The sequence below is a fragment of the Pelecanus crispus genome, chromosome 1, assembly GCF_030463565.1.
Source record: "Pelecanus crispus isolate bPelCri1 chromosome 1, bPelCri1.pri, whole genome shotgun sequence".
Lineage (NCBI taxonomy): Eukaryota > Metazoa > Chordata > Aves > Pelecaniformes > Pelecanidae > Pelecanus > Pelecanus crispus.
The window spans coordinates 168,813,110-169,858,480 of NC_134643.1; the positions used below are offsets into that span (position 1 = coordinate 168,813,110).

Below are 1,045,371 nucleotides of genomic sequence, written 5' to 3' on the forward strand. Positions count from 1 at the left end.
ACTAAGGAGAATGACATCTCTACCATGGATTCCACTAGGACCAGGCTTTTACCCAACTTTTTTTTTTCGTTGATGCTTTGCAATAAATTAATTAGTTTCTGGGCTCCAAACTCTTCAGAGGGTCATAAATCCTGATGAAAACATGCTCCCTCTTGAAGTTGCACCTGGATCACTTATAGGAACATTTTTTTAAAATTCATGTAAAAGTTCCTTTCTGGTTAATAAAGTGAAAAGTTGAAGAGGATAGCGGATTACATGAAAATTTAGACTGTCATTTACATCTCATAAGTATTCTTGAGAATGCTCTTTTTCTGACATGAGATAAGGACAAACTTACCTCCTGGATGACCGACTAGGACACGTTATTTAAAGATCACTAATCAAAAGAATTGCTGAAGACATATTTACAGGGTTTTTTTTCTGATTTATTTGCTCTGAAATCCTCAATAGCAATTTTTATTACATCGAATGAGATGTACCCAAGGCAAGTTCCCTCTACACAGGCAGAATATTTCACCTCTAGCTTGTAACCAAGAAAAAGATCTCTTACTCTTGAAGGATTCAGGTATAAGATTGTGGGGTTTTAGGGAAAGGGTACTCTTTATGAGGCACTGGTTTTGTAGGTATTGCTCCCATAGGACTGGTTAAGTTTTTGTCAGTCTCCAAAACCCACACTTAAAAGAAAGCATGAATTCTCTCTTGTGCTACCTTTCTATAAATTGAAAAGAGGGGAGTTAAGTCACCTACTAAAACATTTATTTATGATCAGCTGTGGAGAAGTAATGATAACCTCAGAGCAAGTCTGTGTTAGCCAGGTATTATAATACTTCTGACGAATACGCCTGTCACCTGGGAGCACACCACAAAGCTCCGATAGAGCCGAACATCTAGTAGAAAACTAATACCAGTTGCAGCTGCAAGATGAGCCAATATCCCACCTCGCTAAACACTTCCTGTTGACGGCAGAAGATATTCCAACTAACCTCCTCCCTTGGACATGCCACCTGTGCTTACTCTCTCAAGGTTTTCCATCCAGCTCTTTCAAGTTCTGGCCCATGGTTTGTTCTCATCCTTTTCAAACTCTCAGCTGCCTCTGACACCTGCAGCCACTCTCTTCAGCATTTTTTTTTTTTTCCGGGCTTTTTTTTGAGATCTTTTCCAGATCTGTTTCTTCCAGCTCAAGGATGTGACGACTCTCTTATGCTGCTCACACTGTCTTTTAGCTATGTCCCAAAGACTTGCCTCTTTCACCCTCTCTTTCCCTTACCTCTCCCTTCCCTGGTGACTCTAGAGAAGAAGGTGGCTTCATCTATCACCTTCACTGTGACAGCACAGAATATCCCTCTTCGCTTGGGTTCTGCCTTTGTAGTCATCTTCAGAATGTCTTATCTTCATGTTTTTTAACATACCAGCATTAATTCAGCATAGCTCAGAGTGAACCCCTAGTTTCTCAGTCTCCTATCAACATCTCTGAGCCTTGACCTTCCCTTACTGTCCTCTAAACCAAACCCCCCTCAAGTCTTACATAATTTGGGTTAATGTAAACTCCTTTGACAAATATTGTCTGTCCATCTTCTCTCTACCCTTTTATAGCTATGCATGGGTCTCCTTCACCCACGTGACCACCTCCTGCTCTGCCTTCCTCCTCTGCGCCCCTTTCCCCCGCACAGCTTTCAACAGTTTCAACACAACTGTTATACTAGCATTGACAACTGCGTGTCTTACTCCAACTTATTCTTTAACTACGGTGTTGCTTTTGATACCATCTTCGTGGTCCATTCATTCAGCTTCCCTCTCAAGCACCTCCAGCTTTGCCTAGTTCTCTGTGTAAGGAGCTTCCTATGAGGTTAGTTGTGTAGTGTACCTCTCCTAATCTTTCCTTAATGTTGACCTCTCCAACTGCACTGGCAAAACACTCAACAAAATCAAGGCAGTTGGTGGGCTGGATGGCTGCTTATTCTGATACGAGTGGTGATTCTACCCTTTCCTCATCCAGTTTGCATGTTGAATTACCTGTTGTCTTCTGTCACACACTAGGCTTGTTCACTCTCCAGTCCCGGGAAAGTATCTCAGGCTGCATGCACAGCAGAGCTGGCTGAAGAGCACAGTTTTCTTTCATCAAGACTTAAAATAAACATACATTCACACATGCACACGATTTATTTTATATACATTTATATATACCTTTCATTTCAGTAAAAAATATTTTTCCACAGCCTCAACATTTTTAGAGAAATAAATTCCTTTTAGAACACCAAAACTCAGTGTTTCCAAATAAAATACATACCTTGCATCTTGCAGTAGATGAAATAACTTCTTCAAGGCACTGTCACCAGGCGTCTGTGGAAGCTCCCAGAACATGTGGCTGTAAGACATTTCCAGCACCCAAACTGGCCCAGGACAGTCGACCCCAAGACATCACCCTAGAGCTTGGGCTCTGAATCCCAGCCCTGCCGCAGGCAGTGGGGAAGCTCATAAAGACCAGTTATAGGGAGCCTAGGTTCGGGTCAGTGTTTTCAGGGCCGAATTCCAGGGAAAGTCTACCAGAGATACCTTCCAGGATTTCACACTAGGGACAAGTCTTCTCCAGGACACCACATAAGCTCTGTGGGGCCAACATTGATCTTATTCTGTATGAAGATATAGTATGAAACATGCTTGTAGCATGTTTGGACAAGTGGACCACAAACGAAGTTCTGAGATGCAGTGCTGGACACAGACCATGAAAGGTCCATTCCCATTTCCAAGGGTAAGAAGTAACAGCTCCTTGCCAACTGAAGTCAAGATTATTTTGAATGGTTTCAAGGAATTCTGAACATGGACCTAAGTGCCAGCTCAAGTCCAAGGTTATTTTGCATCCCAGCTGTTTGGATATAAATGCTGGGATCAAGCACAGGCTTTAGGCAAACTCAAGAAAGCAGTGAGACAGAAAGCTGAGGATGCGTGAGATTCTTCTGATGGACCAATACACAAATGAAATAGATCCAGCTCTGATCTGAATGGGAGGCCATGTAGACACACAGCCGAGATCCTATCACATAGCCTGGGAATATGTACAGCATCGACAGATGCTGGAGGGGAAGGGGAGATAAAGCTCCCTTCAGCCCTTTAAGAAATCCACACTCACATAAGCAAATATTCCATCACTTTGACATTGTCGTTTCACTTGCTCCCCCTGGTTTATCACAACTTACACCTTGGTGGTTCTGCAGGATATAGCCATTTTCTACCTGTAGATTTTTAACAAATCCAGATGAAGATTCGCTCAGCAGTAAAGGTCACAGTAATGAGCTCTTGTCGTCATGCTGCTACTCAAAGGAGCAGCATTCCCATGGAAGGCAGGGGCCTCCAAGGAAACACACACAGACCATATATGAAAGTTGGACTTACTTATGCAAATAGTTATATATGTAAATGGTTTTCATTAATATGTTGGTGTAAATAGCAATATCCAACTAGGATATTAATCTCATGGGTATTTCTAGGGTATGTTTGAATATAACAGCGATACAAAACAAAATACAAAAGCGTTAACATTACCTAAATATCGTATCTGAAGACTGAGCAAACTGTGTTACTTTTACTTTGTGTTCTTTACTCCTATCTGTTTATTTGTCATTACTTTTATCCCCCTTATTTGCACTGCTATTATTTTGAGCAATAGGAGTCATCACTGACATCAACAGGAGCAGGAAAGGTATAAGCAGGTGAAATGCACAGTGCTCCTCTTGGGACCCCGTATGGGTGACAATGTCCATGTGCTCCCCAAGCAGTTGCAGGCGAAGCAAGCTCGCATTTGCATGGGGTTGTGGATTATGGCTGGAAATAGGCCTAATTTTTGGAATTACGTTCAAGATCTGTCTGAAACTTTTCCTTGGGTTGCGATGCTCATCGTCTCTATGTCTGATTCATAGGACTGAGCTTGTGTTGGAGTCTTTCCCTCTGGAATCACCAGACTGGGTTTTCCCCCTATACCCAGCTGCCCATTTCCATAATAAAAGGCTGCGAGACCATCTTCCCTCAGCCAGATTTGCCTGAATTTGGCCAAAGAGATAAGCAGTTTTCAGGAAGGGACCACTAGAGAGCCCTACATAAGCACGCTGCCTGGTACTGCAACCTTTTCTCCTTTAGGAAACCAGCCTGGAAATCATCCTGTGTGTCCATGGGCTGAAAACTCTGCCAGGGATGGAAGAAGAAACACTCAGCAGTGATCTGGTTGAGCTTGAACAATTTTTTTTTTTTTTCTAATGGATTGTTTTAAAGCTGGCTCCTTTTGCCAGAACTAGGCTGGAGACGAGTTTTTTAGGAGTAATACCGGGAGATGTGTGGTGGGGCTGTTGCCCCCCGCGGGATGGCTGGCAGCACCTGGGCAGGATGAGGGCCAGGCCCTACAGCCCGCACTATCAGGCTGTGTCTGCTCACACCCCAAACCCAGGTGACCACATGGTTTCACCGAAATGCTACCGGGGCCGTGCCGGCTTCCCGGGAAGCCGGCTGTGCGTGGCAGGGCACGGGCAGGGACAGCCCCGCGGCTGGGGGGCTCAGCCCCACGGGTGGAGGACTCGGCCCCACGGCTCCGAGCTCAGCCCCACGGCTCAGGGATTCACGGGGGAGATGCCGGGGTGCCGGGAGGGAGGAGCTGAGTCCCGGCCACCCCCGGGACCGGGGGGCCCGGCGGGGCAGGGGCCCAGCCGGCAGCCGCCCCGACGGCTGCTGGCTCCCTCCCGGCTCTGCCCCCGGCCCTGCGTGTCCGTGGCAGGCAGGGAGGGGACGGCAGGGGCTCTCAGCCCCCGGGGTGAGGGGCTGCCTGGCTCTGGGTTTATGCTTAAACGCCGCACCGGCTCGGCGCGGGGGCAAAAATACCGAAAGGTGCATTCCGGTGCGGCTGGAGACGCGATTTGAAAAGGCGGACACGCGTGTCTGGGACGAGACTGCCCTTCTCCCCGCACCCCTTCCCCGCTGCAAGAACCAGAGCAGATCCGCCAAAGGGCTCGCCCATGCAGGCCCCCCCCCCCCCCCGGCGCCCCCCCACGCGTGGCAGCGCGGGGGCGATGCGGGGGCTGCGGGGCCGTGCAGCCGGGGCAGCGGCGGGGCCCGGGCTTCCACGGGCAGGGAGGTTCGCAGCCTAATGAACAGCCTTATCGTCGCTGGTATCTTTACAACTGCTTAGATGACTTTTTAATTGTGGCTTAATGCGTTTAATTATGACAACTCTTCCCCATTTTCAAGTATGACGTGTTAATATTACAGATCATTAACATTGCTAAATTACTGTAATGACACAGAGTCCTCAGTGTCCCAGTTAGACGGGAAAAAAAGACCCGCTCTTCTCATTTGGCTCTTTTGTTATCCGCCTTATAGGAAATTCATGCACGATTCTCGAGTCTTTAAAGCATGTAGGAGAGGCTGCTGCTGCTGCACCCTCCTTATTAAATTATTGGTAGAGAAAATCCCCCCATGTACAACTTCCCGAGCCCGAGCCGGCACGGGAGCTAATGTTGTCTTTCTAATATCCACTTCATCAATGCAAAAGTTGGAAAGCCTCGGCTCTTGAGCGGGTCCCGTCCCCCCCCCCCCCCCCCGCCTCCCCTCGTTCATAATTAGAGCAGACCGTATTTAACATCTGCAAAATAGTCATGCTTATAAGGAATGAGAAATGCGAGATGTTCCATTCTGTTTGCAATGGTTAGACCGTTTTAATCTCTTAACTTCAATATATGTCCTCTAGCAGGCTATACTTCTTGGATTTCATTTTTAGATCCTTAAGGCTGCATATATCTGTCAAACAAGACATAATGAATTTAAAGTGCTAATGCCTAGAAGACCAGAAAAAAACATTGAAATATATCCTCGGTTGATTAAATTACCACCTCTAGCTACTTTACCTCCTTATGTCCAAACAGATTTCCCTTTTTACTTACCAAGTACCGGATCTGGGAGATGTGGAAGATGCAATTTCATGGTAAAAAAAAAAACAAAACAAACCCAAAACCCCCAAAAATGCAAACCAACCAAACTCCCCCCAAAAACCCAGCCCACGCACGGGTATTTGGACAAGTACATTTTTTTCTTTAAACACCTTTTCAGATACGTGCCTACACGGTGGGACTTGCCACTGGCTGGAGGTGTTTTTCAATTGCACCCAAGCCTCGGGGTAACCCTCGGGTGTGAGCCAGCGACTTCCCCGCGCTCTCCCCCACACCGAAAGCCTTGGGGAAACCGGGGGGGGGGACGGGACGGGGCGAGACCCAGGCGAACCCGACGGCGGGCAGCGGGAGCGGAGCCTCCCCCTGCCCGGCACCCCCTGCCCCCGCCCCGGGGGCTCCCCCTGCTCCCCCGCCGCCGCTGCGGAGCGGGGCGGCCCGGGGAGGGGGGGGGGGTGCGGCCCGAGGGGAACGGGGGGGATCCCCGGCCCCGAGGGTGCCGCGCATCTGCGAGGGACCGGCGAGGCTGGGGAGAGCGGGGACGGAGGGAAGGCGAACAGATTTGTCGCGCTTTGAAATGAAACGTTATAATCCCTCCAACAATCCTGTTGACTGTGAGCTCTAGCGCCCGGGAGTACGACACGGGGAAAAAAAAAAAAAAGAAAAAAAAAAAAAAGATACATTGTTGGATAAACAGCTCCTTATAGGTAAAAACTGAATGGGCCAAACAGATGAATAAGGCGACACAATGGGAGGGGGGTGGTGGTGAAAGGAAACGAGTCGGTGGCAGTGGAAGAAAAAGGTAAAAGTGAACAGAGGAGAGAAAAGGAGAGAAAAGGAAAAAATGTAAATGAGTGAGACAAAAAAGCAAAGAGAAAAAGAAAAGAGAACAAGAGGGGGAAAGAAGTAATATTTTCCTTGATAAAAATGCACAAAAGGGAAGATGAACTTTGTTCTTTTTCTCTTTCTACTCTCCTCTCTCTTTCTGCTTTTCGCCTCGCAGCACGCCAGCCTAAGCTGAGAGCTGTAATGTCATTAAATTGCAAATGCTTTTTCATTTCCGACACACACTGTTTACTTATCTGGCAAAAACATATGTTGGAAGGAATCCGTTAAATTCTGCCCATTGCCTTGGGTAAAAGTGCAATGGAAACGGACCCACTGAGCTTCTTCTTTCTTCTTCTTTTAGCACTTCCCTTATCTACAAGACTGCTTCGCAGAAAACTGGCTAGTTCAATGAAAAATGAAGATACAGCAGGAGATTAGAGAAGAACACTGAGCAAAAAATTCCTGGAGAGAGGGTCACTCCATTGCAAATGATTTCACTCCTCTAGATCTGCATAAATTACTATTTTTAAGGCATCTCCAAAGTCTGTATATTTTTCTCACTCTGTCAAACATTTAATTTCACGCCCCGTGTTCTGAATATGCTAAAATGCATATCTCTGATGCACCTTTAAGCCAGAAAAACGAATGCAAAATTGAAGATAAAATGATGTGATTTGCACTACAAGCCTATTACTTGAGGTATTTACATATAGTTTACCTCTGCAGTTCTGAGAATGATTTATTAAAAAAAAAAATCTGGATTAAGCTCATATAAATATGTATAAATCTTTGTTTAGAAAATAGATTTTGCAGCTGTTGTGTCAAAAAGTTCTTTAAGATTCTGTGAAGAATTTTCCTTTTAGCCCGCTTTAAAAAAAGAGAGGGGGAAAGGACAGTATTTGACATCCTGCTTCGGCAGGAAGGAAAACACCACGCACACACACACACACGTTCAGACATTCAGGATTTTTCTAAAGACTCTTTTTATTTATTTATTTATTTTTAAAATTTCACACTTCTTCTCCTAAACTTCTCCGGCTCCCTTCCCCTCCCTCCTCGCATTCGCTGGGGCTCGGTGTCAGCCGCACTCTGGGTTTTCCCGAGCGTGTGTGAAATAGCGGGTCAGGTGCATTAACACAATTGTAGGCTTGGGGGGGGGGGGGGGTGGGAGTGGGGGAAGAACCCCAACCCCAAAACTCAAACCAAAAGCCCAAAGCGAAGCCCAAGGAAGCCGCAGCGGCCGCTCGCCCAGCCGCGCTGTGCCCGCGTCCCGCCGCACGCCGCCGGCTGCGCTGCGGCCAGAGGAGCGGCGGCGGGTGTGCGGGGCGCTGCCTTTTTTGGGGGGTCACCCCCCACCACCCCCCTCGATCGCCGCTGCCGGGGGAGCCGCCCCGCGGCTCTGGCCTCGTCGGACCCTCTCCTTTTGGGCACGCTAAGCGATGCGACGCAAAATGTCGCCCCCGCCGCCCCAGCGCTGCCGGCGGGGAGGCAGGCCGCCAGGTGCCGCGCTCCCCACCTGCCCTGCCCGGCCGCTTCGGCAGGCGGGTACCGGGCAGAGAGGCTCCTTCTGAGGGGAATTCGGTGCGCTGCGGGCAGGGGGAGCGGCGGCCGGGGCGGGCGGGCCGGCACCTGCCCGCCCGGGCCGCTGCCCTGCCCCGCCGGGCCCGGGACACCCCGCGGCCGCGCTCCCGGGGCGCTGCGGAGTGGCCCAAGGGCGCCGCCTGGCGGCGCCGGCCCGCCGCGCCCGGCCTCCGCAGCCCCCGCGCGCCCCGCGGCCTCCGCGCCGAGGGGGAAGCGGAGCAGCCGCGGCCCCCCGAGGCGCCTCGGCGGGGTGTCCTCCTCCTCCTCCTCCTCCTCCTCCTCCTCCTCCTCCCTGAGCCGCCTTCCCCACCGGAGAAACCTCCACACACCCTCCCCCGCGGGAAAGGAAGCGCTGCCCCCGCGGCGAGGGCCGGCGCGGGCCTGCGGCGCCCAGCGCCAACGAGGCGCGGCAGCCATCTCCCCTCACGGAGAAACCTGCGCTCGCCAGCCCAGGCGCTGGGCAGCCGTGTAGATCCTCCCGAGCCCTGCACTGTCACCGCCCTACTTCACGGCATTAGCCCGAATGCGCTTCGAAACCACCGCTTCAGTCGCTGCTTGCGTTTCCTTTCTCTAGCATGTTCCAGAGACCGGGGGTGAGGTGCGTAAGCGGTCAGGGCGCTTGCTTGGGATAACTGCGTACTTGACAGGGGTGAAGAGACTTTTCAGATAACTTCGAGGTTAATTTAAGACTCAGCCACAAAATCTAGACTTTGAATAATACATGAATGGCAACGATTCTACTGGGATATGGTGCCTGGGAAGGGATTTCCCCCGCCCCGGTCCTCTCATCCTGTTTTCATCTCCAGAACAGAAGCCCCAGATTTGCTCCTTCCCCCAGCAAAGGAATGTGTTGTCGTGTGACGTGACAAAGTCACTCAGAACGGCGCGATCCGTGTATACACACCGCTGCGTGTTCTGGTCTCTGGTAACAGACCTCGGAGATAAGAAATCAAAACTCATAGTCTACACATGACAAACTCATCGGTAGAAAACTCCCCCCCCCCCCCCTTTTTTTTTTTCTTTGAAGGTGGTCAGCTCTTCTGGTAAGTGCACGGCAGTTCCCCCCTTGCAGAAATACATCGGGCTGATGGCAGCTGTCAGCTCCTCTCCTGCCATGGATAAAGACTTCGTGCTGTCTCCGTTTGTTAGGGTGGGCCATCGACAGAGTGCCAGCACAGCTTGCTGCCTTGGAGGGATGAAGACCAAGGTCTGAGCTCGTCCCTTGTCCCCACAAAGGTAGGAAGGAAGGAAAAAATCAAATGTATTCAATTCTTCTTGAGGAGAAGCAGCAATGATCCTCGTGCGCCAATGACGTCAGTGACAATGGCGTGGCAGTGGAGATTCCTGAAGGTCATCCCTTCGCATTTAAACAGGAGAAAAGTGAAGGCATGACGGAAATTAAGTTGGTCTGGAGAAGAGCTTTACTTTGGACAGCAAAGGTTCATCTCATAGATTTCTCAGAACCAGGTCTGCCAACTATCAGGTATGTAGTAGCCAAAATCAGTTACTTGTAAGAGGCAGCAGGATGAAACCAAGATGTACAGAGGGCAACCAAGTCTCATGTGCCTTGTTAACCCTTAAAATAGTGGGATAAAAGTAGGGTCTCTCCTCTGTGACAGCAGAACGCTTTCCCCTCCTCAACAAGCACTGTGTGAGGGACAGCTAGGCAGTGCCCCCTCTTCAGACAGGGCCAGTTTGCTGAAGCTCCACAGGCTCGATAGTCAAGGGAAATCCTGTAGTCCATCACCTCCCTTTCACACCACTGTTTCAAAAGGCGTTTATTCATTTCTAACAACTCGCCGGCGTATTCTGCTCTTCATGCATCAGGACTTTGGGTCTGTACCATCATTACTACAGCAAAACTAGTCTTCTGAGATTCTTAATCCCCACTAAAACCAACTGGAAGAGCTACAGTTTGTCAGGGCAGGGATGGCACTAAGTAAGATTTCTGTCATTTGAAGTCGCTGTTGTCTCGGTCGAATCCACCACCCCCCAAGCTGGCTTTGGGCTGGAGGGACAGACGCAGATCATGGTGCTTTGCACTGAAGGGACAGCTGCACACGTGCGTGTGGAGAGACTTTCAAGAACCAATGTGGCTCTACAGAAAAGGACAGGTGAGCGACCAGATCATGATACCGAACATACGTTTGCAAAACTGGTGTTTATCAGAGACCTGAAAGCCACAAATACAGCCCCAGTCACTCCAAGGGGATGCATCAGTGACGGAGAGACAGATGCTCCCTCTCCTCCTACCACTTCGCTGATGAAAATAGGGTGATAGAAATAACAGCTGGCCCAAATGATTCTCAGTTTAAGGCATAGTCCTGTCCCACCCCACACCATGTGGAGGATCAATGCTAACTTACTCCAGGGAGTTTGCCACCACTTGCTTGGTCTTCCAGGAGTCAGCAGAGGCTTCCTCCCCTGGGCATGAAGGCTAGAGATAAGCAGCTACCAGGGAAGCACTGGAGACGTGACTGCATGGAACTCAAGGGTAACAAGGAAGGCACAGAGAAGATCAAATATCTGTACTCTAGATGGTGGAATATTTTACAAGTATATGTTGATACTGCTCACCTTTATATCTTGCACAATATAGATTCCATGTAAGTCGTATCCCTTCCCCAAATTCCTCCTAACTTCCTGGCCTGGCACTAGCTCCAAGCAATTTTAGTTCCTTTCTATGAAAAAGGAGCAATGCAGCCCCATCACTGTGAACTTGCTGCGTTTTACGCACCAAACTCATTACTCTGCGTTGCTTCGATACAGTATTATCTGAACATATACATTAAAAACCCTGACCCGGCTGGATCCTGTGTAGCTAGTGTAGTCTATCGCAGGAATACACGTTTGAGCTCTGGGTAGCATTGCCATATGCAGTGTAGGGAATCTTCCATATGGTTTCTGAAAAGTGGTTACAGCACACGTGCACCAGGCACTTTTCAAAGTAAAACAGATCTGTTCATTTTTATTTTCAAAATACCAAAGCAGTAAAATCATGTAATTGAGTAATCACTTGCCAAATTTCCTTTTTTAATCTAATCTATTTTGAGTTACATCAGAGCCAAAATGCAAATTAAACTGGTAAGGTTCCAAGATTTTTTTTTTTCCCCTTTTAGAAAACACAATTTAAGGTAGTCGTAAGTAAGGAAATTTTAAAAACCATTTGTTTTGTATGCTGTAAACTTTGGAAAACAAGTTTCATCCTGAAGTAAATTTTCATAGGTAATAGGTTAAATAGAAGTCTTATGTAAATTTTGATCTCTTCTTAACAACTCATTCATTTTATAAAATACGATTTGAAAATAATGCCCTTGTTTTAAAAAAGGCTCAAAGGATCAGAAACTAGGCAAAAAAAAGTATCCACTCTAACAAGGCACACGTACAGTCTTTCAGATCTAACTCCTGTATCAAAAAAGGAGAGATTTCTGAGATTGCTCATTTGCAGTCTCCATGAATCAATTTTGGGGGGGGTGGTTGTTGCAGCAGCATTAAAAGCCAAACTCGCTTGCCAGCCTGGGCAAACTCATCAGCACTTGACCACGAGGTGAGACAGATCCTCGCCACCCTACCATGGCCTCCCAACGTCACATATCTCAGCAGATTAACAAACCCATAGATAAAAGCAGCCTTCCAGAGTACCCGCTGCTGGAAACCTTTGCTCTTTGGGTTGCAGTTGTTCAGATTAAGTCTCTCCCTACCCACAGGCAGACCTTGTGAAGGGCCGTGGGACCTCGTGCGCTGCTTTCTACCACAGAACTGCCATCTGTTGAAAGAACCGGCACCCACCCGAGTCATGGCTGTTTTCACAGTGCTGGTCTTTTCTCCCCTCAGAACGCCTTCCTCAAACCAGGTGCTGCTCGTGACACCTCCTGGCCCCTTTTGTAAGGCTGCAAAGGCACAGCTGACCCTGTTCATTTTAAAATACTATAAAGCAGCTGAACGGTTTTCCTTTTGCTGGAAAAAAACCCCTGATACTACTGTTGAAAGAGCTGTTAGGGGAAGGGACAGGCCGATCCTTAGCATGCAAAATGCAGCAGAAGACATACAGGAGGGAGAGGTGGAGGAGTTACAAGGCCGATAGTTTGCGAAAGACCGACTGACCCTGCAGCTGCCCTTCCCAAGGGGCTCTTGCCCCTCTTCAACGTGCCCTTTCTACCCCACCCCCCGCAGTGCCACCGGTACCCATCAAATCCTGATGACCTGGTTCGGTGAGCTAAAACCACTGAGAACTAATTTGTTTTTTTTCCTTCTGCTGCTGCTAAAGGCTGAGTTTTCTACCAGTTTAACCCCTCAACTGCATCTCATGTAAACTGCTAGGTGACAGGCAGTTCAAGGGAAGCAAGAGCAGCGTGCAGCCCGGGGAACAGGGGCAATTTTTGTGGCAGCTAACAGCCCAAATTAGCTCTGATGTCACACCACATCCTCAGGTCTCTGATGGCTAGGGAGACTAAAGGCATGGTAGAGAGGGCAAAGGAGAGACAGGAAAAGCGTGAAATCAAAACAGACCAAGGATAAAGAGAATACGCATACTAGATGCAAAGTAGGGGCTGGACTGTGAGTGTTGATCGTGGGAACAGATGGAGAGATAGAGAGAGAAACGACACCCATTACGCTCAAAATCGTATGTGTGAGAGAGGGGGAGAGGGGAGGGGAGAGTCACAGCGCGGTGGGAGAGATGGAATTCGCAAGACAGGAAAAAGATTTGCAGAAAATAGTGGTTTAAGAAAAACTGGAATCAGAACTTACTGTTCACTGGAAAATCACAGTCTAGTTGTATCGGTGCGGTTAGAAAAGAACGATCCTTAGAAAAGCGGCTTAATACGCTCTCTTTTAATATTTGACATTTGCAAGGATCACCTGCCCTTTGTACGTTGCATAGTCACACAAAAAGAGTGAAAAGGTACAGCATAGCATCAGCTTTGGCCAGCCCAATAAACATTTATTCTATCAACTGGAGGCATAACGTTGCACAGAATAAACTAGAGCCAAATCAAATAAAATATTCTTCCAGTTCTGTGGAGGATCGAGATGCAAACAAAAAGACTGATACTTCCATGGCTCTCCATTGGCACAGGAACCAGAAAGGAATATTCATTAGATCTGACTATAAATGTTTGTCTCGTGTGGGAGGTCTTAGTATAGTAATATGTATTAGAAACTTGATATTTTTCCAATCAAGCCTTTCCACTTGTATTTACATATATTTAATTGTAAATACCCATTTTCCTACCTGAAGCACTTTAAATAAGTGTACAATAAACACATTCTGCACAGAAGGGGAGCAAATAGCTTAGGGGACTTGTGCTCCAGCCTCCACATCGCTGGTCGGGCGCAATGCAAGGCAATCCCTCCTCACAGCTTGTGGGGGGTCTCGAGGACAGAGTTGGTGCTCTCACCCTCCTCTCTCCTCAACCTGGATCCTCCCCCCCAGCCAATAAATCATAATTGACGCAAACTGGCATCTGTGCGGGTGGAAAAGGCGACGGCTGGCAAGGAGGTGCCCTCTCACACACAGAAGTGGATTTCTTCAGAGCACAACAACTTCGGTTTGCAGCCGAGTCAATACGCACTTTTCTTTTCCGAGCAGCGAAATGCGCGGGCAATACAATTAGTACGCTCTGTAACTGCAACTTTATTTAAAACGGAACCGTGTAATGCACAGAAACACTCAAGTGAGATGTCGCCATTTGACCTCAGCTAAACAGTGCCGTTCACCACAGCCAGCAGCAGAACACGCTTCAGCCCCTCGCAGCGGCGAGGCGGCAGGGAGCCTGGAGCTGCCGTAGCTCTCCCCGAGAACTCCCCAGGTACACGGCAGCTTTCGGCGGGCACAAACCCATACCGCTTACACACGGGGGCTAAGGGTGTACCGAAGGAGTGCTTTTGTCCACTGCTGTCACCTAATGAATAGCTGATGTAGGGTGTGTCGTGAGTTCCTCAGATATATGCAAGAGCCCCAGTTTGTGACAGGCAACTTTTTTTTTTTTTTTTTTTTTTTTGGTGATGGTGTTTTAAAAAAAAAAAGAAAGAGAAGGTTTTCCAGTCAGGATGCAGTGATCGAAGACAACTGAAAGAAGGCTGCAAGCTATTCTTTCAAGATGAGGTTATGAAACCAAATTGATGAAACGGGTAACTGTGTGTGCAAGCATGAAAAAAGCAAGGCCTTACCAGCTGGTCTCACAGAAGACATAAGTTAGGATGAAGAGGCAGGCTTTCACATACTCAAACCACTCTTTGGGCATGATCCAGAGGCAGTAAGCTTCCAGCTGTACTTACTCCAGTACAGTAAGTATGAAGCTTTGTAAGTTAGTCATACTTGAAGACTCCCCCCGAAGACATCCTGTACCAAATTACCTGACATCTTGAACATTATTGCAGTCATACTGACCTACTGCTACAGCACGCATTAATGATTTAATAACCAACACTCACCAATTTTATGTTATGAAAGAACGCTAGTAGACCTGGGCAGAAATGCATGTCCTTTGTAACCACTTACCGTGAGAAAGTGATACTTAATTGCTACAGTTACATTAAGAGCAAAATTAAAATTTTATTTTCAAATCATCGGATTTGACGCCAAACTAAGAGAGGATAATGTTTCCTGTTAACTTATGGGGCAATCTGGAAAAGATTAAGAGACAACATCTTATGCTTCACATTTACACTCAGATTAACTATGAATTCATTTTATGAATTGTTGTAGGGTATATTTATAAGGTGAAATTAAGATGCCATTTACCTTAATACTGACAGATTGAAGTCAGAAGGACTACAGGAAGTAAGAAAAATACTTGTGGAGAATAAAACAGATAGAGTGCCTCTTCTGAAAGTCGCATACAGTTTTTTTCCATGTAGATTAACACTTTTACCATTACGGATCATAAACTGTAAAGCAGTTCTTGTGTATATCAGAAAATTCTATTTTATGCGTGAATTTCATGTCTTATACATGAAGACAGATAGAACTCTTCTACTGCATTATTGGAGACTTATCAAAAACAGGATGCTTTTTTCTTGAGAAGATGAAAAGTACAGAGATAAGCAGGGAAATAAAGACTGAAGTTTTAACCAATAATATTTTTGTGTGGTTATCAGAGGAATGTAATAATTAATCTTTTAATCATTCTGAAGATTGTGTGAAATCATAGTATCTCATCTTTTCCAGCCTCAACCTGCCATTCTTGATCTGAATTACAAACAATAAGAAAGGAGATGATTTAATGAGCAACTTTGTCATGTTGCCATTTTGCCTTAGTCAAAGGCAAATGTCTAGTTTTGCCTCTAAACTAAAATGGAACAGACTAACGTTTCAACTATGCTCACAACTGAGGCAAACGTGAATGGAAAAGTTAGGGCTATTTTAAAGCTAGAACCCCGGTGTCTTCACATTTTCACAGAGACATAATTAAATACACACTGTTTAGAAGAAACAAACATTTGTTTACTAGAAAATAAAGTCCATGTTGTGAAGAAACACACATTTGACAAATACCAAACTAAATCCAAAAAGAAAGATTTCAGTCACAATGGCAATAGGTATGTTCTTACTATGAAGGAAAAAAAAAAGTCAGCATGATTTAATCATACTCAATAAATAGGCACTTCAATAAAGTATATATTTACACTGGCTTTCTGAATGCTAGGGCATCACAAAGTAGTATGGCTTTATTACAATGGATGGAAGATGGCAACTACTTAGAACCCAGTGCCAACATGGATTATAACAAATCCAGTGAGTATTTTGTTTTTCAATTATTCATAGAAAATTTAATCCTGATTAAGTATCCTTGGGCAGGAATTCATGGGTAGTTGATGACTGAAACCAACATTTATTTGAAATGCTTCTGTTAATTTAATCTGTGTATATGGCTTAATTATGATTGAATCCTCAATGTAACAGAAATGAATTATATCAGGATTAAAATTCTAGTACCACATCACCCATTCCATTTTCTTCGCCTTTTTTTTTATTTAAAAGATGTGAGCCTGCTGTTAATTACCTTTATGTTGCTATGTCTTCTAAGCCTCAAATACTGTTTAGACCTTCATTACTGGATGAAATATTTAGTTACATTTCTTTTTTTTTTAAAAAAAGGCAGATATAAACCCTATTTTCATTCCCACTAAAATTTTAACCAGTATGAACATCAATTGCAAAAAAGGCTTTTCTTTTACACCAGTAATAAAGGAAAGTTTCTCGCAGTCAGCTGTGAACATTTTACACATGTTTTCTAGAGGACTCTCCCTCCTTGGTTTCCCCTTCCTTTATACATAAAATGCATTTTCTCTAAAGTATGAAAATAAAAGAACTTGTACTCATCGTTACGCATCACACCAATTTCACAACTGGCCTGTTTCAGACTTGTTTGAGCTTGCAGATGTTTTAAGAACTGCATTTTATAAGACCTTCAAACCTAGTATTGATATAAATTAAGGACATTTTCTGTGGCTGTGAATGGGAGAGAAAAGATTCATGGTACTTGTCTGTGATACTCAGCACCACATGCTACATATAAACAATATTCAAATTATGGATTTTTCCACTCCACCATAGTCTTACCAGATTAATGTAGGGACCTTGTCAGACCAAAGGTCTGTGAAGTGCTCTGATATTATCACTCAGTTTTTCCATTGAAACCAATGTATCACATGCCTGTGACAAAAATACCTGTATATTTAGGTCATTATTGCACATTTATTAAATAATGTATTCTTCCTAAACATCTCAGAAGTGATGTCGATTTTTATGTCCAGAGGATACTGTTAGTGGCAATGTCACTGATGACAGTGAAGATACTTCCCAATATAGACTATGAGATAGAAAAAGTCTGTAGAGGATAACCATGGAGATGCACTGACAGAGGATAACACCTATGGTAATAATCTAGAGACAAAAAAGAGAGAAAAGGAAAAAGTAAGTGAAAAAAATCCAACACCAAACAACCCAAGATAAATTTCTGTCAGCATACTGTGTCAGTGCTTGAGGTTTAACTTTAAACCCTTTAATACTGCTGCAGTTACAAAAGATTTGAACACGAATCTCAAGGCCAGGATTCAGACTCTCACACCTGGGTGTTTTTAAATCAGTAGATAGCCCTGGGCAAGTCACATAACCCTTCTGGCAGTCTCTGTTCTGGGGAATTTCAGACTAGCAATTCACCACCCATGCAGTTTCACAAGCAGAGGTGATGTTTAGATATTCTATTCTTACAACAAACAGAGTGGGGGAAAAAAAAGCCTGGAAACACTTTGCACTAGCACAATCACGGAGCTGTGAGGGTAGTGATTTATCAGTCTCGCTTAGCCAGACCTCTTCCCAGTGCAAGTCTCTTCATCTGTCAAAAATGTGTAAGGCAGTATTTATCAAATGCATAAAGGTAACTACTGTTTCTGAGAAAGCAAAAGTCTAAGTTTATCTACAAGAGAGTCTTTTAAAATAGATGTTTTTTCTTAAGCAAATATGGTATTTATTGATCATACATTTCTTTATTATACTGAAGTGCATTTAAAGAAGGAAACACAGCTACATTAACATAACGTAGGAACTGCAGCTGCACACAATGGTTAAACTTGTGCAAACGCAAGAGCAGAGCAACTGTAATGTCCCTTCAGTAAGCTAAAAATCTCAAAATATAGCAAAACTTTCCTTTACTGATCTTATATCTAGAGATTTTCCCCCTGCCCTGATGATGTTTTCATCAAGCAACAACAAAAAGTCTCTTCATTAATAGCTCTAGGAGTCTTTTTTCTCCCTAGATTTCTTTTTTTTTGCTTATTTTTAAAAAATCAAATGTGGCAGTTCACTTACTACGGATTTTTAGGGGAACCTTTTTCTTTCCCTTACATATCCTCTACACAAATAAAAGCTTAATTTCCAAAAATGCACAGATGCTTATAACCATAAAGAAAAGAAGCAAACTCTACCCTGGAATGAGGTAGTCGATCACCTGAGAATAGCAGTGCACTTTATCTGAACATGGCAGGCTCCATGCACTAGTTCTCTAGTTCTCTATGTGTTTAAGCAACTAAGAAACCCAGTGAGTCCACCTTTGTTTTTAACTGTTTAGAGCTTACAAACCAAACAATGTATTTGGACAGATTTCTTAATCTAAAGAACACAGTTCAGCTACAGGTTCCCTGACCTATTTAGCCACATAAAGCTTTTAAAGGATGAAGACTAAAAAGCAAACAACAAAAAAATCCACTGATTTATCTTTCTACTAGCTTTGTTAAAAGAATCCTCAAGGTGTTTTTAATTAAAAAACAAACAAGCAAACAATAAAACAAAACACCCCCTCCACATTTTCCTTTGACTTAGCAACCCTCCCCCCCGCCCTTTACCTAGGAATGATTACCCTTAGATGATTCAAACCCTGTACGCCTTTGTAAAATATGACTCACATTAGCATCAATGAGAGCTGTGTGACTAAGACTTTTCAAGTTGCTTTGGGGTCATAAGATTAACAGCCTAAGAGCATGAGTTTGCTAACAAACACTGAACATGAAGAACAACTACTATTCAAATTCCATCTCTTTTATCTTGCCTGTACATACCTTTTCTCTTTGATATTCTCTGAATATTACAGAAATGGTTGCAAGACATGGGTGGCACAAAAACCAGAGAATGCAGGCCTGAAAGAGAAGATGAGTATAAGTTATAAAATGACTACATGCCAGTTTAGAAGAAAGAGATGACAGTTAGAGGAACTGCATTTACATTTCTGCCTATTTTATGAACCCATTGTTTAATTTTCAATCAACAGAACGAAAACCACACAATGAAAGGTGGGATTTCTGTTTAAAAAAGCTCTATACTCCTTGTCAAATTAAAATGACTAATCAGACTATGATGACATGGTGCAATTTAATCAAATCAGACACTGAAACATCAGCTTTCTTATGGAGGAAAAGAGTTTGGTGCTTCAGTCAACTGCATGCCACAATTATATTTACAGCAGAAGGGATTAGTTTCCCTGATGTAATCCATACTTTGGCAAAGGTGATATAGAACTCCCTTTTCAGCGTGCTTCTCTCCACTGTGATGATCTGGTAAAGGCCGGCAGCCAGTGACAAAGCCAGGCAAACTCTGAGGCCAATAAGCAGTCCACTTGCTAAGCCATGGTGTGAATGGTAGCTGTGGTGATTCGTATCTTCAAACTGCTCCCAAATTAATAAAAAGCTCTGGAAAGGAACAACAACAGCAAAGTACATTTAGAATAAACAAGGTTACGCTAAACCTCAATTAATCTTCCCATCGCAGATTAAATTATCCGCACAACTGGTCATACTCCACTCTGCTTGTCGGAGACCGCCATGTTACACAAAAAAACCCCTGGCCTGAACTGCTTTTTGGCACCACCTATTACTCCAAGAGCAACTGGCAGGAACAGTGTCTCACTTCTTGCATTCTGTAACTTTTAGAAAGTTTGACAAGCTAAAGTTTCCTCTAATTTGGATAGAAGGAATGTGACACCTTAGCATAAGATCCAAAATAATCATGTATTAAACAGCCAGCCTACTGAGCAGGAAGCCCACTGAAATGATTCCACAGAGCTACAGGGAGGTGTCTCCTTCCACTTGGGATCCACAACCCGTAAAGCTTGTTTCAAAGGCAGGCGACTACGCCTTTTCTTTCAAAATCCTAACAGGATTCACTTTTCTTTTTTTAAGATGGGGAAGTAAGAGGGTGGTGCTGCTGCCCCTTTTATACAATAGCCTAAAGGCGCAAGCACTCACCCAGGTTGAACTTGGATCTCCCACAATTCCCTTCTTTGCCTAAAGGATATCCAGCTCACATCTCCCACCTCCTTGGAGAGTGCCCCAACTGCCAGGCTATAGGCTGTTCCTGGGTGGGCCACTCTCCACCCCTTCTATTGAAGCTGTGCCATTGTGGAGAAAAGAATTCAACATCAGCTAGGTCAGAAACTGCGAGCGAGCCTGACTCTGCAAGCAATCGGCTCGGAAACCTCCTAGGGTCTAGGAAAGGGAGCGTCATAGGTTCCAAATACCGTTCCAACATCTGGACAAATGCTCTAGCCAACAGATAACTACACGAAAGATAGAAATCCTCCTTAACTGTCAGCACTGTATCCGTTTGCTGCAGAATCCAATTTTATAGGAGAAGGAACATTGATAGATTCTCTAAGGAAAAACAGACTAAGAAGTGCCTAGTTTCTGAATCTTAGTTGGGTAGAAGGCAGGCGCCTACTTGTTGCATAAAAATTGGGTCTTGCTGAAGAGTACTTTTTTAAGACTTTGGGAATGTTAACATTATAAATTAGAATACGCATAAAGTTTAGACTCTCCCAGCATCATATAGCAGCTGAATGGCATTTTAAGACTTGAATATACGCTGGAATCCAGTCCACCTACTGCACACATCCAACTTGCACTTAGGTTTCAGGTGTCTAATGAAGCAGGCTTTCTGAAGAAAGGTAGGCAAATTTGATTTATATGAGCAAGGTAGCTCTGAAGGCCTTCAGAAGCAGACATTGTATGCCTCAATTTAGAAATCTAAATTAGTCAGATTCCCTTCTGAACACATTCAAAGGCGCTCTCACTGCATGAACTACATAAAGACAAAAAGGTTATTGACATTAACTTTTTTTTTTAAATGTGTAATCCACCTGTGCCTTCCAAAGGTGGGTGTCCTTGAGTTTCATCAGTCAAGATAGCATCATTTTCGCTTAGAATATCATCAGAGAGTACTCTCTCATTTTTCCCCTCCCTCACCTAGGCCATGTCACAGCAAGCATGACTGCTGGCATTTCAGTCACTCCTCAACTAACCTGGATGGAAAACGGAAGGATGGGAGAGGGACAGATGTGAAGCATGCATGTCTTGAACATCACTGACTACTAGTAAGCAATCTGACCAACATGCTTCAAATGTTCCCACCATAACACTCCATTCCAGGGTGACTCCAAGCAAATGTCTTTCAATGATCCAATGACTTGACTGAGAATTCTGTCAAGGAGTAAGACTGAAATAAGATAGTGTTTGGTAAAGTTCTGTCTACAGCACTAGTTTTGTCATGAAATTGATGAATTCCTGTCACAGAAGTTATTTCAGTCCAGGTAGAAGGTGCCCAGAAAACAAACAAGGGTTCTACCAGTAACAAAATCACTGCAGTCTTGTACAGAGCATTTTCCTTTGACATTTACACTTGAGAATAGCCAAGGGATTTAACTTCCCTGGACTGGACATACACTGTCTGAGAAAACGTAAAAAAAACTCTACCTATGTATAGAATCTTCCTGACAAAAGCATGCATCTGGGGAAGGGGTGGGGGGAGAAATATAGGCTGACGGAGATGAACTGTGATCCTGCTTTAAGAAGAAACTTTAGGTAGATCCCAGGGATAGCTTAACCTTAAAGAACAGAGCTCATGAGGGTTTGAATTTTTCTTAACCTACACCAATAGTAACAGCAATGAAGTAAGCCACTTTCATGAGAAGATGACAAAGACATGGAGTAAAGGAATCATGAGAACAAAGTTCAAATCCTCATGAGAAAATAGTGTCTGACAGCAGGGTATGCCCTGGACTAGCCCTTTAAAGAGTGTAAAATGTGTAAACAACGCAGGAATCAGTTGATCAAAGACTGTGTGTGGTGACAGCAATGTAAGATCACAGAAGTCCAGCTTCCTTTAGTTTCATTAGATTATTCCAAAATAAGCAGAAGGCAGAGGCATTAGAGGCAGAGATGGAACTGTCAGTGCAACACACTGGAAACTTGGACAAGGCGAATATGTGTCACTGCTTTTACTGTTCTGGGACTATTCTCACTCACCAGAGAAAAGCAGGATCCTATAAAAGAGAAATCTGTGCTATGGAGTGTTTCTAGGTTACAATGGATTAGGCAATCTGTTCTCAGTGAAGGAAGAGCTTTCACAGACTAGCATGATCTTGAAGTCAAAATCTCTTTGGCTGGCTATGCCTGAGAAATTAAGGTAAATAAGCCCTGAAGTCCCTTACCTTGACCACAGAAAGGCATACATATATCAGCTCACTTAGCTGCAATATCAGGAACAAGCTGAAAAAACACCCAGACACCAACCTGCTGAAGTGGATACCAGAGACGCTTTTTTGTTGGCAGTGAGCAGAACTGTGTTTGAGCACTGAGAAGAAATCAGGGCGGAAATCCTAATTTTTATCCAGAACAACAACTCTGCTTTGGCTGTAGACAAAAGAACTGGATGAGCTAGGTAGCTGAAGAGCTGACTCGCACTAGTTATGTCCAACATTAAAGTCACAACTGCTTCTTCATAAAGTAAAGGAGAATGACCATCTCCTTGTTTACATAATACACTGTTCAAAATAACTGACTTCACCTGCACATATTTTTGACCTATCTTGGTTCACAGTGGACACCAACCACTGTCCAGTACTGGTCTTCCTCTTCAAATCCTGAAGAGTGTTTGCCACAGACATCATCCTGATGTTCCAGATATACGAGCTGAACCTCCACAGCCATACAATGAAGAAACAGACACTCTTCTTTTTTGCCATGAGGAAACAATTACGGTAGAACCCCTCCTCCCTGTCGCTATGCCAACACTGACTTTACGGCAAGCCAAGATAACATATCAATCCAGTAAAGGCAGGTTCTCGTGGGACAGATCATCTCTGAGAGGCAAGGGGAAGGGGGAAGAAAAAGGGAAATTAAAAGTAGCAGCAAGGTAAAGTGGATTACCTAGCTGCTTCTAACCACTTGGGTATCTGATGTCATACAATGCCAGTACAGTAAAAAATGGTTTAGATTTAAGGTCAGGGGCAGAACTCATTCTGAGCACACCTTTGGGGGGTATCTAGGAAACCCTGTCAAGCGTGACATCTAATGAAGTAAGATTCTATGTCATTTTGGTCAGGTTCAAAGAGATCAGCTATCTTTCTAGAATCATTGCCTCCACTCCAGTCAGCCCTGAAAGCTGAAACTACTCAGGTCTATGTGATGGGAAAGGCCGGCCATCAACAAAGTTTTGAACAAGGTTTGTGTCTCGGCAGCAGAGAGTGGAATCTTTAATGAATACAGAGCGGCCTGGGAATCTTTTGTTCTGAGGCTGAAATAAAGAACAAGTTAAGGCAAAGGGAGATGCTGAAAGGCAGACTTGTCCCTCCTTTGAGATGCTACCTCTTTGCAGCTGCAAAGACCACAAGAGATTTGCTGACTAGGAGGCTGTGTCCACCCTACACCGATGGTAACCTGTAAACACAGCCAGGAAAATTGCTGGTGTTTCTGAAAGAATAAGAAGAAAGAATCCATAGCATCAGTACAAAGAGAAGAAAAAACCCTGAAAATTTCCTGAGTAATTTGAACTAGTAGCAGGCAAACAGGGTCAGACAGTTTGCCAGTCAAAACTGCAGTTAAGTTGAAGAATAACATGTTTTCCCAGGCTGTCCACTTGCTTGACTTCCCTGACAATGAGATGAGGACAGGTAGTGTGGAGCGTCCTTAAAACTAACATGGTTCAATCTCTATCTGCTGCGTTAGGGTAATGCATGTGGTTTCCAGCACCCTCCACAGTAAGTCCTCAGAGCATCTCTGATTATCCACGTTAAGTCCATCCAACCTCTGGCATGGGAGAAAGCTGGCTCTCCCATAAGAATCTCTGGGAAAGAGCAGGACAGAAAGGAGGTTATTCTAGTGTTTTAATCATTAAAAGCGCTCATTGGTTGCCGTGTTACAGCAAGTCCAACACCCACGTCAATCTAGACAGACCAGTGAACAAGACTAATCCAGAGAATGAAGTCTTGAGCTCACCACCTTTGATAGAGGTGATGCGGTCTAGATCCTGCTCCCCTGAGCTCAACATCCACATTCTGTATTAAGAAGAAGAAATCTGGCAGAAGGTACATTTTGTATGTACTGAACCATGAGATGGAAAACATCCTCTCCAGAAGGGGCAAGGATACTCTTGGTGTTAGGGCACTTTTGCTGGAGACAGTAAACACTGAGATGGGGGTGCAAAACCACCCAGGCAATGACATATGCTGATATCCATATTCTGTTCCTACAAGATTCCTGCCAAACCCGACATTCCCAACGGTACCAGGAGGAAAGATGTGGTAGAGCTGTGCTTTCGTGGTGAAAAGTAAGATAGCCAACTTTGTGCCAATGCTCCAGTGGTGCCCAAAGAGCCAACACAAATGTGTAATGGACCAGCACTGCGGGAAGCAGCATATATGTGTGATACCTGCCCCAATTTTTACCACAAGTAACAACCGAAAAAAGATCAAGCTGATGATACTGAGTGTCCTTTCTATGTACAGTAAAAAGGAAACAACAAAAAACTTTCCAGTCTCAAGTGACAGAGTACTAACACACCCGTATGTATGTACAAGTGGAGAGGCATAAATAAAATTAAATACTTTAGAAGCCTTCTTTACTACCAGCATGTAAAATTTCTGGTGCTAGATGGGTGTCAGAGTAAGGTGGAATGAATCTACCTTTAAATTTCAACAGTCCCATTGACCTTAATAGCCTTTGGTTTATATTCTTAATCAGCAAGAAATGTCATCTCCCAGCTAATCTTAATGTTTTAGCAGTCCGCTTATTTAGTTTGGAAGCAGCACTAATTACAGATACTACTCAAATGGCACAAAATCTTCAGTATAATCTCTTCCTCATTACTATCTCCAGTTTCTCCCTGCTCTTCTCTTTCTCAATGGCTTTCAGATTCTCTTGTCTTTATGCTGTGATTTAAAAGAATTTGTTTACAAAAGGCACCACCAGCGTTGGATGATCTCCATTACAATTTACTTTTAAGTTACTGGTTTACTTGACTTTCTAATTTATACTAATGGAAAATATTTGAATGAAATTATGTGTCAGACCATTTGTGTATTTGCAAGACCAACCCTGCACATGAACCTTCTGAGAAGTCCCTTTTATTGATTGAAAAGACCATCAGACATCCTATTTGAGTGGTTCTAAGAGGAAGACACTGAGGATTTCAATTTTTTTTGGTGACAGAAATGATTTGTCACAGCATCTTTTATTTGTCTTTCCTCTTATGCTGCTTGTTGTCACCCCCCCAATGTAGTTCACAAACCCTCAGTTGTACTGATTACAACTATTTATAGGACCACATTATAAATCAGATCAGTAAAATGACTGTGCTGAATTTTTTTTTCTTTTTTCTCTCCCAAATCTAGATCATTCCACTGATCTGGTTTACAGTATAATGCCTCGAACAATTGGCACAACCAGGAGTTTGGAAAACTGTGGGAAATTCTTAAGTGGTTTTACTGCTGAACAAAAACATACTGTGGAGCTACACCTTGAATTGTTAAAGTAAAGAGAAGGTGTTGTTACCTATTAGACATACCGGGTGCACATAATGCTGTGGGGTTTTTTTTCCAGTCTTGATACTCCCTCCCTCATAACATATTGAAATTAGTTGGTTCACAGTTCTGTCATACTTAATAGCAGCTGTATATTTCAGTATAAGAATGAATACAAAATACAAACCTGTGTAACAACAACTACTACAGCAATGCCAGTAGATGTTGGAGTGGAATCCCACTGAAGAGGTCTGCCGTGAGATTTCTTCATTCTGCCTATCATCCAACCCATACACAGGCTCAACAATAAATACAGCATTTGTATCTGTGAGACTATGTCACACACTATTGAAAACAAAAGAAAAATAGTCACAACAAAAATAATGTTTTTTCTAAAGCAAAGAGAAATGTTCTATATACCCACAAATGAAGGATGAACATTTATGCCTCTGCATCACCTTCAGTCATAATTTTGATGATAGTTTGACTAGCTGAGGTTGCTTTGCCACAAAATGTGGATATTTTGAGCAGTTTCCAGTGACCAAACAGACCACTATCAGCTTTCCTCTAGTTATGCTGCAGTTCTGCAACACCACAGGCACAGCGCCACATCCCTCCAAATCCCACTCTTGTGTCAAAGAAGTCTGGGCTCAGGAGTCCAGCTGCGTAAATAGACTTATAACGCTAAAGAACTAAAATCATATGTATGTTAATCACACTGCAAATATGAAACATGATGAAATGAACTCCTTTCTTTGCTCTGAAAAACCTTTGTTCAAAAATCAGATAGTTGCATTGTACTTTAAATTAATTGCACTTTGTCTTAAGGATGCAGTAGCTTGCAACAGAAAGCACAAATATTTAGGACAAATTCCATTCTCAGATACTTAAAGGAGAAAATATAATGAATAACCCTAACACAAACTTCATTTGGAGCAACAATTTGCCTGTATTTCATTTTATTAAATGCAAACTACCTTTGCCTCATTTTGCTATGTCCATTTTTTTTGCTCTGTTTGGGAACAATTAACACATACTCCATAAAGTTACATTCTTAATCAGTGTCTCAAACCTGTGTGTGAAGCTGTGTCTGAAGAAAGAAAACTTCAAGCTAGAATATATTAAAGCCTGTACTTGTTAGCCTTGCTGAAGTACTACTGACAGTAGAAAGAACTGAAGCTTTCTTTCTGGGTGATTGTTAGCTTTAGACCTGATAAGTTCTTGACTGAAGCTTATCGAACAATTTTTAAGTTGGTGTTTGGACTTGAGAGTAAACTGGCTCACTGTGCTGGCATAGCAGAGATGTACAAGAAAAATTGATTCTTATATTATGTAAATTGCAAATTTGGCTCAGAAACTAGAGATTGGGCACTACACACAAGAATGCTTTCTTTTTCACTGGATTAATATTTTAGTTCAATTACATTTGTTCCTTATTTGTAATTTTCACTTACACTATCAGGTACAAGAACAATATTTCTATGTCACAAAAGCAAACTTCTATTTTTATACAACTGGACTGCATTATAAAAGATAAAAAGTATGTCCACATTTACTAAAAATATTGGCACAGAAAATGTTGCCACTGTAGAGAGATTAATACGCACACGAGGGAAGTGTGTCATATGAAGATCAGCTACAATATTTCCCTGACACTCAGGAATACTAGCAAAATATGAATATAAAACAGACTTCAACACGTTATTCCTGGGATATATTTGGTATTCTCACAGTTTATATGCTTAAATGCTTCTTAACGTATTCAGACACCTTTGCTGTTTAAGAAGTGTCAAGAGCTTTTAGTAAATACAAAATTGCTCACCCACTCTTTAATAAAATGAACTGGCACTGATTTTGGGCAAAATGATCTTGGAATTATTTTACAATGCTAGCTATGGAGACATAGTACTCACTAGAAAAAAATGTTACATTGTTGTGTGAACGCAAGGCATGCCAAACCAGTGTCACAAATCCAAGCTAGAGAAATGACTGAACATGGATGTTCTAGAGAGCGTTTTATTTTCTTCTGTCACTCAAGATAACGTGCCCTATAAGTTATAGCCAGACATGATCTCTCAATCACATCTTGGATTATGGATATTGCTTTGCTTCAGTGTGGCAACAATTCAAGTGGATTCCCAGACAAAATTGTGTTAAGACAAAAATTCAGTACCGTCTTTAATCTTTGACATCTCATACATCCTGCCAGAAAATAAGACGGTTGAGAGCAATTTTTAAAATGACAACAATCCCATGATATCCAGGGTCAGTGTAAAGTCACATGCTACTGAGCTGATACCACATTTGTCTGATTTCATCACAATTATCGTTCTTGGCTGTTCAACAGGCATAATAATATTCTTTGACTTTTCACATTTCAATCTTAAAAAGTTAAAAGATCACTATTTGTGATGCTTTTGAGTGCCAGCATTATTTGCGTGATTTATGTGACTAACTTAAGCGATAAATTAGACTGAGGGTCAGGTCTTTGTACGTGGTAAAGACTAAATGATGGCAGAAAAAGAATAATTGCTTGGGATAGTATCTGAACACGTTTCTAGAAAGAAGTTCTGGCCCCACTGAAGTCAATAAAAATTAACTTCTAACTCGGATTTCTGTTCTGATATAGGAAAAATGGAAGCACTTTCCGTCTTCAAACTGTACTACTTGCTATCAGCCATTCTTCAGAATTTTAGCTGACGCTGAAGCTTTCCACATTACCATTACTTCTGCTCTTTCCCAGTTTTGGGAACCACGAACCTTAAAAACAGTAGTAAAGGAAGACTCTCTTAGCCGAATTTCTTAAATTCAGCTATTGATTCAAAAAACATTTTTTTATTCTTAAACTTTGCTATAAGCAAATGAAAGTGGGGTCTTCGCTGTAATACATACACAGAGAATCTAACATGCAGCTCTGAAGTTCTGGCTGTGTAGTTAACACTGGGTTTCTCACTGTGGAGGAGTTACAACTACCTCCATATTCTCTATTTAGTTTAATTTCAGGAGATGAGAGGGAAAGTTTAATAACACAGTTGCTGGAGAGGCTGCAAGGAGCTGCTAACTCAAATGGTTAAAACAAGAAAGAGGCAATTACTGTGGTGCCAAGTGCCATCAAGAGGCTGTTAATTCCAACTGCAAGCTTCTAAATGAACTGTAGGAAGCGAAATTTTTTTCTACATAGGCTGTTACTCTCCAACGCTATCTCACTACCACCGTACTACTTTCTCGGGCGCTTCAAGCCAAACAAAAGGTAACGTATTTGCTTAGAAACAACCCCCCCAGTGCTTCACGTACAAACTACAGAAAAAAACCCCAAGGATGTTTAACCCTGAAGAATCCAGCAGGAGTAAATTCATGCATTTTGGGAAGGGATGTTATAGGAATTCAGTTCCAGTGAGAACTCAGAATATCTATACAGAGTGGAGAAAAATGCTTTGTTAACATCAATTCTTTATATAAGCATTTTTTGCATCAGTCATATCACTTGTGCTGTAAAACACTTTTTCATTATGATCAATGTTGAATTTGCTAGTGAAATGACACACTCCATAAAACACAATTAAGCTTCCTAAAAAGCTTCACTAGTCTAGATCATGGAAACTCTGCAAAGCCCTTCAACGTACTGAAACATTTACTCATGTGATAAGCATGCATTTATGTGTTTGTAGAATGGAATCTTCACACAAGATAATCTTTTATACAATCCTCAACAGTATCACAATTGTATAACTTTAAATACAGTTATGGTAAACATCCAGAATGAAACCTGCTTTTCAGAAGAGCAACTTTTAGTATATTCTAGATCAAAAATCCAGTGGTGTGGTCCAAGATCATAATACAGTCCAACAACAGCATTCGCTACTGTACTATACAGATTAATGTGTAGGAATATGTAAGAAACAGTAGACGAGCATACTCACATTCTGCCAGACTTCCCATAAAAGGTGCTCCTACTCCATCTCTAGAATAACTGATAAAAGAATAAAATACCGTATTTTTAAGTGAGTCTTAAGTGTGTGTTCTCTCTTAAAAGTATATTTAGGCAATGACATAGTTCTAAAAAGTCAGTCCTATGTTTTGTCACAATCACCACAGGAAAGATCAGGTACTGATCTTTACAACACAATGTTCTTCAAGTCTTAAGACTGAAAGCAAAAATAAGCAAAGATACCTTGAGAAATGCAGGTAGTTGGCAAAAGCTGAACCAGCCTGCAACAGTAATGCAATTGTCAGCACCTTTAAAACAGTATGCATAGGTCCACGCTTCCTAATTGTTTGCCATAGGGACTGCGCATATATGCAAGCAGTTATGAAGTATGCTAGGACAAGCAGGAAAAAGAATTCATGTAATCCTATGAAAAAAGAAATACAGATTAGTTTTTATAAAGAAACGTTGCTACTAGCAGTAAATAACTAAAACAAAATTTTTTTTTTATATAATCACTGGGAAATACTTAGTAACTGTCACCCAGAAGTGGTAGTACAGATAAAATGAGTAAATTGGAGCCTATTTTATCCAAGAAAGTCAGTGAATTTTTTCAGAGAGCTGACTATTGCTTGATCTGACAAAGTATTTTTTACTCAACAATACCTTTTCTGGGTGCAGGAGAGATTCTGTTCAAATACAAATAGCTTTGTAGCAATTACTGAAGTAGTGTAAAGTGACATACAGTTTCTTGATAAACAAAAATATTTGTAGCCCATTTGATCAGTCAGAAACATATTTATTAAAGGACTCGTTTATAGCTTTTTTTTTCCCCTTCAATTTTTAAAGGCCCAATCTGAGGTGAGAGAAACCCAGAACAGATTTCTACTGAATCTATTTAACCACTGGGTGTCACTCTTCCTCCACATAAAGCAGGTAGTCCAAGAAGCACAGCTGACCAAGACAGAAAACTTCCAGATAAAGAAAAATAGCACAGAGAACAATAATAAGTTCACAGAGTGGGGGTTTTTTTGCACCAATCTGAAAAAAATGCCTAAAGTTTTTGATATTTTTACAAAAAAAGTCCTCTAACTTTCAGTCTGGCAGTAGTCTGGTGAAATGCTTCCCTGAAGACCTGGATCCTGGAAATCTTTTCTATTGTCCAGGAGCTTTGGAACCCACTATATGAGCTCCCAAAGGGTCAAAGACAGTGAGCTACAAGCAGAAATGGGTAAACAGAAATTTCTCGCAAAAAACTTAATTTTTTCTTCTCCAACCTTCCTCGAAACCAAGTGGTGCCCACAGAATCAGATTCTGAACAATGTTTTTCCTCCAGCAACAAACCAATTCTGCTGAAAACTTCAACCAGCTCCACCCAGAGATTAGAAACAGAGCAATTATACACATTTCAATATCTAAGTTGAAAAACATTAGAACTGGATGAGTTCTGGATAGTTGCCAGTACTGTAACTTCTATGGCTAAATTTAATCAGCTTGAGCATACATAGAGTGAAATGGGAGAAAAAGAGCATAAGGTAATAAACACTCATAAACAAAAAATTTCAGGGCCACTCCGCTTCTCTTGTATACCTATACAAAAGCATGATTTATGACTGACAAAAATAAGCGTTTTAGATCAAATCTCTTACTCTTTTCTTTCACTCTTTATCTTTCTGCTTCAAAAGACACCACTGAAGTTGGCAAGGATTATGTAGATAAATTATTTCTCACCATGATGAGTGGGTACGCATTGAAAACTCTTTAGGAAAATCAACTAGCTTTTAATAAACACTAAAACATTTAGGATAGAAAGCTCCTTCCAACCAAAGACAGATTGTGGATGATTGGCTTGAGACCAAAAGGATTTAAGAGAATGTTGCACTGAAATACAACTGTAAAAAAACTAGAACAGTAATTTTCAACCTGTCTTTTTTAAGTTTCCTGACTTTCAAGTAACCTAGAGTTGACAAAGAAAATAAAACACATGTACCTTAATTTGAAATGCCTAACTTCAAAGAACTTCAAAATGCTGTCTACCTGCTCAGCTGCCCTTAGAAATCCTACATTCCACTGGTACCATGTTTTCCGTAAAAATACCTACCATATAAAATGATAAAAGATGACTTGCTAGGGACAGAAGCCCTCCTCCTCCTCTTTCAAGGCAAACTTCTTAATCACAAGGTTACAGTCTCAAGTTCTTTCCTATATTTTCCTTATAGTCCATTTAATTTTGAGATCTCCTGAGGCCACAACTTTAGTAACTAAAGTGAAGGGTGACCTAACTAGAACCATCTGGAACTACGTAGTTTTCAGCTGCCCGAGTGAAAAAACCAAGAAATGAAGATGGATCTTTTCTTTGATGCCCTAATGTTCTATGCTGCATATCTCTACGGAAAAAGGACAAAAATTATTCCCCGAAGATGCATTTTAAAAAAAAAGAGAGAGAGAAGAAATCCTTGTCAGTTCTTTGAAAGCAGACACAGGCATGTAACTTCAGGATTCATGCAGTGTTGCAGGTTTTAATTCTGAATAAACAGAGGTGTTTCTCTGCAACCATGGAAGACACGGCACGTAAAGCTCATCCTGTTTCCTACTTGTTAGATCTAAATACGAGCATCCAACACAATTATACACCTCCCTGCTCAGCATGCAAGCTGTTCAGAGCTCTGCTTCCAACTGCTCAAAGTCTTCCTACAAAATGAATATAGAGCTGAGATGCCTCTCTAGGAGGTTTGTGCACCACTTTTAAGGGCCACATGCTATCTTATAGCTGCTTTGCCCCTTGATTTAGCAAAAGGATGCTACTACTGCTTTTTGAGAATAAGTAAATTAACCTAGAATTCACTTCTGGATACAAAACTCACCAAATAAAACCTGCCAACTAAGTTTGTAGCACAATTAAGAAGTTAGAGACAGGTAGGTCAACTTATAAGCCTTGAAAAATGGATGATTAACAGTGCTACTTTCTTACAGATTCTGCCAAATGTTTCAGTGAATATTCTCTTCCCTTCAAAAAGGGAGCTGCCTTCCCCCTATATCCTCTTGAGACCAAGAATGACAGCAGACCACATGATTCTGAGCATAGCAATTAGGCTCATTCTGGGTATGTAGGTTAAATCTGTATATGAAGGCAGACTAAGCCTATTGGGCTCGTCCCTTGATGAGGCCTCCCAGAGCAGTGAAGTTAAGCACTGCAATAAAGTATGCATTAGGTTGGTTTGGATTGTCCAAAGCATACAATTTTATGTAGGCGTTTCTTCGGATGCTGTCTTGAGTGACTTCTAGAAGTTCTTCTCTGCAGGTTTAAAGATTTATAATTGCATTTCTAAAATAAAATAAAATCAGGACTGACAAATACCTCATCTAATCTGTGGCCTGTGACTAAGATACTTAGAAAGACCTAAACATTGAACTGAAATTGTATTGGCAAAATGTTGTATCATGCATGTACTCGTGTTGTACAGAGTAAAATTTTACACAGCTAAGGAATTTCAGGAATTAAATAAGAAAATGCATTAAAATCAGAATTAACCAAATTCATCAAAATTAGGGATTAAATTCACATTCAAGCGGAAGCTTAAAATTTCAACAGGGGAAAAATGCCTATTAGCAAAGATGTCAACACTATCTTTCCTTGTGCATCTATGCTTCCAGTTAGCCCAGTTTTGGAAAGTCAGTCTAGAGAGAGGGAAGGATTTTTCTGTAATGCCAGAAAATGAGTTAAAGTTTACTCTCTGTGAGAAAGTAGAATCTGAAATGTAAGAGACTCTGCTATCCATTCCCCAGTGCCACACTTTTCCAAGCATAGTATGTACTGATTTGTTTGGGTAACCAGATCCTTAACTTACAAATCTAATTTTAAGAAAAAAAATCTTACCAGATTCCCCTGCGCTAAAGTGATCTATTGGATTCCCTTCTGCATCTGGATTTAGTAAGACCATTTCAAACTGAATATCCTCGGATTCAGAATAATTCTCCTCGCAGGTAAACTTGTCTACGTAAAACACATACCATGTTTCCGGATAAGGAATCTGGGACACTGTCAGATTTTGCTCTGTGTGGTTCACAGTCACTTTGGAAGAAAACAAACAAGAAGAGGAGTAAATATTCAATTAGTTTGTTTGCAGAAAACTCATCTCTGACTGAAGATAAAATTGAAATCCACACATCATATACAGGTTATAAACTACATACAATAGAAAACAGTCTTTATTTTGAAAGCTAGCCATAACACCAGAGGCCAGACTTCCATCCTCGCCTTTTGTTTCATATAGGTGCAGGCAAGGACTGGTGAGGATCTGTTCCGCATTCCATTTCTCAGCTTTTGGGTTCGCTGGGAGAGCTCGCTTCTGCCAGAAGCCAGTAACTGCAAACTCTGTCTCCTATGCTTAGCACATTTCCATCCTCTAGTACCATACTGATGGGACTAGCTATTTTCTATTAGCCAACAGATACTTCTGCAGTACGAAAAATACCTTTGTGAAATTTATTCTGCTCTATTTTCAAAGATATTTAGAGCACTGAACAGGAACAGCCACATGCAAGATTGATAAACAATAGCACGCATGCTTTCGAGGTGCAACGTAGCTATTTTACAGCATCTTCCCCAAACCATAATAGACTGAATTTCAATTGACAGCTAAGGGCGGAGACCATCATCTAATAAAATTGAGAATTTCAAATCAGTTTACATTTAAAACCAACTGTATAAGAGACTGAAGTTTCATCTGCTCATTGATCTTACCACTATTTTTCCTAAAAGCAACTATTAACGAATGCACAATCTCTCCAGAATAAACACTTGCTGAAAATGAAATCTGTGCCTCTGTATGTTTGGGTGAAACTATAAGAACAGTAAATACTGTTACACTGATTACTGAACTTGAGTGCTAATCAGCTCAACCATAAACGTGAGTCACCTCTGTAGAAGAAATAACAATATAACGACTGGACCGTAGATTAATTGATCTTAATGGTTTAAGATGACAATGGCTAAGGATGAAGAAAGAGAAAAATGTCATTAAACTTCTACAGAACAAACTATTTCTGGTTTTTATGCAAAGGCCTTTCTATATGAAAAAGGTACAAACATACATACAAAACTATCCTCAGCAAACTCATTATCCTTAAATATTTTGTAGACAAAATTTAGAACTAATTTCTAATTTGAAGCCTACCTGTGAAAAACATTTATGTTATTTAAACAGACTTGTTTCAACTTCAAGAAGTTATTTTCCATTCTTTGAAGGCATGAACTGATCACCATTCGGATCGAGGAAGAAATGTGCCATGTGTCTCTTTGCAGCAATTGTCATGAAGTACAAATTTGGACAACACATGAACCAGAAAGAAAAGAGTGTTCTAATACAGGCAGTCTGTCTTGTGTAGCTCATGTAAGTACGTGTTCCACTCTGGAGCTATGTATCCTATCAATCAAATATACAAAGTGAAACAGCTCCCTTCAAAAAACTGAGATTTTTAAAAACACAGCTTTAGGATTTCATATGGCGCTTAATCCAAATGAAAGGCAAAATGCATCTGAGAGGGGTGGCTTTACTCTCCATCTGTACTCTTCGCTGAGTTCTGACACAGTCTTATTTGCATCAAGACTAAGGATCACACAGAGCACGTTTAATCAGTTTTCCATCAAATGTGCAAGCTAACTCACAGGAAATGAAGTAAGATAAAATAAAATGTAATTGATTTTGCTCAAGATCAGCAAACAGATCCAACTCACCCTGTGGTCATATGATTCCTAAACAGAGTAGAAAACAGCGAGTACATTGCTGGGACAGACAGGAGTGACGGACCAACTGCTGGTCATTACAGCAGCCCTTCATGTTCAGCTCAGATCAAGTGTAGGGGAACTAGATCCTTAGAAGTGACATCTGTATAAGATGTCATTATGACAATGTTCCAGGAGATCAATTTGTTACTCTAGGGATTCTGGCTGCACAGAGAAAACGTATTTGGAAAAGCAGCTGTACTCAAGATACCTAAGAATTAAGTTTCTAATATTAATTTAATTTCTTCGAGGAAAATTTATGCTTTAAGTAGGTTTTGTGTAATATTATGATCAATAAATGGTGCAAAAATAATTATTTCTGTATGTTTGTCTTCCAGTTACATAACTGAATGCTTCAATGTTTTACTGTTCTTTTAAATTGAGACAGATACTCAAATTAAGCTTTATCCTGATTAGCTCATCTTTGATACTATATTAAAAAAATTTCTAACATGTTTTGTACATCAAAGCGTGACAGGTTTATGCTACCATGAAAATAAAAATATCCTTTTATTTTTGTTTTCCCTTCTTTGAAAAGTGCCATTTCCATGGAATTGGAGAACAGGAGGCTCCTGAGAAATGAGAAATTTTCCTCCATAAAAAAAAGACAACAAGATAACTTGTATATTCTGTACTGGTATAATTATCAGCTCAAGTAATATAAAGATTGGAATGGGAGATTCAGTGATGAATACCAAATTACAAAATTAAAGGGTGAAGGAACATAAAATGATAATGTGGGCAAGTTATAACGTAAGGCAGGATAATCCCGATTAATTTTTGTAGATGACCTTACAGATGGGGGTGGGGGGGCAGGAAGTGCTAATGATTATGAGGTTGTGGGGGGGAGTACAGAGAAAAAGGGTTTTCAGGTACAAAATTACCCTTTTACTCTGTACTTGGGCTACATACTGCCACCTGACAAGCACTCACTTCAGAAGTTTAGAGGTAACTGCAGGAGGGTTCATCACTTTGCCCCTAATTTTTTTCATTCCACTGCAATAAATGTCACAATTCAAACTGTACATTTGACTGTCCCAAACATTAGATTCTCAAGTTCTTGGTGTCATATTACAATGGTATTCTTTGTAAATTCTTTCAAATACTCAACATAATCTTTCTTCCAGAAAAGTTTGGGATTAAAAAAAAAAAAGACTTTTACTTCAAGCAGAGTTAAAGAAAATCTCTGTACTGAATGAATAAATGAAAACTTCAGCCAAATGTGTACCCTTTCTGAGTTGTGTACAACTGACAGCATGAGACTAGAACTGGTCATAAAGTTTGGTTGTTTGCATTAAAATCATTATTTGTCAAGGATTGTTCATTTTCCAGCAGTATCCTAAATCATAACTTGCAACCAAAGTCTTCTGAAATGATGCAAACAAAGCAATTTTATTTCCTTGTAATAATTTTTAATTACAGAAGGCCGAAGTCCTGCTTTTTCTTAAGTTGTTGCAAAGTCCAAATTCACTGAAATAAATACTCTAAATACACAGATAACTTAACAGGGTTCTAAATATGCAAATAACTTAATTTGTAAGGGGAAAAAAGTAGCAACTCACTTGTCAGCTGAGCTTTAGAGAACTTCTCTGTACAGCTGTGATCTTGGATACTGTTCTGCAGCTTCTGCCATTCCTGTGCTTGAAACAGGTGAAGTCTAGCTGCTTTTGTCACAGCTACTGCTACGTTCTTGATTCTGACACACAGAACAGCATGGTCACCTTGATATTTAAAAAATAAAATCAACTACTCTGCCTTGATGTCAGTTACAAACAAAAAGCTAGTGTGGCATAGATAAGTAGCAGCACTAAAGCTTCACTTTATTGCTTAAACTTTTACCACTACTTCACATAAAAGTCTTTACAGTCTTTCAGAAACAATTTCTGTACATCTCCTTAACACAATACTGCATGCATGGTTCTCTATGATGGTACTTAAACAAACCTTCATCATAACCCAAATGTCATTAACCTTCCCTACTACAAACAGCCTTCTCTCCCCCCTCTTTTTTTTAACAGACTTCTAGATAGCCTTTTTTCCCCCTTCCTCCCACTCCAAATTTTATTTTCTCAAGAAAAAAAGACAGTGCCTCAACCAGTCTCAATAACTGGTTCGAAGTCTAGTATTTTATGACCTTTGTAGCATGGTTATGAGCATCATAGGGTAGCTCTTGAGTCTAATACCAAAAGAACTTATGTAAAAGGACCTTCATGTTATGGACTGATTAGAGCTAAAATAATTATAGATGACAGACATCAAATTGAGACAAAGAAAATCAAACTTCAAAAGTGTTCTCTAATGTGTCAGTCTACCTATAGGCTGCATCTTGACACAGAGAAATATTTTAGCCATTTTAGAACTAGCTCATTTGACACAATTTATCTTGTTTTTAGTGTTGCCGTGAGTCAGAATGTAAATTCTCACCTGCTTATTCCCGATGGCTTTTCTCCCCTCTGTTGTTGACTCCTTGTTAGTAATAATTCCTGACTGTTAGTTAAGAGGCCTAGCAATCTGCAATCCTCAAACTTATTTTGATAAATTCCTTCATTAATATATTGCTATAGACTTCTTTAACATAATGGTATCCTAAATTAAAAGACAGGATTTAATGGAGGAGAAAAAAAATCAGTACTGCAAGGGCACACATTCATATTTAACCAAGCTTTGTATGTTTTTTAAACTGTCAGAGCAACCTGCTTTCCCACCTAATGTAGGCACCAGCTGGATGTGAGTCAATAGACTACTACCAGCTTCCAATAAGGCTCTGCCAGGAAGGTTTATCTGTTCAGAGCCAGCTGCAAGATAGCTGTCCTGCAATAAAACCTCAAAGAAGGCAATCTCCTGGGATCTGCAAAATGTTATCTGGACTACAGTTTACCTAAGTTGCTAATAAAAGATTTTGACACGTTAACAGAAGGTTCTAAAAAAAGCCCATACGACTTCACTAAGACCCAAAATACGTATAGTTGTGGGTATTCATGCAGAAAGAGGAATATTTCTAAGGAAATATGCAACATCAACTTGTAGAATAAATTATATCTGAACGCCTAAACCACTCATCTTGAATGTCAGTATTCTTGTCTCAGATTTATGCAGTGTGGTTTTTTTTCCTTTAGATCTATTTAGAGTGCTTCTACAATTATCTTCTAGGACAGTGATAATTAACTGCTTTCAAGTCACTGCACAAGCTATCCCCATCCTATCTATCATGTCTCTGCGCTGGAAGGTCACATTCCAACTCTTCTTGGCTTATGTCACATTTTCCTTCATCCCACTAGATTTTCTTCTTGCAAACGTTTTTGTTTTCCTCTCACACTCCTCCTCCAGTCTGGGAGGAAGCCCGTGTGAATACGTGAGGTATTATCTTCATGGTTGTCTTTTGAAACATTCTGCAGAACTCCTCTGCCATGAAGCTAACGGAGTAAGAAAACAGTCTATGCTACCAAAATGCTGAGCATATAGGAAAAGCGTGCCGACCAGCACAGCCTTGTAGTGTATGGCACTGAGCATGCTTGCATGTATCTTTTTTTGCGAAGTAAAACTTCTGTGTCAAGGAGAGTCATTTCCAGCCTGTATTTCTGCCATGCTAACAGGATCCTAGCCCACTGCTCGGCCCCTTAACTAACAGCCAGGAATTAGGACTAACAAGGCGTCAACAAGAGAGGGGAGAAAAGCCATCGGGAAGAAGCAGGTGAGAATTTACATTCTGACGCACGGCAACACTAAAAAAACGCCAGTGACGCGACGCAGACGCGCAATGCTTAGGCGCCGGTCTCATTCGGCGGAGTCCCAGGCGGGAAGGAGAGGGGCACGTGCAAGTTAAAATCATGCCCCCGCTCCCCCACACAGTCCCGCCACGCCAGGCCCTGGGACACCAAAGGCAGCGCAGCGCCGAGCACCCACAGCAGCGCCTTGCCACGCCGCGGCAGACAGCGGGGCTGCTCAGGGGCGGCGGGCCGGGCTGCTCCCAGCCCCTCTCTCCCCCAATTTGGGGCAGCCCCGCCTCGGTCCAGCGGGCTCCCGCCTCTGGCCGAGCTCCCCACCACCCCTCCGGCGCTGCCCACGGCGCCCGCGGCGCGGACCCGAGCCGTGGCAGGGCCCTCCGGAGGCCGGCCTCACCCCGCCGCCGCCGCCGCCCCACCAGCTCCTGCACCCCCCCCCCCCGCCCCGTTTCAGGACGGCGGACAGGGCCGGCGCGGCCCGTCCCGGCGCGCAGCCGCTGGCTCCCCGCCTTTCCCCTCCCGCGGGGCACCCACCGTGGAACTGGAACCGCGCCACGGGCCGCCACGGCTCCAGCCGGGCGGCGGCGCTGGCGAAGCCGCCCCGTAGCGTCTTGCCGCCGGCGCCCCACCAGCCGGCGGCGCAGAGGAGCCACAGCAGCCGCCACCGCAGCCGCCACCGCATCCTCGGGCCCCGCCGGCGGCGCCCGCCGCTACGCTCGACCCCCCCCCCACCCACCCCGGCCTCCGCCCGCCGCGTCACGTGACACCCCTCACCCGTTACAAGCGGGCGGGCGGGCAGGAGCGGGAAGAGAACCAATGGGAGCGGCGCGCGAGGGAGCGCGCCCACCGGGGGGGCGGGGCCGAAGCAGCCGGCCCCTCCCCCACCCCCGCCCCGCCAGCCGGCCGGCCGGCCGACCTGCCCCGCGCCTCCCCCGCCACGACGTGTCCGCCGCTGGTTTCGGCCGTAAGTTGAGACCCAGAGTCGTAAGAAGGCGACGGCCGGCGTTGGGAAAGCCTCGGCACGGAGTGGGCCGCGCCACTGGCTTCGGAGGCGGCGGGCTCCGTCGCTCGGGCACGCGGGGAGAGAGGGAGGTGTTTTTTTTTTCACGCAGGTTCGTGCAGTGGCTGCGGCCCCACCCGTGAAACCCCCGGGAGAGCCACGGCTTCCGCCCCGCCTCGCTCATGCGCAGTCGTGAGGTGGCGGCGCAACGCCGGGGCGCGAGGGCCGCCGGCCGTAAAGCGCGGACGATGTCGGGGCCGCCGGGTCCCGCCGAGCCGCCGGTCTTCGAGAAGCGGCTGCTGGTGACGGGCGGCGCCGGGTTCATGTGAGTGGTGGCTGCGGTGTCGCGGGCGCGGCCTCGCCTCTCCGCTGGGCCCGGCGGGGGCCGCCGGCTTCTATTCTGGGGGCGCGGGTGGGCCGGGGCGGGAGGGAGAGGTGCCGCGGCGCCGCCGCCGCCTCCCTTGGGCCTGTGCTGGGCCGCCTCAGGGGCGCCCCTGGCCCGGGCCGCGCTGGTTCCGGCGCAGGCTGCGGTGGGCGCAGCCGTTTCTGCGGGGCCGGGTTCGCCCTGCAGGCTGCCTGTGGCTCTGCCGTGTCGTGGAGCTTGAGGCGGTGAGTGCTGCGGAGCGAGCTGGGCTGCTGCCCGGCTGGCCTCCGCCCGCGGTGAGGGAGAGGGTGCCCGGTGAAGGGGCCTGCCAGAGCTGACGGTGGGAGTCGGTGCTCGGCCCCAGCCGGGGTGGGGTGGGGGGTGGCTGTGCTTTGAGCCAACTGCTGTTTCTCACATCCTCTCCCCAGCGCCGTGGGCTCTGCTCGAGGCAGAGAAAATTCAGGTCCAGCTTAAGCTTGAGCCCCTCAGCCTGCTCAGAGGCTGAAGCTAGGAGAGGACTAGATTTCTGTGTGCACCCCCCAGCTTGGGGGGCTGGAGATGCGAATAAGCCCTGCCAAACCTGAGCTCTCAGGGTGAGCTGCTTGTATGCAAGACTGTACCCAAAAGAAATGCCACCTGGTAGCCAGGCTGTCATTCCTTCTTGCACCTAGCAGCAGTGTCGGGAGCTGAATGTTGAGAGTCAGTATTGTGAGTTAGGAGAGCTGGCTGCTTGGTTCTCCCTAATACCTAATGTATAAATTTAAGAGTTATAAAAGTATTTTAGAATGGTAATTGAATGTAACATATAACAATTTCGTTGGTTTTTTTTTTAAGTGGCTGTGAGTAGTGCTGCTTTCTTTTATTATAGTATGAACTTTTAATCTGATTTTTAGTTTCATAACACTATGTGGTTGTGGATATTATCAATAGAATAACATTGACATATCTTAAAATATGTCTGTGAATTCCTCTTTCTCCTGTCTTGAGTACAGCTCCCTCTTCCCCCAAAACCTTTTGATATTGCTAAACTTATTTGTAATTTGTCATCTCTTTGTTACCTTAAAGCTAACTATATAATTGTAAAATATGTTTTTCTTCTATCCTACAGCGCTTCACACGTAGTTGTCTCTCTTGTGAAAAACTATCCGAACTATCTGATTATAAATCTAGATAAGGTAAGTAGCTTGTCGTCTTTCTTGATACGGAAAACTGTTTTAAATTATTTTTAATGCAATCTATAGCATGCTGAAATTTGTATGGATTATTGTTATTTATTAATTTTTTTGACTATTTGTTCTATGCCCGCCCCCCTCCCCCCCCCCCCCCAAAAAAAAAACCCTGTTGTTCATGCTTACTGTCCTGTGCCCAGTGTTGTGGTTTAACCTAGCTAAACGCCACACAGCCATTTGCTCACTCCCCACCCCGCAGTGAGATGGGGAGAGTAAGATTTGTGGGTTGAGATAAAGACAGTTTAATAGGACAGAAAAGGAAGGGAAAATTAAAACAGGTGATGCACAATGCAATTGCTCACCACCCACTGACTGATGCCCAGCCAGTCCCTGAGCAGCGATTGCTGCCCCCCTGGCCAGCTCCCCCCAGTTATATACTGAGCATGATGTCATATGGTATGGAATAGCCCTTTGGCCAGTTCGGGTCAGCTGTCCTGGCTCTGCCCTCTCCCAGTTTCTTGTGCACCTGGCAGAGCATGGGAAGCTGAAAAGTCCTTGACTAGCATCAGCACTGCTTAGCAACAACTAAAACTTCAGTGCCTAAACCATGTTATTCTCATACTAAATCCAAAACATGGCACTATGCCAGCTACTAGGAAGAAAATTAACTCTATCCCAGCTGAAACCAGGACACCACCACAAATAATGCTTTGGAAAAAAAAAAAAAGGAAGCTTTTGAAGTCTACACTTCTTTTTTAGAATTTTTGCAGTTAGGGTATCTTTCAGAGTTTTGTGTTTTTAAAGCTTCATGTCTTCTTGCAAAGTAGCTTTTCTTTTGAAAGAAGTTTTTACTTTGTTCTCAAACTTTCTAGTAATTAGGTTGGATCTGGTTAGCTTATTTACTTTCATGAAGCCTACTTAATGATATTGTGTGGATATTTCTCGTTAGCTCGACTACTGTGCAAGCTTGAAGAATCTTGAAACTGTCTCCGAGAAGGAAAACTACAAGTTTATCCAGGTGATAAAGCCTTCTCCTCTTGAAACTTGACTTTTTACCGCTTTTTTTTTTTAATTGCCTTCCTAACAAGGTAATGCGGTTTCCAGAACTCCCCAAACTAGAAGCCACTGCTTGCATTTATGGAAAAGTTGAAATTACTTCTATTAATTCATTGTCAAGAACGAGTCAGTGTATGTGATATGCCAATGTATGTGACAATCACATGGATATAACAGCATTTAATTCATCTGTTTGCCTTATTAATAGACTTCGTATTTCACCCACAGAAGTCTGTGACAATATGCAGTATGTTCTGTCTCTTACACAAAATAGTCTTTTGAAAGTTGATATATATTTTATTGTATAATAAAGGTACAGAATCAGTAAAAGCCTGATTATGGAGATGAGTGTTTTTAGGGATGATTGTTTCACTTTTGATAGGTGATATGGGCAAGATGGACTCAGATTCAGCTCCTCCATGCTTCTCTGATGCTATCTTAGATTTTGCACCTTCAGACACTGCCACTTGTCATATACCATGGTGTGCAACACGCTCTTTCTTGCTCTGTTAGTGCTAGATATCAGGCTACATTCTTGCTTTTGCTGCTGTTGATGCTGTGTAGTTCATACTTGTTTTGGAATGGGGTCTCATGGGAACATTCAAGGTATGCCTTTTCTTTTTAAAATTTTGCCAATTAAATTAGTTTACTGTTTCCACAGTTTTATCTTCAGACAGCAACATTTAGTTGCTGGGGACAGCGCGGAGTTCTAGAAGGCATCCTGTAAACAGCAAGATCCCTATGTGAAGCAGGGGGATAATAAGAAGGAATGATGTAGCTATACTGCTTCTGAGCTAGAGTAGGAATACATTTGCACAAAACTTACAACAGTATAATTCATTCCAACTTTTCAGTTTGTGGCGTGTGTTGGGTTTTTTTTATGTTTGTTTGTTTTGGGTTTGCTTTTTGGGGAAGGAAGGTTCATCAGAGCTTATATGCAGCTGGTATGCAGCCAAGCGGTTTACACTGATAGGAAAAAATGCACTGGAAAAGATACTCTCTGACGGACAAGCCCTACAATTAGAACTGTAAGACTATTACTGGCCTTAGGAAAGAGCAAGAAGGATAAATGCTGTAGTGGTGCTGTAGAAAAGAAGCCTTTTTTGGAAGGTAGAGAAGTAAAAGATTAAAAAATTTGCATAAGGGGCTGTATGAAAGATACAGTTTTATTACAATTTCTGTTGTTGCTCAGCACAGATGTATCGAGTTTGAATTTCAGTTTTGTCGTGGTTTAGCCCCAGCCAGCAACTAAGCACCACGCAGCCGCTCGCTCACTCCCCCTACCCCGATGGGATGGGGGAGAGAATCGGAGGAGTAAGAGTGAGAAACACTCCTGGGTTGAGATAAGAACAGTTTAATAATTGAAATAAAGTAAAATAGTAATGATAATAATAACAATATAATAATGATAATAATAATAATATCCAAAGCAAGTGATGCACAATGCAATTGCTCACCACCTGACGACTGATACCCAGTCAGCTCCTGAGCAGCAATCGCTGCTCCCCGGCCAAACCCGCCCCCCCCCCCCCCAGTTTCTATACTGAGCATGACATCATATGGTATGGAATAGCCCTTTGGCCAGTTTGGATCAACTATTCTGGCTGTGCCCCCTCCCAGTTTCTTGTGCACCTGGCAGAGCATGGGAAGCTGAAAAGTCCTTGACTAGGGTAAGCAGTACTTAGCAACAACTAAAAACATCAGTGTGTTATCAACATTCTCCTACTAAATCCAAAACACAGCACTATGCCTGCTACTAGGCAGAAAATTAACTCTATCCCAGCCGAAACCAGGACAAGTTTAAAAAAAAACAAACAAGAATTTAACCATTTAGCTCAAAATAATATATGAGCCTGAAGTATTTACTGGAGTGTTTGAGTTCCGTTGAGAAATAGGAAAATCAATTCATCTTCCTCCCACTTCTGACATATATTACTTCTTTGAGACTGTTGTTAGGAGTTGTTGCTTGAAAACTTCTTAAAACATAGGTGCATTTGAACTATTTTTAGTTAATTGCCTTGTTATTGAAAATACAAAAGTCTTCCTCGCCAAGACACACCTTCTCAGGAGCTCCCTTGTTTAAGTTGAGCCAACAGATAAATATCAAAAAGCTTTTTCTCAGCTTGCATTTACCTTTAAAAGCTGCTGTTGCTTCTATGCCAAACTAAAGAATGGCTTATTTATTGATGCCTGACTCTTTTCTAAATATATAAATTAAAAACCAAAAAATTACCAGAACAAACAACAAAACCCAAAATCCTTGCAAGACATCCATGTATTTTGACAAAAGTGGAAATCTGCGTCACCCTTTATAATGCCACTAGGTGACACTGTCCATGTTACTAGCCAGATGCTAGTAACTCTCCTTTGCTGTGGGAACTTGTCATTTCAACCTCAGTATTCAAGCTACATGCTATACTTCTGTTGTGTATGTTTGGGAGTGATGGTGTTTCTAATGTTAAGTAGTAATATAAATCCTGAAATAAGTTTCGTTGAGGCTGTTGCTCAAAATGCGTGAAGTCTATATCTGGTGTTATTTTAGACATGGCATTGATAAATTGCCCAAAACTCAGTTGGTAGTGCTATGTGTATCCTGTGCTTCCTTTGTAATGGTTTGTTGTGACACTTGGTACAAATGAAAGCTTATTATTTTCTGTCAAAAATAATTAGTTAATAATTTTTTTCCTGTTTAGGGAGATATTTGTGAACCTGATTTTATAAAACAGCTCTTCGAAACTGAGAAAATAGATATAGTCCTTCATTTTGCAGCCCAAACGCATGTAGGTGAGCACTGTTGCATGTTTTGGTATTTTCCATAAGTATACTTGTTTGAAATATATACTGGGTTTTTTTTTAATCTTTTTATCTTTTCCTGTCATATAAAACAAGGATACAGTTTGTCTCTACAAACTACATGATTCAGTGTCTGGTGTTCTTTTTGACTTAAAGGGGTTCACAGCCTACAAGTGCTTCATCTGACTGTTGTCTGTTTTTATTGTGCATAAATGCTAATGCTTTTTTTTGCATTACATTTTTATTACATTTCTTACATTTTATTACATTTTTATACAGTTCCATCTAGACTCACATGTAACTGACAGTGTACTGGTGGAGTCATGAAGACAATGGGAAAAAGAGTTTGTACATTGTCTTAAGCTTTTACTTGATTGGCTTCAACCTTGCAGGAAAAAACATAGTGTGGAAGCTGAAGGATTAGGCATAGCTGCCTTCAGAATTCTGCCTGGATTCTAAGAAGAGAGAACAAATTACACTTAAAAGTGCCTATTTCAGATTACCACTCTTCAGTAACACTGTTAATGAGAACTATCTGTACCATATTCTTTTCATCATGAGAAAAAATTATCGAAGAATTCTCCAGGATAATACTTCTCAAAATTGTCAGGTTTGATATGTACAAAGTCACTAGGCCAGTGGGACAATTCTAAGAATTAAAACAGCTGCCAGTTAATTAACAGTAATAGGTATGTATTACTGCAGCTTTGAAGGATATTTTTCATTCCAAGTATTTAAAAAAAAAAAAAAGTCTGTCTTTGAATGATACTTTTCTTGCTGAGCTTGGCCCTTCCTAGTGGAGAGGGGAAGTAGTTATGCTGCCACTTAAAATTAGATAATGCTATTTCAAGTGGAACAGTCTATAGCTAACAAGCTTTTGCTACTGATTCCAGACTCTTGTTGAGAGCCCAGGGTTTTGTCTTCAAGTAAGTGTATAAAGTGTCTTCATTTAATAATGACCTTGCTATCTGACAATCAAAGAACTAGTGATAAAGTCCCAGTCTATATTATTGCAGCTTCTAATATTATGGTTCAGTAGGAAGCCATGTCTTGCCTAAATTTAATCAGAATTGTCTGGGTTTTTATTTTTTTTTAATGTAGATCTTTCATTTTGGCATGCTCTGGAATTCACCTATGTGAATGTTTATGGCACTAATGTGCTGGTTGCTGCTGCGCATGAAGCCAACGTGGAGAAGTTTGTGTATGTTAGTACTGATGAAGTATATGGAGGTAGCATTGATGAGGTGAGTTTGAAAGTGCATGGGGGTTTTTCTAGCTTTATTTGCTTTTACTAGTGAAAACAAAATGAGTCTAACTTTCCTTGGCCTCTGTAAATGTATGACTTCCGAGCTATTTCTAACAATACTGGAACTTGTAAACAAGCACTGGCTGTTCCTAGAATGCTGAGTGTCAAAATTGTCCTGAATTTTTTTTGTAGCATGTTTTTTATATATATATATATATATATATATATATGGCTTGTATCGGGAATAGTGTGGCCAGCAGGAACAGGGAGGTGATTGTCCCCCTGTAATTGGCACTGGTGAGGCCACACCTGGAATACTGTGTCCAGTTTTGGGCCCCTCAATACAAGAAAGACATTGAGGTGCTGGAGTGTGTCCAGAGAAGGGCAACGAAGCTGGTGAAGGGTCTGGAGCACAGGCCTTATGAGGAGCGGCTGAGGGAACTGGGGTTGTTTAGCCTGGAGAAGAGGAGGCTGAGGGGAGACCTTATCGCTCTCTACAACTACCTGAAAGGAGGTTGTAGTGAGGTGGGTGTTGGGCTCTTCCCCCAAGTAGTTAGCAATAGGATGATAGGAAATGGGCTCAAGCTGTGTCAGGGGAGGTTTAGATTGGATATTAGGAAAAATTTCTTGATGGAAAGGGTGGTCAAGCATTGGAAGAGGCTGCCCAGAGAGGTGGTGGAGTCACCATCCCTGGAAGTGTTCAAAAAATGGGTAGATGTGGCACTTTGGGACATGGTTTAGTGGGCATGCTGGTGTTGGGTTGATGATTGGACTGATGATCTTAGAGGTCCTTTCCAACCTTAATGATTCCTAGTTTTTAATTTCATTAAAAAATAATCCAGCCACCAAGCCAGGAGGCGTGGGGTTGCTACTCTACCCTTAATTGGCTTAGTGGTAGACTTGTTAATGTTAGGCTAATAGTTGGACTGGATGATCTTAAAGGTCTTTTCCAACCTAAATGACTCTATGATTCTATATTGAATGTGTATTGCCTGAAGCAGTGAGGTTGGGGTCACTAGTGATGTGTGAATACTCCTCAGAGATTCTATCAAAGGAATGTATTGCACAAATTTTTGCCTTGGAGCATTCATGAGACTTCAGTAATACGCACAGTATGTTGTTCTTTTCTTTTTTCTTTATTTTTTCTTGCTCTTTCTTGACTCTGAACTTGACAGGCAGGGAACTGTTTTATGCTTTAGCTAAAATACTAACAACTGTAGGTACTGACAGTTCGAACAGGAAACAGTTCCTGTATTACTGGAAGAAGTATGCAGATGTTTCTTGTTGGTCTGTGGAAATCTTTTTGATTCTTGCCAAGTTATGCCTGACCTTAATTCAGGAAATGTCATTTAGCTCAGTAAAAAGACAAATTATGCATGCTCGTCTTTCTAAAGGCGTAAATAATGGCCAAGGAGTCTTGTGCCATAATCCATGAAAATACAATGTATTTCAGAAAAGTCATGTGCATTTTCTTATTGTTGCAATGTCTTTATCAATTCCTTCAACACAACTTCAATCTGTAGACTTTTTTGATACCCAAGGATGTTGTTCTCCTGCATGTAGACCAGTGGTTTGGCTGAGAACTTCAGGTGAACTTTTTCTGCCTCTGAGCCTTGAAAAGAGCACTTTCATTTAATCTGTGTTTTGTTCTCTTTGTGAATCATAGTAGAAGTTCTTGAAGAGAGATTTTTTTTTGGGGGGGAGGAAGGGCAAAAAGTAAATCAGGGTCAGTTAATATCAGAGGCAAAGGTCAGACAAGAACAGTGAGTCTTTTAATCATGTTAGGGGGATTGTTAGGAGTTGCACCTCAGGCAGTGTAGAATCCCTCCTTTCTTTGGTTCATTAGTGTATTTTTTTTTTTTGGTTGGTTGTTTTGTTTAGTGGCAGGGTAGCCCCTAAGCTACCAATTGTGGAACAGATCAGAACTGTTGAAGCCTTGCTTTGGAGGGCTTTGGCTTGAAATTCCACTTTTCTTATAGAAATGAAGTTTATAGAAAAGGGAGAATTGACTCCTTTTATTTAAGACTGAAAGGTCAATTGCTAGCTGTTGCAATGGCACTCTGAGGCAATATGAGCCTGAAAAGGATTGAACCTCCCTGTGGCAACAGTGATTACTTTACTTGACAAGATAAAAATCTAAGTACCTGCTACTGTGAGGTACTCTGCTAGAAGTGTAAAAATATTACTGCTGATATTCTGGCTGCCTCCTGTATTTAATAAATATACTGTCTGTTGTAATTGGTCTTCTGCTGTAAGTGGAAGGGTGACTTTCTCAGACTGGTGTGCTTGGATATTTAGGGATTTTTATTTCGGTTGCAACTGCAGCTTTTGTAACTTTAAGACTTATCTGGGCAAAATAAATTGAGTAATGCAAATTTTTCTTTTCATTTTAGGAATTTGATGAATCCTCACCAAAACGTCCAACAAATCCCTATGCCTCCTCTAAAGCAGCTGCAGAGTGTTTTGTTCAGTCTTACTGGGAAAGGTACCAAGTAAGTTGATGCGCAAGCTTCAAAAACTCTGAAGCCCCTACTTAAGTGTCTGTATTACATATACAAGAGAAAAATCGTACTAGTCCGCACAGTGCCACCTCTTTCCTGATTGCTAGTCTTGTAGTTAGGATGTGTCGGAGGATGTCCACCACTTATTGATGGAGATACACTGCAACACAGTGGGCAGAGGTCAAATGTTTTTAATTTTTTTTAAAATCTGAGTCATAATGTCTAATAAAGTTCTTTGATAAAATGGTCATAGAGAACATTAGCAATTTAAAAAAAAAAAACAAAAACAGCTTGAAGGAAATCTGTTTATACAGAACTAGAATATGCAAAATTAAAATTATATTAAGACTGGGCTTATAGTGAAAGAAAAGAAAAAAGCAAGCCCCCCTATTATTTGGATTTATTTAAGCAAAAATATTTAAAATTTTGAATACTTTAGTCTTTTGCTCTTGACATGTCCTTCTGCAATGTTGCTTTTGACATAAAGTTGACTTGAATAAGATGTTAATGACCGTGAAACATTTTCTTGGAATAAGTAGTAGTAAGCCAGTCTTATGTATGCAGTGTTCTGTGATGGTTCCGTAGCAAGACTGAGAGATTACAAACATTTGTCACTTGTGGGGCTTCTAACAGACTGACAGGGCTGGAGGCCCTTGCCTATTTGACAGAAGTATGGATAGCTTAATTCATGAATGTTTGTAAGGGCTTGCAGATTTTTGAGTAAGCGCTGTGGGTGTGTCAGTTCATTATTTATTGATCAGCAAGAAGCCTACAGATCTTTTTTTACTGGTATTTATTTTTCTCATGTAATCACATGCATGTTTAATCCTCTTAAGTTCCCAGTTGTTATCACACGGAGCAGTAATGTTTATGGACCACACCAGTATCCAGAAAAAGTAAGTTAAACCTATGCTTTACTCTGAGCTTCAGTATACCATAATTTAGGGTTGTAGTGATGTTACTTTTTTCTCATGAGAATGGACTGACTTTTGAAAAAAGCACTGTCTTGCAAGTGTATTTGTCCACATTTACCTGTGATTATATGTTTTGATCTCACACTAACATGTCTTACCATCAACACAATGAACACAGGTTTTTTTTGGTTTTCAGTAAAGCATCAATGAGAGATTTCTAGTTATTTACATTAGTTTTACTACAAGGACTTTGTTTTGTAATTTTTTTTTTTTTTTTTTTTTAGTTTCAGAGGATATTTAACTGCCCTGCGTCTGGCAGGGTTCCCCTACAAATTACGTTAACTGACATGTCATGTGCTGTAATTAGGAATGTTTGATAACCAAAATAAACATTTCAAAACCTAAACTGTGAGAGAGCAATATGTCTGGTATAGAAAGAGATGTTCCAACCTGTACAGACAATAGGTAAGATGATGCTATAGCAATCAGATATATGGTCAGAACTAGTGCAAAGCGACTTGTTCTTTGCATGTATTCATACATACCTTGTGGGGTAACTATGTAAAATGGTTGCTAGTGAGAGGGAGTTGCCTTTGTAGGCAATACCAAGATCTGCTATGCTAGTGAATGGCAATACACTGATGGAATGATAGTGATAATCATATGTACTCTTTGGAGTTCAGAGCTTGTGTGAAATGTAGTTTTGCAGTTCTAGTGAGATTTTTTTTTTTTAAATTTGAATTGTTTTTTCTGTGTTGGGTTTTTTTGCAAATTTATTTTCCCTATGTTATTGCAGGTGGATAACCAACAATTTTTAAAATGTGTTTTCGCTGAACTGTGGCTTGGGAAATGTCTGGCTACAGGTTGCATGATGCTGGGAGTATATTGAGGGGATGTATCACTATTTACTTGCTTTCAGCTTATATATTCTTCCTCAAGTATATACTTTTAGTTGTTGCTAAAAAGACAATACTAGGCTACATGGATCTTCAGCTTTACCTAGTATGTCTGGTCCTGGTCCTATGTTTAGAGTAGTAAGTTAAGAAAATTAAAAGAATTAGAATAACTTTCTGATGGCTTCAGTTTAAAAACTTCAATAGCTGGACCAACTGTTCTGAAGTTTCTGGGACATTATGAATGGATCTAAGCTTGCAGCTGAACATAACTTTGTAAATCCTTATCCTGCAAGCTAGTGGCTATAGCTTAATCTGTGTTTCCTTACCTTGAAATTTTCTGTTGGTTCTCTTCCAAATTTAACTATTTTAATGACTCTTACTTTTTGGCTGTAGATTTGGTGCAGGTTGCTTGATGTTTAAACCATGTTCTAAACTGTTTGCAGTAGTCATCCCTAGTTACACACTAGTGCACTTCCATGTGCAAAAATTAATGGAACCATTTTCTTTTGTAAAAATGTTACATTCGTAACTAGTGATTTGTAGTGATTGACCAGAAGGATAAGCTTAACAGCGCAATAGAGGCATCTACTCTTTTGGTTTTTGTTTTTTTTTTTTTTTGTTATAAACCAACCCCACACAAACACCGTGATTTCCCATGAACTTCAGAAAAGACAATATGGTGTAGAAGATACTCTGCTTACACCAGATAAAAGAATCCTTGCAGTTTCTAGGCTTGATGTATTCTTTGATTAGACTTAAGAAAACTTGAGTATTTAAAAGGTCTTATTAAAATACTTAATGATGCTTACTGGTGAAGCCCCATGTTCTTTGCAGAATAACAGCTTCTAAAATAGCGGAGTAATGTTTTTTTTGTTCAATTTCTTAGGTTATTCCAAAGTTTATATCTTTATTGCAACAGAACAGAAAATGGTATGTAGTTTGCTTTTTTGTTTGTGGTATTTGTGCTATAAAACTGTAATTACAGTTATAAATATGTGGTATAGTTTATAAAATGATAATTTCATAACTAAGTTATGAATTGCTTATTTTAATAATAGGGTTTCCTTAAACTAAAGGATTGTTTGCATGTCAGCTACTTAAGGTACCTTCAGGTAACAGCTAACAGCAAAACTGCTTAAAACACAGTCTAATAAATTGAATGCTTCTATCTAAGGATTAACAAAAATTTTTTACCTTTTTCCTGGTTTTAAGCTGTATTCATGGTTCTGGACTTCAAAGAAGGAATTTCCTTTATGCAACTGATGTAGTAGAAGCATTCCTTACTGTCCTGAAGGAGGGCAAACCAGGTGAAATTTATAACATTGGAACCAACTTTGAGATGTCCATTGCCCAGCTTGCTAAGGAGTTGATCTGCTTAGTGAGTAAACAGTTATGATGCTTTTCTTTACCAGTCATATGAACAATTATACTATAAACCTTTTGTAGCTCTGAGAGAGCTTAGGCTTGTGTGTCTTAAAAGATAGTTGTGGCAGAACGATGTGCTACCCTTTCTGTGGCAGCTGTATTTTGTAAGTTCGCTGTACAGGTTGTTGTGTGTTGCACTGCTGCATTGGTTATCCTGACTGGGACATGACTGGCGTAATGATTAAATGCCATTAGGTAGGTTTTTTTCCATGCTGGCTCTTCAGTTTTGATCTGAGAATATGGCACTACTAAAATCTAATACTTGATGATGAATGGTTAGGCTGTGCTCGGAAGAAGTAGTATTGGAATTGTTCTAGATAGTTTTGACAATTTCAGTAGTTTGAAAATTCAGTTTAGACAAAAGACCATTTCTGTTTGTGGGGTTTATGTTTAACAGACTTAAAAATAGATTTTTTTTTAACAAGATTTAAATGTATGTTAACACAGTGCAAGATGTGGGGGTATGATTTTTGTTTCTCCTCTTGACAGATAAAGAAGACCAGTTCAGAATCTGAAATGGAGCACTGGATGGATTATGTCAAAGACAGGTAAGAAAATAGTGAAGGACATGCAGGATAGCTTTATTCTGAAGGTTTCTGGGTCTGTTGCCAAATAGCTTTTTGTACAAGTGTTTCTGCTCAGTAGGAGAGAACTTTTGAGGGAATAATTTTTTTTTTTTTTTTTGCTAATGGGTTTGATATCTGTGATCTATACAGAACGCTTCAGAGAAAAACAGGATTTCCATTTATTACTTGGATCTTTAGGTCAGAGTGTATGTCTTGAAGGGGAATGTGCAATACTAACCTGTCTTCAAAACTTTCTTCAGACTTCTCACTACTGAAGTCTGCTCTGGGAAAAGGACAGGTTTTACAGAGTAGCTAAATCTTTTCTTAAGGGTAGTTTAGATGGTTTATTCAGTACTTTGTATTGAACATGACTTGAGTGAGATGTATCCCATCATCTCTCATTTAGCTTTAGTATTTTGATGTTAATGTGACTAGTTCAGACTTAGATATGCCTTATACGTAATACTCACTCTCCACAGGCAGAAATGTATGCACCTATGGGGTGCAGTTAATTTCAGATTCCTATCTTAAGCTGAAACTGCTCTCTCAAAAGTAGATGTAGGACTCTGAGGTGCCAAAGTTAGGGTGGCAGCAAAATTGGATAGCTTTTATAAATATGCTTTTGCTGTGTGTTTCCATCCTTAACTTCAGGCTTGGTTTGCCTCTGTTCTTTTATCTTCGTTTCTTTTCTGCAGCAACAGTGAGTCTCTGTTTACTTTAGATATCTCTCTTTCTCCAGAGTGATTAGAAATGATATATCTGCTGATAGCAGTTGAGTATTATTATGGCCTTTTAGAATCTCACTTCCTGTTCACATTTGGATTGTTATCATGGCAAACTAAGTGTGTTTAAATGTACTAATTTTTTTTTTAAAAGGAAGTGTTCTTCAAAATCCTGTCTGAGTGTATCACAGGACTCTGAACAAATTGCCTTTGGCTCACACGATGTGAGTGTTCAGTAGGTCTCAGTGTAATTCAGATTGAGATGTTTCTTCACATGTATTGGGCCCTGTCTGCTAATGTTTAAATATAAATGGGCTTGGGAAAACTAACCACATAGGAATACATTTTTCGAGAATGTTGAGGCCTTAAAAGAACCTTACAATACCTACCTAATGATTATTTAATTCTGTAATGAGCAACTTAAAGGTCATGGGGGTTACTTGCCGTGGAAAAATTAGTTCTGCTTCTGCTTGAGATTAGCATGTTTTAATAATGGTGATGAGTAGCTGGTTTGTGTCTGCATGTGTAGCTTAGCTGTTCAGTGTGCTAATGCTGGTAATGCAGGAATGCTGGGCTAGACTGCCCAACTGCCAGACTGTGGAAGTGAAAATTTGTGCCATGCTTAAATGTAGGGAATCTCTTTTCTGTGTTGAGTCTTGCAGCCTGGGATTCTACATATTCAGTATTACTAAGCTTGGGTTGCTAATGAAGCGCTGTAATGACAGTGCTTTGGGAGTCTGTGTATTTCAGATCTGAAGTATGTGGAAAATTTCTGGACTTTCAGGATAAAATATGTGAATTATATTGGGGAAACACTGGCTTGCGTAGTGACTGTCTAAAGAGTTGCAAATGCACCAATTTGCACAACTGCGTTGGCAGTGATGTGAGTTTTGCATTCATTTTTGTGCCAATAAGATATTCATATTTATTCTAGTCACTTCCAAGTAGTTGACTCTACAAACTGAATTGTTGTATTACAATTACAACTGTATTGTTGTAGCTGCACTCAACTGCCACATATTTTTTGAGGGCAATGTTCATGCTGATTGGCATTTTCAAAATTGAAGCATACCTAATGTTGGTTTGAAGACAATGTGAGGTGCTGCATCCCTAATTCATGGCAAACTCTAATCAGATTGTTTTCCATGTGCATTTTATACTTCATCAGACCTACCAATGACCTGAGATACCCAATGAATTCAGAAAAAATGCATAACTTAGGATGGAGACCTAAAGTGCCTTGGAAAGAAGGAATAAAGAAAACAAGTAGGACTGATGCCTTTTACACTAATTGATTTAGAAGTGATGGGAGAAGGGAAAGGGGGGGTAAATGAGTATATAGGTTAGTTAATGAGAAGCTAAAGAGAATTAATTTAACACTTTAATTTTACATAAAATTGTCTGATTTTTAAGTAGTAAATGTACCTGATTTAAAAAAAAGGTTAATCATAATAAAGTAGCATCAGGTACTAGAATGAATTAATTTTTAACGCTAGAATAAGTCTTGCACAAAGAATTTATAAAATCTAAACTAGACTTTTTTTTATATTATAAGTTAAAATTTTGCATAATGAACTCTTAGCGTGTTGTTAGTCTTATACCTGTGGAATATTTGAATTTCCCTGTTATCTCTGGTCAACTTGACTCATCAACATTCTCTTCTTACTAGTTGAATGGTACAAAGAAAACTTTCACAACTGGAAAAACGCAGAGAAAGCTTTGGAGCCCTTTCCTGTGACAGAGCCATTTGCACAGCTTGGTGGTCCATAGGGAGGCGGAGAACCTGAAGGAGTTTATTCTACCTCATACAGTCTTCTCTTCGAAGCCTGCAGTCAAGTGGCCACACTGAACTCTTAATGTATTCAAGATACACAAACCACGATGAATACGGAACTACAGTACGGCGTGACTTTGGAATGGTTTCAGCACTTTATAAGTTGAACCTGTTGCACTTTATAAGTTGAACCTGTTACTTTCAGCTTTTGGTGCAATACTATATTCTCACTAGGTATTGATTTTAAAGAACTGTACAGGATGAAGAATATTTATAATGCCATAAGTTAGTGTATCTGATGTAAAACCTGCCTTATTAATTTAGAATAATTAATTACGATTTACAGCTTTTGGGACTTTCAATTAAATTTGTTTTAGTTCTGGAATCATTCATCTGTATTAGTCTGTTTTTACAGCGTAATATATTATTTTTGTCACATAAGAGTTGTGTTTTATTCTTAATCAAGGGGAAAATGCTGTATTTTTCTGGAGAGTATAAATCAGTTGATAAAAGTCAGATATAGCACTCTCCTGGTTCAGTCCTTTTCTCTGTTGGTGCAGTATTACCTTCTGTAGGTGACTGATTAAACTGTTATCTACTCTGTAGCTTTAAATGCCCCTTTTTTAAGGGGAACGGGGGGGAAGGTGTCAAGAAGTAGCAGGTGTTCTCGCTGAGATTTCCATAAGCATTTTCTTAAACTTTGTTCTGTTTTACATGTCATCTTATTACTGTATTACTGTCTCTTACGTGTTAACTTCCTTTTCTTAACTAATTGTAACAAACTTGAAATACTGTAACACAGTTAATGTTCCAATGATGTTATTTCCTGTGATATGAAGGCTATTTATGGAGAAAAATTTTAAGCTCTTCTTTTTCTGTGAATTGTGGGTTGGTGGACCTTATTCCAAAGCAGTGTTCCACAATTTTTTTTTGTGACAAACATTTTGAAGATGAAACAATATTTGAGTTCTAATGTAAAGTTTGGGAGGAAACTTCAAGTCTAGAAATATGTCAATGAATCTTTTTCAAAGTTGATTTAGTAATAAAAGTTATGGTGTAACTGGTTTCTCTTAAACATGTTGAAAAAGTAGATGGTGGGGTTTTTTTATATTTGTTAATTTTTTCGGGATACAGGAAGAACTGTTTTCACTCTTTGGCTTTGAGGTGGCAGACATAGAAGGGAAAACTCTTCTTGGTTTTATCACTTCAGCTTCTGTACTTGGCGCTGTCCCAGACCCTTCTGTTGCCCCTGGGTAGAGCTGCAGAAGCATAGGGCTAGGATGCTATGGTGTGCTCGGAAATTGCTGTGACTTCTAAAGTTTCTCAGAAATTGGGAGTTAAGTCTCAAACACAAGTATGTGCAGAAGTCCTTTCCTCATCACCCTAAGTGCAGGAAGAATGGAGCTTGGGGCATTTGCCTTACCTTTGCCCCTGCTAGAGTTTTGGTAGTAACTGAACAGAAAACTTAGTACTACTGACCCAGACAGCCTACAGGTAGTGCTGCCTCTGGACCCACAATGCTCCCCACTTCATCACACCTCTTGTGTGTTGCACGGTGCTCTTGATGACAAGATGCCACTCTTGGTTGGTAAGAGTCCTCTTAAAAGCAGGCTAACCGTAAGTGTCTAGGCTTACCTTGGCACCAAGTGTGTGTTCTGAAGTCTAGGATTGTGTTACTGAAGGTGAGTGTTCTGTGATGAAGTGGGATAATTCTACTATGCTAGAATTGTGTTGCACTTGTGTTTTTTGGGGGGGTTTCTGATACTTGGTTTGGTAGCCAAAACCTCCATTTGGGAAGGACAGAAGGTACAGGATTTAGTATGTACTAGTCTATTAGACTACTTGGCTTACCAGATACTTAAGGTTAAGCTTCTACCACTGAATGACTTAAATTTCTTCGTCAAACACACATTGCTGGTAACATTCAAACATTTTCTTAATTTTTATGTTTTCTTGAGAGACAGCTTCCTTACAGCATGTAGAGTGTTACTTACCCATCTTAACTGTTTTGCATTTTATAAAAGTCAATACCAGAAATAGCTGAAGTGTACTGCAAAGATCTGTTTTAGCTGTGGCAGCTGCTCTGGGTCAGCTGCATGGAAGTACATATCTTTCACATCTGCTTATGCTTGAATACTGGTTATATGATGTGTCTTTAATTTTAGGAACAGAGATTATAGATGACTAAATTATTATTTTAAACCTTACAAATAGGTATGGTGTCTTTTAAAAATCAATTAACTTGTGATAGTGTTACCAGATCAGAAATAGACAGAAGAAAGCAGCAGCATGTGATTGGTTTATTGGCTAGACCTTTTAAAGTTGTTTTGAATGTTCAGATGCTGAAGATGCAAGCCTTGACATTTATGTGACTGTCCAAACAAGTGATGTTACTGGGAGTGGATTTTTCAAAAGGATCTATTAATTTTTAGTGGAAACTGTTCTAGTTTCTTTAAATGTTCTTGTAGATTTAATCATTCCAAGTGTTTGAGATTTTTGACTCGGTATTCCTATTTTTATTTTTATATATGTAAAAATAAATATATACATGCGCATTTAAAAATACATAAATATATATTAAAACCAAATTAATCTAGGAGGCTTTTGCTTTAAGCTGCTCTGCTGTAGATCAGGTTGCCTTAGCAGGTGAGTGCTCTGGTAGGAGCATTCCTTTCACAGGGAAAAGTCTTTTTGCTGTTAAAGAAAACGGCTTATTTTGCCATTAACCTTTTGGCTTCTGTAGGAAGAAAAGGACAAAGGATCAAATAGTGAACTGTTAATGTGGAGAAGTGTAATGTTTTTAGTTTTTATTTCTTGCTGTTTTTAATTGGAGGATAGGAAGAAGCATTTCTGCAGAAGGCAAAGGTAGTGGTATAAAATACTGTGAACACAGAAATCTCCCACTGCACTCTTCTCAAGGTTTGTGTCGCAGAACAAACTGAGGTTACACCAGTAAGAAAATAAATGGACTAAATGTGTATGGTACTTAAATTGTTAAAGCTTTCTAAAGCAGAAAGAAGGGTTGGCCTTTGGCGAGGGTTTTTATCCAGCTTCCATCATGCATGGGAGGCTCACAGTTGGGAAATTATTTGGGGATAGCTGTCAGTTCGGCATCTCTTTTTGGGGTTACTCTTGTGGGTTGGATCAGATCTTCGGGAAGCGGCTCCTGAAATCCCTTGTGCATTGGGAAAACCCAGCATCGCTACCCCGTTATCGCGGCACACCAAGGCTGCCGTTCAGCGCATCCCTTGCAAGCAGCAAGTGAAAGAATTTGGGAGGTGGCGAAGTGGGCAGCCGAGGCAGGGCTGTCCGCAGTCCACCTGCCCTGCGAGTCGTGGCCGGGGGGGCCTCTGTGCGCGTGTCCGCCCTGGGGTGCGTGGTGGAGGGGGTGTGCGGTGGAGGTAATCCCGGCTCCTGCCAAGGCTTCCTCCGCTCTCACCTTGGCACCTGCTTGCTTACACTTGCATGCTGCTTGGCATTAAGGGGTGCCAGCTGTGGCTAAGGCTGGTTTGGGTGGCCATAGGATGGACTAGAAAATAGCTTTTCTTTGTCCACCCTGTCCTTTACTAGACAGAGGAGGAGGTTATGGGAGAAAAAAATGTGTTTGGTGGTTTGGTGGGTTTTTTGTGTTTTTTTTTTTTTTTTTTTTTTTTAGTTGGTTCCCCCCCCCCGGCCCTGCCCTCCCCTCCCCCAGTCCCTATTCTGGAGGGGTACAAAATAGCACAAAATTGTTTTCCCATTAGGAGAAAGTTGTGAATAGCTTCGGCTGGACTCAGAATGCTCTGTTTTGCTAAAACTGTGTTCTTATGCTTTTTAAGTAGCCATGAAATGCTAACATGTTTCTACTTTTTAGTAAGAGGAACTTTCATACAAAACCTCCAGATTTTGTTGGAGGAAAAAGTGGCTGTTCTATTAGATATACTACATCTGAGACGGAATTGTCCTTTTCTTTTGTTTTCATTTTGTTTTGTTTTGCATTACCTTTTAGTTTTAATTTTCACTGCCATTTCAATTTTACCTGGCAAAACAAAGGTTTCTAAAAATAATAAAAAGTAAAATAACCACTTGGTCCATATTAGCTCCGATTTTTGTGTAACATATGAAAGCTCTAAAGTCAATAGTGTTTGGACTTTCACACATGTCATTGCATGTTTGGAGTTTATTGGCACCAAAGATCACAAGATTGTGTTAATTGCATCAGTAGGAGACATGCTCTTTAAGTGATTACAGTCATCAGCAAAACAATCATTGCCAGCGGCGATGGAAAATCATGAGAATATGAGATTTTGTATCAGTATGTTGTTAGCACACCTTTTTAGTACAATGGCATAGGGTTTGTTTTTTTTTTTAACCTTTCCCTAACTGAATTTTTTTGTTAAATTGTTTTTAGTCACTAAGTAACTGCTGGCCTAGTCCTCAGCATTTTGACTTCTGAAAATACCTTTGACTTCTGAACATGTCAGCTCCTGAAGAACAGTGGTTGCTCAGAAAAGACTTTCCAAAAGTGCGACAACTTGAGGAAAAATGTGCTCTGAAAGTAAAAGGAAATATGGGGGTGTATGTCACCAAATATTCACAGAGCTAGTTTGGCCAAGGGCTGCTTCTTCCACACTGGAAAAAAGGAGGGATTTGTTAAACTCCTGTGTAGCTGTGGAAGAGAAAGAGGTTGGCTTTGATTTTTTTGACTAACAGGAGGGAGAAGCAGCGGGCAATCTTGCAAAGCACCGTTTCTCCCCACGCAGCATGCAGGGAGCGTGACTAGGGGCTGTTCCCCCCGGTAGCTTTTTCTGGAGCCATGGGATGTGCGAATAAACACAACCTTGAGACGCGAGTGCCCAGCAGCAGTGCCACCTGTGCTAATGTGTGTGCCCCAGCGCATCCTCTAACTTCGACCCGTAGCCACAGGAGTGCGATAGCAGTCGCCTGTTGAAATAAATGCCTAACCGACAATGTGAGAATAAACTTTTTTTTTTCTTATAACTGTGCTTGTCCAGGCTCTGTGATTTATGCAGAGACATAATGTTCCCCTGTGGAAGGTGTGTCTCCAAGCAAGACCATGGAAAAATGAGGATGAAGGTGCCCTTTCTATTCAGGCTTACTCGTGGTACATCAGCTCTGTACAGAATTTGTCAGGCTTCAAAATGAAGTGACTAAAAACAATTTAACAAAAAAATTCAGTTAGGGAAAGGTTAGAAAAAAACCAAACCTATACCATTGTACTAAAAAGGTGCGCTGACAACATACTGATACAAAATCTCATATTCTCATGATTTTCCATCGCCACTGGCAATGATTGTTTTGCAAAAATACTGCTAACGTAATGCTCTGGAATCCCACAGCGTATTCTAGTGCCCGGTACACCCCAAATAATCCAATAATCGAAACACCTTTATTGTGATACTAAACGCGTGTAGGTGATGCGTTGAGAATCATTGCTCTTCTACCGAGCATGCACAGCCAGATTTGTGGTGTTGCTGGATTTGTCTTTGCCTTAAGGCAGAATTTTATTTGCAAAGACCCGCTGTGGGCGCGTTTGCGGTGTTCGTGGTAGCCGGCAATGCAGGGCGAGCAACAACATCGGCCTTGTTTAAATCGCCACACGCAAATCTCGGCCGGGGGGTGTGCGTGGGGTGGGGGCGGAGCAGAGCGGGTGAGTGGTGTCGCCGGGGGTGCCGCACCACGGCAGCCGAAATAGCTCAGTTGGGAGAGCGTTAGACTGAAGATCTAAAGGTCCCTGGTTCGATCCCGGGTTTCGGCAGTACGTTTTTCTTTCTTTTTTTTTTTTTTTAAACTTCCTTTTTTCGGGAGGTGGCGGGCGCCTGCCGCCGCCGCCGCCGCCGCCCCCCCCGTGGGCTCTGGGAGCGTTCAAACCCCCCAGCGCTGCGCACAGCCCGGCCCTGCCCGCTCCTGCCCGGCCCCCTCCGCTCCGGCCCGGCCGCGCCCAGTGCTCGGTGCGGGGCCGGGGAGCTGCTTTGCCGAGCTGCTAGCGACCGTGCCCACTCATGACACATCGTTTGGCACCGTTCACGTCACGCTGTACGCGTCATTCGTGACCGTTCGGGCGAGGCTGGTGGCAGCGCGCTCCGCTGACCGCCCCAACCGGTTCGCTCTGCCAGGGCTTTCGACTACTGGGCCTGAAATTCCCTGTTGTCTTCCTCAGCTTCCTTTTTTTTTTAAAAAAAAAAAAGAAAAAAGAAAAGAAAAAAAGAAAAAAAAAAAGAAAAAAGAAAAAAAAGAAAAAAGAAAAAAAGAAAAAAAAAGAAAAAAGAAAGAAAAAAGACAAAAAAGAAAAAAGAAGAAAAAAGAAAAAAGAAAAAAGAAAAAAAGAGAAAAAAGAAAAAAAAAGAAAAAAAAAGAAAAAAAAGCAGTGGAGGCATTTCCAATGGTGAGATTCAGGGAAACGATGCCATTTTACGTCTGTCAAGCGTGGGCGTTGACGCGTGCCAGGCGATGGCACGGATGCACAGGTACCGCTCTGCAGAGCCTCGTACGTACAAACCCAATCTATAGCAGCCCAGTGAAGCGGCAACCTTTGGGGAGCCCGCGTTTTGTAAGCGTGGCGTGGGTGTGAAAAACTCACGCAGAGGCGATTTGCGAAGGAGATAGGGAGGAATGGGCCGTCGAGCCTCCCCATCCTCTCTTCCAGCGCTTCGTGCCGCAGAAGAGGAGGACATGCTGCAAAGCAAGCCTTGAAATCACAGCTGCGCCTGCCTGCGTCCTCCCCGGCAACTGGAAATGCAGCGTCTGGCAGGGTTTGCCTTCCAGTTTCCCTTTTTAGCTCTTCCAAGTTTAAGCTTTTTATTTATGATGGAATAAGTGAAAGCAAAAAGCTTCAATTCCCAGGCCCTTCTCTGCCCGTCAGCCACCTCCCGCTATAGATGGAGGGACGGCCACCAGAAAAGAAAGCGAAACTGGGCTGAAGGGAGCGAGATGGCGTGCGAGGGCAGGGGCGGGGAGGGGGAGAGGCTCTCAGGGGGACCGGGACAGAGGCAGAGGCAGGAAAATTAGAGATTGCTTCTTGCCAAAGTCTGGAGTGGAGGTCAAAATCCCCAGACCTCACTATTCCTCTGCTGGCAACAGATAGCTGAAAGTACTTCTGGTTCACAGAAAGGCTAAAGAATAGCTTCAAGGCCAGAAACTCTGTTAATTAATGTCATCTAGTCTTTACCATTCATGTATTTCCCCCCCAGTCCTTTCTTTACTTTTAAGTTGGGAAAAATCGCCTGGATTTTTCCGAAGCATATTTTTAAGGAGGGCATCTGGTTTTGGTTTGAAGCCATGAAGAGGCAGAAAATTCATTAGTTCTCTTGGTAATTTGTTGCAACTGTTCCAAATATATTCCTTACTTTAATCTGGATCTGTCCTCTGTTAAATTCTCGCTATTATTTCTGTTAAGCCTTTTCTCTCTTTGATCAAAGATCTTCTCAGTACCTGGCATTTGGTCATCATGAAGCAGTCAAGTCACCACGCAGCTTTGTTCTGATAAACCAAAGAAATCAAACTCTTTGAGTCTTTCATTTTAAGACACTTTCTCCTGCTTTCAGGCAATTTTTGGTGACCTTTTTAGTATACCGACACCAGAACAACTCACAGAAAAAGGTCTTTCAGTATTGGTGTCACCAGTGCAAAACACAGCAGTAAATCAGCTCCTTACCTCGCTTCAGCAATCTTTAATCTCTTCATGACAAGGTATCACTGGTCCTTTTTTAATCACAGCATCATATCAAGCATTGCTGTTGAATTGCTTGTCCGATGCAAGGAGCACTCACTGCTGATGGATATCCTATTAGTACAAACAGGAGAAGTGTTACTTAGACCGCTAGTAATAAGACAGGTAAGGGGTAGTATAACTGCTGATATTACTATTTTTCCTAAAGATTTTTTAATCTTTCAAAAGAATATTAAGACTGCACACTCGAGTACTCAGGGATAGAAGGAAACGTTAAACTGAAGATTACTTGTGGCTTCTCATATGTGCTTTTGTGCATGTGATGTCAGAAATAAATACTTTTTTTTTCCAAAAAAACCTTTTAATTATTCATCAAAGACTTTAACGGTGCTTTGGGAATGGATTAGGAAGGTATTGCTTTCCTGCAGGTGTATAATCAAAGAGGCAAAAGAAAGACAGACTCTTTCCTTTTTGCCCATTTCCATACTGCTGAACGAAGGAGCCTCATGGAGACAGCTTGGATGTTGGACCTCTGGCTGGCTGCTCGGCTTGTGCCTTCGTGCCCCGATGGCCAACTCTTTCCAAGATTTGCTATGGAGGGACCAGCCCCGCGGCAGAGCAGACACCAGCCAGCCAGGGCCTCTCAGCTGGGGGGCCAGGATGTGGCCCCAAGACTGCTTTTAGGCAGCGATCTGGCCGTACCCTCTTAGTGCCGCACCGGAGGTCGGGTCCTGTCTGCCATTGAGTTCCCTGAGGGCCAGGAAAGGTGTGGGTCATCTAGCCCTCTCAAAGTGTCTGATTTTCAGTAGGAGTACCCAGGCACACGGATATGTGACAGTTATGTGTTGTGGTAGTGTCTGAAATTTCTATTTCTAAGCTAAGGATAATATTACCTATAATAGCAAGTCTCTTCTCAGAGGTTTTGTGATGTTAAATAGAAATTTTGTGGAGCACTGAAATACTAAGGGTGATAGCTATGGAGACATTGAGAAAAAAAAAAATCTCATTTTTGTTCGGTATGGGATTTGGATAGCACACACTGAATAAGGCTTCAGGTCTTATCTGGAGGAGGAGGATAAAATTAAGAGATAACCTTAATACTGGTATTTCTAAACTTCTGTCTGATTGATTTTGCAGGCTTGATGAAGGTTTCTAATGTGATTTGGCAGGTTCTGGGAAAATAACCCCGAATGTTGTTGCTTTATTGCTTTTATGTCACACAATATCCAGGCATTTTTCATTAAGCTTTATCTTCTTTACACCATCTTTTTGTTAGCATTGCCACTTTCTATGTTTCTTCTTGCCAGCAAGCATCTCCATTTCCATTTATTTTTCTGTTAGCTTGTTCCCTCAAGATGAACCCCCTGCTCGGATGCAGATCCAGGCTACCTTCATGTCTGTCTAACTAAGCCTTTATGTTTTAGTCACAAGGCTCCTTTCCTGCAATTGGGAAACTTCCCTGCCATGTGGTTACATAACGTTTTCTTAAAATGACCATCACATGCTGAAGTTGATACCTCGCAGAGATTCAGAGGAAAAAATCACATTTTGCACTGATGTTTCAGCCTTACTCAAATGTTCAAAATCTGGTGGATTTGATTCATGTGCTTTTCCCATGACCATAGAATCATAGAATCGTTTAGGTTGGAAAAGACCTTTAAGATCATCCAGTCCAACCATTAACCTAACACTACCAAGTCCACCACTAAACCAGTTAAGGGTAGAGTAGCAACCCCACGCCTCCTGGCTTGGTGGCTGGATCATTTATACCATCCCTGGCTACTGAGTCACTCTTTTAAGTGAATGAAAACAGGAGCAGCTCAGTAAGAGGTATAACCACACATCCTAGCTCTGCTGCAAGCTGCAACAACTTGCAACCACAGAACATGACAAGCAATGAAGCAGCTTAAAGCTTTACTTTGAAATACCTCTATTTGGTATTTCTGACAGTGGTGGGACTAGCTTGCTGAGCCTAGCATTTTCCATAGGCTTTCTGAGGGTTTTAAAAAGTTCAGGTGTTCCTCGGATGAGATGCTCCTCCTCCTCCTCCATGTCCTCAGAAGTCCCTTCCTTGTCCCTACAGGCGGTTTCTGCACCTGATGTTCGTTACTGTCTTGCCGGCCTCCCAGCCGTGAATAAATGTTACTCAACCTTACACATAGTAAAATTTCCTTCTCTTTGGATTGAAAATTTGGTTTGTTTATAGAAAAGATTTGTTTCTGTCTCCTGACTAAAAGATTTCTGACTTTGTCTCCTGCACATCCAGTAAACCTCATTTAGAGATGCAGTATGATCAGTGCAAGGGATTTAGAAAACCCAAGTCAGAACTCACATTTAGTTTTTATGATTTATGTATTTTTTTAATAACAAACCTTAGTTATTGCCTATCTGGTTTCTGGTCCTGTAGAAGAACTAGAATTGTGTTTTTCAACTTTCTGGGAAAGAAATGCATTTAAAAAGAAAACCAAAATTTTCAGCTGATGATGCATTTCTAGAATCTAGCACTCTACACGCAAGTATTTTTTTTTTTTTTTTTCCCTGTGAGTGAGCATGTTAGAAGAGGTTTATCCTGTTCAAGTTCAGCACAGGAGCCCCATGTAAGGAGGCTTTTTCTGATCCAGTTCCTTGGGAGTTTTGGGGTTTTTGTCTTTTTTTTTTTTTTTTCCCCAGCAATATATCCCAGGGTTCATGCTTTGTGCTTTTGTAGGAATATAGAACTCATATTCCATAGTAATGTAGAAATGTAGAATTTGTGGTATAGTTAACAAGACAGATTTGTGGCAGTTAAGTGAAATCTTAACCTTCAGTCCTGCTATGTTTATCAATGCTGTCTTTATTCCTCAGTGAACCTCAGGGGAAACATTTTTTTGTTTGGATGTACATACATCTACTTGCTTAAAGCAAGGAATCATTCATTACTTTGCCCAACACTGTTCTTGGGATTTAACCCACATGACATGAGGGATGAATGTCTTTTGTTCCATTTTATGTTTTCCATTGGAATAAGTAGTAGCTTTAGTACTTTGAATAAAAATTGTGAGAGAAGAATGTCTTCTGGAACTGGCTCTTGAAGGACTAATGTAAGGTCAAGGCTTTAGAGATTTCTGGTACTATTTAAAATACTGTGTTTGTGCTGTGTTTCAGATTTTTTCTTTTAATGTGGTACAGAGCCAAATCTGGGTTTCCTTCTTTGTATTTCTTTCCCTGTGATTGGGACAATTTGTTGCAATTCTGAATTGTTGCGATGAGAGCCTCTGTCCTACCCCTTCCGTGCTGCACACGAGCTCTTTGGCTCACACCTTCCCGACCAGGTGCTGAATGATGAGCCACAAAGGCAGCTTGCGTGCTAGTTGGGTTGCAGGCTCCTTACAGGTTTTGCACACCTATAAAGCTCCACATGTGCCAAAAGTAGGATATTAAAACAGCTTACATCTCACTTCATTTTTTTGTCAACCAGCATAAATCTACTCTCTGTAAAGGTCCTCTCCTACCTCAGCCATCTGGAGTGGGGTTCATCTCACTTCGCTTTAGACACTGAAAAGTTCAGTGTCTGTCTAGGTTTGAACTAGTCACCCTCACTTCCTTTTAAGGTCAAGGCCGAGAAATCAGGACAGAGAGAGGTCATCTTGCCAAGATGCCTGTCTGAGCATGAGTTGTCCCGTCTCTTCATAGACTACTGGGGAACCACAGGATAACTGAGATTTAGCTGTCTTACCTTCCAGTTGTGTGGGTTCCTTAAGTGAATCATAATTTATATTCTGTGACTGCCTTTATAGTAGTCCAGGTTAGAAGCTGATGAAATAACTCTGGAGACGAAGTTGTCTTTGGACAGCCTTCGGACAGGTGGTCACCACAGCATTGGTGCACAGGCAGATATAGAGAGGCTCTTGAGTGGTAGATCTCTTTGACCTTATTTACACATGCTTTGCCAGATGAAGATGCTGAGATAAGTGGTGTTGCTTACTCAGGATGGTTTCATCTGCCAGTCAGTATTGTATTTATCTAAACTATAAGTAGCTTAAGCTACATATGTTCCGTGTTCCGTATTCCATGTTCCTACATATGATGGACACTGGAAAAAGTATGCTTGTTTAGGTATAAAGTGACATGGTACGGAGTCTCATTAGCCAAATGATGGTACTGCTTCATGATCTCTGGAGAGGTTTTTCAGACTTGTTAAATGAGGGAATAGGACAGAAGAAAGATCTTAAAGGAAATGGAAGTGCTCATTCATTATCTCTGACAGAAATGAATAAAACTACACTAAGGTAGTTTCACATGACACTAAGTCATTTCACATGACTTAAAAGTGTGAAAATGTGTCAGCAGTTCCTAAATACTGTGTCTGAGTTGACACAGGTGTCCGCCATACTAAAGCAGTGTATGATTTTAGGACCTTTCTAAGCAAGTTGTATATAGTGCATGCTTCAGCTATCATGTATCCTTGGAGAGGTGAGAAGCCAAGTGCCATCAAATTTGGAGTTTTCGAAGTGGATGTCTTTAAGTAATGAGGGTTTCCCATCGCAGTCAGCTCCAGACTTGTGGGAGGTGAGTTCAGCCGGATTGCAAGGCCCAGTGAGGAATCACTGAGCAATCCGGATGGGATTCATCTGTCTAAATGTAGACCTCACATGTGTATTGAGTACCACTGAACCCTAGGCTCCCCTTACAATAAATAAATGGAAAAGGTTAGGCCTTTGTGTGATGCAATTCATCCCCTCCTAATATGGGTACAGCAAACAGGTGAAATGAATTGCACCTTAAAATTATCTATTCCTCACCATTAAGAGAGGATCCTATAAAGGAAGCCCTGGGTGACCAGTTAAGCGTAGATAATCTGTAATCAATAGATGTCTAACATCAGATGAGATAAATTTAATCCTCTCTTACAAGGAAGACTGCTGGTAAAGTGATGGAAAGATTGATGAGTGGAATTTGTGACATGAGGAAAGCTCAAGTACTCTAGTGTCCAGATTGATGGGATACGAGCACAGCAGCCTTGTGGCTGTTGAGGAAAGGAAACTCACCTAAGACCATGAAACTGTCTTTAACTCCGGTTGAATTCCTGGCTGCAGTCTCATTATGTATTTTCTGTGAGACCTGACCAGATTGCTCTTCTCTGAGTTGCTCTTCTGTTCTAACAATGTGAATATGTTGTAGCAGGTAAATTGGTTTTCAGGGAAAAAAGTCCACAAATTAGAAAGGAACTGGATAAATAATGTAAATATGAGAAGGCAGGAGCTGATGAGACTGTTCATCTGAAGAGGGATATTGTGCAAGGACAGGATCATGAAATCTCCGGAGCTGCTCTGCATGCCCAAACTTTGGCCTCATTCTTCCATCTACAGGATAGGGAGACAAAGGGTAAGGTCATGAAAGGGCAGTGGTCTTCATTGGAGAAAGGAACAGAGAAGACATGAATGAGTAAGAGCCTGTGTAAGAAAGAAAAAGCAGAATGGGATGGGAGGAGAAAGGAGGGAGAAAAGATTCAAGGGTGTCTACTCTTAAGGAGGGCAGGAGAGAACAGAGATGAGCAGGTAAGTAGCAAAGTAAAAAGGAAGAAAATTCCAGCATAGAAATAGGAATCAAAAGGCCTAAGTGAAAGGATGCCTAAGTTTGAAAAATTATCATCACACTTAGTAGAAATGAAAGATAATCTTGCAAACATAAAGAAACCTACATGGGTAGTGGATGAATAAATGAGGGAACAGGGTGGCAACTACTTTTTTCTTCTTCCCTTATTGCAATTTATTGAAAATTTTGAAATATTAGAGAAACTCTTTTTCTGAGATATACTGCTTTGAGATGTAAGCCTAAGAGAACAAAGATTGTTTCTGCAAGTGTTGAGCTGTTTTTCTCCTGATCTAATGACTTACAAGATTTTGTGTAGGTCTGATTGCACTTAGGTAACTCAGAGAGTCAAATAAAACCAAGATCAACAGATTTAGAGTAGCCTTTCTTTCCACAGGTTTCTGTTTGGTGGCTGTTTTTAGTATTTAGGAGGAGGTTTTTTTTCAGGTGAGAGACTTTCTTAAGTGTTCAAGTAATACATTCCTGGTGTCAGTGTTGGAAAAACATGCCTTAGATCATGCTTCTTACTCTATGAAATATGGTGCACATAAATTCACAACAATTAAAATCAGCAGCCAAAATATTTGTCTGTCACTTAAAATAGGAACAAAACAGTGGATTTGATGTAAGCTTTGGGTAAAGATTATAGAATCATAGAATCATAGAATCATTTAGGTTGGAAAAGACCTTTAAGATCATCCAGTCCAACCATTAACCTAATACTACCAAGTCCATCACTAAATCAGTTAAGGGTAGAGAAATAATTTCATGTTTCCTGGCTTGGTGGCTGGATTATTTTTTAATGAAAGTAAAAACTAGGAATCATTAAGGTTGGAAAGGACCTCTAAGATCATCAGTCCAATCATCAACCCAACACCAGCATGCCCACTAAACCATGTCCCAAAGTGCCACATCTACCCATTTTTTGAACACTTCCAGGGATGGTGACTCCACCACCTCTCTGGGCAGCCTCTTCCAATGCTTGACCACCCTTTCCGTCAAGAAATTTTTCCTAATATCCAATCTAAACCTCCCCTGGTGCAGCTTAAGCCCATTTCCTCTCATCCTATTGCTAACTACTTGGGGGAAGAGCCCAACACCCACCTCACTACAACCTCCTTTCAGGTAGTTGTAGAGAGCGATAAGGTCTCCCCTCAGCCTCCTCTTCTCCAGGCTAAACAACCCCAGTTCCCTCAGCCGCTCCTCATAAGGCCTGTGCTCCAGACCCTTCACCAGCTTCGTTGCCCTTCTCTGGACACACTCCAGCACCTCAATATCTTTCTTGTATTGAGGGGCCCAAAACTGGACACAGTATTCAAGGTGGCTATATTAGCATAGGTTCATTTCCATTCAAAACATTCTTATTATGGTCAGTTTCATGTCATGTGTAAGATAAAGGTATGTTACATGATCTTTGGAGCAATGAAAAAATGTACTAAGGTATTATAATTTGAGTTTCTTGCTAAGTCCTTTTTGTCCAGTCTTGAAATTTTGCTCAACAGAGGTAGAATCTGTTCTTTCTCAGGTGAGTTTTATGACAATGTAAATACCCCTAAGGTAATGTAAAAGGTGGTTTGGCAGAACAAGGAATCAGAGGTGTAGTATTTTCTTCAAAGAAAAGATAAAGAAAAATATTCACAATAGCCAAACTTTCCAGAAGCGTTCATCACTTTTGGGTGCTCAGCTTGAGATACCATGGTTTTACTTGACTGGGTGAGTTTGCATCTTATCATATAGTGGGTTTTTTTTAATTTGAAAATTCTTTTGTCTGTGGAGCAGATACTTGGGTGTTGCTCATCCTGCCTCTTTTCTTTCCACTTTCACCTTGATCTTTTACTTGTCTCCAGTTTTTCTTGTAGAATTATCTTTCTTCTTGTTATCTCCAGAATTATCACCTGCCATTACGCATTATCATGTGGTTTATTCTTTGTATTGATAATATTGATTTCCACATAAATTTATATGTAGGATGTTGTATTTTGGCCAAAATTCTTTCCAGAATTCCAAAGGCTAAATACTTTTCTGGTTTGACGCTAATCTGTGCTTGAGTATCGTAGAAGGAGCCTGAGAAACAATACTGTCATTGAGAAAAAAAAAGTGAACCCACTGCCTACTTACTGCTCAGGAATTCTGTAATATTCGGGTGAGTTGTGTTTAGTGATTTCTTTGCCTGTACCTTTGAGCATTCTTTTTCTTTATTCCCTCTTTTGCCAAAAAATTATGTGAATGTATTAACCCCAAAAATGTGTTGGCATCCATATGGGTGTATTTGTTTGCTGCCCTTTGACGACAGGCTGAGAAGTTTGCTATTAGGGGTGAACCTGGGCATGAATCCAGACTACAAGGTAGCTGAAATGCTGTTTTTCCTGTACTTTCAGCGTAAAGCCTAATTATTTTAACTAATAGATTTAACACAGTTTCAGGTGTGGTAGCCTGACCTGGTAGCTCAGAAGTGTGGACAAGGCAGCACAGTTACAGTTTGGATCAAGGGGGCTTCAGCCACTGCTCATTTGCTCAGATTCGCACCCGAAAAGTCCTTTGATAGCTGCAGACAAGCAGTTCTGGGCAGTAGTGCCAACACACAGCGCTACTCATTTTTCAAGATACAGTAAAACCCTGTAGTAAATAAAAAATCATTCAGCATGCCGTTTTGTAAACTGGTGTAGTGCTGATGTTGTGCAGCCCCAACAACAGCTCCTTTATTTAAGAGCAATAGCCGTGGGGAAGCTGTGGGAACTTATGAACAGTGAGGCACTAAGGAATGGACAGTGCCTGCTGTTTCCCCATGACTGAAAGACAACTGTCTTCATAATTTTACTCAGTGTCTTCTGCAGGGCACGTCATGCAGTGGTGTGCGGCTGCTGATGCCGGCAAGCCTGCAACAAGCACCAAAACCGTGATGCCAGGATGTGGGATCTGTTTGGTTTTTTTCTGTCCATCCAGGTGCTACCCCCTGGCCAGGGAGGGCACTCCTAAAATGTTGATGCATTACTGAGGACCAGAGGCTAGCGCTACGTCTATACTAGTACTGCATGCTGTAGCATGCTCCCAGTTCTGTAAAACTGTAGTTGTGATGGAGGGAAGTACTCACAAGAAAAGCTAAGTACGTGCCACTCTTCTCATAGTTTTCTTTCCCCTGCTAAGTAAGTAATCTCCATATTATCATCTATCTGCTATTCCTTTTCTCCACACTCTAACTTCTCTGAAAATGACATGTTTCTCCATCCTCGTGGACTACATTAGAAGCACTTTTCCTTGCCTTACCTTTCCTTGCCTGCCTCAGTACCTCACCTTTCTCTGTGCTTACTCTTTCTGTCTCACATGGGCTCTCAAATGGCAGTAACTACCTTCCTATGGGTCTCTGAACTGAGCCAGCTTTGATTATAATGGTTGCATAGACATATTTTACGTATAGACACCCCAGTTTAGGGGTTTAGTCAGCTAGCTGAATCCTGTCCATATTTTTTGATGTTTTTTTTGGTGATGCTGATAAATGTGTGTTCAATTTAATTGCTCTCAGATGTTATGTTGGTAACTTTGGTTCAAGACATTGTCTAACCTAGATTCAAGGACTGATCTTTCCCATACAAGAGAGGTGTGTTCAGGTGCTGAGTAGTATAGGGAGGTGCGTTGTTCAGAGTGTTCTTGAGTTAGTACCTCCATTTATAACTCCTGAGCTTCTTCAACATACTTTTCCAGCAACTAGTTTCACTTTCTGTCTTTTTCACATGTTGTGTTGGGAGCAGCAGGCAAAAGCCAGTTCCAGGTAAATTGAATCCTAAGGGAGATGAGTTGAAACCCATTTCAGACTATGTGGTATTGCTAATTGGCTTTGTACTTCCAAAAATGAAGTAGAATCATATTTTAGTTTGTCTGGCGAGTAATAAATTTTTTATAGAAAGATTGGAGAACCTGAAAGTGCTGATGACCATGTCTGCAGTGTGGATGAACTCCTTAGCTGCATAATGGCAATAAGTTTGCTGCATAGATAATAGACTTCTTGTGCCAGAATGGTGTGGTTGAACATCCATGGAAATATTGAATCGTACAGACACAACCACAGCTGTTTTCATTGTACATAGAAAAATGGCTAAACAATAGAGGTGTGGAGGGGGATGTAGAGAAAGCTTTCAGTGAAGCAGAGGGAGTTGCCAGTTTTTATCCAGCATGGTGGAGCTGAACTAATAGCTATTGCTTCAGACTCCTCTCATGACTTACCACTACTTTATTTTGATTTATTCATTTTATTCCTCTACCACATAGCAGTTGCATTGTGGGCAAGAACTGCTGCATGCTAGCAGCTTTTTAAAGTAATTTTTGTCGATGCCCTGAACAAAACCACTTGTCTGCATGTCTGGTGTGTGTATTGATCTTACAGACTGTCTCCTGCCAGGTGGGCAATAAATGCTCAGCTGTGACAGTTCTGAGAGTCTAGCAGCCAGACCAGCCCCAAAGCAACCTCTGGTGTAATGGTGCTGAAAGGATTAGAGAGCAAAAGACCACTCACCCTTTAAAAACAAATAATTTACTTTGCATGCAAAAAGGCTATTAAGAAGGGAACCTTTCTCCTCTTGCCACTCAGATATTTAGAATACAAGTACTGGAGCTCTGCAGTCAGCAGGTGGAGTCTCCATCACAAGCTGTTACTACCAGGTTTATCAATTTTCGTTAATGATGCACCTATATCCTCTGTGCTTGTAGTTCATTTTCTACTGCTACTGCAGTAGTGGAAAGTATTATCTGTCAGTGATTGGCCTGAAAAAACAAGGTGTTTCCTCTTCTATTTATCATCTGTTCACAGGATTTTGATTAAAAGAATAAACCTTTCTCCAGCCACCTCAGCTAAAAGGAGACCATCAATTTCTCAAAGCTCATGAAAGGCCTGGAGAAATAAATCTGAGGCATCCACTCTCCTGACAAGTTGCCAGAGCCCGCAGAACTTGCTCTCACACTGGCGTCTTTTCTGCCCTTGATGTCATGTGCAAAACACGAGGATTTGTGCCGTGCTAATCCCTCTAATGAGGGCTTCTCCCAACCGCTATATAAACCCTCTCAAAGCTGTGGCTGCTGGGCAGGCACTGCAGAGCCAAAGCGCCCGTCTTTTGAACCGCATTCAAGGCAATTAGAGACCAGGATTAAACAAACACCCATCACCAGCATCCTCAGCAGCAAGAGGGATTATCCCAGTCAGCCGGGGCATAGAACTGTGGCGAGGCCAGGTTATCCCATGACATAGATCTCCCTGCTCTGCTCGCTCAGGTCCAGCGGAGAGGCAGAGCCTGCACCCAGCTGTAATGGACACCCTGAGGTGGCTTTTCTGGGCTGGGCTGGGCTACCTGAGCTGCTGCTGTCCCCCCCCGGTGCAGGGGCAGTTCCCCCGTGCCTGCATGACGGTGGATGCCCTTCGCTTGAAGCGCTGCTGCCCGGCCTTGGGGACGGAGCCAGGCAATGTCTGTGGGTCCCTGCAGGGCAGGGGACAGTGTCAGGGAGTGCAGGTGGACACTCAGCCCTGGAGTGGCCCCTACACCCTTCGAAATGTGGATGACCGGGAGCGGTGGCCCCTAAAGTTCTTCAACCAGAGCTGCCGGTGCACAGGTGAGAGGGGTGCTGGGGTGAGGGGACGGGGATGGATGGGTCTGCCAACCTTGCTCTGAAGGTCAGAAACATCCCTGATGGCATAAGGCATCAAGAAGGCTTCGAATATTATCAGTTTCCTAAAAATACTATCATGTTCTTGATACTGTCAGCACTTCTTCAGAGCAATGGAGTTGAAAAAGCTTTTTCTCTCATACAGACTTTTGGGGTTTCCCCTTTGCCCCTAGAGTTGCCGCTGTAGCCACCCACCACCTTTCTCTGTGGGGTTTTGGACATTTCAGTGCTGCGTTCAAACCTCTGTCGCTGCTAATCAAGGCACAGTGAACCTGGATCAGTGTGCATTGATCAGAGATTTATTCCTCCTGGAGTAGTACTTTGCAGCATGATATACCCCTGTGCACTGAAAATGTGTGGATGTCTGGCCAGGGTGTTTCCCAGGGTTGTTAAGTCTACAACTCACTTTGATCCGAAGTGGATCTGTACAACCACCAAAGAGGCCATCCTGTCCTTTTCCTCCCCGTCTCCAGCCACTCCTTCCCACCATGACTTTACATGGGTGTTCACATGCTGGAGGCGAAAAGGATCAGGGAGGAGATGTGCTTGAAGGCTAACCCAGCCAAAGGGGTCAGGTTTTAATAAGACCAGTTCACTAGTACTGGCAGGAGGGAGCGAATAGGAAGGTGAGGTCAGGGCAGAATAGGGCGACAGACCCTTTTCCAGCAGCAGCCCTGGTTGAAGGAGGGTTAAAATGAGCAGCAGCCACAGCCTCAGCCAAGGCTGCCTTGCAGGGCTGGCGGAAGATGGTACTGGGAGTCAGGCAAAAGGCACATCTCAAGCACTGAAGACACCTGCTAGGCAGGTTTCAAATGCAGCCTGGGTTTTCTTGTTGGAAACATGAAGTTGTTTAAATTTTCTAACATGGGAAGAAAAGCCTGCTTTCCTTCAACCTGATTCTTAGAATTAGCTGAACTCTTTCGTCAAAAATATTCCTTGTGTCTCACTATCAAAAAAGCCCAGATGAATCTGAGAACGAAGCACTGCAGAAAATTTCAGCCCACGAGGTTAAGTTTTCTCCACTGAAAGCAGAGAAGTAGTGGCAGATGACTTAAATGGATATGTGATGATGTAGGTTTTTTTCATTTTAAAGGTTCTTATGTACCTCCAAAACTGAAGTCAGTTATCACATATAGGCACAGACCCTGAGTCAGAAAAGCACGGAAGCACATGGGCATACACAAATATTTACACAGTCCAAGTAATTAGGGCATCAAAACGTGGGAGTAAATGAAGAGCAGTGTAGACAGACATGGTCTGCACAGGCAGATATTAATTTCCTTGTCCAAGTAGAGGTGAGCACCGGTATTTGATATTTGCAGGGCTGGGTCCCAAGTTACGTGACCAGATTGTAGTGTCCTTTCATTCAGCCTTACTTCTGCTGAGCTGTCAGCTCTCCTCGGCTCTTTAGATCTGGTTTCTCTTGCTGTGTTTTTATTTCACTTGTATTCCTCTTTCTCCTTGCAGTCTTTATTATCTAAATATACCAGTGATAGAATATTAAGGTGGCAGGCATCCTTAAGGATGATTTTCAGAAAGGTTTCCTGGGCTCTACTCTGCTGTGGTCAGCTTGATGCTAGATGCAAAGGCATTTCTAGGAGAATGCTAAGAAGTTCACAGCTGTGTGGGATTTGAATTAGATCTGAAGCTTTTACAGTGATGGTGATGGTGTGTCTGTGTCTATTAGTATTTTGTTGTGGTTTTTTTACTCTGTTTTATACACTGGTTGGCTGTCTGCACACCAGAGTTTTAAGTGGTGTGACGTGTGGTCTTTATTAGGCATCTAGAGCTATGGTACCTATGGTAGGTAACATTAAATATGCTCATTCAAATGGACATGGAACAGTGCACATCTCTACTATTAAGGTATCTTATTTTCCAAATTAATGTTATGTGCAAACTGCCTACTTGAAATGGTTCCTGGCTTGTGCAAACTCTCCATGCCAAGGCTCTTTCTAGAGTTTTAACAACATAAGCAGTCGTGTTCCAGTGCCATCTTGGCACTTTTTAATTTATAGTTTAGACATGGTGTAAATTATAAGCTATGGGAACTCCAGCTGCCACGTAGCTGATTATATTTGGTTAGATAGTGCCATTTAAATGTGTCACATAGCTGATGGCTGTACGGTAGGAAACCTGGAGGAGCTGTGAGGAATAGGGGCCAGGATTTGCCAAAGGAGGGACTCTGGAGTTCTCGCAATGAATTAATCCATTTGAGCTTTCTGCTAAAAACTTAATAGCTAAGGATAAAAGGAACTCTGAAAACTTGGCCATTTGTTGTAGCTGTTGACTGAGGAAAAATGTCTTAAAATCATATCCATCCCTGCAGGTCTGGGTGCTGAAGATTTGTAGGGGGGAAAAAAAAGTGGGGAGAAAATCCCAAACACAAACAAATATTGATGAGTGGTTATTGTGGGGTAAGATTATTTTTATATTTTTTCTCAAATTGCTGTAAATTTTCTAAGGAAAATTAAAAAAAAAAAAAAGCATTTCTTTTCCATTTCTAGGCTTTAGCAGATAATACACATTAGTCTTTCTTTAACTGGGAACAAATATGACAGAATAAGATTAGTACAACAGAAAGATCCAGCTTTACTTCCCACTTTTTTTACAAAGAGCCATGGTCAAAGAGACAATTTTAAGTCTATTGTCAGGATGCTGCTTGCTGCACATTTCACTCAATGTGTTGGTGGCAGCAAAAATAGAATCTCTAGAAAAAAGCTGTGGTTATGGCATGAATGTAGCTGGGAGGTAGCAAAGAGTTTTTAGTTCCTGTCTAACTTCAGTTTTGAATTCCTTGTATGTGTTCTACAATTGGTTTGGGTGCACCCAAAAATTAAGTCAATTTATATAAATTCTTAAAGTCAAATTACCAGATGACAGTTCCTGACAGTGTCCAATACTATGTGAAGGGGCATATGGTAATTGTTTTTCAAGAAGGTGTATGAGTTGAATTAGACAAAATGTTGGATAGTCTAACTCTGAAAATTGACACTTGTAGCTAATTATACAACCAAGCAGTATTTCAGTGGGATAGTGAAATTTAGTTTAGAAGAATGCTGTTTTAGAAGACTTATGAACTAAATCCTATTTCAAGTTCTAAAGGATAAAATTGTACTGATGGGGTACAGATCTGGTATAGCATTTTAAAAACTCAGTACAGAAGATCATTGTGAAAAAACCACTGCAGTCAGTCATGTGGTTGCTCGTACAGATTGTGACAGTGATTAAACAATGATGGAGTTTGAGATCACTGAGGAGTTAAACATAATTATAATTCATTTTTTTCCTGCCAATTTCTAAGGTTCGTATGTGGACATGTGCTGAACATTTTTTTTTTTTCATAGAAGTTTTTTGAGAAAAAAGTATTTAAATCTTTTGACATTCCTGTGCAATATGTAATCACGCTGGGGACAGAAGGTTTAAATTCTGTTGTTTAGCTGTAAGCAAATTGCCAGTTAAGCCATGTAGTTGATATGATGGCCCTCTCATTAGGTAAAAATGAGCTTTTGAAGTAGTTATAAAATACACTTCATTTACTTATTGTAGGGCAATGTGGCTGTAGGATAATACTAAATTATAACCATACCTTGATGACCCTGTTAGAGCCTGTGCTAGGTACAGACTTTCCACATCCTACAGCCTAACGGTATGTCCAAATGAAGAGCTGGAAGAGACAGAAGAGCTAACCATTTGTCTCGGACAGTAGCAATCCTGACCCTACCCTTGGGATATTGCAGTATGCTGGTACTTCAAATCTAGTGTAACTCCTGTTTTAATGCAATGCCTAAATAAGTTTGAAAAGGAGTCCTTCCATCTGATAGATGATGTGTATTAAGCTGGTCTCTGTGGAAGGAAGAGACAGCTGAGCAGCTGTAATCAGCTTTCATCTTGGTACAATAAAACAAGGCAAAAGATGGTGAGTGTTAGATGGCTTCCTTTTTACCGAAGACACTGAGCTGATGGTTATTAATTTGTGTTACTCTCAGTGTCTGAAGGCCACCCACATACTGTGATTGCGCAGAGGTAGAAAAATCCCTGTCTGTGAGCTCTGGCAATCACTGGCGTTGAGAAGCAGCAACAGTGGTATGTGATAACTGATGTTAGCAAACACCGGTGATGTGTATTAACACATACCAAGTGTTGTGTCATAGGAAGTGTCTTTTTCTCGGTGTCATGCCCGTGGACTGACTGACTGGGAGAAGTGGAATGGCCACAGTGCTTACAGAAACAGCCAGATTCACCCAACTTGACTGGGAAAGAGTACCATTAATGATGGTGAGCTTAGGCACAGAAAACAGCTCCTGAGGCATGTGATCCCATCTCCAGACAAAAGGGTTAGTGGGGAAGACACCCCAGATGATTTTTTTTTTTTTGCCCAGTGGCAGTGCAATGGTCATCCTGAAAGCACTGGAACAAGCAGGGAGCATCTGGACCCCATCTGTGACATGATCTCCTATCTGTGTGCCAGAACAACCTCCCATACTATATTCTCTAGGAACCACAAGAGGTGAGAATAACCTCAGTTGTCCTTGGCATAGCCTCAGAGAAGTAGTACACTGACTTGCTACATGTTAGTCACTGGAGGCAAAAAAATGCTAAGGCACGAATCCCTGTACGTTCTTAGTCCCTGTGTTCAAAAGGATCTTGAAAAGGTCTCAATGTCTTACTGAAAATGTCTACTGTGTGCTATGTCCTGTTAATATAAGATTACTTTTCCTGCTTTCCTAGAGCTGTACCATTGAACTCCCCCATCACCAGCGCAGCAGATATTGAAGTTAAGTTGTAAGAGACTGGGACATATATTTCACAGTGCTATCATGTGGGAAGTCCACAAGGCAATAGATGAACTTTCTGAAAACAGCAATGCATCATTTCCAGACCAGTGGTCTGGTAGAGTGCTTTTGAAACAAATGCTGAAAAAGTGGTTTGGGTGGGACATAAAAAATCTGGGTCTGTCTACTGCAGTCATTCCTGTTTGCGATGTGGGAAATCCTACAGACCTCCATCAACTTCTCACCATTTCAGCTACTGCATGATGACAGTCCTGTGATGCACAGAGTCTAGTGAAAGAAAATGACAAAAAGCAACTCTCAGTTTCATGAAGTGTTGCTGTTGTGTGCATTTCTGACAGGAGAACATTGCCAAATAGATCTGAGGACGTTACAAAAAAAATTCAACACGTTCAGCAGAAATACTGCAGTGTGAAATATCACTTTGCCTGGAAATTGGCTCCTCCTGTTTGCTAGTCTCTTCTTCACTGCAGTCCTCCTTCTTCTTACTCAGTAAAAGCTCATGTCCCATTGAAAAGTGTCTGCTGAAGAGGTGGGAAGTGGTGGAAAGTGGTGGGTTACTTCATAGATTAGGCAGTTAAGGGAGAAAATCCTGCAGAGCATCAGTTGTATATAATTAACACCTGCTGAAGGGAAACAGGTGAGGAGTCATTGGTCCACCTGGCTCCAGATGCCATACAGGTGGAGAAAAGCTTTTTGCCCATGAAGATGACTCATCATTTCAGGTTTTTGCAAATATCTTTTCATAGCCTGAGGAGGCACATAGAGTATACCTAAGATATGGATATTGTCCAATAAAATGATCTCAGGCAACAAGAGCTGTGTAGATTCAAAGGGCCCTCACTGAGAGAGGACTAGGCACCGTCAGAGCTTCAACAAGTGACTGGTGGAGTCTTGTTCTGGTACCAAGAGCAGACAGAACAAACCTGGTCCTGCACTAACTTTGGTTCTGTTAGTGCTATATTTCAATGTGATGCTTATCCAACGTTGTGAGTAGATGTGTCATTTGAATTACTGGAAGTGTGACCGCCAATCTCAAAACAGTTTCTCTTAAAAAGGATTGAATTGTACCTTTGGGTGTAAGGGGGCAACAGCTGCTTTCCAGAAGTTCATGGTCCGTGTACTTAAATTTGTGCAATATACATGGCCTAATTAGGCAATGTTGCAAGATATTGCTGGTATTTGTCATCTGGTCAGTATGGGATGGAGTACGTGATGGGCCCTGATAGCTGGGCTGAGGTGTCAAGAATGACCAAGTGTACAGATAGTGGAGTACACCAAATTCACCAAATTCATACACCTGGAGCACAGGTCTTATGAGGAGCGGCTGAGGGAACTGGGGTTGTTTAGCCTGGAGAAGAGGAGGCTGATGGGACACCTTATCATTCTCTACAACTACCTGAAAGGAGGTTGTAGCGAGGTGGGTGTTGGGCTCTTCTCCCAAGTAGCTAGTGATAGGACGAGAGGAAATGGGCTCAAGCTGCGCCAGGGGAGGTTTAGATTGGATATTAGGAAAAATTTCTTGACGGAAAGGGTAGTCAAGCATTGGAAGAGGCTGCCCAGAGAGGTGGTGGAGTCACCATCCCTGGAAGTGTTCAAAAAACGGGTAGATATGGCACTTTGGGACATGGTTTAGTGGGCATGCTGGTGTTGGGTTGATGATTGGACTGATGATCTTAGAGATCCTTTCCAACCTTAATGATTCCTAGTTTTTACTTTCATTATAAATAATCCAGCCACCAAGGCAGGAAACATGAAATTGGTATTCTACCCTTAATTAATTGGTTTAGTGGTGGACTTGTTAATGTTAGGTTAATAGTTGGACTGGATGATCTTAAAGGTCTTTTCCAACCTAAATGATTCTATGATTCTATAATTTGCAACAGCAATTGTGCTCTTCTGATGGGACTCTCAGGATATCGTGATCAACCTTCCATGTTGCTTCCTCCCCATCTTAATCTCTGCCCTCATCATAATAACATACTGATGCAATCTTCTTTCTTTCATAAAACTATAAACGACTTGCTTTTTCTGGCAAAGTCTTCATTCCCCTAAACCAATGCCGACCCCTGGCTTTGGGTGCCTTCTGTCCTAGCTGGAACGTGGCAGCTGAGCCCAGCTGCTCCTACCTGCATCAGGATGAAACGTAAACCATGCACATGGAAACTGTCCTCATGGTATGCCATTGGGCTGTGCATGATCCAAAACCTAGCTGAAGTCTTCACACTTGTGGTTCCTCACCTTAGCACTGGTCCTAAGCTTCATGATAGCATGTAAACCTATAGATCTCAGAGCCTCCGAAGTAACCATAAGCTCTCCAAACCTACAGTTAAGTGTCCTCATGTCCTCTTGGTAGGTCTCACAGGAGTCTGTCACAAAATGTTTAGAGTTCAGCAGCCCTTGTCCTAGAGCTAGGACTTCTTGGTAACAGCCCTTGTAACCTTGGGGTTCTTTGAAATTGGTAATAAGCCCTGTAGCCCCTGAAAATCTGAAATCCTACTTTACTGCTAAATGTTGTTCTGTTCATAGACTCAACCCTATAGCCTAGGGATATCTGCCCATCCAGGAACATTTCATAAGCCACTTCCCTATCTCCATGTTAGCCGGAAGCTTGTCCTGGGTCTAGCAGCGCCAATATGTGTGGGGACCAGTGAGATCTTATGGCATTTTGGAAGACGATTGGCATGGTTGTTGTGGAGTGAGCGCGTACATGGGGTTGGAGGGAGGGTGGGATTAGGGAGTCTTAGTGCAGATTCTGGAGAACTGAGGAGAGATCCCAGAGGAGCCCTGCTTGCCCCTACACTCCCTCCTTCCCCTGGCAGCAATGCCCACTGTCCTACACCACTGCTACGCCAGCAGCCTGCCTGCGTGAGGGCAGGAGGCAGATGTTCGCTGCAGGAACGTTCCTTCCCCGTCTCCCTGGGCAAAGGCAAAGCAAGCTGCAGCGGGGCCTTTCTGCTGCTACTGGCAGTCTGCCGTGGTGGGTGAAAGGCCATGCTTAAAGCAAGCTCTGCTTTCCTGGGCTCTTCCACCACATTGGAGGGTCTGAGCTAATAGCCTGGAGCAGACCTGATTACTTGCCTTAGGAATGATGCCAGACGGGAACAACGGTACTGCAGTGTTTCTCAGGCTCTTATTGCAGCAGCATTCAATAACGCTTAAAGCTCGACTTGCAGCACCTCTGGTGCTTGTCCTGGATTTTGTTGGGTCCCAGATACGCTATGAACAGACATTAGTTTTTCCTAAGTTTTGTCCTTAAGAGAACTATTTTGTTCGGGAATTTTCTTCTGTACTTAAGGATCCATGTGAGCTGACCCTTTTTTGGGTTTGATCCCAGAAGTCTGGAAGTACTTGACAGGCTATTGAGCAAAGCATCACGTGCTTAACCTAAAGTGCTCAGCCCTCTGTTTGGTGAGACTCCTCACGTGCCTGAGGGCTTTGCAGAGCTCTGAGTACCTTGGGGTGTCGAGCCCCTTACCCAGCGCTTCACCTCCCCAGCTGGCTGAGTGTGATTCTTGGCCCTGCTCTGGCTCTGGGAAGTGAGCCATCCTTCTGGTTAGGCAATTGGCAAAGCTGCCAGTCTGCTCAGCTGCTGTCCCTTCCAGGAACCGGCATCTCTGGGGGAAAAGAGCGCTAATTCTTAATTCTTCTGCAATGCACTGTTAGTTTTCTCTGATTCATAATGTCATGACTGCTCTTTCCCTCTTGATTCAGGAAACTTCGCCGGCTATAACTGTGGTGACTGCAAGTTTGGCTGGACCGGCCCTGACTGCAATATGAGGAAGCCACCAGTTGTCAGGAAGGATGTCCACTCCCTGACGGCAGAGGAGAGAGAGCAGTTCTTTGATGCTCTAGACCGTGCAAAGACAACCATTCACCCAGACTATGTAATTGCAACTCAGCACTGGTTAAGTCTGCTTGGCCCCACTGGAGAGGAACCGCAAATTGCCAACTGCAGTATTTATAACTACTTTGTTTGGCTTCATTACTACTCCGTCAGGGACACGCTGTTAGGTTAGTGCTTTTCTTATTCAAGGGGCTCTGCAGGTAAAGGGTGAAAAGTATCATAGCTGAATGAAGGTAAGTAAGCTTAACTCAGCTGCGTTACTTTAGCGAGCAGTGAGTCCCAGTAGGAGCAGATCTGTGGAGTGGAAGGGTGCTGAGGAGCTGGTGGCCACCTGCAGTTGAGGGAGGTTTGCTTCAGACCTGCTGCAGTCTGATTCCTGCGACTGAACGCCCTGGAGCACACCGGCTGCACTCCCGGTGCATCTTCCATCTGACAGGGAGGCAGTTCACGGGCTCCACTGCTGGGTGAACCAAAGTGTGGTCAGGCAGTGATTCACTTCAAAAAGATGTTCCTAGTCCACAGGACAAGGTAGATGCAGCAGCAGTGGGAAAGGAGCTCTGCAGTTGTGAAGGCAGACACCATGCAGAGATGTTGGCAGCTGAAGTGCTACTGCTTTCTGTGGCCTTCAGCAAGTCACTAAGGATGGGATTTGCCTGACTAACCACAGCCAGCTTTTAAACCCAAACCAGGTTAGAGGTTTGGGTATCTAACCCAATGCTTTCTCCCAGATCAGGATTCCTAGTCCTCATTGCTCTTCTACACAGAAGTAGCTATGCCAGTCCCACTTTGAAAAGCCTGGCTCTCCCAAGAGGAGGCAGCAGTATGGCTTTTCTACCTGGCAGTCCTACGTGCAAGCTGAACACCCCATATCTACCTCCTTGCTAGGGGGTATCTGCTACCCTGCAGTGGCTTCAGTCTCCCCTTCTGACACAATTTTGTTTTGCAAGGATGAAGAAAGCAGTCTCTGGCCTAGCAAGAGCAAAGGTCCATCAGGGGACAGGACAGTCATGTGGAAAGGGAAAGAGGCAACTTCCAGTGCTGCTGCAGTGATAAACAAATCCATATGTGGTTTGAAGCCCCTAGCCTTTCAGTGTCTTAGTTCTCATGTGTAATAACAAGAGCAGAATACAAGAAATAACAAGCACAATTTGAAGAAAATTGGCAAAGGACATGTTGAATTACTATTGGCAGGTTATGGAAAATGCTGAGGTTCTCTTGATAGATACAGGCTGTAAGTCCTGCCACTGAGCAAGAGAATGAGATAATATGGTACGTATTAGCAAGGAACTAAGATTTTAGACAGTAAGACTGCTTCTTAAAATCAAAATCCACTAAAGTAATCAGAAATCTTCACAATATCCAACCTTTGGGGGAATGTGAAGTTTTGAGAAGCACTGAAGTGAACATCCACAGAGGAGTTTGTTTCACTTGTCCCATCTAAGTGTTGCAGCTTCTGATATGTGCGCTCTTTCCAAAGGTGCAGAGCTGCAGGTTTTTGTTTAACTCCACTCCAGGCAATAGAAAAAGGTGCTTTCTTTCTCTTCAGCCTTGTTTGTTGCCTAAGTGCTTATTTTATCTTCCTTTTGTAGGACCTGGCCGTCCCTTCACAGGTATTGATTTCTCACATCAAGGACCTGCCTTTGTCACTTGGCATAGATACCATTTGCTGTTGCTGGAGAGAGACCTGCAGGTTAGCTTAACAGCCTTTCCCTTTCCTCATGCAGCTTCTCTCTTTTGCTGTGTTGACTTTGTCGAGCCAGCCAAGGGTAAGCTATTTCCTAGGACAGATTCTTACCCACACTCCCAGGAGCTCATTGATCCTTTTTAAAGTGAAATTAGTGCTTTCAAGATACTGAGGGCTGAACAGTTTCTCACTGTGAACAACGATGTGAAGGTTATCATGGAGATTTTTTTCTTCATCTCCACAGCAGAAGACAGATGTGAATTAACAGTATTTGTTAATAAAATCAAAGCAACACCTACACATAAAACTTGGTAACAGATATTGTCTGCTGATGTTGAAGAAACCCTCCTAACGAAAGCAACTCTAAATATTACCCCCTTTAAATGTGCAATGCTGTACATTTAATATGCATATATTTAACAATACATTTTTTAAAGAAATACATGTTAACGTGCCTGACAGTCAGGTGCTGAAGCATTGGCTCATTTCCATTTGCATTATGTCTACATTGGCAGTGTTACTGTATTTCAGCCTTGCAGATCTGTAATGAAAATGTTTGGTATCAAAATAGTTGCAGGATCTTGCTTGCGTGAAATCGTATCTAACAACCAAGCACAAGCAAATACACTGTATTCCTTATTAATACAAGTTCAGATTCTTCCCCAGGGCTAGCCTTTCTGGAGTGAAAGCAAATCATATGCACAGATTTACCCATTATCCACTTCCATCACTCAGAATGCCTCTTAGTTCCTTAAGGCTCAATTCATCTCTGCTCCTGCTCTCCTGCCTGATCTCTGAGTTGGTAGAAAGCCTAACACAGCCAAAAGAAGTGCAGGCCAACAGTAGAATAACTAGTGAGAATGTCTTTGCTAGGACTGACTTAATGCCCCAATCTTTTGAAAGGAGTTGGAGCAGTACTGTGAAGTGTGTGTAGTTGAAATGCAGAATGAAAAGCAGAATATCCACTGAAATATCCAATGGATACCCAGTAAAACAACTTGCAGGAGTCCCTTTCTTTCTCTTTCCTTTGAAGGTGATTCCCTGCTAACACGTATCTGTCCATTGCAGCGACTGATAGGCAACGACTCCTTCGCGCTGCCCTACTGGAACTTCGCCACAGGTAGAAACGAGTGCGATGTCTGCACGGACCAGCTCTTCGGAGCATTGCGCCCAGATGACCCAGGGCTAATCAGCCTGAGCTCCAGGTTCTCCCGATGGCAAATAGTTTGTAACAGGTATGAGAATATCTAGGGCAAGCTTGCATATTGACCAGACCTTGCTTTCATTCAGTATTGACAGTGTGGGTTGCTCTCTCAGTCTGAGTGAGAGGCAGGAAAAGATCCAACATGTCTTTTTTAAAGCTGGGAATCACGGTTGGTTTGTGTGTAGATGGTGCTGTGTAAAGTTTTCCCCCTGGTATTATGGAAGTATATATTTTTAAAGATGATTCTTTTGGTACAGGATTTTAGTCGATTCAGCCAATTTGAGGCTGCCAAAAGTCTGAAGAGTTTACACATTGGCAAGTATCTTTTTAAAGAAGAAATGCCTGCGTGTCGGTTCTCTGTGACAACTGATTTTGGCAGCAGAAACAGAAAACTGTTTTGGCATATAGGAAGCTAGACATAGGCTGAAAAATCTATTCCCTTGTATTGCGTGAGATCTTAACCCTGATACGTTTAGTGCAGTTTGGGTATTGACTTCAAAGCGGTTGAGATTTCACAGGGAAAACAACACGGAGAGAGCCCTGTGCTTGCTGCCAGCTGTCTGTAGGCATGTACCGGTTCGGGTGAGGGCAGGGCTTTGACGTGCAGGTTTGGGGTGCTACGACGTAAGATGCTGCTGGTTACAATACTCAGAAAACCTTCTTCTGTCAGCTCCGGGGCAGTGTGCAGTCAGTCAGACTGTCAGAAGGTACTGAGAGCTCAGGGCTTTTCAAAAGAGTCTCTTTCTCTGGGTACCTAAAGAACTACTTGAAATTCTAGCTTTAGGCACCAGTTGGCTTTAAATCTTGCCCCTACTTTTTCCCTAAGGTTTTGTTTTTTCTTGAAAGCTGAAGTGACTAAACTTTTGCCTTGCCAAGGTCAAACAGAGGAGGGCTTTTGTTTACTTCAGGAGTTTCTGAAAATACTGTTTCTTTTTATACTGAATAGCACAGCATTTTTTCACAAGTGTTACACTGTTTGTCTCCTCCTCCTTCCCTCCTTCTTTCCCTGGTATGAAAGACTTGCTCCCCATTAGCTAGCAGGCAACCCCTGCAACAGCAGGATGTCCTCCAGGCCCTGAAAAAGAGGATGCAATGCATTGCAGTTGCTTTTCTTCTAAAGGGGATGAGGGGTGGAAAGTGAAATCCTGTTTACTGTCATTCTTTTCATTTTCTTAGTCCACCCCACTTCCCTGTTTTTTTAACCCTTTGTTAAGAGTTAAGAAACTAGTCCCTACTCAGGACTGAAAGTTTTTCAATTCAAAATTCAAAATACTCTTTTAGATTGGCTGGCAAAAACTGTTCTCCCAAAGCCTTCGGGAGGGGAGTAGGTGTGAAGGGAGTTGCGCTTGGCTTTTCTAAAGCATCCTCTCTCTGTGGAGCAAAGCCTGGCAAGCCTTGGTCCAAGTGACTGATGGTCCACGGAGGCTGCAGAGCCACGGCAAGTCATGGCATGGTGGCGGTCCTGCAATAAATTCAGCTCCCAGGCCACAGGAGGTGAACTGAGATGCCCCAGGGGGTGTCGGTCCCTCACCCCTGCTGTCTCAGATGTACAGCCGAGACCTCTTTTGTACTAGGGGAGAAAAAGCCAGCAAGCCAGGCGTCATCACCTTCTTCTAACTTGTGCCTCTTTCTGTTTCACGCTCAGCTTGGATGACTACAACCGCCTGGTCACGCTGTGCAACGGGAGCGATGAAGGGCCGCTGCGGCGGGGGCGGCCCGGGGGCTTCAGCGAGCAGCTGCCCACCGTGGAGGATGTCAGGAGGTGCCTTTCCCTGCAGGAGTTCGACAGCCCCCCCTTTTTCCGCAATTCCAGTTTCAGTTTCAGGTTTGTCTTTCAGCTTCTCCAGAGCCGGGTCACGGGTTTTCTTCACATGCGCGTTTGTGAGCAAAATATGGTTACCTGATGCTGCTTTTACCCATCCACAGGAATGCGCTGGAGGGCTTCGATAAACCAGGTGGAGTCCTTAACTCGCCGATGCTGAACCTTCATAATTTGGCTCACTCTTTCCTGAATGGGACCAGTGTTCTCCCACACGCAGCTGCCAACGATCCCATCTTTGTGGTATGTCTTTTTCCCCCAGCCTGAGTGGCAGCGTCCGTGGCTCAAAGGCAGCTGTCTCACCAGAGATTTGCAGAACAGAAGTAAAGTGAATTCCCTAAAAATAAGTCCTTTAAATAGAAAAGGAGAAATCTTTTCTCTTTTCTTGAACACTGCCGTGCCTGCATAATGGTCAGATAAAGAGGGAAGAAATCTCAAGGTGATTTGTGAAGTATAAAATAAGTTTTTAGGGAGAAGAGCTGCTATTCCAAGTCATGTTGCCCTGAATACTCTGATTAGGTGGTATCTAAATTTAATGGCTTATAGCAGACAACTTTACAGCTACGAGAAAAGCTGAAAGTGGGGTTGGTTATTTTAGAGCAGTAGACTGGACTAGTTTGTGTCTTTGTTTAAAACTTCACAGGCTAAAAGGAAGCACATCTAATTTCAGGGTCTCCTGGGGAATAGAAATAATGTGATTTCACTGGTGCATTGGTACAGTGCTGCACTGCAGTGAGCAGCACAAACAGCAATGTGCAAATGAAACAGTTGACTTCGCTTACATGTCTTTCTCTCCTAATAAATTCATGCCATTTTCTTTTCCTCTTTGTTAGATTAAACCACAGTAATTATATAGAGGAATTCTAATACAATTGATTTCTTTCTTACCTTTATTTTAAGATTGCAATCTTTTGTTGGAGAAATTAGCCCAAATACTTACGTAGTGGTTCTCCAGATTATTTCCTTAATAATTCTTGAATTTCTACATTAATTCCTTTCTTACACAATGAAACCTTCATTTACTTATGCTGTAATTTTATATGCAAGATTATTTTCTGTAAGATATTTTCTAATTTTTTTCCAGTGTGATAATTAAAAAACATGAGTACATCAGAAATTAATTTGAACTGCCCCAGACATTTGTAATAGTTGTCTGAAGTCAACTTGGAAACAACTTTCTTGTATTAGTGCTTTATAATAATTATAAACTCCCTGGGCAAGATAATAATTATAATAATTATAAACTCACTGGGCAAGACCTGATCAAATTCATGGGTACCTGGAGCTGTGGAGCTGGTGGCATGCTCTAAAATGAACATGAAGGCATCAAATTCCCTGCAATTTTCCATACCTGTCCAGAGACAAGACAGATAAAAGATGTTTGAGAGGTACACTCACCTGAATGAGCTCAGTGGGCCCTCACCCGAGAGGATGGACCTGCCCATTCAATGCCAGCTGATATTAAACCATCTGGAGAAAGAGCTTGTTATGAACAAGCAGCAACACGGACATATACAGGAAAATGTCCCATGCAGGAGATCAATTTACTCCATTCTCATGAGCTTTCCTGGTTTCCCACTCTGTAAATCCCACCTAAATTAGATTACCCTCTTCTCTCTCTTTCAAAAGCTGCTGCCACCTTAGGTGAGAGTGTTTTAAATGCTGTTGAGGTCTGAAAGAGCTTAATAAATGTGCGTACCCATGCCTGGATTTGCAGGTTCTTCACTCCTTTACTGATGCCATCTTTGACGAGTGGATGAAGCGGTTTAGCCCCCCTGATGATGCCTGGCCTGAGGAGCTGGCCCCCATCGGTCACAACAGACTGTATAACATGGTCCCTTTTTTCCCTCCTGTGACCAACAACGAGCTCTTCCAAACTGCGGAGCAGCTCGGCTACACCTATGCCATTGACCTGCCAGGTACGTCCCAGAGGTGTGGAGGCTGTTCCAGGCCAAGAGATGAGACAGTTCACATTTTCAACGACACAGGCCTTTGAAAAATATGGCACTTTTCACAAAATGCTTGGGTCTATTCAGCTGCTCGCTAGCAATCACATATTGTACCACAGGTAGTTAGAACTCACCAGGTAAGCTGTGGCAACTACAATTGTGCAGATACTTGGTTTGCTCTGCTGCAAAATGGATCAACTTGAACTGCTCCGGCATTGACAACAGTGCTCCTTTGGGGCTGAGGAGTCTTTGATTTTGGCTCCTGCTCCCAGGACTGTTTATGCCTGTTACAGGATCCTTTAACCTGTCAGATGTCAGGCACTCTGCCAGGGACCTCATCCGTCTAATGCCAGTCATTAGAAAATACTTGTTTTGCACAGGGCCCCGAATAATACTGTACCGTGAATCTCATTACAGATGAACTCCATTAATCTTTGGATACCCTGCAGAGATGTACCTGGGTGTTTTGTGTTATAAAACCCCAATTTTAAAGATTTTCCTTGTCCATAGGTGTGATGTGCCTTAAGGACTATTCATTTGAAATTACCTTTGACACAAATCAGATAGATAAAGACAAAAACCAAGAAAGCAAAGTATTTACGCACAAATTCCAAAACTTGCAACACGAGTTACAAATATTTGTAAAATGCACAAGAGTAAGAAATGCATGAAAACCATGCTTCAGATGCTTTACCAAAGATTAAATCCAAGCAGTTTCTTTCTCCACCTTGGTATTCCTTTGAGAGGCAGTAGGTGCTTATCTAACCTATGTGGCCAGAAATTTCTTCTAAATGCTTACCACATATCTGTGGTTTTAATCTGTGGAGACTGTTTAAAGGTCTATAGACTGCAAAAGAATGAAACCCTTGTCCTCAGGCTGCCTTCACGCAGGGGAGGCATGCTAGCTGCTTCTGCAGTGCTTTTCTCAGGGGTGTCCCCAGGATTTTCCCTGAAAATTTAAACTTCCCCTTTTACGGAGTTTAAGTTTCCTCCCTCTGGACCACTGTCCTCCCTTCTGCTTTGGAAGTGCTGCTGCCCCTTGGGCGTGAAGTACCCAGAGAGGTAAAAAGGCAGCTTGTGATTCTGCTGCTTCTCAACTCCCACCTAAATAAATTGTTAGCTTACTGTGAAGCAGCATGTCTATCCCTGTCTGCACGGTGAGTCTTCAGACAATAAAGTTTTTACATCCAAACCCTTCTCTTTTATCTAAATAAATAACTTGCTAGTCCTACTTCATGTAACCACATTAGAAATCAACATATGTAATACATTGCTGGCTTTTACTTGAGAGATGGTAAAGCGGTAAAAAATTCATTTTGGGACCTTACGGAACTTGGGCATGATTACCCTCAACTCTTGTTGACAGAGACTGCAGACTGGGACACACAACCTTTAGTCACTTTTATAATCAGTGTGACATCTCTTTTAGCCATCTGGATTTACACCCATAAGTCTAAGTACTTTCTAAATATTTTAAGTCCCTGTAGGAGTTTTTTTCTGAATATTTAGGCAAATGTAGTTACTGCCATCTTGGTATACGTGGCATTTTTCAGAACAGGACAGCAGGCAATTTTTGTTTCTGAAAGCATAAATGAAAACGCAAAATGAAGTTACTCAGCCAAGTGGGGCAGGGCTATTATAAGAATGGGAAACATTATCTTAGAAGACAGAAGTGGCTCCCCAGATGTGGTTCAAAATCAGAGGATGCAATCTGGAGCCGGTTGACAGCACCACACTAATTAACGCTTTCAATTAAAAGTTTGACAGTAGGCTGCTTTGTGGTCTATAGGAAAATCTGAGGGTTTTCTGTTGACCAAAAGAGCTTGGAAACAGCTATGCTGAAATGTCATTATAGAAAGAATTGCTTAAATCATTCATAATTTTGGCCAAATTAGATAAAAGAATTATCTTTCTGTCTTATTCCTGTTAATCTTTCCTATTCTCAACACTTTAATTTTTATGAAAGGCTGAAGTTTAAATTCAGCTGTAGACTTCTCTGGCAGGAAACATCTCTGGTGTCTGTGTTGGTTGCATGGCGCATTACCAGCTTCCCCTGCAGCCAGTGGGTCTCTAAGCCACACAAGTAATCATAATTACCAGGCTGTGGGATATTTTCTTTCTTCCCTGTGATTTGAGAAATGAAATTATGGGCTGTCCTCACTTCAGATGTTTTGTATTTCCAGATTCACTTGAAGAAACCCAAGCATGGGCTGTCATGGTTGGATCCACAATTGGAGGAGCACTTATAGCTCTGGCCATGCTTGTTTTGCTGATTGTACTTTTCCAGCACCGAAGGCAGAGAAGAGGTTTTGAACCACTGATGAATGTGAGCTTCAGCCCCAAAAAGTACATGGAAGAGGCTTAGGACCCTCGTTTTTTTTCTTTGCTTATTCTTGTAGGAAGTGACCTTGATTGCCTATTGAGATCTTAGCTGAGAGTTCATACACACTCCTTTGGCAGCTGACTACATTGTTCTCACTCAGACTTTCCCATTACCTTGTGAATTGTAATATATGACTTCTCTGGGTACATATATGCAAGGTCCAAGACAGGCCAGACTTTTCTCATTACCAAATGTTATCTGTAGTGTGTGACACATGTAAGTCATCCTCTATAGATTTAGATCAAGACACCTGAGAATCCAAATAGAGGAAAACCAACTTGAATAACCAAGATTTTTTCACCTCAGTATGTTTTTGATTTCATTTAGCAGCTCAGAGAGGTGCTGAAAGTTATTAACTCTACATATATATTTGAATAACATTATTTTACAGTTATCAATAAATATTCTGAATAACATAGTATTTTTTTAAGGTTAAAAATGTTTCATGCTGTTTGACAAAACACTATATATAGGACCCCCCTGGTTATGATTTATTTCAGAAGCATGATCAATTCCATGTGTTATTTCCAATCAAGCTGATGTTAGCAGTATGTAAACCTCCAAACTCTAATTCTCCTAAAATTTAAGAGCAGGAGTTCCCTGACAGCTGGGTATACACTTGTGTTTCACCTCTGTGTTAGGGACCTGTGACAGAAGTTGAAAATGGTGCTTGCCCCTCTCTATTTTGGCTCTGCCGCACTGTTTCATGAACCTAGACTTAAATTTCCAAAGTCTGGGACCCAGGACTCAAAGTAACAAGGCACAGCTCGCATTACCCAGCTCTGCAGGTGGGGGATCAGGTTTGGATGTGGCATTCCCTAGACCTTACCTTAAACATTCCTTTATACATTCCATATATAGTTCTTTATTTAGACATAGATTTGGCCCACATTTGGGTGGCTCCCCTATGTTATATTGAGACAGGGTTTTTACACAGCAAATGAAGGCCTGAACAGATTGTGTCAGCTTTGGTGCTTAATATATTACATTAATGGAGTGCTCAGATTTTGCCTCTTGTAAGGTCCTGAGTCTTAGAAAAACTCTGCTTTTGTAGCTTTGAATAAAAAATTCCACTTAGTAATGATTTCTGATATTTCTTCTAGGCCTGCTCAATACTAGCCATGTGGACTAGAAAAAAGATCTCAGTAGGTCTTCACATATACTTAGCTTTGAATATGTGTAACTCACAAAGCTTACCTCTAAAATGCAGGCTTTTTGGGGCAAAGAAAAGTTATGACTTGCTCACCACATGCTCAGATAGCCCTTGCTGTATCAGGTGAACAATGATCTGTTGCCATTTCTGTTGTTTTGTGGTGCATTTGCGGGGTCCCAGCGTGCTTGTTCCTGGCTCATGCCCAAGATGTCAATGGCTGGAGCACTTTTTGTACAGCTGCTTAGCCCAGTACCCTAGCTCCCAATTCAGGTTGCCTTTTGGGGGGTTTTACTGTCTAGGGACCAGTGTTACTTGGTGCTGAGGACATCAGCTGAGGTCTCCAGAGACCTGGCTTGGGCATGTGTCAGCTCAGTCCAGTTTGTGGCCAGGTCTGAGGTCTCCACATGTCTTTCTCAAGGAGGAGATGTCAGCCACTCTCCAGCACTACAAGACTATGAGTCTTCACATGCACCAGTGCCTGCTAAATACTGATGTAGAGAGATGCTGTTGGATACAGACTGACACCTTTTTGTCCTTCATGTGATGTGAATGCCAAAGTTTAGGAGACAGGCTAGGTTGCTCCTTCCAAGGGTGAATGAGATTTTTGCTTGGGCTCACAGGACATAGTGTGTGCCTAATTAGTTTCACCGCCTTGGAGGTTTGGACACCGCTGTCCCAAGTGTTTGCTTTGCGAGCTGCCCTGGTTATGGGCAAGTGGCAGTGGGGTAGAGGAAGGAGAGAGCTGGGAGAGAAATGTAAAAAAACGTGGCATAGCAGCTAACTTGTTAGAATTGATTTTGCCTAAGAGTGGGTGGGTAAAACAAGGGAGATTTGCTCAGTTCTCACTTGTAAATTGAGTAGAAAGGTGTTTTCCTTTCCAGAAGAAAAGCAATGAGGGCATTAGATTGATACTATGCACATAAAAAAATTGCTAGGGTCAAAGATCTGTGTGTTACTTTTTCCACTCGCTGGGCCTTAGTTTAATAATTCGGGCTTTAAAACTGTGACTGTTCTTTAACAGTTGCTTGTAAAAATCTGGCTGAAGCAAGCTGTATAGAGAACACAACCTGCCCTCTCGCGGCTTACTGGAAAATTACCTGCTGACACCAGAAAGCTGTTTTTCTCCCTTTTAAAAAAGCATAGTCTTGGTCTCACAACCAAGGAAAGTTGTGTCCTTGGTGAAAAGAAGAAGTACAGGTGAACTTTATATGAAACGCTTAAAAAGGAAGAAAGTTGAGCATAGGCACATTACAAAACGGTTGGAGGAAATCCTGTAGCAAGTCTGATTGTAAAGGTTGGGTTTACATGTTTTAATGTTCCACTCATCCCAAACTCCAGAAAGGGCGGTTTTTTTTTTTTTTTTTGCTTGTTTATGCAGGTGTTAGTAAATACCTGCAATCTATTGTTGCGTAAATTGTACTGAAACTATTACTGCCAGGGTGAGATGAAAAGGGACTCTTCTGTCCCGTAACTGGAGGCAAAGACTCCTACAGACTCCTAAGCTGGGGCAAACAATGTTGAAAATGCACCATCCCCAATCTCCACAGAGCCCAGGATACCCTGGGATTTTGGCCCTACAAATCAGTGCAAAGCATAACCTCAGCTACTGGAGTCGGTATGGGGAGGGGGCATGGAGCGGTGCCCGCTGGGGTGCCCTGCTTTCACACTGCTGCCAGCACTGGGCTCAGCGCGGGCACCGAAATGGGGACAGAGAGGGCAGTGCCCACCCGGGACGGGGGTCGCTGGTCTCCATGGACCACCTCTGCCCATCAGTTTTTCCTCTCACATTTCTAACTGAGCAGTCACCCAGCCCAGCCCAGGGAGGAAGGACGAAGGACCAGCACATCCATCTCTGTGGTCGCTTTTCACTCAAGACACTTTGCTGGCAGATGGGAGGTGCACTCCTGAATGACTTCAAGCTGAGGTGGGTATTATCATCACCATTCCCCGCCCCCCTTTAAAATAATTCCTGCTGAATTGGTGTTTTCTTCTGACAAAAGGCTCTGAATTGCACAGAAGCATGCGTGTAGGGCTTTTGTGTGGATTATCTTTCTGAGGAGTTTAATTCTCTCTAGTCAGTAGTTAATTGCTCTCTCAGTTGGCTGTACTGCATTCTTGGGCAGCTAATGCCTCTTTCTGAGTCATCCAGTGGGTCAGGTGCCTAATTTTTTGACTCTGTAGTAAGCTGGTGGCAGCCACATCATCTCTGTCAGTCATGGCCTGTGCCTTTGTGCAAATGATTATAATGAAAATTCTCTGAAGGAATTAGTGAGAATCTGTTTTCTGAATTAAATTAAATCTCATTGCTGGGTGTTTAGCTGAATTCTTGAAAAGGAATCTGTTCCGATTCTGCCTCTGATTTAGGAAAGAAGCAACGCAAAGCAACCACATCTCATGGCTATTATTGTAAAGTTGGAAGCTGCAATGCCATTACTGACCTTTTGCTTCTATTAACTGCTTTCTTTACACTGCTTTTAGGAGAGATGTTGTGTGCCTGTGCTTGTCATGGGAAGGAAAGAGAAAGAAGAGAAGCCGATTCAAAGACTATCAGCTAAATTTAGTAGTGAAGATGCACGCTTACAGAACCAGGCATGTAGGCTGATGGCAGCCATGAAGGAAACTTAGTTTCCTGGAGTACCCCCTTTGGCCCTTTATGCAGTGTATGCAGGCAGCTAAGTGCCCTGCGCACAGCTGCCTGGAGAAAGTTGGGTTACAAACAAGGCTGCATCTATGATCCTGCTCTACTTCAGTGCTCCTGCAGCTGAGACACAGCAGATATTCATTATCCAGAGTTCTTTGCTAAAACTAGGCTTTCCAAGACCTGGGTGGTCACAGAAAATGGTACCAGTGCTGGCCATCTTTTTATACACCATATATCTCTCTTCTTGTGAGGGGGCATCTAACTCCTCTCCTAAAGGCTGAAAAACCATGGACATCAAAAGTTACCTCTGCGCTGGGTTTCAGATTAAGCAAATGTATAAGCTATTGCATTGTAGTGATCCAAAATCATGCTCTGATACTAGCAGGGGGCCCTCCAAGGAAGAAACTTGAGAAGAAATGTGACCCTCAACCTATCACTTAACAGGGCTCCAGGTGTGCACCTAACTGCAGTGTCTGCAGGTCTGGTTCACTTTGCCTGTCCTGATCTTCTTTGCCTGTCTTCTTCACCGATCCTGTCTGCACTCATGGTGATGTTACCATCTCCATGTATTTCCCCTTCAAAGGGTCCTGAGGCCACCCTTGTGCTAGGACAGACGGGATTTGCAGATAGCAACTAAGCTAGTAAATGTGACGATGAGACTGAGAAATCTGAACATACCAAGCTATTCGGTAGAGAGCGAATAAGTGGTTAGGTCTCTTCATTTCTTCCACAGCAGATGATCCCTCCCTGTTTGACTCTCCTCCCTTCACTACCTTGCTGTCTCTGGCCTGTTGACAAACGCATGAATCCTGCAGCAACTTTAGCAGGCGGGGTGGAAGTAAAGCATGGGCTGACTCCAAGCATTGCCCTTGGCAGCACTTCCAAGTGCCTGAATAAAGGAGGCAGTCATTTGATCTCCAGCTCAGATGAAGTCTTTTCAGCCCTTATCTCTGCCCTCAGGCTTTCTCACAGACTAGACTGCAAAGCTCCTTTTTCATCACTGTGGTTCTGCCTGCGGTGGGTCTCCTTCTGTGGTTCCTGATTTTCTTCAGTCGTGTAGCAGGGAGCTCACCTGTCTGTTCTGGATATGGTGAATTGCATTGTGTGGATTGATGCCTGGGAGACAGGTGCTTAAACGTTCAGTGGCATGGCCACAAAGTCCCCTATTGTGGCTTCCTTCATTTGGTGATTTCACTGCTGCGTCCCAGGCTGCTTCCAGGCTTGCTTCCCTGCCATCCATCTCTGAGGGTTTGGTCCATCCTGTCTCTTAGCTCATTTTTTCATTTCTGCCTTAGAAGAAGCTCTCCTGATGTTTCACTGGCTTTTTTTTCTGGTGCCTTTTGCTTGAAAACATCTTTCAGCAGCTTCGTTTTTATGTGGAGGCGTTATTGCTCGAGTATCTGTAAGAGTTTCACAGCTGCCTCCTCTGCTTGAGTTAACTGAAAAGCTACTAAACACATTAAATGCTCAGAGGCTGTTATTGATGGGAATAAAGCTGATGACTGGCTTCTTCTGGGCTGGTTGCCACCAATTTCAGATAGAGCCTGAAGTGCTTATTAAGCCTTCTTCGTTGGGTTTCTTTTCATTTTAACTGGAGACTTTCAAACTCCAGCCTGGCTTTTATCAACAAATTCTTCCACTTTCTTCCATGCTACTATGTCCTACCATCCCATGGTCAGCAGCTGCTCAGGGTGGGGAGACCATGCCAAAGAGCTGCTTCTTTCTGTGTCGCTCCGGTTGGCTGTGTACGGTGAGAGCATTGCGAAGAGAGCCGGTGTGCTCAGCCCTTGCACAGGCACATCAAATTTACTATGACCTACGGACCTACGTCAGCAGCTGGCTCTGTGGTTAGCAGGTGCGCTCTTGCTTGGCATGCTACGCTCTTGCCAGTCCCATTGGCATAGCTGCCCGGCAGAGATGTGAACAAATGCCTTCATTGAGAGCAGCATTAAGACTGTTCGGATTTGTGTCACATCCCAAGGCGGCTGCATCTCCTCCCCATGCCTGGAGACAGGAGCTTCGACGAGATGTAGAAAGCCTGCTTCTTCTGCAGATGTGTACACCCACTTGGTGTGCCAAACCCTATGGATTTAGAATTCAGCTCAGAGCTTTGAAGAATACCACTTGTGAAGGCAAAGCACAATCCTTGCTGAGACAAGAAAAAGCTGGATTTTTAACAGAAGGAAAAATCATCCTTTTATTCAGGCCAAGTACACTCTTTCCTACCTCCTTTTCTTTTCCCTCCAACTCTTTCCATGTGTAATCTTAGGATAAGATTTATGATTTTGCACAAACAACGAAGGCATGTTTTTAATGTAGAATTTGTTGTTTTTAAATACAACCTCCCAGCTAAAAAAATCTAACCAGGGACGTGACATATGGAGAAAGAGATGATAGAGCTCAGTGCTCATTAACACTATGTCTGTCTGCTGGTAACAAAAAAGCATACCCTGGTGGCTGTTAGGACAGAAGAACAGAAAGATAAAAGGTCTATTTCTACTTAAAACTGAAAAGGGAGGAAAAAAAAGTGGTACTTTTCATTTCAGTCTTGCCTATATCTAAATTTTTAGCTTGGTCTGGGGATTGCCTAGTCATGTTTTTCTGAAGTATATTTAACTGCGTTATTCAGACAGATGAATTTGTGTCAGCTCATCACAACAGCCTGTCTCATGCTCATTTTTGCCTTAGTTGCTGTCAGTCATTCAATATCAGTATAGTTGCTATCTGGAAAGCACATCTTTAGCAGCACTGCACAAAATCGTTCCCTATACTATTCTCTAATATGCCATGATTTATTTCATTTGGTAGCAAAGTAAGGGCAGGTTTTACAGAGCAAGGTGAATGGGAATGGAAATTTATTGAACAACAAAATGACTACTTGGAATATTGCCTTTGCCTGACAAGTTCCAGTAAATTCATTCTGCAGCCAGGGAATGTCAGACTTTTTTCCTTCCACATTTCATGGAGTGTGTAGTGGAGCAGCTTTCTCTAGAATAGAAAACCCTTAGTTTTCAATTGTGGCTGTGGCATGGTTAAGGAGCTTTGAAATTGTTTTAGGAAGGGATCCCCCAAACATTTCAACATTTCAGGGCACTGTAACTGCACATATAGCAAGAATTACTGAACTGGGAGACAAAGTTTTCCAAGCTTTACAACAGTTGGGAAAAGCAAAAAAAGCCTATCCGAATTTCTCATGTGTTTTCCTTGCAGTGCAGGATTGTCCCAGCTCTATGTTTTCTGCTGGGAGGTGCCCAGAGATTTCACCTCTGCTGATTCCTCTGGAGTCTTCTCTGGTCTCCCTCCTCTGTACCACAATGCTTGTCTTGTCCTTTTGGCTCTTTCTGTCTTGCTTTGCAAATATTATTTCAGCTTCCTCTAACTTATCTATTAATATTCATAACAGTGGGAGAAGGTAGAATGAGGCTTAAACCTAGCTGTATTTTTAAAAAGCATTATAAAATGTGTAGCGCAAATAGTTCTCCCATGTATTAACTATTTGTATTGTATGTACTCTCAGTTAAGTATAGTCAGTGTTACAGTTAAAAGATGGATTTTCTTAACATCTAATGAAGAGTTTGTGAGGAGTTTCTGCACTTACATAGTGTTATTGATCGATTTGTATTAATGTCTGTACCAAAACTGAATACATACATAACTGAAGAAAACCATTAACCAGAAAAAAAAAAAAGCAAGAAAGAGAAACTTCAGCTCCAAAACCAAAATCAGAGGCCATATTTGGCGTCATTATCTGTTTCATTTTAAGGACATTTTTACTGATACTCGGCTCAAAATTTTCCCTAATATTTTCCCCTTAATTCTGTGGACTTCTGTTTTCCTCTCTCCTCTCTCCCATGCTCACCATCTCATCAAACAATTTATTTGCAGTAATTACAAGCATCAAATCTGGCTTGTTGCAGTAGGCTAGTCCCTTCTCCAAGCCCGCCTCATATTTTTAAAGCCGTCTCATTGCCCTGTCCCCAGAGCCCCTGGCTGTGTGGGCTGCCCAGCCCTGCACTCCCTCCCATGGGTCAGGCTTGGTCAGGTGAAGCTGATCTCAGAAGTAAGCACCATTCCTCACCACCCAGCAGCTGCACAAAAACAGGCTATCGTCTCTGTGCTTGTAAGACAATATCATTCCTCAGGCACATCCCAGTTCCAGGGAAGTTTTTTCTTGCATTTACATCTTATTGCAAATACTTGACGCCTTCACATCTTTTATATTAGCTTGGCATCTGTATTTGACGGCTCTCTGGTACGTCTGAGCTTAGCAATGCATCAGAAAACATTTTCTTAGACCACAGTTTTTCCTGGATTAGCAACAACGGTCGATTTGATTTATTAAAGTTTGTCATCTATACTACCTAAGCATTCAAGTGAATGGATATGCATTTCACAGATGCAAATACGATACTACATTCAATAGTGTATTAAAATGAGAGTGTGCTAATAAATTCAGCAAAGCCCCAGATGTAGTATACCAATATCATTTCAGTGCTAAGGCTGGTTTCCAAATATCATCTCTAACAGGCAAAAGAACAGACCAGAACCTTTACTTGCCACTCAAATGAAAACATCTCTTGTTTTCAAACAGTTAGCTAGTTATATTTTCACCTTTTTAATGCTTTCTCACATTTCATTCTCTTTGAATTTTATTTGCATTCTGATGAGACAAAAAATCATAATAGACTTGCAATGTTTCATACAGTCATGAAACAAATATCAGAAATCTGGCAAAGAAAATGGTCATCATAGTATTTCTAGACTAAAGGGATTCAGTGGTGTTTGAATAGGCAGCTAGATTTTGGACACTTAACTGAATCAAATCTCTAGCAATTCACATATTCATTCTGTTCCAGCAGAACTTAAAGCAAGGCACTATTAATTAATAGAACCTCATGGCAGTTGCTTGAGAAAAGAGTAATAATTAAAAGGAGTTATTAATTGTCAGATTTTCCGTGATTCACAGATCATTTTATGCACCGTTGCAGGTAACATCTCTTCAGGCAAGTAGCAGAATTTTAAACTGATGCTTCCACTAAGCTCTTCTATGATAAGCAATTGTATTTGCCTCCTCGTAGAGCATGAAACATGCACAGCAAGGTTTGCCTTGCTCTGAGAAAGTAAAGAATACTGGAAAATTATTAGAACGTGGAAATCATTCTTCAGAGGCTGAAAACTGTAAAATACTGTTTTTTTGTTTGAAAACTCATTTTTTTGGTCTAGAATGGGGAACAGAGCAATCCACTCTAATCAAGTGACTGCATTCCCAACCCGGCTCAAAAGATTTGTTCACAAATACTGTTTTAAAATGAGCCGGTCCCTCTCAATTCAGCGACAGACACTCCCAGAAAGTAGCAGGCTTCATCTATTTCAGACACCTAGTGTGGGTACCCAGAGGTAGGTAACATAGTGCCGTTGGAGATGCTCAGTGGTGCCATGCATCGGCTCCAGCCCCTGCCCCAGAAAGGCATGGATTTCTTGCTGCTCTGCATATTTGCCAGCTACACCCAGATATCTTGGATGCAATACAAGCCATGACTCAATGAACCCCACAAAAATGGCCAGTGCTGTTTGAGATATCCTAGAAAATCCAAGGCGTAATGAGTGGGACTAGAAGATGGAGACACAAGATATTCAACAGATCCAGTGGGCAGCTGAACCGAACTGTGCAGTACCCAGAATGGCATCGGTGCCTCTATTTAGATAACAAACCCCCTCCTCAGGGTAAGATTCAGTTTGCCCAAATCTAGGTTTGTACCATGTTAGGGTGGGATTCAGCTCACCCAAATTTGGGAAATTGATTCTCTTGCCTAAACTTAGGCCTTTAGTTTCATTTGAAGTTCTCGAGACTTTCCCACCTGGACATCCAGCTGCCAATCTTGAAGGGTGCAGGGCCTCTGCGGGTCCTGTGCCACAACTGCTGGCTCTGGGCAGATGTCTTGGCTAGCCTAAGCTGCTTCAAGTGACACCAGAGAGCAATATGTAGGCAGCTGAACAAAACCCTTAAGCTTAGAACGGAATCAACAGAAGAATGTTAAGGAGGCTGTTTAAAGACCTAGTATGAAATCTTAGAATCCACTGCAGGAATTAGAATAAGTCAAATTAAAATGAAGAATCAGACCTGGCTTATTCACCAGATCCCACGTTTCTTAAAGAACAACATTGATTTACATTTTAAGACTCCTATAGCGTGGGCAGTTTTATGTAAAAAAAAAAAAAAAAAAAAAAGGTGTTCAACAGCCGCAGTAAAATGCTACCATTAAATTAACTCTCAATCTGATTAACTCAGAAACTAATAAGTAAGTAAAAATAACAATTCACTATCTTTTTTTTTTTTTTGAACTATCTTACATATAGTCACAGGAAGCTCTCACCTTTTGCAAGAGAATAAATAAATGACTACTGCATGAAATTTCATCCTTAGATGTCATGACTTTTGACACTTCCACAATGTTCTTCACTTCTCTGACAGATTTTAGGGGAACATGGCTGGCAAACAAATATAGCTGGAAAAAGAATGCTGTAGAATGAACTCATAAATTATTTTAAAGGTTCATTTTACCTCATGATTCTCTAGTAGCTGACAATCATGGGATTAACATTGCTGTCCTGCAGAGAGCACTTTTCATTTTGCAGCCAAGAAACCACAAGACACAAGGCAGGTACTTACTTCAGATATTTATTGTAGTCCATCAGAGAATATCGAATCCCTGTTTTCAAACCACCAATATACATTGCCTTCATGGTGTGAGTGAAAGGTGTGATGAGAATGAGAAGAACTGATGAACATGATTTAGATTTGTTTAACACATCTCGGAATAAAATGAATTGGACGATTTTAAGTCAGAGCAGTTATAGTTTTATTCTTTATATGGTAAAGCAATCTAACAAAACCAATACCATAAAAATAACTAGAATGAATAAGGCATGTCAAAGTCTTCACTGAGGTGTCAAGTATATATATACATACAGTACTGAATATTAAGCAACAGTGTAAAAGATCGCCCCACACTTTATTACTGTTGTAATTATGAACTAATAAAGTAAGTGTCATCAGTGTTGTTTGAGAGAGAGACACCGAGGAAATAAGCACAAATTTAAATGGTTAGTATCAAACTTGTTAGATATGCTGCTTCTGGTACTGGAGCTGATGGCAAACTCTCACTAGCTTCAGTGGAAGGAGGACCAGAGAGGCTGGCGAAGGCGTTTCTGATCCTCCATTGCATAGTCCTCACACAGCGTAAATTACGTTGTCCAGATTGCTGTAACACTTTTAAACTTTGGATTGAAAGAAGTTACAGTGGGGGTTCTTTATCCATACACCTTGGGAATAGTTACCTCACCAAAAATGACTACTTCTGATCACCTATCTTTAATACTTGGATTAATGGGCTGTGCGCAAACCACCTACTATGGCACTGTGCATGTCTATAATGGTTTCTAGGCTGAAGAAGGTCATGAGTCATTCACACGGCTTGTTATACCGTGATGCCAGACCAACGATCCTCTGTACTGTCAATGGAGAGAAGTAGGAGCAACACATAATATATGCACCTACAGCAGGTGGAGAGAATATGTTTCCCTACTTCTGTCTGTTGATAGTGTAGACAGTCAAGATCTCATGGCATTGGGTGGCAGATAGTTTGAGTCCCTCATTGCTTTCTTGACGTTGCATGCCACAGTAGTTACTGCAGCTAGATACCTATAGTAGATGGTCTGCGTATGACTTTGTGTGTTGCATCAGTAAGACTTTCCTGACAAGCAATCTGATCTTTCTTAGCTGAGATATTGTGCGCTCTGCACAGAGAGCTAGTTAATTGTGGATTCCATATTCTAATGCTTTACCAGTCCAGTTACGGCAAGATTAATATAAAGGTCAATATATCTTCTTGTTTAACTGAGAAAAATATCTTTATTTCTCATTATAAAGACAACTGGAAAAACTGTGTTTTCTAACATTTTTAACACAGTGTTTTTGTGGAGATTCACTGATAAAGAGTTTGCTGTGATTTTGAAAAGAATATTCTTGAGATCTAATAACGAGAATTAAACTTTCATATAATAATCAGAGTTTTATGTAATGGTGTCTTAACAAAAGCAAAATTTTGGCTAGTAATCAGCGACAATCAATTAGACTTTCCAACAAGCCATTGCAAATTTAAAATATGCACATGAATAAACAGTAGAATAACACTATGAGAGAAATAACTTGCCTTACACTGTCATCAATGAAAATACATATTCATTAATATATGTATACTATGAAGCAGGGAAACTAGCAAGGTACAATCTGTCTGAAAAGCATTATGTGGATAACGTTTGCAGGCAAAAGGCAGGGCAAATAAAATTAATCTTTGAGAATGCTAGTTATTGTCTCAGTCTGTTACTGAATATTACAATCCTATCCTAACTCTCAAATGTGTTGTAAGCACTAAAAAAGGATTTTTCAGTAGACAACAAAAGAAAGTATTGATTTAGAAAATAAAATGTATGGCCTTTTCCAAATGCCTTTGTCTAGTAACATAATATTGCACCAGGCAAAATTGCCTTGGCTGAGCAGCAAGGTCTTCTAATGCCTATATTTCAGGAAGATGCGTTACAAAAAATGAGTTTAATAGGAGGTCATTCATTATCTGGTAGTAATTTTAAGGTACATGAAAGAAGCAGGCGCAGCACTACAAATATATATATATATATATGTAAATGACTGTTAATACAACCTTTGCAACAAAATATCCCTGCAGTCAAACTTTTCTTACTAATGGACAGGAACAGAGCAGTTTATGGTTTAACTGTTCTGTGATTTCCAAATATCATCTTTAACATCCTTGACATGACAAACTGTGAAAGAAACAAGCTTAAGAAACACAGGATTCATTATAAGTCTTGAGGGAAGAAATGGTATTTACATTACTGATCACTGCTTTGTGAAAACCACATTAACTGTTGTGCACTGGACTTGGTAAAGACTCAAGGGGAAATGGAAAAGCAATGGGCCAAACAGTACCATCTGAGATTGTCTTGAAAATGTCAAACACTTCCCTTCTTTTTACCCACAGGGAAATCTGAATGCATTTCTACTAATAAAAACTTTCTGGAGGAAAGTGTGTGGAAGGGAAAGATGAGATGAAAAAGACCTTGTGGCTGCAGGGGTAATCCATTGGGTATTGTTGTGTCATGTCATTCTTGGGTGATGGACAGTGGCAGTATGATTATAAACCTGTAATTCAGTTAAGGGAGGTCAGATGATACCGTAGAAGTAGGAGCCACTTTCCGTGGATTACGAATTTCATTTTTAAAAAAACCACCAAATAGGATGACAGTTTTGATCATCAGTATTTTACCCAATTCATTTTTGTATTTTCATGAATATAGGAAAGTCATCATGATTTAACAATTGTAGCCTGAAAGGAAGGATGTAGGGGTTCTGAAAAGCTTGGCAAGCTTTTACAAGTTTTTTTGTGCCGAAACAAAAAACAAACAATAATGAAATTCATAACAGTAAAGCCCCAAAATACTGTGAACAAGATACTGTGTAGGTTACTTTTTTTATCTGGATAGTTGTTTTTTTTTTACATTGTCCTTTCTAGCACCAGCAGATGTTGCCAAATAATATCTGCAGACTCGCCCTTTTCCACAGTTATTTCGGAAAATTGCAACAACACTTATAGAGACCCAAGCTATAAACATCTCTAAAGCAGAAGTCCCTGCCTGGGACTCTCCTCGTTAGGTCTGTATCAAGTATTGTGGTAAATGGAGTCCTTCCAATAATTTTTTATAGCATATGCACTTGAAATTTACTGACTTGCAGCTGTATTTATAGAGATATATACGTGTGTATACATGTAAATAAATGTGTATACAGGGAGAGAGATGCACGCTCACGTATACTATGAGAGGAAAACAAAGTGGAAGAGCAGGAGACCTAGAAAATCGGACACTGAATGGGCTTTTGGTTTGTGCCACATTTCAAGTATCAACCCTCAAAAAGCACATTGGGGAAAGAAAAAGGATTTCTTCATTATGGAGGCCCAAGAGGTGGCAGGGAATACAGAGGAAGCTGCACTTAATTATGTTCAGCTGTTAAAAAGTTATTTTCTGTCATAACAATCAGCTATTTTGCAAGAGGTGTGTTAGCGGTATGTCAGCATTATCCTATGTATTGCTTTCTCTACCATCCTCCTAGAAAATGAGTATTTTCCTTTCATTGATGCAGTAAGGGCTAAGACTGACAAACAATTAAGCACATTAATGATTAAACCCGAAGGGTATGTTTATCGCAGTTCTCACTCTTGAGGCACTGTATTAATCTGCTTTCTGCCACTTGGTGATGTACACCTTACTCCTCACTAATTCTCTGAGCTGGCTTGAGCCCTGTGCACTGCTTTCACCAGCCTTTGAAAGGCAGCTGGGATCTCAGGAGAGATCTGTTGAGCTCCATCCCTTGTGCATATGCGCATTGAAGGCAGTCGCGTTGCGTGTTCGTAGCTAGGGTAGTTGACAGGTTCAAATGTCTTATAAGGAAGGATATTAATATAACAGCATTGAGCAGCATTCAGAACAACGAATGCACGTCGGTTGTACGTCTAGTTACCTCAGGGTTGGTTTGGCCCAGAAATGAAGTTGTTATCCTATGGCTTCCCCAAATGGGTTCCCTCTCCAGGATCCTTACTCCGGCACTGGCATGAAGAAGAGGCACCATTGCACAACAAGAAGAAGGACAGGAGAGAGTCCGGGTGAAGCCTGGATCCCCCCAGTCTCACCAGTGGCATCTACCTCCAGGCACTTAAGTGAGATGCCTAAACGACAAGCCTTGTCATCCCAGGCTGCCTGTGCAGGGAAGAGAGGTAAGCTCCTTCCCAGATACGGAGGTGCCCATCTCTTTTGACTACCTGCAAACACCTAGAAAGACAACCCTGCCGAGCAATGCGCTCCCTGAAGCGCCTAGTGCTAGGTGGGATGACCTGAGGGCCTAAGACACAGCCGGTTCTCATGAAGACAGACAGAGTGAGAAGAAAAGGAGTCAGCAGGAAAGGATTTCAAGCCTGAGAGAACGTAGGGACTGCCCATCAGGAAGGTCTCAGTGCTCTTGGCACTGTCACCTCATCTTGCTTCCAAGCTCTAAGTCTGCAAAGGGACTGAAAGTGCATTTACAGCTAATAAAGCAGAGATTTCATAGTCTGTCTACTGTAGTTAGTAATCGTAAGGCTGTATATGATTGTAGTGGAAAGAAAAGTCTAGTGTTGCATCCGAAGTTATTATTATAAAAAGCTATATACAGAAACAAATTCAATTGCATTAGCCCTACAGAAAGTGATTTAAGGCATTTTACACAAAAAATACTGGGCTCTGTGAAACCTATTTCACAAATGTATCAAAACGATTGTATATATTTTTCTATTTCTGTCCATGGTACATTACTTCTCTGAAGATACAAAGCCATAAAGAATCTTTTCCTTAAAAGTTCAAACTCTGCATTTCTACACTGCTATATACATACACACACTGCCATATGCTGCTTAATACTGTATCTTTGTAAGCAGTGTTTGGAGATGGGAGACCTTGGGATTTTTCTGTAACTTTCATTTTGTTTGGAACACTCCCAAAACACAAGCTGTACCATTTAGTTTCAGGTATGACCTATAAACAGTATCTGTAGGTGTATTTTTTGTGTCAGATTAGGTTGAAATGTTAAAATTAGATTTGTAGAAAAGCAGGTTTAATGTTTAATGAGATGTTTTCAACCCAACCCTATTTCTGTCTAAACCCCATTTTATTCTAAACTTGACTTGCATTCAACTATCACCCCTATCAATTCACATTTATCTATGTTAAACACTAATCTAGAAATACAGCATCAAAACTGGAGCTAACAATTTGCATGCTTTCAAGCGATGTTCATACGTCTGGAGTCGTAAAAGTTTAACAAGCAAGTATAAATGTCAATTGATACACAGATCAAGACATCTGACCTACTTAAATAACACCCTTTCTTTGAGTTTGCTAAATGTAACAAAATTGCTAGTGGAAATGAAATAATATCTCTTACCAACAAAACAAAGTAACCTGGGAGGAATCAGTATATAAATGTCCATCAATTTATGTAGTTTGACATCCCTGAACATCTGAATGCAAATTCTTCATTTGTAAACTTGTGTTCAGATTAGGTAAAAGTTGAAAAGGAGCTTCAGAATATTTTGGAGGTGCAAGTGCTCCCTTCTCCCCCCTCAAATACATGCACATATTCACAAATTATTTACAAAATATTCTTGCAGCCTCAGACTCAACTAATAGCACAAAGCTGAAGTCTGGACTCCTCCAACTTCTCTTTGGGCAGGTTTTTAAGAGTGATCATCACTCTGTAGCTCTTATAAGCAGACTAAGATTGACTGACTACTTTTAAATTAGTCTGTGCTATCTAAAGACTGAAACAGTTAATCTGTAGTTATGTTACATGCATATAATGTAATATACACATAGCCAATGTGAAAGTAAATCAAATGAAGCCCAGAATGTTAAAATAAAAGAAAAGGGGGAAAAAAAAAAATATCCAGCATCAAACCTCAAAACAATCAATTACAGAACCAATATGAATTGGTTCTGGATGTTGTTACCTGTTCAGTTAATCTTGCTATAGATAATCCACAAATTCTTTGCTGTCGGCCTTGCTGGCTCATCAGCGCAGCAGACGATAGCAAAACACAAACTGTATGCTATAGTTACAAGGAAGAAACAGAATTTTGCTGCAACTGAATGAATGAACCAAAATGTAGTCTATAAGCACTAATAATACGCTAGATTGAAAAAAGAGTCATCAGGATTTATGGTAGATGATCAAGAACATACACCTGGCAGAACATGTTTAGAATAGATAATAAAAGGTAAAGGTGGGGTCTGATAAAGACTGAAAAAACCCCAAAATAAGTGGACCAAATCTCTTTTTTGCTACATCCTCTGTCTGAAAAGAGAAGCACTAAGTGCTACCAAAGGCACAGAGATCTGGGGAAAGGAGATAGAAAATTCAGGGAGCTAAAAATGACTGAAAAGACAGTTCAGCCTGGAGAAGAAAATGGTCATAGGGACACTGGTGACTCAAAATCAGATGGGACATATGGCACACAGGAGGAGGAGGGACAGACAGGAAGCTTTAGTTAGAGATGTTTATCATCAGGAAACACGGATTTGCCAAAAAGGATTTTTTTTTTTTTTTTTCTGGAATGCACTAGCTTTGATGAAACATTCATTTTGAAAGATTTTTCAGGCCCAGGATGATACTTTGAGGTGAGGAGTGAGGAGAGGAGGGAGGAGAACGAGTACAGCCCACAGGTAACCTGGTGGTTGGGGTGTTTAGTGGAACATGGGAGACCTCTACGAAACCTTGGCTGAATGACTGGAGTTTGGGCTTTCTCAAAGCCCCTGTGAGTGACCTCTTCAGGCTTGAGAAGAAAACTCGCTAGATGTGTAGTGGAATCGAGTTATTTCTGTGAGAGCTGTGAAGGACTTTTGTGCCTAAATAATGTAAATTTCCTAAATTTCCTAAATAATGTAAATTTCCTAAAAATATTTAGGAAAAAAGACTACTGACACACAGAAGTCTGTTTTAGGTAGTAAGCTCTTCCTCACACACGGAAAGATACAAAATTAGCCAGTGTACCTGGAAACTAAGAAGAGAGAGAAACCCTGCAGCAGACTGCAGAAACACTGCTGACTTGTGAAGCAATATTTGGGCCTTTGCTATGTACACAAGTGTGTGGTTATAATCAGATTAGGCAGAAAATTCACAGTCAGTAGGTCAAAGAGAAGAGCTGGACAGCAGTGGGGAGTACCAGCTGTCCCTTGTGTGATTTTATTGTTAATCCCCTATGGTCACATATCTGCTGGGTCCCACTGTGGAGCTGCTGCTCCCCTCCCTCATTCCTCAGGTGCCTTTCTAACCTTCCTGGAATAACACACTCCACCATCAGCAGGGACAACTTGCATGCCCAGGAAGCTCCATGCTCCAGGTGATCTGCGTGGGAGCTTGGCAGAACCCTGGAGAGGTATAAAAGCAGCTCCAGCAGCTGAGAGCAGCAGAACTGTCTAAATGGTTAGCCTCTCACTTTGAAGAAGGTAAATTTCTTTCCAAATTCTCCAACACTTGGAGCTGAAAGCCATATACTTTGTATTTTTTTCAAGGAAGAAAATCATACTGATTTCTATTTTAGAGGAAGTAGATTTGTCTTCCCTGGAAATTTGGCTTTAAAAGGTCTGCAGATGTACTGACAGGTGGCACCCCACTATATCTAAAGTAAATAGTTGCCATTCTGTACCTCTTTTTTGCTAACAATGAATGGATACTCCTTTCCTTAATCCCTTTCAAGAAAAAAATACATCATCTTTTGGTAATGCAGCTGTACTTAGTTTGATAAACAAACTACACCACTGGATGCTGCCTAGTGCTTAAAATATTAAGCCTTACAGATTTCCTGGTGCCGGAATAAAGGGGGAAAACAAAAAGAAATTTTTTTTCCAGTGCACCATGAGACAAAAGCCTTTCATGCATGTTACACGGTTAAGTATCAATGCTACATAATTAAGGGGGAATGAGAGCTGATTGAAATACTGACCCATTTTCTTGAAATGATTTAACTGTGTAGACTTTAAGCTATGGACTTTCTTCAACTTCTGGACAGTCCAGAGACCTTGGCTATGGGAAAGTTGGGCAAAAAGACTGCTACTACTTTGGAGTAAAGTTTGGAAACTTACAGGTGAGGATGCTAATGTCACCTCTTTTATGGACAATGTTGCTGTTTTATTGAGAGTCAGAAAGAAATCAAATATGAACAGCTTCCATAAAAAAGGACTTACTTTTTTCTCCCCGATTATAGTCAAAATCCCTGTTAATGACAAAGCTTTAATTTGCTTTGTCACGGGGATGGGATTTCACACAGGTGCAATGCACAAGTTTGTTATAGGAACACATGCAATGCACAATCAGAATTGTAAAGTATGTAGCCAATTTAGTAGAAAAAGCAGTGAGTACTGTAAGTGAACACTTCATGTTACATTGGCAAATTACTCTCAAGTGATTGTATATGTCAGCAGATTTGAATAGGACAGACAGTTGGAAAATGTTCTGACTGAATTAATTTGAGACCATCTCTCTTGCCTGGTGCTAGAAGTTTGTTTTAAAAATCAGTTTCAAAGTTCTTCGTTCTCCGTTATGCTCCGTCTATGCTTTTTAACAGATGAGAAAATGATTAACATCATATTGTTTATCTTTCATGTCCCCTATTACCATGGTACTCTGGTCTTTATCATTGTTTTATCAAAAAAGGGTCATAATTACACATGTTAATATGATCCTCACAGTCCATGTGAGTAGTTATAATGGAAACATTTCCCTCTTCAGTGCATCACCTGCCCTAATTTTCTTGCAAGTACACATTGCTGTGTCTATTGTGTTTTGACAACATATTCTCAGCCCCACAGCTAAGTCTTAGCCTTTGACTGTTGAATTTTCCATTGAAATTAGGGTTTTTGCAGTTCTATGTGATGTTCCGCTGTTGTTAACTCTATTCATTCTCATCCTACAGGTTTGAAAATTTATGGGTTAATATAGTAAACATAACTTCGTAGTCTTTGAAATGTGTATTTCTTCTTAATATCTGAAGTTTGTTCAGACATGTGTTTCCATAATGAAATCTGCAGAAACCTGATTTCCCCAGCAGAATCATTCAAAAATTTTCTGTATTCAGTTTTAATGGATTATCTTTGGAAGTAAATTAAAAACAAAAAACACAACTTGCATCGGTGCTGTAGTTTATTTTACATGTTGAAGTAATAAAAAAGGCTCAGTGAATAAGTATAGTTACATTTGATAATGATTCAGGGTTGGTTAGTAAATTGAAGGCAACTGCTACCTGCTGAGACACCGCATGCACAGTCCACCTCCCCAGAACACCTCTAGCTCACAGCTGTTTTGCTTCGAAGCAGCTCAAACTGGTTCACACAGCTGTGGGAATTGTCCTTCCTAAAAATCCCACAAAACTGGGATAATTTGTATAAGTGAGACTCAGATTTTAGGAGCTTTCCATGGACACAGCTCAGCAATGCCTCTTAGGGAATTGGAAAAGATCAGCCCTTACCAGAACCCTGAGGCACAGGTTCCTCTGCTCTTCCTTTTTAGCAGGAAATCTTTACCCTCTCTTTGTCATTCTTTCTGATTGTCTTTTTTGAAATGCCTAAGTTTAGCCAGAGTTCAGGCAGTCTGCACTGCAGTTACAGCAGTTCGTACCGAGTCTTCAGTAGAAAAATCTGCAGTACAGTGAATGCTAAAAGTTTGGGGACAATGTAAAAGCAATGTAATTAATATTAAAATGGAAAACCTCACAGGGGTCTACAGCACTGGTTGTGTTATTCATTGCATCTAATCTTTTAAGAGCCTCCACTGTAAAAGGACATAAAATGGCAAGAACTTCTGGATTGCAGGGCATAAAGGGTTTATACAATCAAAGGATTTTCTCCTTAGGACTCAGGTCCTCTTTCTGGAACAGGTAATTGTCTTCTTTATCATTTTTTACTTTATTGGCTGCTAACAGAAGAGAAATATTTAAATTGTGGCACACCAAAAAATCACCTTAAAAGAAGAGTTAATGTATGTAAAAGATGTGCAAATAGAAGCATTGGAAATTATGTAGATTCTTGCATTTATGAACATGAATGCTCTTTCTTTCCCTTCCTTCATTCCCAATTGCATTTGCTCTCTAGACTTAGTAGCTCTCTTAATCTCAGAAAAATGCAATGTATGAAGAGAGTATTCATCCTTTAGGGACTATTAAAAAAAAGTATGCCTAGTACCTCGCACAAAGGCATCTCCATCTCCTCACAAAATACCACCATGCATAGTAGGAAAGTAAGAGGAGAAATAGTATGGAAGACATAAAATTCTGGCAGAACTCACGCAAGACAATCGCATTTTGGCAAAGATTAGTCTGGTTTGTTGTTTCACCGGCAGTTTGTAAGATCCAGGCCAAGCAGAGCAGGGCCCTCCCTGTAAGGTCCCCGAGTGACAACGGCCTTCAGCAAACCCCCTAGTTCTTAGGGATCCCTCTTACTCCTTGGCTACAAGTCCATGGAGGTCTACAGATAGCTGAGAGTGCCAGTTTGGCTGAAAACAGTCATCAGATCAGCTAAATGTGGGCTGAGGCTAACACAAAGACCCTAGGAGTCCATCAGCTCCTTAGCCAGCAGTGTAGAGCAGCTACAACAGAGCACTTGCCTCAGAGGACTTTGTTACCTGTCAATAAGCTTGCAGACCCAGAATAATCAGATGGAAATAATATCAGTTACCACTGGATAAAGACACAACCGGAAAAATCAAAATGACCCTCAACTTGTCCTGAAACAAGGTTGCTGAGGAGGAGAAGCATGGAAGGGGTGTGTAGGTGGGTAGAAAGAGGTGGACCAAGGGAGCGCTTTAAGGGGGTCTCCTTGTAGAAAGCTGCATATGCAAGTTCAGGAAAAAAAATCCAAAGAAAATATCCTCTGCTTGGTACCTGCTGTACTAGGGCCAACGAAAAAGCCTGTGAAAATTGGCCTAAACTCTGCTGTTTAACTTCCTGAAGGCATTAAATGCTGAATCATGAGATCCACTCTAGAGTGAAGCATCAGAGTAGCAGGAAGCACTGCTACGGCCAGGGTAAGACATGTGTGATCTGAACACCTAGCCAGTGACTCCTGAACACTAGGCTGGGCCAAGAATAGTAGATCATTATACTTTGAAGTAAACAAACAACTAGGAAAAAAGAATGGAGTACAAGTGGCTCAAAACCTATGCTTGTTGTTATTAGACATACTATATAGATCATTTGTAAATACTTTTTGGTAAAAGTGCTTAAGTATACTTTATCCTAATGTGCTGTGTGTTTTCTACGTTAATTTCATGCTTGGATCGATAGCTAATTATAATTTGACAAGAAAAAGAGATTGCAATGGATATGATCTACCTGCTCTGCTGTTAAATTGTAATGTGGTTGGCTGGCTTTACAGTGTTTCCATAATTTGTCTATACCATTTCCAGAGTCACCATAAGAATCAGGAAATAAATTTCTGGCAAATCATTTCAACACCATGCAGAATTGTCACAGAAGCCCTTTGTGCCTGATGGAAGAGGGAAGGTTTTGATGTCTAATTGTTGACACTCATTTGTCCAGGATTTAAACAGCTTCCACCTCCAGTCTTATGACCAGATGCAAATTAGGGAAACTCTTTCCAGGACCGTGGTCATTTAGGCAATGATTATTAAAGCAATGTATCCTTGAAGAATCTGACAGTACAATTGCCATCACAAATAACATCCGTGTCCTTCTCTAGGCCTATCACACAAACTCACATGCTCCCGACAAATACACACACGAGAGAGGTTTTCTCCCCCACCCTGCAAACCTGTTAAGAAATGGACAACTGGATATGTAAAAAATTCTCTTCTTTGATTTTCGTGCTCACCAGTCATTAAAGGGTTACTTTTCAGAGCAGCACAAAAAAAGAAGAGCTGGTTGACCAAACATTTTTTTTCTTACAAAGAAGTGTCAACCCTGAGCTTGTAATTAAGAAGTTAAAATCTGTGATTTATATATATTTATATATATAAAAATAGATGATCATACTAAGACTAAAAAAGTGAAAGAAATCTCCATGTCAGTACTATATATTTGTTTGTTCTGAAATTTTGCAGAAGAAATCCTTGTGATACTGAAATCAACTGATATGAAAGATGTAGTTAGATGTCAAAGACACTATTGATCCAGTCGCTGTTAGTCCATTAGAGAATTACCGTCTTGGTATTATAATGAACATAGTAGCAGAAAGTCCTAATTGATGTCAGAACAATGACAAAAGGAAAAAGATTATACCACAAGAGATTATTTTCTGTCCGAACCCTTGAGGGGAGATTTGTCAGAAGAGTTGTTTAGCATTACCACCACAGCTGATGGTGAACTAAGTGGAAATCTGTGCCAATTGTATAACATGGAAAAATACTAAAAGAAGCTAGGTGAAACTGCGCTACTACTCAATTTTTTACTGGGCATTAAAATTTAAATCCTAAACAACTGTAACATGATATTCTGAAGCTAGTGGAGTTACTATCATACTAAAAGATAAAATTATTTTTCAGCTTCTCTAACTTCATACCAATCTGATCTGGTTGGCAGATGGAGTGCAAGACATTCACCATTGAGACATACTTTTGTGTTGGAAAAAAATTTCAGACTTCCTCTCTATAGCAATGATCATTCTGATGACCTGAATCATCCTACAGAAGTTCCTAAAGGAAACCTGGCTGTCAGTGAAGAATGGTTGCATGTTTTTTGTTCCTCTCTTGTCTTTTTTTGTTTCGTTGATATTCTGTTGAAATGCAGCAGCCTTGAGTCAGGCCTGATTCAGAAAGAAAACTGTTTTCTTTGTTTCTTCCCCCCTCTTTTTTCTTGTTAGGGAAAAACACACACTGTAAGATCCTTTTTTACTTTTGCAGCATAAAAGGAAATGAAGCTCAGAAAGTCTCCTGTAATAAAGGTTTGAGAAAGAATTCTCTCAAGAGGGGATATCATCTTCAGAGATATCTGAAAAAAGCAGGAAGCAGTTCAGTCTGGCACCTGGTACTCTTTGGGAAAACAAAAAAGGGAAGCAGGTTGCAGTACTGCTCTCTTCTCATAGAAAACTGCAAGTGTTTGTGGCATGGTCCATTGTCCAAGAGTATAGGAAAAGAATAAAGTTGGCTGTTTCTGTAGCTAAAACACAGTTTCTCCGACCAGATCCAGGATTATCTCCACTGTCTCTGCAGTACGAGACTGATAAAGACGATGAGCAACGTCTGCAGTGACCGTCCAGGCTGCGTGGCTGAAGCCTCCACCTCCCTCCTGTCGGAGTCGACCGGTGGTGCTTCAGTGGTGACAAAATCGAACTCGGTGGGACAGATGTCATCCGTACAGCCACTTCCGCTGCCCGAGCCACTGGTTTCATCACCTGGCACAGAGTGAGGGAAACAACATGAGGGCCATGGATTACAGCGTTCATCCCTTTCCTCTGTTCCCGTTCCACCCAGCACCCTGGTGGGGATGAACACCTTGGGAACAGGAAAGTGTTGGTGGTGCTAACTTTCATTCAGTAAAGCATCCAAATGAAAGTCACCATGATTTAATTAGATGCTTAAATGCCCTTCTGAAAAAGGAGCAGAATGCTGGCATTATGGAAAGCCCTTGGTGTCTTGATGCATTTGACATGAAGATAAGCAAGAGAAGTGAAAGAACAAATATATACCTGGAATTTCATGGGATGGAAAAATACTTTTTTTTTTATGTTGTCAGCAGCACAGAGCACAAAGACCAAAGAAAGCTATTCTAAGGGAAGAGATTTATAAATGTGTTTCAAAAATTTAATGACAGTTAATGGTTTCTTACTTGTATCCTGGAAGTTGACATCGTTTCCATTATACGCGTTCTTCAGTTTGTTAGTCATGACACGTAAGGCCATGATTTGTTGTCGAATGAAGGTGTCTGGCCTTGTGATGTCCACATCTACTTCTGGATTGTTGATCTGGTTGGTCAAACCATCATTCATAATCTCAGGCAAGTATCTATATAGCAGGATGAATGATTAGTTTAAAATGCAATAAGTTTCAGAAATAAAAGACCGTACAGTGAATGCTGTGCTAAGCAATTTGACACTGATAACAATTACACAGTTCTTAAACAGCTACAGTGAAACCATTTTAAAAATATGGTTTTTAATTTTACAGACTCCAAAGGTTCTTTTTAGTAGCTCAGCTGCATGGAGAGCAGAAAGGATTTAAGCTCTCCAACCTCGTAACTCTCCACATACTCCCCAGCAAGTGCACTGGCTCTGTGAACTATGGAAGAGGTTCACCAGCCAGCAGTAAGTCACTGCATGTTTAGATCCTCTACTGCTATGAATGGTTGCACACTAAATTAAGCATCTAACAGCACATTCTTCTGGTTTTATTTCTTTCTGCTTAAAAATTATGAACTCCTTTGTTATATATAGCATATTTGTTGTTCTTAGATAGTTTAGAAGGCTATCCTGAGGCATTATGGCTCTCCTGGTTTAAAGGAAGGACTTAATTTTCTTCTCCAGTTCTTCCTTGCATCCCTTTTTTGACCACTGTGAACAACATCTCCAGCCTAGCTGACATCCAGGCCCATAAACGGCATTGTGAGCTTACCAGACTCCAGTGTTCTCTTTGATTTGGTCCTTATTCCTTACAAACAGGCTTTACTTGCATCTCCCACGTGCTTTGTGCATAACATGTTTAAGGTATGTCATTTCCTATCCATCCACACATCTGAATTTTTTATTCAGGCTCTTAGCTTATCATTTCTTGATTACTACAGCATTCCCTTCTCTGACCTTGGCAAATGTAGTCTTAGGCTTCTCACAGGCAGCAAGTGTGCTTTTGCAGGTATCTCTCACCTACAAAAATCAGCCCATGCCTCCAATCATCCTACAGTAAGTCTTCATCATCTTTTGTTAAATATGCACACTTTATCCCCCACTGCTCTTTGTCCTCAGAAAACTCTCCTTATAGGCATCTGCAAAGACACTTTTTTCCCCTACTTTGAATTTCTGTTAAAAATTATCTGTGCATTTCACAGCTGCTAGGCTGATAAAGGGCTGACATTATTTCTCTGTGCTGGCATGGTATCCTGAGAAAATAGTGTATCACTGCTTCTCTGTTCTCTCTTGTCTGTCTTTACATACCTGCTATATTTATCTCATATTTAGACTGCAAGGGATCTGGGGTAGATCTACCCTTTGTTCATGTTCTTTATCAGGATATGATCTTTTTTGTAATTAGTTTGCATACCAGGCTATCCTACTGATGTTTGTGGGACTCCTCGTGTGGGTGTTTGCTCAGCCAGTAATGATAGCACAGTCTAGCTTACTAATGGCAAACTTTCATGATGCCTGGTACCAAATCTAGTTTAATAGTATTTTACTTCACTCTCACTTGTGCCAGCCCCATTTGCTATCAATATTCAAATTTGGTGCTGGTGGCAGTGGTATGTTCATATTGGTCTGGAAAATAAATATATCCCTTAAAAAATAAATGTGAAAGCCAGGGAGAAGAAAGGACTTTCTCTGCTGAAGTCATTGTTAAGGGAAGACAAGTTTTGTATTGTTTGTTCACAAAATGATGACTGCTTTGCTGCACCAGGGAAGGGTTTAGTCTCATCGTAATAGGTACTCGCTTTGCAAGATGAGACTCATTTGTCATCAGTGGTCTTTGAAAGCTTACATGAGAATAATCCTGGGGGAGTGTGAACATATAAGAACAAAACATGACTGCTAAAAATACCCGGCCTCAAACTGCATGTCCTGTTGTTTCACTACTACCATAACGAGAAATAACAATGCTGTAGGGATCCCATCCAGACTCTTGTGGTACAGGCTTAACTACAGTGAGAATACAAAGCCACCTCCCTTAGTACGGAGGACTGCAGACTGCAGTGTTATGAATCACCAGAGATAGAAATTGGAAATAATTCTGCAGAGCTGCCTGGAGGCAGCAGGACGGAGACCTTGGCACGCAGGGAAGCTCTGGGCTGCAAAGAAACAGCACCTCCATCTGTCACAAGTCTCTACAAATGAAATGGCTGCTGTAGATAAATTACTCAGCCTAGAAGTAAATCAGACAGTTTCAAGGTGCAGTTGATTAAAAAAAGTAAGAATGTAAGAAGTGTCCTACAGGCTCAGAGAGGATGTCCATCTTGCCCAGTATCTTGTCCATGACAACGGCCATAGCTGTTAGCAGCTAGAAGTGATTTGAACTCACTGAGCGTTCATGTGGATGGCTTTCCTTGTTTATGAAGGGTTAGCTGCTCTTTATTGCAAGCCATCTATGAGAAGCTATGGCTAGCTCTGAACAGCAGTTCACAGGCTTTCTTTGACTGATTTAGGTTTGATTTTATCTTGTCTTATGGTCAATAATAAAAGAGGAATGTACTGACTTCTTAGTAAGGTTTTCATATGGAGAGAATATGAGTTTGGAGATTTAAAGCAGTTAGAGTGTGCTCTGGTGTGTGCTTTTTAATGAGGTTCATATTCTGCACTGTGATCAGTGTGGATCTGGTGTCCTCCTGAAGACCATCTAACTTTAAATGGGCCAACCCATTCAGTCATGGGAAGCGAATCAGTCAATCTGTCACACACCCCCCACTATGTGCCTCAGGATCTGGTCATCCCCAAAACATTCCTGGCATGAAGGGGTTAACCTCTCAGGAGAACGGTCCAGTGCACCTCACCTAGATGTGTAAGGGAGCCATACTGGATGTGGGTCACAAGAAATCCATTACCTTATGATTGCCTAAAGGTTAGGTGGATACTTAAATTCCCAGGCAAATGAGCCTCTTGGCATTTAGGGCATAAAAGCAAAAGAATTCAAGAGGCTGAGGATTCATCTTTAGGTTTATACAGATACCAAAACTTGTATGTCTAAATACAAGTGTCTGCATATGAGCACAGTCCCGCTCTCCCCAGATCAAGTCAACACAAGATCTAGTCAAAACTAGTCAGGCGTTTATTTGTCAGTGGAGCAGGGAAAGCTGTTGGAGTCCCACGTGCCTTTGGCCAGATGACTAGTTCATTAGATTTCACCTGCTGGGATCTAGTTGCACAAACATAGACATCTGGTGCCATTTGAATGCTCCTGGTTATTCCTTCTCTTCTTGTTGCTAGTCCTGAAAGGCATGTCTTTCCCATAGGTCCTGCATCATATCTGCAGACTTGCGGGGGAGATCTTGTACATCTGGGGCATCTAAAATTATATTAGGTGTCTTTCTTTAGGCAGCTGAATTGAGTCTTGAGTGCCACTTTAGCCACCGGGGGATATGCTGCTTGGTGTCCTGCTGCCACTCCAGTAGGACCCGCACACCTATGGGTCCGGTGTCTTATTTTCCAGCTCCATGAAGGTGTCTTGACTATTCAGACCATCTCACATATCAGTAGATAACTGTGTTTAGGTAGTTGAAAACATCCTCATTGACTACACTGACAGGATATTGGGGCTCTCTTCAGGCACCTTAACATTGGTGATTTTTAAAATGCTCTAGCAGTTCGTGCCCAGCCTCTGGTCCATATGGGAGGTAGTGTCCTGTGTCATACTCATCTCAGACGTGCTGGAGAGCCTCAGATGACACTGCTCTCACTTGGGGAACACAGATGACTTCTTATTGTCTCACCCACAGGCATCTGTATTTAAATGCATGAATTTACATGTCTGAATGTGAAGCTAGATTCTGCCCTCATTACTGAACTAGTTTACCTGCTTCCTCAGGGGAAAAAAAGAAAGGCGGAAAAGCCTATACTGAATGTAAATATCTTTGATTTTTTTTCCTTTCTTGAAAGGACCAGTACAGATATGGGAACATGCAGCCCAAGGTGTTTCATGAGTGACAGCCTCTGAGAGGCAGCCCGGCACATGTTCTGACAAAAACATTTTGATGTGTGTGGGGTAGGGTTAAGTCATACCAAATAGGAAGCCATGTCTTGGGACCACTTTTTGACAGAAGATTTGTTGCTGCGTGGGCAAAGTTGTTGAACACAGCTGCTTTTGCTGCAGTTCTGTGAGTGGAGACACCCCTGTGAATTTTAAGCTTTGCTGCTGCTTCTGCTCCTGTTAATGATCTCTTTGTATGCCTGACCATTACAAGAACTGTATGCCCATTATAAACAAAAAGAAGAGAAATGCCAACCTGAATCAGCATCTGTTCTTTGCATCTTCCTAGCAAAAAAAAAAAAAAGCTTTCTTAGCCCTCTGAGTATAGAGAAGCTGAACAATACTGTCTGTTTTCTGCTGTTTGCTCCTTGCTCAGCTATGTCAGGATTTTGGTGTAATTTACATTGTTTTCTAAAATATTAATGCTTTCTGTTCCTCTTAGCCTTTCCACAGTTCTTGCTTGTCTCAGCAGACACAACAAAGATGTCTTTTGGCACATCATAACCAAGCACCACAAAGCCTATTTAAAACCATTTTTGGTTTTTTTTTTTTATCATCCAGTTAATATTCCAGGGTGTCTGCTTCCTTTTCAAGTCTAAAAATGACTGATGAATCTTTCAGATCATTTATATAAAGGCTGTAGCTATGAAACAACAACAAAAAAGGAGGAATCTTCTGGTTTTTAAAAGGCATCTGCCTTAAAGGGCAGTGTTTTCCATAGTTTGCTGCTGCAGCAGCTGCTTACAGTATGACTGGAGCATCCCACCTAGGCAGTACTGGAGTTTTTCCAGGTGCACAGAATTGTAGGCAATAGAGTACAAAATACAGCATAGGCTTACTCAGGCTGGGCTGGGGGTAGGCAGTCACATCTGGTCCAGAAAGATAAGTGCAGTGGAAAATTGGCTTGTTTGACTAACTCGATCACCTCATCTGATTCTGTTTGCTCAGGAGGTAATCCCCATAGGATATTTTCAGGTCTTTTTTTTTTTTTTTTTCCTCCATCTTGGAGAAAAGCTCGAGGAGACAGAAGGAGAGGGAGCAAATGGCTCATCTGCCAGTTTGTTGGAAGGAAGAAGCTGAAAAAATAAACTAGAGCCATCAATTAAGAATAGGCAGTTTTCACGCTTACTGAGAAGTAGTTTATTCACACTTTCACTAGTGGTGCTAAATGGTTATCTCTTCCTGCCTCCAGGTAAAGGACATTCATCTCATTCTCATTGCAAGCCTTGCTGGTCAGCAATGAGCAACCTTCCCTCACTGATCTGGTGAGTCTTTCTTCCCACCTGAGTTTCACCAGGAATTAAAGGTGCTCTGCTGGGGAAGTAGGCACTCACCTACCTATGGCAGGAGAAGAAGAAAATTTCAGGCCAGCTGAGAATCTATCCTGTGTTTGTTCTGGTGAAATACCTTGTAGTTTTGAGCTAGATGTTGAAAATTAGTGTTCATTTTTCCTTTTATTCCTTACCTTTCTCTATTTTTTTCTGTTTAAAATTACTGTCTGTCTCATATATAATTCTATTTCTTCTTTATTGTACTCTGAGGAGTGATATGTTCCTCACAGAAAGAAACACAGGTCTCATCTCTTCCATAGATTACAGCCTTCCAGAGCTAAGAGGTATTAGTAGATCTATAGTCCTGGTGAGCATGAGCACCAGGATGAGAGTGCATGAGCACAACGTCTCACATGGGATGGTTGAAACGAGTTGGCTGAGTTGGTTGGAGCAATTCAAGGTTCTTCTGACCACCAGCATGGTTGCAGATTTAGTTACTGTTCTCACTTCAGTAAAAGTCACTTATTCAAGGGCTAATACCTTGGATTTGGTTTAACTCCTAAAGCCTGAATTCCATCATTCCTGGGAAAATTCCTTAAATTCTGGAGAACAGTGAAGAGATTATCAGCTGTTGTTAAGAATTTATCTGCGTATAGGGAAGGACCTAAACTTTTGAAGTTTGGTCTTAATGATGTTTTTAAGATCCTAAATATCTTTAAAAAATCTGTCTCTGTGCATCTGGCAGAAGAAATTAATTCTTTAAACATAAAATTATGTTCAAGACCTTTTGTGAATAACAATATGATGAGGAAGTCCTGTTGGGCATCTCTCTAAAAGGCACTTTGTCTGAAGTAGCTACTATTACTATTTTTAATATGGATTTTTCTAAAAAAAAAGTCATCCACCTAAAAATGTTTTCCCATTTCCACAGTGCTTCTACCTGATGTGACCCAATTAAAACCATTCTTCGTACAGAATCAGCAATGAGCCAAGAGCACCCTTCCAGAACACCAAATGGATGACTCTTACACCATGATTATTTGCAAATTGGCAACCTTCATTTGGTGACCTGGTGTCACTGTAAATTAATCCTGGCAGTAAAGTGATATCTGGGGAGTGTAATAACCACAGTGACCTTGGTGTAATGCCTCTCTCAGGAGAAAGCCTAGCTTTCATTTTCTGTGATCTCAGATTTGTAACTTTTCCCCTGTAAAAGCAGCATCGAAAGGTGATGTGTAAAATGAAATATGAGGCGTAATGTCTACCTGGCAGTTCAACGTTTCTATGTCTTTATACCACCACAGGATCAGATCAAAACCTGGCAACAATCTCCTTTCCCAACTGTAGCCAACACCATGATGCCTTCTTATTTGTAGTATTAATGTCTAGGAAAACAGGAGGTGGCTAAATTTCCTTTTTTTTCCATCATAAGCTGTTGCAGTATTCTCTGGAATTCAAAATGCAACTCTCCATATAGCACAGGGGTGCTTATGATGGGTGACACAATGAACACAAAGAGATATATGCATATTGGCCAGATTTTGCCACCATTGTTCTTGCAAACTAGTGTTTATATCAGATACCAATCAGTATGATCAAGGAAATATTAACGGTTTTTCTTTATGCTGCAGTAAATGTCCTTGTTCACCAGCCAAGAGGTGATTTTGCATCTAAAGCTAGTTATTTTCAATAATATTTTGAATATTATTTCATATACAGGTCATTGCATTCTATGGTATCTCTCTGATTTATTACTATTCTTTGCACCTGAAGCATTTATTGACTTTTGTTATTAAGACTATGACTATACATTTCATTTGTGAATGGCTATGAAATAGAAACTGGACAGAGGAGCAGTGGTTGGGCCTTCTGAGACCATATTTTCAGGTGATGCTTTGAAGCTGTGATTCCACATCCAGTGAAATGTCTGTGTTAAATTAATCAAGGAGATTATCATGAGAGGATAGTTTTCTCAATGGCTCCAGAACATTAATCTCAGAAGACATCATGAAAATGACCAGGCTTCTCACAAAATAAATCCTGCAAAATGAGGGTGAAAAACCACATGCATAAAATGCACCTCCATAACTCCCAACAAATGTGGAAGTTGTGCCAGACCCTTCAGTGCAGGAACAGAAAACAGCTGAAAAGTCTTGGCCAGACATGGCACAAATACTAGCACTGGTCATGGAAACCAGGAGGGATATGAGCAGGTTTGTTTGACTGCTCTTTTGTAGAAAGAGTAGCATATATCTCTTATTAATGCATGCATCCTGATGTGATGCATGGCATCCAGCTGGGAGGCCTGGAAACTCCATTTAACTGCAGCAGCCCATCAGCCTGGGGACAAAGCCCACTGACAAGAAAAGATATTATAAAGGAAGATAAAAACACATTTTTATTTCTTTCTTCACACTGTTCCTTTGTGATGAGCCCTGTAATAGCCAGACGCTCCTCCTAGCTGGCTGTCTTAGAGTCCCCAGGGGCTTTCTCTGGATCCGCGACTTAGGAATGAGCAGTGACCCATCCTTCTGGACAGAGTTGTTCATGTGCATCTCAAAGTGGGTTCACTGGCTAGCAGCATCCCAAACAGCCCTCTGGTCTCATCTGTAAAATGAATTCTTTTGTGCATTATGTAGTAAGTCTAGGAGAAAGGGTGTGCTTTCAGTGCAAAACCTCCCCCTTTGAAGTGTGTGCCTTATAAAAATGGTTAGATGGTGGGGTGGGTGTAATTTATCTATATATCTGTCCATCCATCCATGCATGCAAAATGACATGTAACAGATTTGTGAATTTTTTCCCATGTGTCTTATTTTCACTGAGTTTTTATATTTTATGTGCTTGTCTCACTTTTTTTTTTTTTTTTTTTTTTGTTATTGGCTCATTTTTTTTATTCTGACTTCATTTGTATTATCAGGTAAAAGGAAAATAAAGATTGCAGTCCCTGAGTGCCAGAAAGCATCACTGCTCTCCAGATTCAGCGCTCACCAGACACTCAAACCTCTCCATGCCTCCCCAAAAGCACAAGCTACCGTTGCAGAACTGAAACCTGACTGCCCCAGCGTGGTCCTTGAGCCAATTCCTCTCTCTTTTTCTCGACAGGGATAATCATATCCTCTCCTCTGTCAGCTGATGAATCCACACTGGGGCCTTTGGAGACACCTGCTCATCTGCCAGCTCCAGCCCTACCACAGCCAGAGCCAAGCAAACTTCAAAATTAAAACTCACAGCAAACTCATCACAAACGAGGGCAGATGACCACAGTATCTCTGATGAAGTAACATAAGGTCAAGCCTTTTACACAAGATAAGTAGGAGTGTTACATTTATTCTCTGCTGGCTATTTTTCAGTTGTGTTTTTTTTCCTCCCGGCAAATAGCGCTAAGCTTTGCCAGCCAATAGCAAATAGAGCCAAAATTCCAATTTCTTTTTATCCCAGCATGATATCCCGAGAGTGCAATTGCTTCACAAGCTGTCAGTCCCAGCACAGGGATGCTAAATGGAGCTAAAGAGCTCTTTGAAATCCCAGTATAAGTTATCCTTCTGGAGCTGAACGAATGAACATTTTCTGTGTTCACATGCTGACATGCTGCGCACATTTACCCTGACTCACACTCTGGCTTTAATGGCACCTTGACAATAAGTAATCTCGGCTACAGGCTGCGTTTGGACAATTACTTCTTCTCCCCGTTTCCGTTTCACTCTTATAAACAGTGGTGTGAAACGCCCTTGGTTTTGCAATTGCTTCAGGCCGGATGGGGGTTTGGACCGAGTGCGGTGGAGAGGGGTCCACCTCACCTCGCCTTGGTGTGGCCGTTCCAGCAGTCCTCCTCGATTGACGGACCGGCTGTCACTCGCTCATCCTTGCAGATTGTGTAGGGTAATGTTGACCAGAACTTTTTAGAGAGCTTTAGCTTTTCTTTTATGTCTGTTACCTGATTAAGAGACAACGAGAGGGAAAACAGGTTAACAACATCAACCATGCTAACTATCGTGCTAAATAAGAGGTTGTTTAATTCCATAATGGTGATGATGGTGAAGGTTAAAAGGGCTGAAGGTGCTAAAACTTAAATTCCTCTTATTTACGAGCAAGGCACTCAGCATTTTGTTTGGAGAGTACAAATAATCAGTCACCTTTTTTCCACAGGCAAGACATTAATAAAAAGCATGTTACATCTTGCTTTTTCTAGTCTCCATTTGTCTAAGGTTTTCTAACTATACATCTTTCTAAGAATTAATATGCCTCACACTCTGCTGAATGTAAATTCAGTTAAACAGTGTACATCAGATAAAATGTCTCACCCACCGACTTGGTCATGTCTTAGATAAATATTATATTTAGAGCTACATGCACAGGTTTTAAAAAAAAAAATATGCAGTGCTGAGCTGATGCTGAACTGATTTAAGATACACAGGCTGAATACATTGCAGTATATTTGGATCTCAGTAGCAGCGAGAAGTTTGTGTATATACATGCATGCAGAGACTAGATCCGTCTGCTGTTAGGTGTAGATAAATACGTGTAGCTGGATACAGACTTCACATTCAAGAAATGTTGGGACAGTATCAAAATGGTTTCTTTACATTATAAACTCCTTGAACAATAATATAATTTGGCATGATTCAGGCAGCAGGCAGGAACAAACTGAATTTCCAGCATCAACTTAATAAATAAATGGCTAAAATGTTATCAGTTCTTGTTTTGCGTTTGGTTTACTAGAGTGGAAAAATCTACAAGAATAGACAGAAAACACAACAAAGGACAGACTACGAAGGATGAATGGTGCCACTGTTGTTCTTATGGAAACCGATGCATTTCACATTAAGTTGTAATAGGGTTTAGGGGAGCTTGTTGAATAGCTTTTAAAGGAAATTGCCTAGCTTTATTCTTTAAAAAACCAAGAAATAAAAGCTCTCCATTCTTCCATTCAGTTTTGGGATTGCCTTTATGTTGTTGAGGTACAATATTGTACTTGGCTATTTATCTCTTTTATCTTTTGTTCTGAAGACATGATAGCTCTCTGAGCAAATGGCCCATGCTGCTTTGCTGTGCTTAAACTCTGTGCAATGTCACTTTATAAGCCAGGAGACAGAAACAGCCAAGGATGTTATTTCAGAAGCACTGTCTGCATTTTCATCCATAAGAAATAAGTAGGACAGTATTTAGCTGCATGATTTCTTGACAGTAGTTCTTGCCATGATTGACACCTTATAAATCTCCTCCACACCCCTTGCCAAGCCCTAGCTGCTTTGTTTTCATATGAGATACTAGCAGCATTTGCAAGTCTTTAAAGTCTCAACAGGGGAGCTCTGTCAAGCCAAAAATTGAATTCCAGTTTACAAACTGTGGGCATGCCTTCAGCAGCAGTGGGGATGCGCTCAGGATGCCTGCCATCTCTGATGCCTGTGGTCCATGGGACCAGGGTCTTTGGGCAGACAGCAGCCTCTCCTCTTCCCCTTCTGCCCACGCCGAGGGTGAAAACCCCAGTGTCCATACTGGCACAGCAAACCAGCACAAGAAACTCAGGTAAACTGCTCCAGTGTTCACAGAGGTGTGTGAACTCCTGTTAGGCCACCATGCAGTAAAGCAGATAGAGAAATCCTGTAGAAAATATAGGGGGGAGGGTTTATAGGGAGGAAGGTCCATTCATATAAGCTTGGGGAACACGAGAGTCAAAAGGACAGATTTTCTCATTTATTGCTTGTGCCTGGATAACTATTTACACAAGCAATCTGATTGATATCGGTGATGAGTAACTAGTTTTCAGAGCAGTAACTTTGTTGCTATCTGGAAGTTATTTTAAGCTATTTAAAACTCAGATGTTTAGAGTTATATTCAGATTTCTACTATAATTGAATTGCAGCTGGTGCTCAAGGACTGCAGACTTCTGTTTTGAACCACAAGTGAGCCAACACCCTTGTAAGGGCTGTAATTTGGAGTACAAACCTTATATTTTCAGAAAAGTCAGCAAAAGAATGGAAAGAGTTTCTCACAGCTCACACACTGCACAGGCTCTCCAGATACTCCCTGAAAATCAAAATGAGGACTCCCATTCCCCAGTCACTTCTGAAGATACTAAATGATGTTTACATACTCTGTATGTGACTGCATATAGAAAACAAATCATTAATTTGCTAACAATAAAGATTTTTTTTTTTTTTTTGCATTTCATGTGCACCTGGTAAAATAAGATGGTCTTACTTTACCCAGGCTTGTTGGTAAATGACAGCTAATTAAATCTCAAACATCCCCCGAGCTGTCATCCCCATTTTAGAACCTGGGGGGGAAGAAGACATTTACATGACTCACAAAAAGCAGCAACAGCAAAAATGAATATAGCTTAGGCACAGGTTACCATTTGCAGCCCTCTCTAGATGCCTCCAATTCAGGGGAATTTTAACACTTTTTATCCCTCCCAGATGTTTCCCTTCATAGCTATCCTTCCCTCCCCATTGCATTATTTTACCATTGAGCTTTAAAAAACTTGTGGACTCAGCCTGCAAAGTCTTGCTCTTTTCTGCTGTGTGACTGGACCTCTGTTAACCCTCTCAGCTTTTGGCAGTGGAGTTTACACATCTACCTAAATGGTTCCTTGAACCTCACCCTGAAACCGGTTTTCTGGAAGTGCAGTGTGTTTTCTGATGGCCTTGAAAGAGGAATTATGAACACCAATTGATTCACCCCCTCTTTCAGGGAGTAGCCTGATGGCCATGTTCACTTCTGCATGATGAACGTTTGGGCAGGCAACAACTTTGGAGTACTTTTAATGTAACTTTAAATGCAGAATAGAATTAGGTGATGTAATGACTACCATGACATGTAAAACTTTTGCATGTGGGTTTCGGTGGCTTCAGTTCTGGGATCTCCTCAAGCATGACCACAGAAAGTCTCTTATTAGTCCCCATGGTTATGCATATTCCTCTGTACATCGTTTTGATCACCGCCAGCATTTAAAAAATATGTAACAGATGTACAGTCCCTTGAAAATGAAATAAAAGCCACTAAGGATTCAGTTAACATGTCTTGCTTGTGATTTATGAAGTCAGACTACTGTATCCCCCTAGTGACCATTGGCCTTGTAAATGATGCCTTGGTATTTCCAGTCTTTGAATAAAAGATTAACTTTCAAGCTCGGTTAGACTTCTGTGGAAATATTGAAACACGAGACATATGCAATTTTGATATTTTACATATTTCCTTTCCATTTTCTCTAGCAGATATTTATTCAGATTAAGACAGCCAGATATCTTTGGCTGTAGTTAGCCTAACTTTCCCTAGCTGTCTTCCTGATGTAGCCCTGTTATTATATTGAACAACTTTTTTTCAGCTACTTTGAAGGGACTAAATTTGTTTTGAATTGCAATACGTTCTCTCTCATAAGAAAAAGGATATAGCAAGAGCCATGCAAAGAGTTACATTTTTAATTTACTGGGGGATATGTAGAAATGGATATTAAAATAGCCTGGCCTTCATCTATAATTGCTATCAGAAGAAAGGTGTTACTGTGTAGGTGAGAAAAGTTAAATATTTGCATCATTTCCAAAGAGAAATTCATATCCAGAGTTATGGAAATGGTATAGTTACATGCCCTACATTGAGAAATACAGTTCATTTCTTATTTCTGCCACTGAATTCTTGTGTGACCGAGGCAGTCATCTATGTCATGCAGTTCCTCAGCAGAACTTGGAACAGCACTCACGAGCTCTGTTCCAGTCCTACAAGCATAGGCTCAGTTACAATCAGGTAAATAAAGCTGACCACTGTTTCTGTCTTCTTTACTCACCTTACACTCCAAAGTAATGAGGTGAGCTAAAAAGCAAGCCCATTGTTTTAGCAGTAATCAGACCTTAGCATTCCTTGTTTTAATTCAGGACATCTGGATAAATCGAAAGACTCACCAGGAGAATTCAAAAAAGCATTGAAAATACCATGCAGAACTAAAAGTGAGATGACTATGTTTTATAAGGCATGAAAAATCCAAAAAAGACACTTATTTGTGAAGTGGGAAGCCAATTGCCCATGGAATCCACTTTGGTTTAATTTCCTATGAAAATGCGCTTCTTTGGCAGTGGGATAAAATGTGCCCAGAAGCAACGGGGGCCAAAAAGCAAATTTTAAAGGTGGGGGCCCTAAAATAATTTTTAAAAAGTAAATTCCCTTTTTTCCTCCTCCTCCCCTGCCAAGTCCTCCCCTGGCAAGTCCACCTCATAGGCCTTCCAGATTTATCATTCCCACCAATATAATCCCTACTCTTGCAGATAGAAGGATATCAGAAGATGCTATAATAGTATTCAAAGATGGTGTAATACATCCAAAACTGACTCAATGCAATAAATAAAATAATATGGAGTCTTGCTTGTGTTAAGACGATGTGGTTCGCATTAACCTTCTTTTCTTCTTCCTGATGTTTTTGCACTGCCTTTTTTTGTCGTTGTTTTGTTTATTCTGCAATTTGGGAAGATTTTCCTTTTGAAATGCAAGCAAAATATTCAGCTTGCCTTTCTGTCGTACTTTCTCCCTGGGGATGCTCAGAAACACCTCAGTGCAAAGTCCCATTGAGAGTTAAGCCTTTATGCCCTGGAAAAATGTACAAATGTTTCTGGCTGCTCACTGGACGTTGCTTCTCTGGTGTACCAGGGTGCCACTCCGGATGATGTACCGTGGGTTGCTATGTGGTGGTGTAGCCACCTGGAAGATGTTTCAAGTGGATGCGTGTGAGGAAGTGCTATAATTTCAGGGACTTCAGCCCACGTATGTAAAGTGTATCCTATCGGTGTGTCGTACTAACAGAACAGCTACAGACAGTGGGTAGAAAGAGGCCTGGGGTTTTGTCTTAGAGAAAAGACATGAAAGTAGCCATCACAAGCCATGCTCGTGTCTGTGTAGCTTATTTAGTCACATAGTCCTTTGCTCTTTAATTCACAAGCAACATTTAACTAATGCCACTTCTTTATGCTACATTATTTTCAGGTGAAAAACCAGACAGTTTTCTACTGCCTGCTGCTTGCTTTCCCCTAGATGTGTCTACCATACTCAGTCACACACGCAGCACCCTTGCTGTCTTTATTAAAAATGATGTAGAGCTTGATGGGCAGCTTGATAACAGATTTATGGATACAGTGCTTGACCACCTGAGCCACGTGTGGGATCATGAAGAGCATGCCCTTCATCATGGGCATGGCCAGGTAGGAAGAACAAACAGATCATCACGATTTGATTTGTGTTATGCCGTACCAGCAGAAAACTGCGCCAGACTTTCATACGTCGATCAGTATTTATGTCCATTAGGGATTTAATCTGAAAGCATTCTAAGACTAATGGCCGACAATTTGTTTAAAAGGATTAGGTCAGCAAGCACATATTATATACTGTTTCTAACAGGTTGTTATGCTTATGTCTCTACTACATATGGGTGTCACAGTCAGGGCATGAATCATATGTCACAAGCAGGTTAGTATAGGACAGCTGGGTATTTTAATTGACACACAGTTTTCCTTGAAAACTGGGCTTAATGAAAAGCAGTTAACTTGGACCCCTAAGATTTAGGGGCTGCCCCTCGAGAAAGACGTGTCTCCTGTATATCCTTTGTTACATCTGCCATCTTAATATAGATGTCTCAGAGGCACTAGGCACTTACGTATAAGCAACTGAACTGTGCTTCCCGTATCTCGCCCAGGTGTTTGAATTTCACTAAAGAGGATCTCTCTCTCAGGGATTTTTTTCAAGACATCTTCATTTCTCTACTGATTAGATATAGAGAGCTTAGGTGCACATTTTTGTTTAGAACAGCCCATTAGGTGCCCAACATTTCAATACACATTAGGTGCCTCAGCGAGGGTGACCTGCTTTGATTCAGAACAAGCAAAGCAGAACTTTACTTGCTCTATATGGAGATAATTTTTTCATACATTATACATTTCCACACTGACTCGCAAAATCAATTTAAATGCCAAGCAGCTGCCGAACCACCACGCACTTGACCACGGATTATTTTTCAGCCTTTGGAAAAGCGAAGTGCGTACGGCACGGATTCAGCGGGGTTTGAGCATCGTGTCCCCCCCGGCTGCCGGGGAGCACCCTGGATCTGGGGGTTCCTCGAGATGGCAGTGTTGCTCAGCCTTTGCGCTGCTGCCAGCCCCCCGATGCACACCCGCAGTGTTTCCCAGAGAATAAGACCGTAGATTGTTCCGCTGAATATAAAACTGACAACCCTGTTATTTTAAACTCGAAAGTGACAGGCTGTTATTTTAATGAGGTCTGCCAGTGCCAAGGTTAACCAAAGCTTTATTTCCCCTACAAAACGTTAAGGCTGCGGTTCTAAAAAGGGGGCTGTGAAATTTTACGGTTATTGATACTTTCTCAGCTCAGATAAGTTCTGAGAATTTCACCCGGGCCTTCTTGCGCAACAAATGCTTTTTGTTTTTCTGCTTTTTTTTTTTTTTTTAATTTGACTTTGTGAATTTAAATGGTCCAGAGCTCTACTGATAACTGCCTGCACATGATTCATGTTTCTGCACGGAAAAGCAGATGACAGCTCTTCTAATCAAGAACTAATGCTGAATCCCAGTTATAAAGCACAAATTGGCGCTTGGGTAATTTGTGAAATAAAACAAATGAGCTAGGCGACTTTCTAAAGCAAGACTTTTCTCACCAGAGTATTTTAAAGTGAAATGAAAGGATTTTTTGCTCTCATTGTCTCTAAGGGCTATCCATGTCTGTGACAAGAAAAAAGTTAAGGCCTTTAACAACAGTAAAGAATGACTATTAGCCCTACTGAATTCTCAGACTAACAGATGTATAACTTTGGAGTGTTAGGGTGGATTCAGCTCCCATACTAATACTCCTACACTTATGTATCTACATTCACAATATAGTCCACAGCAATCTGGCGCTGACTCACTTAAGTTTCTAGTGCCATTTGACATCGCTGCAGTGACCTGGGCAAGTCTCCTATAGGTTGTGAGTTGTACGTGACTGCTCGGTATACTGCCTCCGATGACCTAGTTGCATCTTGTTTCATTCAGCTTTGATCCAAACCTCACATTTTAAAGCAATCCAGGTTGCCTATTGCATGTTTTTTAAGGAAAATAATTTACAGGTCTGCATGAATGCTGACATGGGCTTGCAGAAGTCTCCTTGCCATCTGTGCCCTGGCGATGTTTGTGCTGCAACGTTGCATGTTAGATGGCTCCAGGGGCGGGTGTCGTGGCGCGTGTGAGGGGCTGGACTGTCACTGCTCGGAGCTGACTGCCCCGTGCTCAAAAATAATGTGAGCAAAGTAAGCATGTTTCTTATGGGACTGCCATATCTTCAAGTCTTAACCTTCACCTGGAGATCCTACCTCCAGCAGTCTCCACAGAGACTGCAGAGAGCTTAGCACTGCCTCACATCATCAAATGGAGACTTTTTTTTTAATAAAAACACTGACATTATTGTTTATAGGCAGTAGAGCCTGACACCAAACTCTTCCCACATTCTATATTCATTTTGGCTGGGGAGAGAGGAAGGGGAGGAGTCTTTCAAATGGTGGAGCAACCTGGGCTTAACTTCTACTCCTTTCCACAAATGTGCCCATTTACCCTGGCCCTTGCTCTTGGCTTGATTTGCACAGGCAGTCCACCTCCTTAAGTAGGTATGTCAGGCCAAGTTTGCTGCACTTGGCTCCCCAGTAAATAAAAACATTGCTTTTGGAAAGTGGAAGCTACCGGAAATGTCAGCACCCTGCAATGGAAACCTGTAGGACCTGGAAGCAGCTTTCCCCTTTCCTGTAGTGCCTGGGAGCAGTGCTAAAAAGCTGCTCTATAAATCTGATTCAAGAAAATCCAAAGCACTTGGACGAATCAGCTTTTTATTGCAGAGAAGTATAAAAGTAGCACCAGAAATATGCTGGAATCTTAAAGATAAAATGCCAGAGGCTTTTCTGTGGCAAGGCTTAGCCGTTAAGCACTGATTCTTTGTGAACAGTCCTTCATCTCTGCAAGCAAAAATGTTAACAGCTAATGTAAACAACTACTGATAGAGTATTTCAAGCTTATACAGACTTCCATTTGTCCTGGAAATGTTCATCTGGTACCAGTAGTGAAGTGGCTGTTTATTCTCTTAAAACTCAAGGGTTTACGCAGAACTGCATGTGTTATAACAGACAAGTAGTTCAAGCCTCCCAACAGCTGTGAGAAGCATATGATTTCTAAGGGCAGCAAGAGCTGGGATACGTCCTTTCATAACAGAGCAAGAGGATAATTGTACTTCATACTCGAAGTAGCCTTACATGTAACTTCATTTCTTCTAGTGGTTACTTCTTGACATAGCGCCATTGCCTTCCAAACTGAAGAAGCTCTCAGTGGACACTCAATGCCTCGAGATAACTCAAGACTCAGCAATAAGATGACAGCTACTCTGGCAGCAACTTCTGGGCTTCTGACCTTCCTCTCTCTCAACCACGAGTGGCACATCCAGCTGTTTGCCCAGAGGAGATAGAGCCATGGAGAAAAGGCTGTGCGAAGGTGGCCAAAAATACAGAAAGCAAAGAAATATGTAAAGCCAGAGTACGCAAGTGAGAGTTTTGGTGAAGGGTTTAAGATTTTGAAATGACTGTACACTGTCATAAAATATTTGAGATGTCTTTCATACAATATCAAAACCAGTGCAGTTTTCCCTATGGACTTCAGGGATATTTTGGCATTGTCCATTTTTCAGTGCCCAGCTACCTCTTTTTCGAGGGAGTTTAGGTGTAAAAGCACCTGCTCTTCCATGACTGGTGTTTTTATTAATTAATTAGTTAATCAGACTATAGCACCTTTCTTGGCCCATTAAACCCTAATTTTAAGACCACTGGAAATCTGTTCCCTCTTGTTCCATGTGCGTTCCTACGAGAGAAATGCATACAAATCCCCTTCCCGCTGCATCGTGGCTGCGGGACTCCCCGCACCTTGGCGAATAACTTTCTGCAGCCTCCGAGCACGTCTTGGGCAGCCGGGGCTGCAAACCCCTGCCTCTCCTGAGCCCGGAGGGCTGGCCGGGGGGGGGCAGAGGCCTCCCCAAGGAGCCCCTCGGGGGACCAGGCAGGGAGCGAGCCTTTCGGGCAGGGAGCGAGCCTTTCGGGCAGGGAGCGAGCCTTTCGGGCAGGGAGCGAGCTTTTTGGGCAGGGAGCGAGCCTTTTGGGCAGGGAGCGAGCTTTTTGGGCAGGGAACCAGCTTTTTGGGCAGGGAGCGAGCCTTTCGGGCAGGGAGCGAGCTTTTGGGCAGGGAGCGAGCTTTTTGGGCAGGGAGCGAGCTTTTTGGGCAGGGAGCGAGCCTTTTGGGCAGGGAGCGAGCTTTTTGGGCAGGGAACCAGCTTTTTCGGGCAGGGAGCGAGCCTTTTGGGCAGGGAGCGAGCTTTTTGGGCAGGGAGCGAGCTTTTTGGGCAGGGAACCAGCTTTTTCGGGCAGGGAGCGAGCTTTTCGGGCAGGGAGCGAACCTTTTGGGCAGGGAGCGAACCTTTCGGGCAGGGAGCGAGCTTTTTGGGCAGGGAGCGAGCTTTTTGGGCAGGGAGCAAGCTTTTTGGGCAGGGAACCAGCTTTTTCGGGCAGGGAGCGAGCCTTTTGGGCAGGGAGCGAGCTTTTTGGGCAGGGAGCGAGCCTTTCGGGCAGGGAGCGAGCCTTTTGGGCAGGGAACCAGCTTTTTGGGCAGGGAGCGAGCCTTTCGGGCGGGGAGCGAGCTTTTCGGGCAGGGAGCGAGCTTTTCGGGCAGGGAGCGAGCCTTTCGGGCGGGGAGCGAGCCTTTCCACCCTTCTCCGGGTGCAGTTTTGCAGGCTCGTCAGTAGGTGTCGGCCTCCTCTCCGCCTCAAAAAGGGAAGGGGAAGGGGGGAGAGGGCGGGGGGCGATGAGCCCAGGGCGGAGGTGGGAAGGGGCTGCGCGGGGGCTGCGTGGGGAGGCGGGCAGGGGGGCAGGCAGGCAGCGGGCAGGGGGGCAGGCAGGCAGCGGGCAGGCAGGCAGCGGGCAGCGGGCAGCGGGCAGGGAGGGCTGTGCAGCCCGTCCCGGGTCCCATCGCGCTGTTGAAACCCTCTCATCCTGGGAGGGGGGGGAACGTCAGGCCCCGCAGGCTCACCCTAAGGGAGGGCGGTTGTGGGGAGTGAGGAATTAGAGCTGGCACAACGCGTTTCTCCGCATTATGAGCTGGAATAATGTTTTCCCGGAACACCCCAAACTTGCAGCCACGGCATGCAAACTCCTGCTTCCTCCAATATTACGTTTTCATTTCATCCAGAATTAATGCTTGGTAGGTTTCCCTCCACTAGTGCTTCTCGTTGCCAGTCGTTCAGCTTAACTGCAACTAGAGCTTGATTTCAATGGCCTCGATATTTGCATTGGGGATTATTTTAATCTAAATATAAAAGCGTACACTATTACAAGTGGTAACTATATACAGTCGGGAAAGAACTAAAAGTCAGCGTAGAGGCTTGGTGGCATTGCATGTGCTGATTGTGGTGATGGGGAGTTCTGTATTTATTTTTTGCCAGTTTTGCTTTCCGGTCTCTCCGAGGAAGACGCACGATTTCATTTTCAGAGTTGCTTCAGAGACGAGAGAGGAATCAACAAATTGGTGTTTTATCACATGCAAATATAATTTGTTAAAACATCAAAGTCCAAAATGAAAATCACAAAAGCTTTAGAATGAAAACAGCAATATTTACAGAGGCAGAAAGGTTTATCAAAGGACATTTCTGGCAAGGCAAGTAGGCTCGGCAGGAAAAACGCTTATCAGGGAAACAATCAGAGTCAGAGAGAGCCTTGTACTGTAAATCTACTATGTCAATATACTGATGAGTTTCATTGCCTTCCTACTGAGGAGAGGGTAGGTTATCCTCCGCTGATGTGGAGCTGCACTCTCTTGTCCTTTCATGATAGGGTTAAGTACTTCAATTACTGGATCCTAACAGAACAACTGCACACAGCTTCCTCAGAGCTGCCAGGGACTCAGGCAGATGTAGGCAGGAGACATAGAGGTTGGGTATGGGTCCAGCTACCACTAGTGCTTAAGGATCACTCTAAAAGAGGGAGAAAATCTAAGTCCAGTTTGAAGTACAGCAAAGGAATGAGGTGTTCTCATAAGATTTTATCCTAAAGCAGCAAAAATCTAATGAGACTAATCAATTTCCTGTTTTCTGCCATGGCTGGATGGAAAGTCATGAATTTAGATATTCTTGCAAGATTGGTGTTCAATCTAATCCTGAATCAGGAAATGGACCCCTTCTAGTTTTTGGTTCACTTTGAAGCTAAAAGTGCTAGCACATGCGTATGTCTGGACTCTGGAGTCTGAGCGTTGTGACTCGGTGGGCAGTATAAATTCAAGGTGCACTGCTCACCTCTGCCATAAATTCAATACACTCTGCAAGACCATTTGTGGAATCTAATCTGGACAATTTAAAGAGCAAACACCGATGGAGAAATTTTGTATGGATAAGAATGGGTGCAGTAGCAAGCACCGGAGGCATACTATGTGAATCTGAATGAGAAGGTGTCTGTCCCAAAGAGTTTTCATTCCAAATAGAAAAAGGGAGAGCAGAAAGGAATAACCCTATTTTATATACATATATATATATATATATGAGAAAAATAATTATATGCAAAGAAAATTAGTTGAAATCAAACAGGGAGTCACTGGGTAAGCAAAGCATTACTCCTACATGTCTAGCACCTTTTTATAATGAAAAGTCTATTTTACCTCCTTGGGTATTGCTTTAGGTAATAAGCCCACCCCTCCTCCTCCAAGGATATGTCTACCTAACGGTCATGACAATATAGCACAGTTCAAGCTATATTTAAATCAAGCAGGTAAATGCAGCATGCAGCTAGACTTGATGTTACTGCTTGAGTATTTATTGTGGCTCTTGGGCAGGCTTTGCAGGTTGCCATCCATCTCCCTGCCACTGCAAGGGTGCTGCTGGCATCCGAGTGCTCTGTGTCACCACATTGCTGTGGTGGTGTGTGGTGACACACCACTTTCTGGACACTGCCAAGTAAAGAGGCCTGAGTCAGGTAGCTGCCTGTGTAAAGTTGATTTTGCCTCCCAAGAACAAAGGGCAAGCACTAACCCAGGGCTGGATGGGAAGACTGGCGAGACAGAGCCAGAGGAGGTGAAGCTGTGGCCGCTGCTCCTAATGTTCTGGGAAAGGGGAGGCAGCTCTGGCTGCTGCCCTGCATGTGCTAGACAGTGACAGCAGCGACGTCAAGCCTGCCTTCTGTGACAGGCACAAGCAGCAACAAGCACCGACCATCTTGCTGTGCTTGCCCCTTCCCCTTACCTTTAGTGCTAAAGCAAGAGACCCCCGCACCACAGAGGCTAGAGAGGGAGGGCAGGCTGCATGGCTCTGTGGTGACAATGGGATATGTGGGGCCCAAATGGGATGCGGGAAGAAGGTCCTCTGCATCTTTTGCTGGGGGCTGTGAGGGCAGGGTGGGTGATGAAAGCAAAGCTACAGGACCCGAAGCAATCAAGCTGCAATGGGTAGTTAGGGAGTCGCTTCGCAAAGAACAGTAAAATAGTCTTGCCTCATTCTTCCCTCAAAGCCCAGGCAATCCCCTGCCTGCTCTTCATAGCTGTCTGTGAGCACAAACAGGTATAACTGAGCGTTGCCTGCTGCAGAGCTGCCTATAGCTGGCAGGCAGCATCCTGCCGGCTACCCCTCTTGATGGAAGCGAGTAGCTGGACAGAAGATCGATGCTTGCTCCTTGCGCATAGGCAGCTTAAAAGCAGCCTAGCCTCTGTGCCAGCACCCTCAGGATTAAGGCAGCTGCACGCTGGTTATTTATTTGTCTCTTTTTCAAAGTGGCTTCCCCACCTCAGTCTGCTGCTGCATTTCAGCAAGGATTCATGCAAGGCCATGCCAGGCATTTGGTGATCACAAGCTGTGTTCCCACGGTCATGAGTCTATCATGAAAATAGTGACATTATAAAAATAACAAGTGCTGCAGTTTATTTGCCTCCACAATCTGGACGCTTTAGAATTCATGTTTTGGGGGATTTAATAATAGTCACAAAGGCTGGAAAACTGGATTTGTTTTATCATAATAGTGAAGATTGCAGATTTTAAGAAAAGCAGTTTCACAAGACATGGGGTGAAAAATCTAGAAAATTTGCAGTTTTGTCTATAAAAACTAAACACAAACTTCTTTACAGGGTAGAAAAAAACTCAAAATGGAAAAAATACAGCCTCACAAAGGGTAGTGTCACAAATGAGATAAAGATAGTGATAGAAACATTCACATTTTCTGTCTATCTTAGCTATAAAAACAGTGGTATTTTCCAGTCAGGAGCTCTTCACCAAACAGAAGAGATTACCCTCACTGAGTCAAAGTTACTGCTGACACTGAATGCATAAAATATAGGCCACTGCCTGAAGTATATTTTCAGGAGCATCCTGTAAGGATCCTGAGCTTCACAAACTCTTGCATTTCTTATCCCCTTAATTGAAGTATTTCAAGAATGTAATTTCAAAAGCCTGGGGTTTGGTGACATGGTATAGAAAAGGTCCAGGAGGGTACTTCCGCAGGTGGAAGGGTCCTAGCTACCCCCGCATAGAAGTTGAGATAGGTATGTGAGGAAAGAGCAAAACCTGCCATCTCTGAATTACCTGTGAGAGGAAAGACACAATGTTGACAGGAAAGAAATATGATTTTTGGCAAGGTAGTGGGAAAATGCCCCTTCTAAAATCTTTTCCTCCAAAGGTCTCAGAGCGGTTTGAGAAGTTAAACTATAAGGAAAAATTATGAGGACTCACCTAAAGTGTAAACCCAGTTAATTGTTTTACCCATCAAATTGTTCAGCTCCAGTGATTATGCTATAATTTATAACTCATTTTTTAGTCAGTGCAAATTTACGTCAGTACTTCCCTGAAAATTCCCTGACAGTAATTTATGCAGGCCAAAGTCATGTTCTGTCAAATGTGTCTCAGGCTATCATACTTCATCTGTCCATCAAAGCCAATAACAGTAGACACAGAGAGTTCTGGGGCGAAAAAGAAAAGTAAAAAAAAAAAGTAGTAGAGGAACAGAAGTGTCTTAAAATGAGTGAGATAACGCTTGGGATAAAAAAAAGAAAAAGACGAGAATGGGTTCCAGACAGACTGTTCTGCTGCTATCCACTGCTCTTACATCTTTGCATACAAGAATAGCAGGTTCCTAGCGGGGACCTGGTCATTGTGGAGGAAAGGGAGCAAATGTACCGTTGCTCTCAAATGTACAAATGCTCAGACAGGGGTGGCTTGAAAAGAATTAAAAGCCCTGTGGAAAGAAACAGCCCAGCACCATTTTTTCTTTATTTAATTCCTACATACAATGGAAGGAAGAACATGAAGCAAATACGGTGTTCAAGAAAAAAAAAAAAGAAAATTATGAGCATGCCTTTTATTCTGTACTGTTAACATCTTGCTGTTGTGTAAAAAGATTGCCACAAGGCAAAACAAGAAGCAGGAGAAGTATAGAATCCTAATTGAGATTTCCATCCTAAGCAAAACACCGTGATGATTGCTCATTCATTTGCCATTCCTCCACTCCTTTAGTCAGCACTCTGATTGGCAACATCATCCTGTGATATTTCTGAGTAACAGCCTGACCTACTGGACATTTACCAGCAGAACTAACAGTTGTTGACTACTCTGCCCTAAATATCAAGCAAGTAATTATATTCTCTCTAGTTCACACCTTCAGCCACAAATGGGCACCTACGAGGAGGAACGGTCATGCAGCATTGGTCATACAAATTCAGCAGCTATGGGGAGGGGTGATGAGCTTCAACTTTTTTTTGTCGCAGCAGTAATAACTTGCCATGAAATACAGAAAAAAATTAATTGCTTCTCATTTCATTGGGTTATTTTCTTTTTTTCTTTTTCCTTTTTTCTGTTTAGTCTCTCTCCCCTTTCCTTCCTTTGTGCAGAACAGAATCTCCCACTTCAGCTGTCTCAGAATTGGCTCTGTCTGTCCTGCATGGTTGGGGTATGCTGAGGTTGTGGTCCAACTTGCTAACCATCTCCCAGGGTTATGGTAGCTTCAGCTTTGGTCTGTAAACACTTGCAGGGGAGCCAGCTCCGCTGGGTGAGGCTTGACAGTCTCCCATGCTCTGTGAGTCTGGAGGATGGTCCCCCGCACCGTGGCTGGGCATGAGAGATGGGGAAGAGGAACAGCTTCCACCAGCACCCTTCAGCCGGCGGGTGCTGACTCCTACTTGTACCCAGCTGTCTGCGTGTGCTCCCCGTCCCCATGAGATGTTAAACAGGTCGGCTCAATACGGGACTGACAGTGAACAAGGGAGCAGTGCTCATGCAGTCACGCAGAGATGGGAGGTGGTTTAAAAGGCTCTTCCTTGGCACATCCAAGCTGTGAGTCTGCCAGCATGAGCATAGCTATGGGGCAGGAGATTTGTTGGGTCAAAGCACTGAGTCCATATGGGGCTAAGCCAAGCATGTGGCGTAGACATGGGCTTTTGTTGGGCTATTCCTTTAGCATATCCATTTCTCAGGACCAGCAGGTCATTCCACAGATGTGCAGTCATATACCCCCTACACTTTGCTGCTGCTGCAGTGTCCTGCAACCCCATGTCATCTAAATCAGGTACTACTGGAGACCTATGATTCCCACCCAGTCTTTATACCTGGATTTCCTTTCTCAGAAACCAGGAATTAGACAGGTTTGGGGTGATGTGTGCTTGAGTCTTGACAGTCTGGAGTTGGGACTCAAGCCAGATGAGTTACCCCAGCCTGAGCATCCAGAGCAGCTGGAAGCTGTCATCTAGCCTTTGCCAGTGAGGACTAAATGGAGCAACTCACTTTTAGATATATCGAGTCAGCATGCAAGAGGTTAAAGCACATTAAAAAAAGTTTCAAGAAACTTTCCCTAGAAACTAATGTTGCCTGTAGTCATAGAGCAGATGTACTTCTTTGGAGCAGCTATAAATCCTATGAGTACCCTAATAAATACACTACACATTCATTGGAACAGTGTGCCCCATGGATTTAAACTGCATCTTATCACTTTTTCCTGAAAATAATTATCACACCTATTAGAGGCTATATTTGGGATTTTTAGACTTATACATACATCTGCTTTCCTCTCTCTAGACAGATATTCTGCCATGAAGGACATGTGCATTGGCAGCCTGATTTTCTCCCCAAAGAACAGAAATAACCCTGTGACTATACACTGGGGCACTGGTTACAGTTTAAATCAAGGTGCCCTTGAATATGGCTTGAAGATACAGGCACTGAAAAGCCTACTTTTAAACTGTTCCAGGAGCAGCACAAACCTTTGTGCACAAAATACATTTTTTAAGTTTCTCTTCTCATATCAGTCCATTGGAAGAACACTGTATTCATAAAAAATCAGTGGAACAAGAATTTCAGAGCATTGTAATCTTGGTGATGTTTCTGTTAGCTGGTTTTCCAAAACACCATGATTGTCACAGTTGCTGCTTTGGAATACCTTCATTCCAAAACAAATCCAAATGAAACCTCTGTAATTTAATTTTTTTTAAAGACCTGACAAGTTAGATTCAGTGATGTGGCCTAGGCTAGATTCAGATTTAAGGGACAGTTTGTAGATGATTTAATTTTTCCTTCAAAATGAGACAACAGGCAGGTATTAGTGCTAGAATCTTATTTTTCTCTGAAATTTTCTTTTTTCAAAAGGAATTCAGTAGGTAGAAAGCACCCATAAAATCCCAGAAAAACAAACTGAACAACCCCCCCTAAGGATAGCACAGATTTATGAAAAATCTACAGAGTATTCTTACCAGAAAGAGAAACAAGAGGTTATAATAATGGGGAGGGGGCAAGTAATGCACAGGGACAAGCCCAATAGGCAACTGAAAATAAATTCAATTGTAGAAAGACAGACATGTGTGATAACTCTAGGAATAGAACTACAATTTCCTTTTGATGAATGTACAATGGATACATGTATTCCTATACAACGAATAACAAAATTATTTTGTGCAGATTAAGTTCACAGCGTGCTGAAATGACTTCTCCTCACATTAATTTGACTCCAAACACCAAGAGCCGGTCTTGCTTGAACACGGTGAGCGGTAGCCTGCATTACAGCTCTGACCAACCTTATTTTCATCACAAACAGTATTTTGCCAATACAGTACCGGGAACAGACAGCTCTGGTTGTCATCCTTAGGGACAGCAAGCTAACCTACTTTCTCTCCGCAGACGGATGATTTCTAGGTGTTTACTTCAGCAAAGAAAAAGTACTACTGAAAAAAAAAATCCATACTCAGGGACTAAAGCATCCTAGAAAATCCAGGAGATCTTTCCTCATAACATGGGCAAAATACTCACAATGCAGACTGACGTCCTGCAGATATTTGTGGATGAGATGCTTCACATGCAAAAGTACCGATACTGTGAAAGCCGCAAATACTCAGGTTTGCTGACAAGAGCTTGCAGTACAGTAGTCACAAAATGATCTGTGTGTCCACTTGTAAAAAGAAAACTTGTTTATGAACAGCAGAGCCATGTGAAAGCATAGCTCCTCTACCAGCAGCAATATTCATGAAGTGTATGTTGAGCTGATATGGAAATACATCATATATAAATTACCTCTGATTTTCAATGTTTAAAATGCTAAAAATAACAGTAAATGTAAGGCATATTCCCCCCTCCTTCTGCCTTGAGAAATCAAAACAAAAGTGCTAATGTCTTTCTAATGAACCATTTTTTTTCTATCTAGAAACCAAATAACAACACACATAGGCTGTGAGTCAGCATAACCTGCTTTCTTGCAAGAAACTTAAATCAGAACTGATATTAAATCAATGTCCTGATCATTTTCTTCCCCAGAGCCCTCTCACTCCCTGCAACAGGAAAGCCACTGAAACTTAAAGTAGTAGTGCATCGCAGTACTGATTTGGATTAGCTTTATTGTAGCCAGGAGCAGATTTTAGCCAGTATTAAGTGCTTAATTCTGATTGACTCTCATTTTCGGGGGCATGCACATTAACCACAGACCATCTACTCTCTGTGGGATGTAGGTTACATCAATGAATATACTGATCTCACACGTCTTAGGCAGGAGTGCTATAGAACATGGTGTTTTGTATGGTGCGCTAAGGGAGCTGGCACGTGAAATTCCAGGAAGACTGAGCAGAATTGCTCATCCAAGTCCTTTTGTCCAAGCTGGACACAGTCATTCTAGCACAAAATAATGTCAAATTTTCAAGCACACTCTATATTTCTCCTGTATTTGAAAAGTTATAAATGTTAGTATATTTGTAAAGGCATGCATTTTTAACCCTAACATCAATAATACTAACCACTAGACACTGAAGGTAGATTTACATTGCTAAATAAAAGTGGGAGAAGGCACAAGCATAGGACCTTGAATGGTTCATGGCGCTAAATTGTTAACTTGTTCCCTGGTGCTGCGTTGGATCACTCCAACTTAAGTGCTTTCTCCATCACAATGTCCTGGCATGGCTTGGGAAGAGTTCACTCCAGGGACTGCTGCCAGCAGGCAATGCATTTGAGACTGAGTATTTGTGATACCCTCTGCCCTGTGCAGCTCTCTAATGCCACCCCGGCAGGCTTCGCCTTCTCTTGCACAACCATATACCTGCATCCCATGTCCAAGGGTGTATGACACATATGCTCAGTTTCATGCTACCACGCTGATGGACTGCAGCACAGCTCTGGCATTATTTCAGATTGTTTGAGCTGGAAACACACACACAAACATTATTTTCTAAGACTACAGCAACACAGTGTGAAACCCACAGGAGATCCAAGACCAAGTGGTGTGGTCTGTGGATGCAGGTGGTTTGCTTCTGTGGAAACTAGTCCTCAGCAATGTGAACAAAGCACAGTTTAAATTGCTTAGCCTCAAGATGCCAGGATCATATCCTAGCTCTCTTCCTATTTAGTGGTATCAATGTATCCTTGTAGGCCAGACTGCTATTTCCACTTCCTGTGGAATCTCTGTTGCCTAACTTGATGGACATGGTCCAGTTGCCCAAATGTAGGCTGCCATTGGTGTTGGACATGCCCTGGAGAACCCTACCTGGCTTTCATCTGTCTTTTCTGAAGGGTATGTGCCTGCTATCATGTCTTGTGTCACATGTGCCAGCCGCATGCAGATACCTCACATAATGTACATCATTTGAAATATCAGTAGGTACCATAGCTAGGCAAATGCATTGAGCTCTGACAGCTAAAAAACTAGGTGCATACTAAATGCTAGAACATCCCTTTGTAGTTCAAAGAAGAATTGAACCTATGTATCTCATGCTTATCTGACATTGATGAAGCGCGTCTGGGAGGTGCTTCTCTTCCAGTAACTTGGAAGACATGGTCTTTAGGCTGGATGCAGGCTACAGATGAGCACACTTAGGGAAGCTGTATCCTTGGGCAGCCATGGAGTTCACAGAGAGCTGAAAATTGTAAATGGTACAAAAAACTTGCTTACTTAAGCAAAATTGGATGAAAATTTAATTGCTGGTATATTTTAAATTGAAAGGGTTAGTGGTAGGGAAAAAAAAGTATCTGTGAACTGAATGCGTTTATTATTTTTGTTTGTGCTTTGGGGGTTCACATTTAGACTGGAACTAGTTCTAAGCTGTGACTTTATCCTCTGAATCTGCCTTGTGACTCTGACCCAAGACCTCACAAAATGAACAGAAATTTTCCCATTGACTTCACTGGACTTTAATATTAGGCTTCAGATTTTCTTTTCTATATACAGTTTGATTTGTGAACATTATGCCCAGGTTTGTTTTAAGAGGGTATCTGAGTTAGTCAGTTATGTTCACACTTGTGCTCTTTGGAGGAATGAGCAGATGCTTCCTGCAAAATCACTGGAACAGTCTGGATGCTCAGACCTGCTGAAAAACAAGGCCATTTGCTGAAAAAGCTCAGTATGGTGTTATTAGCCTAATTGTGGGCTCTAGTGAAAGAACACGGTGTCTCGTATTAATACTTATTCTTTACCTCCTGTTTACGTGGGAGAAGAGTTTGTTAGTTTGCTCACTGTGATTCCAAACTCAGCTAACTTCACTCCAGAAAAGACAGTCCCATCTACCTGAAAAGATTTCAAGTATATAGACAAAAAAAGATGCTTGCTATATCTCTAAAATAAGTGTAGTTTCATTGTCTTCAATGAAGCTACTGTTGCAAGCAACATGAGAATCAGAGAAGTTACTGTGTCATTAGAGGCAGCCATGAAAGAGACCACACATCTGGTGTCACCACTATAAAACAGCAGGCTGTCCTTATTACAGAAAGCCATTTATAGTTCAAAGCTCCTCATGGAGAGTTAAATGCTTTAAATACTTATGAGTGATGCCATAATGGCAGAATCAGTAATAGTCTAAATGACCTCATCCTAGTGTTCCTCAAAACTGAAGGCATTCCAAAATGACAGGTACCATAAAATTACAATTTGTCAAAAATGGATGATATAATTTTTATGTTACACTTCTGTATCTTTTCTACCTGTCATTAGTTCTAATAGAATAGACAACACTGATGATGCATTCACAATTTAGTAACATATTTCAGCTTCCCTCCAAGCCCAAACAAATAAGAATCTTTATAGGCAAGATTTAATATCCTTTAATTACAACACTGAAACAATCGGTGTTCCACCGATAAAAAGTAAAAGACTACCATGTTGACAGTCAAAGGAAGACTTGCCATGTGAGATTGAAAAGTTCTTTACCCAGCAATGTGGAAGAAAAAAAACAGAAGTAAACCTTCAGTGAAATAGAAGAACAGCTGCCTGGATACGCCAAGGTGAGACTCACTAGGAAAGAGGCACCGGCTCAAAGAGAGGAAAAATCACTGTTTCAGGGTTCATGTTGCCTCTGAAACTCTTCAGTGAAAGTCAGCATTCAGATTTGTCTCTCTTGCTGTACTGTGTTTTTCCATACTGCATCTAAAAGGGGTGGTAGTAAAGTATGTATAATCTGCTCCTAAGGATTGCCTATGTGCTCGAGCCATCAGTTATTACATTAAGTGCAAACAAAGCTGTTGGCATAGAGTCCAACAACCAATGTATAATGGTAAACTGAAATGAGGGGAAGTCACCTCAGCAACACGCTAAGGGTTCTGAGAGGGTTCTGAGACTTCTAATCACTGCACTTCACAGCCAGGCTCAGTTTGCTCGTACACTTTGCCCGAAAACATTTCAACTTCTTTCCTGCATGCTACCTAATTCAGCCAGGAGGATGTTCTTGTGCCAAGATGGACAACAGATGATGGATAAGGTCCTTTCTAGGAAGGTGGGAGGTTGGAGTCTCTCCAGTCAGGGAAAGGAATTAAACCCAGACTTTCCATGTGCCGGTGAATGCTGTGATAATGAGCTCTGTCACGCTTGAAGTCCATTTTGGAAGATGACCTCTGCTCAGTGGTTCAAGGTGATAGCTATGCTGAACATACATAGATATATGATCCAGGCTATACGTGGAGGTGCTTCCTGGTACTGATGAGTACATTACTGAACATGTCAAGAAAGTCAAGATCTAAAATGTTAGCCTGCCCTAAGCAGTGACTGGCTATCTCTAGGCTAGTGGCTCCCAAACCTTTTCAGCCAACAAATCACTGCTAAATTTTAAACTTTCCTCTGGGTAACTTTGCTTCCTTAGAAAAACTGTACTGAAAACACTATAAATAGCACTGTTTTATATGTTTCCAAGACCAAGCCTGCAGACTGTTGGTTTAAGTTCTGGAGTTTGTTTTGCATCTTACAACGAGGCACAAAACTGTCCCCAGGTATAATGCAAGTAGTGCCAAGTGCCAGACTCAAAGATTTGGATTCATAGAATCATAGAATCATAGAATGCTTTGGGTTGGAAGGGACCTTTAGAGGTCATCTAGCCCAGCCCCCCTGCAGTGAGCAGGGACAGCTTTAACCAGATCAGGTTGCTCAGAGCCCCGTCCAACCTCACCTTGAATGTTGCCAGGGATGGGGCCTCTACCACCTCTCTGGGCAACCTGTTCCAGTGCTTCACCACCCTCATTGTAAAAAATTTCTTTCTAATGTCTATTCTAAATCTATTCATTTTTAGTTTAAATCTGTTATTCCTTGTCCTGTCACAACAGGCCTTGCTAAAAAGATTGTCCCCATCTTTCCTCTAGGCCCCCTTTAAGTACTGAAAGGCCGCAATAAGGTCTCCTCGCAGCCTTCTCTTCTCCAGGCTGAACAACCCCAAATCTCAGCCTGGCCTTGTAGGAGCGGTGCTTCAGCCCTTGGGTCATTTTTGTGACCCTCCTCTGGACCCGCTCCAGCAGGTCCATGTCCTTCTTGTGCTGAGGGCCCCAGAGCTGGACGCAGTACTCCAGGTGAGGTCTCACCAGAGCAGAGTAGAGGGGCAGAATCACTTCCCTCGACCTGCTGGCCACGCTGCTTTTGATGCAGCCCAGGATTCGGTTGGCTTTCTGGGCTGCAAGCTCACATTGCTGGCTCATGTCCAGCTTTTCATCCACCAGTACCCCCAAGTCCTTCTCTGCAGGGCTGCTCTCAATCCCTTCATCCCCCAGCCTGTATTGATATCGGGGGTTGCCCCATCCCAGGTGCAGGACCTTGCACTTGGCCTTGTTGAACCTCATGAGGTTCACAGAGGCCCACCTCTCCAGCTTGTCCAGGTCCCTCTGGATGACATCTTGTCCTCCTGGTGTGTCAACGGCACCACTCAGCTTGGTGTCATCTGCAAACTTGCTGAGGGTGCATGTGATCTCACTGTCTATGTCATTGATGAAGATGTTAAATAGCACCGGTCCCAGTACGGACCCCTGAGGGACCCCACTTGTCACCGGTCTCCATGTGGACATCGAGCCATTGACCACGACCCTCTGGATGTGACCATCCAACCAATTCCTTATCCATCGAACAGTCCACCCATCAAACCCATATCTCTCCAATTTAGAGAGAAGGATGTTGTGGGGGACTGTGTTGAATGCTTTACAGAAATCCAAGTAGATGACATCCATTGCTTTTCAGCTCTGGGCTCACTCAATGTGTCCATTCTTTTTGCATCTAGCCTAAAAGATCTGATCAAAAATTCACTCACAGCAGTGGGAAGATTGCTATTGACTCTGGGCCATGTCCTAATGAAGAGATAGATGCACATAACCCAAAACTGTCATTCAAATTTGTATCACTGGTGTTTCCATTGAACTGTACTGATGAGCTAAATTACAAAAAGGATAAACATTTACTTTTCATAACAGAAGACTTCAATACATCATTGTTTGAGAGGAAAAGAAAGAATGTAAATTGGGAGAGAGAGGATATAACCTCAGTAAGGGAGGAATTTCAGACAAGAGTCAAATAAGAGAAGCGAGGTTTTTTTTGAAACTTGCTATTTGTATTTGCCCTCTTTTTATTTAAAAGAAAAAGCATTACTGTGAAGACTTTTGTTGTTGTTGTTGTAAAGGAAGACTCAGATAACAAGATATGCTGAGGATTGGCTTAATTTTAAACAAAACCAGCCTCAAATTGTGTTCTCTAACTTTTTGTAAAACTAGGCATCAAACTACACTGGATACCATTGGTTTGGCAAACAGCACTTTTTTGATAACAGCAAAGGAAGAAAACCTATGCTGATCACAATCTTGCTGGCAACTGTAAAACCCAAACATTAAAAAGATGCAAAACATAAATTTAAATACCTGGGTCTAAGTCTTTGTATAGCATCAGCAAAATCTATATGGGGCACACACATTAAAAATCAGTGTAATCATCCATACCTAGACACATCTTTTTCATAAGCAGACTATTATTCTCTGAAAGACTTAAAAATAGCATGTTCAGACATGTACCCTCCTCACCCCCAAACCCAACACAAAAGTTAGAAACAAAGATGTGATGGTGACGAAGACAGCTAACAGTTTTCTGAATATTTTGTGCCTGATGTTTGTCTCCTTTTGTGAAGAAGTAAGAGACTGAGAAAATAGCTCTTCTGCCACCTTTCACGTCAGTATGAAAAGTGATATCATTGAAGTGAGAGCTAATGGTCAGAATACTTTAAAAAGCTCTGTCAGGCATGCTTGAGCTATCTGACTGATTTTTATTTTGGCTATTTGACTCATTTGTCCATAATGGTTTGCTTTTGCATCCAGGAGGAATGTGATGCTCAATTAGGACTCAATCATGCGGTGTGCTAAGAGGAAAGTTACTTACCTGTTCAGTAATTGGAGGTCTTTGACATGTGTTATCTCTGTATGCATTTTGCTCTGCATGTGGGAGTTTGCATGCACTTACTCACTGGACACTCTTTCCCAGCAGTGCCTGCTTGGCAGGGGAAAGCAACAGCAGTAGGGATGCACAAATAGCAGTAAGTGAAGTGGGTTTCATGTTCCTCTTGTTTTAAGCAAGAAACAACTAATTTGAATGAGAGTTGGTTCCCCTGCATATAGATTTGGAAGCAGAGAAAGTGTAATTTGGGGCCCAACAGGACCCACTAAGGGGTCAGGTGCTTTGTGGGCAAGACAGTTTTGAGTTCCACACTGGGGGAACTAGTTGTTCTGTCCCATTTGATTTTCCTCAGAGCTCTCAGCAGTGCAGAAACCACTGGAGATGCAGACATTAATTGACCTGACAGTGCATTGGAAAGCCATTCTGCCTCTGATGTCCCTTGAGCAAAATTTGACACATCTTGCTTGTGTTGCCAACTGAGGGGTTCATGGCTAGGCACCCCCATTTCTGAAAAACGAACAGCATAATCAAACTTCAGAGCTCCCATTCACCATCTGGGGAGAAAATGCTTGTGGAGATTTCCAGCTGGTATTCTCCAAGGGCAGCATGTGCACCACTGATAGCATGCTCTTACAGTGCATACGCTGTTATCAAAGCATTGGCTTTGGCGTAAAACTCAGGAGACTGGTTTTTGTTTTTCATTTGTATATGAATATGCTATTTTCGTGCTGTCCAGTGTTAAGGTAAGGGCTGATTTTGATGGACGAGGAGGGAAAGCTGCGTGCACTGGGTACTGCAAAGCTGCTGTGGGACAACGACTCTTGGGGAATTCGTGCTCTCTTTCACATGCCTAACCAAATGGGTTCTCTATCTGAGTAGCAATCCATTCATTGACTGCTGTTTTCACTGGCATGGGAAGGAAGAAGGCAGCTACTATACACTGAGAGAGAGTGGACACAAGGAGCAATTGGGAACATCCAATTAGATATTAGGAAATTTTTTTGCACAATGAAGGTGGCTGAATATCAGAACAGACTGTTGAGACAGTTTGTGGTATCTCCATCTTTGAAGATATCTGAAACTTGACTGAGGCAAGGCCCTGAACAACCTGATCTAACTTGAAGATAGACATGTCTTTGAAGTTGTCCCTGCTTTGAACCAAATGGGGATATGAAGGGGGGGTGGACCATATGACCTCCAGAAGTTCCTTCTAATCTAAATTATTCTATGTGTACGCGGTTCTGCTTTCCATCCACTGTGAGTTATTTAAATCTTTTAAGGAACAGAGACTGGCATCTCTGGGCTGTGTCTGGATGATGTAAATATCCTCAGGCACACCTGCAAACAATAAAGGTCAATTCCTATGTTGTGTGTGATGTTATATGACCCAGAAGAAACAGAAAAGACACTGGTGACATTTAAGGATTTGATCAAAGTCTTTGTAGAGGTTAATATATGCATAGTGTCCAAGGATTAAGCTTTGCTCTGATGCCTTTTAGAGTTTTACACAGTTTTCATTTACCATGAGGGAAAGTTTGAAAGAGTGTTTATTGATTGCTAATGCTCCTTATATGGACCCTTTTAAATGCTAAACCAACTCCAAGTCTTGTGAAATACAGGTGGGCCACAAGCACCAGCAGACACAAGTGCAGATGCCTACACAAATAATACCAAAAGCATTTATATCTATCTGAAAACATTTGAGGTCAAGAGCTCCCAACTAAACTCCCTGACCTAGCAGAAGAATTACTTAGCAACCAATCTGAATTGCAAACAATGAATCAAAGTACTTAGTGTCAGAAATATAAAATGGCCTCCACTCATCTTTCTTCCTGAGGAGAAGGAAATTGGACAGGAAGGGTAACGAGGACAGATGAGAAGGATATAGTTCAGTTATATCCTTTTAGAGAAAAAACCACACTCTCCATCTGACAAACCTAAAAGAGGCATAAGAAAACTAAAAGAGTAGATATTACTTGATATTACTTGCTAAAATTTGATGCAAGCATACTTACTATGGAGTGAAAATGCAGGGAATGAAAGCGTATCTCAGAAATTTTTTGACAAATTTTTCTGACAAAATTCTGGAGGGATTCTGACAAAAAGGAGGTCCAGTACGTGATTTTGCAATGCCAGAAGAGCTGGATAACCATTAAAGACCATCTAGCTCTTGCATTTCCTGACATTTTCATGTTAATGCATGAGAGTCGAACGGAAATCACAGCGTGAAGAGTTTTCTATCACCAGCATGATCATATGGTACCTGACTTAATTTTTCTCATAGACATAGATTCCTTCAAAAAAGAAGCATAGTTTTTAACATGTAGTAAGAACTGTTCAACTTCCCTCTGAAAAGACTTGCTGTTGGCAAGGATGTATCTTCATTGTCACCTACACTTCTGATATGTCTGAACACAGTAACCAGGAAGATACTGTCACTGTTATGTAGTCTACATAGGTGACAAATTAGTATTGAAGACATTCAAAACTATTTGGCATGAAGATCTCACCAACAGCTTTGATTGTGATGATTTTGTTCACTGATCTCCTAAGGGTGTTTTCACTGAGCTCTGTTAATTTGTCATACTTAATGAATTTACATTTGGCCTTGAGCAATTAGTAATTTGAAATAGAAACTTGGAAATGCACTAAGAAGTCATATTTGTTTCCAAAGCAGCCCAGTTACTTGATTTCTTTCAAGAAGATTATCATGTTTGAGTAGTACTTATACTTCCTATATCTGTATGTAGCCACTGTGATGATAAAAAGCATAGTATAGAAGGAGTGTGCAGAGGCTTTATGTCCTCACATGGAGTTATACCATGTCTTAGTTTTCTTTGATGTGGGAATAATAATGCTATAATAATCACCCTCTTGTCTTTTGCCCCCCTAGAAATTAAACCTGAAAAGAAAAAAAATAGTGTAACTTGCTCTCTATTTTTCAACTAGATACATGAATGAAATGAATTTCATGTGTGTGGGTAATGCCTTCTGGAGAATTATACTGCCCACGTGCTTTATAAACATGAAAAGTTGACAATTTTCCACTCTCTGTGTAAGCTATTTTTTGGAAGATTTGGAAGAGTGAACAAGCTGGGTGGCAGCACTTCTTGCAGGGGTTGGAGAGCTCCCTGAGAACTGTTAGTGGGTCTGTAGGCTTCTGACTGGACTAGACAAGGTGTGTTAATGCTGTAGTGGCAATTGAGGTATTCAGGGACAGAAACAGAGCTGCAGCCCATGTGTTTAGAAAAATATTGGCAGCCAAATCAAGCCAAATACACCTTAATATCTGCCATATCCTGCATTAATCGGTAGGATGAGACAGTCATTGTTAGAAGGGTTCAGAGTTTGTAGCTGTTTTGTTTTTGTTAAGAAGGGCAAAGGAAATTTATCTTTTGTTGTGAAGCTTATATGAAAATCCTGTTGCTAATGATCCTGTTCTAAGAGAACTGAAGCCCTGTGGGGGAGTTACTGGGTAGAGATAGCTCAGCAGGGCGGTGGTTTTGGCCAGCAGATTGTACAGTAAACACAGCTGGTGGCAGCAGCTATAAAAAAATAAATCCAGCCCAAATCTGCAATATTTATTCTTCTGTGATGTATCTGAGATTGTCTGGATGTGTAAGAAGAGTGTTGGGACAAGGTGGGGGGTAAAGAACTGGAAAAAAATCTGTCTGGTAGAAGAAGTCTGCGTGTTGGTGCAGGGGCCTCGGTGCCATGGGTCCTGAGGAGCAGCTCAGGCAAGAGCCTCCAGAAACCCTCCACTGTCTGCATGGGGGTGGTCAGACCACAGCTGGATAGGAGTCCTCCTGCCTCTTCTGAAATGTGCTGCCAACCGGACTGGAAAGGAGTAACTTTGTCCTAGTTACCTGTGTGTGTTACCAACATGATGGATCTTCATACGTTGCCTGGTGTTTTTCACACTATAGTCATTAAGCATTGTGTTTGGTTCTGATGATAAATCCTCAAAAATAAGAAAGAGCACAGAGTGTCTCTCAGGTTTACAAGGATAAAGATTTGTAAGCCATTCCCTTTCTCCTAAAGCAGTAATAGTGCAACTTTTTTGTCAGCTGGTGACAAATTTATTTTTAAAAAGCACTGGGGCTCATTACTGCTGGGACCAGCCCAAATACCTGTCAGCAGCAAACGTGGCATAAGTATCAGTGGTTGCCATCATTACCCTAAACTGTTCAAATGCAGAGCTTACTAAATGCTGTCCTACTACTTGCAGAAGAAATTCTTAATTACATTCCTTTAGCCCTCATTTTCTTTTCAGAGGGTAGAGTTATGACGATCTTGTCTTCTTGGATGGCCGGTATAGAAACCCAGCGTCTTCATTCATATTTAGCTGAAAGGATTTTCATCTAGTACAGTGCAACAAATCAAAAACCTGCAGCAACCTGCGGATATTTTATAGTCAATCTAGCAAGACTCTGCAGTTTTCATACTGAGTAGTAATATATGACCTAGACAAGACCCAGACAAGGGCTTGTGAGAAAGACCGTGCAGCTTTAAAATGATTGCTTTGAACATAGGAAAGAAATACGGGCAATCACTGGCATCCTCTGACCCAGGGTAGTCTTCCGAGAGATAAGTATACAGCAGGAGACAAAGAACATCTGGGAGTTGGCATGTTTTGCAGCTAGGTCATACCACTTGAAGCTGAGATTTAAGCTGATGTATATATAAATAAAACTTCCGAACATTGCCCGGAGTGGAGATGAGGGGGATGACTTGTTCTCCCTCCTGGGACAAGGAATTTTAAGTGTTGCCAGAAGACAAGTATCTGGAGACAGTGTCTACATTTCAGGCTCCAAATAGCCTAAATAGCATCAAAAGTAAAGCTTAAAAATCAAAAGCCATCTTTAGATGGTTCCAAGGTGTTACAGCATGCTGTAACTGGGAGACATTTACCTCATCGCCCAGACTCTTTGAGAGCTTACACAGAGGAAAGCTGATTTTGCATGGGATATATGTGATAGGAGGCTACTGATGGCTGGAATAAGCTGTAAGATATGGTACAACCACCCTGCAGAGCTGTATGTCCTGCACTTACATCCCTTCTGCTGCTAATGGGTGAATGGAAAGGGGGTCCTTGGCCTGGAGTTGGGGTGTGAGGGAAAATAATCTTCAGCAAGATACTAATCTATCTTCTATTGTTTAGTACTGCCGTTAAGAAATAATTTAGGGTCTGGTTAAAAAGAGGCATAGTGACCCTAAAAGGAACTTTTGCAAGCATCTGGATGAGAATCGGCACGGCTGCCTTGCTGTTTCCAGTGTAACGTTACAAACCGTGATAGTTGCCTGGCCCCAGAAGGTGAGTGAGCAAGCTGGAGTGAGGTGCCATGATTGCAGTACACAAATCAGCAAAGAAAGTCAGGTGTGTCTCAAAGGCTACCCTAAAATCCTGTCTGTGGAAGGGGGAGCCACCTAAACCTAGCCAACTAGAAATGTGGGCACAGTGGGTATATCCCCACTCTGCAAGGCAGTGCTTGAGCCATTGTTAGCATATTTTTAGATACCAAGGTGTGTGGTCACTATGGCAAGGTGGCATTTGTATTTGGAGCAGAAACAGTGATCTCTGATGTATATTTCTGTCCTCAGAAGGCAGCATGGCTCCAAAAGTATGGTAGGCTTGGATTATACTTCAGTGCTTAAATTTTCTGCTACCTGTCAGTGCACTTTCACCACCTACTCAGCACACATATGTTAAATCATATTCTTGAGTGTCTTTGGCTTCCTATGCCAATTCATTTGTCTCCATTTTTTGGACTCAACACTGGGATCCAGCTGCTTGAAAGTTTGGTGTTGTGCGACATAACTCGCAGTACCCAAGTCCTTTATTGGAACGAGCCCTTGGTGACCACAGAGCGGATGACTTTTTCAGGTGGCATCTGATTTCCCTGCAGTTAGTTGGTATTCCTATATGCCCACAAAGCTGCAGGTGGTTTGTATAAAATTAGGCCATAAATAAAGCATGAAAAACGTCTCTTTAACAGTGACATCGTAAAGTTCTGTGGTTATTGCTTCTCAGTGGTTTCAAAATCAAATTTGCTTTCTATATAAATAAAACGGTGTGAGATTTTTACCTAATTAGCAGCCCTCCCTTGAAATATGAAAGTCAAGCACTTTATTTCCAGCTTGGGGATTATTTCCAGCTCCAAATGAATTGCATTACAGGCACAATAAAGAAACAACTGAGCTAGCTCAAAATGGAACTGGGGGAGTCAGTAGACGGCATGGGGAGGCCTGCACACAGCACGTTGATGAAACGTTACATATCTGTCCCATTGGTTCCAGCTAGTGCAATGAGCCAACTAACTGAGTACCCCTGTGAGTGAGAGAGCTGGAAGACGATTAGCTGTCTGCAGATGTATTACAGATCACCTGAGACAACTTGGGTGAACTGGGAAGAGCAGGTGTGAATGCTATCAAATATTATATCAGCATCAAAATTGAATGAGTGCAACTGCACTCTGGGAGGTGGCAGGTGGCCATTCCAGTGTGTTATAAGAACTTAAGAATCTCCTGCATGCCTACCTTGCAATTCTAGCCCCAAATAATATTTCCATCTATGCCTGAAAAGGCAAACACAACCTCTTCACTCCAATAAAACCTTGCCACATACCTTTGTCAATTCAGGACTGGATTACTGAAATGCACTTTATCTGGAGTGACCTACTGAATTCACTTGGAAAATGGAGTAAGCACAGAATATACCCGCTGCTTCACGGCTTACTGAGTTGGACGCTATGCCAAGAACACGTTACACATTGCTTTACGATCTGCTGTACTAATATTCAAGCAGTGAACCTTTTGTCAAGATCTATTTCAGGTTTTATCCATTCTGCTGGAAAGAATATTCCCAGTTAACTCTTTATCTCGTGAATTAACAGCCCTGGATTTGTTGATGTTGCAGACAGACAGAACACAGTCTTAACCTCTTGCAAAAGGACTTTCACCCATTGCCCCTGAACTTTACTAAAGATGGAAAAAGACAGAGGGAGAACCCACTATTCCTTTCTGGAGTCTGCTTACATGGTTAGTCATCCTCACTGTTAAACCAAATGCCTTATTTCAAAGGTACATTTTTCTAACTTCATCATCCAACCATAGGCACCTACTATTTCTTGTTTAGATTAAGTTTTTTAGTACTTGGACCTTTTCTGTTTGGAGGCACATACACGCAACCACCAAGTCACTTCTTGATCTTTTCTGATAACCTAAGAGGAGATGTTTTAAGTCTTTCATTGTAAGGCATTTTTCTAGCCTTCGTATATGGTTCATACTGTTCTGACTTTTCACCATCCTTGTTAAAGTCTGCATTTAAAAAATACATGCCTCTTTCTAGAAATGATCTCAAGAGTTTGGCACTGATGCCCAGTGGCATCTATTCTACACAGCACTTGGCCCAGGGTATCCTATGACCCATGTGTTACATGCCCTGAGGTGTGCCAGGTATCTGGGCAAAGTATTCTGAAGATGATATTGGGATAGCAGATGCTAAGATAGTGTTGGAGGAATATGCTGGATTGAGGAGATCAAAAGTGGGTTGACTTTGTCCCCCAGATGCTGGCTTTTGGGATTGGTTCCTGATATCCTTCAAACTGTGTCCATGTCTTGGAGGGTATTTATCAGTATGGGCCAAAACTGTGATGAGGAATCAATTAACACGTAAGCAGTGTGGGTGACCAGTGGTCCAGCCTTTGATCACACTCCAGCACTTTCTTATTCAGTGATGTAAGTGGACCCATCTGTTCCATATTCAGACAACAATATAAATCCTTAGTTCTCCTCACCACTGCATGTGTGGTGGCTAGCCTGGAAGTCTCTACCTTGCCTTTTCCTGCTATTTCCCCAGTTCTCTTAAGTCTTTCCTTTGCAGGGTAGTCTCACATTTTTTAGGTCTGGCAGGTAGTCATCATTCCCAGATACATGACCTTGTATCTGGCTTTATCAAAACACATCCTATCTAAATGGACTAAAATCATAAGAGACTTAGATCACTCTCTTGGGCTCTCCTATTCTGTGAAATATTTATTACGTGACTAATCAGTGCTACCTGCAAAACTCATACTGAATTCTACCAATAAAAACACTGAATGCTGCAAGACCTATCACTTGTATGCACAGAGTCCCACAGGAATATATGGTTATGTAGAGGACCACAGTTGTGTGGAAACATTTTGATGGTGATTCCCTCTGTTTGCTGAGATGAATCAGCCAGCTAGTAAGGCCAGATGCTTGTTTTGGAAATTAAAGGACAGTACCTATATATCTTAAAAAAAATCTATCTCCATTCTTTATGTTTTTTAATATAGGTTTTCTCCATGTGTTATAGAGGATGATTTTAAAGCAGAATTTTGAGTATTGTCACTTCAAATAACAGGGATGTGTTACTAAGCTATATTACTGAACTGAGTGATTACATCTGTGAAAAACAGTAGGAGGCAGAGATGTTCTGTGTTGTCACCTGCAAACTGTTGCTTTCGTGGCATCGTTCTTGTGGGTTTTTTTGTAGTGACCTGGACAAGATTTTTGCATTTTCTACAAGGTTGTCCTTGAACCCTAAGTTCTGTATAGGGATTGTGACTATGGAAGCAACTGTGGCTTAAACGGCATCACACTGTTCCTATATTTCTTTTTCAGAAATGACTTCTAGTGGTGCAGTAATTTCTAGTATATATTTTAATGTCAAATCAGCCTCTGTCAGTAACTATTTTGGGTTGCTTCATTTTGTATGCTTAATATTGTAATTCTAGTTTCTTGTCCATGCCAATGCTCTTTTGATTTACATAATTGAGCTGTATATTCAGAAATAATTTCATTTTATTTTTGATTTGAGCAGTCAAAACTGTTAGTTGTCTACCTTAGCTTGGGAGAAAATTCTGGAAGATTTTCACAAGCTCCTGGTACATTTACTTTTCTCACTCTTTATCTGATGATCTGTTATATGCTTTCCAGTACTTTAATATAGCTGGGCTAAATCTGTTTTTTTTTCAAAATCACCAGATAACTGTCCCTCTGCAATTTTAGTTTTCTAGTGACTCCTACACTATTCACACTAGAGACATCATTGCTGCTTTCTCTCCATTTCACTGCATCTGTGGACTAAGATCCTTGGACACTGCCTTCATCTACAGAGGGTTGTTTTGTTGGGTTTTTTTGCTTGCTTGCTTGCTTGCTTGGTCTTTTTTTTTAAGAAGAAGAAACATGGGACAGAAAAAGCATCACTGAAGCATGAGGGATCCAACAGCACACTTCTCTACACCTACATTCTGTGGCCTACCCTATTAGTTTTTTCTTCAATAACTTAAGAGTACCAGTAACACTCCTGGACCAACTGGAAATTGGTTGTCCATACAGCTAAACTGTGAGATCAGTCCAGGGAACAGTTTTGGCATGGGCCAGCTCCCCAGACCAATTCTCTGGCATGGTTCAGGAATTATTATAGGCCAGGCACCATGCCCAAAAACTGTTTTCATGAGGCCACCAAGCTTGGGAAGATAAGAGATTTGCACCATGGTTGCTCCAAGTTCTCAGCTCATTACATTTCTACAGGGCTCTTCCTGAGTCAGCAACTCTGTGATCCTATCTCAGACTATGGAAAGAGCCAGCCTGTTGGTGATGCCCACAACATGGCAAGCGGAGGCAGCTGGCTGCAGCACCAAAGAAGAGTCCTAACTGTGATTAAGATGGCAACATAGACACAGCCATACTAACCGTTAAAGGCACTGTTTAAAGAACAGATACTTCTTGTTGTATGCTATTGCTATTCACTACAAGCAACATTCATCTCACCTGTCTAGTCACTTGAAAAGTAAAAATTTAGGCTAGCCTAGTTGTCTGGACTCCCACTGCAGTAATTTCTAGATGTCAGTTCAACCTATCTTGAGAAAGTACATGGACTGGAAGACCATGGGATTGCCTTTGCTGACTTTACGGGGAGCCTAGATGCCCAGCTCGGGCTCGTCTTTATGTTTTAGGCTGCTGAAGTTATGTGAGTTCATTTGTAATTTACATATCAAACTGGACACATCAAAACCAGGCCCTGGACAATACAGATCTGGGTGCGGAACTGCCTGCTAACAGAAAGCCTCAACAGCATGAAATATGTCCCTCTAGGAGAGACAAAAGCTATAAATGAGCAAGAATTGACACAGAAAGTCCTGTGCTATTTGGAGAGGAATGAATGAGGAAGAGGATGGACAAGGAGCGCAGCTACGTCATGGCAGTCAGGGATCCTCGAGCTAACCCTAGACAAGCCCATTACAAACCTGGGGGCCGGATGGCAGTAGCATTTCAATTGAACCAGTTAGTCCTACGGAGAGGGAGGTCAAGAGGTACTGAATGGTGCTAAAATATCTTCATTGCCACTAGGACCCAAGCTGGCAGCTTCCCACAGTGTGGCACAATGTTTGGTGGTGGAGATATACTAGCTCACTCAGAGCTGCCTTCTGACTTTTTAGTCTGTGTTACTGCAGAGCAGAGAGCTGACCCATGACACGTTTTTAATTGTAAAGTTCAAAAGTGCGATATTTCCTTGAGTGATCAGAAACCATTAAAGACTTTGCATAAGGGGAGGGGAAAAAAAAAAAAGAGACCTGAAAGAGGTGGCAACTTGCCACTATGTTACTCATGGGCAGTAACGAACAAGAAGACCCACAGGGATAAACCAGCGGCCACAGGATGAAGCCTTGTCCTACAAAGACTCTGCTTTCCTCATATGAAAGCCTCAGGGGTCTCCCCCTCTTCCACACTGTGCAGCTTTTAAGCATATTTTCATTTCAATAAGGTATCATGGAAATGCACTGGAAATTAGCCAGTCTCATTCTTTCTTCTCAGCTCTCCCCGTTTCACAGTACAATGAACTGTGCAAACTCTCGAGGCAGACAACTCTTCTGCTTGTTGTTTTTTGCTCCCTGGCGGTTATAAGGCTCTTGATTAGCTGTTGGCCACAGGCGCACTACAGTTCCCAGAGGGCAGCTCCCCCAGCCACCATTTGGGAACATACACCCTGAAGGATGATGCCTGCCTTGCCTTCAGTAATCAGGGTCATCCTGGTGTGTCGAGACAAAAGCTCCTGATGCAATTTGTATGAGTGACTATGAATTCTGGGATTCGAGCCCACAAGTGCAGGGTGGTGTGGCTGAATACTGACAATGAGATGATACACACCTTTGGCCTTAAGTGAGATTTATGGCTAGGGCTATTCATGATGCAAAGAGTTTATCACTGTCAAAAGAGAGAGAGAAAACAGGCTCTGTCCATTTTAAACAGTTAATTGTAGAGGTTGTTCTCTGTTGGACGGAGGTACAGTCATGGGATGTTCAATATTTTCTTTCCTAGGTGCTCAAAACGTCTCTGTTTAGACTGCGAAATTTTCAGTTTCTAAGTCTGAAAAACTCAGCTGTAGGTATATGTGATACACCTATATGATACAAATATACAAATAAAAGTATACTTTTATCACATGAAAACATTCATAGAATCATAGATTCATAGAATCATAGAATCGTTTAGGTTGGAAAAGACCTTTAAGATCATCCAGTCCAACCATTAACCTACACTACCAAGTCTACTCTAAGCCAATCAAGGGTAGACTAGACTAAACCATGTCCCAAAGTGCCACATCTATCCGTTTTTTGAACACTTCCAGGGATGGTGACTCCACCACCTCTCTGGGCAGCCTGTTCCAATTCTTGACCACCCTTTCCGTGAAGAAATTTTTCCTAATTTCCAACCTAAACCTCCCCTGGCGCAGCATAAGCCCATTTTCAGATAAAGACATCCCAGATACTCCAAATGCCTTTGTTTTAACACAGCATCTTGCATCAAAATAATGCTCCAGCATAACTGTGGTGCATCACAAATGAAGAGCTTGTATTAATCCCTCAGCAGTGATCTCCCAGACAAAGTATTTCAGTTTTTATTAATATAGGTAGACGTCAACTTAAGTTTGCAGGGGAGAACACATTAAATATGCTTTTTCTTCGGAAAAAAGTCCAAACGAAAACAGACTTTTTGACCTGCAATGAGTGCTATTTACCCACACTAGTTAACTTTTTGCTCAGTTCAAGTAAAATTTCATGGGAAAATTCCTCAATTTTTAGAAAATAGTTTTGAATGAAAAATGCATTGGAGCCAGTTTGAATGTAAATGTTTTGTGCATGAAGAAATGTACATGTATGGTAAAATGGACTACTCACAGCTTTCCTATCTGTAGAGGAATGAGTACAGATGGATTTAATCTTAGCACTAGTCCTTTCACCTTGACACATCACTTATGCCATTTGTATAACAACAACCAGGAAATCTAGATAAAGTCCTACTAACAAGGAAACATTAGCATTATTTTTCTTACATTCCATGACAAGTGGCATAGAAAAGAAATGTTTTCATGTAAGTTTGCAGACGACACCAAATTGGGTGGGAGTGTCGATCTGCTCGAGGGTAGGATGGCCCTGCAGAGGGACCTGGACAGACTGGATCGATGGGCCAAGGCCAACTGTATGAGGTTCAACAAGGCCAAGTGCCGGGTCCTGCACTTCGGTCACAACAACCCCATGCAACGCTACAGGCTTGGGGAGGAGTGGCTGGAAAGCTGCCTGGCTGAAAAGGACCTGGGGGTGTTAGTAGATAGCCGGCTGAACATGAGCCAGCAGTGTGCCCAGGTGGCCAAGAAGGCCAACAGCATCCTGGCTTGTATCAGGAGTAGTGTGGCCAGCAGGAGCAGGGAGGTGATTGTTCCCCTGTACTCGGCGCTGGTGAGGCCGCACCTGGAATACTGTGTCCAGTTTTGGGCCCCTCACTACAAGAAAGACATTGAGGTGCTGGAGCGTGTTCAGAGGCGGGCAACGAAGCTGGTGAAGGGTCTGGAGAACAAGTCTTATGAGGAGCGGCTGAGGGAACTGGGGTTGTTTAGCCTGGAAAAGAGGAGGCTGAGGGGAGACCTTATCGCTCTCTACAACTACCTGAAAGGAGGTTGTAGTGAGGTGGGTGTTGGTCTCTTCTCCCAAGTAGCTAGCGATAGGACAAGAGGAAATGGGCTTAAGCTGCGCCAGGGGAGGTTTAGACTGGAAATTAGGAAGAATTTCTTTACGGAAAGGGTGGTCAGGCATTGGAACAGGCTGCCCAGAGAGGTGGTGGAGTCACCATCCCTGGAGGCGTTTAAAAAACGGGTAGATGTGGCACTTCGGGATATGATTTAGTCTGGTCTACCCTTGATTAGTCTAGAGTGGGCTTGGTAGTGTAGGTTAATGGTTGGACTGGATGATCTTAAAGGTCTTTTCCAACCTAGATGATTCTATGATTCTATGATTCTATGTAAAATACGATTTGCACCAGTTACCTTTTGCACAAATCAGCTAAGCTCCATAAATGAGAAACAACTTGGATTTTACTTTAACCAGATTCATAATCCTTGAATAAATTACTGCTTTGTGACAGTGTAAGAAATCAATCTAATTCTGTGTCAACCAGCTGCTCATACACAGAGAGCTCCCTGTGCAAACACACCCCGGTGAAGTTGAAGGCTACTCACAGCGTGAAATCCAGAAGTGCCATGGGCTGGCAATTGAGCACCCTCATGCTTCAGAGAAACAATAGTAATAAAATGTTGAATTTCTCGAGGTGTGTGGTGAATAACAGCACACAGTGCTTCTTTTCTTGGGGGAATATGACAGGATTCAGGGTTGCCTTGCCCCAGCAGAGAGATAATTGTTATAATTCATTAGAGAGGCTCATTTCCATTTTTCATTACTGGAGCAAAACTTTATAAACTGTGTTGAAGGGAATGGGAGTTTTTGTTTCCTGAGGCTGCATATATAATAATTTTAGTTCAAACAACCAGTTAAACCAGCCTATACTGGTCATTACATTTCCTGTCGTCTTCCTGTCATTTTGTGGTTTAATTTCTTCATCAACTTGCTCCTAGTTTTACATGCTCTTTCAATTTCTCTGTCTTCAGGCATACAGCAAGTAAACTCATTGGCGGTGATCAGTTAACGCAGTTTCTACAGAGTCCTTTTTAGAATAGCCTAGCCAACATCTATCATCGGTCCTACATCATTTATGTTTCAGCTGTGCAAAGAGAATACTTCCACACTGGGAATGACTTTAAACCATGTCCTATTTTAAGATAAGCCTATTTATTTTCCCTGTGCCCTTGCCACATTTACTGATCAAAGGCACTTACATCTAAACAAGTTTTGCTTCTTACAGACGCTTTGCCTGTCTTATTTTATTCTATAGTACAACTGCTCATGAAGCTGAATGTGTAACTCAGCTACCAGATGCATAGCTACAGCCTGTAATGGAAAAAACAAAGGGTTAGAACTCCACTGCAGGTTCAAGAGGAAGGCAAAGCTGTGTCAAAAGAGATACAAAAAGAAAAAAAATATGGAGGAGACCACAGGTCACATCATTAAAATCCAGGAGAACTTTACCATTGTGACTATAACTTCTTTAAGATTTGGCTTACAATATGCAAGCAGACAAGCTGAAAGCTGTTCTTCAAACAGCAGAAATACAGAAGGACTGGAAAGGTGAAAAGCACCACAGCAATCAGTGGACTGCTCTCAGTCTGAGCAATCCTTCTGCAAGTTTGTCTCTAACTGAGAGTGACATTCCCTAGTACCCTTGCCTGGACTATGCCAACCTACAGATGTGTTCCAGCTTCTGCAGTGTTATGCATCAAAGCAAGGAGATACCCAGCTATGACTTTCTTTTTAAAAGCTCCACTTCAGAATGCAGTTCAGAACCATCCCAAAACTGGAGTACTTCACTTTTCTGAACCTTTAAAATCTGTAAAATACAGCTGCAATTCTGCTTCAACCTGAGATAGCAGACTAGGTCAGCAGCTTACTGTACTTCATTTATTTGCTTATTTCTGTTTCTAGTCCTGAACAAAACCAGATAAAGAAGAAACATACAGGAATTATCTGCCTTATTCATATCTCCTGCCTGCTTTTCAAAGGAAATATGATTTGATGGCCAAGGGCTGGGGTGGTCAGAATCTGAATTAATTTCTGACTCAAGTTCTTGGTGCAAAAGATATGTGTTTGTACAGTTCTTAGATTAATAGATCCTTCATCTTGTCGGGAGCTCTAAAAAGGATTGTATCCATTAAAACAAATAAGAAAAAAGTCCCATGATTTTTTCAATGCACAAAATATTTGAATACAATCAGGTGTGGAAGAAAAGGTAGAGTCACTTTTTATTTTATCTGAAATGGCTTACCCATCCTCCTTTTATGTTGACATGCTTCTTGGGTTCAATTATTTTAAGAAGATATAACTTGTCTCACATGATCCCACAGATGGCTTCCAGCCCTTTAAGAAATGCACTATGCAAGCCAAATCTATGTGATGTTTACACTTCCTTTCAAGGTGGTTTTAGCAATTTTATCTCATTTTATTTTCCTGCTTAGGAAAACCTGGCAAAATATCAAAAGAAAAATTTGCAGATGAGCGCTCTTCATGGAAACTAGATGGATGCTTAGTACCTTCCCAAGCTAGGCTAACCTTGGGCTTTCTGATTAGCTTGTTGAAATTCAAATTCATTTGATGCCTGTGGATCCTTTTAGGACTAGTACCTCTTCTGATGCAGAGCAAAGTTAGCTCAAGCTGTCTTGTATGATGCGCCCCAAGGCTAAAAGCTGGTGATCGTGTTGGCAAAAAGCACCTCTTGGCTTTCCTTCTGTATTCATAAGTGGGCTACCCAAGGCTCATGATTTTTTCCCCCCTCCCCTGCAAATTTGCAGTGTAGAGTAGCAGCTTGGTCCTGTGGTGGCAACCAGCGTGGCATGCTCTGCACCTGAAGCTGTAGGATATCTTCACCAGACTGCAGCACTATGCTTCTGTCCCTTATCATATAGGCCAGTAGGCCCGGGGCACTAGGCACCTTCTTGCACTGGCCATACCATCGTGGCCTTTCACACCCAATGCCTATGGGTAAATTAAAACCTGTATATACCCGAAAAAGTAAAAACTTTACTGCTTGCCCTCTTTAGCTGCTGGGGATAGGAGACAAGAACACACTTTTTGTTCCCAAGGCAAAGACCACAAGAGCTTAGACCATCCCTGCACCTGCATGTAAGCATACAGCCAATTCCCAGAAATTAAATTCCTGGCCACCTTGAACCTCCCTGCCTGTGTATTCACAACATGGGGAAACCTGTTCAGGCCTCTCCGTACTGTTCCCCTCCTCCCTGTGCTCCAGGGCACCCTTGGAAAATCCAGCACTTTTCTCTGCATCACTTTCTTGGTGGCTGTCGTACTCCATAAACCAAGTTTTTTTGCCAGTCTGGCATGGAACCCCACATTGGCCCATGAAAATTGTATTGCCTTTCTCCTTCACAAATCACCACCCAGCCATAGACAGATACTGTAAAAGAAAGTGAGTGTAGGTTCCTGGAGGTTATAAATGATGGCATATGAAAGAGAATTGGGACAATTTGATTTTCCTACACTGGGCTGACCCTGAGTAGAGAGGAAAAATTGCTTTGACTAAGCAAATATGATATGGTAGTCATATAAGGAGTGGAGCAAACCATATAGAATATCAGAATCTTACTTAAAAAAACATACTTTCTAAACCAGAAAAACATCTAAATATTAACAATAAAAATTTAAAACACTTCCCTTACTCTGCCTCATCTCCCCATTTTCCTATGTCATTCCTTTATACCAACATATTACGCCTATGATTTCTGTCTGACAGACTTTTTCCCCATTTAGCTCTAGCTGAAATTCAATCTGACTTTTAACAGTGGCCTAAAGATCCATAGTTGGGGTTCTTTGCTCCACCTGGTTTCTGATAACAGGCAAAGCTTGATTAACTTGTCCTGATAAGTTACTATGGCAACTTCCACCAGTGCAGTGAGAATGAAGCATTCACAGGTATGTTCTTATCAGTGCACGTTTCCCCTGACTATGCAGTTTAATCCATTAAAATTAAATGGTGAATTGTGCAAATGAAGGCTGAGCATTGGACTCCTTGCTGGAAGTTTGTCATTAGCCTGGATTATAGCATGAGTATTGCTTTCTTTGTTATAAAACACTTCAGCAAGCCAACAACTAGCAGAATAAGGTCTCAAAACCAGATAACATTGCAATAAATCCTAAAGAGAACCTTAGTATTGTTAACCCTGGTATTTAGCACTATTAATAGTGAAAAACATTCTTGGCTGGTTTAGGGCATGGCTACCTGAACAAGTACAAAGCAAATTTGGATTCTCTAAGTGTCAGACACTCTAGTGCTTCAAATGGGGAAAAAATATGTAGATGTGGGTCTAATAAACTCAGCTGTGTGGTCAACATGCAGCAGCTTAGCCCTTCCTGAAAGCCCGATAAGATCACTTGTATTTGCTGGAGAGCTTCCAGAGTGCGTGTGGGCATCTGTCAGGGTAGAAAGTTTAAGAACTTTCTCGTGTCCTTAGCATCCACTGAGTACCGGCAGAGTATGGCTCACATCACAGCGTGAGAGGGCAGCCTTGGTCATTTGGTTCAGGAGACCAGAGCTAAATCTTTAGGTTGTTATAAGACTCAGAAATATCTTGGTCATATCTTCTTTCTTGCAATGATGCCCTTTTAATCTCTGTTTTCTATCTAATAAAGGGAATGGCTGGGAGAGGCAAGAGAGTGTTTTAGCATGGGGATGAGTGGCCTTGAAGTGATTATGGTGCCTTTGCCATGGGGAGACATTAAGGAACAAATGACATTGAAGAATATGTCCCTATATATCATTAACTATTTTCTAGATTTCTGAAAGAGTGTTTGCCAGCCGTGTTATTTCACACTTTACCACAGAAATAAATCAGCATTACAATCTTTGGGAAATAGGATTTTTTAAAAGTGCTCCCACAGCTAGCTTGAGAATTCCAGGGGTTTTGTCCCAGGACATTACCAAGTCAATCTGCAGCTGGTCACATTCCTGAGTGAGCACATTTCACAGGCAGTATTTTTTCTCCAATCAATCCCTCTCCTATCTGTCTATATCCAGCTGATTTCATGATAAAAGAGTTTTTTAAGGGCCCTGGTTTTGCCACACTGATTTTTATCAAGCAAGGGGTGGCTTGATGAAAAGTGTGATGAAGCTGGGCCTCTCTCTGCATGCAGGGAGGAGATAAATTCACCATTTTGAATGTAACAACAAAGGTGAACTCTAGCTGGCCTGGGAATAAGGAGCTCGGCAGGACTGAGACAGGAGCTGTCCTCTTTTCTTTCCCAATGATGTGGGCATTATAATCTGGAAGAGACGGGTTGCAGATAAAAATGGACATGGTTTTCCAGTCCCATGACTACTTGTGAAAGTGCTCTGTACCTCACAAAAAGGAGGGTATTCCCAGTCTCCGGGAGTCCTGTACCCTGGACAGCATTGCTTCTCCGCTACTCTGCACTTGGAGGTGTAATCTGAACTGAATTGCCTGAGCATGAGTGACAAGGGGAAGAGTATGTAAACTTTCTCCTCTTTCTCTTGTGGGGCAAACAAGTTGCCAATTCAGACTTTGTTAACTTGGATATTATGAAGATCATGCTTTACAGAAACAGCTGATTAATTTTTCTGGATCACTCCATTCCCATAGTGCAAATGAATGGTTAGAAAATCATACAGAGACAATGAGCAATGACTGGAAACCCTGCAGCTTCTACTTCAGAAGAAAAAAACACCTGAAAGAAAGATCTCATTAAGGTGTTCAAGACAGGAACATATTTTTAATACGTGTTCAAAGCCTAGCACAGGGTGACCCCTTGTTGCCAAAACAAATGAAGTAGAAATACTGCCAAGGTATATGATAGTAATTTCACAGTCTATCCAGGTTTGTAGACCATGGGCTCTGTAAGGCAGAGTCTGAGAATTAAATTAATCTCACAGGATGTCAGCATCCATGTCCGAGCTATGAACTCTTCTTCTGCTGTCAATGGTGAGAAACAGGAACTGAAGGGCGCAAGTGTGTCTTAATCCAACAGTGATTTTTAAAGTAGCTCAGATCAGCGGTGCCCTGAAAGCACCTGTTTCTCTCAGCTGACAGTAAAGGATACATTATTTGGCTAGCTCTAGGGTTAGATACCTCCATTTGGTCAACTGGATTTCACATAAATGAATGAATAAGATTTGAAAGGATTTTTATGTACATATTATTTCTAAGATTATAAATATTCTCTGATTTTTAAACCCATTAACCTTCATTGTGAGATCATGGAAAAGGAAGTTTCTTTCAGGTTCATTTATTATGCAGTGAATTTTTTTCTATAAGTGATTGCTGCTTTTTTCAGCAGAAGAAATGCATTTCTCAAATTCTTGTTATTTCTGCATATATATCACAATTCTAATATATGAGCATTGTAGGTACGTTATATTAAAAAAGGCAATGCACTTCAAGCAATTAGCTTTTTACTTTAGTTGCTGTAGCAGTTACTTAGGTAACACAGTTACTATTACGTACTGAAAATTTTTATGGGCTTGAATGTTTAAAGAGAAAACCAACTTTCATTCCAGTCTGTTTTCATTTGGGTTCCTGTAGAGTATTTATGCTGTCCAAATATGTAATAGGAAAGCAAAATTCCCAGCACTTTACAGCAAAGACAATTATCCTAGGGACTGTTAGGATCTGGTTGTGTATCAGCAATGTGGTTTGCTCCCATACAAATGAATAGCAATGTCAGTTGTCCATCAGGCTTGGGCAGTAAGTGAGTTTTGCCTGAATTTAAAAGCTCTCAGTGTGGGTGTTGACATGTGAGCTGGGTGTCAAAGAACCCCACCACAGACAGTGGAGACCTGGAGTGGGATTCAGTTGCCTGCACACAGGTATCCACTGCCTTTGGAGGCCTTTTCTCTCTTCCACATGCCAGTACAGGTCTCCAGTAGGTCCTGCACCATACCCGAGACCCTCATGTGAAGGCCCTAGATGCGTCTCTCTGGACAGCCTATGACCTCTTAGTCAGTGGAGTCTAGGGAGTTATTCAGGTGGCCAGCTGTCTCATTTTGGTCCAATTTAGGATCTGATGAGTAGCTCCTAGATCCCTCATTCAATACAGAAATAAATGAATCTAATGACATTTTGGAGTCCTCTGGAGCATCTGGAAGACTGGAGAACTTCTGTTAAGGCCCTTATCACATCTGTTAGCCCCTTGCAGGTGCCTAGATAGTTCAGGGCATCTCACTTATCACGAGGCACTTGTGTTTCAGCAGATGAATTCTGCCTGTTATTGACCACCTTGAGTAGCTCTCCATTGCTACCATGGGAGATTAATAAACCCAGCCCCACAGAGCACCTGTATTATAGACATTGAATAAGACAGTGAATTCCATTTCTTATGTACCAGAAACAACATGTACATGACATACATTCAGTGCAGAAGCAGCAAAACCCAAGAAAACCAACAAAGACATTTCCACGATGGTCATTTATGATTGCTGCCACCAGATTGCAAAGCCACCAGAACATGGTGAACTTGTGAGCATCTACTCAGTCCCAGTGAGTACACTTAAGTCCTAAATTCTAATAGCCTCAGTCATGTTCACTTTGATAGGGCTATTTGTGGAGAAGTCAGGCATTGACTTCTCAACAGGGGTTAATCTAACTCAGCTCTAGCCCTCTAAGATAAATATCTTGTCAAGCCTAAAGTTCTTCATAGCTGACAGAAAAACATTGGCACTTCCAGGGAGCTATTCATGCAATCTCTGGCAGTTGTCTACATTAGATTGGGAATTACTCTCTGAAAATGCATATTTTCTTAACCAGCTATGGAGGGACTCCATACTACTTAACCAACTTTGGAGGGAGTCCATACTACTAAGTCCTAATCCTGTAGCTAGAGTTCTCTATTACTGTGTGCCACCGTACATGCCAGTATCCAGAGTGGGATCTGCTGAAGCATCTTGTAGGTATTCTCCTATTTTCCACAGTGACTAAGTATCTGGAGTGGTAATATGGGAGCTATGCATTTTGCCCTAATGTGGAGTTGTGATGCTGCAAGGGCCTACACCCAGACATAGGATCCAAAAAGTGCTGCTGTGTCTGCTAACACATGCACAACCTTAGACTTGCCCTTAGTTGATGATGGATAAAATTAGATACGATGAATCCTTTCCTTCCCCCTTCCCCAGTATTATTAAATGACTTGGCTTTCCCATCAATGAATATCTGTAACTAGCCACTCAGACTTTGCTGTTTACAAGCAGCTGCATTATAGAAGCATCCTGTATTGCTACCCCAACAACCTAGACTGATACATTGATATGATTGGGGAATGAGAGATAAAAGCAGGAGGAAAATATAGGAAATCTTTCGTAATGTAAAATATTTGGGTTTGACTAAAGAAAGTTCACAAAAGGGTCACTATTTGTATGAAGGTAAACCTTTTTAGTCCTTGTATTTTACCTCCCCTCTAACCACTAGTAATACACATAAAAGTCCATAAAGTGTCAATTTCTGTCTATTACAACCAAAGAAAAATGTATGAGATGTTTGGCTTGGGAAATCAGTTTTCAGTTTGCTGTAACCTACTATTTGTTATAAGTGGACTCCAACATTGCACACTCCTGTTATGATATATCTGTGTGCTGCGGTCTAGCAAAATAAAAATAGCTGCAAAAGGCTGGAGAAAGCTAATTGCCAGTAAAGTATAACACATATTTTTTTTTGGCAAGTGAGAATCACTATTTGCAATTAATTCAGAAATTATCAAAGCTTTAATTTCTCTGTTGGTATCCGTTCTTCTGCACAACTAACTTTGTTGCTGAAAAGACATTTTATGGTGTGTAGTCACTTGCACAAAAGGACCCTCTAATTCTCTAGTGGTAAATGAACTGATGATATATTACAAAATCGATTTTTTATGGAAACTTAGAACTTGTTGGTTGTACTCATATTAACAATGCAAGAATTCGTCACACTGTAACACCTTCCAGGCAGGTAGTCAGTCATGGCTGTTACTGCCATGTTACTTGGAAGCATCTAAATGAGCATGGTTTATGCACTGCAAGTGGGGACACAAGCCCTGCTACCAATTTTTAAACCGTATTTTTTCTATTAATATCATGTCAAAATGCTATAGTGCAGAGGATGTTTATATAGTCACTATCTTTCTTTAGCATTAACAAGAACATTAAGAATTCACTTTTCCTTCTGCACAGATTCATGCGCAGAAACATGAAATGAAATGTGATCTATCTTTCAGCTGAAAGAGCAGTGTTGATGTATTGCCTGCTTAAATTCATTTTCCAGAGGCTGATAATACAAACTTTCTGTATATTGGAACCCCACCCCCTAGTCTTTATTGAGCAGAGGCTAAAACATCAAATGGAAGGAAGTGGATTTTAATCCAGATTTACAAGGGGGAATTGCCATTGAATAAAACTTGTGCAGCCTCCCAATGAACTATTTCTGTTGGAGACTAGCCATCCTTCTAGGTACTTGATGATACCACGACAATGAATATGATTAGAAGTATGATTAGAACTATCTATCAATATATTTTATAGACCAAAATCTCCTTTGCATGCATTTGATTCATAGAGCCTAACTCCAAAGCCCAGCATTACAGTTACATTTAGACATCTACAAATTGAACGTCTGAGCTAATCATCCAGATTCTCTTCATACTCAGTGGGGAGAAATGGGTAATTCCGAGGGTAATTCAGATTCTTGTCATCTCCAAATGAGTATCTTAAGCAAGGTCTGGATGTGCCTAATTCTCTTCATCAATTAATAAAGGAATGAGGTGATAGGTCAGACTTTGATAGCAACATTAGAAACATGAAAAGCTCGGGCAAATAAATCCCACTTCATCTTAATGTGGGTGGATATGGCACAGATGTGCAAACTTTAGCCTACACATCCTGCTTTTCTTTACCCTAATAGCCAAGCTCAGGAATCACATAGTTTCTCAATGTACAACTGAAGACCCATGACTATGCCATTTATTCATCTTACTGTATGCAGACAAGTCTAGTAATCAGGAGTGGATTCTGCCTCCATGTTTTGTATTCCCTATCTCTGTAACAGGAACACATAATACCATTCATACCCCTAAGACATTCCTGGAAATGAGATGATGACCCTCAGTGGGTCTTCACACCCATCAGGTAAAGGAAATTCTACCAGTACTAACAAGTACATTTTCAGAAGACATTCAAGCAGTCACTGTGTTCAGTGTGTTCAGACAGGCAACACACCACTATTCAGGCAAGGCAGACACTGCATGGTGATCAAGACTGCATTTTTTTTGACAACTAATTAAGGTAGAGAGCTGTCTTTCCTGTTACTGTTGGAAGACGGTCTTTCCTTGCTCATACTAAGCAGGGTCTGAACAGCAGGCAGACCCGTTCCACCTGAAGACAGAGGCTCTTAGTAACCACCTCGCGCATTAGAAATGCAATGCATCGCATACTGCAGCATGCAGAACCATTCAGCTGGGGTATGGAATCATATCGCTGTTTTTAAAAACAGGACTCTGGCAGGTCTCCCAGGAGGGCTCTGACAGCCACCATCATTCATCTGCCTTTGCCACCTGAAACTGGTATTAACCATGAGGGAAAATGTGATCACACAGATTTAAACTTCCTTAGATATTGCTGTGACACAGAAACCGAGAATAAACAAAACCCGACACTAAGCAAACACCTATTTTTGGAGAACTAAGCGAATCCTAAATCTGACACCAAATGACCACGGCAAGTGTTGTAAAACATATTTATTCATTGTGCATATCCAGACAGCTAATAAGAAACAGGACTCTGTTTAAACACACAAAACCTAACACTGGAGGAGCTGTACACCTTATATTTTACAGGAGTTAATCTGCTGATTAACATCATGCAGGGTGAAATGGCATGTCCAACAGCACAGCATCTAAGGGTCGCAGGGGGGGTAGCCTGTGGGAAGTCACTGGGCTTCTAAAACACCCGCATGGGCCTGTCATCTTCACTCTTAAGAGTGTGACCAATACCTCCTGAGCTATGAAGTCTTTTACAGGCTCATTGTTTGTATCTTTCCCTATGGCCTCTGTACACAGAAGGCATTTGAAAAATTCATCTCAGTATTTTAAACCCTCTAAGATTTATACTTACTGGATTTTATTCTAGGGCCTCCTGAGAAATAAAATGTTGAAAATAAACATCCTATCTCAGGAAAATTGTGCTATCACTGCATATATTTAACATTTCTAGACTCTGGACTAAACGGATTCTAACAAAACTGAAACATAAACTCTACTTTCAGGAGTGCCCCAGAGGATTCCCCGGGCAATTCAGATCAATGTCTTCCTAGTATACTGTCCTGTTAATTTCAGCCTTTTATAGCTAAAATGCAAAGCAGATTCTTTTTTTTTTTTAATCATATTTTCTACTTCATGTAGTTTTGGAGCACTGGGAAGGAATTGTTCACAACAGATTTGTTAGGTTACTATTGCATTTTTTTATTGTAACAAAAATCACTACACAATGAAATAAAAAAAAAAAAGACTGAATGGACACTTAAAATACATCCCGCTTTATTCCTAAAAAAATGTTTCAGGGTCTTTTTCTCATGGAGATTGAGACTTTATTTACTTTTATTTTATGGAAAGCAGGAGGAAAGATAAAAGAACATTTTCCTACAAAGTGTGACACAATATATTCCCCTCCCCAGGGTAAAGAGCATGAAAGGCTTTCTTTTTCAGACTGGGTGCATGCTCATCCACTTATCTATGCAGCCACTATACTGTACTTGAATGTAAATCACTCACAAAATGCCACGGCCAATTTCTCAATTGCCTATCTCCATAGTATGCATGTGCATTATGTATTATATGGTTAATAGTGCACCAGCTCCCTTGCGGAAAATCAAGAAAGCTTCCATGTCCTCCTGAAAGAAAATGTGGAATTATTTTATACACGTTCAGCCAGGTCAGGCTACAGTATGTTCTCGGGAGAAATTCCAGCTGAATTAAGGCAGCACTGTGCTGTATGGTGATGCGGTGGGCACAGAGGTACTTGAGGCAGCTCAGACGCGGCAGGTAGTATGGCTATATCAGCATGGTGCTCTCTGTAGACTAATTAGTCCTGCTAAGAAGCAGGATGTAATAGCCCAAGCTAAGTGCTTTGAGGTACTTCACAAGTGAGATGATGCGTATCTGCGTGGTGCTGTCTTGCTGCCTTCCCCTTGGGCTGTGCTGAACCCTGTCGAGGAGGCCTTCTGTCTGAAACCAGGGACCTCTAACATTCACAGAAACTTACAAAGCTGGAAAGCATAAGGGAATCTACTTTATCAAGCTCTCACAGAGAAGCCCAGTGGTTTGCCCAAGATCAGACAGGGGCAAGTCTAGGGAGAGAGCCCAGGAAGGTCTGGGCGCTTGTTTCCATTGCTCCAGTGCTATCTTAAAGCACGGGACTCGGAGCTGAACGCCACTGCAGTGTCTGTATTGCTGCACACACACATGTGGGGCCTGAGGCCATGGGAAGGCTTATGCCAACTTTTAGCTCACTGAGGGAATACAAATGCTCCCTTCTGGGGGTGAGGCATCATCCTCGAAGTGGGAGAAAAATCCTGGAAGGAACCAGCAGCTCTGGGCACTGGGCAGAATTAAATCAGCCAGAGTGCAAAATTACAGAAAGAACTGCTAGCATTTTAGCCTACAAGACACACACAAAGTAAAGATGGTGAAGATGAAACTTAAAGAAGTGTTTTGCCCAGCATTGTACAAAGACAAATGGGAATGAAGGTGAAGAATAAGAATACCAAAGCTTACACCATGTTGCATTGTCCTCCAGATAGTCCTCTGGGAAGCAAGAGGGAAACAGATTCAGGGAACAGAAAAACAAAACAAAACAAAACAAAATAAACCACAGGTTATACCAAACAGGCAGCCACAGAGAAGATAACGAGTCTTTATAAGCAGATCTTAAGCAATCTTATAAGCAAATCTTAAATCATGCTCTACAGAAGCAGCTGAGCTCAGTGGTTAAAATTATTTAGTTTCTGACAGTATTTATCTTACTGAACTTCAGGTGTGATTGCTAGATGCATAGCCTAAGGTTGTTACTTTTTGGCATTTTGTAGTAGAAGGATAGGGAATGATTTCTCTGAGCTGTTTAAACATATATTTTAGGATGAGATGAATCATGCTTTAGAAATATTTGGTCTCGATTCGGTTGCCTAAACCTATGTTTAGATGACTGAACAAAGACCTTTACTTCTCTCTGTTAACAGTAAAAACTACAGTCATCTAGACTTCAAATCTAGATAGGTCATTATACATATCTACACTATGGGTCTCTGTATTGAATCAGAAAAGTCTTCATTTTTGCTTCTGTTACAGTCAGTAGAGAAATAGGATGGAATCCAGTTACCTAAATATGGACATGGAAAGTGAATTTAGTAGCTCTGAGGTATTCCATCTTAGTTCCAGCCAGGTCTCCTGTAACTTTGCTTTCACATTTGGACATCTTGAAGACCGTAGGTATCTCAAATAGCATTAGGTGACTATGTTTGTGTAGCTGAATTCCACCCAGAGGGACCTGCAGAGAAAAGCTGGGGCTCAGTTCTGTTCTCCCACTTGGATGCCACATAGTAGACATCCTCTAGCGTGTCCTATCTAGCCTTCAGCTGCCAGGCCAGGAGGGCATGGGCATCCCAAAGGATTGTCCTATCTGCCAGCTCAATTAGATGTCTTAGATACTCCGAGGCATCTCACTGTTGCGTGTCTACTTGTGGATATCTCAGCTGAGCCTTTCATTTCCCAGTCTGTGAGAGGTGTCTGTGACAGATGGGGTGAATCACTCTCCAAATATGTGTGTCTCTCTCCATTGACTTCAGAAAGAGCCTGACTTTTAGGCCCTGTGCTGTGAAGATGTGATTGAATTGCCTGAGCATAAGCATCTTGAATTGCTTGAGATGCTGCAGCGTATTCTACCCGGCTCTCCACTGCTGCTCCAGAATTATATTGGTCTCCTCTAGTCCTGTGCCATATCTGCCAGTCCCATGTTTCACATACTCAGGGGTGTCTCGGTGCTTTACATCTATGCTCAGGCAACTCTCTCAAGCCCTATGTAACTTCCTAAATACATCCGATGCATTTTAAACCATCTAGACCACTGGTTTGGGGGGATATTTAATTTTTTTCATATTTCTCACAATTTCTTTTGATAGATTTCTTGTTTATTAAGCCTTACTGGTTATATCTATGACAATAACACAGGGAAATTGCTCTCTCTCTTGGAATGGAATAGCTGGATTAATCACACAAGTTCAGGCAAGGATGAAGGAGCACTTTCTCAGAAGGGTTCAGTACCTGGTGACTTCAGTGTAGGCTTCTTAGGAGGGCTGCTTTGTGCAACATACCTGATAAAATATGCTCACCTGAATTAAGCTTATAAATATGAGCAGGTTATGAGGGATATGAGCAGGAGTAAAAAAATTGGTTCAGATATGCTACATGATTGTACAAGATTGAAATGCAGAGGAAATATTTTCTAAACTTGGTCTCTTCTGAGAACATGCTGTCAAAGACAGATGAAAGCAGAATTGTTTGTCACTTGTTTTGGGGTTTACATATCTGCATGTTTGGACTTTGCAATGACAGTTTAAAATTAAGTGGTCTGTGTTTTATGAATACAAACTCCAGAACAGACTTCTAAAAGCACTAATGTAAGACAACAGTCAGCTGACTTGCAAGGGAAGATTTATTTCTTACATCTATAATAATCAAAAGGGACTTTAACTGTTTGACACTACTATCAAAATACTAATATTGCTGCACATTTGTATTAAGCAAGCAATAGAAAATATTCAGTGTGCAGACTAGAAAACTGCTGTGAGTGGGATTCTCCTTATGTCCTTTTCCATTGCAAGGGTTAGGAGGATTTAACTGAAGCTGGTCCTCCAGGCTCTGTCTATAGTTAATGAAGAGAGATACGTGATTCAGGGAATGATTCAGCACATTAAACGCTAAAGATCTAATGTAGGCAGGTTGAATGGTGTTCCTGCGAGGCAGGAGCATAGCATTTATACCTTCTGGATAAAATTACCCAAGCTGGTGTGAGATGTAGGCAGTGACCTTTCCCAAGTGCTGCTAAGGGATTACAGCTCTAAAGCAAGGCTTTCTGCTCTAATCCACATAAACAGTTTTTGCTGGCTCCAGCTGAGGTCAGTGGCCATCTCTAACTTGAGGGATTGTTGGTCTCACCCCAAAAGGAGGTAACACGTGCATCACTGCCATGTGGAGATGGATTTGATACCAACACTCATCATTAACGGTCCATGAATAGTTATTATTTTAAATATCACCAGCAAGAAAAACAAATAGGTATTTGGCTTGAACACTTTTTAAAGTAACAGCAGCAATGCTAAGCTCTTTGTTTTTTCTGAAATAAAGTGCGAACAAACCTAGCTAAACCATATTAAGACACGTTCCCTTTTGAAAGTCTACAAGTTATTATGAATTATAAAGGTTTATCTGTATTGGTAATTTTCATTAGTTACAACCTTTAAAGGCCAGCAGCACGACACATCTCTGCTTTATTCAGGATGCTGCTCAGTATTTTGGAAGCTTGTAGTTTAAAAAAGATATTAATGTGTTTAGAAGTACTCTCCTTATGTGAATATGGCATGTCCCTTAAACCTGCCTTCTTCATTGCACAAATGCTTGAACTGTCCTTACAACGTAAGAGTAATCCAAGCTGAGCTGTACTACCAGCCTTCCTTTTTATGCACTTCCTCCCACTTCCTCCGTTTGCAGCCTTTAGCTTTGGCTGGAGCATGACTGAAACCTACGGGCTTTGGTGACCTTTCACTTTACCTTGGCCAATTCTAGATCAAGGCCCAGGCCTCTGCACTGGGCAATACACACGGGCTGGTTCTTGGAATCTAAAGTGAAAGGGTAAAACTGAGAACTTGTCAAATATGGACTGAGCATTACCAGCCAGATTTTTAGCCTGAAGTGCTACACTGGGTTACGAATATGCTATGGTAGAAAGACCTAAGTCTACAATGGAGGTAAATGTCTTCTTTTCTGCTTCTCCTTTTAGGATAACCAGGCTATGCTGTTTCCAGAAAAGCAGAGAACTAATAAACATTGCTTTTTACTGCAGGGTATCCCATGTCCTGACTAGAAATGCCATGGTATTTGTTTAGTTGAGTTGCAATGAAGATCGACAGAATACAGTGCATAGATAGAATACAGCATAGATAGAGGCGATTGGAAAGACTTGAGGCTGTGGAAGACTACTGTGGTCGTAAAAGGAACTTCCTGAATGATGGTATCAAGGAGATACCCAGGTCCTTATCTGAATTAGTATATTCGGGTTCCTGCTCAGCGATTTAAGCTGCATATTGGAGAAACTTCTAGACATTTTAGGCTCGTGATCAGAACCATAGCAAGACATTTTGGTGCCCTAATGCAGCCAACACCTGCCTGGTACCCAGCGGGAGTGCAGCTCACCGAAACCTCATACCCACAACTAACAGTGGCTGTTTCCAGCTGGGCACTCCTCTCCCCTCACTCTTGCTACAGCCCTGAGCACGACTCTCTTCGGCAAGACAGACCAATGCTGTGCAAGTGTTCAGCAATAAGCTCGGCAAGCGGAGGGTATGAGATGCAGTCTGTTTTGATTCAGACGCTTTACAACTCTAATTTTGCTCATTGGCTTTACCTCGAGATGATTGCTGAGACAGTATTAACAGCTATAATAATTAGCCCTCTATAAATCTATAGATGTATAAATAGCAGGAACATTGAAGTCTGAAATGTGAATCCAATGACCGGTGGTAAAGAAAATAATCTTATGTTAAAGTCTTGTTTTCAAAATGATTGAATAAATAAAGCAAGATTAATGATCACTGAAGTTTTAGCTGATAAAAGTTTTTGAGATGGATGGAAATAAAACAGTGCTAATTTTATAATTAAGTAAAGAAGTGGAACAAATCAATGTGCCTTTGCAAGTGTATATGTTAAAGAACTAGCTGCTAAAAATTGCCTTAAAACATAAAAACATTTTTAATCTAAAAAAAAAAAAGTATTGCCGTTGATCACTTTTCAAAGATAATTTATACTGCAAAGTACCTGTCGTGACTCATCTGTTTTTTGGCCTGCAGGAAAGAGCTTATTCTCTTCTAACATTTCTAATACACAAAAACTGAGTCATATTGTTCTCCGACAATGTAATTCTGTACCATTTCCAATAAAAAGATTTACTGAATGCTGGAACAGCTGGCATAGAATCTATATAGAGTGATTATGAAATTATTAAAAAAAATTGTCAGGAGATTATCACTCTTCTACTATATTACCAAGCCATTTCTACTAATTTGAAAATGGAATATATTTTGTCTTACCAGTCTATCCAAACTTGTGCCAGCAGCAGTTGTAGGTCGCTCCTCTGGGTTATATGGTCTAAACCGAGTATTGAAGTTTTCAGGGACAGAACGGGAAGATCTCAGGGCAGGTGCTGGTTTAGGCTGGCCACATCCTTGGAAAACCTGAAAAAGACATGTAGGTTATATGACAATCATAGAAAAAGGGAAGCTAGTATTTTACAGCCTCTTTATTCTCTCTTGCATATATTTGAAACCAGCTTTGATTGAAATTTTGGTAATAGTGAATTGAGCACTTGCCCTGCATTAAAACTCAGATTAATAATTAAGCATTATTAATTACTTGGTGAAGGTATAAAAACATGTAGGGACCTTAGAAAAACCTTAATTTAGGAAGGTGATTATTCTAAGAAGTCAACATTTGAAAGCATTTTAATTGCTATCTTTCCAGGAAGAGAAATGAGGTAAAGGAAGTATTTTGTGGCAGGACTTAGTTGATAATCATTTTAGTTTTTGTTAAAATGTGGTATTTACCCAGAATCACAGCTCATTCATAATCCTTACCCACAGCTCTTCCTATCTGGTAATTTTGTTTGTAGTCTCAGAGAAAAGGTCAATGATGAAATAGTCTTATAACTGGATTACTTTCTTATTCCCTAGAAAGTCTCTCCCTAGAAGAGGGGTGAGGCATATTGAGCGGGCAATAGTGAGAATTGTTTTCTGCTAGTGCGTTTGTTTTTTAGGTATAAAAAATAATGTTCAGGGTTGTGAAATTTTTCATACGCTTCCTTTTGGAAAAAAGTTTCTGTTGCATATATCTTGTGGATACTAAAGGACACAGAGGAACCTTTTGACTACTGGATATCAAGTATATATCCCAGAGGATCTCTCACAGAAGTTGCTTGGCTGAAAGGAGGTAGAATATTCACAGAGTTAAATTTTTCAAGTGCTCTGATGAAGTAGGATCCTAGTGTTCACCTTCATACCCACTTTTTCAGTTCTGGAATCATCTTTCTTTTTTTGTGACCATTGTATTTTGGCTGTTTCAACATTTTGCTTTCATTCAGAAGAAAAAAGAATTAAACGTTGGAATGTCTTGTAAGATGTATTTTATAAAACCCTAATACCAGGCACAGACTATTTATCTGAATGAGCTTCGTGGAGGTGAAAACTCTTATGCAGGTTCTGTGTTTTGTTTGTAGGACCAGATTATTCCTTTTTTGTGTGGCAGATGAGATAACAGCTATGTTGTGAGCCAGCAATCAAAAAGACTCATGTTTCACTTTCAGACTTTTAGATTTTCTGCCTTGAGTGTTCTCTCTGAAGTAGCCATGGATATTGTGACTTTTGTTGCTTTCAGGATACATTACAATTGGGTCTTAGTTAGGTTTCCTGATGTTAATTTAGAAGCCCCAAATGATTCAAAATTTGCTGAAAGAAACTAGTCATAATAAATTTATGTCCAATCATCAGGTCTGTTTTGGCCCAAAGTCCAGCAAGTCAGCTGTTGTATGGCCATTAGGATTTTTAACTTATGAATGCAATATGGCTTGGTCTGGTTTGAGAATATCTGTAAGATTTTTTTAATAGTTTCTAACCTCCCTAGTCATGAGGACTATTGGAAAATAAATTCATTTAATCAATCAGGAAAGATGATTTTAGCTTGTAAATTTCTAAATTTTTCATCAGGAAAGAATCTTAATTTTCATCTGTGAAGAAAATTCAACTAAGATTAATGTTCAGGATTTACACATGATTGTCTATGATACTGTACATTTTAAAGAGCCAAATATATACTTATCTATTATATAATATACTTACAAAATTTTACTCATATTTCTTCTGACTGAAGATAAATTATGTGCAGAAAACATAACTGTTTATTTAGATATCTATGAAATCCCATTTAGTCAATTAAGGTATTTGCTTACAAAGACAAATGACAATTATCCAAAACAAGCAACCTGACTCTCAGGGGAAAGGAAAGTGAGGGTACTGAATCTTCTCCTTAAATTCCACAGTGTGTGACTGTTAGGCTACTTGTATGACCCTGTGGAGTAACTGCGAGTCTACATAATTTATATTTCATTTTTCTTATGACATACTGAAAAAAACCCAACATAGACTTTGTGGCATTCAGCTTCATAGAAATAGTTGTAGCAAGTAGTTTTATATGAACAAATTTACATACAGCCAGACAATAATAGAGATGGAAATTAGATAGCAATTTTTACACCACAGAAGAAGAAATAATTTATTTTTTAAATGACCTGGCAGAAATGCAGTAAGGATACAATATTCAGTAACTAAATTATGAGTGTAAAAGAGACATTTTATAATTTGCATCCAGGTATTAACTGACAGAACAGAAAATGTAAAGCTGATACCTGAAATTAACAAATGCTTCCTAAGAAGCAGCACATGAAATACTTTCTTCACAATGCTACTCAGAGATACTGAGCAATTTCTGGAAAAATATTCAGGTGTTTCATTATGCATGCTGTGAATTGGCAGCATAAATCCACTCTCGTTAAAAAATTGCATTTTATACATAATTGGTGCAGTCCATTTAATCTGAATTTAGAGAAGGGATTCCATCTGAAATTAAGAAACCTAAATTTAGGTGTGTATATGTAGGTGTCTATATTGAAGCTAAACATCTAAGCTCCCATTTTAGACAGTGGAGATCAAAAGCTCCCTTCAGTTGCTCTCAAGTCAGCATCTATAATAGTTTGTGATGTCCTAGGATATCTGAGACATCTGTTAAGACTGTCTTAATACAAGACCCTTCTCCATTGAACTGCAGCTAAAGATCAAATAGGATATATTAGGGTGTCACAATGAGCACCAGACCTCTATGGTCAGGGATATGAACCAAGCCATGAGATCAAGTCAGCAGAGCCAGTGAAGAATTACATCTATTGAGCTGACTAAATGGAGGTATCTACTTCAGGACTAGGAAGCAGATACTGTAAAAAAAGGGTCCTTTTCCCAGGAGAACTTGAGGTTTTCAGACCCATCAGATAGATCTGTTCTCTATGAAGCCTTGAGTCATACTATTATTTAGAAATGTGCTAGTGCTCAGTGATTCCTATTGAGTGTCTCTATACGACTCTGCTCCATTGACTATCTCATCTTCAGATAGAATAGCATTGATTTTTTCCTGAAATGCCATTATATTTTTCCTGCATGGGGATCTGGAAAGAACGCAGATAAATGAAGAGGTTTTGTTAATATGAAACTCAGGGGCTATTTTAAGAACCTTGGATGTAGTTTTATGAAGATTTCCTCCTTATAAATAATGCATAGGTAGTCTGCTATGTCATGGAGCTCATTCATCCATTTAGCTGAAGTAATTGCCAAAAAGGAACATATATCTATAGGTTAAAATGGCACATCCATCAGTTCAGATAAAAGTAGATTTAAGACTTGCTAACTTACTCAGTTATGGGATAGTCTTTATGAAAGTGGAAAAATCTTGGCATGGCAGCCAAATGACACAGTAACCAAACATACCTATATAGAACCAGACTGTTTAAAATGCAGAAAATAATCCACTAGATTGTGTTTTGAGTAGCAATGAAGACAAAAATATGCTGATGCAACCAGATTAGGAATTTTCTCCATTTTGAAGAAAAATGGACATTAAAACATCTTTTCAGCTGTTTTTTGAGTATTTCTCCACTTCTTGTGAACGAACCATCCTGCACATGTCAACTACTAAACATTTGTATTGTTAAAATGGAACAGAGGTAGGATTTAGTCTTTGACTTGAAGCAGGAATCAAAAGTAATGGTACCGACAGACTTATGGGAAGATTGTGAAGGCCCCCAAAACATTTTTGTTTTGGCCTGTGTTGAAATGGGTAATTATATATTATGACTCTCTGAATATGACTCCCTGAATTACCTCAGGGAGAATAAGAATAAGAATAAGAATAAGAATAAGAATAAGAATAAGAATAAGAATAAGAATAAGGTAAATGTATGCTATGACTAAGTCTTTGATATGAACTGAGCCATGGGAAACAATATACAGAATATGAATCTTTTACCTGAGAATAATCAAGCTGTTGCTAAGCACTGAGTTTGGCACTATAATGTTCAAATACCAAAGAGGTGTCACTGGTGAATAACAAAGAGATTTCAGTAACGAAGATAATGTGTCTTAGACATTATGGAGAAATCCAAGATAAATCTATTGCAACCTGACTTCTACCAGAGGCAACCTTCAGGGAACACCACTGAAATCTGGGTAGACCCAGTTTGCAAAGCCTACTCTTAAAAAGTGCTAATGTCTGGGGAGGCATCTCAGATAGACCAGACTGACTGTTTTTGCACTCTGTGCGGTTTGTTTTGCAGAATGTACTCTGTCAGAATGGCTGCAGGTGTTAAATGATGAAGCTATGGAAGTTGGTTTTGATGATCTTCAGCCTTTGCCTTTTTTTTGGAGAAGGGAAACTTGAGTCTGATTCAGAACACGTAGATTCCTCTAGCAGAAAGGCCTTGGGGTCTGACTTTCTACACCATTGTTCCTTTTTGAAAAGCATCTCCAGATGTTGCAGCTGTCAGGAATGTGACTTTCCCTGAGGCAAAATAAGGACCTCATGTGGCTGTCGTTCAGGGACATAACAGCCACACAAGGTGAGAAGTGTATGAAGCCTAGAGATTTGTGGTCAGATCTTCTAGACAGCCAGTGCTGAATTTAGACTGCAGAGAAATATCAAGAAAACAGAGAAAGATTCCAGCCTCAGGATGAATTGGAGGATCTTAACATAATACTAGTGCCTGGTTAATGTGAATTGTGCTAAAAGAATCAACCACAATCAGCACACAAACAAGAAAAGTTAATGGCCTAGGAAAAGAGATGCTCCATTTTATGCAGTGACAGGTACTGGGATATGGCTGAGTCTGTATGTCATTGGTCGGAAGTACAAAGATTGAAGAGGTAACTGTGGCACCTCTATAATTCTCTGTCTCGATATTGATGTGCACCCATCAAGAGTGGAAGACAGAGGGTTTGTGTCTTCTAAGGAAATGAAAGACAAGGCGTGAACTCAAGCAATAAGCCCTGACTGTTTGCACTGATTAATTGTTAACTCATTGTCTGCTTCTTGGACTGCTCCAACTTGCTCTTGGCAGAACAAAACAGCTCCGGAGAAGGTAGCTCTCAGCAGTATAGAAATGAATCAGGCTGTGACACTTTGGCCTCAAGATCAGGCACTGGTCCTTGTCCCCCTTTTATTTATTAGTATAAGTGAACCACGAAGACTATTTCTCAGAATAATAGTGCTGAATAGGAGGTGTATATTTATAGGAAAAAGATATTGGACAAAACCTTCAGTACTACACCAAGTGAAGAATAGAAGGACAAACCATAAAAATGGAGACTTAGGAAGTTCATGATGTATTTTCCTGCCAATGTCTAAAGTTGAAGACTTAATCGTTCACATAAGAGCATGCATTCTAACTTATTTTTATACACTTATTATGTTGTACATTGTACATGTGTACATTGTTGCTCACTTAATTTTGCCTCCATATGCACACTAATGTACAGTCAATGTGTTACATGAAACATACTTTTATTTTTCTTAAATAAATTTCAATATATAATTGCAGCTGGTATAATACAAAACATCATTTTGTGATATAAAGACAAATTGATAATGCAAGTTAATGCAAATGACTTTTGGAATAAGACAATTTATATAAATATTTGAAACAGGAGAGGGATGTATTTTGGATTAAATGAACTCTGGGTCTTCGGCCTGCAAAGAGGATGAGATTAGTGAGAGGTCCTTGAGGAATAAACTGTTTGTTTTCATTTGTTGCACTCCTTTTAAAAGAGAAACAACATTATACAAAATGGCCCCAAATTCTACTGAACACAGCATAGAGCCTCCTCCCAGACACCAACCAGATTTTTAGGTAGAAAAAGCTGCATGTCAGTGGTGAAGAATAATCTGTGCATATGTGGGTGTTGCAGGCATAAGTTTATTAGTGCATCATCATTTTCCCATTGTAGAAATGTACTGACTGACTTGTGGAAAAATAGCTGTGATTCCTAGTCACCACATTTTCAGTGGGTACAGCCAAATGCAAGATACAAAATTGTTTGAAGAAAGAGAAAATAGTGTGATTTCAGCACCCTGCCTGAAGCTTTCTGAGCGGTGTCTCAGAATAATTGACAAGCGTGGCTTTTCTCCTACATTAGGTCTGCAATTGCATTCCATGCACCCCATTACATCTGGCAAGGTATCTGTCATTTTCACTGAAGCTCTAAGTGGTCAGTATGTATAAGGGGGAAAAATTAGATGACAGATGTCTGATTCGAAGTCCACTCATATATCATCTCTACAGATCTGACATGACATAGGAGAACACAGCACTAAACCCGAAGTCTTTGCCGCCTTATACTTTTCTTTAAGAATAAAACATTTCCATGTGTTAGGACCTGAAAAAAGATGGATATTACCTAGGAAAACAAGGAAATCATATTTCAGGAGAATAATGGTTTACACAGAAATATACAAAGGCCCCCTCAAGGATAGACAGCTCTGTTATCTATGAAAATATAATAAAATAAATTTCACTGATATAATTTGGTTTCTGTTTCTCATGATTTTAAAAAATATTGGCTAAGGTTTCTCTTAGAACAAAAACTTTACATTGCAAATGGAATTGCTGTGATTTATTCATCTTTACGGCAAATAAAATATTTCTGAGGGACAGGAGAAACAGTCTGCTCCGCTACAAATGAGTGAGATGAGCTTGTGCCAAGGTGATGTCATTGGACTCTGGCAGGGGATGCAGTTTCCCGACTAGTGGAAAAACTGTGAGAAAAGAGCAAATTAAAAGGAAAATGAAATACACCTAGGCCTTGGGTGAGTTTTCAGTGAAAATATTTTTTGTTTCTTTTTTTGAGGTAAGGGCTGAGTTTGCTGAAGCTGGCCTTTAATTCCCAAAATATTTGAGAGAATTTGGCTGTTAAACACCTTGATCACTGCTGCCAGAACAAAGTCTCATTGCACAGGATGTAGACTGCTTTTAAAATCCAAGTAACTTCAAGTAGGTTGAAAGTAAAAAGCATCTTGAAGGAAATCCTTAGCAACCTGCAGCGCTGGGGCCATAAAAAGTATCTAATTTTGGGTTGGCAGGAAGAATGTTAACCTCAGCTTCCTGCCTTTTGTCCCCACATTTTTCCCAGCTACAGCAGCTTCCTTCCAAGCAATGGAAATTCACCGGCTCAGATAGCAGTCTAGCCAGCACCTAACTGGGACTACTGGGAGATCAATGGGAGGGAAAAACTCCTAATGCAGAGAACCTAGCAAACTGTTGACTTTAGATTTTGAGCCCCAGTGCACTGATGAATATTAAGGAAAAGCCATTAATTGCTGACTATTTGTTCAACAGCACCTGCTACTGAATTAAAAGGATCTTATTAACATGAGGTTCAGAGGTGGTGGTGATCTGTGTATACACACACACACTAAAAATGGAAGGGAGGAAGCTGGTGTCATTAACTCTGTTTATCTTCATGTCAGAATCCAGGCAAAACTCTATCAAACTGAGGTCTGGTAATCAGAGGCTATCCAATGTAATGATATTTCCCTTGAGTGGCTATTAAAGGAGGTTAAATGGAACATTTTGTGTATTCACCTCAAACACATTGTACTTCAGTCTGACCTAGACAGATCAAAATGTGTTTGGAAGTTAATATGGAAAATCACAGATGAGACATGAGCAGAAGTTACCAAACGTATTCTGCAGGATGTTGCTTACAGAGTTACCACTAATTTTCAGTACTTTGTTTTCCTTAAATCTCTTACAGCTATTAATTTGGTGTTTACTAAATGGTACCTTTCTCCCCCCACTACCTTTCAAAAACTTTGAGATTGTTTAACTAGATGAAGGATTCAAAGGCAGTCTGGTGAACTGTTGAATGAGGAAAACCAGTTTCTAGTGGTCTGGACAATCTTTCTTTAAGTCTGCACAGAAAAATGTTTTTCCCCCTGCTTGTGACATTCAGCAACAGAGAAGGCGCGACTCACACAGTACCTTTGCCGACACCTGCATGCTGTTCTCTTGCATGTTCATGATGGCTTCAGAAATCTTGACATCAATAGGATCCATGACTGATTCAATGTTGAATGGTCCCTCTAATCTCTCCGCTACCAGAAGCATAGCATCTGTTAAAACACAAAGCAGCCATTCCCTTAAAGAAGGGATACCTTTGGGTGCCTCAGGCTGACCAGCGTTGCCAGCCGGAGGCGTGGATACCAAGCACTCCTGAGCAGGAGCCCGTGGGGATGTGTGGCAGCGGGACCGTGAAGCCTGCAGGGCAGCTTCCCAGCTGTCAAAATTATCTTCCCCTACCACTGCCACCACAGAAAGATGAATAAAGACTGCAAAAGTTAGATTAATAATAGTTACATTAGAATTACTGAGCTTGGGGTAAAATTATTTTACACAGCATCGCACCACTCGAAGCAGGCAGTGCTCTGTAGTGTACTTATATAGTCTCCTTCCCGAGAAAAAGCTGGATGATAGAAATGAATCCCTTGGGTATGTTCTTAGAGTTTGTGTGAGATGATGAAAACTTTGATATGATATATCAGGGTGTTATAATTAAAGCAGCTGTTCTTTCTGACCTTAATGATCTCATTTTCTTGCAATATGAACAGCAGATGAATATTGGATTTCTGCCATAGCATATAGGTATAAACCATGTTTGCCTTGCTACATTTTCAAAACATGGTTGAAAGTTTTATGCAGAAAAATATATTCTTCGTATGTTTTGGATTTTAAAAACAATTGTTTGCTTAATTTACATTAGAGCCCCTCTCCAAAATAATTGTATCTGTGTGTGTTCATTAACAAGTAGAACCCAAACAACTGAACAGAAATTGAGAACAGTAAAAAAGGTTTTGCCATATATCACGTTTGTTTGTCTGCGCAGAGACACAGCTTCATCACAATTTCTATGGCAATAACCATGTGATAAACTGAATTTATACTATACCTTTGAACATCATATTTGATCCTTGTCTCATATGTTAGCATTCAAAATTTTCAGCATCTAATTAGCTTTAAACAGACACCACTTGCAATTTTAACATGATAAACAAAAATCTTCACATGTTCTCTTTTTTATCCCTCAGACCTAGGCTCCAAAAGGTGCTAACCAAACTTCCTTCCAAACCAGACCCCACGCATGCTTTGCTGTTGCAAACACCAGTCCTACGGCAGCTATGTGGAGAAGGCATGGAGCACCCTGTTGCCCCGATGGCAGTGTTAGCTCTGCACTTGGCTGGGGAGTCCTGGGGCTTCTTTCCAGCCTGCATGACCATCTTCTACCTCCCTACAGAAGCATGTGTGTGTGGATGTGTGGGAAGAAGAGGCTAGTGTCTCGCCCTAGCTGTTGAGACACAGACTCCCATGTACAGGTGAACTGAGGGCTACAATATATTATTTATATGCAGTCAATGCATGCCTAAAAATCCCACTGAAAATTAAATTACTTGGCATGTAGTACCTAAACACTTTTGCAAATTTGGGTCTAATATTTCACAGTACTTTTAGGCTGGAAAGGGTGTAAAGCTGGTTATTTGGAGTGGGGTGTATAGTACTTGTTGCTAACTGTGAGAAATGGTGAGATGACAGGAATTTTGTTTCGAACAGTGGTGTTATTTTGACTGTATGTTTTTTTAAAATTCTTTAGTTTAAACCCTCTCCAGTGAGAAATTCAGTGAAAACAGCACCTAGTTCTGGTAGAAGAAACAAAACAGTTTTTGTATACACACAGATAACACACACACATATACACATGCACACGCATACACTTGTTTCCTGCAGTAAGTTAGCACACATGCAAAGAGAATTTGTAGGTGTTGACTAGTGTAATGGATTTTCTTCCTCACATGTTTGGAATGACTTGTTTAAAACATTTATGCCTTAGCACTTTATAAGCAATGTGATCAGCCTAAATCCTAGCTGCCACAACCAGTACTAGGCATTGTTAGGGCACAGGTCTTGGTGGCTGGATTTTGGTGGCTTAATTCAGGTTTAGGGTTAAAATTAGGGTTAATACATAAAACAGTCACAAGGTTTTATGGGTGGTTTTGTTTTTTTTTTGGTAGGAGTAGCCCACAGCTTAAGTTAAGGACATGTGCCTCTTTGTACAAGCACACTTTAGTTTGGGACCTTACAGGCTGGACAAGTCTAGTGCTAAGGTCAAGTATATGTTTCAGATAAGGGACTGTGTTGAAGTAGAGTACAGTAAATAGGTAATTGCTTTCCCTATTACCATTACCTAGTACATTTACCTATTACCTAGACCCTTCATGAGAATGGATGGTGGCTTGAGTCTACTTGCTGTTTCTTCTGATGGCATGGGGCACTAGTTCTGAATTAAATCTTGAAGTGGAATCTCAGCTACGTGGCAGAAGAGAAAAGTTCATCATCCTTAACTGAACAAGAACCACAGCTTCAACTGTAAGAATAGCCTTTCCTCAAGCAAAGTGCCTTCAACTTAAAAATTAATAGTTCTAGGACATGCAAACTAAAGATCTGTTCCTGGCTTAGACAGTTTGTATCTTTAGAAAAAACATCCTTCAGTTCATCAGCTTCTATTTTCTGAACCTTAACCCTATCCATAGACTTAGTCTTTCCTTAGTCTTTGTACTGGAAGTGGGCAGACACTGAGAACTGTGGGTAATTCCTGGCTGCCAACAGTCTCGGTGAGCTTTTTGGCATGTTGAGCTTCCTTGTTTGGTATAGTATGGTATAGGTCTGATGGTGCATTCAAGAGCTTGGGTTCAAGTTAAGGTTAGAGTCAAGTTTATGTTTCAATCACATGGGCTATAGCTTTATGCTAAAAAAAAAAGGGAAAGAAAAGAAAAAAAAAAGAATAGAGAGCAAAACCAAGCAGTAGATCCCAGGTTGTCCATACTCTTTAATTGCTATCTCCTTCTCTGGCTTGGAATGACTCTGGACCACTCCAGGCAGCTATTCACAACACAAATCTGTGGAGAAGCTAGCCTGAAGCAGTGAGGCTGTGAGCCAACAGTATCACTTGAAATTGGAGCCCTGCAATCTTTAATTTCCTTAGCACTATAGGGATATGGCTATATAAGGGGTTAAGGGAAAAGTTTAATTTGAAATATCCACACCTTTATTGATGACAGGTATATCTTTATGTCAGTCTGTGTTTTTGTTCTGGAGCTAGAATGTGGGACAGGTTTAGTGTTAAACTACAGGCCTATAGAGGGACATATTTGAAGAGGCAAAGTCTGAGAAATGGATTAAATGCTGGGATGAGAGAGGCTTGAAGGGCTAAGGTAAAACAGTTCCTCCTGCAACATTATTTCCAAGGCTGACACAAGTTGTGCTTCCAGTTAAGGCTCATGTTAGGGCTCAGCTCAGGCTAGAAGTCTTGGGCAATTGCACAGTTCAGATGAGCTCTTGCACAAACGGAAAACTAATGTTGTTTGAGGACTCTTTTTGTCTTCTTCAGTTTCAGCAGGTGTGTAGGGCCATGGCTGATTTAGCAGTGACTAGGCTGCTGGGTTACTCCTGTCTCCTTCTGGTAGGAGTACAAGCTCAGTTGAGCAAAAGAGGATGAGCAAGTACCACGTCTATGAACTCCAAAATGATTTTCTTAGCCTCTGTCTGACTGAGCTCTTCCTTTTACCCTTTCTCTAATCATGTTGTCCCTAATATTAGGTCAAACGTCTCCAGATGATAACTGGCAACCCTAGACTGAAAGAAGCTTTGAAGAGCAAGGCAGTCATATTATTACGAGTGTGCAGGCCCCTTGGGAACATAATCACTACTGTAGTTAACTAGCTTCTATCTACTGATTTTTTGAGTTAGCCCTCAGACTAAAATTCAGACTGAATTTCCTATGCGTAACATTGATCTATAGAAAAAAAAACCCACAGTGTGATGTCCTGAGGTGAGTTCCTCCCTTGGAAAAGATTTCCTCAGCTCATTAAGTTGCATCTTCTTGTTTGCCAGCCCTAACACTTACTGCAGTGCTAAAACCTATTACTCACTTGCACAATTCTATATGAACACATACAATATATACACACCAAGTATCCTATGCAATTGGATGAAATAAAAGCTGTTAGGTTGAATATAGTGAAAATCAGAAGCAATTTAGTGATCTGAGATTTATGACAGGACAATCAAAATGATGTAATGGTCCTTCCCAGACTGTAGCTCTTCAAATCTATAATCATGTTACAACAAACACAACACTGTTGTCCCAAGTCTCTTTTTTCTCCTAAAAATGTTATGAATATTATTACAGGAGAAGCTGGAAAGCTTTCAAAATGAAGTTAAGAATATCTATATATGTCAGTCTTGAAATCTGAATTCTCAAGAACAGACCCTTGAACTCAAAGAAAGCCCAATTCAGTTCACTGGGACTCTGTGTGGGTTTAATAATTTCTCAGTCAGCTCAAATAGTAGGTATTGTGCTCTTAATTATTGTTTGTGCTATAAAAATCTGAAAACTGATTGATTAATTGACTACCTGGTTTTTATGTTATTAATAGACTTGGACTGTATTCTTCAATTACATATGTTCTTTGTTTTTACCTCTTTTGCATTTTTCAAAATCTGCTTTGCTTAGGCTAAGCACATCTTCCCTCTCCATATACTGTGGCACTTGGCAAAAAGCTGGCATCTAGCTGCTGGGTGAGTATCAGGAACCCAGTTTAGGTAAGTCATTCTTGCGTTGCGGGTTTGTTAGTGGCTCAGAAACAATAAACATGACTAATTGCTTACTGGAGGACATGGGCTTGCAAAACAGTCCTGAGAAAGTGCAGAGCATATGGCACACTACATTCACTGTCAGTGCCGCTTCTCTTGACTTCTTCTGCTAGATGTGTCTTGCTCAAAACAGGAGTGGGGACCTTTCTGATGCAGTAAAAAACCCAAGACTACTGGAGTCCCAGAGTGTAGTCCCAGGGACCCCCAGAAAATCTCTGCTGGCTGAGCACAGCAGCTCTGTTTAACTGCTTTATATTCCCTTGTCCATACCAAGACATACCATATATATTTGACAGTGTTTCTTAGAAGGACATTCTTTCATTTTAAGCAATATATAAGAAACAGATCCTGCAGAAATTTTTTGTTTACTTCATGGATTTTTCTTTTTTAAAGTTTTATAGATGCCATTTTAATAAGATGCACCAGACAAAGCTGATCTCCATGCTAAGTGATTTATTGTATAACTTAAAAATTTAGAAGGCTATTTGTGAACTTCAAGATACGATGATGTTTTGTGAACCCTGATCATCTCCAGGCAAAATAATGGATAGACTAATAACATAAATAGACAAGAATCTGCCTCTGTTTCCTAGGAACTGCATCAAGCCACTGTCTTTTTGACTTATCTTGATACCAAAAGTGATGTCTTCCTGTTTATGTCGCATTTCCTTCAGGGTAGGTTTCCAGAAAGCTTCCTAGTAAATCCCAGATTGAAACAAAAGGAACAGGGACAAGGACACTGATTTATGAGATATCTGACAAGTGAAAAAACTCCAAACTAGACTGAAATATGAAGTTCCTGTAATAACAATCAGTGCCTCCTTTTTCTTGCCTCCTTTCTATCATCAAGAAAAGAGGGTCTGATAGGGGAGACTCAGGGAGCTGATAAAGGAAGGCTTTTTTTGAGTCTCTGTTTGGTTGTAACATCAGTTTTTCCTTTCATGCACACTTTGTTGTTCTTCTGCTTTTAAATTATCAGTGAGATCTCAGCAGTGGCTGAGCTTTCCCCAGGTGATTCAGAAAAGCATCTGTGGAAGAAGTCTGTAAAAGCATTGTTTCTTCAGGGAGACAAAGAATGGTAAAATACTAAATTGCATGTCCTTCACAAAATCTTAAGGTATATTTTGTTTTGGGAAAAAAAGGGAGAAAGATCTTATCTTAAATTTCCTATCAGGAGTTTTCTATTTTTTCTAGTCCCATATATGTGGTCTAACACTTATTTATGAAGAATTGTGAAGTGCTTGTTCACATAGCTCCTTGTGAAAGAATGTAAGGATACATTTTTATTTGGGAAGCTTCAAAGGATTAGCCTATGGACAAGTCCATGAATTGCAGAAGAATAGAGATGAATCAGCTGTAAACAGACTGAGCAACTCGTAGTTGACTATGACCTTGAGAGTGGCAATGACTGTTTTGGAAAAGGATATAACTTTTAATATGCTGGGCGGCAAAGCAGTGCTCATTTGGTAGCTTCCCAACCTTCTGAGCAATGGCAAGGGGAGGCGGGAGTTTGGGTTGTATTTACTATGTCATGCAGGCAAAACTCAGTGAGTTTTCCATCATGACACTAAATATAAATAGTGGTCATAAAATCTTTAGAGCGTTAGATGGTAAATTAATGAAACAAAAAAAAATTAAGATTTGAAAAGTGAAATATGGTATGTATTGACTTTTTAGAAATATAATAACATTGGAAATACATCCCTGTGTTACTTTGCCAAAACTTTTACTGCTAGATTATGGTTTACTAAAAAAATTCAAGAAGAGAAAAGTAAAACTCCACCTCATGTTTAATGAGGTGCTAAGAAGTCTTTTCTCAGGAAATCAGAGCAAGGCATGGATCGCAGCGATGGCAAAACTGCTGTTTTTCTTAGGGTCCACAGTCCCCTTTTCACATTATTATTCATAAGAGAACACTATATGGTTCTGTTCTGATGAGGCTTAATTGACAGATTTCCTCTCTGACTATCATTAAGCTCCACATATGTATTGGCATAATAATATTATAATTCTCTATGTCCTGCTCTTTTTCTGTGGGGGGAAGGTACTTTTCTTAAAATGCGTGTTTGCACCTGTGTAAAGGGAATCTCAATATTCCTTATTTGGATATTCAGTTATCAATATCCAGTTAAGCTTATCTGTTAAGGTATGCAGGCAAATCTTCAGTCCTTGCCTGAGGTTTAGGTAAGTGAGCAAAACATGAGAAACTGCTGGACGTGGCCTGAGATTTTCCTGGAGGTAACAAGTAACAGAGTAGGCAGCATGAGATTTTCCTGGAGGTAAAAAGTAACAGAGTAGGCAGCTGAATAAAAGTCACAGCACCATGAAGAACAGCAGGATTTCACAGATGGTTAGCAAACCAGGGAGAAATGGGGAAAAAGTACCTGGGGTGAGTTGTTTACATGGGAGGAAACACGGGCAAAGAAGGAGATGGAGTAAGGTGGGCTGGGGAACAAGCACGGGAAAATGGGAAGAAGAGGACATATGAAAGAATCCATCCATGTGGAAGTACTGCTGGCCAGCAATCTTGTTGGCTGCCTGATCCCTGCAGTCTGTTCTATATTCTTATTAAACTGTATTCCTAACCATTTTCTGACTGAGAATAACAGCGCGGGTGTGCAGCATATTGTCTGTGTGTGTGTGTGCATAATGTCCTGCTAGCAAACTTCAAGCCAGACTGCCTAGTGAGTAGGAGGAGACCAGCAGCTGGAAAGATGCAAGGTCTAAGCTGGGCACTTGGTGAAGGGTCTAGGTCTGGGTGCAGAGTCTGGATGGTCTTGAGGTCCAGGCTATGATTCAAGGGAGCTTGGTTCAAGATGTGTGTGCGTGTGTGAATAAAGGGTTCTGCATGAATTCCCCTCGTGAACTGCCACAACAGCCAGATTCCCATCCTGGTCTGTGTGGCGGAGCTGTTTCCTGAGGAAACATTGGCAATGTGCAAGGCAAAAGTTGGACCCTATACAAGCTTCAGGTCAGTCTTAAATGCTTTCTAAAGCTTAATAACATTTCACAGCAGTCTGACAGGGATCCATTCACCCTCTCAGTCCTTCTGAGCTGGTCTTTTCTATAGCTCTTCCTAGAGCATGGAGTTTTTTGAAGGACTAGTGAAGAAGAATGCAGTGAATTCTTCAGGACTATCCTGAAGATATCCAGATAATACTGAAGGTGCCTACCTTTACACAGTACAACCAAGATGTGAGAGATTCATTTAAATTTTTTTGCCTGCTGTGAGGAGGCTCAAGATTTTACCTGTGGAAAACCACCCTAACCATCCCTGCTATTCTTATGTGCCTGATAACTCTCCTTTTAAAGCTGTTTCTGTGCAGTACTTAGCTATCCACCTGGACAGAAAGAGTGGTCTCTATCTTAGCGCTTAAGGCACACAGTTATGAAGGGGTGGATCTAGTTTTCTGGTTTATGCTTGTAGGGCTGATGTCCAAAGGCTGATGTAATGAAAAGTACATCATAACTTCTTGCAAGAGAGACTGGAATCCAGAACTGTCCCTGCCAGGTTAATTACCAATTAATTAAAAAGGAAAACTTTAAAAATGTGTGTAGATAACCAGATCTATCTATTTATTATCTATGTTTAATTTCAGTTGTACGAATTTCCAGATTTAAGAATTATAATTTTCTTTTATATTTCTGATCAGCTATGTAGTCATGTTGATTGATATCACTTACTCTTCCCTCAGAAAAGGAAAGAAGAGTTGTCAACAGTAGGAACAAGCTGAAGTTTTCCATACCCAGTTCTGTAATAACGGAGAATTTTTTATCGCTCCTGCTGGGTTTGTCTCTAACTGTCTCTTTTATGTAGAGCAGCTCAAGAAATCAGTTTAATATCATGTACAATATATGTATGAAAAAGTTATTGACACACAGTTGTCATCTTATTGCAGCTGATAGGACCAAGATGAATTTTGTAGGGTGTACTGCAGGTTCACTAGATTTTTTTTAGTATTTCACATAGCATACATTTTTCTTCCATGTATTGAAAAAAAATACCATATTAAGATGATTTTGCTTCTTTGTCTTTCTATAACATTGAGCAATTCTAAATAATTTAGTGCACTGTTATTAGATTATATCTTAGTTTTGTTCATGTATGCAAAAAGAAAGTAGCAAAGACTAGGCAAAATGGTAATCCTTTACTATTATATTATTGTTGTTGTTGTTGTTGTTGTTGTTGTTGTTGTTATTATTATTATTATTATTATTATTATTATTATTATTATTATTATTTCACTACCTTATGGGAGCTGAATGCAAGATGTTTTTCTGAACCGGACTTTTAGCAAAAGTTATTGCCAAACACAGTTGAGGATTCTGTCTGAATGTTTGACATGAATCAATTAATAAATTGCAATACATTTGTAAAATCTTTGTCTTGTTGCTTTTTCCATATGCCAAGAGGTGTTTATATAGTCTCATCATCAATCACAGAAAATGTTGTTAGTAAATAAAATAACCCTCATTGATGCATGCCTATATGCTAGCTGCTATAGTCTGTTCTTTAAATTTGCATTAACATAGACAAGTGTGCATAATTCTTCCAAGATACGTGGGGTTTGGAGCACTGAAAAAAGTCCATCTTTCTGACTCTTCTTTGTTGAGATATGCTCAAATGGTTGAAGACAGCAAATCATAGCCTGAAATTTCGTATTTAATGTATCCTTTCCTTAATAAAAGTCTCCTGAGTACAGTCTTGGTACAGTCACGGATGTTAGAACCTCAGAGATGTTTTCAGCCATTCCCCTGCCCATGCAGAGTTACTACCCACAGTATACATTCCCTACCAATCTGTCCAGCCCAATTTTAAAATAGCTTAGTTAAGTTATTCCCACCTTTTTAAAGAAAGCTATTTCATTTTCTACTGTACATCACTATTAGCATATTCGTCCAGTTATGTGGTGTATTTGTTCTGCTGCTTAATTTCACTCAACTATTTCTAATAAGCTACCTCATATCATCTTAAACAGTTGTATTCTTTTCTTGTTTTTTATATCCCTCAGATATTTGTAGACATCTATCACACCCTCCTTTATTTTGTGCTCGGTCACACTTTCCATGCTGATTTTTTTACTCTGTTTTCATAAGTGATTTCTTCAAGTGTTTCGCTGTTTTCTTTATTTCCTTTAATAGAGCTCTCTGGTATTGTGGTGTCTAGAACTAATTAAACTTTTTAAGTTGGATCTCATTACTGTTGTTTTGCAGAGGCCCTTTTTGGCCCATATGTCTGACTCAGAAAACTGTCTGATCCTTTTGATGCATCTGATTTCCTCATCGTCTTCATTACAACTGATTTATAATTCATATTTCCCATGTTATTCCTGTCATATTTTTTCAAGTCTCCCCTCATATTCAGAATTTACAGTCATTATATTTTGTGCACTGCTTTTTATTTCATTCCCTACTTATATTTCTAAATTTTGTACAGTAGAACTTTTCCCAGCCTTGACAGAATTTATGGTACACTTTTGAAAACGTAATTAATGAGCTGTCCATTATATCTTCTTGAGAAGTGATACATATTTTACTTTTATAAGCAGTTTGTTTTAAGAAACTGTTTGGTTATTTCAAGAATAACTTCACGCTTTAGCAGCATCTAATCTACACATAATCTTTTTACTAATAAGCGTGGTGGCATCTATGACTTTAATGTGTTCTTCTGTAAAAACCCAGTATAAACCTAACAGACTCACCACTCTTATTGACAGTTTACTCAGAATTACGGAAGGACATTGGTCCTCATTCTATTTTTTCTTTTCCTTGAATATTCTTTTTTTTTTCTGTTCCCTAGTCTCTCTCTACTGCTGGATGTAGTGCATCTTCAGTGTTGCATTAAGATTATCAATGAATTTTTAGCCATTCTTTGGATTAGAAGGATCCAGTGGATGGCCACCTAGATGATGAGAGGGACTGGAGAACTTGACAAATAAATAAAGGCTGAATAAACCAGGTTTGTTCAGCTTACAAAGAGCCGGCTCAGGGCAGATCTCATCAGTCTTCCGTGCCTAAAGGGTATGTACAGAGAAGATGGGGAAGCTGTCTTCACATGGATGTGGAGTGGCAGGACAAGACACAATAGGCACAGGTTTCTGTTTGGCTATAAGAAAAAAAAAATCACCATGCGAACAAATTAAACTCTGGAATAGGTCGGCCAGGGATGTGGTAGAATCTCTCTCACTGAAAATATATAGACTTGGCTTGGCAGAATCCTGAAAGAAAAAAACCTAATCCAAGGCCCTGCCTTCAACTGAAGGTTGGATACTAGAGGGTCTCCACAGGTCCCTTCCTAACCCAGACTTTTCCTGTGATTCTGTAGTTGGACTTCGATTCATTTCATAGAAGTTAGGCTTACAATCTAAGTTAGCTGTTGAAAGCTTAGGCTGGGGTAACTTTTGCTCCAAAGACATTTTTAACAGACTCCACAGGACTCTATGCTTAAGACTTTGCTGTTGCAAACTTTTTATAAATGATCTGGGAATGGGGGTAAAGAGTGGGGTGAAAAAGCACACTGGTATTACCATTTGGGAGAGTAAAGATGAAGACTGTCACAGAAAAACTGAGAATGACCTCATCATACTGAATGACAGCAGTAAAATTGAATCAAGCAATAAGCATTAGAAAAAAAAAAATCTAACATTTTTTAGGCAATGAAGCCCTCTGGGATGACTACTGGCACTCAAACCCAAGCTTTTCAGTTCATACTACCATAACGTCGGTTTAGCAATCATCAGAAAACCCCATACTAAATATTAGGAATAACTAGGGAATAAACAGAGCACCAAAGAAAACATGTTCCTATTTATGAATAAATCTACTGTGAAACACCATCTTGGATACCTCATTGCAGAAGAAGTTATAAAAGTAAGATTTCAAGTATGACACAAGTCATAATCTAACATTCTGCAATCTTGAATTAGAAGAATTACTGGAGGATGTAATAGAAGGCAGCCAGACTGTGGGTGACATGGGGATGGTTAAGGTTCATTGCCTATTCCAGTACAGGAAGGGGGATGTAGAATATGAAACTAGAGGATCACATTTTATTAATTTCTTAATGTTACAATAATAATACCTTGCTAATCCCAAGACTATGTGGCAAAGAAAAATTTCTTCTGAATCAAAGAAAATTTTTGTCCCTGCTTTATGTGGGAAATGGCAATTGCTATTAAGACCTGAAATACATATTTCCCAGGTACCAATGCCAGGTTTTTGAATAGACATCCTATGAGTAACATTTCTGCTACTTTGTCAGTAAGATGACTTTATGCCTTTCCTTGCCATAAATAAACAATCAACCTATGGCCAGCTTTGTTGGCATGAATCCATCCCAATGGTACAGCTCTTAGGGAGGTGTCACACACAGTTGCACAGACAAAATTGATTTTTGCCTTTCATCTTATTGATTAATATGGAAATGTACTGCGGATATCTCATTGCATTTAAAAGCCTGCTGCTATGCAGAGAATTTTGAGATGCCTAACAGCATTTTCTTCCAGAGACCCCCAACGCAGCAAATAAAAATGATGGGTTCTTTTTCCCCCCAGATAAATGTTTGAATCCCAAACGATTGCGTACATCAAGTTTGTCACAAATCAATACAGCTGGTATGCCTAATCTATTTATTGTTTTGACATTCCTCTTGAAAGGAAAGAGCAACTTCTGTATGTTTGCCTAGCTGCACTAACTATATTATAGGGATGAAACAGAACTAATCAATAGGATAGGGGCAACATCGTAAAATCTTACACTTGAGCTCCTTAATTCTTCTAAATTATCCATGTCCCGATCTTTTAAACAATTGGGAGATCAAGAGTAAAAATATTCATCCAGTCTAGAGAAGGTCAAAGTAATATAAAAAGCTAATGTTCATCACACAAGGTCGCTTGCCTGATATATTGTAATCATCATAAATATTAATAACAACACACAGACAGTGTTGGCCAGAAAATAAAAGATCTGCTCCTACTAAAACTTTCAGAGCAGGAAAAAAATTGTTTTAATTGAGGGTGAAAAATTTAAAAATGGAACATTTTTCACAGAAAGGTTGCTGGCTAGCTGCACATTGGCGAGACTTTCAGGCCAGTGTCCATGGAACTGTTGTATTAATTCTCCCTTAAAAATTTTTGATTTGCTAAAATGAGCATTTTCCAACAGAAAAAAATTCATCCAGCCAGCTCCAGTTTCATCCAAGAGAGATTTATGAATATGAATTAACTATGTTTCCCCATAAGACTGCTGAATATCTGTCCTGGTTGCAGCTGGGATAGAGTTAATTTTTTTCCTAGTAGCTGGCATAGTGCTGTGTTTTGGATTTAGTAGGAGAATAACATTGATAACACACTGATGGTTTAGTTGTTGCTAAGTAGTGCTGACACTAGTCAAGGACTTTTCAGCTTCCCACACTCTGCCAGGTGCACAAGAAACTGGGAGGGGGCACAGCCAGGATAGTTGATCTGAACTGGCCAAAGGGCTATTCCATACCATATGACGTCATGCTCAGTATAGAAACTGGGGCAGTTAGCTGGGGGCAGCGATTGCTGCTTGGGGACAGGCTGGAAATCAGTTGGCAGGTGGTGAGCAGTTACATCACTTGTTTTTTCCTGGGTTTTGTTTCTCTTTCTCTCTCTCTCTCCTTGTTTTCCCTTTCATTACAATTTAAAAAAAAATAATTGTATTTTATCTTATTTCACTTATTAAACTGTTCTTATCTCAACCCATGAATTTTCTTACTTTTGCTCTTCCCATTCTCTTCCTCATCCCACCAGCGGGGCAAGGTGAGTGAACAGCTGTGTCGTGCTTGGTTGCCGACTGGGGCTAAACCATGATAATGTCATAAAAACAGACTAGGGAATTTAGGGAGGTATGGGGTTGTTTTGGGATCAATTCTCCCTAACTTTGAGTTTTAACCTGTTCCCACAACTCTAAGCACTTAGGGGAACAGTCCTCCCTGATTCCCTGTACATAAAATGAGGAGATGTAGTCAGCTCTGGAGACCTCCGGAAAGAGATCCCATTCACCCAGTTTATTTAGGTATCAAGTTCGTTGTGAATTTCTTCACATTGCATCCCCTCTTTAGCGGCTGCCCCAAGAGCATGGCCCAAAATATTTGTGCCTCTGCATTCAAGCCTCTGCACAGCTCTGTCCCACCCTCCTTACCCACTTGAGCTCCTCCTCTGCCACTGACCTGTGCTCAAGACCAGTTTTCATGCAACTCCTAAACTTTATGCACATCTACTTAATCCAGCTCCTCCGCTTACTAGAATAACAAATATTGGTGAAATTTTGCTATCACTAACCTGGCTATAGCTCTGGGATACTAACACTGATTTCACTGCAGCTCTTCCAGTTCCATACAGGCATAAGCAAGAACAAGGTGTGGATCCACTAGCACAGAAAGGAGGAAGAAATGTTAGGCTCTAGCCTATGCTGTTGTACCCATGGCTTATTGCTATAAAAAATAACACTGATTTCAGATTTTCTGAATGCAAAAGTGTAAATACAAAGATATAATCATTACACATTATACCTTTTAATAAAGACATTAAGATTATTATTAACATTTATATCTGCCAAGCAAATAGGATGTGATCCAAGACCTACTAAAGTCACAAAGCATCTTTTCAGCAATTTGGTTCAGAGGAGGCTGTTCATTCCTATTCTCAGGTTTTGCAGAAAAGATTTGATTTTGTTTCCCCTTGGCTGAGTGCATGGAAGCAAATGAACAACTATTATTCCTAGTGCTGTACTGATATCTGGGGACAGTGCTATACAGAAATAAACATGTTTGGGCATGACAGGACTAGGTGGTAATTAATCTGATATTTTTGTTCCTATTGAACAAAATAAGCCATGTCAGTTTTGGCTCCACTCAAAACATGGGGGAGAAAAATCAATGTTTGTCAAGTGGAATAGGACAGCATCTATGGGGGAAATTGTTCTTCTCGTTTTGAAAAGAGAGCAAAAGTGAGAAGGCAGAAAAAGAACAGCAAACACTATTCTAAGAATTTATACAGCCATGTCTATTTTCTTAAAATGCTGCTTACAGTTGTCATATATTTTTTCAAGGAAAAAAATAGGAAAAGTGACATCATCTGACACTGAAGTGCTGTGCTAGATACTGGAACCTATCTGCTAGGAAGAAGAACCTTTTCCATATGCACTTAATGTTGCTGACATTTAGTAACTAAGAAAGGCCTCCAAAGACATGTTAACTGGGTTCCACTTCAGTAAAAGGAGAATTTAAGACATGTTTTTTGTCCTCACTGTTTCCCACAAGCTCTATACAGAAAGATAACTGTTAATAATATAAATAACGATGATTAACTTGGTAATATTATGCTCCTCTCCCAACCAGGAAAGAATACCAAAAGGCTTTGGTAATACTTATATCAGCCTAGCAACATCCTTTCTCCTAAAGCAGATAGATACCATCTATATTTTCGTTTAGAAAAGCAAGTTAGACAACCTGCTCTTTCAAAGGTGAGTTGCACAAATGGAACTGGAACAAGTCTGTCCTTTTCATAATGTTCACTCAAACCATGGAATAGAAATATTTATTTTGATTTTTTCAAACATTTCTCTCTATACATATATATATGGAAACATCAGCCATTAAATTCAATTCACCCCTTGCACTGACTGTATTGCTTAACTTTCTTTATTTGTTTATTTTTCTGCAAATATTTATGTGCTTGGTGTTAGTTTACACAAATATCTGTAGAGGAGTTTTTATTCACAAACAAATTATTGTGTCTGTGTTTCAGATGAGTTTGTTCAGCCTTGTCACACGCCCCAGCCCACAATTTCTTGACAGAAATAAACCACAGAAAAGTTTCACTAAAACATCAGTCACTTTGATGTAAAAAGACAATATGTGAAAAGACAGTTCTTATTTTTCTCTTTCCTTCGATAAGAAGGAATCTCACTAATTTAAAATGAAAGAGGCTCTGGCAAGGAAAGAATACGAAATATTCTTAATAAACACCTCTTACTACAAAGCTTTCCTTCCTTCTTTCCTATGGGAAGGCTAGAATATCTAATCAAGGACCTGAAATCCATCTGCTGTGAACTGAGTGGCCAGTTACAAAACAACACCTGCCAGTTTAGCTATAATTTATAGATGTGGTTTCCTTTAGTATAAATGGTTCAGTAGAACTGAAAATCCATTTACGTTTATAAAATCTGTTCTTTGAGATGTAGCGAATAATGATTGCAGTCATGGCATGATTGCATTCTTCTGGGTAGCTGCCTGAAGGAACAGCAAGGGACACAACAGTGTTCATGTATCTCCTCAGACATTTTCTCCTGTCCTTCTGCTATCCTGGATGCATGATACAGCCTGGAAATCTACATGGAGTAGTGAAAAAGAGGACTTGGATGTTATGCATGGAGGAGATAACTTCTAAGAGGCAGTCTAGAAGTGAGAAAGCAGTGGCAGAAGACGGGCCAGCTGTGCCTGGCCAGCTCAGGGTGCAGTCACACAGTCTGTTTCAGCCAACTGAAAAAGTGTCGTATTCTCCCCCATGCCACTGAGCACAAAATTTCATCCTGCTCCATGCCAGCACCGGTGCTTGGGGAGTGCAGAGACAGCTGCAAGGAGGGATGGAGCTGGTTGGAAACAGAATCCCTTTTTCAAGCAGGTTGATTTTCAGCAGGGTGTGACCTAGTGCAGAGCAGCCAAAAAGATGATGGGAAAGGCAGCTTGCATTAGAGTGGCTTTTACAGGTACTAAAACTGTTGCTGCCATCTGCTTCAGGATCTCAAGTGGTGCCCACCATCCCAGGTGTTTGCAGGAAGAGGTGACCGCAGGGCTAGATGATGGATGCATGCCGTCTGGGTTGGAAGGTTGTGACCTTGGAGGAGGTACCAGACCTCCTCTGTAGCAGCAAGAGCAACTCCAGAATGGGATGAGCGCACTGCAGGGAAAAATATTTACAGAAGGATGGAGTGGGAACAGCATATCAGAGAGAAGCTGCTTTGCTGAAGTTGAAACAGGGGACTGCCATGGTGCTGGAAACTGTAGCCAAAGCCAAAACTGTTACAGTGATGTGACAAAAGATGGGCCACAGCAAAGGGTTGGCAGAATGGCACTAGGGCACTGTGAAAACAGCGCCAAGAACGAAGTTCTGCCCAATTTTTTCTTCTCAGTTGGATCCGTTTCCTGCATCTGCTGTTGTTCTTAGACCTTCGTTATTCTGCAGTAGCCACTGTATGTCTGGAAAGTGCTTAGGAAGTTTTGAACGCCTTCACAGAAAAAATTAAAAAGAAAACATCAACAGTAAAATGACATCTTGATATGCCAATATATATATGCCTTTCAGTGAATGCCTGATATAAAAATTAATTGTTCCTAAAACAAAAAAGTGCCCATAAACCAATCTTGTTTTAAAAAGTAAATGGTTTTCTGTCCTTTGTATTTTGTGGAGAAGCAGGAGGGTGTAACAATAAATGCTGATCAGGAAGGGTGTAACGAGTCACATACTAGCTTGTGTTCATTCCAGCTCCCCAATACACTTTGTGTGCTTAGGAAATGGTGAGCAGGTTGTGACAGAAGATTGATGGGTTCTTCTTGCTGATTAGAAAAAAAAAATCTGCAATACAGGGGAAGAATGGGGGAATCTCAATCCTTTCCACACTGAAGAACAAAACAATTATTCATGGGGACAAAGGCCACTAAAGACACATATGTTCTCAACTTTTTTTTGTTCATTTAATGATGGATTTTTATTTTTATTTTAATTTATGATACATCTAAGGGTTTCTGAAGTGTGGTTGCTTTGTAGACCTTCATGTTGTTTGAAAGAATCTCATCTCTCAGATAAATACTGTCATTATGCAGTTATTTATCCCTTTACCATTATGGCATGCTCTTTGATTAGTAGTTTTATGGATTTGCTTACAAAAAAGATTGCACTGAGTTGTGCACGTTCTTGACAATCAGATAAAATACCCTTGTTCACATTCAGCTTAGTTGTTTCACACTTAGCTAGTCAGTGTATATCAATCACTTGCTTTCATTCTACATGAACTCTTAGATGAGTCATCAATAAAAAAAATGGGCCTTTGCATGCTTTTATTTCCTTCCTTTTCTCTCAAAAGTAGACAGTATTGTGTATGGATATCTCTAATCCCATCTTATCCAAAACACTGCTTGATGGCACGGGAAATAAGATAATGACAGCCCCATCTGCAATATACAGCACCTTTTCTGTTCCTTCTGTTTTCCTGCAGTAAGCAGCAGATCGTGCAAGCATAGTTTAGGGGAAAGAAAAAAGTCTCTGATGGCACTTGCATTTTTTCCTCTTGGGTCATGCATTGAAAAAATCGGTAGATATCACTGGAAGGTTTACAATGCATTTAATTTTGTTAGAAAATTAACTGTAATTTCCTTCACGTCCCATTTTCCCCCAGATATTATGCACAAATTGGATGCAGTCACCAGAAAGACGTTTCATTTACCAAGAGTTTAACTGAATTTGAAGGAAGAGAATAAATAAACACTCCTTTTATTCCAGATAGTGGAGAAGTATAAAAGACCACATATCCAAGACTATTGAATTTCTAGGTTAATGTGTTTGTTTTCATACCAAATTGTCAGAAGAGACAGGTGTCTTTCACCCCTTAAGCTTTCTATAAAGGGCCTCTCTACAATTCACACCAAGGCACATGGATGACAAATCTTTCTCTATTGCAGGTAAACCAGGAGAAAAGTACATCCAAGAGAGGGAGGGCCACCCAAAGTGCCTCACATCAGCTTCATCTCCTCGAAAGGAATCATTCCACTGTTGTTAATATTGCCAGCAGAGGAGCCAGGACTCTGCTGGAAAATGGAGCAGACCGCATACATCAGTCTGGGAATGAGAACATGGAGTAGGGATATGTTATGGGGATAAATGTCTTGCAGCTGTTAAGTAAAGCATCTCTCTAGCCAGAGCTGATGAATCCTGCAGCACAGAGCTGCAGAACAGAGGACTTTGCCCAACTAACGATCCATCTGTCTCCTTGTAACAGTTTTAAAAACCTTAATGCTTTTGTTTGAATGCTTTTCTTATTTCATGTTTCATGCTGTCCCCAATGCGCTATTAATGGCACGTGTCATGAGATCCTTCTTCCAGCTGTCATTATTTGTTTTAAAGAAAAAGATCGAAGAATTTTAATTGCAAAGTCTGCTCTGATTCATCTGTTCCTTAATGTTAAAATGTCCAGCAAAGGGTGACAAAATAATTCCTTCTTTATATCAACTTTGGTGAGACCTATTTTTATCATTTAGATTACTTATGATTTGGCTATTTATACCATTTCTATAGAGAAGATTGACGTTTCAGCCATTTGTATGTAGGTGCACTTGTATTTTCATAGAATCATAGAATGATAGAACGCTTTGGGTTGGAAGGGACCTTTAGAGGTCACCTAGCCCAACCCCCCTGCAGTGAGCAGGGACAGCTTTAACTAGATCAGGTTGCTCAGAGCCCCATCCAACCTGACCTTGAATGTTGCCAGGGATGGGGCCTCCACCACCTCTCTGGGCAACCTGTTCCAGTGCTTCACCACCCTCATTGTAAAAAACTTCTTTCTAATGTCTATTCTAAATCTATTCTTTTTTAGTATAAATCTGTTATTCCTTGTCCTGTCACAACAGGCCTTGCTAAAAAGATTGTCCCCATCTTTCCTGTAGGCCCCCTTTAAGTACTGAAAGGCCGCAATAAGGTCTCCTCGCAGCTTTCTCTTCTCCAGGCTGAACAACCCCAAATCTCAGCCTGGCCTCGTAGGAGCGGTGCTTCAGCCCTTGGGTCATTTTTGTGACCCTCCTCTGGACCCGCTCCAGCAGGTCCATGTCCTTCTTGTGCTGAGGGCCCCAGAGCTGGACGCAGTACTCCAGGTGAGGTCTCACCAGAGCAGAGTAGAGGGGCAGAATCACCTCCCTCGACCTGCTGGCCACGCTGCTTTTGATGCAGCCCAGGATACGGTTGGCTTTCTGGGCTGCAAGCGCACATTGTTGACTCATGTCCAGCTTTTCATCCACCAGTACCCCCAAGTCCTTCTCTGCAAGGCTGCTCTCAATCCCTTCATCCCCCAGCCTGTACTGACACCGGGGGTTGCCCCATCCCAGGTGCAGGACCTTGCCCTTGGCCTTGTTGAACCTCATGAGGTTCACAGAGGCCCACCTCTCCAGCATGTCCAGGTCCCTTTAGATGACATCTTGTCCTTCTGGAGTGTCAACTGCACCGCTCAGCTTGGTGTCATCTGCAAACTTGCTGACGTTCAGAAATATGGCTACAGCCTGTAGCCATATTTTGTAGGGCTGTGCTTTATGTGTGCATGACTGTATACATACACGTGTGTCCACCAGCATGCATACAAATTTCATAATTGAAAGTACAAGTAAATAAACCTTTTAGATACACAGATGCATACCTGGCTGCAAACACCAGTATCTGTTTGCTAGTTGCTAGTACCAAGTTATGGCAAATAAACTCAAAAGCTACAGTACATTTATGAATTTTAGCAGAAACTTCCAGCCCTGTAAAAATACAGGCCCAAAAAGCCACGTGGTGACTTTTTGTTATTGTTCACACTTTGGCTTGGATCTGTTTAACAAAGGAAATCTAATGAAATTTATTCTTCCATTCTTTTGCTAAATTTGTAATAGAGACTAGACGGCTTCAGGGATGAAGGACAGGACAAGACAGTTTTTATCCACGTGAACTGTTATTGGCATATTTTGCCCATTTGCAGGGCCTGATTATTTACACTGCTTAAAACTGACTGGCACATGAGTCCAGCAAAGAAAGTGGGCAGAGAGCTGGGCAAAAGACAGCATTCCCATCCCTGGAAAATTCAAGTATTTTGCAAGGCATTTTTTGCTTGTGCATTATTATGATTTACCACAACTACCCACAGAAAGGGGAAAACACTACAGAAAATAATGAGATAAATTATTTAATGGTTTCAGCTTCGTAATTTGTAAAATGGAGCAATTATCTGCTCCAGTTCCTGGCGACTCCACATGTTACAGGATGGGGCAGTGGGAAATCTCTCCAGCGGGGTGGCAGAAGATCCCCTGCCTCATGATGGAGAAGCGATAATATCTTGTCAACCACCTGCTTAGAGCTGGGAGATCCTGAGGTGTCTGGTCCTGAGTATGGAGCAGGACCTGCAGGAGCATGGAGATCTCCATGCAGGTAGTCTGCATAGCAGGGCTGAGCCAAATAAGCCATATGAGATTTATGTGCAGGCTGGCGAATCTGCATGTGTATATGTGTGCATATATGTATGTGTGTATGAACAGAGTCCTGCACACATAAAGCAGAGCCCCGCAGAATAAATACATGTGTATCTACATCTGAATGGGTAAAAATTTAAAATGGAGATTAAATGATGTGAAACATCTGATTAAATGGTTTTGTTTTGACAAACTTGTGTTTTCCATACAAGCCCTTTTTGTCAGCACTTTTGTGACTCAGTCTAGTTGGGAGCTAATCAACACTGCTGCCCAACGCATAGCTCTCAAAAGACCATGTCCAAACGTGCATAAAAATTAACCCACTTGTTTAGTCCTTATAGATGTTAATCAGTAGGCACACTGGCAGGGGAGCAAGAAGTCCTCAGCTAACAACTTCTGCTCACAGAGGTTTTCAGGATGCAGAGTTCTGCATTTTTCCCCTTCAGTGGGTTTTCAATGAAAAAAATACTGTACTGTAAGTGGTGAGTTGAGCAATGATAGCCCTTGCGGCTGAGCTCTGGTGCGTACCAGTGCATGCAGAACCTTGGACAGATGGGTGCGCATTTCTCTTCAACCAAGGCTGCAGAGGGAATGCAGTGGTTGTTTCATGTGATAGCAAAATATCAGTACCCCAACTACACAATATGACCTTGATTCAAAACTAGTTACAGGTCTGGTATATTGGAATAATTCCAGAAATGACTCCACAATTTTTCAGAAAAGTTGGAGATGAAATGTAATGCATCAATTCTGCCTATGATAAGCAATTTAGGGCCCTGAGAGGGCCCATACAGAATAGCTTCAAGCACTGATGGATTGCTTGGATATTATCCCTACTGATTACTGAACACTGCATCTGGATAAGTACTTTCACTCTGATTGAAGATATAAGGTGCAGACTTTGATCAAAATGAATTAAATGACCACTCTGCAACACTTTTCCAACTAGGCACATCATTAACTGCTGGCAGAACACAATGCGAACAGGAGCTGAAAATGCGACCCACGTACAATGGGAAGGAAGTCAAAAGGAGATCAGTGTCACCAACCCAAATGTCAGACTGATCCATTGGTAATATAAGGTTTCTTCTATTTGCACTTTAAAGTTACTAATATTAAATAAATATGTATTTTCTTCCAATGCTATGATGGTTGTCCTGGTTTCGGCTGGGATAGAGTTAATTTTCTTCCTAGTAGCAGGCATAGTGCTGTGGTTTGGATTTAGTAGGAGAAGAATGTTGATAACACACTGATGTTTTAGTTGTTGCTGAGTACTGCTTATGCTAGTCAAGGACTTTTCAGCTTCCCAGGTTCTGCCAGGTACACAAGAAACTGGGAGGGGGCACAGCCAGAATAGTTGATCCAAACTGCCCAAAGGGCTATTCCATACCATATGACGTCATGCTCAGTATAGAAACTGGGGGGGGTTGGCCGGGGAGCAGCGATCGCTGCTCGGGAACTGTCTGGGTATCGGTCGTCGGGTGGTGAGCAATTGCATTGTGCATCACTTGCTTCGTGTATCATTATTATTATTATCATTATTATATTGTTATTATTATTATTATTTTACTTTATTTTATTTCAATTATTAAACTGTTCTTATCTCAACCCAGGAGTGTTTCTCACTCTTACTCCTCCGATTCTCTCCCCCATCCCATCGGGGCAGGGGGAGTGAGCGAGCGGCTGCGTGGTGCTTAGCTGCTGGCTGGGGCTAAACCACGACAATGGTCTAGGCACAGAGCAAGTAGACTTTCTTTAGTAATGAAATGAGAATCAGTATCTTGGGCCAGTACAAGCTGCTGCTGGATGTTTCTCTGTGATGCACCACGCTAGGAGCCCAGCTCCAGAGGGGCATCCAAAAAGCTAGGAGCCCTGGGCATTAGCTACCTCTGACTAATGGCACCCACTGACCTGAAAAGCAAGGGGCTTCCTGCTGGCGGTGGGCAATGTGCATAATGACGGACATTTCTTCATGCCTTGCTCTCCCTCGCTGACCTTCCCACATGCAGGGAGTGCCTGGCCATTGCAGGTCTCCTGGAGGGCTGGGCGCAGCGAGACCCCGGCCCTTCCCCGGTGGGCGCACAGGAACTGCTCGGCGTTTCTCACTCTCAGCTCGTGACCCTCCTGGGCCCCAAGGAGCTCAAGCACACCTCTGCATGTCTCCAGAGCAGCCTGTACCGTCAGACTCTGTGACTCGGAGCTCAGCACCACTGTGGCTTTGCAGTGGGACAGGGGCGATCGCCCACCCACTGTACAGAGAGGTCAGGGAGAGACTCCACAAGTCCCGTACCAAGAGCTGGCACGCAGTGCCTGCCGGCAAGCGCCTGCTGAGTCCAAACCCATTCTATCTCTTTCTCCTCCTTCCCACCTCATCTGTGGTTTTCTGTTCTGCTTTGATGTATCCTGCTTAAACTTAGGCACTGAACTGAAGTACCAGGGCTTGAAGCTGGACCAAATCAGCGCGTGCATTAGAAAATCACTGACACCAATGAATGCATGGAGCTATTTTTATTTTTATTTTAGCGGTCATCATTTAACACTCACGCTTGACTGTGCAAATAAACCAAGTGCTACGTCTATTTGAGCTAAGTTAGCTAGAGAGAGGTATAGCAAGAGTGCTATGAGAATGGGCTGGTCAGCAAGGCAGTGGCAAGCGGAAATTCAGCTGCCTTCTTGATTTCTCCTGTTAAATCACATCTTTACTCTGATGTACTCAGAACAGAACTAATCTGTTCTGCAAATTGCCAAGTGAGACCCCAGTTTGAAAGTAGTATGTGTCCTTCTTTCATCAGGTCAGTTCCCTCTTCAAAAAAACTACAGATTTTTTTTTTTTTTTTCTGAAGAAACAGCTGCTTCTGTCGTAGAGCTGCAGCCTCTGGGTTTCTGATAATTTCAGTTATAACTCTCTTTCCTTCCTTTTTCTCTCATTCTATGATCTGTTAATTAAACAGAGGCTAGGTAGAGAATAAAGAAAGAAAAATTCTTGCAAACTAATTTGTCACATACCACCTCGCTTTTCTGCTGTTAATTCAGCTGCCTCCTGAAACTCTTTGAAAGAGATAGAGCTTCTGGCTTTTTTTGATGTTATCCCCAGCAAGAGGACAAACATCATACATGATTATCTTTAAAAGAGTAAAATTGGCCTTTCTTGGACATGTTATTAGAATGATTGTTTCTGAAAGAGGATATAAGAAGACCAGTCGTCTTTGACTTAGAAGAAATGGGGGGAATGTAAGGACAATATAATACAAAGTTGTTTTCTTTCAGAATGGATGTACTGCAAAATGTAGGAGATAATTTCTAAAAAGATACACAAAACCACTTAGATAGCCCCTTGAAGAGTCTTTGTTAAATTTGCTCCACGCTGAAATATAGAGGAGAGAGATAGTCACGGCTGTTAGGGCTTTGTCCAAGGAACCCAAGAACAAAGCTCTAGACTGTGCATCTGCACAACAGCCAGCTTTGTTATTCGTTTATAGCTCCTGTAAAATGGGCATGGAAATTGTTCCATTGCTGACTGAAGGTAATTTTGTTTGATCAGACACTACATACAATTTTGATACTCCTTTCCTTAGACAATGAAATAAAGGCATCTGAAAAATGATACAAAAAGAGAGAAGATTACATTCTAGGGAAAAGAAAAAGATTAAGGAGAAGAAGCAGCCCAACCTCTTTAGTTCTTTTTAAGATTTGAAATTTCAACCACAACAAGTTTAGTTTTGAACACACAAATGAAATGCTGTCCTAAGTTAGGTATCCAGCTTGCACAGAAAGTTTAGCTGTTCCATGAAACAGTTCAATTACAGTGGGTGCATTTATATTAGCATTTTAGTTCAGATCAAGACTACTCTTTTAAAGTACATTCCTTGCCTGTCGTCACTTAGTGTGCCTTGGTTCACCTTGCAGCATGGGCTCAGGGCACACAAACTGGATTCCTTTGAATGGAAGCTTCATGGGAAGGTGTACTTCAGGATCATACCCATTGCATTCCCGGCTTCACTGGGCATTGGTGCTCAGGACCAGGGGAGAGCTCTGAAATCCGTACGCTGCAGATGTCAGGTCTTCAGCACCAACTGGTTTGCTTTGCAGATCTTCCCCTATAGGTCCACACTTCTGGCTACTGTACACATAATTCCTTATTTAGTCAATGGGGAGAGGTGGCAGCGGAGGCCTCCAGAAGGAGATCCCTGTCTGCCTAAGCAGAGGCACCATAACCAGTCTGGCAAGATGTCTCCTGGGAGGTTTTCAGCTTCTTCACTGTCTAGATAAGGAATATAATTGTTCACGCCAAAAGCTAAATCAATACCTAAAGTTTGGGTGCAAGCTGTAATGGTTCAGCCTCCTTACTGACAGAGTGCTGGCAGCCCTGCTTTTGAACTCTCTTTAATCAATTAATTATTTTGAGCAGACATGTAAATTTGTCACTTTCTTAAAAATATTAATAAGTTGATTTGCTCCCTAACTTTTCTTTTACGTGTACAACAGATCAATATTACTACTGAGATTTTTCTCCTTCCTAAAGGAAGAAACGAACTAGAACTTCCTTTAGCATGTATCGATGGTCATAAAATAAAACCCTTTTCAAAGGGTTTCAGATCTGACTTTTGATTTATACTTATGTTTTATCCAAAAATTTTTAAATATGTTGTATTTTTAAAGTTGCCCTCAGATACTCTTTTTCTATTTCTGTAGTGTCCTACTTCTCTCTCTCTAGGTCTCTCTCTTTTTTTATATGTACATATAAATATTTTATAGAAAACAGATGGTCTGGTAAAGTTGCTATCTACTAAAAAGGCAGAAGATGAAACGGAATGGATCATATTATTCCCTAACTTACACTCATAAAATGATTCTATTAACATCAAAGTGGGCACTCAAAGCTGTAGGACTTACCTCTGTGCATTGAAGTGAGTTACCTACACACAGTCCAAAACATAATTATTGTTCTAGGATAACTGTACTTAACCAGGGAAGCTTTGCAAGATGACGACAGTGTGCAGCCAAATGGTGTTTATACATGATTAAAGAGAGTAAATATCCATTGAAAAGGACGTTATCTTTCTCTTCCTCAGCATGTTCATCAAGAGGTGGTGACCTTGCATTCTGCATATTGAAAGGTCTTTCAAGTTGGTGAATCTTAGGAGTGCAGATCTGTGTTGCTCCTACTTCTGTCACAGAATGATGGGGGGTTGCAAGCCAACTTCTAAGCTCCTGGCATTTCAATAAAAAATGGTCTAAGGTAATAAATGATCAAACACCTGTTTCTTTTCTTTATAAACAAGAAGTGTATCTCTTTGTTGGTTCTAATCTGAGGAGCTACCCCGAGGGTGATTCAGTCCCTCTTTTCCCTGTGCAATACCAACAGGTTCCCCTAGAGGCCTGGAGAAGTTTGACAACACACCGTCAGAGAGGTGCCTCTGAAAGTAGGGCGCATTACAAGAAATAATCACTGTAATAAATTAAGTCAGTCAGTATTTATTCCATGGACAACTCAAATGTTACTTAAATTTGAATTTTCCATGAACTGACTCTGCAGAAGTCCATCAGAAACATGAGCTGATTCAGGGAAAGGATGACCATTGTTCTTTTAAACAAAAAAGCTTCTCACCATATCCTTATTTCAGGACAGAGACAAATGGAAACAGCCTTTTCAAATGGAGTATTCTGAATATTTTAGTATAACATTAGAAGCTAAACAAATTCCTTTTTAATCCTTTTAAACTTTTGGGTGAAACAAGTTTTTTTAAATTTTGTGGGCTTTTTATACTGAAGTTGGTTTTCTCTTTTAATGGGGAAAAAATGTATGGGATGCTACTATGGTAAATCCTCCTAAAATCAGGGAACTAATGTTATATGTATGTTTTCTGAGCTATCTATTGAGCTGGCAAAGCACACATTGCCAATACCCTTTGTTTGTTTATTCAATATGTATCAAGACCCAGTTCAGATTCTGGAAGTATACGTGGTAACTGTTTCAGATTTTGATTCAGACATGCTGTTGACAATTTACAACAGGACTGACCATACATGTGTTAAAAAGCTGAGACCACAGTTTAATCTGGCTGCAAGTCATCTTTTACAGTCTTAGGCAGAAACATTTTTCTAACTTAAGATTCTAACCTTTAAAATAGGTAGTTATATATTATTATGTTCATATGTTATTTCATAGTTAAAGTCTTTCTGATAAAGTAACCTGCAAGCACCTTAAATTGCTTTTTAAATTAAAAAAAAAAAAAAGTAGTGCTTGCAGTGTTTTGATTCTATGATTCATTTCGTGCGGATTATTTGAATGCATTGCACTAGTGTTCCTCAGACTTTTGCAAGATAGGAGTGCATAAAACTTGTAAAGACAGGGCAATTTCTCTGCAAAATATGGATTTTTGTGTCATTAAAAAATGCTTTACAACCTCTCTCAGGCCACCACTGCTGGAAAAAAGTCCTGTTGTTAATCTTAGTGTCAATGCCAATGTATTTAGAGACTCACAACATTGACTTCTGGGAGGAAGATTGTAAATGCAGATATATATTGGATGATGTGATGGGAATCGGTGACGTGTGTGTGCATGTACAACACTGGGGTTGGAAACATTTTATTTTAGTTGGAATGCAAGAAAATAAATAGGGAGAAATTCTGCTGGTTCCTGTTATAATTTAAATTGAGGTCTAAACTAAACATTGTCTTATGAAAGAGGTTTTTGAAGGATAAATGGAGTAGTCAGTCCTCTATGAAAAAGAGGCTAATTTGAAAAAAGCTGGTCTATCCAACCAAAGGAATCTGCCTGCACTAGAAATATTTTTCTGTCTTTAAAATGATGCTGTTTGAAGCTCTTCTGCATACGCTTATTTGAACTGCTTGGCTCTCTATTTCCTCTCTGTGTACTCACTCATAAGCAAAAATAGTAATTTGGATAAGCATGCAATCATGTTTTTCTACGGAAATATTTGCATGCAAATGGTTTTGACTCACTTTGAAAAACACTTTTAAAAGTTCTTTTTAATGAAAATTTGCTAGCAAGGACTTCTTATTAGAACAAGCACTTTATGAAAAGGCCAACTGTACTGAAGAAGTCATGGTGAATTAATAATAATAAATAGGGTCACTTTGTTTGGCATAGAGGATTTCTTATAAAGTAACAAAATGACAAGTAGCATAATGGGAGAACACCAAGAACACAGGAGAAGAGACAAGTTTTGAACTAATATCAGAACAAGCTATAGAGAAGGTGAAGCAAAGGGCTCTTCTGCATGGCTGGATAGGAAGAGGAGAAAGTTCATGTAATAATTTTGGGAAGAGTGTATGAAAATAGATTACTAATATTGGATATGGAGCAAGTGAGCAGTTAAGATAGCTTGAATGGGATTTGCTAAGGTCCAAAACCAAGGAAAACAATTCTGAAGAGGGATTTGGTGGGAGTTAGTTTTGACTGTGAGAAGTAGTAAAGCAAGGACAGAAAAACAAAGTTTTCAGGGGTGAGGACTTTAACCTGCTGTACATTTACATCACAAAAGAGCAGCTGCAACTGCAGATACACTCCCAGAATGAAATCTGCCTCTGCTGAAACAAATAGCTAAATTCCTGTTGATTTCAAGAAAGCCAGTGTTTCAATTCTGGATAATATATGTATGTAATAAGAGTAAGAGGTTGTTATCCATATATCACAATTAACCACACAGGACTATTGTTATTTGTTTTGTGATCCTGGGTTGTATGCCAGACAATCTAAGATAACTTCTAAAATATGAAAAGAAAAAAGAGTAAACCAAAATATTCTTTACCCTGTAGCTCCTGCTTGTTTTATGAGATTGAAACTTACTAGTTAAAATAATGAAATCATATATTATTATTTTGTTTATCTTGCAGTTTAATTATCACAAATCATTTGAAAATCCTTTCACTAAAAAATGTTAAGTAACTTATGTTGCATTTTATAGGAGCGAGATATGCAAAAACCCAAAGATAAATATGACATTTAGTTAACTAAAGTCTTTTAAGCTGTCCTTTGTTTCTTTTAATAGAAAGTTCATAATAAAACCAAATTAAAAAGTAAGATTAAAAGATGTATTACATTGAATACATCTGAAGTGTATTGCTACTATCATTTCGTTCCACAGTATTTTTTCTATGATTTCAAAAAAACACAACAAACATTTTAGGGGAAGGGATGAACACTCTATAGACTCCTATATATTAAAATAATAATACTTTAATATATTGCTTTCCAGCTGTGGCCTTAAAAGCTTTTTGAAAATACTCTTTTTTAACGACAAACCTGAAACAGAGAATTTCTACTTTACTACTTTTTAAAATCATTTTTTTGAAAATCTTTTCCCCCTGTCTTTTAAATTATCAAGTAAAATATACACTTTTTGAAAAATCTCAGTTTGTCCACTCAATTCATGTTGAAGCTACCTGCTTAAATGATTAGTTACTTCATATTTGACTGAAAGATAACTTTTACATTCAGAGGAGACTGATGCTAATTATAGGAGAAGACCAGACAACAAATTTTATTTTAATAATATCTAGGTAATTGAAAGTTAAATGTACAATAAATGTCATACTAAACTTTTATGTAAGGAAAAGGTATATTTTCTTTGAGGAAATAACTCACATTCTAATGTCAATGTGCTTGGCTACCTCAGATACCTCCTCTTTCAATTTTTCCTTGCAGATGTCATGTTAAATGGCAGATGAAATATGAGCATCTTAAAAAATGTTCTCGGATTCTTTACTCATTGTTACACAGCTTGCTTTCCTACAGAAACACTTGAGATAATTTGGACCCCCAAACTCCTCATCAAGTTTTCCTTCCATGTAAATGCTTTAACTTTATAATAAAGACAGTCTTTTTGACCTTGGCAAAGCTTTAAAAACAGTACATTGACTTCAGTTAGGGAATGGGTAAGAGCATTAATGTTTCCTCTATTGGCTGTAAATAAGATGTGTTTTTCTAGAGCACTTCTGTACCCCAAAAACCCAAATAATATTGCCAGTATTAGAAAGAAAACCAAGTGCTTTAGATATATAGTAAAAATGATGAACTAAAGTAACAAAGAACAAGATCTGTAAAGGAACTGATATATGAATTTCATAATGTGAGATTTATATCTCTTTATTTAGTGCCTTCCCTCACGTCTCAGCCCATACCCTGTCTAAAGTGTTTAAATTTATACTGACAATCACAGTGTGGTCTTTACATGTGTATAAAGACATTGCCAAATAAGAAAAAAAAAGAAAGTCTTTCATCCCTGGTGCCTATGAAAATGAAGGTCACATAGTTTTGCTGAGAGGGAGATCTAGGGCACCTTCACATGTCTGATGCGGGCAGACCCAAGCTCCTTCTGCCGGAACTACAAAATGAAGACAGGATACACCAGCTCCATGTAGTGCCACGTGCCAACACAGGCATGCAGCTCCTGGATGGGCAAGCACTCTGGTTGGTCTGCACCCATCAGGGTAGGCATGCTTACAGGTGGCCTCTTGTTGCGTAGGTTCTGCTCAGCCAAACCATTTCACAATTTGTTGTGTAGTGCTCCCTTACTGGTGTGTGTGCTTGTGCCCCCTGGCTCCTTTCCAGAGACATACCTTCCATTTTTAAGAATACCTCTAATTCTTACGATTGAAAAGTAAGCCTGGCCTGAAACCAAAATGTTTCTCAGGTTCTGCATCTTGCTTCTGTAAGTTTGGGACTGCATCCCATGGCTGTACACCAAGACAAACCTCAGGCTTGTATTTGGCCCTCCTCTATTCCCTGGTTTACGTGGAAAGGAAATCAAAGATGTGGTCAAATGAGAGTCATGGTGCATTCCCGCAGGTCCCCAATCTGGCTGACAGAGGATCTGAGACATCTGCTTGCACTGGTATGGCATGGATTTGTTCAAGGGCTGATCCACAGTGCGAAGCTCCTGTGCAGCTGCTCAGTGTGTCTGCTTGCCACTGAAACTACCAAGAATGTCTTTAGAGAGAACAAGGTAGAACAGCTATTCTACCAAAGGTATTTCATTCAAATACCTAGAAAATAGGACTTGGGGGTCTAATTTATTTCAATGGTTCCTAACAGAAGCACTATGTTGTAATATTAACATGGCTGTCCATTTCATGGCACAAAGTCCAGCAAGAAATATGAAACAGAAGTATATGAAGTTCTGTATCGCTTACTTCCATTGGTAATTCTCTAGTATACCAACATGGGATGCTGATGAAGTTGGCTGTGTTTCACCTCATTTTTGTCTTTGAGAAGCTCTCAGTTTTCAGACTTGTTGGAGAACCACTGTTAAAATGGAGAGTTTAAAAGCTCTCCTCAGTGCACTGCAGTCTTGACCTGCAGCAGGCTTCACCCTTTCCATCAAGGTTGTGTAGTAGTTTTATGATCCACGCTAACATTCACTAGTGCACAGGTTGGCACTGCTAAGTCATGTCTGCATGGGACAATTGAAAACTGAACCCAAGTTTCTAGAGGTGAAGAGTTAAAGCACATTCCACAGCTCCATTTGTGACTTCCCCTACCCTCTCTTTCTGCCATAATTTTGAAAGACTAGATAACACTAAGTGAAACCATTAATGCTGAATTCCAGCCAGACTAAATCAATCTGTAATTAATATTTTATAGGTTTACTTCACAGTTTGGTAATGCCATGTTGTCCTTCACAATAATAGGCTGTGGGGGCCTATTCTTCTGTACATGTACATAAGGATTTACATCGCTGTTTCCCACTGTTATTAATGGAAGCAGCCACATCTGTTCAAATAATATAGAGATAGAAAGCAGGACAGGATATAATGGAAGAGAGTTACTATGTTTCACGCAAGTGAAAGCTGATACAGAAATATTGTTTATCACTGTATATAACGCATATACAATTGCTACACTAATTTATGCAGCATTAAATAAATTAGTAGGTAGTTTAAGTTTTGTGGATGCTTAAGGTAGTTTTAGGAGCTGTAAGTGTTTTTATCAGGTCAGACCAAGGTTTACATAATTCACTAATCTTTGACAGTGATCCTAGCAGATCCCTAGGAAAACATGGAAGAGCCGGTCAGGCACATACTACAATGCCCCTGAAGTGCCATACTGCCAGAGGAACATCTTTGTATTTGAAAACCCTTACCCGATTTTTCTTTAATGTGTTCGCTTAACCCCTTTTCTAAACCCATGTAAACTTCTCTGGCAACCACACCACCACCTGGCACTAAGATCTGAGGCTGAACCATGCCATGTGTGGAAAAGCTCTTCCTTCTGCTGATTTGCAATCTGCTATCTGTTGATTTAATCACATATTTCTCACCTCTTGTACTATGAGAGTCAGGAAATAAATTCTTTGTGCACGTTCCCCTTGCTTCTTGCGGTTTTATAGGTTACTGCGGTGTCTCCCTAGAGGTGTCTCTATTCTAAGCTGAAGAGTACTGGTCCACAGAGTCATTCTTAGTGTGGAAGAATTTCTATTTCTTTGTTCATCCTCTTTGCTCTGTTCTGTATCAGATTTAGTTTTACTCAAGCTTTTTCAAGATGGAGAACCCAAAGCTTTATAGTGTATTTAACATCAGTTAATATTACAGTTTAGATATAGAGCTGAGTGATAACATATGGACTTCTGAACAAGTATCTGCTTTAGCACGGAGTGTGTAGAGACATAATGTAATTATTTTTTGTATTTTGGTAGCTTTGTAGACCTTAGGGCCAATTTATGTGAGTAGCTGCCGTTTGCATCTAAAGCTTTTTGCTGCCTGTGTGGAGAATTATAGGTTTCATAAAACACATCAGACCTTAAGTGTGGTTCCATATTTTACACTGTTGATGTTTTATTTAACTACATATTATCCAAAAGATTTTCTCCTGTGTGGAAGAACTCTTAGCACAGTTTATACTCTGGAAAGATGTTCTGTTATCCGGGTTCATAAAAGGGAGATGACAGACTTGTTAGGAAACGTATGGCTGTTACTCTGATATTTTCAGAACATCTCTCATGTGACATTGGAAAACGCAAATTTTTTTTTTTTGGGTCATCCTTGAATGTGAAGGGATATAAGTGTGATAAAAACACAGCTATATTTTATTCTGTCTAATGTTTAAATCTAGGGACAGTTAGCCTGAATGCTCTAAAGGATCTCAGTGATTGTACTACTACAGAGACAGCAAGAATACAGACAATTTGAATAACTAACTTCTCGTGGCATATGACAGCCCTATTTTCTCCAATGAGATGCTGAGGGATTGTTTTCCAAGCGATATGCTACTTTGTATTTCACCTTAAGCTTTCTTTTGTCCAGAGATCTTGTCTCATCTCACCTGCAACACTTCACTTGAGACTGCACTGGAGAAGAACAAAACACAAAATTATCTGTGTCTGATAGAAATAGCGCATGCAGGTTCACCTCTTCCATGTAAATTTAAATGTTCCTCCATTCTACAGGAATGATATTCACCAGGTGCAAATTACGCCACTTTCTCGATAGTTACAGGAGCTTTCTGTTCAAGCTGATTTTGATTTATACATATTTCAACACCGTGTATGCCCATCAACACCTTGTATGCCCTCTGCCTCCTTGAGACTAGTATAGCCATGAGAACAGCTGGACCTTTTAGACTGAAAGACCCTTGATTTAAGCCACCAGGGAGTGGTATCAATGCTCAGGACACATCCCTAATTCTTTCAGCTGATCTGAGAGCCCTGGAGAGTGCAGGAACAATTAAAGCACAGAAGAGAGACAGCTTGCTTGCACAGGGAGAAGGAACTGGGAGGATGTGTGCTACAGCTGAGGTGACCGATGTCCCAGGCTTTGAAGCAGGTAGCAACTATTTTTATTAATGGTTCTATAACTGGTGTTAGACTAACAATAGCAACGATGAATAGGTTTGATACTCACACCTGTTAAAAAAAAACAAATATGTGGAGGTCTGGATTAGATGTTCTACTCCAAAATTGCCATATAATAAAAAGTGGCATTGAATTTTTAAAGTAAAATTGTTTCAATATGCATATGCATCTTACTATCCTATTTATTATTCATATAAAGTGAACCTTAAAAAACCATTAAATGATGCTCAGTGGTATCAGACACAATTATGATTAACTGAGACTGATTTACCGCCCAAGTTCCTCAGATTCAAATGCTTCTCATTACCATATTTATTTACTTAAATTGAACATTTATCTACTTGTTCTTAACATACAGCTACAGAAAAGTCAGACTATAAACTCATGTTCCTCTAGTTTATTTACCAATATAATTTAACTCTCATAATATCTGTTTCTCACTCTCTTTTTAAGAACTAGTCATTACTTTTATATATTATGTTCCACCCTCCAAGTAGGGGCCATCATGAAGTGCAATATTCAGATGCTGGTCTCAGTTGGACTGTGTTCATGAGTACTTGAATCCTAGGGCTTGATTCAAGCTTATCTCCAAATCAGGTTACTCTCCTGAAACTGAGATTCCTGCCTCCATGACAGGATGACTTGTCATTCTGATGATATTTACTAGGATAATTTTACCAATACATTTCTTTGCATGGATGCTCTTATTTCTGAGCAATATCTGAATTTTTCCTGCTTGGTGAATTATGCTCTTCCTACAATGGCAGTATAATTATGCTTCTACATTTCACCACAGAAGCCAATGTTAAGCTTCATTACCAGTCTGCAATAAGTGATATTGTTTTTTTCATGAATTTCTAAGAGGCAGTGAGATGTATCTGTATTTATTTAAGAAAAAAGAAAGAACAATAAAAAACTTTTCAGACTTGGCTCTTTCGTGTAATATAGCTCTCTTTTACCATTCCAGTGACTATGCAGGTTGAACAAGAGGCTTTAAACAACTCTCCCAGAGTACTGTAGTTCTACTGTGAACATTATCCACATGGATAATGTTATTATCCCTGTCCCTCCAAAGACCCTACATTAAATTAAAAGTCCTCATCAAGTCAGTGAGAGATAATTTTTCTCTGTCCTATGCCTGCAGAAATTACACAGAATTTGTGAAGTGTTTAGGAGACTTAAATAGCTCTGAACTGCAATTGGGCTAGAAAAGCAACTAAGAAGGTCCAAGGGTGGTCTAAGCACAGGTCCAGCCTGTGCTCTGGCTCCTTGAAAAAGAAGGAATGGCAAATCTGACTGACTGCATGATATGTTTTGCAAATTTTCAGGACTTTCCATACATGAAAATAATACTTAAGACCAAAATGCTGTCAAAGTAATTTCAGCAGATCCCTACTGGGATGTCTGAAATCTTTCATCCAAATTCAGCATTTGACATCTCTGTGTGATGAAGAGACAGTCTAACTAATGAGACTGAAGGATACCTTATAACCTTACTGTCAGTGAAGCTCTGTGGATTGATTGAAGACTGGCACACTCACACCTGGTAAGATGCACAGACTCATGCTGGGATGCAATTAGTACATACATTCTCATTCATTGTTGTCTCTCTAATCCCCTTATTTTTTTTTAATCATGTATTAGGAAACTTTTTCAAAGATGAAAATTTTCTCTATGTTTATTTCCCTACAGATGAAAATAAGCCCCCAACAGTAACCAGGGTTTAAATTCAGGAGAATTACGGCATTTCTAAAACACAGATAAGCTCTCCATGGTATTTGGTATCATAGAAACAGTGTCAGTACATAAGCAAAAGAAGAGACAGCATTCATGTTATTCAAGAAGCATCTACCTTCTCCTCCAACTGAGCCTGAACAGATTCGAAGAGACATGAAAGCACTGCATGTTCAGCACTACTTAGGTATTGCTTGTTTATCCCTTTTGCCATTTGAAGGGCATGCCAGGCTTATTATAAAAGTTCACTCTAGAACACCCTAGCAAAAACCTTAATCTGATTTTTCCTGATATATAAGCATATATAGAATCGTAAAGTGATAGAATTGTTTAGGTTGTAAAAGACCTTTAAGATCATCAATCCAGCTGTTACCCTAGCACTGCCCAGCCCACCACTAAACCATGTCCTTAAGCACCACATCTACACCTCTAGGGATGGTGACTCAACCACTTCCCTGGGCAGCCTGTTCCAATGTTTGGCAACCCTTTCAGCAAATAAATTTTTCCTAATATCCAGTCTAAACATCTTCCGGCACAACTTGAGGCCATTTTCTCTTGTCCTATCACTTGTTACCAGGCCTGTTAACCTGGTTGTCCTGTACATGCCATGTGATGGCACTCAGGATGATCTGCTCCAAAACCTTCCCTGGCACTGGTTATGATATGGTTATAACTTGTTATGGTTAACAACTTATAAAGAATTGATGCTAAGTAGGCAGAAAAAATGATTTCTATTAGCAAAGTAATAATCCTCAATGAAATATAGCAAGCCATGGTTTTTTTCCTATGAGGAGTTTAGCAAATTTCCTTGCTTATTCACCTTTGTTCACAGAGTACTTATAGCAACTACTCTACTGAAACTAAATAAAAATTGACACAAGATCAAGACATTTCTGACTCTTATTTAGCAGCTTGGTAGAACATGAGGAAATCACCTTTTCTGAGCAGCACTTGACACACACCTTCCATGGAACCACATGTACCCTCTGTTAAATGTAAAGCAGTATAGAATGAATACAATAGTTGTGCTGTTCCTCTTTCCACTTTCCAAAAATGATGCCTTATTGCCTAAAAGATATCATTGCCCAAGGGTTTCAAGATGTTTAATTAATGTATCACTTCCAATAAATTCCTTGGGCAAACAGACTACCATAGGGGCACATAAAGAATGTGAACATTAATTGCATTTGAGATTAGCCTCGTTGAATTGAATTCTCACACACTGATACCCTTTGTACTTAAGCCATAAATACCAGGCATTTATATATCCAGCTATTGGCAGGTTTACTGTAAAGTAATATTCCCACTAGACTGCAAGCCTACACAGGAAAATGTTCCCACTAACAGAAGTACCTGCTTACAAATGACCAGTGAGACAGACAGAACTTCTCTTTTGATACCCTTTATAAATGAGGTATTTCTGTTCAATATCATTCCATTAACAACCTCTGCATTAGAAAATTGTAGATGAAAAAAACCTATAGTTATATAAACCATCAAAAAAAAATTTTGCGGGGGTGGTGGGGTGGTGGGGGTGGGGGTGTGGGGTGAGGAGGAAGGACACCTAATGGAAAATCCAATTTGCTGATAAATTAATTAAATTCCCTACTGACCCAACCCTGACTGAACATGCCCCATGTGGGAGAGACAAATTTGCTAATTAATGTTAATGCCGAGAATGGAACAAATAGAAGAATAGACTCACAGCAGAACTTCCCTCTTTTACTCAGTGAGTACAAGCAGGGTAACTAAATCTTTATATTTGCAAGAGCTATTGTAAATTAAAAAATTCCATTGCACACAATACAAGTAATAATATCATAGTCCCCTTGTGGAGGGAAATGTAAACCAAGTGAGAAATAGCTGCTCTTTCTGGGTTTACATTTAATCATGTCCCAATATCTTGAGCACCATGTGAAAATCGTAAGGGATTAGTACTATTGTGGCATTTTGAATAGTCTAAAAGATTATCCTGCCTGAACATCTTTTCTAGGCATATTCTAATAGAGACATTTAACTATTTGTATTTAATTGATTGTTATAATTGTATTTCAGTGAATATAGTTCTAAAACAGAAAAGTGGATAAACTCACCTGTATGGTATTATAGACTAATGAGAAATGGGAAAGCTCCAAATGGCTTAAATGAAAAGTGGCTGAATTCCCTTTACCAGTACTTACTTTCACCACTTTTAAAGTTAACTTTTTACAATGAGTGCAAGAAGACTGCATACATGGTGGTGACTTGCCTGACTCCTTCCTAGTTTTAATAGCTCTGTTTTAAAAATTAATTCTGGATGAAGTAAGCTTCTCAGCCTACACAAGGGAATCTCATAGTATCAGTTATAATTTTATTGGTTTCTACATGAAAGCAAAAATAGTGCAAAAGACATTTGCCAGTTCCTGATGTTTTTACCATTTCTATAAATTACTTCTTTAAGATTCTTTATGATATATTTCCATTTTGCCACCATGCTATCTCTTAATTACTGATCAATATGACTCTAAATATAGATGTACTCAAATGGTAGACTATAAGGAGCCATAATGGACTACTGGGTAACTAATGTCTGTTTTAACAAGTCCATAACCATGTATTTGCTATAGGAGATACTTTACTATGGCTCCAAAGGAGCTATTACAAGCTATTGACTCCAAGCATATTCCTACCCATCTAATTATGTATTAATGTTACTGCAGTTACTGTCACAACAGAGAGAAAATTGAAGTGAGACAAAAAGTTAAGAAGTGAAGTAAAAGCAAATTTATTTAGCAATGAAAATTCTAAATGAAATGTTTCTTTTCTGCTGTTTACATGTTTCTTGGTAAAAACATAAAATTGGTGAGCAGTTGAAAGGAAGAAGGGTGACTATTAGAGCTTTCTAACACTCAGTGCATTCAGCTTCCAGTAAGTTAGACAGTTGTTTTGTTCCATTCTGCATTCCTGAACAGAGGTATCCCACAAATTTCTCTTGAAATTGAGCTGAGTGAAAGGAACAAATTTTGTTTCTTTTTGCACCTGTACCATTGCTCTCCACATGATGTTCAACCTAAATCCTTGCTGAGAAGGGAGATTAATTCCTTTTGATTTATCTGGGTTCAATTTTAGTTACATAAGGAAATGTGAAGCAAGGAAAATTTTATTTATTTCTTCATTTTACAATGAAGAGTTTGCACAGCTTCAGCCCTGACAGTATGGGAAAAGCAAAGAAATAGAAGAGGGACATAATGATATCTTCTAAAAGGGAAGCAAAGCTAAAATGAAGGAACAGCTCTCTGCAAATGAACTCAGTATCTTTCCACCTCCCCAAAAGACAGAAAGACCTTGAGCTACACTCCCAGCTTCCCTGTGTTCAGGGGTTTGATTGTGTTCACATTTACAGAAATAACAACAACTATATAAGTCTGATAGTGGAAAAGACAGGGGATGTATCTGATGGTGCAATCAAAGACAAGCCAGGGACACTATCATTTTGGAAGACAGATAGTTTCTAAGCCTTTTTCTGCCACATCAAGATTCTCTAAGGACTCTTGCAACTATGTGCATGATGACTGGGCAATCCATGCCTGGACATCTTACTTTTCTAGCAGATAGCAAACATAACCAATAAAGTGGGTCAAAAGCAGAGTTCTTTCCTAAATTCCTGCTGAAAAGATTAGTCTGAAGCCTGGAATGCAGAGTACAGAATATTTCTTCTTTAAATAATAATAATAAAAATCTAACTCCTCTTCTTCAGTAGTGTGTTCAATCTTCAGCACCTCTAAATCAAGACCTTTTCCTAAAACATGCAACAGTCTTTATGCCCCAGGGGAAAGAATGGGGAATAGAAGTTTTCAGCAAAATTGCTCCTGGATATGATTTGCTATGGCCTCTGACTAAAGACTTCCTGAATAGAGAATGAATCACCCTGGCAGTTACAGAAAACTAAACAATAGAGGATTACAAGTGTCCACAGAATACTTATTTTCCTAAGCCATGTGATTCCAAAATCTTAGATAGAATCCATCTCACCTAACTTCAGGCATCTGTGGTGTAGATGTTCAGAACTGAGCTAGCCAATTAACCTAGGCAACTTCTGTTGTCATTTGACAGAAACAGATGCTTTGAAAGCACAATTCATTTGACTTATTTTAGCCATCTCTACCAGAATGATATGATCTACATTGTAATATAAATATTAAAAATAAGCCTAAGATACCCAGCATAGATATGTAGCAATCCATATTTAGTTTGATTAATTCCCCTCCTGAAAACAAAGTTTAAGGAGTACAAAAGACCACAAGTTACATACCTGAAGGAACTACACAAAGGAACAGGTAAGATCAAGAGCTTTTCAAGCCTCCTTCAGCAATATATCACCATTAATTGCACTAGAAGTTACAGCCCACAGATCATATTTAAAAAAATCATAAAACCAAAACACACCCAAGCACACCATGTCGAAGAATCATCCTGAATAGCCTCACTTTCCCTTAAATTTGAGGGTTTTAGTGAACCAACACTCCAGAGGAAATTGCTTAAAGCACAAGCTACATATATTGGATTAAGACTATCACCTGTTAGTCCTACTGATGATTAGATTTGAAGGGATGTCTGCAGGTCATTAGGGCTAACTTTGAGGACAGATTCAACTTCAAAGATAGCTCAGGTTGCTTAGGGCCAAGCCCACTTGAGTTCTGAATATCTCCAAGAACGGAGAATCCACAGCTTCTCTGGGTCACCTGTTCCAGTGTTTGACCGAACTCTTTGTGAAATTTTTTTCCTAAAAATGTAAAAAGTCCCTTGCCTCTGCAAACATTGCAAAATGTGGTGAAAAAGCAATAACATTGCTGTTAGCAACAATATTCTGCAGTCTGTCATTTAATAGGTAGCATTCAACATGAGAAAAAAGCAGAGGAAGCATGTATGTACACTACCTAGAGAGAAACCCAACGACCTGTTAATTATTTCCTTGGCATAGTTTAGTAAACTACTTAGTTTGACTCAGTGTGATAATATATTTAGTTTTTGTAGTTCTACTCTAAAGAAAAAAGAGAGAGAGAAAAAAAAGAGATTTCTTCTTCAAGGAAATCTGAGGACAAGAGAGGCTACAGTCTTTTTTTGATCATTTTGCTAAAATAATCTACTGAGCAATGGGTGTTACGGGTGCTCAATTATGCCTAATTGACAACCAGTAGCTAGAGATAGCTATCAGTTCACGTTATAGACAGGTATGCTCTCTCTGTTCCTCATGTCCCCAGCTCAGTTTTAAACCACCCTGCCTTCTATAGCTGTATTTGATCTTTATTTCATAGGAGAAGACTGCATTGCAAGTGAAAAAACAGGAAAGAATGAGGAATCGTGGCTTAGTTGCATATCTGGAACAGCCTCAAAGAAATTACAGACATTGTAAGCATAAAGTCACTGACTGAATTAATTAACTAATGAAATGTCATTTCTCAGTTCCCTCCTTCTGCACTGTAATACTGTGTGGCCTTGAACTCCTGCCTGTACTCACTCACAAGTCTTTATTGTTGGAAAAAAAATGAATGAGACACACGAACATGCATTTTCTATTATAAATGTTATGGACAATTCCAAATTATGCCAAATAGTCAGAATAGGGTTCGAAAAATGCTGTAAAAGCAACATTGATATATATAATTCAGGAGCAGGAAACATTTTTGCAGTATCATCAAAACTGCAGCCAAGCTAGTGGGTATAGATATAGTCATATCTTTATTCTGTACAGTAGAACGGTTCATTGCAGCTCTTGCTTTCCACTATATATTCTGAAGTGAAAATTAGGGCAGTTAGGCATGGGTTTACTAGGGCAGGTAATATTGCCAGCAAACAAATCAAACCAGGAGGATTTGGCCTTCATTAAGCCAACTGAACCTTGTAACTGCCCCTTTCAGAAGAATAAAATAAAGACACCAAATAGCAGTAGATATCCGTCTGCATCATTTCCCCTTTCCTTTTAGCTCATAAGAAGCAGTTTGAACAGTTGCAGCTTCATGGTGATTAGATGCTGTAAGCAGAGCAGAACAGTGCTATGCTAGAGCCAGTGACCCCCATTACATAGGAATGTGCATGCTGTGAAGATTACTAAAGGCATCCTAGCTGCACAGGACCACAGCTCACCTCACCTGTTTTAGGCACCAATGTGAGGATATGATGCATCACATCTCTGAAGTGTATATTTCTCTTGCATGAACATAAAGGCAGCACAGGGAAAGTAGCAGTACTGTCTGCACAGGAGATACCTGGAATAACAGGAGGTGCAGTGAATCTTGGCCAGGCAGTCAAGGGACCTGCCTGAGGACCAGTATTTCTGGGGCTGGAAATTGTGTACTTCCAGTGACGGTGTCATGAACAGAACCCACAGACAGCAGTTATCTGTGGCTGTCAAGGAGTTGGAAGCTCTGGGATTGGGGAGTGACCTTGCCTTGCTTGCTGGCAAGTGCATGGTGCAATGCTGGGGAGCATGGGATTTGGGTTTGGAGTACAGGGACGAAATGGAGTTGGAAGCAGAGGGCAAAACAGAAACAAGCTTGGTTTCCTGGTCTGGAGAAGGTGAGGAAAAATGAAGGAAGTGTGTGGATGTGGGGTCCTGGGTTGAGGTGCTGAGAAGGATGAGGGCCATGGAGCTGTCAGGTTGAAGATGGGCTTCGGGCAAACTGTCAAGATGGTGGGCAGGCAGCTAATTATGCTGTGTTTAAAAGTGGTGGGACCCCTCTAAACTTTCCTCTCATCTCCACATTATTTTAGACCATATTTAAGAATATTTTTTTTTTTTTTCTATCCTGTGAGGATAGGATGTGAGACCAGGCTTCCATCATTCTGTGAGCTGGAGTAATCATATGATCCTGGGATGACATCCCTGTAGAAAGGCTGAGAGATATATTCCTGAATAATGGTCCTGAAGTACAGGCAAATCCAAATACAAGAAAATAAGAGATGAAAATTGAACTGAAACAGAAGCTAATTTATAGAGAATGAGAAGATGGTTTAGAACCAAGGAAGAAAAAACATCCCCTGTGTGTGTCTTATCCCCCACCCCTGTTCCCCCCACCCTGTTTCTACTGCCTTCTATCACAGTTTCTGTTCAATTTAAGCCAGCATCAAGAATTCACAGGAGATTAAATTAAATCTCTTCTTTTACAAAATAAATTATCAAGGACCACCTATTAAAAGCAGTGTCTTTAGAAATGGATAGTAAATGGCAAAATTAATATCCAGTCTGAACTGAGAATAATTCAGGTTTCTGTTTGAAGCAGTAGGAATTCAAGAGCCCAATGGAATTTGGAAAAAATAACAGCAACTGAACTCAATAAAGGCTTAGGAAAACCATTCAAGAAGTAGGTAAAAGTTCTTACAAATCAAATATTAAGGCTGCAACTACAGCTTGCTTTTTCAAATCCTTTCTCCTAATGCAAACCAATGAGCTCTTTAAGACACTTGCCTTACTTCTTATGCCTCCTTTCAAGCACTATCATTTTTTCTGATCAAGTAAAACTCCACACTGGCAAAGATCATGTTGTAAAGTGTCATAAGTTACTAAAGCAACTCGTCAGAACTGAATTTATAGTAATTCAGGATTGCATGGTGTTCTGTTCTTCCAGATCACCAGGATATCAGTAACACTATTGCTAGCGAGTGAAAAAGTGTTAAAGGCTATACATAAATGATACGTTTCCCAGAGCTCATATGAAAGTCATGACACCTTTGCTAGAGGAACTGCTAGGTTAAAAAATGGTCCTTTCCTGGTTGTCATACTCAAACTGAAAAAATAATTGTCTGATGAGTCAAAGTGGCTTTTTCTGATTATCTCTTCATCTACTTTTGTATGTTTTCATAGAAATGTTCCCAGCCAGTAGCAGCATTGTCTGAACACAAAGCTGTATCATGCTGCTGTCTTGTACACAGAATCCAAAGGTTTTGCTTTTAGTGTCAGCATGCATGAGAAAGAGGATTTTCAGAGCTGCTTTGAGTTGTGTTTCTCAAGAGATATGGCTTTTCTTGTTCGTTACTGCTTTAAAATTACGTCTTTTGTACATTAATACTGTGGTTCACTGTGTTTTTTTCCCCTTCTGCACTGAAATGCTAAGCAGTGCGGCATTTGCCAAAAAACAGATGCTTCTTCCTGCTACTCCTGTAGCCAAATATTTGATTCGGATGGGGTTTTGCATCTGTTATACCAGTTATGGGAATTGCAGGAACTCGTTAGTACTCAAGTCCTATGTCAGCAGACTTCCTTCGGGAAACAGAGGAAAATGAGTGCCCCACAAATAATCCACAGCAGGAGGTTTCATCCATTTAGATAATGAAGACAGGTATCTCTAGTTCTGTAGCTATTTCTATAAGTATTTCTAAAATACCTACTTTTTCTTCATAAATATAGTTATATTATCTGCTGCCAATGAATGAGTCTGACCATTGACTTCACTGGGAATAGAAATACTGGAACAAAAATAAGTAATTTATTTTTAAGTGACCTCTTATGGATTTGATTTACTTTAACATAAGCAATCTGTGCCCTGCAGATACTTCTAAAATAAACTTTGGACGCTGCTTTTCAAAGTATATGTACATATATATTTTCAAAGTATATGTATATATATACATATACCATATGTACTGGCAAAGAATTACTTATATTTTTTTTCTCTTTTTATTGGTACCTTCATAGCACAACACCTTGCTGTCATAAGAATACACCCAACTCCTCTCACCCATGAAAACAGTGGCTTGTTGTTAGAATGGATACTGTCCAGGAATTTAATGCAGTTGAATGCTTGTTGCAACTTTATCACCTCTTTTCAGGACAGACATTTTTTAAGTAGCATGGCAAAATGAGAAAAGGAATATATTTGGGTTTTTTAGCTTTCTCCAGAATTTCTTTATGGCACAAAGGTGTTGCCATTTGGATGCTGCAAAGTACAAATAACATATTTGCTCCCTTTTATGCTGAATAAACAGAAATGTCAGGTATATTCTTAGCAACTGAGCTATTTCTCGTAAAGCATCAGCAAACATAAGCATTTTTTTCTTATTTATAATTAGCAGCTTTGCCTTTCCAGCCAATCCTTTTCTACATCTTAACATCCCAGAAGTTCTCTTCTGTTCCCTTTGAGGTCTGTTGCCTGACACATATAAGATAATGTTTTTATTTTGGTGCCATATCCCCATGGAAACAGGAATTACACTGCCATTTACTGAGTGTTTTTGAGAACAGTTGCCCAACCACCACCTCTTAAAAATCAGTTAGCTAGTTATGCCACACCAAGCAGGACTTGCCAGTGGGTACTATGAAAAGTATGTATGTTCCCTGTTCTAAGATGAAAGACATTACAAAGCACTTAAATACACTGCTGAGAATGAATAATAAGACCACTGAAGACTGAATGGTTATTTTCCTATACATGCAAAAATGACATAACTGAGTGATTGTGTAAAGCAGCTCTGCTGAGTAGAGAAAGCTGTTCAATAATAAATTCAAGAATTATTTTCAGAACTTCTATTGTTAAATGAGTGGCAGCATTTGGCCAGATTATTTTTGGTTTGACAGCTGTGATAAGGAATCCACTTTGTTCCAGTCCTTGTAGTAAGTTTCTTCCACTTAGCCCAACCAAAGAAGATGCACAGAAAATGACCGGGTATAATTCATACCACAACGTATGAGAACAGAGGCTTATTTAATTTCTAAACCCATCCTGCTTCATGTATTATTCCTGCAATTTAATGCAATGAGTTTCTTAATGTTTCACTTGGATTCACTTCAGTAAAATGTCCTTTACCCTCCCTCCCCCCAGTTTCCTGCTTAGAAATTGCAGATTAATGAAAATTTGCATGGGTGAAATGAATTCTACCCCATCAACTCTCAATTATTTGTGGGTGGTTTACAAATTGTGGGTTAGTTGAACTGCAGATACAGGGACATTGAGCTGGCTCCTTGCAGAGCCAGGTCTGGTCTGGCAGGGCTTGTGTGCTAATATACAGTACTGTGGGAAGGTGACTCTATAGTTTCCAGGGTCAAGCTGGCCCAGGAGTGGTTCAGACACTTTACAGAGCCTAAACTAATACCACTTGGTCTCCCAGCACCATGCAGAGTCAACCAAATGGCTCTGCATGGAGCTAGTCCAAGTCTGGCATGGCGGCCTTGGAGCGGAGGTAAAGAGTTTGACTGGCACAGTGTGATAGCTCATAGAGCTTTCTTTCTCCATGTCTCTGCGCTGTTTTCCAGCAGCACTCCTGGTCCAAGGGATTATTGCTAAGAGGCAGAATGGAACTAATGTACAGAGCCAACAGGGGTCTGGTGCTGTGCCCAAGATGACACACGCTGCTAGAGCCGGAGTCTGGGACAGAGACAACTGAATGGCTCTGCTAAAGTGAGCTGGGGTCTACCTGCCTTGTTGGCCCTGCCAGCCATGCTGGTCATTGACTGTCTTTGTCTCATGCCTGTTCAATTCTTTTGGAAATCTCAGGTATCCCCGTCCTCCTTACCTGTGGCCAGCTGATGCTCGATTCCTTTCTGAAACAAGGTTGGGCTTTGGGGATACTTAACAACTAATGTTTGGGAAATAAATCCTTTTTCTCAGTGAAAAAAATAATTCCCGGTTAAAGTATATATATTTGCTCAATGGAAGTAGTCTTCTGTTATAAGAATAACAGCAGCATTTATTTTTTCTTAAAACTGCTTTTAATCATGTTACAAATTTCCATTCCAGCTGATATAGAATAAAATAGAATAGAGTAGAATAGAATAGAGTAGAATAGAATAGTTCAGTTGGAAGGGACCTACAGTGATCGTCTAGTCCAACTGCCTGACCACTTCAGGGCTGACCAAAAGTTAAAGCATATTATTAAGGTCCAAATGCTTCTTAAACACTGACAGGCATGTCACACAGGAATGTTTTAGTCCTTCTGACTTCAACTGTGGAAATTTCCTAAAGAAACAACATTTTGAAAAAGAAATTGTTGTGGAGAGACAGTACACTTTGATTTTCCTCCTAAATGAATTAGAGTGGGTGCTTGCCTGCAGGCACTGCTCAGAGCTATGCCTGTTCCTCTGGAGCTGGGCACTGCAGCAGTCATCCCACGGGAGATGCTCACCTAAAGGATTAAGGAGGCTGGTACCTCCAGCTAGCACTCCTGACTGTGTAGCAGGTGCCTGCCTGGAAGCACCTAGGGGTTTGATTTTCCCCAAACTCCTGGACTCCTGACATGGGAGACAGGAGGTACTAAGAATGCCAGATCCTTGCTAAGGGTCCAGCTGTCAGGACACTGAAACAGCATCTATATGTAACTGGGCAGTGGGACCAGCCAGCCCAGTATGGGCTTCATCAAGACTTTCCTTTGTGGTTGCATGTGAATTGGGAATAGTTTCTGGAGCTTATCAGCCAAATTGTGCCAGGGAATTGAATGGGAGAGTGCTTGTTAGCACAGACCAAAGGATCCAGACTTACTGCTATAGACAGTGATGTTCCTTGCCTGGGAATATTTGCCTAGCACAGGGGTAGACTGAGAAGGGTTACCTAAAATATCTGGCTTCCAAGGGAGCTAGTCATTACTGGTCTGGAGTCTCTACAAAGGGAGCCTCCTGATCCCCAGCTCCATAGCTGGCAGTCTGCATTCCTCCATGCCAAATATGCTATACAGAAAGGCTGCTCAAGAGACATTAAAACATTTCTAAATTATACTGTTCTTTTTTGACAATGAGCTGAAAATTGTTTTGAAGGGGAGCATATGACAAGAGGTCCTTACTTCATACTGTTTCTAGAGATGAAAGGGTCATACCAGAGCAGACCCAGAGAAAACAGGATATAACCTGGTGCTCTCTGACTACCAGTGAGCATTACTGCCCACTTAGGAGTACAGGAACCAAAGACAAACTAAATTATTTACTGCACATACTTGAAAAGAACCTTAAAGATTACATCTTATTGCACGAAACCCTTTTATCAAACTCCATATCAACAGCCATGTGTATGTTAACTCTGAACTTGATGCAGCATTTAATTGGGCCAGGGATTTGGCTTAGTTCCTGAGTGGACTTCTTGAGCTTTTTTGTTGGAAAACTTGTTCTCATGCCTCATTTTTCTAATATTGTCTGTTTTCTGATAGATTCTTCTGGGTACTGAAATGTTGAGAATCAATCATAGAATTCTTTAGGTTGGAAAAGACCTTCAAGATCATCCAGTCCAACCATTAACCTACACTACCAAATCCACACTAAACCAATCAAGGGTAGACGAGACTAAACCATGTCCCGAAGTGCCATGTCTACCCGTTCTTTGAACACTTCCAGGAATGGTGACTCCACCACCTCTCTGGGCAGCCTGTTCCAATTCTTGACTACCCTTTCCGTGAAGAAATTTTTCCTAATTTCCAATCTAAACCTCCCCTGGCACAGCTTGAGCCCATTTCCTCTCGTCCTGTCGCTAACTACTTGGGAGAAGAGACCAACCCCCACCTCACTACAGCCTCCTTTCAGGGAGTTGTAGAGAGCGATAAGGTCTCCCCTCAGCCTCCTCTTCTCCAGGCTAAACAACCCCAGTTCCCTCAGCCGCTCCTCATAAGGCCTGTGCTCCAGACCCTTCACCAGCCTTGTTGCCCTTCTCTGGACACACTCCAGCACCTCAATGTTTTTCTTGTATTGAGGGGCCCAAAACTGGACACAGTATTCCAGGTGCAGCCTCACCAGTGCTGAGTACAGGGGGACAATCACCTCCCTGCTCCTGCTGGCCACACTATTCCTGATACAAGGCAGGATGCTGTTGGCCTTCTTGGCCACCTGGGCACACTGCTGGCTCATGTTCAGCTGGCTGTCTACCAACACCCCCAGGTCCTTTTCAGTCAGGCAGCTTTCCAGCCACTCTTCCCCAAGCCTGTAGCGTTGCATGGGGTTGTTGTGACCCAAGTGTAGGACCCAGCACTTGGCCTTGTTAAACCTCATGCAGTTGGCCTTGGCCCATCGGTCCAGTCTGTCCAGGTCCCTCTGCAGGGCCATGCTACCCTCCAGCAGATCCACACTCCCACCCAGTTTTGTGTCATCTTCAAACTTACTGAGGGCGCACTCAATCCCCTCATCCAGATCATCGATAAAGATATTAAACAAGGCTGGCCCCAAAACAGAGCCCTGGGGAACACCACTCGTGACCGGCTGCCAACTGGACTTAACTCCATTCACCAATACTCTCTGGGCTTGGCCACCCAACCAGTTTTTTACCCAGTGAAGACTACGCCTGTCCAAGCCATGAGCTGACAGCTTCCCAAGGAGAATATTATGGGAGACTGTGTCAAAGGCTTTGCCAAAGTCCAGGTAAATGACATCCACAGCCTTTCCATCATCTACCAGGCGGGTCACCAGGTCATAGAAGGAGATCAGGTTGGTCAAGCAGGACCTGCCTTTCATGAACCCATGCTGGCTGGGCCTGATCCCCTGGTTGACCTGCACTTGCCTGTTGAGTTCACTCAAGATGATCCTCTCCATAATCTTTCCTGGCACTGAGGTCAGGCTGACAGGCCTGTAGTTCCCCGGGTCCTCCTTTCAGCCCTTCTTGTAGATGGGCATCACGTTGGCAAGCCTCCAGTCATCAGGGACCTCCCCTGTTAACCAGGATTGCTGATAGATGATGGAAAGCAGCTTGGTGAGCTCTGCCAGCTCCCTCAGTACTCTCGGGTGGATCCCATCTGGCTCCATAGACTTGTGAGTGTCCAGGTGGTGTAGCAGGTCATTAACTGCTTCCTCCTGGACTATGAGGGCTCCATTCTGGTCCCCGTCCCTATCTTCTAGCTCAGGGGCCTGAGTACCCTGGGGATGACTAGTCTGGCTGTTAAACACAGAAGCAAAGAAGGCGTTAAGTACCTCAGCTTTTTCCTTGTCCTTGGTGACAACGTTCCCCCCACATCCAGCAAAGGATGGAGATCCTCCTTGGCTCTCCTTTTATTGTTGATGTACTTATAAAAGCATTTTTTATTATCTTTTACAACATTGGCCAGATTAACTTCTTGCTGGGCTTTTGCTTTTCTAATTTCCTCCCTGCATGACCTAACAAGATCCCTGTACTCCTCCTGAGTTGCCCGCCCCTTCTTCCAAAGGCGCTAGACTCTCCTTTTTTCCCTGAGTCTCCGCAAAAGCTCCCTATTCAGCCAGGCTGGTCGTTTTCCCCGCCGGTTGGTCTTACGGCACATGGGGACAGCCCGCTCCTGTGCCCTTAAGACTTCCTTCTTGAAGAGGGCCCAGCCTTCCTGGACCCCTTTGCCTTTCAGGACTGCCTCCCAAGGGACTTTCCCAACCAGGGTCCTGATCAGGCCAAAGTCTGCCCTCCAGAAGACCATGGTAACAGTTTTGCTGCCCCTCCTCTTTACATTGCCCAGAATTGAGAACTCTATCATATCGTGGTCGCTAAGCCCAAGACGGCCTCCGACCACGACATCTCCCACGAGTCCTTCTCTGTTTGTAAACAGCAGGTCAAGCGAGGCACCTCCCCTGGTAGACTCACTTACCAGCTGCATCAGAAAGTTATCCTCCACACACTCTAGGAATTTCCAAGACTGTTGCCTCTCTGCTGTGTTGTATTTCCAGTGGATGTCCGGCAAGTTGAAGTCCCCCACGAGAACAAGGGCTAGGGATTGCAAGACTTCTGCCAGCCGCCTGTAGAACGCTTCATCTATCTCTACATCCTGGTTGGGTGGTCTATAGCAGACTCCCAACAGGACATCCGCCTTGCTGGCCTTCCCCCTCATCCTTGCCCATAAGCACTCGACCTTGTCATCACCACGGCCAAGCTCTATACAGTCAAAACACTCCCTAACATACAGAGCCATCCCACTGCCTCTCCTTCCCTGCCTATCCATTAACAAAGAGAGAGCATTAACAAACACCAGTTTATTTAAAACTAGGTTTCCAAAGGTACAATCAGTGAATAATGGGTCCTACATAAGTTGCTGAGAAAGCTAAATGACACGCTTGAAGGAAAAGTTTACATGAAACAAAGCTTACCCTGAATTTAAATGTTTTTTTACTGTAATAGAAGCTGGAGTAGCTATCACATGCATATCCAGGGGAACATGAATTTTGGGGAATCTTATCCTATAATGATGAATTTTAGGTATTTCTTTATGCAACACTGATCTCCCTACAGATTTCTTGATAGATCCGAGACCTAAAATCTGCTACATGACATTATTTCTCTTTGTACCACGTATATGTGACCTTAGCAAATATGTCTGTTTAAGAAGATATTGTATTTTTATTTTTTTTTTTTTGAGAAAAGTTTCTATTGCATTCATTTATGATATGTATAGCAGGCTTTTTCCTTTGTTGTGGGTATATCTTAATTTTTCTTTGGATTAAAACTTATACCCCTTGAAACTGATGCATCTTAGTGCAAAGAAAAGACTTCTAGAAGCATTATCCACTCCTGATGGTTTCAGGTTTCTGAAATTATCTGTTTTAGAGCAAAGGAGATTCAGGGAAAACCCAAAATTAAGAAATGCCTTTGTGACTGATTTTTTCAGCCGCCTTCTTCCAGCTGTCAACAAAGGAAAGAGTGATCCCCTCTTAACATGTAATCCTCATGCTGATTGTGAAGAAGTAGCAAAATCAAAGGGAACATCTGCTCAAGGTAGTCTCAATGAGGAGAAGGGTGGATTGATTCTTTTGTCTGAAGCTTCAGCCAGTCTTTGTGCTCTGTAAAGGGGGGCACTAACATCTCTGGAAGACTGCCAGGGTGCAAATTCCGGTATCTCATTCTTTCCAGCACAGATTTTCCAAAGCTGTGAAGATATGTAACACCTCAGAGCAGAGAGAAGTATTAATCTGGGGAAAGCTACTAGGAGAATCTAATTCAGAGAGATTTTATATAGCTTTTTTTACAAATATTTCTTGTGAGTGCTTATCAGGCAGAAGAGAATCCCAGGGCAAAGACTGTTGTATTCAGTTTCAATCAGAGTGATGGTCTTATTGTCCTGTTTTTGAACATGGTAGGAATAAATTTCTCTTGGCATTACAATGCCTCTTTCTGAGGAAGCAGAAGTAAGCTTTATCTGAGGTATATTAATGAAGTCCTTCAACAGAAGCCAGACTTCACAGGAAATTCCCACCTCACTGTAATTCAACTCTCAAAAACAAGGCAATGAAGAGCTGTACAGCCTTTTTTAACTTTGCAAAGTATTTTTTAACATTTTGCTTTCTAAAAAGATAGAAAACATGAAAAGTATGGACCTCCCTCCTCCATCTGTGGCGTTAGTTCCGTTTGGCTGTCAGGTTTTGCTCACAAAACAGCCCTAACGATTTCTCTTCCTCCAAATGTCCTCTTAAAAACAGTGTGATATCCCATTAGAACAGCTTATAAATGATATGCTTCACCACCTCCCTTTGAAAAGATGGAGAGGAGTCACTGAGGAGTGAGGACACTGTCAGAGCTTAATGAGTAGTTTAGAAGTGTCTCTCTCTGCAGCGAGGAGTAGGTATTTCCATCTTCCACAGACTCTAAATTGCTTCAGCCTATTGCAACTACTGTAAATAGATTGAGTGCACAGAATGAAGTTGTGTAGAACCACTGGAGACAAATTGCACACTTTAGAAGATAAAAGAAGCTGTTTTCCATCCCTGCTTTGAGCTGGGAATCAATGAGGAGATGTGAATGGGTGGACTATCTCAAGGAGCATCTTGCTCCATGCTATTTATGCATCCAGCTGCCTGGAAGTGGACTTTGCTCATGCACTGGCTGGGAAGGAAGTTCCTTTGCTGTTTTGCCATTAGATATCTGACCTGCAGTCCTTGCAGATATACCTAAACACATTTTAAATTATTGGCAGATGGCAGCAGCAAGGAGCCCAGTGCATGCTAACTGACGGAATATTTTACTTTTCTTGATGGGTGGCTTTTCTCACACCATTCTGAGCCATGCTACCTCAGCTAAACAGCTACCAGTGTCTAAAATAACAGATGTAAAGTAGTTTAGTTAACTCCAAATTAACTGCAGACATGTGCTTCAGGTTTACTGTTTGTTTATTATTCTTGAAGAGAAAAGGGAGTAAAAGCGATTTTTCAACGTTAATATATTTCTTTTTAAAAAACTTCTCCAAACAACAAAGGACTGGAAGAGATGTGGGTCACTGAGATTTGGTATTTCAAGACTCTTATGATATAGTACTTTTCATAAAATTATCAGCAATTAATTTTGTCCTCACTACTTGAATGAAAAGCAATTCCAGAATCTCAATGCTCTAATTTTGCAAAGCCTTTCTTTAACTCCCAGAAAGAAAAATATACTCTTGTGCCATCATCCTTTAACTTAACTTAAATTTCTCTTTTCTTTCCTTATGCTTGTTTCTTGCATAATGTACTGGGTCTGGCTGGGATGGAGTTAATTTTCTTTGCAGCAGCTCTTATGGTGCTGTGTTTTGGATTTGAGACTAAACCAGTCTCAAATCAGTGTTTTAGATATTGTTGAAGAGTGCCTGCACAGCATCAAGGCGTTCTCCTTTTCACACACTGCCCCTGCAGCAAGTAGGCTGGGGTGGGCAAGAGGCTGGTAGGGGGTGCAGCAGGGACAGCTGACCTCAACTGTCCAAAGGGATATCCCATACTGTATGACATCGTGCTCAGCAATAAAAGCTCAAGGAAAGGAGGAGGAAGGGATTGACATTCATGGTTATGGAGTTTGTCTTCACAAGTAGCCGTTACACATGCTGAGGCTCTGCTTTCCTGGAAATGGCTAACCATCTACCTGCTGATGGGAAGTAGTGAATGAATACCTTATTTTGCTTTGCTTCAGACAGAGCTTCGATTCACCTATTAAACTTTTTTTATCCCCACCCACAGGTTTTCAGCTTTTGCTCTTCCAATTTTCTCCCCCATCCTGTTGGGAGAGAGTGAGCAAGCAACTGGGTGGGTACTTAGCTGCTGGCCAGGGTCAACCCACCACTGATAGAGACAACAATAATGTTTTCTTACTCTCTTCCATTCTTTGTTTTTGTAGCTCTTCTTAGAGCTGGAGCTTACTCACAACCATTCCCTACCATTACTCCCCTAGTCCATTTTGGACTCTTTTTCTGACTCCAACCTGCTTTTATTGGTTTGATTATTTTTTTTCCCCCTAATGAAAATATTGTGCATCCTAGAATGTAGTTTTCTTTTTCATTGTGCTAATGGATCACACTTAGGTACACTAAGTTTCTGATTGCTTCATCATGTGACTGTGAATAATACTCACTAACCATTTCTTCTCTGACTAGCACAGCTCAAAGAAAAGGAAAATTTGGATTGCCTACATCATCAGAGGTGTGTTCACACTACTGAAAAAGTCAAATCATAATTTACTATTATTACATAATGAGATGGCATACATTGTTCAAGGAAAACATTTGCACTTTCTCATATTTGTTTTAAAGACTTGTACAGTAAGTTGAGGATTCATATCTACAGAACATCAGTGGTACTCCGGGGAGAGTAAAGTATGAACTCTTAAACTGTGTGCTTCAGATTTTCAACTATGTCAAATTTTGTGAAAAATGTTAGGGTTAGAGTGGATAATATAAATCTTACAATAAAGGGAAAAGTGTCATGTGGCTGTTACGGATAACAAGATGAAAGACAGTTGCTCAGTCAGCAGGTCTGAACACTTGCCCTGCCCAGAAGAAATTGGCTTGGGTACATCATCTCACAAAAATTTACAGTTGAGATTCTTTTGACAAAACACAGATTTATTTTGTCATCCTTTCCCCCCTTAGTCTATAGAAGGAAACAGGCACTGCTAAGGCAGAGTTCATCTCACCCTAATGTTAGGTTCTCTAAATGTTAGGTGATGTGAATACTTGTATTGGATTCTTTTGTCATCTGGAAAGGGTTTCTTAAATACCCTCCATTTCTACCTTAATTTTTTCTGAGTTTTGTTAGATAATTTTATAAGCTTAATTCAGTTTCTTTTCAGGTCTGAAAAGAAATCTGATTTTTTTGACATATTAACATGAAATGGCAAAAAAGTGCAAAGACCAAGAGGATCAGGTTCAAAATGGAAGCATAAACTTAATTCCCTCTCCTTCTTCCTCCAGCTAAGGAGATTTCTGAACGCTTGCTTCCTGGCACATGAAGTTTTCTTGCCCTATATTTTAGATTTTTAATTATTTTTTATCAAGGATGAACAGAATTTCTGTCAAGCCAAGATATTTTCTGACTCGGTTAAAAAAAAAAAAAAAAGGGTTGTAAACTTGGGAAAATTACAGAAAAACAGTTTATGGGCTGTAGCAAGTAAGAACTACTGGTGTAAAATTATTTTCAATTACTCATTTTCAGCCTGCTATCTCACTGGATCCATTCTACCTACTATATTGTAGTGCATTTATCAACTTAATTCAGACAGTTAGTCATTCGATTTTCTCATTTCATTATTAAGTATAGAGAACAATTGTTTTTGTAATTATGGTAATAAACTATATTTGAACCTGATTTACCCTCCCACAACTTCAGGCACCTCAGTTAAGTGTGTCAGTTGTGATCCTTTTTAGCCTTCCTGGTACAGAAGCTCCCTTTATATTTGGTGGAAGAAGAAATGGGGCTCTCAGGAAAATTAAGATCTTAAGTGGCCTCACTGCAAAACGAATCAGGCAGGCTGGGTTTTGGCCATGCTTGTTACCACACAGAGAGGTAAATTGTTCTCTGTTTTGAACTCCAGTACAGTTTTGGCAAATCTGGCACTGTTTTCCTTTAACACACTTGCTAGAAATGTAGTTTAAATATTTCTAAAGTTTTTCTCAATCTGCTAACCTGAAACCTTGGAAGACTTTGAGCTTTCGTAACTTCTGCTATTAGTCAGTTACATACACAGCAGGTACACAGTGTACCTCTGTGGATTTGTGGTATTTGTAATTTTCTATTGCTATTTTTCTAAGGAGGTGCTGGATCCAAAACCAGGACAGAAATCAATGATAAACAAGAGGTCAATCTCCTAGTAATGTGTGCACTACCTATAAAAGCACCCAGAAATTGGCTGTTTAAATGGCTGAATTTACAAGAGGCAGTTAGAAATAATTTTAGGATTTTCATATAGTCCCTTGCAGTATGCTAATGAAGTATCATAAAAAGTAAGTATCAGAGTTGCAGTCCTCTTGCACAACAGTTTCTGCTCGGAGTCCAAAATATCTTTGACAGTTTTTGTTATGTCGTTCAGCATCTTACATTTAATAGCCCACTTCCTGCAATTATTTTGGTCTTTATCTTCTTCTGATTATTTCCACATCCAAGAATATTTTATTTTCTGCCTTGCGAAATATATATCTTTTTTTCATGGAAAATGTGTTCTTGCTATTTCTTAAATGTACTATTAGCTTTATCTTTGACCTTTTGTTTTTCAGCTGTATTCATTTTACATAGTCCCTTGGATATAGCTAGAGTGTATGTTTTCAGTTTTGTGCTTCTTTGTTCATCAACATTTGCCTTCTTTATTTCTGGTGTATTTTTAGCTAGATTACATGCATAACCCTTGGGCATACATTAATTTATCTTTGAATGTTTTCCATTTCCCTCTGTGTCCTTTATCTCTATTGATTTATCCTACTTGATTTCATCCTGTGCTTTTACATTCTTCTAAAGCTCACTCTTTGAAATTTAACATCCTTTTTTCCCTTTTGTGGTTTTACCTGTGTCCTAATTACTACCCTAATTAGGTTATGAACACAATTGCAAAGAGCCCTACTCACATCTACAATCCCGTTATATTTACCACACACAGACCTAGCCAAAGATTGATTTTTTTTCCTCTAAATTATTCTTTTTTCCCTACTGGATGTATAATATAATGCTGTGCCTTAACCACAGAACTTACAAATCTCTTGATATATTTCTCTTATGTAATGAGCCTAAATTTACTAATTCAGAACTTTAACAATTTGCTTTAGATTACTCATCTCTTCTCATGCAATTTTGTGTTTACAACTCCTATATGATGCTATATGTTTTTTCAACCAGAGGCTATCAAATTGTTTATGTTTCCCTTTTTTTCTTTTGCCCTAGTCTTATTTCAAAACATGATAAATGACCTCTACTGTCACCTTTTCAAATATAAACTATGTTTACACTTTTCTTAAGAAAAAGCTTACAACCCTATCTTCCTTTTCAAATTTCTGTTTTTTTTTTTTTTTAAAAAAAATTGTCTTAAATTCTTATTCAAAATTTTCTCTTTGTTCCAAATGACATCTGCATGAATTTTTCTCCCCCCTCCTCCTTTAACTTTCTAATTCATCTCAGGTTTTTGTATCAATCCTTTGTAGACTTTCACAGCATTCATCTGACCAATCTTGAGTTAATTGTATCACATGCCTTTTTTATTGTGTGTGCCTGACAGTCTTTGCCATGGTGACAATGTCATAGTAATTGCAATGCACAGGACAAAATTAAAGTTGTTCAGGAATGTACTAGGCTATTGTACAGCTTTAGAGTAATGAATATTAAAGTTGCAGTCACTTGCATACTAGGAGTAGGTAGAACCAAATACTTGATGCTTCTATGAGAACTTACACATGGCTACAGAAAAAAAAAAAAACAACCCACATTGTTTATTCTTCATATTTGTTTCTGCCGCCTCATTTAAGCAACTTTCCCTGGCTTACAGTAGTAGATGGTTTCCACAAGCATACTCTCTTTCTTGCTCTTCAACTCCTTCCTACTGTTATTTCTGGCTAATGGAAGGAGCTGAACAGCAAGGAGAGTATGCTCCAACTGAGTTGTCATTTCACCTATAAGATCTCTGAGGACCAGAAAGCACTTGAAGAGACTCAAGATTTTATGATTTCATATCGCCATAGTATTTATGACTGTGTGTTCAGAAAATTTTTCTGTTTCTTAAAAAAATATCTTATTGCATTTTTCTTCAAATTGCTTTCTAGCCATCAAGACCCACAGATCCTGAGATAAGAGTTCAGATTGCCTTCATTCTATGGACACCAGCTTTAAGCTTACAGGTAATGGTGTAGTAACTTCAAAACTGTTCACCTGAAAGTTCATTGCAAACTTTAGTTTTTGACAACATTGTACTGAAGTTCAGAAAATACTGGGAATGGTTTGAAATGTTGTAGCCTCTTCATTTCAAAACCCAATCCAATCCTGCAGTGTAAAATATTAATATTTTTTCTTTTCAGTGACAGCCTTGTTGCCTTTATTTCTCATCAGTAACTGCTGCAATAGCACTCTGTGTGTGTGTGTGTGACTATGGCTACTTGTGCAGTGACCTCCTACAGGAAGGTGGGTAGTGTTGGGAGGTGGAGAGTGAAGAAAGCAATATGACACGTGTGACTTCCTCCTTGAAATCCTGCTCCCAAAATTGGGATATTTCATCTGCCCACACCACAGCATGTATCAGATCCCCCCATTCATGTTCCCAGAGCCTCAGTGCAGCTGTTTCCACACCATGTTCTAAAACATTTAAATCCCTTATGATTGCTTGTGAGTTAGACTAAAAAACACCCACCTTGCATACATTTTTTGCACGACTTCATGATCCACATAATGTTTCTTCTGATATTCACTTGTGGTTGTTTCTAGAAGGCTTTAATTCTTTACCCCTTCAGGTTTGTCTCCCCAAGGAGCTCCTCTTCCACCACCAAATTGACAGGTGGTTGAACATTTCTGTGTGTGGCTTGGCATCTATTAAGCTCTTCTTTCCTCAGCATCTTCCTTCTTTTTCTCTTACTCTGTCCTCTCTTACGAGCTCTAAACCCAGGTGCTCTTTATCTTATTTTTCCTGTCCTCATCTTTTCCAGATACCCTTACCATGAAATATTTGTTCTAATCACCAGGCAATGTGGTAACTCAGTTCATAAGCTCAAAAAACTATACCACTGTCAGATACTTCAGTTAGTGTTGTAGATACTGTATGTATCTGTATTTCTCCTTAACTGTCTTCCCTCAGAAATCAGGACATCCTGCCCTAGTTGCAAACTTTATGTTTTACTAAGTCTTAAGACATACAGTCTTTCACATTTTACAACCCACCAGGTTGAAGTAAAAGAGGAGGAACACAATATGAAGCAATCAAGGGCCTGTGAAGAGGGCCCTCGTCATACCCAGTCAGACCCCTGGTGTAATCCAATTAAATTGAACAGTTCACAGGAAAACCCAGAGGATTAAACACATTTACCCAAGCAAAACCACTTCCTACCACTTGAGGGGTATAGCTCTGCAAACGTGCATCTCATTAAGTCATGTTAGACTTCCTAAAATGGCAATTAAGGCTAAAAGGTTAGAGAAAGATAATAAAACATGATTGGTATTCAGCAAACTCCATCTCCCCACACCTCCCTTTTCCCCCCAGCCAGAGCCAGCTGTTTTCTAATTAACCCAAAGGTAGCAAGGTGTCCACAAGAGGATATCTGCTGATTAGCCAAAGAACTCTAATTTGCTCAGTGCTATTAGGACTGTGCCTCCAAATCTCCCTGTTTTACAAAAGTCTTCAGACATCATCAAATTTATGTCTATGCACTATGCAACTACAGTAGCCGCATACAAGCAAAACCACACAAATTCAGCTAAAGCGATCAGCGTGTTCATAGTTGTGCAACTGAGACCAAGGCTGCAGTGAAATTATCAATATTCTCATTTCCACCTTTTCCTCAGTTTGTATCCTCTCTTCTCACCTCCAAACAGTCTTTTTAATTCCAACACCGGGGTGTCAGTCAGACTCTGTCCTTAGGGAGCAGCGTGCCGCTGTAGCCCCAGGGTGTCTGGGCACAACTAGGAGCCCCTCAGCAGGCTGCCATCGCCTGCCCGCTCCCCATCCTGACCAGGATGTGTTATCGGGAAATCACTTATAGATAAACATTTTCAAAGACGTAAGCACTTGTCTGTCTTTCCATCAATTTTGGTAGGGTGGGGTTTAGACCTGGATTCATTTAGGGGAATAGTCAAAGGAGGCCACAGAAGTTATCAGTGCAGAGAAACAGGTACTCCAGAAGAGCGTTTAGACAAGCCAAGGTCTGGACTGCCCACTGGAAGTACCTGAGGTATGCCTTGAGTGGTTGGGGTCTCCACTTAAGGGTCTAAATTGAGACGGAACAAATCACTTCCAGAATATAGGCATTCAAGCTGATGTCTTGTAAATAATATGCCTTTAAAGACTTAGGTAGAGTAAATTACAATAATCCTTTATATGAAAGGGACAGAAACTGATTTGCCTGGCCTTGGTATGTTGACATATTGGTAAGTTTATCAATAAGATTAATTCTGCCTCGCTTAATACTCTCTTTATTTCTGTATGTTTCAGGTCCTAAAAGGTAACTTGTTTATGCTTTAGTAGAAGAGAACACTATCTGCAAAAATTTCTTCTTATTATTACTAGAATATCTAATATGTTAAGACTTCTGTCAAGCTGACACAGACAATTTGTCTACAGTTTAAGCAGCTGACTTGAAAGACCTTTTCTGCACACTGTCTGTATTCCTATCTTCTAAGACACCTTCTGAAAACCTACCCCACTTTCTCACACCATTCAGCTACAAAATCACAGGCAATCATTTTACAAATAGTAATAGACCTACTTTTCCATTATAAGCTGATTTTTTTGTGAGCATTCCATTGTAACATCCCCTGAAATTTCATATGCTACTTCTCAAACAACATTTTTTTCTTCCTCAGAAGTGCTATGACAAATCCTGACCTGACGTTTTTTCAAAATGTGTAATATCAAAGTTAGTGCGTGTAAGTCATCTGGGGATGACAGTGATAGAGAAATCATTTTATGAAATGATGAAACTTAGTCCTGCTATGAAACTTCCATTCACTTGACAGTGTTTAACTGGTTGGATAGTACAGTATCTTCTATCATTTCAGTACACCCACAGGCAGCTCTAAAGTTGAGAGGTTTGTGTTGCTGTACACCAGATGTTCTAAGTTGAGATTTTGTAACACTAAAATTAAACACCAAAACAGCAGAGTAATCACTATACTGGCTTAAGTGTAAAATTAACTAGGATGTAAGAGAGAAAGTAGGGTTTGGTTTTTTTTTTTTTTCATTCTTAATGATATTCATTATCTACTATGCCAGGATAATTTGTTATTTTCTATTTACACACAAGTCAGAACTGAAAACACATAGTTTGTTGTATTTTCAGTGTGAAAATCAAGCTCATATTACTGCTAATGATAGCTACAAATTAAACATAAATGGGAGTACATATCCCTATGGGTGGTGGTTTTTTTTTTTTTTTTTTTTTTAATTCTTCATGCAGTATCTTAATCTTCAGAATTAAAATGCAGGTGCTTCAAGACAAAAGTTCAGTTATGGTCTCTGTCCAAGAAGGCAAAAGCCAGCACATCATAAATTAGATTACAAAGTTGGAGATAATTTATTTGAAGAGCTGCAACTTTTTAAATATAAAAGACTTGATACCAAACGTGAGTACAGGTATTTCTTGCAAAACTGTGCTTTGTTGGTAATGAATAGGTTTTGTTGTGCTATTAACAGTCCATATAATCCAACTTCCTCCTGTGCAAAAAAATTATCCGGTGCAGACATAATTTCATTTCTCTACTATAAAGCTTTATTTTAAGATTTTTCAGACCAGTGACTCTTTTAAAAAGAATAATTGCTTGTGTACATTTAGTTAAGGACCACAACCTATCTGAAAAGTTGTAAAATTTTGCTTTTCTCACTTCTAAGCAGAAAACATTTGTAGTCTTCACAATTGACATTTAATAATCATAGTTCTATAATGTGTTTTGCCTAATTTTATAGATACTTTAAATGAAAATTTTATTAAGAAATTAAAAACATTTAAACTAGGAATGTAAAATAAATAAGGCTATAAAAGAGCATAATAAAGGAAGAGGGAAGGAAGTAGAGAAGCAGTTCAGTAATTGACACTTCTATTTAAATTTAAGCAGTTTTTAAGCAAATTGAAACATATAAAGAAAGATAGTTTGAGAAATATTTCAGGCAAAATAACAGTGTGGGTGCTACAGACCTAGTAAGTAAAAAGCTAAAAGATGGAATGTAATTGTTCAGTCAGTGCAAATTTATGGAGATCAAAGTTAAAGACTTTCTTTATGAGTCATAAGATCTGTGGAGATGGTAAAAGTGTTGAATTAAACTTACGGAAGGCATTTGACTTGATGTTACATGGCACTAATTATCAAATTAAAATTATTTTAAAGCTCTGCAAGGGCTATTTTAAAGTGATTAAAGATGGCTAACTGATAGGTCTCAAAATGTCATTGTAAATTGAAATCATTCTTGTCCATCATCAAATCCTTCCAGTGAACTCCCTCAGGGATTGGTTCTTGGCACTCGGATACATCATGTGTTTATCCAAGATCTGTAAGAAGCGGTAAAATTATTACTGGTATTGTGTGAGGAAAACCCAGGGACAGGGTGAGCAATAAAAAGGGAAGAGATTAACTCCCAGCTGCAGCAATGTGGGACTTGTCACATGCTTGTGTCACAGTAACAAGCTGCAGGGCAGGATGTGCTCTGGCCCTTCCCGCAGCCTTAGCCCCCCAGGGCCAAGGGACCTGCTCTGTCACCCAGAGAGCCTTTCCTTTCACTGAGAGCCAAGGAGCAGAAAGAGAAAATGATTTTTCCTCCTGACCTGCACAGCTAGGGTGTAAATCTGCAGCTACAAACAGGAAAAACGTACTAAAAGCCCTGGTTTAAATGAAACGTGTTTGTGTTTCACAGCTCTCCCTTAGAAAATCCTGTACCTAATCAGGACTGGAGATATCAGTGGCACTAGACCCAAAGCCAACAAAGTTGGCATCTGCAAGACATATCCACTCTCCAGCCCATGGGACAGGTTTATGAAAAGAATACTGAAGTGTGTAGAAGTCATTTGCCTCCACATTTGTTACTGGCATGTATGGTATTGACATACTTTGTCTATTTTTCTTGTTTGCAATTTAGTAAGAAGGATAAAATGGAAATGTCCCAGAAAGCCACGAGAAAATTTGAATTAGATCAAAAAACTCAGGACTCTCTTTGTTGAAAAGCAATTTGTTTTAGTTCAAAGATAGTACTTTGAGCTTTTATTTGGGTTCTGAATCACAACCAGCTCTGTACCCATCTGTGGTACGCCCTGCAGGGTCCCAGTCCTATGATAATCTTGTCAGACCATAACGCATCTCCAGCCACCTGCTTGTCTTCCTTGTTAGAAACATGAGGCTGTAAGCATCTTAAACTGTCCATTTTGCCTGTGAATTTGGCTTGTCACAAAAACATTGTTGTCACCATTTTGCAGAAGAGGAGCAGGCTCTGAGAGGTTTGATTCCTGGAAAGATGCTGGTGTACTGCTCTACATCTCTTTGGAAGCTGGCATATTTTGCCCCCAAAAGAAGAGTAATTAGAATGAACACCTTGTTAGTGCAGTGCTGGCCTGAAAAAGAAGGGAAAGGATGTATAGCTTTTCTCTATGGGAGCGGCCTACTCAGTTTTGAGCGTAGACAGTTTCTAAAGCGTGTAATGGACACATATAAGGGATTATGACTGAACAGTACCTCTGTGTTTATTGATTTTCTGATATTTGCAATTATGTAATTAATGCAGAAATAAGAACTATGACTCTAAATCAGCAAAGCTCAACTTATGTGAATATCAGCACTTAAGACTAATGTGTTAAGCATGTGATAGTTGTTCTCTCAGCAGTATGCATATCTTCTCAAAATTTAATCTTATGCCTAAAAATAAAACCCAAACATCTTTAAAGAGAAAGCATTGTGGAATGCCATTTTTTTTCAGATACTTATATTTGCCAGTTTTCCTTTATTCTCAACACAACCAATAATGTTCTACATCTCATAATACTTTTGCTATTATTTTAAACTAAGTCAATAAATTACAGAAAGTTAAAGACCAAAAGGAGGCCTGACGGAAATTGCAGTTGGAAGTATCTTTGGCTGTTCAAAGCCAAAGAGATATCAATTAATGTGTCTGTCATTCTTTTCTTTCTGAATTGTTACTGTCGCTCTTTCCTTTTCAGTGTTTAGGAACTTGTCAGGGAACATGCTCACCAATAAAAAACCATTTTGTCAGGGATACTGTAAGAAAGAGAGTTGTGACTGAAAACATCGCAGAGAACCACTATTAGAAACACAGCTGTTAGTATAAACACTTTGGTTCAATTTTACAATATAATAAAAGAAGTGTTAAACCATCCTTTGTTGTCTATGGGGGTAAAGAAAGGTTTTGACCTCTAGAAAGCCAAACTGCATGGCCTGGCCCTGCTGTGTGCCTCCACGGCAGGACGCACTGCAGGGATCAGATGCCCTGGAGCAGCGCTGCTTGCTCTCACACCACTGTGATTTTGGGCACTGACGCTGCTGCTGGGACGCCTGTCCCCTCAGAGCCAGGTTGGGGAGCACGCATGGTCAGCTAATGCGTGAGGTACATCTGCTTTGTAGAAAAGGCGTATGTTCAATTTCAGTCAAAAACAGACCACAAAACCAATGCTACTAGCAAACTGATATAATTTGCATGTGTCGGTCCAGAAGCATGGATGAAATCAGTATAATTGAGAGAAAGGTATTAACTAATTAATGTATGGGCCACATCTCTTCTCTTATTACCAGAGCCTCATGAAGGATCTCAGGTCAACTATGAAAACAGCTGGTTTCTTTTTCTTTCATCACTTAGAGATGGGTCTTTTTCTTTTTCAGCAGAAAACAGCTCTCAAGTGATGTTTCAAAAGTTCTCAGGACTAGCACAGCACTGCTGCAGTGAAAGCTTTACAATTGCTGAAAATGAGAGCATGGTCAGGTTAAAGCTGGCTGAGTATGCCAGAAAATTATACCTGCAGCTGTGTTATTTGCAAGAAGTTCATCATTTTACTCTCAGGATTAAAGGAAAAAAAACCCAACAAAAAAACAGCTAACACTTTTCGTTTAGGAAAGACGTACACGTGCTTTGCTAGAGTGGCAGATGTTAAGCATGAAATTCATCAAGTAAAATTCAGCAGTCACGTATATATAAAATCTGGTCTAAGCTTAATATTTACTTAGAAGCCTGCTTAACGTGTTTGACTTTGGTAGTTTACTTTTAATTTATTACTGTGTTACAGCAGCCTTCCAAACATTACTTACAATAGATTATAAAAAGCTTTCAAAAATATTTAAAATCTGCCCTTTGAATGCCAGACCCTTTTGGTCTAAGAAATTTAATGTTTTATGTCTTTGAGGAGCTTAGAATATGTACTGCATTAACATGAATTATGACTGAGGTCACCATGTACCTTATTCTTCCTTATAAAAAATAGTGGCACAATAGATTGCTATAAAGGCTCTGCAAAGCATATTAGATCCCTTTAAATTTGTTTTCTTTAATGGAAAATGAATTTGTAAAAATCTGGTCTACACAACAATATCAGAATTGACTTCTTCCAAAAGGCAAAATGAAAATCTATACTATATTAAGGTATTTTGTAATTTAGACACTTTGATCTTGTACGTGTTTGGTCAAGTGAAAAAGCTTGCTTCTGACTTATACGAGTAGAATCACTGAGTACTGCAGACAGTTTTAATATGAACAGAATTACTTATATAGTCAAATTTTCCCAGGATTAGGTCCATCTTTTGTGAAATGCAGACCAAGCAGAGATTGCTATATGAAGACATATTTCAGCTGCAAATTTAATTCTTTTTAGTTTTTTTTTTTAATTGCTGTTTTTCTTTATAGACAGGAAGTCCCAAAGTTCTAAGAAATACCATTAAGGATCAGTGCTTTAAAGCCTCTTTAGACGGTAAATGAACACAGGTTCTTTCTACTCTGAAATCAGAGATTTTTTGACATGCATTACCCAAGGGATTATTTTCTCTCTTTAGCAGCTGGATAAATTTTAAAGTTAGATTAATCTGTTATTAAGTGTGAATTCACATAGTTCAGGATCAGGATGAAGAAGACAGTAACAAAGTGCTGCTTTAATAGATGATCCATAGCAATCCTAGTATCAACAGGCAGGTGTCACATTTGCATGCATTTCTCATACCCTGCCTGGATCTCAAATGGATAGCTGCCAAGTAGAAGAAATTTGCTTTCTTTTTCATCTAAGACCTTCTTCTTGTTGGTACATAATATATGTTCATCAGGAAAGCATGAATATGTAAAACCCCTGAACAATATAAAATACGTATTTGTATAATCACTCATAGCCAGGTCATATTACTGCAATAAATTATACTGTTTAGTGTAATAGTGAGAATAAAATGATGATCATAATAAACAGAGAGGCTATCATTATTACTGTTCTTAATGTTTTGGCACCATGACCATATTATTCTCATTTCAGCCATATTTTTGTCAAGGCAGATGTTGTAAAAATCATAAACTTGATGATGCGTCTTGCATTTTAGAATGAACTCCAGAGAAAAACAGGACCCATGGGTTACTAAAAACAGCAGATGACCACTCTGCTTTCCCCTTTGAATGCCGGACCATTGCTAACAACCTGACTTGCAGGTCTCAAGTGCCTTAGTGTTAAAAGTGTTATTATAGTGACTGGAGTGGTACCTCCCAATGCCATGGAAGGATGGATGACACTCCATATTCATAGATGTCTGCATCAACCATGAAAGCTTATATTCTTCCTTCTTTTGGATCTTTGATTAGGGTACTTCAAATGTTTTTTTTCAGGCTGTGTTAAAGACAACTTTGTTTTTACTCTTACTTTTATTACTTACTTTTTACTCTTATTATTTATAAAAAACCCTACCAAACTGCTAACCAGAAAGAGTGGTAGCATGAAGGTTAATAGTTAAGAGATATGAGAAACATAGAAAAGCCTAGGTTCATCCCACACTGACATTATCTACCTGAAACTGGTCATTGAGTGAGAGCAAGACAGAGGCTTCCAAGAGCAGAGTCATGACTCTTAGATTCCCCAAAAGACTAATTCGTACAGCTATTCTTGCTAGGTTTGCTTTAGTGAGAACCAAAGGCAATTATGGTCTTGACTCAGGAGCCTCAAATTAGGTGAGACACATCTGGCCTTCATTGTGTTTGGCAAAAATACACACTGAGCCTCTAACACTTCAGCTATCTAATTTGGTGAAAACACTGTATATGGTAATTTTAAAGATTGATGAAATCATTGTAATTTTTAAGATACTGTGTTTCTGAAAGCATCATAATTTTAGACCCAGTGGTTCTAATCCAGCTATGGATTAGCATAAATTTAGTAAAATATAATCTTACAAGAATGTTCCAGTTTACAGATTGCCTAATTCCTTAACCACGGGGAGAGGCAAGTATCTCCAGAGATACTGGTCCAAAGTCTGGTCCAACCAAGCATATGGTGAAGAACTTGAATACAGCCAATTGTAAGAAACAAATGTCAAAGCTAGAAGTATGGATCAACCTCTGAAAAATTTCAGTGTACAGTACATATTTGACTATCTGCATAAATTATTCCTGATACTGTAGTTGTAGATATTGGTTCAATGTGAGACTGAAGCGCTGCTTTGCTAAGTGACTTATGAGCACATGGTGATAAAAAAGCTGTGTCATAAGAACCTGAAAATCTAAATAAAATCTATCTGTGCAGTATTTACAATGCAAGCATCCAAACTTCATACACTGAGAACATGCACACGTCCTACTAAACTAGTTTTAGATGGGAGGAGCTGTGAGTATGTATCTATGAAAAATCATTTCAAAAATTTGTTATGCAGATAATGGTGTGCCCAAAAGGTAATTTCAAGGTATTTACAAAGCACACAAAGCCTCATACCGTTCTACTTTCTACATGACTGGAATATAGATCTTATATTTATTGAGGCAGGGATTGTATCTTTATCCTCTCAATCTGCATATCAAACTGCATCAGTAGATGTTATATAGTCTGACTGCAAATGTGGTTGCTTCTACACCTTACAAGTAGGGAAAGCAAAAAAGGAGAAAATATAATAATCACTGAACATCCAACATTTATCCTAAGTCTTATCTTGTGAACTGATAGTGTCATGAGATAACTTCTGACTGCTGTTGGTGTCTATCCTCAGGCATAATTCCATTGCTAATTATTTTTCTTATTATCAATACTTGCAATTAATATCTTTGTAATTAGAACACCATGTTTTTATAAAATAATTTGCATTTAGTTAATTTTTCATTATTTTATTTATTATCTCCCCTTTCACTCCCTCCCATGAATCACAGTGAGATGGTCTCAGAATGTGTTTTCAGAAAAGATTAAGTGGTCCTTCACTTGAAACCATTTAAGAACCGCTGGCCTACAAACCATCCAGAACATCTTGGGTATGCCTCTATGTAAATAGAAAATTAGTGAAAACATACCAAACTCACTCTTCAATGGTGTGACCCCCTGTTGCTTTTCTTTTTGTCAGGATATGAAAAAAATTAGCTTTTACAAATGGAAAAGCAACTATTGCAGTTAGAATTAAGGATAACTGTAGATAAACAGGAACAAATTAAGATCTTGCCAAGAAGTGAATAGGAATTACATGGAAAAAAAGTTATTCTACAGCTAGGAATACTGACATACCATTTGTAGTAAGCTGCAAAAAGACAAGGGAACAGCTTGTGAAGATCATTTTAAGCTGTAAATTTGGGGCTGGATCCAACTTTCTGAAAGAACAGGGACATTTGTCCTTAAAGGTTTGCATAAACTAAAGGAGGAATGTATACAGAATTCATTTATGAAAGTTATTCAGCTGGTGCTGAATTGCCATGACATGTGCTGTCTATTAATATGGTGGCACGACCACCAGTAGCTATCTCTGGAAACCTTCCTGTTGTGCTCCCGACTCCACAAGGACACTGACGATTTTCTTGCATCCTGTTGATGCCATCTGTTGAGAGCAGAGGTCCACTGCATTGTAGCTTCCCATGCAATCTGCTTTGCACTCCTAACCTGCTTCATGTGACGCATCGGGTGGGTGGATAGCAAGCTAGCACACTGAACTGCACTGCATGAGTATTTCTTTGCTTCCTCATTCAATATGCTTTCCCATCTCAGTAGTATGAATTGCCTCAGGTGGCTGAAGTCAGCTGATGAATGCCAGCAGTGACCACCACGCAATTTAGAGTAATTGTTTTAGGACAAGTCATCACTCCTGGGATTTACTACACATTGAATCGGTATTAACTATTGAAATTGGTGTATTTGAGAGAGGACACCATGTTCTGACTTAGGCACTGTGCATTTCATGCCGTGTTAGGGAGTGACCTTACTTTGGTTTTTATATGCTGGACTTGGCACTGGCTCAACAGGAAGTAATTCTTTTGCAAAATGACAGAATACATGTAAATTTTATCTTCTGTGCCTAGTCAGCATCTAAACTCCATTCAGATTTTGCTAAAAGTATTTTTATACCTCCTGGCTCATGTTGCGTATTTATTCCACTTGAATTCATAAAACTCATCAAGATTCAGTGTCCTTATTCTTCATGCAGCTCAACTGGATGCCACTCTTTGCAGTTCTTCCCCGAATGTATACACTTTCAGTACACAGCCGAACTTTTTTTCCAGTACCCTACTACTGCAAAGTAGTTGCTCTTCACAGTTTTTTCCCTCAAACAATTCTCTAGTTTGATGATAGAAATTTATCTTCCACATATACCGTCAGTTTTATTACATTTAGCAATAATGTACCATCTGATGACTTTCAGCAACAACCTACCAGATTTCTGACTGTGCAAAGCACTGGTTTTCTGGTCATCCAGGAATGTAAAATAAGTAGCCACTATCTGCACCCAAGGTAACTCCATGTTCTGTGTGCAGCAAATCAAACACAACCTGGATGCTTTGAATGCAGTGTAGATGCGACATCAACCCACATGAAGACTAGCCTCGTTTGGGACTTACAGGCAAGAGCAGATCTGTGCACGTACAATATAGACCAGATTGGCAGCACCTGTACAGATGGTTTTATGGACACTTGGACTCCTACCATTTCTTCACTAGTATATTGGCAGGTACAAACTCTTCTTATTATGGGAAAATACAGAACATACAGTCACATAAACTTCCCCTGGCTCCAACTGCAAAGGATATTGAGGAAGACTTTTTAGGGCAATCTGATATTGCAGTACTAAAAAAGAATCCTGGTTATAGAATCATAGAATCATAGAATCATAGAATTGTTTAGGTTGGAAAAGACCTTTAAGATCATCCAGTCCAACCATTAACCTACTCTACCAAGTCTACTCTAAGCCAATCAAGGGTAGACAAGACTAAACCATGTCCCGAAGTGCCACATCTACCCGTTTTTTGAACACATTATAACAAATGCCTATTTGGTGCTGTGCATATTAACTGTTTACTCTTTCTGCTAAGATTAACTTTAGTTTTCTAAAAGTCGTGTCTAGTATAAAGGCATCGTTTAAGCTCTCTCTACAGACAATGAAGAAGCAGAGGAGAGGCACTTCCAGAGATGATTCATCTCACCAGTCTTACACACCAGCCTATCTCCATTTACTATGAAGGCATCCCAGGTGGCCACCTTAGACTAGATATCCAGGTTTTAGATGGCTGAAGAGGTTTAAAGAGATTAATCTTTCTCTAGGTAGTGCTAGTCTTTGTTCAGTTCTGAAGCAAAGGATGGAGAACTAGAATCTGCCATTCAAGCAATGGGGAGATAAAGGGCAGAGCTCTTCCTCTTGGGGTATTTATTGTCCCAGTTCCTGGTCTGGAGCAGAAGTCAGACAATTGGGTGACTATGCAGTTGCTGTCAAAAGATGCTATGCACCATCTCAAAGCTGAGGTTCTTTTTCATAAACATTGTACAGCTACAGTGCCCGTGCCTGTGTGCTTTTTCACACAATTAGTCTGAGTCCCTTCTTACGAGGTTTCTAGGAAGTATGCTGTGACTGATTTGTGATGTTAATCAATTTTGCCTGTGATACCTAAAAACTACCAGCTTGTATTAATTTTGTTCTGCAGAGGGAACTACATTAGACATTTTCCTCACTTGTTTGTTTGATTAAAAAAAATCCTGCTATGAAATGTAAACTAATACTTGCTGAACATTGTGAAATAGCTTACACTTCAGGTTTTGCAGTCATTCTCAGCTGTAATAGCAAGTATACCTTTTTATCATCTGGAAGTTAAATAGATGACTTTGTGCATTTATTTCTGAAATGTCTGCAAAAGGCCTATGCCATACTTTCTTAAAGAAAAACCCCATGGGAAAGTTTGAACACTCTGTGTGAAATAAACAAACAGAAGAGATGTGGGTAAGTTTTATTTTTCTCCCTCTAAGACATTTCAATGACAGTAGAAATGCCTTCATTTTAATTAAGTGATTATTTATCATTGAAGGGCTTTTTGATTGAACAGGTCAAAAACCTGTTGAGAAAAAAAATGAATTTCAGGCATTTTATAGAATCCCCCAAGTTCAAATGAAAAGGCTTTCCTTAGTATACCTCCCCCCCCCCCCCCCCCCCCCAAACAACCAACCCTCTAAGCTATTGGAAAAAGTATGCAATTTCCACAGCTAACCCAAGAAGACTGACAGCTGACAAACTTTCAGATGTCATGTGCCAGATTATATTAAAGATTTGTTAGGTGAGGGCTAAGAGATGCTACCTTTCAAAGGACCTGTTCTCTTGACATTAACTTATTGTTCTGTTTTTGCTGAATTGGGGAACTTGAAGAGACTCACTGCTTTTCTCTCCCAGGGTCTTGCTTAGGAGGCTGTAGCTCCAAACTCCACCATCCAGAACCTGCCTGTGCCACCCCCGCTTGGTGTTAGGTACAGATCAGTGATCTCCGCAGTAGGCAATGGCAGTATGAAATGGGAGGAAATGTCAATCTTTCCATTTAGAGTTGCTCTTTTTGAATCCAATTCATTGGGATGCATTGCTCACTCAGATGTGAGTAGATAAGCACATTTAAAGCCAGATGCCAGACATCTGTGCCTGTGCAATCTACCTGTCTCTGCTGCAGAAACAAGGATAACAGGAAAAGCTACCAGATGTAGAAGCTTTTGCGTTGGAAATGCAACCTCTGATGAAAAGTACTAATTGAGTTGACTGTTTCTCTGGCTCCAACAGGTCTACTGGTACAGTAAAAATCTTACATAGTTCAGCCATGAGAAAGTAACATCGCAAGAGCTTACAAGGAAGAGAAGCACTCACTGTTGTTCTCTGTGTGCTTGTACGTTCTGCTTTAGGCGAGGACCTAAAAGGCTTAGAGAGCAAAGATCCAGTGCTGGTCTCCCACTATTGTAAAATGGGTAAGGGCATCATCAGATCTGTAAATCTATTTGCAAATAATTACCAGTAGGGAAGCAACTGGCTGAATAAGAAATCCTGCAAAGTGTACTATATCAGCTTTCAAAGACCTACTGGTTTCTACACTTACTCAGTAGGAAGGGAATTATGCAGGCATTAGTGCAGGCTGTCTGCAGCGTAGACAGAAGCATGAGGGAGTCAGGTTGAAAAGATGCTAGTTCCTGCCAGAAACTAGGTTATCCTTATTTCACATAAGTAACTCATCTTTTTATCTTTTTTTTTTTTTTCCCCCTCCTGTTCAGGAAGTGCAACTCATGGATGTGGTTTGGACCAAATGAATAATGAGAGCTGGGTAGGGAGAGAGGTGAAGGCAGAAGCACCTTCTGTGATAATCCCCTCAGGAAACAAAATGATACTGAAGGGGTGGTAAATAGCTTATAGTAGCGGAGTTATCCTGCGATGGGATGCAAATGGAATGATTTCTCACAGGAGAGAGATGGTGAGGGGGAACTTCACTCTGGGGCAAATGTCGTACCATTACACTCCGGGAGCAGTGCAGTAATATGCTGTGCCTCTTCCCTCAGCTGAACAAGTGTCTCTTAGTGCCAGACCTGAGTGAGAAAATGCTCACAAATCAGGAAGCGCAGATGTGAATGAGCCGAGACATGAAATAGTTTCCAGGTCCAATTCCTCTCAATAAGAAGGGAGAGAGAAAGGAAGGTAAGGAAAAAAAGAAATGCTGCCTGGCCATCTCCGGAGGGAGACAGCAGCAGCTCCCTCAGTTATGGAGGGAGAGGAGTCAGAGGAAGAGCAGAAACAAGAAAGCTGGTACAAGATGAAAATTTGTACCATTTTATGAGACCCAGCGTGAGACAAAACCAATCAGAACAGTTATGCTGATGGACCCATGGCCATTGGGAGGGTGCGTCTCTTCGCCACTGCCTGTAATAAAATAGCAAATGAAACAAGCAGTGTCTATGTGCATTGCTGTTAATGGGCGACACTCAAAAACTAAGTCCACTTGCAATTATGGGCCTCCCAGAGTTGTCACTAATCTGTAGTATTTTAGCTCCACTCAGGCCCAAGGCAAAAGCACTCATTGCTTTTCTATTTCTCAAGTACCTAAAAAAACCACAGGCAAGCCAAAGCAATAATTTAGTTTATTATATGGCAAAGGTGCACTAGTCACTTGGGCCCTCTGTAAGCACCGACGCTGGCAGTATTTATCTCATTTTTGAGAAAGAAAAGACTGGATGCAAGCTATCAAAAAACTCAGCACCATATATCTTTGGGGAAAACAGATGTAGGAAGCCTTAATTTTCTTAAGTGCCCAGCTAAACAACCACAGATAACAGAGAAAGCTTGGCAGGTAAACATTTTCCTTGGTCAGAGGTGACAGTCTTACCTTTCACACTGAACTTAGCAGCTGTTCCTGCCTTTCTACATCCTTTCATCCGCTATGGTCCATTAAACGTGTACCCAATCCCGCCCCCTTTTTTTTTCCTTCAGGCAGCACTCTCAGCCATACTTCATCCTCAATGGAAAAACATGATGTGGATGTGCAAGGATAGGCTCCAGGATGAGGGCAGTGGACTACTGATCAAAATCAAACCCACAAACTGCTGCTGCATTGATTTAGCATATATGTATTTATCTATCCTTCTATTACATGTATGGTAATTATATAAAAACGCACACCTTATTTTTTTTATTAATCCATAACATACTTATTTTATAACACATATTTCATTTTAAAAAGGGGAGTTCACAGCTGAAGTGTATTTGAGAGACAGAAGTATGTTTGCTATATTACACATGTAAAAGGGAGCCCTGTAAAGCCCTCATCGACCTGGTATAATCTCACAGCTGACCATGCTTTGAGCAGGAGGCTGGACTAGACCTCCTGAGGTCCTTCCCAGTCTGGGTGAAACCGAATAGAAGACAGCAGACTTGTTCATGTCTTTCACTACCTCATTAATTTGGCAAGGATATTTTATAATTTCTGCTTTTCAGATTTAGTATGTATGGTCATTAGGGCTCTTTGAATCAATCTGCACAAAGCTGAGATAACAGCATCTCAAGTGAAAATGAACCAAACCATGATCAGCCAATCAAGTATGTCGGCATCCTTGTCCCAAACAGAGAATATTAACCTGGGTGAATAACTTTGTAAGTAATTTCAGTGTTCACCCAGGAGAATAAGTTTACTTAAGGACCCTTTTGTTACATTTACAAGTATCTAGTCCATTGTTGCGAGGGAGGTGATCAACTCTCTGTGAGCACAGTTCTTAAGTGGAGGTCTTTGAAGCTTTTAGATCTTGGGCCTGGATCCACCTCACACAAAGCCAGGTACCTAATCAAGAGCAAAATTGACTTGGGCTGCCTGGATATTAAAGGGAGGGGGAAGCAGCTCAGACCTTGAGGTAGTAATATGGATATACTTCCACCCTGACAAATGGAGAGTGCTGTCAGAATCACCACGGTATATGCTTACCATAAATCTGACCTGTAGGTGGCTATTTTTTGATGTAACAGAAGTAAGAGTAAGTAGATTTTCTCCTGAGCCACTCAATTAAATTTAAAAACAAATTGTGAGTACATCATAAAATAACATTGAATTAGTATGTTCATTTCATGGGCAGTTAACCTTTATGTCTGTTTAATAATTGATTGCTTTAATACTATGTTAATATTATTAGTTTCATTAGTTTATGATCTTTTTTGTTACCTTTGGCCTTTTATTACATTAGGTCTATAAATTTTCATAGAATTGATTAGTTACAAGAAAGAAGCTGTTATGCTCTAGTACCGTTCTGCCTCTCATGGAAGGGAAACACTCCTGATTTTGTTACATATCTCTCTTCACAAGGATAATTGAAATACAGCGATTACTAATTAAATTAGTATAGCTATGCTAGCTCTGCCAAAATATTATGATTTATAGTTTTCATCCAAAAATTTGAATAAAACTAAGCTATTTTTATAGTTTTGTTATTCATTTATAAAGCAGTATCTTAATCTTTCCAGTGACTTGTTATGACCTCTAAGTATCTCAAATTATGTTACTCAATCATGCAGGAGAAAAGACAACCTGATGCCACATAAAATATAATATTCTAGACAAGAAAAGAGCAAAAGGGTCAGGTCAAGCATTTCATACTATATGTTGCATCAGAACTAAAAAGTGAATCAAACCCTGAAATGTCTCTGTAGGAAGCATTAGCTAGTCCATTCAGTTTCCTGAATAAAGTGTGAATTTATAAGTATTTTGAGATGTGAATGAAATAAAAAATTCACTTGAAAATAGAGGCACACTGAGATCAGCAATCAGATCTATGTTTCAACGGTTTCTTTGTTTGTTTTTGAATTTTGTCCTATCATCCCAGGGGCCTGACAGGCTTAGTTAAAAATTTGTTAACTGCCTTGACTGATTTAACATTGCTTCTGTCTAACATTGCTCCCAAATTGCAAATGAGCTTGATCCAACACCCACTAAATTGAATGGAAATGTTCCCAGTGGCTCTGACTGATAGTGGAGCAGTTCCACTGTATCGTTTATTAGGGCATTTTGTTTGGCATGATTTGAGAAGTCCTTGGGTAAGACTCACACCTTTTTATTGGCATTAGGTTTGTTTTCAAAATTCTGTCATTACGGGAAAGCTTTATTAAAGACCCATAGAAACTCAGCATTACTTGAAGTGTAATAATACAATAGTCTTTAAAAGATATTTGAACTGCAGATATAAATCTAGAACAATCTGGTAACAAATCAAATTTCAGAGCACGCTCTTTCTTATTGTCCTCTTCAGCTTCAGTGGACAATTTTCACATCATTTTACATTTACAGAGTAATCACTCAACTTGCTGCAACAACGGGGTACAGACTGGAATTGTGACTCATCTGCATATTAGTAGTCTCTTGCTTTATTGGTCATCACAGATTGGTTATCACAGATATATTAACTAAATTTCATTTCTTTTATATAAAGTAACATTTTCATGCTGCTTTTTGTACCCTGAATGACCTAGTAAACAAGATGTTTCTTGTAATGGATTTTCCTGGCAAAAAATGTATTATGTAAATGTACCCAGTCCAAGGTAATTTGTGCTAATGGCCAGTAACCATATTTGAAATATGACTGGTTTAATTGCCAAAATTAAGCCAATTTCTTCCATATGTCAGTATAGGTAGCTACTCCAAGAAAGTCAGATTCCGTGTGTCTACAATTTAGAGCCTGGTCCATAAAATTTAATTTAAAGTAATTTCTATACCATTACAAGGGAAAAAGCCTTAAGTGTAAATATTAAGATGTTTGGACAGTGGCCAATATAGCGCACAGTAGCTGTCAATATATATGCCATGGTTAGGGAAAACACTTTCAAGTTCATGATTGTAGAATAACGTGTTTCACTCAGGGAGCTTAAGCAGCAAGTCAGCTCAGCTGAGCTAAACTGCTTTATACGAAGCTTTACTTTTTCATTCAGATTAAAGGAATCATTAAACATTTCCAGATGTTATTCGTGTGAAGCTTTCTTTTCTTAAATTTAAAGTTTAAATTTAAATCTCGTGGAGATTACTGATGCAATTTAGCATGAACAGATTCTAACGTGAATATGGAGAACTGGCGAGCAAAACTAAACTGATTTCACCTGCTCTAGCTTTCCTTTTGTGACACTTCACTGGCTTCAGTAGGCTTACTTCTTCCCTATAAAAATGGGATCAAAATCAGACCCAGAAATACAGTATATATTTCATTTGTTAATATTCAGGGAATAGGTTCATAAACTATTAAACTCATTTACATAACAAGAAAAGTATAAAATATTCAGTCTTAGATGTCTGTATTTCCTTTTTCCTAATCTTTATAAACATATAGAATAAGGATGTATTTTTTAAATGAATTTCATAAATGTTCCAATTTAGCTATGCTACACCTTCTAGGATGAATGCCTACATTTAGATCATAGTGTTTGCTAAAAGAACAAGTAAGAAAATAAAAAAAAAAGGAATTATTTTTTAAAAAATCAGTGTAAAGCTTTTGGTATTAATTGAGAAACTCTATATTTACTTTCACCTGGTTAAAAACGGCTCACTTTTAGGAGCAATTAGGAGATGCTAACCTGAACTTACTGAAGTGACTCAGGAACAAGGCAATTGCTGTCATCGGGAGTTGATTGGGAAGGACAGACAAAATGAGAAGATGCTGGAGGAAGCTGGGCTTCTCTGCATTAGAAATACGTATATTATGGTTGGGGGTTGGGGAAGGGTGACTGTTTTGTGTATAAAAAAATTACCTTTCAAAATCACATACTGCTTTGTTTGAAGATGCAATTTTCAGTCACTATTTTAATTAGCTGTTGATCCCTAGGGGAAAGGTCTTATAGGTGTCTGCACGGTTGGTCCAATTAATACAGATGGTGAATGGGATTGGAAACCTAGCCAAAAAGTGTTAGGACTGCACAGTTACATAAGCAGGCTTGTAGGTAATCAAACATGCCTGTAATTTTTGGGCCAGATCACCAGATACACAACACGCAGCTGTCCTTTTTAGAGAATTTGGGATAGATTTCCTAGTGTGCCTAAATGCCATGAGGTTAATGAGTCTTAAAGATTTCTAGTAGAATTGATAAATAAAAAAAAATTGGCTTTTCGGCAAATATGCATAAAACCAAAATAAAATATCTGGGTTGACTTTGTATCAAAAGCCTTCTAAAGAAGACACTTAAAACAATTTAATGATGAAATCAGAAAGGTCAAAGGATATCCTGTAATGACGTTTTAAGTCTTCCCTGGTAATTTGCGACATATTGTACAAATCTTCTCTGCTGTGCTGTGCATATACACATATGTTCTGTAACATCTGGAATAAAGCAGCTTTTGCTAGGAACATATCAGCCAGGGGATTTCTGAGAGATCATAGTTTTGTTTCTGACTAAGTGAATAATTTATGCTTTCGAAAGGCAAAAACCAAGAATGGTATTTAGTGTTCATTAATCATTAAGTCAAATGGTCCATTATTGGAATATCTGAGATAACTATCAAAGCTGGTAGAAAACAGTCCTGCTATTGGAACTATTTGTACCAGTTTATGTACAGATATTATTCTATGATTCTGTGTTCTTGTGATTCTGTCTGCAGAAGAAGATCAGAAGCTCTGAGCTGACACTGAGACATTTGACCGATTTAAGAAATGTTTCTGCCTTGAGGGATAGGACCTTCCATATGAAAAACTCTTTGAGAGTGTTTGCTAAAACACACTTAAATAAGCATGAGGATGTTAAGGCAGAAGATAAACTCTAACAAGTCTCGCATTATTCTGTATACTGAAGTATTTATTATCCTAAGGGACATTACTGGTCACACTGATGTTTACTTGATCATGACAGGTTTTCCTGATAATGAAGAATAGATTTTTCCATTATATCACTCTATATAGCACTGAAGAGCAGCTAAACTGTGGTAACTTAAATCGAGATCCCTGCTGTCCTGGCTGTTTTATTGCTCGTGATAGGCAGTATCTGATAGAGGTGTGTTCAGCTGGAAAGGTATTTCTTGGGCCACTGAATCCTTTCCTGTTGTCCTGTGTCCCCCCCAGCCCTGATTAAGACAATGCTGTAATACATCAACTCCATTTACCTTCCAAACCACAACCTTGCAACACTTCCAAATGCCCTATTATAAATCTATAAATCTGTACAGTAGGAGAGAGCAGAAGCCACAATCTATAATGAACCATAGGGGAACTCAAAGTCATCACTCATGTCTGAGAGGCCTTCAATATGAGAGATTTTGTTAGCTGACGGAAGTGGATTTGGGAGAATGCATTCCCTAGAGAAGGCAAGAAAGGAGATGAGCTCTTATTGCCTGATATAATCTTCTTTCCTCAGTCTGTTAACCTTAAAATTGGAAATAAGGTAAGGTGTTTTCAGAACAGGCTAGCTGTGAAAGGACACAGGGCAGTGGGCTGCGAGCAGACATCTGAGATCCACTAGCTGGAAGCCAGTCAGAAAGGAACCGCACTGGAAAATTTATTGCTTGATGGACTGCAAGTTAATTAAATAGTAATGTTGTGATCCAATTAAACCTTGTCCCTTGCATTCTGTCTAGGTACCCATGTGCCTGGGACAACAAATTCGAGAAAACCAGAAGAGCTGACTGTCTTAATAGAAACAAAAAAAAAGGTATAAGTAAAAAAGATGTCAGCACTACATTTCAGCTGAAAAATGATTAGAAAAGGAGTATGAAGCAAGTTTTACATAATGACTTCTCAAAGGAGCAACAGTAGGAGCCATAAAAGCAGCTGCTGCAGCAGGCTCCTTACCTGGTGTGACTGTCCAAACACTTTAGCCTGCTTTTGAAAGCAGATGAACAGCTCCAGTTTGCAGCATTCCTTTTATACATTTTTATGCTAATGCATTCACATTTTCCTTCAGGAAATCTTTTTTTTTTTTTTTCCCTCATTATCAGTGCCAGCTTAAAGTTTTAAGAACTTTCTTTTGCTTGAAAAAAAGATCCTTGTGTTGACTCAGGCAAGGGGGCATGTGACTTTCAGGAATATCCAGTTCAAGCTAGTCTTCATCTGCTTTCTGCTGCTTTATCTTTACACTGTCTACTCTGGAATGCAACCACACACAAACAAAAGCATGTCTTGGAGGAGATGTCCTTCTGACTCTGTAATGAAATGTCACTAAAACAGCCTGCAATCAGCACTGGGGAAAAAAAGGATCATCAATGCAGGAAAACAGGGTCATGTTTCAAAGACAGACAGTGTACCTAAATCTGGATGCCACAAAGCAAAGCCCAAGTCCCACTGAAGCTAACAGCAAACCTTCTTTTAATTGTGGTGGGGGAGGAATGTGGAGGTATATCTGAGCTTTCATATTCCCTGGGGAAGAAGAGTGCAGAGGAGTAGAAAAGGTGACCAAAAAATGATGTCTACTATTTAGATCCTGGAAAACAATAACAACAACTTTACAGAGCGTATTAAGGTAGGGGTCCTGGGAGCTCCTTCCTATTTTACCACTTATTTTGGGCAACAAGACACTTTGGGCCTGATTCTGAAAGTATTAGCTTTATTTAGTCAGCCAGCTGAGGACCCTGGTTCATGCAGTAGTTATATACACCAATAGATCTATGCCAGTGTGACTGTCTGCCTTAACAGAGATCTTAATCCACTGAAGCAGCAGAAATGTAACATGAGTTAAGATCAGGACCCTGTTTTCACAACAGTTAAAACAGTTATACCTGCTCTGATTCACAAAGGATTGAGAATGAAGCTTACTTTTTTTTTCCAGCACTCTGTGATTTTATTTATATAAAACAGTATTTTTTCATCAGAAAGCTAACATACCTCTCTGTACTTTGAATTTATTATAGGGGCTAGAAGGCACAATTGCTTTCATGGAATTCATTTCATTAAAGTCATCCAGCCTTTTAGGTACCAGCAAAATTTCTTATGTGTGACAGTCTCCAAAATGAAGAACAAAGTAAGGGAGAAAGTAAAAGCAAGAAAAAGACCAATGCAAATGTTAGAATTGAAGTACAATAAAAAAGTTTTGCAAATCCGGAGCATCAAGATTCTGTAGTTAGTGCAGTTCCAACAAAACCAGCAAAAACCCCATTTCTCACAGGAAGGAAATAGATAGTTGAGATAAAGAAGGGACATAACAGTTATACTCAAAGATACATTAAGTGAGTATTGCATCCTAAGGGCATAAAGATTTATAGTCTCCTAAAAATCCCACTGCACATTCTGATTTTGATGGGGCACTATTAAACACTATGGCAGATAAAGGCTTCCATCAATACATGTATTAATCTGGCCCTTGGGATGTCTGAGGAATTCCTGTGGAGACAACTACAAAAATGCTCAAATTCACAGAGAACAATTATGAAGTGTTAAAGTGAGTGTTAAAGATTTCTGAAGTTGTCTGATATCACATAATAAAGTGGAAACAGAGAATTTAAATAACACTTTGGCAGAATACTGTCTTTCCTAATCATAGACTCTGGGGGAAAGTTTCTAGCCAGACGCTGAACTGAATTCCAATGATGGTAAAAAGTGGAGGAGACAGACTGCTCCATGGGTGGACAGTGATGTCTTTTCATCTTATTCATTAGTAATGACAAAATAATTCACTCTTAGTTTATATAAAGTTATTTCACTTACAGAAGAAAGAACCCCTAGCTGTCTGCACAAGAATTAAAGTCTTTTCCTCTGAGGCATGCCCATAAATACATATCTAATATGCATGTATCTGTGCTCAGTGTCCATACTTTCATGATATAGCATATAATATAGGCATAATCTGTTCAATTATCATGAGCTTCTCAACAGGTTCACAGTTCCTAAGGGGGAGCTCAGGAGTACATTGTAAACTCACGTCAAACAAGTAAGTATAAACTTTTCTTGCCACATCAACTCATCATATATTCTTTATCAGATGCATACTTTACAGAAAAAAATGGATTATTTTAGAGAGACTTCATGTTTTATACCTTTTCTCTCTTTTCAGTCAGAAGCTAGACTGCCATTTTCAGTCTAGCGGTATATGAATCAAAGACAGAAAAGCATACATTAATTAGAAATCCAGCTTTTATCAATACAAATGAAAGTGGTATTTTTCTGTAAAAATATTGCATATTCCTATTTTTCAATAATCAGAATCTTTCTTGAATGGTTACAAACCAAGCAGATATGAACGAGGCTGTATGGAACCCAGGATGGTAACCATGGCAGGTATCTTAAAATATTTAATTTCACTGAAACAACTCTAGCATTGAAGATATCTTTCCTTACATTGTTAGACTGTACCATTGAGACACACTTTTGGATGCCTTAGGTGGAATTTATATATATGTACGTCTACAACGTAGCTATGTTAATGTGAATTAGTGACTGTGACTAAACTCCTGTTGCCTTCAACAGAGATCTCAGGTGAGACTCAGCTCTTCTTTCTAGACCTGTAAGTGTTGGGTATCAGGTGTGAGTTACACAACTTGGATTTCTTTCATGATTGATGTCAGAGAGAAATAAATGTTTCCTAAAAGGGATTCACCTGACCTATCTCAGACCTCTATCTCAAGAAGAATTTAACAACCCTCTGAAGCTATCTGTTTATCTCCATTGACAGGAAAGATAAATGACTACTTTGAACATAATGATCTGCCTTTGAGAACAATAGGTTATAAAGGATGATTCCTTTTTCTTATAACAATCAGTTGGCACTAAAGAACTCTAGCAGTGCCTGCAGGGCTTACTTCCATTCTTTGGGGCTGGTTCCCAAAACACCCACAAATACAAACTGCTGTGAAGTAGCTAATTAGCAATACAGGCATCTGACAACACTACATCTCAAGGATCCAATATTTTGTACTGGATCCCCAGAGAAAGAGCATTACCCTGACTGACACTCACGATCATTTTTTTCCAAATCTCTTAAAAAGTTACTTTGCACCTCATTTTTGAATACTAAGTGGTTGGGTTTGTACAGCATCGTTTACTTTTCTGAGTTGCATTCTCTCTCAGAGAAGCTTCTTTGACTTCATGGCTCAGGTAGTGTGTTGCAGTGAACAGCTGAGTGAGCATGGCAAATGCTGATGGACCCTGGTCAAGGAGACCCTTTGGCATGCAACTGCCTGCCCGCCCATAGGTGTTACGAGATGGATGGCTTGCAGACTTGCAGAGACTTGCAGAGTCTTGCCCTGCGTTGATGGAAATTTTCCATAGCGCCACAACCTTGCTAATCTACATAGATAGATAGGTGATTTTTCTCTCTGGCAACAGCTTGCTTTCTGTGGAGTACGAGAGTTTGCAAGTAATGCCATTCATGTGGGAGTGCTCCTTGGTCTCCTGCTTCCGTGCAGAGTTACCAGAGAAAAGAGAAGGAGAATCATACCAGACTATGCAAAGGCCCAGGTGGTTAGGGGAACACACTTTTAGAAACTGCAGATTACCAGTGCCTTATATTTCTCTGTTGATTTCAGACAAGAAAATAAAGTCCCATATTGTACATGAGTAAATGTGTTACCATAAATTCCCTTTCTTTAAATAACATCAGAGATAATCCTAGAACAGGATACTTGGAATTTGGTATTGCACTGAAGCACAAATACAGTTTATTAAACTTGTCAGCAATAACTATTTTTGGCTTCTCTGTAGTGAACATTTTAATGTGAAGTTAAATTACTACTTACAGCCATAGAAAGAAACTCTTTATTATTTGAATTTTTAAAGCCTTACTATAAATTGCTAGAGGTGAATTGTACATTAACACTATAAAAATAAAATGGAAAACCTCTAAAGTGCTGCAATCCAGAAAATATATGCACTGTTATCACAGATCATAAATGCAACTACAGATAATTTTAAACATATGGTAAGCTTCTCCTTAAGTACTTATATTTTAGGGAGCATAACTGTGCTCTAAATCTTATTGTAGTCACAGAATAATTTTGCTTTGAACATTTGTGTGGGTAAACCTAGTGCTGCTCATAATGATATTTATTGAGGCTAGATTGGTTTAGAATGTGTAACTCATTAATTCAGTATATAATTCCAAATAAACAACGAATTTCTTGTGTAGCTATTTAACTCAACAGCAATACATTACTGTAAAATATTAGCTATCAACAGTTGTTTCATGAGTAGCAGGACTAAGGAGGTCCAGTGTGTCTATCAGTTACTTTCTGGCATTTCTCCATACACCAGTGGGTCTTGCTGCTGTGTTCCACATCCTCAGTTTCTGTATCTCTTCTTTTCCCACCCCTACCTGTCTGTTGAATTTAGTTGAAATTGGTCAACGGCGTTTCCATCCAGTTACCTCTGAGGGCTGACCCTGATCTGATAATACCACAGTAAGGACCCTCAGGGGGATAAGGCATCAAATATATAAGCCAAAGTTTGTGGGTTTCTAAAGTTTTAATTATATAAGGAAAGGAATAATGTAGAAAGTCAGAATTTTGATCATAGAATGACAGAACCATAGAACAGCCCAGGTTGAAAGGGACCTTGAAGGATCAGCTGGCCCAAACTTTCATGGGAAAGGGAGCCTAGATGAGATTATCTAGCACCATCTGCAAATGCATCTTGAGAACCTCCGGTGGTGGGGACTTTACCATATCCCTGGTGAGGTTGTTTCAATGATTGATTGGTCTCAGTGTAAAATACTTCTTTCTTACATCAAGATAAAACATCTCCCAGTGCAACTTGTGTGCATTGCCCTTTGTCTTCTCCATGTGGCTCCTTGTGAAGAGAGAGCCTCTGTCCTCTTTGAGGTGAAGACTTTTGTTCAAGCTTTTTTTTTTTTATGTTTTAGGTTATTATTAATTATTATTAATTTATTGCATAGTTTTTAATTTGTTTGCAACTTGAAGGAAAAGATCCCTTTGGATCAGATTTCTGACAGACGTTTATCCAAATGAGCAAGTGAGCTGCAGATGTGATATCCTGATTTTCAGTTGTTTCTTTGAGATCTGAGTAAAATGCACATGGTCACTGAAACACAAAAGCATTTAATTTATCCTTTTTTTGAAGTCAGCAGGCCTCTTCTATTTATGTTCCATGACACAGGAATAAGAACAGGTCCTATCAGTTTTGAACCTATTCAAGTATCTGGGTTCTGACCATTTAGTCCTTACACAAACATAATTTGATTTGCAAGCTGAATAAGAGAAACCAAAAACACAGCTGAATGGAAACAGAAGGAAAAATTTGGGGACTGTGAGTAATAAGAAGAAAGGAAAGGGAATTAAATTCTAATGAAAAACTTAAAATGTTTTTTATTGTTAATAATAATATTTTCATGGCAGTTATTTGAACCCCAGTGGGCTTTGACACTACACTGTGCAAAGAAAACATAGAAAAAAATGACAATCCAGGCTTCTTGGCTACCACTCTCTAAAAGATTTGATAAATAAAATGTTGGTGAAGGCAGGAAGGGATAAATCATACAGTCCACCAGCAGAATGTAGTATTTTGAAAGGAACAATGATGTTATTAATTTCTTTTAAAAACATTCTTTTGAGAGGAGTGTATACACAAGTGGACTTCAGATGCAGAGAGGGTGTGAACTAATAAAAATGTAAGAGTCCAATGAGAAGAGTCTGAGGGAGAGTTGAAGAGAAATTAAGGTAAAAACGTAGTGCAGGAAGCTGGTTAAAAAACAGCTCTCAGCAGAAAATATCCAAGGACACATTAATATATGCTGAGTGCTAGTTTTCTATGTCTAGGATGTGAAATATGTCCCATTTTCTGTCACTGGTGGTGGGTGCAGCAACACAGCTCTGAGACCAGGCTTCCGTGGTGTGGATTTGCAATGTAGCCAGGGCAGATGTACAAGACGTAAGCAAGAAAGTATTCCCAGATGCCTTAATATGCTTCCCTGGATTCAGTGCTCAGTCCATTGATAGTCTCATCTTTGCCGCATTAGGTCTTCATTGGAGACGCAACCGGTTGCCTACCACTGGAGAGTCAGCCTGTTGCTTACCAACACGGTTGAACTGATTAGAGATGTCAAGATTGGTGGCAGCCTGGGCTGCAGTGATCATGCCCTGGTGGAATTCACAGTCTTGAGGGATATGGGACAGGTGAAGAGTACAGTCAGGACCCTGAGTTTTAGGAGAGCAAAATTTGAGTTGTTTAAGGAATTAATGGATGGCCCCCCTCTAGGAATCTGCCCTCAGGAATAAAGGACCTGAAAAGAGCTGTCAGCTCTTTAAGAACATTTTTTCTTAGAGCACGAGGTCTTGATTCCCACGTGTACAAAATCAGAAAAGGAAGGCAAGAGACCAGCATGGCTGAGTAAGGACCTCCTGGTCAAACTAAAGTGTAAGAAGGAAATGCATAGGCAGTGGAACTAGGGACATGTCTCCTGGGAAGTATATAGGATTTGTAGGGATGATATCACGAAAGCTAAGGCACAGTTAGAGCTGAATTTGGCAGGAGTTGTGAAGAGTAATAAGGGCTTCTAGAGGTACATTGGGCAGAAAAGGAAGATTAAAGAAAATGTACCCCCTTCAATAAATAAGAACTAGTGACAACCAATGTGGAGAAGCCTAAGATACTCAACAATTTTTTTTTTTTTTGCCTCAGTTTTCAATGGTAATCTCTCTTCCCACATCTCTCAAGTCCCTGAACCTCAAGGCAGGGACTGGGGAAATGAAGATCAGGTTTGAAGACATCTGAGGAACCTGAACAAACATAAGTCTATGGGACCCAATAAGATACACCCCAGGGTCCTGAGGGAATTGGCTGATGTAGTTGCCAGGCCACTCTCCATCATATTTGAAAAGTCATGGCAATCAGGCAAAGTCCCCAGTGACTGGAAAAAGGGAAACATCATGCCCATTTTTTAAAAAGGGTTAAAATGAGGACCCTGGGAACTACTGACCAGTCAGCCTCACCTCTGTGCCCGGTAAGATCATGGAGAAGATCCTCCTGGAATATATATCAAAACATGGAAGACCGGGAAGTGATTAGAGACAGCCAGCATGGCTTCACCAAGGGCAAACTGTGCCTGGCTAATCTAGTGGCCTTCTACAATGGAATGACTGCATCAGTGGACAAGGGAAGAGCTATGGATGTCATCTACCTGGAATTCTGTAGAGCTGTTGATACAGTCTCCCACTACATTCTTACCTTTAAATTGGAGAGATATGGTTTTGATGGATGGACTGTTAGATGGTTAAGGAATTGGCTGGATGGCTGCATCCAAAGAGTTACAGTCAATGGCTCAGTGTCCAAGTGGAAACCGGGAAGGATTGGTGTCTCTCAAGGGTCCATACTGGCACCAATACTATCTAATATCTTCATCGATGGCATAGACAGTGGGACTGAGTGCACCCTCAGCAAGTTTGCAGATGACAGCAAACTGAGTGATGCAGTTAATGTGCTTGAAGGAAGGAATGCCATCCAGAGGGACCTTGACAGGCTTGAGGAGTGGGGCCATGTGAACCTCATGAAGTTCAACAAGGCCAAGTGTGAGGTCCTGCATCTGGGTTGGGGCAATTCCAAATATCGATACAGACTGGAATGTGAATGGATTGAGAGCAGCTCTGTGTGGAAGGATGAGGATACTGGTGGACAACAATTAGACATGAGCCAGCAATGTATGCTTGCAGCCCGGAAAACCAATCGTATCCTGGGCTGCATAAAAGGTGTGGTTAGCAGGTTGAGGAAGGTGATTCTTCCCCTCTACTCTGCTCTTCTGAGACCCCATGTGGAGTACTGCATCCAGTTCTGGGGCTCCTAGTACAATGACCCCTAATGGATGTGTTAGAGTGGGTCCAGAGGAGGACCATGCAAATGATTAGAGTTCTGGAACACCTCTCCTATGAAGAAACGCTGAGAAAATTGGGGTTGTTCAGCCTGGAGAAGAAAAGACTCTAGGGAGACCATTCAGTATATAAAGGAAGCTTATAAGAAAGATGGAGAAAGACTTTTTACCAAGGCCTGTAACGACAGGACAAGGGGCAATGGTTTTAAACTGAAAGAGGTTAGGTTTAGTTTGGACATAAGAAAGATGTTTTTTACAATGCGGGTGGTGAGACACTGGAACAGGTTGCCCAGAGAAGTTGTGGATGCCCCATCATTGGAAGTGTTCAAGGTCAGGTTGGACTAGGCTTTGACCAACCTGATCTAGTGAAAGATGTCCCTGCCCATGGCAGGGTGGTTGGACTAGATGACCTTTGAAGGTCTCTTCTGACCCAAAACGTTCTATGGTTCTGTGATTCCATTATTACTCAGCCAGGACAAATTGGTACAAGATATGTGAGCTGGAGACTCTAAATGTGATGTGGGGGTCACAACACTGTATTTTTCCTGCAGTATTGTCAGTCACCCACTCTCTTCACACCATCAGGTTCTTTACTCCTTCTACTGTTGGGAAGCCTCCCAACTGTCTTACCAGCTTTTGTGATAATGATCATTGCAATGGATGAAATAAACTGACATGGCCATATTTAGCAAAAGTACAGTGTATCTATGAAATAGCAGTGACTTTTGATCCTTATTAGTCTGAACTGAATATTGCTTGTTGACTAGTTAGTCTACAGCAAATCTTCAGTCATTTAAAATGACATCATTAATCAAACTATTTTTTTTTTTTTACTGTTTTACTTCATCAGAAAATGTGGCTCCACCAAAAAAGATCCCTGGGAAGAATCAGTTTGAGCAAATTCATCCAAGTGGTTTTTTAAGTCAAGGGCAACTTCATTTTTTCTTTTTCCTCCAATGCCAGAGGACAAGACAGGTAATGTCCTCGTCATTGCAACACTCTGACAGGCTCTGGCAGGTCCAGGTTTACCTCCCTGAGTTACCTGGTTATTTTGGGTTCTCATTCTCTGCCCTCGTCTCTTTGTCACAGCTTCTTATATTCCTTATTACATCATCCATGGTGTAAAAATCCCTGAAATTTATTCCAGTGTAAAATGGGAAGGATTTTAGAACATTTTAGAGCATTTTTTAGAATATTTTAGACTATTTAGTTGCATACGAGAAACCTTGTCCACCTAATTCTAACACTGAAAATAAAGGAACGAATCAGAAAAAGTCTGAATAATCATGACTTTGTGTATTACCAAATACTAATCTCTTTAGTTGTACAGACATATCTGGCATTAAACAAAAGTATAAATACAGATTCAATGGGTTTCCATTCTAGGTTAGACAGGTAACTATGAACCATAACGTTAAACTGCAGTGCTTAATGCCATGGTGTAAAGCAATGAAAAGTCAATACAGCTTTTGGAGTATTTTTTTCCAAGCAAATAAAATAGAAGTGCTGCTGCTTTGTGTCTTTCTTTTATTTCAGATGTCTTTTCATAAACTACGTCTCATGGATATCAGAGCAAAGGCTAGTGGCAGAAACCAACCCCAAAAGTTTTATACTAAGAAAGCACAATAGCACACATGCCAAGAAAGAAAACTGTGGGGCATGGAAAATAAGGGCATAAACTTATACAATTAACATGAGGAATAAGTTGCAAATCCTCATTAACAAAGACTTTGGAATGTTCTTGAGTGAAGGTCATTATTTACTGTCAAAGGTTCAATCCAATTTCAGCAAAATCACACGGTGTTAACAAAACCTGAGGTCATAGCTGCCTGACAAAAGAATCATTATTATCTTGGTACTTTAATTAAAGGAAAGAATGATAAGGTTGCTAAATCTTAAGTCAGTAACCTGAATTTTCTTTTGGAATCTGACTCAACTGCTAGAATGGAAATCTGGTTTGAAAAAGTGTAATATGCAAATTAGAAAATGTAAAGCATGAATCCTATTTGAGTAACTATATATATATAAATTAGTTATTTCATAAATATTTTACAGGCAGACATAAATAAAAAAAGCCAGTATAATTTGAATTAATAAATTAAATGCAGGACAAATCTTAAAGTATGTGTAAAGTAAAGTTCAGAGAAGGCTGGGATTAAGTTAAAACAGAAATGTCATGCTTTTGTAAGTTTCTGTTTCACAAGTTGCTTTTGGATAAATTTTCATATCATGATGAAATTTTTTCCTAAATACATTGCTTCAGTTTACATAATTTCCAAGTAAAAACTACAGTGCAGAACAGAAGTGCCAGCTGTGGCAATTTTGGATGTGTGAGTCTGATTTAAGAAAGCTACCCCAAATTTTAATAAAGGTATCTCTCCAGACTTGGAGGAGAAGGAATGGAGTAGGGATCACAACAGGGGTCAGTCTCCAGGTTTTTGAATTTTAAATTGAATTTCTGAAACTCAGAGACTAGTTAGGATTTGCAAACGTAATTCAAAACAGTTGGTCCTAAATTTACTGTAACTAAATTTATGAAGTAAATCGTAGCCAGTCTGTAGGAACTGACTGAATTTAGGAATACAGTTGCCTTCCATAGTCAGCCTAGAAACACAGCTGTCTCTAGAGGTGACTCACATTTTAAAAAGATGCCTGGGTCCCAATTCAGGAGCCTCAACAGATGTTGAATTCTGCATAAACAAACCTGGATCTTTGAGATACTGTCCCATTTCTGCTGGATAGCTTTGGAAATACAGATTTGCTAGGCACAACAGGGGTTTGCAGTGCATTTGTTAATCAAAAGTGCAAAACTGCAAGGTAAGGTAGAATGTTTGAAGATTGATTATCCTCATTTTTTTGCTTCCTAAGGAAGCCTCTGATTAATTGCTATATTTGTTATTCAGCATAATTTGTCCAAATTCAAATGCCAGCTCACTGCAATGGTCTACTTATGGTGAGTAAAAATGCAATATATGAAACATCCTTTCTGCGTACAGAGTTGGTTAAGCTTCTCCAACTGGATACATGAGCTGATAGGAAAAAAACACTTCAAAACCAAAAAGCAATTGAACACAGTATATTGGGGCAGGGGGAAGGCAGCTTTTTAAAAGAAGATTGAGAACAGTGATTAATGTCCTAAGTGATTTCACTATTATTTATACTAAAACTAGATTATAGTACTCTCTTAAAAGTATACTTCTCCTGTTGTTGGGGAGTGCAGGGGAGAAACCATTGCTTGTTAACTTTGGGTTATTTCTGAGCAGAACTGTTTTTTCTTTGATTAGTAAACATTAATCATAAAAATCCAGGTTTTCTGTATTCAGTAATGATGTTCAGAAACCACAGGCCAAACTGAAATAAGATTAATTATAAGAAAATAAAACTGGTTCAACATACTCTATAAAAAGAATGTATCTTTTTACTTTCCTTTTACAAAGATGCATTCTTTTATACAGAAGTATCCTATGTAAAAGAGGTACTGTTTTTGTTTTATTGCACCTTGAGGCCTATTGTCAAATAGCATTCTGTATTTAGACCTGCATAATCAAATGCATAAAGAAATCAGAGTACTGAAGCCAGACTATTTTAACACCTCCCCTCCAAACCTAACAAAACCCCAAACAAAATAAGAAAATGGTCTAAAAACAACTGTTGTGAACTTAAAGTCTAGTATTCCATCGACATTTTCTATTATGTCATTGCTATTCATTTCATATTCTTCTTTGGTGAAATACTCAACACCTCATTTTTTATGGATTTGAATGGTTGTGGCTCTCTGTGAGTAATGAATCTAACCAATGGATATGGGAGTACCTGGGGCTACAGTCTTGGCTCAGCTGAAGTCAATGGGAAAAATTCCTTTGATTGAGTAGTGCTAGGATTTTGTGTACGATTTGTAGGCAAAGTAATGTTCACATTATTTCATGACACTGCCAAATATCCATAAATGTTGCTTTTTTATGTGCTGTTTTATGTGATTCTGCCCTGGGGTTCAAAGAGCATTGGGGGCAGCATCTCCTTTGCAGCAAGAAGCAAGGGATAAATCATGAAGAGGTAGATGCAGGAGAGGCGAATGAAGAAGGCTCGTATTGTTGGCAAGTGAATGGGAGGACCCAACAGCAAAGGTCAAAAAGTGGCCTGGAAAGTCAGGATGAGGTCGCAAAGTGGGTGGATTAAATGCTTCTCCTTTCTCTGTTTGCTCATTATATAAACAATTTGCCACAGGCCAATTACTGTGTAAATAATAATCAGTTCTCAGAAATAAATAATAATTGGATCCTTTGTCTTACTTAACGTATCTGTAAACAGTGGCATGAACTGGAAAAGAGGGTCATACACCTACCCTCATACATACCTGGAACAACACTGAACTATTCATTGCTCAATTTCCCTGTGACATATAAAATCTTGTCAGTGATTTTGTTTCAGAAGATGAGATTACTATGGTTATGTCAAATCAGAAATATTTCAATAAAATAAAGATTATTGAGAAGTTTTCTGTACATCATTCTGAACAGCTTGCTTTTCATGGGTCTCAGGAGGACCTGTTCTGCAAACCCTTACCTCAGCGTAATGCCTTTGACACATGGGTAGGGGTAGCGGTATGACAGCTTGCGTGAGCAAAGGTTTCAGCGTCCCATCACTGAGATTGCTACCAGGGAACAGGTAAATCTATAAGGAATATTCGAAACATCTCTCAAGCACTTCTAAAACATATAGTTGAGACACAAGAAAGATTTATTTAAGCGGCCTGAAAATCTGAAAGCTTTTTTCTGTTAGAAAAAGTTGTGATAGCAATTTAAAAATTAAACAGCTCTCATGCCCCAGAATGTTTATTGCTGAATTATCCTTTTAGGATTTTGCTGGATCCTGCTGTGCCATTTATCTCTCTAAGAAGCAATTTCTAAAAGATTTCACCATTACCTGCTTGCTGCAGGTAGAAAAAAATGTGTTTGCTTTTTAGAACTTGAAAAATGTATGTATGTGCAGAATGTCTACACATGTAGTGTTTTTTTTCTGGGGCAGAGATTTGGAGTAGAAGGAAGGAAATAGAGTATGCCATTTCACTGCTTTCTTCCCAGCATGAAATATTTACAGATTGGTTCTGTGAAGAGCAACAGCCTTTCTCTGGGAAACAGCAGACTGGTGCTTTTGCGGACCCCATCTGCAGTTCTGGCTCTTTAGTTCAAGCCACTCCACTTGCAGCACCTGGGTTATGTGCCTGTGTATCCACCACCTCTCTTTTCTTGCTGTTACATGCTTATTCGGCATACATGCTTCCGACTGAAGCCTGTCTAACACAGCAGAGGGGGGAGGCTGGCCGCTTTCCTGCAGAGGACCTGTGTTTGAAGTGGAGCATGCTCCCCCATGCACTGAACTCAGGCAGGTGCCCCTGGAGATCCCCTCTTCCAACCCCCTGCTCAGAGCAGGGTCAGCTGCAGCAGGCTGACCAACACCTTGCCCAGTTGGGTTTTGAATATATCTCCAAGGATGGAGACTGTTTCTCTGGGCAACCTGTACCAGTGTTTGTCCATCCTCACAGTAAATTAGTTTTTTTCTTATTCTCAAATGACCTTCCTGTATTTGGGTTTGTGCCTGTTTCCTCTCATTGTCTCACTGGGCACCAGTGAGAAGAGCCTAGCTCCGTCTTCTTTACTCCCCCCACACCAGGTATTTATATACATTGATGAGTTCTGAGCCTTCCCTTCTCCAGGCTGAATAGTCCCAGTTGTCTCAGCCGCTTCTCGTATGAGATGCTCCAGTCCCTTAACCATCTTAGCAGCCCTTTGCTGGACTCGCTCCAGTATGTCCATGTCTCTCCTGTACTCTGCATCGCAGTCCCGGCATGTGGGAGCACTGAGTGGGGCTGACCCACACGTGGGCCACCACAGACCCACCAGTTGCTGCCTTACTCATAGTCCCCTGGGGAGAGGTGTTAGCCCCATCGCTTCTCCGGGCTTATTTCCCCAGAGCAGCAGCTGGGGCAAGGATCCCGCACACTATGCCTCTGATGAGTGTAGGCAATCGATCTGACTGTCTCGCAGTGGCTGCAGTAATCTCTCATGAAATTTTTTTGGAGCACAAATGGCAGCTCTTTTGTATTGCTCCAAACAGCAAAGGTGCTGAACGTTCAAAGCTGCCAAATTCTAAGCAGGATCCAAACTACTTATCTTCCTCTTCAGACACTGGTCACTAGGGACTATTTTGTTTGTTTGACTTGGATCACTGGCACATAATCTTCATTTTAAGTCAAAGACAGTAAACTCTTCTTCAGTGTATTGAAGGCTCATCCTGACCTAAGTAACTCAAATTGTGATGATTAATGGATTACACACATTTAGATTGAGTTTTATTAGGCATTTCTTAACACTATGCATCTTTGGCTACTCTGAGATTCACTCACACTCTCAGAAGATATGGTAATTTGCCCTTCTGCTCAGGCATCCTTGCTGCAGATGTTGTGAGACTGACAAGTGCTTCTCAGTATATTCCCTCAAGACCCTGTAAGTTTAAACTGAATCTCAAAGATAATTTTCAGTCTCCTACTTCATATATGCTGAGTTCAAGTTCACTGTACATAACTATATTCAGCGCCCTGCCACAAAAGGGAATCAATCTAGCCATACTCTGTTAACTCCACCAGCTTATGCTCAGCACCCAAAATATGTTTTGTGGAATTTTACAGATGCAACGTCTAGAAATGGAAGTGGGAAACACTGGAAACAGCCAGTAACCCAAAATCTCCTGCAGAACTGCAGAAAGCACTTGCATCCTTTTATCTCAGAGAAATACTTTCAGATTTCTTTGATGATTTGGGATTCTGCCAATGTACAATTTATGAGACCTAGTCAACTGTAGAAAATTATTGTGAAAAGTCTGTGGTTTTTTATTTCAATCTATGGATGGGGAATTTTGTCATTTTCTGAAAAGCTCTGTACCGCTCACCAGATTAGGCACAATGAAGAGTCATTAACCTTAATGACCACACTGCCTACACAGAAGGTGTGCTCAGGAGGCCAGTTAAAGCTAGAAAAGCTTTTTTTTTTCCCTCCTCCTCCTCTGTAAAATGGAGCAAAAGGTAAAAATGCAAACTTTCCATTCGGGGCAGCAAGATAAAGTGACAAAGCAGGAAACTAAAAACAATTTACAGAAGGAATAAGAGGAACACGTGTGGCTCATTGTCTACTAGCCATGGCCATGGAAAGCTTCTGGCCTGGGGAGGCTCTGGGAGAGATGCTCTGAGACAGCACAGGTGACACCGCCTTGAGCCAAGACAGCAAAACACAAGCAAGGTTTCTTACCTTGTCCAGGCTCTTTCATCACTCACCCTGTCCTAGGAAGAACAGGTCTGAATGTCCACTGATCTACGCATGGGCATCACTGTAAAGTGATGCATGTTGGATTTCAGCCTATTTTGCCCATGTGTCAAGTGTCAGTCCAAGAAGGAAGGCAGAAAAAGGGGCTCTGTATGCTCCTAAATACAATCATAAGGGCAGTTCCTGTCCCTTTTCAGTTTGGCCTCCGATTCAAGTAAGTCAGCTTCAACCTTGAGTGAAAAGCAGAATACCCCACCCAATTAAGAAATCACTGCCCCAGCTAACACGCACTCTGCAAGGCCAGAAACAAAAGGCAGCACCAGACTTTGACAGTGCAAACATATTTGAAGAAATCCTTAGCTAGTGCTGCTTACTGCTTCACATAGTTTCCTGTTGTTTTCATACAGATTTTATTACAATGGACATAATTTCATATGGCAGACACATAATTTCCAATGATTATCTTTCCTTACTATTTCAGCCTTTTTATTTCATAAGGGAACATTATGCATTTATACTTGAGACCATTTTAATGATTTATTTAATAATTTATTTATTTATTTATTTATTATTTAATTTATCATTTTTTCCCATTTAATCTCCAGCTCTGGTGAAATTATTCACGTTAAAACAGTTATTAATTAAAAGCCCATGTGAAAGTGAAGAAAATATGAGGCTTTACCCTAAATTTGTTTTTTCAAACCTAGAATCAGCAATGTTTTTGTAAATATTAAGCCCTCAGGATTAAGGTACAGAATATGTGGATAAAGAAAAAAGAAAAGTAGAACAAGCTAAGAGAGTGCGATCTAATGTGATATAACAGGAAAACAAAACAAAACAAAACCACCAGCACAAGTGGGGGCTCCAAAACCAGATATTAGTTCCATACTAACATCAAAGCCAAACCGTGGAGGCAAATAGTTTTCATACTGTCATTACTTTACATCTAGCAAAACATGTAATACAAAACAACAGTCTTGCACTTAGGCCTAAATCCAAAAATTATACTGAGATGCCTGTATCTAATTGAAATTAATGGTCCATTTAAATCAAAGGGAGGAGGAATCTCAAATCTGATGCAATGTTGGGGCTTGAAGCACTCTCCACAAAGAGAGGAATCTCCCTCAAGCAATTCAGACATCTAACTAATGGCATGCTGGCTGATGAGTAACACATTTCCGTGTGTCTTTTTCTATATACTCTCTATAGGCAGTGGTACCCTGGGAGCCAGACACCTAAAAATCAGATATAATGATACTCACTGCCTTTAAGTTATTTGTGCATCTTAAATTCCATATGCTCAAGTGAAAGGCACTGAGAATCCTAATTTATTGGTGCCTGTGAGCCTTGATGGGACTCACTGTTAGGTTCCTAAAACACTGTGAATATGGTCTTCTATTACAAATCTTCTGTGAATGGGTAGAACCATTAGCAAAGAACTGCAGGAATATGGCAATCTTGATGATGAAAATTAATAAAAAATGAATTAGAAAGGAAATTATCTTGAGTGTGCTACTTTCCAGACTGAAAACCAAGTTTGTATCAATCCTTCTAGGCACAGACATAAGGAGGTCTGGAAAAAGGCAAAAAAAAAAAAAAAAAGAAAGAGAGATGAAGCGTAATAGAGTGTTAAAATTGGAGCATTGCTTCCATACCCATGAGATTTCTTTTTCTTTAAAGTATTTCAATTATCCTTACAATAAAAGAAAGAACAGCTACATTGGTGTCATACTATTTCCATAAGTTACCTTCAGTCACTTCTGGTCTTACAAATTTCTACATATATTGCACCTAATAAGCTTGTTTGGGTTTTTTTCCAACCCCCTTGATGAAGTATAAATCACACCACAATTGTTTCACTGGAGGCTTGCTAGGTGCACCATCTTACAGAGCCTGTTGCTAAGACAGAGCATGTGGTGAGGCTCCACCATGGCAACAACTACCAGCCCACAACAGGTTAAAATCCTCAACTCCTCAATGTTAAAGATCATTGCGTCCTAAATAGGGATTCTATAATCTGAAAAAACATAAATCCCCTGCTCTTTCTGGTAGTGGTGTAATATCAGCAATTAGCTGCTGAGCCCTAGACTGCATCCCAGAAGATGAGAAGAACAGCTGCTTTGGCTTATTAATGGCCACTGGCTTTATATCATTATGTTTTTAATTTGGGTAGCGTATTGTTCTTAATTCCCCTCCAAGAGACAGAGTAATCTATGAAGATTGTCAAGAAAGTTTAGTCATCTTCGTGAGTGCTCCTGAGGAGGTTTTTTTTAACCTCATCAAACCCTACCAGGAGTTTTCTGCAAGGAGTTTTCCCAAAGCTGCAGGCTGCACTCACAGAAAGCTGGTTTTATTAAGATTCAGTCAGTCAACATCGTACATGTCACACTGTATGGAATACTGGGTATATCTCCCAAAACAGATGATTCCTGAAAGAATGAGAACAGTATGGAAGCATTATGTCAAAAGATTCTATTATAAATGAGGTAAAACTGATATTGTAACAATCAATACACACAGTTAAAAGTTCTGCACAGGCTTATAACTGTTACAAATTCAATTATTTCAGCAAATGTAAATACAAGAGATATAAATATGCTAAACAGTTCAAAATTGTTTGATGAAAGCTAATACCAATTTGTGTGCTATAATATGCAGTCTTGTTGAATGCAATCTTATGAACTGTAGCAATCTTGACCAGAGTTTAAAGGTATCCAGTCACTGAAATGTTCATTAAGCATTATCTCAAGAGGCAGTTCTGTTTGCTAGAATGATCTTTTTTAATTAGTGAATTACAGAACCACATAAAAAACCTTCAGCTGTTGTCGCTTTCTGCTTACACAACATCTTTCTACTGCCTAAGAACAGAATTGCTTTGTAACTGTATCCTTCCAAATAAGCAAAAAATGTACTCCAGGAAAGCTTTAGCAGTTCCTAAGATGGGTCAAAACAAAGATGAAGAATCAAACACCTTAAGGGTTAGTATGACCAAGTTTTCTTTTGCATCTTTCAGAATCTTTTAACGGTAGCTATTTTGTTAAGCAAAATGACATGATTGTTGATATCATACGATCCGTGTGAAATCGAGGTGTCCTTCACCAAACAAAAATATCACCCACGTACAGCTACGGTTAAAAGTCATGCAAAAAACCCCGACCCATGGAAGGCAGAGAAACAGCCACTCTGGCCAGAAATTGTGCAATTCCACTTCATCAAGCACTGAACATAGATCTGTCCTAATACTCTCAGAACAAGAGTAACATATCCCAGCTAGATTTTTATCACGTCTTGTTTGTGGTTAACTCTTCTTTTGACTTGATTAAGACATAGCTCAGTGTCAGAATGATTGTCTCTTGTACTGTTATTGTCAGATGAGGGAGACAAGCTGGGGATATTTTACTGATAATTATCTGTTCATTCAATTACTTCTGCCCCTTTAGAAAATGGTACAAAACTGACAAAAAATAGTAGCTTCTAGAAGAATATTACTCCCATCTGTTGGTCGTGAAAGAGACTGATCTAAACCTGTGTATATTTGAAACTTCTGGCTGTAACAAGATTGTAGATAGGTATGGTGTGTAAAGAACATGAAAGAGTGCACGAGGTTTATAGGATGAGGTTAGGAGTACCAGTTAAATATGTGTAAATAGTCATTCTGTCAGTCAGTGAGTGTGCAGTAAACAAGGGAGCACAAAACTTCCAGTATGGCCTTTAGTATAAACAAGTCAGCACTCCTGAAATACTGTTAGTCTGCAGATAAGTGATAGGTGTTTAGCTCAATAGGTTATCTGAATGCAAAAATCCAGCCTGTAATCTTGCCTGCATACTGACTGTACAAGGCTTGAGCTGGTTTTTGAATACATCAATACACAAGTGCCTGTTGCACCAGAAAAACAAATACATGAACCAACCAACCAACGCCACAACTCACATAACAGACATTTTTTCCATCATTATCAATATACACATGCCTTAACTGAGAAGAGAGTGAAGGAAAATTGGTGACACCAAATTGTTTTCTGCATTACTTCAGAGTAAGTGCACAGTGACTCCAGGGAAAAAGAAAAAAAAACAAACTAAACCAAACAAACAACAACAAAAAAAACCCCCACATCACAAAACAGTAGAGCTGGTGAAGTCAAATGAGAAGCTGGTAAAAAAGTAAATGATCCATAAAACATCTTGAGAAAAAGTTGAGGGAAGAAGGAAGCAGAGCTCTAGCAGTATGAAGGAGGAAGCTGGAGCAGCTTGGGACCACAGACACTTTTATCGTCTCCGTTTTTACTTCCTGGGGCTGAATGACAACTTGCAGTGAGAAGTAAGCCGGAATATGCCCCACAAGGACAGCAGTGCAGAAGTAATACCACCCTGAGCAAGTAGCACTTTGAAACTTTGGACATTCCTCTGCCCAAGACACTTTTCAAAGGAACTGTGTTTTGTTTCTCCTCTTAGAAATTCAGCGAGTCCTCACAGAAGCAGCCAGCACTCAGATTAGGAGGAAAGGGCCTCAGTTCACTTCAGCTGGTCAATACCTAGTTCAGAAACACATGCACACAAGGCAGCTCTTCCTTCTGATCATCATCTTTGCTTTCATATTTTAATGAATAATGACTACATGAAATTTTGAGGATGAACTGTAAATGATATTCTAATAAAAACCATGTTACAGGTTGTAAGCTTCATGGACATGGGAAAAAATGCTTGACTACTAATATTTGGTTTGAACTTTGTGAGGGTATTTTGAGGTCAGTTAAAATGCTGCTGCATCTTCACCTTACACATTCTTGAATTAGTAGCTACATGGCCTTATCACAAGTATTTTAAGAGCAGCTTTTGGTAGTCTCAGATACTGTACTGTTATGCAGGGTTATGTAAAGGAAACTAATCTGCCATACAAGACATAATTTCCAACTGTTTTTGGTCTTCTCATCTGTCACCAGCTGCTGGAGATAATTTAGTGCAAAACACAGCTTTACACTGCAAGTTCTCATCCACTAGTGCCCATTCCCTTAATTTTCAGGTCTTCAGAAATGATAAAAAAGGAAGAATGGAAAAATCAGTACCTTTTCTGAATTAAAGATTAAATGTGAAGACATTTTGGGTAAACATGGTCTTAACAAGATTACTGTGTGTTTACTGTCATAACAGAATTTGTAATATTTTCTTCATTTGTCCCAAGCATATTCATGGGATTGCAAAGGACTTTTTAAAGCTGCTTGAGTGTTGGGAAGACTGTAACGACTTCAACAAATGATAAATCAGAGGAAGGGATTGTACTAGTGAACTGGATTTCAAAAAACATTCTCTTCTTCTCCTCCTGTATGGCAGCTGCCATGGTATTTCTGGCATAGCTATGTACAGCTCTTAATTTTCTAAGAGCTTAATATGTCTTTTGTTAAGAACAACACATCCAGCAATGGTAATCTGAGCCATTTGATCACCTATGCTGCTTAACTGATAGTTCACTTCCCTGTCTATGATCTGGATTACTCCAACAAGCTGTCCCTAAGACTCTGCTGGAGCACTGCTCAAAGGACATTTCATTCTGCTATCCCTTCTGAAAGTCAACACTTTTTGAGACAAAACTGCACCACAGTTGGGTTTCCTCCATACAGCACTCCTCCAGCAAGCTTTATGCCCTCAAATATCCCCATGTGCTAGTTGATATGCACCAGTGGGTCATGCAAAACAATAATATTTCATGCTATAGAAATATCACAGTGTTTTTATAGAGCCCTCAAATCATATCAGACACTTTGAATTGAGACACACACACACAATTTGTATACTAAGGTCAGAGGAGCATCAAATGGAAGTCCTGAGCCTAATAGTATGTCCTGCAGACAAGGCCTGTCTTCTATGAATGCAGCTATTTTTCAGCAGGGGAAATCCAAGCCAAACCATGCCACTTGGCCTTCTTTTATTTGGCAGTGGTGCTAGTGCCTGAGATAACTCTGGCCCTATTTTAACAGTTAGAGGTTGCTTAATGAGCAGCAACAGAACCCAAGTCAAAACCACAGGAAAAGGTAATCAACCCGACCTCGCCTGTTTTCATATTTAAAGGTACTTTCTTAGGAGAACTTTGCAAGTACTTTTCTTTGAAGCGGCAGACCTATCACCTATGGCCAGGAGAGGTCTAGTATCAGTGGTTTACTTATGCAGATTTCCTCTTCTGGGGGTTTCTTGATGTGGAGGTCAGACACAGCTTTACTCAATTCAGAGGGGAAAAAAAAGGAAGGGTCTTGCTGTTATTCTTGCTTTTTCCATAATTCTTATGATTGGATCTTTTCAGTGAAACAAACAATTTGATCAAGACAACTGTTACCTGAAGAATCAAGAAGCATGATAGCTAGTAAAGGATTTTTAAACACAGATACCTGCACAGAAAGACAATCATATTCCCTGTTTTTCTTTTCAGACCCTTTTCTGCAAATACCCTTATTGTGTCTTCCTAGCACAGATTTAGTTGCCATTTCCTCAAATAACCTAAATTTTACTAGATACATTACATGTCTGGAAAAAAATAGACTCCTGGGATAAAACTGGAATTTTCTTCAGTGCAACAGAAAGTCCTTATAAGAGAATCAAGAAGATTTAAACTGCAGGCACAGAAGCAATAGCCTTGGTCCCTACCAATTTAGCTGTACATCCCATCCAATAAATTCTATTTAAACTTAACGCAAACTTAATAAAAAAGGTAAATAGTAGTTTAGTACAGATATTTTAATGTAGCTCTACAGTAATTAAACTTGAAAGGAGTGATTATTTTTGTTTTCATTGTCACAGGAATTGCATTTCTTATTTTATTACAGTAAGTCAAAAAATTAGGAGACAAAGACATTACTTCCAACAGCTAGTGTCCTATGTCTGGAAAGAATCAGCATCCCATTAAGGTAATTACCATTCTCATTTGGGATCCTGATAAGCTCTTAAATAGTCTGTCATTAAGATATATACAGCACATCTCTCTAATAAAATCTCTTGATTTGATGAAACCCTTATTAATACCATTGAAGGTCCCAGAAGAACACCTCCATTTTTTCTGAGTGTTCTGTTCAAGATTACTCTGGTGTCATTGACACTGCTTTTGGTATAATTAGACTTGAATGCAGAGTCCCTGTCTTGAATTTTCAAGACAGTTTAGTAATAGTGTGTATGTACCAACGTCATGCATCTCCCTTTACAGAAGCAGCTGATAGCATTAAAATAATGTATTTATTCTTTTTATTTTATTTTTAAGAACAAATTAGTACAGATTCTGATTCATCTATGACTATCCAATGAGGAGAAATCGTATCCAGTGGTTTTACAGTAAAAGCATGCCGCACTTTAAAAATCTCTACTCTGAAACAACTTATTTCCAACAGGCATATCCTTTTGTTCGTCCTGTTCTTCTGTTACACAATGACTGCACTACACTGATGTTTTGTAATAAGAGGAATAAAGTGCTCTATTACTCATTCATCAGGCTGGAGTTGTCCGGTTGGAGAAACAGAATAGCACTGTATCCCAGATAGACACCCATTTACACCAGGATAAAAATAACCGCTTGATTCAGAGGGGGAAGGAAAAATTAAAAGCTTGAGTGGATAAACATATGCCACTTACAGACGTTAAAAAGAAAAGGACCCCTCTGACCCACTGCCACAGCTGTGATGCATGAAAGTGGCAAGCTGTCTGAAAGCTGTCAGACGGACCTGACAGAGGCCGCGAATGTTGGTCTTTCCTGAAAATCAGGCTGCTGATGCAGGTACGAGATGCATATCTTGGTAGCTAAACAGGCACCAAAATTTGCCTGGACCTCCCATTCACATGAGCCCATTGCCTTTAGACTTGCTGTCATTTCAATTCACATGTCCAGCACTCAGCGAGACTACTAAGAATAGCATGCAGACTAAAGAGACTATTAAGAATAGCATGCAGAGTGCTGTTGAAAACCCGGCCACTTATTTGTTTACTTTAACAAGACCAGGATTGTTCTAAATACCTCTTTATATTCACCTTGTGAATCAGACTGTCGTGTTATATAAACCTTGAAATGCCATTGAAAACAGGGGGAACGTGCGAATTTATAATACCTCCAGGTTATTTGATGACAAAATCTCTCTGGGAAAATACCAGGAAAAAGTGTTCATTTTCGGATAGTTTGCATGGTCTAAGAAGTTTTTATAGTGACTGTGATTTAAAGATGAATTAAAAGTTACAATGTATTCAAAGCAATTTTAGACACCATTAGTCCAGACAATATTTGTGCAGTTCTGCATGGAAAGGTCTTATTTTCTTATTGCCTGTCATTCAGAGGTACTTTTGCATGCACTGAAAATTTTCCTTATCCTTTCCTTCCTACAAAAAAGTTTGCCACCAACAAGAAAAATCTGGACATGTGTCCAATATTTTATCAATATACTTAAGATGAGACACTTTTCCAATGCTCTTTGAGGTCTGCCTGGTGTTTGTTCTGTTCATTCTGCATAACTTCTGAAGGGTTAAGACACGCAAAAATGGGTAGATAATTCAGAATGTGAAGGAGAAAGACAATCTGCCAATCTCACACAAGTAAAACCTGGAAGAACTGTGTAACTAGGTCACAGTCAACACATCTGTCCATCACTTCTGTAGCCAAGCAAACGTATTTCACGGGCTGAGTGGCAATATCCCCATTGCCATTGAGAGATCTTCTAGGTTCCATTGCAAATGGATGTGATGGAATTTTGCTTGAATTGCAAAGCAGGACCAGTGGCAATCACAACAGTACTGTTGAAACCATTATAAAAGGTGGATTTAGATGATTTCACTAACCCTGAAGCAAGTAAATTATGCTGGATATTCTCATTTCTGAAAGAGTTCCCAGAGGATGAGTGCCTTAGATTGTTTTCTCAGCCCTCTAGGTCCCTCTCAAAAGAAGAAAAATCCATTCAAATGCGTTATCTGGCAAACAATTAAGGTAGCTTATTGTATATGAACTGGTTGAACTTTTCTACTGTTCAGTGCTATTTGTTCTCTTGAATTCTTTACTATTCCTAAGAATATTGCCACAATTTAGAAGAAAAAATGAAGAAGAGGCAAATGATCACAACTAGTAATAGAAACAATCTTTGTGATGGAACTTTCAGTAATTCATCTGCAGAATCTAATACTAAATCAGGATGGGATTACTCAGTTGTTTAAAAAAAACTTATGTGCTTTCATGTTGCTGGGCTTAGCCTGAGCATTCACTCTTTTCCTATTGTACTTCTGGGTTCTCTTTTTACTTCCACCAGCCATACCAAAACAGCATCAAAGGCATTAAAAAGCTACATTTTTAAATGAGAGCTCCAGTATACCTTTTTTCCCCTAATTAATGCAAACCATTTGAAAGTGTAAATAGTGCATGTGATAGAAAAAAAACCACCTCCAAACATTTTGCTGTCTCATTTCTTTAAAACATTGTGTGATTTTCTGAAGTTGTTAAAGATGTATCTTTTACTTCTGTGATTAATGCATGGACATGAAATGGTATACAATCAGTGCATACATATGTAATTTATATTGTGGTGTACAGATTTTGTCTCCTTTGCTGAGGCTGTAAATTGGACTGCAGGTATACTGTCCTAACTGCTAAAGCAAATTAGTAAATTAGTCTGGTACCAATTTGTCTTAGAACAGGACAGCTTTTAAAAGGAAAAAAAAGAAATGCAGGAGTGAAAGTACCCAAGGGCCATCAGGAAATAGTAATAAATATATCTCTTTCTTATTTATTTAAATAGCTAATTGTACTGGGTCTGGCTGGGACGGAGCTAACTTTCTTGGTAGGAGCGTGTGTGATGCTGCATTTTGGATTTGAGACTAAACCAGTGTTTTAGCTATTGCTGAACAGTGCCTGCACAGTGTTGAGGTTTTCTCCATTGCTCAGTCTGCCCATTAGTGAGGAGGCTGGGGGTGGGCAAGAAGTTAGGAGGGGACACAGCCAGGACAGCTGATCTGAACTGACCAAAGGGATATTCCATACCGTATGACATTGTGCTCAGCAATAAAACTGGGGGATTTTGTCTTCCAAGGTGGCCATCGATTGGAGACTTGCTGGCACCAGTCTGCCTGTGGGAGGTGGTGAGTGATTGCCATTGCAACAATTGTGTTTTTTTCCCTCTCTTTCCTTTACCATCTTTAGCTTGACCCAAAATTTTTCTGTTTTGCTTTTCCAATTCTCTCCCCTGTCCTGCTGCAGGGGGCGTAAATGAGCTGCTGTGTGGGTGCTCAGATGTTGGCCGGGGTCAAGCCACAACATGAATTAATATTAAACTAGGGATCCAATAAATGAAAATCACTTTTTTTAATGGAATCACAAAATTTCTTAAGGGATAGCTCTTTTTTCAACCACATTTGACTTATAAATTTTGGGACTCTAAAAGTAGAATAAATACAGTTAAAACCTTTGCATCTTGAGAACAGTAAAGAAAATTAAAAGTTCAGGTTCAGTTTGACAAACCATTCACAATTTGCAATACTGGATCTGTGAACCCACTTCTTTTTAATTAAAATGGGCATTTCAACATTAAATAAAAGCTCTACTGGGAAGAGTTCATGGAGTGCTGACAGTATCCCTTTTGAAAAGGGTTAATTTACAGGTGGAAAGATAAATATGTGTTAGAACTGAGGAAAGGGAGTCAGGGATGGAAAGAGAAGTGTTGCCAAAGCTATACTGTGTTGCAATTATAGTAACCTAACAACTCTATTCCCTTCAGTCCAACTCTGTGCTGGAGTCAGTTTATTCCTACTGGAAAAATAAGTATTACAGTTTCTAGTGTTATAAGGTGGTGTCATGTTACTAGCAACTTCATAAACATTACAGCACTTTATTTCATTTTGGACTGTACTTTCAAATAAACTTCTCCATATTGGTTGAAGGCCCCTAGCAAGTATTAGTCAACAATCATGAAGCACCGGCTGTTAACAGAGCTTTGATTTTGGTTTCAACAGTTTGTCAATATACATTTTTGATGTTTCCAGTACTCCTGCTTGTTCCAGCAATTCAAGAACATTTATGACTGCTGGCACTTCAAAATAATGTGCACAGTCATGGCTACAATTTGGTTTGAGGAAAGTACTTGTTGGCATACTGACCACTTTTCTCAGTTAAGAAACACTGTTTACTTTTAGAAAACCTAGACGCATTAGGCCTCCCTCCACCAAAAGTAAAACTCTGATTTCCATTTTGAAGTGAAGATGATTAATGCATGTCAACAAACACACATTTTAATCTGTGAAGCCATTATACAGATGTTTGCAACTGAAGGACGTATTCTTTGGATCCACCTTGATTAAGGCACAGAGTCTTTAGGCAATTAAATATTAGAAACCTATTCCAAGTTTGTCACCTAGAGCCCATAAGTGTTTTACAGCCAGAGAAAAGATAGGAGGAATTTTCCACCAAAAAACTTTTCTTTCGTCAGTTTTTCTATACTGAGACAGTCCAAGAACTTAGCTTGGACAATGCTCTTAATTTCTGTGACTATGAAAGGAAATATGAGCTATATTTGCCAGAGTGATTGTAAGAGAGTGGTCCCATAACTCAGTGGTGCCTTCCAGAAATGTATTAAAAATTAATTTTATTTGTTTTACGGAATGAAAGGGGCAAGTGGAGACAGTTGTAGAATATCTGCAAGCAAAGTGAAAATGAAAAAAAAAAAAAGAGAAAGGATAGTAAATAGAGAACTAGTAGTGATACAAAGGATGTATGCAACACTGGCAGTACTGGAAAGTGGGGTTTACAATTTTCCAAAGGAATGAATATAAATGAGACGGAGAGGCTCCGCTCCAAGAAAAGAGCAGCCTGATCTAACAAACCATTTGCTTGGTTTTAAACATAAGGGCAGGCTTTGTGACCTTGCTAGAAGGATACTTACGTTTACTGCTCAGGTCTATGCTGGACCTAGGAAAGTGGTAGCATGTGAAGGATCCAGCCCCTCTCAAGCTGCATCAAAGAGCAGCGCAGCCCCAAGTAACAAAATCCTTTTGCGTCTCTCTTTCTGAGCCCTTCCACTCACATTTGTGTCTATCACTTCTCAGTGCTTCCCCTTTATGATTAGCACTCCTTCCCACTTTACTGTCTGTCATTTACTGGTAGCACCAGAAAAACAGCCTGGTGTGAGTTTTGCTTATGCCATCATTTAATTTTACTTTTCCTTACTTATTCTGGAGGAAGTATCAAGCATCTGCAGGATATAAGATATATTTGTAGCTTTCACACAAATGGCTGAAAAGGATAAATGAAAGTATACCATCAACTCAAGTTGTGTTGCACCAACCTGCACTACCACGCCTGAAAAAAAAAGGTTCTCCTCCCTGTAGAGTATTCACATTTATGTGTGTTGATTCTAAAATCTCTCTGCAGCTCTCCAAAGGCATAGTTCTGTGTGTTTATGTTCTGCTTATGTAGAACTACGTTGTAAAGTATTAAAGCTGCAAAGGCAAGAACTTGAAAATCAGGAAATTTTATAATTTAGGTTACATATAAAACTTTAAATCTACTGTTGCCCCCTGTGCATATGTGGTATGACTACTTTTAATGCCATGCCCACATATTATTTTTCCCAAAGGAGGCCTATTTCATCTAATGTGCACAATGGATAATGCTCAAAATATTCTCTCAGGAATAGGTTTAATATTTTTGTGATATTATAATTCAGTCTTTTACAAGCTTTTCAGTACATCACTCAAGAACCTGGAAGCCTGTGACTGATAATTTAATCTCCAATATTACACTATGTATTTCACAGCTGGAGAAACAGAGACAGTCTTTCAAGGGCAACGTATGGGCTCAGCAGTAAATGAAGGGTTATAATTTAGGATCACCTGACTGCCAGGCATGTGTTCAGACATGATACAATTCTTTCAAATGTGATGAACATAAGAATGTTCAAACCAGGTCAGACTATAAGCCAGCATCCTGTCTCTGACCTTGGGGAGCCAACAGGAAAGTCTAAGGATAGGACAAGCCTGCAGTGATATAAATACATCATATTTGTAAGTATTGTAATATTTTCTGGATAATCTTTCAGCCTCAAGTGATGCCTGGCTCTGGAACTTCCTGATCTATAAGTGGTGGGGTTTTTTACTTAATAGCCATCAATTTTCTTCTATGAATTGATCCTGGTGTTTTTTGATAACATGCAATATCTTAGCCTCTAGTAAGGTGAGCTGAATTTGTGCATGCTCTTTATTTCTGTTGTAAAACTCTGGAAATATCAAAATAAGTACCTGGGAGCTGAGGGCACAGTGTGGCAACCTGTAAAAATGCTGGTTTACATGATTTCAGGGCAGGATGATGGGGAAATTGTCACCTGCAGATAAATGAAAATTTTCAGTGAGTTTCCAGAGCTGACTGGAAAGAAAGACCTGGTGAACCTGAGATCAGAATCTGTATTAACCACAAAACCATGTGTGCTGAATCTTTTTTAAGGGATAGATTTGATCCAATGTTCTGGCAACTTGCACAGGGAACATCCAGCTAAAGTAACTGGGATAGAAACAAACACCTAAAAAGGGGCCAACCTAGAACCTATACTTAAGACTGCTTTCTGTCATTTGGTGCCTCTTTATCTGGGACCATGAGATCAGTTTGGGTCTGGATGTTAGATATCAACATTCATTCAACATTCTGGTTGGGGATTATTAGCTGGAACATAACTTTACTGAATGGAAATTACTGCCACCACATGAATGCCTAGAATCATAGAATCATTTAGGTTGGAAAAGACCCTTAGGATCATCACCTCCAATGGCAAACCTGATACTGCCAAGTCCACCACTAAATTATGCCCCTAAGTGCCACATCTACATGTCTTTTAAATACCTCCAGGGATGATGACTCAACCACTTCCCTGGGAAGCCTGTTCCAGTGCTTGATAACCCAACCCAAATGATAATACTTTTCAGTATTCAGCTGGCTAAATCCTCTCAGAATAGTTCTGATGCATCAAAATCTGTGAGTTAGTTCAACTGTTGCAACAGTAATACATTTAGCACACCTGCTCAAAGAGTTTCTTTCCTCTAAATTACTTACTGAGTTTTGTATTGAACCTTTGCCAACCGGTAAAGCAAATTTAGCAGGGCTGCTACAGACCATCACTGGTCATATTGGCTCCCAGAATCTCCTCCTTTTCTGGAGCATCACTCATCCTCTGAACAGCAAGAGACACTCCTTTGGAAAAAATATGTGATGAAAAAGGTGGGAAATTCAGATGGTGTGAATAACTTACATTCTGACAACTGCCGTCTGATACTTCTCATTTTGCAACTTGCAAAATGTCTTTTATATTTTTTATATTTAGTTGCTTCTTTTTCAAATAAGAACAACAAAGGTGAATGCAAACCGTCTTATGTTCAACCACAACGGCATTCCATTGTGTACCAGTTAAAAAGCATTTGGACTGTAAACCACGGAGCTGTCACTATCATATTTTGAATATTGCAGACAATGACCTCCTCATCTTGTTTACTGATTTCTTTTTGTGGGAAACTGAAACAAGCAACAAAATGTTTTTATTTTCATGCAATACTTATTTTGTACTGCTGAAAAAATAAGCAATGTAATAAGGGATGATGTGCCAAGCAGTTATAATGCTTCCTACCATGGGTTTTCAAACAAATGTGCTAATCCATGCTAAGCTGGTTCAGTGCTTTGAAAACTATTATATGTTTTTTACAGCCCACTTGCCATCCCTACTAGCATTACAAATGTCCTTCATTGTAAACATCCTTTTATTTTATTGCACCTGTAGGCAAATTTAAAGCAAATAAAAAGATATAATTAAGTTTGATTAAGGTAGCTCAGTGGCATATTTGTGTCACCCAGTTCAGTGTATATAATTTTTTTTTTCGGTTTCACTGAAGTATGTACAAGGGATAAATAGATCTCAGAAGGTGCTGTGTGCTCTACTCTGGAGATCTACTTTGTTCAATTTAGCAGGAAGGATTGCAGTATTATAGAAAAATGGGAGAGACGTGGACACCTCTGGTGGGTGATTGCCCAAGACTTGAATTACCCCTCAGAGATGCCCATCTGTCTCCATTGATTACACAGAACATTTAGGAAGACTACAAGCTCAAATAGACTCATCAGCTTTGTACCTATATTGGGTGTAGGTGTCAAGGTGGTGTTGGTAGTTGGGGCGGCAGGGGTGGCCTCTGTGGAAAGTGGCCAGGGGCTGCCCTGTGCCAGACACAGCCATCTCCAGCTGACCCACCACAGGACACTGCTGAACCCCTCAATCATGATAGTGGCACCTGGGGGAAAGCGTGTTTAAGAAAGGGTAAAAGTGCCAGACAGGCAGAGGAGAAGTGAAAAACAGAGTGAGAAACAGCCCTTGCAGGCACCAAGGCCAGAGAAGGAGGATGGGCAGGAGGTGCTCCTGGTGCTGGAGCAGAGACACCCCTGCAGCCCGTGGGGGACCCATGCTGGAGCAGGCTTTTTCCTGAAGGACTGCAGCCCATGGAGAGCCCACACTGGAGCAGGGGAAACACATGAGAGGGAAGTAGAGGCAGAGATAAATCATTTTGCACTGACCGTACTCCCTCCTCTCTCCCCCTGTGCTGCTCAGGGGGGGAATAGAGGAGTTTGGAGTCTGGAGTGAAGCTGGACACTGGGAAGGGGGAAAGAAAGTTGTTGCTTTAATGTTTGTCTTTGTTTCTCGCTACTCAGATCTATTTTAATTGTCAATAAATTAAATTACTTTTCCACAAGTTGAGTCTGTTTTGCCCATGATGGTAATTGGTAAGCAATCTTCCTGTCTTTATCTCAACTCATGAGCTTTCTTATGCTATTTTCTCACCTGTCCTGCTGAGGAGGGGAGTGAGCAAGCAGCTGGGTGGGGGTCTGGCTGCTGGCCAAAGTTAACCCACCATAGTACCTAAACTTAAAAGGAATGAAATGAAGTTGGAAATGGGGAAGAGGAGGCATGCCAACATCCAATTTATGAAAAGTATTTGCATTATTTGCCTGAAAAGAAAAACTCTGTGCCTAGGACTAAGGCATGCACTGCATCATTTTAGTATTATTTCTGATTCAACTACAATTGGGAAATACAGCAATCCTTTACTTCTGATAAGACATCTATATTTTCCATTAAACCCCTTGTGACATCCCACTGAACATCAGATATGCCATAGACCAAAGCTGCAATACAAGTTTGCATGAAATCATAAAGCTAAAAGATTGACTTTGTCAGTTCCTTAGTGTTTGAATTTTCTTGAAAAACATGATTCTCACTACTAGTACGTAAACATTAGTTATAGCATATTAGCGGAAGCAGCCAAAAATGAGTTTGTGGCATGGTTGGGCACATTCTTAGAATACAACCTGGCCTTGAAATTTCACTGTCTAACTAAGACTGAACCAGTAGGACAGCAAAGATCACTAATGTAACCACAAACTTAAATCAAGAAGGATGGAAAAACAAAACAAGACCCTAGCTGTAATCTGGGTCACTGTGGTTCTCCAGATTTCCAAATTAGCTGTCTCTGTTTTCCCTTTAGTAATGATATATGCTCTTCTACCAATATTTCTACAAGACAAAAGGCATAGTGTCTTTGGAACTGCAGTGTGTTAACAGGTGAACAATTAATCTAGTCATGTTTCCTTTTCCTAACTTTTCTTGATAACCTTGACAAAACATCTTGTCACTGCTATGTTCCTCTGATTGTCTGTCTCATTAAGTATGTACTGAGTAACAAGTGACAGCACTGTGCTACCTAAGATATGCTTTATGGTATGAACACAAGAGCACTGAAACAAGCCATTTTAAGTACTCCAGAAACAGTCATTTCCTTCAGGTATTTATTTTTAATTAAAGATGCATCCACTTATAAGGGCATTTATCATCATGATCATCATGCTACTGGCAAGGCAATCCCTCACTGTGAGAACTGTACCCTCATTAATTGATTCCTCTTGGGAAAATTTGAGGAGAGATTACTAGAAATAGATAGAAAATTAATTCCTCATCACATGCAAATTTTAACGATTTAAAAAATTTCATCACTCCATACTGGGATTGTCGTGAAACCATGTCACTTTTCACCAACAGAGAAAAAGAAAAAAAACACCATGTTATTACATGCCTCTTACAAATGATGGACTTCAGTTCAGTCCCCCACATCTGATGTGAGTGCCCTTATCAGAATAGATACCGGTACAGTTTCATGGAAGCTTGCATCTTCCTACAAAAGATTTCAGTTGTGATGAACTAACACACCTTGATTATATTAAAAAAAAAAAAAAGAAAAAGATGTTCAAGCTGTATGAATTTTCCACCCAGTTCTCAACTGTGTAGAGAGATAAATGAGGCTGTGGAGTGCCACGATGGACAAGGTGGGGTTGTATATGTTCTGCCTCACCATGGATTCACTTTCTGGGGAAGGAGAGTATTCTTCCTGCAGTCCTCTCTGTGGCAAGGATGGAGAATCAAAGATCCTTGCTCCTCAGTACTTCCACAAGCCTAACTTTAGGTCAGCACTTCTAATGCCTGATGTTCCTGGGATCAGTTTTGCCATGAGAATGGAAACAGGACTGCTAACATCTGAAATCTTTTATTTTAAAATAAGTAATATATCTGCAATGGCATAAGGCTTTGTAAGAGAAGCAAATGCAAATAAAATGTTTCTTAAGATAGTATACTTATATCTTCCATTCCATTAAAGAGCCAGACTGATCTTAGATACTTGTTCTCAGACAGTTTTCCAGCTGGCTTTATACTGTTAAACCAAACTTTACAGATTTTATGCTGGTGAAGTTTGTTGCTATTGTTAAGTTACATCGACATTTGTCTTAAGTGGTATGCACAGCCTGTGCTTTATGATATACCTAAGTGTATGTATCAACATACGGTTAGAATCAGTAATCGTGTAGAGTACTATAAAGGTTTTATTGCCAGTATGCCACTTGTGAGTTATGCAGGTCATCCCAACCAAGTGGCTAAACAACTTTTACAGCAACATGTGCTATTATATTTCAGTCATGCCACACAGAGTATATCACAGCAACAACATTAAAGAAAAAAATTTAGCAAGCTTTTAAAATAAAATGTTGTTATTGAAACTGCTTTTATGTGACTCTCCACCTACAAAGTGAGTTGCCTTGGTTGCCCATAAATCCCAAAGATTTAGGGAACTCTTTGCCTTGGTTACACTATGCACATATTTAGTGAAACTATAATGTTGTCTATACTTCTTTTTATGTTCACTACCTTATCTTTGTTACACAGTTTAGCTTTTAAGATGTGTAATTATTTATCCATATTCTTAATGAGAGAAAATTCTACTTTGATTCCTCACAAATCAAAATTATTTTTTCTGCCACACTGTTATTTGTAGTTAGACTTTAAATTTCACTTGCTGCCTTGAGCTAAAATATATGTGAAAGGAGGTGCAAGGTCATCTACACAGGATATTAACATTTATACAAAACAGGAATCAATTCTACGAATATCACACTATGCTTCCAGTCCTATGGCATTAATAAATCCTGCTTGCACCCTGTAGTTATATCAAAACCTATTGAAATGCCAGGGACCACTTATTCAAACAGGGCTTTTATGGTTAATCGGGAAATTTAACATTGATTATACTGCATCTGCTTTTAAATACACTAAATGAAATTTGCCCACTTAAAAGTCATGATCAATCCCTTTGGGACAGCAAGGGGAATTAACATACTTAATTACCCTGTGATGGATTCTTTTCTCACTTGCTTAATATTTAAGATGTATTGTATTACTGCAAAAGGTGACTACCTTCTTTATGAACTGCACAAGAATTCTGGTGTTCCTGTGAGCAGGGGTACTACTTTTATTTCGCACTGCTTTTGGATGATGAATATTTTCTTCTACCTGTTCAAAAATATTATGCACTTCAAGTGGGAGCATGTCCAAAAATACATCGTCACTAGCAGGCAATGAGGTGCAAGATTGATTGAAGAACAGGCACACTCTTAAGAACCCAGTTCCAGGCTTCCAATTTTATCCCCCCTCCCCAAATCCAACCCCCATTTGGATTTTTGGTAAAGCTGCAACTGTTGCAGTAATGCTTCTCTGTCTGCACCTATGGAGCTGTACAGAAGAAAACGCAAGACCAGGACCAAGGCCAAATTCACCTCCTTTCCACATCATGTACTGCAGGAGTGTCCTCAGGGTTGCCTTTGGGATAACTGGGTTAGTTCTTGTGGAAGGCTTCACATATCCCCTAAAAAACACACTCAGTAAGCATGTGGGTGATCCCAGAGCACTGAGCAGCATCTGCCTATTTGCTTTTGCAGTGGTCTTACATGATCAACGCTGGACAGAAAAGACGGTCCATAGTTCTTGCTAGAAAGGCGGATATATCACCTTAGGAAGACGCTGAGAATCTGTAACACAGTCGGCACATCAGGAATGGGATTTCATCCAGCCCAGGGGTCAGCAGCTCAGCTACATTGTAGATGCGGAGGTAGTTCATGACACCACAGCCCTGAGATGTGCGAGTGTGCCAGTTCAGCCCATGGCCCTGCTACCTCTGGATCTCACTGCAGACCCTGCTCCTCCAGAGAGCTTGCTGTGTCGAGCCCTTGGTCACTGCTTCTGGTCCTATTGTTCAGGTTTTTTTCCCCCCACGCTGATTCAAAATGAGGGAAACTGTCTTTTCCCTTTTATGAACTTTTCTGTTATGTGAATACCTCATCTATACTCTGTAGAGAATTTTTTAAACAAGTAAAATGGATTGGAGCTTTTTGTTGGTGATTATTTCTGGATTATTAATTACCTTTAATTACCATGTAACACCAAGATTAAAATGCATTCTAAAACTTGACGCTTCAACCTTATTAACTTACAGCAACAGTATGGTAGTTTCTAACAATACTATTTATCAGAGGTAAACCACTTATTAAGACCTTCTAATTATTAAGGTAGTGTAATCAATCTTCAGTAAAATTCCATTAGAGAGATATAAGCCCTTGAGAAAACTGCTTGTGACTCTTATGAACTTGACCAGTTCTGAAATGTATAAGAAATCTCTGTTCTCCCACCATGAGTTACCTATATTCAAATTTGCTACCTTGACTCTTTAGAAAGACGATTCATTGGTTGTTGATATGCCACAGCAGTGTTTTAATCATCTTGTAAATGCTGATGTTCTTATTATTCATTTTTTGTAACAATTTTGTTCCACCAGCAGATAATTTGATGACAGGGAAGATAATTCATAAATCCATTAGAGGGCACAATCTTTTCCCCAATGTATTTAAATAATTTAGAAATACTATTTTCCCTCTAATTTGCCTCTTTAATGCATCACCTGGGTGCCATCCTCATCATGCTACTTATTCTGCTCCTTTTGTCAGTACACAGATAAACTTTGTATTTCTTAGGTCATCCACACATCCTGTATAAGCCTTGATCTCACCCCCATTTTGAAATTTTCACATGTCTTACCCTAGATGTTCATTTTGGCTATGTCTATATTAGAACCATACAATCATAGAATCATAGAATAGTTTAGGTTGGAAAAGACCTTTAAGATCATCCAGTCCAACCATTAACCTACACTACCAAGTCTACTCTAAGCCAATCAAGGGTAGACTAGACTAAACCATGTCCCGAAGTGCCACATCTACCCACTTTTTGAACACTTCCAGGGATGGTGACTCCACCACCTCTCTAGGCAGCCCGTTCCAATTCTTGACCACCCTTTCCGTAAAGAAATTTTTCCTAATTTCCAACCTAAACCTCCCCTGGCGCAGCTTGAGCCCATTTCCTCTCATCCTATCACTAACTACATGGGAGAAGAGACCAACACCCATCTCAGTACAACCTCCCTTCAGGAAGTTGTAGAGAGTGATAAGGTCTCCTCTCAGCCTCCTCTTCTCCAGACTAAACAATCCCAGTTCCCTCAGCCACTCCTCATAAGGCCTGTGCTCCAGACCCTTCACCAGCCTTGTTGCCCTTTTCTGAACACGCTCCAGCACCTCAATGTCTTTCTTGTATTGAGGGGCCCAAAACTGGACACAGTATTCCAGGTGCGGCCTCACCAGCGCCGAGTACAGGGGCACAATCACCTCCCTGCTCCTGCTGGCCACACTATTCCTGATACAAGGCAGGATGCTGTTGGCCTTCTTGGCCACCTGGGCACACTGCTGGCTCATGTTCAGCCGGCTGTCTACCAACACCCCCAGGTCCTTTTCTGTCAGGCAGCTTTCCAGCCACTCTTCCCCAAGCCTGTCGCGTTGCATGGGGTTGTTGTAACCGAAGTGTAGGACCCGACACTTGGCCTTGTTAAACCTCATGCAGTTGGCCTCGGCCCATATTGTTGGACTGGAAATGCTTTCCATTTCCAGGTGTGTGACTTAGTCGCTAATATTGTGATGGGACGCAACCTGAGCTTGCAGCATTCTCCCTTCCTGACCCTCGGAGCTGTGTGCTCTGACCTGCCTCCCAGGCTGCTGGGGGCCCCCGGCTGTGGGACACTGGTGTATTCATCCTCCCCACAGTACAGGCATAGACCTGATCACTTAGCTCACCTCCTCTCTTCTTTTCCCATGTGCCAGACAAGGGCGTTGTTCATCTTAATATGCACAAAGAAAGGAAAGATTATCACTATAACCAAACAGGGATCCCATCTTTGAATGTGTTTCAAGCTTAAACAAGGTTGCTGTTTATGGACTTGCTCTACTTTGCTTAGCTGACTCTCCTGGGGCCGTATTGTAGCCCAAGACAATAGAGATACACAAAGGTAAAAAGACACCCCACTAGGCTTCTTGGTTGATGTATTATTGCTTGTCTGTGTCACAGACAGACAAGTGAAGCTCATTTGATAGTCTTTCCCATATGAAAAGAAAGTAGCAGACTTTCTCCTCTTAAAAAATTCTGTCCGGGAGAAAGAGTAGAAGTAACCTCTCCTGCCTACAACAGATGGAAATAAGCAGAGTTAATTCCAAACAAAGGAACGAGTTCCTTTACTGCAGATGAACTGTGACCTTCGGAACTACAGCTACTATTGTAAAGATTTGTTCAGCATGGTGATAAGTTGTTCAACACCAAGATAAAATGCTTGCTTTCAATTTCTGTTGTTTTTCTCCCATTATCCAAATCAGACTGTATTTCTCCCACTTTACACCAGCATTCAGAGTGTGTCCTGTATACCTGCTAGTATTTACCACAGCATTCTGTATTTCTCCATCTCATCAACTTCATACCTTTCTAAACCTCATCAGAATTTTTTCCCCTTCATATATGCCTCCCAATATCCTGACTCAATTTATTCCTTATAATTTACTCTACAAATCAATGTTTGTTTACTCACCCCAAACTAACTCTGCAACAGCTTCGTGCAATTTTTGGTACATACTTTTCTGCACTGTTAAGAAAATAAATTTTTTTGGATAAAGTTGAATTTAAAATGATACAAAGCCATATTACTCATGCTTTGCATTTTTTACAACAAATTAAACATGAAAACTATCTTTATTTTAATGGTTCTTTTAATAAGGTCTTACAGAATGAGATTCCTGCTTAGAGAAGAAATAGAAAATTGAAATAACATATTTTCTAATTCTCCACTGCAAGAACTTGTGTCTTATTTTTCAGTTGACTTAAAGTACATCAGGATTTTATGCAAGAACATAGTTTTCAAAAGCAACACATAATCCTTTTCATTTGCTTCCATCACAGAAATCTATTAATAAGAAAGAGAAGAGGGTGCCAATAAAGAGATTGTTTTTAAGGTTCCTCAAATGAATTCAAGCTCTAATTTATTATGAATACCTTTAGCCTGTTGAGCTGTAGACATCTGGAAAAAGTTCAGTGCTTTTTTCATAATACTTCGGGAGGGTATTCTTAAAATAATAATAAAATTTTTGGACATGAAAGGAAATTTGTTTATACTTTTAAGTTTTTCTGAAAGCATAAGATCATTTCTACTATAGAGTTGGGCTTATCTTCCTGGTGTATATTTTTATTTGAGTTATATTTTGTTTAATTAGAAGACTATTTTTGTAGGAGAATGTTTTTATTTAAATGAAGTTACTTTAAAGCAAATAATCTAAAGCAGACAAATATACGTTAAAGACAGCACAAGAATTTCTGTTCTGTAATAGTCATAAATTCTTTGAGCCATCCTCTATATTTTAAAACCTTGTTTATACCTTTCACAGTGTAGAATTTAGTTTTAGATAAAAAAGCTAGATAGTTAATGTCAGCGACATTATACTGCAGATTTCATTATGTAGGATCTTACAGAATTGTGTACAAATGTCTGCTGGATTTCTGCAGAGCCATGGTACTTCCACACCTACTCAGTTCTTCAGGAGTACTTCAGAAAGATGCAATTAAGAAATCAGATGTACTGATTGAGAATTGTTAGTAAGATACAAACAGGTATCCTTTTTACTTTTTTGCCTTTTGCTCAGCTTCACTGATTTTAAAAGCATGGGTTATAAACAGGAGTGAAAAATTCTGGACATGCTACAAAATAAAAGACCAAGGGTTACCTTTCTTCATACAGTCAAGAGTAACTGCAATCCATTGAAGTCAAATGTTTCATATAAAAAGAAACATTTACAGCAGCAGGGTTGTTTTTAAGGCAGTTTATTTTCTATAATGGTTTGGCCCAGCCCTTTAGTTTTCAATAGCATTTAACTCATAGACAGAAATCTTAATTTTCTCCCTGCAAAGCATAAATGACAGTTTCTTATGTAACAGTCCTCGAAGCTTGGAGGACTGTAAATAGTTATTCAGGCCTTGTTATTTGCTTCTGACTTGTAATGGCTTAATATTGTGATAATGCAATTAAATGCTGTGACTTACCACAAAGCAATGGAACATACAATTGCCATGTGGTTTAGTTTGACTGCGGAATATGGCCAGTGCTCGTAAAGGATGTTATTAATCAGAGACAAATGTGAATGTAAAATTGCAATGTGCAGGTAATAGGCAATTGATAATCAGACCATCCATTTTCAGGCATAAGATCAAAGAAAGATTATTGTCTTTATCCAATCAATTATGTTAGCTTTTGAGCTGCTCTAGCTTGACGGGTAAGCAAGATCTAAATGCTGCCATTCGCACCACTTGAGCTTTGTTTAAACATGAGATACTGACATGTCCCTCAGGCCCCAGGGGTGCATCCAGGCCACGTCCCATCTCCATCTGGGATGAAGTTGAGCTGTAAAGCTCCCCTTCCTCATTTCTGATTTTCATGGCAAGGATGGAGGCACAGAGATGTACAGTGCACTCTGGTCAGGAGGGCAGGATGCTGGGGTGTGCTGCAGAGCACAGCTGTCCACAGCATGGCCCTGGCTTTAAAGACAGCCACTGAAAAAATGAGCCTGATTTGATAAAAATCTTAGCTAGAATATTGTTTTCATCCTTCTATTTTACAGTCTTTAAAATTTGCATACTCCATGTGGTGAAGGTGCAAATCTCTTCAGAAATTTCCTATGGGATACATGGACTTGCTTTCCTTAACGCCATTTTGTGGAGTCTTCAGAAATAGCTGACAAACCCCAGGTGTTCTCTTGATCAAGCATTGTACACTTAAGCTTGAATATTCCTGGGCTAGAACATAACTCTTTAAATGTAGATTTGGATTCTGAGCCATCTAAATATAGTGTAAGGCTGCATCTATGTTTCAGGAGAAGTATTTGGATCCAATTTCTCTCTAGATAACTCTATTCTTTGTTGCATGCTCTGGCATTAACCTGTTAATTTCCTTTTAAATAAATGTTTGTTTTACCTATTTCAAAATGTAAAAGTTTGGGTTTTGTTCTTTTCCCCCAAAGACATGTAAATTCAGCTGTATTTATTTGTTTCTTTAGTAAGCCCTGGGTATATACCAGATGGGAAATGACAGATCTGCATGTCTCTGTATAATTCTCACATCTCTATGTCTTTTTATAAAACCACAAACTTATATTTATAAGGGCCTCCAAAATGAAAATATATGCACTTTAGGCAAAATGTTTACAGTTTGCTTATCCACATAACAACCATTTCACAGATCCCAAAATATTTATTTTCAATATTGAACTTCTTTTTATGGTTGATCCACTCTCTTTCAAAGCTGTTCAGTTTACACAACCAGTAAATTACTTTTCCATAATTGCTGTAATTACAGTCCTCCTCATGTGCTTACTCTTATCTCAGAACTGTGCTACTGTTGAACATTCTGGTAACAGAAAACCTCATGTTTATTTAGGAGATAACATAGAACATTCTGCTAACTAAAATATCTATTTGGGAAGCTCTCTGTAGTTAAGGTAATGTGATATTACTGTGATTTAAAAGGCTGTAACAACATACCAGCCATACAAAAACCTTTTAAAGACAACATATAGCTCAATGAAACCTTGAAATGTTAAAAAAATTTCATATTAAAAATCAGGCTGAAACCATGGCTTTACTATTTAAGGGGAAAATATGCTAATAGTAAGAGAGAAAAATATATGACACCAATATAATCTAGGTCATTCCTATAGAACATGGGAAATCCCCATTTCCTGCTTAACCATCTCTGAAGAGACAGTTATTGTAACAACTCAGGATTGCGCATTGCGTACTTTGACAAGAAATTGTATTTTACAGTTCTTGAGTAAGTTTCATCAAAAGTGATGTTTCCTCATGTGCACAAACTCTTCTCATTGTGTTCCAGTTCCTGCTAATATCTATACAAAAAGCAACCCAGCTATTTAAAGCACAGCTATGAGGAAATAACATTTCATTACATGAAATACTCATAATGCAGACGACAGAGAGGACTACTTCTTCCTAAATTATAACTTTTTTTGTGATTTTAATCATAGTTTTCATCTTCAGCTTCTTTAGAAATGTCTTCCTTCAGTTTTACTGTCAGTGCTGATTACCCAAACCTGCTATTTCAGTTCTAATTTCCTCACTAAAACACCTCAAAAACACAAGAAAAAAGGAGGATTGTCAACACAAGTTTGAGATGGGCTGAAGCAGTTTTTCTCAGAGCTTTCTGCACTGGGTTGGCCTGTATTCACAGCTATTTTGCTATTTTCTCGTGGATACAATGAAACACAAATATATTAAAAATGTCATTAATTTCAGAATTCGGATTAAAGCTGACCTCTCATAATACTCTGACACATTTACTGCAAGGTACCACCCAGATATTGTTTGTGCTTCGTATTTCACCGCTCCTTCTGTCTAATACCATCTTCTTCTCTGTCGTTTTTCATTTTGTTACCATTAGTCATGCAAGAGCCTTCTTAAATAGAGCTTTTGCATCTTTATCAACTTTCCTACAGATCCCTGACTAGCAGCTCACAAAATCACATCAGAAAACATCTTTTTCATCCTTTTCCACTACTTTAATTGCTCTTTCCCTCACCTATTTCTTCATTATCTCCAGTTCATAAATGTATTTAAGTGTCTAAAACATTTTGGTCCATTGCATATAGGAGGATGCAGTACACATCACAAATGCATCCGTAAGTACAATACTGTGAGATGTCTTTTATAAAATCAGTTAAAAATTAAAATAAAGCAAATTCACAATTTCTTCATACTAGAGCATGGAACAGAACAAATGGCACAAATGCAAAAGTAGAAAATTATACATAATTAATTTTCTCCTTTGTAAAAGGGAGCTTGCGAACCCGGAGTTATTTAACTATCATTAAAACTAGAATAATAGACTGACATATATGACAAGCATATGAAGTAATTGACAGCTGATTTTCTTTAAGGAGATGCATGGATTTTTTCAGCATTGTGCTGAATATAATTCTAGTGAAGAACTGAAAGCAGACCCTTAAAGTGAAGCTACAGGTAAGAGCTTTTACCAATCTAGTAGCATTAAAAGAATAGGGGGAGATCCCACTCTCTCACCTCACATCTAATCCATGCTCCTTGTTATGAGCACCCACAGATTATTTTGCAATGGCTCTAGCATGCATTGAATGATGATCCAATTGGACAATAAGCCAAGACAACTTAGTAATCAACCAGAAAACTAAACTGGTTAAAAAAAAAAAAAAAAAAAGGGAAAGATTGGTTACAGGGATTATTTCATGCTTGGGCAATGGTTTTGCCCACAAAAATCTCCTATCAGCATACAAGTGAGTGCAAAGGGATGGGTGCAAATATGCAGTAATAAGAGGTCACAGGGATGGAGAAGAAATAAGTGACAAGACAACTTTCAGCAATGGTGACCTCAGCCATCTCATGTAAAGTTACGATTTGCATCTCTATTTGAGATGGCCACTCCTTGGGTTGATGCTGCTTACTAATCTTGCTGAGAATTTCCGGCAGTTTTTGTGCTCATGGTTCATTTTCTACCAGGTTAGTAGGCTGAAGAAAGCTTAGAAAGAAGGTCAGGAGAAGGGAAGCAGAAGGAACGTATGGCTGGAAAAGGGTTCTCTGCTTTTGGTAACTTCCAGCTCTTAGACTGGCTCAGCCTTCTCAGGATGCTTCACCTTAGGGATGTTACTGCTAAATCCACCTAAAGATCCACTAATTAAGATGAAATTAGCATTCCACCTTTTGTCCTGAATTGTTTCCTTCTGCTATAAGGTGACATTTTGGCATGTGAGTTAATTCAGGAAGCTGAGGCAGAAGAAAGCCTATCCCAGTTTTGTGACTGGGTTAGCTTCCTGCTGGTTCTGGTCCCAGTCAGCTCTCTGCAGGCCGAGTGCTCCACTGCTGCTGGAAAAGACATGGCGGAAACACATGGCGAGGACAGAAATGTGACTGACCTGTTCACAGCAGCTGCCCATAGCTTCATCTCTCTGTAATATCGAACTAATCCCTTCAATCGCAATCTGGCTGGTATTTCTACTGACACCGCTGGCCTCGGGGGCTCTTTTTCTCTCCCTGCCATGCCCCTCTCCCATCGGCTCATTCCCACCATGCTGCCTGTCCCCGCTCCGTGTGGGCAGTGCTGTTTGTCTGTGTGCAGGATCGCAAGGTCAGGGGACCGCTGATGATACAGTGCTACAAGCACACAGCTGGCTGCCATGTGGGGGCTGCCTTAACCGGCCTAAGCAGGGTGAGTGCCAAATGCGAAATCATGGCCAGACAGAGATTCCCAAACGTAGCTTGCTCAGATGCTGCCTTCATAGGACTAGGAGTGTTTTCTGTCACACCTTCCCACTCTGTGCCAGACCATATGCTTAGGAGAAAACATACACTGGCCCCCATCCCCCCTCCCATATGAGACAGTAACAGCAGTGGCAGACCCTTGCTCCTTTACACAGGAGGACCCACAGGAGGAGGCTTTCAGGCTTTCCTTATCTCCTCTGAGGAAGAGGAGGGAGATCAGTTGTTAGTTTTCAGGTACTGTATTGACTCCTGAATGTCAAAAGGTGACTGGGCTATGACTATACCTCACCCTAGTGAAGCCCTGGGGAAGGTCTGGCTAGACCCTTTGCTATTGTGAAGAAAAAGGATTAAAAGGTTTTAAACTAAAAATCTATGTGGTTTTTTTTTTTTGTTATAAACTAGGATAACTAACACAAAGAAATTGGAACACAGAGTTAGGTGTTGTTTAGGGTTAGGGTTAGGGTGTTTTTTCATTGCTTATTGAGGTTTCCTAGCTCACCACACTTTCCCTCCCTTGCCATGGTGCCAGAACTCACTGGGTCACAGGGAGAACCAAATCAGAGAACAAACTCAGCTGAACACACTCACCGAAATAAAATTTAAAAAAAAAAAAAAAGAAGAAAAGAAAGGAAAAGTGGTTTTAATAGAGATCAGTTCTCTGGCCCCAAGTGTTGGGGCTGGAACACAGGAAAGTACAAGGATGTGCACCTGGCATCATTCTTTTCTGAAGCAGCATCAGCTTAAATCAACTTAGGTCAGCTAATAATGAAGCCACACCCTCAGGCAACATTCAGAATTCTGCATAAAGAGCATGTAAAATGCACACCTATTGCAATGCCTGGGTGCAATCTGCGTTGGTCAGCAGCTGCTCAGAGCCCATGAGATCTGTATTGTTTGATTCCTGTGCTTTTACCGACCATTGCTACATATATTATGTACACAGTGAGTCTCTGCAGAGAAACAAATAATTTCAGCTGTCTTAGGGTAGAGCTTCCTAAAGGCACAATTCTCCACATTTATGTGAATTTTCAGATAGTCATGATAACTTATCTGAATGTACATTGAAATCTAAAAATTATGGCCTTAAAAACTGGGAATGGAATAAGCTTTTTGAGGTTGAAAGTCAGTGATGTAGAGACAGAGTTTGAATCATTCTGGGAATTCTGAGATGCCTTAGTAGCAGTTTATGAGTACACAAGCCCTAAACTGTGATAATTAATCTCTTTTCAGGTTTATACCTGCAGGAATTGTACATATTGGAAATCAAACAGATTAAGATTGGTATTCAACATTTCTTGCCTGTGCATTTCTTTCCTTAAAAAAAGGCAATTAACCCATTATTAACCCATTCCTTCAGTCTCTGTAGCAAGGGAAGATGGTATGCTACTTGGGAATATCCACTCTAGCTTCACAGGTACCAATAGACATGGCTGGGCTATCACCAAGCTCAATACAGGTTACAAGACTCAGCTGGGAGCTCAGGGAAATACAGACAGCAACCCTAGGCTCAATTCTGGTCTGATATTTTGTACTGTAATTAGCATGTAAACCAGATATTAGTACCTAAACTAAATAAAGCCCAGGTTACACAGACAGTCAGACAGTCTTTCATTTAATGATGATGCATAAGCTTAATTGTTCAAATAGTGGGAAGGGATGTGTAGGTCATCACGGTGCTCCTAGGTGCCCCAAATAACAGCAATTCACTCCACTATTTACTGCAATAATTAGAAAATAGTTTGTGTTAGTTCAGGTGCTACTGATCATCCACACAACTCCAAGACTGCTGTGAAAATTTGCTAGTTTACATATTTGGAAAACAGGAAGAAACCTGTTGTTCTGCTGGCCTATGGTCAAGTAAAGAAAAAACTGTGATTCCCAAAGGCCTGGTTTTTATCTCTCTGTGTTTCTTTAACTCACTGAAAAGTGACATGAACATTTGCAGAGTGTTGAATCATTATGTCTTTCAAATAGTGGTACTGTAAAAAGGTGTTTTGGTTGGGATGGTGCCCATTCGTATTGGCACTTCTCTAAAGCCTGTGAAGGCATTTGCTCCATTTCCCCCAAATAAACAAACTACGGCTGTTATTCTTCAAGCAGCAGCTTGTTGTCTCTGCTTAAATACAGCTTTTTAAAGTAAGAACATTTTAATATTCTTAGATTTTGTTTATTAAAAAGTCTTATAACATACTCCTGGGAACTCACTCAACATCCATACCCTTTCATTTGCTAAATAAGAACAATAAATAAAATGCATCCATGTATACAACATGGAATAGCACAACTCTACACCTTTTCTCTTACCTTTCACATACATTACCTAACTCCTCCAGTTTTGTCTCTAATGAGGTCACCTATGATAGTTTGGATTTGGTGAGCTTGTTTTACATGCTTCAGCAAAACATCCACTAATCAAAGAGAAATCAAACAAAAGGAATTTCGTATCTTATCTGTTTAAATTAAAGGAATCTGATAGGTAACCAAAGCTCTACAGATGAACAGCTACGGGATTCAGACTGAAATGAAGGAAATTCAATAGCTGCCCAGTTTCCACTGAAAATAATGGTATTTCATAACTAACCCATTTGCCTTGAATTCTAACTCTTCTGCAAGGAGTTCTATGGTAATATAATAGCTATTTATTCTATTAATTTCAATAGAATTTCAGTAAAAAGTAATGAAAAGCAAAGAGTGCACATCCAGTAACTACTAATTCAATACCATTGTTATTTTTTATTTTAAAGAGTATATTTTTACAAGTATTGAAAAGCAATTTGGTCTACAGGAAAAGTTAATTATTTTTTTCGTGTTCTCATTAGGGAACTTCAGTGCTTGGAATAACACTTTTATGCCTGAAGGTCTTGCAGTCTACGCTGAGCTCTATTCTGAACTGGAGGGAAAAGTTTGAGAAAGTCTATACTCCTCCCTTCAAAAAATCCTGTTCTGAAACACAGTAAATCAGAGATCTGAGGGTCTTGCATCTCTTTTACAGCAGCTGAGCACATATGTGTAGGATATATTGAAAGGCAGATTTTCCAAGAAAAAGATGTTACGGTAACATCTGCAAATAAACTGGTTTTGAATACTAAAACATCACATGAGATAAATGAAGACTGATTTTAGGCAGAACTATTTACTTTGTATGGTATTCCCAGATCTCTCAAACTTCATGTACATTTATGGAAAAACATTTAAAAATTTGAACAAAATAGACTTCTGATAACACATAGATTTTGTGACCAAGTTAAACATGAAAAGAGAGATTATCCTTCTTTATAAATGCTTATTATTTTCATCCATAGCAAATGCAATGTTCTTCAGTTTACACATTTGTTTCAGAAGTCCAAAGAGGTGAAAGCTACATCAAAATAGAATGCTTTTAGAAAAATAAGTCATTGTGGTGAGTAGAAACACATTTCCTATAGTGTTGATTAAGCTACAGTACAAGACTCCTGCATGCAACATGCTTTGCATATTTATATGGAACACTAAGAAACTAAGAGCTGAACACAACTGGGAAAAACTCCACAAACAGCAGCAATGAAACTTTGTGGTGAATTGAGTTAAATCCAGTTGGTGACTGGTCACAAGTGGTGTTCCCCAGGGCTCAGTTTTGGGGCCAGCCTTGTTTAATATCTTTATCAGTGATCTGGATGAGGGGATTGAGCGCGCCCTCAGTAAGTTTGCAGATGACACCAAACTGGGTGGGAGTGTCGATCTGCTGGAGGGTAGGATGGCCCTGCAGAGGGACCTGGACAGGCTGGACCGATGGGCCGAGGCCAACTGTATGAGGTTCAACAAGGCCAAGTGTCAGGTCCTGCACTTGGGTCACAACAACCCCATGCAACGCTATAGGCTTGGGGAAGAGTGGCTGGAAAGCTGCCTGGCCGAAAAGGACCTGGGGGTGTTGGTAGACAGCCAGCTGAACATGAGCCAGCAGTGTGCCCAGGTGGCCAAGAAGGCCAACAGCATCCTGCCTTGTATCAGGAATGGTGTGGCCAGCAGGAGCAGGGAGGTGATTGTGCCCCTGTACTCGGCGCTGGTGAGGCCGCACCTGGAATACTGTGTCCAGTTTTGGGCCCCTCAATACAAGAAAGACATTGAGGTGCCGGAGTGTGTCCACAGAAGGGTAGCAAAGCTGGTGAAGGGTCTGGAGCACAGGCCTTATGAGGAGCGGCTGAGGGAACTGGGGTTGTTTAGCCTGGAGAAGAGGAGGCTGAGGGGAGACCTTATCGCTCTCTACAACTCCCTGAAAGGAGGGTGTAGTGAGGTGGGTGTTGGTCTCTTCTCCCAAGTACTTAGCAATATGACAAGAGGAAATGGGCTCAAGCTGCATCAAGGGAGGTTTAGGTTGGATATTAGGAAAAATTTCTTCACAGAAAGAGTGGTCAAGCACAGGAACAGGCTGCCCAGAGAGGTGGTGGAGTCACCATCCCTGGAAGTGTTCAAAAAATGTGTAGACGTGGCACTTAGGGACATGGTTTAGTACGCATGGTGGTGTTAGGTTAATGGTTGGACTGACGATCTTAGAGGTCCTTTCCAACCTGAATGATTCCTAGTTTTACTTTCATTAAAAAATAATCCAGCCACCAAGCCAGGAAACATGAAATTATTACTCTACCCTTAACTGGTTTATTGGTGGACTTGGTAATGTTAGGTTAATGGTTGGACTGGATGATCTTAAAGGTCTTTTCTAACATAAACAATTCTATGATTCTATGATTCTATATGTATACTGGCATCAGCTGAAAAGGACAGCATTCTAGTCACTTACAGAGTACTATAAAGTTACAAGCCTTTAAACAATTCGAACCTATATCACCATTTGGGCCAAATGAAATGAGTGTGAAATGAGGAGAAAATGAAAATTGTAATCCAGTATCATGTACTTTGCAAAAAGCTATTTGTAACCTGTTGTTTCCCTCTGAGACTGTTTATTCTTCAAAAAGTGCAAGTTATATTTACTTGATGGTTTCTTTCCCTGTAAAGAGTAGCTGTCTAGAGGTTGCGCCCTGTAGCCTGTTCTGCTTGGACAATAGCAACAAGCAGGTTGGAACAGAAGTATCTTCATGTAAACTCTCTCTGGGTTTAATATTGCCAGACTTCAAACAAATGTGAATCCAACTTGAAATGTCATACAAGACTACCCTTACCCTAACCATTGGATTTTATGCAGCAGCTCTGCTTTTGACTTCATGGCCTATATAACTAAATATTCAAACTATCAAATTCCTTTTTTTAAGGGGAAAGAAATCTCCCCAGATTTTAGAATCAAGAGACTTTTCTCTTCCTGAACTGAATAGGGGCCGGGGAACTTGAAGGTGCTTTCACAGAAAGAGAAATAAGTACTTGCTTGTCTCATCTGTCAGTAACAAATAACTTGACAAAATGAATTAATTTTGGAATTATTTTTTTAGAGATACATTCAATATCAGTGGAATTAGATCTTCATGTATTGTTCACTGTCATATTTCCATTAGTAAATGATTTGCATCAGTTAAAGTTCTGTCACGCTGTCCCTCCTGATTTCAGCCTAAGTAATTTATTATACTTTTATTAAACTTCTATAGAGAAGTTTGATCACAACTGAAATGTCAGAGGGTTCGTAAAAAAGCACTAACATATCATTACCATAGTTTTGCTTCCTTGTAATTTTTTGCACATTAATTTGTATATGCATTCTTCAAAACACGTATCAGTCAGACAGGTAGGTTCTATATGTATTTTTCTGGCAGCTGCATTTGAACAAACCAAATAAAATATGCACTTATATCAATAAAAGATTGAAAAATACTGTAAGAATATATTAATCATATATGGAGAAGACAGTCAAACTAAATATTATGAAAGGACTCTAAAATGTCTAATAATTTAGAAGTGATTTATCTGAGTGCAGTCAATGTGCTAAAATGAGAATGTCAGTCATTAAGAGCTGGAATAGAAGATTTCTGTATTACTAAAATGTGTTTTTAGCCATCAGTATAGCTTGGAGCATCCATCTCATGCTTCCCACAGAAAGGTTTTCCTGACAGAAAATCTCCCAAGATAAAGTAGAAAGGAAACACAACCATTTCATCTTCTAATTGGTATGAAAAGCTAACCAAAAAGTAAGTGCAGTACAAAAAGAAAGAACCTGATTTAGAGTATGTTTCCAGCACTGCAGATATCAGCAAAGTTTCCACTAACAAAATATTCATGGATTCATTTTTAGTTTGTCATAAGAAATACATAAACCCCTTCTTTTGAGTGTATGAATGAAACACAAATCACAAACTGTAGCTATGTGTGCCAGAACTGTCACTCTTAAGTTCCTGTAGTAGAGACTGTCTATATCCTCATTATCAGCTTCCTTTAACTGATGTATTAAAATAAGGATGCTGGAGTATAACTAATGCCAGTGGGTATGATCCTACATTGGAAGAGTGAAATCTACTAGAAGACTTTCTGTATCATTTAATCTATGAAATTCAAGTTAGCAACTTGTGAGTGTTCCATGTTTTGTTGGCTCATGCTCAGGATAATGTCTTGCTTTTTGGCACTGTCCGTTTACTATGGTACATCACAGAATCACAGAATATCTCAAGTTGGAAAGGACCGTAAGGATCATCAAGTCCAATTTCCTGCTCCTCGTAGGACTACCTAAAATGAAACGATATGACTAAAAGCGTCTTCCAGATGCTCCTTGAACTCTGACAGGTTTGATGCTGTGACCACTTCCCTGGGGAGCCTGTTCCAGTGACCAACCACCCTCTCAGTGAAGAACTTTTTCCTAATTCTGAACGTCCCCTGATGGAATGATTCATTCCATTTCCTTGTGTGCTGTCACTGGTCACCAGAGGGAGGAGAGCAGCACCTCCCCCTCTGCTGCTCCCCTTGAGGAAGTTGTAGATTGCAAAGAGGTCACCCCTCAGCCTTCTCTTCTGCAAACTGAACAAACTAAGTGACCTCAGCTGCTCCTTGTAAGTCTGGCCCTCGAGGCCTTTCACCACCTTGGTCGCCCTCCTCTGGACACACTCTAATAGTTTGATGTCCTTCTTGTATTGAGGTGATCATTTGGTTTAGTGGTGGTTTTCATCTCATCCTACAGTTGAGATAAGTGCAAGATGCTGATGTAACTTGCACACTAAATGCAAAGACTGACCTTCATCTGATTTCACAACATCACAGTAAGACACAAAACTTGGCTGAAAAATTGGATTCTCTTTTGAGGTCAGCAACAAATATCCAGTGGAACCAAAATTGCATTCTTTATTTTTCAAGCTGTTATTTTTTCCTATATAGTTATCTGTATTTTAAGAGTTAACAAGACAAGACAGGTAGAAAGGCTCTTTACTGCTGCTGCAAATTGAAGTGTGATATTATGAAGGTGAGTTCTTACTGACATGGAAAGTTCAGTATATGCTTCTGGTGGCTAAATGAAAAATACATGTCATGGGAGTTTAAACTCCCATAGGTTAACTTGCAATATAAATGACATTAAGGGATGTTGAATGTTATATTACAGGGCAGGTGACACTGAGTAACACAGAGAAATAAGAAATATGAGAGCTGAGTTTTTCATATTACCTTCATATTACCTTCTAAACACATCAAAATCTCCCAAATGCTTCAGGACACTTTTAGATTTCACTGTTGCAAAAATGGTCAATGAATTTTGCCCATACCAGCTTTGTCATAGCACTCTGGGCCAAACTAGTTCTCTTGACTATAGAAATGGTAAGACTTCCTGTTAGTAAGGCAAAGAGAAAGGAGGAAAAATCTATGATTTCCCCAATAATTCCTGCATCTGAAAAAAAATTTCTTTACAAGAAGAAATGGAAGGTTGACATTTTGCAAGAAGGGAATCTCTCAAGGTCCCTTCCAACCCAAAGCATTCTATGATTCTGTAAGACCCTTACCAGAAAGAAATAATTATTTCCTGACTCTTTTGTTTTATTAAAATTTTGTTCTTTCTAATGGTTTTAAGTTTTTGCTCCACTAAATCTGGGACTGATACGGGGTACTGTGTAGGGATCTTTACCATAGTCTCTTTGCCAAGTCATGAGAAATTTATAGCTCAGTCAACCACTCTTCACCCTTTTGTATCAGCTTATTCTTAAAAAGTCTTTCTGAAATGAGAATGTTGACTGAGTGTAATCTGTGCCCTTGTATACCTGTGTGGCTTTGTTAGAAAAAAAAGAACATTTTGTTTACATTAAGGAACATATGTACTTAATATAATATCCATACAAAATTATATATTTGAGTAGGTTTTGCCATATTGCTAACTAAGGTTTGGAGCTTTTGGCAATATGGGGTCATTTACATATGGCTCAAAAAAGACCTGCATAAGCAGTTAAAAAGGAAAGAAAATTTAGTGATTTAGACTGTGATTGTCTACACATTTGAATTCTTTTACTGAGTTTTGGGTTGAGTTTTTATTCTTCAAGAAACATCAAATTGAAACTTGCTCTGAAACTCAAGGACTAAAAAAGCATAAAGGAATGATAGTAAGAAACCCCCAAATGTCTCATTAATGGAATTTGGCAGATTATTTACAACTCAAAATATCTTTTTTTTGTGCATTGTTCATGTATTGCACTAAGATTTATTTGCAAGGAGAAATTAAGGCTGGTTGCCAACACTACTCTGTTTCTGTATTTCAAAAAGAAGTATGTTCAGTTTCCTTTTAAGGTCATAGGACATAACTGTAAAAAGATAATATACTACCTAAGACATTATCATAAACAGATTAGCCTTCACCAGGCAACAGCTCAAAATTATAATACAAAACAAATCAATGTCAATTTTGCTTTGACATCATTGCGGTAAGGGATTTGCACCTATCACCTTTTATTGATATTGTATAATAACCTCAGCGAAGTACTTTCAGAATAACACTTGGGTGTTTTGATAGTAGTAAGGTAGGGAGGTTTCTTGCTGTAGAACAAATTTTCTCTGAGTTATATACATCTCTCCATTACACTTACCTGAATAATGGAGAACATAATTTGACATTTGTTTCTAATATGAAGTTTAGAGAATCTGAAATAGTTGCTAAGTCAATCTATCAGAAAGAGCAGATAATTTAAAATACTACATAGTTTCAAGGTCTGTTTTCAGTGTATGAAACCTGATTCTTATTTATGCAGCTTTCTAAAACAGATGCAGATTCCAAGACAAAATATTTTAGAAGTATAAAATGGTGTCACAGTGCAACAAAATACTTTTCTCAGATATATGGTCTTAAATACAGCTGAATACAAGCAGAAATAAAATGCAGAAAAATGGACACGGAGACAAAAGTTGAAATATAACTTTCAGTATTCCTCTGGGCAAAATTCAAATTATTGCATTGTTATGGTTTCCCTTAAAAATAAGTGCATCTGCAAAACATAAAATTCAGATCATCTGAGGTTATCAATACTGACCAAGCCAAATGATGATGTAACTGAAGATATGTTTAAAAAGATAACATAATTTTCACGCTTCCCAGTATAATACAGTATTGCTTCAATTAAGTACAGCCAAATAGCAAGTTCAAACCTATTGTATTGATATTTAACCCCTCCTGTTCACAACATTTGAAAGAAATGTCTTTACATTGTTCAAAATAATGCACATTAGAGGCTAACCAAACTTTTCCTAAAGCAGACTTATTTTTATTTCTGCTTGGGAAAAATGAAAAAAGTCACAGGTTTTTCATTTGGATTTGCACTCCTTGAAAAAAACAACTGCATCAAAGTAGCTCTTTCAGGTAACTGAACTGTAAGAGCATGACCAAGTTCTGGAGTCTGGGTGTGTGCTCCATTCACGCCCTTATTTCACATGTCAGAGAGACCGGGACCCCCAAACCCCCAACCCAGAAGGGAAACCAGACCAGATAAGAGGCACAATATTTTCCAGCTGGACCCTGGCCTGTGAAACAGGGAGATCAACACAGTGAAGTGCCTGAGGAATGCCCTACAGGTAAACAGAGATTCAGCCCTACATAAGCATAATTAATTGAGAGCTCAGTTCCTCCACTGAAGAGAAAACTCTTTTGAGGTATTAATATACATGGTAACCTAGGACAGAAAGAGCAGTACTGTTTACTGCACTGCTGGAAGCAAGAAGTCCCTTGAGAGAGCATAGCTATGGACTTGGAAAAGAACAAAATAATAACGCTTAATTCACACAGTATTCAAGCAATAAATAATTAACATATTCTCCTGTTTCTAGAGATGTCTCATTAACATCCCTGTGTTCATTCATAGCATTTTGAAGGGCAGTGGCAAAACAGCTTCCCCAGCACTTCCCCTGAATGTAAACACAGAGAAATTTGCTATTTTATGCAACTTCCAAACTGCGCTCATGTGTACTAGCCAGCCATTTGTCTTGATGTAAAATGATGTGAAGGAGTTGGAGATGAAGAATGAAAATGGAACAAGAAAGTCATGATTTGGGTCCAATGGTTTCATTATAAAATCTTTTAAACTTTTTTGACAATGCTGATCAGCCTTGTTATTTTCAAAAGGTGCTGTAGCATCTAAATGCTGCAGTCAACTTAGTGCTCTGTTGTGCCTGGTGAAAATACTGAGTATGTAGCTCTCATACCACTTCAAGTTTTGAGAATCATACAGTTCAAGAGTATTGTGTAGAGGCAGCAAAGGGAGAATTCTAGAATTGATGAATTCGATCCTGTATTTGTAACTGTCACATGACATGACAATGGGTGATGTGTTTCACATGCACTAATATCCTTCTAGCCTTAAAAAAAATGGCATAGTTAATCACCATCACAAGTCATGTCAAAGCTCAGGAGCCCAAGAAGTTTGCTGCTATCATTCAACTAAGCATCTGCATCTTCAGAAATCCGCAGCCCCTCTTCGAGAGCTGCAGTTTTCAAGAGTCACCCTGCGTGAAGCCATTAGCATCCTCCTAGGATGCATCCTCCTAGTAATGAGCTGCCAATGGTGTCAGCGACTGGCAAGATCGGGCCAGATGAGTCCCAGCCGTCTTGAGCCAGTAACTGGAGCACAAGATACCCATAGCCCCACAGAAGGGAACCTCCTTCTTTAGTGGCACATCTTAAAGCAGATATACAGGGCAATGGATGCTGTGAGCTGCTTGCAAGAAACGGTATTGCCCCAGGGGGAGGCACAGAGATTTAGCAGGGTAAGTAGAGTTTAAGCAGCAGGCAAGTGCTGGTGCTATTTGCATGCTGCTGGCAGTCCCACAACCTCAGAGAGCTTCTCTCAGGCTGAATTCATTACCATCTGAGGAATTACATGCCTGAGTTGTGTATCCTTTAGACTTCTGAGGGAAGAGAAACAGTAGGAAAAGAGCAAATACAGTTCCCCTGTTCTACACATTATTTACGTCACTGAATGTTGATGTTCCCTTTATTTCAGGCATGCTCCTGTATACTCTGACTAAGCCATCAGGACTTGGTATCATTTTTGAATTGCAGACAGTGATTCTACTGTTTCTGGAAAACAAGGGGAAAATATGGGATCAAGAGGCTACTGCTTACTACAGACTTTAAAAATTATAATACTATAATCTTTTAATTAGATATCATCAAGTTGAGTTCACCTTTCATTTGTGCAACTACATATTTTTATACTGAATTGATGTAACTGTTTTATGATGTTAAATCTGATTTTTTAATAGCATTGCAAATTCCTTTGCATAGGCTACCTATGCGTTATGGAGACTGGTGGGCCTGAAGCACACTAAAGGTTTTTTTCATAAGCAACCGTAGATTTACATCCACAAATCTGGTTGTTCTCAACTTTTGGGCAACTGAATTTGCAGTTGTGTCACACAACAGAGTACCTTACTCATTTTCCCTTGCTTTTGGGAAACATAAGCTAAAGCGGGAAAAAAATAATTCTAAACTAAAGATTCATTTTTTTCATATATAATCAAGATGGGGCTCCACAACCCTTAGAGCCACCTACCAAACCCCACCACTAGGGGAATAGACATTGGTTTATAATAATAGCTACTATAGTGTGTACAGACAAGAGACCTAAAGAAAGCATACTTCTCCAAACTCTGGAAGCACTAAAGTTTCTCTAAGAAATGGGTAGAAAAGATGAAAAACATTAGGTTAAGATAATTTTCCCTATTCTCATTCTGATGGGTAGCAAAGACGGTTTCACTAGAGGAGTCATGATGCACATAATTCAGGAAGAAAGCAAGAAAGGATAATTTTAGCCTGAACAATTAAATGTTTGTTAATCTGACACTAACTGAAAATAAGGCTTTATATACAGGTTCTGATTTTTAGGCTGCCTTAACTATGAATGCTATGAGTTTTCATATGAGCAGAAGATGCACATTAAAAAAATTTTATGTTTGCATTGAAGTACCCATTCTGTGCTCGTCAAACCAAAATTCATTAATTTTTACCAGAAACTCTGAATTTGGAGTAATGGCACCCCAAGACTGCAGGAACCTTCTGCAATTCCTTTCCATGGAGGGGATAACATAACATTTTTTCTCCCAGAGTCCTTAAAAGAGGCTAACATCTAATAAATATCACAGCATACTTTCATATAATGATTAAGGAGGAGGGTGGCAGAGGGAAGAAATTCAAGTGCCAGGTAACCAAGATTGCTAAAATCCCTGGTTTTAGCTCTTACTTACCATGATCAAGCAGGAGCAAGACTTTCGCCTAATGAGAGTTACAACAGAGTGCAAGCCTTTGGTCTGTAGTGTGTAAGGGTAAATAGAAGTGACAGATGCTGTACACTTCAGAGAAAGAAGGGGCAAAAAACCCAATCTGTTTTGAATGTTATCTCAATACACTTCAGAGGTTCCTTATTTTCATGAACCTAATATGTAGTTGCCTACACAGCTATGGCTGTGTCTATTTACAGCAGCTGTACACACAGGAACAAGAAAATTGTAAAGGATTACTATTACAATTACAGACTGATTTTTCCATGAACCAAACTGAGTCTTGAAAAGCACAGTTATTCTCATAATAAGCCATTAAAAAAAAGACAAATATAGGTGGTCTCTTGAAGCATGAAAAGGAAAATGTTTATCCCTGTGCTTGCACACAGAACAGAGAAAACACAGAGTCCTGAGGGCTTTTGTTAGCAGTAAATAAAACTGATTACATATTTTCATCACTCTAAAGCTTTCATTAGGAGTAAGTAGTTAAGGTTTTGATGGGGAGTTTTACTTAAAATGGTTAAGTTGCTAAGTGCAACTGCATGGTATGCTCTACCTCAAGAGGTCTCCTAAGGTAAGTGTCTGAGTCATACTGATGGGAAGAAAAAAGAGGGATTCTTAAAGCACAATAATGAGAAAGTTTATTAGTAGTGCTGAGCTGCTGTAATGGCAGTAAGTGAAACAGCTTCAAGACTGGAAGGAGAAGCTTTTGCTGAGGCCTTGCAGATACGATTTTCTCCTGTGGCTGAAGCCCAGCAGGGCGGTGGCAGTGAGAGGTGGCTCTGGCTCTTGGGGCCTGGGTGCCAGCTTTGCTGTCTTTGCATACTATTGTGTGAACGCACCACATCCTGATCTGCCTTGCTACACTACAGAGCTTGTCAAATATTGAATACACTGCTAGCAAAGCCACTTGCTCTCCAGCCAGAGCAGAAGGATGGCTGTGGGCATTAACCAGTGCAGGAGCCTTCTGGCTCCTTTTCACACAGGGATGCAATCCCAAGCCATCAGAATCACAGTCATTTGCACATGTCTGTTACTGCACAGCTTCTGAAGTGTTTTCTGCAATCTCCCACCTGTTAAAACGTGGGAGCAAGGTCAAGGTGTGTCTGTTTACCATTGAATAATTTCTAGGAAAAAAAAGAAAAATTACTTGTAATTTCTGCTGCTATAAATAGCCATGCAGTGGCAAACCTCCATGGATTGCAACACTACTACACAGGCACTACACTAGTGTACACTTTGTCACTAAACATAGCACAAAGCATTTATGATTTACTTTGGATCTCCACAAAAAAGGCCCAGGTACAGTCATTGCTGTGATTAAAGCAACTACTGGGATTTTTACTCTTCTGTTGTTCTGAATTATTTAAGTAAGGACTATCATATTTGGCTCACAATCTTGCTTGACATTCAGATTCAGTATCAACCATGTTTTTGTCTCAAGAGAGGAGAAAGTTAACCCCACTGCTAATTGTGAAAGAAACGCTGCAAAACAAATGGGTTATGGTCACTTTGCCATCCTAAACCTGTGGATAAGGCAGTGGTCAGAATGAGATGCGCCTGCTTTCATGGAAATCATCTTTTTGCTGGTGTTGATTCTGAAGCTGAATGAGGGCACCAAGGGAAAGTGTAGTGCCCACTAAGGGGAGCTCATTCCTTGACTGACATTCCTGCTTGAGAAAAAGAGCAGTTAGAGAGAAATAAATGATCAATTGTAGAGAAAGCTAATGTTAGGGAAAGTCAAAGAATCTCAGGATAGAAACAGGGACTGAAACACAGGGTAGCTAGAGAAAGAGGAGTAGCAGCATTGCTAAAATTGAATGCAATTCCCTAAAATAGATGGGTTTTGAATCTTTGTAAGTGGGAATAGCTTTCTCCATCTCTTCTGTGTTTCCATGACAGAACGAACAGTGGGATCCCTGATCCTTATTGCTGTTAATTGGTATAGCTCCAAGGAGAGAAGCATAATTTTGACTATATCTGTTGGGCCATGAGACAGAGAAAATCCCCTTTTCCCCATTCCACAGAATCAGTCAGCTCCTCCCCTGAGGCAATCTCCTTCCTCAGCAGTACAGTTTCTCTACTCATTCTTTTTATCTTGCATTTGCTAACTTTGCTTGAGACTGGTGCAAAGGAGATTAGGAGGGGTATCTAACAGGCAAAACATCAGAAGCAAGCTTTGTCAAAATACACATTTTCAAAGTCCTTGTACCTGGTTTACTTTTAAATACCTCTTAAATATTTTATATAGATACCTGGAAGAAGCATTTATTCATTATAGTTTTATAATTATTAAAGACTCTTCCTTTTTCAGGCGAAATTCTAAGTTTCAGAGGAATTCTCCTCGAAGGAGAAGTGCAACATTTGGCTTTTATTGTACAATGATGAAGGCAACAAAATACAAAAAGCCTATAATGAAATGTAACACAAAAAGGACATAGACCTTAAGGTGACACAAACAGGAAAAATATAATAAACCATGTGTCATGCTGCTGCAGCTGTTTCACCTCTTACCAATTTTCACAGTCTATAAAATCTCAGAAAGCACCAGATGTTTAGGGGAAGCTGTCCCACTCTCCCTAGCTTTGAAACTAGATGCAAGATTTATTAGTGCTGTATAAATGTGATTTCAGTCCTGACTTCTATATTTATAAACTAAGTGGAACATGTAACACATCCTGTTGTCAGAGAGCCCATTTACTTTCCTCTGCTCAGCCTCACTTGTAGACCTTGGGTGTTGTTGGGCAATTACAGTAACTACAGAACAATACCAGAACATGCAGTCCAAACTACAGTATTTGCTTAGTTACTGACAAACACATCTGAGAGTTTTCTCCTAGCACCAACTTTTGCCAAAACAACCTTGCAATACACAGATTATGAGCTAAGCAAAACTATCTTGTTGTGTATGAATATGCACTAACATTTGGGATTCCTGCCTACGCAGAGACTGTTAGTGCACAAAATTATCTTTTTTTTTTTTTTTCCTAATGCATGGTTCCTAGTATCTGAGCTGGGATAAAAACTGCTCATGCATTATTTCCAATCTTTTATAGCTCAGCGGTGCCATAAAGTGCTGCCGTTCGTTTTAATTCAGTGAGTAGAAGTTTTGTTGTGTTTGGTACTAAGGGAATTGCATGTGTTATTAGAAAGCCTCTGACAGCTGTCAGAGACAGAGACGACTTGCTGCATTTCAGTCTTTCGTAAAAAAAGGACTAAGGACCCTCATTTCAGAAAAGCTATCAGAGGCCTCAAAAATGGGATAAAACAGAATACCTTTTCCAAACACAGGAAAATCTCTGTCTCTCTATTCCCTTCCCCATCAAGTTGTAGAGGGGAAGTTGTATAGGTAGAAGAAAGAGGAAATATGTCTTGATGTATATGTACTTTATACTGCCTTGTCGTCACTGACCTGAAGGGATAATTGCATAGCAGCCTACTTTCCTTTAAGGAAGTACACAGTGTATTACATAGTATTTAATAAATTAGTACTATGTTTTAACATAATGGACAAGCTTTCATGCAGTTTTTCTTTTCTGAGAGCAGGAACAATCAAAATCTGAAAGACATCGGTGAAGACAAGGGCTTTGCATCAAAGACTCTGAAAGTCTGAATCTGTAAGCATTCCACAGCTTCCAACACATACCTTACACTGCCCAGCACTCTTACTGAATTTAAAGCACCGGAAAAGGAAATCTTCGTTTAAGACTTGAAATCTTACCTTCCAGCTTTTGATTTGAACAGGTACTTGCCTTAATAAAATCTTTGTTGTTTATTTTAGTTAAAATGTTTTTTTTTTTTCCTAAAAGCCTACATTAATTTCTTTGATGAGAATTAGCGACAATTCAGCTCTGGCTTACTCTCTAATGACAAAGGGAAAGTAGCTTATGCAATGTCTTTAACAGGTGGGCACTGTTTTCCCATCAGCTCCTACTTAGCTTTCTGATGATGAACTGACTCTTCTTTTCACACCAGTAATCCCATGGGTATCCCTCAATACAACGCTGCTTCCAATGTCAGCTCCTTTAACCAGCACAAGGGACTGAGAAGGCGTGTTTATCTGCATCATTTGTTTATTATTGTTGTTTCCATTTTTGGCTTATGCTATTTTTATAGCACATTCAGTGCTGGTTTTCACTTTTCATACTCTGATTCATTTTTCATCCTGTTTTCTTCTCCCTATCCATCTTGCACCACCTCTATGCTGAGTAAAGTGAAAATCCGTGAATGAGTCAGAGTCAAATTTTCAAAGTTACATTGGTCAGTGGGGTTTGAAATTAAGCAAAATGAGATTGCTCATATTTTGTCCTTCCAAAGGTAGAAAATAACATTTCCTTTCCTTGGTTGCAAAAAAGAGAGCTTTATCCCATGTTTTCCAGCTGCTTTAATTTTCCTGAAATCCAGTCTAGGCTATAATGCTTGTTAGTGACTGGTGTAACTAGCTGTTTCTGTTCTTTGTACACTATCATTAGCCTTGTCTAATTTCTCCTCCTATCCTGTGTATCATCAAAAGTAGCTTGAATCTCTTATTTCTTCTTAAATATTATTCTTCTGGGACGTTATTTTTTGCTACAGGATATCTGAATGGCTGTTTAAGGGAGACTTTTTTCTTGTTTTTTTCTTAGTTTAATTGAGTCAAGAATTATGTGAATAAAACTGTAATAACAGTTTTCCTTAAACACATATTCTATGCTCCATTCTAACATTTTGATTGCATGTTTGGTACTTTCTATTCAGCACACTGAAAGGGAGACATTAACATCTTTTAACCAAGAACAAGGAATTAATAATTTCTCATATATGTGACTTTTTAAGTTTTTTGCCTATATACTACCAGAATTAAGAGCAGCAGCTGTTGTGATTTATGTTGACTGGATGTTATACAATGTTATTATTTTCTCAGCTTGCAAGAGCCTAGTTTTCAGTTGTAATAAATACTATTTCTGCCACGTTAAGCTTGTTATCAAATCCTCAACCAAAGCTTTCTCAACTTGTCACATATCATGTAATAATTCAGCTCAGAAGCCGTAACACCACACCATTCCTTTTGAAATATGAAATACGAAATGCGACTGGCTTGGGGGCGTCGGGATGGGGAGAGTAATTTCTTACTGCAAGGTAATTGCAACAGGAAAGTCAATTAGAAAGTGAGGTGCATCTGCAGTTGCTTCATTGCACATATTGACCAAGAGTGTCTTCTAACCTTACAAAAGTCTGCAGATGTTTGCTATTACCAGCATTTCCTTCCACTAGTATTTAAACTCTTCTTACCTATGAACAGATTCCACTCAGTATCCAAATCAGCCTGATTTGCTAGGCAGCCCTTCATTACATTGAGGCAATAGTTGTTGCAAGGTTTCACAGTGGGAAGTCCTCTGCAGTAAGGGCAGTACAACATCTTCATTAACGCCCGGATGCACCCTGGGGTGGGACTGACCTGCAGAGTTTAAGGTGGGGAAAGAAAAAGAAAAAGGAGGAAATCAATCTCCTGTTCTGTGAATTTTGGGATCGCTGAGATTATGTCTCTCAAGGAATAAGTGTAAAAGGGGCAATTTGTGAAAAGAGCTCAACCCTTAATAACACCCTCCTATGAGACTAATCGATTCCTGCCAATTATCTTCATTTAACACAGCCAGCGGCGATTTTGAGGAATGCAAAAATCAACACTCCCCTACTGCTGGCAGTGCTTGCCTCCCCAGCCCTCCCACACGAAGTCTACTGGAAAGAGAAGGAAAAACATCCAGGGAAACAGCTGGACAGTAACTGACTGTTCCTGACATGGAGGATCCTGAGGAGACCCCACGCTCTTACTACTCAAGCTAGAACTGTCAGTCACACTGTCACTGGATGAGATTCTCCTCTTTATTAAAGTACAGTAAATCCAGGATAATCTTGATGATTTCTACAGAATTATTCAGAACTGCACCATGACAAAGGGATATCATTCTGTTTTCAGACAAAAAAACCCTTCTCAGGCAATTTCATAAATAGATCAGACAGGGGTGGCTTTGTATGCTTTCAAGATCTCGAGGGACAAAAAGCATTACAGGCAACAGCATAGTGCATTTCAATTTACAGATCAGCATAGCACAACACGGCTGCACATGGTAACTTAAAACAGCCATCAGAGTCAATGGAAAGACACCCAATGAGTTTAGGATTTCCAGTCAAAGTCATTAACACTGGGCATGGCTGACGGAAGGAAGTAGACTGTAGATATAAATTTTTAGTGATATGTGTTACAATTTACACTAGAAGGGTATGGATTTCCTGGAGAGGGAGCATAGAGTTTAGGGAAAGGTTTTTGCATAAGGCTTCTCCATTGTTTCTGATGATCCTTCACCTCATATTTTTCAGTCATCAAAATGCTGGGCGTCTATTCAGCAACGAGCCTTCCATGTTCATGGGAGAGAAATACGCCCTTTTTGGTTCGTTTCTTTATCCCACCTCTTGACATGCAGGATAAATCATCTTCTGGAGGACATTCACTGAATCCTCCATATCTAAATTTAAACCGCATAAATTGGTCACATTTGAGAATCATGTGAAGTTCCTTGGGTAAATATTATTGCCCTCACCCTCTGCTTTCCATATTTAATTGTTTAATCTCAGACTCTTAAAATCATATGTACTACTACAATGTACATTTTCAGGCCAGAAATTCTATCTTGGTTTAAAAGTGCACATTACGTACTATTTGCAATAGCATCTTGTCATGGTGCAGTGTAGTGTAAGTTTCTCGTGCTGGAGGGACAATCTAGAGCAATGACAAAGGGCTACAGGTTCCTCAGTGATTTCAAAATTCCTCAACAGAAGAGTGCAAAGCAAAGGCACTCCTTTCACTCATTCTGTTGGTTTATGAATGAATGCAACATTTCTAATATGAATTTGAAGGGATTAAACTGCTTTTCTATATTCATGGTAACTTGTGCTGAAAGCATGAATCTGACTTTGCACTGTAACAGTATGTGCTAAACTGGCTGATGTGGTCTGTATTATCAGGATGGTACTAAAATGACACTTCTTTTTCTCTGGAATTTCTTTCTCCCTTTTTGATGTTAAATCACTGATTTTTAGCGAACTATGCAGAACATACTCTTTACACTGGACTTTGAAAATGGCTCTGTTAAGGGTTATGGCAGATGCCCCTGAATATGCTCAGAAGTGATTTTTGCCTTGGTTTTCTAGGGAAATGCACTTTACTAGCACAACACTGATGGTGTGCGTGAAGGTATATTTATCAATCCTTTTCCAATAGCTTTTGAACTGTCAGTCAATTTCAATCAAATTTGACTGAGGACTTCAGGTCTCAGTACATTAAGATCCTACAAGTCTTTTGAAAATAGCTGGGAGAATAAAAGGAGAGAGGCTCTATTACTGCCTTATTGACGAAAAGGCTGAAGCATGAGGTCGGTTTCTCACAGATATCAAAGAATCTATGTCGAGGAATGATGATATGAATGACCCATGGGTTAAAAAAGCACTGGGGGAACTTTCACCTTATTAAACAACAGAAAATACAAATACAAAGAAAGCTGGACTTCATTATTTCCACTGCTCAGAACTACTTTTTAGAGTCACTTAACCAACAGTTTTATCTTTATACCTCCAAAACTAGAACAGACCCATTTTTACAAAAAGATTAGCACCAAAAGCAGGACGTAAGCAGAATACCTATACTTATGGTCAATGATGGAATCTTCAAAATCCATTTGCAATTGTTGCTTAAAGCCAGAGATATTTCTATCTGTGGGCACTGAGAGTTTTATCAGCAAAGCTCCTTTCATGCTTAAAATTATGCTTTTTCCCAGGCCCAGGAGTCTTGTCAATGCAAAGATGTCAGCACCTGGTTGACCCCTAAGTTCAGCTGGAATCCACATGTTCTGCCATCCGCACCTTCCCAAACCTACCTTGGTACTTGTGCTGACAGCACATATACCTATAGGATCTTGACCTTGCACAAAAACTTCCTGGCAATTTCATTCTTTAAAAGCATAGCTGGAGGAGAGAAGACAGTCCCTGTCTTTATATTATATTTATATAAATCAAATATCATAAATATTCATGTAAGCCTTATTTCATCACAAGTGTAGTCTGAGAGGTAACTAGCTGTCATGTCTTTCTCTGCCAGAGGTCCAGATCATCTCTCTGATCTGCTAGGACAGGACCCTAAAGGCTAGTTAGAATATCTGTTTACACTGGCCCAGTGAATCTTGAATTCTTGTTGCATTACAGAACAGCTTTAACCAGAGTACTCCCAGACACAGTCCACTGCAAAGCAGTCAGGATAGATTCTTACCACTAAAAAAGAATGAGACCGACCCAGGTGTCTCATTTCTTGTCTGAATGTTTTAATATCCTCTGTACAAAATGGCGGCATCATCAACAGCATTTTACAAAAAAGGAATGTGCCCTGCTTTTGTTTTGAGAGAAGCATAATACAGTTTTTAAGATAAGAGGCCAAGCTGTGACTTCAAGCAGAAGGCAGATGCAGAAAGTTTCTATGGAAGCCTCCAACAAAGACCAACACAAACAGATCCTTGCTGATCAAGCTGGATGTTTCAGACCTCTGTTTCAGAAGATGCTACGCTGGTGAAATAAAATACAAGCACAGCTCAATTGCTGTCTCTCAGGCCAATTGGCAGGGACTGGCTTACATTCACATTACTTACTGCTAGCACCTTCTGCTCCAAGCTGGCCACATCCCATACTACTACATAGTATTTGGCACTACATCTCCTCTGGGTCCCACCTGGTGCCTGAGTGACTAAAATACATAATAATTATTTTCTGTGGTTATTTTTCAGCTCAAAGTGTTTGGAATAATAGGAGGCAGTACAGCAGGCAATGGGAGTAGAAGGAAACTAAATATAATGTTGCATGTTTTGAAGTGAGAGAGGACTTTATGTTTGGTAGTGCTTAAACTACACTTGGGTTAGCGTTGGAAAGAAGGGAGGGGACCAAAACAAGACAGGTATCTTCACGCAGCTTTCTGGAGGCACTTTTTGTCCTTCAAAGAGTGCACAGGTAGTGCATGGAGAGAGCCAGATGGAGAGGTCCAAAACACCTCCAGAAGGAGGGCTTACAATTAAGCTGTGACCTGAGCACACAATGAGTCCCGTTCTCAAGCTTGCTCCGTATTCCCCTGTCACGTAGCAGTACTGATGTACCTTTAGGCGACCAACCTTTCCCACTTGTGGCACAAGGAAACATTAAAGTAACTCAGCTACTTTGGAAATCTGAAGGCTAAAAGTTAAATGCTGTGTTACAGCAGTTAAGTGCTTTTGTGAATCTAGCCTTTAGTGAGCAGCAAAGTTTCAGTTCTCAGCTTCAGCTGTTTTTTTATTTTCAGAGAATACAGGCAGGTCTTTTTCCTCCCTCACAACAACTGAAGTATCTTTCATGCAAAAAATCATCAAAATTTGCTCTAACATTCTGAAATCTTGGTAAAAAAAAAACCCCAAAATATTCAGCTTAGAGTCTGAGTATTTCAGAAAGCTATGAACACATGAAATCTGGAGATTATCACAGATAGTTGATTTTCAACCACTTATAATTAGCTTACTACTTCTTGCTGCTGGCAAATTCTATGAAATGTATTTTCAAAGCCCATTTCTCCTTCCCTTCTTAAAAAAAATGTTCAGAGACTCTCACACCTAATAATACTTTTCTGCAGACCAGTCAAAAGGCAGATATTAATTTCATTCAGAAGTATTCAAAACCTGCATTTGCTGAGGAGAGCTGTTCCTCAGTTCAGGAGTTTCAACAGTTTTTCTGTAACTAACATTTGTAGATGATTATGGCTTGTTTTTTTTTTCTTTTTTTTGTCTTTTAAAATACATTGCAATTGGCTCTAAATTTGCATAGACTTCAAAGTTTAGAAATAACTAGTCCTTATGTAAATCATATATTATAAATCAATCAGATCACACCGAATGACATAACTGGGGAAACTGCTATAGAGCAGCCATTAATTTTATCATGCTGTCTCCCTGACTGGCTAGGATGTCTTGATTTTAGTATAAGCATACATGGAATGCAACACATCAGAAAAGTGCCTTTCTGAGCTTTGATTGATCCTGGTAGCTGCAGATCATGCTACATTACTGCATTTTGTAACACTTTCTGGCAGTTTCAGCTTTATCTAAATGCATGTTTTTGCATACGTGAAAAAAAAAAAAGCAAGATTCTTAAGGGCTTCATTATTGAACGCTTGTTTTCCCCCTTCAGAAATTCTAGGAGGAATATTATTTCATCTAGAAGACAGATTTTGCAATGGTAAACTTGCAAATATAAATAATTGAGGAGAGAACTTCGTTGGGTAAAAGCCATGAAATTGTACTCTCTTGTAACACAGCATTTGCAAAGACTGCTTTGTTATATATTTGACCTGTTTTTATAATCAAAAGCCCTGGCTTTGTGAGGTACACAAACATAAATCTTTTTTCTGATATGAAAAATCAGACAAACTGATTAAACAACTGGTCACCTTTAGAAGGATCAAATGCACTGACATGCAGTTTCTCATATTTGTAAGAGATTTCTTATCGAAGTAGCTGGTATATGTTGTCTGGTAATAGAGGTGTTCTTCCAAAGTAATATTGAATGTACCTAAACTCACAGCATAAAGCCATACTTAGGTCCAGATCCTGTAATTTCTTGGCATATAATAAAATCTGTCATATATGAGCAAAATGAATCAAAACTGAGTGCCACCCCAGACACCACAACAGGGGACACAACTGCTTCCTACATTTCTTATGCACCCAAAGGAACTGTGTTCCATCTACATCTTAATGATGGAAAAGTCAGCTAAGTTTCCCAAGCATAATTTTGTGCATAGCCTAATTATCTCAAGAGTTTCAAATAGGACTAGGGCAATAATAATAAAATGCTTACATATGTGGCCAGGTCAGAGTTTGATCTTAAATACCTTGGCACGTCTCGACCAACTCCAAGAGAAATGCTAACTCCACTAAGAGTAGCAGCCCCCCCAGATTCTTCCACCAAAAAATTAATGTATCTGTGGACAACTCCATACTCCAATTCCAGCACTTCCTGTCCAAAAAACCCCACAGTATAATTCTAGTATTTCTATGAAAATTTATATTTAAAATCAAATGGGACATAAGGGTTAGAAGTTCATGGTTGTGATTTCAGAAGAGAAGGAAGAAGAAAAACCTTTAATTAAGAATTGCTGATAATTGCATTCAGCCTGCTAGAACTGAGGAAATTTTTCCTAAGCACAAAAACATTGTTTCTGATTTCATGAAATGGATGTAAACCCATTGTAACAGTGATGTAACTGGCATCAGACAGATGTATCGTGAGGTACATTTCATAGGGCACACAGGATTGCCACAAACCTTTATATCACCCATCCTAAGAGCTACAGGTCCTTTTTTCTTTCCTTTCATCTTTAATTAACTTCAGTACAAAGACTAAATTTCAGTCCTATCACTCACCACATTTCGTCATATATCTTTGACTCTATCTTCTCAACATGTTACAGTTACTCCCTATTTATTTTTGTTGTTATTTGTTTTTAATACTAGGGAAAGCAGGTAACGCTTAGCTGGCAATGATGATGTTCTTCCTCCTGCTCTTTCTTTTCTTCAAACAAGATTTGCTCACTGTTGGATCCAAGTGAATAATTTTTCTCCTTGTCCATACTTTGGCTGTTTTCATGAGCACTGTGTTACTGCTGGTTTCATTTAATAATCTAGGTATCAAGCAAGTTCTTCTCAGCAGATTTCAGCTGAAAATATGTCTGTGTGTATCTAATTATAACTACATAGAAATATTCATAAGGTATTTGAATGCCTTATTGAAGTACTTCCCATTGTTTCAGTCTGGCTCTTAGATGCTAAGATCCCAGTTCACTGCTTTTATAGCACAATTTGATACAAAAATGGAAATACTGCATCAGCCATACTCTGTTGGGAATTTATGTTGTAGAAGGTCACTTTGAGAATACTTGCTTATATCAACCAAAAATCTAGTCTAATACTAACCTCCTAAAGATAAAAATAGTTATCTTTTTAACAGTTCATAGCATCCCAGATGACTGAAATGTAGAAGACCTGGTTTGAGTACTACAGATTTGTACTAGTGTCTTTGACTTCGTGCTTGAATTATACAAAAATAAAAGTAAAACACTACAGCCAGTTAAACAGCTGCAAGTTTCCCGCAGTTCTGGGATAATATATCTCAAGAATATGATGACATAAAACATGGTAAGTTTAATTTTAGTATTGCCATATCCAATAAAATATTTTTCTATAAAGTATATAATTTATAGTTCAATACACTCGTTAAACTATTAGAAACAATTTTAAGGCAATATAGTTGAACCCTAGAAAAGTTTTAGAATGTAAAAAAGAAATTACGCTTTTACTATCTGATACAAACTGTGCAGCATTAAGCATTTACCCCACTGCAACTCAGAGGAACCACCTTATGTTTTTTCTAAAAGGAGAGGAACATTTAGCCATTGTTCTTGTCCAACTGAGATGCCCTTTTCCATTACCTATGATTTTGAAATAATGCGAAATATGGCAACTGGATTTCTTTCCAACACCTATTAAAATTTGAGGCATTTTTCATAATTATTTGGTCATCTCAGTATGTCTATAGTTGTGTTGCAGTATGTGTATAGTTCTGGAAGGCAGACAAATATTGCTCCTCCATTTTACAGATGAAAAAATGAAACACCACAAGCAACTTTTAAAGGTATTTAGATGGATAAAACCCTAAAAGTTATGCACCAGAATTTTTCAACACTGCTCATAAGTATTCCTCTCATCTGTGGTTTGCCTAAGTTATGACAAGTAACTCTGAAATTGGTTATAGGAAAATAAGGACTGCAGGTCTCTAAGTGATTACATCAGGAGGTTGTACATCAAGTAATAAATCATTGTTGGAAAGATGAATTGTAGAATTTCACAATTTCCCCACAGAAGTCAAGGGCAAAAAACCACAAGGTCAAAACAATCAGATGTTTACTTGGGTGAGACTGAACTTCTATTTACAGAGGAAAAGAATAGCTTCTCCTATTTTTAGGAAACCAGGAAAATTACTTATCAGATTATCTGAATACAGAAAATCCAAATTTAGAAAACAACTTGAAAAGCTGCAGTCACAAAGATGTTTTTTATAAAGCTATTTTTTTAATCTCTTGAATCACTTCTGAGTGATGCTTGAAAGCAAATTTTTTTCAATTTAAGTGTTTGCAAAATAAAATGTTTGAATGCTCAGGTGTAAATATTAAAACATTCTTCTTAAATCCAATTTTACCTGTCAGAGGCATAATCAGTTTCAAAGAAACTGGGTGGAAAAATGCTGTTTGATTATAAATGTGATTAAAATGAGAATTTGTGAGACTGAAAATAGTGTAAGCTGAGAAAATACTCCAGGATATGGGGGTTTACATCCCATGAGACATTACTGAGCTGAAAAATCTGCCCTGCAAATTTTCTGGAAAAATATTTATCTTTCTCATCTGCTGTTAGAGTAAGCCCACATTAAATAGAATTTGAGGTATGGATTCCATCTGTTATTTTCCCAACATTTCAAGGGCAAAGCTAAGGTGAAAAATCTTTGAAATAATTTCTTCCTTTCCACTCCTGGGAGATGAGAAGTTTTCTGTTACACAGAAATAACGAAGGAATCTCACAGATGTTAGGCTGTTCAAATCCCACCATCTCTTCTGGAACATAAACTTTAAGACACTCTCTTAATAAAAAGTAGTTCCTCTGCTTTCTTCCCAGAGAAAACCCCCACTGCATTTCACTTAAAAGGGAGTGTGCTCATTTCTTCCAGCCTCATGTAGAAATGTCTATGGTCTCCATCAGATAAGATGGCCTTGATTTAAGAGGAAAGCATGTGCTAAATTTTCCAGGGCTGAAAATGGAATAGGACATGACTATAAGCAACAGGGTCAGAAAACCCCCTGAAACTGGCTACTTCAAATAATTTGGGGGGGGGGGGGGGGGGGGGGGGGGGGGGGGGGCGGGGGGGAATCCGTAAAGTCCAGCATTTTAAAAGAGATACTTAGTATGATTTGCTTGACTAGACACAGATAGCAAAATCTGACTTATGCTCCCTTACAAAACAGATTCACTTTAACCTAAAAACAGACATCTGAAATAGGTGCTATTTACTCTCTCTTGTGGTGCTGTAGTGACTAATCCAGATGCAGATATCTTCATGTGTATGTTTAAAGTTAAGCAAGAAGAATCCACTGTTTTTTCCAACTAGAAAAGCGCAAGGATATTACTGAGCAATGATGTGCAGGTGCCTGTAGAAGTCAGAAGAAGAGCCAAGTTGAAAGAGGCATTAAGAAAGAATGGTGAGGAAAAAATGCCAGACTAGGCTCTGCATAATCAAGCAAAAGTGGCTTTGTACTCACTGGGAAGAAAAAAATGTTGCAGAGAAGTAGGTTAAGTATTGCCCAGGTACAACTCAGAAATAGGAGGGGAGGTCCTTGATAATCTGGAAATCAAACCCCCAGATAAGCAGGAGGGAAAACTCTGAGAAAAGGCTGAGATAGAAAAAGAGAAGAGCTACCACAGCAGGAGATAATGATCAAATCAAGCAGTTAGACATGTTGTGCAGCAGTATCTGGACCAGAAAACGATGTGAAGAATGGTCAAAGTCAGTCCTATTTACAACATCCAAGAAGTTTGAAATGCAGACTACATACCTGAGAGCAGTCTTGCTGACTGCTTATCTATGATTCATAGTGCAGAACAGAAAAGCCCCTGAGAAGAAAATCAGCTCTCTCAAATAGAGAGAGAGCAGCAAAACTGTTCTGATCACTTGTAAGTACTCACAAGTCTTGTTCATTGTTCACTGACCTATGAATTAGTTTACTAATGTCAAAAGGGCATGAAGCTCAGAGTGGTGCAGAGGGCTGTGGGATGTCTTAGTTGTGTGGTGTCAGCAAGAACACACTAGCCCTGATGAGAAAGAAACAAATGCATGCATAATATTGGCAGTGTTGGTCAATGACAAGTTATGCAATAATTTGAGATGACAAGTGACAACAGATTGACCCAGCATGTTCCAGCTCCTTCCTGCTCTAAGAAACATGGATGGAGTCATGATGCAAAAGACACTTTAAAGTTTATAATAAGGTGATCACTATCTGAATTTGTTAACAATGACAATCTCCTCGACACAGTAAGTAAGGATATGCAGATTCCTTACAGGTGCCTTCCTGCATGACTGATGAATTGTCTGGGCTGCATATTGGCAGTGACTAAAGGATAGGGACTCTGGGTGGACTAGTACTAAAAGGAGGGTATTCTACTAGAAAGAGAAATAAAATTGTACGGATAGCGAAGCAGGCAGCTCTAAGGTTGATAGCGATGTCTACTCCAAGCTCCATCATATTCCTACATTGAACATTTTCCAAGTGGGTTCAAAGGGTAAAATCCCATAAGTAGCCCTGGGCTATTTGGAAAAAAAGGAAAGGAACCTCCATAGAAACAAACCGTGATTTTTCAAATTGGCCATATTCTTGGTCCTTCTCCATGAAATTCAAAAGACCAAATAACAGACTGCTGGGTTTTGAAACAAAACATTAAACCTGGTTGTTAGTAATAAGCTGGTCACACCTTGTCAGAGACAAGATGGGTACAAAAATACAGTCATCACTTCAGCAAGGAATGCAAAGCCTGCTTTAAAGACTATTTGCTGAAGACCCTCCAGCCCAGTAGAAAGCAAGATGTTGGTTATCTGGGACACAGCAGAATATAATGTTTTGCTTATGCTCCTGTTTCATTTCATGTTGTGAATGAAGCAAAAGATGAAGCACAATAGACAGGACAGTAAAACAAAGTCTGTGTGGATCAATTGCAAGTACAGAGATTGAAAGGGAACATCTTAAACTTTTTTCCTGACTTCTGAAGTGAAGAAGGGTGTCGGATCTTTAAGGTTTCCCAGCAAGGATCTAGTCAGTTCTAATAATCAACCACAGGCTCCTCAATACAACACATAATGTCTTGGTAATATATTCAGGGTAGCACAGAAGCAGAGAGATGCTTTATAAATAGCTTGCCATCTATTTATAGGATCCATAAATGCCCACTGCATTATGTGGGCCCAAATCATGTGAGATCACTTTGTAGCTCCATGTTAACATTTCCTCTTTTATGGTCTTTCAAATGCTCTTGTTAGATTTTCACAAAGCTACTTGTAAATATAAATACCATATATAAAATATTTAACAGATGCTCAAGTGCACCTTGGGATGATGACTATGGTCTGGAATGACCTGTTTATGGGATGTGTGCCCACATTTTTGCTGAGTATTGCACTTGCAGCTTTTGGAACCGCATAGTAGAAAGTAAATTTGCATCTTCATCCAATCATTTAAGAATTATTTTATTTTATTTTATTTTATTTGAAATCCCTTCCTGATAACTCCTTCCCTATAGACACAAAATGTAACAACAGAGGGGTCCTCACTAGTGTCTGCGTGTCCTATTTCCAAGTTACTGTAAGAGAAACATAGTAAGGTGATTAAATTGAAAATAGTTAGGGGAATTAATGTCTCTAAAGTAAGAACAAGGATTCTTCTCAGTGTTTGGTCTCTGAGTTATGCGCTAAAGAAAAACACGGTCCAAAGTACTAGCACTGGATGAGTATATGATATGAAGTCAAGTATATAATTTCCCTGAGAATGTTTTATTGGATCATATTAAAACTAACTAGTCCTGTGTAAAAGATCCAACTTTCTTCCTCCTGCACACTCATGTCCACATAAACATACAAGAACTAAAATTATGTCCATATATAGTGAAATTAGATGCATTGTCTTGTTCCCTGATAGTTAACAGAAGGGTGAACTGCAGCAGCAAAATGCCTCTATTATACCTAGTATTATAAAATTATAGCTTAGGTACTACAATTTTTGAAAAATATTCTAATGGAAAGTAAGGACATTGTAGCATTGGTTTGAAATAAGAAAGTACCCAATGAAAGAAAATTTGTCGAGTTTAAACTGGTTATTTGTTCACACTTGCAGGAAGCAGATCAAAACCTACACTATAAAAATATATCTGACAATCAGAGTTACCTTTTCATTTTATGTAGAGATAGACTAAATGTGAAATTTGCAATTAAATCTTCATTTAATCTACTGTGAATTTTAGGTTGATGTACAACGCAGAAGTAGAGTCTACAAGCATATGAAAAAACATTCCTTTTAATATTTTTTTCCTCATAACTTCTCAGCAGGTAAGCAGTCGTTTAAAATTTTTTTCTTTATCCAAAACTGAGCAAGAAAATGCATTCTGTGTTGGACTGACTATGACCTAAAAGGCAGCGGATCTATAAATCTGAAAATTAAAAAAGATATTAAACTGGAAAAAATATAGCCTAAGATTATTTTCTTTTGCTCAGACATTTTGTCACAGCAATTTAAAACCCAACAATTTCAATTATCACTACAAACTACTGTAATTGTCTTGATTGACAGTTCTCACTTTCTCAAGCACAGAAATCACTCACTTTTGTGTTACGGTTTAGATCTGTCAACTGCCCTTGAAAGCACTGGTCCTATGTCATCCTCAGTGGGATGGAAATGCTTTGCAGTACACACTGAAGCCCCTGTCCCAGACGCATACTTCCCAGCTGTTGGCTAAGATCAAGAGAATCATCATTTCTTATCACTTTAATATCTGACACATCCTCAGCTTGAAGTTTTTATATTAAATGGATTTGGAGGGCATGGGAAGGAGTAACTGCTTCCTCCATCCACTCCATGCATTAGCCCGAAACTGCAGTGCTTCCAGGTACCACGGCTGCATCATGACTGTGTGTCAGGATGTGATATCTACGCATAAAACTACCCTGTGTGCGCTGATTGTTTTTTAGGTGGGATCTGGATCTGTGGTGCTTCCACAGATCTTCTGATGATGCAATCAATGGCCACGCTGCCGCCCATCCCACTGAGCCTATTTACGCCACGGGGCTGATGCAGCCACTGCAGCTATGCTCTTCATGGAGGACTCCTGAAATCTTGGCTCAGAGACACAGCATGTAGGGGGAAGGCTTGTAACTGTGACCGCCCTTGTCCCCGTTGGTGTCTCACTTCCCAACAGACTTTCACAGACTTTCCAAAATAAGTTAGAACAGACTTAATTGTGCTGTGGACTGAACCAGTCCTGAATACACCTGCAGCCAGACCAGGACAAGGCTTTTTGTATTTCTCCCCCAGCATGCCAAGTTCTCCTTTAAGTGAAAGAGGTTGCATAGCTTGTTAAATAAGATTCAGTCCTTGCTAGATGGCAAAACTCCCATTCACGTTGAACCTGGAAGGACCACACAGATTGGACAGAATGACAATTTGACCCATGTCTCTAAGTGGCAAATGATTGAATTTACTGCCAGTTAAGTCAGAAAATCCAGTAAAAGTAAAATACAGCACCATATAATGGCTACCTGGCAGTAAATTTGTATTTAAGCTATTTCATTGCCATTTGTCTTTATCTGATTAAGCCACCTGATTTATAAAACATGCTGGAATACAATTTATATACAGCGATATAATCCACCTAGTGGTCTGGTTTCCAGAACCACAAGGATAAACATGCTCAAACCATAAAGGCACTCTCAATGCCAGATATCCATTTATAATGCCAGCTGAAAGATGTCTCATTATTACCATCTCCGGTATGGATGAACTGTCAGCTACACTACCACAACCTCTTTCCAAACCTTTTAAAAGTAAGGAAAGTCTCAGTCATGTCTGAAACACAAGGGATTTCACAAGTTTGGAAAGATTTTCTCATCAGTGCAGTAATATCATTCACCCTCAGTGAAGAGGACAACAGGGATATCCTTGTGAAGTTAGCACTACTGTAAACCTTTGACATAGAGGCCAAATTTTCCGTGGATATGCGAAAGCCACAACCTTGGTAGTGTCCTGTGTGTCTAAAGGTGGACATTGGAACAGATTCTGAACCTGACAACTTTGGTCCAGGTACCACAAACCATCGTAAAAAAGTACAATTTCACTGTGCCTGTCCATTCAGTGAAGAGTACATTGTTTCTGACAGTATCTCTAGAAATAAATGTCTTAAAAAGTATACTAGTTCTTAAAGATCTCTGTCTTATAAGGCTTCTGAAACATTTCTAATGAAAAATTAGAGGGTAGAAGATACCTAGTTCTCTTTCTTAAACAGCAGCGGAGTGAGTGGAACAGATGCTGCACTGGCAACTGCCAAGGTTCAAGTTTTTATTTACATGGGCAAGTGCAGTGAGGTTCAAAGCTGTGCAAGGTCTTCTGGACATCTCATCCACTTCCTGGATTTAAAGGATTGCTCCCAGAGCAAGAGAAAGAGTAAATTTGCTTATGCTTACTTCATTTTCAGAATCTCTACATAAGACTCTTTAAAGATAAGAGCCTATTAAAGCCAACAGTAACTGGATTCTGCAGCACGAGTATCTCTGGCCCAAGAAGCAAACTGGAATGACCTGCTGATTCCCTATGTCAGTAAAATGCCATTTGGTGGATGGCCTCAAAATTAATTACTGAGGTCAGTTTCAAGTGGGTACATCCAGTTTGCTCCTCTCTCATCAAAAGACAACTTTCCAATTCACAGAGAAAAATCATGATATAGAAGTAGTCCTTTTTCACTGTCATTGCTTATTTTACATCTAATTTTGTCACCACCACTCTGCACCTCAATCTACAGTCCCACAAACCTATACCATGAACAGCCCACAGAAAAATAATCAGATAAAATAAGCCAAGATTTGTCAAAAGTTTTGTTTCATGGACATTGTTCTATCATTTCCATGGACCTTAAATAAGTGAAATCAAAAAAGAAACAGGATAAAGGAAAAAGAGACATAAACTTCAACAGTTTTTAGAGCTTATAAAGCAATACTTCTACTGTGAAGTTTTCCATGCTACCAAACCTTCCAGAAGAAAGAGCATAGGTAAGGAATGGTTGCTATCTGTTGAAAGGTTAAACTTTCTTTCTGACTTAGTCTAGCAAGTGTAAAATTGATTTCTGGTTTCTAGTCATAGAATCATAGAATCACTTAGGTTGGGAAAGACCCTTAAGATCATCAAGTCCAACTGTAAACCTAACACTGCCAAGTCCACCACTAAACCTTGTCCCTAAGCATCACATCTATACATATTTTAAATACTTCCAGGGATGTGGACTCAACCCCTTCCCTGGGCAGCCTGTTCCAATGCTTGACAACCCTTGCGGTGAAGAAATTTTTCCTAATACCAATCTAAATCTCCCCTGGTGCAACTTGAGGTTGCTGCCTCTTGTCATATCACTTGTTACTTGGGAGACGAGACAGACACCCAGCTCGCTGCAACCTTCTTTCAGGTAGTTGTAAAGTGTGATAAGGTCTCCCCTTAGTCCACAGGAAAACTTTACCTCATTGCATCCATTTGGTTTTTGCAGCATCCCTCCTCATCTTGCTGAGTGTCTCCCATCTCTCTGTTCCCCCAGTGCCGGAAACCTTTTACCCTGAGAATGTTCAGATGCTTTTGTGCAACCAGAGCAGGCAGAGCAGAGGAGCACAACATACAATGCCTGGGAAAAAGTCAAAAGCAAAAGACACTGTCTCATCTGCCACAGAACTTTACATGTACTCATCACGGGAGCTGGTCCTTAGGTCACAAAAATAACCTGAAAATATTCAGCACCTGAAGCACCTTTCGTAAGTGGGATGATCTGGTTGGGTTATGTCCCAGAATGCTTTGTTTACTATGGATATGGTCCTGTGGTTCACAGCAGGTGAATGGACCATTCCTACCATTAGTTTTGAGCTAGATAGATGTGGGGTTAATCTCACTTAAGTGTGTAAATCTACAATTTAGGCATCAATATCTGATGTAGTTATTTGGAACCCTTTTAGAGATAACGGAGAGAAACAAACACAGGGCTTAGTCAATCTTCAATTTAAGTAGGTATATGTGTCTCAGATTTAGTTAGAACAATCAGGAAATTATTATAAAACACACAAATGAAAAAGGTTGAAGTTGTTTTAATGTCAACACCAAACATTATATATATTTGCCTTCACTTTTTCTGTATTATTCTTTGCTGTCTTGGTCAGTGGGTTGTTGACTATCCTCCAACCTCAGAAACACATTTCACCCAGAGTTTGTTCCTTTTCTCCTTGTGTGGGAGGACATCTGGGCTTTCAAGGAGAATAGAAAATAGAGCTGTGAGGGTGGCCAATTTTTTTCTTAGTATGGCAAGGTCAGGTTTTAGTAACAAGACAGGATATGTCAGGTGGCCCAGACCTACCCTTCGCTATGTGCCAAAACACCAGAGTTGATCCTGCTGGTCTTCTGTCCATTGGCTACAACTGCATGTATAAAACCCAAAGACAGTTTTGGCAAATAACATTGGAATAACAAAGTACAAAATACTGCTGCAGAAGTATTTTCTTGTACAAAATGACTCCTGGAAGTGGGTTCCTACTATAATCAGCCCTTTACAGCCCGTGTTCCCTTTTCCCCTTCTACCCACCATGCTTCTGACTGGCTGCATGAACACACACAATGATGAGATCAGTGATGTTGCTACTGCTAGAGATTAGATGAAAAGAACTGCTGGGCACCTGTTACGATGAGGAAAAGTTAAGGAAATTTAAAAAAAGAAAAAAAGAAGACTTGACAAAAAGAAACACATTGAGCCAAGACTGAAATGTTGAGCACAGAAAGCAGCCTCTCTCTCTCTCTCTCAAAACCTACAATTGTCAAGGGCACTGAAAGACAACCTGAACCAGAAATTTCATTATAGCTGGATTTCTTCATTCAGCAAAAAAGCATTAAAAAAACCCTTTATATATTATCTCTCCAATTTAGATGTATATATTCCCTCTGTAGTAGTTGAAAATAGATGTTAAAATTTTAACACTATTACTTATGAACATAGGTGCACAAGGGAGAAAATAAATTCTTGGAAAATTTCTTGAAATCTTCTGTTTTTCAACATAATGGTGTTGCTATGTTATCATTTAATGGCTAATCACATGATACTGAACTAGCAAGCAAGCCCCTTATGCACTGCATTTTATTTGTTTGTTTTTTGAATGTCTGATTAGTAAGTGGCAACTAGAGATGGTTATTACAGGAAGCTAATAGTTTACTTACTTATCTAATATGCTGACTTTTTATGTCTCTCTCTCTTAGGAAAAGTTGTTAAATGAGAATAATGTTTGCAGGAGAAAAGTCCACACCATGGACTAAATAACACTTGGCTATCTCACTAAGAATACAGTACATTGTCTTGCAGAAGACTGTGTTTGTTTCATGCATTACATTTATTATCATTTATGTTCTGTGAATTATATGGGTTTATGTTTCTGCATCATCTATAAAAATAATGTAAAAATACAGTATATAATGTAAAAATACAGTATACAAGACAAAAAAGAGGCCGTGGAGATGAAGCTTTCATAAATATGGTGGGATACAATGAGGATCAGATTAAACTCTGCCTATTGGTTTTACTTATCACTCCAATCCAAAACAAAAAAGTTAATTTTACTCCCTTTATTTGATTAATTGGAATCTAAATCACTCATCAACTTTTTATGAAACTTGAGTTGCACTGAGTTGTGATTTTTCCCTCGGTACAATTATTATTTACTTAAGATTCTTGTCCTGAGCATGACCCTGTTTGCACTGTACTATGGATTATACAAGCACAGAATTAGACGCTTCTGTGTTCTAAAATGACAAATATAATCCTGCATTTAATATGTGAATTCTGGCCATTTTTACAGATTATTTTTCAGACAATAACATTGTAATGACAACCAGTTACATTTGCTTAATTGTTGAGTCTTCAAATCTATGTAATTTGACAAAATGTGGGGCTTGGCACACAAGACAAGTTAAACCTGAATTAATGATAACTTTTTATTAGTCACAAATTTACCAAAGAAATCTGATTCAGAATCAAGAAAATCAAGGATACAATAGGGAAACAATGTAATTTTGATTGTTCAGTGAATGTTGGTGTCATTTGATAGATGCTTGAGCTTTCCTAATAGATTTCTACGGCAAAGCCCTTGCTGTTGTATCTTAAGTCCCAATACAGTACTTTTTAACCTCTTGTGGGTCCCAAATAAGTTACTTGCTTTAGTATGAACAGTAACTTTAGAGTCTACTTCTAGAGATAGTGAAAAAAAATTTTTAAACCACTCGAGAAAAGCAGGAAAACCATTCAAACATTGATTTATTTGAATGAAATTTATAGAATTTTTAACCTGAAGATCTTCAGAGGTTCCAAGACATGTTTCCTCTACTTAGAATTATTTGAGATCGTAGACTATTCTGAATGGAAGAATGTAAACATTTGCTTGCTTGCTTTTTGTCGGAAAATGACAGCATGTGAGGTATAATAAATGAAAATTTTCTTGAGTGCTTATTCCCATTCCCTACTCACTTATGAACACAAAAGAAAAGTGAAGATGGAGCTGCAGACATCAAAACTGAGTGCAGTCTATTCTGGGAACCATTTATAATCTAAGTAAAAGTGTAATTAAATAATGACTTCATTTCAGCAGGATCCCATGATAAGAATCAATAGTCAGGCCACTGATCTTGCATTAATTTGCCCTTACATCGTCACTAAATCTTGTCACAGTTACACTTTCGTGACACCCTGAATTAACCTTGGCCATAACCTTGGCTTTAAAATAGAAGCTTTTTTTTTTTTCCTTCCTGTCTCCAAAGGCTTCAATGGCTGCTTTCTGGGATTAATCCTATTCAGCAGAATTCACATATACAAGACATGATCTACAGTTCTAAAAGGTGTAACAGATGTAACAATCCTTGCACAAAAATGTCTTCCACAACATAATGAAAACTGTTACATGTTTAGCTTGTCTTTGCTGAAAAACAATTTCCTTTTACTTTAAGCCTTGCATATTCCTTGGAAGTAAATACTGCATTTCGATCTTAGTTATAAATCAAAAAATGTGTTAGAAAAAACAACATACAAAGAAAACAAACTGAACATGACTAAAATGTTGCAATATTATTTGTAAGTTTTTGGTCCTACTGTTGATGTGTATCTTTCTTTTTTTTTTTTTTTTCCTTATGTGCAGAGAACCTTCTGATCTTCTGCAAGTTGTCAATCAGCAATACATTTTCATTTTGCCTGGATTGTATTTGCTGGCTGAGACTTTGTATTCCTGCAAATACAAAAGGCTTCCTGCTCCTTCTATCTCTTTACAGATTTACTAAAAAATGAATTGCTTCAGAAAATTTTGTGGATACTATTTTACAGCTTTAAAACCATATAAATGCAAACATAAAGCAGCTCCCTGTCTTGACTGATAGACTGGGACTTATAGAGAGATAGCATTTTCACTTCAGGGTTTGTTAAGAAATGAGAAGCCGCAAGGGATCTTTACTGTTCTGGAAATACAAAACATGCTCTTTCAATCCCATCTAAAGATTTCGTATTATGTAATTTCTTCTCTGGTGATACTTCATTAAGTTGCACACAAAACTCATTATCCTCCCGCTCTGAAAAAGTCAATACAATAACTGGATATTTTTATTAAAAGAATCAGTTTCAGATTTTTTGCTTTCCTGGAGGCTTAGAAGCACCCTGGCCTTCGGAGCGCATTGTGTCGAGTTCTTCTTGTTCTGAGGTCCATGGAGGGCCCCATCTTACATATTAGTGCCCACCTTGATCCTGGCTAGAGACCTGGCCAGGTTGCTTTCAGCAAGATACTGAATTGTTTTCTGCCTTTGACTAGGAAATGGGATAGCCAGCTGTTTACCTAAAAGGTGCCTTAGTTTTCAGAGTCAGCACTGGTCCCTGAAGCTCAGCGTTCAGACTGTAAAGATGGCACCAACAGAACAGAGAGAAAGGGAGGTCAAAGATGTTGCTATTGTTTGCTGTTTTATGTTCCTGTGTCTATGTGTTGTGAAACACGGAAGTGCAAAACATGTTGATGTAATTTTTCAGATCATAATATCCATAGCAAGGAACTCAGTTATGAGGAGTGAAAGGAAGTTTAGTATTTTGTATGTTTAGGATTTCTTCATGAGTTTTTTTCATAGCAGTTTTTTCTTGTATTATATTGAGCTACTGTTTCAGGCAGTTTGGAAGTATAAATACCAGTATAAATAAATGAAGGAACAGCACTTAAGAGACTCAAGAACTTGGTGATGCTTAGAAATTGGTAATCACGACTGCTCCAGGATGCACTGCTATGTTGACACCCAACATCCACAGTATCACACACAAGCCAATGTCATAGTAACCATAAAACTCCAGCCTGTTTTATTTTGTGGAGTTTCACAATACTCATTATTTGTTTCATTTTCTAAATTTAAACTTGCAAAACTAAGCAAATAGGAACTCAGCTGGCCAGGATCTACTGAATACTCCAAATGACAGAGTTCTGAGGGCATATGAATAAGTTTTTGAAAGGTTATGTTTCATCCAGCAAAATTTACATTTTTAATACAATCTTCTAATTAGTAGTACTATATGCCTTGTTAACCATTTGTTTTCCTTTCCTGTATTCAAGGACACTCAGACACAAGAGTAAGCAACAGTTCAACAAGAAACTTACAAAATACACAACATTCTTCCTCTAAATGTGTTTTTAGAAAAGTCACTGCCGTACAGATCTGCACTTATTTCTGTCTTAATCTTCATGTACATGGATTAATGACTGGTTTTGTATGACCAAAGAAAAGCTTTGTGCTTGTTACTTAAGTGGACAATGCTTCTATAAAATTCAGTTTTAGAGTTTTAATAAAAGCATGATAGTGAGTAGTAAAGCTTAATCTACTCTACAGTATTATTTAACATCCATATAAAAAACTGAGAGAGCTGTTGGGAGAGTTTGAGCTGACAAGTCAGCATTACAAGTGCTTTGTCCATTTTCTTATTGCCAAACATCCAAACATAAAAGGACCATTTTCCAGCACTGTCAGTACTTAGCTGACATTAGCTTCTTGTATTAGCCCAGAGAGGGCAACTAAACAAAGCAAAACCAAGTAACATTGACATAATGTTGATAAGCTAGTGCCTGCCATTTCATCTTCACAGCAGTCAGGGTATCCAGCAGCACCAAGGAGAACCAAGCAAGAACAAAATAGATTTATTGTCACTAACGAGTGACCACAAGACTGTTCCAAAAGGTGCATTGTACCCCATTTTCTTTTTATTTTTGACATTATTATATGGTAGGGGAGATACAAATGAGAGATCTACTTGTACACAGGATAAGCTGAGAGTTAAAGAAAAAAAACTTTCCATGTTCCATACTGGCAAACTAACTACATTTTTTTCCTGGAGCTAATGAGACAAAGCTAATATCTGCTTGTCCTTCATCCCATAATACACTTATTACAAAACCACTATTCAAATTACAGTCACATCTTATTAGACAACAGATGGTCTTATCTAAATTGGTTGGTTAATGCAGGTTCACGATTTCTTATTAATAAAGTCACAACAATGAATCAAGCCTCCCTAGAACTCTTCATGAAGCCAGCCATGTCTTGCAGTTAATGACTGCTATTCAGCAAGAAGCAACAAACTTACGGAAAGGCCATTTGTATGAATTGTGTTGCTGCAGTTCCTTATGAATCTTCGTTATTGTCTCCTGTAAGTGCATTTCTTCTACCACTGATAGGTGCCAGAGTCTATTTTCCCATTGTGATATATACACTAACTCCGTGAAAAGTAAATGAAGATAATCATAATAGAAAAATCTGTGAAACTGACATGACATCCAACTTTAATTTTATAGAAGTTTATTCTCCCAAATGAGGTTTCATGTCAAACAAGCTTTTCTAAACATATAATAAATCTTCAGGTATAAACCTTCCGCTAGTAAAATATTTTTAAAAAAAGATGAACAGCAGAAACCTGACTACAAGAGCTTTTGATTATCATATATGGAAATATAAATTCTATTTTTGTTATTTCCTTTTATTTTTTGTCTAAGCATTTATGTGGAATTGAGCATTATAGCTTCTGCCTCACAAACTCTAAATTATAATTCACATTGTTATGTCCATTATCCCAATTCTGCAGATACAAAACTGAACCACTCGCTGAAGATAATACAGCGTAAGTCTGTAATTTTTCAGGAAACATTAAGAGAGGGTTTACTTTCCAGTGACCAAAAAGGTCTCCTTCCTGCAATGCCTTTTTGTGTGTGGCCTGAAGATCAGATTCACTGAAATAAATGTACCTTCACAGGTACCTCTTCATGGTGCTTACGTACCTCTGGGTTCCCTTACAAGAGCTAGAGCTCTCCTGCAAGCTAATGTGCAGTTACAGTGTCTGGAAGCTATTTAATAAGAGGTTTCCCTCTGAAGAAAATGCAGTGGCTGTATAAGCAGGCTAACCCATGACAACAGCAGATTTTAAATATCTGCTAACCCGTAACAGAAAACCTAGGGCAAACTCTGCCAGACATTGAAATGCCCCAAATGCACGGCTGGCTCACTTTGTACACAGCTGCCAGTGTCTGATTTGCTCTAGGTTTATGACACGAATTTAATGGCCATGCTCAAACAAGAAGATTAGCAATAAGGCTGGACTTTTCACACCTGAAGTAAAAAATGAGGCGAGTTCTTAATACACACCAATACTTCATTTGCGCGTAGGGAGATCACTGACACTGAACCAGTTATGCTCAGAGCAGTCTGCCCTGGCTGAGGTCTTCCTGTGGGAGGGTCATCAGACAGTCTGCTTTGGTGGCAATGGACCACTGTTTTTCTAGGATTGGCATGAACTATTGCAGAAAGCTTGAGGTTGAGCCTAGATAGAAGTTAATGCCAAGAGTGGCAATGCAACAGAAGTCTTCACTGGGTCTGGAAGCTAAAAGAGATGTGTCTGAAATCATGCCTTCAACATCCAGTAATAGTTCTTGATTCAGAGACACCTAATAGTTGACCCACCCAGCCCTTTTATGGGTTAGAAGTATAAGATTCCCAAGTGACAGTACCTTCCAAGCCATTAAACTAACAGCTATACTATACACAGCAATGCTCACATCTCATAAGCATCCCATGTAGAACAGAAACAGTTGTAACAAAAGAGGACACAGGTTTTGAAAGCTAGCCACAACCCTGCTGGTAGTATTTGCATGCTACAGGTATAACACGAAGTCCTTGTACTCACAGAAGATGAAAACCACCAGAAGCAACAGCTTCTAGGAATGAAATCCTGACCTGTGTGAATCTGATAGGAAGATATCACCTGGCCTCAAGGGCCAGACTGCCACCTCCATTTGGAAATTCACCTAAGCTGTTAAAAAAGAGCTCTGAAGGTAAATAATTAAAGCAGAACTCCCTCCTGAGTCAAAGGGGAATAGATCTTCAGTGTTGGACAAAGCAGTCCTGTTGTTTCTTGAAGTTGCGAAGATGCCTTTTCTCATACACATTCTAAGTACCTACCCCTCCCTCCCCCTTTTTTTTTTTTTGTGCTGATTGCTGCTTTTCATTGATATAATGATTTATTTGCACTAGATTTCGGAAGTGAAGATGTCATGTGTGGGAAAGGAAAAATAATTTTGAACACATGGTACAATTTTTCATTTACCTTAGACAATACATATGACACCTCATAAAGAAGATAAAAAGGCACATGTCTTTGTTGAAGTGAAATACACTTATATTACAAAGAAGAGAAAAAGGATTTGCAAATTTTGAGCTTTGTCTGGAGAGTGCTAATGTATATATTTAGTCCATCTCATTTAATAGGCCCGATTTCTTTGAATTCTCTGGCACAATAACAGTTTCCCTCTAGTATTATTTAATTTAGATTTGATTTTCTTTATACTTGATGCCAAGTTTTGTGGGTTTTTTGATTATAATTTGTAAATGATGAGCACAAGGTGGGCGTTAAGAGAAACAGATGATAAATTACAAGCTATCCATAAAATTACAACTCCTAATTTATGTGAAAAATTCATCTAGGTATGTGGGCCAGGGTTTCAAAATAAAACCCCCAACTAAAAACCTGTAACAAAGTTGAGACTTTGGGTAATTTCAAAACGACCAGGCATCTAACAAATCCTACTAACTTGTGTGGAACAGATAGTCTGCTCAGCCCTTCTGAAAACTAGGTGATTAAATTAAGAATCTAAATATGGGGTTAAGCCCTTACCATCAGGCTCCTATAATAAAACAAACAAGCAAACAAACTAGAAAAGAAAAATTTCCAGTAAGTAATTTTTATCCATTGAAAAATATATTTAATGCTTTATAGAATTTCAAAATAAGACTCTTATTTAAAGGTGCAAGAAAATCACCACAAAGAACGACACATAGAAACTCCTTTAGACATCTGAGAAAACATTCAGTAGAAGTACCACATAAAGTTACAGAAAGAGGAAGACCACTTCAGTCTAAATACTTATCTGCTGCTTCATCCTGTAAGTGTACAATGTCCAGTGCAATAGGCAAATGCAACCTTAACAGAGTCAACTGCCTTGAAAGCTTTTATGCTTTTAGAGTGCAATGAACTGTGATATAATAGAGGTTCCTATAATGCACAGAGGCAAAGTGTTTTTGAGAGTGATATAACCATTTGTGATGCCAAAAATTTAATAAAAATTCCCTGAAAAAGGAGAGAAATAAAGCAGTAGAAGAAGTGATTGCATATATAGGAGGTAAGTGATCAATGAAGATAATGTGGGAATGCAACAAGAAGTAAAAAAATAGCTTGCAGAGAAGTGAAACTCTTATATAGTTGTAGGGGTGAGTAGTTTGGCTGCAGTGTGTGCAGACTTACAGAGCTGTTTTTGTCTAGAACCTCTTTCATCTATCTTTGTTGAAATTAAAGAACCCCACCCCTCTTGCCCAACCCAGTCCCTAAAGCCAAGAGGATCTCCTATGAAAAGCCCTCTTCAAGTCCGGTAGCAGAACTGAAACTTCTGAATGCTCTTCTGACAATTCTTTCCCTTCTGTTTTCACACATGTACATATATAAGGAGGTTTTGGGGTATGGGATGGGGACGTTAGTGCTCATTATGTTTTAAGGTAGCAGTAGGCCCACTAGGCACCAGGAAATGGGCTAGGGAACAATTAAACGTATAGAACTTTCCTAGAACTACAAGCATTTTTAGAGTTATTTTCAAACAGCTCAACTGTATAAAAGTGTTTTCCTGAGCACAAAGAAATTAAACCCAAATGACAAAATTATTGCAAATAGCAGTCCTCATATTTTGAATCCATCCCCTGGTGCCACAATAGCTCCTACCAAACATCTCTTATCCATGTTTGCCTTGTCTCTTCACTTTTGTTACATGATTGTTCCTACCCTTTGCAGGATTTCCTCAGTCCTGCCAATGTCTCATGCAAATAAACCATTTAATCAACTTTTTTAACTTCAAAGAAATCAATTTTTTAACAGGTGATTCACTTATATTAATGTAGTTTCCATAAACTGAAATGTCATTTAATAATTCAATACTGGAAGGATCTATGATAACTCACTCAACACACACTCAGATGTTATTAATATTTTGAGAACAAAATTGGGATGATTGATCCATGACAACATTTTTTTCCTCTTCAAATTTTGGCAGTTTTGTGCTTTACAAGGCTATTGGCTGAACAGCAATTAATCTGCAAATACCTGTTTGTTGCTTTATATATGTCATGCAGTAATCAAAATAATATTGAAACATAAAAAGAAAAGCCTCTTCCACCATTTCTTATTCTTTTCTTCTACCCTGAAGTCCTATGATATTATGGCACTTCCTCTAAAAGTGGATATTTTAGAATAACAGATGAAGTAATTCAATGAAATGAGGATTACTAAAATAATTAAAAATAAGGTAGCAATGTGAAAATAATGTGGAATGAACTCTCTTTTTACTCTTTTTAAGAGTTACAAAAGACTGGTACTTCTTAGTCAATAACAAAATAGGAGTAGCAGCTTCACATAATTCCCCAAACATTAACCATTAATAGACTAATTAAGTGATGAACTTCTTTTTTCCTCATTCTTGTATGATTTACAAGAAATAAACAAAATCTTCCTGCAGGCAGCCCTGACATCTTGGGCTTGGATAAGAAAATAAAGACTATTTCATTTTCAGCCTCCAGTCTGAAGGCAGACTGATAATGGCTATATTATGGCCCCAGTCCTGCAAAGTATTCCCTCCATGCAGAGATCACTGCAGCATCCTGGCTTCTGTTCATACTGGCTGAGGGCTGTTTGGTGGCCAGTGTGAGGCAAGGAGACAAGTTATTGAGCTCTGTCCATCACACCACCACCATAATGTTTTGCATTAAGTGGTCTTGCTGGCAGACTAAACTAACAAGCTATATTGTGGATGCTGAATCAGTGAGCTACCCATGCCAATCTCCAGAAAAAAGGATAAAAACATTCACTGCTGCCTTAATTCTTTGGCTAAACAGAGCATTTAATTCTCCATGATATTTATAAGGCAGTATTTGTAAGTACGTAGTTCTCTAAATACTTACGAAAGCTTTGCTAAAATTATATTGGTTGTTCTTGGCCATAAATGGAAACAAGCACAAGGTACATTCCATTCCCAGGAAAGAGTTATGTTACACTGCAAAGAAAATATAACTGACACTAAATAATTCTGAAGGGTTTTGCCTTTCTGTCCAGAAGACAGACTGATGAGCTCTCTTTCACAGTGGGAATGTAAGTCTGAATTGCACTGCATGAAATTACACTTGCCTAAGCTTATCGGAGAAACCACCTAAAAATGACTTACAACTCAATTTGTTGGGAAAAAAATAGAAAAAAATTCTGGGAAGGTGAAATGAATCTTTCCTCCTTTGAAGATTCTGGATATTTTTTTTCAATAACCATAAAATAAAATAAAATAGACTACAGATTAACCTTCTCTGTAAAGTAGAAATTTATTGATAGATGGTTGTTTTCTACCATTTCCAAATGGTAACTTACTGAATATATATTTAGGGTATTTTACTGAAAATATATTTTTGCGTGAAAACTACTAAAGCTAAAGACAAACAAACTTTGGCCATCTAGTGCATATTCTTGAGAACCTAGATTTTTCTTCTCAGTGCAAATCCCCTCCATCCCTTTCCTGCAAGAAGTAGTTATTTCCTCATCATGTTTGGAAGGCTAGTACAAAGCTAGATACGAAGCTTTAGTTAATGTGTGAAGCAAAGTTTCCTTTTCTGAATCATATTTTTCTACTTAGTTTTTATACCATTTTGACAATTATGAAATATCTCCTCTTGCTGCTTGAAATTTAGCTCTTCACATTAGACATTTCTGTCTAACATAGCTAGTAAACTCATGCTCATTTAGCTTGTTCTTTTTGCTTTAATAAAAATTATATCTTTCTATTGTTCATTAAATAACTCTTAATTTCAACATTTTTGCCTGGGAATTTGATTTCTTTGTTTCCTTTGTGCATGTGATTGTTAATTTTCCTTATGAACCCTTAGAAAAGGACTTTTTGCCCATGTTTTCAATCTCTTTCTATTCCCTCTAATTCTTTCTCAACCTTTCTGCTGGGATATGACCCCTACAGATTTCACTAACACAGTGTTAACTCTGTCTCTGAGATAATTTAGAAAAATACTTTTCTAATAGAAATGACTTTGTTATCATAATAGTATCTTCTGGTCCATCCCTTCTTCACCTCCAATCAGTGAATCAATCAATCATAAGATGTCTATGAGCTAATAAATGAAATCTTTTCATCTGCAATAATGTATTGGGCTTGGATGTTTTTAGTGTTGTTCAGTAACCACAGCCCACATTCAGAACAGACCCAGTCCTCTGTACTTCTGTCTACCTGTTTACAATATAAGATACTGATATGAAGCATTAACGATCATACACAGATTTGCTGCTCCCTTTTTCTGTGCTTATTCAGGAGAACAATACATTACACTGGTGGTTTTCAGGTCTCTTAAACTTTTAACCACAGATGATTTATAGTTCCTCCTAAAAAATTTTCTTGGTAGCATCCATTTTAGGAGCTCAGAGATGAGGAAGTTTCCAGAATGATTCCTGTAGGCAGATTCCTCCCTTCTTGCTACAGTGAAAGAGGTGAGGTAAATTTGACTGTTTTGCTAAGCATGGGGCATGTTCATAAATCAGGCATTTTGCGACATCGTTTCTTTGCTGTCATAGTAAGGGCAGTTGTGTGCGTTTTGTCTGTAGACAAATGCTCCTTGCTGAGTTTTACTCACTTACTATGCAGGAAAAAGAGACAAAGTGAGTCCCCAAAAGGCTTTGGATATTTCTGAGATACAGACTACAGGCCAGTGTATGATATCACTTCTATGATCAGTGCCCTTTAACTTAGGTGAAAAGAGCAGGGTGAATCCGAATTGCTAGTTTCAGGTAATTAATTCCTTTGTCCGTTTTCACCAAGTCTAGTGAAGACAATGAAAATGTGAAACATCACACCCACCGTGGTGTCCATGCCAGGGCTGAAGTGCCAGCTCTGGCTTGTTGGGAAAGGTCCGGCTGGTGTTCACTTGTGCCCGGCTGAGCTGCAGTGACCCGCGCATGCAGGGGGAAACAGCCTGGTGGTGTCTTGATGTCACATCATGTAAAATAACTAGATACTAATAATAATCTCCATCTTCACCATGTAAAAGGAATGAGCATTTTCATGACAATCTTTGTCTCCTCCTTATTCAACCATATTTTCGCCAATAGGATCCAATACAAGTATCAGGAATGGTGTGGCCAGCAGGAGCAGGGAGGTGATTGTCCCCCTGTACTCAGCACTGGTCAGGCCACACCTGGAATACTGTGTCCAGTTTTGGGTCCCTCACTATGAGAAAGACATTGAGGTGCTGGAGCGTGTTCAGAGAAGGGCAACAAGGCTGGTGAAGGGTCTAGAGAACAAGTCTTATGAGCAGTAGCTGAGGGAACTGGGTCTGTTTAGTCTGGAGAAAATGCAGCTCAGGGGAGTCCTCATAGCTCTCTACAACTACCTGAAAGGAGGTTGGAGTGAGGTGGGTGTCGGTCTCTTTTTCCAAGTAACAAGTAACAGGATGAGAAGAAACGGCCTTAAGTTGCACCAGGGGAGGTTTAGATTGGATATTAGGAAAATTTACTTCACTGAACGGGTGGTCAAGCATTGGAACAGGCTGCCCAGGGAAGTGGTTGAGTGACCATCCCTGGAGGTATTTAAAAGACCTGTAGATGTGGCACTTAGGGACTTGGTTTAGTGGTGGACTTAGCAGTGTTAATTGTTGGACTCGATGATCTTAAAGGTCTTTCCAACCTAAATGGTTCTATGATTATATGATTCTATGATTGTAGTGGAATAGGACATTTGCTATATAATTAAGATAACTTGTTTTAGCTATTGAAATCTTTGTCCTGTTTACTCAAACTGACACATCTTGCAAAGTTTAAATAAGAAAGGAAAAAATAATGAGCTGGTGCCCCCCCGCACAATCAAATATATACAATCAATATACACATTTCACTTAAAAAATGTTTCTTCTCTACAGTGCAAAGATACATATGTCAAAGTCAAATCAAATTGCAGAAAAAAAAATCTTCTTTACAAATAACACTAACAAACATAAGCTTAAATAACAAATCCTTAAGACTGAGGGGAGAAAAAGGAAGCTTTATTGTTATCAAATTATAGCATGTGCTGCACCATCTTGGGCTTCCTTTTTGTGACACCAAAGCCAAGACCTTTTACCTATGCACGCAATGCTTTTGCAGGCTGGTACATCATCACTGCCCCATATGAATGCTTCCCTGATGCAAACATGACCTTGTGCTCCAAAGCTGCCATCTCCTGAAAGCAAAGCATTCGCTGCTTCCTTAAGGATCACCATGAACTGTGAGAATCAAATCAGATGTAAAAAAGATGTGTATATGTCATTGCTGTAAAGCAGCATGTGTTGTGCCACCTGAAAATGTGAGTTGCTATGCTTGTATCACAAGGTCAATGGGACCTACACATTATTCTTTGACAAAGCAAACAAGACTGGGAAAAATAATAGCAAAGAAGCTATGCATGGCAACATCACCTGCTTTTTGTCCTAATCTTAATAGAACTGCCAATTAAAAGAGTGCAAAATAATGTTTAGATGTTAATACTAATTAGTGACAGAACAACTGAAAGGTAACTTCTTGTAATAAAGGTCAGTGCTATCAATGTTTTGGTCTCTTCCTCCAAGTATCAGAAGGTTCTTGACAGTACTGCAGCACAGGGAATATTACACATTGTTTTGAGAACACAATTTCTCATCCTATTTTTGCTATTTTAACCAGAGAAGCTGTGACATTCACTACTATACTACTCTGGAAGGCTGAACTGTGTTCACCTAGCAACAGGAGCCTTGATGCTGTAAAATATCAACTTTGCTCATACTTTATGACCTTAAGAATGACTTTTTAAAAATTTGCTTCCTTATACAAATCGGGGTTGCCCTCCCAAAACACAAGCAGTTTATTATAAATCTGAATCAATACTAAACTCCAGCCACCTAAGGGCGAGTTTCTATAAATATGTACAACTTGAAAAGGACGGGGGGGGGAAAGATATAATAGTTTCTAATTTATTTACTTCTACATAGAACAACTATTTCTATGGTTATTTTGACTTTGAAAAATCTAACTTATCTTTCAGACCATTCCAAATCAGAATGCAATCAGATCAAATTTCTATCAATCAAACAAAATGAATTATCTGCTTACACAGCTTTGACTGCAAGTCTGCCACGAAAAGAAGTAAAAGGAATTATTTTCTGTACTCAATGAAGTTTAAATGACAATGAAGAAAAAGCTGAATAGGCTTCAATCAGGAGCAGTAATCCTAAGAGGGCCACCTGACAATTAGAATTTAATATGCCAATGCTATTACAGTACATGAAATTTTCTATTCTGCCCATAAAGGTCTTGTTAACAGTAATTAAATGTTAAGACATTCAGCCCTGCAAAGAAAAGAAATATAGTGAATTTATTATCACTAGAATCAGTGGAAGACTTTTTTAATTAGTAATTGAATAGCAAAAGATTGAATTCTCACTACCCAGGGACAACAAGGCTGATCAGGTCTCTGTTAAATTACATGCAATCATACCTTCTTCATTAGAATCGCAAACATCTGTGTAAACTGGTTTTGCTACTCAACAGATGACAGGAGTTGATACTGATCCTCACCCCTTCCTACCCTCAGTGTGTTTTACACCCAAGAGCAGTGACCTGTGCTGCTAGCTTTGGAGATCTGTGCTTCAGCCCCTAGTGCTGGTCATCAGGCAGTCTCCTGAGTGGGAGATCACCTGGGATTAGGTGAGCGGTAAGTCTCAAGTGCTGAGAAAGCACTGCGTGAGCAGGCAGAAAGGTGACCCACTGGAGAGTGTGTGCTGCTGCTGTGGGTTGGCCTGCATGGGATACAGGGCATGACTGTCCTCAGCGTTATGGCCCTGGCTCTTCTTTCCAAACTGTGACAGCTTATGGTTTTCAGTCCTGGAGGTCCCTGGTGTTTGTCAAAATGACAGGCATCATGTTCATGGGAACAGTTCTCCAGTTCCGTAAAGAATATTTTGATAACCTCTTAAAAATATTTTCTTTTTTGCAATAGTGAAGTAGACTCTTTAGCAAGAGCAAGCACTGGAACACAGCATGGCTTCCAATAAAGAATAATTGGATTCAGTCTATAAAACTAATTAAGATTGCCACAGCCTCTTTAGGATCCTAATGCTGCTTTTAATACTTGCTCGTAGGATTTTACAAAACATCCATTTGCAATGAAATGTATTTGCATAGATAAATGTATATCAGCTAATTTAAACATATAAAGAAAAATGAGGTCCACTTATTACTTAAACTAGGTAGAAATTTAAAAGAAAATTCATTCAGATTAATATTTAATGAGGTCCTAAATCAAAACTGATGTGATGAGAATATAACTAGGAATAATCACCGTACAGCGTGTCAGAGATCATTGTTCCTTAACATCTTGGCCCCAATTCCATAGCATCTACCATCATACAGAAATACTTGCCAAATATTTGACACAAAAGTCCAAGAAGTTAAGAAGATGAAGTGCTAAATAAATACTGTAAATCTTTATGTTTGCATCATATGAGCTCAAAAGCTCATCATTTCAAATTCTGGTGATAGCAGACAATTCCATCAATCAATGGATATCTGTGCACTGTTTCAAATGTAAAAAGGGGAAAGCTATAGCATGGGAAATCTGCTAAACATTAAATATATTTTAATTCCTTATGTATATATTTTACTGTTCTAATGCTTTGGAATAGTGACATGGAGTTTCTTTCTACTCTGTGTGGATGGACAATAGGAAGCTTTGGTCCACTGTTAAAAATGGGTCTGTTGCTTGCTTCCCCAAGCATGTCCAGCCTCCAACATGGTGATAGAGTGGTTATACTTGGGAGCAGATAAAAATGAACATACACTAGTAAAGTCTTTGTGAATCAGTAGGTAAACTTCATGCAACTTGCTCTTCCTCAGCAAACATGGAACCAGTGTGGGTGACTGCCATCAAAATACCGTTTCTTCATCTCACTTCCAATCAGTAATAATAATACTACTACTAAAGGTCTCATGGAATAGAAATGCCACTGTATGCCAGTGACCTACTTAAGCTAAAACTATCTTATATAACGTATAACTTTATTTACAAAGAGAGCTGAAATAGCATTTGTGCAATGATGGGAGAAACACCCTTGCCACCCCATCTTACCTTTTCACATTTAGACCTGGACAAAAAACCTATGGTTTCTGTAACTACTGGATGGCTTGAACCAGAAAAGAAAATGAGATAAAATGCTTGCCAAGTTTTTATAACATATGTTCCTTCCAGACAAGACTCCTTTAATAATTTCTATATTCAGTTTGCTCAGCTGTTTCCCAAGAAGACTCTAATGTCCTCCATCTGCAGTTATGCCAGGTGTCAGACGATGAATTAGCCACCTCATGTAGATAAGCAGGAATCTGGCTAAATCTTGAATGAGAGAAGGTACACTATGTCACGAGAGAAGGGACACTATGTCATATGCTAATGTTTTCAAAGTTAGTTTGCAGAACAGCTGCACATATTGTTTACTATAATGCATTCAATCAATAATTTTTTATTTCAAGTTGATAGAGATTTGATATGAAAGGATTGAGAAGCATTAAAATATCACTTTCAGGTCACTTGACTAGGAATTACAGAGCAAATTGTGAAAGCTGTCTCCTTTTAGATCTGAAGTTAAAAATTAGTAACGATTAATAATAAAAAGCCCACAGAGGCTGATGTATCTCATAAAATTAAGTCTCTTCTTTTGCACCCTTATGAAGTATTTTGCAGTACTAGTACCACCTATGGAAAACTGATAATCACCTTCAATGTTAGCATTTCTACCACTGTATAACTTGCTTCTGAAAAAAAACCCACAAAAATGTGAAATGGGATTTTGTACAAATTCTGGGTGGAACTTTCCAGGAGTTACTTTAAGAATCCAAAAGCCAAATCCATGGAAACAAAAGATTAATTCACCAGGACTGAAAAAAAAAATCTTGCTTTGTGCTCTACATCTTCCCATTTTCCTTGGGCAATGAGGAGTGCTCATGCTTTGCCCATGGAAAATCCACACCAAACAATTATTTTCTAAGAGCAAGGAGCCCGAAAAAAGGAAGAATATAAATTACAGTGCTGATTTCTGGAAACCTTAAGGTCTCCATATAGGGCATAACAAACTTTGCGCTATGCAAAGTTAGCAGAGGGTAAAGTTTGTGGCATTTGACATGACCACTCTCTCCCTGATTGTTGTCATAACACTACTTGAGGAGGTGGATGGTGGGCAAACCAGCAAGTGAGTGCTTATGTCTCAGCCTCCATGTCTGGGAGGAAATGTACAAATGTACATTTTATACAAAGCACAAAAATTTGGAGGCTGTTAAACTTGTTTTAAAAGAAATAATTTGTTCTGGCTCAAGTCACATACTTGCCAACACAGAGATCTAGCTTTCCTGCTGCTTCTGGATCCAGTATGTTGACTAAGTTCCAGTTCCAATGTTAACACAATATTCTTTTAAGTGAAGATGAATGGAGCTAGGAGAGAAGGTGAACTGCAACGTCCTTTTTTAAGCAAATCCAGGCTGCCATACACCTTGGAACAATACTGACTTGATTGTGCCTTACCCCTCTGATCTTCCCCTCTGTCTGAGCATTTGCTTTAGACCAAACTGATTCACATGCAGGAAATACCTGCTATATGTAGTTGATACATTTAGTGGCAGCAAAAAAGTAATTGTTTTTTTTATTTCATCAGTTGCGTCACAATCTCCCAGCAAATGAATGAGACGGTAATTCCTCTCCCCTTCTCATTTTTAATATTATGTTTAAATAATAAACTTCTGACCCACATCTGACCCCCCCCAAAATGACATGTGGTTATAACACATCAGCTACCCAGAAGTGCTATGTCAGTCTCCACAAATAATGGTACTTCTGACCTCACTATGTAATATAAAAATTCAAGTCATGTTTCCTCCCCCCCCCACCAACCCAGTGGAATAGGAAATGCAAAGGAAAACTTCAGTTAGAAAGATCAACATTTTGATGCCTTTAGAAAACCCAGCTGATGTTTGAAAATGAATTAAAAAAACCCTGAAGCTACTGTAGTCAATAACTTAAAATTTGTACAGAATTTCTTCAAACATCTGAGAGATTTCTTAAACAGGTTTTGTTAAAAATAAATGAGTAGTTCTAAATAAACACTAAGAAATGTGAAAAATCCTCAGGCTCAGAAATTAGACTAATGTAAATAGTGTGTGCTCAGAGAAAGATCTACTTTTTACATTTGTAGTAAAATGTAATTTCTCACAGACTAACTACATAGCACAATGTTCCTGAAAATTTTCATTGTATGGAGAGCTAACATAACTTCTGTTAATTTAAATCACTCACTCAAGACTAAACTTCATCCAGGCTAAATTGCATTTAAATCTTTGTGTCCAGTTTTTCTTGAAGGGTGGGCCTAGAGACAGCAGATAATGAACAACTACAGTCTCATCTACAGCTGAGATATTTGATATCAGAGATAACAAATTTGGGTCAGCAATTCCTGTTGCTAACAATAAAATAAATGGCTGAAGTTTTAATTTTTTTTTTTATTTTAAAATTACATTTTATATGGGTAAGAAGTTATTAATACTCCATATAACAGTCATCAAGCTAAGGTTGTGTGGAGAAATCATTTACAACACTGGAGAGTCTCTGCTTTACTGTTACATCTGTTTTCATTTTCAAATTATAACCTTAAGATTTATATCACCTTTTCCCCTTAGTTTTAATGTACTTGGGCTCATTTAGTTACTGACATATAAGTGTTCTCTATTGCACTGTACATTGATTTGAAAAAAAAATCTAGAAGAAATTTTTCTTTGATGCAGTCTTTGACCATTAATATCACAAACATTTGCCATTATTTGACATCTCTATCACTGATTCCAGGAGCACTTCCATTTTTTAAAGAAACCTAGGCATGGGGGTAGGAGGCGGTCTGGATGCCTGGGAGATGAGGTCTCCCGAGCACATTCCCCTGCCACATCCCAGGGAGGGCTCTGGCAGAGCATCGCAGTCTGTACCACAACCTGAGCCTGGTCAGGGTGAGGGCTGACAAAAGTCTCAGTGTGTCCAACTGTTAACACAGTTGCTGTATGGCAAAAATAACTATGGCTTGTATTGTGGAGAGCTTTACCAGATAATATCTATTCCCAAAAGGCACCTTTGAAAGGGCCAGCCTGCTTTAGGGTGATAAAGAGTTTAGCCCTTATGGCATGAGCTATCCCATGCCACCACCCTCTACGGGCTAGAGAATAGTGCCTGACCTGTTTGTTGGTATATGTGTAGTCTATCCTACATCTGTTGACCATCTCAGAAGACTTCCCAATAAATTAATATGAAAAGCAAGTGACCTAACCATTTAGAGAAAAAAAAAAAAAATAATCAGACCACTGTATGTGGTCTGATAGGAAAATGACATTGGTTTTACAGGCTAGTCTTTACAACAGATAAATGACCTCCTGTTCGGGTTACCCATTGTTGACATTGTAAACATATTTCTGGCTTTTAAAAGTCCTCAAAGCAGTCTTTAGCAGACTTCTATAATTTGCAGATAATATCTGAAATTTGGAAGAGCTTTGAAAAATCTCTGTGGCTATCCTCGGGAAAATCCGTTCAGATTTGACTGAGCTACAAACAGGGAAATGTTATCATTTGTACTATCCTCAGTAGAGCTTGCTAAACTACTGGGGATAGAAACTGTGAACATGCTGTCTGAATGAAACATGTCCAGTCCCATTGAGACTTCTGTTACCGCACATACGTAGGATACATATAACACACCAACTTTATTATAGCAAAAGCCTGGGTGTCTTAACTGACATTCTTTACTGCACTGTAATAAAGATTAACGTGTACCGTCATTTCACTGCATATTGAAACCCTAAGAAAATGCAACAGACGTATTTGAAAATTACCTGAAAATTCAGTCATAAATCACATTCTGTTACTTTGGGAAAAATAGATGGATACATGGCAATCCTTACAAGTCTATTTTTGTTTTCAAGGAAAAGGGAGACCTTAATTCCAGTATGTAGGTTATAAAATGCCCTTATATTAACATAAGTAACGGATAAGTAATTTGCTGACTTGCCGATGTGTATTGGTGCTTGTGCAATAATATATGTTTTTGGATCATAGCTCTTTCCTCCCAAACTAACAAACAATACCACTTACACATGTCATTACTGGAGAGTGATGAAGCCATTATACACATATTTTTCTGGTCTTTGAAAAGCCCCAGATTTTTTTGGTATTCAAGTGAGTTTCAGACAAAAGTACAATCAATCAATTTTGACAGTATCAGTTCTGAGCCAGATTCTGTTATCCTGGATTCAGGTGGAATGGTACCTTTTTTAGCAAGTGGTACAATTGATTTTCATGGGGTTAGTTGCTAAAAAAGAAACTATTCTGACTAAACAGGATATCAGAAGTCACCTTTCATAACTGAAAATGAAAAATGTGATGACTGCTAGACATTTCATACATGCTGAAATACAAAATGAATTTTTTTTTTTAAACATAAGTGCTCTTGCGTAAAGAAAAATTGATTTTTTTAAAAAAAGGAGCCTTTTTGTCGTTTTATTACTTCTTTTCTTCTGAGCACTTCAATAAACGTGTATGAAATGACTTTTCAAAAAACTACAACAGGAAAAAAGGAAAAAAACCAACCCCACAACTTACACTCTTAAGTAAGGGTACACTCAAAATATACTTCATATGAATTAGTATTTAAAAAAACAATTGACTTTTGCTTTTGCCTGGGAAAGTCCCTAAATTTTTCCTTTCATTTCTTACAGAGTTGTTCCTTACAGAGGAATTGCTATCAATGGTATTATTACCAAAAATAACATCTCTGTAAGCTGGCATCAGGGTGTGAACCAATTAGCACTATGAGATGCTGTGGAAGATAAAAAACAAACGTGGCAATAACCATCTGGGTAGACAAAATATTCTTTTTACCTGCGGGTCCTTGAACATGGCAATAAACATATGGCAGAGAGAGTTGGGCTTGTTCAGTGCATTTCTAATAAAAATCTAGGTGACATAAATACGCCATGATAGGTGTCGTAGAAACTAGTGTAATGACCTTTCACATCTGGATGCCTCATTTCTAATTAGGAATGAATAAGACATAACAGGGTCAGGTGACACTGTCTAACGGAGCATATTACTTGTATATGGATGAGGCATGTGGATGAAAAACTTCCAAAGTGTTTTTACCAATTATCCTACCTAACTCAGTATGACACCAGACTGTGTCCCCTTAAAGGAGCTTCCAGATGTGAAAGGTCAGAATTTTTATCTTGGAGTATGCAGTTTATTCTTTCTCCAGTTCTTTCTTATCTTTATATTAATGTCAAATGAACCCCAAATTTGTTCCCTCCACTTCCTCCACGTCCCTTTTGAAATGTGGTTTTCAAAAGACACCACTTGCGCAAGCTGCTTACACCACTCCAACAGCATGCGCACGTTTCACCAGTCACAACAACAGATGGCCAGATCCTGGCTCCCTGACTCTCAGTCTAATCATGCAGTCAGTCCCACTTAAATCATGTTTTCTCATTATAACTGCCTCCTTGCTCAGTTTAGAACCTCCCCAAAATGTTATGGGGAAAAAAGGGCATTTCTAGACCTTTGCAAATCACCTGAATGGTGTGGCCCCAAATAGGAGAAGCAAATTCTGCAGCAGTGCACACTTAAATCATGGGGTTTTGCTCTACCTCCTGGGACAAGCTCAAGCACGGGAAGGGAAATGCCTGCTTCTTTGCAAAACTTGGCACCCAGGAGTCCAGCCCTGGCTGTAGGGAGTGGGCTGGGGCTGGCTGTAGCCGCTCCTGGTAGCCAGTGAGCACATCCCGCCGTGACCCTCATGCAGTGAGAGGGGGAAGAGCTGTGACAGCTCCTGACCCCAGGTGCCGGCAGACAGCTGCCAGCAGTGTCGGATTTTACATGTCGTGTACCATTTCTGGGATTTCGGGAACATATCACATTCTGCTTGGTGTTTGTCCTCAAGTGGGAATGGAGGTGCTGCCAGGGGAGTGCTGCATGAGCTGTTTCCTCTGATTCTGTGTCACCTGAAGGTGTCCTGATTTTATGGATCTGTTGCACTGGGAGGTTCGTGAGTAACATTTAGTCACTTTTTTTGCTGTGAAATGTCAATTAAAAAAAAGAAGAGAAAAAAAGAAAAAAAAGAGAAAAAAAGAAAAAAGAGAAAAAAGAAAAAAAGAGAAGAAAAAAAAAAAAAAGAAGCAGCAGAGATGAAAATGGTGCTCTGAATAGCCCACCAGTGTGTCTTACAGGTCACTCAAACAAGGTCATTATTGACTGAAAATGATCATTCTTGCTCTTTCCAGGCGCATGTAGAATAGAATAAATCATAATATTGGCATGCTCAGCTCTACCTTATTTCTCACTTAGACTGCTTTCTCAAACACTTTTAAATTACTGCTTCCTCCTTTGTATTTTAAGATAAAGGAATAAGAAAATTTTTATTACATTTTAAGACCAAAGACAAGCCAGCTTAATACAGAGCTGAAAAGTTGTACAGATGTTTTGGTGGTGAAAGAAATTACAGAAGAGGAGAGAGGAGATGTAACACATCATGAAATTCACAGCATGTTCAGGATCACATGCAGACCATTGCAGAGGTTCATGATGTTTAGTGAAAGCAGCCTAGGTAGATATATCAGGAATTGTTCACTTGATCTTTACTGGATCTGAAACTCGTAACTGGTTATAACCAAGCTAAGCCTTCTCATGGAGAGCAGAATTTAGTAACTGGCTTCAAAGCAATTTAATTTTAGTACTTCTGGGACAGATCTTCATGAATAGTACACTCCAAAGGGCTGCATCTTCTCCTATGATTTGGCAATCCACTGAGCTTGCAATTCTACTTTTGTTAACATATGCTGATTGCTTAGGTATATGCTTGAAGTAAAGCATAGCATGGAGACTCTTGAGCTGGAAGAGAATTAAACTCTGGAACTAGTAGCGGTGTAGTACTATCGTCTAAGCTAAATAGCCTTCTGAAAGATGTTGTACACTAATAGCATTGTCAAGGATATCCCTGCAGCTCATTTACACACATTTACAATATAAGCAGCATAGAACTGGGATACCTCTATTTTTAGATTTTCAATTTTCTGAGTGGGCTTACCCACAGAAATATTGAGTTACTAAAGGCAGCTATTCCTAAATCAATCCTGTTTTTTTTAGGACTTCTAACAGGAAGTTAAGGCCTTGGAAAAAGTACATACTGATACATTCTTCTTTCCTTTATGTTCCTTACAGTCCTGCTGCAGCCTACCTCTCTCTACTTCATTCTTTCCATCTTTTCACTGAGTAGTGAAAAATTTGAAATTTGGTTTAAAGTTTTACAGGACCAGGGATTATGATTCATCGTGAGGACAGTAATGTGCCTAGCATATCACAAGTTCTGTAAAAATAATAATAACTGCAATAACTAGCATTCTGTGTTGAAATCCTGCTTTATTTCAAGCTCTCAGTCAGTGCAAAACTGCATTTTGTATATTTGCTCTTAACATATCTCAATCTATATTTCTTGTAAATTTTCTGATTTGAGATGGAAGGTTGCTAATCACACAGTGCTGCTGGCATGGTTTTCCTGTAAATGAGCCTGCGTCTCCAACGATTTGCCTGCGCTGACTACATAAATAGAGATTAGTAAAGAACTAGAAAAAGTCAGGTAAGTTCACTGGCCCTGGCTTTGGCAAATATATCCCTTTGATATGTCTATTAATGTAAATGTTATCTTTACAGAGCAACCTTGTGTTTTAGGTATAGGGCAAAAGATGGAACTACTCAAGGTCAGACTTGAGCCCTGGTCTATGATGGGGCCCAAAGGTCAATCAGGGGTCAGACAAAGTTCCACCCTCAATGTCACCAATACTCTGACTTATTTAGTTTTGTTCTGAGCAATCATAATCACTTCAAGGGTTAGCCGACGAGGGAAGACTTCTGATTTCACACAGTCAGCATCCCGAGGAGGAGAGGTCATGATCCATCCACTTTCCTTTTCCCTCCTCTGAGCTCTACCATGTAGGGAAAGACCATCCTCAGCTGGTCTCAGAGCATCATCTCTATTATGAAGATTTTCCTTCTGACATAAATGAAATTCAAAAGACCATTCATGATGTTTGCTATAGCTCTCTATTTAAACATTATCTTCCGCCATATTGCATCACCTTGCAATTAAATGATCATGATCACGAGTAAGATACAAGGTGAAGTTAAAAAAGGTAATTCAAAAAGCCCTAGATATAAATATAGACAACAATCGGTTTTTTTTCTGATGAAGAAAAAAAGGAAAAAGAAAAAGAAAAGTGATATATGAAGTCTGATGGTTTCCTGCAGATCTTTAAAGAATGCTGTTAAAAATAAAAATATTTATTTTTTTCCTAGAGGAAAAACAACACAAACTTTCCTCTGTGCTTCATGCAACTAGAACAGCAGGTTCTGTGAGTCAAAGTGATTCACACAAGTCTTTCTCTCATTTTAATAATGGTTAAAGCTTTCAAAATGCCACAATCCACTGCATTTGACCATTGCATCAGCTACACTGGAGCACAATGAAATGTATGCTCTGGATTTTGACCATGCAAATGTATGAATTCTTATACTAACAATTCTGAGATGGAATACGCCTATCAGATAAAATGTTAAACTATTTGTTTTTATAGGGTTTTTTTTTTTTTCACGTAAATATCATAAAACTACAGGTAGTGCAAATCACTGTTACACTGTGTAACTGGGAGACCATCTGCAAATTACTGGATTTTGGAAATTCTTTGTGAAAAGGTCATTTGAAAACAGAGAAGGAAAACAAATCCATGTACTGTATTGCACAAATATACTTAGTTCCTCAGATGCCTCATAACAGAAGAAACCCCCCATTATTTCCAATTACTTGTAATCACATAATCTACACTTACAGGAAAACCTCTGCTCTTCTGCAATGAAGGAAAGGTCTAGGGATCTAAAGAGTGATAATCTGCACCAGGAGAGAAAGGGAAGAAGGAATCCAGCTCTAATCCCTACCAAATTCAGAGGTAAAAAAAAGACTCTCTATCCTGCAGGGAGGAAATGCCTTTCATTCTATATATCTTTATTTTCCTCTAAAGAATATAAACCTCATTGTTACAAATAAAAGTTTTTTTATAAACTCTGCAACAATCTATAGGCTATGCGTGTATAATTATTTTAGTTTGGCATTCTTCAGGCATTTTGCAGAATTTGTGCAGCAGTATTCTCAGCTGACTGGAATGAACAAAATATTTATTTGAAAAGGTTGAGGTTCTGGTCCTTGAAATTCGGTGAAGGTGCACCCTCACTGCAATTGCTATTAAGTTGCTGCTAATGGCTTGTCTGTAATCTCTCTGTCTACATAGACAAAGGGGGTGATGAGCAAGGAAAAAAGAAAAGGAGAAAATGCTCAAAAGTGTCCAATGAGAAAATCTACAGAACCATTCAGGAGCTTAACCTTTCTGGCCCAAAGTGATTTAGCAATCTAAAACCCATTGAATTTTGATAGATTAAGCTTCAACTCACCGGAACAGTTTTGGAAATTTTATTCAAAGCCCAGACTATGTTTGAGCATCTTCATCAGCACCAGGCTATTTCTAGATTCTCCATAAAGCTGCTGCTGAAAGAGCACAAACAGCACGAGACTCCAGTGCTGGGCTTGCTCTTCTTTTTAGCTTTTGGAAGTGCTTGGAGACACAGCTAATAATGCTGCACACAGTGCCATCTGTGACTGTGGTATAAGTCTAATCTGACTTGAATTCAGGATCTAATTTTAGCCTAAACTTGTTCTTCTTCTCATTTTTAAAAATAAAAGAATATTTCATTTATAAATATTTTAATCAGTATATCTGACATGTTTCAAATTACATTTTCAAATTAATACTAAAAAAGGAGGGAAGAGGGCTGAATATGTAGAGTTAAAATCCTTACTTGGATCAGGACAATTATTTCAGAAGACTATTTTTTTCTAATTTAATCCTTATAGTCCTTTCTTTTATCTCTCAAATTTGTTAGCGTGCTACCCCTACCTGACATCACACGACAGAGTCATGATCACATTGACTTCAGCTGGTCAGAAGATGTTATACAGAAAATGGCACACTTCAATGACATTTAGAGGTGCCAGCCCACTGTAAATGACATTTTGGATGTTACCCAGTGTGCTGTAGAAAGGCAAGTATCAGATCTGTTTTAAGTCGTCATTACTATTTTATACACAAAGCAGTTATTTTATAAAGCAATAAGTTGTCAGCTGTGAGGACTAGCTTTTTATTTGTTTACAGAAAGTATGTCGCACATTAATCAGCTTCACACTCCTTTTCACTCCTGATATGTAGTCAGTTTCTCTACCTGCCTATGTTTTTTTAACGTTCCCTTCTTATATCACCTGGGTGCAGAACACTGACATCAAAATTCACATGACACTCTCCATAGCATACTTTTTGCCTCATTTAGATTTGTCAGTGTTACTTTGTTTTCTTTAAAATTTTGCATTGTTTTCACTGCTGCAAAATGGTGAATCAGTCAAAATACCCTGAAAACCAGGCTACCGCTATGATTCTGCGATAGGAATGACTATTTAGCCCTTAACTTTTCTACAGAGTGTGTCAACAAATGTACCAATTAGTGTCATTTCTGATCTTGATGTTTATGCACTGAGACCTGGACTGTCAGCAGAATAGTTTATAGCCTACCAGAATGAATTCATATAAATACTTATAGACTTTACTAAATTGCAAAATACTGTTGTAAATGCAGTAATCTCTTTCAAAAAGTAAATTGCATTGGGCAAAGAATCCAGACAACACATCAGGCCTCAGGCTGATGTTTGGATTGTTTTACCTACAAATAACAAATTTCACACTAATACCTTAAAAAAAACACATGCAGAGAAAAAAAGAAATAAGAAAAGTTCTGTTCTCTTTCTGATATAAGGATCAACCTTCATACTTTGAAATGTCTTACTGGTTAATTAACAGTACTTTAGGTAGGGAGTTTTGGTTAATTTATATCCTTTTAGTCATTTAAACTTGCTGTCTGTTGTGAACTTGCACGTCCACACAGTGCATTTATGACTCTTGGACAACCCAACACAGAATAACTGAGCCTGTAAAATACTGAAGAGCTCCTTGAAAGGCACAGAGACAGAGCTTTCATGATTGTCATGAAAGCCTAAGGTTCAAATCCCTCTTCTGCATGACCACCAATTTATGAAGTAAGTTTTTTTTTGGTTTTTTTTTGCCTGTGAATAATGATTGTTTAATCTCCCATGTAAAATAGAACAGCTACAAAGCTGAGAAGTAGACTATATAAGCAATGAATGTATTCCAAATCTCTTATTCAGGCAGTGGGCAGTGAGATTTTAGTGTTTCTCTGTTCAGAAACAGACACAGCAGGGATTTTTATACTTATTCTTCAAAGAGGTCATGCATCCTTTTTGTTTCTATCTCTTCCCTTATGTCATTTCAACCAAATCTTTGCCAAAATCAGTTCTATTCAGCAAAGAGAGGCAAAAGTTTCATTAAAAAATTCTCATCATGGAGCCACCAGAACATCTTTACATAGGAATGCTTGGTGGAGTGAGCAAAATAACTTATCTCACAAAGCTTATTTACCATATTTCCTTAGATACCATAGCCAGACTGTATTCCCAAAGACCTCTGTCTGGCATTTTTCAAGTGTGGGACTCCAGTGCTGCACGTGTTGGGTATTTTTGGTCTTGCTATTCCCAGTTTCACTTTGGCAAATAGCGCAGAACAGGAAAATTCTCTGCTAAAGCTTGGTTTCCTTCATAACTTGACCTCAGATTTAAAATTCCTGTGCTTATGATTTCCTTATTTTTTCATGCCAGTTGGGAATCAGGTAACACTATTTTACCTTTGGTAATATTTATTTGTAAAAAATACCAGACAGAATAGCATACAGCACAAAAAGCAAGCATGGGAAAGGACAAAAAATTGATAATGTGCCATCTAAAATGATCAAGTTGTCATAGATGACACTGATATAAATTCCCTTGTTATTGCAGATGAACCGGTATAATACCAGGGGACTGAACATGAGCCAGATTTGATTTGTCAGCTTGTTGCTATTATTTTGACAACATTTCAGCAAAATTGTCACATCTGTCTAAATTCTGTTAGAAAATTAGATGTAGCAAAGAACACCAAACAGCCTTATTTTCTCCTACTGAGTGTGCTGGGATTTTCCTTCGGTGAATCATCAGCCGGCAGCAACAATGAAGAGTCACAACAATCACAAAGATACCATCTGTTTAAGGGAGATGATCCAAAAGCAAACATGTATCTTTCTAAACATAAAATTCATCAGCACAGAAAACTACACACACACAAGTGTGTGGCTTTGCATACATATATATAATTTCTGTAATTCCTGACATGTTATCAAAACACCCAGATAGTAGCAATTACAACATTTCCTGTATGGATTTCTATCATCAGCTAAAGCCACAGATATTACTTGAACTTTGTATCATGGGAGCTCATGACATTTGGAAATATGGAATACGTTTTTCATCACATGGTGCCTCTCACACCTGGTGCTTGCGGAAATTAGGCTTTAATGATTAGAGTGCTTCCATTTCTTTCAAAGTATTTTAACAAATACAGGCAAAATGCATAGCTTTGCATTGCCAAGAACACCTCCAGCAAACTAACAGACTACAGGATGACTACTGCAATAGGACTCATCTACATGACTTTTTTTCCCCCTTTTCTAACAGTATGCGTATGGAAGTCCTCGTTCCATTTTAAAGGAAATCGTTTAAAAAAACTAGTTCTCCTTGCCAATCCTGGCAGCAATCGTAAGTGTCCACAAATGTAAAATTTTCATCAGTATAGTTCTTGTGTGGTAGAAAAACATCTCTGATGCATTTTCTAAAGCAAACATGATAATGAATAAATTGGGAAAAAAGAAGTCACCCATATTTTCAAAAAATGCAAAATAAATCTCAAGGAAACATTTGCATTGCGATTCATGAAAATATTAACAATGCAAAGATTGTTATTAAAGAGGCAAACAGGGAGAACTGATTGCCAATATAGCTCCCTCACTCTTGTTTAAAACATAAAGTTAATTGATAAAATAAATGAACAGCAATACAATCTAGTGTTCAGACAGAGGCTTAAACTTATTTTTCTTTCATTTATACCATTCAGACCTTTTAAAAAAAAGTATAATGAAAAATAATGGTCATTAGGTGACATAAATGTTGCTTTGTTTCTTACATGTATGCAATCTGCTACCCATTATAGATTATCACAGTGGAGCTCATGAAGTAATTCCAGAAGCACGCAGGCAGCTACCTTCTTCTCTGCTTGACTAATTTTTAGATCATGTGTCCATTCTTTTACCTTCCTTAGCAGGTAAAATGTAGTGTAAGTGACTTAGGCAATGCACTTGTAGAGCCAAAAGGAGTTCATCCAACAGCAAAAATCCCAGGAGGAGTGGTCTAATGATGATACAATAATCATCAATATTTTATTTAACCCCTGTGCTTATATTTAAACAAAAGGCTTAAATATGAGCAAAACCAGGGTTAACAAAGTTTTGCTTGAACATTTACTGTGTTCCCTGGTTATGTTCTCATACAGCAGGAAATAAATGCTACTGTTTTCTGCTTAAATTGCCTAAAACACCTGTCTGCTTTTCTACCTGACTTTCTTCTAGAATTCAAGTGATCTGTGGCACAGGAGTGGAAAAATTATACTTGCCTTCACTTGAATATAAAGTGAAATATAAACATACATGCACACATGAGATTATAGCAGAAAGATCAACTTTATTAAAAAAAATCAACATAATTCAACTTGTTGCAGAGGAACCTTCCTACTGTATGTCATTCTCTGCCCTTAATATTGTAACTTGGTCAACTTCTCTTTAAGCCACTTCTGATGAAACATTTTAATTTTTTCCTGGGTGTACACCCTATTTGATATGATAAAATTATGCTATGCTATGAATTACTAATATGACATAATATAATGCCACAAACTAGTAATTTTATATCTAGTATAATGATTTTCACTAATACAGAAATTGATTACTAATGACCGATACTAATGCAATCTAAATTTTGACAATATACCTGATGACTTTGTGATGACCAATTTCATTTGTATGTTCCCATGTTAATAAATAAAAAAGAAAACAATCCCTTTGAATCTGACTCTGTGAATACATGCAATAGGAACAAATGGCAAAATTAAGCCTGTTTCTAAATGGTATCAAAGTCTTACTTGTTCTTGCTGAATTCTCTGTAAAGGTTCCTACGAACAATACTGGTGATCATGATGATGTTACTGTCATGAAAGAACAAGATCTTCACTGATGAGAAATCTAGTTAGAATAGTTAACTTCTAATCAGGCAGGTAGAGTGCATAGTAGGTCAGGTTTCTATCTCTTGCCCTCTGCCACACACACACACACACACACAAACACTCTCACAAACATGCAGTTAGCCATTGTTCTGTTCTCAAAATTCAGCCTAAAAGACTGTAGGTATAATAAAGGAATAGTCATATGTACTGTGAAATATATAACAATTCCTCTGACTTCAACAATAGGCAACAACTTTAACAATTCACCTGACATAAATAGACTGACATCAAAGCCAAAACCAATGAATGGGTAGTATTTAAGTAAGCACACTGCACATGAAAGACATTTAGAAAAAACATATTTTAAAATGGAGTTCAAATCATGTATTCAAATGTGTCTCATCATTTGAGCTAAATGTGTCATAACTGATGACAAAACTTAGCTTTCAGCATTCAGTCAGCTGAACTATTGCATTATGTGTATCTCTTCATTGGGATTGAAGATGAGTGTGGAATGAAAGCAAAGTGACAGATCAAAATGAAAGAGAAGTGATATCACATAGATAAACTTGTCTTGGACATGTCAGTACTTGCTATTTTATTTCTCTGATATGAAGGATGGACGAAGTAAAACCAATTTCGGTTGTCAAGGGCTGCCACAAAATGGAGAGAAACAACATGAACAACAAAAAGATGTCAAGAATAGGTCTATCAATAACACTAACTTATTTTACACATACACAGTAAAAACCCATCCAGCTTCCAACTTCACATAAATAAAATACCATTCCATCTCTAGTAGTTACCATAGTTGCAGAAGACATCTACTGCTTCACCCACCTTCTCTAACTACAAAAGTCACTTATCTGAACATCTTAACATTCAGATACTACATCTATACAGTCTTGAAATTTTAAATAACTTGCACTAGTATATTTCTTCAACTAGGACTCTATTGACACACTTTTTGAAGATCCTGCACAAAGCTCCTGTTGAAGGCAATAGAAACTTTAGCTGCTCAGCATCTCTGAAAGTCTGTTCATACATTTTTATCTCTTCAGTACCCATTTAAACATAAGCCCTGCAAAAAATAAGAAGACTGTCCAAACAAGAATGTAGATAATCTGAACCTGTACAGAGTTTGAGTATTTATAGAAAATACATTTAAATTTAACACACAATAAGAAATATAGCTATAAATACTGAACACGTCCCTGAACTGAGCTATAAGAATGAGTTGTTAGGATAGAAGAAAAATTAAAGAACCTGTAACAGAAAAAATGGCAAGGTAGGGAAACAAAGAAAACCCTTACTATGTGGAAAATCTGCTGAAACACTAAGTTTTCCATAGAAATTCTAGTATCATAAAATACTCCCCTTTTATCTTCACAGTAAATCTTATTTTGGAAGAAGATATAAGCAAGTTGTTATTGTATAATCCAAAATTCTTTTAACTCTGGTTTCATCAATAAATGACTAATACTGAATGGATTCTTGTATTAAATCTATGTGGAATAGGTCCTTATTATCAGTATAACCCCCTACAAGTTACAACACAGAACACAATCAAAAACTGAAATAACAAGGAGTGTGGCGTTAAGCATGTGATTTAAATTGAATCACAGTAAAAGGATTTTAAATGCTAGAGATAGCCACATGCAATCTGACCTTCTACCTCCCTATGCTACGTGATCAGACTGAATTTCTCAGCAAAAGTAGCATGAACAGCTCCATTCAGTACCTGCCAAACTGCTTCTGCTAAGGACTGAATGCTTGTCCACAAAGGTTTGATCCAGTAGAGTTGGTGGGAGTGATAGTTGGCCTGGCATTTTCCTTCTATGACATGCTGCAGAAAACTAAGCAACTCTTTCAAGGGCTTTGCTTTCTCTGGTTTGATAAGACTCTCTTCAGAAAATAAAAATAAGTTTATTAAATCAACTGCTCTCAGTAGAGATACAGTAACTGACTGTATATCAAAAGTAAATGCATGTATAATAAAGGAGCTCAACTTGAAAACAACCATGATTTCTAAAAAAACCCATCATTCTTATATAGAAAATAGGTGTTCTTTCAACAAAGTAATGCAATATAGGAGATCTATCTAAAGGGATAAACCTTCATGTTGTCCTTGAGGATCAGGAAGTGGCACTGGTTTAAAATCTAGTGACTACAAGAGTGTTAAGTTACAAGATTAAGAAGCAGCATACATGTAATCACTGGTGCTGTTTGCTCTTTTTGACTAAGTTACAATGAGTGTGTCCTTTCCAAGCTATGCAGAGAACTGAAATGAAGAAGGTTCCCTTTCCATTTGAGTAAGTGAGAAGAGTATTTTCTCTTTTATGCAAGGAGAGAGACCCAATAATGTAGTGCTGTTGGAAAAATGGCCACTACTCCAATAAATACAATATATTGAGCTGGTAGCTGTCTCATCTTTCACTAGGTCATGCAAGGAAATTTAAAAAGCAACAAATGCAGTCCCTTCAAATCCAAAGCCATAAGAACTCACCATGATGGGATCTTTGGAAGGTGTTTAGAGGCTCAGGTAAAGATAAAAAGCTATTAAGACCATTTTGTTCAACTTTTTTTTGCCCATTTTCTTGAAATCAGTTTGTCTAATAGCTGTCAACACTCCACCTAACTCACAGGATCAACTATGAGTCTTTAACATGTGACCAGGCACAATGGTCTTGGATCTTTTTCTGCTTTATCACAAGCTATAATATTGTTTTCATTTCCTTCCACCTTCTTGTTTAGACAAATGGAACAAACACAATGACAGATGAAAACTAATGACATTCTTCAAGAAACACTTACAGTTTGGAATGGAATTAGTAAACAGAACAACATCATCTTTAATGTGAAACTCAATTAACCCCCTCTGCCCTTGCATGCCTCCCTTCTCCTAGATGCTACCCCTTTTGCTCTTTGAATTTGTTCATTTTCAGCTAAAATATTCTCAAAGCCAAATGTTTTAGGCACACTACATCAATGTTTCTTTTTGTCAACAAAGTTTCACAAAATAATCAAGAATAATTTAAAAGCAATTTCTGTTGAAAAACTGGTTCAAGAAAATACAATGACTCTTCTACTTGAAAAACAGCCTGGAGGAGATGTTGAAATAGAGAATAGATACTTCAGAGTAGGCAACTTAAAGATGGAAATGAGGCTACTCCACAGGAGAACAAAGTGGAAGTGATTTGAACGACACACAACAAATGTGCTGATTCTGGAGCAGAATTCAAAATGCTGATTAAGGCACCTGAGATCCTCTAAATGTGAAATGGGAGAGGCAGAGGTGTCCATGTTTGTCATACCAGTGGGATGCTAGGACATCTAAACCAACTGAGAGAAAATCTCAGAGAAGAACCTTCTCCGGGCTAAGCACTATTTCAGATTAGCAATTTATTTGGCTTTAGGACTTAGTAGGACTTAAAAGTGTTGGAAAACTTATTCTGGCTTTTATTGTTGCATTAGTATACTTCATTAGCCTAATGATAAAAATCTAGCCTAGGAAAAAAGTCACCAAGGCTCACAGCTCTCCCATCTCAGAGGCATCACACACAGAAAATAGCTTAAAAAGGAATACCACTTACAAAATATCTTTAAATACTGAAGTGCTTACTTTCTACTGAATTTCAATGGGACTGAGACCTTACCAAGTTGTCTGGGAATTTTTGGAGGGCTTACTCAAAATGCAGAGGGAGGCAAAGGAAACAGCACAATTGCATTAGACTCAAGGTAAAAAAAAAAAAAAGAAAAAGAAAAGAAAAAGAAGAGGCAAATGTTACAAGGAAGGATATCAGAGAGGTTTCACTTTTATGAAGAGTAGGACTTGAAGGTGCCATAGAAAGGTCCTTTGTGATTCAAATATCTGAACAACTAAAACAAGTTGTGTCTTTCAGCAAATGCACAGAGCGAATGTGCAGTGTACAGGTGTCTTGTGAAAGGCAAATGAAACATAGGGAATGTCCCAGCTGAAGCAAAAAGAAGGACAAGGTGGATCCACAATGAAACTATTTATAAGGAACAAAAAAGACCAGCTTTTAAATTAAGGAGGATGTGAGTCCGGCTCTGTTTTGGTATTGATACTGCGTTCCTTACATATTCTGTGTAATGTGATTCCCTTTCACATCAGTTTTACAAGAGTGTAACTCTGCTGGCTTCCAAACCTCTAAGCACAGCCCAAAAAGCAGCTCTAAATGTGAGCTTCCCTGGTTCTGAATGTTACTTGTAGCTCCTTCAGTTTTAATTCCAGTTTAGGTATTGTGGCACATTATGTCTCTTTACACAGTTTCAAATCACTTATTTGAAAATGTAGTTTCCAACTTAATTTCTACATCTGGTGCTTATTTCTTATTTATAATTTATTCCCTCTGTAACCTCCCAGAGATCTTTGAGCATGAGGGACTTTTTTTTTTCTTTAAAAAATATTCTCTTCTCTAATATATCTACTAAAAGAAGACACTGATCATTCTGAGCTTGCAGAATGCTGAGTTATATAGTGAAAAATATAGCAACAAATAACAGAAAGATAGAAAATAATCAAAATACCCTGGCAAGCTGAGCAACCTACTAATTTAAATGTATTTCTTCTAAATATATAATCCTATGGTTTTTTATTTTCCTCATTTTTTCCTTAGTTTTCATGTCCCTTTATTGAGAATACAACACTGTAAGAAACATCCTGAAGGACATAATTTAGTAGCATAGTCTACAAATTTTGGAAACCTAGAATCTAGGGAATGATGATTTTCAATCTAAGTGAACTCAACTGAGCAATTTTGTCACTTCAAAGTAAATAAATTAAGTTCCACGCACTTTACTTCGTGTGCTTTCCTTGGAAGGAAATCAAGGTTTGTTCTCACGTACATGAAACTTTAGAACAGATGTATTAGTATACATCTGGTTGGGAATTTGGGAATTTTTCCAGTAAACCAGCTATACCATAGGGAAATGCTGAATTATCAAAATTGAGATCTCTTGCTTTAACTGATTATACTGGGTCTGGCTGGGATGGAGGTAAATTTTTTCATAGCAGCCCGTATGGCCCTCTGTTTGGTTTTGAGACTAAAACAGTGTTGATAACACACCAGTTTCAGCTATTGCTGAACAGTGCCTGCACAGCATTGAGACTTTCTCTGTTTCTTATGCTGCCTCCCCAGTGAGTAGGCTGGGGGTGGGCAAGAGACTGGGAGGGGACACAGCCAGGACAGCTGACCTCAGAGACATTTGAAGACTGGCTGGGCATCAGTCTGCTTGTGGGCATGGGGAGTGATTGCCTTTACATCCTTTGTGTTTTTTTTCTCTTGCCTCACTTATCAAATAGCCTTTATCTTGTGATTCACCCAAATGTTTTCTTGCTTTTGCTCTTCAAACTGTCTCCCCCATCCTGGTGGGGGATGAGTGGATGAGTGACTGGGTGGGTGGTTATTTGCTGGCCAGGGTCAACCCACCACACTGATAAACTAGTTATAGTAAGAACATTCTGAAGTCAAAGATTAGGTTTTCTATCAAAATAAGAGCAAGAGAAGGGAATGAGGGATTCCTCCTTTTCCAGTCAATTCTGACAATCTCTCTCTTGTTGATTTTTTTCCTAGTTAATATGTACTGTTAATATGTACATTCAGTAGTGTGGAGAAAGCATAAGATAGATTAATTCTAACTCTCAGCAGCTACAGCCTTGTCCTAGGCTGCTAGTGGAAGCAAAGGCTCAAGTGCCTTTTCAAGGGAAGGGTTCATTACTTATCCAAGGTGGAATAGTTCCAACAGGAGAGGCTGCAAATTCCTTTCCTTTCCTTTCCTCTCAGAGTAGTAAATAAACATTTGGTTATGAATTTCGTTTGGGATGAGGAAGACTTAGGCTAAAGTACACATAACATGAATCAAACAGAGTATTTCTCATTCATTTGAGTTGACTGGTCACTAGCCTAATGAGAAGAAAAGACTGGAGAAACAGTTTTTTAAATCCTGAAACTTTGATTTGACAAAAAGCTATTTGCTCTCCCGCTCTACTCTGGTATCCTTCAGCAAATTATCTTCCAGTTTCTTCTTAGGGGTATTGAAGTTTCTTGGGATTCTTTAGAACGAAAAGTATTATAAAACAAAATTATTATGTAATTATATGAACATAAAATATTCTTACTCAATTCTTATTCAGTTGAACTTTAAAAAGCACAAAATAGAGAAATGTGGATGTCCTTGGGCCTGGACGGTCCTTGCATCGAGAATTTAATTTGCTTTGAAAGTCTTTCTTTTCCCTCAATCTCCCACTATTCAAAGTTAATTTAAGACATACCCAGGTGAAATGCAATGGAACAAGTACTATCTCTAATGGTGTCTTCAGAAGTTATGAAATGCTGCATAGCCCTCAGCAGTCTTCATCAAATCTATTTTACTGTGTTCCTTGTAAGATTTACCATGTTTCATTTTGGCTAAATAGGTAGCTGAAAAGCTGAAACACACATACACATAAGAGCTCAAAACTCTTTCCTCTTGGAATCAAAATTTTGGATGCTAATAATTCAGGTAAGTATGGGGAGTTTGCTTGACATACCCAAGTAAACAATTCAGACTAAAAATAAACCAACAAAAGCAAGAAAATTTTTATTGAATCTCACTGAATCCAAACATTCATTTTGGGAGTTAAAATTCCACCAAGGAGACAAACTTACATAGATGGGCACAAAATAGTTTTTCTTTTTCTTTGTCACTAAAGCTAGGTAAGGCTTCTTAGGAAGGATGAATATTTACAAAGCCAATTTAAGGCAACTTTTATAACTTAGATGCAAAATGAATTGATGTCTTTGAGATTCATATAGACACTATCCCCACTGTATATTTCAACTATATTCATGCTTTGGGGATACAAATGTCCAACCCTGAATACCACTATCTTTAACAGTGGAGAAGGTCTGAGCGGATATTTAATGAAAATGCAACCTTAGGCAGCAGTTTTGAAGTGATCTAAATAATATTTCAATCTAGATAAACAGACAGCTGACAGTCAGTCTTCAGATAGAGATTAAATAGCCAGGGTTTTCTAGGCTCAATGGTTGTTTAAAGCATGCTTAGAGTACCCAGGTTCTCCCTTGGTTTTTCATGCTATTTTATCCTTTGTTGCAAGAAAAATATTCAGATTCAAAGTTTTATCTGATTATCCAAGCTCCAGATTGTTCTACTTTGTTTTTTCTCTTCTCAGACATTTTGTCTTGTCAGAAGCGAAAGACCAAAAATCATATCAGATATTAGTATTGAAATTAGACAGTCTAATGTAGTGCTATAATTTCTTCATTAAAAGATACTATTTGCATACAAACAACAACTAGTTTGAAATAAAACTACAGACATGCCTTAAGAAATAACTTTTCTATACTTAAAATGTACATGTTATCTTGCAAGAAAATTTATGATACTTTCCTTATTATTATTTTTCTCATCACCTTTGTTGACCCACAATCGCCTCTGCATAGCTAGTTACGCAGGAAAGCTAAACACTTCTATTTTAAGTTAAAATCAAAATACTGTAAAATGACTAGCTGTATTTTTGACCGTACTTCACGTTATCCTATCCCTTTAGTATAAACAATATAATACTGGAGAGTTTCTAAATAGAGACCTTGGCTGGAAAAAGATGTCCAATAGTGTGGTGTGAAGGTAACTGAGTAAAGCTTTTTGGGGCTCCTGATGAAGTGAATAGCATGTGTACCACTGCACCACCTTCAAGATGCAAGGCGTTTTTTTTTCATACAGCTGAACAGAAATGCAAAAGAGCATCTGCTGTCTCATTTCTGCCTTTTCCCTCTTCCTTCTGGGCCTGAGGAAACTGGTAAGCTGCAATCCCTGGGTTGACGACCGAGCAGAAGTCTGCTGGGCTGTGATTCAACTTCTGTGAGGGAAAGGGGAGGAGAAAAGGCTTCTTTTTTCCACACCACTCCATTTGTGGATAAGGGAAAAGCAGAGCTAGGTCACATTTAGTACTCTCTTTCATCATGCAGTACAGAAGAGATGCTTGCCTGCATCTCTTTAAAGGGCTCTGTTGAATATGGCTGCAAGTTCATGGATGTAAATGACGAAGCGCCATCAGGAGGCGTTTGCCACCATCAGTGTTGATCTGTACGTAACTAAACTGTATGCACAGACAATGCCCTGGAATTACTATTCCAGACAGAAATGTTAATACAAATCTGGAATGTTTCTGAAGGCTAATAAAAACATAAAATGAAATAATGCAGCAGACTTCTGGCGATGTCTCTGTCCTGTGCAATTTACCACAGTAAATAAATCACTGAGACAGGAAACATATGCAATGGCAAAACATGGGACCTGTCACATCAGTTCAGTGTCAATACGAATCTGTCTAGTTAATGCAGACTTATATTCACCTTTCTTCACTGCAAACTCTTTTTCTGACCAAGAATTTTTATTGACTTTTAAGAGCCCATAAATAACGGTATGTTTTGAATAACAAAATTGGTAGACATCTTGTTTATCTAGTTACATGAGAGTATCTTATGGTTTCCTAAACATGTAAAATATCTGAATGCTTCAGGCTATAAAATTACCTTTAAAATTACACACATGGCTTTTTAAGGATACTGTGTTGCCTGGAGCATGGAGACACTACCGAGTCAGTGCTGGTGAATCATTCAAGTGAAAATTTGTTTCAGACTTCTATTGACTGTGAACACTCTTAGGCAGTACTTTCTCCCTGATGGCTTTTTCGTGATTTCCCTGCTGAATTTTGGTTTTAATATATTGGGATAAGTAAATAAGCCATTTCATTTTTATTTTCCTTTCCATGAAATGCTTCCCAAGTAACTTGATTAATGTTCAAAACCAATATTTGAGCAGCTACATAATGTAATTAAAATTTCATAAAATAGCTATAATCATCCTAGGCTGGTAATAAGCTACCTTATTTATCACACAAATTATTTCTTTGGATTTTCAACAAGCACTTTATTTAGCTAACTAAATAATCTTTTTTCTGCAGGAGGCTTGTGTTTTAAAACAGACAATTGAAGTCACAGCCAGAATGCCTTGCCATATAGAGCCAATATTTATTCGCAGGAGGTTTCAGCTATGTGTGTATTGAAGTTACCCTGATATATCCAGAAAAGTGTGCTTGACTGAGTTCTACTTTAAGCCTGTCTGCCAAACTGCTTTTTTCTATCTTGAAGTGATACTAAGTGCACAATGAGACAGTTTAAAGGTAGAATGTTAATTGAATATGGGTTGTTTTTTTTTTTTTGAGTAACGTGCAGCACTGTGTTGGTATCTATAAAACCATATGGGCCTTTGCTGTCAATAACAATAACTGTGAAATGTGCTAATTGCTGGAGAACCTTAAAGCTGAAGAGAAAGACATTTTATTTTTTCCTACTGCTCTTTACATAATCTCTATCTCCTTACTGTCCCTACAGTCCAATTCCATTTGAGACTGAACAACTTGAAGTGCAGTCCTACTTTAAAAGTGCTTTTGCAAAAAGCGGTAGCATGAAGTTCCATATTTGCTATATCCCTATGATTTCCAGATCAAATTCTCTTAGCTTGCTGACTGAAAGGTCATTTTTATCTATGCATCTGTTCTACAAACTTTCATGGAGTCTGGAAACTAAACTATGCTGTTTCTTCCATGCACAATATCATCCAAAAACCTTTCCGCTGGGCAAATGCTTCCTTCGGGTACAACTGGGAAAGACAAAGGATTGTTTTCAAATCCTGCCCTCATTTACCTCCCTCCATGTAGCCTAGGGCCCACAGTGGGGCTGGAAAGGTGCATCTTAGTATTTGTTTGAAGCTATAACAGAGAGGGTTCTGCGTATTTAACTGTTCATAGTTATGCTGATAATATAAACAGTACAAAACTATCCCACTTTCTATTGCTGAACACAGTCAGTTCTGTAGGGCTAATGGGATTGGAAAGGAAAGAGGAAAAAAAAAAAGTTCATTTTCCACAAGTATAAGCAGAAAAAGCTGTTTGCTGAATGAAATGGTCACTGTATACTATCAGTTTTTAGGGAAGAAGCAGAGTTAAATGTTATTCCAATGTTCAGTACTACCACCAGGAAGCTTTTCCTCTGTGAAAATACCAGTTGCAGCAGCTGATGATTTGTGACATTGTGTTGTAATCCGGGAGGAACTTGGAATATGACCAAAGGGCATTACTAATATTCTGCATGACTAATTATTGAACCTTCCTCCGGGTTCAAACATGCCAGTGTTTGCACAGATAATGCTTTTGCTCATCCATCATTTAAAATGTCTTGTAGCTGGAAAGCTAACAACATTCATAAAAGTCTGTTCATAAAGCCCTCTCGTGAGGGAGGAGGCAGGGTGACAGTTCGCATTTTTCTGGTCTTTCAACTTCTTTGCTGCTGACCATGGTTACAAATACCATGTAGCCATGGCCACTGGGAAGGTGATTAGTCATATTTTGTAGATAGAAAAACTGAAATATGTTAAGGCAACAGTCAACAGCCAAACCTGGTTCTGCTAAACAAACCTTTTAGTTCTGTGCTCCTGACAAGCTGGAACTTGTTGGATCACACTGCTGCTTTCATCAGCTCTTTATAAATGGAAACTGGAAAGGTAGGCAATGGAGGAGGGAATGAAACATGCCCAAAATTTAACTTGCTATGGAGCCAGGATGCAGACCAGGTGTGCAGAGTTGGAAGCTGGTGGGTCCTGTACTCTAGATTTATTTTCATTGATTGTCATAGTATCAAGGAAAAATTTAGGTTTGGAGGGACCTCTGGAAGTCACCTGAAATAACGTCCGGCTCTAAGCAGATAGGTGAGGCTGATCAGGACTCTGTCCATTACAAGGTGTAAATTCTACAGCGGCTTGACTCCATGACCAAAGCCCGTTGATCTTAGTGGTCCCTTCTCACTCTGACCTCTGTGAATTGCCTACACCTTCTTCTAGTATTAAACAAGAATTCCTAACATTTTCCAGGTCTTATGCAAAGCTCCTGGACAAATGAGATTACATTTAAGGATTGGCCTTAAATCTCATAAAAGCATTCATGACTCCAACAGTTATAATAGTCACTGGAGTTTGAAGTATGTCACTACTACAAAATCTAGATAGCAAGAAAAGTGTCCAGAATTTCAGTATTTATTTTCATAGATTTTGCTTTGAAGAGAATCTTGAACATCAAGCTCAAAGCTCCAAAAAACATATTCCTCTTCAGAAAAAGAGGAGGCACTGAATATCCTATCTTCTTTCACAGAACCTCTCTTCTACACTCAATTTCCTTTCCTTTGTCAGGAGCATTCTGATTAGAATTTCTCTGCAGAAAATCAATACTCATTTAATAAGAATGAAGCTGACTTTGAATTTGAAATGGAAATTGAACCTGTCAACCGTTCTGACTTGCAAACATTTGATTTCTCAAATATGAATTTGTTAAATGGACCCCGAAAAGCCTGTTCCTTCCCCCATTTTAAAGAATGGATGTGCACAAAAATACAGAGGGAAGTTACTGGAGAATTCACACACGTGCAAAGTAGATGAGAATTATCCATGAGCAAGCTCTGGGAAAGCCTAATGCTGTGTTCAACAATAGCTAATTATTGAGAGACATCCCTGCTGATGTTCTTTTCTGTTTCATATTTGAATGACAAAAATTTGTATGAGGTGTGCATAGCATATGTTAAGTGCATGTATGCATGCATGTGTAAGTGCACAGGTGTCTGCACCTGTCAGATGGGGGGTCTCTATGAATTCTGTGTTGAAATTCTATTTCTGAAAAGAGAAAAGAATAGTCCACTAAAAATAAAATACCACTCAATGAAAGACAGGTATTAGAAACACAAGACGTTGATATCTGTGTATCCATGTCGAAATGTTTGCTAATTTTGAAAATGCAGGTGCTGACTGCAAGGGCTGAATGCTTGATTTCCACCGGCTGCAGAAAAATGGATTTTAGGATTTAACTCTATCATCTGAAGATTAAACACACTCAGTGGTGCACAGTCCTTGCTCGTGCCTACAACCTCACTGGTGAAAGGTTACTTACAAGCAAGCCCTTATTTATGGAATTTTTAGTAACAGGATATTTTGAAGCAGAAATTATAGGGGAGTGGAGTGCTTCATTGAAAGAACAGAAGCAACATATCCCCTCTCTGTATTGACTATATGATTACAAAGAGTTGCATTAAGCTTTTTCTTTCATAACTTTTTTTTTCCTTGGGAATGCAAGTATGATCTGATCTCTTGACATATGATGAATTAGTCTTCAGCATAGTACAAAAGATTTTGTTCATATGACAAAAGCATAAGTGGAGCAAGGTGATAAGCCTAAAGAGAAGTATCTGTTAGGAGCCTAAAGAGAAGTATCTGTTAGGACCAAACATTTTTAACCCCTAGAGCTCCAGGAAAGGTGGTTTTCTCACTGGAAAGGGTCAGGGGAAGCACTGATAAGGCTAAGGTTATGGTTTCATGTACATTAATACCAAGTCTGAGAATTGCTGAATCATTAGGTCAGTACAAAATAGGTCTCGACCAGGCATCAACCAACCAGCCAACCACATTTTTACGTAATTAGACTGAGATATCCCCAGTTGCTCCCTGTGCCTTAGAAACCGCCAAAGTCAATTTCAACTGATCGGTGTTGGAGAAATCCCTTGCATCTTGACATCCACCGAATCCAACAGCCTCTAAAAGCTGGCAAATCACACTGCTCATTAGCAGTTGCCTTAGTGTGGGAACACATCCAGAAACGTAAACTCTGGGGAACTCTCCAGCAGAAAGGCAAAGAATAGTCATGCTGCAGGTCATTGGAGATTACCATAAACCTCTTCCTGATGACACACTTACCTGATCTGGCAGGGTACAAGATGCTCTGCCCTTGTTTTATACAACTCTTTCCTGATCAGAGATCTATGCACAGCTTCTGATCCAGAGTCCATTATGACAAATTGTCTACAGTTATGTCACCCTGATTTTAGCATTTGGCCTGTCTGATGTTGCTCTCATGGAACTATGGTCTAAGTCTCTCTTAGTTTAAAAGTAATAAAGAACATGGGTAGATTTCTTTACTTGGAGCCTGACTATTTTACCTATTTCACTGTTGATAACAGCAGTTACTGAAGAAGGATATTGCCAAATGGACCAGTAGAATCATAGAATCATTCAGGTTGGAAAAGACCATTGAGTCCAACCATAAACCTGCCAAGTCCACCACTAAACCATAGAATCATAGAATCATAGAATCGTCCAGGTTGGAAAAGACCTTTAAGATCATCCAGTCCAACCATTAATCTACACTACCAAGTCCACCTAAACCAATCAAGGGTAGACTAGACTAAACCATATCCCGAAGTGCCACATCTACCTCTTTTTTGAACACTTCCAGGGATGGTGACTCCACCACCTCTCTGGGCAGCCTGTTCCAATGCTTGACCACCCTTTCCGTAAAGAAATTTTTCCTAATTTCCAGCCTAAACCTCCCCTGGTGCAGCTTGAGGCCATTTCCTCTCATCCTGTTACTTGTTACTTGGAAAAAGAGACTGACACCCACCTCGCTACAGCCTCCATTCAGGTAGTTGTAGAGAGCTATGAGGACTCCCCTGAGCTGCATTTTCTCCAGACTAAACAGACCCAGTTCCCTCAGCTACTGCTCATAAGACTTGTTCTCTAGACCCTTCACCAGCCTTGTTGCCCTTCTCTGAACACGCTCCAGCACCTCAATGTCCTTCTTGCAGTGAGGGGCCCAAAACTGGACACAGTATTCCAGGTGAGGCCTCACTAGCACCAAGTACAAGGGGAAAATCACACCCCTAGTCCTGCTGGTCACACTATTTCTGATACAAGGCAGGATGCTGTTGGCCTTCTTGGCCACCTGGGCACACTGCCGGCTTATATTCAGCTGGCTGATGACCAAATCCCCCAGGTCCTTTTCTGCCAGGCAGCTTTCCAGCCACTCTTCCCCAAGCCTGTGGCGTTGCATGGGGTTGTTGTGAGAGAAGTTCAGGACCCGACACTTGGCCTTTTTGAACCTCATACAATTGGCCTCAGCCCACTGATCCAGCTTGTCCAGATCCCTCTGTATATAGAGCATTTATACCTTCAAGCAGATCAACACTTACTGAGGGTGCACCTGATCCCCTCTTCCAGATCATTAATGAAGACATTAAATAAAATTGGCCCCAATACTGAGCCCTGGGGAATACCACTTGTGACTGGCTGCTACTTGGATTTAACTCCATTCACCACAACTCTTTGGGCCCAGCCATCCAGCCAGTTGTTTACACAGAGAAGAATATGCCCACCCAAGCCATGAGCAGCCAGATTCTCCAGGAGAATGCTGTGGGAAATGGTGTCAAAGGCTTTACTAAAGTCTAAGTAGACAACATCCACAGCCTTTCCCTCATCCACCAAGCCTGTCACCTTGTCATATAAGGAGATCAGGTTAGTCAAGCAGGACCTGCCTTTCATAAACCCATGCTGACTGGGTCTGATTGCCTGGTTGTCCTGTATGTGCTGTGTGATGGCACCCAGGATGATCTGCTCCATAACCTTCCCTGGCATTGAGGTCAGACTGACAGGCCTGTAGTTCCCAGGATCCTTCTTTCAGCCCTTCTTGTAGATGGGAGTCACATTTGCTAACCTCCAGTCATCTGGGACCTCCCTGGTTAGTCAGGGCTGCTGATAAAGGATTGAAAGTGGCTTGGTGAGCACTTCTGCCAGCTCCCTCAGTACCCTTGGGTGGATCCCATCCAGCCTCACAGACTTCTGTGTGTCTAAGTGGTGCAGCAGTTTGCTAACCATTTCCCCTTGGATTATGGGGGCTTCATTCTGCTCCCTGTCCCTGCCTTCCAGCTCAGACTGAGGCAAGGAAGGCATTAAGTACCTCAGCCTTTTCCTCATCCTTTCTCACTATGTTTCCCCCTGCATCCAATAAAGAATGGAGATTTTCCTTAGCCCTCCTCCTTTTGTTGTTAATGTATTTATAGAGTCATTTTTTATTGTCTTTTACAGCAGTAGACAGATTAAGTTCTAGTTGGGCTTTGGCCCTTCTAGTTTTCTCCCTGCATAACCTCATAACATCCTTGTAGTCCTCCTGAGTTGCCTGCCCCTTCTTCCAAAGGTCATAAACTCTCCTTTTTTTCTTGAGTTCCAGCAAAAGCTCTCTGTTCAGCAGGTCAGTCATCTTCCCTGCTGGCTTGTCTTTTGGTACATGGGGACGGCCTCCTCCTGCACCTTTAAGATTTCCTTCTTGAAGAATGTCCATCATTCCCAGATTCCTTTGCCCTTCAGGACTGCCTCCCAAAGGTCTCTGTCAATCAGTCTCCTAAACAGACAAAAATCTGCCCTCTGGAAGTCCAAGGTGGCAGTTCTGCTGACCCCTCTCCTTACTTCTCCCAGAATTGAAAACTCTATCATTTCATGATTGCTATGCCCAAGACAGCCTCCAACCATCACATCACCATCAAGTCCTTCTCTATTTGCAAACAACAGGTCCAGCAGGGCGCCTTCCCTAGTTGGCTCACTCACCAGCTGTGTCAGGAAGTTATCTTCCACACACTCAGGAACCCCCTAGACTGTTTCCTCTCTACTGTATTGTATTTCCAGCAGACATCTGGTAAGTTGAGTCCCCCATGAGACCAAGGGCTAGCGATTGTGAGACTTCTCCCAGCTGCTTATGTAATATTTCATCTGTCTCTTCATCCTGGTTTGGTGGTCTAGAACAGACTCCCACCATGATATCTTCCTTGTTGGTCTTTCCCCTGATTCTTACTGATAAACATGTGACCCTTTCATCACCATCATCAAGCTCTAGACAGTCAAAACATTCCGTAACATACAGGGCTACCCCACTGCCTCTCCTTCTTTGCCTATCCCTTCTGAAGCATTTATAGCCATCCATTGCAGTGCTGCAGTTGTGCAAGTCATCCCACCATGTTTCTGTGACTGTAACTATAACATAGTTTTCCAGCTGCACAACAGCTTACAGCTCCTTGGGTTTGCTGCCCGTGCTGCTAACTTTTCACTTTCTTTCATACTTTGTTTTGCAGCAAGGAATAGTAAGTGCATACTGGGGTGTGTAGACTGCAGGTTGAGGTAGATTATTTCTCTTCTTTATTTGACACTTGTGAGACTACATCTGGACTGCTGTGTCCTGTTTGGGGTTCCCCACTCCAAGAAAGACACTGACATACTGGAGTGAGCCCAGGGGTGGGCCACCAAGAGTGTAAGGGGGACTGAAGCATACAGTGTATGTGGAAAGGCTGAATTGAGGGAAGTGGGCTTGTTCAGTCTGGAGAAGAAAACTGCTTATTGGGAGTTGTAGAGAAGATGGACCAGACTCTTTTTGGAGACAGATAATGGTAAGACAGGAGAAAATGGACACAAATTGCAAGAAAGGAAATTCCAATTAGATGTGGAGCAGACTTTGGCCTGTTCAGGGACCTGCTTGGAAGAATCCCAGGGGATGTAGGCTTGGAAAGAGGGTGGATTCTGGAGAGTTGGTTGATTTTAAAGGATCATCTTCCCTCAGCTCAAGCCAAGCAAAGGTGGCAGGAGGCCTGCATGGCTGAACAAGGAGATCCTGACTATACTCAAATCCCCAAAGGAAGCATTCAAAAAGTGGAAGCAGGGACAGATGACCCTGGAGGCACACGGAGGCATATGTCTGAGCAGGAAGGGATGGTGTTAGGAAAGGCAAAGTCCATTTGGAGTTGAACATGGCAAGGGATGTGAAAGGCAACAGAAAGGATCTCTAGAACAGCTAAAGGAAATCTGAGTGACCACTGCTGAATGGGAGTGAGACCTGGAGACAGAAGCCCTGGAAAAGGCTGAGGTAGTCAAGGCCTTCTTTGCCTTGGTTTTTACTGATAAGAGCAGCCTTAAGGAATCCCAGGTCTTTGAGACCAGTGAGAAATTCTGGAGCAAGGAAGAACTTAACCTTGGTAGAGGAGGATCAGGTTATAGTACATTTAAACAAACTTGATATACACAAGTCCATGGGTTGCACCCACAGGTGCTGAAGGAGCTGGCTGATGTCTTTGAAAGGTTATTCTTGATTATCTTTGAAAGGCCAGATTAGAGTTACAGACTAGATAAGTGGACAGTGAACTGCTGGGCTCACAGCGTTGCAGCTGGTGGTACAAAGCTGAGGTGGAGGTAAGTTGATAGTGGTGTAACCCATGAGTTGATACTGGGGCCAGTACAATTAACCTCTTCATTAATGTCCTGAATGATGGGACAGAGTGCACCCTCTCCATATTTGCAGGTGATACAAAACTGGGAGGACAGTGGTTGTTACATCAGTTGTTTGTGTTGCCATTCAGAGAGACCTCAACAGGCTAGAGAAATTGGCTGACAAGAACCTCATGAAGTTCAACAAAGGGAGAGGGAACGGAATGGAATAGACTAGACTAGACCAGACTAGACTAGTTCAGTTGGAATGGACGATCATCTAGTCCAACTGTCTGACCACCTCAGGACTGACCAAAAGTTAAAGCATGTTATTAAAGGCATTGGCTAAATGCCTCTTAAACACTGACGTGCATGGGCCACCTCTCCAGGAAGGCTTTCCAGTGTTTGACCACCCTCTTGGTAAATGTAAAGTCCTGCCTATGAGAAGGAATAACCTCATGCACCAGGACACAGTGGGGACTGACAGGTGGAAAGCACCTTTGCAAAGAAGGCCCTGGGGGGTCCTGTTGGACATGAGACAGTAATGTGCCCCTGTGGCAAAGATGACCCACAGACTTCTGGGCTTCTTTAGGAAGATTGTTGCCAGCAGGATGAAGGAGGTGACCCTTCCCCCCTACTCCTACACTTCCTCTCTACACCTAATTTGATGAAAAGGGAAAAAATGAGGCAAGAGGGAAATAAATTTTGGCAACTACACTTTCCCTCTCAATTTTGAGCACAAACCAGGTTTATTCCGTGCCTACTATTTTTTCTATCTGACTGAAATATTAGGTATTTACATTATTTCTATCACATTTGCTAAACAAGCATAATTCAAACTATAATATTCAATGAATTATCTCCTTCATCTTCCTTGCATATGTATAAATGTTCATCAGTTCCTTAAACACCACTCGCAGACAGTCCATTTCAGTTCTGATAAAACTGCTTTCATCTGTGCTAAACATACAAGTGACAGTACCCAAGAAGTAGGTATAAATAAATAATAAAAAAAAACCCTTGCAGATGACCATATGGTCATCTTTTGCAAATGACAAAATCATGGACCTTGTTATGTCACTAGTGATATAATCATTGGTCTTTTGATAATTCAAATGCAGAAATCTATGTGTTCACTTGTGCCCCAGTAACAAACACATACCCTGGTCTAAGCAATTTGACAGTGTCTGATCTGCAGATGGGAAAACCTGTGTATGAACCAATAAATATGGCTATTAAAAAGCAAAAAAGCTGAAGCGAAGCTAGGATTTTATCTTTTCATTGAATCTGATCATTAAAGTTGAGTTATAGCCCATAACAAACCAAAAGGATGAAATTATGAGATGCTGGTTCTTTGCCAAAAAAATTAAAGCACTATAGGTTTATTTTTATCTCAGAAAGTCAATGTTCGTTCACTTAGCAGCTTTCCCAGGTGCAATGAAAATTTAAATGGAAAGCTGTAGGCAGTATTATTAAATGATTTCCTCACTCTTTGATAGAAAAACATGCAGAACACAGACATCTTAATACAGAATATGCATAGATAATGGACCCACATAACCTCAGTGGGATAGAAATGGGCTAAAGTGAGGAGAAACAGATAGTTGCCTCTTACAAGAAACTTAGTTTCTTTCTGCCATTCTGTTTTTTGAAAGAAAACAGAGAAAACTGTGTATGTAATTCTCGTTTATAGTTAGTTTCTGTTTCTTGAAAACAGACTAAAATCTGTCACTTGTACTTCATGTTTTCAGTGGAACTTCTCTAGTGAGACTTTCATCTTTAAATCCTGCAAAGTATCACAGTATCTTCAAATATATATGAGAAAATACCCATAGTCAGACATGGAAAGGAATATTTTTTTCCTCTTGATGAATCATACAGTCTCCTGCTAGACAGAGTTTTGGTGCACTGGTGCATGAACGCACCGTAGAGGGGAGAGCAGGTAGGAAACTATGGAAACTTGACCTTGCAGCAGCTGTTTTTATTATCCCCCCAGTCTTACTTTGTGAGAAAAGAAATTTCTTGCACATGGACTTGTGACTGCAGTGTTATCTAGCAAGAAAATGACTTAGAAAAAGTACTTCCAGGAATGTTCTTCTTTAGACATGGCAGGTAACAGTGAACTTGTGGCCCAAACCCCTCTTCATTCTAAAGAGAACTGGTAAACCAGTCAATCTCATGGCACTTAGCAGTTTAAAGATCATATCACACAGATCACATTCAACTTGTGCTCAAAATCAGGAAGGAAGCTGTACCCCAACCTCAATGATTAGGTCCTATGTCCCAAGTTCATACACCAGGCTGGAAAGCCGAAAAGCTTAGGAGTTTTCCATATCAACAAGAGAACATAAATAATGAACTACTTGTGTAGCTTGTGGGAATGGGTTACACTAGCAATATCTGTTTTGGTTTTTGTTTTTGTAAAAACAGCTTATAATGTGTTACAAATTAGTGACTCGGAAAATTTGAAAGAGGAGAGGAGGGGAGGGCAAGGGAGGAGAGGAGAGGAGAGGAGAGGAGAGGAGAGGAGAGGAGAGGAGAGGAGAGGAGAGGAGAGGAGAGGAGAGGAGAGGAGAGGAGAGGAGAGGAGAGGAGAGGAGAGGAGAGGAGAGGAGAGGAGAGGAGAGGAGAGGAGAGGAGAGGAGAGGAGAGGTCTGTCTCCATCTATACAAGTATGTTTTGTTTGCAGTTCATGTGTGGATTGTAGTTTAGTACCATGCATGTCCCGATAAGATAAGCAGTGGATAGATATTGACCCAAGGTACATTTTTTAAAATGCTTACTTGTATGTCAAAGATTCAAAGCAACTGCACAGAGCACATGTACCTTACTCCTTAATGCATTAAGCAACACAATTTAGAGGTAAAACACTACCACTGAGAGGACTGAAAAGATATTTTAGCAAATCTAACATGCCTGTACTAAGCAGAAATTCTATTCCCTTGTTCAAAACTGAGGGTTTCGTTTCCACATATAAGCTTTTTCTTCAGTGTTTTAAATTCTGGAAAAAAATATCCTCTATTAGAGAAACAAAAGTAAACCTGTGAAAACAAAGGTAGAAAAGGCAAAGAGTTTTTTCTTCTTTAATTGACAAGTCTCTAACACAGTCACTTTCTGCTTCATGTATCTGTGCCTGAAATATAACAAAACACCTCAAAGGGTTTTCAGTGACCTGTAAGAATAGGATTGTAGAGTTTAATAGTCACAGCATTTCAAGATCATGTAATATTCTGTCACTCAGCAGCGCAATGTCAGAAAGGGACAGTTGTCCTTATTCTTATGGAACGTATAGCAGCTGTGACAATTCCTCCTTAAAAAGGTTTCACTTACCATGATTGCTTGATCCCTGGGCAAGATAGCTGGTAGAAACATTACATTAGCCTCCTTTTATTTATAAACTTGTGTAAAATTAAAAAAACTACTTTTTAATTAGGAGGTAAGTCTGTGAATAATTTTCAATAGGATCATAATGTCTATGCAAGCAATTTAGTAAATAATACCAATAGTCCAAGTACAATATGGAAAGATTTTAGAAAATTCTAAATTTGGGGGTTCCCTTCTGCATCTTAGCATAAGGTTGTTTGTGGAGGGTTTGTTTTTTTGTTTGTTTAGAAACGCTTTTAAATTAACTGAAAAAAAAGAGAAACATTTTGGATTAAAAAGTCTTCCTTATAAAGAAGAAAAATTATAACTCTAAAAGGGATTCATAAGAAGAATCACTTTGAATTAAGATTGGCTGTTTGTTCTTTTGTTTTGGTTACTTTATTTTTTCTCTACAACATTTGTTCTATAAAATATGAAAAATCTAAGCTTAAAACTACCCAACCTAGCTCTCAAAGTAGAGGAATGTCCTGAATATTCAGTGTTGTTAGCAGTGGTTAGTTGTTATGGTAAGAATTGCAGTACTCAGGTATGGACAGTTCAATTTAAAACACCTCTCATTGGGAAAGAAAAAGACAGAACACATATGTTCTTTAGAATTATTTTTTCACTGCTTTTGCTGGTTTGTGGTTTAATATTTCCATGCATCTTTAAAAACCCCAGGCATAAGCCTCAGGCAGACTAAACACACAAAACATACCGAAGTCGATGTTTTGTGATTTCCTGCCTGCTTTCAGGGTATTGGAATTAATTAAATCTGAAGCTTCTCTAAAGCAAACATCCTACCCCAAATGTAAGATCTCTATTTTATATTTACTTGGAATATTCCTCCCAACACATTTGCTCATTACTATTTGCAATGAGCTAACGTGTCAGTGAGGGGACAGGTCATATTGCTGATGTTTCACAGGCCCACAGCAGTAGAAAAATAGAGTATATGTGAAGACTCTTAAATTGTTTATGCACCACAGGGCAAAACTGCTGTCCCTGCAGTTCTCAACACTTCATCTCCTCTCCTCATTTCCACCTTATGCCATGACACACTTTCTGAAAATGTTCCCTGCTCTTGCAAAGCTGATCAGCTGTGCTACAAGAGCAGAAAGGCAGCCACCTGAGCTCTCTGTTTTGTGAAATAAAAGAGGTCTAGGGATTGATCTTTCACAAGGCCAGTGGCTCCAACTATCTTCCCAACTCCCTGACAAGGACTTCTCTCAGGAGGAGCATCTTTTGTGGACCTGTCTGCAGCTGGGGAGACTGGGAGAGGGCATGGAGCTGGGGGAGGCAGGGAGAAAACAGGCACGCTGGAATAGGCTGTCTGCAAGACCATAACCTGTATCACACACGCTGTTTCCTTGTATTTTGTTGATAGCTCATTATGAACTTCTCGATACAATGACAAGATACGTTAGAAAATGGCAATCTAGAATCATACATTGGACATACACTACCAATGAGGACCTTTAATTTTTAGCACATGAATTTTAAATTGATAATTTTTCCCTAGAGAATGCAGCTGCACATGCTTTTTTAAAGAATCCTAAGATATCAGAGGGGGGTAAATGCAAAGAAATCTTCAGATGGACAAGCAAAATGATTGTAGCAGAGGATTTAGCAGTAGTGACCAAACAGTGCAGTAAGGAGTTATTTCATTGACATCTCTTTTTTTCTAATATACTGAATTAGACATTGCAATATTCTGGTTGTGAGATATGTAAACAAGCCTATAGCATAAATACAGCATATAAAAAAAGACTTATTAAAATAAATGCTTAAAATATTTTGTAAGGTTTTATTTAGAGCATGACTGAATCAATTACTTTTTCCTAGATTTGGAGAATTGCCTGAATTCATAGCCCATTAGATCTTTCAGTTTGCATCTGCTAGAATTATTGTTCATAGGCAGTTTGTAAAAAAAAACAAACTAGCTTGTTTTGCCTCCTTTCAAGGCCACCTGAATTCTGTTGTTTGACAAGTTGACCCCAATGCAAAGTGGCTTTTCATGGTATTAAAAATGCCTATGAAAAAAAAAGTAGTGGGAAAGAAGGAATTCTAATCAAAAGCTAATACAGCAAGGAGATGTCATCTGTAGGAATCTGCTGGTTTCAAACTAGAAAAAAAAAGAAAATTGGAAGTTGAATTATGCTTTTAAATTAGGTGCAGAGAAAAAAAGTTTGTCCATTCCAAGAAACAATCAAACTATGATCTGGGTACCTAAGTCCCACAGGCTTGTGTGCCAAAACTTCAAATTAGTTTAACAGCTTCCTGCCCAAATTTTGAGGGGTTAAAAAACCCCTCTCTAATTTGATGGAGTAGCCCATCACTTTAAAGCATCTTCAATTATGCAGTCTTTCCCTGTGCTTCACAAAATATAAGATTTTTGGATTTATATCTTCACCTTCTACAAATGATTTAAAATTAGCCAGTACTGTTACCCTGAAGAAATAAAACATGCAATTGGTAAGATCATATTGTTATGAAAATCCCTTTATAAGCACAATATAAGAGTGATTGTATAGCTTGCACTGATTTTCACATCTGAGCAATTCAAATCTTGAGAAACATATTTCTCATCTATATGGACTATTGGTTTTATGCTTTCTTTTCTAAAGTTTTGATTTAATAAGCATGGTTGCTGAATTCTGTTATTGGAGAATGGAAATTCAGAAATAAGTCTTTTCGTGACTGAAGGAGTTCTTGCTGCACTATATATTAGTGCACACAGCCATCTCCTATAAGCTTAAAGTTACTAATAATATAACACAATACAGCTGAGCTGTATAGAATAAAATCATGAATCCATTGTCAACCAGTCTGAGTGGATACTGCCCCTTCAAGAGCTATGAGGGATGTGGTAAATTTGTGGCATTCAACAAAATACCATGTTCAAAGGAACATATGATCAGTTCTAACCTTCTATGCTCATCTTCAAGATTATGGATCTACATACACTAATTTCTGCATCATTTTATTTTTCCTGACAATAAATTTTTTCAACGGATTTCTTCATTGAGAAAAATGAAACTATTATATTGTAATATCATTTAAATATTCCATGGCCATCAAAAGTGCATCATTGTAAGTTGTTATGTAAAATAAATACAAATTAGTTACAAACTAGTACTTCCTGCAAAAAGTCCCGCCCTGTTAACAGTGTATCAATTTATATTACATCAAATCCTGCAGTTGTCCCTTATTTTTCTTTCTTTTAATTACTATTACTAGCATGAACTCTAGCCATAAATCAAGACCCTGTTGTAAAAAAAGACTGTGAGAAAAAAAAGGACAAAAGAAAGATATAGACTGAGCATAACAGGAGAATGGAGAGAAGCTGTTGTTCACAAGGAGTGGACGAAAAATTGATAAGTGTAAGAGGCAATAGAAATATGTAGCACATGAATAACACATATGATACCAATTTTGCTGTTACTTTGTGGACATCATTTCAGCAGAGTTCAAAGCGATTTACTCTAGGATACTCCTAGTAAGAATCAGAGGCAGACCAATGATGAAGGCTGGTTGTAAGCCAGTTGCATGTTTGAAGTGACCTGATGAGAGGAGGGGATAAGCTGTGAAGGTAACAGAAAGCTTATGTTTAGTTTAATAAAAAATGGTATCCAATGGAGGACCGCAAAGGGAAATTTAAACAAACAAACAAAAAACCCCAAACAACAAAAAATGAGGTTGGAAGAGCAATCTTTACAGCATTCTGGAAACTTTAGCAAGATTGCTGAACAAAAGCAAGATTGGATTGGTCAAGGCCAGAAAAGGATGACACATGATGGTGGGAGCCTGGCTAAAAGCATGTCAATGCAGGAAAAAGTTGTATATTTGATATGATTTACAATTACTCTACAATACTTGGGTGTAACCTGAAGGAAATTCCAAATGGAGACTAATATCTGCAGTTCATACAAGACCTTCTGATAGGAAAGATGGTGCTGCTGTTCAAATTGTACAGAGAAAGGTAATAGAGAAAGATTTTGCAGGTAAATTTAACAACAGGTAACCTGGAGGTATAAGAGAAACAAGGTTTTAGCTTGAGCAGAAGGAAATGGGATTGGTATTGATAGTAAATTACATATGTTCCCAGTAGAAAAAATAGTAAATCAGATTGCTGTTAGATGAGATTACCCTGAGGGGTGGCATAGTGTAAGGAGGGAATGGACCAGGACAGACCCTAGAGGGCCTTCAGCTAAAACTGCTGTATTGGAAGGGAAATAAAGAAGCAGAGAATCAGAAAAGAACAGAGGCCTGGGAGCAGAGATTGAAAAGATTTCAAGAAGAAGAAGATAGAGGAACTGAAAGTGAGGGAAAGATAGAAGGTGGTAAAAATAAAGTCCTTATAGTGTAATTCAGCTCTGAAAAATCATTCTCATGAGGGCTGTTTCATTAGAGTGGGATTAGAGGTTACAGGAGAGAACTGGCAAATATCTCAGCATGGCAATTGCAAAGCATGTACTCTGTGATCTTACTTCACTGACAGCATAAAGTGAGGTTCAGTTGCTCAAAAATTAGGCGGCTAAGTGTAAGCAAGTTACCTTAGGCTCTCTTTCTAGCTAATTTATCTGATCTGTGCTAAAAGATGATGAATCAAACTGTGGAAGGAGATTCAATTGACTTGAAGTGGGACATAGGCACAGAGCAGTTATATGCACAAATTAAGGCAGAAATCCTGTCACAAAGATCTGTGTAAATCTTGCTTCAGATCATTGTTCTGTCCTTGTTTATGCTCTTCCATGAGTTGGCTTTGACTACACTGTCTATGGGAAGAGGATCAAGGACTCAACTTCTTTTCAGTATTAGAAATATTTTTTTGTCATGAGCTTAAGCACAGGTCTTAATACTACATTACTTGTTCCTTTACCCTGGGTCCATCTCTCCACAAACATTTCCTAACATATTTTACCAGCCTCTCCTCTTCATATAAGGATATTACATCTAAGACTACAGGTCATCCCTCTTATAGGTCAGAGGGATGAAATGTCTGTTGTGCACAAGAAAAAAGTTTAAATCCTGAAAAATAGTAATAATAACAAAAAGAATTCATAACAACGTCTATGTTAAGTTAATATTATTCTTATCTTTTATTTAAAAAAAAAATCTGATCACCTGTTGCTACAAAATTCGCCCAAGTCTGCTTTGGGTCTGATCTGGTCCGTTTTGTACACCCAAAACACCCTTGCTGTGTACAGCACACTGAAGAGTAGCTGTTGCAATGCCTGCAAAATTCATATGCACTTAGAGTCTGTTTCATAGGTTATTTTTTCATTATATACCATTCTTGTACAGGACTACAATGATTTTCCTAGCATAGCAATGATTTTACTAGCACAGCACAAGTCTGACACCTGATTACCACCATATCAGAACAGGCCTTATGAGGAGCGGCTGAGGGAACTGGGGTTGTTTAGCCTGGAGAAGAGGAGGCTGAGGGGAGACCTTATCACTCTCTACAACTACCTGAAAGGAGGGTGTAGTGAGGTGGGTGTTGGTCTCTTCTCCCAAGTAGTTAGCGATAGGACGAGAGGAAATGGGCTCAAGTTGCGCCAGGGGAGGTTTAGGTTGGATATTAGGAAAAATTTCTTCACAGAAAGGGTGGTCAAGCATTGGAACAGGCTGCCCAGAGAGGTGGTGGAGTCACCATCCCTGGAAGTGTTCAAAAAACAGGTAGACGTGGCACTTTGGGACATGGTTTAGTCTCGTCTACCCTTGATTGGTTTAGTGTGGACTTGGTAGTGTAGGTTAATGGTTGGACTGGATGATCTTAAAGGTCTTTTCCAACCTAAATGATTCTATGATTCTATGATTCTAACTTCTATTCTTAACTGCAACTGTCATATCTGTACTGCTTTTATCTCTGTCTGATACACAATATGCACCTGTACAAAAAGAAAAAGGCACAACTGTTGCCCTGTTGCAAACAAAGGGCTAAGATTCAGTGTTCCCATTCCTGGTTCTCCTGAAGGGTTGTTCCACATGTATGAGAAGACATTCAAAGATTTGCAGCTTTTAAAAAGTAGGGGTTTTTAATTTATATGTTTCTATTCTAACAATTTTGTCTGTTATGGTATAATACATTCCTATTATTTTGGTCATAGCACCAGATCTTCATCCAACCAAACCTTTCTCTTTCTTTGGTTTAGTCAGTCTAGAATTTTCAAAACTAAATTAAACAAAAACTTAATTTACTTATGGATATGACAGTTTCCATACACGCTTGAAACTATTTGACTCCAATGAGCAAGAAACCATTGCCCTTGCATTTTTCCCAAAATCAACGAGTTTAGTCAGAAAGTGAATCATGTCAATCCTTAAAAACTTAACAGCAGTGGTAGGTTACATTGATGCAACTACTCATTGATATCACTTTATGTTATCAAGTATTTGGAACAAACTTGCTTCTAAGGAAGTTTTCAGAGCACCAGTACTTTCAAGTGTGAAGGCTAACAAAATGTAGCTGAGACATACTTGCAAACTTCTGACTGAACTATGCAGTCTTTAAAGTCAAGAGTTCCTTTCTCGTTATGACTCTATCTTTTGGTAAAGACCTAGAGATTCTCAATTTTTGGATTTTAAACTCCATATACAGTTTTTTTTCTAAGTGTTCTCCTAAGGTAATTTTTGAGATTTCTTCCATATTCCACATTTGTCTGATACAAAAAATAATTTGCAGCACTATTTCAGGACTTCTGGGAAAAAACCACCACTTTTAAATCATGACATTTCATTTTTCGCTGTTTCTAGCTTCTCAGAGTTCAGATATCTAATTCTACTTCTGGACATTTTAAGCTCAGTTTAATTTATTCTTTTGCTTGCAGCAAATCAAGGTTTAAGATTTTGTCTTCTGTGTCTACAAATATACTTTCTATGTGGTCCAGTCCTTGTTATGATTTATTAACAGTAAACTAACTGATGGAAATTTATTATCCTTTAATCCTTCCTAAAGACAAAGCAAAATTTGTGAAAGTGAGTACACTAAAAACACAAAGACATTTGAAGCTTATTTGCAAAATTAAGTAGGTAAAAAGTATATAGGTAAAAATTAAATAGGTAAATCCTAAGTTTGTTCCTTTGCTCATATTCAGTGTGCTCTTTTCACTTGTGGCCATGGGTAGTATATTATCCATTAGTAGAATAAGAGCAACAGAAGCTTCACCGAAACAAATGCTCTATGTATTTGTTTAACTATGGTTTTTTTTTGCTTGAGTGACAATTTTGTGTATAACTGTGGTACAAAGGATACAGCAGGACTATTTCTGGAGGGTGTAGTTGGAGGAACCATTGCTAAGGGCTGCAGTGGATTGGGCATCTACACATTGGCAAGCTATCATTTTTCTCAGGTAAGAGGGACAGAATAAAAACATTTTACATGCTTTTATGTTGTATTTGTAAGATCAGTATGAATGAAGAACTATCAAACTTTCTGCAGCTGATATATAAATGAAAACGGGAATACTTTCTAAAATATTGTAATGGACTAGGTTTTACTCACAGGGAAAGGAAACCAAGCATGTGAACCGAACAGCAGCAGAAAGGAAACATTTTCCTCTGATTTCTACAACCTGTTGTCAAACTAATCTCTGACTAATCTCAGCCTCACTGTACTGTATGTACAATGTGTACATACACACAAACCTTTCTGGCTGAAGAGCATTCAAGAACAGCTTCATGTAGCAATTTTCTTTTTGAGAGACGGCAACCACATCATATGTAAAGATCACACTTGTAACAGAAAACTTAACTGTAGGATTACTACCAGTGCTTCCAGAAAAGTAGGGAAACTTAGTAGGTAAGCAATAAAAAAGGTGTTGATCATACTCAATGTCTATTTACACAGGCATCTAAAGTGAGTGCTGGCTTGCAAGAGTAAGTAGTAAGAACATATTACATTATTTTAAAACAGTCTTAAGATGGTAATTTTTTGTTCACATATGAGGGGGCATTGCTAATGTGAAACAGTAAGAGGCACTGGCTAGCAGTTATCTCACCTCTACTTTCTAAACCCCTGTAAGCTTTAACCAAAACCCTAGGCTGAAGACAGGTTTCTTTCACAGTAATCTCAGTGGTGTCAGTCTCATATCTCTGGAGAAGAGACCTTTATGCCACCACATAAAGGTGGCTTCAGCTGTGTTTTCCCACCAAAACATGAAACACTTTGGGGAGTACAGGTGGTTATCCACCCAGGCAGCAGGGTGGAAGAAAGACAATGTTGACTCAAATGTTGAGTCAGCTTCTCTCATGCATTTCTACATTCCACCCACATGTTCAGGAAGACAAAAAACTCTTAGGGAAAGATTCCTAGGGATATTTTATTTTTTTGTGATGGTAAGAAATATGCAGTTTGAACCCTGAAGTCCTGGTGACTCACATATATGAGCACAGCACCACAGCAAATAGGCAGCCTAAGTGCTCATTCACAACTATCCCGAGAGACAATCAACTCTACAGCAAAAAAATTACCTAAGTATAAGGACCTTTATTTAGGAGACACCAGGCCATCTGTTCTTGTGAGTTATAAATTAAAAAGTGACAACAAAAGTGAATCAGTTGATTTCTACTGATAAGATTTCCGAGGATCAGAAATATCTTTAACTTGCCTTGGCCTGATTGTTGTTTTCTACTGTTGCTGAATGGCACACTTGCCATGACACGTTCTTTCTTCTCAGGTTTCACGCTGGGACGAACCTCTCCCCTCTGACTTTCTTCCTTCCTTCCTTCACATCATCTGGAGAATAGGCCACCTCTTTCACGGTTTTACACATTCAAGATTGTACAGCAATTTGGTTTGCTGACTTTATTTTATTTATGCAGCATTTTTCCATTAAAATGTTGCCCTCAATTACATAAAAGATGCCCATACTTCACCTGTCAGGTGCCAGTCTCTCAACAGATGCCATCTTGCCCTGTCACTAATGATGATTATACCAGAGGTCATTGTTGGAAGCTTACTGTCATTTCACTGACACAATAGAGAGTGCTCATAAAAGCTCTTCGTTTATGCATTATGAATTTCCTCCTAATCTCACCAGTAATTCTACTGTACATTTGTATAAGGAAAGCATCAATAAATTTGTTGACTACAAAGCTAATTTCTCATCACCAGCAGGGATTTCAGCCTGTGTATGCTCTAGTGACAGTGCATTTTTGCAGAATGTGATATTTCACCCCTGCGATTCAGCAGGTGGCCTCATTTTCGTTCTAATCATACAGTATCAGTATCTATTCAATTTTTATCCTGAATCATATCTATTCAGGCTCTTGTCCTTATCTGACCTTGATAAACTGATTGCATTTGTGAAGCTTACAATTTACTCTTTAGACTCTTTTTCAGATGAGTTATTGGTTGAGCAGTTGGATATACTTGGTTAATCTTCCTGTGCCTTTGGGCAAGAAATCATCTCTGCTGAAAGCTGCTGTGATGAAACTTAGAAAATGTTCTGCTGTACCGGGGGAGGGAGAAAAGGTGGGGGGTGGGGGATCTTTCAATGTCCTACTATTCATTTTTATTCTGTGGCATTGTTATATCTTCCAAAGAATTTAGACTGTATTGTTCCCTTCTGAATAGCAGCTTATAGGAATATATATGGTAGGTTCTTTACAAGATTTTTCTGTCCCCAGGGGAAGGAGACTGCAACTTGCTGCTCATAATATTTATTCAAGTTACTGCTGAAAAAAGTTCTCTGAGTTGCAACACTAGATGATAAAAAATAATACTCAACTATGCTAACAACTAAATTCCACACTTGACATAATAAATTATTATTTCTTATCTCTGTTTAGATTTAGATTTCTCTTGTTAAATCTACAGAAAATGTTGGCACTAGATTTTCACTGAACATTGTTATTAATAGTTTTTATAAGTCTGAGAAGAATAGGAAGAGGGTTGAAAATGCCAAACCTTGTGGCAGCTTCCCACCAAAATGGTAATAGATGCCAATGATAAATTGGCACAGGACAAAATCCAGATATCCTGGGAAACCATACTGTGACCATACTGTGCCTCCACTCAGACACTGGAGTGGTTTGATCTCTTCTACATTTTGGGAACACTTGTTTATCTTGCCAGTAAAAAGTATTGTCAGATGGTAAGTGAATCAAACTGGTTTATGTGTTTTGTCACTCAGAGCCTAAGACTCATGGATGAGGTGTTGAATGTCTCTGTAAAAACCGTCAACTGGAGTTTAAGAATAATGGACATATTTGAACATCACCCAGGACACGGACAGCTCTCACTCTGGGGCTACATAGGTAGGTCTGTAAATTTCTGGTTGACCAGACAAAGTGAGCTTGTTACTGTTTCACTGGGCATCTGGGAAAAAGAACGCAAATAATTTGTATTCACATCTTAGAGCACTGCGGGAAAAAAGCCTGCATCACCACCAACTAAGACAACAATGAAAAAGAACCACTCTAACAAACAGCTCTTTCAGCAGTCTCCTGCTTCAGAATTAATGTGGAAATAGGATTTGTAACAGCAGAGCAGAGTAGGTCCTGCTAACCTGCAATCCCTTCTTCAGCAGAAGGAAGTATCTTCACAGGATGCTTTCTGTTGTTAGTTTGAAAATAAAAACCAACCTCTTAGATATGAAGCTCTGTAACACAGGGAGTATTATTTGCTAGCAGAGAGACAGAGCTGACTAATGAATGCAGGAAGGCAGGACTATCTTCAAAATAGCCTCTTACAAATATTGAAATAAAAGAGCTAAGAAGAGAAAGAAATAGGCAATCAGCAAACAGAGGGCAGTGTCGTACCTCTGCCATGCTGCAAGGCTTGGTCTGCTACACTGGGTAAAAAATGTAGTAAGAAGGTGGTATTTGGGATGAGGGAGTGATTCCTGCCATCCACAAGGATAAATGTTTCAGGGAAGAAACCCCAGCTCTTCCAGTATCACCAGTATCTTATAACTAATTATTTTGTGTAAATAGTACATAATCATAATTTTAATTATATATACACATGTGTTACGATTAATACTGCTTTAGGGAAAAAAAGCCCTACACTGCAACTGACAAATGCAAGAATTCCAACTGCAAGTTGATCTTTAGGAGGTAACAGCCTGATGCCTCCTCTGCGGGGAAGCTCTTTGAGTTTCAGGCACTGTGGTTATTACCATTATTTCAGAAGCACATCACTGCTATTTACAAGCAACTGCAGATCTTGGCCTCCATTGTGTCAGGTGTTGCACTATTAGCGCTTGACTTTCACCAGTGATTACCCTAAAGAAGGCTGACACGGCTGGGCTCGCAGCACTACCAGAAAATGGAGAAAGATGTAGAAGGTAAACAGAGTGGCAACTGAAGAGGAAAGAAGGGCCAGGTTTCAAGAGGAAAGGATCATTGCACAGGTTAGCTGTGTGAAAGCCAGCAAGTTACATTAGTTTGTTTCTCAAGAGTATCTGATTTGTGGCAAATCAAGTGATTATATGTGTTAATATTTATTATGATTTTCCCTAGATTGTTATGAAAAAACAAATATCTCTTTAATTTTTTTTAAATAGAATATACATGTTTTTTCCTCTGAAATTCTAAACATGTCACTGCATTGGGCCACAGCTGATTTTCCTGAAAATATTTTCAAGGAAGTTTTTGATTAATATTTAGTTGAGGATTCATCTAATTAATTTAGAAGAATGTATTAATGCCTGCAAATATTTTAAGTCAATAAACTTGAAGACTGCTTTAAGACGACTGGTTACCTGCTTATACACAAGTGGTAGCACTTCTTTTCATTGGGCATAACTATGACCTTGCTAACAAATGTATTTGATAAACTGACGATTGCTGGGGAAAACCAGCAGGACAACAGTAAGACAAATTATCGGTTTTGTCATTTGGGAAAATACAGTGAACATTTTCCAACCTGACGCTTAAAGATAAAAATTAAAAAAATAAAACCCACTCCTTTTGTTTCTAAGCTTTCCTGTAAAATACTAGAAAAATACCCAAAGTACCTTGCCTATCCATACAGCCAGCTTTTCCTTCATCAGTTTTGCTCTGCTGCTCAACAACTTTACAGCCAAGCACAGTAAAGAAACATGAAGGAAAAGCATGGAGATCTCAGTTAGCATGAAAGCAAGATGAAAAATGAAGCACTACAACAGCCAAAATAGATAACAAGAAGGTCTGTTGAATGTCTGGCTTTCTGCTTGCCAAAGAAGTGGAAGCCTTAATTATGATTCATGGAGTCATTAATTCTTTTTAGGCATGAAAGTTAATGGAATAATGATTTTTAATCGCTGTGGGATGATTCCTGATGTGCCTAAACAAAAATAGTACTGATGATGTATAATGCATAAAGAACATTTCAAGAAAAGGAGCCTCACCGAAATGAAAGGATATGTAAGGACTAAATGTTCACAGAATGCCTTTAACAGTTTCATTTCAGGGCATGGGCACTCAGGAGCCCAGTCTCCCAGAACCACAACCAAAGTGCAGCTCAAAGTGAATGGCCACTTTTGCTTCTGCCTGCTTTATGTGAAAATCACAACAATTTGCACCAATTCTTTTGACACATTTTTCCTTGGTAGCTGCCTGAAATGTGGCGATTGTTGCAGGGGTTTCTGTGGTGGAGACGAAAACCACGTCATTAGGAGTGGCCTCTGCTTAGCTGCAGGCTGCCTTGGAATAAAAGCGCACCAGTGGCAACTTACTGACGAAGTTCAGCTAGATTGATTCCTTCCAGCAGTCATCTTGTGTTCTTTCTGTTCTCATTCAGTTAAAGTCATTGTAGCTAATTAAAAAAACATGTTGGTTTTATTTGGATGTAAGACATAACATTTTCCAAAATGAGATATGATTAAAACATATAAGACAGCTATGAAGATTTGTACAGAACAGCTCTACAGCTTGCTTGTATTTCCTTGCATTGTAAAACATAAATCTAAGCTGAGTCCTCTTCTAGCTTATTTTTTATTCTTGTCTATGTATGTGGCCTGTGGAGCTTGTGATATATATCACTTTGTACTGTAGTTTTAATTCCATTCTCCCCTACCTCTGTCCTCTCCCTCCAACCCCTTTTTGATTTGCTTTATGGATCAAAACAGGCTGCTTGACACAGTAATATTTGACTGCTGTTTCTAGAGTTGATTAAGCATTTATCTATTTATTTCCCTTGAGGACCATCGCTCCTCATTTCTGATGTCTCCAGTGCAGGTGCCTGTACCTGGACTAGTCAAGAGGAAGTCCAAGGCACCTCTGCAACTTTGTATGTTTTCCCACTTGAACCACCTACTTCAGGATGAGACAGATGGCATAGGGGAAGAGGAGAAAGGATTTGCAAGGCTTCATTACGGACCTCCCTGCACTCGGTACTGACACAGAATCAGTGCAAGCTGCACAGGGGCAAGCATGACATGCTGGGATCAGCTCACACCAAGGCTTGGCCAGCACAAGCAGATCTGGAGCCTCAGAGAGGGTCTTCAGCAAGGTGTTTGAAAACAGTAGTATCGATATTACAGAGAAAACTTCCTTGATTGCTTCAGGCGCAGTTTTAAAGTGGGCAGTAGTCAGAGGCACAAAAAAATAATGCCAGTTCTTAAGCTCAGTTCATTTTCACATGAAATGCCATAGGCATTCTCTGCCTCTTGGTATCAAGTTATGAGGACTCTTTAAAATTGCCATTGTGACTCTAGAGAAATCCCACTAACAGCATCTGCCTTGTATTGCACTAGGTTCTCTGTTACTGATGTGCAAAGGTGCTCAGGATGCTCAGTTACTCCTGATTTTGCAGGCAAGCTGCAGACCCTCGCCTTTTCTGTAAACTAAGTACTTATGTTAAAGTTTAAAGGAGATAATGCATAAAAAGTATGATTTAATCACAATGTACTGTTGGTTTATTTACAGTGGCCTGAAGATAATCACTGACCAACAATCGTTGAACTACTTAATTTCCAGAGCACTTCTAAATAAAGCCTGTTAGCTCAGTTACACATCCCCTCAACTAATATAATGACAATTTTGAAATCCAGCTACTTTAACTATCTCATGTAGAACAAACTGTGCCAAAAATATAGCTGACAGCTATAAAATATTGCCCAGAGAACTGAAGATGCAGCTGTTACGTCACTAAGGGTATTATTACTCATCTGAGATAACTTTTTCGATTTTTATTTTATTTTTAATATTTCCAAGGATGGAGATTCCACAGCCTCCCAAGGCAACCTGTTTTAGTGCCTCACCTCCCTCATGGGGAAAAAAAAATCTTAATGTCTAATTAAAATTTCCAATATTGCAACTGAGGTTTGTTGCCTCTTGTTCTACTGTGCACCTTTAAGAAGAGTTTGGCTCCCTCCTGCAGCCACCCATTGGGTATTTGTAGACAGCAATAGGATCCCTGCAAAGCCCTCTCTTCTCAAGATTGAACAAACACTGTTGTCTCAGCCTCTCCTTCTACATCATATCAACAAACATAGAACATCATATCAACAAACACAGCTGGGTGAAATAGGCAAATAAAAAAGTTAATAAAATATTTAGTTATTGTTATGCACTCATGGATTAAAAAGTGATCAGCTGGAAAACTAGTCCTCCTTGTATGCCCAATACAGAGAATATATGAGCATGAGCATTTTCAGAATCAAATTTGTCTCCTAAGTGAAATACATTTCAATTTTTAATGGTGAAAAAGAAGAAAAAGTTCAAAAATAAGTAGAAATTCTTTGCTGTCTACTAATTTTCTAGACCAAATAGTACTTGTACATCCAGTCATTTCTACTCATAGGTTTTGCTTTATTTGAGGATAAATTGCAATAATAATAATAATAATAATAATAATAATAATAATAATATCTAAATTTTTTTAATTAGCACTTTGAAACAATTGTGGGTAGTTTAAAGGCACCATAACTATTTTATTTTTATCTCCTTGGTCTAGCCACTGACCATATCAGTGCTGGCCTGAAAGGGAGGAAATGAAAGGTGGTTGTTATTTTTTTTTCCAGCCAGAGCAACCTGTCAGGTGGTACGTGACCTTTACTGGACACATATAAGTCAGCACTGACATGATCAAGGAATTCAACAGATGGATCAATGACCAGTTAGAAGCTTCCAGTATGACCAGCATATACAGGCTAGGACTAATAATGGAAAGAATTCTGGCATCCCCCCATGTGCTTCTTCAAGAGGGAAAGAGTTTGTGCTTCTCCTGGTTTTGTGTTACAATTGGCTAGGGGGTTAAATGATCTGGCTTTTATACCTCTAGCAAAAGTAGCATCCCCTCAGTAGATGTATGTCAACAAGAGAAAGGAGATAACTGATCGTCCAAACTAAACTGCAGTGCAAAGATTTCCTTTTGGGATGAAAAATATGAAAGAAAAATAAAATACAGAGATTATAGAAAATGCTATTAAGACAGAAGTATAAATGTCTGATGGACTGGGGAAGACATAGACAGAAGTCACCACAGGAAAAAACATAAATCCAGAAAGGAAAATAAATTTTGTTCAGGAAATTTAAATGGAAAATTCTAAACTAAAAATTGAAAAGCCTGTTAGGTATTGCATACTTTATTTTGTAACCCATGAGTTAAGGTTTGCAAATGAAAGCTTGCAAATAACAGCAGCCTTTGAGGAAGGGTGCTCGATCTCCACTCATACAGCAGTATTATTATTATTATTATTACTTAATCTTTGTATTGTTTTGTGATTTAGGCATGGCACTTACTACCACAAGCTTATGCAAACATTCACAAGGATAAATGGTTTCATAAACAGACTCTTACAAAAGTAATGTTATAGTTTACTGACAGCAGTTATAGAAGGCTTCCTGCTGGATTTCTCTGAAATCTGCTTCTCACTTCCGTAGATTGGATTTGTCAACCCTCCACTTCCACTGAAAGGCACATCAGTTGTTAACTTGTGATTGGAGAGTGTAATGACTTTTTAGTATGGAGACTCCTACTGATTTTGAATTACAAGATTTATATTTTTTTGGATGAGAGGATGTTAAGGATAATTCTTAAATTTTATTGTTTTTCCAAAGCAGACTAGTATCCTCTACATTTTTTCACTGTACTCTATTGTAATTAGACCTTCCAGGTCATCAAGAGAAAGCTTGTCTGTCCCTAGGCATCTGTGAAGGAAACAATCCATGCTGTTCTGTCCTCTTTCTCTCCCTGCTCTTACTGCTGCTCACTGAATATCTGAGATGCAATGACAGCACAGAAAAGATCGATCTTATTAACACCAAGAGAGGCAAACAGAATAGAAAAGCTTTCCCAAACCTTTTATTGGAGCTATGATATAGAGAATACAATGGGGAATCAGCTCCAGCCCTTGTGGAACTGCATATATAAGCACTAACAAAATAGTGTCTGCCTAAGTTAAGAAAAGTATACCTTTTCAATATTTTTTATATATATATAATGATATATATGAGATACTGAAACAAACAAAACCAGTGGTGTTTCCTTAATTGATACTATGCCTTCCTCTCAAACAAGCTCTCCTTTCCATGGGTTAATTGTCTCAGAGTGGGGCACGGCTACATCTATGCTGCTCCTGGCTCTGGAGGTAACTCAGACGAGGCCAGCTTGTGGGTCTCTGCTCCAGGCTTCATCATGTGATGCAGACTTAAGACCTGCTTTTACTCTTTCTTGCCTTACCGAAAGAGCCAATCCAGACAATTTACAGGGTAGTCACAATCCTAGACTGCATTTGCAATACATGAGAAAAGATACTTTGACTTTGACATATAGGAAATATAATCACAATTCACTTGTCTGGGAATGTGATAGACTATCCAGGCAGATACAAGAGAATGGTTAAATTATTTAGGGCGTATATTAGGTGACACTACCATGTCCGAGGTGGAAAAACAAGATTGCAACTAAAGTGATTCTGGATTCCCTGTTCTCTCATATTTCCCATGCTTGGTTTAATAAAAAGGGCATAGCCCCAGAATTTGGCAGCTCTGTGTACTGCAGAGACTCTCTGCCAACTGATTTCTTTGTTCAAGGCAAGAGAACGGAGAAAAGCAGCCGATGATGATATTTGATTCTCATTCATGTTCTATATGGCTCAGTATCTCTCACCTTTTGACCCAACTGATCCATGTCTGTTAAGAAAATCCTATAGTCAGTAATGAGGACAGCCAATTCCTTTTTCTGAAAGGTCAAGCTCAGAAACAAATCCAGCTCCTATTTTTCTAAAGTGCTAGAAAAAACCATTCCCTTCACTCTACTCTGACCCCAGGGCACATGTGATCTGGAGAGACTAACTGCAAGTTAGGACCAGTGCAAGAGACTTCCAGCATTCATGATCCAAGGGCTCTACAAATAGCCCCAAATAGGAATCCTCTAGTGTGAGCATTTAAAATTATTGAGAGAATTGCTGATTCAGTGATATCACCAGTTACGAATTTAAATGCTGCAGTTTAAAGCTGAACTTGCATCTGTATGCTTTCTTTTTTGAGGGATGTTTCTTTCTTTATGGGTAGGATAGTGTAATAGATATCTTCTGAAAATAGAAAGTAGCATATATGTTTTGCCTGCAATGGATATATATTTTCATGCCCTAGGGTACAGAGATCCAGGAAGGAAATCTGTAAATTAGCCTGCCTTGTGGTTTGCGGTACATCCTTTTGGAGTAGGGGCAGAGGGAAAAAATCTTTGCAAAAAGCAATATTAACGCAGAGGCCAAAGTCTCTGGAGGCTGCATCCTCACTTCTCCCCTAGTACACCTAGTGCCTATCATCTCATCCAGGGAGGGTTTTAGCCTCAAGTTAGGCTACAGGTATCCTACAGTATAACATTTCCAGCATTCTTAAAGATTTTGGGTCAGCTTTTTCTGTTTGCAGTCATGGTCTGACTTTCCTTTTATTACTAAGCTGGGACCAAAAGGCAAAATATTCTGAGGAAAAATATTTTTCAAAATCCGGAGATAAGAGAAGAAGTGTCAGAAGGAGAAATTTGATTCCCTTCAAGCATCTCAGTGCAGCTGAGATAGACAAGGACAGAATACAGGATTACTGTTTTGTTTCACAATACAAACCACATGATTGGATGATATCTGTTAGAACAATTTAATATTCTTTTCCCCTTAAGAAATTAATATAACCTTTGAACTTTCAGAGTCTGCATACAGACACCCTTGCATATAGCCCTGTGTAAAACTGAAACTGTTCATGTATTGGCAAATGAGCATGCTATTTTCAGCAAGGCAGCAATACGTCAGGTTAAATCTAAATCTAGGCATCTGAGAAAACAGTCTTTGGTTTGTGTCTGGAGGTATAATCTTCTAGTGCATGACCAGGTCAAAATTACTCAATTTTATTGGCTTTCCAGCTCTATATTGATCTTTTAAATAAGGATATATGAAAGTAGAGTGAATCTTTATTTATGCTGGTAATTCTTAATATAAGAGCAAAACTGATGTTGACTGAGACTAGAGACCTGTTGGAAAGTTTGTTTAAAAGCATCCTTCTGGGACTCAGAGCAAACTTTCGCTGGCCCTAAGGCACCATACATATACTGCACGCATACAAGCTATTGACTGTATTCCCAGAGATGTGCTTTCTGAACATCATTTCTTCAGAGCTGAAAAACACTGATTCACAAAAAGCTAAATTTCAGCAGTTAACTTGCTGTATGCTTTCTGAATTCTTTAATGAGGAAGAAGGTCGCACACTTGCACCCACTTCTCTGAACAGACTGCAATACTGAGTACTAAAAAATATTGGGTTCATACCAACAGTTCTGTTTTTCTGTGGTCCCTTTCCTCACTGAGGAATCAGAACTCCTTTAGACTGAAATACAAAGTAAATGGATGAAACTTGAATAATTAATGACTTGAAGCAGAAGGAGTCAGTGTTTTTACAAACCACCTGGCACTAATTTTGAATAAAAGGAATGCTAATACTTGGAGAAAAACAGACTTTCTAAGGTCCTCTAAGTGTTTCGAGCCAATGATTTGAACATCTGGCTAGGAAAGCTCATGTTTGAGCATGGGAGGATTAGGTTAAACAAACCTGTCTCTGGGGTACAGCACATTGCACACCTGAGCCACATCAAGTCTTAGGAAAGAAATTCCTGGAGAAGTTCATATGCTAATACATATAGGTAACGCTGAAAGTAAAAAATAAAACTTATTAAATCCTCATTAAAGAGGAATACGTATCGATTATTATCAGTACGTAGCTGCCTGTTACTGAGTGCAACAACAGACGACTTGCTTCTGCCACTCAGCCTTCAGCAGCCTCCTCCAGACACAAATGAATGGTCCACAAGCAGCCGTGGGAATTGGGGACACTGAGGGGATCCAGCTAATCATGTTCAGCCTACTGAAAACAACTGAGAGCAAACCCCAAGTGACAGCAAAACTACCCAGGAAACTGTAAAGCGGTAAGGAAAAAACAAGCCCCAGCAAGAAAACCTCACACTGATGAATACCTTAGTATTCATCTACCTCCATGGTTTACAGGGAAGTGAGCTGTCTAGAAAAGTTGACAAAATATACTCTTAAAGTAAAGTTTGCCTCCCTACCCTTCTCTTTTTTCCCAAGTATCTGAAAATCCATGTCTACAACTAAGTGGTGTGCTCACAAAAAGCTTATGCCTTTTGGATATACTAATTATAGGTTTTGAAGGGATTATTCTGTTCTGTATGCAGGGGCAAATATTGTTTCTCTTCACTATCGCGAGCTTTCCCTTATCGTCTTTTGTGTTCCACACAAAATTGAGCTAACAGATATTGAACAATGACAACAAAAAATCCAAGCAGAAGAGCAATTGCTCTGAAATACTTTCATTATAAATATGAAACCCAAAAGCCAAATCAACGGCAACAAGAAAACCTCTTTCCCTTCCCAAATCCATTTACAATTACTTGCTGTAGTGGTACCACGAGAATCCAAAGAGAAAAAGATATGGCCCATCCAAGCTTTACATTGAATTATTGTGTAGGGCAAAAAAAATCATAACTACTGCCTCATGATTTGAAAATAATTCAAATCAATCCTGTGGAATAGGGCCTTAAGGTTACAGATGTAAATTGCTTGCAATAAACCTAATACATCTCTCCCAGACTTTTTATTGTAGATATTGCTGATTGATTTGCTGTATTAAAGTGCAGCAGAGATTGTTGTGACATGAATTGATACTAACTGGTGAATAACATGTATATAAATGTGTCATAACCCGTTTAAATCGATGTTAACCTTTCCCTCTTAGTTAGATCTGGAGATCTCCAAACACATTTTTTTTAAATGCAATGTGCAAAATGAATATCCTAATTTATTTAATGTCATTTTAATGGTTTCAATTTACTTTTTTTCTTAAACAAATGTCAAGTTCAGCTGAAGATAATAAGTCTTGGCTATTGTTGTAAGTACACCTTTTGTGCTCAAAGTTACTAACAAAATGTTAATCAAGCTTATTTCCTGCCCGGTGCTATTAGCTATCGCTTCAAAGAAGAGCTCCTAAGATTTAAAGACAGTTTTTGAACAGTCAGGACCTCCCTGTGGCACTAGAAATTAAACTCACTTTTTCTTCTCCCTTTTCTGATTGCTTATTCCATCAGGAGTAATTTACTCTAATTAGAGGTTGTGTGTTCTGAAACAGTAACCATTTTCTCCAGGACAAGTTAAATGATATTGTGTTGCTAGTTGCTATGCCCCTATCAACTTCATAAGCAAACTTTAAACTTGAATAAATTAAACTTAGAAACACAGCATTTGTCAGACTGGATCAGACAACTGGTCTATCACAGTGCCCTGCCTGCCACCGGCAATGATCAAACCCTTCATGCTCTTGAGCAAGACAAAATATGCTTAGTGTACCCCAGGCAATATTCTTCACAGGGGAGAGAAAATTCCTTCCTGACCTCTGTAGGTGGTAGATTATCTCCCTGGAGCCTAAGACTTTATTATGACTTTGCCTTCACTTCTTTAACTAGAGAGGTAGTGGATATCAAGTCAGGATTACTTAAATGTAAAACCACACATGTGCTCTTTATTCAACTTGATTCTTCTTTCCCGCTGTGGAAACAAGTGTTGCGAAGTGGCTCATGCATAAATGCTTGATTTCACAGGAATCAAAACTACTCATATCAATGAGTGCAGGATCTGAGGACAGTCTGGGGCAAACTGTCACTGTGTGTCCTAGTCTTCCCAGCCAAGTTTACCAAAGGGTTTCTTGTTCTTTCAGCAGTGTAACACCCCCACCTCCCACCCAATAATACAAATAAGATTGATTTTTCCCCCCTCATTCTCCATAGCTCTGACTGCTTTTATTATGTGAAGGGTTTTTTGTGGGGTTTTTTTGTTTGGTTTTTTTTGTTTGTTTGTTTTTTAAAGCTATATAATAGCTCCTCATTAGACTAGGACATTCCTGGGTGATACTATTTATTTTACATCCATCTTTGTGAGACAGCTGTTTCAGTCACAGCAACATTTGCCTTAAAGTTATAGGATCAAAGATATAAGGCATAATGAAGCACGAGAGTAACATTATTTGGTTCACAATGTCACCATTATGACTTTATCGCTTTCTGGCTTTTTTTATTTTCTTATTTGAGAAGATCCTCTGTGGGTTGTTTTTTAGCTAAACTGTCACAAACAGCACAAATAATGTCAAACAGAAAACTCCCACAAGAAAACTTTTTCTTTAGAAGAGCCATTCTCTCCATCCTCCTCTCACGACTTCTCATCTTTCAGATTAAAAAAAAAAAAAAAATCAGTTTCAGTTATTTTTACCCATGAGCATTATACTCAGCTTGGTTGAATTTCATAGGCATCATGCTGCTCAGGGACAGAGGTGCCTACATCTGTATAGCTTTGTTTTTTAATTGCCCAGTCATGTTAATTAAGTAAAACAACTTACAGCACTGTTATTAATAAACATCTGACTCATTGCCTACTTTCTTATCCAGATCATTAGCCTGTATGTTACATAGTACTGACCTCAGCTACATCATTGATTTTTCTCCAAGATGAAGATTCAAAATTGCTTTGTTCTCCTCTCTTTTGGTTAAATAGTCTTCTGTTTTAAAAAACAATTTTCTATCTTTTTCTTTTTTTTTTTTTTTTTTTTTTCTTTTCCCCCTCTTCCAACAGTGCTTTACAACAAGCTTTATGGTCTTATTAAAAAAAAAAAAAAAAAAAAAAAAGAAGAAGAAGATCAAAAGTAATTATATTTTTGAGCTCACCTTTATATTTTCTTCAAAGTAGAAGACAGGAAAAACATGACCCCTTTAACCAATTTAAAAACTATTATCTTCTACAAAAACTTAGCATACTATTACACTGTATATCTAAAATTTCAGTTAGTATCCAATATCAAAAGAGAAGGAATGTTTTTTATTCTTCAGTTTTTCCTTATTTCCTGAGCTGCTTAAATGTTGAGTGTGATTTCAGGGTTTGTGTTTCTGGTCTTTTTTCTGGTGAAGCTACTTAACCCAGAACTGTGGAAGAGAACTCTGCTTTTAAAATAAGAGTTGTCACTTCCCTATTTTTTCTCAAATAATGCATATAAAGGTAGGAGGTTGAAACATTTGGTTAAGAAAAAGAGAAACAGCTTTTAAAGATGAAAGCATCTCAATAATAGTTGTAATCATTCCATAAAAGAGAGGTGTAATTATGGCTGGTCCAGAAAAGAGAGTGGCAGTGGAAAGGCCATCAATGGCTTATTTATAAAGAAGAAAATAATATTTCAGAATGAAAAACACTACACTGAAACAGTTGCAATGCTCCATAAAATCACTGGAATTGAGCAACACATTAAGAATGCCATGTATCTCTTTTTTCTTATGACAAGAAAATACATCTAACTTACTTCGCAGTATAATAGCATCTTTTATGATACGTCCTTGGTGCACACTGTTCTGTCACCTTCAAAAGTGCACAAGTTCACTTTCAAAAGCTTGTGCAGTGTCCACCGCCTTGAAAAACTGGTAACACATTTGCTACATCTGTTGTCATTCTGAGAGGTGCAAGCAAATAATTTGTAGCATTACTGGATGAAGCTAGAACCATGTGAACTTATTTTGGAGGAGTTATGCATAAAAAGGCTTGGAACAGATATTAGGGGGTTTCTCAGCATATACAGAATGCAAAGCATTAAACACCTTTGGGCTTTATCTTACATGAGTAACTTTGCTCATATACATTGGAATATGCCACCTGAATGTACACCTGAATAAGTACTTACAATGTACATAAGCAATTTGTAGGATAAAAATTTATGAAAAGAATCCCTGCATTGGTGACATTCAGCACATAAGTTTTTCCTAAACTGCACTTTTGGCGATCTAGATTTCAAGAAAGTAACCCCAAAAGAGACACGCTATGTAAAATATAATGAAAGATGAAATGGACAAAGAAAAGGAAGCATAGTCATGATAGTGATTGTTGTCTAAATGACATATGTGAAGTGCAACTAGAACTTTCCAACTTAAAGAGCAGAACCTGCACAAATTTTAACCAAAGCAAAGCCCCACCCATTTTCAGCTACTGGTAGTACATATTTGCTTTCTAGAAGTTTTTCTCAGAAGCTTTTCTCAGAAGTTACTTTGCAAAAAAAAAAAAAAAAAAAAGAAAAAAGAAGACAGAGATGTTAGTTAATTAGATATTATGCATCATCTGTCCTCCTTAAAAGAATACAAAGTCCTTCTAAGGGACCTGTGTAGTGGTCTGCAAAAATTAATAATCAACATACATATACAATAAATACACACAGATTGTAATTAAAGTGTAAAAAAAAAATGTGGCAACGTTTTTAAAAAACAACGGAAATTATTGGTTTTGTCTTATGACTATTTAATATATCTTAATTCATTGTCAAAAGTACATTTTCCCTTTGTTTTCCAAATAAATCCTATTTTTACTATTTCCCATTGACAGTAAAACATTTTACATGAGAAGACAGTTAACTGCAAGCAGGATGCTTCACTTAATTTAAGCCCTCTATGAGACACATGATCCCAGAGGGCAACTCTCCACCTCTGTTAGACGCCTATACTAGGACTAACCAAATTGCTTTTGGAGGTGCCATCTCACTCTGATCACCCAGGCAGCAAGTGTAGATAACTAGTGTACCCTACTAAATGTCTAATTTCTAGATTATTACAGTTAAGTGAGATGAAGCCTGCCCTTTGTGGTAGAAGTTGGGTATTTTAAATAAAAATAAACATAGTGTCGGTGACAGATATATTTCTGAGCAAGTTTTCCAACTCAGATAGTACATTTTATGTAACACCAAATATTTTCTTATGTTTGAATGTGAAAAAAAAAAAAAGTTGGAACACTTCATCTATATAGTATATTTTAGCAGCTCTTTGTGAAAGTCACAAGGACATTTAGGCAAGATGCACGGGGCCACAACTTGAAAGCACTGTCTGGTCTTGGTGACCCCAGGACTACATTACTAAGTCTTTCCCTGGACTAGAAAGAAAAGCGATTCCACACACTTTGCAATGTAACATGCTCTTTAATCAGGAATGAACTGAATAGTGGTGTGAATCATCAAACACAGCAACAAAGATGACATTCACAAACCCAATTTTGCAAAGCTTCAGAACACCCAAAGTTTTTAAAAGATAATTCCCAGTGAGGGAAACATTCAGCATGTTTGAATGTATTTCAGCTTGCTTTGTATCTCTGGTTATTAGTTTGATGGAAAGCTGATGTATGTTAGCATCCAAGCTGTTTAGTAGTTTATGCTGTAGCATTGAACCAGGAAGGACATTAATTCACATGGTGACTTTTGGAGCCAGACTATAATAACTCATAAATATTATATATTCCATTATTTGCTTCTTATAAAGGGGATTACCGTACAAAACCCCAAATATTGGCTGCACGTAGGAAAAAGAAATCAGCGTACGCAAAAGAAACCAGTTTGTAAACTTGGGAGACTAAAGAAGGAAGAACACATAAAGGTGACATTCCATGATTTGCTGAAGACAGTTCATACCCGGGCAGAAAACAACCACCCTGCCTTGGTGACCAATTCCCATCAGCTCCTTTGTGCTGGCATCATAGCTGGCGTGACTGCATGACCACAGAGTTACTCTGAAAAGCAATTCTGCCGAAAAGCGCCGAAAAGCTGAGTTTTCAAGTGGGTCTGCTCCCTGCTCTGGCATGCAGTGCAGCCTGGCAAGCGCCAAGATGTGTGCAGCAGGATGTGGGCGGGGGAATGCTGGCTTCTCGCAGCCAGCCTCAAGGGAGTGGGAGAAGGGCTGCCCGAGGTGCGTGGTGAGGACTGGTCCTCACTAAGGAAGCGTGCCAGGGTTTACTGGGAGACGGTGTACTTACGTAGATGAAAGGTGGTAATACAGGCACACAGGAGTCCTTTCTGTAGCTTCATTATTGATACAGGCACTACTTGCCACTAACAACTTTTATACCTGCCTGGATGTTTAATACTTGCAGTTGCACGTGGCATAATTATTCCCTCTTTCTTTCCTTTCTTTCAAAATGAATACCCTCCAGTGGATAAATTAAACCAGTAACATTCTGTAAAAGTTGAATAAATCAATCTGCAAGTTATCTTCCTGTTTGAGTGGAGCATCTCTCTAAATGTTATACAATCACTTAACTATTAATTCAGGATCGAACTCAGCCTTATGCCTTCAGTCTCAACATACTTCAAAATAACTACAGGCAAGCTGTGTGTGTGAGGGTGTGTGTATCTGTGTGTGCATATCTAGCTCTGTGTATTTATAAAATAGCTCATGTTCTACTCTTTGTTGATTATTCTCAAATCTAAGAAATAAACAATAGAACTTGAGCTATTTTAAAATAGAATACATCAGTCTTATTCATTTGGTCCAAATCCCACCAGTGGCTTCCAGAACCACTCGTCTATGGAATTTCTTTTTTTGGTATGTTTATTTAAGCATATTTCTTTTCCTTACCTTTTCAAGCATTGCTGAGCTCTGTGGTTGTCCTTTCCTGAGCTGTATATATATACATACATACATACATACATACATACATACATATATATAGCTATATCTCATTATCCTCTCCTATGACAATTCCCTGCTTAGCTGCCTGTATCACCTTCAAAACTTTATTTTAGAACTTACCTAATTAGCCTTTGATCCACTAATTGGCTATTATCTGTAGATCTCTTTGTTATTCCTTGCACATAAGACTTTGTTCCTTTCATTATGGGAACATAGAAATTGTCATACTGGGACAAAACAATGGGTCCCCATGTCTCATATCCTCTTTCTTACCAGGGCCAAAGACGACATCTCAAGCAGGCATTCAGCACCTTGACCCTACTCCTGTCATTGTCTCTTGTGTAAAGCTTCCACTGAAATAAAAGGCCCGTAACATTTTGCCTTTGGCTGCAGGTGTGCACTGAACAGATGTCTTCACTGGACTGTCCACGGTGACATTTAAATCTTTTTTGTCCCTGAGAGATTACAGCTAATTCAGAACTTAATCACATGTGCAAATAATGTAGATGTCATTTCCAAACAGCTTTTATGTACTGATTTGGGTACTGTGCCCCTTAATGCTGCTAATTACAGGTTGGTTATCCAGGGATACAATCTCCTCAGGAAAGAAGCAAATCTAAGTACTAAACTTTTTCCCCAGCTGAGATGTCTTTTTTGGTTTCAGTGCAAAATGTATTTGCACTTTTTAGGCCTAAGAGAAAGCAAGTGTAATTATTTTATTATAACAATCTGATTCATTTTGTCTTATTTTGAAAAAAAAAAAAATCTAGCCTATCTTTTCAAAAAAAGACCTTAAGAAATTAAGAATCATCCTCTTTGAAACATTTCAAAAGCTTGAGTCAGTCTTGCCAACATTATCCATTTAAACCTTGTGAAGTAGGCTCCAGAGGCTCACAACTCTCATGAAAAAAAAAAAAAAAAAATGCAAGACTCTTAAGACTTCAACAGACTGCTGAAATAGTGAGTAGATGGCCTTACTTGTTATCCACCTTAAGATACCTTAAAAGTCCAAGTTTTCACTCTCTTTTTTGAAACAAACAAACAAACAAACAAAACCAAAACCAAAAACCTAAGAGAAGCACCAGAAGATAGAACTAAAGAATGAGAATTAAGCAGAGCTTTTTATTTCAGTAATAAAATGAAGGGAAAGCAAAAGAGGAAAGAAAGAGGAGTGCACCTGGAGAACTGTGTCCTGTTCTGGTCCCCACAATTCAAGAAAGATGTGTACAGACTGGAGAGGGTCCAAAGGAGGGTCACAAAGATGGCCAAAGGGCTAGATAACCTGCCCAATGAAGAAAGACTGAAGGAGTTAGGTCTTTTCACCATGGAGAAGAGAAGGGTCAGTCAGGACCTATTCACAATATTCCAGTACTTCAAGGGGAGCTACAAAGAAGACAGAGGCTTTCTCTTCACAAGGAGCACATGGAGTAGACAAGAGGCAACAGGTACAAGTTGCACCAGAAGAGGTTTCATCTCAGCATAAGAAAGAAATTTTTTACAGTGAGAACAATCATTCACTGGAACAACCTCCCCAGGATGTGGTGGAGTCCCCATTGCTGGAGGTTTTCAACACATGATTGGACAGGGTGCTAGATAATCTCATCTAGGCTCCCTTTCCCATGAAAGTCTGGACCAGGTGATCTGTTGGGGTCCCTTTTGACCTGGACTGTTCTGTGATTGATTCTATGATTCTATGATTATAGGGAAGAGGAAAGAGGAAAGAGGAAAGGGAGAGGAAAAGGGAAAAAAAAGAAAGAGTAAAAAAGAAAAAGGAAAAAAGGGGGGGAAAATAGAGCAACACTATTTTCCAACACCACAATGTGGAGCACTGCAACAGGCACTGCTGAGAAAAACAAAGTTCTCTGCAGTGCTTCCTCCATGTGAAGGGTGAAATGACTGCTAGCAGCAGTGCTTATGCTTAACTTGAACTCTAAATAAAACAAAATCTGAACACATTCTCGTTGCCAGGGCTGAATAATTCCGGAGACCTTGCCATAGTTTCTGTAGGTCATTATACTAATTTAAATTCACAGTGCTTTCATCTCTGCTTTGAATGTAAAGTACCTCACACTCATCTGCACTGCATTTCCTTTTCTGTGTTTTTCATAGCTAGTTTCAGTTATTTCCCACTCAAGTGCCTCAGAATTCATTCTCTTCTTGACTACCATTTTGTTCTCAAAAGAATACTGAGCTACCCCAATTTAAGATTATACATAAAGAAGCTGCAGGGATAAATTTAGTGACCAAAGTGATTAAATAGGTATCTTTTGGCTTAAACTGAATTTGTTTCCATTTATGAAAAAGGAAAAGTTGAACTTAATGCAAAAAAATGGCTTTTTAAATAAGGAAAATTAGGTTGCTGTTTCAGATGAGTCACTGTTGCTCTGTGTATGTGTGTGTGCACGCACGTGTGTGTATACTCTTGATCCCTAATGACTTGGTTTGACTAAAGGTTAATTCACCTCAGTTGAACTACCAAGTGGGAAAGAAGCATCTTAAACTGATAAAACTTTGGCCAAAATATAAAGCTTTTTGTATGCGCTCTTCTCCCCTTCTCACAAAGATGTTCAAGTGTATCTCCCATGCTCTCATTAAGCCATGTGCTGCTGGGTAAAGTCATTCACACCTATGGGAGGACACAAGACAGTGAGGGCTTCTGATGGTGGTGTTATGGGTTGGTCATCATGGGACCCAAATAACCCCTGCCCAGCCCTCAGCCCCTGTTGCAGTGTCACGGTATGGCAACATGAGAATCATTGTTCTCTCTGGCTTGGAAATGCTTCTGGAGCTCTCTCTTTCCTGTCTAACTGCCCCATGCAGGCTGTGACTATGGTCTTTAACTATGTCTGAACCAGAAGACAGGCTTCAACTTTTTCAGTGTGTAGCTTCCAGAGAAGGAAGGTTGTCACTCTTACTTAAGTCCTCTTCAAAATTAATGAGACCATTAGGACTGGAAAGACCATAACCTTAAATTAGCCTGAACATAAAACACAGTACCATACTGTCAATAACAGAAACTTAGGTCCCAGAAAACATCCAGAGTGAAAGTATGTTGGAAATGGGGTAGAAAGCTAGGCATGAGAACAACTGGGTTTGGTTGTCAGAGCTTCTAAGAAACCACCCTTTCATTAGTAGAATCCTGAAAAACAAGTGAAGAAATACCCTCAGGAGCCACATTTTTGCTTCAGAAAAGAGATGACAAATGTGAAGAAAATGGAATAAGAAAAATGGAGAGAGAGAAACATCTCTGAGCTATTTGAACAGCCAAGAAAGAGAACTGGCACAAACAAAGTCCATTGAAAAAAGCATCAAAGCCAAATGAAGACCAGAAATGACCATTGTGGAAGTGAAGACTTGAAATAGCTTTCAATAAAACGTTATCTTTTATTTTCCTTTTAATTTGCTTTTTTTTTACTTTCACTCTTCCATCTCTTTATAAATTTCTTCTTACTTGTCTCTTTTACTTTTATTTTTGATCCAAATTCCCTTCTCACACCTTTGCATTTCATAATGGCATGTGTTAATTTCAGATGTGTATCCCTTCATTATGCTACTCACTGGTTCCCACACTCTGTTCCCAGTGAACAGTGAAATATTTCTCTACCAAGCCTAAAGAGAAAACTAAAATGTAAAATGACATAACGTTATGCTACTTGCAGCCTCTTATGCCACTGAATATGGACAGGCTAAGCCTACAAATTATTTACTTAGAACACCCTTTAAAAAAAATGCTCATCTACTTCAGTCGTCTTTGAACTGGGGTTTTTCCATTTAGAACAATTTCTCAGAGTACATATAGCAGTCATAAATATCCACCAAATAAATGAGCTTTGAAAATAGCCCCAGATACAATTTCCCATAAACATTATTTGGATTGGCAAACGTCTCTGTATGAATTGTTGCACTGCTGTGGACTAACAATATCTTCCATTGGTTTTAACTAGACAAATAAAAGATACCTACTTTTCCCATCACAAAAAACATAACTCTGTCATCAAGATCTCCTCACTTTGTGAAATTCTGTGAAGTAGACACATGTTTTCCACTACTGTATTCTTTTAAATATTGCAATTGAACAGATTCCTTTAAAGGTTTTCATAACCATTTTTTCAATTCCAGAAAGAAAGCAAGCTATAATGTTATACCTCTTTTCTCAAGTGATCTGTATAGTAACATATACTACAATAATTCTCATCATGAATAGTTTTAGCTACAATTTACCAAACTGCAGTCCTTAGAGGAGTTTTTTTTTGTTAAAACATACAAGTTAACACAAATGGAACATTTTAACTCAACTCAACTTCAGCACTTTTTAACATATGGCAATAAGATTAACCTTTTATTTTTCAGTTTTGCACTGTGTGTTTTTCTGTAAGCACCATGTTTTTAATTTCTACTTGCATGTGCAAAGTTTTGAGCAGAGTTGTTTCAAAACCTACCACAACTTTTTGAGGGAATGCAAAAGGTTTTAAGATGGCTGCCAGCTGTTTCATACCAAATACCTAACCATATTTGGATGTTCCATTTTTTAAAGCCACAAAATAACACTGGAACACTATATGCGGATGTGTATGTTCCTAGCAACTAAAACTCCTCACAGTTTTCTGATACTAAAATATAGGAAAACAATTTCGCTTAGGAAAATCTGAATTCATTCAATTCCAGTAAGCATTTTTGTAAACTTCAGAAGACTACATTATTTCCTACGGTTTTGTTGTAGTCTTGCAGGTAAGCATTCCCACAACTGAAAGAATAATAATTTCTTGATTTACTTCTATGGCCTGAAAAAATTGCCACTTTTACTCTACTTAAAGGAAGGAGGAAGAAGGTGTGTGCGAGTCCTGCAACTGCTGCACACCAAGGTGGAAGGCTAAATTGCTGGAAACATGATAAAACACAAAGACCCATCTTGTGGGTCATCCATGAACCTAAATAATGTCATTTTAGCAGAGGTAACTCAGAGTTATGACATTATTTGAAAGGGATGTTGGGGAAAGTAATTATGAAACCAGACATGTTAATGAAACTCTCCTTGTATTTCTAAAACTTAGTTCCTAATTTGAGAAATATAAAAACCCCACCAAACCCAAAGATGTCTGCAACAGACTCCAAAATGTGCTCTAATTGTATTCTGTTCACATGAACACTGAGCTGTTTTTAAGGCCATACTTCAACGGAATTAAACCTTCAGAACCAATTAAAGGAATAAATATATAGCAGTGTTATGATGTTTAATATGCATCCATTCCTCCTCTGTATGGGAAAACACTTCCCATAGAGTTTTGAGGGGCTCTCCCCTCCTATCTACTGTTTGGGCTCTTTTGGTCTGCTTTGCATAATGTCCCAGTGCCAGTATAGCTCAAAGTTGGTATTCAATGAACATGAAAGGAAATTTGTTTGTCTGCAGAAACCCAGGAGATTATTGCATTTTTCATACATTAGTTACAGAAAACAGAAGTTCTTTTCCTTACTCACCCCCATCTGTCCCTATTGTTCTGAAGTTATTTACAAATAAGGTGAAAAGTACTTCACTGAAGCATTTAATTTTGGAGCTTATTTGTATGCAGAACACACGTTACTGAATAAGGTGCAGAAAACATTACTCAATACAAAAATATGCTATGGGAATTATGGTGTCATCTTCAGAATCTGACAAATTGCCCAGTGTATGAAATGTTTAGACACCAGTGGTTTACTTGGGATGCACATGAGTGGCAATAAAATCACAGGGTCTCCAAGACAAAGTTTGAATTTTCATTTGATTGCAGAGAAATTCTGGCAGGACCCTTTTCAAGCTGCAGTTGATTTCTTTAGCTAGAATTTGGCATGTAAACAAAGAGAAGATTTTGCCATTTATTTCATTCCATATTTTTTTATTTCTGTGCCATCTCCCTCATGATAACTTTTCTTTTTTCTTCACTCACAAACTGCTCATTTCTGCAGCGGCACCTGGGATGGATGGCAAACTAACACCACAAATGCAAGTGCTAGGAGGAAAACAAACCCACAAAGCCTGTTGCAATGTAAGGGTGCACAGTGTTCCCTGTATCTTGGCATCTTTAAAGAGAACTCACTCCCTCAACTGTCATTTTTACTCCAAGATGACTCATCTTCTTTCTTGCTTGGAGTAAAGACTACAAAATAAGCCAATCAATTGCTGTCGTTGTATGTCATGAACTTTCTTCCTAATATAGCTGTAAAGTCCAGAGAATTTGAAGCTGATCAGTGTGAAGGGTGTTGAGTTTCCATGCATGCCCCTCAAACCAATGCTCAAACATACCTAGGATGCTTACTTCTTCTACAGTGTCCCTATCAGAGCCATCTTTTGATGAACTGGTATGGGAGGCAAGGCGCCCACAAAACTGTCTTTCCTATATCCTGCTCAAGGGTTCCTCAGACATTCTCCATTTTGACTCAAAGTAATAAATTATTTAGCATTGTATTAAACCTGTCAACTTAAAGAGCTTGTTTAATCCTGCTAACGGGAATAAGAGTATGCACAAAATATTCTCTGGACTGAGCCTGGAGTTGGACACCATCGCAAATCCAAAAACCTCTGTCCCCAGTGGTGCTAAAAGATTACTTTCTCTGTTTTTAAATAAAAATGAAATCTTAAGAGAAACCTGGCATCAGTTTTATGAGTGTAAACTGAGAGATATTCTGCCTAAGGATCCATATTCTTTCTCTTTGTGTTTATGGCAGCTGAATCGAACCAAGAATCTGGTTTTCAGGCTATATACCACCCTCCTTTTTTAAATAGTTTTCCTATTTAGTCACCTCCTTCACATGAGGAGATAGTTGTTTTTCATAGGGCAGAGGAGGGCTTAGCTTTTAGTTTAGTGGTAAAAGCACACAAAATCATCGTTTTGCATCTTTTGAATGAAAACTTCAAATTTAATTTGGGGTGTGGTAGTTTTGATCTTTTTTCCTTTCTTGGAAAATATCTTAGGCAAAACAAATTGTTTGCATAGGCACCTAGAAATGTTCTTCACTCCCCAGAAAGGTACACAAAAAAGTTAATAATTTTTCTAAAAAAATAATGTTAAGTACGGAGAACGTATCTCAGTCCAATCTATATGCTAAATGCAGCAATCCACTCTAGTCTCAATCCAGAAAACAATGAATCTTTGCATTATCTTACTGAAATCAGTAAGACAAAGTTGGTTCTTACTATTAGATTCCTATCAACATTTTATTGGATCAGGGCCATTCAGACTTTCTTCAATATCATCCCAATCACAAAAACCTGCCAGTGCCATTGCATGCACTGCAACATCCACTGAGCAGTAAGTGCCTTTGGTTCATTTAAACTGAAGCACGTTCACAAAATACTTGCTCAAAATAACAATTGCAAACCCCCAAAATGTTACCAAACAAAAACTCAGATCGGAAAATAACAAACAGCACCCCTTTTGCACAGTGACCCACAAAACAAGATCTGCCAGTCTGAGATATGTAAGGAAGTCTTTTCAGTTGGACCCTGAGGTGTCCAAATGATGGTCAGAAATGTTCTGCTAGATTCCAAGGAGACAAGTATTTTGGAGGGTCAGATAAAAGCCTGAGTGTCACAGGCATCCTCGGGTTTCTCATTAACAGATAAAACATAGGTTTTATTTTTTTATTTTTTTTAATTTTTATTTATTTATTTACTTCTTTTTTTTTATTTTATTTTTTTTTATTTATTAACCAAGACTTTCCCTTGGTTGAGAAGGATCAAGTTAGAGATCATTTAGGCAAAATGGACACCCATAAATCCATAGACCCCGATGGGATGCACCCATGAGTGCTGAGGGAGCTGGCAGATGTTATTGCTAAGCCACTCTCCATCATCTTTGAAAAGTCATGGAGAACAGGACAGGTGCCTGAGGACTGGAGGAAGCCAGTGTGACTCCAGTCTTCAAAAAGGGCAAGAAGGAGGACCCAGAAAACTACAGGCCAGTCAGCCTCACCTCCATCCCTGGAAAGGTAATGGAACAGCTCATTCTGGATGTCATGTCTAAGCATGTGGAGGAAAAGAAGGTTATCAGGAGTAGTCAACATGGATTCACCAAGAGGAAACCATGCTTGACCAGTTTGACAGCCTTCTTTGATGACATGACTGTCTGGGTAGATGAGGGGAGAGCAGTGGATGTTGTCTACCTTGACTTCAGCAAGGCTTTTGACACTGTCTTCCATAACATCCTCATAGGTAAGCTCAGGAATTGTGGGTTAGATGAGTCGACAGTAAGATGGATTGAGAACTGGCTGAATGGCAGAACTCAGAGGGCTGTGACCAGCAGCACAGAGTCTAGTTGGAGGCCTGTAGCTAGTGGTGTTCCCCAGGGGTCAATACTGGGTCCAGTCTTGTTCAACTTCTTCATCAATGACCTGGATGAAGGGACAGAGTGGACTGGATGATCTTAAAGGTCTTTTCCAACCTAAACGATTCTATGATTCTGTGATTCTATGATACAAAACTGGGAGGAGTGGCTGATACACCAGAAGACTGTGTTGTCATTCAGCGAGACCTGGACAGACTACAGAGTTGGGCAGAGAGGAACCTAATGAAGTTCAACAAAGGCAAGTGTAGGGTCCTGCACCTAGGAAGGAATAACCCCATGCACCAGTACAGGTTAGGGGTTGATCTGCTGGAAAGCAGCTCTGTGGAGAAGGACCTGGGAGTCCTGGTGGACAAGTTAACCATGAGCCAGCAATGTGCCCTTTGAGCCAGCAATGTGGCTAGAACACCAATTGTATCCTGGGGTGCATTAGGAAAAGTGTGGCCAGCAGGTCGAGGGAGGTTATCCTCCCCCTCTACTCTGCCCTGGTGAGGCCATATCTGGAGTACTGTGTCCAGTTCTGGGCTCCCCAGTTCAAGAAAGACAAGGAACTACGGGAGAGAGTCTGGCGGAGGGCTACAAAGATGATTAGGTGACTGGAGCATCTGTCTTATGAGGAAAGGCTGAGAGAGCTGGGTCTGTTTAGCCTGGAGAAGAGGAGACTGAGAGGGGATCTTATCAACACTTACAAATATCTTAAGGGTGGGTGTCAGGAGGATGGGGCCAGACACTCTTCAGTGGTGCCTAGCAACAGGATAAGGGCCAACGGGCACAAACTGAAACACAGGAAGTTCCATCTGAATATGAGGAAAAGCTTTATTTTGAGGGTGACAGAGCACTGGCATGGGCTGTCCAGAGAGGTTGTAGAGTCTCATCTGCTGGAGATATTCAAAACCTTCCTGGGTGCGATCCTGTGCAACCTGCTCTAGGTGAACCTTTTTTAGCAGGGGGGTTGGACTAGATGATCTCCAGAGGTTCCTTCCAACACCAACCATTCTGTGATTCTGTGATTCTGTGATTGCTGCAGATTCGAAGTTGAATGACCAGCAGATTATGGGTCATGAGGCTGAAAAACTCCATTCACTTTAGACATCGTGTTTTCCAAGTGTGAAAAAACCAAAACAAAACGACAACTAGATATATGTTAGCAAAAGTGTTGTGACACTGATTCCACAGAACCTGTTTTGTGGATAAGCAAATGATTTCAGCTTGTACTGCTGTCAGTCTAACACCCTTTCAGAAGCAGTACATTTCACTCAAGGAATGTTAGCACAAAGCTGACTCAATCTGTAACCCTAAGTGAGGTTATTCAGTTCTAGTGAAGTGAGAAAAAAATGTTCTTGAATAACTACACAACTGATTTTGAAAAACAAATGTCATGCAGATTTCAGCGCTACCTAATGTGAGTGCTGCCCTCCAGACCTGATGCAGGTAGGTACTAATCAGAATTTCTAACACACCAGTCCAATGTGCTATCTGTCTGCATAGCAAAACATGAGTTCTTCACAGCGGCTGACAGAAGGTGAAAGAAGTGTGTTTTTCAATCTACATCCTTCCAGACTTCCTAAATTATAGCAATGTTAGACACATTTTAGTTGTTTTCAGGAACACACGAGTCCTACCTGTTTTGTGTGAGTTCCTTCACAGACTGTCAAGCACATGTTTTCTGGCACCTATTCCAGGTGGCATTGTCAAACAGGGGCCCTGTTATTTCATGTACAGCATCCAACTGTGTCACAAGGTACACAGTAGGTAACACATGCACTACACTTTGCTTCCAAAAGAGTGTAAGACTACTTACAGTTATAAAGTTTCTTCCCAAGAGATTATATTTCAGCCAGAGTATCATGTCCTAAGCATTGTGTTATTTGAAGCTATAATGCTCCACGGTTGACAAGCATACAGGTATTAACCTTAATAAGGATTGATCACATGGTTAATTATCAGTTGCAACTGTGCTATGTCATGTATTACAATAACCACAATGCCAGCCATTTTATGTTGTGATTCTCTTCCCAAACTCTTAATGCCATAAGTTAATGATTTGATAAAGTTCAGATTGCTGATATAATCAGATCACAGCTGCTCTGGTAATGAGTGCTATAGAGATGTCTATAAGTAGGTTATCTAATTAAGTATTAACATATCCATTGCAATATCCATCATTATGCTCTAATGGTGTCCTTCCCAAATACCCATTTTGGGAATCCTTATTAGTATAATTTGCTCTGGGGCTCACCTGCAAAATGAAATACATTGACACTTACCTAGCAGGAATCCCAGTGGAGCATTTTCAGGTTCTGCTTTTACCACCACATGGGAAAAAGCTGGCAAGAGGCTAACTCCACAGCGGGGGCTCCACTGCAGGTGCTCCCACTGCTGCCTTGCCAGCCAGGAGCCTTCAGCAATCATGAGTCAGTTCCTACAAAATCAGGCTCATTATTATTCAACAGCTTTTTAAATTTCACATTTGGGTAATACAGTGATGGCTTTGGGGCCTTTTTCTTCAGGTTTTGGAATCTCTGCAGCTTAGGTGGGCCACAATTTGTGGTTTGGGGTTGTCTCTCCCCTCATTAACTATCAAGGTTAAAAATATATTATTTTTAGGTGAAAGCTAATATTCTGACACACAGGTCAACAACCACTGGATTTCTAGAAAACACATCAAGGTCAGGAAAGTGCACACACAGGAGTGAAATATAATTTAGAACACTACAGGAACCAGAACATGAGCAAGTAATAGTGGGACAAGCTGAGGCAGAAAGTAAGTGGTACAGGAATGGCATGGCCCTCTGCCCTCAGGTTTTCTGAAGACAAAGGAATGTGACAGCCTCAGCCAGACCATCTTATGTGGAAGGAGTTTTCAAGTGTTAAGAATTTCAGGTTTTATAGCAACTTCATAAAGAAATATCTTGGAGGTTTGGATCTTGTCTGAATAAGAAATGTTATACGAGTGTCTTGGACAAGAGCTACCATGAACGTCTCAACATATTATGAAGCTTTAGAAGACTGAAGTCCTTAAAGGAGTGTTATACCCTAACTTAAATACAAAGATTGGTTATTAAAGCCATAAAAAAGCACAGCCCATCAATAACCAATAACACAGGATATAGATGAAACCCCAAGTTTCTACAAATGAGGTAACTGGACAGTATTTGGACATTTGACACACCAGGAGGATGAGATGTCATCCAAAGGGACCTGGACAAGCTGGAGAGGTGGGCCTGTGTGAATCTCATGAGGTTCAACAAGGCCAAGTGCAAGGTCCTGTACCTGGGATGGGGCAACCCCCGGTATCAATACAGGCTGGGGGATGAAGAGATTGAGAGCAGCCCTGTGAAGAGGGACTTGGGGGTACTGGTAGATGAAAAGCTGGACATGAGCCGGCAATGTGCACTTGCAGCCCAGAAAGCCAACCGTATCCTCGACTGCATCAGAAGAAGCGTGGCCAGCAGGTCGAGGGAGGTGATTCTGCCCCTCTACTCTGCTCTGGTGAGACCTCACCTGGAGTACTGCGTCCAGCTCTGGGGCCCTCAGCACAAGAAGGACATGGACCTGCTGGAGCGGGTCCAAAAGAGGGCCACCAAAATGATCCGAGGGCTGGAGCACCTCTCCTATGAGGCCAGGCTGAGAGAGTTGGGGTTGTTCAGCCTAGAGAAGAGAAGGCTGCGGGGAGACCTTATTGCGACCTTCCAGTACTTAAAGGGGGCCTACAGAAAAGATGGGGAGAATCTTTTTAACAAGGCCTCTTGTGACAGGACAAGGAATAATGGGTTTAAACTAAAGAAGAATAGATTTAGACTAGACATAAGAAAGAAATTTTTTACAATGAGGGTGGTGAAGCACTGGAACAGGCTGCCCAGAGAGGTAGTGGAGGCCCCATCCCTGGCAACATTCAAGGTGAGGTTGGATGGGGCTCTGAGCAACCTGATCTGGTTAAAGATGTCCCTGCTCACGGCAGGGGGTTTGGGCTAGATGACCTTTAAATGTCCCTTCCAACCCAAAGCATTCTATGATTCTATGATTACTGGAGACATTTAGGCAGTATGTGAGGTGTGAACCCTGGGTTCTGCCATATACAAGTGGTACAAAACACAGAAGACATTAAATTTCCCCTTTTGAAGAGTAAGCCTCACTGGATTAGAGAAAGCACAACTATTTTTTTCTTTTCATTCTTTTTTCTTTTCTATATTTCTCCTGCCTTCATCAGTTTTACCAGGTTGGTCACCACCAAGGATTTGAAGAACAGAACACAAAGGTTCACAAGCAGAATCTGTCAACAAAGTACACCAGGCAGCATTATGCCACAGAACAAAACAACTGTCATTGATATGTATGGGTGACATATAAGCAGAGACTAAGAGATCTAGGAAGGTGTTTAGTATCTTGGAAATGCAGAGTAAGGAAGGTCAGAAAATAGGCAGGCAGTCTCTGAGCCTAAAGATGGACAGAGCCATGCCTACCTTCCAAATGAGGAAAAAGATAAATAGGTGAGAATACAACAGATTAATTTTATTTTAGGGAAAGCTGGTCTGCAAGGCATTTTTTAAAATAGAGATTTGCTCTTTGCAGTGTTTCTGAAAATCTGGTGGTAGAGCACAGTAAGATTTGATATGAAAAGACATTCCTTGGCTAATTCACATTCTCTGCCTTCTGATCTACCACCCAAATGGCCTGGTTTATCTGCATTTTTGTTGCATGTTAAATAATGAATATAGTAAGTGTTTAGCAATACAAAATAGCACTGAAACCCTGGAGATTGGTGAATAATACATTAAGAAATGTAATTTCATTAGTAGTATGTTTCCTTTTTATTATATAACGTGCTCAATAGCTGCATGAAGAATAGAAGAGTGCATGACTCTTCCTTTCTTACTAATAAATTCAGCAGAATGAAGGGAAAAGCTAGAGTAAACTATATCACTGTTTGTGCAATTACAATGACTGTTGTTCTTGCATCAGAAAAATCTCTTAACAATGAGTGTGCTTAGCCATAGCTATCCCCAGAAAGCAACTCAAAGCCATCAAGTTAAGCAAAATGGGACCTCTGTAGATCATGTGTAAGAAATCATTAAGACAACTACACTGGTAGAATTTAAAAAGGATTCTGTATTTATGTGAACAGCAGTAACATCTAAAGCTGTTACACCTATGTCAAAAAGTTACAAAAAGGAATTCAGAAACATGAATGCAATCATGGATTGCATGGACTGTCTGAGGAAGAAATTCTTTTGTCAGAAGGAAGTTCCACAATTGGATAGGTGCATTAGGCAACATTTCCTTTGGAAGCATTAGATGTAAACCACAGAGTGAAGCAGAACAGCAGTTTAGAAGATTCACTTGTCCGTATGTGCAAGAAGTCAGTTCTTAGTCACACTCCAAATATATCCTCTTGGAACACTTTCATCTCTCAAAAAGCATAACACATGTCATTAAGCACTCCCAGAAAAGTATTTTTTTCATCATCACATGTATTATTAACTTCATCTGCCTCAAGGTTTGGTTTAGCATCTGCCATTGTAGCACTGTAGAGCTAATGCCCACGCATGCCCAGTGTGCAACCATCACAGCCTGCTAACAAAGTACAGAACACCTTCCAGCTGAAAAAAAAAGAAATTATATTTAATGCTACATCTTAGAAGAATGAAAAAGAAAATCTGGATCTAAGAGATTTATTGCACTGGATTCTTTTAAGTATTTTATAAAGAGGGGACACTTTTAAAGAATTCTCTTTTGCAGAATTTTCACTCAATTCATCTTACAGGGAGTCATACATTTCGTTTTAAGGTCCTGTATGCTTCACACATTGTGTATGATCTGTTTTTATTGTTGCTTTTGGGTTTCTTTCCATTCTCCAAGGAAATCTTGGCTGGAGAAGACATTATGTAAAAAAATGTGTGACTCCAGCAGAAAAAAATCTTTTTCCACCATGGTCAGGCAACATCTAACAAAAGTTCTTTTAAAAAAGTTAAGACGGAGTTAGGATGACTGATATACTGCAGATGCTGTGATGTTAGGAACTGAATCTGTGTGTAAGGGAACTACAAAAGTGGGATTCGGCTTTGGGTTTCAGACACTCGGCTCCAGATGACTTACAGCCTAAGTTTCTGTAAGTGAGGTCAATGTCCAAGCTCCCATGACAGCCAGAGGAAGACCTAGTCAATACAGCTGATGGAGGCTGCAGAGATATTCAGCTCAGACTAAAACAGAAGGATAGCTGCCCAGCTGAATGGCTTCCTCATTCTTTTGACTGCACCGACTAGAACGTGACAGCTTGCTTGCATGTTTTGTACCTCCAGTGTAGACACTTGATGTCAGGGAGAGCTAAATTCCTTTGACTTAAGATTTGACTTACGATGATGTGGCAATCTGGCTGCATTTGATGTGCTGTTTGTTATCTCAGCCATACTTGGCAACGCAACACCTTTTCCTCCGAGCTTTTCATGTAGTGAGAAAATGGTATGTTCAAGGACTTTTTGATGTTTTATTATCCATGTATGCTAATCAGTATGTTCATTGTACTTCTGTACTGGACATTTACATGACTTACATCTGTATCTGTGTATTTATATCAGGACCAGACTGTCTTCCTGTATTAATCTTCTAATATAAACTATGCTATCTTCATCAGACGTCAAAGTTTTTTGAGCGTTAAAGGTGCAAAAGATGAAAACTACTATGCAAATAATGTTTACTGAGGGGAAAACCAGGGCCGGATACTCTACCATCCAATAACTGTCACCGCATAAAATATACAGATGTTTCCATCTGCTTTGTTACTTCTAGCTAGATTTCTATTATTTAGGCTATTACAAGTCCAGCATGGATATGATTTCTAATAACAAGACACAGGTGTTCTCTTTAATTCCCTCTTTCACTATTGCTTGACAACACATTTTACTTCAGCTGTTGGGAGTTATTGCTTTAGGCAGCCTAATGCTATAAAGCGAACATAACGTATAAATTATATTTTGGACCTGTTGAAGCAAACAGCCTTTTAAGATGTGCCATTTAAATAACAAATTAATAAAATATGTATTTCCTGTTTTCTTTTTTTTTTTATTATGTAAGTTGATCCTGGAACACTAAGTTTTTATTTTGTGTGACAGTATTTTGACTGCTGTGTAACTAATGAAACACTGAAGTTTATTATTATTATTTTGAAGCCAAACTGCAACCAAAAAGAAATTCAAGCCCCTTCCTAACTATCCTGAACTCTGGAGACTTGTCAATTATTTAAATAATGGAGAAAAAATAGATACATTAACTAAAGCCAAGAGGGCAAACAGTCTCTGAGATCTGAACTACATCTCAAAAAAAAAAAAAAGGAAATAAAGCAAATAGGAAGTGGCAAACAGCCTGCTTTGCTCTTTTTTCTGAACAGGTTAACAGAAGACTTTCTGTTCACAACAAAGTAATTCATAGCCTATTCCCATTATAGCCACTGCTCTCTTCCATGCAGCTCATTCACTCCGCGGCCATTCCTCCCACAGTCTTACTGAACAAAGTGCTTACAACTAATTGGTTGATAAACTCCAGTTGCTCCATTTACAAGTAACGATGTAATATTCCATCAGTTGGGGAAGATTTTGCCTAAACTGAGCCCAAAATTCAATATGAGATACAATGAAGGGAAAAATAAAATAAATTATTTCTTCTATATCCTTGACCTGCCAATTTTAAATATGGCTAGAAAGTGTTGGCATTCTTCTTTTAAAGGGCTATTAAAAATAAGAAAGAAGATGAAAACTAACAAGAGATGCTGCTGAAAAACTGAGTGTAGGAAGTTGATGGTAAAACTGCCATTCCTGAGAGTATAATAAAGGTTCTGTTGTGGAGGTACAGAGTGGAGCCAAATCTCACACTGTTTCAAGAAAACATAAACTTCAGTCCATTTCCTTCTCAGAATCACTTGCCTCCTTTCCTCTGCATTTTTTAATCATTACCATGCTCAAACCAGATCTTAAACACAGCTGTATGGTCACAGCACCGCATTTAAAAGGCAATCCACCCTTGGAGCACCAAAGCCTCAGTTTCTTTCTAGTGTAAACCAAAGCTCATCTCTAGCAAATGCAAGCATTTCCTGAGGTTTACTTTCAGTTCATCATGGTGGATAAAATGTAAATATGCCCTTCTGTCACATAAAAAGGATCAGAAGATATCATAATCATAGAACAGGCTCATTTTCAGCTGTAAAAATGGAAGAAATGTAAGCAGCATTGTTAAATTTGTAATGATAGCACTATTTCCTTCTGTGATATCTCCACATATTTGAAAAATAATGCAACATTTCTTCAAATTTCAAAGATATTATTCAAGGGAGTACTGAATATAAAGAAGGTAATAATAAATTCTCAGGTATCCATAATATCTGGCATGAGGTCTGAAATATCCATTAAATACCTTACACGAAACTGCTTTCTGGCAAAGAAGTGAATATTCCTATTAAGTAGCACTGACTGTACAATAAGCACCATTAAGAGAAGATTATCAAATTAAAATTGAATCAGTTTCATGAGATGAGTTAAAAGTAGTTTCAAGGACTACATCTGCCCATTAATTGCCCTGGCAGTGGGCCTGATCTAGTGGAGAACTTTACAGAAATGTTATTTTTTAATGCGTACAAATAACATAATTTTCCTCAGGTTTTTTTCACACTTTTACATTTAAAGCCATGTTTAAAAATATTCCTGGATCTGGGACAGGTAGTAAGAGACAAAGGCAGAAAAATTTTCCCCTTGAGAATGATTTTTCTCTGTTTTCAATATAACTAAAGGTGACACTGACTAGCTGGGGAAACTCACCTTATGTGAAACACTGTCAAACACGTTAAATAAACACAGTAACAGGTAAAATATTTCAATCTCTATTACCTTATAGTTGTCATGACTTTATGTATGCCTTGAAACAGCAAAAGTACTTTCAGATGCAAGTGAGATTTCCAGTTAATGATGTCCTTTTATAAAAGCAATATCTAAATCTATTAACATATCAGTCATGTCAGTAACACAGTACTTCTACTTATTTAACATAACAGTGTTAAACTTTCGGTAACCATACAAACAATCTTAATGGACACACGTGCATATTTTTATATGACACATGCATACATGCACACACATGCACATGTGTGTAAGAAAATGCCCACAGTAAAGTCCATTAGATTTAGTTATATGGTTACCAACAGCTACCATGCCTGAATCACTTCTCAAATGCTGCAGGTGTGTCCTGGCTTTTGCAGGTGACCAGAACAACGTGAGCCTGCATGTCGGTGCAGCTGCAGTTATACACCTCATCCCCTCCCTAGGACACTGCGCTCGGAGCCGCCACTTATTCCTCAGAAAAAACTCCCCTGAGACTGTGTTTCCCCAAGCCTGTGTTTGGGAAGGAGCTCCTTCCTTTATTCCTGCCAGTCACTGACTCCTCTGTGTAATCTTTGATACTCTACTGTGGATTTTCTTTATTTATGTTATTCCAAGAAGTGTGAAGAATTCATTGTTTTCTAGGAGATGATGTTCCTACCCAGCTGTGTTTTTATTTTCATTAAAACTGAGGGAGAGTCTCCAGCTGCAGGGGAAGCTGAGGAGTAAATCAAGAAATAATATTCCAGCAGAAATGTATCTTGGAGGTACCATTCCACCTATGCGGTGACCACATCAGTGTAACTTAGATACTGTGACAACTTTTACTCATTATGTCCCAGTACTCTGCTAGAAATGATTTTCAGGCTTATTTCATGGGTCCAGTGCTGCTTTTGCTTTACCCCAGCTCTTTTGCTTTTAAAATTTCATGGAGTTGAAATTAGTAGTGTTGTGCAGAAGCTTCTCAAGAGAAGATTTAAAACATGTCTATGTATTTGCCACATCAGGTTTCTTGGTTTTATGTTATTCAATGTAACTCGCAGCTAAACATAGCAGGCCAAAATCTCAGATGGTGTCAATCATATCAGGTCCTTTAAAATCAGTGGAGCTGGGCTGATTTGTCTCTACACCCAGATTTTTACTGATACAGTGTGCTGGTTTTGGCTGGGGTAGAGTTAATTTTCTTCATAGTAGCTAATATGGGGCTATGTTTTGGATTTGTGACCAAAACAGTGTTGATAATACAGGGATGTTTTCATTATTGCTGAGCAGTGCTTACACAGAGTCAAGGCCTTTTCTGCTTCTCACCCCACCCCACCAGCGAGCAGGATGGGGGTGCACAAGAAGCTGTGAGGGGACACAGCTGGGACAGCTGACCCCAACTGACCAAAGGGATATTGCACACCATATAACACCATGCTCAGCATATAAACCTGGGGGAAGAAGAAGGAAGGGGAGGACATTTGGAGTTACAGCATTTGCCTTCCCAAGTAACCGTTACATGTGATGGAGCCCTGCTTTCCTGGAGATGGCTGAACACCTGCCTGCCAATGGGAAGTAGTGAATGAATTCCTTGTTTTGCTTTGCTTGCGTGACTTTTGCTTTCCCTATTAAACTGTCTTTATCTCAACCCATGAGTTTTCTCACTTGTCCTCTTCTGATTCTCTCCTCCATCCCACTGTGAGGCGAGTGAGCAAGAGGTTGTGTGGTGCTTAGTTGGTGGCTGGGGTTAAACCACAACATACAGGAAAATGCTGTTTTTATAAATATGCAAAATATGTAAATGAGTAAGCTTGCTTTGCTTAATTTTGATGCCACATGAACACTGGTTCCAAAGACAGCTGGAGCTAGTGTTCCAGATGTCTTAACACAGGATCCAATCAACATATTATTTAAGCTAAAATTTGCAAAATATTCTTTAGAAGCTGGTGAATGAGATTCCCCCCCCCCCCCCATATTGCAGAAGTTTGACATTCAGTAAGTAGAAATATGAGTGACAATACACATATGTTAAAAGAAACTATCTCGAGATGTTTAATGTCCACTGTGGATATTAACAATGGGGATTCAACAATTTTTTTGCCTTGATCTTCACCAGCAAGTGCTCTAGCCGTGCCGCCCAATTCACAGAATCCAAAGGCAGCGACTGGGAGAATGAAGTATTGCCCACTGTAAGAGAAGTTCAAGTTCGAGACCATCTAAGGAAGCTGAATGTGCACAAGGCCATTGGACCTGATGAAATGCATCCAATAATCCTGAGGGAATTGGTAGATGAAGCGTCTCAGCTACTATCTATCATATTTGAAAAGTCATAGCAGACTGGTGAAGATCCCAGTGACTGGAAAAGGGGAAACATAACCCCCATTTTTAAAAAGGGAAAAAAGGAAGACCTGGGGAAATAGAGGCCAGTCAGTCTTAATTCTGTGCCTGGCAAGATCATGGAGCAGATCCTCCTGGAAACTACGCTAAGGCACATGGAAAATAAGGACGTGATTCTTCTTCTTCATAGAAACAACCAATATGGCTTCACTAAGGGCAAATTGTGCCTGACAAATTTGGTGGCCTTCTACAACAGTGTTACAGCATTGGTGGATAGGGGAAGAGTGACTGACGTCATCTGCCTGGACATGTGCAAAGCATTTGACACTGTCTCACACAACATCCTGGTCTCTAACTTGGAGAGACATGGATTTCATGGGTAGACCACTTGGTGGATAAGGAATTGGCTGGATGGTCACACTCAAAGAGTTGTGGTCAACAGCTCAATGTCTGGGTGGAGACCGGCGATAAGTGGCGTCCCTCAGGGGTCTGTATTGGAACCAGTATTATTTAACATCTTTGTTGGGGACATGGACAGTGGGATTGAGTGGACCCTCAGCAAGTTTGTGGATGACACTAAGCTGAGCGGTGTGCTTCATACTCTAGAGGGAAGGGATGCCATCTGGAGGGACTTTGACAGGCTAGAGAGGTGAGCCCATGCGAACCTCATGAAGTTCAAGGCCAAGTGTAAGGTCCTGCACCTGGGTCAGGGCAATCCCAAACATGGATACAAGCTGGGCAATGAGTCAATTGAGAGCAGTTAGCCCTGTGGAGAAGGACTTGGGAGTATTGATGGATGAAAAACTGAATATGAGCCAGCAATGTGTGCTCACAGCCCAGAAAGCCAACAGAATCCTGGGCTTCATCAAAAGAAGTGTAGCCAGCAAGTTGAGGGAGGTGATTCTCCCTCTCTACTCTGCTCTGGTGAGACCCCACCTGGGGTACTGTGTTCAGCTCTGGGGCCCCAGCATAAGAAAGACATGGACATGCTTGAGCAGGTCCAGAGGAGAGCCACGAAGACCATCAGGGAGCTGGAGCACCTCTCATATGAGGACAGGTGGAGAGAGTTGGGATTGTTTAGCCTAGAGGAGAGAAGGCTCCAGGGAGACCTTGTAGCAGCCTTCCACTACTTAAAGGGGGCCTACAGGAAAGATGGGGAGGGACTCTTACGAGGGAGTGTAACGGTTTTAAACTGAAAGAGGGTAGATTTAGATTAGATATTAGGAAGAAATTCTTTACTGTGAGGGTGGTGAGACACTGCAACAGCTTGTCCAGAGAAGTTGTGGATGCCCACTCCCTAGAAATGTTCAAGGCCAGGTTGGATGAGACTTTGAGCAACCTGATCTAGATGTTCCTGCCCATGGCAGAGGGGGTGGACTAGATGAACTTTAAGGTCCCTTCCAACACAAAACATTCTATGATTCTGTGACATCGAGGCTACCTCTGCACTATGGAAGCTCCCATACTGAAATTGCCATGTCTGACCGTGAACACAGGGAGGGAAGATCTGGCTGTGTACTGCTCTCCCTTTCTGCTCCTCTCCCTCCATTCCTCTCCACAGAAAGAGAAAGAGGCAGACAGTGCCTCAGACAGATTTCACTGCATGCTCTAACTGGTGACCAATCTTGAGGACCACTTACTGTGTCCCAGGTACCATGGTAGGTGAGTTTATCTGCCCATTGAGTATAGATCTAGCCTTATAAAATAACCACTGAGCTCAAGATCCAAAGACCTGCTCTGCCATTCCCAGGGTCAGAACCCTAATATGTGAAAGTTAGCTTTCTACAGGAGGAAAAACGGTACAGTCACAAATGCATAAAAACAGATAGAATCACAGAATCATAGAATCGTTTAGGCTGGAAAAGACCTTTAGGATCATCCAGTCCAACCGTTCAACTAACACTACCAAGTCCACCACTAAACAAATTAAGGGTAGAGTAATAATTTCATGTTTCCTGGCTTGGTGGCTGGATTATTTTTTAATGAAAGTCAAAACTAGGAAACATTAAGGTTGGAAAGGATCTCTAAGATCATCAGTGCAACCATCAGCCCAGCACCACCATGCCTACTAAACCATGTCCCAAAGTGCCATTGTCTACACATTTTTTGAACACTTCCAGGGATGGTGACTCCACCACCTCTCTGGGCAGCCTGTTTCAAATAGGAAACTTTAATGAGATTCTGCGAGAGCCACTCTTTGGCTCTACCATTTGCTTAGGTGGAAAAAGACAGACATGAAATTTGTACTTGTATTCCTAAATAAGCATGTCCTACTTTTCAAAAATGCTGAGTCCTGACAGCTTTTATAATCATCAGAGGTGACAACTTTTCGATTCCTCTGAAAACTAAGTCACGTTTACTTTGTCTTATAAGACTGTTTTTATTTTCCTCCTTTACCCAAAATTGGAAAAGTGGTGCCTTACCTGTTATTTGTAGTTTAATTATATTATTTTTACAGGCATTTTCTTACTTTCCTAACCTTACTGTATATCTGTGTTTGAAGGTATAATTCACCAATATAGAATATGAAATAAAAAATGTTTAATTTAGAAAAATTTATACGGGAAAATGCTTATTTTAATGGACTGTGATAATTTTACATCAACATCTAATTAGAAGATTAAAGTATGAATTAAAGGAATTTTATATATATATATACACACACACATGCTTAACATACCTTATAATCTGTAGGCAATTAACAGCTTATTTTTGTGAGAATATCTTCAGTGCCATCTGATATCAATATTTCAGTAGTTATGTTAATAAAATACACAAAGCAGACTTTCAAATCTAAATATGCACTCCAAATAGAGGAGGACAAACTATTTTTTGTTTCTTTACCCTTTAGTGAACAGGAAAACATGTTTGTTTTCATATTTAAATGACTTAGAAAAATTGAAGAGTGGCTAATATTCATAATTTCTAACAAGTTTGGTTTTGATCTATTTGGAAATGTCAGGAAATGACTGATTTGGCTTCTAGTTTTATATCATAGAATCACAGAGTTGTTTGGGTTGGAAGGGACCTTTAATGGTCATCTAGCCCAACCCCTCTGCAATGACCTTGAATGTTTCCAGGGATGGGGTATCTACCACCTCTCTGGACAACCTATTCCAGTGTTTTACCACCCTCATGGTAAAAAATTTCTTCCTTATATCTAGTTTGAATCGATCCTTGTTTAGTTTAAAACCATTACTCCTTTTCCTATCACAGCAGGCCCTATTAAAATGTCTGTCCCCAGCCCTCTGATCATATACCTGACTAGTTCCTTTCATGATTTCATTGTGTATCTATTATTACTTACTAGAAGGTTTGTTTTAAAAAAGTCATGATGAACATGATGTATTTCCCATTCTGCAGATAATGTTTCACTTTCTGCCATCCTTGTTCAGGCAATCTGCTTTGCAAGTAGCACTAATAATTTAACTAAGAGTGGTAGATTTTTACTATAATAATTTACTGTCCTTCATCAAAGACGGACTTAAAAAAAAAAAAGACAAGCAGACTCAATTTGCCCCTGATTTTCTTTCTTTCTTAGAAGTGGGATTTGGACCTGCATGAAGGTGGTGGACAAAGACATTATGTAACAATCAGGCAGTCCCATTGACCTTCAAGTGAAGGAAAGAAAGCATGTTATAACTTCAAGTGCAACCCACTCACTAGCCTAATAGAGAAAGAGGCTATATACACAGCAGCTCCCCAGGACACATGATTTCCTCCCACTACTTTAATCGAGATAAAGTGGGACAAACAATGTTAACTGCCACCTACAGTAGAAATAGATGTTTCGTAGGAGGAAGGAATAACAGGATGGCAATACTATGTTACTTGCTTTTTCTCCCAGTGAAGAAAGGCAGAAAATGATAAAGTGAGACCAAAAGTGTTTCACACTGATACTGTAAAATACTTTTATCTTGAAGTTAAGAAAAATTATCTTCACTATTCTTCTGACTGAAATGTAGTAGCTCCACTTTTGTTAGCCTTAAAAAAAGCACTAGAAAGAAACCTGTAAATAGCACAGTAGTGTTCAACACAGGACAACCATGAAGAATAGCCCCTCTCAAAACGCTTGTACAAAATGATCAGTGAGGACAGTAGGACTAGTTTTCTGGAAAGAGAATCTATTACCAGTTGACCAGATGAAATTCAAAGAAGCGAAGTCCACAGTATGTCTATGGATAATAGCAATTGTTTCTGATTTCTTTACCAACACCTTGCCAATCTATACAGCATGAGGACAATGCATCTGGAGCACAGAAAAGTGATACTGATTTGAACTCTGAAGTGATTTCTGGTGTTTGAAACAAAGAGCAGAATCCAGCACTTGACAGTAAGGTAATTCTGGAGAAGCCCACAAGAAAGGAATTAAAAGAGTTTAACTTCTCAAAGTGAAAGTATATGTAGACAATAGGAAAAGAATAATATTCCTAACTTGCAAAGTGAATGTGGAAACATTGATTTAAGGATGATGCCAATCCAAGACAGTGGAAGAACAGAAATCAAAGAATCTGTTACTGACTTTAGGATGTCCTACTTGTCACACAAGCCACACTGATATTTATTTGGATAAATGCAAGAATAATCAACTGCCGGATGGAAAGAAAGGAACAGTATAAAGGGCATAAAATCTTAATTAAAGAGGGATGATATCATAGCAGAAAGGAACTAGAGAGGTGGGCAAGGAAGCACTCCAGGAATATAAAATAATCCCAGTGTCAAAGGACATTATGTTGGAAAAATAATTCTTGTAAACCAGCTTATTCACAGTGTGAATGCTACTTTCCAAGTTACTCTTCAGTTACAAACAGAGGGTTTGCAGTCAAGGTCAAGAGAGAAGAATACAGTGGCAGAGAAAATAACAGATGAACAAAACTGGTAAAAAAAAGAGCTGGAGGTAAGTCTGGAGGTGTAGTTGATGAGATGGGTAAGGGAAAAGGAATACTTAGAGGCTTGAATGTCTCACAAAACTCACATAAGAGGAAGAAAAACTGTGAAAGATGTGGGGCGGTAGCAAGAAAAAAAGAAAATAATGGTGGAAGGGAGAAAAGTCCTGTTTGAGAACTAAAGGCTATCTGACTGTTGCAGTGTTATAAGATGGATAATTATATATATGTGTATAGTTTTATATTTGCCACTGTATAATGTATCTACAGTGGCCCACAGTTTGGGTTTAAATCCTAATTTGTTAAGCATGGACACTGTTTCATTGCTAAGCTCTTAAACACCTATTTCGAAATCTCTGGAGCAATCAAGGCAAGCCTGCCATCCATGTCAAGCCCTGACACACATGGTGGGTGGAATATCTCAGTTCTCATCTGTCCTTTCCCAGCAAAGAAGATGATGTGGCTACGGGAGTGCTTTCCATCCTTTCTGTTCATGGGAGATGATTGCTAATCTCCTATTCTCTAATCTGAGACCATTGCTGAAACAGAATGGCCTTCCAGGCACAAAGCAGAGGAAGAGGATGAGTGTCGTCCGGCTCCTGTCCCAGCTGGGAACTAATTTTACAGCATCCAGGACAACACCCAAGCCCCGTCGTGCAAAGGCCTCGTTCCCACGCTGCTCCTGAGAACAAACTAGCAACCTTGGCGATCAAGAATAGGAGCTAAACCCAAATGCTTAAATGAAGCCATCTGGAACCAGAAAACTATGCAGGTCTGAGCTGAAAAGTGACAGTTACTAATGGTTGCCACAACCTGGAGAATCTGCTGCCATCTGCCTCCCTGCTGACTTTGGATGCGTTTCCACCTGGTAGGGCCACAGCCTGCAGCTGAACCTTTGCTCAAAAGCAGGATGTAAACAGAGCCGCATATTAGGATAATGAAATAAAATTAGTGCTCCTGTCCAGAGACAGCGTGGGAGTGAATGGTCGCAAGCATATATAAGAAGTTCAGCCTGCACCTCACTTAAGGAACAGTGCAATCACATCTTGCAGTATTAAATGTTATCTGATACCGTTTCCTTTTCCTGCGGTGGACAAGGTGATAGCAAATTGTAATTCTGCCTTTTAAGGTGCTAGGGTTGAACATGAGCCTTCATAGCTTGCAAATAGCACAGGCTCTGTGAACAGTACAGGTCAAAATTGTAAGCTTTATCACAAAGAGCTGGTTGCTGGGAGGGATTTACATCAAATCAGCCAGTGTCTCTTCCCTTAGCAAAGCACCTTGCATTAGCATTTATTTCAGTAGCACTATTTTTCAAACTTACAAATGCAGAAGAAAATAAAGAAATATATAGCAATTATGAATTGTTTCTGAAATCATATTATCCGATTACTTAAACATAGTTACCTATTTGCCTTTTTTTCTTATCTTGTTTCTCTTTGGATTACTTAACAAAAGCCCTGTAAGGAACAGCTGAACTTTTACTTTGCTAATATTTAATGACATTTCAAACATTTGGCTTTTAAATGCATTGAAGAGTAACTGTTATGAAGCCAACTGCACATTTTTCAAAAATTTCAACCTTTTATTCCCTTTTATAATGAGCAGAGGACTGAAAATGCTGTTTTGTGTTGCACCTAGAGCATTCACAAAAGCTTTACAGAAGGCTGCACACAAGTGATTATTGAGTATTTCCAAATATATGGTAATTCAGTGTCTACAGTCTCCCACAGAGCCTTGTCTCTGTCTTGCTCTTGCTTTCAACATGAAAAAAATCCTGCTGCTTCTCAGCAAACAATCCAAATACAATCATGGTTTATTATGATATACCGTTTGTGCTATAAAAGATAAGGAAAGACTGTAAGTTTTACATGCTTCCCACTCACAGGCAAATGCAACAAGATGTTCAACATGATACAAGATCACAAGTTACTGTATGGATGACATTGCTTTAATATCCAAATGTATTTGCAAATGCCATTTACGTAAGTAATTTTAATATCCTATGCAAGGTTTTTAATAACGAATGCCTCGTTCAAATCTCCTGTATCATTATTGTTGCTGAAATAAGTGACCTGATTTTTGAAAGTACCAAGGATGATGTCATTTATTTAAATGCTCGTAAAGACTTTTGGGCATACATTTAGGTTGATGCTTGTTTAAACCTTAGTGTCATAAATGATATTCAAATTATTTATGTAATCTGACATTCATAAATAACAAATTGTTCCTCTGATTCAAATATCTATGTTTGCCCAGTCACCAATGCTAAATGCATATTTAAAATATCTTTTAAACTAATCGGCAGTGCACAGAGACATTTTTCTAGCCTAGTTCACTCCTTAATCATTTTACCTTTTTAAGTCCAATATGCAGTTTGTGTACCTAACATTGCAAGAACTGACTCACTGAATGAGAAATATGTGTACCTCATTAGATAACAGAGGGTTTTTTAAAGTAGCAAGGTGATTCTTTCCAAATAAAGGTTATTAACTAGTCCCCTTGAAGGGTGGGTGGAATTTGAATAAAGACATTTCCCATTTGACTAAACTGTTGAAAAGTTTCATCTGAACTGAAAGAGGAGAAGTCGTTCTACCTTTTAATTCAAGCAAAGGTCATATCAACGTCAAAAAGGGTTTATTTTTCTAATGCTTTCTTTGTGAATACAGAGGCATACCTCACATGCCTCCCATTCTGGATGGTACACTTTCCCAAATCTTATTTCCAAACTTGCATATGCTTTGAAACTCCCAACAGCGTATTCTGCTGCATTAATCTAGGTTATACTCTGCAGTACAGCTCTGCAGCTCCTGTTTGGTAAACAGGAAGGCCCTACTTCTTATCAGCAGGCTTACCCTGGAGACGAAGTCCTAGAGATCATGCCCTCCATGATCTAAAGATCTATTTTACGTTATGAAATTAAAAGCAGGAGGAAGGGATTTTCTCTTTTATGGGCCCTGGGCACAGCTGATAAAATCCACTTAGCCTAGATGGGAAACAATATCCCTGAATTAGAAACAATATGAGGCATAGGCTTTGCTTTGCAGAGACTTGGTTTGTTCTGGTATAGTGACGTGGACAAAGCAAGATGGACATTTGTCCCTTCACACACATAGTTTGTGAAAGGAAAATCTGCATTTCTACAGTACCCAGCACACAGGGTCTGTAGTCTAGGACTGAAGGCTTATATACATTATAAAATTACAGACTATTATTATTATTATCAGCATTAATAATAAAATCAGGCAGCCCACATAGGTCACATACCTTCTACTAAATTACAGGCTGTTAAATTATTTTGTGAGGGTCTTTTAGTTCCCTTGAGCATAGGATCAAAATACTACAAAAATGACTTTAAGACAAGTCTCCCTCACTGAACCTATTCTGTGCTGTCTTATCTGGGTGCTCAAAGTGCAGCCATAGTATTTAGTAAATGAGTGCGATCAGGCTAATTTTTCGCATAAGCTTATAAAGTAGTTCTGTTCAGTTCTTTCCCTTTTTATTGATAGCATTTTAAACCCAGAAAGGGCCATTGCAGTCATCTGGTTTAAAGACTAGAAAAACACAGCCAATAAGTCTTCTTGGAATTAATTCCTACTTCAAGTCAAATAACTAGGTTAAAAACACAGCAGAGCTTTTTGAAAAAGCTATTTTGAAAAATATCCAATTTAATATTCAAAATTTCAAGTGCTAGGGAGGCCATCATAACCTTTGAATAGCTGTTTCTATGGATAATTACCCTCGCAATTAAAAATGTGTGTACTGAATAGAGCCTAAATTTGCCTAGTTTCAGCTTCCAGCCAGAGGATCTTCATGTATCTTAGTCAACTAAAAGCAAGCCTCTTCGATCATCAAACCACTGTTCCACACATATGTGTGTAAAAGCCATGATTAAATCACCTTTTAGACTGTTTTTTCTCTTAAAGAAATAGACTTAACTCCTTCAGGCTCTTCCTACAGGGTATATTTTAATTACCTCTAAATATTATTATGACATTCCTCTGATTTGTCATCACTGTTTCAATATCTTTCTCAGAGTGTTGACACTTGGATGACAGGAGCACATTTGCAATTCAAAATAGGCAGTGGCCAGATCTTTTTCAGACTGAACTAAATACAACCCAGTTACACCCACTTGAATCTGAGCAATTTTATCCTTTCTTTTTATGATCAATTCATGTTTATTTGTCAATACTCAATCATTTTTCATCCAGTGCAGCCTTTTTGAGTCAGGAATCATAGAATCACAGAATCATTTATGTTAGCAAAGACCCCTAGAATCATCGAGTCCAACCATTAACCTAACACTGCTAGGTCCACCACTAAACAATATCCCCGAGTGCCATGTCTACATGTCTTTTAAATACCTCCAGGGATGGGGACTCAACCACTTCCCTGGGCAGCCTGTACCAGTGCTTGACAAGCCATTCAGTGAAGAAATTTTTCCTAATATCCAATCTAAACCTTCCCTGATGCAGCTTGAGGCCATTTCCTCTTATCCTGCCACTTGTTACCTGGGAGAAGAGCCCAACACCCACCTCACTACAACCTCCTTTCAGGGAGTTGTAGAGAGCCATAAGGTCTCCCCTCAGCCTCCTCTTCTCCAGGCTAAACAACCCCAGTTCCCTCAGCCGCTCCTCATAAGGCCTGTGCTCCAGACCCTTCACCAGCTTCGTTGCCCTTCTCTGGACACACTCCAGCACCTCAATGTCCTTCTTGTACTGAGGGGCCCAAAACTGGACACAGTATTCCAGGTGCAGCCTCACCAGCACCGAGTACAGGGGCACAATCACCTCCCTGCTCCTGCTGGCCACACTATTCCTGATACAGGCCAGGATGCTGTTGGCCTTCTTGGCCACCTGGGCACACTGCTGGCTCATGTTCAGCAGCTGTTGACCAACACCCCCAGGTCCTTTTCTGCCAGGCAGCTTTCCAGACACTTCTTCCCAAGACTTCAATGTTGCATTAGGTTGTTATGACCCAAGTGCAGGACATGGCACTTAGCCTTAAAATACTTATTTCTGCACTTTTCATATATTTCAAAGGAGTCCCCTATGCCCTTTCTTTCTTTTTCCTTGTGTTTTGCAGATAACCATTTGAAAAGGCATGTTTCTAGCGCAGGTACCTGTGGTGTCATAAACTTTCTGTTGTACAGAGATCTGACTGTTCTTCTAGCCACTAGCCCTATTTTTACAGATAGGACAATTCATAATTAAGCAATAATAAATCTATGTTTTTAGCTTGGGTTGATGTAGGAGAAACAAAACAAAGAACAACAAGCCAGAAAGGAAAAATGAGTAGAAATAAGCTTTATTCTAAGATCCTCCGCCTCTAATCACCAAGCTGCTGGTTTTCCAAACACCCCAACCTGGTGCTTATGCTACCAAACTGCTCTGGAAAAAAAAAAATGCTCTGAGATTGTTATGTGTGAACATGCAAATGCTTTCAAAATAAGGAGAAAGAGAACGTCCCAAAACTATCAGGTCAGCTTGCAAAGCCTAGTGAAACAAATATAGATCAGCAGTCTAGACGTGTGGACTCTAGATAGCCAGGAGTTTCCTGAAGTAAGATTTACATAGTCTGGAAAAAAAGTCACCTCTGTCTCAATCTAGTAATCTAGAGCAATTTCTGAGGTGTCTGCCTTCTATTAAACATTAAACCAAGATTTTGAAAAGTAATTAAGGCATCCAGATGCCCAGACAATGAACATTTCAGAGTCCAAATTTTTAGCAACTGCTGAGTTGTTTCAGAATACAGGGAGTCCCACTTCTGTGGTGTCTTAGACTGAACTGCCCAAATTTCTAGCTGCTTTTAAAACTCTTAGTCTTAATGCCATCTATGTAAATTCACTATGCAAAAGTGAATCTTAATTTAGTGACTACAATGAAAGAGTAACAGCTTCCATTAGAGAGATCCAGGTTTCTCTTAAAAATTAGAATAATTTCATGTTACCAAAACATCAGTCTATATAATTCAATCATCGTTTTTCCATCAGCTTATTGTAAATATCATATTAGTCCCAATTCTAGAGTATATTAGTCTCAAAATTAACCACTGTTTGTATTTAAATTAGGAAAGATTTAGCCTTAGCAATCTTTTTTTCTTTGTCTTTTAAAAAAACTTAAATTAAATAAGTTTTATCTTTAATCCCTACTAATGCTGCCATAATAATGAGCATGACAGTACTCTCTGGGCAGTAATTATTTAACATTAATTCTGATAAGGATGTCATCTTGTCCTGGTGTGTTATAAGCCATGAATCACTGGTTGTAGAAAAAATACATATTCTTTCTACATGTTTTCCACTGAATAGTAGCTAAACACTCCAAAATCCCTGTGCGAAAACATTAACAAAACTTATTCACTTTAAAAACAGAAAAAGACATTTCTGCAAATTCAGTATTCATATTACATTTTATTTGTGAAGCTCATGGCCCTGATTTAGAAAAGTATTTAAGTGATGTTCTTAGTTTTGAATTAGTACCTCAAATTCAAAGCTGAGTATTTTTTAGGCCTTTTGTTGAGTCAGAACTAGTGTACAAAGTCAACATATTGAGATATGTTACAAACAGTAGCAGAACAGCAAATACAAAAACCATGGAGTGCTCATTGGCTAGAGCAATAAAAGATGTTTTTGAATTTCATATTCGGACAAAAAGTTTATTAACAGATTTTTCTCTTTCTGTTTCGTTTAAGCTACAAGAAGGTCTCAGACATCCACCTGAGATTCATAATACTGTTTTGTACTGATTGTCTTGCCTCTCTGTGTGTAATATATTGGTTCCTCCTGTGAATCATATCATCAAGATCTCTTGTATACAAGTCCAATTTGCCAGGGAAAAAACCCCTTATAAAAAGAAATTTACATAACCACTGCATACAAATAGGATTAGTGTACAGTTAGCAAGAACTGCATTCAAGAGGAGTCAACAGCATTTGCAAGATGTTTAACAGCCAGCATATGAAGTAATTCTGAGATGCAGCTGCATCTGGATCATTTTATAGTTTCTTTGTTCTTAACAGGATGCTCTCCCATATTACTATTTTATGTGCAGTTAGTCAGCCTTAGAGGTCTTGTAAACTCATGGTAACAGCATTCTTATCTATGCAGTGGATCAAGAAATGTATGGAAAGTCTCATCTCTCTCTTTAAAAGATAAAGTAATTGACATCTATAATCCCTTCTGTGCAAGGATAGTGTGGAAAACACCATAAAGCCAAACTCTAATTCGCTTTAAAATGTTGCCAGAATTATTCATAGGCATGACGTATCTCTTGGAGGAGCGGCTCAGTGTCCCAGACAGACATTGATTTATCACGATGGGAGCAGAGAAAGCTTAACCTTCCCATTAGTATGTGGAATAGGTACCCGCACACAATATCACTCCCACATCGCCTCAGGTGCACGGCCCCCTCCCTGTGATTATCACCACCTCCACTCCCTGAAATAAAGGCCTGGAAAACTTGGAAAACAGCAAATGCTTATTCTCATAGTGAGTTCACCTTGTTGGCTTAGTAATATGGGCTGCCTTTATAAAACAAAAGGGCATAAACTTGGACACCTCCACCTACTGACATTCCAGTCATTTCCAAAAAATGGCAGTTCTACGATTTTTAAGGCTGAATTCTCATAACCCTACAGTGGGCTGTGAGCAAAGTGCTGACAGCACATTCTTTTCCTTTTGTAAATTTGTCACTGCTGGAATGCCCATAGATTTCATACTGTTTGCACTGTGTTTGTGAGAAACCTGCAGCTGGAGAGGCTGCACTCCAGAGACCCTCAGAGCAGCTGGACGAGAGCAGTGCTTCAAATACGTCCTTCCATGTGGGGTTCTTGTGTACTTGCCCACCCTGCTGTGAGTTTTCTCAGCCCAGTTGGCAGCCAGCTTATTATGTATCACTACTCTGCTGGCAATTACAACACAGAGCCCAGCCGAAACTTGACATGATGATCATGATAACACACTTCCCTGTGAAAGGAAGGAAAGGTGCTGAAAACTGCCACATAATATATAATCCTTTTTTTCTAGGATGCAAGCTTACTCATCCCAGTCAGAAATTTAGTTTGTACATGAATGTGGAAGGCACCGTTCACTCTACATAGTGACAGCGGCATGCAAATGTGAGTTAATCTGTGCCACTTAACCTTGAAGCCAGTGTTCAGTCCCCTATCCTTTTGTCTTATCCACGTAGCTGGGGCTGACTGGTTAAAAATGCTTGGGAAAAGTGCTAGAGGCAATTAAAATGTTCCAACAATATTGGAAAAAATTTGGGGGGGCGGTTCATTAGTCTGCTTAACAAGGCTAAGGCTGACCCAAATTTTTCATAATATAACTAAATGTGTGAGCCCAGCAATTTAAAACCAACCTTGACTTTCACATTTTCTAACAAATACCACATTACAGGGAAAAGAGACTTTGTCAGCTTCCCAGGGATAAATGGAGGTAGTATTTAGCAAGAAGTCAAATAAAATTACCCTAAAAACTGTGTGATAAATAAAAATTCATTTCCATTCTGACAATACAGTATGCAAAAGTGTCATCATGTTATTAACATTCTAGCCAGTTACATGCATCCAGTACCATATTTGTATGGTAAGAAAAATCAAAGACCAGTATTCTTCACTCTTCTTAGCACTATAAACTGCACAGAATTATGGGAGAATGAGCTCAGTGTTGTTCTTGCTTCTAGGTCTCCACAACTGTTCAGTGCAGCATCCTGCTCCTCATTACATGTCCCATCCAGCTGGAGACAAAACAGAACTATGTAGGGACCCTGGCTCAGTGAATCTTCATAAGAGCCAGACTGAGCCTATTTTAACATTCAGGTTTACTAATTCAAAGCTCCTTCTATTTTGAGTTTTTTTTGTTGTTGTTGTTGGTGGTGGTGGTTTTTTTTAAGAAATCTGTTAAAATGGACTAAATATGGTAAATAAATCTGTGAAGAAAAATTAATTCAAAATGGGTCCAAACATACTTTTCTTGATCAAAATCACATTCTTAAATGGCAGCTAAATTTGCCTGGCATATACTTTTTATTGCATTATTTTATTGCATTATCTGATTTCCTGATTAAGAAGGTATGGTCTGCACCCATGACTATGGGCAAGACTCAGACCATTCATTTCTTTCCTATCTTTTGTTCTGAAAAGGCAGCGGTATGAACCACTTATTTATTAACCCTGATAACAGCCTAATTCACTACTGACCACAGGCTGCTTCTCGGAAGCATGGGTAAGATAAGACATCAAAGCCGAACATGTTTAACATATTTTCTGATTTTTCAATTCAAAATATTCCTGAAAACTGCGTATCTCCTTCTATTCATGCAAGAGCACAGATATCTGTGCTGTAAATATTGTATGGAGAATTATTCTTCAATCTAGACTTATTTATGTGAAAGACAGCAGGCTGTGTGCAATAGAGACTTCTGCATTTAGCAATAAAGAGAATAAAGACTTCATGCTTCTAGCCAACCCCAATGACTTGGAATCAGTTCTTGAACATTAACAGCTGATATTCATTTGTGATCATTTCGCTGCCGAGGTTCCTGATTGTCTGTGGATGGCAATATGCCCCTTGCAAGGTAATATGCCAGTTTTCCAGGACACAGCTGCCAGTCAGCTGTGGGTTGAGGTGGGGAGAGTATATTGCACTGCCAAGGCCATCCCATCTGCATCAAAAGCATTGTTTTTTGAGAGAGTGGCATACCAGTGCCAAATGCCCAAGCCAAAATGAGCTACATGAACAATAGAAGAGAGGATGACGTGATGGTTTCAGGTACTTGACTCTGCCAGAGAGAGGTTGAACTCCTATAGGTACCCTCAGCAGCCCATGAAGAGCACAGGTGTCCAGCATATGCAGCAAAGGGTACAATCTTCAAGTGCTCATACAACACACATTTATGGGAGAAGACAGTCTCAAACACTGATAAGCTAAACAGAGCCCAGGATTCACATATTACATTTGCTTTGAGAAAACTGAGTTAGTCCAAACACATGCTGTGACTGATTATGGGATACTAGGTATCAAAAAAGCAACTTCAATAGGTACATTATTCACACCTTAGTCATGTTTCCGGTTCCTGTTGGTCATGAGTTTTTCTGCCAGCCAAAGTTATGTATCTTTTTATGTACTTACATAACTTTTTATATAACTCTTTGAACTTGTGTTTTAAAAACCTTTCCGGCAGTATAAATTCTTAAGTTGTACAAACACGAACTGTATTCCCAGGATATTTAACACTCATGCTAATGTTATGCTTTTAATGTAAGTGCTACAAAGACCTCTGTGCTAATTGCAGAATGATAACCACGAACACATCAAAAATCAGAAGTGACAAGATGAATAAAATCTAAGCACTTTCAATGTCATCAACAAGTGGGGTACTGCAGTAGTACTGCATAAACCCATGCCTTGAGCTTGATCCATTTCATGACTTTCCTGCAGCTGTTGATCAACATTGGTACATGTGATTTATACCTATACTTCTTATTGGAAGTAACTGAAGTCCTAATCAATAAGCCATCTAAATCTGGTTGAGTCAACAAGTCCTTTCTTAAAAAAAAAAAAAAAAAAAAAAAAAAAGCAGCTTAATTAATTACTGTTTTAGTTACTTGGGATGTGGGGGAGCAACAAGAGAATGTGAGATACAGACCGTGATAAAAACAGAAAATGTATTACTCAATGAATTTCATGGCTAGAACCACATAGGCACTCTATGTCATAACCCTTATCAGTATATCTGACGAAATTTCATTGCAAGTTGTACAGGTTTTGAGATTCAGGCTGTTTTTCTAATGCTGGTCAATTTCTATTTCTGTTGATGTCTTCATTATTCAATAGCATTTGCACACCAGAATTTAAGAAATTATGTTTACCATTGACTTATTTACAGACTCTGTATTTTAATTGGATAATTGTATTCCTGACTAGTTAGCCATGTATTTAGATCCTTTATTGAAAAACAAAGTTCTTCCACTGCTAACCAACTAAAAGCAGGCTCCTCACATAAATACTGAGATTAATTCATTTACAATTTACAAAACTGAGGCTTTCAAAGCATTTGCAGAAATACTCCTTCCAATAAAGTAAAATTGGTCTACTTTTACTCAAACATACTCAACGATCTATTTTTTACTGTTCAGTCAACTCTGCTAATACGTCAGAACACTGAACTGCATTAGAAAGTGTATTTGTTACCTTTAAACCAGATGATTTCTACAGAGAACCATGATCTTGGTCTGTTCTTCTTTCAGAAATAATTTCCACAATGACTAACTAATAAATACTGAATAAAATGTCATTAACAATTGTATTGGAGTTATTTAATTAAGAAGGAGTAGCTAAATGTAAGAATCCATGATCAAATCCTAACAGTCTCTAACTTAATAGTTACAAAATACTATATTGCATATTAATACTGACATGCTGGATCTTTTCCCACCTAATGTTGTGCACATAACCAAAGAATCTAAAGGAAGAAAATATTACTTTTAAGAGTTATTTTATCCTCTACAGTTGGTATAGAAAGACAGCAACATCCTGAGGTCAATTTGTGTGACTGGTGATGGGAACTGCTTTCTGGAGATGCTTGTCTCTTTTCATTGTTTATTGAAGAAGCCTATGGCAAATGCACTCCAAACCAACAGACCTTAGTTAACCTAAAGTTAGGATCATCTGAAATTCTGTTGAAGAAAGTAACACTCTTTTGCTTAATGAACCAGACTAGCTGAGCTAACCCAAGGGGCCTCCGTGTTTGGAGAAATGTGATTCTGAATAAATCTCTATAAAAATAAGTAAGTCAGTAATGGTCACCTTTCATCTACAATTCTTAGCTTCTTAGTTTAGTAAGGCTTCTGAGATATTTTTTCTTCCAATGAGAAATATACTCTAGTACTTGTGTAAAGAGAGTAAAACTTGTATAAGAGAAACAGGAACATTTTTTTTTCCCTATTGTGGAAACAAAGAGGTAAGAAATCTTTCAATTTGTGTAATTAATCTCTAGCTCAGAATGTAAATTTTGACGCAATGTAGTTTTCATCTCTTGAGTACATGGTTGAAACTCTATTACTGGACATATATAATATCAGACTGATAAAATTTTTTTTAAGTACTCTTAAGTCCACCACATCGTGAAGTAGGGTAACTGATAAGGGTGCAGAGAAGAGACTACATGATCAAATGCTCTTTCCCCCTTGCAGTATGGCCAGCCTAGTGTAGGCTGTTACTTCTAACTACAGCTCCCCTTTGAACCTCATGAAAAGGGGGCTGAAATTACACAGCCTGTGATCTCCATACCTTCCTGAGGCAAAAGAGATTTCTCTCACAGTAAATCAGTTTATACCTTTCTGACTACGCAAGAATATAATTTATGGAACAATCTGAAGTCAATTCTCCCATTAGCTAAACCACATGCTTTGAGATGAGACCCATTAAAATGCTCAGGCACATCCCGAAAATGGCTGTTCGTATTTACTGAGGCAGTAACTCCTTTGCCAGGTTCATTTCATGCTCTGTAACAAAAAAGAAAACCCAGCAATGTATCAGCTCTTACAACAACAACAACAACAAAGGCAAAAAAAAAAAACCCTAATGAAAATTATGGTCCTGGGGTAAAAAACAACCACTCCCCTTCTCCAAATTAATAATACTCAAAGGCAAACGGAATATAACTATTTGGGAACTACCAAATACCAAGGCAGAACTGTATTGACATTCAAGTAGCACATTTATCTGCACACTTTTTTTAGTGGGGATATTTGTTTTAAATAATCTGACACTCGGAAAAAAACCTCTCTCACAAATAGCTCAGCTTTATTCTCCTGAAATTACACGTGGTTTCAGATTGTACCAGTAGCAAACCTTACCATTTGAATATTGACAGGAACATTCTTGGATGCTTTACACCTGATAGCTGCCAATGTCTATTTCTGACCCACTTCACTCACAGTAAAGGGACGGGGAAGTGAGAGTTTCACTTTTTTCTCCCCTTACTGCTTTCTGACTACCGTTTCATTTGAGGCAACTGCTCAAAAATCCTCACCTTTACCTTGTGCCAAAAAATCAGGAAATACCTTTGACAGCAATCAGAACAAAATTAGTTGCATTGGGATATAGATTCCTGTCTTGGGAAAAGAGTAAGTCAATAATATTAATGCTGACAAAAATTTAAACAGGCAGACTGAAATGTCTAGAATCAGGTATTTCTTGTCTCAGAAGGTACTAACCAACAGCTGTAACTTTCTTACCGATTACATTTGTAGTTATGTTGTAATGTCACTAATTTAAAGGTTCTTCTCCCCAATGATTGCTAAGAAAATCAAATTGCAATTCTGTTATATGTATGCATAGCAGCTGAACTCTATAAACCATAGACTTCCTCTCCTCTTTTGTCATGTCACCTGTTCTTTAATTTACAAGGTCTCCTTATTCTAATAATGAATAATCTACATACACCTGGAGCAACAGATTAAAGAGGACATTTTCCATTTCAATTCAATAGCAGTCCCACTTTTTATAGTCTGAATTCAGGAAAATGCATTACGAAGCACCACATTTTACATATAAAGGAAATTAAGGTTGATTCTGCTTATTTTAATCTTTATACATCATCCACAACATTAGCTTCTGATCACTGAGATATTATATACTTGGATGAATACAGGTTATGAAAGCAGAAACTATAACTGTGAGTTTAATCAGCGGGTTTTTTTGGTAAGAAATAACTACTATAGATCTATATGGGAGTCAAAAAGTAACCTTCTGGGCTATTAAGGAGTGCATCATCACTATTCTTGACTTCTCTAATGAAATCCTGACCATAATAAATAAAAATCAACTTAAAGAGTAATTTAAAAATGTGAACTAGAAGTTAATTTAAAAAAAAATTAAATATTACAAGCAAAATGCACAGGTGTGTTTTCTGCAGTTGAGTGGAAAGTAAAGAAAAGAATGTAAGGCTTTTGTTACAAATGTTGGCAAGAACACCTGAGGTAATTCCCATCTTTGGGTGTAGAGGAAATTTCATTAAGTTCGTGGGATGTCACATTATCAGGCAGTTTTGCTTTGGACTAGTTATAGGCTGGTCCATGCATTGAAGAGCAGCTAGTGATTCTCTCTGTTCCCTCTCCTTTGCTGGAGAGAGACTCTCAGCTCTAGAACATGACATAACCTGCACAAGATGTGAATTCCCCGTAGAGGAGCCTATTTTTCTCCAGGAATTGTATAAACAGCACCAGGTCACTCTATTTTTAACTTAGTTAACACAGTTAAGGGCCTATCCTAGGCAACATAAATTTCTTGTTATTACCACTCTTGATCTTAGCTTCCAAGAACACCTTTCCTCTACTTTTTCCACACCAAGCATTCTGCTTCTTAGTAACTTCTCAACTCATTTAATATTCTCTGCACTAGAAGCCCTTAACTTTTCTTGCTAATAAACACATTTCTAAGCATTTTCACCTGCCAAAACTTCCATTCTTCTTCTCACGCCTGTCCATTTGCCACTTTCACATTAAACATAGCATTATGTTTGAGTTTCTTAGAGCATTTAGGAAACATTTTACTTCTGAAGCTTTTTGGATCATGCTGCAAATACATGTCAGTAAAAGCATAATAGTGAAAAATGGCTCCATTAGAAAGCATTTGTTTATTCTCACTGTTTTTAAAGGATGTCAACTTGACAGCATAGCAGTCTCAAGTTCTTACTCACTGATAAAAATGTGCAAGAAAATGTGACTCTCAGCATTGCTTCAGCTTTGACCCCAAAAGACAAAACCAAAGCTACAAAAGTTAAATCTACATGGTACAGAAAACCTAAAGTAATTTTCTGTACTTGTTGATGGAATGTTTTCCTCTGTCTTAAGATTGCCTTCAAAGATACTGGACCAAAGAGTGCTTTCTGTGGTCTATATACAGATGTATCAACATTTCACATAGTGCAATAAATACCCATCAGATGGTAACAACACATAGTCATTAGAAGCTCAAACAGCAAAATTTGTATACTATTACCTGCAGTCAGATTGAGTGCTCAAATGCATATACACACTCCAGGCCTCTCTTTCTGTTTGCATGCTGAAATACATTTGAGCATAAACACAGGTGAGTGGATCTCAACAACTATTAATTTATGCAAAGGAAGATAGTCCAATCCACCTCTCATATAACACGATGAGTTCTCCCACTACTTCAGTTGCCAATGTGGCACTCCGTCAATCTGTGTGTGTGTGCACACGTGCACGCACTTGCAGCAACGTGAAGACAGGACAAGAGATAAAAGGGTTGAAATGGATCATCACTTGATTAAGCGGTAAGCTCATTCACTTTATGGAGGTCTAATCTTTCTTTGCTAGGAACTCCTACTGCTAAGGAGCAATACATAGTCACCAGGAAAAGAATTTTGATAATGAAAAAAGACAACAATTCAATGCATTTCTTTAACACATTTCTTTCTTCCACCAAGTGACAGTCTGTTCTATGTCATTTCTTAGCCAGTAGTAAGAATACCTTAGTGCTTTACACACCGCACTGCATAGGTCCTACCTCACTACATCAGCACTATCAATGCAATATATCTGTCAAGGCTTATTAAAATTCTTTTTGATGTGTATCTTGGCTCATAAACCTCCACAATGTATTGATATTGCCTAAGGGAATGTCCTTGTAGCACTGAATCTCTGCAGATGGGATGATAAAAGAGAAATGTTCAAAACTTTAAAAAGTTCAGTCTCTAGCAGAGCTTTCTCTTCCAACACGTCTTTTGAATAGTGTTTTGTGTTGTCACTCTATAGTCATTGCTGAAAAAATGGCTATAGAGCACATTTTAACTCAAAGAGAAAAAAGTTTCTTACAAATAAATAATTGATGGATAAAAAGCAGATGATGTATATAAATTCATTTTCATACATATAACCTTTTCAGTGTTTTACATAGATGTGCCTGTACCAATCCTTAGGTAGCAAACAAACCCTGGCAGGCAGTTCATTCACTAGAGTGAGAAAGAATTTACCAAGTCAGTTGGAGAAGTGAATTTTGTTTGTGTTCTTCTTCTTGTGTGTAATCTCTTCTGCTTTTCTATTTATAATTAATTGCCACAGGGCACAGGAGTTGCCCCTAGGGACTGCGAACACTGTGCTTCACAATTCAGAACACGTCTCTGGTGGTAGGTGACGCTATATGCTTCAGAAACGTATTAAATTTTTACAGTGTGTTTAAATCACATGGGTGAAATTTCACTGATGATGATTTTATGTGAATTTAACTACATATACTGATAGTCTATAAACATTTTACCTATGTTAACTTGTAGTGCTGTTCTTATGCCTTTAAATGGTCATTTCTTGACTGAACACCTGTTATTCCACCCAAATTTCCTCAGCAATAAGTTTCCATCAGTAAATTCTTCAGACTCCCTGTAAAGGCCTTTGCCTTAATAAACTTTGTTTTCTACCTGATTTTATACAGATCTGAACAATCAGACCCTAATCAAGTTCAGATTGAAGTCAATGGCTAAGGTATTTTTCACTGATTCAGGAGGGAAAGTGGGAGGAGGGAGAGGGAGGCACAGACTGAATCTTAAATAGGGAATTGATCTTTACATATAAAAATGTGCACTGTACTGATGATATATGTACATTCACAGTGCTTCAGTACTAGGCTAAGTCTGGAAGACATTTCTCTCAGAAACTGTTCTGGGGAATCAGACTGGACATGAGATATGAACATAGGATGCTTTCTTTGGGTCAGGGTAAAAATAAGACAGTCAAGGCATTTTGGGTTTAACATTTACCTCTCCTGCTCGCCCCCCCCCCCCCCCCCCCCGCTTTTTCATTTTTAATAAACTTTATTGTATAAATTATTTTTTCACATTTTTTACCTTTTTTAAATATTCCTGTAACTATATATAGAAGAGTGTAAAAATAAAGTGGAAGAAAATGTAAGTGTATAGTAGTAGAGATTGGCAGCCAGCTTCCTCTGTTAGCTTTGGAGACTCCAAAGCAAAAATTAATCTGCAAACATTCTTCGCCCAAAATTTTAACTCTGATTTAAGTGAAAACCTGAATTACATTTCTTTCCAGTTGGCACATTCTGTCTTACTTTGAAATGCTGAATGCTACGAACAATGAATTATGTAACAATAAAAAAGTTGTATCGAATTAAGGGATTTCTTTAACCTCATACTTATGGCCAGGAAACATCCTGAGGGCTCCCAAAAATACTTCAGTTTTGAGGACCAGTGTGGAAGTTTCTGACAGCAGTTTGTCCTGTGGTTTGGTTTCTACATGTTTTTCTTGAAAAGTAGATGTGCACTGTTCTTTACAAACAGATGTGTGAAGATGAAAGATTCACAGGTGCTTATCTTTCTGACAAAACTACATCTTACACATGATGGATAAGTTGCCAGGATGGATACGTTACCAGGAGCTTTCTGACAGAATCTTTCGGTTCTGTCTTCCTATATTCTATGTGGTAGCAGGTTACTCCACTGAAGTTTACCTTAAGATCTCCCGGACTAAAGGCCACAGTGTGCCTTGAGCTGTCTCTGTGCTGGATTTCAAAATAATTGTTAAAATAACCACCACTTACCCAAAGAAAATGTCAGTGCAAATTCAAAACTAACACTCAGATTGGAAGAAAACTGGGTTTTGTTTTTTTTTCAGGTTATCCTTTGGACAGTAGCGTACAAAATTAAATTGTTGTTTCAAATAAACAATGAATTGACTGGCACTCTAATATTAATATAATCAGGTTGTCCTGGTTTCGGCTGGGATAGAGTTAATTTTCTTCCTAGTAGCAGGCATAGTGCTGTGGTTTGGATTTAGTAGGAGAAGAATGTTGATAACAGGCTGATGTTTTAGTTGTTGCTGAGTACTGCTTATGCTAGTCAAGGACTTTTCAGCTTCCCAGGCTCTGCCAGGGGCACAAGAAACTGGGAGGGGGCACAGCCAGAATAGTTGATCCAAACTGACCAAAGGGCTGTTCCATACCATATGACGTCATGCTCAGTATATAAGCTGGGTGGGGTTGGCCGGGGAGCAGCGATTGCTGCTCAGGAACTGTCTGGGTATCGGTCAGCACGTGGTGAGCAATTGCATTGTGCATCACTTGCTTTGTATATTATTATTATTATTATCATTATTATATTGTTATTAATATCATTACTATTTTACTTTATTTCAATTATTAAACTGTTCTTATCTCAGCCCAGGAGTGTTTCTCACTCTTACTCCTCCGATTCTCTCCCCCATCCCATCGGGGTAGGGGGAGTGAGCGAGCGGCTGCATGGTGCTTAGTTTCTGGCTGGGGCTAAACCACGACATAGGTAAAGTAAACAACAACAAAATAACAGATTTCGCCTGAAGAAATTAAACACATAAATGCCTCAAACAGCTCCCTCCTCCACTGGGAAATCATCAAGTATAAAAGGGGTTGTGGCCAGATCTAAAAACCCCATTCTGATAGGGAAAATTGCAAACATAGCAAGGGGCTACCAGTTTTGGGTGTGGAATTCACAAGGAGGAGTTTGTAATCTAATATGGGGTTTGTTTCCAGCATAGTGAAAGGGGAGAGTTAGGCACTGATGGCCACATCTATATGGGTGAGAATTATGTCAGACTTCCTCCAACCTAATTCCCTGTTCCATCAACAATGAAAACCATAGAGCTAAAAGAAGATGGTGCTTGAGTGAGAAGCTTTTCCTTATACATTTCCATGGCTCCTAGGCCTAATCTGGTTTGAGTTCATACAGCTTAGATGCCACAGACCAAAGCTGATCAATTATTGCATTCCCCAGACAGAAAAGACCAAGTGCTTATATTCATATGCATTCATTTGCTTTGGGTCATGTCTGAAAAACAAGGTTCATAACAGCTGCCACAGTGTGCCACAATATCGCAGTGAGTGGCGGTACTGTTGAGCCAGCAAATTGCCGAAGAGAAGAATGCAGTTTGTAATTTCTCTCTTTCTTGTACTTAAACACTGAACGCTACTTTTGTGAAATTCAGATCCATATCTTTGGCAGCTCAGGCTTCCCTCTACCACCTGGGTGAATAAAACTTCCATTTGAAATAGAACAATTAGATCAATGTCTTCTATTGTGGAAAGAACCGCTGATGCTTTGGCGTAACAACTCAGCATGCAGAGCACTTACTCAGAAAATGCGAATTAAGTGTACTAGCCCTGTTTAGCTTTGTCAGCTTGCCAGATATTGCCTTATACACACCCGCTTTTGGATCCACAGACAATGTCAACATATGGATGTGAGTGAAAGAACCATGGGATGAAAAGTACAAACGGTAAGTGTACGTGCAATTCTGTTGCTTCGTGATACTGAAAATCATGTAAGCAGGGGTGAAGCTGGGAGTCTGCATATGCTTCCTGAATAAATCCAGTAATTTCTCCAGTGGTGCATTCATGCAAATTTGATAAACCTTCTGAAACCAAAGACCAGAAGTCAAACTTACAAAGTACCAGGAAAGACCTGAACATCAAAACATCTCTAGCAGTTTTAAAAGCAAAACCATTTTCAAGAATGGGGAAGTTGTTCACAGGGTAAAACTGCGCTGAGGTGCTAGGGAAAGGCAAAGCCTCGTACACCAGCTGCCAAAGGATGGCAAACTGTTATGAAGCACAAGTGGGCATTTCTTGTATTAAAGTCCTCTTTCTATATACTTAGTTTCTGCTCTTGGCCATGTAATGGTGACAGATGTGTATAGCTGACGTCAACTAAATGCTTGTAACCTTATTCAAAGCTCTACTTTTCCACCACTCTGTCTGGTATATTTAGTTTTTACTCAAGAAACGAATTTTTCCTCAGGGCTTTAAAAAAGAAAAAAAGAGAAGGAGGAAAGGAGAAAAAGAAAGAGCAAGGATAACCTTAGACATGTGGACTGAAAAAAAGTGACATTTTCTCTTCAGAAAAGATTATGGAAGGAACTTGGCAAGAAAGGATGGGGATAAGTTTAAAATTTTACAGATGACCAGAACTCTTATTTTCCTGACAACGAAATGCTTCATTTTGTATTCCTATATTCATACCATCTTTCTTTTGTTTGAGATATATTTTGAGATGCAAGACTTAAGCAGACAATGAAGCCAACTGTCACTGACCTCTGAATAACTGAGAACTGAACTTAGATCCACATAGTTGATTTCAGACTTCATTATTTTAAAGTCTCAAAGGAATTTGACATTTTCAATGTGTTGCTGATGACTTTGTTGACTATAACACTTAAGCAGATATGGATTTAAATTCCAGTTAGTATTTCTGAATGAGTTTTAGGTAAATCAGATATTTCCTTGACTAATGTTTCCTGTAGAAACCTGAAGGCAGAATAACCTATTAGTTTTTGCGCTTCAGGCTCACATGAGAAATAAAATGAATTGCTTTTATCAAATCCTAATTGGAAAATGGTGTTTCCATGGGCTACCTTCGAAACAGGATGAAGACAATCTGTAAAAAGAGTCATTCTAAAAAGTCAGCATGTTGCAAGATGATATAGATCTCCTTGCATTGCTTAACCTTCAGGCTTTTTAATCTCCTTCCTATTTCTATTTGATTCTTCTGAATTTTCTTTTACTCTCCTGTGCTAAAACAGCAAAAACATAAAACCTGCTGTAAGATTAATTACAGAGAAGGTCTACATCTAGCAGGGTCAGCAAGCTTCTAGGTGAGCTTTGCTTCTTTACCATTATTTTTATCATGACTTGGCTGTGTATCTTGACATGCATTAGGATACATCCTTTGTTCTAGGAATTCCTCTGAAAAAGTTCTACATTTTCTCTTTATATAGCTTCTGCAGGTGACATATCAATATCTTTTATAGGCAGGAAATATAACTAGTATGAAAACTTTGAAGGATTGTCTATAAAATGTGCTTTTTGGCAATCCTAAAGAAAACCTTGATTTGAATAATTGTTTTTCTAATGTGTCATGACAGTGTTTAATGACATTGTTAAACTAAAATTTTGGTTCTTAATATATAGGTAGAAGTTTCATGTAAAGCTGAACTAAAGGGTGTTTTCTGTGCCATAGGCATTTAAAAAAAAACCCACAAACTGAGCAAAACCACTGTAATCAGAAGATCTTTGCTCATGAATGATACATAAAATCCAGGATGACAGGACTAGTACAAATTTTGAGATGTGAAGTAGTACATAGTAGGAATAAACCAGGTTGGTAGACCTATTTAAGGGATACTAAGCAAGACTGAATGTCTTACTGAGCAGTACGACTCAGTTAAACTTGGGTTATTAAGGTCGATACAAAGCTAGCTGAATGACATTTAACAACCTAAGAAATGGAGAAGCCAGGCTGAATTGTATCTGACAATTCTAATAGATAGGACATGGAACACAGCTTTTGCAGACTTTCTACCTCCATTTTCTTTTAGTTGGAGTTGCTGTTTCATTTTAGGCCTTTTCTCCTGAGCTGCTCTCCTAGCATATCTGATGTTCCAGTGCACACAAAATGGAAAATAGATCAGTTCACCTGCAGTAAGTCTGGGACATCTGGAAGGCATCTGGTTTATTTTCCCATGAAATGTCTGCAAATTAACTAGATCAGTTTATGTCCCTTTTCTTTCCAAGAAAGGAGGCAAGATTTCCTGCATAGCTGGAGAACGTCAGTTCAAAGGATACTTCCCACAGAGCTCTCCAGTGTAGGTAATTCACTCTTGCTTCTATACCACAGAAATCTCTGAGCCCTGAAACCCCCCTGGCTGGATAATCCCTGGACTCCCTGCCTGAGGAACACCAAGGGACAGGAAGACGAAAAAAGAATGTGGCCTATTCATGGCATGGTATGATCCAGTCCTTGGAAACATATATTAATCCAGTTAAAACTCAAAGAATGAATGACTGACAAAACCTTAAAACAATAGACACAGAAGCAATCATAAAAGCTGCGCTTGCTCTACTGGGCTGTTTCTAAACTAACAATTTGAACTAAGGATTAAAATAATGAAAACCATAGTCCTTTTCAGACCAACTTTCCCTCTGTGACTTTAACAAGCCAAATCTCTTCAGCCAATGAAGTTAAAATATACAGGACACATAGCTCTTTATCTGTCATACCCTGCAAATCACATTTTCCAGCATTAAAGTACTATTTGTTTTGGCTTTTAATTACTTGACTTATCAGCATGTCATATTCCCTCCCCCCCCCCCGCAGTAATTGCATTCTGAATCAGTGTGACATTCAATATTGACCTTTATTTATGGCTCTCAAAAACTATTGAATGTTTATTTATAAACCATGGAAAGCAGAGTTTGTACGAATATTGATTCAGCATATTAGAAAAGCAGTGGCCTGGCATTCTGTGAGTAGAAGTAATCACGGGCAATTACTAGAGGCTGCTTTTCACTACTAATCTTGGGCTTAACCTTATAATTGTATTACTGAATTTGTTTCACTTTGCCCATATATCACCATGTTCCTAATAAGAAGTCAGATATTAACATAATTTAATAATATTCAGGGGAAGAATAGTTTTAATTGGTTTAAAAAAAGGGATATATGTAGCCTATGCCACGCAGTGAGAAAAGTATTGTAACAGCCTTTTTTATTTTGCAGTAAATGATAATTAATATTTAAATGCATTAATGAAATAAGTTCTTAGTGGCTGGGTCACAAATCTTTGATGTTTATGCCACTAACAAAATCACTAATTGCTCCTAATGATGCCCCTGAGCTAAGCTTCACTTTACTCCTGCTATAAAAACTACTTTGGTTGCTGGTAGCATGAATTTGCAAGTGTGAAAGAGAAAGTCAAACTAAGAATAATTCTTTTTGTCCTTATCCCAGTATATAATGGGAAGAAAGTGGTCAAATTCAGAAAAAAAAAAAAAAAAAACAACAAACCACAAAACAGCCAAACTTAGAGAAAAACAAAACTAGCAAACGATAGCTAAACCCCCAGATCTATTGAACTAGGAGTACTCTGCACTCCCTTGCTGTTCCTAGGGAGCCAGATTCAGTGCAAGAGCCAATGAAGATGTAACCGTCTGGCTGGGATTAAATTAGAGCTCTGAGTAGCAGTGTGGTAATGACAGCTGGCTAACAACTGTGCTTTTGGATAGGACTGACCAGTCATACTTCATTTGGTTTTTTCTACTAAACTCGTATGTTCTCAGTGTGAATTTACACTGAATTAGTTAACACATGACATCGACACAAGTCAGGCTTGAGAAGTCATGCTCATGAAACATAAAAATTGTGTGCTTTTTTTCCTCCTGATTTCTACAGCTTTCATTGAAAGTATACCAAAAGAAAATGCTTCCAGGAAAAATTTTCTTTGGGTGGAATTTTGTCCTGATGCGATAATACCCTATTAGGGAAACAGTACTGCCTGTACAGCTAGTATGTTTTTTTTAAAAAAAATTGCATCCAGTAAGGGTTTTACACTATCTTTTGAAATTCAGTCTTAATCTTTTCTTGGGAACAAGTTCTATTATTTACATGCTGTGTTTGGTCCAGAACTCCTCCTTATTTAACGAAAAAAATTCTCCAGTGCAACAAGCTTTATAATTTTTGTAATTCGGTTATGAATATATTTGGGAAAAGTATTTCAGGATTCCTAAGCTCCTGGAAAGTCATAAAGACCCTCCTTTTTTGTGATTTTAATTGCTTTATCCTCCCCATTTTTTTTCTGCTTACATTTTCCACCACTCACTGACAGTTCAAAGAGAGTATTATGATCACTGGAAATGTTTTGTTTAGAGTCAGAGAATAACTTAGCATTATTTACTTGTAAAATTTCTAGAGTTCAGACACAGTAAAAGATGAACATGAAAAATATGCATACATCTTTTCTATCACATTATTGGAAATCACAGCTAGCAGCAACTTCAGAAATATTTTCAGTAGTTTCTTCAGTGTAACATTAAATACTAAATCACAGCTGGTCAAGAAGGTTTGGGTTTTTTGGGTGGTTTTTTCGGGTTTTGTTTGTTTGTTTTTTTCTCCAGGACAAAGTTGAGAAAAACAAAACAGATTTAAAAACATTGACATTTGAATATGCTATATTTTTATGGAAAAAAGAAAATAATAGCACATTTTTTCCACTAAATGGTACCAAAGAAGAAAAGCCTATCCTACAAGGTTTTAGAATCTGACAAATTAGTAGAAAAACAGGTGGTAGAAAATTTTAGCAATTATTTCTGAACCTGTAGCTCAGAAAGTCCATAGACATCTACTAGCTATAGCTTAAGAAAGTATACTAGGTGAGAAACTCTGCTGCTGTAATGACCTTTAAACTACTGGACACTGAGGTAAAAATCAACTAAACAGACCTTTGGTGTGCCCAAACTCAGCAGTTCTTATGTCATATATTGAATATTATATATTGAAGCTGTGTCAGGGGAAGTTCAGATTGGACATTATGAAGAAGTTCTTCACTGAGAGGGTGGTCTGCCACTGGAACAGGCTCCCCAGGGAAGTGGTCACGGCATGAAGCCTGTCAGAGTTCAAGGATCATCTGGACGATGCTCTTAGTCACATGGTTTAGTTTTAGGTAGTCCTGCAGGGAGCAGGGAGTTGGACTCGATGATCTTTATGGATCCCTTCCAACTTGAGATATTCTAGGGTTCTATGATTCTTTTATATTAATGAATAAATAGTTTTCATTTTTCTCACTTTAAGAAATACTGTAATTACATTTTTTTCATACGCATATGCAGCTTTACAAAGCATATATAGAATTTAGTGATCTGAAGTCTACTCAAGCCAGTGGAAATACACTGCACTGAGTGGAGATTTAACAAGCCCTTAGCAAACAAACTGCCAAATTTTTAATGCATTAGTATGAGAAACAAAAGAATTTTTAAAACTCTCTGAAAATTAAAAAGTGCAATTGGACTTTGAGATTATGAAAACACTGTTCGACTAAAACTGTACAATTTCAGATAGATGTAACCAACTATGTGTGCTTATGATTGAAATATAATATTAGAAAAAAATACAAAAAAAAGACATGTCCTAACTGCCCTCCCTCCCCATTTATCTAAATGGGATTTATCTAAATTATAATCTCACTGACATAATCAAATAGCAAAATACTATTGTAAGAGGAAAATGTTTGAGATGTGTTGCCTATTTTGAGTGAGCTTGACTGTGTACTTCATTAGAAAAAGAGGGGAATATAGCTCTTTTGCAAGGAATACACTGACTACATTGTTTTCAGTCAGTACTGACATTACACCCTCTCTGAAGAGAAATCTTCAGAAAGGATGTATCCCTGACATTAGATAGGGAACAAATCTTTCTGAGTGTGTGACCCACCAACTCCTTTACAGGAATGGGCCAGAAGGGGCTGAGAAAGTAAATTAAAGGCCCAAAGGAGATGTTGTTACCAACTTTCTCATTAATAAATCTTTTCCTCATGGCGTTTAAGGTGTAGGCTCAACTTTTTTCTATGCGAGTGGCCTTTGACAGTGGCAGTTCAGTGAGATAATGGGTCCGCAAATAGAAAGCAAAAAATCTTTTTAGCTTGTGATGTTGCAGCGAGGAGATCCCCGCCCTGTTCCCAGCCAGTGCAGACAATGGACAAAGATTTCTGTAAAAGAACTGCAATAGTTCTTTTCATTTTCTCTTTTTTTTTTTTCTCATTTCTCTTGACTTACGCAGATGTGGCATTCTTATCACAGAATCTCTCAGTATTAGAGTACAATGAAAATGAAATCCACATTGAATCTGGGTGACTTCCAAAACAGCAACCAAAAATATTTACCTGCCTCTTTTTTGGTTGCAAAGTTATGTGCTAACTCTAAGGAATGGTTACAGTCTTTTAAAATGATGTTTAAACAAAGGGATTTTTCATTTTCTACAGTAGACAAACCAGCATAAAAATCCACAGTTATGATAAAAAAAGCTTGGATCTCAAAGTAACCACAGCCTTTCCACAGGATATTTTTTAATCTAGAACATTTGGTGTCACCTGGGGTTCTTCACATCTGCCTCACCAGGCTGCATATGACACAAAGTCCCTAAAACCAGCAATCGTTTACCATTTGCTGTGGGTATGAATATAGCCACGGAGATTTTAATACCAAAGCCAGTCTTGAAGTCAAAGCATATTCTACATTTAAGTAAAAATGTTCATTTCATTAAACTTTTAATAGGATCATAGGATAATTTGAGTTGGAAGGGCACTCAGATCTCCAGTCCAACCTGCTTCTCAAAGCAGGGTCAGCTCTGAACTCAGACTAGCATGACCTGGTCATCTCAAAGGGCTTTGTACAATCAGGACCTCCATGGATGGAGCCTTCACAGGCTTTCTGGGCAACTGATCTACTGCTTGAGCATCCTCATGGTGAAGTTTCTCCTTACATCCAGTCTGAACTGGCCCTTGTTTCAACTCCTGCCTGTCATATCCCACCATGCCCCACCGTGAAGAACTTTGCTGCATCTCCTTGATGACCTCCCTACAGGCACCAGAAGCTGCTGTTAAGTGCCCCTGAAGTCACCTTTTCTGCAGGCTGAACAAGGCCCAGTCCCACAGCTTCTCCTCACAGGGCAAGTACTCCAGTTCTGACCATGCTGGTGGCTTCCACTGGACTCACCTCAGTTTGTCAATGTCTTTCTTCTATGGGCAGGGCTCAAAACTGAGTGCAGGATTCTAGACGTAGTCTAACATAGTGTCACTATTTGTGTATAAATAAAGCAAAGAAAATGTATGATATCTTGCACCAACCACCAAGCACTTTTAAAGATTTTAAAGTGTTGCTTTCATGTTAGAAGAAAAAAATCAGAAGTGTTATTGAGCTATTGTTATCATCTTTAAGTGACATTACAAAAAGGCTCACTGTATGATTACAGCGGTAGTAGTTCTCATTACAGGATCATAGGTTCATTTACCGATCTTGTGATGAGCCCTATTCTTGAAAGGGCTTATCTGCCCAAAACCCAGCAGGTGAGATGAAAACTTTTCCTGGGTATGTGAAAGGGGAGACACCTGCACATTCTGTACAGTCAGGTACATATGCAGGGAAAGTGACATTTCAGCAGACAATTCATACCTTAATCTGCTTGGGATTCACAAATTACACATCTATTGAACAAATTACATGACTTACTCCCTACAGTCTCATCCAGTTGATGCAGCAAGACCTAATGCCTACTGACAATAGTGACATCAGAGCTCAGTACTTTCACTTAAAACCTGACCCACAGGGACATCACTGCTCTTCAAAGGAAATCTGGGGCTGCAGATATATGCATTCAGCACACTCGGAGGCTAGACAGCTATATCTGTCACCAGCTAGACTAGGTGGGCTGGGATTTCATGGTGATACCCTGCTACTGTTCAGAAAGGACTGCAAGAATTGACAGTGCCAGAAAAAAAGGAAAGGTAACCCTGTAGTCCAGGAAGGCACCTGGGAGGAAGAGACTTCGGTTCTAGCTGGGTAACCAGGATCATGTATTTCATTCACTGAGTTTTAAGTGCAAAATGACCCTTTCCTCCCATGCAGTCTCCTAGGCATAAAATTAGGCTCTCACTTGTTGACTACCTCTCCAGCTTCATGGCTTCTGAATTCGTAACTGCAGAATATCACATCACACAGAATGAGAAAATTTAGAAGCCTCATCTAGCTGAGCTCTTGAATTGCAGTCTACTGTACAATATATCATCTCTACCTCATGTTCTGGCTGTGATTTAAATGAAGCAAGAGAGCCAGTCCTCTTGATGAAGAGGAATGGCTTAGGTTTGTAAAAGCAGGAAAGTATTGCAAAGGGCAAGTGTCAAAATCATGCATGCACTTATTGTCCAGAAGTGAGCATCTGACAATTGCATAGAGGATCTCACTAGAGCACTTCAGAATTCAGAATATAGTTAAGGTCCAAATACAGTACAGACTAGGACTATGAAATAGCCAGATCACAGAACAAGTATCTAGTTGGAACAGCAATTCAGAAAAATATACCTGAGTTTGAAACACTGTGTAAGAGAAAGTTATTCAGGCACATTTTTGGTACCCAGATGGGTTATTTTTGTGTATGGGTTTTTTTTACATAGCTTTAATTATGTGAAGCCCTCAAGGATTATAATTGTCCTAAATATTTGCATAGATAAATAATTAAAACTAAAATAAATGTGAGTCAAACCGTCCTTTGGGAAAGCTCAGCTCCAGAGGTGTCACTATTCATGCATTTTCTCATCAAAAACATGACAAGACATTTCTAATAAAATCCATCACGCAGTTGCATGATGATTGAATGCTGTGAGGGCTATACTGCCCTAATGAACTGCAGCATAAATTTACTTGAAACATTTAAATTCTGTTCATAATAATAATCTTTTATATACATAGCCGGTTTTGAACTACTAATGACAATCACTATGATGCTATAACATTGATGTATATTGGTATTTCTTTGTGTCCTAAGCACAGAGGAATGCTTTCCAGTCAGTATTGCCTTATTATCTCCAGAAAGAATTAAAAACAACTGTTGCCCCTATTTATAAACTTAGGATGGGTGTACCAGTAGACATAAAAACCAACCAACCAACCAATCCCCCGTATCAAAAAAAAAGCACACAACCAGATTTCAATTGTCTAGTAAATGTGAAACAAATTCAAGCTTAAAATCCCCTGATTTTAGATTACCTTGGATACTCTGTTTGCAACCTCTCTGCCTACTGTCAGCCCCTGAACAAAGGTCCGTGCAGCAATGAACGCTCTAGTCACTTGAACCTTCAGCTTCCTGGGTACATCTCCAAACGGCTTCAGCTGGTCTGTGTACTTGCTTACACACTCCAAGTAGTCCTCAGTAAAATGGTACTGGGGGTTTATGAGCTGGAACATCCGTTCCAGCAGCCGAGCCCAGAAGTCGTTCAGCATTTCCTCCAAGTTCACATTGCCTCCTGTGTAATACCGCTTCAGCTCTGTGAAGAGGTCCTGGAACACCTCTGAGTTCTGCATGTACAGCATGCCATACGTCCGGACAAACATGTCATTTAAGGATCTTTCTGCGTTCTCCAGAAGTTCTCGGAAAAATTCTGCAGGGAAAACAAGCAGATGTTAACTGTATATATTAGTAAGGCACCAAGGGTTTTCTGATTGCATTCCTGTGTTAGCATGAGTAAAGTTTGTCCTAATATGCTGTTACAGCAGTGCTTTAATAGTGAAATTCATCTATTTGGATAGGAAATGGCTTTATTCAGAGGTAAATTAAAATAGAGTATAACCTGAATTCCCCAACAAGGTAGAAAGATGTAGAACCTATAACACCAAACATGAAAAACCCATTTAAAAGAATCTCAGTGAGGGCAGTTCTGCTTCTTCTTCATGTACGATTTGAACATAGAAATACCCGTTCCTTGCAATGCCCTCCATAGCCAGTATACCAAATCTTCTATGCTAAATGTAAGGTCATTAATATGATTATTTAACTGAAAATGTAATGATTTTAGAATAGCTAGATGATGATAAGTTCCACTTTGCTGAAGTTCTTACAGTGTAGAAGAACGCCACGGAAATAAATCTGAAAACTTATTTGCAAATATTCTTGAAGAGAACATGAGAGAGACCTGAGTGGAAATGAGCAGAATCCCTTTTAAAAGTATTACATGTCTAGGTAATAATAAGGAAATGTTAGTATTTTCAGTAATTTGCTACTCTACTGAAGAACAGTACTAGAACCCTCCACCAGCTATGTCACAGCCAGTCTACCAATTCCAGTTTGTGCTAGTTGTTGGTTTTGAAACAGTGGACCTGTCCTGGTTTTGGCTGGGATAATTTTCTTCCTAGTAGCAGGCATAGTGCTGTGTTTTGGTTTTAGTAGGAGAAGAATGCTGATAACATGCTGATGTTTTAGTTGTTGCTGAGTACTGCTTATGCTAGTCAAGGACTTTTCAGCTTCCCAGGCTCTGCCAGGGGCACAAGAAACTGGGAGGGGGCACAGCCAGAATAGTTGATCCAAACTGACCAAAGGGCTATTCCATACCATATGATGTCATGCTCAGTATATAAGCTGGGTGGGGTTGGCCGGGGAGCAGCGATCGCTGCTCAGAACTGTCTGGGTATGGGTCGGCGGGTGGTGAGCAATTGCATTGTGCATCACTTGCTTTGTATATTATTATTATTATTATCATTATTGTATTGTTATTATTATCATTACTATTTTACTTTATTTCAATTATTAAACTGTTCTTATCTCAACCCAGGAGTGTTTCTCACTCTTACTCCTCTGATTCTCTCCCCCATCCCATCGGGGTAGGGGGAGTGAGCAAGCAGCTGCGTGGTGCTTAGTTGCTGGCTGGGGCTAAACCATCACAGGACCTTACATGTTTTGGAAAGGATTTCAGACTTTAACTGCTTCTTTGCTTTTTATCTACTCAGGCCCAAACCATAACATATTTCTAAATTTTGGCTTGTGGAATTTATTCTTACTGGAAATCGAGCCCATGGGATACACTAGAAATATATAATTATCACTTCTGTTAAGATCCTTTAACTGCCATGTGATGCTTAGGGTTTCCCAAGAAATCCACTGAGCATGTACAATAGTTCTTTAAACACATCTGACAATAGCAGGCATAGTCTCCTGGTTTTTAGAAGATCCCATCTTCCTACAGGGTCTGCTTGTCAACCTTCTTAAACCTCCTTTGTAAAAGCATTCAATGACTGCTGTGGCCTGTAAATGGGGCATTGCAGACAGCAAGGCAGAGATGGCAATGCCTTTGGCAAAACATGTATATTTGCTGTGATTAAATGATATGCACTGATGCAGGAGTCACCACACTGCCAACTCCAGCATACCAGATTCTAAATATGTGGTCATTGCCCATAGACACATCTGCATGTGCTAACTGCAGGGACATGCTGACTTCTTACAGTCTTGGCTAATGCTATAATGTGAATACTCTTTTAACATAGGGCCTGCTGTGGCTACAGTGACTCATAAAAATGCAGAACGACTGCAGTGCTGAAGACAGGATGGCAATTAAGACTGTACAAGAAAAAATCTACCCTAAATTTGAGGATTTGCAAATGTGATCAGCTGAAGGCAGAATCCACTGAACACTGTGGACGAGTCTACAAGGAATCAGTAAGAAAAGAGCCTTTTCTTTTTGGCAGAAACTGTGCAGAGCTGCAGTCTTTAATCTCCGAGATAACTGCGAAGGGGTTATCATGAAAATGTATACACAGAACATTGAGAACATACTTGCTACATCAAAGCACTTATTAAAGGGAAAATATATTCTAATAAATGTATCAATGTCTAAACTGTCATTAAAACCACACTTCTTCATATGGAATAAATTCCATCTGGAAAACAATATGCTTTTGCCTAGTTTATGCAGGGAAAAGAAAAAAAAAAACCCAAAAAACCAAACAAAACCCCACAAAATCCACAACCAAAAAGAAATAGAACAACTTGAGGTCCACAACATACAGTCTTCTCCATTGTTTTTCCAAATTAACCACCACTTCTGACAAAGCTGTTTTAGAGAAAAGCAAAACAAAGCTTGTTTTCACCCCTAACCCTGACCTGGTGGTATCCTTGATGTCTGAATCATCCTGATTACTATTTTACACATTCAGCATTTCTTCTTCTAAGAAATAATGTATACTGGCTGTACTGTGGAATACATCTAGCTCTCTAGTCACACAGTCTGGAAAGCAAAAAGACAGCGGAGAACTTGGAGCTCAAATTAAAATTTGTTTTGAGGTTGAAGCCAGGCTTTCAGACCAGTGCAATTGAATGACAACTGGGAAAAGACAATCATGAAAACAGTGAATCCAGGGCCCTTGACTTCTCTCCTATAAGGCTCTGTATGCTGGGGGTTGCTGTAAGCAATTCACATGCTGGCTCCTCCTAATCCTTAGCTATACTGGGAATCCCACTATTTATCTTAAAAGATCATGCCATTGCATAAGTCAGTCACAGCAAAGCATAACTGAGTTTGCTGACAGCTCCTCTTGTCTGAGATTGTTAGCCTATTATTTCTTTGTGCGGGGGTATTATGTAGCAATCTCACAGTCTGTTGGAAGCCAACCAAACTTTTCAGGGAGGCGTAGAAATTTATGCTGTGCTTGTACAGCATCTAGCACAATGTGGTCCATGCTGGTCGCAATCTTTATTTATACTGTGGTACAAACATTAACAGTAACTCCACGAACTTAAATTTCATGCGAGTCCAAATGGGATACAATACATATGCATTCTACAGGAAAGCTAATGTCCTCTAAATAGCAGTACATTTATTTAATTTTTAGTCTTCTTATAGGTCTCTAGTCTTTGAGAGCTATTGCTTAGAGTAAGTTATTATGCCATTAAAACGTTAGACTGTTAGTCTTCTGTACACTTTGATAGAAAAGACAGTTAAAGAGAGTTATCTGCATCAGTAACCCTATGCAGGATCAGGATAATAAAGCAGCAACAACTACAAAATTGGACACCTTTGTAGTTCCAGAGAGAAAGAGATCTCCCCTGTGGTACTAATTAGAAAAATTCTCAATCAACTCCTGTCCAGCAAAATGAATGCTGCTGTGAAGGATCACTTGCTTTTTTAGTCCACAAATCTTCCATACATCAAGAAGGTAGTCTGCTTTGCAATGCTTATGTACAGAAACTGTGTCCTGGCATAATTGGGCACTTGTCCAGTTACATCAAGAGAAACTGCACTTGCTTCTGCAAAGGTTGAATTTTTCCATGGACTTCACAGTAATTTAAAGATTTTATGTTCATTGCAAAGATGATATTTCATCAACTTGCAGGTAGCTTTTGAAAAATAATATAATATTTCAGCTCAAAGTAAAAGAACAAAGATGAGACAGACATTAGTCATGTTGCTTAATGTGCTTCTGGAAGGCACTCAAGTACTAGGGTGGGAGAGGAGAATCTATATAAGACAGAGCTGTGCAGTGTTTTAAAATATATATCTTGTGAAATTTTTTGCTGCCAAAATAGGCTGTCATGAGCAGTGTTAATGCTGGAAATAATTTTTCCTAATTTAAGTGGTGATTCATTTATATGACAGAATACGTCCTGGGTATGTCTTATGTTGCAAGCACATTTTTATACAGCTTTCATTTATTAGCCAGTCTCAGGAAGCCCATTCAGTTCTGCTTTGGAGGTAGTTGAAAAGGACAAGGTCTAAGGCACACTGTGCTACTGAAAACAGGGAGAGAAGATTGCTATTTCAAACCATTACATACTCTATGTAGGCTTAAATGGTGGGTTTCCTGTCATGGATAACGCTTAAACTAGTTTTTATTTTAAACATTATTTGTAAATTTAGGATGCAAGATTGATTATAACAGTCTCTGAAAATGTAGTCTGAAATGTTATTAAACATTTTGTCTATGATAAGACAACTCACAAAGTGAAAGGACACAATGCATTGCTAGGTCTCTTACTGAATGGTAGGTACTGCTCTCAGATTAAAAATACATTCTTGTTAGCTCTCACACTACCTTGTCAACTGAAAGCTGACTTTCTCATTATATTTTAACATAGGTAATCTAGTGTCATAATGCATTCAACCTGGGAGCTAGCCTAATTCCAAAGTGATGACTAGTTGTCACCATAAGTCAGTGGATCAGGATTGAGGATAATACTGCAGCATGACATTAGGCAATAACTGCCTTCAACAAAATACAATCACAACCATCTAGAGGCAATTATTAGATAAACAAAGTTGTATTATGTTAGAGCTGATGTTCTATGATCATTCCCAGCCTGATAAACTCTCTTGTATTTTCTTTTCCATCTATAATTTAAGCAAAACCAACATCTGATTGTAGGACAAGATGCCAAGCTAGAAACAGTTGGTTGTCCGATTCCCAAAACCGAAAAGATATGCATGAGCTTTAAGACCAAAAAGACTGAAAGAAAATTTCATTTAATTCCCATATATTGTGCTCAGCTTTCCTTTTTAGGAGAACTCAAGATCTGAATGCTGTACTATGGTGCATCTGATAAACTGGACATGCAGTCTCACTGCTACCCGAGAGAAAACAGCACAGCTCCACAGAGCTCTTCAGAGGTTCTGGACAGGGATATATATCTGATTTTACATCAGCCTTTATGGAAAATATCGCTCAGGGAGACATACTGATTTAATCCATCATTGACTAACACCACCCAAAACATACAGGCCATTATAACGTTGTTCTCATGCTTGTGGGCATTGATTTTCAAAGAGCTCTGAGGATTTAGACATGCAAATTCTAGTGATCTACCATTTACTGTGAAGATGTGCATGCATCTACACCCTATGTGGACTTTAGTTTCCTAACTTCATTTCACGTCTTTGAATTTCCCGGTCTGGTGAGGCTGATGGTAAGAAGGATATTAGAATTCATGTAAGCTGACTACCTTTTTGGACAGAAAGTTTCTTTGGGGGTTGTTTAGGTACAGATACTTACATTCATGACATACATCAAGGCTAGCTTTTTTTTTTCACTGCCCTATTTCTGTCTGTCTGTCTTTGTTCATGAAGTCATTAATGAAAAAAAATGTTTTTGTGAGTCCTTCATCTTTTTGCAGGATTCTTGTAAAGGCTTTTATTTTTCTTTTTCTTTTTTTTAAAAGATATTCCACAATGGTATCAATTAGTGAAAGCTGTGATTTATCTCAAGGAAATTCAAGTGAAATTAACCTCTGTGGTTTCTATGCCTTTTCATTTTCCAACTGTTTTTTTAGGTTTCCAGAGACTTTCTTCTCACAATAACTAACCTTACAAACCAAAAAGAACTCAATTTAACTTCCTGATTGAGAAAAAATTGCTGTAAGGAGAATACTTACAGCAGATTTTTTTTCCTGTTTTTGACATTACATTTGTATTTATATTCAAGACTGAACAAATTGTATGCATCAGGCTACCAGTACATTGGTATTACTTTTTAGTGAGCCTGAATAACTAATTTTAAAATTCCCTTATAGCTTTGACCTTTAGAAACACTCGACAGTCACAACTGGGAAATGAATTTCAGCTCCCATTAGGAACAACAAAAGCTGCAGTGTGATGAGGTCTGTTGAAAATTGCTCTCCTTTTTTAACTCATTTTGAATATATACACATTGCATTTAAAGCTAAGAAATACAAGTAAGATAATTAAACATGTCCTATAATTACAAATTTCAGAATAGGTAATTTACATTTTCTATTTATGTCAGGTAAAATCACCTATGGGTAAAATTATTTAGCTGTTAATGGATATCGATACCTTTCTAGAATGTACTATACCTATAAATATCATGACATTATGAAATCTTTTGGATGCTACTAAATTTTTTAGAGGCCAGTGCAGTCTCAAAGGTTGTGAGTAAAGATGAGGTTTCGCTCCCCTCTTTAATCTCTCAATTTCTCAGACTACTGCAAGACTTGATAATAGAAGATAATTCACTGCAATTTTCTTCTTTGCCTCCTGTCCAGAGTCCATGACTTCTTTCCCCTTAAGGGCCAGGCTGTTGCAAGGAAAGAAAAAGATCCAGGGGAGGGGAAGACCACTGAGGTTCCGTCCTTAACCACTCCCTGCTGTGGAGCATGGAGACAATGCAAACAGCACTGTCCTGCGCTAAAATGAGGGACATGAGGATGGGAAGGTGTCCTGGCTCCCGCTGGGATAGAGTTAATTTTTTTCCTAGTAGCAGGCACAGTGCTGTGGTTTGGATTTAGTAGGAGAAGAATGCTGATAACACACTGATGTTTTAGTTGTTGCTAAGTACTGCTTACACTAGTCAAGGACTTTTCAGCTTCCCATGCTCTGCCAGGTGCACAAGAAGCTGGGAGGGGGCACAGCCAAGACAGCTGACCCAAACTGGCCAAAGGGTTATTCCATACCATATGACATCATGCTCAGTATAGAAACTGGGGGGGGGGGGGGGGGGGCAGGGGGTGTTGGCCAGAGGGCAGTGATCACTGTTCAGAGACTGGCTGGGCATCAGTTGGCGGGTGGTGAGCAATTGCATTGTGCATCACTTGTTTTGTACATTCTATTATTATTATTATTATTATTATTATTGTTGTTGTTGTTGTTGTTGTTGTTGTTGTTGTTGTTATTATTTTCGCTTCTTCTGCTGTCCTATCAAACTGCCTTTATCTCAACCTATGGGTTTTACTTTTTTCCCGATTCTCTCCCCCATCCCACCAGGGGCAGCAGGGGAGGGTGAGCGAGTGGCTGTGTGGTGCTTAATTGCCAACTGGGGTTAAACCACAACAGGAGGAAACACAACCACATCTATCATGGGCTGGCTTGGACAGGTTAGATCAGGTGCAGGCAAATGGAAAAAAAACCTAGGCTGATATTTATACACCAAATACCATTATCACAATGGGAACTTAATCTGACAAAGAATTTAAGGTGTTATTTAATGTTGATGTACAAAGAAGTTATTGTACAAATGAACATTAACATAGAGTTAAAGGATCTGTCATCTACTCAAAGCTGATTACATGCATTGACAAAGGTCTGTAAGACTTTATTCTGCAACACTGAAATCAATGAGAACATTATCAACAAGGTCAGGGGATGCAGGTGCAACCTTTAAATGCTAAACTTACTGTTTCTTCACTGCAAAAGGTCACTTACTAACACTTGAGTATGTCTAAATGGGAGACTTGATCCTACCACTGATTCTATGTAGACAATCCTGCAACTAGGTGAAACACATCACTTTCACGAGAACTATTAAATTAGATATTAACACATTTTGAAATCTGTACTGCTCTCTAGAATCTCAGTTCATATTCTGTTACATTTGGTGTTTTATACTGATGATGTATCCTTGATTATAAATATGAAACCTGAAATTCCCAAGATCCCCTCAAAGAATTCATTGAACTTACAGCGATAACCAAGAAAGAAAATGCTAGGAATAAAAACAAAGTAATGAGATAGCTTTACACATAATTTATATATACACTAATAACTGTCCCTGAAGGTTCTACTTTCATTATCAAGTGGAAAATACCAAAGTGAAGTAGTCATAAAACGTAAGCAAAATGTTACATGGCATCAAAAGATGACATTCTAGAATATTTATGAATGGACATTTAAACGCTTACAGCAGTAGTACTGTTGTGAATATCCATGACCGAAGAGACACATGTAGCATTTCATGGATATCTGTGAATTTCAGAATGATGAATTTTACATCATGTGTTCATAAAAATGCATAACGCCTCTTGAAAAATTCATGAGTCACCACAGTTTCTTCTGAAAAACATTTAAAGCTTTCATGAAAATGATATTAACAATATATAAATTATGGGACTCAGTGCAACAATTGTTTTAAAATATAGAGACTGTTCTGTTTTTCCCTACGCACCACTAGAGGCTATTATATATCCAGTTCAATAGTTAAGGAGATTTACCATCTAACATTTTGTATGAAAATTCTTGCCATGCCTATAATCTACAACAATCTTCTAAATGTATTAGAAGTTTGTTGCCTTTTAATACAGGGAAGTGTGAGGTGGGCCAGAAACAACATTTAACAACAAATTGCCTTGCTACAAGCCAGATAAAACTGATTTAAACCAGAATAATTTATATATTCTCTCTGAAGAAAAAAAAAAAAAAGTATGTTTTTTTTTGACAAGCAGGTCCCAAACCAGAGGCAGTATTTGCTATCATTAGATGCAATCCTGCAGTGTTCGGAGGTCAGGTGTTGTGCTTGGGAGGAATGTGGCACTGAAGTCACTGCACGCCTTCATGCTTGTTCTCAGAGTAGACAGCTTGAATTGACTAAGGGCAGGAGTCATTCGTCTGGAAGGAGGCTTTGGCTGGCCAGAGGAAAACACTGAAATGTTCACTGACTTTTATTTACAATGTGGTGATTAACCACAACCTGACAGCAGCAACAATTTGGAACTGTGCCTTGGAGGCAGAAATCTCAGCCTGGATTTAGGCACGTATAGGATTGAGGAGGGCTGCTGCTTCTCTTTTAGAATAGTGTCTTTTTTTTGTTTCTTCCTCCCATTTTAAACAAAATAGACTACTGTGAAGAGCTGTCATTGAGGAATTTGAAAAATGGTTCTTGGGCTCTATTCAGCTTCAAGAAGGGCATGTTTTCTGAAGCATCTACTGGATCACATCACATTTGGCGACGTACCCAGTAAGGAAGTGCAGTTCCTGAATCCCAGTTTGGAAAGAGGGGTATCAAACAGCTCAAACTGGATGCATCATGATATGTTTAAAATTAGAACTGCAGCTACTTTTATGTCACACTTGCAAGTGCAGAGAGCTAAGAAATATTTACACAGTTGTATTTATATTTTGTAACTGCTGTAAATCCATTGCAGTTTTCCCTTCCATTTCGTTTCACCTTTCTCTCTCTTTGAAACAAGCTCATTTTAGTATTTACAAAGAAATCAGTATACTGCATCAAAAAACCCTCTATGAGACCTGAGACAGATAATACTGCAATAACTGAAAAGACTTCTATTTGAGCTAATCGGCAGAAGCTTGCTGTAAGACCAGTTTGAAGTTTGACTTGCTATTGAAATTATTATACACATAAAATCAATTTTGCATATAAGTCTGCAGTTTAAGAGGTAATGAAGTCATGTTGATGGTTTTTCCAGGCACCTCTGAATGCAGCTAATAACTTCTGTTATGGTTTAACACCACTAACAAAAAAGATAAAACTACCTCCAAGATAATTTACTTATTTTTGAGCTTATCCAATTTTCCTACATCCACACTCAAAGGAACCCCATGCACCGTTACGGCCAAGCAGTGTTAAATCCAGGCTAGTTTCCCAGTTGTTTCTTGACTATCTGGACACTGCGCACAGTACTATTTGTTACTATAATAATACAGAGGTATGATTTAATTTGCTTCTAAATTGAGCTACATGGTCCAACTTCAGTGAAGTGGCAAACTTTCTTTTTCTTTTGTGACATCAAACCAAGTTAACTTAAATGTCAGGAAGTCAACTTAAATGTTTCTTAGAGGGATGATTTTTTTTTTTTCTAACGTAATAGTAGGAAAGTTAAGGAGCAAAAATGATCCTAGAGATCAAATTTGGGCCATCAGTGACTTAAAACGAGACATTGCATAAAATCATAGATTAAGGATAGGGTTAAGGATTAAGGTTAAAGATAATACAGTTGGCTTCAAAGAAGCTACAAATGTAGGAAAAGATCTATTACTTTTAAAGAAAACAGTCTTTCAGATCCTGGATCTGCATTCATGTGCTGGTAGAAAGACCTTGGGTCCCCTATGGGGCTTTGTGAACTCAATAAACTTTCCTACCTGGATGTTTCAAAGATCAGGGATTAAAAAACAAAGTTTGTATTTGAATGACTTTAAAGTCAACACAAATATTCATCTGCAGACACCAGTTCACTGGATCAAGATGCTGCATGATTGATTTTTATCTGACCTACCTTCTCAACAGAAACGTTTTTTTTCTCCTAAGAGTGTGTCTACTGGGAAAGTTTTCCAGTCAGAAGGAAACTTAGATATAAGATACAGTACAATGAACTGAAAAACTATCTTTGCAAGGTTGGTATATATTTTTGTGCTTCTGTGCTGGTCTGCTGGTTAGTTGCAGAATCTATTGAACATATTGACAAGAATATTTCAATGAACCCACAAGCTGTTGACTCTCTAAGCAAACAAACAATACCTCTGACTCCTTCCTATGGTCCTGTGATGAAATGGTGTGGCTCAGTAGGAGCTAGGAGAACTAGAACTTATTTCTGGATTTTTGTATGGGTTTTTTGTTTGTCTGTTTGTTGGGTATTTTTTGTGCAGAAGTCACTGGGCTTCCAGGCCTTCTGCCATTTACTGCTTCTTCCATCCTCTCTGCAGTCTTGAGATCCAATTGTCTGCCCTCCTTACTATACAATCCTCACCCTTCTCTCTCAGACAAATGTAATTCCTCACATTACATGGTTTTATCTGACAGCTTGATAGGGGAATGCAAGCATAGGCCATGTTTTCCTCATTGGTGTCCAATGCTTCCTCCTGAGCCTAGTGGAGTGGAGATTCTGGATCACTTTGGGTGTCAAAGTCTTTCCATTCAGTGCCTAGAATTTGTGCTAGACACTATTTCCTTGTGTAACATTCTGATATTTCTCCAGCTTTTTTGGCCATAATGTTAATGCTGTGCCACGTTTGAGCTGAAACTCCCACTGACTGTTCTTCTCATGTAAATCTTGCCAGCTGAGAGCGACAGCCCTCCGAGATGAGGTTTGAGGAACAAGCTGAAAAGCTGATCAGTCCTACTGAGCAGCAGGTGGTGAAGGGTCCAGGGTGACCGATGTTAACTAGAGGCCTTATATTTCTTTTTCTGCACTATAATACTGCAGAAACATATGGGAGGATAAACAAGCACAAATGAGGCAGTACAGGTGAAACAGGAAAGCAAAAGATAGAACAAAAATAGTCAGAGAGAAGATAGAAAAACAGGGAGATGGCAACAGAATAAAAGCGAGAAATTGATAAGAAGAGAGTTAAACTTCAGTTTTCCAGAGGTTCCTCAGATACAGTCTCTCAATACCGCTAAAACCATCCCCTGTGAACACACGGGCAGAACAAGGGTCCTGAAAACTGTATATCTTGTCAAGCGCAGGAGGACCTGCAGTCCAGGCTACATGCCCCTTCAGATACCCAACCGAGGAACCTCAGACTGAAGCCTTGCTCCAGCTCTGCCTTTATGTTCTCCACAGGGAGAGCAAGAAGGCTTTAGATCAGAAGTCTGGCTTGGGATCTAAAATGGGGGCTCCAAAATGGGGGCTCCCCTTCGCATCCCTCAGGAGCCTGTCTCTTCGTATCGACCCCATGTTGATAGATCTACTAGATCAGTGCTAGTATTTTATTTAATGCACATATGAGTATATGTATTATTGCTTGATAAGGTGATTTCAGGGCTTCCACTACTGTATTATCTGAAAGACTAAAGTTTTTAGCAGTCTGGTGAGATAAGGAAGTAAAATTGTAAGAGATTATTGTAAACTTTTTATCCAATAATTTCTTCATTTATGTTTTCCAAATGTATATATATACTTAGTCATTTGGCAGAAACATTCAGCCATGTAACACAATAAGGGGCAGATATCTCAGTACAGCTAGAAAAAATAAGAGATTTCTTTGAAAAGGACACAAGAAAGAACACACCTTCTGGTTTTAAATAGAGATGACATACTTCCTCGAATGCGGACCTAAAAAATTGTGAGAAGACTTTAAAACTCACACTAAAACAGTGATAACTGCTGAAAAATGGAAACATTAGGTATGTTACATATTAGGTGTCCCTAATTACACTGCTCCTTTTCCATAATAAGAAACTTCATAAGTACATTATGAGTTTATGTAGCCTAGATGGCCTTATACTTTAAGTGCTTCCACATTTATAAACAATATAATTAGAAATGTGTTTCCAATAGGTGACTTTTATATTAGGGTTCAGCGTTAAATTATATTGCTCATGCAACCCATTATCTAGAATATATTTTCCACTTTCACTGAAGAAGCATTATTTTATTAGTCACATGTTTCTCTCTTGTAAAGACCATGTGTTCACTCAGACTTGCCCATAATATGTGTATGTATAATACATTTCAATTGAAATGTTTATGTTTAATGTCACAATAATTGCAATAGGTGCCATACAGCCTACCTAATATGTATTTAGTCCTTAAGCGCTTTAATTAGTGTCACACACCCAAGTATAGTTTATAGTGTTGGTCCCTTAATACAGTAAAAATTAGTTAAGTAGCGGAAAATATAACTGTAGAGGGTACTGAAAAATCTTTTTTATTGATTACACAGAAACAATATGTCTCTGGAATCAAGAGTTGTACAGAAATATTTAATAACACCACAAATGCCCTGGATTTTTTTGTTGTTGTTACTACCTTGTTTTATTTTAAATTTGGCCTCTTCTAAAGATTTTTACTTATTCTGAAAAGCCATCAAAGTTCGTACATTCTGTCACAGGCTCTGATTTAATCTGATTTAGCTGATGGTCTCTGAGCATCAGTATAATCTATTACAAATTGAAGTTTATTTTGGCTTTTTTTTTAAATTTTGTGACTACACTGTGCATACTACCTAAGAACTAAACAGGTTCCCTTTTTGCATACAATCATTTCTATTTCCTTAACATACCTGTGCCTCTGGAAAATCTCAGACCTACCCTTTATTTCTTTTTCCTTTGTGATGTTATGAAATTTGACAGCAAATAAAAGATTCAGTCTCATGTTATTTTGCTGCTGGCTGATACATTGGCATCAGGTCCAAAGGGCTTCTTGTTATCCTTCAAAGCCAAATGTGAGATCATAAATACCTGGTCTGCTCTGGATGGATAGAAAAGCCAGAGGCGCAAATCCAGACCCACCAGGAGGAACTAAAGGATTAGAAAAATATACACATTTTAATCTTTTGGATTAATCCTATATTCTTGAAGCAATGCATAGGACTGGAGTTGACATTGCCACAGAACAATGATGAACTTAATCATATTTCTGTTTTTAAAATGAGAAGGAAGGTCACCACTGTTACTAACTTAATCATATATATAATTCAGAGCATAATATAAAATTTAGAAAGTTCAGACAAACAAGGACATGGAAAAACGATGCCTGTTCACTAAAGCTTTTTTCAAAATGTCAGGTAAGCTTTAAAAAGACATAACACTTGAGAAATGATTTTTACCTGAGGTAGGAGAGGGAGAACTTCTGAATTAATAAAACAGAACATTATTTTTTAACATCACAGCATATGCATTCTTCACTTCTATCTATGTATCTCAGGTGGACATTAACCTGGTCATGAGCCCTGGATTTTTTTCTTTCATTATTTTCTCATTTATTTCTTCAGTCTTAGCTCTTTCTTGATAGATGTACCAAGGAAGTGATTAGCATTTCAGCCTAGTAGGCAGCAGCCATTTGGGTCTGCTAATCTGCAACACGAAATAAAAGGATGGGAATAAGGTAACATTGCTTTGCTTGGATTATTGTTAAAAGGTTTAAATCTTTGCTGACATTCTGCTCCTTTGATTTCTGCTATCCTGACCTGGAATATATGTGGTCTATATTGCGAACATGCTTCCCTGAGCATCTGTTTACCCAATCTTTCTTTGAACTGCTGATGGTAATGAATCTCGTTCCTCCAGCCTGAACTGCTGCATTCGGTTATCATCAAGCACAGGCATCAACTAGAGCTCTAATCTTGCTCTGATGGATGGAATACTAACCTTTCACAAGATTAGAGACACAAGGTGCTCTAGAGATAATAAAATTCAAATAGGTTTATTTCAAAGGGCAACTCAATCTCGATTTTGTTCATGGGTCACTTGACAGATCATTTGCCAATGTAGTTTTTGTGTCCTTCTGTGTCTGGCTTCTGTGCAGTGCTCCAACTATTTCAAATTAAGTGGGCCCCAACAGGCAGAGTTCGGCAAGGGTCTAGCTTCAGCTAAAATAGCAAGGTAGTCATTCAGCATGGAGCTGGCAACTTTGCTAAAAGTGCATCTTAGGTGGGTGGTGCTTGGATGGTGGAAAAGTTTTCTTAGCATTTTCAGGAAGGCATAGAAATTACAATGATGATAAGCATCTTGAAGGCTTTGAATTATAAACTCCTGTTTGATCATGGAGCAAAAATCTTGCTAGCCAGCTGTGCCATATATGCAGTAGCTGTAAGTTAAGAGATTTGTAACTCATGAGCAACCATTTTTAATTTGCTTGTCAAGCACACCTATGCAGAAGTGTTTACAAATCAAATATTTAAATCAGGTATCTACAGGCATGAAGATAAAGCTCTTACAGGTGCTGAAAGAAGATTCCTCTAGATGACAGTTTTGGTGTTCGGTGTTACATACATCAGTTAGGGTCCTATGTGGGTAAAATAGGTAAAATCTCCTGCAACCTCTAAGGTTGTAGCTTGCACCTATTAAAAAATACTAGTTGACCTATCTCTGTCTTAAATGATTATAACTAGTCTGTTTAGAGAACGCATATTATTGAAGCCAGTGAGTATAATGTCCTTTATTTAAGAGAAGGATAAAAATAATTAAAAGGCCCATATAAACCAGACAGCTAAAGCTGCAGGTGTATCCATTGCCTACAAACTACAGCACTTCCATGAGTTAGCCAGGAGGCTAGAGGCAGGGGGCTGGCTTGTGTGTATGGATGCTAGCAGCTAGACTCCTCTCCAGGAGAGAGAGGGAGAGAGGGGACGAAAAGTGAATGAAGCACTTCAGAAGACCTTATAGAGGGAGCCATGAAAGCTCAGACAAAGTCAGGGGGATGTTGTATGCTCAGATCCAGGATAAAACTGAAAAGGAGTACTATCTAGAAATATTTAAAAAAAAAAAAAAAGGGTCAAAAGTATTAAACATTGTCTTTCTTCTACAGAACTTGCTTCTTACATATTTATAGGGGTGACAATTTAGAATAACAAACCCTTTGGAGGTAAGACTGCTTTCTTTCAGCTTCCCAAAACAAGGATGACTACTTCATAATTACAATTCTGTGGCTGATGAGTTCACATGATAACTAAGTAGGACAGATCTGATGGAATATGCATCTGAAATGTGTACTGGACTAAGTCTGAAATCTGGAAAATGGAAAAAAAGTTAAAGATTTTTTTTACTGTTTTTAAAGCCTTAGGACTACATTAAAAATATATTCTCATTTTGAATGTTTTAGCTGTGACAGCTCACAAACTAGTCTATTCCTAGAATTGCAATCATATCTCTGGAGTCCATTTATATTGTTTAAATTTCATAATTGATTGAGTTCTTAATATTTAAAAAACTGTTTCTGTTTTCATAAAGTTTTAATACACACAGTTCACTTGTCATTATTGTCCTTTATAGTAAGAAACTCTTGAAACTAATTTTATGGCACATGTTTTTAAAAATGCCAAGAAATAACTCACTACACATGAATCTTGTGATCGATTCAGGAACTTGTGCACTTATGTGTTTCTTTCACTGGTTTCACTACTAAGCATTGGACATTATTTTTCTGTAAATATATGTGAAAGTAATCTTTAGGCATACAAGGTGGGAGGATGCACACATCTGAGGAGTTAAGTCTTTTTGTTAAAGGATGTGAATTTTTCAGATAATCATCTGTCTTTGCCACTTCACAGCCAACTCTATCAACCTATGCATAATTTTCTACCCATGATAGATGCAAAATGGGCTATGAAATTGCCATGGGATCATACAGGCTAGAATAGAGAATTAAGGTCTGTGTTACCTAAATTGTTCACACAAAAGAGTACTACATCAAATCAAGACCTTTCAGGAATATTAAAGCTCCCAATCAGCTGCTGTGGAGAAGGGTATGACAACTAACAACCCGGGCTGCAGGCAGATGCTGTAACTCTCCAACAGTCAAGGACTGGGATGGAGGAAGGAGAGATGGGGAAGCAGTCACTATGATCAGCCTGCCAGATTAATCACCAACTGACCTCAAACATTTAACTACACAAATTTTAGTGGCACATTTCATCCCGATAATATGTCTGCATAGACTTTTCTATAGGGCTTGAAATCTTCAGTCAGTATATATGGGTGAGATAAAAAAGCTGAAGACACATGAAGCAAGACAGGGAAGTGTGACCACGGAAATAATTTAAAATTATCTCCAGAACGCAGTGTGTATTAAAACTTCAAAGATTTTAGCTTCAAGAAAAGCACTCCTTCAAATAAACCAGATGCTTCTTCTTCCAAATTATACAAGTCAAAGAAATAGCATTTTACTGCAAATCAAAACATGCCATTTAAATGTACTAATACTAGTCTGGTAGGCTTTCAGGAAATGTACTTGCAAATAAAAGAATTACTGAGGAGGTCATCCTCTGGTTTAAAGCCAGGACTAAGTACCTGGAAGCATGAAATCTACCATCAGACCTAGCTCCAAATATAACTGCTGAGCTGAGGGCTCAGTAGTCTTTTTTATAAAGCATGATCTGCAAGCACACACAAAGAAAAGTCAAAGGACTTAATTTGTTTTAAATGCAGCTGCCCTAATCACACACAGAAAACAAGCACAACAGTCAGACTAAGCTCTTTTATGAAGAACAGCACTTGGCCTAAAACATGCAACATTACGCTCTTCATCGTTAACTTTGAATTTTCTTGCTTTCGTGCGATTAAGTCAGACCCTTAACATTATGTTAATGTAGCTTTTTGTGGTTTAATTACAAGGTTTCCTCTAGAGTGTAACATAATAACAATTAATCAGCTAGTTCTTAACTTCCACAAAAGGAACTGTCATCTGTTATTATCTGCACTGCTAACCCACCACAATGTCAGCAGAACTACAAACAAACAATTATATGACAAAAGCTACATGCAAATAGCATCTGTAGCTTAAACAAATGAAAGCAAAAATCTCAGACTCAGCCCTGAAATTCTCCTTTGTTCATTCCGTTTTACATAAACAACACACAACTAAAAGTATTTAAATGCATACCATACAGTAGGTATGCCCTAGCAACACACAGACTGACTGACACGAGTTGTGGATGCAAAATCATCTAAAAATGCAGAAGTCAAAGCTGATGCTATTTCAGGATTTACTGCCTTCTTCCATGATATCTAGATGTTAATTGTCTGGTTTATTTTTAGGTCAGGCTCATTTGCAGAGCCACGCTGATTATATTTGGCAGAAAAAATCATTAATGGACACAGATAGTAATTCATGTAATAGACTAAAATAATGCATTTAAAATACATGAATGTGAAATTCAATAAATGCTTTAATAAAAAATATGAAGGCAGGATGTTGGAAATTAAAAGCAAAGGAAGAAACAAAATGTCACTGAGGGCATTTAGAATTTAAAAATATGAAAGACTCAATCCTATCAGCACTGAAACATTCCCAGGTTACAATTCTCTCCTCGTTGTGGACTGGGTACAGAGATGGATAATATTTCCAAGTAGCTGGACTGCAATGGGAAATGAGAAGTGAAATTCTGCTGCTGTTATTACTTTTCTTCTTCCAGAGAGCAGTTTTCTCTGGGGTGCTGTCCGACTCTCAGAAGTCACCACTTAAAAAATGGCAGTTTGAGTCAACAGATTTGTTCAATGACAAAATATGTTCTTAGCACTCTTTAGTCTTGTTAGCCCTGAAGCAATAAGATGACAGAGGGGGGCAGAGAAGGTCCTAGTAACTTTTGTTAGGCATGAACAGTCTCTCTCTCTCTCAAAAAAAAAAGAAAATGGTTGATCATAAGACACAGCTGGAGAACTTGGAAATAATTGGAGATTTCCAGAAACTGCTTCCCAATCTTAGGTATAGCTACTGCTATCAATGGCTGTTACAGTACATGAGCGAGCAGTTTTATAGAGTGTTTCGTTCTTTTAGAGCAGTTATAGTATTCATCATTCATCATGTTGCATTTTCCTGATGATGTATATCTAAGCATTAGGTGGCTTTTGTAAAAAAATGTTTGAAACATTAGCAGGTACCTGTAATGGATGGACCATAACACCTGTTGTAATGCATTTTTTTACGCGTAACTATAGCAAGTTTCAAAATCACAATCTAGTTAACCAATCTAGTTAACCTTTCCCTACCATTAACTCTAGTATTACAGATATAAACTCTAGCTACAGACTTTCTGTGATGGTGGACTGTTTACACCAGCTTTTCAAAAGTATCCCATCTACTCTCTGCTGCATAAGTCACAAAGAAAGATAAATCTCACATTGCAACAACAGCTATCACTTCATTCATTAGTGACAAACACCTGTAGCAGTGGGATCCATGTACACGTTAGTTGTTTTTTTGCACCTCTAAATTGCTTGTCATCATAAAGAAATGACAGCAGTTCAATAAGAGAAGAGTAATGAGGCAAGAAGACTGGAGCCCATTTTCAATGTTTAATTGCCATAAAAAAAGCTAACAAGTGATTAAAAAGATAAATCAAAAGTTTGCAGAAAGACTAAAGTGCCCAGTCAGTTTTATGGTTTCATTTGAGCTACAAAGACGTTATTATACATCCATTTACAAAACAATGAGCTCTTACTGTTTATGAAAGTTTAATCTCTTGGTTTATTGCTTTAATATATCTAACATTGGTAAGGTTTACTTTAAAATGAAATCTCTGACTATATGATGTGGATGTTATTTTTTACCTTCAGTCTGCAAAGAGAATGAATAACATCATAATTGTACTCATCTATGAAACAATTAAGTAAGGGTAATTGCTTCTTCTCTCATATCTGCATATAAAGTAAAAGAATTAATATTTTATCATTTGGCAATGCTTCTTGTTAGCACAATATTCTGACATCAATTTTTTGTTTGGCCACAGGCATTTGAGCAAATGCTGGAAAAAGCTCTGATGAACCAAAATGCACATTACCAGTGAACTTGTGCTTAAAGAACATATCACCTTAAGATCACACCTCTGATAAAATTTTGGCTGCGCAACTAACATCAACAACAACAATAAACAAATACAGATTTCTTTAACTACTAAATCCATAATTTAAGAAAATAAACAAACAAATGAACAAACATGGATTTGATGACAAATCCCTGCCCCTCAAATGATATCTTTATCCTAGATTGAACTACAAAATGACAACAATTCATTATGATAGCAAGTAATTGTAGCAGTTGTTATTAAAGAGGATTTTAAACACAGGTTTAAAAAGCTCAGAAAATAAACTGTGTGAATGCTTTCACTATTGTAAACTGTCTTATCATTCTCTGAAAAAAACCAAAAAGTGTCCAGAAAACTATTTGCTTTTCTTTCCTGCCTTGTCCAAGAAGGCATTGACCTTGGCAGTTGAATTTATTTTTATTTTATTTTTTTATCCTCTATTTCAGGAAACTGCTAATGACAGGCTTTTAAATTCCTAAGGTAAGTCTTAATGATGCGATTGTGGGAGACTGTCTCTCATGCACCTTGAGGATTAGCTTGGGGAGGACAAGGAGGCTCTGAAGGACTAGAGAAGGGAAAAAGGAAGCTGCTGGTCCTCTGAAGTGCTAGAAAAGTTTCCGGCTCTTCAAAGTTATCAGGTCTTTTACTCATTTGCTGTCTCATTCTGCTTCTCATTTGCACATAAAGTCCTGTGGCCTGAGTTTGGTTATCTTTAACACGCATGCTATAAGGTCAGCAATGCAATCTAAAACCTCAGTGGTCTCTTCACTTTGCCGTGTGGACACAAAGCAACCATTATAGACCTCTTCAAAGATTTATTCTCCATATACCTACCAAGTCAGAGTCTCAGTTCCCCATGCTTCTTCACCAGAAATGACAGAATGATTATTTGGGTTTTTCAGACTGAGGGCTGCAACCAGCCTAGTAACTCACATATGCATATAGTATAACAATGCAGGCATGGTTGATCAGATACGGGTAGGGGATGTAGCTGTTGATATCGAAGGCTGGCTTTCTTGTTATCTAATTAGACTTTGCACTGAAGACATAGGACAACAAAAGTGTGGGGAGAATGAACTGTCCCAAAAGGTGAACTTACTGTGCCTATGCTTAAAAAAGAGTCATGTATCAAAAAGGATTAAAAAAAGCACCAAAACCCACCACTTGGATACATTCATCCACAACCTCAAGTTTTCTTAGCAGTTTTACTAGTTTTTCACATTTGGCCATTAATGAAATATGCTAATAACACATGCTTTGGGTAACCTTTTAAAAAAGTTGTGTTGTCTTAGCAACTCATGGTTGGCCACAGAACTAATACAATTCTCTTCCCTGTTCCTATTTATTATAACCGTGCTGTAGCAAGCTCTACAGGCAGTGTGTGTTTGTGAGTGTCTGAATGGTGAGAGCAAACACATGCTTCAGTAGACAATTCTTGCAAAAATGCTTAACTGCTTTAAAATGTGATATAAAAATCAGATTCCTTTAATTTTGAGTAGAGCACACAGTTTTCTTTTCCATGAAAGTTTGCTAAAATTGTTCACAATGCAAGATGTGCATAGACAGAAGGAAAAAGAAAATCATAAAAAAAAAAATGCAAATGTTTATACCAAATTGTAGCAAGAAGATAATTCTCACAGTCCTTTTGGAGCTGGAGGTGTGGAACCTTGAAAGAAAGGTTACACCCATCACTGTCCAAAACAGTGAAGATCACTATGAAGTAAGAAGAATCATGATTAGTTTTTTAAATAAGCATGTGACTGACCCTTTCTACACACAAAAAATAAACCCCCCAAAAACACATAGCATGCACAAACAAATAAACAAAAAACAGGAGCTGAGGAAGAAGTGCAAAGCAACCTGAACTGTGCAGAGTGAGTCATAGAAATCAAAGCAGTTGATTCTTTCTCATTTCCCTCTCAGCATGACTTCTGACATATCAGTTATGCTGTTAAAGAAGGCAGTGGTATAACATTATGTGGCTCTAAAACTTTGGGGAAAACATAATAAGCTACTGATCACCGTGACATTATTACATACCTTCCGTGTTATGCCGTCTCTCAAATATATATATTTATGCATCTGCTAGAGATGCAACTTTTAAAGTCAATATTGCACATTTTTATACACACTAATGTAGTTAGCCACAGCAATCCTTAGTAAGTGTGCATAAAATACAGAACTGTGCATCAATCAGAATATGTCTAAATCTTTCTCATAAAACCTCAGAAAGTAATAAATCTATGACTGTTAAAAATAGACATGGTTACTGATTCATTGCCATCTTTAAGACTACCATTACTTAGATCCACACTTGTAAACTTTAAATGCAAAAATATTCATGCCACAATAAAAATAATGGTAAAAATCTTGACTTAAACTCACCACCGTGGAACAACAAGCATTGTAGGCATCTTCTAACTGTATAGACTAAAAAATTAAAAAATGCATTCCTCTCCAGAAAAGTGCCTAGTTGGCAAGAAAATGTTTATTTCTACAAATACATAGTCAGAATTTCTGACTGATCCATTATTTCGTGATAACCGTTTTTCTTCATTCATCACCATTGATGGTACTTTAAATATTTATAGTCAGTGACTGAATGTTACATTTTTATTGAGTTCTTAACCTCTTATGACTCTCTTTTCCTTTTTTGTTCTAAATGTTTATTTCCCTAATACACCACTTCCAAATTGCCTCTGGAGAAATACCTAATGATTGCAATAGAGAGGAGCACTTCCCCAAGCTGCTCTCTATTATAGTTACAAAGCATCCAGGTTACAATGACCAGCTTGCAAACAAGAAAAAAAAAACTGATAAAGCTAGTAGGGGTAAAAACTAGTAAACCCCTATTTTTTTACTGATAAACCTAGTAAAAAACCCCCAAACTTTCCTTTTTCTTTCTTTCATGGTAGAATTTACCCATGGTCAGACATGTTCAGCTAGTGTAAACTGTGCCGCACAGGAGAGAAATCTTCATGGATGTGCATATGTGTACCCCTTCACTGACAAGGTATAAAGGTGGGTGATGCCTGTGCTGATTATGTACAGCTCATTAAAGACATGGTTGCTCTCTGACTGATGGGGAAATGCTGTTTTCACTATTTTGCCACAATTCATGACGCAGAAGCAGAGGTAATACAATATTAACTTTCAGAAGTCTATGTTTATACTGCAAGGTAAAGAGTGGGGTTGGGAACAGACTTAGATATGCAGCAGACTCCAACCACTTTGATTCATGCCTTAATTATTTAAAAGTTTGGATTCATTTCACTTAACTTTTGATGCTGTCAGTGCTGATAACTGTACCCAAATTGGTCACAGTAGGGTCTCTTTTTAGTTAGGGAATAGGATTAGTGTTTCTTAGAATACATTTGGTTTGGCCTAATGTGGAGTGCACATGAAGGACATATAAACTGCACCCTGAAGTGCTTATTTCTCCTCATTGACTATAAAAGTACCAAGACTGACTACTACAGATGGAGATATCTACAATGTACATGGTCACATGAATCACTCAGAGTGTTTGCTCTCCCTATTTGAAAAGCTAAGCTTGTGATTATCTGCCAGTTAGATTGCTCAGCCCTTTTAATCACTTGATCTGTCCAGATAGCTCAGATAGAACTTGGGCTTAGAACTTAAGGTGCCAGGAGTTCCCAAATTTTCCCCTCCAAGAGAGTTCTGGAGCTTCATGCCATTTATATAAATTAGAACAGAAAAGAAATATCAGGCTACTAAAACAGTATTTCTCTCCATATGTTGTCATTTCTTACTATCTATATCAGTTCCATAGTATTTATGAGATAGTTAGTCCACATATTGTACTGAAATTCTTCTTCTACCTCCTGAATAAGCATAATATTATCACGCATGATGCTAGCCCAAAGAAAAGCAACTAATACTTTGCACTTATTTACTGTTCTTCATCCAGAAGTCTTAAAGCACTTTATAAGCTGTTTTCAACTATGGGAGCTTCTGAGGCATTTTTATAAAGGAAAAAAAAACCCAACCCAAACCAAAATGGTAGCTCTGGCAGTTCTGTATGTTGTTTTTATGCCATTACCATTGGAGTTTGATTCTGGCAATCACATTTCTGGTAAATATTCATAGAATCATAGAATCATAGAATTGTTTAGGTTGGAAAAGACCTTTAAGATCATCCAGTCCAACCATTAACCCACACTACCAAGTCCACTCTAAGCCAATCAAGGGTAGACTAGACTAAACCATGTCCCGAAGTGCCACATTTACCCGTTTTTTAAATACTTCCAGGGATGGTGACTCCACCACCTCTCTCGGCAGCCTGTTCCAATTCTTGACTACCCTTTCCGTAAAGAAATTTTTCCTAATTTCCAACCTAAGCCTCCCCTGGTGCAGCTTAAGCCCATTTCCTCTCGTCCTATTGCTAACTACGTGGGAGAAGAGCCCAACACCCACCTCACTACAACCTCCTTTCAGGGAGTTGTAGAGAGCGATAAGGTCTCCCTCAGCCTCCTCTTCTCCAGGCTAAACAACCCCAGTTCCCTCAGCCGCTCCTCATAAGGCCTGTGCTCCAGACCCTTCACCAGCTTCGTTGCCCTTCTCTGGACACACTCCAGCACCTCAATGTCTTTCTTGTATTGAGGGGCCCAAAACTGGACACAGTATTCCAGGTGCAGCCTCACCAGCGCTGAGTGCAGTGGGACAATCACCTCCCTGCTCCTGCTGGCCACACTATTCCTGATACAAGCCAGGATGCTGTTGGCCTTCTTGGCCGTCTGGGCACACTGCTGGCTCATGTTCAGCAGCTGTTGACCAACACCCCCAGGTCCTTTTCGGCCAGGCAGCTTTCCAGCCACTCTTCCCCAAGCCTGTAGCGTTGCATGGGCTTGTTGTGACCCAAGTGCAGGACCCGGCACTTGGCCTTGTTGAACCTCATACAGTTGGCCTCGGCCCATCGGTCCAGCCTGTCCAGGTCCCTCTGCAGGGCCATCCTACCCTCCAGCAGATCGACATTCCACCCAGCTTGGTGTCATCTGCAAACTTACTGAGGGCGCACTCAATCCCCTCATCCAGATCATCGATAAAGATATTAAACAAGGCTGGCCCCAAAACAGAGCCCTGGGAAACACCACTCGTGACCGGCTGCCAACTGGACTTAACTCCATTTACCACTACTCTCTGGGCTCGGCCACCCAACCAGTTTTTTACCCAGCAAAGAGTACGCCCATTGAAAAAGTACACCCATTGAAAGAGTACGCCCATATTGAAAAATTATAAACCAGAAATGTTAGTTCTAATTTCAGGGTAACTATTAGATTTGGGATTTTCCAAGGAACAGACTTCATCAACCTGTAGCTGGAAAAGCATAGCGGGTAATAGCAATTTGAGAAACAAACTGTCAAGCAAATGTTGTGCTGGGGTTGGCTTAAACTAAGGTGGAACTTAGTGTACTGGAGTTAGATTTGTGTGAACCACTGTTGTAATTGCTGATTTGACAGCTGATAAAGAGCAAAGAGTCTCAGTGGGCAGCAACAAGCTGGTGAATCGTAGCTGCCTCCTGATGTTCATTTGATTATAACCACAGGTTATGAATGTCATAATTCTGTTCAAGGGTTATTTGCTAGTTAGGGAATCTGGTTTTCTATTAAAATAAGGACAGGCAGAAAGGACCACTGGAAGGAAAGTGCAATGAATGGATTTCATTTATTTATGGTTATCTTCTCAGCACTTCAAAAAGAAATATAATAGCAAATTAAACATATCAACAAGGGATTTATTGGTCATTTTAATGTGACCATTAGGATAATCAAAAGAACAGAGAACCCGTCATACCACAGGACAATAAAAGAGCTTGTCATGCTTAACCTAACATTAGGAAGGTTAGAGAGGGGCCAGATACGATGACTGTCTAGTACATATGAGAGTTAAACACCAGGGAGGAAAAAAGAGCTTTTTAAGATGATGAATAAAATAGCCATAAGAACAAAAGGTCATTAATACAGCTTGTCTCAGAATTAGATTTCTATTAGACAGAATAGAGAGTTTCTGCAACAAATTTCCAATAGAATTAACTGGGCAATAAAGCCAAGGAAGGGTTTTAAGAAGAGAAGTTCATGCCATAGATATGGAAGACCTATGCTCTTTTGATTTACACTGAAAATTTATGAATATTACCTATAGAAAATAATCTATTACAAATTACTAAAAAAAATTATCTTCATTCATTAACATAGTGATGATTTGAAAATACTGGTAACACTAAAAGCTTACACACACAAAAGAAAGACTATTTTGCAGTCTAGTAACCTTTTCTTGATTTTGTAGAAGACTGATCCCTTAGCAGACAAAAACAGACAGTAGATTTTTTTTTTTACTCATTAAATTGTAATGGATAACACAAAAAGATTTTTTTCTATTTTTGTAAATATTTATAACAATTTAAAAACCTAATGATTTGTCTACAACAACAAGAAATAGAGATATGGAATAAAATGGAGCCAGTTTTCTGACTTGTCATGTATTATGTTAACACAGATGTTATTTACACTGAATTGTCCTTATTTTACAAAACATGTTTCACATACTTGGTTTACAGATAAAATAATTTGCAAGAAAAAACACCACATTTTTGTAGGTATAAGTGAGGCACAACATATTTTAGAAAATTTACCATTTCATAAAATATTCTATATCAGTACCAATTAGTTTTTTCAATAAGACAGCATCACCGTTTTTTTCTAATCTCTTTTGCAGCTGAATCCCCTCTTTTTCTGCCCTACAATATTTACTTAAGCCACCTTCTGACATAACACTGAGCATATTTATAGCATGCTCAAGTGATCTCATACATATCTGGTAGGTGACCTAGGGATCTCACTTACTGTTCCATCCATCCAAAACCATCATTTCTTGTAGGAGTTAATACTTGTGATAAATTAGCAGATTCCACAAGGAGGAAGTTTGTGTCTGTCTGGGGACACTGTTCTTTGCATTTCAAGGGTGAATCTACATTAGATGCTTTAGTTTGGATCAGGCATGCACTTTTGGTGCACTTAACCATGCTTTCTTTCACATGGCAGGATGGTCTTGGACTGTGCAACTAGATTCCTTTGAAACGAAACCAAACCAGAAGATGTTCTCTGAGAGCATAGCTAATGTGCTCCAACTGGTAATGGGATCTCTGCCAAGAAAACTGCCTTTTACGTTTTTTAGGTATGCAACTAAATTTGTATATTTCAAGGACATTTTTGCTGGAAGATGTTAAGTTACCACAGCATGCAAGAAAGAAAGATACAAAGAAGTTGCAGTAGGAAAAATCATCATTTAGCTTCAGGAACTGTGAAAAACATGTGTAATTAGGATTTTACAACAGTGTGACACCCTATGAGAAATCAACAGCAATTGTGATGCAACATCTGGTTCTTCCAAAGACATACATCCCAAAACAAAAGCTACTAAGAACCAAAATGTAGACAGAATAGCAATGAACAAGAAGGAAAAGAGACATGGATTAGTTCCCAAATTCTACATTTTTTTGGAGGTTTGTTTTTTTTCCTTCTATAGCACAAAGTCAAAGCTTAGCACAAGAAATGTCTAACAGTAAAAATTTTCTTTTTTAATGATTGTTAAGCTTTGTGATGCATGTTACAGATACCTGTTTATCATTACTAAGTGTCTCTGACATACTATCATGAGAAGCCAAAAAGCCCGGATCTCTGACTGTGTGGTTAAACCCAGAAGCACTTAGGCAGCCCGTGTAAGCAATGGTGGTTTAAAATTTAAGGAAATGGTGATGACTAGTGATTTTGTATGAGAAATAAGCTGTAACTATGAAAAGGCTTTTTATGCTGGAATTCCGTATGTTATTTCAATTACCATTGGGTCACTGTCTTTGGAGAAGATAGTAAATTCCTACGTTACAAGAATGAGTGAAATCACAGTAACTGGATAGGAAAAGGAAGTTTCTGTACACTTCCAGAATGTGTAATGACCATGAAAAGTCACAACTCATTCCTTCAATGGATGCAGGTATGGGAATCCCATTATATGCAGCATTTCATATTGCTGCCCCTCAGTACTTGACTATTGGTACTACAGGATGTGTAGTAGGGAGTAAGTATGTCTCATTTTAAGCAACATCAGAGAAAAACAATGTTAGATGCTCATGTGGTAGCCTCAAATGTAGGTGTTCAAGGCTGAAATCCTAGCTCTTACTCTGATTTTCTTTGCAGTTGTGACTAAAGAGATGAGCACACAACCTCCTGCAAGCAGACTCAGGTGACGTCTGTCTGCATTCTGGTTCAGCAGAAGCTGTAGAAGCAAAGTACATTAGGTTTTCCTAAAGATCCCACCAAGGAGGCTATTTGTAGGTCCAGCAGAGCGAGGTGTCTGCTTGCAAAGAGCTATACATAACTTCATGCTTTAGTTTCTCATCAGAAAAATGGGGCTAATCAGATTGCATGCCTCAGAGAGGGTTTGAAAGCCTTAACAACGTACCCAACCAGTCTATGAAGTACTTACATATTATAGTGCAGAAGACATAAAGTATACTTCAGGAAGCTAAATGTTAAGCACTATACAAACATTTAATTTAGCCAAGCTTTAATATAGCTTGGGGAAGGAGCAGCAAACATATTTGGACCTTGGAGTAAAATGCAGCACAAGATTTATATTGCTTATGTGTTTCCTCTGATGCAAAATCTAACAGAATTGGATTAAACATTATCACTTGCTGTTTAATTTTGGTTTTACAAAGTGTTGGTTGCTTGACCTGATTTTAAAGGATTTAAAACTCAAACCTCTTAGCCTTGATAGTGATTCCAAACTTCATAGATTTGAAGCAGGGAGAGGAAATAAGATCTGGTACATAGACATTGAGATTAGCAGTCTCAGTAAGTATTCATTCCTGTCATGTTCAGAAAGACCTATATGGCTACACACTGGGATACGTTACATGCTATTTGTGCAATTGAAAACTGAGAAATGAACAGGTAATTAGGAATTCAAGCTGTCCTGTTTGGAATTAGATGTGTACAAAATAATAACAGACAGATCTCAAGGTTCAGGTTAGATAAATGAGGGAGAATAAAATAGAATACTCAGCCCAACATTTTCTGAAATGCTACTTGAAATTACTGTGGGGAAATAACAACCCTGTCTCGGTAGGAATCTTATTTTTTCATTTTACTCCTACTCAGAAATCAGAAGCTGAAAGCAGTTATTTAGGACTTTTGTTCTTAATAAAGGGGGTTAACTGGTACTCAGAGGTGGGGGGAATTGTTTGCATTAGCAAAAGAAAGACATAATTTTCAAGAGTCCTGCTTATTTATCAAAAATGCAGGAGCTTCTGCAAGCACCACAGGGCTCAAAAAGCACAGAAAATTGTTTTGCTTACAGAGCTAGGTATGTTTATCCAGTCACCATCTCCACCTGAAAACCTCTTTCTCAGCTTTTTCTTTGGACTGTGTTAAACGTACTTCTCTGCAACTCTTAGTACTATCTTTCCTGGGTGGATCTATTTTAAAATACATTGGTTTTCCAAGTGAATATCACTGTCCTGTAAGGATTTTTCCAATCCCTCTGAAAAGCACTATGCTGCAAGCAGCTCATGATTGGTATAATACGGGCATTCCTATTTCCCTTCACAGTCTGAATTGGTAACTAATCCTAGGCACATTCCCTGTTAAGTGCAAGTTGAACACTAACTCTTAGCTCGTACAGATGTAGAATATTAATCTTCCCTTCTGATTTAGGATTATAAATACTGGATAAGGTCCTGTCCCATGTTTCCAATAATAATTTCTTATAATGTCACTGTGAAATTGAAAAAAACCTTAAAGTTTTAAGGGGTGAGCTAGGGAGTCCAAATGCAAACCCATCTACAAGCATCATCTGAACTGGATTATTATCAACCTAGCAAGAATCCCATTGCTTCCAGTGAAGGATCAGATTAGTCTTGGAAAAGATAAGTGCTTCTCTGGTACTTGCTGGACAGAAATTGATGTGAAGAACTGAAACCTGGGCTAGCAGCAGCAAAGAACAGTGTGTCCTCTCTCTGGATGGGGCAGTGGTGGCAGAAGGCAGCAGGAGCTGGCTTGTCGTGTGGATATTACATGGAAAAACTACCCCCATTCCCATTTCAGTAGCTGACTTGGCTGTCGTTCAAATTCTCCAGTTACTAGGCTGAGGCATCAAGCTTTTCCCATGAAGGCTTCATATGAAGGATAAGAAAAAATAGGGGGAGAGGGATACAGTGGGAGAGAAGACAGGAGAGAATTGAAAGGGTGATATGCCATGTAAGAAAAGAGGCTGATGGAAAGAAGCAAGAATTACAGGAAATTTAAAACCTCGAAACAAAGGCCAGCAAAATATTAAAAATATTTCTTCCAATTGTATGAGGTTCAACAAGGCCAAGTGCCGGGTCCTGCACTTGGGTCACAACTACCCCATGCAGCGCTACAAGCTTGGGGAAGAGTGGCTGGAAAGCTGCCTGGCCGAAAAGGACCTGGGGGTGTTGGTCAACAGCTGCTGAACATGAGCCAGCAGTGTGCCCAGACGGCCAAGAAGGCCAACAGCATCCTGGCTTGTATCAGGAGTAGTGTGGCCAGCAGGAGCAGGGAGGTGATTGTCCCCCTGTACTCAGCACTGGTGAGGCCACACCTGGAATACTGTGTCCAGTTTTGGGCCCCTCACTACAAGAAAGACATTGAAGTGCTGGAGCGTGTTCAGAGAAGGGCAACGAAGCTGGTGAAGGGTCTGGAGCACAGGCCTTATGAGGAGCGGCTGAGGGAACTGGGGTTGTTTAGTCTGGAGAAGAGGAGGCTGAGGGGAGACCTTATCGCTCTCTACAGCTACCTGAAAGGAGGTTGTAGTGAGGTGGCTGTTGGGCTCTTCTCCCAGGTAACAAGTGGCAGGATAAGAGGAAATGGCCTCAAGCTGCATCAGGGAAGGTTTAGATTGGATATTAGGAAAAATTTCTTCATTGAATGGCTTGTCAAGCACTGGTACAGGCTGCCGAGAGAGGTGGTGGAGTCACCATCCCTGGAAGTGTTCAAAAAATGTGTAGACGATGGCACTTTGTGCCATGGTTTAGTGGGCGTGGTGGTGTTGGGTTGTTGGTTGGACTGATGATCTTAGAGATCTTTTCCAACCTTAATGATTCCTAGTTTAACTTTCATTAAAAAATAATCCAGCCACCAAGCCAGGAAACATTAAATTAATTATTACTCTACCCTTAATTAATTGGTTTAGTGGTGGACTTGGTAATGTTAGGTTAATGGTTGGACTGGATGATCTTAAAGGTCTTTTCCAACCTAAATGATTCTGTGATTCTGTAAAATATGCATTAACCCCCTAACTGGCATGGACATTTCAGGGCTGCCTCACTCCTTTCACACGAAGAGGAAACGGCTTGGGTGAAGCAGCTTTGCTGGTGCATTTCACTCGAGACAACAGCTAACAGCTAATCTTCTCCAAACCTGCTGCAGCGAGGCCGCTCAGCCAGTCCTCACTCACTGGAGCTGGGTTCTCCTTTCCTCCCTTGCAGCAGAGAAAATCCTTGAGGGAAACCATCATTTGCCCTCAGCAATCATCAAGCAGCAAAATTTGCTTGTTGCCTGTTCGAAGGCGCTTATCAATTCACTGAGAATTGAACTTTTGGCCAGGCCAAAAAGTGATGCAGCATTCGCTAAATCCTTAATCAGTGCCTTTTTGAAACAAGATGATTGTTCTAAGGAGAGACAGAGTAGGGGAGAAAAGGCTTTTCCTAGTGGTTAAGCCTGAGAAACATTAGCTGTGTAGTGAGAGATTTTTTTGTTTTTTAAATATTTTTTTAGCTACATGAAATTTCTTATCTCTTTTAAACATAGTAAATCTACAGCGTGGTACAGGAGGCAGTAACATGATTTGGCACGTGCTCTTGAAGTGAGACTAGGGAAAGATTATCTCTTCCAGTAAGGAAAAAAAGGGGTTGCTAGTCTGTTGGATATTGCTTCTTTATTTCTCAAGGAATAGAGGACTGGGATATCAGTTTTCCTGTACCATACCCTCTGAACCACCTTCTGTACTTCACAAGACTTTATTTTACAGAGACACAATCAACATCCCTAAATACAGAAATGTTTTGGAAAATGCCAACAAAAAAATGAGTTTGAGAGTTTTGTTTTTGAATTGGCACCATATCCAGAACACATGTATTAAATGTTTTCCTATATTATAAAAAGGAAAAATGATCCTAAAACTTCATGGAAAACAAAATGCTATTCACTTCAGATTTCACCAATATTAAAATATCTTTCTCCCAGTTCCTGAAAACTCACAGGCAAGAAAGCCTCTGAACTTTTACTTCTGTTAAAGTTCTGAAACTTGAGGCCCATTGTTTTAACAACTAATTTCCATGTCTTATGGAAACACATATTTCCAAATGTCCTTGGTTTTTTATAATTTCATTTTTTATAATTTCATCTTTTATAATTTCATTTTTTATGATTTAATTTTTGAGCTGGTTCAGCAGTCAACAAAATATAATTTGCATTATGCCTCTTCCCTCAAATTCCTGAAAGCTAACTTTTTCCTTTAAAAAAATCAATTTATATGTAAATTATCACATATCTTTCTATAGCCCTAAATATTTCTCCATGCAAATCTTTTCAGCACAGACCCTCAGTGTACCTGAACCCACTCAGCATGCATTGTTTTTGATAATTCCAGTTTTCTTCCTTTCACCAATTGCAAGACTTACTGAGTGAGGGAAACCAGCAAAATTACCAAGGCAAAAAATACCCCTTTATGTTTTTCTTTAATGTAAATACTGCTGAAATGCAAGTACATAAAGAAGTAAAATGGACTCTAAGCCCTCCTAGCTATTGATACTAGAATCCTATGAAATAGGCAGCACAAAAAGATCCCCAGTTGCACATCATATCCCATATCAAAGACTAAATGACAGTCAAACTTTATAGCATATCATCTAACCAAGTTACCCTGAAACAAGGTCCCGTGGCAGTGTATTCAGAGATGTTCTCTTCCTATGAGTAAAAGTGTTGATTTCTTTGATTGCAACTGTTCATACTCTGGTTTCTAAGGATTTGAAAACTTGCAGGGATAGAATGCTGAGTTGTGGTAAATCATGAAAAGTCCACTTCAAAATAAGATATAAGGTTAGAATGATACATTTTCTTAAAATGTAACCTGCAATAAGAGTACAAAAATACAAACCAAAGCACATTACAAGAAATGTAATAATATAGATTGTCTTTAGTTCTGCTACACTTCAAGTAGCTCTTAACACTGACTAATTTTCATTCCATGTGTTTTGTTATCTCATCTTTTGCAGAACTCTTGAAGCATAAATGTGCTTCTCCTATTGCTCTGTTGTAGACACAGCCACCCATAGGCAATCTCTAGTTCTATCAGGAATCATTTCATTTTTTCTGTTCCTATTAATCTGCCCCTATTTTAAGAATGCATGAATGTAGCTGAGCTACATAATATCTCAGATTATCTATTCACTATTATAATTCTGGACATGATACATAGATTTAACCCCAACAGGGAAATACAATTCCTCTTGCTGAAGAAATATATTTTAAAATGGACTACACCCAAGAAATACAGCCAATAACAGGAACGGTAAAATTTTCCAAAACTATTTCTAAAGTCTGCATAAGCCTACAAAGGTGATCTGTTACACAGGTTCTCTGTACTGTCCCATTTTGGTGAACCAAATTAACCACTTTTTTGGTATTGGTCAAGCAGTCAGCTCAGAGGAATCCTGAAACTCTCATGCGGTCTTGCAAGAACCCCTCTCCTATCCCCATGTTAGCTCTTCCAATTTGCCACTGGCTCCCAGGGCTCCTTATATGCCTTACTACAGCCCAGAATTCCCCATCAGTCAAGCATAATAATGTCTGTTACTAGGTTATTTTCCCTGTAAAAACCTGAGAGCTAAACAAGAAAAGCAGCATTCAGATCTCAGAATAAGATCTACATGCAGGTTTTTATATCTGAGCTATGGGTCCAAACCCATGTTACAGTCAACGGATGACACCTGGGGCTATTCTGTCTGGCCTTTCCACTGCGCAGGACATCACAGGTCACAGCTACTGTGCTATATGTGGCTCTAGCTATTCTGTCACTTCTGCCAGTCTTGTGGGTACCCTAAGGCACCTCAGATGAGCATAAATGGCCCAGAAGGGTAACCAAAACAAGGCCCAGATCTCTCCTGACTAAAATGGGGCCATAGATACCATATTGCATATAGACACCTACTTTTAAATACATAAATGCAGACACCTACAGTCTGAGATTGAAGACTGTCACAAGAACATACTGAAACTGATACGAGCTGCACGAGCAACATCCATTTCTAGTATATTAATGTTAATGTTATGTGATATCACATTGTAAGTACATTAATTTAATGGGTGCAGTCTTGGATGTCATTGTGTTTGTCTGCCCTAGAGTATTCAAATAACTTAAATATTCCTTCTTGATCCATATTTGGCAACATTAGAAAACATTTATAGTGTCAAAAGGTAATGACACAGAACAATATTTCTTCTTCTCAAGGTTCAAAGCAACAGTTCTAAATGAGAGCATGATAACAGAAAGTGCTTGGCAGTGGCCTTTTTCAGTCTGCATCTTCATTTCATATTTATCTCCTTAAAAACACATTTAAGAGGTTGGGAAGCACAGTGAAAAGAACTTTGAAGAGGTAACCTACTTAAAAGTTGTTTTACCTAGAAGCATTTCCTTGTACTGTCTTCCCTATAAGCAGTTATTCACTGTCAATATACAAAAAAAGTTTTTAGCACCAAAGCTAGTTTGAACTATGTCCAAAAGTAACACTGAGTGACCTCTACCTTGAAAAATCTATGCAATCAGCAGAATGTCTCCAAGTCAACAGAGATTTTCATATTCTGATCAGGAAAGTGGACAAAAGAAGAAGAAATTCATTTTAGTAACATGTTTCAATGTCTTAATAAATATATGATGCAAAGCCACAACAGACTGAGATATTCAGGAATAGTGTCCAAATTAAAGAATACTTCTTGTATGTTTATCATGGCAAAGCAGTTTTGAAAGATAAGAAAGAGTCCTAAGTACTACTTTTGGTTACAGTGTGGTCAGGTTCCTCTCAATACAAATTTCTAGTGTTTTATTTGAAAAGGTTGACAGCTATTCAGGTTCAAGTGTAATTAACTTTAAAATATACTTATCAAGTAGGAGCAACTACCCTCTCTCTCAAAAAAAAAGCCTTTAAAAAAAACCCCAAATATAGGCAAATTGATTGTAATGGTCACTTCTGTTCTTTAGGCCTATGGAATATAGACTGAGCTGAGGCGGGGGTTTCCAGACTGGGCCTGGGAAGGTTTGTAGAGAGATCCAAAATCCAGCTACCCATAGTGGGAGAAGTGACACTTTTAGAAAATGTTATGCAAAACACTATATAAGCAAGGGTCCAAGTTACCTTACTCATTATCGGGTTAAAACAATGGCAAATCCAGCGGACAGTATTCATCTGTCACTTCAAACATCTGAGCCATGTCCAGCAGATAGAGCACAAGAATTCTAGAGATCAAGAGGGATATCTCACAGCACTAAAAATTACATGAGGAGCCTATAGTTAGGCAAATGTTCCCCTCTGTAGAAAATGTTGAGGACCAAAGGGAGGCTGAAATTTCTATCTGTTCTTGGGCTTACGCTCCTTATACATAGGTTCCCCCTCTGAATCTTTGCAGCCACACAGCTTCAAGAGGAGAAATGTCAGTACTCTGGTATTGAAACATCAATATCCTCAGGACCTGAGTAATCCAGAACTGTATCCGTGTATACCAAAGCAGATACAGAAGCTAGGTCCTTCTGGGAGAGTGGAAGCTACAGCTACAAACATCTATAGCAGACAGAACTGTTGTGGTGACTACCACTGCTTCTGCCTCCCATATGAAGAGAGAAAGCAAAACCCACCATTGCATTCTGTGGGGAAGCCCGTCCTAAAGGTGGTGTTAGGGATGCTCCAGGAATAACCATTAGCTGCAGCTTCTGGGGATTTGGACAGAGATGGACCTATGTTTTGTGATTCTGACTTGTTCTGGGACACTGTGCTATTCAGAGTGGTGTGGAAGTGCAAAAGTTTAAGGTCAGAAAATAATGTGCATGCGATGGGAGCTCTGTTTCTCCAAGTGTTGGGCAGGAAAATCATGCAAAACTTCAGAATTACAATTTTGCATGCACATGCTTAAAAGCTGTCCAAATCCTTCTTAGGTCTTTTATCAGAACTTGCTAAAAAAAAAAAAAAAAGAATTCATAGCATAGCAGCTTGTAATACTTTGCATCTGGGGGCTGTGACAATTCCTATCTTTTATTAGTAGGTATAGGATTGTGGTCTAATACACTTTCACCAGTGAGCTGGTCTCTGCACGACAAAATCACTTCTGTTTGCTTACCTTATTTTATATGACAACATCAGTTTAAAAAAGGACTAGTGGAAAGCAGTATTATGAAAGTGTTCAAAAGGCATAGGTGTTCTTCATGAGTGTAATCATTCTTATCAAACTTATGTAGCTTCTTATGTCTTTGAGACCCTCTTGACCTGTACTACAGTCAGTGGAAATTTCAGCACAGGGATTAAATGCAGTTTTGGATTTCAAAAGTCTGCTGCCAAACTCCAGCACCTTCTCTTTGTTCTCTTTTGGAATGGCTTTAATGGACATACTTTGTCTACTCAGCTCTATTCCTGAAAAATCACTTTCAGCATAGGAGTTGAGACAATTTTTAATGAAAAATTAAATCTAATGACTTTTACATTTAACAATATCATCTGTAGGATCTCTTTCTTCTATTAACAGGGCTGTCCAGATGTTTGCACTCTCTCCCACATCACCATACCTATCCGAAGACTGAAATGAGTACTTTGGTTTACATAAAGACTTCTATAATCAAAGAGTCATTTTTATATGACCTGTTGTTATTTACAAATCTGAAAGCACCATTCAGTACTTCCTAACAATGTACCACAGCAGGAAGTTGACTTGCTGAATTGAAAATATTTTGCCTGGACTTAGTCCAAATGGCTCACAGGCATATCAGAGCCTGAGAAGACACACGTTTTAGAAGCTAACCAGGATGAAAGTAATACTGTGGTTCTACACAACACATAATTTTGAAGTGCCACCCATGAACCCAAGTACAGGTAAGCTTCTCTTCTGCATAAGCTGTTTCAACAGCTAATAGTTAATTGCTAGCTGCAGACTAATTCCTAGCTGTGACTCATACCCAAAAATGCAAATGCTGCACAGATTTTAAATCCCTGATTTCTCAAATGTAAAAATAGTTTGCTACCTTGAAATGTATTACGCATTTTTGTGCCTTACACTACATATAGGTACAATACATATATACATACATATATATGTAGAAATATATGTACAGTTTTATGGCTCTATAACTTTTCAGAGAGGGATGGAAAAGAGCTATTTAAGCTTAAGTTCCACATTGGTGCAAAACCAGATGAGTATCAACCGGACATAAATTGATCTGGAAACAGAAAAGCAGTTCATAGCAAATACAACCAAGGAGCAAGGCTCTGTAAGAGTCTTCCATCAGAACTGGGGGTGGTAAAGGGAAGGGAACATCCTACTAGCAGCTGCAGAAATTGCTGTTTGCTGGAGGTTGGAGACTGTTTCAGGGCCCAGACCTCAAGCTTTTGTCCGTCTTAGGATGAGGCCATGAGATGACAAGATGAATCCTTTTAGTAAATGTTTGCATAGCTGCAAGAACTATTTTTCATTTTAATTCAGTGGAAAATTTTACTCACACAGTGGAAAATATTATGAAGTATTAACCAAAACTTGCAGTTCTTACCATAGAGTCATAGAATCATAGGATTGTTTAGTTGGAAAAGACCTTTAAGATCATCCAGTCCAACCATTAACCTAACACTACCAAGTCCATCACGAAACCAGTTAAGGGTAGAGTAATAATTTCATGTTTCCTGGCTTGGTGGCTGGATTATTTATAATGAAAGTAAAAACTAGGAATCGTTAAGATTGGAAAGGATCTCTAAGATCATCAGTCCAACCAACAACCTAACACCACCACACCCACTAAACCATGTCACAAAGTGCCACGTCTACACATTTTTTGAACACTTCCAGGGATGGTGACTCCACCACCTCTCTCGGCAGCCTGTTCCAATGCTTGACTACCCTTTCTGTGAAGAAATTTTTCCTAATATCCAATCTAAACCTCCCCTGATGCAGCTTGAGGCCATTTCCTCTCATCCTATCGCTTGTTACTTGGGAGAAGAGCCCAACACCCACCTCACTACAACCTCCTTTCAGGTAGTTGTAGAGAGCGATAAGGTCTCCCCTCAGCCTCCTCTTCCCCAGGCTAAACAGTCCCAGTTCCCTCAGCCACTCCTCATAAGACCAGCATCAGTGTAGGCTCAGCCTGACTAAAGAAAAAAAGCAACACTAAAATAATTTCCATTGTGGACTAGTCATTTCTTCTAGAGAAAAGAAGGGTCTTTTTTTTTCCTTACCATGCGAATACTCACACACCATTCCTCACTAATTGATTTTGAATTCCTAATAGAACTACTGTTCTTTTTAAATATTTGGCATTTAGACCTCTTACTTAATTTAATTATAAATAAAATAACACTGGCTTCTTCATTCTTCACCTCAATATTATACTTCGCATCTGATATGCAATAGTTACTCCATGGCAGTGAAGCCTGAAGTTATGTTTGCAATCTCTGCTAGAAAGAATCTGATTACCAGACAAGCCCTAAATGCCCTCTCCCATGAAATCAGAGTGTAAAAGCATGAAAAATGTGCTGTAAGTCTCAAAATTACTTCTTGTTTCAGAACAGGAAAGAGTATTCTCATGGAGAGAAGGCACTCAATCCTCAATTCTAGTTTTATTTTTTCCGTCTCTCACCTTCCTCAGAATTTCCTGAAACCTATTTTCCTACAATGAAAAGTGAAGAATGAGAAGTACCGAAAACATGTAATTTTGTCAAAACTGGTGTCTTAAGTCAGTGATGTAAATGGCAGGCTATTTTCCCAAAAAACAGTCATAGGAGAAGGGCTGGCTCTGAGCAGCTAGATTCAATTGGTTATTTGTCTTATGAAGATCAAACACAAAGCTTCCTATCTTCCTATCAGCTTTAATGGGATGGAATCCCTTTAAAATCATACTATTCACATTATTCTCTCCCTTCCCTAAAAAAACACAAAAAGACTACAGCTATCTTGGAAGGAATGTAACTGCCTCTCTTGAAAAATTAAACATTCATACAAATTTTTGCTTTCTGCCTTGATAACATTTTTTTTCCTTTGTTTCAATCTTCTCTACCTACCAACTAAAATCTTTATCTACAGAACCCTTGTGTCAACAAGAAACAGACTATGCAAGCATGTTAAATGGAGGGATCCTGACTTTTCAGTAAGAATGTCGCATTATTAATTCCTTCCTCAATCATCATTCAAGGAATTTAAAAAACAAGTAATTACTGATTTACTGGACAATTTTGATTTTAATACTATATTTTCACCATCTTAGCTACTAGGTCAAACAGTAAAAGTTCCCTGAAAATAATGTAATTCTGCAATATTTGAAGAGCTGTTTTAACTGTCCCTTCCAAGCCAAAGGTCACCTCCAAAAGATGTCTCTGAAAGGAGATTCTGAAAGCTTCCTCTCAATTATTTCGAACTGAAATCTGAGAAATGGAAAACAAAAGACTTTGTGGGTAGCCTCAATGTGAAAAATTTACTGTGTACGCAGGTCAGAAAATCAATGTAGCCCACAATTTACTGCTCAGAGCTTTTACTCATTTAACTGTTTTGTGTTGAGACTGGATATTCATTAGAGAAGTTTCACTGCATATAAAGATTCCTGAAAACCAATGGAAAACAAATCTATCCTTTCAGCAACTCCTTTTTTTTACCAGTTGTTTATGTAGAAACATATTAATTTACAGATTAATATCAGAATATTAATATATTATCTGATATATTAATCAGATGTATGTTAATCAAATGTTCTAATGACACATTTAATTTCTCCTTAAAGTTTCATCTTAGTCTCATCCTGAAGGGCAGAGAAACATTTATTGCATACAGTTTCAGGACGAGACTTTAAATTTGTTCCTTATCTTGTAAACCATAATGATGTCGCAACGAAAAATCTGCAGTTATTTCCCGTTTGAATCCTACAAAGACTCCTACCATTCCACCAGCATATACAGTCTTAAAAAAAGGAAGAATTCAGACACTAACACAATCAGATTTTCTGTGAAAGTCTCTGCTGGCCTCAGCATTACTGGATTCCTAAGCAGGGTGAGAACAACCAAAAGGCTCCCACTGACCTACCACACGAAGCCACGTGCTTTTGTGATTATATGCAGTTGCTCTCCTTTCACTCCTTTCCCTCACCCTACACTAAGGATTATCCAAGAAGCATTTAATGCTATATATTTCCCAGGGACAAAGCACTGTGGTTTTGACTCATTCGGCATCAGTGTTCTCAGCACGATGGTCTCCTGATACCCACTGTGTCTCCTCTGTTAGAAGTCTTTCTGCTAACACTGCTCTTATACATATCCTTGCATCAACCAGGGTGCCAGCCTGGTTCTCTCACCAAGTCCAGTGCTGTGCTATCACAACTTTTCTCTATTTATTAAGTCAAGAATGAAACACAGACCCATGGCTTTCTTGTATAGAACTACCATTTTCTGTATTGGGGATGTTCAGATGCAGGCATGCAAAACTCAAGAATTTAAGTTATTTCTGTTAATCTTTTTATTTTTCTGAGCCTGTGCTTCCATAAATATGCTACAGGTCAGCAAAGCTTCTAGTGTGTCTAGCTGTGAAGGTGGTCAGTGCAGTGTAAATCACTGGACAGCTGTTCTGCAGAGATCACAGCTCAGTGAAACAACAGACTCAGAGGTATGTTTTCTCCATTTAGCTTCATAATAATATAGGTAGAAAACAAGGGAAGACAACAACAACTAAATGTGCACAACTTCTGAGCTTGTCTTTTTCCTTAGCTGTATCATGTTTCTGTGAAGGCTGCAGTTTAGGTTAAAAATTTACTTCAATTGCAAATGTGTGAAAGAGAAGGATTTTAATCCTCCTTTCTGTGAAAATGCAACCCCAACTCTAGAGTTGTGGCCTAACTTCTATAATCCTTTGGTTTTATGTACTTCAACTCTTCTAAAAAAAATACTCCCCTTCAGCAGAAAAATTCCTCAGAAGAAGTCCCTTAAGCTGGAATGTAAGAAAGTGGAATGTATGAAGAAAATATTGAGTTACTGGAAAAATAAAACCCCCAGACTTTTACGGGATCTTTTGATAACAACAAACTGAAAAAATGCTGAAGCAGAGACAAAATGCAGTGTGTGTATATATATATATATATGAAATGAGGCTAATCTTCAGTGAGTGAGTCTTTACCATGACTAGTGTCTGATCATGTTTCTGTGTTGCCTGAGCACCTCTGTTGCTACTGTTTATCTAGAAAGCAATTAAGAATGCATTTACATGATTAGGTGACTTGGCTGTCTATCCTGAACTCATTCACAATATGCTGGTTAATATGCCAAATTGACATGGATGCCCACCCACTCTGTTACAGTCATACCACTTTCTCAGTGGGAGATGCTTCCTGAAGTACTTTTTGATTATAGCTAGTGTGTGATGTATTCCAGTCCCCTTCAGTGCAAAGGTGAACAGCTTATTTTAAATGCTTTTCAGTTGAAATCTTCTAACTATTGGAAATGGCTAGGATCAGCCTCCTAAATCATCAGTTATCACTCAAAATAAGCAGTTTGACTTACACCAAATGGGATTGAAGCACTCACAAGTCACTGGAGATGGGATTTATCTCATTCACCTGTAGGTCTCTGTAGACACCTACAATGGATTTAGCTTTCTAGACCTCCTTTTTTAGTGGTAGTGAGAAGTAGGAAATTCTAGAGAGCAATTAAAGTGGTCTGTGTCAGATCTCTACCTACGAAATGAGGGAAATGGCACTCTAGAAGTGCCTATTCTTTTTCTGTAAGGGAAGCTTGAATGACCACTTCAGATACCGCTAGCACATTATAGATGCCTACATAGACGAGAGGCTTCCTTCCATGGGTTTTTGCTGAAAGAAGAAGAGAGAGAGCTTTTGAAACTCCCACTATTTCTTGAGTGAATGAGTATTTACAGTACCTTTTACAGCAGAGTCAAGCAGGTTAATTTGAACAACTGATTTCGGAAGCTGCTCTCACTTCACTAGCAGTTTGCTACCAGCTCTCCCCAGCTGACACCAGGGAGTGGAAATTTTCAAAGTTACTGAGTCTCTGGAATTGATTTCTCATGTGCTACCTTTACTCTTCATGCACTTGTCTTCAGCCTTAGTATGCACCTGAATGTTATACCTTAGTATATATACTAAGTATATACATATAGTATATATACTAAGATATATATATCTTAGTGCACCTCAGTATCGTCCATAACTGTCTGGATACACACCTCCTAAGTCTTTTTTATTTGCAAGAAAATGTCTAGAACTGAATAAAGATGTTAGTGTCTATTCTCCTGTATCACTACACTCTCTTTTATTACTACAGTGTCACTTCTACCTGTTAAATTAGACCTCAATAAGGGGTCAAGCTCACTATAAAATAAATATGACATAAGGGAATATGATTTTTCTCATAACTTAAATTTTAGAGTAATTTTTGTTTAAATTTCTGGTTCTGGCTCTGCATTTATGTCTAGACTTGTACTAAATATAGACAGACAGAATGTATTTTAAAATCACATGCAAGCAGCCAGTTCATTCCACCAATATAATACTATATTGGCAACTTGGGAATCGAAGGGAGCCTAGGGTAATGATAATTTAGCATTGTTTTTCTTTTAGAAATGCATCTCTTGATTCAACAAGGAAAAACAGACAAAACGTGATGAATCTCTAGGTTGTTTTTATTTGGCTTATTTATTTTTTTATGCAGCCTTCAAGTTGATTTATAGCATTACATTAAAATAACTTGGTGGTGGCAGTCTTTGTTGCAAAACAAATGGATCAAATTAACCATCCTGTGTACTACAATTCGGACAAGAACGTGCCAAACAGTACATGGGTGGGTTCAGCACTTTTAAAATGCTCTCTATATACTGTAATGCTTACTCCAGCCATTGATTGATTAGACTACAGTTATCATGTAAAAGGATCAGCCCCATTACAAGTTAAAATAAGAAAAAACCCAGCTATCAAGTACTTGGACCTCTATTAATATTGCTTGAGAAACACTCAGTATGAATGAGAGCCTGAAATGAGGGACAAAGGTGAACCTTTTCAATGCTAGTAATTAATTCTTGCTTTGCATAGGGTAATTGAGGGCAATCACAGAATATTGCATGTCATTTCATTACTGAGCCATCAGATGGACTTCCACTTGCATACCCTGGTAAATGTGTTAACCCATGAGTGCCTTGGCTGCTGGACCCATGTTGAAGATAAAAGCCTCCTTAACCTTCCTGTCATTCCCATCTTCCTTTCAAATGTTCCTTTCAAATGTTTCACTAACTGCATTTTCTGTAGACTAAACAAACAAACAAAATGCAGAATCCCATGCTTTCCTTTGCTTTAGGATGAAAAAGAGCAGGAATAACTAAAATAAAAACATTCTGGAATGGCACTAAGTATGATCTAACATTATAATGAAATTCACTGTCTGGGATTTTCATGCTGTTGTGGTCATTGCTGTCACAACCCTTAGCTTCTTTTCCTATGCCTGTGCAAATCCCTTACCCAGCTGCCCAACCCTGGGGAGCAGGCTGTGAAGAAAGCCAAAGGCAGGTGCCAGTGTAACAGATCCTAACTAGAAAAATATCAGGTCTGTGATGGAAATCACCAACGAGGTTCCTCATTTCTTCATGAATTCCATGAACCCCTACGACATAAAATGCAACTCCATTGACAGTTCAATCCACGTGTTCTGCAAAATTTGACATATACTTTTCCACAGACCTTTCTGTTAGTGATTCACCCACTAGTGATACTTTCAAGGCCACCATACATTGTTTGACTGAGTACACATGTAAATTAGTAAGAGAGTTTAATCTTCTTTCTGCAGGATAATTTGTGGGGCATAGAAATATGCCTGCTTCTTCAGAATTTTGACACAAATCTTATGTTCAGTGTGATTTGAGATAAGAATTCATTTGGTTCATTCCTACAAATTATTTCAGTTATTGCCGGTGATATAAGCATGGGTTTTCAAAAGAGATCAATGTACACTGGTAACAGATTCACACACCTTTTGTTTAGGAGCTTAAATGAAGAGCATAACTTCTGTAGACTTCTTATACAATATGGAGTTTTCTGCAATCTGTTGACATTTAAGAGCTGAATCTCTGAAATTGCATCTCTTTATCCTCATTGGCCTTGTGGGATTCTAGGAAAAAAGTTTTCTGACTTAGATATTTTGGTCAGATGCCTAAATCACCTGGAATAAACGTAAGCTTCAGTGCATCAATGAAGAGGATAAGGATTCCTATTAGTAAAGTCCTTTTAAAATAAATTTGGCCTAAGTCAAGCGCTTTGAAAAAATTCCATACTGTTTGCAGTATCTTGCAGTGCTGCTTTATATTATCACCATGTTAGATAGCAAATGGTGATGGGATCAGAGACATAGAGTTGATATCATACATAATAAACAGCAAATTGTGGGCGAAGTCTGCCCTTACTTACAATTATAACACAGGAATTTGTGTCACAATATTTTTAAATAAAGTGAGTGGTATTGCAGCGCATGCTTGCTTTGTGCTACGCAGACACAAGACACAGCCTTGATCACCTGAGATGTGCATGTTTGTCAAAGCTGAGGGTAAATTCTCACCTAGGAAAGAACTGAAACTGCTGTACTCATGAGAGAGCCATAATCACGAAACTATTTTGTAAAGTCTGTTACCACCCTCCTGCCACCAGCTGCTGACAGGGGGACCTTTCTGTTTCTGCAGCAACATACAGCAGCCTTTGTACTAGGCAGCAGTCCTTCTCACCAAAGCAGAGTGGTTGATTCCTTCAGTTTGGTCAAGAGTGGGCAAAAGAAAATTTAATCAAAACCAGTCACAAGATATGGCCAATGTGAGATGGGTATTTTGAATTCACTGTACCTTTGCTGAAAGCATATCACTTTTCCTGCTGACAATGTCAGCTCTACAGATCACATTAAATGCATCTCTATTCTCGATGGGTTTGGATGGCAGCTTTGCATAGTGCTTTCTGAATTCATCTTGTATATACAGCTGCATATTTACCTGCTGTTTGTGTGATATTGTGTATTGTGCTATATGGAATATAGCTAGTTTGACACATATTAGCGAAACAGCAGGATACAGGTACTAATATACTCAACTTGGTATCTGATGACAAAAAAACCCAAACAAAAAACCAAAAAATTAAACCAACCCCAAACTCCTTTATTTCTGTATTCTTTTCGTGTTGCACAGGGCAGTTTGCCAATCCAAAAAAATACCCAGAAAAAGGGCTCATTGTTTTTAATATTATCAGCAGCCCATTTGTTTGATCTTCAGTTAAACTGGCACCCATTTTTTTCATATAAAGTTACAGGGGTTTTTGTTTTGTTATGATTTGGCTTCATGTAAATAATTTCATTATTCAAATGAAACTGAATAATTAAATAAATATATTTTAGCAAATTTCCCAAGGGGCAATTCTTTTTGCAAAATGATTAATGTATCTTACGGTTTGATGATTTCAGTAGTAAGAAAGGAAAGAGAATTAGTTTCATTTTCACCACAAATCTTTTATATTTGCTTAATAAGTCTTCACAGTTTTGAAGATGTCAGGGAAGATTAACCCACTAGTAAAAGAGACATTTATCACAATTAACAGAGAGGAACATTTTCTTGCTATAACTGACTCACTATTTTTTTCCGTGTACTAAAGGCTGTTATCCTTAGGCCTCATTAAACCTTCCAAACTGTTTGTCTGATGTTTCCAAATATAAGGTATTATCCAAAATGGTGGTTTACTTGGCAAAAATCCTGGATTCTCCACTATAATTTTTATTATCCTTCATTTCTGTCAGATGAACTTCCATGTACTCCAACCGTACACCCTGATATACTAGCGATAAACCTTTTTTCAGCCATATTAATGCTATTGATTTAAATGGAAACTGCATTTTTTAAAAAAGAAAGCTGAATTTAACACTATAGGTTTTCCCAGGCAAAGAAAACATTACTATTTCTAAAATACGACCATAATGCACATTTATTTTGTCAAATGGAATTATCTACTTCCTTAGCTATGCTGACCAAAAAGGGCTTTTGTTTGAATGGATAACAAAGCAAAACATGCCTTGATCTCTCAGCCCTTGAGACTGTGAGGCCTTGTAAATCCAGAATACATGCAGTAACAAGGGACTAGTACATTATGTTGCTGGGATAGATGCTTGTTTATTTATTTATTTTTAAACAGAATTTAAATCCATCATCTATGAAAGACAGAGGAAACAAAATAAGGCTGCTCCTGAGCAGGGGTAAGACTATGTGATTCAACTGAACTTTATACCATGGCTTTTTTTCTGATGGGCAGGTTATATACAAGAAGAATGCAAACAACTTTCACAGCATTATCATATCTGGTATGCCTCTCTTGTAAATTACACAAGAAATCGATACTTAAAGTAAGGCTGTCAAAACTGCCTAGTACTAACATAGGAGTAACTCTAAATTAATCACAGATTATTGATCATCCTATCACTAGAACAGCATCAGTGGGGAATAACCAACTAGTTCAATTTGTTGTCAGTTCTGAGAAATGAAAAACTGGAAAACACACCTACCAAAAGGACCTTGAATATAAATCCTTTCTGAGGACCTGCACGTTATTCTCAGCCTGACAAGCCCACCTCAGCTGAAGGATTTATATAGCGTGTGCTTTCAGCAGTAGCAACGGATCATAGAATCATAGAATGATAAAATGCATTGAGTTGGAAGGGACTTTTAGAGATCATCTAGCCCAACCCCCCTGCAGTGAGCAGGGACAGCTTTAACCAGATCAGGTTGTTCCATCCAACCTTACCTTGAATGTTTCTAGGGATGGGGCCTCCACTACCTCTCCGGAAAACCTCTTCCAGTGCTTCACCACCCTCATGATAGAAAATTTCTTCCTTATATCCAGTCTAAATCTATTCTTCTTTAGTTTAAAACCATTACTCCTTGTCCTGTCACAACAGGCTTTGCTAAAAAGATTGCCCCCATCCTTCCTATAGGCCCCCTTTAAGTACTGAAAGGCCGCAATAAGGTCCCCTCGCAGCCTTCTCTTCTCCAGGCTGAACAACCTCAACTCTCAGCCTGGCCTCGTAGGAGCGGTGTTTCAGCCCTTGGGTCATTTTTGTGACCCTCCTCTGGACCCGCTCCAGCAGGTCCATGTCCTTCTTGTGCTGAGGGCCCCAGAGCTGGACGCAGTACTCCAGGTGAGGTCTCACCAGAGCAGAGTAGAGGGGCAGAATCACCTCCCTCGACCTGCTGGCCACACTGCTTTTGATGCAGCCTGTGATACCGTTGGCTTTCTGGGCTGCAAGCTCACATTGCTGGCTCATGTCCAGCTTTTCATCCACCAGTACCCCCAAGTCCTTCTCTGCAGGGCTGCTCTCAATCCCTTCATCCCCCAGCCTGTATTGATATCAGGGGTTGCCCTGTCCCAGGTGCAGGACCTTGCCCTTGGCCTTGTTGAACCTCATGAGATTCACAGAGGCCCACCTCTCCAGCTTGTCCAGGTCCCTCTGGATGACATCTCGTCCTCCTGGTGTGTCAACCCCACCACTCAGCTTGGTGTTGTCTGCAAACTTGCTGAGGGTGCATGTGATCTCACTGTCTATGTCATTGATGAAGATATTAAACAGCACTGGTCCCAGTACGGACCCCTGAGGGACACCACTTGTCACTGGTCTCCATTTGGACATTGAGCTGTTGACCACGACCTTCTGGATGTGACCATCCAACCAATTCCTTATCCATCGAACAGTCCACCCATCAAACCCATATCTCTCCAACTTAGAGAGAAGGATGTTGTGGGGGACTGTGTCGAAGGCCTTACAGAAGTCCAAATAGATGACATCCGTTGCTTTTCCCTTGTCCACTGATGCAGTCACTCCTTCATAGAAAGCCACTAGGTTGGTCTCGAATCACCTCCCTGTCCTCCATGTGCTTAAGCATAGCTTCTAGGAGGATCTGTTCTATGATCTTCGCAGGCACAGAGGTGAAGCTGACAGGTAGGTAGTTCCCAGGGTCCAACTTTCTTCCCTTTTTAAAAATGTGCACAACATTTCCCTTCTTCCAGCCACCAGGGACTTCACCTGACTGCCATGACTTTTCAAATATTATGGCAAGTGGCTTGGCAACTACATCAGCCAATTCTCTCAGGACTCTGGGATGCATCTCATCAGGTCCCATAGACTTATATACATTGAGGTTCCTCAGGTGGTCTTGAACCTGATAATTACCTGGATTGAGTGTTGCTCCAAAATAGCACAACAGGAGGATAACATTTATGAATCACAATTAGTACGCACCTTTCCACACAGGTGGATCATGGAGCTGCTGTTCATCAGTGCCCCAAAATAAAGTAACAAAATGATCCACAGAGCGTTGCAGGCCCTCTTTGAGTCTGAGAGAAATGGGAACAAATTAATGCAATTTTAGGTGAAATCCATCTCTAAACTACAGCATTAATTGAATGGTGGCATTAATCATATGCTACTGTTGATAGTTAGTTTAAAACTTGTTTAGGAGAAAAGGGACATTGCTTATTACAAAACTTTTTTTTCCCTGATATCAACACAGCTTCTCAGATATATGCATGGATATGTATATGTGTATGCATATTTTTATGCACACAGATATGTATGTATAAGCACCATTTAGTAATTCAGAAACTGCAATTCAGTCATTATAGCTGGAATTAAGAATCTCTCTAAGGGTCTCGTAGAGTTCTTTGAGATCATATGGGAGAAACATATCAGATATCTTTTTCTAGTTTCCTTGCGTAGGAAGCAGTGACAAAAGTAGCCTGGGAGGAAATAATTTGTGTCCTTCAGCAATGGTCAGGAGAAAGATGGTACTGGCCACAACTCAACCTCTCATTTGCCAGAGGCTTTGTGTCTCTCTCAGATAATAAGTAATGATACTACTGCAAAGATTGCATATATTTAGTCATCTGTGAGAGTCAAAAGAGCTATTATCAGTCCCTGACTCTACACAAATGATCTAGGCAAAAGCTTTACCTCCTCCTTTTTGTTTCCCATAAGTAATAATTTCAGAAATAGAGGCAAGGGGTGTCTCAGGAAAGAGGTGATTTTCAGGAAACTTCAGGAAAAAAGATGATTAGAAATTGTAGGACAGGGCACAGCCGAATTTCAGTAAACAGATGTCGAAATAGTCTAATAAACTGATTGCATAACTTCTGTCAGTTAATTTATCCTAAAGTATCAGTGTTCAAAAAGAAAAGAAAAAGAAATAGGTTCTTGCTCATGAGGCTTGTGTCCACAACACTTAGGGCTATCAGAGAGCTAGTTAGAGAGGTCCAAAACAGATCAAAAGACTGACCTTAAAAATAAATTGTGTGGCTGAACAGGGGTTAAATACTCAAGCTGATTTCCTGGGTCTCTTTTATTTAGCAACATTCTTATCTTTGATCATAAGTGCTATGTCTAACAACATTTATCAGCAGTATGCAGTAGTGTGGAACAGAAATATTAAACAATATTTCCCATTCATATAAAGTTGATATTTGCCAAACAAAACCAAAAAAACTCAAAACCCCAAACTGTATTTTAGTCCAAATTTGATCAGAAAATTAGCATTAGTAAATTTGATCAGAAAATTAGCATTAGTATTAGTCATGGACAAAAAGTATGTAAGAAACTTGAATTATTTTTAAAGAAATGAGCTCCATTCATTCTTTTTATTAAACAGCATTTCTTTGCAGTTGCATGGAGAAAAAAAAAATCAATCCAAGATAATATGAATTAATATGAATGTAATATGAATTAAGAAACTTTAATTTAATTTGAAAAATGTTTTCTTTTTCACTTGATTTTTTTGAAGTCAAGAGAAAGAGAGGACCCATTTTTATAACAAAAAGAAGAATATGAAACTATTTGAACCTCTTTGGCACTTAACACTGTTAACTACAAAGAAAGTCTTCAGTGTGGTGTTTTAAAGGACCAAAGCTCCCAAAAATAAGAATCATATCTCCCAAACCAGCCTGCAATGCTCTAGGATTTCCCCCTGCCATTAACTTTCTGTAGCAGTGTAGCTTATAGAACCATAACTTTGAAGGTAGCAATAGTAGCTTTAGCTCTCAGTATTAACAGTTGTTCCTCATCATCCCTAAATTGAGCTGCACTAATAAACCACCATTTGTGTTAGCCTGAGCCATCTTCCACAGTGACTTAAATTAATACAGCTGGTTTGCACTGAAACAGAGTGGGAGGACTCCCACAAGCTGTTATTGGGCCTCAGCTGCCGGGGCTGTAATGATTACCTAGAGAAGCAGCAATAGACAGCTGTGAAAAGTAAATTCAAACTGTTCTAGCTAGATCTTGTTTGTCTCTGCACTAACTTAATCAGCATCATCCTAAGCACAGATGAGTTCTTAGGATTTCATTCATCCAAAGACTGAGGAGGCTGGCCTGACCTTTCTTAGCTTATAAAGCACAATGAGATCACAGTCTATTCCTTCAGGGGAAAAATAGCAAAAGATTAGTTTTATGATGGAGATTTAATAGTTTTGACATGGCCATAGGGCATATTTTGTTTCTAACTTTCATCTTCCAGCATGCTCTTTTCTTTACCTTAATAGTGTGCAGCTATAAAACTCAAATTTTTGCTATTTAAAGTAAAGGAAGATGTGAAACTGCAATAACAACAAGTTGCTGGAAGTCTATGGAGAAGATTTTGGAAAGAAATGCAAATTCTGTAATTCATACCCTAGAGAAATCACAAACCCCAAGGTTTCAAAACCTTATTTGTTAAATGCACAGAGAAACAATAAACCTTAGCAGGGATGAAGGAGAAAGTTGTGAAACTTTAACAAGATCTCCAAGGAAGCTTAGACAAAAAGGTAAAGAAATGATGTTGCTAAAACTTAAAAAAAATACCTGAGGTAATGTTTCATCTGAACCCTGGATAACCTGGCCAAACTGAGTTCTCAACATATTTTCTTAGTTGAAGGACAGTCTTAAAATGTCTAACATTCTTTAGAAGCTCTATTAATCAGAAGTTAGAAAAGTAGAACAGAAGATGCTATAAATTGAAATAACTGAATGCTGCATACCACTGTATTTTGTTTTATCATTATGACTTTAGCTGATATTTTTACAATTATCTGTCCTTATCTGCTATCTTATGATTCTCTATTACTTCACGAAGACTGTAAGGTTTTCACATAGAAAATACATGAATCCACTATGCAACTACCCCTATATGTGATCTATATTTGCCTAGTTGAAAGAGTAATCCAGAAGGTTTAATGATTTGATCATTCCACTAAAAATATTTTAAAAATGTTTTTAAAATAAAAAAAAATTAAATGTGTGTCTAAGGTCTGAAAATCAAACCTTTCCTCCTTCCCCACACACTCCCCAACCCAATGCAACCCAACCCAACTCAACCCAAACCTATCAGTGCCTGGTAATTTGTTAGCATTAGTACAGCTAGCAAGATCATGAAATTTGAATGAGGGAAACAAAAGACAAAAATATCTGTTCTTTGTAACAGTATTTTAAATACACTTTACAGCTGTTGGAGATACTTGCCTGGAAATATAAAGATTATTGCATTCAGAACCAAATTAATGAGAAAGTAAAAATCACATTGTACTATTTCTGTATGATACACTGAATATTTCGTGACTGGAGCTTGGCAAACAATATTTTTGTGCTTTGCTGGCAAATCATGGGAAAAAATGAAAAACCAGCTTGGACTGAATATTTTATGAATTTTAAGTAAAAAAAATGAAGATATTTCGTGTTGAAAGCAAGATCTCATTTGAAAAAAACCTCCAACTTTTCAGTTAATGAAAATAAAAGAAATTTTAAATAAAAAATAATCTGGAACAGAAAATTGAAAACAATTCAAATTGAAAATTCACAGTTTAGGACCAGACTTGGCTTCTAAGTCAAGCTTAATGGTGTATTGTCTACAAAGAAGAGAACTAAATAAATTCCTTTTCTGCCATTTATGCTTAAGCAGAATAATTTCTTTTGGTTTTTTTTTTTTTAGTGATGCTTGTTCTGAAACTCTGTGGTACGGAAAATCCTATTTACTCAGACAGGAGGGTTGGTTTAGAAAACATTTAACTAAATTTGTGTCCAAATTCCCATAGTCACAAGGAGGACTTCCGGATGCATTCAAATTCTGGAAGAGAGGAAGGTGGTTAACTCTTCCCTGACTTGACGTCCTGAATTATTTCTCATGCATTTAAATCTGTATGGATATCCCGCTGGGCTTACGAAGATAACAGAATTTTAATATAAGATCGTCAGTACAGTGTGTCCTGATCCACTCAGGCTCTGGTTTCCAAAATCCCCCTAAGACTTTCAGACCGTGCAAAAGATCTGCCACTCACTGTGAGCACACTTGAAGGGGTAGCTAGCCTCATCTTTGGGATACAGCAATAACTAAAGGTTAGCTAAAGCCCATTTTTTCTCTTCTTCTTAGTCACCTCTGGCTGCTTGCAGCATGTGAGGAGCTGTAACAGGGGCCCAAACCAGTAATTTCCACACCCACAAATAGCTTTGCCCTACCTAAGACTGAAAGATGGGGAGCACAGGAAACAACACTTGAGAGACTTTTCCTCCTGCACATGCTTTTTGTGGAGAACTGGCTGAATCAATATTGCTTACTGCACTGTCAAAATGTGTATCCTCATGCACATTAGGCATTCTCAGAATACTGGGTTTCTTGACTTATATACCATTTAAAAGACTTCAAATGATGAAATTTAAATGCAGAGAGAAGCAACAGCAAGAAAATATGTTACTGGAGCTGTAACAGGTTCTATGTATTTTTCTTTAAAAATCGTCTTACAGGGAACCTATTTTTAGGTAACCATCTTATCAATTTTAAGACAGGAAAATCATGTTTGTCCTTTCAGTGTTAGATATCTGCCTTCTAAACAGAGCAAATAATATTTTTCTCTATATGGTAGGTCTTAATCAATCTGATGGTTTAGATTGTTATTTAGAAAACCCTTTAATCAGCTACTCTGTAAGGAAAGCAAAGGAATGCACTATTTTCTTTCCCTGCATGGTCTAACATTCATGACTGTAGAGGACCTCTATCCTTTCTCATCCCACCTCTCCCAGTGCCAATTTTTTGGTGACTCAGAGCAATTCTAGCTGATCTCTCTAAGCTCCAACTACCCAGTCAATATCCTGAGTGGGTGAAAGATTAATCATTCCCACTGAGATCAACTATGTCAGGATAGCAAAGGCCAATTACAGACAAAAGCTATCACGGAATGGTCACTTCCAACCTCCTGCCAACACCAATCGTGAATGCAAAGGAAAACAGTTTGCAGCTGAATTGAAAAGGCACTAGTTTAAGTACATCTTATGTAGCCAGGACACTGGTGTCACTTTTATTCATTTTCCACAGCTGAAGCATAGGCTTTGCTGAGCTGCGTGACTCATCTTGCAAGCAGCAGCCGGCATGTACGGTGCCCAAAGCAGTGGTAATGCTAGGTGGGAGGGCAACAGACGGCACATCAAACGTGCTCCTGGTACACAAGGGGAACAGAGGTTGTCGAGTAACTGTGACTTCAAAAACCTCTTTTGCACGCTGCTTGTTGACAGCTGTTATTATGACATCTAATCTGTAGTCATTATTCGGGGAAGCAGCTCAGCCAGGATCCTGCAGTCATTCTGCTAAACCCACTTAGTGGGTTACTTTGAGGTGTAGTTCCCAGAAATTCAAGTTCTCTTCTATTTGGCTGCATGTGAGCAGAGTAAAAATCTAGATCAGTGAGTGGCAGCAAAAATTCCTCAAAATACTGAGAAAGGAAGGAAGAGAAATAAAGTTGGGGGCATAATAAGCGCCAGCAATCCTCAGTTGAGGAGTGATTGCCGAAGCCTACCAGGATAGTGCCTAGGGATCATTACTAAAAGGACTAATTTTGAACAGTGTTGAATGGAGTTGAATTGAATTCTTTGCTATCTCAGGTGTCATACAGCATTATCTCCCCACAGGTTAACTTTTCTGCTTCAGCCCTACCACCATCACTGCTTTGATGACAGGAGGATGTGCGATGTCCAGCCTTCAATGTGCTCTGAATTATACCAACATTTCCTGTTGGCTCTGGCTGGCTCATGTCCATTTTTGTTTCCCCATTCACAGATGCTTCATTTAATTAAGTTACTGGTTTTGGATCGTATTTATTATACCTGTCCCTTTTTGAAGAACTTCTACCTTGGAAAAAATTATTAAGTATAAATTCAGTAGGCAGGGGGCTTGCTTGGGACATTGCTGACACTGATTCATCAATTAATACATAATTAGTTGCAGAAGTGAAACTGCTCCAGCAGGAAAACCTGAAAAAGACTAATCCAGAATAACAAATAACCTGTTCATCATGGCACTCTCTTCTCATGCTGGAGACCACAACCCTACACATTAAATCCAGTTTCTCTCTCACTACTGGTTTTGACCAGGAACTCCATTAGGGAGCTGAGAAGACTTTGCCAGCAAAAGCCTCCTATACTGGCACAAACCAATAATGAGCTTCTGTTTCAATTAATTGGATTTTACAGCTAAAATAAAACAAACAAAACATTGTCAGGAAGTTCTTGGCCACTTCTAATATGTGCAAAACAATTCCTGGACCAATTCCATCTCTAACATTAAGATCAGTTACAAGTTAATGTATTACAGTTTGCTGAATTGATTTGAGCATTAATTCAGAAACTTCAGTAGTAGGTTGAACAGGTATATTGCTAAGTCATGCTATAACATTACCCCAGTAACTGTGTCACTGCAAGTATGTATCTAGCCAGTAATTGTCATGGTCCTTGATGGGATTGGGAATAACCTGTTTTCCTATTCTGGGTCCTGAGAAGACAGAGAAAATAATCTGAAATTCCTTTTCAAAACTGATGGGTTCTTTTTCGCAACATCAAGACTTGGAATGAAGAAACTACTTGATTAAGAGTTCTTCAGCAGTGCAAGTCAGGCCATTCACTGAATATCAATTAGCTGAAGAAAACTCAGCTTCTGTACAGATTAACCTTAAGATACCATTGCTAGGATGAAGTTTCAAGATGCAAATACTGTATGTTAGTGGTTGGTCTCCTCAAAAGAAAAACCCCACAAGATCTTGCACAGCCACCGGCTGTCTTTTTTGTGACTAACGTGGGGTTTGTTCAACATGAAATCTGTGACCTTACAGCCTTGACTTTCTCAAAGAGCACCCAAGTGAGATTTTTAATATATGTCTAATAGAATGTAAGATGACTACAGTGTAAATGAGCATTAGTCAATTCTTTATGCTTATCATAATGTGTGATAATTTACAGAAGATTTGAATCACATAAGAAGATTTACACTCAAGCTCTGTAGGAGAGTCTGTAAACAAGGAATCCATTGATTCACAAATATTTACAAAAATCAGGATGATGAGACCAGGTAAACAAGTAAAAAGCAAACAGGATTCTGTCTTTCAGCAACTGGAATGCGATATTGTAGGAAGCAGGTATATGTGGTTTAGGGAACAAACATCTGATTAGAACTAATTACTAGAAATAGCGCCTCTATTTTACAGTGTTAGCATGGTGAATTTCTATCATCTGTATAATGGAAACCAAAGCCTCATGTCAATTCAGAGAATAATTAGAAAAGCTCCCTATTGATAGTCACAGCAGTGACTCAAACACAAGTTAGAAAACAGAATTACTGTTATTCCTCTACAAGAACAAACACCAAGCCTGATGCTATTGGTATCCTCATCTATGTCATCTTAACTTGGAGCATTACAATTTTATTCACTGCATGCAGTTCTAGAAAGTCACATCATATGATAAAATTCAATTTCAAGGAGTGTAAATATTTTAAACTTATGTAAATAACACTTTATTTTATGTGAAAAAGACAAAATGGAAAGAGGCCTGTAAATAGTTGGTGTTTCAGGGGTATGTCTTGGTAGGAACTGAGGAGAAAAAATTGGCAACAAAATGACAAATATTTGGATATGTAATTCAATCCAAACAATGGTTAGATCCAGCAAGCACTTCTGCCAATACAGAATTTGTATGTGTGGGTAGCTGAGCTGAATTCAATTAAATGTTTTTGGGCATTAGATATTACACACATTCGATAATGTCTGAAGGACGGATGTCACCATTTGCAATATAATACTTCTATTTTAAGGTAGCTTTTAAAATCCATCACAATTTGTAATGCTTAATACTTTATTCAATTAATGGAACAATATGGATAGAGCTTGACAGTGGTGATGACAAGGTGGAATGCTTATGGGTAAGGATGAGGGGGAAGGCTGGAAAGGCGGATGTCCTGTTGGGAGTCTGCTATAGACCACCCAACCAGGAGGTAGAGGTAGATGAGGCATTCTATAAGCGGCTGGCAGAAGTGTCGCAATCGCTAGCCCTTGTTCTCATGGGGGACTTCAACTTGCCAGACATCTGCTGGAAATACCACACAGCAGAGAGGCAGCAGTCTTGGAAGTTCCTAGAGCATGTGGGGGATAACTTTCTAATGCAGCTGGTAAGCGAGCCTACCAGGGGAGGTGCCCCGCTTGACCTGCTGTTTACCAACAGAGAAGGGCTTGTGGGAAATGTCGAGGTCGGAGGCCGTCTCGGGCTTAGCGACCACGACATGATAAAGTTCTCAATTTTGGGTGATGCTAAGCGGAGGGGCACCAAAACTATTACCATGGACTTCCGGAGGGCAGACTTTGCCCTCTTCAGGACCCTGGTTGGGAAAGTCCCTTGGGAGGCGGTCCTGAAGGGCAAAGGGGTCCAGGAAGGCTGGGCCCTCTTCAAGAAGGAAGTCTTAAGGGCGCAGGAGCGGGCTGTCCCCGTGTGTCGTAAGACCAACCGGAGGGGAAATCGACCGGCCTGGCTGAATAGGGAGCTTTTGCGGGGACTCAGGGAAAAAAGGAGAGTCTACCGCCTTTGGCAGAAGGGGCGGGCAGCTCAGGAGGAGTACAGGGATCTTGTTAGGTCCTGCAGGGAGGAAATTAGAAAGGCAAAAGCCCAGCTAGAACTCAATCTGGCCAGTGCTGTAAAAGACAATAAAAAATGCTTTTATAAGTACATCAGCAATAAAAGGAGAGCCAAGGAGGATCTCCATTCTTTGCTGGATGTGGGGGGGAACATTGTCACCGAGGACAAGGAAAAGGCTGAAGTACTTAACGCCTTCTTTGCCTCTGTGTTCAACAGCCAGACCGGTCATCCCCAGGGTACTCAGGCCCTTGAGCAAGAGGATAGGGATAGGGACCAGAATGGAGCCCTCATAGTCCAGGAGGAAGCAGTTAATGACCTGCTATGCCACCTGGACGCTCACAAGTCTATGGGGCCGGATGGGATCCACCCGAGAGTACTGAGGGAGCTGGCAGAGGAGCTTGCCAAGCCACTTTCCATCATCTATCAACAGTCCTGGTTAACAGGGGAGGTCCCTGATGACTGGAGGCTTGCCAATGTGACGCCCATCTACAAGAAGGGCCGGAAGGAGGACCCAGGGAACTACAGGCCTGTCAGCCTGACCTCGGTGCCGGGGAAGATTATGGAGAGGTTCATCTTGAGCGAACTCCACAGGCAAGTACAGGTCAACCAGGGGATCAGGCCCAGCCAGCATGGGTTCACAAAAGGCAGGTCATGCTTGACCAACCTGATCTCCTTCTATGACCTGGTGACCCGCCTGGTAGATGATGGAAAGGCTGTGGATGTCATCTACCTCGACTTTAGCAAAGCTTTTGACACCGTCTCGCATAATATCCTCCTCGGGAAGCTGGCAGCTCACGGCTTAGACAGGCATACTCTTCGCTGGGTAAAGAACTGGTTGGGTGGCCGAGCCCAGAGAGTAGTGATAAATGGTGTTAAGTCCAGTTGGCGGCCGGTCACGAGCGGTGTTCCCCAGGGCTCTGTTTTAGGGCCAGCCTTGTTCAATATCTTTATCAATGATCTGGATGAGGGGATCGAGTGCACCCTCAGTAAGTTTGCAGACGACACCAAATTGGGTGGGAGTGTCGATCTGCTCGAGGGTAGGATGGCCCTGCAGAGGGACCTGGACAGACTGGATCGATGGGCCGTGGCCAACTGTATGAGGTTCAACAAGGCCAAGTGCCGGGTCCTGCACTTGTGTCACAACAACCCCATGCAACGCTACAGGCTTGGGGAGGAGTGGCTGGAAAGCTGCCTGGCCGAAAAGGACCTGGGGGTGTTGGTCGACAGCTGGCTGAACATGAGCCAGCAGTGTGCCCAGACGGCCAAGAAGGCCAACAGCATCCTGGCTTGTATCAGGAATGCTGTGGCCAGCAGGAGCAGGGAGGTGATTGTCCCACTGTACTCGGCGCTGGTGAGGCCGCACCTGGAATACTGTGTCCAGTTTTGGGCCCCTCACTACAAGAAAGACATTGAGGTGCTGGAGCGTGTTCAGAGGCGGGCAACGAAGCTGGTGAAGGGTCTGGAGAACAAGTCTTATGAGGAGCGGCTGAGGGAACTGGGGTTGTTTAGCCTGGAAAAGAGGAGGCTGAGGGGAGACCTTATCGCTCTCTACAACTACCTGAAAGGAGGTTGTAGTGAGGTGGGTGTTGGTCTCTTCTCCCAAGTAGCTAGCGATAGGACAAGAGGAAATGGGCTCAAGCTGCGCCAGGGGAGGTTTAGGCTGGAAATTAGGAAAAATTTCTTTACGGAAAGGGTGGTCAGGCATTGGAACAGGCTGCCCAGAGAGGTGGTGGAGTCACCATCCCTGGAGGCGTTTAAAAAACGGGTAGATGTGGCACTTCGGGATATGGTTTAGTCTGGTCTACCCTTGATTAGTCTAGAGTGGGCTTGGTAGTGTAGGTTAATGGTTGGACTAGATGATCTTAAAGGTCTTTTCCAACCTAGATGATTCTATGATTCTATTCTATGATTCTATGGATAGATTCTATTAGGAGTGAGTTGCCATTAATACACATGTATTTGCCTTGGTTTATCTTAGTGACAAAATGTGTGTAATTTCTAATGCCCCAAAACATTTAATTGAATTTTAAAGAAGGTAATACTGGTCTAGATGCTAAAGTGAAGCAGAATAACATAGTTTTGATGATTTTAACTCCCAGCTGAAAATAAGTTTATATTCACAAATATATGAGTGGTTACAAATTACTGACACATAATACATGAACCATACAATACTACTAAAAATGTATGATTTGAAAGATTTTTTTAAATAATGTGGTTGTACAGAGACAATATTCTTATATATATTGGATTTTTTTTACATTACTTCCATCTGGGACCATGTGTAGTACTCATGACATGAAGTCAACACCAAGATACTTCCCTTCAAAAAAAAAAAAAAAAAAAAGCAGCAAAGAGCCATAATGTCAGCCATGAGTAGCTATGCATTTATATAACTAACTATGCATTTATACTGAAATGTGTGGAAAGATACTGCTCTACACCAATCATACACAGTACAATTGTTTCAAAGAAATTACAGAAATATTAAAAATGTTGAGGCTCATTTTCCATCTATTTATAACACTGAACAAGCATCCAGTATGTGTCTTTGACACCTCTGCAAAGTGTTTAAAATTGGCAATGAAAAGTAAATTATGCATTATGGTTGTTATGATTTTGTTGAAATTGTGAGACACTTGTAGAGTGTAAAAATATAGCCCTTAATATGACAAGATGTAAGCTGAGGCTAGTATGCTAAGCTAAAGCTATGAAAAACATATGCTGCTTTTTTTTTTTTTTTTTTTTTAATAATTCTGAGTGTTAATCATTCACAGCAGGAGGTGGTTTAGAGGTCTGATGGTTTGTTCTGATCAAAACTGTCACAGAAAAAGATGATCTCTTCCAAGCAAAAAGAGCAAATTGATTATACATTCCATTCACTAGTGGATGCAGAATTGACAGCTTTTGCAGTGGCTCTTCTAGAAATAAGAATAAGCTATTGCTGATTTTTACCTTTTTTCTGCCCAAATCTGCTTTTGTCTGTTTACTGAGGTAATAAAACTTGTAGTGAGCCAAGGATTCAATTATTTCATTCATTTCTCAGTAACCAGAAAATTTGGAATTACTATTTACTTTAATGTTAAACCTTTTTCTCTATGACCTGTCTTCTGCCTCTTTAATTTTCAACCTTGGGGATTCTCAAACTTTTTTTTTTTTTAATAGAGATAATTTTCTCTCTCAAAATGCCATCAATTCATTTTTTTTTAAACAGTCAGGAATCCCTATTTATCATGGTTAGCAGAAAGATTTCTTGGACTTCTTGGACTGACGAAATCTCTGCTTATAGATCTCACCTCTTTGTTCACAGATCTTACATGTCTTCAGAAAAAGGAAGGAGTCAGATACCTTAATGACAAGGCACTTCAAGTTGTTGAGATTCAAGGCAGCGATGCACAGGAAAATAGAAGGACAGGGTGCTTCACTGGAGTGAAACTTGGATGATACAGTTTTGCATGCTTCCTTTATCACTGTTGATTTTAAAAAGGGAATTTAATACAGCTTGCAGTTGGAGACATAATATCAAGGAGAGCAAAAAGATCAAGTATATTCCTAAGCAAGTCTCAGGCTTTTCTAGAGAGGAATTTGATCAGCTGGGGTTTGAAACAGAACAGGCCTAGGGTCTGTTGGGGGAAGAGGTAAAAGCCACATTTAATCCCAGCAGACTTTTAGTCTTAAGAGGTTCTTAAACAGGTCATGGAACATCCTGTCCAGAAATAATTGACTTTTTTTTTTCTTTTCTTTTTTTAATATAAAAATGTACTAATATAATGACTAGGAGCATAGTATATACCCAAGACCCACTTCATAAAACGTTTACAACTAATAGAAATAAGAATTCAAAATGCCATAATAATTTAAAAAAAAAATTAAGCATGTTGATGCTCATTTTAGTCTCTCTCATTGCCTATTAGTTGGAGGGGAATTGCAATTAACCTCCTGCTTCTACACTACAATTACAACTCTCCATCTGATAGTTTCTTTATAACTCTTCCAGGTTTCTATTAGCTTTTTTCTTCTCGGGAAATAGTACTCTATCCTTTCTCTCTATTTTAGCAAGTCCTCTATTTGGACTTGGTTGCAAATAACCACTCCAGGGTCCAGTGAGGTATATCATATAAAGCAACTAAAGACTTTTGCATCAGTCTACCTCTGTCTCCAATTGACATGGGGTCTTCTCTCACCTTCCTTGAGGAGAATTCCCTGATGTTTTCAGCAGGGGAATTGTAATGGCAATATTTTTTCCTGGCCTTTTCACCCGTCAAGGCAACAAGACCTCCTGCAGGACTTGATGGCTAGGTGCCTTGGAGTACAATCAGCATATTCTTCAAGGTGTCTTCTCCCCTTTCTCTCAGCTTTACCAAACATTCTACTGTTGGCGTACTTCTCCATCTTGAACTCAATACCAAGGGGCTGCCATTATGCTGGGTTTGTGCCAATTTTACATTAACCTAATTAACGCTAAACTTGAGCGTATTTTTTGTTCAGTAGTTGTATCTTGGATTTGGTTGGATTCTTTCCCAGAGTCTTTCAGAGAGACTACAGAGGAAATAGTGTCTAGTCGAACTTTATTCCAATGAAGCTGTAGACAAATTCACAGTGGAGAACTAATTGGACAACATATTTTTGTAAAATTATTATTTTAGTTGTCCAAGGTAACAAAAAAATCCTTACCTACTTGCATAAATTGATTTATAAAGTCAGTCAGCAATTACAATATGAAACCAGAACATTTCAAAGCTAAATTTTCTACATCTGTTACCTAAAAACTATGGAACATACGCACTATGGATCAGAAGTGATTTATTTTAAATTGATATAAAATATGGGACCTAAGTAGTGAACAAAATAAAAAGGAGGAGGGAGTGTCCCAGTCATCAGGATCCATAGTGTGTCAGTAATAGAATGAGAATTACCCACAGACCGTGCCACCTCCTGGAGTTTGTTCTCGTCTCTTTCCTCCCCACAACCTAACACCACTCTTCCTCACCCTGCCCCTCAGAAATGACCTAACCAGACCAAAACAGAAGACATATAAAGCGTATCATCCCTTTCCCTGGCCTCAGTCAGATATCAAGCTTTACTTGAAATGTGACACTTACATTCCTAACATCACTGGTTTTCATGTATCTTTTTCATCTTCACCTCCTATTCGTTCTCTTCAAACCTTTCCAGTTGCAGAGCCACACCAGCAACCCCTAGCATGTTTTCCATCAACATGAAAAACACTGCAGTGGAAAAGACCTGAAAATAAGTGCATGTAGAACAGGAAGGCAGAGAGAGATGACCAGGGCTGTATTTGTACAACTGTGTCCACCAACTCAGTGACTTATTGATGTGATAAACTCTACCCCAGAGTAGGGCTATACTTCATAGACTTGGAGGATAGAAACACTCAGAATATTTAGGCTTTGGTTCTTGCTAATGGCTGAAATACCTGTTTTGCAGCTACTACAGCTACATGATGAGTGGTCACACTGTTACCAGGCAATGTCAAAACAGATGTGTTTAGCAGATTACGACTTCTAATCCATTTCATTGCAAGTCTGCTAGCCTTGGCTGCTCAAAACGTTCTATTTTTGTTCAATTGCAATGAGCTTATCACTAGAAAGGCAGCTAATGATAATATCTCAAACAGCTTGACACTGCCACAAGTTTGCTGAGCGTCAGACTAACTGACTAGGTTGTGTGTAATACCTGTCTTTTTTTCAAAAGCAATGATGCGCAATTCAGCCCTTGTCACTGATGCTGTATTTTCTGCTCTGGCTATCTGTTCCTCTCACTTCTGCATGTGTTTGATTTATTTTGTCTTCAGGGAAACAAGACAGAACTGGAGTAGTGAGAGCTGAAGTCTTTCTCAGCTAACCTTTTTCAGTAGTGACTATCAGCATTACTATCTAAAAACTACGGAGCAGAAAGGATTTTTTTTCTAGAAACTCTTGAGGTCATTAATATTGCAAGACATTGAATACTGTGCATTTTCAGCCACTTGAGATTTTTTTTCTTTCATTTGTTTGCATGTTTAATAAAAGCGAAAAGGTGGTTTCCATGGCGGCAGCTTATTGCACAGACTCAGGTCTTAGTATTTGAATCTGAAGTGCTTGTAGCTGTTCAGTTGTGTGGACACAGCTGTGTAAAAAATTTTTGATGCTGAGCCCATTCCCACTATCAGAAAGTGTATGGCATCTTCTCTTGTACTGGGGATTTCTGCTCTCTGTGTGACAAGCATGCTGCCTCTAATGCTGTTCAGTGTCCTGCAATATATTAGCATGATGAAGGCTGTAAATGCCTTAGGAAGATCCCCACTGGCTGCACTGGGCTTAGGCTTTTTATGTTAAAACTCTGCAGCCTTACCCAGATGAGTTTCTGCCTGGAGTCCACAGCTGAGTTATGCTCCTCTATTTGTGGTGGCTCAGGCAGTGCACCCAAAGGGAAAGCAAACCTCGTCAGGCAAATGCAGATTCACAAGAAGTGTTTCCAAAGATCTGTACAATGTTACCTAGATATTTCATTATATAAATCAACTAATGTCCTCAACTTCCTCCATCAAGTATGGATGTGGAGAGAGAAAGTGGTAGCTTGCTTTGGAAAACACATTTCATAAGACTGGTTTCAAAGCCAAACCAGGCCAAACAAATCGATAAAACCAGGACACAGGGTTATTCCGAAAATACTTGAAGGCTGGAATATTTTGTGTACAATGTGCCAAGAGAGACAGATCTTTCATAGCAATTAAGAAATCAAACATTTTAGCCTGACATACGCTACTGTGTTCTGCTATTGTGGTGTTCCTCAGCTGAGAACTCCAAGGGTAGAAATGCAGGACGTAGGATCCAGCCTCCACTTATGATCTGATTATAAGAAAAGCAGCAATGAATATAATTACATAAAATCCTGTCATACCTACTAGAATTAAAGGCAATCTGTGCTTGGCTTTTGTGGCTCATGCTTCTATGTGTGGTTTTGAATTTCTGTATTTAATTTCAAAATAGAAAATGAAAGATATTTTGCTTGGTGGATTTGGGGATTCTAAAAACATTTTAGGAAGGAAATTAAGGTGAGGGAACTGCTAGTTGCAGGTGAGAATGGACTATGTGGCCACTTCTGTTGGGCAGTGGGTTGAAAACAATGTCTGAAGATTTTAGCATACAAGAATATTACCAGTGTATTAGCTGATGGACAGCAACCGTTCTCCAAACCTAAGGCAAAAGGCAGGTAATTCAGTATCCTCTGTCTGATATCACTGAGAGTAAAGGGCATTCAACCTTGAAAAGCCAGCTCATGTATTAGCAGTGAGACATTGGCCCTGATTGCTTCTTAGTCGTTTTATAAGCTTTGATATGAAATATTCCAAATAATTGTAATGCTGATTTCTCTCCCTTTGTTTGATGTTCCTCCAGACTGTGGCTGTGTGAGCTGAAGGCTAAAATTGCCAGATAAGCAGTAAGGTCTAAAGAATGGAATTTTTCTGTTTCATTTTTCTTCAAGGTTTGCCTTGCTACTGGAGCACGTACAGTGCATATTTTAATAGCTTCTTCCTGCAAACACTTATGCACATGATTAACCTTTTATGTGAGAATAATCTGCAGTGTCTTACTGGCAATAAGTATCAGGTCCTATGGATATGATGATGTTCTAAAAAGATATGCAGGTCACTTTAACAGCTAATGGTCACAAATTTCCTCTTATGGAGGAAATGACAAGGAAAATGTGAAGAAATGTCATTACTTTCTTTTGTCATTTTGCCCTGCACTTCATCAAACCATAAAAATATTCTGTAGTTGTATTGGATTAGCACAAATTTCAGCTAAAAAGTCAAAGGCCTACCAAGGTATAACTGGTGGGGGGGTATCTTACCAAATATAGCTCATGAATGGTATTGCAATTCATTGTTTAAATAAAATATTTGAAAATTCTAATGATTAAAGATATGGTTTAATCTACCATACACTAAAATGGGGCAGTTGGTTTGTGATTATTTGCAGATTTTCATATATATGGAAGACTGCGTTTTATCTTAACAAATACATTTCTCAGATGAATATAGCCATAGGGTCAGACTTCCTTCTACCTTAATGCATGTGGGTTGGAGAACATGAGCGTGTCATGTTCTCCCTATTTTCATACTTCTGCCTTACCCATTTTTTGCTGACATTCAACCCAGTTCCTAAATTCAGCATATCAATCTGTATGCTTAAATGTACTGTTCTTTGTTTTCTGCTGAGAGTCAAGAAATATGATCAGATGACTCTTATCTCAAAGGATCTGCACTGTATTCTGTCTCCGATGCACAACATCCCACTGGAGTATTGGATTGTTTATCTACTTGCACTCAGGCTTATCTTTCTCATCTCATAATGTAGTACATTAAAACAAAGCTGTTGCCCCATTTGTTTGCTTACTGCTGTACCACTGGCAGTCCCCTTGTCATATGTTGTGCAATTGTTGCACAATGCTTAAGAAGCATGTGCCTTCTATAATTATCATGATTAATTATGTTAATTCTTGCAGTGCTTAAAGACCTACAGAGTAGGAGCCCTGACTGTTCTAGACACTGAACAAATGGTGACAGTTGAAATATTAGTAGTTGAGGAAAAAAAAAAAAAAAAGGGGGTAGGTCATTGTCATAACTAGACTTCTTTCAGAAGAAGTTCCGTATTTTTACTACAAGGCTTAAATTGCATTATCTTATGTACTCTAAAAAATATCATTTTAGAGGTATACTACAGATCTTTGAAGTGTATTAAAATTTTTGTAACTTTAACATGTAAAAAGATATATAAATGCATATATCCTTGAGTGCAGTGTATTGTTCTCTCCCTTACTTGATGGCACCCAGATGGATTTTTAACTTTCCAAGGCAGAATCATTACTGCATGTCTATATGGCCCCTCACATACTTTGAAGGCATTATACAAATATACAAATGTTAATGCTAAAATGTAAATTACTGGAGACTTTGAGGACCAAATTATAGTAAACACTGTTGTCTTCCTGGCAGTGGCTAATGTATGTCCCCTCATCAAAAACAGGCATGATGTATTTCTGTTGTTTAATAGCAGTCCCAGAAAAACTGTTTTCTAAAGTCCTGTTTTGTGGAAATTTTCTCCTTCAAAATTATGATCTAGGATATGAGTGTCTTCCTACAGGCTTTACTGAATAAAGAACAACATAAGCATGAGCTTTAATGCTTTCCCGATTAAGCAGTTTTATGAAAAAAATAAGCCTCAAAAACACTCCTTCACCTTTTTCATCATCAGTAATACCATACAAGCTCCAGGGAGATAATTGAGACAGGTTTTTATAGAAGGTCATATTTTCATACAATCACCTAACTCTCTATGACTACAGTGGGACTGATGTACCTGGCATTTCATTAATGTGGCTATACTGGATTAGAGCACTTGTGAAAAGTGGATGAGTGACCCATTCTCCATGTTTGCACATCATATTTAAATCCAAAAGCGCAATCAGGAAAAGACAAAGCTGCTAAGCAGTGCAGAACTGTGTTGGTTATGTAGGAGCTTGGCGAGATGTGTGATACTCTACGGGGTACAGGAAGGGTGCACCCAACACCAGAAAGCTGAAAGCTGTAGAGAACAATTCACGGTTACAAGTTCATGTGCTCTCATACCCTTCCTTTCTCAGCAAGCCCAAGCTTTATGATCTATAAGACTCAATATAAAACAAGTAAAAGAAAGCTACTAGCAGACATAGTTTATGTGCTACATGGTTTAACTTTGAATGACAAGTTTAGAAATTTCTTTGGTGGTGGGAAGTGCTTTGTTTCTGTATTGTGGCCATTCATAGTACATTCTAACTGATAGGTTTAGAAGCTTGTGCAGCTACTTGTGTAGTACAAGGTGTGGGTTGCATCAGTCAGAGGTTAGGGCTGGGAACACCAGTCATGGGGCAAGTGAGCAGTGACAGCACTAACACATGAGTATTGCTCTGCTCTCAGTACAGAAATAAAGCAACAAGCTCCCCAAAGCAACAGCATTTTCCTACACAGGAGTTGTATAATCAAAACTATAGCAGGGTAGGTGTGTTGTAGAGCCATCGAGGGTCCACTTGGCAGCTAACCTGCAGCACCAGCAAGGGCTTCCCTTGCCCAGTGAATGAATGTTTCCGCTCAGCAGCACAGTTGTCTGTTCTCAATAAATTGAGAACCTGTTTCCTGGAGACAAAATTCAGCTGTGGTCATGACATACAACTACAAATACCAGAATTGTTAGATCCAAGTCCTAGCTCAATCCCTTCTCAATACTGAACAAAACATTACAACCCTACACAAGAGCCAATAGAGAAATCTTTAAAAATTTCCTTCTACCTGAGGCACAGACACATTTCCCTTATCAGGCACAGTGTTGTACGGTTCAAACGTCAGAAAGCATCTGCTTAATTTTTTGCAGCCCTCTGTTATATATATACCATCTACAGAAAATTTATTACCATGAAGGGGTAAAAATGCTTTTCTGACATCCAGGTGTGAATTCTGGTTGGTTTTAACCCATGCTAAAATGACTGTGATTTCATCCACATCATGCATGCTTTTACACTTCCAGAACTGTGAACCTCACAGAAATTCAACCCTGACTCACAACTGTGCTTGCAGTTGCAGAACTCTCCTCCTGCCCTTGCTCCTTCCCCTTCTCCCTTTGGAGGCACCAGCAAAGCACACTTGCAGATTTTTTAGTGAAGCAGAGAACTAGCATTTGGGCACGGCTTCTGTTGTACCAGCTCCTTTTTGCCTTGAGGCTACTCTTTTCCCAAACAGAGCTGGAGATATTTGTGTGGAAGGAGGGATCATATGGCACTTGCTCATTCTGTACACTGTAAGTTATGACTAGTTTATACTTCAAGATATTATTAGGAAAAAAAAAAATCAGACAGCACATGACAGATTGCTGGCTTGTTAATATTCCCATTGTGTAGTCTCTTGTCTGACAATGATTCCCTTACACTTGTTTTAACAAGCTGTATAAAAATCTCCCCTATGCAAATTGCCATAGCAGTAGAAAGCTGTAAATTGTGACTGAACTGACCCACACGCAATCGAACTCCTCAGAAGCCCTTGTGTGTACAAGAGCACTCATCTGCTCCGCTCTGTAAAGGCTATCACTTCCATCTTTCTCCCAGTGGATTGCGGCACTCATACGAGGTGAATCAAAGTAGAGGTCAGAGATTTGACTCCTTATGCAAGTTAATTCTCTTAATCCATTCCTGGCAGTGTAATTTTCTAAGGCCTGTTTATACCATCCAGGGATAAAGTGTAGTAATGTCATGGAAGAGCATTAATTCTATCAAATTTGCTAGAACTCTTGGCAGATACCGGCTAAGCAAACAAGAGATTTTTTTTCAAAAGCTCATCTTTAGCATTTTTATGTTGCTCTGCCCAAAGCAAAGTGTAAGCAAAAATAAACTGCTACTAGAGGTACACATTTAATTTCAAACTTCAACTTTTTTGTGTTGCACTTTTTTTCCCCTTTAATTTTAAAAAAACACTTAGAAATTTTGAAAATGACCTTTCAAAATTTTACATTTAAAGAATTTGGAAACAGGGACATTTGTATATATGTTTGTTCATACCTTGCTTGACTCAAAGTAAAGACTGAATCTCTGATCTCCACATGTGTCATTGTTTAGCCCCAGCCAGCAACAAAGCACCATGCAGCTGCTCGCTCACTCCCCCTGCCCCGATGGGATGGGGGAGAGAATCGGAGGAGTAAGAGTGAGAAACACTCCTGGGTTGACATCAGAACAGTTTAATAATTGAAATAAAGTAAAATAGTAATGATATTAATAACAATATAATAATAATAATAATATACAAAGCAAGTGATGCACAATGCAATTGCTCACCACCCGCTGACCGATACCCAGACAGTTCCCGAGCAGTGATCGCTGCTTCCCAGCCAACTCCCCCCAGTTTCTATACTGAGCATGATGTCCTATGGTATGGAATAGCCCTTTGGCCAGTTTAGATCAACTATTCTGGCTGTGCCCCTCTCCCAGTTTCTTGTGTACCTGGCAGAGCATGGGAAGCTGAAAAGTCCTTGACTAGCATAAGCAGTACTCGGCAACAACTAAAACATCAGTGTGTTATCAACATTCTTCTCCTGCTAAATCCAAAACACAGCACTATGCCTGCTACTAGGAAGAAAATTAACTCTATTCCAGCCAAAACCAAGACAACACGGCATAAGAACACCTTATATTTGGAGCTTTTGGCTACTCGCTTTCCCACTCAGACATTCATTCCTTGACTGACCCAATCTTGTTACTGAGACAATCTTGATTTCAAAGCAACAGCATCCGCTCTCGAAACCTATTCTTATGACAACAGCTATTTTGCGTTGCAGCAAGCTTACTGAAAAAATGAAAAAGTTTATAGCAAGTTTAAAATGACAAGAGAGGACAACAATTTTATATGAGAGGCACAGAGGCACAGCTTTTCTGGGCAGCAGGGAGGTCTGGAAAGAGACTTTGATATATATATATAGTCGTGTCCCCCACCACCACCACCCTTCACTCTTCATTTGAACCACATACGACTTAGCAAAGAGGCTGGTTAGAGCAGCTGTAACCCGTTACAGGACATTGTCACATCATTTAGTAAAAATACATGATACTGATAGGACACTTTCAGAGTGGGAAGTGTACTCAGGAAACAGATGTGAGGACAGTATTGCAATAAACCTTTGAGCTCAGATAGACAGTTACATGCACCATGGAAGTTTGCAGTAGTACAACTGCTTTTTAATTCTTACACCCTTGACAACTTCCAGGCAAATGTTAGAGTTCTTTAATACAGGAACATTTGCTGCAAAGCTGGCATACAGTATAGGGAGGGAAAAAAACACAAAACATTTTCCCTCTAACTAATATTTATTTTTATGTAAAACCTAAACCTTTTAATTTGAGAAATGGTGAAATTAAGAAGGAGATGTGGATAGTTTTGTTTGGTTTTGCTGGTTTTCTGTGGCCTCATGACAAATTATTACTACATGTTTGCACAAAATAAAATGAAGCTCATTCAGCAGACAAATAACATTAAGGAGTGGTGTTTCATAAAAAGATAGACAAAAAGTATTTATTAGAAAGCTCTTTTCACATTCTTTTACCCTACCTTCTAGCATATATGTCTGTACACTGAGGCATACCTTGTTATCCATCTACTAAAATTATAACAACTGGTTTGATTGCCTCAACATTGGGGAGCTAATGACTAAATTAGACTGTTGGCAATAACAGAGTCATCTTTTTAAATCATGTCAATTAGCACTAGAGTTTCTTCCCTCAGATGTCCCAGGGGTACCTTTTGGTTGCCTTTTTTGCTTGAGATAAACAAAATCATTGTTTTTACCTATATCTCTGATACTTACTCTTTTTTTTTTTTTTTTTTTTTTAACCTGGTTATTGTTATTGTTGTCTTAATGAGCTGGAGTTGTTGATAGCACTGTCAGCTGCAAACAGTCTTGGAAGAGAGACTCTTAGCCCAGTGGTATACCAGAGTATCAAGTTCCTAAGCCTGTAAAGTACTGCTACCCTTCCTCCTGACCTCCATTTACAACAGCATACTGCTATGCTATTTAATAAAGTGTTCTGGAGTGTGTTAAAATACTGTGCTGTACTTTCTTCTTTGATATTAAAAGTTGACAGTAAAAGTTATTAATAGTAAAGTTCCTGAGACATAAATTTGATGTGTAGTCTGGTTTGGTCACTGCCCATCTATCCACACATTGCAGGCAGTTCTTTATGTGAGTGGTTTTTTTGCAATGGGAGGCACAGATTGTTTTTTAACCAACTGGCGCTTCACCCAGCATGGCAATTGAAAGCATCTGAGAAACAACATATCAGTGTATACTAGAAATAACACATCAGTGTGCATGTTTTTTAGCAAAGATAAGGGAGCATTAGAAGACAGATTGGTGATTCAGTTAACTGTGGGTTATTAAAATCTGAAACCAATGTTATTGAAGCCACTGTTACAGAAACTGTGCAACAACACTAAATATTAATAGTAGATACAGCCATTGGAAATATGTGATGTGTGGATTTCAGATGGGGATAGGAAAGGACATCATGTCACCCTTATTCCCCCACCCACCTGAGATCACAATGGATGTGTGACTTGCTGATGTCAATTATGCCAGCTAATATGGGAAGCTTTACCAGTAAAATGCACTCGTTCCATGTTGACAAATTGTTCCCTATTTTTTATGTATTCCAAAAAACACTAAGCACAAAGGATCCCTTTGAATTTACAGGATCATAACGAGAACTTGGAAGGGACAAGATCTGATCCAATGTTCTATATACCAAAATTTACTTTGACGTATGGTAATCTTATAGGAACTTTGAAATACATTCCAGAGGAAAAAGTAGGAATGGAAACCTTAAGTAGTATAGTGTTGCCACTATATGTTATTTAAGCTTCTGCCTTTCTAATTCAAGTAGGATATCCAACAGTGAAGAAAGATTCCACTGAAGATAAATCCTGAGAAGGAAAAGTTTCCCATCCTATAGAAAAGAAAAAACAAATCCGGCCCCCCCCCCCACCCCCACCCCCCCCACCCCCAATTCTTTTTCTCCATTGTGCTGAAACCTATGTCCTTTGAAAGTTTCTAGATGGACAAATCCATGTGGTTAGGAAAATCTTATGAAAAGCAGGAGGCCCAGCTACAAAGTTAGTGCTTTAAGAAACAGTTCATAATTAATGTCTGATAAATCTGAAATACAGATATTTCCAAAAGAGGAATCAGAGAGTCTTTTATAAGAATGTCCATAAAGTTGGGGGTATGACCAGTATATAGGGAAATATAAATGCAAGCTCCCAATATCCAGGAAATAAAATATTTGAATTTAGGCCACTCACAGTCTCAGTAGATGTTGGACTTCGGTTATTTCTTATTTTCTCTTTCTTCAGAAATATCTTTTTGCAGAAATGCATACACAATTTTCCTACTAAATCTTCCCTATCAGCAATTTGATATAACAACAATCCAACAGTATTGTATATGAAGCATCAGCTTAGCCCATATGTAATCTGACCTCAAGTTAAATCCCAATAGAGAACAGAAAAGCACCCACCAAGCCCAACAGCTTGCAAAGAATAGCTCGCTTTTTGCATGCTGTTTTTCTACAGGAACTCAGTTGTGTCTTGTTAAATCAAAAGCATACCCATTAAAAAGACTGAAAGAACACAAATGAAGAATTTTTTGATCTAACTACATGATACTGATATTCTCTACCACACTTTCACTAAGGTTTTTAAGATAAAAAATGTCAAAAGAAGGTTCTAAAAGCTGCTCTACAGGTTTTAAACCTGGTTATTTTAAGCCTCTGTAGCCAATTGAAATTTATTGATCTGTATTGAAAGTGCTGGCTGCTACAGAAAGCAAGCAAGACAGATTCACGCACCACCATAGGATCCCTACATGTGGCTTGCAAAGCCTTTGCATCAGATCCATGAAGGGACTTTTTAAGTCATGGCTATCCAGACAAAATCCTCTAATCCCCAAGACTGAGCTGGTGACCAAATACCTTGCAAGAAGAGAGTATGAGGGCTGGAGCTTTCTGCTGCCTATTGTTCCCTCTTGGTCTGCTCTCTCAAGACCTAGTAAACAACCAGGACTCAGGAGACTCCTCAGGCTGCATATTCCAAACCCAGAGGCTCCCCATTACCACTCAGAGGAAGAAAAACCCACTACATGATTTGTATCAAGGGTGCCACTTCTAAAGGAATTAGGAATAGGGACAACCAGGCTGACCCAACTTGCTATGCATGCTTCCCATGCAGAGGTGAAGGCAAAAGAGCTAGACTGGGGAAGGCAGAATACAGTGGCAAGAGCTATACCTGGGAGCTGGGGAAGAGTAGTGGTGGCAGGAGAAAAGAATTTTTTGGCTGATGCAGCTGTGACAGGAGAAATGTGACAGAGAATCTGCACTGCAGATTAATTTTGTCATTAATTGTGTTCACCTCCTGTTATCTAGCTCTTCCTTGAGTAAAAAAAAAAAAAAAAAAAGGTAAGTCCCACTGTACAGCAAGCCTCTTTACAGTCATGTGTATGGACCATTTCTTTAAAATTAGCCTTCCTTACTGATTCTGGTTCTGGTCCACTGATGTTACCAATGCTGGAAGTCAATGCCCCAGCACAGGTTTCTTGCTAGCTGCTGCCATGGTTTTAAGTTAATTGGACCTGACCCTAAAAGCCTGCTGTGTTAAACATGTACATGCTCTTCGCAGGAGTAATATCCATATTGTCCAGATGTACTCAGAGAATAGCTAATGAACAGGATAGGATACCTGAGCTGGGCAGTCAACATATTGCCTGAGCACTATGTCCCTTCTGTCGTGGAGCATGCGCTGGCCGGAGGAGCTACAGCACCCAAATGTCTCCCTTTAGGAAAAAGCAGCTTGCAGTTGGCCACAACTCTATGGCCATGATCTGGACTGTGCTTATCCACTGCATTTACAATCTTGCCTATACTATAATAATCAAGTACACACAACACATGTGGAAAATAGAGTACTTCAAACATTTTTCTGTATGCAGAGTTGTCCCACAACAGCTCCAATTAAGTAGCCAGACAACAGACAGAGGGTCAGATTTCAGATTGCTACTGTGGTCCATTCACAAGATGACAAATATAAAGATGTATGCTTTCAACATGAGTGGAAAGCAGAAAGTGAATGCAAGTTATAAATATTTCATGTAAGTAAAATCAAAGGAGGCAATTGCTTTGCATTCTGTTATTCTCTTTTACCTCTTCCAACTATATTGTCTTTGGTGGAAACAAAATCAGACCATGCTCTTTGATTTTACTTGGACAATTGAGAAGAGATAATAAAGTTCAGATACATCAGAGTCAAACTAATTTTTCCCCTCATGCTTTCTTAGATGCTGGGCTTTACAGTCATTCACTGAAGAAGAGATCCTGACACTAGCTACAGGCAGTCACCACTAAATGGATTTGGCATCTGGATCAAGTTTTACAAGTAGTGTGCTACAGTAGCTGGCAACAAATGCTTGTCCTAGTACAACATTTTTGTTTCTTTAATTTGTCCTTTATTCTTACTTTCTAGAGTAAGTTACTTTTCTGGCAGTCTCTTTGTACTGATTTCTGTAGCAACCTTCACTGGCAGATTTTTCTTACTAGATTGACAGGGTGCAGTTTTTGCGCTGTGAACTGCACATTCAAATGGGGGCATTAGGTCTTTGTCTTCCTGTCTGTGAAAGGACCTTGCAAAAGAGTCTGGATCTAGTTATTCACCCTCAGACAGTAGATTTTTAAGACAGCTTGCCTGCACAGGCAGGAGGTGAAATAATCTTTCAAATACAAAGGGCAGCATTCTAATCTGCCAAAGCTCCACAGAGTGTCATGATAGTTTCTTCTCAGTTCCCTATTGACACAGTGCAAGTCAGGCTGAGAGACAGAGAGCACAATTCTGATTTCAGGGGTTCCCTAGATTTCCCTAATTATGGATTACCTCTACCTTGAAGAAAAAATAAAGTATTAACAACAACAACAAAAAAGTTTCAGGAACTAAAGGAAGAAAAAGTGTTAGGCATATTTTGTAATAATTTAGTGTGTGCATTCACCCAGAGAGACCATCATGAACTTCATTAAATAAACCAGCTTACGTACACTGTGTGCCAATTAATGCATTAATCTGCAGAAAGGATATGCTATTTAGGCTGCAGTCCCTAGGCTTCTAGGGTTTGGATGGTGCAAGCTAATGATACATTTATACTCAATGTAAACTCATTTACACTCATTGTATAAATGTTATGCATAACTTCTTGTAACTTCACAGACAAAACATATTTTACCACTATTATGGAAGCAATAGATGAATCATAATTTTATTTCAGATTTTTAATATCTTTTACATCCACAAGAAAATGTGCACTACACATACCCAGAATAGTTTCTGAGCCACTTACATTTTGCATCCTCTTAGTTTTAGGTTCCATGACTATATTCTGTTTCCATTAGGAAGCATTTTAGTTATGATTAGGTCATTTGTTTATTTAATGCAGGAGTGGTTCTACAAGATGCCGTCATTCCTTTAATGCTAAGAAGTTCTAGTGTTATGGTGTTACATTACAATAAATAGAATGCATTCTCCATTAATCTTATTTTGAATATTCAGTTCCTACACACTATAATATGGTAATGATACATGCATGTAATTGTCATGGGCATGCAGTTTCTAGCAGCAAACAGCACAAAAAGATTGATATATTGGAAAAGTCAGGCGGTCTCTAGTCTAATCTCCTGCTCAGAGCATGAGGTCAAAAGAGGTTCAGGCCTCTAGGCTTTATCCAGTCTGGGTTTGAAAATCTCCACAGATGGAGATGTTACCTTGATTTATTTAATTTTGTTTAAGTTAGACCCAAGAAGAATTACGGAAGTAGGTTTAATTTTTTGACAATTCAAAACCCCATCCTGAAATACATTTGAATTTGCAGGGGATGATTGGAAAAGCAGAAAGCAAACATTCTCACATGGAAAATATGCCACTGTAATGTCTTTTTATGATAGGAGTGAATAGAGCTACACAGAAGCCTTTGTTCAACTTTGGCCCTACAAATTATTATGTCTCAAAATATCATGCCTGAATATTATGCCTATTGGAGAAAATCATCTGTGCACCTGAATTTCTTCCATCTATAATGCAGAATAAAGTTACCTAATTATCCTGCAGGGGTGTTGGGACTCCTACTTCATTAGCATCTTCAAGGCATTTTGTCACTTTCAGGTGGAAAGCACTGATACTGGCAACAGCAGCAGCACCACGTCAATATACAATGAGGTCACTCTATAAGGGAGGATTAATGGCCTAGTTTTACCTTTGCAAATGATAGTAAATATACCTTAATGAGAGTTGGCAGACAGTCACTGCACTGCAGGTAAGAATGGCCCCAAAAGCTGATTTAGCAGACAAAATGTTCAAGAGCAGAAATAATTTTAGAAGTCAGAAGAAAAAGTTGAAACTTGAGACACTGACCCGACTTCCACAAACTAGTGCAAGCAGAATACGGAGTGTCATATGCATAGCCTCTGTGCCAGTGAGTAATTTCTGCCACTCCTAACACAGATCTGCCCACATTCAGGCAAAATTACAGGGTTTTGAGAAATTACATTTCTTGTACATTCAGCAGATGCTTAGATTTTGACTCCTAAATTCTCAGAAGATTTTATCTATAATGGCATGGTACAATGAGGACTTTTTCTCCAGCTGAAGTTCAGGGTTCCTGTGGGTAGGTCAGGTTGACTTTATAGGTCTCCTCCATCTAATGTTCTCAAATGTGCAGTAACATGCTGGGTAAGGTTTATCTTTACATGTTACAATAATCATTAAATGTGCAAGCACCCCATTTTTCACAGAAGCCATGCACCAAAAAGGATAAGCTATGAGATTGAAAGGGTCCCATGGAGAAATGCCATGCTTTGTTATCTGCATTGCAGGCATCTCTTATTCTTTTCTGTGAAGGTTCACAGACTGAAAGGCAATCTTGGCACCTGCATACAGTGCTACCAAGAAGGCACCTGAAACTTCACTTCATGGCTCAAAGTGCCTTACACTTCTGGCAATACAAAGACCCAGCTTCAAGAATAATTTACCCCAGACTTTTACCCCAAAACTTCCCGATTTACCCTGGAAAATATGAAATTAAATCCCCATAGAACAAGCAGGTAAGAGGATCCAGGTCTGCTACTTTTTGACACATGTCCTAAATGCTAGATTGTTGGACTCGATGATCTTAAGGGTCTTTTCCAACCTAAATGATTCTATGATTCTATGATAAAAGAGGTCGGACACATCCTCTGATAGAACAGCTTTTTGAAAGAAGAGTGAGACAGTCATTTTGAAAGGCAAAGATTATGTCAAATTAAATTATTTCAAGGAGGTGATCTTTGGAAAATGTCTGTAGTGAGCTTGCATTTACTTAAAACAAAATGTGATCCTACGTTTTGTTTTAATGCCACCTTGGTTAACATTTAATAATTATTATCTAACAATGATTTCATAAAAAACTCAAGACAAACAAAAAATGTTTCACAAAACTGAGGAAAGTTAACTTAGATTATCAGTCTGCCTGCATTTGAACAACAAAACATGAATTTCAAAGAAATAGCTAAATCAAACATTATACTTAAAAGGACAAAATTTTGCCTTTCTGTGAATTTCAATCTTATCTTGAGGGTTTTTTTTTAATTAATGAAGACATTATTTCTCGGTAGGCAGTAAAATTATTCACAAGGACTCAGAAAAAGATATAAAAAACCTTGAGATTCTGCTACAGTGTTTACTACTAATATTTTTGTCTTAACACAATAACCAAACCTTGTGGGTCCTGTGGGATTTGCAATATATGCACAATATACAAACTTGGTGCCTCCACTGGTAACCAACCATTAAATTTTCTCCTCTCCTTTTTTGAAAACACAGTTACAGAGATGCAATGACCCTGCTTTCAATGCCTGCTTTCAAAGCTAATCATGAGGGATCATTTTTCCATAGGAAAGTGAGCCGGGATGTTAGCTCTGGTTTTCTATCCTTTTTTTAATCCCAAATACTCTATGAGAAGGAAATACATAATAAAGGGCATGTAATGAAGAACAATATGCTCAAGCCTTTCCATTGCCCCCTTCTAGGCAACACGTTGAGCAAACAGTGGGAACAACCGTAAGTGTGAAGAGGCTGTGAGGAGTAGAAGAAGGGAGCTGAGGAGAGCCAAAAGTATCTTTAGGTGTCACTTGCTACAGAAAACACTTCCTAAAAAATCCTATTTCCACATTTCTCTGCTTCAGCCAAAACTTAATCCACGCGATTTCTTTCACAGACTTGAAACCATGTGCCCAAATCAATGCATTCTAAAACAGAAGAGAGTGAGAAACATCTAGGAACATTTCAAAGATGGAAAAAAAGAATTAACAAATCAGGAAATTCAAGTCAGTCTCCCTACAGAAATTAGAAAAATAAGAGGAGTCTAATAGAAACATTCTGTTCTGAAAAGTATTGTTGAAATGTTGTTTCAATTTTCACCTGTTTACCCTTCTTGAAAATTTCTAGCCTAATCACTTAGAATTTCAAAAAGAAGAGGTTTTTTGTATTAAAACCCCCAAGTCTTTCCAGTGAAAAAATGGCCCCACTGTGAAGTAAACATGCAAATATACTAAAAGTTGTACTTGAGATACAGTGATTATCATTAAACTGCTGAGAAGTTAACATTATGTATAATTTAATGCAATTGTTTCCATCATACGGCTGATTGCTATTCTCCCTGCTGCAAACAGGAAATGACTTCACAGAATCAATCGGTGACTGCTGACATCTTAATGGAGATGACTATAATGTAATTCTGTCTCTACACAGCACAACTACTCCTTCAAGTATATTTTCTATTGATATTTTGTAAAATTACCTTCCACCCAGTATGTTTCAGGATCTGGAAAGCACGCTTTTGCACCCTGACAGCTTCATGATGAAGTTGTACGGTGTCTTACATAGTATTTCTTAATGTTTAGGAGGACACACACGCAAACAGAGAAATGAAACCTAATCTTTTCATAAATGTCTCTTGCTAGCATGACACTATCCACAACAGTAGTACCTGCTGTTTTCATTTCTCTTAGATTCATTTATACAGATCCTTCATTATCTCAGTACTTCTTATGTAATCTACTTAAAAATGAATGCATATTTGGCCAAAGGATATAAATATGGAGACAACCAATAAAAAGTCTGACTCCGGAGAGAATTACATTATCTGTGCAACAATACTAAGTAACAACACTAGTTGAATAGGGAGCCCCATTTAGCGAGAGAGATATATATGTATATATACATATTTGTAAGTAATTATTTACAGAATTGAGAACCAAAAGATTATAAAAGCATTGTGGTCAATCAAAGCATGTTTGGTTGGTTTAAAGAGGGTACAGAGCACAAAAATTGTTAATTAAAAGACAGAATATGTGGGCTGGGGAGCCAGGTAGGAATGGAGAAAAGTGTTTCAACACTGTAAGTTAAAAAGAAGCAAAGACAGAAACACCTGAGGATGTCTGCTGAGGATATATCAAACCAATCAGCTGCTTGGATTCACTTGAAAAAAGTTGCCTCTGTCCATGACTAGTACTTTCATTAACTAGGAATAGCACAGCAAAAAGGTCAGGGAGCAAGTTTCCAAGTGATTCACGATAAATTCCACATTGTTGTATTCTAGTTCTGCCACAGAAAACTTACAACAGATTTCAGTTGCTGCTTTGCTAAAAATAATAATAATAAAAAGATCCCTGGTATTTTATTCAAAGATGAGAACTAATGTACTGTGAAAAAAGGAGTTCAGTACAATATTATATTAAAGGACATTTGCCTTTTCAATCTTCATTTTACAGGCCGTTTAATATTTTGTTAAATGAAAACTGACCCTGGGAAAAAACCCAACATGTCCTCAACTAAATTAAGATGGATGTAACATAGCATACAACCCTGTTCCTGTTCTCTGAAGTTACCATGGAAATAATACATAAAGTACAAATTACTCCCATGGGAAATTGCTAGAGAACATCTTTTGAGCACTTCTAAAAGCATTTAAAGCGACTGAAAATACAAACTTCTTTTCTAAAATGAGCCATAAGTGAAACAAAGAGTGATGAGGTGATAACTACTTAATTGATTGAATGGGTTGTCTATCTATCAAGAATTCCTGCAAGCCATCACAATTGCTGTGTAGAAGAGAATGGTACGGTATCAAATTTAGAAGATGGAGGTAAGCACTTCTACATCCTCTGAACTTCTCCCTAGCAGCTCTGATTCAGCAAAACACGCATTTTTAAAATCAGGATCCAGACCCTTTCAAAGGAAAGCTTGTAATTTGGAATATATTTTGCTTCCAGCCTATATGTAATCCCATAGAGTCAAATGATGCTCACATTCTTAATTTTATCCCTAGCTTAAGTGCCTTGTAGAACTGGGGCTATGGTAGAGAATAAAAAGAAGCTGATCTGGGTATTAGAATCAGGTTTTCTGCCAGGCAGATGGGAGCATTTCAATGAGAAGGGGTATATGTATGTATATTTTACTTAAGCAGCGGTATATATCCAGGTGGTGATGAAAGACATCATGTGAACCATTATCAGACAGCACTTGGCCATCTGTGCAAAGCTACAGTTTTCTTTAGTTAATTTTATGCTCGTTACATATAGTGATAGATGACAAGAATTAAGTTCTCTGAAATCGTATTATTTATGGATAAAATTAAAGAACAATAAAAGATAAATGGGGTAGCTGTGGCCTAAATGACAACCATATGGATAATAAGATTTAGCACACGATAGGGAAAATTTTCAGTGGGGTGAAATGTAGTCTGATGTCTATTAACAAGGTATATTTTGTCACTCTCTAATTTCCAAAGCAAGACAAGGAAGCTTAAATGAAATTCACTCACAGTGTGGGCTGATCTCCAACTGCTAAGCTCTGTGGGGCATATGTGGGGCTAAATTATCTTCTAATTACTTTTGTTCTATTCTACCTTTTTTTTGGTATAACTTGCTACCCATGGATTGTAAGTAACTTAATGAGGTTTTGTAAATGATATAGCGAACATGTTTCTTGGCTTGAGGGCATGACATGTATTTTTGATTTGCTTCTGACCTGATTTCTGAACTGTTTGCTTGATATGGGACCAACTATTCAAGGAACCATGAAGTTTTGCTGCATTAACTGCTACTGATCTAATTATAAATTTGCTTTAACTGCTTTCTTACTGAAGAATTTCTAGCAGCTGGAAAGTACTGCATTTTCATAATTTTTTAAATATATACACCATCTTAGAAAAAATATTTGTATTAGGATTCAAGTTTCTTCTATTCACTGTAATGTATATAGGAGCTCAGACCTGGACCAAGAATCCATCCTAGTTGTGGGGACTGTAAATTTTCAAAATCCTAGTCTACAGGGCATCCTGTAGACAGCTGTTTTCTTCTTTCCTTTCTCAATGTTATATTGCCATAAAAATGTATTAAATGCCATTTTCATACTACTTTTTCATACAACCATTAGCTTTGATTTTCATATGGTTCATATGCAATCATAAATATGATAAAATGACTACAGGTGCATGGGCACATTCTTTGTAGTAAAAACTAGTCTGCATGAAAAGGTTTTAATATCACTATTTACTGAATTTTATCAATTGAATTATTGAATTTCAATACAATTATTGATAAGCCAAATATAAAAATACCGTAGAGACCCTGAGATTCTTTAAGGTCTTTCAGTAGAAGTCAGACCTAGTAACAACGTTACACAATGTTTTGGTAGACTTGGCAGTGTTAGGTTTATGGTTGGATTTGATAATCTTAAAGATCTTTTCCAACCTAAATCATTCTATGACTCTGATTCCTTTTATTTCACAGGCTACTTATGGTTCATCAGGTATTGTTTTCCTTCAGTGCCGTTCCCTTCTGTCATTGCCAGTTACCATGCCTGCAAAGGCTATAATTTTAAATGTAAAATGTAAGCACCAGCCCTATCACTTGAGCTATCTATGGAGGTTTGGATCAAAGAACAAAATTTTTTATTTTGGTCTGAATTAGGTCTCTGATTGGTCCCGAATCAGAGAATCTTTATGAATGTAGAACTTGTACCAGTTGTTTTTCTGCAGCACTCACATGTTTTGCATGACATCAGAAGCTTTAAAACTGGTAAAAGGGATGAAAGAAGGCAGGGAAAGGGAAAGTATACTTTCATGCCTAATTGGTTAATTCTATGGCTGGGAGATATCATCTCCATCTCTCTCTAGTCGTTAATGACTAGAACTTTATTTTATTATGAAATACGTACAGTCAGGTCTCATGAAAATATACAATTTATTTTTATTATTATTACTTATTATTTATTACTATTTGCTGTTTATTACATTTGCAAATGTATTGAGTAGTATGAACACAGCTTAGCATGAAAAGACTAATTAAGAATCATGATTAAAGGTACATTCAAGGAAGTTCCATATTCAGAGGGGAATGATGCATTTGCATTTTCCCTTTTAAAAAACAGTGCCGAAAGAACCCAGAGTTGGGGAAAACTTTGAGTGATACTTATTTAAGAGGTCTGGTCTAGTAATGTTAAATTCTGATTGAATTATAAAATAAAGATTAACTAGATGAAATTTCTAAAAAGTCATGAGTAAGATAGTAGAGGAGATTTATATCCCGAGCAATTTCAGTAAGAAAATGCAGTTTCAGAAAACTCTGTAGGTGCCAATTCTCTCAAAGTTATCAAAAATGTGAAAGCAGCAAAGGAAGATCTTCAGTGAATTCAGTGAGAACACACAGGGATTCATGTTATTTTATTTTCCTTTTTACAATTGCATTCCAAACTTAGCAGTTAAATACTTAGATATTTGTTTTATAGTCAAGTTTGTTTTCACTTTAGTAGACTTGTTCAATGAGCACACAAAGCCATCTGAACACAGAAGGCAATCTGTTTTCTCGTATTCCAAATAAAGCCATACTGCAGCCACACCTCTTGGGTTTCTGAAACTCAAAATGAACTTGAGAATCCTTGGAATTGGGTCTTGTTTCCCACTAAACTCCAAGACTTGGTTTGAGGTCCTGCCATAGCAAATCCTTTGATGATGGTCACTTTTTAGGAAGGGGCAGTCAGAGGGTGAACCCTTTTGTTACAGCTCCAGTTGTGTCTTGGCTAAGTTAAGGAAAAATATTTAATGCCCATTCCTTTTTTAGGCAATGTAGGAAAAGTTTGTGGTAGCTACATTTTGATTCCAGTCCAGCTAGGAAGATAAGCAATATGGAGATCTACTATCAATATATTCCAGAGAAAACTGGAATTTCATTTGTTATTGCTTGGAAGAAACTCTGTTTTCCAGTTGTGAGGATACAACATTTGTTCTATTTCTAGTCGGACTCTGTTTGCCATATGGTGTAAATAGGATTAAGGAAACTGGAAAGATCACCTTGCTATTTTGATGTTATGATTAATGTTATTGGACCCATGGGAAAAAACACTTATATGAATAATATTAAGTAGTTTAAAGCTGATTATCTGTCTGATTACAAAAGGGACTAAAACACTGCAGAGTAATTTAACTGCAAAGATAACTGTAAATAAAAATTGTATTAACAATATTTTTGTTATCAGAAAAGTAAACAGGTGTGTTTTCTTGGAGCAGAGCTGTCTTAGCAAACACATGTGCTGATTTTTACCCTGATACTTCCAGTCACGTAAAGACCATCTGTTCATTCTTTTAATTTCCAATTAGTGCTACTGACTGATTTATTTCATTAATCTCTCCTACAAGTGTTTCTTCTAAGCTTTGCCTGCATGTGTGTTCTCCTTTGATAGAATAAACCTGGAGGAAATATGGCTGCTACCCTGAAGTAGCTAACTGCTCTTCCCACTCAGGTATCCTTTTCAACATCCCGAGGCATACAATATTAAGATATTGTTCTGAAACCTGTGTACTCCTTCTGCAAATATTGTGTAGCTGTTCATAAGCATTCTTAAAAGGTGCATCAATAAAATGGATGGTTTGTTCCAGTGCACAGCTAAGCACCATAAATAAATAATTTATGAGATTAAGGAGTCATATACCTTCAACTGTACTTTTAGTTTAAAGCCTTTCTCTACACCCCCATGACCCATTTCTTAAGGGACTGAATACAATTAACAAAAGCTCCCAGGAAAAGATCATGTTATCAGGGAAAGAATGGTATGCATACTGTGAGTAATATGCCAAGGAAAGATGTAGGGGAAAAAATTAGCTGTAGAACAGTTACCTTTCTTTTAAAGCACATGTCCATAACTCATCAGCTTGATCCACAGTTTAGGAAAAATCTTAGACTACTCATTGGTAAGAAGATTTCATAAATGAATGAAGAATGTCCTCTTCATTGATGAGAAGAATCTATTCCATTCTTGGCAGATGATGACCTGACATCATCTGATTGTTCTGAAATTACCTCTCCACTGTACTAAAGCAATACAAACAATCTAGACAGGAAGCCTCTGTCACTAAAGCAAATCCATCAAGAATAAAAAAGTGGCTGGTCACGTCTCCAGCACAGTCATTTACCCAAGGACAATAAAGCAGATGTCTCATATCTTCCTCATTTCATCTATGAAATAAAGTTTAAAGCCTCAGTTCCTGACTTCAGAATACCAAATGGTCTGGGCAATTGTAAGTACCTCACTTCAAACTCTTAGACAAAGTCTGTAGTCAAACCTGGATTCCTCTAGAACTGTTAGAGACAAACATAAGGATAATCTGGGCAGCTAAGAAGGCTTTCTCAAGGATGAGTCAGGATCTGAAGTGAGATGCCAGAGGATCTAGGGATTATCACATACCGCCCTAGAGAAAATAACTGACAGTTATCAATGATAATTAGACAAATTCAGAGTTTGCAAACAAAACCAGGACACAAGCTATGATCAAAACCAACATATATGCAGTTGTTTTAGTTTTCATCCTTTTTTTACCTTGGTACATCAGGGTTATGTGTATATATTTTTTTAACTTAAAAAAAAATAAAATCCCACTCATTAAATAAAATATCAGATGACAGTGATGAACATTTTGAATTCCTGAAATGAGGGTCTACAGGGCAAGAAAATTGTTCAGATTTGAGAAAAAAAAGCTATTTTCCTTCCTCCCTGCCCCATTTTCTTCCATGTCCGGCTTAATGGAAACTCCAATTATTGAGGATTCTTGTATCTTCTAGTGGTCATTAACTGGAAATCTATATAAGTTGGTAGAGAATAATATTTACTAATTTTCTTGTGAAAAATCCTAATTAATGCAGTTGACTTCCTTATGAAAGCATCCAAGATTATCCAGCTGGGTGCAGGAAGTTTGCATTCTCTAAATTTTTGTATGATGATGGCATTTTACTAAAGAATTCTGGATTTTTTAAAATTTAAGGGAAGGATTCATAGTTTCTTTTTCCCTTATACATAAATTATATAACACTGCCCATTCTGTCTAATGCATTTTCTGTCTAATGTGTTTTCAGTCTATTCACAGTGACTCTGATGTTAAAAAAAGAAGCTGTATTCACACAGACAATCCCTGTTCTTACGCATATATGCATAAATACACATCCTTACACCCAAAGCTTTGTCCTTTTTTGATTGTTGCAAAAAGAAAGAATAAAACCTCTGCTCTGAGATGATGATTCCTTTCAAATAAAGAGCAAAGATGTATGTACTGTTCTTATCTCACTGGGAGGAGAAAGAAATTACCTTGATGGATTTATGAAGAAACTTCATATTCATATTCAGTATAAATCTGTACTGAGATTATTCTCACTTTACTTACTTTGTGTTGATTACTTGTGTTTAACATCATTTATAGAGAAGCTGTTTCAATACAACTTTTAATGTACTTAGTTACATTCATAAAGTATTCAAGTGGTTTGGAAATAAATATGTGCTATAAATTTCACACTGACAATCAGAATAGTAAAACTCTACTACTAGCAAATATTTTATTTCCACAACTGCAGTGTCACACTTTCACAGAATGAATGAGATGGTGAGATTATCTATAGAACTAGCCTAAATGTGTTGAACTGTATGAAATATCCATCCTTATACAATATCAATACACACGGTAAGAGAACATACATGTAAAAAGACAGAACATCAGGATATTGAAGTTATCTGACCAACTTTTTTTTGTAGTTGTGTCTTTTTGTGTGGAATTACAGCCTTAAATAACTCTGATTTGTAGTATTTATGGCTGTATTGCTGTGAGAGTTCCAAAGCTGTGCTGTTTTGCATAGCATGTGGTGGATGCTTGCTCCCCTAAGAGTGATGCTAGCATCACTTACAGATTTGGAAACAGGGCTGCTACAGTTCATTCACTTGCATCCTCGATGTGATGTTACCATCATCAGAACAAATTAATTAATGTCTCTGCTTAAAAGCCTGATTGTTTAGGTCAAAATACACTTTGCAAGAGTGGATACCTAAGGTTGATCATGAATTGGCATAAACAAGCATAATCTCATGTTTATGCTTACGTCTTTATTGACTTCAATATTGTCACTTTGATTTACATCAAGTGAGAACAAGTTTCACTATGTTTCCCAGGTCTGAGCACTGACATTTTAAGACAGTTTCTGGGGACACAAATCTGAAACAGAGATTCAAATCTTAAAAATGAACTTTCTCTTGCTTTCTGGACATTGGGGTTTCTCATTCTGCACAAAAATTGCAGTTTGCAAATGAAAATGAAGCATATTACCTGGTTACATATTTTCCCATGTGATCTGAGAACCAAACTTGGTATTTTTCATCCCATCCATCTTTCCAAGTAGGAGGGAATCTTCAGTTACATGATGCCTAACTTACAGCTAAGCAACACTTGTTTTCAACATATGACCCTGGTGAAACACATGCAACTGCTGTGCTGCCTTCTGGCAACAGGTTCGTGTCAGGAAGACAGTTCACCTTGATGACCAGAGGCTGGAGTTATTCTGCACCTTGGACAATTACAAAACCACCTCTTTTTTTATGCAAAGAAGACCAATTTGTCTAGAAAAACAGTAAGACATGACGATTGCTGAACACCCTCATGCTGTTTTTACAAACTACTTTTCAACCTATACCCAGTCTTTACACAGCTGAGGATTTGATTGCTCTTCAGTGATTTATGCTGTCATTTCTCCAGGCCAGAAGAATGACTTGCTTCATTAGACATCAAAAATTTGCCATATCATTCCCTTTAGCCAAGAATATTTTAAAGAAAGATTTACTACTCAAAAGAATGCTATTTAAGTATTGAAGCTATGAATATTTGTTAGAGTGTTGCTGTGTTGTCCATAAGGTACACCATAACATTTTGTTAAAAGCTTTTAAATACTTGTCTTTTATCTGCTGCAATAGCTTTCCCCTGGGTTTATACATGACCACTGACATAGCAGAAGTATTAGGAAACCTTTTACTTTTTACAAAACATTCAGTATTTAAATCTTTTCAATTTTAAATCAATGCATTATTTAAACTACATTAACTGTTAATTCAATTCATACCTTGAACTTATGCCAGTATTTAACTGTATTACATTTTCAATACCAGAGGAAAAATGAATTTTTCCTTTGGTTGGAAATGTAGTCCTTGCAAAGAATCACTTCTAATGAAGCTGTACTTTTGTCAGTATTTATTTGGACTAAGAAAAAAATACAGGATATTTTAATTACTAAGTAAAGTGCAGTCTTAGCAATTTGCTTAAAGGATATTTCCTACATAAACCATTTTTTATAAATAATGTCTCAAAAGATGCTATTACTTTCCAATGCTAGATCCAATTGTTAATCATCTCTATGTGAGCCATTCCAACCCAGTGTCCCCTCAGACTGCAAAACCGTTCAAACTATGTTTGTTAAAAATAAGGTGGACATTAGCATATCTCTCAGGAGCACTGTTTAACCTTAATAACTAAGCTGTTTATTGAACCTGAGATCACACTGTAGGGGTTTATCTGTACATTTGTTCCAATAAGATAAGATTCAACACCTGTGGCAGTGCAATTTGAAATTTGTTTTCTGAATTTCCCTTTCTCAAGCAAGGGCAAACCCTCTTCTGCTGCACAAACATAGAAATACAACAGCGAACTCTAAGTATATAATGTATTTTCTGAAGGAACACTCCCAAACCAGCACAATCCTCCCAATAGGGGAGATGCAGCTAGCCGTTGTAAAAGACTATGTGTAAAAGCCCCTAGAAATCCCACCTCCCACTGAAACAAAAAATACACACAAAGAGTGTATAGCAACAGACCTGGAGCACCTGGGGTGGGATTGATCTCACCTAAACCTAACTAACAGCGTCTCCTCCAGCAGAATTCAGGTAATCCAAATTAGACTTTTACAGTAGATTGAGACTAATTCCACTTAAGAGTGCCTGTTTTTCTCCACTGAGTGTAAAGAGACAATACCTGCGCTGCTGAATAAAACAAGGCCACGGAGAGTCCTCTAGCCTTTGGGCCAAGTGGCATATAGGTTGGCACGCTGCATGGCTCTAGCTACTGGATTCCTTTGGATCTCCTTGTTATCTTGCTCATCCTTATACATCACTGCTATTTGTAGTGTATGTTTTTTTCATTTCAAACTGTCTGATATAGCACTGTGGTGCAGCCCACTAGAGTGGACATTTTTATAGTATGAAACTGAGTTGTCGTTTTTTTTTTTTTCACAAGTGCCAGAAGGCAGCATGAGGGCGACATGAGGGAATTACTGGCATTGCCATGGCACTCAGGAAGCGTGTAGGCTACAGAGAGCCAGGCCTGGTACAGTCCTTTTCATATCCTGTGTTGGGAACGGCCCCTCAGATGTCCTCCACAAACAGCTCTTGGGCACTGTCTTGCAAAGAAAGGACTAGGTGGCGTGGGCCAAAACCATGCCAGGAATGTGTGGTAAGGATGAGCAACACTCCATTTCTCAAGCCCATCCTACGGCCATGCTTTATTAAACAGTACAGACATAGCCAGTGACTAGGTCAAGAGTAGACACCTGGCTAAATCTGATGGTTCAATGAAAAAGATGAGCAGGAAGAAGTTAGAGCTTCGTTAAGAAAGAAGTAAATATGAGATGCATGAAGACAAAGAGTGAAATAAAAAGGCAGAGATATTTAGGAAAACATTTGCAAGGCCGATAAATCAACTCACAACATTAATCAGACTCTCCAAATCAATTTGTCTCTTCTATGAGAGTCTCTCATGTGGAATACATAAGAAACATGGGTACAACCAAGCCCTTTACTTGAAAATGACACAGGGTCCACTTGTGCACCATCACTATCTTTTGTAATGTTTTGAAATGCAGACAGTGGTTTGGATCAGACCTTATTATTTCTTATACACACTGCGGCTGTCCTATCCTCAGTATTGTTTGAAGTGGCTACTTAAGTAAGTGTCTGATATCAATGTTTTTCCTGCTCTTCATCCTGAGTAATTTGGAAACCGATATGAGATTATAGACTGCTGTCCCTTTTTGTTTAAATGGAACTCCTAGCAGATGGGGCACCTTTAAAAAAAAAAATAAATCTGGTTTTGGTTTGTTTTGACTTTTTTCTGGGTTACACAGTAATAAGAATCTTGCAGGTGGAACACAACTGACTGCATGTTTTCAAATATGAAGAATCAAGACCCTAAATATATTAGAAGTAAAAAATATATGAAGAAATAATAAATTACAGATATTTTTTATTTTCAGCTTTAAGCATTGCTGACCTGTTTTCTTAGAAGTCGCCTTCTCTATTACCATCAGTCATAGACCTGTGCACAGCAGGCTTACAGACCTCTTTGCATATAAATCCGAATAAAAATCAGAAAGTGCAAATTCTCAAGACAAGAGCGGCTTAAAAACTTGTTTTTTTAACTGGAAATACCAATGTTTCTATGGTCTCCATGCAGTTAATTTCTTCAAAAGATCCTGACACATGGAGAGGATGTGAGACCTGTCCACAAACTGCCACAGTGAAATACACAAATGGAAACCTAGCAGAATTCATGGACTTGTATATGTGTGCATGTATATACACATCTCTCTACCAATCTGTCATCTATCCATCCCCAGAGTCTCTAAACAAATTATCTGCTCAACTCTCTCCAATACCTTAAATTTTGTTTTTATTTATTAGTTTTATAGTGCTGATACTGTGCTGGGTAGATCAATTTTTAGAAGACTGTAGTGGCACTTCAGAGACATTAAACACTCTCTACTAAATGTTAGCAATCACCTTTTACTATGTCCTCATAGTTGAAGTCTTGATTGCTGGTTTCAAAACAATGCACATTTAAATTCAAATCAACGTTGAAATGACAAAGTAGAAATGGATCTAGAAGCCTCCCAAATGCCACTTCATATTGACTCAGCAGCAAAGGGGTAACCCACCTGATGCACACAATCAAAGGCACTGGACATTCTGAGCATGCCAGCTTGATATACACACCTTTCACCTTTCAACAATTTATTTATTTAGTAACCTTCAAAGCTGGTCTAAGAAAAAAAAAAATCTCTTTGATTTAACTGACGATTACTTTTTCCATCATCTCTATCAGAAATTTTTCATGGTTGTCACGACAGCTACTCATTTGGGAGTATATTTGGGAGTACGCATTTGGGAGCAATATTTGCAGGTATAAAACTTTATGAAAGTCAAATTACCTCCCAGAATTCATAAGGCAGTAACTCCTTTTTTGTAGGATTACCTAACTGAACATGAAGCATTTGGCAAGCATCAGGACTGGAAAGGGAAATAGAACAAGTTTCATCAAGGAAAAGAGAAACATTTCTTAAATCATCATATGGTCTATGATGGCATAACATGGTTTGGAACTGAGTTTAGTGTTACCCTGTTGAAAGTCACATCTAAGAGCTTTAACACCTTTTAGGAAGTTGGTTCATTTTCATGCGCGGTTCCATGTTTAGGTTCATGTAAGGCTTCAGTCCTTAAAAACAGCTGCAAAATAAATTTAATTAATTTATGTATATAATGACATACACAATGGTGTGTGTATGGACACAAGTTCCTGGTTTAGGTACATGATGGCTCATATACACTGTTTGGGAAAGAACTTCGTGGTATATTTGAGTGTAAAGCAGAGGTGTTTGTGTTTCCCTAAAACAGAGAAGAATTTACTGACATGCTTCCACTTAAATTACTTCTAATTGAACTTCAGAGGCAGCTTTACTTTAAGCACCTTTGCATATGCTTTCCTCAGTGGGGATATTTTTCTTAATCAAGATATTTATAAATACCGTGCTTCCAGCTCATATGTAAAATGGTCACCTGCTAATATAAACTTCTAACTTCTTAAAATGTGTCCTTTCCACAAAGTTATTCCAGGTAGTTAAAAAACATACTCTGCAAGTTAAGCTGTGTGTAAAAGACGAGTTTATGATTTCCCATCTATTCCATTAATCCCCAATTACTCAAAGTTTTCCCAGTTTCAGTGAGAGAAACATTTATATCTCTGGGAAATAATGATTTCTGTCCTTTCAAGTACACTCACCATATTCAGGAGGTTACAAAACTTCATTAAAGAACCTATGCTTAAGAATGAATAATTTTCTTGGATTACATTCTCATTACAGAATGTTCAGAAACTCTTACCTTAAGCCTAGCCGCCAACTGCTGCATGCCTTTGAATACATTTTCACAGACAAAAATACCTCAGCCTCAGCTATTAGAATATTAACAGCATAAGATTAACATTTTTGAATATAAATTTTAATAATAACAAGAACCCTTTTAACCTAAATTTGCCCTATTTTAACAAAATGGTTCATCAAAACAGTAATATCTACAACATAAAGAAAAATAATTGTGTAAGGAATCTAAAAATAATTTAAATTGTGTTGTACTGTGCATACAGCAGATGAACCCAGTAAATTAATACTTATCTAACAAATAAACTCTTGAAAAATAGGTCTTTGGTTTTTTAATTGTTGGTGAGAGACAAGTCTGGTAGCGTCATTCGCAAACAAGTCTGTATCGTGTTTAAAGCCTAGAAAATATAGTAGGAATGAAATTTTTTTAACATTAAAAAGATTGTTAGATGCTGAACCACTCAGAATACTTAAAGGAAAGACTAGAAATAAATAGGGTTTCCTAGGCATAGATGACCTATCTTTTTTAAAAAATAAACATAGTCCAGTTTTGAAGACAAACAAAATAGACAACAATAATGAACGTTCATTGTCCCACATTTTGTGAACCACCCTGATTATACTTAGCTTTTCTGATGTCTAAAGAGGAGGTAAACCCTGAACAATTTTTTACTGGGGTTAAGTGAGAAATTATTCTGTTAGTTAACATTTACCTGTAAATGTTCCACATCTAACGAGAAAAAAACCTGCTATTTTGAGTTAGACTTCTCACAAGTTTGGTTTTGTCTGAACATGGTAACAAAAGTAATTTTATGACAATGTAACTATCAATTCTCAATTATGTTTTTCCCAAGACAGAAGTTTTTTGTCCTAAAAATTTTCTCTCTCTCTCTCCATAAACACTTCTGCTCCTTATGTGGACTTGGCCTTTGACACCTCCAACTTTTTGACGTTTGTAGTGATCTTTCTGTCAGTTTCTTCTGACTTTTTCTCCACTTTGTGCCTTACAGTGAAGATTAAATCAAAGGCTTGGAGAGTGTGCATAGGGTAAATTTGCAGAATATAAAGTAATGAGACATGAAGTCTTCTGTTATTTCTACAAAATTTTAAACAAATCCAGCCTTCATAAAATTAAACTCATCTGCCATTAAAATTAATAGAATGCAAATGTCCTTCAGCCTTTTCTGGAAAAAAACCCACCTCAGCCTGTATCCAGTTTTACAGTTTCTAAACCACAATGAAACAATGCAAAATTAACATTCCTAAAGAAAACTTCAGTCTAGCTAGAGAGACATTACAATACCAGAACAATGTCATCTTTAGAAAAAAAGACTGTTTCTGTATGTAAAATGTATTTCTTTTGTATATCCCTTCATATTAGTAGAGTGTTAGTAAAAAATTCCCAGCACAGTGATAGGCACCATGCACACATATGTAGAAAGTACATATATATACATTACATATAGTAAACTTCATAATTCCAGTGGTAGACTATCACACATAACACTATAGTTCATAGCTGGAATCTGCTCCCAGAACTATATTTTTAGGGGTAACAAAGAAGGCACACAAAGGGTTCCTTTCTGGTAAAAATTTCCCTTTGTCTACAGTTGGCCTATAGCCTTGCAGCACATGCTCGCATGCAAAACTGATTTATTCAAGTGTTTTCCTTGCTGGTGGAAATCCAGGCTGAGGCCCCATGATACCCAGCCGCAGGGTGGATACAGGGTGCCCTGGCAGCTGGCTCTGTACTTGCGCGTGGTACGTGTCAGGGAGCAGCAAAGGGTACAAATGCCAATTCACGCCAAGATGTGGGTGTACGGTCCTGAGGCTACAAGGGCAAACTGAATTGCAGGCCTTCCCTCCAGGTTCCAAGGTGTTTAATAGAAAAGTAAATCTGTGCTTTTGTGTATTTAAGTAAATAAATAATAAACCATGAAGAGGATATTTCTTCCTGAGTACATTCTCATAGTCCATCCTGAATTGCGATGCAGACAACGTAAAGAATGAGTGTATCATGGCAACAGATTTCATGTTTATGTGTAAAAGAAAAGGGAACAAATAACTTAAAACACAACCTGATGAAGATATTTATAGCTATAAACATTTTTGTGTTCATGGAATAAACCTGCTTTATCCTAACTCCTTATTTAAATTTTTAAAAATAAGGTCTTTTGTCCTTTACCAATCACAGAGAGACTTGCAACCTATTCCTGAAAGAGTAATAATAAAGCAATTCAACTCAGGCACAACCAAGGTAGGGGGTGAAAAACAAAGCTGGGGACTCAGCTATCTATCTTTATTATTCTTATTATTGTTAAAGTCCCTGTGGAAACTTAAAAAGAAATCAATGAGTATAAACTGATATACAGATTTATGCAAACTCCTTTTATATGATTTGAGATATTTATACATCTACTTGTGCTCTTGCACATACTTTAAGATTTTCTTTTGACTGATTAAAAAAGCCAGGAATTATTCAAAGAACCAACAACCATCATTCGGTATGGTTTTTGTTGAGAGTTATTAAAATAAGGATGGAAAATATTGCTACATTCCACATTTACTGATAGTGTGCCCAAATCTTTCTTCCTCTGTGACATGGAAAGAAAGAAACAGAAGAAAGGGAAAATAATATGGTAAATGCACAGACATAAAAACCGTAATTGTGAAGCAGGAAATTTTATCAATTTCCCACTCATAAAAAAAATATTTTCAGTTCATGTGTAATTTCAGTGAATACATACTAGGAAGGTTACTTAGCGTTAAAGCATTCTTCTCATTTAAAATGACCAAGTTATTTAATAAATGTAATTTCTCTTTCACTTTGCATTTATCTGTAAATAAAGTTCATATTTTTAAGCTGACATGTATATGTATCATGTTCTTGGACATTTATGGAAAAAAAAATTATCTCTGCCTACTAGATTCTGAACTTTTCTCTGTGGCATGCAACAAAAGTCTGCTGTTCTCTCTACTTGTTTGGTCATGAACATCACAAGAGTTTGCTACAGTTCCCAGGCTGGCTAGCAAAAAAGGCAGAGAAGAGAATTTAGGTAAACCACTCCTGGTGTGATGATTTGCACACATTTTTTTTCAGTTGTAAATTCAACTTTCTTGGGAGAACTTGAAAGAAAAAGTACCTGTATAGCTTACAGGTTGATATAATATTTACTTTTTTATGTACCACATGTTACTATTTTGTTGCTTGTAACTTCTAAAGTATAGGACAGATCATTGTACCTTGTCCGCAGTGTCCAATTGACTTTCTGTATTCTACTTGTGTTTATCACTTCTCTCCTTCCTTTTGTAGAGTTTTAATCCTTTCATTTGTATGTTTCAAGTGAGAAGCCTTATTCTTTAATTTTTTTTTTTTTTTTTAGCTTTATCAGCTCTTGCCCATTCCATTATTCTCTCTGCTTTCTTCACAGAAGTTATTAAGTCTTTTTGGTTTCCTCTTTCTCCTGAATCTGCGCAATTAAGTTTGAGCCAGTTAAACACCTCACATATTCTTTTAATAGATTTCCTAGCATTACTCAACAGCGAACTTATCTGAAACCATGATCCTATTTTCTTAATCTGTCTAGCTTTCTTTGAGGTTCTACCCATTTCTTTTTTTCTTGAATAATCTGGATAATTTTGTTTCACCTTCAAATATGGAAATTTTTCTTTTAAATTATTTGTCAGACATCACTGAGCTTACTTCTGAATCTTGTCCTTGACACCCTACTACTAACAGCCATTGGTGAAGGACTTTATTGGATTCTCTTTCAAAGTGAAAATGGATTATGCTATTGTTTCTCTTCATCCACCACTTTAATCTACTGAAGGTTTGTAGACAAGAAATGAGAGAATGTTTGGTTTTGTTTTTCTCTAGACACTACTGAGAGCACTCTGTAGTATAATGTTTATCTTTTTCATAATTTCACTCTCCATTAGCATTTCAACTATTTGACTGGTGCTTAATTAAGATTCACTAAACTGTTAAAAAAAAACCAAAACAAGGTCCATGCATAAAATTTTATGAAAGAAATCTTTTTTGACATAGAAAAGAAAAGACCTATATACATATAAATTAGGAAAAAGAATATACTGTGTTACAGTTAGTCAGCCCAGGAAGTTGTTTATTTTGTGAGCTCATGCTTTGTCTAGTGACATTTAAAGAATGGCAATAAATAAGTCATTTCAGTAAGGGCACTAAGCTAGGCATAACTACATATGCAGTAACATAAGGATATAAAGCAGAAGAGTGACACCTGAAAATAATATTGCCTCAGCAATCACAGCTAGGCACGTTTTAAGAAAAGTCTATGCAGCCTCCCTCTCATAGTTTTCCTCCTAATTTCAAAAACTTTTTTCTGTATAATGGTTTTTAATTGTTAGTACTGAATGTTAAAACAGTTTTGTGTTATTCAAAAGTGACATATAGTGCTGTTGCTGAGCACTGTGTTTTAAAGAGCAACAGTAATAGTCTGCTAAGATTCACTGGAGCTCTAATGCTAGCTTTACACAGTTAAAAAGAAGTGTATATTTTTACATGAATTTTTGCCCAAACCCTGCCATTCTGCATCCAATGATGAGTCCAATGCTCTCATTCCATGGCTGGTTCTGGTCCAGCCTACACAGACAAAATGAGCATCTCATCATAAATTAAGTTAATGAACCTGGTGTAACTTCCATTGTTACCTTTGATAAGCAAATGAACACTATTAACAGTAAAATCACAGGTGAAAGGGAAAATATCTAAAAGTTCTCTAAGGAGGTAATTCACATTTACATTATCATGACTTTCATAGATGTCTGTAAAACTGACACCTCAGTCCTACTGAAAGAAAAAGAACCATTCACCCATTCACTTCCTCATGCCTGCAACTATGCCACATTTTTAGATTTTCAAAACCAAACTTTGCCTTTCTGTCCTGTGCATATACATATATACATATATATGTATGTACACATTTGGGTCTTTGTGATACGCTCCAGGGAGTGATCCTTCCCTTAACTAAATGAGTCCTGAATGATTCAAGCCCATCCTGCTCTTTCTAAATCAGTCTGGATGCATCTTCAAGCTATATATAATTTGGATGTAATAGGTATTTCACAAGCCTTTTCAACATACTCAGCGCACCATACATAGCATTTCTCTCGCCGTGTGACACCAGCTCTCATCAAGGGCTTAACAGAGGACACTTTAATTTTAGGGTATGAAACGTTGTAGCAGTGTTTTTACAACTCGTTAAAAATTAATATATCTATATGAAATGGACAAGCTAAATGGCTTCCTTGGTGCCTGTCAAGTTTTTGATTTGATGGCAGGAAGCTGAAAGCATGTGCTCTGTGCCGAAAGGCATGGCAACCTTCCCGCTTGTTGGAGCAATCCTTGGACCAGTCTGCACAGAGCCCCTCCTGACTCTTATCAGCAGACAGACACAGTTGGTCCACTCCAAAAGGGATTCCAGGAGTGATTCTGCATGCATGAAGTGTGAACAATCAGGAAGAACAGGTTTCTGGACTGAAAAATTCAATGATTCAAACTGACAGCGTAGGTGCAGCCTTTGTGAGAGCAGCATAAATCCATAGCACTGGCATAACAGACTCCTTTCATCACACACCACTCCCGTCTGAGCTCTAAGGAAGGCTATAGTGCGTGACCCCGATCAGAATTAAAATGGTGTAAAGTTCTCCTCGATCGCAAGATCTTCTGCTATGGAATCTATAGTGACAGACACAATATCTGAAAATTAGGTAGCCCACTTTTAAGGATATGGTGTTATAAATATGGTTGCAAGAATATTTGACATTTATCAATCTTATAAATGAGGGTTAATATTTAATTTCTAACAAAGTTTTATTCTCACAGTTATGATTATTAAAGGTACATCAATGTCCACAGCAGTCAGCATTTTCCACCTTTTTAAATTCTTCCCTCTTAGAAGCAGGATAATGACAAACTGGAACTGTGGACTAACCATGAAAAGGAAAGAGGAATTCAGGCATCTGCTGTAGAAATACACCCCAGCCACTCTGAGCAGCTGAGCAGTGCATATTAATTAAAAGACAGGCAACTAAAATCAAATATTTTCAACATTTTTGAAGTGTTGAAGTGTTTTCACTGCCTGTGTGTAAACTATTGATACTGCACAGTGAAATGTGTCTAAGAAACAAAATGTAAGCTTAATTAAATTGTCCTGACAGCTTCTTTAGCTTAGACACAGATACAGATTAGAAAGACATATTTACATCTCCCATTTTCTCTTGGTCTCCAACAACTTTACAAACAACTTGGAGCATGCACAAATTTTTGTACATCAAAGTGAAGGAAGCATTTAAAAATCACCAGGGGAAAAAAAAAAAGTTTATTCAGGCAAGGAACTGAAAATGTGTTCTTCTAAAATTATTGACTCAAAAAAATCAATGCAATTAACTGCGCTTAAGTGAATATAAAAGTATGAAAAGCAATCATAAGAAAATAGAGCACACAAGAATAGTCTGTAGTCACTGAAACTTACAAAGATTATCCATGTATGGGAAAGTTAAACACTCTAAAATCTGAAAAGTAGGGTTATCATGAAACTCTGGGACTACAAGAATATAGTTATTTAACAAAAACTTTGAAAACCAAGAAAGAAATATTGTATTGCTTTGATCCAACTGAGACATAGTTTGCTTTGTTTCTATACTCATCTCATGGATCAGAAATGACAGACTTTTGAAGACTTAAAAAGAAATGCTAAATGAACAAAGAGAAATGAAATCATGCCAAAGGAGGTGGCCTGAAATACTTATTTTCCATTCGGTTAAAACCTGAAGAATATCCTTTCTAAAACCACATCTCTGGAATGAAATAGCAGAACTATCATTCAGAACAATTTAAAAAAGATTTAAAAGAAGTTTAAAATGTCTTCCTGTGATTAAAGTTTAAATTAAGTTTCTTAAAAGTTGGCAATAGAAACTCTGGGCCCTTTTCATGTTAATTTGGCAACTATAAATCACCTAAGTAGTAAATGTCATTATTTTGTACAGCAACTGGATTTCTAATATTGTTCCAATGTGGAGAAGTTGGAATGGTTCCTTTTTGTTTCAAAAGAGCACAAACATGGATCCTTACCCAAGGATCTCGAATGCTGTCTAAACCTTTATCTTAGTATCTTCAGTGGCTCTACTGATTTTACTTTAGGGGATAATATAATATATATGCAATAATAATTCACAACAACAGCAACAACAACTTGGATGGGTGGGTGGGGTTAAAGAAAACCTAATGGATTCTGGAAGATGCTTCACTTGATTTGGGGAAGAATATATGTCTGGTGGGGTCAACAAATTGAAATCAGATCATTTGTCCTGCTCTATGCAGCAGAACTGGGCTGCAAAGTACAGATACAGAAGGCAATGCTGTCATCTTGACAGAGCACCTGGATGGCCTAGGAGCACTGACATCTGCACATAGGTACCACATCTTCAAGAATTTATCTTCTGTATCTTTACTGTTCCTTACCTGACTGAAAGGCTGTGTAATAGGGAGTATTCTCCCCCAGGCAGTACCACTAGATAGCTCTTGCACCTGCCATCAAAGCATGGATTATAGAGCCTGTTAGAGTACATTCATCATTGCCTCCCTCAGAAATTAGGCAAGCAGCAGGAGGTAAACTCTATTGTAGTGCACTGTGTGTGTGTGTGTGTGTGTGTAGGAAACACATTATTTTTGAGTTAAAGACCAGACTCTGCAAAACTAAATGTCTATAGTGATTTCAGCCTCAGAGAATGCAACAGAGCTGAGAAATATTGTTTCTACAAGAATGTGTTGTCCGGTCTGTGTAATAGAAACCGTTTTCTATTCCTCTTTGAATATTAGCTGTGAACTCACTTGCACATATTTGTGAGTCATGTTGCTTTAACCGGTTCCAAAGTTCACAGTAAGTATAAGGACACAAGAGCTGTTTTGTAAATGTAATGTCTCCCAGTGGACGTGAAGAGAACATGGATGAGTAGTATTCATGGAGCTCTGCAGGTTCCATCACGTAGGAGCTCACTCCTGTTCAATCAAGGGTGCAAAGACACCTAGAAATCCTGTGGTAATACCTGTTTATTGTTTTTATTTTGCAATCAGTCTGGAAACTCAGTGATTCATCTTTCATGGTCCCCAGGTTCTCTGAAATAAAGACTGAGTGGCTTTCATCCCTAAGGTATGCCAAAACCAGGATGTAGAGGAAGTCTGGATTGTTACAAGCAAAGGTCATTGATTGGTGCTAGATGGTCACACCAATGGTGGTCATGTCAATAAATCTGTTTCTCTTTTTAGCTTGGACCCTATTCTGACTTCAGAGCACCCACGGTACTTCCAAAGCATATATTCAAAGCAAAGGCAGATATCGAAAATCAGCCCCTTCCTTTTTTTTTGTCTATCCCTGAGATTTCCCGTATCTGCTTCTGCTGCATGTCTTCATGTCAGCCTGATATCCCAGTTCCTGGCACGTCAGAGCTTCTTGGCTCCTAAACTTAATCACTTTAAGCTCAGTGTGGTCTTACCTGAGCTATAGCAGTTTGTGAATGTCATAGATATGAAAAATTCAGTGGTGAAAAAGTGGTATTATTTTTAGAAATATCTTCCAGGTTGGTTTTCTGACATAGAGTCACTGGAAAATGTAATTTGAGAATTGATGGTCAACTTTTTGTTCCAAACTTGTAACACAGCAAAACAGCTTGTTGTGCCTGTCTCTCTTATATTTTACATGTACACACATTAACCTTTAGTTGTAGTAAGTTAACTATTTAACTTGACTATTTCAAGAGAGAAATACTGTATTGCATTGATTTCTCTGACACATAGCACATTTAGTTTTCAGACGTACTCCATTTTCATTTCGATGTATGCTATTAAAATAACGTAGGGCTGATACAAGAATCTGAAATTCTCGCTCCCTGTACCTAATGGGCATCAGGAAAAATCGTGGTGTCCTCCTGAATCTGCTTCAGCAGCTGTCTACTCAGCAGGAGAAACAAGCTTCCACATTCCAGTAACTGCTAATTACCACTGATGCACCACCACTTCATTTCAAAGAAACGCGGGAATGGCAGTGGACAGTACCCAAATGGGTGTTATCTCTGCCTTTGGGTGAGCATTGCGTGTCCACTGGGTCTCAGCTGGGGACATATCTTTTGCTGAAATTCAGGAGCTTTACCTAGAATGGATAAGAAGGTTTGCCTTTAGATTTCTACTTGATATTTTATGAATGTGTCATCCGATCCCCTCATGGCTTTATAGCTCTTTTTAATATAAATGTATTTTTTCACTCCTCTAAGCCCTATATCAGGGTTTCATGTTTAATACTTTACATTTCATATATTTACTAGCAGCCACATCCTTTTGTAGAAAGCCATCTTCTGCAATCCGGAGTGACACACCATGAGCATGTAAAAGTCCATCCTGCATTGTCTTTCTTTTCTAACAGGTCCAACATGAAGCAGTCAAAAGTTATTTAGCAATTGACATTGACATAACTTTGCCACAAGCAACTGAAGCAATTACAAGACCTGGGTTGGGTGCAGCTGAAACACCTTGATAAGAAAGCAATGAAAAATGACACATCACCGAAACAGAATGGTTTCATCAGCGCAACACTAAATCAACATGTATGTTTCTGGCACTCCCCATTCTTTTGATAATAGAATAATCAAACAGAGAGAAGGACTGATATCCCCAATTTTTCCTGACAGACTGGAAATGAACTAAAATAAAGCGTGCTTGTGCACTGTCATTTGATTGTATTTTAACCAAGACAGTTTCAATTTAGTGCTCCATAAACCACTTCATATTTTAGTCTGGCTTGCCTGTGGTTGGTATAAGAAGATAATCTGTGGGATTTCTCCTTCATTCCCTAAAAAAATCAGTATTTACTATGACCATTGAAATCAAGCAGGATATCACAACAACAACAACAGAAGAACAAATAAATAAAATTTGGAAAATAGGTTACCTGATGTTCTGTGCCTTATGCAGGCGGTGTGTCTGAATAGTGGTAAGAGTTAATGGGAGGAACACAATACTCTGGCCACTTAGGCAGAAAAGGCATCTCTATACCACAGAATTAGCTGTTTCCCCCTTCCTATTAAAAGAATGAGATCTATCCACAAGTATTTATTTTTGAGACATTTCAGTTTACAGAATAATTTTGTGTTTTTAAATTTATTTCTCTTTCCAAGGTTAACCACAAGTATCATTAGATGAGTAAGCTGATTTTATATTTCTCAGAAGGAATTTAGCATTTCTAATATTTCACTGTAATTTTCCCTTCCTTTTCTCTTACAATATCAGCAAAGCCCCTTTGATAACATATCCAGATGAAATGTCTTCTTACCCCTCAAATGCTACCACATATGACAATTACAGGAGTTTTTGTGAGGCAGTAAGGTATTTTATTGCAGCATAAAAGGGAAGCCTTACTTCTTTCAATATTTCCATCTCTTGCCAGGCAAAAAGATCTTCTTATTTATGCATTTCCATTACTGTATCATTATGCAGTGATATATCAGCTACCATAAATAATGAAAACCCTATATTAGAGGAGGAGGTTTCCAAAGCTGTGAGTGGTAGAAGCAATGCAGCATGGCACTTGCAAAGTCATCCTTCCAAGCTGCAGGTTAGAGCCTGATAAGTGGAGGAAAATCTAAATAAATCTATAGAATCTATATACCAAAGATAAGCAATTAAAGAGAGTGCAAGAGAGAGGCAAAGTATAATGAGTTGGTTTAGTAAGAAAAGTGAAAATTTTCCATTTGATTCAATATCTTAATGATGCTACTACACAAATCTTCATGAAAAAATCAAAAAAATACAGCAAAATGTTCTGACACTACAAATTTCTTTATAACAATACTTCTACATTTTTTTTCTTTTGAAATCAGGTATGCAAGTCTTCTAGCTATTGCAGTAGGAAAGTGTGTAGTAAAAGCTGCACATATTTTGATAGCTATCTCTAACAAGGTATTTTCCTCCCTATTGAATTATGCTGCTATATAGGATGAGAAAACTTCCATCCTTCTCATAAGGAGAGTAATACTTCAAATTCAAGAATGTACGGCTTAGAAAGTGCCCTAAACAAAGATGAATAAAACTTTTAAAAGACTAATATCTGCCTTTAGCAGAAACCAAATTTTGGTTGATATCTCACAGCTACTCAACTGGCTGAAGACACTGTAATAGGAAGCTTTAGCATCAGTCCCAGCTCTGTCTACAATAAAAGCAGCCAGCAACCATATAATTCCTAGTACTCAGTTTATTTATATGTAACCTCTTTATATTTACCTCTGTATACATACGCAGCTATTGATTTCTGCTGAAGATTCACTGAACTGACATGCCCATTTCTTGGGCACTAAGCAATATAAATATTATATCTTGAGATTGGACAAGAGTAAGATACAGTCTCTGCCACTGTTTATTACATTATCAGTTACAACAGAAGGCTTTTTTTCTTTTTAAAAATGCTTCTGCCTCACTGCACCAACCTGGTGTATAGGATTTATGAAAAAGAGTGTTAAAAAGGGTGTTTGAGAGAATACTTAACATCAGAGATTAAAACCATTTCATCTATCATTTTTTCCAGAGGCTTCTTTTAACATCATTATTATCATCTTTCCCTTTTATGCAATGATTATCATAACATGTCATAGTTTTGGTTCAACCCCCTGAGATTTACATTCACCAGAAAGACAGCTTGTTTATATTTTCAGTGTTAATGACTTCACCAGTATGTTGAGCAATGTGTAAAACTCCCATTTATGCTTTATCTACCAAATAATTCTCATGACAGACAGTGATATACGATATTGACATATTTAAATTCAAGAGTACAAAATCACTACTGGACTGTATATTGAATAGTAATGTAGTTTTCCTTCATAGAAAAGGATCCCAGGAAATGATGACAAGTACACCGAGCACAACAAAAGAAAAGTAGCTCACAGCAAGATGTAGCTAGATAATTCTAATCTTGAAAAGGGCACAGAACAGGAGAAATTACAGACGAACAGAAGAAACTCTCTAATATCAACAATAACTTCAAGGGGTATCCCATGCCCTATTCTGGCTAATTTATAACCCTGACTGCGAGGGGTCTGATCACTTTGCTCTTGGCATAATTTTTCCAGCAGCCCAACTCAGTTTTGGAAAAGAAAGTGATAATACATCTGAAAATTAGTCTGGACCTCACTCCTACTCGTTCGAGTGAGGCACCTGAATTCCACTTTGGGCATGCTATTTCCAACATATGGGGATATGTAAGCTAACTGCTTAAAACTGAACTAGTGATCTAAACTTTTCTCATAGGCTGAGAAGACAAATAGATCAATCTAAAAGGAAATTAATTCATCCTAAAATAAGGGTTCAAAACATGGAAGGTTTTAAAGATGTCTACCTTAAAACTTACAGTCATTAGCTGAACTTGAGACTTCAAACTTGTAGACATCTGTTAGGTCTGGGGACTGTTATCGCTAGGTCTAAGCAATATCCTTAAACACTCCCCATACAGTGGCTGCCTAGCCCTCTACCACCCTTAAGCAGCACATTTTTTTACAGGACAGTTTATATTTATGTATACTTATATATTTATATATACTGTCCCACAATATTTAGGACCAGAAACAGGTGTTTGGCGTTGAGACTAGATCTCAGGTTTTCTTCCAAAGTCTCATTCTCCCACGAATTTGGAACAATACCTTCAAGTCAGATAATTCTGCATACTGGAAAAATGATCAATACATTCATAAACACTATTAGGTAATTTGGAAAGAGTCTTCCTTGGTCTCTTCTAATAAAAATGTGTCATTATTCATAAAGATGATCCCCTGAATCAAGTACTTAAACACTAGAGAGGTATGTGAGAAACAAAAAATAGAAAAAATAAGAGGAAATGGCCCAGTGCTAGGTTGCTTTAGTATAGCCAGAAATCTCTCTTTGCTAACAGAGAAGCCATCCTTTGGTCCAGACACTTAGTAGATAAACAGAAAAATTGCACAGTCCATTACCACACATTTGTATAACAATTCCTCTGATTTTCTTGTCTATTATTACTTTTTTATATTATTATTTCTGTTATCATTGTAGGCACTCAGATTCACCCGAGCTGACCCTCTGGAATTGTTTGAAAGCAATACCACATTGACACAATGTGGTACAGCCATTTTGCTTTGAAACTTCTTAATACAATTTGAAGAAAACCTACCATATATTTTAAGAAAATATTGAAAGTATTTATCATTTTCATATGCAATTTGACAAACATACAGTAGGGATGTTATCATTATAGAGTTAATTAGGTATTTTAATGCCTACACTGATTATTCATTATCATGGTATTTCCAGGGAAACTCAGATCCTTATAATATGTGCTAAGAGATAGTTTATTTTGGTCTTTTAGCATGGTATTTCTGACCTAAGATATCTGCAATGTTGTCTGTATCTGTGCTAGTCACTGTAGGATCCTTGATGGGGAGAAACAGGTACTGTAGTCCTATAGTCAGATTTAGAAGTCTATTTTAGGATGCAGTAAATCACACTCCAGAAGTTCTGTTGTTCTCCACTGATTATAAGTGGAAGTATGATTAACTCAGATGAAGACAACTGTATTTTAGTTATCTGTGTTCAGTTACACGAATTCACCCACAAACTGTGCACATACACATTTACACATCTGGATATTATTCTAGAGAACTGCATAAATCAGCCAAAAACATTTCATGTCTTATTTAATGAACAGAGGGAGCCCTCGTTACTTTTCTTAAAGCAATATTTCATCATGCATTGATATTCTAATCTATGACAAACACATTTGTGAGCACCCAATTCATACAATTTTCTTTAGCATATTTGTATTTTTCAATGGAGCAAGTCATAGAAGCATGCAAAACATCCCTAAAGGAGACAGATTAGATAAAGTTGGTGCAGCACCAGGTCAAAAAAACCACCTGAGGTCCCAAAAGCAGTCTAAATCCATTAGCGTGGTCCTAATTAACTGTGCTGCCTAGAAGGAGTTTTGATGAATTCAGATTCAGTTCTACACCAGCACGACTATATTGCTTGCAGTTGTGCAACGAGTTAAGTCAGTGCTATTTTGCAGTTCCCTGCTCGGAACTTAATTGTATGGCAGAAGAAAGCTTAGTGATGAGCATAGCAAAACAGCCCACTGCACCGAAACCTAGCAACAGACAAATACTTCGGATGATACAGTCTGTAACGTCATAGACCTTTCTACGGTCTTAAACTAAAAACTTGCACATTGTAGTCTGATACTTTAATTTCTCCCATATTTATTTCATCTTGGAAATGATTGAGAGAACACGTATTCAAATGGAAGTTCTTCAGCTATGAATTTCGTATTGCTGTGAGTCAAGATCTGTCTGAAGAAAGTTAACCAAAATGGGAGAACAAATGATTACTCTGTTATTACGAAGCCATCATTTGGTTTAATTCTATTATAGCTCTAGAAAGCTCAGCTGTGGATAGATGGAGGATAGATGGTCAGATAGGATGGTGCCACAGAAGGGGGAAAGGGCATGGCTTGAGTAAGGAGAAAGGGAGTAGCTACTCTGCTTTGCTCTTCACTTCATTATCATGAAGGTGTGTATGCACTCTGCATCTGTACAGGTACAACATACACAAGCCAGTCATTACTGTGCTACGCCTGACCTATGTCTTATTCAGGAAGATAATCACTTTTTCTCACCAGGACACGTACTCATGCTTATGCCTATCACAACTCAAAAGCATGGGAGGAAAGAAACGGTGATATTCCCTTCAGTAAATGAAAAGCTAAACTTTGTAAGCAGTAATAAAATGAAAGATGTTGTTATAATGAGACCTTGTAAAAGGAGTATCTTTGGTTCAAACTGCTGATACAGACTTATATAGTATTCTTTGTCCTTTTAGAGAATATTTTAATGATTTACAGTAGGTCTGTATCTAACTTGCATCTGTTCTATTGTATTTTGACAAAACCACTGGAGTTTTCTCTATATTACACAATTCCAAATTAAATTTGAACTGAACAATCTGTATAAGCAGATTTACAGAAGCCTGTGCTCTTAAAACATACTGTAAAGTCTATATATCAGAGCAATTAGGAAGACTATTTTCTCAGAATAACATAAAATAATTTTGACAAGTAGAAATTAATTGAAATTCATAAACTCATGCTTTTATATTTTATTTAAACAATTTTTCTTCTAAATGTCATTACATTAAAAAAAAAAAATCCCTACTGTAGTGGGTATTTAGCTTGGAAATACTCACAGAAGGTTTGTATAATTAAAGCCTGCATGAACTTCATTGTAAAACTGTTTAAAGGCTTCAATTAATTCTAGTATATTTTCTGTTCTCTTTTGAAAACTTTATTAAATTTATTCAGGTATTTCAAGAGTAAGTCTGTTTTCCTATACTTTATCGGATACACAGTCACTTTACAGTCCCTTTACCCACGGTGACTTTGTACATCATCTCAAGAGAAAAAGAAGCCCAGAAGACTTCCAGGAGACTCTATTTTGGAAAAATAGGTCGAGTGCTAAAATTGCATGTTTTATCAAATAAAGTAATATCTTTATTTGCAGAAAGGCCAGGGAAAACCTCCCTTCTGTTCTTACCTGTGAGAACTGTTAGATCAGAAAAAGGGAAACTCTAAGCTCAGAAAAGTGATTTGTCCCCTTCTCTCTGTGTTTGTATCCTCAGAAGCTAAATCTTATGATTGGTGGTCCAACTTTAAATTCCCTTTGATTTTTTTTTGGTATTGGAATTTCACAACAGTGCATCATGATTGAAATATTTATTTATCTGTACTAGGGTTACCAATGAAGGCCACACAAATGAAAGCAGGTATAAAGTGAAAGTGATTTGCATAAGCATCTTTTTTTTTATCAAAGGAGTTTGATAGTGATTAAAAAAAAATTCCACTGTACAAACATTTCAATTGATGTGAACTCAATTCTTTCAAGAATCATGTTTTCTATAACCTGAGGTGGAAAACAAATGATTAGGTCAGTGACATGTTGTCTACTCTTATGAAAATGTTTGAGGCAAAGAAAAAAGCAAAAGAGATAGGCTACACTTCCTCAAATTTTACCTGTCCAGAATGTAGGCCTGTGTGTAGGTTTGTCATGCATGTTACCCATCTCTTGGCATTGATTTTAGAAGTATTTCCAGGGATCATTTCTCCCCTATTCAAGTATATGAGTCACTCTCTTGACTATAAAGGCAGCGCACAGGTTTCCAATGCCATATGAGAAGCCCTGCCATACCCAGAATAGTCACGTGGCATGAGCAGATATGACGCAAGATCTATAAAAACACCACGGTGAGATATCTGGTGTGAGGGTGGGTGTCAGGACAGATCACGTGGCATTGGATCTTGTGGTTAGGTAACTGAATTGATCCTAGATTTTCATTAACTATGGCATAATTTAGACACGCCATTCAAATGTTTGCATTTACCTTTAGACACCTCCATCCAGTCTAGGGTGGTGATTCGCTGCAAGACTGCAGAAGCTGTTATTTGGGTTTTTAAAAGCAGGCTGCGTTGTCATAGAGTTGCAAGCATAGCTGCCTTCCACTAGAGCACCAGAGCTCTATCAGTGTGTTTTGCCTCTAAGTAGTTTTCTTGCTTGCATTATGTATCAATATCACATGATACAACTCACAGAACATATAACAAGGCCAGACTTTTCCTATTTATCAAGACAGATTTTGAACGATCCTTGAGTAAGAAAAAAAATCCCAAAATGTAGTCATATACAACATGCTTTTACATGCTTTTTGAGGTAAGGTGAAGTCTGATGGAAAACATATATTTTGGATTTATTTTTATGTTGTGTTTCAATAAAGCTCAAGGCTTTAATTTGCAGGCATCGATTTTAATTTCCAAGGCATGGAATTTCCTCCGCGTTTATGAACAATCTGTATTGTGATATCAAACTTCTACTATATGGCTTCATTCAGAATTGGTATGCAGCATTTATGTTAAACAGTATATTTCATGTACGTTTAAATTTAGTCTCATGAAAACAGGGTGGACTATGATTCCATGTGAACAACAAATGATAGTATTCAAGAATAACAATGAAGTGGATATTCACAAAATAGGATTTGATCTGTATTAGCACAACACGTAATGACAACATTTACAACTCCTATAATTTTTCAATCTACAGCGTAACTGGATATAATGGGAAAGGTCAAATATGTAGTCATTTACTGTCCTTAACAAGAATGATATAGTAACTGCAAGGTCTCATCAACCTAAATGCCCATGATGTTTCCATTTGAGTCCTGGCAGTATAAAGGCAAATGCTGATTAAATTAAAAGCCTACTGTTATTCAGAGCACATGCTTTTAATCTGAATAAAGAGGTCATACAGAACAGTCCCAAAACATACTTAGTGATATATTAATCATATATACATCATCATCTCCTTATCATAGTCAACATCTGTCTCTTGTATTTCCCTATCTGTAATCTGAAAATCACCACACCTGTTTCTCCCTCCAAAAAAAGAAGACACCTCCTCCAGCAAACCACCTTCACAGCAAGCTGCAGCATGCTCCTTGTATATTATGTGTAGTATTTCAAACGGGTTCAGAAAGCATACAGTTCTGTGGGGATGGTTTTATGTAACTAGATGAGGGGACCTTATACTGTACTTTTTAATAAAAATGAATCCTACAGTGCCTATTTTAAATACGTATTTCCTGTTTTAGAGAACATACCATTAAGTAACAGATTGTCGAAAATATAATAGAAAATAAAATCTGATTTTCACTTTTTTAAGAAATTCAAAACTCAATTTAATCCTGATTTTCATAAGGCAGTTACTGTTCCTGTAGCTGTAAAATATTTTATGTTCAAACCTATCTCTGTAATTTAATTATAAACCCTTCTGTATAATGTTTCATGTTGATACTCTACAATGTTCACAAGTTGTAGCAGAGCCCCCATAGATCCTCATTCCTGGACTGATGGAAAAGTCTGTCATTACAGCAGATCTTGTCATTCCTTAACATTCTATATATTTCATAGTAAGAGAAAAAGTCTGAACTGCTGAATGACACTGTCTCACATTTCAGCTGGCTTAATTAGCAAAAACATCCCAAAAGAATGAAATCATACACAACAGGGAATGTCTTATTTCAGTCAAAAATATTCAAGGGGATGAAATATCCAAATCAGTAATATTTTTCTTAATACTATTAAAAGTTCTTTCCATTTTAGAATCTGTTCACAAACAAATCTTTAAACTTAGACTGTGTGCTCACTTCCTACATTGGCTGAAAGCAAAACAGTAATAAATATTTTAAGACTTTAATCATTTCCAGACCCCTTAAAGTACCAATTAGCATATTAATGCAATGGTTCATTGGTCTTATCCAAGAAGTTAAACTTCTAAATGACTAAATAAAAAGCTTTTATTACATGACCATGTGAAGACTGGTATTACTAGCAAAGGAACAGGGAGAGGAGAGGAAAGAATACAAACCCCACATTTGTTAAATTGTTCAGTCAAATAATTTCAAAGGTCCCTTGTCTTTGTGTAATTAGTCTAGCAATTAAAACTTGATCTATATACTGAAAATTATATTTGACTTCATAATTACGTTTTAATCTGCTAGTATCCTATTCAGAAAGATCGTGTAATTAATTTCTATGTATACTCATTATTATGTGTGTCTAAAAACATTCAGTATATTTTCACTGAGTTCTCAGGGAAAAAAAAACAAGCAAACAACTGTGCTTGTTCAGATTTGGTGGGTGAGAGGTTTTACTGGTACATGAGTTCAGTGCTGGAAAATAAAACAGGTGGGAATGAGAGAGAACTGTTGGAAGTTTCTTGATTTACTGGCCAACACACATTGGCTACAGTACCCATAAAAGAAATACAGAGGTTTCCCCAAACCCTTAAGTTGCAGAAATCTTCATGAAACTGAAGACTCTTTAGATGAAGATGCTGAAATTTGGCTGTCTTTGGTCATACAAAGAGCTCTACCTGTCACCATTACCCCATAGGCAGGAAGAGTGCTGGCAAGTTTTCTGAGTGCACAGCTGTGATTTCCCCAAAAAGGTCCAACTTGGTCTGAACTAGTGGCTTTTGGTGTCATTCAGGGCTACAAAGCTGTGCATAAGAGAGGCTCTAAACCCTGCAGATTAATCAACTGCACCATAACTTTTGTGTCCCAGGTTACAAAGGCGAGATCAGGCACAGCTACCTGCAAGAAAAATTCCTAGGGCATGTGCTGTTCCAAGCACAGAAATTCGCTGCTGTGATGAATGCATGTCAATGTTTAAAGCTTGAGTTCATGTCCTGCAGCAAAGGCAAAGATGTAGTAGAGGAGGGAATTTTTCTTTACATGCATGTAGCTAGTGCTTCTACTGAAGTTGTAGAAGGTCCTTTTGCAGACAGACATACATAATGAGTTTTCTTCCAGATGGAAACACCTGATTCTGCCCTGACCCTTTATTATAATATTTTTGTCATTGGTGATTGAGAAACTTCTGTGAAGCAAAGAAGGATGCTCATACATGTCCCCATTCTCAACAAAGGAGAACATAGACTTGTAGCTGCAGGAAATGGTGAAGATTTCACTTTGCCTTTTAATAATCAGATTTCTTTTATCTTTCTCTTGAACAAAATTAGCAGGTCTGCTTCACTGGTTCATTTTTTCATTGAGTGGTCTCCTTATTTTCATTCCAAGTTATTATGTCTTATCCAGTAACAGCTTTGGAAAATGAAGAGCTAATATTTCCAAATTGTTCAATAACAGCAGAATGGATATTGTCTGCTCTATGGATTGTTTTAACACATATGAGTCTGCTGAAAACAAACAGTGTCTGCCAGGACCTGTAACTACAAACTTAGGGATGGGAAATCCAGCTAGTTTTCTAATCCAATGAAGTCTCCTCTAGGTTTTATAAATAGGTCTGTATTATTAGTCCTTAAGACATCACAGCCACAAAATGTCCACATAAAATGCAAATGCACACAAGCACACGCATGTATAGCAAGCAGACAAGGCGAAATACATGTATGTACTATGGAGCCTCACAAACTGAAGTTGCAGTTGGTGTGGAATCAAGACATTGTGGTAGGAGCAACCAAACTTCGTCTGTTGAAAGGTGTCCCAAGTGCCTGAGGTAGGGATGCGCACTGTGGAGTGATGTGACGGAGACTAGCTGGAAGAGGAGGCTCTGGGTAGGCCTGGGAAGATGAGCCAGCTGCGGCCGCTGATGTGGACATCAATGGCCCTGTGAGGCTAGGTTTCAAGGCGTAAATAAAGGGTCAAGCAAGTCATATCATCAGACACCAGATTATCTTGTGAAAGTTTAAATGTAATCTCCTTATGGAATACATTAGATTACTAAACGTCTCCAGAAACTTTTACAATGCTTGTTATTGAAATTACACGTCAAGCAAACTGTACACTGAGGGAAGTAATATGGCAAGAGTCTGGGGAATATTAGCATACATGAACAAATCATCTCACTAATTTGATTGAACAAGTTCTTTTAGTTTTGTGCTTTCTGTCTGACTGTACATTGTGTATAAGCACAGGCCTATACAAACAGACAGCCCAAAAATGTGGACAGACTCTTAGGAGAAACAGCACATGAACTGAGAACATAAGCATCTCTTTTTTTTTTTTTTTTTTTTTTTTTTTGGTAGAGTAAAAAGGGAATCTATTTGCCTTCAATATTTAGCATTATTAAATGTCCTCAGAACTGAGTGAAAAGTGAGGAGGCTGAAACCAAAGGCAAACATTTCCCAGTGAGAGAATTTTGAAGAGACTGGATGATGAAGCAAAGGCTTATACTGTTTTGGAGGGAAAGAAGAAAAAGTGTCTTGACATTGCCAAGACTTAAAAACTTCCTGTAAAGAAAGTGTAGGACGCATTATTACGTTTGCACAAAAGAAAATAAGACCAGCAGAAGGGGAGTTGGGGAAAATAAGGTGTTAATGATTTTGAATATGCCCTTATTAGCAGAGCAGAATTTAATAGAGGTTGGTGGGAAGATGTGGTTTTGAGCATCACTAAAGGATGCTGCTATCTCTTGTTACTCTGCCATGGAAAGTAAGACTTCAGTGTACTTCCTGCATTTAATATCTAAATCTGCTGATACTGATAACAGCATGATCACACTTGGCCTCATGCATTACAGAGTATGAGACTACCAGAGTATGAGATTTTTTTTTAGCTGCTGTCATTAATGGGCAGAATAAGCCAGAAAGGCTTCAGAAACACAGTATTTAGCCCAGGCCTCCAGTCAGCCATCTCTACCTTCTTTCTCCTCTTTCTTATTTTTTCATACTTTTCTGCAAGGCAAAAACTTTACAAAATAAGGACGTGGAAACTCAAATGCCATGTGCTTTTTGATATAACTTTAGAGCAACTTTCTTTTGCCCTTTTCCAGCCCATTAAAAATCAGTCCTTGTTTTCTTATTACTTTTGACTTCCATATTTTGTTTGATTGGGTTTTGTTTGTATTCTTGGGGGGGGGTTGGGGTTTTTTCCCCATATTTGGAATGAAGAAAAGGGTAGCTCTTTTTTTAAAACTAGATTATCACCATATAATCAGAGATATTGATTTCACTGTCAACTTCTTATGTTTCCTCCATAGGCATGGAGGAAATCAAAGGATACTGTCACCTTTCTGCTGATGATTTAAAAACTGCTGCTAATGGATAGTGCAGTGAAATTACATTTTCTCTCCCTCTTCCTCTTTGTCTAAGTACTATTAACAGGTGCTGGATTTCTTCAGTAGGGAGAAAAAAAGGCCACTATAATGAATGCATTAATTTTTTATAATCTGATTTGTTTTCTTCTTGTAAAGCTATGGTTTTGGCAATGATAAAAACATTCCTAGCAGTAGAGCACAGTTAGGGAGCATTAGTATTCATTGGTAAATACAAAGTTGAGTATCACAAGAATTTATATGTGTTTGCTATATACAAACATAGATCTACATCACATATTTTCCTTATGTTTACATACACTAGTTATGTTTTTTAGAGACATTATGTGGAAGTAAATTGTATGAACATGAAATACATTAGTCCAGTGTAGGACTTGTCAGAGAACACAATGCTTTATTTCCTTGCCTGTTCTGGAGATAAACACCCATTTCACTGAGAGAATTACACTGATCTGAAATCAACATGACAAAGGACCATTATATTTAAGGCCCTAAGGTCCTAAAATCTCACCTATTGATTCTTTTAAACTCTGATCTGACTATTGGCAAAATGTAGTCCATTTATACCACTGTGCAAATATGATCTCTTGGTATTAAAAGGGAACTCACAAATCAAATAGAAAATAGGACCGTTAGTTGCTGCTTTTCACAGCTGAGAAAAACATACATTGAGTAATGTTACAGGAAATTTGCTATATCAGTTACTCTCTGCGGTTTTTACCATATCTCTGCTGATTCCAGCATAAAGCTGGTATTTCAAAAAGTCATGAGAGGCAGTATAGCAGACTGCTTAAAAATTATTCAAATGTCAAATTTCTGATTTACTGTAATGCAAATGCTAGTGTTCAGTTGATAGGTGATTGAATCTGTACATGTTCATATGTCAACAAACACCTCTTTCTACCTCTATTAATGACATAGTACTATATAGGTTGTTGAAAACAGTACACCTCTGCATACACTGTTCCCTCCTGATTGACAAGAAAACATTTCAGAAGCCCTGTAAAAGCTATTAGTCCACAGATATTCAGTAGAAAACCTTGCATATTCTGAAACGAGCTAGCAAATATTTCTAAGGGAGCCAACTGCACCCATGGGAAAAGAATTGGGGTTACACCACCACTGACCTCATTCATCACTCCCTGACAGTGGCCTAGATAAAGTTTGCAGTTTTTCCTGTAAATGCTGCTTTGTGAAGTGTAAATGCACCAGGTGCAGTGACTCAATTTCAGACTAATACATTCGTTCAAATCAACATGTAAAGTATATCGCTTTCACTAACTGCATGCAGTCCATATGAACATATAAAAAATCACACGAAGAAAGCTATGGTTTACATATGTGATGGTAATTACTTTGTTTTGGATTCATAGCATACGATTATATGCTTTCATTATACATTTTACCTGTATCATGTCCTAGATCTGTGCCCTAAAACCTTGTTTTAACTCTTTAACCAGTATGTCTTGAATGTTCCAATTTTCTCAGATGCTAACACTGTTTAATTACCTGGATATCACCCACAACTGCAATCTAAAGACTGAGTAATTACATATTTACAAATGGCAATGAGAATGAAATGTGCGTCTTTGCTCAGTTCCCTAGAACAACTACAATCCTGACTGACAGAAACAGTTTTCTCCTCTTTTCTCTTACCTCCTTATCACCTCAGCAATTGCTAATAAGTTATTCCATAGTTTCTTATGTAAGTGAAATGGAGTCCTGCCCACACTGATGCATTTTAACAGCAATTATATTCGTATTCTTACGCTAATGCCCATCATGATGGTATCTGAGTATTCTCCAAAGATTCAAAGTGACGTATGACACGAAGTATAACTTCCACTTTGCTGACTGAATATCTTCTTTGCTGCTGAAGTATTTTTAACTTGCTTTCTCTTCTCCTTGTGCCTTTTTACTTCTATTTTTTACACATTTATATTTAGAGTGTTTTAAAGGAATAAAAATAGAAGGGAGCACTATCCATTTTACAAGGATATCTTTGTATATAGATAATTTCCATGCACAACTAAAAACATTTAAAGCACAGAAAAAATGTGACTGCAAAGGATGTGAAGGCAGCTTGCCGAACAGAATGTATTCAGTCAGAGATGAGCTCATGCATGTGTTACAATTTTAGCATGTTTAATCACTAATTGGTGCTAAAGGTAAATAAGCAGATAAAAACTTTTTTCTTCTGAAGAACAAATGTAAAGACAGAGCTCTGTGTATGAAATGAGTTGAGACTTCCTCCTTGCATCCTTTCATGTTTCCTTATAGGCTGTCTTGAAATACAGAATCATATCCAGCACAAATTATGTACATATCCTCCCATGCTGTCTCCTACATTCCAGATAGTAGGCCCAGATGAAAGATAAAGTAAAATACTAGCCATATTTTCTTCAGGATTTTGCCATAGAGGAAAATGATGATGGAAACTGTAGCTTGACTGTACAGTTTCTCCTTCTCTAGAAAATACAAAAAGTATGATCCTAACCACTGCATTTCTATGCAGCCTTGACCACATCCCTTCCACCACATAGTGCAAACATTTGTGACAGTTGAATCATCACTGTGGCAGGACTGCTGTTCCTGAAAAACCTTATCCTGTAAATCAGCATAAACCAAGCATACATGAGCCATATTCTGAAAATGGTAAAAGAAAAGAACACTTCTCTGAGGGTGAACAGCTTTTTCTGATAATCTCCAGCACATGTTTTACTGTATTCTAGTTTGAACTGAGCATCCCCTGAAAATTCAGTATGATGCAACTGGGTTTGTTCACCCTTTGCTGTAACAGGATTACAGAATGGTGGTGTGGTTTTGTTTCCAAACTGTTTGATTCTGGGGTATGTTCTTTTTATGTTTTTTTTGTTGTTGGTTTTCAGTTGTTTTCAAGTTAATTTATATTCAGTTTCACTTGAATATGTGGTAATAACAAGAAACAAAAATAATAAAAAAATTTTCTTTTTTTATTTCATTTTGCAAAATATTTTTCCAATAAGCACATCTCGAAATGCATCACTTTTGCCTACCTACTCATGATTCATGTGACATTTTTTGTTTGAAACTACTATTTTTATTTTGATTACCCTTAGCCTTGTTAATCATCCTGATTTCACAGCTGTTTGTCATCTTCTATGTCTGAACTGATAACATAGGACACAACCTAGCTCTTTGTAGATTCATCTTGTGTATAGCAGGTTGGAACTTACATTCTTGTGTTCTTCAAACATTCAGGAAGTCACATAGCTATTAAACTCATCATGCAAGAGTGAAGTATTTTTCTTGCTCTCATCTTTTTCTTTTGCAAGATGTAAAACCTCAAAATGCTTAAACAATAGTAGAAGGCTACTTCTTCAATATACGGCATGATACTGAACCATTATGTCCAAATGAAATGTGTAGCTCTACAAAAGAAAAAAACAAATCCCAAGAAAAAAATACCCTAAAAGAGTCTCAGTGAAATCTGCTTTGGAGCAACAGAAAGGCTTTAACAATATTTAGTGTTTATTTTTAAGACAGTGGGATTGGAAGAATCCCCTGACATCTCAGATCAAAATCGTTTCTTGATCTTTCCCCACCGACTTGCTTGATTAAATGTCTATGACATCCTGATGCTGAAATGTTCCTCACATAAAACATAATTTGCAAAATTGCTGGTAAGTATCCCCCTAGTCACTTTTCTATACAAGAAAGGTTTACAAAAGCTAATAACTTTTAAAAGCATGCATTGCATCAGACTCTAATTATACTCAGCCACACTAAGCATGATACACTGTTGCATTAAATGTTCCTTCTTACTGCTTTCTCTCACTGCTCTTAGTAGGTACTGCAATGAAGAGACATTCATTTCAATCATTATGTGTCACATGTTTTGTTGTTTCTGTGTTACAACTATTTTGTAGTTAAATAGAAAACTGCATTCTTTAAGACTATCGCTTAAGGTCTCAGGAGCACCAGGTTTACCAAGTTGTGTAAATGGGGGGAAAAATACTAATACAGTAATTGAATTCACTGTGAATTTCACTTCTGATGTAGCTACAACTGCATCCTGATCTCTAGTCTTTTGTTTCAATAATCATTGCTAAATTCAGCTGGAGAATAGATATGAAGACATAGGATTCAGGAAAAAAAAAAAGATGATTCCTTACTTGTAGTAGAGCTTAAAATGTGATCTGCACGTATTTTATGTAACAATGGAGGAAATATGGTTGTTAAAAACTGCCTTCTATTCAGAAAGGCAAGATATGGAATGCACAGCTTGAACCCTTTTGTTCACTTCTCAATTGCTTTTTACCAGCTCAGGTTTGTCAGTGATACACAAGTTGTGTCGGCTAGCAACTTTGCTTCATAAAAGGTAAAATATGCCAAGAGATGTAACATTTCCATGGAACCCTCTTGCTTGCAGACCCTCTTCTCACTACAGCAGCTACGATTTTCAATCTTTTCACTAATTTCCAACCTATGTTAATAACTAGATCTTTCAAAAGCATTGATGGTAGCAACAGAAATGCATGTCCAATACCAAATTATTATTATACTGCTGTTCAGTTATTTGAAATGTCAGCTTGTAAGTATTGTGCAACAACTTCAAAGACAATAAAAGTGTGGATTAGAAAAACAAAAAACCCGTTCTAAGTCCCAAGCCTTCTCTGCTAAGCCAGAGAGTGACATATACTAAAAAATTTTCTCTGCTTCCAGCTAGAGATGTTCATAAAAATATCATATGCTAAACCATTGGAGGTCATCTTCAAATGCCAGAAGCAGCAATATTAGAACCTGATGACATCCTCTATGCTTCTCTTGGTGTATATAATATTACAATATAATTCATCCTTATTATTTCAGTGAGATGGATCTTGCTCTTATTTGAATGTTATAAAAAGGAAAATAATAATTAATTCCATTTGAACAAGTTGTAGCTACTGACAGAGGTACTGCAAAAAAGTTTTTTAGAACTGGAATATAATGCCATTTTAGCAACAGGTTTCCTCTGAGTTAAAAAAATGCTTGACTTTCATAGCCAGTAATTTTTATAATCTTCAAGCCGTCAATAACATTTTTTCACGTTTTGCTGGATATGAACCCTATAGTTTATTTACACTTTCTGGTTCAGTGAAGGAATGTGACTAGCACAAAGTGCCTGCAGAGAGAAAGAATGCAGCATCGTTTATTTTTTGCTTACTCAGAAAAATTCCCCCATTTCTTCATGTTCTATATTAACTTCCTTTTCAAAACCAAGGTCATAAGATTATTATCAGAAAAGGGTAGCTGTAAACTCCATCTTCAAAACTGTCTTCTCTGTCATGATGGTCAAAGAAGATTTTGTGATCTTTAAAATCAGTAGTTGCACTAATTCATAAATGCTTCTTTACTCTTGGAGAATGTCCTGCGTATTAAAAACAATATAATGTATGAGGTTCTGCTTACTAGTATTCCATTAACTCACAGGGAGATTGTCTCTTTAAAACTAGAAAGCAAATTCAGAATAAATTCAGTCTAATCAAGTTATCTTTGCACCTTCAAAAGTCAATATCACACCTTCAGCTCACTGGGAAGAAATATTTCACTATGCTATCAGCTCATCATCAACTGACAATTCATGGAAGGCAAGCAATTCCTGGGGGTTGTTTCACTGGTTTTAATCTCTGGATATTGTGGCAGCCTTATCTGTGAATTTTCCTACATTGCCTAGTTCCTTAAAACCTTTAACATGATTTTAGCATAGATTTTGATTGATATTTTAATTTCCTTTATTAAAATATGATATATAAAAGGAAAGGAATCTTTTAGGCTCCCAGCTGACAATGAAATAGTACTCACATTGTCATAGGGAGCTAACTTCCTATTAATACAATTGTATTTGACATTTCCATTAAAAAATCTTCCACTAGTGTTATATTATTATGTCTGCGACAGCTCACTGTTGGTTCTATGGTTACATACCAATTTTAGATTACCACTTTACTGCATTTTTTTCAACGTGCATGAGGTCCACTTTAGAAAAACATTAATTTGTTTTTGTTCTAGAAAGGATAGTAAGAAGATATTCACTAAGTTCAATTAAACTTTTGCATAATAAGTGTATGTGAGGATCTTAATTTAAAGACATTTAAAGAACCTCTTGCTTAAGGGAGAGTTGAAATTAAGCTCTGGAAGCAGTATAAAACACTTTGCTAATTCTATGTCAGTTAACTGTAAGCGTTTGGACAATATAAAGGGACACCTCTCAAGAGACACTATGAAACACAGGAAGCCAGACATAAGTGAAAAAGGAATATGCAAGGAAAGGCACTAAACGGACCAGAAAAAAATCCAACAACCAACTAAGATTAGTTTAAATTCTGAAGAATATGATTTCTGTCATTTTCTCACCATGAGACACTTTTAAGGATACACAGCAGCACAGAAAACCCAGCCTTCAGACTTTCAAAATCATTAGACCTTTAAACATATGTGTTTAACAATAGCTTTAGTAGCAACATATGATTTCAAGTACTACCTTATAATGCAATTCAGACAATTTAAAAAGTGTTAACAGTAACATCACAAGGTCAGGTAGGTATCTCAATAGCAAAAATTAGTTTTCATAGAGTATCATTTACACACAAATTATTTATTCAGGTACATGATATATTCTGTCTGGGAGCTTGACCTCTGCATTGCCATCTGCTGATTGTAAATTTTGTGAAAAACATTGTGCCAACCTCAGATATTTGCTTGTTCAGAAGATTATCCTTTCTACATTATTTAACTACCTGTCATTTGACCTTGTCTTGAAAATCATTGTATGCTTCTCATGCCACTGCATTCACTGGTGACAGCTGGTGTTTATCACCAGAAGCTGTGGGGGGAAAATTACTCAGTGTACAGCCTAGCCCACTTACAAAAGCAGATCGAATAAAAAATAAATAGAAATGAGGAGTCCCTAAATACCAGCAGCTAGCACTTCAACAAATATGGGGAATGCACAATGGTTATATCGGGTTTCATTGTAAGCTGCTGTCAGCATTCCTACTGCTCAAGAATATGGCTGAAGTGATACCTGCGGTTTCTAATATCAGAAAGCGCTAGCTTTAAAATATGTCAAAATGCAGCACGTTAGTCTGCAGTACTGCTATTTTCTATGGTAGGCTAAAACCTAAACAAGGTAGTGACTGATCACTATTTGCCCCTCTCTTATAATCATCCATTGCTGGCAACTGTCAGAGACAAATTCTGGGCTAGACGGACCTCTACGCTCAGCTGGTATTGCTGCTCCTCTGTTTTGATAGAACACCTGTCAGATGCAGAAAGCGGCATCAGGACGGTGATGCAGTGGCCATCGTATTTCAGGTGTGAAATACAGTCCCAGGTCTGGCCAAGCTTGGTTTGTAAAACTACACTACATGTTTTCATTTAAAGGCATCAATTCTTTTATCATAGACAAAGAATTTACCCTTTGGTGACTGAAAATACACTCGGTTGCAGCTCAATGTGTTAATTCAGCTGAGTTGCTGCCAATCATTTTGTACTGAGGACATGAGCTGCTGGAATAGCCACATTTCAGTAAAGGCACGATAGACAGTTTGTGGTGGTACATCTCCCTCCCCACTGCTCTGTTTTTCTGTTCTGTTTTTCCCCTTTACTTCAGCTGCTTTACAGTCTCAGGAATTCCAGGCCGCAGCTTTTGTGTAGCGAGTTGGTCAGTTAAGTGCCCCTTAATTGTACCAGAAACTCCTACATGGCTGGAGCAGAGAGCGGCCCTGTCCTTATCAACATTCATATTATGGCTAACGAGGGGAACGAGAGCAAACAGCTACCCTGGACAGCCTTGAAACAGGGTGGTATCATCGCTGCTGGAATTCCAGCAACAAGCCGACCCGAATTGTGGCTCGGATGGAAATTTACTGGTGATTAAAGTCAATCACCTCACAATCCTATAAACGGCAGTCCCAGGTGAGGCCCTTTGAGCTCTCCCGGACCGCCACGGGCTGCACCAGCATCTCCCTCTGATCAAAATGTCTCTCGGAGTCAGCGAAACTAGCAGATTCCGAAAGTCTGCTGCCACCAGAACTCCATTGCCGGAGATCGACAACGGAGCCTGGGCTGCTGATATTCTTCACTCCTCGAGACTCTACTCTCGCCCGTTGAGAAATGCCAAGGCATTAGACGTGAGTATTTCACTAAACTCGAGGGGAATTTCTAACAGGTATACTATTTTCATATATGCATTTATAGTTGTGAGTGTGCATGCATGAATCAATTTAAGTCGTTTGTAGATGTATCATTTAATTTTAAAGGGCGTTCTATATTGCTGTACTATTCCTATAGCATTACTCTCATAATCCGTTGACCAAGTCTGAGACCAAGAGTGGGCCCAGCCGCACCTCGGCTCCTCTCTGAGAAGGAGTTTAGAAAGCAAAGGGGTCCATTCTGAACCTCATCACTCAACGGGAGGGTTTCCGTATCCCCTACATACGATTTCTCTCTCTCTCTCTCTCTCTCTCTCATATAACCCAATTTCCTTTATACACTTTTCCTATGTACTAGATTTACATATATACATATATATATATACACACATTATCCTTATCCATATAAACCGTTGACCAAGTCTGAGACTAGACCTAGCCGCACCTCGGCTCCTCTCTGAGAAGGAGTTTAGAAAGCAAGGGGGTGTAGTCTAAACCTCGTGACTCAACGGGAGGGTCCCCCTTACTCCATATATACGCAATCCCTTTATGAATCATTCTAACTCAGTGTGATTTAATTCTCTTTTATGCGCTTCTATGTAGTAATAGAGTGAACCTTGCCATCTTCGAATCTGTAACTAAGTCACTGTTTTGATCAATTTTGTCTAATCACTTTATTAATCATTGATGATTGAGTGCTATTAAAAATATTATAATCAAATTCTGCGATTTGCTACAAGTAAATTCTAACTGTTACTAAATCAAACTGTGTAAAGTCACTCATTCATAGTGAATTGACATAATCAGCAGGATTCACAAACCTGCATTCGCGGCACGGTTATATTTAGTTTTCATATTTATACGTTTAGCTTGTTTTGAAGGCTCATTAGTGTTGTGTAGAAACAGAAGGGCTACACATACAAAGCACTGTTAATATAGTTTTCCTAAATTCTGCTTCCTACACTTGGGAGGTCCCTCTCCTTCATTTGCACTAGTTGATATTCATTAGCTGCTTTAAATCCCGTTTTCCTCTTTTTACCTTTCTGTCATCTGAAAGCTGTGAATGGCATATGCCTAGGGCCAAAAAGGGCCCTATTGATGGAAATGAAAATCCATCAAGCAGCTTCGTGTACAGACAATACTCCTGGCTCATGAAGTACCTGATTATGGATCATAGGGTTGTTGGAAAGCAATGTGAAGTATTGCAAAAGCTTGATCCAAGAGAGTTTAAGACTACTTATGTTCTTCCCTGAACATCCAACTGACCACTGCTAGATAGATCTTTGTTTTGACACACTAAAGCTTCTGACAAATTGAAAAGAATGTGAAATTATATTCTCTCCAACAAGCTTTTGTTCCGCTTTCTTGACTCATCTTATTTGTTTATATTACACCTTTATGATTTAGACTTGCAAACTGTTTATGACAGTGAAGTCTGCCTTGCTTATAAAGAGATATGTGCACTGCATCTACAGAACAACAGAAGGCTAATTCTATATCCAACCATAAAATTAATTAGGCTTTATGAAAATTTCTTGGATTATCACACAAATAATTAAGCCAGCATGGACGCACATTACTTTGAACATGCAAAGCTGCAAAACTGCAAAAGGGTTTGCATTGCACTGCTTTCACATATCAGTATTAACTTTAAGGGGCTCAGCCGCTGAAACAGGTAATCCTATGTATAAAAACACCGATGCGGCACTCACTCCTAGTTGGTGAGTAAAACTAGAACAAAGAAGGGACAGAGAAATGACTGATGAATATGCTTGCACATTAAAGGCTAGTGGGTTCACTCACATGTGACTCTTAATAGATTTTTCAATCTTGTGGATTGTGGGCTTGTGGAAAGTGAACAAGTGGCACAGAATGTAATTCCTGTTGTAGGAAACAAATAAAAGCTTTAATTGTTCTTTTAAAGTGTGGTCATCCAAATAGGATGAACTTTAGGATGATCCTGTGTATTTGGTTCTGTCCTTAAATACGCTAAAAGTATTCAATAAAAGAGAAAATAGCTATTAATTAACAAGATTTCTAAAAGATAATTGACAAAAATTTCCCACTGCTTTTTCATTTGCTCACAGCAAAGAAGTTTTGGAAGCTTGCGTCACTAGCAAAAGATTTGCATTTCGTACAATGCTTCAAACATACTTTTAAAACAGGAAATAACACTTGTGTGTTTCCTTGAAATGAATTTAAGTCTTCTCAAATAACATTTTGATTAATTACATGTAAATGAATTCTAAGAAGTCTATAAAGGGATTTCTTCAGTTGTCAAGGTGATTTTTAATTAACATAAAATGGGAGTGTCTTTCCTGGTTTCCATCAGTACTTATGATGCTACTGGAGGAGCTATAGCTCACCTTCATAAGGCTTACTTAATGCTTTAAGCATTTCTGTAGCTTAGTCATATATATAAATTAGCAAAATAAATACTACAGCACTTGTCTGTTTTTACATCAGAACTAGTACTACTAATTCACAGCATCTAACTTCAGCTTGGATGGTTCATAAGCAACATAATTTGAAAACATCTGATTATTTTTCCTAGACAAACCATGGTTAGATGCAGTAGCAAAACCGCCTGAAAAGTGCAAGTTTGACTAGACAGCTACAGCTTCCTGAGGAAACCTTCAAATACCCCAGCTCACCTTCCTATGAAATTTTCAACATGGAATGATTTAATTCAACTTAAGAAAACACATCTAACATCTGATAATTTTGGTTATGGTATTTTGTTACAAGTACGAATCTGATATTTTTCTAATGTACAAAAGTAATAAAGGCAGATCTAGAAACTGATTTAGTTAGATGACAATATTACATACTGCTATGCTCTGACAATCAGCAAAAATTAGTCTTTTTATGAATTTGGACTGTAATTTGAAAGCTTAGGTGTGTGGGATGAAATTAGAGAATACAAGAGAATGTTAATCTTCTCCAGTAGACCAATATTTCATTCATTTTATTTCATGTGGTTTAGATTCCAGTGTCAGCTTCAATTTCAGTGAGCTCTTTTTTCAGTAGCTTCTTCACAGAGGCTTGGATTTAAAGGCCAGAAGGAACCCTTACAGTCATCTGGTCTTTTCATAACACAGGCTATAAAAAAGTCATGCAATAATTCAAGAATTAAGCCCTTCATTTCTTTTAGGGTTATCATATGTGTCTGAGAGAAATGCGGTGGCTTGAATTTAAAGTCACAGAGCAACTACCGTATCACTGAGCACATTTTCCCAATGACTACATATGAAAGTATAGTGCCTTCATCTAGGCTGATCTTCTATCTGGTTTCAGTTTCCACGTACAGGTTATTTTTACTTCTGCTATATTAGAGAGCTGTTTATTGACAGAAATAATTTATTCATTTGGAGCCTTAGAATGAGCCACCCTTTGCTTTCTACTTGTTAAACTGGAGAACTACTTTAAATTCATTATATGAGAGATAAATCAGAATTTAACCATTCTTTTAATGGTTGGCAATTCATCTCTAGTAATTCATCTCCATCAACAGCTTTTAAAGCATCATCACCAGAACTGAACATAGTACTTCAGTAACAATATCACTGATGCTGCGTACTAAGTAATACTTCTTCCCTGGTCCCATTTATTGTCCTGGTTACCGGAAATCACTCCCAGTAATTACAGTCTATTGGTTATCTGTAGCCCTGCACTGGTAACTCATGTTCAACCCTGACCTCAAGACCCTTTTCAGTGTCATTACACTTGAGGATACATCTAGCAGGTACAAGCTTCAGTGTTAATTTCAAGAAATATTTTTTTTTACATTTAACAGTACTACAGCAGATGCTCCTCAAATGAAACTGCACTTTTAAGTGATCAAAGACAACTGGCCATTCCATGGTTATTTTTTCTTCTTTTTTTTGTATTTTCTCTTTTTTTCCCTCTTTTTTTTTTTTTTTTCTTCTGTTTCATTTTCTTTCAGGTCAGTAAAAGGTATTGTGTACCTTTTGTGTATTGAATAACACAGTCACACGTCTCATTTTATTATACATCACTATTGTAACTTCTCAGTCATCCAACTTCTAATCAACAATTTATTAATACATAAAATTGTTGTTGCTTTTTAAAATAAACTGCTTTTTTAGGAGGAGAGTTATAGCCCTTCTACTTGTCCACTTCTTGGCAGTAATTTGACAGGACTCTCCATCTACGCTTTTCCTTTGTCAAAGCAATCTTTGCCCTGAAACCCCTCCTGCTACTGCAATACCTTCTTCTCCCATGGAGGAAGCCACAAGCCACAGCAACCTTAATGCCCCATAAACATAGGAACAGCACTTTAACAGCAAAAAGTGCTTGAAGCATTCTTCATCCTCAATGATTCCACATATAAAACCCATCAGACTAAGACAAGTTTAGCAGCACATCCCCCGCCCCCAAATTCAGGCAAAGAAGATATTTTTCCTACCTGATGGATTGAGAGGTACTTCAGAGACCAGATATAGATGACAATCAGATTAAAAATGAATGTAAATAATTAAGTATATTAGTCTGTAATTAATCTGATTGAAATACCACTAATTTCTTATTATGGGAACTAAGCCTACGCCCCACAGACAGTCTGTCTGACTTCTGTTTTTTAAAGAACTGGGCAACATTTCAGGCTCTTTATAACTCCATTCATTATTTTTGTTCAATTTTTCTATTGGTCATTTTCAATGGCACTAAGATCTATTTTGTTACATTTGATTTGTCTAATTAAGGAGAAACTTCTTTAAAAAATATGCTGATACCTTTTACAGTTGTACCATGCCAAATCACTGTTTGTACAGCAGCGTCTGTAGAGGGGGATCTATGTAGCCCTGAAAATCTGACTGCAGGATTATGGTCCAATTCCACTATTTAATTATTATTTTTTGTATTTTCATGATTTTTTTTTCTAGTGGAAAGTTTCCATGCCAGCCTACATCCCAGTCAGCTTTTGTTCCCTCCTGAGTACTACACACCCTCTGACACCCTCACTCCTGGGTAAGCTTCACTATGTTATACAAATGGTGCTGCCACACATTATACATCACCAATCATACCTACCTGTGTTTGAAACATATTCTGAGAATTTCTAAGGGCAGAAGGAGTATAGAGTCTCTGGAAAACATTTTGTTTCTCCATCACACATAGAGGTGGACAGCATTTGTGGAGCAGATCTAGGTAGATATGGAGGAGATCTGTGCCTATAAAGTTCTACCTCTACACAGGCTGTAAGAAACTTCAGGAGATCAAACAATTTCAGACTCAGGAGGCAGCTGAAAGAAGGCTTTCTGGTCACTGACACTGAATTACCTTTAACTTGCTGTGTTTAGTCAGTAGCTCTCCCATGTGTCTATGATACCAACATCAGAACCTCTCAGGAAGGCAAATCTCAGAAAGATAATAAATCTTCTAGTAACTCATCTTCCTTTGAAATTATGCTAAAGGAGCTTAATTTTCTATATTTTTGGTGTGACTGGAGAAAAACTTATCTGCATTTATGTATTAAGAAATAAAGAGAACTGAACATAAATAAAAAAATTTTTACTGAACATTGTTTCAAATATTAGAATATCTGTATGTTACAGTCCATAAGAGCAGTAGTTCATTTCAGAACCTAATTTCAAACACAACATTTTATGATGCAGCTGGGAAAGCTGAGTAAAAGGTTCTATACATAAAAGGAGAGAAAATAAGATCTCCAGAAAATGGAATGCTAATGCCTATTCTTTCAAATAGAAAAAAACTGTTTAGAGATAGGGACAATGCAGATACTGACCAACATACCTTCCTCAAAATTATTTTCAGAATCTTTATATTTGAGTTAAGATGGCACTTAACTGTAAAATACAATACACAGAGGTACATCTAATAAGTAATGGTTTTTCTGAAAGGAATGATGAGAGCTTCCAAATATTATATAATATTTGGGAAAAGAAATGAGATGTCAAGCACAGAAAATTGTGGGATCTTTTTCTTTGAAAATTCTTCCCTCCCCCCTTTTTTTCCCCTTCCCTTCCCTTCCCTTCCCTTCCCTTCCCTTCCCTTCCCTTCCCTTCCCTTCCCTTCCCTTCCCTTCCCTTCCCTTCCCTTCCCTTCCCTTCCCTTCCCTTCCCTTCCCTTCCCTTCCCTTCCCTTCCCTTCCCTTCCCTTCCCTTCCCTTCCCTTCCCTTCCCTTCCCTTCCCTTCCCTTCCCTTCCCTTGTTGTCTCTTTAAGAAAACAGATATTTCACTGCCCTCACAAGGCCAAAAACTCATAGTGCTAAAAAAGCTTTGAAAAATCAAACTCCATATGATGCTTAGGAAAATACGTCAGTTTAACAGACAATGATGTCTGCTGAAGTTTAGAAGTCAGAATTACGACTTCCAAAAATCAGTGTTAAGATGAAACCAGAGCAAATTTAAATAGAAAAAAACCAAATATGTTTAAAAAATTAAACGCCCACAAGGAAGTCCATATATAATCACATAAATAATTTAAAGCAAAAGAATGATAATCCAGTTCAGTCAAACCTCTGGAAATAAAAATGGCCTTGTGCTACTCCAGATCTCCCAATTAAGTTGAGAGCTGTGTGTTCAATGTTATTAAACCAAATAAAGAAAAATGTATTATATATCACCCCCATATTTATTCTGAGTTGTCATGAACAGAATCTGTCTTACTGAGTATAGCGGTGCATTATCTTTAATCCATTTTTAAACATAAAGACTTTTAAGGTCATTGTTAATTAGAGAAAGGTACAAACTCTTCCTAACTTAAGGCTTTGGATGCATCACAGTGGTTAAGCAAATTTACCTGTTTGGATTAATATAAACATTAAAGAATTAGACTAGCTTATCCCACTGGGTTTCCATCATTTAACTAACGCTTATTTCTGGGCAGGAAACAAGATAAACTTCTTTCATCCAAATAATAAGCAGTATTGCCAATAAAAACATAATACTGAATGAAACTAAGAGGGGGAATCTGTTAATCTGTTAATTTCTCACAGAATTACAAAACTGCTGAAGGGAGTAAAATAAATGTCAAAGAAGGAATGTCAACAGTAGCATTATAAGGACAGAATCAAGGAGAAGCAAAATGTCAAGGCAATGTTGTACCTAATATACTCCCTTTTAAATTGCTTCACGTCTAGACATTAGGCAATTCGACAATATCTTTAAATTATTTGCAAGAAACCTGACTGTGGGGCATTTTGCTCTTCATAAGCTACACGCTAGATATCATTCAGCACAATTTACGGAATACCATTCTGATTTAGCTTACTGAATAATAGCTATAATGTTACAGACAAGCAACTATCACCTAGACACTGCCTTTCCGCCCTGTAAAGTGAGAATTCTGTGGAGTCTCTCCTTCATTCGATGAACTCCATTTGGTTTGTGATAACACATTTTATATTTCCTCATTCCTCAGTGCCATGATTGTCTTTGTAAATTGCAAAACCCCATTTAGACTGGTCGGTGCTACCCAGCCATGGAGAAGAGGTTTTACCTTGATTTTGCTCTCAGTATCACAGTGAAAATAGACATATATCTTAGCAAATATTTTCCTCTGCAACTTAATTTTCAATGCTCAGTGGCAAGATTTACTCCATAATATAAATAAAAATTCAAGTATAATAGGAAAGTACTGTTTCAGCTGTGGTTCCAAAACCTTTCTTGCAGATATTCACCCAGCCTAGCACATATCTCTGAATGAATTTCCCATTAGTTCTTGTCATTGCTACTTGTTGAAAACCAAAAAGATCAACTAAAAGATGAGGGCCTATGCAATGGAAGAAATATAGCAAGATTAACCATACACCTCTAGCTGTTGTGCCCAAAATGGAAGATCCAATGACCCTCTCAACCTCACTCCTTAGAGGTCTTGAGCTAATATACATTTAACAGCAAGAACTTAAAATACAAGAAATACAAGAAAATGTCAGCTGGAAGTCTGTGGTGCAAAATTCTGAAGGAGAAGGAAAATTAATATAATATTCTTAGCCCAGATATTTCTCCAGTATGATAGACCTGTATACTCTTCTCCTCTGAATGACTGCACACTTTTGCTTTGACATTTTTACACTTTTAAAAATACAGTTCTACAGTTCCTCTTGGTTTAATGAGGCATACATGGAAACTGGATTTTATCTGACTACACTGAAACTTGCATTTGCAGAGACAAATGTCAGGCAGATTTTCCTCTCCAAGACATTCTATGAATCAAAGAATTTGTATCAGCTTCAATAGAGGATTGATGTGTGAATTTCCTTCCATGGTATTAAGCATAAATTAAAAGCAAATGCTTTGTGTTGACAAAATAAACAAAGAATATTGAAAAAATATAGTGTAGATTTTTTTTTCTGAAACTTCAGAACGAGTCTTTAAAGATTCACTGCTATGGCTACTAAACCATGTAATTGAATATCTTTCCTCAATGGAAAGAATATTTTTCTTCTTTATGGCCTACTTTTTACCACAGTGGTCATACTACTGACCAAGTTGATTGCTACAGTCTGCAACTTGAATTAGCGAGAAGGAAGTGACTAGCGTAGCCATGAAAATGTTTACATTAATGTTATATAACTGCTGGCAAAGAGTAGGAATCTGTAGATGAGAGTAACTTCTAAAATGTCCCTTACTGCTCCACGCTGTTTAAGACGCATTGCTGGTTTCTTCACATACCAGTTAAAGCCAAGACAATAGGTAAAATGATTATGCTTCAGTAACTACATTTTTATAGTTTTTTTCAAGTACATGTTCAGCTTCTCAGTAGTGTTATTTGTCATACAGCATTAAAATGCTACCTTTTTCTTAACTGCATGTACAATAAAATAAAATGGACAGTTCTCATTTAAATAAAAACTACCTTTCAAGGAGACCTGCTAAGAATGAAATGCCTTTAAAATAAAGTGCTCTCTTAAAACACTTTTTATGAACACCTAGAGACCAAGAAACCATAAGGCACAGTTCCCACAGTCAACCTGAATTTGTTTTTATGATGCATTGTTCAGTAAAAGTAGAAATCTGCAAAAACTTCCAAGTCCATTATGTTTATCGCCACTCAGCAATATAGTCTGCTTTCATAAATTATTGTTTTACCAAAAGAATCAAAATTATTCTTTGATGAGGAATCTTTCTGAATCAGATATATCGCCTTTTCATCAATCAAAAATTTTATTTTGATCTGCCTGACTTGTTCAGACACCTTTTTTAGTTGTAAAATAATGAAAAATCAAAAATATATTTTTTCTATTTTATTAGTATTACTTTATGTGAACAACAGTTGACTCATTTCAGTTAGCAAAAGTGCATGAAAAGTACATGGACAGAAGCCTATTTCATATTGAAGGGTGTTTAAGCAAAATAAGAGTTTTAGCTTTATTAGGAACAAGAATGAATGCTAAAACTTTAAGACATTTTTATCTTAAAACCCAGGAAATTTACTAAAATTATTCTAAACTGGCTCAGACAGTCAAGGTCTAGCTTCAGCTGCACTGACTCATCATATGTTTCATATCCAAAGGCAAAACTAAGACTTTGAGTTCTCATGTCATATAGGAATATGGACTATTTTAGTATTTTACAAGTGACATCTTTCCCTCACTTACTTGCAACATTTAAAAGTTTAAAAAAAAAAAAAAAATCATACCCCCCCACTTCCAACAACAAACAAACCCTATTGCCTTACCTCTAGGATTTCAAAGTAATGTCACCAGCAGCACCACTGGGACAACAGTAGGTTTTACATTATGAATGTGCTGTGGAATGTGCACTGAAGCAATGCTAGCCTTGCCAAAATTAATATAGAAGCATATGGCTGCCCAGCCCCCTGGTGTTGCCAGAATACACATAGGAGGAGGCACTGAATTAGTCCCAGACATTGCCAAAAGTCCAGATGAGCCAACATACACTAGCACATTTACACCTGGATTCAGAGACCATAGCAGTAAATGTCAGGGGTTTGGAAACCTTCCTGAAACCTCATCAGACTTATCCAACTTTACAGTTCTGAAATGAAATGAAAACATGAAAGGTTCATAAAGGTACTGAAGAGCTGTGTTAAATCACATTTGTAACCTTCTTTGTTTAATTCTCCACCACACACAAGTTCCCTGAACAGTTACTTTCGAATTTGGAGCAGCAATCCCTTCATTTTTAAAATTCCCTCTCTTACTGAGTAACTATGGTCCCCAACACAACTAATTTCATCCAACAGAACATAATGGAACACTAAAATGAGTTCAGCGTGCGAGGTCAGGAACAGGTGTGTAGATTTAATGCATGTCTGCAAATTACATTCCAGTACAGCATTCAGGGACATCTTGCTACCACCTACTCCTTGTAGATACACAGAGGGAATCATGAGGCTGCCTTCGGTTCCTTTTGGAAATACTGGGTGGCTGTTACCAGCAATTGCCAAAAGAATAGTTTTTCAATACAGTATTGCTGGCTTATCATAATTAAAATGCTTGACACTTCGTATAAGTGCCCTAAAAAAAATCAAGATCATACTGATTGCTAATTTGGAGGCTGGAGGGAATTTCTTCCCCTCTTTAAGCTAAGAATCAGATTTTTTTTTTTTTTTTGGCACCTTTCTTCCAAAAGGAAAGATTTGCTGTGCTCAAATCTTGCACATCTCATCTAAATAATCTTCTTCCTTTGCTGCACTTCTGATTGCACAGTTTTCTTCCTCTGGCACGCTGCCTAGTCTCCTGAAGGTTTGAGTGGTTTTATCTAACTAATGTCTTGCATAAGTATTATATTGTCACATATAGCTTTATAGATGAATATCTGCATTGCATTTAAGATCTTGAGATCCATTCAAGGCTTGGATATTGCCAGGACAAAGACCTAAAGGCCAGATTGCATTGTTATTGTGTTGTCTGGGCTTAAGCTCTCTGATACTTTAGCAGATAAACTCTGCTGTAACTAGTAATAGTTACCACCTCTCTTTTTACTCAAATTTACATGCCTGCTGTTAGCAACACATCTCTACTCCATACTAGAGACAACTCTCTTGCCTCACAGTTGCAGTGACTTTTGGGATTTGTGGCACTTTGCTAAACTGATGGAAACAGACCTATTGTAGGAGTCAGTTAAGCAGCCCTTAAATAATGTTCATATGTTGCCTTGTTAATGAAAAACAAAACAGTTGATTCAAAAGTGGATTTGTAACATAATAGTTACTCTATTTTAAATTTTTTTAAAAAAATTTTGATGTAATATTTCCTCCAGGTATCTTAGTCTTGTTGGTTACTTTCCTTCTTTATAATATTCCTTGAATCAAGAGTGTATCGCTGCAGAAGATGTAACTCAAACATAGCAAAGATTTGCAAATTACTTTAGGCAACTTGATATATTTAATAATTCTCTGAATTAAATTCTGTCTCAGATTGTATGGTGACTTACATTTCAACATATAGGGGATATAGCTCAGCACACAGAGTAAAAAAATAAATGCATTCAAATTCCCTGCTTACATATAGTAAACCAAATACAAATTGGATTTAAAGGGAGTGGGAAGTGACTTAATGGAGTACAACTTCCTCCTCCCATAAAATAACCCAAACAAAATGCTTATGAATCTATATTTATCTCCTGTGTTAAGAGGAGAGGGAGAGATGGTTTCTATGATTAAAAAGGGAAAAAAATATTTCCCAGAATAATTGGATAGTACCAAATATTATGTAATATGTTACATCAGTATTTTTCATAATGATTAAATACTCACACAAAATATGCCAAATCTATATGGCATATGGTATAACCCCAGAATACACTTAAGTTATCAAAAAGACAAATTTACCCTTGATCTTATCTCCTCTGATTTTCTTCAATCCACAGATTTGCATAGTATCATGTAATAATATTAGGAAAGTTTTAATAGCAAGCTTCTCATATCATATATGTTATCGGCCTTCACAACATGTTACAATATAGTGTGTGACTTAAGTGACAGATCCCGTCTTTTGAAGTAAAATGAATTAATATATACACTGAAGCTGCATACAAAGTAGCTACTACTCAACATAATATATAATAGTAATAATCTGACAGTTTAAATCATATCTGTTAATTTGCTGGGGGGGCGAGGGGGGCGGTTATGACACCTCAGAGGACCGATATATATAGCTAGTCTTCTGCCCCTTTAGTGATATGCTAATTCATTAGATATTTTTTTAATGAAATGTGAAGACTGAATTTTTATTTATTTAGAAAGAGGCTTTCAATTTCCATTAAGTGCATTCTCACTTTTAAGGAAGCGCAAATCTTTAAGCCTATACTGTTGACTGATTGAAAAACTAAGAGACTGACTGAGGTCCTCATTGCTCCATAGCTTTCCAAAAGTGGCTGCTCACTCCCCAGTGTACTGTAACTTTTCCATTACAGGATTTCATAAAAGGAATGATTGCATCTGGTGGTTACCCTAACAGGCAGTGAGTTGCAAAACTAATCTAAAAAGGGTGTGTTATTGTCGTAGGTTAGCCCTGGCTGGATGCCAGGTGCCCACCAAAGCCACTCTATTACTCCCCTCCTCAAGTGGACTCGGGAGAGAAAATAGAACGAAAGGCTCATGGGTCAAGGGAAGGACAGGGAGAGATCATTCACTAATTACCGTCACGGGCAAACCAGACTTGACTCGGGGAAATCAGTTTAATTTATTACCAATCGAAATTGAGTAGGATAATGAGAAATAAAGCCAAATCTTAAAAACACCTTCCCTTCACCCCTCCCTTCTTCCTGGGCTCAACTTCACTCCTAATTTTCTCTACCTCCTCCCTGCAAGCCGCACAGGGGGACAGGGAATAGGGGTTGCGGTCAGTTCATCACACGTTTCTGCTGCTACTTACTCCTCAGGGGAGGACTCCTCACACTTCCCCTGCTCCAGCCTGGGGTCCCTCCCACAGGAGACAGTTCTCCATGAACTTCTCCAACGTGGGTCCTTCCCACAGGCTGCAGTTCTTCACAAACTGCTCCAGCGTGGGTCCCTTCCACGGGGTGCAGCCCTTCAGGAGCAGACTGCTCCAGCGTGGGTCCCCCATGGGGTCACAAGTCCTGCCAGCAAACCTGCTCCAGCCTGGGCTCCTCTCTCTCCACGGGTCCACAGGTCCTGCCAGGAGCCTGCTCCAGTGTGGGCTTTCCATGGGGTCTCAGCCTCCTTGGGGCACATCCACCTGCTCCACTGTAGACCTTCATGGGCTGCAGGGGCGCAGCCTGCCTCACCATGGTCTTCACCACGGGCTGCAGGGGAATCTCTGCTCAGGCACCTGGAGCATCTCCTCCCCTTCCTTCTTCACTGACCTGGGTGTCTGCAGAGTCATTCCTCTCACATATTCCCACTCCTCTCTTCTGCTACAATTGCTGCAGTTGCACAGGTTTTTTTTTCCTCCTTCTTAACTATGTTATCGCAGAGGCGCTGCCACTGTTGCTGATGGGCTCGGCCTTGGCCAGCAGCGGGTCCGTCTTGGAGCCGCTGGCATTGGCTCTATCGGACATAGGGGAAGCTTCTAGCAGCTTCTCACAGAAGCCGGGACCCATGTAGCCCCCCCCAAAACTTTGCCACGCAAACCCAATACAGTTATTTATTGGAATTACCATTGAAATGATCCCATGTGCGGTGAGGAGGTGCGGCAGGGGAGCTTGCACCAGCGGATGGGAGCTGCAATGGGTGGACACAGGCTGTTCAGGAAACACCAGCTGGGAAAGCAAGGAGACATGAGCTCTGTGCAAAGGAGTGCACTGAATGCCTAGAGCTTGGCCTTGGGACTGGTGATGAGCCAGTTCAGAGCTTGCAGGTAAGGAACAGAGGACAGACTGACACAGCTGACACCCTGGTATGCTTCTGCTACAGGCCACCTGACTGAGCAAAGGAAACAGGTGAAGCTTTCTTTAGAAAGCTGGAGGAAGTCTCATGATAACAGGCCCCGTTACTTACGGTACATAACAACTCTCATATTTGCTGGAAGGGCAAATAGCTGCAAACAGAATAGAACAGAACAGAACAGAACAGAATAAATTGAATAGTTGAGGCTCCTGAAGTGAGCTGATGACATTTTCCTGGCACAGATGATGGACAACTTGGCTGGGGAAGATGGTCAAAAGCAAGCAAGAAATATTTGGGTAGCCTTGACTGCAGTAACCATGAGATTGTGGAGCTTAAAATGCTCACAGGAGTGACCAAGACAAATAATTACCATACTGAACTTCCAAAGAATTTGTCTTGCTCAGGGATCTGAGCAAGGGCTCAGGACAGCTTGTTCATCTTTGAGGACAACCTCCTCAGAGCACAAGAATAGACCATTCCAATGTGCAGAAAGTCAAGCAAGCAAGGCAGAAGGCCAGCATGGATGGACAGGGAACGCCTGAATAAGTTCAAAAGCAAAAACAAAGTACAGAGAAGGTGGAAGTGGGGACAGGCTCCCCAGGAAGAATACAAGGGCACTGTCCAAGTGTGAAAGGATGCTGTTAGGAAAGGCAGAGCTCAGATGGAATTGAAACAAACTAGGGAGGTGAAGGGCAACAAGCGGAGTTTCTGTATGTGTATTGGCAGCTAAGGGAAGTGGAGGTTCATAGCTCAATGAAGCAGGAAAACTAGTGGCAAAAGATGTGGAAAAGGTCAACGTACTCAATGACTTATTTTTCTCAGTTTCCATTGGCCAGGTTTGCTCTGAGGTGTCCCAGTTTGTGGAGTGAAACAGTACCCACAGGGCAGAAAGTGCCACACCTAGCTTCCAAGACAGCAATGAGGATTGGGGAAACTACAGGCCGGTCAGTGTCATTCAGTATTTGGGAAGGTTATGGATCAAATCCTCCTGGAAGCCATTTCCAAGTACATGAAGGACAAGATTTGGTCTGCAACAGCCAGGTCGGGATCACCAAGGGTGATTTGTGTCTGACCAGCGTTACTGTGTTCCATGATGAGAAGACTGGCTATGGCTGGGAGCTCAGCTATTAATCTAAAATGATTTATTATAACTCCCTGGCATAAATGTAAAATGAGAGTAGAAGCAATTGCCTGAACACTCTGCAGAAGTGTGAGAAATAGGGAGTTGTGACAGAGAAAAAAAATATGCGGGTATATAGAAATAGAGGACCAGATTAGCTGACGTTATATGGGCAGAAGTGCCTCTAATCAGTAAGGTACATTTCCTTGAAGAAATTGCAATTGAACTTCAAAGGTCCTCAATATTTTTATACTTTGGATTCCTTATGTCGCATTATCCATAGCAGCTGGTACATGGATGATGCATAGCCTACTACTGCTACTTGTTACTCCACTGCCTGAAGCTGAAGCAGTTTGTGACACTGACTGGAAAAATGCTGATGATCCTAATTCATTACCAACGCAGTTATAACTGATCAGATGACAGATCGTTTTCTAAGAAGTTACAAATATGCAGAATTCTTTTAATCTGGAGTACACACACCCCTTTGTGAGCAGAATGTCATGGTTACGTATTCAAGAACTCAGAAGTCTGTCAGAAAAATTGCCTATGCATATGCAACTTTATAGCGTCTTTGACACGTCATAATATTTTAGTTACATGACTCATTATATTTCTTCCCCAAAGCTTCTAGTTGTGTTTATTGTTATTCAATATTGTTATTGTATTTTTTGTTGTTTTCGTTATTCGGTGTTTGACCCCATACCTTATTTAGCGCACATTATTCAAACTTTGTATTGAAAGTAAAATTATTTTCTTCATCACCATTTCCAAGGTGTTTTTGCTATAGTGAATGAACGCTTCATAAATACAAGTTCCTAAGATTCAGTTTATTGAAGACGTTTTTCAGTTTGAAAATTAATCACAGTTGTACTAAGATGCCCACTAGTTTTGGGTATGCAGTTTTGATCACTTGAGACCTGACTTCTTCATACACTAATTTATAACATTGTCCTCAGTCAGAGCCATCTTAACTGATTTTATTTACAGCTGGAAACACAACATTTCTGCAAATCTGACCCCACATTTTTCATGGTGTATCCAGAAAGTAAGGAACATAGTTACAAGAGTATTTCACGCACTAGATGAAAGGTATATTTTTGAAATCCAGGTGTAGGTTCCAGGAATTTCCTTTTCCTTCCCTCCAGACTCTGCCGTGCTTTACAGCTTTGTCCCTGCCTTTCCCTTAGGAGATAACTAGTCTATCACCTCTCACTTTCTCCTCTGGTGGCTTTCTGCTCTGTAGGCTACCTCTTCCTACCAAAGATGGTCTGACTGATAGATATCTGAGCAATTGTTCTCAACAGGGGCATTCAACTTTAAAATCTGCTGCTTCAATTTAAGAATGGAAAAAGGGCATAGATTCCTGAAAGCTTGTCTCATTTTTTCACTTATAAAGATACTACTTTTAACATGGCTGCATTAATGATGGTATCATCCTTTTTCACAGCCATCAGTTCCATTTCTGGTCTTACACATCTTCAAAACAGAAACAAATGCATTGGGCATCCTACAGACAGCATTTTCTTTCAATGCAGCCTGAGAGAACAAGGCATTGACTTAAGGCTTCTGTTAAAAATGTATGTGATCATAAAAGCAAAGACTGTATTATTATTCATGTGTGCAGACCTTAATTTTAGCATTCACTAATGCTAGGTATTCTAAGTTCTAATTCTAAGTAAAAATTCAGTAATGTCCCCCTACTATAGTTTGCATATTTACATGTAAAACACATATATATCACAAAGTATATATACACCTATACTCTCATTTATATGTTTATACTGGCTAGCTATGAACATAAGCAAATCTCACTGAATCATCTGGAAGTGTATTTAGAAAGATACTTTAGTATTGTCATTCCCATTGGTTAGTACGAAGCGCATTGTCTTTTGAATGGATATTAGTACATAAATAGCAAATGAATGAAGCTAGAAAGTCAAAATACACTGACTGGTAGAAACAGGGAACTGCTGTGTCAAAGAAAATAACCAAACTTCCTACTTGTACCATGTACTTGTATTCCTGCTAAATAAGAACTAACTAGAGCAGCTGACAGCCAACCTCCTGCTAACTCACCTAAATGTATACGTTATTTGCTCCCTTCACCCCCACCCCCACCTTCTCCCACATACTTGTGATTCTGCTGTATATGTAGCTGTTTGGATTTCTTAGACTTCTGAAGGTACACAGGCCTGGTAGATTCAAACTTCTATATTTCTCATTTAGTCATATACAGATTCTTGTTTCTTCTCCATAACTGCGCATCTACTTTTCCCACCTGTGCACCGGCCACTGCTGGTGGGAAGGATGAGCTGCTGCCCAAGCCCAGAGCCTTCTACTCCCAGGTGCCATGGGAAATCTGAGCCCTGATGAACCCTGTGACTCCAAGTGTGTTAGATGCTGATATTTATCAAGTGGGACAGCATCTAGGGGTAAAAGGGCTGTAAACACCACTGTATTACTGTGTATACATATGATAGTGATGGGTGATGAGGCTGGGAAAGTTTAAGCTGCCCTGTGAAAGGTGAACAAGCCAGAGGAGGAGGCTAAACAAGAGTACATAAATCCCAGTTATGCTAAGCAAGGGTTTGGGATTTGCATAGATGTCTGCAAGCAGCTTGTGTCCCTTAGGCATTCTGGTGGTGAGCCTCTGGTTTGAGGAGTCAGAAGTTGACTGAAATTAGTGTGATAGGAATAAAAGCTTGTTGCCATACTTACAGGTCAGTATGAAAACATGACAAACAATAAGAAAAAAAAAAAAAGGATAATCTTCAGGCATAGGAAGACTGTCACCTGTCAAGCTAAGAATACATCTAGATGTATAGCAACTGTTGCATATTTTAAGTTGTCCTATATTTTGAGACAATGATACTAGATGACCAGTCAACCTTTTGAATTTGCCTCATCCAGAGACCAAGCAAAGTCAGTGATTTACTGAAACTGAACATATTTTAAGAACCAACCCAAAACACAGCATGTGATTTCCTGAAGTGAATGCTGACTATTACATCATAAATTAAATCCTAGATATTCTCAGTACTAAAATCACAGACATCAAAGGCTTTCTTCACAGTAGACACCGTGTGCTTGACAGGCTAAAAACTCATTAAAAATCTCCAGCATACCTGTGTTCCTTAAATGTGGACTTGAAAGAGAGGACAGTGTCAGTTTGCTGAATTTGGATCATAGGGTAACTCTGCAGTCAGAGCTACAGCTGTTAAAGACTAAATCCAGCTGATAATGAGGACATTTCAAATAAGCGTCTGATGCATACATGCCTAGATGGAGAACTAGTGACACGTGATAAAAGGTGGTCAGAGAGCCACAGCATACTGGACCACTATTGTGAAAGCATTTGTAAGGGGGAAAAAAAGCCACTTTTAAGTCTATAAGAAATTCTATAGAAAGTTAGTAAAGAGATTTTTTGAACAGGTGTAATGTAATGAGACAGACTGGAATCAGACAGGATTTAAGCTGCTGCATTTGGTATTAACTGAGTCTCAATATGGCAATATTTTGAAGGTGGGAAAATGAAACTTAAGATACAGCAAGCACCAGATTCTCAAAAGCAGATTGGAAGCCATAGCATTCAGAGCGACTTTTTCGCACCTAATACATGGAAATGGTGTTTTGAGAGGATATTGAAAGTTATTGCCCGGGAGGGAATGAAGTTACTGCATGTGAAATGAACAAAAAGCTGTTTGAAGCAGAACAACTATTTGCAACAATTATTTCATGTCTGGAACCAGGCCACAGGTAGGCAAGACAATCAGCTAGAATGAAACAGGGTAGTAGCTGGAATAGAATAATTCTCTGTATTCATCATTTACAATCAGAAAACCTGGCTCATTTGCATAGGAGACAGATTTTGTCGTAGCTTAGCATCACAGACAGAAAAATAGAAGGCTGAGAGTTCACCCATCCACTTTCTTCCAGAGGCATGTGTTCCAGTACAGGTTTTGGAGTTCAGGTTGGTATGTGATGACAAGAGCCTCTGCGATAGATGAGCTAAAGCTGACCTTAATATTGCCTCAGCTTCATGTCAGCTTTAGCTGAAGCTGATGGATTCAGCCACTGAGTGAAATGTGATATATAGAAATTCAGACTAAATGGACTAACAGCGTCTTCTGCCTTAAATGATGGGACAGATTAGTTAGCCCTAGTTTAGGCATCTTCAGATTGGGCATTTAAGTCTCAACTAGTCATTCTAGGCTCCCTTTACAATCCACGAAGGGAAATTAATCTCATGCTAAGAAAGGCATCTAAGAAGAGTAAGATGAATTACTCTCTGGAATGCTTATCTCTGCTGACTTTAAAAGAAGCCTAGGGAACTAGCTGAGATTTACACATCTGTGCTGTGGATGTGTCAAGGCTGAGTAGATTAACCTCTCTTTTCAAGTTTGGGTGGTGGGTTTTTTGTTTCCCTGAGTTTGTGTTTAAAAACATAAGGAAGTGTTTCTATGTTTGCTACTGAATCCTATATATAGAGAAATTAAAAGTAAGTGAAAAGCCCATTCATGTTTCCTGTTCTTTCTAAATACACTGTTTTGCTGTATCTTTCCTTCCATCATTATGACATATAAAAACTCTAAATATATAATTCCTGTAGCTGAGAGAGTACTATTGTCACACATAAATGTGCCAAATGAATAAACCACAACAATTAAAAGTTAAGAGCTCAATCTAAGAAATGCAAAGAAGAAGAGGGTTTGAGAGAGAAACCTTCTTTGACAGCTGTCTCTTGATGAGCCTGGAACTCTTCATGAGAATGCAGAATAATTTCTGCTTTACATGGTGTCAGCAATACCCGAATCAGAAGCTTCCTATTGAGGGAAATCTCCAGATACCTCCATAAAGTTTGAAATTGTTAATTTTTCTTCTTCCATTTTTCTTGGGTTTAATTATTTGTCAATTTTTTTTAGTAGATACTTGATAGTGTCATATCAACTCATACAGAGATGGATTTAACTGGGATGTCTTTCATCCAGAAGAACAGCACACAGCCTGCAAATGCATACATATTACATATTAACAAGTAATATGCCTCTGCCTGCCTACACTAGAAATTAAATAATTCCAAGGAAGAAAGATTTGCGATAGCATCTTGCTTGGTCCATTTATTTGCAAATCTAATAATAAAACAGACTCATAAAGGAAAAGACTGCCCCAGCAATAGCTTGATTACACAAAACCCCTCTGCTCACTGCTGTCACTAGTCTGTCAGTCAACAGGCTCCATTGCTCAATGGATGAGTTTGATATGGATTTCAGTGCGGCGTGTCATGTTCTGTATTCTTGCACATTTCTGGTATGTGTCACGTTGTTGGAAGGACTAGCTATAAGTATGTTTTGCTTTTTGATACAGATGTGGCACATTTTAAAGCTCTCTTGCTGTTTCTGTGACCATCAAAATCAAAAAAGGTCTCTTTTTTACAAAAGGTGATCATCATTGGACATTGATACACTTAGCACTGATAAAATTATGTAAAGATTATGCCACAGTAAGAATAGTAATAAGTATAGCTTAACATAAAGTAAGAGAGCAGATACAAAAGGTGATACTTTGGAAGAAGTGCCCCTTCAGCCACCATCCTGTCTCATCTTCTGAGGTCTCCCCAGAACCTAATTCTGTAAGTAACATAGATTCTGTTTGTCTGGACTGCTTTTCTATTATTTGTTAGATTATAATAATTATTTTAAATCTCAGACAGTCCTTGATATAATGTTATGTGCAAACAGAATCTAGTCTGGAGACGAAAAATCTGCATCTCGTCCTACCTGAACTGATTTTTTTCTGCATCTGCATCCCTAATCAGGCAAGGTTGCATCTCCCTTATTTACTGATCCCTAAAAAGAGGCAAACTAACCTCTTACTGTGAGTTTCTTTAAAAAAAAAAAAAAAAAAAAAAAAATTGAAGTTCCAGCCTGTAACTAGATCAACGTGCATAACTCCTTATTCATGCACCCAGATCATTTGTCATTAATGGACTGTGTGGAGATTATGATGGAAAAACAATTTATAAATGGAACAAAATCACTCAAGTGTAGAAGAAATACTGATATTTTTATACAACTTGAAATCACTTGTTTATTTGTTTATTCAAAGAATTATCAGTACATGCAAAAAATCAGATTATTACTGAATATGTTCTGAAATGTTACATAAGCCACATTTTTGACTCATTTTTATTAAAAAATGAGAAAAACAACATACAAATTACCAACAACACACATCATAAGCTTCTCCGTTGTAGAATTCTTTTTATCTTCTGTATTAATGAGATAACTTGAGTAATATTAACATTTCAGTTTAAATGTCTTAAAGACTCAGAATTTTTTTCAGCATTGCCACATTCCATATACTAAGTTGACTTTTTTACTGTACAAATGAAATACTGCGTTTGTGTGATTACTACATGGCACTTGCAGGAGCTAAAAGTCAGCAGTTTAAAGTTTGTGGTTTTATTTCACATGGACTTAATATATTAGTATGTGTGGGTGACTGTCAGACTTTATGGCATTTTATTACATCCAAGCAAGAAGAGAGAAAGAGAGATTCTGAAATGTAAATTTGACATCTTGTTGGAAATTACCACTAGTGCTTTGATTTTTCAAGGTATGTGTCTTGTTGCAAATGTAAAACCTTCAGGAAAATTTGAAAACACAAAAGAGAATGCTGTATGCTTTTGACATTTGAGTTCTCTGCGGTCTAGTCTAAAGATACCACCCTACGTCTTGTTGTTGTCTGTTTGAATCTTTCATAAAACACTAACTTGCAGTGTCAAGGCCACTGGCTAACATCCATTTTGACACTGATGAAATTACCTAGAGTGATGCAGTCTCCCAAAGCACACCCTGTCACAAGTAATGAAATATGAAGGGACCAAAAAAAAATTTCTGTCTCTGCGTAACAGAGCAGAGGAAGAAAAGGGTAAAAAGAAGACAGAAAATAAAAAAAAAGGCAGAAAATACTTTTAAAGGTATGAGTGAAGACAAATTTGCCTCCAAAGTAATCTTCAAATCCTAGAGAAGCAAGACAGATTTGCCAACAGTCATGGTCTAGAACAGTATGCAAACAGTGTTTTGGCATTATGGTCATGGTATAGTGTTCTAGAAAGGCAGAGCAATAGATGATAAACGATTCTTGCTGAGTTAAAGAAGGAAAAGAATAACGTTCAAGACCACTTCTCCTTGCCATGCCTGAGCAAGTCCATCTGGCTTTCTGAGGCCTCCTCTACCAAAGCAGTCTTCCCTTATAATGGAGCTGAGTATGCCAACAGTCATTACACTTGCAAAAATGACAGATAACTGATTGTTCTAATTCCTTACACAGGGGCTCATAATTGCATATGAGTCAGATGGAAATTGCACTGAAGTCAAGAGGCTCCCAGTAACTCCAGAGGACTTTGGACCAAGCCGTATGAACTAGCATCCTCAGGAGTCCTGAAACCACAGTCTCAGGAGTGCCTCAGTTATTAAGGAACTTAGGGGACTTTCCCAGCTAGAAAAGTTGCATGCGTATAAAACAAGATACAGATATAAACGGTTACAATGATACTGACGTAATTTCAATGCTATGGACAGCTCTATTTGAGTATAGGAATCTCTTTATTTTTAATGCAGTTCATGAGGCAAGAATGTAATGTTAAACCCGCCCTTGTACTGGAATATATAAGGAGGAAGGGAAGGTGTGATACGTGTCCAATTAGCTAAGATTTCCTGGGACAAGAATGACTAAATTGGTGCTGTTGACCTTCAGTTCAATTGCTAAAAATTTTACCCAGCCATCACAGATTTATATAAGAAAGCAGTGAACAAACTCAAAAATGCAAGGTACTTTTTAATGCAGTCCTGCCTTTTCCCTAGCCATTTATCTATCTCATTTAAAGATTATTATAATTATCATTTCAAAGGCTTATATCAGGCCTTTATCACTGCTTTAATCGTTTACAGAGATCCAGTGCCTGAAGTATCCTGGTTGCTAGTTACTGAGTGCGCATCTCACCGTAACCTCCTAAATGCACACCTTCTCATTCATTTTTGAACATTGCCTTGGGTCTCTTCATTTCCAACAGCTTTACCATTGTAGATCTGTCATATTGAAATATTAGTTTTGGTCAAATTGGTCATTATTTTAGGGTTCAAATGTGTGGTGGGTTTTTTAAATTATTTTTTAAAATAATTAAAACTTTTCATGCTTTTGGTACTAATATACTCATTAGTTCCCTTAAATCCTTTAAAACAATTGTGGCCAATGGGAAACATGACAGCAAATGCAGAGCAGAGCAAGTCTTCAGCTGCTGATACTCACAGTGTAATTCAGACACAAGTACAGTGTGAGACTACTGAAAGATCATTTTCACTCTTTTTACTTATAATCCTTACAGCAAACAGATTTTATGCTATCACTTAAAAAAGCAGAACTAATCAATAATATTCAGAGGGACTAATGTAGCAGGCTTAAAAGCAAACTTTTGTGCATAGTTCTAGTTGGAAATATTATTTCCAGCATAAAAAATATGAATCCAGATGGAAAAATGCAGTTAAATTAAATAGTAATCACAAGCCATGTATTTATGCCAAACAGTTACAGATTTTGGACACTCCCAATGCATCACTGTGAATTTTAAAAAAATTAGCCATCTGATTAACACCCTCGCACCCTAATACTTGTTCCTCTGTACAACTTACACAACATCTAGGTAGAAGTCTATTGGACTATATAAATGTAGGCATTGCATTACTGGTGCTTCAAAGAGCTGTGCTTATTCCAGTGGTTAATCAAAATACCTAGTGATTCACAGGACTATCCAGAAAGTATGATTTTGCCCAGAGCTGCCAGCATCATTATCAGAGATATATCAGCACACCAGAATATATTTTTTCTACTTATTTATAAACTTCTGGTATTTCACACAAAGGGTATTTCATAGAATCACAGAATCATAGAATCATTTAGGTTGGAAAAGACCTTTAAGATCATCCAGTCCAACCGTTAACCTAACATTACCAAGTATTTAATTTTTTAATGTAAGTGATGTTGATTTCTACCAAAGAATAAAATGTAAGCAAGTTTAGAACATGAAAGAATAATTTCACACTGCATTTCTATGTATTAATTTCTATAGAAACTTTAGTAAATTAATGGTGACAAAGCTGTTATGTTTCAAAGAGGACTGACAATTTTAGACTCCTTCATTTTAAGGTGCTCCAAGTTAGGCATGTGTCATGAGATCTTCCTCCCGCATTAGTAGGATGTTTGAAATTTTCTTAAATTGAATGCCCAGCTGAATGCCTGTAAGCCTCTTGGAGTATTATGCATGTATAGCACCAGCAGCCACCCAGACAAATCAAAGAAAAAGTGGCTCTTCTCAAACACAAGAGCATTTGATTTGAGGATAACACTACCTTAATAACTGAAAGATGACTTCCACTCAGTACTCCTCTGACAAAACACCACATGTGCTTTAGAACGCACCTGAATTATATGTGAATCCTATGTATCTTTGTTACACTACCTACGCCTGCCACAAAAAAAGACCTTCCAACCTTGCTTAACTGAGCATTTGTAGTGTTACGTATCATTCTACTCTGAAACCTATTTTTAAAAAAAGTAATTAACCTCTTGCAATTTATACAGAAAAGAAGATTGTACATCGGAAGAAAATCTCTGGGCACTCTGCTTTTTCCTAGCCTAGAAAGGCATCTTCTAACTTCACCTAACACTATAGAGGGAGAATTCCCCAAAATTAACAAACATCAGTGACATGAGACCAACAAATGTAAAACTTTTCAATTTATCTCCTAAGTTATCATGGTTAATTAGTTGCACAACTGAGTCATCCAAAGCTGCATGCCCTATAGCCGTTCATCCCAGGCTGTAAAACATTTCAGTCTCTGCACAGAATGTCCTTGTAGAAGCCATATAGTTGAAACCAAAGGAATGCTGCATCTCAAAACAAAGAGCCAACTGGCAGAAGACAGAAACATTCAGTTGTCAGAGGAAACCATTTTTCACAGAACAGTCTCTCCATCACTGTTCTCTCTGTCCCGAACCTCAACTGAGACCTATAAAATACCTTCAGTGGATAAGCCAGGAAACTAAACCCCGTTATTATACTAGACAGTAAAAGTTATGGACTGAATAAAGATATTGCACATTCCATTTTTCCCTGTGACACCCTGCCAACTACCCTTGAACATCTCATAGGCATTTACCACCCACTTCTGTCAGCTCCATGCAGAATAATGATCTTCCCACCTTTGCTTTATTAACATCCCCTTCTTTCACCAACTGCCAACCGCCTTTTTCTCTCAAATTGCTTTACTGATTAGCAGAATGCAACTAAACACAACTGTTTCTAACTGGTAGCTAATTTTTCACTTTTCTCTTTCTGGTCCACATCTAAACAGTGTGCTTTAGTGCCCTGTTTCTCTTCAGCTCGGTCAGTCAATATAACAAAAGACACTAATTTTAATGTTTTTTTTCTGATTTGTGAATTGTGATGATATATGGACACAAAGTCCCACAGAATCTTCCTGATTTAATAAGGTATAAGTGCAGTTAGCTCTGTTCAGAGGGAAGAATAAATGGGAGTTGAAGATACGAGATGAAGTACTGGGCAGGAAGTACAGAACTAATTTTCAGTATCTTGGTGTATAAAAATCATCTCCTTTGCAAAACATATAGCCATTATGCCTAACTATATTTATATTGATTATCCTGGACTCAAGTGCAAATACAGAAATATATTTGAAACAAAATGCTTCCATTTTATTTTTTTTGATTCAGGGCCTCAATTTGAAAAAACATACTGAAATCACTGGGAGTTGTGGATACTTGGCAACTCTGAAAATCAAGTCCTTCTTTATTTATTACAGTTGGTAGTCATCTTTAGAACCATTTAACTATGTTTTGAAAGTGACATATCAAATGAGAACTAATAAAATGCCTGAATCCCCATTATCAAAAAAAATGAAAAAAGATGTAGGACCAACTGTCTCCAGACAAAGTCAGATACAAAGTAATAACTTTCTCTCTGCAGCACCTGCATTCAATTTCTAAGGTACATCTGTCATTTTATTTTAACAAACTCTAACAAGATCAGTTCACAGCCATCTGTGTCTCTACCTTGCAAACAATTCAGGTTGCGTCGCTTTATAAAATACCATTCAAAGCAAAGCAAAACAAAGCACAGCAAAACAAGTGCAAAAGATTAGAGATGGCATTTTGAAGTTCATTACAGCTTACAATAGATATCTCCATGTACTTATAATTGTAAGACCCATGCGTTCAAGTGTAGGTGAGTTATGAAGTGACGCAGAGCTTGCAGAAGACCACCAGTCTGTCTTCAGTAGCAGCTCTGTTGTGTTACAACAGAGTTACAACTACTGGAAAGGGTTACAAGTTTCTGACATCTCATGGTGCTCACATACTCTTTTCTTTAGTCAAGCGCTACTATGAAAGAGATCAAGAAGGTTAAATATAATCACAGCTTATACTTCCTGAGAATCCATGTAATGGAAAGCTAGTGGACAGAGGAATCAGTCTTTCCATAGCGATGCAGCAGAATTCTCCAAACAATCAGACTACAGCCATAGGTACCTGGGCTATAGGTTGTTGCTAAGCAGCGCAGGTAAAGAAAAAGCAGAAAATGTACATACTGCAAAGCTGCCTAGGCACGGTTTTCTAATTTCCTACTTAAGAATAAAGGGTCTCAAAGAATGTGTATCAAAGCATAATTATTTAACTAAATATAAATGAATAAGGATAAGCCTCTGAGTCTCACTGGATATAGTCTCCCAGCCTTGTATAAATAAAAGTCTACTTTGATCCAAGTCCTTCACACATGGTATCAAATCGCATCGCCCAGAACAGCAGCAGTTTGGAAATACAATAATGTGTGGCATTAGAAGCAGAATTTCTGATGCAGAAATTAGGACCAAGGGAGAGACAGCACATTAATTCAGTACTAAACGACGCCAATTTAGGGGAATGAAAACAAAACAAAATGAAAAACCCAGAAAACTATCAGATCAGAGCCAAACACTGTGGATTTATTTTAGTCCCTCTGTAGTCAAATAAAGTATTTTGTTTTACTCATTTGTAGAACCAAAACTTTGTTATTAGTAAAGAATATGATTCGTGGTCTAATTATAAAAATTCTACTTCTGTCTAAAACCAAAAGTACAGTTTGAAAACCAGGCAATTTTCTGTTTCAGTTTATCATTGATTATGAATGTCGGTCAGTCAGAGCCTAAAGTCACCTAGAGATAAGCAGCTATGTATAACTGCATCCTATCTATATGATGGAGGAAGCTGCAGTTGGGAACCAGGCTTTTGCACCAAGCTAAATGCTGACTGCCAGAAACCTAAGGACAGACCATAAAGGTAAAAAGTCCAAATCATTACTACAGAGTCAGCCTGTAAGAACATGGCAGTCTCAAAGAAACAAAACCTACGGGGACAAGGGATTATGGAAAAAAACTTAGCCAGTTGATCAAAGCCAAGAAGTATGGAAAAGACAAGAAACTGTTGATAACCTAAGGCACTTCTTGCCAGGTTAATTGCAGTGGAATAGGCAAAAATTTGAAATTATGAGTAATGGACCGGTTATAAAAACATTCCAGTAGCTCTACACTAGAAACAGTAGACTCTTCCAAGCAGCACTGAGGACTAGAGATAGGACAAGACTTGTCTGGCTTACTGGGGGTAACAGGTTATGCTCAAGAACTTCCCAAAGCAAAAGAGGAAAAGAGTGTCTGAGGTTAGAATTGATGCTGCCAGAGATGTGGTGCCTTGGCAGTTCTTCATGGCAGCAAGTATTTGTGAAGTAAAAGATGTAGACCTCTAAACCATAACAGACCAATGTCCTTATACTCTAATCTACTTTCATGCATATAATCATCTGATGTTTTTTTTTTCTCCTTTCACAAAGGCTCTATCTATACTTCTACTTTTAAAGCCAAAAATACCTCTTTGCCAGTTATTTTGCCCTCTCTAACTAGCAAAAAGGAGCTATTCTCGGTTAGTTGACACCATACCACTGATAATGCTACTACAAAGGCCACACTATATCACAAGAAACATGAAAAACCAGCATGTGCACTAAAAAGTACACATGGGTGTCAACATTTAGTACAAACACAAATTCTTCTCTTTTCTCCATAAAACTTACAATTATCAATGCTCTTTAGTTTCAATACCTGCTAAGAAAGTCACTGTTAATTTCTTATATGTTCCCAGAGGAGATTCAAGTCTTTGCTTAAGTAATTTCATGGACAATGCTACAGCAAATACAGCCAAGAATGAAGCTGGCAGCATTCGACACCTCAGTTGGTGGGAAAACAATTACCTGTCCTTCCACTCCTCACCTAGAGGTGAGAAGTACCCTCTGTAAGTATTCTAGATTATCACTCAACTTTTAAAATAGTAACATTTCTGTGATGAATAGCAGTTTCTTTCCTTCTGTGTACTTAGTGTTTTGATTTGATTGTTTCCCTGATCACATAAAATCTTGGTTTTATAGCGCACTGCTATGTGTATTGCACATATATTACACGGTATGTCTACTTTTGTGTTGAAAATCTTAGTAAATCTTACTCTGGTGATGCATGACATCTAATTTATTGGAAGGATAACCCTTTAAAAAAATGTAATTAGTATTTTTAATGTACAGATATGTAAGACTGATTTTATTTTTTCCCCTCATGTTTCCAAATGCTCGGAGATCTTAACAAACTTACTTAGACATACAAACTACTTGCCATTATACTTCAATTCAGGGTCACTTTCAGATTCTGAAGCTCTTGAAGTGTTATCACTTCACTGACATATATATTAAGGATTTCCCACAGTTGCCTGACTTAAAGTGTCTAGGGCCCTTCGACATGCCCTATTTTATTTGAGATATTAGCATGATCCTGGTTGATGTGATGCAAGATCTATGAGATTCATGCCCTTCCTAGCTAGAGGACAGGCAGAATACCACAAGCATCTCAAATGGCAACTACATTGGGGCAAAAAAAACAGACATGAAGGATGAGATTCAACTCTCAGATAAAGATACCTACATTTATTTACATGCCCCAGCTCCTGCTATCATCATCAGAGATGCAAATTTTAATTCATTTGCCTAAACATAAGTATCTAGCACCTTTTGAAATTATCTAGGGTATTCTGCCTTCCCTTCAGCTGTTACTCCAGAAGTGACATAAGTGCTGTCTCATATCTGCCAGCCCTGGAAAAATGTCCCAGAAAGCCTGCAAGTGGCTCAGGTAGCACTAAGCACCTATGTGCAGGAACCAGAAGGTGCCGTTGGCCAATTCACTCAGGGCCTTGAGAGTTAAATCTCTGATCTTGGTTCAATTACCTAAGCAGTGTCTACTTCCTTCTGAGATGTCAAGCATGGACATTGAATTGAGACCAATAAATAGGTTGTTATACTCCGTTGTCTGTATTTACTAGACCTCCATTGACTATGATAGGAATTTAGACACCTGGCTCACTTGTAAGCACCTGTATAGTATACAACTAAATTTAAGCATTCCAGTTTGATACTGAGTCCCATTCAAAGAATACAGTTCCCTAAGCATAAGTTTCTAGTGACCTTGTATGTACAGTACCAGGCACCTTGAATGACATTAAGTACCTATGTTTAAGCAAGTGTATCCTTCCCCAAGAATGTAATATAACTTTGGTGTCAATTCAGGTGCCTAAACAAAGATGTCTAGTGTTATTTGGGATGTTCTAGGATACATGAGGCACTATGCCATGGGATATATCAAGGCCTGTGCTTTTCTGAAGTGACAGCTGGAGGTCAAAACCAGTATCCCATGGCATTTCAAATGGCACTGGATGACTACAGGTACTTTAATTAAGCCATCTACAATTTCTTTTTCAGCATGATCACAGACATTTTAGTTTAGAAACCCCCCAAAGTCATGCATGGCTAAATGCTGAGAAGCCAAAGGTTTCAAACCAAAGACAGAAAGTCCATACAGAAGACCAGCAAAGAAATTTATATTTTCTCTATCTTGTACTTTCAAACATAACTACTTTAAGAACATAAGCTCAGTTTATTAAAATACAAGAAACAGAGCCTCAAAAATTCCCATTTGTTATAAATTAATTGATCTACAATCATTGCTTGTCCATTCTGAATGTAATGTAAACTTCTATTGACATTAACTCTGCAGTTGGATGAGCTCTCTCCATCACCCTGCCCATTTCCTACCTTGTATCACTTCACACACAAGCATTTTATTCAGACACTCTAAAATTGTTTCTTTCAGAAAACACATTTTAATTAATTTTCTTGCACACTCTAGCTGAGCTGCAGTGATACGCCTAGTAGGCAAGGAAACTGTTCAAAGTTCTGTGAAGCAAATTATAAGTACTAGTTTTGAACTGCTTTAAAGAATTAAAGCAAGGCAGCACTAATAATAGTGAAGAATTTTGCTAGTAACACAAGTTAATCTATTAAAAAAAAAAACCCCAAACCCCACCAGCTAAAAATAAACTGCAGTAAAGTTTTTGATACACCCACTTCATATCACCATAACCTTTTACTGATAGAATAGTTTCTCCCTTGGCCATGCATTTTACTGGCTCCCAACATTATAACCTTCTAGGAAGTTAAAGGGTCTGCATAATGGACACTTCTTGATTTCTTATCCCATTTCACCCCATTTTGAAGACAAATCACGCAACCAAGAGTGTCAAATGTAGCAGAAGCACTAGCTCCCTCCATTCCCAGAGGCTTCAAGAACTCTCTCAATTTCATGCTTCCTTGCACAACTTTATTTACACTAAAACCATTCTGCTATGTGCTTCAGAGCAAATACTTGGTCTTGATCTCCCAGCAAATCTTGGCTATATTATCTGAGCACTCTGTGAAGCCTTGAGTCTTTGCTATACACTTTGGCTGACATATCAGGTGAAATACAAGTGAACTGCATAATGGAAGTTAATGTCCCGTCAAAATGGGGTCAACAGGATGCAATCAAACATGTGTATATCATCTGCTCACAGTGTGCAAACTTTTCTTCAAAATAGTATTTAGATTTGAAGTGGATGCTGTAACACAGAGATTTGGTATAGATTGGTAGGGTGCTGCTAATTATCTTTCTGAAATTCAAGTTGGTGTCTCAGAGAGATTCTTTCAACAACTGTTCAGATTAATAATAATTTAATTTTAAAATCTATAATACTTGTGGTTTCTCAGCAACAGTTCCACGAATAAACACAGCTACAAATATAACGCCCAATACTACTTAGGTTGCATTTGACTAGCTTAATTACACAAGCTTTTTGAAAAATTACTTTTATACCATTTGATTGTCTCTGTAAATTATCAACTCAAACTCGAGCATTTAGCATAGTGTCTACATAAAAACCCTTCAAGCATATACGTGAAGAAATAGATTTTCTTCTTGTAAGATACACTCTAACACTCAAAGCTTTAAAAAATTCAGTAAACACTGCTGAATACCTATCGTTTATGCAGAATATAAAGCCTCTCTTCAAAGCTCTTATTTAAATATGTTAACTACTTAGACACTTTTCTAATGCAAATTGGCACAAATTGAAAGACACACTGAAAAGCACTTTTGCTGCCTGCCATTCAAAGTTAAATGTACCTGTTTTGTACTTCTAGAGAAGTACATCTATTTCTTACTTCCCTGGAACTTTTCTCACAAGAATTTAAATTATAAGATGAAAGAGAATACTTGTATTTCACAGTGTGATGGAAGGGATCTGGTTCAGTTTTTGACTTCGCTTGTTCTGACCTAGTACCAGCTATTTCATTCAAATTAAACAGACAAAAATCTCAGCTGTATAGAAAACAACAGTACAAAATGACAGTTGTATTACAAAATAGTGCTAAGCAATTTCCATTGCTACCCATACAACTGCATTTTCTAAGTTGCTTGCCTAAATTGAAAACGTTGATGAAACTCAAACTCTGTCTTCTAAGTACTGAAAGATCATTAGATGATTACACACTCCCATCTATGTAGAGTTATACTTGGAATTTTGGATCTCTTACAGCAACTTTTTTCCTTACTTTCACAATCACAGAACATTTTTATAAACAAGTGGCAAAAAATTTTACTTGTGGAGATAATAGTATCTTACACTGGAAGTTATCTCATAAAATACCTTCCAGTTCCTTGTCTGGATGTGGAAATTTTATTCTAAATCAGGTGTCTACAGTTGGCAAAGACTTCTTACAAGCCTTTTGAAAATTCTTCAGAAATTTTACTTCTTTTTCTCACATGACATAAAAGGCTGCTTCAGCAATGTCAGACAGAAGGTTTTTTGCATAGATTTATTGCTGTATTAGAAAGTAAAGCACATATTCATTTATTTTACATTATTTACAATAATAATCTCACAACAACTTCACAAAGTATTTAAAGTCAACCTACTTTTATATTTCCTGTTCTGTGATTATAAGAGTGCTTTATTTGTGGCAGAGAGGTTCCCTTTTATACAGCTTTTTTTTGGTTCATTACTATTTTGGTATACAACTTATGAACTTTACTCTCCCCAAATTAAGAAACAATAGCAGAGATAGCACTAGTTAATATCAACATATGCCCTGCAGATTGTCATAAAGCCCCGGTTGATATGACACTCAATTATTCTTCAATTCTTAGACAGTTGCACAAATCGCCAACATTAAAGCAGCATGAACTTTATTGAATCTCCTGGCTTTTTTTCAAAAGACCAGAGAATGGCTGAGGTTGGAAAGGACCTCTGGAGGTCAGTTGGTGCAATCTCCCTGCTCAAGCAGGGCCACCTACAGCAGGTTGCCTGGGACCATGTCCAGAAAGCTTTTGAGTATCTCCACAACATCTCTGGGCAACCTGTAACAGTGCTTGGTTACTCTCTCAGTCAAAAAGTGTTTCCTGGTGCTCAGAGGGAATCTCCCATGTTTCAGTTTGTACCCATTGCCTCTTGTCCTGTCCCTGAGAAGAGCCTGTCTCCATCCTCTTTGCACCCTCCCTTCAGGTATTTGTACACATTGATAGGATCTGTCCAACAGCCTTCTCTGCTCCAGGCCAAACAGTCCCAGCTCTCTCAGCTTCTCCCTGTCCCATGTCCAGTGCTCCAGTCCTTTAATCATCTTAGTGACTCTTCACTGGTCTTGCTCCAGTATGCCCATGCCTTATACCTCCAGGTGCTTTTCTGCAAAACTGCTTTCAGGCTAGTTGGCCCCCAGCCTGCGCTGGTGCCTGGTGGTGTTCCTCCCCAGGCACAGGACTTTGCGCTTCCATTTGTTGAACTGTATCAGGTTCTCATTGTCCTTTATTCTTCTTAAAACAAATTACATTGGGATAACACTCTGGAGAAATACAACCGAAAGGTCAAAACTATCAGAAAGCTTAAATTTCTTGGAGCTTAAAGTACTATGGCCCTTTGAAAGAGTTTAAGGGATTATACTTTTTGAACTTTGTATGTTTGTGAAATTTCTTTCTTCAATATTAAATCCATGCCTTCCTCCTACTCTTATCCAAAAGTGAGACTGTTTAAATGTGAGCCTAAATAATGAAAAACTTAAGTAATGGAAAAAGAATCAAAATCCAATATCTGAAATAGCGCAAATCTTTGCCTTTTTCATTTTGTCTTAAACCATTTTTTTTAAGAAAAAAACCCATTTCTTTGCAAGCCTGTGTGACATTTTTAAAAGTCACTCCATACATTTTTATTATGTTTTCCTTACCTCAAAATTTTCCATTTTCTTTTTTACTTTCTATATGAAGCCATGTGTTCATCATGTTATTGTGTCATATAGTGCCACATGACAGTAAGAAACAAAGACATATTCATCATGTAACAGTTCAATCACATGAAGGAGAGAGAAGCCATAATATAAATCTTCAGTATTGTGTCATCTTATATGTAAGATAAGTTGTGGGCAAAATTGTCATACTCCTTCAAATCTTCCTTAAAACAATCTAACTCCATGCTCTCGCTTCACCACCTTGATCTAGTAAAGACCAACTCTGAAAACAGACCTCTCCATATCTCTGAAAGCATTTTTTCCAATATCTGCTCTTAGTTCTCTCTTGAGCATATGCTAATTTCACATTTGTTAGTGGAATTTTTTCTTACTTTTCACCTCTGAACTGACACCAAAAAAACAAAAATAAGATAAATTCTTCTTCAGAGGAGTCAAAACTGGACAGCAGCCTGTTAACTTGCTTATCCGGAAGCCAAGGTTTAGATTACAATTACAAATTAAGTTTCTTCATTTAGCAAAGTAATTGTACTGTGTATTCCATTTGACACGGCATTGCTGTTCTGGCCTGGACCTTGTTTTGATTTATCTCTAGTGGCAGTGGTATAACAACGAGGTTGCTGTAACTTAACTTGTTCTAGCTTTAGTTCTGTGCAATTCTGTGGTGGCCCACAAATAATTATAGCAATTTTGATTTATACACATATATATATATACACTTTATATGTATGTATGTAATTAAAGGATAGTAACAGCAAGTAGTAATTCTGTATAGAATGAACATTATCCATGGCTTTAAAACAAAAATGGCACAGAATGAAGTATCTCTGGCTCTAGAATAAAAATGTCATGTAGAGCAGTACAAGCATAGGATGGTAGCATAGACTGTGGAAGTGCTGACATAGGATGGTAACGGAGGCCCCAACACTATAAATAAATCACCAGTGGTCAGTTCCTGGTCACTGCAGGGATATAGTCTTGGGAGCTAGGTAAAGCTGGGTTTAGTTCAAGGGCAACAAAAAGCAAAGATCAAGCATACCTACGTAGAACCTCATATACAGCTTTGCTTTGGGAACCAATGAAGCAAAAACAAGCAAGCAGACTCGACTTAAGATTTAGGAAAATTTGCAAGCAAATCCTCCCAAGCAAACCCAGGAGCAGGGAGTGCATCAGCAGTGGCCTTCTGCTAGCACAGAGCTGGGATGCTGAGACCTCACCACAACACCCCCTTCCACCACCTCCTTATTGGGGAGTATGGGTGTTGATGGCCATAAGACCCAGAGGAGCAGAGGAAGGGTGAGCATAACCCCGGGGAAAAGAGGCAGTTACACACGTACACATGTTGTGAGTGTGAGTGTAACATTTTAATTGTATTACTATTGGGACATTTTTCTATGACTGTGTTCTTTTCTGTAATTAGACCTGGACTAGCAATAATTATTTGGTTAGACTGGTAAGATTTGTACTAGACTCACAATATATTGTTGCTCTGTATAAAAGGTGTGTTCCTTTTCTGACCATAACAAAATTTTGCATGCAACACTGCATGTGTTTAAAGCTAAAAACAGCCCTGAGCTGCCATTCTGCAAAAGGCTGTAAGCTCACTTTTAAAGAATAATGTTGTTCACATAGGATTTGGGGTAGACAGGGTGTTCTTCCATATGTTTTTTTCAAACTCCCAGTAAGGTGTTGCCCTACCAAAACAAACTAAAACCAAATCCTTAACTATGATCTTTGTTGGAAGAGGTGATTAACTTTAATTATTTTTATAATTACAAATTATTCCTAACACTATATTCAGAAGATGAATTTATATTACATTATTTCAATATTCATATTAATTTCCATATAAATAGCTAGATTTCCTTAAATTTGGCACTACCATTTTTGCTATTAAAATTATACTTCACTGTTTTATGTCTTTCTTTCCAGCCAAGGTTTCTGATAGCTCATTTATCTGCAAATTAGAAATCATATAAAATAAACCATATATGATTGAACAAATTGACTATATAGTTACTGTTATTCTCTTGCTTTAAGTGTCTTTCTACTATGATTTTCTGCACCAACTTGTTCTGGTGCTCATCTGTCTTCTCTTTCAACCTTTGGAAATATTTTACATGCAATGACAACACTGATTTTAACTTTTTTTTCTTTTTCAGTGAAATTCTGAATTTCCTTCACGATGTCTTATTGCCCAAAACATCTGGAAAACTGACTTTGGGATTCAATACCTGAGATATATGAAACATTGACCCATCAAGTCAGCAAACTAGTTCAGCATGTGCTGACTTGATATCCCTATCTAAAAGTGGCAAAACATAAACATTGGATTCAGCTTTCTTTTGTGAAAAATATAGGGTTCATCTAAAACAAAACGTTTTGCAAATTTCAGGCAACTCAACTGAGTTGACTCAGGGAAAAAAAAATCAAATTAAATGGGATATTATTTTTTTAAGTTGAGATTATTTTGTGCTCTGTCATTTCTCTAAAAAGTTATTTTAAACATACTAAAATGCCCAAATTCTCCACAAAATGTTTAATTTTAATTGAAAGTTTCATTCTAAAGCTTTGCAGAAGACATATTGTGTATTTAACTTATACATCCTCCCCTCATCTATTCTGATTTGTCTAATCAACTTTCAAATAAAAGGAAAACTATAAACCTGATTAGAATAGGACAGGACAGGACCAGAATTATATCTTTTGCCTTTAAGGAATGCATGCAAGCAATACTTTACCTTTAATCACCTTTCTATATCCCACTGATTCCAGTGTGATAGAAGTGCATGCTTAAGAAACAAACACAGTTGCATTCTGTCCTAGATCTTTTTGTCCCTGGGCAAACCAAAACATCTTTAAGCATACTCATTTCCCCATCTCTGAAAGTTATCGGGATGTCTATATAAAATACTCTACATCTATTGATTAAGAAAAAAAAAGAAAAGAAAGAAGGTCATAATATCATTACCATCATTATGACAGTATTATAAATTATTTCCACCACAGTAAAATATGAAATTTCTATTCATTTTCATTCCATTCTTCATGGAGTGGAAGAATGTCCTCTCCCAGTGATGAAAGGAAAAAAAGGCCATCAAAGAATTAAAGTAGGCCATAAAAATATTTTAATAAATTGCTTCCATCAGATTCTGAAAGTCTTCTAATTTTCTGTAATAAAGTTATTTAATGCACTTATTTATCATAATTTCATAGCGAGTGGGTTACTTGTGGGAAAACTTTTAATTTGGGAATATTTTAATGTGCTTATATGCAGGTAATACACCAGCAAGTTTATAAAAAATGAACAGACAATATACCAGTTCTTCCTATTCCTAGCAAGAATGTAATCTTACATGCTGACATTTGGTGCAATCTTCCCAGCCCTTTCCTTCAAAAGACAAAGCGGAGTCCTCCCCTGTCTGGAAAAAATGTCTGTAAGGATATATCATGGATAGTTAGAGGAATGTGGGTTATGTGAAACACGAGTTACATGTTGAAAATACTGTTTCTAACATATTCTTCCAGATGTCTGTGCATTTGTGTGCCACAGAAATATTTCCATTTTCTTCCTTGTCCCTATTTCTCACTGTGACATGTCTTGGTTTTCTAACATAGATAGTGTTCTTCAGAGAAATAAAAGTAATTTTTTAAAAATCTTTTTTAAATCATTCTTGCAATTGTTTTCATTAAGCACAATTGCACAATTAATTTATTAGTGTCTTGTAAAATTAGGATTTCTAGACACAATTTGTCAGAATTAGTAGCTCAAACATTAGCCAATAAATAATTGCTTTGCACTCTTGTGTATATCATCCTTTGCTGAGTTTCTCTGTCCACAATAGAATTTACCCATACAAGAAGAAATGATGCCTGGTCATAGTGTCTAGAGTATCTTAAGATGCCTCAAAATATTATGCCTGGCTTCCAGCTGCCATGCCAGAATGCTGCGGATCTCCAGTGTATCTGGGGTTTATCTGCCAGTCCCATGATGATGTGGCAGATAATCCAGGGAATTTCAAATGGCCCAAATGGACAACTGATTCTATCCATCCTAGCTGTAGTTTACCTGCATAACATGGAGGGAAAACCATCTATTAAATCCTCCTACTCTGAAATTTCCCTTGGAAGATCCTACTTTCCTTGCCAACTATGTTGAATTTTAGGGAACATCAAGTCCTGCATTAAGTTCCCAGATTAGGTCACCAAATGTATCTCTTGGTGCCCACACCAAGCATTAGCTTCAGAGAGGAAAAATCTAAATGTAGGTGCCTCCACAGTAAGGGTTTAATACAGTGTCTAATTCAAAACATCCCAGCATATCTGAGACATCTTCTGGGAATGGGAAAGCCTTTGCTTATATTGGCTGAAGATCTGGGAAGCTGATGGGTCTCAATTTAATTGCTGAAAACCAGTTGCTAAAAACTAATGTCACAGAGATAACCAAGGATGTATCTTGGATCATACAGGACATCTCTCATAGAATTTGACACAAGCAAATAGATAATTGTCTAATGTTTGTATGTGTGTTTAGATAATTATGTTCAGGCAAATGAATCAGTGGATCTGGAGAGCTACTGAGTTTATCCTACTGGATAGCTGAAGAAATGCCAGCATCCACTGATGATTTTGGCTAGATTGCAAGCACTCAGTTGAACTTCTTTATCACAGGCATCTAGTGTCATTTGAAATGCATTACTGTAATCTCCCTGGCCTCAAACTGTCACACCAGAAGAATGTGGGTCTTCAAAATGTTCTGTGTTCTATCTTTCCATTGCAATTAATGGACAAATTCCTGTCAATTGCAACAAGCCTGGATCAGAGTTCTCATGAAAAAGGTGAACATAAACCACAGCAGACTCATCAATGTCTCTAACAAGTCTTGTGTCATACCTGCTAATCTGGTAGATACATTTTCGGTATTGTGGGTTTTCTTCAATGAAACTAGACAATGCTTACATAACTGATTTGTGCCTCCTTTGACTTTAGTAGAAGTTCAGATAGCTAAAGCACTACTGGTTGTGTTGTTGAATAAGATGTTTTTTAACAACTAGCATAGTTTCCTCAAACTACATGATAAAAGGTGTTTTCGGGGGGGGGGGGTGGGGGGAACCCCCAAAGCCCCATTAAAACCCAATTTACCATATATCTTTGCTGGCCCAGTTGAATAGCAAAGTAACATTGCACATTCATAGATATATTGTCTTTTGTATGCTTTCCAGAAGAATGTTGGCACCACTTCTTTGCAAACTAGTCTCTGAAAAAAGTCTAGCCTACATGTTGACTCATGGAAAAGAACACAGAGTAGGGAGGAGTTTAGTACATTCCATCTTTGAGCTTATGACCACAACATCAGCAACTGGAAAAAGGAGATTCCCTCACACTCTAAAGAGAACCAAGACTTGTAAGGCTTGGTTATGAAACTGGACAGTTTTGTTTTGCATGAATTGTTCTGCTCTGTCTCCCCTATTTCCCATAGCCTTGTACACATTTCTACTGTATTGCTGCAGTAGAAACTACCTACATAAAATTAATCTTGATGACATCATGTGGAGCTAGTTAGTCAGAACATTTAAGGAGGATAAAGCACTTTAGCCTTAAGGACTCTTAAAATGAGAATCATTTATTCTCTGTTGTCTTCCATGAAATGGATTCTTGCTGTTACTAATGTAAAAACCTGCTGCTAAATGTTTTGACTGTACATATTAGCCAGCTGGTGGTTCAGTTCTTACTATTGAGTTGCCCAGAACTGAAATAATTAATTTAGCTAAGAAAAGTATATTGTGTTGTACCTTTTGGATTTGTGACTGTAATCTGTAATCACCAGGGAGTTTATTTGGATTTGCAATAATACTGGAGTTGGTAATTTATAACAGGAGAACAGGAGCTCACTAAGTAGAGCTTATGAAGCTTGGAGTTTTTCAAGAATAAGTTGCAGAACTCTTTATAACAGAGATGCTGTTAGCAGCTTACAATTGGCTAAAATACTAATCTGTGTTATCCTAATAACCTGAAAGCAAAATCTGTGGATTTGAAAGGTCCCTTTCTAAGCACAGTTATCCTTAATATTGTCTCTTCATACCTGTATAGCAAGAAATAAATCAAAGCTCACTGCTGTCTGTGGAAAGGCTCCTGTTGACTGTAAAAAGATTGGACTAGAGTTCTCAACAAAAAGACTACTTAATCTCGAATACATCCATTAATGCCAATTTATATGATTTTTCACTCCATATTTGTTATTCCTGTTAACTTCTGCTCACTCCTTGTGTTACAATAGGCTTCTAAGAAATGTAATATGTCAAGACTACCTGATACTTGAAAATTGTAGTCAGGCAACTACTGCTATTCAAACATATTCTTTCGTTATTTGATCCAAACACTGGTTTAGATTTTTAAAAGGAAGAAAAGAAAAGGAAAGGGGGGTGGGTGAGAACCATATGATACTGCAGTTCTCCAGAAGATTGCTAGTAAGAAGATGAATATTTGTCATACAATATTCATCATGTCAGGCATTGTGTTTGTCTAACTTTATTTTTTTGGTCTTGTAGAACTTTCCTCATGGTCCAATGAGACATTCACTTATCTTTCTTGCATAAGGACTCCCTAGAGAATGGACCTTCTCAGATATCTAGTGGAGCCAGATGCTGGTCCTCCTACCTTTGAAGAATACGGAAGAACCAGAGGATACTCTCAGACTCTAAGGCTTTCAAAGCCATCTATTGAAGGCTCTGTTTCCTAAATAAAATGTGTCTCTACTTGCAGGAATGGGTGGTTGACCTGGTGATTTATTGACTTTATGTTAAAAGGATTTGCATTAGTCAGGTTTGGTGTATGATAGATTCCAGTACTGCAGATAGATGAAGAGTTAAAGAGAGTGGACCATCATATGTCATTGCAAAATAGGGAAAGTGAGAAAACTGTAATGGTATCAACACTAATCCCTCTGAAATGCAGATGGGTTTTGTTATTGTTATTTTACAACAGTGATGAATTTTATAATTGTGTATTGCTACAATTTGTGTTTTAATGACACTTTTCTATTTTTTTAAATTCAATGCTAGTCTGTTAATGTACAATTATTCACACATGTTTAATTACTGTTTACAGATGTAAACCACCACATTTTAGCAACTTGGTTCTCAGTAGTGGCCAAAAAGTGTATTTTCTGAATTGCTAAAGCCAGGAAAAAGGTATTGGTAATAATTAGCAGTCTTTCAGCCCAGGTGTCTCATGAGCTTAATAAAGTTACTAAATACTACCCCAATTTAAAAATGGCAAACAAACACTGCCAGGTATGACTGTGAACATCACACTGAATGTGTATCATAACTAAGAATAGAATCATAGAATCATTTAGGTTGGAAAAGACTCTTGAGATCATCAAGACCAACCGTAAACAACACTGCCAAGTCCACCACTAAACCATGTCCCTAAGTGCCAAGTCTACACGCCTTTTAAATACCTCCAGGGATGGTGACTCAACCACTTCCCCGGGCAGCCTGTTCCAATGCTTGATAACCCTTTTGGTGAAGAAATTTTTCCTAATATCCAATCTAAGCCTCTCCTGGTGCAACTTGAGGCCATTTCTCCTCATCCTATCACTTGTTACCTGGAAGACTGACAACCACATGGCTACAACCTCCTTTCAGGTAGTTGTAGAGAGCTATGAGGTCTCCCCTGAGCCTCCTTTTCTCCAGAATAAACAACTGCTGTTCCCTCAGCCACTCCTCATAAGACTTGTGCTCTAGACCCTTCACCAGATTCATTGCTCTTCTTTGGATGCAAGAAGAGACATTCCTGAAAACAGTACCTTACTTTAATTTTAATATACCAGAAACTATTATTGAATCAGCTTTTTTTATGACAAAAGGAAATAAGAAAGACAGTGGGGCACTACATTTTATTGTTCTTGGGTGAATCCTCTTCTGGATTCAACAAGCCATAGCAGTTCTCTATTTAAATAAAAATGTAAGAAAAAAACACAAAACAAGCCAACAACCAAAAAAGGTTTGTCTAGTCCAATGTATTGTCTCCAGCAGCAAGTACACAATAGCAGATGTCTAGAACAGGGAAAGTATGTAGTAGTACTTAATTGGAGGAAAATTGCAATTAAAACAAGCAGAGTCCTTGCACCATATAGCCACACCAGTAGTAATTTCCTTGATAAATATCTTATGTGAGAAGGACACTGAAAGTTCTTGCTTTTTTTTTTCAAACACAAACCAGAAATGAAGTAAAGATTTACAGATTTATGTCCTACCTGTCACAAATTGCTTTTCATAAATAAAAATGTCTTGAGTAGCATTGCTTTTAAACTCGTTCAAAAATATTATATTAAAAGATATATAGAGAGAAGCTGAAGTACAGTTTGTTTAAGTGTTTATTCATTTCACCCAATAACAGCACTTTGATGCTGAATGAACTTAGAGATACACTTGCATTCATTTTTCAAAATTTACATTTAAATAAAATATTGTTTTACACTTCATTCAGTATTAAGAAGTGTATATAATAATATTATCCTTGCACAAGAAAATGAAATTTTCCTGTGATGGTGTTGAAGGATTTCCATTTATATGCAGATTCTGACTTTTACCTCAGTGAAAATGCATTCTTTGAAATAAGAGCAGGAAAATAAATATTGCTTCAAAAAAAAAAAAAATCGCAGGAAGAAAAAACGTTAGCTCTAATCAAGCATGAATTAGCTTCCTACTGATGAGCAACCCCACCTTCCCAAGAGGATTTCTTTTATTGCTTTTTTTTTTACTGACAGGCAAAAAAGTCTTGGAACATCCAAACTGTCGTCTTCTCATTACTTTCCCTTTGCCTTATCACTATTGTTTATTGCTCTAAGCCATATATCCTCCTGACCTCTAAGGCTTGTGGCTTTGAGATCATACTTTACTCTCTCTATATTTAAAAATGGTATCTAATTTTTCCCTCTCCATCCTCCACAATATAGCAGGAGACAAAATGTTCCCGGCTGCTCCAGCTCTTGACTGTAGCCTAGACAACTCCAGCTTTGATTCACTGTAACATCCTCATCATGGGACCCCCTGGTATTCACATAATTATTCCACAGGCATCAGCTGAGACTATCACACCACACCTTTCATGCTCACCAATTCAAAATATAAATGTCAATCAGCTTCTACAGTGCTGTGTCTGCCATGCTCTGGTAAAGTGACCTGACCTACCTGACTGCTCCACAGACAACTCACAAACTCTCTACTGTCTCTTGAGCGGCTGTGTCTTTTCTTTTGCCATTTGATCACAGAAACATTCTATTTTCCATTTCTCTTAAAAAAACCCATCATTCCTAGGTTTCCAGTCCATATCTCTTTGCCATAGCCTTATTGTGCACTTGGAAAAGCTCATGGCTCACTTCAGTTATCCAGGTAGAGGGGTCTGGTGCCTTTTGTGGTGTTTTAGGGTACGCAAAACACCTACACCAGGGTTAGCTCTTCACAGAGATAACAAGGCTAGCGTACAACCTCTGGGTCAACCATGCCCTTTTGAAGGGGCAGCTGAAAGCCAGGCAGGATAACTGGGGGCATTTCATAAGGCATTTGGGTGTATTTAGGAGGAAATGTTGCTCATAAGCAGACATTCAGCATGTGAATCAGTTGCTGAAATGTAAGGGTATGGTATTTTGAACACTTGGAGATGGGTCCTTCTGGAGTCCAGCTGCCCCTCCAGGTCTCCCACACATGCTGTATCATATTTGCCAAACCTCTGCATGTGTCTTGGGAATCCTGAAACGTCTATTTTAAGGTGAGTGAATCCCCCCCTTATGATTCAGTGTGTGCAATCTGGAGGTGAAATACCACCCTGAGAGTCTGAAAGAACAAAAGCTATCCACAGGCAAATTTTCCTCAACAGAGTAGTTTAAATATATTTGATTAACTCTCATAACCATTTACAGTAACAGAAAACAGCAGATAACAAGACAAGTAATGACAACGTATCATTCCTAAATCCACATTTTCATTAAAAAAACCCCAAGAATTTTGGTTTAAGGCCAAATAACTTAAATTTCCAATGTATTCATAAATTTCTTAGAAGCAAAAGAAGCATTTTGAGGCTCAAATGAGTTAAAATAGCATACTCTTGTTTTCAATTTTATTATGACAGAAACCTGTTATGTTAATTTTGGAGAAGAGAGGTAAACGATAAACTCCTCTAACCCCATAATCACAAAGGAATAAATGGTGGATATAATCATAGGTAAACATATTATCTCTGCCCGTAAGCAAATTTTGCTTCCTTATATATTTAATTCATTCTTCATCAGCATATCATTTCTCTTGAAGGAGAACAATCATGTGATGCCATACTGAGCCATGTAAAGCAGCCTAAGATTGACCATAGCGAGATGTTACTGGGATACATTCACGACAAAGTCTAATCTATCTAATAGCAGATGTTTGGCATGCAACTACATATTTTTGAAGAGACCAAACTCTTCTTTACCCATGGTGAATATACTGGAAAGGCATTTTGGCTGAAGGCAGAAACAATGTAGTGATTTGTTTTTAATTACCTTTTTATATATTGAAAAGAAAAAAAGTGAGAGCTAAGAGACCAGGGTCAAGAAAGTTTTCATTCTGCTTTTCAAGGGGAAAGAGACAAAAGTGCCATTTTCAAAAATAAGCTAAACCCCCCCATTTGTGTGTGCTGCAAAGGAACACCTGGCTGTGGTTAAGCAATAACTTCTAGTAAAACTACCTACAACAGTATATAACAGTCAGAAAGGGAAGGGAAAATGGGCTTCAAACTGGGGTGTTAGTCATATAAAGCACCTCAGTTATTTAAGAAGTGGTAAGGAAACAGCATCTTGGTTATACTGTAATGTATATAACAAAGATCTTCGTTGTAAGTTTTGACTTACCACTTTGTCTATTATAAAATACTCACTTATCAGTTTGTCCATTATAGTGTGAATTTTGAAATATTCCCTGTCTGTTCTGGAGCACAAAGCTTGTGAAGCATTGTGCTGCCATTTCCACAATGCAGACCGCCCTTACAATGAACAAGGAAGTCCTCCTAGACAGAATGGGCTGTAGAAACCACAACAATAACATTTAAACTCTGCAACACTTGCCACCACCACTGCTTGGGGGCATCACATTTGACTGAAAGCAGAAAAGTTTAAATACCATAGAACAGATTTATTCTGTGGATTTTACAGAACCAGTTGTACATGAAAAAAACCACAAATCAGAAATTATTAATCTGGGCAACACTACCATGCAGAAGAGAGATGGGCTTATGTATGCATGCTGCAGATAGGGACTCAGTGAAGAGGGATTTTTCTCTGCAGTGAAAATCAAAGACAATATGAATCTAGACACTTCCTGAGTATACAAAAACAAAATATGGGGCTAACTCAAATATACAACTGCATCTTTGCTCCTGAGAAAGATAGAGATCAAGTATCTCTAGTATGGCTCATCCAGCGTTATGCTAGAGCAGCATTACATTCTTTCTACTGTCACACTCAAATTTTTTGATCAAGTGACCAAATGCAAAATAGGGAAGCTTGTGGCAGGATGGGTAACATCAGACACTTCAGTCCTAATATCTCAGTGAGATAAACAAGAATGGGACATCAAGAATGGTGTCGTTTCAGAGGTAAAGTTATTACCATTTACTTAAAAAGATAAGAGATTTTCCATTATGGGAGATTGTCTTGTATTTTCTGTGACTTGCAATTCCCTCTGACTGTGCTGCTCACATGAATTTCATAACACGTAGAAAAAAATCTGCTTTTATCAGGCTGTTTTGTAAAATGCAGTGTGAAGAGAGCTAAAAGCTGCTCCTTCACATTTAACTTTGTTTACTCTGCCACTGAAAGCGACTTTAAATTCAGTAATCTAAAACATACAATAACTTGCAGTCCAAGAATTGCTCAGAGTTTACCTTTCCAATTCTATACTTTTCAATGGAAATGAAAGACAAATGTGTCCATATTTGTGCAATATTACTTTATAATATACATAAGTTTATGCTCACATATGCATGCAAATTGCTTGGGCTTTATTTTGTGCTACAAGAATGATTATCAAAGGATGAAAACATGCCTGTAATAAGAAAGGAGAAAAAAAGTTGGTCACTGAATTAATAAACAAATTTTAGGCCAACCTTTCCTCTTTTAAATCATAGTTTTAATGAAATCTGGAATACTAGGAAACCTGATACCTGATGATCTTACATCTCTAAAGCAGATGGCTTCATTATCACTTGTGATTGGAAAAGCTCATCCTGTAAGATTCACCAGAGATTTCATGAATATCTGGAAATAAAAAACTTGGAGGTTTGCTGCTATGTCTACAAAATTAGCCTAATATTGATTTTCTGGTGCATTAAAATCTGAAGTGAGCCAAGTTTAAATCTGAGGAGACTGAAAATAGTGCTATAGCATTGGTTACTTTATTGTAAAACAAAATATTCTAATTACATTTCCCATGTATTTGGATTCCTCAAAGTCCTCAGTCACATATAAGGAGAATGTAAGTGTCTGAAGTCTTGATGCATTTATTATTATAGTCCAGCTGCGATAAAGAGCCATTAAAATCTCATTGGCCGTATATTGCTATACTTAAAACACAGCAGAAGCATTTTGTACCAGCCAGTAACATTATAATATTTCTCAGATTGGGGAACATTGATGGTATTCAACATAACAGAGGCCAGTAAGTTAACTGGAATGTAAAAGACGGAAAGGAAATAACCAGAAAAAAAGTATTTAATGTATTCTGTTTCTGTTGGGCAAAATCTGCATCTGCAAATCCAACAGTGAGGTACCCAGTACTGTGATCTTTGAATCATTTTTGTGAGTGTGAAAAGTGATTTCCGTGCCTGAAACCTTCTGATACATGTACACACAAGGTGCTGCACAAAAAAGAGGGGAGTAATGTCTCCATACACTGTGTCTGTAAATAAAAGGCTTAAAAATATGGGGAAACACAAAAGCCAGCACAGAAATTTAGGTAGAGGAATCTGAACATGGAAGGAATGACAAGTCCTTAAAACAAGAAGAAGGAATAGCTCCTATTACTGTGGGATAGTGGCAGCATCATTCTTTCTGGCTGTGATCACTCTGATTTATTGTGATATCATCTTACCTAACTTTAGATATCTGTGACATGCATCTGAGAGGCTTAATCTTCATTTCTCGTATCGTCAATAGAGAAAAAGAGCCACATATAAGATGTATTCATCTAACCTGTTCTAAAGCAGGAAATATGTTGTGCCCTGAGAGTTCCTATTTCTTTCCACTGACTATCAAGGGAGTTGAGACAATTTGCTCAGATGAAGTCATCCATGCACTGGCTGACATCCCCATCCAAAAATGAGAGAGGGGAGAGAAAGAGAAGTAGAGAGGGAAGGAGAGGGAGAGGTACCAAAGATGTAGAGCACAAGGAACTAAGCTAAATAGAAAAGACCTAGTATCAGGAGGGTGACTAACCTTAAATATTAAAGTCATATGTAAAGAAGAAGGAGAATCATCAGGAACTAGGAACAACAGCAATCAACATAAATATCTCAATTAATAGAAAATGAGAGGCTAATGTTTGAAATGCTAGTGGAAAAGGTACAGACAGATTGACATTGGGACATAATTCAGAACTGAACAAGGTGATGAATAGATTTAACTACCAAAGGCAGAGATGAAAACACTCTGAATAACTATATTACCAAGCCTGAGGAAAGCAAGAAAAGAGAGGTATAAATATGCGCACAGCGGTGAAGCTAGAACACAACAGGAAGGGAAACTTCCCCAGCTTTCTACACAAGACTAACTCTTCTGAGCCCATACAGCTCTGCTACGTATTTGGTTAAGAACATCCCACTTCCTTTTTCATATATACACCATTTGCTTGTTGCTCTTATTTAAGATTTTTAAATCTTTAAAATATCTGAAGTTTTTGTTGTTCTGGCTACTCCAGATATTGCCACCAGACAAACCAAAGAATATCAGAAATGCTGTTTGGAAGGGAAGTCTTGGAGGTCATTTGACCCAACCTCCCACTCAAAGCATGGCTAACTGGGGCCTTGTCTAGCCAGACCGGGAAAACCTCCATGGATGGAGATCCCACAGCCTCTCTGGGCAACCTGCACCAGGGCTGTGCTGCCTTCTAGAGAATCTTTTTTTTTGCCTGAAGCTTTCAAGCTGCAGTTTGTGGCCATTGTCCCTTGTTATATCATCTGGCATTTCTGAAGTGAGTTTGGTTCTATTATGTTTAGCACTAGATATCCTTTAAGGAATTATAAACAGCTACTCACGCTCCCCTTTTTCTCCTCTTTATCAGACTAAACAAATCAAATTATCTCTGATTTTCTTTGTATAACATGTACTATAGGTCCCTGACCATTCTGTAACCCTCTACTGGACTGTCTCCAGTTTCTCCACACCTCTTTTGAAGTGGGAGCCTAAAATGTATGGAGTATTCTAGATGTGGCCTCAGCAGCACCGAGTAAAGGGGGTTATAATTTCTCTCCACTGGCTATGCTTCTTCTTATATATCCCAGTACCTGTGTTTGTCACAATAAGACAAAAAGCAAACTGTTCATATTCTGCCTGGCATCCACATTGACCCCTAGGTCCCTTCAGTAGGGCTAATTCTCAGGCAATTGCTTTCCAGCCTGCACATGGCTCGTCATTCCTAGGTGCAGAGCTTTTGCCTTCTCACTGAACTTCATGAGGTTCTGTTGACTCAGTCCTCAAGTTAATCCAGGTTTGCCTTGATAAGCCTTTGGACCAAAGTTCACATTCCTCACGTCAACCGTTTCCCCTAACTTTGTGCCATGTAAAAAGTTTGTTCTGTGTCGCTGTCGAGGCCACAGATGACGATGCTGAACGCTATGGGCCCCAGCACTCGTCCCCTAGCGTGCCGGGTACCCTCTCTTCAGCAGCTCTCCACTGGGCATCTAACCACTGATCGCTGCCCTTTGATCCTGACAGCCCAGACAATTTTCTACGCACATAGCAGTCAGATTAGGCAGCCAGGGTCTCCTCAGCTACCAAATGAGTACACTGTGGGAGACGGTGTCAAAAGCCTTACCAAAGTCAAGGTATATTACCTCCTCTCTCATGCGCAGAGCCAGTCATTTTGTCAGAGAGGCAATCAGGTTGTTCAAGCATGATTTGCCCTTGAATGCCTGCCGTGAACACTCACAGTGCCTGAATGCAGCTGGCCTCACAGTCTTTTAATTTTAACACCTGCAAACTGACAATCTCAGTCCTGCAAGGCTGTTGAACCCCAAACTGATGTTGAAATGACACAGCCAGCACCTGCTGCACTTCAGGACATCATAGACTCGTATTCATTTTTTCAGAGCGCTGTTTCTAGGGATGGCAATAGACTCTGTAAGATCACACTTGCAAATTAACAAGTAATAATAGAAATATTAAATTCCTAAATACTTCCACATCTCATTCTTTGGGGGTGTCTTTTATTTCCCAAATCAAGCCTTAAACTCAATCAAATTAACTTGAAACCACTGAGTAATAAACAGAGAAAGTGTTTTCAGAGTCATTCAGATGTTCTAAACATTAGTTATAAGATATCCGATTAAAAGCATTCCTTACTGCAATCTTCTGTGAATAAATGATAACATCTATTCATATTTACTATCGATAAAGAGATATAGACAATACACGTACATCTTAGGCAGGTTTCCAGGTCACATAAAGGTATATTCACCATAATTACTGTTAGTATTTTTGTCAATACCATCATCTATATTAAGATATTCCACATGCAGCATTTTCAAATACCAGGTTTCATTGTTACAATTTAAAATAGCATGTTTTGAAATCGTGGCAGGGCTACCATATAAGACATGCATTTCTGTCTTTCAGAGGCAAAGAGATCAGTTAGTGAACAGTAAAGGTCAACGAATAAATCAATCATTTCACTAACAAGCTATCTTCAAGCAATAGCCGTGTAAGGAAGAGAAGAACATTTAGCTTGGTATTGTCTGCACAGATATTTCAAGAGAAAAGGCTCAAGATGACATCCTGAATTCCATCAGTCCTCTGAGAACAGAGCTTTAAGATGCTGGATAGCTCAGAGCTAAGTGCTGTAACAGGCAGGTGCTAGGCCAGCCAGCAAACTAATTGCGTGTATTGTATGCTGTCAGCTGAAGAAATGGACATTTAAGTGTATTTGTAATGTTTGCAAATAAATTTCCTATCACCTTAATCTGTTGAATACATAGCATACATCTCTTTTTCCAGCTTTCTGGTTATTTATGTTTTTTCTTCCTAAATATTTTTGTCCATAGGACTATGCTAGGTACACCTGTGCTTTTGCCTCTGGACTCACTTCTGGTTCTGAGGAGATGCAATGGTTAGTTTCTTCTTTCTATTGCTTTTACCCCTACTTACTTTTTTTGCTTGTTTGTCTGTTTGTTTGTTTTATACAGGTATGCTGACATTGTGGGTATGCAGTCACAACTATTTATATCACATCAAGGAAACAGTGATTGTAACAGTTAATTCTATCAGAGAGTATCCTCATCATTCAAACACCATTATTTAGCAAGAGCTGTCACTTTCCAGTACCTGTGATATCAGAACACATTCCTGGAGGACAAATAAAGTGGCATAGCTGGAAAGGAGGAAGAAAGAGTAAAAGCCAGAAGCTGCCACAAAATGAATTTGCACTTTATTAAGTGCATGTGTTGTTAAGCAAAACCCTCTTCCTCTTCTGAAAGTTATGAGCAAAGCTGGCTCTTGGAAATCATGCACATGCCAGAAGAAAGCAGCATAAAATCTCTCTCCAACTTAAAAGGCAGCGTTTTCTTGCCTTTATGAAGAAGACATAGTCTTAAGAGCAGGAATAAGTAGGTAACACTGAGCTGAACTGTTGTTCACTGTTGTTAGGTATGACATGAGGATAACATTGGTTTTCCAGTTCTGTGTAGAAATATGGTAAATATAAAGTATTTTGCAACTGAAAAAAAATTTCTAACAGAGAAACTGTATTTGAAGTCCTTACCTACAGAACCTATAGTCAGGAGGTTCTGCCTATCAGCTAAGAAGTACTGCAAAATACGCTGAAGCTTAATAGTCATTATTAATAGTTAGCTCACTACAGAATGGTGCCTTGGTGCATTGGACAGAATTTCCTGGCTAAAATCAAAGTGCAGTCAGGCCTAGTGAAATAATATATTTATTTGTTCATTTTGTAGAAAATTTGGAGAAATCAAGGATGAGTAGTTAATTACTGTTTTAGAGGTATATTAGGCACCTTAATAACCAGTCAAATACAGACAATGGAGTGGTCAATGCAGTAATGGTACTCACGGAAACAGTTTTAATGCCAGCCAACATTAAATGTTTTTATGAACACTGAATCTAAGAAGGCCACATGTCTACTGCAACTTGGTAACTGATCTGAAGAAAAGGGCTTGCTTTGTTTGATAAATAACTGGGGTTCAATGATCCACTTTAGCTGTGGGAAGCTGGCATGAAGTTGCACAGCAGAAATTTGATACGAGAGCCCTGTTGTTTTGAAAGATCAATGATGAAAGGAGGCTATGGCAGAATTTCAGCAGTCTAATTAGTTGTGTTAGTAGTCTACCCCAAAGAACTTGTGTCAGATATAGAATGGGTGTTCTTTTCAAATGAATCATCTATTAATCACCTGGAAGAAGGAATAAACAACACATTAATTAAATTTGTAGATGATTCCAAAATGGGAGGTGCTGCAACGACTTATACAGAGGTAAGACAAAAAGCCTGTAGTGATTGAAAATAAAAATTGGCAGTCAGTAGGGAAGTAGGTTCTATCTAGGAAAATACAAGTGATGCATTTAAGACAAATAAGAAAAAATCCAACAGGAATACCTGGTGAAAAATGACCTGAGGGTGATAAATGTAATGTGAATGTATAGCAGAGTCTTGCAGCAATGAAAAAAATCAGTTTCATTTCACAAGGCAAAGGACATTGTAAACCAGAAACCCCTTCTATGGCAGCATGGTGCACTCACTGAATATTGTGTGTATAGGTCTGGACAATTCTACAAAAAAAAACTGAACAGAAAGGAATTTACAAAAAAGTAATAAAAAGTGATTATCAGAGAAAATTAAACTCAAGGGAGAAAATAAAAAGAATTCTTGCTTACAGAAAAAGCTTGGATCAATGAAGATCAAGAAAACTGTGACTTTCTCTAAAAACTTTATGACATTAACATCAAGAGAGATGAGGTTATATCTAAGGGGCCGAGACAATGCGGATGAAAAGCAGCCCTTTTTCCATTTGCAATTTTGTCGCTACCAAATTGTGTGATGTCAGGAAAGTCGGATTGCCTTTACATGCCTCAGTTTCTTCATCATCTTTGCAGGTACATGAATATTATAAGAATATTTTCTTACTTCACAGAGAAGTTGCAAGACTTTAATTAACCAATCTTGATTTAAATTATTAAAAAAATTATGAGAAAATTTAAATACTTAGAATCACTGCTCACTGCAGGGGGGTTGGGTTAGATGACCTCTAAAGGTCCCTTCCAACCCAAAGCATTCTATGATTCTATGAAAATACACGGGGTGAAAACCAAAATATGTCTGAGATACTTTCACATACAGAGGAACTGTCAAGATCGGAATAGGTTAATCTGCTTGAAAAAAATGAGTTAGCATCCTTGTGGTTCAAAGGTTTGGGGATATGTGATTTACATTCTCATTTAACACCTATGATTTCCATCTCTGTCATTCTAGGACAATGATCCTTTGCATATTCATCCCCGTGTGAATAATATGTGTGGCGTCTTTCTATATGGCTAGGGAGAATTATGTATTTGGTTAAAATATGACAATGCGGGACAACTCTGCAAAATCTGACTACAAATTTTCTTTTCAGCAAAGTGTCTTGAGTCTAATTTCAGAAATGTTTGAAGCAGATGCAGATTTGAAAACAAGCCCTGTCATTCAGAGAATGAATACGCAATTCATAATTGTCTTTTTTGGCAGTGGATGGGGTAGGGGATAGTATTTTTCAGACCATGTTAATTTATCTGCTGAATTCTAATTGCTAAATCTGTTTTCAGCCTTTATTCATATCTTACCTAAGAAGAGATGTCAACATTAACAGGAAAGCCTGACAATCCATAAGCATGTTCTATGTTCAACAGTTAAAATATGACAGATTGACATCAGCATCAGAAAAAGTTCTATTTATTAATTATCTGTGCGACTAATCTCAGAATCATGCTTTCACAAGCAATGTGGCCTTAGAAGTGCTCTACTCTCTAGGCATTTCTAAACCATTCTGCAAATTCCTTCCCTAATGACACTGAACTCTTTGGAAACAAAACCAGATTATTTTCTCTCCCCCAGTCATACAAACTGGGATCATTACTGCAAACTTTGAGCTGCCCTGTTTTACTCAATAATTAAGTTGGTAAACACAGAGAAATGAGACTTTATTTGGAAGATAACTTCCCTCCAAGAAGGAACGGCAGAGTAAGGTATAGATGATAAAGATTCAGGGATAGAAAAGCTGTCATCCACCTTTATGATTTAATGTACAAATAACACTATCGTCTTATTAGAAAATGTGGGCTGTTTCCATTGTAAAGCACAGGTCATCTAGGTAAAACCCAGATCTATTTCCTGAAGAGACTTCAGGTCAATGCCCCAGCACTACATAAATGTGATACTCCATTAACTCACACATGTTTTGCAAACACAAGCTGAGAAGAAACCTTTTAGCTGTTGCAGAACTTGCTGCACTTGTTCATAGACGGTCTATTAGTGAATTTGATAGTGTGCTGTTTCGCTGGCTAGTCTAATAAACTCTTTTAAATAGACTAAGTGGTAAGGCATTGCTGCGAGCAGGGTCTGGCCCTTTCCTAGGAGTTTGGAATCTGCATTGATACTTTGATGTTTTTATGTCGCAGCTGAACATAAGCAGACAGCCAAGCACTAAGTTACTGAGTTGCTCCTTCTCAAAATTTCCACCTCCTAATTTTGTTACCCTCTTGACAGTATTTTGTTCTTACCCCCAAGAGTTAGTTGCCATACTACATGGCCAGACCACTGAATTTTCACCTCTCCCTCTCTTTCTGTCCCTTCCTCCCCTTTCTTTTATCTGAAGAAACCATAGCACATTTTTGATTATTTAACAAGCTAAACCAGTTTAGTATGTTTAAAGTTGGCTGATGGTATGCATGACCATCACAGTACGGTGACCTTGTGGTTCATCCTAATCTTCAACATCTAAAATTCTTGAACAATATGAGTTTAACTATAACCAGCCTAAACATGTTCATCATATTAACGAAGGCAATTTCAAGCGAGAAGGATATGTAAGGTCTGAGTAGCAAAAGGAGATTTTAAAAAAGATAGAAGGAAAGAACGCACACCGAGGAACACTGAAGTCCTGTATACAAGTTGTATGCAAGGAAAACAAAGGTCACTTGTTCAAACAAGAGTAACTTCCAGCAGTATCCTTTTAATCTTTGCAAGCAGAAGTAATTTAAATTTTTCCTTTTTCATTGGCAATTTATTCTTTTAAATTATTTTTAATATTTTGATCTAAAAATGTACTTGTTACAAAGATGCCTTGTTTTGCCCTTTTATCTGTGCACCTTATAGCCATTAGAAAATTATCTTGCTACCAGTATGTCTAGTAATAGTACAACACTTCGAATGCAAGATCCATATTCATCTCCTTATGTAAAAAAAAAACCCCAAAAAACCAGAAATACATTTTCATTGTCAGCCACAAGCAAAAATACTGAGCAAGCAACAAACAAGAAATAACACATGGCCACAGTATTAACTTTTTAATTTTACATGGGCATGAACAGCACCTCACAAACTCACAAGCAACATTATCACCTGAGTCTCAGTTTGAGACGTGCCAATAGAATGTCTACGGATACCTTCTTTTGCACACCTATAGCGCTGCATTAGGGATGCACAAATCATCCCCATAAATGATCACTGGGGCTGTGCTTTTCCCCCCTAATGCTGTATTTGTTTTTATTCCAGAGATTACATAAAAAGCCTCTCACACCACTGCTAGTCCTAACTTAAATATGGATTATAGCTTTCCTGGGTATGCTTAAGGTGGTAAAAATAAATAAATACAATATAGATTATCGATAAGGGCATCGCTAGTCTGCAGAGTAACGCATTTCCTATTTAGGGAATTTCTAAAAAGCAGCATTAGAGAAGCAAATTAAAGAGATTAAGACATTTAGAAATTTCAGTCAAACCAGGAAACTGCTATTGTTTTTATGCTGTGCTAAGATTGTTTCCTTTCAAGCTATGCATTTGAAGGCCTAATTACAGATACTCCTTGCATTCTGCAGTGTCTTTCGAGTTGAAACGGAAAAGCAGGTGCCAGGAGGAGGGCAGATTTATGTACTACATAATAACAACAACAACAAAAACTTCCTGCTGGTAAACAATCCTCAGGTAACAGCCGCCTTCTCCTGCTCATACCTTTAGGTGATTTACCAGATCCTGCAACCTTTGACAAATAAATCCATTGACTGCAATGGCAATAAGGCCCTGCGGATTGCCCAGTGAGAGACCTTTGCTGAGGTGGCCTTCCTTGGGCCACCAGGTTTCAACGCTTATCCATCCTTTCATGGGACTAAGGCCAACCATAAAAGTATAGTCAGTTCTCATCTGTCCTTCTCTCATCTCTAATCTTCCCTTCCTCTTCTGCATCGCTCCTCTTCCATGCACCTCTTTAGAAACAGATGAACAAAACCATTGCCTCCTAGGCACATCGCTACAACAGTGATAAAGTTTTAGCAGGCAACCTACTGATGCGTAAGTAGAAAACGAGATCACGCTAGAAAAACACATCTCTCAGCAATGTAACTACATAAATCATAAGCGTAGCCCAGGTGAAGGTGAGGATAAGGAGTTTTATTTCAAAGTGCTTTTTTAAAAAATGGTGGCCACAACATTGCTTTGGCTTGCTGCATTTTGTTTTATGCATTAGCTGAAAATGCAACTGATCCCCATGCAAAGGCCTGGCATTAAGCCTGCATACATTTAGGTCCAGCACAGACTTATTCTTGGGCTAAGAACTGAACAGGGATTTTTCTAGTTTTATGTACTGTCATGGATTTCAGTGCATATGAAAGAAACCCATTCAAAAAACCAGTCACATTAAGGAAGAGAAGGTAGGAATGTAAGATGCCAGAAAATCAAAAAAAATCCCTATGCTTTTAGGCTTCCCTCTGAACAGTTAAGCATGATATTATCCCGGCAAGAATACTGTTGTCTCTCTGGCTCTGTTGTTAGAACTGGTCAATTAGTACTTTGAACTAACATTTTTTTTTTTTTTCCTTTTTCAAGAACTATGTAAAATCAGAGAAAAATAGAATTCAGGTATACTCAGACTCCTCAGATCATCAGTACCTTCCTTCCACAAGTAGCACTATTAAAGGGCCATTTGAAAACTTTTTCCTGTTTCTCTTTCACTTTCCAAAGACTCTCCTCTTTTCATATTTTGTTTTGGCATAAAAAGGGGTACTTACACAAGGGTACGCAGATTTAATAAGGCAGGTCCTGATCCAATGATCATATCTATACAGAGACTGCATGACACTGAAACTGCTAAAAATACTAAAGATATGCCCATAGTTATTCTAGGACTGTGATACCATGACTATAAAATGTGAGGGAAAGAAAAGTCTGGCTTAGGGTAATTTCCAGTATAAGAGCTGTATAAATTCTTAATTTAAATTTCCATAATGATTACTTGATATTTAACATCTCATTTTTATTTAACAGAGCTGTCACATAGGGATCCCTATCCTGCAAGGCATTTTATTTTAACCCTATTTCTAATTTTGCCACCATACAACTTGCTTGAGAAGCTAGTCTTTGGTAATGGACTGCTGAAAGTAATATAACACAGTAAAATAACTTTAGCTTGGACACATGCTTCTGCAGAACACTAATTTATTTATTTCAGTACACTTATTGGCATTTGGAGATATATCTATGCCCAGTATAGTGTGACACAGACATGGATTGATTGATATTTAAATAGTACAACTGTGTATCTGCTAAATAATATCTTTAAGTCAATAGAATGAACAGAATGAAATTGAATCTTTACAATGTCTTAATAATTGGTACTGATAAAATTATGGCTATGCCAAAACATTAGAAGAGTGGTTAAGGAGCAATGTGTTGGAGGACTCCGTTTATTAATGACATTTCCAGAACAAATCCGAGGAAGCATCCTAGAGACAGGGATGTGTGATATCAGGTATACCTCAATAGCCTATTTGTAAAACTGTTACTAACATCACTCAACTCTCCATTTCTTCTTCCCTATCTCCAAACTTTTCTCATGATCTGTGATTTTTCAGACATGGCACTTCAAGCTCCACACTGGCACAGAAGAATGCCACGTGTGGTGTAGGGTGCACTATACCACTGGGGAGTAGTTAAGAAGCTTGTTTGATTTAGCAGCATCTTGCCTCTGTCTGAACTGCCACCATTCCCATTGATTGCATTACTAGAAGGGTCTAAAAAGTAAACTCCAAGAACGATTGGATTTTGGGTTAATGTGGCAAAACTGGACCAAGTTGGATGTGGTAATGTAATGAACCTCACTAAACATAGAATTTTCACTGGTTCAAGTTTCCAGGTAATAGAAACAAACAAAACCAATCTCCTCTCCTATGGATATACAATTAGATGAGAATGATCAAGCCTGTATACCTTTACTTAGACTTAAAATCCAATGTGTGAATAAATAAATCAAAACTTTTAGGAGCTGAATGCCAACATGCTTACAAGTGCACAGTGGCCTTTTAAAATACCAGATCATGTGTGTTTTGGTATCAAAATAGGAAGCTGAATCTCAAAGATAGACTACATATAGGAAAAAGATGGCTTATGGGCATTGCACTAAACCCAAGACTAATTTCACAGGTGTAGCTCTACACTAGCTGTAGCTCTCTTCCCTAGGCAGCAGATCTCAGTTAGCTGGGTTTCGGTAGAGCCCAAAACTGATCCTGAGATGTCTGAGACTCTGGGATCCACTTCTCAGAGCCTAGAAGCGTCTTCAACTCATGGCCAGTACTGAAACTTCATTAGGCACCGAGAAGGTAAGACAGGTTCCCCCTGCAAGTTATTTAATGAGAGTTTAAATTAATATGTTATTTACTTGTAGAAGTGCCACGAAAGTTATGGAGATATATACAACAGTAGACACCAAAAACCCACTACTTTCCTGGGAGTGTTTGAGATTTGCTTGTAAAGCTGATCAAAGTGTTAACGTCAGAAACTTGTAAAAATTAAAAAGGCAGTGCTGACGCTTTTCACAAACTCACAGAATTCCACTGTGCCATAAAATATACTATTGCAAAAAAGTTCATAAGAATTTGTTTTCTCATTTTTAAATGCAAATGTTGGATTTTTCAGTTGTAAATAACCTTTAGCATTCATTTGAAATCCTTCAAAATACTTGAATGTACTGAAATTCAAAACTAAATCTGTATAGCATTTTGTTGACATGAAATACATATTTCAACTTCAAATCTTGCTTCTTGCTTTGTGTACTGATTGAAAAAAAGTGTTTTCTTCAAGCAATTGCTTCCAGCTTTTGAAAATTAAACAACACAAACAGTCATTATTTGCTTAGTCTTAATAGTTAATTGCTCTTAGAAAATAGTAAATTTCCCAGTCTGTATTCCTTCACATGCAAACTTGTTGTATTTTTCCCCTCTAGAGATTTTATGTGCTCCAAAAACTAGTTCACATCAAGCAGAGATCACCTCGTCTTCCAGCGGTTACTCCATGGTGCTACCACCCTTTGATTCAACTTCTAGACAACAAATATGTATAAATCAATGTCTTCCTTTAGCTGCACATCCCTATGAAAATGCTTCACTGTGAGAAGAAGGAAAAAGCAGATAGCAACAGAATTTATTTCCTCAGTGCAGTTTTAGTACCTGTATAGTCAAGTTGCTCTTACTGGAGTAAAAATTAAATCACATACGTTGTACCCACTCACTGAATGTAGTACTCAACAACTACCTCCTGTTGCCTTTTTTGGCCATAATCTTGCTGAGATTTCATTGACTGAAAATGTCCTACATTACTGAAATGAGCTGTTTTCACCTCCTTCCTGCTTCACATATGTCTAATGTTTTCACTACAAGCAAGGACAGTCTTTTAGCTGGGTGTTGATGCATTTTCTAACTCAGAAATAGCAAATGGCTTCGAGAAGCCCTCATGATACCACAAAAAATGTATCAACTCACAGTAAATAATTTCATCTAAGAATGTTAAATTAATAACCTGCCATATATTAAAGAAGATTATTTCAGTTCTTAAGGTTTGTTGTTAATGTTATTAAAATTCTTGGTATAGCTTTGAAGCACACTTCAAGTAGCAATGGTGTCCACCATCTGTCTCTCCACTAATACGAAGACTATCTTCCACAAAAGCTGCATCATGTTACCCATCTAAGATTCCTCCTGTAAGATATATACTGTCCTTTTCATGATTATAGCATCATATATCATCATAATACATATCATATATCATTATAATAGATAGCTTATGGCACAGTATTTTTGGTCCTACCTCTCTCTCTCTCCCCCGCACCTTTCCCAGCTAATCTGCTCTGTGCATTGCCCTTACAGTATCACTGCTGTTAATGATAAGTAACTGACCTCCACATTGCTGAAACGCTCAGCTGGTGTTTCAGTGATGTATCATTCTGAATGCATAACACAGACAGGTTACAGCTAGAAGAAAATGAAAGACTTTATTTCTGATAAAGCTTGTAAATGAATCTATACATACCCCAGAGTAAAGTGAGCATGTGATCTATATAATATAAACACATTAAGCAAAACCATTTCAGTATAACTTGGAAAAGATGGGAAAGTTGAAAATAAAAATCCCAATTTATGTAAATACCCCAGGAAGTGAAAGAGTGGGAACTGTATCAATAATATTCAGAAAAAGAATCCATAAAAAAATTTGTGGAGAACCAGTGAAATTTAGTGTTCCAAATTATTTAGGAAAATTGGAACATTTCAATAATCAAGGTACCTCTATCAAGCCATATCTTTTTTTTAAGTTCCAAGATTTCAGAAACGATACTTGAATGTTCATGCGCAGTACCAACAAGTAAGAAATACTGCAGCATGGATAATCTAGTAGAGTTTATATCTTGGTGATCTGCTTTTATTTTATCTGTAGCAGTCTGCAGCAACGACTGCTCTTGTTACGGTGGTGTCCCATCTAACAACAGTTGCACCGCAAGCATGGTGTTACTCTAACCAGCTTGCCCGCGCAGCATTTGCCAGCCCTACCAGCACCGAGCGGGGCTACCCACACAGAGACTGACTGCAATACCTTTCTACCAGCACCTACATAGGCAGGCAGCTAGATTGCACTATGGGAGCATAGGCAGCATATGTTTATTTTTACCTCTCAGCTATCAGTATAGAATGAGAGCTAATGCATAGCAAGCCGTGAAGACTTCAGAAGCAATACCCTTGTGCCACATCTTTCCTACCTTCTTCCTGAAGATCTGGTAGCTCTGATTTATATATGCAATTTTCATAGTTATCACTAAGTATAGCACAAGTGGACCTTAATATGCCTGGTTTTAAATGATCTCTAAAAGTATTCTTACGGCACATAGGCATATAGTTCCCTTCTCTCCTTCAAGGATCTACCTTACTGCTAAAAGTGACATTCCTATGACAATCCTCCCAGAAAAAGATCAATTTCCATATTTTTCCGGTAAACCACAGAGCAGAGGTAAAAGGAAAAAAAGGAAACTTTAATTTAAAATAGACTCTAAAAAATCTTTTAGATATGCAGAGATACAGGGACAGAGATTCATTTTTCAAATATTCCAGGATCCTTGTCATGATATACTATTCTAAGTTTGCTTTTATTTTCCCAGTTGTTTGGACACACAGGCAAAAAAATTAAGAAAAGAAGGGCAGCAAAAAGATAACAATGCCTGTGTACTACAGTCAAGAGATTCACCTAAAAATAGTATTTCTGCATTTAATGAGAGTTGAGGACAACAAATGAGAAATGATAAGGCTACAGTTCCTATTTTTTCAGGGTGCTGACACTATGTATGAATACCCTTGTTTTGTAGCTTGTTTTTTATATACAGTCCCTACGTTTGATTCTTACAGCATGGTTTTGTCCTTGCTGTGTGTCAGGTGAACACCTACCATCAGAGTAAGAATCAGGTATGTGTAACACAGCCTCTGACAGATGATTGTCAGAAGACAGACGCCTTTCATCAGCATTATGGACTTGAGGCCGAGTCCTTTATTAATCCTATTCTCATCCATATGCATATGAAGCATCTTTAATCGCAGGATTTTTAGTATCTGTAAATCAGTAATTTTACTTATGGGTTAGTATTTTTAAGGCTTGGCTACTAAGTCCAGAAAACAATTTCCATCATAAAATATTAAAAAAACCATACAATATTCAGAGCTTCAGTGAAGATTAAATGTCATTTAAATTCAAGAGGACAGTGGCTTTTTCAATCAGCATAAGATAATAACTGACGGCCATAGCGCTTACTTGCCTCAATATTGTTAATGTCTTTTTCCCCACAAAATACGACAGAAAAATCAGAGGATGACTTTTGTAAAAGAGGCAGATAAGGCACAAAGAGACCCTCAAGAGTTAGATGTTTCACTCCTGTATTATGTTCCTCGGGGTGGAATTTATCTGAACAAATGCGTAAGTCCACAACATAGGCATCTATGTCGGAACTAAATGCCCTCTCTAATCAATATAGAGAAATAAGCAGTTCAGGGAGAGATATTTCTTGACCTATCTGAGGTGTACGCTTCGAACCAGCATGACTTGCACCTATAGGAATGCCCTATTGCCTACCAAGGGAACCTACAGGAGTATCCTACACCGTGGAAATCTAATATTCAGCAAGGGAAATTCTGTTTTCTGCTTCACAGAAAAAACACTGGATCCCTGCGCTCTCAAAGCCTGTTTGGATTTGGCTATACCTGGACAACATGCCTTCTAATGAGATTCATTTGAGAGTGGGTCGTGTCTGCCTGGTTCAGCAGAAGGTAGCAGCTTGTCCTTTGCTTTGCAGCTTCATCAACCCGCTGCAGCTGGTTAGAAGATTACATGCTCCACTGACCAGCTGCACTTAGCAAATGAAGCTGCAGAAGAGCAGAGAGAACAAGCCATCCAAATGCATGAAGTGCATTTCCAGCGGCAGCGAGCGTGCAGAAGACACCAGTTCCCACAGCGCTGCCTTTCAGGACAGGACTTGACCAGGTTACAGGAATTTGCACCCATGTCTGGAAACTGTTCTTACTACTGGGCCAATCCTTCCCTTCCAAGTTTTGTAGGCTTGCCACCTCTCCTCTAATATTAAAAAAATAATTAATATTAATATATAATAATCATATAATTATATATAATGTTAATATTTAAAAAATAATTTGTTTTGATCTAATGTAATTCACAAATTTTGACATAATATGTGAAACTGATAAACAGTAATCTCAGCGCAAATCTTACAGGATTAGACCCTAAAATCATTTGCAGGCAATAGAGATTCCTCTTAGGCTATTATCAAGTCTGATAGGATTTGGATCAGGTGTAGAATATTTTATTTCCAAATTACTGTTTCCTGTCAAATATAAGGTAAGGGATCTTTTATCAAGAACCTCTGTAAAGTTTAGAAACTTGCACCAGATGTCCAACGAAGGCTTGCAAGCAGTTACATACTACAAGCCAGCAGATGCTACCTTTTTTTAAGGCTTGTAACTGCTCTAAGGCCTGCATTTTGGCAAGTGCAGAAGTTATGTCGTGTGTTAAAACAGTATATGAATTATACAGAAACTGTGGCCCTGGTAGCACTGTTAGAGCTGAACAGTTGTGGAGCTTTAAAAATCCACCTGTCCTGCAATGGATTTTGCATTTGATGGGAAACACATTGCAAAGCGACACTGAAATCTTGTAACACAAGCAAAGAAAACAGAACAGAACACCAAAATAAATAAAAACCAAAATATCTGGTATCCCAGCTTTCATATGGTAGAGCCTTTGTTCTGTCGCAGACATGGCAGCACTAGAATAATATGAGTAGTTGCATAAAGTACAGAGATTATGCTGCATCTATTTGACTTTCTGACACTCCTTAGAAGCCTCCTGCCTCCCAAACAGGTCTGTGGAAAAGGCAGACCTTTCTGATTCCCGGCTTTCAAAAAACAAAGAGACAAAACAAAATTCTTCCTGTGAAAACCATGCCCTTTCCCATTCAGTGCAAGCAAAGCATGAAAAAAATATCCTGCCAAACGTCCATCCTTCCCCCGCTGACCACGGCAGCAGCAGTGTGCAAGTGGGCTCCTGTGCGGTTGCACTCCCCCTCCTCTGCAACAGGCCATGGAGGTCAGTCTGGCTCCAGCCATGAGCTGGGGCTCAAGGTGGGCTGGCAGGCTGGGCAGCAGGGGTGGGAAAAAGGGAGAGCAGAGAGCGTTAGACTTGCATTGGCCACACAACTGAACCTCAGTGTATTCCGATTTTCAGTATCTTCCTTATTTTATTTTCCACGCTTTTTTTGCCAAGCTTAATGAGATAGTTATACCTGGCTACAAGAGGTCATCTCATTGAAGAGTTCTTACTTTGTTGGAAAGCAGCTTCACAAAACACATTTTTGTCAGCTCTAATATCAAGGAAAGATTCATAAGCATGATTCTTCTCCAAGTTCTTTCATGAATTGTGCAAGAAAAAGGAATACAGGTTTTCTGGGATGCTAGCTATTCTTGCAGGTATTGTTTTGGAGGATTATCTCTGAAACTTTCTTTCCTGCCCTGTAATTTACACGGCTACTGCTGATAATGACTGTCAGAACTGTAAGCAGCACTAATGGGTATGGATCACTGTTCTCCTAGACTGTGAAAAAAAGGAGCATAGGGAATGATGACCCTGGAAGACAGATCAATGCAGCTGCAGATTGGTTCTTATGCTATTCAGGTTATTTTCCTTAAATGGCATCATGCCTCACACATTCTGCTGAAGGCTATCCATATCCATTCAAGTTCATGACAGCTATTCTCAGACATTCTTTCATTTTTAACACCATTACCAAGACTACTACTGTATTTTTGTTAATGAAAATGAGGAGACGGTTTCTCTTTTATCAGGTTCAGATCTATTTAGCTTAAATTAAAATTATTTGCTATGATTTTCCTATAGTTAGTCAAAGGATTAGTGAGAAAATGTCACTGAACAGCTACTTGTCTCCTCATTAACATTCAGGACAAAACCTTCCGGTAGGGCTGTTTTCGGCTGCTGATGGAGCAATACTTAAAAGAAATTGGCTTGTCTGTGAAACAGCTGCTCAGCAATGCCAGTATGCAAGGGAAGTGGTGATAATAAGATGATACTATTACAGCTACACTGGGAGCATAATATATTTTAAGCTTCTTTGAGGTGTGCAGTGGGCATCCAAGAAATGGAGCACAATTGCTTGTCTATTGCTAGGAACAAGAAGCAGGTGATCATTACATGTCTGCTTAGTTGGATTAGTCCTACCCAAAGCCTTGAGGAAAAAGAAAAAATGTATCTGCTGGAACTCTTCACTTCCTGTGTGTTTCCTGTCTGCTGGAAGGGGTTTTTTTCCTTTTCCTAGTTTTTGGAAGGGTTTGTGAGTTTCATTGCTGAAACAGGTACTGCATTCTTTGCTAGGAACATAGAGAACCTACTGTTTCAAAGGAATTTTTCTCATTTCAAGGCTTTATTTCTTAGGCAAGATTCTCAGAAGAAGATTCCTTGGATCCTTATGCACCCATTAGTGAAATTGCAGACACTGATTTTTTTTAAATGACCATCCAGTATGGCAATGCAATGGCAAATATGCAGATGTGGGCAATACAGATGTAAACATCTGCACATAAGGCTCAGCTAAGAGACAATTGGCAGCTGGTATCATGTTGTGTAGTGACTCATGCTAATTCACACTGATTGTCTAGAATATGGAAACCAAATGAAAAGTACTATTGTCAGACCTTTGGCTCTGAGACATCTTTGAACCTCACATACTATGAGGAATAAAACACTTAGGAAAAAATGAATCTAGAAGGATGGAGCAGTTAAAAGTCCCAACAGAGTGACAGTCCCTTAGAAATGTGCAGGACAAATGAAAAAGAAATTAGTAAGGTTATACAGGGCTTTAAGATGCAAGAACTGATTGCCAGTTAAAAGAAAGACATCATTTCTTCTGATCATAGCTGGTTCCAAAACACTTAATAGTTCCTAAAATTTTCTGTTACAATTTTCATGTTTAGATGCTTCTGCTTATAGTTTTTACAGAAATTAGTTCTTGTAGATTTGGAAAGTACTGCACATGAGGTAAAATGAAACATAAAACTGATGTAGAAATAATGTAGCAACATTGTCAGCAGGCAGAGGGAGGTGAACCTTCCACTCAGCTCAGCACTGGTAAGGCCACATTTGGAGTGCAGGGTCCAGGTCTGGGCTCCCCAGTGCAAGAGAGATATGGGCATACTGGTGCAAGTCCAGCAACAGGTAGTAAGATGACGAAGGGACTGGACCATCTCTCATATGAGCAGAGCCTGGGAGAGCTGGGTTCTGTTCAGCCTGGAGAAGAAAAGGCTCAGGGGGATCTCATTAATGTGTGAAAATGTCTGGTGGGGGCACTAAAGAAGGCGGAACCAGGCTTTTCACAACAGAGCCCAGTGACAGGACAAGAAGCAATAGGCACAAATTAAAAAATAGAAAATTCCATCTAAACACAAGAAAACACTTTTTTGCTGTTAGGATGGTCAAATACTGGCACGAGTTGCCTAAAGAGGCTGTGGAATCTCCATCCATGGAGATACTCAAAAGCTGGCTGTGCATGGTCCTGGGCAACCTGGTCAGCGGTAGCTGACCCGGCTTTGAGCAGTGGGGTTGACTAGGCCATCTCCAGAGGTGCCTTCACACCTCAGCCATGCTCCGATTCTGTGATTCTGTGTAAGAATGTGTGTCTGACCAGAGGCTAAAGAGACAATCTTTAAGTTACAGCTACAGTTGTAGATTAGATCATGAATAGGAATCTGGGGCAAAATCCTGAAAAGGAAAACGCCTCAAATTACCTCTCAAAATGGCAATCAGAAAATCATTCCATTTATGCTTAAGTGTCTGGATGTGGGACAGAAAGCAAATAAGATAAGAAAGGCATGGCATATGAAGGTCAGATCATAATTCAACAAAGAGTTTACATGCCCCTAGAAAGTCTTATGTTGCAAAGATTAGCATTACCCTAAGACATGCCTGGTACAGCAGAAAAAAAATTGCAAAAATCTACAGGACCTTCCACATCCCTTTCAAGAGTTTGCAAAATGACATAAATGTCTGCATGAACAAAGAGGCTAGCAGCAACACTAGTTTAAACAAACTCCTTAAAGGAGCAATGCTGATATAATCTCTATCTCAACATTACTTAGATGTTCATATATTCTGTTATTGCTTAGATAACATATTGCTCTTGATAAACACAAGTCCTGTACACAACTTCCATAAAATCATCACAATTGGCTGTATTTGTTTTGTTATTTGTGGTGTCCTAGCATAAAATAGCAGAATCATGTATCAGAACTCCCTTGTGTAATCAAAGTACCATATTAAAACAAACAAAAAGATGATTCTTGAAGAGTTAAAACATTGACCTTCTCTTATAATCCAATATTTTCTTTACACCGAGAAGCGACATCCTATTTTAAACGAAGCAACAAATCCAGCTAGTTTTATACTGAAAGACAGCCTATTAGGTGAATATATTTTTCCATTAATGTATTTGCCCTTCTAGAAAGACTAAGCAGTTTTCCATATAAGTGAACAACTTCTGAATAGTTTTAGAATAGCATTAAAATACTGGAAGTATACACAAAGTTCAATCGCTCTTTGATAAGACTTCACATTGCAAATTCCCTTTAAAACATCAGTGACAAGCCAGAAGAAACCACTTTGTCTTTTAATCCAACATCCTGCAGAGCAGATCCATAAGAATCCCAGAATGCAGTATTTACAACAGGTCAGTAACTTTCAGCTATATACTTTACTGTCAGTATTAAGATACAGAATTTCAGGTTACTGAAAAAGCCATAATGTGCTTAAAGTTCAGTGCGATATAAACAGGCCTCAAGTTGCCAAAGAATTAGTAAGGTACTATCTGAGCTCTGTGGTCAGTGAGCCCAGCATTTTCAGTAAACTGCACTGCTCACTGAACACCAGTGATCATCTTGGTTTCCTTCTAGAAAAAGAGAAAAGCCCTGTACGTGCCATAGATGGTTTGAAATGGCTCTTCTGCTTGCATACTCATCTTGTAATACTGCACACAGCTTCTGGATTTCTTTTAGGCCCTTCGAAGTCAAGTAAAATTTTGAAAATCCACTACACAAAAAGTTCCAGCTTTACAGCAAAAAGGGAAGGAATCACAATGCAGAGTGCTGCAGAGTCATCCACACCGCAGTCCTTCCAAGCACTTAAAGACTCCTTCTAAATTATATTAGCATCTGATCTGCTACTGGATAGTTTTCTCCAGCTCATCCTGATATTATACATTTCCTATTCCCTCCTTTTATAATTCATCTTCCCTTCTGTGTCATATTGAGAGAATCAATAGTAGAAAAAAAATCTTTAATCGGGTAAAGAGAATGATACAGAATTACCCTAAGGAGTTAGAGACATCTTCACTTTTTTCTGAATGCGACCTCAGAGTTTCGAAGTAAGCTTCCAACTTCAGGGATAAACTTTCCACCATTCTCCTACAGGTGTGCACATGCCCCGTTACCTGGGGGTAGCCAGTTTTACTGCAGCTGTTTGCAGGCTTTCTACCTACATGCAAAGATGCAGCTCTGCTATACTCTCTGCAATGCCGATTTACTTAGTGCCAGGTCTTAGTGCCAGATCCTTTCCAACTTATACATATACAGGAATGCTCAGGAGGACACTTTCAACACAAATACAGATTTCATATTTAGATAAAGCCATGACTGAATATTCTGAAGCTCTTTCTTTGCTAATCTGCAGTTTATGAGCAAAGCTCAATGCAGTGTGACTTGCAAATACGGACACAACCATAAAAAATGCTCAACGTTCATTATTAAAGACACACATTTAGCGAATTGTGACACTGAACCCTTGATCTTACAAAAATCTTACAAAGATCTTACAAAGGCTGAGGACCAGAAGAGATTGGAGTACTGATTAGAAACAAATAAAACCCCCAAACTGTCCTTGTCAATTCTTTTTAGGTATAAAGATGTGTTTAGTAGTGCTTAAGTGGTTTGCATGACAATCCCTCTCAAATGCAGCTGAGTCCTTAGTGTTTGGAAGCCAGAAGCCCTCTAAAAGACTCTGTACATCACAAGAAAATCAGGCAGGAAAAAAACTACAGCCTTAAGGCTACAAAAAGGCAAACTACAAAAACACTGCTTTGCAATAACAAAAATCATGGGAGATCCACAGTTCATCTTACAACAGTGAACATAATTGCAAAGCTAAATTTTGCATTTGAAACTAGGAGACAAAAATTATAAACCTCTCTATGCATATCTAATCTCTTTTTTCAACATTAGCCAAGCCTGCAGGCGCTTAACAGTCTGATTCTTGATGTCATTGCAATTAAAGGCAATACTCACAAGGCTGATAAGCATACCAGCTGTAAGTTAACCCTTATCTTAGCCAAGCTGGCAACTGCAAATGTGATATCTAATTGTAAAGAAAAGAACATTGGAATTTATTATGGATAACTGACTTTTAAATCCCATAACCTTGAAAATAAGTAAAATATATCCAGCCTACCATCAAACTTCTTGTGCCGGGATACAAAAGTGGTGCGTACAAAGTGACTTGTCTCCTCCACTAAGTTTTCAAACTCCAGTTTGCTCTGTTGGCTTAGTTTGTCCTCCATCTCTGAGGTGCAACATGTATATTCCTGAGGGCAGATTCTCAAATGTTCCCCTGGAATAACAAGAAAAAAGGAATTAGAAATATTTGAATACAGGTAGAAATGTGTCAGAACCAAATATATATCATGTCTCTTCAGTTAAGGAAGGTGAGCTACCCAAAGAGCTCTTTAAGGCTTGACTACTTGATTGGGAACACTTTGAATCTGTATCAACAACTTGGCCATAGTTGGGAATTCCTCACACAGGAGGGAAAACACACTTGGCAGAGTTGTTTTGATACTTCAAAAGGTAAAGCTAACTGTCTCATGCCAAAAGTGAATCCTCATGCTGAAGAAGCCTTCCTTATGAACAGACATATACTTAAAAATTCAAAGGCAATTGCTTGCTTTCTGTTTGTATTCAAAATGCCTGGAGAAATACCTAGTGACATGACCTGTTACAAGTCATCGGAGTTGTCTTGCTGCCAAACCTGAAAAACAGGAATTATGTATTTCTGTAGATAGGTCCCACTTGCCCAAATGCACCAAAACATTCACCCCTTCTACCCTTCCTTCCCTTCTGCTTGAGTAAGTGTATTTTAATGACTCTGGGTGCTACATGTTTTCTTGGGCAGCATTTCTTGTCAGACTGAGCAAGTGCTCTGCTGAATACGAGAAAGCAAAGAAGAGTTTAATTAATGCTTATGTTATACGGAAATGCAACGTAAAAGGTAATGAAAGCCTCTTATTTAGTTCAATAGATTTATCTCTCGAAGCACTGTGCCAGTTCTTCTGACAATATTGCTTTCTTCAGTACAATTTGCAAGTGGAAACCAATTCTTTAGCTCATGAAATTAAAATGGTCTGTTATTACATGAAATGTGAATTTCCAATTGACACTGTACTACGGGTGTCAGAAACATTTAGCTCAGTTTGTACAAAGGCAGGAAATTCTACCATTCCCTCTTGAGAAATAAAAAGAATGATCTGCCTCTATGATTAAAGTTACTTGTAAGGCAATGAAAACATTTAGCTTTCTGTACACTGAGTCCTGATTAAAAATCCCTCTGCAAATCTCTTAAAGGTGCAAATAAAATGATATACAAAGCCCAAGGGTTAAATAAATACTGGGGACCCGATTCTCATTTATATCGAGGCTCCTTTCTACCACTGCTGAGTCGTAAAGAAGATTTAAATGCAATTTATACCTACTTTAAGGCTACTTTTCACCATTCTTATTATGTAGTGAGGAGAATCAGGCCCTAAGGTTTATGCTTCCCAGGGGTATAATACATTTGGCTTCTGCATCATTTTGAAAACAGCATCAAAAAGCAATTTGCACATGCTTAGAATAAATATTGTCTTCAGTTTGCCTTCACCTTATTCCAATTTTTGCTTCAGTTTTTGAATGAAGTCTTTTAATTTGAAATTTAGTCATTCCTCAACCCTGACCCATCACCCCATCTTAATTTGTTTTTTCTGCAAGAGTTCATAATATATGAACTATAATGCCATGAGATTTCTTTCAGCAGTCTCAAGACTTTTCAAAAGCTTACAGCTATACATCTTCAGGAAGGATCATTTCATTATTATCAGTTACTGTTCAGCAGTACTACCTACAAGTCCCAGTCATGTCCAAAAGCACCATGATATAAAACATTGTATAAACCTGGAAAAAGGGATACCCCATGACCATCAAAATATTGTAAGGATTGTTTCCTATGTTTACTACACTGTCCCAACACAATAAATTAATTCCTCTCCATTCTCAAAATCACGCATCTAAGCCATAAACAACATATACAGGGACTGGTGAGCCAGCTGCTGTCAAACATAAATGATAGTGGCAAAATAATGGTTGCCTTAGCCTCTGCATTGCTGTCACATTAAACTGAAACTATTCAACAGGTAACATGTGACTGCACAGGTACCAGAATAAGACATGGTAAGAATTATTTTAGTAACAGTAATGTTCTGAGTTTTTATTAGATGTCAGAAAGACAAGAAAAGCTGAAATATTGTGTCATTAGAAGCAGTGCCGTGCGCTTGAACAAATTAAAAAAAATATACCCCATCCAGAATGTCTGTAACCCCCTTCCTTGATAAACCCAGGAGTTTTTGCTCATTGGAAAGCATTGGGTAGACCTACTATCCCAGTTCCAGCCACAGTGGTAGTTTATGCTTTCTATAATTATAATGTCCTCTGTCCTCTGGTGCTGTTGCAGTCAAATTTTTTTTTTTTTTAAATCCAGTTTTATTACCTCTGTTCATTTAAAAGCTTTTTTTCTCTTCTGTATGGCTCTGTTTTTCAGAATTGCCAGACTATCAGCTGAACTAATGCTAATCAGCAAGGCACTGTGCTTACTGAGTAACAGCCATGGGTCTAGATTTTTAAGACATTAGGTTATGCTGAGTATTTTGACAAATTAAAGCATATTGAACTCAGTATAGCAGTCATTTTTGTAGCAATATTTTTTTTTCTCACACTTATTTATTTGCGGTCTTACTTTCTCTTTACCACAAAAATGACTTCCCACTTTGGTTGCTACAAACTTGTTCAGATTCCTACTGCACTTATTTCTTATACATGTATTTTCATTAAGTTGCTTCTTTTTAATTCACTGGATCTTCATTGATTCATAAGGCTCTTGACTACTGAAATATGAAACTCACCCTAACAACTTCTACACCACCTCATTGCTTTTGCCTCCTGATGATGTATCTTCCTAAATCATCTACACTAACCACCTGCCTTCACCACAAAAAACTTTGCTAAACTATAATCAGCTTTTTTAAAACAACATTTCTAGTTCTTCTCTCTCTCCTCCCCTGCCATATACTCCCTGCATTTTGGTAGAAAGAAATAATAATGTAAATATTGTGCTACTCGTCATATTCTGCTTCAAGGTTTTTTTTCCTCCTCCTGTTTTCTGCACTGGAGGCTCAGGTCAGATTATAGATAAAGCAAAAGCATTTTCCATTGCTCTGTTCCAATGGAGTGTTTGTAGGCCTAAGAGGTTCAAGTATACTTTGCAAAGATAAAGTCTTCAGAAATTGTGGCTTATAAGTCCTAGCAAGTTTTGTACTAACCGTGACTGGCGGCAGTCTCCAAAGGGTCACAACTTGGACAAAAACTTGGGCCCTTTCCTGGGAATGGTGAATGGAAACTCTCTGAAAAACAGTCATTTCTGTTTGCTTTTAAAAGTGGCAATTGCCATTTTGTGTTTCTTTTTATTAAACTTTTAACTCATGTTAGAATCACCAATTCATTAGTTCACTCCTTGGACAGAAAAAGCTTACACTTTTTTTTTTTTTTTTTTTTAATTAAGGTATGTGTGCTTTATTTTGGATCTTTTTGCTTTTTTTTGTGCAAATCTGTGATAGACTGCTTGGATTGGAAATAACTCTGCAAGCTCTATTTAATTGTTCTTCTATTTCCCTGAATAGGATTATATACCATTTGTATTTTGTAATATATTGTTCTAAAAGGAGTTTAATGACTGATTTGTGTATTTGCACACCTTAAGTATTTTGCAGGATGAAAATGTGCTCACAGCTAATGTACCAATTCTTGCCCTGGGAAACTCCATATGGTCTACGTTCTTATGCTAATTTTAGCAAAGATTTTTATGGTGCAAGTGACATTGGATATAACTGACTAGATTTTCATTGTTGCAAATGGTGTCTCCCCAGACAAGTTTGATGGAATGTAGTTATGCTGCACCAGCATTTTGCCAGACTAAACAGGTATTAACTCAGCAGTTCCCAGCAACCTACCACAACTCTTCCAACCACCATTTCCAGCTGAAGATGCTGACCTACATATCTCTCCTCATGTGGCTTACGTTATATAAATCAAATCAATTGCCTACTAGAAATTCAGCTACCAGTATTCAATTTCAGTTTTATTACAGCTGTAATCTCACACCTGCCTTCACATGATCCAAATTGGCAAGTTTTGCAGTTGAATTTGGCAATCCTGCTAGTATGTTGCTTTGAAGTGTGATAAAGCAATTTATAAAGCACTTGTTTTATATTCAGATATATTGCAGTTTGGTGTTCCCATAACATGCTACAAACCTCACAAAAGTCTTTAAAAAATTGCAACTTACAGCTCTCAAGCTGAATAAATGCTTCTACTGTGTATCAAAATGCCAGAACTGATTTGAGCGTGGTAACTACTTGCAGAAGATACACTCTGAAGGAGCAGTAAACCCTATGGAATATAACATTAACCTTAACAATTTCACTGCCAGATTTCCTGAACACCTTATGCAAGCATTGGTTACATTATTGGAAATGGAAGCACGATCACATGAAATATTTTAAATCAGCCAGAATTTTTTACTGGTCATGTTGCAAGTTTAACAATTTCAGAAACAATTCTTTCTGAGGCAGTCAATATTTTATAGTTTCTATCCTAATCATAAGTTAAAAAACTCTATATTGTTCTGTTGACAGAATGGTAGGACTAACTGTATGACTGGTGAGAATAGAAACATACAGTCACCACACTGCTTCATAAATCTAGGAATGAATAAATATTCATAAATGAAAGGGGTAAATTCAAGGTGTGCTTTCAAACCTGGTCACCCTGTATGCACCAACAGAGCCTAAAGGAAGAGAAGATAGCTCTGCACCCTTCATCCTGCAGATTAGATTAATGTGATTGGGCTTTGTCATTAACCATGTCCTTTAAAATTAGAAATACCTGCTTTGGACGTGCCCATATTCAGCCATTTGTGGAGAAGGCAGTGTAATTTATTAACAGTATGAAGTTTAACAAAGACAAGTGCAAAGTCCTGCACCCGGGACAGAATAACCAAAGAGCCCAGTACAGGCTAGGATCTGCGTGGCTGGGGAGCAGCCTTGCTGAAAAGGGCTTGGGCTCCTGCTGGACAACAAGCTGAACATGAGTCAGCAGTGCACCACGGCAGCAGCAAAGGCAAATCAGATACTGGGCTGCATCCGCAGGGGCGTTACTAGCAGAGGTAGAGACATGATCATCCCACTTTACTGAGTGCTTGTCAGGCTGCACCTGGAGTACTGTGTCCCGTTATGGTCCCCACAATTCAAGGAAGATGTGTACAGACTGGAGAGGGTCCGAAGGAGGACCACAAAGATGGTCAAAGGACTGGAGAACCTGCCCTATGAGGAAAGACTGAAGGAGTTAGGTCTTTTCTCCCTGGAGAATAGAAGACTTAAGGGGGACCTCATCATAGTACTCCAGTACTTAAAGGGAAGCTACAAAGAGGACAGAGGCTCTCTCTTCACAATGAGCCACATGGAGAAGACAAGAGGAAACAGGTACATGTTGCACCAGGAGAAGTTTCATCTCGACATAAGAAAGAATTTTTTTACAGTAAGAACAATCATTCACTGGAATAACCTTCCCAGGGATGTGGTGGAGTCCCCATTGCTAGAGGTTTTCAAGATGGAATTGGACAGAGTGCTAGTTAATCCCATCTAGGCTCCCTTTCCCGCAGTGCCTTGGACCAGATGATCTGTTGGGGTCCCTTCCAGCCTGGGCTGTTCTACGGTTCTGCGATTAGGCACTTCAGAGCTTCCTACCTCTCAGAATTATAAAGGACTGGAACAGCTGAAGTTTTGTTTTTAAATTAACACTTTCTACCTCATTTTTTGTATTTTTTAAAAAATATTTTAAAATATAATTTTAAACTATTTTAAAAATATGATTAATAAATTTAAAACAAAAACCTCATTCAGCTTTAACCCTTGCCCACTGTTTTGAGAATTGGATTGGCGAGGACGTTTCTAAAGACCTGCGTTTTGAAGTTTTCAGTTTAAGTGCTCTACAGATGAAATCAAGAGCATAGGATAACTCTTCATGATCCCATTACTAATTTTCTATTATAGAAAATTATTATCCTCCAATACACTTATACCCTTTTGTCACTCATACATACAAAGAGAAAACAGTACTGTAGAAGAATTTGACTCACAATCATCTTTAACTAAAAAAAAAAAACAACCAAACAAACAGCAGTATCATGTTTTCTGCATTAACTTATTTAGCAGTTAAAACTAAATTAGAAACATGAGTTTCATCATTTTGGCCAAAATTCAAATAGTGAAAATTAAAATATCATCTTGTTGGACAAAACCTGTTCTCTAACCAGAAAGTCCTAAGGCTCCTTCTGACTTTGTAATTATCTTCTCTGTGGGGTATAACAGCCCTGTGAGCAGCCTCTGTAAAATTGCACCTGACATTCAAGTCGCAGAATTGAACTTTCCTACTCAAAATAAAAGGAAACAGATTATGTTTTAAATTAATTCCATTGTAATATTGGCCTGACAAGTGATGACGGGAGCAATATTTGCACAGAAAACGACAGCTGAAGGAAGGGAGGGAAAGCTGTCTGTAGCATACAGACCATGTCATCAGACTCAACTCTCCTAATTTTAATCAACAGAATATTGAATTTGAAAAACTTGTATGTCCAGTGGACTCCAATAAACCCGTGCAACTACCCCATGAAAGAAAATTACTCATTTGTTTGCCTTGGACCCAAATCATCTTTGCTCAGATTCCTTTTGTTCCTTGTGTGCTTTGAGGTCAATTAAGAAATGAATGCCTTCCAAACAGACTGATAATTAGTTAACAGTCTCTTCATTATGGGTCCCACAGGGAACATTCATTTACAAGAAGCCCTGACCCTGTTGTCCTTGGGAAGCCCTCAGTAATAAGTTACAGAAGTGGAGGCCAAGGCAAACCTGTTCAGACTAGGACTATACAGATGCTAAAGAAAGAGCTGAACTCCCTAGAGTCTTCCTAACTAAACTACTTGAAGCAGTACCACTACTCCAACACTCAGGTTCATTTTATTTTCCAAGCATACACAGTCAGACAATTGGGTTTTGATAGCACCGTTTGTGAGAAGAATCTTTAGTTACCTCTTGGGGTGTGTATTACTGGCGTTGTGCTCAGTGCCTTGTAGAAAGCAAATGGTGAAGCTGTGATTCAGCACTGTATAGTTTCATCATCTCGCTGGCTACACGGCTGCAATTTTCTGATTTCAAAGCATGTTTCCACATGGGAATGGCAGCCAACTTCCCCTCCCCACCCCAACTGATTAAAAAAACCCTGATTTTTGTTGTTTATTATGTCCCTTACTACAACAGCAAAAATGTTTTATATAGCATTAGAGTGAGATGTAGGATACAAGCAGCACATCACTTTATCATGACCATAAAACACAGTGCAAACAGGTTTTGTACTTCAGCTGCTCTGAGAACAATGTTACTAATAAAATAACAGGATGTGGTGGTACACATTCATGCATTTATAAAGATTTTAATCAACATTCGTCACATAAAGCTGAAATCCAAAGATGTGATTGTAGCACATGATATAACAGAGACAGATTTGCACCACTTAGTTCATGTACCCATAGAAATACAGTCACAGCAGGACAGAGCGGAGTTAGTTACCTGAGGCTAACTGGGTACGCTATACTGCCAAAACAAGTCCTTAAGATAGTTACACCATTACTAATATACATGCAGCAAAAGATAAAGCCGCATGATCTACAGTCGTACCATTTGATTGCAGTCATGTATACGTTAATGCTGGGCAGATCCCTTGCTGATCACTGTATTGTCGTATATAAAATCCATGTTTCTACAATACTGAACTTGGCAACAACTGTTTAAAAGTCGTTAATCACAGTGCTCTTCTCTCATTCATATGGCTTCAGTCAGTCCAAGGAAACCTTTTCATGCTACCATTAAACAGATGAATCTACCTTCCTGCCTTCTGATTGATAATGACACACTTTCCTGCAATGACAGTCATAGAAACAGTTCACAAAGACAACCACGATATAGGTGGTGTTAGTCTTAAGTCAGAGGCTGTAATGGGTATGTCAGCCATAAGGTTTTGGTGCTTCTGCCATAAGCTCTTTATTGAGATACTTTTCAGCCTAATGTCTTTCCTAGTCACTTAAGGAAAAGAGGGTACACAAAAGGAAGCTACAATTTATAAAGACCTCAGTCTTGTTATCATACTGGCTCAGGGCCTACCCATGAAATTTCAGGGCCAGACTTCTCTTTGGAACCAACCACTGTAAAGAACAAACTGCCTCTACCAGCTCCTAAGTATTAACTTTACTGTGGCACAAGTTGTAATGCAAAAAGCAAAGCACTTTCTCCAAGTTTGTGTGTCTTTTACTTTCTAGGGGAGAAAAAACCCTTCCCTTTTTTTACCCAGAGAAGCATGCTAAGAATATGGCTTTAAGGAAAACGGACAGAGAAATCACTCAATGCAAGAGAGTCCAAAACATGCAAAAAATAATGTCTGGTTACCCCCGTGCAGGAGGGGGTGTGGGCCAAGTTCGGTGCGAGTTTGTGTCTTTGGCTCCGTTTTACAGATCCAGTTGCTGTTACAGTGTGAGAAAGTCTATGCTGAAGCCAAGCAAGGTACTGGAAGCAAAACCACCGACAGGATTGTGGGAGTTAAAGGATTCAAGAGGAAAACTACCAACATGGGAAGGTATAAAACCCCATGGAAAAAAAGTGATGAAATGGAGGTTGGCAACCCAGCAACAAGAAAGATCAGCCCATTCCTGACCTGACTGATGACTGCATGGCCACCAGAGAATTATCAGGTGTCTTGTCATCGATGGCAAGCATACTACTGCTTAGCCTCATAGCTCATTAGTCCTAGTTATCAATCGTGTGCAATAACCAGAAAATGATTGCTTTGTACTCTTGTACATATTCTGCAGTTGTGCATATTCTGCAGTGACTTGGAGAGAGCTGACTCCCAGGCGTTAGGGGAAAACTTCCCCAGCTGCTCCTCCTGATGGGCCAAGCAGGAGAAGACACCACAGCCAGGGGGGCGCCTGTTTTCTCAAGTTGCTTATTGCCAGTGGCATCTCCTTCAGGCCTCAGAACTACAGAAATAAACATTTAGTTCTTTCCTAAAGGTACACAAGACAGTGTTCTGTGACTTCCCACAGTAAATCTTATGCAGTTTAGGAACTCAGACCTTTTATCTGCCCACTCCTAACAAAATTCACACTGCTGAAATGACTCTCCTTCAGTGACAGGGGACACCAGCTGACATAGGATAAAGAAGTATGGGTACAGATTTCCAATGGGATTGTGCCAATGGAAAGTTCTCTTATGCAAGATTTTTTCTATTGACTTTCTTTGACTATTTTTAGACTGTTGTGATTCATTTATGTGACTAATACAGCTTCACTGAACTGAAAAAACCCCATGCATTAAAGTATGAATAAAAATATTCTGAATTAAAGGGTTCTAACTATCAATATGAATCTAAATCTTCTCTGTGGATATTGTTAACTATAGCATGAGACTAGGCATTCTATTATTAACACCATAGATAGGCAAACTTTTGATGAATAAGCAGGAAATTCTGAAACATTTTCAATAAGTGATATTTCTTTAGGAATCTCAGGATTCAGCAATGCAGACTGACATTCTTGAAATCCTTTGTTCATTGCTGCTATCAGATTCTGTTTCAGTAACCAGTTGTCAGGTCTCTTAGAGCCTGGGCTGGGGTGTCCAGGTGTTCCTATCTTTCAGGCAAGCTGGACTCATGGGCATCCCTCTGAAGAGGGAGGCAGCTGGAATGTGTGCCAAGAAGTCTGGAGGTGTTTGGACTGAAGGTGGTTCAGACAACAGTGCTGTCACTCTTCAGCAGAAGTTGGGAAGTCTTGAAGGCTTCCTGAGTCTGGACTATGTGATTTCTTTCCTGTTACAGTCCCAAGGCTTTCTCAGGGCTTGCCAGTTCTGAAAACCTTTGAGGTTTCTGTGTTTTCTATCACAGGAGATAGAAATCCTCTCAACTTCTGGTTCAGGTCAAGCTGTCAGGTTTCTGTACCCTTCCCCATGCATCCAAAGGCTGTAACTATACCCCTAGATAAAAAAGGGCCAGCAATGGATCCATGTAGTCAGAGGAGCTTGCACCCATATTTCTTAGGGAAAATCCCCTCTGTAGGCAATTACTCTGGGAGCAAAATAGTTGAACCAGTCAAAAAGAGCCAGGAGAGGACCTGGACCAGGATTTTGGGTCCAGCACTTGAACCCATTCCTTAGCCCTTTTTCAAAGATCCTGGCAGGCAGGAGTGTTGATCTGCTTGGGGGTAGAAAGGCTCTACAGAGGGATCTGGACAGGCTGGGCCGATGGGCCAAGGCCAATTGAATGAGGTTCAACAAGGCCAAGTGTTGGGTCCTGCACTTGGGTCACAACAACCCCATGCAGCGCTACAAGCTTGGGGAAGAGTGGCTGGAAAGCTGCCTGGCTGAAAAGGACCTGGGGGTGTTGGTCGACAGCTGGCTGAACATGAGGCAGCAGTGTGCCCAGGTGGCCAAGAAGGCCAACAGCATCCTGGCCTGTATCAGGAATAGCATGGCCAGCAGGAGCAGGGAGGTGATTGTGCCCCTGTACTTGGCACTGGTGAGGCCGCACCTGGAATACTGTGTCCAGTTTTGGGCCCCTCAATACAAGAAAGATATTGAGGTGCTGGAGCACATCCAAAGAAGGGCAACGAAGCTGGTGAAGGGTCTAGAGAACAAGTCTATGAGGAATGGCTGAGGGAACTGGGGTTGTTTAGCCTGGAGAAGAGGAGGCTGAGGGGAGATCTTATTGCTCTCTACAGCTACCTGAAAGGAGGTTGCAGGGAGGTGGGTGATGGTCTCTTCTCCCATGTAGTTAGCGATAGGACAAGAGGAAATGGGCTCAAGCTGTGCCAGGGGAGGTTTAGGTTGGATATTAGGAAAAATTTCTTCACTGAATGGCTTGTCAAGCACTGGTACAGGCTGCCCAGGGAAGTGGTTGAGTCACCATCCCTGGAGGTATTTAAAAGACGTGTAGATGTGGTGCTTAGGGATATGGTTTAGTGGTAGACTTAGTATTGTTATGTCTACAGTTGGACTTGGTTATCTAAAAGGTCTTTCACAACCTAAATAATCCTATGATTCTACCAACCAACTAGACTAGGGTACTTCAGGGGTCAAAGGACTCAATTCAGAGAGCCTGCCAGAGCAGGCATGACATTGTCCTTGATTTTAAGATGTCTCCTGGCTTGAAGGAGGATGCAGGGCAGGTGTGCCCTGCACTGCTGATGCTGCAAGCTTGGGAACGTAGGCAGTCCTGCAGTCTAACAGAAAAACCTGCTTACAATATCATGACATTTCTTTAAGTCAATATTTTCTAACAGAACACTGTTTGCTCTGAAAACTTTTGTCTCACTCTAATTAACAGAAACTATACTTCCATAATATCAGCCAGCCACAGTAATCGCTGCCAAAAGGAAAATGAAAGCTTTTTAGAGAAGAGGATAGCAGCTTAGCTGCAACAATTGCAGATTTCCACTATTCCCACAGTGCTTGAGATCTCAATCTATTGTTAGTCCTACATAGTGGAGTTTTTTGTTTGTGTGGGTTTTTTTCTTTTTTTTTTTTAATATTGGATTTAGACACAAAAAAACCTGAACAATTTTTTTTCGCTTTTTATTACTATACTTCTGTGAATGCCCTCTATGGCCTGTGATACTTGGCAAGGGTCAGGGTCTTCAAAATCAATAACTGAATGTAACAGAGCTTCTTGCCCTTCAAGTGTTTTAATGTTAAAGGTTTGACCTTTATGATTAAAGATCAGCTTGAAAGGAAATCCCTATTTATGTCTGAAGTCTTCTCTTACGTAACCATATTTTTGAATAGACATTTTTGACTGCAGAAATAAAAGGCTTATGTGCACTTTTATAGACTTAATCAAAGCATTTAAATATAGAAGAATACAGTAATAAGCTAGACAGGTTCTCTATCACTCCTTTAGAGAATTACTGTTACCTTCTTAATATGCCTTTTTGGTATGTTTGTCCAGTACAATCACAGCTTTTGACTGGCTGCTTTCAGCCAGTGACCTCTGGTTAACTTATAAGTACCTTGCAGTCCAGACTTTTGGAAAAAAAAAACCCTGAAACAACCACCAACCTTTTATTTTATTTATGTATTGAAAGAACATCATGTGCTGGGTCTGATAGGCACTGTATTTTCTATGAAGAAGCTTGATAATTCTTCTTCATTATGGCTAAATGGGCTATTTCCTATAAATAAGACATTTAGTCTTATTTACTCTGTGCGCTTCAGCTGACATAATACAGACAGATATCATCCAAAGAGAATGCTTGTCTCATGGAGGAAACTCTTTGCAGATCTATAGCAGATGGAGCCAGGAAGAAAGTAGGCAAACACCATGTCATAGTTTTTTGTGCCTACCCTCTTTTGTATAAGAAAGACTCTAATGCACCTGTCTAAATTCAGAGCCCCTTGAACACATTTCTCTCTTGGTTCCTTCTCTCAGGCACTGCACAGAGTAAGGCTTTCCCTGGCCTCTGCTGCATGGATGGAGCCACAGTAAGATGTATCACAGGAATGACAGGTGGAAATTTAAAGAAAACTCCCGGCACGTCTGTACAAACCTCAAATTACTTTGCTTACCTTATCCCGAAAACTAAAAAAACAACTGTAAAACTCATAAAAATGTGCAAGTCTGCATTGCAGATTCAGCTATAATGCTTCCAGGTCTTGTTATTATCTCTGAAGGTCTGAATCTAAGGATTTCTTATTCCCTGTGGAAGTGCCTATCGCCTTCCCTGGGTGCCTCGGGTTGAACAGTGTCAATCTGCCTGGCTTTCCTGCCCTCCCTCCCCTCTCCTCCTGCAAGGCTGTCCTTGGAGGGAACCCAGTGGCCCTCACTACCAAGGGGGGTGGGGGGGTGGGGGGTGGGCTGTGCAGTGTGCTGCTGTCCCTGTCCCAAAGTAGAAGTGCTTTCTGAGCTGAAGTGGTGATCATTTACACCCGTAACAGGGAATGACTATGGTTGTCTATAGAAATCTCTGCAAATAGCAAGAATAAACCTGTAAAATAAGAGCTAGGTGAACATGCACATAATTCCAATATGAATCATGTATATTTAGGAAAGAGTAATATTTTGGGATTTTTTTTTTTTTTTTCTGGATGAATTATGTAGTTCAACTCTGGGCCCAAAAGAAGCAGTAAATACACTACAGTACTTTCTGGTGCTGTTTTGGACTAATGCATGCCTAAAATCTTCTGCCTAGAATATTTTTCTTTTGTCACCTTGGCAAAACACTTGAAAAGAGGAATAAAATAGTACTAGACAATACCCCTGAAGTTTTTCTTTAAATATGACTTATTAGTAATTGCTAAATTCTAGCAATGTTGATATTTTCAGTCAACAGTATTGACTTTTACTGTCATTAAAATTATTTTTAATAGAAAATGTCCTAATAAAACTTACATTATGCTTTTCCTTATCACTGTCTTTATTGACTATCAAAAGGAGGTCTTATATATTATATTTTCCTTGTATATCACAAATACAGGTGTAAGATGACTGACAAGTTTCAGTTAAGGAATACATCTAGTAAACTATGTGTGTGAACAACTTTAAATTGTCTTTTCCAGTCTTTCCAGAGTATCTGTCTCCTTGGCAAGAAAAGATAATGTCTGTAATTACAGAAGGTGGGGAAAAAAAAAGCAAAAAAGCCTGAGTTATCTGGTAAACTGTGTAAAGCATAGAAAGGAAGGTCTCCACTGACTCACAGGAATGGCCCTTCTATTTATATATGACTTTAAGTTACTGTACAACTGTGTCACATTTCTTGAATGTCAGCCTGTGTAGTCTCTCTTTCCTGGTTTGATTTATGGGGAATAGGAAGATACCAGGAGATGGAACTTCGCTCTGGGTGGCTATTTAAACAATCAGTCTGGAACTAGTATGTACAAATGATGAACATTTGCACAAAACTACATATGTAATTAAATGCATGGCATAAAAAAATATACTTTCTTCTGGTAAAACTGTTGAAAGCCATTCTCAGAAAAACTGGAGTGAAGTCTGGTTGCTTCTGTGACAAAAAATACCAAGATTGGTCTGCTTATGGTGTGTTTTTTAGATAAGGTAACAAATCATGTTCTGTAAAAGCTAAGACTCAGTCATCAACAAAACAAGTCAGAATGATTTATGAAAAAGACATACAAAATATACACACCTGCCAGTAAATAACCTCTTCACTGAGTTGGCGCTTTTCTAAATTACAAATTAGGGATTCATGATCCTAATAAATATAATATACTACTGGTTAATTGTTCTCACAGCATTTTATGTTTTTGAAAGAGATTTATAGGTTTATAATGAGGAACATTATAGTGCAAGTGCTATTAACTTCACTAAAAGCTATGCATAAAAAAGGAAAAACAAATCCTGTACAACTTCCATTAAATAGAAAACACAAACGCATTTTTTAAAAGTTTTGCCTCATGTACTGATTTCTAAGGAGAAAAGTCTGTATTTCAAGATGACTTCTAAGCAGAGTAATTAATTTGGTGGAGTTCATAAATTGCTTAATGTGTACTGTGTTTAATGAATATTCTCTGAAACTTTATGGCTATTTTCTACATCCATTCAGCCCAACAGCAGTTTTGAGCACTTGTTGGAGATGTTTGCAACTGTTTTCTGCCAAATGCAAATTCACTTCTTGAGTGATTGAATTATCAATGCCAATTTTAGCTGATACTACTGTTAAAAGATTAATGTCCTAAAGGGAGAATCAGATTACTACTTGTATTCTTTTAACATCACTTTAGGAATACTCTCAAATCCCTTTCCACTTGGACAGCATGCTTTTTAAAAACAGCATAGCATGGTTGAGCAGGTTTAGCTTTCTCACAATATAGTTTCAAACAAAGTATCTAAAGCTGAAATTGTATCTTAACGGAGTTATCATCCAAAATTAATACTGCATAGTCTCATGACAAAGTTCTAAAACTTTACATACATGAAAAGCTACCTACAAATTTCCAAATATGGGATGGCTTACACACCTGAAGTTACTCATCCATAAATACTACCAGAAATAAAATTCAGCAGCACAAGTTGCTGGAGTACATAACTTTTATTGATTTCTGGGTTTTAAATTTATAATTGAATTATTATTGATGATGTATTGACTATTGAATTATTTATTTCCCTTTTATATAGTGCTCTAAAATATAGGAAGCTCTGGGGATAGTCATGAGCTCCATGCAAGAATCTGAGACTCTGTTGTCCTTAGGTTTGGCCAAACAGGATCTAAAATGAATCAGACCTACTGGCTTTTCGGTAAAGTTTTATTTGGGATACAATTAACCAGCATGATTCATGTGTCACATTACCAAAGTCTTTGCTTCAACCTTTCCTTATAATAACCTATAAATGTGTGGTTGCACTTAAGTGACTACTTATACAAAATCTGGTGATAAATTCAACCAAGACAATCTTAATGTACTGATATCTAAGATATCTAAGAAAACATCAAATTAAGCACATGCACTGTCCTCTTCTTTCATGTAATACTTAACCAGGAAGGCAAGTTTCTGGTGAAAGAAACTGGAAATACTGTGCAATAAAGAGTTTAAGTTCCTATAATAATCTGAAACTATTATTACTATTAACATAAAATTCTGTTAAAAAGTTTAAAAAATTGGTATTCATATAATAGTAAGACTTAGGCATGTGTGTGTTTGCCAGAATCTTCTAAGGTCCCACAATAATAATTCTAAGTTGATTTGCAGTTTACTATAGCTATGAAGATGAAGTAAGTAATACAAAAAGAGTTTCAAAGCTTTAGCCAAAATGTCTCCTTCAGGAATGGATTCTAGAGTAAAGATATGAACTGAGCTTCCTGCATTTTTAAAGGCAGATACTGCATACTTCATGTCAAACTGCAGATCTGTGAGTACAGATGCAGCAAGCAGTGATTTAATGCTAATTTGATGCATCATTCAGAGTCAAGACACCATCTAAGACTTGTTTGACAAGACACATTCAAAGTACCAAATGATCAAACTGAAATTGTGTCAGTTATTTTATGAGCAAATCAGATTTCTGAATGTTGCAGAATTTCCTTTACAAGGGGCTGTATCATCAGAACATATTAATTAGATGAAAGGTGAAAGTAATAGAGTGAGTGTCATCCAGACTGGTGAAAGTGTGATTGATCATGGAATCACGTTGTCTCTGAATGACTACATCTTACTTTATTAAATGCTCCCATAGCATTGCATGATCATTTCTGCACTTTAATTCTGCTGCTCGGAACTGAACAAAGTTCACCTATTTCGTTTCATGGAGTCAAGCTAATATCATCTTCAGTTTTGATCTGTCTACATTGCCCTTTTCCAAGTTTGAATGAACCCAGAAACCTCAAAAAGCAAATTCAGTCAAACTTGTCATATTTTCCTTACTTACCTGCTTACTCAATGCATAAGTTTGCATAACTATGAGGATCAACTGTGACCCAGGATCAGACCATAACTCTTAGATAGTCTCAGTTTGATTTTAGATAGTGTAATTAAATTGTCAAAGAAAGGCCTAATGCTTATAAAATATGAGAAGGAAAGGGGGACTGAAAGAAAGGGAAACAAAAAGAGAGAGACAGACAAAGAATATTAACAATTGAGGGTATAAATAATGTAACATGTGTCCAGAAAGAGACATGTCATTGCTATTTTAATTTTCATAAGCTCTCAACTAAAGTAGAATATAAAAGCAAATCACACTAATTCTTTAGACAGAACAAAACCTCACATTATTTCAGATACTTTGAACTGAATAAATGCACCAATAACGCCACCTGAATAAAGGCACCAATAGTGCCACAGCACTACCTTATTATGGGACCACAGAAGAATCAAAGTTGAGGAATATGAAGTGTGGGTTCAGGTAGGAAGCTTCTGCTCCAGAAGAGGTAATGTGGGTATGAGCTTGACTATGGCCACACGCTTTGGGGCTACAATTCAGACCCTTTTGTTAGCAGTTTTCTGGTTAAGCCAGGCTTGCAAGCAGAAAACATCTCCGGGTCTTCTACATCTTCCTAATTCAGACATGGCTCTTAAGAAAGCAAGATCCAATGCCACACTGAATGGTTTGGATCTAGAGGAAGCTTTACAATTGCTGATGTCCAGGAAGCAGCAGTCGTCTTTCCTCAAGGTCCACTCTGCAACACACACACTGCAGTTGGTAACACTGTAATTCTGTTCTGCTTTCAAGATTTTGCCCAATGTTGTATGGCTTCGCTGTGGGTGCAATACCTTGATATTTTTGCACAGAACCCTTGTTTCCACAGTAACTTTGAGGAGGTTATGTCGATTAGCATTTTTTTTCATGCCAAAACCCATCCAAAAGAGGATAACAGCAAGGAGCTCGTATAACTGTGTACGGGTGACAAATCAAGCATATGGAGTGTGAAAAAGAAGAGTGAAATCATTGAAGAAGAGCTAGCAGATAACTCTTCATATGAAGTTTAGCCTTTTTTTCAAACACTGAAAAGTAAAAAACGTGGTGCTATTTTTCTAGATGTAATCTGTAGCTTTCCAGATTTCTGGGATTCGTTTAACCACTCTCATTCAGATCTTTTTACTTTATTGACTGATGTTTCTGCTTTGAAGTTGCACTTATAACTGCATTGCTATTTGTCCATGTACCACAATAACTAAAACAAACACATACAACTTTACATATGCAATATACATAAGGTCTTCACATACACAGTCTTCCTTATTCACATGGTCCTACATATATGTCTTCTGTCTTCAGAACTAACTGTTCATTCTCACTGAAATCTACTACATAGGCTAGGTTCAAGGACAATCAGTCTTTTAAAAATATAAATTTTCTAAGGGCATCAAGCTGAAACTTTAAAAATATGAATTAAAGCTCAGTTTTAGACAGAACCTTGTAAATAAACCCCAGGCAACTCAGCTGTTAAACTAAAGCTAAGGCAACAAGGGCTTCGCAAAAGCTATGGGTAAAACCACTGCAGTTCATCGTACAGTATGTTAAAATATCACACCTAAATACTGCTACAAGCTAAAAAAATGTTTTTCCATGATCATAATCTTATACCCCTAAGAAATTAAAAAGAAGACAAGAGTTTTCATTGTCAAACCATGGTGAAGATTGTGTCTTATCAAGATGCAAAGATTTACATGCTCAGTGTATTATGTTGTTGTAGATGCCTTCAGAGGACAAATTTACCTAGGATGCTTCATTCACAAAACAAATTAAGATGCTTTTGAGTTTCATCACAGATTGATGAGAGAAAATAAAAAGATATTTTTATTCTCAGTACACTGACTTTTTTACTGAGTAATATTTAATGCAAACAGAAAGAAATAAGAGTTTTCTGGCCTGTATCTTCCGTTCAGTTCAATTCTGTAGAACAGACTGCAGATACAATGATTGGCATGACTTGCCAGACCGAAAATCTTTTGTCTTACCAGTTTTCAAGATCTATAAGTTTAGAAATCTCTTCTGCACAAATATATTCCATACCCATTTTGATTCTTATGACACTTTAGAAAAGCTGCCTTTCTGACTCCCAGTGTTCTGTTTTCCTTTTCCTTTCAGAAAACAGCCAACAGTTTGTATATTCACTTGGGATTGGCCTTTAATGCAGTCTAAGTAATACATTTAAATAATAGGAAGATCTGACAATTTTCAATTCTTTTTCAACTTTTTAACGTCTGACTAAAATGAGCTGTCTATTAAAGTGATAGTCCACTGGGTTCACCTCTCCCCACGTTAAATCTCTTATAAATATTCAGAAACTTTTTTTGATGTTGAAAATAATTTTACTGTTTTTGTGTTATCTCACTGTCCTTGAACACAAAAACCAGCACATAGTACTTGGAAAGAAGTTTTCACATATTATCTACATAAAGTATTGCATTTACCACACAGCAGAAGATCTGTATGACTTCAACTTATTGGACAAATAATCCTCACAAGTGTGTAGACAAAAGATTAGTCATTTTCCTGCAATGACAGGAAATAAACTTACACCCGTGAGGACTTACATCTCTGCAGAGCAAAGTGCAAAGATTCATATCGAAGCATTTATGTCAAGAACAGAAATGCAAGAAAGTACAGGCTAATACCGGTCCAAACTTCATTTTCAAAAAAAATTAGAAAGTCTAAGATATTTCCAGTTCACAGTGTATAAAATGAGTATTTAAAATGATTTTTTTTTTTGTAAAATAAAAAAAAATACATAGTTTTTCACTATAATTTCCTTCAGGCACTTAAATGCAGTATAATAAAGTTTATGTACTGCATATTTACTGCAAATTCCTTTATTAGCAGGAGAAGTTAGATAAACAAGCAGGAAGGAAGGAATGGTAGGGAATAAAGTCCCTAAATATACTAAAATTTCACTTTAAAAAAAGCAAAACTTGCAATCAGCAAGGAAGCTAATGGGGGACTATTCCTTCTACTTCATTTAAAATATATTTCAAAAGAAACATTTGTTCCCAGCTTGAATATACACCACTTTAGAAGCCTATGAATTCATTTCACTACGATTTGGGAGCCTATGCAATCTGGGACATGCTCAATTACAATTTTCCACTATGAACTCTCTCAACAAACACTCAAACAGATGCAACTTCTACTAGCTACAAGACGAGCAAGAACATCTCCTGAAGTACAACTGCAAGAATACTTTTGGGACCCCCCTACACTTTAGGAAGTTCCCAAAGCGTCCATGACGTTCCCAAAACTTAACGGTTTGGGAATCCTGCTAGATCACCAGTTACTATCTAACTACAGAATTTCGTCTCAGTGACTGCTGAGAAAAGATACATTTGCATTGTCATTTTGACAACCGGTTTTGTAACAAATCTCAAAGTTAGGCAACATTTTTCTTTTCATTTGTTTCTCCTTGTAAATTAAATATGTTAATATTGATCTAAAGCTTAGCAGAAAAGTAGAGGCTTGCAGTTAAGAGTTACACAAAAATAAGAAAACTTTTTTTCTGAGATGCTGCTCTTTTGCAGAAATTAGGTGATTGTTCATGTATTTATTTATATTGGCATTGTAAGAATATAGCATTACAAATGTCAAAATTTAATGTGAGTAAATTTGCACTACAAATACAAAGAACAGGCAGCTGGGAGAAACATACATATGCTCTTCTTTCAGTTCATAAGTGTTTACATTCAAACCTGGATTTCTCAGAACAGAAAGTTCTATCAGTGGTAAACTGTTGACATTTCCTAGGCACAGTGGTGCATAGATGGCTCGTCATTTAAGAGTATAGAGAGAAACTCTGAAGGCCAAAGATCTATTTATTCATTTATTCAGTAGATGATAAAAAGAAAAAGACACAACACCATAAGGCAAATATATTTGTGGCAATAAATAGCACTGTATTGGCATGTTTGTATTTTGATCCTCAAGTATGTACTCACTGTTTTGACAATATAAGATAAATTGTATAAATGAAAATGCTGAAAAGAAATTAAGACACATGGGAAAAATGCAAAAAAAATCATTACTCCCAAAGAAATAATTTTAAGCAGATGCCAGTTACTGTGTGCTAATCCAATGGAAATATAAACAAATCCTCTTGAGATTTGTGTGAAACTATATTTAGATAGACATAAAAAATGAGAGAATAATATTTTGCCTTCACTCAATACTACCTAAATATATAAATAAAACAGTATTTCCTTATATAAAAGAGTACCTTATGTTAGATCAGTGCAGAGCAATCTGTACTCAGTACTTGACTGAAAATTAAATATTCTTTTCTACAAATTTGTCCTATCTCAACTTAAACTGGTCTCTGCTGTAATAGATTAGGACTTTGATTTGAGTGTTGATGATGGAGATGCATAGCCACACTTTCATAAAAAATGCTGGAGGAACTAATTTTTTTGATAGAATGTCTTGAAAATTTATGACTAATTGCACAACTGACTTCTGAATACTTAGAGGGCTTGTCATCAAAAAGTGTGTGAAATATCAAGGTTTCTGCAACAATATTTTAAAATTAAGACCCATACACACATTTTGAAACTGTTTTTATATAGCTACCAGTTGGCTTCTAAAACCTCCTTCTCCTCTGCCTACTAAAAACTAAAATCCCATCCATGTTAGCCAAAGGTATCATGTCACAGAGTGTTGTTCCTGTTTATTGGTTATTAGTTACAAATAAATCATGAAATGCAATATATGATAAAAGAGTTTAAAAAAAAGATTGTGAGATTTACGAGCAGAAAAAGAAAAAAGAAAAAAAAAAAGACTCCTAAATGTGTCTGTGTCAAATAAAAGATTAAACCAATTCTCCATTGGGTGAGGAAAAAAAGTACTTTGAACAATATAACAAACTGGGATTTTACACCCTTTACTACATATGTCATCAAGTGGCACTGGTTACTGCCTTGGGGAATAAAATATTTCTCTCATCCCAGAAACAGTCTCTGGGAACCTGCATATTTAATACCGTCCTTTCAAGATATTTCTCTTTATGAAGCATGCATCTACACTGTCTTTAAAAAGTTAACCAAGGAAAAAAGTGTCTTTTTATGAGGCATAAATATAGAAAGCACATTTTTACATCTATCAGGCTTGTTCTTGGATTCTTCAGGTAAAAGAGAATGTTCTACATGCTTAGGAATTGAAGCCTCTATTTCACATTTGCCCAATTTTGTATTGGAAATAGAAGTCACCAGTAAACAGTGCCATTAGTTTCATATGGGGGCATTAGAACAAAAAACAAAAATTGCAAAATTCTTTTTTTTTTTGCCTGATCCAGTTCCAAGTACATGTAGAAGAAGGACAAATTAAAAATTCCCTTCACAGAACTACGTCTGGACAATGCTTTCCTCCATGGTCTGTGATAATGGAGCAGAATATGTATGTATGATTATCATACTAAGCCTCATCTACACTTTATCAGATTCTTCATATTATTTTCTATTTCATTGTGACCCATTAAATATATTTTTCTGAGAACAGAGGTGTATATAGAGTCTTGCTCAGAATATCAAAATTGCCATTCCGGCAATTGGTGCATTGTGGTCCTCAGTTTTTAACAAGAGACATACTTTAAAAACCTCCCCAAACCCAAAAGAAAGCTAAGCCTGCAAGTGGCTGGTATGTACAGATTTCCCTTTTTTGTTTTCATTATATTGCAGGATAAAAGTTATCAATTCAGAGAAATTAGTATTTTTTAATTGCACAGGGCACAGTAATAGTTACAAATGAACATATGAAAATAAACATAGCCTTTTATGAACGGCAGGGAAGCAGCCAGCAGCAGTTAAAACAGAAGCCATAGCATTGTCAAAAATATCACTATCTGTGCTGATGTCCTTAAAATGGTATTGCAGAATCAGTGTCCGTCTTTAAAAGAGACCATTCCCTATTTATTAGTTGGACCTGTGAACAGCTAGTTCTTCTCCAGTATGCTTCATTTGTGCTTTCAGCATTTCTCCAGGAATAGGACAACTGAAGTTTAGTTGTAAGCCTTTAACTTACACTTTACTTTAACTTCTACTTTAACTTGTCTGATCTTCGGAAATCCATGAAGTTGCAAGTGTTTGGGTTTGCTGTTGTTAATGTTGTTTTTAAAACACACATCACTTGTGGGCTAGAGAGGTCAAGGAGGAGCCACAAGAAATGCGTAGGCAGGCTCAGATGCATTTTTATATGGATTTCTCACTACCTCTGATGTGTATATTCTCCACTGACACAAATTCAGTGGATTTCAACTTGATTTATTGTTCTGATTTATAGCCAGGAAATTCTCAGCTAGTTTTCAACTTGAGCTCCACACATACTGTGGCCAGGTCTGCAAGCAGAGCTTGCACAGTGTTTTAAGCTTTTAATACTTTAGTTAATAACAATACTTTTCTGTGTAATTTATTCCCCATTGCAAAAGACCAGTCTTTATTTATGGACTATCGTTATCTGCCACACGGATATTTACAAGCAGAGGAAGAACCTGAAGTTTTGGGGGAGTTTGGCAGAGGTTGAGCTAATGGTGGTCAAACTTTATGGCATCTTTGAACCATGCAGTAAATCTCAATTCTGAGTTCCTCATATGGATTTCAGGGATTTAAGAGATTGTGAGCTAATTGTTTTGCCTTGATTTATAAATATTCCATGAGAGTTTTCCTACTTGCATCTTGTTGCTTTGAGGATGCTGAACTAAAAACAATACATTGGCACAGTCATTTAACTCTTCCAATCAACAAGAATTGCTCTTCTGAACAATGGGAATTTTGCTTTCATCAACATCCAAACCAGTCTGTATCCTACAAGCACTATTTCCTTTGCATCCGGTCTCTTCTTATAATTTTCAACTTCAGCTGATGACAATGTCATGGATATAATCTAAATTCTTTGTGTTTTTTCTCTTTGAACACATATATATGTGTGTGTTGAGGGGTGTGTGGGTGTACACATGTATACCTCTGTAAGCGCCTGTGTCTATACGTGTGTACACATGTATATGTGTACATTGTCTAATTAAAATAGCAGTTCATATGTAAGTTTCTGGGAATTCTATCGTTATGGGTTTTTAAGGCAGCCTGAAACGAATAAGTTTTCTAGTAGGAGGAGGCAGAAAACTGAAGAAAAAATGGTCCATTAAACACTGCTTCCAGAGGATAATCAGTTCACTGTATCATCAGTTTCTCATTTCCACCATTAGAGGTTTCTAGGTCTAATTAGGGCAATAATAAGCACACCGAAAAATACTTGCTTATTATATGTTTCTTACACGCTACTAAAAGAATAAAATACAAATCCATGAAGAATTCAAGCACATTACCAATTATTTTTCTGTACTGATACTGTCAAAAGTCAATTTAAGTTAGAGCATTTTGACTATCAAAAATACTGAGTAATAGTACTGAAGACCCAAAAGTACCCGAGAGACAAACAGAATGAAATGAAACTGGTTTATATTTAAAAGGACTTGATTGCTCATTACTGAAAATATCTCTCCCTACCCAAAAGAAAACTCTACTGCTGGTATTTTAGTCCTCATCTTAAAATGCAAATTTTAAATGATATCTGCTCTTTAACTTACCAGTTGTAACTGTCAGTGGCCTTTGTCAGACCAAGTGAAACCCAAGTTTCGTAGTACTGAAACAGGGCTTACCTTTCAAAAGATTGATTAAAGCTTTTGGGTTGTTTCTTCAGTAGGGTTCAATTACTTTAAATTTAAAAAGGAGTTCAGCTAAAATAGAATAAAAGAACTAATTAAAAAATCAGGTCCTTCATTTTTAACTTTTTTACAGAAGAAATGATTTCCCAAGGTACTGGAAGTATCTTTCACTATTGCGATTTTGTGTTTTCTCCAAATAATGTATTTTTCAAGCAGTGGAAAACAATTGGTGCAGATGATTGTTTTGTTTTATAGTTCTTGACTGACAGCTCCAGCAAATTACTCAGAACACTTTTGTTAAGGCTTTTTATTTTTCACTTAAAGGATTTGCTTTCACTTTTTCTCTCCTTCCTAGTTCTTTGAACTTCCATTGTGAGACTACTAAAAGAAATATTTTTTTCCTCAAGAATAAAGCATGTTATACAAAACAGTAAAGGCCAAACTATCCACTCTCCCCTTCTCATTAGCAACATGTTAACCAGTTCCCAATGAGTCTTTATTCCATTTAAATGAAAAAAAAAAAAGTTGCTGAGAGTTTACCATTACTATTTTATCTGTAGAGTGTGTAAAGAATATCAGCTATATCACAGATCATGCTCTAATGTGGGAACACCAGATTTTTTTATTTGGTAGCCAAATGAGAAAAATAATAATTTTCCTTCCTTCCTTCACTTTATCTCTCAGATTTTTTTTTTTCACAGCATAAATGATTCCCAGGTTAGATCACATCTGTCATAGTTTTTGCTGATCTACATACCTACTTTTACTGAAGTAAATGTTTGACAACAACAACAATCATAATCATAATCATCATTTAGGTGTTGGACAGATTGTTACCCAGCCTAAGATTCAGTGGGCTCCCTTTGGCACTTGTGAAACTTTCATTTGTAATTCTCTGCCACAGAAAACAGGAAATATAGATGTCCTGTCACGTTAATATTGTGATCATTTCTAGGTATCACTCATATGAGCACGCATTAAAAAAATGAGAATTTATTCATTTCCAGTGATCAACAACTCATCACTAACTCTTCTCCATATATCTGCAAATAATAAGATTCCTAACACAGGTCCTGTATGAGAAGTTTGTATTGGTATACAGAGAACTAGGAGTATGGTGATTGGGTTTATTTTCCTTAATGAGGGGATTTATCTCTTTGCACAACATGTCAAGCAAGTTAACTCCCTTGAAAGAGTCAAAGAATGAGACTATTCCCTGAGGTCTGTACAGAAATGCCTTTTTAAAATGATACCTGAAGGCTACTCTTCTGAAAATTGCCATCAATAAAGCAGACAAAATAAAACTGAGATTTTCATCACAGGTAAGTTACAGTGACAATTAAAAATATTACTAATTACAGCTATTTTTTCACCATTTGGATTACAGTTTGAGAAATCCTTTTAGTTATTGCTTAGATCTTAGATTTTTGAGGCACCAATTATCATCAAACTTTCAACTTCCCGCTGCTCCCACATTTAGAACAAAGCTACAACCCTGCATGTTTCAAATCTCATATGTATTATAAAATGGAGATTTCAATCCAAATCATAATTTCCTTTCCAATCTTTAATTAAAAAGTTTGCTTGAATCACCACAATGGAGATGTAATAAGGCTGTGCAGGAAAGTATTAGGAATAAGAAACATTCATCAACACTAATCACTTGCTGTAAATGTTTGTCAGCTGTGAGCATGGTATGAAATATAGTAGTTGGTAGGAACCAAACAAGAAGATGTGACTGCAGGGATTTGAGGTTTGTCTGCCGATCAAGTCAGCAAACCCATCTGCTAGCGGGCTGGTTTGGAACTGCTCTTTGAAGCTGCTGTGAAGCATCACTGGTTACAGCTACCCTGAGAATTGCATTGCATCGCTACACTTCCAAAGCAGGGGTGAACAACCAGACACGTACCACTCTGCTTTGTTCTGCAGCTCTGGTGCAGCTTGTTTTCTAAATAAAATGCTATAATAAGAGTAAACTGTTTCATGATTTTGAGTGCTGGCAATGCTTCAAGTTTTGCTGCAAACTTGACCCTCCTGGAAGAGATGTTTTAAATAATTACATAAACCCCGCAGTTTAAAAAGACAAAAAACTGAAGCTGTGTCAAGGGTCTTTCTGCTTACGGAATGGGTAGGAATTCAAAATTAAACTCATCTATACAGTTTCACATCCAGATTTTGTAAGTATTTTGCATTTCTAAGGCAATGAAAATGATAACTTAGACTAATTATTCTTGACATTTTGAAATTATAAAAATACCAAACTTCAAAAGAAATTTTGCTTAGGCATACACCATGTGGTATTTTTAATGAGGATGACTATGTTATTGTACAAAACAATAAGTTCGTAATTACTTTGTCATTAAAAGGTCTACTCCTCTGGTTACTTGCACTTAACACCTAATTAGATGTAATATAATCGATTACATAAAATATCAGAAACTGAAAAAAAAACCCAGATTAATGTTGAAAAGTGGATAAAATAAAAATTAAAATACTTATTTGAAACTACTCTGCCTTTTGAAAAAGAATAGTTTTAGTGGTTACTCCAAGATTTACATAGGTTGTATGCTGAAGTATGTATTCAATTGTTTTTTTTGTACAGTGAGATAATTCTTTCATCATAACACGAACTTTTCTTCAGATCAGATGAAGTCAGGCTTTCCCCTCATTGACCCCCTTCTCTTTTACCATACCCTAGCTCTCAAAATACTTCAGCTATCCAGCTGAGATGATAGCCTGACTATTACAAGTAGATCTTCCCCATTACAACAGTAGGGATCAAAGGCAGCTATTGCACACAGGCCCACCTGAGACATGAATTTCAAAGGCGGACAAAGACCTAGTCTCCACATCACTCTTAGGTGGACATTTATGCACAGCAAATACTGCTCTTCTGCATGCCACTTTTGGACAGTGAACATGTGTCCGTTAAGGAAGGGGTCTGTCCCTAATGGTTGGTTATTCTGTACCCTAAAGAGGTGACAGCTGTGGGTGTCTCTGTGGCAGCAGGATAGCTAGTGCCTCTGTAGATCTTCTCCAAGACATCTGTCTAATCCTACTGCTCCTCCAAACCTAAATTTTATCCCTCCCTACCATGTACATTATTTTCAGATGCTCCATAGCCACTTTTCTGAAAACAAATGAGGTCTGTCTCATGAGCTCTGGGGTACCGCTGTCTTCCTGAATAACTACCTATTTGGGCCTAACTTGACACCCTGCTTTTCTGTTTTGGGGACATTTGCCAGTCTCAGATAATAATAGTCCTTCACTTAATTCTACCAGAGAACTACTGAATCTTTATAACACAAAGACAGGTGATTCCGTCCACAGTATAATAGCACATGACTTGTTTTGTTGATACTGGTTGCTTGTTACTGATTTTGAGAGTGAAAAAAAGCAATGCACAACAAAATATGACGTGGCTTGGATGGTACACATCACCTATACCAGGGCCTGTTGGTAAACTTTTGCATATACAACTGTTGTCAAGACTAAGAGGTTGATTTAGAATTACATGTAGTACAGAATCACTCGAGGTAATAATAAATGCTATTCAAGCGGCAGCGTAGTCCCTGGTGACAGGAGGACTATCCACACTGGGAACATGAAATCTTTGGATCAAGAATAGACAAGCTTGGAAAACACTAGGAGGAAACAACTTGGGGATATTTTGTTCCTTTTCAAATCACTTTTTGCACAAACAAGGAAGCAGCGATCTGGTAGGAGATTTGCTTCAAGTGACAAGAAGACAAGAGGTTTTCCTGTTGTGTTAGCATAGGCAGATGGCTGTACTTGATGTGTTTCACTGGGAACATATTCAGTGTATTGCAGAGGCATGCAAAGAGACGACAAAAGTGACAGAAGAGCAGCTGGGCTTTAGGACTGGCATCACTGATGAAACTGGAGTGGCATGGCTTGACATTTATGTGAAAAACAGGCATATAATAAAAAAAGCATGTGCTTTAACAAAGCAGACTTAACTGGCAATTTCATGTTATAGAAGATTTTTAATCAGAATTTTTTTTGCAACAAAGAAAGAAATATTTCAAAACAACAAAAAAAAGATAGAAAACAGTTGTTCAAGAAAATCTGTGTAATTCTTGACATACCAAGTATTTCTTATTAGAGATAACTTTATGTAGCATCTTGTTACAATACAATCTGACACTTGGATTATGTATTGTTATACCAACAGATGTAACATATATTTTTCTATGAATTTGATTTCCTTTCAATATGAATTGTTGAACTTATTCACACAGTGGATTAAAATGGGAAGAAATCTGCAAAATCAAAATATGTTTTTTTAATGATTATAGCTGAACGCTCACAATGACAGGGCAATTAAGATTGTCATATCTTCCAAAGAAACCTGATATTTTAGTATGAGTGTGTTTACCACAATGTTATCTTTAAGTTACCTTTTTATGAAAGGAATTCAGTTTATATGTCATCAAAAAATCAACATGCTTATACCATCTGCAAACCCTCCTTAGAAGAGGAGAACAGTTTGAGCAGAAGTAACTATTATGCAAAGAACTAACAAAGGAGTCAATTTACTAAAGCAAATTAAAATGGGATAGAAGACATTTCTTGGATATTTGAAAGCATCTCCTCCACACAAAAAGTATTTAGCTGTCTTTTACTTGAATCACAAAGGTATTCAGAATCATTTAATTTATATTTCTGTTCCAAAACTATATAAACAGATAAAACCTACACAGAAGGAGATTTATTTAAGCATCTTTTTAGAAGTGTCTCTGAAAAAGCACATTATGTTTCTGTACCATTTTAAAATTCTTATTAAAAGACCTTGACTAACCTGACTTACATTGTCTTTTACTACCCAAAAAACCCCATTAGAGCCAAAGAAGTACTTAGTTAAATTCGGGTGTGTTTATTTTCAATTTGTGTCCACTATAGCACAGTCAGTCGCAGGAACATTAGAGCAAATAGCAAATTACGGACAACAGGAGAATTGCAAGCCAATACATTTGACTCACTTAGCCATATTTAATCTCACTGCTAGGCAACATTAAGAAGAATTCCACATTACATCTGAAAACACAGACTGAAAACTTGACATGATGATAATGTCAGTTCAGCTAATATTAGTGCTGGAAAAAATATCAGGACGTAAGAGCAAATCTGAGAATATCAGATCTGGGTCCATTTATGTCTTCTCTCCCCCTTGTCCCAGCTAGAATATGAAATTAGACAAATTCATCTGAAAGGAAGATCACATTTTTAAGCATGAACACAATGGACAAACTTTAGAAGTCCCTCTAAAAGGTGTGTTTTTACTGAAACAGGAACAACAGGTTTGGCATGGGAAGTGCCAGTGGAGTCTGTGTGAGGTGTTGCAGAAGAACAGCAAAACCGTGACCCAGCAGCAACACGCTCCCAGCGTTAGTGGACCGCTCCATTTGGAGGGCAGACACGATCCCAGCAGGACAGCCAGTACAGCCTGATTTCTATTTAGGACTATTCTCGGTCCTGCAATAGTTTGGCTGTAATTCAGAAATGACCTGATTGCAATTTGGTATAGATTAGCAGCAACTAAGATAGTAAAACTCATAGAGCTATACACATATGTCTATGCCACAATATATGCACGCATCCCTGACAGCAGAGTTGCTCTGAAAGTGCTAGAGAACTAACAGTGCTAAGTACTCTGTTAAAGAGAAAGGAAAACCATCCAAATTATACACTACATTTTTCCTAAAGCTATGTAGAACCTGAGTTTTAAATAGCATTAACACTTAATGTATGTCATATTGCTTTAATTGACTTGACTTGCAGTTGTGACTGGTGGGCACCTCTGTGACTGTCATGCTGACATTTCCTAACATTTGAATACGTGGCTTTACAGCCTTTCCAGACCCTGTTTACAGGGGTCTATCACTCTTTTACAAGTCACTTTTTTTGCTGTATATAAACAAAGGAAAGTAAATGTCACAAATGATTTGTGAAACCATAATGAGCTCTGCACTAAATGTTAGATGTGCTAGATGTTCAAGCTAATTATCGGTTAGTTTTTGCAGGCTACGTACATGCCAGCAAGTAATTTGGAGCAACAGGAGAGGATCAGCAGATCAAAAGAGATGGCGCTGAGGCCTCTGCAATGATATATCTGGTACAGGAGTTTTACCTCAGACGGGAATTAATCTAGTCCCCTGGACTGAGCGTTCCCACCAGGCATGTGGGAACTGATTGATCCAAAGGACTGGTCATTGGTAAGGGCCCTTAACCTTCCAAGAAGGGTCGGAGTGTATCTGTCTTGCACCTGGAGTGGATCTTTTTGGAGGGAGTACGTTTTGAAGATTTTATTGGTTTCCTCTGAAAATGCAAGCAGCTCTGTGACCCAGCTCTCTGATATGCAGCAAGTGAGGATGACCTGGGGGCTCTGCCCAGAACTTCAGCTCTGCCTCAAAGCAAACAATAAATAGATATGACTTAAGACAACCAGTTGTGGAAGCAGGATGCTATTTTGCCAGTCTATTTGACAGATATTTGCAGAGGAATACTGATTTTTCTTCCAAATTCTGAAGGAAAAGTGTGACTTTAGACCTCCCTGCTCTCTCTTTCCCATTTCCCTTACCTTTAATTGGCTTGAATTTCCCCTTGCCAGTTTTTTTATTCCTTTAGTCCTGCAAATTGCCAGTTTCCTGACTTCCTCCTTCCACTCCTCCTCTACTTTGTCCCTGTATTTGAATGAGGCTTCTCCTCCACAGTGACCATGTGCCAACATAAGGAACAAGAACACAATGAGCCTTCACTTCCAGGGACTGACCCCAGGGTCCCACGAGTCAGGCAGAGCAATTTCCTTGTTTAGCCCTGCTATAGCACAGTCAGAGAGCTCTCTTAGCAGTGAAGGATTTGAATTTTGCAGTTCAGTTCCCAAGGAGATAAAAAGTTAAGAAGGCAACATGGGTGATAAAAAGTAGGGAATACTTTCGTACGAGGAGGAAATAGATAAACTAGGGCTCTTCAGCCTGGAAAAGAGATTACTGAGGAAATGTGAAGAAGATCTGTAAAATGATGAATAGCAGAGAGAAGAGTAGGGAACTCTTACTAGCAATGTGAATCCACATCAGTGTTTTGTTTCAATCTGGAGAACAGTTGAAGCAAATATCCACTTTGGTTCACGCTATAGAGCAGCTTCAGTGCACATGACATAGATTGCTTTAAAAGGAAAATAAACAGAAAGACGCACTCCAGATACTCACCTAAAATGATCCAGCCACTAACAGGTGTTCATGGAAGAAGACTACAGTTACCCTGAAGTAAAACCCCTTCAAATGCATATCGTAGGGTATCAGGTAATCAGCACGAACCATTTCATTCTACATATTCACTTTGATTGCACCGTATTACTTACTAAGGCAGGCATATCCTATGTTGCAAAACCCAGAAGACGTCAAATCAAGTAGTGACCTTAAAAAGTAGATATTCAGTATTTGACTCATTGCCACATACTCCGTTTGGGTGGTAAAATTCTAAATGGGTTCAGGAGTTATTGGACAAATAAGATGTCTACAGACTATATTGACACAGATGCAATTTCCTGCTCAGAAAGTACCCAGACAGCAGATTATCAGAAAATCAAACCGGTAGATAGGTCATTCCATGCTTGTCACATTATTGTACCTTTTTTGTCAAGCACAACACAAAGTCATTTTCTGTTTCGAGCTGAGTACCCTGAATTCAGTTTCAATAGATCTTGGAGATTCAGAGTTCCCTAGCTGCTCAGTTTGAATAATAACTGTATCTTGCAGGATGGCTTTCTGGTGCTGCCTAGCAAACATCCACTAGTATCCTCAAGACAGAGCAAAACACCATCCACCAAATACTGAGTGTTGCGGTTTAGCCCCAGTCAGCAACCAAGCACCACACAGCCACTTGCTCACTCTCTCCCCCGCAGTGGGATGGGGGAGAGAATAGGAAGAGCAAAAGTAAGAAAACTCATGGGTTGAGATAAGAACAGTTGAATATTTGAAATTATTATTATTAATAATAATAATAATAATGTAATGAAAAGGAAAACAACGAGAGAGAGAGAGAAACAAAACCCAGGGAAAACAAGTGATGCAACCGCTCACCACCTGCCAACCGATATCCTGCCAGTCCCGAAGCAGTGATTGCTGTCCCCCAGCCAACTCCCCCCAGGTTATATACTGAGCATGACGTCATATGGTATGGAATAGCCCTTTGACCAGTTTGGGTCAGCTGTCCTGGCTGTGCCCCCCCGCAGCTCCTTGTGCACCTGGCAGAGCATGGGAAGCTGAAAAGTCCTTGACCAGCATAAGCAGTACTTAGCAATAACTAAAACATCAGTGTGTTACCAGCATTCTTCTCATACTAAATCCAAAAACCAGCACTATAGCAGCTACCAGGAAGAAAATTAACTCTATTCCAACCAAAATCAGGACACTGAGTTAAGCAAGGTTCTGAGTACTGTTGCATGCCTCTACACACAGCTGAATAGCACCTTGAACACAGGCTGGACATTTTGGAGTTGCTACTGTTTGATCGTTTGATCAAGAATCATAGCATGTTTTGTCTTCTGAAAAAGAGAACATTTTTCCCCAGGTATTTTTGCCTCATAGTGGTCCTATATGCATTTAATCCTTCGGTATGCTACTTTAGCATTTTGGTTTGGATCAGGAGTAAGATTTTTGAAGTGAATTTTGGAGTGCCTGCACCTGCAGTGCTTTGGTTCATGTCACGTCTCAGACAGCAGGCACAAACAGCATTGCTTTCCAATTAAACTGCAGCAAGTGAAAAGATGCACTCCAGGACTTCATCTAACAGAAATACAGTCCACAGAACCATTAGAGCTAGAATGAAATAAACACCCTGATATACGTATAATACAGGCATCATGTCCTCAGCAGCAACTACTTCACTCTACAGATCTACTCTTACTGGACTGCACTATTTGCTAACATAGCTATAAACCTTACTTCATAACTACTGATGAGCTGTTTTATCTCAGTTTGATAAAATTAAATGAAAAAAAAGAGATGCTAACAGAAGGCTCAAAATGAAAGCAGTGATAGGAAAGTTAATGATAAATGTTCTCTTGGCAGTGCTAGAAGTCACAAATTTAAAAGGCACGGTTGACTGTCAGGGCCAGCAATCGCAAATTAAAGACACCCTACAAGATCCCAAGGGAGCAATTAAACTACGTGTGAACAAGCTGGCTGCAATGACCAAACATTTCTTAAGCTTGATATAAAGTTTGGAGTAGAACTTAAAAGAAAATATTTTATTTCATCTGTACAAATTCAATTTAATTCAAAGTAACATGTATTAAGGTTTGACCTAATAATTTCATGTTTTTGTACCAGTAAGTGAGAAATTAAGATCTACTACGGACTCAGGATTTGACAGTTTTCAGATCAAAATGAGTTCAGATTACTACTTCTCTGTAAGTGTTCCACAGCCAAAACATGTTCCTAATAAAGGTGTGGTAATATTAATTGACTGACAATGCAGTCAATAGGCTGAAATTTTTTCCACATTTTAATTTCCTTACTCAATTGCATGCAGATTTCATGAAAGAAATCTGTTAATACTTTAGGTTTTCCATGCCACCATTAGAGACATTTTTATGGCACTGCTGCAAAGTTTGACGAAGGAAGACTGGTCACTATTGCTTCTTGAGTATTAGAAATTTTGCATTGCCTGTATGCATCGGTAGGAATGCTGAGGTTCATTCCTCTTAGATAAATCTACAAAACTTGTGATTTATACTGGAATTTGGAGAGATATTTTAAGATAATTCCAGCTTAAGGGTACAGATTTACAGTGATTCTGTGCTGCTACACAAACTCTTTGTTGCCGGTAGATTCTAGAAGTGCAGCCTGGTGCTTGTGGCGTGGCCAGCAGCAGGGGAGGGAGTCCAGCATGGCTTAAGAGTTGCTATGAATTTGGGAAGTTTGTCTTTAACACCTTGTCCAGAATATGAATTTGCACAGATGAAACACACATGGTTCATAACAGCCCTCTTTCTTCCGCACTTTGTAGATTCTCTCTCTTTTCCCTGCCTTCACGTTTTGCTGCTTCTTTGTATTCTTGGATCCCTGGGACTCATTCTTTGTGCGTGTCTGCAAAACATCTCCTGCAGCTGGAGCCGTACTGACATAGAAGCAGGAGACAGTAACAGTGGTACAGAGGAGCAAAGATACTGACAACTGAAAGGAACAAAGAAATGGGAACAAGTTAACCTGACTGCAATGTAAATTCCTCCGTGTTGGGAACAGACTCCTTTCGCTGTTCAGTGGAGTGCTGAATCTAGTTCTTTCTCAAATAACAAATGTAATATTGCTTTACAGCTGGAGGATGAAGTATATTTAAAGCTGTTTTCCACCTATGACACAATATACATTAATTACACTTGATCAGCCAGTCCAGCTAAGTGTTGAAGATTGTTACTGCTGGCTTTAAATTCTCTAACATTTGCTTGCTAAGCACATCTGATCAAACAAAACCTCAGACTTTATCTCCTCCTGACTTACCCATTTAGCCAAAGTAATGCACAGAACATCAACATGATCTACTTTTTAAGTACAAATAAATCATATGCACTTAGGACTCGGGCTTCACAATTAGGGTGTACACCTATCACAGAAACTATCAGCAATGCTTTCAAGTATCTGATAGTTACATCTAATTTAGTAGCTTTGTCTCCTTCTCTTACTGTTTCAGCTTGGTCGCTGCTTTTCATGCATCAGAATCATTAGCGGTCACACAGAGATACTTGTCTCTGGGTTAAAATATCTGCAAGCTGTCAAAGGGTTTTAGTGTAAACCTCTGTGACCGAATGTTTAGCGGTGCTCTCAGCATACAAGACATAGGCTTGCCAATATTATTTACATATGATGATAAATGGGCAACATTACTCCCTTTACCCTAAAGTATGCAGTGTTTTTGGGATGCTATTTAAGAAACCTTTTTCCCTATTGCAGTTTTCTACCAAAGTGATCTAGTTTTACTTTGTTTCACTTTTTTTTTTTTTTTTCAGATTAATTTTGGGCTTATCATTCATGAATGAAAACCATATGCTTTCTCGAAAAAAAAGTCACTAACCTGAAAAAAGGGATTAAAAGAAAAATACTTTTGGTTGTTTTAATCTGCAGCAACAGAAGCAGGAATAATGCATGCCAGCAGCAACTGTAGCTCAAGGATTTTTTTCTGCCACTTCAGAATATATATTAGAAGCACTTTTGTTCACTGTATTATACATATTCTCTGTTTTGTTTCTTTTTCTCTTACTAAAATATTTACATAGAAATATGGAAAAAAAGAATTTTGATGATGGCTGAAAATATAGTCATACATCTTGGAGAACTTTGGGAAAAACAATTCTGTTTAGAAACAATTTTGCTTCAATACTATATTCATTGCCAAAAGATATTAATGTTAAAGTAACATCTTTATGTCTAAGAATTTGTTTGTTTCTCCAGCTGCTTCTCTACCTGAACTCTTAATCAGGTTTGGTAACAGTGCAATTATTTCAACAGCAACCAGTTTTGGTGTCACAGATAGAGGATTATGACTTCAGTATACAAAAGAGGAGCAAGAATATTAACTCTTAGAAACAGCCTGGGGGAGGGTATTCTTATTTAATTTCCCTAGTACTAAAGTGTCGTGGTTTAGCCCCAGCCAGCAACTAAGCACCACGCAGCCGCTCGCTCACTCCCCCTACCCCGATGGGATGGGGGAGAGAATCGGAGGAGTAAGAGTGAGAAACACTCCTGGGCTGAGATAAGAACAGTTTAATAATTGAAATAAAGTCAAATAGTAATGCTAATAGTAACAGTATAATAATGATAATAATAATAATGATACACGAAGCAAGTGATGCACAATGCAATTGCTCACCACCCGCCGACCGATACCCAGACAGTTCCCGAGCAGCGATCGCTGCTCCCTGGCCACCCCCCCAGGGGTTTCTGAAGAAAAGGGCATGCAAGCACTTTTCATGAGAAGCAAGATTATCTCCAACCAGTAATAATTCTATTATTCTGAAATCTTGGATGGGATTTAAATTGTAAATGAGTCACCTAATTTACAGGGTATAGGTGTCTATTTATATCTAGTGGTGGGGGAGAATCAGTTGCCTAAACATAGATGCCAAGCTTCATCTAAGACATTCTGGTGTACCTGGGATATCTGCATGAACTATCAGATAAGACAGAAGACACATGGGAGACATGTGACCTTCTGAATTTGCAGCTGGAGGTCAAGCAGGATGTTGTAGGGCATTTCAGATTATACCAGACACCTGACCTGAACTGACATATGAAGACTGTGTTGTGCTAGTCCTGTGTTATAAGATTGTTCTGGACATTGTAGCACGTACCAGAAAGACCTGAGCATTTATGTTTAGGCAGGTGTGTTGAGCCCCTACAATGAGGTATCTGAATCACAGTCTGAATCCTACCTTTAATGACAATTTAGAGACATAAGTTTTATTTCTGTGATGGAATTTCAGTAAAAAAAGAAGAGAAAAAAAAAAACCAATTACATTTCATATAAGGGACTATACAGAAGTTTCTGCCTGAAAATACTGTGATGGCTACCTGGAGAGAGATTAGTTCTGTCTGAGCATGAAAAGTATCTGCAAGCAGAGATTCAAATTTGGTTTAAGAAGATACAAAAACATTGAAGACCAGTCTGCACTGACTACCTAAGCACAAGCCTATCTCACTAGTACTGGAGAAATCAGAGGGTGGTTGCTGCATTTATCAGGTAGGTATCAGGCAGCTAACAGTTTTAAGAAAGAGGCAAGAAATCAGGTGAGAACAGAGAAAGAACTGAAGAGGGAATATCTGGCTTAATTAGATGTTGTCAAAACAACTAAATCTCGGGCAATTTGCCTTAGAGTACATGAAACACTGACTACAACGTCAGAAGCATTTGTGGTTACCTTTCAGAATCTGCAGAGCGATGACATTTCAGAAGATTTAAAAAGGTCAAACACAACCTTTATCTCCAGAAAGTGGGAAAAGGAAGAAGCAAGGAATTATAAACTGCTCAGCTTATGTTCAGTTCCTGAAACAATACTGGAAGAAATTAAGAATTTTGGCAAGTTGAAAGATAATACAAAGATGAATATCAGCCAACATATATACATCAAGAACAAATCGAATTCAATTTCCTTCTAAGAATAAAGCCTTATGAAAAACAGAGAAGCAGAAGATATACTAACTTAAAAAAATACTTTTGACATTGCCTCACAAGACATTTTTATAAGCAAGCAATGTTACAGACAAAACTATTCTGACACGTGCAATACTGGTTTAAGAACTGCACTCCGGGAGTAGTAGTTCATTGTAAGACTGGAAGGATATATGATGATCAAGACATGTAGATCCAGTAATACCTCAATAGACTTCATACTTCATTGACAGCGTAGGTGACAGAATAGAGAATATATCTATTGAATTCACAGGCAACAAAATAAAAAAATGTTTTAGAAAACAGGACCAATAAATTGACAAAGTGGTCTGAAAGAAACAGGTTGGGATTCATTATGGCAAAAAAAAAAACCCACAATGATCTTCAGTGAGGCAGAATAATCAGCTGCAAAAATACTAGATGGGAAACAGCTGGCAGGGTGGCAGCTGTAAAGGGAAAAGCCTAAGGCGTATATTGAATTCCTAGCTGATAGTAAGCTGTCAATGCCAGGTGACTGGAAAAAGGCTATCATACTGAGATGTATAAAGAGAAATATTTTTTGCAACCCACATGGAACAATTCTTTAGGATCAGCAAAGCCTTCTCTGCCTATTGAGTCTAGTTTTGGGCCTTGCATTTCAAAGAAAAATCGGACAATTAGAGAGATCCTACAGGGGAGCAACCAGATGTCTAATAATCATAACCTACAGAAACAGCTAGATTTATTGTTCATAGAAGAAAAATGACTGAAGCTGGAATATAAGAATCATCTCCAATATTAAGAAACAGTTGTAACGAGAAAGGAAATAAGCTACTTTCCATGACCTCAGTATATTAGAAGAAATGGTATTACATTCCCGCAAGGAAAATTTAGTTAAGAAATATGAACATTCTCTAAGAGTAAAGCTAATTAAATACAGGAATACAGGAATAGATTGTCTGTGGAAATTGTGAAATAGTCATCCTCCGTAAAAGGTTAGATCTGCAATGTTGTAGGTGTAGGATTCTGTCTTGGATCAAAATGGGGAACATGAACTTTTGAAGTTCCTTCTAGGATTTTTTTCTGATTCTTTTGATCTTTATCTCTTCAGCCTAACAGCTGTAAAGTAAGGATCTGCACTTTTATAATGTTACTTCCTTATTTTGAATTTTGAAAGGATTTTTTTTCTACTCCAAATTTTATCCAGTAGTTTAGTTTATTCTTATTTTCTTTCTTGCTTATAGTATAAGTTTGGTACAGTCATAAGGCTGTAAGTATGGCCTTAGAAGAATGTTTAGTACATCACCTGTGGCGTGCACTGGGATAAAAGACCTCTTAGAAACAAAGCAGCTGATATTTTCTGAAGCATCTTACAGGAGAGAGAAAGAGATGAGCAGAATTTCATGGAATTGATCTTATTCACTGAAAATGGGAAGGACACATGAGAATACAACCATTGCAGTCCCACTGACAGTTTAAGAAATTTATATGACAATGCCCAGTTCATATGGCAAGAATCCTATCGTCCTTTCACCTCACATACTTACATTCTGAAACTTTGCTGCATACTTAAAATCCATCCCTGCACTGGTTTTAAACCCAACCCAAAAATGCACTGGCATTTTATTTAAACTTCTGCCATAATTCTACTTTCCAGGCATTTCCTCCTTCTGGAACATACAGGTGGCTAAACTTCTTTATACTCTATATCTCAGATCTCTTTTGACAGTCCATTTTAAAATATTTTCACCTCTATTCATTAGATCACAGTTTTACAAATTGAGTTTCTATTAGTTATGGTACTATTACAGTTATCAGGCATAGTTTTACTTTTCTTGTTACTTTGGTACCATTTTACTTTAGTGTTTTCACATTTCCAAGTTTAATGTTATAATACACACCCTTTGTCAAGTATTTATTTGTTGCTTCCCATTTACTCTCTCCTTTAGAAGAAAAGATGGGAAAAAAGGGGGACTAGCTGTATTTTGTTCAAATGTCTGTATATTTGTAAAGCTTTGAGTAGAATGACTCAGCCCATAAATCTCCAGAAAGTTTGAAAATTATCGGGCATTTTATTCAGCAGCTATTTATGAACTTGTAAAGGAAGTTTTCCTTGGGGCAAGTGAGAACTCCACCCAGTGCTTCTACAAATAGTTAGTCTAGGAAGGGAAGCATAATAGTTACACACAAAATACTGCCAAAGCAGTTCTCTGCTCCATTTCAGTATCATCAGCTGTTTAATGATCTGAGAGAGAAGATAATGGCATCAAATATTGACATCTGAACTGCTCCACTAGATATTAGTTTTCTGTACACTATTTTGTTTTTTATCATTCACCCTCCCATACATACTTTTTTATTATTATTGGCTACTACCGTCTAGGAGTAAAGAAAATGTAGCCAAGGAAAACAGTCCTTGGGTTGCCAACAGAGGCCAAAATTAATGTCAGAGATCAGAATCATCTGGGAAATTGCTAGCTTTCTGAACACTCAGTATGAAATGATTTGAGGGGAGAAGAAAAGGTATGGATCATTAATGAGGTTGTTAAGACATTCTGTAAATTTGAGGATAGAGAATCTGTCTTAAATGACTGTTCCTAGCCTCCCTTCTCCAAAACCATCACCGAGGACTAAAGAATAAGAGATGCAACAGTAAGTGTTAAGCTGATGTGTTCCAATTTTCAGGTGACTAATTCAAATGTACCACTTCAAATTAGCTGCTTAGGTTTCCTGTACCATGCAGACACTTACATACCTCAGAGAATAAATGTAACTGCATAAAGTACACAGGCGTATACAGTATATGAAGTACATTAACACAATTTCAATTACTAAAACACAATTGTTGCTTTTAGTGGCCAAAGCAAGGAGCTGTCCTGTTGTGTGTTCCTTTTTTGAGGACATACGCATAGTCTCTGGACATAATTCCTTAAAAAAAAACAAAAGAAAAAAAGCTTTTTTTCCTAGGAACTAAAACGCATTGTTTCTTATGATCATCCTTTGGGAATGCGATACAGTATGGCAAGAATTCCCCCCAAAATAAATCAGAAACAATATGCAAAACAAAGACTTTGTATTCCCACTTGACTTAGGAAAGAAATAGAACATATTTATTTCATTTACACTAAATTCCCAAATGGGACATAAGCATTCAGTTGCCATCTTCAGATACCTAAATCAAAAATTAAGCTCCTAAAAACCCACACAGCGCTGTTGCCTAACACTGGCAGAACATGACTTCCTCAGGTACCTAAACTACTATAGGTGTGTTTCCAGCACCAAAGTCTCCCTTTTTGAGCACACTCAGACTGCATGTGTGCTGACCGAAGTAAGCAGGCAGGTTTCTGGCACACATCTAACTACTGTTGGGCTCACAAACTGAGTATTCCTCCATTTATCTTCCTTAAATGACTGAAGCGAGTAGGTGCTTTAGGGGATGGCGGGGTTTACATGGCGCAGAGACAGTTTGGAAGAGAAAGAGCTGTCACACCTGGCATGCTTCTCTGCCAATATTTCACTGGATAGAGACTTTACTCCAGATGAAAGAGAACTAAGTTCATTTCTCTGCCTGAGGGAACGTGATCCAAATTCTTCTGGTACTCAAATTATCCATTCTAGACTAGCTGGATACATCTCACCTATATTTAGCTGTATAAATGTCATTAGTTGTCAATGTCAGTACCTACAACAGCAATCTATTCTTAATGACCATTTTAGGATGGAGTCATTTAACTTACGGCTATTTCTATTTTTTTCCCATCAACTCCCTATTAACTAAATTCTTGCTTCAGACTACAATCTTTAATAGTTCTTCAGCACCTAGTTTTGTGAGATGAATGCCAGTCAGGATATTTAATGCCAAAGGTTGCTTCTCTCTCAGTCTCTCCTCCTGAAACTATTCAGTTTTCTGTGGAATAGCTTAACATATGCAAGACATGTAAGATATGTTAAATATCTTATGTAAGATATGCATGATTCTATAGTTTAGAAGGTTAGCATGCAGGCATTTGTGCTGCACCGTGCATTTATAATACACAGGCAATCCTATGGGGAAAAGGCTACTGACTTGAAAATATTTAGATAATTTTAGAAGGTTAGAACCTTTCTTTAAATAAGTGTTTACGGGCAGTACTTTGCATTTTCTCTCATGCTGAAAGTATTGTTTTATTTCTTCTACAGGTGTATAAAAAAAACTGCTGTGAAATCCATTTCTGCCTTTTACACATAACTACTTTTGCACACTATTGCTGTGCCTACTGAAAATCCTTTAAAATAATTTAAAAGCAAAAGAAACATTGTCAGTTAAGCCACATTACTCATTTTGATACTGCTTTTAAATAAAATAGGGGAAAAGGGTTGTTAAACCTTATTATTTTTCAGTATTGTTCTAGTAGCGTAATATACACAGCTCATTTGAAGTTGTGGTAAAAAAGTTCAAGATTTAACTATGTTTATACAGTCTCTCATAATCAATTACTTCATTACTGCATTACTTAGGAAGAGAATGAAAGATGAACCTGTAGAAAAGCTGATCTCAGCAGAAAGGTTATAGCATACTTACGATATAAATCAGGAGAGCTAAGTACATTTATCCCTTAAGACCTTTACTTAAGATCTGGATTAGAAGCTTTTTTGATACTTTTCCCCAAACGAAGCACAGTTCGTGTCTTGTTAGTCTCTATAAGCCATGAGACAAACAAAAGTAAATATGAGGATAACATGCTTAAAAATTATTTAAATCCTTCAGATTATTTCTCTAGAAAATACCCAGTATCCTTTTAGTGAGGACAGAGCGACAAAGATTCTCTAATAATTCCCTATTGTCACATTAGATCTTCATAGAAGAGTCAGTGCTTGTCTTGAAAATTTCCAGGTATTTGCTCAGTCTTTGTTTGGTTACTTGTGGAAAAACTGAAGAGTGCAATGCCTCCACCGTTTGTAAGAGCGAGCCATGATTTTCCCCATTATGTACCATATATATTTGACACATCTGTGTGTTAGTTCCCCCTGTGCTTGTGCAGATTTACACACAAGAGTGAGATCAAAGGAATAGTGTTTAGACTTGGGTAAGATGGATATTAAGTTGCAGAAAGATTAAAATTTATGATATAATTTACTATGAAAATTACTATCATAAAAGAACGAAATGAACCCACAAGAACTTACTGAAAAAAGAAAGTCTGCTTGCATATATTTTTGCTGTATGTACAGATGTCAATTTAAATGAACAGAGGACAAGTTCTAAAATCAAAACTCAATTATTATTGTATTTAAAACCATCACTAGTAATTCACAGTACTGTGAATCTTTCAAGTCTAAAGACCAACTGATGACAGACATGCCTATTTATTTCTATTTATTTGTGACATTTATGGTTACAAGATCACTTTCCATGACAAGGAAAATTGCACCTTCATGCTGAAGAAAAATTATAGATACTGTGAAATTTTCAATGCTGGCTGTTACTTTTTTATTTGTCTCTTCAAAATGAGAAATTCCATCATAGTCTGGTAACAGGTCATAAGATACAATACAGTTGTGGGTTTTAAGGAGGTAGCAAGGTTCTGTGGGGGATATGCAGCATTCAAGATTTTTCAGAGTCTCTCTCTGACAAGAGAACTATTGGTAGTAGATTGAAGGACTGTTATAACTCTGCTATGGAATAAAATTATAATTATATGTTTTTAAGATAAATGAGTACAAACTGAAAGTCTAAAAAATCATATCTTAAAAAATGCGTAGTTTTTCAATGGTGGGAGAAATCTTTTGGATTAAACTGGTAAAAGCATCTACTTCTAAAATCTCATTAAACTCTGTTTTTGAAGACAAAAGGGCAACAGACTAGGGGGGCTTTTTAGTTGACAGAAAGGTATGAAAGTTAACATGTTTGGCAGGTTGTTAACCTTTCTAATATAAGGACAGGTTTAGACTTGAGACCATTAGGTTTCTTCTTATGTATGCTGCTAATAGACAGATGAATAATTGCAAAGACATACAAGACATATTCTATTTAAAAGGACTAACCACAATTAGTCTTGCTGCCAAAGTTAATTAAGGACTAACACTATTTAGGAGTCAAATTAAAAGCAATGTCAAATATTTCTTAAAAGGAAATAGATATTCTAATATTATCTGTACCTTAATTATCACTCTTTCTAATATCAGCAGTTTTCAAGTCTTACCTTTGCTATTTACATATCATAAGAGCACTTACTGCTACTATAGTAAGATTTTCATCAGCATCAACACAGATTTCTGTTCCAACAGCTCTTCATATGTGTTTGAGCTTGAGAATGTCGCTACTTTTGAGAAAAAAAAATCCCTAGTATATGCCTAAAGAGTATATTTGCTGCTTATTATGAAAGCACTTATAATCTTGGATTAAAGTTGAAAACAACTTGAGGAACAAAAGGCTGAAGGGGCAGTAATCTGCATTTACACTTAGCCTATTTGAATTGATTGCCTTTTATAATAAATTTCAAATAAACCAACTACACAATAAAATGAAGCAGTAGCAAACTGAAAAATTAGATTTTGTGAACTCTGCATTGGACTATTCAAGGATGGACACACCCTTAAGGTAATATATATTTCAGTTATATTTTGCCCATGTAGACCTAACTGAATATCAAACTTAGTATTTTTATAAGACTATTTCTATGTAACTAGTTAGGTTACTTACATAAATTGAATTTTGGATTGGACAGTAAGCGAATGTCTAAACTTCAAGCTTCTGTTTCACTAGTAATCTGATAAATACACAGCTGATTTCTAGTTTCATCCACAAGGACTTGAAAGTCTCATTCATGCTCAATTTAAAATCCTGGATTTAGCTGCTTTAGGGTGGCTTGCCGTGATTACCTACCAACTATCCTACCAACTACCAGCCTGTCCTTCTCCTTCTGAAATGCATTTTCCTTTTGGCTCTGTGCCCAAATACTGCTAAGAAGCATTAGTTCCCAAGGCAGGCCTCATCCTTTTCCAGTTAAATAGAGTAAGAAGTGCTGATTCTACTATTTTACTGATATCCTCACTATATTATTCTTTATTTTATGGCTTGTCTCTGAATACTCCCCGACCTAAGAACTTGCTGTTCATAAAGTGACGTGATTGCTCCTTTCACACAATTATAAAAGAACCCAACAACCCTGTTACTATTACTTCCACTTCACTGATCCGAACACTGTTTGAATGTAAATGTTATAAGCTAGTATTTTGTCTGAAAGGAAAGCAAGGTAACACACTTTTAGCCACAAGGAAATATTTTGGTATTTCTTCTGGCTTTCTTTATAAGTGACAATGAATAAAGACGTCTGGGGAGAGTAGCCAAGGTAATTCTTTCATATATTTTCTATTTATTATCATCTTTTAATGAATCTTGATTAATAATTCCAGAAAATTAAAGTGTTAATATTTGAATGCCAGGTGAGTTTTTCAAAATCATGCCATGTTTTAGCTGCTGAATCCAATGGTAAAGCACTGATTTAAGAAAGGACAAAATGCTATTGCTGGTATACCTGTACCTGCACCACGGTTTTTGCTACTATAGCCATGTTATATATGGGATGCCAAATAATGTAGTTAGTTTGGCTAAGTGTGGATTAAGATCCTGTTAAGTTGCAGGTGTTGAGCCTCAGCGAGATATCCCAGGAACCCCTACAGAGCATAGATCTGCAATACAACTCCTCTATTCTTCCCTGTGACTCTACCTGCCCTGTGAGGGCAGTTGTACCTGTAATCTCTTTGTGCTGGGTACAGTCACTGTTTGTACCCTGCAGCTGTGCAGCTACAACCACAACACACTACCGTGCGACATTCGGAGGCATCAGTGGGAAAAGCTAGAGTCTCCTTCATACTCTCTCCTTCCCCTAAATCTGTTCTGGGGTCTGGCAAATAGGTGCATCCAACACGCAGATTCAAAGAAGGTAGGATAGTTCTCAGCCTTTCAAGGCAAGTGAAAACAAGCCAAGTATCCTCAACAGATCTGACATGTCTGTTGACTGGGAGCAGAATTGTCTCCTTTTGTTCATGCTACCGGGAACAAGCTCACCCACGGATTTCTTCCTGTCCAATCCCATTTTTTTTTTGTAGGAAGATGCTTTGTGATTTTCTAACTAGGTTTTTGTGATGCTCTTACTTGTCTAGCAAGGAACATCAGCATCTTGCACAGGGTTTCATATGACTAGATATTAGCAAATGTAAAACCTATGAGAAAGAGCAAAGAAGACTTACAAAAATGTACATTCCTTTAGGATGAATGTTAAAAAGTTTATGTTTTAGAGTAATTTTTGAAAGAAAGAATATTTTAGAAAAACATTGATAAGGGGAAAAAATTATATAAAGGTATGCACTAAACATAGGTGTCAGACTGGCTTTATATCTAGAAAATAAATTATTTAGAAAATATAAGGTATCATGGATATATTTTTTTTTACTTCCCCAAACTTTAGATATGATAACACTTGAAAAGCTGTTAGTTTATATAAAATTGTTTAACATTTATTCTTACAGTAATTGTGGCGGTGACAAAACTAGTTAAAGGGAAGAAAGCAAAATATTTCACTGAAAGGAAGTTACTTTTGGAGTTCCTTAAAAATCTTTTCATTAGTCATTTTGGAACAAAAAGCAGGAGTACACTAACAAAGTTTATTCAAGACACAAGACAGGAGGATAAGAATACCATCTAGGGATAGATCTGTGGATCTTCAGGAATAACACAATTAAAAAAAAAGGCCACACAGTTAGGAAATAATGTTACTAAGTGGAGAGGGAATAGCAAAAGATATGACAGAACTAAGTTTACTTGTTGAAGAGAGGGTAACTGAAAGACACCAGCATAATGAAGGCTACAACATGCATATGTTATGTGTCACACTATGTGTTTGCAGAATTGAAGGTAAGTATTACTACAACTGTGTAAGGAAGAATATTAAACTTTATCTAGAATACTCTACGCAAAATCCATCATTCACCAAAACAGATGAATGCAAACTGGAATAAGTCTGAAACAGTGCTACCAGGATGAAAGAAGAATTTTTAGAAGAAAACTTTTACCTTGGTTTATATTTCACTTTGTTTAACTTGAAAATGTGAAAGCCTGGTGAAGCTTATGGAGCAACTCCCCATGGATCTGTTTCCAAGCACATTAAGGACAAGAGGTGACTCTGAACAGCCATCACAGACTTACCGAGGGCAAACTGCACTTGACCAACTGATTCCTTTCTATGAGGAGATAAAAGCCTCTGTGGATGGTGGAGGCGGTAGGGAGGAAGCATTGGAAGACACTTATCTTGATTTAGTAGAAATTTTGACAGTCTCCTATAGCGTCCTTGTAGCCAAACTGGGAAATTCACAATGGATGTGTGAATTACAGGGTGGATGAAAAACTGGCTGTGCAAATTAGAATCGAGGTTACTGGTTCAAAGTCTAACTGGTAACCAATTTGGGGTACTATTTCTCAAGAGTTGATTCTAAGGCTAATGAATCAGCTGAATGAATCAATGAATCTGTCAGTGATGTGAATGATAGTTCAGAACAGCTCTCCAGTAAGTTAACAGATGACACATGGGGGAACATCTGATATGCTTGAGGTCAGAGGTACTATTTAGAAAGACACTGAGAGGTAGAGAAATGGGCCATCATAAACCCCATGAAAACCTGCAAGTTCTGCATCTGGTATGGAACAACAACATGCAACTGCAGCAGCTCTGAAGATGGCTTCAGGGTCCTGGTAGACAACATGTCAACATATGTCAATGTCTGTTCTACACTGTGTCCCCTAAAAGTGGGCGCAATATTCCAGATGTGGTCTCATGGTTGCTGAGTAGACTGAATAATTGCTTCCCCATACCTGCTGGCGTGCAACCCATACCCTCCACAACATACCAGAAGAGCTTGTTCTGGTAGGCTGCAACACAGTCTTCATGTTATTTCAGGCATACTTAATAAACCCCGCACCTCCCCCCCCACCCCGCAAAATAAGAGTTGTGTGCTAGGCCCATGGGAGCACCACACGGGGCTGAGAAGAGACTCGGCAATATGCAGTCAGATTTAGCCAATCTGCTCTGGAAGGGCTAATGCAAAAATGGACAGGAGCCAGCCCATGAGCTACTTAACTTCCAGACCCTAAGGGCCCCAGACCTCTTTCATTCAGCATCACAGATGTAATGATTAAATAGCAGATACCTAGAGAAGGCGTATAAGAACAGGGGAATAGCACAGTGATACTTTCCTTAGACAGGTTTCCAACTGCCAGCAGTCTGTGGTTTAAGGATAACTTGATCACCTGTATATAACTGCATTTAACAGCTTCGCTACAGTCTTTGTGCTGATAACTCATGCAATTGCTCTTTGGATTCTTTTATACTGGCCACAGCAAGACCCTGTGAGTTCCACACTTGTTCCACAATTGTGGGTCATGTGAGAAGACTGCTTACTTATGTTTCCCTTAAACTTACTGCCTGCCAATTTAATTGAATGCCAATAAGTTGTCCTTGGACAATAAAACATGGTGACCAATCATGACCTGGCCATTTTCTTCATATGTTACAGAGATTTCCAGCTTCTCCTTTGACCTCAATCAATCATCTCCTGTCAATCTTGCAGACTCTTAGTCTATTTAATAATCTTTCCTGTCGTTGTATGGAAGTCTGTATTTCTGATGATCTTCTTCTGATTGCCTTTGCATATTTTCAAGCTCTTTTTATCTTTTTTATTAGAGGTGAACAGAATTGAATACAATGTTCAAGATGAGGGAAAAACATTTATTTGGACATTAGTATAATGATGCTTCTTTTTCACTGGCCATTCTTAAAAATTCCCAAAGTTTTATTTGTCTTCTTTACAGTTGTTGAGAAGTGAGATTTAATAACTGGCCTCTAAGAATTCTTTCTTGAAAAGTAATATCTAATCTATAGATCATCATTGTGCACCCACATACTTATTATTACATACAGCTATAATGGTAATATAGATTAGTTAGGTTTATTTTCATTTCATCACCCTTAATAATTTGATAGGATCAACAACTTAATCGCTTTAGTTTTCTCTCCCCTCTGCTACCTCTTTTTGTCTTTAGGTGATTCATAAAGAGGTTAAAGAGCACAAGTTTCATCTCACGCTTGAGCGGAACCTTTCTCCTTTGGAGAAATCGACCATTTGTTCCTAACTTCAGTCTCCTATCCTTTAAACAGTTATTACTCCCCTAGAAAACCTGAGGAGGACTGAGTAAAGTTTCTTCTTAAAAATCAAGTATATTTAACACTTTTATAAATCCCTTTTCTGTGATATTCTGTAAACAAAAGATGAATAATTCTCTCCTCTGTCATAATTATATGTATGTTTACAACTTCATTTCCAGTAGAGAAGTGAAACTAACAGGTCTATATTCCCCTCAATCTTTTAAAGTCACCTTTAGACAGTCATTTTGCAGTTGTCATCTCCCATTGCCCTGAAACTGAGGAAATTTAAGCAACAGAGTATACAATTACTATTAGTTTTTAACAGTACTTTTTGCTGACATGTAAATTTGAGGCAGTTCCTTCCAACTGCATCCCCAGAAAGCAAGCAGTAAAATTAAATAAAATGGAGAGTCATTTAGCCCTGTGCCATTCTTCTGCTTCTGCTCTATTTTACCTGCATTCTGTTTCTTTCTTTTTTTTTTTTTTTTCCCCCTAATAAGTCACCACTCAATTGCAATTCAAGTTCTTGTGCTTTTGGTTGTATTTCCCTCTGGAGTGTTTTTCAAAACTGTGTAGAGGAATACTCCAAAGTAGAACCTAAACAGAAAGTAGTAAAACCATAATATATCCAATTCTAAACATAAAGTTTATTCACCTTTTACTGCTTGTTTCCTTGCTCTTTTTCATCTGTTGGGCCTCTATCTGAAGCTGCTACCACCTGCTTATTAGTCAGTAGAGCTAAATGAACTTACTGCCCATCAGAGAATTTGACCATACCTATAGATGAGACAAGAGCTTTGTGTTCTTGCAGTACTATACTATACTATACTATTAGCAAAATTGTTTTCCTATTCTTAGCCTGGAAGTCTGATTTATTTGTAAAGGGAATTTCTTGAGTCAGCTGCATCTCATCTTACTGATGATGGCCATGCCATCTCTCCTTGATCCCAGCAGAGTACTCTGTTCCACTACATCAACTCCCAGGCACACAGGAGGATAAAGCTGAATATCTGTTTTCCTACCATAGTCCTCATTCTTTCTAAACAACTGCTTATAGTCATAGCTCAGGTTTCCTAATATCCTGCTGTCCCCTGAATACAGCTTCCATATCTCAAGGTGATATTGCTGCATTAACCATACTGCAACTGTTTTCTTGTGGTGTTGATATCATCACTGTCTTCAGCTCTTTTTGTGAAATATTGCTTCTGAAATACTTTCACTTATTTAAACAAGCTTCAAACAAAAGTGAAAAATACTCTAGTTACAGAGAAAAAAATAATTTCAAAGCATAAATATTCTTTCTGATAAAACATTTTTAGTGCTGGAAACCAGAATACTGTTATAGTAGATGTAGCATTTAAATAAAATCTTTACTTCAACACACAGTGCCATTTGAAGGGACTCCCTTTAAAGAAATAAGACTTACAAACATACAAGGTAAGTTAATCAGCTCTCTGTAGAAACGTGTAGAAATGATCATTTTCAAATGGATAAACATAGGAATTACTAACATTGACATAACTCCAAAATCAGGTTCCAGGTTGCAGAGAGCAAAATTAAATTATGGAATATTAGTAACAGTCCTCCTTCACATACATAAATATTCAATTCTGTCCCCATCCCTTTATGTCTTGGAAAGTGTTGCACTGCAGTTACTTCTTTATCAAAGTAACTTATTTTCTGAATTAAAATTTTACCTGAATTTATTGCCACAAAACTATATTTGTTGGAGAAGGATTTTTCAAACAGCTCTCAGTCTAAAAGGATGGAATTCCTTGTGAAGCATCTTTTGAATACTGAGATTGGTTGGCTTGAGTTTGACAAGTTTGCTTTATTTTTACTTCCAATTATAAGTCCTGATCCATAATTATATCCCTAAAATTGCACTATGTGTACAGCCCTTTAATTTCAACACATCTCATATGGAAGTGCAGTTATAGTATGTATAATTTCTATTTAGGATTTGGCTCTGGATAGGTGATTTTCAGATCAAGAAGATTCTGATAGAAATACATATGCAAATTCATGTATAAGTTTACAGTTATTTTTTCATTCCACATAGCTACAGTGTTTTAGCAGACAGTGAGTAAATTAATTTCCTACACTATTCAAAACTGAAAGACCTGCAAAAGGATCAGGAATTAAGCTAAAATTTATTCAGGTTTTGGGGTTTTTTTGTCCCCAGAGTAACAAGTATTATTCTAGAATATAATCACAGATATCTTTTTAAAGTCAAAGTCACAGTAAAATGTCCCTTGCCATTTACATAGACTGAAAAACCAGCTGCTGACAGTCAGAGATTTTGCATCAAGTGCCTTCTACCAGGCAGTCAAGGAACTTGGTACCAAATTTCTGACTCTACCATAACGTAATCGGTGGCCCTTCTTGTAAATATAATTTAACTTCTGAGACAAAGAAGGTATTATTTATTTAAACTAATTATATACCTCTCTACTTTGTAGGTGTCTACCTTTGGGCTAGCCACATTTACACCTAAGCTATGGTACTTTCAAAGTCAGAGGAGATAGTAAGTGACATTAGGGGGGTATTCATCTGACGAAGAGACATCTATATTGGATAAAATTGAGTATGGTCATGACATTACTGAAAGAAATGTTGCCAGTCTTCCAAGTCACATGTGATCTCATCTCTTGTTTCTCTTCTACCAGATGTACGTGTGTGCATTCACCACTGTAATTTCTCTGTAGTTAATGGAGCTAATTTAGCTGCCTTCTAGCAATTCTTGACTGTCTCTTCTACCTACAAATACATCCTAGCTGACAACTTAGACAAAACGACTAATTTAAATGGCTTTGAAATTAGATGAGATGAATCGTAGTGCTTGCTTCTAGCTAAGCTGAGAAAAAAATGTCTTTTTGAACATATGCTAGTGGTATTTGAATCATTCCCAATAGCTCCAGGCACAAATTCAATACTGCGACAAACAGTAATGACCTCTGCTGATCTCACTGATATTCAAACCAAGGATTTTTACTGTGTAAAATGACATAATAATTTTGGACTCAATTCCTGTGTGGAAGTTGTTCCCATGTTTATCACAGCTTCAACTTTACTCTGAATTTTCACCAATCCTTCCTGTAGTGATTTACACTGGGAAGAACCTAGTATGAGGAGTGCAAGAGCCTATTTCTAAGAACAAGATAGCAAGATCACGGTCTTAAATTGTTGTTTCCATTAAACTTCCTAATGCTGACTCAATTAGTTCAGAATATCAAATTCAAATATTAATGCACTTGTGGATTAAGTTTGGCCTGAACAGTATAATGTAAAAAGAGACCATTACTCCCCATGATGTCACTATAGATGGGCAATCATTTTAAATGAATAATTTATTTGATGAATTTTGTCCTCTTCTCTGGTCATGAAGACTTCATACTCTTCTCAAAGGTAACAGTCAAGACTGAGCAACAGAAAGTTCATAATACAGTTTTCCTTACACGCTGAAAAAAGTGTGACATTTGATATTTTAGTATTTCTGGTTTGAACAAGTTCTGACTAGAATTTTACATTATATTTTATGAGTGAAGGGAATAGTTTGTGAAAAAATTAAAATTGCAGTGTTTTGTTGTCTGCAAATACTATGTAACATTTGTACACAATTCACAATTTACATTAAGCTTCTTTCCAGTTCAGTTGCAGCAATAATCCAATATGAGAAATAGCTAGTTAGAGAAAATGTTTTTGGTTCTGTTATAAAAAAATGGAATAAATATTATAAATACCATTGTAATATATTCCTAATTATTAAAAATATGAAGTAAAGCTGACAATGGCAAGCAATCATCTCATTCCTACTTTATAGCATAAAATGAGCTATTTCATTCCATTCGTTCCAAAGAATATGGACAGTTTTGTTTGCAAAGCTAATCAGAAAAAATAGTACAAAGTCATAGAAATTCATAAGCAGGCTTCTGAAAAATATTTCATCATGGAAGGGAAACAATAAATGGTACTTAACAATGAATACTCAATGGCAATTTCTGTAACAACTCTTACTTTACCCTATGCCATTGTTGTACAGAGACCTGCACAAAGGACTGAAGTTTACACAGAATATTCATAGGAGTCCCCCAAGTTGGTTTCTAATCTTTTGCAATCTTTAAGAACTAGATTGCATACCAAAAAATGCCAGGGCAATCAGTACCAATATTCAGCAAGTGCTGGTTCTCAGTAGGAACTTCCTGACACATTTCTGGACACTTAAGTAAAATCACAGAGTGTTAATAGAAAAGACGAGTCAATTGGAAAATGCCATGATCACAATGTGCAGGACTTTCTAGCACTTATATAGATCTACAGAAAAAAAGAAAAACAAATGTGAATGACTGCTAACAAAAAGTTTTATGCGACATCATAAAATGGTAAACATTTTGACAATGTTTTAATAGAGAGCTTTATTTTGTGAATGAACTTATTCAGCATTTCTCACTTTTCACAAAACAAAAAAACCCACAAACTGAAGATATTTAATATAGCTGCCTGAATTGCAACAGTAAAAAATATTCTCTAATTTCTCTGGCTTCAATTACAGTTATTGAAAAAGTATTCCTCTCATCTCTCTATAAATTGTATTTACGGGTGCTATTAGATTGTAATCAATTGGATTGATACCACCAAAACTCTAGTACACACCACTCCAGAGTGCAAACTTTTGTGGTATAACCCCAGCCGGCAACTAAACACCACACAGCCACTCGCTCACTCCTCCCCAGTGGGATGGGGGAGAGAATCAGAAGAGGAAAAGTGAGAAAACTCGTTCAGATAAAGACAGTTTAATAGGTAAAGCAAAAGCTGCGCACGCAAACAAAGCAAAACGAGGAATTCATTCACTACTCCCCATCAGCTGGCAGGTGTTCAGCCATCTCCAGGAAAGCAGGGCTCCATCACGTGTAATGGTTACTTGGGAAGACAAACGCCATCACTCCAAATGTCCCCCCCTTCCTTCATCTTCCCCCAGCTTTATATGCTGAGCATGATGTCATATGGTCTGGGATATCCCTTTGGTCAGCTGGGGTCAGCTGTCCCGGCTGTGTCCCCTCCCAACTTCTTGCGCACCCCCATCCTGCTCGCTGGTGGGGTGGGGTGAGGAGCAGAAAAGGCCTTGGCTCTGTGTAAGCACTGCTCAGCAATAATGAAAACGTCCCTGTATTATCAACACCGTTTTCAGCACAAATCAAAAACATAGCCCCATACTGGCTACTATGAAGAAAATTAACTCTATCCGAGCCAAAACCAGCACAAAACTCACATTCATATACGGACACAAATTTTCTATTTTGTGTGTTTCATGAGCATAGTATGTAACACTATATAAGGTGCTGACTAATCAGTTGTTGAGTTGCTGTTTCCACATTACAAATTGAATTACACCTATTTAAATTTAAAATTAATACCGTGACTTTTACTTACATTCAAACTTTTGGGATACATATGGTGTTGGTAGATACTTAACCTTTCTGTTGTTATATGAATCTGCTCTTGTACTTGGAAAACATTTTATAGAATAGGCTCCTAAGCCAGTAAGTTTCCACCAACATTAGTCTAAATGAGTAACTCATTCCATGACACCTATTTTTCAAGAGCAGGGAGGTCACATTTCAAGGACAAGGAATGGTTACTTCTTGCTACACCAGCAATCTGGCAGGCAGTCAAACGCTCAGTTCTGCTATCTGCACTATTTTTTTAGCATTTCTTTTCTTTCATGCCCCTGAAATCTGTGACATATATGGAATAGAATCACATTTCTTTTCAGTCTGTTTGAATGGTCAACAGAATTTACCAACATAATGTATTTATGTTTACTCAGTCATATTAAATATATACAAGCATGTTTGCATATGCACAGGTATACACATACATAAATACACGCCCACATGTACACTAACATATTTTGCATAATTTTTTTCCCCTAAAAATTTTAGCCAGTCTAAAATTAAGGCATGTTTGGGTGGGAAAGCCAAAGCCCACCTGAAGCTGAATCTGGTGATGGCAGGAAAGGCAACAAGAAGGACTTGTACAGGTATATTGACAGCAAATGGAAAACTAGGGAAAGTGTGGGCCCACTGTTGAATGGGAATGGGGACCTAGTGACACAGGACGTGGAAAAGACTGAGGTGCTCATCATCTTCCTTGCCTTGACCTTTATGGGCAAGACTGGCCTTCAGCAATCCCTGTCCTGATACCTGTGAGACAGCCTGGAACAAGGAAGACTTAACCTCGGTGGAGGAGGATCAGGTTAGGGAACATGTAAACTAAATGGACATACACAATCTAGGCCTGGATGGGATGCACCCATGGGTACTGAGGCAGCTATCTGCCATCATTGCAATGCCACTCTTCAATATCTTTGAAAGATCATGGCAAGCCAGTGAGGTTTCTGAGGCCTGGAAGAAAGCAAATGTCACTTCTATCTTCAGGAAGGGGAAGAAGGAGGACCCCAGGAACTACAGGCCAGTCAGCCTCACCTCAGTCCCTGGGAAGGTGATAAAGCAAATAATCCTGAAAGCCATTTCTAAACATGTGAAGGACAAGAAGGTGATTGGGTGTAGTCAGCATGGATTTATGGAAGGGAAATAGTGCTTGGCCAAACCAATAGCTTTCTACAGTGAAATGACTAGCTTAGTGGATGAAGGAAGAACAGTGGATGTATTTTATCTTGACTTCAGTAAGGACATGACCTGGATGATGGGACACAGTGCACCCTCAGCAATTTTCAGATTATACAAAACAAAGAGGAGTGGCTGATACACTAGAAGGTTGTCCTGCCATCCAGAGGGACCTCAACAGGATGAGAAATGGACTAAAAGGACTCCCATGAAGTTCAGCAATGGGAAATGGAAAGTCCTGCATCTGAAGAGGAATAATCCCATGCACCAGTACAGATTGAGGGCTGACTGCCCAGAAGGCAGCTTTGCAGAGAAGGACCTGGTGGACAAGAAGTTGAATATGAACCAGCAATGTGCCATTACAGAAAAAAAAAAAAACAAAACAAAACAAAAAACAAACCCAAAACCAACAGCTGCTTGGGCTGCATTAGGAGGACTGTTGCCAGTAGGTTGAGAAAGATGGGGAGAATCTTTTTAATAAGGCCTGTTGTGACAGGACAAGGAATAATGGATTTAAACTAAAGAAGAACAGATTTGGACTAGACATTAGAAAGAAGTTTTTTACAATGAGGGTGGTGAAGCACTGGAACAGGTTGCCCAGAGAGGTGGTGGAGGCCCCATCCCTGGCAACATTCAAGGTCAGGTTGGACGGGGCTCTGAGCAACCTGATCTGGTTAAAGCTGTCCCTGCTCACTGCAGGGGGGCTGGGCTAGATGACCTCTAAAGGTCCCTTCCAACCCAAAGCATTCTATGATTCTATGATTCTATGATTCTATGATTCTATGATCCTTTCTCTCTGCTCAACACTGGTGAGGCCACACCTGGAGTGCTGTGTCCAGCTCTGGGCTACCCAGAACAAGAGATATGGAAATACTGGAGAGAGTCCAGAAAAGGGCCACAAAGATGATTAAGGGACTGTAGCATCTCTCATATGAGTAGAAGCTGAGAGAGCCGCGACTGTTCAATAGGAGAAGAGAAGGCTCAGGGTGATCTTCTCAGTGTGTACCTGATGGGAGTAAAGAAGACTGAGCTGGACACTTTTCAGTGTTGTCCAGTGACAGGACAAGAGGCAATGGGCACAAACTGATACACAGGAAATTCTATTTACACAGGAGAAAAAACTTTTGTACTGGAAGAGTAATTGAACACTTGCAGAGGTTGCCCAGAGAGGTTGTGCAGACTCCAGCCTTGGAGTTATTCAAAACCCAGCTGTACTCCATCCTTGGCAACTTGCTGTAGTTGACTCTGCTATGAGCAGAGGGGTTGGACTAGATGGTCTTCAGACACTCCTTCCAAACTCAACCATTCTGCAGTCTGCAATAGATTGAAGTAATCAATAATTTAATTTGGAGAATTGCTGCTGCCACAAGTGGTATAGTTTCCCTGCCTTGACTTGTTTGCCATTGTTTAGGTTTAAACAACAATTAAAAAAATTACCCAGAAATCTGCCCCAAGGCTGGACAGTCATGGGTGGCACAGCATGTGGGAGAATATGGGCAGGTACTTAGAGAAATTCTCACCTCCAATGATCTGGAACTTCACTCCTGAACAACTGCAGGATCCTGATGAATTGATAGAATGCTTGAAAAAAAATTGCTGTGGTTATTCCAAAGAGGCACAACTCAGTGGATTGTGCTGGGCCCTGGCTAGTATCTATCGAACATTGCTTGGCATTATGCAGCACCTTCAGGGAGAAGAGAGGGAAAACAAACCGACAGGTACTGCAGCTACTCCAATCCCAGCGACAGGCACTGCAGCTAAACCAGGGAACCAACATATGCCAGTATCAGCCGCCCCCTTACACAATTAAAAATACTGGAAGAGGAAGTCAGCTCGTTTGCAAAGGGACGAGGAAGCTCCTCCTAAAAGTGAGCAGGAGGAAGAACCATACAGTCTCAGTGGTGAGGAGGCAGACTACTTTAAAGCACGGCCACCACAAGAACAGGATGAGGAAGATGAAGAACTCATAAATGAGATGGTAGCCACCCAATCTCTATCCCTGAGTGAGCTGCAAGATACGCGAAAGGATTTCAGCTGTTGTCCTGCTGAACACATTATCACCTGACTGCTCCGGTGCTGGGATAACGGGGCCAGTAGCCTGGAATTAGAGGGTAGTGAAGCCAAGCAGCTGGGATCCCTTTCTAGGGAAGGGGGCATTGACAAAGCAATTGGAAAAGGGGCACAAGCCCTCAGCCTCTGGAGACAACTCCTGTCAGGCATGAAGGAAAGGTATCACTTCAAGGAAGATATTATAGGTCACCCAGGCAAGTGGACCACCATGGAGAGAAGGTATCCAATACCTGAGGGAATTAGCCATGTCGGAGGTGATTTATGATGGCCTGGACAACAAGCAGTTATCCAGAGATCCAGACGAAGTCAGGTGCACACGACCCATGTAGCAGAAGTTTGTATGGAGCGCACTGTTGTCGTATGCCAACTCATTGGCACTAATGACCTGGAAAGACAGAGAGGGACAAATGGTGGATGAATTGGCTGGCCAACTCTGGCAATACAGAGAAAGTCTCTCTTCCTCACTTGTCTTGGCTGTGGAGCAACTGTCCCGGAAGGTCCAGCAACTCAAAAAGGATAGATCCTACTCCCCACCTGTATGGACCAGTATCTCAGCTATTAGGAGTACGCATTCCTCTGCTCAAGAGAGAAGATATAGAGGACACACACCATGGAGTACCCTGTGTTTTTACCTACGTGACCACAGAGGAAGTGGGATGGAAAATCTACCTTGACCCTAGAGGCATAGGTACGTAAGTTGCAAGGAAAACCAATCACAAAAGGGGGTTCTTTCAGGAAAATTGCTGCTCCAGCCTCCAGTAGGCAGTTCCCCAGACAAAGTAGAAGGGGTGATTTTACTCCTGATCTTAATGCAGAGACTTCTGATTTGTATTTACAAGAAGTGAGTAGCGAATACTGTGACTGGGACTAGAAGGGCCCTGCCTCCAGCCAAGTGGAAGAAAGGGACAACTGGGTTTACTGGACTGTGTGGATTCGATGGCCTGGCACATCAGACCCACAGGAGTATAAGGCTCTAGTAGACACCAGTGCACAGTGTACCCTAATGCCATCAAGCTACACAGGAGCAGAACCCATCTGTATTTCTGGAGTAACAGGGGAATCCCGACAGCTCACTGTATTGGAGGCTGAAGTGAGCCTAACTGGGAATGAGTGGCAGAAGCACCCCATTGTGACTGGCCCAGAGACTCTGTGCATCCTTGGTATAGACTACCTCAGGAGAGGGTATTTTAGGGACCCAAAAGGGTACTGGTGGGCTTTTGGTATAGCTGCCTTGGAGATGGAGGAAATTAAACAGCTGTCCACCTTACCTGGTCTCTCATAGGACCCTTCTTGTGGGGTTGCTGAGGGTCAAAGAACAGGTGCCCATCACTGCCACAATGGTGCACCAGCGGCAATATCGCACCAACCGAGACTCCCTGATTCCCATTCATAACCTGATTCGTCGACTGGAGAGCCAGGGAGTGATCAGCAAGGCTCGCTCACCCTTTAACAGTCCCATATGGCCAGTGTGAAAGTCTAATGGGGAGTGGAGACTAACAGTAGACTATCATGGCCTGAACGAAGTTATGCCACCGCTGAGTGCTGCCATGCCAGACATGCTAGAACTTGAATACGAACTGGAGTCAAAGGCAGCCAAGTGGTATGCCACAACTGATATCGCTAATGCATTTTTCTCCATCCCTTTGGCACCAGAGTGCAGGCCACAATTTGCTTTCATATGGAGGGGCATTCAGTACACCTGGAATCAACTGCCCCAGGGGTGGAAACGCATCCCTACCACTTGCCATGGACTGATCCAGACGGCACTGGAACAGGGTGAAGCTCCGGAACACCTGCAATACACTGATGACATCATCAAATGGGGCAACACAGCAGAAAAAGCATTTGAGAAAGGGAAGAAAATAGTCCAAATCCTTCTGAAGGCTGGTTTTGCAATTAAACAGAGTAAAGCCAAGGGACCTGCACAGGAGATCCAGTTTTCAGGAATAGAATGGCAAGATGGACGTCGTCAGATCCCAATGGATGTGATCAACAAAATAACAGCCATATCCCCACCAACTAGCAAAAAGGAAACACAAGCTTTCTTAGGCGTTGTGCGTTTTTGGAGAATGCATATTCCATATTACAGTCTGATTGTAAGCCCTCTCTATCAAGTGACACGGAAGAAGGATGATTTCAAATGGGAACCTGACCAACGACAAGCCTTTGAACAAATTAAACGTGAGATAGTTCATGCAGTAGCCCTTGGGCCCGTCCGGGCAGGGCAGGATATTAAAAATGTGCTCTACACCGCAGCTGGGGAGAATGGCCCTACCTGGAGCCTCTGGCAGAAAGCACCAGGGGAGACTCGAGGTCGACCCCTAGGGTTTTGGAGTCGGGGATACAGAGGATTCAAGGCCTGCTATACTCCAACTGAGAAAGAGATATTGGCAGCATATGAAGGGGTTCGAGCTGCTTCGGAAGTGGTTGGTACTGAAGCACAGCTCCTGCTGGCACCCCGACTGCAGGTGCTGCGCTGGATGTTCAAAGGGAGGGTCCCATCTACATCTACATCTACATCTACATCTACATCTACATCTACATCTACATCTACATCTACCAATGCTACGTGGGGTAAGTGTGTCACACTGATCACGCAATGGGCTCAAATAGGAAACCCCAGTTGCCCAGGAATCTTGGAATTAATCATGGACTGGACAGAAGGCAAAGGTTTTAGAATATTGTCAGAGGAGGAGGTGACGCATGCTGAAGAGGCCCCACTGTATAATAAATTGCCAGAAAATGAAAAGCAATATGCCCTGTTCACTGATGGGTCCCGTCGTCTTGTGGGAAAGCATCAGAGGTGGAAGGCTGCTGTATGGAGTCCTATAAGACAAGTCACAGAAACTGCTGAAGGAGAAGGTGAATCAAGTCAGTTGAAAGCCATCCAGCTGGCTTTAGATATTGCTGAAAGAGAAAAGTGGCCAGTCCTTTATCTCTATACGGACTCATGGATGGTGGCAAATGCCCTGTGGGGGTGGCTGCAGCAATGGAAGCAGAGCAACTGGCAGCGCAGAGGCAAACCCATCTGGGCTGCCGCGTTGTGGCAAGATATCGCTGCCCGGGTAGAGAACCTGGTTTAACGGTACATCACGTAGATGCTCACGTACCCAAGAGTCGGGCCACTGAAGAACATCAAAACAACGAGCAGGTGGATTAAGCCACTAAGATTGAAGTGGCTCAGGTGGATCTGGACTGGCAACATAAGGGTGAATTATTTATAGCTCGGTGGGCCTCAGGCTATAACACCTCAGGCCATCAAGGAAGAGATGCAAAATATAGATGGGCTTGTGATCAAGGGGTGGACCTGACCATGGACACTATTGCACAGATTATCCATGGATGTGAAACATGTGCTGCAATCGAACAGGCCAAGTGGTTAAAACTTGTAGTGAAATTGTAGTGAAAAGGAAAACAACAAAAGAAAGGAACAAAACCCAGAAAAAACAAGTGATGCACCACTCACCACCAGATGACCAATACCGAGCCAGTCCTCGAGCAGTGGTCACTGCCCCCCCAGCCAACTCCCCCCAGTTTCTATACTGAGCATGACATCATATGGCATGGAATAGCCCTTTGGCCAGTTTGGGTCAGCTGTCCTGGCTGTGCCCCCTCCCAGCTCCTTGTGCACCTGGCAGAGCATGGGAAGCTGAAAACATCCTTGACTAGTGTAAGCACTGCTTAGCAATAACTAAAACATCAGTGTGTTATCAGCATCCTTCTCATACTAAATCCAAAACACTGCTATACCAGCTACTAGGAAGAAAATTAACTCTATCCCAGCCAAAACCAGGACAGCCATATTAAGTGCATCAGCAAGAAAAGAAACGTACATCCTGAAAAATAGAGTCCCTAGCATGTACATACATTCATATATATCAGCATGTATTTTTGTCTGTATGCTAACATCAGTAATTATCTGAATAAAACCTAATAACATTCCTTGTACAGGACTTTTTAAAAGTTAGTGTTTTTCCTGACTTCGGACTATGAGGACTTTAAAATGTGGTTAAATAAATCAAGGTAATTCACAACAGAAATCATTCAGAATTACATTTTGAAAGAGGTTTTAACTATTTTCTGTACCTCTGAATTGTTGCAACTTTCTCAAAGCTCTCACAACAATAATTTTCTATTTTATTATAACTCAAGACTATTTTTTCCCCTTGTTAATCAAATATCCCCTGATCCAAAGCAGCAATCCTAACTGGCATTTTTAAACCTAATTGTATTATTTTAATGGGCTTGGATATATAGACGCTTCAGTAATTTAGCGTAATTCTCTCAGGCTTGGTTAGAAATAAAGAAAAGAAAAGGAAACAAAGCTTACTTTTAAATTTTGTTATGCTGCCTTGAGAAGAAACAATAAAGACTGATCAAATTTATGTATATTCTTGTTACAACTGAATATGTTAATCACTTTTTATCAAAACAATTTGGTGTTACCAGGAAACAGAACGACAAAGGCCACAGGTGGTAATGAAAGCAGGATGCCTTATCAGAAGTGACTAATAATACTTGAGTTGCCAAAGTAACCAGATTGTCTCCTAAAAATGTATGCTTTGACATTCACTTATCAATGCTACTGAAATGCAACTCTTATCATGTCTGCATAGCAAATTTCATTTCCGTATAAGTGATGAATATGCAGATTCTTCCATTATTTGAATGTCTCATTTATTTCTTTTTCATGCACACAGGAAAAAAAAATGCTTCTTGTGGGTAGATTGCAATCCCTGAAAGGGATAGGCAGTGGCTCACCGATTTGTTTCTGCTACAGTTTTGCTTTTGGACCTTGGGTGATTACGCAGTAGTTTCACTTTGGATTAAGGGGTAGTAATTTCTCTTTCCTTTACCAAATTCTTTTTGGTATTTTGTCATACATCATATTGTCTCTTTTAGCCATGTACTGCTACTTACATATGACAAAACCTGTTGAATGCTCTATTCCCTAGAGAATCAAAGAATTTAGTTTTAGATTTGCTTTATATCTGTATTGCCATAAAACCTCAGAAAATTGGTTGGATCTGAGTTACACCTTTAGTTGTCATTTTCATCTCTGCAATAAAGACAAATGTACATGTTACTTAGCTTTCTTCTGTACTACCATAGAAAACTTCTGATTTCATGTGCTATATGTTATCATGACTGCTCGCTACATGACTGCACACAGGGCTGCAGATACGGAAAATGCCTTCTTATGGGTCCTTTGAAGTAAGACCAGGCTACAAGAAAGGCCTTGGCAGCAGTACAGCACTGTTGATATTTTATTGCTTTCTTGACTTCATATCGCATACACGGCTGGTCAGCAGATGCCAGACCAGGCGACGCAGCACTTCTTGGGGAGGGATTCATGGAGTAGGAGAGAGACCATGGCACTGTATAGCAATTATGCAGGTGCAGTGGTAAAGAAGCATGAGACAGGAATCAAAAGAGGGCAGGAATCTCAAGTTCAGCATGTGAGATTTGACAGGTCTGAATTACATAGTCAACTATTTTGGTTTGCTAATGTTTTGTTCTTGGCACACGTGTCAATTACAAATTGAAAGACAGTACAAAATCAAATCCTACTTCTTTTGTCAATGAAACAAAAGCATGACTTTCTCACCTTCGGAAATTGTCCATGAAAAATGTCTGTATAATTTTCACCAACACAGGCATACAATATCATCTTGGGAATAAGTGACTTCAAATACTTTAAAGCAGGAAATCAAAATGTTTCACAGCTGTTGAATACTGCAGGCTGCTCTCAGTACAAGTTATGTGACAAATATAAACAGATCTCATTGGAAATTCAACCAATGAGTTGTGAAATTTATCAAGAACAACATTTGAAATTCCAGGTAACACTTCTCTGTTAAATAAATATTCTTCTATGTGCAGTACTGATTGTTTAATGGGATAAGATTTATCTCCTCTAATTTCAGACATCTAACAATTAGATGTTTAAATTTGAGTGTTAGGATGTGTACAATGATGCAGAAAAATAGACTTCAACTAGAAGGAAATTTGTTTGACCCATGTAGATACCTATTCCATTATGAGATGCATTGCTCTCTGGAAATACCTCTTCCTTGGCTGTAAAGGGAAGCTGGGAGTTCAAGCTTGGACACTGAAGTTTCAGTTACTTAAACTATCATCTAAAGTTATCCATGGTGACTGCAAGATACAAAAGACTGTTCAAACAACTGACACTAGATAGGAATGTAAAAGCACCAAGTTGAAACAGTCTATAGTGCATGGCTATCACAGAAAACAAACATTAATCTTGAGAAATGTAACTGAGAAATCTTTCTGAAAAAGAAAAATGTATTAAAATATTTGAGAATAATTACAACTATAAATAGCTAAAACATTTTGTGAGCCTGTTCTACAAAACCCCTGTATCAATAGCACCCAAATCTTAAAAGCAGTATCAAAATGTCATAAAAATGTATTTCCCACTACGAAATCTGCCATTTTTTGAAGTCTTTACTCTGAGTGTGATCTGCAAGCCACATTGCTTCATTACCACGTCGATATAGTCCTATTGAATGCAGTGTCAATGGGCCGATTTAGAGAACACACTACTCCTCTGTATCTCAGTGTGGCCAAATCTAGCTTTTCTCAATCATTGTTTTTTTCATTGAATTAAAAACAGTTAGTCTAAGGCTGAAATTAAACTTGCAGGTCAGCCCCTGTCTTCTTCATGAGAAATCATGAGCAGACTGAAGGTTGCAACAGAAACTAGGCCTAGATAGGATTTTAGATCTCCAGGTGCTGATGTATTAGCAGCAGTAAATATTTAATCAAGTGTTAATAAAGATCTAAGGCTTTCCATTCATCATCATCCCATGTATCGATATCACTAATTTTTGGACCAAAACAAATGAAACCAGAGTGAATAATTTACAAGCAAGTACTGAAAGTTACAATTTATTCTTCTGGAGTTCTTCCCAGCTCCCCCCCCTCAAAAAAATGCTACATGCCATAAAAGTGAAGAGATTTATTTACTTTTTTTTTTACTATAGTTCAGATCCAATTAGTCTTTTTTTCTTAAAAGGTTAATACAGCTTTATTAAGCTTTAATTTTCTTCTTGCATAGTTCATTCTAATGTTTTCCAGATAAGCTACTGGTCAAGAATGTAACCACAATCCAGAATATTTTTGATTCCCATAAAGTCGTAAGTGTTGTCAAATCTGAGAATCCTGGCTGTGACTCACAATAGGCTCCAGAGCGGACCACTAAAATCAGCAAAACTGATTAGTTTGGAGGCATTACTCTACTGAAATAATTCTGAAAAGCTATTCTACCTGACACTGAGGTAACTTTGTTACCCAAAAATCGCCTCAAGGGACCTAATCCCTTTCATGGGCAGCCAAAAATTGCACTTACAGTGTTTGCAAATAATGATTACTGGAAAGTTTACATTTATTATGAATTGTAGACTTTAAAATCAACAGGTTATAAAATTACCACATCAACAATTGTGACTCAGAACAAAAATGCATACAAGTTGTAAATATAAACATATACGCATAAAATGGTCTGGGGATAATATGTCTACCTTCTTCAAGCTATCACACACAATGTCCAGCATTAATATTTATAGCATTAAGTATATCTCTTAATTAAAGTACTTATTGAAAAAGAGTTTTATAATACTAGAAGAGATGAAAGACAACAGGATTGGGATTATGCAAGGAATATATGCAGACTACTAGAGTGACTATTATGAAAAATTTTTACTCAATTCCTTTTATTGTCGTTGCTGTGAATAACAGAGTAAGTGATGAATATTAATATTTTAAAGGGAATAAGCAGCAAAGCAGATTCTGGCTGAATAGTACTAATCTCTCTCTGCAAGGCCTCATGTGTCTAACCAGATTAGATATGTGCTGTGCATATGAACCTTACTTATAACCTTTCCTTTTCTGTTTTACAGTGTTGTTCTTAAATAATAACAACTCCCTAAAGTACCCAATGGAACAAGGGTGGCCATGTTGTTAAACACACAGTGAGAGGCATGCATTGCACTCCTTTCCAAAGAATTAGCTTATAGAAGGCAAGGGGGGCCAAGAGGAAAGGGAGGAAGGGACGAAGTCTCTTGCTCAAAGTCAATGGCAAGTCAAAAACTGAATCCAGGTCCTTCCAGTCTCAAGTCATTTAGCTCCATGCTATTATATGGCCTTATTTGAAGTTTCTCACTTTCCCATAATAGTGATCATTTATTATTTAATGTTGAGTGAAAATGTTATTGTACTTACTCTTCTGTCATATCATTGCATAGTTATCACCAAGACAAACCAAATCAACCAAAGAAAAAATAGACCTTCACATATAGTGTTAAGCACACAATAACACATGTGTTATTCCCACCTGCTTCATATCCCTAATTATTTGGCCTGAAAATTTTCCAATGCCTTGGGAATTTGCTGAGAAGAAATACTCACATAGGTAGTGTGTTAGTCTGTCTGTTTGAATATAAATTCAAAGTCACACCAGAAAAGCCATCACAGCTACACTACTGTCGTGGTTTAGCCCCAACCAGCAACCAAGCACCACAAAGCTGCTCGTTCAGTCCCCCTACCCCGATGGGATGGGGGAGAGAATCAGAGGAGTAAGAGTGAGAAACACTCCTGGGTTGAGATAAGGACAGTTTAATAATTGAAATAAAGTAAAATAGTAATGATAATAATAACAATACAATGATGATGATAATAATAATATACAAAGCAAGTGATGCACAATGCGATTGCTCACCACCCACCGACCGATACCCAGCCAGTTCCCGAGCAGCGATCGCTGCTCCCCGGCCAACCCCCCCCAGTTTATATACTGAGCATGACGTCACATGGTATGGAATAGCCCTTTGGTCAGTTTGGATCAACTCTTCTGGCTGTGCCCCCTCCCAGTTTCTTGTGCGCCTGGCAGAGCATGGGAAGCTGAAAAGTCCTTGACTAGCATAAGCAGTACTTAGCAACAACTAAAACATCAGTGTGTTATCAACATTCTTCTCATCCTAAATCCAAAACACAGCACTCTGCCTGCTACTAGGAAGAAAATTAACTCTATCCCACCAAAAAGCAGGACAACTACTTAGTTCTTTCCAACACATAACTTCTACCATGAAAAAATCATAGCAAAGTTTAAATATCACTGATTTATAAGGTCAAAGGTTTGGGTGCTCTATTAATCCAAAGTCCATCCTGAAGTGAGACTGTGGTTCACTGTCTTCTGCAGGATGAAGAATGGTATCTGGACTGGACAAGAATGGCTCTTTGTGCTGAGGAAATCTCTCTCAGCACTGAATACGCAGCTCTTGTCCATCTCCCACTTCTCAATGTCTCTGCCATTGTTGAAAGATTATTGTCTAATCTGCTTTTGAATTCTCATTCCAGTGCTTAACTGGCCTTAGTGTTAGAAAGTTTACGATGTCAAATACCTATTTTTTTTTCATAAATCTGGAGAACTTATAATTTTTATTTTTTAAAATAGTTACTTTTTTCATGTTTCAAGACTTTTTCTTAATTGAAAAAATTCGGTTTCCTCCACCTTTTCTCTGATGTTATATTGTCTCATAATTCTTATTACTCTGGCTGGACTATCTACAATTACTCTTTCTCAGTTGTGTCCAAACCTGGACAAAAAGCCCCTGCATCACAGCATAGAGTATATTTATATATCTTTCCGAAAATGCTCCTGCCCATCCATCCCACTATATAAGTCAGGATTTTTTGGCAATATCATGCCATTTTTTATTTCTGCTCAGTTTGTAATGCCTTGTGGCCATAGAAACCTTTTTCTTTAAAATGTTACATAATCAGCTGTTCCCTAGCTTGTACTTAAACCACTATTTCTCCAAGATATTTTTTTTTTTTTTCCATTTAAGCTCACCCTATTTTCTCCCCAATGGATTCTCCAACATATCAGAATCTTTTCCTTTAATGCTGCAGGTTCAACCGTGAACAGGTTAGTGTCACTGGAAAATTGGATAAGCATTGTTCCTATTGTCTCATTCAAATCAATACCATGAATATTAAATAAAACTAGACATAGAACAGACCTCGCAGAAACCTTCCAACACAGCCATCTAAACCAACATTGAAGCACTGATAACTACTCTTTGAGAATGACTTTCCAGTCAAGGATATGTATAGCATGTTAACAGTTGATAACCAGTAAATATACAAAAATAGGATAAAAGCCCAGAATGGACCTCACGTGACTCAGAATGTATTGCAAATTTATAATCGCATGCAGCTTGACAGCACTATTATATGTATATATGTTAAAAGAACATGAACAGAGAAAGAATCTTTCTTATTCAAAACACTAGTCACTCTTACAACGTGAAAAATGATTTTCCAAGACTCTCTTATTAGCAACATCATGCATTATACAACAGCACTGCTTGTTCAAACTGTTTTTCTGATAAGAAACACTGCATTTTAAAAAGCAACCTCTATTTTAATATTTAATACCTCAGCATATCTAGATCTCCAAAAGTAGCAAGCTATTTAGGCAAGTAGTGCACTTCATGTAATGTTAAAAGCATTTCTGGCATTTTATGTTATCTGCTTTTTAATGACTGTATTTTCCTAACATTAAAAATGAATTAATATCTCTTTCCTTAAGTAGTCTGCTGAATGCTGAAAGAGTAAATCTGACAGGGTTACTCATACCTTACATATACTGTAGAGACCTGCACATCAGTTTGTTTTTCATACTTTTGAAAGGAAATGGGTTTGCTTCAAAACTCAGTATCTCCAAAGCTCATTACAGTTATGCCTGGGCACCAAGGAGAAAAACATGTACTTGTTACCTTCAAATTTATTTAAACTAGACTATGAAATCCTAAGTAACCACTGGTCTTACTGGCATTTAAATCCAGTGTTGAGGGAGCCATATCAATTCTTCAAGATTGCACATGGTCTAAAATTTGCAGAAAAGAAACCCTCAGACCTGCGTGGTGAAGTCTTAGGAAGACTTTCAACAAGACTAAAACAAAGACAACCCCTTTATTTTATCCTCATCTCTAGTTTAAGCTACTTCATTGTCCATGTTTCCATTGTTGTAAAAAATATGCACCTATATATGTATGCATACTTAGACAAGTAATTTTTTTCTGAGGCTTTTGTCTGTCCCTAGTAAGGATTGCAAATGTTTTATTAATCATAAAACAGAAGCAAAAAATGACCAGTCATAGCATTCCTAAGCTAAAATAGGAATTCTGGGATTATAATCAAATATTGTGCACTGTATTTCTGTGGTTTTCCATTTTTGGTGCATATTCTTCTCCTCCTCATATTCACTTCAGGTTATCTGTTGCATTTGAAAAGCAGCTCTTCATTCCAGCCTCTGAATGGCCTTATATTATATCAGTCTTTTTCTCTTTACACCCTCTGATAACAAGTAAAGGAGATGGAAACACATCTCAAAGATCCAATTTTGCAGCATTTCGTTAGACAAAAGAAAGTCAAAACTTCTACAACCATCTATAAAAATTAGAAAGGTTAAGTCAGAGAACTTGTTCTAAGAAATAGTTCTTCATGACAAAAGATGTAATAAAATAAGAGAAAAAAATATGGATGATTCTGTGGGAACCAAACCAATAGTAAGAAAGAAATTCCCTGACACTTTTTGCATATTGGGAAGATCATGCTGTTTTCCCACAATTTTTGACTGACTTCTTTTCTTAGAGATAAGGGTGGAGCTTTGACATGAAAGATGTTAGAAAGATCCATATGACCTAATCCCATTATAACCCATGCACATTCATTTATCCACCATGTAGACACTGTAGTTGTAGAACTACAATGAACTGCAGCTGATGTTAGAAAACCACATATCAGTATTTTTCTCATTAACTTTACACTCTGTATTTCAAATTTTGGCAGTGTTTAACGGGAAACAAATGCTTCACTGAGAGCACTATATTAAGCTATTCCCTAAACTAAAACTAAAACAGACTAGATGCAGTGGCAACAAAAAACATGCAAAATAATTTCAGAACCCAGCCTCAGAGGCTTTAATCAATACTGAAGAATTCAAACACGAATCTGCTTGCCTCTTCCTCCTCTAAGACCACATAAATATACGTCTTCACTCCAGAAAAAGAAGTAAGATAAAATCTTCCCTGACCTTGGTATGCAACATGCTAATAGCTACACAGCAGTTAAGGCCTAAGCCAAAAGCTTGATTGTCCTAATATTCTGTAATCCATATAATTCATGTTTCTCTAACATGCTTATTACCCTAGATCCAGAGATTCTTATTCTGTTATTCTGCTCCCTTCTTACAATATATGCACGAGAATAAAATTACTGTCTATTTTTGTACAGTTACAACTTTTGTTCAGCTTTCTTCTGTTATCTACAGAGTTACAGCTCACTGAGTAAACCCAAAAATGTAAGGGACAAAATGGGTATTATGATGCATGAATGGCAAGATCAGTTATAGCACTTACTGTTGGAGTGCTAAGTGAATGTTCCTTGCAGGCACATTGCAGGCTTTTTGTTGTCCTCCATTGCACTGAATAGAGGCTTGATATTAGTGGTTATTATATATTGATTTCCTTTTAGAAGCAATGGTTCCTTCACCCACATGATATGTTATTCTCATGCATGCTGACATTTGTAATGTAATATCTTAAATAAAGTACAGTAGCCTATTTCTCCTATTCACTGGAATTACTCTTTGAAAGCAATGGCAAGTGTTTCACAGGATTTCACAGATTTCATCAAAACCGTATACATCAACTTCTAAGAAAAGCAACTGTTATTTGTAGCTTTCCAGACTGCCGAACAGTGCTTCATTATCTTGACCTAGTAGTCTACAGAAACTTTCCTGTAAGGGAAAGCAACTATTTTTCATACTAGTAGCACCACTATAATTAGCCCCCTACTGAGCTGTCCTTAGCCCAGGGCTCAGTCAAGAAATTATATCTGGAAAACAGCATTTGATTAGGATAAACTTACAAATTCATTACGCAGGTCTCCTAGCTATTTTTTAATGTGGATAATTCAAACTCCTTTTCACAAGTTATTTAATGAGACAATAAGTATCCATGGGACAGGATATTTGAAGTTCCTAGTAACATATTTACGCCATTATATGTCATAGATATGCCTTGGCTCTGTGTTCAAAAACAGGTGTTTGAAGAAAGACTAGGAATTAAAGGCCACTGGAAAGTGTGAGTTTCTATATAATAGTATCAACGAGGTTAATTTAAGTCATAGAGCGGTACCTCAGTGATTCATGTAAAAATCAAATGAAAATACTAAGATTTGCTTCCAAGTATAATCTTTCTTTCCTTAAAAAATAAAAATAAAAAGGGAGACTTTCTGCCTGTGACAGATTTGCTACCAACTCCCTCAAGAAGATTTAAATTAGCATTAATAAGGAGCAAATCTCAAGTGATTCAGAAAACTGTTAGGGCTTCTCAGAAACTGAATAATACTGTGAAGCATATCCTGTTGCAGCAATTTCTGAGGCACCGTACATGGGCCTGTGTTGAATCATCTCTCACAAAAGGCCAAGACTGCTTCACTATCATCTTGGATAGATCATCTTGGTTATTCAAGATGTAGGTGTAGATAGAAAAGGATTTTTTTTTTTTTTCCGTCTTTATCAAGGCTCTTTCCCCTTCCACTCTGCAGCAGACATCTCTGGTTTTATGCACTCCTTCCTTATTTCCATCCCATAGTCCTGACCTGGAGATAGCCACTAGGAAGACAACCCTCTCCAGGGGCACAGAAGTGGTGGATGCCTTGCCGATCAGGTATTTGGCACAGTTGTGCCTCTCCGACAGCAGGGGATTTCCTGCATGACCAGGAGTGCCAGGGCAGTCCCTGGGGACCTATACTGCCTGGCTTCTCCTCACTGGTGATGTTCCCATTGCCTCTGTGCTCCTCGAGGAATGGCATTTGCCGGTCTGAACCCTTGGATAGACTGGAAGGAGGTTTTTTTCACCGCAGTGGGTGGTGTTCACGCCTGGAAGCTTGGTTTCAAGTTGCTGCACCACAGTGGCCCCTGTGTGAGAGAGGAGAGTGTCTCAGGCAGGTTTGGCAGCTCTGTTTCGAACATTTGTGTTGTTCCTACCACTCAGCGATAATAGTACAAGCAGATGGGAGGCCCTGTATTGATGGGTTTATGCAAATTTATGCAAATCAAAACTTAAAAGTACAGCCTGAGGGTTAGGAAGGTCTTGCTGCCAGGAAAACAAAGCTCCTGCCAGGAGTAATGAAGCTCCGTAGAAAGTCTGGGGCATTTGAAGAAAGAATACAACAGGTAAAAACATTAGCAGAAAAAGAACTCTGAAGTAGGGGAGTTACGGCCCATTTTCCTTCCTGCACTGGCAGGTATAGAAAAAATGAGTTAGGAGTGGCGCATAGCAGCCACTGTGTATGTCGCACGGAGCAACACCTGGAGGTGAAGAGAGCTGAATAGGTAGGTCTGCCAGCCCCACTGCCAAAGGATGGCTCTGGGCAGGTCTAGTGTGCTACTACTTGTGCAGCCAGAACCTGCCAGCAGATTGGATGGAGTAGTTTCTGTTTTGTCTCGGATGATAAACAGATGCTAGAATGAGTGGTTTTATTTTTATCTAATCCTGGCTGAGCTTTCATCCAGCCTAGAAACGGAGAGCTATTTGGATACTCTTCCTCCTCCCAAAAGGAGCAGAAAATTTCAGTAACCACAGCAAGAAAGTCAAGGGAGTGATAAAACTCCTTGGCTGAGTCTGTCTTCCCCTTAATGCTCTTCACTTGATTCCTTGGGCTCCAAGAAGCCCCAGTGAAAATGCATTTACATGGCTTCTCTGCCTGTCACTACTACTGGATCACCTTCCTCACGGTCTTCACAGGGCCGTCACAAAACTGTACAATGCTTGTATGGCGTCTTTCACCTCCTCCTACTATGAGCCAGTGGAACACTAATGCAGCAGACCATCTCCTGTCCTCCTCCTGCTTGTGACGGCTCTGCTCTAACCCCAGCTAGGAGGCAGTGAGAAGTTTTACATGTGTAGATGATTCACTTCCTGCTTATGTGATACATTATTATTATTATTTAGGAAACAACCAAGGACACTGAATCTGAAACTATAATTCTACCATGAAAGCGCCATAACTTTATACTGTGAAGCTACTTTTAAAAATATGATTGGAGTATTATGTTTCTGTGTTATTTTCTTACTGGAACACAATAAATTCTTGTCAAGCCTGCTAAAATTGAAGAATTTTATTCAGCCTAAATCAGTCTGACTCATGCAAAATTTAAGGGGGATAAGAAAGGTGCCCTTTGCCATATCTCACTGGTACCTCATACACCTTGAGACCAATGTCCCTTTCAATATTCATCGTGATGGGCTTTATTCTAAATTCCCACAGGTGCAGCAGTCAGTGGGAGTGAAAGCAGGCACAATATTGTTCCACATAGCTTCAGCTTGGAAAATGAAGTTAGAGAAGATTTGTCCATTACCATTTTAAGATGAACAGTTGGGGCTATTTTTTGTTCTAAGTATTTCCATGCTCAGGCAATTGTCCTCCCTTTGCCATTAGCCTTTACTTTGCTTGATCAGGTGGCCTGTCATTTGGTACCTTCCTGTCGCTCAGAAGTTTTGATGGGCTTTTATGGGTGGAAATGTCTCATCATGCCTTCAAAAAGTGAAATCCACATCTGCTAACTATGGGGGGAGGGAGGTCCAGACAAAATGGATAGCTGTAATTGCATGGAGAAGCTTTATGCCTCCAAATCACAACTGAATGACCCTGTGATGTGTAGTGTGCACAGTTTACACCTGAAATTCGACTTAACTGGGTAAGGAACAATCTGTCATTGATGCATATGATGAAATGGTGTCATGTAAAAACTGAATTGCAAGTAAAAAAAAAGATTAATTTTTACCATGAATATTTCTTTTATTTCATCTGAAAACCCTGCTTACTACCTTTCTTTAAAAAAAAAAAAAACCAAGAAAAAATCTGAGGCTCATTATTGTCTGTCTGCTTTCTGTATGCTTTACAATTTCTGAAAGATTTTTCCAAGGATGATGAGGGACAAGATCCTTGTTAAAGAACACTTTGTATCTCATCCAACAAAGATGACAATAAATCTTCAAACCGTTTCTGACCATATGTCACAACTCCTGAAGGCAAATGAAGGCTTTTACAGCTTTTAAATAATCTTTGGCAATGACAGCTGTTAAGACACTTATCCTCCACCCCACTCTTTTTTTTCTTACAAACAGGAGGGAAAGGTTGTGCTTTCATTCACCCTGCTTCCAGCGTCACACATTATGACCTGGGTTACTGTAAACTAAACATTGAAAACAACATGAAAGGTCTACTTAATGTCTGCAAATTAAGAAACCTGCTATCCATACAGCTCACGCAGTTTTCAAAATAAAGAAACTGCCTTACATTCCTAAACTATACTACTGTTCAAGGACAAACTGTATTTACTTTGGGGTTTCTAGTACTAAATCAGCTCCAGACACAGAGAAATAAGTAATTCTGTTAACCTCTGTATAGAAAGCTTGCAAGGGCTGAATTCTATAAATCACTATATTTACCACACTTAATAGTATGATTTTTGCATCTGTTTTCTCCTGTTGAAAGGCTCAGATTAGTACATCAGAGTGTAAAACAGGATCTGAATTTTAAGAAAACAGTAGTGCTTGTGACTTCAATGGAGCATTTGTCTTCCTACAGAGAATCTTGTGAGTTATGCAGATCAGTCTAACAAACCTGGGAGAGGGCTGCACTGAAAGAGAATGCATTTATACACATGCACATTTTTGTATATCATAGGTTTTGAGATAGAAGAAAAAGTATGCACTACATTTTGAAATATTTGTTGTGGAAAACGACATGTACAAGTGCCCCTGACAAGACTAGCCAGTCTTCAGTTACTGGAAATGGGTGATTTGTAGAAGGTGAAGACATCATCAGTCGTGGAATGCTGTGTTTACTGGATTTTACTTAACTAGAAACTACAGAGGGAATCCAAACACAAAGCATATCCTATGCTCAACCATATAACTTAGTTTTTATATTTCTTGCAGAATTCTTAGTCTACAAATCAGCTCATAAATTTCATACACAGACACACTTTTCCTCACTATACCTAATCATACATGTGGCAGCCAGAAGTAAGGAATCTAATTATAATGTTCTAAATATTTTTATCACATTTATCTGTTTCAGAAATCATCTTTAAAAAAACCCCAGCATTTGCTATATTTTGAAAATCTTGCTTGGCACCCAGGTTTATTTTTATTATAATCTAGCAACTATCTACAATTTACTGTGATGAATGCATGTCAATGGGTTTCAATACCCCCTATGTATTTAGGAGTCAAAGTTCCACAGGCATGAAACGGCAGAGCTTCAGCAACTCAGCTATACAAATCCTGATATTTAAAATACTCTTTGGCACATATGTACCTTTAAAAGTCTAGCCCCTGATTTTTGAAAGTTTTACTTTCACAAGTTTGATGTTGAGTTGGTTCAGAGCATGGGCAGTGTAAGCTTGTGGCTATCTACTCCCATCTGGGCATTTCCCTTGGGGAAAAAGAGAATGTCTAGAATAAGGTATCTGTTGGCTGGTTGATTATGCCAAGCTAATAAAAAGCAAAGGCAGAAGAGGATCTGGAATCTATTTGGAGATTTATGAAGGACTGAGATGAACAATCTGGAACCTCCTCAATGACATATCAATGATTTTACACATCACATTTGAGGCAGTCAGCTGTTTTCTTATTTTTTTTTCACGAAACAGAAGCAAAGAAGCAGCTGAAGAATGCAGTGGTGGTTCTCACATTAGAGCCTACCCTTTAAATGTAAGATCTGGGTTCAGTATTCTGCTCAGCCAGGATAACACACCTAGACTTTTTACCTTCCAAGAACATGTCCTCATCCCTTCTGTAATTTAGAGTGAAGGTTTCTGTTCCTGTTGTAAAACAATGTCTATGGTGAGTAAACAAATAGGAATATTTACCTCTCTCAGGTCTACCTCAGTACTACTAAGTTAAAATAAGAGTTTAGGCCTAAAAAATATTATAAGTATATCCACTTACAAATTTATAAATATATTTTATACATCTATGCAGGTATCTTCCTGCAAATTATACTTACTATACTTACTATACTTCCTATTATACTTTACTTACTGTACTATACTTACTATACAAACTAACCTGTCTGGCAAAACAGGTGTCTTCTCTTTCAGGACATGGCGAAACACATGACACGTGTCAAGTAGTCACTGAACAAATAAGCATAAACTGGTATGCATATGCCTATGTACTCTCTACAATGAAAGAAAGAAATGACATGCATACATGCTTTCAAATCCAGCCAAGTTTCTCTGAGCTGTATTTTATACTTCCCATTAATTATATAGGAGAAATGGGAAAATCTGGAACTGAAGCAGTCTTTAAGGAGAGAGGCAAATAAATAATTGAATACTGCATTGCTTCAGATAGCTTCCACATTCTTTTGCCGTAAGATATCTCTTTCAAGCTTCAGGGAATTAATAAATTAGACCACTGATCCATCTATTACACCTGCTTTGGGGGACCACAAAAAAAGGAAAAAAAAAATCAGGGTGGAAACACTTCATCTTGTAATTTATTCCCCTTTACTATTGCTTAACGTCTTCCCAACTGAAAAAAACAGTGAAAAGTCTGTTTAAAAACCTAGATTTAAAAGTTGACGTATTTATTTATTTATTTAGTGGATTACATGAAAATACAAAAAGTCTACTTCCAAACACTCACAGAAAACACCTCATATCCATAGGTAATTTTTCTTAAATACACATAATGATAAATCACAAAAGTCATAGGCAGAAACAGTATGAAAAAATATATTCTTGAATTTACTCTATGAGAAATGACAGTTCAATCTAAATCTAGTCCAAATTCATGAACTGTGTTATTACTGTATTACGGTTGGACTGGATGATCTTAAAGGTCTTTTCCAACCTAAACGATTCTATGCTTCTATGGTTCTATGATTCTAAACTGAGCTCCCACTCCGGGTGTGACCTGAGAACACACATACCCCTCTGGCTGTGCAGTCCCTGGTTGCTGTTAAAAGCAGAGCTGGACAAGGAGGTGCTAATGCCTCAACTTTTACCCAGTCCTTCAGATGTTCAAGCCTTGTGTCACAGGCTGGGAGATTAAAGTTAAATTTCCTTCTCTTCTAAGGGGAGGCAGGTTAAGGAATGACAGATGGACTGTCTTGTAATTTTGGCGTTAACGTATTTCTGATGAACACCCTAATTTAGTAAAAGAGAGTCCCTAGATGAGAAAGCAGACTCTCAAGACTGCCCCTCCCTTCCTCTTTACAGACAACAGTTGTCTTCTTGAGTATTTTCTTCAAACTTACATGCTGAAAATTCATGCACATGGCTTCGAACATACTTTGTAATATATATTCCCGTAAAAATGTTTAGGCTACTTTTGCACTGCCCCAATTTTTTTCTCCCTACTCAAGAAAACACAGTGTACCCAAGAAAACACTGTGAAGAAGCTGCTATTACCTCTTCCTTCCCTCATGACAAAAAATGCCAAGAACCCCGCTTAAATGCCACAATGCAATATGGAGGAAGATTTAAACATTATCATTAAGCTTTCGCACTGCCTAGTTCCAGATTTAGCTGGTTCCTTTCTGCTGATGTCATTTAATTATAAATGCTGAAGCTTTTAGCAGCACAGAATCAGATATGTTTGGTTATGAATGATTAAGTGTGCATAAAGTTTTTACCAGCACATTAATCATCGGGTATAGAAAGAAGCATGACACTGGTTAAAAATTCACCACTTCACTGCCCATGGGAAGTGTAAAGTTTTAGCAGACAGTTTGAGATTGCTTACCTTTATGACAGGCCAAGTGCTGAGTAAGATTCGTTGAATTTTCATTCCTAAACAGTACTTTAATTTGGTTAATGAGAGTAATTGTCCTTTGACAGTATGAACGGCAGCAGCAGGAACAACAGCAGTGGCAAAATCAGATTAGGAGTTTTAATTATGCTTTGTTGGATGCCTGCTCCTGGAACCTCATCCAGACACTGAAGAACAAACTAGTTCAGGGGAACATAAGTACCTCCATACATCCTTGTATTTACCTGCCTAGCTCTGCCCAAATTGCCCTCTTTTATTCTTGTGTGATCCAGCAGAAATGGTTTTATACAGCAGAACAGCAGTGCACAGTGACTCCAGACAAAGTGTGGCCCCTCTGTGGTAGGTTTTTTAAATACACTTAGTAAAGGTCTGTCTTTCTATTCCAAGTATGTACAACTGCAACCACCTTTGGGACGTTCATGTGAACTTTCTATTACTTTCACACTAAAGAGCCTTCCTAAATGTCACTCATCTCTGAGTGGGAGAGTCCCTTTCCTGGCTTCTGTCTAACTTTCAGACTGGGCGAAGTTACTTCTATGCACCAAGTCTGAAAATAACTTGTTGCAAAGCTAGGTGATTGTAAAAGTGTCTCCAGCAGCCCAGGTTTTGTATTCAAGCTTTCTTTCTCCCCTAAATGGGTGAGGAGTGTTTTGATGTACTTCAACATTTCCTTTAAGTCAGGGTAGAGTAAAAAGCCCTTAAAAGTGAATGTAAAATAGAAAACATTTGCAAATGTTTATAGTAATCTATACTTAAACTAGATGTGTGAACATCAAACCTACAAGATTTCTCTATATATCCAGCTCCCAGAGACACCCTCAGGAATCCTGCTGTCCTGCCTTCTTGTTGCACATCCTTAATGAGCATCTGTTCCTACTGAAACATACAGGATCTTATAGACTGTTTCTCTAGGTGTTCTCTGGGAGCTATACACATTCAATTCTTCCCAATTCTTAAATTTATTACCTCTTTGACTTACTGGGGGGTTGATTTAGACAGCCGTCCCATCCAAAGGAAGGTTGTCCTGCTGCCGCTGTAGAGATGATGCGGCAGAACAGTGTTGCCTCCTGCACTTCACTGACCAACTGCAATCTCTTTGATTTATAAGTAATTGCTTTTCCAGCCTGGGTAAAAATTTCAGAGCAAAAACTTCAGTGACTCCATTTACATTTATAAAAACAGATGCATTTTTTATGGTAACTTGGATTTTCAAACATGCTTGATACTAATATGAAAATGAGATAAAGTTGTTTAGCTCATTACATGACCTCATAGATAAATGTTGAACACTTGCATTAACCTTGCTGAGATGGTAGCGCTTTTGGAGTGACTGTCCCCTAAACATATCTTGGATAGGTACCATAGTAACTTGTAAACTGGAAAACCCAGTAGTGCCAGCATCTAGTTAAGTAAGAAACACTGGAATAACCCCAATATAGCAGCAGGAACTTGAAAGAAATTCTGAACTGTAGAAATACAGACTAGGGTTTTGCAAGGTGCAAGCTTCAAATGCAGGGGGAAGCATATCTTAGCACTCCAAAAACTCTGAAAAAAATAATATGTGTATAAGAAGTCATGTAGATTTTGTTTCCTGGCACCTGAGTTTGTAACTTGGATACTGCAGATACAGAAATTACATCTCAAGAGACTGCTATTTCTTTTTCATGTGGGAAGATTAAATGGGGCAGTACAAAAATGACCAGCCATGGCTATGACCTGCACCAGCTCTTTTTTTGATAGGCTTACTATCAAAAATCACGTTTGAGTTTCCTCATAAAACAGCAGATGAAGTCTGCACAGTAGAGCTCCAGAAAAATATTAACAGAAAACATGGAAACTCAAGTAAACTTTAACAATAATCTTATGTATCTTTACGCAAACTGGCTGACGACTTATAAGAAATCGTTCACATACTGTATTAGAAGATCCCTAATACTACTCCCAATTATTAATCTTCAATGGACTTGCGATGGTATTTGAGGTATTGTTATTACTTTTGTTATTTGTCTAAAGATACTTTTCTGCAAGAAAATATGCTAATGTATAACTATTAAGCAATTTCAGTACAAATAACTTTCATGTTCTACCCAAGTAATCATCTGATGAATAATATAATCTAAGAAATCTTACAATAACACAAAATAAATATAGTATGTGTAATGATGTTGCAAATTAAGGGTACCCAGCAGAAACCATTTACTTTTTTCTAACATTAGCATAAAAATAAAACCCAACTGAGATTTCTTTTAGCCTCTCCCTGCAGGACCAGCTATACCTCTTTTAAAGTGAACTTTCAGGATAATAAAGCAATGGCATGATGAATATTCTAAAAGGTCAATACTAATTAACTGCACTAATGTATTTTACATAGAAACAGCTGTTTGAGGACACATTGATTTTTTTTCACATGTGTACCAGCAAAAATTCTTTCAGCAAGATTTCTGTGAGCAACAACTTGAAGGAAGTCAGTTCGAGTACAGAGCTTTATGAACACTAGCAGTACATTTGGTGTACGTGTGTATAAGTTTGTGTGTGCAGGTATGTGTATACTCATACATGTGAATATGTTACAGTAAGTTTGCTCAGGTCATTAGTTTAACAGTGTCAACATTTGCAAAGAAAACAAATCATGTCCCCATACATACAACGCCAGCATTGAAGGAAATCAAACATCTGCCCAGATGCTGTGAAGTTAGCTCCTGTGGTGGCTGAACTCCAACTTGCAAACTTCATCTAAACACTTTGTATGGGTTCAACTACAAAGAAACTGTTACTTGATCCATCATGTTGTCAACTTCTCTCTTAAAATGATGGGGCTTTCCATGTCAAAATGGTCTAGCTGTCTGTGAATGACAAAGAAAATCAGCTCCTGGGCTTGTATCTGTGCTTGCGTTGTGGGTTATCTTTACACGAGCAAGCAGTGCACTGCCACAGGGGTTTCTGTAGAACAAAGCATTTTCTGCTGAGTTTTTGGGAGTTTTTACTACAGGTTTATTCTAGTTTATTCTTATGGTGCACATGAGATTTGCAGAAACACATCTGGTTAAGGTCCATCAAAGAAACCTTCACTTTCTACACTCCAGCATTGTTTCCATGATAGTAATGAAAACACTGAAAGGTGGGATGGTCAGAACATCTCCTTCAAAAGAATACTTTTCATCCTAAATAGAGTGCTAATATAAACGTGACTGTTGTCAAGGCGTTACATGTAGTCATTCTTCAACTTGACCTGTCTCAAGGCCCTTAAAAGATGCAAGAAAACTCAGTACTGCTCAAAAAGGAAGAAATAGTTTGAAATAGACTCAAAGGTGCCAAGTCTGGGCCCCACCTTCTTCTGTAGCTAATCAGATGAGATCAGATAATGATTTTTGGTTTGCCTCATCCCAGCCCCAAAAGATTCTCAGACAAATTTCCCCCAGTCATTCTTTTGGCCTTCCAAGTGACAAGAGACTGGTTAATAGCACCCAAAATCTATCCATACATTAAAACTTAATGAAGATATCATTTGATTCCTGAAGAATTGTTTGTAATTTGCCTTATTCCTCTTATAGGAAGGTTTATAGAATAACTTTGACTATTATTTGTACATACAACCTTGAAAAACACAGCAGTTTTAAAGCTGCGAGGCCAGAAAAGGCCTACTTGATCCATCATGTTGTCAACTTCTCTCTTAAAAAGATGGGGCTTTCCACCTCAAAATGGTCTAGCTGTCTGTGAATGACAATCAGTTCCTGGGCTTGTATCTGTGCTTGCATTGTTGGTTATCTTTACCCTGAAAAACCTGAAATCTTGAAAATGTGCTGAATACATTCAGATAAATGACTGAAAAGTAAACACTGCTTGCTAATGACAATGGGACTGGAGTCTCCATCCTTGGAGATATTCAAAATCCAACTGGACACAGACATGAGCAACCTGCTGTAGCTGACTCTGGTTTGAAAAGTGGGATTGGACTAGACAATCTCCAGAGGCACCTTCCAACCTCAAATATGCTGTAATTTCCTAATGAATCTACTGTGATTCATGTGAACTTTGGCCATTTCTCCCTTCCTCCATTCCTATTATCTTGCAAATGCGTGTGAATTTTCCTTCTTCAGCAGAATAAGGCATCTTCTGGCTCAGGAAATCATTTTGATTGATAATCCTCATTTGCAGCAATGTAACTTGGGCCTCACAGTCTCAGCTGTAGGGCAGTCACTGCTGTGGGTTTATCAGGAGTTTTATAGTATTTAATGTTTTCCTTAGACCGACTGACACCTACAGTCAGATGATTCCATAATCACTGCAGCTTTCCGTGAAAAAAAGATCAGTCAACCAACTGTAAACAAAACTTGATATTGTGAATTTTAAATGCCTAAAAAGGAAAAATTTCTCTTAATTGTCCAACTTTTTAAAAATCTTACTAGTTGCCTGGTATTCTGATTCTGGAGAAGAAGCCAAGTGTCCAGCTTCACCAACACCGCAGCTGTAAACTCTTCTAGTGAGACCTTCAAAATATATTCTCCTGCACATAAGGAGCACCTAACTTCCATCTGCAAATAAACTTACTTATAGTAGCCGTTAGCCTTTTAGCATGAGTCCCCTCTCCTTAGTTGGAAAATCTTTTCCTCACTTTTCTGTCCTAAGGACAACTACAGTTGTTACAATGCTAGAAATATGGTAATTCAAGGGTTAGAACAAGCTTAGCATGTTAGGCATCTGGAGGCTGCTTTTATTTCCTTAGCATTTGCAAGTAACAAGCTATTTTAAGGGGTGTTTTTGGAGAAGGAAACCAACATGCAAACAGTCAATATTAATTCTTGCTATACCATGAGGATGTATACTAAGTAAGAATGGATTTCCCTTCTGCAGCCCAATGCCTATTTCAAATTTCTAGAGGAACGGTCATCTAAAAAACTGCTTACAAAAGGGACAGAATGAACTATTATTTCAGTCAAAGTAACAAATATTTTTCCTAAAATATTGCTTTTTCTCCTCAGATGTGGGTTTTTTTTATTTCTTCAGTTCGTTTCAGGCAATAAATGCAAACAAACCCAAGAAGTAACATTGCTATAGTTTCTTCAGAGACTAAATGAGCTTTCTCCTTAGATGATCACAATGGGGAGTTTCGTATTTTTCAGACATCTAGTTGGAAAAATAACAATCAACTTATTTAGCTCATATATAATATTTACCACTGTATTTTAGGCTGACTAGTCAATAAAGCCTCCATTCCATAAAACCTGAAGGAACCATTAAAATGATATAAAGAGAATAGACATGACATAAAAAAAAGGCCTAAAAATCTTTTTTTTTTTTTTTCTTTGAATAGGGTATATGCCTCTGCATTCTTTAAACAGACAGAACATGAATCACTTTCTAGAAAGCTTCTCTTTATTGGATAAAAGTATAAATAATGCCAGTGCCAAATCTTAAGGCAAAAGGAAAACAAGAGTCACATTCTTCTTTGGAAATAGTACCTTTGTCCTAATGATAGCTACTGAATGTAACAGCTAAATGTCAAAGAACAGAGAAAGAAGAAGAGAAAGAAGATTTAGCATTAAAATCTACAGACAAAAAGGACATTTTCATCATTCATATGAGCAAAGTTCCTTTACCTTTTTCTTAAATTCTGGCTTTGCTAGAAGAAATTATTCTTATTTGTATATCACTATAGTAGTCAATATAGTAGAAAAAGGAGAATATAGTAGAAAATGGAGCAAAAATCAACTGTTGTGTCACAGAAAGTAACTGTTCCATAGCTCTTCTTTTCTGTTCTCAGTACAGAATAAGAGAAGAAAAGTAAGGAAGATAGAATAAATGCCAACCCAAAATATTGCTGAGTGATTTGGTTCAAGAGATGGGTCAGAGGTGACTGGCTAAAAAAACCTACACTTGACTTCAGAGTGTAAATAGCCAAGTCTAGCTCATTTTTGTGAGCTGATAGTGTCCTGAATAATTTTCCTTATGTATGTATTGACCATCTTCTCTCATTTGACATCTCTTCATCTGTATGCAATTGTATGGGATTTACAGTTATTTCTTTTTCCAGCTAAAATTATAATTCTAAGAACCTTTTGATATCTGTAACTGTCACGTGAGGACACTTGTATGCACAGTATGTACGTGTAGTGTAGTTCTTAGTTCTCCTTTTACCAATCCTTCAGCACAGAAAAGGCAGTTTGGTCATTTACTTCTGTGGCTGAGTAAAAAACAGTATAAAGCCTCAACTTTCATAAAAGGACCCAGATGTTAGGAAGAGGAGTCTCCATCACTAAATGGTCTCGTGACATTATAACTGAGACCTGCAGGTGAGAAAACCAGATTTGTGCTTCTAAATGAGAAGCTTAAGCCTTGAGGAAAAAGGGGAAAATGCATTTGATGGTGCTCTGATTGCTTCAAGTTTCACAGACCACAAACTACCACTCCCATAATCAATCTTTGCTCAAAAGCGGCTCAGAATAGTAGTAATGGGAACACTGGTAAACCTGATGAGGTGATCTGTAGGGACCATTTCAAGGCTCTGCTATTTATTAATCTCTCAAATTCAGAAGTGTTAAATCCAACTACAATTTTAAAAATAAAACTAGAAAATACAATGTTTCATGATAGCAGTATTCAATCTCATAGACTTCTCTCATATTATGAAGCCAACAACGACTAAAAATTAAAAAGCTGCAGTTCTGTTGTTCATGGTTTCAGGTATATTTCTACAGGAAACCAAATTGAGATTTTTTAAATGGACCATTAAAGTGCAATATCAACTATAAAAATAACTTTTTTATAGAATTAAATTAGCATTGTTTAAGGCTGAGTTGGTTCTTACTCATATTTTGTCAGAAGACATTTTCTTAAAACTATCTGTTAAACAATCTTTCCTGGTGGTTTTCAGAATGTCTGCTATAGTGACTCCAATGTCAGTATTTCTGATAGGTCACAGATTTTCTCGGAGTATTATTACAGAATGATTAATTTGCTTTGGTTCCCATTCTATCTGAATGACATTAAAACCACTTGTTTTAAACCACTTGTTTGTTGCTGAATGCAACAGATACTCTAATCATGATCTTTGGCCTGAATATAAACCCCGAAATCTTGAAAATGTGCTGAATACATTCAGATAAATGACTGAAAAGTAAACACACACACACACACACACACACACTCCGTTAAGATAAAAAGAACTTCATACTTCAAGTTACCTATGGAGATAAGCCGAGGAAATGTAATGTTTGGATTTTTTTTCTCTCTGGTGCATTCAACAGGGTTCAAATTTTGCTGCCAAAAATAAATAAGATTTTATAATACCTAGTAGTGCTCTATGAATTGCTTCAGAATCTGCCCTTATGTCCTGATAGAAAGGAAGACTCAGTGACTTGATGTAAATCCTAGGTACACTGAAGTCACTGACAATTTTGTTTTGGCCCAGACTTTATCCTTAATCTCTTGCAATTACATTTATTTTGGAAAAGAAAAGGTACAATGTCACTTAAGTGACAATTTTGGGAAATGAAGAAAGAAAGAAAAATATTTAATGAATGGTTATCAGAATTTACAGGCCATATAATCTCTAATTTTGATGTAAGGACACAGCAAATCTATAAATTTAGAAGTCTGTGTTAGCACATACTGCAAATGGAAAAACGAAAAATACTGTACCATCCTTAAGCATGCTACAGGCATTTTACCACTTCTTATCTCATCATGAATTTTTATAAAGAAAAACTGTATTTCTGAGGTATAGTGAATGAGATTTGCTGCTTATTATTACTAGGTCATATTTATGTGCCCTCCAGACACAGCATGTTTACCTATTCCTTATATTTGTAAGTCATTCCAATTGAAATCAAGACTGAGGCTGCATTTGTCCAGTTGCAATATTCTACTCCTCTAGCAAAATGAGGATGTCTGGGGAGACAGCAGTCATTTATGAGACTGCTTACATCTTTCATTTCTAGGAGCTATCTAATCATGCCTTCAGAGTAGGGTCTCATGAGTGACAGGTTTGAGAACTTCTCCAGGCTCAGCTGAGTAGACAAATAGCCTCGATAAAATGCTAGAAAAAGACATTAAAAATACCTCTCTCAGTGAAAGCATGAAACCCAAATGTCTTCTCAGTTCATCTGGAATATTCAGGATAGTCTGAAAGGCCTGACATACATCATGGAAGATATTTCTACTGCTGGCATCCAAGAGACTGCCAAGTTTATGTATGCAACAGCTCCCTTTGCCATTACACTTTCCTTTGGCAGCAAAGTACCATTATGACTACATGTGGTATACTTTTGTTGGTAACTATGCTTACAATACTCTTCCAGAATGGAAGAGTATTATAATCATTGTCTACCAGCATCCATAGCATTTTCTGAAGCTTCAAGAAATAAAGTGAAAAAAAAAAGCACGTGGTGATTCTTTCAAATCTTGTGAGTTACATTTGACAACACTTCAGGCATCTTAGAACTGTTCTTCAATGAAAAACATGAAAGGAAAAAATAAAAACAAATTTACGGACACTCAAAATTTTGCGTACCCGACTGCACGCAATTTTCATACCTTGCAGCCTCATCCTGTCATTTTGAATAATTTTATTTCACTATTAATATGATACAGAACCATTCTGCGAAATTTTTCCTCACATTACATTCCTCTAATAGTGATAGCTTAGTGTTAGTGTATTTAATATAAAATCAGTCTATATTATGTATAAACAAAAGTTCTGAGACTTCATTGTTATGTAAAGACTTCATATATATGAATAGACTTAAGGTTAAAAGGATTGCTGGAGCTATTATTTATATTTTACTCACTGAAATAAGAAGAAATAAAATATTTTTTGTCAATAGAAACTCTTTTTTTCTTTTCTTTAACCATGTCCATGAATACAACAAGAATAATGATGGTAAGTATCCCATTTTGATGTATACTGTGTAATTTTAAACCACTTAAAGAATTGTGCTGTTTCATCTGTTTTTCTTGATTGATAGCTACTCTGTAATTAGGGTGTGTTCTAAAATGACCTCAAATGGATCATAAATTCCTGACTTTCTGGAATATCTGTAAATATTTATATTAATTATTATCCAGTTCTGGATTTTATACCCTTTCCATTTGCTATGAAGTTTTCTGTATGTAGATTCACAAATGGTTTAAATTTGAAGACCTTGAATGTAGGCTTTGTCTGATTCCTTTCTCTTTTTTTGTCTGGTTCTCTTTCATAAACGGTCATGAAGGGAAAAAGTAGGGAGGACATTTGGAGAAGATTAAAGACATGAGAATATTCTTGTTTGAGAGAAAACTCTAACATGTTCCTATTTGATTACATGCTCTTTTGAGCTGCTGTTCCTGGGACATGTTTTCAATTACTGTTGTGAAGACAAACTTACTTCATGGTAGAAAGGGTATGAAGAAATATTGGTGTCCATGAAGCACTCAGTCATGAATTTGGAGGTTTCAGTTATCCCAGATTTGATTGATAGAAAAGGCTGAGCATGCATATCTGGTTGATCCGTACACAGTTTTTTTGTAGACCTTACTGGAGGCTGGCATTTACATATGCAAACCCGTAACAAATTAGTGGAGGAATCTGGTGTACAGAAGGCTAATTGAGGAACAGCTCATAGTACACAAAATTTTTCTCATAACAGAGTTAATGCTTTCTGTCAAATTTTAACTCATAATGGGTATGAATTTGCACATAGTTCCAGATGGCTAAAAATGGAATTGAATGGAGTGGTAAAGAAATATAACCATATGGTTTGCAGTCCAAGATGTAGCTCACATTTGTATTCAAATATAGCCATGATGACACAAGATTATGCACAGTGCATTATGAAGAGTCTACCTGCTTCTTAATCAAGTTTTGCAACCTGTGCTAAGCTCTTCATTGCCAAGGACAAGATAAAGATGGCCCAACAGTTTTAGAATAGTTCATGATGCATTGTCTTCTTTAATGTTAACCTAAAATCCTGCTCCTAATAGCAAATTTAACATTAGAAATACAAAGGAAAAGAAAAAGAATTTTTAATCTAAAGATGAGATGTATAGAATTACCATCTGGCAAGACAATTTCTTTTTAAAAAAACCCTTTTTTATTACAGTCCAGAATAAACCAAAATAAGTTAAAAAAAAAAAAAAAAGAAAAGGGCAGACAATTTTGGAGAGCTGAGACTGATAATCTCTCTGTTTATGTAACTTTCAAGGAAAGATAATGAAACAAATATCCTCTGGCTGATTTGAAAAAAAAAAAATTAGTATAAAATCAATTTGTCTAATACTACGCAGAGTACACAGCTGCTGTGGACCCGAATGTTCTATTACACTTCTGTAGCGCCTCTAACATGGCACTAGCCTAGAAGTGTTAGACTATGTAAGTGAGCAGTAGACATCTCCTTACATAAATGAGATGAGAAAAAACTAAAGCAGCAATAAACAGTTCATTTGATTAACACTGCGGCCAGAAGGTGTTAGGGACAAACAGGTACGTGATGAAGTTCTGAAGCAGCTCCCTACATTTAAGCTTTCTTATAATATTTATGACATTTATTATAAGGAAGAAAAAATATTCTTACAAAATGTAATAATTTACATTCACACAATAATTCACATAATTTAAATATTACTTCTATCTCTTTTCCTTACCAATATATGTTTAAACTTTTTTCTGTATGACCTTAGCTGGTCCAGTTTTTGGTACTCAGGAGAAATGAATCACTATGTAAAGGTGCCTGATTTCCCTAAATAGACAAAAAAAAAAAAGACAGCAACTGGATATTCTGGATCAGTTTTCAGTGAACTTTGGGGTTCCTTGATATTTCCTTTAATGACTGGAGGAATGAAAATTTCTCCAAAATCACAATATTTGGGCTAAACATCTCTGTCTCTCAGATGCTGCAGTTAGTAGAAAACCAGAAACTATATTACAGTTCATGTTTAAAACCGAAGCTCATCGGGATGAAGCAATCTAAACCAGTTAGAATCACTATAGTCCTAAAGTAGGAAACCTGAATGCGCCCAACTCTGTCCAGTAACAAGAAAACCCAGTCCTTTTCAAAGCAGTTGTGTCTATTCAATATTCCTGTGGATTAGCTGCCTTACAATTTTCCTATTAGTTTTCCCAAGCATGATGTAACTGTATTCTCTTTCCTTATCTGCTTAAGTTCTTATACCATGCGTATCACTGTGGGGAAAGTCACGTTACATAAAAACCAATACAAACAGTACAGAAAAAAACAATATAAAATTGTATCCCTGACTGAGGCAGAAAGCCTAACCACAAATCTGCTCCTGGTGAAGACTAATGCAATGTGTGTCAAATTAATGCCAACCTGGGTACAATCCAGGTCCAGCTTACAAACCCTAGTGCTTGACTCATCTACCTAAATATAGGGCTGCAGTGCCATTTGAGAGACCCTTGGAGTATCTAAGCCAGCTACAGGTATGACAGAGGTGCAACGTGAGCACCAGGACTTTCTGGACTGGCAGCTGGAGGCCAGCTGTGATGCCCCAGGATATCAAAATGGCATTAGACTACAGTCTGCTTAGCTGAGTGACTGACCAACATACTCAGAGGAGACTGGAGACCTCTTCAGTTTACCCCAAAGTAGACAACGCTACACAGGTAGCTATGATCTGAATCTCATTTCTAATACAGGAAAATAACATGCTTGAAGAGAAAACTAGAATTCTCTGTGGACATCATATTTTTTCTGCTTTGATATGAACACACAGTGCTGCTCAGTGGTACATATTTTGGCAATACAGCAGGCAGAAGTAATGTTTTGGCACAGCTTATGTAGATAATCCTACATATCTGCTAAAGTTTAGACATGTACATGACACATATCATAGATATATCAATACCAAAGCCAATAATAATAATAGTCAGTCTACGATGGTAGTGTGAACTGGGTATTGGTTTCAATTAATAATATTAGTATGACTTGGAAAGACAACTATGTTAAGACTGACACAGGCCTGTGAATTAATGTTGTCATACCTGAGACTCATGAAAATATTATTAATTATTGTCACAAAAAGTTAGGTAAACAAAATATTTGATGTTATGTTACAGCACGTACATGTAATTTCATTTGACATATGGATCACTGAGGCATACAAATATCGAAGGAAGGTATTTTCAAAGAACATGTTACATCAGCAGTTCTGTAACAATACTACAAGGCAAGAGGTGTTCTTTGTAAAGTAATATTAATAGCTGAAGTGGCATTTTTGTGTCCAGGTATTTCAATGCGATTATGTTTGGAGAGCTGCTGTGATTTCTGTGAAACCAGACTGTATAGGTTAGAACACTTCCTAATGTCTCTAGGTGTTATGCTTATATTTTACCTGATCGGTCAACTGCGATCACAAAACATGTCACCTTCCATTTAATGAGTCTTACTTCTTGATTTAGGCAAGCATGTGTGTGTTTGCGTATATATGTACATATACATACACACGCACACATATATATGTATGCTTGTATATATTTCTTAGATATTTTAAATGTAGGAAGAATTATATATAAAGATTTAATTCTGATATCACATCGCTCTTTTTTTTTCCAATGAACAACATGTACTTTCAGAAGGTGATCCACCAATCTATCATAACATGAAAGGAAATGTAGGCCTTTCAAGGCATTTTTAATCTTTTCAAGGATTTGCTTGCTGTATATTTAGTTACACTATCACTTTATAACTTACAAAAGGAATCTCATAATGAATATTACATATTTAGTGATATCAAATACGTTGCACATTTCTTTATCATGTAGCTGTGTTACAGCTGGTAATAGAGCTGCAGTCAGAATTTATCATGAACCTGGCCAAAACCTATCAAGAGTCTTTGATTTTTGCTAAGCTTTTTGCTAAACTACCAGATTTAGGCAATGCTGATAATAGTCCACAGTGACAGACACTATATTCTACTTCCATCCTCCAAATAAAATACAAGTCTGATTATGTTAGCAGTACAGATGTAAAGGTGTTGAACATCTGGATTTGGGCACTGACCATTAGGCTAGTGCAAAAAGGAACTGGTAGCTCAGAATCTGGGTCCGCATCATAATTATTGAAAGTCTGTAACTGGATGACCCAAAACCTTGTATGAGGTCATCAGCTGAATCGTTTGTCTTACCTAGGACATTGTACCTAGGCAAAAATGATAAAATGGGTTATTACTTTTTAAAGGTCTATGCTAGAGGGGAAAAACACCCTGGTTTTCTGAAACCAGTACAAGATGTATGAACACTACAAAACAAAGTTAATGAACAGTTAAGCCCTGATAATATGAAGTGACAAATCATCTGAGGTCTTTTGAACTCTCTTGGTTATACATAATGGTAACTATTTTGTGATCTACTTGGATATTCACAGACATGGTTTTCATTAAATAAGTAAACAATACTGAGTTTGTAGAACAGACAGATTTTAAACTGTTATCATTAATACATTTATCCTTTCTCATTTTGAAGTCAGTTACTTACAGAGCTACTTCTGTCACTAAGTCACTCCTTCCATCAGGGAAAATTTTGCCCTTTTATGGTACATTTTATGACTGAAAGATGTTAAAAAACAATACAAAACAATTTGCAGAATATGAGCTTTGAGACCTTTTTTAATACCTTCTTGTGTTAGAATTACTAAAACTTCTTAAATATATCATATTGTGAACACAACAGTATATTGTACAATGATTAAGATTCAATGTCCATCTTTCTAGAAATATTCTTCAAGACCGTGTCTGTCTTTTTCAGCTTACGATCATCAGCAGAGACTGTTTCAAAAGCTTTTATCATAACCTCTTTTCCACTCCATTATGTATGGTAGTGTGTTTTTTTCCAAAAACAATCACTATTATTCAAGTAGATGACCCCTAATTTCATTATCTTGCAATTTATGTATTAAACAGACTAGTCATTTTCTATAATTATAGCAAATTTGGTTTTAGTTGATGAGGTGTTTTCAACTGGTTTTGCTATAATTCCATTTTCAGATTAATGGTTTGGTGTTATACAAATCTCTGATGCTTTCCTAATTAAAACCTTTCCAGGTAAAATGCACTTCATTACACTTACAGCAAACATGCTAATCCATCAGGATTACCTGATAGTCCAATGTTCCTGGATGACTGACAAATTGTTTGGAGTACTTTTAAAGTATTAATATGGAGCATTACAACCAAGGTTAAAAAAGAATATTTAAAAATACAATACGTAGTAATCTAATCGGTACAATTATAGCCGAAACAATTTTTAGGGGTTACTCCTATAGTTGTTTTGAGGGAAAAAAAAATTCTTTGCAGCTGGGCAGTCGATGTACACCGATCCCTGATAAAACATATGCCAGCTGAGCTGCCTGAGCTGACACCAAACAGGTATATTTTAAGCACAGCTACTACTAATACCCTTTTTTCAAAGAAAGGAGTAGTATTGCTGCCTGTAAAAGATGGCACTACTTTCCAGACATTGACGTTGGTGATTGAAGTTTCTCTCTTTGAGTGGTGTGCAGCCTTGGGAGACGGAAAAGAGTTGGGCAGCATCCTGGTTTCCCACCGCCGGGGGGGAGAGAGCGAGCAGCTGTGTGGTGTGTGGCTGGGATTCAACCATGACAGGCAGCTACCTGGCCCCGGGGAGCTCCAAGCGTTTCTACCATCCTTCAGGGAAAAGATTACTGGAGAACCAAATACTCGCCTGCATGCTGCACCCTGCTGCAGTTAGTAACAGGAATCAGCAAGTGAAAGACAGGAGATTTGGGACCTGGCTTCATGTCCTGGAGACTCTGCCATAACGCCCAAGTCCCTCTGACCTCCCTATAGGACCCGAGGCATCGCCAGGGCTCTGGGCATCCTGCCAGGGCCATCAACGTATGGAGAGAGTCTGGTGTGCTGGCTGCCAGGCACGTGTTTGTAAACTCACCCAGCAAACACGGCTTAAAGATACAGAGAAGCAGTTTAACTTTTCTTCTGGCCACCAAATGGTAAAAAGCTCTTCACTGAATGAAGCTGATGAGGCAAGCGGCACCGAAGGCATGCTAAAAGCACATCATCCAACACATCACATATTCAGGAATGCAATTTTGAAGGTATCTCCGGCTTTTCCCTTTAAAATTTATCTAACATTTACTAATATTTAAAAATTAATGGGATAATTTAATGTCATTAATAGTTTGAGCCTGAGAGGCAATTCATATTTTCTTGTCACTGGTAATCTGCTTTGGTTATTACTGACCTCCCTACTGGCACCAACTGGTACAGTCTGCCATGAAATCACATCACATAATCTAACAACTGCTTGGAATAGGCAGGGATGTCCACCGAACAGTTGCAACCTCATTTATTCCAGAAAAGAAAGAAAGGAGCGTGACATGCAAGCCGTAGGCTATTTTTCCTCCCATTAAAATGTATATTGCTCTCAGAGTCTGAATAATAATTTATCACTTTCTTTGTATTTTGTATTTGTTAATAACAAGTTTAAAAGAGAATAATGGAGATAAATATCTTTAATTTTCTACTTCATTTTGCCTTCAGTATACTCAGGCAACCTGCACCTTTCTTCTATCTTCTACTAATTCCTACCACGTGGTAAACTGAATACAAACTTGAGCAAGGGAACCATTTAAACAATTAGAAAGACCACAGGAACTCAGAAAGCAGAGATTTTAAAACAACGCAGACACACAATCTTTGAACAGCAAAATTGCATACAGATTCACTGGCCTAGCCCTCAGACTCACCAAAACCTAATCAACTCCACTTCCAGATTAGAAACAAACTTTCATCTGAAATCACTGTCTAATCCAAGAGTGCACTGAAACCACTGCCAGCAATATGTACTTGTACTGGCTAATTCATTCCTTGTATTCCACAACTGAAATTTGTCCATCTGCTAGTTCTTATCTTCTGCATATTTTGGGGACCTTCGTTTTCCATCTGTGTTTTTACAGCACCCATTGGAATTGCAACATGATGCTCAGTTCATGCTATTAAACACTATGAAAATACAGATAGCAAATTTACTATACTAAATAAGTCTTAGAGAACAAGGTCAAGCTTCCAATACGTTTTCAGAAGAGGAAAAGGTGTCTTGGACTTCTGTGAATAATAATTTCCAGAAAACAACTCTTCATCCTTTTTTTTTTTCCCTTGCTCACAAATGTTCATGTGTTATTGAATCAAAAAGCGAAGCTCCGAATTGTTAGGATTCACAAGACTTGTTTGTTTTCATGCATTCTGCAAAGCTGAATGCTGAACTAGCACATCCACAGTCCTTTACTGGAACTAATTCCTTCTGATTATATCATCACCTTGAAAAGTTACTGATTTTTCAGAGAAGAATAAATATTGTTAATGATCATGAGTGCCATTTTGTAAAAGTGGTCATTGATTTGCAGTATAAAGATGCAAACTCTGGTAGCCAGCATTTAAAGATTGCTGGTTTAGACAAACTAGATATTTTAAATAGAATACTTTAAAAATGCAAAAATTCATATAGATTTTATAAAATGTTCTCCTAAATTACAAAATTCAGATTCTCTTAAATATATCTCTGTCAGCCTAACACAATTTCTAATATCCTGATTTGTATTCTGCAGTGCTGTCCGTTTTGTAGTATTGGGCCGTAGCATCTCCCAGCGAAAAAAAATTTTGGAGGAACTTGAACAAACACTTGCTGAATGAGCAAAGAAACCTCATGAACTACCTTAAAACACTAAACGAGTAGCAATTTCACCTAAAATATCCAAACTGCTAGGATTTGAGGACAGAGATGACTGCTCCAAAGCAAAGGTGGAAGGGAAAAGGTGAAGCTTACACTTTAAATGTATTGGCACCGTGAGATCTTTTGCACCCTAACAAAGACCTTCCTTCTTCGGAGCCTTCGTAAAGTGGGGTGGGAACATCCCGGTGGCGGGGAGACACCAACAGATGGTTTAACATGATGTGAGAACAAGTGGACTTTTCATATAGAGTAACTTCTATGTATTTTTCAGGCAGGCACTTTCCAAACTCATCCACATTGCAAGGCAGGAAGGAAAATGCAGAACCTGAGTCTGAATATGAGCGCTTTTATTTGACCTTACTAAAGCTGGTCATTTATGATATCAGCTTCTGGTATATGAAATTATTACCTAGCCTTTCCTCCTCTGAAGTCAGAGAAAAACTATCTGGATGGATTTTAAATTTTATTACTCAAAATAAAGTAAAATGGAAACATGAAAACAACTTTAGATAAATTGCTTCAATGGCCAGCTAAACTTGACAGCATAGGAAATAGTGTACAGCCAGTTTTGGTTCTCTGTCCCAGTGCTCCAGAGCATCTTTCTTGCACACTCTATCTTTTAATTTTCAAATGCACATTTTTGATATTTGCAGAAAAACCATATTAAAAATAAAAAAATACATCTTCTCCTAGAAGAGTTGAGGACTGGAACTAGATTAAAAGGATTGGCAGAGTTGCTTGCAAAGAGCCTTCCTGATATATACTTATAACTGTATTCTCAGAAGCCAGTTTTTCTTGTTTATTAAAAATGTTTTCTCCTAAATAAAGATGTGCTATTATATTTAAATTACACAATAATCTGTTGCCCTTTATACATCTATGTTTTGCTTTATATACACAAATAAAAGGCTACTTTAAAAGCACTACAATTTATCATTTTGGTAAGGCTTCAGTATAATTACATTAACTTATCTGAACATCTACATTACCTAATGTGAGCTATAACTGTATCCTCTTAATATTAAAAGCAAAGCAGCAGCTCATTTTGTGAGGCAGAAAATTAAAGTTAGTTGCAGTCCTTCTCAGTTCAAGTTTTTCAGAGCATGTACTCCCCCTCACAGTCTACTCGATGTTTACTGTTATGCTCCAGAAACTGCATATATACCTTCACTTTACTTTCCCCCAGATCTGTGGTTAATTGCATCTATTCATCTTGTTGCCTGTTGCCATCACCTTCTACCTTCTGGTTTCTAGTGAAGCAACTTTCTCAGAAATCTCCATTGCATGAAACATGGACTTAGAATTATAATCTGAAAGGGTTTTTTTTCTCTTTTTCCTCCATTTTTTTCACAGCTCCCATGACTACCATGTTTGAGCAGGCCTTCCAAAAGCAAGACCACATATTTTCATTGTGGACACGTGAAATGTCAATTGTTATCACAATTTGTTGAAAATGTTTGTACTGTGACCATATGGATTACTTTACACTTACGTCATGATTTCTTTAACTCTCAAGAGTCCTTCAAATTTACTTTACATAGGAAGAGTGTTATGATTATTTTATTGGTGCTGTAGTGGACAATTGCAGCTATAAAAACATACCTAGATGCGTGACTAGTACAGAAAACTTTGAACAAAATTATTTCACCAATCTTCCTGAAGTGAGTTCTGTCACATTAAAAAAAAAAAAAAAAAACACAAAACCAAAACAACTTAGCTGTACATTTACCCTGCTGAAAAAATCCAAAATAATTATGTCTTCAATAAGGCATTTGATTTTCAGGTGTGCTGTGCACTCAGAATATTCCCGCAGTGTTATGGAAAATTATAATTACTCAGGATATTTGAGAATTCATGAATATAAGGTATTTTGCCTTATTGTTTTTTTAATCTTAACTTTCTTTTTGGATGGCTTCAAAAATACCTTCAAAAATTCCTTCCAAAGGTCTACTGTTGCAAACTTGCCTTTACTGTAAACTTACATCATTTTTTCATTTTAATCAATATTGATAATTATGTAAAACTACAGGTATGATTTAACTCTACAACTACTACCACAATGAGTATAAATTATGTATATAAATGCATATAATGTATGTTTGTTAGCAAATATTTTGAGTTAAAGGATGTCCTGTACTTTTCACATTGTAATTGAAGCACTTGATTTAAAACGAGAGACATATAGAGACATCTTTTCTTGAAATTCAATAGCAAGAATAAGATTGCTACTTGTTCCATGTTCTGTAAAATTCCTTCCCCTTTAACTTTCTTCTCCTTAATGCTCTCTTTCTCACACAAAAGCAGATTTTCACTAATGTTGCCCCAAAGGCTTATGAGAGTTGTTACTGACCAACTTGCTTTCACAGCTTCTGCTCCTTGCTTAACTCCCCACAGAGATGTGTTTTCACTAATTTAAACACCCCTCTGTTCCCAGTGAAAATTGAGAAATACAGTCTCAGGATTCTGTAGCCTTTGTAGTACAGCCATCAGGCTTGCCCTTGTTCTTAAATAATAATTGTGGTATCCTCCTCTTGGTGATGTAGATAAGTAGTTTCCTCTTAAAGCCATCAAAAAACAAGCACAGGTAACACATGGCACTTCCACACGGAGAACCCAAAGACACAGGAGGAAACCTTGGCTCGGTTGAGCACAATAACAACATAAAACACTCTATTTAGCCCTATAAGCTGTTTCCAGCAATGACCAAAATCGAATTATATAAGATAAGCATATAGGGAGATGCTTTGTAAAAGTCAGTCAGTCTTTGCATTTCTGCAGCATACAGATTTCCCAATTCAGGGATGACAGCTCTGCCTGTAGGAACACTTGATGGCATTTATTTCATTAACTTTTGGGATTGCCCCTTGCACTCCTGTAAAGTTTTGGTATCCACAATGGCCTATGGCAAACAGTTACAATGGACTGCACCAAGAACCACATCTTTCTTTTTTTGTATTGATCTTGGGGTTTTATTTGATTATTTATTCTTTTTTTAATCTTTAAGTTCCACTGAGGCCAGTGAAGTCAATGGGATCTCCCTTCCCCCAGTCCGGTAGGAAGGATGATCAGGATCCTCCCAAGAAATGGACATAAGCTCCACAGCAGCCAAAGGACGGTAATGTTTCAAGAAGAGTGCCTTCAGCTCTGCCAGAAACTTCTGATACGGGAAAGGAGCAACAGAAGCTGAGGGCATAACTTCATTAGTCAGCTGACACAAAAATTATAGGCCTGTTTTGTCTTCAGGAAAAATTTACATCATATTAACACAGGTGAATATCCTGTCTGCGGCTAGACAGATTGGCAGGTGCACACTGCCCAGTGCCACAACCCCCCATGCCGCATGCTCACTGGCTCACTGTGTCCCACAGGGGAGCATGGGCACTCACAAGACACTGGTCCCCCATTTATCGCGTCACATCCTGGCTCCCTCACTGCCCACACAGCATAAAGATCTGAAGAAAATCAGGGTACATTTGGAGACAGTGACTACTTAGGTCTTGCACAGCTGGGGTGCAAGGATGTTGCATATCAAGGAACCAAGTCTTTGGGCTCACTGATGACACACATTGTCTTTTTTTTCCTTTCTTTCTTCTTATTTTTTGAAGATGAAACCACCGAAGACCAGACTCAACTTGCAGGCATTTAGCAATGTAAAATCATTTATGCAAAACAGTTTAGGTGTAATCAGTGTTTAAAGTTCCCAGATTATCCAAAATTGCTCACAGGACATTCAAATTATATTGAAGAGAGGAAACCGAGCATCTGCAATGTAAGAAAATGTTCAAAACACTGATTACGTATTCTAATGTTTTTTATTTTTACTGGGCTTAAAAAGTAAAGTTATTTCTGTTATCCTTGTTTGATAAATCCCAATTCCATTTTACAGACAAACAGACTGGGTCATGGAAAGATTCAGTAATGGAAATAAAATTTGATCTCAAAAGTTTTATCTTAATTCTCCTAGTTATCAGACTGCTAAAACCTCAAAAGAGAAAAAGTACTGACAAGTGAAAAATGACAAACAGGTCTTCATTCTAGTTAAGGGGAGATAACTCATATGTCAAGGACTTTAAATCCCACTGAGCTCCCTTTGAGGAAAGCTCTTAACAGTGGGTGTTTGGATCATTTTTAATTAAAATGTGAATTTTCTTTGTAGCTCTGGTCTGACTTCATGATTGGTTTTGCTTCTTACAATCACTTACATTCAACACACAGGGAAGGTTCTTCTGCAAAATGTGATGCGTGCCCATTTATTTTAAAAAGGTGTCTTAAAGAATACACTAGAATCTCACATTGAGTTGTTTATGATGTCCACTCCTAGTGAAGTCAGAAGGATGTTATTTCATGTGGTTGAAAGACTGTCTACACACAATGATTGTTTTTCTAACTGAATTTTCAAAAATTCACTCAGTTGTTTAAATGTTGGTTTACTGTTGTATTGAATATTTATCCTAAAAGGGAGAGAACAATATTGTAGTGGTGCATAGGCATAAGAATAATAAAGTGTCTGACAGCAAATCAATGAGTGATCTGTCTCATACTACGAAAAACAATACCTGATTGCTTGAAAACTCTTACAACTCTCTCATTTTAGAATATTCAGATGTTACAACCACAAACGTCCATAACCAACACATCAAGAAGACTGTTTAGAAAAGCCTAAGAGAAAACTCAGAAGCCTGCCTATGATGTACTTGCCTGAATTGAAAATTAATACAATTACATAAACTGGTGAAGTTATTCTTGCCTTTCATGAGCATCAGAGCAGAACTGGACCCCACAACTGGTCCAGTGTGCTCAGAAACACCAACAGTGCCACAGCACAGCAGCGTTTCTCATCAGTGCAAAGCAGCTCATCACCCATCACCTATCAGCTGCTCTCAGAAGTAACAGTGACATTGAGCCTCATAAAAAATATCCAAACAGGCATCACGCCTGAAGAGAGATACAGCTGAAAAGAGAGGGAAGCAGGCGGCTCCTCTTTATTCCACAGACTATTGACTGGGATCAGTGTGTCAAGCTCATATCTCCTGTTTCTGCTGCAAACCAGCAGACATTCATGATAACAGTATTTTGCTCAAGTGATTCTGACCTGTACATTGTCAAGTGACAGCACCCTAGCATCACTGGGTCTAGCAATTCAATATAATGACAAAACCAGGGATGCATATTGGCAATGTTCTAAAATAGTTTTATGTGGAACTTCCCTCTATGCATCAAATTAAACTTTTATTAATCTTTCAGGAACTGAAATAATTTCAGATGTCATTGCTGACTATAAATTTATCAAAGCCCTTAAAAACAATTCAGACTAGTTTCTGATATTGCATGGTTCTGAAATATAAAAACCTAAGTTTGCACTACAAAACACATTTCCTTTTTGTTGTTTCAAGTTTATTGGTCATAAATGTCAGATACATGCACTCCACCTCAATCAACCTCCCAAATTATTTTTATATAATTGGTTTATAATAAATCACTACCTTGAGTCTGACAATAACATCTTGTGCTAATGGTCTATAGTTGAATCTGAACCTATTTTAGGGATTAGCATAATCTGTAATGACATGTCATGCATTTAATGTTAAAAATACTCTTTAAACTTTTGCTGGATACCCCAAAGTACTTATCAGTTTGCAAAAATAAGCTCTCATAAAGAGAAATCTTCTTCTTAGATTCACTTTTTCTGTGGGGCAGCGGAATTTTCCAGATCAGATAAGAGAGACAAAGAGAGAGAAGGAGATAGAGATTCAGGTGCTAGAGCCCTTCACTACACCTCACCTGTGAACCTATGACAGTATAAATGGTAATCTCACTGTCATAAACAGTGTAAGGATCCACTGTGTCAAATAACTTCACTCCTCAGTTCACTTTTGGATTCTTGTCATGTGGTAATCAGCAGTCTAAACGTATTATCTACCTTTCATAGAGAACCACCTAACTCCCTCCAAAACCAAAACCCAGACACTGTCCTTGGTATACTTCACTCAGAGAGCTTCCTATTGGAAGTACAGATGTCGCTCCCTTGCCCTACACACTGCACTTTGACATTACATCATTGGACTTGAACCACTGCCCTTCTCAGGCCACATCCCAAGATAGGCAACGCAACACTGACCATCCTAAGAAAATATCCCTTTGCTGGGCTGCAATTCGTCCCTCACTTTATTTCAGGGACTTTGAGAAACACCCCTGCGACAGTCATGGCGCCTAAGGACACACGTCCCAGTGCACAGTTCCTCCTTCTGCTGCAGTAACACAATCCTCCGGGTCACACCCAGTGCACGCGCAAAGGCTCTCTGTATCCCCTGCCTAGAGAATAGAGATCTCTTCCTGAGGCAAGACACCTATAGAAATGGAGAGATGGTTATAGGGGAACTCACAGAAAATACAAACAGGCTAATAAGGGCTTTCCCTTTTACCTATCATGTTGAACTCCTGTGCCATCTCTCACCATTTTACAGATATTTTTGGACAAGGAACCCCAATAATTTCTAGGTTCGATTGACACACAATCACTAAAAAAATGCATTGACTTTTTTGCTTTTGACATTTCTATTCACATTAATTAAGCCTGCTGAAATTGCATATCATGCAGATGCAAGTTTTTGCATTAAAAGATTAAATTCCTTTGCCTTAATTATTTTTCAAACCAGTGACCTTCTTGTAATTTCAAACACCTTCAAATACAATGTATAAATACACATGAAGATGGTCTTGTGAGACTTAGCAGCTGGGGAGCAGACCCAAATACTTTTTGAAAAGGTCATGCTGCTTCTTCTGGCAAATGTTCAGCTGATTATTAGTCTTTTGCACCAGGCACATAACTTACATGATATAAACTATCCCCCAGTGTATTTACAGGGCTGCTTCTTACAATCATCCTGGGATCCATTTCTGTCCAACTACCTGAAAAGAATATAGGAACTACTTCCAGCTATTGTAAAAATTACCATGTAAAACGTTCTTTTTTTTGTTTGTTTTTACCTTCTTATTTGTGTCAGGGTCAATAGTGTGAAGCACAAAAGACTTTTGCTTTAGTATATGAAAATCTTTTCTTCAGTGTTCATTTGTACTTCTTGCACAAGTGAGTCCATAATCTGTATTCACTTTGAAGAGTTTATCTTTAATACATACTCACATTCTCCTCTCATTCAGCGTTTTCTTGGCTTTCATGGATTATAAACCACAGAGATCAAGTGACTCCAAAGGAGACACTCTGTTCTTTCACCATGCAGGGCGTACCAGTTGTGCTTTGGATCGTGATGACATTACAGATAATGCCTCTAGATCTGGCTTTGCTTCATGATGCCTATGCATTGACCCACACACCGCCAATTTCATTTAGAAGTATCATTCAAGTAGAAAAAAAAAAACCAAACAAATACTATTTCAATATTATTTCAGTGAATTAATTGCTACGGATCACTTTGAGAACTCTTGTTTTTAATGCTTTGTATTAAAAGATGTCAGCATTGATTGACTTAATAAAAATACAATATATGAAATAGCAATGTAACAACAGAATTTTTTCTGCCACTTTTTCACTATACAAATGTGCAAGTACTTGTCCAACTGGATGTACCTCATGATTCAACACGATTGACCAGTCAGCCTTGCTCTCTTTTCTTCCCACTCGTGTATGTCTGATTTTTCAGAGCTAACAACATCACATGCACCATTGCTAATTTTTTAATCACTCTGAAATGATTTCTTTTTGTTTGGACTCTTGTATCTTTCTGTTAGGGACCAGTCTGATCTGTGCTATTTAAAAGAAAAGCTTTTTCAGGAAAACTGTTAAAAACAAGCAGTATTTGTTCAATGTCTGTGGTTCACTTAAATAACATGACAAAATATGTTCTCATAAATTGTGATATAAACGTGCAGACTTCAAACCTCAAAATGACAGAGAGACGTTATCCTATTTTTTCCTTCATAAAGCATTTCCATTGATAAATTATATGACTGAGTTTAAGCCATATAGGCATTTTTTTTCAAAAATATCTGCCACCATGAAAGCATTGATTATCCTTTCGAGGTCAGTGAGTTAAGGGGGGAGGGAATACAAAAAAGCAGTTCTTCCAAAGAATAAAAGGTGAAATTTTCAATATTGAGATTTCAAGATCCAATTAAAGCTAAGTTTATGAGCAACAAAAGAGACTCAGAAATTCTATTAAAACCGTAATACCAGAGAAAAAAACCTAAGAACGCTCTAACAGTAAAGTAATTGCACGATTGACGGAAACTGTTCTATTAGCCTGACTGTGAAAATCAATCATAGGCACCATGCATGAACTGAGCTGAATGAACTTCATTTAGTATTCACTTTAATGACAGTTCTACACCAGGTCTTCAGGCTATGAGCTCCCTAATATATAACTACCTCTTTCACCAATAATGCTTGCTTTATGAATAGCACAACAGGTATATCTCCACTAACCGACAGAGGCACAAGCACTTTTTCATTGTTTTCTTACCTCTCCAGCACATTAAATAACATGAACTAGCTATCAGAACAATTGCGGCTATCTGTGTATGAAGGTTGTTTCATCCCCAACCATGCCACAGTTTTTATTGCGTATAAAATACCATTGTGAAACAAAGGCATTTATTTTCTTGCTCATTTCTTCATTAGCCTTTTTTCCTTGGAGGAAATGTATTTCTGTCCTTACTATTGATTTCAGCTGGTGCTCACCTGTGGAAGACCTGCAGAATGTAACCTATGCATTATTTTTAAAGAGGCTTTCAGTCAACTGCCCAGAGAAGCTGTTAAAATTGGCAGATGATAACAAAAATAGTATTTGAGCATAGTGTTTTGGCGCTCCCACAATCAATGACGTGGTCAGGAACCTATTGATCTTCCTGAATTGCCCACTCCTGAATTAATAAACTTCTGCCAACTGCATTCTTCAATGGGACTGCTCTATGCCCATCATATAGTTAACACTCCAATGGATATACTCCATGTAAATATTAGAGCCAGGTGCCGGCTGCACCTCTGTGATACATCTGAAAAAGAGCAGCAGAAGAGCAACATGCTGTTTGCAAGCACTAGGAACCAAAGAATATTTGTCCTTTTCTCCCTCATCACAGTTAGCTTCACCTTCTTCTCTGTGTTCACTGGCAAGGAAGACCAGTGATCATAGAATTGCACAGCCAGACACTGCCAAGCTGAATTCTCTTGAATATTGCATCAGGAAAATAATTTTTGATTTCTCTCCTATTCTCTACCACTGATTTTGCCCCAAGTTTGTGAATTTGTCTGTGAGATTTCTACTGTCCTTTATGCCTGGGTGGAAATTAGCCAATGGGCTCCAAACAGACACACGTGCGAAAACTGTGTGATCACATAAACGTCCTTTCAGAGTTCTCTAAAATCAGGTTATCTTAAAACAAAACCACCATGATTTTACTAAAAAGAAGCAACAAATGTATTGCCAAGTTAGGTTTTTTGAAGGTGGTTATCTGAAGCTTCTAACACACACGCAAAATACTGTTGGTACTAATATCCCAAGAATATTGTGAAAGAATCTGTCTAGATAATGATTTGCAATTTTTTTTGTTATTTGTAGTGAAACAAAGGAACAAATTAGCTAACTGCAGCGTAATTACATCCAACAGTTATCCTGAATAGCTAAATAGTGCACTCTGGGTATTATTCAAAGATGTGGGTCAGAAAAAAACTTTATGGATAAATGTAGGTTAGCCTTTGACTGGCCTAAAAGAGAAAGAAATATTAACCATAAACTGAATGTTTCCCATTACCTTTATTTGCCTTAATCTTCACACACTACCAAAGTCCAGAATATGACAACGGAGGAGATGATTTAATCGTTTTGTCCCCAATGACAGTTGGATGAAAGATGTCTAGAAACCACATTTACAAGCAGAAATATGGTTTGCTTATCCAAATTATTCTTGTAGTAGAACACAATTTACAAGCTTCTTTAGCCCTGCAGCAATATTTTGTATGTGTTATACTCTTGGAGTCAATTTGCTCGCTTGCCTTTGCCAACATGGTGTGCCGATAGACCACACAGTCTAGTGGAGCGCCTGTATTAGTGATAAGATAAATGATAGTTTTTATTTACAACTGTCAAGTGTAATTGGTAAATAGGATGAGTAACAGTTTATATTTACAAGAATAAATAATAAACAGTGCAGTATCTCCAGCAGAAAAGAACCGAGAACGTTGAGCAGTCAATGTGGACAGTGGGTTAACTTTACACATGTAACTTATGATCAGTGCCTTAAAGACCAAATATCTGGTCACAGATCTTCTGACATACATGTCTTTGCCTGAAGACACTGATAAAATAGGTTTTAAAAAGACAAAATACCATTTTTTTTTGCTTCTCGGAGTTCTGAAAAAAGCTCTGCATGAAACTTGTCACAAGCAAAATTTCCCTCAGGAGGTAGACCTAATGTCTCATTAGACATTTCCTTGATTTCTTTGGTGTTTTCAGATTTTTAATATTTGATTATTTTCAAAGGTCTTGGGTGGAATGAATATAATTGCAATTAAATCCTCTCTAGATGCTTTGAGATCTGCTAATTGAACATTCTGGGTAAGAGCTCAATGTTATTAAGCATTGTGATTCTAAAACTAGGAAAAAAATAAACAAGCACTGTTGAATGTTCATTGCAGCATGAGGATAGCTTTTTCCTCAGTTTCACCGTTAAAATCCTTTCCTGTGTATTCCATTTCCAATCAACATCTGCTGTAATTGATTTCCCTGAAAAGCTTTATGTAAAGATTTTTTTAAAATGAAATAAACTAGCTAGTTAGTGGTTCAAATTATTTTGATATGGAAATTCAAGGTGTCTTTAGAAAATGAGAAAATTTTAAAATTTTATTTTATGATTTTATCTGTTCAGCAGTTTTGGCCTAAATTCATGAATCCTTTAATTGAGCTCAGAATTGCATATTGCAAAAAAATTATTTAACCATCCAAAAAAATTTGGCTTAGCTACAGATATTATAACTATTTAGCTTTACTAAAATAATTTTCTATTTCAATATATTTTTATGTGTCCTGGTTTTGGCTGGGTCAGAGTTAATTTTTGCACAAGAAACTGGGAGGGGGTACAGCCAAGACAGTTGATCCAAACTGACCAAAGGGCTATTCCATACCATATGACATCATGATCAGTATATATAAGCTCGGGGTAGTTGGCTGGGGGACAGTGATCGCTGCTTGGGGACTGGCTGGATGTCAGTTGGTGGGTGGTGAGCGGTTGCATCACTTGGGTTTTTCTTCCCTGGTTTTTTTCTCTCTCATAGTTCTCCTTTTCATTACTCCTATTATTATTATTATTATTGTTATTATTATTATTATTATTATCATCATCATCATCATCATCATCATCATCATCATCATCATCATCATCATCATCATCATCATCGTCATCATTATTATATTTCAATTAGTAAACTGTTCTTATCTCAACCCACGAGTTTTCTTACTTTTGCCCTTCTGATTCTCTTCCCCATCCCACCGATGGGGGAGGGTGAGCGAGTGGCTGTGTGGTGCTTGGTTGCCGACAGGGGCTAAACCTTGACATTATGGGATAACAAATCCTAGAAGCACACGAGAACGGGTTTATATTAACATTTAACTATTTCAAATTAAAAAAAGACATATCCATATCACTAATGTAATGAGAAAGATTACTTGTTAGAATAAAACAAAAAATAAGCTCACAATAAGTGTCTGATAAATATTAAGGTATGAATAAGAATTGTCAACATTTGCTAGAACGGATATGTTACTTTCTGTATTTTTTTAAGAATGTTCAAACAGGAATGTCTTCTGTAAATGTATCTGTCTTACACCATTGCATTAAAATTCCTAGAGCAGTAAATAAAGCAAAAATATACAAGGATCATGTTGCACTCTTACGTTAAACATTTACCACACAGCAGTAAAGCTGTATGGTTCTGGATGGGCAGTTCTGGTACCACTATGAAAATACAAACTCTTAATACCTTTCCTTTAAAAATTATCAATAAAAATAAATATTCAGCTCTAAATTATTTGAAATCTGAGAATGTAAATAGTCTATTTAATTAAATAACTATTTTAAATTTTTCTCTTGAGTTATGAGAGTGTTTTCATCAAGGTCTATAATCTCAAATGTAACAACCAGTGGTTGTGAGCTTATATTTTTCTTGACATTCCCCTATACAAACAATCAACATCTAACCACAGATTTCCATAACACTATTTTAAAAATTGTTTTTTAATGTGATGGTAATTATTTATTTCATAATCCATCATTCCGTAGCGATGAGAAGGAATCTCTGAAGACAGTAGGCATGGCATTAAAATGACCCCAGCTCATCTTCTCAGTCTCCTGAGAGGTTTGCATGGCGATCCCTACAGAGTCTTTCCATGCACATCTTGGCTGCATCGCTGACATCAGAAATGACCAGGAGCGTGAAATATCTCTACTCTGTAAACACTTAAGTATGCTCTCTTTGTTTCTGCTGACTTTTTACTGCCTTCTTGCACAAGGTACTACTCCATGTAACATTTTTTATAGTTGCAGCATTCTTGCTGCTTTTATTCGCCTAATTATTTGTAGTGATATGAGCTAAATTTTTTTACAGAAATATTTTTGAAAATATCAGTCTTCTATTGACCAAGTTATTGCTCAGCTAAAAAGAAATGATCAGAAGGATGCTATTCATCAATTGATGACTAATTATCCAAGTATATTTGACTGCTCATATTGGCTGTTTTTTCACAATAGGAACACAGTTCAATTCAGTTTATCGTGGTTTCATTCCAAGTAGTTTTTCAGCTGTATGACTGCAATCTTCCTCTAGACAAAAGAAATTGAGTTAGCAAGCTGGTTATCTGAGATAACTTTCTGTAGCAGTGGGAAGAAAGCATACTGGCTGACCAGCAGGTCTTGCTTGCATTTTCTGTGGTGCCTGTGTGGACTTTCCAACAGTGACAGGAAGGATTGTAACGTGTAATTCTGATCTCAGTGGAAAGGCAAAATCCTTCGTTTCAGTTTCCCAGCAGAGGGGATATGAGTGATGTAGAATCCGTGCATAATCTCAGAGTAACTAATTTCACTTATGCATAAACATGAGTGCTAAAACAAGACAGTCAGGCTGAAGGACAGTTTCCTTTAGGAATCTGGACTCAACACTAATACCCAAATCTCAAGAGCATCTCCACCCTAGAGATATTTTGTAATCAGAAACCAGTGCAAAAGCAAAATTTAACTTCTTTTCATAGGTTCCCACAATAATTCAGTTTGGAAGGGACATCAGAGATCTCCAGTCCAACCTCCTGCCCAAAGCAGTGTCAGCCACAAGGTGAGCACTCCCAGAACTCAAGCGTCTTTCTTCTTCCTCAGTATTAATCAAGTGTTCAATTTACTTGCTTGCATGTGTCAGGTACCATCTGAGATGTCCCAGGGAACCAATGCCTCATGGCCTCCAGCTGCTAATCCCAGAAGAGCTGGATCTCCTAAATGTCACCAGTGACTTTCCTAAACGTCCAAGTCATATCTGCAGGACTACAAAGTGTTGCACATGAAGTCCAACACCTCTGAGTGGGCAATCAGACTCCAAGGATGTCCTGGTTTCAGCTGGGATAGAGTTAATTTTCTTCCTAGTAGCAGGCAGAGTGCTGTGTTTTGGATTTAGTAGGAGAAGAATGTTGATAACACACTGATGGTTTAGTTGTTGCTAAGTACTGCTTACCCTAGTCAAGGACTTTTCAGCTTCCCATGCTCTGCCAGGTGCACAAGAAACTGGGAGGGGCACAGCCAGAAGAGTTGATCCAAACTGACCAAAGGGCTATTCCATACCATATGACGTCATGCTCAGTATATAAACTGGGGGGGGTTGGCTGGGGAGCAGCAATCACTGCTCGGGAACTGTCTGGGTATCGGTCGGCGGGTGGTGAGCAATTGCATTGTGCATCACTTGCTTTGTATATTATTATTATTATTATTTTATTGTTACTGTTACCATTACTATTTTACTTTATTTCAATTATTAAACTGTTCTTATCTCAACCCAGGAGTGTTTCTCACTCTTACTCCTCCGATTCTCTCCCCCATCCCATCAGGGGATGAGCTGGGACCACTCAGTGTGCAAGGCATGTGCAGGAAGGGTGGGCATGGAATACCACGACCCTGCATAGGGAGTGAGAGCTCAGCCAGCATGGACAATGGAAGTGATGCCTGCCTCCCTCCTTTGAAAGAGTAATAAATAAATGAGTAATAAATAAATGAAATATCCTTTGAGAAAAGGTGGGGGGGGGGGCGTTGCCGGCAGAAGACTGATTTCTAATTGGCCAGAACAATTCAGTTTCCTCTGAGAAACACATAGTATACTGTACTAATGAACACCTGGATGCCTAAATATTAGAAGAGGATACTTCCTTATTCCTTATTCCTTATGTATACCAGTTTAACCATTATATCTATTACTTATTACAGCCAATGCATGGTAGCTTCAATACCGCAAGTCGATACTTCCTTTACTGATTATAATTGCCTTCCTCACACAAAGGAGCAAATATGCTTTCTTAGATTCAACTCAATAAGGCATTTATTAACAATGAACTACTGTCTCAGCTCAGCAAATTTGCCTTTATCCTCTTCTAGGATATAATTGCCACATTTATGATATATATGCAGTGTTTCCAGGTAAGTATTACCTATACCTTTTAATACGGTGATGCTAGCAGTTTCTGAAACATTGGAAGTAGGTGCATTATGTGAACTGCAGTAGAGATAGCAACAGAAGAAAAATCTGTAGATGTGTCTTCAATCTAACTTGCCCTCCAACCAAGCAATGTGCAAGCCCTGTCTCTATGTGCTACCATAGACTCCGTGAAAAAAGGTGGGGTTTTTTTTTCTGAGTATGGATATTTTTGGATTAGTATTGCTCCGTAATTCTCAGACATCTCTTCAGTGTGTAAATTAGTCTGCATGTGTATTTGGAAAGAGTTGTGAAGAGTCAAGGAGAGACCAGAGGAATTTTATAAACCACTGGATGCCTCAAATAAATAAATATGTCAGCAGGAAAAGCAGTGGGAGGGCAGAAGCAGGCTGTGATAGCAGCCTTTGTCTCAACAAAATCTCCACAGATTTTTGTCCCCGACTCATATAAACAGTTTGTCTGCAGCATGGCCAAGTCCTGAGGCAGAAAGATCAGTCCTTTCGACACGGCAGTTAGTTACACTGATTTTTCTTAGCACAGAAGTGATAGAGGAAAAGGCTGGCTACCCTGGCGCTATCACTAGGGAGAACCTGGGAAGGACTAGTAAAACAGCTTGTTCTGAATTCTGTGTGGAATATTTTTCTTTTCTAAATACTCAGCTAATAAAATTAAAATTATATACCCAAAGTATAAAAAAAACAAACAAATACATGAGAAATTTGAAAAATTTCAAGAATTTTCTTAAAAATTTTGATAAATGTGTTTGCAAAATGTTTGAGATTCTTGGTTAGAAAAACAACTGCTAGAGGAAATATGATTCCTATATGTCATAATTATTTAATATTTAATTTCATATTTTTACATTTTAAAAGTGGAAATACTTTAAAAGTGGAAGAGAAGATTTTAATTTACCAAAACACAAGAGAATGACCAATTTACTTGTTATACCTCCCAATTTTCAAAATTTTGCAATAATGTCAGGTTTTTTTAAAAAAAAATGTGGATTTTCAAGTGATCACTGGTTAACTTTAGGCAGTAATTAGTAGCACTATGTAGAAAATGAACACAGTCAATTATATTTTCCTCTAGAAATATTTTATTTAAACACTTTGTTATCTATTACTGTTCCCCATTTTTTATGTCTTTTTACAGTACCACTATTCAACTGGTAGAAAGTCACTTCTAATGTTTGCTTTTTGAAACATTTATACTCAGTGAGCCAAAAAATAATGCATGTTACACTGCATTTTTCCTAAAACGGTAACAATAAAAACCAATTAGGAAAAGTCACCAGTATTTGTGCATGTCTAGGAGGTAGTACTATTTAATTTCTCCCAGTCTAATAATGCTAACATTTTCAATTTAATTTAATTTAAAGTAAATTATAGTTCAGCTCTCTAATGTCATTGTTTTACTTAATGGCCTTAATTCAGGCCTGATGTTCAGATTAGTAGCTTTGATTATTCTGTTTATATCAGCAACTGCTTCAGTTTACATACAAAGGAGTCCAGAGCTTGGGGAAATAAAGTCCATGATTCACTAGACTTATCATGTTAGATTATTATAAATAGGGAAATGATGTCATTAGCATCAAAGCAAATGAACACGTATTTAAATAGATAGCAGATGCAAAAGATAAAGACCGCAGTCCAAAAAATAATTTGTTTTGGAATATCTTTTTAAAGAAGAAATAACCTTAGAAGGTTTCTAGTTTCTCGCTGTTTTCTATCAAGCTTCATGAACTTGTGCATTCAGAATTGAAGCGTCTTTTTTAAGTTTCTCTGTTGGCTATAACATCAAAATAGGGAAACCAACCTGAACAGGTTTTAGAAAATGCTTTTCTGTTTCTTTTTTGCCTAGTAGACAACTTTTTTTTCTATGCATCAACACCCACACACTTCTGTTCATTGCCTTCATTCTTAATAGCTGCTTTACACCAAAACTTCAGGACTTAGCTTGGAAAACACAACTAAAAAGTCCCAGAGGTCATTACTGATTACCACAAGAGAACTGCAAATGCATATGCCCTCAGTGGCTCTAAAATGCCACATTAAACAACACTCACCATCCACAGAAGAGCTTTTTCAAGATACTGCTTTAGCAAAGGACCACCCACAATTTCCAGAAAATGTAACAGACCAGCTTGTAGCCCACTGCTGCCTAGTAGAGGAAAAATTGCTGGTACATCAGTAAAGAAAATAAAGTGTTTCACAAATCATTAGCTTAGTATTGTCATTAACATCAGAACTAAAAATACTGATAATGCCTGGTGAAAAGCACTCACAGAAGTCGGGAGCTAGCAGCCTATGATCTCTGATTCTGAAGATTAACCTTTAACATCCTGGGTACTGCTACTAATCCTCTGATCCTATTTTAAGCAGCAGTGCAGAGTCTATGGCTTTTTTCTCCTTGGAGTTGTAACCAAAAGTCAGTCCATCTCTCACCAGTCTTTGGAGGTTATCAGACTGCCATGTTCCTGTAACAGCTGCTAATTCCAGTCCTCTAGATAATATTCCAGCAACTGCAAATCAGATTCAGGAATATATATATGAATGAACTGGCACCAGCAGCTTGAATAGTCAGTCAGGACAAATCATTCAAGGACTAGTATGTTCTTTTGAAAATTATATTCATTTGGTTTCAACAGAATGTATCAGTTATGTTGTTTTATTGCAATGGGATTATAGAATCATTTAACAAATGGCATTATCTAGACACCTGTAGCAGAATCTATACTGTGCAAGTCAAGAAATCATTTTCTTGACTGGTAAGTCTAGCCTAGAAAGCCAAAAATGAATCTGACTTTTGAAATGTCCATGAGAAGTGTCTGGACAGTTTACAATGGAATTCAAAGTCACATCTTTTTGTGGAATTGAGGGCTTAGCTTTATAATGAATATGATACGCCAGAGTGGGTGACGCAGTACCTCTTACAGGAAACAAAGGCTGAGGCTACAAGGCTGAAATGTATGTAGTTTGAATATAGAGAAATAAAAAACCCAGACAGATATTTATCATTAATATGATTGTCTGTTTTCTTCTGCCTTGTCTGCTTTTACGGGTTGCTGTATGGTAAAACATGTTCCGCAAACCACTTATTTTAACATGCACTTCCCTCTAATTGTAAAAAAAGTCTAAAGGAGGCTAGATACAAGTGTCTATATGGTACATTTAAAGCAAAAGAGTCTTCAGACATCTCCAAAGCACAAAAGAAGATATAGAGGTACACCTAGGGCTCATCTCCTTTGTGAGTCAAGAGTGAACAGAGTACTGACTTCTCCCAGTGGTGTTTTCTCAAGAGCAAAGAAATAGAACATAAGCAGGAAAACATTACAGACATAGTTACCTGGCAGAGGTAAAAGGCAACAAAGAAAAACATTAAAAGCAAATGAGACATTTCTATTTCTAAAATTCAGGTAGAACCCACTGAAGCATACACAAAACGACAGGTTTAATATGTCTGCTACTTGTTAGACTAATAAAGCTGACTTTGAAAAATCATGTATGCATATATTTTGCAAAAGGTATTGCACTACTAATGTAGTAGGAGCAGAAGGACAATAACCTTCATTAAAACTAGGTTACGTGGTCATCTGCACAGCCCTTGGCTGCAATGCAATGTGTATTTTCTGCAAAAAAGATTTCTGAGAGAGCACGACCTTTCTGAAGAATAGACTAGTATCCTGCAGAGCCAGGATCTGTGGTCAAGAATCAATACAGACTTCTGGAGGTGTCTTGTTTGGTTTAATGGAGAGTGAGCAAAACAGCACGATGTGCGGTATAAATCCATAACGCTATTCAAATGTCATCCAAGGTGCCTTCAAGGTTAACAAGTGTTGCTATCAAATAAGCTGTCAGAATGGCAGGAAGCTTTCGTTCACTGAAAGGTCTAAGGTCTAATGTGGTAATTAAACCCAGAATACAAAATAAACTGTTCTCATGCAGTGTACCCGTGTGCCGGAGAATCCTAATGAATAGTTAGCATTGCTGCTGCTAATGGTAACGAAACCTTTACTCCTGCTCAGGCAGCTTTGCCTTCTTGTAAGCATCTGGTGCATTAAGTGCTTTCTCATGTTTCTAGGACCAGTCCTTTGCAATTCTAAGAAAAAAAAAAATCACTAAAATCAAAATAAAAAATAAATTTTTACCACTTGCCACAACCTGTATCTGGATGAAGCACATTCACTTTTCCACCAGCTCACAGTGCTTTAGGGGCTGTAACACCAACATGCAGAAAAACAGCTGTTACACAACAGATCCTCTCAATCACGTTATAATCTCTTTTGGGTCTGAGTTTAGAAATGGTGGGACACTGTGACTCTACAGGCCTGCACAACCCTGAAGACACCTCAAGGGCGTTCTCTACCCTGAAAATCATGTTGGTCACTTACGGAAAGGCTCAAAAGCTACTATTCTTCTTCTACTAAAATTTTACTCAAAAAAACACCATCAAAAAAGCATCTGCTGTATAAGTGGCTGCAGAGGGCAATGATAAGATTACAAATTTAAAGCTGCTGGTCATAAAGAGGGATATCTTCTGTAAAGGCAGGTCCTCTGCTCAAGGGAAGCCAAACACTGCCGGCTGCCCAACAGACTTGTATAAAATCAAGGTCTGGTAGGAGTCACCTCCACCCACACTCCAAACATCACACTCATTGAAGGGCCAGCAACAGAAGGATATGGGATATTTTGAAATGTCTAATGTTTTAAGGAGAAAGTCCTGGTGAGTAGGACTAAGCCTTGTTTTACTGCCTATCACCTTTAAATAGATATATCAGATTGGTTTTCCAGAGTGCCAAAAGCCTGACTGCAACCCCTAGGAGTACCAAGATGGATCAGACATTAGTTTTCAGAGCTGAGGCAGTGCTATTCAACAAAAGTTAGAAATGGTCTCTGAAAGGATTTCTGAACCTGAGATTTGGCCTCATAGGTCTAAAAATGTAGACCGTATCCAGATACAATTAGCTTAAAAGCTTCTGTGATTGAATAATTGAGTGTATCCATACTGCAAACTAAAAGAGGGCAAGGAGAAAGCTCAAGCATGGGATCTCTCATCACCCACTTAATTGCTTAATTGTTAGTTCATTCCTGGCTCTGGTCACATACAGGGGACTTGATACAGCAATTTGAATTAGTCACAAGACTCATGGGTATCAGGTCACAGTCTAACAAATACCCTGGAAATACGGCACTCCAAGAGAAAAAGAAGAGCTTGCACATTTCTGTTCATTGGCCTAATAAACTGTATTTGCCTTAGGTCCTAAACCAACTGCAGCATTATTAATTATTTAGTTCTTCAAGGATTTATTAAAAAACAACAGGAAAAAATTTACATTATGCTGGACTAGACATTATATTTCCTTGAAGAAAACAAAGTTGGAGAATGTTAAGCTTTTAGAGTAAATGATTTAATAATCTTTTAACTGTGGAATATACAGGGCAATAATTCTGACAAAAGGTGACTCATCTTTCTGGGACAGCTATCAAATTGCTTGTGCAGATTAAATACGTGCTCCAAACTGTATGCATGCAGGTACTAAAATCACAAAGTACTGCTGAAAATGTCCAAAATCATCCCTTGTGTAACTCTATTGAAGCCAGGGGAATTACACCTGGGAGACATTTGTCACATTTATAGGCAGATTTCAATCTCTGTGACAGCAGAACAAAGGCCCCTGGCAGCAGGAACTCTGCCAAAAGTTCTCCTAGAGAGAAAGTGCAAGGCGTAGGCACGTGAGCCCCATTAGTGACTAGTTCAAGCCCAAAAAGAGACTGAACCAGAGTAGGTAGAAAAGGTTCAACCTACTACCTCTTCCCTACATGCATAAGTGAGATCCTTGTGTAATCCCAGGCAGGTTTTAAGGCTGCTTTCTCAGTGGGCCTTGGAACCATTAGTACAACCTCCAATATTTCCATCAACTTGATAAATGCAAATGCCATGTCTCAGATCAGATCAGCAAGGTACTGGGGTGAGGTAGGAAAGAAATAACTGCTCAAGACATTAAACTGTCCAATATTTTTCATACAGTTCCACTCCTTCATCCATCCCAGCTAGGACACATTAAACAAAAAATGCAAACTAAAAACCAGAGGGAGGGTAAAATAAAGCACACATGAATTTGTTTCATAACATATGCGCAATGGACACGTAGTTTCCATCTAAAGATTTCTGATGATGCCTGGTTTCGAGTGATCATTAGGAAGTTAATAATAACAAAATGCGTACACATTCAGCATTTCCTCCATTGCAAGAGAAGGTACTGTTCCAATGAGAGGAAATTATGTCCCAAACGAACTGATACCTTAAAAAACAGATGGAAGTATGATGACAGCAACTACTACATTTGCTTTTGCCTTACTCTGCTCTTGCCTTAATCAGGAGATTGCTGCTGAGCACTGTCACAACTGGCCCCTCTGGGGCACACATTTTAATAGATTCCTATCCTAAACCCACTTTCGTTCTCTGCTGTGATAAAATATAAGATTTAATGTTTACATTTAAGCATGAAGACCTGTCTGTTAGAAATGCCTATCTCCCTCAGCTATTCTTAAGAAAGCCTAGGGCAAATAACCTGCTAGTTTAGGAACATCAGGAGTGTTCCTAAAGCTAGGTGTGATGAAAATTGCTGCTAAGACAATAAATAGAGTTGCTTCACTCTCCAACTAAGCAAGTTTTAGCTGAAAAATCTGAGACACATTAAATATGGAGGTCTACAGTGCCATTTTTGCAAGGTCACTGCCAAGGTCAAAATCATACTTTCAATAAGCTTGACTGTGCTCTGTCCTTTATGTCATTACTATGCAGTTCATTTTTACCTTGGTGAATTACCACTCTTTCTCTCTATGATCTGGGATACTTCAAGGAAGGCTGGAACCTCACTATCTCCCTAATGTACCACTGTATGGATAAAACATTAAGAAAGAAAACAGTGAGATACAGGAGTGGGGGAGGCTATCCCACTGATTTGATAGGATTCAGGAGTGGGGGAGGCTATCCAACTGATTTGATAGACTCAAAAGGTTAATCTTCAGCTACATCTTGTTCATTAGTCTAAATATACATTTAAAACATCAATGTGCTTAAAAGTACTTTGTCAGTACCCATTAACAATGTGCATTGCATATTTCAGACATGTTCTGATAGTAATAGGCGCTGAAAAGCAGGCACTGTTCATCTTTTTAATGAGTGGTTTTCCCTTTGAGTGCACTAGGAAGCTATGATGCACCATAAAGTGACACTGGTATGCCCTGTGGACATGCAAGAGCAACCCATTCTGTGAAAATCAGGCAATTAAAAGGCGTAATGTGTGAGCATGACTTCAAAGTAGCTATTCTTTCAGGTCTTGATTGCAAGTCCTACTTCTTCACACTGATATAAAGGAGGTGAAGAGCTCTAAGAAGACCTTTCTGATACTGGCCACCTACACTGGAATGTGGACAGCTGAAAAAAAGGAGCTACTGTAAGGTTATTATTCCACCTCTGGTACATGATACGCTTTTTCACATCATTCTGCTAATGTAGTTACACTGTGCAAGTAAATATCCTGCAGCAGATAGATTAATTGCATCTGCCAGGTAAGGACAAAACTACGTCTATACTGCTAATCATCCCTGGGCCCCAGGCCATGCAGTGAACAGGCTCCCTCTCAGTTGGACTGGCAGTACAGTGGCCCGCAGTCCAGTCCCACTCCCTCATGCAGTGTCTTTGTGGCCATTAAGACATAACTGTTTGATTTTTTTCTAAGTTGTTTCAGTTCAAATACCTGAAGTAACAGGAAGGCTGTCGTGCAATCTGTCAGCGCAGAGTGGTGTGTACACAGCATGCTGCTAAGGGAATGAAGGCTATGGCATTGGAACATACGGTGTGTTTGAAAGTACATGGACCGTTGGGAAAGTGTAGAGGACTGTGTAGGGGAGAAGAAGCCAAACCTGGCATAGTCCTGGCTGAGGAATGATTTGTCCTCAGAATGAAGCATCTCCTGAACTGCAGCTGGGTTCACCTTGGAGGGAAGAAACACTTTGGTTTGCTTCACCGGAGAGCCTGGGAATTAAGTAATATATCCACCACTTCACAAAGAAGCAGCTGATTTATTTGACATTGCCAACATATCCAAACTGTCCTTTTCCACCAAAGCTGCAGGAATCGGTTGTGTAAGTATACATCTGTTGTGCCAGCAGTTCTGTAAAAAGTGGAGGCAGGAGTAGAGGGTTGCACAGCTAAGGACAGGGCCAGTGGCAGGGGAATGGGGCCACAGCAGTTAAGATTGCGGTCACTGGTAATGATGGAAATGAGCTTCAGCTGGCAGCTCTAACACTGTTCACACTGTTACTGTGGAATTGCCATCTCCTGTTGCTCTTAACCACACTAGATGGGAGTGAGTGGATGTAAAGTACTGCTCCCCTTGGGGCAGCAGCCTAACTGGGAAGTATAAGCATGAATACCAGTAGTGAAGGTCCAGTACTGTTTATTTAAAAACATAAAGACCATGGTCCTGCACTTCGGGCACAACAACCCCATGCAACGCTACAGGCTTGGGGAAGAGTGGCTGGAAAGCTGCCTGGCCGAAAAGGATCTGGGGGTGTTGGTTGACAGCCGGCTGAACATGGGCCAGCAGTGTGCCCAGGTGGCCAAGAAGGCCAACAGCATCCTGGCTTGTATCAGGAATAGCGTGGCCAGCAGGAGCAGGGAGGTGATTGTGCCCCTGTACTCGGTGCTGGTGAGGCCGCACCTGGAATACTGTGTCCAGTTTTGGGCCCCTCACTACAAGAAAGACATTGAGGTGCTGGAGCGTGTTCAGAGAAGGGCAACAAAGCTGGTGAAGGGTGTGGAGCACAGGCCTTATGAGGAGCGGCTGAGGGAACTGGGGTTGTTTAGTCTGGAGAAGAGGAGGCTGAGGGGAGACCTTATCGCTCTCTACAACTCCCTGAAAGGAGGTTGTAGTGAGGTGGGTGTTGGTCTCTTCTCCCAAGTAGTTAGTGATAGGACGAGAGGAAATGGGCTCAAGCTGCGCCAGGGGAGGTTTAGGTTGGAAATTAGGAAAAATTTCTTTACGGAAAGGGTGGTCAAGCATTGGAAGAGGCTGCCCAGAGAGGTGGTGGAGTCACCATCCCTGGAATTGTTCAAAAAACGGGTAGACGTGGCACTTGGGGACATGGTTTAGTCTAGTCTACCCTTGATTGGCTTAGAGTAGACTTGGTAGTGTAGGTTAATGGTTGGACTGGATGATCTTAAAGGTCTTTTCCAACCTAAATGATTCTATGATTCTATTCTGTGATTCTATGAAGGTAACTCTGTGCCTCTAACAGGGATATAGCATACTCCCAGCTTTTGCACAATGGGCGGTTAACACATGAGCAACTGGCCTCTACTTTCAACATGGGAAATGAGAGGGTTGCCAGGCCTTGAGCATGGCGTACCTTCTACATCATGCTAAAAAAATACTGGAATGCAAAATAACTGTCACGTAATTTCAAATACTTTGAACAGAAAAGAGCTTTTGCCTCTCCCCACCACCCATGTGCACACATGCTTGTACACACGCGAGTAAGAGTAATGTATCAGGACTGCATGGGCACTACATGGGGCTCTGAGGACCTCCCCAGCCAAGCGCTGCATCACGCGACAAAATCGCCCTCCTTCAGCGGAGGCTAGCCATGACCAGCGTGGGCCAGACCACCCTACATCATTCCACTGAGGAGTTGGGGAATGCTTTAGGAACCCATTCATTTAGCCTTGTAAATGTAGTCTACCAATGACAGCAGCTGAATAAATGAGTATGTGAAAGGTAAGTCCAGACTCATGATGACTTGGGAGTATCGGATACTGCTTGTTCATATGTTTAGAGGTTTCTCTTTTCTTCTGCCATTACTGATTTAACCATTTACCACTAGGTGAGCACAGTGCTCACCGAGGAATTGCTGTTCACCAGAACTAAACACAGAGGATAACAGCTACATAGCTACATTTTTCCAGCTGTTTGCTACAGAGAGTTTAGGATAGAATTAAAAAAAAACAAACCACAACCTTTCGACCAATAACTGATGGTTAGCAAATGACTACTGCTTGTCCTTCGGAAGATCGTGTAATTTCAATTTTGAAATATTTAGCATCTTCAACTTTGTTCCCACCTTTTTTCTACCTCAGGCTGTATCTACTATCGCTATTCCACAAACTGCCCTTTTAGGCTATCAATAACATCACAAGAAACCTCTGCTAGTGCCTCTAGAAATTGTTTAAAACTCTGCAGATAAAAGAAGGAAGGAAAAGCAGAAGAAAAGCAGAATGAAAATGTATGCCTTAAAAGCCAGTGGTTGAAAGAACTACTTTAAATAACGTCTAGGTATTTATAAAAAGAAGCAGTCCATGCCTCATGGAAATACTCATTTGAAAAGTTCATATTCATTATTTTTTCTTAATAAAGCAACTAAGAGGAAAAAATAATTAGTGCCACAATCTTCGTAATTGATTGGATGCAGCTGATCAGTTAATAAAGTACTTGGGACTGTGTTCTTCTGTCTGGACTAGAAGATTTGGTATATCAACATTATTAAGAGTTCATGCTATAATTATGGAGCATTACCGGGCAGGAGGGCAGGAAATAGATCTGTGAATAGGAATTATTTTTTGTATCTGTAAACATTTTTTTTTCAGATGAATGACAGTGCAGACTTAGTTTAACTACAGTTTTTAGAGAATTTAGATTAATTCAGTAGTATTTCAAGAGCACTCCACTTTCCAGGAAAACAAAGCAGTGTTTAAATTCAGAGAGTAAGCCTCATAGTGAATGTACAGACATCCATTTAAAAATCCCTATTTTGATAAAGTATTAAGAAGAATGGGTAAATTAGTCAGTATAAATTCACACAGATGCACTGCTGCTATCAATTTATATTTACTTGAATAAATGGTATCAATGCCACAATGAGATGCCATAAATTTTGAATACTGAGTCTTAACCAAAGCAACATTAACTGGGAAGGAGAAATACACAGGACTCAAACTTAACCCTAGATGACCATGAACTTAAGGCCTTTGAACCCACTGGCTGGCTTTGTATCTGAAAAAGGTTTTTTCAGATACGTTCATATTCATTTACATTTTTTTAATTTTCTTTCTCTGAGGCATTTGCAAGAGGAATCTGGTAAGGAAATTGCATACCTATAAAGTGGCTCAAAACCCAAGGATTGATTTCACTTAGAATAAATAGAATACATTCCTCAAATAGTCCCGTAACACAGCACATCCACAGGGTATGTGAACTACATAAAGTACTGGTGACATGGGCTTTGGAAATTGTATCTTTACTTACAGATATCTTTCACAGCTAATATACAGTGTCTATTTAAAAAGGATCTCCCTCTCTCCCATCCTTACCCTCAAAACACAGTTGGAGTAAAATTGTTGTTTCCACTTCTTCAGTAGCACTGGTTCTTCCAGGATAAATGTCCCTTACATTTGCAACTGGATGATCTTATTGCTGTCAGTCTCTTCTCTATATTAACATATCTTCTTATGCCTTTGAAGTTCATATAATGCATTATTTAAAGCAAGGACCGGATTTTTCTCTTGTGTTCAAGATGTCTATTACACTTCAGGGAACGCAAAAGCAACAACTGCTTTCACAGCACGTCAGATGCTTACACTGTTAAACTAGGATGTAACAACTTAACTGACTTAATTTGCTTTTACAGACTTTGATGAGATTTGCTCTGGAGTTAAAACACTGTAAGAAAGAGTCTATTTCACCACAGCTACCTGTATTTCACAGCAGTGAAGAAAAAACCATGTGTCGCCAGGCCTTTAGCTTCTGAAGAGGGGTGGATTTTACTGTTTGCTGCAAGTTTCCAGTAAGACACACTGTAGGCTGCTAGCGTAGTCACTACACAAAATAAGATTGGTTCTCCTGGGTCGCACTTCTATAAATTTTATTCCTGACAAGAGCAGCAAAGGCAACAAAGAACAGTCTAGGGAGACATACTAGGAAACAATAAACATAGTATTAAAAAGCTTGCAAAAGGAGAATTATCCACTTTGAAGCAGCACAGCCTCTGCTGTACTGCTTCCACCTTCCGTTCAAAGGCAAATAAATTCTCCCTGACAGCTCCTAATGGCCTCCACAGTTGTTCACTGAACTTGCCCTCAAATTACAGGGTAATAAAGGGATAACAACCCTTGACTGACTAAATGAGGAGGTGGGTCCTCCCAGTAAAAGCATGTCTTTCATTACTTGCCCTTTTCTTTAGCTTGTCCAGTGAAGTAATATCTCACAACTAAAACTAAATCACTAACGTATCTTTATTCCACTTAAATCATTCCCTGGAGCATCACTGTGGTAATGCTCCAGAGCTGGGTTATAGTCTGTTTGTTTAAAAGTTAGCAATGTAGTAATAACAACAACAACCTTTACTTCAAGGAAGCATACCAAAGCACTTGGTATTACTATTTCTATAACATCATGCTGTCAGGTTTCTTTTTCCAGATTATTAAAATTTTTGCACAACACATTATTGTATTTCTGTCGAATGCCAATTTTCCTGTTCATCTGTTATTAACTTGTTGAATTTTGGTCTCCCTCATAGGAGGCCACCTATGTATATCCCGAAAATTTGAGAATTACACCCGTGAATACATCGGTCCTGACCTGCTTTCAGGTTGACATCCCCTCAAACTGGAATATAATCTAAATTTAGTTGATACAAACAGATTAGAATTTGCCTGGATAACCACATGGCTACAGGTGAATTTCTGCCAAAAATAACTATTAAATTCAGATGAAAGTCTGTCTTGTTCTGTCCTATTTTCATACATGCAAGCTTCTTTAAAGGAACTTGTGTGTAATGAAGCTAGGGGCCTGATCCTCCTAAATTCTGAGGTCAAAGATTATGTGACCAGTTTTTAAGGGTACTTATGTCTACTGCGCTTCAACATTACTTTGAAAAGGTGTTCACTACACTGAGCACCAAACAAAAACCCAAGAGTTATTCAAGGCAACCACACAGCCTTTAATCTCACTGGACACAACAATATTCTTACCTCAGCTGACTTAAACCAGTTGTCCAAAAGTGGTGCAACTCGTATAAAATTATACAAACTTATGTTGTTATTGCCTTACAGTGCATAGGAGCTGACTTAGGGTAAATCAAAGACAAACCAGGCTTAAGCTAAACTCAGTGGTAGATGAGGTAGAATAAATCCAGGTTTAAAAACATTAGATTCCTCATATGGAGGAAACTCTTTATGCACACTCCTCCTTGACACAGGAAAATAATGGAGATGCCCACCTCCCTCTCTCAGGCATCCACTAGCTGGGATTTTTCTATTTTATAAAATTAACAGCTTGACAGGAATTTTAGAAAAAGAAAGACTAAGTAGCATGATTTCTAAAATGGAAAACAACCCGAGAAATCAGAGTAATTCCCAAAATGATCTCACTAAGCAGTGCTGATGTTGATTTTGTTTTCACGTTGATGAAGATTTCATTTACCCATGCAGATCATTGATTTTACCACATCTGCACATAAATGGGAATGAGATAAATTAAAAATTAGATATATACATTCTATCTAATAACTTTTGTGGTTTTTTCTAATTACTTAATATGTGAATAAAGATGTTTTCTACACTTTCTACAATAGATATTCTATTGCCAGTTCTCCCTTCTGAAAGTAAAAGCTAGAGCTGTTCATAGTTTGGAATGGGAAGATTTTTACACATTCACGCTTTCTTCCACCTAGACACCTCAACTCAAGGAATTTACAAAGTTATTTCATTAAACTGGCACATGAACCATGATCCATTTATTCTATCTTCATCAACTATTTGATTTATGTTGTAAAAATGAATCTATGAGAGCAAGCCCCTTCAATTTCCTTTTATACTTTAATTTTTTTTGAGTTTATTGTCCTCCTCTTTGAAAATACCAGTGACTCCTTTTTGCACAAGAGTAACAGGGCTTGTTTTATCAACATTATAAGGAAATTCAAATTTCATGTGAAGTAAGTTTTTTCATTGGTAGATGTTGATCAGCTTTGTCACATAAACTGAAATACGTATCTTTTCTCAGTGAGCTGTAAAACAGAGTCTCTGACACATTTTATAGCCAGGATAGTATGATGGTACATTGCTTTCTAATTTACAGTTCTTTTCTGCTGAATTTGTAACTGTTTATCATACATTAATGTTTTTAAGACTCCTTGCAATTAAAATACCATTTCCATCCTACTTTCTGTCACATGAAATCACATGAACAAAGATAAAAATATTGCCTTATGTTTTCCCACACACTTCTCTTACAAAATGGTGTTAAGGAGTATAGACTGGATTATATGTACTGGCTGATCTTTTTTTACTGACTGTAGAACAAAGTGTTGTAAAATGTACAGATGTTGGTTATTAAGATATTGTGACAAGCTCTAGGTACATAGCAAAATTAAAAGAAAAAAACCCAAAACAACAGAAAAGATGACTATGAGTCATTAGATGGCATTTTTGAGTCAGTACTGAGCAAATGCCCAAACTGATGCTCTATGTTGCTGGAGGCAGAGTCTTTCATGTCAGATATGGAACCGTGGTCCTGATTGCTTACAATTACAGGGTCCCATGACACTTTTTTTGAGGAATTCAAGGAAATAAGGTCCAGCATCCTGGAGAGATTCCAGTGCTGGTGATTACATTTACCCCTCATTTTTTCCCCTTAAACTGCAGCTGGGGAAAAAAGTTCATCTCCTTTTTAACAGTTACAAGGAGAAAAACCCAAACCCCACTGTTCTCATGTTGCTGGCACTTTGGGGCAGTGCAGGACAATTGTGAAGTATTGTTTTTAATCAAAAAGAGAAAACTTTTTTTTGTCTTCCTATAACACAGTTATATTACTCATTTTCTTCCAAAAAGAGCATGTATTTATCATAGCAACCCAAAGCAGCAGAAATAAATAGGATTTTGCAGATTCTTCACAAAAATAATTTACCCATGCTAGGTTTGGTGATTCCTCCAGAAGAGATTCTAGTTTATTATACTGGTTAGAATATTTGCCAACTCTTAGAAAATGTATATTCCTTGGGTTCAGACTATGCAGTCTTCACTGATCTTAATGTAGTGAGAATGCTGTGGATAGTCACCTTAAGAGAGCTGGCAAAATTAAACTTCAGTAGCAGCTGGAAATCTTCTGCTATCTTCTTTTGTTCAGCCTTTTTTGGGCTACTGTATCTAGTGGGCATTTTTCTGTATTACTTGTATCATGTCAATGCTTCTGCTGAAGAACCTTGTGCTTTCCACCAACCTGGATTCCTGATACAACTCTCCAGAAAGTAGGGAGACCAAAGAAATGAGTGCATTTACAATGCACCACTTTGAGCAGCTGACACGTAACATTTTTAGGTAAAAATTTGGGCATTTTTCCTCAAGGAGTATAAAGAAAAAGGAGAAGGGAATTGGAAGGCAGATCTATACTGCAACTTGGGATTCAGGGTCAAGGGATCTATTCTGCAGTAAATCTTAATGCTGCTGAAGAAATGATCCACATTGTCCACACTGATCAGTTTTCACCCTGAATAACTCCCGTACCTTCTAGGATGCCAGATGGTATTGCCCAAAACCCCAGAATTACAGAGAGACTATGCGTCCCTCCTTTATATATGTGTTAGTAATGAAATACCCTGAAGTCTCTTTGCATCTTCTGTGGGTGGAAGTGTAGGGGTAGCAGGGAGAGCCCTACCTTGCTACAAGAGATATTGCTACTAGAATCAGCAGAAAATCACTGCAAAGTACAAAAGTCCATAGATATAAAGTCTTACTTTGTCACCTCTAGTTAGCTATTTCTGTCCTGAATTATTTTTAATGGGTACAACTCCCACCTTTTTGCTTTCTGTGTATGTCTCAGTATTATTTGAGGGCTATAAGGATATAAAAGTCTAAGTAGTTTCCAGCACTCGAGAGGATAACAAATGCATTTTTAAAGCAGAGCAATCTGAAGCTTGTTATTCTAGAGGCAAATTGTTAATCTTTTCACTATGTAATGGCCCATGGACCTGAAGAAAAGAATAGGATGTGGATCACAGTTCCTTTTATTTTCCTCTTTTATTCTTTAGAGATTCAATTCACCTCAGATTAAATGGCAGTTCTTGCTTTGCCATTAAGTTTTCCAAAAATAGAGCCTAGGGTTTAAATATCATTTACATCACAGTCAAAAGAATAATCACATAAATAAGAATTTATGAATAATTAATTGCAACTGCTATTACATTAGCACAATACTATTTTTAATTTATGGGGACCACAATGGCATCTTTACCGACCTGACAAGGGGCAAGTAGCAATTAAATTAGCACACTGATTAACAGATGAGTCATTGTATAGGCATACAGAGACTGATTGACTGATTAATTGATGAATCTTTTCACTGTGATCATGCCACAGCATACCTGAACAACAAGGAAAATCTTGTGTTACAGTGACCTCAACCACAAAAAGAAGATAAAAGTCCCACAAATACAGAGAAGTATTGTTAATGCTGCTTTCACTGAAGGGGAATTATTTTGCTCTCAACAAAAGAAGGGATGAAATCTAAACCCTGTTGCAGCTGCCATAATCTGCTGAATGCTTACAATTCAATGGGGGGAAAAGAGCTCTGCTGAAGTGCTCCAGTAATGGTACTTCTGCCTGAAGAGTAACCGAAACTTTCAAAACACTCAAAATGTGTCCATTTTCACATTCCTGAGAGTGAAAGAAAAGGCAGTGTTCTTCTTTTGAAAAAATGCACTCTAGTTTTGTGCCTTTTTTCCTCTTCCCTTACCCAGATGTCTACTAATTCGTACAGCTCCATGGAAACAGAACAACTGTCTAAAAACATAGTGAAAGACCGAGGAGCAGTTACAGAAGGGGACCTGAGGAAGAAGATTTTGGTTTTGTGTTTCTTTCAGGTAGCAACATGTGAAACTGATACTTAAAATGTATTTAAAAGCAGCACGGATCTCCATTTTTCTATGATAAATTAGGTTGGTATTTCAAAGGAAAATATTGCAGATGAAAGTGGTTGGAATTTTCGGACAAAATTATTTCTCATTTGGTTTGCTGAACAGAAGTTTTCCAGAGTAAAGTGGTGTTGCTTTTAGCAAAGATGGAATTACTGGTCGTCACCTGTGAAAGGGAGCATGTATACACAGGCCCCACCTTCCTACATCCAGTAGGCAGGTGGTCACAAAGCTCATGTGTGATGTTTGAGATACAGGTTCACACTGCTGTTCTCCCTGATTCAGACCTATAACTTCATCTTTATACTCTTGATTTCATTCCAAAAGACACTGTTTTTAACTCCGGTACAGTACTGGGAAAAGCTCTGAAATACCAGAGGTGCCTTAAGAGTGAAGAAATTGTTTATTTTCTTACTCTGCTTTCAAGACCTAAATATTGCCTACAGATACAGAAAAATTTGTATGACTTACAATCTCCTTTCTACTCCCAAATTATTCAGATAGGGGTGTTATGAAACAGATATTCATGCTATGAATGCTTATCAAACTCTGTATAAGTTTATACCCTGAATTGTCTATTAAAGATAGAACATACCTTTATCGTACAGTTCAGATTTTAGCAACTGCCTTTCTTTTGCTCCAATAGTCAACCTGATTAAGACAGTTTCTTAATACCAAAACGTGTAGAATACAATGAAAAGTGCTCTAGCAAAAAAAAGTTCAGTTCTGAAGGAAGGGATGGACACGTGTTTATTTAGTCATCAGATCAAAATAATAAGATGAATTAATACAGACATCTTCTAGGTCCTTCATTCTAGTGTGTAATCGGAAACCTTCAAACATACATGTCTTTTAAAAGCAGATATCCCTTCAAATTCATGCAAACCATTCTGCTCCAGTACCTACACCTGTACCTGGGGATCAAGGGACAGTCATACAACCTAAGTGAAGTGTTAGCAGAGAGGTAGTCGGGACATTTCCACTATTGTCAACAAGGATGAAGGCAGTGTTTTACAGACAGAAATTAGATCTTTGGTGGGCCATTGGCTGGAGATGTGTATCTACTTCCACTTTTTATGTGGATACCTAAGGGCCACCACGTTTCCCATCTGGGAATTTCTGTAGAGAGTTTACTCGCAATCACAGAATCAATCGGAGATTGGGTGAGGTTGGAAGGGACCTCTGCAGGTCATCTTACCCTGCCCCAGCTGTGTTTCATACACAGTTTCTCAGATGTCCTCTTCATCTTCCTCCTCCTTCTATTTCAGCAAGTGATTCACCACAGAACATTGGTTTCACATACAATACAGGCTTATGAAATTACCTTTTTCTTCATGGATGTTAATTAGCAAGAGTAAATGACGAAGTAGACGTAGCAGAAGGCTTTGCCTGACAGCTTTGAATGCAGGGCTTTTCTGTACTCTGCCCTACCACCCCCCTCTTCCTTCAGAACAGACACTGCCCAAGACAAAGCAGATGTTGATGTCAAACCTTTGCTTCCAACTGCATAAAGCACTTCCAGTTACCTTGTCAGCTAGCAAGTATTAATAGGTTATGCTTTGGCTAAAAGACTTGGAAATGGGGGGCTGTTACCAATGCTCTGTTTCCCAGATGACCAGGACAGCCCCTGAGCACCTCCCAGGGAAGGAGACTCTTGAAACAGGAGTTTCAGGACAGAACAAACCCAGGCCACTTCTCTGCCCAAAGGCTGGTGCCAGGCAGACATGGACACGGTGTTTCCACAGCTCTGCTGGATTGTACAAAGGCCTGCCTATCTCTTAGGCAGGGTGATTAAAAAAATGCAGAGAGAAGCAGAGGCAGCAGGCAACAAAGCAGCCAGGTGGAAGAACTGAATCTGCAAATAAAAGCACATCTCCTTACCATACTGTGCTTCAGGAACGGTACTTTGACACAACCCTATTTATTTCACAAAGGAAGTACAAAGAGGGATTCCACCTCATTGTCATTTCCTCCTCTAACACAAAGGATCCTCGGGACTCTAATTACTAGCTAACTTCTCACATCAAGAAAAGGAAATGCTGGTAGGAGACACAGAATTTATTTTTAAGAAGATAAAATGGTGAGCAGGTTTTTCTGATGAGCCACAAAAGAGCATATGTGCTCACAATGTTTAAAAAACTCCAAAATGGACACAGTAATTTTAAATAAGACTAAAAAACAAGAGGTGCAAAAGGGGATCAAAGCAGCATCTGGTGGTTTCTGAGAAAACGAGAAGCTGACTTTAAAAACAATGTTAAATCTTTGTTGGATTAGCAGTTATCAAAGGCTTCAGTGGAAAAGTATCAGAGGAATGAAGTGACCAGATGATTCCCTGTCATAATTTGAAGAGTTTTCTGTGAAATAACCAATGCTAGTAAAACTTTTGTTCTGAATTCACTAATGGAAGTGACCTATAACTTGAACTTAAAAGCTCAGAAATCATGTTTCACAAAAACAGTGTCAGTCAGTCATCTGAATACAACATTGAGCTTGCCATAATACTTTAACTGATTTTATATATATAAGACATCTATTCATAATACACTGACACTCAAAGGAAGAGACATGAGGCTGTTCCAACTCAAAAAATTCTTTTCTTTTTTTGGCAGAGGAAGAGCTTTTTTTGAATTATGGCCAGAATGAATGGTTGTAGGGAACAGGAACAGGGTTCCTAACAGTCACTCCAAATTGGCCAGTTGTGTTAGACCTCTTGGGCACAAGGCTTTCTCCAAAAACTAGCCAATACTATGCAGATCCGGCACAATCCTTGTAATACATGCTTCAGTGTAAGTAGTTAATTTGCATTGGCCAAAACCCAAGCAAGAGAATGAAGCTGCTGTCAAGCAAGGGAAATTAATGCAAAGGCTGTACTGACAAATTTACCATGGTATACCCACTACCAACCTGTGTGCTTTTAAAGAATTAAACAAAGAATTACAGGATGACTTGCTACTTTTATCCTGGTTATTACACCTAGACATAGCTAATGTACACTAAGTATACTAGAAGTAACATATTTAAAAATTCTGTGAGTCTATTTACCTGTCTTCAAACTGAAGGGAAATAAACCTATTTTGTTTCAAAGTAGTAATTCATCATGGGTTTGCCATGATAATAGCAATTTCTGCACCGACTGAGTGAGAAACCACTTCTATTATCAGCAGAGAAAATTCATTCCTGAAGAGAACTCTTGCAGGTGCTTCTGTGTTAACATTCCTGCTTTTGAGACCTTCCTAGAGCTGAACAAATGTACTAGAGAAGACAGCACAAGAATGGAAAAGAACATGAGAAGGCAATGGTTCTTTACAATAAAAATCTGGATTTGAGGGTGAGTTTTTTTCTGGTTTTCCCCCCCTTTTTTTAGGGGAGAAAACCCAACAGAAGGTGGTGGTAATGTCTAAGTTACTAAACTGCTTTTGGTGCTATCTATGTTGGAAGAAACTTGGGGCCAGGGTGAGCTTGATTCCCTTTCAAGAACTCTGTTGAGTCAGGAATCTCAGAAGGGACTTAACAGATGGTTAGAAATTTTCTGGTGTTGCAGTAATATAGCAGGCTTTAGTTCAAGTGGGGTAATGCTAAAGCCTTAACTCTTCAATCATTCCTCCACTGGACAACAATAAATACTCCCCTAAGTAGAGGAAAAAATGATTTGTTGAAAGGAACACTTGTGCTCCAGAAGACAGGTCTACTTAACAATCACAGGACAGAAAATTCTTCCAAAACAAATGCAAGTTTACTGCAAAGTAGGTATGAAGCAAACAAACAAATAAACAAAAGCAAACCAAAAAAGTCACAATTCTAATAGACTTGTTCATAAATGACTGAAAAAAATGCTTGGAAAACACAGTCACTCTGAAATCTACCATGAGTAACAGAATCAAACATTTCCAACTGTGACAGGATAGTATACTAGGGATGTCTACATGAACTGCTTAATCCACTCTCAGACTCCCTGAAGTGTCTTAAAATTTGGCTTGCATTGCTGTAAAAGGTCTCTATCTAACTTTGATATGGAGATCAGTTTTCTGGCTTTCCAGAAATATTGAGCCAACACTCAAGATCATTCCTGGCATATCATGCTGAAGACTCATTTTCTCAAAGGCCTTTTCCTTTTAAGTGCTATGGATACATTTTCTCTCTCCTCCTTTTACAGTATCATCAAGGCTCGTCAGCAAGTTCTTGTGGAAATGCAAAAGAAGTGGATAGTTAACAACATAATATTGTCTGTCTTCTCTAAGGGCTTACCATGTGATAAATTGTAAGATTTGGATGCAAATTTGTGGTCCTTCATTACATACCAAAAGAAAGCTTAAAATAAAGCAGATCTGAACATACAGAACTGTTATCTAGGAGTAGGCAAGAGGAAGCTCTGTTTATGGGTATGGGTACTGCCTGAATGCAGTGAACAAACTGTATGGGAACAAAGAAAGTTATGAACTTATACTATGATTTAAAAATTGCTGGTGACTTAGTCCTTCCAAAAGCCATACCCAAGCTTTAGAATAAATGTATTCTTCTGTTGAGTGAAATGCTAACAGAAAGTAGATCATGAAGACACAGACTGTAACCATTAAATAGTTTTGCTGGATTTAAGGGTAAGGTTATGGAACACTAATTTACACAAGCTTTCAGATACCTTCGTCTAGCTGGTCATCCCTATGCTACATTAGAATCAATAGAGACAAATGGACTCCTCCAGAGGGTTATTAATTTTATTCTGTCTGAGAAATGTGAGATGACTAACTGCTTAAGACAGAAGTGATGCAAGAAGAATGATCTAGATCTTTCCACAACATGGCTCACACTAAAATAAGTGTGAACAGAACTGCCACATTTACACCATGACTGAGAAAGGTAGGCATTTTACAGAGGCTGTTGAAGGTCTTCTGAGCTTCCAAAATTATGTCATGTCCTGGGGTTTCAGATCCCAGTTTAGAGCCTGATTCTCAGGGGTGCAAGGCACACACTGGACATTCAGATCTAAAGCAGGGTTTTGCAACAGAAATGAGTTAGACTTCTAAGAAAAATGACAGATCCTCAGTCTGTTGATGAACCTTGGCAGAGGTCAGGTCTTTCTTTATATGCACATATCAGATTAAGGTGTTTAATCAAACCCCTGTATTGTTTAATTACAGCAGTCTACCCAGCGAGCTCATAACAGATAGCCAGACACCTAGCTAAGGTCACAAAGAATTTCAGGGAAATCCTCCAGGTTGAAAAAGTATTAAATTTAACAGCAGGATATATTTCTTTTTTCTATATAAAGGACACTAAAGAAGAGTCTACTTCTGACTTAGATCCTTACTGGTGTTTAACCACAATGTCAGTCTCCACTGTGAAGCTATTACATCTCAATGAGAAGCTTGGGAAGAAATTGATATTTCAGTGAAGTTACACATCAGTGTATGTGGTTCATTACAAAGTGAAATGTGCTCTTTTGCATTTAAATGGGTAAGGAGATGAAAACATTAAATTGTGGTTCATTACAAATAAACATAAGACTGTCCATTCATTATACTCTCTTCCCCTGACTCAGCTGGTGAGCAACCAAATCACTAATACAAGCTGGGTATATGTGAAAATCTGGTATCTTGATACTGTTTGATAGGTTTGTGCCTTTACTACACTTACAGAAAGATGTTGATTTGCATCCTGCAGAGTAACTAATATTCTGTAGCTAATTGTGTGCACTGCCATGACAGAACATCTAAAGAAGGACATTACCACATACGTCTCAGAGGGAATAGGAAGATACTTCATTTATAGCCACCCATCTGTCTAGTCACGGCAGAATTACATACAAACACAATGCACAAATTGGTGTGTCCTTCAGGAACAGCTCTCCCAGCACAACAGCCTGGCTCTCTGCACAACTCAATTCACGTACTAGTTTGTTGTGTTACAAGATTCTATACATTGTATGCTTGATGACAGGCAGAGAAATTTGAATTTGAGAATTAGAGGGGAGAAGACAAATGCAAAGCTTAGTATCAACATGAGGAGCAACAATTACTTTTTAATTTTTTCCCAGTACAGTATTTATGTTGCTGATGTCTCCCAGTGGGACATTGTCCTGTAAGTGAAAAATACTGCAGTTCTCAGCTTCAAGGCATTCTGCTGAAATGTAGCTGACCAAAGATGGATGTTTTGCTGGAACACAGAAAATAAGTTTCTTTGCAGATTTAAATGACTCAGAGATTTTTAACAGCAATTAACTGCTGAGAATATTGATAACTTATAATTCATCATAAATGTGAAAGTCAAGGGAAGTCATTATCGCACAGACTTCTCAGTGGCACACTTGATAAACACATCTTTTTTTAAAGAGTCAGAGAAAGCACTCTTCATATGTGTAACCAAGGGACTCCACAGGGCATCCTTCCACCACACTGCAGATCACTGAGGTCCTGAAGCTAATGCTGACCAAGCTCGGGTGTCTGCACGAGGCAGCTCAGCGTGATGCACATGTCCTAACAAAAATGCCGCATTACACCTAAGACAGAACATTTCTCAGCAGGAATACAGTTTGGATACGACATCATACAAATGCAGTCGCATTGCTTTTAAATTAGTTAATTCTAAGTTATATTCCATGATTCCAGAGTCAGTGTGAGATGTTGCCAGCTTCAGCGTTTCTGCAGTGGCTACCATTATGCGGTACAGTTGTATAGTGCTGTCAATGCAAGATTAGATTAGCCTTGGAAGAATGTCTTTATTACACTTTCAGATAATCTGTATTGTGAACAACTGCCCTTCCACCAATTAAAAAAAAAAGTTTGTTCTGTACTATAAGCTGACATATTTGCTTTGCTGTATTTGCATGTATAGATGTGTTTGTGGGAGCCATTTTCATGTTTATGTTTCTGGCAATAAGCGTCTGATCAATTCCTGTCACCTTATATGGACTTCTGCTTCATACAGTTTTAATCTACTCTGTCCCTTCTTCTGGCTGTTCAATCCAGACCAGACTTTCTACCCTTTCTTTATGAAAAACAACTGCGATTTCATTCAAATATTATTACTCACATGACGGTAGTCAGTGAAAACAGCTTAACCAAAATATGCATAGATGGAAAATAAAGCCCCCATTTTTGCTCACATTTCTGATATTTCCATGACTTTTAGGAAGTTACTGTATAGATTAATCAGTTGTATCTTAAACTTTGTATCTATAATGTGAATCTTGTCAATGATTTTTGCTTACAGAAAAAAGTTCCTTTCAGTAAGTAAAACCATGTCTAGTTAAAACCAGAAGGCACTAACCCAAGCTTTGGTGTCTCCTTCCCAATGGACAAAAGAGGGGAACAGTCACAGAAAAGAAGGAGTTGTCTGAAGAAAACCCTTTTTCCTTTTGTTGAATGAACATTGAAAGTCTACCCTGCACGGCCACCATCACTAGGGAAGTGGGGAATAGGAGATTTCCAGATGTTCTGGGTGAGGGACACTCAGGAATCTGTGTCAGAGAAAGCTGCCATCAGGAGGCACATTGGAGTTTTGTAGACATCCCAATATGGGAGCAAAGAAGACCCCTGAAAAGAAGTGGGGGCGGTGGAAATGGAACGGGTGTAAATAGTTCTGTGGGGATGGATGCATATGTGGATCTGCTAGCTTTGGTGAAGGAACAAACACCACCAATGCAGGAGCGAGAGTTTGGAAATGAGGAGATGCTGCACTGCTGCAGGAGAAAACCTGGTGAGTTAGAAGGATGATATGGAGTAGGGGAGGAAAAGGAAAGGAGCAAATGAATGCAAGGAGTTCTGGCTGCAGGCAGCGAGCCTGAACTTGTTTATGAAAAGCTATGAGCCAAGTTATGAAATGTGGGACACTCTAGAAACATTTCGTATAAAATGTTGTGTAACTGGGCCACAAAGATTTAATACCTCTATACCACAAGTCATTAGAAGTACATATGCAAAAACCAATCATGGAAAAAACCAGTGAATATATTTGGAACTAATTCAAAAGATTTTGGCAATTAAAGTAAAGGTTTGTACAGGTTTAAAAAAATTTAAGAGAATATGTCCCCAGCAACATTGAAGCATATGTGAGAGGTCCTCATTTCAAGTACAGAATGTTTTACATTTAGATCATGCTACCTCAGCAACAAAACCAATTAGTGATGCAGCAGCAAGACTGGAATAATCTATTTTAAAAAACAGTAGAAAGAGACTGGTCAGACAAAACAACAGAAAGCAAAACAAAAAAGACAAATCTATAAAGGCCTTTGGATTAGAAACTGAGAGACATAGTTAATTGTTTATATATATCACAGACATACTCAATCTAGGCAAACGTGTGGTAGTTCATATCAATTTATATTCATACTCATTTGCAGTCTTTGTGTTCTTTCTCTGGCATACAAACTACAGCATTTCCCAGGCATATCTGCCAATTAGGAAGGGGTCAACTTTCCAGGTGACGTTAAACTTAAATTTTGCTCAGATTAAAAAAAAAAGTTACTGTGTCAACTAAAATTGTTGACAGCAAGGCATGCACTTAACCAGCATTCACGTCGGAGGATAATTCAGCTGTAGCATGCTACTAGCTCTTTCTGAAGCTCAGCATAGTAAACAGGAGCTAACATTCCCAGAGGGGTAAAAGGTTTGCAAAATATTTTTTTGAGATACTGAATATTCCATCTGTGGCATCTTGTCACCAATCTAACAGTTAAAGAACTGTCATTTTAAGTACCATCCTTGAGGAAATGGGAATTTGGAGGTTTTAATAAAATCCCAGATAAAACGGGCTTCAAATTTCAGTAGGGAGACAATCCTCTGGAAGAATGTATTTCAAAGTGCACCACCTCTGCAAGAACTTTAAAGGATCCACACTGACATTTTGTGCATTACTGAAAGACTGGCAGGCAAGGACAAAATAATGTGTAACACTTCAATGAAATAGAATTTATTTAAAATTTTTGTTTTTATTTGCAGGAATGGTAGAGGTGGGAAAGAAACATCTAGTGGTATTGCTGAAGTATAATAATGACAATGTAAATGTCAACCTATCTGGGCTAGTAAAAGTCAAAGCAAAAAAAAAAAGAACTCTCAAACAATGCTGATCCTATACTTTACTTTTTAAATCATGACATTAGCAAACTGAATGATATACTTTTAAAATATTTATTCTGATAGGACAACATTTCATTTTAGATGACAAGCTGTCAGTCCAGGCAGATGATTCAAAACTAAGCTTCATTTGACGGCTGAAGTATCCTCACTAGCACAAGAGGACATGGAAGTGTAGGTCTAACTGTTGTAGGGCTCTTTGGGGGTATTTTAAGTTTATGAAAGCAAACCAGACAGGCTGCTGATTGACCCAAGAACTGTGTCACTGTCAGCTCTCACTAGTAAGAGATATATACTATGAGGTTTTCTGAGTGATGTGTGAGCATTTTAATCCAAGTTCTGTTTTAAAGACAAACCAGGAGGCATGCTCTTAATGACATAATAGCAGTAAAACACTGCTGTTTCTCATGCCACATTTTTCTATGCCCACTAGGCCCAGTCCTAGTACTGATAACTGGCAAAACTCACATAATTTAGCAAAAAGAACCGCAGGCCATTACCTAATTAATCCCCTAAACTTGAAGACAGATTTCCAATAATGCCAGTGCAAATATTATCAGGTATCCAGAATCTTTCCTTATGCCACAGGGTCCTAAAGCAAGAATTTGGTGGGATATTGAGACTTTTTACAGCTGCTAAGAATAGAAACACTGTCACATTAGTAAATGGAAGAAGGCAAAATATTTTGGTTTTGCAGGTGGAGAGGCCATTTGGTTGCAAATATTAAACAGCAGTCTGCAGGAGGTAATAGAGTTTGGGGGACCAGGAAAGCCCATGATTGTGTCTTTCCATGTCCCTTCCAGCTGAGAGACACCTCCCCGTTGTTCTTCTGTGGCTTGGGCTATGGAAGGTAAACTCCAAGTATGAAGCTCAAGTTTGTCTACAGTTGCAACCATGATGTAGCTGGATATCATGGCTGTGCCTGTGTGCACACTGGGTGGCCCAGGACTTGCCCAGCCAGTCTCCTGCACGGGTGAGCTAAGGGACTGGCTGGAGATGAGGGGCTGACTTGAAGCTAAGTGACTGACTGAACTTGCAGCCACCTTCCAACACGATTAATTATTTTACTGAGGAGCTACAGTTACAGGAGCTGTCCAGGGGGGAATTTCAGAGAGTTGTAGAGATTCCCCCAGGCAGCTCCTGCCATGCCTTGTTCAATTTGTGAGCTTAAATGTCTTGATTAATGTCCTGAGTAGAGTGTCTCAGCCAGCTCTTACTGGGGAACTGATCAAATTGTACTTAGGTAAGCTACTTGAAAACAGCCTGTAGAAACTTACTGCAGATGCAGAAATGTTCACGTAGGGCAGTCTTTTGCACATACTTTTAAGATGATTAGGAGATATTTTCTATGTCATTTAAGATAGCTCCTGAAAATGGACCATGCATGCACTGGAATGGCCAGGTAGCACCACAAGCCAGCAGAAGAGTGGTTTGGGGAGTCTTGTCCAATCTAACAATACCATTGCAAAGACCCTTGCAATGAAGACTCCCATTTCCACCCAGACAGACATCAAATGTTTGGGCGATTTCATTCCCAACACAAGTATTACCATCTGCCAAGGTCCAAAGTGGTTTTTTTTAAACAAGTAGTCTGTCTATAATTGTCCATGCAACAATTACTTAGCATCAAAGCAGCATCAGAGAAAGTGCGGATCTGGCTAAGCTCTCCAAACAGCTGGGGGAGGGTGTTAATGCTATTTCTTCCACTGCACACCCAAGAAGGATGTGTTGTGGTAAGGAATCACAGCAAGACAGGAACTGCAGAATGACTAACTCTATTTCTCACCTTCCCATAGTTTGGGTTTCCACAGAATCCATAAAACTGTAAGATTATATATAGAAAGAGTTGGCAAAAACGTATTTAAAATCCAGCTCAAAATTGCAAACTGAGAGCTAACTAGCATTTGTTTTACAAGATTCAGCACAAAGCTAGGAGTTGGGAAATGGTAAATCCTGTGTGACATCTGCCAAGAAATGTAATGTCCCCAGTTCTGCTCTGCTCTGTCTTGTAAAAAAACCCAAACCTTAAAAGCCAATAAAGTCCATTTTTTCACTCCTTCTAGTCTCATTGTTAATTTCCATCTACATTTTCACACAAACTCAGACCAAAGTTGCCAAAAATCAAGTCTGAACAATTGAATTAATAAAGCCCCTGTCAGTAACATCAAGTTTGGAAGTGTCATTGTTAATAGCATATCATGTCAGTTAATAAACTTCAGTGTATGTAAGGTGATCTTGCCCTGTTTAGATATGGGCATGTCAAAGAGCACAGTTGAGGGCCTTTGATTTTTTTAATTTTAAATTACCACAAAGATCACATTTGAATCACTTAGATTTGCTGTTTCTTATTATCAAACCTATATTTCTAGGAAGAACTACAAAGGATAGACTCAAAGATGTATACACTTCCTAAATGAGCAACAAAGTATTGAGTAAACTTCAAAGAGCAAAATCAGCTCATGCCTGGGAGAACTCTAGAAGTCCACAAAGACATCTTTCTGTTCAGCTGCTTAAAATATGCAGTTTGGCTTTTTGGATTATTAAACTGCACTTAACATATTAGGCTTGTTTACAGGTTTTCTGTATCTGGAACTGTACAACAGTCAAGGATGCTCCAGCCTGGATACAGACAAATACAGGACAGAGATATAATAGAGGTCTATTAAATTCTCAATGGTCTGGAGAAGGAAGGAAGGAAGGAAGGAAGGAAGGAAGGAAGGAAGGAAGGAAGGAAGGAAGGAAGGAAGGAAGGAAGGAAGGAAGGAAGGAAGGAAGGTAGGTCGGTCATAACTTGTCTCACATAACATGAAATTAAGGTAAGGGACTCTTTGTAAACTTTTTACAAAGGTTCCAAAACTGACTGGACAAATTAATGGAAAAAAAGCCCATTGGAGAATCATTAAATACAAACCTACCATTATGGCACAGGAAATCCTGGGAAAATTTCTGTGCAATGTTGCTTCCAGCTTAGACTCTTCCCTAGGCTGTCAATACCCTATTATTAATCTGTTTTAGTCAAGATAAGAACTGGCTGAACATCTGGTCTAATCTGATATGCCCCTACATATATTCTTAAGTCACTGTCTTGTGCTTTGAAATCTCCAAGTATTGTAAAACAATACTTATCTTGTGTTTTTTGCTATTCTTTAGCCATTATCTTTGCTTAATACTTACAGAAACCAAAATAAAAATATTAAATATTTCTGTTCCAGAACTCACACGTGAAAATCTCAAAGAACCAATGGGTGCACCCTATAGCCAAAAAGATCCCCTGTATTGCCAAAAAAGAACAGTCAGTCTCAAGTGTTAGATGGATGTCATCTTTAGATCTGTAGTGTCTTCAGTAGCTGTTGTAGCATCCCTTTCCTGAGAAATACTTTACTGAAAATTATAGGAAGATATTAATGTGCAAACAACAGAAATTATTTTGAAGTGCTTCTCCACAGCTCAGGTAAGCACTGTTAAATTTCCACATGCTGCTGGCTACTCCGGGAACAATGTAGAACACACATATAAATCAGTAAAATGGAAGTTTTGCTATCAGAAAAACCTGTATTTTAGATTTCTAGCAGTGGACTCACCAATCAACCACTTTCTCCTTCCTACATATGATACTCTCACCTTCTTAGCAAGGAAGCACTGATATTACATGTTCCCTTAAGCCTTTTTTTTCCCCTTCTCCTGTATTTCCATTTGGATTATTTTCTCATTCCCACTTCTTGATTACTTCTCTCCTATATTAAAACCAGCCTTTTAATGAACCATCAGCTTACCCTGGAAATTCTGCAATATTGCACTGTGTACAGCACTTGCATTTGTATTTCACAAACATCCTGATATTTTTATAGGATTATTAAAAGAATAAACTTTGAAGAATGTTGCATTCAAAATAGTGATATCTAAGAAGGAGGAGAAAAGACTTATGTATACTCATTAGATTGCTTCTTCCAGATGTATTTAAAAAAAATAAAACAACAGTAATGTTTTCAAGTTAATGGATTAACAAAACATGCAATAGATGAATTATAGTAATTTTAAACCACTGACAATTATTTCTATTTATTTATGGAAGTAGCGTGGATAGGGAGCAGTGACCTGCAGAGAGACACATTAAACACTGCAAATTTGCAAAAAAACACAGAAGAGTGTTTGTGGGGAGCCAGACTGTGAAAGAACGTTTCAGTAAGAAATTATGTTGTGCATTTACTCCCATTTGTTAACATGCACCAACCGTAACAGTGCAATCACACTTCATTGTTGCCTTTATGTATTTACTAGTGTGCTGAAGGCAAAGTATTTACAAAGCATTTCCATACACACTGCATAAAACAATGTGAAAAACTGTATCCCGGTATTTCCACTCCAATTCGCCAAATTCCACTGCAATTCTCTCAAATCAGAGACTGTGGTACAGCCTGAAGACACTGAGCCCATGCACAGTTTCTCATCTGTGAACTTTGGTCTATGTAATCAAGAGCTACACAATTCATTCCTGCACCTGTAACCATCCCTGTGGCCCCTCCAAGAAGTCAATTCCATATACTGGTCTCAACACGATTACTTTATTGACATTTCTCAGCTGAAAGACTTTTGCAAATACCATCCAATTTTCCAGCTCTTTCTAAAAGATCAAAAGATGCACCTTGCATAGCAGACAGGAATTTACACTGATGAGTACCTATTGTCTTGAATACAAATGCTGCTCACCGTGTTTGCCCAAAGCTAAATCTGTATGTCTCTATAATAACTAACTGCAGTTAGACCACAAAAGCATACTTGTATTGGAGATAAAATACGTTTGTCCTGGAGAATACCTTTTGCTTGAACAACCCCCAGGCTAAGATCTTCAAGGCCTCCTAATTAGGGAGGATGGCACTGAGCTCAAAACCTGGAAAGGGCATGTTATTTCTGCTTGGAAATGATAACAACTATGTTTGGTTATTGCTGCAGGTAATAGGTCCTGCAGGTTGAGATCCACTTCTGGCAGACATCTGCAGGTAGTGCAGCTCACGGAAGGAAACCTGGATTCATTCATGGAGTGGAAGGCAACACAATGGACTTCACAACCAGAGGACAACCTGGCCAAGGCACTAACCAGAGTTTTGTAAGACTTCCTTTCATCTGTAGAAATAAGTTCCTATTTTGCTAAACCTCCCACATAGCGTCACTTTCTCAAATCACCATGTTACATAGCCTATAGTATTTTAGCTGTCCACATGAGACAGATTGTTGCTCTTTCTGCTAGAAGTCACGTATCAAGGTTAGCAATAAAGCTCACTTTATCATATTACTCACTTGAACAGTATGTCTAGAAGATGTGAAAAAAATTTATAGCATTTTGTTTTTTAAAAAAAACACTGCTAGGGGTAAGACATTTTCAAATATCTCTCAGAATCTCTTGGAATTTTGATGACCAAAAGGATGACATTAATTTTAAAACTAGTCAAGAAGAAAAGTTGTAGGACTTCAACTACCATATGCTCACCAAACCACAAAAAAATCATAAAAGTTACTTTGAAAAAGTAAAAAAACCCATGATCTCTGTGCTGCATAACACATATGGTTGAGGGGATTAATTTTATCCCATTGGACACTTATACCAAGAACAAAAGGGTGAAAAAAGATTTTAACAAGATATGACTAGCAAACAAGATACTTAATTCTTTCAAGTGGTGATGCAAAGCATATCCTTCATGAATAACTTACTGAAAATACCATCTGCTTCGCAGCGTATGCACAATAGTATTAAATGCACACTCATGTAGACATGTATCTTTGTAGTGTTTTTAAGATTGTATTGTACATGTCAGATTAGAAAGCAGCATTACTAGAAATAAAATTTAAGCACATGTCTAACAGTGTCCCTAAGGTAATCTCAATAGCTCCACAAACATAAAAATAAATTGTAGGTACTGTAATGTTTTGAGGCCACGTTAGAGGCCTGCTTATCCTCATCTGATGCAAATGTTTTTATACCAATACTTTGCATTTTGAAATGGCTCTTTGTACTGAACTAAACTTTATACAAATTCCAAGAAATATATTTTTTTTAAATATTCAGAAAATCTGAATATATGTAGATATTATATAAAACTTTAAAATATATTATATTAATTATTAATATATATAAATATTATATTATAAAACTGGTCATGTATTTCAGCGCAGCTACACTGGAATAAAATAAGTTCTTTTTTTTTCTACTCTTGTTATTAAACCATACAATCCAATGCAGAACTATTTTACTTTTCATTCTAAGTTCTGATTAATTCAACTTAAAGATAGAAATCCTGAAAAAAGAAATCATATCTAAAAACCATACAAGAGGGTATGCATAAAATGCTTTCCAAATGGATATTCTTGCATGGCATTGAGAAAATATATTAACATATTTACCAACTCCTGAATATGTAGAAATGTAATAGTCACTCAGTTTTGTTAATGGAAATTAGAACTCAAGTAAGTTACCTCACAAGACAATTTCAATGCCTTGTCTCCTGCCCCATATCTATACTTTTTCATTTTTTCAGATCATTTGCTTTAGTAGTACTCGAAAGTTTTTATGACTGCAAGTCAGATTAATTCGGCTTCTCTAGATCCCTATTTAAAGATTTTCAGTGCTTTAAATGCTTCACCCTTCTTATGGTCACATATTTATGCCACACCTTATAATTTCAAACAGAAACGATAACATGGCAGACAATTTTCTCAAAGCATATCTTCTGGTTTAGGACGGAGATATAGAAATACAAGTAATTTCTAACACTTTAACACTTCTCTGACTCTTTAGTAATGTGATTTTACACTTTTCAGCAAATCTGCAGAAGCAACTGAACTCACCACTTAGATTTTTTTGTACTTCAAAAGCTAAAATTCATTAATGAATTGCAAGAAACAGAGCACTGCTTATGATATCCATGATTATGGTGGCATGAACTCTAGAAAGTTTAGACCAAGTACTTTTAGTTGAGAGAGAATTTGAGGTGAGTTTTCCAAGAATTTTGGAAAATGTAGGAGAACTCCTGGTATCTTAAAACTTCTCATTATAGTAGTCTGAACATATGGTACAGAAGGAGATTCCACCTAGTCCTACGTCTTACCCTTCAGTTTATAATCAATACAGTCTTCATCCAGTCTGTCTGATTGCTCTAGTTCCTAGAATCTGCAGAAACAGCTTCTAAACTAACAGGAAATACGGGTGGATGGGGGTGTCTTCTTACTACACACCTAACTGCTCTTTCCTGTCTGCCCTGGCTCCTACGTACAGACTAAACATGGCACAGCAAGTCAATGGACTTAGCTCCAATGTTTAATATTCCTCGTGATACGGTATACAAAATGTTGTTAATTTCATTTTCAGAAGATGAATTATGGGGGAAAGAAGCCTAAAGTCAGGACTTCTTTGTGTATAAATATTTATCATTTTATACATATGTTTTATAGACGTGTGTGTGTTTAATGTGAGATATATATAGTTGTGTTTGTATAAAATATACAAACATATACATACTAAAATGTTCTTGAGAAACAGTAAGTAAGAGGGAAGAAAATTACTCAGTCACCAACAGTGTCCCCTGTCTCTCATAGGAAATGAAAGGACAAGACAAGAGGAAGGAAGGAAGGAAGGAAGGAAGGAAGGAAGGAAGGAAGGAAGGAAGGAAGGAAGGAAGGAAGGAAGGAAGGAAGGAAGGAAGGAAGGAAGGAAGGAAATGCTCTTAGGAACAGAGACAGACCTAGTCACTAGGGTATCCACTCTGAGCAGCTCAACGACCATTTTTAGCACCTGAAACAGAGAAAATGCCTCTTAAAAACTCTCAAGCCAGGGACTCCAGGGCAGAAAGCAGAGTGTTATTTAACCTGTTACTTGCCAGGACATTGAAATAACTGAAGAAAGACTGTATTGTTATGTGTAACGGCAGTAAAGTCTTTTGGGCGTAGCTTGTTTGTTTCAGGTTTTTTTAACCTTGAATTGTTCCTCCAAATATATTTTTAAATAAACACATTTTCCCTAAAGGCTGTTGGGGGCAGGGGGGAGGGAAAAAAAAAAAGGCAGCAATATAAGAATTTCTGGCGACTGAACAATGTGATAGACAACAAGACTTCACCCTTACAGGCTTGCCAACTTTTAAAGTCATCTCTCAGTGCCCCATACATTATTACTCTGAGGTATGCCATATGTGATAGGGTGCATGTCTTCTACTCTACTAGTATGCTCACATAATATATAAAGCAAAGCTAAAGTTTAGAAATTATTGCTAATAACTATTAGCTGCTGAGACTCCAGTTCTGAAATTATCAAATAATTGATCATTTGGCTGTCCATGCTGTGAAAGGGTTAGGACGGCTGCTGTCACAGCTTTCACCTGTGCCACCTGCAATTCTTCTGACCACCTCCCCGGGGGCATGCGTGACTGCGGAGCTGGGCTGTGATGCTCTGGATGTGGTCTTCCTCTACCGGCGGTCTCAGTGCCATAGGATGACCCTCAACGTACGTTTAGTAGAGTAGAAAGAGCCCGAGAATTCAGCATCCTTCAAAACCATAGCATTCTCTTAGGGAGTTAAAAACTAGGATTCCGGCTTGCATGGTGAATGCTTGCAAATGAGACGTGTTGAAACCGCTGAAGCAGTGACTGTCCTGGCTCTACGCTCCTCTCTCTGCTGGAAGTTAGGCAAGGAACAGCAGAAAGGGAAAGCTTCCTACATCACTGCTGTTCACAGCCCCATGCATTTCCTAAACTGAAAACAACAGCACTTTACATTAGTAAAGCCCAGTGTTAGGTATGGCAGCAAAGGAGAAAATAAAAATCTTTTTCAGTCATCCTGAAAAATGTCTGCAAACGTGAGCCAGGGGCCTTAGTATCCTCCTATAGTTTACCATTTCGGCTTCCAGAGGTTATAAAATATTGTAAAAGGGACATAAGCAAACATTAAATCACAATTCCAGTTTCAGATCATTTTCACCAAACTGGAAGGCTGCCTGCCTTGAGGAAACAACTTCCAGGTGTGGTAAGACTCTTCACAGGCTTTGGCAGGTTCTCTGATGCCTGTAAGGACTTTCCTAATGATTTCAGGATTTCATCAAATTATAGGTTACTAGCTTTATAGATTCTGTACACACTACAGTAAAATAATTGTTTAATATAACTCAAAGAGAAAAAATAAAATATCATAAATGCAGGCTCTATCTGCCATGGTGTTCCTAACAAAGCTGTTTATAAATCAAACATATTCTGTAAATAAAATACAACCAAATATTATCAACTTGCATAAACTAATTTAAAGTATTGTCTGGCAGCTAACGTAAAAATGCTCTGAAACAGGCTGAATATAGTGAAATTACAAAATGATTCAATATCACCAAAGAATGAACTTAAGATATATGGAAATAAATGGGCCCAAATTCCATTTTTCTTGTAAGTACAAACATTTACTAGAGGCATTTCAAATAACTTATGCACATGTTAGAAATTATCCTTCCTTTGTTTGTGACAGCTTCAAGAATTATTTTGCAATGCCTGTTACATTAGATTGCAGCACTGATTTTTACTTCTGCTATTGGTAATGTATTTTTCCAGCTACATAGCCTATTTTGCATTCTAGTGAGTGCAAAATTTGGGAGTCACATTTTTCATGCTTACTTAAAGAAGGTCATGTTAGTCCTATAGTAATCTTCAGTCCCTAAGGTATCTGCATGCCCCACTACATTTGCCGCCTTCTTACTTCTACTGTTAAGAATTATTTGTATCAGAAATAAAGATTCTTAAACTGAAGTTACAGAAAGAGGGTTTTGGATTTTTAAGGAAAGAATGAATCCCAGAGCATTTTAAGATTTTCTGCCTTAGTAATATTTGTGTCTTTCATTCTGATTCCCTGTTCCACATTACAGCTGGCATTTTGGTCCTTGGCATGTTGAGAGGTATAGTTTTCAAATGGATTTACTGTTCAACACGGTGTTTCTCTGCATCAGCTAACTTGGACCAAATAGTGTATATGTGGATATAACTCAGCTAAAGTCAGCCCTCTTTTCCATGACTGAATTAGTATTTCAGGGAGTTCAAACCAAACCAAAACAAAACAAAACAAAAGAAAACAATCTTCTTCTGACCTGCATTAGCCATATTATTTCTTTCAAGTAACGGGAGCAAAGTCAAAATTGCAAGCATATGGCTTCAACAACATTTCATAATCAATGTGACTAGGTTTACAAATACCAAAACGAATGCCTGAACTTCACTCAAGTACAGGCATATCCGCTATCAATGACATGGATTAGTGCTGTTTCTGTCACGTCTTTCTCAAAAGGGATTGAGTGGTTTTATGGACTTTCCTTTTTTTAATTTAGCCCACTACAACCTTCACTGACAAAATGCAGTCCTTAAGATACTAAGTTGGACTGTCAGTAAATCCTGACTGGGGGCGACGGACACATATTTTTTTATGATAAAGTAAAGACGACATAGCAGACTTCCAAAAGCAGGCATTACTCTTCACCCCTCCTAGTCTTTACCGTGCAACACTTTCAGTGAACTACATTGAATTTCCCTGTCAAAAAAAAAAAAAAAAAAATTATCAACTACACCAAAATAAGATAGAAGGAAGAATTTGCTGTTACATGATATTCAAGCACCATGTGCTCAGAAGGCACATTAGATGCATTATATAGTAGAACATTATATAGTAGAATACCAATTCTTGGAAAGCCAGTTGGTTGAAGAAAAAAATAATGGGTTTGCTTTTCAAAAAGACACTCAGAAAGTCACTTGTGAGAAATGCCACAGCTTAAGTTTTAACAGATTTTTCAAAAATAAAACTAACTAAACTAAAACCCTAAAAAAAGTTACAATGACACACTCAAAATCCCTTTAAAAAAAAAAAAAAAGATTCATAGCATTCAAGACAGGAGCAATATGATGTGCCTTATGTCATGCAGCTCTTTAGGGGTTTTATTCTAAGACCTGAGATTTGAGAAATAGGTTTGAAAGTCCAACACTAAAATATTGATTCTCAGACCAAATCCTTGAAATCTGAGAGGTACTTAGCTGTGTAACCACACAGTTATTAAAGTTCAAAGCTATAAAGCTATAAAAAAAGAAAAAAACAAACCCATGTGGTGACAGAATCTTTTCCAAAAAGAAATATCCCTTACTTTCTCACGTTTCACAAAACAAAGGCACAGAATCCTAATCTTTTGTCACCCTTTGAAATCGTCATCCCTCCTGCCTTTTTTGATCATGGCAAATCATAGTACGTAAAAAAACCCAGTACTTTATACAAGGAAATCATGCAAAGAGAAATGGACTGAGTTGAGCATCTGTAAGAGAAAGTTCTGTGTTGCAACAAGAGGTTAGGTAGGATCATAACTGAGGTAGATGTCAGCTTCTGCCTGTAGCTAGCTTTTCCATACAAAAATGACTGAAAGGATTATGTCAGGCTATGTCCCATCATCAAATTTACTGTAACGTGAAATGTAATTTTGCCTAAATCACGGAAGAAAATCAAATGAAGAACTATTGAAAAAAAGACACAAGACCTATAAATTGCTGGAGTCAAGGACATCATTGTATGTTCAGCCTGAGAACTCTTTACTCTTTCTTTTCTATATGTCTGTGAATAATTCCATCCTCCTCCTCAGCTACAAAACCTAAGACTTATCTCAAGTGGTAGCTCTACTTCCTTACATTCAGGACATAGCTCCACCTTGCAGACTCTTTCAGCAAACCTTTTAAGAGACACAGCCTTTCATATCCAAATATAAAGCCTGTGCATTCCCCAGATTCTGAACCTGTGTCTTCATTGGTACACCCTCCTTTTCTCCACCCTTTATAAATGCCATTTCACCTCCTTATTCACTTCTCTATAATACAACAGTCTTCTCTATAATAAGCAAAGACATACTAAAATAATTGTATGCACTTTACACTAGGGAAGGAAGAGTTTGAACAGTCCTTTTTCACGTAACTCAAAAGTTTCTTTTACTAAAGTCCATATATCAATTTGACAAAAGAGCAAGATGCAGCAAAACCAGGTTGGTTTTTTTTTTTTTTTAAGCTTTAGTAATCAATCCATAAAATACTAAAATACTGTGGAGGGGAAAGGTCCCTGAGAAAACTCTCTGAAAAGATGTACAACATAAAATCTATCACTCCCATTACAGGCAATCAGAATGTTTATAGTCTTCCTTTAAGTACAACTTCATTCCTCTACTTAGAGCCTAAAGTGAAAAGTACAGATTGAAAGCACTGCTGGAATGCGATTGACTGGCTTCCTAAAATATGCAATTTAAGTACTTGGGCACCTGATGGCATTCATGAGAATTCAAACTAACTTTAAAAATTTACTGAACTTTTTCCCCCTCAGATCACCAGGAGTGTTATTCCTTCCTTGCTCTTTTCATGTATAAATTTGAAGCAATCATGTTTCTAACTAGTTGTGGGGTAGCTCAATCATTTTCCAGCTTCCCAGCTTATACAGGTATAGCAAAGGACAAAGAGTATCTTCCCAAACTTATAGTCATAATCTTTGACTGCAGTCCCCATAGGTAATAACCAAACTGTCCTCAGCAAATCCAAATTAAATTCACATCTGCTACTTAGGAATAGGTAAATGATAGCATTCCTTGAAAAAACTGTAGTGTCATTTATAACCTAACTTTTCAAATAGGATAGATATCCTTTCAAAAAATCTATACAAATGTCCTGTGCTTCTGTAAGACTTTTCCATTCTGCAGATGACTGGGGAAGCCTCATCTTCCTTGAGTCACCTTGCTGATGAACCACCTCTTTTGCAGTGTCATTGCAGCTTTCATTCTTGACCATTCTTTGGTCACTTGAGTCCTTAGAAATACAATTATGTTTGTTACTATGGTATCTGGAAAATGATGCTGCATAGTTGGTTGGGAGAGTATTTTTACAGAACTGTGTTATCACACCTATTTTACCAACTGAGCCATGTTAAATTGAAGCATTAGGTTAATCCAAAAATTCAGTCTAACTAATTATTGTCACTCCAGTCTTAACCTTCCTATTAATTAAATTCATACTTTTTTCTATTTTTATGATATAGCATTTCTGTATCTGCTATTCAACATCTTTGAAGCCATCCACCTTCCTTATATTAACGCACATTTTTATACTGTGTCTTGTACATGGAACAGCAATGAAATAAAATGAGATCTACCTCAGCATACTTATTTGAAGTCTGGAGAAAATAATTAAAAGCAAACAAACAAAACACACACACACACAAAAACCACTATGGAAATAATACTGGATCTAACACTCATACCATTTACAGAAGAATTAATTCCAACAGCATAGTTAAGATGTAACTTTTAAAAAGCTTTTTATCACAAGATTCCAAGGTACAGATCCATCACACAGAGAAACAATGAAATCAGTTTAAAGTAGACTTCAGTTCCAAAAACTTTCTCTCTGATATATTTAAATAGTGTAATATAAGATTCTTGACTTACTTCCAGACATAAGTATTGGTTACCATTTACTTGTTACAAACATTCAGAATCATATATAAGGTCATTAATTAGAAGCTCCTGACCAACAAAAATTTTTTAAAGGATAGGAACCAGCTGGAAAATTTCAGAAAATTTCATCCCTATTAAATTTAAAGGTCATCTTCTCAAAAACTCTACTTAAAAGTAGTCTTCATTTTCAGAGTCTGAGGGCATACAAAATCTCATTTTGCCTTGGTAAAACTTTTATCCTACTGAAAATAATATTAATCTGAGAGTAATTCTGTCAACACAAACAGTAAAGTCATTAATTAGAATTTTATGCCTTACTGGCTGGAATGCAGCATTTCCCATATAACAGATCATGAAAGAATAATTACAGATGGCAGAATTTACCCAGCTACAGGACTGACTGGCAGAGGGCACTGGGTGGGAGATACAGGGCTGCACAGCGCACTACATGGATGCTCTCATTTTACCTGGCTGGCAGAGGAAAAGGCAAAAAGGAAAGAAGGGACAGTAGAAACAAAGGATGCTGTAATCTCTTTCACTCTCCAGCTGAATCTTACTGTATTTAATGCTGTCATTCAGCATCACTCTACCTCATCTGTCTTGTTGAGATCTTTTTTTCATGCTCTTACTGCTTAAGTGAAACTATGGCTTTATTTCATGTCTAAACATATGTGACACATTTAGACTGAATTATGGTTATTCACATTAGCAGTATGGAAAGCCCAGTATGTCATGCTGACCCACACCTCAGTGTTATGAACCTTATAGCTTTCTCATAGGGTTTAGATTCATTACTAGCTTATGGGATTAAGAAGTGGTATATTCAGAAAAAAAATATGATGGGGAATGACAAGGATATAAATTCCTTGTCCTCTCAAAATGGTTAGTTACCACTGTGTCTAGGAACAGTCATGACTCAGTGATGACTACATACATTATTCCCTATACATGTTTGCATCAAATGTATTCTTAGTATATAGACTGATACAAGACATAAGTGGATGTTTGTTGGATGGAGACGCTTCTCAGCAGGTCACCAGATAGAAGGGCAGTGCGACACCCCACCTCATTCACTCAGAGGTGACCGTCAAATACAGGAATTGATACCTGATCCATCAAAGTTATGTTTGCTCCCTTAAGGAAATTCTGTTTCAGTTGGAGGAACAGTAGAACTAAGTCCTAACAAAAGTATAAGTTAATAAGGCAGAAAGAACTGAAGGAGAACAAGTAAATCTATCCAAAGTCCTACTGACATTCAAGAAAGGAGATTAGTTCTAAAGCTAACATTCCTGCCAAGAAGCAGTTCTTTCCCAAAATGAACCTGTATGGCATGTAGAAGATGTAATCCTCTATGTAGTGCATACATACATATAGACACCTTTGAGTTTTAATCTTGATGTCAGAAAATAAAGCATTTTTTTCCTTTCATTTATTAATCAGTTTTTAAAAACATTTGCAACATGCAAAATAGACAGCATGGTAACAAACTTTTTTTTTTTTTTTTTTCCATTTTTATTTTCAACAGATTTGAGCTAGGGGTGATTGCCAGGATTTTTCACCCAGGAATGCTTAGCAGATTTATAAGTGGGTATTGCGACGTGCTAACAAGTGCTTTATCTCCTTGGCATAATTTCCAGAATATTCAAAGCGCAACAAACCATTCTCTCCTTAGAAAATACCTGGATCAGCTTCAGAGCTTGCAATGATAGGGTTGAGGGATGAAGACGTGTCTTTCAGTGACTATAAAACACAGCTTTGCACTGGGGAATCCAAAGCATTCCCAAGGAGCTGGTTTTAGATCTCTTTCTTGACAGATGGATAAAGATCTGCTCACTGCTTTTCTATGATCATGGGTTTAATGAACATATCTAGTAGTTCTGACTGGTTAATTCTCCTGACACCATGTACGTTTAAGAAACAGTGAACCATGCATGGGATTCAACACACCAACTTGTAGTATAGGTGTAGCAGATCTGTCAGAACAAATGTCACCTACCTAGAAAATACCAAAAAACGGACAATTCTGGCAGACTGCATGAGTAAAAGAAGAGTAGATGACAGGCAGCAGAGGCATGGAGAATGTTTTGCTATATTATGTAGTATGTGAATCTGTTCATAATCATGGAAGACGCAGTGCATTTGTGGTAGGTATGGAGCTCCTGGAAAGCAGAAGGTTTGGGGAAGAAAGCTGAAAAGGTATGAAGCAAAAGCCCATTTTGTTAAGAGTCAATAAAATGACTCCCATTGAGTTTAATAGGCTTTGGACTAAGCAGTTTTCTAAGATAAAGGACGACTTATTTTTGTGCTTGAAGTAAGATTATATACTTGTTGGCATGTTTAGTGAACGATCTGATAGCATTGTGAATTCATTTCCACAGATCCTTAGAAAAAAGGATGAATCTCGCAACACAAAACACTGCCTTTTCATATTTCATAAATGAGACACAATTTAACCCTTAGTTAACATATATGTAAGGAGCTCCCTACGTGATCACTGATTTTTTATGTAAAATTGTTTACCTGTGCTGTAAGAAGGCTGCAGAAATTGAAGTTTTTTAGCAGTAGCAGCAAAAGCAAGCCAATAATTGATTAACAACTGTCAATGATATTTAATCATCATTTATATACTACTACTGCAATATTTCATCAACACAAAATGCTATAACTGCTTCAAATGTCTGACCTTGAAGATACTTGATGTGAACTTCTGTTTTTAGACAGCAAATTCTGAAGCCCAGTAGTCACGCAGTTCCACCAAGGATCTCCAGCATGATCATTGCTCAAAATTGTATTCATATTAATAAATTATACTTCTGCTATCCCAGCTAAACTGCAGACTATATGAAGGGCAAAAATCTGCTTGAGAACCAAAAGCTACAGATTTTGAGATAGCAACGAAACACAATCCTTACATGAAAATGAACAGAGAAGCTGCAGAGGTTTTGTGCCTTATTAGCGCAACCCCAATCCAACAAGATAGCATGCTGTTTAACAGCACTAAATTCAAACTCAGCTCAAGGCTGGCCCTTAGACTTCTCCCCACAATCTGTTCGAAAGCCTGGACATTTACCTATGAGTAACATGGGCTTCTGTTTCCATTCAGTATTTCGAGATGAAGAGAGAGGATCAGAATTTTTGTTTAACCAGGCAAGGTTTGCATCAGGTAGCAAGAATTCAGAGGGCTATTAAAAAAAATAGACTGCATTTATAAAGCTTCAAAAAGTGTCATTTATTTGAAAACACAAGCACTTATTAGAAAAAGCTACTGCATCTTTTCGGTGTGTCATCACAGACTATACAGTTTATAGGCCCTAATTCAACTCCCCATAGTAAAAGCTTCCCTCAAAAATGGATTCAAAGCCTGAAAATTAACATCAGCATTTTTGAGATTCTGCTCTCACACAGGCAGATCCTGTGAAACTGGAAGTCAAAACAGGAAACCGAACTCCAGACACAATCTTGAGATATTAATTAAGACACATTTTTATAAACAGACTCCAAAATAAATCCTCTTCCTTCCTAGCAGACCTCAGCATTACCTTGGTTAACATTAAATTGTGCATACATTTTCTTGTAATTGCACTGTTAAATTATTTCTCCAAAAGAGACTGAATGACTGAAGCAGGAAAGTAAATGTATACTGTAGATTTCAGTTATCTGCTTCCAAACCATAGGAATGCTTGCACATCCCTCTCTTCAGCCAACTACACTGCATATAGTTTAATGCATAAAACAGCATAAACCACAGACTGACCACAAAGTACTTGAAACTGCAATGGGCTTTTTTTTGGTTTTTTAATATAATGAAGTTGTGCCTGCATGCAGACAAAAGCAATCTAACAAGGATTTCTTAAGCAATTAGCACGGCAGCCTTTAATAAAGAGATTCAGTCCAGTTCTCAGAAGACAGAGCTCCTGTGTTTGTCCCTGTTTCCCACACTTTTGAGATTGTTATGTGATCTGGATTCAGACTCCCTAGCATTACTCTTTTGCAAGGGCCACCCTCAGATTTGCAGCAAATCCTTTCCTTTTTGCGGCCAGCAAGCCATTTATTTCTGCAGCTATTCAGAAAGATCATGTGAGATCTACTTGAACAAAAGGAATCCGATGATAATTTTATGAATGCAATGCAAACTCTAAGAAAGCATCCCTGCTGTTCTGGAACAGCTTTAATGTATCAGTGCAGGAAGATAAGGTGAGAAATGTTCCAGAGACTTTATGCGAACTTCACAAAAAAACAAGAAAAGCCCCCATGTGCAAATATCTTCACTGATATTAACTCCCATTTGTCGTTCCTTTACAGCAGATGCAATCTTCAATGAAAATGCTTCTGTTTAGCACTGAGAATCTTCTCCAGAAATTAAAATCTGCTCAAAGTAAGTGTAAATGTTTATAAGTCAAATTCAGAACTTATAACAAACTAGACTCCAAAACTTTGGAGTATGGATAAACATATTTTGGAACAGAAGTACAATTACATGATTATGAAGAAAAAGATTTCTGCTTCCAGACTGTTTTATGGTACGCTGTATATAAACGTTTTCTGCATTTTTTTAAATAGTCATAAGGACCAGATGACAAAAACATTGGTCTCATCCCCAGGGGTATGCAAACTTATTACAATATAATAACCTTTTACATTCTGTATGCCTGATGTACCCATAAGCACTATTTTTGATGATTTGGTTTGGGCCATTTTTCATTTAAACCTTCAAAATGAGGTATCTCAGGTAAAAGGTTATAAATAAACTAAGAAAAATGTATTTTCTTTCCAAAAATCAAATCAGTTTGGCAATTTAGAAAGTGTCTTTCAAACACTGCTGAGGAGGAAGAAGTAGAAATTAAATCATGTGTGCCCAAATTTTTCTCACAAGCTGCACAAAGCGTAGCTAGTTAAAACTTCTGGTATCTCTATGATATCAGAAGCATAGCTACTGGAAATTACTGGGTTTTGCATTAAATTCTCAGCACTACACAACTGTGCTAAAACCCACAGCTCAGGGAAACAGGAAACCCTTGGCCCATAATATAACAAACATTTTATGAAGAAGAACATAGTTATTGGGCAGTAACAGCACTCAATTTAACTTGGTCCCCTGATCTAGAGGGTTGTGCATTCAACCATCACTGGCATTTCACAGACATGGAAAGGAAAAATGGAGATCAGATTCTTGAAAAACCTGTACCTTATTTTGCTGTATGTAATTGTAACGCATGAAATTTCAGAGTTGTCTCAAACATTATTTCAGGAACTTAGCAATTTGGAAGTCTTTTAAATGAAGTGGGAGTTTCCTATATCTTTCAATTTTGATTGCTCCCTCCTCTCATTTTCCCCATGTCTCAACTAACACAGTGCTTGTATTGAGGCTTGCTGTAGCGTGAGCCTGATTTTGATGCACCATCCTCCTTCCCCAGGATATAGAGGAGGACTGTTTCTCAGGGGACAGTATAGCACTGCTCTGTCTTCCTTTTGACTCCATGTGATTTTTCAAGTATGAAAGGAAGACAATTGCCCCCTTTGTGAGATTCTATATCTCTTTATGTTTTAGATTTTTTTTTCTTGCTCTGAAGCCTCATTTCTAGGTCTGCCTATCTTGAGAAAAGTAGCAAGAAATATGGCTTTGAACCCACAGCTGGCATAAGAAAAGTATTTAATTAGTTCTTTTTCCTCCTTTTTAATCACTACAGTATTCCAGCCATTCCTTAGAGCATAAAGAAAAACAATTATCTTTAAAGAATTACTTTTCCCCACACATTAACCACATGTCGCAGAAAGGCTACAACTTAGTTTATATTGGAAAGGGGAATGAAAAAGTAACTCTCAATGAAAGATCCCTAATTTATTTCAAGGTTTTTTTTTGTCACTTCTGGACTGCATGAAAATAGAAAATTCTATCTAAAGAGCCTAATAACTATTTGTTCCAGCTCAAATCAAGAGACTTAATTAATTTGATAGTTATTTCCTGAAAACCAGTTGAAATTAGAGGGTCCAGACTAACAATTGTGTCTTCCCTCCCCTTCACATCCAACGCCACTTTACAATCTAGGAAATCTGGTGAAGCTACAGACTCCCGGGGAGGTGCAGAGAATAAAATGAGTACATAGAATCATAGAATCATATGATTCACATGCCCTGTATAAAATTAAAAATAGGACTTCCTTATATCAGGCTTACTGAAAAGCAAAATCCTAACTGTAAGGCTTACAAGCAAAACCACTACTAGTTCTGTGACACTCAAAAAATAATACATATCATCCACCAGGTCTACCTGAAGTGCACTCAGCAAAGTAGGCAGGTGGATAAGTACTACACATGACAGTATTGCTTTGTGCCATGAGGGATGAAGAGGGTTACCTTGTGGTAAATTATGGAATTGAGTTTGCAATAAAATAAAGCAGGAACAAAGCTGCCTACAGCAGCGTACAACAGCCTATCTCCTCCTTCAGCATGTCCTCTTGCCTCTTCCTGTCTCTAACTGCCCATGAAAGCTTTACAAAAATGGAGGGCAGGTGGTCATAGCCAACTTGACCATTTGTCTAATTCGAAAGTCGTTGCCGCACAAATAAGGCGTCTTTATTACACTCCCAACTGCTGAAATCATAAAATTGATGTATGTTCCCCAAAAGCCTTCGTGTTTTATTTTTCTCCTGTTAACAAATTTGGACAGTTTTAGGTTTCATCTTTTTCTTCCCAGAATACAGAGCAATGGAATGATCCTTTTCTTGAATTTCTTCATGTGACCGTTCACTTTACAGAAAACCTCTATAAACATTGTGTACCTTCATTTGTCCTATTTTTTGCATGCTATTATCGGTATGCATCATATGCAGCTGCAAGTACATATTTGACTATAAATGCGTGTAGAATATCAGCAAGTCTGGCCTTTAGAAGATGTTTGTCATTTCATCACATTTGATATATGTGGGTTGTTGCTGCAACAGCAATGTCTTGTATATTGCATAGGAACGATGAGTGACAACTGAGCAGAAGCTTGGGCTACACAACACAGCCCTTAACATTCGTATCTGCTCCACATTGTAACGCAGCTGAAACCATGGTGAAATTATGTGCAAGCATACGGGCTCCGACTTACCACAGGTTCACTGATACGCAGCTATTGTTATTCAGAGACTTTCTGTCCCCTAACTAATGGACTGATTGGTTTGTTAAATAAAATAATCAACATATGTTTTGACAGAATTCAAACCAATGTTAACACACTAAACACACCAAAAAATAATCTTTGCAAGGAAAGAGTCTTGACAACATTTGTCAGTTTAAACACTTTCTGGCAATAGCTCAGCTTGTTAACAGGCAATGAAAGACTGCTCTATTAAGCTCAGGGTGACGCTAAAATGGTTTCATACAAGGCGATAGCAATTTTCCTTACCACCAAGTGAGGCTGCCTGTTGAGAAAGGCCGTGGCACGCTGCAGGTCTTTGCTGTTCATAGGTATTGATTGTAATGAGGAAGACATTTTATTGCTATCCAGTGTTATCTTGAGTTACATGAACAGCTATCTTTTTATTAAGAGCTAGGAGTCATATAGAAATGACTTAGACTACTGCTTAGTTTAATAGCTTTTCCTTTTAATTTTAACTGATGTTCTGTACAAATAATAAAATAGATTACATAATACTTTAGTTTTAATTTAAAACCAGCCTTTGAAAAGGAGAGAGTTTAATAAACACTAACTTTTAGAATTTACCTCAGTATCACTTCCATCAATAAAGTGTTTTTCCTGATCACAACTAGATTAATTCTTGGTGCTAAGTGAAATTCTGATTCTTGGCAGTCACCCAAGTGTGTGGGAACCTGGCCTCAGTAACTATTGCAAGAAAACCTTAATGAGGCATAAAAGAATAAAAAAGAACAACAGAAAAGAGTGTCCACCAACAGAGAGGGAAATATACATCTGGTTATTGTCCAGAGGAGAAGAGAAAATTACAGCCTCGGCTCTTTGAACTCATTCTGCATTCTGTGGACTCCAGACGTCATGCTGCACAGTAGTATTTTTTATTTGGGTATCAGTGTTGCCAGTCTAACACAAATCTCTGTTGGAGGGATGTTTTAAACTCCCCAGTTTAAACATCCTGCTAGCCAAAACCTGATAAATGCGGGACATGGGAACAAGTTTTATTCTGTTTCATACAGCAGTTATATTTTATTACCCAGATAATCCTCCCTGCTAGAGGTGGGAGATCTCTGATGAAAGCAAACCTCTGAAAGAAGTTCCTGGTGGAACTCCTTCGTAATCAGCCTGTTGAAAGACCTCGAATGCTAGCTGTCCTAGCTGGCGGCGTGGCTGCAGCTTTACCCTCTCCCATACCTAGAAGATCTGAAAGAGATCTCTGCTTTAACATCACATTGTCCCTGTAATTTCCTACTTCCAGATATTACAAAGCAGGCATGCAACAATGGTGGTCTAGGTTGTTTGTCCTTGGCATACACATTTCTGAGAACTTGTCAGGAGTGCTTTCATCCTTTTTATCCAGCATCCTCCTTCTATGACAGTGCAGATTTCTGGCTCATAGGAAGGACTCCACCAAGCCCACAATGAAAGGAAACCCTTTTCCAGAGAAAGCTACAACATCCACAGGTGCAGAGAAGTATGCTAAAAGACAAGACATTCTTGGTCACTAAATCATGATGCCTGTTTATTTGCATGTTTAATAAAAAGTGACTTTTTTGAGTAAGCACCTTTGTATGATTTTGAAGGACTGTGTTAGATTGTACAAGTGGTGCTGCAGTTTCACTTCAGTCAAATTCCATTTGATTTAACAGACTCAGATCAGTGTAAGACTGTTGTAAGGAGAATGTGAAAGGGGCCCCAGCAATCTACATAAACTAACAAGTTTCATAGTCAAGCTCAGTCTTTATTTGGCTGGATGTACATGCTGGGTGCTCCATGCATATGGGAGCAAGGTGACACTTTGCATTCAGGACTACTTGCATGGTTTTCATTAAGTCATCAATGTGTATAAATACGTATAGTCTTGAGATCAGTAAATAAGATTTCTCTCCACCTATATATTCTTGTATTCTCTCTTCCTTGTTCCTTGAATGTTACCTATCATTATATAGGAGAACTTTGGGAAAAGAGGTAGAGAATGCCAGAGAAGACTAGGTTTCAATACATGGCCATGGAGTCCAGTGCCCCAAATGTGGCTACAGTGTCCAACATTTATGAAATCTGAAATATCTAAGTTTGATGCTTAATGACCTGAGGTTCCCTCTACAGCCAATGAAGAAGGATATACACACTCTTCCTCGGAGCAGTTCAGGTCTTAGCACTCCTCTAATGGCAGAGGGCTCGTAGCCAACTACCCTTCTAGCTCCAGTGCCTCAAGTAAAGTTAACGATGAGTCTGGCCTGTGTTGCCAACAATCAAGAGCTCCTGTTTCTCTATGCATATAGGTTTTGTAGCAAAATTAATTTTAAAATATTAATTCATATATACAAAGGAGAAACAGTATTTTCCCATGGTTAAAGAACGAGACTAGAAGCCACAATTCCTGATAGATCGATCTCGATTTACCATCCGTTATGTGTCTTCCTTTTTTTCCTCACTGCAAAAGTAACTTAGTTCCAGCCTTTATCAATGAGGATCTACGTAAATTTAACCATGTGGCCTCTTAGACAGGATCATGTGTTTTCATTTCCAACCCCAAGCATCTATTACTCCAGGAGAGCAGCAGCTGTCCCCACCCAGCCTCTGCTCCATTGCTGCCTGGAGCAGAGGTGGGATAAAGGGCAGTTTCTGTAAAAGTCACTTTTTCTTGGTGCATAGGCTCCTTCGGTGAAAAGCCTTTTCAGATATCCCTAGTGATACAAAAGAAGTTCTTCCAGGTTAGCATACACCATAGCCTATACAACTAAACCCCTCAGTGGAATCTTCTAGTAATACCTTCAGCATTATTAGCACTATACAGAGCAGCATTTCTCCTTGCGGTGTGTCCTGGTTTCGGCTGGGACAGAGTTGATTTTCTTCCTAGTAGCAGGCACAGTGCTGTGTTTTAGATTTAGTATGAGAATAATGCTGATAACACACTGATGTTTTAGTTGTTGCTAAGTACTGCTTATGCTAGTCAAGGACTTTTCAGCTTCCCATGCTCTGCCAGGTGCACAAAAATCTGGGAAGGTGCACAGCCAGGACAGCTGACCCAAACTGGCTAAAGGGCTATTCCATACCATATGACATCATGCTCAGTATAGAAACTGGGGGGGGGGGTGGCCAGGGAGCAGCAATCGCTGCTCAGAACTGTCTGGGTGTTGGTCCTTGGGTGGTGAGCAGGTGCATCACTTGTTTTTTCCCTGGGTTTTGTTTCTCTCTCTCTCTCTCATTGTTCTCCTTTTCATTACAATTTCTATTACTATTATTATTTTATTTCAATTATTAAACTGTTCTTATCTCATCCCCTGAGTTTTCTCACTTTTGCCCTTCCGATTCTCTCCCCCATCCCACCGGGGGGGAGGGTGAGCAAGCAGCTGTATGGTGCTTGGTTGCCAACAGGGGCTAAACCACGACACGGTGTTATTTCTATTGTATAACATGTGCTTGCACAATTGCTTTAATTCTAATCTATGGAAATACATGCTGCATAGCAGAGAGCAGATCAACCTCTGGTTTTTAATAAATGATCACACTGACAATTAAAATTCCTGGTGACAGGCGAATTACTGTTAAAATCTATGATTGATTTCTAGCAGAAAGATCTGGAGCAGCAGGGAGTAGAGCAGCTAGCAGAAAACCTTAATAAAAATCAAAGTAATAAACCTTTTGCAAATATCAATTTTAATTATTTTTAAATTACCTTTTCCTCTTCCATCTTTTTCATATGGCCCAATCATGTGAAAAGTGAATCATATTTTATAACAAAAAACATTTACTGTTCTTTCTTTTCATCATCTTTAGTGGAGTTTTTCAACAATATGAGCCATTACACTAAAATGGGAATTTCTTCAGCCATCAGAGCACACAGCTGTTTTATAGTTAAACTGTTTCACGTCAGTAAAGTTTTTTTACCCAAGTACTGCAGCTTCTGGAGCACAATTTTGCTACAGGGTTTTTATTTCTAAAATCCTGTATTTAATTTTTAATAATACCTGTACAGTTGCTGGCCAATCTCTTTGCTCTGATAGGCTTCTTTACTCAGAATTTTTTAACTATCTGCAAATAATAAAAGAAGTAAATCACCTTCAAAGTCCTTACAGTTAAAGCAGAGAAATTTCTGAAACATGCATAAAGAAGTTGTGGAAATGAAGTGTGCAGCAAAAAGACAGTTGAAAAGGAAGGATTCCTTCGAATTCTTAGATGACCAATGACAGAACATTTATTTTAGTCTCATACTCTTCCTTTCCCACAGGTTAAAAGGGATATTGTCAACAAAAAACCTTCAAGGTACTTTTGTGTGAGCTAAGGGATACAGAGAACTGCATCTTCATTTTTAGAGATGAAAGATGTAGCAAATTTTTAGTAGTGATTTGTTTAATGGAAGAAAAAGGGCTACAAGGTCCACTAAAAAGTGGCACACAGCAGGGAAACATAAATACCTCTGGGTCCTTACCATTTTAAATTTCATTCATCCCTCCTTGTTTCCAAAAGTGCTTTTTACTTATACTGTTGTCCTTGTTTCAGCTGGGATAGAGTTAATTTTCTTCCTAGTAGCTGCTATAGTGCTGTGTTTTGGATTTAGTATGAGAATAATGTTGATAACACACTGATGATTTAGTTGTTGCTAAGTCGTGCTTACACTAGTCAAGGACTTTTCAGCTTCCTATGCTCTACCAGGTGCACAAGAAACTGGGAGGGGGCACAGCCAGGACAACTGACCCAAACTGACCAAAGGGCTATTCCATGCCATATGACGTCATGCTCAGTATAGAAACTGGGGGGGTTGGCTGGGGAACAGAGATTGCTGCTCAGGGACTGGCTGGGTATCGGTCAGCGGGTGGTGAGCAATTGCATTGTGCATCACTTGCTTTGTGTATTCTTTTATCATTATTATTATTATTTTATCTTCCTCTCCTGTCCCATTAAACTGCCTTTATCTCAGTCCATGGGTTTTAAGGTTTTTTTTCTGATTCTATCCCCCATCCCACCGGCAGAGGGGAGGGTGAGCAAGTGGCTGTGTGGTGCTTAGTTGCCAACTGGGGTTAACCCACAACAACTGTAATGACCTTTAAATGCGTGGTAATGAAGAATAATGAACTCTGTGATGACTGGAATTGGTCAGCTCTAAATTGTGACTTGCCGTGAACAGTGTGTATTAAACAGTATATCACAGTCAGGTATTTAATTCCAGTTCCCTTTATTTATTTATTTGCTTAGAGTATGTCCTGATCTTCTTTGAGTCTTTACTGCCATCAGTATGACCATGGTAGTTTAACTCCAGAAGAGATTGGCCTGTTCAGAGACAGCCAAAGGAGTAACTCCAAACAATTGCTTTATGATTGCTCTCACCTTTACAGGGACTTAGAGAAATCATTCAGTAGTTTGATATTCTATACTGTTTCTTTTCCACAACAAATAATTTTTTTCTAGATGGGACATGAAGCCAATTGACCAAGGCTGTATTTTTAATATGTATTAATTACATGTTGTGTGCATGCAACCATGCAGATGTAGAGCAGTTCTTTGTCATGACATGCTACTTAATTTACCAAAATATCCAGATAGTGACTTAGCATTCCCCAACTAATGCATTTTAAATTCTCACTCTCAGTTCAGCTGGCTTGACTTTCAGAGCCACATATCTTCTTAGCAGCAGCTAAGGATCATGGGTTATAGCCCCTTTCCTGACATATGACCAAGGCTGCAGCATGTGTGCGGTACAGGAGCTGTTAGCACTGATGCCTATACTGAGTGTGTATGTGGTGGTTTGACCCTGGCTGGATGCCAGGTGCCCACCAAAGCCACTCTATCACTCCCTCCTCAACTGGACTGGGGAGAGAAAATAGAACGAAAGGCTCATGGGTCAAGGGAAGGACAGGGAGAGATCATTCACTAATTACTGTCATGGGCAAACCAGACTTGACTTGGGGAAATTAGCTTAATTTATTACCAATCAAATCAGAGTAGGATAATGAGAAATAAATCCTAAATCTTAAAAACACCTTCCCCCCACCCCTCCCTTCTTCCCAGGCACAACTTCACTCCTGATTTTCTCTACCTCCTCCCCCCAAGCGGCACAGGGGGTTGGAGAATGGGGGTTGGGGTCAGCTCATCACACGTTGTCTCTGCCGCTCCTTCCTCCTCAGGGGAGGGCTCCTCACACTCCTCCCCTGCTCCAGCGTGGGGTCCCTCCCACGGGAGACAGTCCTCCATGAACTTCTCCAACGTGGGTCCTTCTCATGGGCTACGCTTCTTCATGAACTGCTCCAGCGTGGGTCCCTTCCATGGGGTGCAGCCCTTCAGGAGCAGACTGCTCCAGCGTGGGTCCCCCACGGGGTCACAAGCCCTGCCAGCAAACCTGCTCCAGCCTGGGCTCCTCTCTCTCCACGGGGCCACAGCTCCTGCCAGGAGCCTGCTCCAGCGTGGGCTTCCCACAGGGTCACAGCCTCCTTGGGCCACATCCCCCTGCTCCGGCGTGGGGTCCTCCCTGGGCTGCAGGTGGATATCTGCTCCACCGTGGGCCTCCATGGGCTGCAGGGGCACAGCTGCCTCACCATGGGCTTCACCACGGGCTGCAGGGGAATCTCTGCTGTGGTGCCTGGAGCACCTCCTGCCCCTCCTTCTTCACTGACTTTGGTGTCTGCAGAGCCGTTCCTCTCACATGTTCTCACTCCTCTCCATCTGCAGTTGTGCAGGGATTTTTTTTTCCCTTCTTAATTATGTTATCGCAGAGGCGCTACCGCTGTTGCTGATTGGCTTGGCCTTGGCCAGCAGCGGGGTCCGTCTTGGAGCCGGCTGGCATTGGAACTATCGGACATGGGGGAAGCTTCTAGCAGCTTCTCAGAGAAGCCACCCCTGTAGCCCCCCCGCTACCAAAATCTTGCCACGCAAACCCAATACAGTGCGCTACTCACAGCATATACAGGCTGCCGAGGGACCCATATATAAGAGGGCATTCAGTGGGATGCCACAGCCAGCATGATTCAGCTGGACCACAGCACCCTCCCTCCCCATTTCAGGCAGCTCCCAGGAACTGGACATGACTGGTTTGATGGACTAAATGAAATATCTTCGTAGATCTCAAAAACTGATGAACTTGGGCTCACAATCCTGTGCAACACACTCAAAGACTACAGAAAAAAAAACCTTGAGATTACATGAGGGAGTAAACTTGCTATTTACAGGATGAGTTTATCAGAACTGATGTTTTTTCTAGTAAAAGCTGTTGTACATATGAGCTCAATTTGATGCTGCATTGTTTAGTGGCAGACAGAGATAATACAAAACATAATGCAATTTACCGCTTCATTTCTTCATAAAGTCTACCCAGAAACATTTACTGCTCCATGTTACAGCAGAGGAGTTTAGCAAAATGAGTAAAGTAGGGAGTCTGCAAAACTATAAATAATGGTCTCTGCTTTCCTAAGTAATATTTCAGTGAATAATATAACAAATTTACTTTTTCATACCATATCTTACCTGAATTATTTGTCTAAGATTTCTAAACTTGAGTTAGTCACCCTGGACTACATTTGTATTTATTGTTTTGTCTACTGAGGAGATGGACAGCTCAGTCTGTTCTGCCTCTGGACTTTGACAACTGAGAAAAACTTGAGCAAGTGTAATTTTCAGCTTCTGATTTTGTTTTTAACTACAACATTACAAATGCTGAATTTTGCTCAAGTTTCTTCTCAGTTGTCAGTCATGAAGGATATGACTGAAACCAAGAGATTTTAAAACAAAACAATGACAATGCTTTATGGTTTTAGTCTACTTTCTGACTTTTTCACTTACAAAAGCAAGATTCTGTTACTTCAGTCCAAAAACCTAGAATACCGTATGTATTCTCGCTCACCTCCTTTCGGACAATGGAGAGAGATAACACATAACCTTTCTGGCTTCTGGGTAACATGGTTGATAACCTCATCTCTTTGCTTCTCTAGCACCCTCCAGCAATCCCCTTAATCACTTGCCAGGCATGAATTTTGGGGATGAATCTTCCCCCCCCCCCCCCCCCCCCCCCCCCTTTTTCAGCATTAGTTCTTGAAAACTCATTTCTCTTTCAATACCTTTGTTATGAATGGTAGCTATTTTAACTGTTTCAGTTAACAGGCATTTTGGGACACCAGCTAGTGCCTCTCTGGAGTACTCCACTGTGACACATGGTAGATGCAAGTCAGACTAATGTTAGCGACCTTTGTTCTATATTCTGCTGCATAGTGTCTATCTACCCTTAGCTATTCTTATAAAAATGGATTGAATTCAGACAAAAGCGTACATTTCCCAATTCAGTAGAGATTATAAAAGACAGAAGATGAATGATAACCTCAGAGTCAAAGGTGTCACTTCACAGGAAGACCTCTAACTTCACTGAAGATTTTCCAAAACAGAAACTGAAAACATACTTTCAGGAAGAACTAAATTTGGGCAGTCCAAAAGATGATAGTTTCAGGAAGTTGTGAGAAAGAGAGAATAAAAACAAAGAGGTAGATAGAAAACCAATCTGCAAGCATAAAGATAACCACTCGCAGCTACTACTACCGTTGTTCTATTTGATTTCAGATTATTTGGATCTACTGCCCATTGACAAGTGCTCAGTATGAAAGAAGTTAGTGCTGAACCAAAGCCACAATTTTAACAGTTCAAAAATCTGTATTGAAGTTATGCAGCTTAGTTTCAAGATGAAGTTACTAAAAACAAAGCAACATTCAAAAGCCAGTGGTTGATAATTTACCCAAAATGTAGGCAATTTAGCTGTAAATGCTTCATTCTTGCTGGTTAAACTTTCAGTCTTTTTAAGCATCGGTACAAACTGATTTAAATAGGTCTATACTACTCAATTCAGCAGCTTCAGTGAAGTCCCAAAGCAAATCACAAAAGATGCTACACGCAGTTTTCAGTTTGTGCAACAAGGATGAAGAACCATCCCCAGACATAGATCATATGCTCATACAGAACATACTTCTGTAGCTCTGCAGCTACCTTACTACCAAGTCATCTTCAGTGTGTGATGCTCCCAACTTTAAAATTCATGCACGAACATTTCAAAATAATGGTCAATTGACACTGAAATCCTTTAAGTACTTGATCCAAATTAATCCCAAATGAGTACCTCATGATTAATGTTATTAAAACAAATTCCAAAGGAACTGGTAACAATTAAGTTGTTATTGTAGAGAACTACCATTATTTTTATGTATTTGTGCATTTTTTGCCTGCTTTCTATGCTGTATCTTTGAAACCTCATCTCAGATTACCTGAAAGTCACATTACTTTGTATGCAAGGTGATGTAGTGAAATAAATAATCTGCAATGTGAAGTATGGAATACAAGATATAAGATTATTGCTGACTGAAGAGTTGCTGTATTAAGAACAGGATCTTATCTAGGTGAAGTAGTTGAGGTCCAGTGCCTTACATATTTTCCAGTGACAGCGACCCCCCTTGACCTAAATGAGGTGTGATATCTAGATGCCTAAAATTATGTGAGGTAAACCCAGGCCCCGGAGTCTAACCTGAATGTCACTAATCTGGCAAAATTCTACTTGACTTCAGGTGGTGAGCTTCTTGTTTCCCTTCCTGGTCCTCTGCATATTATCTGCTCAAAGCTTTAAAAATGTTAAACTATCTGTGTGTACCAATGTTCTGGAATAGGAAAGTAAGAAGCAAATGTCTTGACTCCACTTGCTTTTTTTCCCCCAGCTTTGAATCTGGAGCATTTAGAGCCAAATGCTATGTCTGAAATAAAGCATTTGGAACTTCAATGACTTTGCTCTCCTATTAAAGAACACAGTGGTATTTAACTAAAAAATATGAACCAGAGATAATGCCTCTTTTCTAAATTTATCATTAGCTCCTTTGTGTTTTGAGCAGGGATCGCAGAATTCTTAGCTTGGAAGTTTTCTTAGTTCACCTATCTTAGAGTAAGGTTAGTTTCACTTCAATAAAATTTAAGAGCACCAATAAATTGTTTCATTTTATTTGATGCACCTTTTTCAGTCTAGATGAACTTAATACGTAATTTTTACTCTCCCTTTTGTATTTTATATGAGACACCTCTTGGAAATACACTTTCTTAACATATGGTGAAGATGGCTATATTATGAAAATTAGAAAAAATAAATGCAAAAATATTGTCTGTGTAGAAATGGAAAAATTGAGGCAATGTTAACAAAAATGTAAATAATAAATAGTCTGCAATAACTACACCTATAAAAATATCATTTTGACAACATTAATACTGATTGCTTTCCAATGGGTTTGTAACTCATACAGAAGATCATTACAGTCTTTTAGTAACGGTGAAAATCCATGCCCTAAAATTCAGGTTTGCATCCACTAGAGAGAGTTTCTAAAGCATCTATGATGATTTGATAAAAACACTGGGCCTTTAACATTTCTCAGGAACATATTCTAGAAAATTCCTGATTGAAAACACTATAAAAGCTGCATGATTTTTTGGATTACTTACCAAAAATGTTATTATGATACTGTAGTCTAAATTCATGACCATGGACTATAAACCAGGCACAATTGTTCCAGAGAAGCATGTGAAAAATTATAATTATCAGCTAGAAATCAAGAAGTTATGAAGGCAGAATGAAAATATACTGGATTCTAAGTTTTGGAAAGAAGCAAAATATGTTTTCCTAAAATTCAAAAGTGTAAGCTCTCTCTCTCTTACTAGCAACAGCTTTGTAAAGAGGTCAAAGATACTGGAAGATCTATATGAAATTTGCACATATTTACCTTCATAATAAATTCTGTACTGCAAAAGTCTCTCATTTACCTTATTTGCAACTTTAAAAAAAAAAAAAAAAGACCAAGAATTATTATTACAATCATGGAAATAACATCAATGACTGTAAAGGACAAGCCCAGGTCATCTAAGGTTCAATTCTAAATGTTCTTCTCCTTCTATTTGTATATGGACCTTTTTTCACCTAAAATAAGAACTTGCCTTTGTCATCACAGAATTGTGGTGTTGGGTGTTGCTTTAAATTCATGAATTTTTGAACCCTCATCCTGCTTGCTCATTCAGCTCGTCCTCCCCTCCCACCCATTTTGGTGGAAATTTAATTAGACTAGTCTTTATTCAGTCGTCTATGTCATTACTAAAAATGTGCAATAGTACAAAATTGAGGACAGATTCCTACAGAACAAATGTCAGCTTGACAGGGAACAATGCACTCTCTATAGTTTTCCAACTAATTACACACTCACATAATAGTGTAATTTCTTTTTTTGTTTAATGCTTTCTTATGAAAATGTCATGGGAGTTACTGTCAGAAGCTTTATTTGTCGAGACAGATGACATCTCCTGGTTCATCCTCTTCTCAAGAACTGTTACCCTGTCACAAAAGGATATTAGACTGGTATCACACAATTTCTCCTTGATAAATTAATTTTGGCTATTACTCATGTCCCCACTTTTCTGCAGGTGCTTCCAGTTAATTTCATTTGATTATTTGTTCCAATTTTTTTTTTTTTTACAAAATTTAAATTATGCTGATGCATCTATAATTCCCCAGCTCTTCCTTTCTCCCCTTTATAAAGGCAGGCACTGAGTCAGTTCTTTTTGAGTTTTCTGAAACTTCCTCCATTCTCCACAACAGATAACTGCTAATGGATCTTGATAATGCTTCATCTAGTTACTTGAATATTATACAATAAACTTCATGAAAACCAACTCATTTAAAAATATCTAATTTCTCTATGTGCTTTTTCAGAAGTTCCTGTATCATTCCAATCTGACATCTTAGCCCTTTCTTAGGATTAGTAGTTGTGTTAACTGAGCACAGTAGGTCCAGTTAAGGAAAACTGAAAAAGATATTAAACATTTTTGCAGGTTTAATACCATTTTTCAATTTCTCTCCTTCCCTGTTTGATAGCATATCAGCCTTTTTCTTTTCCTTGCTTTTATTATTAACGTGTTTATAAAATGACTTTTAGTTCTCTTTTATGTCCTTTTTTATGCCATGCATAATTCTGTGTCTTGTCCTTTCCATTTTTGTCACCCTTCATATTAGTACTACTTAATTTACACTAATTTGGTAATTTGATCTAGTTTCCACTTTCTGAGGGATTTTTTTTCCTGGGCCTTAGGCCACTGAAGTCAAGGCTTACTTAAGGGAGCTGCTTCCTAAGCTTCACAAGTATTGAGATGGTTTGTGCTTCTCCCTTAGATATAATTTCTAGGGGGAACTGCCAGTGCTTGTAAATGTTTTTCCCTTAGATTTATTTGCAATGAGATCTGACTCATCAGCCCTACTAGTTTGTTCTCTTATAGTATATTGGTTTTATTATGGTCTGCACTTTCTGTTCCTTGATGTAATAAATCATCTTATGTCCTCACTAAGCAGGTTAAAGAAAGTGAGAGTAAACCCCCTTTGTATTTTCAACTACATTTTTTCTCGGGGCTTCCTGCTAGCTGCCTTCATAGAACGACAGAGCAACTGAGGTTGGGAGGCGGTTAGTCCAAGCTTCTCCTGAAGGCAAGGCTAATTGCAAAGCTCGATCAGATTGCTCAGAGCTTCAAGTCAGCAGACTTTTGAACATCTCCAAGGAAAAGGTTGAAGTTGATTCCACCACCTCTCTGGGCAGCTTTTTCTTAAAATAAACCATTTTTGCTCTAAATTACTGTTTTTCCTTATACTTAGTTGAAATAATTTGCATTGCAGTTTGTCACAGTTGCTTATTGTCCTTCCGTTATGCACTTTGGAAAGAGTTTAACTTCATTTTCTCTATAATGCCCTACAGGTAGTGGCAAACTGCAGTTAGATCACCCTCAGCATTTTCTTCTCCAGGCTGAACAAACCATTTTTTCTCTGCTTCTCCTTGTACATCATTCTCCAGCCTACCAACAATCTCAACGGCCCTTCGCTGGACACTGCCCAGTTTGCCAGTATTTCTTACAGTAGGGTCCAAAATTGGACACAGTTTCCCAGATGTAGTTTGACCGGTGTCAAGCAGAGGGATCGATCCGTCCCGGCCACCAGCAGGCTATGCACTTCCTACTGCTGCTGCTGAGGATGTTAAACAGTACCAGCCCCAGTCTCAGCCCTGAGAAACACCCCTCAGACAGCGGACAGGAGGACTTGGTACTGCTAATTGCAGCCCTTGCAGCCTGATTGTTTAGGCAATTTTCCCCCCACCCTGAGGTCTACCCCTCGAGTCCACGCTGCCCTGATTTGGCTGATGGGACACTGCATAGACAGCCTTGCTAAAGTTAAGGTAAAGATAACCATTGCTCTCTTCTTGTACACAGAGACAGCCATTTCATCATACAAAGCAATCAGGCTGATCCAATGTGATTTTTACTTGGCAAATCCATGTCGGCTGCTCCCAATCATCTTCTTGTCTTCATGTATCTGTAAGTGGTTTCCACAATGGCTTGCTCCATATTTTCTCCAGGGACTGAGGTGAAACTGATTGGTGTATAGCTCCCTGGATACTCTTTGCTTTTTTTTTTTTTTTTTTTTTTTTAATGGATGTAACATTTGGCTTTCTCTTATGGGGATGTCCTCAAGTTGCTATAACCTTTCAAAAATACAGTGACCTTACAATAACATCAGCCAGCTGCCCATCACAGATTTGTGCCTGTCCAGCTCACCTGAGTAGTCCTTACCTTGATCCCGACCTATGATGAACAGTACTTTTCTCTGAAAACTTTGCTCCTACCCCTGATAGACCTGAGCTAAGCCTTGCCAGCACGGATCCGAGGAAGGCACTGAATACCCCAGTCTCTTCCCTGCCCTGCATCACCATGCTGCCTAGCTTGTTTTGCTGCAGGCACTTCCACATCTTGCCGTGTTGCTCTCCTAGCAGATGGCTGGAGTTTGCCATTAGCCGAAAATTTACGCTTTGGATAATTCAAATAGCTGTTCACAAAACATCCTCATCTCCACAGACAGGGAGGTCACATTCATCAACTTCTAATTTTCACTGTACAGGTAACTGTATTAAAATAGTAAACCTAATGAAATTTTTGCTACTCTTATTTGCAACTCACTGTACAAAACTTCATTTCAGACTAATCGAGTTTGTCTCTATTATGCAAAGATCACTCTTTCTTCATTCTTCTCATTTTCCCTCTCTATTTCAAACACTTCTACAAAGTTCCTAGTTGTCTGTTTGAATTTTTTGCTTAACTCATTCTATATAACCTCACTCGCTTTAGAGGTAAACTAGCATATATTCTTGTGCATAATGACTGAATATTGTACATTTCTGAGTCAATCTTAAAAGGGAAACTGGGATACTGCAAACCAGCTACTGATAACACTGCACTTTAAAAAGCTTTTAAAATTTCCTCCAGGCAACTGCATTACCTGCTAGAGGCTAGTATGTTAAAGATTCATCACAAAAATGTTCCTGTTATGGCAAAGAGAAACTTAAATTTCTAACTTTCATCTGAAACCTAAACCAATAGTAAAACACCACAAAGAAGACTTTACTATTGAAATATCTTTGTTAGAACATAATCTCTATGGCATAATCTCACACGAAGGATGTATAGCCGAGACACCCATACCTAAAATGCATAATTACCTTTGCTATAAAAGGATGTTTTATTTTCTTTGCAACACTGAATATTCACTTCAGCACTAGAACCAGAATAAAGGGTCTATAAGGCCATGATATAGTGGGGTTTTTTAGGAAGCATCATGTGAACTTACTTTTTTCCTCACGCACATACAGCTTTAGGTATTTTGCAAGGATTTTGCCAACCACTGGAAATAAATGAATAAAGAATGCGAGTCAAAGTAAATGACAGGGGGACAAGGGTGGACCCAGCAACTTGAAGACAGACTGTGAGGCTGCTTAACTGTCTGTCAGGAAAATGTGCATCCCAGCGGCTCCCTACCCCACCGCCGACAGCAACTATCTGACTGTGCAGTTCAGTATCTCCACAGACAAAATGATTGTTGGACACCCTTGGGTACAGCAGCATTAATCATTTTCATCAGTCATAAATCACACCTTTCCACTGCAGCCAGCTCAGAGTTCAAATCAGGACTGGAGCCTGCCAAGGCAGATAGAAGTTGTCCTTTGAACTACATCTGGTCTCCCTCTCTTTTTCATGAAGGCTTCCCTGGCACTTTGTGGAGACGTCCTCAGATTTTGCTAATTTACAACAATCTAGATGTGTTGGTTTGTGTCTCTTATACAGGGGCTTTAAAATGCTTGTAAACATTTATTTTTCAGCAGAAATGACAAAGACACTGCAAACAAAATTCAGCCATCACTTAAAACATACCAAGGAGCAAACATGCTTTTTCCTTCAGATGTTCCTCTGGTTTTTTGGGTTTTTTGGTTGTTTTTTTTTTTCCTTAGTTCACACGGAGGTTTAACTCTTGAATGCAAAAGAAAATTATCTGGGAAGGTAAAAACTTCTCTATGCAGATGGCAAATCCTAGTGTTTGACAAAGATTTCTCAGGTCCAATAATAGGAGTTCATTTAAATCTTTAAAAGAATCCATATCCAACTTCTAAGTCTCAGCAGCATCTACCCAATCTATAGCTATTTCATTTAACCCCAAACATAATTTAGAAACACTGCCAAGTAAGAAGGAAGTAATTTAATCAGAAGTTAACCAATGATATTCATAGAAAAAAATGAAGGAGAAAAAAAATGAAGACATAGTAAGTAAAGCACTTTTTTTCTTTTTTGAACTTTGTTTTTTCAAGCTTTATTCTGCTGCATAACGCTAATGCAATAATAAAGACTAATTTCCTGTGGCAATCATCTTCAAAGGGAACTAAAATGAATGCATATATTCTGGAGCCATACTGATAAAAAAGGTTCAAACAATCCCCATTATTTCAAATAATGTTGAAAAATGATACCCAAGAAGTGTTTTCAACTTATTTCTAGCTATCCATTTTGGATTAACATAAAATATGCTACTTCCAACTGTTACTATCCTTGTGCACTGTATTTATATCAATATGATTACTATCTTCAGTGAAAGGTTTAATATCAACATATATGTCATTACCGGGAATGTTTCAATTTATATTAAAAAATGAAACTGTAAGATCAGCAACAACTGCCTTAACTAAATCAAACGATTATTCCCGCAAGCCAAATATAAATGTTCTCATTTATTGAAGTTACACATCTCTTTCATAGCAAAAACTGAGCCACTCAGCTTCATTTCTAAAATTATCCTTATCAACTTTGCTGACTGTCTTTACACAGGGCTTATATGCAGTTTGAAAGGATCTCTTCTGAAAGCACTTAATCCTTTGTAAAGGTAAAGAAAAATTAAAATCTGAAAAATAGAAATCTATGTATCAATTATTCCAATCTTTTTATATATGACATCTCTGTACATATTGACTTTGTGGTCTAACAATATTCCAGTCAGGTTACTGTCATGTTTTGGGCATGATGATTTCCCTTTACAGCTGAGGAGATAAAAATAAAATGTGTATTTCTAATTGCTAGACCAAATCGTTTTTATTTGGAATTAATGTGACTTTAACAAATTAATGGCATAATGTCATTGGAAAATCTTTATTGATGGATCTTAATAAAGGTGTAAGAAAAGAAACTTGGAATAGAGGATTCTTTTTCTGTCCACTTCTGAGGGAAATAAGAAAACATGCCAAATCTCCCAAAATCAATAAGGAAGACTACAGCTAGGACTGAAGAAATCCAGTAAGAAGAGCCTACAGAAAAATTTTACATATTTATGTATCTCTTGACACTGTGAGAAATCAAAACTCTGGCCATACCAAAGATTTGTTTTTGAAACAGGGTCGAGGCAAAAGGAAGGATAAGGCAATAGTCTACTGTAACATCTGAAAAGCCATGGGGAATAAGAAAGAGGTATCCAGGCACATATAAGTCTCCCGACACAAGGCTCATAAATATGACACAGACCTTTTGGGAGCACCCCACCCTGCTGGACCGTAAGACCTAGAAGCTGGAAGCCAGGCAGAAAACACAGGACATCTCAAACAGATCTAATATCTGCACGGGACATGCGAGTTGAGCCCCAGATGGTGAAAACACGTTGAAAAACAACACAGGGAATGCTGCTGATGTTTCTTTAATGATCCGTGGGACAATGGGCAACCATAACTCTACAGAGGTTTGTCCCGGACCCAGCTTCATCCAGAGTCTGCAGAGTGGTACGGAAGGGACTTTGCTTTACAGCGCCCACAGGTCACAGCCTGACTCTGGGCTAGTTTCTAAATAACTGTGCAGAAAAGCAGAACGCCACATGAACCTGGCAAGCCAAAGAAATCTACTGATGTAGTCCTAAGTGTGATACTTAACAAGGGGGTCAAATATAATACCAAAAAATGATGACAGCCTGGAAACTCAGCAGTACGGTAGAAAGGGTCTGGAGGTTTATAATGGATCCCTAAATGTACGTGAGTCATCATTAACTGTACATGACAGTGCTCCTGAAAAAAAGCAGTTATCGCTTTGGATTTGTTAACAAACAAATATTTTATATGAGACACTGGAAGTATTTACTGTCTTCTACTCAGCACTAGTGGACCTTTTCCAGAGAACTGTCAGTGTTTTGGGGCAACTTAGTCCACACAAATTGGTGAGCCCAAATGAAAACAAGAAGATACTAAAAGACCAAAACATGTAATTTTAATGAAGGAAAGCTGAAAGGAGCCCACAAGGTGCAGCCGAGAGGAAGTGGCAGTGGGAGGGGGCAAAGGGAGAGGTGTTTGACTGGAGTAGGCAGAAGTTGGTGTAGAAAACACAGCGATCAATTGTTCCTTGTGGCATGGCAGATAAGAAGAGATTATCTTAATTTGCAGCAAAGAAGATTTATGTCTGATCTCAGGAAAATCTTTCTCACTTTAAGAACAGAATATACACCAGCATCTGTCACATACGGATGCACTTGATCCTGCTTTCAGTATAGGTGATGAATTAGATGATCTCTTCAAGTCAATTCAAGCTTTACATTTCTATTATTTAACAATCTCAGCTGTCTGAGAAACTTATGAGTTGCGATATGAATATTTGCTTATAAAAAAAAGCTTATACTGCAAATTAGCTGCAACACCACATTCCAGGTTACCAATTAATAGGTACTAATAACACGACGTTCCTGAATTAAGAATGCAAAACTTACCGTTCTTTATCCCATTTCTAATCCTGTGAACCATTCAGCCTTATGTCTGGCTGGATGTATCAAAACAGGATTTCTGTTGACAAACATTGTCAGTACTGTCACCACAAATGCTCAACTCACCACAAATGCTCAACTCATAATTTAAAAAAATAACACTGCTGCAAAGTTTATTATGCAAGGCTAATAAGCGATGGTTACCCCATCATTGGAGCTGCACGTAATTTCTGACATGTTTTATCTCATCTGTTCATTACTGGGATAAGGGTTTTTTTCAATGTAGATTTTCTGCAGAAATAGCTTAAACATTAGAACAGTATCAAATAAAAACCATACATTTTCTTATTCCAAATGCATTCTTCTAAGAAAAAGAAGATGGGGGATTTACAGAAATGCAGTTCCTTGAACATAATGGGAGCAGTGGCTGAGGTTAAGAGGCTTGAGGACTCTTGATGGACCAAAGTTTTTTAGGACTTACTGGCATAAATTAGGGGCACTGTGTTTTTGACAAACCAGAGTGGAGTAGCTTCAGAAAATGGCATAAAAACTTTTGAAGGCCAAGACTTACACAGTACAGGCTAACTCAATATTAAGGTAAGTGAATGGGTTCTCACAAGTGCCACCGAACTAGAGACCTGTATAATACCAGAGGCTGGATGCAGATGGGCCAGCAGGTTCTGCTCCCAGTCCTTAAAGTCCATTTTGTAGTCCCTTTGTTGATCAGTGTCAACTAAATGGACTCTCTCCTCCCTTCTCCTCAGGGTTGAGTATGTTTTAACTTCTCATGTGCGATCTCAGAAGAGAAAAATAATAAAAAACCCCCACTACGCCAAGCGCTCTCTCCCTCTCTCCCTCTCCTTCTCCCTTTTTCCCCCCCTTCCCCCCCCCCCCAGCTGTTTCTGTGTTGCCTGGACCACCTTTTTCCTCCCACCAGTGTTTCTGCACTTCCCAGGTGTTGCTGCTGGCCACCGCACCGGCACCTGCAAGGCACCAGCGCCGGCACCGCCACTGCCGCGGCTGTCCCGAGGAGCAGGCAGTCATTGGTACAGATGACACTCTTCTGCCGGTGGATGAGCACATTTCCTCTGCAATAAGCTAAGTTTAATTCTGAAATTCATTCCCATATGGAAAGGAGGGAATGTAATAGCCATTTTACTGTCCACCGCCAGCAGCTAATTGCACAAATATACATACGAAGCATATATACACACCAGTAAAATCTGTTAAAAGATGTACGGTTTATTGCTATTTCACAAAACATTTGGAGAATTAGAGTAGTAAGTATAAAGCAAATTATATATTTTCATCTTATCAGGCAAAATTAAGGTCTGCCTTCTAACATATTTGTCATCCTCTTTCAGGAGGAAAGACTATTCACTTCAGTAAGATGGCATGAGAATTAAGGCAGCATTCACCCGAGGCAGCTGAAGTATTCAGCTGCGAATAAAACCAACAAGCTTTTACCAATGAGATCAGATGTCCTTTTCCTTCCTTAAACCAATTTATTGTCAGGCCATATATGAACAAGATCCATGCTAGAAACCTTCAAACAAACCAAGTGAGAAAATGCATAGCTACATGCAAATGATTACTAGGAAGCACATCTGACTGAAAACCACACTAACTCTGTAAAAAATGTTTAGTCTTTTATTAGTGTTGGGGGAGAGGGTGAGAATGATCCTTAAGCAGGTACATTTTTCACTCATTAGCCCAGACTGCATAAAGAAAATATTATTTGTATTCTCTTGATCAATGGCATAACCAAGAAAGAAAATTAAAAGTAAACATATACTTAATATTCATAAATTTCCCCTTCATCAGCGAGCACCAGGTTTTAATTTCAGTTAAATTCCAGTTTTGTGGCTGAATATTTTTATTTGTACTAAGGTTTTAGGGAACTTTCTGTTTAGCAGGCATTAGTGTTCCACAATGATTTCTAGGTAAACAATACTGATGAAACCTGGTATTTTTCATAATCTAAGATAAATGTTCAATTTGCAACTTAATCAATGCAGTAAATGCACCTTTCTTATAACTTCCACTTCCAAGATCTTTATCTTACTCATAGTTTAGTCACCACAAAAAAAAAAAATTGTTTTAACCTTTTGGTTATGATTCTGTAATCCATTTTACAGAAATATTTGGATTGTATAATGTTACACTGTACTTTCAAATGTGAGTAAATTTATTCTTATGTAATATATAAAAGCACACAAAAATAAATAAAATATGTAAGAAAGAGGGCCTGAGTATTCTCTGAAAGCTACTTTCACATGATACTGTTTTGCATTTTATGTATTGTACACAAATATTCCCAAAAACAATGTACAGAGCATAATATAGTTATTACAGCCAGCAGAATGTCACATTAATCATACGAAGCCACACTATTAGAGACCATTATTTACCCTATAGATTTTCGCTTGCTGTATCGTAATCCTGCACTTCTATTGTAAACATAAGCTTAATAATCAGTTTGCTCTTGTACAGTTTTCTGATTGTGACTATTATGGTATTGCCTATTTCAAAGTTCGTATGCCATAAAGGAATAGTTAGCTACAATTTGGTTTTATAGCTACTTAAAAAAAAAAAAAATTATATATATATATAGAGAGAGAGAGTAATGGATTTCAAATCTGATAGTTTTTCTCTGGTCTTTCAGTTGAGCATAAAACTTATCTGGGATGCATTATAACTGTTTCCTGAGTTAACCTGATCCTAGAGAAATGTCTGTCGAAGACCTGCAGTGTCATGTCACCTTGGACAAAGCACTTAATCTTTCTGTACTCTCGCTCATTTTATTTAAAATTAGACAATAATATTTCTATCTGCTAGTGCCATTTAAAGGAAGTTAAAACATGTGTAGTTACATTTTGCAACTAATTATTTTGTTACAATTTATGTAATTGCCAGTTTACAGCACATAATTGTTTATGAAAGCAATTGTGGCTTAGGAGATGATACATCCACCAGCAGTAAAGGCAAAATGCAGAATAAAATATAGATAGATAAATAAATAAATAAATAACTGCTTCAGGATACCACAAATGAGATGTCCAAGAGCTGTGGACACACATGAGCTAAAGGTACCACTATCAAGGAAAACACAATGGGCAGCGCAAGCCAGCTGCCACAGTAGTTACACAGGGTGCAGAGCCAGAAGTAGCCCGGTTTTACTACTGCAGTGCTGCAACTGCAACAATCTGCCTGGTGAGACCAACAATGAAGAACTAACGCTTATCAGCTGGGGCAGAAAACTGAGCCAAGGAAGGCTTTAGATTCAAGCTAATAGGGTCATGTGCTGCTACACAATCTTGTATGATGCTCCCAACTTGCGCTGGGTCAGCTTGGGTACCACAGGCTTCAGAGGGCCATGCTTCTATATCCTGGTGTGGAATATCACCGTTCTGTGATTCTCTGACTCTGTGAAAAGATCCTTGATGCTGGCCTATAAAGCAGTCTCAGTCTCTTCAACAAGTGGTAGGAAAATATCAGTCAGTAGCAGCGTCTCGTAGTTTAGCCGCTGTCGGCAACCAAGAGCCACACAGCTGCTCGCTCACCCTCCCCTCCCCCCCTGGTGGGACAGGGGAGAGAATCAGAAGGGCAAAAGTAAGAAAACTTGTGGGTTTAGATAAGAACAGTTTAATAATTTAAATATACTAATAATAATAATTCTAAAAAATGTAATGAAAAGGAGAACAATGAGGGAGAGAAACAAAACCCAGGGGAAAAAAAACCACAAGTGATGCAACCACTCACCACCCACCGACCAATGCCCAGCCAGTCCCCAAGCAGCGATCGCTGGCCCCCGGCCAACCCCCCCAGTTTATATACCGAGCAAGATGTCATGTGGTATGGAATAGCCCTTTGGTCAGTTTGGGTCAGGTCTCCTGGCTGTGCCCCCTCCCAGGTTTTTTTTTTTGTGCACCTGGCAGAGCATGGGAAGCTGAAAAAGTCCTTGACTAGTGTAAGCACTACCTAGCAGCTACCTATCAGCTTTATTCTCATACTAAAACCAAAACACAGCACTATGCCAGCTACTAGGAAGAAAATTAACTCTATCCCAGCCAAAACCAGGACACAGTGGTTTTGATAAGGATCGGTATTGCAGGTCTACAGAAACCAAGTGGAGCAATCTGGGATTCTACCAAAAATGTGGGACCAGATGGTCTTTTGAGGTCCCTTCCAACCTGGGCTGTTGTATGATTCTGTGATTCTGAGCAGACAAAATCAAACGTGAACCATCAATGTGAGGTTTGGACTAGATACCTATACTCCTTCCCAACCCAGAAGCTAGTCAGCTGCCAGAAGGCCAAGGAATGTCCAAAGGAAGTAGCAAAGGAAGACTCCACATTCATCTATTATCCCCTTTTTCCAAAAACAGATGCATGTCACAGTCTACCAAGAAAACCAGTGACTCTGTCAGCACTACAAACATTTTGCTTGGCTTGGAAATAGCTCCTGAAAGATGAATCGCTCAGTATGATTTGGACAGCAAAGCAGGCCCTGCCACAGAAGTAATGCTACTACTTTCTCTTCTTCATCACACAGAAAAGCTTCTTGTAGTTGAACAAGCTATAATTAAAATATGCAACTAGTTCGGAAGAGTCAAGGGGCAGCAAGCCAAATCCAAGGTGCTGAGGTATAGGAGAATCCTCCTGATAACACCCATGGCCTTTCTCCATACCCTGTTTATCCTGGACAGCCAGGAAGGCCTGGGAGAAGCTATGCATTTTTTTCCCCTGCAAGTAGGGGTTCTGATTATTCTTGATAGAATAGAAATATTCTATAAATAGCATATGATTATTGATAATTATGAGGATTTACTGTAACTTCATGCTTACCCAGAAGACATTTTGAAAATTGCTGTTCCTGGAAATTGTTGACTCAGAACACAAAGTTAAATAGAACAATTTGTTGAAGAAATTGCAAATTGTTGTACTTATCTATTAAACTAAACTTACTTTAAAAATGTGACCTCTTTGGTAGCTATTATCTACACATGAATGGCCTTACCAATCAGAGTAATAGCTTTCCTAAAACATATTTTTCAGTTTATAGTCCCTGTTTGAAGGGCACTATTAATACCTTCTCTAAGTATCAGATAATATTGTGGAATTTAATTTGTTGTACTTGATTCAAACATTCTAATTTAAAATTTTTCCATATCAAAACCACTCTTTTCTCTCAAAAAAGTATTGAAAAAGTGATTTAAAAAAAATCACGATCTGCTGACATATCTTTTCAAATTCAATGTTAAATACATCATTTTCTTGGCATATACTTGACACATGACCTTAAGTTCTCAGAAGGTACAAGTCATATAAACTTTGCTGATTTTTTTACACTCATACTGCATTTAATATCTAAATGTTTGAAAACAAGGTGCTTGTAATGTTTTACATATCCTGAAAACCAGCTTGGATCTTGGTTTAGTTCCCTAAATATACTCAGTCACTTAGTAACTGGTGCTTCTGTGTCACTAAAACATTTCCATTTCATTTAATATCTTCCTTCTGCATTCCAATCATATTTAAAATATTTTACCAAGTAGGCTTACATTGGAATTAAAATATTACAACTTTATGTTATTTTGTCATTAAATGCAGAACCTGCTCAACTCAATCAATCCTCCCATAAACAAGCTGAAAACTGATTTTCAGAAGCACTCATCTTTAAATAGAATTTCAGTTAGAAGAAAAATATCTCCTTAAATGATACAAAAAAATGTAGGTTATGTATGTATATTTGCCTCTATTTATGCAAAATATCAGTTAGCATTAATGAAGTGTTGTGTTTTCATCAGTGTAAAATGACAGATGTTCTGAATGGGAATTTATCTGTCCCAATGTTTATACCATAGACATCTACCTCTAAGGAATTCATCCTAGGCTCTTTTTCTAGTCATTGGAGAGAAGTAGGCATCTCATCCTAACGCTGACCAGAATAACAGTGTTTGAGAAGTGTTTATTTCTTTCCTTTAAATGGCATGAATAGTTAGTGCCCTGTTCATCTACAACACGGACATCTAAAGTCAGGTGAGGAGAGCAATTTTTGTGTCCCTGCTCCTTTGTCGCTATTACTCCTTAGCCAACACAAGATGAGCTTCTGGCAAAGACAGTGTACTTCTGAAGAGCACTGCATAAACTAACACATTGGGAATATGTTGTGAAGATAGAATTTAAATTTTAAGCCACTTATCAAGCTACAAGAAGAAGAATCAAGGCTTTGACTTACTGTTAGTCCCCAGTGGATTTTTATCCCTGCTAAAAATTTTTATATCATCTGAGGATTTCAGACCTTTTGTTGCAAGCTTTACAATGTAGAACATAAAGAGGGTAACAAGGGTATTCACCAAACAACAGTTAATAGACCTAGCATTTTCAGGGGAAAAAGGAAAACAAAAACCCCAAAAACCAAGTAGTGCATCACCAATTCATAAAAATCAAATCCAACAAAATATTTCTTCTTTGTTGACAAGGAATTACCCTCAAGAGACACAATTCAGATGGAAGAAGATTAAGCAATAGTTTCACTGATCCTCTTCTTCCTATAGGGTTTGTAAACAGGGAAAAGTGCAAGCTCCATTGTTATTGTCCTGTGACTCTCCTTGCATTAAAAGACCTCTCAGTATTGTGCCCTTGGGAAGTCCAGGGATTCTCTGCAGTTCTATTTTTTTAAAAGCAAAAAGACTAAGTCATAGCAATAATTAATTTCAAAATATTGTCTTTGGAGAGCTTCCTGTGAAATGTATACAGTACACTGGAGGAAGTGTAGTGAATAAATGGGATGAAATGGTAGTTAACAAGTACACTTCTTTCTCATCGGTGCTTATAAAACATAATTAAACCCATCTTATCTTACAAAACATCATCATTGATAATGCTTCCCATTTCACTTCTGTCAGAAGTTGCCTGACTATAGGCTTTTAGTATACGACAATGACCACATCGCTAGATTTTATTACCCTACTTAAAACCCCTGTAACAAAAGATGAAGACAATCCTTACAAGAAGATTCAACATTAGCGTTAAGAGCAAAATTATGTTCAAGAAGTGAGGAAGGAGTATAAACAGATAACCTTGTAAAGCTACTGATGGGAAAATCCTGCTTGTGTGAAAAGTAAATGACTGAAGTTCCCTGTATTATTTCTGAGAGTATGGAGAAAATGCCAGCAATCACCTGAGACCAGAGGCTATATCCTCAGCTGGTATAAATGACTAACGTACTGATGCTGAAACACTCCAGTGAAAGATGGAATTGAAAATATATATTTTAAGGCACAACCAGCAAAAATGCAATAGCTGTACTCACATGGGATTTTTTTCCTCTAGATTTAAATTGAAGTTTTTTATCCCTTTTCCCACATGTACATAAACATACTGTTGTTCTCAGCAAAATAACTTAATGCAGTAAAAAAGATGATTAAACATGCAAACTATTCTAGTACCCAGTGTTGCATACATATTCATGTATCTGAAATTTCAAATTTTAAACCACTGATTAAAAAAAATCTTGATTTGTTTTATGGTTTTTAAATTTTTCTCATAAATTATTTTCTACATAAATACAAAGTACTTCCACAGACAAACTGCATAAATATAGGAATACTTTTAAAGAAACACACCTAAATGACACACCATAAATAGAGAAAATCTAGTTGTTTGAGAAAAAAAAAAATTCTTTCTACTTCACTATATTTATTTTAGTTTTCCTCAACTTGGGTGTTTTTCTAGGTATTCGTGCCAGTGCAATATCAGAAATCATCCCACTAGTTCCTGGATAAGAACAAGTGTTTACTAGTTAAAAAATCATTACAGGAAACATTTGTACATAAGCAAAATTTGACATACAGCAATGGAGAAATAGGTCAATGATAAAGAAAACTTAGATTCCTTGGCAATGTGGAATATCTCGAACCATGTGAATTTGAGAAGCTTAAATTCAAGGTTGCATGTCAAAACAGATAATGCAGATTGCACTCACACGACAGAAAAATGGAATGGAAATCAGTGAAGTTGAGAAGGACTTAAAATTAAGTATAAATAACCAACTAAACATGTACTTCAAGTGTGATGCTGCAGCTAAGGCAGCAAATACTACTTTTGGACTTATTAAGACATATTTACAACATTCTTGAAATGTTACATTAATTTTGGTGTTCACATTTTGGAAAGTAGCTTGAAATTTGTTTGTTTGTTTTTAATTCAAAAGATTGAAGTTCAAGATTTTAAGTTCAAAATTTTAAAGCTCTTTCAAAAGACATCATTTTCCACTGCCACATGGGTAACAATACTGATAGAGCAACATCATACTCTTCTCTCAGCGCAAACCTGACTTACGACTCGCACTGACGCTGTGAAGCAGGGCTAAAGAGTACTTGCATTAGGGATATTCCTTGTTATATTCTTGAGAATCTGATACGGTTATTATAGCTTTAATTAAGAAGTAGACTTTCAAAAACACTGTATTTCTAAGACCCATCAATGAATAAAGGTCTGAAATCACCTTTGCTTTCTGGGAATTCTGGCAAAGGAGAACCACAAATATTAAGAAAGAGATGAGAGACTTCGTTTCATCCATTAATGAACTCCTTTACAAATATTATTTTTCTGTAATTCCTTTTTTTATTTCAGTATCTGCTTCAGTATCTCATGTGAGGATCCTTTGTTGCTCTGTGATTAAAGAACCCCAAATTTCCCTTTCTCTTCCTAATTGCTAGTGAACATACTCACTCCACTTCCTCACCTCAAAGGAGGAAGGTCGAACAATAAGTAGAGATAAAAGAATAAGAAAAAGTAGGAAAAGGCTTGATTCCAGCCAGCAGAATGATCTTCAAACAACTCAAGGCAGTAGAAGGAAAGAATGGACATTTTCTTCTTTGGCACAAAAAGGAAATTACTGTTTCTGACTGTATCAGGTGTACGTGGCAAGGTTTTGGGTGGTGGGGCTGCTGGCGTGGCCTCTGTGGCAAGAAGCCAGGGTGGGCATCTGGCTGCTGGCCAAGGTTAACTCACCAGATCATGCATAGTCAGGGTCACCCGCTGGTGTCACAATCTGAACTAAAATACCCCCAAATCTCTAAAAAAACCAAAGAAAGAAAATTTAAGAATGTTAAACGCAAGTCTGCCCTCTTTAATAATGGGGTCACAACATTTCCACTAGAGATGTTACAGAACAGTATAGATGCATTATGGGAAAAGAAAGCATTACATGAAAGCAAGATGAGTGCAGTAGGCACAAGCTAAAAGGAATCCACTTAAGTATGGTTTCCACTCTATCTCTGAATCTACTACTTATCAAACAGCCTACCCTTGCAAACTTTGTCGCTTCTCCCTTGCACAAGAATGTTTCGTTTCCTAAAGTGCCTTTATTTACATATTGTTATTGTCTTGACCTGTATCATCCATACCACTATTCTGTTATCCATCATGATGACTAAATGCCACCCTGTTTTTCTCAGTCATACAGAATCTTAGTACTGAAAGTGAGATATGCTCAGTTCTTCATTGAGATACATTTAGGTGTCTAAATATGAACAAGTTCCCACTGTTGCAAACACAGAGTTAAGTATAGAACTGATTCCTTCAATTCAGGCATCTAAAGTCACTTGAGAAGCTGCAAGGTACCCCTGACACACGCATGGAGATGATACAACACAGATACAACATAGGCTCTTGGGAAGACCTGTAAGCTTGATTTAGTATTTATTAGTTTGCCACCAGCTGGATGCACTAGGCCAGCTCAGATGGCACTCAGGAAACAAATTCTGCCCTCAGTGTTCTTGAAGACACTGTTCCAATCTCTGTCTGGGCCTGGGCCACATTCACTAGCCCTATGTGCATGGCTCAGGTATGCCAGGACATCTCAAACAGCATTAGACACCTAAACTGAGGTAACTGAGTCCAATCTGACTCTTACTCACAGTTTACTTGCAAACGCCTATTTTCAGGTGACAATAACTGGTGCTGAATCCCAGCCTCAGGCTTCTACTATGGTCAATACATCATTCACAAAGACACCGACAACCTCCTTCAACCAGTCCCCATCTGTTCCGTACATTTGCACTTGATACTGCGAATGGAAGATGGCGCACCAAGGCATATGCTGTAACTCAAATACTTGGCATACAACGCAAGTTATTCCATTGCTACTTAGCTGTACTATTGTACAATTATTACTGTTCCCATTAACTGCTGCCTGATTCAGGAGGGCAGTGTTAGAATATTTTGTGGCATACCTGCAAGTGTTTTGCATAATTTGAAGTCAGCATTACTTTAATTCATCACTTTCTGGTGCTCTAAAATACACTACTATATTGTATGAGAATTTAAAGTAATTGAACTCAAGAGCTTAAAGTGCCCTTGGCAACCCTCACTCCGGTGTAGACTTTTGGACAGCTAATGTACACTTGCTAAGAATTGCAAATCAACATTATCACCAGACTGTAAAAGTGCAACTTTGCCAAAAGGTAGAGAGGCATGCACAGACCAGAACAAACTCTCTTGCTGCTTTTATGCTTTCTTTTTCCCATCACTGCCTGTGCATAGTCCTAAATAACATCTCAGTTGACAATTACACAGCTTGTCAGCTCAGAACTCAAAACTTGCTCGTACAAGGGAAAACAGGACCTCAAAAACTATTCATTACCATAATGTCTTAAGACTCTCACAGGGTGGTTTGCCAAATCAGCCTGCCATCTGGAATCACCCACACCTTTATCTAAATTCTAATCATTCTCTTGCTGGTCATCTGATGGTTTGGTTTTCAGTCACCAGTTTTTTGGTCAACAGTTACAGCTGTCTGTGGCAAAACACTTTAAACCTTGATAATTATGCAGAGAGCAAAATGGTGCACAGAAGAGAAACAATGCAACGAGCAAGGAGGAAAATGAGGTTTCAGGAAAGAGACTGGCAAGTAGAAGTGCACACAGAAGGGATGAAAATTTGACAGAAACTTTGCAAACGGAAAGAAATTTGTTGATCATATCATTGTCTATGAATTACGTTTGCAACTCCACTCGTAATAGAAACATTTGGAGAGACATAAACTACAGTACCAAAGGGAGCAGGGATGAGAGATGGAAAGATGAATCCTTCCTACAGAAAGATGTAGGTCCTTTTTATTATAGGCATATGTATTTATTATTTCTCTCCTCGATACTTTTCAAGGTGTACCACTCTGCTACAAATTTATTGATTTTAGCTGGCACAGGCACTTTGTAATGGAAGTAATGACCCCAATACATATTTGGAGAATTAGTCGCACTGTGTAAGCCCGCTACTTTATGTTACTATTGTCAGATATATTCTTCAGGGATCAGTATATTTAAATTCAATGTTACTGTTGATGTTTAATTAATTAACTAAGAATGATATCAATCTACTATGCTGGTTTATTACTTTTCAAAACTTTTAACAGGTTATTAAAAACATAAGGTATATTATTTAGTTGTGTTATAACTGTTCATATATTTAATTTAGACCCTGAAGGACAGAATTCAGGTTGATAATGTTAGTTTTCCAACCTTTACATTGTCCCCACAAGAAAAATTGAGCTTTTAAAATATTTCTATGGGTGATATATGTATTTTGTCTGAAAATGTAATTTTTTTTAAAAAAAATAAGCCTAGGTAAAAGCAGATCATTCCATCTAAATAAAACTTATTTTAATGCATTTCTTAATTAATAAAATTGTTTCTTTAGGCAAAGAAAAAGTACTATAACCTTAAGTTTTATCTTCTTTTTTTTTTTTTTAAATAAAGTGGAAGGCATGAAGACCACCATGTCAAAGAAAGACATTTCACCACAAACATTCTCAAAGGCAAAAAGAACATGGGATGTCAGGACTCAAACTCCAGCCTGCAAAGCACTTCAACATCTGCCTAATTTTAACCCCTTGCTTCAACACCACCTGCTCCAAATAAAGACATGCTTATAGATATTGTTGCAAAGAACTGGAACAAAGCACACTGTTAAAAAGTAGTAAATTAATCACAGATTTTAAAGCCATAAAGATCTCTGTGATCCTCTAATCTGACCTGCTGTAGGATTACCCTGACTTCATTCTAGTTTGAGCTGTGTGCTTCCAAATGCTTTTTCAGGGCTTGGAAATCTGTTTCTTCCTCAGCTGAAAATTGTTGAGAAGATTTTTAAGAAGATAGACTGTGTTTCCTCCTAAGTACACAGCAGCCACTTAGTAAAAAGAAAAGCTTTAAAGTTGAAAGTAGTATCATTAATATCAGTTGGAACAAACTAATGATGGCTTGTTGTGTCTCATTTTGACATTTGTATTCCAGTACCCTTCCATATGAGATGCGCTCTCTCTCTCTCCCTCAAGATTGAGATGCTTATCAACATTTACAGCTTTTCCAAACACTCAATAGAAGCAGAGGATTATTGGTGACCTTGACTTATTCTGGTACTATTGGTTTTAAAATAATGTTATTCAAAGGAAATATAGAGTTTTCCTTGTTAAAAAAGAAAGTCTGTCTTTGTCAGTATATATGCTGATGTACAATGCAAGGGTACTAGAATATTGTCAGCCCTGATGAGCCCACTGCACTCGTATTATGGATAGCCATTGTGAATGAAATAGCAAGTCCTCTCCAAAGAACTGCTAATCTTCATCCTGGTCCTGTGGGGAAGATGGCCCAGCATAGGTGGGATAAGGAGCTCCAGTCCTCTCACTCTACCAGCAGTAATTTTTGCTTTGATAATACACAAAGACTGGATTATACCAAACATAAATTAAGCATGCATATCATTTTTTTCTCTGTGGAAAGCAATAGGGGGGCAGAAAACAATTATTAGAAATTGCTTTGGCATTAGTTAAAAACTGTATGCATACCAATAGGTTGCTAATCATAATGGTCTAGAAATTTGTAACTTACCCTAGGTTGAGAGTTACTCAGCTGACCAAAGGTGATTAATTTAGCTGCCTGCACCGGAGCCTTGCACCATCTGTGATTTTACAGCACATCCGAAACACTTCAATGGGGCTGGCAGATAGGACACCTGTAACCTTCTGAAGTAACATCTGTAAACCAGCTGGGCATCTCAGATGGGACCATTACAGCCAACTGAATCACATAAAATGTGTTAACTTTAATGTGGGCTGAATAGTGTTCCTGGCCACATGACTGTTTTGCCTAGAAGTACGTTGTTTAGATGGGGAGCCTAGACCCTAGTTCACACTTAGGACTATATACTTGTGTTGAGGTGTTTATTCTGAAGCTGAATCCGATCTTCCTTGAATTTCCAATCATGTGCTGGGATGCAGAGTAGAAAACTGAACTGCTCCTGGCAAATGAAAATGCATATATGCACAAGTACGTGCAGAATCTGGTTCTCAGGGAGCGCCATTTGTATAAGGTTACCACAGAGGCTTGGTACATACACTAAAATATTGGGAATTTGTAGATGATAGTAGTCTTTAAAACAATTTGAGAGGTCTCTAGTCATACTCACTACACTTATATTCCACATGCTAGGCAGGTGCTTTCCAGGCCCACTGTCAGGTCCTGCAGGAAAGAATAGGCAGTACAGGAAAACTCAGTGTCTTCTAACAGTTTGTGAGCCCTCTAGTGGGCTTCAGTATCTTCTGTATGTGGAAGCCATCCCAACCTTATCAGACCAGCCATAAAGACATTATCTTGGCCCTGCATTTTGGTGCCCCATGTTGCTAAGCGTGAGAGCTTCAAATGTGGTGCACAAAGTCCAGTCTCCATTTCAACAAGTGTGTTTCTTTGCAGTTGGGAAAGAGGAAAAGCTGCAACAACTTTAAGCAATTCAAGAAAATCAGTGTTGAATGTACTTTCATATAACCAATCCAAACAAGGGTTTTTTTAGATGTTAAATTCCTTCCATAGAGTTTGCAACGATTGAAATGATGAAAAAGAAGTTCTTAATTTCCCTCCACTTACTTGAAGTAACAGTTGTATTCTCAGCCTTACATCAAACCAACAGAGATGTTGGCGGATCACTGTCTACTGCCTAAGAGCATTAACTGTAACCAATAACTACTGTTATTGCAGTACACAAGGAAATTAATTGAATTTGCAGTTATAGGCTTTTTTTGTTGTTCTCGTTAGGGATTTTTTGGGGTGTGGGTTGTGTTTGGTTGTTTTTTTTTTTTGGAAACTGTAAGGCACAAATCATGAAACAGTGAAAGCTAATGGGAGAAAAAAAGCAAAAAAGTATCAGAAGTGCTTTTATGTACTTTGGTACCACTCCAGGTAGTATAATCCTCCCCCTCCCCCAATGTCATTTCCTCTTAATCATGTTATAAAATCTGCTTTGTGTTGTCCAGGTCAAATTGAGTCTGAGGTAAAAATAAGTAGAAGGGTTAGCAATGGGTTGATACTTTCATAATAATTGCTTCTTAAAGAATGCAGTCTAAATTCCTGGAAAATCAGTATATTCTGTGAGAAAAAGTTTGTTTTCACATCATTGAATAGAAAATATCACAAAGCTATAAATGTAGGGCATCAGTTTTGACACTGGATTTCCTGCATTTTACTTGTTCACCTTTCACAGATAATATTATTTAAAGCAATAACACCTATATAATATCGGGTTTGAAATATTTTGAAAAACTGAAGAAACCATCTTATTTTTTCGGGTTGTAATTTATGCTTTAAAAAATAATATTTGTACACATTTACCAAAGAGGATACATGGACCGGGAATCATTCCAGCTTCTTCCTTAAATTGCACACATTAAAAAAATACTGTTTAATTACATGTTTAAAGTACCTAGTCAGTTTGAGTAAATGCAGTAAATCAAATGTAAAAGAAGAAAGTTTAATTTTACAGTAATTTTCTAAAAGTAGTATTATTTATGCAAAAAACCCCAAATTTAGCCTAGCATATAATTAGAGTACATTTTTAGCAAGTATGCTATGCTTATATAAAAATACTCACAGTAACTTGTTGAAAATAAATTGATGATGGTGTGCCACAAAATAATGGTTTTTAAATTTTAAATCTTATCTTGACTACTTCCCTTTATAATCTCAAAAATGAATTTATTTATTACTGGAAAAGTATACATATGTAAAAAGGTGCCTTTAAGAAAACACCCTTGGTGCCAACAGATCTTTAACCCTTTCCTTAACAGGTCAAAGTGTCTACTTTCTTCCACTACACCTTATATACCATATATGTCTTTCCTTCTCAAAGGATAAAAATGAAAAGAGAAAGCATTCCAGCATTTGAGGGCCAAAACACACAAGCAACATTTTAAGTCAGTCAGGAAACCTGCTCTGGAGCCAATGGTCTAACAGAGGACGTTCAGTCTTTCTGGTTTTCGCTGTTCAGGTGACTGAATATCTTATCTGAGTTCTTATCAGTATCCAAATTAAAAAGATCTTGATTAAGAAAACAGCCTTGTCTGCAAACCTTAAACTTCCACTCATATCCATTATTTTTATTCTGTTACATAAATATGGCAAATTTGCAAAGTGCAAATATAAAATATGCTTCAAACAGAACATGAAATATCATCAGTGGTTTAAGCTTATACAGTGTCATCAGAAGTCTTACATTATTTAGCATTTTCCTTAGACATCCATTTAAACATAATTATTTGAGACTCAACTTTTCATCTGAAAAAAGAACCACTCATTACAAGGAAAAAACCCCAAAAAACGTTAAGAAGCATGTATAAAAAAGACCCACTACAAACATTAAATTTGTTTTTCATACAATTTCATTATTATGGGATTCTGATTTATAACTTTGGACTATATTGTTCAATCCCAAAACCTACAGTCTAAGAAAATACAAAAATGTAAAATATAAATCAGAAAAAAGAAGCCATGAAAGGGTTAATGTTGCAATGAAGGATTTTACAAATCTTGTAATGGATTTGAAGAAGACAATTGAGAGTGCAAAGGATGCTGCAAAGTGTAAAGGAAGAGATTTTTTTTTTTTCCCTGATAGTTACAGTTCTGAAGGCACGAAAACATGAGGAAAGAGTAACACTTCTGCATAAAGATAAGTACAGCTAACAATGCCGATGAGAACTGGAAATACAAAAACATCATTATCCTTTAGGGTGGCCAAGATTAATCCCAGCTCAGGTATGATATAAGACCTAATATAGCGTATAATGTAAGACTGAAAAATGCTGAATTTATAGTCTCAGGTCTGCCATGATTTGCTTCAACAAGCAGGAGTTTCTCTGCCACGGACTGGAGAAGAAAGGATCTCAGTAACCTTCCCCATGACCCCCCTATGCAGGTACAAGGAGAAGGGCAGAAGAGCTGCTTCTTCAGCTGCATTGGAGCCACTGCCTTTTTGCCTATGGGACCAAAAAAACCAGCTATACTTGTACCTCGCTAAAAACTGAAACCATGGCTGGCCAGTACACTGCCATATGAAGACAGAAACGAATGCTCCTTGGACCCTTATCTCCAGTGACCTGTATGTGCATTTTACATTTCAAATCATGATAATTCTATTACCAGAAGTAACAGCAAAAATTGAAACAAAAAGTTATTTCCAAATGTTTGTTTTCACGAAGCAGTTAAGCTATTTGTATTCTACTCCTGCATTCCTCTCTGTTGTTGTTAATTCAAAGCTCAGCATGATGACAGTACTGTGTATGCATCAGTTTACCTCTGTCCAGAGTAGTGAAAGACATCTCTGCATTTTCACATGGCTTAATTTACATTACTTAGTTACTTTGTCCTGGAAGACCTCCTAGTGAAGTCCATGGGCCTGCCTGAAAGTGACACAAGACGCATTGTGAGACTTCTCTTTATTCATCACTAGCATTGCAAAAACTTGACTAATATTAACCCATCGTAAGATCTGTCTGAAGTGCCTCTGCAGGTACAGAACAACTAGGGAATGTACAACAAACATGGAAATGGCAAAGATAAGCAAAGGTATGGATCACTTTCTGTTTGAGAGGAGATCAGATAAATAAAGACACTTAACAAGAAAAGAAAAATGTAAAATCAATACCATTATAGAGATGGTGAATAGGAAACAATGTGCCTGAAAAACTATGCCCTACAGTACAAGCAGCAGAGGGATAAAAAATGGAATTATAGGCACATTCACTCACAACAAGAAAAAGAAGATACTTCTCACAGCATCTGGGCAATGCTGAAATTTATTGAACAGGAGGTTATAGATGCCAAAAGTTTAAGTTCAAAAACAATTAGAAGCATTTAGATTGAGAAAACCCAACAGTAGCTATTCAAAAAAAAAAAAAAAAAAAAAAAAAAAAAGCTTCTGTTTAGAAATTCTCCAACCACATATTGCAGGCAGTAGTGTATAGGAGTGGAAGCACAACTGTGTGCTTGTGCAGACCTTAAACCCTTTTCTAAGCATATGAATAGGTAATATAGGTTTTCCCCAGCACACCTTGTCTTGGATTTGTCATTACTGAATTTCATCTGCTGGTTTATCACCTACTTACTCAGTATCTTAAAACCTGAGTTCACTTCTGAATATACCACCCTGAATAGTTCAGTTTCACTGGAAAACTTTAGCACCTCACACCTCAATGTATTGGGATAAATAGCTGTGGAATTCCACTATTGCAAGTATTGGGCATTTTTATTCTTTAATTTCATTATTATTCTTTCCTTCCTATCCTTAAACATTTCTTATTAAAGACTTGCTAAGGAATTTTGCTGAAGGATTTTTGTAAATCCAGGCAGACTATAATAATTAGATGTGCCTTGGTCCATATGGTCCTTCACTTCTTTCAGAAGACTTTTAGCAGACGGTGACATAACTTCCTTCAACAAAAGTCATGCTGAATGATCTCCACTATTTTGTATTTCTCCATGTGTCCCTCAGTTCCATAACACACTTTCCAGTAATTTGCCTGCTCATCCGCTGGTAGCAAAGCACAAACAAATACTACATGCATTTACTCCAATGTCAGTGTCCAGAACTTTCTTTCATAGGTTTGTTTCTATATTTTTCTGTATGAGTACAGTATTCATCTTCAACTTAGTTAGTTTTTAAACTGTCTCAAACAGATGTCCTGGGAATACTCTCCATCTCCTGGGCAGACACTCTAGATGATCCAAAACACCCAACACTTTGGCCTTTTAAGCAAACAAACTAATATTTCTATTTGCATGGTTATATTTCCATTTTTCTCTCTAAAAGAGAAGTCCAAACAGACAAACAATATTCTTCTTTCTAAAAAGACATGCAACATATCTTTATGGAGGTTCTAGCTTCACCCAAGGGCTCAAATGGATTAAGAAAAAAAAGCAGAGTCAAATGAATCAAGGTTTTTTATTGTGTGTAACGTGAGTGATGACTGAGTAGCTGATTATTCAAAGTATGAGTGCTCTCACATTTCTGTGAAACAGCAATATTGAATAAGAAATGTTAAGGACATGGTCTAAAATGAAAATAATAACAATAAAAAAGATCACTAGTACATAAAACATACTGGTTCTTTTTTTCTAAGAATAAAAGTAGTTAGGACTTTGAAAAGAAATTAAAAAAAAAAAACAACAAACCTAGGTAGAGGCACAGCTTTTTAATTGCGCATGGCAAAGGTCAGTTACAACAAAAAATTCTAAACCTGCATAGAAGTTAAATAAATCATTTCTGATGCAGAAACTGGAGAGCAGTTTATGACCACATCCTATGAATACCAACTATCCAAGTACTATCCCCACCACAGTACTATGAAAGACAAGCTGATGACCCATGACCAGACACAGAGCATTTGTACATAATGTACACAGCTGTACTTACAATTGGGACAGGAGTGTTCACATTAGCTTTAATCCAGGTGACCCTGTAGCAGTCCCAATGAAGGAATGGTAACCATGAGATCGGCACTGGCAGGAAAGCCCAGCAGGTAGAGATCCCACCAGCCTCACACAGCATGTGCTGAAACTCATGCCATCACATTTTACTTATGCTGGTAAGACTAAGGTTTGCGTGATTTCACTGTTTATTTGAATGAACAGCAAAAGACACCACGTGAAAAAGTCTGGCAGTAGAAGCTGGCACATGCAAACTGCTGGGAAGTCAGAAGAAATTAATTTACTCAGGTATCAAACTTAAAAGCTAAAATTGACACCACCTACTCCACAGGGATTGTGGTGGTACAGCCCCTGGGCCGTTCTGAGATGCCAGGAAAAGCCCTATTGTGGTGTTATCTTGGTCATAACGACTTGGGCATCAGGCAACCACTGTTCACACCTGGGCTATCTGCTGCCTGAATGGTACATCAGAACAATCCAGCACAAACTGTGGCCAGAATGTAAATTACTGACCAAAGCCAATCATCTCGAGATCCTATAAACAGCAATCCAAGAGGGGGATCTCTTGGAGCTCTCCGGGACCCCAGCAGGCTGTGTGACCCAGTATCTCCCCCTGAGCTGGGACACCTCTCAGGATAGATTTCACAAGGATTGAAGGGTTGTCCATAGATTTCACGAGGATTAAAGGATTGTCTGTATATTTCACGAGGATTGAAGGACTGTGCATTGATGTCGCGAGGACTCAAAGGACTGACTTTGTGAGGTTCACTGACCATCCATTGATGAATGCACATAAAAGTGAGTAATTCACGAAACTCACAAGAAGGGAAATTTTGATCACAGGTTAACCTCAGTGTGTGCGTGTGTGTATGCAATTTGGCTACATAGAATCATAGAATGCTTTGGGTTGGAAGGGACCTTGAAAGATCATCGAGCCCAACCCCCCTGCAGTGAGCAGGGATTGAACCTGTGAACTTGGCGTTATTAGCACCATGCTCTAACCAACTGAGCTAACCCGGCGTAGATCTACATATATTATCCCTACTCACATAAACCGTTGACCAAGCCTGAGACTAAGATTGGACCTAGCCGCACCTAGACTCCTCTCTAAAAGGAGTTTAGAAAGCAAGGGGGTCTATTCTGAATCTCGTGACTCAACGGGAAGGTGCCCCTTATCCCCTGCACCCACGATCCGTCTGTGTAGCTGAATTCTCCTTTGGGTACTTCTTCCATGTAAGTAATAGAGTGAACCTTGCCATTCTCGAATCTTTAACTAAGTCGCTGTCTTGATTATAACAAATTCCATCAAATCACTGTTTCAAATTGGCTGATGCTTAAGTGTTGTTAAGAATCATACAACCTAATACTGTGATCTAGCACAAAAATATTAATAAATCTTAAATTGCTGCTTACCAAAGCCACGTAAAAAAGTCATATTCGTGACAGGGATTTGAGATAACACTTGGCTCATCAAAAAAATTACCATGTTTTATGGCCATCAGGATGTCTCCAGCACTTCAGCCTTATTCCATCCCAGTTTCTACTTATGTTGTTCACCTAACGGGTGCTTCTTGCCAGAAGTCACTAGGGTCCTATAATAAACATTGTCCACCCCATTAGAAAGGTTGAGTGCCCCTGGTTTAAGCTCATGTATTTTACTTCATAAGCACAGATGGCTGCCGTTACAGAGTCATCATCAGTTCCCATAGCTCATTTGACAGGCAACAGTCATGAAGCTTTGGTGTCTTGATCTCCTGCCATCACCTGAGCATAAAAGATCCAAGAAACATAACTACAGTTTCTTTAAACTGTGTACTTGTCTTCAAATATTTGCAAACCTGTGGAAATTTAGAATAGTATAGATAAGAGACCATTCTAATCTGGGAACAACAGCATTTGCCAGATGAAAGGGAAATACCAGCACATAATTATCTCTTGCTACTACAAGATAAATAGGACCTTTTTTGGTTGCTATGCAAGAAATAAGATGACCCTTGTAAGTGGTAAAACTGATAACAAATATAATGACAAGAAAACCAGCTAAAAATTAGACTTCTACTGATTTCTTTAGAAAAGTTATCTTATCATGAGCTTCTTTAAGGCTAAGTGATATTTAAGATAATGTCATTCATACATGTACAACTTTTAGATAACCTGTACATCATATCACCAAAAAGAATGATATTCTATATTTAATTCTTACAGTACTTATAGTTTTTATCTGCAGTAATACATCCCACAACACAAAAGTAGGCACTGACTTCAACTTTGCCCTCTGTAATTCCTGTTGGTGTGTATCATAAAGTTTCTGAAGTCTTCACACCTTAAATATTACGAAGAATGTTTATGGTTGGGGATTATTCAACAGGAAATTCTTGCTACATCTAATGAATGTTTCAAATATTAAGATAAAAACTCTTACTTCCCCCCAAATTCTAAAATATTCCAGCTTTTAATAGCAATACTTTATAATGACATCATCAGGTACAAAGGAAGGTGTTTTATGTACAGAAACTGCAAGGTCATTTCATGTTATAACTGGTTAGCAATGTAGTAACAGAATTTAACTATCAAATGCTAATGTTGATTGGGAAGTCAGTTAATCATCTGGCAATGTTTGAGCAAGCTGCCAGGCTCGTAAAGACAAGAATGAGCCCTCCAAGAATTTAAAAAAAAGAGTCATCAGTAACTTACTCGATAGTTACTGATGTTAAAACTTAATTTTAAGCACACTAACAATATTTAAGTTTAAAAGATATTTTAAACTATATTTGAGGTTGGTAATACCATATAAAGCATTAGGAAAAATTAATTTTTTACTTCATCAATGTTTCTGCAACATGAGGTATCACGAAGACTGAAAAAATTGAAAAATGTGAAAACCATTGGAAAGTTCTAGATGTAGGTTCTTCTTAATAAATTCAGTTATTCAGAATGTGAATACCAAGAAGGGTTCTAACTATGCTTTCCACTTTACTAATACAACTTCTTTCTGATATTTCTTCACAGTTCTTATAGTAAGAAGTCTGCTACCTCAGTTTTGCTGAGATCAGTACTTGATCCTCCCATGTATCTCTTTGCAGGCTGTCATTTTAGGTTAAATGCACCACTTTATCTCAAGACTAATTTTGGAGAGAAACTGTATAGACAGAAGAATTCATTTTATTAGAGCGGTAGTGTGCTGCTTCAAAATCTGTCAGTAATCATGTTTTCAGTGGACTGACACTTAATTCCAGCATAGCTGGTGTCTCATGTCCTTGTGAAAAGAGAAAAGAGATGCAAAAATAAAGACAATGATCCTCTGGCTCTTGCATAGCTTTTTCCTCAGCAGTATACTTTACACAAGTGTATCTATTGCCTTCTTGCACAAGGAAACTCTCTTTCTTACCAGAAGCAAGAAAAGGTCTTTGTGTACAAGTGATCACAGATGATCACATTCAACTCACACAGTCCAGACATCTAAAAGATCTCTAGTCTGAGCTAGTCATTGAGGATTTTTCTGCAGTTAGTGGAGAGTATCTTTAGCTCATGATTCATTCATATGATTGAACTAAAATTGATATCTTAGGTGGGATGAATCATACACACTAGATGCCTGTCTTTTTCTCTCCACTTCAACAACTATTTTAGACTGGATGCTCACCTTTTAGGTGACTCAGATTAGATGTTATGAAATCCAGCCCAGAAGATTAGGAGGTGCCAACAAGATGATGAAGAAAAAAACAAAAAAAAAAAAAGGGCAGTACAGTACTATCCTAGGAGTATATGGAGCAGAAATCCAGAAAAGAAAGAGAAAAGAGCCTGTGCTATTTTGTAATGTACCCTGTCTGGAATACTTTTGCCTGATACCCATGCAAGATGAAGTGAAAATGGAACAGTGCATGGGTGAATGGGGTAAGCAAGAAGGATAAAAATCACAAGCGGGCAAAACGTGCTCATTATTTTTAAAATACAATTGAGTATATTTACAAAAGGGACTGCACTATATTCTGACTGTGGTAGATACTGGACATGATTACTCAGGAGGCATAATCTAGTAATACAGTGGTTTTAGCAAATGATTAAAATTCTCTTTGCTGCCCATATGCATTCACAGAATCATAGAGTCGTTTACGTTGGAAAAGACCCTCAAGATCATCCAGTCCAACCATTAACCTAACACTACCAAGTCCACCACTAAACCAATTAAGGGTAGACTAATAATTTCATGTTTCCTGGCTTGGTGGCTGGATTATTTATAATGAAAGTAAAAACTAGGAATCATTAAGATTGGAAAGGACCTCTAAGATCATCATTCCAATCATCAACCCAACACCACCATGCCTGCTAGCCCATGTCCCAAAGTGCCGTTTTTTGAACACTTCCAGGGATGTTGACTCCCCCACCTCTCTGGGCAGCCTCTTCCAATTCCCTATACTCCTCTAAATTACAACTAAGTATTAACAACAAAAACTCTGTGAAAGATTGTATTTTTGTTTAAAAGTGTTTTTGTATGAGAAACATGGTGTCTTCTCACTAAAGAATTACCAGTTTATTATACTTTTTCATATGAAGTATCACTTTAGTGTAGATGTCTCTATGTAAAAATTAATTGCATTGTACAGTACTAGTTTTTTGATGAGGCTGTTAAACTTTATGCTGGGTTTTCAGACTTCCCTTGAAAAACACAGGAATCTGAAGACAAACTGGTAGAGATTAATGGTAGCTGAAAATATACTGGTTTCTAAAGAACTCAGAAGATTATGAATAACTAAATTAAAATTCCACAAGAAAACATCTGAGGAAAGGACATAAAAAACATTTCCATGTGTATTAAACAGCATCTACTCTGTGTTATGCTGAATACATTAAAAAGTCATATCCCAGATCCATGCTGGAGGGTATGTGACTATCAAACACAAACTGTGCAATATTAGAGCCACTTGTCTGTCCACCTGTCTGTCTGTCTCATTCCCTCTCCCTCTCCAGCAATTCTTAGAAAACTGGAAAGATTCTTCTAGTCCCAGTTTATATGCATATCCACATGTTAAAAGCACGTTCAAAGAAGCTGGAAGGTGGGCTATTCATTCACAGTAGTCTTGTAATAGCCTTGTTATGCCTTGTGCATAGTGTTATTAAGAGGGATTTGGCATGCAGTAATTTTACAAATGTCTTTAAAATGTAAGATAGAAAAGATTTTTTTCTTGGTCTATTACTCTGACAATATTATACATGTATAAACAAAATATCAAATAACAGCAGTCTGCATAAAGGAAGAACATTTTTTGTTTCAATTCTCCCTGTTAAATCTTGGTAAAGCTATAAAAAAATCTGTCACAGAAAGCAACTACTTACCATGGTAAACTTTTGTAAAATTAAAAAACTCTAAATCTACAATAATCTTAATCTGAACAGCTAATCATGGTGTGAAGCTATAATGTGTATCCAATTACAATCAGCATTATGACAATGGCACTGTCATTAATCTTCTGCGTTATTTCTCATTATTTCTAGTGACACTGCTAAAAGCAAACCCTTGAAGCTATTTAGAGAAGATGGTGAGTTTCAGCACTTGTATTGCTCAAAATTTTCTGTGACATTCCCTACTTTCAGGAATACCCAATTTTGCCAACACTTTTTCAACAAAAGAAGTCTTTCACCTGTTATCTGGTTGAGGTTTGTTTTTTAAGTATGCAAAAATTGTTCAGATGTTCCATTCCAGACTGAAATTATCCAGGGAAAGGCAGGAAAAGATTTGCTTTGTCAAAGCTTTATGAATTCCTTCTCCAGTCTCATCAGACAACTTGTCACTTCACACTCTGGAGCAGCAAACTGAAAGGTGTAAACAAAGCTGGTTTTTTGTGGTTCCTAGAAAAAAAGTACTGACTCTGAACAAAAACTCTTCTGGAAAATTTCTCTCCTGACATACACCATGGAAATGAATTTGGCATCTAGATGCTCCAAGAAATCCCTCAGTGCCTGAATGTGCCCTGGTTGAAGGCTACCATGGTTAAGCAGGGTGTTAGTAGGGTCTGTAGCAATAAGACATGGGGGAATGGTTTAAAACTAAAACAACGTAGATCCAGACTAGATACAAGGAAGAAATTTTTTATGATGAGGGTGGTGAAACACTGGAACAGGTTGCCCAGAGAGGTGGTAGATGCCCCCTCCCTGGCAACACTCAAGGTCAGGTTGGACGGGGCTCTGAGCAACCTGATCTGGTTAAAGCTGTCCCTGCTCACTGCAGGGGGGCTGGGCTAGGTGACCTCTAAAGGTTCCTCCCAACCCAAACCATGCTATGATTCTATGATCCCCTGGGGTATGCCTTCTTGCCGCTCAGCCTCTCAGAAATGTTAGTGATGCCCGACACTGTAAGAAAAACCCAAATATCCATCGTTGGCCCCAGCTTTCAGCTTGGAATGAAACATATATTGGGGTGGAAAGTCTACAGGAAAGCTGACATGGACCTGGCAAACTGGAGAGAGGTGTAGGAGGGAAGAAACGTGTGTGGCACCAACACAGATAGCTTATTAATGGAAGCCACACCTAAGAAAAAGGTGGAAAAAAGAGTGGGAAGACTGGGTAAGAGAAGTAGAAGATGAGGAGGAACACTGAACAGATTGAGCAGGGACAGCGAGCCTTGCATCAGTAAGGAGAAGAAAGCAGGCAGCTGATGCATGGGAGCCTCCTAAGTAGCTCTGCTCCTTCAGCTCATCCATGTTCATCCATTCCCATCCTAGGTCTCTTCTCAGGACTGGAGGGAAGGTGGCTCAAAAGGTTCTTAATTTTCCCTCTCCTTTTTCAGGCATGGAGAGCCAAGGATAGAGATGAGAATGAACTTAAAATATTAACAAGTTTTCAAAAAGAATAAAGAAAAGAGTAATGGGAAAAGACAGAGACTGCCACAATTGCAAGGTTTTTTCTGGTCTCTCAGCTTTCTGTCACAATGGTACTGGCTGCTTTTCCTTTGCCCTGTGTCCAGCACCTCCTGAGGAGAGGGGATGACTGCTGCTTGGCCTCTGTGGCAGGTCAGGCTGGTAACTTTGACTCAGAGAAGAAAACACTGGAAGAGGCTGAAATAAATAGAATGATCCTGTAGTAATGGCTGGTATGGTCCCTAAGGAGAGAAATCATCCAGTGCTTTATTACTTGTGGTCCCCCAAAAATCAGTGAGAGGCAAATGTAATACTAACAGCAGTGACAGCCTGGCTGTACACTGGGAAATAGTCTTTCAGGAGAAGATCTATATCCAGTCAATGAGGCATCGACTTAATGGGAATTTTTTTAAATGGAAAAGACAGGTTTCAGGATGGGAACATAATGCAACTGTTTTGAATCACAGTGCTGCAACAGTTAACATATTCTGCATTATGGTATATCATCTGAAGAAAATAGGTGAGGGAAACAGTTGTCCTTCATTTATCAACATGAATTAATTTAAATGTTTTTTTAATTTGATCTCCACTCTACAACTGGCATTTGAGAGGAAAGCAACATATGTTAAAAATATCTAGCTGAAATACATTTAAAAAGAAAACGTTTAAAGATGAGTTACTGAGAAAGAAAAACGTCAGGTCCACCTGATGGAAAAAGCATTGTATAGGAGATTGTGATCTCCCTAGAAGACAGAGAGAAACAGTAAGAGGAAGAGAAGATAATAAAGAATAAAATATTATGCTTAAAAACATAAGAAAAAAATTTAATTATAGACAAATGTGGGTGGATGTGACACTGACAGTGTTATGACTTGGAGAAAACTCAACCCTGGGGGTTTTGGGGTTTTTTTTAATCTTTCTTATTATAACTATTAAGACTGGAAGTTCAGTACTTACTTTTAAGATAAAGAGAAACTACTGTCAACTAAATAAAATTAATTTCTGGTCTTGTTGTTCATGGGATTTGGAAGATGTGAATGAAACCATTGGTATGTTGCGACTACCCAGACTTCCTGGGTAGCCATTATATTGCATGAATAAATGCAGAATGAAAAAAAAAAAAAAAGAAAATAATTTATATCTTTGTCTTAAGAAAAGAAATTTCTGGTTTTAGCCTACACAATAAAGCTGAATTGCAACTCTTTTAGCTGTGATTCATTTCACAGACTGTTTTCCACCCCATAGATTCAGTAGTTTGAAGCAGGGTACCACAAGAAGGGTTGTTTTAAGGTAAGTTCTTAAGGCAGTAACACATATCTGTGCTTCTACTGCAAACTCCTATAGTCTAAAGTGTATGTATTACAGTATCGATAGCTGGTATGCCAGCCCATCAGAAACTGCAAACCAAAGGAATGCAGTCCTGTAAAAGATGAGTGATGTATCTGAAAAGTCATATACGTATGGATTTGGTATGTGAACACACTTGTCTCTTAATGGATACAAACAAGAACTGCCTACGATTTTACAGAAAACTTTGAAAAATAATTAAAATTGGCATAAGAACACTGATAAAGAAAGAAAAACATGCATATGAGACTGTTGCACAGAGTTAGTTTCCATGGCTTTGTTCCCCCGGTACTGGAAGCCTCCTGCTCTCAGTTGTCCTTCCAGGAGTATTTCCTACCTCTTCAACCGCATCTTAAATTAGACTGCAGCTCTAATCAGCATCGCTCTCCTGATCTGCATCTCCACAGGTCTTCACACAGTGGACCCCTGACCGTACACAGTGCAACCGGAGGGCAGCAACAAACTCCATAAACATATGTGTTTCAGTGTACATACCTTCCTCCGGTGATGATGGCAAATAATTGCTGGCTGCAAGCCAACATGGCATTGCAGCCTCAAGTTACTGCACTGCAATTCGTTAATCAACCATAAATTTCCTTTATGTTATTAGAATGATTAGCAAATTCAAAACATACTCCTATGATCTTGCTACTTCTGTAGTCTGTAGAAATTAGGTACTTCTTTCAGATGTTTGGCTTTTCTGTATTTTTCCTACTGCACAGTATGTGTCTATACTGTAAGACATGAAAAAAGCTTTCATATCACACAGCTCATTAGAGGCTTAAATGAACCAGTTTTAGATGTATGATTTTGACCTCATTACTGTCCTCAATCAATGAAATAAAAATGGCAGTTGTCATAACATCATATCTTGGATACATTACTCTGGGAATCTGCAATCAGAGTCTGTTCCTCAGATGGTAAAACTGTTATTGAATATATTTGCTAGTACTAAGCCTGATTAAATAATAATAGAGAAAAAAGGATTTTTATAACTCAGTAAGCCAATCAAAGTATCTCTGAGCAAACTGGAGGGAAAGATACATCTTACCTGCATCTTGTCATAACCTTGGTCCATTTGCAAAATGTAGAAAAAAAAATCATCACCTGGCACAGTTCCTATGCCACTGCCTAAACATGTGTTAACATGCTTGTATGTCACACGCTTCAAATGTCACAACAAAACTCAGCATGTGTCTGAAGTGCTGCTCTGAAGGTGAAAGACATGCTTTAAGGTCAATAACAATTTTTTAAACACTCCTTCTCTTCAGAATGAGAATATCTCTTTTCTTCATTTTTCTCCACTTCTGTGCCAGTCTTACACTTAGCATGGGATGAACCACTTTCTGGAGATGCCCTTTTCTCTCCACTGACTACAGAGGGAGCTGAGGTAAGTAACTTAAGGCTTGATGCTTAACCCTTAAACAACTTACTGCATTCTATGCATCTAACATAAATGAGATGGATTATCTATGGCTGCATTCAATTTAAGACAGTTTTCAGTTACATGTACTAGGTCATTTCCAGAACTTTACACTTCCAAATATATTACTATATAAGCAATAAGTATTTGGATTTCTAAAAATATACAAATGTTTTCTATTGACTAAGCCTTTCGTTTGCACATATTTGTGAAGGTAGTATGCTGCTATATGTATACCTTGCCTGCTACGTGTACTGGACATATAAGGTATGTTATTTTTGAGGGACTTGAGTGACCAATACTTACCCCAAAGGCTCTATAATTCATCAATACTCCAGAGCTGACAGATTTTCCCTTGTCATGTGTGTTAAATATTTTAGCATACAGAACAGATTAGCAAACAGTTAGTCAAGTTTCTGACAAGTCTGCCAAGCCAAAATGCTTCAAATTTTGCACTGTTCAAGTTATGCTATTCTTATGTATTGATTCAGCTGTACTTGGTGAATAGACTCTGAATGCTTTTTAATCCACTTTTATTTTTTAAACTGAAACAGTGGTTGGTTTTTTTCCTGGCAATTTACTATTTTCTAAGATGTGTGAAGCCATGTTATTAAACGATTCAATAATGGTTTGTATATAATATTCTTTTCAGGTGAAACTATTCTTAAATGTTCCTGTTTTCTGAATCGTGTATCTCCACAGGATGCTGGGTTTTGATAGCTCTTTTATGGTTTAGCCAAATATTCCTTTTTTCACTTTGCCATATATCAGTTAAATTCTACAAGCAAGGCTGCTTCTTGCTGCAATATACAACTGGAAGATCATACCTCCAATTTCTTTCATAATGTACTTCGAATTAGTTTCATAATGTTCCCTCCACACCTGTAGAGAAATGAAGCTTTGAACAGAGAGGCAGAGCGCAGGCAGAATACTTATCTGGATCTTCAGTGGCAGGTAGGGAAGAAACAACGTTTTACCTTTCTGTAGTCCTCTTTTCCTTTCCTTCATCTACTTTTTCCCCTCACAGACGCATGGAACAAGATGTCAACCCTCCTCCATAGGAGACAGCATGGGAAGGTTTGGGCAGAGAAGGCTCTGCATAGTTGAATGACTCCTATCTACACCTGCTCAGGTGAAAAGCTTCTTTCTAACAGAAGATATTTGGCATTGCCACATGTGTGCTTAGGCATACTATCTTCCTTAAAAGTAATTGCTTCAGAGTATCCTCAACAGTGCTATGGGTCTATAGCATACAAATTGGGAGGGGATTTTTTGGCAGAAGATAAAGCTGACTTTTATCAGGCTGTTTTTAGCCTCGCTTCCTATGGAAACAAGGCTGTGCAACAATATAATACAGTCTGTGTGTCCTCTCCTTGTAATTTTTTAACTAAGTAGCCCAATTTTGACCAAATGTGACTGAGAAGACAGACATCTCAAAGATAGTTACACTCTTATAAATTTTGAAAGCAGCAGCTGCTAGAGAGGAGAGGGACCGGGATCCTAGCATTAACATGTTGGGTGCTAACAATCTTATCAGCCCATTTCTGCTGTCAAGTGTGGCAGCCTGCATACCATTACCAGAATATATGCATATTCAGAGATAAAAGAAGAGCTCTATAATTCACCTATTAACCAAGAGACAGAAATCCGTAAGAAACTGGTCCTCTTCAGTTCTGGTTCTATTAGCACTTCTCTCTTTTAACTAGACAGCCAAGATACAAGCTAATGAGAAAAATAATAAACCAAAAAGGAGGAACAGTTTAAATGAAAGCCGAAATCATACAAAATCCATTATTGCAGCAAAAGAGAAAATAGGTGGAATAAGGAGTCTTTCAGCTACTATGGTACAAGGATGGACAGCTTTTAAGGTTAGGTACTAAGGTACATTTAAACTCCTTTCCAATTTTACCACGTTCAGAAGTCCTACACACAAACACAGACACACACACAAAAACATACATACAAGAGATTGTGAGCTTCACTTTTCAGCTGTGACCAGCTAAACATATTGAGTGACCCAACTTCTTCATGCAGATACATGACATAAAGCTGAAAATCATTTTCTTTTCACTTCCTATATTCCACAGCCAAGCAGCAACATAATGGTTAAAGAACAGGGATTTCCCCATCAAACCCATTTTTACAGATTTTGGTGATTCTTTTGAGATAGCCTACCATAATTATCTATGACATAATTTCTCCTTGCCTGGTTCAAAAATACTTCAAAAAATACCACCAAATACTCACTGATTCATTGTCGAAATGCATGCATTAACTAGAGGAAATGGTATGACAAGTTATTTGTTACTCAAAGAAGTAGCATAATTCTTCATTATATGTCCAATATTCTGCCAGTATTTACTATAAATGACTGTTCTGTTCCAAGATTTCTCAAGACAGAAGATACAAATTCCAAGCTCTCAGCCAAAAAAATTTCAAAATCTAGAAAGTATGTCTCAGCTAGCGGTTCCTGAAATATAACTGATGTTTGATCCCTACCTGTTAATTCTCAAGAAAAAAAAAAGAAAAAAAAGTAAAAAGATGAGCTTTGCTTTCACTCATTTTTGTGGCAACATCCCTCTTTTTTGTTTTATTTTCTTTTGTTCATAGTGTCAGATATCTTTTCCCTTGCATCCCCTCTGCTCTTGCTGGGAATCAGGTGCATGCTGCCAGTAGGACTTGTTACTTCAAGGAGCTGCTGCTGTCCAGTTAAGCTTGGTGCCAGATCACAGCCAGCCAGATGCTAAGGTAGCTATTGTCCTTCCTAGCTCAGCTGTAAATGCAGCGCCATTAGCAGCATAGCCTGGGTATTAACTCACTCATTTGTAGGCACACTGTAAGGTTAATCCATGTTGGTCTAAAAGGAAAAAACTAAAAGAAGTAAAGAAGGAAATCAGGCACTTAAAGTAGGCTCAGTAAAAACAGAGATGCCTATATTCAAGAATGTAATCCTGAAGACCTGAACTCAGACGAAAGTTTACTCAAGGAATCTATTTTCCTTTAGCACATACACAGATTTTCTTCAGGTTTGGGAATACTGAGAAGCCAGCATTTAGTTAAATCCAAACACTAAAATCAGGTTGATAATCTCCTGCCTACCTTCCATGAAGAACTGAATTCATTAGATGTTCTTATGACACACTAGACCTGTACCAAGCACCTCCGAAGTACAGTGTTAACCAACACTTTTAAAATCTAACACAAAGTGCTTGCTGTCCCTGTTTTTCAATAGCTGAATGTAGCTTAACCTATTTTCAATTTTTAGTCTGCAAGCATTAGACAAGAACAGACTATCTCAGTGAAATCCATAAAAAATAACTAAGAGGAGCACACCTATCATCAACAGAGTGAAGTTTGCTACGGATAGACATCTCAGCCAGAATAATATTTAAAAAAAAAAAAAAAAAAAAGATTTTAAGCTCTTGATTCAGTGGGTCAAGGATACACTCAGGATGTTTTCAAGAGATGACAGTTCAGCCCCTTTCTTCATCTACTGCAATTCAAGCCCCCGTCTCCCACTACCCTGCAGGTTATGCAAAGCATCAGGCTATGTGACTTGAGTAAGAAATCAGGTATCGGCAGCACAGCTCCTTATGCTGCACAGTATTATCACAGAAGTAGACACTCAATCCAGGCTGATGGAGGATCCAATTAACCTCAGAGAACAGTGCTGAAACTAGCCTGGAAGTAGCCAGCAATTAGCAAAGCAGACCCGTATATACCTTAAGTGCTATCCCTCTCTAAATCTCTGCAGAGATACACAAAGCTAAAATAATTCCTAAGAAGAAGAAACCCCTTCTTTCAAAAATGTACTTGGGATCACTCTTTTCCTTCAGGCAGCACCAGTAAAAATCCATCTGATGTTTCCAGTGCCCCTATATATACTTGTCTAATGGATTTGGTGCTTCTTTGAGGTGGGAGAGCTGAAGCTTTATCCCTGACATCCAGCTTCCCTGGAAAGTGTCTTCACAAGTGGGTTGTACATTATTCCGGCTGCAAAAGAGCCCCCTCCAGCCTTTTCTTTAGTCAAGAGGAGAAAGAAAAAGCAAAGAGCATGATTCTGTAGCTTCGAGGGCAGAGCAGCCAGGTGAGAGAGAAGTATGCTCCAGTTTCTTCTGTGATAACTGTTTATGCAATTTACTCAGCAATTGGTTAACATAAGGAACCAGACCACTCCAGAGGCAGGTTTGAAACCCTTGAATCCCTGTTTGCCCTGTAGCAGTTACGCTGTCTTAGACCCAGTTCTCACCCTTGCAGCCTATACTGTTCTCATGCACGAGATAAAGAGCTGTGATGCCTAACATGATTTCCAATCTTGGCATTTAAAGATTAGTCATTGGTTATGCTCAGCATTCAGTAGCTAAATCTTGTTTTTATTAGTGGGGTTTTTTTAAATTCTTCTCATGACTGCAAAGGCAACTTTATTTCCAACCTCCTTAAAAAGGCCATCCAAAGAAACAGATGACATAACAACATTATAAAAGAGACAAAATTAGCAGTCATGAAAAGTACAGAAGGCTTAGAATGAAATAGATGCTCGCAGGGGTGGTAAGGATATAAAAGCATTGACATTGACAATGGCATCTGAAAGAGGAATCTGCAGACAGGGTTTTCACAGACACTGAGGTCTGTAAGATACCATACTTAACTCACTGCACGCTCGATTTGACCTTACTTAGAAAGGAAGGATAGATGAGAGATGGGTGCTGATGGGCAGTCCACAGCCAGAACACTCTCCCTGTGATTAAGCAACAGGTTTACTAAGCTCCAGGGAACCTCCTCTGCATTTTGCAGACTCTATTTGAGTACTGGACCCCATGTGTCTAATCCTAAGCGTTAGACTGTCCTCAGATCTAGAAAGAATAAGCAATATATGTCAACTAGCAGAAACTGTGGGAACAACATTAACTACAAAGATTGTATTTTTATAAAATATTTAAATATGTATTAATATAGTATTTTAAACCCAATATATAATGCAGGAGATAAAAGACTTCAGGTAGCGTGAGGAGGAATGAAAAGATAAGCAGGAAGCATAGTCTAGCAATGAAATGAATGAGCTGATTGTCACCAAAAGTAATGCCACCTCTATGAAATCCATGCAACAGTTACCGATTGCTCCTTTTGCTGTGCAATGCATTTATTATCTGTATCTTGATAAAACCTAGTGTCACTGATCAGGGCACGAGGCTTTATCAAGCTGGGAGAAACAGCAACACATTCATGTAGTTTTTATGATGTGTATAGAAAATGAGAGACAACAGTTGGACCCAGCAGTCAGGAAAACAGAATTTAAGCACTGACTCAGAGTTACTGCACTCTCATAAGTATGTCTCTCTTGATAGTATTTTAATCAATTGCTCTTGAACTTGGGCAATACATCTGCTGTATTTCCCAAGCTATTATATACAATGCATTTCAAGCTGTTATAATTTATAAATGGACCTCACATTGTCCTCCCAGTTATTATTAAATCCAACCAAAAGTGACCATTCCACTATGTACTCTACTGCTTCGATAGCCATGAAAACACTTCAAGTTTGAAAAAGGATAGTGAGAAGTTTAAAAGGGGGGGTGGGGGGGGAGGGGGAAGTATCTCATAAATACAGCCCAGGGCTGCCCAGGAGATGAGGCTGAGGTAGCAGGAAAGGCAGTTTGCAATATTTTGAGCAGGCACAGCGAGCTTTGTGTGATGACACTAATAATAAATCCCAATTTAGAAAAGACCACAATTTCAACTTTTGCCCAGTGCTCTTTGGAATGTCTGCATGCCCCTGAATGTCTAATTTAGCAGTGTTTTTATCCTGTATCGGTACCTATCTAGTACCATTTAATTAAAGGAATTTACAGTGGAAATACATTCTCATGAAGGAACAACATGTTTTATTGTTAGACAGAAGCAGAGAACTGAACTAGATAAAGAAAAATGGAGTCAATTCCATACGAATTCAATTGCTAGTTTTTAATTTTATGACAGTCCTTGGATGCTATGGCAACTCCCATTTCTGCACTGCCTGAAGAACACAGAAATGCCCCCATGACAGACTAAGGGCATATCAGTAGTGGTCACAGGAGCTTTTCTTGGGGACAGGACAGCCCAATTCACATTCTTAGGCAGCACCTGGAGAGCTCACATGTTTAGGGCAGATTTTCAAAACAGCACAGTATTATCTTTGGTTCTTCCCATGAGTTTTATGGAGGTCCTCAGTAAGAGCTTTTGAAAACACCATCCTGAAAGTACAGCTTTTAGGTTACCGGTGATGGTACATCAACCATTTCTTTCTAAGCCTCTCAGCAGCTGAAAACCTTTTCAAGAAGCCACTTCATATAGACCCATTGCTTTCTTTGGGAACTGCACATGTATATGAAGGGACAGAGTTTGTTCCCATTTAGAAGAGGGAGTGCAATCTACTCTCAGCAAGCAATAGCAGAAAATACTATTGAAATTACATATATTCTCTAATGGTTTTGAAAGGGATCTAAATGTACCTCTAGGGTATGTTTTATCCCGTCTTGCTGTAAAAACTACCATTAGATCATCACTCCCATTTTGCGAGAAATCTGTGTTCCTAGATGTTTTTTGTTGGTGGAGAAGGAAGTTTGTTTGGTTTTGTCATTTTTTAACATTGCTTGTTTGGTGACAATCCCATTTAGAGACCCACTGGCTGAAATCAAAACCTTTACAGCAGTCATGCAATTCTTCTGTATCTAGTGTGATAAGCTGAACTGTATGAGCATCTGCATAACCTATATAACTACGCAGGGGATGCAAGGTGGGTTTCCTAAATGGCTTATTATGACATGAATTAAATTGGTAGGATCAATGATCAGGGACTCCCTCATGTATTGTTGTGATTGTGGACTTGCTGTTTCTGAAAAGTTGCCTGCCAGGCAAAAATGGATGAATTTTTACCTCATTTACTGAATCTCTCCCAACCAATACACAGGAACAAAACAGTGGCTGAAGGTGAGAGTTCCTAATTGATAAAATAATTTATTGATATGCAGAAATAAGATATGGAAAACAGCAGTTAAAACACCTGCATCACTGATATTTTATCAAGATTAAAAATTGTTTCTGCATTTATATACATTGCACAAATCTTTACAACTTTTGTGCTTCAGACTTTTTTTTTGATGTTTCATTACTCTGTTTTATTTTTCCAGTCTGAGATTTTGCACTTGCTGTAACATTTTTTTGTCTAAGGTACAATAAAAGCTAAAGCTATATAATCCCAGTGTCCTAAAAACAATCACATATTATGCCCAAAGCTTGGAAGACCTGTTGAGTCACTATATTTCTAACACAAAAGAAAAGGCACAAAATTCACTTTTCTGTAAATGAGAGGCATATTATAAAGTCTGTTGATCCCAGACAAATCCTTGTAAGTCTTCTTAGGAATCATTCTCATAAGAAGTAAGCACACACATCTCCATCAGGCACTGCTCTGTTCACCACTTTGAAGTAAGCAGCCACTGAAGCATTACTCTGAGAACCTCGGGGAAGAAGTAAAGTAATCCCTTCACCTCTTCCTCCGTGCCGGGGTAGTCATCACCGGGAGTGCTCAGCAATGAGAAAAAAGATGGAGCCTTTCTTACACAACGAGTAAACAGTCAGGAGCATTCTAGCTCGGGGATGGCAGAGGAAGAAAGTGCTAGCTTTTACTTGGAGACATTCTCTTTGGCCTAAGGAAACTAAAAAGGGTCTGCAGATAAGGTTCAATTAATAGAGGGAGAGTCTGTCTTGACAGAAAAGCAAGAGAGATGAAACCTTTCAGAGAGGCTGGAGCAGCCAAGGAAGGTCGCTATTATTAAGCGTAGTCTTAATTCTGTTGTTGTATCATTCTGTATTTAGGTCCCATTAATGCAAATTTATGTTTTAAAGACATGTTATTTAGTTCTTAAATAGGGAACATTGCCTGGATGACCTGACAGACAAGAAGACATTCCTAATGAAAGTACATGGCAAATCTTTAAACACAGGTACTGAAACACTTAAAAGTGCCCAGCCCCCCAACAGTCTATTTCTAGGGCATCCAGGGAATAACAAATATATTGCTTTGGAATGGGATATTTTAAGAATCATCACAACAAACAACAGGAAAGGAAGAAGTATTTTCCAATGTTTTCCTGGCAATAGTGAGGAAAAACTCTCCGGCACACTGCATAGCGGTAGAGAGCAAACTTGAAAACTAAGCTAGTGTATGACAGAAGGATTAAAACAAAACATATTAATAACATTCTGACATGTGCACAGCTTTTTTTTTTTTCCCCCCACCCAAGAATTTTAAATCCTGTCCAGCCTCTTAGCAAGCAACATAATAAATGGTCCAACTCGATTTAACTGTTCTGACCTCAGTCCCATTACTGGACCTCAGTATTTCACTCAATCTCACACTTTTCCGTAGTCACCAGCTGTAGCATCCATGCTGTTCCACTGAGAGCACAACACATCAGCTAGATTCGCTCTGCCTGCGCAGTCCCTATCACATGTAAGCATTATGTTGCTCACAAAAACACTGCAGCTTAAAACCACTTTTCTCAAATAATTTATGTACTTGAAAACTGGTAATTTCATTACTGAGAAAGACCCAGTCTTCACAGTTAACTTGCTTTCAGTAATGGTCAGTATGGCGGTGCACAGACATCCCTCAAAGAAGTTTGGGAAACAGCCAGCTTTGATCGTACAGCAAACCGTTTGCAGGTTTTGGGAATCAGTGAGGAACCATGATTGCCTGCTAAAGGAGCTGCAAGGGACCCACGTCAGGGAAAGAGGCAGACTAGCCCCCTATGTAAGAAAGTTTAGTTAGGGAGAAGAGGTTCCAGGAGAGAATGAGGAATTTCTTGGACTTTTTCCCTACCTTAAAAAAAGGGGTTGTAGACATTTATTTTCTCAGCTTGGTGAGGGGGACCTTCCTAATGCATTTGATCTGTGGCCAGAGGCATCCCAGGTGCAAACGTTATCCTTTGATGAAGTATGTATCTATAGCATATGTACATAGATATATAGGGGATCGAGTGCACCCTCAGTCAGTTTGAAGATGACACCAAACTGGGTGGGAGTGTCGATCTGCTGGAGGGTAGGATGGCCCTGCAGAGGGACCTGGACAGGCTGGACCGATGGGCCGAGGCCAACTGTATGAGGTTCAACAAGGCCAAGTGCCGGGTCCTGCACTTGGGTCACAACAACCCCATGCAACGCTACAGGCTTGGGGAAGAGTGGCTGGAAAGCTGCCTGGCTGAAAAGGACCTGGGGGTGTTGGTCGACAGCTGGCTGAACATGAGCCAGCAGTGTGCCCAGGTGGCCAAGAAGGCCAACAGCATCCTGGCTTGTATCAGGAATAGTGTGGCCAGCAGGAGCAGGGAGGTGATTGTGCCCCTGTACTTGGCACTGGTGAGGCAGCACCTGGAATACTGTGTCCAGTTTTGGGCCCCTCACTACAAGACAGACATTGAGGTGCTGGAGCGTGTTCAGAGAAGGGCAATGAAGCTGGTGAAGGGTCTGGAGCACAGGCCTTGTGAGGAGCGGCTGAGGGAACTGGGATTGTTTAGTCTGGAGAAGAGGAGGCTGAGGGGAGACCTTATCGCTCTCTACAACTACCTGAAAGGAGGTTGTAGTGAGGTGGGTGTTGGTCTCTTCTCCCAAGTAGTTAGTGATAGGACGAGAGGAAATGGGCTCAAGCTGCGCCAGGGGAGGTTTAGGTTGGAAAGTAGGAGAAATTTCTTTACGGAAAGGGTAGTCAAGCATTGGAACAGGCTGCCCAGAGAGGTGGTGGAGTCCCCATCCCTGGAAGTATTTTAAAAACGGGCAGATGTGGCACTTGGGGACATGGTTTAGTCTAGTCTACCCTTGACTGGTTTAGTGTGGACTTGGTAGTGTAGGTTAATGGTTGGACTGGATGATCTTAAAGGTCTTTTCCAACCTAAACGATTCTATGATTCTATTCTATATAGATACATATAGATATATATGTCTCTAGTCATATGCAAACACGTATATACTTATGCCTAAGCCTCAGTAACTGGTTGGGAGCATCTTCACCACAGAGTTATGTGGTCCTGCTGGCTAGAACTAGAGCTAGGATATTTTGATTCAGGACAAGTGTTTATACAAGGGCCGACTTGTAGTCCCAAGACCTTACAAGTTGGGAGTGAGTGTGTAGTTTCCACTCACTACGGTTATCTCATCCTACCCCAAGACCCCTTTTATCCTAACAATATGGGGGAAATGAGGGTAACTCTCCCTCTGTGCCTGGAGAGTGATTTTAGACTGATTTTAGACTACAAACAAGGCACAATGAGCTGTCATTGGAAGCTGATGTTAAGTTGCTGAGGACTACGGTGAGAGAAGTCTCATTGGAAATTGGGCTGGTTGGATGCTGATCAAGGTTATATTTACTGGCAGGCAGAAAAGAAACCTGATAAAGAAGAGACTGCAAGGGAAGAGTTAATGCTGATACCCATAGAAAAAAAACCCAGAGACTGATTTACTCCCCAGGGAAGGAGTGCTCAGCTGACTGTCAGGGAGGAGCGGGGGGAGCATTATCACAATGTTGAGCAAGGAGGATCTTTTTCAGTGCTGACACCTTGGGAAAGGACATGAGGGCCACTGAATCACCTAGCAGTGTTCTCTAAATATTTGGGATTTAAGATTTATATTGAAAAAAATAAAAATAGAGGGCCATGTAATGAGCTCAAGCACCGATTCTACAGCTGTCCACAGTGCTTAATTAGCATCTTGCTCCAAGAGTATTTTAAACTGCCTTAACTAGCCTCCTTCAAGATAAATCTTTCTGGGTTAGCCAATGACCCAACCCTGACTATTGTACTAAGATACAGACAAGGCACGGCTTTTCAATAATCTCTGGTAAGCATGGTAGTTTTTCAACTGGTTTGTGCTGAAATACTCCTGAGGAAGGCTCATCTAGAGCACAGACCACCATGTTAGTTGTTCTAGTATCTACAGTGGTAAGTCCCATTTTTACTATTTTCTTACAACATATATAGGTATTTAAAAACCCCTGGTACATGATGACCAGGTGAAAAGATTTCATCTATCCCATCTGTCAGAATTACTTTGGGAAACACTCTTTAAAAAGACTGGGTTTTATGGCACATAATGGTAGTGTCCTTGATTCAATTAATATTGTGGTTAAAAGACTATGAGGTAGAGGACTGAATTTTGCATCTTTTATGCCCTCATCTTGTGGGACTCATAACTTTTTATTGGCACTTCAAATGTGGTCACAAAAAACACACTGAAAGCAGGCTACCATTAATGTCGGCTAACAAAACCCACAGCTTAACATATTGCATTATGGGGTGAAGATAGAAGGTGAAAGTCTAGGGGAAAAAAGTACCATATATGCAAAGCATATGATAAAAACTTCAACAACCCAAACACACCATAATTGGATATTGTAACAAAATGCCTCAGCTGAGTTGCGGGCCTGGGTTTAGGGGAAATAGGAACAGAGAAAGCAGATCTAAGTATATTTGAAAGTTTCACATGTCTTCTAGTGCCAACATTTCAGCCACTCACAAAAAAATCAGAATATTCTAGGGCTATTTAATGGGCCTCATATCTACGTGAGTTTTTTTTCAATAAACGGGTTAAAGAATAGAAACCCCCATCCTTGTGACCTGAAGTCACAGTAAACTGTTGAAATTTCCCTTTCTTACAAAGATCACAAGTCTGTTAAGACTGGCACAGATTTGTCCCTGCAACAAGAAGGCAAAATCAAACAAGTGATACCCCATCTCAGTCATTCCCTGAAGTTTCAGTCCATATCAGCAAACTTTCACAACCAAGTTAATTCAATGTTACATTCCTAAGTAACAGGCTGTTTCAAATAAACAAACTGAGGAAAAAGAAAAAAAAGATTTCTAGTACTGCAGAGCATAAGAATTCAGCATAATGACATAAATCTCCATATTTCTACACAGCATTTCTAGAATATTCTGATCTGAAGACTTTTATTGCTGAAGAAAGGAAACCTCCACGTAAGCACGGTTACACTTTTCTACCTTCCATCACACTAAAGTCCATAAATCAACTGCTGTGCAATTTTTCACAGTTACGAGCTTGGAAAGATCTATCTTGCTTGGAAAGCAAGATCATACTCTAAATATGGAAATTCAAAACAAACCTTATATATTATATATATTTTCTATTTTCCTCTACTTTGTATGACCAATAGCAGAAATGGTAAATTTATGTACTGATAGCCATGCATTCATTCCAATACATCTCAAAACAGAAGTCATGACTTCTCTGCCCCAGATTAATAGTGCACTTACAAAAGCTCTGATGCTTACCTGAAAGGAAGAATGCTATTTGGATTTATTTTGAAAATGAATGCTATGTGAGTTATAACAAGTCCTCGCCTGAATTAATAATGCGATCCTATATCTTATCAGTAAGTGCTTCTAGCTTCAAAAAAGATGTTTGTCTGAAGATTGTGGTTATACTTCTTGTGCTGGTTTTGGCTCGGATAGAGTTAATTTTCTTCATAGTGGCTTGTATGGGGCTAAGTTTTGGATCTGTGCTGAAAACAGTGTTGATAACACAGGGATTTTTTCATTACTGCTGAGCAGTGCTTACACAGAGCCAAGGCCTTTTCTGCTCCTCACCCCACCCCACCAGTGAGTAGGCTGGGGGTGCACAAGAAGTTGGGAGGGGACACGGCTGGGACAGCTGACCCCAACTGACCAAAGGGATATCCCAGACCATATGACGTCATGCTCAGCATATAAAGCTAGGGGAAGAAGAAGGAAGGGGCGCATGTTTGGAGTGATGGCGCTTGTCTTCCCGAGTAACCATTACACGTGATGGAGCCCTGCTTCCCTGGAGACGGCTGAACACCTGCCTGCTGATGAGGAGTAGTGAATGAATTCCTTGTTTTGCTTTGCTTGCGTGCGCAGCTTTTGCTTTCCCTATTAAACTGTCTTTACCTCAGCCCACAAGTTTTCTCACTTTTAGTCTTCCGATTCTCTCCCCCATCCCACTTGGGCAGAGTGGGGCGGAGTGAATGAGTGGCTGTGTGGTGCTTAGTTGCCAACTGGGGTTAAACCATGCCACTTCTAGTCAAACAGACCTCCTTACAGTGGCATCTCTGGAAAGCGCGCTCTTTCTGATCTCCATGGGTCTGTAAGAATAATGTTCCAAGGTCTTAACTTTTCTGGTCTGAAATAGAAGAAGTAACCCTAAGAAAGAATTTGGTGTTGGCATTTCTAGGAAAGAGGGCTTTCTTATAATATGCTGATAACACAGTATAGCAACTTCACTTACTGCTTTTGTGCTAACTCGGGTAACCACAACACATCCTTCTTACTGGTCTTCTAAAAACTGTGTTTCTGTTTATTTATCATGGCAATTAGTGCACGGTTCTGGGTGTTCTATAAAGAGTTGCATTGCTTATGCCTTTCTAGACTCCCAATTAGGATGAGTACACTTTCCTCTTTGAACTAAGATGGCTCTGAATGAAGAATTTCTCTTTGCAGCGCGAGACCTCTAGTAATGCTGTTAGTCAACAAAACAGTGGTTTCATAATTCTTCAGGCATCTCTGTTTCTCTCTTTCCTATAACTTGCATTGCACTCCAGACTAGTCTAGAGCATGGGAAAGCACATAACACACCCAGTTTTGTCAGTTAAATCAAGCTCTGTGCCAGAGGAAGGCAGCAGTTGGAACAGAGGGGTTTTTTAATCTCCCTCAGGATTTAAGAAACACCAAAAAAGGAATCCCAGCCTCTGTATCAGATGTATCAACAGGTTTGTCTAACAGACCAAATTAACAGAAAATTGTTGACTGCATTATAACAAGAAGAGTCATGTCTCACAAATTATTAGTTCTCTGAAAGAGTAAATAAAGTGTGTGTAAGCTGCAACTGATTTACAAAGAGTAGTCAGATTTCCAAAAGGCTTCTTTCTGATAATGTCCTTCAAAGGACCTTAGACCTGACTAATGGGAGGAGAGGGAAGAGTCTCTCCTGTCTTAATAACTGGTTAGCAGATAGGAAGCATGTTAGGAATAAATGGTCAGTATTCACAGCAGAGAAGGAAGAGTTCCCAACAACCTCTCTCAGGTTCTCGTGCCACTGAACTTTATTTTTTAGCATTTGAGAAAAGAGGATGATGAGTGATGAGAAAGTCTGATGATAAAAAATTAACCATAACAGGAAGAATTAAAGCTGCCTTTGAAGACCTGTACAAGGATCTCACAATACTGAGTCACTTGCCAGAAAAATGATGACTGAAATTCAAAGTAGCTATTTGCAAAGTGCGGCATATGCAAGGCAAGGGACAGCCCTAACTGCAGATAAACAGTCATGGACTCCTGTAACTTTCCTTACTATTAATAGTCAACTTAAGCCCCTTGATTATTGTTCTTCATGCCCAGTAGCAGTTAAAAACAAAATGCAATTTTAGGAATTATTAAGTAACAGGAAACAAGACCAAAATAGAAAATTATTTACTATATAACCTTATGATGCACAACATCTGCACAACAATTTCAACAGGATGGTATTGTTAGCAAAGGTGTACAGAAGGAGGACCACAGTGAATCAAAATAAGGGAAAGCTTCTGTACTTAATCTCTGAAAAGATTAAATAGATTACGGAACTTTAATTTGAAAAACAGACAGATTCAGATTTTATTTTAGGAATACTGTCTGCTGTGTGCATGTCTTGGAGTAGATCATCTAGTTCTGTCTGATTTAGTCCTGCCTTTTCAGGATGATGATGCAGACTCTGTCTATATTCAGTTTTATGTGATTGTAGGGACTGAGGATGGAAGTTAAATAGGAGAAAAACATATTAGGGTGGAGGCGTTTATTTTGTTTTGCTTTGTTTGTTTGTTTGGGTTTTTGCCTCTAGTATGCTCCTTGAAATCTACTGGGGCACCAGCTACTACAATTATGTCAGAAGATAGGAGAGGGAGAAGAGAAGATGAAATTTTTTCAGCACACAGAGAAGGCACAAATGGAATTAGATGTGGGCAGCACACGCATTTTAGAATTAGAATTTAAAATTAAGCCTAGAAATTAAGCCTTCGACATGAAAGATCTGCTTCTGGGAAATCCATCTGAGCTGTCAGTTGCTGTGGAGACAGGTAAAATTATGGAGAAGGAGGAGCATTTGTTGCCAGTGAGTGACATCTCTTACTGACACCATACTGCTAGCTGGTACAAGGTCATGGAGCTGCAGACACAAGTGCCGCAAACTTCAGCATAATCAAAAATGTTCCCGAGACCTATGAAAACAAAATCTTCACAAGGCTAAAATAATAACAGGAAAAAGACTTCCCAATGCAAATACATGAAACGGGCAAAGTGGTAATCTGATAACACAGGGGAGGCTTGTACCGAGTGAAACGCATTGGATAAGGGGTACCGCAATATGGTACGTCTCCTAAACCTTGCCACTTGCTCATCTCGTGTAATTCAATCGTAGCTGTAACCTCACTAACCAGAGAGGAGGAGGAGATAAGCCAGGCTTCTCTCTCTTGTGGACTTTTCAGGGAGGTCCTGAACTTTGCGGTACAATATCTGAAGTAACTCTCAAAAGGAAACAGAAACAATAATAAACTACTTAATAGTAAGCTAAGAGTCTAGTCTACTAAAAGTAAATCATTCTAAGAGAAACATTTGAAATAAATGAATGCTTTAGCTTTCAACTTTGAAGAATTGTTCTCATTTTTGTGGAGTGTTTAAAATAAGTCTGCGTCCCATACGAACCTGGCGCTTCAATACGCTTACAGCAGTACTTTAGCAGCTGCCACTTGATCTGAACAAACTGTGTTTTTCCCCTCTCTGGAAGAGCTCGGGCATAAACCAAACACTCATTCTTCAACTGTGCCTTCCCCAGCCTTTCTGCTGACAAGTCTGCTCCATTTGCAAAATCTGTTTTCTCATTAGTAGTCTCTTGGTCCCCTAGTGACAAACAGTCTCGGAGCCCAACAGGCTTCACAAAGAAGAGGAACTGTGAGTCCAATCCCAAACCACCCTCTTCCTGCATGTACGGACCTGAATCCCACTCAGATGATCAAAGGAATCAAATTGTACACCATCTGTTTATTTTTTCTCCACCTAAATGTCCTTGCAACGTTCCTCCTAACCTTCCTAAAGCAAGAGTACCATACTATATCCATTGATGCTGTTTTGAGTATCATTTGAAGCAAATCTCCCAGTTTTATCAACCAAAGTCACAAAATACTTAAATGTGCAGCTCATCTCAGACTTTCAATGAATGTCATCATATTCCCTGCCCTCTCTAATACAATTCTCACTAAGCTACTACTATAAGAATATTGGGGAAATTTATCACAATACAAAGGGTCTATAAAGGACTTTTCTTTTAATGAACCAAAATGTGATTTGGGCAGAACAAAGACCACGGGGAGACAGATGTGGAGTGAATTTTATACAGAAGGATTACATGGCAACCAGAAAGTCTAAATTCAGGCACCTCCACTGTAACTTTTATACACATCTAAGGAGTTGTGGTGGTACAGCCCCCCTCCCCCCCGCTCCCCCCGCCCCGGGGCCGTTCTGAGACGCCAGGAAAAGCCCTGTTGTGCTGTTACCTTGGTCATAACGACTTGGGCATCAGGCAATCCCTGTCCACACCCGGGCTATCTGCTGCCTGAATTGCACACCAGAACAATTCAGCACAAACTGTGGCCAGAATGTAAATTACTGACCAAAGCCAATCATCTTGAGATCCTATAAACAGCAATCCAAGAGGGGGATCTCTTGGAGCTCTCCGGGACCCCAGCAGGCTGTGTGACCCAGTATCTCCCCCTGAGCTGGGACGCCTCTCAAGATAGATTTCACAAGGATTGAAGAATTGTCTGTAGATTTTGTGAGGATTGAAGAATTGTCCATAGATTTCACAAGGATTAAAGGATTGTGCATTGATTTCACGAGGACTCAAAGGACTGACTTTGTGAGGTTCACCAACCGTCCGTTGATGAATGCCGGCACATTAAAGTGAGTAATTCACGAAACTCACGAGAAGGGAAATTTTGATCACAGGTTAACCTCAGTGTGTGCAAGTGTGTATGTGTAATTTGGCTACATATATATATCCCTATATACTATCCCTACTCACATAAACCATTGACCAAGCCTGAGACTAAGATTGGACCTAGCCGCACCTAGACTCCTCTCTGAAAGGAGTTTAGAAAGCAAGGGGGTCTATTCTGAATCTCGTGACTCAATGGGAGGGTCCCCCTTATCCCCTGCACCCACGATCCGTCTGTGTAGCTGAATCCTCCTTTGGGTACTTCTTCCATGTAAGTAATAGGGTACTTCTTCCATGTAAGTAATAGAGTGAACCTTATCATTCTCAAATCTTTAACTAAGTTGCTGTCTTAACAAATTCCATCAAATCACTGTTTCAAATTGGCTGATGCTTAAGTGTTGTTAAGAATTATACAACCTAATACCATGATCTATCTCAGAAATATTAATAAATCTTAAATTGCTGCTAACCAAAACCGTGTAAAAAAATCGTACTTGCAACAAATTGGTGCAGTCAGCAGGATCCACAAATCTGTATTTGCAACAGGAGTCTTGTTTACAGATCATTATGAAAGTTAGGAAATGAGACATTCATACAATAAAACCGTACCCTCTGTCCCATGTGCATATGCATCACAATGGTGAACAGTATAGGACTAAACTGGTTTTAGAATGAGCAAGATTGGGTATTATTCAGTCTGTAGGACAAAAGTCTTTTTTCTTTTGCTGAACTTGGAAAGTGTTTAGTGAATGGAGATGGGAGGTGCAGCTAGAGAAAGGATAATCTCATGAGTATGGCGGCGAGAACATTTCCATGGAGAACTGCATTGTACCATTTTTCTTCCTATAGTTTCCTGCATCTCAGCCAAACTTTCACAAATTATTCTCCATTTACATTAAACACTTTATGGTGACCAAAGCCAGGCACAATGGAGCCTGATATGCAGATCTACTCAAAGACTGCAGCTGAAACCAGTGTTAGTGAAGCTCTGAAAACATAAACTGCTACGTATTCCTACAACACAAGCTGAGCATCTGAAACTTTAAAAATATGTTTCTTTCTCACCTGTAAAAGGAAAATAACATCTCAGAAAGTATTGTGAAAATAAAGGGATTTAATTAAGTTTCCAGATATGGTAGTTATAAGAGAAGAAGCTATGAGAATATTTACAGTCTTGTCTTCAGAAAAAAAATTGAATAAAACTAGTGTAAGACAAAGAAAATAATTAATTGTATAAGCACCACTGTTCATGTACAAGGATTTGTGCATGATTATACTGCTGGAACTATCTTTACTGATACATACAAGGGAGCTAAGATGAAGCTCCTGCAACAATCTTATCTTAATTATCTACATTTTTAATGCTTGATGTTACAATTCTAAATTTCTAATAATACCCTAGCATATTGTCTTTTTTTTTTTTTTTTTTTTGGTCCTACATATGAGTTAATGTAGTGGTTTTAAGTAGAAATATATGCTACAAATGCTTATGAGAATCAGTACATTACAGAAAAGTGTATCACTAAAGCCTGTACCATTATGTAATTGATTTATTATGGCCTTGACATGAGAAATGTGTGCTGGTAAACTATTCTTTGAATGAATTGAGAGGTCTGTGTTTTCTGGGAGGGAGGAACAACATCTAAACTGACAGTGAAACTAGATTTACCAAATAGCTTTCGAGAGAACAAGCTAGGAAACAGGAGTTAATGCTAGTAACAATTTAGATTTTTTACTTAATAGTCCTAGTACAAGATCAAACTATTTGTTTTGCGTTAGCCAAATGATTACGAACAGCTGAACGCAAGTGTGAAGAAGGCTGTGTCTCAAAAACTATAGGTGGTTTTGCCTATTTTCTATTGGTTCATGTCTTTGTAATATTATCATTTCTCTCTAAAACAACAAACAGTCAAGAGCTGGATTAGCACAGATAGGGTGCGATCCCCATTGCATTCTCCCCCAGGAAGAATAACTCGCTAAAGGGGACTGAAGTAAGAAGTGATACACAGCTGCTGCCTGCGCTGCCTTGCTCTATTTCATGATATGAACACTATGAACTGTATTTATATCACCTACTTTTAGACAGCTAATGTGAACGTTTCAGTGCTTTAAATTTAGGCACCTCACTGCAGCAGGGCGATTCAGACTGCCTGTGCTGAGGACCCAGGCACACCCTGTAGCTGAAAGAGAGAAAGCTTTGAAGAAATCTGCGCTTGTGTCTACATCAGCAAGCAGTGCAGTGCAGTAAGAGCAAATCCTTAGGGTAAAACACTGGTGATGAGAACCTGACATCCACACTATACATATTAAAGGCTTTGGACCTATTCTCATCTGGGCCTGTAGATTTGAGTATCTGTAAGAGTTGGAGTACATCTTCTGGTTATCCAAGAAAATAGGTCCATCTTGTGTTCTCTAAGACCGCTCTGTGATGTGAATCCAAGCACAGCAAGAGAGACAATGGGGAGCTTTACTTCAAAAGCACATCCCTAACTCATACCGAAATGCTAAGGCAGGTACATTCTCTGAATGCTTCCACGGAATGATGCAGAACATCTTAATTATCTTAATCCCTTCTCCATTGACTACAAATAACTAAAATGGAAAAAAAAGACATGTATTTTATATTTTCTTTTCATGTACTATAAAAAGAAAAAAGAAAACACACAGACTATAGAAACTTATACACTTCCAAGGGAAACTGCAGGGTATCCATATGCCAAAACACGAGGCGCAGGAGTGCACATAAAACTGATTAAGCAGATGCCTAAATCCGGCTGGGATTCAAAGTGCCGAACATTTATTTTCGGGTGGTAAACACACACAGGAGAATGGCACTCCTCTGTCTCAGTAGCCTAGTGGCTAGCAAGTTGAAGTTTCCGCCCCAAAACAGACAGTGCAATTGTTGGGGGGGGGGGGCGGACTGGTTTTTATGTTTTTACAGAGGTCATGGGGTTCTTAGGAAGAAGCTGCCTCAACTGCTTTCTAAGATTTGAGTATCTAAATTCTGCATAAAGTCCTTTCAAGTTCCAATTTAGGAGGTCTGTATATGCATAGGTTCTGCATAAGTGGACTACAGGATTTGCATGCAATAAAACACTTGTAACACAGCCTCTACTCCAGCCTTCATTTCCAGGTGGAAAAACACCTTTCATTTTGCTCACTTTTGTGCTTGCTAGTATCACACATCATTTCACATGCTGAGACTCTCCGATCTCACACATACAGTAAAAAAATGTTGTTTCACAGTTGTCAGCAAATGAACAGCTTTGCTTTAACCACCTATTCAGAGCTATACATATGCGCACCTCACAAATACAATACAGATTCCATCCTCAATAAATCAACTCCAGGATTTTGCAATATTTGGAAACTATTAGCATCTTAACACATTAAGAATGTATTAAAAAAAAAATTCCCATATCTGTTCTTAAATAGAGAGTATCTTGGAACATGGCTCTTTGTTCTTTTTCAGGTAGTCATGTTCTCTTCATAGCAGAAACATATATTGACAACCAAAACCTTTAAAATTGCCATTTCTTTATGGGATCATGAACAATTTATATTTAACAATTTCAGACTTTGAAAAATGTACTTGATTGAGTGAGAGTGATTAATTATGAGAATCAAAGCAACCGCATGGAAGACTTGTTGAAGGAAATAATCACAACTATGAAGTTCAGAGACTAGAAATACTGTCAGAAATACTCCAACAAGCACTTGCGCCTGATGAGATTTTGAAAGCAAATACAATTCTACAGAATTCATGTGCAAAACAAGCAAAACCAAACTAAAGCCTTGCATCTGAAGGGAAGGTACCACATGCCACTTCCTTCACCTCCACTTCCCTCCGCATGCTGCTGTACACTGTTATGGAGCACCTCTTCTCCTTCCCTGTCCTCTATTTCCCATTTGCTTTCCTTTTAATCCTATTGCCAATGGGCTTCCAAGTATATTGCTCTTTGGATCCACCTCTTTTACTGGTCCCTAGCATCATACAGAAATACAAATTCAACCATCATCTCAGTCCAATTCACAGACTTCCCTCTCCTGTATTTTTTTTCCAGCTCTGTTTCTGTTCAGAGTAAAGCTTTTTCTACCAATACCTGCTCATGAATTGTAGTGTAAGGAAGTTTTAAACAATAGTGATCACAGTACCTGGTTCAGTATGTGTATATGTATTGTTTGTGCCCAGAATCTGAATCAGTAATAACTACCAATTTCCTGCAAGGAATGAGTAAGAGGATTTTTCATTTTTAAATAAATTGTTTCCTTGTTCTACAAGTATATAACATGATGCCAAAAAGGAGAACACCAGGCTGTTCTGCCTACCTGAGTTACTAAAATAGCTGTACCTTGACCATGTATTTTTTATAACATGATTAAAAAGGCAAATTAGTTACAGGTAAACAAGGTGGTAGGGAATACCAACACAATTTAATGTTAACCCCAGAATATAATGTAAGAATAATTTTGCTGATGCAATATTTTTCACATCACATGGGTTCAGGTTATAATCACAATATGCTACCATGATAAGTTCTTTTGGTTTTTTTTTTTTTTTTACACAATTAAAAAAACTGTTTTGGTGTTTCTCTCCTAAAATTTGGGTTTATTCACTGTTACTAAAAACGCAGTTGACAAAAAATTTCAACAAGTTCATGCCTGTTGGCCATGTCCAGGGCAGGAGGGGTGATCAAAGTAGCAGTAAGCAGGATCAGTTAGTCCTGTGGTGCCACACACTAGGTGCTTGCACAGTCCTGATTTAGACTGAGTTTACATCTGCCTTTGGTGCTCCACACTTTTAGGCAGCAACGGCTTATTTCATGTATTATTCTGAAACTGTCTCCTTTGGGTCAAAACCTCCACTTTTTCCTTTTGGTAATAAAAGGAGAACATTTATACTTCTGGTTTTTTTTTTTAATGAAGCTTCACTCAAAGCTTGTGTGTCTGCTTAAAACATAAAAAGCCAAAGCTTTGGCAATTTCATATTAATTTTACATTTGGGTTTGATTATGCTGATTATTTTTCAGTGTTATTCAACAGGATGAAAAAGATATTGGCAATGCTAGACGTCTCTGCTCCAAACTTGGTGGAGTTATTTATGAAATAATGGCATTAAAAATTGCTGTGCTAATGAAAAAATTAATTTTCCACTCTCCAAATACAGTATCATGCTTTTTACCTTAAAAGTCAACATCAAGGTAAATGGTAGGTGAGCAGTATTTTGCTTGGAGCTAGCTTATTTTCACGGCAATTTTGTCAGACTTCAGTCTAGCAGACTGTCATTTTTTTTATTCCTGTATTCTGAAGTGGATTTTGACTTGTCTGACTACAGCAGGATGACAAAGACAGTGCCTTTTCAACACATCCTGCCACTTCTGTCTTGCTACTGCTTTTTTCTTGTTTTGTCCTTCATCTGTATTCTTCCCAAAGTGCTGATGATTGAGAAGTAAAAATACATCTGTACTGCTGTTTGCTATTAATACTTCTCCCTCCTTCAAACATGAGGGAAAAAAATGTAATAAACCTCTCATTCCTAACATCTTCATTTGACGTCTTATCCAAATTCAGAACGATCCCAACACCCTCTTCTACTCCACACAGCATTATTCTCCACACAGTATTAAACTGCTGCATAAGGCGAGAGGTGTTATTAGTCAACCTAAGTAAAGATATTCTGCACAGGAGGGGTTAAAGGCGTTTTTAAGGTTAGATTCCTGACATTCTGTGAAGTTCAGAAACACACTTATGTATGTATGTATGCCAGGTCGGCCAGCCTGGGGCTCCTGAGCTGCAGCTCAGGTGGGACATCCCTACCTGGGCCATTCCACATCATTTGCAAGTGGGCTGCACGGCTTTTCAGATCCCTTTTGACAAAGGATGGGAACTTACTGGTTTTAAGTGTCATGGTCAAAAAATAAAATACAAGGACTAAGTATAGAGGGGTCATAAAATCAGAGTTTGTAAACAAGAATCTGGTGCTGTAAAAATGTAAGCAAAACTGCTATGCTAACACATACACTAAAGTTACAAAAGATTACTTTAGTTGCTGCTTGTTTTGTTCCTGCAGATATATCTGGACTTGGACTGTGTTGCTCTACTTTCACACAGCTCTGCAGAAGCAAACTCGTGTGCCTCATGCTTTTGCTCCTCAACGTTTTGTTCCTTCACAAAGACTGAAGGGACTCCTCTTCCCTCCCAAGATTAAAAAGGTTCTTGCATATTGGTTTAACTAGTGAGCAAATAACTAAAATTTCCCAAAACTTGCAGTCCAGGAAAGGTTACTCCTATGACTGCCCGAGGAGAATGATTAGTTGATGAGACTGTTGTATGTAATAGGAAATCAAAAATAAGTCAAAGAAACTCTCTCCCCAGAATGCACACAAAACAGGGTAACTGTCTACAGAGGTAAAGGACTCCTTATAGGACGGGTGCAGAGGGAAGAGCATTTTGACATTGTGTCAAATTTTTTGAGATGTACTACAAGGGCTGTGGAGATCTCAAAAACTTACCCGAGATGTTTAAGGAAGGGAGGGGGAAGAGACTAAGGGAAGGGACTAATGCAGTTGTTGGTCACTCGGGAACGCATAGTCAAAGATAGCTGATAAATGTGTAATGTTCATTTTTGAGTTTAGTATTAACTAAGCTCCTATCAAATGAGTACAAAATTCTTAGCAAAGGAGGCTTGATTCCAGTTTTATTTTTTGGGATTGATGGCAATAAAGAGGGAATTCATACCTGAAATGAAAGCAAAAAAAACAATCTCAGAAAGACTTTTAAGTCTACCTATCAGCATTCCATGAAATATGCACCTCCTCAGTCATGGTTTTGTCTATGTAACTGCACGGGAAATGCTTCTTTAGTTCCCACATCTGCATACATCACAGTCCTGCAGCAAGCTGAACATAGACGCACCCCAGTCCTCCTAGCCCAATCTGCATCCTGCTTTCTCTGAAAATCAAATATATTATTAGTTCTATGTCTTTTATTGCTTTTCTCATTTTGTTGTTACAAAGCTCCTCTGAAAATTGCTGCATAAGTCCTGAATGAATAAAATGTCCTGAATGAATGAGAATATAATGGTGTTAATCACAAAGGAAAGCTGTTCTCATTTATTTTAACTGTTCCCTGAAATAATCTTGCCAAAATGTTTTTGGTCTTATTAATGTTTCATTTTAAGTACTTACTTCAGTTCATATTTATATACTGCTTAAACTGATGTTTGTGTTGTTTTTCACATGAGAAGACATTTGAAGATGTATGAAAACTCACTAGTGAAGGTCAGCAGTGTACAATCAATAGATTCACCATGTCAGGTATATAGGATTCATTAGAACTTAATTTCCTTAAACTTTATGATATTTGGAACACCTCTTGCATTTTGATGAGCAGCCCCTGGATTTCTTGAAAAGCAGCCCAATTAAAAAATAATGAACCTATTTTTTTCTGAAACTGACTCATTATCCTGGTGGTTTCCCACAGCAACTTAGAGCTCAGTTTCGTATCAAATTATTTTGTGCCTGTTGGCCAGCGATACCTTTGCAACTTTCTAAGGTGCTTCTGAAGTCAAGCAATTTCCCCAGGAGAAAATTTTAAAGCGTCTGTTATTGCCACTGCTGAGTTTGTATCTAGGCTCAGAAAGCAAATAAAACTTCCAGTGGAAACAGACAGAACCCACGGGATGTTCAAGACCTCTCTCTTCTACCTTAACCTTAGTGGAACATCTTAGAAGGAGAATAGCTTCATATTCACCAGAGAACACTAAGATTTCTGCTGCTGACTTTCCATGGAATAGTTTTGTTTTGTTTTGTTGGTTTTTTTTTTATAGTGTTATTCTTAAAAACCCATATTTATAGGATGCAAAACATTAAACCTTTTGGCGGGGGTCTATGAGGAACTGCACCGCCCACTCCCACTAACAGGAAAATAAAAACATCTTCCAAGAATGCTTTCTGTTGCATGCACATGTGTGAGGAAGAATCAACCCATTTTTTGACCTACAACCTACCCCAAACTCACCTTTAACATTATTCATGTGCACTTCCAATAGTTACACCTACTGCGTTTCCGCAAAAGACTCACTCTTGTAGAAAACAGAAAATATTTCTGTGTAAGCTCTCACGCCAACTAGGCATCACTTTTTGAGGATCCTGCACAGTGGGAGCAGGTTAATATGTACCTTCTGAGGCCGTGTGCTTGCTTGGAGCAAAACTGATATACCAAAAGGCACTGGGTCACCTGGGAATCCACGAGCCAAAGGGCCAGCAGCCACCTACAGTGGGAACCATGTTAATCCAAACTGGCCCCTATAGAACCTTACAGTTCAAGGTGTAGATGCTTCTTTTCACTGTGGTTTGTTCCTTGAGAGTACTTAAAGAAAAGAGGCCTGCTACCACTACTGACAAATCATAATGAGGTGACAGGAACACATAATTCATTGTACTTTGTCTAATTTAGGATATAATGACCCAAGCAATGAGTTTCCCATCAAATCCCTTGGAAGATTATGCCATAAACCAAAGTGTTTGTCAAACATCTTTTAGGTTATTGCTGACTGTTTGCAATCTACTATTTGATTGCTAATAATTTAAATAACATTATCAGTGCAGGAAGAAAATTGGAATTGCTCCAATATTTCTCAAGAGGGAAAAAATAAGGGGAAAAAACCTTCTATGCTGACCAATTTTCAAGTTGATTAGTTTTTTTATTAAGAAAAGCTTCAAGATCAAATCGTGATGCCAGCATACTTCAAAGCTACCTTATGTTTAAAGAGATTTACTATTGACAGAGTTCTCCTTGGCAAAGGAAAATAATTTTGACAACCTACTCTCAATCTTTTCTGTTACAATACTTTTGCTTTGCATGCAATAATTATTTCTTGGGCAGAAACAAGAGTGAAGAAACTATCTAGCTGAGTGCAGCCTGCCCTCACCTCAAAGAGGGGTTGCAGATCCAGGATGCTAGTTTCAGCCTGTTTTCAAGTAGCTACCTTACACAAAAATATTTATGCATTTGTTGGACTGGAGCAGAAAGAATGTTTCAGCTCTTTGAAAACAGTGTCCTCCGATGTGCAAACAAACAGGCACAAAAACAAACACCCTCTCTGGCTTAGTGAACATGCTATTATTTATGCACAGTGGAATCGCTTCAAAAGGAAGGATCGCATGCATCCCTCCAAAAAGGGCCTTGAAGATGTTCTCCCAAAAGGTGAGGAGTGAGGACTCAGCTCTCTCACTCATCAGCATCACTCGCGGGACTTTTCTCCGAGGTCAGATTCACTGGCTCATTACTCAGTTGTTGTAACTAGCTCTCCTCGTGCATTGTATCCTGTAGCCTTAGGCACCTATATGAAAACTTTACCCTGCAAGGCAGGAAGCTGCCTAAAAATAAGGGGCTGTATTAGTAAATACAGCCATGGTCTAACTCTTTGTGGAAGCAATAAGTATTTCAGCAAACACAAGCAATGTTAAAAAATGAATGATCTGTTATTTTTTCTTCTTTTGAAATGTGGAGGTATGTATGTGTCTGTGTAGGATAAACATGAAATATCCTGGACAGTATAGAAAAGAACGATTTAGAAAGAAAAGGAAGAAGAGTCACTCCTAAGCAACTGAGAAAATATTCAGAATATATTCTCTAGCTTGCCTTTGCAAATTAACACCTCACTGTTGAAAGACATGCATGCAGTTCTCTTGTAGAATTAGACCAACCAAGATGTTTTTTCAACAAAAATTTGTTTGAATATTGAGTTACTGCTATATCTAACATGACTTAGTAAGTACCTTTGCTCCAAAGGGGTCCAAATGATTAGCACTTGCAGATCACAGCAGGGTGAAATGAAAATGAGACAAATATTTGTGGAATAAATATTAGCAATGTTTACAAATTTGCCTTTCATAAGAGAGCATCAAAAATACAAATATCTATTAATCAGAAAATGTGGCTGCTAGCTGTAGCTATCAACTTCCCAAGATGCTTATTGTTGAAAATTGTAAATAACTCATCTCATATTTGCTGGTTGAAACTAATTAAGATTGTACCTCTGTATCTGTATATTGAATTAACACAAAGGTATAGAAATTTTAAGTATCATTTTGAGTTTTATTCTGCCACGAGTCCCTTCCGCATGATTCATCTGAACAGTCATTGCATGCAACAGTTTGATCAGCTCCCAACATCAGACGAGCCGCAGAATGGAACAAAAAGATTAGCACTTATGTATTAGCCATTAAAATGATGATGATCCTAATTTGCCAACTCTATTAGTCTTTCTAGAAAGGTTTATTTTCTGTGCTGTACAATAACTGTAATAATAATGTTGAAAGGACTATAAAAAATAACCTAAAAGTATATCAATCAATAGCAAAGTTACATGTATGATTCTTTAACCCAACTGGAGTTTACGGACCTGCACTGGATTTCAGCATTACAGATAAAACCTGGATAAATCTGCTCTTAACTATGTAATTTTCTTCATTTTGAGTTTGATTTTTGCTGGTGTTTCAGCTAAAAAGGACAGGGAAATTCTGCAGAGTTTCCTCTTCTGTCAAAAGCAGATTTAGCTTGAGAGGTCCATCAGCCATGAAGGTAATGGTGTGGTGGTGCAGCCCCGCCCCCCACACTGCCCCAGGCCACCCACAACATCCCAGGATAAGCCCTATTGTGCTGTCATCTTGGTCACAAATGCAGCAACTTGGGTGTCAGACACTGCCTGTCCACACCCGGGCCATCTGCTGCCTGAATTGCACACCAGAATGTCTCAGCATGAATCCTGGCCAGAACGTAAGATACTGACCAAAGCCAATCATCTCGAGATCCTATAAATAGTGATCCAAGAGGGAGACCTCTTGGAGCTCTCGGGGACCGCAGTGGGCTGTGTGACCCAGTGGCTCCCCCTGAGCTGAGATGCTTCTCAGGCTAGGTTTCGCAAGGATCATCCGTCAATGGTTTAACGAGGACTCAGAGGCCTGATTTCGCAAGGTTCACCAACCATCCATTGATGAATGCCCACACGTAAAAGTGAGTAATTCATGCAACTCACAAAAAGGGAAATTTTAATCACAGGTTAACCTCGGGGGGGGTGTGTGCGCACGCGCAATTTGATTTAGAGCTGTCTGTCAGTCTGCCTGCCTGCATGTGTGTGATTTGATTTAAACCCCATCTTGAGTGTGCAACCCTGCTCTAAGTTTCAGGTGACACTTGCCATTCTCGAATCTTTAACCAAGTCACTATTTTGATTGTAACAAATTCCATTGAATCACTTTGTTACATTGGCTGATGCTTAAGTGCTGTTAAGAATTATACAACGTAATTTTGTGATCTACCTCAAAAATATTAATAAATCCTAAATTGCTGCTAAACCAAAGCCATGTAAAAAATCATATTTGTGACAAATGGCAATGACCATCCTGTCACCAGAAAAATGGAAATTACTCTAGAATACTCAAAGAAGCAAAAACTAATAATGGAAGGAAAATTATGCAAATATTAAAAGGAAAACTGGACCTCACTTATAATTCAGAAGTTGTCCACAGTGCTATAATATACCTTGGAAAAAAGCTGTCTGGTATATGGTACAATTTCAGCAGACTTTTTGAACGTAAGGGGCTGTTTGGGTACATGGGTATATGAATATGTGTACATGTTCACACACTCTGGACATAATACTTCTGTGCATTCTTCTCAGTTGAAGAGAAGGCATTAGACTCTTGGGCAAATCATGAGAGAAAAGCAATTTAAATCCATTCACCAGATATGGAAAAGCTCCACTTGAGCAATGATCTGTATTTATGTGTTTAAGTATTCGTCAGCAACAAGATTTTTGTATAAAAGGCGCAAAGACTTTATGGTTTGGCCAGTTTCTGTACTGAGCATAGATTTCGCTCTAGACAATGATTTACAGTGTCCAGCTGGACCTGCTTTAAAAAGCAAACTCAGACTCTAAATTACTAATTAACAAGCTACAAAGATGCTTCCACAAAGGATCCATCAATTGTTGAAGTAATCTCAGCGGGATATGAAGCTGGTGTCCTTCATAAGGACAATTAAAAAAATTAAGCAGCATATTTATTTGTACTACATTTGTTGTTTACATAATAGAAGAAGGTTTAAACAGTATGTACAAAACTATGACATTACGATTGTGTAAGTCTCCTGAAGAAACACTGGCATAAATATAAAATAGAAGCTCTTTGCAGACAGGACTGTCCCTTCTTTGTAATTCTTCAGTGCTTCACACAATTAAATTGTAATATTGAATGTTGATCATTTACTGCTTTACTTGCTTTTGTAAAAAACCTGCAATTAAATCTCAATCAAATTCTGCCATTCAGTGGAGATAGATAGGCAAAAATCAGGTTAGGGAATCTTTAACTCAAAAAACTAGTAACAGAAGTGTGCACGTGCTCCACAACCAATCTGATTACAGCCAATTTACACAGGGCTTTTAGTATGCTGTCTCAGTAATTAAAGAAGAAAGAGGCTTTGGAGTTCTCATTCAAAGAATGGTACAGGACTTCTGAAGATCAGCTTTAAGAACAAAATAATCACTGTTTCAGCATTCAATTTCAGGAAGCTGTTTCTGGGAGTCCTTTCACTTCATCAGCCATGCTACATTACAAAGAAAGGTGTTTGTATTTAATCAATGCATTTTAGTTATGTTTCAGATATTCAATTAACAGTGCTCATTGCCAGCCTATAGCCAGCACGATGGACCATCTTGGAACAACAAGGTCAAGGAGTATTGCTCCTGGCTTTTCACCAATTCACTAAATAAACCTCCCCTGCAGCATTCTTTTAAATACCTTCATTTTTAAATTAGGTTTTCCTTCTCTGCTCAGAAACACCTAAATCTCTGTTGAGCCAACAAAACCAATTTTGCAATTTTGATTAGCATGATCTGTCTTCCCTGCTTTTTTTTTTTTTTTTTTGCAGCTGAACTGCTAGCAGAGGATAGACTACTTCACAAAATACAAAACAGAAGATTTTATTACGGAAGTTTTTACTGTGGGCAAGCTTTGGCATCTTTTTTTACATTTTTGAAAATGCTTTAAATACATGCATGTAATGCAAAGTTTAGGCCAGATAAGAATACTTTAAATTGCAATAACTCTAACTGGTTAAAGAGAGTATGGTCTGAATCTGAAACTGTTCAAGAGGTTTTCTACATTTCTCTCCAACACAGATAAATGCTGACAGACAAAAATGATATATAGCCATTTTCATCCAAGGAATCTAAATTGCTCATATGCAGTATTATCTTAAATGTTAAAGTTGTAAAGCCAAAAGCTAATATCAGAGAAATAAATATTTATATTATGTGTTTATACTGTGAATCAATTTTGTGTAACCAAATAAGATGCAGCCATTGTTTGTACTTACAACTCCTTTCTCTGTGAAATATTATGTCAGTTTAAGAGAAAAGATGGAAAACACTTCGGGTTTAGCCACTGGACACTGGGTGCTCATCTTCCCTTGCCTTTGATTTGTCACTACATTGCTTAAGCTTCTTAGGGACTAGCACACATTTAAAAGCAAGGGTACTTGTAAGTTAAAAGACTTCTAAAAATTGTGCAACACTTTCTGAAGTCTGCTGATTGATGACTGGATACTTATGACATGCAAAGAAGCATCCTGCCACTGCTTTTAACGATTTATATTTCAGGCAGTACTATGAGCGCAATTTTATTTTATATATCAGAGGTGCATATAGCTGGGAATGGGTACCCTCAGGTGTAGAAAAGATTTAAAACATGTAAACAACAATAAATAGCAGTATATAAACCTGCGGTCTCATAATCCAATTCATTTGCCTCATAAACCCCAAATTTCAATGTGCCATAAAATCAGCAGACACCCACTAAACTGACCACATTAACTACCACACATCAACATGACAACAAGCAGAGAGTTTCCCTAAGGTAGACAAGCACTCTGTGTGATCCCTCATCCTAGGCAGATGTTCAGCTGCTTCAGTTTTGGAGAACAGATGACTTTGCTAGTATGGCTTGTCAAACTTTGGTGATGCAGTTAGACAGTCAAGTGCAAAAGTGGGGATAATAGCCAAGAATGCTCAGCTGCTTGTAGTTTCTTCTCAATTATACCATAAGAGTACTATACTACTGCCACGTTGCATTTTGCTGCCACGTGAGAAAAGATGGACAGTCTTCCTCTTGCAGTTCATGATAAATGTAAGACATCTACCTGAAAGCCACCATCAAATAGTGAGCCTCACTTTCTCATCATGACTTCAGGCACACATTCCCATATATCCCCTTGAGTAACTTCAAGATCTTTTTTGGTGGGTTAGCTATCAGATCACCTTGTTAGTCCAGGTCAGCATGTCAGACAGCTAGACCTGATGCAAAGGAAGCGGTCAGAGGCAGGAACAGGGAACACACAACTTTGCTGACAGCCAACTCCCATGAAGTGGGGTGAGGTGTAAATGAAAACACAGAATCATAGAATTATAGAATCGTTTAGGTTGGAAAAGACCTTTAAGATCATCAAGTCCAACCATTAACCTAACGCTACCAAGTCCACCACTAAACCAATTAAGGGTAGAGTAATAATTAATTTCATGTTTCCTGCCTTGGTGGCTGGATTAATTTTTTAATGAAAGTAAAACTAGCAATCACTAAGGTTGGAATACTTCAATAGTCTGGACCCAGGCCCTTTACAACTTTTTTTAGGTTTAAAAGAAGTATAAGCCAGAAACTCATAGTCTGTTCTCTCAGGTTATGGAGCATGGTTCCATAAAGTTATTATGAGAGACAGAACCATGCAAAAGCTGCATCATTCTCTCTGCAACGAGACAATTATATATTAGATACTGAGCTTGAATTATTGAGAACTGCCCACTTAGCAGAGCAACAAGCTCTGAAGGAACCATTCAACAACAGAAATGCCAATACATGTTGTTTAGAACTTTTTCCATTTTGGAGCATGATCAGTCAGGTCACCACAATCTGTTTGAGATGAGATGTTTAACCACTTAGATGGTGAGAAAAAGGAGAAATCTATGGACTGTACGGACCAAGACCAAGTGGGACATAAAAAAAAAAAAGAAAAAGAAATGGAGCATCTCAGCTCCCTCCCTCCTTCTTTGCCTCCTATTCATCCAAATCCTTGCATGAAAGCATGAAAGCACTTTTCCAGTCTTTTTCCCTTCTCCTAGGGCTTTAACTGCATGAAAGGTCTTAATTCTGTTAGGTATTCATTTACAATGAATGCAAAGTAACTCAAGCAATGAGAGAAAGAAGTATTCCTGTTCATGCTTCATCATCTTCCAGTAACGGTCCCTTCTCCAATAATTCATCCTAACCTATATTCTCTCCCCAGTTCTCTGAGTCAGGTTTTTGCTAGCCTCACTACCTCTATCTAGAGCTGTGTATTTGGACTCTAAAACCACAGATTGCTACGTTCACAAAAAAACCTATCCAAAACCAAAACACAGATCAATGTGGCATCTACTGGGCAAGAAAAATGGTTGTTGCAGATTCAAATGCTGCAACCATAAATACCAACAATTTATCCAAAATGTTACCTCTACTGCTTGATTGATATCACCAGAAAAATGAAATTTAGACAAGAGCAGCTCGAAGAGAAACATTTCCTGAAGACAGAAAACTGAATCCTGAACCGAAAAGAATGAACAGGAATTGTACGCAGGACCTGATGGGAGCCTCCCTGGCCATGACCATCAATCAGCACCATCGGACTTTTGGTAGGTTAACTGTGCATAAAGTTCCTTTCCCTCATGTTATGCTTCACATCTTAAAAAATAATTCCGCTAAAGAAAGCTATTTTAGTTTCCTGTATTAATTAGTGCATATGGGCTCTCAAAGGAAAAATCCCAGGTCATAAGGGATACCGTAACTCACAAGCCAACCACAGACATATGACATGAGAACTGTAGTAAGGCATTCACAGCCTATATTTTGCCACATCTTCTACATACCTCCATAGTTCTCACAACCGTGGCAATATCCACATACATTCTCACGCTATACCATACTAGTGTCTGATACCCAGATGTGCAATGGCTTCATCCCATGTGTTGACTTCCCTCCAAGACAGACTCAGGCAAAATCCAGATGGGTGTCCCCATAGTCTCTAGTATGTTAGAAACTCAACACGTAAGTCAGAGAGACGTGGCCAAACATACCAGAGAAAGATGTGGCTACCATGACAGACACGGCAAGAGCTACAGCTACGGAGACTGACAAAAAATCTGGCAACAGAAAGGTCCAGCTTTTGACTTAGAGGGCAGGTTATATTACCTACTGCGTAGTCAAGCATCAGGCTTGAACTAATTGGACTCCCCAAACAGTAGGATTAGCATGGCTGACAACCTTTGATCTTTCTGACATATATGAACTGAGCCCTGTGTAGTTTTTTATAGTGCATATGTTTGCATTCATGCGTGTTTGCACACGTGTTTTTCAGCTGGGGCCCATAAAGCAGTTTCAACCTGGTTTGCGAATACCTATCCTGGTAACGTGCAGCTTCTCTTGCTCTTCCAGTGCTTAAATGTGACTTTGAGGCCACCTCAGGTAAGAGCTGTGATTTTACCCCCACATGCACAACATGCACACACATGCACAGATACAACTGTGTTATTCTGTAAGTGTATCTAATTTAATGTAACAGCCCTACAAGGCACCTGTTAAAAGCAGGCGAGACTTCCACTTATTTTGGGAGATTTGCCCTGCTATTTTAAACGCAACAGGTCAGCGAGCAGGTCTGAGGCTCCATTGTTAGTCGAGCGTCTGTAGAAATGCTTCTTTCAGGAGGAAAAAAAAAAAAAAAACAAACCAGCTCAGGATGCTCGGTACCCTTTACATCTGCTGCTCAGCTGGAGACGCGGTTAAAAGGCCATTAGAAGAGCAAGGTGACAGACCTCGCAGGCTAGGCGAGCCAGAGAGCAATTTGCTGTTTGCATTAGGAGTATCAGCCCTCGCTGCTTCTTTTTGATGGACAGAAAGCGGCTCCTGTCCCAAGCTCTGAAAATCAGGGCCAGGGCAGGCGGCTGGCAGGTCTCCATCCCGGGGCTGGCGCTGCATTGTAGAGCCTCCTCCCGGGCGCCCGGGTTTCTACAGCGGGCTGGCGGGACGCGAACCCTCCCGGCGCTATTAATAACCCCTGACTTCGCTCACCGGAGACTCGCTCCGCCGGGCATGGCGGTAGGGCCCGAATCGCTGTCGCCCTCGCAAGTCAGCGGGAGCGCAGGCGCCTCTTCCGCGGCACCTGCCTTCAAATGCTGCGTGTCTTCGGCGTTTTGCAATCGCTCAACGGGATAAAGTACCATTGTTTCACTTCGCTGGAAGGAAAAGGTCACGTTAGCTGGAAGCGGCTCATCGGAGAGAGCTGGTGGTCTTTGTGACAGCGTCCTATAATGAGAGCTAAAACATTTCTTATTAGGGAAGCTTAGTTTTTGGACGTGTGCAGGAGCTCTGGAGCAATGAGTAGTGAAGAAAGCAAACCTTAGTTTCAGTAGGTTTTAGGCTGGTTTTACATACAGAGGAATAACGTACTAAGAATTTTACCAGACATATGTTTTCCTGCCATCTGCAACACGTTCTAAATTCCTTTTGCATCTTGCAATCTATTCTCTGTGTTTAGCATAATAACTATTCTGCCTTTAAACATCAACCTTTATATGCTGTCCTTAGAAATTTGTGGAGAAGTGTTAATTCCTTTACACATATTTAAGCTGCTAAAATAATTATGCCTGGTAGTATGAACAGTCAAAACCACAGAATGAAGGTTCCCTTCCCAGGGAGATAGCACCCATTAACCAGGTACAAAGGGGAGCACACAGTCATAGTTCATTGAAAAAGTAATTTCATTTTGCTAGTAATGGGAGTGCTGATACTTTGATACCGTAATGGAGTTTTAAGCACCAAGCTTGTTATTTCAACTAGAAACTTTAATGTAATTATGCATTTTTACTTTACTAAGCAGAAAGGAAGATTAGTATGCATAGTTTTCTTACATGTATCGCAGGGAAAAAGACAGAGATCTCTGACTGATACTGCAAGATGCTCAAGTCATTCAAAAGAAATGGCAGGTGGTAATTTTAAAGACAAATTACCCAGAAAAGCTTTTATTGTTGATCACTTGTTATAAGATTTGCCATTTGCAAGTAATCGTACATTCAGCTGAAACTGACCTTTTATGAGAGCCAAGTGGTAATATAAATGAAATGAATATATTCTTTACTGCAGTAATATGAAAAGAATGACCTGAGCTTTTAACATAGCGCTTGACCTCTCTGGTGTCTGAACACCACCTAATCTCAGGAGTATTTCACAATAGCATATGATGAAATAAGCACTAATAGAGCATTAGAACAGTTTAACACATTAGCACTTAGAAGTGTAGAAAATATTATAGCTTTAGGTGTACTTTTTGATTATAAATCAGACTGATGACAGAAAGAAAAAGGATGATTAGAGTACAATACACTGAAATTCATCATTACACTAATTATTAAAGCATCACCTTTTCTGTTCTAAAGTCCCTCTTTCCAAGATAGTCTACCATAAAGTCACACCGGGGAACTCTAGATGCTGAGATTTAAAATTCCCAGTCAAAAATGAATTATTTATAAGCATTAAAAACATGCTATTTCTCCTCAAAGGCCCTGATCTTACAAACAGCACCTTTAGGTTTAGATGTGCATACGTAAGTTGTATTCCCTTTTAATGGCATCAGTCACATACAAACCAATATATGTGTACAAAAGCGATAGCAAAGACAGGTCTTAGAAAAGCTTTACTTCCTCCTAGCTGAATGCACACACCGGTTTATTAGCGTGCACCATGCATTCACAATGGGAAAATAAGTGAGGCCGTAAGGGAGGGTGACCGGAGAGCCTCTCGATGCTGCCGTCACTGAAATCGCAGAGATGAGGAACAGTCATACACAGTGTGCAGGATACTACCACAACAGCGCTAAAACAAGAAAAGTGCAAAGCTTACATGAAATTCTGCGTCCATCTTCAGTGTCATCACTGAGTTCAGCACTGAATTAATCTCTAATAGCCTAATTCAGATTTCACAAATTTGCATCGATTATATTATTGATTTCAGTAAGGCTATTCTTATTTTACACTCCTGAGCCAACCACACAAGGTGCCTGTGAATCCCCACTTGCCTCCTGGTCTACAGGCACTTTATTCACACAACTGTCAGGGACAGCAGTAGAGGAACAGTAAAAGAAGGCATTAATTAACAAGTGCTTTGATACAGACTCAGTCAGGAGGATTTTCCGCTGTTCTCCTGTCAATCTATCATTCCATTTTAGAGCTACTTAAAGGAAAGCCAAGCATTCAGAAATTGTATCTTGGGAACATCTGACATGGACTAATAGCTCAATTGCATGAGTGACTACTGAGTTTATTTTTATTATTATTATTATTACCACTTTAGAGCTACAAGCAACTGTGTTATGTTTGCTAGCTTTCTTCAGTCAACGCCTCTGTGTTATGCCAGTATGAAGCCCATTCATCAAAGCACAATTTCAAGTGACTCCTGACCTTCAAAATGAAGGGTTTTCTTCTGCTTTCATTTCAGTTACTTTCACTATGGTGTCTTTGCATTGCCAGAATCTCACCTCTTTCATCATCTGCACAGGAGAACAAAACTAACTTCTTATGCAGTATTTAGAATTCAACATCTTTACAGTTGGATGCTTTACCATAACACTTCTAGTCTTTCTCTAAATACACTATTATTCAGGATCTACTTCAAAAAAAGAAAAAAAAAAAGCCAAACCCAAACAAAACCACAACCCACAAAAAACCCACATCCTTCACCTTTCAAAATCTCTAGATCAACTGAAGGTGGAAAGGCACAAATTAGACAGATCCATTACTTGAGAACAGTCAGACATTCACTTTCATTCAGAAAACTCTGAGGCAAGGACACACTCCACCTTTAACTTTGATGTTTCATTTTCACAGCTTCCCCTAAGATGCTGTAAGTTATTGAAATCATAGTTGGAGTTAAACAAGTAATGCTAACAGATATGTGCTGTGACTTTTCTCTTTTGGATTGACTTTCAGGTGCCAGCTTTTCCTACAGCAAAAACATTTCCTGCAAAGTCCTTAGGAGCTCCACTCAGTGCTCATGAATGCTAGGTCACAGCAGCGTGAGTCTGATAGCTCAACTCTTCTTTACATGCAGGATACTCCACAGTGGCTGTACAAGAGGGCAGATTTTACGATAGCCCAGCGTACACCACAAGCTACTGCTACCCACCCTGCATGTGACTGATGCATAGAATCAAGCCCACAGCAGCATATTACGAATGCTTCAAATTTGCTTCCTTCCTCCATTTCCAGACGAAGTTCCTTTATTGAGGACTTAACTTTGACAACTTATGTTGGAAACCAACTTTATATGCTCTACTCCAATGTAGGACATAGCTCCAGAATTTGGTGATCAGACAAGATGTCAGGCGCAGCAGGTTGATTACAAATAAGTACTGTACTATTGCATTGAACAATTTAGCATTGTTGTAAAAGCATAGCAGGAGACCATAATCACATTATTACCAAATCAACACATTTCACATCCAACAAAATACTGTAGGAAAACCTTGCCTTACAGTGCAAAACCAGACAACCTTTTAAATCCGTAACTTCTACATCCTCCGTTCAAAAATGAGTGCCAGTATAAATAATTTTACAAAAGCTACCTAACAAGCTGGTCTTGCAGTTCCATTCAGCAGAGGGGTACCTCTGTGTCCGCAGCCTCTCTGGTTTAAACAGATTCTTCATCTGTTTGCATCAGTACGTGCACACTTTGCATCAGTACATACACACTACCTCTTCAGTTTATCAAGTTTCCACAGTCCTAGCTAGAAAGTAGCTTTTAAACAAATGACAAATGAAAACATACGACTACTGTTAAATCAAAACACATAAACCATACTGCATATTACTATTTTCCATCATATTATCAAGCCATTGATGCAAAATCTTTTGAAAACACAATGTTTGTTCAATGTTTGACCGTAATTAAAGTTCTTTGAACTCTTTAAAACATGGGGCATTTGACAGACTACACTTCTTTCATAACAGTAAGAAATTGCTTCCTTAACCAAGTCAATATGCCAGAAAAAGACAGAATGAAAAAAAAGTTATTCTGAAACCTGTAAGTAGATGGCTCTAATTGAACTTCCAACATTGCACTGGGTTGCAAATATGTAACTTTCACATTAACAAGAGCACATGCTGCATGAAATAGTTACTACACAACCTCTCACCACGCTACGAGCAGAGCATACCCCAAAACACTCCTTAAAGCAATCCTAGTCTTCCAACAACTGAGTAGCTCAAAAGTTGATACACCAACTAGTAACAAGGCAGACAAACCACAAAGAAAACAAACAACTTGTAATAGGAAGCTCAGAAAAAATAACACATCTCTGCATAAATCAGGTACTTCTTAACCATAAAAGTAGATATTACTTATGAAGCTTAGCAGGAAACTGAAGAGTAACTTTGAATTTAACTACTATTAAATATTTAGCTATCATGAGTCTTTCTGTACTGATACATGTTAGCAGAAACTTGCAAATGCTGGGATTGCTTAAAAAAGGCATGGCAACTTTGCACAGTACATTCAAAAAAATAAATAAGACAATAAAACTGCTCTGTGAGCTGAAAGCAACAAGTGTTTCCTCAAAGCTACTAGAAGCCTGAAATTCACTGGATTTTTTTTTTTTTTAAATGGGACAGGGCATATACTACCACCCTGTCTCAAAGCAGATGGAGTAACAGTATGCAAAGGGAAAGCACGACTGCATACTGAAAAGGGTCTGTGGCTCACAGAAGAGATTTCATGATTTGATACAACTGATGAGCAACCTAAAGAGAATTTCTTAAAAAGGAGCACAGAAGGGCCAGAGAATCGGTGTGCCTGAGTGATGAAGGTGCCTGTGGAATAGTTACATGCATAGGCCCTTTATTCTCCTGCCTTGTCCTAAAACACGTCAAGAGGGTCAGACCTATGTGTCCGAAGCAACCAACGTGGCCATGCAGACATCTGGTCTGTTCTGCACTGGCACCGTGGAACAACCTTCCCCCTATTTTTGTGAACTACATCCTCGCTGTCCTGAGATTTTCCACATTTATCATTCCTCATGTAAAGTGCTAAATACTGCACAGTGAATAACTGCGGCTTTATTTCACCTCGAGGAAGATAAATCTACAGCTTCCAACTTTAAAAAGGAAGCAAGGAAACCGAGGGGCATCTAATTCACTCTACAAACAGCAGAACCTAAGAGCAAAGCGCCAGTGGCAAAGCAGAAATCTTTCCTGAGGGCGCGAGCAGCCCAATTTAAGCAGCCCAAGCTCATGCCTTCCCGTATCATTTCTCTCTTTGTGTCGTGCTCCCTGATTGCTAAAGGATTATCTGCCCCGGACATATTTTTATTCATTCAGTCCCAAAGATGCAATATGGATCAGGTTGTAGGGAAAAGCAGGAAAATAAAATTACAGCAAACAATCACCCCAACACCTTCGTAGGCAGCCCGCGGTATAACCTGTTGTAGGCACGTTTCGGCAGAAGGAAGAGCTAAGTAACAGGCTGCCTGGTGGCTCCGGCGGCGGAGCGGGGGGGGTGTGTGTGCGCGGGGGGGGTGCCTGTCCCCAGCAGCCGATGCCTCTGCTCCATTTGGGCTGCGCCGGAGCCGCCCGGGAGGGGCGAGCTGCCCGGCCCGCCGGTGGGTGCCTGGGCTGGCCCCCTCGGAGGGGTGCGCCGCTCCCCGGGGCCGGGGCAGCGGCGGGGCCCGGGGGCGGCGGGGGGGGCAGGACTGCCTTCGCCACCCTCCTCCTCCTCCGCCTCCCTCGCGCCCTGTCCCCGCTGGCAGCGGGGGCAACGTTGTTCCCCCGCACACGGCGGCAGCGGGGGCAGCAGCCGCTGCGGAACCGCTTGCTGCTCTCGCAGCCCGGCTGCAACTCTCAAGAAGTTTCTGCCGGCGAACAGACCCGAGGCTGAGGCTCGCCCGCGCCCCCCCCGCCTTTTTTTTTTTCCCCTTTTTTTTCTTTACCCCCCTCCTTAGTTTTTATGTTTATTTAATCATTTACGTACACACACACGCCCCGCCGGCTGCCGCCCGGCTGCCGCCCGGGCCGGCAAGAGCCAGCTCCACGCCGCGCAACCAACGCGGCGCTCCGCGGCCCCGCTGCCGCGGGGATTGCGCGCAGCCCGCTCCCCCGGCCCCGCGGCCCCCCGCCCCGCTCCGCCCGGCCCCTTACCTGCGATCTCCTGGTAGGGCACGCTGGCCAGGCTGAAGCCCTTGGCGCTGTACGCCTGCCGCACCTCCCCGCAGCTCCGCGCCTTGCCCTCGGCCCCCGCGGCCGCGGGCGGCAGCCGCAGCAGCAGCAGCGGCGGCAGCAGCAGCAGCAACCCCGGCAGGGCGCAGCGCCACGCAGCCCCCTGCGCAGCCGGCATGGCGCGGCGCGCAAGTCCCGCGCGGCGCGCAAGTTCCGCGCCGCCGCCGCGCCGCCGCACCGCCGCCTCCGCCGCCTCGCCCCCCGGCTGCGGGGGCGGCGGCCCGGGAGCCCCCCGGCCGCCGAGGCAAACTTTTGCGAGGCGGGGGGGAGATGGGCGCGCACACACACACATGCGCGCACGGCGGGGGCAGGAGAGCGGCAGCCCCGTCCCCCCCCGGCTCCTTCTCCAAATGCAAAGCGCTCTCGCCCCCCCCCCGCCGAAAAAAAAAAAACCAACCAAAAAAAAAAAAAAAAAAAAAAAAGGGAAAGGAAAAAAAAAGGGGGGTAAAAATCTGGCTGTAGGTTTGTGAAGATTGAAACCGCGGGCGCGTTGCTGCGAGCGGAGTCCCGGGCCGGCGGCAGCGCGATCCGCCGCGGAGCTGCGCCCGCCGCCTCTGCGAGGCTGGAGGTGGTGGGAAAAGCAGCCGGCGTGGGGATGGACTGGACAGCGGCTCCGTGCGTGCCTGTGTGGCTGTGCGTGTGTGCGTGTGTGTGTGTGTGCATGCGTGCGGTGCACTGGATGCGTGTGCCTGTATTTACGGGAGCCGGGGAAACCTCTGCTCCGCGCAGCGCTTGGAGCAGCCTCCGGAGCCAGGCAGGGAGAAATCCTGGAGACAGACACGGCGGGGGAGAGCTACACGCACACACACACACACACACACGCACACCCGCGCGCACGCACACACACACACACACACACACACACACACACACAGAGAAACGTGCTACACATTGCATCGCCGAAATACAGGAGCAGAAAGCAAATCCTGGCGTGGATCGCTATTTGCTGGCGGAAGGAAGGAAAAGCACCCACAGCCCCGAAAACTTCCTCCTCACCACGAATCCAGCCGCTCCTAGCCCCCAAATTACAAATTGCCTGCTAGCGAGAAGTCAAAAAAGATACTCTTCGGTGGTGCTGCTCTCTGTAATGCCACGTTTGGAGTGGGCCCCGTAAACACTTTTTTTTCCCATTAATTATTATTTGTTGCGCACATAAACAGCCGAGCTGAAGAGCTCGAGCGAGGATGAGTCCGTCGTCTAAAGGAGAGAGAAGGAATGATGTTTCTGTGCATCAGACAGAGAAGAACGAGAAGGAAACAAGAAAGGTAGTCCTCGACCTGCGTAATTTGTGCCACCCTAGGAGAGGAGAGCAGGGGACAAAACCAGAAATTCTCTCCTGCAAATGGTCATCTGCAAAGAACTGAATGGGGGAAGTAAAGAAAATTCCTGCCAGGTGAATTCATTCTCTGCTCAGGGAGAGGAAAAAAATAGTCTGTTCTTAAGTATTTGATAGTAAAATCCAAAGTTACAGTTTTAAAGGATTTATTGCAATGCTTTTTATGAGTACTGTAGAGAAGTGTGATATTTTGTCAAAAGTATACAGACAGAGATGTCAGGCCCAGAATGAAGTGAAGAAGGCCAACAGAAGAGGTAAAAGACCATCAGCCTGGAGACGTACTTATCAGTGAGGAGCCATAGAGCAATATCATGACACTATCATAATTCAAGATGCATTCAAATTAGACTGAAATTTTTAGGTGCCAATACTGCTGCAGTGTCACATTAACTGCAGTGTTAGTCTTGGGTCTGGGCCAGTGTACGCAACCTGGTCCCACCTGACTCTGTATGTTGCCCCTAGCCTCCCTTACCATTTTCCCTCTCCCACATTGTCATTCCTTGTTCTTCCCTCCCCTTTTCCCCACCAGCTGAGGGATGATGCTCTGACACTGCTTGTGTACACAGCAGAGAAACAGCAGTTGTGTGCAGCCCTTGCCCTCCCTCTTCCTAGCAAAGTTCCTGCGCATGCAGGGCCAGGGAGGGCCAGGAAGGGATGGGTGAGCAGTGGATTTTATTAGTCCTGCAATCTGGACAGAAAGATGGGGTTAGCACCGGTCCCTACAACCTCCCCCTGAGGTGAGATGTCTCTTGGGGACAGGTGCCAAACCCCAGTGAGATCAGGTTGGAAGGCAAGGGTTTGGGAGGGAGGTTAGTGAGAGATTTCCTTCCTTTCTCCCAGTCCACAAGCCATTTAAAGCTCCATGGATTTGCTACCTTGAAAGGTTTAATTACACACCACAATCCTTGCTAGCGCTAGTTTTGGGGGAGCGAGGGGTTGGTGGATGGGTATTGTAACACTGCCGAGTGCCATCACCCAGCCTGAAGGACAGGATGGAAGTCCCTGCTTTAGCAACTCACAGGGAACTCCATGTGTTACCAGCCCACTACAAATAATAAGCTGTTAGTACATGATAGTGACCCCATAATAATGAAAAGTTGGGCAAGGTCTGTGTATTTACTATGTGGAACAGTTCTGACAGATCCGTATGTAAGATCTCACTGCACGTAGGGTACATACGGTTCACCCCAACATAGGATCAGGAAGGTGTTACAAGTGCTACGCATACCTCATTTCTTCTGGATTGCTCCAACTTTCCTCTACATTGTGGTCAAAGCAGAGAATTAGCTTACCACATATTAAGCATGACAGACTCCCCCTCAATCCAATCTTCTTCAACATTTCTTCAACCCGCAGGAAAGTTATTTGACACAAATTCAAAGATGCAAATGAGAAAATCAGCAAACTGGTTTGAAGTGCACAAATCATTGTAAAATAGCAAGAGATTCTGTGATTAACTCACAAGTGCATCTATGTAATTGCTTTTTAAGAAAATTGTAAATTTGCTAGGCAAAATGGGGCTTATTCACCCCTGCATTTTTTTTGCAAATACCAGTTGAATTCATACCATTGGTAGTATAATAGCACTTTTACATAAGGTGATGACAGCATGATATAACCTTTATACAACATGGGAAACCTGCTATGGGAAAATCAGGCTCATTTCCACCCTTGAATCCTGCCTCAGACGTAAATGGCCGAGACAGCTGGTTGCATCATAGTCCTGCGTGTTGAAGGAACACCTTACTCTCCCAAAAGCTCACATTTAAACACAGATATTTCCACCGCTTCAACAAATCTCCTACTCATCACATGGGAGAATCATTGTGTGTTCTCAGTACATATGTAATTAATTTTGTACAAAGTGGAAGAGCTCCAAAGAAAGCCCAGGTTGGAACACGCTCTAAGCCAGTGGCTTTAGGAGTCCCTTAGAAGCATAACACCTTCTGCCAGGCACATCACAGGCATGAGCTAAAAGCTCTCCTATTGCAGGACGCACACTATTAGGCTATTTCACGTGGTCACACCATACCCATCCTTTTTCAGCTGTCCTACCTCAAAAGAGGGAGGTGCAAGCGACCGCTGGCTGCTGAATTAGAAACAGTTCAAGGTATATAAGATGGTGAATAAAGTCCTCCATCCTCCTCCTCGACATGGTGATCAGTGTCTTCCAGAGATGGACTTGATTCTGAGTTGCTGCGTATCAGTGAGTGCTCAAACTTCTAAGTTGTTGGGTAAAAGTCTGGTTTTTCCTACATTAATTTTGGGAAGCAACACATTCAATTCATTTGCATAAGCATCAAAATGAAATCTTTTATTTTAGTTAAATTGAACATTTTAATCACCGGAGAATGTTTTTGCTTCTTTTGCATTTCTGTGGAAAGAAGTAACAGCACTTAAAAAAAAATTATTTTTTCATATTTTTGCTTGCTTGGCTGTCGGACTGAAAATCAATCATTTACCCTCCTGGAGAGGCCACTCCACCAAACACATTCAATGTAGTAACATAGATGGTTGCTTAAAGTGAAGATTTTTCAATGCATCTACTGGTCAAATTTATTATAAGCGGGCTTGTTTGTTCAAGTTATTCCAAATAGAATGTGTGTTCATTTGTATCAAGTTCTACTGATTGATCTTTTTTGTAAAATTTTTCTTAAAGTTGTGCCAAAAATGTGGAAGACAAATGATTTTTAACCTTTGTTTCCAAATACTTCTATAAAAAATGGATTAAAAATAATCATTAACACCCCATCATAATAAAATCGTCAATGCAAAGTGGAGCAGCAGCCAGTGTTAATTCCACCAACTACTGGAACACTCTACTCCACATGACTGAGGTAGTTTTGCAGTGTGCAGTAAAGGAGCTAAGGAATCTCTAAACAATAAGGACAAAAATAAATATGGAATTACTGCATCATTTGCCAAGCAGCCATCATCTTGAGCTCTGAATGGTTCAAAGACAAGGTGGAAAAACACATGATTATGGATTTTAAACATTATAGCGTGTGGTACATAAGAGTGAGACTAAGATTGTAGAAGGAAGTTTTGCTCATTTTTTTTCATATTTTTGAGTTATTTCACTTTAGAAGCAGGATAAGTGTTGTTACATTGAAAGATACACTGATTTATTATCAGGTGTTATCAAAAAACTCTCATCAATGTCCTGGGTATTAAGGGGACTGCATAGACAAAAGCGTCTTTCACCTGACTTGACAATAAAGCTTTGGCAAATGTCAAAATGCTCTATAACTCAACTTCACAAAAAAAAAAAAAAAAAAAGAAGCTGGCTTCTAGATTCACCATTAAATCTATGTGCTCCGCAGATTTGAAGCTTTCACATAATGGATTTCTAGCAAGAAGGTTTCACAGGTTGAGGCAATAATCAGTGAGATTCTCGGACGTCCAATAGAATTATTGTTGGTGAAGCGGCTCTGATGTTTCAGTTGATTTCTGCAGGAGGAGGACTGCTTCTATGCAATCAGCCCCTGCCAGCACTACCAGGGCCAAAGCACTGCAGAAGCTGCAGCTCTGGCTAGGGGGGCTGGCAGGATCCTGACTTCATCTTAGGGGGAGATGCATCCCCACGCATGTTTCCAATGCATTTTTTTAGAGTACAGAACACATGCTTGATATTGAGGACCAAGTCACCTGCACTCCAGGCTGTATGCCCCAACAGGGAAATCTGAATATGCTGCTTGTTCTGTAAAACTGTGTGGACAAATTTGAAGAAATTACATGAAGAAAATGTTCTTATTCTAGGTCTACAGTGTCTACTCCAGGTGGATGTGGTTCTTTAAAAGCCCAGAAATCATTAATTGTGTGGTGATGAGGTAACACTCTGTGAATGAAACTGAGATATTAATTTGTCCCAATAAAACTTTTCAAAGACCAGTTCAATGAAGGCATACATTGCAGCATCAAAAGGTCCCCTTTAACTGGTTTTTCATGTTGTGTCCAGAGCTTTCATAGAAAAAATTCCCTGACACAGCACAAGCTGCTCTTCCTTATCACTCTATGCTAGAAGGGGAAACTTTTTTTTTTCCTTTGCGCTGTATGGTATTTTCTGCAAAATTAATGCAAAGCCCAGTTCTTTCCAAAAAGGAAGCTCTAGAGGCACAGGTGTGAAGAACACATCTTGCTCTTGAAGTTGCACTCAAAAATAGAATTGTCAACACAGCTGCTAGATAAGTCCTCTTAAAAAAGGTTTTCAGACTCATGGCCAAGAAAACAGACCTGCTAAATATACAGAATAATGAAATACAACTAGCTTTCTTTCCTCTGAAAATTTTCAGAGACAGAAGGTAAAAAAAATGATCTAAGATTCCATATGTTCAGTTACGCATAATATAGGAGGCTTAGGCTCCCATAAAAAAGGTTTATAAGTGGTAATCAGTGATATCATATTAATTATAAGCAGTGGTAGTCGCTCTTGAAATCTGCAGGCTATGCTATTTTGGGCAAATAGCAGCATTTTATTTTAGCTGTTCATTTTATTAAACCTTTTGTGAACAAATGCTAAAAGTTTATGCATAGCAACTGAATGGGTAAGCCAAAATGCCTGGGCTTTGCAGCAACAGTATGTGAAGGCTGGACAGAACCATTGCTCCTTTTAGGTGAGGATTACAACAAACAATCCACTGCTGTTGTTCATAATAATAACTTTTAAAAATATATGTTTTTCTATCTATTTAGTTAAAGTAGAATGTGCCCATTTTTGATAAAAACAATAGACCACAGTGGCATTCTCTCTTAAATAAAATGCCTAGTTTGTATTTCCTTAAAAAAGGACAGTTCCAAAAAAAAGGGGAAAAATGAAATGGTTTTTAAGACCATAACTTTTCATTACAATAAACAGTGAAACCATCAGACTGAAGTGCACGTATATAAATGAATTCTGTTCTTATGCTCAATTTCACTGAAGTCCGAAACATTTTTAAAGCTTGAATAAATGTTGGCAAAGTTCCAAAATCCAACTATTTCTATATTTGTGTAGATCTTACACTGAGCAAGGAATAGTGTTTTAAATATTATGTACTGCTTCTTTTGTGCTGTTACAATGCTTTCCTTTTAAGTGACTGGTCTCCAGCTCAGGCAGGATTTTGACTTTATACTAGATCTTTTTCATGAGAACAAATATATACAAAATCAGGTTCATTTGCAAGCATATACTTTTATGAGTCAGATCCTCTCTGGTTAATCCATGGATAAAATGAAACATTTATTGTGATTCTCAACTGTACAAGATTACCTTAAAGATTCCTGAAAATGCCTAAGCATCTTTTTATCATTGTTTTCCCGCACCATCATTAGAAGGTAACAATTAAACCAAATAAGCACTTGATATACAGAGTCAAAGAAAAATGTTGATTTCCAAACAGAATTTAGACTGTAGATTAATATTTTTGAGAAATATTACTTATTTTTAAACATGCATATATCAGATACCAAACTACAGGGTATGTTGTAGCAATATTACAGAGCTGAAAGTATTCACTATGCAATAGATTATCACTAGAAAGACTAGCTTTATTTAGGTTGTAGGCCTGAGTAATGCAAAAGCCAACAGGTGTCCGCTGGTGACAATTTTCGTTCATATCTTATCAATTTGCAGCATCATTTTTTTTTTTTTTTCTGTTCAGCTGAAAGTTGAGGCAATGTTATGCAATAGACAGAATATGGACATTATTTTTGGTAGAAAAGTACAGTCTAATATATGCATTAAAGCTGTGAATGTAAGGTTTATAGTTTTTAAATTACAATTTCCGAGCAGTGTGTTTAAAAGTATATGATATGTTCTCTGACAAAGATCAAAGGGCTTAATATATTTTGTAAATTACAGCTATAATGATTCCATTTGCAAAAGATGTAATTTACTGGTCTATTTTCATAATGAATGGGAGCCTAACGAATCACACAGGCTTATACATTCAGCAAAAATACGGGACTTGCCTTGGAATGTGCATTATGATAATAGTTGAGGTTTTATTGGAGAGTAAATTTTCTTTTAATTTCTTGGCATGCTCACCTTGTCAGCTTTCTTGGGTGTTTTAGTTTTCTAAAACAAAATATCTTTTAGGAATATCAGCGAATGAAGCGCAAGAGGAGGTTGCAATGGTGCAATCATTCCTGTGTGCATGCATGTGTACTGGAAGGCTGTGAGAAAAGAAAGGCCAGGTTATTAGGTAAAGATAGGCAAGAAACCTCTTGTGAGGATTAAAGGAAAATACACCTTAGGCACAGTTATATCATTTCCCTTTTCTTGGCACTTTTAATAAAATGATGTCATCACCTTCTTGTCATGGGGTGGGCATGGCATGCCTAATAATCAAAATAGAATATTGTATAGAATGTAAAAGAAGGGATAATTTGGTCTCTTTCCCACGGATGTTTAATACTGTTTTCTATGCGTTCATAGAGAGAATAGACAAGCTAATGGAAAAGAAATTAGCTGAGAATTGCTAAATACACAGAGTCGTCTTCTGGGTCAGGAATAACTTGAGCAACTAGTTGCAACTAGTTGCTCAAGATGACAGATTATCTCTATAAATTTGTCCTTTTCTGTACTTTCCATCGGCATGTGCTTTGGGCCACTGTCAGAGAAGGAACAGCCTTCTAGGTCTACCCTTTGGTCAAAGCCAATTCATAAGTTATATTCTTAATTTGGTTTTGATCTTATGTACCTAGAACAGAAGATAACCTAAATATAAAGTAAATGCTTATCTCTTTGTGGGTAGAAAAACATACCAGTTTCTAAAGTGCATTCAGTGAATTCAGAACTCCAGCAGGAAGCAGTGCAGGCCCACCCATAAACATGCATGCCTTGTACATCCCTCATAAAACTCCGGTTTACCAACCACACCATGCAAGTGTTGCAAAGATTGTCAAAACCTGACTTTTTTCCACTTCCCACAGTCAGGGCAGTTCACAGGAATTACCATATTCTATAAGATCACTGGCTGGACAAATACAGTATCTTCCTTCTATAAGTATGTTCTGCTTCACAGGAAAGCACAGTCTCCCCTTTCTCCCTCCCTCCCATCCCTCCCTTCCAGTAAGTCCCTCTGACTTGCTATGGAGTGGTATTCCATGGGAGGGAAATGTTTTCAGTCCCAGCAGTAGTTTCTAGTTTGATTCAACACAGCTCATGTCCATTTGACCTTTAAATGACAAAACTGCTAAGATTTTATTAATATCAGTGTGAAAGTCTTAGGGTTTTTTTATCCTCAGGACACTAAATTCCACACATTTCATTGAATAAAAGGATCACTCCTCCTAGGGAGAGGAAAGCTCACAGAACCTCTCTTCTCTATTTACCCACCTACTGTTCAGATAAATACCTGTCTGCTACAGCCTTATGTTCATGTTCAGCAAGCTACAAATCCAAGCTTAGGGGAAAAAAAAATTTCTTTTAATGAGTTTAGCCCACTTCCTTCAGGACACTTTTTGCAGATATTACAAAAGAAAGGACTGTATTCTTTTAACAATACTCATGTTCAGGGACTTCTGTTGATTTATAATTTTAATACAGAAAAATCAGATATGGGTTTTGGTCTGTCCTTATTCAATTCTTTGTTGGTTAATTTAGTGGCAGCTAGCTTTTCCTGTACTGCTTCAGTACTGCTTTGTAGTTCCCAGCATTACCTTTAACTCTTACGTGAAAGTTAGGTATCATATTCAGCCTCCCTCCAATCTTCAGACAGTAGCTGGCTTTAATTATGAAATGTGTATTTGTTAAGTAGCTCAGATGCTTTATTTTTATTTCTGGGTTCACAGGTTTTAGGAGAATGCCTCTTTCTCTGGAAATTATTTTCATTACCCCCACATGGACCCTTCATCAAGATGCTTCAGTGTATCTTCCTTTGATACTTTTTACCTCTGTCAGCAAAATTATCATTAGTATAATCATATCAACATCTTTTTTTTTTTTTTTTTCTGAAAGCTCAGAGTCTTAATGTTAGTATTTCTAAAAAGTGCTAGGAGTGGGAAGGGCAGGAGTTTATTTGCAGAAAGCAAGAAAAAATTAAGCAAGATTCTTTCTTTTCCCACTGCAAGTACTTTTTTACAGTTTCCTCTACAGCAACTACAAAATTGTGACCCTTAGAAATAAATCAGTTCCAAAGCAGATAAAACAGTAGAGAGACTGTGGGAACCCAGCAGATAAAAGTGTGCATATTTGTATAGGATCCAGCAGTCTACCTGCTCCTTATGCATGGCTTGTTCCCCAGTGATACCTAAGGAGCTATGACCCCATGGGCATGTACCACAGCATGGCAGGTGACCAGCTGCCTCCAGGCAGCCTTTGAAAGACCATTTGCCTAACCTGAAAAGCTGCAGATAACTGACTAAAACATTTCTGTTATCTGATAAAGTCTCAGGGTGGTTTCTTTGTGAAGACAGCAGGCTTGTGCCCTGCCTTCCCTAGAAGAGAGAAGGTGCTGAGGTAAGAGAGCCTGGAAATCAGTGGCTGGGGAGTCTCTTTCAGCCTCAAATCTTTGAAGATAAGTTTCTCTGCAAAGTCAGAATATCAAGTCAGATATCAATTCCTTTAGAATAAGCAGAAGAAATGTAAAAGACATTTTTCTGTGTTATCTGTGATTCCAGTGGGAGTTTTGTATACCAAGATCGCTGAATATGCAGAAGGTCATTTATAAGCCTATTCATACTGTTCTCTGTGATTACTAGAAAAAAACTTGGAATTCTTACACATTAGTATTGCTATTTTCAGTAGTGGTCGGACCAGATGACTTTCTGAGGTCCCTTCTAGCAGAAATTTTTCTATGACCTCAATGTGATAAGCTGATGTTTGGGTGAGAAATAAAGTTATACAAAGAAAAAACAAAAAGATCTCTGAAAAGAACCTGTGCCAACCTCCATTTTTCTTTATGGTTCCATAGGACAGATCTCAGCTATAGGAGTCATGAGCATGACTGTTGACAACAAGGACTCCTTTCTCGCTGCTTGTCAAAATGGAATGATGACGCTGGCTTGGGAGGACTGAAACTTGGATGTACTTCTTTAAGACTGAGTAGAGCAGCAACTCTGTGATGTCTATGCCTAGAATGCAATCTTCTGTATTTTTTCTTCCTGGACATTTTAATTTGCTCCTGTTGTCTTTCAGTGCATGTGGAATGGCTGGACTCTTCTCAGCTCAAGAATAAACATTAGCTCATACCCTTTCTATGTTTCTTTAATTATCATGTTCTGCTGTCTAGCTAAAATGGCTTCCTGCTGCTTGTTTTCAAGCTAAAACATGTACAAATCCTATCACAATAAATATTTACAAAACACACATCTGTCAAAACTCAAAATTCTTAGAGTGTCTTTGGAGACCTTTTTAGAAACCACAGGTATCTTAATGTCAATTTAAGTGAGCCTTGATGTCGTGGCTCATACACTATGCAGGTCCCTTTGTAAACCTGATTTCCCTTTTTTCCAGCGAAGAGCTACAAAACTCTTCATGCTTTTCCTACATCATGTACTTATTTTTAAATGCAAAGCTCAAAAAACTAAGCAAAGCTCTTCTAAACCCCATGAGTTTAAAAAAAAAAAAGTATTAAATTACTCTGATCTCAGTAGAACTATTGCAATTGATTTCTTCACACATACTGTCCCTGCTTGTAGCTTACTATATGTCTACAGATTGCATATGTTTAAATGGATATGCTAAACGTTGTGTAGTCAGTCGAGCCATGTGCAGTAGACTGCATTTAGACATGCATAGTCTATCCATCTGCAGAGTCCTTTTGTCTGGATTTCAGGATAGATTTACTGGAGTCTCATGACTCTAGCTGCTGAAAATTCCAGATCAATAGCCAGAAAAATCAATGGAGGTCACTGATAACATGCCAAAACATGGTGCCAAACAATAAGATAGTAACAACTAGAACTATTAACAGACGTAGAATGGACTAATGCACCTTATCTAACCAGACCATAGAAGAAAATATGTGAAGAAGTGAAGGAAAGCCACAAAAGATTCCTTGCTATTGCTAGAATTTGCACATTCCTCTTCCTAATAAGTCAGTGCACTCTTTCAGATTATTTAAGATTAGTGTTGCAAACCATTCCAAAAGGCAACCCTTGTTTCCGGTATGGGAGAAGGGTCATGCCCCGAGTACCCAGTGCTACAGCCCAAGAGCTTCGAGGAGCCCCTGAAGTTGTGTTTGTCCACGTTCTAGCGATTCCTCTCTGTGCATCTACCCAAGGACTTAATCTGCACACAAGCTAAACACTTCATACAATCTTGTCAGAGAAGTTTGGGGCAAAGTTTTGCTGCATCATATCTGTAATCTACAAGTCTGAACATCACTTGAATACTAAACTACACACATCTTGCAAAAATTCAAGGATTAAGCAGGAGACTCAATAATTTAAGTCTTAATGCAGGGGACATGTAAGGCACATGCAAATATTTAGCTGAAGAGCACATTTCCATACCCCATATGCAATGTGTGCATCACCTGATCTCCTCATTTTTGTCAGTTTGTAATAAAGTTACACTGGCATTTTGAAATACAGTGTGACTACTGGAGTGAAAGAGAGCAGCATGAATACTGTGCAGTGTACATTTTCTGCTGTGGTGGGTGAGAAAGATTTCACTTGCTAACTCCATTGTCATCATGAATTCAGCCCTGAAAAACCTTTGCAAAGCTTCTAAAAATATGTTTATGTGCTCTCATAAAAGTGGCAGATCATCTGAATTTGAAAACAACTTACTTCATATTTTTCAAAGTATATGTGGAAGTAAGCACTGATAACATGAGAAAGAGATCTGCACTTGCAGAGATAGTATAAGGTTTTTGAACATAAAAATAAGATATTGTTTTAAAGATAATTAATGACAAGATATTGAATACTGCAAATAGGCATATAAGTGTCTTTATAGAAGCTATGCTCATCCCCAAGAAGTTTATGCTCAAGTTGCTAGTTTAAATTTATCAATGATAAATTGTTTTTGGAAATGAATGACAGTTTATCATGAATTTATGGGATAGTAGACATATTCATCATACTTTTATCCTATTTGATCAAAAAATCAAGAAAATATTAGATCTGTTCCCTGACTGTCAAGAGCAATGGTGCCATTCCTTGCTTTGAAAGGAGATTTGAATGATAAACTTACTTCTTTAAAATGGTGCTTTAGGTTTAGAGTTTTCAAACATGTGTTCTATATATGTTGCATATATACTTTGGATTATGACCTGAGTTCAGGCATTTGTTACATAGGGAGATTTATTACTAAATTTATGGCTAATAAAGAAGTCAAACTTAAGACAAATACACTTTTTCTTTCCCTGAAGATCCTTGACAGTTGTATGCAACTTCTACAAAAAGAAACAAAAGAGTTGTAACTCAAAATCTCATTTATCACATTTAATATTTGGGGTTTTTGTTTGATTTTTTTGTTTTTGCTTGGGTACTGGGTTTTTTTTCCTCCAAGCTTTACAAAAAATGAGGCGGGAAAATATAGAAAATTTAGGCTTAAGAACTTTACTTAACATAAGGAATTTGGATTGAAGTTTTATAAAAAGGTTATATACTGTAATATTCAGAATAACAATAATTTTATCTATTTATTGAAAAGCAAAACAAAGATGTGATCCTTTTGTTAAAAGAAAATATTTGATCCCTTGCTAGAAATGCTTTCAGTTATTTGGTTACCTGAAAGGTTAAGTTACAATAAAATTATAATGAGGAATGATGCAAACTTCAAATTAATGTGCATAAATTATTTGTCTACCAAATAATCACATATTAAGGGATATAAGAAGTACTTAAAGAAAAAAAGAGATCAAGTAAATAAAAGTAAGGTTTAAGAAACACACCCGAGAGGAACTTCTTCAGTGTTTTTTTCCTTGGCAATGTTTATTAATAGTTGGCCACTCACTTCTGCCAGGTTGTGTTACAGGTAAAGAAGATAATGGCCTAAGTCTTGGTGAGAAATAATCACCAGATTTTATCAATAGACTTTTAGTCCCCGTCTATATTTCTTCATTGTATCTGCATCTTTATTGATTACATTTCTCTGTTTATTGCAGAGCATGTGATTAAAGATACAGCTAGCAAAGGTGACCAGTGTTAATCAGGCCCTACCTCTCCTGACAGTGATCACTGCAAAAATATTCGTAGTGTAAAACAACCGACCTGTACCGAGGACATATATATATATATGGAGGTATTAATTTAGCAGTAGGCAAGATGTTCTGAACCTAGCCAATCTTGGCCAAAGTATTAGCACTTCAGAGTTTTACAAGATAGTTACTTTCCAAAGGAAATAGAATATTTAAGCTCAGCAGGGGAGGATGAGGTTTACAAAGTCCCTAAATAGAAAAAGGGTGACTTCAGGTTAAACAACTGTTAACAAAACGTTAGTGACCTATTCAGTGACCCCATATATTTCCACTTTACCTTATCTGTTTAACCACTAAATACATCTTAATCTCCAAAACGGTAAATCCAGGATGTTAGTGATTGTAATTGACGAGTGAAGCCAGGCATTTTCAGCTGAAAGATCCCACAAAATATAAAATTGAAAAGTGTTTCAACCTATGAAGCCTCCAGTATCAGTTATCCCATCTATTACTTTGGGAAGGAAAAGACTGCATGTAATATATGTGGAACTAATATTCCACCTGCAGGCCACCCCTCATCATATTAATGTTTTCTCATTTCTGATTTTCCTATATACAATATTCTGTGAATACCACAAACCATAAGGTACAGAGCACACCTATACAAATTCAATCCACATCAACTTAAAGAAAAAAAAGCTAGCTGCTCTTTTAGGAAGAAAAAACCCTTATAAAACTAACTGGTTTGAATTGACCCAAGACTATTTCTCTCTAAGAAGTATGGAATGAAATGCTGACAGAGTAATAACAATATTCATTTTAATATTACAATTGAAAATGTATGGAATGAATACCCACAAAACCTTGGATAACAGGAGCAGAACAGAATCATAGAATCATTTAGGTTGGAAAAGACCCTCAAGATCATCCAGTCCAACCATTAACCTAACACTACCAAGTCCACCACTAAACCAATTAAGGGTAAAAATAGTTAATTTCATGTTTCCTGCCTTGGTGGCTGGATTATTTTTTAATGAAAGTAAAACTAGAATAGAATCATTAATGTTGGAAAAGACCTCTAATATCATCTAGTCCAACTGGCAACCCACCACCACTATGCCTACTAAACCATGTCCCGAAGAGCCATGTCTACATGTTGCCCTTCTCTGGACGCACTCCAGCACCTCAATGTCCTTGTAGTAAGGAGCCCAAAACTGGACACAGTATTTGATGCGTGGCCTCACCAGTGCCAAATACAGGAGCACAATCACTTCCCAAGTGCTGCTGGCCACACTATTCCTGATACAAGCCAGAATGCTGTTGGCCTTCTTGGCCACCTGGGCACACTGCTGGCTCATGTTCAGCCGGCTGTCTACCAACACCCCCAGGTCCTTTTTGGCCAGGCAGCTTTCCAGCCACTCTTCCCCAAGCCTGTAGCGTTGCATGGGGTTGTTGTGACACAAGTGCAGGACCCAGCACTTGGCCTTGTTGAACCTCATACAGTTGGCCTCAGCCCATCGATCCAGCCTGTCCAGGTCCCTCTACAGGGCCATCCTACCCTCCAGCAGATCGACACTCCCACCCAGTTTGGTGTCGTCTGCAAACTTACTGAGGGCACACTCAATCCCCTCATCCAGATCATTGATAAAGATATTAAACAAGGCTGGCCCCAAAACAGAGCCCTGGGGAACACCACTCGTGACCGGCTGCCAACTGGACTTAACTCCATTCACCACTACTCTCTGGGCTTGGCCATCTGGCAAGTTTTTTACTCTGCAAAGAGTATACCTGCCTAAGCCATGAGCTGCCAGCTTCTCTAGGAGAATGCTGTGGGAGACAGTGTCAAAAATGAGAAAAAGAATATTTAATCCACAACAATAATACTCTACAGGATGAATAAATCCCTTTTTTTTTTTTTTTTTTTCACTAAAGCTTTATAGAAAACAAGGAAGGAAATAATCTTTGAAAAAAAAATGCCTAAAGTAGATGTTCTTTTGATTCAACTTTTAGCATCCTTGCAATAGTAATGTTCCTCTAACACATTCATTGCTAGAATATGTTTTTATCATCTCAATCTTTTTGTGAACTCTGAGCAAAAACATTCTGTGGGTGGCAGAATAATGCCAGTTGAGTCATAGCATAATTCTCCAGATGCTGGAAAAGGACAGAGTTTTACCAACAAATATTTACCTATTTAAAGAAGCCATCAAAAGTACATGCTATTTAATCATCTCAGTTTTATTACTTATCTGAGATGGTTTAATGTACTGAATCCCAGCTTACAAAGTATTTAGAATTCCAACACAGGAACAAGTCTCAAAGATTACATCCCATCTCTGTGATACAGGAGATACAGTATGTAAATTTTACAGTGGCATCACTCTTCCTGCTTTCACCACTATTCAAAATCTTCTAAGTCATCCCTGAAAAAAGCAGAGGACAGGAAAAGAAGAAGATTCTAAAAGCATAATTTAACATTCCTATTCTCAGGAAAATAATTCCTTATCCTTCATTTAAACAAAGCAAACGAAAAACCCCACTTGCTATGCTATGCCCTCTCTCCTGTACTTATTTACTTTTATTGAATTGAAAAAACCTCAAAACCTAAGACATTAAGTATAAAGGAGATAGAAATATACTCAAAGTATGTTAACACAAGTTTTAAGGCCCCTTTACATAAAATGAGCAGACTTTAGTAGAACTGCAAGACTGCAGTTTTTAAACATCAGTAACAACTTTTATCTTTTCTAACCATGCAGGGTAATTTATTACAATGCTTGATCTAGTCATTTACAAACATATCTTATGCAATGAAACTGTTATTGGGAATAAATTACTCTGGCTGGAACACCATCTGCAATTCTGGTATTTACCCATCAGGATACTTATGGAATCATTAAAGGATTGGGGGGACAGGAAAAAAAATCTCTCATAATAAGAGATTTAAAAAGCTCCAATTCTTCAGTTTACCTAAGAGAAAGTTAAGAGAATGTTGGATTATGGTCTACCTATACCCGTATAAGAAAAGGTTTCTGATCGATTGCTCAAAGGAACAAAGACATTATAAGATGCAATGCTAGGGAACTGAAGTTGGACAAATCTAAAACAGAGGGCATAGATTTTTCTTTTACGATAAGGTTATTAAATCCTCAGAAGCTTACACTGGGAGGTGGTCAATTCCTTATCACTTGAAAACTTTCAAATCAGTTGTATATGTTTAAAAATATGGTGGAAGTTATAGACTGGATACCGAGATTATTAGGTGAGATTTCATGCAGTTATGAGGTTAAGCCAGGGTCAGGGTGTTGATATTTAAATGTGTATCCTATTTTTAAGCATTCATTTGCGTATAACTGAGCTGGGGCAGAAACTGTCAGTGAACCTAGTAGTCCTCTTTACATGCAGAAAACTTAATTCATCATACAGATATGGAAATGGCCTCAAGTTGCACCAGGGGAGGTTTAGATTGGACATCAGGAAAAATTTCTTCACTGAAAGGTTTGTCAAGCACTGGTACAGGCTGCCCAGGGAAGTGGTTGAGTCACCATCCCTGGAAGTATTTAAAAGATGTGTAGATGTGGTGCTTAAGGATATGGTTTAGTGGTGGACTTGGCAGTGTTAGGTTAACAGTTGGACTTAATGATCTTAAAGGTCTTTTCCAACCTAAATGATTCTATGATTCTGTGATTTATCAGCTTGAATGTAAACACATTATCTCTCCGTGATGCATCTACCACCTGGCAGTGAGGTCTTCTGGTATGCTCACAGTGAGCAGGTGGGAGCATCAGTGTCTGGAAACATGCCGCCACCAGCAGAAGGCTCTCAACATTTTTTTTGTTTTACCTGTTCAATCCAGCATGATGCAAAGTGATTCTTCTGGAAAAAAAAAAAAAAAAAAAAAAAAATCAATGTCATTTCTCATACTTTTGCCTGGGAGAAAGAGAATGGTTTATTCTGGGAGATGTCCCACTTTTTAGTGTCTTTTAGAAGAGGCGGGTTTTATTTTTGTCATATTGTGTACATTTTAGAGAACTTGGACAGACTCTGCTAGGTATGGCTTTCTAGATATTTAATCTTTCTGAAGTGTCTCTTTTTCATCCTTCCTGAGGATGTAATTGTATAGCTCGCTCTACCTCAGGGTGAAGATTAACAGAGGGAGCTTTCATTACTTCCATCCCATTTGCTCTCAAGCGCTTTCCACTCTGTGGGTCACCAGCACAACTTGCTCTGCCTACTGATGTCCTTCTCCAGTTCCCTAATATCACAAACCAAATGTAAAATGACCCAAACTTTGACCATGCTTAAAGGAAAAGAACTGGTGGCAACCCAACAATGCAGGAGCAAGGAAAAGGGCTATTAAGATAGCAGAGGGTGGGGCTGCATCCCATTTTTGTATCCAGGAAACGCTAGATGAAAATATGGGGGCATGCATACACCTCACTGCAGTGGATACATTGTAATTTATGTAGGCTGGATTTCCACATGTAGCTGACAAGCAGCCCCCAGTCCTCTTTTGTCACCAAACACCAAGCAGAAGGAAAACATGATAGACAGTAGCCATCATAACGGGAGAGGGGGTCATTCTTCTTTCCACCCAAAGCTCTGTAGCACATTACCCTCTCCTGCCCTGGGTGGTCTGGTGAAGGGAGCGTGCTCCTGATGCAGATGGCCCACCTCCCTAAACTGTTCCCCGCAGGGCAGCATCTGTCCCTGCTGTAACCTCATCGGCTGCAGCTTGCCCTACCAGATTGTGTTAATGTGTCACATATTAATGTACTAACCTCTACAGAGTTAAAGATAATAGGTTAAAAGGGCAAGCACTTATCCTTTACAAAACAGATTTTATCAGACTAATCAGTTCATGGAATATAGTTCTGTAGCTGAAGTGTGATAATCAGTGTATTAAAAATTTATAGGAAAGATTTTTTTAGAGTGACCAATAATCCTAAATCAGAAAACTTTTTCCACACCTACTCCTCACCACTTGCTTCTTGTCTGCATAGAAGAGACGGACTCAAACCACCCTGTCAGCCTTGAATTCTCTGCTTTTTTGAGACCACATTTTTTTCAGACTTTATTCCATACTCTCTGGGACTGTGATTTCTTTATCCTGTTGCTTACCATTTTGGGTTCAAATATCTGGCCAGTGCAACAAAACCAGCAGAGACTATTTAGTCACCTGATCCTGTCTGACATGATAAAATTTCAACTCAGCCCTTGCTATGTTGCAGTCAGTAATAAAAAGATAACAGAAAAGAAAACAACTCACTGGGCAGTACGTAAGATAAAAATACATCAGTGACATATGACAACGTACAGAAGCAAACCCTTGAGAGAAACACCAGTAACTCATTCTTGTCATAAGAGAACAATATTTCAAATCAATTTACTTTCTTTCCATGCAACTTGTTATCCTTGACTGTATTGTGAGGTTGTAAAGACTGTCACTTGTTGACATAAAATACATTGTGGATTCAATTAAACAGACTAGGGGGTTTTAAAAGATATAACCAGAATACTTTGAAATATGTCCTTTTACTAACAGTTTGGAGTTGATTTAGTAAATAGAGAGATAGAATATTACTCAAACAACACTAAAAAATATGAGTTGACCTTAATAAAAATAAGTAGGTGAAGTTATAAATTAGTTTAATTAACAGAAATTTAATATTAGCTGATTCAGATAATTTATGATGCTGGCCATTCAAGCTTATTTCACTAATGGAGAGGGAGTATAAAAAAAAGGGTGCAGTACAGCACAATAGGTTAGTATAATTTCACAATTTTCTCCAAACCCCTTCATCAAATTGCATATCTTCAAATGAAATTCAATTTTGCATTTACACAACAGCATTAAAACAGCACAGAAACTCTGAGGTTATTGGTGACCTACTTGCATAATGCAAATTCTGTAAAAATACACAGGATCTGTAGCGAGTGAAACCAAGGACTTGATTTTTCATTGGGACAGGTAGGAAATCTGGGAACACTGAGCTATGTTTTTCATGCTTATAATTGCAAACATACATTGTTAAATCATTATTAAATCATCTCATTATACCAAATAAAGCGTCTCAGCCTTTGTAAACCAAACACCCCAATGATATTGCTCTAAAGCTCAAGGTTCACTCTGGCTGCCAAACTTGCAGCCACCTCAGCGTATACCAAGTTGTAAGAAATAACTTGTCAACAGCAGTTGACAACACAGTTTCTGCCTAATTTCCAAGCAAATGTATGTATGTGTACAAGTCACACATTGCATGCATGAAATTACCATACTGAAATCAGTAAATGAGGCACTAATGCGTGCCTCATGTTTTTAAGACTAGAAGATATTCATAAAATGATCAGCATTTCTTTTGTCTTTCCCTCTTAAAAGAGTACTTAATAGATAAGTTTGAAAAGGTAACATATGCCTTATTTCTCATGGTCTAAGAAGCCTTCAAGTTTTATATAATTCATTTGAATCTGAAATTTTCAGACCTGTTCTCACTTGTTCTTTTTTCTTCTTATAAATAAATGAAATAGAAATTAAGACAGTATAAAATGTAAAATTAACATTGTCATTATTGCTTTATTAGCATTGACCATGCTTCTCATTCAAGCATTTTTGCTGGCTTTCAGACCACATAGTTCCTGTTTCATGCCTAGGAATTTCAGTATCTCAAAGCCTTCTCATCATTCTTCTCGCAGCTGCTGCTCAGGGGCAGTCGTGACTGTGCTGTCCACATTCAAAAGCAGAGCGTTATTTGCTAGCATAACGTATGTGCATCCTTGAGAGCACTTGCAGCCCAACTGACATGGATAATGACAAGTTCCCAGGAATGTCTGACAACATCAGGATTGTCAGGGAGAGGTTTAGAGAACAGACTGAAGGTCTGGCCTTCCTTGGTTACTGTGCTGCTTTGTACTATCCTGGAGCAACCTTAAGGCTTAAAACAAGACAAAACTCTGAAAGCATTACAATTTAGCATTAAACCCCCCACCCAAACTCCATGACTACAACATTCATAGTTCCTCCATGGACTCATGGAGCTGTGGTGGGGTTTTGTTTGTTTGTTTTTTTCAAATAATACCTTTTAAAAATCATGATAAATGCAGGGTTCTTTCTTTTGGCTCTTTTATTTGAGCATATATTGTAGACAAGGACCAAAATTAAAACTTCTAATCAATTAAAGCATGACTGAAATTATGATTAAAAAGAACAGGAGAAAATTAATGTTACTGAAGCTGAATCTTTTTCTGCCTTGTTGCTATTTGACAATATATTATTCATATTCATATTTCATGAAAGTTTTGGCTTCAGATGCTGTGGCTTTTTCATGTAATGCAGGCTGAAACTTCACAGAGGCATTTAAAACAAGAAACAGAAATGGCAGACCAATAAGCATGCTGAGACAATATTTCAGAGATAAGTCTTTCTACAACACATAAACCTTAAAATGTCTGCTGCATGAAAATGCATTGTTTGTAAATAGTCAATCTTAAAAAAATCTCAAAATACTTGCTGCATTTTTATTCTAATAAAATAATCTATATTTATTCTAAAACAAAGTAATTTTAGCTGGTTTCATTCAACATTAAACTAAATGAAAAATCAGTAGTAATTTTTACTGAGAAGGCAAGAGAACAGTTTCTTGATAAACACGAAGCTACTCCACAAGCAATATGGAAAGATTATTAACTAGAAAACTAGTTTGTTTGCAACATAATTGCCAAAACCTGATCATTCTTCCATCACCTCCTACCTCTGTGCATTAGTCCATCAGAAATAATGCAGCATGCCTATTTATTCAGGGACCTGTTCCCACTGAAAACTAATTTCCTCACCTTCCTTCTGAAAAAATACCAGCAAAAGGGAGAGGTCTGGGGATGATTTGGGGCAGGAGGGAGAGGGAACAGATAGAAGAGTGCAGCATCTCTGAAGGACTAAGACTGAAATGCTGTGGTACTGCACATGGTATTGCAGCGAGTCCATAGAAAGATCAAGAAAACAGCAGGAATTCTAAGCTACAGCTTGAAGAAAGCCATGCAAGAAAACACATATGATGTATTTAAAGGCAAAGGAAAAACCAAAGACTGAAGAGATTTACGCTTAATTGCCCAGAAAGCCATGTGAACTAGTTTGGGCAGATAAGATCACTGTCTAAAGAAATAAGTTCACCTTTAAGGAAATATAAGATAGCCACACACTTCAATATTTTAAGCTTTTTGCTTGTTTTCACGTCCTCAGGAAACCTTGTTCTTACTGGCATTAGGACAGTTGCCTCATCACTCTGCTCCAGCGTCCTTGCAGAATCCCAGATGCCAGACCTGGACCATCATGGTAACAATGGGAACGAACAGGACAACAGATGGTACATGAGGTCCGACCCAAAAGTATGGGAATTGGGAGATTTTGTCTTGGTAGGCAAAAGGAGGAAACGTGACACCAAGGGAAGTGTAGCTGGTGCCACTGCAAATAGTACAGTATACAGCTAGCCCTGTGCAACAGTTCCACCTCTACATCGTGATAAAACACGGTGATTGCTTCATATCTATGACATGCAGCAATAGCAAAAAATCAGGAAAATTTACTTGTTCAGCCACAGTAATTGTATTATACCAGGAAAGGGATGAGAGATCCCATAAACCCACAAGACAATGTGACCTGTGTGCCACAGGGAAAAAAGACCACAGATAACAGAAGAATTGAGTTATATGAATGTCGTGGTTTAGCCCCAGCCAGCAACTAAGCACCACGTAGCCGCTCGCTCACTCCCCCTACCCCGATGGGATGGGGGAGAGAATCGGAGGAGTAAGAGTGAGAAACACTCCTGGGTTGAGATAAGGACAGTTTAATAATTGAAATAAAGTCAAATAGTAATGCTAATAGTAACAGTATAATAATGATAATAATAATAATGATACACGAAGCAAGTGATGCACAATGCAATTGCTCACCACCCACCGACCGATACCCAGACAGTTCCCGAGCAGCGGTCGCTGCTCCCCGGCCAACCCCCCCCAGTTTATATACTGAGCATGACGTCATATGGTATGGAATAGCCCTTTGGTCAGTTTGGATCAACTATTCTGGCTGTGCCCCCTCCCAGTTTCTTGTGCACCTGGCAGAGCATGGGAAGCTGAAAAAGTCCTTGACTAGCGTAAGCAGTACTCAGCAACAACTAAAAACATCAGCGTGTTATCAACATTCTTCTCCTACTAAATCCAAAACACAGCACTATGCCTGCTGCTAGGAAGAAAATTAACTCTATCCCAGCCGAAACCAGGACAGTATCCACCCCTTATTCTATACCATCTACGTCATGCACAGGCCCTCCCCTTTCCAATGTGTTCCAATTAATCACCACCGCTTTCCCTATCTTGATATACACACAGATATCATTCCCTTCGTCTATGGCCCATCCCTCTAAAATGTCCATTGAGTTCATTTAGCCCATGACTTTGGGTTCCATCTGTCATCATGGTCTTTCAGAGCAGGAGAGGTGGTGTGCAGTGTTGGACTGTTGCATGCTGAAGTCAGTTCTCATTCCAACATGGTTTCATCAAAGTTCATTTTCATTAAGCTGGGCAATTCTTACTGCAATACCATTGATGCGGCATATAGCAATCATAATATACAGTATTATATACTTAATATTAACCTACTATATTATTATATTAACATGCAGTTAAGAGATAACATACAGTTAAGAGATAACATACAGTATTATAAAACAATTAATATCATACAATTCAGTTCATTAGCTATTTTCACCCAAAATCAAATTCCCTTGAGGTACACACTGGGCTTCCCCATCCTTTCGCATCACCCACCAAGTGCACCCAGGTCCTTGAGCAAAAGCAATCCCACGAATGGGTTTGCCTTTGCCAGAGGGGGAAGTAACCCAGACTGTCTTCCCCAGCATATTTTTCATGTGCACTACAGGAACTTTATCTCCTTCTACAGTACGTAAAAGTTTTGATTGGGCAGGGCCAGCTCGATTGGCAGATCCCCTGGTGTTGACTAACCAGGTGGCTTTTGCTAAATGTGTATCCCAATGTTTAAATGTCCCAGCACCCATTGCTCTCAGGGTAGTCTTTAACAATCCATTGTATCGCTCAATTTTCCCGGAGGCTGGTGCATGGTAAGGGATGTGATATACCCACTCAATGCCGTGCTCTTTGGCCCAGGTGTCTATGAGGTTGTTTCGGAAATGAGTCCCGTTGTCTGACTCAATTCTTTCTGGGGTGCCATGTCGCCACAGGACTTGCTTTTCAAGGCCCAGGATGGTGTTCCGGGCGGTGGCATGGGGCACGGGATATGTTTCCAACCATCCAGTGGTTGCTTCCACCATGGTGAGCACATAGCGCTTGCCTTGGCGGGTCTGTGGGAGTGTGATGTAATCAATCTGCCAGGCCTCCCCATATTTATATTTCAGCCATCGTTCACTATACCCAAGGGGCTTGAACTGCTTGGCTTGCTTGATTGCAGCGCATGTTTCACACTCATGAATAACCTGTGCAATACTGTCCATAGTTAAGTCCACCCCTCGATCACGAGCCCATTTATACGTTGCATCCCTTCCTTGATGGCCTGAGGTGTCATGGGCCCACCGAGCTATAAATAATTCACCCTTATGTTGCCAGTCCAAGTCCACCTGAGCCACTTCAATCTTAGCAGCCTGATCTACTTGCTGGTTGTTTTGATGTTCTTCAGTGGCCCGACTCTTAGGTACATGAGCATCTACATTCCGAACTTTTACAACCAGGTTCTCTACCCGGGCAGCAGTATCTTGCCACAATGCGGCAGCCCAGATGGGTTTGCCTCTGCGCTGCCAGTTGCTCTGCTTCCATTGCTGCAGCCACCCCCACAGGGCATTTGCCACCATCCATGAGTCAGTATAGAGATAAAGGACTGGCCACTTTTCTCTTTCAGCAATATCTAAAGCCAGCTGGATGGCTTTCACCTCTGCAAACTGACTCGACTCCCCTTCTCCTTCAGCAGTTTCTGCGACTTGTCGTATAGGACTCCATACAGCAGCTTTCCACCTCCGATGCTTTCCCACAAGACGACGGGACCCATCAGTGAACAGGGCATATTGCTTTTCATTTTCTGCCAATTTATTATACAGTGGGGCCTCTTCAGCACGTGTCACCTCCTCCTCTGGTGATATTCTAAGGTTTTTTCCTTCTGGCCAGTCCATGATCACTTCCAAGATTCCTGGGCGACTGGGGTTTCCTATTCGAGCTCGTTGTGTGATCAATGCAACCCACTTACTCCATGTAGCATCAGTTGCATGATGTGTAGAGGGGACCCTCCCTTTGAACATCCAGCCCAACACCGGCAGTTGGGGTGCCAGCAGGAGCTGTGCTTCAGTACCAACCACTTCTGAAGCAGCTCGAACCCCTTCATATGCTGCCAGTATCTCTTTCTCAGTTGGAGTATAGCGGGCTTCGGATCCTCTGTATCCCCGACTCCAAAACCCTAGGGGTCGACCTCAAGTATCCCCTGGTGCTTTCTGCCAGAGGCTCCAGGTAGGGCCATTCTCCCCGGCTGCAGTGTAGAGCACATTTTTAATATCCTGCCCTGCCCGGACTGGCCCAAGGGCTACTGCATGAACTATCTCACGTTTAATTTGTTCAAAGGCTTGTTGTTGCTCAGGGCCCCATTTGAATTCGTTCTTCTTCCGAGTCACTTGATAGAGAGGGCTTACAATCAGACTGTAATATGGAATATGCATTCTCCAAAACCCCACAACGCCTAAGAAAGCTTGTGTTTCCTTTTTGCTAGTTGGTGGGGATATGGCTGTTATTTTGTTGATCACATCCATTGGGATCTGACGACGTCCAGCTTGCCATTTTATTCCTAAAAACTGGATCTCCTGTGCAGGTCCCTTGACCTTACTCTGTTTGATGGCAAAACCAGCCTTCAGAAGGATTTGGACTATATTCTTTCCCTTCTCAAAAAATTCTTCTGCTGTGTTGCCCCACACAATGATGTCATCAATGTACTGCAGATGTTCTGGAGCTTCACCCTGTTCCAGTGCTGTCTGGATCAGTCCATGGCAAATGGTGGGGCTGTGCTTCCACCCCTGGGGCAGTCGGTTCCAGGTGTACTGAACACCCCTCCAGGTAAAAGCAAACTGGGGCCTGCACTCTGGTGCCAAAGGGATGGAGAAAAATGCATTAGCAATATCAGTTGTGGCATACCACTTAGCTGCCTTTGACTCCAGTTCATATTGAAGTTCTAGCATGTCTGGCACGGCAGCACTCAGCGGCAGTGTAACTTCATTCAGGCCACGATAGTCCACTGTTAGTCTCCACTCCCCATTAGACTTTCGCACTGGCCATATGGGACTGTTAAAGGGTGAGCGAGTCTTGCTGATCACTCCCTGGCTCTCCAGTCGACGAATCAGGTTATGGATGGGAATCAGGGAGTCTCGGTTGGTGCGATATTGCTGCCTGTGCACAGTTGTGGTAGCAATTGGCACCTGTTGTTCCTCAACCTTCAGCAACCCTACAATCGAAGGGTCCTCTGAGAGACCGGGCAAGGTGGACAACTGTTTAATTTCCTCTGTCTCCAAAGCAGCTATACCAAAAGCCCACCGGTACCCTTCAGGGTCCTTGAAATACCCTCTCCTGAGGTAGTCTATGCCAAGGATGCACGGAGCATCTGGGCCAGTCACAATGGGGTGCTTTTGCCACTCATTCCCAGTTAGGCTCACTTCAGCTTCCAGTACAGTTAGCTGTTGGGATCCCCCTGTCACTCCAGAAATACAAATGGGTTCTGCCCCTCTATAGTTTGATGGCATTAGCGTGCACTGTGCACCAGTGTCCACTAGAGCCTTATACTCCTGTGGGTCTGACGTTCCAGGCCATCGAATCCACACAGTCCAGTAAACCCGGTTGTCCCTTTCCTCCACCTGGCTGGAGGCAGGGCCCCTCTAACACTGGTCACAGTATTCGCTGTTCACTTCCTGTAAATGTGAATCAAAAGTCCCCTGATCAAGGTCGGAAGTAAAATTAGCCCTCTTACTCTGTCTCGGGAACTGCTCACTGGAAACTGGAGCTGCAATTTTCCTGGGAGAACCGCCTTTTCTAATAGTTTTTCCTTGCAACTCACGCACCCGTGCCTCTAAGGTTGAGGTGGGTTTTCCATCCCACTTTCTCATGTCCTCTCCATAATCACGCAGGTAAAACCACAGGGTGCCCCGTGGTGTGTATCGTCTATATCCTCTCTCTTGAGCATAGGGACGTTGACTCCTAATGGCTGAGACACTGGTCCGTGCAGGTGGGGAGTAGGACAGATCCTCTCTGAGTTGTTGGAACTCTTGGCACATTTTTTCAGACAGTTTTTCCACAGCCGAGACACAGGCCCGTAGGGAGGAAGAGAGCTTTTCTTCGTAGTCCCGGAGTTGTCTAGCCACTTCATCCACCGTTGGTACCTCGTCGTCTTTCCAGGCTAGTATTGCCAACGAGTTGGAATACGATGCTGGTGCGCTCCGTACCACCTTCCGCCACATGGATTGTGTGCACCTGACTTCATCTGGATCTTTGGGTAACGGCTCATCATTCAGGTCACTGTAAATCACCTCCAGCACGCCTAATTCCCTCAGGTACTGGATACCTTTCTCTACGGTGGTCCATTTGCTTGGGCGGTATAAAACATCCTCCTTGAAGGGATACCTTTCCTTCACGCTTGACAGAAGTCGCCTCCAGAGGCTGAGCGGTTTTGCCCCTTTTCCAATTGCTTTGTCAATGCCCCCTTCCCTGGAAAGGGATCCCAGCTGCTTGGCTTCCCTACCCTCTAAATCCAGGCTACTGGCCCCGTTATCCCAGCATCGGAGCAGCCAGGTGATGATGTGCTCGCCCGGATGACGACCGAAATCTTTTCGCATATCTCACAGCTCACTCAGGGATAGGGATCGGGTGGTCACCATCTCATTTATGGGTTCTTCCTCCTCTGGTTCTCGTGATGGCCCTGGTTCATCTTCATCCCTTACTAAACGAACTGATTTCCTCGTGTATTTTTTCTTCTGTATAGGGGCAACTGATACCGGCGCAGGTTGGTTCTCTGGTTTAGCCACAGTGTCTGTCACTGGGGTTTGAGTAGCCGCAGTGCCCATGGCTGTGGTTTGAGTAGCCGCAGTGCTCATGGCTGTGGCTGGAGTAGCCACAGTGCCTGGGGCAGGGGTTTGAGTAGCTGCAAGGCCTGTAGTGGGGGTTGGAGTAGCCGCAGGGCCTGTAGTGGGGGTTTGAGTAGCCACAGTGCTTGTTGTTTTGTCATCAGATCCAGAGACCTTCTCTTTCTTTTGAGGGTACTGATTAGTGTTGACCACGGCTCGATAGGCATGGGCCAGTCCCCAGCATGTTGCAATGATTTGTGTCTCTCTGGAGCTACCAGGGTGACAACATACTTCTTCCAAATACTTTACTAATTCTTCAGGATTCTGCACTTGTTCAGGGGTGAAGTTCCAAAACACTGGAGGTCCCCACTGCCCTAGGTACTTGCGCATACGATCCCACACACCCTGCCACTCATAACTATCCGGCCTTGGGGTAGATCTCTGGATGATATTTTTAAACTGCTTACTGACCTTTATCAAAACGGAAACAACATTCCCAAGAAGTATCAATAGAAGTATCTTAACTGCCCAGGGGTGTTCAAGATACTGGAAAGTTGTTGTAATGAAGGAGGAAACATCATAGAAGAAAGCAGCAAAGGTGCCATTCTGTATTTCCTCCACAACAAGCCTCTCAGAGAAAGAAGTATAATTGCTAACTCTCCCTATGAGGTAGTACCCGAAGTACAGTAGTGACTTCTGTATGAAACCCAAATACCAAAGAATGCTCAAGGTCAGGGTTTTGATAAGGAGCCTCCCAAGCAAAAGATCATGAATCACTGCAGAGCATAGCACACTACACAAACTGACAGCAAGCTTTAATGCGTGCTGCAAAAAAAAGAACATGGTGCAGATCAGAAGAACTAATATCGTGACCGGCAACTGTTAAGAGACTCCTTAATACACTCTGGTTAATCTGTTGTTATCTCAAACCCTTCGGGCCCCACGTTGGGCGCCAAAAAAGGACTGTCATGGTTTAGCCCCAGCCAGCAACTCAGTACCACGCAGCCGCTCGCTCACTCCCCCTACCCCGATGGGATGGGGGAGAGAATTGGAGGAGTAAGAGTGAGAAACACTCCTGGGTTGAGATAAGAACAGTTTAATAATTGAAATAAAGTCAAATAGTAATGCTAATAGTAACAGTATAATAATGATAATAATAATAATGATACACGAAGCAAGTGATGCACAATGCAATTGCTCACCACCCGCCGACCGATACCCAGACAGTTCCCGAGCAGCGGTCGCTGCTCCCTGGCTACCCCCCCCCAGTTTATATACTGAGCATGACGTCATATGGTATGGAATAGCCCTTTGGTCAGCTTGGATCAACTATTCTGGCTGTGCCCCCTCCCAGTTTCTTGTGTGCCTGGCAGAGCATGGGAAGCTGAAAAAAGTCCTTGACTAGCATAAGCAGTACTCAGCAACAACTAAAACATCAGTGTGTTATCAACATTCTTCTCCTACTAAATCCAAAACACAGCACTATGCCTGCTGCTAGGAAGAAAATTAACTCTATCCCATCCGAAACCAGGACAATGAATTTATGCCTACACTTATAACTCAAGTAACTACTCACAGGCAATCTTTGGAAATTCTGTCCCTCCCTTCAGTTTGAATGCCAATAGGAGAGTACAGAAAAGTATGCTGTTATTCCCTTTTGTCTTATTTTATTGACACATCATACCCTCAAAAAAAAAAAAAATCTCTGTTTTAATGTTTAATAGTTGTAAATTATTTAGGTATGCCTTTTTTTTCATGTGTGTCACCTAAGGATAAAACTCAGGGTTATTATTATTGCTGGTACTGGGAGAAGCAATCCTTTGGGTATGATCTTTGTTTTCACTCTCTCTGAAACCCTTTAGCTCACTGACTACAATGATGCTGAGTGCAAAGAATGTACCTGTCAGTCATCTAGGGATTTAAATCTATCGAACCCTGCTAGCCACTCAACTAAGCAAATGCTTTTTCACTCACACAAATTTTAAAATAGCCTTGCGTCTCCTTTTTGGAGAATAAAACATGCATATAGAGATATCCAGAAGCACAAAGGTAAAAAAAAGAGGAATTCAGTGTTCAAAGACAAACACAGCAGTGGGGTTAACCTGTTCCACAAATTCCTCATTTATGAGCATGCATTTGAGAATATAAGACTAAAGAGAAGACTATTTATAGTGCTGAGAGTGCTCAGGACTCCAAAATTTCATTTTCAGCTGAATGGGTGTGTGGTATCAGTTAATATCCAGGGAATATAATCACAGAATAATCCATTTTGAGGGAAATGAACACCATCTTCAAAAACTTCAAACAACAATATTTATAGGAACACAGTTCTATAAGGGCACTGTGTGAATCTTAAAAAAAAAATGGCATTTTACTATGGTAAAAAAAGGAAAAAATAATAGAAAATGAGCTCAGGTAACTATATCTTCATGTAAATTAGATTAATTAGTATTTTTGTAATCTTTTGGGAAAAGCTGATAATAGTAGCTGCAGTGTTTATGCAAATAGTATCCAAATATGCAAAATAGACATAACCAGATTATAAATTAAACTTCAACTAGATGATTAGCCTGAGTCTATCTCTAGAAAGCAGAAAACCTAATTAAAAGCATTGACTCTACATAAAAAAAAAAAAAAAAAGGACAAAACTTTCTATTTTTTTTTTTATAATGTGCAGGAATAGTATATACAGAAAATGAATGTTATCACCTTAAATCTTCATTTTCCTCCTATTTGGAATTGATTTTGAATCAATGCAAGTTCTTTGACAGAACCTGTCTTCCAAACTGATGAGCACAGTTTACTGTTTAAATAAAATAAACCCAATCTTTAGAGCCTGTAGAACTCATCAGAATTCTGAGTTCAGCATGTAGCGATGTCCTCCTTCCTGAAGAAAAATATGAAAAAATAGCTGTATTGGATTAATTCCCTGGCTTAACAGAACAAACATATTATCAGGAAACATTCACAGAAGTTTGTCAGGCTTGTTTACTCATGCACTGCCTTTAGTTGGAAGTGCAGAAAAACTAGGAGATAATATTTGACTCAAATATAAGGTTTTATGTATATGTGTTAAATTTTGTAAAGAGTAATGATTTTGGTTGCTGAATCTTGAACTTTTTAAAGGCAGAATTCCCTTTAGAAAGCAGAAAATTAGTATTTTGAAAGTGCCATTCCTTTGAAGATTTGGAACAAATAGCTCAACATCAAGACACATTATTGCAACTTGAAATGACCATAAGATTGGCCTTCAAAATCAAACTCACTGTCCCACTCCCTCATATCTATTATTTTAGCTTTATAAAATTCCTCATATAAAAAAAAAAAAGATGAAATATACAGGAGTAAATACGTCACATCATGATTTGAAAGAGCTGGAAAAAAAATCAGCATGAAGAAGGATGTGTAGTACAGTGAGCAATCAATGTGCTGTGCAAACTTGCATCAGCAGTGTGCCACAGCTACTTGCAAAATTCAGTCCAAGTTCCAGTATCAGTTCTGTGTTTTTGGAAAAAGTGTTGATCCCAACTCTGAGAACTTCCAAAACCCTTAAACAAGAAAAGTACAAGACACAGCCTGATCCCCTTCACCTCAGATGTATAGTCTCATAGACGTGCCCTTGGAATTTTGTTTTAATTTTTGTAGGAGCAAATAGAATTTTTCACTTAGAAGGAAGGGTAGACCAGTACGCCAACAATGAAGTTGTTCCATCCTGTATCTGACAGCTTTATGTTTCCAAATACAGCCCTAGTTTAAGTGGATACCACTTTCTTGTCCAAAAGGTACTTCAGAAAGTGTGCATAAAAAAAGTAGTCTGCTGTAATAATTCTGTGAGCTTCTGAGGTCAGCAGGTTTAAAATAGAGTGGAAGAGTTGTGTATTCCAGCAAAATAAAAATAATAATAAAAAAACCAAGTTTGTGCCTATGATAAGCTACCCCTTATTTCAGTTTTCCATTTTTCTCAACTCTGGAAAAGAAATTGGTTCCAAGCTTCTGATTTCTTTTTCTACTCACAGTTCTGCATTGATTTTACCCCTAACTAATACATAAACAATTTTAGCTTCAGAGTGACTTATTTTTGGTTTGTCAAGTTAACAAAAATTGGAATAATGTTTTTCTTTCATTTTTGTGCAGTCTGCATATGCACATTCTTTTTTTAGGATGAGAGTGTTTTATTTAGACATCCATGAAATGTTGATATTTCAGATATTTTTTTTTCACCTTGAACTGGGAAAAAATCCCAGACTACCTGCCCCCAAATCAAATCAAGGGGTGACAGAGATCTTTTCCTATCTAAATGTGTTTGTTAGAATGATTATGGGATTTAAGCATTTGAAAGAGAGGATCAATATGAGTGCCATTATATTTACCTATGTCTTTGGAAAATGTGGCTGCTTTGAAGGAGATGATAGGCAAAAAGGCAGTAAAGAAAAGAATTATATCTAAATATGTTTCTTTTAGTGATTATGGGATGTAAGTGTTAGGAACAGAGGTTCAATGCTGCTAACCATCTCGCTACTGTCTACCAATAAAATGATAAAACGTGAGTTAAAAAGTAAAAGTCCTAACCAGGCTCCTTGTTGGCAGACTTTGTCCCTATGTTGGGAGGGTGAGGCAGATGCCCTCCCTGAGCACGTTACAGTTTTGATCTTTTGTCCAGATCAGGGGACTCACCGGAATGCAGTGCGACTCCTTCTTCCCATAAAAACCACAGGCTGTGGAGAAGGGAGATGGCATGCATATCTGAGGTGAGCTCAGGGTGTAGCTGGGATGGACTATAGGAGGAAGTTCCGAATCTCACAGACTGGACAGATGCGCATGCAGTGACCTGCTGATTTTAACATGTGTATTGGTTATAGAGACAGGCTAAAGGGAAGTTCCCTTTCATTCAGAAAGACTATTAGTCAGTCATACTTCCAGGTACCGTATTACCACTGAATATTCCTTGAACTAGTCATTCCCAGAGATGGAGGCCAAACCCCATGAACTCGGAGGAACTCAGAAGCAGAATCCTAATACAGCCAAGAGGAGAAATCCACTCCATCAAAAAAAAAAAAAAAAAAAAGCCAATGTTTAAAGCAGTGGCAGGCATACCTGAAATCCCCTTTTTTTTAGAATTACTAGTTTCTTAGGGAACGAAAATTAAGAGAAAAAAACCACAAACACCTTTACCACTTAGGATCCAGATCCTGGAAACCACATGTATGACTGTGTGCTGAAAGACTCACATAGGCTGATGAAGGATCAGGAGAACATGGCAGTAACGCACTTTCCACTTTTCAGGACTTGTTTACAAAATTAGTAAAGCATTCAACCACAAAATAAAAAGCCTAAATTCTGTTCCCTGCTCAGCTAGAATTGAATCGGAGCCTCATCTCCCAGTGGACACATTGATTTGCTTGTTTTCTGCCCCCTGGAACTTTGTATTCTTCAACACACGCTGCCACAGCCTCATTGCATAGAAAGGAAACTAGTTTCTATCTTGATGCTCTAGTAGTAGCCTTAGCTTGTGGATTTATGGCTTCTTAGTCAAAGGAGGGACAGGAATCTAGATCACCTACGTCTATTTGATAAGATAGTGGGCATATTCATCCTCAGTATTTTAAAAAGAAAATAATTTGCCTTTAGTAAGCTCTGTGTACTAGATGTGTTTAAAGCACACCTACTTTATCAGGCTTGCAGGGATCTATAAGTGTTGCTGTGCAAAGCAAACTTGATGGTAAAACCATCTGACATAGACAAAGAAGTGCCCAGCCATTAATGCTCGTAGAGATGGCTGACTGTTAGTTTTGCACCTGGACATTTAAAATTTGCCATGTACTGACTTAAGAAGCATAAACCTTTCTTGAAGCTTTGTCTTTTTGTTCAAGTCTTTCTAGTCTAACAACTCAGATTTTTGTCAAAGACAAATACGGATTGAACAAACAGGTCAATACTTTGACCATCACAAGATCATTTTACACTACTCGAGTTTTGCCAATGGAGGAGTAAAAGGACAGATTTTCTGGGTTATGTAAATTCTGATTTAAAAGCTTACTGGAATTGTATATAAAATCCAATGAGAATTGTTTCAATTATGCAGAAATAAACAGAGTTAACATGTTTTAGAAAATTCTACTGTTTCTTTGGGAATAATCTGCATAGAAGGAAGGAATTAAAATCTGAAAAGAAGCATTCATCATGGAATTACTAGCCAATTAAGTCAGACTAGAGGTAGAGGTGAAGACATTGGTAGTCATTTACTGATAGTCATTTATTTTTCTCATTTTCATGACAACTAAGACATCTAATGAAAAGGAAAAGATTCTCAGTCTTTGAGTATTCAGATTCTGATGGAAGGATGTTTTTATTTGAAAAGTTTGCAGAAGTATCTATCAATAGTATAAGAAATCATACACATGAAGAAAAGTTGAAGACATAATGAGGGGAATTTCTAATGAATATTATGCATTTAATTACAAATGTAACTCCAGCTTTGGTTAAAGTTGAGACCACAGTCCAAAGTAAGAACTCGTACTTTCCAGTGTTTTTTTCCTTCTGAAATAATTAATTAACTGGCATCAGGAGAAATGTCTTTGGTGATCTAGTACATATTCTGCCACTGACAAGCTAGTTGTCTACTGAACCATTAGCCACCTGGAAAAGTGAACCCTCATGAGGAAGTTTCACGTGAATACATGAAATTGATAAATACTTTAAGGTTTTTGCATAAAAAAGCTCTGTAAAAGCAAAAATAATTTCATTTTTTAACGGCAGTCCCTTTTCTACCTTTTCTTTGCCCAAAAGAGACAGAAGTAAAGAACCTTCCCATAGATCTAATTTTACCAGGCTTTCCAGTTCTGGCTAGCTGAAGGTTTCAGTGGTCTCACTGTCAGGTCCAGAGTCTCTAGTAAGCAAAAGAGAAAGTTATTATTACACTATTATAATAAGTTATTATAAAAATCAAAGAGGATCTTAAAGCCAAGTGACACAGGCTGTCTTGCCTCCAGACCTCTTGGTTCTACCTGTCTCTACAGTAGCTTTGCCTTGGAAACAGCTAGCTGGAGCAGTCCATAACAGACACAAAGGAGTAAGTTAAAATGTAAGTGCTATGGATGGTCAGGGGTTCAGGTCTTGTTAGCAGTGCCCAGAGTTTCGACTACTGTGACGTTCAGCATCATACCAAACTTCAAAGTGCCAACCTTGCAGCAAAATGGGGACTCTGGAGTATGGTAGGGCCTAAACCCTATAAAAGGCCTAGTGTTTGATAATTTGACACCTGAATTTCAAGTATCTGTCATCTTCAGTAGAATCCACAGCTTTCTGCATAAGCAGCTCTTCACAAGAATGTAAAATCAGGACTATGAGAGGGCATGGTAATACCGACAGATTTGGGAATTCAAAATTCTGGTTTGTCCTATAGGCCTCTAATGAAGAATTCTGACTGATTTGTCTGCCTGAGATTAGCCGTATGTTGCATCTGTAGGCAGTATGAGAGACGTAGAAACAGAGAGAGCGTGGCTATGGCCATTACCAGGTGTCTGTACATCTCATTTAGGTCCTTGATGCACTGTCCTAAGGGATCTTTGGAGCTCAAACTCCCCTCTCTGCCCCACACACCATGTTTTGAAGCTTGCTCAAAGCCTAAATACAAGTCAAATTTAAGCTGAAGCACAGGAGGCTAAAAAGTGGAGTAGTCATAGTGACAGAATATGAGAAGAATTAAACCATCGTTTCTCGGCAGGTTAAGGCCACACAAATCATGTCTGACACTACCTTCCTACCCCTTTTCTTCAGCCCTTGCGCTTGGGTGGCAAGACAATGAATTGATTCAGGGAGCTGATTTTGCTTAAAACTTACAGTTTTGCCGGGTTAGCTTTTGTCTCGCCATTCACAGATTCAGATGGCAAGCATGCCAAGGATGCACTTTTCGCTATGATGACTAACAAAAGAATGTTACACTTCTCTGTAAGGTGCACACAGGCTCTGGACAGAAAGATCTTTTTATTGCATTGAACTTTTTTGAAAACTAATTTTGAGGTAACAGACCTAGGAAAATGAAAGGACTAGTTTTGGCATCTGAAGGTAAATTGTTAAAATACCAATATATGGAACACTATGCAGCTAATTAACTTTTACAGCCAATATATAGCCAATTAACTTTTTCACATTTACCATATGTTTATCTTCCTGCAGGGAGTATTTCCAGGAGGAAATCATAATGGGAGATAGTTCTGCCTTTTATATGGGAATAAGATCTGTTGATGATAGCTACAAATTCTTACATAGCTTATGGTAGCTTCAAAAGAGGGTGCTGTTGAAATCTGAGAAGTGAAATGTAAGAACTCAGCAATTAATTTCATGGTTTCACAATGCTCGTTTCCATAACTGGTTAACTATAAATAGTCCTTTGTCTTTTTCCTGACAGAAACCCAAAGCAGTCAGTATCAACAGTACTCAAAAAAGAACAGGACTTCAATTCAGACAAGACACTAGCTGAATAAATTATTTTCACACAGTGGTAAAGTGTGTCTCCAAGCTCCCTGACTGCTCCGTTTGGGAATAACCATATATCACTATCGATAATACAGTAACTGTACAGTCCCAAATCAAGTCCCAGCCTGTGTTGTTGTGGTGTAGGACTTTGCTCAAGCTTTTATGTGAGGACTTGTCCCCTAAAAACTTGGTAAACATTTGCTCTTGTAAACAAATTGTGGTAAATTTTTCAGTTCTAGATGATAGCAGTAGTACTGGCTGGTGCTCCTACAGCCTTCCTCTCTTCAGTGTCACCAGAGAGAAACACTGCAGTCATCTTGTGAACCTCTGAAACCTATTACATGCAGACATACTTGGCTTTAATTTCAGAATGCTGTCTTGAAATTATAAAAATAAGATACATAAATGAATGCATTGACCAACTCCAAAGCTTGTGATTGCTTTTGAGCTGTTTGGTAGTGAAGCTCCCCAGTTAATTTGGCAGTCCTGGTGTCTCTCCAAAAGAACTGTTAGAGCACCTGAAGTCTCTTTTTTGCACCTGTGGTTGCAAAAGATGGTTCTCCAATGGCAGTTGTAGGGACCAAGGACCATGAACATGCCTAACTCTTGCCCAGCCATGCAATTGGAAGATGCTGGACTCCTGGGTCTCATGGCGGGATTGTAGCTTACATGACTGGGTCACAGGTGTCACTGCACTTACGTGAGGGAAAAGCACTGTTGTCATTTGTCAGCCAAAAATGCTCTCACTGCTCTAACAGTAATAGTGGAAGGGGACATAGTTGCTTGGGTGTTCAGGCAGTTGTGTTCTCAGATAAGAGGAATTGGAATGAAAGGAACTAATGAGGAGGAATTAACTACTGCTGTGGTGAATTGGTTGTTGCTTATCACTGTCCAGAGTTGAACAGTCAGCCCATAATTAAAAAGACTTGCCAGAAAAGGTGCAGCAGTGTTTGCACACTGGGCTGATTTTATTATATTTTTCAATTTATTCCAATACAATTGCTTATACATTTATTTGATTAACAATGACATTTATCCTGGAGTAGCAGTGGCAGAATATTTATTGGGAGAGCTGGGGAGAAGAATAAGAAGGATTATCCTAGTTGCGTCTGGCTTAATCTTTGATCCTAGAATTGAACTGTCTTATTTAAAATATTATTTAAAGTATCTGACATGGTTTTTAATATAAGTATATAAATAGCTATTAAAAGACTAATTTTACAATTAGCAGTATTTTGAAAATGTGAAAGGAAATATTCTGATTTCAACACTATGATCCGACAATGAAGGTAGAATTCCAGCTTGAATAAGATAGAAAGAAAATATATTTTTTGTTTAATACTAAATATTTCCCCCAAATAGCTGTGGGAAATAAACTTCTTGTGGATCAAACGACCACACCTTCTCCCTTTTCTTTTTGAAACATGAAAACTCTGCCAATCTGACTGATGTCAAACACTTTCTTTTTGTCATGTTAAAATATTGTTTTCATTTTCAAGTTATTGAGCCCTCTCTGGTTTTAATGGAGATAAATATCCTAAAGAATATATTAAAATATTTAATTTAAAAATATCAAAGATAGATGATTTTTCATTTTGAGGATGGAACAACTCATTCTCAAAATATATCTTTTAACATTTTATTTAAACTCTTCACTAAATTTGCAAATTATTTTGATTACTCCAAAATGTCACCTCTTGCTAAATTAAGTATTTTTGGAAAAAATGTCATCTAGCACTGACAATGATCATACAACAACACAATAATCCTTTAGCTTAGCAAAGTTCTTGTTAATTCATTTCTACCTTTGTTATTAAGAATCTTCTCTGAATTTTTCATTTTGGAAAAATAAATTCTCAGTCCTATGTGTTTAAATTTGAATGCCTTGAAATGCTTGATGATAGAAGAGAATATATCTTTACCACCTAGGAGGTACTCCAAGCACATTGTTGGATAAGATGAAAATTGAAAAATTGTCTTGATAAACTGGATGAATAGTCTAGAAAAAGATCTTCAATCCAAACAGGATGCAATTCTCCAAATACAAATGCAAAGTTCTACATTACCTCACAAAGATAAGAATGATAGGCTTGGTAGCATTGTGCAAAAAAGGATCAGGCTCAAAGCTAAACAATGATTAATGTCATGCAATTGCAAAAAATGTAATTATCGTTATTATCAGGATATATAAATAGGAACACTGTCTCAAAGGCACAAGATATACCCCTTTCTGCTTTTTTTGGTCGAGTTCCTTCTTGTATGGTCTTGGCTGAAATCATAGAATCATAGAATCGTTTAGGTTGGAAAAGACCTTTAAGATCATCCAGTCCAACCATTAACCTAACATTACCTAGTCCACACTAAAACAATTAAGGGTAGACTAGACTAAACCATGTCCCAAAGTGCCACATCTACCCGTTTTTTGAACACTTCCAGGGATGGTGACTCCACCACCTCTCTGGGCAGCCTGTTCCAATGCTTGACTACTCTTTCCGTAAAGAAATTTTTCCTAATTTCCAACCTAAACCTCCCCTGATGCAGCTTGAGCCCATTTTCTCTCATCCTATTGCTAACTACTTGGGACAATTTCACCTGCAATATGGGGTAGATAAGCACCGGGTAGATAAGCACCAGGTAGATAGTGTCCAGAAGGTTGCAGTTCCTGTAATTAAATGTTCCTGTAATGCAATGAAAATGTTGTAAAATACAACTGTGAATGCTAGATGTGAAGAAAAATATTTTCTGTGTTTGCTGTAGACAGACTATGTGAGGTTTAATTTCATAAAGGGAAGAACTATTTTATATATCTTGAAAATGTGCCAATTGAAACATTGAGGAGACGAAAGAATCTCCATTCTGGAAATTTCAAAGGACATATGTTGGTCAGGAATTATAGGTAGAGTTTACACAAACTACCATTTATTTAATGAAAATCAAGAACAAAACCTGAAATATTTCTGGTTATTTGTAACCAAATTTATTGCTACACTTTTCTTCTGTGAATATCTTTTCAAAGGTAGCACATTAATCACATTAACAAAAAGCAGGCATTTAAAACTGCCTTGAGACACACTGAAAATAATTTTTGACATTTAAGTATGTGCTTACCCTTTTGTTCCATAACATTTACAATAAACTTATGGTTTTGTCTGCAAGTTTTGTACCTACAGTCACATAAAAGCAAATGCATTTGTTAATTATGCATTTATTATATGTGTGTGTTAATTAATCTTCAAAATAAAATGGTAAAGAACCTGAATGTCTGCAATAAGGATGTTTGCAAATTATAATTGGAGCCATCAGAGAACAACTGTCTATACGACAGTCAAAAGCATTCTTTTTTTTTCAGTTTTTGCAGTTGAATTTAATGTCTGTGTTAGAATAAAACCTATTCAACTGTCAAAAATGCTTGTAAGAGAACTGAATTAGTCTTTTGTCATGAATTTTCTGAAATGAACTGAATGAGCACTCAGCAGTCATGGATGTTAAGGCCTAGTCAGCAACTACAATGCCGAGTTCCAAGTTCAGGAGTTGACTGTGTTCAATTGTCAAATAACTTGGTGCAAATCTTTCTTTAATTCTTTGTATATTTTTTCCATGAAGGGTTTAAACTGTCTTGCAGGTCTCTGCTGTGGCAACTTGTTTGGCTCAAAGGTTCTTGATGTCTGTTGTCTCGAATACCAATGCAAGACTTTACACTAATAAAGCAAAATTAAAAAAAAAAAAAAGATATTTTTCTACTTGTGTTTTATGAAAAAACATATTTTGCAAAAGATAGGAATATAGCTGGCAGATGACTAGTCATTTTATTTAGACTGACATAATCTCCAGTCTTTCAGCACGAAGTCATCTTCTCCATGAAATGTGCAACAAGTGAAGATTCATTTTAATTATATATTTAGTAAGTATCCACATATATAGTGTGAAAGTGTTGTTAATGGACACTTAGTTACCTGAAACAATTATTCCAGTTCACTTTCAGATGATATCCAACCCTGAGCATTCAGTTGTATCAATAGCTTTGGTTCTGGAAGCCTTATTCCTGCATTTATTTATTTCAAACAAACTAATGATGAAACATCTTAATTGCTGGCAGCCATTCTTACTATGTCGCTTTAGTAACAATTACAGAAAAGTGATCACTGAATAAATGTTTCTTATTAATAATAATCAAACACACTGGGAAAGTGCATCTTTGTTTTCTGTTGTGTGGAAGATATGCACAAGACAGGTACAACTTTATTTAGGAAAGCAAATGGCTAACTTGATTTTGGAATGAAATTAAATAGAATCCCCGAAGGTCATGGCACATGCTAAAACACAGGGTAATCCTGCTGCTAGATTTTTTTCTTGATACATAAAGCTGAAATACATATCGATCATGGTTTGCATTTTTCTCATCACTTGGCTTCACAAAACTAAGAGATTTTGTGTTGCACATCCTGTTTTCTTCAATCCCCCAACATTATAAGCTTTGAAGATTCTGAGTACTGCCACTCTTCTTCACATTTGTTTCTCAAATTCTTCCATCAGCGTGTCATACGCTTCATATGACTTCTGCTTACAACACTCCTCAAGCACTAATACCTTGATTTTATATTACCCTCTGTTGACTCATTCATCACAACAATGTTGCAGATTAGTTGGGACAGTAGAGAGGAGTAATTGAAAAAGGATAGAGGTACATACGTTTTGTACCCAGATTTTGCTGATTTTTTTTTTTTTTTTACTGGGGAAAATTATTGCTTTAAACCCATGCATATTATATTTATCAATTTGTATTAAAAACTAATGAGGTTAGATGTAATATAGGTAATCCTTTTTCATCTTGATTTCCTCTCTTTTAAATTTTAACATGTCATTCTTATTTCTTTGCTTGATCACTATTTCTATTCTATGACTTTATAGCAATTCACTAGTTAAAGACTTCATAAATCAGAACAATTTTTTCATATTTAGTTTATTTTTCTATAATTTCAATGTGGTTATGTACAGGTGTGTTACTATTAAAATTGTGGTGCAATTAGTACAAATAATTTTGTACCAAAGGCTGTGCAACATTCTTTTTTTTTCATGTAAAAAGAGCATGTCAGTGTTGTTTGTTCTTCCAACAGGTAGTGCCCCACAGGAGCTAAAATCTTTGAATTTGACTTTTCCTCAGCTCTATTGTCTTCTAAACTCTCCTCCCCATAATTTTACTTTATTTTTATTATTCATTTTTGAATTGGTTGTATTTCAACAACAATTAACTGCTGGTTTGAAAGTAGAAAATGTTAAGAAACAAGCAGAAATCTCTTAAAAACTTTAGTGTGAATCATCCGAATGTATTAATAGGCAGGTATTCAAGAAAGCACAATATGCAGTTGAGTGTGCATATGTAAACCTTTTAAAGACAAATAGCTTATAGTTGAGCTAAGAATGGGCAGTCAGATAAGGGACTCAGAGAAGCAGGCAATATGATCAAGGTGAGCACAAGGAGAATGATCTTTGCAAGAGTATTTTGAATGGATATTTTTGGCTGATGTTGCAATTTTCAAGGCAAAAAATGAATTAAATTAATCAAAATGAGAGATGAAAAAAATGAAATCAAGTTGTTTACTTGTTTTCTTTTGCGGGTGGATAGGAAAGGCTTTAACTCAGAAATGTTATGCATAAGAAATCTGTAAATCATAAAGGCAGTCATATATTTATTAGCCATAACTGACATTGTATCCACTTCTCTTGCAAAAGTTGTGTCAGTTATTTCTGGTAGTATGATTGTATTGCTTTCTTCTGCTGCCTTTTTGTACAGTTAGACTTCATGATTTTTACCTGCCTTAAAATATTCACTTTTGATCTTTTTATTGACCAGGTGACCTTCAAGGCTCATGGAACTGGCAGAGGCAGTTGGGCTGAAGTGGGAGCTGAAGATGAAATGCAGGCAGGGACAGACCTTGGAGGCAGGACTGGAGCCTTAATGGGCCAGTGCCAGGGCGCATTATGCTGGCTGCATGACAATTGCTGGGGAATCGTACAGAATGCATATTCTCAAAAATTTTCCTTGAGGTGAACCAGGGAAGTCATTTAAAAGCAGCTTGGGAAGAGGTATGGCTTAGAGTAGAAATGAAGCCTAAATCTGGTCCAGGGCATGGATTAACATGAGGTGGAATGCATTGCTTCAAGGCTGACTGGACTGTCCCAGGGATCAAATGCCAGTCAGGGCTGTAGTTAGGCGGCTGAGGCTACATCTGCAATGCTCAAGAGAGAGATTAAAGATAAGTAAAGTCTGATTTATGGTTTCAGTTAGGGACATAGTTATTTATAATACAACTTTCTTGTTTGATGTTCCTGTCTACATTTAATTTTATTTCTGATAGTGGTATCTCTTGTTGCTGTTATTCTTCCAAGCCCAGCTCATTTTTCCTTTCCTAGTCATATAGAATATATTTTTGTGAGGTCCTGCTCGCACACGAGTATTTTCATTTGGCCTGTGTCCATTTTACTTAAAGGAATAGCTACAGAAATGTTCTACAGAGGTAACACTAAAACACTGGTATCTTTAAAAATACTTCTTGATATCATAAGAGAAAGTAGTTAAAATAATACATATTTAAAATACAGTTAACTTAGTGCTAATTGACGTCTTTTAATAGTTTAGTTATGATGAGAAAATTCCAAACTTCTTTGGGTACTAGTTTAAGTGCTAGTTTAAGATGATTGCAGAGAGAATGCCCTTTGCAAATAGGATATGAAGACAGATTGTATTTTAATTGAGGGATGCTGAAATGAGGGTGCTATATATCAAAAACTATTTCAGATGTAATAGTCTGGTAGAAAAAAAACGACTGCATTTATGGGCCAAGAAAGGGAAGCTGTAGAAATCAGTCTAAAAGGTAACTGACAACTTGTCTAAATAAATTATGAAAACAATGGGCTAGTTAAAACACTGGGAGTATATACATTATAGAATGCTTATGAAAGGGAGTGGTTCTTACTTGGTTGCATATTACCTTCAGCAGCATGAAATCAATCAGTTCAGTAAGGCTGAATAATTCTAAAGGCAACGTTTGTCTCTTTCACAGTTTAGATGTCTGAAAGTTAGGTGTCTAAGTCAGAAGTAGTCATCCTAACTTCTTTTTGGTGATGATGGAAAGAAACAGGTACCTTCAGATTAATCTTCCCTGTCTTAGGTATCTATGTTACGGTGAGCAAAATTGTTCTTTGGAGCTCTCTTTCTCTCTGCCATCAACAAAAATTGATGATGACAGACTTAAATAGCATTTTGTATGTCTATAGTCAGGTGAGAGTAATACCGCTCCCTCCACATCTCCCACTCATATTCATAAAAAAAAGATGTGTATGCACACCCATCTCATTCTTCAAAGTGGGATATTTTCCTTCACCAAGTATGTTTCTGCTTTCAATCCTTCCAAAGCTGGTTGCACCACAAAGCACAGAGGATCAGAATTGTGAATAAAGAGCTTTAACAGGACTCAGAAGAGACAGTTTCTAGTTCTTCCACGAAGCAGATAAAAGGAGTAGAACTTGAGCAAATAGGTAAGTGGTATGTGAAAATCAGATAAGCTGAGCAGGAAATAACTGTTATTTTGAGGGAATATAAAAAAATAGAAATATTGATAAAGTATTTAATACAAATAAAACTAGAAGTATTAGGCTTATTTGGAAAAGGTTTTGTTTCCCCCTTCTCCTAAGGTTAAGAATATTTTTTTACATAATTATTTTGTTTAACTTTTTTTTATTATTGTTTTCAGCCATGTTTGGTAAAAGGTTATGGAGGGATCAGAAGGAAAGGGTTCTTGATAGATCAGTCAGGCAGACAATGATTAAGAGCTGATATGTCCTTGAAGACAGCTTCATAAGGTTAAGGAGTTTTAACAGTGTTAGAAAACGCTTCTTTTACTAAGCTATCCCTTGCTTTGGTAAAATATGTTTAGTATATGCATCTGGATTTTTTTTACTTTCTTTTGGATGTTTCACTTTGTAGTACGGCTTGATTACGTTCTTCAGATAGAAAGGAAATCGTGTGATCCCATGAAGTCTTCTTTCCATCAGTGTAGGTTAAAATGGCGTGCACATTTTCAAATCCAGATAGGTTTTGTACCAGTCTGGCTGTGATGTTCCAGTGTTGTGCATTAGTCTGAAAGTTAGATGTCAGCCAGAGAGTTTAAATACATGAAAAAGTTCCCACAGGTTAAGAAGTTAATGAAAGAAGGATAAGCTAGCTCAAATTACTTTACCACAAGCTAAGAGCATGTATACAGGCAGCTGCCACAAATCAGCTGAGGCGTGTGAAGCTGTTACACCACAATGACTTGTTCATTTGTATAAGCCCTTGACTGTGCTTTGAAATCTACTGTATTTTGATATAGTAAGCATCTTCGGTTGTAAATGCACAGTTAATAGATGATTTCTCTGCTTACTTTTTACTGTTCAATTTTCTCTGGCTGAACTGCATTAAACTACTGCATTTTAAAAAAAAACACACTCATCATTGAGTTATGTTGATTTCACTTAACTGATTAAGTTCTTAACTGATTTATGTTATTGATTTTGTTTAGTATAGATTACTAATGTGTATGTATAATGATACATAGTAGTGATATAACATTAATTATTAATAATGAGTCAGGTCAGAAGAAGTTAATTTAATACTCTTTAGATCGTACACAACCCGCATTTTCAATTTATTTTTTCTTTAGCACATAGCCTGATAATGTTCCGTGTACAAGTTGTACATAGCAGGTCACTAGCGGTAGAATGAATTATTCCTTAACTCCAAGCTTGCTGCCTGAACAAAGTTTAGATCTTTACGATGTGCCTTCCTCACACTGCTCTAACCCTGTTCACTCAGTGACTGGCAGAGTGACTTGTCCCTTTTGTGCTTCCTGGCTGTGTTAGACTTTGTGTGAACATGTTTTGTGCCTGCTAGTTTTACCCTACCGGAGACTAAAGAGTAGTTTAGGCTCCTACACTCGCACCACTGAACTGCAATGTAGCTCAAGCAAACCTATTTTCCTAAAGTGCAGCACGATGGCATGCTCATTTGTTTTAAATGCTCCAGACATAGGTAGTGTTATGAAAAGGAAGACTGGACTGTCCTATAAGATATGGTCCTACAGTCTATACATACAGTCTGCACATACAGTCTGCACTGCTCCCACTTCTGTTTCCATTAGGAGTGTCTGAAATAATGTAGGGCTGTGATGCAGCTCACCAGAATAGTGTCTTAGTGTGAAACTAAGGGTATTAGTTGCATGCCTTCGGAAGGGTAAAGGTTTTCAGGTATGTTCAAGACTGCAAGATGTCCTCGAATTGTGTTGGAGGATGTGGAGACTGGAGGAAATCAATCCTGGTATAGTCTTATCCTTATGCTTTTGGAAATCGATTATATCCCTGATCCAGCTCAGGTTTAATCTTGGAAAAAGCTAGCTGGAACAGTTGAATAGTGAGCTAGTGGGGGAGTTACAATTATGTGGTGTGATAATCAGGGCCCAATGCTTGAGTTTGCTCCCTAGCCTCTTTTGCTTTGCAATGTAGACAGCATGCAGTTCTTCTTTAGGACTCGGGAGAATATAGTCAGCCTGAATCATGCTATTAACCTACTACCCATTTGTAAAAAGGTCTGCAACTCTTTTAGCCCAACATAGTGATTACTTGATAGCTTTAACATACACTTTCACACTACCACAGGGATTATTACCATTCGTCCCTCTGAGGGTGTAAGTGAGACATGATAAACAGGGAATGCTCAGCGGATTCAGTGCAGCAAACTGCTACTGTTGTGAATAATAAAATAGCCTACCCCGAGCAACAGCTGCCGCAGTCTCTTTACTATTTAGAAAAACTCTCCAGTGTTTAGGTAAATATCCTTCAAGGAGGTCAGGATCCTACTGTCCTGCCAGAGTTGGTCATTAAACCACAAAGCCTTCCTCCTCTCTCTTCCTCTTCCTCTTCCTCTTCCTCTTCCTCTTCCTCTTCCTCTTCCTCTTCCTCTTCCTCTTCCTCTTCTTCCTCTTCCTCTTCCTTCTTCTTCCCTCTTTCTTTCTCTTTCTCTTTGCCTCTGTGAGGTTTCTGGAAGACATTACTAACAACTTAGTCACTTTGTCAAACCCTGAGAGATTCTCTCCAAACTGCCACACCTGCAAAAAAAGCTGGAGGAAGCTATTCTGCCTAGCTTCAATCAGAATAAGTTATCATTAAAATTTGACTGGCATTGTCCTTGTCTAATAAATACAGCACTGACAGCCTATGGTGTATTACACTGTGCGCTCCCTTCCCCTGTGAAACAGATGGTTTTTAAACACCAAATGAACACATAGCCTTTCAAAGGCAGATTCCCTTTGCAACACAGTGTATGTCGCTCTCATTACCCTCTCTGATATCACTTCACTGAGATACATATATACAATATATTTAAATTGCAGTAAAATTTATTTCAAAATTTTAGTTATGAGCCATAGGTTATAGCAATAAATTCAGCAGACTCTGGGAGCTCTCAGGAGAGACTGAGGTCAGCTGTAGTGCACAGCATTAGGAAGGATGAATCACTCCCATCCTCCCATTTATCAAGGCTGATATCCATAACAGGCTGAAGGACAACCAACAGTCATAGAAGAATACTTAGACCCTGAATTAAAAGAGCATTTTGAATGTTTGCTATCAATGCGTAAGCTTACCCGAAACCGCCTTTCCCCTGCCCTGTCTTTTGTCAAATACTGATGAAGCATCAGTCCAGGTTTGTTTTCATGTAATACCAGCATTACAAACATGCTCTCTGTTTAGATGAGACTTTTTCAGTTAATCTCAGAATTACATGTCTGAATTATGTCTGTAAATCTTAGACTTCATAAGTGAGAAAGACTGGAGCTTAAATACTAAAATGAAATAAATTTTGGTTGGTCCTATCCAGTACAAACAGACCAAGTGATCAAATTCTCAAATGCAGTTACACTTGATCTTGACACGGGATAAGATTACAGATACTGCTGCTCATTGAATGCAGCCTGAACTCTGTAAGCATTCAACTGCTGAGCGAGGGAATACCTTGTACCATTAAAACTGTGGAGTCATGTTATGAACCTTAAAAAAAGTCCACAGAGCAAGGAATTCCTAAATTGTGTTGAAAGAGAGGCTGTGTTGAATATTGTACAGTTGCAGGTGAATAAGGCAACAGATAAATCACTAACAAATTCTTTGTTTCTTTTGACTTCAGCTTCCTCGATGCACATTAGGGGAAGTTTCTTCTGGGGAAACAGGTCAAGAGTTATCAGATGAAAAAAATGTTATAGGCAAACATGGCATAATTATTACATTACCAGTCACATAGTAACCCTCCCTCAAAGGAGAATACATTGCAGTATTCATTTACAAGACCTTTCAACAGTCTTGTATGATAAATGTCATTTTGATTTGGTCTGGTATCCTGTTTTGTTTTGAGATGATGCTTCTTTGCAGTTTAATTTTATTAACATAGCAAGTTAGAGAATGATGTTCTGGATCCACATAGTGAATTATTAATCACATTTCAAATATTAAGTTGCCATCAGATGCTTTCTGATCTACATTACATACAGTCATGCTGAATCTCTAATGTCTGGACTGCCTGTGTAATGAAGAACCTCTCAGACAGTGTTCAATCAAAATACACTTGAGAGAAAGCAGACACAATATTTTGATAAGCATCATGAGTACCCCATACTTTTCTTTTTTTTTTTTTTTTTGTTTCCTAAGCAGGAAGAATCCTCAGAAATCATCACATCTCTTTTTCTTAGAAGTGCCTGCTCAAGCACAAAAGTTTTGTTTTTAAAGGTATTATAAATACATCATTTAAGGAGTTTCTAGGGCTGCTGTTACTGGTAAAGCTGTAATGACTGTAATGTCTTACAGATCTCTAATTTCTGAGACAAAGACCATATTCGTACTATTCTATGTAAGAAATGTGATGCTGTGTTCAAAAATCAAAACACCTCTGTAATACGGCCTTAGGTCACAGTCAGAAAGAGGCACTCTCTTCCACTTTCTGTGTTCTCTTAGAAAATAAAAATATAAAACCCCAGAAATCATATGAATAAAAGCATGACTTATAAAAAGTTGAATATATGCAGAGATAAATAAGAAAGTAAAATAAAATGTTTGAGAAGTCTAAGTCAGAAGAAGGTAATGTTTGTTATTTTTATACCTTAACTGAATTTATGGCTTGATCTTTTAACAAACATACTGTCCTACAGTTTTATTTTGTATTTTAACATCTGAATGACCTGATCTCTGTTTCAGTATTTCAGTTTCATGGGCACAATAATGGAAGACAAACTTTGGATCATTCAGATAAATCTGATTTTTTTGTTTTGCTTCTTTGCTCTTGGAGGTCTGCAAGACAAATTGCACTCAGAAGTAATGTGATGCTTCATGCTGTGCCTTTAGCTGTTTCCATGCCAGCTTTATGTCCTTAAACATTCAGAAACAAGACTCTCCTCATGACACGCTGTAATTACCAGTCATTCTTAATAGCTTTTAAGCCGTGATTCAGCGTTAAGTCGCTAGGTGGCATGTGGCAATGAAGGAGAAGGAAGTTAGTATTAGGAAGTTCTGGTGAGTGCAGCTGGCACTGGGTGCCTTGGAATAATCACATTAGAGTTAAAGTTTTGCCAGCTGCCTCTGTTTTGTTCGCTTATTGGACAACAGACCATAGCTGTCTATTGCTCAACATGCTTTTACTCTTAAATGATACTAAAATGTGTTCTAATATTTGCTTTTGGTAACTTCAAGAAAAAATCATTCTGCATGCCTGATTGTTTGTAGAAATTGAGTCTTTTCTGCCTCTCCCATCCTCTACCTACTAAAAGCAGACACAGTCTGCTTCTTGGTAGCAACATAACTAAAGTATACAGAAATTTATTTCTGTATAATATATCAAGGATAAATTAGGCAGACGTTGGGGGCAGGGAGAGGGGGAGAAGGCAATGCCAGGATTCTAGTGCATATATGGCCACATTATTCTGTCACTCTGGTATGATTCCAATAAGATAATGTTATTCCAAGCATTAAACTTACAGAAGAGAAATTTCTGTCCCAGCTGTACATGAGGTTGAAAGGAAATTGTTCCACCAGTTAACACAGCTCTATATCATGGAATTCTGTGTAAAGGTGGTAGTTCTGCAGGTGGAAGCACAAGTAGGATACATCTCCCTATAGAAGTAAGTTATAGGAATATAGGAGCCAGGTGCAAAAAAAAGTTTCCCTTCCACCTCTCACCCTTTACCCTTTAAAAGTTTCTACCCATGTTCTAGGATAACATTGATTCTACAAAGGTCAGAGACAAAAAGGTGGCTTTTTTTTTGTAACTTTGCCTTAGTTCATTTGAAAGTGTCAGAGGCTGTGGCAATCTGTGCCAAAATATGTGGAGAAGTTGTGGATTAAAATTTTTGGTCATGTATGCCATCCTTTGTCTTTAGAAAAACACTCTTCTTATTTCTAAATTTTATGCAGTATTGGTCTCCAGGTAACCTATGGCAGTCAATTGTTTAGCATTTTTGGCACCCTGCCCTATGAGCTGTGTTTCCTTCTCCTCCTACCCCTGAACACTCTCTCTTTGCAAAGGTTTACAGGCATGAGAATCTCAGATGGTGTCTGGGTGGCACCACAGAGATACCTCTCCTGATTTTTGTTTCTTCATTTGCTGCCACATTTGATTGCAGATGTAGAAGTTGCAAGGCTTTGAGGTACCCAGGAGATGAGAATTTGGGGAAATGAACTTTGACAGTACTGAATGCAGAGTAATGATGAATTCCAAAAATACAACCAGAGAAAGTGGCTGTAATAGATGTATATAATGCTTTGTCTGACACAAAATACCAAAACAAATGGCAAAAGATTAATCTCTTTTCTGGCCTTTTGAAAATCTCAAGTCCTATGGAACAGTAGAAAAATCATGTGCCATCAGACAGTGCTGGTGGACTTCAGCACTGATACAATCTATTCCATGTTTCTGTACCTTGTGTTCCTTCTAGCTACATGGCACTGAAATGCACATGTTCTGACTTTATTACACACAAAGGAAATTAGTGTCTGCACATTGAGGTGCGTGGAAGTGCCCTGAACATGCAGCAAGAAAGACCACAGGGGTGTTTTCATCAAAAGACTCTTACTGTGAGCTAAATCACTAAGGTAGGTGCACCCCAACTGTGTAGACACAAACAGAACACATGGGAAGTACTGCATTTTTTCATCTACATTCACTTACCACTCAATTCTGTGCATAAATGTCATCATTAATCCCAGAAAATGGGAGAGGTGATGCTTTTATTCTCTGCCTGTAAAGCCCATCTCTCCTCTAGGATTCTCTCTGATTTGGGCTTAGCCAGGAACTCCTCAGTCAGCCAAGCTGGCATTCTGCTCTGCCTTCCTTTTTGCTTGCAAATACAGGTGAACCATTCCTGTGCCCAGGGGTAGCTGTCCTTGAAGACTGACCAACTCTCCAGTGCTCCTTTGTCCTTCAAGGTATCCTCCAACTGCCTACCAGTTAACTGAACAAGTCAATCAGGTTACCTGAAGTCCAGTTTTTTAGTTGACTACTTGGTTTCATTCCTCTTCCCAAGATCTTAAACTCCTCCATTTCATGGAGACTGCAGCCAAGGCTTCCAGTGACTACCACATACCCAGAGAACTCTTCCTCATTTGTGAGAACCAGGACCTGTGATGGGACACTTTTTCTGCTGGTTTAAGATGACATTATCCACTTTTTCTTCTTGATTTGCTTAGACTATATGAGATGCCCACCACAGTGTCTTGCGTTTTGGCTCTGTGGTAGATTAACCTTGGTTGGCTGCCAGGTGCCCACCAAGCCACTCTATCACTGACCCTCCTCGGCGGGACAGGGGGAGAAAATGAGATGAAAAACTCATGGTTTCAGATAATGACAGTTTAATAGAGAAAAGCAAAAGACATGCAGCGAAACAAAGAAAGCAAAAAGATTTATTCTCTACTTCCCACCAGCAGGCAACATCCAGCCTCTTCCTAGGAAGCAGGGCCTCAGCACACATAGCGGTTGCTAGGAAAGACAAATGCTTAATAATGGGTGTCACCCCCCTCCCACCCCCCCTCCTTTCTCTTAGCTTTTATTTGCTGAGAATGATGTCAGATGGTATGGAGTATCTCTTTAGTCAGTTTGGGTCAGCTCTCCTGGCTATGTCCCCTCCCAGCCTCTTACCCACGCCCCGCCTACTGGCTTTTGGGGCAGGCCTGTTGGAGAGACAGCCTTGATGCTGTATGAGCACTGCTTAGCAGTAACCAAAATACCGGTGTGCTAGCAACACTGTTCTAGCTACAAATACAAAGCACAACACTATGAGGGCTACTATGGAGAAAGTTCATTCCTTACCAGCCAGACCCAATACAGGCTTTCTCTGATCCTGAACCATAAGGTCTGAATAAGCTCCTCCATAGCAGAGGTTCGTGCACCATAGCTGCTCCTTTGTGTCTACAGCAGTCCACACTGCATGTTTTTTCCACCCATGTTCATGTTAGAGCCTGTCCCTGTCCATTTATTGCTGCACTCCAGGTGATGGAGCTATTCAGCCACATCTCTCTCATCCCACTGGTATCAGAGCTCAAGGCTTGTGTACAGGCTTCTGATTTCTTCTGTTTACTTCCATAGGCTACTAGCACTTGAGATGAGCTCTCAGCCACCTTGCCCTCTCAAGGGGAGTGTGAGGCCTTTTTCCATCATGCTGTCCCCAGTGAGCTTCCCCTCATCCCTGCTCCCCCATTTCTCTGGGTTTTTTTTGGCCTCCATCCCCACCAAGCCTAGCTTAAAGTCCTCACTAGGTCAGCAGTCCTGCTCATAAAGAAAATCCTGCCTCCTGCCTTCGTTGGGTGGATCATGTCTTTTGTCTCTGCAGAAGTTGTCATCCCTTGAAGAGGGCTCAGTGGTCAGAACAGACAAAGACCTGCCAGTGACCTCCAGCTGAGCAGCAGGGAGTTGACTTCCTGGTGCATCCTCTGTGATCCAATCCTTTCTTTTTGACCATTAGGATCAAGCAGGATACTGTCTGGGCAGCTATACCTTTCAGACTAGCTCCCAGAGCCACCCTCTATCTGTTCAAGGTCTCCCTTGGTAGTATTATTAATGCCTACAAGGACTATAAGCAAAGAAAATTGCAGGTTTTGTCCAGTTTCATGGTGCACTGATTCTTATTCATCATTTGGTGTGTGCTTTTTAAATACAGATTAGGGGTCATTAGAAAGTTTTCTTCTGGAGCCACCTGTACGTCAGAGGTGACAAAACATCCCATCAATTTGACATAATTAAAGAAATAGATCAGATGATATATCAAGTCATAAAAAAAAGGAAGAAAAGTGGAGCTTCCAGTAGTCAAAAAGGAAGAAAATACTTGGAATTTAAGCAGACAACTGAAGTAACTGATTATTTCTCAGTGCAGGCCTTATTATTAACATAGCCACCACCACCACCACCCCCCCCCCCCCCCACACCCCTCTTATAACGAAGTAAATGTTTGTTCTTTCTGGATAATTTAAGTGTAGGTCATTTAAGGTTAAGCAAGAGATTCATAAAACATAGTCCTGCTCTGCCTATGCTGAAACATAAATTACCCCTATGTCTGTGACTTTTACTTTTACTTTGACTGTTTGTGTGTAGTTATTTCTGCTCTTCCTTGAACTGATACATTTCTTTCTGAACCTGACCTTGATGAACTGCCCTGAGTTTTTATTATATACTATGCCCCAGTTTTTGGAGATGGCTAAAATTAAATTTTTCTTTAATAAGGTGATCTGTCTTAGCAGACATTGATTATCTACTTAAACTAGTATTTAATCACTCTTAACAGGACTGCAAAGTATCTTCATAATATAGTGAGGAATAAGAATTGTGAAGGGAGAGAAAAAGGAGAAAGAGAGATGTGTTTGGTTGTCACTGAAAACATTGTATCTAGAATTAGCAATGTATTTTAGGATTCAAATAAATTAATTAGGATGTCTACATTTGATTAGTTGTCCAGACTGTCTTCACAGACAATGAGTCTGATTCAAGGTGCCTGTTTGTCTCTATTAACTCTAAAGGGAGCATTGCAAATTAGTTCAATTGCAGTTGTCTAAAGTTAAGGGAGACGTATCCTACCCATGAGGACAAAATGTTTCATTGCTAGGGAAAGCTTCCTTGTTGGTAGATACTCAGCAACAGGAACAGCCTAAACAGAACTTGTTTCAAAATCACATAGGATGAGAAATATATTTTCTAATTTTGTATGTCTAAGTCCAAGCTGGACACTTTTAGAATTAATTAACTTCACCTGGTTTTGGCATTTGTATTAGGATGAGTTGAATCATGGCTTGGAAATGTGAGCAGAGATATTCATGCCATTATTATCTTCCTTTATAAGAACACCATTGCTTGATATGCATGTGAATGGTTGCTTGCAAATGGTTTATCTTCGCTTCAGCAATAGTCCTGATTATTTTGACTCCAGTTGTATGAGAAATGGTACCCTGTAAGTAATACCAAAGGGAGTATTTCTGCCATTACCAAGGGTAGTTCAGTAGAGACTGAAATATGACTGAGGCACTTCTTGTGTGAATTTCCAAGTGTTTCCAGCACGCGACCACTTGAATTTGTACTTAGTTCAATGTAATGTCTGTTGCATTAGCTTAACTTTTACTCATCTCCACTGAGATATGCTCAGGTTTTATTAAGTTTATGATTTTTCTGTGCTCATAAATTCTTAAAAAGTGGCTTGCGGCTGCTGTGAAAAGAGAAGATAGTCCAGAAAGAGCTTTGATATATAGTCTTTTTAAAGTTTGTTAAAGATATACTATAAAACATTTAATATTTAGAAATAAAGTGATTGTCTGTAATACAAATGTTAACATATGAGTTTACAGATGGGATGGACTGCAGCTTTTAATTTGGCCATTGTCACAGCTCTTGTTTTGGCTTAGGGATATATCTGATAAAATAGCCAAGAATCAAGTATCACATTATATTCTCCTTTCCACATATATTATTTCTAACCTTATTGTGTTATTTTTTCCCAGTTACACTCATACAAACATATCCAGATTTCAATTAGTATTTTCTGTATCAGGGAAATGGGAATTTAGCCCACTGTTTCCTTTTCATAGTCTAAAAATTACTTCCTTTATTCAAATACTGTTTAATCACTTAAAAACTGAGTGGTTATTAGACATCTGAAGTAGATAAACAAATAAATGTCCATAAATAAACTCAGAAAATGTCATTGTGCTAAATTTCAGTGAATTCATCTTAGATAATCAGTTAATCATGAGCATTATCACTTTAGAGGAGGACTGTTTTTTGACATGCAAGGCTTCCCAGTTTTATCCATGGTTACACACTTGGATTAATTTATCAACTCCAGTCAAATCAAGACATTAGTAGGGAAAGTTCACAATACTGCCATAAGTATAAGCATTACTAATAACTGAAATTTTCACATGAGATTTGTTGTAGGAGTATGTTTACTATTGGGCTAAATAACACACAAACACAAACACATGCCTGATTTAAAGAACAGTTTTAGAACAGGATTATGTCTGGTTTAGAGTTCCAGCTACAACTTTCATTTTAAAATCACCATTTTCTAGTTTTCTACAAAGTTTTTCCTACTGGTGAAGGTGCAAACATCCTACTATAAGCAAATTAGGGATGTATTGAGGAACATAAAGAACTTCATAATATAAAAAGTCCCACACCAATGAAATAATTGTAATTAAGTTTTAGCACCATTAGTTATATCCTTTACACATTTTAAGACTGAAGTGTATTTTACTTGGTCTTTTGTTAGATAAAATCAAAAGTATATAAATAATAATTTTGTAGTGTATATATATATATCTCCTGTACAATTAAGAGTTTAAATAGGTATAAATGTGTTCTAAATAGCTGTGAATGCAACTTATATTGCAAGAGTTTATTCTCTTGGCACAAAATTGCCTTGCTAATAAAGCTGCACAGAAAAGAGCAATAGGAGCACTTCAGGATGTCAGAATGCAACCCTGCTCCCAGTCAGAAAGAGAAGCTCACTTCTGGGCAGCAGGGAGTCCCAGCTGATGCAGAACCACGAGTCTAAAACAGGATCCTCAAGTGCTGTGCACTTGACATTTTGCTTCTGCTTCCCACAGCAGGTGGCTAGAAGCCATAGCCTGATATGGTGGGACAGCTGACTGAAACCTGGCTGTTTTGGGTATCTGTTTGGCAAGTGAAACTTTCCAGATTTTGCCAGTAATGATACAGTTCCACGGGACATTTTGGTTGGTGAATCATGGATGCAATGGTCTGGTGAATTTGTTTTACTTTAAAGCTTGCTTACAGTAGCATTGATTAACCAAATATGGACAATTCTATGCAAGTGACCTTGCTATTAGTGAAATGCCTATTTTCTGAAAGTAAGTCATCAGTGAATGTCTTGTCAGGATATACTAACAGAGAAAATATGTATCAAAAGTTTCATATCTATCTCAGAGACACAGGTGATTAAGGAGACCGGTTATGGACATCAAGCATTTACCCCTGTATTTTCATATGAAAGCGGAACTGAGTGCCACTGGGGAAAAATTGCTTCCATCTGAAAGCAGCTTTCACCTTTCTGTGCAATGGAGAGCATGTTCAGTTCCTTTCCAAATATCTGTATCACTGACTAGAAATGCATCTGGTTCCAGCTGTCTCAGAAGTGTTGAGGTTTAACCCCAGCTGGCAACTAAACACCACACAGCCACTCTCTCACCTCCCCCCCCGCCCGTGGGATGGGGGAGAGAATCAGAAGAGTAAAAGTGAGAAAACTTGTGGGTTGAGATAAAGACAGTTTAATAGGGAAAGCAAAAGCCGCGCACACAATCAAAACAAAACAAGGAATTCATTCATTACTTCCCACCAGCAGGCAGGTGTTCAGCCATCTCCAGGAAAGCTCTAGGGCTCCATCACAAGTAATGTTTTTTGGGAAGACAAACAGCCATAACTCCAAATGCCCCCCCTTCCTTCTTCTTCCCCCAGCTTTATATGCTGAGCATGACGTCATATGGTATGGGATATCCCTTTGGTCAGTTGGGGTCAGCTGTCCTGGCTGTGTCCCCTCCCAACTTCTTGTGCACCCAGCAAGCCTACGCACTGGTGGGGTGGGGTGGGAAGCAGAAAAGGCCTTGGCTCTGTATAAGCGCTGCTCAGCAATAATGAAAACATCCCTGTGTTATCAACACTGTTTTCAGCACAAATCCAAAACACAGCCACATACTAGCTGCTCTGAAGAAAATTAACTCTATCCCAGACAAAACCAGCACAGAAGAAAACAACCTCCAAATTAGAGCTTTTTAAATTTTCCAAAACATGTAGAAAACCAAAACCTACCTTCACACAGCTCCAAGTTCATAAAATCTTATTGAACACAAATTTAAGATTATCAGCTATCTTGAAAATGTTGGCCATAAGCATATGCAATGCATTTATATTTGATTGGATCCATTGAAAAAAGAAATTGTGTATTTCTTCAGTACAATACTGGTTATTTAGAAAAAATATGTTTACAGTCCTGCTTCTCTCTACACAGCTGGAATAAAATTGCAGAAAGTCTTGACAATCTGCAGCAAGAAAATTCCTGTGTTTCTAAGTGAGTCCTGTGTTCCAAAGAACTCTGTTGTTCTCACTCTGAAATATCCTGGGTTTTTCCTTCGCTTTCTCTCTATGATATATCTTACGAACTGTTCCCTTTACCCTTTGCCTTTGCAGCTCTGTCCCTAGAGCCAGCTATCACACAGGGCTGCCTGCATTAAGGAACCATTGAAGAACCATCTTGTGATGAGACATCATCTAGAGGCATGATTCAATTAAGTGAAAGGTCTTCTTAAGAATTAATTTGTGCTTAGAGAGACTGATCTTCATTTCTTCTTTAATAGTCAATGGAGAGAGACAAAGGCTTCTCAGCTGCTAATTTAGTCTATAAAGTTAGTTTTTTCCAGGGGGTGATTCAAAGCAGGATCCTGCCTTTTTCTCAATCAATTATACAGGGGACTGGACTTTGTTAGCACTATTGAGATACTCCCTGAAGACTCGCCTTTTAACAAAAGTGAACACACAGTAAAATACATAAAAGGCTTGTCCAAAACCTTCCCCTGATTCCAGTCTTTATGTGTACTTCGAGCTTTTCTCTTTTCACCTCTTATTCTGTGAGATATTACCTCCATGTAGACACTAACAGTCACTTGTATCATCACTGTACATATTCATCCTTTGGGTACAAAAAGGCACCTACTTTTCATTGGAGAGTATAATTTAAAGTTATGGAAATCAAGGGGAAAAAAACATTTAAGGGAAAAAAAGGATCAGTTTATACTGGGAAAATTCAGTCAGCCATCTTAGCCCTCACAACCCCTTCTCTCTTGTATTCGCAAAAGGATTTTCATACAGTAGCATCAGCTAATCATGTAAGCAAGCTTATGTTACTAAACCATCTTAGTTTCATCTCCTTGTTCACTTTCTTTATCTGCTTTCTTTTTTTTTTTTTTTTTTTCATATCTAAAAGTTAACCGAGGGAAGATTGTTATCCTTTTAATGGTTCCATACTTTACAGAAATGCAAATACAGATTTTTGTATTGCCAAAGCAGGTACACAGAACTTAGATGCCAGGTGAAGTGAAAATATAAATGCTAAACCACAACGTCAGTTCAGAGTGTTTAGATACAGTTTCTCATTAGAAATTACTGGGGAGTCAAAATCTATAGTTTTAATTTAAACCAGATGTCAGTTTGCTAGCCCTTAAGTACCTTACCTCTGTTCTTTACTTCTGGTCTTCCCAATAAACAGAGGAATACAATTTTGTTACAAAAGGTCAGATGTTTATAACGTGCTGCTTCTACAATTGATGAAAATACCTAACTCTTCTTAATCTAAAAATGAATGTTGCTTTTAAAAGGTCAAATTATATTAGATTATTTGTATTTTTCAGCCTGGCAGTAGCATCTGACTCACTTGTAGTAACAGAGGTCACAGTGTACGTACACAGTTAAAAATTAAAGGAATGGAGAACTAAAAGTTTTAATTTCAAGGAAGCACATTAGACTCTTCATAATAAGGCATAGATTTTCAGAAGTGATTAACATTTATTTTAAAAGTCCATAACGCTTTTTAGAAATCAAGCCCATTCATCATGAGTCGATGTCAACACAGTTACTTCTGAAAACAGGGATTCTTTCACAGTTGTTGGTCTGTGCGCCTCTCTTGTTACTACCAGTCTTATGAACAGCATGACAAAAATGACAGCTTTTTATTATTCTATCATTTAAATCTTGTTAAGATAGCAAGGTAATAATTTCAAAGGTGCCCTAAGTGAACAGCTAATTGCACACCAACGGCTCTCTCTGCCAGAAAAGACTATGTAAATGGAGCTCAAAGGAAAAATAGATGATCTAAAGTTCCAGTGGAAAAGTTCATTAAATAATTTGTTATCAGAAAGAAAGAAGCACACTTATAACATACTAATATCACCTAGCTGGCATATCATACCAAATATAGTTTATAAACAAGCACCTTATTAATATTATTATGTTTAATTAAATTAATAGCTTTTTGCCTTAAGAAAAAATAATTTCCATCAAAATTGTCAGAACTGTGTGATTGAATAATTTATTGTGCATTGGAAATAGAACAAACTCCAGGACTTTGAATTAACCTTTTAAAAAACTGCTATCTAAAACCCTAGGGCTAATCACTAAATTAAAAAGTAAAGATTTAGGTATTCTACTTCTGAAGAGGTAACCACCCAAAGGAATTAATCTCTTTGAAGGCTCTAGTACAGTCCTGTCACAGTCACTGAGAGTCAGTGGAAGCCTTAGAAGGGAGACGGGTTAGATAATTTAATGGAAAAAATAGTAACATTTATTTTATGAGCCATTCATGATAGGAAAAAAAATGGGTCAAGTTAAAAATACATGGAAAGTGAATGTTAAAAGGATGTAATTTTAGGATTTTGCTAAGGATTGAAGAAGATTTTAAATCTGAAGGTAAAGAGGAAATCTAGCACGTTACATCTACTAATCTCATCATTCCCTGTCCTGGTTTTGGCTGGGATAAAGTTAATTTTCTTCCTAGTAGCAGGCATAGTGCTGTGGTTTGGATTTATTATGAGAAGAATGTGATAACACGCTGATGTTTTAGTTGTTGCTGAGTACTGCTTATGCTAGTCAAGGACTTTTCAGCTTCCCATGCTCTGCCAGGCGCACAAGAAACTGGGAGGGGGCACAGCCAGGACAGCTGACCCAAGCTGACCAAAGGGCTATTCCATACCATATGACGTCATGCTCAGTATATAAACTGGGGGGGGTTGGCCGGGGAGCAGCGATCGCTGCTCGGGAGCTGTCTGGGTATCGGTTGGCAGGTGGTGAGCAATTGCATTGTGCATCACTTGCTTTGTATATTATTATTACTATTATTATTATATTGTTATTATTATTATTTTACTTTATTTTATTTCAATTATTAAACTGTTCTTATCTCAACCCAGGAGTGTTTCTCACTCTTACTCCTCCGATTCTCTCCCCCATCGCATCGGGGTAGGGGGAGTGAGCGAGTGGCTGCGTGGTGCTTAGTTGCTGGCTGGGGCTAAACCACGACATTCCCATATGTTTGCTCAGATGAAATGGTTCATGTCTGTCTTCATGAAGACAGGAAAACCTTTCAGTTTCTCATATCGAGAGTATTTGCAGGTTAAGAAAATAATTTTGGGTGCTTTTTTGTTTTAGATTTATTTGGGGTTTTTAGTGCCTCTGCACAGTTCAAAATTTATTTTTAAGAAGTAAGGGAGTTACAGGTTAAATAAAAAATTACCTTTTACAGATGGCATCATTTGACTCTTAATTTTCTTTGAACGAAAGAAATCAAGATATATTGGTTTAAGCATCTTGAAAGGCATTAATGCAAATGTAAAAGGAAAGCTGGTAAAATTTACAAATATCAAATTAATCAGTAAAGGTGCAATCCATCTCACTCAGTTTTACCCTCTTGAAAATGATGCATATATTTTAAGATATATATGAAGGCTTACCTTCATAAGTGATGCAAAAAGAGAGGTCATCCAGAATGATGTATCCCACCTATGGAATCTGAAAATCATTGAATACTTCATGAGGATTTTCACCTATGTTATGAATAGAATTTGGTCTGCTTTTAATAAATATGAAGGACAAAACAATTACAGGTAAAAGATAAAATGAAAAAATAATATTAACATTCTACGAAACAGTTCATCTCGGTGGCTCTGTTGTCTAATGTGAGGCGGTTTAGACAATTCTAAAGAAGTGGATAGTTTCATTTATTTTTAGGGCCTAAACATCCACAGTATTTGCAGACATTCTATTTCCTAAAATATATTTTCAACCTTAAAAAGCATCAGATGCCTTGTTGGGGCTGTTGGCTAGAATGTAGCTTAGCTTAGTGCAATAAATTTGCACTAATTTCTGTCTTCCAGCCAGATGTCTCCACCAGACTATGGAATCCTTAAATATTTTCTCTTATAGCTGACTTCAAAGCTTGAGGTAATTGCTTTATCACAGCAGGTTAGGAAATCTATGTCTGACACAGAGGTTGAGTCCTGAAAATAGTACAGGCTTATGTTTTATGCATCTTTTGCAGATAAATTAGCTTGTTTCAGGAATTCTGATCTTGAAAGACTTAACTCTGAAAAATATGGATGTTCCCTTATCACCTATTCCAACTGATGCTTCTGTTAAATATGTATTTTCCTTTTATCAGAAACTTTCTTGCAGGAATCCTACTTGCCATAGAAACATCAGCACACAGAATGTGTGGATAGTGGACAATCTTTTAGGGACAAAACAGAAAAAAACAAAAGGAGGAGATTTTACTGGTTTGTTTTGGGAGTCTTCTCTTGTTCCTTGAGCCAGATCTGGATATGATGACCAACATGACAATCATGCACACCAAAGTCATTTTGATACTCTTTTTGTCTGTCATGAGCAGTAAAACCCCTCCACAACAGACATTTGGGCCTTTGCAGCTGGATGCAGATGTGCCAGGTCTCTAGAACCCTCCTTTCTCATGTAAGCCTGCAAACATACAAATAAATGAATTAGGAAAAAACTTTTGAGCAGTGTATCAGTCCTCTACTGGAGAACAGGTTTACTGCTTACCCAGCCACCATTCTTCATGTACCCAGTTATCATTGCCAGATCTCCCAAAAATTGCTCTCCGCCTGACAGGGATTAGAACTAAAAAATATCATTATGTTAAGGAAAACATTACAAAAAAACCCCTTAGGGCAAGAAAATACAAATGCAGATCATCCTTAAAGTAATTTCTGAAATGCCTCACCAAATCTTAAAACACCTTCCCCCCACCCCTCACTCCTTCCTGGGCTCAACTTCACTCCAGATTTTCTCTATCTTCTCCCCCCGAGTGGCACAGAGGGACAGGGAATGGGGGCTGCTGTCAGTTCAGGGGGAGGACTCCTCCTCAGGGGAGGACTCCTCACAATCTTTCCCTGCTCCAGCGTGGGGTTCCTCACACAGGAGACAGTCCTCCACAAACTTCTCCAGTGTGGGTCCTTCCCATAGGCTGCAGTTCTTCACAAACTGCTCCAGTGTGTGTCCCTTCCATGGGGTGCAGCCCTTCAGGAGCAGACTGCTCCAGCGTGGGTCCCCCACGGGGTCACAAGCCCTGCCAGCAAACCTGCTCCAGCCTGGGCTCCTCTCTCTCCACGGGGCCACAGCTCCTGCCAGGAGCCTGCTCCAGCGTGGGCTTCCCACAGGGTCACAGCCTCCTTGGGCCACATCCCCCTGCTCCGGCGTGGGGTCCTCCATGGGCTGCAGGTGGATATCTGCTCCACCATGGACCTCCCTGGGCTGCAGGGGCACAGCTGCCTCACCATGGTCTTCACCACGGGCTGCAGGTGAATCTCTGCTGTGGTGCCTGGAGCACCTCCTGCCCTCCTTCTTCACTGACCTCCTTGGTGTCTGTGGAGTTGTTCCTCTCACATATTCTCACTCCTCACTCCAGCTGCAGTTTGTGTCCTGGTGTTTTTTTTTTTTTCCCCCTTCTTAACTATGTTATCCCAGAGGTGCTACCACCATCGTTGATTGGCTCAGCTTTGGCCAGCAGCGGGTCCGTCTTGGAGCTGGCTGGCATTGGCTCTATCGGACATGGGGGAAGCTTCTAGCAGCTTCTCAGAGAAGCCACCCCTGTAGCCCCCCTGCTACCAAAACCTTGCCACACAAACCAAATACAGTCTCTTAGCTAGTTTAGGAATCTGGCTGTCTCTCTTCTTCTTTCTAACATATTTAAGCTAAAGTCTTCAACTTGCTGTTATATTCCTAGTTCTCTATGATAGGGCTTTTGGATAATCCTACGTGGTTTCTTGGGTATTTTTAGGCTCAGTCTTTTAGCTTTTTTTACCAGCATTTCCCAATTTACATTTTCTGCTGTACTCTTTAATTTGTTTACAATCTTCCTAAAGGTTTTAGGTTGTTTTCTCACTCTTATCTTTCTGAAGACACATTTGTGAAACTGTATAGCTGATGTCTCAAGAAACAGTAATTTTTTAATCACCATAGAAGACTTCAGTATTAATTTTGCTGTAAGTGTTATATAAAGACCAATCATCATTCAACAGATGGCGAATTGGGATGGTATCATTATGGAAGTATTTAACTTCTTAAATACAGTGTTGGAGAACAAATGCAACTAATAATGGTATTAGTTCTGAATAGCCTCAGCTATTCAGATTTGTAACAGCTGGCAGATTTCTTTGCTAAGTCATTATGAATCAACAAGAAGTGGTGCTAAGTTTATACTGATCTGGATATCCTTGCAAGGATTTAATAGAAAATAAACTTAAATAATTCAATTCAAATTAATGATTAAAATAAAAGGAGTTCTGTAACAAATGTTCTTGGTTTGAAGTGGTCAGATTTCAATGAATTTAGGGAATTAGTGATGTTGCACAGAGGATCTAAGGGTATTGATTCATGGAAATTCCAGGACTCAAGATGCAATGTCTGGAGTCAGAAACACTTGATCATTTCTGTCACAGGACCCTGGAAATCCCAGATTTGGAAACAGATATCTTACATGGATCTACAGAGTTAGGAAAGAAATTCCTGAAAAGAAAAGGAATCTGAAAAGAAAAAAAAAAAAAAAAATCCTCAAAACCCTAGTCAAGTACAGGCCTATTCAACTGACTTAAGTAGCATGGCAGGAAATGGAGAAGTATGAATACAGTCATCCAGATGATGATTATTTGCAACAATAAGCATTATTGCATCTGCTGTACACGTTTTGATCTATGTTGCTACTTATTTTAACTGTTTATATATAAGTGGGATTTTTAGGGCAAAGTGGAAAGACATTGAAATTATATAAAGCTTATACCCAAAATTAGACATCAAGATTTGGAAAGATACATCTTCACTGTTAACTTGTAGAAATGGAACAGCTGCTTCTTATTTTATTGTATCCAAACTGCAGTCAGAATAATTTTCAAAGATTTTTGTCTTGACCAGTATATTTAAGTAACATACTTCCTGAATATAGTCCAAACTCAGCATGCATTATACAGAGATTAATGATTTTAATTTGTATCTACTGTCATCGCCTGATTTGTAAGGAAGTAAATCGAGTAGTTCATTAAAGATTTCCAGGTAAAATAAGAGATTAAATTATCCCTAAACTTTTTATTGTATCAAAGCAACCTCTCTGGTAATAAAAATAAATTTAAGAGATCAAAGAAAACTAGGAATATTGGTCATACAGATTATATCTTTAAAAGTCACAGGGTCAGAAACTTTCTGGTTCATATTTAAATCAGATTTACATTCATTAGGAGTCTTACCATTGGCTTTACTTGTATTAAGGAAAAGAGTTCAAACATTAATCATATGAAATAAATACTCTAATGCCTTCTCAATTGTATTTCCACATTAGTATTATATTGGTTTTAAGCAATTTCTACCAAAAAAAGAGATAAAATTTAAAATACAGTATAAAACAGTCCTGTAGAAAATGGAAAATTCTCCTGTAAAAAAACCCAAAAGATAACATTTCATAAGTAACCCTGATATTCAGCTATTTTGAATCATTCAACAACAACAAAAAAACCCAAACAACAAAACAACTTACCACCCCCCAAAAAAAACCACCCCCAATCAAAAAAACCCAAAAAGATTAAAAAAAAAAAGAAAACAGAGTGGTTTAAACAGATGCAAGTTTTTGCTCGAATACCTTTTGCACCTTAGAAAAAAGGTACATATGCAGCCAGCCAGTTAAGAGACTCATATTTCTCATCAAAAAAAAAAAAAACAAAAAACCACCCCAGTCAGGAAATTCAACAATCTGGAACAGTGCATCGAAATTTGGTATTGCCTGGAGAGGATTGCAGTGATAAAAAATCATGGAAAGAATACACAGCAATCTAAATACTTTTTCTTAAATCATGGCACATTGTTGTCATCCTTATAATATATACAGATGAATATGTAAGGCTTTACTTTTTAGGATTACAGTTACTGACTTTTTTCTTGTTTTCTGAATGCATTTGCACCCTGTCAGTGAATCTCAATGACAGATCCTTTGGGACTTGCTATATGGCATCAATTTCTGGTATTCAATAGTACATGGGCAGAAACAGCTTTGCCTTAATTGCAGGGGTGAGAAAACGGGAGCATGTTCATGCAGCCACAGGCCATAATGGCATTGCAGAAAATGGGTGCACCAGAGGATCATAACAGGAAGATCCTCTATTCTCCAGCTCAGTGTGGACTTGGTCTGGAACTCTGAGTCCCCTGTGTGGCTTGAGCATTTGAACCCAGCTCTCTCAAAGCAGTCCAGGATGGTGGATTACTGTTACTAGTAAAAATAAAATACAAGTGAGAATAGTTGCTGTTGCTTTTGCTGGGCATTTTTAGGATAAGGGAGAAGTTTCTAGATGTTGTGGGAGACATGCTGTTTTCCCTATTAATTGTCCTAGTTCTTCATGATCAAGTAAAAGTTTAGCTATTTATTTGCTCATAAAAAACAGAATTAGGAAAACGTGAACCTATGTGTTGTATGTATGCCTTTATTGTAAAAAACAAAAAAGAGGGGTGAAGGCTTTGTTCAGGATGACATATTCATAATGGATAATAAGTGTTCGCAAAGTCGAGTAATTATATCTACAGTGTTTGTCTGAGTTTTAAAACCATTTTATGTTTTCTTTTTATATTGCTCCTGGGAGATAAAACTGATACATTGTATGCTCAAAGAAATGTAATGGAAGCTATTTAACATCTAATTTCTGTGTGTATCTTTTCTTGCTTACAGAAGGACATTTTTAAGGCAACCTTTGTTGTAAAAAACTACCAGTTTTACACTCCTTTCCAAGACATTTTTATTGGCTGGCAGAGCTGCTTCTACCCGATGTATGAGGTGAGGTTGAAAGAAAAAATAAATTCCCTTGCACCAACATCATCAGCTGGTCTACATGAATGTGGTCTACTCAACTGGTTTGGCCTCAAACTGAATTGCAGAGACATAAGGCATCATTTGCAACATCAACCATTGTGCGAGCTGAATGCCAGTGCGTAGGAGAGCCAAGTACTTCAAAACAAATTCTGGAAGGTTTCTTAGGTTTTTGTTCATATTGTTAACAATATGACATAGAGGAGATGGAGAAGCACTGTATAGCTGCGGGCAAATGATTTTTCCGAACACACTATACCAGCAACTTTGGTTCCGATGACAGTCCATGAAACCATTGCTCAGAGTCACCAGATTTCACAAATTCAATTATTTTCTTTTCATATGTCCTAACTTCTGTATCATTACCTGAGAATGTGAGCTTTTAATTAAAAAGAGGCAAAGAAACATGAAGTTATTAAATTATTAGATAGAAAAGCTTGAATACATAAATTGAGAAGGCTGAGGGCAAAAGGAGGACTAGCAGAGTTGGTTTTAAACTTACCTTGTGATTCAGAATTATTTTGGAGTGTCAGTGGATGACAACCCCGTATCAACAATAATAACTGATTCTTTCATCCTGAGCTGAGAAAACAAGCACAGATCTTCAATAAAGGGTTAAAAGAAAAAGTAGTAGCTCTGGTAAATCATTAGGGTGAGAGAAGGTGGTCCGCAGTTTTGGACAGTGAATATGCTACCTGCCAGGTAGCCCATCAGGGACCCCCCATTTCTTTGCTCAGGAGCTTCATTTAAGCCCTTGCCCTTGTTCTTTGTCTGTACAATGTTGCGATTGTGCCTGTACCCAGCCTTCAACTGAGGAGACCCTTTGCTTCAGGAGAGCAGTCCCGATCCAGCCTGCGCTGCCTTGCCCGAGGAAGCTCAGCAGCAGTGGTGGCTTCTTCTGAATGTCACTGTCTCCACTCCTCCCACATGGACATAGACTAGACATTAGAAAGAAATTTTTTACAATGAGGGTGGTGAAGCACTGGAACAGGTTGCCCAGAGAGGTGGTAGGGGCCCCATCCCTGGCAACATTCAAGGTCAGGTTGGATGGGGCTCTGAGCAACCTGATCTGGTTAAAGCTGTCCCTGCTCACTGCAGGGGGGCTGGGCTAGATGACCTCTAAAGGTCCCTTCCAACCCAAAGCATTCTATGATTCTATGATTCTATGATTCTATGGTGCTGAAGGCGACAATGAGGTGGACAGAGCAGAGGGCTTTTGCTGGGAGGGGCGCCTCCCTCCTGTGTGTGAGCAAGAGCAGAGCAGGACCAGTGATGGTCACCACCGTCAGCCTGTCACGAATGCAGGTTTGTGAATCCTGCTGATTATGTCAAGTTACTATGAATGAGTGACTTTACACAGTTTGATTTGGTAACAGTTAGAATTTACTTGTAGCAAATGGCAGAATTCGATTGTAATATTTTTAATAGCACTCAATCGTCAATGATTAATAAAGTGATTAGACAAAATTGATCAAAACAGTGACTTAGTTACAGATTCAAAGATGGCAAGGTTCACTCTATTACTACATGGAAGCGCATTAAAGAAAATTAAATTACACTGAGTTGGAATGATTCACAAAGTGATCGCATATGTAGGGGATAAATAGGACCCTCCCATTGAGTCACGAGGTTCAGAACAGACCCCCTTGCTTTCTAAACTCCTTCTCAGAGAGGAGTCTAGGTGCGGCTGGGCCCACTCTTAGTCTCACACTTGGTCAACGGTTTAATAAGAATAAGGATAATGCAGCAGTATAAGACTCACTTTGAAATTAAATCGTATATCTACAGATTACTTAAACTGATTCACACATGCATACACACAAACATGAATGCATATATAAAAATGGTATATCTGTTAAAAATTCCCCTCGAGTTCAGTGAAATACTCACGTCTAATGTCTTGGCATTTCTCAACGGGCGAGGGTTGAGCCTCGAGGAGTGAAGGGTTTCAGCCCAGGCTCCAATGTCGGTCTTTGGCAATGGATTTCTGGTTGTAGCAAACTTTCAGAGTTTTCTGGCTCTGAGAGGTGTCTCGCTCAGAGGGAGATGCTGGTGCTGCCCGCGGTGCTCCAGGAGAGCTCAAAGGGCCTCACTTAGGACTGCTGTTTATAGGGTCATGAGATGATTGGCTTTAATCACCAGTAAATTTCCACCCGAGCCACAGTTCGGATTGGTAGTTGCTGGAATTCCAGTAACGATGACACCACCCTGTTTCAAGGCTGTCTGGGGTAGCTGTTTCTGTAGTTGCTTCCCTCGTTAGCCACAATACAAAGATTTTGATAAGGACAGGGCTGCTCTCTGCTTCAGCCATGTAGGAGTTTCTGGTACAATTAAGGGGTGCTTGACTAACTCCCTACACAAAAGCGGCGGCCTGGAATTCCTGAGATCATAAAGCTGTTGAAGAGAAAGAGGAATGGGGGGGATGCACCACCACACAACCAAGAGTCCTCTGATCACTTGTATGGTAATGCTTTTGAATGTATGAAATTGTGAGAGATTTAAACTTTTAAATCTTGTTTTGAAACTACAGTTACTCAAATATTTTATGTACATGACAAAACTTCAACTAGGAACCAGTTCAGGTGCTTAAAGAAAGGTGTCTGAAGCCATTTTTATAATCCTAGAGCATGCTGCCCAGCCTGTTATTGCCGCTCCAGAAAGGCACAGGTCTGCTATACACCCTCCCCCTTCCCATCCTTCTGTCTGCCAAATCTGTGCAATATTTCACCTAGTCTCAAATGGTAGGAGTTGTCAATGTTTATACCTAATGAAAGAGATTCAGCTTCCTGAAAAAAATTAACTTAAAAAATGGTATTGCATGGCATTCTAAGAAACAATTGGGAAACTTTTTATAAAGGTTTTAGTATCTGCTAAGATATTTATTTTCTGAAATTATGCATACAAAAATCTATTACATAATCATTGGTGTCACATTCTTAGATTATGTGTAGAAATTCCAACTGCTGGTGTTAAAAGCTCGGAAACATGTTTCCAGTACCAGTGGAACAAGAACAATAGTCCATCAGGGTAAAAATAAATAAAACAACACCGATAACTCTAGAAACTAAATATTAAATTTAAGTAATTGTTGTGAGAAATGATGCCTGAGAGAGAATATTGAAAGTGAACAATTTTATTGTTACAATTCAAGATAATATTGACTGTGTCATATAGAGAGATGGTAACAGGGATACCATCCAGAAAAATGTGATTAGAATAAACAAATCAAAATATTCTTGCAATACTGATATTGTAATTGGCCATAAAGTTATAAAATTAAAGAAATAGAAAAGATGTTGACAGAACGGACATCTCAGAGCTGCAAACACATAAAAAGAGGAGACAGTCTATGTATTCTTGAGAAGTTACTGAAAAGGATATAAAAATGTGCCTGATCTCAGTCATAGGGAAGCTATTAGCTGAGTTTTGCTTTTCAAATCCTTGTTGCACAGTCTGGAAACCACTTTTGCACTCATAGTCCTTGATTTTGAATATTCATCTTAATGTGGCACATATTCCTCTGGGAACCAAAGAGCAATGCCCATCCACAGAACTGCCACTTCTGCTTTCTAGGAAGAAATTGCATTCAGCAATAGTTATAGTTACACTGTAGCATAGCATTTTCATTGTAGCCAAAAGAAGCCTCAAGTATCGCAGATGAACTGATTTCAGTCCAAGTCCTTAGGGCTTTAAGGACATACTTACAAGAAGTAATACCACAGTCTGTTAGAAACACCTCAGCTAGCTCTAAATGATGCAGTGTGGCTGCACAGTGCAGTACCGTACCACAATTGCAGATTTATGCTCCATTAGACCTTGGAAGCGACATAAGCACTCTAAGGTAACCCCTGGCAGGTACAGACAGAGCATGAGGGTGCCTCCAGTTTCAGAACTAGCTGGGACGCAGCCTCTCCCTGGCATTGTACTATGCTGCACTGTCCAAATAGAAATGACAAATTCTCACATGTGGAGAGGTCTTCAGGAGGACCCTCCTGTTCAGCTCTGGTTTAGGGGATGAGTAATATAAAATATATGCCTTTTGTGCTCATGTGCTTAAAAGCTGTAGCAGCCGTGTCCACGGTCTTCAAACACCAGGAGCCCCTGACCTAAGGACAGCCCTTTCCTATTCTTTCTGTCCCCAGGTTCTGAAAAGACAAAGTCAAATTTTCTCTTCTTTTCCTGTAACTTCAAAGCTAGACCTGGAATGCTGGCCACAGCAATTTAATGCGTGGTGCACTTGAGATTTTATTGATGTTAAAATCATTGATAAACCTAATAAAAGAAAGCACCTACACATCTCTGAAGAAGATCTGAGCTGTGCAAGTGCTAAGTCTTTGCTAATATAATTAGTTTTGATTAACATTTCATTAAAATAATTATATATTAACAATAAAAGCAGCATTATCTGAACTACTACACTAATTAATTATAGATGAGAACTAAAAAAAATAAAGTCATGTCTTTTAATCTAAGAATACAACACAAAAAAAGGTAAGAAAGGTTACATATTGAATAGCTGCTAGAGTAAAATTAAAATTTTACCCAAGACTTCTATGTATTGTATTCAACACCGTATGTTTTTCCTGAAAGGCAGTAATTTCTTGACAACAATATATTAAATTAACTGGATGAATACTACAGTTAAGTCTCATTATATGACACTATATAGTATATTCTGTCAGCCAAAGGTGAGATTCATTTATCTAACCAGACACAAGCATGAGGAAACTGTCACTAGGCGGTGATTCAGACCTCAGAGGTTTGGTATTTAGACTCTCATCTACAGGCCAGGGAGAGACCAGGGAGCCTCTCTTGGAAGCTGCTGGAGCTACTCCAGCTGAGGAAGGACCTCCCATCCAACAGACAGGACTGGTGGAGCACAGGCTTGTCCCAGATTCAGTATTCCAAGCCAGAGATGTTTATTAAGCACCATTCATGCTCTAGAGAATTAGGCCTGCCCATAAGAGTGTCTGAAATAACTCTTACAATAAGTTCCCACCTTTTGAATAACAATTTTCCCTAGAGGACTCAGTCTCTTCTTTCACCTCCTAAGGCAGTACCCTAAGTATTAGAGTACTTTGGAGAAATACCTTTCCTTTTCTGCTTCTGAAAACATGTTTTCCTCTGTAACCAGTGATACAAGACACACTGAAACAGAGGGACAGACAGTAAGGGGAGAAGCCCTGGTTATATGGTCTGACTGGGGTATTCAAACGGAACTAGTAAAAATGACTTCTACACAACTAAGCACTGTCTGAAGTGAGAGTGCTTAGTGGACAGGAATCAGAAGCCACATCTGCATGTGAATGAACCTTTGCCAGCAGTGCCAGAAGACTCTTAAGAGAATAGCAATGAAGATAACAACTACTCAGGCAATAAATATGCAGTCCAGAAGAAAACTTTCAAAGAAAAACACATCTGAGCCAGAAAATCTCTGTTACTTACTGCCTACATGATAAGTTCAAGTTCATAAGTTCAATTACGTAGTTGCAGTACTGAAGTGTACATGAATTGCAGATAAAGCAGCCACGCCAAATTAAGTAAATGCAAATAGTTAATAGGAGGGACCTGAAGTCAAAAGCAAACACTGGAGAGAACTGAAATTTGGAATGAATGCTATGAATAAAGCAATGCCTTATAATAGTACCATTAATTATGAACTATAATTGCAAACAATGAGGGCAAAATGCTTGAACTTTGCTAGAATTATTCCAGGGATACTTAATAGGTTTAAAATGGAATGTAACAGATGAGAAGAAGCTGTCCTGAATTTAGGTCTTGCCTTCATAAAGAAATTGTACTATCTTGAATATACTGATACAAGACCATATATCTTTGTATAATGGTATAATGGTAATGATAAACAAACATTTCACTGACATGCACAAATTTTGTGGATCAGACCTTAGAGTGCCTCTGATAGCCTCAGCATCTGCCACTGGAGGGTGTGGAATGTCAGGGCTTTTCCAGTAAAATTGCATTTTATGCTTCAATAAATAAGTCTAAGCAATCAGCTAAAATTTAGCATCTCAAGGCATGGGTTAGATACAATATGAATATATATGTATATGTTTACATATACTATATATAATATAGTGGTATATACTATATCTAGGTATGTATGTACCTGTATGCATGGTATATACTTTACATTGTTTGCCTATATAGTTATGTATCCATTAGATTAGCACATTTTTTGTAACTGAGAAGGGAAAGGTATGAAATATTATAATTTCTGACATTATTCATTATAAATTCAGTTTATATTACAGAGCACTGTCACTGACATTGGACTAAGAGCAATGGCAACAGGTCCAGTAGCATCCCATTGAAAGCAAAGAAAAATAACCTCCATTACATGGACTATTTCCTAGAAACATCTTTCCAGTATATCACTGTACAGAAAGTGGTATCTTGATAACCACTTCACAGATTAACATCACTACAGTCCCCAAACACTATTTAGTTCTCCCCAAACTCCTTGACGTCATCTCTGAATGAGGGTGACATGAACATTTGATTTTACAGCCCAACATCAAACTCACCCTTATGTTATCCTTCTGTGGCTCACAAATCCTGCTCCTGCCATCTCAGCTTTTCCTCCACACAGACACAAAGGAGAGAGTGTTCTTAGAGATTTTAATGTTGATTTCTTAGTCTTGCAGTCTTCATCCAAATTGCACTCAAAATTTTTATTAGTAGAGCTTTCATAGCTGAGGGTGTGAAAAAAATCTCACCCCTTACTGACATTATTATGTCAGAAAAAAACGTTACACAGAGACATTTATGCTGATAGGAGAAAGTCTTTGTCAGACTTAGTTTATGTCATTCAAAGGATTAGTGAGACTATGATGGCAGTTCTTCTGCCATGCTCTGCATATACGCTGGGGGCTCTGCTGACAAAGCACTTGGTGTAACAAAACCAGTGATGAAGACACCAGCTCAGGTTTGTTGATGCCTGTTGTCTGCTCACATTTGATGCACTGCCACTGCCACCCCGAGTTTTTACCCTGCTGTGGGTGTTGAGGAGTCCAGACAACTAAGGTGATGCACAGAAACTTACAGGGTGTAAAAATTGTTACAAGAGAAGTAAGACATAGTCCTGGACTAGCTTGTCATCTTAAATCCCTTTATTTTTCAAGGATTTCTTTGTTCTCTTAATCTGATATTTGACCAGATCTTAGAATCATAGAATCATAGAATCATTTAGGTTGGAAAAGACCTTTAAGATTATCAAGTCCAACTGTAAACCCAAATATTGACAATTCATGTAGGATTGTCTCTATATAAAAAGTCAGGAAAATAGAAAGGACACAAGATACTTTTAGGTCTCTAAAACATGTTCATGATACACATTATTGAAGGTGAAAGTTGTCTTTTTTATATAATTTGTTTATTCACTGAGAAAATAATGAATCTGATACCCTTTATTTAAGCAGTCAATTGGTAGAGGCATTAGAAAAAAATACATCCTTAGCGGTATCTAAAACACATTCTACTTTGACTACTGCCAGGATTCTGGGCTAGCACCTTCAGCACCTTCATTTATTTGTGATGAAAACATGCCCTCAAAATTTTTGCAGACACCTTATTTACTTCCTGAACTTCTGGCTTATATCTCAGTTTCTGTGATCAGTTTTTTACTTGAAAACTATTCAATGAAAACTATTCATGGGATTCAATACTTGGGCTCTTCAGACATATCAGGAAACTATGACTGCTCATTGTCCACAGAAGTTAAAACACATTATTATTATTTGCCTTTGGCAATTCATTTGAAGGCAACTGTTTTAATAAACTGATTCACTTGAATACTTAACGCTTGACATGTAAGCATCTGATCATCTGTACCTTTCCCAAAATGACACAATTTAAATGCCTATTAAGGCAAACAGTCATTCCCTGTCTACCCACACCTTCATGTGTGTTCTTCCCTGGTCATTTGTCCCCAGACAATCCTTCATGTTTTCTGTTTTTTGATGGGATACTTTGATAAAATCAGAAGAATATACATATGACATATATAAGATTAGATACATATATATGTACATATTATATTTATTTATTAATCTGATGAGCTCCACAACTCCAAGTCACTGTAAGTCTAGTCCTACATTTATGAAATTAGTTTGAGGATAGCAATTCTTCTGACCATTCAATTTATGTTTGTGTCAAAAAGACTTTCACAGAGCTTATTTAACTGACTGAAATGAGTTCCTTTCTAACAAAGTATTAACTGTACATTTGAACATCTCAGCTACCTAAATCATCTCAAAACAATGTTAGATGATGAACTTTGAAGAAAAACACAGAAAAGTTCCCATATAAGAAGAATACGTTCTGAATCTGAAGCTGTCAATATTCTGAAGCTGTTACTCCTCTTAAGTTCATACATGCTAGCATATGCGGACTTCATGAAGAGTTCCCTCTGAGACCAGTCAGGAGGAAAACAAGCATACATTGAACTGTCTTGCAAGTAACTCCTCTCTGACTACAGCTGAGCAGGAGGGGCCAATGAAAGTTTAAGGAAGAAATGGCCCAGGAGAATGAGCATTAACCAGTCCAAAAGTTAGAATTCATTTTTATGTACAGCAGCAGTTTAGAGCCTATCCCAGCAGGCCATAACTTACTCGAGTGATCTGAATAAAGTCAGTGAAGAACCTCATAGGAAGGTGTCAATAATTCCAGGCAGTTCATGTAGTTTCTCATCACTAAGTGAGTGAAGCCCAGCTCCTGAAACAAAAGTCTTCTCTTTAGGCATAAAGTAGTTTCAATGGCAATATAAACTCTACTCATCTCTTTGCAATATCTCATCTCTCAACAGTCTGAACATTTTCCAGATCAATCAATTTCAGAGAACAGGTTACATTACTCTATGTGCACATGAACGCACACCCACATATGTATGAAAATTATGAATACATTGTAAATGGGAATTATGTGATATACTTGCTAATTCACTAGAGACTGTCTTGAAACCACACATTCACCTTAATTCTGTCAGTGACAGTTTATAATCACTAGAAAGCAGGTAAAGATGGTGGTGATGGTAGGGACTGTCTAGCAGAGACTTTTTTTTTGGTTTTATGCTTTCTATCCTCTACGCTTAACTATCCAACTCACCTATACATCATAGAAACTTTGTGAGGAAAGGTTAAAAATAGTACTTCTTAGGTGCAGATATTTAAGGGAAATGCATTTTCACAGAGAGTTTTCAGCACACTTATTTTTGAGGCTCTGGGCTGTGTTGTTTAGAAGAGATGAGAGGAGGATTTAGATCACGTGCCAGTTCTAAAAACTGGCTGTTATTGCTAGATAGCAAAGGTAAACACACCTGTGAGCCAGCTCAATGCACAGATGCAAATCAGACTACATATGAATTTCTCTGTTATGATGGGTCTCAAAGGGGATCCATTAGAGCTCAATTAAGAAACAGCTTGATGTAAATTTTCTTCTTCCATTTACTTGTTTATGTTTCCCACATATACTACATAGGAGAAAAAGAGGTATCTGTGAATTTTAGAAGCAACCACAGTCTCCCTTTGATAATTTCATTTTTATTGAGCTTTCTGTTTATTTTTCTCTTGTACATTTTGCTTACAAGGGAGTACTTTGCCTACTAGGTCTTTCTGGGAGTTTGTTAAAAAAAAAATCACAACCACAAACTCATTCCTAACCTCAGACCTTGTAAGTATTACACAGTAAGCAAAAGTTAATGATATCGAGACTTCCTAGAATGCTTAATAAAAAAAAGAATAGAAATTAAATGCATTTTTTGTGTCTAAACAATGTTAAAGGTAAACAACAAGCAATATTTGAGGATAAAGAAAAGAATTCTCAAAGTGAAATGTTATTCAGATGTTTTAGAAGTGTGATCTCCTTTTCACTCATTTATCTTTTGTGACCTCTTAAGAAAGCAGCAGCTCAGTGCCTTCAAGGCAGGGTGGTGAAAACTGGCTGTAATTACTGGTGACAAGTGTTATTTGCTTTACCTTGTCCAGAAGTATTTGAACTGTAGCTTGCAATTAAAAGTACGGAACAGTAATTAACTTCTATCCTGACTGTTGGTGTTAAACCCTAAGTCAATATAGTTCAACAAAAGAGTTTAATAAGCCAACAAAAACCTCTCTTTCTTATTACCAAAGCCAAATCAACTCGGAAAAAAAAACCCAGGTCTGCAAAACTTCTACAAAATAGTAAACTGTCAACATCAGATATAGTTGTTTTTTTTTTAAACTTCATAAGTTGAGTTTTTCTTCACAGAATTAATTTAATTTATATGCACATCAGGTGGAATATTATGCAGGGTAAACCTGAGAACATTAAGATTCAAAGAGAGTTTACACATCTGAAGTTAAGGGAAATGATTGAGACACACTTTTGTACTGGACACAGAACCAGCACAACGTTTTTCTTTTTAGCAACAAGGTTTTTGGTCTGACATTGCTGATTTGTCACAGTTACGGAGTGGACAAGTATCCTAACTGGAAATTTTGAGTTTTATGCGCAAACATGTAACATCAACACAAGAATGGCTCCTGTGGTTTGCAGAAAATTAATCTCATCAAACAAAGAAAAAAAACCCTTAAACCCAATCTGCCAAAAATATGCAATTTAAATGGAGGGTGAATGCACAGATATACTGTAGGGTGAGTGCAGGAGACCAACAGAGAGGAGGCAGACCAGCAACAGCAATGTCTCCTGGGCATTCAATTAATCCTGCCTGCTTCATCATTTTCCAGTTCTTATTTAAGCTGCCATAAAAAGCTGAACTTTCTATTAGTGTTGTGGAAGACAGTAGTAATAGAAAGAGATTTATATCCTCAATTTAATATGCTGTATTACTTTCTGTATTCTGTTCATTATTAGAGTGTAGGTAGGTCATCCAATCATTTATCACTCAAGCACCCATAACAATTTCAGAGAAGCATGTTCAAATAACAGTCTGTTCCGACAGAATGAAATTATTCGGTGTACTCTTAACTAGACAATGATGGGGAGATACAATGCAAGCAGATCAATGTGTTTTAGTGCTGTCGTGCAAGATAGTAAATTATGTCCTTTACACTAGAACAGCATAACTACGATAGGTACTTTGAAAAAAAGATATTTCTATTATGTTCATCATATTTTGAAATACTTTCTGGGTGGGAAGGATTTTTGAACTGTCTACCTTTGATTAAAGAAGACAAAGGAAAGGTAAGAAGAGAAGGGAAAATCTCTCTTTACCATGTTCAGTTTCTAACCCACACAACAGTAAAGAAAACACTAAAAACCTGTACCAGGGACAACCAGTGCAGTGATGTCTACCAGCGTACTTACATATCTGGAAGCAGTAGTCTTGTGCTCAGGTGGATTTTTCAGTGAAGCAACAAGTCTGACAGCTCTCAGTAGTCCTGTCACAAGATGTTGCACTGAAGTCTGCCCTTCTTTCAACTATGCATAAGCCCTGAATTAAGTAGGGGACAGTTATTTACATAATTTTCCAGTTGGACAAATTAGTCTCACTCTCCTTGTAATCATTCCTCCTCATTTTCATGTGAGGAACATTGCATGATACAGCAGTATGGTAGTCTGCCTTGTTTTGCTCTGATCCTTACATTCTTTCTAGGATGGGCTGTTGTGATCTGTCTTCAGTTAAGCCACAAACTCCTCGAAAGATAAAACAGGCTTTAGAATCACGGTTTCATCGGATTGTTTACCTGGAAGGGACCTCTGGAGGTCATCTTCTCTGAAACCCAGCTCAAAGCAGGGCCAAGTTTTCCCAAGTGATAGTATGACAACTGTCTTTTAAAGTAGTTCTTCCCAAATTATGTTACAACAGCTTTCATAATGCAGTCCTGATCTTGATTTCTCCATATGTTAGTTCAGTTCATCTGCTGGGAGAAGGGAGGAATAATTCAATTCTCCAAACAACTTTGAAATTACTGTAAAAGATGCTATTGAAACTAGAGAGATAGAATTAAGATACCTTGGGTTCCAGCTATCCAGTTATTATTCAATTTAAGAGTCTGCATGGGAGAACTGGTATTAAAGCAAGCACTTCACCTGATGTTTTATTTAGTGTGGTTTATAGATCTTATGACTTCCTCTCTTTTACAATTTTACTCCACTTTTAAGTCTGTGTTTATCAGACCCTCTACTTCTGTATGCTACAGACTAGACTAAAACAGCTGCAGAATTTTCATTCGGAGTTGCTCCCTTTGTTGTCCTTTCTCATGATGCTCACACTAGCTCAGACTGCATTAGAACAAGTTGTAAAGTATAAATGAGAAAGGGAAAGTACTGTTTGCAAGGGTGGCAACAGCAAGCCTAAGGCTGTCTAATCCACCAATCATCCTACAAAGTATGAGTGGTTTCTAAGATACTTCTAAGACACTTAGATAATTCTCAGTTTATCCTAGAATGAATTATTCTAGAATCGAGTGGACAGCTGATTAACTAAACTCTGATTAATAGAAACTATATGTTAATCAGAGATCCATGAAGACTTCACTAATATGTCTCCTTGGGATATACTGACTTTGCTGTTATGAAGGTCCTAAAATTTACAGAGGCAAAACTTAGCTTTTTAGAAGTAGTTGTCTCCTTGTGCTTGATATGACTCCTGAATGCAAAGCCTCCAACAGTTCTTTCTTCAGTGCAGTGCAGAAATTACTGACCTTCAGCAAAGTTTTAGAGATTCAAAGTGCCAGACCTGAGCAATTTTCGCCATGAAAAGCCTACTAAACCTGTGTAAAGAACGGTAAAGGAACTTCAGAAAAAAGATATTTCTCTATAGCTTTAGCATAAAAAATCAGGGTCATTATGAAGCTAGAAATTAATAAATACAGTCTAATGAGAAGGTTATTTATTGTCCAGTTAAAGTTTCTTAATGACTTGCATATGTGTATGTACATATAGTTGTGCATCAAATGTCATTGGGGGAAGAAAAAGCAATTACGAGGGCAATAGTGTTCTGATTTGCTTTTAATATCATTACTGATCAGCAGTGGACTACAGACTATAGCTTAAGAAACCTGTAAAGCAAGCCCTCATAATCTCTGAGTCCCTCGTCCCTTCCAAGAGGAATGTGCTAGAAGTTGCCTAAGGTAGCTTGGACTAATTTGTCTCATTTTCTGGTGTTTCAGAAAAAGCAGATAGTTTTTAGGTTTAGAGTGTGCTTGGAAAAATCTCACCTGATTATTACCTTCCTGATTCCCAGCCCTTCTCCAAACAAGATTGAAATGTTTGTAAGTTTTTTGAAGCTGTGAAATGAAGTCTTAAGACTACCAGCATAAGTTTCCTTCAGAGGAGAGAATGTCTGCAGGGGGTACACATAACGCTAATTCAAAAACTATCAAGCAGGAATCTTGAAAAATACCAAACCCAAAAAATCTTAACCAAGCTGAGGAAATAGTATGATGAAGCTATATGGCAATTATAAAGGCAAAAGGAGAGAAAAGACAAATTATATCTTCTAAAATGGTCAGTGGGGTTTTGGTTTTGTTTTTTTAATTGGGCCGTTGAAACAATTGCTGTGCACTTGATAGCAGTAAAAAAAAGATCAGATGCTGACTATAGCCATCTGCTACAAAACAGCTGCAGGTACTTACTATACTTAAGGTTTTGTGGTGCATATAAAGTGCTGACTGTCTAGCATAATAAATAAAAGAATTCAGATTCCTATCTACTTCCAATTACACAAGAAATTTAAAATGCAAATTGATGAATTTTATATTTTAATTATTTAAAATAAAAAAGGAAACAAGTATTTTTGCTTTTAATCCAACGGATCCAATATATTGTCAAGCACAAATGTCATGAGCTACAAATAGGGACTTCAAGGAAAAGTAATCGAGAAGCTTAATGGAAAGTAATTGACAAGGTATCTGTGTTTAAAGCTTCTTGTAATCTTGGATCTGTAACCAACAGTATCTCAATTTAGATTGCACTACAAGGAAGCTTTCTTCTGCAAAAGAGATACTTATATTAACAGGTTTTATTATATTTTATTTTTTATACTACTATAATTTTTATCCTTTAGATAATTTTGTGCAAAGTCTGCTGATGCTCTGTTTTCAATTCATAGGCTCTTGCTAGCCAATGACTGTGCAAAAATAACAAAAACACCATGCACTGTAGGGAAATTAAATGTAATATCCTCAATTTTAAAACAGCTGTTGTGTGTGCTCTCCTTCATAGTGAAAGCAAAATGATTGCCGATGTGGACAAGTTGCAAAGCAGATTTAGACACCTACATTTAGGTGTCCACTTGTAAGGTAGTATCCAAGATGCCACTGTATTTGTGGAAGATTTTAGACTTGATTCAGGTGCCCACTAAAAGGCTTTTGGTGTCTTTTGAGAAGTCACACATTGGCAGATCTTGCACAAGATCTATGGAATTCCCATGTCCTTCTGCAAGAGTATGGGGTGGATAGAATAACATACCGAATTTCAAATGGTGCCAGTAACCAATGTCTTATCAACTGCTTTGTAGCCAATAGTCTACAGAATGATCCAACTGATGACATCATACCAGCTCTCGTTTGACTGTAATGGGAAGGTAGGCACTTAGGTGAATCATAACTTTGGAGTAAGATTTGAGTGCCTGCACACAGGTGCCAAGTACCATTTTGGATACTCATGGGCATTTCAGCTATCTACAACAGGGCTAGGTGATATGAGATCTATGGATAGCCCATGCACTTTTAAAGAAGTGTCTGTAGACTGGGAGGAATATCCCAAAGCAGCTTAAATGGCACTTAAGATCTATGTTTGGTCAACTGGATCTGACCCTAAGAGTTTGGATTTTGCACTTACATAAAATCTTTCGATACCTGTATTTAGAACAAGAGTTAATAGTCTACTACATTAAGCAGAATAAATTCTTAGTTTGTTAGTATGAACTGATTTTATTTATCATTGGTTCCCTTAGTGATTATAGGGAATTAATTGTGATAGGAAATAAAAAGGAAAAAGCACACTTAAATATGGCTAAGAATATTAAAATCTTCATTCATAACCAGGTAACTGCAAGGCAATGTAATAAATACAATTTGATATGCAATAAGTAAATATTTAAAATTAAAAAAAAATAAATCACGTAGCTGATTTGAAAAAGTAATCTGCATAAGAAGAAAACCCATCATTTGAGTCAAAACATCTTTACTTTTTTTCACATGTTGATTAAATGCTTATATATATTGAATATAAATATTCACTATCACATTAGCTTGAGAAATCATTGTGAACAACAGCAACACAATATGTGGATTTGTTGAGCCTACAAAAGTTGACACCAATTTAGAGGAAGACAGATGAGGGTTATGCTTGCTTTCCAAAGATCATATAGATACATAGTAAGATTGATTTTCATCTCTCCTACATTGCTGCAATTCAGGAATCTCTTTATGTAAAGTCAGTATAAGGTTTTGAGGCAAGGGAATGGGGCAGGGAGATTCTGGTATTCATAAACCATTCTACTTTGCTGAACAATACTTCACTACTCCACTGGAGTGAAAACACTATGCTTGTACCCTATCAAACTCCACCTCTTATGGAATTGACACTCATCTTCAAAATAAGCTCAGCTACACTGCCTAGGTACTCACTTCTTTCTGAATAAACAAAGTGAATGACACAAATCTGGTTTACCTCTGAATTGTCCTTACACTTAACTTAAAGAGAAATGAAAAAAAAAGTATTCTATAGTTCATTGACTTGTGTCAAACACAGATGGGAAAGTTTTTAACCACAGAATCACAGAATAGTTGAGGTTGGAAGGGGCCTCTGAAGGTCATCTGGTCCAACCTCTCTGCTCAGGCAGGGTCACTTAGAGCCAGTTGCCCAAGACTTCATAACCAAAGTTACAAACAGAAAAAAAGCTTATAAATACTTCACCTTTATCACCTGAGCATTAGTTTTGTGCTTGGAAAATTCTATAAGACCTTTATTTTCTTTTTTTTTTATTTTTTCATTTTTTTCCTCACATTTTGACATTGTGCCTCCAATAAGGATCATTATTTCATAGAATTACCAGATGAAAGTTTTGCTGAAGAGCAACAAGAAAGTCCATTTTTTTCCCTAAAATATCACTTCAACTCATTGAGATCTGTTACACTTGTCTCAGCCTTTCTGCTGTTTTCCAAATCGTCTCTGGCACCACAAATAAATTTTCTATGATGGCCAAGTAACAAAAATGTTAAAATGCAATGAAACAAAAGCATATTTAAAAAAGCCCTAAAACATAAGGCCAAAAGCCATGTGATATTCATTTTTGTTTTCAGTCTAATTTTTCATTCTTTTTTTCAGTATTGTAATCAATTCATCTTTATAATGAGTTCCATGGGGATTTTAACAGTGAATATTTCCTTCATCTCATGCCATTTCTTTCATACTAGTTAAAACTGTACAAAACCCCATCTCATAATATATTGAGTATAGAATGAAATAATTATTAGTTTCTAGTCATCTATGAATTCACATGAATGTCAGTCTTTCTGCTAACCCTTTTTACTTTGATATAAAGGCACAGTTCGGTTTCCAATGAAGTCAGCAGGAAAAATCACAGATTTCATGGCTGCGGAAATACAATTCTAGACACAGGATCAGGTGTCATGTGATATGAATGCATTTTACAACTTTTAAGCCCTTAACATCTTCAGAGGGACCATTAATATCTTAAGATGAAGCCACAGAGAACACCTTTTTAACTAACCAACTTCCATCAAGCCTCAAGAGAAAACATTGTAAAACAAATGCATGTGTCTTTATGTGTATTTGTGTACATGTGTGAAGATGGACAGTATATATTAACTATGTAACCGAACACTGATCTTGATCTCTTGCTTTATCACACAGCTTCTAACCAAAACCATATTAACTCCTAAAGATTTATAGCAGCTAGTGTTACTCTTGACACTTCATCTGAGTAGAAGGACTAATCAAAGAACCTCTTGGAGCAGCCAAATCTAAGGCTGTTTCTCAACTCATGATCTCTGGATTATCAGTGATCTGTAGGATCTGAGCAAGTAGTTCATGAAATGATACCTGTTCACATACAGGCAAAGAAATAATCAAAATGGGAAAACACAAAAACAATAACTGAGCATTCTATGCTTAGTTTAGTTTTTTAATAGGATGTAGATGAAAACCATTCTGCCAATATTGCACAAGATAACCTTTGTATTTTTAGAAGAGTAGATTGCTTTCTGATTAAAAAAGGCTGTGGTTGCGAGGCACTGGTCTAACAATTATTATGTAGTGTTTTTGTAGTACCATCTTTTAATCTCTTATTACCTTTCTGTTAACAGAATTGCATCCTGAAAGTTTTATGTTGTGAATTCCTCAATATATAGCTTTCATAGGAAAGATCTTGCATTTCTGCACCATTTTTTATGTATTTACTTTACTAGAGGTTCAGATTTGTTTTGTAACCTCTGCTCAGATAATAGCAACTCCTCAACAGTTTCATGTCTCTCTCACAGACTCCCTTACCTATTCCAATTTGTCTACATGGCTGTAAGGAGCATAATGAATTATTCAGGAAAGTACAATATAATATATGAGCAAGCTAAATAAATGCCAAATGTGCATGACTTTATTCATTACCTGAGAAACAACAGATGAAAATACCTTGTACACTGTGAAATGACTTCCCTTCCATTTTACCTGACACAAAGAGATAAAAAAAGACCCAGAGAATACATGACTGAGCAGAAAAGGAAGTGAGCTAAACAATACCAAGAAAAATATATCTGGAATTTTTTATGTGATACATTACATTCTTTTCCCCATCCCTATATGCCCTTGTGAATCAAGGTCCTGCAGAATATTGACTGAAATTACTTTTTAAAAGTTATAATCATGAGTGCTGAGCTAAGGGGAAAATGAAATGAATTGCATGATGATAACAAAGATTATGACTATCATAAATTATTATCTCTATAGGACTGAGCCACGTAGGATCCTAGTTTAAAAATTAAAGAATCTATATTGTTATTTAACAACTGTCCCAGAATACTTCATTGCCTCTCTTCAGAGCCAAAGGCCTAAAGCATTATTAACTATCCTCGTGGCTAGGAAACCCAGATAGGAATCAGTCCTTTATACTACTACAGGTATTTTAAAATGAATGACTCTTAAATGTAAAACACAAAACAGGGATCATAATCCAGGACTCCACAGCCTGATGGAGTGCTTTAAGCACTAGACTGTGAAGTCAAGATCCCTCTTATCTTGTAAATCTCTTCTACTCAGCAGCAGAGTGCTGAGTTTTCAACAGGAAACTTTTCTATATGCTTGACTTTCCCTTCCCATATAACCTTCCAAATGGAGGGTGGGGTAGAGAAAAGAGGAAGTTATTTGGGAGGATTGGGGTATGGTCCTATCACAAGAACATAAGAAATGTCCCCCAAGTCAAACCAATGTTTCATCTTGCCCAGTGTTTTTCTCCAAGAGCAGTAGGAATTGCCATTTAGGAAGACTGTACAAACCAACCCATTTTGTGCAACCAGTGGACTCCTTTGTACTCCTCCAGGATCCCACTGCTGTATCAGAGATGCTGGAGGACACATCCTTGCCCAAATGCTACAAAGAGTAGCTATTGCTGATGAATGCCACTTTGTTCAGGAACTCTAGTAACACTCTGGCATTACTTACTAAAGGCAGCATGAATGTTGTCTAAGATATGATCTAGCAGATGCTTCAGTGGCATATCCTTCTTTCAAGAATGAAACTCCACAACAGCCGTGTAGAATATTCAGGTAAAACAACATTAGTACCACTAGAACTGTATGAAGGACCCCTAATTCCTATATTTTGCATTATTTTCTCAGTTGCTATCTGTCATTATCTATTACATATATTGTGAATAGTGCCTGTGGGTTCTTAGACTCAGATTATTCAAGCCAGCATAGACAAGTTAAGGAAGGCAAACACTGGAAGAAAACTTTGTCTAACAAGTCATAACAAGAGGTTAAAAAAACCAGAGTAATAGAAGGGAGAGGGAAAGGAGAATAGTAAATTCAGACATGTTTGTATAAATTAAACAACAGAAGTAATATGTTTCTTCCACAACCATTTGAAGTGATTTGCATGTACATCAAAAACAACTACAATATAGAGAAGCCAGCTGAAATAGTGAGAGCTGTACCTTTATTTTCTAACATGTTCTAAAGTGGGCAGATGTATTGTGGCATTGTCACACAGTCATCTCCAGTTTTGTTTCATGTTCAGCATTAATTTCATTAACTGATATCCTCCAGTATACTTGTCCACGCATAATGAGATGTGAGGACAGGGTAGCAGCTCTAACAAAATGTGACACTTCTGCAGGCTGTTCAGCGGAACTTGCTCTGTGAAGACACTTACCAGTACCCACTTTTAATACAGTGTGTCACATTCCTGACAAATCAAGAATGCATTGTGTTGGAAAGGAAGAGTCTTTGAGTCAGTTCTAGAAGCAAATACTTCGTATGACAGGGCAGCTCTGTGGGCCACATGACTTCTTCCATTTACCAAGTCCCTTGTCTCAAACTGACCTTCAAGTCCTTGAACAACTTAGTTCGGTCACAATACATTTTTAGGAGCATTTGTTTGTCATTACAGACATAACTGTGCATATTGCCAAGCATTTACCCTTTTATTGCTCACAGTCAAGATTTTTCACTATTTTCATTAATATGTAAAACTTGTCACAAATGCTAGTAGAGTTGAAACTATGTTCTTCTGACTAGAAAAGGGGATATATTTAGAAAAAAAAAGGGGTTTTTTTGGAAATACATGTTTATTTTTGTTGTTAGTTCAAAACTAGTGAAGATCTCTGAATATATCACTATTGTAAAGTTTGCAAAGGGAGTTAGACCTACAAAGTTGTGCTGTGTCCTCATTTGTCTAAAGTTGGTAAGAGCTGAGATACAGAACTGTAGGTTGGACCATGATGGAGATTAGAAACTGTTCTGTCAAGTTGCAAATCTATGTAAAGTGAAAGTAAATACATATTAAGATCTGGGATTTTGGTTCAGAGCAATCATTAATTTGAATGAAACAAATCTGGAGGAAGCACTTAATTTTTTAGTGCAGAATTCACTGGATCTCCTCAAACTGTTCAGGAAAAAAAAAAAGAATAAATGTTAAAAAATGAGTGTTTTTTTTTCCCAAGGAACAAGAAGAAAAAAATCAACAAATTCTTCACATTTTGTCCATGGTTTTCATACTTTTTCTAGCTCTAAGGCACTATAATGCTGGTCTCTGCAACTACATTATTCTCCTGAGTGATACAGATACTCAGGGGATACTGTTGTAACTCTTTCTAATTGCACTGGCTGAAAATGTTTTACTAAGGCAGTATGTGTGTGTCTGTCTGTATTTGAGACATATATATCCACGAAGAAAGAAAGAATATGTTTAGGATTAGGTTTAGATAAAATCTTAAAAAGATAAGTGACTAGAAACAAAGTAGCTTTAAAGATAAAATGAAAACAAGTTTCTACAGTTTATGTTGTGTTTGTGTTATGTTCTACTTAGCTATGGCCGAAATATGAGTATGGGTCTCAGACAATCTTGATTTGTAGCAAGCGTGAATGTGGGTATAAAATCAAAATTTTTTAAAATGTTCCAATTTCACTTTCAGATACTCATAAGGAAAATATGGTTTATGAACTAAGGGTCAGAACACTAACCACTAAGCACAAAAATGCCAGATATTGGGTTTTTTACTTGATTTTGTGCAAATATTTCTACTGCTTTTTCTCCCTATCAACACCAAAGAAATGTCCAATAGCTGATTTTCTTGTGCATTCAAATTTTGTATTTAATAATATCAAATTCCGGATAGATATGAAATGTAAAATCAGAGCAACACTCTTCAGAAGAGTTTAGCTTCTTTTTTCTCCTTAGTTCCTGTTTACACTCTTACTTTACAAGGAACAATACTGTGAGATGTTAAAGTTTCCATTTGCAAGTTCTACCCATCAAAACCTGGATCAATAAAATGAACTGATTAAAAGCAAACAAATAGCTGAAACATTCTTGTAATTTTATGATCAGAGTAGAAGTAGATAATCTTTCTGCAAATTCCCTAGTTTATTTTGCATTAGACTTAAGGAGAATGGAGTTTTTCACTCGTTTTTTTGGCAAGAAGCAAGCAAAAGTCAAAAGAAGTGACATGGTTGGATGTGAAGATGCGTTTACATATGTTCCAAATAATTTCAGCTTGCAGAGTTACAAAATGCAGGATTCAGTTGCCTAAATGTAGACATGCAGAGCTCTTTGAGGGACACATCTGTTGCCCCTCACCTGCCATGATCATTGGTCAGACATGCTAGCTCCATGCAACTGTCTGAAAAAACGTTAGAGCATCTATAATGATATTTGTTGTCCATTTTTAAGTGACTAAATTGCTTCTTTTTGAGTTGGAAATAAACTCTGAATATATGAGAAATTTATCTTAATGAAAATGCAAGAAAGAAAAACTTCTGTAAAGATTAATCAAAACATTCTGCTGCAGTAATTTCTAAATATTTCATCTCAGTTTTGGCTTTTATTTTTCACTTTAGAAATGTATTTATATTTTAATATTAAAAGTCTTTTTCTTCTGAAGAACAGAAAATAGATTTTAAAAAGCTATAAAACCTTTGACAGTTATAAATTTATTTTTATCCAAAAAATTCAATGATGCTCCTTTACTAAGAGATTGTTTCAATAAATCATGACTTTTTAAATTGAAAAATTCCACATGAAAATTTGTGACTATTTTCATTTATGATATTTCTTTCAGATGTCACAATATACAGTACTTCTATGAGATGCAAAGAAGGAACTTTTGTCTCATTGAGTTGGAACATGCTATATTAACTTGGACATCAGCTGCTTCTCATAAATCTCAGTTTAATATATGTGAAATATACACTGCTAACATGATAGTTTTCTAACGGCATAATTATTATTACTTAGTTTAATTATTTAATTATCCAAAGAAAATGGGTTTTGTCCTAAAAACAGGTGCTTGCTTCCTGGCTTCCTGCTGTGCTTTTCTAACTGCTCTGGGCAGAGGAATTCTCTGATATGCTACTTTGCCAAGCAATTTGTTATATTTGTCTTCTGTAGTTGTCTATAACAAGTTGTTTGATCTTTCTTGACACAAAATGATTTTTTCAGCATGCCAGAAAGTGAATCATTGAAACAAGTCACAATATATATTCACAGTACACATCACAATTGTCATCATTTCTTTTAAAGTCTTGGTGTCTCAAGGTTGTGGTTTAAAGAAAGATTATCTTGCCTCCTATCCTTTCTCTTTCACTAGCTGAGGAAAGAAAGGTAAATAGTGGAACCCAATCTTACTATGGCTGTCACTTTCTCCAAAAATTATCTTGAAGCTGAGCCATATGATTACTTACTACATGTATGAGAGAGTTTTGAGTTCCTGAAGAGCACATCATAAGTTCTCGGTGTGGGGAGTGCTTTCCAGTTCCAAATCCTTTGACACTGTCAATAGTCATATATGTACTAACTATATTAAAATAACAATGGATTCTTCAGATGGAAACCAAACATGCAGACAGACAAGGAGAGATGGGGCTTCTAATGACTTGGTGTACAAGACCTAAATAGCCTTTACAACCTGGATAAGGAAACACTGTTCACCATTAGAAATGCTTTCTCCTTTTGCTACAGTAGTGGCATGGTTTCTGAGTATCTGTCAGATATTATGCATTTTTCCAGCCTTTAAGGTGGAGCAATATTATTGTTCCCATTTTTCAGACAGAGGACTGGGGCAAGGGCAGGTAAATGGCTCCTTCCAGACAGTTGTACCAGCTGTGACAACCTCTGCTGCCTTCATCATGTGCCCCAGGGAACCATCCTCATTCCCTAAGCCATTTGGTTCAGAGTAACTTGCTTCAACGCTTTTCCTCTTATGCCCTTTTTAAAACGAGCTAGCCATTTCTTCATGGGAATGGCTCAGCTAAAGCACTGGCCCTTGCTGACCTTCCTGCTCCCAAGCCTCCCAAGCATATTGCTCACACCCTGAGTTCCTTGTGCTTCCAGTGCGACCGAATAATCTTTTCATTTTTTTGTATTTTGAATACCACTCGGGGTGTGTTAGGTTGTTGTACCACCACAGCCACTAAGGCCTGGTGAGGAGCAGAAGAATGACAGGCCAAGGACCCCAGTAACTCCATGTGGGCGAGAAGACTCTGCTTGTCCCAGGGCTGCCCAAGAAGAACAATGAGCCCAGTGTCTGGATGTTCATCCCCCAAGATAAGTCAAGGAAAGGATCTTCTTCCACAAATGCTTTGTGGAGTGAATGGGGGTATTGCTGAAGAAGAGTATAGGATTAATTACGAGATCCAGGGAAAAAAACATTTTTGGACTGTCTAAAACTTATTGTGGAACATATTAAGGAAACTGTGAGAATGTGCAAGGCTTATTGTAGAACCTTTATTGGAAGGACCAAAGGCAGGAAAACAGAGACAAATGGAGATAAAAGGTAAAAGTGTAAACAGGTCATCTGCGCCCTGCACCTCATCACTCCAGTCTAACCCATATTCCCATTAAATCATATTTTTAACTATGTTCTGTGTGGGTGTGCTCTCTATTCTAACTGCATATATGTGAACACTAGCCAACTTCAAGATGGATTAGCCAACAAGCATATAAGAGGTGAGCGAGACAAAACCCGTGGGGGCTCATAGGTTCAAGTGCAACTGGGAAGACCAGGTAATCCAAGAGCCAGCCACTGGATAGACTGAGTGTCTAAGGCCAGCTGTTGGACTGATCCATGTTTTGTTTTGTACGTGTATGTATATATAAGTGTACATGTGTGTGTATCTCTGTGTGTGTGTGGTCCACTACTGGACTTCAGTCCTAATCAGCTGGAGAAGTGGCATAGGATCGCGCTTTCCATGTTATTCGTATTTGTTTATGTGGGTGCTGGTGAAGGCACTATTTTCCAACCAAGTTAGCATGGGCTGACTGGCCATATGTGTGTGAATTTTGTGTGTGAGTGTGTATGTCCATCCATGCATGCCTGTTGAGAACCCATGCTCAGCCTCACTAGTGGTTGGACCTGGGGACAGAGGGCTGCAGCAGCCACGTCTATCAGCTGCCGAATTCAGCAAGCCTGAAGAGTTGTGTTCGAACTACTCACCGTGTAGCAGCTACCCTGCTGCATTCCTGCAGGTGGCTGAGGAATCTCCTCACTTGCAGTAACTTCAGCTTCAGGTTCTTCAGTGAGTAATATTCCTTTACAAGTTGCCCAAGATAGTGGGAAACCTATTTCACATCACTGTTTCCTTCAGTTTTTATAGTCTGCTCCTGCATGTGTCTGCTATCTGCAGAAGTACCCTATATGGGTGTGCATGAACATACAAGACCTGCTGGAATCAATTAGATATTTTTGTCCAGTTGAATGAATCACATTTTCAATGTCAAATCCTATAGCTAAACTCAGCCTTCTTTGACCCAGTTGTGTCTGTTACCACAACTCTTGTGTTTGACGTGAAAGGTGGAATGTCAAAATCTCAAATTGTTAATAAACCTCCAAACCAAAAAGTGGCTGCATCTTTCTTTTATGCCACTGGGATTTTTAAATTTTCTTTGGTTTTGTAATATTTTTGTATTCAAAACCAAATTAATTTTTCAAAGTAAAAATTAAATTTCATCAGAAAATTAAATGTTGTAGAAAAAGTCAAAAGTAAAACTAAGATGATTTCAGAACTTTGATGCTTTTAAAATGGAGAGACCTTTAAGAGCTGATCCTTAAAAAAAAAAAAATAGTTTGAATAAATTGAGAACTTTTGTCCAAAGTTATTAGAAAATTCTGACACAGAGCTCAAATTTTTTTCCTGTAAAGGACAAAAAAGTGAAGAATTAGAAGTGAAAATGCATAAGAAAAGACTTAACATTTATAGTAAGATTAAATACACTTCCCATTTTCTTCTCCAGTGTTTTTTCATTGGGAGTTTGACATATAAACCGTGTAGTTTGGTAATGGAAAGAGGTGGAATTCAAATTGACAGCTTTTGATTTAAGAAGATAAATAGTTTAAAAACACAGTAACTTCCATATCATGGCATGATGTATTTCAACGTTTATTGGGGTTTATGCACAATACTTGTCAAATACAACAAGTGTTTCAGGTTTTCAAATACACTGCCTTTTAGTGTGTAACAGTAAAATTTTAGAGGGTTCTTCGGTTTAGATCTTGAACTGGGGAATTATTCTTCAGTACTTTACATTTCTAGTATGCTGTAGAAAGCATATAAAGGAATTAAGAATCTGGTAGACTTTTTTCTGTTGGCCTCCATATTTATAGTTATTTGGGGTTTTATTTGTTTTTAATGAAACAGACAAGGCAGAAATTATTTATGGTGTACAATGTACCTATGCTCTATATTCTTCAAAATTTAAACTCCTTGGGGACGAGACAATTAGAAATGTTACAGAAAATTTTCAGTGATTTCAATTGCTTCTACTGTGTGTTGTGTCAGGCAGCAAAAATAGTCATTGTTCTTTAATAATCACAATCCCTTTACAGTCTAATCCAGGACTGACACTGTGTCTCTCCACTGCATTTTCAGTTCACTTGCTATCGTGCTATCTATATATTGCATATTGCAATTAGTAGTTGCTTCCAAATGCCATTTCCAAAATGCAGCTGGAGACCAGGTCAGTAAGGTAAAATTGCAACTAAGTTTTGGAACTGAAATTTCTGGATTCAATCTTATAAATGCTTGACACTGAGAATAATGCATACTATGGAAAGTCCACTTAATACTTAACTGCTCATATTAGCAGTCAATAAGATCAACAAGAAATATGGTTTGGGATTTTTCTGTTTCCTCTTGCATCATAATTATGTGGGTTTTTTTCTGTTCTCTCAGTTTTCACCTGTACTCAGTGTCTTTTAAGAAAAAGAAAAGACTCAAAGGTCTGTTCCTCTTTGTTTTCTTCTTTGCTCCTTTTTCCTGCTCCTTATCTTCTTATTCTTATCTTTTTCAAAAATGCATTTGAAGAAAAAAAAAGAAAAAAAGTAGTTGGGAAAACTTAAAAAACAAGGTCCAGAATTGGAATTGATGAGTATTTGCAGTTATGCATGTGATTCAAGATTTTGCTGAATCAAGCCTTTTGGAAGAATGACTGGACATAGCACCCCATTACCACAGATGGGTGAGTAAATGCAGGCTTATCTCTAAAGTTGATGAGAATGCTAACAGTTCTCCTAAGAGTGTGCTGCTGAAGTGGAACAACATCAAGAGGTCTCAGAGGAGGATGCGTCAGATGTAAGGAGGACTGCACAGAGAGAAGAGACTAAAGCCAGAAAACATCCCATACAAAGCTATGAAATGCAGGAAACTGTTAGATACTAATTTGCCTTCAAAGTCCAGTTTGAGAAGTTCTGGCTGTCTGAAGTAAATCAACTTTATTTTCCTACCTAACAAATGTGCAGAATGAAAAACCTACCAGTGGAGTTACTATGAAACATAACTTTTTTGATATCTGAAATACACTGAGATGTACAATCAAGCTAAATACTAAATATTCTTCGCACTTACATGAATAAATGCTTTAAAAATGAAGTATATAGCTAAAAGACAGAGTATGTATGTAATGCCACTTTCTCAAAAAATTGTCTATAAATGAGTGCATTGGTGAGTTATATATGATTTAAAAGCATTCAGTTTCCTTTAATATGTTATGCAAATTTTAGATAAAATATAATAATTTATTACATAAGTACATACATTTTAGTGCAGCTCCTTAAGAAGTAAATACGTAGAATAGAGATTTCTCCTAGATTGCAACATTCTGGAGGCGAGGAGGTCCTTGAAATGAGCTGATGTACTGACGCATCTACAGATGTCCAAATTGTTACTGATGCTTTTATTCCAAAAGGCCATTAGAAAAATAACTTGTAGGACAAGACTATCTTTCCTTAACAATACTTCATTTTTTTTGTATATTATTAGAGATTTTTTTTTTTTTTTTTTAATTAGCCATGGCATACAATGGAGAGAATTTAATTGTGTTGTGTTCTGGTCACATGTTCCTAACTTACCACAAAGGGCTCATTCACAGATCAAAGTGGAACTTTCTGAAACACTGGTTTTGCTTTTGCGGTAGCTCTGAAGATCAGACAAAATGTGTCAGGAATTCATGCTTTATTGAAACATATAGACCACAGACTCTAATGTTTAAATCAAGAATTTAATGATATTCATTGCTAAGAATTATGTCCATTTACTATTCTAGTTCAAATCCATGTTTAATCTTGAAAGATGAGGAGGGATATTCTTTTGCACTTTTCCACAAAATGTTTCTGCTTAAAAGGGTTTCATCAAGACTAGCATACTGTAGGAGACTTTGTAACATCAGGCAGACAAAAGAGAGGCTTTCCTTTCACATTTACTATCCACTGCAGGAAAAAAGAGAGGGAAATCAAACTGTTTTATTTTATTATTTTTTAGCTTGGAAACAGTTTTCGATAGGTCTTTGTTCTTGCAGAATCTGAAATGGCTTCTGAACTTTTAGGAGGTTTTAATAAAGGACAACTTTATAACATTAGAGCAGTGATCAATACAGGGCACTGGGGGCTTCCAATACACATTCCCAGATAGCTCAAATACGACCTCTGTGGTTACTGGGTCTTGTAAACCAGAAATATAAGCTTGCAAATCAAGTTTCTATTTTCTCTTTTTTACTTTGGTATGAGCTGCTTGAATGACTAGACTGCTTACTCAGTCAGAACTATTTGTTTGTCCTTATCCTGCCTTTTGTATTCACAGGTTTCCTACCTGCCAGTCACAGGGTCTTTAAGTAGAATTGCAGACTGCAAATTTTCTGGACATCCGATAGCCTTGTTCTCTTAACAGGTATTGCTGCAGAAAGACGACAGAATAAATCACACAAAACAATGTTTTGTTTTGTCATAGCTAAGGTGTTACCAGATTTTTTAAAGCGTGTTTGCTCATGGTGGAAGATGATCCAGTTAGGGACCATTACGGCAAACCACTGGACTGGAGGGGATGGGCCTGAGGGTGCTAAGGGACCTAGCTGCCATCACAAGGTGGCCGTCATTGTCTTCAAGGGTCATTGTCTTCAAGGGTAACCAGTAACTGGGGCAGGTCTCTGGTGACCGGAAAAAGGCAGACATCACTCACACTCCTTTCTAAGATGGGTGAGGAGGAGGCCACCAGCCTCGCCTCAATCCCTGGGAAGGTTATGGGCTAAAGTCTCTGGGAAACCTTGCCCAGGCACATGAAGGACACGAAAGTATCAGCAAGAGCCTATAGGGCTTTACCAAGGGCAAACCGTGCCCGCACGGCTGTTTGGCAGGGCCAGGACCAGGTACAACCCTGCCCCTCCACCGGCTCCCCTGTAATGAGGTTGAAAGCGGCCATGGGAGCAGCTCCCGAGGGGCGGGCAGTGAGCAGCCATGGCGACAGCCAATTGCCAGGCGCTGCGGGGCCCCGAGCCAATCACAGTCGGGTACCCTCTGTCCTGCCCAAAGAGCTCGGGCACCCGCTTTGGTTTGCCTGACGGAGAATCGGGCAAAGCATCGCCGGCATCCTGGCCCAGCGGCTGCAGCCTCCTCATGCAAACGATGCTTCTTCTGAAATTGTGGGGGGGAAAAAAGTCTCATGAGGGAGAACGTATTTCCTTTCCCTAGAGCTAATTAAAGAAAATTAATTAAAGTACAGACTAAAAAGGCTTTTTTAAAAATTTCGTATATAAAACTGTTTAACCTATGTGATAACATATATAATTCTATAGACAATTACAACATTTTTAATTATATGAACTAGATGATGACAGAATAAAAATGTATTGAACATTCTGTGTAAAGATATTTAGTAACTTTTGTTGACCTCTGCAAATATATTTTGTCATTTTTTGAAGCCCATTGTTTTTTAACTTGGATATTAATATCAGGTGTGCTTCCTAACTGAAGACTTCTGCAATGAGTATTAAATTTATTTCTTAGCTAGGGATCTGGATAGTTGTAAATGTCTTCCTTAGAAAAGGGAGTTGCAAATTAGGGGGCAATTTAAAACACATCCTACTTTTAAAACTGCTTTAAGTTACTGTAGGGTTTTTTTTTTGTTGGTTGTTTTGGTTTGGGTTTTTTTTTTTTTTTTTAATAATTTCCTTGCTACTTCAGCCAATTATCAGAGTTATTTGGCATCTTTTGTCTCATTTCCTCTGCTCTTCACGTGGTTGATCCTATACAGAAATAGTAATAATATAAAAATGTGTGACAACCTACTTAAAAAACACAGTTTTCTCCTGTGATTAAGTGCCTTTAGATTTTTAAAGCTTTGCTCTTTTAAACAATACATCAGTGTCTTAGGCAGCTCTTGCATGAAATTTTGTCTCCTACTATAGATGCAATAACAATATCTTGTAAGAAGAGTAATCAGAGTTATGATTAAAAGTTCAGATAACTCATTTAAATGAACACTGTTTGTAATAATTGAAGAGCTGCCAATAATTGAAGAGGCAGAAACATATAACAAGAAGAAAGGTAGCTATAACAATAATGTTTTAAAATACTGGATTGAATGATGAGTTTTCTTGGATGCTTACAGTATACAAGCTAGTAAAATGCATGAGGAACACATAGTGCATGGTATTAACTTTTTAATCATTTAATAAAATTGCTTGTTCTGCCCTGACCTTTTGGCTCCTTATCAGCTACCTCCCAGTCGTCTTCATATATGTTTCCTGGAAACTGCTGTAGGTAGGAAGATCTTATGGAAGAAAACTTTTGAATTAAACTTGTAACTGCATTTATGCATAACAAAAAAAATTGTTGCTGCATATATTTACTTGTACTTAAGTCACATGCTGTAAAGAGAACAAGTTGCAATCAGTAGGACTAATCTCATCATGCATAGTTGTACATAATGATAGAATAATAATAATAGAACAATTCTAGTTGGAAGGGGCCTCAGAAGGTCATCTAGTCCAACTCCTGCTCCAGGCAGGGTCAACAGTAAATAATCACAAAACTGAGATCGGTATGGGTCTTACAATGGTTGAAAGGAAGCAAAATTATATGAATTACTTGTGTTCATTTGAGGGGGAAAAAAAATTCTCTTAGTGACTCTCTCCTGTCAAAACTTAGTGAGCGAGGCTCAAATTCTTAAAAAGGCCTGTTCAAGTGGAATCTACAGACTAATACCTATTTACATGAATTAGTCTAGAAGTAATTTGAATTAATTTAATTTGAAATTATGAACTTTCAGTTGATACTATGTTAAGTTACAGAGAGATTTATTTTGCAAGTTTTCAGTGTTCAAGTAAGAAGTGCTTATTTGCTTAGGGAGTCTCACACAGGTCCTGGAAATGGGAAGATGCTCTGTTTATATGATACTTAAGGAAGCTGCCTTCTTGTTCCTCCCACAAAACTGATTTTAACCCACGCTATTTTCAGTCTACAATAAGTCCCATGATAGGCAGCTTATATATAGGATTTCGGTCTTATATGATTACTTCACTGCAAGACAAGCAAAATAAAAACAAGCAGGCAATGTAGTGAATAGAATACTCTGAAAAGCACAGATATTTCTAGAAATGGAAATGGGAATAAAAACCAAACATCTCCTTCATTTGCCTAATCACTTTTTACAAATTTCATTCTTAGTGTTAATCTCTACTTATGTTTTCCTTCAAAATTATGATAGCAAATTTTGCAGAATAAAAAAGTGATCCAGCATAGAAAAACATTTTTATTAAATAAAATTGACACAATTATATTAAAATCAAATTAACATTCCATAAAATACCAGTCATCTTAAATACTTTATTTTTTTACTGTTATACCTCAAAATACTTGGCAATAAAACAAAAAACATTGAAATTCCATGAAATTTCTGAAATAGAGCTATAGCGAAAATGGCACAAAATGTTTATTCATAAAGAAAGCAGTCTGATTAATTTAGGGGTTTTTGCCATCCTATATATATGATAATTTTAGTATGAATATTAATTATTTAAGCCACTTCGTAGCAAGTTATGATAGTTTTAATAGGCATATTATATAGTGCACAATATTTATTTAATTAAATATATATTCTCAACTATGACTCAGTAACCTAATATTTAGCTATATCAAGCATTCAGCTTCCTCATTGACTTCAATTAACTAAGGTCTTCAGAGATTAAATACTGGGCTTTACTACTGTGCAACTAGCTTTAGATATTTCTCCGGTGGGAGTAGCTGCAGTGTTATCTTTCTGGAGTAGCTGCAATATAATGTCTTCCTTCCATACTTAATGACCAGTCCTTTCTAAACCTGAGATGAAGAAACAGGTGGTAAAAAGAATGAAAGGTTTGCTTCTCTCAAAGGGATTTCTGACTCATGTCTGAGAATTACTGTTCTGAAACTGCTATGTACCCAAATGATTCCATTATTATCATGCCTTCTTTCATTTCTTAATCTCATGAAATACAGTGTTTGTCTTTGAATTAGATATTTTTCATGTTGACCTCAAGAACAAGTAGAACTTTTGAAGAAAAGTTGAGTTGAGATGTCCTTTGATATCAAAGACCATCAAAGCTCTTGCGCCAGGTCCCTAAACTTCTATTATGTTTATTTTTGCTTTTCATATTGTTTTTCTAAATTAATTTCCTAGAATCTGAATGCTTTTGAGCTCTCTTGGCCAAGTCTTGTCTACAAATTATACTGTTGTGGGTTTAGTGTTCTGGGCTCTACCTTTCTGTCCAGACCACTGAAGATGAGCCAAAGATAGTTAACATGTTCTGTAACTCAGATTTGTGCTCCCTTCATGTATAGTCATGAAAAGAATTGTCATCAACTAAAGAGGGAGCACCTTGATTATCTGCCCAAAATTAGAAGGGATGTATCCCAGCCTAACCATCTGGAATGACTGGATAGATATTTCATTTGCACAAAATGATCAAGTTATCACTTGGCAGTGCTTCAAGTTTCTGTCCAGTGAAGAATATAACTGTCATGGTTTAACCCCAGCCAGCAACTAAGCACCACACAGCCTCTTGCTCACTCCCCCTGCCAGGTGGGATAGGGGAGACAATCAGAAGAGGAAAAGTGAGAAAACTCGTGGGGTGAGACAAAGACAGTTTAATAGGGAAAGCAAAAGCCGCGCACATAAGCAAAGCAAAACAAGGAATTCATTCACTGCTTCCCATGGCAGGCAGGTGTTCAGCCATCTCCAGGAAAGCAGGGCTCCATCACGTGTAACGGTTACTTGGGAAGGCAAACCACCATAACTCCGAACATCCCCCCGCTTCCTTCTTCTTCCCCCAGCTTTATATGCTGAGCATGACATCATATGGTAGGAATATCCCTTTGGTCAGTTGGGGTCAGCTGTCCCAGCTGTGTCCCCTCCCAACTTCTTGTGCACCCAGCAAGCCTACGCACTGGTGGGGTGGGGTGGGAAGCATAAAAGGCCTTGGCTCTGTATAAGCGCTGCTCAGCAATAACTAAAACATCCCTGTATTATCAACATTGTTTTGGTCACAAATCCAAAACATAGCCCATACTAGCTACTATGAAGAAAATGTATCATGGGGTGATGGAACTATGTCATTGCCTGATACAGGGTCTAATACATTGAAAAGAAGCTAAGAGATTTTAACAAAATGCTTTTTTTTTTTTTAAAAACTTTTATGCAGGTAACAGTTACAGAAGTAGAGTCAGGTAATAAAAAGACATAAACAATGAGACTTGCAAATTCAGAACAAATTTTAAGCATCACTTTAGAGACAGTAACACATCGGTCACAACAGATAGTATATAAAAGCTTCAACATAAACTCTACAGTAGAAGTAAAATAAAGTATTATGAATATGGGGGTCTAAAGTCTAGCTATGTTTAAAAAAAACCCAGCAATACGTATATTTTATAAAAAACTCAATTTCCTGCTGCATTTTACTGGAGTAATGGATAACTGTGATATTGTTCATAGGAAAGTTATACAAATTCTACAGGAGAACTATATGACAGGACTGACTGTTTAGGGGGGTGTGGGTAACTATATGGCTCACTTAAATTGTCACAAGAACAATAGATGGTGAGAAAGAGAGGTGAATAGAGAGAGATGTGTCAAAGGCAGAAACACAGGACTCAGATCTGTTGCATTTACTTTAAGGTCTTTAACTGAAGTAACTATATTAGAAGCCTGTAACACTGCATGTGTTAAACATCTGAATGACTTTTAATGCAGTTTACATTATTACTTAAGCTGCCATGCATTATGCTAATCAATTTAATTTATTTTATATATTCAAAGAAGACATAAAATATTTGAGAGAGAGCAAGTAGAAACCAAGCTTGGAGATGGGTTTTAGTCATCTAGGTGTCTCTTGTTGTTTTGGGGGCTGTGAGGCACCCCAGCTGGTCTCCAGCAGCTCTTCCAGCAAGACACAGATCTCTGGGAAGTCCAGTAACCTGGCTGCCAGTCTTACTCAGACAATTTGGATAACTGTGGCACTTCAGATGACATTAGGTGCTTACGTTTAAGCAACTGAACACAACCCAGAATAGCCACTAAAGTAGAAATACAATGTTCTGTGCAAACCAAAATCCTTAGTTGTCAAAATAAAAAATATATTTTAACATGAGTTTACCGCACTCTCTTCTTCAAAAAAATCTTATGAATGCCTAGATGGATTTTTATGGAACTTGTGGTCTCATAGGAACTATAAAAATTTCCTCTCAGTTACTAGCAAATCGGTTTATTATTCCTATAAACATATTGAAATACAATAAATTTAATTAATTAATTAATTAATTAAAAAAAAATAAAATTAATTAATTAAATACAAAAAATTTAAGCAAAATCAAGCATCCTGAGCTTGATGCAATCTTTTTCCTTCCATTAATAATATGCCCTTTAAAACACAAGAGCATTTTAGGTGTGCTCCCTGTTTTGATATTCAAAATCACAGTCCCACAGATGACTGTATTAACTGTATTAGTGAATCTTTTTTTTGTTGAACTTCTTTTCCTCTGAGCTTTCTTCCTTTGAATAATGTCTGGTTGCTCTCTTGCACAATAACATATATGTTTATCATCACGTAAGGAAGACAGGAGACCAGCATGGCTGAGTAAGGACCTCCTGGTCAAACTAAAGCATAAGAAGGAAAGGCACAGGCAGTGAAACCAGGGACATCTATACTGGGAAGAATACAGGGGTGCTGCCCAGATGTGTAGGGATGGGATCAGGAAAGATAAAGCACAGCTGGAGCTGAATTTGGCAAGGGATGTAAAGTATAATAATAGGGGCTTCTACAAGTATATTGCTCAGAAAAGAAAGATTAAAGAAAGTATAGCCCCCCAATAAATAAAACAGGAGAATAGTGAAAACTGACATGGATAAGGCTGAGGTACTCAACAAATTTTGCCTCAGTTTTCACTGGTAATCACTCTTCCCACATCTCTCAAGTCCCTGAACCTACAGGTAGAGACTAGGGGAATGAAGTCCCTCCCATCGTAGGAGAAGATCATATTCAAGACCACCTGCAGAATCTGAACGTACACAGGTCCATGGGACCCAACAAGATGGATCCCAGAGTCCTGAGGGAATTGGGTGATGTAGTTGCCAAGCAAGTCTCTGTCATATTTCAAAAGTCATGGCAGTCAGGAGAAGTCCCCAGTGACTGGAGAAAAGGGAATAATGAACTCATTTTTTTAAAGGGTAAAAAGGAGGACCTGGGAACTAACAACCAGTCAGACTCTGTGCCCAGTCAGATCATGGAGCAGATCCTCCTGGAAGACATATGGAAACATATGGAAAACAGGGAGGTGATTAGAGACAGCCAATGCTGTCTGACTAATCTGGTGGCCTTCTACAATGGAGTGACTGCATCAGTGGACAAAAGGAAGAGCTACAGATGTCATCTACCTGGACGCTGTAAGACCTTTGATACTGTCCCACACAACATTCTTGCCACTAAATTGGAGAGATATGGATGGACTGTTAGATGGCTGGATGACTATGTACAAAAAGTTGCAGTCAGTGGCTCAGTGTCCAAGTGGAAACCAGTAACAAATGGCATCCTTCAAGAGTCCATACTGGGACTAATATTATTTAATATCTTCATCAATGGCATAGATAATAGGATAGAGTGCATCCTCAGGAAGTTTGCAGATGACACCAAGCTGAGTGGTGCAGCTGGTATGCTTGAGGGAAGGGACGTCATCCAGCGGGACCTTGAAAGGTTTTGAGGAGTGGGCCCATGCGAACGTCATGAAGCTCAACAAGGACAAGTGCAAGGTCCAGCACCTGGGTCTGGGCAATCCCCAATATCAGTAGAGACTGGGGGATTAATAGGTTGAGAGCAACTCTGCAGAGAAGGACTTGGGGATAGTGGTGGACAAAAAATTGGATATGAGCCAGCAATGTGTGCTTGCAGCCCAGAAAACCAATTGTATCCTGGGCTGCATAGAAAGAAGCATGGCTAGCAGGTGATTCTGCCTCTCTGCTCCACTCTCGTGAGATCCCACCTTGAATACTGTGTTCAGCTCTGGGGTCCCCAATACAAGACAGACATGGACCTGTTGCAAGCGGGTCCAGAGGAGGGCCACAAAAATGAACAGAGGCCTGGAACACCTCTCCTATGAGGAAAGGCTGAGAGAGTTGGGGTTGTTCAGCCTGGAGAAGAGAAGGTTCTGAGGAGACCTTATTGCAGCCTTTCAATATATGAAGAAGGCTTGTAAGAAAGACAGAGAGAGACATTTTACCAGGACTGTAGTGACAAGACAAGGGGAAATGGTTTTAAACTGAAAGCAGGTAGATTTAGATTGGATATAAGGAAGAAATTTTTTACAAAGAGGGTGCTGAGATGGTGGGACAGGTTGCCCAGAGAAGTTGTGGATGCCCCATCCCTGGAAGTGTTCAAGGTCAGGTTGGATGGGGCTTTGACCAACTTGATCTAGTGAAAGATGTCTCTGCCCATGGCAGGGGGTTTGGACGAGATGATCTTTAAGGTTCCTTCTAACCCAAATCATTCTGTGACTGTATGATTCCATTCTATAATTTATGAAGTCTCATAACTCATTAAATATGCCAAGCATTCACAGTACAGAAATCTTACAAAATGGGAGTAGAGTCCTGATTTAAAGAAATGTGGTCATTAAAATAAATTCTGACTTGAAAAAGGAGTCTTTTTAAGTGGTTCTCTGTTTTGCATTCTAAGTAGACTGGAACAAATAATTTATTTTGTAAGAGTTAAGATGTGATATTATAAAAAAACCCCATTGCTTCTGTGTTTAGTTTAATACCATGGCTAAATTTAGAACTAATGAACAAAGTAGCCTAAGCTCTAGCCCTTCATTAAACTCTGGCTCCAAGGAGTCTGAGCTATTCTAGCTTACTTGCACTATAAATAAAAGAAAATTTAAAGTTGTCCATATATGTATGTATGTAGGGAATAATATATTCTGCTCTATATACCTAGCAACTGGAGGATTAAAAGTATACAGTATTAAGATAAGCTACTAATTCATCTCAATTTGTTCAAAATACTTTGTGAAGTGGTTGTTCCAAGAGTTTTCTGTGACATTTGTTCATTGTATCATAATCAATGACTTGTGACCTCTGTTCTGTTAGAGGGAGTGGTGAGCAGAGTATCTCTCTCGTAAACAAACCAGGATGCAAATAAAAAGAGCAAATATTTTCTTTCTACTTGAATTAAGAAAACTGCAGATGCATACACAGAATGGGCCAATGGTATGTACCAGGTTCTGTTCTTAGAGCTGGCATAAGGAAAGGTATTTTGGAGTGAGATCAGCAGAGGGCTACCAGGATAGTTGAGGGGGCTGATCCACATGCCCTGTGAGGAAATGTTGAAAAAGTGGGGCTTGTTTAGCCTGGAGGGGGTTTTATTGCCATCTACAAGCACCTAATGTGACAAAGTAGAGAAGACAGAGCCAAACTTCTCAGAGGTGCAAAGTGGAAAATGGGAGGTAATAGACACAAGTTGGAACATGGAATAAGGAAGTGAAATAAAATCCTTCTACTTAAGAAAAAAAAAAAAGCCATAAAGGTGGTCAAACACTATAACAGGTTAACCAGTGAGGCTGTGGAACCTGCATCCTCAGAGATATTTAAAAATCAGCTGGACACAGCCTTGAACAACTTGCTGGGTGTGCTCTGAGCAGGAGGCTGGGATAAATCACCTCTGGAGGTCTTTTCTGACCTATATGAGTCTGTGATTCTATCTTCAGTATAAGGAGAATCTTTCAGACACATGGGAGATTTTAATTTTATTTCCTTTCCTGTTGCACTGGGTACATAAGGGAAAGAATGCATTGTAGAAATATCAGACCAAAATGAGGCATCGACTACACTTTTGCCCATCCTTCCTGTTTCTCAAAAGATAAATAATACAACACAGATTCTGTGTAAATTTTTGGAGACCTTAAAAAAGGTTCAAAGCAACTCCAGATTAGCAGAAGAATTCCGAATTGTCAATTACTTCAGCAACAGATGGATTAATTCCAGTAGGCTAGATCCAGGCAATTTAATCCTGACTGCACTGTGGTCATATGCAGAAGGTTCAGCCCTAGGTAACAACACAGGCTGTTTCCTCTTCAGACATAGCCTGGTCTGCCCTAAAATTCTCTTGTTGCTGCAGGGCATTTTAAGAAGTGCTCAAGTCAACTGCAATGTAGGTTTTCTCAGGTGATGACATGACTAGCAGTCTGTAGAGCAACAGAATCAATGGAGTATCCGTTACACGCCATGCATTGAAGCAGCATAACTGTATATCTCAAAATATGAAACTTTCAGTGTCAGGAAGAGAGCAAGATGCAGTCCTTTGGTGAAGGAATATCACATCCCTCACTGATGCTTTAACTACTGAGTAATATGAAAGAATCTTTTTCCAACCATAAGGAGGTGAGCAAACCATTTTTACCAAATGCATTACTTCAGTTTGTGATTTTAATAACCTTTATGATGTCTGAGTTTTAATATATTAGAGATGTTTACCCAGGTTGTTCCATTTGAGCAATCTAACTTAGGTGCTTAGGTGTTCAAAACAATCAATGATCAAACCTATATTTTCTGCATATTGACTCTATGGGGAATGTAGGCAGCAGAGTTAGATTGTCAGAATCACCATGGCTCACTCTAACATCTACTTTTCAAGTATGGTAGTACCTAACTTAGGAACATAAAATGGACTGCATTAAGTTTTCATCACCTTAGCCTATTGTTATAAGCAGAAAGAAAGCTTTTAAATGAGGAGCATTTTTATCAATGACCTGTATTGAAATTTACAGCAGGCAGAGTGCTAAATGTATAGCCCAAACTAATTAATAGGAAATATTGATGAGCAGAATATATCTTCAACCCTTCTCTTTTCAGGGCTGTGAATGCTCTCTGAACTGTTATCATGGCGTGGAGGACAAGACAAACAGGACAGAAACGGGAAAAATGCAATTCAGTTGTGAATCACTTAAGCCTTGATTTTGAGGTTGAAAACCAGATTTTGCTTAAGTAATCTTGTGTGAAACCTGCATTAGATCATTTTGACCTAGACATTCACACACCTTCCATAGTTGATAGACCTATTTAAGCACTTTCAGAAGACAGTTATTCCTTCTTGTTCTGGGGTTTGGTTTCACAGCTAGCTTATGCTGAACTAGGACAGTGCTCCTACCGAGAGAAGTGATTCAGACTTCTTTTCTGCCTGTAGACATATTTCCTTCTGTCTTCTAGCACTAGTTATTGTAATACTTTACAAGGCATATGAACAGTATCCCCACTGAATGCAACTGCTTTCAGAAAAAAGGAAAAACATTTTTGTAGTGATTTTTAGCAAGCTCAGCTGCTTTTGAATCTACTCCCTAAAACATGTCTCCTAGAATATAACAACTTCAGTCCCATTAAAGCTTTTCAGCAGACAAATATAAATGAGACTGGTAGCATGATTAACACTGTGGCCCCCAGTATACTTTGATGTTTATTTCTATATTTCTGAAGTTACTGTTCAGTCTCAGATTACCCAGAAGTTTGTATCCAGGCCAAACTTCTGCAGCAGGATTACATAGGAATGGCAATTTTGGCTCTTTTATTTGTAAATTATTTCCTCATTGTTAACAAATGATTTCTTTCCCTTTTTCTTGTGCATTCCTGAGCAACATCTGGAGAAAACTGGAGTCTGGATGACTTGTAATTTTTTTTTTTTTTCTTCCCATATGCTTTCCATGCTTTCTTCATAGCACAAGTAAATGCAAACAAAAGGAAACAAAAATTTCTATACTGGGTCAGATTCTCAAGTACCGTAAATCAACAAAATTGCCAAAAAAGGCCTTATCTCTTTTGCTTTAGTCATACTGCCTTTTCAAATGGAACAGTTTCTCATTATCTGTCCATCATTTCAATATTTTGAATGACATTTATTTCTGGGAGATAAAATTTAATATAAAAACAACATTCCTGAAGAACAGCAAAGTACACAGTACACAAGAAAATTGTTTTGTTTTTCAGGAACATTTATTAATTTACACAAATTAATAGTCTGGACTACTGTAATTGTGTCTTGAAGTTCTTTCCAGAAGAAAAGTTTGAAAATCGTCTTTCAGGATCTTGAAACCGTACAGATGAATGTTTGATAAAGACAAGTTTGGAAGAGATAGGGAGAGAAGAAGGAGTTTTGATGTAAAATAACGGCTGGGATATCACTTACATTCTTCACCATTAACGTATTCAGTTCACTTGTTACCTTGCTTATTTCATTCTGCAGTGTATTTCTGAGACCTGCATACCTTGTCATGTTTGCCTTCTGTACTGTAACTTTCATTGTCAATTATCTTTAGTGATGTATGTATCTTCCAAATGACAACCTATATTTTCAGTAATATATGCATTTTATTACTTCTGTCATTACTAAAAAAGACATATGTATTTATATATAATAATTAGTCATCATCTCTACCTTGCTTGTCAGGACATGCAATGATTCATAACACAGGATTCAGAATCCTGTATTCATGCACACCCCCTGCAGTGCATAGATAACTACTCAGAAATTAATGTGCAAATAAAGTCTTCAGGTTCAGCTTCTTTCTGTCTCTTTCAAATTGTAACTGGCATACTTAACTTTCCATTTGGCTATAATATCTGCAGTTTTAATTATATTGCTAAAATGATATCCCATCCGTGTTATGCTGTATAGCATCTGCCACAGTTTTCTTCAACCTTGTAATTCACCATACAGGTGTCTAATTCATGATTTTTCCTCTCTAATGAGGTCAGAGTGTCTTGTATAGTCTCAAATAGTACATGAAATTACTTCATTAGATTTACCTTGTTATCTGCAGAATTCAACCCTTCGCCTTCCCCTTCCCCTTCCCCCTTCCTCTTCTTTCCCTTTCCCTTTCCCTTTTCCTTCTTCCCCTGTCCTTTTCTCTTTCCTGCCTTGCCCCGCTTCACTTCTTTTGCTTTAGTCACATTGCCCTTTCATCTGGCACAGTTTCTCATTACCTGTCCATCATTTCAATATTTTGAATGCCATTTATTTATGGCAGATGAAATTTAATATTTAAAAAACATTCCTGAAGAACAGCAAAGTACACAGCTTTTTGCTCCACTTCCTCTTTTCTCCTGTCTGCCTCTGTCCCTAGCCCTATTTCTTTTTATTGTTTTGACATGCACGAGCCTTCTTAAAGGTAAGGCAAGTTGTTCTACAGATTATTGGTTTCATCAATTTTAGCCTCAGGTTTGAAATGTCTGCACAGAATGTGATGGGCAGATGAGATCAGAAATTGATTTGGATTTAATTTAAATTCCATGACAAAGAGTGAAGCATGTTTTGAATCAAGTTCATCCAACTGGTTTGTTCTTTTTTATTCTATTAAACTTCTCCAAATATAGACTTCAGATTTTATCTTTATTGGAGGTTATTGTTTTTTTGATTATTTGTCTGTGTGCTCATTTTGCTCAACCTATTGTTTCAAAACATTTAGGTATAGATGGCTTCCTTTACAGTTCTGGAGGACTTTATTCTCTGTAATTAAGCCTGGACTTGGTCATTCAATCTCTAGTGAAAATAATAAAAATTGTGTAGAGTATTTCAGCTTTCAGCAGCATTTGGGGTGATCTGCACAGAGCAAATTGTATTTAAGAAGATTAAATGAGCATTTTTTTCCACCTGATATAATAATGTACCTTGCTCTTGAAATGACCCATTTAGCAAGAAATAGCTTAAAGGTTAAAGAGAATATTTTAAGAGAACCATTGCCAATCAGTGTGCATTGTACCTAAACCTAAGTATATTATTTAAAACGATTCTTTGATAAAGGCTCTGTAAATGGTAATGTAACCTGAAATGTGGGACTGTGTACTGGGTATCCTACAACCCCCAAAATCACAAAGGTGGAAAGCCCAACAGCAAGAAAACCTGACTTGCAGGTTATTTCCCATGGTAAGTAACCCGCTACAGACCTGTGAAAGAATGGCCGCACATTTAATAACTTCCTACCTTCCTCAGCTGTTACAAATCTATGATTTTGAAGTTCTGGGATTTCTGGGTACTGCTGTACTTACCAGGTGTTTTTGCTGTCATTTCATGACTCCCTCTTGGAGTTGTCATGTTTATTAGCTGACACTCATCATCCCACACTGCATGTTCTTGAAGACAGAAAACATAAACAGCACTGGAAACCAATTTCCAATATTATTTTAGACACTCAGACCTGCTACTTCCAGAGTTCATCCTTTCTAAACTGTTTCCCTAATCTACTCCTCCTGCAAAGACAAATTGTCTATTTCTTTTCAGATAACCTTCAGATTCCATGGTGAGGAAACCAGTAAACTACTGAAGCAGAAAGACTGTTAGACTGGAAAGATTTTGCAAGTAATGAGACATTGTTTAATTGCATCTTTGCTATGGTAGATTTTAAACAGTAGACAACACCACTCTGTGTTGTGGTTTTGTCTGCAAATCTTTAATATTTGCATAGAAGAAATCTTGGCTGCATAAAAGACTATTTGAACTATATTGCTTGTTAATAAAACAACTGGAAATGGAAAAGGGTCTTTCAAAGGGTACAAACTCTGGCATTCTTAGTAAGGAAACAGGAAAGTCTTGCATCATTTTTATAAAGTACAAATCTCAGCTTGTACAACTCCTTGTTGTATGCTTTTCTTAGTTGACTATGAGATGAGTTATCTATCCATTTTTGATGTGCTGATCATAAAACAGCATTCCCAGATTTGGATGACTTCCCAGAATTGCATTATACTGAGACAGGGTATCTCAGTTTTCATATACTTACGCAGGCCAAAAAATTGGATGATGTGCTGGAAAGCAAAAACTTATAAATTGAGGTATTAAGGTTTCTGGGTATAATTTTTATTATTATTTCAACAAAAGCCAGGAATGAAAAAAACCAGCTTCATTAATTTTGGCTGCAAAATTTGTGTCAGGATTATCTAAATACTTCCACATATGCTAATGACATGAAAAAAACCCTTTAGATTATCAGTTGTATACCAGTGAAAAGGATGTTTAATCACAGCAGAAAATAAGACTATACATTTTGTTAGGGAGACCCTCCTTATAAAAAGCCTGATATTATGGTTATTTGAAAAATAAATTTCTGTTATGATGTTTCTTGTGCCATTTCAGTAAGATTCTTTCAAACACTTACCTTGTCAAGATTTATTGATGTAATCTTTTAAAATAGTTTGAAATAGATCACTTCCCCCTTTTAAATTTTTTCATTACCTATTTGTTTTTTCAAACAAGATTTAAACTTTCTGTATGTTCAAAACCTTTTTACATATAATTTTCAAAGATCAGGCTGAATTAGAAGTGATTTATAACTACTTACTTGTTTTCATCTTCCTCTTTCACCTGTCCTAGCAGCACAATGCAACACCGAAACAAGCAATAGCTCTTTCAAAACAGCTCTGTGGACTGCAGCAGAGCAATACAATATATACTTGTAAACATTTCCCCTATCCGGGTTTGAAGATGGACCAGGAAGTTAATAAGTTGTATATAGTCTGAAACACTTAACTCCTGGTAGACTGTAGCAACAGTCCCTAAGCACGGTGTAGATTGCAAAAATTGTGTTCTGCTAATGCAGCATTGTAATGGTCCCTACTGAAGAGTGAGGGCTTATCATTAACTACTAGATAGTGGTGTATTGGTGTTGACTGATAGAGTTTGGCTAGAGTTAATTTTCTTCACAGTAGCTTGTATGGTGCGATGTTTTGGATTTGTGATGAAAACAGTGTTGATAACACACCAATGTTTTAGCTATTGCTGAGCGGTGCTTTCACAGAGTCAAGGCTTTCTCTGTTTCCCACACAGCCATACCAGCGAGTAGGCTGGGGATGCACAAGAAGTTGGGAGGGGACACAGCTGGGACAGCTGACCTCAGCTGACCAAAGGGATGTCCCATACCATATGATGCCGTGTTCAGCACTAAAATCTGGGGGAAGGAGAAGGAAGGGGGGATGTTTGTAGTTATGACGTTTATCTTCCCAAGTAACCGTTACACATGATGGAGCCCTGTTTTCCTGGAAACAGCTAAACACCTGCCTGCCAATGAGCAGAAGTGAATGAATTCTATATTTTGCATTGCTTGTGCACACGGCTTTGGCTTTACTTATTAAAATCTCTTTATCTCAAGCCACAAGTTTTCTCACTTTTACCCTTTGCTCTCCCCCATTCTGCTGTATGTGAGTGGCTCTGTGGGGCTTAGCTGCCTACCAGGATTAAACCACAACAAGTGGTGTTTGGAATACCATTATTATTTTTAAGGATAAAAAGAGAGTTCCAAAATAATCTAAAATAAGTTAGCTCCATGATTCCTGCAACAGTGAGAAATCACAGTTTTTTCTATATAAATACTATAAAATCCAAGGAATATGAGAACAAAAAAGTAACAGAAGTGTTTTGGCAGTTGATGTTTGTTAAAAAGCTGATAAATATTAGGTTGAAAAGGATGACTACTGTACTTCATTGAATAGGAAAAATTTGGGCTTGGACACATTTATTTTTCAGCTAACCACATTACAGCAAAATTAGTGATATAGGTATGACATTCATACAGTGAGCCCTCCTTGAAATGGTGTCTTACTTGACAAAAAGCATCTGAATATTTTCCACTGTCACACATCTGGGAGATCTTCACTAGAGAAATCTGCACTGCAGAAATACCACAGAAATCCTTGACACAGTCTGTCTAAATTATCAGTTTATTAACTAGAGAACCTTTGGCCCACAGTTGTTGACTGCATTGTAATGTAGATTAACTTTGCTCTTTGTCACCCTATATCCATTCCTTGTTTATTTTCAGACCAAAGCTAATTAAATCTGGAGCTCTAAAGAGCTTCTGCTTTCACTCTTTCTTACAACAAACTCAAAGAGTCTATGTAGAAATCCTAAAAAAAAAGCAAGCTTTGTGTTTTTTCAGCATTGGTCCTTGTCTTTAGCTTTCAATGGCTGTCACTAACCTTGTTGTTAATGTGTTCCTGGGCCTCGTGTCCTAGACATCGAGACCTGTACGCATTTAACAAAAGTGATGGCTCCTGTGCTCCAAAGGTCAGCTCTTGTGTAACTGGGAGTACAGGAAAGGGCTATTACATACTGATAACTTGACTTATTGTGTGGCTGGGATGTGGCTTGGGCGTTCACCAAGACATAGGAACCACAGAAAAGCTGTTGTGTACAGCAGTGTAGACATGGCCTCTATTTGCTTGACATAGGTGGAATTTGGTAATGAAATAAATGAAAAATTTGTAGTTCAAGGCCTTTATCACTGTCACACGGGCAGAGGTATTTACAGTACAAACAACAAGGGACATTTGCCAATTGATCTCAACCTTGAAACAGGGAAACAAAGTTTCCAAATTATTCCATCATCCTGTTTAGCTTTCAGCTTTTCTTTTGTGATTTCCATCAATAGTGTCAATTGTGAATGGTTACTTTACAACACTTATTCTTTCTGTTTTTTGTAGAACACCATTAGAGATCACATGGATCACAGCTCTGTTAACTCACAACTTCTTCTTCTTCAGAGTTTTCTGCATTGAATATCTGCTACAACCTTCTGCTATGTTTCAGTAAAAGAGGACAACCTTGTATGTATCCCACTCAAGGGTTCTTTATCTTCAGCACGTTCTACTTGGCACTGACAAATTTGCTTTAAGCAAATTGCCTAAAGGATTTAGCAAATGAAGGAAAACAAATAAATAGTTTTCAGAAACATATAACATTGAAAAGGAGACACTGATTCTTCATATAAAGCCTTGTCAAAGTTCTGTGGAGCAAAGCTAACATAAATGGAAAAAATGAAGATGTACCTATCCAGCAATGAAATTCCAGGTGAACAATGTAGTCTGAAATTGTCCTTCATTTTGCCTTTTTTTTTTTAAACTGGATAATTTATTTTAGAAACGGTAGAATATTGGTGATGGGAAATGACTGAAAAAAAGCCATACCAGGTGAAGTTGCACCAGCATTTCTACAAAATAAATATATAAATATGTATTTGTCCTTCATGCTGGGAAAACTGTCTTCTCACATTTCTGTCCCCAAATGCAGTGTTTCACAGGTCATTTTGATCTCTATCATCCTAGATATAATCAGTTTTCAAGGTGATTTACAGAGAACACAAATATTTCTCAAATCCTTTTTGCTGTGCAATATGAATTATTGACATGCCCAAGGACCACCATGCTGGTTATTTCATTTACAGTAAATAGGTGATGATGTGCTTATGTGTATAGAGAGCAGACTGACAGACATGGGAACAAAAGGATGAGGACAGTGAGAGTGTGGTGTTAAATACCAAAACAGAAAACAAAATGACAGAAGAATGACTGTCAGGCATGGTAAGCAAAAAAAAAAAAAAAAAAAAATGTTGCTAACCAAACATTAAATGGATTTTTTTTTTTAAAGTATGTTCCAATTCATGCAAAATAGAAGCAAAAATATTTTGACATTTTCAACTTGAAATAGTTTAAGTATGAATTCTGAACTATGGGGCATACATCTCCTATTTTTTTCATGTTCCTGACATCCATTATTATTTTCCAGAGAGATTAAAGAAACTCTTGTAGTCTGTAGCAGAATTATAGAATCATAAAATCATAGAATCATTTAGGTTGGAAAAGACATTTAAGATCATCCAGTCCAGCCATTAACCTAACGCTACCAAGTCCACCACTAAACCAATTAAAGGCAGAGTAATAATTTCATGTTTCCTGGCTTTGTGGCTGGATTATTTTTTAATGAAAGTAAAAACTAGGAATCATTAGGGTTGGAAAGGATCTCTAAGATCGTCACTCCAACCGTCAACCCAACACCACCATGCCCACTAAACCATGTCCCAAAGTGCCATGTCCATACACTCTTTGAACAATTCCAGGGATGGTGATTCCACCACCTCTCTGGGCAGCCTCTTCCAATGCTTGACTACCCTTTCCATGAAAAAAATTTTTCCTAATATCCTATCTAAACCTCCCCTGGTGAAGCTTGAGCCCATTTCCTCTTGTCCTATTGCTAACTACTTGGGAGAAGAGACCAGCACCTACCTCACTACAACCTCCTTTCAGGTAGTTGTAGAATCATAGAATCATAGAATCATAGAATCGTTTAGGTTGGAAAAGACCTTTAAGATCATCCAGTGCAACCATTAACCTAACATTACCAAGTCTACTCTAAGCCAATCAAGGGTAGACTAGACTAAACCATGTGCCGAAGTGCCACATCTACCTGTTTTTTGAACACTTCCAGGGATGGTGGCTCCACCACCTCTCTGGGCAGCCTCTTCCAATGTTTGACTACCCTTTCCGTGAAGAAATTTTTTTCCTAATATCCAACCTAAACCTCCCCTGACGCAGCTTGAGCCCATTTCCTCTCATCCTGTCGCTAACTACTTGGGAGAAGAGCCCAACACCCACCTCACTACAACCTCCTTTCAGGGAGTTGTAGAGAGCGATAAGGTCTCCCCTCAGCCTCCTCTTCTCTAGGCTAAACAACCCCAGTTCCCTCAGCCGCTCCTCATAAGGCCTGTGCTCCAAACCCTTCACCAGCTTTGCTTACCAATGTGACACCCATCTACAAGAAGGACCAGAAGGAGGATCCGGGGAACTACAGGCCTGTCAGCCTGACCTCAGTGCCAGGGAAGATTATAGAGCGGTTCATCTTGAGTGAACTCAACAGGCAAGTGCAAGCCAACCAGGGGATCAGGCCCAGCCAGCATGGGGTCATGAAAGGCAGGTCCTGTGTGACCAGCCTGATCTCCTTCTATGACCTGGTGATCCACCTAGTGGATGAAGGAAATGCTGTGGATGGCATCTACCTGGACTTCAGTAAAGACTTCCTAAGGAAGCTGGAGGCTCATGGCTTGGACGGGTGTAGTCTTTGCTGGATAAAAAACTGGGTGGGTGGCCGAGCCCAGAGTTGCGGTGAATGAAGTTAAATCCAGTTGGCGACCAGTTACAAGTGGTGTTCCCCAGGGTTCTGTTCTGGGACCAGTCTTATTTAATGTCTTTATCAACGATCTGGATGAGGCGATTGAGTGCACCCTCACTAAGTTTGCAGATGACACCAAACTGGGTGGAAGTGTCAATCTGCTGGAGGGTAGGGTGGCCCTGCAGAGGGACCTGGACAGGCTGGACTGATGGGCTGAGGCCAATTGTATGAGGTTCAACAAGGCTAAGTGCCGGGTCCTGCACTTGGGTCACAACAACCCCATGCAATGCTACAGGCTTGGGGAAGAGTGGCTGGAAAGCTGCCTGGCTGAAAAGGACCTGGGGGTGTTGGTCAACAGCTGGCTGAACATGAGCCAGCAGTGTGCCCAGGCGGCCAAGAAGGCCAACAGTATCCTGGCTTGTATCAGGAATAGTGTGGCCAGCAGGAGCAGGGAAGTGATTGTGCCCCTGTACTCAGCACTGGTGAGGCCGCACCTGGAATACTGTGTCCAGTTTTGGGCCCCTCACTACAAGAAAGACATTGAGGTGCTGGAGCGTGTCGAGAGAAGGGCAACGAAGCTGGTGAAGGGAATTAATATAGAATGTCTCTGTGGTTTTTTTTTCCTCCTATCTGCATAATTTTAATTTAAGAGTTTACTTCAATTTTTCATAATTCTCTGGAGTATCTCCAAGCTCTTAAATGTCACTTTGGAAGGGCAACAGTCTCCCGTACATCTTTTGTCATAACTGTCTTTTGTCGTTCTTCACTATGAAGGTGGTGAGGCACTGGAACAGGTTGCCCAGAGAAGTTGTGGATGCCCCATCCCTAGAAGTGTTCAAAGCCAGGTTGGATGGGGCTTTGAGCGACCTGGTCTAGTGGAAGGTGTCCCTGTCCATGGCAGGGGGTTTGGAACGAGATGATCTTTAAGGTCCCTTCCAACCCAAGCCATTCTATGATTCTCTGATTCTCTGATTCTATGTTAGACCCATACAGAAGTCTCAGATAACCTTAGGGCAAAAGGTGATATCTTTCATTTCAGTCAAATCCTATGCAGTCTTTGTTTTAATTTTTTAAGTTTGTGTTTTGTTTCTTTCCTGGGGTAAGTTTGTTTTAGAGTAGCTCTTCAGAACAGTGTCTTCCAGATGCTAAATTTCTCAGACATGGAAGCTAGTCAATAAAGAGGATCCCCCTCAGATTTGGGTCCAGAGGGGTTATTGGGTACCAGACAAAACCCAGTCTGTAGGTATGAAGACTTATAAGACTTTTTCTTTATTTTCTGCCGTGGTTGCATATACTGACCAAGTTAGGTGCCATTCACTTTGGTTGGTGTACCACCATTTTCAGCCATTCCCTCTGATACTAAACTGGGCCATTATAATTACATCTCTTAATGAAATATGTCTTGTATATTGATCTCTTCCTTTTCCCTGTCAATGATGCACACTAAAACTGGGGAATTTCACTGGTTCGGCAACAGAAAATGTAACAAAACACTATAAACATCTTGTTTCATAAGGAACAAGTTTGAGTGTTCCAATTTTGCATCTTATATCTGTTTTGGAGATTGTTTCCCTTCCAGTGATTGCCCAGCATTGCAGATGTTTAAAATGCACATTGCTATTTTCGCTTTCAATTGCATGCCAAAAGAGCTAGTGTGTCTTTAATGAAACAATACACAAACAATACAAAGCTCTATTTGGCAAATACTATGTCATCATAATTCAGTTCTTTAGACATTTCTCAGTGCTGCTCATTAAGTTTATTATCACAAATGAAGTTTGTACAATCCTTGTTTTGAATGCTGTGTTGACTCATACATAATAGAGTAAGAAATGTTTAATAGTGAGGTAATCCCACAGGAAGCATTTTTTTACTTTTGAAGTAATGCAAATAATATTCTGTGTTGCATTAAATTAGCACAAAGCTGATAAAGGGTAAAACCTATCAGCTGTATCGTTCTCAATTTCGCTGTTCACTGGTAGTGCTAGCAGTTGCAGCAGCGAGTACAGAATGATAAACCTGATGAAAAAGTCCTTTAATAGAAGCTCTATATCTAACAATAGTCATGTCATGCTGGAAGACCAAGAAAACGTAAATAATCCAAGAAGTCATTTATGTATTCATCTTGATTAAATTAAATATTAAATGTGGAAAGATTGTCAATCTGCAAACAGTATCTATTATAAGCCTTGTCTATCTTTGGTTGGCTTTTGTAGAACTACTTATCTGGGGTATTTTTGCATAGGTTATATTAAACTTGCTTTTGTTGGTTTTTGTGGGGTTTTTTTGTTTGTTTGTTTGTTTGTTTGTTTGTTTGTTTGTTTGTTTTAAGATCAGTTGTAGGGGATGAGGTATACTAAAGGACATCTTTAGATGAAACAAATTTATTATGTGTATGGATCACAACCAGTAGCCGATGTTGGGAGAAGGTAACGCCTGTATGACAACTAAATAAAATCAGTCACCCAGTTCTTCTTGACTAATCTTGACTAATCATGAACTAATTGTTCAAGTAGGCCTTTTATTTATAGATTTTATCTTTACTGTCTGTCTGAAATAAAGTACTGTGCATTGTTCTTCCCAGTTTTCCTGCTTGTTTTGGGTAAGAATAAATGGGGTCATCCTTTCCTGGACTAGTTAACTTTCTTTAAACATTGTACCAGCTACACCTTCTAGCACTTATAAGATTAGTTCCTGGCCCCTTACCATCCATTCACTGTCACACCCACATCATCTTCCTTACAGTGGAAACAGGAGAACTCTTTTCTCAATATTCCAGACCAAGCAGGGGAGCATAAATAAGCCCTCCTTTCCTTAAATATCCATAAGAAAGTGTACATTTATTCCTACATGCTTTCATAAATATAAGTTATGTTACTAATTTCACCTACAAGTATAACAACCATCAGAAATCTCCCAGGCATTTTCACTTTAAACCCTCTTATAAATTCTAAATCCTTTCCTTCTTTTCACCATTCGCAGTGTTAGTTATATCTTTCTGCTTCATTGAGTACACTTTCCTTAATCTTTGTGAAGAAATAGTCTATTTAGGAAGTTTCCTTTTGAACCACCATACTAGCAAATTGCCTGCAATAGCAGGGGACTGGATTATCCCTGTCTTATATTCCTATCTAATGAGAGAATTGATAATATGATGGATGGATAAAGAAGGCCCATCCTTTATTTATAAAATGGGATTATCAAATATATCCCTCTTGGATTTAGTTCCTGTAATGACTTTGCTTTTTTTTTAATTCTAGTAATTTTATTTACCACGCAAAAATACATATTTTAAATATTTAATATGTTTGTGTTAAAAGAATGCTGAAGTCATAAAACAAAGAACTCAAGAAGACACAAATGGTTAGAATTAAAGCTGTCTGTGGGTCATCATTTGGTCCTCTACATTGAGGTATATACTTTAACTACTGCATCATACAGGGAGTCTTCTATTATTCAGAAAAATTACTCACAAAGATGCTTGAAGTGAAACACAGGAATTTAAAAGTGGAATTTAATGCCTAAATTCCAATCCAAAATCACACTAAAAATCCCCAAATCCTTGTGTTCATGTAGTAGATCTTGAAATTATTTGGAGACATGTGCTTATGGGCTTGAACATCCATGGCAGGCAGACGTTTGGTCTTTGCTTCTGAGGTATAACTGTACTGTATTCAGAGACTGTCTACTATAAAACATGTAGCAACCTTGGGGGCAGGAACAACATACTGAGTGAGAATCAGTTGTTTTCTGGATCTGGATTTTATTCTGCATTCATAAAGTCTGCACTCCTAACTCCACAATGACTTGACTTCAGTAGTAGAGATGGCAGATGGTGTGGAATAAAACTGATGTTTGGAAAAAAGAGTAATCTCCTCAAACTTCTTGAATGACTTCTCCTATCTTATAATGTTCATTGCTATCCTTTAATCCTTCTTTATTGGCCGTATTTTCAGAGAAAATGAATGAATTACCTAGGAAATGCATTTTTACAAAGGTGTTTATACACTGCGGAGAAGCACCCTGAAAGGTTTCACCTTTGTGCTTGGCACTTCCTCTCAGCTGGCATAGTCGTAATAATATTGTATAACTGCAACAGAAACAAACCTTCCACAGAACTTTAATGTCATTTGATAATTTATCTTACTCTCACGGTTCTTCAGCATGTGACCTATACCTCATTTACTATTTATTTAAACCTTGTTCTGAAAACAAGATAATTACTTTCTGGTAGAATTTATTTCTGTGGTTGTTTCATTGTTAGTCTGTCAGTTGGGATATTATAATCTCTGTCTCAGAATGCAGAACTAAAAAAGACTGGCTGAGGGTCAGCATTGTCTATTTATGTGGAATATCCATGATGAATCCTAAAGACGTGCAAGAAGTGAGGTTGTGTTCCTGCTCCTTTGTACTGTGTAGCAATATCAGTTACTGATGCGGAAAAGCAAAAGCTGCATAATCTGATAAAATGGTTCAAATACTGTTCTTGGCATAGGCTGACAAAAATCTGGAATCAAATCTCACATTGATCTATAGAGGCGTTCTCTTTCTTCAGAAACTGGCTCTGGTCATGATCTGGTTCAGCTCATTGATTGCAAGCTTCTTAGAACATGGCTTACGCTCTCTTTCACACATAGCTAAGGACAGAGTCAGTATATAGCAAATTATAATGTTTTATTTACATTCTTTTAGTTTAAATGTAGAGTTTTAAACAGAGTTGAGAAAATGCATGTGCAGATGCCACATAGGTGAAGTTTTCTCACTGGCATCATCACATTTTAACCTTGTTTTAAAGAATATAAATGAAAATTAGACTTTGTGGTGAAGCATGAAAGATAGAGCATTATAGATCTCAGAATACTTTTTTTTTTTTTTTTGCCAATGAATCTAAGGAATATATGAAACAAAATTTTATAAAAACATATTTGTAAGATCAACTGTCTCTTGTTTCAGCATTCCGGGAGCTCAGAAATTTCCTTTTCACATCCAAAAACAAATTGCATGACATGTTAAGTCTCTTGACAGTTGTCTGATAAAATAATGGAATGAATTAGAGTTGTTTGCAAATATCCCAAATGGACTATTTCTCACCTAGTCGGTCTGACAATATAAAAACAATACATCTGCTTCCAAAACTGAGTGAACAGTTTAGCCAAAGGTATATTTAATTTATCTGATACCAACACTATTTCAAATAAAATCAATGGAAATGTGTCCTTCCTTCCATGTAAGTTGTGAGATTTAAAAGTTGTCTTTTTTATTATTTCCTTTTCTTCTGCTCATATAGCCTTACAATCATTGAGTTAGTTATCATTCACTTACTACTTCTCAGTTGCTGGAACCAGTCTACTTTTTGTAACAGAATGGAAAAGTGTATTAGATTGGTTTAGATGAGATAGATGGCATGCACCTGACTGTGTGCAAAATAATGAAGTGGTGACATTTGGTTGTGGCTTTGCTTGATCTAAATGAAGTGAATACTTTCCTTGATCGATCAGACTGAATAATAATGATGCACTTCGCAGTGACTAAAATCAGTGTTCCCAGGACAACACCATGTGATTTCAAACCAGGCTAGTAAAATGCTCCACTACTCTTACACCTGACAACTTTATTTTCACTTGTTCAATTTAGCAAAGCTCAAAAGGAATTCTGAAAGTTGTCTGTCTCATCAAATGTTAACTAGATCTCTCTCCAGGAAAATTGTTCCACTATGTTCTAAAAGAATGTAAAATAAAATGAACAAGGAAAACACAGTGATTTGGATAAACAATCATATTCACTAGAGATTGCTTATAGGCACACATGGTACAAGAAATTTTACTTTACACTCAATTTAAATAAATGCTTGCTGTTGTAAATGAGGAAGAAACTGTGTTATGGTATTGACCTAATGCTTAAGCCTGATCTTAAATTGTTCTGAAGTTAAGTACAGTTTACTTTGGGACTTACTTTAAACTGTACTCTGACAAAACATCAAATAAAATCACTTATTCTAGTAAGAACGGTTTCAAGGAAGGAATGTTTACCAGGTACCAGTCCAAGCATTGTTAAAATGTGTGTATGAAAACAAGCAAAACCATAATATAAAATAGATCTTTCCTAAAAATGCACTTAAAATACTTTACAAATACTAAAAATTGATGGGTATATGCTAGGAATAGATACCAGGTACAACTCCTCTGTATCTTGCACACAATTCTAGATGATGTAAGCAGAAATTGTTATAGCTAAACTCATGATGATGATTAAATCACTCATTTAAGTACTTATTTAGTTATTGAATATTTGTTAACTTTTTCACTAAATATTTTTTTCCCTTTCTTTTTTTTCTCCTTTCAGTCTTCTCCTGATTCTCTCTCTTTTTCATGATGTAATGTTACAAACAGTAGCACTTGCAGTAATACCATCAGTACCAACACTTAAAATAATAGCATCACTTCAATGAGCAGCTGAAAAGACCCAGTGGTACCAGGCTGCTATATCAAGAAGCTTAACTTTTACAGAAACTGTCCTCTTCTAAAGTGTCTGTTAACTTTTCTGCTATTAAATTTTATCATCAATCACTCTTACTAACCATGCAGCACTTTTTCATATTCTAAGACCTTTACAATCCTCCTGCAAGTTCAGCCATTTCTTTGACAGGGTTTCATTCAAAATGTGGAGACAATCATTCCCTTTGCTTTTCTTCTATTGAGATGACCTACCCCTACTACTACTACACTGGTGACATGCTCAGTGTTTAAGAGCACATTGAGTGAAAATGTCATATCCAAAAGACAAAGTCCCTGTTCATGAAAATTCAATATAGGGTCCTAATTCAAAGTCCATTGAAGCACTGAAACCCCTGGAGAAGAAGGAAAAAAAAAATGTACAAAAGTGCTCATTTCTGTGACCATGGAGAAAGCCATGAAATGCAAAAAATATGTTCTTTGCAGTACTGCTGTATACAACCTTAAGGTGCATTCATCACAATGAATGCGAGTAATGGACAATGGAAACCTGTAACAATGTACTTAGCAGCAAGAACAGTTCTCATGGTATAATTGGGGTTGAGGGAGCAATTTGACAAAGAAGGTCATATAGCAGATGATTATCAGCTTGTTCTTGCAACGCAGAGGGTTATTTAATAGAAAGCACATGGTGGATTGTGTCAGGAGGAAGATTCTCTACTGTTAATAGAAAGAAATAAAATGAGACATAGCAGAGAAGGTGGAGCTAGAGAGTGCTTTAAAGAGGGTAAATGTGAAGTTAAATTAGGGGAGCCAGTGACCAGATTGCAGAAAGGTAGAAAACAATTTCCAAATGATAAAACAGAAGATAAGTTTAGTGGCAGCATGTCAGGCCTCAAAAGATAGACACTGATGAAAAGATCACAATTGTTAAGACAGAACATAGCTACAGCATCAAGAGCTTTAGCTGTGATGCGTTTTCCTCCCTCAGGTTTTGAAGGAACCCTAAAAAAATTGTACCACATTCTAGTAAGGACTGATATAAAGAATAATAAATGAAACAAGCCAAAGATAACACCAAGTTCGTGAGTCTGGGAGTATAATATTCAGTTAAGGATTTAAAAGTTCTCTATAAGGCCTGACATTTAAAATCAGAGGTTTTGTTGAGTGGCTAATTTCCTAATGCAATTTACATGAAGATCTCAGATCCCACATATTGTGCAGGGAACTGCCTGCTAGGAATGATGAGAGTAGAGATATATCAGAAATCCCAGTGTCCTGTAGGGCTGTAGGTGTACGTGTTTGTGTGTGTGTGTGCACATCTCTTCATGAGCCACAGAGGATAAGTGCACTTTGGCCACCACCTGGCTAACCAGCCTGTGGTGAAGGCAGACTTGTTCACTCTTACGTGACAGTGGTTAGGATGATTGATCAGTGAAGGATCCCTACCTTTATTGGCCATGAAGGTTCAATTTCGCATCCTTTAAGATCTGGCAGAACCTCCTCATCACCTTAATTTTCAACCTCCAGCCACTTCTAAGATGGGGTACTGTGCATTTCTTGATCTGATGTGCTGCTGTTGCAAGCAATTGCTGCTAGAGCAAGTGGCACTGAGACTGAAAACAAAGGTTGATTTTTTTCTGGATAAATTTCCAGCAGGATCGCCAGATTGAGCTGCCTCACTGCATGGTTAGCTGAAATGCAGGAGGCAGTGGGAATATGCAGTTACAGACATGGGGGGAGGTTGGCACTCTCAGCATAGCATTGTCCCACATGAGCTTGGGGCACTCAGGAAGCCTTCCTGCCGGTGGGGACAGGGAGAGATCAGATCACGTTTCATCATGTTGAACTAGTAGGGAAAGGAAAAGAGCAAAGCAAAAATGAGGTAAATAGTAAACCAGAAATAAAACAACAAAGCAACTGGTAGAAAATGATGTATTTTGAACAACATATTTAACAAAAATATTTTGTGTTACGCTTTGTTGAAGAGTAACAGAACTACTACTAGACTTTTTTTAGTCTAGTCTACCCTTGATTGGCTTAGAGTAGACTTGGTAGTGTAGGTTAATGGTTGGACTGGATGATCTTAAAGGTCTTTTCCAACCTAAACGATTCTATGATTCTATGATTCTACCTGAGGGAGCACATGTGGGATGGGTGGATAGTTACCAGGAACAACTGGTATGGCTGCAAATAGAGGTAAGCACAAAAGATAGTGTCACACAGCTTGAAATCTTTCAGTAAGGCTTACAGAGAAAAAAGAACAACAACAACAACAAAAATCTAGAGGTGTTTATGTTTGTGTATCAGAAACTGAGAAATATTTGCAGAAATATATATCTTGCTGTATTGTGATAGGTCAATAAAAGAAAAGCCAGAGAACAGGGATTTCTTTTACAGTGTAACAGAGACACCCAGAACAGAGTGTAGGGAAATCTATGAATATGAAGATATGCAACTATGTGGAAGTACTTGTACCAGACCCATGAAGTTTTACTACCTGAGACCCTTGTGTTTCATTATTATTTGAAAATCAGTTTTATTTGATTTATTGTGCTTGATTTGTGTCATCTATTAAAGAATAAAATCACATAGTGTTCATTTTGCATATTGTATTGATAGCATTTATTTTTTAAATCCCAGAATAATAAACATTTACTTGTAGCAACAAAGGTCTTGAGCTATAGTTTTTCCACATAAGATGGACATTATATGACTGCCTACAGGCTATTTAGTTTTTACAAAACAGGTGCGTCCACATCATTTAAATATATGACAAATGTGAAGTCGTATAAAAATTATTTTTCAGATGTTATATGAAAGGGCAGCAGTCCTGGAAATCCTAAGTATGATGTGTGTTAAGTTTTGATGGAAGACTTAGTATATATCCTGTCTAATAATCCTTTTCTTTTTAGCTTGCCACTTGCTTTTAACTTCTGGTTTTATAATCAGAATGCAAATTTTCCTTCTGACTGACACTTGAAACAGAAAAAAAATTAAAACAAAAAAGGAAGAAAAGCAAACAAACACTGCATACCTTCATTGCCTGCCAGTATCACATTTTGAGTTATGTTTCATTTTTTCAGGATCCCATAAAGACCCATATGTATCTGCAGAAAAATATAGTTCCTAACACTGAAAGTCAATGATGCAGATAGTGGAGATAGAGAATCTCTTTGCAAAGTGTACACTGCCCTCATTGTCAGACCCAGATGTTTCCAAAACCAGGAAACTATATTATAAAACAAACAAACAAACAAACAAACAACTTGAAGGAAAGGTCTCTTTAGCCAGATTTATTAAGCAAGGTCTCTAATATGCCATATGGTGGCTTGGCTCTTTCAAGAAGCATAGATCTGTGGAAGAATGTACTGAAGTGTGCTGACCAGCACTAGTGGAAAAATTGATGTCACCCAGGAGAAAGAAGTGTTTTCAGCAGTATTTTTCACTAGTGTCACTTGTGATGCATTTCCAGGCAGTCCATTTTGCCCCAGTATGCTTTCAATCAAACCAGTGATCTCCATTTAGCCTGCTGTTTAGAGGTATCTCTAGACATCTTGGTTAGAAGAAATGGAGGGCATTTATAAGATTCATCATGTTATCTAACACAGCTTGCTTGTATCAAAATAGTCCATGCAGGAAATCCAAACAAAAGGATTTACAAAGGTTTTAAAAGCCATTATTCAAGTAAATGGAAAATAGGCAAAGCACATGCTGTTTAAAGAGTTGGGCAACCCAACAGAATTTTTTCTTTTACTTGAAAATAAGTGAATATAATTATTTTTTGCCTATCATCCTGGGATAAATGCTTTTTTTGCAGTGATTTCTGGCAGAGTTTTGTGCTTGCCTTTCATTAGGGAACTGTTGGATTTTATAGTTGCTTTTTACAGTTTGGAGTATGAACTATAGTACACATGCTAAATTAATCATCGAAATCAATAAATATAGTTTTACCCTCTCTCCACAAACTGCTAGACCTTATTTTGAATTATTTAACTGCCTTTTTTATTTGACATTTTCTCTCAATGCCATGTTACTTGACATCTTGCAACATTAACCAGGCAGTGAAGATGCAAAAGGCAAACACTTAAAAGATGCCAACACTTGCTCATTAAGAAGTTTATCCTGCCTGTGAAGGCAGCTGAAAAAGGAAAATGGAGGTTTAATTCCCTTCTCTGGCAGTGTAAAAATGTACAGAAAAGTTACTGTTGCCTATAACATATCATAGAATCATAGAATCATAGAATCGTCTAGGTTGGAGAAGACCTTTAAGATCATCCAGTCCAACCATTAACCTAACATTACCAAGTCCACTCTAAGCCAATCAAGGGTAGACTAGACTAAACCATGTGCCAAAGTGCCACATCTACCTGTTTTTTGAACACTTCCAGGGATGGTGACTCCACCACCTCTCTGGGCAGCCTCTTCCAATGTTTGACTACCCTTTCCGTGAAGAAATTTTTCCTAATATCCAATCTAAACCTCCCCTGGCGCAGCTTGAGCCCATTTCCTCTCATCCTATCACTAACTACTTGGGAGAAGAGCCCAACACCCACCTCACTACAACCTCCTTTCAGGTAGTTGTAGAGAGCGATAAGGTCTCCCCTCAGCCTCCTCTTCTCCAGGCTAAACAACCCCAGTTCCCTCAGCCGCTCCTCATAAGGCCTGTGCTCCTGTGCTGTCATTAGCTTTAAACTCAAGGAAATAATTGTTTTAATCAAATGCATTATCAACCAATAGAATTTATTGTCTATAATACCACCAAGGCAAACTCTTAGCAAAATCCAGACAGTGGAATGTTTATATTAACAATATTCAGAGTTCTGAAATAGATGGTCAAGAGAAAAGAAATGTCCATTCTTTTGTTCGTTCCTTCCTGCCTTCCTTTTTTCCTTTTCCTTTTCCTTTTCCTTTTCCTTTTCCTTTTCCTTTTCCTTTTCCTTTTCCTTTTCCTTTTCCTTTTCCTTTTCCTTTTCCTTTTCCTTTTCCTTTTCCTTTTCCTTTTCCTTTTCCTTTTCCTTTTCCTTTTCCTTTCCCTTTCCCTTTCCCTTTCCCTTTCCCTTTCCCTTTCCCTTTCCCTTTTCCTTCCCCTTCCCCTTCCCCTTCCCCTTCCCCTTCCCCTTCCCCTTCCCCTTCCTCTACCTTTCGTACCTTTTTTCCTTCTTCTTTTCTTTTCTTTTCTTTTCTTTTCTTTTCTTTTCTTTTCTTTTCTTTTCTTTTCTTTTCTTTTCTTTTCTTTTCTTTTCTTTTCTTTTCTTTTCTTTTCTTTTCTTTTCTTTCTTTTCTTTTCTTTTCTTTTCTTTTCTTTCTTTTCTTTTCTTTTCTTTTCTTTCTTTCTTTCCTTTCCTTTCCTTTCCTTTCCTTTCCTTTCCTTTCCTTTCCTTTCCTTTCCTTTCCTTCTTCCTTTCTTTTCCTTTCCTTTCCTTTCCTTTCCTTTCCTTTCCTTTCCTTTCCTTTCCTTTCCTTTCCTTTCCTTTCCTTTCCTTTCCTTTCCTTTCCTTTCCTTTCCTTTCCTTCCTTTCCTTTCCTTTCCTTTCCTTTCCTTTCCTTTCCTTTCCTTTCCTTTCCTTTCCTTCCTTTCCTTTCCTTTCCTTTCCTTTCCTTTCCTTTCCTTTCCCTTCCCTTCCCTTCCCTTCCCTTCCCTTCCCTTCCCTTCCCTTCCCTTCCCTTCCCTTCCCTTCCCTTCCCTTCCCTCTTTTTCCTCTCTCTTTTCCTTTCTTCACTCCTCCCTTCCTTCACTCCATCCCTCTCTTTCCCTCTTTCCTTCTCTGTCCTTTCTCTCAATCTTCCTCTGTGTCCTTCTCCCTCCTTCTCTCCTTCCCAAGCTCCCTCCTGCCCCTGCCCCCACCTATCTTTCATTTTTCAACAGCTGTTAATACACGGTACAAAGCAAATCTCCCTGGAGATATGGAAACTTTCATGGTAAGGAAGAAAACACATTGTCAAGTGTACTTTTTGGCAGAGTTGTTTCTCTAAATTTGGACTTAAAACAAGTTGTTTTGATAAAAAATCTATACCTGACTGGGTATCATTAAGTTTACATCATGTTTGTTGTCCAAGATGATCTTGACTGTTTTCAGCGAAAACTTTTTGGAGATAAAACACAAGCTAATGTAAATAACTACAAGGCTCCCTTTGCTCAATTCTATTTTGTCATAGTAAAACAACAATTGTTCAATACAGTCAAAACCTGCTGCCATTAACTTTTATATTCATTAAGAGGGCTTCTCCATCAATAAAGATAATAATTGTTGACAAAAATCCATCCCACAGAAATAAATATTTTATTTACCCTTTGAGCATTATTAGAGGATATTTGTATAGCAGCATTTTCAGGAAAACTGTTGTGTTCACAAGTTGGCAAGCCATTAGCTCTTCTTCCTCTCAAGAAACTAAACTGCAAATCACTTCAAGATATTACAACAATCTTGGATTGTTTATTGCCATTTAGTCCTCTTTACTGTTCATTTCTAAATCTAAGCAAACAGATTTCCTTGACTCGATATTTTAGAAAATTTTAACTTTCATATTTTCAGTGATATATGTGAATTGCAAATATTAATAATCCTGTCACAAAGGCACTTATAATTATGACATATTTACATGCCTTTTTCATAGCAATTGATATTTCCCTATAAGCAACACTGTTGGAATTTGTGAGCTAGTGAATGAAGAAAAATAGCCAGCAAATTAGTGGTAATATAGGCTTACTGTTAGTTTTGCCACTGGCAAATAGTGTTTTTAGTACTGGCAACAGGCTCATTAGCCTTTGTATAAGGCAGCTGTGATACTGAGTCATATCCTGAGGCAGCATTACTCTGTAGTCTTGCTTTCATCCAGAACTTTACCAACAAAAGCCTTTTATTATTGCTGTTTTGTTGTTGGTGGTGGTGGTGGATTTGGTGCTTTTTGTATTGCATTTTGGTAAACAAAATCGGAGATGTTCAGATGTTCAGATTACTAGCCAGTCTTACTTGTCAGTTTTAAATACCATCTTAAACAAGCAAGGAACTCATCAATCCTTTGGAAATGGACTGCTAATGTAATATTTAATCCATTAGACATTATGGCTTTGTTCATTAATTTCATTAGCAAAGACCTAAAATGCACCAACCTTTCCTTTTAGGTCCTGACCACCTCCATTAATATCCCTGGGAAATGACTTTGTTGTTTTTGAAGTTTACATCAGTAGCAGAAAGCTGAATTTATGTGTGCTCTTGTCAAATCGAGTTTGTAGCAATGCTAATTGTTAGCTGGAAGGGCAGGTTATGATACTTCGTGCTCTCTAGGAAATTTTTTTCTTTGCCTGGTCTAAACATGGCCCTATGAATATAACCAATCCAAAGTCCTATTGCCAGTTCATTCCTGCCATAAAGCTGCAGTGTTGGTTGGTTGGAATCAACACACTGGAAAAATAACTGTATTGATAGATGCAGTTAAGCCTATGCTTTTTATTTAGTCTCTGGACCTTAGAAAGGCATACAAATTTTTGATCTGTGTATTTAACATTAATTTCCTTACATAATAATAATCAACCTTCTAATAACAATTTTCATAATCATAACTGTATTTAGAATTCTTTTAGTTGAAGGAAAAGGTTGATTAAGGCACTGTTACTTCTCTCACTCCTGCTGGACACCTGAGGTGGGGTTGAGTCTTGTTATTTGCTATCTAAAAACTTAGGTACCCTATGTAATTTAGTCATCTAAGCTCTTTTTGCAGAGTTGAGGAAGACATGCATCTCCAGAGGGCAATTAATTTTTCCTGTCATAGAAGCTTATATTAAAATGAGATGTACTGCAAATGTCTCACAGATGACTAAGGGAGTGTCTGGACAGGCTTGGACCAAACACTTTTCTTTTAGAAGACTGAGTTTAGGTGAGGTGACTTCTATCTCTTCTGTCTACAAGCTCAACTTATTTTACATTCCCAGCAAGGTCTTTGACTAGGTATTCATTCAAAGATTTCAAAGTACAAGGTTTATTGTGGTAGTTTTCCGTGAACTGTATGCTTCCTTTGAGCATACATGTATCCTAAAAAAAAGGTCCAAACCACCTTTTCTGATATTAGTGGAAAAGAATTATGACTTTTCCTTTTAGAATTGATTTGTCAAAGTTTTTGTTCAATACCTTAAAGTTCTTGTCCAGTGAATGGTATTCGTTTTCCAAGATAATAATAGATTTCAATATACTACTTAGTTTTTTGATGAAAACCTCATAGAATTTAGTCAGGTTTGTTTTCTTGCCAATGTTTTTTGACAGATCAGATGACAAAGGCTTGAATCTCTACACTAGAAGTTCCCTGCAAGGGAAGCAGGGACTGCTGTTACTTCTAGAATCAATGACAAAATTGTAATTTAATCTCAGATAATGCTACTTTTTCTGTATAGTCTTGGGGAAGAAATGTTATTCAGAATAAATCATTATTTCCTTTATGTGGAAACTTACAGCTGTCAGCACTTGCGGATGTGCAACAGGTGAGTCCTTAAACTTAAGGTTACAGTAGAATATCAGTATCTGTGTGTTTTGTGTCTTACATTTATTAGATAATTCCTACTGTATTATGATTGCATCTTTTAAATTAAGATTTAGCAAGTGGAAAAAAAACATATTTGAAGAATACCTAGATCTGTGCTCACCTCTTCTGGTATAGTCTTAGGGATTTGCTTGTGAATGTGACATACTCCAGTTCATGGAAGTCTCCCATTGCATGAAGTTGGAGATTTATAGACTTACTTTCATTCATGGCCATTTCTGTTTTTTTTTTTTATGATGAAGGTTAGCCAGAAGAATTAAAACCTCTTACCTAATTCCCCCTGCCCCATCTTCTGTGAGTTATTAGCATAGAACAAGGCATTTCTTCAATGGTAGAGGTTGAGAATTTTTTTTCCCCTTGGAATTCAAAATTAACACTCTTCTTAACTTCACTGTTAGCTAAGGTATTACTCCCTCTTTGAGAAAAATAAAAGAATACAGAAAAAAAGTCTATAATTTAAGCTGACATTTCTTATTTGTGACTATGGATCTTTTCACTCATTCATTTTTCAGGTGTGCTGGTGGAAACTTCTATGCCTTTGACAGTTTGTATACACTGCTGATAGAACAGACAGAAGGTTCAGAGTGAGAAGGGCTGCACCCCATGCATTGGAGGAAGTCCAGATTTAATAATATCTAGAAAGATTTAGAGTAGTATGATCACACCTTGAATACTGTGTTCAGTGTTGTGCCCCTCAATACAAAATGGACATTGAGTTGCTACAGTGTGTTCAGAGGAGGGCAATGAAGCTGGTGAAGGGTCTGGAGCACAGGCCTTATGAGGAGCGACTGAGGGAACTGGGGTTGTTTAGCCTGGAGAAGAGGAGGCTGAGGGGAGACCTCATCACTCTCTACAACTACATAAAAGGAGGTTAAAGGAGGTTGTAATGACGTGGGTGTCCATCTCTTCTGCCAAGTAACAAGAAATAAGACAAGAGGAAATGGCCTCAAGTTGCACCAGAGGAGGTTTAGGTTGGATATTAGGAAAAATTTCTTTACTGAAAGAATGGTCAAACATTGGAAGAGGCTGCCCAGAGAGGTGGTGGAGTCACCATCCCTGGAGGTGTTCAAAAAACATGTAGACATGGCACTTTGTGACATGGTTTAGTAGGCATGGTTACGTTGGGTTGATGGTTGGACTGATGATCTTAAGGTCTTTTGCAACCTTAATGATTCGATTCGATTTGATTCAATTCGATTCGATTTGATTCTATTCTGTCTAGTGCACATAGGCCGGGAATTTGGAAACTTTTTACATTGATCCTGTTACTGTGAGTTTTTTATAAAGTTATTTTCAAAGGAAGTAATGGGTAAAGGTTTTTTTTAAAAATTATTTTTATTTTAAAAAAAAAAAATTAGTTGTAGCTGGGAGTAGGGGAATAGTCTGACATTCTAAAAAGGGGACTCATTCGCAATGTCTTAACATAAATGTAAATTGACGTACAAAGGTAGAGAGAAACCTTAGCATACTCTCAAAGTTTTAATCAAAACATGAAACATAAAACAGATCAGGAGGTATGGTACAAATCCTGAATACTGACTACATGGACACAGTGATAAGGATTAAATACGATCTCCACCACAGAGGCACAAATAACACATTTTCAATCTTTCCATGGGAGGAACCACCAGGTATTGCGTACCTATGTCTAAAGACTTAATCAGTTAAGCAAAATGCCAGATCCCACAGGTAACATTTTAGTAAGTTCATACTTCCTGAAATTAATAGGTCCTGATACAAGGCATTGCAAGTTATTGGTAGAACCATTTTTAATCTGTGGAAAAAAATCTGCTATAACATTCTGTGTGGTCTCCTGGATGCTTGATTGGAGTAATTTTCTAAATAAGCTTTTTCATCATCTAAACCTGAGCCATGTACCTGTATGGCACCAAGGAGTGAAACTCTGTCAGTTTCTTCTCTTGGAGCAGATAAGATGGAGTCTTTTAGGAGTTTTTATCTACTAGAGGTTCTCTGCACAAGAAACTGGCCATTATTTACACTGTGCTATGGATTTTCTATTTCGAGTTGTTTGATTCTTGCTATGAAAGAGAGAATATAAGGTCTCACAATATACTTACTGTGTCATAAAGGGTAGGGGAACATTTAGATGGGATATTTGAATTTGGCAAATTCAATTTCATTCAGAGAGTCACTGTTTTGAAGCTTTTTGAATAAATGAGATACAGCCTGAAGGGTAGAGAAATAAAGGGCAGAGCTAGGTCTGCAAGCAAGAGTTTTGTTTTTAACCTCACAATTTGAGAGAGTCTCCATGCACATACATCATACAGCAAAGAGATAATTTGGTGAAAAACCAGTGTCAGGCTTTGATGTAAAACTATTTCAATACAATGTGCCATATATAACAAATCCTCAAGAACATTTTATTTAAACCAGCTAGCAATGTTTGAGAAATAATTACTAACCTTCATGAAATGTAGATTTAATTTTGCCTTAACTTTTGATAGCTTTATGAGTCTTTTCTGCAAGCCATTTTTGTGTTTCTGAAATGTGTCAGAGCAGCAGTGCAAGAAACTATCTTTTATCTAGACACTGAACAAACAACACCCACAGCAGCACTGCAGGCTTCCTGACATTACCCTGTCAAAGCATCATCTTCAGCTCCATTTTGGAAGAATCAGTGATAGCAGCTTCTGCTTGTTCAAACCTCAGCCTCTTTGCTGAAACTGCCAATCAAATGTACTAGTCACAACATGCCTAAAACTGCAGTGTTCCTCAATATAGTCCAGCAAAAAGCTAGCAAATAAAACAGTGTTGCTGCTAATTTGCTTAAAATTATACAACCAGTCTAAAACTGAAACATCTCATAAGCACCTTATCAGTTTCTTGGCTTATCCAGCTCCTCTGATAATTGGGCTAAATTCCCTGGAAAAGGCTGGCATATCATAGAAGTAAATCTGTCATTCTGGGTGGTAGGGTCTCTGATAAGATTTGTTTTGTCACACTAATAAATGAAAGTAGAGGGAAAGTGGAAAAGAGGACTGTGATGAAGAAGATAGTGTATATAAACAGAAATACCAAACATTACTGCCTACAAGGATATGTATGATGGATATATGGAGAGTGTAACCTATCTAGCCACTTAGATGAATGTTGTTTTGAATAAATAAATGTTATTTTCCTCTGAGACTGAAAAGTGTATGAAGTCATTGGAATTCTTCAGCTGTACTTGATCTGCCCTAGAGGGTTTGATACCTATTTAATTATGGGTCTTTTTAGCACTTATGAGTAATAAAATAACTTGTGACAGTCCTTGTAGAAGAATCAGAAATTGTATAGTGGATGCTGCATCATGGAGCAAAAAGCAGTTGTGAACACAGGACTGGGAGGGGCCTCTTGATTCATGAAATGCAGTTACCCACTATCTCAGGCAATACAAATCACATAATTACTTCCCTAAACATATCCTGGCCTATCTGAAAAGCACGAAGTTTGGGGTTTGGGTTTTGTTCTTTTTCCCATTTGCCTCATCAGGAATGATGAAGAAATTCACAGTTTTATGAATTTAGAGGGTTCTCCTAATTTCTGGTCTGAAGTCTGTTAAAATTACTGCAGATGCCAAATGAAAAGTATGTGTCTGGAAGCAAAGGCTGAATTTGGCATACTGGCAATAATATTCTGTACCTGATGTCTGGATTGGCTTTCCCTCATAATTCAAATTTTTTAAGCATAGATTTTTCAAGTAGGCTATACAGACCTGAATAACATTGGTATTCCCCTTCAGTAGGCCACGAACAAACCTACAAAGAAACAGATCCACTCTGCAAATCAACAGTCAGATTAGAAATAAAATGCTAAAATTGACAAATATACAAAATACTAAATAGAATTAGCATGCAAAAGGAGCAATAGGTTGTAATGTGAGAGACAACAAAACAGTTATGCAGTTGTGGGGATGAACTATATCTATACTAGTCAGTGGTTATACATCTGTGCTTTTATCTGTATTCCCAGATAACTAGGCAGAGCTTATAGTTATGCAAGGATTTAGAAAACATTTAGGGTAACATTGTTTTGCATGTTAATTACTACTTGGCCGAGTGTGGTTTAAGTTTAACTGGGAAAAATAAGAACAGTGGATATTGATGAGATTGGATCTTTTTCAGAGTCAAATTATGGTCTTTGAAACCAGATGTTTTAGTGCACAGATAACCAATGTTTCTCACTGAAGATTGGTACATGGACACATGATAGACATAACTAGGAAGTATGCTTATTTCTTTAGAGATCAAAATGCGAAAGTAAATATTTATGTTGTCTTTCTTTCCTGAGTGTTCAGTCAGTTGTATGTTGCCTTTTTTTTTTGATACAGAAAGATGATCTTCCAAAATCCTCTTATGACTTAAAGGAAAAGAAACCACATCTGTTAAAAAAAAAAAAAAAAAAAAAAAACCAACCAAAAAAAGGAAAAAAAAAAGAAAAGATTGTGCTGGTGAACCTTAGCTGATGTATTACTGCATGCCTGTTTATGTATAGATGCATGTTTATATATTAATGTAAGTTAGCACACAATTTTCCTTTTCTCATTTCTGCCAAAAGTGGTACTTGGCTAGAGTTTCAGCACTCGGAATTCTGATTCCCATTAGCAGAGAGTTTCCACCTAGACCAGGGAAACTATTATTGGTCTTGGCTCTTCTTTCCTGGAGATTGCTGCCTTTTCAGCAGTGATGTGAGTGTTTGTCCTTGCCACAGCAATTTAGACCCTAATGTGTTCCTGCAAATTGCTAGGCTGTAAGCTGTGGCCACTCAGGAGCAGACACAATACCTTCTAGGGGGACAACAAAATCTTTTAGAGGCACAAAACAAAAAAGCTGCTCCACCATCACAGCTCACAGACAGTGAGGTTTACTCACAGAGAGTATGAAATCTTACTGTCTTCTCTCTGGATTTTGTCAGTATTTTATCTGGGAAAAAATAAATTTAAAATACATAAACCACTTAGGGGACAGGAATGAAATTTCTCAGGACTTCCATCACAGATTTCTAACTACTGGACTAATGTCATGTTCTCCCTGTTTTTTTTTTTTTTTTTTTTCCCCTTGTCTTTTTGTTTTGTTTTGTTTTGGCTTTGATTTTATTGAATGACAATCAGTGAATTTGGTTTCAAGCTTTTGTATTAAATTAACAGAAAGCTTAAGAGGAAATCTCAGTAAACAGAAGCAAATTTCATCTGCATTTCCTTGGTAAGCCACAGAATTTGACATGGTCTATTTTCTTTGGTTTTACACTATCTAAATTTGAAACAGGAATGATCATTGCTCAAATTAGCATGTATGTTCATGTGATTATAAACTCTCAAATAATATGATCTGAAATTCCAGTAATTTTCCAGAAACATAGAAGCAGATGGCTTTTGTGTGATTTACAGCTATGTCACAAATACCTGGTAGAACTTTGTTACTGGAGGACCCTTGTTTTCACACTCAAATTTTCTCAAAAATTGAAAAGATTTTGTAGAGTTAAACCACAATTTGCTCAACACAGTATGTTTATTTTCCAAACTTTTCTCATCTTCATCTTAATTTTAAAATTGGGAGTGAAAGGAGAATAAAATAATCTGGAATTCTTTCTCTTGCTGTTTATTGATAGGCTTGTTAGCCTTTGTACCTCCTGTTGTCATGCATGTGGTGTCTGAAAAATTTCATTCTTAATGCAGTAAATCCCTGGGATTAGATGTGTTTCATCTCTATATGTGTGGCATCCATCATTGCTGGAAGGAGAAAAAGATGTCTAAGAAAAACACATGAGAAAGCATTTGTGTGAGTACTGAACTGTGGTTTGTACACCAAAAGCTGTCATATATGAAGTTTCATGAGCAAAAATATGCGAAGATGGTCATCCAAATTCAAAACTAGCCGAGGAGGATACTTAGGAAACTGGGGTGAAGATGAAATTTAGTGATGAAATAGGAGGAAATATTTTATCACTCATGTTGTTTATAGCAATATTAATCCTAGCAGAAACAGATTCCAAGCAAAAAGGTCCAGATTAGATCTATAGTACTTTTCATTAAACTCATAGGCAAGTGTGGCTAAAAGCCCACCCAGGAGAATGTAAAACTCATTTGCACTGTCTGTGCGCTCAGTGAATGATGTTTGCCTGCTAGAGAGCAATAAGTTACATAAAGGAGTTTACTTAAGTGGGACTTTAACAAGGTCAAGGTAGAAACGAAGCATAAATCAGTCTGGCAAACCTCAGAAATCTTTGAAAGACAAAGTTACTGTTCTTCAAAGTATGCTTGCAAAGTCATGCATTATGGCTAAGGCAGGCAGTCACTAGTCTCTCAATCCATTTCTGTCTTTTTCACAGTTTACTGACCAGACTAGTGCTCCAGCTGTTCCCCTTAGCAAAGTCCATCCATGAGGCAAAGGGGTCCAATTGCTGCTGCTGAAAGAGGTGGTTTACAGGGCTCTCCTACCATTCGCAGCTTCAGCAGTGCCCATCTCCCCACTGAGCAGAGAGGTCTCATGGGTGGCAACAGCCTGAACTGCTTGTACACTCTTTTGCCAGCATGATCAGTGTTAACTGTTCATTAGATGTGAGCTATTGGCAGTAAGTAAATTCTGTAGCAGTGCTTCCACCTAACTAACGCAGTTCCCCTCTGGCCCAGGAGTTTCCAAGGCCACGTTTGGCTAGACAAGCCTGTGCTGCCTTCACCTCTGCTTGCTCCCACAGCAACTTCTCTACTTGTCTCTTCCAGGGATGCTCAGCTGTCTCAGTACTGTGCATGCTCAGTTCTTCTTTTGGAAAAAATTAACTGACACACAGGCTTTATTCACCAAAAATGATGCCTCTCCCTGGTTTTCTCCCCAAAATTAAAAAGAAATAAACACTTCTATAACTCTTTTTACTCAGCTTCAATGCTACAGGTTACATAGTTTTAGTAAAGAGGCCCTCCACAACATGCCCGTTGTGTGCTAATGTAGAAGTACAAGACTAGATGGTAGATCCAGTCAGTGCCTGAATATCAGGTGGTGTAGAAGACCAGTCCTGCTAGGGTAAGTATCCAAATTCCCCGTGCAGCTAATGAAGAGAGGTAACACTTTAAAAGTTGTTTTTCTTCTAGAAGGAGAAGCTGGAAGGAATAAGCTGGATTGAATCCCATGCTGAAAGTGAAATTTATCTCTTGCAATTTCACTGAATAGGTATGAGAGATCCTTGAACTAATCTCTTCATTGCCAGAAGAGACCTATGTGACCCTAGATATCTTTCTCAGGATGGGAGGAATCACTCTTTCAAGGTGCTCCATTGATCCTGAGGGCTCGGTTCAGCCAGCCACAGAGAGGCTGGTTTTACCTTTTGAGATGGCCTAAGGCGTCCGTCGGGAGCTGGCAGAAACACTGCAGGACACGGCTGAGAAGGCCATTGCCTCTCTGCAATGCCAGAAAGGGGCAGGTGTCTCAGACCATCCTGGTATAACCACATAGTCTTGTAACATGGCATTGCCATGGCTAGTAACTGGCCACCACCTTTGTACTGAGTTTTCAAGTCCTCCAGGCTGACGCTCATCAGACTTGCTGTCTGAATTTTTCTTTACTTGCCTGCAGCTTTGTTTTGCTTGGTTTAGCTGTGACAGCATTTTTTTTCCTAATTGACCAGGTGGCTATGGCAAATTTCCTCCACTTTCATTTATCTTTTTGTGAGACAACCATAGTTTTATACAGATAGCAGTTACAAGCAGTTATTGTACATAGAATGAGATATTTATGACTTTAACACAACGATGTAACATAGAGAAGTACAGCCTTAGTGCAATAGCAGAGGCTTTGAGAAATGCAGACACAGGATGTGGTGTAGAGGAGTTAACAAAATGCAGACCTGGAGCGGGACAAAACTGGTTTTAAGGGTAACAAAGAGAACCCAGAGATAGTATCTAACATATGTAAATGGTACCATATATAGTAAATTCAGATGTAATCTGGAGCAACAGATGAATGAAAGAAGAGCAAAGGTATAAAAGCATGTTAGCAAATGCATAAAAATGACATAAAGTGAATCCTGAGGTAAGGAAGAATAAACCATCAACATCATATTCCCCCCTTGGAAGGACCCCAGATGCTGACGACCCCACCCGTCTTCTGCAGTCGGAAAATACCAGTTTTAAGATCCAGGCAAACAGTGGAATGCTGAGCATAAAATGACAAAAAAGAGATAGAATCTACATAGTTTATGTATTAAGATTTATTTCTATTATTACTCTTACTGAGACTTTTTCTGTATAGAAATATTCTAACCAGGTAACTATGCTTGCTTTCCTTTTTTGTAATAATTAGTCTAGACTAATAATGATTCTTGAATTAGATTGTTAAGATTTTAATTATACTAACAGTAAATTCCTGGCTTTAAATGTATGGTGCATTTCCTCTTTGTAAACAAAACTTGGTGTAGAAGTGTAAAACTAGGCCCCTATGTTTCAGCAATTGGACTAGTCCAGAGTGCAGAAAAGGGTCAGTCGGTGAGAGTTTAAGTTCTAGACACATGAGCTGAGACTACTTTTCCTCTCTGCCTAAAGAAACAGATAGGTCTAAAGCAATTTTGCTTTATGTTGTTTATTTTAATCAGTGGGTTTGCAGTGTTTCCTAGGATTTGAAGTTGCATCGATACTTACAGTCTTCCATAAAGCTGATCTTTTGTGGTTTTTTATTCATAGAACACCATAACTAATGTGATACCGTTCAGAAACCTCTTTTACCTATCAAGGGTATACCTCAACATTTCTCATAGAAATTCCATTGTCAACAGCTGTTGACAGTCTTAGTGGTTTTCTAAAGCGCTAGAGGAAAACAGGATTTTCAGAGCAAAAGATTGAAATCAAAGAAATTAAGACAGTATTTCAAAATACTCATTTTAACCAGGTATTAGTGTGCGAGTTTACTTAAATACATATTTAAGCACAAGTAGTTTCCTCCTACCCTTGCTGTTTAGATTACAAAAATGCTGAAAATTTTATCATCAAGTTACATAATTCATAGCAAAATACATGATTTTTTCCTTACAGTCATATAGGTAAGAGTTCGCAATATAAATTTTTATTTGCTAAATTAATTTTTTATTTGTCATGGTATACATATATATAACCTGTATAGAGCAGAGAAATACAAATTGCTATTACCTCTAATGTTGTGATGCCTTTCTGAAAACAACGTTACTGTATTAAATGTATCAGTTCGGTTTTGCATGTAGATAATACAAAGTCAGGCTATGCTTGCAGTTATATCCATGGAATTCAGCACTATCACAAATGTCTAAAAGAAGAACCTGGCCCATGCACAAATTACCAGTCCTACCAATGCTCTGAAATTACAAATATGGTATTTTTTGTAGTTTACTAATGACAAGCAACATTTATTCTTCAGGATCATGTTGCTTTTTACCTTTTTGAAGGCCTGGTATCCCATAGTTTGTTTTACTTGATAAACCTCTGATCTTTTTAAGAATAAAAAAGTGAAAGACAAGGATTTCATGAACACCTCTGTCTGCCAAAAAGCAGGAATGTGAGCAGACATGAAAAATATTTTTAACAGCCAGCACAAAGGTGTTAGCTATATATATAAACAAAGTAAACTACAAGCAAACAGGAAAACACATTCTCCTACTATACAATACCAATCCCCTACAGACAAAACAACAGGGGACAAAGAAAGGGAAATGGCTCAGGGTAAGGAATACTGATGTATGTATTGGGCAGTATGTTTTTGCCCATTGGCAAAAGAGAACTGTTACAGTCTTTCATGTGTGGCATGTGTATAAATAAAATCAGACTTTTCTATGATTTTTTTAATGGCCATATCCTACTTTAGATACTGAAGTATGAATCCTTGCACAAGGTGCAGCTGTGAAAACAATTTTTTGCATTATGTGTTTATGCTATTGAAATGTTTTGTTGTAGCTAACATTGCGTCCACTTGCCATAAATGTGTGACTAAACTGCCATGAGCACTATAGCCACCCTGTCCGTTGTACCAGTGCCATTGCCTGTGGAGATGCAAGGTCAGCTGGATCAAGGAGATTCTCTGGGTCAGAAATACCTTGACCAGTTTCACAGCATGGTTCTGTAAACTCTTGTACCAGCACGAATGGGAGAGAGAGTGACATTGAGAGAAGCAGGAAAATCAGAAACTGTCACTGAGAAAAACCTCCATGTGCCTTAAATTCAAGAGACTAACAATTGATTTAGACTGCCTGACAAACCTGGAGAGACTTAGCTGTGACACCTAAATTAGGCATGCACAGCGGGTGATCTTAGCACAGCCCTCTGCGCTGTAAGGGGTGATAAGATGCATTGACTGAGTCCTCCCAACCACAGAAGCTCAGCATGTTATTCCTTTTCAGTGTGAGCTGGTAAAAGAGCTTCATGGGGTACCAGGTATATTGTCTCTAGCATTTCACATTTACGAGTTCCAAAATAAAGTAAAAGATAAAGTTTCCAACTGCCAGACATGAAAATTTTGTCTGGCAAAATCTGTCAAGCCAGATTTTCTGTTCATGCATCACCAGGAAGAAAGAATTAGGAGTTAGAACTTTATTAATAACTTGCTGAGATTTGCAAGAGGAGAATCTGGGTGTTACTAGAGCTACATTACCTTTTTAGTCTAATGTAGTTAGAAACAACATTTTTTTTTTTATTCCTATTATAATCAGTTGTGACTCAGAGCACATAGGAAAAAAACATCATTTGCTGAATAAAATTCAAGTTTACACAATTATTTCGGAGTAGAACTGAACTTAAAAAAAACCTAAGCAGAGATAGTTTCAACCACTTATTTTAATTCATGCTTCTCAGAAGATGCTATGGAAATATTAAGGTTAATCTGAAATCTTCCATAGGTTAATCTAAACCCTGTTATAATCTGAACAAGAATATTATCTTGGTAATTATATAAAAATACAGGTATAGAGAAATAAATGATGTATATGTGTATCTATCTATAGAAAGAAAAAAAAAGATAACCTGTTAAATGCCTACAGTTATGCTTCATCTTTTATTAGTCATGAAAGGAACAATTATATTTACTGCTAAAGGAAATAAATGATTTTTGTTGTCTTTCACCAGTTACACTTAAGAAAGCTGTCACCTTGAAATATTTATTTAAAGTGCTAGGACATTAGTTATGTGAAAAAGTACCTCAGTACTTTTTTCCCAGGAGGTACAGGTACATTTAAACATACAGGTACCTCTAAAGAAAATAAAAAATGGACGTTCAAGAAGAATAGCTTGATCTTACTAGATAAAATTATTATGTTTTTTTTAAATGATGTGTTTTTTAGAATTATTCTTTTTCTGAAATATTGTTTTACAAGTAACTACAGTGTCGTCTAAGAAATTATTCCCTACAAAGTTCTCTCACCTTATGGTTGCTGCTTTTTTTTAATTGTACTGAGACCAGTTACACAACTTCAGTAATGATATCCATTGCAATTTTAGTATAAACAGCATTTGAATGAGTGTCTGTCTGAAAAATGGTACATGTTGAGTAAAGCATTCCTACTTTAAACCATATCATCTATAATACATGAAAAGTTTATTTAAAAGAAAGCAAAACAAAACAAAAATCTCATTCACCAAAGGTTTTTGGAGATACAGAGAAGTTTTAGACTGTTAAAAATGTCTG

General features: G+C 38.8%; 4 protein-coding genes and 2 non-coding genes across 6 annotated transcripts; 4 read left to right on the plus strand and 2 right to left on the minus strand.

The window, feature by feature from the left end:
• Positions 1-15,865: 15,865 nt before the first annotated feature.
• GPR180 (G protein-coupled receptor 180) lies at positions 15,866-39,738 on the minus strand. The gene is made up of 9 exons (XM_075718050.1): positions 39,591-39,738; positions 36,897-37,055; positions 33,427-33,621; positions 29,796-29,976; positions 29,545-29,594; positions 25,812-25,969; positions 19,329-19,520; positions 18,894-18,971; positions 15,866-17,223 (listed from the first exon to the last, which is right to left on the minus strand). Exons 1-9 carry the CDS (start codon positions 39,736-39,738, stop codon positions 17,065-17,067), a joined length of 1,320 nt encoding a protein of 439 aa, XP_075574165.1. The 3' UTR covers positions 15,866-17,064.
• A 557-nt stretch (positions 39,739-40,295) lies between these two features.
• Positions 40,296-56,558, plus strand: TGDS (TDP-glucose 4,6-dehydratase). Its single transcript, XM_075713636.1, has 12 exons — positions 40,296-40,381; positions 41,529-41,595; positions 42,539-42,607; positions 45,339-45,429; positions 46,540-46,682; positions 49,078-49,176; positions 50,022-50,081; positions 51,882-51,925; positions 52,208-52,373; positions 52,910-52,968; positions 54,877-54,974; positions 55,378-56,558. The coding sequence occupies exons 1-12, from the start codon at positions 40,305-40,307 to the stop codon at positions 55,476-55,478; spliced, it is 1,074 nt and encodes a 357-aa protein (XP_075569751.1). The 5' UTR covers positions 40,296-40,304; the 3' UTR covers positions 55,479-56,558.
• Positions 56,559-61,167: 4,609 nt separating this feature from the next.
• Positions 61,168-61,240, plus strand: TRNAF-GAA (transfer RNA phenylalanine (anticodon GAA)). The gene has a single exon. It is a non-coding gene; the product is annotated as a tRNA-Phe (tRNA).
• A 12,776-nt stretch (positions 61,241-74,016) lies between these two features.
• DCT (dopachrome tautomerase) lies at positions 74,017-92,032 on the plus strand. Its single transcript, XM_075718064.1, has 8 exons — positions 74,017-74,317; positions 82,879-83,178; positions 84,601-84,701; positions 85,764-85,930; positions 87,545-87,724; positions 87,826-87,961; positions 89,436-89,637; positions 91,851-92,032. Exons 1-8 carry the CDS (start codon positions 74,017-74,019, stop codon positions 92,030-92,032), a joined length of 1,569 nt encoding a protein of 522 aa, XP_075574179.1.
• A 23,613-nt stretch (positions 92,033-115,645) lies between these two features.
• On the minus strand, positions 115,646-906,173 carry GPC6 (glypican 6). The gene is made up of 10 exons (XM_075721405.1): positions 905,804-906,173; positions 663,974-664,132; positions 474,453-474,844; positions 328,364-328,529; positions 188,126-188,256; positions 180,087-180,230; positions 175,504-175,533; positions 125,406-125,542; positions 116,283-116,458; positions 115,646-115,848 (listed from the first exon to the last, which is right to left on the minus strand). The coding sequence occupies exons 1-10, from the start codon at positions 906,171-906,173 to the stop codon at positions 115,646-115,648; spliced, it is 1,908 nt and encodes a 635-aa protein (XP_075577520.1).
• Positions 340,721-340,910, plus strand: LOC142597196 (U2 spliceosomal RNA). Its single transcript, XR_012832013.1, has one exon. It is a non-coding gene; the product is annotated as a U2 spliceosomal RNA (small nuclear RNA).
• Positions 906,174-1,045,371: the final 139,198 nt, after the last annotated feature.

Excerpts from the sequence above, each read along its gene's own strand:
- GPC6 (XM_075721405.1), bottom strand. The coding sequence starts at position 906,173 with ATGTGTGTGTGTGCGCGCCCATCTCCCCCCCGCCTCGCAAAAGTTTGC. Across the intron at positions 188,257-328,363 it reads TGAGTGGAATCTGTTCATAG|ATGCTATGCTTCTGGTAGCG; the intron begins GTAAGAAGAGTT and ends GTGTTTTAACAG. Across the intron at positions 125,543-175,503 it reads GGAGGACAATGCAACATGGT|GTAACAGACATAAAAGAAAA; the intron begins GTAAGCTTTGGT and ends TCTCTTAATCAG.
- TGDS (XM_075713636.1), top strand. The coding sequence starts at position 40,305 with ATGTCGGGGCCGCCGGGTCCCGCCGAGCCGCCGGTCTTCGAGAAGCGG. Across the intron at positions 49,177-50,021 it reads CTTACTGGGAAAGGTACCAA|TTCCCAGTTGTTATCACACG; the intron begins GTAAGTTGATGC and ends AATCCTCTTAAG. Across the intron at positions 51,926-52,207 it reads TTGCAACAGAACAGAAAATG|CTGTATTCATGGTTCTGGAC; the intron begins GTATGTAGTTTG and ends CCTGGTTTTAAG.
- DCT (XM_075718064.1), top strand. The coding sequence starts at position 74,017 with ATGGACACCCTGAGGTGGCTTTTCTGGGCTGGGCTGGGCTACCTGAGC. Across the intron at positions 85,931-87,544 it reads TGGCAAATAGTTTGTAACAG|CTTGGATGACTACAACCGCC; the intron begins GTATGAGAATAT and ends TTTCACGCTCAG. Across the intron at positions 89,638-91,850 it reads CTATGCCATTGACCTGCCAG|ATTCACTTGAAGAAACCCAA; the intron begins GTACGTCCCAGA and ends TTGTATTTCCAG.
- GPR180 (XM_075718050.1), bottom strand. The coding sequence starts at position 39,738 with ATGCGGTGGCGGCTGCGGTGGCGGCTGCTGTGGCTCCTCTGCGCCGCC. Across the intron at positions 29,977-33,426 it reads CTTTAGCGCAGGGGAATCTG|GATTACATGAATTCTTTTTC; the intron begins GTAAGATTTTTT and ends CTTTTTTCATAG. Across the intron at positions 25,970-29,544 it reads TATGGGAAGTCTGGCAGAAT|TGTGTGACATAGTCTCACAG; the intron begins GTGAGTATGCTC and ends TGTTTTCAATAG.